Source organism: Lacerta agilis, chromosome 16 (genome assembly GCF_009819535.1).
Source record: "Lacerta agilis isolate rLacAgi1 chromosome 16, rLacAgi1.pri, whole genome shotgun sequence".
Lineage (NCBI taxonomy): Eukaryota > Metazoa > Chordata > Lepidosauria > Squamata > Lacertidae > Lacerta > Lacerta agilis.
In genome coordinates this window covers 1,989,070-3,142,502 of record NC_046327.1, presented here as the reverse complement: position 1 = coordinate 3,142,502, position 1,153,433 = coordinate 1,989,070, and the positions used below count along the sequence as shown (strand labels likewise).

The window sequence follows — 1,153,433 nt, the reverse complement described above, 5'->3', positions numbered from 1 at the left end:
AAATTAGAGGGCTTCTGAATCCCTTGCAGCCATTATTCTCATCCAGAGCAAGAGTATCCTGCACACAGGGGTCTATGGGAGGAATGCAGATGACAGACACCTAGAGCATTATGTTGGAGGAGTGCATAGTGTGACTTGCACTGCACCTGCCATAACTAGATGAGGAAGGGTAAAAGCGGAAAGGACTTGATAATACCAAGAAATATATTTGCATGTGCACGTTCTGTGAGTTCTACATGGAGGAAGTTAGGAAGAGCAACACCAGCCAGTGATACGAGTAAGGCATACTTTAATGGCTTAATTATAGAACTAACAAATAAGCCAATATAAGGTGTAATTAAGGGGGGGGGTTGTATTCAGTTATGCTATATTTCCTGAACTTGGTTTCAAAATATCAAATTCAGATGTTGCATGTAACCATAATCTCTGGAAGAGTAAATAAAACATTCTGCACACAGCACACCATAAATCTCATACTTAACTTACCATACAAATTGACTCCAAAACAAACATAATTTTCAAACCTCCTCCTTTCCCACAAAGTAGTCGTACAACCAACCCAATCAAGCTCTCAAACTCTGAATTCTTGTACGGCATGCTATGTTTACTCTAGCATCAAACCGAGAATATCAACGTTTCATTTATTAACTTGGAGCCACATACTATCCATTTAATGATATATACTACATACTACGTTTTTGTCTACATGAGCAGTCTTCAAAATCTACACAAGTCATTTGGAGGCTCTTAGGAGTTCACAGAATTATTGTTAAGCAGCCCAATGGTTCTCTGCATATGAAACCAAGTAGTGCAAGTTTCAATTCTCACTTCAGACACAAATTTGATAGTTTTGGGGCCAAACTAGAAGTGATGTTCAAATGTGTTGTGGTTTTTTTTTTTTTAATTCAAATGGCACCAACTGGGGAGGGGAGATAATTATGGGGATCACAGCCAAGTGCATAGGGAGAATTTAAATGTGTGCATACATCTGTATGTAAATACTGTATGTATCTCGACATTTATAGAAAGATGGACAGGTTATTTGGCTGATATGTACTTGTGCGTACAGACTTTGTCCATGTGTGTTTCCTTTATATATGAGCGCAATTTGCACCATTTTGTTGGGGTTACCTATTTCACTTGTTAGAGCCATCCAGTTGCTCAGGCAAGTCTGGTAAGTCAGATATCTGAACCACTACTCCCAGCCTTCCCTACTTGAGCACCACTTCTTTGTAGGCGAAATCAACTGCAGTGTGTACACTTTGTGTACACTTTTCAGTGTGTGTCTGTTTTTTGGTGTGAGCAAATAGCCCCAGATCACTTGTGCAGGTAAGCCAAGCTACATGTCCCAGAGATATCCCTGAAATCTTAAACATGGAAGAATTGTGAGTGGGAGGGAGGTCTGAAAATGTGTGCATGCATTCTACAGGGTGCTGACATAAATGAACCTAGATAGCATAACAAGAGTTGCATTGTTTGAATCATTGAATTGAAGGGCACCTTATAACTAGTCCAAACTCCTGCTTAGTGTAGGAACTCCAGTGGCAGAGCAACTCCAGGAGATGGCTATGCTGACTGAAGCCCTCCAACAAGGGACAGCTTGTTACCCTTCTCGTTAATTGGTTCCACTGACGAAATTTATCTTACCGTCAAGGATTTCCTCTCTAAGGTTCCTCCGTAACCAGAACTCAGTGTCAAATGCTGCAGAGCAAAAGGTGACAATCAAGAGGCGTCCTGGCAGTGGAACCATGCAAATGTGACATGCCAAAAATCCAGCATACTCCAGCTGCTTTGTGCTGTTTCAACAATGCAAAATAGCAATAAATCTGGTTTAATCGGCAAGTTAAGTGACATTTATGGATGCTATTCATTGCTGAATTGGCACATGGCAGCTGGTATCTACGGGTGAGGTTAGTCCTAGAAAAATATTTTGGAAATGGAAAGTGAAGCACTACGGTTAACATTTGGTACTAGGGGAAAAAATTCTAAATTTCAAGAGGGTTGATTTAAAACTGGAATATAGAACGCAGGTATCTTGCATAGCATTATGAGATGCATTACTTCCAAAAGGTCCTGAAAGATGTTTTAAAAGTTCAGCAGTTCTGAACATGAGAAACAACGTAATACCAAATCAAACTATTGGCTGATTAATTTCCTCAGTTCCATAAGCAGCATTTCTGTTTGAGGTAGTGAAGACGCTAGGGTCAGACTTCTTATTTGGATTGTGAAAAGCACCTTTCTGACTACAGTAGGTCTGTTCTTCAGGTACAGCTAATTTGCTTTGGATTTTTCTCTGTCACAGTTTGCATGCTTGTTGTTTATGGCAGAAAGCATCTTGACCTCTACATTCTATGTTTCAATCTACGATTCTCTCTTTTAACATGCGCTATGACAAGGCCAAGCTGCGGGAGGCAGTGAAAGATAAGTGTGCCTGGCGTGCTCTGGTTCATGGGGTCACGAAGAGTCGGACATGTCTGAACGACTGAACAACAATGACAAGGCTGGGGACACGGGTGGCGCTGTGGTCTAAACCACTGAACCTCTTGGGCTTGCCAATCAGAAGGTCGGCGGTTTGAATCCCCGCGACAGGGTGAGCTCCCGTTGCTCGGTCCCTGCTCCTGCCAACCTAGCAGTTCGAAATCATGTCAAAGTGCAAATAGATAAATAGGTACCGCTCCAGCAGGAAGGTAAATGGCGTTTCCGTGCGCTGCTCTGGTTTCACCAGAAGCGGCTTAGTCCTGCTGGCCACATGACCCGGAAAAACTGTCTGCGTACAAACGCTGGCTCCCTTGGCCAGTAAAGCGAGATGAGCGCCGCAACCCCAGAGTCGTTCACGACTAGACTTAACTGTCAGGGGTCCCTTTACCTTTACCTTTATGACAAGCCTGGGCTGGCGACACCCTTTTATTCAAGAGAAGCTTTGAAGGTGAAACATCTAGCGTTCCTGAGCCTTCTTCAAAAGCTTCTGTTATATTGTGAAATTTATTATATGCTCTGGGGAGCAGAGAACTAGTTACACCTGCCCTGGAGATGGGAGATGCATCAAGGGGTTACAATCAGACAATTTTTGAGCTAAGGGTTCCTGAAATACTAGTACAATAAGTGTCTAAATGAAGTCTGCCCAGCTACCGAAAAGAAGAGCCATCCTACTGCTTTAGGTATCACAGGCATCAAGAGAAAGAGATGTTTGAGAAGTTTTAACACACCTGAGCTCAAAGCCGCGTGCTCTCTCTCTCTCTCAGACTTTGAGGCATATTTGGTAAGTTCCTTGAGTGACCAAAAGAAGTGCCAACTTTAATTATGACTTTAGAAACTATTGCAGAAATCTAGTTCCATGCCCTAAATCCAGCCCACATAAAATTGCGTGTGTTGCTGCAAGACACAGAAGACAAATGAAGAGCTGAGCTTTCTTCCCTTTTCATACTGCAGGAAGGACCACTCTCAAGTCCTGTGAAACTGAATAGCATTATAGGTGGCATCCTGAAAGTAGGTTTCAGCAGCTCTAAAAAGGTAGAGGAAGTTGAAATAAGAGGATCATTTGCAAGTTAACGGTGCCTTCTACACTATTGGGTATCAGCTTTTAGGGCTGGGTGATACCTGGTTTTCAACATTGTGATGTATCACCAGCTGAACATTGCAACATACCAATATATCAATGTCTGAAATCAGGATGGAGCTATGCAGAGGCGTAGGAAAGGGAGTGGAGGGGGTGGAGGAAGTGGGCCACCCCGGGTGTCATCCTTGGGGGGGGGGACAAAATGGCACAATGCGGGAGGGGGTGGCACTTACCGCGGGGCCTGGCCTGCAGCGCACCCAAGCCACGTGTCTCTCCTGGGAGTGACGCGGTGGCTCAGGGCCCCACATTGCCCGAAAGGGTAGCGTGGGGCTTGCGTCCACCAGGCAGACTCAGTGGGTGGCTCACCCCCGCCACTCCAGATGCCGGAGCAGCTAGCTACGCCCCTGGAGCTATGTAGAGGCATTGGCTAGCTTCACGGTTTTTGCATAACACAAACACACACACACACACATCATGATTCTCGAGATATTGCCTGGTCAAAAATTATGGAACCGGTATCACGATATGGACTTCAAATTGGTTTTGGATATTATATTGATACATCGCCCTATCAGCTTTAATGATTGCACAGCATTGTGTGCGTTTCTTAAACTGAAAAGTGCCACATATGTTTTAAAAATAAATGGAATAATGTTTCAAAATATTATTCCGTAAACTGAGTGATGACCCTAATATGTGCCTAGGGGTCAGTTTATACAATCAGCAGAATCAAGTAGGGAAAAAAAGCTGTTTCCATGAAGTGCATCACTACATAAAGTAACTCCGTGTGTTCTTGTGTGTGTTTCTCTCCTGTTCTTTGTCAAGAGAGTTGCTAGTCCTTGGAGAGGAAGGAATGCCATTACTTTTAATAGCTGTGTGGCAGAGGAAACAGCTCAGCAGCTGGAGCTGCTCTCATTCCCCGTCATGCAGTGGCCGACAGAACCCCGTTTCAGATACAGTGGCATCACCCAAGAGGTTCTCTACCACACAACTCTTAATGAACAAAGGTGGGACATGACTTAATGTCTAGCCTTGCAGACAAGAGGGGGGAAATGGGGTTGTTATCTCTCTGGAAATACAGAGGAAAGGAAGGAAAAAAGGATAACAGAGAACCGAAGTGCTCGTAAAAATAAATACCACACTGCACAAGGTCAGCTATCTAAAGGTAAATCTTGAGCAGTGTAAATCTAACTCGCTGAAAATTACAGGTAGGTAGCCGTGTTGGTCTGCCATAGTCAAAACAAAATAATAATAACAAAAAATTCGTTCCAGTAGCACCTTAGAGACCAACTAAGTTTGTTCTTGGTATGAGCTTTCGTGTGCATGCACACTTCTTCAGATACCTCGGTCTGTACATGTGCAAGTTTCTTGGTGAAGTTGATGGACTTCCATATCATGCGGCTCAATGTGGTGCCTTCCATAGTTCTAGTTACAGGTAGGTAACCGTGTTGGTCTGCCATAGTCAAAACAAAATAAAAAATAAAATAAAATCCTTCCAGTAGCACCTTAGAGACCAACTAAGTTTGTTCTTGGTATGAGCTTTCGTGTGCATGCACACTTTTTCAGATACCCTGAAGAAGAAGTGTGCATGCACATGAAAGCTCATACCAAGAACAAACTTAGTTGGTCTCTAAGGTGCTACTCGCTGAAAATTGTTTTGTGGATTCTCCCAGTATACTTAAAAGTCATTCCAAGTAATGTTCATATGGCAAAGGAAAGATAAGTCTCCATGGCCTGCTGTGTAGGCTTACCATCTCAATGGTTTTTCATTAATCGTTTTTCCTGTATGCTACTTTAAGGGGCTATTTGAGCAGGGTTTTCCAGCTTGCTCTGTGTTATGTACATCTGTGTTGCCTGGCGAGTTTTAATAATGTAGCAGGAAGATATTTCTTAACAGACACTTCAAACTACTTCTAGCCAAGTTCTTCCCCCCACTTCGGCGTACTCTGCCGCTCAACAATATTTGTGTGTGGGGGGGGGGGGAGCTGTTCAATATGAGCTCTACCAATTAGTAACAATAATTTCTCTTTAAAGAAAACAAATAAATTATGGGCCTCACATAGCAGCTAGAGGGTATTAAATCAATTGCAGCCACACTGTGAGGCCAGGTCAAAAGTAATAAAAAGCCATTTAGTTATTATGAAAATGCAAAACCAATTTGATAATCCTGGTGCATATAAACCAGGAGGGGCTAAGCCCCACTCAGGGGCCTTGTCTGGTGTCTGTCTTCTTTGCACATGTGTTCCTGTGCATGTGCAAGGGAAAGGGTAGCAGTGCACCAACTTTTGTCTGCGATGCACCAACTTTTGACCACCCCTACCACTGCCATGGGAACATGCCACCCAACATTTCTCCAACGAAAATAGGGACATCCTAAGGAAAAGAGGGGCCTTCTGGGATCAAATCTGGGGTAAACAGGGACACTTGAAGAGGCTGAGAAGGCTCCCTCTGACCATAATCATCAGCACCATAAATATTGGTCCCTGTATGTTTCACCTTCGTAGGAAACATAAAAAGAGAGTTGGTTAGGAATCCAAACAGAGGAAAAACACAAGTCTTTTTACTATGATGGTTCTCCAATTTCCCCCCAGGAAAAAAAAAAACTGCAACTCCATCATAGTAATAATTACAGTTACAGGTAGGTAGCCGTGTTGGTCTGCCATAGTCAAAACAAAATAAAAAATAAAAAATTCCTTCCAGTAGCACCTTAGAGACCAACTAAGTTTGTTCTTGGTATGAGCTTTCATGTGCATGCACACTTCTTCAGATAGTAATAATTAGTTAATTAATTAAGTGGTGACAGGTCTAATAGCACCCCCCCCAAAAAAAAGGTAGTTTTAAGGCTGTAGCTCAGAACTTACCGTAACAAAATCTTCCTTCTATAATTGTGGCAGACTTGTAGGGACAATACAGTACCTTTCAAAGAAAGCCTGTTGCCCAAGACTAACCCTCTTGCCAAGAGGTCAGAGCAGGCTTCACGTCCTTTTCCATTCAAATGGATTAGGTCAGACGACCTTGCCCTTCACCTTTTAAACTATACCAAAATGCTACCAGGTGTGGAAGCACCTTCCCTATGCGGCTTTTAGTTTAGATATACTGGGGATGGGAAGGTGGCAGCGCACGGTGCAATCAAGAGCCATAAAACTATGCACGATGCAGTGAGAGTGGATACAGAAAAGTTTTCCTCCTTTTCTCATCACACTAGGATTCTGGTTCAGCACATGCAAATTCACCGGGGGAGGGGGGATAACTAATATTTAGTATACAAAGAAAAAGAAAACGAGAGCCTGACGTTTGCAAATGACAGATTTTTACCCCCAACAACCTATTCTCTCTAGTGGTGTCGCAGAAGTCTGAAATTCCTTAGCTCAAGATACTAACACTCGAATTGAAGGCAAGAATTAAGGCCGCTGAATTAATCTCCAGCTCAGATTTGCATCTCAGGGCTGAGAAGAACTCTTCCCCCTTCCACTCTCACAACCCACCAATGTCAGGGTGGAGGAAGAAAGGGCCATCTCCAGGGTCTGGGAGCTCACAAATTTGGGCCAGTAATATACATCAATTAAGTTCTCTCAGTGGATTTCCCGCAGCCCAACCCCCTGCCCAGAGTTCTATACTAGTCAGTCCCACTCTAAACTGCATCTGCAGACATTTGTCCATTGCTGTACTTTTCCGTCTACACCCCATTCATTTGTAAGCTACTGACAAAGCTTACTATTCATTTTCCACCTTCAGGAAGAGCAAATGTATTTAGCACATTTGCATCCTGTATGTCACCGAAGGGGAAAAGCCAGCATACACGGGTCTGTCTTCCATTTTATCTTAATGGCTACCCAGTCATATAAATTTGGTTGAGAGATAGTGACTGCATACTGCTCAACAGTCCCAATTTAAGTGAGACATCTCAGAATCACAGAAGCCAATCCCACTTCTGAATGGATCCCAGAATGTCTGGTTTTTTTGTTCCGGTGCTCTGGTAAGAGTCAGCTGGTTTGTGTCAGGACAAAAGCTGCTCGGTTTTTGTTTTTGTTTGGGTCTCATGCTTTTGCGAGAGCTCGGAACCCGAAAATGAGTGTCCTGGTTTTGTCTCCCAGGATGTTGGAAGGTATGTGACTAGCTCAAGGTCATCCTTTGAGGTTCATGGCCAATAATTAGTTGCATCCCAGATCTGCGTCCAGTACCCATTCCATCAACAACACACAATGAATTTGAGCGCGGTATATGAAATGTTATAATCTTAGTCCTTACAATTCCTGAAAACAATTACAAAGAACTAATGTAATCGCATGTTTTTCATGCCAGTGCCTGATAGAATACTGGGTTAAAAATAAAACTGCAAATCAAGAGTTGGTTTTGGGTTTGTTTTTTTTAATATGTCTGTGTGCACACCCATAACCAAATGCTTACAAAGTCACGCAACACCCCTTAGAAAGCTTTTAAAGGATGCTGAACTGAAGGAAGTTGAGTTTTTACTTTTCTGTATTTATCATTAAAGGAAGCAAAAGGTCCCCATTAAAAAAAAAAGCCTGAAACTGTGTTAAACTCATAACATGCCAGAAACGTATAGCCATCTCCAACAGTGCAGAATGCAATATACATTCAACTTTGCTTGCAAATATTTAATATGCTAAACAAAATGACAGTCTTCTGTGTTAGGCAGCTCCTCCCATTATTATAAAAAAGCCCCTCCAAAGCCAATAATCCATTTCATAGCCAAACCTACTCAACTCAGCATTGGAGCCTTTAGAGTGCAAATATATTAGCTGCAACTATAGCAAGTGCCTGTCATGTTGAATAGCACGAGAAAGAGAGATAGTAATTATTGCCGAGAAGCCATTAGAGAGCTCCTTAGTAAAACAAGCTGCTGGAGCAAACTAATGGACTAACAGTCCATTGCTATGTCTTTTCCTATTCCATTTAGCTGCATGTCACTCCTATCAAATCATCCGACACTTGCTACGCAGGCAGGCTCAGTACAATTAGTGAGAGCTGTGACTCTCTGTGCTTTTTTTTTTTTTAAGAAAAAGAAACTCAGGCTACAATGAGCTGGGCCATGTATTCAGGAAGAAATGGGTTTTTGTTTTTTTAATAGTTTAGAAAGCACAAAGTCAAACATCCAAGAAAGAAAGAAAAGAAAGAGGGTGTCCACTAGGCTTTATACCAATTTGCGGTGATTGGGAATTCAAGCTTGAAAAAAAGCATTTTAGAAGGAAGACATTTATCCATTTGGTTCTAACCATCAGCAGGAGGACCCTATCATTCGGTTCACTTTACTCTACTGTTCTCACCGGTGGTTCCCATTGTAGCTGCTACACGTCCTTGCGAAAGAGGAAACTGTTTTTTATTTAGCAAAATTGGCTGCGAGCATGAATTAAAAGAGTGTAATTTGAATACGCGTTACCAAGTGTTGTTTATTAAGTCAGTGCGACATTTCAGAAGAAAAGGTGGACAAACAGCAGCTCCTGATGATAATATAGCAAGTTTCTGAAACTAATGTGTGTTTGTGTGCACACCACACAGCTGGTTCATAAAGCCTATCAATGGATTCTATGCAATCCTTTTGACTCTGTTAACCTATCAGTTGTTTCTGTAAACAGTTTGCCTTAAAGCGCCTGATGTTCATGCATGAAAAAGAATCAACATCGCTGAAGTTTTAAGGGACAAGTTCCACTTCTGTTTCCTTCTCCAAGGATCACCAAGGCATATAGAAATTCCATATAGCAATTCTCACTATTATTACATAGATGGACTTTTGGGTCCCTATGTTTGTCTTTGATCCTTGGGATACAATTTATTCATTTGAAATCACTGAAATTCCCCTGGATGTTTTTGCTGTCTGGACAATCTGTGGATGCTGCTTCAAAAGAGGGCCTATTTTGCCCTACTGCACCAAGAACAAACTAATCGGGGACATGCGCACTGTGAGAGGGGGCAGGAGTTAATGAGATTTATTAAAATGCAGGGAAGAAAAAGTGTGATAATCCTACACAATGAGCAACTGCGAAGAGGGAGGTTACGAGTTAACGGTGAGGCACTGTGAATATTTGGAAGACAACCTTCCTATAAATGAGACACTGCTGGTTACGGTAATGGGGAATTTGCAATGAAGGGAAGGACATGCAATTATAATCTGGCTGGGCCCCACTGGACAAAAAGTGATTTACTTGAAAGCTGCCTTTGCACTCGGTAAATGTTCCTGTTATGGGCTGCTCAGCCTGTGACAGCTTTCCAGATGTCAATCAAATTATCATCTATTTACAGTTGATTTGGTAGTGTCATTTGCAATATTCCCTACGTTTCTGATGAAATTGGAAGCACAGAATTTCTTCCAGTTTGCCCTGGCACTCAAGTGGGCAGACTGCTCTTTGCAAATGTCATGTGTCCGCTTATCAGGACTCTAAGGAGAGCGAACTTCCATTCGGCTGAGTGAATCGCTACCAGATGCAAATCTCCCAATCGCCAAGGGAAGAGTATGGCAAATTTTAATGTACTTTGAAAAACTCAGTTTACATCAGTGCTCAAGGTGCGGCTTTACCCAGGCTAACAGTTTTTGTATAACAATGAGCCTAAATTAAAGACCAAAAAAAGAAAAAAGAAAAAAGAAAAAACCCACCACACGCCAACACTACCCCACAAGGAAATTATTTTAACTCCTTCATGAAACTGCAAAAGAGTGAATCAAAAACTTACCACCTCCTAATCATTTGAAAGTTTAAATTTTGCATGGACATATTTTAAAGAAATGTTGCTTATTGGCAGTTTAGTTGTATCTATCTTTTCCAGAAATTTTAAGGAGAAAGAACATGTTCTTGCTAGATGTGCAGGTCTGTTTTGATTTGGGCAACTTGAACATAACAAAGCCAATAGCTTGAGGAATGCCCTTATCCTTCCTCTTAATGCAAAGCTTCGAAGAATAAAAAAGTATGGATAATAATGCCACAGTTTTGTCATACAAAAAGACATTAAGATACTTTTGCTTGCTTTGGGCATGCCAAAGTTATAAGAGGGAAATGGATATTGTCCCCATAAGAGCACGAGGGGCAGCTTTTCATATATTAGCACATGCAATAAAGTGCTGCGTTTCTCTCTACCTATCAAAATGATTTCACTGTCCTATGGGATATTTGTATGTGGTTTAAAAGTGGTGTGCATCTATTTGGTCCACAATATTGCTAGATCAATATATTTCTTTTCTTAATAAAATAATCTCAGGTCTCCTGAAGTACATTACTGAAGAAAGAAAGAAAACATGGCAGATTACTTTGACTGGAACTCAACTCCATACATTGACCAAAACGTTATGCTGAGAACCAGTGTGGTTCAGCAAGCAGAGCAATGACTGAAGTCCTGGATTCAAATCCCCCCCTGATCCATGAAGTCACATTTTCTTGAGCAAGTCAGGGTCCCCCCCCCCTTGGCTCTAGTTCCCCATCTGTAAGACGAGACAGCCATTGTCTCCTCACATAGTTGTTTGTGACAGAAAGACTGTAGGATGCTTTACACATTAAAAAGTGCTACACAAAAGGATATTAACAACAAACCATTATGCGCAAAAAGGACTATGGAATAGCATTATGCGCAAAAAGGACTATGAAATGTTAAAATAAACCCATTTGATATGGAGTTTCATTCTAGTAGTTTCCCACAAAACAAAACTGAACACTGGTGTGCTGCATACTACCCAATATCCTGTACTATGAAGATCTCTAATCCTTAAGATACAGTAGTGCTTATACATTGTAGACTAAGGCTACCCTTGTTCTGGGCTTTATATAACTTAGGATGGGGAAACTTATGGTTTTCCAGGGCTACTGTTGGACTTCAGTTCACATCAGCCTTGACTACTGGTCATGCTGGATAGGGCTGACCGGACTCCAGGAGATCTTGACGGATGCAGGTTCTCCATCTGCAATATATCAGCTCGAAAACTTGCTGCCACATACCACGTTAAGTCAACACATAAGATGTCTAAATTGGAGCTACAGCTGTGATGGAGACACCACCTCAGCAACTCCTGTCTCTGAGATGGTGTGTCACTAGTCAGAACATAGGGGCATAGCAAGAGCCTGCTGGATCAGGAGAGTGGCCCATGTAGTCCAGTATCCCATTCTCAGACTGGTCAGCCTACAAGCAGGACCTAAGAGCTTTCTTCCATCCTGCAGTTTCCTGCAACTGGTAGAAGAACAGGAGCCTCAGGCTTAGTAGGCATTGCTCATGGTAGGCAAACTTTTATACGAATGAAATCATGCCTTTAAACTAAAGATGATCTACATACTGAGAATATTTTTTTGATGGAAATTATCACAAGTTAACTCAAGAAGGTTACGTTTATTTAGCCTGGAGGTTGCCTTAACTGCAAACGCTATGCGCACGCAGTTCTTATGTTTGCAAGAAAATGGCAACTTGATAAATTTACTTAACACTGAGTACAGTTAGTCATGCTCCTAGCTTTTGGAATATCGGTTGTGGTTTAGTTTATTCACAAGTGGTTCTGGTTCTGTATTTTGCTTTATTAGATATTTACAAGATAATTATAAATGTATTTCCAGGGGCAGGATATGCATCAAGTCTTCCGACAATACTTATAAAACGTAGGTAATTTCCTGATGGAATGATCTGAAGTACTTTCTGGTTAACTTGACTAGACTGTTACCACTACCAATTTACTAAACAGAGAGAAAATTCCACAGATGTTGGGAGTGTTATGCTACTAGGAATTTACATTTTATACGTCAACACAGCATGGATTTCTCATATGTTTTTATCCTTAAAACCTTAAAAACTGCAATAAAAAGCAAGCACTGCAAACCAGAATGGTTTTCCTTTTGCTTGCATCCGTGCAAAATTCATTTCCATATACCAAAAACAGGAGAGTCTGGACATAAATGGAGCAGCCATGTCTTAATGATTTTAAAAGATAACATCTGTAAAGCAAAATGTTTTGAGACAGGTATATAGAACAAAAGAGAGAGTGTGATCCAGGAAGGATCCGCCCTCGGTATTTCCATGTTATAACTGAACATTTGTTATTGTACTGCAGTGGTCCTCAAGCCATTAAGCTGACTGGGTGACCTTGGTCTACTCCAGGCATCCCCAAACTCGGCCCTCCAGGTGTTTTGGGACTACAACTCCCATCATCCCTAGCTAACAGGACCAGTGCTCAAGGATGATGGGAATTGTAGTCCCAAAACATCTGGAGGGCTGAGTTTGGGGGTGCCTGGTCTACTCTGTCTCTCAGCCCATCCTCCCTCACAGGGCTGTTTTGAGAATAAAATTGGAGTGGAGAAGCATATACAGGGTGAGTCCTTTAAAAGAGGCCCTGTGAATAATACAGAGTACACATGTTCCACGGGGCCTCTTTTAAAAGATTCACCCTGTATGTTGCCTTGAACTGCCTGGGAGTAGCGCAGGAAAAAGGAGTAAGTATCAAGAAAAACAGCGTGCCCATTTATGAGCAGTCAGTCGTTACCCTTCAACATCATACTGCGGGGACAAGAGATTCTTCATGCTAAATCACAGTTCCCAAAACTTGGATCTCCAGCTGTTTCTGAGCTACTGTTCCAATAATCCCTGACCACTGGTCCTGCTAGCTAGGGATGATAGGAATTGTAGTCCAAAAACAGCTGGGGGCCCAAATTTGGGAAACCCTGTTATAAATTGTCCGGGTACAGTCATACCTTGGATCTCAAACGCCTTGGCTCCCGAACGAATCAGCTCCCGAACAATCGAAACCTGGAAGTGAGTGTTCCAGTTTTCAAACGTTCTTTTGGAAGCTGAACGCCTGATGGGGCTTCCTGCAGCCAATCAGGAGCCATGCTTTGGTTTTTGAACGTTTTGGAAGTCGAACGGACTTCCGGAATGGATTCTGTTCGACTTCCAAGGCATGACTGTATGTTTCTTTATTGGGGGGGGGGAATACCCAGAATCCAACCATGCTTTCATGCTATGTTTGCAAATATTTTACAAAACCCAGAGCTTACCTCTTTGAAATCCTACGGCTTGACTACTGTGGGTCTCTCAGGTTCATGGAAGACCTGGGAGCATGAAAGATGAAGGGAGGTTGTTAGACTGCCAAGTGGACAAGGGCTCACACTGAAACTTTTGACAGCTGCATTAGCAGTCTTTAAAAGGTTGTGCTGGTGTGGTGGTATAGGCACTTAAAAGACTTTCTCTCTCCTGATGCCATCACAATTTGCACAACACCAAACTTTTGCAGCTACTCTGGGTGCTATATCCAGGCTATCTTGAAAGCGCCTTGAAATCTTGTACCCACGGCAAGTAGGTTTGTGGCTTGGGCAGGTTCATGGTTCCACAGACGCCGCGGTGGGCCGGAGTGTGTGTGCGCGTGCTATTTCCAGCCCTCCTTCCAGCGCGGAGGAGGCATGTGCAGCTTCCCATTGGCCGCAGGAACTTCCTGCAGCCAATGGGAAGCTGGCCAGCGTCACGGAAGGCGGGTCCCTACTCTGCTCCATGCTCGTTTAGCATGGCACACGGGAGCCGACCGAGCGGGCGGTGGGGGTCCATGAGCTAGATAAACAACCCCCATGGGCCGCTTGTGGCCCACGGGCCTTAGGTTGCCGACCCCTGCTCCATACTTTGCAAGCAAAACTGCCTGGGCTTAGCATGAGAGTTGCCACTTCAAAGAAATGAAGATGATTCTGTACCAATAATGCTGAAAAGCAAACAGACAGACAAAAACAGGGTCCACTCAAGATAATAGTGCACATAAACATTACAGCAATAAACAAATACTAAAAGCAGCCTGCAATTATTGAGGATACTAATGCCATTTTCAAGCATATTTGATGGAAAGCCAGCCTGTTTGCCAGTTCTAACAGGAGTTATGATTGAAAACAGACAGCAGAGCTTGTAAGAATCCCAAGGGATATTTCCAATATGGCAGCTGGCAAATTTTGCCAAGGATATTCAAAACAATCCATAGCAATCTTTTCTCTCTTGTGTCTTTTACAACATAAAAAGTATCCCACTGTACAACTTATAGTCTATTCTGCAGACTCCCGCTCTGAGGAGGCTGTTGGGGAACTTTCCCCTGAGAGCTATGGAATGCAACTGTGCACAAGCCAAATATGTTATCACCCTTAAGAATACGCAAGTTAACTGTGCCAACACCAAACTCTCATAGAATATTACCCTGAAATAACATAGAGCAAACCTCCCACAGCTCCATTCACCTCTTTGGGATATATTGTAGGGCTGGCTGATATATCGATATATCGTCCAAAACCGGTTTGAAGTCCGTATCATGGTATCAGTTTCATTATTTTTCACCTAGCAATATATCACGAATCATGATGTGTTAGGACTGGGTGATATATAACCCAAAACCAGTTTAAAGTCCATAGCGTGATATCAGTTTCATAATTTTTGACCTGGCAATATACCATGAATCGTGGTGTGTGTGTGCTATGAAAAAATCGCAATGTGGAAAAAAACCCATGAGGCCAGCCAGTGCCCTTACATAGCTCCATCCTTATTTCAGACATTGTGATATATCTGTATATTGTGATGTTTAACTGGTAATATATCACAATGTTGAAAACCAGATATTGCCCAGCCCTAGCATACTGAAGATCATAATAAAATGTACACAATAAAATGTACACAAATTATTCTTGTCTAAGGATACCACTAGGAACCACATCATAATGTCACAAAATATTGTATCAGAACAATGTCTAAGGAAACCCATCTTAAACAACACCTTGCCTGTTAGACCTAGACAGTGTTCTCGAAGCTACTAACGTGAGTTTGGCCAAACTGCGGGAGGCAGTGAAGGATAGGCGTGCCTGGCGTGCTCTGGTCCATGGGGTCACGAAGAGTCGGACACGACTGAACGACTGAACAACAACAAAGGTACAGTGGTACCTCTGGTTATGAACAGGATCCGTTCCAGAGCCCCGTTCGTAACCTGAAAGGTCTGCAACTTGAAGCGCTGTGTCTGCGCATGTGCATGACGCAATTTGGTCTTCTGCGCGTGACATCATTTTGCACGTTTGCACATGTGCGAACCGCCAAACCCGGAAGTAACCCATTCTGGTACTTCCGGATTCGGCAGGTTCGTTACCCGTGACGAATGCAACACACAGTGTTTGTAACACGAGGTACGACTGTACTAGGTGTGGAAGCCCCAAAAGTAGCTAACTGGCCCTGTACAATTTGTAGACTACAGGACAAATGCAGTCCATCAGGCATACATCATGGCCAGGTATGGTCTTGATAAATGTATTGTCTTCATTGCTGGTAGGCTGTGTTTGAATGGGCGGCTCACAAATTATTCTTGTCTAAGGATACCACTAGGAATCACATCATAAAGTCACAAAATATTGTATCAGAACAATGTCTAAGGAAATCCATCTTAAACAACACCTTGCCTGTTAGACCTGAATGCCCACTCATCCGGTTCTGAAAAAGTTCGAACTCTTCCATAGAAGAACAATGTTCAGCATGAAGTGAAAACTTTGATCCAAGTTATGGTTTGGATTGAGCTCAACTGACCAACTTGAAGCTCCTCTCTCCCTCTCTCTCTCTCTCTCTCTCTCTCTCTCCCTTTGGTACACATCACAAAAGGGAATCTAAAGTGATACCAATGCTTTAAAAGGAACAATCCTTAATCCAAACGGACAGCTTTATAGCTGGCCTGTATTGCAGCATTTTTCTTCATGAGTGAGAAAAGCTAAATGCCACTTGAGGGTTAATCTCGCCTAACCTCACGAGTGAAGATAAATGCCAACACACACAGCAGCCATCGCAAACACAGCATGTGTACTTCCCCTTCCTGTGGTACCAAGGAGGCAAAAAAAAGAAGGGCCTATATGGCAAGATAGAAAATGAAAAGTGCTAGAAATGGGAAGAAACGGGAGTCTGTGCTTAAAAGGAAGCCAAACTCCTGAATTATTACAGTGCTGTACATAGAAAAACTGTAGTGCCAAACGGCTTTTTCTCTGTGTTTGAATAAGCAGTCAATTTTTCTCCATTTAAACTGTATTACATCATTCATCCATAAGGCATCATGTCAGCCTGGTGCAAACACAAATGTGTCCCAATCTCAACGTAATGTGGAGATTCTGAGTACCCCACGGCCTCATGACTCAGTCCTTCTGCTTTTCCTACTATGTGAATGCCTCCTTCCCTTTGCATAATGTTAAAAGACATCTAACAAAACACACTACCAGAATATAAACCATGGCTAGCTTTAAGTTGGAGTTTGAAACCAGGGTTTGCCATCGTTTGCAAGCTCTGGTCAAAGTCAATCGCAGTGACCATTAACCTTGGTGCAGAGCAGGGATGAAAAACGCGAGTTCCTCAAGATGTTGTTGGACCGCAACCCCTGATCCCTGCCCACTGGCCATGCTGTCTGGGGCTGATGGGAGTTGGAATCCAGTAACACATGGAAGGCCAGTGGTTCGCCACCCCAGGTGTAGCACCCCAATGCTACACTATGCCTAAGCCTGAAAAACAAAAATAGCAAGAGGGAACCCACATACTGCTCTTTACCATAATTACAAGTTGATGGGAAATATTAGGCTTGCCCTGGATCAACAAATGGGCAGTTGTTCTACGTCAGGATACCAGGTTATTGTGAAACGCAATGCTGAACCTCCTTAATCAGCCACAGCATCAGAGATGCCTGCAACAGCGAAATGCCCAACATCGAGTGCCCTTTTTCAGTGCCATTTATTGTTCCCTCCAAACAAGAGGCTCTAGGGGGCGGGGAAATGAATGGGGTCATCAATTCCCGCTGAAACTCTCTGTTTCAAAGAATTCTATTAAAAGGGCATCTCTCTTATGTTACTTTTAGAAACCCGCCTGAAACATTACACATCCTATAGGGGAGCCTGTTCCCATCCACATATGCTTTCCCCATATTTCTTTACCTACTTAATTTATATAGCTGTCCCATAGCAGAAGTGCTCTAGGAAGCCAGTGTGCTGTAGTGGTGAGAGTGTCAAACTAGGACCTGGAAGATCAGGGTTCAAATCCCCACACAGTCATGAAGCTCACCAGGCGACCTTGAAGTCAGTCGCAACCTCTAACCTTCCTCACAGGCTCATTCTGGGGATTAACTGGGGATGGGGGACGGGGGGTGAACCATGTCCTCCTTGGAGAAAAAGGTGGGGAATAAATGCAATAAAAGAGCTCTTCTGCTTACCTGCTTAAGAAAGCTGGAGGGGCTAGACAGACAGAGGTGTCAGTGGCCAATCTGTTATCCAGAGATCTCCACATGGCCACATTTGGCCGGCAGTTGCAAAACGTGCCTGGCGCCTTGGTAATTTCTAACACTGCCTTGAACTGTGATAATATCTCTTGCTAGCCAGGATGGGAGACGGAGGTAGGTGTGTGTGTGTGTGTGTGTGTGTGTGAGAGAGAGAGAGAGAGAGAGAGAGAGAGAGAGAGAGATAAGGAAGTGAGTATAGCAACCTCTGACTTTTGCATGGCTAGAATGTGGCCTACTGTGCCATGGTAGAAGTCGTCTCCACACCCTACCCACTTGTGCCTCTTCTCTGACCCACAAGGGAATGGATCTCTCCACCTGGAAAACCCCTGGTGTCAACACAGAATATGTGACGCAGTTATGAGACTAAAAAAAGGCTTGGAGGAGAGCCTAGGTTTATTCTGAAAAATCTTAAGTGAAGATATACTAACTGCTGCAAGACATTTGGACATTTAGCCTCAAAAAAACAACAACGCCCTGTATGTATCCTTCCTACTGCAAGGATGATTGCATGCAGAAAATGGCTCGGGGGGGGGGGCGCGGTTAAGTGTTCTTCATTCCTGATAGCAGCCTACAGCAGCTAGGTAAACAGTAACACAGACCCATGTGCATTATGTTGTTGTTGTTGTTGTTGTTGTTGTTGTTGTTGTTGTTGTTGTTTGTACCCCGCCCATCTGGCTGGATTTCCCCAGCCACTCTGGGCGGCTTCCAACAAAAATCAAATACATTAAAATATCGCACATTAAAAGCTTCCCTAAACAGGGCTGCCTTCAGATGCCCTCTAAATGTCTGGTAGTTGTCTATCAGAAAGTTGTCTGGCCAAACTGCGGGAGGGAGTGGAGGATAGGGGTGCCTGGCGTGCTCTGGTCCATGGGGTCACGAAGAGTCGGACACGACTGAACGACTGAACAACAACAAGTTGTCTATCTCTTTGACATCTGAAGGGAGGGAGTTCCACAGGGCGGGCGCCACTACCGAGAAGGCCCTCTGCCTGGTTCCCTGTAGCTTTGCTTCTTGCAGTAAGGGAACTGCCAGAAGGCCCTCGGCGCTGGACCTCAGTGTCCGGGCTGAATGATGGGGGTGGAGACGCTCCTTCAGGTATACTGGACCGAGGCCGTTTAGGGCTTTAAAGGTCAACACCAACACTTTGAATTGTGCTCGGAAACATACTGGGAGCCAATGCAGATCTCTCAGGACCGATGTTATGTGGTCCCAGCGGCCACTCCCAGTCACCAGTCTTGCTGCCGCATTCTGGATTAATTGCAGTTTCCAGGTCACCTTCAAAGGTAGTCCCACGTAGAGCCATTGCAGTATTCCAAGCGGGAGATAACCAGAGCATGCACCACTCTGGTGAGACAGTGTAGGTTGAACTTTGCCCCGTGTAATACTCCATGGTTGTGTCTGTGCGCACACAAAGGAAAAGCAGTGTTGGGAAGCTGAACAGGAGCTGTGGACGCAGAAGCTCAAGGCTGCATTCCCTTGTCTTGCCAGATGCACAACCTTCGCGCTTCTGTAATAAACGCACCTACCCAAAGAGGAACAGACTAGAGTGGACTCTTTCAAAAATGACAACGAGAATGACAGCAACTTAACATACCTTAGCAGAAAATCAGGCACACGCACATAATACCTTTTACAAATCCTCAAACCTATCCCCCCCCCCACACACATCATTTCTACCATGTGAACAAGTCATAAAGGCCAGAGTGAATTTGTGAGATGCTCCTTGCCTCGCTCTTCGCATTCTCTCAGCAGATTACCTCAGTGAACCACATATGGCCACAGGGACACACAAGTGCCTTCCTACTGCATATAACCTTTAAAGTCCTAAGGCACTCAGAGGGATAATAGTATTCACTGTGCATTACTATCTCAAAGGAAACAAAATGCATCACATGGCACTTTCCCCTGCGTTGCCTTCCATACGTGTTTCTATATTTTTATTAGCGGATGAAGCACTTCCTACGTATTTGGACATTTGCACACATTTCACAGCCTCTCTGACACTTCCAAGTGTCAATATTTTAGGGGAGAAAATAAGAGTTTTTTACTTTAGAGGGACGGTCAGCAGGCAGCGGCTAACCAACCCAAATGCACTTTTACGGACAATGTTGATGGGAGCTTTTTCTGGCTAATATGACAAAGGAAAATGAAGCAAGGGAATCTAGCAATGTACAGGAGAGGATGAAATATTTATACACATACCCTCAAGAGGTACCATAATAAATGATTTGTAGGAAGGAGAGCAGAAGTCTGGAGAATTAGCAAAGCATAACGGCTAAAGAGTTTTAGCTGATTAATCAATTAAACTTAAACTAAAATTGGGTGCTGCCGAAACCTAAATAAAATATACATCCATTTTCAAACAAAAGCTACCACTAATTCTGGGGGGGGGGGAGAGAGAGAGAGAGAGAGACCATCATTCGTGTTTGTGTGTGTGTTCAGCAGTATTAGAATTTAGAGTGGCAGCACTATTTCCCCTGCTGCATAAAAGATCCAAAATGGCTTCAAAAACAAACAAGTGTATCTTGTCTTCACCCAACAAAACTCCCACTACTGTGAAATATTATTGCACCTGTAGCTCTGCCTATTATGTTGCAAGATGCATTCACTTGACCTACTATGGTCATTTTATAGATGCAAAGGTGTACATTTCCCCTTCAGAAGCAATTCTACTTGTTTCTGCACAGAGATTCTTCCCACAGTAACCTAGTGTTATGAGTTTGGAGAGATTGGGGTGGGGGGAGGGTAGGCTATATGTGAGAGCCTTCTAACCCCTGGATTCAGCAAATGTTAAAATACAAGCCGGGCTAGCTTCCCGTGTTGAGGGGATTGCCTGGTTGCTTGGCCATAAAGAGAACAAAGGAAAGGGGGCTCTGTGCAAGATGGCAATTGGGTGAGCCTACTCCTTCAAGGATAAAACAGGAGTTTGTAGTCTAGAATTAAAGCAGCAATTTAAAGAGAGAGTCAGATAAACCTATAATTTCTCTTTGAATCCAAGGCTGTGGCTGTGGGAGAAGCAAGACCTTTTGGGGTGTTGTTACTGTGTGCCCCTCCACTGTAGATTCAGGTAGGTAGCCGTGTTGGTCTGACACAGTCGCAATAAATTAAAAAATTGTCCAGTAGCACCTTAGAGACCAGCTAAGTTTGTTCTGGGTATAAGCTTCAATGTGCATGCACACTTCTTCACATGCATGCACACAAAAGCTTATACCCAGAACCAACTTAGTTGGTCTCTAAGGTGCTACTGGACTACTTTTATTTATTTATTTCGCCTCCATCGTAGCTCCAGGTTTTATACATGTGTAAATAAATCATATGCCATAAAGACATCACTGTCCCAGCCGTGCCTCTTTTCCAAAAGCAAACTCTGGGTAAGCGCCTGAAAAACCTGCTTGGAGATTGAGGTGGCATGAAACAATATAATTGTGTCCAGTGCTATTTTTCTAGAAAAAAAGATGTGCCAGAACTTCTCTCTTGTTCTCTTAGAATGGCAATGGGACCCACCCCTGAGAGGTGCCGGAGCTGAGCTCCAGTAAGCTCCAGCTGGAAATGTAAATAAATTCCTGATTGTATCTCAGAGGTGAACAGAGCTACACAATATGTGACTTATGTGAATTGTGTATAAGTTCATGCTTATCAAAATAATAAATAAGAAGTATTGCCCCTCCCCCAATGGCGACTAGACATTCTGTTTTGGTGCCCACAACCCAGATCCCAGGAGCCATCTGGATCCTAGCTTTCCTATCCCAGTTTCTAACACTGCCAATAAGACAATTTGTGGTAGACAACTCTGTTATCTACCACTACCAAAGATCTCCTGCATGAACAGCTACAAGGAAGTATTGGGTATGCTGTACTGCACACTCTTGGTTCCTGCCTCAGTGAAGCCCACCAAACCTGTCCTCCATCTGTCATGAATGAGGGTGCACCTACTGTAGAATAACAGTTCCACAGCGGTCCAACGTGGAAAGAATTTCCTAAAGGCAGAGCATTTGGAAGGCACAGCACTCCATGAACTAAAGTTCTTGCCACATCTGGCAAAAACCTTTTATGCTTTTTTGGTAAGGTGTGATGCCTACTTTCCTGTGCTAATTTTTGAAAATCACCAGGTTACCCCCAAATTGGGAAGTATTAGGGAGTAGAAATCAAGGATCTCTTGGAGAGGGGATGTTGAATCCTGTAAGTGGTACCTCACACATTATTTCACCGCTGATCCACGTTGGCTTCCTCCCACACAGCCTCAACAATGTTTGAAAACATACCACCTTCTCAGGCACACCAAATTAAGTCACTTTTCTATCAGCAGAGAAGTGAGGTAGGCTCCTCCTTCCCTATCCATGACTGCACTCTCCTCATCCGAGCATGTACAAACTAGCATGAAAACACGAAGCACAAGTTTGTGGTTGAGAGCTCAAACGCTCTTCTGTAAACTTCAGGAGTATAATTCCCAAGTTGTTCTCTTGGGTAATGCTGTTTTGGAGGATCAACATCCAACATTCCCACCCTGAATTTTTATAATGGAAGAAGAAGAAGAAGAAGAGTTTGGATTTGATATCCCGCTTTTCACTACCCGAAGGAGTCTCAAAGCGGCTAACATTCTCCTTCCCCTTCCTCCCCCACAACAAACACTCTGTCAGATGAGTGGGGCTGAGAGACTTCAGAGAAGTGTGACTAGCCCAAGGTCACCCAGCAGCTGCATGTGGAGGAGTGGAGGCACGAACCCGGTTCCCCAGATTATTAGTCTACCACGCTTAACCACTACACCACACTGGCTGTGGGTGTCATTTTGTTTTTACAAAACTGTGCACTTTGGGGGGTGGGGGCTGAGTGTGTTATTTGGTAAAAAGCATGCATAAACACAAAGGAGGGTTCAGGTTTTCATTTCACCATTCTGCTTGTCCCAGTGAGGAATGGGCTTCCTGCAGTGTGTCACCAAACATATAACGAGCTTCCTGAAACAAGCCTAGCAACTATTATTATTATTATTATTATTAACTACTACTACTACTAGGTTACCTTTGAAGGTGACTTGGAAACTACAACCAATCCAGAATGCGGCTGCCAGACTAGTGGCTGGAAGCAGCTGCCAGGACCATATAATACCAGTCCTATAATATCTACATTGGCTCCCAGTACGTTTCTGAGCACAAGTCAAAGTGTAGGTGCTGACGTTCAAAGCCCTAAACAGTTTCGGTGCTGTATATCTGAAGGAGTGTCTCCACCTCATCATTCAGCCTGGACCCTGAGGTCCAGCTCTGAGGCAGTGGCGGAGCTAGCCACTCGGGCACCCGGAGCGGCACACAGGGGAGTGCACTACAGCATGGGGGCGTTCGCACCCGGGAGGTGCGATCAGCATGGCGGATCGTCGCCGGGGGGGGGGTTGTCACACAACCCTCAGTGGTGACACCCAGGGCAAACCGCCCCCACCGCCCCCCCTTCCTATGCCCCTGCTCCGAGGACCTTCTTTCTGGTGGTTTCCCTGTAAAAATTGCAGTCGTTAACAGTCGTCAACAGGTTTTCCACACCCATCAGCCGATCACCCATTCCCACCACCCTTCTGAGTAATACCCCTCCCCACTCCCTCACTATATTTAAGGGTCTGCTGACTTCCGTTTCAGTGTATCTGAAGAAGTGCGCATGCACACGAAAGCTCATACCAGGAACTAACTTAGTTGGTCTCCAAGGTGCTACTGGAAGGAATTCTTTATTTTGTTTTGTTTTGCAAGAAATAAAGCTACAGGGAACCTGGCAGAGGGCCTTCTCGGTAGTGGCACCCAACCTGTGGAACGCCCTCCCATCAGATGTCAAACAGATAAACAACTATTTGATTTTTAGAAGACATCTGAAGGCAGCCCTGTTCAGGGAAGTTTTTAATTGTTGATGTTTTACTGTGCTTAGCTGTTTATAATTTGTTGGAAGCTGCCCAGAGCGGCTGGGGCAACCCAGTCAGATAGGAGGCATATAAATAATAAATTGTTGTTGTTGTTAATTTTTTTATGCCCTATCTTTTCCCCTTATGGGACTTAAAGGTATTCATACGATTTTCCTTGCTTCTCCCTTTCCTCTGATTGCTCAGTGGTCTCCTGCACTGTACTGAAATATAAATTGCAATCACCACGGGGCAGAGGCTTGTTGTCGTCGTTGTTTTGCTTAAATTGCTGTACAAACTGTCGGCCAATTACGCAACTCCTCAAGAGCTGCACTGTGCCCCCTCTTACCAGTTGAGCAACACCACCAACAGTCAGTCAATTTATGTTACAAAGTAAGTGTTCCCTTATGGCGGTCTGATTCTAATTCCTGCTGCACCGGCGAATAAGCATTTAGGACAGAATGCGCAGTCTGCCAAATCTTTGCTACTTCACGGAACATGACACTATACTGGCACTGCGAGCAGATATGCCAGCACAAATCAGGGTGTTAAGCTATCACAAGTCACTGTTGATGAATCTACTTAAAACACACAATATGGCACAATGTTTTTGATGCTCCTTGCTGGTTCCACTTCTTTACTATTAACTTTTATTTATTTATTTAGGGTTGCCTTTCAACCGGACATTTTCAAGGTGGCTTACAAAAAACTAAGAAGCCACATTTTTAATAAAAACAAAGAAACAAACACCCTGAAAATCATATTACAAGAAGGGATATGGAGTTGAAACTGTATCAACAGCAAATGTAGCAATGGGGGGGAAAGCAAGCAAACAAAAGCCAGCAGAAATTAAACAGCACTACTGTACTTTACTGTTGTAAAAAAATCCTGCAATGGTGTCCGATCTGGCTGTAAGTGCCAATACACAACTGACGAATCATGTACAAACGGTTTTCCAATATTTTCTTCTCTTCTCTTCTCTTCTTTCTTTATGCATCCACTGCCCTCCCCTTTTTTTATTCAACACCTCCCAATTGCATGTGAGCCTGGGTCATTTCAGTGAAACCCTCCACCCAGGGGGGCTGTATCGCCAATTTTGGGAAACACTGATGGATAGGAAACATGAGAAGCGGATGGGATGAAGATGGGAAGCAGCTGCAACAGCCACACTTTGTCGCATGCTGGCTGCTTTCCTTTCTGTCCTTGTGATGGCCTGGGACTCTGGCTCGGACTCAGAACCGGAGGAGGCTCAGTCCGCGTCGGATGCTCTGCCACGGACATCAGCTGAACCTAGTCTGGGGCCTGTTCCTGAAGAGCCTCAGTCTGCTCACGTTCCCCTGCAAGAAGCACCATCTGGGCCGAGTCAGGGGCCTGAGCCTGTCCTGGCTCCAGGTGCTAAGGATACCTCATTGCCACCAGCTGGGCCATCAGAGGCTGAGGTAGTAACCCTCCGTCATCTCCCGAGCTGCAGAGACTCGGGACTGAGAGAAGGAGGGACCCGAGTACTCGGAGTGCTCACCTTCAGGCGAGACAGGGCGGTGAGTCATCGGGGGATCAGGACCAGCCATTACCTCGGCAGAGATAAAAGGGCGGTCAGACCCCGTCCCAGGTTACAGGAGCAACATTGCTGCTTGCCAGATCCTGCCTGTGTTCCTGTTCCTGACCCTGCCTGGATTCCTTGCCCTGCCTCCTGCCTTGACTTCATCGGACTGACTCCTCGTTGACTCCCTGGACTTCGGACCAGACTTGGACCTCGCCTCTTGCATTACCTCCAGGACCAGCACAGTCCTTACCTGTGTGGGCTTATCTGTCCTGGCATCACCAGTTGTGGCAGGGGGTGGTTCTCTCTTGGGTCTTTGCTTCTGGAGTCTCACAGTGAACTCATAAATGACATCCAGTGATTGGCAGGTGACAAGTTGGCCCATAGGGGTGGGAACTGCTGGGACAAAAAAAAAACAACAACTTCCCCACCCCTGTCATAGAAGTTCCTTCCCCTTAACATGACATTAGGAAGTGAGAGGGAGGTGGAGGACATTGTACGTGAAAAGTGATGCTGATGAGCAAAGCACATATCCACAATTTCTGACACTTGAGTCCACGTTATCCATTTGCCTTCAAATGACTGGGGTTAGGGGGGAGCCCACAATAGTAAATAAAAAAAATCACTGGCAATCTGTGTTGGGTTTTCTTAATATTGAGGTGGTCAATGGTGCTACTCAGAGGTGTGTGAGTTTGTAATTATAACCTGCATGGCAGCACATCTGTGAGCTCTTAACAATTCAACACACCTGTAATATTGTAATAATTTAAATAATTAGCAGGGGGGAGTTTACCTGCTGCATCGAATGCAGCGATGTGGTAGGGTAATTGGTCATTTTGAAAATGTATTTAAGTTGACCAAATGCTTTGTATGGTACTGGCTGGTGTAGCATGGTGAGGGGTGGCGAGTTGCAGCTGTTTGATTATTATTTAAAATAAATATAAGCAAATATCTTGTTTGGAGGTTCTAGCAGGGGAGCGCAGCTATCGTATACCCTTGACCGAAAAATGGTACACTCCTTCTATCCGGGATGGTTGTCCTCTTCCACCGAGCACGCAGCTTCGGGAGAGACGCACATGGAGTGGTGAGGGAGGAAGGGGACACCCGCCTAGCCAGCCAGATCAGCCAAATCAACCCTGGCGATCAATGGGGTGACAGATGTCTCAGCCAGATTGCCCTCACATCCTAAAGATAAGCAAAGATATTGCGGGCATACACACAAAGGAGGGTTTATTCCATCACCCTAGTCGCTGCGCAAACTCAGTTGGCAAAGAAAGTCCAACAATCTGATTTTGGATAGAACCCTTAATCAGGCAACACTTTCTTTTTGTACAACTGAATTTAACTTAGTAAAAATGTTAATCTCTTCTTTTACAAGAGAAATGGGGGATTCTATCATCTTAACAAATCATATTTTGTGGTTTTGTTTTCTGCAGTTTAAGAAGGCAGGCAGGCAAGGAGAACATCAAGGGCTGTTCTAGTGGGACTGTCCTTCCCTGCTCTCCTTGGAACGATGGACTTCATCTGCCCTGTGCAAGGAACATCAGATCACAGAATCGTAGAGGTCCAACCCCCTGCAATGCAGAAATCTCTGCTAAAGGATCTATGACAGACTGCCATCCAACCTCTGCTTACAAATCTCCAAGGATGGAGTGTCCATCACCTCTCATGGGATTCTGTTCCATTTTCGAACAGCTCTTGCTGCCCAAAAGTTCTTCCTGGTGTTTAGTTGGAATCTCCTTCCTTGTAACTTGAAGTCATTGGTTCAAGTCCTATCCTACAGAGCAGTAGAAAACAAGCTTGGTCCCTCTTCCACGGGACAGCCCTTGAGATATTTGAAGATGGCTCTCATATCTCTTCTCAGTCTCCCCTTTTCCAGGCTAAACATACCCAGCACTTTCAAGCGTTCCTCATAAGGCTTGGTTTCTGCCCACGTTCCAGCTTGTCAACAACCTTCTTAAATTGTGGTGCCCAGAATTGGCCACAGTATTCCAGGTGTGGCCTGACCAAGGCAGAATAGAGTGGGACTACACTTGTCGGGACCTGCTTTAACCAGGCAGCCGGCTTTGTTTTGCTTTGTAACCATGTGGCTTTCCGTTTATCTGTTGTGTTTTATAAATGTTGTTTTAAGGACTCTAGCGGAATATAAATCTTGTTGTTGTTCAGTCGTTCAGTCGTGTCCGACTCTTCGTGACCCCATGGACCAGAGCACGCCAGGCACGCCTATCCCTCACTGCCTCCCGCAGTTTGGCCAAGCTCATGCTAGTAGCCTCGAGAACACTGTCCAACCATCTCATCCTCTGTCGACCCCTTCTCCTTGTGCCCTCCATCTTTCCCAACATCAGGGTCTTTTCCAGGGAGTCTTCTCTTCTCATGAGGTGGCCAAATAAATAAATCTACTAAATAAATAAACTCTACTAAATAAATAAACTCATTTAAAGTATGGTGCTAATCCAAGATACAAAAAAAGGGAAATTAATAACCACCCACATATATACTAGAGGTCTTCCAAAGACCTTTTACACTGAAACCTTTAAAAGGCAGTCCATTAAGAACTTTACAAGGAAAGTGCTCAAGGCTAGTTTAAAGCATGATTGATATTACAGAAACATGGCATAAAAATAGATATTTTTTTAAAGCACATATGTAATAAAAACACCTTCAACATAAAAGGATACAATAAAGTAGCACAGGGGTATCAGGGAAAAAAATAATAATTCTATGTAGGGTAATTTATTTTTTTACTTGTTCTTTGCTTTGTTGAAAAGATATGAACTCTAACAACCCATGTTACACTCAATTTCAGGTAAAAAATGTTAAAAGCCCACAGTAAAAATTTAATATGCAATACTGTTTTTGAGTCTTTAACTCCTTAACAGTAATGTTTTTACCTTCGGGTTGTACATGTTAAAGAGTGTGGGCACTTTGAAAAGAGTATACATAAAGAAGAAAGGGGAACGATGAGAGTTTTCCAGAAATTCATTGCAACCAAGCAGGACTCAGGTAGTAGAGAGAGTGATCAATGCAATATCTTAGGTCAATAATTTATAGTGAGGCTGTGTGACGACCAGTAGGTCAACAGAAGTTTCATCACAGCAGACAGCATTAAGCATTAGGCATGAGGACACAACTTGTCTCCCGTCAACCAGCACTACACTTGGACCATAGCATTAGTGATGCTATCAAAGCTCACCAGTCCCAGACCCAGAAACAAACTTCAGAGTCTCAGTTAACACCAGTGGTGGCTGATGACCATTGGAAATGGTGGGGCAGAAGCAGACAAGTCAATGGCAGGTGGAGTCAGAACTTACAACAGGCTGTTGTTGTTCAGTCGTTCAGTCATGTCCGACTCTTCGTGACCCCATGGACCAGAGCACGCCAGGCACCCCTATCCTCCACTGCCTCCCGCAGTTCGGTCAAACTCATGTTAGTCGCTTTGAGAACACTGTCCAACCATCTCGTCCTCTGTCGTCCCCTTCTCCTTGTGCCCTCCACAAGGAGGAGAGGAGGAGTCTTCTCTTCTCATGAGGTGGCCAAAGTACTGGAGCCTCAACTTCAGGATCTGTCCTTCCAGTGAGCACTCAGGGCTGATTTCTTTAAGGATGGATAAGTTTGATCTTTTTGCAGTCCATGCGACTCTCAAGAGTCTCCTCCAGCACCATAATTCAAAAGCATCAATTCTTCGGCGATCAGCCTTCTTTATGGTCCAGCTCTCAGCAAAACGAACTAATTCCAGTTTGTCCAGATCCTCTTCCCTCTACAATGGCAACACTGAGGCTAAGGAAGAGAAAGAGGACAACCAGTGCCACCCCCTTGACTGGTAAGTAAAAAGGCAAGAAGACACGGTCACTTCACATACATGCAGTGTTCTCTTCATTGTTGCGGGCCATTCCCCGCTGGCCCTTTTCTATTGTGTTCACCCACAATCCCATCTTCATCTGACAGACTCCCTGGTCTCACCCTTTTGCTGGGGTGCAACTGTGCCACCCTCCCTCCCCCTAAGACCTTATACTTCCCCTGCAAATGGAAAGCAGCACAAAGCAGCCCAGCCAATGGCAGCCAGATTCAAAAACTTTGCATGCAGTGGGTCCCAGATTCAATCGCAGACATCTCAAAGCAGGGGTAGAACATACCTCTGTCAGAACCCTAGGCGGCCAATGATGGTCAGTATAGATTTCCCTGGGCCAATGGCCTGGTTCGGTATAATGCAGTTTCATATATTGATATGAACATCAGTTGCAGGTATTTCCACCTCTGCTTCCCCTAACCCCTGAAACAGAAGGGGAGCTTAGCTAAGCTACCAAAGCCATTGCAAAATCCCTTTGTGCCTTCCATTTTAAATGGGGGGAGGGAGGTGGCCATTGTACAGGACCCTACTTTGTCCTTGCATTGAATTTACTTTCGCCCCACTTACTAAAACTTTAGCAAAGCAAAGTAACATTTATTTTAAAAAGAAGCAACGTCCTTATCTTCTCTGGCTCCTTTGATGGCATTGTACCTTGGAACAGTGCTGCAGACAATGCCTTCGAATGCACATTTGTGCTGTGTAGGAGTGATGATTGAGTGCCCCTGAGGCACCTCAGACAATGTGCTGTCACTTCTAGTCGCTACTCAGCAAGACTAATGCCATGCCTGTTATGACAAGAATGAGCCATTTTAAGGCACCACACCTCTGCCCCTGAACACATATTTTGTAAGTGGGATGAGCTTGGCAATAAAGGCTTCAGGTGTTGCCAGGTAGGAGCAATTTTTCCCCATAAATACCAAGGAGCGAAAGGGCTAAAATTCATAAACAAACAAGTCTCAGTGGGAGAGTTTCGTTTGTGTTCTGCTCTGGGAAACAGAAATGTTCTCCAGAATTTTCACAACAGTTTAGGCCTCATTTTCGGACGGACGACAGAACGCAAAAAACTATTGACTAGCCAGGTTAAGAAAGGCAAGGTTGCCAGCCTAAACCTGCCATCTGCTGTTAAGAGAAAGCAGATCACACCCTGACTGTGTGCTGCACTCAAGTTTCCTCTCCCAAGAAGTTCCTTTCTCTTGAAGGAAAGAAAAAAGCAACAGTAGAAGCCCAAAGATGCAAACAAGCAGCCATTTATTAGAACAATTAACAACAACAAAAAATAAGTTTGTGTGCAGATAAGATAATAATTGACACCCTTTTCTTTAGGGAAAGAAGGCAATGCCATGCAAGCTGGCCCACCTCTGCAATTTGACAGCAATCCAAAAGGAAGGGGGGGAAATATTGTCTCTGTATGCTTCAGTATTGAAGCCCATGCCTTAGCTTTGTATTTGTGCTGCGATATCTCATTCCACAGTTGGGGTGGAGAAGGGTTATGTGGCGCTATCATTTGCACCTCATTAGTCTTTCGGCTAGAGCTTTGAGAAAGCTGATATTCCCTCTAAATTTTTACAGATGCTTCCAGTTTACCACTTCATGGCTTCACCGCGCCAAAAGCCTTCCTGCCACTAAACTGCTTGCTGGCATGTAAGCAGAATTCAAAACCCCAGGAAAAAAAAGCAGGACTTTGTGGTGCTTGCTTCTCTGATTCTAATACGTTTAACACAAACATTTAATAACACTTAGAATTTATATACTGTAGTTTGAACTATTCAGAGTCCTCCACACGATCTCTGTAGCCTTTACAACTTGCTTGTAAGGTAGGTCACTTTCACAACACCTTTATTGTAGGTGGGTCTGTGCCTATAATTTAGCGGAGGTTGAAATATTTTGGCCAGGTTCAGATCATTATTTGAGGCTCCATGAGCAGTGTTAGAAACTCAGACATACAAGCTAGGCGCCAAATGGCTCCTTAAACCAGGGTTACAGTTGCCAAAACGGAATGCCCACTTGCCATTTGTTATATAAATGACTACCCACAATCATATTCAATCAACAGTAGAAGTGATTTGCCCACAGTCACGGGTTTTTTCCTGTGCAATATAAATCGGTTGAGGCTCCAGTACTCTGATTTAGGTTGACTCAGTATAATTAAATGCGCTTCAGATTGCCTTTCACAGAGTTACTCTTGATTTGTGGTTACAGGTGGGTAGCCGTGTTGGTCTGCCATAGTCGAAACAAAATAGGAAATTCTTTCCAGTAGCACCTTAGAGACCAACTGAGTTTGTTCTTGGTATGAGCTTTCGTGTGCATGCACACGAAAGCTCATACCAAGAACAAACTCAGTTGGTCTCTAAGGTGCTACTGGAAAGAATTTCCTATTTTGTCTTGATTTGTGGGTGCCTCCCACATTCAGGTTTTGGTTCTCTCTCTCTCTCTCTCCCCCCCCCCCCCAATTTATATATCACCTTAAGTGGCTGAAGCCTTTTCCCTCCTTAGAGAATTCACCTCTTCCTTTGTTACTCTCCCCAATACAGAGTTCTCTTGTGTTTCCTTTTCCTTTTAGTTGTTTTTTGGGGTATTTTTCCAGAGTTCAGAGCAGGTGACACTGGTCTGTTCTTAATCTTCGGTGCTTTAGTCATGTTAGGGCTAATGGCGAAGGACACAAATCCCCTGATGGAACTGAATGCATTCCAACCTTCCCCGACCCACTCAGATCAGTAATCCTCTGCAGCTGGATCTTACTTACTGCCATACACAGCTAATACATTTTTTAAAGGCTAGTCAGCAGTGACAAATGTAAACTGGACTGAACAGCTCTCTTCGCCTATTCTCTCCACACGCCCCCCCCCCCGCCGCCACAAGTTTTCTTTCATAACGCTGAGACTTGCCATTTCAGTGATGGATATGGTCTGCCAGTAGTACCAAACTTTGCATTGTACAGCTTCGCTCTAAGTGACTGGAAGGTTTTTGAAAGCTTCTTTTGCTGTCAGACAATAACACGCACGCACGCACGCACACGCACACACAGAAAGTCATTCTTTACACATAACATTTCGCAACCAGGAACCCAATACTTCACTGGCTTATCACTACACTTCCAAGACTTCTGTTTATTTAGATATAGTGCACAAGGCACCCGTATAAACACAATTCTGGCAGGTGTTCTGAGCAAACATTATCCATTGTGTAGGTTAGAAACAACTGTTTTGAATCAGGACAAATCGGGTATTTCGAGCTAACTCACAATGGCAAGTCATTGAGGAAAGGGGGGAAATCGATGAAATGATATAATAAGGCTGCAATCCTATAACACCAGTGTCGGAAACTCAGATATATAAGCGAGGCGCCAGATGGTTCCTTAAAGGTTACAGTAGCCAAAATGGAAGGTCTAGTTGCCATTTTTGGGAAAGATGTCTCCAATGTCTTATTTTTCAAATGATGGGCTGACTGTGATTATCAGTTAAACATCTGGCTAGTTCAGAGGACAACCTTGAGCTAGGTTAAGAGCTTTGAGAATGTAAAGAAGAAAAGTCACTTAATCAAGGGACAGTCCACAAAATATATATTGGCCTGTTCCTGCCTCTTTTTCTTAAAGGTAACACAGAGCATTCATAACGTAAGAATATACTTCAAAACTGTGAGCAGGGCAGCAGTGGGATAGGGTAACTGAAGACAAGCTGCAACAATTAAGTATAACATTGCTCAATGCTCCTGCTCAGGCTGCACAGAAAAAGCATTTTGGTTCCTGAAATTCATTCTGATTGTGCAGATAAAGTATAACGGAAAGAATTCTACAGGATGTAGTATTAGTTTGCGAAAACACTCAAGAGCCAATGACCCCCAGGCATGCACCTCCAGATGGTGGAGGTGCCAGGCACTAGTTGCTGACAGGTGCAAAATGCGCCTGGCACCTGGTTAGTTTCGAACACTGCTAAACTCCACCTTGGGTCACTTATTAATTTAGGCCTGTGGAAGCATTTGCAAACATGAGAACCTGTTGTGGGCACCACACACAAATGACAACTAAACACACTGAAAGGTATTCTATTGGCTACAATAAAATGCTTCTTTCAAGAGGTCACTGTGGGCACATGCTGGCCCTCATATGCCATGTTGGTGACCCCTGGTATGCACAGTTGCTTGGGAGTGAATTCTTTCATGCAATCTAGTGAACATGAAATGCGCCTAAAGCTATAACGCTGTGCACACTTACCTTTGAGTAAGCTGGATGTGGGTTTTCTAGAAAAGGAACTGAAATCAAGAGTAATGACCACAGTTCTAGAGTGGTGTGGCAATGGTCTGCAATAGTATCAAGTCCGGAATGAGATCAGAAATGCTTCAGTTGATCTAAGGCTATGATATTGCACATACTGCGCACATCCAAGATGGCACATCCAAGGCCATCTGAATCCAACCGTTGACGTGAACATTTCTTTTAGCAGATTAAACCAATGCAATCATTTTCATTCCATTTGTCTAAAGACAGGTGTGGGAGGGGAGGATTTCCATTGACAGCTTATTAAGAGCAACCCAATAATCACAGGCAGGTTTCCTCCACAGTAAATCTTGACTGGATTCTAGAGAACACACTTCTTGGTAAATATGTTGAGATTCTCATTAAGGATTGAGAAGTATTCTCAGATGTTAAATGCCAGAGAACAGTTGAAAAGCTACAGAGAAAACTCACATACACACAGAGAGAGGGGGGAGGGGGAGAAAGAGAGAGACTATCTTTCTTCTAGCATTATTTTTATTTGAGAGGCACAATATAGTTGAATACAGCAGGCTTGATAAAAAAAATCAAATCACAGTTTGCTAATTCATTTAATCCTGTTTTTAAAACTGAGGGGAAGTGTTTAATTACAAAAAGAATGTTATAAAAAACAAACAAACAACCCTAGATTTTTTTCCAAGTAGACTCAAATGTTTCAAAGACATTTGGGTGCCAGGAGGCTGGAGGGAATAAGAGACTAACAGTGCCTTTATCTGCCCAAGCTGCAACAAAACATGTATCTCCTGTATGTATTGGTCTCTACAGCAGGCACTGCAACACTCCTGCAGTTTGACTTTACCTCCAAAGGCGCATTCTTCCAAAGTCCCCCAAGACTGACAGATGCCAATTTATGCAGAAGTAATCCCCTGTGGGTTAAACCACAGAGCCTAGGGCTTGCTGATCAGAAGGTTGGTGGTTCGAATCCCTGCGACGGGGTGAGCTCCCATTGCTCAGTCCCTGCTCCTGCCCACCTAGCAGTTCGAAAGCACGTCAAAGTGCAAGTACATAAATAGGTACCGCTCCGGCAGGAAGGTAAACGGCGTCTCCGTGCACTGTTCTGGTTCGCCAGAAGCGGCTTAGTCATGCTGGCCACATGACCTGGAAGCTGTACGCCGGCTCCCTCGGCCAGTAATGCGAGATGAGCGCCGCAACCCCAGAGTTGTCCGCGACGGGACCTAATGGTCTGGATACCTTTACCTTTAATCCCCATTTAGTTCTACGGAGTTTACTCCAAGTAAAGGTGCTGAAGAACCAGCTAAATGCCTCACAGCAACGAAAGGGGCAATTTCACAAAACCTTTTCTCCTCAAATTACTGTGCCAGTTTCACAAATTTGTGACGAAAAGTACCGTTTTCCATCAGCCTTACTTGCTCTTGCTGCTGCTGCTGCTGCTGCTGCTGCTGCTTCTCGGTTTCCGCCTACAATTTTTAAGGTGTTGTTCTCAGTGGTGCTGGACCAAATGTTCTCAAGATGAGGGGGTTCAAGAAGTGAAACTTTCCACCAATTTGGGAGGCTAGTTCAAATTAGGATGGAGGCAATCTCATCATCCGATGTCCTCAGCCATGAGCAATCGTTTTCCTTTCTCAAAACACTCAGGAAAGGGAAGTTTTTATTTCCTATGAGTATGAAGTTGCAGCTCTTTGGCTGCTTTTGTTTGTTTGTTTGTTTGTTTAGAGTATTTAACAGGCTGCTCTTCAGCCCTGATGGCTGACAGAGGAGGAGGATAGGCAGCAGCAAAGGAAGTACACATCTGTGTGCATACACACACACAGTTGACTCGTAAATGTGGTGTAGTGGTTAAGAGCGGTAGACTCGTAATCTGGGGAACCGGGTTCGCGTCTCCGCTCCTCCACATGCAGCTGCTGGGTGACCTTGGGCTAGTCACACTTCTTTGAAGTCTCTCAGCCCCACTCACCTCACAGAGTGTTTGTTGTGGGGGAGGAAGGGAAAGGAGAATGTTAGCCGCTTTGAGACTCCCTTAGGTAGTGATAAAGCGGGATATCAAATCCAAACTCTTCTTCTTCTTCTTCACACACACACACACACACACACCATATTCAATGGCCCAACCACCACCACCCACCTGTAAAGATTTGGATCCTATCAGCCAAGGATCTCATCTCCGTTACTGACAGAAGAAAAAGCAGAGCCTGCCAGATGATAGAACATTAGCCAAACATGTTCACACTTCCTAATATTAATAAGGAAGCAGACAGCTGCACTTTGCACCAGGTTTTCATTTACGAGTCAACTGAAGAACTTACAAAAGTGTGGATCAGCATAGCAGGATCCCCACTGTTCAGGAAAAGGCAGTTGGCACAACAAATGGAATTGGTGGGAAGCAGCTCCAGGGACCACTGCTGTTGTTTAGTCGTTTAGTCGTGTCCGACTCTTTGTGACCCCATGGACCAGAGCACTCCAGGACCACTGCTACTTGCTTATAAAAAAAGCAATTCTAGGTTCAGAAGCTCTATTCAGAGAGGCTGATCACAATTCCAACAATCAGAGATGAACTAGCCACTCCCGGACCCCAGTGCAATGGGCTTGCCATGACATGAACCATGAACACATTCCCTTACCAAAAGTGAAGTACACATAATATTTCTGCGTTGTTTTCTATAAGCTCACTCAGTTATTTTTTGTTTGGTAAATAAAGCACTGACATTGGGCATGGGGCTTATCAGTCATGGAGGAGATTTGATTTTTCCCAAAATACACAAATTCTTCACGTGCAAAAATAGATAAGGCTACTAAGAAGCAAACTTTCTCCTTGTATCTTTTTAGCAGAACTAGATCAAAGAAAACTGGGGTTTCAATATTAATCAAGTCTTTACTTTAAAAACAACAACAACCTAGCAGCTAGCGCTTTCTCTTAATCCACAATAAAACTGTTTATGTAAACAAAGGGAATAACTGTAACAGGCATAAGATCATGTATGATTCCAAGACACTACAAATGCAAATATTTGCATAAATCCATCACCACCCAAAAAAGCTTATAACACATTTTTTGTGTTTATGCATTGCACAAACTAAGATTCAAGAAGGGGGTAGATCTTGATTCAAAGCTGTAGCTTACTTTGGTTTATTTCCCCCCCTTATCCATTTATTTTTCTTCAACCATTCCAACATCATGCAATAAATTCAAAAGCTGTATGGATGCAACATTTTTGTTTGAAGTATGTCCGAGTCTTGTGGCACCTTCTAGACTAACAAATTGATTAAGCCATAATGTTTAATTCACAAAAGTTTATGCCATGATAAATGTGTTAAGTCTTTAAAATGTGCCATAAGACTTTTCAGGTTTTGCTTTTTTTTCTGCAACAAAGACTCACAAGAATACCCCTCTGCAATATATTCATCAGAAGCTGGGGTGGGAGGCTCTGAAGTTCCCAGTGACAGGACTTGTGTGAAATGAGCACTGTTTCTTTAAACTGAGTGACCCGCTGCATTGAAGTAGTCTTTAGCCAAGGAAAAGTTCTGAAACACAACTCTCAGGAGCAAACATTTTCTACATGTGAAGTAAACTCTGTTGAAAGACAGCAGACTAGGGTCCCACCAGTAAAAACAGGAAAGTTTTCAGCCACTGACAGCTCTCACTACAGACAGACACTTACACACAAAAGGGGAGGGGGGAAACCCTCCAAGTGTCATAGACTGACTTTATTAAACCATATGCTCATTGCCCTGTGAAGAAAGCGAGGTCACTAATTAGTTCATTCTGCGAAAGAAGCCCCTCCCGATCCCGTTGACTTTTGTCCCCCGGTTAGCTCTAGCTATTTCTGTCATGCAACTTGAAAATCACTGGAGGGAAGAAGATCGCCATAACAACCGCTGGAATGATCTTGTGGAATGTGTCTAGTGGCACTGGAATAACCTGAATATGTGCTCCAGATGTGTCGGCTGTCACGGAAAAAGTAAACACATCTGATGGACAACGTATGACTGGATGGCCTCACGGTTGACTCTAGAGAGTTGGGATCGAGGGAGGGAGAGGAAAAGGAGGCAGAGAAATGGAGTCAAGGGCCAGGCGAGAGTCACCCTGTGGACCTGTGCAGCCTGGTAGGCTGAGAGCAGGGAGGACTGGGCTTGATTGTTTCATGCCTGTCCCTCCTCAGAGAGGCCTCTATGGGACTGCTGCAGCCTCTGTGAATTTCCATCTGGCAAAGACTTGCGAGCTTTTGGGAGCAAACTGAAATATGAACTTCAGGGGAAGGGGAGGTAGTGGGGAGACAGAGAAAGGTTCAGGGTATTTGCTTCCTGAAGTTTTCTTGGGTCAGTGTGCTTCTAAAGCATCCTGCATTCACAAACCTAAGCCCTACAGGCAGGCAGGCACGCACGCACACACACACACACACACACACACACGGTACAACTCTCTGCATGCTTGAAAGAAACATTATTTTATTTGGCCACCAAGAAAGGAGGTGAAAAACCAATTTTAAAAGTTGTATCAATTAAACATGTTAGAGAGAGAGAGAGAGAGAGAGAGAGAGAGAGAGATTCTCTAAGAGGATAGGTGATCTACTACTTTCAAATGTTATTCTGTTAAATTTTTGTGGAAGTCATGCTTGTTCTTGAAGGGTGCCAGCTGGAAAAAAATATGGATCTTCTTTTGATTCATTGATAGACTATTTAAAGATATATATATATTCCTGAAATCTGGAAGACTTCCAGTGCCCTAGATGTTCTAAGGAAGGTTGGTGGTGTTCCAGATATCTTCTTGAGTAATTTTATATCTGTATATGAACTTAGTCAAACTAGAGCCATTTAGTTACCTCTTTTCATGGCTAAACAAAGGGAGATGATTTATACCATGTCAGACCATGGGTCCATGAGTTCAGTATCATCTATAGCAGGGCCTCCCAAACTTGGGTCTCCAGCTGTTGTTGGACTACAGATCCCATCATCCCTAGCTAGCAGAACCAGTGGTCGGGGATGATGGGAATTGTAGTCCAAAGCAGCTGGAGACTCGAGTTTGGGAAACCCTGCTCTACAGAGACTGGTAGCGGCTCTCGTGGTTTTCAGGCAGGGTTCTCTGCCTAAAGAGTACAGGTGATTGGCTGGCACAGAAACTGCCAGCTGCTTTCAGAAGAAGGCAGACCAATGCCCCGCCTGGAGGTGAGGTCATCAGTGAGTATGAGAGAACAAAATGACTGGAGCTGGGGCTAGGAAGATTCAGAAGCTGGCTTGCTCCCTGCACTGAGCCTTAAGCTATGCCTTTGACCGCTATCCCTGCAGAAAGCTAAGATCTGTTGGAGTGTTAATGCATCTTATGTTTAGCCTGTATACAAGTACAGTATGTAAATAAAACCATATGGGTGGGATTCAATGTTGTACTAGCACAACGGCCCTTGTCAGCGCAAGCATTTCTGCTTGCTCGCCAGACAGAGCGATCTTCCCTCTCCTTCCCTCCAGCTCTTCTTGGGGTTCTCCCCAACCTCCAGAACAGATTAGGGGGAGGAAGGAGGAGAGGAGAGGCATGTACTAGCGGGAGTCTTTGTGATGCCTTCTGCTAGTGCACTGGGTTCTGGGGCAGATCTTGAATCAGCTAATCCTGGAAAATATCTCTGTAGAACCTGGATTTGCAGTTTGGGGCAGGAAATGGAGTGGGCTGGCCCCAAATTTTACCCACCAAGCTGAATGCAGCCCATTCGTGAAGTATTATAGCCTGACAAGGTTTTTTTTGAGGGGGGGGTTGCCGTTCTGGGCATGCATGCAGACTCAAGAGGCTTATGAAGCTCCTGGTAAGCTATCACCCATGACTATTGAGCTGCATTTGGCTTGGTGGATCTTAAATTGTGCGGGTCTTACATATGCTGTAGTCTCAGGTTCAGCAGAAAGTTTAGTCAAGTGCTTAATCCTGGAATGCTTCCTCATAAATTATCTGCTTCATTTTCCTCCAGGTAGAACCAGTTGCATGTGCCAATAAAGACAAATTGACTATTTGACTTTGTTGCTGTGGTTAGCAATTCACACAGGTTAAGACAGAAATAGAGGCACTAGGAATGAAGAGCTTTGGATATACACAGTTGCAGTTTCAAAACAATGCAGCAAAAATACTCTGTTGTGTGACTGAAGGTGCCTGGACATAACTGTGAACGACTTATCTTATGATTACTGGGAGAATCATAGAACTGTAAGGAACCACAAGGGTCATCTAGTCTAACATCCTGCAATGCAGGAATCTTTTGCCCAATGTGGGGCTTCAGCCCATGAGCCTGAGATTAAGAGTCATGCTCTACTGACTGAGCTATCCAATTTGAAGTGGGGATCCAGTTCCACGTTCTCTGCCCATGGAAGGGTTATCAAGATAAATACTTTATGTAGGTATAGAGAAATGCTTTAGATTTCACTGGAAGGTTCTTTCTAGGAAGCAGCGCCTAGTAAGTTGGGGTTAAAAAGGTAAAGGACCCCTGACAGTTAAGTCCAGTCGCGAACGACTCTGGGGTTATGGCACTCATCTCGCTTTACTGGCTGAGGGAACCGACGTTTGTCTGCAGACAATTTTTCTGGGTTATGTGGCCAGCATGACTAAGCTGCTTCTGGCGAAACCAGAGCAGCGCACGGAAACGCCATTTACCTTCCCGCTGGAGTGGTACCTATTTATCTACTTGCACTTTGATGTGCTTTCAAACTGCTAGGTTAGCAGGAGCAGGGACCGAGCAACACGAGCTCACCCCATCGCAGGGTTTCGAACCGCCCTAGGCTCAGTGGTTTAGACCACAGCACCACCCAGTCAGCAATACCCCACCAGAGCCAATATCATCACCATCATGCCACATGCAAGCTCCCCCTGCCTCAGGGTCTCCAACAGAATGCTACCTAGAAGGATGCAGGGTTCCCTTCCCCCTTCCACTCAGTGTTGGCAGCTATTTATTGCTTTCCATCTTATCATATCAGTTGCCACTGCTTCTAGGCCTTCAGTCCAGAAGCCATCTAACTTTGCGAGTAAAATTTTTGGAGCCAAGGCTAGTTTGTGCCTGGTAGAATGGAAGTTAACATATTTTGGGGGAGGGGAGTTTCCATTCCCCCCCCATGGGTTTGTTTATTTTTTAAATGATTGCTGAAAACCACAGCTTCATCTGGTTCAACTTTATTTAACGGTGAGAAAATCAACAAACCACACCACATTCCATAAGCAAATTACATACCACTAGAAGTGGCTGAAGATGAAACAAACACACATTTAAACTGATTTGAGAAGAAGCAGCGAGGTCTGTGTCACATGACAGGTCAACCATTTTGAAGAACATTCCAATAGCTTGGACGACTTTGTATTATTCAAGTGCATAAAGTAATGTAAAATCTTTAATGTTGAACAGCTGAAGTTAAAGCCCCCTCCAGATAGGTAAGAGGAATCGCCTCTTCTCTGAACACCTGTTGTCAAAAGCCATCAAGCTAAAAGCTGAGTTAATTTACCTCATTCTTACAGACTTTTTAAAAAGAGATTTTATTAAGAGAATTTCATTTATAAGAAGATAGAGAGACAAAGGGGGGAAAGTTGAGTGAGAATGGGAAATTTAAAATACTGTCATAATACATTAATATACAGGTGTGTATATTCTTATTGCCATAATACACATATAATTGTAAGTCACCCAATATATTCTTACAGACTTTAGCCATATTTCCATTTCCCCCATAGAACAAAATATGTATCACAACAGATTTTCAAAAATCAATACAATATACGTATTTTCCAAATCGTATGATAAACCACAACCTGTATTAATATTACCCTCTGGGAAATATATTCCTGCTTCCTTTTTATAGGGACCATTAGCCCAAACATACACTGGCTTCATAGGGATGGTACTGCATTTTCACAATCACAGTAGGATCAGATCTTGCATGGGGGGGGGGGGCTAACATTCCAGAGTTAGCCTGCATAGACAAACATGCAAACACCCAAACCGCCATCACACAACCTTCCTTGCCTTTATTGGACTCTGAGATGCTCTGGCAAGATAACGCAGAGCAGTCCGAGTTCCCACGAGATCTCATGAGAGCATCCCAGAGCCCAGTGAGCAAGTCTGAGAGCTTAAAAGCTCCTTCTGAGCTGGGAAAGCCCATTGCAAAAGGAGCTTTTAAGCTCTCAGACTTGCGTGCAATTAATCTGACTGTGTGGTGGGTTACAGCAGGACTAGAGGAGCCAGAAGTGCATATATGGCCAGGAGGTGCTGGTCAGAAGAGGCGCTCCAGAGCTGGAGGATCAGGGGAGAAGAAGAAGGAAGACTTGAGAGGCAAGTGGATTGGCTTGATGACTGAAGACTTGCTGGGGGTAGCTGGATTGCTTGGTTTAAGCTGAAGAGGCAAAGGATGAACCTGCCCACAGCATTAAGGGCAGAAGTGAGAAGCAGCTTGGCATGTTGGCCCGTGGTGACTTGCGTTCCTATTTGATATACGCTGCAGTCAGTACTTTCCTGTTACAGGTGTATCCGTGTATCTGAAGAAGTGTGCATGCACACAAAAGCTCATACCAAGAACAAACTTAGTTGGTCTCTAAGGTGCTACTGGAAGGATTTTTTTATTTTGTTTTAAGTAATTTCCTGTGTTTAACTTCTCTCCTTCCATATTCTGTTTTCCAAAATCATACATCGTGTTAATTGGGCCATTCACTGAAACTATGGTAAATTATAAGTTAACTTCTGAAGAAAGTCAAGGAAGACCAGCAGCTGATCATTAGCCTGGCTGGCTGGCTGGTGAAACCATTCCCCTGAGCAGGCTATAATCAGAACAAGTTGGGGGTTTCTGGAGCAGAGAACAACTGACATGAATGTTTGGCCAGACGAGAGCCACAGATAGGCATTGAGGAAAAGGGAACTTTTTCAGAGAAAAACTACTATCCCCCCTTTCTGCTTTTAAATACCAGTAATCAAAACAAATACTTCCCTTTGCCTAAAACAGCTATAAAGGCAACTTAAGAATCACCTTCCTGATCTCTCTCCAAGTTGCTAAAAAAAAAACATGAGATTTGTTGCATCCTTCAGAAATCATTTACATGTCAAATAACTCCCTGTTATGTTTCAAATGAGTGGGTTTTCCATATTCTTTTGTTCGCTTTTCAGTTTCTAGGTACCTGTTACAATTGCTCTCCTGTTTTGTTTTGTTTTGTTTTTTCTCTCATCATTTAGCAATATGAATGCAGCTGGAGTTTCAACTCTCCAAATGCTAAATATGAGCAAGACATATTGTGGTCTTTTTCAGAACTGCAGAGCAAGTTGATCACTTGAAAAACCAGATGTTTTGTTATCTCCAAATTAGGCACGGACTTCATTTCGCACTGGGGAAGGGCTTCATTTTACCATCTATCATGCTTCTGGAATCTTTTTTACACTCCAGAGCGGGCAACAACAGTCATATTTCCCAAACCTATTTATTCCTAACTGAATTTTCACTATGGTGTTCTAGGTCTGGCAGGCATTTGTGGGAAAACGAATATTAAGGGAACAGATCTGACCTGAACAGCAGCTGTATGGTTGTAGAGCTCTCTTTTAAGGGAACGCTGTGCAAATGTGAAACAGGCCACATGTCTCCTAACTATGCACTTGCCCACACATTGTCCCCCTGGACACATTTTTAATAATAAAGATCTTGAAATCAGAACACACATCAAATGTGGCACCAATACAATGCAGCACGTTCAGTAACTTTGCCTTGCTCATTTATTCTTGGTTGTGAAGAGTCAATCCTTCATTCCATGTAAAAGCTGGGAGTCACAGTGAACCAACCCATCATGGTAAAAGTGGAATTGCTTTCTTTCTGACACATTCCTAACAAATGATGGCCAGATGCTGTTACACACACACACACACACACACACACAAATGTACACCACCATTATATTTAACAGGTTGGTAGTTTAGTAATACATAAATAAATAAAGTATATTAATTCAGTAACTTATGATTAGGTTTTGAATACTTTAAAGATCACATTTTCCCAAAGGGCTCTTTGAAGACAAATGCTACAAGGTAGTCAATGGCAACACTACCCATGCTAGGCTGTATGAGACTACATTTTAAAGAGAGAGAAATCCAAAATCCAGAGTTGGGCAATAACTTTGCTGTGAACAAGCAAAATGACACGAAAATTGTGGCAACTTTCCAAGTTCTCCAGAACTCTTCATCAAGCAAGAACTGTATTACAGAAAATAAAAGGAAAGGAGAATAAGAGGGAGAAAGAGTCAAGACGAAGTCACTTTGTGATTGAAGTTAATAATACAATAGTGGTATATTTTAACCCTGCAAACTTGACTACCACTAGGTGCGCATTCACAAAAAGATTACCCTGGGTGTTTCATGTATGGCTGGCAGTAATTCATAAAAAGAGGAACTAAGTGGTACTGTAATTATTGGAATTGTCAAACATATCACTGCTCAGACAGTTGGCTCCCTCATTACATTGTTGTTGTTGTTGTTGTTGTTGTTGTTGTTGTTGTTGTTGTTTAGTCATTTAGTCATATCTGACTCTTCGTGACCCCATGGACCAGAGCACGCCAGGCACTCCTGTCTTCCACTGCCTCCTGCAGTTTGGTCAGACTCATGTTGGTAGTTTTGAGAACACTGTCCAACCATCTCGTCCTCTGTCGTCCCCTTCTCCTTGTGCCCTCCATCTTTCCCAACATCAGGGTCTTTTCCAGGGAGTCTTCTCTTCTCATGAGGTGGCCAAAGTATTGGAGCCTCAGCTTCAGGATCTGTCCTTCCAGTGAGCACTCAGGTTTGATCTTTGCCATTGTCCAACAGTCAGGTAAACTGGTCATTCTCAGTGGAGGAATCAGAGAGATTCAACCACCCATTTTAGAAGACCAGTAAGGACAATTTTGTTTTTCTGGTAAGCATTTCAATTGTTTGGCATTCCCAGATTACAAATGGATTGTTTATTGAACAAACTGGCTGCTATATATATTTTTCCTATTGATGTGGGTGGGTGGGTTGGTGGGTTGGTTGGTTTCAACCACAGAATTGTAGAGTTGGAAGGGACCCTGAGGGTCATCTGGCCCAAGCCCTGTATCTAGTCCAATCATAGAATCATAGAATCATAGAGTTGGAAGAGACCACAAGGGCCATCCAGTCCAACCCCCTGCCAAGCAGGAAACACCATCAAAGCATTCCTGACAGATGGCTGTCAAGCCTCCGCTTAAAGACCTCCAAAGAAGGAGACTCCACCACACTCCTTGGCAGCAAATTCCACTGCCGAACAGCTCTCACTGTCAGGAAGTTCTTCCTAATGTTTAGGTGGAATCTTCTTTCTTGTAGTTTGAATCCATTGCCCCGTGTCCGCTTCTCTGGAGCAGCAGAAAACAACCTTTCACCCTGTATTTTTACTAGAGGGTATACTGATTCACTTCATATATTGTTCACCATTGGTGGAATAAATAAATGAGCAGGAACACGCGTAGATGACAATGGTCAGGACTGCCTGCATGTGCAGAAGAAAAATTGCAAGAACTCACTCCTCATTTCTTCTGCATAAGTTAAGATAGCTGCTAGGAAGAAATCAATTTTAAAGATGGCTTATGTAATACCAACTTGAAGATGGGAGGAATTTGTAGAAACCACTCTTTTATGATTACTCCTTTCCAAGCAACGAGGGCCCAAGGGATCATCATAAAGAAGAATGAAAGTCAACCAGGTATTTGAGAGCTAGGCTCAGAAAGTACAAGCAAGTCAAGGGTTATTATGATGTTGATATCAAGCTGTTTCGAGACCTTTTAGCACGTGCAACCACAAAAGTGCTTCAGAATTTTAGTTTCTCGAGGGATCCTACTGAAGGTATTATTTGTTTGCTCCTCGCCCATCTTACCCACGTAACACTATTTTCTTCTTCACTAGCTATGCAGAAGCAAGAATTTATTTCATCTTTTTATTGGGCGTATTATTATTCATTATCACATTTCTGCCATGCTGTAGAAAGAGGGCCCAGGTTGAGCCTATGAAGTGAAGAGAAAGTCTGGTTTTCAATGGTTGCGGTCAGTGATAGAAATTCAGATATATAAGCTAATCACCAAATGACACCTTAAACCTAGGTTGCTGTCGCTACAACAGAATGTCTAGGTGCCATTCCCACCACCAGTGTGTTGGTGGTGATGATTACCACTTCTGCATTTTAAAGGGGGGGGGAATCTCAAAGTGGTTTGTTGTTGTTGTTCAGTCGTTCAGTCGTGTCCGACTCTTCGTGACCCCATGGACTAGAGCACGCCAGGCACCCCTATCCTCCACTGCCTCTTGCAGTTTGGCCAAACTCATGCTAGTCGCTTCGAGAACACTGTCCAACTATCTCATCCTCTGTTGTCCTCTTCTCCTTGAGCCCTCCATCTTTCCCAACATCAGGGTTTTTTCCAGGGAGTCTTCTCTTCTCATGAGGTGGCCAAAGTACTGGAGCCTCAACTTCAGGATCTGCCCTTCCAGTGAGCACTCAGGGCTGATTTCTTTAAGGATGGATAGGTTTGATCTTCTTGCAGTCCATGGGACTCTCAAGAGTCTCCTCCGGCACCATAATTCAAAAGCATCGATTCTTCGGCGATCAGCCTTCTTTATGGTCCAGCTCTCACTTCCGTACATTACTACTAGGAAAACCATAGCTTTAACAAAGTGGTTTAAACAAAGTGGTTTACAACACATCAAAACATCAAATAAAACAAAGTCAGGATACAATGTAAAGGATAGAAGTTTAGTGATAGTATAAGTTTTTTTGTTTTTTTTTGTAGGTTTGTTTTTGTTTTTCATGGTTGTATTGTTGTGTATTTGTTTGTTTGTATTGATTGTTGTTTTTATAAAATCTAATAAATATTTTTTTAAAAAAAATCTAATAAAACAAATTCAAGCATCAAGGAAAATATTTCAGATCCTTCTCTAAGTGACATTTGGCTTTCCCAAATTTATAGAGGTGTCCCATAGCAGAAGTGCTATAGGAAGCCAGTGTGGTACAGTGGTTAGAGTGTTGGACTAGGACCCGGGAGATTTGGGTTCAAATCCCAACTCTGGCAGGAAGCTCTGTGGGTGACCTTGAGCCAGCCACTGCCTCTTCACCTACCTCGCAGGATTGTTGTAGGGATGAACTGGGGAGGGGGGGTGAACTGTGGACTCCTTGGAGGAAAAGGTCAAAGATAAATGCAATAAATAAGCTCTTCTGCTGACCTGCTTAAGAAAGCTGGAGAGGAGCAGCCAGATGGAGATGTCAGTCACCAACCAGAGAGCTCCACATGGTTGCAATTGGACCCACAACAGTCACGAAACACACCGGGTGCCTGGGGAATTTCTAACACTGGCTGGGGTGGTCACTATAGGCAGGCTAGTTCCAACCCAATATGTGTCCATTTATTTCTTTCCCATATAACTGAATGGCTGTTATTCACCCCTGGAGAAAAGCAGAAGTGTGACATCTGCGAACACTGCTGCTGCTCCCCCATAAACACTAGATACCATGCGCCACAATGACAGTGATACATGGGAAGCTGCAATGTGCATCTCTGTGTGCGGAACACATAGAGATGCGCTGAATCCCTGAGAGGTCTTTTCAGCACAGAAACCGTTAACAGTAAGAAAGGCCACAGAGGTAAAATAACGTGGGAGATACCAATGAGTTTAAGGAGACTAGGTCAGAAGTGGGCAATCCAAGTCCCCTTGGCTATTTTAAGAAACAGAAGGATAGAAAATTCAGGTTCCTGGTTTTCACTTTTAAAAATGTGTTTTGTTTCCCCCCCAACAGCAATGCTTTTCAATTAAATCACTTCCTCAGTGAGTAAAGTGCTGCTCCAGAGATGTATGACGAAGATAAAGCCTATTCCAGCCCATTGCTCCTTTCCATTCATAACATTTTAGATCTTCTGTTACATTCAATTCACATGGGCATTTCCTCTTTCTAAGTACAAAATTAACATGCTTTCCTTGAGCTACTTGTGTTACATTTCCTGTTTCTGTCTTGGCGTATCTCATCTTTGGTCATGCAAACGGAGCGATGAAGAAAATGCAACAGGCAATATATAACCTCTGGACACCACATGCCCACTAGGTCTTTGTGATTCAATAGGTATGGGCAATAAGAAACTAACCAACTAGCTGCAGAAAAATTATGGAAAGAATAATATTTGAATTAATGAAGTGAACCAAGGTGTTACAAGGAGGAACTTAAAACAAAATAAGGGGTGGGGTGGAGGGGAGGGAATGTAGAATATATAAGCAGTAAGAACAAGAGACCGTGCTGAAGTTTGTGGAAACCTCAAAGGGGTTCTGTCATGTACAACAATAAGGTACATGAGAAAGAACAACATAGCACAGTTTATATCCCACTAGGCTGGTGAGTCTTTGCATATTGGAGGGGTGGGCATACTTCCTTCCCCTCCACAATGTGTATGTGATGAAAACAAACAAACGTTGCACTGAAATCCTTCGAAACATGCATCATTTAAGGCAGCATGTACCTTAAGAGTTTGTGAGCACCGTAGAGCATAGCACTTTGAGAATGCGATGAACATCATAATCTGACCAAGTTCACATGCAAACGCTAAGCCGAACTACAAGCAAGCAAGTGCGCTGGTGCACAGGGAGCGTGTCACAGCCCCACCCACTCCAGTCACTGCTACACTACTGGGAATTAAGCTATGGTTTAACTTAGCATTATGCCCAAACCTGAGCTTGTGGTTTATCTCAATTCAAACAAAACATGAGCTATAACCATGGCTTATTCTTGGCTTACCACACTTGGTTACGTCAGGTTTAGGCATAACGCTATGTCAAAGCATGGATTAGCTCCCTGGGGTACAGCAGCAGCAGCAGCGAAGTAAAGCACCTGCCACCTGGTTCCAGGCGACAAAACTGCACCCACCTCTTCAGGCTTCTGACCAGGCATGTCCACCTCCTGGGCTGTCTCCTTCCTCAGCCACACAAAGCTCTCCCCTTCTGAACAACCTGAATCCAAGGCACCAAAGGAAGATCCGCTTCCTCCTCCCCCAACCCTGGTTCCCACCATTCGGCCCCTCCCCCATTTCTTTCTTCACCTATGTCTGGGTCTGCCAACCCAAGCCCCTTCCCCAACTGTGCTGTAGGGCTCACGACACAATCTAAGAATAGGAAGCCTAGTGGATGGTGAAACTGTTTGATTTTATTCTTTTCCATTGTGTATTTTCCCACCTATCAGCATGCTCTGAGTGAAATCTTTGTACTTATAAGCCAAGGTCAGTAGCCTAAGGGGAGCCACAGGGCCTGTTGCCCCAGGCACAAAATTTGTTAGGGGTACAAGATTTCAGCACCCAGTGCTGCCTCAATACAGCTAGGTGCTTCTGTCACTGGGCTCTGTTGGAAACAGCTTCTCCATGCAAACTCAGAAGTGACCTCTCCAGACAATGGAATGACTCTTCTTTTCTTATCTCTGTGGTTGCGATCTCCTGGGTAATTAAGACACTGTTAGGCAGTTGAATGTGCATGCATAACCCTGTCCATTTCCATCTCTCCAACCCACCCAGCCCCGGGCACTGGCAACCTATGCTATGCCACTGTATAAGGTTGCCAATCCTAAGCTTATATCCTGGGTCCACGGCCACCTTTTCTGCCAATTGCTCTACCAGGCATGGCCCAACAAAAGCCACCATTGCTGCTGGCCAAGTTAGAAGCCCTTTATTGTGAAATTGGTGTGGCTCCTCCTCAAATGTTTCTTCCAGTGTCTGCATGATACCATAGCCATCAAAATGCCAGCTCATACTTTTTCTTCCTTTAAACCCGGATTTTCTCCTAACACTGAAAAACCACAAGGAAGGTATAAAGGACCAGATGTTGCAAAAATAAATAAATCACCAGCTACAACTATCAGCAGATAAAACGACCCTAGAAAGAACATAGTAAACTTCAGGGTATTCACACAGACGGATCATTTGGGAAATGGAGGTGAGGTGTCTTTTATCATCCAGATAATAGCTTGAGGTGCTATGTGTTCAAATATCTACATAAGATTAAAATGAGAGAAGTACAATTTACAAATAAATTATATATAGGTTAACAAGACTGTTTAATTCAGGGGTAGGCAACCTAAGGCCCGTGGGCCAGATGCGGCCCAATCGCCTTCTCAATCCGGCCCACGGACGGTCCGGGAATCAGCGTGTTTTTACATGAGTAGAATGTGTGCTTTTATTTAAAATGCATCTCTGGGTTATTTGTGGGGCATAGGGGGCATAGGAATTTGTTCATTTCCAACCCACCCACCCCAAAAAAAATATAGTCCAGCCCACCACATGGTCTGAGGGACGGTGGACCGGCCCACGGCTGAAAAAGGTTGCTGACCCCTGATTTAATTCTCTCTTTCTCCATTCTCTTTTCTTTCTGCTTTCTGAATGCAGACTCTTTCCTAAGCCACAGACAAGTCTTTGAAAAAAACACTGATGTTTCCTAAATACCAAACAAGCAATTCACCCATATGACTATGCAAAAATTGAAACTGAATTAAACTGAATTGCACAAGAAGTGGAATGTGGGAGGCAGCTATGCTTTCCTTGGTCATAATGACCCCATTCTCCCTATCTGCCAAGCATTCTCAAAATATACCTATTGTGGAGAAGAGCGGCTGGAGATTTTAAAAGGGTCTTGAGTCTTGACAAAAACATTGGATCTTCTTGCCAAATACATTTTGTTGTCACACATTTTAGATTTTTTTTTTTTAAGGAAGAACGATTAAGTCACATTAATTATGAGGTGTAACCTGCAATGGTAGGCTACACGTTGTGTTCAGAACATGGTGTCAAATGGTTCTCTGAAACACTCATTGTCACAATGAAAGAAGTAAATACAGTACGGAAATTTGCAATGACATAAAATTGCCTTGGTTTCACAATTAAAATGTTCACGACATGTCAAATTTAAACGGTACTGGAAAATATATTTACGCATTATGTCATGGAACAAAAGTCAAATTTGTTCGTCCAACAATAGGTCAATGCAGGTTAGCATGTTGCCACACATGTAATACACCGTTCCTCACCTCATGTACATGAATGCCTCCTTGCTACTTCACAGAGAATCACAAACAACCAAAGCTCACCCATAGAAGGATCATCTGGTCATCTGTACAGGCTCAGCATGACCTATCCTCATACAAATCTACCTGCATTAAGTTTTATCAAAACCTTAAGCCAAGGAGAGGTTTTAGGCCTGGACCAATCAAGGGTAGCTTCCACCAACTGTGTTTAAAAGCAGGTAAGTCATAATTAAAGAAGGGCAACAGAATCAAACCATGGTTTCAGACTGGCTTGTTATGAAACCATAGTTTAAACTGTCTACGTTTCCAATCTGGAACTTCACCAGGAACTGTGGTTACTTTACAATCAAAACTCTTTGGCACAGTTGTGAAAGATGAGGAGAAGGGAGGGAAAGTGTACAAAGCCTGAGGCTTGCCACAGGTTGTTCTCATAGCAAAAAGCCTTGGTTGAATTGAGCCAATATGAGCATCTTCAGCATACATTTGGTAGCAAACCAAACATTATCATGTACTAATATGTTATAATACATTACAGCTCAATTCTTCATGTAAACCCTTCCTTACATATTAATTTTAAAATTTATACCCCATCTTTCAAAACAGAAGACCCTCCTAAGACAAAATAACCTTTGCACAAGGATAGTGGAAGTAGTAGTGGTAATTTATATGCCGTCCATCTGATTGTGATGCCCCAACCACTCTGGCGCCCAACAAAGAATAGTAAAAATACGAAACAACATTGTATATACTCTCACTGTACCAACACTTATAAACTCAATAGAAATTGTAACTGTCCAATAATTTAACATACCAATGCAAATTTTAATTATTCTGGTTCTTCCTCATTTTCCTCTACTATTTTACAACATATGGATGCATTTATAATGTTGTATCTAACCAATGAATGCTTATTTATTTGTATTAATCATTCATTTTGTATACTAGCCCTTCATGCAAAGATCTTAGGGCAGTTCACAGCGTAAAAAGACAACATAAAAACACAAATCACATAAGTAAAAAACAAGAATGAAACAAACCAATAACCAATATTGGTCCTCTTGTTTTCCCAAGTCAACCAGTAATTGTTGGTGAACCGGTTCCAACATGACACTGAGCAACACAGTAGACCACACCTAGAGATGGTGGAGAGATATGCACACAAATGCATATATAAATAAGCCCTAATTCTGTACTTATTTCAGATAAACATATATGTGTGCAATATGCAGCTAGCACTTCATATGTCAGGGGGCGGAAGCAGATAGAGCTCTTTAGTGCTTACCTTCTTAATAGCCATTGTGTAGCACTCTGAAGTATTCAGAGCACTTCGCTTGCATTATCTAATTGTAATCTTTACTTCAACACTTAAATTAAGTCAGTATTATTCTTTTTTATTAAAAAAAACCATGTTGCAAATACTGAGACAGAGAGCAGAAGATTGTCTAAGTCTACCTAGTGAAAACAAAATGAAAAATAAAAAAATTCCTTCCAGTAGCACCTTAGAGACCAACTACGGTAAGTTTGTTCTTGGTATGGGCTTTCATGTGCATGCACACTTCTTCAGAAAGCTCATACCAAGAACAAACTTATTTGGTCTCTAAGGTGCAACTGGAAGGATTTTATTTTTTATTTTTCATTTTGTTTTGACTATGGGAGACCAACACGGCTACCTACCTGGGACTCTACCTAGTGAGTTCATGACAGAGGTAAGATTAAAACTGGAGGCTTTGTGGTTTCCTGAGCTCAATGCCTTGCCCTCTATCCTACCAGCACGCTTCTGCCCCAACAAGTGAAGAAGCATCCCCTTAGAACAGGCATGTCCAAAGTCTGTTTCAGGACTCAACAGCCTCAACAACTTTGGGGTAAAATCATAAAAAAGCTCAACAACTTCAATCCTAAAAAAAGGTCAACCACTTTGGTAGGCCCTTTGGTCAGCCCTCACGGCCCTTCACTTACTTCATCAAATCTGGCCCTCTATGAAAAAAGTTTGGACACCACTGCCTTAGAATGACCACCTATTAGAACAATTTGATGAAAGCCCTTCCTTGCTAGTCTTCCTATTGTCAATCACAGCTAGACACCACAAGTCTATTTATTTCCCCACAAGCTAGAAGCTGCAAGAGATAAGGCAAGTGGGATAAATGTCAGTATACAGGATCAAATATCTTATTTGGAACAGAGTAGTTGGGGGTGAAAAACTGCGGGCTTAATTGCTGCTAAATGCAAACACGCACGTGCTCTTAAAAAAAGCCTGCCTGGAGTTTCATAGAAAACACACACAGCGAAAGTTGTTGAGAAACAGAATGATGCACTTAAAATAATATCTGTTTACAATTTCAAGTTGCTGCATGGTGGAAAACTTGATTTCTGTAACATGTCCTCAAGATACAATCAAATGCGAGAATGTATCCTGCGGTAGGTCGAACTTTCCAATTACTAGAAGCAAGCGCACAAGAGATATAATTACTTACGACACTGGGACAGGCATGCATGTTTCGACACACACAGAGTTCTGAACAACGTTTTTTGGCAGTATATGACAGAAGACTTTAAATGGAACTTTCAAAGACAAGGTGTACTGTGTTATAAAAATATACCGAGTTGAAACGATCTTTTTTATCCCACCAAATGGTTTTTAAAAGGTATGAACATATTATGCTTAAATATCTCTTTAAAGGCTTGAGAAAGAAAAATATTTCCCTACAGCAGTAAATACAAGCTACATGACAGATTACAGGGGGGTGGGGGTGGAATATAACTTTGAACAGTTTTCTTTTCCTTGGGTGAAAGGATATAATTTTCTCTTTTAAGAATGCATAATTTATGGCGAAGGACTTTCAATCAAAGAGAGGTGAGGGGTTGCTGTTTTTAATGAATTTAGGAATACGTCCTTAGCATCAAATAATATCAATTTGCAAGATAAATTCCTGTATAACTTCTGACATTATTGGTTGGGCAGAAAAATGCAGCAGCTCGGGCATCAACCATTGCATTAAGAAGCCATTCAAAACTAAGGGCCCGATTCACACAGCCAATTCACACGGTGTCCAGCTGTTTTGTTTGCCCGGCACAGAGAGAAAACAGAAGTTTGTATGCAGGCATCATTCGCAGCATCTAATGGAAGGGATGCAGTTCAATGGCACAGCACCTGCTTTGCGTTTCAAAAAAGTCCCAGATTCAATCCCAAGCATCTCCAGGTATGGCTGAGAATGTTCCCTGTCTGAAATTCTGGAGAGCCACTGCCAGCATGGACAATACTGGACTAAATGGACTCATGGTCTAACAAGGGCAAGGCAGCTTTCTGTGCTCCTACCTGAGACAGGTACACAGCTTGGATCCCTTACCTGAGGCTCAGGTGGCCTCGGTGCATCAGCTTCATCTGGTGACCCAGTTGCACCCCTTTCTGGGGAGGGATAGCCTAGGAGACTCTTGAGAGTCCCATGGACTGCAAGAAGATCAAACCTATCCATTCTCAAAGAAATCAGCCCTGAGTGCTCACTGGAAGGACAGATCCTGAAGTTGAGGCTCCAGTACTTTGGCCACCTCATGAGAAGAGAAGACTCCCTAGAAAAGACCCTGATGTTGGGAAAGATGAAGGGCACAAGGAGAAGGGGATGACAGAGGACAAGATGGTTGGACAGTGTTCTCGAAGCTACCAACATGAGTCTGACCAAACTGTGGGAGGCAGTGGAAGACAGGAGTGCCTGGTGTGCTCTGGTCCATGGGGTCACGAAGAGTCGGACACGACTGAATGACTTAACAACAACAACAACAAGGGTAGATTACTGCGTTATACCTGCAGCTGCCTCTGAAGACAGTTTGGGAACTTCAGCTAGTGCGAAATTCAGCAGCCAGGTTGCTCACCGGGGGAAGATGATTTGAGCAAATAATGCCAAACTTGTGTCTGGGAGCTGTTAAGTTTAAAAAGAAGAAGAAGAAGAAGACTGCACTGTCTGCCAATTGGTTTCTGGGCCCAATTCAAACTACTGGTTTGGACCTATGAAGCCTTAAATGGCTCAGCACCTCTCCCCATATAAACTGACCCAGACCCTGTGATCATCACCTGAAGCTCTTTTTCATCTGCCCTCTCCATGAGAGGTCCAGAGGGTGGCAACACGAGAAGGGGGCAGTAAACCTGTTTGTTGAACGCTCTCCCCAGAGAGGATCACCTGACACCATCACTATATATTTTGAGAAGCCAGACAAAAACTTTCCTCTATAATCAGGCCTTTGACCTTTAACTATCTGTGGCCTTTTAGAAATGAGTGGGATGTTTTCATAGAATAATAGAATTGCAGAGCTGGAAGAGACCCTGAGGATCATCTAGTCCAACCCCCTGCAATGCAGATATATGCAGCCAGTGTTAGAAATTGGGATGGAAAAGCTAGGAGCCAAATGGCTCCTGGGAGCTAGGATGTGGGTGCCAAAACAGAATGTCTAGTCATCATTTGGGGAGGTGGCAACCAGATAAAGCAACTACTGTGATTACTGCGATTACATATTCATACTCCTTATTTTTTTATTTTTTTAAAAAAACCCCACAGAATACATCCCATAAACCAGGGTTTCCCAAACTTGGGTCTCCATTTTTGGACTATAATTCCCATCACTGGTCCTGTTAGCTAGGTATGATGGGAACTGTAGTCCAAAAACAGCTAAAGACCCAAGTTTGGGAAACTATGCCATAAACAAATATTTAATATAGTTAATGGTTTATTCAAGATTACTATCTGTGTGTGTGTGTGTGTGTGTGTGTGCGTGCTCGTGTGTGTGTGTGTGTGTGTGTGTGCACGTGTGCCTCTGCCACCCAGAGCAGCAAGAGGTTACTGAGCAGTGCTTGCCAGGTTTGGGCTTCCTTTTTGTGGGGGGGGGGAAGGGGGAAATCACTGGAGACTAATGACATTTTTGTAATGTTTTGTTTACTTATTAATATATACATGCAGCAGATCCACTCCCCAACACTGGCACCTTCACCCCAAACTGGTTCCAGGTTTCACAGCCCTCAGTCCCTCTTTTATCCCCAAACCGCAGTGTCTTTCAAATAGAGACTTCAGACCTGCCCCCCACCCTTAGATGGGTATGTGTGAAGGTATGGCAACCTTACATGGCCTCCCCCCCCCACAAACTTCAACTACCCATCATGAGCAATTAGCCAGCGATTTCTCTAACAACTAGCCTCCATTAAGAGACATTCCCATGGCCATTATCAGGCAATTTGCTTGACAAAAGGTATAGCTAGGCCAGTATTCATAACAGTATCATTCGGATCACACTGTTTTATAAACCAGTCAATATTTGGAAGAAGTGTGACTCTTCTCCAGGGTCAGATCTATATTATTAAAATAAGAGTCCCAAATCACTCGGAAAACATCAGCTGTAATTCCAAGGTACTCAAAGGTAATCTGTCCAGATTCATTAAGGAGAAACCCACTAGCAAGGCTCTCCTGAAGTCTTGCTGAGGTGCATCCCGCCATTACTTAGCCAACATGCTAGATACAACGAGCAATTGCATTCATTTCCCAGAATGATACAAATGGCGGAGTTTTGTTCATTAGATGCTGCTGCTTTTGCGATTACTCCTGTCTATTTACAGAGTTCACATTTACAATAATAGCCTTGATTGCAAAGACGTCTAAAGGGGTTTACTTGTATCAGAATGAAATGACATATTAAATATTCAACAGTGCCAAGAACACTCAATGCTGCACGAGAATGCTCAGAAGAGACACTCCACAGCACCATTAAGTACAACGGGGAATGTGGAAGCAAGATGTCCATCACATTTCTCAAAAAGCAAAAGGAAAGTTCAGTGTTGCACGAGCTTATTTACTACCCTTGAGATCAAGTTACCAAGAACTTGTCCCTAGGTTAGGAAGGGAGCCAGCATAATATTTGGTTTCCCAATGGTTGTGCGCTTACTTTCAAACACATTATTTCAGCACAGTGTTGTGCTTTGTCCTCAGTTTAAGGCCGGACTTTTAGCCAAAACATTTCTGGCATAAATAACTTGGCCTCAGAAGAGAAAGAAAATATATTGTAACTAAGGCCCAGCAGAATTATTGGATATGTTCTGGGTCCCTTCTTCCCTTCTCTCCTTGACAAAAGCAAAAGTGGTGTTTTATTGTAACAGTGTAATCTATGTGCCACTTAAAAACCAAACAAGAAACCAAACTAAATTACTTGACATTTAGTTACTGCAAACTCACAGGCACAATAAAACAATACTAACAGAGTCATCCTACACTCTGCTTATACAAGGGTAGGGAGATATGGCCCCTCTGCAGTAGCGGAATGTGCATTGTATCTTGTACCTGCTCAGCCTGAGAGGAGAGGAAGACACGGCACATGCAAAATCCCCACACAGCATGAATAGGGCGGCATCACACAGTACCCCTTGAACCACTACCACCTGCTAATCCAGAACTGTGCCAGTGGCAATGCCCTCATGCTGTCAACACACAAATAACTCATAACAGTGGGGACCTGCCCCCAGTGCACTGCATCACAACAATGGCACAGGAGGCAACAGCTTGTTACTAGCAGTCGAGAGGCATCTCTCCATGCTAGGGGTTCAAATCTCCCTGTGCTCCTCGTAGTCTGGTGAACCGGGTTTGGGTCTCCGCTCCTCCACATGCAGCTGCTGGGTGACGTTGGGCTAGTCACACTTCTCTGAAGTCTCTCAGCCCCACTCACCTCACAGAGTGTTTGTTGTGGGGGAGGAAGGGAAAGGAGAATGTGAGCCGCTTTGAGACTCCTTCGGGTAGTGATAAAACGGGGTATCAAATCCAAACTCTTCTTCTCTTCTTCTTCTCTCCAGACCAGGGGTCAGCAAACTTTTTCAGCCATGGGCCGGTCCACTGTCCCTCAGACCTTGTGGGGGGCCGGACTATAGTTTGAAAAAATATATGAATGAGTTCCTATGCCCCCAAAATAACCCAGAGATGTGTTTTAAATAAAAGCACACATTCTACTCATGTAAAAACACACTGATTCCCAGACCGTCCGTAGGCTGCATTTAGAAGGTGATTGGGTCGCATCCGGCCCCTGGGCCTTAGTTTGGAGACCCCTGCTCCAGACTAACCATGAGCTGTAAACAAGGTTTGATCCTACCAATGGATGTGGTTTGCTCAGGGGAGCTAAACCAGGAGACTGGATTTGAATGACACCCAAGCTGAAACATGGCTTGTCTCAGCGCAGCAACAGAACAACCAGGGGGAACAAAGAGGCTGCTGTATCTTCTCCAGGAGCCCACACTAAGCTATGGTTTGGTTTAACATGAAGTAAAAACCAGGACAATGCTGTTAGGTTTGTTCTGATTTGTTTTGTCTTCTTCTTTAAACATTCAGTTTTACCATTCGTGTTTGTTTTTTTATAATGTGACAGCGTAGGAAATGTCTGAACAATTGCTATTTACTAATTTCTGCAACAGATGTAGTTCTCATTTTTGTACATGAATAACTAAAAGTTGTGCTTAAAAACACAAACAACAAAAATAAAGCAAATCTTCCTTTGTGCGTAGCTACCCAATAGACTCCGTCTAGGCCAATTGTGTTCTGCTTGTCAATTTGACTTTTTGCTTTCTAAAGCGTAAATCGTTTGTTTGCTGTGCTGTGCCTTCCTTCACAAGAAGGAAAACAAAGCAGCTCAACAATGCTTTCTGTTCACATTTATACTAACTGAAATAGCACAGCGTAACAAGAAGAATGAAACTTTAAAATTGTTAACTTTATTCTAGCCATCCATATCTATTGGTGGATACATCTTGCTAAGAAACTCTATTTACATCACAAAATGGCCAGTTGTATTCTTCCTCCACCCGCCTTGAGCATGAAGAAATATCAGCAACCGTCATGGAACTATTTAATATTGTGCTTGGTATGCAACTCCTAGAACTTAATGCTAAAAAGATTAAGAGCCTGGGTCACATCAATGTGCCCATGCAGGCCACCTGATCGCTTCTTTCTGATATTATCCAGATCTGGTTGTTGTAGGAAATTTTAATATCACATGATAGGCAAAGCACTGACATTAAAGGGCAGACAAGCATAATATTTGGAGCGATGGATCAAATAGGTACTCCTCTCCATGGTGGAGCTCTGAAAAGCTGGTTCTGCAAATTTGAAGCTTTATCCTGTTGTACTGTACTTGACACCGATTGGCTCCTTCTCCCCCTTGTGACGTCACAAAGATCTGCACTGTCTCTGAAGCTGTATCGAACTTTCAAAGAAAATTTTTCATTTTTCAGATTAATATGGAAGATGATTAACATTTATATAAAATTTTGTTGCAAGGTTAAAGGACAATGCCATCTTTGGGCAGTAGACAAAACTAAAAGCACGATTCAATAATGTAATGCCAACAAGCAATAACTGCAGATTAATCAAAGAACAACGAACAGCCTGACTTTAAAACATGAAACCAAATGCCTTCAAGTACTTTCCAACGATTAACAGTGCTGGAGCTAGCCACACAAGCCTTGTTCCAGAAACTAGGGGCCACCAGTGAAAAGGTCCTCTCTCTAATGCTTTCCCATCTCATATCTTTACAGCAGGCTAACAATTTCCGCCCTCCCTTCCTCAGGTGAGCAGGGTTTGCAGCACCGGGCATGATCACCTGGGCGGGTTCCCCCCCCCAACTCAGGTGGGCCCTTGGGCCTGCCCCCGGCCAGGGTGGCCAAAGGACGGTGGCCGGGGGTAGGGTCAAGGGCTAGGTAAAAAGCAGCAGAGCCGCCCAGCCAGCCCCCCCCTTTGGTTTTTTCCCTCCTACAGGTTCACCTGCCCTCCCTCCCTCTAATTAACTCAACTTTCTCTTTATAGTTTCGGCTGAAGGCTGCGGTCATCAAGTCAATAATTCCTTCGTTGCAGGTTAACATTTTGCGTTACAGGTCGGCGGGCGCTGCTGTGGTCCTAAGATGGTTGCCGTAGGTGTTCTTCAAACAACCCAGTCCTGTACTATCTAGAACTTAAGAGGTGAAAACCAGCACCTTCAGCTGGGCTGAGAAATGCTAGCAACCAGTTCAACTGAACACTATTGGTGTTAGGATCTGACCAGCTAGTCTAAACAAATACTCATTCAACAAATATATTCTCTGTAGCAGCTGAAGTTTCTGAGTCAACTTCAAAAACAGCCCCATGTAGAATTGAGGACACTGCAGAAGCCTAGCCTGATACATAGACAATTGAAGCCATGTCCCCCTTTTCTAGAGAGTTCAAGTAGTACTTTTTTAAGATACATGACATGTCTAAAAGCAAGACTAGCTTAGTCTGGTGTTTGATTGGCAGATTTGCACCTCCGACATTTTCATCTGTGAAATCAGGTTTAGTCTGCATACCAGGACATCTCTTTTTACATTATGTCCATCTTCACCCAAACTTTCTTCCTCCTCTTTCATTCTAACCCTTTGGCAATTCCATGGCATTTCAAGCTCCTATTACACACTTCTTGAGTCCCCCCCCCCCGCTAATTACTCTCAAAATGTATGTTTTCTATTAATAGTCACTTTATATTGAATCTATTCAAACATAAATAGAGTTGTTTTCCTGACAACTGTACTTTCAGTAGGCCTTGAACAGCATCCTATCTAGAAAAGGTTTTGATATCTGATTGTCCTTCAGCAAAACTACAATAAGGAATAAGGACATGGAGAAAACAGAGCTAGAAGCACTAAGATTGGACAGCAGACCTCTATCATGTCAAAGTGCAAGATGCCTAAAGGATTGGGGAAGACACACGATAAAAGCTTATAAAATTATAAACCATGCAGTGAAAGTAGACTGGTTTCCCCACTGTCCCATAAAACCATCACTTGGGATCAGCCAATTAAATTAATTAGCAATAGAAGATTCAGGACACACAAGGCATAATTAGCTTATGGAATTCACTGCCACAATATGTGTTCATTACCGCATGAATTCTGGTGATGGCCAATGTGGTAGAAGGCGTTAAAGGGGAATTACGGGTAGGAAGCTAAGACAATAATTAAAGTGATCTCATCTTCTGATAAAGCACAGCCTCTTTTGCATATAGATAACTGGGGATATGACTGGAGACAAGGTAACAGAAATAAAAGCACAACAGGATAAATATTGTACAATGCTCACTCCACAGAATTAGTATATAACTTATTTGGTTCTTTGCTTAGGTATGTGACTTGAGTTGCCCCACATCACTCTGAGCCACTTTAAACTTCACAGCAATTTTTTTTACAAATGTTCAGAACCACCATAATGTATATAATGCTTAATTTCCAAAGAGCAATACTGGATTTCATTGCTTAGAGCTGATCATATCAACGGTGCTGTCAATGTTTTTAATACACAGTTTGCTGTTCTGATCCTTGACAAGGTACCTTTTAGAGGATTACAAGAAATATATTCCATCTTAGCTAGGTTTCTCTTCTCTTTTCCTTTTTTTAAAAAGTCAATATTTTCACCAGTTGCAGATAGCATTTAATTTTTATTTATTTTTTTGTTCTTGTAACAGAAACTTAAAATGAAAGCAGCATGATTGACAAGCACCTCACAGGCAACCCTGGCAACACTTAATTCGACTCCCTCTCCTTTGGCTCCTTAAGCAAAATTCCTCCGCAACTGTTTGTCTTCACAGTAACTCCCACAAAGCTCATTACTGCCAGCCTTGCTCTATCCCTCATGTTGCGCATTTATCTCTGGGGTGCATTATCAACATGTGGCACATGTCCTTGACATGCACAGAAGAGCCTGCACCCCAGGACAGCAGCACGCATGACAATAGTGTTGACTCTTAGTCCATTATGGTTGCTGGGATGTAACCGAGAAATCTAATAACTGTGACAGTGGGTCTTTGGGTTCTGGCTTGCCTTTTCCAGACAGTGAAGCTGCACAGACACTAATGAAAGGTTAAATGAATAGGAATAGCTGACAAGAGGTACAATGAAGAAGGGGGATTGGTAATCTACAGACACTGAGCAGAGATCTTTGGCTCAAGCAGAGAAAGGACAGCACATCAGCAAGTCACAATATTTAAAACAGCTTGCTATACACAGAGGCTTTTGTGTCTGGGTACATGTCTGGCTCTGGAAGGAAAAAAGACCCTGAAAAGAAATTCCAGCATGGGGCACTTCGGCAAATGTAAGGTCACAAAGAGGGAAAAATGTTTTCTGTGTGCTGCTACATCTTTGTACGGAACATTAAAAAGCAGCTATTAAAAAGACACATGAATCACAACTTTTAAGGACAATGAGGCCTGCCTGGCAATTACAGCTGCCTTTCAGAGGAATCCCAACTGATAGTGGAAATGGGTGTTAATGCTGCTGCACATGTATTTCTTTAAGAACCAGAGTCATTCATAATCCATGCATCACTTTGCCTGCATTTCTTCTTCCTAGAGCTATCAACTTCATTAGCATGAATGTGCAGTATCTGAAAAGGCAAAGGATTGAAAGATGTAGCTGAAAAAAACAAGGTTTTACGACTCTTTAAGTCACCTTTCTACTTGAAACAAAGACAACATTTTTTTCAGCACAATTGGGTACTTGATATCTCCTACTCGTGTGCTGAGGTGATAATTATGTTCGCAAAACATACCAAAATGCTATAGGTTTTTTTTCTCTCTCTCTCTCTAAATGAAGGCAAGGGTAGAAGGACAAATTTAAAGCTGTTAGACACAATGGGAAAATATTTTAAACAAACACAAACCTATTAAAGAACAGCAGTCAAGAGTGAGCTAAAAGAAGGGGTGGGTGGGTGGGAGATGCATCTCCCAGAACATAAAGTAACCTGATCACAATATTGTGTTTGACATAACCTTAAGCATCTTTACTCAGAAGTATGTTTCAATGACTTCAATAAGGTTTACTCCAATAATATTTAGCGCATGCAAGACTGCAGTTGTGCAACCCAGTCTTCTACCTGTTTATTCAGAAGCCCTGCCAGGTTCAGGAAGCCTTAATCTTAGCTAAATGCACACTCAGGATTACAGCCCAAGGCTGTGCTCATATTCAATGGGGGAAAGCCCCATTGAAATCTAAGAAGCATTTCTGAGTGAGCATGCAGAGGATGAACAGTTAAAAAAAAAAAAAGCTTTAACACCCTGATTCTAAAGACATTTGCTTTAGGTAAATCCTATATATTTCAGTGGACTTGCTCCTATTTAAACATGACTGAGTTCACTTAAACCCACAGTCTCAATCATACCCTTAGTTCTAATTACAGGTGGGTAGCCGTGTTGGTCTGCCGCAGTCGAAACAAAATAAAAATAAAAATCCTTCCAGTAGCACCTTAGAGACCAACTAAGTTTGTTCTTGGTATGAGCTTTCATGTGCATGCACACTTCTTCAGATACAATGAAACAGAAGTCACCAGACCCTAATATATATAGTGAGAGGGTGGGGAGGGGTATTACTCAGAAGGGTGGTGGGAATGGGGGATTGGCTGATAGGTGTGGTAAACCTGTTGACGACTGTTAACGACTGCAATTGGTCTCACAGGAAAAAGCAAGGGGGAGATAGCTAAAAATAGCTTTATCATACCCTTAGTGTGTGTTTTTACAATGCACTAACATTAAGTGTACATGTATCACAGTACGTTGTATTTAAAACAGTGAAAGAAACTTCCTAGGCTAGAGCTCTGTGCCCATTTTTTATATACATGGGACTCCCCTGCAATTGAAGTGTCAGCTGAGCTTTGCATCAATGAAACTGCCCCATACACACAAGTGTGCTTGCCAGAGCAACAGCTACATGTTTACTGAAGGATCTATGCAGGCAGTGTCTGTACTTAAGACTGCAGGAAAATGGTACGCAAGATTGAGTGCAGTCAGTGGCGTACAGAGGGGGAGGGCGCAATGGGGCGGAGCACCACGGGTGCCAGCCTGGGGGGAGGGTGACACTCGGCGCCACCTCCCCACTCCCAAGCCACTGCCTGGCACCCCTTCCATGTTGCGGCAGCAACTTTTAAGGCTGCAGCGCACGAGACACCTGTCTGTGCTGCTGCTCGCGCGCTGCAGCCTTAAATGTTGCCGCCGCTCGCGCCCGGCATCTTGGGTGGACTGCGCATGTCCGCACATGCGCACTCCACCCTGGATGCTACGCATGCATTGTGACGTCAGGGCACACGCGCGTGCTAGGGAGCAGCGTCCCGCCCCCAGGGGGGTGCCCCTGCGTTTGCTGCTCCAGGCAGCAAAGCGGCTTCCTATGCCACTGAGTGCAGTTCATTAAATATCTATCTATATGCTCCCCTTTGCACACAAACCACCCCCATGGCAACCTTCTGCATACCCCCCCCCACATTGCAACTGCTAAGCTCCCTTGTCACCTTTCACCCAATTATGAAGCCACTGTCTCCTGCAGACCCTGCTGTCATCTTCACCCACATTCCCATGCCTTCTGCTCCTCCATTTCGCAGCACACACAATAATATATTTACAGTATCTTTAAGATAAAGATAACCGTAAGCAGCTGGAGGAGGAAGGGGGGGGGGACAGAAGGTGAATAAAGAGCTGTGAGGGGAGGTGGGCCTTTCCCCCATCCTCTGGACCCTCTGGAGAACCCAACAAACCTGCTGTACCTGGAACTGGGTTTGGAGGGTGAAACTTTAATGCAACCTAGCTGTGGGCAGCCTGAGGAAAGACCATCTACCTGCCCGTAAGAGGCAAGTCTCTAGAGTGATGTCCGCTGTTTCCAGGAACTCTTCTTATGTGAGACTTTTGTGGGTGAGCTGAGTTTGTTTGGACCCGAGAACTCACGGGCTGAGGAAGTAAACTAAATTGGTATACATGTAACTTTGTAATGAATGTAACAACTGTGTTTTTGTTTTTTGTTTTTGTTTTTTGCAATATTGTGAGCCCAGCACCTAACAACAAAAAGCCCGTTGCAACTAAGTCTGGAAATGTATCTGCGGACTTGTAGAGTACAGTGATACCTCGGGTTAAGAACTTAATTCGTTCTGGAGGTCTGTTCTTAACCTGAAACTGTTCTTAACCTGAAGCACCACTTTAGCTAATGGGGCATCCTGCTGCATGGTTTCTGTTCTTATCCTGAAGCAAAGTTCTTAACCTGAAGCGTTATTTCTGGATTAGCGGAGTCTGTAACCTGAAGCATCTGTAACCTGAGGTAGCACTGTATATTAGGCTGCCAGTCCCATGTCAATCAATGGGACCTGACTAGTTCCACTCCATGGCTTTCGCATTTGATAAAGTCTCTTGGACATTTATGAAAAAGAATTTGGAAAGGATGGGAGTTGGTCAAAAAATTTTGAATGGCATTAATGCCATCTATACAGAGCAAAGAGCTAAAGTAATAGTAAACAGTGTGATATCGGAGGAGTTTGAAGTTGAAAAGGGAACAAGACAAGGGTGCCCTATCTCCCCTTTACTTTTCATTACGGTCCTGGAAGTCCTCCTAAATATGATACGAAAGGACAAACAGATAAAAGGAATTCGTGTGGGAGAGAAGGAATACAAACTACGCGCCTTCGCAGACGATTTGATGTTATCCCTGCAAGAACCGGAAAGCAGTGTCCCCAGAGCTTTGGGAATAATCGAACAATTTGGACTTGTAGCTGGTTTCAAGTTAAATAAGCAGAAAACCAAAGTTTTAGGAAAAAATATGAGTGCAGAACAAATTCAAAGAATACAGGAAGGCACTGGCCTCAATTTTGTCAAAACAGTAAAATATCTAGGTATCAACCTCACAACCAAGAATTTGAACCTGTATAAGGACAATTACGAAAAACTGTGGATGGAAATAAAGAAAGACATGGAAATATGGACAAGATTGAAACTGTCGTTAATGGGAAGAATTGCCGTGATAAAAATGAATGTCCTACCAAGGATGCTGTTTTTATTCCAAGCCATACCAATTTTGGACAAACTGGATTGCTTTAAGAAATGGCAAAAGGACTTATCAAAGTTCATATGGCAGGGCAAAAAGCCAAGAATTAAGTTTAAGATCCTAACAGACTCTAAAGAGAGAGGAGGCTTTGCCCTGCCGGACTTAAGACTTTACTTCGAAGCAGCGGCCTTTTGCTGGTTAAAGGACTGGTTTAAACTAGAGAATGTTGATGTATTGGACTTGGAAGGGTATGATAATATGTTCGGTTGGCATGCATACCTTTGGTATGACAAGGCTAAGATCCACAGAACTTTTAAGTCTCATATAGTTAGAAAATCCTTATACCAGGTTTGGTCTAGATATAAAGACTTGTTAGAGAGAAAGACCCCTAGATGGATCTCTCCAGTGGAGGCCAAGGCCTACAAGAGACCGAACATGTCTGCAAATTGGTTAAGATATATGGACATATTGCAGCAGGAAGGGGACTCTTTTAAGCTAAAAAGCTACGATCAAGTGAAAAGTCAGGTCCCCGACTGGCTGCATTATCATCAGGTATATGAAACATTCAAAATGGACAAAAAAGTTGGTTTTCAAGTAGAAAAATCAAAACTGGAAACAGAACTGATAGAATCGAACTTTAAAAACCTTTCCAAAATGTATAATCTTTTGCTAGAGTGGCATACGAAAGATGAATTGGTTAAATCGTCAATGATAAATTGGGCGAAAGATATAGGACACAATATTATGATGGATGACTGGGAGGGATTGTGGCAAAAAGGTATTAAATTTACTGCTTGTCATAGTTTAAGAGAAAACATAATGAAAATGGTTTATAGATGGTATTTGACACCAGTTAAGATAGCCAGGATGAATACCAAAATGTCAGATGTATGTTGGAAATGTAAACATGCGAAAGGTACCTTTTTTCATATGTGGTGGTTGTGCCCAGCGGTAAATGCTTTCTGGGATAAGATTTATAACGAACTCAAGAAGGTAATGAAGGTTACCTTTTGTAAGAAACCAGAGGCATTTCTCCTGAGCATAACCAATGAAGAGATACCCAGTCAGGATAGAGTGTTTTTTATGTATGCCACAACAGCAGCTAGAATCTTATTGGCAAGAACATGGAAAGGCGAAGAGATACCAACGGTGGAAGAATGGCAGATGAAGATGATGGAATATATGGAACTCGCAGAGCTGACCGCCAGAATCCGGGACCAGAGGGAGGAGAAGGTGTCAAGGGATTGGAAGAAATTTAAGGATTATTTAGTCAAAACAGTAAAATTGAATATCTGAGCAGAATTAAATAGAATAGCGGCTTTAGTAGATATATGCTAGATAAAATTGTTGGTAAGATAATTTTGTGTGAAAAATTTAATTGTTAGGAATTGTGTTAAGATTTGGTGTTAAAGTTAAGATATGATTAAGCAAAGTAAAGTGTATTAAAAATTGAGTTAATGTGAATAGAACAAGATACAAAGCTACCTTGAAGATATATATGATTTTGAAGACAGTGGAGGGAATGGGGGAAGTCCCTCAAAATAGAGAAGATAGTAACAAGAAAAGTAAGAGGATAAATGTTAGTTTAAAGGTTTGTATATGTTTCTTTTTATTGTGATTGTTTGATTATGTTTTTGTATTGTGTTTATGTATTGTATTTTGTATTTTTATATTGTGAATGTTGTTGTTTATGTTATGTTCTCCATTTGTCTTAATAGAAAATAATAAAATCTTATAAAAAAAAAAAAAAGTTCCACTCCATGGCTTTCAATGGGACTTAAGGTATGTACACATTAGTGGTGAAAAATCGGTGAGGTTGTTTATCCCAGCTGCATTCCAAGTTGCATTTCTACATTGCTACATGCACAAGAGATTGGGGGGGATGTCTTCACCCAATGCAACATTACCTAATTGTCTCCTTATGCCTGCAACCCCCTCCCACAAAAATCCTCCTATTCCAAGAAGCTGTCATCTGTGCATGTGCAACGACTCTCTCAAACGTGCACACGAATCACTGAACTCACGTGTCAAATCAGATGGAAGCTGTTTTCATAGAATTGTAGAGTTGGAGGGGACCCCAAGGGCCATCTAGTCCAACCCCCTGCAACTGCAAGAATCTCAGCTAAAGCATCAAAGGGGAAACACATCAAACAGCAGCATTTCTTGATAATCTACAGGATGCATATGAACTGTGGCCAACATCATGTGAATCTGGAACATCATATGTATTTGGCTTCAGACACCAGCAGTGGGAGTACATTGGAGCTGCAGTAAACATCTGCTCACAGCCCTTGTCATGGCCAGTTTATGCTGGGTTGTGGCATATTTCTCTAAAGTGGACTAAGCAACAATAATACCAAAGGGTGCCTGTTACTTCCTCATCTATACTTACCCTTGATGTCTTACATAACAATGGTATAATCACAGAAATTTCTTAAGAAAAGGACATTACTTTGATTTCAGTAATAGCTTCGATTTCAAGAATGGTAATTAGTTATTTCAAGCTTCACTCTTCTACACACTAACCTGGGAGCAGTGTTAGAAACTGAGATATGAAAGCTTCCTAGCTTTCCTGCTAAATGGCATCCGAAACTTGTTATGGGCGCAACAATGGAATGTCTAGTCGTGCTTTTTTATAACAAGAATACTGTGCTGAAAATGAATGAACTGCAGCTAAAATATTATGTTCATTTTTCACATGGTCTAGTCCTTCCCCTGCCCACACCCCTAATATTCTTAAAAGAGGGTCTCTTCTCCAGTCTTCAGAGAGTAGCTGGAAGTGGGGAGGCAGAAAAGGGTCCTTCTTTCCATCCACTCTGCAGTTTTAATCTGAAATCTTAGGCACAGTACTGCACCCAGAGCTCAGAAACTGCTCGCGCAAATGAAATTCCCTGTCACAAAAATGTGCCTAGAACAATGGGAGTCTCGAACACTGCCTTGCAGTATGCCCTGTTAAACGTATTGGCAGCTACTTTTGAGGAGACAGGTAAAGCACTATGTTGTAACCCTATTTTTAAGATATCAAACTTCTCCCGTACATATTAAGTTTCAAAGGTGCCTGGGTATGTACTATATGAATGAAAAGGACTTGACTGGGGAAGTTAAGGGCAGGAACTCCTCTGAAAATCAAAAGCACATGCTGTCACTGAAATCAATATTTTACATATACAGAGACATTATATGTGTACACACACACACACCCCATACAGTCATCCAGAAAACAGGAGCTGTTGGGGAAATTTGATTCATCAGGAGAAATACAGTACTTGGACTTGAGTCACTGACAACTAAATCAGGATTCTGCTTCTTCTAGTTCTCCACAAAGGACTTTAACCAATAATCTTCTACAGATATTTCAGATATTATTTTATAAACACGCACAGAGGGGGAGAAAGAAATGAGGCACTGCTTCCCCCTAGAAGCTAAGTGTTCTTGATTTTAACTCAGCAACTTTTTCAGTGCCAAAGCTTAAAGAGATGTGGGGGGATAAATGGGAACATCTGGTATGGCACATAAAAGGTAAATATTACTTATTGTCCATTAAAAAAAGAACTCTCGCCTAAACATTTTCAATTCACACTTGACTTAGAAACCTTGTACCTTGAAACCTTAGATGGTGCAATTCTTGTACATTTTGTAGGAAATGATTGCCTACTTTTCAAGAATTAAGGCTGCTATGCTAACGCTAACTTAACTTGGAAATAAGTTCAACTGATATAAAAAGCAGAACATACGCTTGCAAATAAATGTGTTGAGGACCAGGGTGTACATGTAAGAGAAACAGAGAACATATGAATAACGCACATATTCAGAGTCATTTGATGGCTCAGAGTATTTCCCTCCCCCCCTCTTTCTTTTAACAGAAGACTGGAAATGCCAATAGTAATTTTCTCACTCTGTTTTCACTAAAATAATATTTACACAGAGTATGTGTAATGACTTTTTTCCCTTGTTTAATCCCTTATGTATCTGAGTACTGGATACAATGGAATTACAATTATTTAGCAGGCTATAAATAATGTATCTGGCATGCGCAATTGATATTTAGCATGTCTTACTAGAACTATAAAAGGCTCATTATAGATCAGCAAATCATTTCTAACAAGCAAGTTCAGCTGTGAAATACTGAAAGAAACCTTTACTGTACATTGCTGGTGTGTGTGTGTGTGTGTGTGTTAATGGATACATATTTAATTCAATACAGTGAGGAACATACAACCCGGAATAATTTTTATTTTAAATGCCAAGACACAAACAAACTTCATAACTGCACCACTTCGATGACTGATTTAATAATTTAATTTAATAAACTGAAACAACAGGAGAATACCCTGCCTTTGGAAGAGGGTTGAGTGTCCAGTTTCGTCGTTCCTGAACAGCTGTATTTGCCAGCTCAAGTTGCTCAGCTAATTCCTGGCTTGCAAGGACTGACGTGGAGGCCAAATAAAAAGAAGGAAAGAAATTCACACACACAAAAAAAAGATCAATTTGCTATGAAAGATCAAATGAGAAAACTGTGGGGACAGCAGCAGGTCAGAGTGTAGAGAACTATGCAGTGCTGTTCTTCATTAACTTGAAACCTCTTGGGATGCCACACACTACCTGTCCCTGAGCTTATTGGAACGCCTAACGCTAACCCTTGCCTCTGCGCCACTCTTCTGGGCCCCAAGTGAATCATATCCTGCCGCTGACAAGTTTAGCTGGGGGACCACAGCTGAAACATGAAAAGTGCTTTTCTCTCTTCTTCCACACACACACAGCCCACCTCCCTTGTCTAAATCAGCCAGATTTCTGGGCAGTGGTGGTGGGGAAAGACGACACAGCAGCGTTGACTCAGTGACATGGCGAGATGAAACAAGAGGTCCAGGCCAGTCTTGGAGCTTTGCAGATAAAAGTAATCAAATGACACTCCTGGAATGCAAATTGGCATTCTTGGACTGCAGCAATTGCGCAACCCATGAAACATCCTTGACAGCAAAGCAAGATTAGGACAAAATGTTATGTAAAAGCACTGAACGAAAAAAGGAAAAGGGGGAAAGCGGGGGGGGGGGAGAGGAGCTTGCTTGAAAATTCAAACAGATCACATTTACACACAGTAACATTGCTCCTCAGCCCCATTCTTTTTACTGCTTTGTTTCATGTAAATGCATAACCCAGTGTGTCAAAGAGACACACACACAGAGAGATCCTGATCTCTGTACACTTGTAAGAATGGAAAACATTCGGAGCAGTGGAAATAAACATGTGTGCCTGCTACATTTCTTGCAATATAAATATTTTTAAAGTTAACTATTTTCCAAAACATTTCTAAATAAATCTTTGCTACATCAAAACTAGTGTTGAGTATATGGACCAGTGCAAGAGCATGGATTATATTTAGCTCATTGTGAATTAATAATACTTAATACCCAGTCACCGTAGGCAGGCTCTAGGCCAGGTGGAATGAAATCCCCTTAATGTACAACCTGAAAAGTATTTTATTATCCCTAGAATTTAAAGAAAGAAAGGAAAACTTCGTAAAACTGGAAAAGCTTTTATGCAAACACACACACAAGTCAGAAGTTAGGACTTCTGACACTGTAAGCGTGCAAATCCCTTTATTTACATTTCAGGCTGAAGCTTCCTGAAATTTTTAAGGACAAGAGATGTTCTATGCTTTCTTGCAATGACTTGATATTCTTCAGAAGATCTGCTGATCAGGCAGACTTATTAAATATTACTGGATGAATGAACTTATTAAAATGCAAGCGCTCCCCGTCCCTGTTTCTAAATGGTAAAAAAAAAGTCTCATTAATTACTGTTTTGTAAAAAAAAGTAATTACTGCCCATGGAAGATAAGCAATGATACACATGGTATATTTTTTAAAAAAATTACAAAAGGGTGATAAAAATAAAATAAATGCTCACTTCTGTATTATAAGATTTCATTTGCCATGTCAGGAAACGTGTGAAGGATTTGAGAAGAGGTCTGTAATGTTTCGCTGTGACTTTTGAACTTCAAGTCTTTTCTACTGAGTGGCACAATCTCCCCTCCCCACCCCACCCCCACGAAAAAATACACTTTAATGCTGGGTCTACTTAGATTATTACATGATGTCCTTTGTGCATCAATTTTACAACAGCTTGACTCTAGGGTAAATGAGAAGCACCATAAACTGCAGTCTGCTTTCAAAACCACTTTAATTTCTGTCAGTGCTGCGGTTACCACAGTCCTGAGCGCATGATGCGCCACTTTTACCCACCCACCCCCCCTCTTTAGGGTTGCCTTCATTTGACAGTCACATCTCCTACACTCCAAGAGGGGCTTTGATCACTGGAACAAGACATGCCACTCTACGGGGAACGGGTGGCAGCGAGGAAATAGTATTTCCCCTAAACGCATTCTAATTACAGACGCAGAACGCCAAGAGCATCCCATTCCCCAAGTGGGACTGATGACAGCAACGCGCAGGGGTTAAAGCACACTTAAAATGCAAGGCGGCAAGCCCGGGAAGAATCCATCCCCACTCATCCCTAGACTAAAAGACCACCAAATTTCTTCGGTTGGGTCTTCTGGAAAGTGCTAGCAGAAATTAATGCAAACAGATAGTTGTCCCTCTCTACCTCTTCAAAACGTGCCAGTTCTTTAATAAAATGTCAACATCAAAAACAGCCTAAGAGAAAAAAAAGGCTTCAGAAAGATAAGTCTCCTGGGTTTATTTTAACTCGCGTAACACCTTCAAGGGGGGGGGGAGGTGAAGATTTTAATAATAATAACAATAAGCGTTTTGCAAATTCCTAAGAGCACCTGACGTCTTCCTTTCTCTACCTCTGCACAGATTCTTGAATCACTTTCGTTTCCTGCTTTCTATGGGGCTCGCTTCCGACGTGTCGTGGCTGGCAATCTCTCCGCAGACCCCTTTCCTAGAAGGCTAATAATAATGGCCCTCCACGAAGCGCCTGCCCGCCTGCCTTGCCCGCCCGCCTGCCTGCGCTCTGCCTTCTCCTCGCCCGCAGCACGAGCCTTCCTGCCCGGGACAAGTTCTGCTAACGAACCGCGCCGCCTGCAGAGGTGAAAACTGCCAAGCACATGACCGAAAAGTCGCGCGCGGGACCGGCGGCTTTGCACTTCTGGCCTGGGAGCCCGAGGCGCTGGAGATCGTATAATAAATACACACTCTCTCTCACCCACTCGCACAGAGCTCGCAGCCCACCTCCCTCGCCCCCCCCCCGCCCGATCGGAGACCCCAGATCTCTCCACTGGTGCACACAGCCCTCCCTTCCAGGCTGCTCTTCGCCAGCACCGCGTACCAACCCAACACACACCTCGAGCAAGGAGAGAGAGAGGGGGGGGATCTCATTCCTTAGCCCCTCCCGTTCGTTTCCCGGCTTTTCCCTCACCTTGGATGCCAGGATCAGAAGGAAAAGAGCTCCCATCCCATTCTCTCCCTCCCTCCCTCCCTCCCACCCTGAAGGGAAGATGGTGGGGAGGGGGGAGGAGAGAGAGACAGACAGACAGAAACGACCCAACTTCAGGCCAACTTTCCAATCCGGACCCTGCCCTGCGCTTCGCCACCTTCGCCCCCCCCCCGCTTGTTTGTTTCGAAGGTTTTTGAGGAAACACGCTTCCTCACAGGCGGGGCTGTTTGCATTACGGCACGCTTCAAAAGGCGCGCGCGCGCACGCACCCGCCACCCCCCAAAAACACACACACTTTTTTTTTTTTTAATAAAGGAAATGTTGGAAAAACTTCTTACCATTTCGGCATGCTGCTTGTCAAGGGGCACCCCCCGGCTTTGGAAGTCCTCGCGGCGGCAGCGGCACCGGCCTTTCCTTCCTTCCTTCCTTCCTTCCTTCTCCCCCCTCACCTTCCTCACACAAATTCCGACCCCCCCTTTCCCCCCCCCTCTCTCAGCGACACCAACAAGAAATCTCCGCAGCCCTCCAGGTGATTTCCAGACACGCGCGTGAGGAAAAGTCTCTCTCAGCCCCCTCCAAAAAAAATTCTTCGGTGGGGGGAAGAGAGAGAAAGGGGAGGAAAGAGAAGGGGGGGCAAATGAAAGGTTTGCCGAGGGGTCAAGAGGCGAGGAATGGGAGTCTGGTCCTGCCACAGGTTGGGGAGAAGGAGGGGGGAGGTTGTCCCCAATCTGAAAACACGGCGGCGGCGGCGGCGCTTCCCTCCTCTTCCCTCCTCCTCCTCCTCATCCGCCGTCCCCTCCCGCCGCTACTGTACCTCAGAGCAGCTTGTTATTGGTCCTGGGGAAGGCAGAGAGGAGGTGGGGAGGGGGAAACGGGACACTTTTCTCTCTCCCCCCCCTTTCCTTGGAGACCCAAGGAGAGGCCGCCTGCGCCCAGCTGTCAAGGAAAAGTGTAGGGGAAACAACCCGCCCAAACCGAGACCCGGGAAACTTTTATTCTGAGGAGAGCGAAGCGCGGCGCGCCTGCCTGCCCGGGACTCCCCTCGCCCTCCTCGCCCGCCGTGTGTGTGTGTGTGTGTCTGTCTGTCTGAGGCGCCTTCTCTCTCTTTGCGCGCTCTTGACGCCCCTTCCGGGCCGGTTCCTCCTCACGAGCGAGCGGCGCAGCAGGCACAAGTTCGCCGCTCTCCCGCCGCCGCCGCCGCCGCCGCCACAGCCGCTGCTCCTGCCTCGGCTTCTCGTCTTCCTTATCAGCTCAAGGCGTCCAGGCGCCGCTGGAGAGAAAGACGGAGCGAGAGGGAAGGAGGAGGGGGGGGGGAATGGAGGAGCCCGCCGCTGCCGACGGGAGAAGCGGGAGCTGCTCCCCAAAGAGGAGAGCAAACTTGGGCCGCTCCGGAGGGGAGGGTTTCTCTCTCTCTCTCTCTCTCTCTCTTTCTCCCCTCGCGCGCAACGCCCGCCTTGCCCAGCTCACTCGTGGCCCCACTTCGCAGCTTCTTTCTTTTACCTCACGGGCTGCTGTGCTTTGACCGCCCAAGCGCAGCCCTCGGGGATTTGTTTCTTTCTCAGTGCCCACCCCACCGCCCTTCCTAAGTTGTGCGGGTCACTCTGGGCAGCGCCGAGCCCGTGTCGGGGTTGTAAGTTTTCGCGCGCGGCTGGTCGCTTTGCTGGGATAACAAGGCGAAGAGTCGCCACTGTGAGGCGGCGGCGGCTCTGGAGACCCGGAGAGCTGCCCGCCTGCGCCCGAGACACCTCGAAAAGGCGCTCGCTCGCCGCCGCCTCAGTCCCAACACGTACAAACGCGCCGCAGACTAGGGCCTCTCGAAGTTGCGCGTTATTGCTATTCCTTATTTCCTTATTTTTTTAATTATTGATTGACTTTCTAAAAAGTTACACGCTCTTCCTCAGCGTGCACGCGCGCAAACGCACGCGCGCCCTGTTCTCCTCCTCGCCCCGCCGGACGTTATTGGGCACGAAGTTTTGGCACGGCTTGGCAAACTTCTGGGGCATCTAAACCAGGGGAGTAGTGGGGTACTTTCCTTCCTTCCTTCCTTCCTTCCTTTTTCAGGTCTCCCGTTTGAGTTTATCTGTTATGGTTCACTTTCTCTCTCCATTAAAAAAAGGAAAACCCAACACTTTTATTGGCCAAGTTCTGTGCAGAAACCCCTCGGTTTTGAGTCCACTCCCGTTTACTGATAACGAAGTTTTACTCAGCGAAAGTCTGTTGAAGTTAATGGACCTCATTTAGTCAGTCATTCATTTCAGTCGGTCTATTCATTGTAAAACTTAACTGACCTGACAGAATGGAGCACTTTGAGGCTGAAGCCCTAGCTAGAGACAGGGACCCCAGAGCGAATCTCAAACTCATTGAGTTACTTCTGACTAAACTTATATATAGGCAAAACAAAATAAAAAAATAAATAAATTCCTTCCAGTAGCACCTTAGAGACCAACTAAGTTTGTTCTTGGTATGAGCTTTCGTGTGCATGCACACTTCTTTATATATAGGGTTGCTCTGTTAAAGCAGCTTGACTTGGCTGGTTCTTGCACTTAGAAACTAAAATACCACCCCCTCCTTATGGAGAACTTGCCATTTATTGTGTGTGTGTGTGTGTGTGTGTGTGTGTGTGTGTGTGTGTGTGTGTTAAAAAGCAAGTACTCATTAAAAGGAAAGGCCACCTTCACTATTTCCTACAGTAGGAATTCACATGAGTCAAAATGACTTTTTAAAAAATAAAATAAAGTAAGCATGGTGTTTAGTCTCCATCCGAGGAGTATGCTTTCCATTAATTAATATTTTCCTCCATCAAAATTCTTTGCTTGGTTCATTTGCCAACTGGAGATTGCCTGTTGTGTTAGTCACATTATCCTAGCCCTGCTCCTGTCCTGCTCTGATTTGGGAGGCTTCAAACACATCAAAACCCTCACAACTTGCCTCCCACTTTGCTCCTCACCAAGCAGCTTCTCCCCTCACTTTCTTCCCTGCCTGCCCCAATTTCAAGCAGCCACAGCACATCCCTCCCCTCTTGCCAGTCCAGCTTCTGCCCCACTCCTTCACCCCAATAGCTTTGTTATCCTAGGGATGGTGAGCTTGTGGGCAGGCTTGGAGAAGGAGGCTGTTGCTGGAAAATATATCATTGTCCTGTTCTTCTGCTTCAACCCCAAAAGCCACCCATCTGCCTTCTCTCTCTTTGATATGCTCGCAGCATGACCAAGCCACACAGAAAGGCAGAACAGGCTATTTAAAAAAAGAGATGTTTGCAGTACAACAGAGTGAATGTGGTGGAGATTTGCAAATTTTGGTAAAGCTTGCAGCTTCAGGCAAGTTGCAGTCTCTGAGGCTACCTCAGAAGGTTGGCATGAGGAGGACATGCTCTGAGCTACTCGGAGGAAAGAGCTGTACTCTAATACAGAAAATATTTAAACATCTGCTAAACTTTGTATGGCTGCGATCTCCGTCACTTTTACAATTAAGGCATCTGCTCCTACTCCAAGGAAGAGTGTGGCATGTGTTGTTCTTAAGGGATGCATAGAAAGCAGACTTGATAAAACTTCTGTAAGCCACGTATCCTCTCTGTCAGAATCCATTTTACGTTTAAAAGCCTAGAGGGAAGAGGAAACCTCATAAGGTCACAATCCGAACACTACAGTGAGTTCTGCTATAGTTTTGAAAAGTTTAAACACTTTCCCAATCCCTCCCATTTGCAGAACATTCTGAGAGTCGTGGGGCTATCTGCTGAGGGGAGGGATCAGTCTTGTGGGGAAAAACCATCCGCATTAAGATGAATGCAATATTTACTTCAGACTGGATGGTGTTTTAGGGGCAGAATGCTAAAATTACCGCACTCATGTTCATGTTTCTGAACATTGCCTTCGAAATGAATTTTAAGAAAGAACGCAGCCTCCCGGCAGTTTATCAAGATCATGTTCTATCTATGAATTTCATAGCCAGCTAAGAGGTTAGTTTAGTACCGACTTAAATCTAAGAAATACAGGACTGAACACATCTCATGTCTCTGCTTAGTAAAAAAAGAAAGAAAAAGGATTCCTCTTTTTGCTTTCTACTCCAGAAGAAGATTAAGGGACAGATTTTCAAAAGCAAACATGACACTTCAGTGCCTGTTTGGTGCTGACTTCTAATGGAATTTAGACGCCTCAGATATCCTGAACCCAGTGAAGCATGAAACCAGCAGAGCACTTTGCAGAATCAAGCTAAAGAGTCATTTGGGCCTTTGAAAACATGCCCCTGCAGCAATTAGTCGTAAAGCTGTCGTCCCGTAAAGCTGGTGACAACATAAATGCAGCTCCTTCTGCACTCTGAGCAGCTGTACCAAACATAAGGTGCAAAAGGCTTTGCTGGATTTGTGGGTGCTGTTTCACCTCTGCTTGCCAAAGTACTACTTGCAGCAGCAAAAGCAGCATCTTAGCACAACTTCTCTCTTCGGCCAGTGACGGCAGATGACGCTGTCAAAATGTTCCCACTTCCCCCCCAAAAATCCTTCCTGCACCATTCAGACACTAATTCCAGGCTTAATTTATTTACTGTTTTAATTTCAAGGCAACATACGCATGTCCTCTTCCTCCTCCTTCTTTTTTAAATTCACAATAACCCTCCGAGGTAGGCTAGGGCTGAGAGACTAAGCAGCTTAAGGTCACCAAGTGAGGAGTGAGGTGCAATGATGATTTGAACCCTAGGCCCCCCCCAGCGCTTGTCCAATATATTGACTTCTATCTACATCACACTTGCTTTCACATGTATTCCCAACTCATTGTGAGCCAGAAAGCAGGGCTCTTCATCTTACTTCCAGGCAGATCCACTCTTTCGATCAGCGCACAGAGTTCAGTTGTACTGGGATATAGAAAGAAGGGAAGCACTAATTCAGAAACGTTTAGAGAAGTCTTTCGCTTTGGAAGTTGTTATATATGAATATTTGATGGGTGCCGAATAAAGGACAAACCAGAATGGCAGCTTGCAGGGCCGTCTTAAGCATATCCGGCGCCATGGTGCAAAGATCCCTCTGGCGCCCCCCCCCAGCAACTCCAAAACAGGGGAGGGGGCGGTGGAAAATGTCCTCTGCCTCCCCCACCACCCTAATCCCCGGCGTGGTGGCGTTGATCAAGCAGGAAAAGGTGCTGGCGGACATGCTCTCTGGTGTTGGGGTGCCTGAGAAGGCAGCCCGGGAAGGCTGTGTGCCACCTTTTGCCAGGAAGCAGGAGGACAACGACTGGGAGCAGGGCCATCTTTAGCAGATGCAGAGGCTTGGGAGTGAAGCTGCACACAGCTTCCATCCTAAGCCTCTGCGGGGATCGCTCTCCTCCTGCGGAGGCTTGGGAAGGAAGCTGCACACCCGCCAGCCAAATAGTTGGTGGGGCGCAGCTGGCAGGCGTAAGGGAAAGGGGAGGCTGCCAGCAAAGCTGCACAGCTCCCCCACTCGCTAGAGCACCCCTGAGAGGCCGGTGCCCTGGCGTAACGAACCACTAAGACCAATGGGAAAGATGGCTCTGCTTGCAGTATCACAAAACTGTAGGAGTCACCGTCCCATAGAACTGCCCTGAACATACATAAACATTTTATAAATCTGTTAAATCTTTACCACGCCCACTGTGCCTCCAAGGAATTCTGAGAGGCATAGAATTGTAGGGTTGGAGGGGACCATGTGGGTCAATCTAGTCTGACCCCCTGCGAGGTTAGGCAGAAAGAGAATGCACGGTAAAAGGCCACCCAGTGAGCTTCATGACCGACAGTGAGAGCTGTAGAATAGTCTCCCTCAGGAGGTTGTGGTCTCTCCTTCCTTGGAGGTTTTTCAGCAAAGGTTGGATGGTCATCTGTCACGGATGCTTTAGCTAAGATTCCTGCACTGCAGGGGGTTGGACTAGATGAGCCTTGGGGGCCCCTTGCAACTCTACGGTTCTGTGATTTTACGATTCTTGGATCAGGTCCAGTGCTCTATCTGCTAAACCACAGTGGCTCAAATAAGTAGTTACGGCTCTGCTTTGATGTCAGCAACCTGAATATGTGAATTCACCTTTAGGCCACAGCTGCAGATCTTTAATTGTTGTGCATGTGGGAGGAATGAGAGCATGACAAGAGTGTTCCTGTTTAGACATGACTGGCAGATCCATGCCCTTACACATCTCCTGCATCTTCCCACTGTGTTGACAATGCAGCTGACCAGTATTGGCCTTGCTCACAGGGCAAATGGACACTACTCAGGTACTGCCATATAGATCGCCTGTGTCTGCCATATCAGAGATGCATTCAACCTAAATATTCCCATTCATAGATACACTGCTGTACGGCCAGTGTACACACACACACACACCAGACTCAAGTGACAAAGCATCTCTTGGGCTATAATATTTCACCCTGCAAAAGTCCATTCCCTAAACTAAAAGGGGTGTGAAAACCTCACTGCACGGGGGGGGGGGGGAAAGGAAACAGAATTTTTAGTAGAAGGCTAGGATGAATCCTTGAAATGCTAGTTTTCTACATGCATGAAAAAGTGGGAGAGGCTAAACTATGCCAGAGATGGGCAGACTTGAGGTGTGTGGAATAGACAGTGGTTTTTTTCTTTAATTTTTTTCCCCCTAGATCGCCAGGAGCTGCCAGTTGCAGGCAAATGTTTGAACAGTGGCTCTGTGGGGAAGAAGCACACTTGACCATAGGTAACTTTACCCCAAAGTAAGACCCGCTGAATTCAATGGGGCTTCCTCCCAGGAAACTGAGGGTAGTATCGTAGCCTTTAAAAAGTGCAAGAATTACCCCAGAGCATACGCTCAGCCCAGCATTTGTATGCAGTATCAGAAATGAGCTCAGTCACAACCTTGTCTCACAAAAAATCTACTCCTGGTTCCTCCCATCCCAATGTGTCTTCACTTCACCCAATGAAGTACAGTATGCAGTACTGGCAACTTTCTTTCCTGGAAGAAAAAAAAAGCACTGGCACTTACTATAACAACTTCATGGTGAGTACTGGCACATTCTTTTCTAGAGGAAAAGCACTGATTTCAGCTATTGTCAAACGGGAGTAATAAATTCTTGCCTACCAGCGGACCACAATCTTACCTTTTGCCCATTCCTGAACTATACAAGCCAATCACACCTCCTATAAGCACTTGCCCAGGAAATATTTTTGCCACTTGATTCTTGTGCTTGTGCAAACGAGTCGTGTTGCTCACCCACCTTGGCTGCCCGTAGGGAAGCCAGCAATAGCCCATATGCAAAACAAGGCTGTTTAATGTGTTCCGTTCTATTAGGCTTTAACTTTAACAAGACCTCTTTCTTGCAAAGTCCGGATGGAAGCGGTTCAACAGCTTGGCGATAGTGTTAAATGAGTTCTTGTACCAAGACAGTAAAGAAAGATGTTGTGAAATTAGGAAGCAGAAAGCTCTTTATTATAATAGGAAGGGTGTTTGTTTGTTTGTTTGTTTGTTTGTTTGTTTTAAAATAGAATAGATATTTGGAATTAGTATCTGATGTGCATTCCAGAAAAGGAGAATGAGAAGAGTTGGTTACTCACTTTGGCATTGCACCTTGTTTTTCACACACACATTAAAAATACTCATGGTTCATTTCCTTTTTGGAAGAAAAAAATAAAACTCGCAAGCTGTACCCAGGTCTTACCAAAATATTGTGCCCATGAAGCCCCCTAGTGGTTATATAGACTCATTATCCTGTATTCATCTCTCCTGATTCCACATTGGCCAAGGGCGAGTACTGTATAGATTCAGCTCTATTAATTGTGCAATGCGCAGTGGTCCTTTGAAGAGGAGGCTGATATTACCTGTCACGCCATAAGCCTATAAAAGACAGTACCTGGTCCTGGGGCAATGGCACTTTGCCACCATATGAGCGCGCAGTGCCAACTTCTCCAGCAGCTGTGAGTAACCTGTGAACTGGTCGCAGGAGGTACCTCTGAGAACAGGCGCTCCAGTCAAATATATTACAGAGAAATCCTTCATATTCCCAACCTAGACTCTTTTTTTGGCACTTTTCCTAGATTCTGAGTTTCCCCGGTCCAGCAAATGTGCACATTCTGCTGTAACACCCATTAAAATATATTTTATATGTTTTATTTTGGTTTTTAAAAAAATGCATAAAAGGCAGAAACCCCCGTGCTGTTTGTTGATACTAACATTCCATTTTTATGCCATTCTCAAGAAACTAACCGGCTCTGTGTCACTGGTCTGCCTTTGACACTAACCCCTGTATGCTACTGCAAGTGATGGCCACCTGTCACGAATGCTTCAGCTGAGATTCCTGCATTGCGTGGTGTTGAACTGGATGACACATGGGTCCCTTCCAACTCTATGATTCTGTGAAATCAGATTCCAGCTCCTGCCGCTTCCTGTCACTCCCTCACAGGTAGCTTTGCTGTCCTGTGTGGTTTTGTTTATTTCCATTGTTTACCTACATTTATAACCCTCCTTTCCTCCAAGGAGCTCGAAGCAGCATGCATGATTTCTCTCTTTCCTCCATTCTGTCCTCACAAACAACCTTGTGAGGTTGATTAGGCAGGTAGGGACAGGACACCCTGTAAGCTTCATGTTGCTGAACAGAGATTTTATTGGTTCCCCAGGTTGTTCTTCGGCTCGCTTAACAGTCAGAGTCTAACCTATTGCTGGATCAAGCTCCTGTAGACCACTAAATTAGCTCACGTGGACTTGCAAAAGAAAAGTAATATTTCAGTTCCATGCATGTTTTTTACTGTTCTTCACCTTTTAGTATTAGCTTTAACTACGCACCAGTGTGATGCATTGTAACAAATTAAGGTAGTGGCAGGGGCGCCAACATGAATAAAATATTGCGGTGGGCACCCTGCATAACTGATCACACGACATGGTACACACACACCATTTGAATGGCAATGCCCATCAACTTTGGAGATGCCCAAGGGGGGGGGCAAAGACAACTCAGCCCCTAGGAGTTGGCTCCTATGGGTTGTGGGGACCAAATTCCCATATCCGCTCAGCCATGGAGCTCTCTGCATAACCTTGGGTCGATTTATCTCTCAACCTTACCTACCTCATAGGTTTATTAGTGATGGTAAAATGAGGAGAGGAGAAACTTGTATGCCCCCTTGAGATATCGGATATAATATACTATTCCCCAATGTAATATAATAGCCTTCAAAACTAGGGCGACCAAGAGCATGCATACATAGCATGGATGTAATTAAAATTTGAAACCATTTGTCCTTTTTTTGTTCTTTAAAGAACTTGGCGTTGATTACATGCTCCCACTCAGTTTCTAAATATTCCTGGAAATTCCTCTAAAAGATAGCACACGGTCAAGTCAAAATCAAGGTCTTTGAAGGCCTATTCATTTCCATGGGACTTAAAATCCCCAACTCGTGATCCTGTCTGTGAAAGCTTACACAAAAGCCTAGGTTCTCAGCATTCTAACAAGATTTCTGGGTTCAGGAAAAGGGGAATTTCTATTCCACTTGCTTCGCAACTCCAAGACTGGAGGAAGGAAGGAGCTCCAGATAATTATTGATGCTAGCAAGAGGAAATGTACGTATGCATCTGTGCCCCACTGACACATTTATTTTACTTAAATTATACATTCTGCTAATGCATCTTGCCTCATACCTCATCTCCTTAGATAGTTATTTGTTCGTGCAGAAATGCATACTGTTGCTAACCATCAATTGTGTACTCACAGGAACTAGAAGGTATGTGGAGAGCATTTTTAACTCTTGACCGTTAGCACACGGCAACTGGCTTGCTGCAGCTAATAACTCCGGCTCATAATGTCTGTTGTGTACATTAAAATACATTACAGTGGTACCTCGGGTTACAGACACTTCAGGTTACAGACTCCGCTAACCCAGAAATAACGCTTCAGGTTAAGAACTTTGCTTCAGGATAAGAACAGAAATCGTGCTCTGGTGGCGCAGCGGCAGTGGGAGGCCCCATTAGCTAAAGTGGTGCTTCAGGTTAAGAACAGTGTGGTCTAGTGGTTAAGAGCGGTAGACTCGTAATCTGGTGAACCGGGTTCGCGTCTCCACTCCTCCACATGCAGCTGCTGGGTGACCTTGGGCTAGTCACACTTCTCTGAAGTCTCTCAGCCCCACTCGCCTCACAGAGTGTTTGTTGTGGGGGAGGAAGGGAAAGGAGAATGTGAGCCGCTTTGAGACTCCTTCGGGTAGTGAAAAGCGGGTTATCAAATCCAAACTCTTCTTCTTCTTCAGGTTAAGAACGGACCTCCGGAAGGAATTAAGTTCTTAACCCAAGGTACCACTGTATATGTATATATATATGTATATAAAATCATAAATCAGCATGCATCAAAATGGGCATTTTTCTTCTGCTGCATGGGAGATTGTATGTGCTGCTCTACCAAGACCCAATGCATTTATATTGAACTGCTTATATTTTCCACCTACATAAGCTGTTGAGACAAGTATATGCGAGAGCTAATTAAAGAGCTGTAGGAGGTGGGTAAGCATTAGTCACTGTGTTTGCCCATTTGTGAAATGTTAAAATTAGATTTTATTCAAGATAAGAGAGAGAGAGAGAAAGCTGAGAACAGACACGTCCAATATAAATACTTTTATCTTGATACCAGTAAATCACCACAGTGCCTGGTGAATTAAAAGCAGTACAGTATTGTGTCAGGCGCTCTATCAAAGTGTAGTGCAGATGCAGATACTGTGGTTGCTTTTAAGTAAGTCATCTTTACTGGAAGAATCTTGGCCTCCTATAACAATGTATCTCACCCTGGGGGGGGCACCATGTAGCCCTCAATATATTCCTGGGCTATAATCCCCATCATCCATGACCGTTGGCCATGCTGCATGGGGCTGGTAAGAGTTTGTGTCCAACAATATCTGGAGGCCACCAGTTTCCCAACCCTTTATCTGGCCGCTTGAATGCAATCCATTAAACTCAATGGGTATTTTGCTATGGACTTCAGTGAGATGTGGGTTGGGCTATCAACCTTCGGTATCCAAGCAGCTTGTCAGCTTGTTCTCCAAATCGAAACAAACTTATTCAATTAACTCAGTGTTAATAAATAAATAAAGGTAAAAAGGTAAAGGACCCCTGGACAGTTAAGTCCAGTCAAAGGCGACTATGAGGTTGTGGCACTCATCTCACTTTCAGGCCGAGGGAGCCGGCGTTTGTCCACAGACAGCTTTCCAGGTCATGTAGCCAGCATGAGTAAACCGCTTATGGCGCAACGGGACACTGTGACGGAAACCAGAGCGCACGAAAACGCTGTTTACCTTCCCACCGCAGCCTATTTATCTACTTGCACTGGCGTGTTTTCGGACTGCTAGGTTGGCAGGAGCTGGGACAGAGCAATGGGAGCTCACCCTATTTGAACCACCAACTTTCTGATTGGCAAGCTCAAGAGCAGGCATCCCCAAACCCAGCCCTCCAGGTGTTTTGGGACTACAATTCTCATCATCCCTGACCACTGGTCCTGTTAGTTAGGGATGATGGGAGTTGTAGTCCCAAAACATCTGGAGGGCCAAGTTTGGGGATGCCTGCTCAAAAGGCTCAGTGGTTTAGACCACAGTGCCACCCACATCCCTTGGTAATAAAGAAATAACCAAGCAAAGCAAAGCAAAGCAAAGCAAAGCAAAGCAAAGCAAAGCAAAGCTATAAGCATGACTACAACTAATCCAGAATGCGGCAGCTAGACTGGTGACTGGGAGCGGCTGCCAAGACCACATAACACCAGTCTTGAAAGACCTACTGGTACATTGGCTCCCAGTACATTTCTGGGCACAATTCAAAGTGTCGGTGCTGACCTTTAAAACCCTAAACGGCCTTAGTCCTGTATACCTGAAGGAGCGCCTTCACCCCCATTGTTCTGCCTGGACACTGAGGTCCAGCTCCAAGGGCCTTCTGGTGGTTACCTCCCTGCAAGAAGTGAGGTTACAGGGAACCAGGCAGAGGGCCTTCTCGGTGGTGGCGCCCGCCCTGTGGAACGCCCTCACACCAGATGTCAAAGAGAAAAACAACTACCAGACTTTTAGAAGACATCTGAAGGCAGCCCTGTTTAGGGAAGCTTTTAATGTTTGACGCAGTATTGTATTTTAATATTTTGTTGCAAGCTGCCCAGAGTGGCTGGGGTACGTCGCACTAGGTACATGAAATGTGGGGAATGGAAAGTTTCCAGGTCACTAACATGCAATACGCATGAAGCAACTTGTTGCACATAGTAGTATAATGAGAACTAACTACCCCTTGTTCACACCGATTCCAATTAAGCACATGCTGTTAGGAACATGTCATTAAAATTAATACAAAATCAAGAAGATAGCAATGTTGATCCATTAAAAAAATGAAATAATTCCAAACCAGGACAGTAAAATAATACTGTGTGAACTTCTGAGTTGTATGCAATGCTTCATCAATGTAAAAAAAAAGTTATTTAAAAGCAAAATGCAGCCAGATGAAGAGGCGAATGTACAAAAACAGTTCACACATTAAATGAATAGAACTTAAGCACGTGTTTTACTCAGGTTTCTCCTCAAATCATGCACGCCTAACTTCCCTTGAATTGCATGCCGTCTACTAAACAGCTTCAGTTCTGCGGCTTTTAGGGTGTATGAAAAACACTGATCTAGACTGCATTGCCTCCCATAACAATATTGGTATTTCCTGTTTAATTCTGTATTTGATCATATAGGATAGGCTTGGATGTTTTTGGTTTGGGGATTTTTTTTTTTAGGGGGGAGGGGGGAGGTATGAAGAATGGCTGAAATATGGGCCAAGTCACATTTTTGTAAGGAAGTTGGAAAGGTAGCTACATTCTTCCAGCAGTTCATTTTACAGTCTACTTTGAAAGAAAAAAAAATGATCACTATGGTTTTCCATATTATAGGTTATAGCTTGTTAATATTTTAAAAGATAGCATGATGATGATGATGATGATCACACACACAGCCTGCAAATCTTTTTGCCAAAAAGCAACCGTGTTTTAGTTCAGCCTGTTAGAAACTGATTCATACGTGACTTTTGCTCCTCCCTTCCCTCAAACTCTGAAACATGCCACATTTGGGTAGAGGAAGGAGGCAGAAACATTCATTGAGAAAGTCGGTATTAAAAGCAACACACTGGATGAAGTTTTCCAAAACTCCAAAGGATAATTCCATTCAGCTGGAAAAGCACTGTGGAAACAGGACCACCGAGTCATAGACCAAACTTCACACTCTCACGTTAGCCAAGCATCAGGTGTTCTCAACTTTTAACAAACAATGTTGATAGGTGGTGACAATGACAATTTATTGCATATATCAGACACTTTATATAAAGCTAAAGGTCTCAAAGTGTCCTGGCAAGATAAAGGAGAATGAAAGCAATTTGAAACCAGAAAAATTTAAATACAAAGTACACAAAATGCTCACACAGTAACATATTAATGACAAGTCCTAACCACCCCACTAAAAGAGGAACACCACCATAAGAGGCAACTTAAGTACCTTAAGGAATGAGTAAAAGGTCTTAGCCTGGTGTCTATAAAGACTGACAAGGATGATACCAGGCACATTTTCCTAGGGAGAATTCTCCACCGATTGGCGAGGGGCCAGGTTGTCCCCTTCTCCTGAAATGGCCTGTTCTCGTGCGGCCACCCTCCACACCTCCCTCAGGGGGAGCACACAGAGAAGCGACGTTTAATTGTCTTTTAAAGAGAGGAAGTGGTTATGTAATCTGCTGGAGCAGATGACGCCATCACAGTAATTGATGGACCCTCTAGAAAGTGAATGAAGAAGCAATAAGGATTTCAAGTTTGGTTCTGAAAGGCGAGCACAGAATAAGTCAGAGAATAAAGGAAATGATTAAGCAGAGACTGTGCACGTCTTTCTCTTCTTTGATGGGGTTCGTATTTCATGCTGGCAGTTGAAATGTAAACACTTCCCTGCATTATTTCTTGTATTTCTGATTAAAAGTTATAGGCTGCATTTCAGCTGGCTGGTGATCTGTCATGAAAGGTCAATGTTTTTACAAGTTGAACCTATGTAGTCGGAAGCAAGCACCAGCAAGTTCATTATAGCTTGCTCCCAAGTAACTATGTATAGAATTGCAGTCTTGCTGATCCAAATAAATTGGGCATTTTGCTGCATACTGTTGCTATGGATGTGCTCACATGCACACAGATAGATCTGCACAGTACTATGCATTTTTGCACTCTCTTTGGGGGCATGGCTGTGGCGGCTGTCATGATGTGCTCTTGACCTTCAACATTTACCTTCGCAGCATCTCACTGCTGTAACTATCGCAAACAATGTAAAGAAAGACGGTGCATTTATTTATATGTTTATATTTTTACCAGGGTAAAGAAAGCTAGTCTAACATAATGAGCTTGCTTACAACTTGGTCTCCCTTAGGTTTCCAGCCTTAATCGTCACCCTCAAGAAAAGGCATCAATATTTTAAGCACAACATTCCTGGATCACGGGGAAGTCCATGACAAAGTGTTTGATTTAGTTTACTCACATTTAACAAAGGTTAAGAAATTACTATGAAATTCTCTTTGCAAGCAGAGATAACTGGGATGAGCACTACTGATTTTCTATGCAGATGGAGGAAAGAAATAGTTACGAGCAAATTAACATACAATCCTTATTTTCCGTATCTAGCTAGTTTATTTTGGATACCCTGTATTTTGACTTTATTCATGTATAAATCTTGGGAGTGTGCTTGTAACAACAAAGCTCTAGTAATGTGGTTCACTGGCTGATGAGCTGAATTTTAAGCAACATATCCTAAGGGTGTAAAACGAACCAGAATCTTGTTTATATATCCACATCCCACTTTAAGAGGCAGCTATAGATTTACTTCCTTTGAAATTTCTAGCGTATGAAACAATCTCATTTAAAGACATAATCCAGCTGAACAATCAACAGAAAGAGAATTGCAATCCTAGAGATGCCAAAGAGGCAGAGGAAGGTCTTAATAGTTAGAGGCTAACGCCATTGCTGCACCGTTGCAACTTCCCAAGCCTCCTTGTTGCATGAATGCTACTTGCTGAAGCATCAGGTGGCAGCTTGCATGTGAGAACATCACACACAAAAAACCAAGGCGAGTGGGTTTCATAGCATATTGTGCGCGCTGGTTTTAAAGGGAGTTAGTTCACACACTGAGCTGCGAGTCACGCAGCGTTAAGTAATCGAAGTGATGGGAGCCAAATGAAATGTATGTACGCAGTGGCGGAGCTTCATGCTCCTGCACCGGGGGTGGGGGGGTGGAGGCGGAGAGCAGGCAGGGGCGGGGCTGGCGCGAGTCCCAGGGGGTGGTGCGCCACCCGCAGGGGCATGGTGCCCAGCGCAGGCGGGTAGCCATGATGGCACCCCACCGGGATCGTCTCTTCCTCCGCAAGTGTATGTACGTGTGAAACAGCTTGCAGACATTCAGAGCAAGTGACAACAGCAATTTGCTGTTTAATGTAAGGCTCAAAGGACTTCAGACCACATGGAGATTTATCAGCAGGGGCAGCCCTGCTTGAGTGGAAGAACAAAGTGGTTCTCCCTCCATGCCTCAGACAAAATCCTAACTGGACTGGCAGCTGAATCGTTCATACTGTCAACAGGTCTGTGCTGCTGCACCAGAGAGCAGCAGGCTGACTTAGGGGACACAGGTCAAGCCACATAGCCATTGCAGCCCTCTCCAAACCCCACCTGCCTCACTGCACCTAATGGGAGAGTGACCTCTGACCCCCTAGAGCAGGCAGGCCAGGGTGCCGGCAGGGCAGATGACAGGCACAGAGGGCTGTTAGCAGCACTTGTCTGATGACCAACATGGCAACTACAGCCCAATGGGATCAGGTGACATGAAGGGCTTAATTCGCCGTTTAAGACTTTATGTTCCACGTCACTTTGCTGGCATCACCCAGAGCTGAGATAAAACTCTTTCCTCTTTTATCAAGCCCTGTCCCAAACTATACCCAAACTACCCCACATGGCACTTCTGTACATCGGATGACTGCATCACCTTGGGTTATTGCTAGTCAGCCGATCACCTGTGTGTGTCACATGACATTGTATTCGGTCAGCTGCACATGATTGCACTCTCAGCTCTACTTGTGTCCCGAACAGACACTTAGGAGACTTCGCAATCAGAGATAATATTCTGGATGATTTACGTGTCTCCCTGCTACGTTGCCATTTTAAATCTCCAGTTTCTTCTGAACATCTTCCAAGATAACAGTGCCCACTCACAGAATAAAGAGCTCATAACCCACCCACTCCCAGCAGCCAGAAGCATCATAGCCAGACACTGGAGAGACCTGTCAGGAATAAACATGGAACACTGGTATCAAGAAGTATGGGAAACAGCCTTAGTAGAAAAGCTAACAAATTAGAATAGAATAGAATAGAATAGAATAGAATAGAATAGAATAGAATAGAATAGAATAGAATAGAATAGATATTTATTGTCATTGTCCCCTTGCGGGAAACAACTAAATTCCTCGGTTGCAGAATAAAAAAATAAAAATAAAAATAATGGAAAAAATAAAAAAATAAAAAAAATGCTCTGCTCCGTCTTCACATAAAGTATTTACCGTCTTCCTGACACATCCCTTTGCTTGAACTAAGGTAAGTGTGAATGCTTATTTATTATTTATTTAATTATGCTTTTTTATTCTTTATTCTTTATTTTATTTTATTTATTTATTCTCTTCTTAGTCGTGCTTATTGTATGTGTACATGTATAATATACCTTGTTCAGAATTGGGAAAATATGACGCATATAATCAAAATAATTATTGTATATAACTTTATTTAAGTTTTGTATTTGCGTTTGACTTGTATTTGTAATTGGAGACTTTGTGTTTTAGTTTGTTGTATCTGTAAAATCTATAATAAAAATATCAATTAAAAAAAAAATCCTCGGTTGCTATATAAAGACTGAAACTGACACGGGGACAAATAGAACAGGACGTCTTCACTTTGGTATGGCTCCCTTTTATCACATACACAGCCCAACAAGACAACAACACGAACTCACCGACAGCATACGATTCAATATGGCTAACGTAGCCCAACAACTCCCCGCCCCTATGCACAAACAAATCCCACTGCAGCCAACCAAAGACAATCTACCACACCCTAGTCCACCCCAACCTCTCTCACCACCAAGGAAACATAACAAGTGAATAGAAAAGAGAAGCTACCCAAGTAATGCTGGCACAAAAACCCCACGCATGCACTAAATAAAATAGCATAAGCTTTACCACCCCACCAGCCCTCTCCCTCCTGTCTCCAACCTCTTTTCTTTCCAACCCTATGTAACACCAATGTCTCACAACAAATGTAACTGATCTGTAGAAAACACAACCTGGAGAAAGAGACAATGCATGTGCTTTTGTAAATGAGGAAAATCTTTAATAACACACCTGTGTGTGTGTGTGTGTGTGTGTGTGTGTGTGTGTGTATAAAATCTCTAATTTCTTTTACTTTATTCTGTGACATGAATTCTCAGAAGTCCCAACATCTTCAATAGGTCTCAGTCCCCAGTAACAGGTGGGTAGCCGTGTTGGTCTGCCATAGTCGAAACAAAATAGGAAACAAAATAGGAAATTCTTTCCAGTAGCACCTTAGAGACCAACTGAGTTTGTTCTTGGTATGAGCTTTCGTGTGCATGCACACGAAAGCTCATACCAAGAACAAACTCAGTTGGTCTCTAAGGTGCTACTGGAAAGAATTTCCTAGTCCCCAGTAAGTGTATTCAGGATTAGAGCTTGATGCAAAACAGAAAGAGACTTTTATCATTAGCAGCAGGTGAAGTTGATACCTAGTTGGGAGATGTGGGGTTGAATAAGCCCTAGTTATACTAATGAATGTTATACCGATAAATGGAATCCATATGCATGCAGTAGCTGTGCTCTCTTTGTTGGTGCTGTTTTTGCCTTCCTTGAGAGAGCAATCTAAAAGCACCTTTAATCATGAAAGATAAATCACAGGAATATCTTAACACCGAGAGACAAAAGAAGGTTCTCAGTTGATTCAAACACTATTAAGTTTTTAGTTTACCTTTGATCACTTAAAAAAACAAACATGACGAACTCTCTAATGAAATGTAAGCTATTATTGAAAATGAAAGATTTACAATGAATCTGTCCCATTTAATTCTTTATCCTTGTAAGATAATATTTGCCCTACACCTCATAATCAAATGGCCATCAAGGCAGATCAGCATTTTTAAAAATGAAAAAGGCACCAGGTGAATATAACGGCAATGCTATACATGCTTTCCTGGGAGTAAGCTCTATTGAACACCAAAACTTACTCTTTCTTTTCTTTTTTTCTTTTTTGTAGGATAAGTATTTAGGAACTTACTTCTGAATAAGCCTGGGATGGGGAATCTTGGGCCTTCCAGATATTGCTGAACTGTAATTCCCATTAGCCTCAGCATGCATGGCCTTTGACCAGAGATGATGGGGTTTATAGGTCAATAACATCTGAGGGGCCAAAAGTTCCCCACACCTAGAAAAAAGCACGCATAAGATTGTGTTGTCAGAAAGACAGCTATTAAAATATTTAGCTTATATTCTGCTCTTCCTTTTGAAATACTCATAGTACGTATGCAATTTATATCTCACTATTACACCCAAAGGAGCCCAGGGTAGCAAACACATCTACAGTATATTTGGGGAAGTGGTTTGTCAGTCAGTCAGTTCGTCTGTCTGTTTGTTTGTTCTCTATACGTTAGGACACCTTTCAATAAATTGCTGCCAAACTTGGCACTTTGGCATGACTTCAACCAATCTTTGGCATGATCGGTTCAAACTCACAAATTACACAATCTGGAGCACTAAAATTGACCAGTCATATTCAGGTGGTCATTTCCTTAACTTAATAAAATTGAGATATGAATGCAGCCTCTTCACTCGAGCAAGAAAACCAGAAAATCTTCAGCTGACTACCATTCTGCATTTTGCCCAAGCCATGAAACTACGGTTAAGAGCTTCAGAACAAGCCAGGGTATTAAGCTAACTTCAAACATAGACTTGTTATGAAGCTGTTAACCATAGTTTACCAGTTCAGATAAAGTGGCAAGACTTCCTGGTTTATTTGGTGGCTCACACAAAGGAGCCACACATGTGGGCAAGAGGCTCATTTGCATCTCAGCTTACTAAGCTAAGATATGGCCATCCAAACTCTCCCACTGTCACCGCCAACATCTTCCAACAATAGGCAGTGCACATGCATTTCCCAGGCCCCATGCGCCAGGATAACATCTTGCCCGACGCCACATGAGTTAGCGCAAGCACCATAGGCTGCTTATCTGTTAACTTTCCAAACTGCTCATACTTTTATCCCCTGTGCAGTCAATTAGCAATAAGGTTCTTAATTAGTCTGGCCCACCTGGCTATTTTCCTCCTAATAAATCAATTAATTCAAATCACATTGAGGTCTTTGTATTTAGTACGACAGCTCAGTCATTACTGGTCATCATTGGGTGGGACTGCTGTGCAAGCCGCAAGAACTTGCTATCTGAGCTGAATTTTTATCCTCTGTTGTTGTGGAGTCTCTCAAGTAAGCTGGGAGTGTGACTAGTAATTTTAATGCCAGTTGAGATTCAGCAAAAAAAAAAGGTCTAGTCCAGGGAAGATGTAAACAGGCTACCATGCCAACCTGCATATACTTCATCTATATTTGAATAGTTAGGAAAATATTCACTTTAGACCTAAATGTCCTGCTGTCCCAGAGGATCCTGCTGCTGCTGCTCAATTTTCAGTAAATTCTGAACCAAATAAATACTTTTTAACACATGAGAAATTGTCTCAAAGATGTGAAAGCTGGGGTGCTGCTTCCAAGTCCACCAAGTCATAGAAAATATCCCAATCACAACCAAATAATGGAAGCGTAATGTCAGTGATTTGGCCAAAAATAAAGTTGATTCTTTAGGTCGTATGGATAACTCCTTCGGGTAGTGAAAAGCGGGATATCAAATCCAAACTCTTCTCTTCTTCTTCTTCTTCTTCTTCTTCTTCTTCTTCTTCTTCTTCTTCTTTTGGCCTTCCAGATGTTGCAGATCTACAATGTGCATCAGCCCCAGCAAACATGGTTGGTGGCTAGGAATTATGGGAGTTGTAGTTCAGCAGCATTTCAAGGGCCAAAGGTTCACCACACCAGCCTCTGGTTATTAGCTATGATTTAGGATAAATTTGTTAAGGACTTGTCCCCTTTTGAACTTGAACATGAATGCCCCCCCCTCCAGTTTAGGAATTCCCTCCCACTAACAGAGGGAAAAGGATGGATTGCCTGGGCCTCTATGGGAGGTTTAGCACTGCTAGGAAATGAAAAATCGACACCTATTTAGCTGCCCATTTGTCACCTTGCTTGATAATAATAAGACACCTTTTAAAATCCCCAGCTGTGCAGCCCTCAAGCTTTTAAAGCTGGTATCATTGACCTTTGCAAACCTCACCATAAAAGTAATTTCTGCTGAAACCAATAAGGTGAGCAGGATCCAGCCACAGTTAAACTCTTCTGCAGTGGACCTTCTGTATATTTACTAGATGCAAATCTCATGGAGTTCAACTTGACTTTTCCCCAAGGAAGTCAGGAAGTGTCTATCAAATTGTAGCCTAATAAACACATTCCTTACAACTTGGTAGGACTTAACATTTGAATAAAGCGCACAACATCAGCTCACCAGGGATGGGATTTTACTTCCCAGTTGGGCAGATGCAGGTTCTGTAGAAGAAGCTTGGGATTCATCAAAGGCTCCCCTGCATGCCAGCAGCTTCCAAGTCCACTCAGTGGGAACAAATTTATTTCAGGTATCCATTATAAAAGAACCAGCACTTTCTTTTATTGGCTCAACACCTGCGTCTTGCAAGAACAGCTCTTCCTAACTGGGTTGTTGAAGTCCAAAGGTAAGTCTGCAGACAACCATTGGTGCCTAGGCATGCTTGTATTGGTTGCTCAGATGAGGGGCCAATGGATACTGATATGTGTGTGTAACTTTGTATTAATGTAACATTTTTATATGTAACTGCATTTTTGTAAAATGTTGTTTAAATTGTCTGTTGTTACTTCAGTTTTCTGTACACCACTTAGAGCATGTGTTGGCAAACTAAGGTCTGCGGGTCGGATCAGGCCCAATTGGCTTCTGGATCCGGCCTGCGGATGGTACAGGAATTGCCGCGTGGCTCGCCAGCGCATGTGTTCTTTCCCTCTCCCTCCCTCTCCCTCCCACGGCTGCGGCGGCACCTCCTCCCTCCCTCCTCCTGGCTTCTCCCCGCCCTGCCTAGAGGAGGAAGAGGGCTGGGCTTTGTTGGTGCCAGCAGCAGCAGCAGCAGTGCTTGAGCGGCCGCCATTTAAAGCAGCCCCTGTCTGGAGACCTTTCACGCGCTGCTCTTTGTCCCTCTGCCGCCACCGCTGCTGCCAGCTCCTGCTGATCACAAGACACATGTAAGCAGCCACTGGGGCTTGTCCGGTGCTGTGGAGAAGGGAGGGGAGAGTCGGTGGGGAGATGGCTTATAGTCTGGCCCCCCACAAGATCTGAGGGACAGGGGACCGGCCCCCTGCTGAAAATGTTTGCTGACCCCTAGCTTAGAGATATTTTAAATATATTGAGTGGGATAGAAATCAAATAATCAAACAAAAGTAGAGTTATAGTGATACAGGATACCCACTCATGTACATGACACCCCCCTCTCCAAATGTGCTATCGAGCTTCCACACCAGCCATGACTGCAGAGGTATAATGGGTTATTTTTACTTACCAGATTTTCTGCAGAAATGGTAAATCCAGATTAAATGGGGGAGGGGGAAATATGAGGTGACTTTTTGATGAGGATGACATCATGCAGATGGTACACTGATGCATATAGAAATGGATCCATCATTAATTTCTGTATGGAAGTGTCCTTGACTTCCCAGTATATTTAGGGAGAAAGAAGGGCAGGAGCTGTAGAAAAGAAACTAATGGCAAACAATGTGTTTCTGGTAGTCCTGCATGTGTGAATGATTTAATCTTCCAGCTTTGGTTCATAAGGATAGCACTGGGCTCCAGCCAGAGTAAAGGCTGTAGCACTGTGACAAACCACATTGCCCTGCACACAAAGGGTCCTAGATTCAGCATCTCCGTGTAGGTTTGGGAAGGACCCCTGCCATAAGCCCTGGAGAGCAGCTGCCAGTCAGTGTAGGTAGGAAGTAGACCATGCTGAGCTAGATGGGCCAGTGGTCTCTCACCTCTGTACCTTCCTAAAAGCAAGGATCACACAGAATGCATTTGCTTTGTACAGTGCCTGCCTCTCCCTTAGCCTTCAAATGGACTGATTGAGCAGTGCCATTAGTATCTGTGAAATACCTTGGCAGTCCCATTGGAAAGGTGCTTCATAAGCACACCATGTATTGCATGCATAAGTAAACCGTGCCTGAGTTATTTCTCTGCAGGGAGGAACGTATTGGTTTTTAATTGTTGATTTTAATGGATTAGAGTAAAATATTTTCTTTTATTTGATCTCCGTCCCACGGTGCTCTTACTTTTTCTTCCTCCTCATCAGCAGTGACAGTTCCCTCTTCAGACTTTTAATTATCTCTTCCAGGACCCCCTTGTTTTACCAACGGTGGTGGCAGTTTTATCGCTCTGCTGAGGCCCAGTTCGGCAGTTATTCCCTCTCCACTGTCCATTCCCCCCACCAGCAGGGAGGGCTGCACCAGTTATTTATCTGCTCCTTCAAACCAGCAGAGCAATGGGGAGGTAGGAGGGTCGACACGGAAGTTTCATGAAATAATCAAATGGCTCAAGTCCACTCCTCAGCAGGAGGCTCCACGAGACGCCATGTTGCCCAGCACTGGAAGAAAATCAACACACTCATTTAAGTGATCTAATGTTACATTATTAACACTCTCTCATTAGAGGAACCTCCACTAACAATCATTACCGAGTTTCTGCAGGCAATCAGAGAAACCGAGTCTAGGAACGCACAGCTGTCTTAAGCAGGAGGCATTCATTAAAGGCAACAGCTGCTAACACAGGGAGGGCAGTGGTCATCTATGGGGTTGAGGTCTGGCCTTGCCTCCCTGCCTGACCATGGCCTTTCAGTGCAAAGGGGGGGGGTTCATCTCACAGTGACCCCTCCTGGTTCCACGAAGTTTTCTAACCCGCAACATAGCTGCAGGCAAAGGGACCTGCTTTCATAAAACAAAGGACTAACTGATAAGGACCCAGAATTAGATTAGAGTAGAGGCATTCTTAGTAGGATTTCTTTTCTTTCCAAGTCCTAATTACCGTAAGCTCATTGCAGTTGCTTTCTTCCACTGAAAGATGCTGTGCACATAAAGCCTTTTTCACTTCATGTTGATAGGACTTCGAGATAGGTCTGAGCCAGTTGCACCACACCCCCAGGAGCAGATTTTGGTACTATGGCACCCTGAGCTAGGACAAAAATTGTCCTGCACCCAGCCCCCGTGCCATGGCAGGCTTTGGGACAGAGGTGCAAGGGCTCTGGCAGGGCCCTAGAGCCCTTCTACCTCCTCCTCAAAAGCTGACCAAGTGCTAACTAAACTTTTGGGAGGATGCTAGGACCCTGCCAGAGCAGCTCACACCTCTTTTCTGTAGCTGAGCAAGTGCTTTCTGGGCTTTCCTCTCAGCTTGGAGCCCTGGGGAGGGGGGGGACTGGCCGCACAGCGCTAAAACTGCCTCTGACACCCTATGCAGCCTGTCCCAGGATGAAACTCTTTCCTCGGCTAATGAAGGGTGCAGCGCTTTGCACATTTGCTTAGAAGCTATCCCCAATGAGCTCTGTGGAATTTGTTTCTGCAACCAGAGTTGGGGAATCTGTAGCCTCCTAACATCCCTGTCATTGGCCAAACTGGCTGGAGCTGATGAGAGTTGGGAGCCTGCAATACAAGAACAAGAACAAGAAATTTGTACCCCACCCATCTGGCCGGGTTGCCCGAGCCACTCTGGGCAACTTCTAGCATATACAGAAATATAATAAAACAACAAACATTAAAAACTTCTCTAAAGAGGGCTGCCTTCAGATGTCTTCTAAAGGTTGCCTAGTTACTTATCTCTTTGACATCTGATGGGAGGGCGTTCCACATGGAGGGTGCCATCACTGAGAAGGTCCTTTGCCTGGTTCCCTGTAACCTCATTTTTTGCAGTGAGGGAACCACCAGAAGGTCCTCGGAGCTGGACCTCAGTTCCCAGGCTGAACAATGGGGGTGGAAACAAAATTAAAAAATTCTCTCCAGTAGCACCTTAGAGACCAACTAAGTTTGTTCTTGGTATGAGCTTTCGTGTGCATGCACACTTCTTCAGATACGAAGAAAGCTCATACCAAGAACAAAACTTAGTTGGTCTCTAAGGTGCTACTGGAGAGAATTTTTTATTTTGTTTTGACTATGGCAGACCAACACGGCTACCCACCTGTAACTGGAACAATGGGGGTGGAGACGCTCCTTCAGGTAAACTGGGCTGAAGCCATTTAGGGCTTTAACGGTCAGCACCAATTGTGCTTGGAAACGTATTGGGAGTCAATGTAGGTCTTTCAGGACCACAGTTATATGGTCCCAGTGGCTATTCCCAGTCACCAGTCTAGCTGCCACATTCTGTATTAGTTGTAGTCACAGCATCTGGAGGACCACAGGTTCTCTGATTTAAACAGGAGTTTGGGACATTCTCGGGGATCAGTATATGGATCAGTGTCGAACCTTCAAGTGGTATTCAATATTTATTTGTGTATACGAAATGCAGAATGGAATGCAACATTGACTGGTTTAAATCCTTTACATCCAGTTTCCTCTTACCTTGCATGGGCAGCGAAACACTTTCTGCTCGGAGCCCAAGTAAGTTCTTGCTGTCATCGGAATGCCCTCTTCTACCCTTTTCCCCAACTCTCCCTCCTGCATTTTCTATCTGATGGAGCTTTTGATTTGCACAAATAGCATATGTACAAATAAATCCACATGTCAAAAAACCTGACGTGTGGCACCAACGTGTGCCATCACACATAGCTTTGGCTTGATAGGGATGACAAGCTAAAGAGCACTTTGAATGGAAACCTCATACAGGAAAGCTGCCTGTGTGGAATGAATACGGTGCCCTTTTTGAAATGACACTTGGTGCTTGAAGAGGCAGCGCGACCACTCATGAGCTGCCTGGGAAGAGAAGTAATTACTGGGAAGTTGCAGTCAGCTTGATTTGGTTGTGCAACTATGACAGATGACTACAAACTATTCCAGTCAGCTCTTGCTGAATGCATAGGATGTCCCTAAAATATATATTTTTATCTAGCGCAACGTTCCTCAACCCTGCATCCCCATATGTTGCAGGACTACCCCATCAACCCCTGACCACTAGTTAAGCTGGCTGGCCATGATGGCAGTTCTAGTGCAACAACATCTGGGGAGGGACCCAAAAATTAAGAACAAAAATCTAGAGGGCCAGGACTCTCAGAAGTAGACACAAGTCCTTTGGGTGGCCATCGGATACATGCAGGGGCATCTTACCCATAGAGGCTAGTGGCGCAGGGTGCCAAGTTTTGGAGGGCGCAAGAGAAGAGGCGGAGGCTGGACACGGCGGCTCCCAGCATGAGCTCGCTGCCCTCACCCACCTCCGCCATGCCGCACCAAAGCAGCGCTGTGTCCGGAGCCTCTGTCTGCTGTGGCCACCGTGGCACAAAGTGGTCAGCTGAGCCGGGAGGCGCCGCATCCAACCTCCACTTCTTCCCCGCTGGAGGAGCCACCCTCCAGCCGCTGCAAGCCTCCTCCAGCCCCGTCGAGAGCACCATCCTCCCTAAAAACCTCTGGGAAACGGGGGGGGGCTGCCGGAGGGAGCTTTGCACCATGGCGCTGGATATGCTTAAGACACATGGACCCTATGCAAGCAGCTCTTTCTCTGCTTCCATCATTTGATGCTAAACCACAGCTGTACTGTACTTGACGTCACACAACAAGAACCTGTCCATATGGTAGGTGGGATCTGGCTGCCTCGGGGATATTTCAGGATATTTCTGCAATATTGCTGAAATAAAGGTGCCCTGGATGTTTTTGTACATTCCCGCAATGAATTTCTTCAAGAAAGGACCTCCTCAGCCATGAAGTTCACTAGGTGATCGTGGGCCTGTCACTTTGGCTGAATCTAGACCTATACAGTGGTACCTCTGGTTATGTACTTAATTCGTTCTGGAGGTCCATTCTTAACCTGAAACTGTTCTTAACCTGAAGCACCACTTTAGCTAAGGGGGCCTCCTGCTGCCGCTGCGCCGCCAGAGCACGATTTCTGTTCTTATCCTGAAGCAAAGTTCTTAACCTGAAACGTTATTTCTGGATTAGCGGAGTATGTAACCTGAAGCATATGTAACCCGAGGTACCACTGTATATTAAAAAAAACGCTTTGAAAATTCTTTTTAAAATGTTGTAAAATATATATTGAATTTGCCATTAAGCTCGCCATCTCGTGTCACATTTGTATAATGCACTTAAAAAGGTAAAGGGACCCCTGACCATCAGGTCCAGTTGTGTCCGACTCTGGGGTTGTGGCGCTCATCTCGCTCTATAGGCCAAGGGAGCTGGCGTTTGTCCGTAGACAGCTTCCGGGTCATGTGGCCAGCATGACTAAGCCGCTTCTGGCGAACCAGAGCAGCGCACGGAAACGCCGTTTACCTTTCCGCTGGAGCGGTCCCTATTTATCTACTTGCACTTTGATGTGCTTTCGAACTGCTAGGTTGGCAGGAGCAGGGACCGAGCAACGGGAGCTCACCCCGTGGCAGGGATTCGAACCGCTGACCTTCTGATCAGCAAGCCCTAGACTCTGTGGTTTAACCCACAGCGCCACCTGGGTCCCTTATAATGCACTTAAAACACCCTTAAAACATTGTATTTGCAGCTGTATAGCTGAGTCCTTTGTCTCAACCTATTCCACAGTGCAGGATTATAGGGAGGGATAGATAGACAGATAGACAGATAGATAGATAGATAGATAGATAGATAGATAGATAGATAGATAATTTATTACGGTTGGAGACCAGCATAGTGGGAGGGTTAAATTGTGCATGTGGGGAGCAATGGGAGTGACACCTGATGTCATGCAAGGCTTCCATTTGCACAACTTAACTCCTTCCTCTCCTCTCCTTGCCTTCCCAGTCTGCTTTGGAAGGTTCTCCAATCTTCTAGACTAGAGCATGTGGGGGGACGGGGACGGAGGGGCTGCAGGGAATGAAGGCCCCCTACCCAAGGCGGCCTGTTCTGCTGCTGGACAGAAACAGCCAGCTGTCATTCTACGTACCCTGCTTCGAGCTCCTTAGAGGAAAGGTGAGATATCAGTGCAATAAATAAATTTGACATATTATTTATCCATTGAACTGCATGGGTGAATTCCAGAGCTAATGTGAAGAAGTCATCTGTGAACTAAAACAGCAGAAACATCATCCAACGGTTGCAGGTGATAATTGGAGTAAGCTTTGGAGGCATCCTGATCGCATGGAAAACAAACTCTCTCTTTCTCTTAGTCTTTATTCCAGCACACAAACCTTTCAGATGAGAAAAACAGTGTTGTACTCTGTGTGTGGCCTGTCAACGAACTGTTATTGTTCAACTCCCACCACCCCACCTTTTTCTCTCTTTTTTTGCCGGTTGGTCTGGGAGTGTGCACTCTTGCTTTGTTTTGGCTGGGTTTCTGCTATATAAATAAATGTGCTTTGGTTCTTCAAAACGGAATAGCTTTGGAAAGTGGTGACTAACTCCCAACTTCCAGCCCTGTGGGAGCAATGTCACTGGAGAAGAAAGAAATGGCAAGTCCGGGAGCATACCAAATCAGACAATATGGGTGTTTTTTTTTAATTCCACAGGACACTTCCAAGAAACATAAGGCAATTTTGACAGTGGTGCCTTGTTTCACATTGAAAGAAAACAACAATTTCTCTCAGTTAATAAAACAGCTCAAGCACCAGCCCAAGATGGAAATGAACAATTTTCACAAGAATGCTATTAACAGTGTAACTCTCTCATAAAGAGTTGTTACTAATTTAAACTGCACATGTTCAGTGTGTAGTTACTCATACCGGTTGGTTGATACTTTCAGGATTTGCAGCAAAATGCACAATCAATTAAAAAACGTTTGAGTAACTAATGCTCCGATACTGATTGATTTGTATCTCACCATTCTTCCAAAGAGCTCAGGGTGGCAAGCATGAATGGATCTCCTTTCCCCCCTTCACAACCACACCTGGGGGACAGGGTAACCTGAGAAATAGTGGTTCACCAAAAGCTACTGAGCATGCTTGGTGGCTGAGTGGGGATTAAAAGCCAGTTCTCGCTCTGGCTCCAACAAGAAAACTTGTTTGCCTGGAACTCGTTGAGTCTAAGTGATCTCAATGGAGCTTCGTTTTAGGCAAGTTGTTCACCTTTTAGCTATCAATCTTCTCTAGGGTGGATGAATGCTGCATCTTTAAAATTTCACATTAGTGAAGACTAAATATAATTTTGAATGGGTTGGAACAGGACTTAGTCATGCGTGGTGTAGTCTCATTGAAATCAATGGGGCTTAAGCCAATCATAACTCAATTCTCATTGATTCCAATGGCTTAGATCCAAACTAAGGGTGGAATTCAATGCACTCCTTCTGTTAGTTGCAAGGATTTAGGCTTGTGCAATGGAAACCCCCCATTCTCCTTCTGCTGGGTATCAAATCTGCTCCAGAAGTTTGGGCAAACCCATAGAGCAGATTTTGGGGGCATTGGGGGGGGTGAGAGGAGGTGGAAAGATCAATTGCAGAAGCTTGTGTCCTTGAGCTGATTGAATGAGTTACTTAGTGCTACACTGGATACAAGCCAGTGGTTTAGCTGGTGAGAGCATCCTGTAGGCAGAGTTCCACTAAGAGGACACTCTTGCCAGTGGGAGGAGGTGCTTTATCTCCAGTCTCCGATTCCCCTCCAGGTAGGTGGGGGCAGAACAAGAGAGCAGCTAGAAATGCCATCCTGTCTCTGTTGCATCCAAGTTCCCCCTGTGTCACAGAAGAAGCTTCTGTTCACAAAGGTCGAGTTAGGAATAGGATCCAAGGCAACAGGTTTTCTCTAAGCATGACTAAATCTGGATCCGTTCATATGAATTGGAGAAAAGTTAAATACCCGTAAGTCCAGCTGCCTGATCTCATATTGGTTGTTTGGCCCCTGTCTGTGCCGGGAGACAATGGAAGAGTGCACCTTCAGGGTAAAGTCAAACCACCAGAAAGTTACAGTGCTTGCTGTGGCTGTAGAGACCGATACAGGAGAGACATGTTTTGTTGCAGCAGGGGCAGATGAAGGCATCCAGTTTTGCTGCTACTGATGTTTCTTCTCTCTGCGCTCCTCCCAGTGGTCATTCCTCCTCTGGTCACTGCTGTGGATACACAACCTGACTGTCTCTCCCCAGACACTGCGTTCATCTGCGAGGGATTCCCACATAGTTGCCAGCGTTCACGTCACGTTTGCAGACATATTTGTAATGCAGAGTTGGTCTGCCGACACGCCTAATACCTGAAGCCATCTCTCCGTAGAGCACATCCTTGGGGTTCCCGCCATTTTCCATTCTGTGAACATGACCAAGCCAGATGTGGCTGAGACAGGAGTGCAAACATGCTGGGGATGTGGGCTTGGGAGAGCATATCTTTGTTTGAGGCTCTGTCCTGCCATGTGATGCCCAAAATCTTCCTGACGCAGCACATATGGACAGCATTGAGGTGTTGCTCCTGTAGGGTGTAAGTTGCCTGTGATGCACATCCATAAAGCAGCGTGCTCAACATGTAAGTTTGGTAGACCATATTGGTATTGGATGGTAGCATCACATTCTCCCATCCCTTTTTGGCGATGCAAGCCTTTGCTCAGGAATGTCCAACCAGTAGATTGTGGGATCCTTATTGTGTACAAAAAGTTACAGGGGGAAAGCTAAAAAACTCTGTGCAATCCCTCCCCCAGAAGCTCAACAATTCTTGGCACTTTCCCCCCTAAGAAAAGCTCAACAACTCTGGGCAATCCACCCACCCCACACACTCTCCTCCTCCCTCCAATGACAATGGGTAGATCACTGCCAGGTTTTTTTTTATACTGGGAGTAGATCACAGCCTCTTGGGAGTTGGACATGCCTGCTATAGCTGCCTTGCCAATACACTTGTCCAGCTCAGTGTTGATGGAAAGGCTGCTGGTGATGGTGGAGCCCAGATAGACAAAACCATCTACCACCTCACCTATGTGGTCACCAGTGTTGGTGTGCGGACTGCTGGCGACGTTCTGACACAGGATGTTGGTCTTTGTCAGGCTGGTGGGGAGGCTGAACTCCATGCAGGCTTGGGCAAAATGGCCGATAAGTCTCTGTAGAGCTTCCTTGGAGTGCACAGTCTAGAAGTAAATACCATTGTCCTACAGGGTCATAATGCCCACCACTGGAAGTGATTTGCAAAGTGATTACAGGAAGGATATTGGTATAGAATTTCATTTCATTTCCAACCAAATGTAGAGGATTAGCTTTGATAAACAAGACCTTGCAGTGCTGCAGTTTCTTTTTCTTCCAGGCATGCTTCAGTGTTTTCATTTCTGCTTCCCGGAATGTGAGAGTGTCGGAGAAAGTCATTATATAAACTATGTGCACTGTGCTTATTTTGTAACAAATGGTGAAGAGCAGTCCACGAGTCTATTCTTTAAACAAATAGAAGAAATATGTGTATTACTTCACATTTACCTCTGTGAGAGGGACGTGTTGTGTAAATTAACAGCCCCCCCCCCTCCCCAGTGCACACTCTGGGCATTCCCTTTGTGGAAAAGAATGAGAAGCTGTACCATGTGCGGGATTTCATGTGCACGATCAGAGCTGTTGGGAATCTGGGCGTTATATGGAAGGAGGCCCCACTGGAATTCAGGGGATTTAATTCTATCCTTTAGGATTAGAATGTTAGTAAATAAAATTACTCTTTATGGATATTTCTCCTTGTGTGAGATCAGGTCCCAAGAGGTGGATTTGCAAGACTTTCAGCTTCTTCTATGTCAGGATCTGAACGTAGACAAGTATCCTTGATGAGATTTACAAAGCGACGAGATTCACAGTCAAAATTTTGGTGCTCTGGGTCCTTGGTATAGCTGTGGCAAAAATTTTGCTAGCTTGTATGATTGCCACCCCAAGGAATACAGCAATCTGTTTTCTATCATTATCATCCTTCTCCAAGAAATGTTGAATGGAAAGCAGGTTTCATGAAGTTCTGCCCATTTTCTCTTATCATTTCTATCAATATTTGAAATATTTAGATCAGGATAGAGGGTATTCCATCTCTCTCTCTCTCTCTCTCTCTATTCCAGTTTAGTATAGCAAAGGAAGAGTAAGTGATATTTAAATTTAAGAAGTCATGACTTCTGCTAATTTTTCTCCTTGGTTGAAAAATTGTAAATTGCTCCAGATATATGATCCTTCCTTAGGCATTTTATTACATATTAAAACAGTTGGACTATGATCTTCACTTGCAGCATAATTATATTACTATTATTCAGAGTGTGTTGAGAAGATTTGGAAAGCTCTATAGAATGCTTTTTAAAGAAATCTCTCTCTCCTTATTGGTTACATATGTACCCTGAGTTCATAACTTCATTTCTATGATCTCACAACAACCATGTGTGGTAGACAGCAAACCTACCCGCTGGATAAAGGAGCAGGCATAGGGCACTGGGCTCAAGGGGTGCTGTGCTTTGGGGTAGAGGGAAAATATCTGTCATGGGCTAACAATGCAATTATCCAGTTGACGGCTGAAACAAAAAGTATACACATTTAATATAGTGTTATTAGTTTGTGAGTGCCTGACCCCAGACAGAGGGCCTTCTTGGTAGTGGCACCCGCCCTGTGGAACACCCTCCCACCAGATGTCAAAGAGAAAAACAACTACCAGACTTTTAGAAGACATCTGAAGGCAGCCCTGTTTAGGGAGGCTTTTAATGTTTAATAGATTGTTGCATTTTAATGTTCTGTTGGAAGCCGCCCAGAGTGGCTGGGGAAACCCAGCCAGATGGACAGGGTATAAATAAATAAATAAATAAATCTAATTCCTGGATCCAGCAAGTGATGAGCTAATCACCTGGATGATGGCTCAATAAGAGAACAAAGGAAAGCTGGCTTTGGGCTCCTCAAGAAGCCTGAGTTTTAGAGTTGTGAGTTTGCAGTAATGGAACTTAGAGCTAACGCTGCAAGCAGAAGTGTCAGAGCAATGTTTGATATCTGTGTGAATCCAAGGCTGTGGGAGAAACAAGACTGTTTTGGAGTGCTGATGCTGTGAGGCCCGCCATCATAGGCTCAGGTTGTATATATGTGTAAATAAACCATATATCATAAAGACACTACACTCTGCTATGCCTCATTTCCAAAAGGAAACATGAACCCTGGGTACTCGCCTAAAACCCCTGGAATCTCACATCACTCGGAGATTGGGGTGGTGTGCAACAACAGTATGGATCTTAGTGTAATCTGCAAATGCAGACCCTCCAAGTGTCCCTATTTTCCAGGGACATCCCTGATTTAGAGAAGCCGTCCCGGTTTCTGATTTGATCCCGGAATATCCCACTTTCCCTTAGGATTTCCCTATTTTCATTGGAGAAATGTTGGAGGATATGGAGTTATCCGACCCCCGAGCCGTCTGAAGGCAATTGTGTATAGGAAGTTTTTTTTTTAATTAAAAAAATGTTTAATGCAGGCTTCCTCAACCTCGGACCTCAATCTTATACAGTGGTACCTCAGGTTACAGACGCTTCAGGTTACATACTCCGCTAACCCAGAAATAATGCTTCAGTTTGAGAACTTTGCTTCAGGATAAGAACAGAAATTGTGCTCTGGCAGCGCAGCAGCAGCGGGAGGCCCCATTTGCTAAAGTGGTGCTTCAGGTTAAGAACAGTTTCAGGTTAAGAACGGACCTCCAGAACGGATTACCGGTAAGTTCTTAACCCAAGGTACCACTGTATGTGCAATAACCTGGAAGTAACTCTCATTGAGCTCAATGGTGTGCCGCAGTGACTGTTAACTTTAGGCTATAGCCCTGTACAGACTGATTCACAACCACATTTCTTCCTACAGCCTGTGGGCGATTCATATGGCCAGTTTAATTTGTCGACCAGCAAAAAGAGCAGAGGTGTGATAACCATAGCTGTCAACTTTCCCCTTTTTTAAAAGGGAAATTCCCTTATTCCGAATAGGATTCCTCACAAGAAAAGGGAAAAGTTGATAGCTATGGTGATAACTCCACCTAGTAGATATATCTTCTGTAGAAGATAGCACTTGCATGAACTGACTGAATGTCGGAATAACATCTGACTGATTTTATGGGATAACATGAAATGAGAAATCATCTAGCCAGGCCAGAGCTTCCTGCTGTTGTGGAGGGCTTTTTCCATCAGCTTCTGGCACAGAGTTTGGAACTGCAGCTGGGGCATGTGATTAGACTCTGTGTCCCAGCATGCCACTCCAGGGTGTGGCTGTTTACCCATTGGGAAAGGGAAAGCGTTTAATCCTGCATTCTCCACAGTAGTTATGCAACCTGCTTTGCAAATGGCACTTTCACTTGGTCGTACACAATCCGCATTCCTGCTGCAGATGTTATAGTTAGAGAAAGGCACGGTCTTTGGGAGCTCTGTAGGCATAGCAATATTTGGAACAGTTTTTTCGTAGTTAAAGAAGTTGAGAGCCTACACTTTCTTTGTTGTGTCAGAGTAGGTGTTCCAGAAGTGGAATTTTTAAAGTAGGCTATTACTTCCTACATGAAGGACTTCAGAGCAAAAGTCAAACCAACCCACCAAGGTGGGAAGCTATAGCTCCCCGGGTTGTTGCTGCACCCCAATTTCCATCAACCCCAGCCAGCAGGGCCGTTAATGAGGGATGATGGGAGCTGTCGTCTGGAGAGCCACAAGCTAAACACAACATCTGGGACAGTGCTAAATTTTGGGGGGCCAGAGCTCATCATGAACTTCTCTCTTGTTCTCTTAGAATGGCAATGGTGAGAGCTGCCAGAGCTGAGCTCTGGTGAGATTCGGCTGGGGGGGGAAAGCCCTGGTCCAGGGGTGTCACAGTTTACCCTCCCTGCTCTAAGGAGAAAAAGGAACTTTATTAATATATGAATGGGGACCTGTTTGCAGAGGTGCTGTGTTCTTTTGGTAAGTTGTGCATGAATGCATGGAAACACACTCTCTTCTTCCAACTTTTGCCAACTTGATTTTTGACTCCAGTTCCTATCGCCCCAGGTTGCTAAAGGCTGCCATAGTCCATTGTCCATACCAGTGGTTTTGTTAATAGGAAAAAGGTGCCTGTACTCACCATGGAGTTGTTACAGTAAGTGCCACTTTTAATGTTTGAGGGTCAAAGCTGCCCTTGAGTACCCCCAGAGAAAAAGCACTGATCCATACAATTTTTACCTCCTTGCTCAGTACATAGAGGCAAGAGAAAGAGCTACTGTGTCAAGTTTAATCTTACAAAATATCAGTACTACATGATATATATTTGACCATTTTGTATAGACAGTGCTTTGTAGTGCCAGAAAATGGCCCTTCATCTGGTAAAATGGATCTCCCCCCCACCCACCCACCGCTTGTTAACATAGCAATTAGTTTACTAAAAAGCACATTATCTTGAGCCTGTGCCAAAATCACTACATATCAGGTGTGAAATGTCTGATGTTTTCCATCTGGAGAGGATCTGCTCTGCAGTCACAAGGCGTCTGCATGGTTTTTGGCTGACTTGCTAATTATTTTGGGGAATGTTCTGCTGAAACATTTTAAAACTACAATTCAAAATAAACATGGATGCTTGGGTGTGCACTAGACAGAAAGCAAGAAAGCATCCTAAGGAGTAGATAGGAAAGTTCTCTGTCCTAAAACCTCTATAAACCCAGGGAACACTATTCCATTTGCTCCCTGTGAAATCTGGGTCTCTGCTGGTCAGGCACATATCCAGGGCAGAATCCAAAACAAAGGGTTAAAAGAAAAAGGATTTAGACTAAACCTCAGGAAGAACTTCCTGCCAATATACAGTGGTAACTTGGTTTAAGAACAGCTTAGTTTATGAACAACTTGGATTAAGAACGCTGCAAACCCAAAAGAGCGCCGAAGCAAAAGATGCTCATTTTTTTATCTGGCGTTCTGGTGTGATCCAGGTGGCCAATTTTGATCATCACGATGTTGGGAGGGGTATGCTTCGATATATTTACCAAACACCAACAAATATGAACTCTTTGACACCGGGACAGAGGGCCTCAGAAAGTGGTGGCCTCTCCTTCATTAGAGGTTGGATGACCACCTCTTAGGGATGTCATTCCAAAAGATTTCCTGTAATGGCAGGAGGTCATACTAGAAGACCTTGGAGGTCCTTTGGAACACTCTGATTCAGTTTCCCGATGAGAAGTTTGGCTTTCCAAAGTGCTGACTTTTGATAATCTCCATTGTTTTGCGGGGAGTTGCAGATGTTTGCAACTTTTCAAACTTATCTAACAAATACACTCCATTTCTAGGAAAAACAAAGGCTTGGTGCAGCTCAGAACTTAATGGTCAGCTCTGGTCTCAAGGAACATTTGATAATAAATGATACAAAATCACAAATAACCCACCAATATATTTGCATTCACTAGTATTATGCTGAGGTAGATGTATCAAGGTGTCCTACAAAATAACAGAAAACAGCATTTTTGCCTTCACTGCTGGTAGCTGAAAATTTTCAGGCATATTCTTTTCTGGGAATATATTTAAAATCCAACACTAGTAATAGAATACACAAAATAAATATGCTCCTTACAAAAGCTATGCATGTGGGTGCATTTTGTAACTTCCATTTCCTTTGTTCCTTTAGCTATCCAAACAAAGGCATTCCATGGAGAAGTGGAAGGAAGGCATGCCTGTTACAGCATCATTTTACAGCTGTAGCATAAATAGAGAACAGTCTGAGAGCAGAAATACCATCTTATGGGTATCAATCAAAGCTTAATTTCTGCCAGAGTTTAACCCTGGCATCTGTTTCAGTGTGGGAATGTAACCCTGGTACATTACAAACTAATAGGTAAAAGCAGGGTTTGTTTGTTTTTCAGCCAGAGCTCAGCTCCAGCACCTCTCAGGTGGGCGCCATTGCCATTATAAGAGAAAAAGGGAAGCATTCACGGTGAGTTCCGGCACCTCTTTTTCTAGAAAAACAGCACTGATTATAATATATATGGTACTGTGTGGGTTATCTGAGGGAATCCATGAAGGCATGAGGATATCTCCTATTAAGCGATACACTTTGGTATTAGGAATTAACACATGTTCTCATTTCTTTGCAATAAAAAATAGTGCTAAAATTATTGGGGGAAGCAGAGAGGGCATGACCTCTTTCCTTTAAGTATGTGCTATGTAGCTCCTTTAGCTATATTTTTCAGAAAGCTCCTTTAAATTTCCGAAATAACAAAACAGGTAATAGAAGTGTGAGGGATCCTATTCCCTCCCCTTTCGATACTTCCCCAACAGTGACTCTCCCTAAGTTTCACTGACAACTAGGATGAATACTTCAGTGTTCATATGGGAGTTGTCTCTGGGGTACCTCAGGGCTCCACGTTTGAAAAGCTCTTGCCACCTATGGGATGTCCCTACCAGGGTTCCCCACTACTGCAGTTTGCAACTCCAGAACTCACCCTATTAAATATCTTCCAGGAGAACAATACACATACATACTACAAGGAACTCATAAGTCACTTACTTTCAGCAGCTAGAAGTATCTTAACTAGACACTAGAAGGACCTATCAGGGTGAACATAGACCACTGGTACCAAAACGAAAAGTTAACCAACTAGAAAAGTTAACCAACAAACTCAAACTAGCACAGGGACATGCTATGGAGGATGGCTTCACCCCAGTGTGGGGCCCCTTTATTACATACACAGCACAACAGGACAATGACCTATCCCCCCCCCCCCAGCATACGAATCAATATGGCTAACCTGACCCAACAACCTAGCATGCTTCCCCCACACAAATAAGCCACACCGCAATCAACTAAACACAACCAAACAAGCTCGGGAACCCCATACCTCTCACAATGTCAATAAAAATAAATAAATACACAAACAAAGGACATAGCTATGTGATGCTGACACAACCCCCACCTACACTAAGAACAGGCAATACTGTAGAACGAAAGAACAATATCCTCATCTCTCTCCCCACCTCCCCCAACTGCAGGATGTCGATGACAAAAATGCCTCTCACCAAACGTAAATAATCTGTGAAAAAGAATATGAATTGAAAGTGGAGACAATAGATGTACTGTTTATCTGTTTGCTTTGTAACACAAAAAACCCTAATAAAAATATTTTTTTTTTTAAAAAAAAGAAAGCTCCTTTGTGATGGTGGTGGTAGTTGTGGAGATGATTTGGCTAAAGAAGGAATCAATGGGCCCCCAACTGTCCCCCTATGATTTGAGCACTGATCCAAAAATCATGAATTGAGCTGTGTGTATGGTTATGATGGTGTGCTTTGCAGTCTGGTTTAAAGTGAAGATGAGAGCCATGTGGTCTCATCCTCTGTGCATTTCCTTGGAAATAAGCTGAGTGAGTCTTGCTGGGCTTACTTTCAAAAACGCATGCATAGGTTTGCAGTCTCACAAAGGAGAATTTGGACTAAACAGCTGCAGAATTATGAACCTCGCCATGCTATTAAAATCACTCCAGATTTGTAGAATGCACTCCCAACCCACTACAAAATAAAACAATGGTACTTGTGTATCTTAAAAGTTTGACTACTAACAGAATGAATTTGTACTTTTCCTCACCCAAATGTTATATATTCTGTCATGCGAATATTAAGTGCAAGAGCTATGTTTAAATAATGTGAAGAGCCTTGAATTAAAGCAACACAGGCCAATCTCTTTAAGGTTTATGTTGACAGTCTATCCTTAACTCATACAAATTGTGTGAAACAGATAGAATGGCATGAATTATATCATTCTTAAAGTAACATTTCCAAGACTACATTTGAATTTCCTCTGTTCTGACAGTTTACCCTCTCTCCATATGTTTAAATATAGATTTAACATTTTTAGAGTTCCTCTTTAGAGGGGGGGAAGAATATATTATAGAGTTTTTCTAGGAATGTTATTTGCTTGACAGTGGGATCTGCCCACTTTATTTAATCTGATATTTTTCTTTTTACAGACCCTCCAAGTGTCCCTATTTTCCAGGGACAGTCCCAGATTTACAGAAGCCATCCTGGTTTCTGATTTGATCCCAGAATGTCCTGCTTTTCCTTAGGACCTCAATTTTCATTGGAGAAATGTTGGAGGGAATGGAGTTATGCAAACCCCAAGCCAAGGAGATAAGTAACTATACAACCTTTAGAAGACATCTGAAGGCAGTCCTATATAGGGAAGTTTAAAAAAAAAAAGTTTAATGATGTTTTTGTATATGTTAGAAAATGCCCAGAGTGGCTGGGGCAACCCAGACAGATGAGCAGGGTATAAATAAAATATTATTATTAATATTATTATGAAATAGGACATCCCTATTTTCATCAGAGAAATGTTTGCTTGCATGTTATTACTATTCTCTCTAGGATACTCTTTGAAAAAGCATTAAATGCTATCATTATTTTTAGTGTTGTCTTCTTCTGGAAAAAGCCCTGAAAGTACTTCTCTATGGCTATAATTCTATGCACCCTTAGTCAAGCGAAAATCTAAAGGGCTTCATGGAACTGGTTTCTGTGTAAGTGTGCACAAAATAGCCTTGTGTGTTGCCTAATCTATCCTTCCATTTCTAAGCGTTTAGTTCAGGGGTGGGGACCAGTGCCCTCCCCATGTTGTGGACTCCCAATTCCCATCAGTCCCAGCTAGCATGGCCCATGGATTGGGATGGTGAGACCACAGCAATGTCTGGAGAACCTCAGGCTCTCCACCACTGGTTTAGCTACACTAAAAAAATTAATGTATACTAATGCAGTAATAACAACAAGAGAACATCTAATTGCAACGGTAAATTCTAGTGAGAGCAGGTAAGCTGACAGTGACACCCTGCTGAAGGTTAAGGTGGCACATTAATTATAAATAGCACGCCTAATTGTGAATTATCCACTATTTTGACACTCGGCCACGGAGAAAACAAGTTTTGCCATGCAGTAAGATATTGCTTGATGTAAAACTGAGGATCCATTTTTCATCATAAGTTTCGTTAACACTGTTGAAGGATTCCACCCAGAGCTCTAGCCATTTGGGTTGCTATCCCATACGTACTAACTTGAGAGTAAGCCTTCTGAGTAGTCAAGTACAAGGTTGTGCTGTCAGATAGCAAAACAGTAAATGGGTTCTTAAAACTGGCAGGTTATTAAAACAGCACTGCATAGGGCTTAGCTTGTTGTTCTCCTTGATGGGCTAATATTCAGGGACTTTTTATTTTTATTTCTTTTTGCAGGGGCAAGGAGGAGAGCATTTAACCTGGCAACCACCCACCTGCATCCTGAACTGGGTATTTTTTTAAAAACCACTTTATTGTGCTGAATGTGCAAACTGGTCGATATTTAACAAGACCTGGTCCCCTGCCCAAAAAGGGCTACTCCCCAGCCTCCTATATCTCATTAAATCTCAGGTGGTATACAGAAATATAAACCAATAAACACACACACACACACACACACACACACAACCCAACAGTTCAAAATTAGTTAAAACCAATAGAGCAGTAAGAACATCATCAAGCAATAGAACTGCAAGCAGGTCAAGCAATACTTTAAAATGCCTGGGTGTGTAGAAAATATATTTGCATGATGCTTGAGTTGCAAGGGATGCGGGTGGCGCTGTGGTCTAAACCACAGAGCCTAGGGCTTGACCACTGGAAGATTGGTGGTTTGAATCCCCACGACAGGGTGAGCTCCCGTTGCTCAGTTCCAGCTCCTGCTAACCTAGCAGTCCGAAAGCACATCAAAGTGCAAGTAGATAAATAGGTACCGCTTGGGCGGGAAGCTAAATGGCGTTTCTGTGCGCTGCTCTGGTTTTGCCAGAAATGGCTTAGTCATGCTGGCCATATGACCCGGAAAAACTGTCTGCAGACAAACGTCGGCTCCCTCGGCCAGTAAAGCGAGATGAGCGCCGCAGCTCCAGAGTCGTTCGCGACTGGACTTAACTGACAGGGGTCCTTTACCTTTAAAGGGACCTCAAGGGTCATTTAGTCCAACCCTCTGCTCAGCTAGAGCATCCATGACAGATGGCCTTCCAACCTCTGCTTAAAAACCTGCAATGAATGAGTGTCCACAACCTCCTGAGAGTCTGTTCCACTGCCGTAAAGCTCTTACTCTCAGAAAGGTTTTTCCGAATATTTAGTTGGAATATCCTTTCTTGTAATTTGAAGCCATTGGTTTGAGTCCTACCCTCCAGAGGAGGAGAAAACAAGCTTGCTCCCTCTTCCATATGATATCCCAGAGGTGTCTGAAGATGGCTCTCATATCTCCTCTGTCTCCTCTTTTCCAGGCTAAACATACCCAGCTCCCTCAACTGTTCCTCATAAGGCTAAGGGAAAGCGGGACATTCGAGGATCAAATCAGAAACCACGGCGGTGTCTGTAAATCCAGGACTGTCCCTGGAAAGGAGGAACACTTGGTGGTTCTGTGGGCATGCTTCTTGACTGGAAGAAGGCAAGCACATAACAGCATTCATAGTTTCAACAGGCAGCCTCCTCCATGAACTGGCAATTCTGTTGCATCTCTTCACCCAGAGCACAGAACGACCCCATCACACTCAATGCAGGGATGTGTCTGAACTTCCTGTCCCCAGTTTACTGTTTTGGCCTTTCCTCTGCTCAGAGTGGGTAACCTCCTTTGAGGCTATGGGGCCAAAGGAACTTGAATTATTTAATGAATCATGACACATTAGCAGTATTCTTGCAGTGAATTATGAGGGAATTACTTCTCTAGCCTTGGCAAAACACCCTCCCATTACTGTTGGGGTTTCTCTTTTATTGTCTCTTAGCATTAGACTTTTCATCCTTAACTTACGTTCCTTGCTATTCTGGAAAAGGAGAACAAGCACATTGCTAGAGAGGCAGATGTTTCAACAAAAATGCTAATAGCTACAACTAAGGGTTGCCCCTAGTCAGCCTCCCAGAATCACTGTGTCATAAGAATGGCTGTATTTTCCATAGCCTGAGATGCAAACCTTCTTCATATCTATTATTAGCAGAGAGATTGAGGAACCCCATTTATTAAGTAGTGGGTGGACATAGCAGACGACACAGTGATTCTCCAAGCAGCTCTCTTTATTCTCAGGCTGGAACAGAACTGAACTGAAGGGCTGAGCCAGCCTGCTTATATAGTACTCAGTAACAGGCAACAGTAACAACTCTCTCTAGCTACCCAATCCGTGAACGGCACTCTCAATCCTTCATTTGCATGTGGACCTGAGTGAGAACTGCAGTCACGGTGGGCAGAGTGAAGCTATATACACAGCACCCCTAGTGGCATAGGGGGAGAACTTCAATACATAACACCATTTATGTTTTGCACACACAAAAACTGTAAGGTGAAGCAAGAGTGGGACTGCGTTCCTGGCCCTGCTCTTAACATCCCACCCCTGAACTAGCCCTGCTCTCTGACGTCCCTGCTGAACTGGCTCCCATCCAAAACACGCAGACAGAAGCTCTTACTTGTAAGCAAGAAAGAGATCTTTATTCAGCCAAATAACATTGTAGGCCCTGCAGCAGACACAGTGCCCAGGAGTCATGATTCAGGAGTTCAGGAGCAGGGCAAGTAGTTCAGAAATGAAGCGAAGTGCCAAAGATGCCCCCCCTTTCCCACCAAGCTTGTGGGGATATCAAGATTGCAAGTGGATGCTCTGTCAGGGTGGCTGGGTCTGCTCCCACCTGAGAGAGCAGCACCTGGTTCAAGATGAGAAGGCTGCACCCCCCTGCTCAGTTGCTGCTGTCTTCTGTTCAGCCTCCCCCCTTGGCTGATCAAAGTCCCCCACTCCCAGCCCCCCTGAGGCTCTCTGCTCCAGGAAGGTCAAAGGGGGGAGATGATATCCCTGATCCCCCTTCCGAAAATACTGAAGTCCAGACCCTCCAAGTGTCCCTGTTTTCCAGGGACAGTCCTGGACTTACAGACGCCATCCTGGTTTCTGATTTTAATCTCGGAATGTCTCGCTTTTCCTTAGGACGCCCCTATTTTCATCAGAGAAATGTTGGAGGGCATGGAATTCTGCTCATGAAACGCATTTACAGGCAGAATTGTGGGAGGTCATTTTCCCAGGCTTCTGTTTCCCATGGCAGGCCCCTGAAAAGCTACTCCAGAGGGCCCCAGAACAGTGTGGGAGGTGATACAGGGACCTGCAGCGGGAAATCTGTGAAAATTGTTTCCTTTCTTTCCTCTGGTGGATTGGATTCCCATCTGGGAATGCAAAGATCCTGCCGTTGGCAGAAAGGCATCCCTGGATCCATCCCTCTATGTATGACATTTTAACAGTATCTCTACCAGCAGAGATCCATCTGTGGTTAAACTGATATTAATAGTATGACTGTGAAATAAATGGCTGATCTGTTGCAGCCTAATTTTGAGACTATAGTATCCTTGACATAATAATATGGGAGCTTTGTAAGTGCAATGAAGCACCTGCAGAGATCTGGACTGAAGCCCATGTTTTTAGGATTAAGGCAAACATCCCCCACCCTGCCCCCTGCCCCATTGTGTATCCTGCTCTGTTGTGAGTATATTTCATTGCTGTCTATGGAAGCCCTGTGTGTGAATTTCTTTGCATGTGTTCCTCTGTGATTGGAGTTTAAGTATTCCTTTTGAAGTGTTAACACCCCAATAAGTTCATATATTACACATACTGTATTTTAGAAGCAGTCCAGTGTGGCTTAAACACTTGAATCAACAGTTATACGGCTCACACTTTGTTAACTCTATCTGAGCTCAGGCACAGTAGGACAGGAAAGTTGGAACATTTCTGCTTTACGCTGCTGCCAATAAAAACTAGCCCTACCTCGCTGGACTGAGTCATGTAAGTCCCACTGTGATGATGGAGTTCGGGCTGCACAGAGAGTTCAGGTTGGGCTGACTGCGCAGTACCACCCTGGAATGCAATGTACAGTATCTCTCTTGTATATTCCCCAGAGGTGGGGAATTTATAGCAAGCACTGCTTTGGGGAACTGTGTTAGCAGCTGAGAAACAGCAATATAAAGTAGCTTCCCTGTAACTCGGAGCTACTAGTAGAACAATGCCAGCAAAACAAAAATAGCATTTTGCTGGCTCATCTAAAGCAGCTTTAAACTGGTCAGATTTAATTAAAAGGGGTCACATTAAATATACTGGAAGGATTTAAATTTGTGGAAGCAGCACTTAAAAAAAACCACACCATATAGATGAGAAACCAATTCCAAATCAGCTTGGCAAAGATCTTTGGGGGCACAACCCCTGCTACCTGTAAAACATAATTTTAATTAAGATTGTATTTAAATAAATAACTTGATATACAGTGTAGAGAAAAAGATCTACGGTCACCTCCCCATTAATCCATAAATCTGGACTGGATAAACTGTGACTATTTTATATGGAGGATAGAGTGGCCAATGCTTTAGATGTGGTATGAGCACTTCTCTTATAATGTGTGAAGTGAGACTTGCAAATCTTTTCTATGGTTTCCTGTAAATTTCTCAAAATGGGTGAAATATGTGGGTTATACTTCAAGTGTAATAGTAGTATCAAAGGGGAAGCAAAAGCAACTTGAGGTTCACCTTACTGTGCATTGTCACTGTGATGTTTGAGTCAGCTTCAATGAGTGATCCTAAATAAGTGTATTTCTGTCTCTCTGTTCTCCAGTGTCAGACGAGCCTTGTTATGATAGTCTTCTTGCGTGGAAAGTTGTTAGTACGGAGTGTGGAACTGGAGCTGGCTGATGGGCCAGATCCTAACCCCCCCTACACTCCACACGGTGGAGTGCGATCAGTGGACTAGGGGGACTAGGCTAGTCCCCTAAATGTTCCTAGTAAATTAGAGTATTAAAGTATTAAAGCTTGGTGCCTTCTTCCCAAAGCCTGGGAAACATCTGCCTGCCCAGCTTAGGGAGGGAGGCATGATGCTCCGATGGGTTCAAGAGCCCTTCTGCCACCTTCCCAAAGTCCACCCATCTTTGGGAAGTAGACAGGAGGGCTCCAGCATCCTGTTAGAGCCCTGACACCGCTTTCCCAGAACCTTCTGCCCAGTTTAGGGAGGGAAGCATGCTGCTCACTTACATGACGCCAGGATGTCATGCATGCAACATCCTCCCCACCCCCAGTCATCCTTGCAAGCTGGAGCCTCTGACTCTGCAGGCCAAATCTGACAGGCGGGCAGGGCTCCCATCACCTGACATCGCAATGATGCTAGGTTATATGGTGCTTTGAAGCGCTGACAATCAGCTGATGGTTGGAACTTGTTAGAATGTCACAGCGGGGCTCAGAGTTGCAAAGAACCCTGCTTTAAAATTATGCCTTTTGGCCCAGTCCAGACACCTTTTTACTTGTTCATATGACTGGCAGTTGGACATGGTTTGGCTAAAATGACCCCATCCTTTTATCGTGCATTAGGTTGTATATCTGTAGGCCCTGATATAATCTAAGCCAAGAATGGTGAACTGGTATATGTGGTCCCCAAGGCAATTGTGCTTGATCTGTGATTGTCCTACTTTTAATCAAGGTATGGCAGAAAGTTATTGCAGCTACAGTTTCACTTATAAGGAATAGAAAAACAATTCAGTTGTAAGAAATACAATAGGTATTCCGATCAGTTATGTCTTAATCTTTGATTATGTACACAGTGTGCAACTGCATATATTTGTATGTTATGTAAATATATCCAGGACAAAACCAAATGTGATGCAGCTGATCCTGATCAGGATTTCTGATAGCCAACAGCAGTTTTGTGGGAATGCGGGATGATTTAGTTTGGGAAAAGAATTCAGATTAAGATACTGTACCCATTGGGGCAATTTCCCCATTATTCAAAGCAGATGTAGGGATGTGCTAATTAATGAAAGCAAAAAAAGTGGGTGATCACGGATGTCCTACATCACATCTGCTTTGGCCCCAGCATGTGTACAGATGTGGCACCAAATTTATTAAAGAATCTGACTGTGCTTGAGAAGGTCAGTTTGTACACAGCAGCTCTCAAGTGTGTAGAACTTGGCTACTGTCCTAATGTTCATACGTTAGGAACGCACTGCCTTTGTGTGTGTGCATCCATGTGGGGGGCTGTGGATCTCTATGGATTGTGTGTTCTGAATCCTGTTAGTCCCCCCAGAAGGGGGTAGTGAGGGTGTGATGTGTGGGTGTGCATTCTCAGCTGGCATCCCTAAGGGCAGGGCAGATCTTACGGGTGTCCTCTGCACAATGCATCAAGCCTGGGTGGCCATGGACTTTGCTGTCCCTTCCAAGTACACGCCTTAGGTTAAGAAGAGCATTGTTCTTTTGGGTGGCCATGTACTTTTGACTCCTCAGAGAACAGTAATCTAATTTGTTCCACTTCCCAACCAATCCTTTCCCTAGCAGGTAACATTCTCATTTTTATTTTTTTTGTGACAGCCTACACATCCTGTGCAGGGTCAAACCTCACCCTCTTTTTAAGCTTGACTGTGTTTAAAATGCAAATAAACAGCACTTCCCAAACTCTGTCCTGCTCTCTCCTTTGGATCATTTAAACACAAATACTTTTGCTAGGACAGTCCAGTTGTGATATTTGTTTCCTCCATTTAATTACCTCCAGCTGATGGACTCCCTCCAGGCTTTGTATTAATGACAAGTATGTAGGATGGGGAGGGTACCACCAGACTTTGATCTAGAAGTGACTAATAACAACTTATCTTCCTCTTTCCTTCCAGCCCAGCCGCCTTGTGTGGTTTATTGACCATTCCACGACACTTTCATTTGTAACCATTTCTTCCTGCTCTTATGTCTGGAATGTAGGACAATAATCATTGAAGGCTACAGAGACTTGCATTCCCTTCAGAGCTGAATGTTGGAGCGAGCCTTGCAGACTAGTTTAAAGATTGTGAAGCCTTGCCAAGGTTGGAGGCTGTAACTTGAAACATCCTTATGCCTTGCCTGTGCAGCTTTACTAAAATGTATTTCAGGTTGCAGCCATTATGAAAACAGCCTCCTATTATCAAGCATAATAGTAGTCTTGTCTAAATTTAACTTCGTTTTCTGAATTCTGGCATACGCCAAGGGCATGCAATTAAATTTCATGAAGGTCCATAAAAATCACAACAGCAGTAGTGGAGGGTGTGTGTCTGGAATCTGGTTGCTTTCTCCTGCACACAAGAGCATTTTCTCTTTTATATCACAGCTGAGTGGGTGGCCTATAAAACATGGAGTGGAGGTCCAGTTATGGACCTCAGACCACAAATGGTTTAAAGTCCACCTCTGCTCTAAAGCTACTCTTTTTCAAAACTACCAAAACAACTCTTATTTGTCATAAAATGTTACCATACACCTTTACGTCCCTTATGAACGCATTTTGAAGTAACTGTAAGGCAGATATTGAGCTAACTTAACACAAATGTTGTCTAGTAGACAGAATGCTGATGCACGAAATCTCTATGTAACCATGAACTGGAGGCATGACCTTGGAAAACTTGTTCCCTGGCAGGTCATCATCTATCTGTTGCAATCGTATATATATTTATTACCTAGCTCAGTTTTCTTGGAAGCATTAAGATTACAAGGCAAGATCCTGTGAGTGCCGTGCAACCCTACTCAAAAGCCTCACGGAGTTAAGTAGGGCACAGTGCCAGCACACACACTTAATTCCAACCTGTACCTATCAGGATGACAAAGCATTGCCCTTCTTATTCAGAAAATGGATCTTGCATCTTCACTAGTTCCTACTGCATTTTGAACACTAAGAGCAAATGCTGATTTGGGAAGTGCAAATGATGGCCACCAACTTGGATGGCTTTAAAAGTAGTATAAATAATAAAATCACCACACCCACCATTAGCATTAGTATTATGCAATAGTTCGTCCCTAATTTCATCGGATAAATGTTGGAAGCCATGGAGTTATGTGACCCCCCTGAGCCAAGGCAATAAATAACTACACAACCTTTAGAAGACATCTTGAAGGCAGTCCTGAATAGGAAAGTTTAATGTTTTATTATGTTTTTTATATATATTGGAAACCACCCAGAGTGGCTGGGATAACTCAGTCAGATGGGTGAGGTATAAATAGTCTTCTTCTTCTCCTCCTTCTTCTATAGGACCTCCCTGTTTACATCTGAGAAATGTTAGTGGGTATGATACTGCATGGGTGTCCAGACTCATGCAGCATTTCAAATTTGTGAGGCAAGCCCCTCTAGAACATCTCCATGCCCCACTCAGGATGGGGGAAAATGTAGCTAGACTAGGATGTATATTAAGGTTATAACATTGCTCACAACCTCATGTTCCTGTAGCTTGGTTAGATGAACTTTTGCCTAAAAACAAAGGAATGAACCATCATTTCCAAATCTTTCGGGGGGGGGGGGGGGAAACTTCACCCCGAAATCAATAAATCAAAATTTTGTACAGTATATGCAACTGTATAATGTATTATGTAATATAGAGCTTGCACATTTTCTAATACTTGTACAATGTTTCGTACGCCGTACACCGCTTGTTGATGCTGAGGATAAATTGAGGTTGCCGTTTGTCTTAGTTTCTGAGGCAAGCATCATTAAATCCAATCACATGGATGGCACATTCCTTCTATATACCAATGTTTGGATTTTTCTAAAACATTCTAAACAGTTTAATAATAATAATAATAATTTGTACCCCACCATCTGGCTGGGTTTACCCAGCCACTCTGGGCGGATTCCAGCAAAATATTAAAAATACAATGATTCATCAAATATTAAATTCATCAAATATTTTAGGAACTTCCAGGCAGCTGTAAAAGTTCTGAATAGTTCCCTAAAGTTTTTAAAAGTGAAAATACTTATGAGTAGTAATGTTATATGTATAGAATGAGTCTGCCTTTTCATTTTGGGGTGACCCTTTTCCACAACTGAGGAGAATTAACCTTTTCAGTGTTTCTAAGCAAAAGTTCATTCCTTTTTGATACAGGAAACCAGACTTTTTTTTTGGAAAAAAGTCAAAAAGTTATAATCCTAGTGTATTTATGTGGATATACTTTATCCAGCAGGTAAGGCAGAGTTTTCCAAACTTTTCACATTTTTGACAGACTTTTTAGACACGCACCATTGTGCGACACAGGAATCCTACAAGCCAACTGGAGGTTATAAACTAACCCCTTATAAGAGATGTGGACACAGACACAAATTGTAATAACGAAATGTGTGGGGGCACACCTAGTAACACCGTTTGGAAAGCTCTGAGGTAAGGAATTGTTCAAGAGGGAGGAAGTTAAAAACACCACAGAAAACAGGAGGGGAAGTCGAAAAAGAACCAAAGGAAAAGTTATGATGTTTTGGAGTGTATATGTGAAAGTTTTTGAAATTTAATAGAATATAGCAACTTTTTTTCCAAATCCCTCTCAGGGTAAATTGGGCTTATTTCCAAACAGAACACCAAAAAAATATTCTGTCACAAGCGTCTCTTCAGAAGCTGCGAAAGCGCAGGCTGAGGAGACGCACAGGAAAAAGAGCGGGCGTCTGAGGCGCGAAAACTTGCGCATGCGCTGTAGTGACGCAGGGACACAAAAAAAGAGAAAACCCCTCCCCCTCCCCCTTCCGCTCCCCCCTCATCCCCGCTCAGCAGCCGTTAAACGGGCGATACGGGACGCGGCGTGCTTTTTCCTGTGGTTCCTATCGTCGCCCGCCCTGCCTCCCTCCCGCTCACATTTCGAAAGCAAGCAAAAGTGGGCAGAAGAAGGACGCGAGAGGGAGGCGGGACGACGACGACGAGGAGGCGGGGCTTCGGCGGAGCCCTTCGTCTCATTGGTTCGCAGGCGCGCTTTCGATTTTCAGTGGCGCGCGAGGCGAAGGTTCAGCGTTATAGCCTCTCCCCCCCCCCCAACTGCCGCTCACCCCCCTCAGGAAGGGTTTCCTCTCAGCATGGCTTCTTCTTCTTCTTCTTCCAAAGGGGGGAGGAAGAGTCCGGCTCCCGGCGCGTCAGCAGCATCGCGGGTCTTGGCCCTGGAGGAAGAAGTGCGGGGCCTGACGGAGGAGCTGAGCCAGTGCCAGGTGAGTACCGGGGCGGAGGAGGGGAAGGGGCGCAGCAGGGCCTCGGGGGCCGGGGGAGAGGAGGGCCTCCCTCACTCCGCAAGACCCATCAGCCACTCGGGAGGGAGGCAGGCAGGCAGCAGGGGGAAATATCGCAGTTCTGTGGGGAGTGGGGAGGGGACCCCCAGAGGTCATCCAGTCCAACCCCCGCTCCCCGACCAGGCAAGAGTCTCAGCTAAAGCATCCCTGATAGAGGGACACCCAACCTCTGCTTAAAAACCTCCAAGGAAGGAGAGTCACGGGATCATAGCGTTCTGGAGTGGGGAGGGGACCCCCAGGGGTCATCCAGTCCAACCCCCCCTACCAGGCAGGAATCTCAGCTAAAGCATCCCTGACCGACGGCTCTCCAACCTTTGAATTTGTTCATTCCAGACTGGAGTATATATGATGATAACAATAACAACAACAACAACAACAACAATTTATTATTTATACTGCGCCCATCTAGCTGGGTTTCCCCAGACACTCTGGGCAGCTCTCAGCAGAATTAAAAGCACAATAAAACATCAAACATTAAAAAACTTCCCCATACAAGGCTGCCTTCAGGTGTCTTCTAAAAGTCAGATAGTTGTTTATTTGCTTGACATCAGATGGGAGGACGTTCCACAGGGCAGGCGCCACTACCAAGAAGGCCCTCTGCCTGGTCATAGAATTTATGAGTCCTATTATGGTAGATAGAGTGAGTAAGAGATTTATGATAACGTAAGCAATGGTAGATTAAAGAAGTATAATATTAAGATATAACTCTGAATGCCATGTGGAAGGTCTGAGGGAAGTCACGGCTATGATAGCCAAAACTGAAAAATGAATGTGAATGCATATTTTATTTTTTTGTAGTAATCTAGTGTAAAACAATAAAAAAATTTTTTTTAAAAAAAAGAATAATAAAAAAAGAATTTATGAGTCCTAGAATTGTAGAGTGGGCAAGGCTACCCAGAGGTCATCTAGTCTAACCCCCCATACCAGGCAGGAATCTCAGCTAAAGCATCCCTGACTGACTGCTCTCCAACCTTTGAATTTGTTCGTTCCAGACTGGAGTATATATGATAACAACAACAACAACAATAACAATTTATTACTTATACCCCACCCATCTGGCAGCTCCCAGCAGAATTAAAAGCACAATAAAACATCAGACATTAAAAAGCTTCCCAATACAGGGCTGCCTTCAGGTGTTTTCTAAAAGTCAGATACTGTAGTTGTTTATTTCCTTGACATCTGGTGGGAGGGTGCCACTACCGAGAAGGCCCTCTGCCTGGTCCTAGAATTTATGAGTCCTAGAATTGTAGAGTGGGGAGGGCCCCCCAGGGATCATCCAACCCAACCCCCTGCAGTGCAATAATCTTTCACTCCTTGTGGGGCTCAAACCCTGGGAATGCCCCATCAGGCATGCCGTACATTGCCGTAGGAGGCACAAGCTGAAGTGGTATCAGTTGTGACCAGAGACACAAAAAGTGAATACAGAGCAAATACAGTGGAACCTTGGGTTACGTACTGTCCTCCTTACAAATGCTTCGGGTAACGAGCTCCTCTAACTCGGAAGTAGATGCTCCTGGTAGTGAACTTTGCCCCGGGATGCAAGTGGAAGTCGCGTGGCGGCAGCGGGAGGCCCCATTAGCGAAAGCGCGCCTCAGTTTAAGAACAGTTTCGGGTTAAGAACGAACCTCCAGAACGAATTAAGTTCATAACTGAAGGTACCACTGTAGTCCCTGATGACTCAGGCAAGTACCTGTAAGCCAAGCTACACACTATAAGGAAGGGAAACAAGAAGTAGTTATTGTAACGGCTTCTTTCTTTGTTAGGGCCTTACGATTTTTCATATGAAAGTTGAGAAGCCTGCCATAAATACATTTTGGTCTGCAGCTTTGGTTCTAGTGCTTGAGAAAATCCAGTACCGAGGCAAATTCCCATGCAGTCTTGTTGACTCCCCTGCATATGAACGTTACAAAAGGCTTGTTCGCACATTACTCCGAACACAGGTGCCGTGTTCTACACTTGCACTTGTGTGCAAGTGTCTTCTGACTGATTTGTACACCACCACTGTTGCATACACAGATACTCCACCACTTGGTGAATGTTACATGTGAATGCTGCTAGAGCAACTTGAAAAAGTTAAATATTATTAAATACACATATCACAGGTATGGAACCTCATTAGTAAGTATTGATGATGGAACAACAGGTTAGCTTAGGGGGTGCATGGCAGGCAGGTGGCACACGTGACTTGCTCCTCCACCTTTTCACCGCTGCTCCCTGCACCTGCCATCTCACTCAGCCTAATGTTAGCTTCCTGATACGAATATGTGATACCACTTGCATATTGCAAGTGTACATAAGCGTAACTGTGACCACTGCTAGCTCTGCATGATTGTTTGAATTCCACACTTTATTTTAGCGGTGTATGTAAAATGCCTTCTGTGTACGCTGATATTCTGTGTGACATTGCTGCCTATGACATCCTGGTACTGCAAGTCAGTAATAACTCCTTTGGTGGGTGAAGTAGAAATCCTAGCTGGTCAAACATATTCTCAAAGGGCAGCTAGATGCATCTAAGAATCTCAAATGCAGTGTTTGATGATGATCATCCCCTATTTTATTTCATAGGCAGAGGTCACCTTTCTCTGAACATGCAGCTTCTGCTTTAAGCTATCGTGACTAATAGCCATTGATGCATCTGTGAATTTAAAAAGCCAATCTTGTGGCTATTGCTTCATTGTGTGTCATTGAATTCCTTACATTATTTATGCATTGCATGAAGTCTTTTGTGTTTGTGTTCCCTGAATCTGCTGCCCATCAGTTTTACTAGGGGATCCTAAGGCCTACTAGTGCGAGAGGAAATATTTCTATTCACTCTCTGATTTTTTAAAATGGTAATTGCGTGTTCAGGTTAGTTTCAGTTTAAACGCTAACCATAAAACAGAGCCATCCTATATATTTGTACTGTATCCTCCTGCCTGCCTGCCTGCCTGCCTGCCTCTCTGTATGTGATTCAGTGGCAGTTGCTGCACAGCATCCAAAGCCCTGCCCAGTTACTTCCCCTCTGTTTCTCCTCCTTTTTCCCAATTGCCACCAATACAAGGAAAATTAACTATGTCAGCTCCTGGCCTGATCTGTGGATGTTTCAAGATAATGTTGGGTCTTTGGATCCTCTGAATCTTAGGCTTCCTTGCCTTGACCTTCCCTACTACCTGTAGAAGTCCACTAGTGGCACATCCTCTCTCACGGCACAGTGGCATTTATGCCGCTCCGCTCAGCTGGCCTCATAGAATTGTAGAGTTGGAAGGGACCCCAAGGGTCATCTGGTTCAACCCCTGCAATGCAGGAATCCTGCTCACAGCTGTCCCTGGGTGGGCTCAAACCAGCAACCTTCTGGTTAACAGCCAGACACACTGACCCATTGTGCCACTGGTGACTCCTTCATCTAAGTCTTTTTTGGGGGTATATTTTCTGACAGCATTGTGATTCTTGGTTTATTTTCAACCCTTATCCTAATAATTCATAATGCTCTATTTACTTGCCCCTTTCGGTGAGCTTTCTGCTATGCCCTTAAAGACCTACCTTCTGGGTATGCACAGCCACCAGAATTTATGTGCATCGCTTTTTGCACTTATGTTTTTCAGTCTTATTTGCCATTCTGTTGGCCAATCCAGCAGTTTGGAGAAATCCTTTTTCAAACTTTCCAGTATCTGCACTACCCTGAATAATTGGTGTCATCGGCAAACCTGGCTACTTTACTGTTCTCCCTTGACTCCAGATCATTTATGAATAAGTTAAATAGCACCAGTCCCAATGCAGATCCTTAGGGGACCCCCTGTTTTCTACGAATTTATCTGGGACAGATGTTAGGCTGACTGGTCTATAATTATGTGGATCCCCCCTGGATCCTTTTTTAAAAATTGATGCTGCATTGGCTACCTTCCAGTCCTTTTCTAAGAAGATTTATTTTAGTGATAAGTTGCATATTTTTGTTAAAAGATCAGCAGTTTCACATATGAGCTCTTTAGGAACTCTTGGGTGAATGCCATCCAGCCCTGGTGACTTATTTTTAACTTGTCATTTAGTTCTAAACCAGCATCCTTTGTCACCTCCGATTGACACAGTTCATTGGAGTGGTTGTTCAAAAGTAGGAATCTCTTCCAGCATCTTCAGTAAGGACTGATGAAAATAATTCATTGAGCTCTGACTTGCAGATAAGACCATAAGAGATACAATGCTGTCTCCTTCAAATAATTTAAATTAGTAATTTTTGGCATGCTACTTGCCGTGATTCTGGTTTAGAAAAGCTGCTGCATGGTTGCTTGAAGGATATACTTACCGTATTCTTCACAGGCAACTAGATGAGTGTATATGTGCAAACATGTGATTTACCTTTCTATAATTTCCCTGATTTTTTAACTCCTGATATTGTACCTTTGTCTTCTTGTAACTGGTATACTGGAAAGCAACCAGTGATAGAACATACGCTTTGGATGCAGAAGTTCCTAGCTTCATGCCCATCATCTCCAGTTAAAGGATCTCAAGAAGCAAGTCCTGTTCCTGTAGTTCCTGTAGCTGACTGTCAGAATAGACAATACTTGGCTAGACAGATCCAACAGTCTTCAGATGTTCAGGGTTTACATGCTTCTGATCTACTCAAGTATTTATTATTCATTTTTAAAATATGTGTCATGTATCTTAAGGCTGCAACCCTATACAGTGGTACCTTGGTTTACGAACTTAATCCATTCCGGAAGTCTGTTCTTAAACCAAAGCGTTCTTAAACCAAGGCGTGCTTTCCCATAGCAGTGGGGGACTCAATTTACAAATGGAACACACTCAACAGGAAGCGGAACATGTTCTGCTTCCAAGGCAAAGTTCACAAACCAAAACACCTACTTCTGGGTTTGCAGCATTCTTAATCCAAATTGTTCATAAACTAAGCTGTTCTTAAACCAAGGTACCACTGTGCACACGTGTTTAGGGGCATACTTTTATTAGGCCAACCTGGCACTGGCACCATGCTCTTGTGGGTGTCATGTGACTTGCATAGGTGCACGGCCCTGAAAATGCGTGGCCCTCTTTTGCGTTGGGACATGTTGGAGGATATGGTGACACCATTTACATAACAAAAACTACCATAGAAATATCAGCATTTTCAAAAGTAAGAGGTCCATGGCTTGGCTTTTTGAAAAGTGGGACCATTGGGCTAGTTACTAGTACATTACCAGTAGCCTTCAAAAAAGTGCATTATGGATTAAATACAAACAAATTGACCCTTATGTTCAGGCTCTGTACAATGATGAATATTCAGCTATCCCCTGAAACATGCATGTTCTCTTTCTGAAACAGCTGAACATCCAGCCTGAACCCACTGGGAGTGTTATTTGTCTTTGATGCTACATGTTTGCAAATGCAAGCTTTAAAAATATAGAAACTTTGATACAAAATTGATGTCAACAAGGACCACCTCAGCAGTGAGATCATAAACGCTTCAGTGCTCATAATTCTTTAACATTTTTATGAAAAGCTAGTTGAAATTTGAAGTAGTTTATTCTATCTGTACACCATTGTCACTTGCCAAACTGTGGCAAAGCACCTGCAATATTTTTCTTAATTCCTCTTCTCCTAAAATACAGATACATACAACATGATTATTGGTTTTGAATAGTTTTCATTTGGTTAGGGCCAGGGTCCTTGGAGTTGAAAGCTACTTTTTTACCATGACTGCTCCTCCTATTTCCTTTTTCTTCTTCTTCTGAGTATTTCAGATATTTTCAGTATGTTGTCAAGACCTGTGGAATATTGTCATTTGTCACTTCCAAGCGCATTCAAGGAATTATATGCTCGGAAGGGTGCGGGACAGAAGTGGCTTTCTCTAACACTTGTGAGGAAAGGGTCAATCACAAAGTATTAACCTGACTTTCTGATATTGATGGCATGAATTTTGTCTTTAAATTCCACCTTTCCTCCAAGGAGCACAAGTTGGCATACACAGTGTGATACCCGGTCCCCAATTTTATTCTTGAATAAATTCTGTGAAGTGTTAAACCAAGCTTATTTTCTGAGTTTCTAATCCTATTATTATAAGGTAATGATGAGCGATGGGCATTCCATTCTCTCTCTTCCTATTGATGCTTTCTCCCCCATCCAGAAAATACCCCAATGCTCTAGAGCAGAATTTGGGTGCTGCAAGAGGGAAAAAGGAAAAGGAAGCCCTGTTTGAGCAGAAGTTTGTTGTGCAATTGGATTGTTCAGTCGTTCAGTCGTGTCCGACATCTTCGCCCATCATTTAGCACAATCTAAGTACGTTATGCTTGTAGCCCAAGGGATTGTTTCACATAGTTCCTAAAGTGATCATTGACTTTGACCCTAGGTTTTGCAGCTATGGTGGATTGAGATCTATGAGGCTTATCAGTGGTTCTGTCAGTGGCTTATCACCAAAGCTGTGACTCACTATAGATCTTAATGCAGATTTTCTGCCTCTTGAATTAGTTGTCTGATAAATGATGTTCCGACACTGCAGCGAGCTACAGAGTGCTTAACAGTTAAATTTTCTCTATTTAGCCACATCAACTCTCAAAAGAATGTGCCAAGTATATATGTTTGGCTAGGCTATCTGTATCTTGGGATTTCACAGAAATTCTACATTGAAAACAGCATTGAAATTTACAGACAGATGAACACTATGCAAATGCTGAGCATCATTAGGAAGCAAGGAACAATAAAAGATTCCCATCAGTCCGATGGATGTTCTGACCGTTAGAATGCACTCCATTCCCTGAGCTAGTGATCAAATGTAGAAATCCTGATTTCTCAAATTTTGCTCACCTAGAAGATAGCTGTGTTAACCCACAGGGATGTATGTAGTTTTGGTATTCTATGTATTTTTTTTACTAGGTTTCATTTGTGCACTGTGATTGTAACTCATTGAGGGTACAATCCACATCTTTATTCAAAAACTTATATCCTATCTTAATGGCTAAAGTGAGCTCTCAAGAAAATAGAAAACAAAATGACAACCCCAAAACATATCCCAGTAAGTGCCCAGCTAATAGCTAGCAGACCTAAGATATGGGCAAGCCCCGCCAGTGTGTGGAAGCACCAGGGCAACATTGGTTAATTTTAACTATGATTTTTTTTTTGGAGGGGCGGAACAACCTCAAACCATGGTGTAACATATTTCTCTAAGCTATAGTAGAGACTTAGCATAGTTTTGATCCGGACATGACAATAATCCACTGTTAATTCACAACAGAGGTGAAAGCATCCCATAAGCTTCTGGTTGGCCACTTTTGAGAATAAATGGATTAAATGGGCCTATGGCCTGATCCAGCAGGGCACTCCTTATGTTCTGGTGTCCTTGCTGCTGTTCCAAAGGAGGAGAGGAGATGGGGAAGTGAATGAATGTGAGCCTTGTGCAGATAAACTACAAACTATGGCTTAGTGTTTTGTCCAAACCAAATCAAAACACAGGCCACTTCCCACTTACACAGGGGTTAAGTTCTGGGCCCCCACACACATAAGTGAAATTGCGTAAAGTTGGGAGCACCCTCTAAACTTGTTTTAAATGCCCTTTCTGCCACACTTTCTTCAGTCCATATCAAAAATACTGTATCCAAAAATATGTGCAACTAGAATTGGAGCTCTGGGGCCGGCAGAAGTGTGGAAGATGCGTGGGAAAGCAGTTGCTCCTGCTGCTGCACTACCCTGCACATCATCTGTTAGGCAGGGAGGCTGAGCAGCATAAACAAGCCCCCCTGTGCCTCTGGTCTCTTTGGGGCTTCATCTGCCCTAACTAATGTCCTCTTTGGGCTCCAGGGAGGGTCTTCTCATGAGCTACGAGGACTCTCCTCTCTCCCACCATTTCCAGGTTTGAAGTATTTCCTGATGCCGTGCATATACACGGTCACAAGTGAGTAGAACATGCATCAGTGGGAGGGTGGCTGTATAAGAATAGCCCGTGGCCCACCCAGTCCAGCAACAAGTTCTCATGGTGTTGAACCAGGTGCCCACAGGAGGCCCGTAAGCAGGGCCTAAGCTCAACAGCATACTCCCCTTGCTTGATTTCCAACCACTGGTATTCAGAAGTATAGGCATCATGGTCAGTAGCTATGGATAGCCTTATTCTCCACAAACTATCCCGAGCCTTGTTGAGCATATATTCCACTCCCTCGCTCATCTATTTTTCTAACAAGAACCAGTCTGAAAGATGTATTTGCTTGTGGCCCTGAGCATTTACTTGAAGCTTCATAGACTTAAGAATGGAAGATTTACATGAACTGAAATGTGCTTCTCAGCTCTTTCACAGGTGGCTTGTTTCAATTGTTTGTGTATTTTTTCAAATGTTCATCAGTTTCTTTCACTCAGTGAGGCAAGTGAGAAGCAAGAGGAATCAAGCTGTGTTGAGTAAACCTTGCAGCTATGTTGCAGGAGCAATGTGTTTGCCAAATTCCTGGCTAGCTCTCCTGAAGTAAATACTTGAAAGTGTTCTTTATTATGCAGTATTTGAAAGTGCTTTTTCAAGATCAAGTCCTAAGAGCTCTGTTTGTTTAGTAATCCAGTCAAGCATAGTAGTAGTGCTGTCTTAATTAACATGCTACGTTTGAATCTTGGATCTAAGAAATTTACAGCAATATGAACTGGCTGTAATAATATTTTTAAAATATTGCTTTAGATGAGCTGTCTTGGACTATTTTTTTTAAAGAAAAGGTGGGTTATAAACTGTTAAAATAAATCCATAAGATAAGTTACACTGAGATTGTCCCTTAACCTGGTCCTGGTATGTCTTAGGCTATGGGCTATGTGCCTGGGACTAACGCTGGCTCTGGGACAGAGTGTTGCCTGCGTACCCCTGAAAGAGACTGCTCTTGTTGAAGGTCTCCATGCTGCTCCTGGGAGGCTTTGGTGCTTAGGAGGTTTTGTCCTTAGCAGCTGCAAATTAAAGAAAACTGAAGGGAGCTGGATGCTTTGAGCCTAGGAAAACAAGGGGCCTGGAGGGAGCTCAATGGCTGAGTGTTTGTGTGTGAGGGTTGCCTCCCGAGACCTTTGGCATCCTCAGTAGAATAACTGTGGGCATGATATTAACGTAAATAATATTTTCTGCCTCTGAAGTGTCTTTATGTGAATAGAGGTATCAGTATTCTGCTTTTGGCTCAATCAGCACACCAGGAAACCAGATTGATGAGGAGGGTTTCAGAATTAGTTCACATTTTTCTTGCAGTTCCTTGTAGGAAAATAGTAGTAGTGTGTGTATGTGTGTTCAGGAATAATGGAAATTGATATAATATTGTGCTTCTAAGCTGCATTTAATTTTAGAATGTTATTTACCATAGCCATGATTCTGTGTGCTTTTCAGCTGAGGGATTTCTGTGCTGCAGGAAGTAAGTGAATAAATAGCAGCCAGCTTCACCAAGGTGAGAACCTGTATTCCCTCCTGGGGAACCTTCAAAGGGTTGGTGGGGCAAGAGGCAAAAGTGAACAGATCAGTTGATGTGACTCTTTGTACTGTAGGCTACATTCCAGGTGAAACTAAGAGATTTTCTCACACGTTTCCATCTCTTCATTCAGATAGGCAAGATGGATGCATCAATCTGTTTCACTTGTACACCACTTTTCTACAATGAGCTGTGTCCAAAGTGGCTTACAGCAAACATTCAAAACATAAAAATACAGAACATTTGATGTACAAAATACAGAACATGCCAGGAAATTCAAAATAACAAAAACCAATAACAATTGCGCTGTACTGGATTTCTGAATGGAAGCAGGTGCTTTCCGGAGGCTGTAATTCACCATTGAATTATGCATTTGTAAAAGGAAAACAGCAAGTTTTGCCTTCTTTACAAGATAACTTTGTGATACAGGGACACATACCAGCCAGGTAGAAGGATTCAAGGAGGGAGATGTTGTGATTTGTGGCCTGTGGAGAAGGCTCAGGGTTTGTCAATTAAGCCACAGGCTGGGGAGAATCCCAAGAGCTGGAGAGAGAGGGTTCGAGGGCTGCATTTGCCCGCAGACCCAAGATTTTCCATCTCTCTTCTGACCCCCTTCCTTACAGCCAGTGGCTAATTTTGCCACATCTCAGTTTCGTGAGAGAGGGAAAAAAACACATGAAGTTATTCTTCCTGTCTCGTAACAATGAAACTTGGTACAACCCAATGAAGCTAAATGTTGGAAGATTTGGGACAGGCAAAAGAAAGTACTTCTTCACACAGTTCATAGCTAAACGGGGGAATTTGCCCCTGTGAGAAGTAGGAGCCTATCGTGCACAAACCTCTTGTATTCATGCTTCTTGCTGCAGCCAGATTGTTGGTGAACTCCCATTGGAAGTCCATCTCCTTCCCAAGAGAAGTGGCTAGCACAAGTATGGGACATTGCACTGCCAGAATATCTGAAACATAAATGAAGAGTCCTTAATGGTTCATTAAAAGCAGATCTATTTTATTCAACATGGTATAAGCCTTTCCCCCTGTGTTAATTGAACAGCCCACTAAACCCCCTGTTCCACCCCATTTTATTTTTTCTTACTACACTTACTACTTTTACAGTATTTTGTATGTGTTTATATCAATATATATACTTAAAAAACAGCAGTGATGGCCACTGACTTGGGTGGCTTTGAAAGAAGATTAGACACATTCATGGAGGATGAGGTTGCTAGCCATGGTGCCTGTGTTCTGCCTCCACTGCCAGAGGCTGGGCAGCACAAATAGGGAGAGAGCTGCTGCACTTAAGTGCTGCTTGCAAAGTCTCTGGGCATTAGGTTGACCACTGCAAGACAGGATGCTGGATTAGATGGGCCTTTGGCCTTATAGCAGGGCTATTCTCGCGTCCTCCTTTGGTGTGAATGGACACAGTAGAATGGAAAGAGAAGTTGCTGAATTGCAACTCATTACCAAACTCAAAGGAGAGACCTGGTCTGAACAAAGACATTGGATTCTTATCTCATTATACATGACAAAGCTATCTTTAGCCATCTCACCCCTTGCTTTTTCCTTTAGGACTTATTGCAGTCGTTAACAGTCATCAACAGTTACAGGTGGGTAGCCGTGTTGGTCTGCCATAGTCAAAACAAAATCGAAAATTCTTTCTAGTAGCACCTTAGAGACCAACTGAGTTTGTTCCTGGTATGAGCTTTCGTGTGCATGCACACTTCTTCAGTCATCAACAGGTTTTCCATACCCATCAGCCAATCACCCATTCCCACCACCCGTCTGAGTAATACCTCTCCTCACTCTCTCACTATATATAAGGGTCTGGTGACTTCTATTTCAGTGTATCTGAAGAAGTGTGCATGCACATGAAAGCTCATACCAAGAACAAACCTAGTTGGTCTCTAAGGTGCTACTGGTAGGATTTTTGTATTTTATTTTGTTTTGACTATGGCACACCAACACGGCTACCTACCTGTGAGTAGAATTACCTGTTCTTGCAAGAGGCCCGCGCAGAATAGGGACCATCACAGAAACGTGTGTGTGTGTTGCATGCATGTGTGTAGTCCTCTGGAGGAGAGTCATTCTGGTGCTGACACTCAAAATCTTTTCAACTGAAAGAGTATAGTGTTCTTCCAGTTTTAATTTACGAGAAGAATTTGTGTCAGCTATCTGAAGTGTGGAAAATGTGTGTCTAGGGTGAGCATCTCCTGAAATGTTTTCAAGGCCAGGGCTCAAATGCTGAGGGCTGAATAGTCCTACAGTACTAAACTGAAGTCTTAAATAAATGTTGATGTTTTACCTTTTCATAGCATATGGGCTTTTTGTGGGGCGGTAAGGAAGGTATATGTCTGAATATTGCATGTAGGGATCTGCTCTGTTCCTATTATGACACGACCGTATTCAGTAGTAGCAGGGATCAGAGGCTGGGTTGTTCTGCATTTCCATATGTCTGCTAACATGACGATGATGAGGTATAATTATTTTCACTCTTGACTGAAGCACAATCCCATTGTCTCTCTCTTTCATAACTGTCACTTTTCCAGTGCAAGGCCTGACCTGCAATCATTGCAGATGCTTTGCTGCACTGGGAAGAGCATCTCACTTTCAATATAGTTCCCAAAGCACTCTAAATATTTATGTTTTATACATCTCTCTTTCCAGCCTGCACACACATTCCCAAAGTGAGCAGCTTCTCTTTCTGACACACAGTGGTAGTGTGGGTAATTTTATTTTTAATGAGGAAATTTGAGGGAACTTCCAAATGACATCTGTGTTCTGTCCTGCACAGATAAGTTCTCAGCTGCTCAAGGTACACCTCAGCTGACCTCTCTGTGCCGTTAACATACGCAGAGTAGACAGAACAGTCCTTGGGTACATTGAAGATTGATATATCCCAGGCATTGACAGCTGTAGAGCTGGGCTGCTGTGCCAATTTCAGACGGGAGGTTTTGTCTTGCTTCAGAAAAAAATTAGTTGGCTCTCAAAACCGTTTAGAGAGCCATCTTACCAAGATGACTAATTGTGCAAGGAGTTTTATAAAAAGCCTTTACAATGTTTTATTCTGAACAATTTCCAGCTAATATTGCTACTTCTATTACGCCAAATGTTTTTTATAAAATTAAGAATATTTAATAGCAAATGTTTTGGGTATTTTCAGTTAGAACAAAGTTCAGATATTCAAATTTTTCGTGCCCTCTGTACATATGAAGAAGAGTTTGGATTTGATGTCCCGTTTTATTACTGCCTGAAGGAGTCTCAAAGTGGCTAACAATCTCCTTTTCTTCCTCCCCTACAACAAACACCCTGTGTGGTGAGTGTGGCTGAGAGACTTCAGAGAAGTGTGACTAGCCCAAGGTCACCCAGCAGCTGCATGTGGAGGAGCAGGGAATCGAACCCGGTTCACCAGATTAGAAGTCCACTGCTCTTAACCACTACACCACACTGGCTGGATGTGCCTTGTTCCTTGCCTTCCTGAGTTCCCAGCCATTAGAACTTAGAATCCTTAGGATGTCTGTGATTCTAAGAAATGACATTTTTTGTTGGGGATGGAGTAAGCTGAAATGCTGGGCAGGCAGAGTATGGTGGCCCACCACAAAAGCAGACAGACCTTTAGCCTTTGTATTTAAGAGGGAATTTCAGCAGGTGTAGCTTTTCTACATCTGGCTAACTTGTAAGTCTTGTAAATGCCTCTCTTTTTTAAAATAAAAAGACTCTTAGGAGATAGACTGGTTAAAAGAAGTGGGATGGGTTCAGCAAATGATTGATGTAGGGCAGGGGTGGCCAACTCCCAAGAGACTGTGATCTATTCACAGACTTAAAAACTGACAGTGATTACCCCGTTTTTGGGGATTCAGGTCAAAGTTGTTGAGCTTTTTTAGGGAGGTGGAAAGCCCTGTTTTAAGGGTTCAGGACGATATTGTTGGCCTTCTTTGGGGGAGCCAGTGATCTACCACAGGCGTCCAGTGATCTACCTGTTGGATGTGCCTGATGTAGGGAACTGAAATGATGGGGATGAAGAAACTGGAGTGGGGCAGGGGGAGATCGGACAAACTCTTGATTAGAAATGTTCCCATAGGAATCAATGGAAACCATGGACTTGATATGTGAATACTCACACAATGAATTATTTCCAGGAACACATTGTGTTTGGTAAGCGGGACCTGCATGTAGTAGAGGTTTTGTACGGCTTATAATGTAGTGTTAATATGTTTCACACTTTCATTTTCTGTTTGTATTATTAGGCTGATAAAGAATTTGTGTGGTCTTTATGGAAACGTCTTCAGGTCGCAAACCCAGATATGACACAAGCAGTCAGTATGGTTGTTGAAAGGTGAGTATGGGGATTTTTCTCTTTGTGTTGTTTTCCTTTTTAATTATAGTCACGTTCAGGTGTTCGCCTGAACATGCAATGCTTAAAAGTGAGGACAGGGTGCACATGCAAGCCCCAAGCACAACATCCTCATGTTCATTCATCCTCATGAACATTAACATTGACCTGTCCACATAGAGCAGGAAAGGGGCTTTTGCTTGGATTCACTTGAATGCTGGTAAAACTCTCTGCACAGTTTGAGACATTGATAAAGCAGAGTCTCCCATTGGATGGCGAGTTGTAGTTCCGTTTAAATGAATGTGAGTAAAAGCCTGCTTCAGACTTTTCGTGCTCAACACTAGAACGTCTGGGCTCATGCACGCAGGTATGCTGTGTCTGGCTGCCCTTTATTTTAGATATTGCGTGTTCAGGCCTGAACATATCTTTCCTTTCTCAGATATGAGGAAACTGTTTAAAATCACAAGGGTTTGCCCTAGGTAGCTGTCCATACAGAGAGGGCAGAAATGGTGTCCTACAATATAGTTGAATAACTCTGTTCTCCATGTATTCAGGAGATCAGTGCTGACTGATTGAAGGTGACAGGCCTAGTTATATTTAGGGCTGTCATTTGGTTAAAAGAATCTTAGTCCATAAATTGCATGAGCGTTAGTTGATTAATTAAATTGAATTTGCATATGGTCAACAATAAGTCTAAAGACAGAAATCAGTTGTGGGGTGAAGGTTAGATGATGCATGTATCTCTCACAGCAGGCATCATTCTACTATCTCATCTTAGAAGAAGCACTCCTATTGTGTAAGCGAAGGGTGAATACTTTTTGATGACACTTGCCACTTGCAGTGTCTGTCTGTCTCTCTCTCACTCTATCTCATCTATATCTATCTATCTATCTATCTATCTATCTATCTATCATCTTCTGCCTGATTAATTTTTCAGTTGATAATAACGTTTTGACCTGATTTATGCTAGCTTATCAATCAGATAAATGTTGTAGCCATAGCATTCATCTTTTGATCATTTGTTAGAAAATTTTTATAACAAAATACCTATAAGTGAGAAAAGTTGGTTTTAAAACAATATTATTATTATTATTATTATTATTATTATTATTATTATTATTATTATTAAACCATAGAACTGTAGAATTGGAATGAATCCCAAGTGCCATCTAGTATGGTTTTAGTAATATCTATCTATCTATCTATCTATCTATCTATCTATCTATCTATCTAGAGATTTAATTCTGTTAATGTTTAATTGTTTTTTTTTAATGACACCCCCCCCCCTGGTTTTAGTGGATCTTATTTTTATGCGTAAGCTGCCTTGATTCCCATCAGGGAACAAAGCAGGATATAAATAAATACCATCATCATCATCATCATCATCATCATAAAAATGGCTTAAAAATGCAACTTTCTGAGATGCTGGAATACTGATTTTATTTTAAAAAAACTCTAACTTGCTTGTTAAATTTATGGACCTTCATTGTTGAAAACATATAGTCATTTTTTTTCCTGAGTGAAGAAATAATATGAGAGCCAATAAGGTATAGTTGTTAAAGTGTGGGACTAGGACTAGGGAAATCCCACTGAACTATGAATCTTACGGGGTGAATTTGGGCCAGTCGTTGGCCTGCTTCACACATCATGCTAAACCAAACCATAGCTTAATGCAAATGTATGGGCTCTGAAAGAAGAGGCTATGTCTGCTTTGCTCATCTCTGGTCTCTCTTCTGCTGCCCTACATTGAGCTGAACCATGGCTTGGTTTAGCACATTGTCTGAACCAGCATAATCTCTAACAATCACGAGCCTTGTCACTTTTGTTTTCAATTTTGTTCCCAATGATCTCTAGCACCAAATTAGCCCTTTTCACAGTTGCTGCACATTGGATCACTGAACTATTTGCTATGAGCCCATGATCTCATCGTGCCTGTTCAGACCCCATTATTTAATGTACATATGAAATTAGGATTTTTTTTTTTGGTCCTATATTAATGTTTCCATACCTGAGAGGGTCACCACCAAAAAAGGCCTGTATTTTTTTGTCATTCTGTATTTAATCTAATTGTTTTTATTTAACCAATTAATATTTCAGTAGACTTTTATTTGCAACACTTTTAAATATCCATTTTTATGAGACTATGATAATTAAGCTGTGCAGTTGAAAAATCTTTTGGGGAATTATACCTTTGTACTGGTTTGATGTGGAAATATTTTGCAACTGAAGAAAGTAACTTTTTCCTTTTCAGAATTCTTTCATGTTCCCAAATAGGGATTGAACTGCCCTAAAAATTTCAAAATGAAAGTGGAACCTCATTGTCTGTAGCGTTGATTCCTGAGATACACAAAATAGATTTCATTTTTCAGCATTCGTTGCAGTTCTTATTTGGTGACTGTAACAACATTCTCTGTTTTAATATTCAGGTACAAACAAAAAATATCTTTACTGTGCAAATGAGAAAAGCCTTTGGGATATGTTAAAGCCTCCAGGTATTTTCAAACAAGCCATTGTAAAAGTATATCCATGTTAGTGTACTTTCCAACTACTTTAAATACTATTGATCTCTGAATTATGTTAAAAAAGGTATGCTATTTCTAGTTCATATGCCTTTTGAAACTTTTTTGATAAAATTAAGCACAAATAAACACTTAATCAGTAATTTTGAATACCTGTGTTTATCAGGTAAAAACCTGGAAATGCTTCTGTTGCTCTGTAAATGTTTCTAGAAGGAGCAAGCCGACTGTGCGGAGTTTTGAAATTAACTCTTAAGCTATTTTGAATACCTTTTTATCAGTGTTTTTCCACAAACCCAGCATATTTTAATAAGTGAGAAAGTGGACAAAATAATTGAAGCGATCCATCTGACCATATGTTCCCCTGGTACCTGCCCTTCCTGGGCTGGTTAAAGCTAGCTAGAGCAGGGTGCCCAGGGTGTTGTGAACATGCCGTTGTGTGATGGGGAGGTGCCAGCTTATAGAGGTGGTGGTGTGACCCCCCCCCCGAACCAAATAGTTGTAAGAACAGAAGAAGAGCCTGCTGGATCAGGCCAGTTGCCCATCTTGTCCAGCATCCTTTTCTCACAGTGCCTACCCAGATGCCAGTGCGAAAGCACAAGAGCAGGCATAGGCAAACTCTGGCCCTCCAGATGTTTGGGATTACAATTCCCATCATCCCTAGCTAACAGGACCAGTGGTCAGGAATGACGGGAATTGTAGTACCAGACATCTGGAGGGTCAGAGTTTGCCTATGCCTGCACAAGAGCATGGTGCAAAAGGTGGTGGCAGAGCGACTGCAAGTGTTCCTGTATGACCCTGATTATCTAGATTCATTTCAGTCTGGGTTTAGGCCTGGTTTGGGGAGTAAATGAGCTTCCAAAGTGTTGGTGCTGACCTTTAAAGCCCTAAATGGCCTCGGTTCAGTATACCTGAAGGAGCATCTCCACCCCCATCATTCTGCCCGGACACTGAGGTCCAGTGCCGAGGGCCTTCTGGTGGTTCCCTCGCTGCGAGAAGCCAAGTTACAGGGAACCAGGCATAGGGACTTCTCGGTAGTGGCACCCGCCCTGTGGAATGCCCTTTCAGTGTGGTGTTGTGGTTAAGAGTGGGGGACTCGTAATATGGTGAACCGGGTTCGTGACCCTGCTCCTCCACATGCAGCTACTGGGTGACCCTGGGCTAGTCACACTTCTCTGAAGTCTCTCAGCCCCACCCACCTCACAGGGTGTCTGTTGTGGGGGAGAAAAGGAAAGGAGATTGTGAGCCGCTTTGAGACTCCTTTGGGCAGTGATAAAGCGGGATATCAAATCCAAACTCTTCTTCCTCTTCTTCCCACCAGATGTCAAAGAGAAAAACAACTACCAGACTTTTAGATGACATCTGAATGCAGCCCTGTTTAGGAAAACTTTGAATGTTGAATAGATTATTGTATTTTAATATTCTGTTGGAAGCCGCCCAGAGTGGCTGGGAAACACAGCCAGATGGGTGGGGTATAAATAAATAAATAAATTCTTTATTCCATTGCCTGGATAATGAGCTGTATTGGAAGAAGGTCAATGGGAATGCAACCCTATTACTGTTACTCAGTCTCTCAACAGCTTTTGGATTGTCTGTGTAGGATGGTGCGCAGAGACACTGTACTACAGTCATCCCATTCCTACTTGCATAGTTGAGTCTAGAGAATAGGATTGGGGGAAGGAGTGCGTGTTGACCCATGGCAACTGTGTGCTATGGGGTTCTGCAGGGCATTCACTCCAATGCTATTTAACAGCTACATGGAGACACTGGGGAGCTGTCACTAGACATTTTGGAGCACACAGCCATGGTTACACTGGTGACCTGCAACTCTACTTCTTCGTAACATCTGAATCAGAAGACACTGTGGAAGCTCTGGTCTAAGGTCCAAATGCAGTGCTTGTCTGAATGTGTATGAATTCTGGGAAGATGGAGGCTGTGTCGTTAGGTGGTTTCCGTGTCCGGATGATATGCCAGGTTTCTATAGGCAATAGTTTTTGACTTATGTGATAAATCTCCAGGCAGAAGCAGATGGAAAGCATGACCCACATATATAGTTTTTGCTAGCAGACCCTGGTCCTACTAGGACTTGGGGTTGGGGTTCTGCTTCCTTTTCATATAATCTTCATAGAATTGTAAGGGAGCCCCAACAAAGCAGGAATAATAACTAAAGCAGCTGTGCTGGATGGCAATCCAACCTTTGCTTTAAAACCTCCAAGGAAGCAGAGGCGACCACCTTCCAAGGGAGTCTGTCGAACAGCTCTTGCCACCAGAAAATTCTTCCTGATGTTTGTGAAAACAAACAACCCTGACTTTTTAAGATAATATTTTTGTTTCCTGTTGATTATGTTGCTTTGAATGTATACTTTATATTTGATTTCTTCTGTGTGTGGTTTTTCTGGATTGTTTTATTTGATGTTTTAATGTAGGTTGTAGACCACTTGGAGATTTTCTTTTTAAAAAATAGAAAGCGTATAGAAATGAATTGAAGAAAAAAAATCACTTTGAAGACAAGGCCAGAGAATTATCCCACAAACTCACGCACATACCAGTAAGTTACCACAGTGACAAAGAGAGTGCGAGGGTCAATGATGTCCAATAAGTTTCCAAACCTCTTATAAAATGGCATTGGTCCTTTTGGGAGCGGTCATTTTAATGTCGCATATGAAAAAGGACCTAATAATGGACTTTTACTGTTCCATAACAGCTGAAGGAGACATGTGTTCCTCTGGCTTACACATGGTTGATTCTGTGTTTCAGTCACTTAGGTGAGCAAATGCCTTAAATCGGAATATTCCCAAGTAACAAATTCCTTTATGCTGCATCAGAATGGAGATTTTGCCATGTAAGGCCAACTCCCCTCTAAAAAAACTAAAACTAAAAAACTCTGAGGGCACAGCAATAATTTAATGAATTTAACTACATATTTTTAAGCCAAATACTAGAGCAAATATTCTTAAAGTTGTGCAGTGACACCCTGCTTTGGCTATTCATATCTTGGCTCCCCCCCCCCCCCCGCTTTTTAAAAAGTTCATTCATCCAGACAGCTTGCAGAGATTGCCCTGTGCATCTAATGTGCTTCTGTTTATTAAAGAAATGTGTGAAGCTTTACTCAGTTTCAGTTATAAAGTATAAAATAAATTTTTGTTCCTTCACTTACATATGGGTCAAGATTTAAGCAACCGGAATCTGTTTTAAAACTACTTGGTCTGTTGGGTTTCCAGTCTGTTACGGAATAATGCCAATCTTGTAACTACATGTTTAAATTCATGAGCAGGGCATTTATGTTGGTTTCAAGTGTCAGCTTCCTCTAGGGATTGTGGATTATGTCCAGCATGGACCACAACAGTTGGGCTCAGACTGGTGAAGGTGGAATAAACCATAATACCCTGTTGAGTTGAGGATGTGTGTTACATTGTCTGTACAGCCTTCTCAGTGTTCTATTTAGAGGGGAAATATAACACCATGGCAAGATTTAAACATCAAGTGATTTATATCTGATCTTCTGGTGGCAATATCAAATGAACCTGTTTGCATTAAATCATTTAGCAATGCTCATTGATTCTACTGCCAATAGACAGAGTAATTCAATCAATGCAACTTTGTCGTTTATCAGCTTCCTTCCTCAGTTAATCAAGGCATACAGAGCACCGCCATAGACCGCTTAGCATATTGTCACTCATTTAAACTATTAGATTATGCTATAGATGTGGATTGGAGTAAAACAAAATGTAAATGCCTGGTCTTTCTCACTCTAAAACCTTTAATGTAAGCTGATTAATATTTTCTTAAGTGAATATATAGCAGCAAAGGTTTTAAAACGGATTTTGTTTTTAGCCAGATCACGCCATCACTGGCTGGCACGCAGAAAAGAATAGCGGGGTGTCGAGGTGTATAACCTTTCCCTCTAAGGTCAAATAATTGTGATTGTCCACAACTGATGAAAGTTTAATACCCTGTTTCATTAAAAATTCTCAGAACATTGAACATAAGTCAACATTCCATGGAGAAGAAAGTATTACGCAGCTTGCATGTGTGCATATCTGCATATCGGAGCACAAAATATTGACATGATAATTGCAGTCAAGCCTGAGTGAACAGTGGCCTATGGGAATTCAGCTGGTGTTGTACCAACTGGATGGCTGCTCAGGACACAGTTTGAAATGCAAGGTGCAAGTTAGCACTTTATTCAGCACAGGCAGGCATCATTTAAAAATCCTTGGGGGAAACCCTGGTGATGTGCAGATGTTAGACCAGTCTGTTCTGAAGTGCTGATATTTTGAGCACTGTAAGAAACTTGTGCATTTTATATGATAAGATGCTTTCAAAATTAAGAAAGAAATATGATACTTAAAGTGTTCAGCTTAGTACTTTAAGCCATAACCTCCACAATGTACAGGAATGCATAAAGAGTCGTCTGTGTTCATAGCTATAAAAATCATGATTGATTTTAGTCATTCAGTTTACAAGTACAAGACAATTTGTTTCTTTGAATCAAGCTTCTCTAGTAGACAAAGCAATATGTAGTGAAATAATGCATAGAGCAAAGACATAATCAGTTAAGCAGTTACTTAATTTTAAATTAAGCAATGTTAGAAAAATGTAATTTATATTGATCATATGTTCTTTAAATGTTGTCATTATAAAAATAATTGATATGGAGACTCAGATATTTTAATACTTTGCAAATTAGGCTTTCTAGGTTGTTAAAAAAAATAAAAACTGCATGTAAAATTTGGTTTGGCTGTCTCAAGTTTTACATTTTTCACACATCTTAACATGTATTGAGGTTTAGATGCAACCCTATACTTGAGACCTCCTGGATGAGGGGCTGTATGATGCCACAAAAGCCCCACTATGCTGGCAGAGTGGGTTGGAATTATGGATGGCGAGAACACAACCAGTTTCACTGTCTCCCCCACCCTTGCTGTTCAGGAAGTGCTGAAGGCTTTCTTCCAAAGCCCTATGTTCAGAGAAATGTTGATCCTCCCAGCCTTCGTTTCCTGTGGGAGAGAATGAAATATATTGTCACTTCTGCAAGGTAAACTGCACCAGGAGGCACCACCAGCAAGATCCTGCTGTGGCGTAAACTGCTTTTGAAATCCTGGGGACGTTTCTTGTGTTTGTGGACAGTGGTGGGAGAAGGATAGTCAAAGCAACACATATGTGTATATGTGAGCTCTGGCATCCTTAAATGGTCTCATAAGTCTCACCTGCACAACCTCCATTCATTTTAATAGGAAGGTTTCCTATTAATGCAGTGTTTTGAGTAGTCTCAATGAAATGAATGGGAAGTGCCAGGAACAGTCCAAAGCAGTTGAGGTTGCCAAAGTGGGGTTGTTTGTACATGTGAGAAAAGCAATGAGCAACTAAATAAACTGTGATCCTTGCAAAAGGTAAAGCCTTGTTTGGTGTAAGGTCGTTTCCTGTATTCCTAGAGTGGCTCGCATAGGGCCCAGTCCATCACCCATCTAGGCATTGCTCAAGACCACACTCACTTTGCCTAAGCCAAATTGTCTCCTATGCCTTCAGACTCCTTTCTTCAGCATCCTGCTTTGACAAACCCGAACATTCTGTTGGCATTTCAAAATGCAGCTTTTCAGTTCAGAGGGGGCTTCTGGAAAGAAATTACAAACAAATCCTTCTACACTTGTTGGCGCCTCGTTGGGTTGTAGCCACTGTCTTTTATCACTTACACTTTTGCTACAGTAATATGAAATAGCATAGCTTTTGACTTCTCTGTGTTTCACTTTATGTTATGAACAAGTTTAATTGATTTCCACCACAGATCTCTATTTGTCCTCATGCCCATAATTTCTCTTCAACGCCACTGCTTTGCATATTTATTATAGAAAAGATAATATTTTATAAACTTCAGCAGGGCACCTTTGAAAATATTTGCGGTTTTTTAGAAACTGCAGGTTCTATTTTCACACCTCATTCGTAGTTAAATGCTTCCTCGTCGTATCCAATATTTCATTTTTGACAACTCATTAAAAATGGGCCAAATCCCAGAAAATATGGTCCTGTCATGTTGTATAATATATAGCGTGGGCCATATGCAATAGAAAATTGTTAGTTAATGGTTTAGTATAATTTCTCAGATTTTTTGGCTTTCGGTGGCTGGTGAAAACTGACTGTGAAAAATCCATGTGGTTAAATACAGCTCTGTTAAACATTTAAAATAGGCGGTACTCGTGGGAAAAGTGATTGGAGCTTAAAACTTGTACAAATTGACAGCCTCTCTTCACTCCATTTTTCATCCTAAAGAAGTCTGCAAATATTCTTAGCTCACATCATTATTGCTCATCAGTGGTTCTAATTAGCTAAACTGGAGTTTGTCTCGGTCATTGATCATCATCAACTCTTTGACAGTGCCTGAATTATGTTTTTTTCTTATTTGGGCGAACACTTTTTAATGTATTGTAGGCATGTACAGTGTATATTAATTGAATCAACCATATTTTTTTTCTGACTGTGCCATTTACCTTTATAAGCAAGCCTTTCCTCTGCTTCCACCCTTTCCTCCCGTTTATCATACTTAAAATGTAGCAGTGGGTTCAATGATATGCTAGTAGCTTGAAGCATACAGCAATATTACTTAGCATCTCTTCAGGGACCTTCCCAGTAATGAGTATTGGAAGTTATCCTATACCACCAGGAGGAGCTGGTGATAAAATTCTATACCAGGTTTTTAATTTATGCTGCAGCATCTACTTGCATGCACTGTATGCAAAAATCGGAGCATTTACACAGTATATACAATGATAGCATATTTCTGACTTAGTTTGTACTGCAACCACTCTACTAAAGGCTGCTTACTGAAGGAACCCCCCCCCCCCAAGGTGTTAATTTTCTCCCTTTTGTTTAATGGTATGTAGATACATTCTTGGAATTCTCATTTGTGCCCCTGTTGGACACTGGGAGTGATATCTAATTGTGGCATTCCACTTGTACAACAGACTTCAGGCTGCATAAATGGGAGTTCCCTGCTGCCCCCCCCCCCCCCCGGTTTACAGCACCTTCCTGCTTGCTATGAAAGCGAGAGAGATCATGTGTGCAAGAGACAAAATAGGCCAGAAATTGGAGCTAGAGGGAATAGGATGGCAGAGACTTTGCAGCAGAAAGTTACAATTCTGGGATTATTATTAATTTAAGGCAATGAGGCATTCATCCATTGACTATCACATTTATTATGGCTCCTATGTAATACTATTCTCCCAAATGTTTAGTCTAGTCCAGGGGTCAGCAAACTTTTTCAGCAGGGGGCCGGTCCACTGTCCCTCAGACCTTGTGGGGGGCTGGACTATATTTTGAAAACAAAAATGAACGAATTCCTATGCCCCACAAATAACCCAGAGATGCATTTTAAATAAAAGGACACATTCTACTCATGTAAAAATACGCTGATTCCTGGACCGTCCGAAGGCCGCATTTAGAAGGCGATTGGGCTGCGTCCAGCACCCAGGCCTTAGTTTCGGGACCCTGGTCCAATCATAGCATGCTCTTTAAAAAAAAGAAACAAAGGAGATGGAGTACATTTAAAAAGCATCCTATTGAAAAGTTATTCCTAAATTAAGCATGCCCTTTTTATTATTTATTTCTTAAAATTTATACACCTCGTGTTTAAAAAGAAGAAACCTCAAAATGGGTTACAAAAAGCACTTTCTCATTGAAGTATGTGAAGCTTAGGAGGACTTAACAGCATCGTTCCCTAGAGGTTGGGCTTGGAACAGACTTGTATAAAGCCTTGTATGAAGAACTGACATACAGTACAGTGGGGAGGGGGAGATGGAAGCAGGAAGTCGGGAAGCAGGAAGTCGGGGCAGGGGCTGTGACAGCGTCGGAGAGCCTCAGCACCAAGCAGGAAGTGGGGAACAGGGACCTTTTCCCGCGCCCCGTTTTCGCAGGGAGGAAGGACGTGGAAGGGGGAGGCGGGGGTTCAGAATCCCGTGCCTCTTATGTTGGACTAAAAACCGGAAACGGACATTCCCGGACTCTGCAGAGGGATGAGCTGGACGTTTTTACTGTAGCTCCACTGTAAATATCTGCACAATAAAGAACTTAGTTTGTAGAAGTTCTGCTTCAGCCTCATTTCTCATGAGCAACCACTGAGAGTCCTTACAATTATCATCCTAGTTGAAGTTATGATACACAGTTTGGGATGGTTGCCAATTTGGAACTTGACTGAAGAGCATAAATCATTAGGGAATGAAACATCTCAACCCTGAATTTACCAATTGTTGACGGTTTTAGCACAATATAACTTTTGCATTTATCAGTAGGAAAATGGTGAAGGTCCTCAATTTGTTGCTCTTTTTATATTCCTAAAATGAAACCCAGATTTTATTTGATATCAATAATGAGGAAGCGGGGGAGTACTCATAAAAAGGCTTCATTTGCAAGATACTCCATATATCTTTTTTAAAAAGTAAGCATATCTAGTCTTGGTATCATAAATGCTGCTTCATTTAGAATAAAGTTGTCTTAGTTGTTTGCAGATAAAATTTGCTGTCACTTGCCATATGTTCCATGATTAATTCTGCAAGGGCTGTCAGCCTCAGATAATTTAATTTCCCATGCTTTAAAATGACATTCATTATCAGGACATGAAAAATTCAAATGATTAGCAGCAAATTATGACTAATAAGTGTCAATATATTTTTGTTGTTTCTAGAGAAAAGCAGAAAGCTGAACTCAAGGACAGGAAGGTTTTAGAAATTTTGCAAGTTAAAGACGACAAAATACAGACATTGGAACAGGTTAGTGTTATATTTAAAGTAACAGGTGAGAATAATGTTGCTTCTTCTAATTTGGCTTAATCCCTATTGTTTGAGTTCTGTTTCCTAAAGTGTAAAGAGCTACTAGAGGGCCCTGGAGCTTATCCAGCTCCCTGAACACTACTTTATTTCTATATTGTTTCTAGTTTCCAACTTTTCATTCCCAGTTTTCAACCTAGAGATGAACAAAGTGTAGCAGTTGATGAAGTTGGCAAGAGCATTTCACTCTAATTCTTCTTCAAGGCACAGCTCCTGTAAAACTAGCTGTCGTTGTTTTTAAAAACATATTTTTATTAAAGATTTTCTTGGTTTACAAAGAAAGGTACATACCTTGTCTCTTTTTCAGGTTTTACAGTCTTTCTTACAAATCAGTTACATTTGTTGTGAGACATTAGTGTTGAGTACAGTATAAGGTTGGGGAAGAAGGGGGGAGAGGAGGGGTGGGGTGGTGAGGCTTATATATTTTTTGTATAGTGTACATGTAGGGTTTTGTGTCAGCGTCAGCTGGGTAGGTTCTCTTTCTATTCATTTATTACCTTGGTAGTGAGAGGTATTGGGCAGGGTGTGGTTGGTTGTCTGTGGTTGTCTTCAGTGGGGTTTGTTTGCATTTGTGAGGAGGGAGGGCTTGTTGGGTGAGGTAATTCGTATGCTGTTGGTGGATTCCTGTTGTTGTCTTGTTGGGCTGTGTATGCGGCAATGGGGTGCCATACTTGGGTGAAGGTTTCCTCTTCTATTTGTCCCCGTGGCAGAAGGGTTGGATTTTAGGGGATTCTCACCACATGTGGAGGTATGTGCCTGTGGAGGTGCAGCCTCTCCAACATCTTGGTGAGGTTCCTGGGCATATCAGCGCCAGTTTCTGTGGTGTTAAGTAGGTATTTCCTGTAGGTATTTCCTGTAGATAGGCAGTGTGTAGTTTCATGGTGTTTACGTACGAAGTGATGCGTTTTCTTTTGGTAGGATTTCCCAATCCCCTCACAATCCCCTCATGTTTAATGTAATTGATTTTAAGCTAGACATTTTGCATGTCTATTTTATAGAATGATTCCCTGCCAACCTGTCTGGGTTGTCCTGTGTTTCTCACTTTATATTGTCTATCAAACCTAGTGTGTTGTGCTGACATATAGTGTGGTGAGTGGGGGAAGAGGGGGTTAAGAGTTACGGGTGGGCTGAAGATTGGGGGGCAGGTTATAGAGAGTAGCCTATATGTAGTTATATGGGTGTTAGTTTGTTTGTTATATAGGTGTTTGTTAGTTTGGACCATTTGGTTTCCAGCCGGTTGGTCCTTGTCTCAGCTGGCATGGATAGCCTTGTTTGAGAACAGGCCACCCCCCCCTTTTGCTTGTGATGGGGTGGGTCAGTGAGATGGTGTCAAGCGCCTTTGTGGCGCTTGTGTTGGGTGTAAAGTTTATAAACAATGTTGTCAGTATTGTTAACAACATTATTGGTTTGTTGGGGTGGGTGGAGAGTTCTAATTGGTGGCAGTTGTTTTGGAGCACTATTTTAATTTATTATTTGTATTTGTTTCAGATAAAAGCAATTTGAGCATGTTTATACAGAAGTAAATCTGTTCAATGGGATTTACTTCTGAGAAAGTGGGTATAGAATTGCAGGCTTAGATTCCTCCTTAGGCAATTCCTTAATAAGCCTTAAACACAAACATACTCATTTTCAGATCACAGTAGTGAAAGAAGCGGTGGACACATACGTCTTTAAGTATATTTTTCTCTGTTACAAGCATTCAGCTTTCAGAAAACCTGTCAGTGCTGAGCTCGGCCACTTGGATGCAGCAGAAGATCTACTCAAAAACCATTAAAAGAGTTGCTTATCTTGATTTTTCTGTCTTTATTCTCTATTTATACCATGTTTATGAAACCATCAAATACTAAGGATATTTTCCCACATCATGTCTTTCAAGTGACCTCGTCAATTAATGCAGGTTTACGTTAATCAGCTGTGCAGCTAGTTGTTTGTCAACCACATGGCGCAATGTCACTTTTGCCTTGTGTACATCCTGTACAATTGGCTGTTTGAGATGCATTTGACTAATTTTCATCCATATACACAGCCAAGGCCTACCCACTTTGAGGCACTGGTTTACTAAAGTCCAGTAAGACACTTTGTCTTCTTTTTTATTTTCATTTCACCCCTTTTCTAGGATGCTTAGTAGCATGCATGACTGACTATCCTGGTTTTTATCCTGAGATTATTTCTCAGGTAGATTAGGCTAAGAGAAAAAGAAGGGGGTGAGTGTCTGGCTCATGGTCACCTAGTGAGTTTTGTAGCTAAGCAGGGATCTCAACCTGGATCTCCCTGTTCCAGAACTATTGCTGCTACAGTTGGGTGCAGTTGTGTAGGTTGCTGGTGGAAAACTATGGTTGTACCTGGAGACTACCTGCAGCCACTATAGATAGTGACACTTTGTGCCTTAACATCCTGAACTATAGTTGTCTCTCCAATGACAGAGAGAACAGCAGTTAGTTTGTGGAAAAACAAGACACCCATGATGTTGGTAGCAAGTAGTGCAGAGGTCACTAGTGTTGTGTTCTCCAGATGTTGTTGGACCCCAGCTTTCATCAGCTCTAGCCAGCTTAGCCAACAATAAGAGTTGTAGTTTAACAATATATGGAGGGTACCGTGTCAGCTACTCCTGGATTCATGTTCATTAGCTGAAACAACAACAATTATAATAACTGGGTGCTTATTAGGAATTGTTGCGTTAAGCAAGAGAGGATCTTTTTCTCTTTTACGTGCTTCAGATTAGCTCCTTGCTCCTAACTCTGGATGTCTCTAAGGTGCTACTAGAAAGAATTTTCGATTTTGTTTTGACTATGGCAGACCAACACGGCTACCCACCTGTATCTGGATGTGCACTCACTTACTAATTCCCCTGAGCTGATATTCTTCCTTGAGATGATAGTCACCTGGTGTAGGGAGCTGGAATGCTAACTGCAGCTTTGTAGGAACTGGTTTTCATTCTGCAAGTTAAATAAGTCTTGCCCATCTGACATACAGTGGCAATCAGTAGAGCGAAGGGCCTGTTGTCACAGATACATTTGGCTGTTCTTTTCATTGCCTTCAGTTGCGCATGGTAGGAACTTATTGTCATTATAGAATTTATGGCCAATGCATAAGGCAGTTGGAATAAACCCTGCCTATGTTTTCTCTGGATTGGCTCCTGGCTGCCAGCTCATCCAACTGTCCTCGATCTTGGGAAGGGAGGCTCCAAAACCATCAGTTTGTTTTGGGTCTGAAAACTTGGAATACTTGAATTAAATCTCCAGCCCCACATGTTGTTTTTTGTTTGTTTTTTTAAAAGTGATAACCTGCGTGCAATGGATCTGCTGAAACAGGAATAATGTGACAGGAATGGAAATGATCAATGACTCTCAAAGCAAAACCTATGTGAATATATTTCTGGTAGTTTTAATATTTTTCAAATTAATTTAATCTAACCATTGGTTATAATTGTAGCAATTGGTGAGGAAAGATTTGTTCCGAAGGTGTAGTACAGAAGATTGGGTTATATCTAGCAGCATTAGGAATACTTCATTTTATATGCATGGTGACCCACAGTTCATGATGAATATTCTGTTACATCTTTTGGGTAGCTAATTAGCATTTGTTATTTGTGAACTGCCATTTGGTCGTCTTGACATGTGGGTTAGCAAAATCATTAAAATCAGTTTCTCATTTTTCAACAGAAAACTGCCCTGAGCCCTTGGGATAGAGTAGGTTATAAATCTCAAAATAAATAAATGGAAACATCTTTTATTTATTTTTTAACTTTAAAATGAACACATATTTATATCTTGAAATACTAATTTTGTGGGTGTTTTTTTTTTTTTAAAGACCTTTAGTTCAATCTCTGTGCTTGCAAAATCATGAGCTTCAGCATTTGCACGGTTGCGAAGACTATGTGTCTTCATTGCAGGCACACAGATCAGAAAACCAATGGAGGGGATGTAATACGTGGTATGGCGTTAAGTTCTGTGAATTGGTTTCAGGGCTTGTTAATGTTAATTAGTTTAATACAGGTAATCACATACTTGAAACTGGTGCTAATCCACATTGCTTACACTGGAATCATCTGGAAATCAGTGATGTGTGTGTGTTGGAATCTAAGTTGGCATTTGGAAAAAAAATTATGTTGGCATGCATCAAATTGTGTTTCTCTGGAGAGGCAGATTTTCCATGGCCCTCCCATTGGCTTTCCTCTAGCAGAAAATACTACATATATATGTGCAGATTGTAACTATTGCATTTCCATTTTCTTAGCTGTGGTTATCCTATTTAATACCCATGAAGACCTGTAAAATGGGCTAAAGGCAACCCATTGAGCTTTGTGACGGCATAAAGGTTTGCATTTGGATCTGGCTTTGTTGAGTCCCACACTCTGTTCCCATACACTGCAGTAAATAAAGCCCAACCCATACCTTTGACTCTGACCTCTTCAAAGGTTTTCCCTTTTAGGATTAGTTCAAACTGCACATTTTTAATCTATGCAAAAGACCTTAACCATTGCTAAGCTATGTGTCTCCATCAATAAATGCAATAAGCGAACCATGGAACATATAAATGGCAGCAATGTTTGTGCCCAACAAGTATAAAAACATAATAAAGCATCAAACATGAATAGTAGCAATCTGATCCAATATAAAAAAGTCAAAACAACTACACAGTGCCTTTGTGATAAGAAGAATTCCTGGTGACACAGAAATTATCATATCCACATTTTATGTTTGTCCATGTCTGTTGGTGGCTTTATTACTATCTCAGGTGACAATGTAAATCTTGTTCCTCCTAAGTAGTCCACCCAGTAGTCTCCAAATAAAATGTAAAGAAAATATGCTCACTTGTTTTTTCTCAGGAGATGAAAATTAAGAATGAATAAAAGTACAGTAAACCTTTACCTTTTTTATAGCACTGTTATTTAATTAGCTTTCAGTTTTGATCTGAAGAGACTAAAGCTAATCTTTTTGTCCTAGACCTTGTAATCTTTCAAAACCTTATCAACCAATTATACTCCAGAGGGGTTAAAACAGTACTAGCTGCCTCATTATCTCCACTTGAAAATCTTTGGCTTGCTGTGCAAATCTATATTAAAGCCCCCTTTAATAGGTCCAATTGAAAGAAACATAACTCTAGCTTCGAGCATTAATTAACTTTAATACATTTCGTTCTTAACTTTTACCTAGCCTATTTATTAATTCAATTTTCTATACCTTGATTAAATTAAAATCATATTGTAGAAGAAATTACTGTGATATTAATATTTTTTGAAAGATGGAACCTCAATAAAACGTTACTGGCAAAATGGGAATATTTCATCATGATAAAAAGAGACAGTTGCAAAGTGTCATGCAAGTCTTGAGCAATTGTAAGAAATGTAACATGATTTTTGTAACACTTGAAAGAGACCTGTACAATCATCAGCTGAAGTGCTGAGTGGCCAGAATTGGAGTGGGTTACCTTTTCTGCTCCTCCCAATCTGACCGTGTCTCTACTGAAAAGGGTATTTCACTCATAGCTACTCATCATAATTTCTTCTTTTTGAGTCTGGTCCAGGCCTCCACAGGATAAGGCCCATGGGGGCAAACCGTGACCCTTTCGCATCTGCTGCAGTTTTCTGGTAGAAGTTGGAATACCTGTTGTTTTTATTGCTTTTCCATGTCTGTGTAGGACCATCTATCTAATCCTACTTGCTTCACTATATAGTCGTACCTTGGTTCCCGAATGCACTGGAATTCGGACGTTTTGGCTCCCAAACGCCGCAAACCTGGAAATTATTGTTCCGGTTTACAAACGTTATTTTGGAACCTGAGCATCCAACGGGGCTTCTGATTGGCTGCAGGAGCTTCCTGCAGCCAATCAGAAGACACAAATTGGATTTCAAATGTATTGGAAGTTGAACGGACTTCTGGAATAGATTCCGTTCGACTTTGACTGTATCTGCAGAGCTTTTAATCTCTCTGGATTTAGAAATGTATGGTGGAATTAGTGCCATTTTTTCATCTTATTGCTACCAGCTAACAATGTTGCATGGCTCACCTGTGTTTGGTGTGCCTTGCTCTGAGAGGGGAAATTTTGTGTTCTGTTATCCCTAAACTTAGTGAGATGGAATAGGGATGGGGGGGAATAGAAACGGGGTGCAGGGAGAGGAAGAGATTAGAAGAAGGAAAAGAGGGTTCAAAAAGGATGTGAAGAGAACAAAGGCTTGGAAGGGGGTGGTATAGGATAAAAGAAAAAGGGAGGTAGCATTGTGTGACATGCAGTGTAGTAAGCATAGATCACAGAATCATAGAATTGTAGAGTTGGAAGGGACTATGAGGATCATGTAGCCCAAATCCCTGCATTGCAGGAATATTTTGCCCAACATGGGCTCGAACCCACAATGCTAAGATTAAGAGTCTTGTGCTCTACTGACTAAGCTATGCTTAGGGCAAATTCCGTGTTTATCTATGGAGGCTTCCTTTGTGTTTTAGAACCCTGATTTTTTTTTACAGAGATCCACACTAAATGTGCTCACTGACATTTGAAGTCCGAAGTAATGTGTGCCAAAGATGTGAAATATACTAGCCTACATGTGATTTAAGACCTGCTGTGGTGCAGGGGGAAGTGGCAGGACATTCCACACCTATGCAATGACCACCTCTCTAAGGCAGTGTTTTTCAACCTTTTTTGGGCAAAGGCACACTTGTTTCATGAAAAAAATCACGAGGCACACCACCATTAGAAAATGTTAAAAAAATTAACTCTGTGCCTATATATAAAGTAATTTTTCAGTTTTTCCCACGGCACACTAGGCAACATCTCGCGGCACACTAGTGTGCCGCGGAACAGTGGTTGAAAAACACTGCTCTAAGGTGCTTCATGCTGCAACATTGTTTTCATTTTCAGGAGGTGGTTGTGGAATGGGAACAGATAAAGATCTATCCTGCCAGGCCAAAATTGTTCCCCAACTCAGTTGGTCAGGAGCTGCCTGGGCTGAAATCTGTATGCTGCTCCTAGTGTGGCAAGCCACAATAGGTGCAGGTTGGAGTGTTCCGGTGGCAGTAGGCTAACTAACCCAAGAACCCATTGACTCCCACTGGCATTTTTTTTTACAAAAAATCTGAGTTGGACTAGGACATTGCCTGATGAACATCTGTATCCTCTGTTTCTGGTTCCTGGGTATTTAATCTTCTTCAGCAAAATAGAAATCTTCCTTATTTGCACAAATTTATGATGTAATGGATCCTTACATTCAGGTAATACTTTCAGATTCCTCTCTTTTTGATATGCCAAATAGTAATGTACAATTGATTTGGTTAATGATAAAATGTTTGTGTTTATCACAAAGCTGTGCTGCAGGTACAGGCAGATTAGATAAAACTGCAAATTGTTTGCTGCCCGGAAAATGAAATTTTGAAATGTGTTGATTTTCACATTATTATTATTATTATTATTATTATTATTATTATTATTATTATTATACAATCTTTCTTAGAGAACATGTGGGCAACAAGAGGAGATAAACAACCTGGTACAGAGAAAGATTGCTGTGGATGAGGAAAACGCTGTCTTGAGGAGTGAGCTCTGCATCTTCCAACAGAAATGTAAAGATAAAATCCAGGAACTTAAGGTATATTGACTCGTACATAGTACTAAGATGGCCACAGCTTTGAAGTAGCTCTTTGAGCTGCATCTGTCTTTGTGGCATGGAAAGTGACAAGCTCAGAGGAAATATAGCCTTAGGCCTTAAGCTGTACCTTCCAGTCTTCTCTCACACGCAAAACTCGGAGAAAGATGCTTTAAAGCGAAGAATCCACGCTTTGTAACTTTTGAATAAATAGTTAATGATGGAAATGGAGCAAAGAAAGTAGGAGTGTGAAGATGTGGCTTCGTGTAATTAGATTCTGATGGGACTGGCATTATTAATTGATAAAGCCGAGGTCTGGGAGGATATGTCTGTGTGGGTCTCAAAAATAGCTGGGGACAGCATCAAAGGCAGCTTGATCAATTAATGGGCTCTTTGCAAATGTGTACTCATCAAAGCTGTCATCCAGCTAAAAAATATAACCCTTCCACCTGCATGAAAGAGGCCAATAAAAGTACACAGGTGACCTTGGCCATCAAATATAGAAGAAGCTGCTGCGAGGGTAAAACTGCACAGTTTATATTTGCTGATTAGTTCTCACTTTTCTTCCCCCCCCTTTCCTTTCCCTTTTTCCTTGGTTTTGTTTTTGTTTATCGGCCCTTATGGTACTGTTGTACAGGACACTAAGGAGTGTGCACTGAGAAAGGAAGAGCAAAGCAGACTGGTTATAAAAAACCTGGAGGAGGAAAATGAGGGATTAAGTACACGCTATGCTGACCTGCTAAATGACCTGGAGAAACTGAGGAAGCGGGAGGCACAATGGAGAATAGAAAAATCTGGCATCGAAGCAAAAATAAAGGTATGAGGAGGAAGAGACTCCTGGATGTGATTTCGGCACCAGCTTCTCACAGGCTTTATGCTACATGTTATTTTCTTTAAATAACAAGTTATATATTCATAAGTACCAATGGGGACTGACATTCATTTACATTCCTTCACTTAAGACCCAAAGCTTTTTAAAAATTGATGTTGCAAAGCAGGAAACTGACTTCAAATAGCCACCCTAAAATGTAATCATTAAATAATAAAAGATATTTCATTCAAATATAAACATGTAGTTTTAAAAAAAAATAAAATAAATAGAAATTATCCTATTACTCCAAGATTTCTCCCCTTGGTGAGATTGGCAGCCCAGTCCTGTGCATAAAAATGGATCTGACCCAAAGGTGGGTCATTCTGTTCCCAGCAGTCACCAGCCAGAACAGGTTTACTTGGAAGTATGACCCACTGCAATTAATGGGCCTTACTCCTAGGTAAGTGTGCTAAGGTTTCCAGTGGTCATTTCATTTCTCTAATGTTAATGTCATGAATTACAGCATGTTGTAATTAATTGTTCTTAAACTTTGCAATACATTTATATCATTCTTTAGAGAGCTCCATTCATGTTGAGTTTTTATATTGTATCATCTTGCTTTCAAAACAAACAAACAACTCTTTGGAGTGATTTTGATAAATATGCTGATGTCCATTTTGTTAGGATGTCTCACATATACAGATTTCAGTGTTTGTTTATGCATATCTATAGCAATATGTTGTGTGATGTATCTAGACTTCCGTGAGATCGAAATTATTTAGGCTAAATGTCACTTACATAGCTATAGCATATTTCTTGCTTTTGCACTAATGACACATCCACAGATAGATAAGCTATGAATGCTTTATAAATTAGGCACTTAAACCCTTGTATTTTTCTCATAGAGGTTTGTTGCTAAGGCATGGTGCAGTCGTTGATTGAATCTTGCTATTTCTCTGGACATAATCTATATTTCAGACATGTGTCAGTGCATTTTATGAGGCTTGCCCCCTAGAATCCTGGGAATTGTAGTTTAGTGCTGCGGCAGATAATTCTTTAATAGATTCCTGGTCCCAATCTCAGAACTGCATTTCCCAGGGCTCTTTGTGGAGAAAAAATGACTATTGCATGAGGAGTGTGACTGTGTTGATGGGTGAGTGTCAGTGACCTAGGTTTCACCCTGTACTATTCCTCATATTTCCCTAATTACTCCCTAGCTGTCTCCTGAACCCCTCAATTGCTTCTTCTAATTTCCTCCTCACTCACCTTGCCTTTCCCAAAGTCCCACCTTTTGCACTCTTTCTGCCTCTTCAAACTAGTTCCCTTGTTTTGCTCCCTCCCCATTTCTTCCTGCTCTTATGCTATTTTGCTTCCTAAATCTTTTTCTTTCTATCACCATTTCTCATGTCTTGTCTTTTCCTTGGCTTTCTTTACTTCATCTTTTCTGTCTGTTTTTTCCCCTTTCAACTCAGTCCATTCTGTGCATCCGCTACTTTGTCTCTTTGATAACTTCAGCTTCCCTTTCGTCCTAAAACCAATACCACAAATGCCTTGATATGTTGCTGCTGCTGCTCCTGTTGCGCCCACCAGCTTCCCCTCTGCCGGCCTCGTCTTTTAAATACATAGTTTTATTGATTTCCAGTATAGAACAATTACAAAAAAGAGATAAAAAGGATACAAAAACAATATCCCAACTTGCTCCCTTCCTCCTCCAGGACAGATTAATCCAGTTAAATTTCCCAAAGCCTCATCTGTGATTTTGGTAGTTGCCATTCTTCAATATTATCAGTAAAGTATTTTATAAAAGGAGAAGGAGAGAGCGGTGATGGCTGCTGCTCAATCTGACCCCTGAACCATGACCTATAGAACACTCCAACACAGATTTTTGTGGGGAACTCAGACCACCCAGTTACCCAGCTTACCAATGGAAAGACACAAGCGAGCGCTGGCCTGACTTCAACAGTAATGGCCGCTTGACCCCGGAGCTCTTAGAAAGCCATCAAGCAACACAGCCTGAATGACCTCTTAACAATCACAAAGAAACCTACCAAACCACCCAGCCCCAGGTCGTCACCACACACAATCTAGTCCTAGGTCAACAAGAAGACCAAAATGGCATTGATTAAGGGGAAGATGGAAACCAAAGAGACCACAACTTCCCCAGATAGTGAATACGCAACACTACCAAAACAGGACCTGAAGGAACTTGAATTGAGACTGAAAGAAGCTATCTGAGGCTCTCTAATGGACTATGCAAAACCTGAAAGAACCCAATGACAACAGATCAAAGAACTGAACTCCAAGATGGAAATTCTTACGGGCACCATCTTCAAATGCAAGAAGTACAAATAGTCCATGTCCAGAAGTAAAACACAAATATAAGAGATAAAATAGCTGACTTGGAGAACCGCCTCCAGAAGCTTCCCCAGATTCCCCAAACAAGTGGAGAAGAGAGACCTAGCAGGTTCTGGAGCAATAGAAAACACATTTGCTGCATTATCCATATGACAGCCCTTCAGATATTTAAAGATGGCTATCCTGTCTCTTGTTAATTGTCTCTTCTCCAGACTGAACATGCACAACCCTTGCTTCTCAGTACTTAGTTTCTAGATCTCTCACCAGGTTTCCTCTTATGTGTCCATGACAGTCATTTGGAAACCTGTTGCTTTATATGGGAAAAGAATTCCAGGAAGAAACAGTGTAATTTGAAGGAACTTCTACATCAGCGTACTTAGAATGCTATGTTGGATGGATTTCTCCAGAGCTCCTCACCAGTCACATTCCTTATTTTGTGTTTTTGGGGCATCTGAACTCTTATCAGCTCTATGCTGATGTTTCCCCCCTGTTAATATGCTTGACAGCCTAGAGATCTAAATCAGAAAGCTTATTTTACTTTAGCAGACTATTTCCCAGAATGGAATTCTGCAATTTGAACTATTTACGATATTAGAGGTTTTCACAAAATGCTTGACCCCATTGCCTGCTCATTTGTAAAAGAAGATGTATACATTTATCTGTGTATACATGACTGGCTCATTAAAGCAAGCTCCAAGGAGGCAATCAATTCACATTGATTGCATTCTCACACTACTGTAACCTTTTTCATAATAAACGATGAGAAAATCTCTCTACTGTTCTGTGGCCCTGGAATACGTAAGAGTCATGACCACTAGAAATTAGCAACAGACTCCATGCCTTAGTGTTTCCTGTAGCCAGCTGTGCTCTAAGAACCGTGGAGAACCCAAATCCAATGCCCGTACCTTTTAACTAGTGCAGTTACTAGAAATACAAAAACTCTATAGCCTCATGGCAAGGTGTGTGTATGATGGGGGTTGGAGAACAGGAAGAAATAAGCTGGAATCAGGAAGGAAAGAGATAATATTTCTTTTTTTCTAGGGGCATACTTGGTAGAATCTCTGGCCAGTTGGCACTGTCAGCATCTAGAGCATCAAGAACCCATGTATCTGTGCATCCTTATGCCGGATGCACCTCAGCATTCCATAAATCCCACCTGATCCAAGCAAGACATAATTCCTTATTGTGAGTCAAGTTAAGAAGCCCAAACCAGGAGACTTTATACCAGTTCACAACAGTGACTTTTTCTTATGTGATGTCCACCAAACTTAACAAGGGCAATAATATTTCAGGAACCATTGAGAAATAATGTGTGATGATTTCATTCAGCACTTATTCATTAAATACAGTCTACTCTGGGTGCATCCATACTGATCTTATTTATGTGATCTGATTATGGGTGGTGGTGGAGAGAGTTTATTGCTCCACTTCTAAGTTTTCTCATGGATAGCTTGTACCTTGTTAAAAAAAAAAAAGGTTTTTCAAGATTCCTCTAGTCACAGGTCTCAGTGGTGTCCATTCTTGTTGAACTGATTTAATTTAATGCAGAGTTACCATGAACTTTGCTTATGGGATGTTCCTACTACAGGAAGTAAGGGAAGAAGTGATTATTGCTGATTCCACCTTCCCTCTGCAACATTTCCACAAACAGGAAGTCCTTCTCTTGGAAGGAACATTGTGGTTCTAACCTTTTAGCTTTGGAAGTAACTTCTGGAAGAACACATGTGTCTACACAGTCAGGCACCATACTGAAAATGAATAGCTTAGTTGGTAGAGTTGGGTCATGGGTTCGAGTTCCATGTCGGGCAAATTATTCCTGCATTGCAGGGGATTGAACTAGATGACCTTTGTGGTCCTTTCCACTTCTATGATTCTATGAGATGATGTTATGCTCTAAATTTGTGTGTGATGATGTTACTTGTTTTAATTTTTTGAAGTGGATGCTATCATTATGTAATGAATAGCAGACCTGTATTAAGCAGTTTTGGCTTTGTAGCAAATAGGTTATGTTTTAATTTCATTTACAACAAAAATGCACCATCCACAGCAGCTCTTTTTTGGCACCCTCATGAAATTTTTGAGCCATGAGTTTGCCATTCATAGATAGCTAATTATCTATGAATTAATTGGAGTCACAAAGTTTTCTTGATAGACAGAGCTTAATTCAAAGAGCCAAGCTTCCATGATGTGATGAGGGTTGTTTTACTGCCTACACCATTATTTAATCTAGCTGCAGATACCATTTTAGTTTGCTAAGCTTTTACCGTGAGTTGAAGTTCCACCTCCCTATTGATGCTGAATTGTTTTATCCTGCCTTTGGTTATAGCTGATTTTAGTAATTTGAATTACTTAAAAAAACTTTCTTTTACGCAGCTTGGAGTTTTCTAAATACAGAAAAGCAGGGTGTTGTTTTCTTAAAAGGGGGCAAAATCCATGCTATTTTTGATCCTGTTATAATTATGTGCATCCTTTCATTTCTTGTTTAATTTTTTCTATAGCATAATATATGTTTTTCAGAATTTGGAAGCTGATTTAACAGAGGCAAGTGGGCAAATGGAAAACTTGCACAGCAAATGCAATGATCTAGCATCTCAGCTGGGTGTTAAGCAGACTGAACTAACACAAAAAGATTTGGATGTGGCCAGAACTAGGTATGTATGCAGTGTTTTTATAAAGGGCTTATGAGCATTCCCATGATAACAAATATGGGGCAACACCAAATGGTTTGCTTTTTGTAGTATGTTTTGCGCATTATGAAAAAAGTTTAGAATGTCTACTGTTTACGCAGACTATCTCAATGCCTTTTGACTTCTGTTATGGACATTATTTAAAAATTGCACATCTCTAATTAGCATTGGGTCAAAGAGTTCTCAGTCTCTGCTGCAAGTCACAAAACATCAATATGATTAGTAACATAAGCAATTAATTTGAGAGGCTAAATGCCCGAAACTGACAAAAGTTTGAAGCCTAACTTTCACTTTTTAATTAGAGTTAAGTCTGACAGGTCAGCAGGAGTCTGCTGCTAAAGGTTTAAAATGTTGTGATTTTAGCTTTATCTGAGCGTTTCACATATTAAGTTGGATCAGGAGGATTAATACTGCATGTATGAAATATGACTGACACGTAAAGCAAGTCTGAACCAAGAAGCACAAGCAGGGCATACTTACGTTTCGGCTAATACGACTGTTGCTATGCGGGAGCTTAGATCAGTGTAAATAATTGGAATCTTATGCTGTCCCCAAAGAAATGTCCAGGCACAATTAACAGCAGTAGAAAAATGAGGGAACGTATTAATGATGACAGCCACTCAGAACCCCTAGGAACTGTCTCGCAATCACCAGTCACAGTGTTGCTGCAGATGATGTCCCATATTAAGTGTGCATAGATTGCGCAGACAGTGGCCATGTTCTAGATGTGAGCTGGCAGCCAATGGCTAGGCAAATAATTTGTGCATGGGCCACACTCCTTTCTACCTCACAGCAGGGGACCAAACCTAAGGCAGCTTTGCTGGACACACTTCAGAACCCCTAGAAGCTATCCCACCAATGCAGGAACTTTTTGGGTAGTGCTGGTACGACACATATTGCTGCTGCTCCCTGCTCAAGTTGGCATTATCTGTTCGGGCATAATGCCTGGAAAGAGCCTATGTCATCTCCAAATACTGATGTTCTGAAAGGCCACTGTGCTTATCTAGCATACATTTAGCTTTCCATAGAAATGCCATGATGCTTCTTCCGTTTGCTTCCGCTCTTTACTACAGGTTGCTACAACTCCCATCATCCCTGCACACTGGCTATGGTAGCTGGGGCTGATAGAAGTTGTAGTTAAACAACACCTTGAGAGTCACAGGTTGGCCACCCTTGTTTTGCAGTTTTATTTTCTCCCATGGCCTTTCTGTACCTCTTTTCTCTGTGCATGAATTTAAACATATATGTGCATGCACACAGAAGATAGATTTCAATTATTTGCATACTACCTTTCATTTCAAATAAATACAAAAGCAGTTTATAGGACAGTAAAAATGACAATGTTTAACAATAACAATAAAAAACCAGTGTATCTGAAGAAGTGTGCATGCACACAAAAACTTATACCCAGAACAAACTTAGTTGGTCTCTAAGGTGCTACTGGACATTAAAAAAAAACAAAAAACAAAAAAAAAAACGACTGTGTCAGACCAACATGGCTACCTACCTGAATAAAAACCCAATAATCAGTGTCCTCCTCCAGAGGGAGATCAACTTGTAAGGGAGGTGCCACATGATGAAATCCCTTCCTTGCACCCCTATGAGGTAGACACCTGCAGGCTGTGGTCTGGTTAAGAGGGCTGCTTCCACAGTTCACAGCAATCAGACTGGTCATTGTGGGAGAATGAAGTTCGCTCAAATCACCTGGTTATTTAGGGCTTTATACCTTTAAGCCTCAAACTTCGCTCAGTATCTGTCAGCCGGTGCAGCTCTTTCAGAACAATTTTACATGCATGCAGTGATGAAGTGGCCGCTTGCCCATGGAAGATTGTGCCACGATAGGTCTTCGTTTAATGTGTCACAAACCACCTCCTTGTTTCTGCAGTAACAGTCTTGTCCTCAAGCCGGCATTGGGGACATTGTAAGACTCAGAAGCAAAACATGCAAAGGTTTGTACTGTTAACACAGCTGCCCCTCTGGAACATTTGCACTTCTGTACAATGTCCATGGCAATAAGTAGCCTTCAAGGAACTTGTGTGGTGGCGACTGAATTGTCTGTCTTTGTGACATTACAGTGCACAAAGTCAAGAAAAAGATAATGCAATTCAGTATGCAAGTAGGAAGGGGCAAGAAATCTCCTGAGAATAGTGTTGAAGGAATTAGCATGAAATTCATTGTTTACAGCCCTATAAGGCTCTTATTCTGTACCTGCAAACAAACATACAACTATGATAGTAAAAAAAACTACAATACTTGTTGTTAGTATAACAGTAAGACAAATCTACAAAATATCAGCAAGGATTATTCTGAGGATGATACAGTAGATGCCATGGGCATGATGTATGTTCATAATTGCCACATCTAGCATCTGGATTGACGGCAGCTGCTTATATTACTTAAACTTTGGAAAATTGCACTTCAGTTTGAAATCACTAAGATTCACAGGACTTAATATTCAATTCAGGTGTGAAAACCAATGTTCTTTTCAACTGGGTGCTTGGAATGGGAGCCTAAGTGAAACTCTGACATACTTGCTTTGCAAAGAAGCTGCGAAGGATGCGCTGAAGCTCTTTCTGAACCCTCCCCCATTGCTTCTCCAATTGTCCTACTTAAAATTCTTTTTATTTCTTGCTGTATCTTTTCATTGTCTGTGGTGCATATCTATTATTGGCTCCCTACAGCTCACAATGTGCAGATTGTGAAATCAGATTCAAGAATGCATGCTCCTTCCTCTACTGCAAATTAACACTCTACTTTGAGTGCTGGCATTAGCACTGCCCCAGCATACAGCTAAGTTAACCATGGCTAAATTAACCAGGGTACACAAAAACAATTGAACCCCCATTTTCAGTCACCCACATGGATTGGACCGTGCACACCACTTGATGACTAAAGCTTAAGACGTTAATCTGTGTTCAGTGATCTTTGGTATTATCCCAATATGTTGTGGGGAGCTTCCTCTGCTAAAATTGTGTTGCGGTAGGATACATCACAAAATGGCAATGCCTACCTTTATTACTTGGCCAGAAAACTTAATATGGGAAGAATGATGTCATTGCTTATAATTACTTCCCCTAGTCTTTTTATTTGCATGATAGGAACTGGGATAAATGTAAATGTAGCCCTTTCTTGTTTGTATTATTTTGGCAAAATTACTACTTTATTCAGTCCATACATGTTCAGAAATCTGCAAAATTGAGCTGTGCACCCAGCAGAATTACAGCTGAAGCAGCAAACCACTTACTAGCAACCCTGTCGCTTATGCTCAGGTCCTTTGTTCTGCTTTGTTGTTTAGACATTTACTTACTGAAATTTGCAGATAAATGCTTGGAATTGTGAGCTTTGAGGTCTCTTCCTTTTATAGTCTTCTCGAGGCTCCATTAAAACTGCTAGGTTTTGAAAAGTATCCTGTGATCAACTGCAGCACCCCTGCTGCTTGGCTGCTCTATCTCTTCTTACAATGTAATGACTGTGCTTTCTATGAAAGTTCGCTCGGCAGGAGAAGGCTTTGACTTCAGCAGCTGTGGGAACGAACAGAGCAGCTGCCTGACCTAAAGCTCTTTCATATGTGTGTGTGTGTACACACACACACACACCATAGAAATCCTCACTTCGTCCACCAGTCTGGTGCCCTCCATGGCAAATTTCAGAAGTGGGGAAAGGGCAGTAATTCCATTTTAGGTATCTGATCTTACTGACATTGGTATCTGCATCAGGGAAATGTTAATTTAATTAAAGTGCATTGTTGTAGCACTTGAGAGCAGATACTTGCTTCAGAAAGAGCAAATTAGAATACATGGTTTTTTTTGTGAGAAATGATAATAATCATTTTTAAACAGGGAGATACTTGAAGCAAGTCCACGAAGTTAAATTAGGAGAGGTGATATTGAAAACTTGAGATCAGCATAGAGTCCAGTGGGTTTCATCATCCTTAAATCAATAGCTAACGTTAATCTAGCCTCCATTCTATTACTTGCATTTCTTTAGGGGACCCCCAAGGAGATCATAAGCAATACAGAATGGAAACATACCAGTGCCAGGAATCTTAGCACATGATATACTTGTAACTGGTGTTTCAAGCAAGCGACCCCTCACTGTTGGGGAAGCTATAACTGGCATAACACATCCAGTTTGTGCACAAGATAGTTTCACAGTGCAAGTTGGGCTATGAATGTAACCCAGAGCAGACTGCACATAGGCAGATTTTTGATGTGTTCCTTTCACATCCGCTAGCACCATGGAACTTCCCAGCTGAGTTTGAAACACCCCAAAGTTTAAATATAAGTTTGAAGAATTAGTTATTTAAAAGAAAGACTATTGTGGCACTTTAAATACTAAAAAAAAGGTAAAGGGACCCCTGACCATTAGGTCCAGTCGTGTCCGACTCTGGACCTAATGGTCAGGGGTCCCTTTACCTTTTTTACAGTATTTAAAGTGCCACAATAGTCTTTCTTTTAAATAACCAATTCTTCAAACTTATATTTAAACTATACTAACAGGCTAATTGTGGCATAAGTTTTCATAGCACAAAGTGCTCTTTTCTGGTATTTATAGACCTTCCTATTTGTAGGTTTACAGGACAGCCTACAATAAAGTTTAATTAAAAATTCATCCAGTAAAATTGAACAGATTAAAAATGTGTTGTAAAGATAAATTGCCTAAAAAACTAGCAGTCAATGAAAAGGCATTGGAAAATAAAAAAGGCCTTTGGCTGTTCCTGAAATGATAACCTGAAGTTAGCCTCCCTGGGAAAGCTGTTCCATAGCAAGAATGAAAAAAGCCATCCCAAATAGTCAATATAGAATTGTCATAGGCAGTTTCTCTTGTATTTCATGGTAATGCAGTCCTACTTTTGCAAGGTACTCAAGAGGGTTGTGGTTGTGCAGCTTCAGATGTACTTGGACGAAGAAACAGGTTATCTTCACCCATTTCAGCCTGGGTTTGGTTTTCGTACCAAGACAGCTTTGGTTAATCTGGTTGATCACCTGCTTTGTGAGAGATGGGGGATTTCAAGTACATTGGCCTTGCGGCTTTTGATAGTCACCTCACCCCCCCCCCAATGGTTGGGGTCACAGGGTTAAGGTGTTTTTGCTGCTACTTACAGGGCCACTTCCAGATAATAGCATTGGATGGCTTCTGCTTGGACCTTGTGGCAGTTACGCTGTGGGGTCCCACAGGGTTCCTCCTTGTCCCCAGTACTATGTAACATCTAGATACAGAGCTGGGTGAGGTTGCCAGGGAGACTGAGAGTCTGCACCATCAATACACTGATTACTCCTAATTCTGTATCTACATACCATCCAAACCGGGTACTTGAAGGCATTGATGAGCTGGAAGAGGTAAAAAAACTGAAACTGCATCCCGACAAAATGACGGTACTGTTGGTGGGCAGTTCTCATGTCTGAGAATTGGATGTTTGGGCTTTTCTGGAGGGAGTTGTAAAGGAGCAAGTGTGTAGTTCAAGAATGCTCCTAAACCCAGTAACTTCACTAGACGCCCAGGTTTGTTTAGCAGCTGTGGTCATTCCTGGATTGAGATTCCCTGGTGGCAGTTTTGGTTGCTCCAGGATCTCCCATTTGGATTACGGTAATGCACTCCATATGGGTTACCCTTGAAGGCAGTCTAGAAACTGTAGCTAGTGCATAACATTGCTGCACAGGTTTTAACAGTTGCACTAGTAGGGAGTCATAATTTCCACTGGCTGCCTTTATGCTACTGAGCGTCTAGCATATGTTTCCATTCTTCCAGTAGTAAAAGGCATTATTTTGTCAACTATCTGTTAGCATATTAATTCTCTTGAGTCTTCTGTTTGTTCTGTTACATAATTCATGTCCCTGTCATCTGAATTTCTTTCCTCCTTTGGGTTTAGATGGACACATAACAATGTTTCTGTCTGTTTGTTTCTATAAACAGCATGCCATTTTAATGGCATCAAGTACCTGATTTGTACTGTAAATCTACACAAAATGTTGTTCCTCTGTAATAAAGAGAAGCTATGATTTTAAAGTTTTAAAATGTTAAGATCCTAAATAGATACAAAGAATACTGAAAATAAAAAGCAAGATCAAAATATATAAATCAAACTGAACCACTTTTTTTAGCTGTGTTATTAATGATCAAATATCTGCTCTCATAGGAAATTCTGAATTGCTAAACATTTTTGCTATGTAATAGAATGAAAAAATCAGAAATTCAAAAGCTAAGCATTCTTTGAGTGGTATTCAACAAAGCTTTACACAGAGTAGACCTATTAATATTATTCGGGCTAGCATAGTGTTTATTGATTTCAGTCAAGTAGAAATGTTTGCACTGGCCGAGTGATATGCTTAGCACTGCGTTGAATTCTACCCCCTGTCTTTGGCCTGACATAAGGTGGGTCTTTCAAATTCCTTAAACATCACAGGAAGTTTCACAACTCTTTGGACTAATTCTTACTTTCCCCCTGTTATGTGTTCTGTTACATACACTCTTTAGTGTAGGACGTTTTCACTGCTAGCATATTTTATCAGGAATTAAAAAAAGGTATGAATAAAAACAGTGAAAGTCCTCTGCATGTATCCCTTCTTATGTTTTTGCTTTAAAAAGTATATTGAATAATGAAAGGGGAACTGCAATTGTTTCTGTGAGAACTTGTTGAAGACCATTTATTTACCATTCATATTGTTGAAATGAATTAAAATGAAAACTGACATCACCGTTTATATTGCTTTTTTAGTTTATCACTCTTTCAATGAATCTGAAACTTTAGATGAGAATGGAAGATTTTCACATAGAAACAGCTAACATAACTGTTTAATTGAGATGATTACAACATTTCTTTTTCTCAAGAATATTTCTTTTGCTCAAGTTTCTTGTTTCTTGCTTGCTTTGCACAGGAAGGAGTTGCAGGAGCTGCAGAATCTCTACAAACAAAACACTGAACATGCAGCACAGCAGGCAGAGCTGATCCAGCAGCTTCAGGCTCTCAATATGGATACGCAAAAAGTACTGAGAACTCAGGAAGATGCTCACACAGCTGAAACAGTATCATATCAAAAAGTATGTAGGTGCTCCGAAAGTGCATTTCCTTCTTTACAAGGGCAAAGCTTTGCAAAAGTGTCACCTTCACTATAAGTGCAATATGTGGTTGGACTTGTGTGAGTAGTCATTGAAGCTCAGTGGCAAATAGCTTGTTACATCACTGCCCTTGGCCTCATCACTACCACACTGTTATTGACATCTTTCTCTTTGCAGCTGAGGAAGGGAGGACATATAATTTGACACTCCTGTTTCCAGACAGGGAAAATATAGCACAATCAGTGTGCACCAGTTTACTGTGTTTCTTTTTCTTATTTTATCTGTTTATTTTAATTAACAAAATGTATATACCACTTGCACTATAGAATCATAGAGTTGGGAGGGACCCAAGGGTCATCTAGTCCAACCCCCTGCAATGCAGGAATCTCAGCTAAAGCATCCATGACAGATGGCCATCCAACCTCTGCTTAAAAACCTCCAAGGGAGGAGAGTCCAGCACCTCTCGTGGGAGTCTGTTCCACTGCCCTACAGCTCTTACTCTCAGAAAGTTTTTTCCGAATATTTAGTTGGAATATCCTTTCTTGTAACTTGAAGCCATTGGTTTGAGTCCTACCCTCCAGAGGAGGAGAAAACAAGCTTGCTGCCTCTTCCATGTGACAGCCCTTGAGATATCTGATGGCTCTCATATCTCCTCTCAGTCTCCTCTTTTCCAGGCTAAACATACCCAGCTCCTTCAAACACTCCTTCTAAGGCTTAGTTTCCAGACCCTTCATCATCTTGGTTGCTCTCCTCTGCACATGTTCCAGCTTGTCAACATCCTGCTTAAATTGTGGTGCCCAGAATTGGACACAATATTCTAGGTGTGATCTGATCAAGGCAGAACAGAGAGTTATAAAAGGCAATCTAAAATATTCATTAACAAAACAAATAAAATGAATATGTAGAATAACTTACATTAAAAAACCTTAGTACTTCTTACTTTTTTCCTGGATGACGAGGAACTATTGGTGAGCACTCTTTGGGTTTGGTCAGTCACCAGCTACAAATCCACCTAATAGTAATATCACCTAGCCCATATTTTACCAGCATCTCTGCAAGACTCTTATGGGGGCCTTTGTTGAAAGACTTACTGTAATCAAGATACGTTACATCCACTGCATTCCCCTGTCAACCAAGCTAGTAACTAAAAATAATAAGATTTGTCTGACATGACCTGTTTTTGAGAAACTCTTGCAGGCTCTTAGTTATCACAGCATCCTTTTCTAAGTGCTTACAGACTGACTGTTTAATTATCTGTTTTGTTCCTTATAAAATCTGTTCTCTTGATCCACTTGGAAAGTCAAGCCTGTTTTTGTTCTCCCTCTTTCTCTAGGCTTCGGACAAACAAGTGTGATGTCCTTTCAAGCTAATGACGTGACCATGGATTTATATTTGGAGAGCTGGTCAAGTTCATTTTGGGTTTATCAAGCTCATTTGAGCAAGCTTTGAAAAACACCACTTGATTGAGTACACCGAAGACACTTTGTTTATCTGTGTTGCTGGTCCTAATTTCTGTAGATAGAGGAAACACAGATGTGGTCTAGGATTTAAACTTAGTTTCCTGTTTGGGAGCAAACAATGTTACTTTTGGACAATTGAGAAAGCTTTCCTTTATGAGATGTTCAATCAGACCAATTAATAAATAGCTAGGCAACCAAGACCTCGCTGAAGGGAAGTGCTGCATTTTGAAACAAAACTTTTAAACTGTAAATTTCAGAGTGTGCTGATAAGGTAGTCTGGAGACCAAGAAACTCTTGTTGTCTTATTATCCTTAGTATTGATTTAAGACTCACCACCTTGAGTCTTAGGTGAGGATAAATCTATTGAGTCTCATTAAAACCAGCATGCTACTGGAGCACTTGGTGTGTCTGGGACCAGTAAAATAGTTGGTATACATTTTTAGAAAATAATTCCTTTTCTTGAGAAGAAGAACTATAAATACAGTATAAAATAGATGTCAATGAGTTTCCATAAACACACTAACCTAAAATATTTGGACTGAGGGGAAGTAGTGTTGTGTAGCCCATCTTGATATTAGTGTGGAACTGAATGCCTACATCCAGTTTTTCCAACTTGGGATCATTGGTTAAACTGTGTTCTACAAAAACGCCTGAGAGTTTGGAGATGTTTTCTATTGTAGTTATGTCTGGATATGTATTTATAAGCCTCTCAAAATGTTATATCTAAGAGCATGATATAAGCATGAATGGGCTCATGTGATGAATCTGGTGCAAGACTGTCCAAATTTAAAATATAGGTGGAGAATTAATAATCACACTATGCATTTATGTCATGCGTTTCAAGAATTCAAGATGCTCTACAACATTACCAAAAATATCTGAATGCATAAAAACTTTTGGACTGAATATTTCCTATATTTAAAAAAACAAATCCTGGATATATAAAGACTAACACATCATAGAAAAGGCTCGGGTAACTAGAGCCTCTCTTTTTGACATGTAAGGTTTGTTTGTTCATATGTATTTGTTCATTCAGGATTTTTTTTATGTTGGGCAGATGGGAATGTTCAAACATTCAGTTGCTTACTCACTGCCTGATTACAGCCTACTACTGTATTGTTCAGAAGCAGGGAAGGGCTTCACCCTTGGTGTCTCTAGGTCAGGCTGGGAATGCCTCCCACCTGAACCCTGGGGACCTGCCGCCAGTTAGGGTAGAGGCATGTCCAACAGGTAGATTGTGATCTACCGGTAGATCACTGGCTCCCCCCAAAGAAGTTGAACAACTGCGGCTCCCCTAAAAGAAGCTCAACATTTTACCTCCTCCCTGAAAAAACTCAACAACTTTGACCCAACCCCCCCCCCCAAAATGGGCCTTCCTCCCTAAAAAAAAGCTCAACAACTCCCAAAAAAGGGAGTAGATCACTGCCAGTTTTTAACTCTGTGAGTAGATCACAGTCTCTTGGGAGTTGGCCGCCCCTGTAGACAATACAAAGGAAGATGGATCAATCATTTGACATGGTATACGGCAGATTTCTGTGTCTGTGTATATCACATGAGATTGCCAGTCATTTGCCTTCTCTTCTGAAGCTGCAATCCCATACACACGCAACTGGGATTATGTGCCATTGAACTCATTGAGACTTACATCCGAGTAGGCATATATGTAGAATTGTGCAGCAAGTTTGTCAGAGCAGCTTTATTTATTCAATTTATATCCTATCTTCTTTTGTTCAAGGCGGCTTGCAGTAGCTTTTAAGCCACGGGCTCAACTGTGACCTAATAAACTTGGTCTGTCTATGCAAATTCCATTATTTCCTAAATGATATGCCAGTGAGTCACATGACCTGAGGTTCTGGGCATATGGGCTATCTGACCACTAACAGAGGTCATTGATCTTGCTATAAGGGACAATATATCATAGGACGTACATGCTGATAGGCTCAATGCCATTTGGAAACGTAGAAGACTTTTCCTCTGTGAATTTGCCTATAGAGTGGCTGACAAGTCCTTATCTAGTTCTTCCAGCCAGCGCACTAATGCAAGGGAGACAGTTGTCTTGGAATACTGCACTTCTGATTTGTTAGGGGAATATAAAGTCTGTTATCTGGTTTCAGCCATTTGGAGGATGAAAACTTGTTGGGCCCTCTGCAAATGTAGACATTTGCATTGCTGGGTGGCTGCATGTTTTGTTTTGTTTTGTTTTGTTTTGTTTTGTTTGTTCTCTTAATATTTTTATCCAGACAAGTTAGATGGCTTAGAGAAACCTGATCATCTTAGCTGCTATGTAAATAACAGTAAGCTACTGTGGTGCAGGAAAGAACTTGGAGATGGTATTCTGTTATACAGCAGCTTCAGTTAACAGAGAACTGTATTTTTTATTATTTTTTTGCCAAATATTAAATAGAAACTAGAAAAAATCATCTGTACGCACAAGCCCTACCCATCCATTTTCTATAACCCATGACATGTGAAACTACCCATCAAGCTAAAGCTGAGTTCATGTTTTTAGGACCAAAATAGCCCAGGCAGGCAAAAAATGTTTGTTGCATTTGTCTTGTTGCTGTGTCTGTTCTATTCATGAATAAAGTAGATGTGGTCTAATTTCTGTAGGAAATATTTGCAGAGGCAAAAGTCCCTTTTCTGTCCCTTTCCCTCTCTCTGCTGTCCCTGCGTTCTGGGAAGCTCTGGTTCTTTTCTCCCAGGGGAGTTCTGATACTGGAAGTGTGCCAGAGCACAGCAAGATTAAGTTCAGGTGGATTCAGGTCCTTTCACATACTGTCACCTTTTGTTATAAAAACTAGACCCACCCAATTTATATGTGAATATGATAGAAATGGTTGCTTCTGTCATGCTTTGTTTGGCCTTTAGCAGGCATCCCCAAACTCCGGCCCTCCAGATGTTTTGGCCTACAACTCCCATCATCCCTAGTTAACAGGATCAGTGGTCAGGGATGATGGGAATTGTAGTCCAAAACATCTGGAGGGCCACAGTTTGGGGATGCCTGGCCTATAGCCTTCATTGACTAATAGTGTAGAATTTAGATTTCTGGGATAATATTGTTGCGAGCTGTTACATCTAAGGTAGTTTTATGTGGAATAGCTTCTGTAGATTTACTTAGTGTAAAATATAGGTAAGTACACTATAGGTAGTACACTACAGTTCCAATGTCAAGCATTTTCTTTCTATGTGTTGATGAAAGGCATTGGAACTCTGTCTGAAATGAAATCTGGCAGAGTGGGATCAGCATTTATAAGGGATGAAAATGGTTTTAATTATACTGGTTCTCTGAATTTTGTTGCTAGATTTCACACTCCAGTAGTTGCATATTTATGAACACGTGCTCTTGTTCATAATGACACTTTTTCTTAAATTTCTTAAATCTTAAAATAGCTTTACAACGAATTGACCATATGTTTTGAGAAACTCAAAACAAGTGAATTGGAGCTCCGGCAAAGTCAAGCTTCTCTCCAGAACCAACTACTTGAAAAAGAACGACATATCAGTCAGCTGGAAGAACAACTTCAACAGGCTCTCAGCTCTCTGTTTTCAAAACCTGAAAGTCCTTCAAAACAGAGAAAAGAGGTGAGAGAAAAATTGTTGGCAAATAGTATTTTTAATTATCCCACTGTCCAAGTGAACAACCTGGTAGATATAACACCATGCACCCATGAAACAATCAAGCATCAACTAAGTTAAGTTTTTCTGCAGCACTTGCATTGTTGTTGTTGTTGCACACACAAAAAATGAGAACACAAAATACACCATGAAACAAAAACAAACCAATAACCCCCGTCCCACAAACACATTTAAAAGGCCATAAATTGTTTGATCAGCCCAATGCCTGGTTATAGAGAAATGTTTTTGCTTGGCACCTAAAGATATATAAGGAAGGTGCCAGGTGAGCCTCCCTGGGGAGAACATTCCACAAAAAAGCCTGTTCTCATGCTGCCACCCTCTGGACCTCTCATGGAGGGGGCACATGAAGAAGGGCCTCAGATGATGATTGCAGGGTCTGAGTTACTTCATATGGGGAAAGGTGGTCCTTGAGGTATTGTAGTTCTGAGACATTTAAGGCTTCATGGGTCAAAACCAGCACTTTGAATTGGGTCTGGAAATTAATTGGTAGCAAGTGCAGTTGGGCCAGGATCAGTGTAATATACTCTTAACTGTCTTGCCCCAGTGAGTAACCTGGCCGTCAAATCCTGCACCAGCTGAAGTTTCTGAACTGCCTTTGGAGGCAGCTTGACATTTAACATGTTGCAGTAATCTAACCTAGAAGTTACCAGAGCATAGGTGAGTTAGGCTATCCCTGTTCAGAATGGGGAATAGCTGGGCCACCAGCCGAGTCTCATGGGACAGCAAAGGATCCAGGGGTACCCCCAAGTTATGTACCCACTCCTTCAGAGGAAGTGTAAACCCATCAAGAGCAGGCAACCTCCCCTCTGGACAACCACCCACTAACCGTGCCTCAGTTTTATCAGGATTGAGCTTCAGTTTGTTGGCTCTCATCCAATCCATGACCAAGATTGCACAGCTGCATAGTTCATACATAGTTCATATAGGTCAGAAAGTTCCACATTCCAATGGAAGACCAACTTTTTTAATTTCTGCGGGTTTAATGTTTGGTCAATACCACCAACTGGTTGATTAAGCACTCTTCAATCTGTTCAAATGTACTTCCAATTAATTGGGTAGCAGGCTTTTTAAAAATTTGAATGCAAATCAAGAAAGAATGGACACTGTTGTTGGAGAGGCATTTCACTTATTTTCTCATACAGAAGGGAATGCCTTTTCAAAGCAGGACATTCCACCTGCTGGTGCTTTGTGATGGTGCAGAACTAGGCATGACCGGCATTTTGCTATGAAGACAAACAGCAGTTTCCCAGGCTTAAAACAAAGAGAGCATGTGTCCATCCCCTGCCATCCCCTAATATTGTTATCCACTAGCTTTCTAAGTGCTGCTGGATTCCAACTCCCACCAGCTCCAGTCAGCATGGTCTGTGATGATGGAAGTTGCAGTCTTAACAGCATTGGGTGGTGGTGGTCCAGGGTTTCCATTCCTGACTTGCACCATCCTCTCCCTGGTCCAGTTTCCTGCCATTCCCCCCGCTTGAGTTGACCCATGCTTAGCAGCGCTGGTCACAAAAGACTAACAAACCTCCTGTTTCTCCTGAAATAATCTTGAAATCCTGGATCATATTACTGCATTATTTTTTTAAGGTAGTTGTGGGAATTTAATGTAAAAAACAAAAAATGCCTTTCCCTTCTTCAAAGTGGTCAGTTCTTCAGGTGAAATTGTGTGCCTCTTTTAATCAATTGTTTAAAACCCATAAGATTAATCAACTATGATTCTTGCCCCCCGTCCTTCCTGTTTCAACCCCGTCCCTTTGGAAAAAACCTAAATAGTGACATTTTCTCAGCGATTTGTGAACACATGGAATGAGTATTATTCATGTATTTATTTCCTTTGAGAAATGCAAATGATATTCCTTCTGCTGATTCAAATAATAGTAATAAGGATAATGTTCTTGAGTAATCCATACACATTTTATTTTCTGAATAAGTACCCCTGTTGTAACCCATATATATTTGTATGTGTGTGTGTGTGTGTGTGTGAAAGAGTTATCATTTCTAACTTTCATTACAGTAATTTCATCCACATCGCTAGCAAAATATTTGCAGAGACAGTATTCAGCTAAATGTGCTGTATACAAGGCTGATATTAAGCATTTCTGACCTTTGCCTCTTATTTACTTATTTACGGTTGCAGCCATGTGATGTTTAGCACCGTTTTATTTGAATGTAGTAGCTTCCCAACCCTGCAACATGGTATGTTTGCATAGGTGGAATGCATAGACAGTTCTCTATTGCAGGGTGAGGAACATCCCATGTTCAAATAAATGTGGAGGGTCTCTGTGCAGTAACCATTTTTTGTTAATGGTAACAGGGCTGCTGGGAGCAGTGCATCAGCAACATTATTGTATGTAGAAAGGTGCATGATGGGAAACATAGTTTGAAAATGTTGCAAGTACTGGGTTTTAACATCTCTAGGAGCGATTTAGCATGCAAGCCCCACCCCTGCCCTTTTGATGGAATTCTGTTATCCAATAAGAAGTTCCAAGCCAGTTGCGAAGTGCCGTATCCGAAGTTTCTGTCTCCAGGACTTGTTGGTGAAGCTTAAATGTTTATATGCTTAATAAGCCAGCAAAGCGAATATCCATTTCCCACTCAAAGCAAAGGCAAGCAGTAAGAATGGGAAAGTGCAGGGCTTTATTATGGAAACAGCAACTCAACTTTAACTACTCTATAGTGGCAGTGTTCATGCCGCTATAATAAAACTTAAGAACGTTTTAGTAATTTTTCCCCTACAATTATTCAAAATTACATTACCCTTACTGAAAACTGAATGGCTTTTAGTGGATTAATTAAACTGTAGCTGGTTTGCCATCTGGGTGCAGCTTGTTTAGCTGCTTTTCACAGAAAGATTTTTCACAGAATAAAGAGCATTTTTGTTGTTAGAAAGCAGCTGCTAGAGAATACTCTTTAAAATACAAATGATGTGTGTCCTAATAATTTATGTTGCTCTATATTAAAAATAATGTGGAAAAAGAACTTTTTTAACATCTTATTTTTTTTTTGTCAGTGTTGCTTTGTTGAAGTCATGGAGCCTCTTACAAATCAGCTTTTATAAATATATTCACTCCCCCCCCCCCATTTGGGTTGCTCATGATATTGTGCTAAGAGTTCAGGGTTTAGGCTAGATGCAGAAGAGGAACGAAAAAGGAAGAGAGAATTAAGTAGATCTGATTTTATGGCTCAAGTGGTTTCATTAAATTAGAGTGCTGTGTGCTCCCGTTCATTAATGAACTTTTGCCATATGCTTTAACTGTTCTGGTCAATAGCTGATAAAGAGAAGCTTGTGTTAAAAAACAAATCTGGATAAAAATATCCCTGTGATGGGCTTTTATCAAAGGAGTTGCTTTGAATTCAGTAACTACTACTGAGGCAATATGGCTCACAATTTGCGACCCAAAGGTAGTCATACATTATTGGAATAGAGCCTACTGCGCTTCACATTACACAGATGTGAAGACCTGATTATAGCTGCTTCATAATTAACAGTGATCCGATTTGTTTTGTGGCATAAATGGTGCATGTGTAGAACATTAGCCATGGCACTCTCATTCAAATTCAACTCGAGGGCTCAGCGGCAGGCGGGTCACGAGCTTCAGGGAGTAGCAGCACAAGCTCCTCCATATGTTCTTGCGGCATCTTACTATGGCTATGAGTGCAAGATAAGTTCCCCAAAGAACCTAATCGTGTTCTGTAATTACAGTGCGGCTTTCTGCTGGCTAGAAATGAGGGAGAAGCTAAAACCCTCATCAGATAATTTGTAAATTACTTTACATGGCGGATGCCTAACTCAGTTGGTTTTCAACTGCTGAAATTATAAATAATTGTAACAGATGTGGCAATATGGCTGGCCTCCAATAAATGAGGCCCTTGATAATTTGGCCGACCCTTTGACAGGCCAATTTAATAAAATGTGAACAAAATCTTCTTGCTAATAATTTATCATCCCTTTTCCCAATAGAATAAATTTAATTACCCTAGCAGTTAACAAGGTCACACCCAGATGCCAAACTCAGCTACAGTTTTGATAATGCAATCAGGAATTGAGAGGTGATGACAGCGTTGTTGTTTTTTTCATTACCTGGCTTCACATAAACACAGGTGGCGTAGCTTTCTTGTCAGTTTTTAATAATTACAGGCTATTATGGAATGCATAGTTAGCAGATTGAAAACCACACTTTGGTGAATTTGTTTGAGTATGATTGAGATTCTAATGTATAGAGATGATAATATATAACAAGCATTGCTCCTGGTTTACTCCGTTATTGTGCAAGATTTGATTTCTACTGGTGACAGAAGTGTAACTGTTTTGCAAACTTTGGTGTTTGGGTCTTCTGTCTTACAAGGCTTATAAAGTTGTGTTTGTTAGCAACAGTAAGATGGAAGAGCCAAACAGCACCTTTCCCTTCCCAATCAAACTAACTCTGCCTTCCCAAGCTAATATACAACCGTATCACACAATTGCATGCTTGTAACCCCAGAGGAAACCTTAAGGTCATCAGGTCCGACTCTGCATATGAGGCAAGATGCTCCATACACAAGTGTTACTACATTGGATTAGAAAACACAATCTAGGTGTCAGTGTGCTGAATGCAGATAGAGTGTGCAAAATGTACTTAAAATGGCATGGAAAGGCATTTCCTTGCAGTCTCTGTAAAGTACCGACTGCAGTCAACAAAATTGTTTGAAAGTCTTTTCTAGCGCTGATAATATGGTCAGCAATATGTAGCTCAGTTTAGCGTGAAATAAATGCTGCAGTTTTGATTTCAGTGAGGCTTTGGAAAGGGCTTAGAATGATAGTCACAGACAAAAGTCCAGATGGCACCCCACACATTAACATGGGGCTTTAAGCTACAACAGGAGAACAGTATCCAAGTATTGCTGAACTGTCTGGCATGTGAGCTCTGGATTGTGGCCATATGCAACAATCATACAGAATTCATTATGAAGTCAGAGCTCTGTGAGTTGTCCCCCCCCCCATCTGCATTGGGCATTCTTCATCGTGGACATGGAACATTCCAAGATGTAGACGAAAATTGCCTAGGCTCATCACCTCCTGATGTCTTTAGGCTCAATAAGGCTCAGCCCTATTGTGTTATGGAATGTTCTCATGGTCTATAAAGTTGTAGTGATGGCTGAACTCCTTGCGGCTTCCCTGATGAGTGCCCCATTTCTCTGAAAATTCTGTATTGCCTTCTAGGAATTGTAGTGTGATCCCCATCCTTGTTGCCTTGTTTTCACTCCACAATACCAACCGTGGTGGAGTGCACCTTGAAAATTCAGCCTCCCCTAAATTCAGTGTTTATTTAAAGGTGAACATACCTAGTTGTACCTTCTGGAATAACAAGTAGACTGAAACTAGCCATCCATTGACATTTGCATTTCCCCCTGAATTTCACAATGCAATTATCCAACCTAGTAATGTGTACAGAAATGCATATACTGGGGTAAAGTATGCATAAAATATTTGGGGAAATTGTTCTGCAAAAATGTGTATATTGGGCAAAATGATACACACAGATTTGTATATTAGCAGAATATAACATCCGAAGCCTGGTGAGGATGTGCGTATGTGTTTCAAAAAATTGCAAACTGATATGGGCGTGTGGAGACCTGAACTTAAGACTGGAAAATGACAAACCAAGAGAAAACAAAATTGACAGATTCTTTTCCCTCCTAATAACCACATTAAGGGCTTGCAAGATGCAAAAGGAGTTAAGAGTAAATAATTTCTACACATTCCAGCTTTGCAGATCACCTGATCACCAAATCTGATTTCTCATTCTGAGATGGAGAATAATTTTTTTGGGGGGAGGGCAGAATGGTACTCAATTTACATTATAGCTGGGCCTTATATTTTGAACAGCTTGTATGCTATGCCTGGTAAATTACAAGTTTTGATGCTATTCCTCACTATATAGTGTAGTAAATATTGTTACAACGTTTATAAAAATTGATTTTCTTTTGAACTTGCTAGTTGCACTTGTATAAAAACTAAGTTACTGCAGTGTTAACTAAGAAAAACAATTAGTGAGATGTTTCCTTTTATCTTAGCACAGTTAGATGATACAATGCATCTTCTCTATACTACAAACTTGCCATGTGAGCTGCACACATAACTATATGCATATTTCTTGTTAATGTCATTTCCTTAATAGGTTGATTCACATACAACCTACCATTGGTTCACATGCCCCTGCTTTCCTTCATGCACTTGGATTCATAGATCCAATTAAGAGTCCTTAGTGAAAGTATGCATCTTACCTGTGCCAGGCAGGTGCCAACTTTGAAAGTCAAGATTATATCCAACCAGTTCTGGCAAATCATCCACATTAGTCCATCATGCAGTGTGAGCATATGACTTTTTTTTGAGGCATATTTTCATGTTGTAAAATGAGCAAGTAGGAGAATTGTCCTATTTTAAGATTTATTTATTTTTAATGCAGTATTCTGCTTTGAGCTATTAGGACAAGTTGGCATTATTGCACTGTGAAAAAATAAACAGACACATATGAATGTGTATTACTGTTGGCTACACATTGGATTGAATCCAGATTGCCTTCCATGGATGGAAAGACTCCTATCTACAGATTACTTTTGATCCAGTGAAGGGATCACATTGAGGGGGGCCCTCAACATGCTAGAGCCACACAGGAACTTCAGAGGACGGAGGGAATTAGCAAGATGGTGACTCAGGGAGAAGAGCCTGTTACCTGCTGTACCCCCCCCCCCCCCGGCAACAAACAATATACTGGGGGAAAACTGCACATGGAAGTACAAATTAGATGAAGGATTTTAACACAAACTTGTGTTGTGTTTCACAACTTTCCTGGTAGATACAGTAGTAATTCGGTATAGTCAGGTGCATGGAGTTCATTGCAGACAAATGAACCCATTTTTTGTTTCAACTTGAGTGCCAAAATGGTTTGGGCCAGCCCTGCAGATTAGTAATTACTTTTGCAGGCTAGTAACTTCATTATTTCTTTTATATTTTAGCATATTGGTAGCATATGTTGATTTACAAGGAAGTTTTAATTAAATAAATATCCACTTTTGCTGCTTAGGAATTTGAGCAAGTAATCCAAACCTAAGTTAAATAAACTTTAAACCTTGCAATGTCTCATCCAGTAGCTGCTAACAGAGTTGTTTGGATGTAGCATGCTAATAAGGAAAAAGTTGAAGGGCAAATTCTGCAGTACATGGAAACATTTGACATTTGTATAGTCCATACCTATGTGCAGCAGCACAATTCTGTACGCACAAAAATGGTTTATGGATGCAGCCAATAATATCCAGATTAAAATCTGCCACAAATAGAGAGCAGATAAAAGTGAACCAGGTCATAGGAACCCATGACAAAGAATGAGTTTAGAAATACAACACCAAGTTAAGCAGAACTAAATTGAGGCTTGCATAATGATTTTTCATATGCTACAGTGGAAGTAAATTGCATTGCCAAGCTTCCAACTAGTAGGAACAATTTATTCACCCATTTTCAATACATGGTATTCAGACAGGGGTTCCATTCATGGAATCATAGAACTGTAGAGTTGGAAGGGACCCTGAAGATCATCTAGTCCCCCTGCAATGTGCAGCTGTCCCATACAGGGATTGAACCTGCAACCTTGGCATTATCGGCACCACACTCTCAGATGCTACTTCTTCTGTCTTGGTGCTACCCCGGTGAGGGAATTGGAGGTTGGTTCTGCAAGCCCAAGACTCACTTCCAACCCTTGAGGTGGGCTAGGGAGTTTGGAGTCACTTGATAGTTGTTAAGGGTTTGAAAATCAAAGCCATTTGCTGAGGCATCCACTATTGTCACCTTCTGGTTTGGGAAAATGTGCAGTTTTGGGTTGTAACTGGTTGTATTCTCTAGAGTTGTGATTGTAATAATGGGCTACGTGGAGAAGGTTTAGAACTTTTGCTAGCAAACATGTTAGAATTGTGCTACACATTTCATGGCAAATGACCCCAATGCTCCCATGGCATATCTATAAGTTTATACATTGAAACAACACTGATTCCTGTGTTTTGATGATGGTTTGAAACTTCAGCTGATAAAAGCTGCTATGCCCATCTTTTGGGCCATGGTGAGGGGTGCATTATGACTGCATCACACCAGTGTTCTAATGCCTTTTTGCTTTTCAATTAAAAACGTTGGCAATGACCTACGGAGGCCTAAATGGTATGGGCCCCAAATAGGAAGACGTCTTCACCCCATGTTCTTTTGAAGCCTTTAAGAGCTCCTATCAACTGTGTCATCTATGTATTAAGCCAGGACAGACAGGGCACTAAGAGATGTATTCCCAGTAGTGGCACTGTAACTTTGGATCTCCTTTTCCTTGGACATTTCCCCGTGATTAAGTGCCTTCCAGAAGCAGTAAAGTGTTTATTTTACTGACTTTTGATGCCAAAGATAGGATAGGTGAAAGTGTTAGTATAGATGAAAGTGGGATATAAAAAAAAATATTCAGTGTTTTATAATTAGCATATTGTTATCCATCCTGTTCCCTTGGGATGAGGAGGGCTATGGAATTGAATTAAATAAATTAAATGCCTGTGGGAAGCATCCAAATCATTATGAGCACAGTTCATATCACAACAGGTACAATCCAAATAAATGTTTTAGTGAACTTAGCCCTATGTCCGATTGCACTTGAATATTTTATAATAATAATAATAATAATAATAAACTTTATTACGGTCATAGACCAGCAAAAGAGAAAATAAAATGATAGTACATAATAGAAGTATTTCTTAAATATCATCTTTTATTTTATTCCACCCCAGCCCCAGCTATAAAAGATGGTCTTTTGGTGTGCAACTTTTTGATTTAATATGTGAAGCATAGTTTGCTGGCAGCAGTATTCATATTTTGCTTTTATCCCCAAATATTCCAAAGTACTTGCCCTTCTGTTTTCTAGGAATTCCAGCAGTATTCTTTAAGTGAGCTAGAATATCTCATACTATCACAAAAATCTGAAATAAAGCTTTTGAAAGAAAAATTGAAAAGAGCAAATCATACACTAGTAGATCATAGCCTTTGCAGCAGAGATTTCTTGGATTGCATCGGTGTTAAGGCTGGGAAGAAGTACAAGGTAGGAAAGCTTTATTGCCTTGTGTATTTGTGTCAAAATGAGGTTGGCAAAGCTTGACATTTTGCTCTGGGACTCGGATAATACGAGTTTTAATAACTGTCGATGCTACTTATAATTCTGGAAGCTTGATCGAAGAGTGTTTTTATTATCTGCCAAAGACTTGTTAAAATAACTGTTGGGAGTAGGAAGTTTTACCTTATTAAACACTGAATAAAGGATTCTTAATTTAATGAAATTATTTAAAGGTTCAATTCTTTGTAGGATTCTTAAGATGAATATTTATTACTTGATACTGTTTGTGAGGATGCCCATTCTTTTGAAACAGATGAACTTAAGAAATTGAGTTTGAGATTTAAAAGTTTGCAATTAATATAAATGCTGAGTTAGGAGTTCTGTACAACTGGTGTTGTTTTATCTTTAGAATTAATTATTGAATCTGAACTCAGTTATTTTCCATTTATTTTACCTATTAGAATTTGTATTTCTCTCTGCTCTTAGATGTTCAGGGCTTGTTACACCATGTCATTTAAAAATAAAAACAAAATGTATTACACCAAAATAATCCCACCTATACCTGTATAACACTAATTTCCAGATACCAGTCAAAAAATGTATTTTCGTTGGTTCTGATTATTCTTAATTGTGAAGCAGCTCCACAGAACACTAGTCTTCAGACTTCTTGCATGGATAGTATTGTTAACAAAGTAGTTTTGTGCTGTCATATTAATCACAATCATGATGAAGGAAGATATTTTTAGGATACAGGGCTTCAATGATTATAGGAGTCTATAGGTCAGAACAGAATCACTATCTTGAATTATACCTGAAAGCTTGCAAGAAGAGCCCTGGTAGATTAGACCAGGCCTATCTTGTTGAGCATCATGTTTTCCAGAGTAACCAACCACATGCCTATGGGAAGACCACAAGCGAGATACAAGCTCAAGAGCCCTTCTGTGGTGACACATTGGACATAGCATACAGCCATCATGACTACTAATTACTGATAGCCTTACCCACCATTAATTTTTTTACTCCCCTATTAATGCCACAGAAGTTGATGGCCAATACAACAACAATCCTGTGGTATTTTGAAACTAGGAAATTTGTAAGGATACAAATATGTGGTCAAACAGGGACTCCTTCATCATTCTGACCCCTGTGAAAGAAGTGGTGCCTTCTACTATCCCATTTTTTTTTTTAATTTGGAACCATTAGACATAATTAAGGTGATTCTATGTCTGAAATACTGTAGAAGGATGTTCAGTTTAAAAGCTGTGGGCGAAGTGAATCAGGCATCATTTCCACAGTATTTTTTTATTTTTAAGAGTAGAACATACAGCTGCAATGGATGTCCTTTTGTCACCCCCTCCCACAAATGCTGTGGACACAGAGTAATTCTGAAACAATTTTGGAGGAAAATGTTCCCCTGCACTAACACCCACCGTTTTTACAATGACTGTCATATCCCCCAGAATGCCCAGGATCTGGGGGAAGCTGCCATTTCCACTTAGGATGCTCCAGGACAACACTGTATCTAAGGCATTCTGGGTAGGAAATAGGTAGCACCAAGGGGGGGGGCAGGAGGCAAGTACCCCCCAAAGAAGGAGCCCCCCACTTGCTACCTCCTGTTACTAGATTCCTGCCATTAACATATAGAGTGGTACCTCTGGTTACGTACTTAATTTGTTCTGGAGGTCTGTTCTTAACCTGAAATCATTCTTAACCTGAAGTACCACTTTAGTTAATGTGGCCTCCCGGTGCCGCTGTGCCGCTGGTGCCCGATTTCTGTTCTCATCCTGAAGCAAAGTACTTAACCTGAAGCGTTATTTCTGGGTTAGTGGAGTCTGTAACCTGAAGTGTCTGTAACCCGAGGTACCACTGTACTGATACTTTTGGTTCAGAGATCTTAACATGTGAAACACAACTTCCTCACCCAGAAATATACATTGCCTTTTCTGTGCCCACTCCCACCCCCCAGAAATCTATTTTTGGTGTTGCCGCTGTAGATAGCATCTGCCACAAGAGGCACCTGACAAGAGGACCTCTGCCATTGCTGCTGCTGCTGCCTGAAAAAAATGCAAATGGGGCAACAAATTTGGGGGCCATTATTTGTCCCACACTGTAGTAATGTTTGAAGTGGCCCACCAGCTGTGGTATAACAGAATCTACTTAGTTATGCCACTCTAGTGACCCTTATAAACTATACAGTAGTTCTATTAGCAACCTTTTTTCCACTTCTGACCTGCTCCAGGAAAGCCTCTAGAATGGAACATTTGCACCTCATTGGAGCTCACACCGACATCGACTCATTTTGTTGCGTCAACGTTTCTATTCTATTGAAGACTTCATAAATGTTCTTCAGAATTCTCTCCATTCCCATGCTCTTTGGCCTGTGCAACCAGTTCATCTTTACTTACGGATGATCTACAGCAAAATGTGTTTTATAATCTGTACTGCACCATCAATGTACATGGCACTTTACGGATCTTATTATAATAGCCTTTACAATGCTACAAGCATAAAAATGTTCTTAAGATTTATATAGCATAGCAATGCATTAGAAACACACAGAATAGTCAATCTGATGTCATCTGTTACCTTAAGTACAATTCTACATAATTCCTACTGAAATGTGGATTGCCTCACTGGAGTCAGAGACAGGGTGGTGAGCTGGTGGTACACTTCTGCAACATCCACCTTGAACATTTGGCAAGAGGGCATCAACCTCAGACTGAAATTATGTTCCTGGAAGTGGCAAGGAAGATGTAAACGTGTGGAAGATGCAGATGAGGCATTAAGAGTTCAGCCCTGTTCACCAGGAGTCATGAGTGCCCCCTTCAGAGGGACCAGGGATGCTGAGAAAACGTGAACAGTGGTAATAGAAGATTAGGTTAGGGACAGCAAAAGAAGTGCTTCTGCCATCCTAAGCCTTCAGTACAGGCAGACAGAGAAATCAATATAACTTTTATTGTTTTGGTCTGTGGGGCCAGTTCACACTCAACAGTTCTCATGCAAGCACCCCTGGAGTGTTGGAGACAATACTAGGGTTGTGGCCAGGCAGTACTCATGTCCACAAGCCACTTGCCTTTACAGTGGCTCAAAAAAAAATAATAAGGCTGCAATTGCACAAATCCTGACCATTTCTCCCAAACCATGTCCATCTGCTCTTCAGCTTATGTCAAGGGAATGTCAGCTGATGGGTGAGAAGAGTTTAAGCCTGCATTGGCTGCACAATCCTGTTCCAAGCAGGAAACAGGATTATGCAGCCAAGTAGCATACCTCCTCCTTCCTCAGGTTATCCTTATAGTTGATAGGAAACATATATTTAAATATGTTTTTCAAAGAGGTGTTCCACTACAGTCCGAATCCTTCTCCGTTTTGTGCAAAAACAAATAACAGCAGAATCCTATTTCTTTTCTTTTTTTATGTCATAAAAAACTGATGGATTTTGAAGGCACTGCAATTGCTCCTTGTTTTACAAAATAAAAGAATTGGAGGAGCTAAAGGAGCATTATGTATCTTATACTGCTAAACTATTAAGTGCACCATAATGGTATTAAGATACTGCCCAGCCTTTTAACCAAAATTATCTAGGAATTCAGTGAAGTTGATCTGAATCTTTCATGCCTTTTACATAAAGGCATATGACATGGTGCGAGCAAGAAGGTTGCCCAGTTTAAGTGCTATTTTCACACATCCTTTCTCCAGATTGCTGTAGAAAGCTGCACATAATATAAACACACACTCTTGTCTCTAGTTGGGCATATTATAGTTAATGACCATATGGTCATTATGGTATAAGATCTACTGTCTGTTGTATTTATATTCCTCAAGCATATTGTTCCTTCAACTTCACAGTGTGTTAAACTATTTCAAAGGGGAAAAAATCCTTTCCCTCTTGTTTCTGGTTGTCCTATCAAGTGTAACCTTGGACCCTTATAGAGCAATTAGATCAGCCTCTATCCCCTCCTTTGTAATGAGGTTTCTTGCATTTCTGAGTCTATAACCCTTTAGTCTTCCCTAATGGGACATCATTATTCTGAAAGAAACAATGTAAATGTAAATGAATATTCTCATTAACGAGTCACAGAGAAACCTTTAGTGGTAGCGCTGTGGTAATTCTGCTTGTTATTTCTCTGGTATTCCATGCAGGATTTTTTTCTTTATAATTCATTATTAGTATTCAAAATTACTTGTTCTTTAATTTTGCATGTCTTTCATAATCCGGTGTTCCAACCAGTTCAACCATGTCCTTGTTTTATTCTCGAGGAACCACCTGTGAAACGTTCAAGGTCTCTGTCCCCAAAGAGCTTTTTGAAAGAGTCGGAGGAATTAAGAAGGCTTAAAATAGCTGAAAGAAAGATTGAAAACTTAGAAAAGACACTGCAGCTAAAGGTGAAAATTATTATTATTATTATTATCATTATTATTATTATTATTAGAATTAGCTTTCAGTTGGCATAGACAGAGGCAAACAAAAAACACAATGTCATTTTATAAAACCCAGCATACATAGCAATGCATATTGGAAATTGAAATAAATGTGTTTTCCATGGGCTTAAAGTTTTATCATTTTCACAGTCCTGTGCACCAAAAAAATTGAAACAAAATGTTCAAGCAGCCACTTAAATAGAATTTTAATTAAGGATTGTGGGGCTGGATCCCTGCAAATCTATCTGTCCACCCTAGAGAGTTATATCCCCATGTCTGAAATGGCCAAAAGAAGAGCCACCTGGATCAGGCCATTGGTCCATCTATTCCAGCATCCTGTTCTCACAGTGGCCAACTAGATGCTTGTGGGAGACCATCAAGCAGGCTTTTGGTTTCTAGCAACTGGTATTCAGAAGCTTTGCTGCCTCCAACTGTGGAGGACAGAGCAAAGTCACTGAGGCTTGATGGACCTCTCCCTCCATGCATTTGTCTAATCTTTTACAGCCATCCAAGTTGGTGGCCATCCTTACTTCCTATGGGGGTTCCGTAGTTAAACTATGCACTGGGTATCAGCGCAGCTTCAGGTTTTGGCTACTCTCATAGACAAAAAACCATGGAGTCAAGTGCTAAGAATAAATTCTTTTTTGCAACGCACTGTTGATCTGTATTGGCTGTGTTACTAATAGGAAGGAACGTGACTTGTTAGTCCCAGGAATACTGTACTCTGCATAGGACAACTTGAGTTTTTCTGATGTCCCATAAAAGCTCTTTATCTCAAAGAGGCCACAGTACTTAGAGGATACAGCGTGTTGGGCATCCGCACCAACCGAGTGTCCGCAGCGGCAGGGACGTTGAAATAACAAACTTGCCCACAATATCTTTACTTGCTTTTTATTTTTGAATGTATGGAATACACCCCTCTCACCACCATTCCTCAACAGTTCACACTAAACCTCACACTGCACACCTATATGAAACATTTGGGTAACTTAAATACAGTTTTCACAATAATCAATTACCCAATCGCATCACTGCATTCAGTGCAGCAAGTAAACTCCGCCTCCAATTATTCAAATTATCAAAAGCTCACAGGTGTGCTATCATTCAGTTCAGGGCTACAAACACACACCTCTGAGTAGCACCATTGACCACATCAATTTTAAAGAAAAAATTAACACAGTGAGGTGGTAATTTGTGTTGCTTCTTGTCAACCAGTTTCTGTAGTAATTAAACTATTGTGTTTGGTCGCAACTATTTTGAATATTCGTAAGAACGTTTGTGCAATAAATCCATTTCTAAGAATCTGTATTCCCAATTATTGTTTTCAAAAACAAAACAAACAAAACGTATGCACTGGGTAAATAAGTACTTTCTTTTATGTGTTCTAAATCTTCCAACGTCCAGCTCCACTGGATGTCCACGAGTTCTGGTGTTTTGATTTGGGGGGGGGGGGACTTTATCCGTTTTCTCCATGTCATGCCAAGTTTATAATTGTATAAACTTCTGTCATCTCACCTCTTACTCGCCTTTTCTCTAAACCAAAAGTCCCAGACATTGCAACCTTTCTTTGTAGGGGAGTCTCTCCATCCCTTTGATCGTTTGGTTGCCCGTTTCTCAACCTTTTTCCAACTCTAAATGCGATGGGTGTTTCTGTTACCGTGTATGAACATTGTGTTGTCAGTTGATCGTAAATAATAAAATAAAACTTAGCTGTAGCAGACTGCCATTTTAAGCGCTTGCATTTTACTCAGTCATATCTTATCACGTCACCTTGGTATTATGCAGATCCAAGAAAACGATGAGCTGAGGCAAACCCATGAAAAGCGCAGAAAGAGGCTGCAGATGTTACAGACCAACTACAGAGCAGTAAAAAAGCAATTAAAACAATGGGAGGAAAGCTATAGCAAGTAAGTTACACAGCTCATTAAAAACCATTATATGTATTAAATCTGAGTGTAACTTTTTGCTGCTTAGGTGTTTTAGAAAAGAAGTAGATTAAAGCAGGGAAAAGATAATTTCCTGACACTGTTGGTCTTTATTGCACAGGCTCATATGAGTAAATGTTACTGTATAAACAAGTGGCATAAACTGGAATTCCATTTAAGTTTAGATCCCATTATAAGTTTCATGAATGAACAGAGCCACCAATTACTTCTGTTGTGAATGGTCACTGTCCTTTCCTTGTACCTGTGTTTTGTGGGCATTTAGTTCCATTGTTTATATATAGCTTTTTTCTCTATCCCTGAAGAAAGGAGGAAGAAGGCTGTGCACATGCTTGGGGAGAGGGCATGAGCAACGGCTCAGACGAGTAATGCCAAACCACCCCTTTGTTTTTGCTGCAATGAACTTAATACAGTATGACTACTTTCTCTAAGTTGTCAAATGGTTTGTTTTACCTCTCCTAAAATCCTTCTTAATTAATGAGTTTACAGTGGGGGATATTCAACCAACTTTACTCTGTGTAGATCCATTGGAAAGAATGAACGTGACTAAGCTAGGTCCAGTCATTTCAGTGGGTCTGTCGGAGTAACAGTTAGTTGAATATCACCCATTGTTTTAATTGCTTGTTTACATGTAGATTTCATTGTACACTCCAAATAATTCTGCCTAGTATGCAATAATCATAAACACCTGAAACATTTATTAATATAGGCAATTATACTCCACTTTTACTGTTAGGTTAAATGGTAAAACTTCTATGAGCAATGGGCAAGAAAAGCTTAGATTTTAAATTATGGGCAACTTAAGCAGGTCCGTAGCTTGGTGACCAGGAGTGCCTATTTCCAGCTAAGGCCCCTTTGGACGGATATTAAATAGCCAATGTTCTCCATGCTCTGATAACTTCCAGATTAGATTATTGCAGCATGCTGCACATAGGGCTACCATTAAAGACAACAGTTCTAAAACACAGCAGCCAGATAACTGGTTGGGGTTCCATTTCTAATTTGACCCCCCCCCCCGCCCCGGTTTTAAAACAGTTGCACTGATTGCCGGTTCGTTTCTGGCCCAATTCAAGGTGATCATGTTAGTAGATATTTGCAATAAATGACTTTGGACCCAAATATCTGAAAGTCAGCCTCCTTCCTTACAGACCCTCTTGAGTGTTATGGTCAGTAGAGGGGGGTTTTCTTGGTAGCTCCACAATTAATTTACACAGATTGCATTGTTAATTCAACACCATAATGTGTTGCTAATTAATCATTTATGCTTATAAATTATAGGGAAGAAGGTGATCAGTTCATAAACCTGGATTAAGCAATGGTAGTGAAAATAACAGTAAAACTAATTGAGATTCTGCTACTTCTTTGAATGGGTTTTTAGGAATAACTGAATCAAGGCCATGTATTGATTTCTTCAGGGCCCTTTGCTGGTTTTTCTGTTCCCCATAGATAGCTGTTGTGTGCCTGGGTTTATTAAAAGAAATGAAATGACCACCTTTTCTGCTTCCATTACTTCCCTCCCCCTGCCCTAACTAAATGGGAGCCTCCATGGGGGCTCTAGGTATGTTGAACTGGTACAAAAAAACACACACAACAATCTTTTATTTTCTGTTTTAAGATGTGGAGCACTCTGAGACACTTGGGTTCATTTACCAAATTAAATAAAATCAGTTTTTGTTGCGCAATTTAGCCCAGATTCACAACCACAGAGGAATGATGTTCAATGAACACAGCAAGTTAGCATGGATGTTCCTCTCCCTGGAAAAGCCTCAGTCTTCAGTAGGAGGAGGTTTGATATGTTGGTTCAATATGCCTCTTCCACTGGGATAATGAATAAATTTAATGTTATAAACTTGTCATCTGTGCACAGGGTCTGTAGTATCAGTGAGCAAGGAACTTTCTGGACAATTAAAAAACCCCTCAAATATTTATTTTAGGACCACAGTTATGCTAGCCCTGATCCAATATCAGGATACCCTTGGATCTATGGGTATAGGGCAGTATACAAATTAAATAAATAAATAAATAAAATTATTATTATCATGCCTGGTTTCACACATGCTGCAGGGAATAGCAATTATATTATCTTAAATCGGGAGGCATATGCTCCAAGCAGTACATTACTGGAAAGGCTTTGGATGGCTAAACTGTGAAAAGAAATTGTTTTTGAAATAACATGGTATAGGGACATAGGAAGTGGTCGTATACCAAAGCCAACCATTGGCCCTTGTAGCTCGATGCTGGCTTCTGTGGACAGCTCTGACTTTCCCTTTTCGGATAGATCCTTCCCAGCCCCGTCCAGAGATCTGGACTGAACCTGGAACCTTTTGAATGCTAAGCATGTGCCATGCCACTGAGCCACAGGTCTCCTCATTATTGTGGAGAGAGGGGGAGAGACTTTTAAGTGGTTGCGTTTCTTGAATATTTAAAGGGTTTCTTGATTCCTCGTGTATAAGGGGAGGCATAGCTTATAAAGAGGGTTTTCCAGTCTTAAAGAAATAAATCAAAATCAAATATAAGCTTCTGGCAAGGTAAAGAGTTGTGTCACTTTTCACAATCCTTCAGGTGTTCAAAGCAGATGCACAAACACATTCCACAAAGTAGTATTGACTGCTAGAAATAACATTTTCTGATAAAGAAAATGCTGCTATTTGAAAATGTGAGACCATTGCAACCAACACACTGTCCTATGGAATGGTGACTGTACGCAATTATTCTGAAGTAAATTAGTAATCAGGAATGGCTCTGGATGCACAGAAGGTGCCAAGAATCGTTCCATACACACTGGCTTTTGTTCAGTGGATGTGCTTTCCACACTCATGTCAGTATTTGGGGCAGCTCCATGCTTCCCATCCCCATTATTTACCTGAAGCTCAGTATTGTTTTGAATGGGAAATTCTTGCGAAGAGCTCCTTGTATGTAGCAGAGCACTCACAGAGCATTGGATCAAGCTGAATATTTCTATTTAAAATATAAAAGATGTTTTGTTGACTTGCAAGGTCACTTTGAGAGAAGTGTTTCTAAGACATAATTAGACCAGGACTTTGTCAAACTAGACACAAAAGGGAAGATTGCAAACCGTCACATCCCTACCTTACCTGAGACACAAGAAATCCATTCAGAGTTGCATCAACAAAGGAATCTCATGTTCCTTGAATTTGCCATGTGGCTTTTACAGGGACATCAAAGGGCAGCATGTGAGTAAAGCATTGTACTACCCTAGAACTCATTCTCAGAAGTCATTCTGCTTGGCATTATCGCATACAGTAAACTGTCCTCCTGGTGTAAATGAAAATGTAAGGCATTTCATGCACTTTTAAAACCTATGCATTGTTCATATATAATTTTAATGGAAAACATTTGTTCTATAAATTTATTATTTTTAGAAGGCCTTTTATTTTTCTAAAAATGAAATGATTTTAATTTACAATTTCTAATGGTTAGAAATAGGTATAATAATAGGAATAATAATCTCATAAAACTAAAAATAAATCAACAATACCTTAACAGATGGTATTAAAAATATTATCAAATATTAATGTATAAATATATGAATAATCTATTGGCTTATAATTTGATTCAATTGCATGGTTCTCATCCTATCACTGTTAATATGACCTCTATTTATGTCCTTTTTTCTGTTACATTTTTTGCACACTACTGCCTATCAAACATTTCCCATACCACTTTGTTATTTCATTTTGGTTTTGCACTTATGACTCACCATAGCCAGCAAGGCTGTTTATGCAAGGCATAAATTAGAGGCGTTTTCTCCTCTTGTCTGTTGATTATTTGTCTTTTTCTGTCCACACTGTGGGGGATCATGCTCAAACCTCCCCAAACACAGCACAATGGGAACGTAAATCGAACATGTAGTAAGGTCATAAGCAGCAATCTCTTGGGAGGAAAGTGGACAATGTCATATGTCAGTTCTTGCCACAAAGCCTTTCATGTAATGTTTGTGTTGTGGCATGCTTATGAATCACATCTCCAAATTCCTTCTGAAGAAAGACAGTAGAATCCCGAGCTTAGTTGTAGTGTCTTGTACAACAGCAACATTCTGTTCAAATGCAATTGATTTACTCTCTCCAAACAGAAAACTGGCACTAAGGAGATCAAGGCAATGTATGTGGATTTACATAATTTTATGTTAGTAACAACCCTGGGGCAAGGGTAGGTTTGTCTGAAAGGCAAGGGCATATCCCAGGCCACCCAGTGAGTCTCTTGGCCAAACAGAGCTGTGATCTGAGTTTACCAGAATTCTGTGCTTTGACTATCAGCCAGTTGGATTGTGAAGCACAATGACTTAAGAAAAGAGGTTTCATTTATGCCTGTGATGTCATGGATCTTTGTGCAGGAAGTTGTAGACTGCATCGCTATGGTGTTTTTGGGAGTACAGCGGCCTGACAGTGGGCTTTTGACCGGCACCACTAATGTCGAAGCACCATTTGCGGGAACCAGCGTCTCCATATGAGGGCTGTGTATGAAAACACCATTGTTTGTCAAGTTCTGATTGTCTGAAAAGAAACTGCCAAGATCACGAAGAAAAGCTTCCTCCTACTTGTCTTTGTGTGTTGATATACACTTGGCTACTTCCTTCAGATCAAGTGTTTGTGTTTCTTAAGGATCAGTTGACACTGCATGCTGGGAGAATTGGTGGCTCCTCACCTTTCTCTGAGACTGTGTCTGACATCTCTACCTTTCACTTTCTCCCTGCTGACTGTGCAAACGAAGGCAAACATTGCAGTTTGACACACACCATTTCTGAACTCTAGTGCCACATCAGCAGTTTATCCTTCTGAAATTAGTTAACGGAAATTTCAGTTTCTTTATGTGAAAATTTAGGGCTATGTTTCAGTAATGCCATTACATGCAGCAGTATCAAGTGTTGGGACATTACACTTTTCACGGACATTTAAAATCGTTTATTTTATAGATTTTGTTGTTGTCATTGTTTGTTTAAATACAGGCCTGGAAGCAGTAAAAATGGAAAGGAGCGTTCTCATCCCCTGCAGCTTTGTCAAGAAGATTCTGATGCTGTGTGGAACGAGCTGGCGTATTTCAAAAAGGAACACAAAAAGCTATTGATTGAAAAGTGAGCTTCTTCCTTTTCTTTTTAAAATACATATACATTGAGAAATGTGCTGCTAGTTTGCTAAATCTTCTTCTCATTGGGGTTTGAAGGCTACACGAAGGAATTCCTTTCAAATACCAAAATTAAATCATCTTCCTCTCCTAGAAACAGAGAGGAAAGCACCACCCTCCTCCCACCCCTCCTTTTAAATCAGTGACAACAAGTTTGCTAGCACTAACAGAAACTGTATTACATGATCTAGGGATTGTGTTAATTAATGTGGCTCTCATCTGTTGGAGGTGTCGCTCTTCATTAGCCTGTATTTTACACACTGCCGTGCTTCATTTTTGGAATGAGGTGGTGAGGGGATAACCTAGCCAGCCATCCTTGTTTGATCTCCTTGATACATACGCAATGCAGAATGCCTCAGCTCTCTTGGTTCCCTGCCCTGTCCTGCTAATCCCAGCTGAGCTCATTATGGTGTAGCCTTGCTGCTACTCTTGGAGCCAGAGCTGTCCAAGCTAATTACTGGTAGCAGCAGAGCTGCCTGTTAAGGGTCTGGAGTGGATCTGCTAACATGGTCCTTCGTAGTGACCTGCGAAAGGCATGAGGGAGTTGCTCTCTTTCTTGCCATGCACAGCCTGTCCTTTGGGTTTAGTACTGATCCCTTCACACAGCTCTTTTAGCTGTGGTAAGTGTAAAACTTGGAGAAGGAATTCTTACTTTAGAAAACATACAGTTTGCCTCTTTGATCTTATAATTCATAGACTATTACACTCACCCTGGTAAAGTAAGAGCATTTCCCTTTCATACTAGAAAAAAGGGAGTTGGTAGGGATTGCATAATTATTCTTTTAATTATGTTTTAAAATGTCTTTTGTCAAGTTGATTTTGTTGTTTAGCATTGAGTGTGCTTAAAACTCTGAACGTTCCCCCCCCCCCCTGTTCTTTTGAGACTTCAGCAAATTTGTCAGAAGTGTGCCTGCATTGATAGAACATCTAGAATATTATCTTGGCAGTAAAATGCTGAAGGACCTACCTTTAAAACTTCACTGTTGGAACTACAAAAATACTGCTATGTCCATAGCACAAGCTGTTTTTGGTTCTGTCTGTGTTGGCCACTTAAAAATATATATATGACACTATGATCACTTGGATAATGATTTCCTGACACATTTACTGGCATCGAAGGTTTTTGTATCATCACATAAAGATAGTAGCATATGGGATTCTTCCATAGAACTTCTGAAAGCTGGAGACCTTCTTTACAATTTCTTTACTGCATCTTGCAATGTTTTAGAATTCTGATTCTACTCTTGTTCCAAGCACTTGACCCCACACTGGTCAGTTGCATTTCAGCATTATTCTGACTTCTTAGGAAAAGGCTATGGGAAGAAACATAGGTAGCGCTTTTTCCAGAAAGATAGTCATGTTAGTTTGTTGCAGCAAATATAACAGGGGTTTGTATCTAACAATCAAACAATTGCCTGCTCAGAACAACTTCCATGAGTGCAACCAAACTTCCCCACCCTCTCCTCCCCTCCCTGATAGTTGAACACATTTATTATGGCATAAGCATTCACAGACGTCAGTCGACTTCATCAGATTCAGGAAGTGTTATCCTGTCTTAAGAGTTTTGCATGGTTGGGAGAAGGAGAAAGGTAAACCCTGAGATCACAAAAGAAACGAAGTGAAATAAAATGCAGAAAAGTACAGATGGTGCTAATTGCATTACCAACAGTGGCCATTTGCAAAAATAAAATAAAAAAATATTGATGACTCTGTTTTGGGAGGCCAATTAACGTAGTGTAGTGTTGTAAAAACCTGTTGTTCCAGTTCTATCCACATTTGAGCTTCCTTGTAACCTTGGTCTTCAAGGAAAAAGCAATATTAAATGGACTGGGGTTTGTTAAGGATAGAATACTGGAAGAAATAAATGAAGCTTAAAAGACTTATACAAAGCTCTGATTATGAACTGTGCTGTGATAGATTTGCAAAAAAGGAGCTGCTCATTTTTCAAATGCTTTATCTCCAAAGTCATCAAATCTACCTCTGATTTGTAGCAAATGCTATTCAGTGGCAAGGAAGATCATAAATTGGCTGGTCCTAATGGTCTTTTTCTTATGTTTCCTGTGAAGGCTTCAAGTGATAAAGCCATGTTCTTAGAACATCAGTATCACCAGCAGAAAAACTGGGTAAGATGTAAGACTGTACCTGTCTTCTCTGATGCACATATTACATCAGTGATGTTTTTAGTCAATGGCATTTGCTGATAAGGATCATTTTCTAAATTAAAGATCTTGAGAGGTGACAGGTGAATGTTTTCACCTTTGCTCTAAAAAGAGCCGTTTACTGGTCTACATTTGCAGTTAGTACAGATGCCCAATTCATTAATTGTAGCTCTGTGTCCAGGATGTCTCAGTACCAAGCATGGTTATCTTAAGTATTCTATAACTAAATGGTCAACTAATGTTCGTTAAAGGCTCCCCCCCCCCCAATTTTATATAGCTTGTCTTGTTAGTTCTTGTTACAGGTGGGTAGCCGTGCTGGTCTGCCATAGTCGAAACAAAATAGAAAATTCTTTCCAGTAGCACCTTAGAGACCAACTGAGTTTGTTCTTGGTATGAGCTTTCGTGTGCATGCACACGAAAGCTCATACCAAGAACAAACTCAGTTGGTCTCTAAGGTGCTACTGGAAAGAATTTTCTATTTTGTTAGTTCTTGTATGAATTGTAAAGAATTGATCAGAATTGTTTGTGATAAAGCCCCCTATCGCATGCATGCTGTGATGATTCACATTCCAGGGAAAGAAACTACTCTGCCGGACACACACTCAGCAGACCTTTAACACAACACATGGCAAAATAGTAATTAATTAAGATAGAGCATTTGTACCCCAGTCTTCATCTAAATCACCTCCCAAGGGGGCTTACACACAAGCAATTAAAACAAGGCAGTCTCTGTCTGCATGCTTACATTCTAAAAGGCATCACACACGTATACAGACACACACAGGCATGACAAGGAGGAAAGATAATAATAATAATAATAATAATTTTTTTATTTATATCCCGCCCATCTAGCTGGGTTTCCCCAGCCACTCTAGACGGATTACAACATATATAAAAACACAACAAAACATCAAACATTAATAAACAAACTATTCTATACAAGCCACAAACAAACCAATAAATTATATATATATGTATAATTTTATAAATTTATTACTTGTCTCTCACCACAAAGTCCCAGGGTAGATTACAACAAAAAAGCACACTCAGGCACTGGTTCTTTAAGTTAAATAGTACCTCTTAAAATGACCAAGTGGAATGGAAACAGTTTAGGAGGCACTGAGCTGATGGAAGGAGCTCTCCTTCTTTCATCTTATTGGTAGTGTTTGGCTGATGACCTGTTCAGATGCACGGACCTCTTTATTTGCTTCATACTGTTGTGAGCTGTTCTGGGAACAAAAGTTTAGCAGTGGGATATAAATATGATGATCATGTGCAGGACGACAGAAGATGATTTTTTTTAAAAAAGGCATTCTAATGGGGAAGTGGTCAGGAGTTCCACTGTGTGCCTCTGAAACATTTATTCTACCGGGGGGTAAAAGGATGAAATTGTCGTATTTATTCCTCTCTCCATTTTAGCAAAAGCAATTATTGTAGCAGCCTTTCTTTGAGTACTTCAAACTAAGGCTTCTTGTAGGTTAACTGTATATCACAGAGTGCACTATCTGCTTTAGATGGCGTAGCGGTTGAAACAGATCCATCAACACAGGTTCAATAAACATCAACCTCATCTCAAGAGACAAGGATCTTCCCGTGGCTCTGGATTTAAACAACCCGATTCCACCTTTTGCCTCCAGAGAAAACCTACTGGGTGTGCTATTTTGTAGATGCAAAGATGGTGGCAAAGATGTTTCCTTCAGTTGCTGACACTTATGCCACAGATACATATTTTAAAAAACACTACAGCAGTTAGCGTAGCCACTAGATCTTCTGAAAAAGAACTGTGAGCTGCAAAAGAAGAAGAAGAAGAAGAAGAAGAAGAAGAAGAAGAAGAAGAAGAAGAAGAAGAAGAAGAAGTGTCAATAGCTACTAGGAATTTGGTTACATTCGCAGTGTAGCCATGCACACATGATCATGGGTAAAGTATTTCATCTCCTTTCTCAGGTAGAAGGGATGGCAGTGTATTAATGTAACCTGCATCAAAAGCTTTGTCCTTGATCACTCACAAAAGAAAAGCCCTAAATTTGCTGATCCCACACATATGACTGCTTCCACACTTCTTTGGGATTATGCTTCTACATGGAACCTGATGCTCTTATTGGGCTAATTCACTGTACCTTCCTTGGCATCCAAACCCACGTCTTTTCTTCCCTCATTTGAGGCATAAGTGCAGGTGAACTAAAGTACATTTTATGCTGAATATCTTTACAGCCACTTAAAAAAAAGCACACCTATTCTAAGAACTGTACTTTAGATGTTCTTCTCGAGAGTTTTGTATGAATCCTCATGACTGCAGCAATTTTAAATGAACTGTACAGTGTACACCATCTTCAGACAAGTTGCACCACTCTCGTCGGCATCTGTAGTCTCCACCCCTCCTTTATTAACAAATTTAGCAAAGTAAGCAAAAAGAACAGAGAAAGAGGTATGCAATTGGGGGGGGGGACCCATTAGCTCACATTAAAAAATACAATAAGTATTGATACAGCCATCTTAATTTAAACATATAAATTGATATGTATCAAATAAATATCCAGATAGGTATCCGCTTTAAGTTGACATTTATACGAAATGTGTTCAAATGTAGCAAAGGCCGTGAGGTCCTCAGACCCTTTGCATGGCAATGTATAACTCTCTTAGCAACTATAAAAGGGTTCATGAAATACCCTTTGGTTGTCTTTCCATTAATCCCCATACCAGAATAATGTCGTTTTAAAGTACATGAACTTCTGCAAAGATCAAGGATTTCACCAGTACAACATTAATATGGACAACAACTTCAGACCAAAATGAATATATCACTGGACATTCTCACATCATATGCCACAATGAGGCATTATTATTATTATTATTATTATTATTATTATTAAACATTTATGTACTACTTGATTTTTTTTACAAGAAATATTAAAATTATCAACAAGAAGTGTTAAAAGCAAGTGATTTTAATTATCTTAAAAAAAATGTATCGGCAGACTACAGGTTTTTAGCCAGTGAATAAAGTCAAAGCTGTGATTGGCAAGTGATCTTTTTGGCCAATGCACAAACATTATGAATGACTAGAGCTGCCTTTTCTGCCTCTGTCTCATTGCTGCCCAGCTCAGACACTGTGCATTGGTTGATGGTGTGTCTGTGTTTGCAGCATGCGACCTGAGTGAGTTTATGGCTTTCAGCAGCAACAGGTGTGTCTGGCCCCTCAATTGTACACATCTAGCATGAACACAGCTGCAGCAGAATTATAGTTTATGATGCCCTTAAAAGTGTTGATGGTGTGTTTTATTTATAATTTTTATTTATTTATTAGATTTATACCCCTCACCTTCCTATAAAGGACCCCAGAGCTACTGAACAGGGCAATTTATTTGTCTGATACATAGCCTGTTTTGAATCTGGTTTCTCCCAGTATCCTGTTCCTGTACTTACTTTTCTGGAAGTAAGGCTGTAATCTCAGTCCTATTTACCTTGGAGTAAACCATATTGAGTTCAATACGGTTTACTTTGAGTAGGCATGTTTAGCCTTGTGATGTACATCGGTGGGACTTGCTTTGGACTAGATGTAGGATTGTGTTGCTAAAATCTCTCAACATCCTATTTTAAAAAAGCAGCTAGGCAGGTCTGGGGCAGATAGGGAAAAAAGGCTGCCTGGGCACAGAAACTTGTCACGGGCAAGGTCCCTGTGCCACAATTTATACACTACCTTTATTTATTATATATTTATTTCATAAAATTTATACACTGCTTGGTTGTAAAAACAAACAAACCAAGAACTCAAAAGTGCTTCACAAAAAGAATGAAATGAACAGCTGCCTAAAACATATCAAATAATTAGCAGCAGCGATAAACTAAAAACAGAATAAAACACACACCAACACTGCACATTTGAGTGTAAGGAAGGATGAGTTGGGACTTTTCATCGGAATGAGAAAAGGCCTGGGTGAACTACGGTAACTCTTGGTCTCTTGTCTCTTGTCTCTAATTGGGTCATTTTTCTTGCAGCTATTCTTCCAAGAGCCCATACCGGGGAAATAGCACAAGAATTTAACATTAAGTGGCCATATCAATGCCTTGTTTCCGTAATTAGAATTCTGTCAACATCCTTTCTGTGTTAGCTTGTTGTGGCCTTTCCTCCTCCTCCTCCTCCTCCTCCTCCTCCTCCTCCTCCTCCTCTTCTTACCTTCCAGGCATTTATAGAAGCCCATTTAGTTAAGCAGCGTTTTGAAGAAAGGCTGCTACAGATGAGACTGGAATTTTTATGGGGGGGGGATGTGATGTGGAAAGGGAGCGGCTATTTTATTGGATCTTCTGGCTGGTGATCAATATGAGAGATGTTTGGGAGCCAGAGAAGGAGAACCGCTGCTGCTCTGATTGATTTTGTAATTTTATTGTGCTTTTAGATTTGCCAAAGGTTCTCAAGGGCCTGGAAGGGATGTGTCTCCTATGAAAAAGTTTATGTACAAATGAGGCAATGATTATCTAAATAAGGTGTTTCACAGAGGTTAATAGAGATAGGCCTGTTACATTAAATTATTTTTAATAATGCTGACTGTTATTAAAAATTAAGGCGTTCTGAGCTTCAGCCACTTTCTCTCTATGCAGGTCCTTAAGTGGATTAATACCTACATGCTGCCCAATAACCTCTTTTCTCAAATTGAAATAATGAGGAGGAATGTAATACTCCTCGCATACAATTTGTGGTTGGGAGAACTTATTAATATGATTTATCACTGACTAACTCACTCAAAGGGAGTCAAGGTTGTGTTTTATGACAGAGAGAAGGCAGCGATAAAATGCAAACTCCCTTCCGTTTTGTTTTTCTGTTAGGACTGAGTCCAGGCTTCATTCAGAAGCTACCTTTGCAACGTGGGAGTTGCTTGAGTAGTATGGTCCCCTCCGACATTGCTCTGGCGATGCAACAGGTGGGCAGTTGGGATGGCAGGATTGCTTTCTATGCTGTCATCTTCCCAAGCCACACAGATAGGGTTGAAGGGACTCCCAAGAGCCAATTAACCCTAGGAATGGCAGATTAAAACGTGCTTATTTATTTACTTACAGCATATATAGGCTACTCTTTGTTCAGCTTTTTAAATCCCAGAGCGGGGAACTAAGTACCAAAGGTAAACAGTGGGGTGGAGGAACAGTAAGTAAAAACCACAAAACCCTATAAACCCTATGAATAAACAGCAAATTAGCAATTCTGTCATCATAAGGCAATGAGAACAATTAAAAGATCCAGTTTAACCAAATACCTAGATAAAACACAACATTTTGTTGCCAGTTTTGGACAAATCATACTTTGCAGTGGTACCTTGGTTCTCAAACTTAATCCGTTCCGAGAGTTGATTCGACTCCTGAAACCGTTCGAAAACCAAGGCGGAGCTTCTGATTGGCTGCAGGAGCTTCCTGCACTCAAGCAGAATCTGTGTTGGATTCTGGTGTTTGGCTTCTGAAAAATGTTTGCAAACCGGAACACTTACTTCCGGGTTTGCAGCGTTGTGGGGCCCGATTTGTTTGGCAACTAAGCCATTTGGGAATCAAGGTTCCACTGCACATTTGAAACAAATGGGACTTGCAACAAAATGTTGCTTTGTATCTCAACCACTAGCAGAAGTGCTCTTATTTAGGGTGCCATTTCCTCCCCGTGATACTAATCAGCTATAATAGGCTCAAGCATGCCAATTCACTCTCGCTCTTCTGTGTTTCACTTCCAGCTGACACTCGAGAAATCCTTAAAGGAATCAGGGAACAGAGTGTGGGGGGGGGCTGGAAGAAGGAGTGCACAAGCTCAAGGTTCACTCATGTAATGCCCAACCATAGTTTGCTGCTGCTGTGAACCGCGAACTGACCCAGTTCACAATTGTGAACATGTAAATGTTTCTCGGTCATTAATTGGAAAAAAATATATCCAGGAAAGACATTAAGAATTCAAACAGATGCACATCCAGGCACCATTTGTTTCTATGATATACCTTATTTGGGCATTTCAACCACCTGAAACTTGATGTGCTTGCAGTGGCTATTCATCTAACCCTGGTTGGAAGATCCAGAAAATGTTGAACAGCTGTCCTTGGCTAGCTGATAGTTATCAAACTGCAATCACTTTCAGATAGTCCAAATTGGCCAAGGAATTCAATAAATCATTCTCTGTAGCACGAACATGACTAAAATGTAAGTAATGCTTGTACTTCTCTCTCTTTTTTGCTTTACACTCTTTTGGCAGCCTTATCCCCCAATGTATGTAATGGTTTTTTGCTTTCTCACACAGGCTAGATCAAACACCTGCTCCAAGATTTGCTCTCGCCTCCCAAAGCTGTCAGTTGACACACAAATATACAGACCTTTTGAAAGAGCATATCTTGCCCTTATTGCAAGCAGATGTACCTGAATCTTAACATTGGAGGAGCAAAGGGAAAACTTTTGTCATACTAGTATTTGACTGCTTAAGAAGTCAGATCTGGTTCAAGCTTATTTCAGATCTTTACAACTTTAAAGACTGGCAGGGTAGGGATATTGGCGAAGTAGAATAAGAGAACATTGAGCCATGTTGTTTTCTTCAGCCTTAATTTATGACATCTGTATTGACAGCAGAATTAAAGGGCAGGTTTTTCAGCAGTTTTACAAGGATTCGTGAGGAAAAATTTGGTGTTAGGTTTCCTTTTTCTTAATAACAAAAAATAGCTTTATTTCCCTAGTAACCCTCCTATATTCACGTAACAGCATTCCTCACAGCAAGTGAAAGAGTATTTCTGGTTCATTGGGTCATGATGAAAAGCACTTTAGTATGACGATTGTTCTGGTTTATGCAACTAAGGGATAATCCTATGAGCCACTGGGCTGATACCATAGTATTTAAAGTAATGTGTTGTGGGGTCCTTGCTTTTCTGTCAAGGGGCATAAAGAAATTATGTTGCGCCACAGCACGTCATGTACCAACATGAATCATGCTATTTATTTGTGAAGAGGCAGCTATTGGCCATGCTCCTCAGTACTTCCAGCCCCTCGTGCTACCTGAAAAATAAATAAATAAAAGCTGGCCACCTGCCTTTCATGTTTTCTCAGTTACTGTCAGGTAGCACAAACAGATTATTGATAGGGCTGGGCAATCTATCACTATATCGTCCAAAACCAGTTAGAAGTTGTATCATGATATCAGTTTCATAATTTAGACCTGGCAATATATTACGAATCATGGTGTGTGTGTGCATGCTATGCAAAAATCACCAAGTGGGGAAAAGTGTGAAGCCAACCAATGCCTCTACTGAGCTCCATCCTTATTTCAGACAATATGATATATTGGTATATCGTGATGTTTAGCTGGTGATCTATCATGATGCTGAAAGCCAGATATCGCCCAGCCCTAGTTAATGAGTTCCTAGTGAACCAGTTGTTATTGGCTGTGCTATGGTGGCTATGTTATACAAAGGACTTATGTTGAAAGGGAGGAGGAACAGGGCCAGTGAGAAGCATTGAACAGGAATCTTCAGCTTTGTATGAGTAGACCAGCAGTGGCATAAATTCTGTCTAGGATTAACAGTAGTAACATCCATCTTTTAAAATGCAATTTTAATAAAATATTTTATCATGCTTTTATCCTGTGTTTGAGAAGCATTGAAAGAACAGGTAGCAGTTTACAAGATAAAGGATCAGTGTTATCAACAACATTTGTACATGGGAAGCAAATAAGGCTACCAAGCCCGTCCCCTCAAAAAGTCTAACTAAAACATTCTGCAGCAGGTGATTATGGGTAGTCTCCAGACTTGAATGCTGCAGTCTGTTTTATGTGGGGCTACCTTGGCTCTGCCTTGGAAGCTTCAGCAGATACAGAATGATACAGAATGTTGTGGCTCAGTTGCAGACAGGTCGACAGCTTGCTGCAGGATGTGCATTGCCTGCCTGTATGCTGTCGTACCAGGATATAAAATAAGAATGCAATAAATACAATCAAGCAAAACAATATAAAACAAGCAAAACCACAAAATACCCACTGGTCACTCTGGATACAGTATGTGCTCATGAGCTGCACTGATGCTCTCTCTACAGACGCAGCTGCCCAGCATTCCACTTCTGATTTGGAAGGCAAATTAAGTCCCCGCCCCATCTGCTCCGCACTCTCGCCTGCGAGCAAGCCCATTGCAACCCATCACCCACGAGGAGTCTCCTCACCCTCCTCACACCTCAAGCTAGTACCAGTGAACAAAGCCCTGAACAACTTGGTACCATGGTATATTAACGAGCACCTCACACCCTGTAGGCCACATAGATCCCTGAGATAATCAGAGGCTCAGCTTCTTCAGGTGCCTAATGCCCCCAGAAATTAAATTTCTCTATGCTTGCTCAGAAGAGAGCATTGAGCGCAGTAGCCCCTGCATTATGGAACACTCTCCCAGTGGAGATGAGGCAGGCGCCAGCGTTGTATGGATTTCGACGTGCTGCGAAAGCATTTTTATATTTCAGCCAGCCTTTCCAGAATGTTAATTTTATCCAGTCACTTTTAATATTCTGCTGTTTTATTTTATGATGCGAGTTATTTTATATTTTATTTAAATCGCTTAGAAATCTGTGAATACGGGTGATTCATAAATACTTTAAATAAATAGTAAAAGATCAGTGACATTCAGAAGCAGAAGCATATACCTATACTTTTGGGGAACTAACTTCTTAATAGTGGAATTATCTACATATGTATCAGAAGGATATCATACAATAGGAAAAGTAGATTTTGTCGTGTTCCCTTTTTGCAATTCTGACTTGGGGTGTCACTTTTCTACACTACAGCTGTTTTCCATATTTTGGCAAGTTGGACAAATATGCATGGACTGCCATTTTAATTACAGCACACCCCTTTGGACTATTCTTCTACCAAACATTACATAACTATACATTTGAAAATCCATTAAGATTTTTTAATGAAAATCATAGAATTGTAGCATTGGAAGGGACACCAAGGGTCATCTAGTTCAGTCCTCTGCAATGCAACTAAATCTCAGCTAAAGCACCCATGACAGATGACCATCAAATCTTTGCTTAAAAACCTCCAAGGAAGGAGAGTCCACCACCCCTCATGGGAATCTGTTCCACTGTCAAACAGCTCTTGGTGTCAGAAAGTTCTTCCTAGTGTTCAGTCGAAATCTCCTTTCTTGTAACTTGAAGTCATTAGTTTGGGTCCTAGCCTCTGGAGCAGGAGAAAACAAGTTTGCTCCATCCTTCATGGGACAGCCTTTTAGTTATTTGAGGATGGCTATCATATCTCCTCTCAGTCTTCTCTTTACCAGGCTAAACATACTCAATTCCCTCAATTGTACCTCATAAGGCTTGGTTTCCAGACCCTTGATCATCTTGGTCACCCTCCTTTACACATGTTTTCAGCTTGCCAATAACCTTCTTAAATTTTAGTGTGCAGAATTGGACACATTATTCCAGTTATGGTCTGACCAAGGCAGAACAGAGCAGTACTATTACTTCCCTTGATCAAAACACTATACAGTGGTACCTCAGGTTACATACGCTTCAGGTTACATACTCCGCTAACCCAGAAATAACGCTTCAGGTTAATAACTTTGCTTCAGGATAAGAACAGAAATCATGCTCTGGCGGCGCAGCGGCAGCAGGAGGCCCCATTAGCTAAAGTGGTGCTTCAGGTTAAGAACGGACCTCCAGAACGAATTAAGTTCTTAACCCGAGGTACCACTGTACTTATGTTGATGCAGCCTAGAATAGGATTAGCTTTTTTTGCTGCTGCATCACACTCTTGACTCATGTAAACTTGTAGTCTACTAAAATCCCTTATCATTTGTACTACTGGCAGTCCAGGTGTCCCCCATCTTATATTTGTGCAGCTAATTTTCCTGCTTAAGTGCAGAACCTTACATTTGTCCCTATAGAGATTCATTTTCTTAGATTTAGCCCTGTTTTCCAATCTGTTAATGTCATCTTGAACCCTGATTTTTACAATGTTTTTGAGACAAAAATGTGCCACTATTTAGTTACAAAGCTTCAATTATCTTGTTTGTCAGGACTGAAGATTTTTATTTTGGTGGAAGTCAAACCGTTGTTTCACACAAAATGCAGGGGAAAATGAGTTTACCACTAAATGTATTCTTAAATGAGAAGTGCAGCCAATCCTAGCTCTCTGATGAATATATCTGTATGATTTTGATGGTTATATCTGTATGATTTCGTTTGAAAGGTGGTTTGAAATTTACGTACTCTCCTTCATCTAAAGGGTCAGCAATTATGTGTACTAAAATATCTTACAGACAGGGCTTTTTTTCTGTCAGAGCCTACAGGAACTCAGCTCTGGCACCTCTCAGGTGGGCACCATTGCCATTCTAAGAGAATGAGGGAGATGTTCACGGTGAGCTCCGGCACCTCTTTTTCTAGAGAAATAGCACTGCTTACAGAATATAGTGTACAGTGGTACCTCTGGTTAAGAACTTAATTCGTTCTGGAGGTCCGTTCTTAACCTGAAAATGTTCTTAACCTGAAGCACCACTTTAGCTAATGGGGCCTCCCGCTGTGCTGCCAGAGCACAATTTCTGTTCTTATCCTGAAGCAAAGTTCTTAACCTGAAGCGTTATTTCTGGGTTAGCGGAGTCTGTAACCTGAAGCATCTGTAACATTTCCTAAATAAAATCTATTGCATAAGGACGGATCATAGAGAAGTTGTGAGGAGTGATCTAAAAAGTTTTCTGATGTATCCTACTGGAATTTCTTATGTGCTTCAGGTGCTTTGTGTATAAGATTTTACATAAATGCCTCTGGTTATTGCATGTATCCCGGTACCTTGCCTAAGGTCATGATAATTGGTTAATCTGTAATCATTATGATGTCTTCATAAAGACAATTATTCTGTTTCCTACTTATTTGTAATTTTTTTAGGCTGAAATTTTGAGTCCCCCCCCTCCCCTCAGTTTTCTGTATCCTGGTTTAATTTAGCTAAATGCTGGTTTGTAATATGCTTCAAATGCAAGGGAATCTAATTCATATAGTTTTAGTGTAATGTGCTGCTATTTTTCGGGAAGAAGAGGTTTCTAGACTGAGAGGACAGGGCTGCTCCTGCCACATAGTTCTTCTCATATAGAATCATAGAACTGTAGAGTTGGAAGGGACGACGGGGATAATCTAGTCCAGGGGTCAGCAAACTTTTTCAGCAGGGGGCCGGTCCACTGTCCCTCAGACCTTGTGGGGGGCCGGACTATATTTTGAAAAAAAAAAAATGAACGAATTCCCATGCCCCACAAATAACCCAGAGATGCATTTTAAATAAAAGCACACATTCTACTCATGTAAAAACACCAGGCAGGCGCCACAAATAACCCAGAGATGCATTTTTAAAAAAAGGACACATTCTACTCATGTAAAAACACGCTGATTCATGGACCGTCCCCGGGCCGCATTTAGAAGGCAATTGGGCTGCATCTGGCCCCCGGGCCTTAGTTTGGGGACCCCAATCTAGTCCAACCCCATGCAATGCAGGAATCTTTCACCCAACATGAGGCTCGAACCCACAACCCTGAGTCTCATGCTCTACTACCAACTGAGCTGTCTGCTGCTGGACAGCTGACTTGATGGGACTTTGACTTCTCTCAGGAGGGGGCTATTTCTAGCTGAAACCCTGATTACTTACAATGGAAGTAGAAACCAGCACACACAGGAAAGAAAAAGAGATCTGCATTTATAAGGGCTGCACTGTTAACTGGCAGAGCTGAGAGTATCAGCAAGTCACAATCTTTCCAGTACTGTCTAGTTAATTTTTCCATTTGCTGTGAAATCTGATTTCCCCAAAAGTTGGAATTGAAGCTAGACATGAGAGTGGATGTATGTACATTTTTTAATTAAAGAAACTAGAAATGGAACAATAAGATTTTCTTGCTGATCATACTGTGCTGGAGCAGGACTGCTCATAACATACTAGTGTTAAAAGTTATCATATTTACTCAAATGTAATGTGCACCTTTTTTGGCCAAATTATGTTGTGAAAATCAGGGTGCATATTAGATTTGACGGCACATTTACATTTGCCAGCAAATACTTCTTTGATTTCAAAGATTTGAAAATTGAGGTACGCATTCGATTCGATGGTGCATTAGATTCGTGTAAATACAGGTAACACAAGGGCTGATATGTGTTTCCTGAAATTCAGTATAAACGTTTTCAGTATTTTAAGTGCCATGTTTTATTCAGTGCATGTTTTTTTAGAGTAGGCCTATGTCTCCTTGACTCACTCACCCCACATTCTTTCTGCTGTGCGCTCAGTTCTTGTTTGTGTTTTTCTAGACTGAATTTAGAGGAAGAATTGGATCAGATGAAAGTGTATACATCTAGGGATAAAGCTACAATACAAGAACTGAATATATGCCTGCAACAAGAAAGAGAAGGTAGGCTCATTTCAGCCATCATGTCAAACAAACCATGTGTCGTGCTAATTATAGTTTATATCCCACACCATAGTTTTAGATCTGTTTCTGTGCTTTTCTGTCCTCGCAACGCTCAGCTTCATAAGTTCATTCTAGGCCCCATGGTACAGTTGCAGTGGGAAACAGAGTGATGGCTGTATAATTATGATGTGTTAATTCAGACATCACACCAAACTGTATTCTCAAACACCATTAAAATCATGGCCTCTGATGCTGGTTTGCCAGCCAAATGCAAACTGGTTTGTCAATTCACAAATTATTTGAAAACATACTTAAGCATCTTAAAACCTTAGCTGGCGATTGGCTGGTAAACCAGAATCCAAAAATTACGATTGGTGATAACTATAGTTTGGTATGATGTCAGAATTGCCAGGGAGGTCACAAGGCTAAACAGCTGCCCTGAGCTTCTTGGAGGAAATGTAATAAATTTCCCTCAGTTTACTTACGCAGAGGTTTGCTGTTGTATTAATTTTTCAGCTTATCCCTTTTTAATAATGAGGATCACATACATGGATGTAAGAAATAGCCTATCAAACCAAATCTATGGCAGTTGTCCCTCTTACATCTAGCAACTTGTCTGTGTCATTTATACATTGCTTCAAGTGCTTTCTTTGTTGTGAAGCTCTTCAATAAGTAAGAAATGAGTCACACTTCTCCTAAAATGCCACTCTTACCATAAGTAAGTCATAAAGGCATTGGCTCTAATGTGCGCCCTATTGCATCAATCAAATTTAAATTCAGATTATTGTGATTACCATAATCATGCATTTCAGTGCTTTTTTTAATATATAAAAAAGCTGGCATCTGGGATCCAAAAGCACTGTTTGCATAGCTGTTAAGGGAATTCGGTTTCCAACCATAAGAACGCGAGAAGAGTCTGCTGAATCAGGCCAGTGGCCCATCTAGTTGAGCATCCTGTTCTGACACTGGTTGACCGGGTATCTGTGGGCACCCTGCAAGCAGGACATGTGTGCAACAGCACACTCGCCTCTGGCAGTGGAGGTAGAACATAGCCAGTGTAGCTAGTAGTCGTTGATAGCCTTGAATTTGTCTAGTCCTCTTTTAAAGCCATCTAAGGAGTCACGTTACCTCCCATAAATACTAGTCATTATCTTTCTTCTTTTTCTACGTTGGCACATTTTGACCCTCTAGCTTAGAGTGCAGAAGCAGAATCCCTTGGTGGGGGAAAGCAACATCCCCTGTGGATGTTCGTAGCCCAAAACTTTGAACACTCCAAACCCAGAGTCGCTGGGGAAACCCAGTCCGATGGGCGGGGTACAAATCATAAAATTATTGTTATTATTCTTCATAATATTCTGAGGTTCCATTTCCAGACAGGCTGGGGCCTGGAATGGGAGCACCATATCCTCCAACATCACTCCAGTGAAAATAGGGTTGTCCTATTCAACAACAACAATTTTTCTCTCTATACCCCGCCCATCGGACTGGGTTGCCCCAGCCACTCTGGGTTGCTTCCAACGTATATAAAAACATCATAAAACATTAAACATTAACAAACTTCCCTATGCGGGGGGGGGGGGGACCCCGCCGGGAGCACAGGGCAACGCCGCACAGCCTACCCGCCGCTCCCAAGCCTCCCCTGAGCCGCCAGAAAGAAGGGGGAAGGGGGGAAAGTGGCATGGCTCCCCCCCCCCCCCGGAAGTAGCCCGGAAGTGCAGGGGAATGTCTTTTTTTTCTTTTTTCCTATTGATTTTTAAAGGTGCGGCTTATTTGCGGGTGCGGCTTATACCTGTTGTTCCTGGAAAACTGGGGTACTTGGAGGGTCTGCAGCATTCCTCTGAGGGACTGGAGATACACTGCAGGCTCTGGCTTAATTTTAACTGTAATTTGGACATTTAGTCGGTGTTGTGTCAGTTAACCTCACAATCGACACCTTCTAGAGTAAATTCCGCATACTTTTGCTTGGTAGCAATGAACCTTTGTAACTCCTCTCTCTCTCTCTCATTTGTTGCATTGTGGCTTTCCTAATTTCTGGATCACAAAAAAAAGATATTTAAATCACCTTTGTTTTCAGTGTGTGTAAATCTTATATTCAGTAGTTGTAATTCATATATCTAATCATGTTATAAGGTTTAACGCTGAGTACTTTGATCAGTTTATTATTAGAAACAAAAGAAAAAACTCCCTCAAAAGTAAATGTTGATGTAAAAGCTACAATTGACATTCAAATGAGTGAATATTTAGAAAAAGATGAAAAGCCTCTATGTGTTACCATTGCATGTTACTTAAAGGAAGTAGCAAATGTATGCAGTACCACTGTGCTGAGGGACTAGCCTTGGAACTAACATGGGAGCTGATAGATTAATATCAAGGTAAAGGTACATATTCCCCAGCTGCACAATTTTACTTTTTTCAGCTTCTATTATCCTTAGACTGGTGCTCCATTTATTTTGTGAATACAGAAGTTTTAATTGGCCATGACATGTTCCAAAGACAAAAGAAAGATCTAATTCTCTCTAACAAACTTGTTAGTCACTGTTTATGCCAAGAGGATTGCAAACCTACAGAGAGTAGCAGGCTTTTCTTCTGCTCCTCCTTTGTTTGTGAATTGAAAGTTCTTAAGTGACCTGCCATGTCTGCTTTACTTTTGAATGACGGTTCCAAAGCAAACCTTTAGCCGGTATAGTGGATATTATTCCCCGAGGAGGCACGTCTTGTTTACCCTAAAAATATTTTTGCAACATTTGAGCGGTTTTGCTACAATCCATTTCCTTTATATAACATTTTTTTTAAAAGCTCAGTTCACAGTTAAAAGCACAGCTGTGGCTTAGTATATGCACACAAACATACTTCCTGTGGCCTTGGCTAATGTTCACATGATGAATTTAATTTAAATATGGGAATGGACAATTGGAAGGGGTGCAGCACTGCGTATTTTGGGAGAGGAGGACTAGCTGGAGTGAACCATTCAGACATGCAAAGCATGATTTCATACAGTGGTACCTTGGGTTACATACACTTTAGGTTACATACTCCGCTAACCCAGAAATAATGCTTCAGGTTAAGAGCTTTGCTTCAGGATAAGAACAGAAATTGTGCTCTGGCGGTGCAGCAGCAGCGGGAGGCCCCATTAGCTAAAGTGGTGCTTCAGGTTAAGAACGGACCTCCAGAACGAATTAATTTCTTAAACCGAGGTACCCCTGTATTAAGTAGCCGTCTTCAAATATCTCAAAGGCTGTCATGGAAGAAGGAGCAAGCTTGTTTTCTCCTGCTCTGGAGGGTAGGACGTGAACCAATGGATTCAAGTTACAAGAAAGGAGATTCCGACTAAACATCAGGAAAAACTTTCTGACAGTAAGAGCCATTTGACAGTGGAAAAGTCTCCCATTGGAGGTGGTGTACTCTCCTTCCTTGGAGGTTTTTAAACAGAGGTTGGGTGGCCATTTGTCACGAATTCTTTATCTGAGACTCCTGCATTGCAGGGGGTTGGACTAGATGATCCTTGGGGTCTCTTCCAACTCTCCAATTCTATGATTTGGTCCTTTGGGCAAGCTAGTTGTGTGAGTGAGTTTGTGTCCATGTGGTCATGAATATATCCAGCACAAACCACAGAAAAGGCATTGGAATGATGTGATGGAAATGGTTAGAACTGGGCTGCAAAATTGGCTTATCAGATGGAGCAGCGAGGCGATTTTTTGAAGGCGGGTTCCAGACGGCGTACTTGAAAGAAACACATGTTTTTACTTTTATAAACAATGACTAGTTTGCGACAAAAAATAAGGTTTTGAGTTTTCAACTTTGGGACTAGAGCGAGGAGGAGGTACAGTCGGGGGATACCATCAAGCGTGTGGATGATCTTCAGAGAGGTGAATAGAATGATGGGTCACCAGTTGGTTTCTGGAGTTTCTAATTGCTATGAATCTCCAGCATTTCAGTGGAATGGCATGTGCGACTTATCCTGTAAAGTACTTGATCTTTCACCTTACAAGAAAGGGAGTTTAAAGTTCCGTCCACCCTAATTCTGTTTCTGTTTGCTTTGTTCCCCAATCACTCTGATCCTCCTGGCAGGGGATAAGACCCAGAGAACAAAACTGCTAGTGACTGTGTAGATAAAAAGACTTGTGAATTTGCCTTTTATGGCACAGAGGGAATAGTCTATAAAAGAATGAAGATGGGAATAAAAGTACAGCATCTTTAACCTGCACATCTATTGTACCTTTGAAAAGCTTGTACTGGGGGGGGAAACATGGTGATGCTACAAGGATTAATAATTATACAGCATAAGACTTAAAAAAAAAAAGGTCACTCTTCTGAGACTGACCAAATGGCTTGACAAGAAAATAGACCACATTATTCATAATTGGGAAGCCAATGAACCCATTTCCTTAAAATGCCTTGGTATTGTTTTACTAGGATATTAGGTGTCAAAATATATTATTTATTTCCCCTTCCAGAGCTGCTCTTTAGACTTGGTGAAGAGGATGGGGTCAAGAACAGTACTCCAAAGAAGAGTGTGAAAGAAATACCAGCACAGACATTACTGAAGGTACCCTAATCTGTAAGATATTGAGTCCAGCAAGTTAAATCTCAATTTCAGTGTAAGGGATCATAAGTTAAAAGACAGAACTGATGAATGTAAGCCATGTGTTCTTTTTTTTAATTACCACCCATAATTCAAAATAATCCTAACTGCCAAAATTGTGTCAGAAATCAATGCTTGTGGAAAATATATGTGTGTCTCTTGTAGAGGGAACGAAAATTTTAAAAATGTATTTAAAGAGACAGGGAAGAGGGGGAAAAATCTTAGGAAGATCTAGATGTAAATGGAAGCATTTCTTTGTTTTATGCAGCTTTAGTAAACATTTTGTGTGCCGCAGTTAGCTTTTGTATAGTACAACACGTAAATACTACACCCCAATGGATTTTTATACTTGCAGAAAGGACAGTTTCAACATTCGGTTGTGTATGCATAAGTGTGTAAGTTCACAGTGTAAAATAGTGCTATTTTTTTTAAACAACAGCAACAATGTAATTGGTTTTATGCCTATGTGGTACCTCTAAGATGATGCTACTGGTTTGCTGAGTCACGAATCATATATGGGGGCAGGCAGGGCCGTCTTTACCCAGGGGTGCAAGGGGTGCACCAAATGTGTTCTGGAGAGCTCCAAATGTATACCCACTGTATATATCTTGATCGGCGGCAGTGAAAAGCAATGGAGCGAAAGTCCCCGCCCCCTCCATCGCTCTGTTACTCTGTAGCGCCAAATATTCCCAATGAATCAGGAAACATATCTTGAACATAACAAAAGCAGTTATCTCCGCTGCATCGTTGTTACAGGTGAGCTATCTTCCTCCCCCAAAAAGGTGACCAACTTTGAGTTGGCCCAACCTAAAAAATATGGGGGTGGCTAAACTAAATTTGGGGACGCTGGGCGGATCTTTGCACCCCAGTGGCGCATATCCTAAAGATGGCCCTGGTATATTGCATGAAGGAAACATGTGAAATATAAATGAATGAAATCATCAAAGGCTTTCAAGAGCCCAATGTACCCCCCCCCCCAATGTATACAGGCTTCTCATTGGCCCAGTTTGGATGCTGCAGTAAATCATGGTTTAGTGCTGTGCACACGCTGCAGTCATCCTCAAGCTCACACACTCTCCCCTGCTTTTGCACAGCTAGGACAGTGACTTCAGAAAGTTACATGTTTGTTTCCCTTAAACACACCTTTTAATTCTGACCAAAACTAGGGGTCATGTTTTACATTAACTTTGCAGTTTAAACAAACCAGCTTTGTAACCCATGGCCGAAGTTGGCATATTTTGAAACTGGTGAAGGTTAGTGTAAAACACAATCCCTGGGTTGAACACAACCACCACCGAAGGTTTAGGGGAAACTGAAACTAAATTTTCCTAAAGTTATTCTCTGACTGCACAAGAGGATTGTAGCATCAACATAGCAGTGTGTTGTATATTACTTGGTTTACCGCCCACAGTGTGAGGGGAGGAAAGAGGGGAATTGTTGGGTGTCAGTTGTTGCTGCTCGTCTAAACTTTAAAATCAGCATAATTATGTTAGAGGCTCAAACCTTTTCGCTAAAAACCAAAGCCAACAATTAAAGTCTGTTTAATCTGTGTTGATAACATTAGCATATTTCTTATGAAACATAAATAAAGGACTGACCACAACAATTGCTCTTAGAATATAGTGCTTGCTTAATCTAGAATTTATCTGCACCTTGGTTGCTGCCGATCTTAATCCTTTTTAGATACCTGCCCCAGCAATCTGAAATACCACACCTGGTCTTATATTGAAGTACTTGTATTTCCAGCCTAAATTAACTGATGAAAGATGTACAGTGACGTAACCAGTTTTCAGCTGATGAAACCGAATTCTTGGGGGAGAACTGCACTCTTATGCCTTTAACAGATGCATGGCAGGCGGAAATTAAGCAGGTCAAGCCTTTGCTAGTAGGGCAGTAGAATTATGGGAACGGCTTGACCCATCAACATTCTGTCTTATTAGTTGTTTGTGACCCATTTGGGGGCCATTCACCCCATCCACACGTGCACAAAAGTTGCATATGACACAAATCATATGCAGATTTAAGCAAACTTATGCCCTCCCCTTTTTTTGTAAGTGGGCAGAGGGCCTCATTCATATACAGTGTACTGGCCCCAGAAAACCATGTTGGCAGCCCTTGAGGAACAAACTATTTGGATGAGGTGCAAGAAATGGGAAGGCCTGGAATAAAGGGGGTGAAATGTTGTTGTTTCTTCCTGAGCCTCTACATCTCTAGAAATGATATTAAGTAGTTCATTTTGTTAACAGCTGCTCACTTAGGAGGCTGTGCTTTACCATATGTTTGCTCCAAAAATATATTTAAAAGTGTCTTTCCGCTTTCCCATCCCCATTTCTTGAGTTGCTTAAACTGAAGTTTTAGCAGTATGCTTGAACTGAATAGGCGAGACCTTGTGACTTAATATCAGGATAGCTGTGTCCATTTATCTTATATTTGTGAATTAGCTTGTAGGAAGTACAGTAATTTACAGCAGATGATGTGATTGCATATACTTCTAACACTTGCCATATGGTCAGGTAATGAAGGCTGTCATCTCGTTATTACTGAATGACAAACATCATGTTAAAATAATAACACAGAACAGGAAATGCTCACATTCATTTATCTTAAGGTAGAGTGAGTAATTGAAATAATTTGAGCGATACAGTAGAGGATGTCACACCAATCACCTGTGTTTCAGAGTAATTTTGTTTGCCAGGTACACTCTAAATTCCATCTCTGTGGATTAAAGGTGTTATCATGAGACCTTAGGGTATAAACCTTGAAGACATTCATTGTTTCCTTTCAACTATTGTAAATGATCTAGTCCTGCACCAAATAAAGAAGAATCTGTTTTACAAAACTAAACGGCAGCAAGCATCTTACATAGGAGGGCTTTATGATGGAGGCTAATGTGACGTAAATTATTATCAGACAGGCTTCAGCTCTGGCACTAACTCCATAGTGTATGTACTACCCAGATATACAGGGTGGTGTTTCATTGCTATTTGCTGCAATTGTAGCTGGTTTATGGTGAGGAGTAACTAGAGCTGAGAGCTGTAGCAATTCCTTCTGGAACGTCATCCAACTATTTTCAGTAATAAATGACAGTACTCCAACTGGACTTAGGCAGAGTGCCACTTCTTTTAGCCTCAGAAGCACTGACAATTGGTCAGAGTAACATCCCCGAGTTCCACTTCAATCTTGATTTTAAATGAAACCAGAATTGTATCAATACACACCATCTATGCAAGTTTAAATGCTCTGACGCTAACAGTATTCACTTGGCTCATGCACCAAAATGACAAATTTGATGGTGAGGTTTATCCATTCAAGCAATATCCCGGCAGAATCACTAACCATTTATTCTGCTCTGTATTTCTGAAAAATAATAATGAAGGATTTACCGGTAATAGGCCAAAGTTGCCCTGCATTGGTCTGTTATGACCATGCAAAAGTATCATTTTCATTACAGTTGTGACTGGGGATTTCCCCCAGCCTCACTCATCTTTACTCCAGAACTCCCCATGTTCACCCAAAAGGTATGGGGGGGGGGACTGTCGATGCATTTCACGGAATGTTCTTACACTCTTCCCTGTGCAGTTAAGGTTCCTGATAAGTGACGGGCAGTAACCACTGTCATCGTCAGAAGGGCAGGGGTGGAGAGTGCAGGGCCACCACACTACTGATGCGAATAATGGCTGCTTACCCAGTCTTGGGGTGGGCAGCTGTTGTGGTCCCATCACGGCAGGCTCCGTCCCCTGGGGAGCAATACTTGGCTAGGCCATTTGGATTGGTGGGCTTTCCCACCACCCCAAGATCTGAATTCCAGCCAATCTGGGCTCGCTGGGTGGGCAGGGCTTGGGAGAGGACCGTAGTGGTGCAGGTTTCACCCAGCCTTTAAGAAGAAGAAGAAGCAGAAGAGTTTGGATTTGATATCCCACTTTTCACTACCCGAAGGAGTCTCAAAGCGGCTAAAATTCTCCTTTCCCTTCCTCCCCCACAACAAACACTCTGTGAGGTGAGTGGGGCTGAGAGACTTTAGAGAAGTGTGAGTAGCCCAAGGTCACCCAGCAGCTGCATGTGGAGGAGCGGAGACGTGAACCCGGTTCACCAGATTACAAGTCTACCGCTCTTAACCACTACACCACACTGGTCACATTCAACCCCAGGGACCACGGCTGGCTGAAGAACGTTCAGATAAAGACCCGAATGAAGCTATTAAGTTTATAAGCATCAAAATAACTGAAATTATAAATAGTATTTCTTGAGTCAGTGTAGCTCAGTCTGAATTTAATGTGCAGAATTTAATGTGCAGAATGTCTGATATCTGGGATAACTTTTGGACACACGGCTCTCAAGGTTGTGTATGAAGCAGACGTGAAAGCAATTTTAAAAAGAAGAAATATAACTAAGAAAACAAAAAGTGAATGTTGAACAATTACACCTCAACAAGACTAAAGAGGCTATTATAAACAAGCAGAAGAAAAATCTCTTTACTGTCAGCAAGAAGCTGTGCAATGAAAGGGTTAATCTAATCTCCCTAGGGAGGGAGTTCCATAATCAAGGGGGTGCCCCAGAAAACCCACCCCGCGTTCCTGTCTAGTGTTAGTCTATATGCAATCCATTACAGTGCCCAGGCAATATATTGCTTAGACAGTAATCATAGCAGCCAACACTTAAGCCTTCCCAATAAAATATTTGAGGGCACACTCACAAAGCTGATGGACATTGCAATTCAAATGGTGTGTGCATGCCACATCTTGTGATTATGCAGGGCAGGCTTACCTGCCCCCCCCCCCCATATTTTATTCAAGTTAGCACCCCTGACTGCAATTCCGTTCCCACTTACCTGGGAGTATGCCCCACTGAACTCAATGAGACTTCCATCTGAGCAGACGTGTATAAGATTGTGCTGAAAGTTTCTGACTATATTTAGACTTCTGTGTCACTTTGTTGGGAACGTTAACTTCCTTTTACCATCTGCCCTTTGTTTAACAGATGTATTATTGCAGTTCAGATGCATTCATCTGCACTACCTTGGAATTATTTTTCGATTAGGTACTTTAAATAGCTTTTGCCCTTGCATTGGATGCAATTTTGTTTTCATAGAGAGTATATAGGACATTAAGACATAATGGCTAGACTGACTGCTGTCTGAAAGGTTAAAACTGAATTCTTTTTTAAAAAAATTGCTGTTGTGTTTAGGTTTTGGAACTGGAAAGGAGGCTAAAGAGTTTCGAGAGAGAATCAAGGAGATTGAAGGAAATCAACAAAGAGTTAACAAAAGGTAACAGTTATCTGAAAGCATTGCTCAAACAGCAGAAGGAAGAAGCAGAGGCCAGGGAGAAGGAGCTGGAGATGCTACTGAAACAAATCAAAGAAGCCCACGAGGACAAAGCAGACCTGCTGCTGCTGGTAGATGGGCTAGAGAGAGAGGTTGCCTCTCTGAAGAGGCAAGTGGCAGAAGCAAACTCGCTGAGAGATGAAAACGAGGATCTACTGAGTCATGTGAGGCAATTGCAGAGTTCGCTGGACAGAGCAAGGACAGTGCCTTCCATGACCAAAGCGGAGGCATCCTGCGGGCAATGTCTGTGTAACAGTAGAAGTGCCAAAGTTAAGTTGAAAACAGGGAAGAAGAAAGGCTTAGTGGGATATCACCAGTCTCTTCTCAATCAGTCCATCAAGGTTATGAGTGGTGTATTTGAGAACTTCAATAAGGACGGCTGGGAGGATGTGAGTGAAAGCAGGTACGGCTCTCATTAACTTCGCTCTGTAGAGGGGACACTGTGCATATGTAAAGTACTAGCAAATAGAGATTGAATTTTAACTACTGTCGATTTGGTATTCAGAAAAAATACTGTCAGAGCCTTTGAAATATCTTGGGAGGTCTTGTTCTGAGTTTATTGACTGAAATTTGCATGCAAAATTAGCCACAACTGCACGAGTATTTGAGTAGGTGCCAGGAAACCCAAAAGAAGGCGATGCTTGATTTCTTCCAGTGATGCTATTTTCATGCAGTCATGAGGCTTGAAATTGACAGTTTGGCAGGTTGATTTAATTTGCTGGCCCTTTGCATATTCACCACTGACAGCTAAGGATTCCCAGGCAAGCCTTGCGAAGTCGGTTTAGTTATCTTGTGACATGCCGACCCGGGAGTAGAAACATTTCCCCCCCTTAATTTAGTTAGATAAATTTTGAATGACCCATTTCAGCTTGCAACCAGATGTCTACAAGCTGTTTAACGTCCTTTAAATTAAGGATCATCCACACTAATTATTTCATGTATGTTTATGTGCAGTCATTGTACTAACTTTAATTGAATGATGGTTGAAAAATCAGTTCTGTAAAGGTAAGTATAACTGCATAGGTGCTTAGAAAAAGTCCTTAGCAAATGCTATTTCCGATCCTGAAATGAAACCACTTCAGGATGTTTCCATAGGTTGTAAGAGGCCAATGGGTGCAAAGTTCCTCAGCTTCCCACTTGATATCATTTCATATATATAATGTGCATAACCCAATTTTCAGAACTTGCCATTTGCACATGAGAATAATGCCCTGAATATTTTCGAGTATTCCTGGTAGGGGTTAGCTCATGTTCATTTTTTAAAAGAAATCTTATGAATGTTGTAAAATCAAACAAATTTATCACACCCCTGTTCATGTTCAACCTGAATTGTATAGTACATTTGTAAATCTGCAGTTATGCAAAGTTGGTTTTGGACAGTTATTTGTATTCATCGAATGAACCAAATGTGTGCAGAATAAGTCTGCAGTAAGAAACATCTGCTTTAAAAATGTGTAGAACAAAGCATCTTCCAGGTCATGTGATGTTTGTCTTATCCAACAACAATTTAAAATCCTTTGTAACAATGTGCACATTATCTTTATAACATGTTTAATAGTTTAGATGTGGGTGGGGAACCCATGGCCCGCCAAAGGTTAATTGGACTCTAGTTCCCATCAGCCCCAGCCACCATGCTTAAGGATGATGGGAGTTAGAGTCCAGCAATAAATGGAGGACTCCAGGTTCCTCATCCATGGTTTCGATCAGACATTGACTTTAATTTGAAATCTTGATAATGTATAAATTTTGTAGCTTTCACATTCCTTCCACAACAGCAGGAGTGGTCATTTTCAGTTTCCACTACTAAAGGTGGCGATATCACAGAAACATAACACTGTTTGGTTGTAAGTAGTTTTGGCCGTGATGGAAACATTGGATGTTCTGGAGGTCTCTTTTCATCTCAAGTATTTGATCGTGTGCTTGTGTTTGTGTGTATAATGTTAAGGGCTTAGGAAGCTGTCATGGATTGAGTTAGGTCATCAGTGTTGCCTTATACCAGTTTCCCCACCCTGACCGCATCTTGTTGTTTTGGATTACAGTTCCCATCAGCCTCAGTCTACATGGTGAGTGGTCAGAGATAATGTGCATTGTAGTCCAAAGCACCAACAATCTGAATCAGCTGCATTCAGATATGCTAAATCAGTGCTCTCAAGATACAAAAGAAACATACTCGGCACATGTATCCTTAGAGGCAATCAGATGAAGCTTAATTCAGTTTTAAAAGTTTGAGATTAAGTTCTCCCTTGCCATCACTGAAGGCTTTCAGTCGGCATATTCTTTAAGTCACCTCAAAGTAAGCTGGGCATTGTTGCTTTTCATATTTATCAATGATCCTGTGCCCTTTATATGGTTACCATTAGGTTTTTTCTGAATTCTGGGGGAAAGTTCTCCCACATATTTGGGGACAAGAAAGGCCACATGTGGCCTATGCAGAAATGTCACGCCTATGCCAGTGAAAATATAATGTCTGAACTATACATAACCCTGTCTAGAGAAGAGAACTAATGGCTTCTCAGAATTTTCCCAATACACATATTTCCTTAAAGAAAAACAGAACAATTATTCTATTCTGGATCTTTAGATACGGGTTGCAACATCCAAGGGTCAAGTGATAAGTGGCCCCCAGAGTCCTGGGCAACTAATGCAAGGAATCAGAGCCGTTGTTGGGATTTCTTGGTGCTGTTTCCTTTCTCCATTCCCTTTCCTTAAGCAGGAAGCATCCATTATATTTTAAAAGGGATCAAAATAAAGACAATGAAATTACATTCTTATAGTCAATACGTCATATAACTTATTTCTGGAAATTTCAGAATATTGGGTGAAGGTTTGGAGGACTGAGGTCCTTCTCTGAGGGTCTTCTGCTGCGTTCCCTCACAGTCACAGGGAGGCAGGCAGAGGGCCTTCTCGGTAGTGGCGCCCTCCCTTTGGAAACCCTTCAGATGTCTAGGAGATAAAGAATTACACAACTTTTAGAAGACATCTGAAAGCAGCCTTTTATTGGGAGGTTTTTAATGCTTGGTGTTTTTTAGATATGCAGTAAGCTGCCCAGAGTGGCTGGGGAAACCCAGCCTGATGTGTGGGGTAATAATAATAATAATAATAATAATAATAATAATAATAATAGCACTTTAGTTTGTGTGTTTGTTTTTTTCTAGATCATTGTGTGGTTGCTTTATTTGCTGCTTTATTGGATAATTGGAGATCATTAAACCCCAATGTTCTAATGTTTCCAAATCTGGTCTTCATAGTGACTCTGAAACACCAGTTTCCGAAAATCTGGAGACAATAACTGCAAAAAGAGCACAGCATAGTCCACTGACAGACAGAAATGACCAACAGGAACAAAATAAGGTGGAAGATAATTGCATGCCTCCAAACAGTGTGCATTTAGAAGGGCCAAGCAAAATATGCTACAAAAAGGTAAAAATTGACTTGAGCACATTTCACCATGCTGCTCTTCAATGTATGTGACAAATATTTAATGGTGATCAAATGCATTTGTCTTGTACATCGTGGTTCCTCTTAAGAGATGTTAACAGAGTGGCAGGGGATCAAACTATGAGGAAGTGGCAACATCACAAGTCTGATAAGGCATGAACAAGCTGGCTAAACAGCCACTCTCTTATCAAATATTGTTAGTGTTGTGTGGCATTGTACTGGTGCAGCAGCTGAAAATCACATCCTAAGCATTTACTTACCTCTGCAATAGATCTTGCAATCAGTCACAAGTATAGTAGCCCTGTATGAAACCTGTGCTGTGTGGCAACTATTTCTTTAAAGTCACTCACAACATGGATCTCTCTGTTTTCACAGTGTCACTGCAAATCCTGTTTGCATCTGTGTAGGTATCAGGTGTTCCTGCTTGGCTCATCAGGCAATGCACCCTTCACACCGTTATTTGTTGTCCAAAGAGAGCTTATAGTTTATATCAGGAGTCCCCAAACTAAGGCCCGGGGGCCGGATGCAGCCCAAACGCCTTCTAAATCCGACCCGCGGACGGTCCGGGAATCAGCGTGTTCCTACATGAGTAGAATGTGTGCTTTTATTTAAAATGCATCTCTGGGTTATTTGTGGGGCATAGGAATTCATTCATATATTTTTTTTCAAAATATAGTCCGGCCCCCCACAAGGTCTGAGGGACAGTGGACCGGCCCCCTGCTGAAAAGGTTTGCTGACTCCTGGTTTATATGAACCCTGATATTCAGCTGTTAAATGCTGTTCTAGTAGGAGCCATGATTGAGCTGAATAAGATTTGCATTGGCATTTCAGATATGTGTTCCACAGAGAACTTTTTGTTTGGTATCTCGCAATGTTTCTTAGCATAATAGTGTGTTTGGGAAGATGCCTTGATCTGCATTAAGGTATATTTTGATGGTCTGTCTGAGTGATTGCCCGGGTGAGTTTCCAGAGTTTTTTCTCCTCCACAGAGCAGCCTTCCAGTTATGCAGGGCGCAATTGACCACTCCTGTATTCTTACTGCTCTCACCTTACTAAGCAGCACATGCACAATCCCAAGTTTTATGTATTCAGAGTTCAGTAAATACAGGAAGTGCTTCACTTTCTACATGGTTGATTAGTCTCGTTGATTCACAAAGGGAAGGATAATCTGTAGCTTTTTAAACAAAATAGTTTTTATTAAATGTTTCCTTGTGTTAGAAAACAAACAAGTAAACAAGTAAAAGTGCATATAGCACCTCCACTTTCATAGAATCTATTTCACAGTTCGTTTACATTTGGTATGGGACACTATTGTCATAATGTGCTGTTGGGGGTAAAAGAGAGCGGAGGGAGGGAGGGGGATAATGATTTTTCATCCTAGTGCATAGTGTTTGTGCAGGGTTTTCGTGTCAGCGTCATGAGGGTAGGTTATGTGTGTGCATATGTGTATAGATAGATAGATAGATAGGCATTGCAAGAGATTAGAGAGTCCAGAACTTGGTTGGTTGCATTCAGTTTGTTACAGTGTGGTTTGATGATATGGGTTGTTGTTGTTGTTTGGTAGGGTCAGATTATTCATATTGATTTGTATCCTATTGCGTGGGATAGGTAATTGTTTAGTTGTGCTGTATGTGTGAAAAAGGGGAGCCACACCAGGGTGAAGGTGTCCTCCTTTGCTGATCTGTAGCTTTTTAAAATACCCAACTATCTCATGTGTAGTCACATGCTCTACTATTCTGTACATGTTTCTTTTTGGGGACTCTAGCAAAAGAAAGAAACAGAAGTAGTTCCTTTCCACAGAAAGAAGATCTTGCATACAGTTATCATCCCAAGTAAAGGTAAGATTCTTACAAAACGCTTGCATTGTTTGTGAAAAGTAAAGTTTATCATCCTGTTATCATTGCACTGTAATATCTGTGTAGAGTGACTTTTAATGTACGGTAATCTAAGCCAGTTAAATATCACATATGCACGTATTTTTCTCCTACCCCTGGTATCTGAGGCCAATTTCTGTTCATGAACATTAGCAGGGTTTTGAGCAGTAACAGAACAGTACAGACCGCCTTCTGTGATCCATGCAGTACCAAACTGCTGCCCTTTACTTATTTACCAGAAGCATAAATGACCCTAAATAAAAACAAGTTGAGAATACACTGATAACTGGGTGAGCATATTCATGACTGCATTAGTGCAGTCTTGCTTCTGACCTAATCCCAAGTATTTGGGGAAAGTAGGGTATCCAGCTGAAGTAAGAAAGGTGTTGGTCAAATTCTGGACAAATTCTTACCTGGGAGAGTGCAGTATTCTTCATGTCTGCCTTGTATTCTGAGGGGGGGGGGAGCACAGCCAGTACTCTCTGGAGTTACGTTTGCAGGTCAAGAAGAATGACTCAGAGTTTAGGAACTCGGAGGGCATTTCCTTCAGCACAGTATGATCCAAAATAAAACGCTAACACCAGGCGTGCTCCACCTGTTTTCTCTACTATGTTAACCAATGTGCTTTCAAATTTGCAAAGAGAGAAATTTGAAGACACACCCTCTTCACTTCTGATACGTTACTTTTAAATAGTCTTCTATCAGTCATGCACACAGCATCTAGCATGCATTTAATGCCCACATAGTGGTACTGTATACTAAATCCTGCATTGTCTCAGCTAGAAAAGGGGGCTTGATTGGGACTTGATTCTAAAGAATGTTTGGTTGTGAGGCATTAAAGTGTGAAGAGAGGATGACCATTTCATCAAAGGTCAATGGAAAGCAACAAATTAATTGTTCATCTCTGTGACCAATGTTTAGTAAACAGAGAGAAGAGAAGTATCGTGGGTCAGAAACCTGGCTGTGCCATTTTACTCAGGGGACGGATTACATCCTTACAGCAGCAGTTAGCCATTCTTCAGAATTCAAAAAAGACAGCCATGTCATCCCTCAAAAAGTCCAGCGAAACAAATACAAAATTAACATCCCAGCTGCATCTTGTTGAACAAAGACTTCAGGCCAGCAAGCAAACTATTCAGGTAATGGTACACTGTAGTCTCGACATGCAAGAAAACCAAAGTTTGGTGGCCAAATTAATCACATACATCTGTTTACCTATCTATCTGAATTCAGAGATAGCTGTGGGTGCATGACACTGTTATTGTGAAATTCACAAAGGTACATTACACTTCTGGATGTGGAGATTCCATGTAGCTATCCGTCAAAAAATATGAACACCCACCTGTCACTTGTTTGTCTTGTGGTAAAGGAATACAGGTAGTGCTCATATTGGCATATTCCTCCTGAGCAATCTTCCGATGGTAAGTTAATTGAAAGCCATAAATAATGTAGCTAACTGCAAAAGACTGTGTTGGACTGGCACGTGATCAAAGCCTAGAAATTATCCTTACCTACTCAGGGCTGCTGAGGACAGGGCTGCTGAGGACAGGTAGAACTGGATTTTGGCAAATGTTTTTTTCCAGATGTCTTCATCCTTTCTCCTCCCCTAGATGACCAGAGATTTTGAAATGTAACTTTTGAGAAAATATGGAAACTAAACCACATTTTTCCTTGCTGCCTTTACTAAGAAACACACTAGACGCAGGTTACCAGAAAAAGTAATTCTCTCCAAGCCAAGAGAGAGAGAGAGGAAAAAACTGTTGCAGAAAGTTGGGCAAAATATCTATACAAGTTATGTGCCAAATCTCAGCATCCAATTTTAATTTTCTGATTTCAACCAGTTATGCTTAACATGCTCTATTAGTGCTACCAAAGGAGAAATCACTTTAAGAAGAGGTTTCGGCTAACATCCAGTGAAAATTAAGGAGGTAAAACATCGCTGTAGTCACTGCAGGAACATATGCATTTTAGAGGTAGCTTTGTGTTTCAAAAGACCAAGTGATAGAAAAAAACACATTTTTAGTACTGCTTGTGATCAAGAAATTGGCTGGTTAGCTCTCCCAAACAATCCACAAGCTGTAAATCAATGGGCAAACTTTAGTTATAGCTCATGAGTCTGGGTTCCGGTGATACACCAAGCCAAATTTTGGCTTGGATCAGCAAAAATTCTCTCCAAGATTGTGTGCATTGGTGCCAAGCCAAGGTTTGGTTTAGTGTGATATGAGAACTAGGTCACTGAGTAGTAATGTAGTAACTTAGTGGGCAGCAGGAGATACTGACATGTGCTTTTTATAATGTGATGTTACACTTACAATTCACTCTGGAAATGTTGTAATAGATGTAGATGATCTTTGGCATCTATTGATTACAAAAGTTTGTGGACAACAGCAGATATTTTCTTATGCTATTATCTTTTAATGACGTGCTGTCATGCTTACTGCCCACCCACGTAATATTTTAATGGATGTAGATGGTTTTTGGCATCTATAGGCTACAAAGCAGGATAGGATGAAAGTGAAAATACAAGCCACTGGAATGATCTGGACGGGTTTAAAATTGTGGATGTTAGTAGCTGTATGGAAAGTTGCTCTTAGCTCAAAAAAACCACCCCTGCTTATACATCATAAAAACTTGTTAATGTAACATTATTTGTATACCTAATTCATGACCCTGGATTCAACGCAGCCTGGTAAGTCAGCTTTTGTTAACATAGTATGCGTAGACAAGATAACCTTTTGACTGAATGGAACAGGAGAAAAAGGTATGTAAATCAACACAAACAGGTGTTCATTCAGTCAATACTTTATCATCATCCCCATGGACTCTGGTCGTACAAGATCAGCTCTAGATTTAAGATGTAAATGTTCCAGATGTTCATTTTCGAGACTGATTTTACAGTTCCTGCAACCCGAGGATTGGCTGGCGTCTGTTTCCTGGATGGCTAGATTCATTCTCCCTCCCTCCCCCCCTCTCTAGATTCTCTCTCTCTCTCTCTCTCTCTCTCTCTCTCTCTCACACACACACACACACACACACGGTGCATGTTTGTAACTATCTCATAATATGTATGTTGGATGTAATATTTTCTCTTAGTTACATGAATTATCTGTAGAATTCCAGAGCCCATATTGTGTTATCTTTGCAATGAAAACCTTGCCCCCCATATTTTCCAGCAAAATTACCGCAGGGTGACTGCACATTTGGGATTTGTTATACAGTTTCCGAGACTCATCATAAGTACTGAAACAAGACCTTCTGTTTGTGAGTAAAGTAGTTAGGCTTTCCACTCAGTGTGTAGAAATCACAGCTGGAGTTGTTACTTAATGTGGAAGTGATGGGATCTGATCTTTCAGGAGTTCCTTAGAAAAATGTCATGGAAGAATTATTGGCAAAATTCAGGGAAACTCTTTTTAAAAGCGTGTTTTTTTCCTTACACCCCCTGTGTCTAATGGCAGTGCTGGAATTTCCATCACCAGATGTCTTCTCAGATTAAGACATCCTCTGCTGTACATACTAGGCTAATGACAATTATACATGGGTAAGATATAACATTAGCATAGCAAAAACTCATAGAGGCGCAAGGGATGCAAGATACAATGCAGAACAGCCATACTGTAATTTAAGTCAGTAATCATTGCCTTTTAAATGTAGCGACCCAATTACAAAGCCCCCCCCACGACAAAGTTACCCAGAATCCTTTGCTCCCATTCCCATAGTGCTACAGAAGTGGCTCCGCAGGAGTAATCGCATTGTTTTATGGGTTGCCTTTGACATCTGAAAAGGACTGAGTAGCTGAGCAAACCCTCCTCATCTGAAGAGGCCAGGCTTTAAAAAAGGGAACAGACTTGCAACCTGCCAGGCAACTGTTTGCAGCTCCTTTGGGCAGCAGTACACAAAGGCTGTGAAGCAGCTCCTCTTCCAGATGTGTAACTGTTGTTTCTCTTTAAAGCCTCTGCTTGGGATTGCTGTGTTTCAGGCTAAAGAATTCCTCCAGTAGCATTTCCAAAACTACTGCAGGCGTTTCTTAAAGAGTTCCAGTGATGCTAGTAATTTGTAAAAGAAAATCTTTGTTGTTCAATGCTTTCTGTGTTTTACACTGAAAACCTCCTTAGCATTTCAGAGCTCTGTTGGCTTAATGGAGGTAAATTTTGCTTTAACTTGGTATATCTTTAGAAGAGACTGATTTACTTGTATCATTGTCAAACACTTAAATTGAATTCACAAAAGCAAAAGCCCTGCTATCAATTCCATTCTAGTCATTGCTTTTCTCTGCCCTCTCTCAGCTGTATCTCACAGAAAACCCAATTTCACAACTCATTCTCATTCACTGCCTCTCCCCTAGCTGGACCCTAAGCCCCTTTTTTGTGTGCCTCCTCCACAAGAGGTCCAGAGGGTGGCAACACGAGAATGGGCCTTTTCTGCAGTGGCTCCCCATTTGTGGAATGCTCTTCCCAGTGAGGCTCGCCTGATGCCTTCATTATATACCTATAGGTGTTGTTGTTGTTGTTCAGTCGTTCAGTCGTGTCCGACTCTTCGTGACCCCATGGACCAGAGTACGCCAGGCACGCCTATCCATCACTGCCTCTCGCAGTTTGGCCAAACTCATATTAGTAGCTTCAAGAACACTGTCCAACCATCTCATCCTCTGTCGTCCCCTTCTCCTTGTGCCCTCCATCTTTCCCAACATCAGGGTCTTTTCTAGGGATTCTTCTCTTCTCATGAGGTGGCCAAAGTACTGGAGCCTCAACTTCAGGATCTGTCCTTCTAGTGAGCACTCAGGGCTGATTTCTTTGAGAATGGATAGGTTTGATCTTCTTGCAGTCCACGGGACTCTCAAGAGTCTCCTCCAGCACCATAATTCAAAAGCATCAATTCTACGGCGATCAGCCTTCTTTATGGTCCAGCTCTCACTTCTGTACATTACTACTGGGAAAACCATAGCTTTAACTATACGGACTTTTGTCGGCAAGGTGATGTCTTTGCTTTTTAAGATGCTGTCTAGGTTTGTCATTGCTTTTCTCCCAAGAAGCAGGCATCTTCTAATCTCGTGACTGCTGTCACCATCTGCAGTGATCATGGAACCCAAGAAAGTGAAATCTCTCACTGCCTCCATTTCTTCCCCTTCTATTTGCCAGGAGGTGATGGGACCAGTGGCCATGATCTTAGTTTTTTTGATGTTGAGCTTCAGACCATATTTTGCGCTCTCTTCTTTCACCCTCATTAAAAGGTTCTTCAATTCTTCCTCACTTTCTGCCATCAAGGTAGTATCATCAGCATATCTGAGGTTGTTGATATTTTTTCCGGCAATCTTAATTCCAGTTGGGGATTCATCCAGTCCAGCCTTTCGCATGATGTATTCTGCATATAAGTTAAATACCTATAGGTACCTGGCCAAAACATTCCTCTTTAACCAGGTCTTGGCTGATTGAAATACAATGCCCTTTTAAAATGTGTATTTGGGGGGGATTATTGGGGTTTTTTTGTTTTTGTTTTTATTACTTTTTATATTGTGGTTTTATGTTGAGAACTGCCCTGAGACCTGTGGGTATAGGGCAGTATACACATTTAATAAATAAGAACAATAATAATAATAATGTATACCAGTTCCTGACTTTCCATCACACCCCAGTATCTATAACACAGGGTGATTGAGAAACAGAATCCAGGCTGAAGCTGTGCAGATTTAGGCTATGGGGCTGCACATATTGCAGCTGATTTCTACACATACAGTTGTCTGCAGTGTGGGATTTTTGTTTTTGTCCCAGCCACAGATCAGCAGGGTTGGAAGCAAGTTTTTCTGATCAAGGTCTGACCGATTTCCATGGGCGGGCAGGGATTTTTGTATCATTCCAGACGTTGGGACATGCTAGCTGCTACACAGGTCTGGTAGAAGCCATCTGAAGTTGTTTGCCCCAGACACTTTTCTTGTGTTCAGGACTTTCTGCTAATGTGGGTGGCATTGTGTTGGAGCTGACCTTTAAAGCCCTCAACAGCCTCGGCCTGTATACCTGAATGAGCGTCTCCACCCCATCATTTGGCCCGGAAACTGAGGTCCAGCCCCAAGGGCCTTCTGGTGGTTTCCATACAGGGAACCAGGCAGAGGGCCTTCTTGCTGGTGTCACCTTCCGTGTGGAACGCCCTTCCATGAGAAGTCAAGGAGATAAGTAACTATACAACCCTTAAAAGACACCAGAAGGCAGCCCTGTATAGGGAAGTTATTAATGTTTGATGTTTTACTTTGTTTTTATATACCGTATGCTGGAAACCACCCAGAGTAGTTGGGGCAAGCCAGTCAAATGGACAGGGTATAAATAATAAAATTGTTATTATAATTATTGAATTGTTCTCTGGCTAGTGGGTGGGTGGTCCCTTGGTGACTGGGTCTGGGTGACCTTTTTGGGTTCCATTTCAGCGTTATGATACTAATTAGTAACTCTTTCATTTTGTGACATACATATTTTTTAAAGTACAAGGGCATGATACAGTAGGAGATTTTTCCTTTCCATAGGTTTATGTTTCCGCGATCAAACAAAATGCCTTTTATGTTCTACTGATCTCTAAAGCAGGATTGCTATTTAAAAAGTCTTCCATTATTAATGAACTTACATAGGCTGCATGTTGGAAATGCGGCTTATTCATAAATTACAGCAGCTGTTTGGCATGAATCAGACCTGTCTGAGTGCTTATATTCATTGTAATGCAAACTGAATGTTGATAGATGCTAGATGCTAAAAAGGTATAATGTGGCAAGGCAAGTGAATTATCCTCAAAGAGGGAGTGCTGGTATTCAAATACTGGTGCATAGCCTTCCTAGAAAACAAAGGCAGGTCCCTGTGGATTTCCTTGGCATAAAGTAAGGGGCCCGATTCAGTTGATGTTCAGCACTTGAAACTCCCGTTTCCAACAAGCCCGTTAGGTATGTGCTTTATATTCTTGTATTTAAATACTGGGAGTTTAAAACTGTATATGGCCCTCTCCTTTTAGTTGAAAACTTAATACAAACTATATCAATTTTTTTCCTGTACGTATGGCATGATTTTGCTATAATTGTATCACAAGTTTTCATTTGTGATTCATTCCAGTGCAAAGCAAATCCCTTATTTTATTTTTGTTTTGTTTTCTTGATAGTGGTTTATAACACAGAACTCTTTCTTTAAAATATACAATTTCTGGGTGTCATATAATAATTCATGATGCTGATAATATGTTACTTAATAGTTATACCATTTCTTAATCGCTTTAAGCTAAAACTGATAAACTTTATAAGTGTTCCCCCAAGCATGTTACTTTTAACATATTGTATTTATTTTTGTATTTAATAATGATTGCTCTCACATGAAAGAATAAAAAAGCTAATGGTGTCTGGAAGAGTCAATGTTCCCCATCTCTGTTTCAAAGAAAGGAAATCTATCACTGAATCATAGGATTAGAGGGTGCTGCTTCTAAATTGTGTTCTAGAACCAGTCATTTGTATCTTTTATTATTCTAATTACTCACTCATAAAAGGAGTTAAAACCATCAACATTGCCTATGCCCTAGCATGTACAAAAGTCACTTTAAAAAAAGCTTTTAATTGCTTCTTTAGTTACATACAACTTTTGTGTGTGTGTTCCAGATACAAAAGCAGTTGTCCTGTATAGATACAATTTAACGCATCTAAACCTAAACTAAAACAATCTAAGATGAGAAGCAAATGTCTCCTGGATGGAAACTGTTTGCACATTCTGGAAAATTTATAAATTCCTTTATATTTGCATATTGGGGTAGGAAACATTTCCTAAGATCTTTTCTCCACTGTTGTGAAGAGGGCTCACAGAAGAGAAACAAAGTGGGTACAAGTTGGCCTTTCCTTTGCAGAGTTCAGTACTCAAGTTCTTTCTGTATCAACTATATTCAATAGCCAGTGTTGGTGGCTGCCCAGAAATTCAGAATATATCCAACCCATCAAAAAAAAAATCTGTAGCACTCTGAAAATGAAGTGCGGCTGGAGTGGTTTGAGGCTATTCCCTTCTTTCTGTGCACAATTTTTGTCAATATATTTGCATTTGATATAGGTTCAGGTATATATTCTGAAATGAATTTTTCAAGTTTGTGTGTGTGTGTGTGTGTGTGTGTGTGTCATTCTGAATTGTAGCCAGAGTACTGAATACATTTCTGCTGGCTCTACCAAAAATGAGTGGGATTAGTTCTCAGTTTCTGTTTCACAAATAAGACTGTTAGCTTCATTTTGCATGGAAACATGTAGAAACAAAACTGTAAGGCCTTTTTGTTGTTTCTTCTTCTTCTTCTTCTTCTTCTTCTTCTTCTTCTTCTTCTTCTTCTTCTTCTTCTTCTTCTTCTTCTTCTTCTTTTTATACCAAAAATGAAGCCCATGCAATTTCCCCATTCCTACAACTAAAAGCCAGCAGATTGGGTGTTGGCTCTGCCCACAGGCTGATGTAGGGCTCCCAGGATTCAGTTTGCTCCTGCCAAGTGCAGCTAGAAGGCTGTTGCCCCCATTCTTAGCTTTCTCCTCAGTTGCATTTATTGAAACCTTTCCAAGAACTCAGATGATGGACTTGCCAACTGGGCTTTCCAAGATTCTGTAACTTGAGAAGCTAGGTATTGGGATCCTAAGGCATGCCTAAATACTGTACTCTGATAAAATGTTACACTAGGTGTTTATTTTTACTTTCCTGTATGGGGTCTGGTATTTTTTCTATGTACTACCACAGCCCAATGAATGTCTTTTAGTGTTTGTGGTCTTCATAGTAAGGTTACCATATATATTTTTCAATGAATCCGGGGACACTTTTCAACTTCCTACTAATCAGGGGTCTAAGCCACAGAGCCTAGGGCTTGCCGATCAGAAGGTCGGCAGTTCGAATCCCTGCGACGGGGTGAGCTCCCGTTGTTCGGTCCCAGCTCCTGCCAACCTAGCAGTTCGAAAGCACGTCCAAGTGCAAGTAGATAAATAGGTACCGCTCCGGCGGGCAGGTAAACGGCGTTTCTGTGCGCTGCTCTGGTTCGCCAGAAGTGGCTTAGTCATGCTGGCCACATGACCCGGAAGCTGTCTGCAGACAAACGCCGGCTCCCTTGGCCTATAGAGCAAGATGAGCGCCGCAACCCCAGAGTCGTCCGCGACTGGACCTAACGGTCAGGGGTACCTTTACTTTTACCTTACTAATCAGGGGACTGATTTGTAAATCCGGGGACTGTCCCCAGGAAACTGGGATATCTGGTAACCTTACTCCATACTCACCAGGACAGTTTATTTACTGGACAAAGCACCTCATGCTAGCAGTTACTTTTTCCAAAAGTATTTATGCTAAGAACTGAAAAACAGCTTTTCTTTCCAGCAGCTATTTGTGATTTTTCCTTTGTATAACTGGTGATAACAACTTAAAAGTCCTATTTATATAATTTTTCATTGTCTACCCCCGAATTGTTTTTACTTTGGCTTGGCAGCCTGCATAGCAGGCAATCCTAGTAGGATATTTAGTATATATATGTCGGGTTCTCAAGGGCTATGGCTTTTGCCAGATGAAGCACTTTTGATTTTGAGGCTGATGAAACACGGTGCTATTATTGATCTGTACATGACACAGCCTGTCTCTCTGCTGGCAGAGTGTAGCAACATTTATCCAGGAATTTGTGAAATGTCACTTGGATCATGTTCGTAAGGTAAACTGGGCAAAAAAACAGGATCCAAGCTGAGAATCTATGTGGAATTGGACGTGACTGTCTTATCCCTATGTCCTATATTCTAGCTCAGGCGAGTGATATTTGTTAACCCAATGGCTGCGGTTTTTATATTATGTTTCAGAGAAGTATGATTATCATTTGAAATACCCTGTCCAATAAAGTCATACTATTTTTCCACTCTGTTTTCAAATGCACTTGGGATCAGAATATTTTAAGTTGGTAAATGTGATCTGAACAACACAAGTCAATAATTTCTGTTCTGTTTGTAGCAAATTGATAGTTCTCATACATCACAGAATAAAAGAATATGCTTATATTCCCTGTAGGAATTCCCTTGCTAGTCTCAGTTCACCTACAGGTGTGTGGGAGAGAGGGAAAGAGAAAGAGAGAGAGCCTGTCTCATTAAAATCTCAGCATGCACTGTGGTCACAAAATCTATGGCTTTGATCTCATGGTAATACCATCCAAAAAAAAAACCCCAACTCCTTCACTGTACATGTTTTCAAAATGTTTTGGTATGCATTTCAAAAATAACTGAATTATTTATTTTAGAATGTACAGATTTTTTTTCCAAGAAACTAAACTGTCAAATCAAATGTGAAACAAGTTTTTGTTAACTAATAAGAAGCAAAGGCTCGGAATAAAAATTCCACATTAGGGCAATACCTTGATAGAGTCAACCAAAATGTTACTAATAGGGCGTTAGCTTTTGAGGTTTCCGGAAATATTCATCAGACCAGAAGGAGGTAAAGAAATCTAGCTGGGAAGAAGAAGCATACAATGGTTGATCCTCTGTTTTTGAAAATATAAAATCCAGATAATACCTAAGGAACTGTGGTGAGGGATGCTCATCATTGGGTACATATCCCGGCCGTGCTGAGGGATCACCACTGGCTGCCTATCGCCCACCGAGCCAGCCCTAAATAAATGTGGACCAGATAGAAAACTGTATTTCTCTCAACTGCCAGATAAGGGCACTGTGATCAGTAATTGGTACCCAGTTAGATTTGCCACAGCCTGAAGATGATGATCAGCTTTTGGTAGCATGGTGGTAGGCTTCTTTTACTTGTGGTGCCAGTGTTGTGGAATGCCCTCTGTACTGTAATATGAGAGGCCCATCACTACTGGCATTCTCCCGGCTGCTGAAAACACACTTCTTTAGGCAAGCACTCCTTTGAGCTTGATCTTCTGATCTTATTGTTTAAACTGCTTTTAAGTGTTTTGTCATTCTTAATTAGCTTATTCATTGTATATTAGGGGTGCTGTATGTCAGGGGTCGGCAAAGGTTTTGTGGCTTGGGCCGGTTCACGGTCCCACAGACGCCGCGGTGGGCCGGAGTGTGCGCGCATGCGCAAACGCTATTTCCGGAGCTTCCTGCAGCCAATGGGAAGCCGGCCAGTGTCGTGGAAGGTGGTCCCTGCTCTGCTCTGCACCGGTTTAGCGCGGCACACGGTAGCCGAGCGGGCGGGTGGGGGGGTCCCTGAGTGAGCAGCAGGGGGTCCATGGGCCGCGTGTGGCCCATGGGCCTTAGGTTGCCGACCCCTGCTCTTTGTAGTTTAATTATATCTGGATTTTATATGCAGTTGTAAACTGTTATATAAGCATATGACTGGTATTATGAATTTATAAATAATAAATAATAGCAATTATCTCCATCATTATGTGAAAAACACAAGTTCCTTGATAAGTGGAAAACAGGAATACAGAGAAAGCTTTTTATACACAAAGCCAGAGATTAAATGTAGGTGATCAACTATTGTATGCTTCTTCCCATCACTTCTAGGTGTGCAACCTGGAACCTGCATGGCACCTAGTAGCTTCATTGGACTGCCTGCTTCCTCCCATGGTTCCTCTTTCACACATAGAATCCCAAAGAATCCTGGGAACAATAGTTTACCCCTCAAAGAACTACAATTCCCAACACCCCTAACAAACTAGTTCCCAAGATTCTTTGAGGGGAGCCATGCATCAAACATGCTTCAACATAAGCTGTTTCCTCCCCCTCTTTTTTAAAAATTAAAAATTGAAAAACCAATCTACCCTGAGGAAAGCTTCAAGGTGGGCACACTTCTTTTAGTTGCCTAATGAATATGCCACCCAAATGTGGATTTTCCTAACTAGCATTTGATCTGGCTTTTATACAAAATAGACAAAATTTTCAAACAAACTTACCAATAATATTCAAATGACTGTAGCTGCAAATATGTGACCATGTGCCACAACTGATATTAATAAACGAAAACCTGAGCAGTTAGAAATTGGCAGAAAACAATCCTTTTTTAGTTTGATTACAATTCCATTTAATATTACTATCGTTACTAATTAAAACTTGGCCAAATTTTTAATCCTTATGTTGTTATAGCACTTTTAAGTAATTTGGAGAGTTTCACCTCTGTCGTCTTAATCACTACAACAACCCTGTACAGTGGGTCAGCATTATTATCCTTGTATTGAAGATAGGACACTGGATATTCTTCCTTTCCCCCTTAGTGAGTTTATGCCTTAGGAAAGATTTGATTTCCTTGCACACAGCCTCCACTCTTGGTCGTTACTCAAGCGCCATTTGTTTGGCCTGTACGGATGTTTTCTAAACTGTATCATAGCACTTCGGTGCATGCAGTGATTTTTATCCATTGCTGAGTGATTTCCTCCCACCACCAAAACCTCTGCCAAGTCCATAAAGAGTACCCTCCCAGCTTGAATGTAGTTCAGCACATGAAGCGTTCATAGAACCATTTAGGCAGACCCTCTCTTTGATAGGAGATAAAGATTGACAATGTAAGCACTCTGCGGGGAGCAGGCTAAGTTGCTAGGAGAGTTAATTTTGTAGCTCAGAGCCAAATGGCTCATCAGCACTAAGCCACAGAGCACAATCTTGAAAAGCCTGGTAACTGAAGGCACAGGTGGAGTTTGACAACAATATTGTGGCCAGGATTGGCAACTATAATTTGCCAGTGGAAGTGTGCCTGGCTCCCCTCCCTATTAGCCCTGGTGAGATTCTGCTTACTGTCGCAGGCCTTTCCATGTTCCGGGAGACGGGTGAAAAAAATGGTTTCCTCAAGCTGTTGGATAAGCAGGAGTCCTTTAAAAAGTGAGAACAACAGATGCAGAATTAACAAGAAAATGATTGCGTCCATTTTAATTTTCACTTGCGTTTACAGGTTTGATGGGATTGGGGACCTCAGGAGTAAGGTCTCAAAGCATTTTTATTGAACAGTCACAGATTTCAGGATAATGGTAGCAAAAATGTCATCCAGAACATCTTATGTGGCTTGGTATCCTGTTTTTTTCTCACCATTTTAGTATGAACAAAACTCAAAGATATATAGAGCTTTGTACTTTCTCCAGCAGTTAATAGCTGCTTGCTTACTTTTGTCCAGAGGTGTTATTATTATCATGATTTCTCCGTAGTATGTATACATTGACTTGTGTTAAAAATTATTGAGAAAATTAACAATAGCTGAGTCCTAGAACACAATGTTTTTTATTTCAAAAGAACTCGGGCTGAGTTCCCAGCATTTCCAGGTAAGGTTAGGAGAGACCCTTGTTCTGTAAGCTGCTTTGAGAGGCTTTTTGGCTAAAGGGTACAGTATTCATGCCAGTAAGTAAATACCTATAATTCTGAGCTTCGTGGGCCATTGATAGGAGACAGCTTCCTACATTCCATGCAGTGTAACGTTATTACAGCTGAAGAAGAAGGCAGTGAAATGCCTGAGATGCACGGAAGCAAAAAAAGGGGGGAAATATTGTATATTCTTCTATTGTCTTCATTGCACAAGAAGAGTCTAGAGAAAATGCTGCTTCCACTCCTAAAAGAGAACTTAAAGCTGCAAATGAATTTTCAGCATCCCCTTATTTTTTGTGCATGTAAAAAGTCATTTGGAAGACTATATACTTTGGTTACATTAAATTTAAATAATCAGAAGCATTTCCCCCCAAAAATCCTTAATATTATGTTACTACTACTATGTTAATGTCTGTTTCTCCATATTTTTGTTAGCTATGTGGAAAACAGATGGAAGCATCCAACACCCATTCCTCAATGAGTATATTTGTGTGTTACCTGAAACATATCAATACTGAGCATTGCTGCTGTTAAATTTGTAATGAGCTGTAGGGGCTGTGAAATTCCCTTACTGGCTCTCATATAAGTACTTCATTTACAGCCTTAGATGTGGCAAGATGCTGGATAATAACGTAGTAAAGCCAGCCTCTACTTTGAGATGTGCTAACCTAATTTTGCCATTCTGAACCTGTTGTTTTCCTTCCTCCAATATTTGGTGTGAGCAGCAGCGGCAGGGCACCTGAACAGTAATGTAACATCCAAAGATATCCTCTCGTGTCCTGCCTAAGTGGTACATTGGTGCCTACAACAGGATTTTGAACTTTTAATGGACAGTGAGCATAAACGTATCGTATCCGCCTGTGTTCACATAAGTGTACATATGTGGTACCTCTAGATGCGAACGGGATCCGTTCCGGAGCTCCGTTCTCATCCTGAGCAGTCCGCAACCCGCAGCGCCACTTCTGCGCAAGCGCAGGTTGCGATTCGGCGCGTCTGCCCATGCGCGTGATGTCAATTGGCGCGTCTGCGCATGCGAGAACCGCCGAACCCGGAAGTAATCCGTTCCAGTACTTCTGGGTTCGGCGCATTCATTTGCAACCCGCAGCGAACGCAACACGGGGTATAACTGTATTTGGTTTTGTATAAAACATGACTATAAAAGTTCACTCAATAAGCCAGACCCAAGTGTGTGATTATACACCTACAGGCAGCGACCATTTTAGGTGTGTCCAATTGTCATGTGACCTCTGACGGGTGGGTCCTTTTCGATCTAGAAGACGGTAGAACGGGAGCATAATGAGATGGGCACAATTTGGGGGTTGCCTGTACTTGGATTACAAGAAATGTATGCAGCAGATAAATACAATAATGTCTATTGCCAGATATGGCTACATAAATTCTAACCAATAATAATAATGATGATGATGATGATTAATACCCGGCAGCTCCCAACAGAATTAAAAGCACAATAAAACATCAAACATTAAAAACTTGCCTAAACAGGGCTGCCTTCAGATGTTTTCTAAAAGTCAGATGGTTGTTTTATTTCCTTGACATCTGACAGGAGGGCATTCCACAGAGTGGGCACTACTACCAAAAAGGCCCTCTTAAAAGGAGCCTAAGAGTCTTGTGCCCCTGGTCACCTGTGCATTCAAGTAAACAGTTCACAATAGGTATGATGAATTCATTGGCCCAATTCATCTGAAAGAATTCTAGCTCTGCGGGATACTGGTTTCATTTATATGTATCTCTGGTAATCAGCAACTTACAATTAGTTATATTACATTAATGTGTTCGTTAGTTTATTGATGTTCCTTTCTGCTAACACTCAGAAGTTAGCAGTTCATAAGAAGTGTACACACAGTGTTGTGATTTTTAAAACCACAAGTTTGCACATTCGTGGAACATACATAAATGTATTAATGCTGCCATTCCTAGATAAACTTCCCCTCAGTGCCCTAATGTATGAAGCTACGATCAAGAACTTGATTTGGCCCTATTTGAAAAGCGGAGAGAGAGGGGAGGTGCTTTGAGAGATAATTTCCGGATTATTTTCTTAATGGATGACTTCTTTAGATGGGTCATCTTCAGTTGGTGGCCTACTTAACACATTTTTGATGTGTTGCCAAATTGAGACTTTTATGATATATAAGAACATAATAATAACAACAGGATTTGTCCTAAGTTTCATTATTTAATTTCAGCACATGAGGTGACAGTTTACAAAATCTTCCTTAAAGCGTGTTAGTGTGACCTTTGAACTGAAACTACAGTGTGAATCCCATTGGCAGGAAAAAATACTTACAAATGTTTTGTTTTTGTTTTTAAGGCAAAAAGCAGTATTATCCACAAGAACATACCTCTATTTCTCTGTTGGGATGTAGTTTAAACACTTCATTAGAGATTGGCATTTTCGGTACCTTTAAGCATCTTTAAAAGCTGCTTTGTTAATTGCAAACCATATTTAGTATGACCTCATAATAATGTAGCACACCTCAAGTGTCATGGCTGTCTGTGCAGCATGCGCTAGAGCAGTGTTCATTTATACTAGACAACTGAACTTCAAGGGGAGCAAAATCTTGATAGGCAATTAGCAGTAATTAGGAAGATTCAACTCGATGAGATGTCAACATTGGATTGCTTTAAAAAAAGAGTTGAATGTCAGGGACTTGAAAATAAAGTTTTTCTCTCGCTGACATACAGGTGTGGCATATGAAATATGAAATGTTAATTTAACTTTTCTGCTTATTATTCATGCACAATATTATTTTGTCATTCAGCTGCTACTCTGACAGAGTGCAAGGGGTGTTAAAACAGTGCTGCTGGAATAAAAGATTAATCTACCACTGGCCAATTAACCAAAGGGTACTTAATGGTCTCTAAAGGCTGATGAAGTCTAGCAACTAGCTAAAGTACTCGTTAGAAAGTCCTGCATTACCTTCATTTGCTTGACATTTTGCGAAATACACTGTTATCTTTCAGTAACTATCTGGAAATAGTTTATAAATGTGTAATCTTGGCAGCTCTTACGAAAGTGAGCAAGTAAGGATATTCTTTCCCTCCCTGCTTTGTCCATCTTATCTGACAAGGTGGCCATTTCTCATTTCCATTTTTCTCCATGTAGTTATGTAGTAGAAGAAAGACTTCCTTTCTTTCCTTTCCTTAAATGAAAAAAAAAAGCATCTTGGAATTCCAAGTTATTAAATTATTATAGCCTCTTATCTGAAGGCAGTAGTGGCTTGATGTCCCACATCTGTTGTTTTTCATAAATATTTTACCTATATGAAGCTCCAAATCTGCAAGAAATAGAAGACCATGGGTATACTTACCTAGTCCCATTTGGTGCTATAATTTTGCAGAGTTCTGTGTTAATGGGCAGGGTACAAATAATAATTTATTATTATTATTAATAACTGCTGCAACACTTAACCATTCCAGCCTGCCTTGCATCCTTCCTGTCCCCATAAAAACTACTTTCAGTATCTCAGTTCCTCTTTGGCATTCCCTTCGTATGCCGTACAGATGATCCAAGCTGCGATGTCAACTAGACAGGCCTGGGTATAAGTGATGCTGGAGGAGTCAGTAGGATAATCTCTGGAGGAAAATCGAACGACCAGAGAAATTACACTCTCAGCGTTGGAATATGCTCAGATGTTGATGGGAATTTCATAACATGCACTAAAGTAGCTAAATGTTTTGAAGGGGGCGTTGTGCTTTCAGTCGCATAATGCTGGAGGCTACAACTACAGATGGAGCGCTTTGACCAAATAACAACTTGGGTGCAATGACCTCCCCGATCCCTCCCTGTAATACATTGCTTTTAGTGTGTTGGCAAATGTTTTATCAGTGTAAAGGTCAAACATGCCTTAGAGCAGGAGTAGGCAGCATGGTGCCCTCTGGATAGCTTGTGTGGTTTGGGTGATTTGTTTCATTAGTTTCAATGAGACTAAAGCATAAATTATTGTCATTTGCATACTGTCCTATTCCCACACATGGTTCACAACATAAAAACACAAAATACACAGTAAAAACAAAAACAATAACAGCCCAATAATCCCCCCCTCCCCAACACATTTTAAAAGGGGATTGGATGTCAATCAGCCAAAGGCCTGGTTAAAGAGGAATGTTTTGCCTTGCGCCTGAAGGTGTATAAGGAAGGTGCCCAGTGAGCCTCCTTGGGGAGAGCATTCCGCAAACAGGGAGCCGCTGCAGAAAAATCCCCTTCTCGTGTTGCCAGACCTTCCAGACCTCTTGTGGAGGAGGCACACAAAGAAGGGCCTCAGATGATGGATCTCGGGGTCCGGGTAGGTTCATATGGGGAGAGGCGGTCCTTGGGGTATTATGGTCCTGAGCCTAAATGGTTGGACAGGACCACATGACACAATCTCAGATTCTGCTTGTGGGCTTTCCATGGGTATCTGGCTGGCCACTGTGACTGCAAGACTAGACAGGCCTTTGCTTTGGCCTGATCAAAGCAGAGCTTTTCTTATGTTCTTTTAATAAAAACCTACAATTTTCTGTTTCAGACAATTATTTTCATAGAGGTGTCAGAATAGGGGTGCATGACGCAGAATGTGGCATTTGGTTAAATTATTTTTCTCCAGCCTTTCTTAGAATACGATATAAACAGCAGTGTAATCTACTACACAAAGATATGTTTCAAAGCTAAAGCCTTTCTTCTAGAGGTGAAGCCTTTGGTAAAATAGTTTACTTGAGAGCTTAGAGGAGAGGCTGATATACAAGAAAACCCTACAGACATACTCAGTTACGCAGAAGCTTTTACAAAGCATTACTGCATTGAGTCAGTTTTTAAGGCATTTTACTTAATAATATCACTGTCTCCAATTTAAATTCTAGTACCTTAATTATGGTTTTGCTGTTGCTCCTGGACAATATAAAACACACACACAGGTAATTAAAATCCTCTGAGGATCACTATTAAAAATATATCTACAGAAAAGAAATTGGATGTTTTTTTGTCTACAGCTGCTATCCTAACCTGCTGCCAGTTACCTAGAGAGTTTTTGGAATAATGCATGCTGTTTACACTAACTTCAGTCAGCTTATCCATACATCTGCTGGCTTTTGCTATTATCTACTGAGTTCATCAGATCAGCAAAGAAGTGTATCTTGATTATCTTGATTAAGCAGAAGCCCTCAGCTACCACCCCCTACTATGTTTTTAATACTAACGTGCCAGTCCTTTCTTTGTCTAATCTAAATTATAACATGACCTATCATTAAGTGCTAAAAGAGTTTTCCCAAGGTATGTACTATATGAAAGATCTATTTTAATGCTGTTACACGTTTATATAAATAGGGTAGACATGAAGATTATTTTTACTATAAATTGATAGCTATTTATATATTTAGTTTCAATTCTGCTGGAAGGTGCTTTTGTGACCTGTCCAGAGCCCTTGAGATAGGGAAGACTAGATCTAGAGTAACAGATCTGAACAGATCTGTGATTATAGATCTACAACCTATCCTTTATCAAAGGCTCAGAGCAGATTACAAAAGCAAACACCATCCATCAGAACATAATAAAATATATTCAAATGCAGTGAAGTTTCCCAGAGCTTTCTTGACTCTTGAGCTGCAAAGGCTAGCTTAGACAAGTAGGTTGTATGCTCTGGAAGGTTTATACTGGGAACTGCTTCTCTTTGCTCCCTAGCTTTGGAACTTGGTACATGGACATAATTAATAAGATGTCTGTTCTCAGAGGAGCATGTGGGCGTCCCATCAGCTCCAGCCAAAATTATTAGAGAAAGTTCTGGGTTCTGGTCCAAGCACATTTGTACACCCAAGGTTGAAGAAGCCTTGTTGAGACTCACTTTATGGATCTGGGCCACTGAATGTGTCAATAAGTAAATTATGGTATTGATGTTTGGATAGACTTCTGGGGTGACTAGAGTATAGATTAAGTTTCAGTGTTTTTCAGTCTCATTTTAACCAACCAAAAGCTTAAAGCTTTTAGGAAAAAGTTGGTTTCTTTTACAATTGATAGTTAATGTCTTAATGGCTTTCAGTATAATCATGTGTATGTTACCCTTTTCCAACCTGGTGCCCCCAGACTGCAGCTCCTATCAACTCCAGCCAACATGGTGTATGTCATATACACAGGATCATACCAAGTAAAATAGAGTGTGAATTGTTGTTGGCATCCATCTGCCTAGAGAGTGCGCCTCGGGGGGGGGGGGAGTCAAACTGTTGTGTTAGCAGCACCGAAGTGACCTCCCCAGGGCTCAAGCCAGGGCATTGTGTAGATATTTATTATTACGGCCATTGGCCCATCGCGCACGATTTTTCAAACAACACACACACACACACTTAGGGCATTGTGTATGGAGGTCCTAGACTGCCCAGGTTACAAGACCCCCATCTCAGCCTCACTGATGTGGTTCATAGGCAAGAAGAGCAATACGTTTGGCACCAGCTTGGCTGCAGGAGTTGCTGGAAGGAGGCGTACAAAGTGCCATGCAGCAGTCTTAGTGACTCCACTCCAGATTTGTGTAGGGTTTACTCATTTGCCTTTTCTTCTTTTAAAGATATACCACAAGGCAGAGAGGTTTAGAGGTAAAGGTAGAGGGGCCCCTGACCGTTAGATCCAGTCGTGTCCGACTCTGGGGTTGCGGCGCTCATCTCGCGTTAATGGCCGAGGGAGCCGGCGTACAGCTTCCGGATCATGTGGCAAGCATGACTAAGCCGCTTCTGGCGAACCAGAGCAGCACACGGAAATGGCGTTTACCTTCCCGCCAGAGCGGTACCTATTTATCTACTTGCACTTTGACGTGCTTTCGAACTGCTAGGTTCAGGGTTTTCCTTCTCCTAGATGGGCTCCCTTTCCTTGTTGATGAATGCCATCTGCTACTCACTTCCTTCTACAGCACATACTGTTAGACCCACATACTGTTAGACCCACTACTGAGGGTTTGAGACCCATCAGCTACCTTCACCTGGTTTAGCCAGCCTGCTGAAGCCATCCCCGGTGTGTGTGACTGCTGTCACATGCTGACAGCTTCTAGGAGACACAGGTGTGAGAGCTGAATGAGGGTGGGGACCAAAGGTGGGCAAAGTACCCCAGCCGGCACAACATGTCTGACACCAGACATATTATAATTTATCTGCTTGTCTTTCCTCCTCACTGAATTAAAAATAAATAGCATATAGCTCTGGTTTGTGTTGATCGTATATTGTACACATACCTCCATCAACCCCATAGTCAAATTATTCAACTCAAAAGAAAGCACTGCCCTATTTTAAATGAGCCCAGTAATTCCCCAACTTCTAGTCTTTCAGGTTCAGTAGTAGAGAACAGGAGATACACACACATGCACACACACAAATGATTTAAAAATATTTTTAAGGCGAGAGAAATGGCAAATTTAGTGAAGACATCAATGAAAAAGAACAAGAAATGAATACATGAGTCTTAAGGCTTTTTGGAGAGAATAAATGTTGGGCAAACCCACTGCCTCCCAATTTTTCTCTGGGGCGGCTTATTGTCTGTTTTAATAACGCCCCAATATTTCCTTCCAATTCTTTTTTTAATGTTCCCTTTTCTTGTCTACATTCTTTGCTTTTGTGCATGCTTCCTAAGTCCTTTCTTCTATTTCCTGCCTTCTACCTTCAGATTAACATTATAGTGTATCTGTTTCTTATCTCCTTATTTCAGTACAAAATATAAAGAAGCTACAGCTAGCTGTTTTAAATGGTAGCATCTTTTGCAGTGTCTAATTGGGAGTCTTCACAAGGGAAGTTTTTTGCTCCTCTGAGAGATTGCAATACCATTTTGTCTAATTGTTCCTTATGTTAAACTACCATATTATAAGCATCTTTGGAATATTAAAATAGTACTATTGTTGAGCTCTTAAGGAGCCTTCGGCTGTTATGCCATTAAAAGCTTGGTGGCTTTCTGCTGACTACAGTCTGGTAAAAGATTATTCCAGCTATTACAGAATAAAACATGTTCCTATATTCCACAGCATAGCAAAATTAAGGTAAATACTGAATACTTCATTTTACCATTTTAAGACGCACGCTGCAGCACCATTTCACATCGCATAAATGCTCCTGATCCATTGTCAGTCAAGTTCAGTAAGACTGAAATAGTTTATTTGCTTGCTATTCATATGAACTAAATCCCTAACAAGCCTCATCTGCTAATTGGACTTAACATTTATGTTGCTAAATGAGAAGCATTTTGGCTGCAGTGTTGGGTGGTAAGACCTACCCAGTGGAATAAACAACTAACATCTGCTATCTTGTCGTGCTCCAGCTTGGCTTTTACCAGTTAAGTACATCAGCCCCAGGGTCAAGGTTATGGAATTTGTGGTTTCCTGGCTCTTGTGTGTACATGAGGAAGGGAAGAAGCAACAACATGAAGACCAGCCAAACAGAAGTTCTGCAGGGCATATGGTCTATTTTGCTTTAACCTCCACAAGTCCTACAAACCTAATAAGTCAAAGCACACTGCTCCATAGCATTTGTCAATAGAATATTCATGTGGACTTATTCCGGCGGCCATTACATTCAATCCACATTTCCTACATAAAGTGAAATCTGAGAATATTTCACTGTTTTCACATACACATCACAAGGAATATCAGTGGCAGTGGGGAACAGTATTAACTATTCTTTAAAACGTCATTTCCCTCTCCCCTTTGATAGGCAAATATCACTAAAGGCAGCCTCTCCACTTTCCCCCTTCTTTTTTAATATGGTTGTATCTTGTTTTGCAACCAGCGAAATCAGCCAACGCATTTGCAATTTGGACAATGCACGGTGCATATGTTGCGTTTCATAATTCTAAATGTAAAATTATACAGCATGTTGGTCTCTACTGCATATTGAACACAACTGTCGCTATTATTACTTTCTTTGGAAAACAGACACTGACGTCCAACCTGACTGAGTTGCAGCGAGAAAAATCAGATTTACAAGGGAAGTTGGACCACCTGACCCAGTCTATGAAAGTGAGAGAGGGTCTGTCTCCTGTGACATCTGGCCCTACTGGAATGACACCAGCAACTCCATTAAAGAATGTGGATTTGGAAATGAAGCAGATGCAGTGTAAACTGAAGGTGACAGTCCACGTTATGAAATTATTATGAAATTTGCATTTTATGTCCTAAAGAGAGTATCAAGCGCTGAAAGACCAAAAATAAAATGCATCTTGCAGCTTGGGTAAATTTGCTATTAAATGATGGTCACACAACCATAATTAAATAAGAATTACTTAACATTCAGTCAGATGAAATTGAACTGGCTCGCTTCATCTGTTCAAAGATTAGAGAAAATAAATCAGGTCCAGGACTATGATTAAATCTGGCTTGTTGAAAGTGTTAGGCTGTGTTTAAGACAAATCATATGATTCCACTCTTTACAGTATAAGAAGTGAGATTTAAAATTGCTACGTTCACTGGATGTGTGTGTCCTATGAAGGATATAAATCACCATTGTGGCTGTTTGAGAGGATAGTGACCTTGCATTTTGTGACAGTATGAAAATATAATCTAGGAGAAAGAGGTCCCTGTAGTCATATTCTCCTCAACCCTCTGTTGCTGTCCACTCCCAGAAACTTCTTCCTTTCTGGAACACCTGTCTGAAAGTCTTTCCAATGTTTCTGGGAAAGCCTCAAGCCTAATCAGAAAATGCTGTCGACTTTCAACAGTATTGGTGAACATTTTAAAAAACCAGCACGACTCCACCAATCACATTTATCACAATGATTATTTTGCATTCCTGACTTCTTTTTTTTTTTTTTTTTTTTTTTTTAATAATAAACTTTATTCTTTTAAAAAACACTCATACATATAACAATTATCACGACATAGAACAAAACATAATATAGATAACATACAACAAAACACCACTTGGACGAGGAAAAGTAAAAGAAGAGAAAGAAAAGGGGGAGAATAAGGATAGAGAGAGAAAAGAAAATAATAAAAGGAAAGATGTAATTATTTACATTCTTACCAAACATAATAATCCAATACAAACATCAAAAACAAAAAATTGTAACAGAATTTCCACAAATTAAAACATTTCGATGTTAAATAAAAAGACTTCCAACTAAACTCGCTGTTTCTGTTGTTCATTGTCTATATTTATCGCACAGTTGTAAATTTTTCTTTTTATTCCTTTTTGTCTCCTTATTACCTCTTACTTGATTTATCATCTGGTTCAGTCTATTTCTGCTATAAAGGAGCTCCTAATACCGTTATTCTCCAGGTATTCCTCAAATAGCTTCCATTCAGTATGGACTTTTTGTTTAGTCTGCTCTCTTACCCTTCCGGTGTTCATTGCTAATTCAAAGTACTCTAACATCAAGTTTTGCCAATCTATCATACTTGGTAAGGTCTTATTCTTCCAATTCCTGGCTACTAATATTCTGGCCGCTGTTATTCCATATAGTATTAATGTTCTTTTTGGTTTTTTTATCTCATCTGGCACTATACTTAGTAAAAATAATTCCGGTTTTTTCTTAAACGTGCATTTCAGTAATTTTTTCAATTCTTCATAAACATTGTTCCAGAATATACTAACCTCTTGACAATTCCACCACATGTGCATATATGACCCACATTCTTTATCGCACCTCCAACATAAATGTGATCTGTTTTTATACATTTTGGCTAGTTTATCCGGTGTATAGTGCCATCTTGACTTCTTTGAGGGGGTTAGAATTGCAGTATGGAGTTTAATCTTAATGGAAACATTGGCAATATCAAAAAGTACATAGAGAGCACAGGTTGGAGAAACAGAAAGAAAGAGTACATGCAGGCTGAAGGTTTTGTGATATTTGAATGTTGATTGGGGGGGGGGGGGAGCCCAGCACCGGACGGCCACAGCAGTGCTTCCGTACTGTGCTCAGGTCCCAGAAAATAACATACTTAAAATTTGGATTCAGATAGAGCAAGACGACTCCTCTTGGTAAAAGGAAGAACCCTGGGGTAGGGTGGAGGAGAAAGCCCGTGGTTTCATCTTTGTGGACAGACTATTTCAAAGTAGTGAATTTTAGTATGTTATTTTCCTATTTCACCCACAAACATCATGGATAGTGGATGATAAAATATTTAATTAGAGCCAAATCAACCTTCATAGCACTGTGCGATGGCATTCCTGATTTATATAAAAAATTAAAACAAGTTTGTTCTTTGTATAAGCTTTTGTGTGCATACACACTTCTTCAGATACGAAAGTTTTTACCAAAAACAATATTAGTTGGTCTCTAAGATTCTACTGGACTGTGTGTGTGTGTGTATCTGTGTATCGACTGCGTCAGACCAACACAGCTACCTACCTCTGAATCTTAATTCCTGATTTAGTTAAGCAGATTTTAGTGGAACCCTACGTTAGTCTCCCAATACTAACTCATGAAAACCCTAATCAAGTATCCCGGTGCTTTTCCAAAGTCAACATTATTTTATTATTTATTGCATTTATATCCTGCCTTTCCTACAGTTCACTCAAGGCAGCATATATTTTGTCTCCCCTTCCAAAAAAAAGAAAGAAAGAAAGAAAAAAGAAATCCTCATCACAACCCTAGGAGGTAGGCTAGTTTGAGAGATGGTGACTGGTGCCAAATCAACCAGTAAGGTTAATGGCTGAGTTGGGAATTGAACCGGAGTTTTCCCGGTCCTAGTCTATCACTCTGATCCCTATACCACATGGCTTCCTAGTATAGCGCATTGTTCATAAGACTGCCTTGCTTTTCAAGCAGTTACAAGGGATACACCTGGAAGTTTGCTGCTGTATGGAAAAACACAACATTGTGATTTGCTACAGCTACCCACATATCAAAGTTTACATATTAACGGTGTGGCTTCTTAATACACCCCTCAGTGTGTCCTGCATTGTCCAGCAACTTTAGCAAAGAGAATTTTAAGAAAGCTATTAGAAATGCAATTAACTTATACGATGCATCTGACTTCCTGAGAACCTGTTATAAAGCCATCATCGTTCGTGCACGCGTCTCAGTTTTCCCTGCAAGGTTTAGGATAAATAGTCCGAGATTGTACCTTATTCATGTATCTCCCCCCCCCCCTTTCCAAATTCCAAAGTCTAACCACACAATAAGTGGTTTTTGAGAACCAGGCTTCCTGCATCTTAACGCTCCTACCCAATCACTGCTGGAAGAGATTTGCTTCATTTCCTTTCCCCTTCTTTGCAGCGTTGTTTTCCACAGGAAGTGGTGACTTTCCCCCTTGGACACAAGCACTGCTGTGTAGCTCTTTGCAGAGGCCCACGTTCCGCACAAGTGTCCACTTTCACTTGGCACATGTAAACGCCTCTGACGGTGTGTTGCACTTCACCCTTAATGAAGGTCATGCTGCACAAGTTGGCCTAAGGAACTTCAGTTATTATTCTGCTGCCATCTATCATTTTAACTATTTTCAGGTTAAACTTAATATATTTCAGGTTGGGGTGACATGCCCAGTGCAGAACTGCTGGAATCCTAGGCATGCTTTGACCACATGAAAACATTTCACTTCCCCCTCCCCCCCCCACCTTTTTTTTTTTTTTGGTAAATGTAATAAATGACTGCAGCTCTGTTCTGAAAAATCTTTTTCCTTACCCAGAGAAAGCTCCTGTTGAAGTGCACTGTAACGCAAGAATTATGACTTGCATTCTTTTTGTGGCTCAGGAGTATAAACTATAACATTATTTTTCATCCCTTATAGTATGATTGTGTTTATGAACATGCAGAGCCAGCCTTTTTTTAAAAAAAGAAAAAAACTAATGAGAGGTTCAACTTCCTGGCATGCTTTACCAAGTTGCGTTTACATTCTTCGCAAACCTGCTTTTAATTTTTATTTCATTATATGAATGCTAAAACAGGATCGTTACAGTCCCTGCCATGAGAAAATGTCGGAATTTCAAGGCACTGTGGGTAGCCAGTATTATTGGATTTTAATTAGAGGAACAGCTATCATTTTATTTTTAAGCCAGTGAGTAAAAGGGTGTAGCAGTGCAGAAGAGGCTGCTCAATATAACTGCAGTTTACCCCATACTCTACCCATCAGAGTCTATACTTCCCTTGAGGGGAAGAATACTATGTGCAAGGCTCCCATTAATGTTAATGGGAGTTAGAAGGCTGCAATGAGCAGGAGACATTCCAGCAGAGTTTGGGTTTACTGCCTATCCCATCTCTTCACTCACAGTTTTACACCTAATGTGTAAATTCCCCAGGCCAAAACAAGGGCTGAACTTGCAGATAGGAATGCACACCTACGGTGAATTCATCTCCCACTTCTGCATCGAAAGGTGGAGGAGGAGAGGATGCCATTTACTCTGAAATACTCCAAAATGAAAGTTAATTGTTGCAGTTCCACGCCACCAATTTTAGCTGTTGATCACTGTGGAAAATGTGGTAGGATTATTTCAAACGGCTGAGAGGTTTCTTTTTGTGACATTCCCTTTTCTCCAGAGTTGCCTAAAATAACTGATTTAAGGCCCTATGATCATCTGTGTACATTAAGTTGTGCTGTCTACTTCCAAGTAGTATACATAGAAAAAACAAAGTCTATGGACATCCTTGTTTAGCCTGCTAAAATTCTGGCGTGTTGGTGGTGAAAATAGTAACAGTAGAGGAAGTGATCCAGATGCTGGTGTCCTGTGTGACTATGCCTAAGGAGGACATGGGGAGAACAGACCAAAAAACTATACGGTCAACTCCTGCTCCATTTACGTAATGTTTCTCATAGGTCTCATGCAAATCTTGAAGATCAAAAGCCTGAGAAGAAGCACAGGTCTCTCAGACATATGCCTTTTGTTTCCCAAACCTATCCTTTGAGGAAACACAGTTGATGGAAAATTTCTGTAAGCCGATCATAAGAGTTTAATATTTTTTCTGCCAAATAAGACGGAATGTATCTACCTCTGGGCTGGCCCTGATAAATAACCATTTAGTGGTTATAAAGTCAGCAGTGTGAAACATTAGCAAAGTGTTTCTAAAGGGCAGAATTTCTAAGCACAAAAGCTGTAAGAGATATTCTTTTGTGCTGTGATGTACACTAATGATTGTTTAATAGTGATCAAAATAGACTATAAACTATTATACAGTAAATTTTTTTGTTTGGAACAAGATCATTATGAGTTATACTTTCGATAATTCTAAATCTACACTATTGAGGCTTTAATAAATATTTTATTCAATCTAGAATGCAAATAATGAAATCACTAAACAGTCATCAACCATTAAATCTTTGAAATATGAAGTCCAGCGAAAAGAAGAACAGATGCGTGAACTACAGGAAAAGTAGGTTCACTTTGCCTCTCCATTGTGTCTGGTTCCCCCCAGTGGCAGAAATGTAATTACTTAACAGAATTTTGGGTCAAGTAGAGACATTTTTCTGAAAGTGATATTTTCCATCCAGTTTCTTTTTTTCTTTATGATGCCTGTTTCAAACTATTGCAGCAGTACATGCTGATGACTTTAAAAACAAAAGACAAAAACTGATGAGTTGTTAACTGACTATAATTTCTGTATAGCAAAAAGAGTATCAACAGTCACATTTCAGATTGCAGAGTTAGCTTGCTTATCCCTTGATGTAAATCTAAATGATTGTTTCACTCCAGCTAAAAGCAATCTTTCAAATACAAATGCCTAAGGGCTTAAAGACAAGTCAAGGTTTAGATGCTTAAACAGGATTAAATCTCCAGTTTTACACCTGCAAAAGGGCAGTTAGGCTTATTCATTTTTATGTTTGTTAATTCTGCAACTCTGTTCCTGTTTACTCAGAAATACATCCCATTGTATTCAGTGGGGCTGACTCCCAGGTATAAGTGTTTATTATAGGATTGCAGCTTTAACTCTGAAAAACATTAACTTTGAAAATCACATCTTATTTATTTTACATATATAACACTGTATTTTAACTGGTTTGTTCCAGAAGTGCATACTATAGATTTGTAGATTGATTATCTAGTCAACTATTAAAGTCACAGAAATGCCTGCAGATGAGTAAACTTGCTACCTACTAATGTGTGGTATGGAAATAAAAATTATTTTATCGACGTGGTTCCTTCACCTTTAAGATAGGAGTATCTTTAAAATACATTCATGGAATGCATATTTCATTGATTAATGCCTTAAGATGCAGCTAAAGAACCCAGCCCCTCCATTTTTTAGATTTTAGATAAGACTGTGCCCTACCATTATTTTATATGGTAAATACAGAATGTGCTTTGCTGGAGGTGATCTACTTGATTGCTCCCAATACACGGTTAGGTGACCATTCAAATGTAAATTCCTTCTATCCTTTTTTTATTATGCCATGGTTTTCTTGCTGATTTTATGTGACATGATATCAACAACAATGTATTATGTATATTCAACATACTGATTTGATTTATTTGGATAAAGTATTGTGGCCATAAGAAAACAGTTTCAAGTAATAAGGCAATAGGCATCCTGTTTGTCTCACATATCACCCAATCAGCAGTTTTTAAAATTCCACTGCCACAGATTTGCTATGGAAAAGTGTGCATTTCCTTCAGAGATGCTGTGTGTAGAAGCAATGCTGTCTTTGAAATCAGTGTATTGATTTTCCACAGATATTACCCACAGACATATTTTAATTCCTTCCTTTTTATTGTTATGAAGCTTTTTACATCCTAAATAAAGGTGTATAATCATGCTGGGCAGTCCACATATTTGCACTTTTAAATTGATACTTTAGTAAATTACATTCTACCTCTTCTTCACTTTGTCAGCCTACACCAAAATAATACAATATTCTACTTTCTCTTTGCTCATAATTGTATGCTCACCTTAGTATGATTAACTGTAGGAAGTGCTGTGCATTTGCATTGCTGGTATAATAATGTTGTGCTTAGAGTTCAGAAGTCCTCAGAGTTTCAATTTATCTGCTGTATCTTTATATGTGTAGAAAAATGCAATGATTTCCAACACCTTTGCACTGGCAAAATGTACAAAGATTAGCACTCACCAGAGTCATACATTTTAATTATTCAAAATAAGCACACAGTAGTAATGTTTCCTAATTCTGTGGATATTGCGTTCCTCCTTATTTGAAGGATTTCTCGAATGGAGAGAGACCTAAGTATGAAAAGGAATTTAATAGAAGATTGGAAGCTGCGCATGAAAGCAAATCAGGAAAAAGAAAAAAGCTTTAATGAAAAACTACAAACTCTTGAAGAAAAGGTCTGTCGTGTTTGTTGTGTGTTTAACCCCCCTCCTCCAAAACGAGCATCACATACAAAAATCAAAATATTAACACCGTAGTTGAGGTTTTTTTTTTTTAAAAAAAGTGTTGCACTTAGAAATGCTATCAGATCTCATTGATTAATTGCAGCAGTCGTGATAATTCCATTCATTCATAAAAAGAGCACATTTGTGCTATCTAAACAGTAAAATAATTTAATGTGAGAATGAAAGGTTTGCTGTGTACATATGGTATATAGTGAAGCTGGTTTTTCTTATGCTTGTTGATTTTAAAAAAATGCAGCTCAATTACCTGATATGTGAAATATATGTGTTTGTTCTATCTAACATCTAGCAGAAAGAAAAGATTACATTTCAATTAGCTTTATAATAACAGTGACACGTTATCCCTTTCGCTGTTATATATTTAATGATTCCATTTTATGCTATTCTGCAAGTTGTTTTCTCCCTAAATATTTAATGCATTTTGCAGATGCTTAAAGGGACGAGAAGTGAAATTGCGCCTTCCTTACGCTATCTGCCCAGCACCCTTTTATTCCCAGCAAACAGGGCTCACATGGAGGAACCCCTGAGGCTTCACACTGTACAACCTCAGAGCAGAAATAGTTTTCGAGGCGAGCCCTACTTTGATTCTCTTTAAAATCAGGTGCTGGCTGCATTGCTCTGAAAGTAGCCTGTACCGGCAGCCATTAAGCACTTGTCAGTTCCAGAGAGAACTCCTCTCTTGCCCTCCATGTCAGAGATAAGATGTCATTAAGAAATCATCAGCCAAAAAGAGGGGGGCTGGTTGGGGGGTTGGGGTTGAGAGGAAATCACACCAAGAAGGTGCAAAATGAATCCTTGATTCTGTTTCTGTTTTAGAAAATCAATGTTTTGAAGAGCTGTGATATTAAATCTTGCATGTTTTGATTTCGGGGAGAGAAAGTATCTGCATACCATAGATTGCATAGAACTTGAATATATTTTCTTTACAGTTGTTTGAGAAAGGCTGATCCAAACAAAATCTATAGGTGCTGGATACTAACAGAAGGGTTGTGTGGTTAATATTTCTTTCCATCAAAACCTGAAAGCACTAATTCTCCATGTAGCTATACTTTCTGCATGCTTATATCTGTCTACTTGCTAAATGCTATGAATTTTGTAATAACTACGAAGTTGCAGTTCTGCAGCCAGTTATGTGTGAATAAGTTCTATTGATTTCCATGGGATACAGTCCCTGCAGGAGCAGCTGGAAGAGAGCTGCCGGCCTTTTCACCTAAACTGGCAAAAGAAATGTTTACAATTAAATGTAGTTGTTATTTTGGCAAAAGGTTTTAAGTTTCCCCTTGAAATGTTTTAAATATTTTCCCTAATAACAATTGTTATCTGGGTGTTACTTCAGGTAAAGTCATTGACGGAAGATTGTTCAAACAAAAAAACGTCGATTGATTCACTAAAGCAAAGGCTTAATGTAGCTACGAAAGAGAAGGCACAATATGAGCAGATGAATCACAAAGCTAAGGAGGAGCTGGAGAAAAAGGTACATGGCTACAGATTGTTTTGGATTAAACACAGAATATTTTATTTCTACCTAACCTTTTCATGTACAGTATTTATTACCCAAAGAAAAAGAGTGGTGAAGTCATCAACTCTGCATTTTCACTCTACCCGTAGCGGTATCTCTGTGGTTTTTTATTCTCTTGGACTTGGAGCCTTTACAAGATACAAATGTAATGGCAAAATGCATATTTGAAGATGAATTAAATGAATCACAGTATGATGTTCTGTGATATTAGCCTAGGTAATGAAATTCAATATGCCCCTGTTTGTAGCACCCTAAAATGGGTTCAGTGGAGCTGCTTTTTTTTTTGCGCAATTCAAGAAGCAAGGACTGAAACTTCTGGTTGGGGCAGTCAGGGAATATGTGAACATGCTCCTGTGGTGCCCACCATCATTATCCTTAGGTCAGGGATGAGAAACTTGGGCGGGGGGGGGGCACTGCTGCTCTCCCAGCTTCCAAACACAGTGTGAGGGGAGGGGTGAGCACAGGGAGGAGTCTGGCGCTGTTCAGGGGCACCATGGCAATAGAGGCAGATGGGCTCCCCAGCACCACACAGTGCCAAGTTACCCATGCCTCCCCCCCCCCCCAGAGAGCACTAACAACATGCAGTGTTTGGAAGCTGGGGAAGCCGAGTGCCCCTCCTACACCGCCACTACCTCCAGATAGTTGTTGGACTCGCAGGAATTACAGCAGTCCAACAACTTATGGAGGCCCATAGGTTCCCCACCCCTGCTCTATGTAGAAAGCATATCTTTGGCTCTCCCTTGGTTTTCTATTCATATTGTTCTTTTAGCTTAGGTAGAGACAGAGGTTTTAAGTGTTGTTGTTAAGTGCATTTTGGCACCTGTGGCGAACCACACAATGGCACTCCCCCACTAGGGAAGAACGGTATATTGGGAACAAAGGGGGGGGGGAATAAAATTCTACATTGGGAGCAGGGATGGGAGGAGCAAAGGGCCATTGCAGAGGTGGCCTTGGCTTTGGCTTAAGGAGTCTACAGACCCTGCTTCCAAGGAGAGGCAGCAGCAGGAGGAGAGGGCAATGCATTCCAGATCTGCTGCCTCTGTGGATCTTGCTGCCTCACCTTGCCTTATGGGTTGGTACCTAGAAAAAGGAGGAAAGAAAGATGGAATGAAGGCCACCTATGAACTCAAAGCTTACTCTTGTCTCCTACTGGGTCAAAAACCCTACCTTCGTATTATGGGCAGGACATACCCTGAGTGCATATTAGGACAGCAAGGCTTCATTGAGCCCAAGGCACTCGGTGGTGGAAAATCCACAACTATGTGATACAGTCCAAAGGAAACAGCAGTTAGTTTTAAGCCAGGTATGACACACCAATACATAGATCCTTTCTCTGAGTTTGTTTAACCCCAAACAGCTGAGGAAGAATGGTGGGGACAGGGGAGAGGGCAGCAGGCCACTCTGGGGGTAGAGAGTAATGTACAAAATCATTGTAACCTTAAGCAAATCAAGTAAAGATACCGTTATAGATATGTGACACTGGAAGAAGACAGCATGGTAAAGGAAGCTGAATATAAAATACAGTTTTTAACTTATGCTGTTGTTCTTGTTCTAGCTTCTAACTGTGCAGTATTCCAACTCTTCATGAAATCAGAAAAGAACTAAGCATGTCCCCACTCTAAGGGTGAAGTAACCAGGTTGTGATCTTCCTAAAAATGGGACACAATGGACTTTGTGGACTCACTATGTATCCACAAAACCCGCAATCCCTCTCCTGGCTTGATTCATTGACTTTAGGGTATTTTGCTCTTGAATAAAAAGTATACCAGTATCATTTTCATGTGGCTTTATTTCAGGAGCTTAAACTCGCCAATCTAGAAGCTAAAATGGCTGAGGCGGAATGTGCCATGACAGAACTCGAAACCACTGCCTCTCAGCAACTTCATGGCTTGGCAAAGCAAAGTGAACAGGCACTCGAAGTACTGCAGAAAAAATTGATGATGTCCAATGACAAGGTGGAAGAGTTTGTTACCTTTGTGAAGGTATTTTAAAATTTTGTCTTTTGGTTTACTGACATGCCTTAGGTCAGCTTTCCCCAACCTTGTGTTCTCCAGTGCTCAGGGATGACAGAAGTTGTATTCCAACATCTGGAGGGCACTGGGTTGGGGAAGGCTGACCTACATCATACTAATTTAATGCAAATATTCCTGTGGACTCCAGACTTCAGGGTTTTCCTATTGTCCATCTAGCAGAAGGTGAGACGGGCCAACGGTGAAATCTCTGCCTCTGCACTTGGGGTATCCACTGTTGCTGGGACAATTTTTTCTTCTGGCTCAGCATATCCCCAGCATCCAAGACAGCAAAACCAGACAGGAGATCTGTGAATAGGATATCCACTGAATTTTGTTTTGCTAAATAGCAGACCTATTAAGGGCTGGGTGTGTATGAAGATTGGGGGGGGTCTTGATTTGGAAGGTGTTTAACCCTTTCCTCCCAGGCAGTTTCTCCAAGGTAAATTGCCTCCTGCTAAAAAGCGGTTGTTAGCTGTACAGGGCAGAAAAAGGCATGTGCAGATGCTGTCCCCCCACCCCACGCAGAACTAATAGCAACAGCAGTATCTATGAAGGTGGGTCATAGTAAGATAAATGTCACAGGGCTTCTTTTGCTTTGACTTAACCTGTTATGAATCTGGAATAGAACATCCTATTTTCTCTATCAACATTTAAAATTTAATTTAATAGACCTTTCCAAATAAATGCCATCTCCAAATATCATAGTTATGTTTCCTCCCTCTGTTGAATAGAAGATCACTGCCAAGTTGTCAAGAGCAAAGGTAGCTAAAAAGAAATTGCCAGCAGGAGTGAAATTAATAAAGACTAAATGAAATTAACTTGCTTGCTGACAACCTAACAAGCTAATTACTACTTTGGATAGTCAGTAATAAACACAGTCAAGCATACGGCAACCTAAAAACAGCTGAGTAGCTTTCAGAGGAAGAAGAGGAAGCACGCTATCTCAAAAGATGTGTCGCTGCATGTATTAACATGGTCAGGGCACAATTCTCCTCTGCTAAGCACACCTAGAACTGATGGATTTCATTGGAACATAAGCACATTTTGCTGTGCTTTGGACTGCGACTGCACAAAATGCAATGGAATGAGCTTACAGTGACAGGACTTTTCTAGCTGAGCACAATTTGTGAGAAGTAGACCAAACAAGATCAGGGGAGCATTGCTCCAAAGTTATCATGTCAGAGAAAACACTAATTTTGAAAGTCAAGGAACTCGCCACATGCAGATCTTGACCTCTTCAAACTGAACACACAGAAATCAACTCCAAGGTCCTGTTCTACGTAATAAAATGGTTAGGGAGCCTGCTTGAAACAGCATCCCCAGGTCACCTTCCCCATATTGCATCTTGCCCCTATGGCAAGATCCTATACAAAATCCCCATAATATTTGGTATTATCCACTATGTGTGTTTAGGAATGTACTAGTGCCAGAATATCTGTTACTCCTCAACACTGCTTAGTAGTTTTGCATACTTCTCACAATCTGTATTTTTGGGCATTTCATTTTACTCAGTACTATCTGTTTACATTTTTAACACTACACTCATGCATAAACATACCTGCTAATTGAGTATAACAGCGCATGCATCTGGTGAACTGGATTTCACCTGTAGTGCCCGGAAGCTTGCAACCATGATACAGGTATTTACTCCTTAAGGGCGCACAAGACTCATTGCTTTTCATGTTGCTCTTCTACATTGTATGGTTATCTCCTGAGTGATAGCTCAGTTGGTAGAGCATGAGACTATTAATCTCAGGGCTGTGGGTTCGAGCCCTACATTGGGTGAAAGATTCCTGCATTACAGGGGGTTGGACTAGATGATCTCCGTGGTCCCTTCCAACTCAAATGATTCTGTGATGTTCCAGGCCAGTGCCAGCTGCAAGTAGTCATGTGCAGCACTGGTGCAGATCCTCTCTACACTATTCAGATACTAAGCTCTACTGCATGTTACTTCAGCAGTATAGAGAATGTTGTAGCATAGGGTTGCCATATTGAAATGCCAATTGGAATGGCGAAATTTGCATGGGGGGGCGGGAGCTCAACAACTTTTGTGTCTGGATTTTTACTTCTTGAAATATGGCAACCCTACTGTAGCATAGAATGCTCTTGTTCAAGGTTCTAGCCTTGCACAACCCTTTTCCATTCTATTACAAACAAGGCTTGCATCTCTCTCCCAATCTTGGCATAAAAAATTAACAGCCAGTCAGCGTTCCATACCTACCAAGCCTGCTGAATCCTAACTAAGCCGGTTTGTGCCTTTTCATCCTTCTGTTTCCCATCACTTCCTAAAAAAATTTAAAAATTTTATTTCTCCAAACTTTTAAGTCCTCCCCAAATGTGTTTCTGCCTTCCATTTGTGTAGTGTCATTTTGTCTACATACAAATCCACCATCATAGGATGAGTTTTCTATTATCTTATATCAGGGGTAGGCAAAGGGTCGATTGCGATCTACTGGGAGATCTTCAGGTGATTTGAGGTTGATCAGCTGGGATTTCTGGCTCCCATTTGTTTAACAATGGCAACATGTCAAATGACTTCCCAATGCCTTAGATTATACTCTTGAAATGCTGTTATATGGTTACACCGTTACATGGTTAACCGTTGCAAGGAATCAGCAGCTTCACACATTTTTGTTATTTGTGAAGACTGCCCTTTTCTACATATTTGTGCTGTGACAATCTTAAAACATACACAGTTACAAACCTCATATTAAAAAAAAAACCAGGTCAATATGCATTTTGTTGAAAACTGTTAATCTATTGTGCCTGGTAGATAAATTGCAAGAAAATAAAGATGTGGTCTGGAAATCAGATATTGATGATGAGCAGAGCAGCCATTATTGACTTGAATTCACCTAGTTGCTAAATATTTATGCAAGGAGAGTCCTCTGAAACCCATTTTTAAACACAGTGTGTTACCAAAAAATAACAGCTGAGATTCTTCCTCGGGTATCAGTAGCACTATATACTTCACCTAAAAACTACTTCTTAAACATTTCACACTAAAACCGCACATAGGGAAATTAAGTTAGCACAATGAGGCAGTACCTGTGCTCCTCCCCCTGGCACCACCTCCTTCTTTGAAGTATACTCTGTGCCATCTCTACCCTCTCCCTCTAGGAAACTGCCAATTTTTCTTCTATTCTCACCTTGCTCTTCCCTTTTCCACTTTGATATGTCTCTCCCTCCTGTATCGGCCCTTATTATGAGACGGCTGTATCTTCAAGTGAATGACAGAGACCCTTTTCACACATTCTGCATTTGAAGTGTACACCAGGCGTACGAACGTACCTTGGCTTTTGACCTTCAGCACTGTAAGGGCTGCATCAGTACAAAACACGGTACCATTTCTCAGTTTGATTGTAATTTGCATTATGCCTTTACTTTGCATTATAGTTCTTGCTCACTGTAGACACTGCTGCCCTTTCCTCTGCTACAACGTGCTCAGTTCAGCCGCCCATCACCCCAATCCTACAGATAAGAGTATGTGTCCCCAGGTTATTGGCCAAGCAGCTGTCCATACTGCTTTCACCTTTTCTCTTCATTTGAGTGATCTGATCCGTTTGTTCACGGTACTGTCAAACCCTAAAGCCTTCAGCCTTGAGTTACTTTCAGCCATCATATTTATCTACAGGAAACTTGGATTCTTGTCAGCTGTGTCTGCACCAATAGATGCATTTGGGAGATTTTGAACTTGAGGGGAGATACTGGAGAATGTGGAATGTGTGAAAGGCTTTCTTTAAAAAATGAAAACTTGTTGGATAGTAATTTCAGTCAAATATCTCCTTTAAGGATGTGGGATGTTTTCATCTACATGTTCCTATCAGTTTTGGTATTTATAGTAGAAGTTTAATGTAACATATTTATATTGTATGATTGGTGGAAATAAAGCAGCTTTTGTAACATTTTACAAGTGGAGGGCTTTGTATTAGTATTTAATATCAGCAGATACTGCAGAAATGCCCCAAATACTCCATCATTTAATTAACAAGCTGAATTTTTCATACTTTATAGATCTTGATTTAATTATTGCTCTGGGACTACATTAGTGCAATCTAAAATATGTCTACTCAGAGTAAGCCCCACTGAGTTCAGTGGGACCTATTTCAAGGGAAAAGGTTTAGGATCAGAGCCCTAGAATTGTGTGAGCAATATACTGGTTAAATAGGATGTGGCCCGATGATAACTAAGATTTCCTGGCTTCTCTACTGTGGCTGGATAGATGTTATCATACAATTTTGGTTGGAAGCACCATTCCTTTTATAAGGCTTTTGGTTGCAAGCTTAATGTTGGAGCAGTTTGAAAGCAAAGACTGAACTTTTTGGTCCATTTTAGCCCAATCTTACAGTTGTAATTTTAGTTAAGATTAGAAAAAAATTCCATTATGATGCATTTGCACAATTGTCGCCAGGCAGTGAGTTTGCCAATCTGTGGACATCCATAATATGTGTGATAACAAAATAAATCAGAATAGTTTTTTTTTAAAATTTAAACACTTTCATATGTGTTAGAACAGCCTTCCCTAACCTGCTGTCCGTGGTACTATAGTTCAAACACGCGAAGGTCACCAGGCTGGCTTCTTTAGAAGACTACCACAAGTGGCTCATGGGAGCATTTTCACGACTCCTCTGGAAAATCTTGATGTGTATGATTCGCTGACTATTTTCTATTCGCCAGGCTTCGCTTTGGTGGCAGGTCAGGTGCCGATGCTTGTATTAAGAAACAGCCACAGTTGATGGTTCTGAGAAGAAATTGGTGATTAAATTAATTCTCCATCAGGATTACTCTTCAGATGGGATTTAGGCAAATTGAATCAGAAGCCTGGATGGTGACAGTGAATATCTATTAGAGTGCAAAGGGAAAATAATAGGCTATCTGGATTTTAATGAATGAAGTGAATATCTGAATTCTTGCTGTTTCGCGTTAGCATATGGTAAGAAATACGTACAGTACACCAGGAGCTATAATGTAGATGTTGGACAGACTCTGTATTGCTCCAGGTGAAAAATAGAAAACTTCTGCTGTGCTGGAAATTAGGCTCCATTTATGACTTGGACACAGTACATTTCCTTGGGAGTTTCAATATCACAGTATAAAAACTGTGTCTGGATACTACTGTATTTATTACACACACACACACACACAGTCATACCTCATGTTGTGAACTCTGCAGGTTACGCGTTTTTGGGTTGCGCTCCGCGCCGAACCCGTAAGTACCAGAACGGGTTACTTCTGGGTTTCGGCGCTTGCAGAAGCGCTGAATCGCGACCCGCAGATGCGGTGCTGCGGGTTGCGGGTGCTGTGGGTTGCTGACACGCCTCCCACACGGATCACGTTTGCAACCCAAGCATCCACTGTATAATTATTGATCTAATGCAGCTGCTCATATGATTCTGAGAAGGCAAGTGTCTATAGAACTGATTCACATAACTAATATAGAAGCACATTTTGTTTTAAAGAGTTGCTGCAGTATAGCAACGTAGACTGGTACAGTGAAACTATTTGTTCTGGCTCTTGAAATGTCTTTTGGGTACAATCACATAGTTATTTCTATACAGTATATGATAGATGTTCAAGATTGTTTTGGCAAGAGGGCAAGCACATAGAACCTGCATTGTACATGCAACCAATTCTATTTTGGCAAAAGAAAATATGGAAATCTCTTCAAGGAGATGCTTTTTTCTGCTGAATGTGAAGACAGAGACTGTGCTATACTGTGAAGTTCAGGTCTACTAAATCACCACCATATCTAGATATTGATTTTTAAAAAATGAGAGTTTTTTTCTTGCTAAGAAGAAGAAAGCTTCCTGATATTGAGTCAAGCCATTGGTCCATCTAGCTTGGTATTATCAATATTCAACACCAGCCAGTGTCCAATGATCAGACATGATGTGTCAAGGGGCTGTCAGGAGAATGCAGGTCATCCACAGGTCAGGAAAATTACTGGGCAAGGGGGACATATGGATCCCCATAAGTGGTCTTGAGAGGGGCATCACAACGCACTGGCTCAAACTCAGTATTTTGAAATTTTCTTATGGGTCAACATGGCTACCTTTAATTTTTGAAACTTTTCATTTTCTGGCTCTCACGGATGACAAAACATAATTTGGTCAACATTTCCAGGACTACAGATAGCATATATAACATTTAAAAAATGTATCCATGGGCTTTGTGAAAAGATTTCTTATTTTACCCAGTGGTATGGTTCAGCAATCTTATGTTACAGGGTGTATCGAAAATGTGGTGAATTCTGACAATACCAGCTGAATTTTGTGAAATCTTGACGCTAGTCATTTACCATTACTTCTCGGTTTTTTGGACATACCCCTGCTTATCCTGACAGAAAGATATAGGTAACTACCAGCATTAAGCATTGGATCTCTAGTCCTAGTCATTCAATTCCCCCCCCACCCTGTGATTACCAACATGTGAGGGGGAGATTAGAGACAGTGGCTCCTTCCACACTTTTCCATTGGTGTCCCTGCAACACACACACACACACACACACACACAGAAACAAACACCCCTCTTCTGCAGCCTGTTCTACCCAGGTGAGCTCCTTGCACAGTTAAGAACCCTGGAAGATCGGGGGGGGGGGGGACAGGGACGGACCACAGTTTTAATTCTTGAACTTCTTGCATGTTCTGTTGCTGATTTGGTAATCTTTCTGTTCATTGAAATTGTTAATGATCCTAAATATTATTATTATTCACGAAGATGGGTTAGACATTTTTTTAAAAAACAGTATTTTCCTGTTTCTTTCTAAATTTTATGCTGCTGAAGCTCTGGAACTGAGTAGTGTAAGACTTAAGCATGCTTCAGTTCAAAGCATCCGGAACCATTTGCAAAACTTGATTATCACATATTTTTGATCAGTGTTTAGTTTTATGTTTTACTAAGTTCGCATAACCTTTGCCATTCAACTGTAACCTGGCAGGGGATAGTATACTAGCTATACAAATGCTCTGCTGCTTATGGTACCAACAGTTTTAGTGCTTTTCTCCAAGCACTGAACAAGACTAGCGGTTCTTAATTTATTATTTGCCAGTAGATCAAAGCTCAGACTGACAAAGCTGAACAAAAATGTTAGCAGACTTTAGCTAATGCTCAAAATGTATTTTCTGAGAGAATATCAAATAAGGTCAGTAAAAGTGTGACCTTTATTTCTAGGTCTTTGAGGACATTTAAGATTCCTGGGAGCTGAAATGCTGTAAGGAAAGTTTCATGGGTACTGACTACAGTAGAAATACGCTCAAAATCTAAATGTAGGTGTTTTGAGTTAGATGCTAGAGTTTGAGAGGTACTGCTTTGTTTACCAGTGAAATGCATAACTGTAGGTTCCTAGTACTTACACCAGGCCTGACCAAACCAAAGGCTCCACATTGCCTGCCAACCAGAGGGTGCTTTTCCACTAACCTTCTCTTCTGGATTTAAGAAGAACTCTGAGATCTGAGGGTACACAGCCTTGGGCCAAGGTCCCAGCCTTAGTTTGAGTTCCAATTTCAAGCCCTGGTGTCCCTTTGGGATCCTCATTACAGCTAAACTTAGGGGTTTTTTTAGGGGGGGGAATAGAAATTGAAATACAGTGGTACCTCGGGTTACATACACTTCAGGTTACATACTCCGCTAACACAGAAATAACGCTTCAGGTTAAGAACTTTGCTTCAGGATAAGAACAGAAATTGTGCTCTGGAGGCGCAGCGACAGCGGGATGCCCCATTAGCTAAAGTGGTGCTTCAGGTTAAGAACAGTTTCAGGTTAAGAACGGACCTCCAGAACGAATTAAGTTCTTAACCTGAGGTACCACTGTATGCAGGCTAGACCCTTAACATGCCCCTACAGTGGTGCCCCGCTAGACGAATGCCTCGCTAGATGAAGGCATTCGTCTAGCGGGAGGCTGCCCCGCTAGACGAAAAAGTCTATGGGGTTGCCTCGCAAGACGAAAATTTTTCGTCTTTTTTTTTTGTCTAGCGAAAGCGCGGCTGTCATTGCTGCTTCGCTAGACGAAAAACCCGCTAGACAAAAATTTTCGCAGAACGAATTATTTTCGTCTAGCAGGGCACCACTGTATATCCACAGAATGATATCCTATCTTTTATCAATGCATGCATGAGCAAAAAAAAAATCAAAGAGGTTTCATCCAGGCCTACAAGTGTCTCAGAGACAAGAGACTGTGTTAAAATAAATGAAGAGATTTCCATTAGTTTTCCATGAATTTATCAGAACACTGCCTTGCTCTTTCCGTTTGCCGATCTCCGTTTTCTACTGTCTTTTGTCTTCTTCAGCCCATAGTGAACTGCTGACAAACTGCAGAAATATCAAAGAAATAAGCTGTTCTCAAGATGTAGTAGGAAAATTACCATAGGAGTAGTCTTTTGTAACTATTGATTTCAGATTACCCAAATCTCAGATTGTGAAATGAGTAAAGGGAAATAAGAAATGGATTTTCAGAATTAGAGAAATCTCTTTAGATATGTTTCAAATACATTTACAACTCCTCCCTGAAGAACATGTTTTGAATAAACCAAAGTCTTGAAATTAGAGTGCTTTACTCCACACACCAGTAACCGTGCTCCATAATACTGTAATCAATTTTATATGTGGTTCCATGCTTTGTACAAGGGAGGCATTCATTCAGTTTTTCTGTACACATACATTATTAGGGAAGAAAATGTACTGAGCAGAAAAGCCCGTTAGTCTGTGTTCTCAACTCCATGGTTCAAATCAACAGTGGTTTGGCAACTGGGTCCTCCCTTGAGGCTCACACTCCTTCCCTCTTTCACTTGTGTTTGGGTTTCCTCTTCCACTTCCTGATTTTTGCTACCCATATTTTGCTGCCACATCTGAGCTGGCAAATTGTAAGTTTGTAAACTCATTTCAAAATCATTATTTGAAGACACCGTGCTAATTTTAGTTTGCCAATATAGATGTCATGGCAAGCTATGGCTGGCAATAATGTAAGACGTGGAAATGGGAGGTAATGAGTCAGTGGACGCTCCCAATCACCAAACTGTGATTTGGCACTCAAGTGGAGAACTTCGTTGATCGATTCTTGTTTGTTTCATACTCCTAAGGTCAATCCTAAGGTCAGTGAGCAAATAGCATTATCCTAACTCAGTGCAGCTTGCAAATTTTGTATACCACTCATATTCTACATGTCACATCTTAGAATGAGATAATCTGTGTGGTCAGTCATTTTAGCGGGTAACAGTATAGCCAGTGATTCTCTGTTGCTCTTTTATGAAACCACTGGGAAATGAAGCCAAAGGGATGGGTGCCTATGAGGTTTCCCCCCAAAAATGTCCAGTTTGTTTCTTTTCAGTAATATAATAAAAAAATGGGTGTAGAATGACCACCTACTATGTGTGGCAGGAAATAAAAATTTGTGTAGCTCTCGAGTTTTCCAGCTTCAGGTTGAGTTCCTATCTTCTCTCCCTCTATCCCAAGAGTGACATTTAGAGTGAGTGTCACCCCCTCCTTTATTATAGACCGCAAACAATTATTATCATCTTACTTCTGGCTGGCTCACAGCATCCATAAATAAAGTAATTATATACGGTATATATGTATATATATGTGTATATATATACACACACACACACATATATATATAAATATAAACTTTTTCAAAACATCAACAAAAAACACAATAAACAAATACAAATACAACTATTACAAACAAACTACAAAAAACTGTTGCAAACAAACTACCAAAATGAAAAACAAAAAACCATTCGTTAAAAAGTGATTACTGTTATAAACAGTGCTAAGTGTATGCATGTCAAAAGCTCTTATATTATTTATTTATTTATTTATTATTTTGCAACTAGTGCTCTGTTGAAATTGGACAATCCAGCAGAGAAGAACCAGTCTGAATAAGTACTAAGAAACTTGCCTCAAACGGCACCTTCTATTTGGATCTTGAAGGCAGTAGAGAGCACAATGGCTGATGGCCTGAGTGGCAATACAGATGTTTTTAGTGGTATTCCCCTTAATGTTACTCAGAGTAGACCCACTGAAATTAACGAGCATGACTAATTTGCATCAATTAATGCCAGTGGGTCTACTCTGAGCAATGCCTAGTGGAACACTATCCTTAATGACACATTAAACATGAATGCATGTAGGAACAAAGATTTGGAACTTGGTTACTCTTTCACCCTTTACTCCAAATACCTCTGTGTAACCTGAAATAGGAAGTTGTAGCATTTCAGTGGTGTTCCATCCTGTGGGTTCTGTAAGTAGTTCCCCTCATAAGCCAGTTTTTCTGTCATGTTTAGCAGTGCAGACACTCGACGGGCAACGTTGCTTGGCGTGTTTTCCTTAGCCATGGCTGCTCTTGGAACCAGGGGAGCCATCTCGCTCTCAAGATTGTGGGTGCCCGCTGTCATAATGCGAACATGTGATTTGACAAGCACATGCCTGCACGTAGTGCATGTGATGTCGCATGTCCGCATTGTGGCAGTCGTTCCTCTTCCTCCTCCTCCTCCTCTCCACAGCCAGCAAGGCATCCTTTTTCTGTGGGGATTGGCTCACACTCGGAGGCAGAGAGACTCTGTCTCACTCAGCGTCCAAGCCCCTAACCCAGAAACGGTGCCTCACCAGCTGGCTGTGGAAGGCAGAGCTGAACTTCTTCTCTCTCTGAGGCAGTGCCACTGCCACCTGCTGGCTTTGCTCATTGACTTTGTGGGTGCCCGACCCTCACAATTATATTACTGTGGGTGCCCAAGCACCCACAGCCCCCTGCAGTTGGCTCCTGTGCTTGGAACTGTGCTACAGAAGGCCACCAAGCTGTTCCTGTGCTTATTGATGGTCACCAGCTTTACCCAGGACAGAGGTTGGAGACTGACACATTTATTTAAAAAAGAAAAAGAAATCACAGCTAGCAAAAGTAGTCTGCTGTCTTTCACAGTTATTTATATATATATTTCAAGAAAATATATACCCCTCCGTATCAGCCACGTTCTCAGAGCTGTTTACAATTGAATTAGTGGGAAACGGCTGGATGTTCACTGAATTATTGAGTGTGGTGACTCCCCTTTCTATATACTACCATATTCTTCCACCTTTCTGCTTAAATTTTTGTCATAAACCACTTACTTGTTCTTTAATCAGACTTTGGCTCTCATTTGCTGCCAATGCTAAGCCAGTGCTTTCAGCTGACAGATAATACTTTTGTTTTGATCATGTCTGAATGCCAGCTGTTTAAGGCCGACTGAATATTTCAGGTGTGATCTCTAAAGCTGCGCAGAAATTCACAGTTATTTATGTAGTTCTCTCTCTTTTCCATCAAACCAGTATGAGCTAGTGCTGCTGGTGAAACTGTTTGATCATTCCCTTACATACTCAGCATTGAACTTATTAGCTACTTAAGAAGGATTGGGTTGGTGAGTTTTCACAGGGGGGATTCTATCTTCTGTAGTACTCTAGTGGGAAAATAGATCACGAGCCTCTAAAACATATGCGCGCCTCCATTGTAAAAACTTCAAGCTCTTTGCCATTTAATTATTTGCTACCAAAATTAAAAACATATTCAAAACTGCAATGCTTCCCTTGTGGCACTGATGGTCGGGGAACACCAGGGATAATTTTACAGTTACCATGAGAATCCAGCACAGGGGAAAACAAAAACATCAGTGGAGTACGAGTTATTAAAGTCCTGCCTGCTGATTAGCCATTTGGGCTGCAATCCAGTATTCAGTTAGAGGTGCTTAAGAACAATTGAAATCAATGTGCTGGATTGCAGCATTGCCCTCCAGTGCTATAGATCTAGCAACAGAAGCAACATTATGCATCTCTTTATCCCTGGAGGCAAATCCTCTCTCTAGTTTCATACTTTCAGTGTTGGAGGTTGGAAGTTTGCAATACGGCCTTGATGGCGTCGATGGGCCCAGAAGGCCCGTATCATGTAATGAATTGTAACGGGACCATAGCTTTGCCCCTCTTTCTGTCGCAGACAGTGCTACACGAAGAATAAATAACAGACACTCCAAGTGTCCTTATTTTCCAGGGACAGTCCCGGATTTACGGAAGCCACCCCGGTTTCTGATTTGATCCCGGAATGTCCCACTTTTCCTTAGGACGCCCCTATTTTCATGTTGGAGGGTATGGAGTTATGTGGAAAAATTTAATGATGGCTAAGGACTATGATCAGTGATCTTCTTGTATTGTTACATGTGTTCTTCCCTTTTTGTTGCCTGAATTTTTAACTTTATTTCAAAATAAATTCCATGTTGTTGTTGTTGTTTCTCATGAACAACTGTATGAATCTTATCACCAATAGAAGCTCGCTCCAATGAGGCAGCATATGGCATGTGATGTGCATGTTTTATGATGCATTATCTTTTCTTAGGTGATACAGTATTGCAGGTTTTAGGCTGCAAATCTATTTAAATGGGAGTAAATCCTAACTAACTCAATTGAACTCATCCTATTGAATAAGTAGGTATGCACCGTTAACCCCCTTGTGGAACCAAAGTTTAACACGGGTCTAATATTCAGGCAAATTCAAAAGAGGATAACAGCTGTGGCAGCTTTTGGGGACTGTAGGCAGGGTTTTGTTATTTTTAACTTAATTACCTCATATGGTTTCTCGTGTTGAGGTTCTTTTAAAACAATAAATAGGGTGGTTTATTTGTAGAACTGTCTTGTTCAACACATCAAAGTTTGTCCAAAGTCGATCCAGAACTCTGCTCTGTTCTACATATGCCAAGCAAATGGGGGTGTTTCTCGATTACACACGTGTGCTTGTGCAGTTACACACCTACATGTCATGTGCAGCCTACTTTATTCTGATTATGACTTCTACCCCAACTGCAGCCATGCCTTAAAGCATTTGTCATGTGCCAATATGAAGACCGAAGGTGTTGAAAGGTGATCTGGAAATGTACTGATCGTTTATTTCTTTATTTCACTTTCCTTAGAGTTTGGCCACAGAGTTGCAGTCTAGCGTGAAAGAGATGAGAACGCGAATCAGATGTAGTAAAAAAATGCAAGAAAACAAAAAATGCAACAGCGTTTCCAAAGCGTCTGTTCACCGAGCCCAGCACGTGGCAGCATCTATCCTTAATATTTCAAAGACTGATTTAGACAATTTACTTGATGTTGAGGATGATGAGGTAAGCTACCAATAACACCTGGTTTTGCTAAAAGGAAGCCCCCTCTTTTGCTGGTGTGGATTGGCCATAGCTTCATTTAACTCAGTGGGCTGTAACAGTGTCACTTAGACTCTATAAATTTATTCTCCTTTTTCTCTTCCTCCTCTTCTTCTGATTTCTTACCCACCCTGTACCATAAGGTTCCACCAATGCAATAACAAGATTAGACTGGGTGTATGCCATGGATGCTTTAGCTGAGATTCCTGCGTTGCAGGGGGTTGGACTAGATGGCCCTTGGAGTCCCTTCCAACTCTTAAGATTATATGATTCTATGTATGTATTGGGTTATTGCTTGTTTGTATGGTTTATTCCTTGGACTTTTCTTCTCCCTAAGATGTCCCACAAGGCAGCGGGGACAGATTTTTCATTGGGGTTTCTTCCCGAAGCCTTTCTCATGAATGAACATAATGGAGGTTTAGGACCAGAGTTTTCCTAGATGGGCTCCCTTTCCAGGTTGACGAGCCCCACCTGCCCCTCACTTCCCTCCACAGCACATGTGGAAACTGCCTTCTTGATCATTGGACCCACTATTGTTTTCATCTGCTCGAACCTATCTTTGCATGCAGGGGATAGTCAATTTACTTCCAGTGATGCATTGTAGCCTCAATTTGGGTCCTTCTGCATGTTTTCTTGATCACTGTGCTCTGGGCCTTCCCCGCTTTTTTCTTGCCTGCCACTGCTCAGAAACGAGTGACAATTTAAATGCAAAATATTTCATACCCTCCAATTCCGAGTAAACAATTTCTCCAGTAGTAAGTATGGCATTCCAGACACAGAATTGATCTGTGCCTCTTTGGACAGATGTGAGTCCAAAATGACCCCCCCCAGGCTGTACACCTGGTCCTTTATGGGCACAGTTAGCCCATTCAGGACCAGGGACCCCCCCCCCCACCTACCCATCCATGTGCCTCAGAAACAGTACTTCAGTATTTTTGGGATGTAGTCTAAATCTATTGGAAAGGTCAAACTGCTCATGAATAAACGGACAAGGTTCAAAAGAACTTATTCCACAGATCCTTGGGGAGTTTGGAGTTGTCCCTCAAATGCATCCCCCATGCTAAGGTCCAAAAGCCACATGTTTTGTGATTGAAGTTCTGTAACCACTGGATCATCAGCTGTGGAGGCCCACCATTTGTGCCTCGAGAAGCCACAGACCTGACATCCTAGTTAACAACACGGTGGAGCTATACTGAGGGTTGGGACTTCATTGAAGAAAGCCCTGCTCAGTATTGCCTGGGACAGGAAAGTCTTCTTTCTCTACTTCTTATATCCCTTTAAATGTCGCTGCTAGTGGACAGGGTGATCTGGCTGACAAGGGGTGGCAGGCCCCAACTTCTGCACCCTGTAATAGAGGAATTGTTGTGCACCAATATTTATTTATTTTGGTGTGTGTTTTTTAAGGAAACACAACAGATGAAGATGGAATATGAAAGCGACAAAGAATGGATGGGCTACTTACAGAAGCTTCTTGAAGGACAGGTGCTTGGTTTTTGCTATATCATCAAGTATAACCATGGCTATAATTTGTTCATTTCATGGCATGCAATTGCTTATCTACTGGAAAGATGCTGTTTTTACACAATATTGTCCAGAAAATATATGCTACACTTGCTGACTTCCTCTTGTTATCACCCACCTTTGACAGCTAAGATAGGGAGAGTTCAGTTCCCAGTGTGAAGAAGGCCAAAGGAGTGTGGGAGTCTCATTTACCTCCTTCCTGTATTTATGAGGATCCTTCCCATTGAAAAAGGAGAACTTCTTCAAAGGCTATTTGCACGGTAGATCTGGAGTGATTTCCCAATTCCTGGTGGGAGAGGAGCCCGTTATCTGAGTAAGAAACAGAGTGCTTCTCTTCTGAGGAAATGGCTGGCTGGTCCAAAAGCTCTGCTTCTCACTCGCCTACCGGGAGCCCTTCCTACAAAGAAATAATTGATGATAATAATGATGCCAGGTGGAGGTCCCTATTTGGATTTCCTATTTTCCAATGGGAAGCTGCATTGGCCAAGCCGAAAGCAGTGATCAGTGCACATCTCACCTGGCCTCCTGTGATGTCACCTTGCTCCCCACTCCTAGTGGCACCTGCAAGGTGAGAAGCCACTTGCTCAATATGGCAAAGGGAAACAGGCGGAGGGGCTGGAAGAAAATGTCAATCCTAGCTACACTCAGCCCATTCCTGCTTAAGTTTTGGGGAAAGAAGGGAAGTTGAATACCTTAGGCAGAGTTCACCTAAGTCTGAGAGGTTCAAGTACAGATTTAATTAAAGTGCATTTCAGTATCTTTTTACAAAAAAAAATCTATTGAAAATTTTCAAGGGTGTTTCCTAAAAATCCTTTTCTCTTAAGCTTTTGAGACTTCGCATGAGATGGAGGAAAGGTTAACACCGTATTTGTTTGAGCTAATGATACATATGGAAAATAGAACATCTAGGGAGATAAGCATACATCTCGGCAAACGTATTAATTAAATTATTGAGTCTATCTATATCCATGGTGGAGAGAAAAGGATCCGTTCCCTCGTACGTCTTAGGAAAAAGAGGTTTTTTTATCATGTGCCTTTAAAGTTAGTAGTTGATATGGACACCTGAGGAGTTCATGGGTTTCTGTGACCTTTTACTATGGACCTGTTTCCAGTCAATTCATGTTTTCCTCACAGCCAGACAGCTGTTTATTACCGTGTCTTCCCGCATTCTCTACAATATTTTCTACTGAGACCTCAAGCAGCTTGTTAGTGGGAAGTAAATATTGATTTGGCATCCTGTCAATGCAGAAAGAATGAAAAAATTTCCACCAGAGGCCCCTCAAACATTTTCCTATCGACATTTTCTGGGCAGAGTGGAAGGCTGCATAGAGGATGACAAGGCTGAGACTGGTTGAAATCCCTGAGGGGTCCATTGAGACTGCCGCTGTGACCTGTGTGATACTTTTTCTTCTCTTTCAAGTCTTTTTTTTTTTAATACACACACAAGTCTGCTGGGATGCTCCCCTCTTGTAAGTGATCAAGGGCAGCTTATTGGCAGGTGAGAGCCCTGCTTTTCTAGTCATAGCCAGCTTTTGTTTCAAGATGGCTGACAACATAAACTGGGTTTTGAAACTTCTTTCCTGTGTAGTATATTTATCCTCCCAGTTCTGCTAATGTGTCTCCCTAATCCAGGGAGAAACTGTCCTACAAAGAGAAGAGTCTATTTATGACAGATGTGCCGCAGTATTTATTGCACAAATGTCGTAAAATGCACGTGCGATTTCTCTTCAGAAAGTGAGAAAGGGGGTGTTTAAAATGGTTTGGGCGATAGCCTACTTGGAAATAGCTTTCAATCTGTGCACCCAGTTAAAAGCAGCACACATTTTCACCATAAATGAGGCCAAAACTTAAAATCCAGTGTTACAGTGATGGCTGATATTCATTGACTTGCTGGTATTTAATTATCAAAAAGCATCTTTTTGTTAAAGGAGCACCAATACTTTCATTGCCCCAAAATCCCAGAAATGCAAATATTCAGTCAATAGGAAGTGTGAATCGGGCAACCGTTTTATAGGGTTGGTGCCTATGTAATTCTGGTGATACATTAAGTGTGGTTAAGAGACTGGGAGCTAATGACACAACTAAGAACTCACTCTATACTTCCCCTTTTGCTCATTGCTTCCTTTCTTCCTTCATGGCACAAATTCTGCAACCAATCCTCTGACCACCTTAACCCTGGCTAAGTGCTACTGTCACTGATGTTTGCCATTATCAGTGCTAAGCAGGCTCCTGTCATAGGCAGGATCTGAAACTGGCTTCAACCTGTAGTTAAGCAGGGACTCCAGTTAACAGTAATGCTGACGTAACACAATATCTGGGGAAGATAAAAGAGGGAAGGTGGTAGTCTCAAAAAATCTTAACCACAGTTAAAAGGTCTCCAGAACTACGCCTCTGCCAGTCTATATGACAGAAAGATCAAATACCAAAAAAATGTTTTCTGTATCCTCCTCTCACCTGGCCATTAGTGCATAACTTAGGCAAAGTTTTAGGTGGCCGACTGGAATCCACATATTTTGGATACATATTTTTCCTGAATCCGATGGGACTTCAAGTCATTTATAGCACAATGCTATTTCTTTGGAAGCAAGCCCCATTGAGTTCAGAGCTTACTCCCACGTAAGTGTGTTGAGAACTGCAGCCTTTGGAGATGATTCAGATCATACTGCTGCTCATATCTCACCAGCACCAAGTGGGAAACACATGGAACTCAGTTGCTGAAGAAAGGAAGCGGCTTCCAACTCCAAACTACGGGCTCCAAAGTTTGGCTGTGGGTTTACAATGGCCCTTGTTCTGTCTTTCTGCCATGGCTTCCCAGCATGTGTAGAAATACCAGAACGAACATACGTTTGTTCCTTAAGCATGCCAGTGGACATGTGATGAGCACAATTGTCCTACGTGGAAGCATTGACGATGGAAGAAAATGGAAGGCAGTCCTAAATCACAACAAAACTTAACAAGCCTAAGCCAGATAGCTTCCTTTTTGGCATATACCTGTGAAAGTGATATGTCGTAGGTGCACATGGAAGATATTGAATACCCCTTCTCTCAGTGGGCCAGTACCGCAGGCACCTGTCCAGTTTTGTGGAACACGAGGGGCAGCACGTCCTGCAGACAAGGCCAGGCTGACATGAAAACTCCTGGCTGTTCTGTAGAGGCCAATAAGCTTGCAAAAGTTAGAGCCCTCTTGTGTCATTTGCATTTCCCATCCAAGACATTTACGTCCGTTTTGTGATCTGCTGGGCCACCTTCCTCCCCCCCCCCACTTCCTCCTCCCCCCTCGCAGAATGTCTTGCAGCAAAGTACATGAGATCACTTAATACCGAAGTTTGATATAGTGTCTTCTTGTGCCATTGAGCCTGGCCTCTAGAACATAATTGCCCAACAGTATTGATTTAATTGCCTAGGTTTATTTGTGGACTCCTAATTATTGACTGGAGGTAAATTTAATGGAGAAACCTTTATGAACACAGGGAAACTGCTGCTGTTGCTGTTATACATAAATGAACAGCATCACATCCCTTTGGATCATTTTTCAAGCTAATTTTATTCCACTGTGACAGTATGATAACATTTAAAATGTCATAGACGTTTTATTTTTATTGCTGACATGCACCGTTTTAGCACTACATTAGAATTTGGGAGGGAGCAGTTTCATGGTGAGCACTGGTTGTTCTTTATTGTCATTTAAAGATTCCCCCAGAGAGGAGTCGTAAACCGGGGCACACCTCGTAGATGTTGCATCTCCACCTGTGTTTCCTGTATTGCTGTTACCTAAAGGGGACGGGATCTTTTCTGCCTAAGGAAATCATCAATAATGTTGCTGATTAACAAATATAATATCTCTGGGCAGTTGCTGAACAAATATATCTGCATAAAGTGACCTCCCCCACCCCCAGCCGGCCCATATGAGTGAGACTACAGGCAGAGTGGAGAGAAAGCTTCCAGAGAGCTCTTGTTTCACCTAATGGGCTATTAGAGTCTTTTTACGGAGCAATCCTATCCTCGCATTACCCGTGTTGGGGGTGCAGGGGCGACATATGCTGGCGGAATGACTACCATGTTTCGCCCAGGAGAGGAGAGGAAGCGTGGACCTTCGCATGAGGTCGAGGAAACGCAACCGGAACATATGACGGTGGAATAAACACAGCAGAGGCACCCACAGCATCCCCAGGAACATTGCCATAAGCCTTCAATCAGGGACTCTGTCGGCATCAGCGCACGCCATCCATGCATTGGGACACGTACATACCTCTATCCCCATGCGCACTGAATGCAGGATGACATTGCAGCATCCTCAGCCCCAGTGGCTCAGCCAACAACGGCACTTCTACTGCCATTCCCTTGGCTAGCTCCACGTTCCACTGGCATATCTGGAGTATCACAGCAGTGGTGTTTCTTGCTTTCCACCAGTGCAGCAGGGCTTCCGCAGAATCCTATAGCCTCCTACTGGACCTTCAGGAAGGACTGCGCCTTTCGTCACCAAAGCATCTATGGGTCACTTAAAATACCTTTGGTCCTCCTGATGTTGGTGAGTGGCAAACTCCATCATCCTTGCCATTGGTCCTGCTCACCGGTGCTGATGGGAGTTGGCCTTCAGCAATATCTGGCTGGAGAAAAGTTCTGCATCCCTGGTTTAATGGCTTTCTGCCCTGCTCTTCTGTTGAAAAGTCTCCAAGAGTGGCTTACCTACAGTCAAAAGAAGCCTGCCAAAAAGGCTTATGAACTGAAGGATATGATGCAAAAGGAAAATAGGAAGAGGGGGGAAAGCAAACTGGAACCAATTCTTAAAGTTACATCGTTTTTATAATTTCAAGCTGGAATGGAAACACGTATCCATGTAGTTCAGAAAGCCTTGGGGAAGGAAAGAAAAAATGAATGGGTCTCTCCAATGCATAACATTTCTTAAAGCACAGGGAATGCAGAGTAATCAATGACCTCCCATGGCACAGATGCACACAGAGTTTATGGAGAAAGTCTTGGTTAGGAGATCTATTACGTGGCATACCTACGTCTATACAATATCCAACGTACATTTCTCCAGCTATCCATAATCAAAGAAACCCTTTATCTAGTCTCACTTCTGTACTTTAAAAAGTGAAAATATGTGTTTCCAAATCCTTATTCTCGAAGAGACACTTTGGGGGCGGCAGGGTGTGTGTGTGTAATATAGCACTGTGTGCAGAGGATGAGAACCTAATGAAAGAACCCGGCTTCTATTTAAACCACTGATATTTGCAAGGCTGACTTGTAAATAAATATTTGGGTTTGGCAACATAATGCCTGGCTGAGATGCAGGAGCCAGGACACAGCAGCCAAATCACAGATGGTCTGCTGCTTAAGCCCTTTCCCCTTGCTTCAGTGCTGCAGAACTTACCTTGCAGCAGAAGCTAAAGGTCACCTGTTAAAGGGCTGACCAATATTCTTGCTTTGCCTAAAATGCCGTCACTCTAATTAAGAGGCTCTTTGTGTGTGTTAAGAGGACCAAATGTCAACCCTTGCTTCTGCCAAGTCGGGCAGGGTGGAGGCAAAGTGAGGCAGGGCAGATCTGTGGCAAGAATTTGTGGGGGGGGGGGGGTTTCCTACAATCAAGTGGTATATACATTTTACGAAAATACATACATATATATCAGTAATACCAATAGTCACCCTGTTGCTTAGCACAAACATGGCGGCACTTCCTGTATGGCTCTTTCCTTTCTGTTTGCTGTTCCCCCCTGCCTTGTGGGCAGAAGGATAACAAATGGGAAATTCATAGCATAGTGCAGTATCTTATCAGACACCAAACATTGCTGGATCTTGTAAGGACCACTTCATATGAATCTTCCATTTTTCTTTCTTTGCTTACTGTAATCTATGACCGTTGGAAATGGGTCATATGAGTATTTTTATCATGTACCAAACCTGCCATTTTTCTTACTACCACCAGTGCTTAATTTAAGCAAAAAAGATCATAAGATCAAAGATTGGGAGGGGCCAGTTAAATTAAAATTTCCCCCCTAGTTGTACCTTAGTTGTAGCTGCCCTTTGAGCTGTTTCATGGGACTTCCCTGTCCATGGAGACATTTGCCAGCAGAGTTACTTCTCTGATGTCTGCCTCCTCTCTCACGAGGCCTTGCTCTCTTGAAACCCCCAGAGAGCAAAGCTTCTAGTATCCTTAAAGACAGCTGAAATCTATACAATAGGCAGCTCGTGAAGAATCTGCATCACCCAGCACACAACACAACCCCTGTTCCCTTCAAAGTGATCACAAACTTTGGTAAAGCTGTTTTCTGTTGCTCAGGGTTGTCTTTTCAATAAGGTAATATGAGCTCTGCAGTGAACGTTGCATCACACAAAATTAGCTGCATAAACAGGTTGCAGTGTGAGGCACAAGGTATCCCAGTGGAGATATGCACACCGTCTCAACGCACCCTGTCAGGCCATGCAACTGTATAGGAAAGGGATATTTACTGACTTTAAAATTTTAATTCAAATGGGAAACTCCAAAGACTATTCTTTGCCAAAGCTAGCAGACTCTAAATCAACTTGTCCTGCATCAAATTAACCTGTCAAACCAGGGAAAGTGGTGGTAGCAAAGGACCAGAGTGAGAGGCCTAATCTTTACATTCTGTCCCCTCAACCAAAGAAGTGTGTGTTTACTTATGGTAGGTGGAGAGGGTGAATACAGTCGTACCTTGGATCCTGAACGCCTTGTGAGTCGAACGTTTTGGCTCCCGAACGCCGCAAACCCGGAAGTGAGTGTTCTGGTTTGTGAACGTTCTTTGGAACCCAAACGTCCGATGGGGCTTCCACAGCTTCCGATTGGCTGAAGGAACATTGGCTGCATCTTATCAAATTTATCACTCCCTGCCACAGGAATTCTCGTTTTTATTCCTTCATTGTAAATGCCCTGGGTAGAGACCAGGCCTAAGACATAAAATATATGAACTCTGGGCCCACCAACATTCAGCCTGGTTTCTGTGTCGTTCCATTCAAACAGCTGTTTAAGAGCCATGTCTCTTTGATTTATGCTACCTGAATTGGTGACTCTTGCCTTTTGTGCCCCATATCATAGATGGCAAGCTTTTAGGCAGGATAATCTGTAACTCTTGTCAATTAAAAAATCATATATGCAGGTAGGGTGATGCTTGGAGGCTGATAGGCCACTGACTGATTGGGGTCCCTTCAGAAGCACTGTGGGGGACCCCTAATATTCACCAACCCCAGCTGTCAATCAACTTGCACCTGAGCTGGTTGGTCATTGGATACATGCCCAATGCCCACACCAAACATATTTGACCCTAATCAATAAAGCTATGGCCTGGTTTTTATTCATGGTCTACTTCCCCTACACTGTGCATATGAAGCAGGCGTGCCAACTCTTGGGGGCCAAAGGCACCTTGGCCCCCTCAATATTTGTTTGAAGGGGCTAGGCCCCCACAATCTCCAGGTGCCCCCGTGTATGTTGTGCATGTGTGATGTGACATGCGCAATGCAGGTTCATTGGCTGGCTCCTCCAGAGCGCTCAGCCTCCTGAGCCGTGCCCAAGGCATGCGGGTCATACACGTGATGCCACACATACTGGAAACCCCACCCCCCCCAACCTTGGGGGCAACCTGTTGCCTCTGATACTGAGTTAAAAGGGCCTACAGTATGACTCAGTATAATGTAGCTTCCTATGAGAGAGAGAGAGAGTAAACATTTGGGCCCCATTGACAGGATTCTGTAGGGTGAGCTCTTTTTGTTCAGGAATTATGAACACACAGAGGAAATCTGTATATTTACTAACCCATTAATAAAAATCTGGCAGGCCTCCACTGAAGATGAAGACTGCAAAGATGCAGTGCGGGATGTATGTCTATAAAGAGAGCCAGATAAGAACATGGACACATTCCCAGAAGCTGATAAATGTGCAAGACATCTGCAACATTTCAAGCTCTCTTATCCTTGATTGCACTGAATGATTAAGATAGAAACACCTCCTTAAAAATCATTTTACAGTGACAAAGGAGCCTTAGAATGTAGTGAACAGCAGGTAAAATATAGAATGATATGAGCCCAAGACAGTGGTAAAGTAATCCATTCATCTAAAAGGGAGTGTTATTAGGAAAAAATAAAGATGCCTCAAAAGCAAATGTGGTCAGGGTAGTGACAGGCAGATTTGAGAAACTTTGAAGAATGGAAAGGATGACAGTTAACCTATACATAACTACATGAAGAGAGGGAAAACATAATGTAGGAAAATGATATTTACAAAGTCACATGTGAACTGCCGTGTATGTTTCCTATTGGATCAGTGTTCTTGTGGCACAAGAAACATTAACACCAGTATATAAACTGCACACATGTTGATGTGTTTTTCTCTGTATTAATTTATTTTTCTCATCTGTGGTGGTTTGAGTTAGTCATTTGCTTATGTCCCCCACATACAATTTTTTCTTGCTCTTAATTCATCTACGAATACTTAACTGGAGAAGAAAGCTTTTAAAAAAAAAATCGCAAATCTTTATTTCTGATATTGCTCCATTTGGATGTGTGGCCTGCAGCGAAGGAAAGGTCTTAACCCCCCCCCCCCATTGTGGGAATACTTCTGCATCTATAGGGATTTCTAGGCAAACCGCTTTGTAAACCTGGCCAATTTTGTTGAGGTTAGCAATCTTCGGGTACCATGGGTTGGTTCCACAGGTGCAAGCAGAAGCCCTCATCTGCAAATGAAAAGACTTCCTCTGACTTAGCACACAACCATTGTGAAAAAGAAGTGAAATTCAGTGGAGTGCTTCTGTTAGCACAAGGCATTGTGAAATATTTTCCTCAGTGTCTGCTGGTACAAAGTGTTGCACAAGGACTTGCAAAACATCTCAAGAAGATGCTTGTGCTAAGTCTGTGTTGAGTGAAGTCTTCTGCTAGTGCTTCTGTTTGTTGAACAGTACTAACTGCTTAGTGTTGTCTGTTGACCAAACCCAACCTTCTCAACAGAATGACTTAATATGCTTGATATGTCCGTCTGTCATTACATGCTGCATCTACCTTGACCTAGGCTCATGCTTGAGCATTTCAAATGCAGCCCCTGGTTTCACTTTTGCCATATTTGCTAGTTACCGTTTCTAGCTCTTACCAGAAACCTGGCCTACTTTGTTGAGATTCATAGCCTTTGGAGCCAGAAAAGGGTGGATCCTCAGATGTCCTTCTGCAACTGAAAGGCTTTTTCCAGACTTAGCACAAGATTTCACACCTGTTGCGTGGCCTGCTGGGGAAATCACTTTGTTCCTTCTCAACAGCATAGTGAGCTCACAGACCTGGTGTAGATTTAGATGCCCACAAACAACCCATTCACATGGTGATAAGCATTTCCTTTCCACTGTGGACTGTTGCTCTAAGGCAGACATGTCCAAAATCTGTTTTGGGGGCCTAATCTGGCCCGTTGGTTGGCTGGCTGGCTTAATCTGGCCCCTGTGGCAGTTTATCTCCTGGGGTAAAATCCTAAAAGTACCTCAACAACTCAACAACTTCAATCCTAAAAAAGGTTAACAACCTTGGTTGGTTGGCCCTCACGGCCCTTCACTTCATCAAATCTGGCCCTCTTTGAAATACTTTGGACACCACTGCTCTAAGGGCACAAAGACTACTGAGTTGCCATGTGACGAAGGCTTTCTTGAGAATTACAGCCATCCTGTGAATAATGTCATTTTTCTAACTTTGACCATAAAGGATAAATAAAGTCAGTGCAAGCTTGTCCTGCGCCCACCCCGAAGTTTCTTTTATGCTTATGTTGCCCAATAGAATCCTGATCTGTGAAGGGATTTCCCCCCCTGCATTTAGTCCCCAAAGTTTCACTGGATGCCTCTGAAAGCATTTGCCTCCGGCCCGAGGATCTGTATTGATAGCTCCCTCTCTCCCTCTCCTGAGAGCAGTCAGCTTGCAGTGCTGCGTCTACTTATAAGTGCCCCAGAGATGACTGTAACCTCATATTGATCAGCTGATTGAAGATAAATGACAGAGCTGCTGGTATTGCAGATTACATCATTAACATGGTCAGTAAACCATGAATTGTTCAATAAGGCGTTTATCTTTTTTCATTTTATTCTGCTCTTTTATCATTTTTATGATAAGGAACAGTTACACACACTAATCAGGAGGATCCGTTTTAGGAGAGAACGGACGTGGGCAAGTGTGCCAGTGTCAGAACTAAGTGAAATCTAATGGCTTCAGAACACTTAGTAAATGTTTTTTAGCTGAAGAAAAATATAGGCTTCACTGATCATTTTTCTTACTCTGCTTCTCTTTCAGTTTCCTTTTGCTTCGTATTTAATGGATGCAGTGCTGGAAAAACTAAATGAGCAGAAAAAACTGGCGGAAGAATACAGTTCTCTTGTGAAACAAATGACCTAGGTGTTGCTGAACAGAATCTTGAAATAGAGAAAGGGGACTCTGCCCCCTCCTGTTTTTGGTTTTGCACTTTGACTCCACTCCTGATTTTGGCTCATACTAATGACCAGTTCACAATCTGTAGCAGCGGGTCCATTTGCTGCATTCACAAAAAAGTGCAGCAACTAGGAAAAGGAAAGATACACACCAATGTGGACATGGCAAACGTACCTGTTCTCATTAAGTGTGAAGCAGCCATTGGCAATGTTGCCACCAATGGGTCTTCTAAGTAAACAGGCTTAAGATTTGGCTGTAGATCCCCCTTCTTATTTGCTAGCCACCTTCTACACAAACACATCTCTAAGCATTAGCTGCAGATCCATTTGTCACTGGTTATGCTCCCGTGTCCAATAGAAATAGTGTAAGCATTTTGCACAAAGATTGCCTTCAAGCAATTAAAAATTAAATTTATTTTGCCAGTAGAAAGTCTGGATAAAGCAAGGTGCACTTGCAGAGGTCGTCTTAAGGGCAGTTCCCAGCAAACATGCCTGGAGTTGATGGGAGTTGTAGTCCAAAAATGGTAGAGGCTGCATTACACAACCGGCATTGCTAAGCACAATCCATTAGGAACTTGAGCAGCTTCTTTTCTTGCACAGCTCCTGATCATTTGAATGGTGTGTGCACAAGAAACCCCCTAGGCAACAGTGCCATACATTCAGAAAAGCAGGAGTGCTAATTTTAATATAATTCACGAGTGCCCTTTGAAAACCCTCGATTATGACTAACCTAATAGACAGATTCTAAATTCTCTTTTTATGTGAAACAACAAAAAGAATACAAGGCATGGTTAATGAAGCATTTTTAGGGACCATTCAGCAAACATGTGCTTCCTATTGTTGTTGTTTTTTATTTTGTTGTTGTTGGGTTGTTTTTTACTGTGAAAGAGTGTATTAGGTGTGCAATGTATTTAATTGTATTTAAGAAACATTTTGTTTGAATAAATGATTTTGAGTTGAACTTTTTATCTAGGAAATCCCTGAAAAATTATGTTTCTCTCCATTTCTCCGTCCCTCTGTCTCTCTCACACACACAGCTGTAGTAACATTTTGTAATAATAGAACAATCAGTAATATGCTTGAAAATAGAGGTGCATAGATAAGCACATATTGACCCTACACCTTTAGGACATGGGTAGCAAATGTGGGACCCTCCATATGGTTTGAGCTACAACTTGTATCTCCCTGACCACTTGCCATTCTGGCTGGGGCATCTCACCACATTGGCGCCCCCTGATTTAGGGGATCATAGCTGTGGACAGGTGCTTAAAAGAGTCTCTCAGTCATGTGGGAGCTGTTTCCCCGTGGAATCAGGAGAGCACATGGCATGAAATAAATGCCATGCTTGAGACCCATGCCATCAATAGCACACCCATGGCTGGGTCAAGAAAAAACGCCTCCCACACAACTACAAGAATTTTTAAAGACCCGTTCGATTATTTCCTAAAGAGGATGACCCCTTTAGAACAAAGGCACATCCTTACAGCACAGACAAAATACTCAGCTACTGGTAAATTGCTTCTGTGTGAACAAGATTCTGAAGACTGCTTGACAACTTGTTCTAGTCTTCTGTATAAAGTATTTTCTTTTAAAATGCCTTTGAAGATATGCTCAAGGAAATGAAAGGGTGGTGTGCCTTATTGGTTGGTTGGTCAAAAGAAGTTCCAGGTTAACACTTGGTATTTTCTTCAAGGAGTTTGGCATGGAAGGATGGGGCCACCCATTCAATTATTTAATTAGAACAACATCAGAACACTTATAAACGGCTGCATATGCGATTGCTATTTCTACGTACAGGTACCTGTAGGTAGCCGTGTTGGTCTGCCGTAGTCGAAACAAAATAAAAAAAAATCCTTCCAGTAACACCTTAGAGACCTGAGCTTTCGTGTGCATGCACACTTCTTCAGATTTTTTTATTTTGCTATTCCTACAGATGAATTTTATTGACTGGTTTAAAAAGAGAGACTGAATTTCGTAACCATAAATGCTGTTCAGCACCGCATACTTTTTTTTGGATCTTATTTGTTGTGCCGTAGAAAATTGAGCAGACATATGCTTTGAGTGTTTAAGCTTATCTGAAGTTAACCCTGTAAGCCACAAAGCCTGGACTGATGTGAAATACCTGCACACTCTTCAGACGGTTTAACGTGTTATCACACCTGCTATTTAATTTAAGTTAGTTCAGTTAAAAGAGTATAAGAATAGCATGATGGGAAATTCTCTGATCCCACCCAATCACAACTTGCCCATAAAGCTAGAACTAGTACAAACATCTATCTACACTTGCTTGTAAATAAATAAATAAACATTTCCTCACCCCAACCCACCACTTTTCATGTTTCCGGTTGTCTCCAATATTTTTGTTGAGCGGCTGAAATAACTTTGGAGCAAGCTGCATTTTACCGGTACTTTGTGCATCGCCTCTCATTATTTCCGCACCTGAATGATGGCCTCACCTAGAATGCAGACCAATCCTCTGATTTACTTTCCTCCCCTTCCTCCTCGTTGCTTATAAATTTTTCCCAATTGATCCTGTTTTCGGATTGATTCTAGACTCCTCAACAAAGTGCAGGAAAATATAGTCTTTGGATTATTATAAATTCTGGGCCAAAAAGTTTGCTTCCCTCCTGACATACTTTGAAAAAGTATGGAGAAAAAAAGGATACCCATGAGAGATGCAGGATGAACAGCTGTAACCCACCTCAACCCCTTCTATAAAGGAGGACTGTAAATCTGCTGTTAGGGGTCTAAGAGCTGAGCTGCATGTGCAGTAAAATCTTGTTACACTGAAGTGGAAGATTGCATATCTGAATCCTGCACATAGATTCCAGCTGGCACACTGGAAACAAATAATTGGCCTGGGCTTTTCCATGAGCTGGTAAGCAGTCTGAAATGGGCACGCCACATAATTTAGCTGAACATGTAGACCAGCTGTTAGAAGGATTACAACCATAGATCTGAAGCACTAGAATGGTGCCATCCCAACTTTTTCTTACCCCATGAACTGCTTGAAAATTGCTGAGCCATTTAATGGTTTTTCTGCCAGTTATAGAAACTGCAATGCACTGTACTTGGCGTTAATTGTTTTTCAGCTATTTAATGAACATACCATGAACCATCTGAATGAAGCTCACAGACAACCAGTGGTCCACAAACCACAGTTTAGGAATCCCTGCTCTAAAAGGGTCCTGGGAGCTTATCTTACGGTCTGTCGCATCAGAGTATGCCTGAATACATACATTAAAACTAGGGCTGGGTGATATATCAATATATCGTCCAAAATGGGTTTGAAGTCCTTATCGTCATATCACTTTCATCATTCCTGACCTGGCAATATATCACAATGTGGAAAAAACCAGGAAAGCCAGCCAATGTCTCCGTAGCTCCATCCTTATTTCAGACATTGTGATGTATCAGTACACGGCGATGTTGAAAACCAGGTATCGCCCAACCCTAATTAAAACATACCTAGAATAGTTTAAAATGAATTTGAATCATCTCAGGGATCATAGGAAAGATCCTTAAATTACAGCAGCAGCACAAGAATTGGAGCAAATGCCTTTGACTACATACTGCAACAGATCTTGCAGCTTGAAGAAATTGTCAGGTGGAGTGGCCTGAAATCCTGGATGAGGAATCTGTGACCCTTCAGATACTGTTGAATTATCAGCCTCAGCTGGCATGTCCAATGGTTAGGGATGATGGAAATGGGAGAATCCAACAATTTGGAGGAGTGCAAGTTTACCATCCTTGGCTTAAATTTTCCACTTTTGTTGGATTTAAGCAAGACCAGTTCATTCATTTCATTTTTACAGGAAAATGCAACTTAAGGGCAAGGTTGCCAGCTTTTAACTTCCTGTCCTCAAACAGAATATCCTTTGCCCAGAGCATTTTTGACAGCTTCTGAACTTCTCTTAAAAATCCAATAGTGAAGATTCTACAACTTTCTTTAGCCTCAGCCTTGTACTGATTAATGAATTAGTTTTGTCAGTGGGTATGGACTAAAAAGGCATAATTAATACTATACAGTATAAACTGTTCTTACACAAATCCTGGCTTATTGATAATGCCAATTATCCAAGTGCTGTGCGTATCCTTAGATATTTTCTCTCTCTCTCTCTGGAGTCTTATGTTTTGCATTAGCTTTGTGCAAATTTCATTTTAGTGAAATGAAAAAAAAAAAGGTTCCAGCCAAAGGAAGAAGTAATGAGAATCCATTTATAAACCAATCTAATTTGTTTATAAACAAAACAAATTAATACCCTTTGTGAATGTTATGTTCCTGCATCACCAATTCATTTAGCAGCACTGAATGTTTCTAAATTGTCAGGTTGCGCTAAATTGTATCTGGCTATTAATTCTGAGACTTTTGAAAATGAGATGAGTAATAAAGCTTAGTTTGTAGTAAATAGTATCAATGTCATTTTCTTTTTTTTAAATTAATAACAATTCTTTTAGCAGTTATTCCTTATTACTCATTGGCAAGTAGCCATTGATCTAACAAGAAAGCATTGTAGCCAATTTTAGTCATTCTCGGAGTAGACCAATTTCAATTAATGGATGTGACTAACTTGGATCCATTCATTTCAGCTGAGTCTACTCTGAGGAAAACTGAACTGGGTACAGCCTGTTGTTCCTTGTAATAGTGTGTTTATTGTAAGAACAGCTACCTCTGGTTCAATCGGTCAACTAAGCTTCTACAAATGTACTTGTGAAGGCAACTGCCCCTTGACCATCTGGCAGTTACTCCTGCCCTGGTCAAGAAGTCCAGCAGCACAGAGATCTCTACCTCCAAGTTCATCAAGAATTGAAAGGTCGTCCATGTCAAGCCAAGTTTTAGGGCAAGTAGAAGCTTTTTCCTGGTTGATATCTCAGCACAATAAAGGAGACCTCCTCTGCCCGTCCCTGAGTCCTGTCACAGAATCTGCAAGTGGAAAAATAGGAATAGGAATAATTTTATTGGCCAAGTACCAACATACTTGGAATTTTGCTTCGGCTACATTGCAATATAAATGTACCTTATACAACACTATTCCACTCACAATACAGTAACACAGCAAAGAAACCCCACCCATAACTGGCATCCCCTTCCGCTACATAACTACGAATTTAACAATTTAATGGCGCAAGGGAAGAAACTGTTCCTGTGCCTAGCCATTTTTGTATATAAAGCCCTGTAGCGACGTCCAGATGGGAGTAAATCAAATAGATGATGACTGGGACAGTCCTGATCCTGATTTACAGAAGCCATCCTGGTTTCTGATTTGATCCTGGAATGTCCTGCTTTTCCTTTGTTGTTCAGTCGTGTCCGACTCTTCGTGACCCCATGGACCAGAGCACGCCAGGCACGCCTATCCTTCACTGCCTCCCGCAGTTTGGCCAAACTCATGCCAGTCACTTCGAGAACACTGTCCAACCATCTCGTCCTCTGTCGTCCCCTTCTCCTTGTGCCCTCCATCTTTCCCAACATCAGGGTCTTTTCTAGGGAGTTTTCTCTTCTCATGAGGTGGCCAAAGTACTGGAGCCTCAACTTCAGGATCTGTCCTTCCAGTAAGCACTCGGGGCTGATTTCTTTAAGGATGGATAAGTTTGATCTTTTTGCAGTCCATGGGACTCTCAAGAATCTCCTCCGGCACCATAATTCAAAAGCATCAATTCTTCGGCGATCAGTCTTCTTTATGGTCCAGCTCTCACTTCCATACATTACTACTGGGGCAATCCGGTCAGGTGGGCAGGGTATAAATAATAAATTTATCACCATCATCATTATTATGGAATAGGATGTCCCTATTTTCATTGGAGAAATGTTGGAGGGTATGCTGTCCCACATGCAACAAACAAGGGGGAGGACTGGAGGTCTCTCATATTGTGTGGAGCCATCAATGAAGAAGCTGAGATGTTTGAGAGTAACAGCTACTGCCTGTTAAAAAACATAGCCAAGTCCCTTTGTTCTTGTTCAATACCATTTGAATTCTTCACAGACAAGTTTTCCATTATAAAAGTTGAAATTGTTAATTTGGGGTTCTCATCAGCTGTACGCCATAATCATCACAATTATAACAAATAAAGGCTTGACATATCTTGCTTTGCATGTCATGGCAGAGTCTATCTCATATATTAGTTTCACCTTTTAAGTTGAATTACTGAAAGAAATGAACCTTTCAACGGTATTCTAATTTTTCGAGTTTCACCTGTATTCTGACCTGCTTATGGCAGGCTGCTGCTAGCTGCTTCTTTGTGACAATTAAATGACCAAATAAAATTTCGAGAGCCTAGCAGATTCTTAAGGGATTTTTTGTGCATTATTTATCAATTTTGCATACCACCATATACACACTGGTCTCAGAGCGGTTAGAACATAAAATCACAATATAAAAAACAAAACAAAATAGATAATAAAAATGGAAACAACCCAAGAAATACACCCTCCCCAGCACATTTTAAGTGGCATTGGATAGTACAGGGTTTTAAATGCACATTTTATGTACACCTCCCCAAACACGACCAAGGAAACTCAAGAATAATTGAAAGAAAATGTCCTCTTACTTTATATGGACAATGGAGGCTTCCTGGCGGAATATATTCTTCCATTAAGTGCTCTTGTTGCTCCACCTAGTGGAAGGAAAGTTCCCACCTGCCTTAAATTAACTTTACACAAAACGACTTTTAGTTCTTCCTGTGAGCTTTTGCAGTAAAACAGTTTTAATGTGGGGGGGGGAAAGTTTTTTTGAGTCGTCATCCCCCGTCCCCCCACAATGCTTAGTTGTATAACGCAAACACATCGTTTTTTCCCTTCCTTTTAAAACAAACCAATGTGCAATAGGCAGGGGGAATGGAAGCAAAAATAAACGGAAAATTAAAATATTTCCCCTCCCCAATATGTACAAAATGAAGAATTGCCCAGTAACAGTGAATAATTCTGGCTTGAACAGTACACAGAGGTTTAGATTGCAACCTACCCTGATTGGTCACTTATTTGTTCAGTGTGATCCTGTCTCCATTTATTGGATTGACTGGCATTCCCTGCTTAACTTTACTTGTGCCTTACAACTAGGTTATCTGCCATGACATAGCTGTTTATCTTTTCAGTTTACCTTTTCAGACCTAATCCTTACTTTTTTTTAAGAGTTATTTTCTGTAGCTACATTTGCCAGCATGACAAGTTATTGCTTCTTTTTAGGTCATCCATGTTGCTTTTGTAATTTTGTTAAAGAATAAAAGGATACTTCCTTGGATGCCTAGGCCCTAGAGCCAGGTTTGGGGGCAAGTACTCTTTGTTGAGAAAGCCACAGCAGAGATTTAAAGTCACAAAACATGCAGCAAAGTTATGCATGGAGATATAGGCTGTTAGACCTTTAAATATCCCATAATAAGTCACTTCCAAAGCTCTCCAGTTTCCTGAGAGCCAGTGTGTAGTGGTGAAGAACGGTAGACTTGTAATCTGGTGAACCGGGTTTGCGTCCCCGCTCCTCCACATGCAGCTACTGGGTGACCTTGGGCTAGTCACACTTCTCTGAAGTCTCTCAGCCCCGCTCACCTCACAGAGTGTTTGTTGTCGGGGAGGAAGGGAAAGGAGATTTGAGATTCCTTCGGGTAGTGATAAGCGGGGTATCAAATCCAAACTCCTCCTCCTCCTCCTCCTCCTCTTTTTAGCATAGAAAGAGACCACACATTTGGTAAGTTAATAACAGTTTACTTACAAACTCTTCAGAGGTCAAGTTCATGTGCTTTCCCATACAGCAGCAAGAAAAGACAGGCAATATAGCTTAGTTTCAAAAAGTGGTACAATGTTTCTAAATTTGTATGCAGACACAAAGATGGCTTGCTAAATCCATGTGGTCTAAGCTTGGTGTAGACTTTCTTATTGGTAGCGTTCATATAGTGGAAAGAGAGAGAACAAAGAGTTTGGTCAACCTTCCTCCCAAGGTAAGGGTGTGTGACCTCACTAAGCTGGGCAGGGCACTTTACTCTATGGTTTTAACCCCTTCATGCATTACTTAGATTTAAGCATGTTGGTTATATGAGGCTGGATATATCCCACAACCCTCAGGTGTTCAGCTTCAAAAGCCCAGAGGGGCCCCATATACAGTCAGAGACCTTTGCACATTCAGCATGAAGGTCCAAAGGGAGATTCCAAGTGAGTTCATCTGAATGTGTGCCAAAAGCCTTCCTGCAACCCAGAACCCTGCTCAGTTGGGTTTCATAATTACAGAAAGATTCTATGTGCATTCAACTGAACTTTCTTAGACTCTACATTTCAGAACATGCTGAAGCCACAAAGGTCAGCATTAGAGGTAGGGAATCACAAGAGGGATAAATGCAGGGCTGGCACATGTTCCTCGGACCTCCCAGTATTGCGTCGAGTGTTCTTTTGAACTCCTGAATAGAGTGTTCATGTTTTAAGAATCCTAACACTGAGTGAGACATTATATTGGTATCCCACCTGATCATACTTGTGTTAACAGCAAAAATAAACTGGAGAAATCAAGGACAGAGGTGAAAAAATTTAAGCTGTAATCCTTTGCCAAATTACCTGGGAGTAACTCTCATTGAACACAGTGGGACTTCTGAGAAGGCTTGCATAAAATGGCATTGGAGATGTCCTTCAGTTGCACTGTTGTTGTTGTTCAGTCGTTCAGTCGTGTCCGACTCTTCGTGACCCCATGGACCAGAGCACGCCAGGCACGCCTATCCTTCACTGCCTCTCGCAGTTTGGCCAAACTCATGTTAGTAGCTTCGAGAACACTGTCCAACCATCTCATCCTCTGTCGTCCCCTTCTCCTTGTGCCCTTCATCTTTCCCAACATCAGGGTCTTTTCTAGGGAGTCTTCTCTTCTCATGAGGTGGCCAAAGTACTGGAGCCTCAACTTCAGGATCTGTCCTTCTAGTGAGCACTCAGGGCTGATTTCTTTGAGAATGGATAGGTTTGATCTTCTTGCTGTCCATGGGACTCTCAAGAGTCTCCTCCAGCACCATAATTCAAAAGCATCAATTCTACGGCAATCAGCCTTCTTTATGGTCCAGCTCTCGCTTCCGTACATTACTACTGGGAAAACCATAGCTTTAACTATACAGACCTTTGTCGGCAAGGTGATGTCTTTGCTTTTTAAGATGCTGTCTAGGTTTGTCATTGCTTTTCTCCCAAGAAGCAGGCGTCTTCTAATTTCGTGACTGCTGTCACCATCTGCAGTGATCATGGAACCCAAGAAAGTGAAATCTCTCACTGCCTCCATTTCTTCCCCTTCTATTTGCCAGGAGGTGATGGGACCAGTGGCCATGAGCTTAGTTTTTTTGATGTTGAGCTTCAGACCATATTTTGCGCTCTCTTCTTTCACCCTCATTAAAAGGTTCTTTAATTCTTCCTCACTTTCTGCCATCAAGGTAGTATCATCAGCATATCTGAGGTTGTTGATATTTTTTCCGGCAATCTTAATTCCGGCTTGGGATTCATCCAGTCCAGCCTTTCGCATGATGAATTCTGCATATAAGTTAAATAAGCAGGGAGACAATATACAGCCTTGTCGTACTCCTTTCCCGATTTTGAACCAATCAGTTGTTCCATATCCAGTTCTAACTGTAGCTTCTTGTCCCACATAGAGATTTCTCAGGAGACAAATGAGGTGATCCGGCACTCCCATTTCTTAGTTGCACTAAGCTTGTTTAAAGCAGGCAAAGAGTTGCAAGTTGGCCCAGTCCAAAGAGGAAGGTGTGTTCCAACTTGTGCACACATCTCTGTGCACTTGTCATCTTTCTTCAGTTGAGAGATTACGTTTACACATGCAAAGTGATTTCTCCATTCAATTGAAGGAGAAGACGCTTGCAGGCCCACGAGAAATCATCTGACTAGTGTAGTGTTGCCCAAACTTGGGTCTCCAGCTGTTTCGGGACTACAACTCCCATTATCCCTAGCTAGCAAGACCAGTGGTCAGGAATGGTGGGAACTGTAGTCCCAAAACAGCTGGAGACTCAAGTTTGAGAAACACTGGACTAGAGTAAGAGCAGCAACTGTATACAGTCATACCTTGGTTCTCAAATGCCTTGTGACTTGAACGTTTTGGCTTCCGAAAGCTGCAAACCCGGAAGTGAGTGTTTCAGTTTGCAAACGTTTTTTGGGAAGCCAAATGTCTAACACGGTTTCCAATTGAGTTCAGGGAACTCCTGCAGCCAATTGAAAGCCACGCCTTGGTTTTTGACTGCTTTCGGAAGTTGAACGGATTCTGTTTGAGAACCAAGGCACAACTGTACATTCAAATGGATCTTAAACTGCTTGAGACGATCTTTTACTTTCAGTACCATTTGGTATCAACTGGTGTGTGTGTGTGTCTAGATGAAACCTCATTACCTAGTTTAAACCAGAAACAAATAAATTCAGTGACTATTTAAAATGACGTTACCAAAATATAACTGCAAGATCCTCAAATCCTCAAATGGTTTTGGACAGAATGCCTTTCATGGCAAGATATATGTGCACCAGAATTTTCTAGGGATCCCTTTCTGTGTTAGGTCCAAATTTTAAAAATTCCACGTTCATTGGTTAATTTGTTACAGCGTGTGGGTTTTTTTTTAAGTGATAAATGCAAACACATCCTCAATATTCCCACTAGATGGCAAACTTTACCTGAAAATGTATTATGTTGGCAGGGAAAATGAATCCATCACATGTCTATTATCTCACTCTGCATAGGTTTATGTTTTGATCCACAGTTCTAATGGAACTCTATTGGTTGTGTAGAAGATGCGATTTTGCACACAGTGCTTGACTTGCTAGTGGGAAGGGAGCTTCACCAGCTGAACTTCCCTCTTCAAATGAAGCAGTACAGGTAACGGAGACCGCTTCTCCTTCCCATCTGGTAAGACGAGGCAGTTAGAGCCTGCCATTACTGAAGGACCACAGCAACTTTCTGTCAGAAATTTGTTAGGCTTCAGAAGGGGTGACCATGCCTGCAATTTGCATCCAGTTCTAGAAGAAAATAAAATAAAAAGTTTAAAGGTTTCCTGCATAGAAACTCCTGGATGAATTTGCCTGAAATATGGAAAACTTGTTTTATTCTAGAGGGACTCATTTCTCTGCAAGTTCCACCCATCTATGTGGGGGGAAAGGTGTGGGATGTAATCCACTGGGAGCAGTCAAGTACGACATTCCTTATAATGTGTCAGGGTTGAGCCGGATGAGGAGGAGTGGTGGCAAGCCCCCCCCCCCGGTGAGGCTGCACCCACGGAAGAACCTGGGGAAATGGAGGAGTTCGTACCTGGAGAGGACTGGTGACGGCACTCCTCGGAAGAGGAAGAGTCAGATGGAGAGGGGGAAAGACCAGAACAGGAGGAGGAGGAAGTCGAGCCAGAATCAGGCCCTTGTGAAGAGAGAAACAGCCCTTCCCCTCCTCCCTTCTCAGCTGTAGAGCGTAGAGCTGAGAGCCGCAGGGAACAATTAGAGGCAGCTGCATCTCGTAAGAGACGTGGTTGCAGGCCAGCTACTTAACAAAGGCTGAATGCTCCCTTCACTAGCACCTGCAACTGACATGCTGAGTGCGTGGTTGCTCTTGCTCGTTCTGTTCCTGACTCCTGGCTTGTTCCTGGTCCTCGGCTTGTTCCAGACTCCTGGCTTGTTCCTGATCCTTGGCTTGTTCCTGGTTCCTGGCTTTTCTCTGACTGACTTGGCTGGTTCCTGACTCGGACTGTTCTGACTTCGGCTTCTCCTGACCCCATACTGATTCCTGACTTCGGCTGGCTTCTGACCCAGACTGTTCGACCTTGGCTTATCTGACTGACTGCTGTGCTACAGCACGCCAACTTGTTGGCGCCCTAACATAATGCTAGGGAAGACAAGTGAGGGAATGTTTGGTCCAGCCAGTTGAAACTTCCTGTTCCTCCAGGCTGGAGCATCCTTCCTTTTGCATGAGATAGAAGGTGGGTATGACCTAACCTGTCCAGCTAATAAAAGGATGAGTCACACTGTACACCTCTCTCTTTTTGACTTCCTTCTTCATTTGACCAGCTTTCAACTAGGAATGCTCTGCTAGCTCTCAGCTAGCACTGGGGTTATTCCCCCATATGAGGTAGATCCACATGTACATATTTGTAACTAAGTCTGCCTTCAGGGATCCAACTGTGAACTGATGTAAGTAAACTTCTTTTATTGACTTTGAATAAGTTTGTTGCATCTTTATTCCATTAAGAGGAATTAAAGGGAATTTACCAGGAACGTACAATTCAATCTGAGACAGATTGAATAATATAATAGTGAGAAGCTCACACGAGCCTGCAACCAGCTTTCTGCTGTGCATGTAAAAAGGGGAATGTAACTCTGCTAAGTAAAGGGACTTGCTAGCACAAGTTAGGAAGGATATTAATAAACAACTAATATTCTCACAAAATGTTAAGGCCATTTCTAGATTCCCCATTATAACCTATTTGGGAGGGTGGAGGCAGAGCCTCAGATTTAACAGATCAGATTGGGACTTGACTAACAAATGCTATAGATATAGGACAAATTCTGTGGTTGCTGCATACCCAAAGTTTAACTTTCCTCTGCCCACCCTAGCACTACATTAATTTTGTATTTCTTTTGGACACCACCAACAAAATATGAAGTTGAGGGAGCATCAGGTCCCCAGGTTTCGGTACCCCTGGCCTAAATACCTTTCTTAGGAAATAATTTGGTAATTTTTTGCCAACACTTGACCAATATATTATCAGTAAGTTAACCAAATTTTGCTGACCAGCCAAATGCCCAAAATTAATTAGACCAGGTTTTTTGTAATGTTGGATAAATCTCTTTAGTCACTGCTTCTCTTCTTTCTGTTTTTGGTTTCACTACAGTTTTCAGTAATGTTTGGAGGCTGTTAATAATGATGATGATGATGATGATGATGATGATGATGATAATTATAAATCTATATCCTGCCCTTCCTACCAAAGGAAACTAGGCCACTATGCTGATTGGGGTTTTGAAATTTGGGGTCTGTCAGCTGCCCTGCAAATTGCAAAACTTAAGGACAGGATGGCAAGCATTTCAAATAAAATAACTTTTATTTTACTTAGCATTTGAAAGAATGGTTACACCAATCTTCTTGATCATTTGGAAATTACTGAGTCACCACCATCTTTTCTGATAAAAGTTAAGTTTTCCAGTCGAACACACATGGTGGTGCTAAAGTACAAGAAATGAAGCAGGTAGATTGGAGTGTTTGAGGAAAGTCAGGAGTAAGGGAACTGAGTTCCTCTCTTCCCTAACAGCAAATAAACCAACCAGCAAACCAGGCAATAATAGCGCTGACACTTTGTGGGCACTTCAACCCAAAGAGATGTATTAACAATTTATGAATTTTCCATTCATTTTGGAATTATCAGTCCCATACAAGCACCTATGGAGAGTGACGTCTGTGCTTTTGGAGCTTTTCTTCGTAAAATTACAGCAAAGCAAGCTGAGCTGCCTTGATGTTTGTGGGCTCAGGATATGAATAGAATGGATTTTAAAGTTAGTTGCAAATCAGTGTCATCACCTGGCTGGGTCAGGATGATGCAGAGACCACATTGTCTGAGGACCCGGGGGAGGGTTCCAGTGGGATGTGGGGAGTCGGGGACCTCTGCTGTGATTGGAGCAGCCTATCAGTGGGGATGGAGCGGGCCAGAGGGTGCCAACTTGAATAAAATATTGGCGGGGGGACACAGGTAAGCTCTGCCCCACAGAACTGATCGCACGACATGGCGCACACACACACACCATTTGAATGGCATTGTCCATCAACTTTGGGGGCAGCCCCCTCAAATATTTTATTGTGGGGGATGAAGGGACCTTAGCCTCTGGCCGTTGGCTTCTGCAAGAGATTGGGCAGAGGAGGAATGGTGGAGACCGCCTCCCCAGCCTGACCCTTCCAGAGAAGAAGAAGACAGTTCAGATTTACAACAAGGGTTTGAGGGAGGTCACAGCTCAGAGGCAGATGAGTGGGAAAGCTGGGAAATAATGGGAGAGGAGGAGGAGGAAGAGGAAACACCAGCGGGGCGACAGCTGGCGGACACAGTGTCTTTAGAAAGCATTCAGGACCTCCTCTCCCAGAACTTGGCGAGCCTTGAAAGTAGAAGAGCAAAGAGCTCAAATGCAGAGGACACTTTTCAGCACCCGTAGAAATGACACATGAGAGAGGAAGGGGGCCATTATTCCAAGAGGCTGCATTTCCAAGCCTCTCTCTGTGAATATTGAATAAAAAGCCGTTGGTAAGAACTTTGGCTTGCCTTATCTGTTCCTGGCAACCTGCCATGGGGGTTGAATCCTCTGCCGCCTGACAGCTTCTATGGAGCAGGGAGTGTCTTAACCTGCTCTCTTGTCTTATCTGTCCTTGAAGGCGCCTGTAACATCGCCCACCTTTGGGTCATAGGATGCTGGGATTAGCTCTGCCTTCCCAGGCAGGGTGTTTCTCCAGTGTCAGCAACCTCTCAGGAGGCAGAGACACCTCCTCCATCACCTGGGTCCAGGAGGAGCCCGAAAAGAAAAGAACAGAAGGTTCCACCTACTAGGCATAAAAAGAGATTGAAGAAACACTTAGAGCTCTAAGTTGTTCCCACCCTACTCCAATATATAAGATAGCAAAGGGGTGTGACAGCCTCCAGCCCCTCATTACAATAGCTTTGTAAATAAATGTTCCTCCTATCTGTCCTAAACTTAATTTCCCCCCTTTATATGTATTTTCCTTCACTGGCATTTCGGTGGGTCGTCTGACCTTCACCTGCCTTTGCTGACATCTGTGAGGCCTGGTGGCCAGGCCACCTCAGGTCTTCGTTTCTAGGTGAGAAAGCAGTTTGCAGGAGGTCCGTCCGTTTCACCTAAGGAACAATTTGCCAGCCTGTGATCTGGCATCCCATCAAAACGCAGGAGCAGATGGTCTGCTTGCCTCATATCGGTGGCTAAACCAAGGCTGACAGAACATTTCAAACTGCATTAGTGAGCCTAGTGAGATAAGACAGCAAACGGCTAAATAAGCCGGGATCCAAAAAGTCAATTTTCCCAACAATGTTGCTTACTGTATCCGGATAATAATCAGATGCTGTTCCCTCCTTGAAACAGCATGATGCCCCCTGGACCCTGAAACGCAGGAAAAGCAAAAATTAAAATTAAAAAAATCCAAACATGCTTCTTGGACATTTCTCCTCACAACAGAAAAGGCCGGAAGGTATATTAGTTACTGCTTCAGAGCCAAGGAGAATAAAAGGCGATTTCTCTCTCCAGATGAGCCCCCCAAAGACCTTCTGCTGCACTTGTATTCATACAATAAACCTCAGGGTGAAAAATAAACCCACGGAACCACAAGGGAAAACACTATGGAAGTCAGCTGATCTTTGAATAGGCCTTGTCAAATAAATTGAGCTTCACTTGAGCCATTGGCATATAATAGAATAGAATAATTCCTATGGAGCATAGGAATCATATATATCCCAGAATGGATTACAGCCCAAGGTTGTTGTTGTTTTAAAAAAAAATCTCACAATAAAATTATATTTCCAAGTAATAAAAACAGCAAAGAAAGCAGCAGCATAAGGCAGCAAGAACAATCATCTCAAAAGCTGAAGCAACAGCACATCAAATGAAAAAGGGAAGCTGAACACAGAAAGCTCAGGACAAAAGGAAGCAGAGCGGGGCTCCCTTAGCATGTTTGGTGGTCGTAAGTGAAATGGGGAGCTAGAAAAAGGGACACGTAAATCTATTTCGTTCAGACTCCAAACCATTCTTAACTGAATCACTGAAGAGCAGTAAAGCTATTTATGCACAGTGGGCTGGTGACACTTTAGCCCAAATCTCTGTAGGACTTTGTCTAGCGGTTTCATCGATGGTAAAGAGCATTGGGGAGAAGGTACAACCTCTTGCACCCAGGAGCTGAAGTCCGTGCATTAGTTTCTCATCCCCATCTTCTAGAATCCATAGTGACCCCAAAGGACCTCAGCAGGGTTCCTCCTAAACCCACCCTTGAAAGAGGACCCAGAAGGAAACTATAGGACTCGGCTACATTACTCAAAAAACAACACTTTGATTGCATTATAAACATGCAGCACCAGATGGCGCCAGAGAGCAAATAAAAATCTATGCGATTTTTACATAGTGTTTTTTTTCTTTTGTTATAACGATTTAATTTCTGACTTATTTATAGCGCTTACTCCCCAGCCCCGTGTGTAGATCAATCCTATGTTGATGGTACTGCAAGATGCTGAGAGGTTCGGGGTCTCAGCAGGGTTGCATTCCCCCCCCCCGTCTGTCTCCTGGTACGAGCTGTTTACAAAGGCTTCTGTCCCAAATTAGCTGCGTCCAAGGTGATTAGCTTCATTCGAGTAAATGCAGAGCCGGGTGACACACTCCAAGCATTTTACCTAAGATTGGAATATTTGAACCTGAATAATAATTTTTTGGTTTCTAATATGGTTTCTTACAGAGAGGACATGCTACTGCCCTGCTGCGCACAAGTCACACAGCTGTCCCATATTTACAACCTCAGAGGTCCATACTGTTTAATGCTCTCCTTATTGTCTTAATCATACAGGAGGGGAGATGTGCACAGCTGGCCTTACTTCCTGAAGAATCCTGGCACTTTCTCCAGGCAGAACAAACTGAAAGCTATGCACAGAAATCGGATCATTCCAACATTTCCACCTCTTGCCAGCTCCTAACTCCCCAGCAGTGCCAGTGTGCATTGCTCTTCCCCCCTGCAAATACAGTCATGCCACGCTGGGCAATTCCTGCAGCTGCAGGAGGCGCATGGATGTGTGTGCACGCACGCATGCAAGGAGGGATGCAATTAATGCGCTGAGAGCAGCTGCACAGCATGCATGCAGAGTGTGGAATTGACTAGAGGCAGAAGCAAAGATCTGGAAGCCTGAAATCATTACGAAACAAATTAGTTTCATAATAAGATATATCAATCTTTGAGAGGAAATTGAATGCGGAGTGTGCTTAAAATAATTAGAAAGGAACGGATTTGCAAGTGACTAGTGATTAGAAGGCTAGAACTGTGTTCTCATGTATAATGGATTATTTTTGGTTTTGTAAATATATCTGAGCAGGACTGATATTCAGCAACCCACAGCTTTTGACAACACTTTTTTAAGGGAGCACTTTTTTATTATTTGCTGCAGCATCCTGTGAAATATTGTTCTTGTTTCTTTTGCTTAGTTTTGGTTCTTATGCTTCTCAGAGAAAGCAGGAGGTGAAGAAAAACATCCCAGCAACAGGTATCAACTCCCAGGGACTGTGGAGAGGAGTCTGCAGCAATCTATAGTTGCAATTTGAGTGTGGCTCATTGGCAGGTTATGACACAACCCCATCAAAGCCTGAGGTCTCCTAGTGTTCTTCTCTGTGCCATATGCTGGAGACTGGAGAGCAAAAAAGTATGGTAAGTGGGAATCTGGCAGGGCTCCACTTTAAGATTATTAGAACTGAAAAATGGCATTGTTGGCTCTGCCCAAGTTTAGACTACCTAAGTGTCCTGTTCCCAGCAATGGCAGGCCACATGCCTCTGTAATAATAATAATAACAACAACAACAACAACAACAACAACAACAACAACAACAACAACAACAAACTATTATTATTATTATTATTATTATTATTATTATTATTATTATTTATACCCCATCCATCTGGCTGGGTTTTCCCACTCTGGGTGGCTTCCAACAAAATATTACAAATACACTAATCTGCCAAACATTAAAAACTTCCCTAAACAGGGCTGCCTTCAGATGTCCTCTAAAAGTCTGATAGTTGTTTTCTCTTTCACATCTGGTGGGAGGGCATTCCACAGGGCGGGTGCCACTGCCGAGAAGGCCCTCTGCCTGGTTCCCTGTAACTTGGCTTCCCGCAGTGAGGGAACCACCAGAAGGCCCTCAGCACTGAACCTCAGTGTCCAGGCAGAACGACCTGGGTGGAGATGCTCCTTCAGGTATACTGGACCAAGGCCATTTAGGGCTTTATACACCAACACTTTGAATTGTGCTTGGAAATGTACTGGGAGCCAACGTAGGTCTTTCAAGACCGGTATTATGTGGTCTCGGCAGTTGCTCCCAGTCACAAGTCTAGCTGCCGCATTCTGGATTAGTTGCAGTTTCTGGGTCACCTTCAAAGGTAGCCCCACATAGAGCGCACTGCAGTAGTCCAAGCGAGAGATAGCCAGAGCATGCACCACTCTGGCGAGACAGCCCGTGGGCAGGGAGGGTCTCAGCCTGCATACCAGATGGAGCTGGTAGACAGCTGCCCTGGACACAGAATTGACCTGCACCTCCATGGGCAGCTGCGAGTCCAAAATGATTCCCAGGCTGCGCACCTGGTCCTTCAGGAGCACAGTTACCCCATTCAGGACCAGGGAGTCCCCCACATAAAGCCAAGCCTTTCTCCTGCTGTGTCCCAGCATGTGGTACTCACAGGTACATTCCCTCCAATCATGGGGGATATATTTTACTGTCCTGGATGTTAGCCAGGATTCAACTCTGGAGTGTGTATGCAAATTTAGGGCTAAGCTGGGGAAAAGCTGATAAAAAAGAGCAGGGCATTGGAGTAATCTTCTTCTTCTCCCAGGTAACCACAGCCACCTGTCACTTTGCAAAGGCACCCTGATCCAATCAGATTATAGAGCTCAGAGTTTACAAGTACGTGATAACTCTCATTTTATAAATTAGCAACAGAGGTGCCATCTGCAGCGCTTGAGAGCAGGGGGTGAGGAATGAAGCAGCATGGAAATGACAAGGAGTTTATATAGAGGATGCTTTAAGGAAGGGACAACGCAGCAGCTGTGGGAAATAAGGAGCCAAAAACGCAAGCAGGAAATGAGTGGGGAAAGTTGTGGCGCTATGGGGAAGATGGTGCTCCTTGGCCATGTACCTCTCCATAGTTTAGGGTACCTCTCCATGTGTGTTTCCACACACATCCCTCTCTGTACTCCATGCAGGCAAGCAGAGGGCATTATCAGAGTTCAAAAATGCCTTGCGCCCAGGCAATGACACTCAAGAAGGATGCAAATCAGGGCGGGATACCCTGTCCCTGATTTAGGCAACTGCGGCGGCTGTCAGAAATGCATCCCTGCTGCATTGTCCTTCTCTGCCTTGGAAGGCTCCGAGACTGGAGAGGAAGGACAATGTGCGAAAAGCCAAGGAAGAACTGCACAGATTTTGTCAAGCACAAACTCTGCTTACCTCTGCAGTGTTCCAGCCTCCTGGGAATCAAAGGCTTGAAAGCATTAACACCTGCTCATCCCAGTGACTTGGCACCTATTGCTACTAGACATGCAAATGAATACGAAACGGTCCTCTGAGGATAACGCAAGAGAAATTGCACTGAGCAAAGTGAGTGACCATTCAACTTATATCCAGGTCACACAAGGATTTCCACTGTCATAGGAGTAATTTATTGGGTGAGCAATGACCTTACGTGTTGGCTATGGGACCCTCACACTACCGTGGCTTGAATGTCACATCGTTCATGGGAGGAGACAACTTTTTCTGTGTGAGCTACAAAATATTATTAGGCATTTGTGTTCGCCATTCATCATAATCATAGAATTCACATCTCAGTTACGATGATGTTGTGGAGCGGCATGCTGGGCACCCACAGTCGGGACTCCAAGTTGGCACCCCTGTCTGGGAGTAAAGCTGATTGACCTCAAGGGGGATTACTCCTGAGTAAACATTTATAGGGTTTTGCTGTCATTTGCTAGCTTTGCGCAAGTGTTGTTTCGAGGCTGCTGGAGTATTGATGATTCCTGTTTACTCTCAAAACCAGATGCAAGCGGTTCAACATATATTGGCTGGAACAAGAGCACACTCCTATCATTTCGAATTACATTTTGTATTAGCCTCCACAAAGAGAGCCCATTTCGACTGTTCAACTGTCAGCAACCCACCATGACTGAAGGTTAAAGCTATAAATATATACAGAACCATAAACTACTTTGTTTTTTTGGAAGGTGAATCCTTCAGAGGCTTTGCTTGTATAAATGGATTTTGTGTGTCTCTGTGTTCAGAGCATTGTTATTTATTTCTGTGCAGTATTATCTTGGGGGGGGGGGTGAAAATTCAGTGTTAAAGTTTACTTGACTTTACTGCACTCAATAAAATAACTCCAGAGAAACACACAAATATATATATTTCTGAAATGAATCTCCCCTGTTTATTGCATATCAAGTAATCTTTATAGCTGAAAGAAACTCCTTTGTGAAAGAAGGTAAGTAATAAATGTCCTCGTCATAGAAAAATATTCAGTCCTCTCTGTATGCGTGCCCAGATCCTGTGTTAATTCAATATGTTACTACAAGGCTTTAACACACACATAACAGCCACAAAATAGATCTCACCCCTAAGACCCACAAAAACCAGCAGGACTTATTTCATAGTAAAATTTTGCATTATACAAAATATGATAAGGACCGTGATTTCTCTGGGTTTGCAATCATTTCACAATTGATTCCATAGAACCATAGAATCATAGAGTTGGAAGAGACCCCAAGGGCCATCCAGTCCAACCCCTTGCCAAGCAGGAAACACCATCAAAGCATTCCTGACAGATGGCTGTCAAGCCTCCGCTTCAAGACCTCCAAAGAAGGAGACTCCACCACACTCCTTGGCAGCAAATTCCACTGTCGGACAGCTCTTACTGGATAAGATAAAAGGTGTCTAATTTTTGTAAAGTTCTTGTTCTCTTATAATGGCAATGGTGTCCACCTGAGAGGTGTCGGAACTGAGTTCCAGCAAGTTCCAGCTGTGGGGAAGCCCTGAGTATAACTGATTTAATTGACACAGAAATGGAAGATGTATGTGTATTAATTAAAGTTTAAAATGGGAAAATGGTTAAATGTGTATTGGTAACATTGGGGTTTTTCTGTAGTAGTTTTTCTAAGGGGCTCTAAGTTCCTACAGTGGTACCTCTGGTTATGTACTTAATTCATTCCGGAGGTCCGTTCTTAACCTGAAACTGTTCTTAACCTAAAGCACCACTTTAGCTAATGGGACCTCCCGCTGCCGCCGCGCCGCCAGAGCACGATTTCTGTTCTTATCCTGAAGCAAAGTTCTTAACCTGAACCGTTATTTCTGGGTTAGCGGAGTCTGTAACCTGAAGCGTATGTAACCTGAAGCGTATGTAACCCGAGGTACCACTGTAAATGGGTTAATGGTTACCCATTGATTCTGTTACTCTAAACTGTTGTAACTTTAGGTCAGGTGACAAAGATACTGAGTTGCAAATTCACCATCTTGAAAGGGTAGTGGTAATACAACAAAGGATGTGATGAAGGCTCCCCAAAAAGTGTTGCATAGGCTTATAGGTAGGGTAGGCTTAGGCAAGCTGGAATGCGGGAGAGAGAGTTATCTTTCATTTCTAAGATGCCGAGCCTGTGATGGACAGCACAAGACACTGTATGGATATTTTGGGTGTATCTTTGATGCTTATGTTTTGTTTGTATAGAATTCTGCCAGTAAAAGTTTGAATAATATTTTTAATGGGCCTGGACAATGATTTCTTCCAAAAGGAGTCAGTTCTTATGCTTCATTCACTTCAAACTGCACAATATTAATATCTGCAATCATTGCATCCCGAGGTGGGTTTCTCCTGAGCTGAGGTGAACCTGTGTCTAATACACCTCAATGTTAGCAGGTAAGTTGGATGCAGTATATCCAAGTGAAAACACACATGGTCAGACCCTCCAAGCACCCCTATTTTCCAGGTACAGTCCCAGATTTACAGACGCCATCCCAGTTTCTAATTTCATTCCAGAATGTCCTGCTCTTCCTTAGGACGTCCCAATTTCCACTGGAGAAATATTGGAGGGTATGCAGTTATTCAACCCCCAAAATAAGGAGATAAGTAACTGTACAACCTTTAGAAGACATCCGAAGGGAATGTAAAGTATAGGGAAGTTTTTAAAGGGTTTGTTATGTTGTTACATATGTTGGAAGCTGCCCAGAGTGGCTGAGGCAACACAGTCAGGTGGGCAGGGTATAAATAATAAAAATTATTGTTATTATCATTATTATGGAATAGGACATCCCTCTTTTCATTGGAGAAATGTTGGAGAGTATGTTGTCACACATGCAACAAGCAAGGGGGAGGAGGACTGGACGTCTCTCATATTATGTGGAGCCATTAATGAAGAAGCTGACATGTTTTATTATGTTTGTATATATGTTGGAACCCACAAGAGTGGCTGGGCCAATCCAGTTAGATGGGTGGGGTATAAATAATAAAATGGTTGTTTTGTTGTTGCTATTGTTATGGAATAGGACACCCCTATTTTCAATATCGTCGCAGAATCTTACGAAAAGCTTGGCCTATCACTCAACATCCAAAAAACCAAAGTGCTGCACCAACAAGTACAAAATAACCCCTCTGCAGCGCCACAAATCCAACTCAATGGCGTAATGTTGGAAAATGTCAATCACTTCTCCTACCTAGGCAGTTATCTTTCCACAAGGGCAAGCATTGATGCCGAAATCCAGCATTGCCTCAGCTCTGTGAGTGCGGCTTTCTCCCAATTGAAGTGCAGAGTGTTTGAGGACCGGGACATTCGCAGGGAAACCAAAATTCTTGTTTACAAAGCTATTGTACTACCAACCTTACTATATGCTTGGGAAATTTAGAGCACTTATAAACGCCATCACCAACTCCTCAAAAGATTCCATCAACGGCATCTCCAAAAAAAAATTGCACATCACTTGGGAAGACAAGCGAACTAATATCAGTGTACTGGAAGAAGCAAAGATCGCCAGTGTTGAAGCAATGATTTTTCAACATCAACTTTGTTGGGCTGGTCATGTTGTGTGGATGCCTGATTATCGTCTTCCAAAGCAACTACTCTATTCCAAACTTAAAAATGGAAAGCGTAATGTTGGTGGTCAACAAAAGAGGTTTAAAGACTCACTTAAGGCGAATGTTAAAAAATGTAGTATAAACACGGACAACTGGGAAACAATGGCCTGCGAGTGCTCCAGTTGGAGAACAGCCTTTATCAAAGGTGTCATGGGCTTGGAAGACACTCGAACTCAAGATGCAAGGGAGAAAAGTGCTAAGAGGAAGGCACGCTTGGCAAATCCACACCTTGTTCAACTCCCGCCAGGAAACCAATGTCCCCACTGTGAAAGGAAGTGTGGGTCCAGAATTGGCCTCCACTGTCACTTACAGACTCACTGTTAAAACCGTGTTTATGGAAGAAAATCTTACTCGGTTAGGAGTGATCGCCAAAGAAGAAGTAGTTATGGAATGGGACACCCCTATTTTCACTGGCGAAATGGTTTACAGCGTAGGGCTACGAGGCTCGCTGGCGCCGGTGACCGGGGCTTATTTCGGAACAAGCGGACGCAGGACAGGAGCGTCCACACGCTGGAGAGAACCGGAGCGCGCCGCTCCCCTCTCGAGAGAGAGCGCAAGGCGGAGAGGGAAGCGCAGAGCTTTCCCTTTAAGAGGCCGGCTTGCCTCCATTTGACGTCAGGCTGTTCCTGCACCATCGCCGGCATCCGCGAGCCCCCATTCGGGCAGGAGGGGCGAGAGAGGCAGCGAGCGCGGCCGGCCAGGGAGGGAGAAGGAAGCGAAGCCCAGCTCCCCCGGGGAAGCGTCCCGCAGCCCCTCCGGCTCGTCCTCAGCATCCTCCCGCGGAAAGCGCGTCTCCTGCAGCCATGTCTGTGGCAGGCTTGAAGAAGCAGTTCCATAAAGCCACTCAGGTGAGGGGGCGCGGAGGAGGGGGCCGAGGAGCCCCGGGCAAGGAGGGAGGCGCGCGGGGGCGGCGGAAAGCGCGGGTCTAACCCTCCGAGTTAGGAACCTCTGGGCGCGCGCGGGAGGGAGCAAGGCGCCGGAGGCCTCCAGGGGGCGCTGCGTTGGGGAGGGGGCGCTGAGCAAACGGGAGGGCGGGGGCACCTGGGAAGCGAGCCGGAGAGGGTAGCGGGCAGGGGGCGAAACCAGGTTTCATTTCACCCAGGGCAAAGACCCAGTTTGGCGCCCCTCCCGAAGCGCATTTGCGTATACACACACACAGGCAGGCTAGAAGCCTCTATGGCGCCCCTCTGGAGGCTTAACCCGGAGCAAAAAAAAAGCTCGGCTGTCCCCCCGTAGCGAGGGAGAGGGGTGGTGGTGGGAGAAACACATCCGAGATCGACGAGGCTCTCAGCTTGGCCCTATGCCATTGCCAGGTCTTCCAAATTGGGTGTTTTTTTTTGCAATAAACAGGCCACCTGCTCTGTATGACTGCTGCAGAAGCTGGATAAGGTCCCAGCGGAGGGGCGCTTGGCCGGACCAGGTCTGGTCGCTGCAGGGGGCGCGATGGGTACCGCATTGTGCTTTCCAGGGAGAAGGGGGAGCAGACACCGGGTTTTCTCCACCGGCCCCCCCCCCCCGTGCTTTATTTCTCTGCCCGGCCTCGTTCAGTGGTGGGCGCCCAGAACTGGCTCGCCGCCGCAGACGCGGGATCTTGCGCTTCTTCTCTCTCCCCCCGCTCTCCACCTCCGCGCTTCCCCCGCTCCCCGCATTGGAGCAGCTCAGCCCCTGCAGAGCCCGGTGAGGATTTGTGGCTGCTTTATCCTCCGCGCTGCTGCTGCTGCTCCTGCAGCCTTTCTGGGACGTGGGTAGGGGAAGGGGAAGGGGAAGGAGGAGGACGCACCGGGCTCGGGAGGCTGGCGGAGGTTGCAACGTGCAAGTGGCTGCTGGTGGAGGAAGGCTGGCCGTTTGTACTATTTCCATACCCTTCCAGTGGACTATCCGGCCGGGACTCGGATTATGTAAAAATCCTCCTCCAGTGACCTTGCAGTGATGTAGTTACTGAGCTTTGATTCCCCCACCCCACCCCTGCTGCTCCATCACACGGTGTCCCTAACCGTGCGCGCCCCCTCCGCGCCTTTCCCCGTCTCATAAACGGAAAAGCATCCTTTCCTTCCATCAGGTTTTTGACTTCATGAATGGAAGTAGATCTATATTAAACTTTAGTCTTTAAAATCCCAATGAATGAGGTGTTTGGGGTTTTTGTGGGGGGTATTTTGACGCTCGAGTTTTGGATATTGCCAAACTGGTTTGTTTTTGTATTTTGTTGGTTAAATCTGTTTGGTGGTAAAGAGCCCTGCCAGGCTGCCACTACGGCCACCCCCTCATTATGGGAGGGGAAATTCCTTAAAAATATAATCGTGTGTGTGTGTGTCCTCGTCAGGCTGCAGTGTTTTTCCCCCCCACTTTAATCTTGCGTTGTGACCAGTGGCGATGCGCTTGTGTCAGTAACAGATTTGGAGAGTGAAGTCTGATGGTTTAATGGCACTGCTTCATGCTGCATTTCTGTAACCAAGGATCAGATTCTGATTCGGTTTAATTCACGCTGGTGCAAACCTGGGACACGAAGGGGAATCGAATCCCCAATATCTGTGGGATCACAGAAAACCTTCTGTCTTGCCACGTGTTATATAATGCTGCCTGTGAAGTAGGCCTGTCTTCAAGATAACGTCAAGCTGTTTAAAAATATCACCCTAGTGAATCTCCTCTGCAGGATGCAGTGCAGCACCAAACCTTTCGCGACCTGGCTCTAGCACATTGTCTTATCCCCTAGGAAATGCAGACCTTCCAGAATTAATTCACAGTGTTCTACTGACACATGCCTTCATTCTGATTCTACTGTCATCTTTTACTTTAAATTTCTTTAATGGGCAAACTGACCAATGCAAATACTTTATTAGTGGGATGCAACACTGTGTTGCAACCGTTCTTCAGTAATAATAATAATTTATTATTTATACCCCGCCCATTTGTCTGGGTTTCCCCAGCCACTCTGGGCAGTTTCCAACAGAATATTAAAAAACACGACAAAACATCAAACATTCCAACATAACATTAAAAACACATTAAAACACCAGTCATTAAAAACTTCCCTAGACAGGGTTGCTTTCAGATGTCTTCTAAAAGCCAGATAGTTGTTTATTTCCTTGACATCTGATGGGAGGGCGTTCCACAGGGTGGGTGCCACCACCGAGAAGGCCCTCTGCCTGGTTCCCTGTAATCTCACTTCTTGCAGGGAGGGAACTGCCAGGAGGCCCTCATAGCTGGACCTCCGTGTCTGGGCTGGACAATGGGGGTGGAGACGCTCCTTCAGGTATATTGGAATATTGTGAAGCTCCTTGACATTTGATGGGAAGTAGGTGTCACCACTGAGAAGGCCCTCTGTCTGGTTCCCTGTAGCCTCACTTCTCACCAGAAGGCTCTTGGAGCTGGACCTCAATGTCCGGGCAGAATGAACGGGGGTGGAGACACTCCTTCAGGTATACTGGGCCAAGTAGCTTTGATATGAACATGACATGGCTTATCATCACCATGTCATGGGATCAGTGGGCTTCAGATGTTGCCTTCATCGTCTCAGTATTTTAGTTCCTTTCTGTCAGTCTTTGGTCCCATGGAGAATGCGGTCGAATCTGTTTGGGAGAGTAGCATATAAATGTTGGCACTCTGTTGCTAGTCAGGAACATTTAGGGTTAGAGTAAAATGATCTGGAGAAGATTATCCTATAACCAGCAATAAGAATTTTGAATTTGTTAGTATTAACAGGAGTGGCAAAAGTCTTGAACTAAGCAGGCTTTAAAAATTGGATATATTAGAAAGATGGCCCAACGATATGAGGGCTGTAGTTCTATACCCACAACAGAGTAAGTCCCATTGAACTTGATCATTAAATAGATTTGCCAGGCAGAGGATGGCACTTTAGCTGATGTTGCATTTTAAATGCTGGTTTTGATCGATATTTTCAGCATTCTGTCTCCCATTGTAAAAGGTGGCAAGGCAAAAAATCCTGTGAATGGTTCAAACACTACCCCCGCCCCACTTACTTTATTCTTATGGGGTTACACTTCTGAAACTTTCATGCTGGTTAAATAAAGTAGGTAAAAATTAATACTGTGTGTGTCGTAATTTTAAGGCCTATTTCTGAGCAGTAAACTGTGAAATATAGTTCTGAAGGCAAATCACATTTGATATCAGTTTTTAATATTGTGTTGTTGTTGGTGGTGTTTTTAAAAAGACTGAATAAGCAGGTAAAACTCAGTGCTGCAGAAATCTCAAAAGCCACTGCCAAAACTGAGTTGAACTTCTATTATTAATTGTAGTTTTCTCAGAGATTTTCATTTAAATTAGTTTGAATTGTGTATGGCTGGAGTTAAGGAAATGAATTTTGTGCCTCCTTATCCTCTGCTCACCTTTTTTAACCTATTCTGCCTTCCAGTTAGCATAATACCTACAATTACCTAATACCTGCAAATCCCCTTTAGCCTCCTACTGCACACGGTAAAATAGGCTTTTGCATTCCATGTGATTTTTTTTAATAAAAAATTAAACCTCTTGAGTCCTTTTCCAACATGGCACCAGTTCCTGGTTTAGCTTTGTGTGTACATCTGCAAGTTGCTGCTCACATATTGCACTTTTAGGTGTACATTTAAAGATTGGAATAGTATATTCAAAAATGGAGTGTTTGGGAAAAGAAGTTGGGGGTGGGGGTGGCAGCAAGTGAGGAATTGCAGGGAAGGGTGATAAATAATTGGAATCGCTTTCCCTCCCCAATAGCATTAGCACAATATAGTTCAGTTGGTTAGAGTGTGGAACCAATAACGCCACGGTTGCAGGTTCGATCCCCGTATGGGACAGCTGCATATTCCTGCATTGCAGAGGGTTGGACTAGATGTTCCTTTGGGTCCTTCCATCTCTATGCTTCTAAGTACAGGCTAAGTGAATGACTCAGGGCCCTAGCTCTGAACCCCAGCAGCCTAGCACTATTGCCTTATAGCTTTAGTTCCTGTGGTTTAGAGCTAGATGAACATAAATCTACTCAGTGTTCCCAAAATCTGTGTAGCTCAGTCTGGAGACAGTCTCTCTCTCTCTCTCTCTCTCTCTCTCTCTCTCTCTCACACACACACACACACACACACACACACACACAGTATTCTGGGAAGAACTGGAGATGGGTTTTTTGCTAGCTGTGAATTCCAGTATTTGCTAAGCTGTTGGATGCTCTGAATTCTTAAAACAAGGGTAGGAGACCTGGAGAGGGGTCTCTCTGGGGAACCGGGTTCGTGTCTCCACTCCTCCACATGCAGCTGCTGGGTGACCTTGGGCTAGTCACACTTCTCTGAAGTCTCTCAGCCCCACTCACCTCACAGAGTGTTTGTTGTGGGGGAGGAAGGGAAAGGAGAATGTGAGCCGCTTTGAGACTCCTTCGGGTAGTGAAAAGCGGGATATCAAATCCAAACTCCTCCTCCTCTTCTTCTTCTTCTTCTTCTTCTTCTCTCCAGATGTTGAACTCCACCTTCCATTAATCACAGCAAATATGGTCAGTGGTTGGGGGATGGTGGAGTTCAACAAAGTTTGGAGGGCCACAAACTTCCCACTTTTGCCTTAGAGGAAGTTGAATGTGCGCGTGCGATCAGGATTGGAGGAAATGTTTTCCCTTCCAACCTTAGTAAATCACCCCCAGGGCTCTTTCAACAGTAAACGGGTTGGGTTTCCTAAAAGTAGTTAGCATTCTGACTGTGGGTGGGAGAAGTTAGGGTCCAATGCACCTTCCCCCCTGCCTCACTTCCCAGGTGCTATAACAATCAGGTTAGGCTCTATTGGCAGGTTTTTCCCATCATCCTCTTCTACCCCTGGCGCCATCACTACTTATGTTTCGGTACCAGGCAAAAACATTTCATTTGCACCAGGCCTTGGCCCTTAATTATCTGTAGCCTCGTTCAGAGGGTGGGATGTGTTAGTCCTGCCATTTTACAAATATGAAAGTGTTTTTAGCTTTTACTCATTTTAGTTTTATGCTGGTTTTAATATATGCATTTGCTTTTGTAAGTCGCTTTGAGTTTCATTTTGCATAAAACTAATACATTCAATTAATAATACTAATTGGCGTTTAACTGTCGAGCATTCTTTATCATTTGAGGGCAAACAACTTCCACAGTCTTGCTACTGAATTCGTAAGAATCCATTGAAGCCAAATTGCGTAGTTTTGTGAGCCTACTTCAATTCTTTCTTTCTTTTTTTGCGTAGTAATGCAAGCAAGCCATAGACTACTTCAGGTCAATCATGGGCAAGTGTGTAGAGAGGCTTAAAATATCCCCACTGGGAACCCTGCTAATAGCATCCCTGCTGAGTAAACTGAATGGGCATAAACCAATTTGGCAAGTGTGGAAGTTTACAGTTGGGAAGAAAAGGACATTTGAGCTTTAAAAGGCTTCCAAGTGTCAACGGGAATGGTGGCCTCTGGCATGGCTTCTGTCTTCCTATGGTGACAGCTGGAGAAAGTGGATCAGTTCTGAAAGGAAATCCATGGGGCTAGAAGGCACTCCATAGACCAAGTCCAACCCCTTGTACAGGACTGATCACATTTAATCCTAGTAGACTGTATCATGTAATCCAGACTATATGGTATATCACAAGTAGGGCAAATAATGGGACACATGGCATGTCTAAGTGAGCCTGCAAAATGCCCTGTTCCAGATGTTTTCAAGCAAGTGGTTTGGCTTATGAGTTGCACCTGGAGAAGGGTGGAGGAACTTTCAGAGCTTCAGCTAGGCTGACCAGCTGCAACATATCTTCTTGCCCTCCACAAATGATCAGTGAGTCCATTATAAAATAAAAATGGCAAAGAGACTTGCAGCAGGGTAAAGACCTTAACCTTTGTCAGCAGCTTTCACTTGATGCATTGACAGTAGACTGTATGTAGCCTATGATGCTTCTTCCATAATAAAGTGGTTGGTCTTTATGGTGCCGCAATATTTGTTAATGTTTGTGCTGCAACAAGCTGGCATGGCTGTATCTCTGGGGATCCCTAAAAAGCAAAACCCAAGCACCCACACTGACCAACCCAACTTCCAGCCTCTTTGAGAGGTGGTTTGGCAAATGCACACAAATGACGAGCCTTTTGTTCTTTTGACTGGGCTAGTCCATGTCATGGGCTAGGCGCCAGCTTTGCTTGCTGAACAGCAGCTTGAAGGGGGGAGAAGTCAGAATGACTCCACCTGCGGATGATCAGCTTCCACAGAGGAGAAGGCACCTGTGAGAGCCAGCTGGCTCTGGCCTTCTTAAACAGAGCTTCAGCAGCAGTTAGATGCTGGAAATAACACCTGTAGTTTCCTTGCCTACCTTGATGCTTCCTGCTCTTCGCCTGGACCATTGGCTCTGTGATCACCTGGATTCCCTGACTTAAAGGGCTATCACCTTGCTTTGGGAGATTCTGTATCGTCTCTATTTGTTCTTAGGGCTCTTAAAGGAGGGGAGCCCTGCTGAGGCTCTCCCTCGGGTTCGTGGACTCCCTTCTGGGGGCCGAACCTAATTTTTTTTTTACACTTCATATGTGGATTCTAGGGTCCTCGGAGACTCCTAGCCCTGCTTGCTGTAAGAAGGGACCTGGATGGGGATACAGCAGTAAGATATTGCCGGAGCAGTAAACAGTGCCTTTCCCGCTCCAGTCAAGGACATTTTGGCACTTAAGGCAGGAAACCAAGCACACCTTCCTCCTCCCTAGCAGTCAAATACAATAACAATAATAATAAATGGCTGGTTAGCTATTTAATTGCTGCCCTTTCACGACACCTTCAATTGCTTGCCTGAGGCAGCTCTCTCATTCTGTCTAGGGGTAGGGTCACTCTTTTGGGCAGAAAGCACCCAACAGTCTTCAACGCTGCCAATTCTAGGCATGTTTCTCCAGAAGGCAAATACTGCTGAGTTGTTGTTGTGTTGTTTAGTCGTTTAGTCGTGTCGACTCTTCGTGACCCCATGGACCAAAGCACGCCAGGCACTCCTGTCTTCCACTACCTCCCGCAGTTTGGTCAGACTCGTGTTGGTAGCTTTGAGAACACTGTCCAACCATCTCATCCTCTGTCATCCCCGTCTCCTTGTGCCCCCCATCTTTCCCAGCATCAGGGTCTTTTCCAGGGAGTCTTCTCTTGAGGTGGCCAATGTATTGGAGCCTTCAGCTTCAGGATCTGTCCTTCCAGTGAGCACTCAGGGCTAATTTCCTTCAGATTGGATCAGTTTGATCTTCTTGCAGTCCATGGGACTCTCAAGAGTCTCCCCCAGGACCATAATTCAAAAGCATCAATTATGCTGAGTTATATCCCCCACAACTCAAGCTGGAACATCATTTTTTTACTAGATTGCATTGTATTTTCAATGCTTTCTGGCCCAGGAAGCAGTGGCCCGAAGGGCACAGAAAGCTACAAGTCCCATGAACCCCAGGAGGAAATAACACTCTGAGATTATGTCTTTCATCTATGCTTTGGTAACCTCTAGGTTAGATTACTGTAACACTTTATATGTGGGGCTCCCCCTGAAGATGGTTCATAAACTTCAGCTGGTGCATTTGTTTAATGTAATAATTTGATTTGAAAAGTTTTAATTAAAATTAAGAAAGGAAGAAACTACAGCTGGTGGTGCTTCATGGAGACTTTGGTGGCCAGTAATCACTATCTGTAAAATGAAGCAACCCTAGTAAGTATTTGTTTGCAGGTAATTGCCCGAAAGATAATTGTGCTGGTTTTCTTTAATGCTACATGAACCAAAATAGGAGTGAGATACCAGGAAGGTAATTGTGGAAATATAGTTGTTTGGCTGGAGAGAAGGGAGTTAAATTTAGTATTTTGATCAGTTTAAAATGTTAAAAAGGGGCCATTAAGCTTAGAGGAAAATACATCTCAATATTGCATTGATAATTAGTTTCCCCTGGCGTACATCTAAAAGCCAGCACACAAAGCGGGGGGGGGGAGAGGGGGCTTTCTTACGAATGCTTTGCTAGAGGAGGAGGAGGAGTCTGGACCTGGTGGCACTGACCTAATGGGTGCTTGCGGGTTGGGCTCCATGTCAGAAGCTAATATAGCACCAGCCAAATTAGCTGATGCGTAATTTCCTCTGGAGATAAAATTCACCTAATTAACGTGTTTCTGACAATGCAAGTAGATGGAATTCTGCGCAGTGATTTCTTCCTATACCAATGAGAAGCCTAGCAGACAATGCTATAAATGTGCTTCAGTGAGGAGGGAGGCAGGGGCTTGGTGCCCAAGACCTGAGCTTTGCCCAATAACTCATTGGAGAAACTGGTTTCCTTATGGGGTGAGCTGGGGCCAACTTGACCTAATCACTAAAATTGGTATGGAGCCAGAGATCTCTCTTTGTCTGTCTGCCTGCCTGTCTGTCTGTCTGTCTCTTTCTCTCTTTCTGTGTGGCCTTGTAGTGTACACTTTCGAGAAACCCCTTCTTAGCTTCTCCTAACTTGGAAGCTGGGACATGATGGGACTCTGGCAGCAACCTCTCTTTGCAGCATGGCTGAGAGTAGCATTTGCCAAGATCCTGGTGAAGGCTTTGTGTCTAAGCCAGCCTTTTCAAGCTAATACTCTTTGGATATTTTAGCCCCCAGCCCCAACCAGCTTGCACTTTTTGGGACAGATGGGAGTTGTAACTCAAAATATCTATAAGGCTGCCCCAAACCTCCTCAGATGAACTGTTTCCATGCTAGTGTCCATCAGCTTTTGCATAATCCTCTTCCACCTTTGTCTTGGAGAAACCTACCGTGTGTGTATCGTTTATTATCACACGTACTGTGGTTACTTAACCTTTCTCCTGCTTGCTCAGTCCCAGAGTTAAACTTGGAATGTGAAGCCAATTCCCCTTTCCATCTTGGGAAAGACAAGCGTCTCAGGAACCTAGCCAACTTTGTGAAATTGTATGGGTTTGAGGGTGTTAGGAACCACATTATGTTGCAAAAACGAATGGAAAATGTAAGCATAGCAAGATTTTGTAGGGTTCTGTGCAGTACGGAGCACACTGATTGTGTCGATGGCTGACCTTAATTTTTTATAGTTCTTGGTTACCAAACTGACCCTGCTAACCAGCCTCAATATAAGCTCCTTGTTTGCTCGTCTCCTGCAGCTGCCGTATTGACTGCAATATTTACCATGGGGGGGGGTGATAATTGGTTCGCATCAAAGGGCTGCCATCTCAGCATTCACACCGGCCTAAAACTCCATGCTGTTATTTGCCACAGCAAAGCAGTGGGGCGTAACAGCTGGTGGGAAGTGACTGGGATAGACTACCAATTTTATTTTAATTGCCTCATATTATTTTTTCCTCAGAAATGATTGTTGTGAGGAAAGATGATCTCCGTAAGCCAATGGCTCTGCCATGCTTTCGACCTGCAGTTGTGCTTTTAAGGTTTTGTGCAGGTATTGTAGGGTTCCTACCTGGCCCCGATTCCAGGACAAAGTGATTCCAATGGAATTGAGACCCTCTGAAGGGTGTTGTAAAAATTCTAAGGTCTCAAATATAGAATAAATGTGTAATTCTTGCTTTTGGACCTTGTTGGTCATGTGTACCTCTCTGCATAGTGGGAATCCTCCATAATTCCCCTTGCCTGAGACCACATAGGCAGATATCCATCAGGGGAAGCGCTGAAGGGATTTCCCCCCAAAACTGTGAACCTCTATGTTAATTGTCATTATTTGCCCAGACTCTCATCAGGTGGCACTGTGGTCTAAACCATTGAACCTCTTGGGATTGCCGATCAGAAGGTTGGCGGTTTGAATCTCCCGTTGCTCTGTTCCAGCTCCTGCCTACCTAGCAGTTCAAAAGCCACCAGTGTGAGTAGATAAATAGGTATCACTGCAGCGGGAAGGTAAATGGCATTTTTGTGCGCTCTGGTTTCCGTCATGGTGTCCCGTTGTGCCAGAAGTGGTGTAGTCATGCTAGCTCCCTCAACCTGAAAGCGAGATGCGTGCCACAACTTCATAGTTGCCTTTGACTGGACTTAACCATCCAGGGGTTCTTTACTTTTACCTTTTTTGTCTCATCAATGCTGATGATTTGTGTAAACTATGTCTGGAACTATGTAAAATTTACTAATCCCCAGGTATGTCACAGCTTGACCTGCCTGAGCCAATGTAACCCCACTGTAAGGTCCTCTGTTTATTGCTCATGAGTAAGCAGGCAAAATTCCGAGTTTCCTTTAAGAGTTTTATTGTGCAAACTATGTACAGTGCAGAGCTGATAAGTTGATGTCTGTATCAAGCGTTGTCAGAATCCGGGAATGGTCCCTTCCAGTTCTGACCTCAACAAAAGAGCTTCGGTATACAGAAACCCCGCCTCCCATCCTTTCGTTTCACTCCTCAACGCCTTTGGGGAGCCGGAAGCTGCATGTCTCTTTCCTTGCCCCTTGAGCAAGCGGAGTGCGAGGGTTCTTCAGCATCCTCAGAGCCCTCTCCCTCCATACCCTGAAAAGCCTGCCCCTCCCCGCTGGAAGCCTCGCTGCTCCCTCGGCTGCCAGAGGAGGTTCTGCTGGACAGGTGGGACCGGGGCTCTCTGTAGCATCCCGAGAGCCCTTCCACCACCTTGCTCTGCGCCAGGGACAGTTCCCTGACACCCACCTTATGTGTGATGTATTTCTGACTGTAAAGGGGATGTCATTCTTCATGCCAAAATGGTAACCTTCAAAAAGAGGTGTCTCTCTTTGTTCTGGGTCTCTCATTTCCTTGCAAGGGGAAGGGGGAGGACTCTGTTGCAACAGAAAAATAAAAATAAAGATCTCCCTTGCTTTCCTCTGGTTCCATCCATTCTCCTCTGAACAATCATGGACTTAGGGGACTCAGGGTCCCTTGGGGAGTTGGGCAGCAAACGCCAACCCCAAATTTTCTACAACAGCATAATATGTCCTGACAAGAGCATTCATTGTGTTCTCTCTCTCTCTCATTCATTCAGTATCCTAAATTGCTTCAGGTTTAATGATGAGCAAATGGAATTGACAAATTGAATTGCCTAATCTGAAACTATTTTGAGCCTATAGCCCTCCCATTCAAAAACCTAAGCTTGTGTTCTGCACACTTCACTAAATTTACTCACCTTGGCAATCAATATAATGAAACAAATTACTCTGCTGGATTTGCACGGGACTATTGTGAAGCCAGCTGCCTGCTCTGTGCCAGGCAAATATTTATGGGGAACCTTTTTACAAGCTAAGATCCAAATCTAGTGTGCCTTGAATTGACAGACAATAAAAGAGAAGCTATGTGTATAGTCTAGAAGAAAGTTCTAATTAAAAGCTTCCACTGTCAATAGAGAATTAAGCTCATAATGAGGTAGCTCACAGTGCAACCCCATGTTTATTATTGAAGAAGCACATTCTGCTGTGGTTCACTAGAGCTTACTCTCAGGTAAGGGTACACAGGATTGCAGTTTCAGGCCTGGAAATGTTTTCTCACCTGGCGTCCTGTGACAAACAAGACTGATTTCTAGGGAGCTATTGTACATTGGAAGACCATTGCTCCTTGGCTTGTGTGCATTAGATGTGCCAAAATTAACTAATACAGTGACTTGCTAGTTAGTGATCCTTCTGTGGATTAGTTATTTTCCTGGATGATGATGATGATGGTGATTGCAATCCTTTCTGATTTAAAATTGATCTGGTTTGGGGATTGCAAGTGCCTTAGTTCTTCTGGTTTATTACTTATGCCTAGGAAAGGAAAGTGAAGCCATTTTTAGTTCTCTTGGAACATCAGTAACTTTGATAACGTTGATCCGGGGATGCTTCCAGGATCTTAAGCTGGTGCAGTTATGAGTAATGTTTTCCAATGGCTGCATTTCTGCTATCGGGTAGATCTCATGAGGTCATCCTGGGTTGCTCTGTGAGGTCCTGCAGCAGAAAGAAATGCCCGACACTCGCCTCAGGTGCTCTATTGGTCAAGCATTCTCTTATTAGAAACAATTAATTGATATTCAGAGGAGAGTCACTTTGCTTCTTGTCCGGACTTTCTCTAGAGCCAATGGTGGTAAATTTCTGGCCCTCCAGATGTTGTTGTTGTTGTTTAGTCGTGTCCGACTCTTCGTGACCCCATGGACCAGAGCACGCCAGGCACTCCTGTCTTCCACTGCCCTCCCGCAGTTTGGTTAGACTCATGTTGGTAGATTCGAGAACACTTCCAACCATCATACTCCTCCTGTCGTCCCCTTCTCCTTGTGCCCCTCCATCTTTCCCCAACCTCAGGTGCTTTTCCAGGAGTCCCTTCTCATTCTCATGAGGTGGCCAAGTCTTGGAGCCTCAGCTTTCAGGGATCTGTCCCTTCCAGTGAGTGCAGCATGGCTGATTTCCTTCAGAATGGATAGGTTTGATCTCCTTGCATGCCATGGACTCTCAGAGTCTCCTCCAGCACCATAATTCAGATATTGCTGAAACTACAACTCCCATTAGCCTCAGAAAGCATAGCAATGAGTATGGGATTTGTAGTTCAGCAGCACCCAGAGGTCAAGGTTCCTACACCTGATTTAGAGACATGGTTAATTTAAATTAAAACTGATTGTGTGTTCAGTATTTTTTTAAAAAAATACTTTAGTTTTTTTAAAAAAATGGCTAGTTGGGGCAGAGAGGAGAGACAGAATTCTGTAAGTAAGACATGCATAATTACCAAGACACCTTCACCTGCCTCACCTGCAATAAAACATATATCTCCCGTACCAGTCTCTGCCCGCCACACTAGGGCTGTACTCCAATGGTTTGGCTTAACCCCCAAAGGTGTCCTCTCCCGTTGTCTCTCGAGACAGACAGATGCCAACACACATTCTGTAACTACCGTTTCATTCCACAGTGACCCTTTGGGTATTGCTAGGTTCACACAGGTGCTTTCCATAGATTCTCATCCATTTGCTGTTTACATATAATAATGTTAATCTTCCTGCTTACAGTAATTGAACATAACAATGATGTAATGCCAATGAGTTGGTAGGGAATTTCCTACAATAACGGCCGTGTCATGTTTAGCAAATCAGACAGCTAAGCCAAGTTCCGCTGTTAGCTCCGTCCCCCCCAACTAAAAACTTCAAAGGGGGAAATAATAGAAAGATTGTGCCATTTTGTTCTATGTAACATATAAAATGGGATGCGGGTGGCGCTATGGTCTAAACCACCGAGCCACTTGGGCTTGCCGATCACGAGGGTCGGTGGTTCGAATCCCCGCAATGGGACGCAGTTTGAAAGCACATCAGCGCAAGTAGATAAATAGGTACCGCTGCAGCGGGAGGTAGATGGTGTTCTTTTGCACCAGAGGTGGTTTAGTCATTCTGGGCACATGAACCCAGAAAGCTGTCTATGGACAAACACTGTCTCCCTCAGCCTGAAAGCAAGATGAGCACCACAATCCCATAGTCCGCCTTGACTGGACTTAACTGTCAGGGGTCCTTTCCTTTACCTTTATGTTACGTATCAAAAGAGATGTCCATTTTAATGCACACCTGAAGGGCCTCATAACCACAGCTGCTGCATCCTCCCAACAAGTTGATCACTTAGTCTCTGTAATCTGTTTTGTCATGTGTTGCATCAGTTTATCTGTAGGTGTCCCAAACAACACAAGCATGTTCCTGGAAGTGGGATATTTGCAATCTCAGCTCCTGTATTTGCACCTTCCCACACTCACTCTTACTTGCCCTCGAAAATGAGCGACAGTTCTCTCTTACTTTATTGCACTGCTGGCAGAAATCCACCTCTGTCATCACTGTGTATAGCTGTAGAGTGTGAAGTTGTCTTTTGGGTTATCCATGAAGCTTTTTTGCCTGAGCTGACATTCCATGTGTACACATGTGTGTGTTGATCATGCCAGCTAGGCAGCTTTGAGTCCCCAACTCCCATGTTGACTGTACAGTAGATAATGCATATAGATCATTTCATGACTCCCCCCCCCCATTTTTAAAATTATTTTTGTATGTATATTAGGGCTAGGCAATACCTGGTTTTCAACATTGCAATATATCACCACCTAAACATTGCAATATACCAATATAACACGATGTCTGAAATAAAGATGAGCTATGTAGAGGCACTGGTTGGCTTCACGGTTTTTACTGCATTGTGATTTTTGCCGGTGCCTGCTCTTGTGATTCGCTGCTTCCCTGCAGAAGACAGGGGAGAGCTGAGCCAGCAGAGTTAACAGGGTCTGCAAGAATTGAGAGAGCGTTGGCTGGCTTCACGGTTTCCCCACATTGTGATTTTGTATAGCACATACACACATATGTCCTGAATTGCGATATATTGTCAGGTCAATTTTTTTGCAACCGATATCATGATATGGACTTCAAACTAGTTTTGGACTCTATATCGATATATCGGCCAGCCCAAATGCATATATGCATATGCGTTGTGGTATTGATTTTTAAAGGCATTTAAAACTGCTGAATATTCAGCATGGCTGAAGCCTCTAGGACATGGGCAGATTGTGCACTCAAGATCCAGAAATAGAAGTTGGAACCTTCCACATGGAAAGGTCCACTGCAATCGATACCTATGTATATACTGTATCTTCCTTAAATTCCTCCAACACTTAGAATGAGCAGAAATATCAGAATAACTTTACATTAAGCAAAAATGGGTAGCAACTCATGTCTAAATGAGTATCTAATATGCTTTATTTATTTTATTGCATTTATATTCTACCTTCTCCTCTAAGAGCTCATGGTGGCTGAGAAACAGTGACTGGCCCAAGGTCACCCAGTGAGCTTCATGGCCGAGTGGGGATTGAACCCTGGTCTCCCAGGTCCTAGTTGGACACTCTAAACCAGGCACCCCCAAACTCAGCCCTCCAGCTGTTTTGGGACTACAACTCCCATCATCCCTAGCTAGCAGGACCAGTGGTCAGGGATGATGGGAGTTGTAGTCCCAAACACTACACCACACTGGCTTCCCATCAGGCCTAGGAGACCCCTACCATCTTGTGGGTCCTTGTAGCTTACAGCATGCAACTAACAGTCTCCCCTGTACCTTACGCGGCCTGCGTAATGGTTACAAAATACAAGTACTAGTGTAATAATACATACATACATACATACATACATACATACATACATACATACCTACCAAGTCACTTCTCTTCTTTGCCCCCATCCCCAACAACCTGCCTGCATATGGCCTTGGCTGGCTCAGGTCCCATCCTTGCAGGCACCTGTGATGCATGATGACAGCCCTATCTGAGGCAGGTTAAGCTGGTATGAAGTCTCTTTTCCATGCCATTTGGAACCACATAGTTGCTTTGCGGAATCTTTGTTGCCCAGAGGGTCTTTCCGCCTGTCTCAGCAGCTTGCTTCTTTCAAAGCGGGAGCTGTGCATGGGAATTCCGGCTGCTTCTGCATCCCACGTGAGGCTGCTCTTCCTGCTTGGCAGATGCATAATTATTCCGGTTTTGAGTTTTGCATTATAATGTCTACTTGCAACCAGTGGTCAATTAGAAACGCTTGCGCCTCTCTTGAATTAACTTGGTGCCTAAATGTTACGGCTCTGAGGGTTTTTGTCCCCCCCCCCCCATACGCTTGTGTGTGTTTGTGTGTGTTTGCCTCTTTCCTCTGCCACTCAGGGCGACTTTCCTTTTCCTCCCATGTGGTTGGAAGCTGGCTTTGAATCCCGGAATCCAATTAAGACCTCCCTGCAGGCCTGCAGGCCTCTTGCCTTCTCTGTTTCTCTTTTGTTGCATGCCTGTAGTGTAATAAGCAGCAGAATGGCTGTTCCCACAGCTCAGAATATGATTATTTATTAAGTGCTTCCAGCCAGCAAGATGAATATATATTACTCTCCGACAAAGAAGATCGGGTAATTGAAAAATATATATTTTGCCATGATACTGAGTTGTTTTTTTTTTTTAAAAAAAATAGCAGACTAACATGGCTGCAGTGGTCTTTCACCATAAACATCAGGCCCCAGGAGATTTTATTGCAATGTTCTCAAAGTAAGAATTACTGAAGATGCTAGTATTTGATCAACATAATAGAATTTTAGATCAGTTTGAGGCACACGGGGCGGAGTTTGCCTAACGATCCCCATCTGAAAGGCTTGCACAGATGGAAGATTGGAAGAGTGTCATGTTGAACTTCACCCATAGTGTTTTCTTGGCTCATTCAGACTTGTGTGGGTAGTGTTACTGTTCTTCTCATATCAATATTCCTTGTAGGTGGGTATGTTGGAAATGAGGCTTATTAGCCCCGTGAGTTACTTACCTAGATCCATAAAGGTCTCTGGATACCTTGTTCCTTAAGAAGGTGATCACCCAACAAGCTAGGCCAGGGGTGGCTAACCTGGTGCCGCCTTGAGCTTTTCAGGTTGTATTTCCCATCACCCTGTGACCATAGGCCTGATGGGATTGCGAGTCCAACAGCCTTTGGGGGGTACCATCTTGTCTGTCCCTGGCCTAGGCAAAAGAATACTTGGGGGTTGTTCTATATGAGTGCTCATTTCTTGATATCTCCTAAAATCATGGATGTCCCACATATGAGAATGAGCCTTCACAAAGCAAATCCTAAAGATCCTGTGTCATCTTAAACACAATCCTTCTGTTGAGGATAGTTTGGCCATTCAGTTGCCAGACACCAAATGCTAACAAATCAGTAGTTGCTCGTGCATGTGTGGAACACCTTTCACAGAGAAGCAGAGGGATAGAATGCAGAAGGGCAGTGTTTGAAAGCTGTTCTAAATGTATTTTTTAAATTGTTGCCACCTGCCCTGAGACAGCATGCTGAAAATCTACAAATAAAAGAACTGAAACACAGTGATGAAATACAACTAGTCTATGTTATTTTCATTTATTGAGCACTTTATAGCCCACCTTTCCTTCAAAAGAATGCAAATGGGCACACGTGGTTCTCCTCTTCCAATTTTGTCCTTACAACAGCCCTGTGGGGTAGGTCAGACTGCGAGACTGTGCCCAGTGAGCTTTCTGGCTCAATTTTGAAAGTCTGGATATAGAATTGCATAAGATGAAAGCTGTAGCCAAGTGCCACTGACCCACGGCAAGAGATACCTAGGACATCTTTTGACCTCAGAGTTCCACTGGGTCACACACACACACACATGTTCATTACATGGTGTATGTTAAGGTGCATCAAAGATGACCAGACAGTTTCACCTACAAGGCTCTTGCTGAAGGGCACCTGACATAATAGAAGGATGATGCTCAACAGAATTCTCTTGGTAAGCAAGTCACAGCAATAGAAAATAATTGCTTTTAATATTTTCTATAAGCGGATATGCAACAAGCCCTCACATGCTTACATCAAAGGCACCCAACACCTTTCCTCTCTGAAATTGTATGTCCCCTATTCCTTGATAGCATGGGCCTGGGTTCAGAACTCCATCTCTTTCAAAACTCCCATGCCTCCACTTCAGGGGCTTTCAGCTCACGATTGCAAGGCAGACACCATTCCATTTGATAATTTGCTGGACGCCCTTACGTCTGGCTGTTTTGCAAAGACCAGCTCACATTCTGATATGTGGTGTCAAGTAATGGCTGCTATTTCCTGCTCTCGGGACCCAGCACTTCACAACTCTATAGAGACCACGGGACTCCGCACAATTAGCGTTCCAGCTTGTTCCAAGCCACTGCAGTTTAACTGAACTCCATGCAGCTGACAGCGTAGCCCAAGAAGAGTGCATTATTCTGAAATGTTGGGAAACAACTCTGCTCATAAGTAGGAAGCTGCAGCAGCTGCAGTTGCCAAGAGACCGAAACAAACAAACAAAAAAACAATGTTTTTACATGTGTCCAATTTAGTGTTGACTCTTATAACAAGCAGTAAGATGTGTGTGGGAAAGAGTCTCTAGAGTATCAGCTATTTTTGCAGAGGTGTTGTTTGCTGGTGGTCTCAAGTTCTCCCTAAAAATAAAATAAATTCTGGTACTGAGGCAATTATGTTACTCAATAAATCCACATAGCTTGAAGCATGCTTAACCTAATGCATGCTTAGTAGTCCCACCCCTCCTTCAAAATGGTGTTCAATAGAAAGGGGTTTGGGGCCATTGAAACTCCCACATGCAATAGACCCTCAGGGTCTTTTCCAACTCTACATTTCTCTGATTCTATGAATGAGGATAGCTGAATGTTGACTTAGTTAATTGAATTATGCAGAGTATGCATCCCATTTCTTTATGTTTGGGTGTTTGGGGGGGGAGTCATTCTGTCTGGAGAAGTGTATGCAACTGAGCATGATGAATTTCAAATTGTAAGGTTCTTGGCGTTGGTGCTCTTGTATGCTTTTAAAGTGCCGTGCACATCGATTGTTGCTATACAAATAACGAATAAAATCAGACACGACAATTCAGCAGGAATATTTTGTCTGTGTGCCACTCCCAGTGGCAGCTGCTCTGTGCTGCCCAGTTTTGGAAGTGAACTTGTGGTTGATGATGCATGTACGCTGCAGGGCACAGTAGACTCTAGAGAGTCAGCTTGGGTGGATCAGCACCATGGCCAGTGTTCCCTGCCGTTGCTCCTTCTGACTTTCCATTTTTGAACTGCAATCTAAAAATCGAATTTTGGAGCCCCTATATTTCCCAGAGTGAACCAACTTCTTGGCTGTAATGAGTTAAGCAGTTGCCTAGGATGTTTATTATTGTCAATGTTTGCGGCCACCTCCCTTCCTTGTGGCAACGGCCGCTCAATGATATACAGCAATGTCTTTGTACAAAAGTTCATGACGCCTGAATGAATCTTCTTCTTTGGCAATCCCTTGTACGATTGTCTTCCATAAACACAGTTTTAACAAGGAGTCCATAAGTGACTGTGGAGGCCAATTCTGGATCCACATGTCCTTCCACAGTGGAGATATTGGTTTCCGGATGGGAGTTGATCAGGGTGTGGATTTGCCAAGCATGCCTTCCTCTTAGAAACGTTTCTCCCTTGCATCCTGAGTTCGAGTGTCTTCAAAGCCCATGACACCTTTGGTCAAGGCTGTTCTCCGATTGGAGCACTTTGGAGGCAATTGGAGGCAAGTGTTTCCATTGTTGGTGTTTATACTACATTTGTAAAGATTTGCCTTGAGACGGTCTTTAAACCTCTTTTGTTGGTCACCAGCATTATGCTTTCCATTTTTAAGTTCAGAATAGAGTAGTTGCTTTGGAAGACAATCATCAGGCATCCAACGACATGACCAGTCCAACGAAGTTGATGTTGAAGAAGCATTGCTTCAACACGGGTGATCTTTGCTTCTTCCAGTACATTGGTATTAGTTCACCTGTCTTCCCAAGTGATGTGTAAAATTAAGTGGTCCATGTTGCAAAAGCATACAGTAAGGTTGTAAGTACAATGGCTTTGTAAGCAAGCATTTTGGTTTCCCTGTGAATGCCGGTCCTCAAACACTCTGCACTTCTATCGGGAGAAAGCCACACCCACAGAGCTCAGGTGATACTGGATTTCAGCATCAATGTCAGCCCTTGTGGAAAGATAACTGCCCAGGTAGGAGATGTGATCGAAATTTTCCAACGTTACACCATTGAGTTGGGATTTGTGGCACTGCCAGAGAGGGTTTATTTTGTACTGTTGGTGCAGCACATTGGTTTTTTGGATGTTGAGCAATAGGCCCAAGCTTTTCGTAAGCGTCTGCAAATATATTTAGGATGGTTTGGAGGTCATCCTCTGAGTGTGTGCACACTACGTTGTCATCAGCATACTGAAGCTCCATGACTGATGCCTTAATGAAATCCACTGAATCTGGAGATGAAGGGGAAAACTATATATTATGACTAGTAAAGGAGATGCCAGTGTTTGTCATAGCAAAAGGGTAAATGTGGTAGTGATGTGCGCATCTTTATCAATGCCAACCAGCCATGTGCTTGCATCTGAAACACTGTTATTATTTTTATGGCACCTTAAATACCAAACACTCTTACAATACTGCTGTTTCACAATCTAATTCTGAATGTCTCCATAAGGGGGCCTTTGAGCCTTGCCTCCTTTCCCTAAAATGATACCCGTGTCCCTGTGTGCTTGGCTCTGATGATGCTCTGTGTCCTCTGAACCTATTCCTCAGGCACTCAGTTTTCACTCATTGGAGAGTAGGAGCCTTAATGATTCACTGTGTAATAGCTTGATTTATTGTGACTTCATACTGCTGGGCAGGACATGCATGCAGAATTGCAATCTGGAAGGAAACGAGTACTATCGATTCCTTATTATCATAGGTGTGCTTCTGTTCAGTTTAAGCAATGGTTTATTGTAGCTGCTTGGGTTGACAAAAAGCAAGCTGTATGATTTTTTTCCCCCTCCCAAGGACTCTGCATTTGAGTTGCTGACAGCAATTGCATTTTCTAGGAGCAGTTTCGCTCTTGAACTGTCTTCCATCTCTTCCTCCTCTGTGCTGTTTGAGAAATTATAGGAGGAAAAACCCTCCAGCTTGGAATGAGGGGGTGGAACCACAGTATAATCAAATTAGTACATGCGATAACCTTAAGATGTGTATCTTTGCAGTTGACTATAAGATTGAATGTGGCACACCACCAGCAATCTTTGCTCATTAATAAAGCAGTTATGAAATTAGAGGCAACAGTGACGAAGGATTGTGCTTTGCTTTTCCTGTACTGCAACCCTGCAGGCACTGGACGGATAATGGGATTCTCCAAAATAGCACAGACATGGAAAATAGATTGGATTCAACCTCCTTGCATGCGTGGTGCCTGATACTTGCTGTGACCTGCATGAAGTCCAGTTCTTTAGGTGTTGCAGAAACCATGCATTAACAACACAGGAATGACCCAAACAAAGCTAAGCACATCGCTGATTTCAGTGGAGTAGCTAAACACATGCCTAAGTTCCAAGCGTTCCGTTTTGTGTATGACTCAAATGCTAAAGTTTGGCTGCATTGAGTCTATTCCATATGGAATTACAAAGATTTGGCTAGATTTTGTGCTTTGTACCCAAGGCCTTCTCAGTTGTAGTCTATTTACTTTCATCTAGCACAGTTGCTTGTTCCAACTCCTCCAGTCCCTTCTGCTTAATACAAACAACTTGATTATATAATACTCATATAAACTTCATCACTGTTCTTGAACTTTCTTCTTCTTCTTTCTTTCTTCTCTCTTCTTCTCTTCTTCTTCTTCTTCTTTTCTTCTCTTCTTCTTCTTTTCTTCTTCTTTCTTCTTCTTATCTCTTTCTTCTTCTTTCCTTCTTCTCTTCTTCTTCTTTGACAATGCATGTGCTGTACACTCAGATTCCTAGCCTCCATTTCCTACCTTAATCGGCAACAGTGGGTGGGTGAGTTAGAGAACTGGAGAAAGAGAACCATTTCCAAACAATGGAAGAATTTCGAATGACTGTCACTTTGTCTGTGTTCCATATTCTATTTTGATAAAGTGCTTGTATGGGAGGATCTTAACTGACGTGGCATTCTCCCATACTTTTAAGATGTGCTTTAATTTGCCATAGACACGTAGGTGTGTACGTTAAGGTATTGTGTGATTTAAAATAGAAGCTTACTTCCATTTCCCGTACATGTTCAGTCTTGATACCTATAGACAATGTTACAAGACAACACTGCAAAAATGTATCTAGCCCAAGAATAGAAGTTCTCAAAAGGGCACTTCCTAGAAATGAAGGGTTTTCATAAACACACAATAAGAAGTCTAGGAAGCGTAGGTAATATTCAAAGTACCATTAACCCTGGATTTCTGTTAAAAATGCTCAAGGCAACTTACAACACAATTAAACATTTATTTAAAAAATACCGATAAAAGCTAATGCACGGATAGATGAAGGAACCAAAACTTGCTGTGAGGTTGAAACTCAACACTTCAACAGTGCAGTTGCCTGGTGATGGTGACAGAAGGTCTGCATATAGCAATAGTATGCCATCAAAGAACTTGTGTGGTTACGCTATGAGACATGGAGCAAGTCTTTTGCATTATCTTTGGGCAGAGGATGGCCAGCGCCAGGGGTGTTGTTAGATTGCAGCGCCCATCAGCCCAGCCCAAATGGTCAAAGGCCAAGAATAATGGGCACTGTAGGAAGCTGGGAAGGTCATGTTGACACATGCCTCTTGGAGGAAATATTATCCAGTCCAGTTTGCAGTAAGGATTCAGGCCTTGGATAGCTTTAGTCCTGATGTATAGCTTTTATTGGGAGAGGGAAGAGTGAGTGCGGGTGTGTTGATTCTGTTTGATACCGTTGATCATGGATTTCTCCTGGAGTGGGACCAGTTGCATGGAAGTTGCAAGCCCTGTGTTGCCGTGGTTCTGCTCCTGTCTGCAGGGAACCAGGGCATTTGGCAATGCTTGGTCAACCCCATGGCTTTTTGACTGTGAGATTCAGGAAGGTTCCAATGCTGTTCAACAGCTACGTTGAAGCCATTGGGAGTGGCCATTTGGGGATTTGGAGCAAGGCCTCATCAATATGCTGATGACATCTCTCTGTGCCAATTGAGATACGTGCCGGTTCTGAGCCCAGTGCCTGGATGAAGTGGTGGGCTGAAAGGGAGGCAAGAATTGGAAGCTGAATCCTGGCACAATTGAGATCCTGCGGGTGGGAAGATCGCAAGTTTGTTTTCTGAAACATACAAAGCTTGCTGGCAGTGAGAGAGGGTTCTCGGCTAAGAAGTGAGTTTTTAAAGACAACTTCTTTTGTTTTAGTGGTGCCAGTTACCATCTTGCTGCAAACTCACTGTGAAACCCTTTGTTCAGATTATCCCAAGGCAGTGTTAATCTGAACATTAAAAAAACAAAAAAGCTTGTGCACAATCTCTAACCTCTCCTTGCTTGACTAAACTGAGATAAAAGGCATTGAAACATTGATTCCTTGTTCTTTCTGAGGTATTATCAGTGAAATGCCTATCTGTTTCTTCTTCTTCTTCAACAAAAATAAATTCTATTCTGCATCAGCATTGCAAAATCATGTATACAGCACAAGATTGCTTCTATGTTTCTATACCCAATTGATAAATGTTTTTTGTTTTTTTTAATATGGGGCCATGGTGCAAGTCAGCTTTCTGTCCTGGTTGGCTGAAAGCAGAATTTATTTTCCAAAATGAAGGCCGTCTATTGTTTCTTTATCCCAATGTGTTTCTATGCCATTCTAAAGTAATGGCAGTAGGAACGACCATGAGCAGCTCACTTGTATGATTTAGAGAATCTGAAACATTCTAGTAAGACTGTCTGACTAATAAAAAGTTTGAAGAAAAAATGAGCTAATAGTATTCCCTACACATACACTAGAAATTGGGAGCATGCGCATGATCCATATTGGGAATAAGTTATGCAGGTTCACCTTCTCCTGGTATTACATGAGACTTCCACATGCCTGAAAGTTCAAAGGTGATAGGTTTATAATTTTCTCTTTGCCTATCCTGGGCCTAAAGTTTGCTATTCTGGTCCAGTTGCATGAATAAGCCACCCAGGGCAGTATTTGAGCTGCAGGTGAAAAATGCCACTTTTGTGAACTTGCATGTGCTGCTTGAGATGAAGGAATGGCAGAGAGTGGGATGCGATGGAAATAAGGGAGTGACAGCAGATGGATCCAGGAGCCTCTCTACGTCTGGGAGGTGTGTGATGCATGTGCATCAGCTGCGCATAACTTGTGCACCTGTGTAGAGTCCCAAGATGCTACCAACATTATGCCTATGCCAATTCCGCAGCCGTGGTCATTTGTTGTTGCTCATACAGCTGTGAGTGCTCAAATACAGAGTGGTCAAAGCTACACAGGGAGCGTAAACTTGGAAGTTCCACATCACTCTTCCTTGCTTCTCCAATAGCCCTTAAACCTGCGGAACAGATTACAGCGAGAGCTTATCTGTCCCTCTTTTGCAGATCTAGAGTCTACTGAAGAAACCAAGGGACCGTTTCTTCTTTCTTGTGTATATACATGCTGATGCACAGTGACACACTACATTGTCTTAAGGTTTGGAAACCAGAGGTTTCAGCGAGGCAGTTGCATACGACACAGTATGAGACCCCTTCTGCCAACACTCTCCTCCTCCTCGGTCCTTGCACTCTCTAGTCCGGTCTCTTTGCATCTCTTTCATTCACCTGTAGCAGCAGCATCACATCAGCCCCAAAGGACTGCCTGTTCTTTCTGACTCTCTGGCTTTCCCCAGATTTATAGGGCCTGTCAGGAGGATCTGGGTGAAAATTTTAACCCCAACTTTCTTGGCTGTTTGCAGCTGCCTTACCATTGCTGACTGATAGAGGTGGGTGAGGGGGTTTGCTCCCATTTTGTGCCCTTGGTGGCCTCAGCTATGCTGTGTTTCCTAGAACACACCCATGGAAATGACACTACCTGGCACACTTTTCTGGGGACACGCCGGGAAGATGCTGTGGGATTGGGAAGAACCAGAGCCACCTGCTCTTTTCAAAAGTCCCCATTGCCTTCGTAATCACGATGATTTCAAAATGCCAGCAGGAAAGCTGTTCGAGGTAAATCGTGAGCTGACTCGTCTTGTTTATAAGGATGTCTAGGAAGAAAAATAAGGCATTGCTGTGTAAGAAGATATTGTCTGTCTTGAGTCGGGTTGCTGGAGAAGAGGAAAAGGCTTGAAGAGAATGCATGAGCGGCTCGCTCCGTTCGTCCTTCTATAAATAATTAAGATACACCAACCTTCCAGAGGGTATAATAAAACAGTGTCACTGTGTATGTGATCTATGAGACACCCAGGAAAATGGGTCACCAAATCAATGAAATATGACAGACTGTTCTCACTCAATTCGGAAAGCATTCTAGCAGCTCTGCAGCTAATTAGTTGCCGTTATTTTAGTTAATTTCAGATGCATAAGGACTTCACATGATGCACACGTTCTATAAACATTGGCCATAAGAGTCGGTCTGTGTACCTTTTGCTTAATATTTATAAAATCCAAGTCTAAAAACAGTCTATCCTTTCTCCCCCTCCCCTCCACTGTGACCAATTGAATTGTTACGAATAATAATAATAATAATAATAATAATAATAATATATTTATACCCCACCCATCTGTCTGGGTTTCCTCAGCCACTCTGGGCAGCTCCCAACTGAATATTAAAACACAATACAGCATTAAACATTAAAAACTTCCCTAAGCCGGGCTGCCTTCAGATGTCTTCTATAAGTCAGATAGCTGTTTATTTCCTTGACATCTGATGGGAGGGCGTTCCACAAGGCAGGCGCCACCACCGAGAAGGCCCTCTGTCTGGTTCCCTGCAACCTCACTTCTTGCAGGGAGGGAACTGCCAGAAGGCCCTCAGTGCTGGACCTCAGTAATAACTCTGATGTGATGGATGGACCTGTTTCTAATCCCTGTCCCGTTCAAATGTTCTAACCCATCATTTTGTTCCATCTCTGCATTTAGTGTGCTGGCTGTTTTTTTTTTTGGGGGGGGGGGAAACACCTTCTGAAAATACATATTTAAATAAAGTATGTGCTGTCGCATTCGAAGAAATGTGAAATCCAGTAGATGGCTAAATGCCAGTCCACACATTAATCCAAGAGGTGCAGATCTGGTCCTGTCATAGAAGAATTCATCCAGACTGAATACCTCAAGCATCCGGAGAATGTCGGGTACACATCAATGAATTACTTAAGGCCAATTCATAGGACTAGGCTGCCTGTTACATCAGAGTTGGGGGGAAATTCAGGTTTAATTTAGAGAGACTTCCTCTACCACAGCATGAGGGATTTGGTTTTAGCATGGTATGGAGGCTGCAGAGATGCTAACTTGTTTCCAAAGAGTGGAGGGATTATTCACCATTGACTAAACTCCACTTTAGAGTGTGTACGCATTGCAACCATCAGAATTAAGTATTGAGGATGTGCCCTGGTGTTTATAGCTTGAAAATCTCAGCATGTAGGTTGCTATCTCTAGCCAGGCCAATTAAAATACCAGCATTGGAGAAGCTCGTGCATTTTGATGCTTCTTCAGCAAAACTCTAGATTCCCACCAGAACTTAGGCCATGATCTTATGACCAAAGTAGGCAACCTGTGGCCCGGGGCTTCATGTAACCCTGAACTCATTTTAGGTGGCTCTTGAAGCTGCCCTATTCTTTCATCCCATCAGAGTTACCATAGAGCAGGCATCCTCAACCTTGGCCCTCCAGATGTTTTGAGACTACAATTCCCATCATCCCTGACCACTGGTCCTGCTAGCTAGGGATCATGGGAGTTGTAGTCCCAAAATATCTGGAGGGCTGAGGTTGAGGAAGCCTGCCATAGAGTCATAGAATTGAAAGGGACCCCAAGGACCATCTATTCCAACCCGCTGCAGTGCAGGAATCTCAGCTAAAGCATCCATGACAGATGGCCACCCAATCTCTGCTTAGAAACCTCCAAGGAAGGAGAGTCCACCACCTTTCAAAGAGGTTTCTTCCTTGCGTAATGTGGATTCTACAGCTATTTCCCTCTCATTCTATGTAGTTTCAGAACAACTGGAAGGGGCAGTATTTTACTCTACAGAAATAAATTAATGTTGTTGCTATGCTTTTAAACTTTTTGCTTTATTGTATATTTTAATTAAGGAGGTTTCGTGCCCAATTGAATGGTTTTTGTGAAAGGGGAGAAGGGGACGAGAGAGGATGAGATGGTTGGACAGTGTTCTCGAAGCTACTAACATGAGTTTGGCCAAACTGCGGGAGGCAGTGAAGGATAGGCGTGCCTGGCGTGCTCTGGTCCATGGGGTCACGAAGAGTCGGACACGACTGAACGACTGAACAACAACAACAACAACAACAACAATTGATTTTATAGTTGTAAACCGCTTAGAAGCAATTTTGTCAAATAAGTGGGGTGTGCATGTTCTTGACTGCTGGCATTTCATGTCTCCTAGTTCCCGCCTCCTGTGACCTGACATGATAATCCAGGCAGGAGATAGATTAAGAGCTCTTAAAATATACATGTAGGTAAACCCTAGGGATTTAAGGGTCAATTTTAATTTCATTTTTTTTTTCACAACTTGCTTTTCTTAACTGAAGGTAGCCCCTAAGCAGTAAATGCTGCAATGTCAATAATAAAAGCAGATAACCTTGATAACCAGGAAGCAATTTAATGGGCTCACATGCTGCCATGCTGCTCATGATGCTAATTTTCTTTCCATGTAGATTTTGCAAAACATTTTTCAGAAATGGAATGTTCAAACGTGCATTTCTTTTCTCAGTGGGGGAAGAGGTGTCTTGGTAGAAACCTGAAAGAGTCAGTCAGATTCTGTTTCCCTTTTGAAACAATTTCTGCCGCTAGGAAGCTTGCAAGCAAAACATGTTTTCCTGAAAATATGACGGCGGGTATAGGTTTATTTTGTTTCTGTTTGCACAAGCTGGCTTCCAACTGTGTGTGTTGTCTGTTCCTAAATGCAGTATTATGACCTCTGATACATAGTGAACTGGTAGCTCAGCGTAAAGATCTAAAGGTCAGAAACAGGTCAAGAGTTTTCAAGCTCCTCAACCTCAATCACATCCATTTAAGTCCGTGGGTGCCTCCTAAATGCTTGCAGCCATCTCTTCCTGTGCTTAATCTTAGTAGCATGAAATGATTAGAAAGCTATTGTCATTCCTTGGAACGCTACATATACGTTGCCATATTGTCAGATATATTAAACTTAGAAAATGTATACTGCATGCACACATTCAGTAGGATTTTGTCCACATTCATATCATTTATGAAGAAAGCTTAATAGCAATAGACAAACCTTTGAAATGAGGATGGAGAGGAGCCAGAAAGCTGTGGTTTGAATTTCTCCATCTTAATGTTTGACCATTCACTATTTAAACAGGTGATGTCTTAGGTAATGTGGTTGACTTGTGGAACAATGCAAGTTTTGCTTTTTCTCTCACTCACCGATAATGTATGGAGTAAATTCCATTGTTGAGAGCAGCAATATATTTTGCAGCATAATTTGTGGGCCTGCCCACTTCCCTAAGGCTTCTTTATTTTAGGCTCCCAGACTCAGAAGATGAAGTTAAGCTACCCCATGGCATGAGATGGAAATTGGGTTTGCATATTCTCTGAAGCTGCTTTTGGCAGTGAAAATGCCCTACTTGGTGCAATGGGGATTTCCCCTTATTGCAAACAGCAACTTTAGAGGAAGGATTTTCCTCAGGACCTATGTTATGGTTAAAGTAACTCACTCACCGCACCATAACCATAAATTCCTACCCTTACCAGATGCTATTTGCATTGTTTAAAACCTGCATGTCAAAAGGGAAGGAACATTTTAATCTTATATCTCGCTTGTTCTATATACTTACTGGTTCAGGACTGTAAACGTCCCTTTCAATCCACAGTCTCTACATATAAAAAGGCTACCAATGAGAATCGTATAGAATTGTTTACAAAATTGCACTTAACTATGGGCACTGATGACTGAAAGTTCACGCTTTCCTTTCTGGTCCTGTGAGTTGTAGTGGAATTAACTCTCCAAATAGTACAAATGATTAACTGGATACAGAAGATACTGCCAGAGAAGTGTGCAAGGCAGCTGGTATAATTATTTAATTCAACTGAGACGCAGATGGTTGGATTTGTTGTGCTGTATACAAAGAAAGCACGCATAGCTCTTAAAAGGGCTAGCTCATCATCATCATCATCATCTCATTTATACGTCATGTAACCAAGATCAGAATCACACTCTGCTTCAAAGGACAGCATTCTAGATCTATATCGTCTTCAGCCTTCAGCTGAGTTTATCAGTTGTAATGTCAAGTGCAATAGACCTGAAAGGGTGAGTGTATTTTTAATCAACCAAAGGCTGCTGATACAGAATTGAAGGAATTGATGCAGATGCTTTAGAAGGACAACAGGAGGCTACAAAGCAACTTCCCAAGCATAGAAGCACTTGGATATGGTTGAAGCTAACCTCTTAAAATGCCACAGATCCTTTGATCATTTGTTGTATGGACATTTCCTCCAGTCGAAGTGAGAACAGGACTGTTTGCCTATGTGAATAACCCCAAGGTGAAGTTGTTGAGCTGCATCGCACAAAAGTAGCAGTCCCTGAAACCACCTTAGGAGCCCAAGTTATGTATACAGAACCTGAGAGGTCTATGACTGATCCACCTGTAGAACAGAAGGAGCCCATCATGTGTGCAGGAGATTTTCCTCAGGACTGTTGCAGAAGAGGAAATGGTTGAACTTCCCCTCCAGGCCTTCTGCAATGACATGTCTTCTCTCTGCCCCTCTCCGTTTAAAAGCAAAGATGCCTGTTAAATGCAGAGATGCATTTTAACATTATATCTTGTTTGGCCCTATATATTTATTGTTTCAGGATTTCATGCATCCCTTTTCTATAAGAGATATATTGCTAAATTATTAAACATGTTGTTTCTCACAAGAATGCAAACTGTTACATATTTTGGAAAGTTTTTTGGCCATTCACCTGTTCTCTTTGCATTCAGACCTCTCTTAAGATACTGACACAAAATTTGGCACAAAAGTTCCTAAGATTGAGGAGCAGTTTTTCCATGTATGTTTGGGTGCCATTGAATCCCATTAGAATTGCAATTTCACATCAGACATTTTTCAAGACTACGTTGTTTTGGACACATCTGAAGATATTGCAACTGCCATGCCTCCTCCTGGAGGAATCCTCTTCAGAGAAGTACCTGCTGCTCCACAAAGTAAGTGTTATGAAGGAGTGGGTTGCACGTGGACATGGAGAAGGGGATCTAGGATTTCCAGGGGTCATGACACCCTTGAAAGAGCACCACCTAACCTCCACTTCTTAATTCCTGTGCATGCTCAGATATACTTTATCACAATGCGGTATTTCGGGATTTGACAAATGGTAGGTTTCTAGGTCCGGCCTTGGTGCAAGTCAGTGCAGCATTGCATTTTATGATGAAGTTCTTACAGCCGGAGTTGGGCATTGGAGAGCACTTGCTAAATGGAACTAAGAATCGTGAACCTCCTAGAAGACGCCTACTAGAATGTGTTTGCATTGCAGTGACATCCATTATTCCATAATGAACCATAATGGCAGTGTTCCATGTTCCCATTATATGTTCCTGAGAGCCTCTGAGTTTAGAGTGGTTTGCCAGAGTTTTTCGAAGCTGAGCTTTCAAACAGTTGCAAACAGTTCCAAGAAATGATGGCTTGCTCCTGTCTCCTCTATAGAGCAGTTTCATTAAGCTCTAGCCATTTGACTGTCAGCCGTATAAGGAGCATTTCATGAGTTGTGCTATTCTCATTGCCACTCAAGATACCCAAACTTTATTCTGTGCCGTTGCTGCTACTCTCTGAGCCACAAATTATTGAGAAGGAATCATTCTGCTGCCAGCCTTTGTTACATCAAGCAGGACTCATCTCTTTTTAGTATTTTCTGTTGGTAAAAATAATAATCCCTGAAGCTTTGGTGATTCACTCACTGTTACCTTTAAGACCCCTGCTGATAATTAGTCTAATAGGAGTGTTTGGACGTGGAGGGATCAGGGATGGGGTCACAAGTGGAATTGCTTGGTAAAGCCTGTGCAGAATGTCAAACCACCACGAGGAGCAGCTAAAAAAATTAATGAGCAAGAAATGCGTTGTAGTGTAATTTATGTTTAGCTAGTGTCGGACTCCACTTCTCAAATGGTGTCCAGTGGGATGTTCCATAACAACTACCTGTTCATTAGTGAGCTACGTGAATTCAGAAAGAGTTGCATGGTCATTTTACTCTTTTCCAGCCGGTTGCACAGCAGTGATAGCAATATTTGTTTTGGAATGAAGCACGGGTAGAATAGTTAGTCATGAAGAGAACTATACGCTTCTGCTATGGTGCTTGATTAGATCAGCACCAGTTGCCCATGGACAGCGTCCAACATTCACTTGGGGGATCAGAGTCTGCTATTCTTCTGCAAAGGAAGCTCTTTTATTTTTATTTTTTTCTGCTAATGTGTCCTATTGGGAGGGGGAAATGATGTTCCTTCAGTGTTTAAAGGCTTAGTCCTTTCTCAGAGGCATCAGCCTGGTATATGAAATGTTGATTGGGCTACAGCTATTGGCCTCCTACTTCCAGCAGCCCCAATGTTTTGGCCAGGTTTGCTGATGGCTCTGGTATTTCTTGCTTGAAATCTTACAATGCCTCTTAAGCTACACTTGCAGTCATGAGAGCCTCAAGCCAGCCGAGCCCTGAGCCCAGAAATGAAGCACCGAAAAGTTCTACTTCCTGAGAGCCAGTGTGGTGTAGTGGTTAAGAGCGGTAGACTCGTAATCTGGGGAACCGGGTTCGCTTCCCCGCTCTTCCACATGCAGCTGCTGGGTGACCTTGGGCTAGTCACACTTCTCTGAAGTCTCTCAGCCCCACTCACCTCACAGAGTGTTTGTTGTGGGGGAGGAAGGGAAAGGAGAATGTGAGCCGCTTTGAGACTCCTTCAGGTAGTGAAAAGCGGGATATCAAATCCAAACTCTTCTTCTTCTCGCACGGTTGCTGCCCAACATGCAGGCTATGCTGCAAGGGAGAGGTGCCCCTATCAGCCAATGGTTTCTATGCTTAAACTAGAATTTCACAATGCTTCTTGGATTGTGCATCGTTATCCCGTTGACACTCATTTTGGCACCCTATAAATCTGGACTGCTTTGCAGTACTGGTGCCAATAGAAAGTACAAGGCCTGGTTGTGCTTTGCTCCCTGTTGAGTTTCCTACATGCTGTTCAGATGGGGGGGGGGTGATGCTATATTGATTGTGTGTGTCGACTGCTAGGGGCTCTGGCCACTTTTCACGTTGGCCGGCAATTCAGTTGTGACAGAACTACCGCGGCAATAAAACATAAATTTTAAACAAGGAAATCCAAGCAACAACTTACACACAAATTCGAATACATTTTTGCATTTGCTCCTACCAAGTAGCTTTTACAGAACCATAGCTCTACTTGGTGGCTTGCAATTTCTTTCCAAAAGGAAGAAAGAAAAGTTTGACTTATCCCGTGTTCAGCGATCTGATTTCCAGTAGCCGCTATACTTTTTGTCCAAATATATGTCCCCCCCCCAAGGTAGTTAATTACACAGTGGTGCAGTGGTTAAGAGCGGTAGTCCCGTAATCTGGTGAACTGGGTTCGCGTCTCCGCTCCTCCACATGCAGCTGCTGGGTGACCTTGGGCTAGTCACACTTCTCTGAAGTCTCTCAGCCCCACTCACCTCACAGAGTGTTTGTTGTGGGGGAGGAAGGGAAAGGAGAATGTTAGCCGCTTTGAGACTCCTTTGGGATAAAGCGGGATATCAAATCCAAACTCTTCTTCTTCTTCTTCTTCTTCTTCTTCTTCTTCTTCTTCTTCTTCTTTATAATTTTCTAATGCTGTATAATTGAATTCCCACTGAAGCTTTGCAGAAAGCCAAATTAATTGTTGGCATAATGAAAAATGTGTTAAATATAAAAGAAGGTGCAGTGTACCAAAACATGTTTATTAAATGTCTCTGTTTTGAGCGCTGTGGAAATGCTAATGGATGATGTGAATCAGAGAAAAAACGAACAGTAAGTGGGGAATATGTGCAAGTTGAACAATGTATCTCCCCATGTGTGTTCCTATGTATGGAATCCTGGTATTGCTTGAGCAAGTAATCCATGAATGGAGACGAATGTGATTACTACTGCCATATCGTAGTGCTGACTTTGTCTTTACTCATGGCTTCCCAGAAGCCCTGAAGTTTATTTAACAGATAGTACCTGTACTTCTGGCAAATAGAAGGGGAAGAAATGGAGGCAGTGAGAGATTTTACTTTCTTGGCTTCCATGATCACTGCAGATGGTGACAGCAGTCATGAAATTATAAGACGCCTGCTTCTTGGGAGAAAACCAATGAAAAACTTACACAGCATCTTAAAAAGCAGAGACATCACCTTGCCAACAAAGGTCCGTATAGTTAAAGCTATGGTTTTTCCAGTAGTGATGTATGAAAGTGAAAGCTGGACCATAAAGAAGGCTGATCGCCGAAGAATTGATGCTTTTGGATTATGGTGCTGGAGGAGACTCTTGAGAGTCCCATGGACTGCAAAAAGATCAAACTTATCAATCCTTAAAGAAATCAGCCCTTGCTCACTGGAAGGGCAGATCCTGAAGTTGAGGCTCCAGTACTTTGGCCACCTCATGAGAAGACTCCCTGGAAAAGACCCTGATGTTGCGAAAGATGGAGGGCACAAGGAGAAGGGGACGACAGAGGACGAGATGGTTGGACAGTGTTCTTGAAACAACTAGCATGAGTCTGACCAAACTGTGGGAGGCAGTGGAAGACAGGAGTGCCTGGCGTGCTCTGGTCCTTGGGGTCAAAAAGAATCAGACACAAGTATGATTTCTGCTAGTACAGTATACGACTGTATAACGTTGTAACTTTGTAATTTATTATTGATTAATAAAATATCATTCTTGGGGGGGGGGGGGGAAGAATCAGACACAAGTAAACGACTAAGCAACAACAACCTGTACTTCTGCTCTGGTGTCGCAGACCCTGCATGATGACTGCCCTGTAGCTAGCTATCAGAGTGAGACACCCATGTAGGACATCATAGAACTGTGGAGTTGGAAGAGGCCATTGAGCAAGGGGGAGCAACAAAGTTGAACCATGCATGATGAAGCTGAAGCATCAGTGGGGACAGGATCTGGGAGCCCCCACCCACAGTTCCTATGGTATCATTGCTGGCTCAGACAGTCTGGTAGTCCCACATCAGCATCCTTATTCGTCAGATTCCCATTCCTGCAGGTACAAAGAAATGGGCTAAATCCAGTTGTGCTTATCATGAAATTCCCATGCTAAACACAGCATGGCAGCCTTGTATTATGGTCATGACGTGCTTGAGTTAAACCTCCTTCCTTTGTGTCCAGGTCTTAGCCATTGCTTGTTTAGGGATTGTATGATGCTGACAACCGTTTTGTCCTGCAAATGGTGTCAGTATATAGGAATTGGTTTTGATTCAAAAGCTGAACAGGCTCGATTGGCCTTGTAAACTGCCTAGAGAGCAGAGTGACTGACAGAGCCACATTTTAGCTGTTGTGTGTGCCCTTTGTATGACTGTTAAAAAAAAAAAACAATTTATGAGCTATTCAGGTTGAGTGCAAAGGTCAGCCAAGATCAAAACGATCACAGCCACACATAACAGGCCTAGATTTCCTGCATGAAGTAGATTTGTAGGCAGAGAACTAACTTCCATGAAATGAAATCTTATAGATGGATGCTGCCGCACAGAACTGACAATCAAAATGAAAAAGGGAGCTTGACCTGCATCACAGTTAACATTTACAACAAATCCAGCATGTTGTTATACAACAGAAAGTTGTATCTGCCAAGCAAATAAAACTGCATATTAACACTGCTACCGCAACCAGAAGAGAGGTGGGGAGAAGGGAGAGATATCTCTGTTCATGAATTTAATGCAACGGGTTTTTACTATACAACTTTGGTGGCTAACTGCAATTTGATTTGTTCTGCAATTAAAGATGCACATTCATTAAATATATACAAATAAAATAGTTTATTTGTTTTAATAGATGATGTATGTGCATATCACAGCTGGCATTACCTTGGAAGCAGAGGAGCCTCCTGTGTATAAATGAGACCAAAGACAGAAGCTTCTTCTAAGATTTGTATTTTAAAGCAGAGGCAATTTCTTTTTAATTGATCAAAAGGTTTTAAGTCAGTTTTAATTGACTAAATTTTGCGGCTCTAGTAAAAACAAACATTAAAGCCCTTTGGTGTTTTCTACTGAAGTGAACCAAGTTACACATCACACTTATGGGATTACTCTGGAATGAATTGGAGTAAAGTGGTTTAAAGATGGAATTATAGAGACAATTAATGATTGGGGCTATCAGGGAGATGGTAGGATATATAAGGCACAGGATGCATTACATAGGGAAACAAGAGTTATACAGTGGTACCTTGGGTTACGTACTTAATTGGTTCTGGGGTGCCGTTCGTAACCCGAAAAGTACGTAACCCGAACGGCGATATCGTGCATGTGCAAAAGTGCTCAGGGCGAAAAACACTTCCGGGTTACGGGAGTACGTAACCTGAAAAAACATAACCCAAAGCGGACATAACCCGAGGTACGACTGTATCCTATTGGGTCCTGTACCCAAATTCTTAGGCTGGTGCTGGGCAGCCTTTCTGGCAAACCTTAAAAAGATTATGTCCAAAGTATGGCTGCTTTTAGTGCACATGCTACTACATACGTATGGCAATTGGTCTGTGTTGCAGAGCATTGGACTAGGTGTCCCTGGTGTCCTTTCTTACTCCACAGTTCTTTGGGAAATGTAGGGCAAGATCTGTTGTCTGTACAGGGAAGGGTAAAAGGCTCTGTTTTTAGGTGGCAGAAGTGAAGCAAACTCGATTTCTGCAACAACTGGATGGTTTTTCTTCTTCTTCTTCTTCTTCTTCTTCTTCTTCTTCTTCTTCTTCTTCTGTGATCCCTCATAGCCGAGTAAGATTGTCTTCCATAAACACGGTTTTAACAGTGAGTCCGTAAGTGACTGTGGAGGCCAGTTCTGGATCTACACAGTGGGGACATTGGTTTCCAGGTGGGAGTTGATCATGGTGAGGGTTTGCCAAGTGTGCCTTCCTCTTAGCGTGTTTCTCCCTTGCATCCTGAGTTCTGAGTGTCTTCAAAGCCTAAAATATCCACCTGATGAAGTGAAACAAAGAACTAAAATATCCACCTGATGAAGTTAAACAACAGATCGACAGAGCCAGACTGATACCCAGAGAGAACTTGCTGCAAGACAGACCCAAAAAAGAAAATAACAGAACACCACTAGTCATCACATACAGCTCCCAAGTTAAAACAGTACAACGCATCAGAGATCTACAACCTCTCCTAGACAATGACAGTTCTCTTTCTCAAGCTCTGGGAGGAAGACCCTTCATCGCATACAAACAGCCACCCAATCTCAAACAGCTCCTCACCCACAATAATACAAAAACAGGACTCAACATGGACACTGGTACCAGAGCCTGCAATAAACCCAGATGCCAACTTTGCTGCCACATAAACCCGGATAACACCATTACTGGTCCCAACAACATCAAACACACCATCTCAGGACTATTTAATTGCTCATCTTCCAACATTGTGTATGCAATCAAATGCCAACAGTGCCCTTCAGCTCTCTATATTGGACAAACAGGCCAAACCCTACGCCAAAGGATAAATGGACATAAATCTGATATCAGGAATCACAAGACAGAGAAACCAGTAGGAGAACACTTCAATCTCCCAGGACATTCTATAAAAGATCTCAAAGTAGCTGTCTTAATACAAAGAAATTTCAGAAATAGACTGGAAAGAGAAGTGGCTGAATTGCAACTAATCACCAAACTTAAAACCATGGAGAAACCTGGTTTGAACAAAGACATTGGATTCTTATCTCATTATACATAACAAAGCCATCTTTAGCCATCTCACCCCTTGCATTTCCCTGCAAGACTAACTGCAGCCGTTTAGAGTCGTCAACAGGTTTTCCACACTTATCAGCCTATCACCCATTCCCACCACCCTTCTGAGTAATACCCCTCCCCACTCCCCCACTATATTTAAGGATCTGGTGACTTCTGTTTCAGTGTATCTGAAGAAATGTGCATGCACACGAAAGCTCATACCAGGAACAAACTCAGTTGGTCTCTAAGGTGAAGAAGAAGAAGAAGAAGAAGAGTTTGGATTTGATATCCCGCTTTTTACTACCCGAAGGAGTCTCAAAGCGGCTAACATTCTCCTTTCCCTTCCTCCCCCACAACAAACACTCTGTGAGGTGAGTGGGGCTGAGAGACTTCAGAGAAGTGTGACTAGCCCAAGGTCACCCAGCAGCTGCATGTGGAGGAGTGCAGACACGAACCCGGTTCCCCAGATTACGAGTCTGCCGCTCTTAACCACTACACCAAACTAGGTGCTACTAGAAAGAATTTTCGATTTTGTTTCAAAGCCCATGACACCTTTGGTCAAGGCTGGTTTCCAATTGGAGCGCTTGCAGGCCAGTGTTTCCCAATTGTTGGTGTTTATACTACATTTTTTTTAGATTTGCCTTGAAACAGTCTTTAGACCTCTTTTGTTGACCACCAGCATTACGCTTTCCATTTTTAAGTTCAGAATAGAGTAGTTGCTTTGGAAGACGATAATCAGGCTTTTGCTGACTACACAGCTCTCTGAGGTGGCAGCTTTCCAGTCTCTACACATCCCCAGCCTGGAACCCTCCAGATGTTTTGGTGCAACAGATCAGTACAGTAGACTTACTGTTCTGGAAGGCATGTAAAAATCATTCCCTCTTACCTTATGCACACCCGCCACACATTGCATAGCAGCCTTCCCCAACATGATGCCCTCCAAATGTCGTGGGCCACAGCTCTCAACATCCCTGACCTCTGGCCAAGCTGGCTGGTGCTGATGGGAGCTGGAGTCCAACAAAACCAAGCAACATCTTGCTGGGAAAAATTTATTCTGCGTTGATTACAGAATTGATGCCTGTTGCTGCCTCTTCTGCACATCAAGTTAGTCTTGCTATGTTTAGCACCTGCTCAAGCCAGGACCTAGGAACCTGCCCACCCAATGTGGGGACGAGGTATGGAGAACTTTTGTATTTTGTTTAATTTCATTTAATAATTGTGTTGGCCATCATCTAAAACACAATGTTATCCTCTCTGTGGCTTACAACATATCAATAACATTGCATACCCTCCAACGTTTCTCTAATGAAAATAGTGACGTCCTGAGGAAAAATGGGGCATTCTGGGATCAGATCAGAAACTGGAACAACTTCCGTAAATCCAAGACTGTCCCTGCAAAATAGGAACACTTGGAGAGTCTGGGACACCATGTTGACTGCCCTTGCTCTGAGCTTCCATCTTTGTTGCATGAATATCTGTAAGTCAAATGGTGGTTTTTATTTTGGTATATTCATAGGGGTGGTGATTGCCTCATTATGAACAGTTCAGACACAAACACCCAAGGACATTGGACCCTGGATCTCCTGCTTCCTGCTAAAAAAAATCCCCCAAAACCTTTAAAAACTTTATTGCAGGGTGGGTGGGAGATCCCTTGTGATCTAGTGATCACCATGTTGGACTAGAAGATAGGAGACCAGGACTGAAATCCTCACTTAGCCATGAAACTCACTGGGTGACCTTGGACCTCTTCTCAGGCCACCCTACCTCACAGGGTTGTAAGGATATTATGCAGAAAGGAGAACCCGGTATGACTCCTTGAGCTTCTTGGAGAAAAAATGGCATATAAAAGCAGTAATAGAACAATTCAGCGCTGTGGTGGCAATAGCAAAAGATGCCTTGCATAACGAATCTCCATATTTATTGCTGCTACTCCAGGGAGGCTAGCAGGATCTGTGTGGGCGGCACAGCAGTTGTTATGGCAAAACAGCAGCCGTAGCTCCAAACCTCAGTTTGATAAAGGCCTAGAGGCCACATGCCCACATAATGTAAAGCAGCTGAGAGTTTCAAACTGCAGACTCTAGGACCCAGACCTGGGCATCTTGCTCTTTGCAACACTGTCATCCTAATTGGACCATCTTCGCTTGGTGAATAAGCAATTCCTCACATCTCCAGACTCTCTCAAAGGCAAGCATGGAAAGCAAATTAGCCTACATATCCTCAACGTGTAAAAACACAGTTTTTTGTGGGGGTGGGGAGAGAACGAGGCGGAAAGTGTAGGCTTTTAAGAGATGGTTTGTCTTCTTCTGAAAAATCTATCATGCTTGTGCAGGTGACAGATCCTTTCACTGCATGCAGTTTTGATTGTAAGCAGGGCTTCGGTAATTGTGCACAATTTGTATGGCATGTGAAAAATAAGAGCGAAAGAGGTTTATTTTTTCCAAACATATTGTCAATCCGGTTTATTTAGAGTTCCAAGTGCAGGTACAAGGCAGACTTTCTGGCAGCAGTTTGGAAATTCATTCCTGGGTGTGCTGTGTTTAACTGGCTGTACGGCTTTTAAAACTTTTCAGGTTGCGTGTTGTGTTGGTCTGATTAGCCTACGTCCAGGGGCATCTTATCCAAGTCTGCATCTGTACTGAACTATATTTATTATTATACTTAATAACATAATATATTTATCATTTATATATTTTACTTTATATTATATTTATATTACATTATTACTACTACTATATTTATCATTTATATATTTTACTTTATATTATATTTATATTACATTATTACTACTACTATATTTAACTTTTACTGGTGGAATTTTTTTTTAACAGCTTATATTGTTTTTATATACGGAATTGTTTTCCATATGGAACTTTCCTTTAAAAGAATAGTTTTTACACTTGTCACTATTTCATCAGTTTGAGAATTGTGCGTTTTTGTTGTTGCAACTCACACTGGGACTTTCTGGTAAAGGGAGGTTCAGAATTCTAATGTAAATAAATGGTTTCAGGGGAAATCTGGCTGCCCCACAAACATGGCAGACTATTAAAAACTTAAGTCCCATCTCATTTATTCCCCCACAGAGGGGGTTGAAAGATTTCACCAGCCCACCAAGACTCATGGGCTTCTTTTTCCTTCTGATCTATTCCCAACCCGTACAAGTGCGTCCCAATGTTCTGTCGGGAATTTCAGCCCAACCCAGCTTGTGAGCACCCACTGGTGCCCCGGGAAACGTAATGCTGGTTCACCAAGTTCATTCATTCATTGTTTCATTTACATACTGTCAGGAAACCCCCCTCCCCGCGGCTGGCAGAGTCGTGGGAGCATCTGCAGTATAGAGAACCCCCTCCGCTATTCACCAGCTCGACCTCCCCCTCCTCCGCCGGAAGCGACCATTCCTCCAGTGGGGAGGGGGAGTTAGAGACGGGAAGGCGGTGCAGGGGCTCTGAAAGGATCGCAGAGCCCGAACGCCGAGGGGATAGCGGGGAACAGGGTCAGGTTCCCACGCTCCGGGGTCGCAGGCAGGAAGGACGTGGCAGGGGGAGGCGGGGGTTCAGAATCCCGCGCCTCTTTTGCTGGACAAAGAACTGGAAGGCGTCATTCCTGGACTCTGCGGAGGGATGAGATGGACGTTTGAACTTTTGCTCCACTGTATATAGTTTTGCACAATAAAGAACTTAGTTCTTAGAAGTTCTGCGTTTGGCGTTTCACTCATGAGCGTCCTTACACATACCACTGTCTTCCTCCCATGAGTTCAAGGTGGTTGGCTCTCCTCACTTAATCCCCACAACAACCCCGAGATGCGGCGACTGGCTCAAGGTCACTCGGTGAACTTGAACTTCGCCTAGGGTCGAGTGGGGACCTGAACCCGGGTCTCCCGGGTCCTGGCTCTTAATGGCTGTGTGTGCCACATTATTTTCTAGCTCTAACCAACACTGGACAAAACTGAATAGTAACTGGACTTCCAGGAAGAGATTCCTCAGTTTAATTTTTAGACTGCTCACACCTCACTTTTCTTCTATTTTGTTGCTAGGCAACCTTGACTTTCCTGGTTGTGACAGTGAATACCAACTGCTGTTTTGCTTGATTCTTCCTCCCCCCTCTCCCCTTTTTTAACTGAGGAAGCTGTCTGTGGCATAATGTCAGGTGCTCTTTTTCACATATCAAGATTTACAAAGCAAAACCGCACTCAGGGTTTTTGTTCCCCTCAGTTTTTAACAATTGAAATATGCACTCGTGTTTTGTTTTTTTTGTTTTTTAATAAAGTGTTTGGATTCTTAGTATGTAAAACAGAATTTCCAGACAAATATTTCAAGATCGGATGACAGGCAACGTAAAAATTATTTTGTGCCTTGGACACATTCACATTTTACATTTTTTTAGGTGTACACAGGAATATCATGTGGCAGATTACACCCATTGTATGTTGCTCTCAACCTCCTTTCAAAGAAATCCTCTGACAGTAATTCTTTCCCTCATGAATATTGTGTGGCTGTTGCCTAGCCCTGAATATTTTTGATTTAGTAAAATGTCAAGCAACTGGGTGGAATCCAATGTAGTGCTAAGGCAATTGGCCCATCAGTGCTCTCCTCCTGCACACTCCTTAAGGTTTTCCTCAACTCTGGGTGACGCCCAGTGTTGGATGAACAGACTTCCCCTTCCTCCTCCTGTGCAGCTCCCTGTATGCTTCCAAATCTTTTCTGGAGCACATTTTGGGGATATGAAGAGGACCAGAGTGGGAATGAAAGGAAGGAGAAGTTTGGCTTTGCAAGCAGAAATGGGCCACACAACCCTGTGGGTAAAAAAAGGTAAAGGCAAAGGACCCCTGGATGGTTAAGTTCAGTCAAAGGCAACTGTAGGGGTGTAGCGCTCATCTTGCTTTCAGGCCAAGGGAGCTGGCGTTTGTCCACAGAAAGCTTTCTGGGTCATATGGCCAGCATGACTAAACCGTTTCTGGTGCAACAGGACACCGCGACGGAAACCAGAGCGTATAGAAACACCATTTACCTTCCCACCGCAGCGGTATCTATTTATCTACTTGCAACTGCGTGCTTTCAAAGTGCTAGGTTGGCAGGAGCTGGGACAGAGCAATGGGAGCTCATCCCGTCATGGAGATTTGAACTGCCAGATTTCTTATCGGCGTGCCCAAGCGGTTTAGACCACAGCGCCACCCGCGTTCCTATGGGTATCACTGGATGACCCCCTCTGAATTGCCAAAGAGTGTACTGTTACATATGGGGTGCTATGCTTGGTGCAGATGTATAGCACAGTTTTCTTTTGAAGTACTCTAACACCAAAATACACATAAGTGTGCATGCGCACGAAAGCTCATACCAAGAACAAACTTAGTTGGTCTCTAAGGTGCTACTGGAAGGATTTATTTTATTTTTTTATTTTGTTTTGACTATGGCAGACCAACACGGCTACCTACCTGTAACCAAAATAGATTGCCTGCATTTTGATGATGTCCTACTGGTTCAGTGGGTCAGTGCGTCAGAAGGTTGGTGGTCTGTATGGCGAAGGGCAGGATTCCTGCACTGCAGGAGGTTGGAGTAGATGACCCTTTGGGTCCCTTCCATTTGTGTGATCTATGATTCTAGGTGGATTAGATACAGTTTCAAGCACCTGGTGAAACCATTTGGAGAAGCCAGGCTGACATCTGATGCTTTGTGACTGCAAGAATTATGCCTGGCTCACTGGGAGAGAGATCGTGGCCAAGCCTATTAGAACACATTGTGAGTAAATCTGTCAAGTAATTTGCATTACATTATCTGGCTTGTAAATAATTTCCATCTTCTTGACTGTTAGGCTTATATTGAATGAGGAGGACTGGGAGCAAATCCTGATGATGGGCAAGGTATTATGGGATGGATGTTTGTACAAATATCTTCTGTGTGTTTATACAGGCTGATTTTTGGCAGACGCCATTCCATTGGGCCCCAATTTACTAAACGCTCCAGTGTATAATGATTAATAAGGCAAACAATTATTCACACCATTACTAGCAGCACATGCTAGTACTATACTGAATTTTTGTGAGGGCCAAAACTTTGCAGCAAAAGCTGCTATGCTGCTTTGAAAATATTCATGAATTCTTGCTCCTACCTTCCATGTTATAAAGCTTTCTTCCCTCTTTAACCTCTTTACTGCCACTGTTGTCCCACTTTTAAAGGTAAAGGTAAAGGGACCCCTGACCATTAGGTCCAGTCATGGATGACTTGGGGTTGCGGACTAAGCCGCTTCTGGCGAACCAGAGCAGTGCATGGAAACGCCGTTTACCTTCCTGCTGGAATGGTACCTATTTATCTACTTGCACTTTGACGTGCTTTCAAACTGCTAGGTTGGCAGGAGCAGGGACCAAGCAACGGGAGCTCACCCTGTCACGGGGATTCGAACCGCCGACCTTCTGATCGGCAAGCCCTAGGCTCTGTGGTTTAACACACACCGCCACCCACGTCCCATTGTCCCACTTTTAGGGAGCAATATTAAAATATCAATACAATATAATATTTCCCCCCAAACCTATTAAGTAAATATTCCTTGGTCAGAGAAGCATTGACTGTTGCCACCATGAGAACAGTTCAAGACAACCTAAAAATGTGTTTGTGCGGAGTCAACCTAGAATAACTGAAAACACATTTAAGGATTAATTAATGGCCATGAGCACTACCAAACAACCCATTCATAAATCAAGGAATCAATATATCTGTAAACCATGTCTGCTGCGTTTTCTGCCCTGGCTGGATTTTCCTTTAGTTCCTGTTCAGCAATACTAGATTGTATAATCATGGCACTGAAAATGTCATAGCAGCCACAGAGTTCTGCACATCAACACCTGCCTGATCCAGCCCATCTAACTGGATTGAACCATCTAACCTGAGATGCAGGATTATACAGGTGCAAAAGACTCAATTCTCTATCCCTTCCCCACTCAAAGAAGTTCAAATTAATAATTGCACCAGGCCCTTTCGCACAGTATGCGGAGGCAATCAACAGGCAGTGACAGCCAGTCGTGAGTTCCTGCTGAGTGTTACAACATGGAACTTTTGTGTTTGTCACACTTGACGACTGTGGGGATGAAAACCATGGGTGCGCAAAAATTGTCTGTAGGTTAATTAATTCTTTTCATTTGGTTCAAGAACACTCATGATCAGCCCAGAATAGCTGTAACCACAGAACTGGGTATTATTTTCTCAGAGCCCCTAGAGTTAGACAAAAAAAAGAGAGGTATGTATCACCTTTCTTTAATCACTGCATGTGCATTGGGACATAATTGGGCTGGAGGTTATTAAAAGTTCCCACTTTTCAATTCTTAGCTCTCAGTGGTGAAAGAACAAGAAGAAAAGCCCTACCTATCCAGCACTTAGTTTGTGCCAGAGGAGTTTGCTTAAGAGAGGCTGGTGGCCTTGAGGTCTCTCTGGAGATCTCATTGCGTATCGAGGACCTCAAGCCACCCCCCCAATGACTTGACACAGGAGACATAATTTTTGTTTGGGTTTTTGGCAATAATTTAGGGCCACAACTTTATTTAAATACAAATTCGGTGAGTGGTTGCGTAGGCATTGGTTCAGACTACTGTCCTACTGGGACAGAGGCTGGCCTAAAACCAGTGATTGGGAGAATGCTGCTGAGGAGAGTTAAGGAGCGGGGGGAAACAATGCTTCCCTCTCCCCATGGTCCCGGGGACTCGGCCACGGCCCTAACCCCGACCGGGGGCTTCGGACAAAGCATAAGAGTCGCCGGATTCCTTTAACGGAATTCCCAGCATCATCATGATTCTGGATGGGTACCGCCCAATCCAGCAATCCACACAGGAACCAATGCCTAACCGCCAACCTTACAAGTTGTGACAAGTTGCTACTGCAGTAGGCAAAACCAAATGGCCACAGCCAATCAGCCAGATGGACAAATTCCTACTGGGCCCCTGCCCCAAAAGCAGACGACCCCATGACAGGCAGTTGCAAGGTCAAGCGCAGAGGCCTAAGAAAAGAGGGGGGGGCGGGATGGGTGATCAGCAGCCGAAGCCAAGAGAAGGATCACCCTGCGTGCAGAGGAATATAAAGGACGCTAAGCTGTCCATCACAAGGTGCAACATTTACTTTTGCCCAGTAACTCCTCACTGCCCTATAGCTGCTAAGGCCGGCTACCGGCCCCACCCCCACAGGAAGGGATGTGTCTTGCCAGGTCCCGATCGCAACACGTGCTCTTACTCATGGTAGAACCCGATTAACCGTAACAGGTAACCAGCACATGTTTCAGGAGAGGCAGTTTGCCACGAGAGCTTATATGCTAGCTTGGGATGTCTGTTTATCAAAATAAGATATATTGTGCTTCGCAGAAAGAGCCGTAGAATTACTGCAATTTCATTCTCACTGACATGTTTTTGTGATTACTTTAATATCAGGCAGTAAGCCTGTATTTGGAAGGATTAATCCAGAACAAGCACAAGCAGAACTCACTTCGCTTTGGATCCCGAATTACGACAATCTATTTTTTTTAATTATTATTTTTTGAGTGCTTGACAGAAAATCTCTGTTAAGAAATGCAGATTCTGACCCAGGACACTTTTCTATCCAGACAAAAGTGTTGTTTGCTGCCACTCTTAGTGTTTTGAATGCCCTAATTAAATATTATGTTGCAAAAATAATAGGGATGGGTGGACGGAAAGCAGGTGGGGAAATGAGAAGAGATAGGAGCTAAAAAGCTCTGGGGGAGGAGAACATTGACATATCCAGAGAAGCTCTAGTTTGGCAGTGGCCAGGTGATGCACTCTAGGGCAGCCTTCCTCAACCTGGTGCCCTCCCACGATTCGGACTACAACTCCCATCATTCCTGCCTATTTGCCATCTTGCCTGTGGCTCATGGGAGTTGTAGTCCAAAACGTCTGGCAGGTGGGCTACAGCTGCAATGGGGCCCAGCTTCTCCCAACAGCTGATAGCTAATTCCCTTATCACACTAACAGCTCTTTGTGTGTTTGTGTCTTTAATTCTCGAAAGAGGCATTTAAAATTAGCACTAAAATTGCCTGGGCATGACTTTGCTCTTCTTCCTTGCCTTCCTCTCCCCCCACCCCAGTATCCTTATGTTTGAGTTGAGAAGATTGGGATTACTTTGCCATTTTGCTTATCCTTAAAAAAAACACAACAACAACCACACAACCGAACTAATCCTGGAGTTTGCTGTGAAATGATTTCAACCACTGCTGTTTCTTCCTGCATCTTGAAATAGTTACAGCTTCGTCTCCATCGAGGCTCAGTGCAGTGGAACTTACATAATGCTCTGACAGCATTCTTCAAATAAATGACAACGTGGCATGTTTTGAGAATTTCAAGTCCACAGGAGCTCAGAGATGTCTCTGCTGCATTTGGATTTAATTGGCCACCAAACCAAAAAAGACTCTGAGCACTCCAGTTGTGGTGCAGGTTGAAGTTGCCTTGCGTGTAGGTCATTTTAAGGAAATGGCTCCAGCATGTTGTTGGCACTTGTGAGGGCTCCCCACCCCATGGAGATGGCAACACACACCCTTAGAGTGAAATGTAACTTCTTGAGTTTGCAAGCTTCATTTGTTCTATAGAATAACACGCTTTCCAGAATGCAAGTCACAGAATTGGAGACAATTAACCAAAACAAGCAGTGTGTTTGTGTGTTTGTTTTTTGAAGAAATGCTATGCAATGATTTAAATGCAAAGCATAGTTATGTGGTTAATTGCAACACACTCTGGCTAGATGGCATTAACATATTACTGTAAGCTGATCTCACTCTGGCAAATGTGGACAGCCGCCCCATGCGCTACTCTTGAACTGGGTGACACAGACTGCTTGCATGTTGTTAGCTTGGTGGCATGCAGTGCCGAGCATGAAAAGGAGTAAAGGTATTAGTTTTAAAAAATCACAAAAGAAACATAGGAGGAAGTGATATTCTATATGTGTACGTAAGGCCTAACTTCTTTTTTTTAAAACAAAAATTTATTGGTTTTCCACATCAAAATACAACAGATACAACCAAGAAAACAACAAATACAACAGAAGAAAAAACAACAACAAATAATCAAACAAAAAAACAAACAACACCTACAAACTACATTAACAAAAATAATAAGAAAAACAAATACATACCTCACACCCAGGAACACCAACACACCATCTATTAATTTGTAATCTTATTTCAAATCTAATTAGGGGGACTTCCCCCATTCTCTCTTCTGCTTTCACTTCCAATTTACTTTAGTAACTTTTCTAACTTTTTAAACATTTCTTTCACTTAAATTTATAGTCATCATCTCAACATCTTAAGTCTTTCAATATCTAAATATCTAAATATAACATCTTATTACAAATCTTACGTAAGGCCTAAATTCTTATGTGTATTAAATAAAAAATATTGAATGTGTATAGGAGGAGCGAGCAAACTGGGAAAACATGCAGAAAAAGAACCCACTGTTATCACTGGTCTCTGGTGGGTTGGTCTTCTTGCTATCTAGTCCCAGGTATGCAGACATCTACACATTGTCACAAGAATAATGATGTAGTCCTCCTAGCTAAGTGAGATAATGGCCCACAATGTCCCTGACAGTACAATTCTTTGCATGTTTGCTCTGAAGCAAGCCCAACCATGTTCAATGTAGTAGTAAGTTTGGTTAAAATTAGAAGCAAATCTCATAATTTGTCATTTAAATGTAGCAAGGCATTTGTTTTGTTTGTCATTTAAACAAGCGATTTAAAAGCTGCAGCAGATGGCCGTGCAAACCACTTGAGACTGACCACACAGAAAGATCCATTGGATTCCCGATGGGAGGAGTGCCACTAGCGTCTTAATTCTGCCCTGAAACCAGCAGGCTTCTTTTATTCAAAACTAGCCCCTTCGTCCCACACTTCCAATTGGCTCTCTTCTTTTTTTAAGGTGATGCCTAGCAGAGCTTTGGTATGATGTCATACCTCCTTAATAGCTTCTGTTCTTTGCATATTTAATCTGGGCTAATTTTAGGAGCTACTTCCCTGCGAAATTCCAGTTTAGAATTGGCTTAATGTAGGAAGTCAGATTAATGAGCCTGAAGTTAGCAAATAGCTCTGCCTTCGCAGAGAGCTAGTAGAAGCTGTAAGGGTGGATTCATACATTCTCTTGCATATAATTTGAAGCCATCAAGGGAAGAAATGGACTTTAAGGAGCTTTGTTGGCATGGTGAAAATAATTGCAAACCGCACGACATTTTGCAGATTTCTATCTGGTTCTGTGCTAGTGGCATGGTTGCCATAGAAAAGTAAATGTCTGAAGGACTGTTCAGATGGTCTAAACTAGAGGGAGTGGGTATGGTACAAAACGGCTGTGTCTGATTAACCGCACACATCTGTTCTGCATGTAAAATGTGGGCACCTAGGCTCTGTGCATGCTGTTGGGGATGGATTCCCCCACCCTCAATCTTCTGACTGTGCATATGTAATAGCAGGTAAAAGGTAAAGGACCCCTGGACGGTTCAGACTAGTCAAAGGAGACTATGAGGTTGCGGCGCTCATCTCGCTTTCAGGCCGAGGCAGCCAGCGTTTGTCCACAGACAGCTTTCCGGGTCATGTGGCCAGCATGACTAAACCGCTTCTGGCACAATGGAACACTGTAATGGAAACCAGAGCGCACAGAAACACTGTTTACCTTCCCGCCACAGTGGTACCTATTTATCTACTTGCACTGGCATGCTTTCGAACTGCTAGGTTGGCGGAGCTGGGACAGAGCAACGGGGGCTCACCCTGTTGCGGGGATTCGAACCGCCAACCTTCAGATTGGCAAGCCCAAGAGGCTCAGTGGTTTAGACAGCAGTGCCACCCCATCCCTATATGTAATAGTACTGCCATGCACACACTGTTTAGCAAATGTAGAGACCATTTGGATGGTAGTGTGAATGCACGTAAGTCATTCCCTTCTTATATGCATAGAGACACGTTTCCCTTACTAAATGGGAGAGACATGTTTTGTTGCAGCTGTGGCAAATAAAGGCATCCAGTTGGGCTGCTTCAGGTGCACCAGGGCATTTCTTCTCTCTGCAATTCCTCCCAGCGGTCATTCCTCCTCTGGTCCCTGCTATGGATGCACAACTTGACTGCCTGTCTCCAGGCACATTAGTCATCTGCAAGGGATTCCCACCAGGCAAGGTTGATATTCCCAGCCTTCAGGACTCCCTCTCCCCAAATACGCTTTGGGCAGTTGGGAGAACCCCAGAAAAGATTTGCTTGGGGAGGGTCATGAGAAGAAGAGGAAGCCCCATTGCACAAGTGGAAGACTTTGCACTAATGGGACAACTTTGTCTTAAGTGTTACAGGTTTGGGAGTGGCACCATTTTTCGGTGGAACTGATCTTGAAGTCTGGTTCAAATGCTAAGCTTCCTGCGGCAAAGGAATGAGGATCTGATGGACAGTTTATAGACATGATAAAGTTATGTTAAGAGAACCAATGTGGTGTAGGCCTAGAGAGACCCAAGTTCAAGTATCTGCTCACTGGGTGACCTTGCTTTTGTCATGTTTCCCCAGCTTTAATCTACTCAGAGTGCTGTTGTAAGGATAAAATAGGGAGAGGAGATCTGTGTGTGCCACCTTGAGCTCCTTGAAGGAAAGGTGGAACATGAACCTCCCCAAAAGTCTTCTGTATATGACTCCCCCCCCCACCCTCCATAAAAGCAAGTCTGTTGTTCGCTCTCTTCTGTTTAGATGATAGCACTGCAGACTACAAATGCCTGGCAGTGATCACTAACAATGCTGGAGATTCTGTGAGTCACGGTACATCAGCAGCCTCCAGCCATCTCTGCAAAGAGCGCCAGAGTTCTGTGAGTAGCAGTGACCTTTACTCCCTGTTATTTGAGGGACCGAAAATCCAGACAGAAGCAAGAATACAAGAGTGCTTGTGATATGTCCGATCCTAGCCTAGGATATTGAACTGCTGGCAGAAGCTTCAGCTGCATCACTTACTGTCACTGTAACATCTCTCTGGATAAAATATGGGGGGAAAGGAGGAGCACGTATGCCACCTTAAACTCTTTGGTGGACAGGTGGAATACACTCTATTTTCATTTTTTCATTTATTTCATTTTGACATTTTATATACAGTCGTACTTTGAAAGTCAAATGGAATCTGTTCCGGAAGTCCTTTCGACTTCAAAAATGTTCAAAAACCAAATCGCGGCTTCTGATTGGCTGCAGGAAGCTCCTGCAGCCAACGAGAAGCCGCGGAAGCCCTGTCAGACGTTCAGGTTCCGAAAGAGCATTCGCAAACCGGAACACTTACTTCCAGGTTTGCGGCGTTTGAGAGCAAAACAACTGAGTTCCAGGCCGTTTGGGATCCAAAGTACGACTGTACTGCTTAATTATGTTGATCTCTTAGCGGTGTAGAAAAAAATATCACTACAATTAAAATAAAATTCAGGTAAAATTATAAAATCAGAATCTAGATAAAATTCGTGCTGGATTTTATTTTTATTTTTTAAGGATTCGGTAGGCAATGGAAGTTCAACGGGGAGAGGGCTTGTCTGACCTCAGCAAGAAAGGATTTTTCATAAAATTAGGCCCATGTTTCTGGTGGTGGGAAAACAGGAAAGCATGGGGTGACGGACGTGTTATAAACAAACCCCAGCAAGAGCCCTGCTGCCCCAAGGGTGGTTGTTGGGGTGAGTTTCCGTTTGGGAGCAAGAGGAGTTCTCCATTTGCTTGCATAGGTAAAGGCACAGGACTAAATGCAAAACAAACTATTTCAATGTCGGTCAGAACGTAAGAGTCTTAATCTCAGGGTTGTGGGTTCAAGCCTCACATTGGGCAAAAAGATTCCTCCTCTCCAGAGTTGGAGGCTGTGCCTGTGTGAAACCAACATCCCCTCCTCCCTTTTCATACCTCTTCTGGTTCTGGGAGACCAGGGGAGAGGGGAGCTTGTCGCAGCAGGAGGGAGAGAGATACCCGTGCCTCTTCACCAGCCTGGCTCAACTCTGCCTCTGGGCCTTCCTCCTCCAGCTTCTGCCTCTGATTCTGGACTCTGCCACAGACTCTCCCAGCTCACTAAGCCCTGTTACGTCTTACCTGGTCTTCTGCCTCTGACCACTTATTGTTGTCCCACCACCAATCCCCGGGCTCTGAGCCTTCTTCCTTTGGCGGTTCCCCAGCTGGTCCCTGCCACCATTCCTCTGAATCCAACCATTCCATGACATCTGGCAATCTATCTCAAAACATAAGCAAGGGTATCCAGAGGTCAACTTTCACAATGCAGAGTCAATGTGAAAGGAGACATTGGGCACACAATTCCAAACTTTGGGTTAATGCATCCTGTGTTGTGTTTCACACTGCATTGCATATTTTGGCTGAAATGGAATCACAACTGTGCATGGCTACTCCAAACACGATATATGCCATCATTGGCATCGTTTACCAAATTAATTTGCCTTGGAAGCATCAGCCAAATGAATAATGGTCACAGATCAAACATAGCCCCAGACATACTGTTTTCCCAGCTGTAATGTTCCAGCTTTGCTAGTCAAGGGTACTGAATTAAGCACGATGCCATTGAGACAGCTAGCTTGCTCAAGAAAAATGAAACATTTAATTTGTAGAGCTGTGGCTTATTAGGAAAGAAGCATCACACAGCGTTAGTATTGGAATAAAATTAAATGAACTGTGGGATGCAAACTAGTTTCAATCTATCTTGCAATTTAAAGGAACTTCCAAATGTGGTCGTGAACTAAATTCTCAATCACAGAAGCAATTCTGCAATGAGATATCTAACTCCTCGGCTCAGTGGAGTTTTATTCCTTTATAACAGGAATAAAATAAAGATGCTGATTTGTTGATATTAGCAAACAGTATTTAGTTCCCTTCTATCTCAGATAAACATGAAATTTCAGAACTGCAGCTGAGAATTGCAGATAAAGAGAACACAGGTTGCGACTCAAGAAATTCATGTGGGGTCTCTTTCAGTTGCAGCTTATTGGTTTTTAACCCAGTTGTAGCCAAGCTGTGGAAGTCCACATGGGGCTGAACTATAACTCCCAGCATTCCTGACCATTGGGCATGCTGGCTGAGACTGATGGGAATTATAGGAGGGCCATAGGATGACAAGCTCCATTTTTATGTCTCTATATATTACACTTATATATTACCTTCCTCCCGAGGTATCCAGGGTGGTTTACAATTTTAAATATTTGAAGAAAGGCTATAAAATATTCCCAGACCAATTTCAGGAGCTAATAGAATGAGCTCCCTAGTTTGGGCTTCTCTTAACCATCGGTGACTTTGGAACAGGAAATACTCGCAGGATTGGCTGCTCAGAACATCGTTAGTATCTGGTTAAGAGCATAGCAACATTCATCAAGAAGGTAGGATAAACCAAAATCACAGCGATAATATCGCTTATAGAATATGATGTTAATTTGCACAAACCTCCTCCTACATTGTGCCTATATATTGGTTCCCCCCCCCCCGATGATGATATATGGTATTCAGCTAGGTTTTATTTAGAGTAGACCCATTGAAATCAGTGAACGTGACCTGCCTGTCATAATGATAGGCATTTCGCTAGCAAATAAATATTGGCCGAAGCACGATGTATCTTTTCCACTCGTGATGGGTAGTGTAATGGTTTGTCAGCAATCGTTCTGGATAGGCTGAGATGTCACATTACAAAAAGAAAAAGGAAAACCACCCAACGTTCTGCACATGGAGATGGAATGACTCATGATTCAAGGCGAAGCTGGAATGCTGTGTGTGCTTGGAATAAGTCTGATAGCTTAGGGATATTTGAAGGAAGGTGTTTATCGGCTTCCCATGGTTTGTTGATTGATTGGGTTTTTGTGTGTGTGCAAATAAATAACATTGAACCGCAAGATAAATGAATTAAAATGCATTTATTCCATCTGTCTGTCTCCTTGCATTAACTACTGTAACTTTGAATCTTCTCGGCTGCCTTTGATAGAGACAAACAAAACTTTGTTTAGAATACTGTACTGAGCTGAAATTATTCATTCAGTGGTACCTCAGGTTACAGACGCTTCAGGTTACAGACTCCGTTAACCCAGAAATAGTACCTCAGGCTAAGAACTTTGCTTCAGGATGAGAACAAAAATTGGGCAGCAGTGGCAGAGGGAGGCCCCATTAGCTAAAGTGGTGCTTCAGGTTAAGAACGATTTCAGGTTAAGAGCGGACCTCTGGAACGAATTAAGTACGTAACCAGAGGCACCACTGTATTAGTGAGAAGTTCATGCTAGCGATTTCTGCAGCAATACGACAAAGGCACATCACAGTATTGGGGGCGGTGGCGAGGGGATCCTGCGTATTTGCTGCTTATAAATGGTCCATGCGTGTTGATTCTGCAGCTACCTAGGATCTGACAATGGACTTTAATAATAAACAATGGACTTTAAGAATAAAAGCTGTCATTTACCTTAAAGATGTGAAGGCTAGGATCCTAGGACTGGGCTGTTGCAGTAGCTTTAAATATACTATGAATGAAAAAAATGAGTATCTCTATGTTAAGGTAAATGCCAGCTACCTACCAGGATAGAATGGTTGACTGCAACTACTAACTAAAACAAACAAACAAACAAACAAACAAACAGGCTATTCTTGAACACCTTATGCAACCTGCAATGGCTTCAAGTGTTCTCCTGTTCAGTTCTGCCCTTGAGCAGCTAATCTATCGTACTTCCTAGACATGCTCTCTCCCTGAAGATGCTTGGAGATAATGCACAACCTATTTTTACGTGCCTGTTTCAAAATTAAATACAACCCCCCTTTTAAATAGTAAGACTGTGTACACTCCGTGCATTTAAAGCATATTCCCTCTTCCTAGGATTCCAGCTCAACACAGAACTACAATTTCCAGCACCCTTAACAAACTACCATTCCCAGGATTTGGGCAGGGGGGATAATGATGCTTAAACTCATTATGTGTAAGCAATGTAGGGGAGAGCCTAAATGCAGGTGGTGGATCTCAGTTATTCAAAAAAGGACAGAGAAACAATTGCCTTTTCTCAAAGGTGTTACATTGAGGCCACACATGTATTACTGTGATAGCTTGACTAAATATGTGCATTTTTGTAGCCATGAGTGTCGCATCAAAGCAGAGAGCGTGGCAACTTTTGAAACTTCAGAAGTCGCTGTGTCTGCTCTTCCTCCTTCTTCTAGAAGCCTGTATGTAGAAACTTTCACCTACATAAATTGCAACAAGGAATTTGGGGAAGGAAAATGGTCAGAAAAGGGATAGGGTGAAATATTTAAAATATAATTAGGATGGCTTATTATGGTACCCTGAAGTCAGTGTGTTTAAGAATTTAAGATTTTGAACTAGTGAAGAGATATGTTAATTTTCTTTATTAGCAGCAGTTTAAGTGAAATAAGATGTATGATGTGAGTTAAGAAGTAATAGGTTAGTTTGAAGTAAAAATAAATATTAAGAAGTATGTTTAGATTTTTTTGGATGATTTAAACTTTAGAGATGAGAAGTTATTAAAGTAAATTAGAAGTGGAACCAAAGGAGAGAAAACGGGGGAGGTCACCCAGTACAGATTCAAACAAGAATTTTTATTTATTTATTTTTGTTCTAAACAAGAAAAAGAATTATTGGTGTTTTAGTGGTGGTTCGTATTTGTTTTTCATTATGTTTTGATTTGTTGTGTTTGTGTTGTTGTATGTGTTTTGTTGTTCTTTGTTTTGTAAAAAACCAATAAAATTCTTACATAAATTGCAACAAGGAATTTCAAAAGTTCTACATGTTCAGAATGATCTTACCAAGCCTTGTAGCCCTGAAATATAGCTGGAGACGCAGGCTGAGAAACTGCTCATATTCTCTGCTAGCTTTACCACCTAAGGTGACTTGACCAGCCGCCACAGCAGTTCATACCCAGGGAGAGAGTGAGCTTGCATGGGTGGAATGGTGAGTTCTGGTTAAGTTCAGCTATCAGGATACCTGCTCCCAGCTGGGGAGAGCAAGTGATAAGTGGTGTCAGCCAGATGATCAGGGAAGCTAAAGCCGGCTTGCTGAGCCGAAATTTGGGAGGGGGGCGGCGGGAACGGACAAAAAACAAAAGCTGCCCCTAAGATCTGCATAAAACAATTGCACAAATACTTCCATAACGAAAACGAAGCAGCATTGTTATTCCAAATGTTCCCTTTCTACGTTATCGCTTGAACTGTTGCTGACTTGGCATCATGCTCTGCTATGCAAATCTCTCCCCCCTGAAATTAGCAACATTGATTTACTTTTAGCATGTGCCGCCGCCGTGTGTCCCTGGTTGACATCATTTGTCCTGCGGCGTTGCTGACCTTGTGCACGGCAGATCTGCTGTATCGTGAGGGACGTTCACGCCGCTGCCCTTTCTGTTCTCCCACGCAGACGTTGCCTTTTGGTCCCCGGTGGATGTGTAGCTTTAGGTGGAATGCAATAGCACTGCAGCAGCGGCTCTGCGGCGATGGGCTGGAAGAATACGCAGCAGGGCCGTTGCTGCCAAACTAGGTATACCGGCTACGGCTCAGATCCTTTGCTCTTGTTCTTTGCTGCCTGAGTCACAGGAATGCACTACTCAGGGGTGGCCAACTTCCAAGAGACTACGATCTACTCACAGAGTTAAAAACTGGCAGTGATCTACCCCCTTTTGGGGGGGTTCAGGTCAAAGTTGTTGAGCTTTTTTTTTAGGAAGGAAAGCCCTGTTTCTTGGGGTTCGCGTAAAAGTTGTTGAGCTTCTTTGTTGTTGTTGTTCAGTCGTTCAGTCGTGTCCGACTCTTCGTGACCCCATGGACCAGAGCACGCCAGGCACTCCTGTCTTCCACTGCCTCCCACAGTTTGGCCAAACTCATGTTGGTAGCTTCGAGAACACTGTCCAACCATCCCATCCTCTGTCGTCCCCTTCTCCTTGTGCCCTCCATCTTTCCCAACATCAGGGTCTTTTCCAGGGAGTCTTCTCTTCTCATGAGGTGGCCAAAGTCTTGGAGCCTCAGCTTCAGGATCTGTCCTTCCAGTGAGCACTCAGGGCTTATTTCTTTAAGGATGGATAGGTTTGATCTTCTTGCAGTCCATGGGACTCTCAAGAGTCTCCTCCAGCACCATAATTCAAAAGCATCAATTCTTCGGCGATCAGCCTTCTTGATGGTCCAGCTTTAGGGAGGAGGAAAGCAACACTGAGCTTTTTTTAAGGAAGGAATGCCCTGTTTTTGGTGGTTCAGGTAATTTTAGGGGTGCAGGGCAAAGATGTTGAGTTTTTTTTTAGGGAGGCAAAGTTTTTTAGCTTCTTTGGGGGGAGTCACTGATCTACTAGTGATCTACCACAGACATCCAGTGATCTACCGGTAGATCACGATCTACCTGTTGGACATGCCTGTACTAGATCGTGCAGCCTGGAACTGCTGAGCAAGGCTAGAAGAAATCTTATTTTTAAAAGAGATTTTTTTTTTTTTAAAGAAATTACCGCCAGATAAACTGAAATCAAATGCTAATTCCAAACAAGGGAAACTCGGGTCTTCCAGATGTTGCTGAATTACATCAGCCCAGAAGCATGACCCCTGGCCAGTGATGGTTAGAGCTGTAATTTGACAACATCTTGAAGACCAAAAGTTCCCACACCTATCCTATGTGCTGCTTTATCATACTTGCCCTCTACATGGCCTAAAAGTGGAAACCTTTGCCATTTAAACCAGGGGTCAGCAACCTTTTTCAGCCGTGGGCCGGTCCACTGTCCCTCAGACCATGTGGTGGGCCGGACTATATTTTGAAAAAAATAATAATGAACGAATTCCTGTGCCCCACAAATAACCCAGAGATGCATTTTAAATAAAAGCACACATTCTACTCATGTAAAAACACAAGGCAGGCCCCACAAACAATCCAGAGATTCATTTTAAATAAAAGGACACATTCTACTCATGTAAAAACACACTGATTCCCAGACCATCCGTGGGCCGGATTGAGAAGGCGATTGGGCCACATCCGGCCCATGGGCCTTAGGTTGCCTACCTCTGAGTTAAACAGTGGATGTTCTTTATTGCTGGGTGTCCATTGAGACAAACCTCAAATTCCTTGGGGCCAGCGTTAACCTTTAGGGGGTCCTGAACCACAGAAACTTAATGTGTGAGAGTATGGGCAGACCTATTCCACATCTTTGAAGCACATCTAAGGCACAGTTAAAAACATGACTTCCTCCTTAGATTCCTGGGAACTGTAGTTTGTCAAGAATGCTGATAGTGATAGAATCATAGAATTGTAGAGTTGGAAGGGAACCTGAGGGTCATCTAGTCTAACCCCCGGTAATGTAGGAATCTCAACAAAAGCACCCATGACAGATGGCCAAGGAAGGAAGAGTCCGCAACTTCCCATGGGAGACCGTTCCACTGTCTCTTACTGTCAGAAAGTTCTTCCTGAAGTTTAGTCGGAGTCTCTTTTTCTTGTAACTTCAAGCCATTGGTTTCAATCCTACCCTCCAGAGCAGCTCTGTGAGGGTAGTTCCATAGAGTGAAACTACAGTTCCCAGGATTCTTTGGGGGAAAGTGATGTCTTTTAAATGTGCATTGGATCTGCTTTATGTGTTTGGTGTGGATCTGTGCTGGTGGAAAATCACAAGCTCCTGCAGATCTAGAGCAGATAAGAAGTTTCCCATTTCTTTAGTTATTGGTGGTGACGGCAGCTCAAGTAAGACTTATTGTGCAGGGGCCTGTTTCCTACATTACTTGATAGCAGTCTTGGAAGTGTCATGATACTTGCAGTAACAGGGAACCATAGTCCATCCTGGTTTTCTTTCTTGTTTTGGTTTTTCTTTTTGTGGGTGTACCTGCATGGTGTATGCAGATATTACTGCAGCATTAAAATGTGCAAACCATTGTTAGAATGGCATACTAAAGATGAAGAAGTTAAGACGGTTAGCATTAAATGGGTTAAAGATTTTCGTTATAATATTCAATTAGAAATGTAGGAAAGATTATGGACAAAAACTATAAATTTTACTGCATGTGTGGCACTTAAGGAAAATTTAATAAAGATGATCTATAGGTGATATTTGACACTGACCAAACTTGCTAAAATGTATAGGACCCAAGATAAGGTTTGCTGGAAATGTAAGGGAAAGGAAGGGAATTTCTACCATATGTGGTGGACCTGTACTAAGATCAAAGCCTACTGGGATAGGATATATAATGAATTCCAAAAGGTATTTAAAAACACTTTTAGTAAAAAACCAGAGGCTTTTCTATTGGGTATAACAGGAGATGAAATTCCCAAAAAGGACTTAAATATATTTATGTATGCTAACACTGCGGCGAGGGCACTTTTATCCCAGAAATGGCAGCAGCAGGAACTTCCAACATTGGAAGAATGGCAGACCAAGATGTCTGAATATGGCGAAGCTGACAGGGAAAATCTGAAACCAGTGTGACAAGGACTGGACTGTTTGAAAAGGACTGGACTAAATTCTTACAATATATGAAGGAGCATTGTAAACATTTGGAAATGTTTGCAGGATTGATTTAAAATATTTTGTAATGTTATGATTAGATACCTCTTTACAAATACTTGAGTTGATTTATAAGCATAGAAAGAAGCTAAACAGGGCAATAGAGAAATGCTAAGATGAATGTTAGTATTTATAGAAGCCGGGGAATGGGAGGGGGGAGTCGATGCTCTGATTGAGCAAAGATGTATGTGATGATAAAATTTTATTTCGATTGTATTTTTAAAAAGAGAAAATTTAATAAATATTATTTTTAAAATTACATTTTCAAGGTGCACACGTGAAAAATTCTAGAATGACAACTTAAATCAACAACAACATTTGAAATGGCTTCCAAAAAGAAGGCAGCAAATAAATGTGAGAACCCTGAATTATTCCAAAGAGAAGATGTGCAGTTAAGATCTTTACAAAAAACAAGGCAGATTCCTGTATTTATTTATTTTTAAAGCAGCTTGCAATTACGCACTATCCTGGAATTATTAAAAGAAGAAGAAGAAGAATGAAAAGGTTCACTTAAGCTGCTCTTTGAGGACAGGTACTCTAACTAGGGTGAGAGGGTGATACTGAAACCACGTTACATTTGATCCCCTCTTTTGTCATAGGAGTAGCGATAGATTAGTTACGGTCACCTTCATGTGTTAAAAGTCCTTGGAATGCCGTTCCCTTCACCGGTCTCCTCTTTAATTGCCGAGGTACTAAGACCAACACAGTGTTTTAAAATAAGTAAATAAATAATAAACCACTGGAGTCGCCAAGGATGTTGCTTCAGGGTTGATGTGATCAAGCGCTGGTTACTCTGGCTGTGCTCCAAGTTTAATAAAGAACATTTCGTTTTCAGATTATTCTCCTGTATGATACTGCAGGACTCTTCTCTCTCCCTCCCTTCAGTAGATTGCCAATCGTTACAATTCTTGCCTGGTTTGTTCTTGGTTAGCACGGGAAAGAGAGGGAACAAGATGCCGGTCAGTTGGGGGTGGCTGCAGTGGGGCTGGACAGCCACTTTTCTGCCGCTTGGGATGCAAAGATGCTAACTAGACAAGCCCTACACTGTGCTCCCACAAGAAGTTGTCCCTTCTTCCTCCTGCAGTACTACAGGTGACTGTGAGGTCTGTGTTTGTTCAGACACGGGACACTCCAGATCCAAACAGCCTTAAATTCATCCCAGGGAAACTGGTGCTGGTATCTAGAACTACAGAATCCTCCTCTCCATCTGCCACATGTTGCTCACCCTTAGCAAGACAGCTCTTCAGGACTGGAGAGGAATTGAAAACATCTTCTTCTTTGCAAGAGGCGAAGATGTGGATTGGCATTTAATAAAGCCAGATATTCATGCAACTATTATGCTTAACATCAAGCACCAGTCAACCAACCCTGACTGTAATAACCCATTCTCACGGCGTCTTAATTTCTCACACTCCGATTTCAAGCAGAGCTTTTGTCACCTGGCGGTGGTCTCATTTAGCTTTTCAATTTCAATATGAGAGATAAAGCCGGAGCAATAAGAAATTATTCGTATTCCTTCTAGGTAATTGCGTGGCAAATGTCACCCATTAGCGTAGAGGATTAACACAGTTCTCTCTGTGTGTATTTCTGTTTGCAAGAGTGAGAAGCACATGATGCTGAATGGACAGGTGCATACGCATATGGAAATGGGATGGTAAAACCTTTTGCGGTCAGAAAGACCACAAAGGTGGTTGGGACAATAGAGGAACTCTTACCTTTATACAGTAGGGTTTCATAGAATCATAGAAACATAGAGTTGGAAGAGACCACAAGGGCCATCCAGTCCAACTCCCTGCCAAGCAGGAAACACCATCAAAGCATTCCTGACAGATGGCTGTCAAGCCTCCGCTTCAAGACCTCCAAAGAAGGAGACTCCACCACATTCCTTGGCACCAAATCCCACTGTCCAACAGCTCTCACTGTCAGGAAGTTCTTCCTAATGTTTAGGTGGAATCTTCTTTCTTGTAGTTTAGGTCCAAGCTATCTGTGTTATGTATTGAAGTTCTGACCCTAGGCCACTAGGGGTGTTGTGTATATAGTTCCACTCTGCCCACCGTGACTGCAGTTCTCACTCGGGTCCACAACATGCAAATGAAGGATTGAGAGTGCCGTTCACGGATTGGGTAGCTAGAGAGAGTTGTTACTGTTGCATGTTACTGAGTACTATATAAGCAGGCTGTCTGAGCCCTTCAGTCCATTTCTGTTCCAGCCTGAGAATAAAGAGAGCTGCTTGGAGAATCACTGTGTCGTCTGCTATGTCCACCCACTACTTAATAATCTGAAAGACCATATTCCCCCATATGAACCTGCCCAGGTTCTTTGATCTTTGTGGGAAGCACTTCTCTCAGCCCTGCCACCCTCACAGACATGCTTGGTAGGGATGCGGAGCAGGGCCTTCTTGGTGACTGCTCCCAGACTTTGGAACTCTCTCCCTGGAGAAGCCAGACTGGCTCCCTCCTTCAAAGTGCTGGTGTGGACCTATAAAGCCTTACATGGCTGAGGATCTCAACACCTTAAGGATTGCTTCTCCTCATATATGAACTAACCTGGTCCCTGCACTTGTCACCTGAGGCCCTTCTCTATGTCCGTCCCCCCCTCCAAGAGAGGTTTGGAGGGTGGCAACAAGAGAATGGGGCCTTTTCTGTGGTGACTCCCCAATTGTGGAATGCTCACCCCAAAGAGGCTTGCCTGGTGCCATCATTACATGTCTTTAGGCGCCAGGCAAAAACATTCCTCTTTACCCACGCCTATGGTTATTAAATAATCTGTGGCCTGTGAAAGTGTGGGGAAGAGGACTGCTGTTATAATGATGATTATTTTATTATTAGGCTGGCTGTTAGTATGCTTTATATTATGTTTCTATCATGTTTGGTAATGTGTTTTTAAAGTTGTACTTCATAAAGGGTGGCATATAAATGGAATTAATAATAATTAAAAAAATCACTCCATCCTTGCTTCCTTCATGGAAAGGCATTCTACACTGGGAATTAAAGTCTCATACCAAAGCTGCTTCTGGCTTATCTGTTTCACCTGGATTTATCATATTTTGCTTTTCTGTGTCTACAGAAAGTGAGTGAGAAGGTTGGTGGAGCAGAAGGAACCAAGCTAGATGAGGATTTCAAGGAAATGGAAAGGGTAAGTCTGAAAGACTGCTATTACATCTTTCATGTTATTTCAGCGATGCCTGATTTACTTCTCTCTATTTTCAGCCAAGAAATAAAAACAACAGGTGGGCAGATCCTAATTCAATTAATGTCGGGTTCTTCATGTATGGCTGGGCATCTTTTTCTGGCAAGTGTTCTCACTTAACACAAAACAAAGAATGCTGCCAGGCAGGCTACTGCTTACAAGATGAGTGTTTGGTAGCAGCTCACCAAGATGATGATGATGATGATGATGATGATAATAATAATAATAATAAAAATAATAATAATTTATTTGTACCCCACCCATTTGTCCCCAGCCACTCTGGGCAGCTTCCATCAAATATTAAAATACATTTAAAATATCACAGTTAAAAAACTTCCCTAAACAAGGCTGCCTTCAGGTATTTTCTGAATGTCAGGTAGTTGTTTATTTCCCTGACCTGTGATGGGAGGGCGTTCCACAGGGCGGGCGCCACTACCAAGAAGGCCCTCTGCCTAGTTCCCTGTAGCTTTGCTTCTCGCAGTGAGGGAACCGACAGAAGACCCTCAGTGCTGGATCTCAGTGTCTGGACTGAATGATGTGGCTTTGATGCTCTCATTACAAGTGCAGTAAGGAGTAATATGGTCATCAAGTAGGACAAACTGTCATTGCAAACCTGTTCACACATTGTGTGAGCCTGAGCGTGTGCAAGGAGAAATTAAAATCTTTTGGAGAGAGGAAAGGAAATCTGGTCTGTGCTTCACCATGAAAGGAATCTAAAGAATTTTCTTGACACAAGAACCAGAAAAGTAAGCTTGAATGACAATGGTGCAGTTCAAAGCACATCCCTGTTCATGTCTGTTTGAAGTGATGTTTAGGAAGCTCTCTTTATCAACAGGCCTAGTGGTTGTAGATCTAAAGTAGCCCAAACCAAATGCACAGACATTGACCTGTTTTACTTGAAAAAAATTATTAAAGCACCGTTGCAATTAGGGCCAAAATGTATTGTTGATTAATCATTTAGAACAATTGATTAAAACCCCTTTGAATGTTATTATAAAAATGTGCCTCTGATTAATTGATTGCACGGGCAGCAGATTTCAAGGGGCAGATTTCATTTTTTGTTTTAAGTTTGTTTTAAGTACAAGCTTTTGCAAAGCCACAAATGACAGGCCCCATTTGGGTGGGGGAGGGTGCCTCTTTTAAGATGGTGCTTGTGAAATGTGCGTGCTCCATCTGGAAACCAGTTGACATCATATTTTTTTGTTATTAACATTTATACTCCCCAAAATGTTTTCCCCACCACCTCACATCAAACCTGTGAGGTAGGTCAGACTGAGAGACTGTGCTTGGTCCAGTGAGCTGCGTCGCCGAGTGTGGATTCCAACCATTAGAAGGAGGAAAACCAAGACCTGCTTAACCTGGGAGTAAACCCCACTGAATTCAAAAGGACAGTGGCGGAGCAAGGCTCCGCAGTACCCGGGGCGGCAAAAGAAACGCCCCGGGGCGGGGCGCCGTGACGTCGTGATGTGACGTCACGACGCCCCGCCACCGGGGCGTTTCCGGGAGTGCCGCCGCTGCTTCTGCAGCCCCCTTTTAAGCCGAAGAGCCCCGTTTAAGCTCTGCGGCTCAAAAGGAAGCTGTGGAAGCGGCAGCCCGACGACGGAGTGTGCCTGCGCGAAATGTCGCGCAGGCGCACTCCATTGTCGGGCCATGCGCTGCTGCTCCCAGGGTGACGGAGGGAGCGGCAGCGCGTGGGAATGGTGGGAGGGACTGCCGCTTGTCACTCCCATGCGCCGCCGTTCGCTCCGTTGCCCCGGGAGCAGCAGCACCGCACACACCGTGGGCTGCTGCTCCCGGGGGGACAGAGCGAGTGGGAGCGCGTGGGGATGACAAGCGGCAGCCCCTCCCGCCACTCCCCACGCTGCCGGTCACCCCGGGAGCAGCAGCGCTGCACGGACGGGGTGCTCCCTCAGCCGTGCGCTGTTGCTCCCGGGGGCAACGGAGCGAGTGGCGGCGCGTGGGGGTGACAAGCGCCGGCCCCTCCTTCCACTCCCCACGCTGCCGGTCACCTCGGGAGCAGCAGCGCTGCACGGACGGGGTGCTCGCTCGGTCATGCGCTGTTGCTCCTGGGGTGACGGATGGAACGGCAGCGCTTGGGAATGGCGGGAGGGGCTGCCACTTGTCACCCCCACGCGCCGCCACTCGCTCCGTCGCCCCAGGAGCAACAGCGCACGGCCGAGGGAGCACCCCGTCCGTGCAGCGCTGCTGCTCCCAGGGTGACAGGCGTTGCGTGGGGAGTGGTGGGAGGGGCCGCCGCTTGTCACCCCCACCCGCCGCTTGTCACCCCCACCCACCGCTTGTCGTCCCTGTCACTCGGACGTACCGCCCCCCACCCCCCCTAGCGACGCCCCTGCAAAAGGACTTAACCTCGGAACAGGCGTGCATAGGATTGCATTGCTAGTAATTCAGGCAGCAATCTCGTACCTACCTAGGGATAAGCCCCACTGAAATGAATGGGACATATATAGAGGTTTTAAACCCCTGCTGCTAATTGACGTTGATGGCTTTAATAAAATGTTGGACCTAGTTATGATAAAACAATTAGCACACTGTGTAGGAAATTAGATATGCAAATGACACCCAGTGTCTTAATACTGCTGAATTCGGAAGATGCTATTACTTTTATCTTGTCATATGTCACCGTATCACAGGTGAATAAAAGGGTTAAGAAAGCAAACTCCAGTGCCCCAATCTGGCAGGAGAGATTGAATATTTCGCATGGCTTCTGGTCTTTCTTTCATTCCCATTGCGGTTGCCAATGTAAATATGTTTCTTGGTACACATTCCCATCCACAACATGATGCTGATCTGAGCCCTGTTGAAAGGGCTGGATGCTACTTTTGATGTGAATGGACAACATCTGGATTGGAGCCCAATTTTCAGCAGCTTCAACAACGTCCATTTATTTACCTGCCAATGAAATTTGTGTTGATCTCCTTTTGCTTTGTGCTTTAAGCCCATGACCCATTAGGGAAAATGGATAATGGCAGAGAATTGAATGATAACATAAAAGCGGAAGATGGGCAGCCAGATGATAGCTAGATCCTTGCATATGCTTGTTCTACTTTCTTTGGAGGTTTATACGCCATTTTAGTGATTGGTGGGCTGTTGAGTGTTCACGGCAGTGGAGGAAGATTACTAGGTCTATGTTTGCTCTGATGAACACCTGTGCCAGAAACGTGGAAGGGAGGAGGAAGTGGCAAGGCAACGAGACGTGTATAAATGCTTCGTCCTACAAAGGAACAAGCAGGCCAGGTGCACTCGGGCTGTAACAGGGGGCCGCCCCAATAATCTAGCAGAATGACACCAACTGTTCCTAATAAAAGGGTTGCTTGTTCATGATCACTAGGAGGCAGGTTTTGCCTGTGTCTTGCAGTGGTGATTTTGGAGACCTGCTTCCAGGGCCTGTCATTAGACCAATCCAGTCATTCAAAGCATGGTGGGAGGCTGGCAGCACAGCAGCAGTGAGGACGTTCTGGAGCAGAAGGCAAGGAAAATATTCAGCGAGAGAGGTGGAAGAGGGATAATTTCATGTCCCTTGGTGTGGTACTGGATCTCTCCATCTGGGTCCCACTTTAAAAAAAGAATGAAAACATTCAATAGTTTGTAAAAATAATAATAATACCTATTTCCTTAAAACTACATAACAGATTTGCATGTATGATAGAGCAGGACAGAGCAGGCTCTGAAAACCCAAATAACTGCTACTCCAGGCCCAAAGATGCAATGTTAAATGTATGCTTGCATCTCACGTGCATGTTTTCAGAATGCAAAAAGCAGTTTCAGGTGGGGAGGGGCAAATGGCTGATAACTGACAGAATTTCAGCAGGCAGGGAAGAGGAGTTCAACCCTTTCCGCCCCTGCTGTGCTCCTGGCGGAAATTCGCTCCTTGAATTGGGAGGGAAGGCCCCATTGTGAAGCTTCATAGTAATGTTGAAAATGTTGAACTTCTTAAATTAAGGGCAGTGCTTGTCCTGATTGAAACAGGTAAGTGGCCAAGAATATGCAGCAAGCCAAAACGTTCCTCCTTGCTTCCATTCATTCTTTGTGGACCCAATGTGGTATCGTAGTTAAGAGTATGAGACTGTGAAGACCTCGAGTCAATTCTCCACTCAGCCATGAACCTGGGATCAGTTATTGTCTCTCAGCCTAACCCACCTCGCCAGGTTGTTGTGAGGATAAAATGGGTGACACAGAACCACATGCAGGCTGCTCTCGGCTGTGCGGAGGAAGGACAGGATATACCATAATTGCAATAAATCAATGGAAACGCCATTGCATTCAAGAACCTGCATTTCAGACCTGGTGTTATTAGATCTGCTACTTCCTAGACTTCCTTCACTGCCAGTGTGGTGTTGTGGTTAAGAGCGGTGGACTCATAATCTAGTGAACCAGGTTCGCTTCCCCACTCCTCCACATGCAGCTGCCGGGTGACCTTGGGCTAGTCACACTTCTCTGAAGTCTCTCAGCCCCACTCACCTCACAGAGTGTTTGTTGTGGGGGAGGAAGGGAAAGGAGAATGTGATCCGCTTTGAGACTCCTTTGGGTAGTGATAAAGCTGGATATCAAATCCAAACTCTTCTCTTCTTCTAGTACTTTATTATTCTAGCCTTTTATGTTGCTCTGAGACCTCAATTAGGCCAGTACTTCACTGTGCTAAGCATTGTAATGACACATAATAAACTTTAATTATTCCCCGGCTCTCAAAGTGCTTACTGTCGTATAAACAACAAAGCAGGTGGGTGAACAAATGAAATGAGGGCACGGAAAGGAGATTAACAATATAAGCAGGTATCTGTTGTGTACATAACAATGCAGATGTACATGAAAATAATGGGGTAGATATTTGGTCAAGGATGGTAGCTGAGCAAGTGCAAGAGGACTGTTTTCAGGTTTCTGCATAAGCCATTGATAAGTTGGCAGTGTTCTGCTGGGTTTGGGAGCACAGCTGGTCCTACCATTCTGCAGAGTGATGTGGCCACCGCATGCAATAGTTAGGCAGAGGTGCTGGAAGACAGAGCTTTGTGTGTGCCACACAACCTGCTCTGCAGCCTCTAAGCCAGCCTCCTACTTTTGGGTGGAGTGGAGGCACTGTCTCATTGCCCATGCTTCCAAGTAAGATTCCACTGCATGTCTGATCAGCTTCCATTTGTGGAATGGCGAAGGGATACCATTTTGTCCTTCACCTTAAGGTGCCATATGTCTTCAATGTATTCACACTGAACCTTATTCACTTAATCAAGTGTTTCAATACCAGTGAATGGGGCTGAATAATCTTCAGGACTCTCCCCCTGCTTAAAATGTGACTCAGTTCCCTGCTATAGCATTGTTTACTATAATGGTTCCATTTTAGGAGATGCACTGTAGAATATTCAGAGTAGAATACTGAGAATATCCAGAGCCCAGAAGACTGGTAATAGCTTACTGAGCCTTAGCTTCTCTGGAAGGAAGGCTTGAGTCATATGTTCACCTCTCAGTGAGGCGTGACATACACAGAAGCCTCCCAGAGCCTGTAGATGACTCTCTGCCTTGACATCTTTGGTGCTTGACACTCACAGTCGGAGATCCCCCTTGTCTTCCTGTGTTCTCTCAGTGAGTAAAGGGCTTCAGCTGCTCACTAACCAACTAATAGTTGCCTTGCTTTTATTTTTAAGGATGGAAGTAGACAATTGCTCCCCGGTTTTCCTTTCTTGTCCTATCTGACATTGGTTGCTTTTCCCTACTCTTCTCCTTCCCAACTGCAGGCAGGCAGATGTCAACAAAAGAGAGAACAAGGAAGGAAAACGGTCAGGGCGTGACTTCCTTGATCTTCTCTGCAAGAAAAAGCAAGGTACTGCCAGAGGATGAGTGAGTAGCAGCTCTCGCCCTCCCAGAAACTGAGGCCAGGTGAGATCTGGAAGCGGGCTCACCTGGGCCAGGGGTCTGTAGTAGCTATCGGAACCAGTGGTTGCTATAGGCTCTTGAAGGTTTCTGTACCTGTCCTGGCTCATTAAGGAGGCTGTTGCATGAGGCAGAGTCTGCAGCATTATAGATTTTCTGTCATGGCAGGTATAGGATTTTGCCACATACCCAGTAACGTGTTAGGGGAGAACAGCAGTGTGTCGGGTCTGTTAATGTGTAGTTGCTATTGACACAACTAGCACATTTGTGTCATCTACCACATAGAATGAAGAATGATGGAAGAGTAAGTACAGAAAACAAAACGTATTGGATTATCCGTACTCAATGGGTGTTTCCTCTCTCCCTTTTATATCTTCTTCTTCTTCTTTTTCTAATTGCAGAAAGTGGATGTCACCAGCAGGGCTGTGATGGAAATAATGGCCAAGACAACAGAATACCTTCAACCTAACCCAGGTAATTGTGCCTCACTGCTTCTCTAGGAATCAGAGTGCATGTCGATTAAGAGCTCCCTCACTTCATTCCAAAGCTGCTTCAGGTGGGCTTTTATCGAAAAACAACAACAGAGTAAGAAATGAGGTGTAGGAGAGATATTCTCTGTGCAAAGTATGACGTATATAGATGGTTTTAAGAGCTTTGTCATTACAATGAGGAAAGCTGATGCATGGGCACTGAAGCTAAGGTGAGGAATTCACTAGCCTTTGTTGCCATACTTCTCGAATGTACATTATTGCAAGGAACATCCTAATCTACACAGAAGGCTGTTTTGCTTTCCCCTTTTCAGCAAAGTCGCACTTCCCCATGTTTACCAGAATCTCAACATCCAGGGCTCCATTGTGCAGTGAAAAGAAAATGAAAGTTGGAGACACCTGACACTGTCATATCCTGAACCCCCTTTGCCTTAGTTCTTAAGATGCTCTTATATGAGTGGAATGTGCTTCAGCTAGGACAAGAGGAGCCTGGTATTTGTCATTCCTCTCTTCCTCCTTAAGTGCCTTGTGCCCAATGCCTTCCTGTTCCCCAAGACTTGGGGGTGGATTTTGAGGGCTACAGAGGAGGCGGTGGAGCCCTGCCATGTCAGCAAAATTCTGTTCCATAAGGAGAGTGGATGTTAGGAACCAAGCCATTGCCTACTCTGACTGTAACCACCTGTCCACCTTCTCAGCATGCCATAAAGACAAAAGAAGAACCTTCTGGATCAGGCCAATGGCCAGTCTAGTCCAGCCTCCTGTTCCCACAATGGCAGACCAAATGCCTGGAAGCTGGTCATGAGCGCAACAGCACTCTGCCCACCTGTGGTTCCCAGAAAATGGGTATTCGGAGGCATAATGCCTCTGACAGCATAGGTAGAGCATAGCCACTAAGACTAGTAGCCATGGATAAAATGTCAGGGGTGGAATTTGGGGGTCTTGCATGTGCTGTTGGTCTGCCTGTATCTCTCACTGCATGTCTATCTCAGGACTATTTAATTGCTCATTTAATTGACTATTTAATTGCATCTCAGGGCTATTTAATTGCTCATCTTCCAACATTGTGTATGCAATCAAATGCCAACAGTGCCCTTCAGCTCTCTATATTGGACAAACAGGCCAAACCCTACGCCAAAGGATAAATGGACATAAATCTGATATCAGGAATCACAAGACAGAGAAACCAGTAGGAGAACACTTCAATCTCCCAGGACATTCTATGAAAGACTTCAAAGTAGCTGTCTTAATACAAAGGAATTTCAGAAATAGACTGGAAAGAGAAGTGGCTGAATTGCAACGAATCACCAAACTTAAAACCATGGAGAAACCTGGTCTGAACAAAGACATTGGATTCTTATCTCATTATACATGACAAAGCTATCTTTAGCCATCTCACCCCTTGCCCTTCCCTGCAAGACCAAATTGCAGTCGTTAACAGTCAACAGGTTTTCCACACCTATCAGCTGATCACCCATTCCCACCATCCTTCTGAGTAATACCCCTCCCCACTCCCTCACTATATTTAAGGGTCTGGTGACTTCCGTTTCAGTGTATCTGAAGAAGTGTGCATGCACACGAAAGCTCATACCAAGAACAAACTTAGTTGGTCTCTAAGGTGCTACTGGAAGGAATTTTTAATTTTATTTTGTTTTGCATGTCTATCACTATGTGCAGATGTGGTAGGGAGACAATGTCAAGTCTGGTTTCTTGGTGTGTTTGTGGATTGTACGCTGTGTTTATACACATGCATTTAAAAGATGGGAAAGACTTCTCAGAAATAGGTAATGGTTTTTGTCCTTCATGGTGGAAGAAGCCTGAGAAAGTATGGTCTCACTAGTTATAGCCTGCAGAGTCATTCTGCGCGTAATAGCTGTGCTTACAGGTGAAGCCTAACTGCACCGTGTCCCTAGGCTACTGAATACACCCACTTCTGTTCCAGTCAGTGCTCTTGAATTGTGCCAGCTGCTAAATGAGGCAAGAAGCTCTGACGTCCTGTTGAAAACGCTTTAGATTCAAAGGGCAAACCGCAGGTTGAAAATCTTAAGCAACATAGTCTCCTCACATCCTGGTATCGACCCAGAACTTTGATGTGTATTGAATAAAAACATTGCTTATTTGCAAGGTGTTGACACCTGGTTCCATATTAGAGCGTTTGGTAAAAATGGAATGGATGGAAATCAAACTTTGAAATATTTCTTGGCTATGCAAGTGATGTTGGCTCTTTTCAGTTGTTACCAACATGCATTTAGTTTGTGCATTGGGTGGGGTGTCTGAAAAGGGGTTCCTGGGCATATACAGGTACTTCATGTAATCTGGATCTCTCATGGTGCAGACTTCCAGTCAGATTGAGCACTTGCGGAAAGGGCCAGGGGCACTGGGGAGTGGCAATGTCTGGTTTTGGACAGACTTCTTTATGAAAATGGACACCATATCCAATCCATTCTTCATCTGAAGACTGCAAGGGGGTTGTGCAACAGTTTCACTGTTTTGTTGTTCCCCGGCTCAAGGTTTCAAGAGGCCTGGAAAGGATTTAGTGAGCCCGGAAAGGATTTGCAGTGGCACAAACTGAATGCAATGGCGCAAACCATTGCTTGCCATCCTGCACTCCACCGGTATCATTATAGTGTTCTGTTTCCCACTCTGAGCAACAGAATTCTAATGATTTCCCCTGCCATCTCGTGGGTTTAGTTGTGATATATACATTATGTGTTATTGTGCAATTTGTGCTGCAGAGGCACCACAGCCAAAACACATTTTCATAGATGAGTCACCGAGATAATAAGGTTTGCTTCCCACTCTGAGACAGATACCCAGCTACAAAATGTATGCATCATGCATCCACAACGGAGGAATTGTGCGCGTGCATAAATTATTCCATGTCCCTTTACAGTCCATGTGAGTGTGGCTTCATATCTTTCCTGGTTGCAGCTGGCATATATTTTAAGGGGGGGGAGACACATATCCATGCCCCTCTCATTACTGGTGTGATATGGGGGGTCTTTTGTGCACTCAGAAAGTCTCTTGAGCCGCAGCTTCCTTGGAACCATGTAGAAAGAGTGAGTGGGTTAAGCTTATTATGACTGTCTGCTGTCCAGTGTGCTGATAGTTGTAGCGCCAGGCATTGGGGGTGGGAGTGCAGGCAGTCTTGATACAGAGCTTTAGAGGAAAGAAACAAGCAAACAATGCTGTCTCCCTTCCCTGCTGCCCAAAACACCCATGTAGGCAGAAGAATCATAAAAAGAGAACCTTTCTATGTTATGAGTTTTTGCTGTTGTTACTGATATTAACTGCTATTAACTTTTTGTATAATTATTTTATTGTTCGGTTTGGTTATGTAGTTCTTAAGGTGTTTTATTTGTTTTTATGACTGCTTTGCTATGTTTGGGATCACGTAAATCTTTTCATATTGAAAGCTACCTTGAGCATTGTTTTAATTCTATGTCCAGGGCAGCTGTTTACCAGCTCCATTTGGTACGTAGGCTGAGACCCTACCTGCCCGCAGACTGTCTCGCCAGAGTGGTGCATGCTCTAGTTATCTCCTGCTTGGAATACTGCAATGCGCTCTATATCCAAAATGTGGCAGCTAGACTGGTGACTGGGAGCGGCCGCCGAGACCACATAACACCGGTCTTGAAAGACCTACATTGGCTCCCAGTACGTTTCCAAGCACAATTCAAAGTGTTGGTGCTGACCTTTAAAGCCCTAAACGGCCTCAAAGGCCCAGTAGACCTGAAGGAGCGTCTCCACCCCCATTGTTGAGCCCGGACACGGAGGTCCAGCTCCGGGGGCCTTCTGGCGGTTCCCTCTCTGCGAGAATCCAAGTTACAGGGAACCAGGCAGAGGGCGGGGTGGGGTGGGGTGGGGTGTCAGCGAGGATGAGCCTTTGTGGGTGCACTAGCATGAGCACCACTGCCAATCCAGTCTGCCTGTGGTGCACCCACACTTTCCCACAGCATGAGAACACCAGAAGAGCCACAATGGATCAGCCAGTGACCCGTCAAATTCAACATTCTGCTCTCAAAGTAGCCAACCAGGTCCCTATGGGAAGCATACAAGCTGGAACTGAGTTCAAGAGCAAGTCTCCCCACTTGGGTTTCCCAGCAACTGCTCTTCAGAGGTATGCTGCCTCAAACAGTGGAGAAAGAACATACCCATTGCAGTTAGTAGCCATTGCTAGCTAGCTCACCTGAAACATGAGGGAATTTACTTAATGGGGCTTTGATTGGCTGCCATGTGTGGGAATGTTCAGGGAGGCAGGAGAAGGTATATTGTTCATTAATATCCTTCCTAACTTGCGCCAGCAAGTTTCTTTACTTTCCCCCTTTGGCATGCACAGCAGATAGCTGGTTGCAGGCTTGTGTAAGCCTCTCACTATCATACAATTCAGTATTGAATTGTATGTTCCTGGTAAGTTCCCTTTTATCCCTCTTAAAAGAATAAAGACACGGCAATCTTACTTAAAGTCAATAAAAGAAGTTTACTCACATCAGTTCATAGTTGGATCCCTGAAGGCAGACTTAGTTACAAATATGTACATGTGGACCTACCCCATAATGGGGGAATAATCCCAGTGGTTTGTAGAGCAGAGCATTTCTAGCTAAGAATCTGGTCCGATGAAGAGGAAAGTGAAAAAGAGAGAGTGTGTGTGCTGCGTGCCTTGTCCTTTTGTTACCTGGACAGGTAAGGTCACGCCCACCTCTAGTCACATGCAAAAGGAAGGATGTTCCAGCCCAGCTGGAAACAGGAAGTTTCGACTGGCTGGACAAAAAATCCCCTTGCATGTCCAACTCTAGGAAAACAAGGAATGTTGTGTTTGACTCCTCCCAGTGGATTACATCCCACACCATGCATGCCTTTTCAATGGCAAATCTTGGGGGAAATGGAATTTCACCATGGCCGAAGAACTCATTGTGAGAACTCTTTTAAAAATTATTATTCTGTTTATGGTCCTATGTTGCCACCTTCTCTTGGGCTAATTAGCTGGTTTGCTTGCTTGCAGCTTCCAGAGCTAGACTCAACATGCTCAACACCATGTCCAAAATCAGAGGCCAGGAAAAAGGACCAGGTTACCAACAGGCAGAGGCCCTGTTAGCAGATGCAATGCTGAAGTTTGGAAAAGAACTTGGAGATGAGTGCAACTTTGGTAATGTGATTTATTTATTTTTAATCCTCACTGTAAGATACCTCTGGCTGGACCTTCTCAGGATTAGGCCTCCAGAGGTGACACAAAAATGGCAAAACCTGATTATCTCATATTTTACTTATTTAAACAAATTTATGTCCTGCTTTTTGAGAGAAGTTCCCCACATAGTGGCTCACAACAAGATTTAAAATCACAACATACCACACATTTATTCAGGCAGATTTTTCCCATGTGGGAGGGCAAGGACTAAGCATGTGCAGAGAACCCTCATGCAAAATGTGTAGCTGCAGCCACAATTTGCTTTGAATCTCTGCATCTGTTTTGCCAAATTGTTCTTTTATGAATTAAATGTTCATAACTGGACCTTTGGAGAATAGTTTGTATCAGACACAAGCTCCCAGTACAAAATTTCAACAACATGCCATATGTAGGGTTGCCATATTTCAAAAAGTAAAAAGCAGGACACCCCAAAGTTTTTGAGCTTTTTTAAGGAAAACCCTAAAGCTGTTGACTTGCCTAAGATCCAGGACAAATCAGATATTCCTCCCAGACGTCAATTTCGCTTATTTTCTGACAGTTAAACATTTGGTGCTGTTTCTCACAAAGGCTAACTATACAGAATATACGCACTGCTGGGCATAGTAGCAACCCTTGGGCTCATGTAATTTTCTCCAGCATGCACAGATAACCTTCAGTCTGAACCAGGGCTTACAGGCACGAGTGCTTTTAATAGTAGATCTTGCTTGCATGAGATGTCCACTGAAAAGGGATGCCCTGATCCTATGAGCATTGTCTACTCACCTAAGCATAGATAGATAGATAGATAGATAGATAGATAGATAGAGGTTTCCCCACATCCTGCCATGCTTATAAGCTTTCGTTTCTAATCTTCTTAGCTGCACTAGAGCTTGATTTCAGACAGAAGTGTGGAAAACTATTGGTTTTTAACAAATAAACAGATTAATGGCTGGTATTCCCCAGGCTGGGTCTGAATGAGGCCAACACAGCAGAAAACCAAAGGTCATCTGGGAGGGAGTTGCATGATTGTGTGCCATGATTCAGATGTTCTGTTGCCTAAAATGCCTTTAGTGATTTTCAACATTAGTTGAACATTAGAATGATTGAAATCATTGTATTAAATCCAGCATTCTAGTTACAGGTAGGTAGCCGTGTTGGTCTGCCATAGTTGAAACAAACAAACAAACAAACAAACAAACAAACAAACAAACAAATTCCTTCCAGTAGCACCTTAGAGACCAACTAAGTTTGTTATTGGTATGAGCTTTCGTGTGCATGCACACTTCTTCAGATATCTGAAGAAGTTATCTGAAGAAGTGTGCATGCACACGAAAGCTCATACCAAGAACAAACTTAGTTGGTCTCTAAGGTGCTACTGGAAGGAATTATTTTAATCAAATCCAGTGGTTTCAGTGGGTCTGTTTTGTGTATGACTAACGCTGTTTTTCACCCCCTGTGTTTTTGATTCCTGAGAAATTATTGAGCTTAGGAACCGTGCTTAGAATTTTATTTCTGTAATGAACTTCTCAATACTTGTCCTGTTCTGTGTTGATGTGGAAGCACAGATTTTGTTTCTTCGCCAAGATAAAGTAGACTCTTCTTCCATTTCTTCAGGCCCAGCTCTCGGTGACGTTGGGGAAGCAATGAGAGAACTTTCTGAGGTGAAAGATTCTTTGGACATGGATGTGAAACAGAATTTTATTGATCCCCTTCAAAACCTTCATGACAAAGATCTGAGGGAAATACAGGTAATTTGCTGAGAAATTAACTGGCCGTTGCAAGATACCCAGCAGAACCATTGCTCTATAGCTCCTCCTTTCTCTTCCACATAATACAGGATGCCAGGATAGAGAAGCCGAGGGGTGGCAGGAGCACCTGATTGGATCTGTTGGTGTGCTTGCACTGTACCCACCTTATCTCTGCCCTGCTCCATATCTGTAATTTAATCGTGTGTGTGTGTGTGTGTGTGTGTGTGCGCACACACACATACATACACAATATTTTATACCTATCACCTGTCTCTATCATCTATCATTAACTATCTATCTATCATCTATCTATCTATCTATCTATCTATCTATCTATCTATCTATCTATCATCTATGTATCATCCATCTATCTATCTATCTATCATATATTGATTTATCTATCTATCATTATCTATCATCTATCTATATCTATCTATCTATCTATCTATCTATCTATCTATCTATCATCTATCATCACCTATCTCTATCTTAGAAGAAGGAGTTGTTAAATGGTGGTCATACCAATATATAACATTGCTCAGCCTACTTTAACTCTGCAATCCTATGTATGTTTATTCAGAAGTGAACCTTCAGCGGGATAACCCCCAGGTAAGTGCATAGCATTGCAGCCTTGGTCTGGATCCAACCCTTTATGCAGTGCAGCTCAGGGAGAATGAAATTAAAAATGGAAACGGGGATTCCAAGAATAGAAATAGAAATCACTCCCAGCGGCAAGTTCCTACTCCAAAGTCAAAACTAAGAGAACATTCCATGGTGGCTGGTGTTGCGGTCCTCATCTACACAATAGCATCTTCCCCAGCAGCCTGAGAATTGTAGTTCTGTTCAGACACTGGTGTTTGGATACAGGCACCTGCAAGCTCACTCAGAGCTGCAGCTCTAACGGCTTACTGGAGAACACTTGAAAAAATGTTTTATTTGTAAAATGATTGTTTTTATTTTAGATATTCCTGAACTGTCCTTTAATTTAGTGGGCTGTAAGTACACCTTAGGCAAATGAAAGGTTGTTTACAACACAGCCTTCTAAAAACAACAACAACAACACACACACACACACCCATGCACAGATTAAAAACAAAGAAACCCAAAGAGCAACAGGAAAGCAACAGCAGCAGAAGGCTCCAGTCATGTTACCATCTCTTAACTTTCTGCCATTTTTTTTTTTTATAAAAAGGCTAATAAGCTCCCTAGAACTGGGCAGTGAAGTAGCTTGGCAGGATTGCCTCCATAATTGTGGCCCGTTTCCACCATTTTTGCTAGCAGATGGCAGGGTTTAAAGGTTGTGCAGCAACGAAATTAAATGCAGCAGTTGCGCTAGTGGAAGTTTGTTGTGCAACAGCCAATGTTTATGGTGCAATTTGTTTCACAGCAATGCTTGGTAAAGTACTTGTGTTTTCCCTTGTCCAACAACGTTTCGCCAGCGCAATGAGAACATCACTAATCAACTTTAACTTTGTGCTACAATGGATGCACTCCCAGCCCCCTCTGCAGTGAAGCCATGTGCAGTACTGCTTTCTTCAAGGACTGCAAATTTGATGGAATTTCCTGTCAGTATAAACTCCTACTTATTGTTTTAATTGTGGTAGGGGAGTAGCCACTGAAATGCTGTACAATCAACAAAATAAAACAAGGGCGATCTCGGAGTACCACTTTTCCTGATGATCTCTAGAGTCTTTAAAGGCAACATTCTTGAGATAAACATAGTTTCTGATGTAGTTGGTAGTCATCAAAATTCAAGGAAGCAGTGTGTGGTCCTTGAATAAATAAGGAAGTAATTATGATGCACAGCGGATCTTGAATTCACTGTGAAGTTTTTCTATCCACTACAGTGTTATGTCTGGAGTTGGGATTCTAGAATAATAGGCAGGGAGGATTCTAGAAGGCAGCTTCTGATTGGCAATGGAGCCGTCCTATCCGGCTCCAGAAGGGAAGATTGAACTAACCTATCAGTTGTGACCTAGGGTGTGGTTACAGGATATATAGCCTGTGTCTGGGAGGGACTACAAGCCAGGACACACCCTGACTGTTTTTATCTGACTTCTCAGAAATAAACTGGATGAGCTGATGGCCTTTCTCTGAGTATATTTCGTACAGTGAGACAAAAATTAGGATGCAAGCTTAAATTGCTTTAAAAAAATTAAGTAAGTTGCATATTTAGGCAAAGAATGTTATGTTAAAAATATGACTGTGTGGTTCTCCTATTTGGGCATTCACTCACTCCGATGGGCTAGTTTCACATCTAAACAGCGATCAACTATGACTTCTGCCCTTTATCTGCAATACGAGCAGCAAGGTCTTGATTCTACAGCAGAATCTGTGGATACTTAGTCAACTCATTCCGTATAAGTTTGAATGTATAGTCTTTATTTAGTCCACTGTGTTTGTAAGGCAGAGGCGAGGACTTGCAGAAACTCTCTCCACCCTTTCCCCCTCTTCAGCATCACCTTAAAAAATTGGAGGGCAGACGCCTCGATTTCGATTACAAGAAGAAAAGGCAAGGGAAGATCCCAGATGAAGAACTCCGCCAGGCTCTGGAGAAGTTTGATGAGTCAAAGGAAGTTGCTGAGTTGAGCATGTTTAATCTGCTAGAAATGGATGTGAGCAAATCTCTTATCTACTTGGAATGTGTTGTGGTATTGACATGTTTGTTGGCCGTTTAATGACTTTTTAAATGAGTAGCAGAAACAGAACAAAAGAACTGAGTTTTGTGTTCATGTTTCCTAGACTCTCTTCCATGAATATGCATCATCGTATTTCTTAAAACAACAGACCAAGTATGCACAATAATAATGTTTTATGTGTGTGCAAGTTAGTCTGTGTATGGACTCTTAACATAAGAAGGTGGACCCAGGTGGCGCTGTGGGTTAAACCACAGAGTCTAGGGCTTGCTGATCAGAAGGTCGGCAGTTCGAATCCCTGCCACGGGGTGAGCTCCCGTTGCTCGGTCCCAGCTCCTGCCCACCTAGCAGTTCAAAAGCACATCAAAGTGCAAGTAGATAAATAGGGACCACTCCAGCAGGAAGGCAAACGGCATTTCCGTGCGCTGCTCTGGTTCGCCAGAAGTGGCTTTGTCATGCTGGCCACATGACCCGGAAGCTGTCTGCAGACAAACGCCGGCTCCCTTGGCCTATAAAGCGAGATGAGCGCCGCAACCCCAGAGTCGGACACGACTGGACCTGATGGTCAGGGGTCCCTTTACCTTTACCTTTACCCTGCTGCCCCAGGCCAATGTCTATCTAGCCCTCATTCCAGAACCCAGCTGGAATCGAATGATTCTTTCTCAGAAGATGCCCAGTACTGATAGACCAGTCTGCCACTGGTATACCAATGGACCTGCCCATTTCTTGCTGAAGTGAGCTCCTAACACAAGTCTACATACATTTATGTTCACTTTGGCTCTCCAGTCCAATACAGATAGTACTTTATTCACTGTTTGTTGCATGTTTGGAGTGTTAGTGCCTTTATGAAAGCTCTTTGAATAAGCGGCACAGCAATAATGAACACACATTTTCAATATCTCCCTTTTCAGATCGAGCAAGTGAGCCAGCTATCTGCCCTTGTACAAGCCCAGCTGGAGTACCACAGGCAAGCCACACAGATCCTCCAGCAAGTTAGTTCCAAGTTGGAAGAGAGGTAGCTAAATATTTTTGATGTTCTTAAAAGGGGGGAGGGGAATCTGAGGCTTAATATATGTTTCTATTTGTGTATATTGTCTGTGCAAACTTGTCAGTAGTGCTGAACCAGAAAAAAACAGGCATGAAATTGTATTGTCGATCTGTTCAGTCTTTTAACACATAACTTAAATCCCTTTGGTTGCAGCCACCAGGAAGTAAGATACATAACTGTAACGTAGGACTGGAGCATGTTATATTTTGCAGCAGGCGCTCAACCGAAAACATCCTCATTGTGATGAGGTCTCTGCCACCACCTCCCCTAGCCTTACTAGTATTCGCACAGTTGCTCCCATGCCAGTAAAAGAACAGCTACAGATGGATTGACATGTTGCTTCTAAAGACTGGTGGTAGGGTTAGTTCCATTTTTTCATTCTGAAGTCATGTGTACTTATTTCGGGTGTTGCAAGACTTGGAGCGGCTTCTTTGCTTGTTTTAAATTCTGTAAGTTGTTGACAGGGAGATTTTGGAGCTACCTAATACAGTATGAGGGGACCCAGGTGGCGCTGTGGGTTAAACCACAGACTCTAGGGCTTGCTGATCAGAAGGTCAGCGATTCGAATCCCTGCCACGGGGTGAGCTCCCGTTGCTCGGTCCCAGCTCCTGCTCACCTAGCAGTTCGAAAGCACGTCAAAGTGCAAGTAGAAAAATAGGGACCGCTCCAGCGGGAAGGTAAACGACGTTTCTGTGTGCTGCTCTGGTTCGCCAGAAGCGGCTTTGTCATGCTGGCCACATGACCCGGAAGCTGTCTGCGGACAAAGGCCGGCTCCCTCGGCCTATAGAGCGAGATGAGCGCCGCAACCCCAGAGTCGGACACGACTGGACCTGATGGCCAGGGGTCCCTTTACCTTTTTAATACAGTATGCCTTTACACTTTTACTCAACTATATATAGTATTTCTGCTGTTGACTTTAAGCACCTTGGACAAGTCCAGTCTGTTGCATTCTATCAATGAGAGTTCAATACATTCAGTGAGCCAGGGAATCTGCATAGCTTCAGTTCCACTACAAATGTGACCTCAAATCCAGTCGCACCAACTATAATGGACTGGCAAAACTTAATGATAGAATATTTGCAACTAGCTAAAACAACAAGTAAAGTTAGGAAACAGATGACCCAGGAAGTTTGGAAGGAGTGGAGGATATTTAAAGAATACTTAAGGAATAGCGGTATAAGTGGAATCCTAATGGCAGATGCTGACTGAACCTTTAAAGTAATTAATAGAGACTTAAGGATGGAAAAATATGATTTGTAAATGAAATATATAACTGTACGTGACATAAATATAATAGTTTAATATGCAATAAGGATAATTGGAGGTACAAGAATTTATTTGTAAATAAGAAAAGAAAAGGATGTTTACTTTGTGTGTTTATGTTTGTGTATATGTGTATTTATGTTTGTATGTGTACTTTTTTAAAATAATAAAGAGAGATAAAAAAACAACAAAACAACAAAAACAAATGTGACCTCAAACTGCAGAACATGGCAGCTTTGCAGAAACACAGCTTTCCTGAGGTCTTTTGCAATCAGACCTTCCAGGAAAAAGTACAAAAGGATCTACTGTGATGAAGGGTTATAATCAGTGCTATTTTTCTAGAAAAAGAGGTACCAGAGCTCACCATGAACTTCTCCCTTGTTCTCTTAGAATGGCAATGGTGCTTACCTGAGAGGTGCTGCAGCTGACCTCCTGTGAGCTCTGGCTGAAAAATGCCCTGGTTATAAATATACCAAAACAAAGCAAAACAAAATATCTAACAGACTCCAGTTTATTCAGAACGCAAGGAAAACTTTTTGTCTTTCATTAGTCCTGGTGCTTAAGATTTGCTGAGGAATTGCTTGCTCAGGATTTGCTTATCTTCTGGCAGGATAAAAGATGCCTCAGTTCAGCCCAGAAGAGAGTATCAGCCAAAGCCCCGCATGAGTTTGGACCTCTCTGAAAATAACCAGCACAATGGAGGGCTCTCTAATGCCAGTACCCCTAAGCCCTCAGGTAAGAGAAGGTGGAAAGGAGGGGTGGAGAACACAGGATAGGGACGTCTCTCTGAGAGTTGCTCCGGAAATTACTGTATACCATCATCATCATCATTCTTTATTCGACCGTCAGTCAGAAAAAAACATATTTATCCATACAAAATTAAAACATCTAAAACACCTAGAGGAACTTTAGAATAAAACATAGCCAACACTAACATGAAACTATACAGATAAACCCATGTCAATGCAATCAATTTTAGTCTTACGACACTTAAGAGCTAGAAAAAGAAATTTGGCCAGCAAGGAAGCTGTTTTTCCCCGTAACATTACCATATACTAAACAAGGACAAACGCTGGCATGAGTGACTCCTGCAATAGCATTTTCGATTTCTGGCTGGGAATGCGCAAAGGATGAATTCTGTAGAAATATGCATGGGCAATGTCAGATGTGGGAACACCTCACATAATTCACAGTGGAAGACAAGCACAGACTTCCCCCCTTGGATATGAGACAAGGTGCATTGAAAAGCAGGGGCATCTGTCAGCGTAATTCATTGGTTGATCTCTCATACATTTATATTTCCCCTACTGTTCCTCCAAAAAGACAAAGCTGGCACACATGACATTATCTCCTTTTATTCTCACAGTACGAATGAATGAATGAATGAATGAATGAATGAATGAATGAATCAATGGATCTTTATTTGCGCCAGCCTTCAGCCATAGCAAGAAAACAACAATACAATATACAAAGAATAAAAATTTTGGGCTTTTGAATCAATAGTCAAATAGTGGATCTTCTTCCGATTGCCCCAGCTAAAAACCTTGCCACCTTCACTGTCACCTGCTCATCTTGATCTGCCAAGAGAAAGGACACTGTGGCAGTGGCTGGGCGACCCAGAATGGACAATAAAAGAGGGGTGATAATCTCATTCCTCAAGTCTTTATAAAGAGTGCAAGGCAGAAGGGCATGCGCCACCAATTCGGGACTGCCATCTCCACAGGGACATAAGTGTTTTTCGTGTGGAATCTGTTAGAATCATCCCTAAAGTACATTCAATCTTGCAAGAGTAAAAGCGCCTCTATATTTTAGAATTGCTAGGTTATACAGATAGGGTGTCGGAGAGTCGAAATGGGAAGGTGTTAAATAGTCATACCACGGGCAAAATTTCCTTATGGTGGCCAAGTTGTTCTGACGCTCAATATCATCTAGGCGCTTACAGGTTGTGAGGTTGCAATGCCTAAAGTATTCCTCCATGTGTTGCCAATCTAATGCCATTCGCAGATTTACCAACCCAACTGGCAGCAAAGACAGAAAAGGGTGGTGGCTCCCGAAAGAGGGGCCCATGCACACCTTCATAATCTGTGTTGATCAAAGACCTCCTGACTCCACCCCAGCTCATTCAGTATAAAATGTGGTCCTGGTACTTGGTGCAAACCACTGAATATGTCTAGGCTGAAGTATGCAATTCTTGGTCTGAGGACATGATCTAGACCACAGGCCAGTTTCCCTCAAGATGCCCACCATGCTCCTTAAAAAAAAAAAAATCAAGTGTTCCTATGAAGCAAAAATTAAAAACACAGTTGACACAGTGCTGGGGTGCATTTGTGCATGCTTCCTGTGAGGTGCGGGTCTCTGTGTGGGTTGCCCCACTTGATTTTGGCCACACCCACTTCTGGTATGGGACCCCCAGAGGGCCACCAAATAAAGTTAGCTACTCCTGGCACAAATGCTTCCACACACTGGAAAACCTACGCTCTCAGGTTTCCTGGTAGTGCTTAGAGAACCTACATGCGTCCACCCCACTGAATGTAGGGGAGTCAAGCATGTCGCCAGCAGCCACGATGTCCTTGCCACGTATTCCACCAATGTGGGTTTTGAAGGTGAGCAGAAGTCTCCAATGGCACTGTGGACGCCTGTCCTTTTACTGAGGTTTGTTGAACCCTCTGTGGACTTCCAAGCATCATTCATGGGCTGTGTTCAGCTTAGTGAGTCGAACATTGCGCAAGGTCCATACTGGAGAATTTTTAAAAAGTTGTGCAAATTGTGTGTGTGTGTGTGTGTGTGTGTGTGTGTGTAAATAGCAGCCAAATTGGGATGGCAGAACAGGGATATGGAGGTTAATATAACCAGATATTTATCAGCGAGTAAGACTACTCTCCTCAGCCAGTCCAAGGGCCCATCTGGTCCAGCATTTTTTGTTTTTATGCTGGACCAGATTTATTTATTTATGCATGCATGCATGCATGCATGCTATGTTTGGGGTACCTGGTTCCCTCCAGTTGTTGCTGCCTGCAATGCCCACCATCCCTTGCCATGCTGGCTGGGGCTGATGAGGGCTGGTGGGCACCACGTTGCCTACCCCTGACTTATGCCAGTATTGATTTCTCTCTCTCTCTCTAAGTGCCTTTGTTTCTGTTCCTCTGCAGGTGTTCCCATGGACCAGCCGTGCTGTCGAGCACTGTATGACTTTGATCCAGAAAACGAAGGGGAGCTGGGTTTTAAAGAGGGTGATATCATTACCCTCACTAACCAGATTGACGAAAACTGGTATGAGGGGATGCTTCATGGCCAGTCGGGCTTTTTCCCCATTAATTACGTGGATATTCTCGTCGCTTTGCCTCATTAGGAGGGCCGGGTCACCGTGTCTTAATCTCCCCCCTCCCTCGAGAAATAAATAAAACAGGTCATGTGTCGACACCACTGCTTTTAAAAACAAAGCAATGAATAAATAATATGGCTGCTTACTCCACATCACAAATACAAGCTGCAGTGGTGTTTTTTTCTTAAAAAAAACAAAAAACCAGTCATCGGGCCCCCACAGACAATCCTTGGTTTTCGTGTTGTCATGCTACATTGTGGTGATTGATGCGTGTTACCTTATCCAGGCTGCTTGCCCAGGCACGTGGGATTTTCACGTTCACACACGCATGGTTGCCACAGAGCAATGTTTGCAGAGTGATGGGGGGAGAAAGTGGCGGTAGGTGATTTGAGTCGGTCGTAGTTTTGGGAACGGGGAATGCAGTTGAGTTAGCTGGGAAGAAAAGCCTGTCGCCAGACGTCTACTACTGCCATTTTAGTTCTCCCATCGGAAACGGGGAGCTGGGTGGCGCCCCCGATTGTTCCATCTTTCCCTTCCCAAACGTTGCGGTTTATGCAGGCCTAATATTGCAGACCAGCTTCTCATGTCGTTCTTCTCTTAAAAAGAAAATAAAAATAAAGGGGGAGGGGAAAGACAGAGTCCTGTCCTTGGAGAAACGGCATAGCATATATTTCAGTTTCTCCGCAGATGAATCGCCACTATTTTATACCCGCTGTTGGCGTAGAACCAGCTTTTATATACGCAATAGTTCAATAGAGGCCTGCACAGTATCCAGGTTACCTTTTGAAAACATCCAAAGGCCAGGCCAGGAAATTAAAGGTCCACTAGCCAGTGTGGCTTTCCTCAGAAACGTTGGACATAACAACAACAACAACAACAACAACCTAATGCCAGCAGCAAATAGATGATGCTAGAAGAAAAACCGAAAGAAATAAACAAACACAACTGTTTTCACTTTGTGTAAAGTCTAGGCACAAAAAAACAACCCCAATATTATTCTACATCTTCACTAAAAATAATAATAATGAAAAGCAACTCACGTTATGTAATTTTTATTTTCATCTACCTTGTGTTCTTCGAACATCATTTGTGTATATTCTGCCCTCAGTGAGGACTAAAAAAAGAAAAGAAAAACAAAACAGAAGAATCTTTGTGCTGAGCAATTAAAGCGACGTGGCTATATATGCAAAAACATTCAAGTTGATTTTTCCTCTCCAGAGTCATTCATATATATATATATATATATATATATATATATATATATATATATATATATCCCGTTCCGCGTCCTACATTTTGTGTGTGCATAGTGATGTCTCTAGCTGATTCACTGTTCCTATTTTTGGTAACTGCTGTAAGAGTTCGTTTTAATTTGAGTTGCCCAGAGTTCTATTTATCTATCCATCTACGTACATATATATTTCTATATGTACAGACTCTTCCTGCACTGCTTTGGATGTGCCGCTTCAGTATTGGACCACGTGAAAGGGCGGCAATCCTCTTGCTTTTAATGTATCAACTTATACCATGGAGAGCATTGTTATTTCAAATAAAAATGCGGATTGACTAGTGAATGAGTGTGTGTGCTTTCTCCCACGTGTCATTGATTTGCTGTCTCTCTCGTTGTGCCAGCACAATCGCATTGTGTAGTTGGGGGGGGGGGCTTGGAGAGGGTGCTTGGGAGAACTCCTAGTAAAAATCTGGGGGATTTGCATGAGATCAACACCTGTTTCTGACTTCTAATTGTCTAGCTATAGCAACAACTAACAGCCCACCCACCCCAGTTTCCTTACTCTCCCAGAATCTTTATATTATTCGTTTGTTCGAAATACTTATATACCACGCCTTGCCAACATTAGCTCCGATGTAGTTTTCGCCGTCAAAAATGCCACGACAGTAAGGACACAGAACAAAACAACCGCTACATAAAACACAACCATTGGCAAATGCCTAACACAGGGGTCCCCAAACTAAGGCCTGGGGGCCGGATGCGGCCCAATCGCCTTCTAAATCCGGCCCGTGGGCGGTCCAGGAATGAGCGTTTTTTTACATGAGTAGAATGAGTCCTTTTATTTAAAATGCATCTCTGGGTTATTTGTGGGGCCTGCCTGGTGTTTTTACATGAGTAGAATGTGTCCTTTTATTTAAAATGCATCTCTAGGTCATTTGCGGGGCATAGGAATTCGTTCATTTTTTTTCAAAATATAGTCCGCCCCCCCCACAAGGTCTGAGGGACAGTGGACCGGCCCCCTGCTGAAAAAAATTGCTGACCCCTAGCCTAACAATTAACAGCCTGGGATAATACAAAATGGTTTCGCCTGGCGCCTGAAAAAAACTAAACGAAACAGTGCTGGTCACCTGAGGCTCCCTAGGAAGAGCTTTCTATAAATGGGGTGCCGCCACCAAAAAGCCCAGTCTCTGATTGTCGCCTGCTTCCCCTTTGACAAGGAAGTAACAGAGGAAAAGGCCTTTGGCTAATCCAAGATGGAAACATCTTCACAAGTCAATATCAGCAGCTTCGTCAAATTCTATTTTATTAAGTTTCAATATTTTTAGCCTATACGGTCAAAACACAATTTCACCTTTTCTCTTATCTTTGCCGACTTCTCCTTTTCCATGGAGTTGTTGTTTCTCCCCTTCTGATGCAAACCATCTTCTATCTCTCAAATCATAACCATAATACAGTGGTACCTCTAGTTACGAATTTCATTCGTTCCAGAGGTCCGTTCTTAACCTGAAACTGTCCTTAACTAGAGGCGTGCTTTCGCTAATGGGGCCTCTCGCTGCTGCTTCTGTGCCGCCGGCACACGATTTCCGTTCTCATCCTGGGGCAAAGTTCTCAACTCGAGGTAACTCTTCCAGGTTAGCGGAGTTTGTAACCTGAAGCGTTTGTTACTCGAGGTACCACTGTAGTGTAATCTAATTAGTTCTGTTGCTCATAGCTCAAATCCTGCTTGCAAGTTCACCATACTATGATATTTCTTTAAATAGTCTGAAAAGGGCATGCTTTCTTCTATAAAACACTCATCATTAGATTCTCTTAATTTTGCCGGTTCTGCAGAGTCCATTATCTTACCTATCCATTCTTCTTTGGTTGGGATTTCTACCCCTATAATCCCTAAAAGAAATGCTTAGGGCACACACACACACACACACACACACACACACACACACACAGTCATACCTTGGTTTTCGAACAGCTTAGTTCTCAAACATTTTGGCTCCCGAACGCCGCAAACCCGAAAGTGACTGCTCCAGTTTGCGAACTATTGGGCCGATTGTATGGGTCTCTCACACCTCATCGTTAAAATCTGTCTCATTAGGGCAATGTTCATGTGGGAAAGAGATGCAATGTAATTTTCACATATATACTGTAGTGATGTGAGATGGAAGCATGGAGAAATGGCTCTCGTGCCATTGTGTAAGTGTGTGAAGGAAGGGCACTAATTGTGTGCTTAAAACGGGAGTGCATATAATCCTGCGGTTGCAGGAAGGACCAAGGAAGTATCCTGCAATCACTTCCTTTGCAATTAGTTTGTTAGCCTGTGTGTTTTGAATACATTCCACATAATGATGATTAAAACAAGACAGAAATGTTTACATGAAATTTCACAACTGAACTGAGTTCCAGGCACATGCACACACACACACAAAATGTGCCCCAGTTTTAGGTTATAATAATAATAATTTGTTATTTATATGCCTCCCATCTGACTGGGTTACCCAAACCCCTCTGGGTGGCTTCTAACAAATTAGGTTGGCTAGCAGTATCAAAGGGACGCGATTGGCGCTGTGGTCTAAACCACAGAGCCTAGGGCTTGCCGATCAGAAGGTCAGCGGTTCGAATCCCTGCGACAGGGTGAGCTCCCATTGTTCGGCCCCAGCTCCTGTCCATCTAGCAGTTCGAAAGCACGTCAAGTGCAAGTAGATAAATAGGTACCTCTCTGGCGCTGCTCCGGTTCACCAGAAGTGGCTTAGTCCTGCTGGGCACATGACCTGGAAGCTGTCTGCGGACAAACGCCCGTTCCCTCGGCCTATATTGTGCATAGCTGTCAAGTTTCGGATTTGAAAATAATGGATCAGCAGTCTCACCCATCCTGGGGACAGTCACATGTCAGTGGTGGGCGGGGCCAGAAGCAAAAGTGGGCGGAGCAGCATTGAACGTGTCGGCAGCCAGGAAAAGCAAGCGGGCTCGGGCTCGGAGCGGAGCAAAGAGGAGGGCAGCCATGTGCTCCGCGCAATGGAGCCCCATCGTCTTCTTGTCTGATCCCATCAAAACAGGACAGGAAGCAGCAGCTGCTCAAAGGCAGCCAGGCTCCACCCGCCAGCTAACCCTATTGGCCGGCTGAGGGGCTCGGCGGCAACGGATAGGGGCTGATGCAGGGGGAGGAATACACCCCCCCTGTAAGCACGGGAAAGGGCTCCCACTTGCTTTGAGGGCTGAGGCTTTTCTCTCCAAGTAGGCGAGGTCTTCCCACCCAGTCCCTGGCCAGCAGGGGAGGAGCTGCTTCCATTAAAAATGGGAAATTTAAGGGAAATAAAAAATAAGGGAGAACAGTGGGAAACTGCTTAAAATAAGGGAGAATCCTGGGGAAAACGGGATACTTGACAGCACTGATATTGTGAGATGAGCGCCGCAACCCCAGAGTCGTCCGCAACTGGACCTAATGGTCAGGGGTACCTTTACCTTTACCTATCAGTAGCAAATCCCAGGCACTTTGAAACTGCTGTGCTTATGGGACTGCAGCAAGCCATATACAGGTATTATCCTTTCTGAAGGGAGGCGATGTGCTGTCATTGACGGGTTATGCTGCCTTCAATCATTTTCGACTCCTCTAAGTTTTTATGCAGCCTGCCAGAACATTTCTAAAAATGCAGTACTGTTGCTTAGCTGCTATATATATACCAGTCAGAAGTAGTTTGATTTATGAATGTTTTCAATCAAGGCAAACGGGGTGGGGTGGGGGTCCCTAATACTGAAATGTTGACTGGAAACTGATTGCAAACAATTTAGTGCTGTTTTCTAACCAAGAGGTATATCTGCTCAAAGTGACTTGGTAATCTAAGTGATGCTATTTGGGGCTGACTTTGCATTCTGTATGGAGAATCTTGGAGCAAGCTATGAAAATGTTTAGAAAAGGGTTTGTGTAGCGCCCTGGTAGAGCACACGCTTTGTGAGAATGAGGAACCGCAAAGGATCTCAGGCAAGTTGGACTGGGAAAAGATCTGAGCGAATTGCTGTCAGCTGCGGACAATATTGGGAAACGTAATGAATGGTTTGATACAATTGAAAACAGCTTCATACAGGTTCCCTCACTGCCAGAAGCAAAGTTACAGGGAACCAGGCAGAGGGCCTTCTCGGTGGTGGCGCCAGCCCTGTGGAATGCCCTCCCGCCAGATGTCAGGGAGATAAACAACTAAATTACTTTTAGAAGACACCTGAAGGCAGTCCTGTTTAGGGAAACTTTTAATATTTGATGATTTATTGTATTTTAATATTTTGCTGGAAGCCACCCAGAATGGCTGGGGAAACTCAGCCAGATGGGCGGGGTATAAATATTATTATTATTATTATTATTATTATTATTATTATTATTATGTGACCCTTTAAGATCCTCATAAGCCTGATGTGGCCTGCTGATTAATGCAGAGCCTTCCAAGTGTGTTTTGTTGCATTTCTTATTTCTAAAAGTTCTCTGTGTAATTTATATTGGGATAAAACAAAACACTTTAACAATCTGACATTTTTAAAGGGGGAGGAATAGCTGTTCGTAGCTGTATTACATTTTTCCGGCAGTCCACAGGATGGAGGCCCCTTGTCATTTGAGCACTGACTTCATTTTCCTTCTGACTCCACACCTGAGTCTCCTCTGATGGCAGCAGGCAGTATTTCAAGAGCTGCGTTGCATCTGGGATCACTGTGGCATCTTTGACAAAAAGTCGAAACAAAATAGAAAATTCTTTCTAGTAGCACCTTAGAGACCAACTGAGTTTGTTCTTGGTATGAGCTTTCATGTGTATCTGAAGAAGTGTGCATGCACACGAAAGCTCAGACCAAGAACAAACTCAGTTGGTCTCTAAGGTGCTACTGGAAAGAATTTTCTATTTTGTTTCGACTATGGCAGACCAACACGGCTACCCACCTGTAACTTTGACAAAAAGGTCCAACTAAATACACTTTGAATTGGTGCAAATCAAGTTTGCCTTGATATTTTACATTGCATAATTTTCTTTGCAAATCTGCTGGGGGGGGGAGAGATTTTTTTGTATGATTATTTCTTTTCCAATTCGCCTGCAAGGAGGGAATTTCTCCATAAACTCAATACTTAAATTATATATTCAGACAGAATGGCCAGGGCCAGTGGTTTCTGTAGCTTCATATACCACTCCGGTAACCTGTAGAGGGAGGCACTGAGGAGGAATGAATGCTGTGGGTTTTTTTTGCCAAAGTGAATATTGACTATTTCTTCCAACCCCAGGAGAGTCACCTCTGCATGGGAAAGAAGCCCATCCTTTGCCTCCACCCACTGTGGTATTCCAGGGCCAGCTCAATATGTTTTGACATAAAATGGCGTCCGCCTCCCACCAGGGGAAAAGGAATGAGTGAAGATCTACATCAGCAACAAGGGAGGGGGGGAGAGATAAAGATCTCCACTGGGAACAAGGGTGGGAGGAGACCCATAATGACTCCTATTCACCAAGAGACTGCTATAGAGGCAGCACTGTGGGGTGGGCTGGGCTGTGAAGAAGGTAGTGTAATCTGGTGAACTGGGTTCGCGTCTCCGCTCCTCCACATGCAGCTGCTAGTCCCACTTCTTTGAAGTCTCTCAGCCCCACTCACCTCACAGAGTGTTTGTTGTGGGAGAGGAAGAGAAAGGAGAATGTTAGCCGCTTTGAGACTCCTTCGGGTAGTGAAAAGCGGGATATCAAATCCAAACTCCTCCTCTTCTCTTCATCTTCCAAGGAGTGTGGAACAGCTGTCATTGCCACTGCGGCAGCAGCACTGGCCGACGCCTTCCTCGGAGGCTGGCTAGGCTGCCTCTGTAGATGCTGCCACCTGAGGCGGTCCTCTCACTTTGCCTCATGGGTGGACCAGTCCCATGTTATCCATTTGGAAGTTGCAAGAGATTATTTAGGAAGAAAAACCAAAGGAGGCAGCCCCTGCGGTCGTGTGTCTTTAAATAACAGAACCTCTGCAGCTTTGTTACGGTGGCAATGAATGGATCATAGGATTTGGGGAAGGCAGGAGCTCAATGACAGAGCATCTTCCTTACATGTCCCAGGTTCAATCTCCAGTGTCTCCCTGCAAAACAAAATAGAAAATTCTTTCCAGTAGCACCTTAGAGACCAACTGAGTTTGTTCTTGGTATGAGCTTTCGTGTGCATGCACACTTCTTCAGATACACTGAAACGGAAGTCACCAGATCCTTAAATATAGTGAGCGAGTGGGGAGGGGTATTACTCAAAGGATGGTGGGAATGGGTGATCAGCTGATAGGTGTGGAAAACCTGTTGACGACTCTTAACGGCTGCAATTAGTCTTGCAGGGAAAGGCAAGGGGTGAGATGGCTAAAGATAGCTTTGTTATGTGTAATGAGATAAGAATCCAATGTCTTTGTTCAGACCAGGTTTCTCCATGGTTCTAAGTTTGGTGATTAGTTGCAATTCAGCCACTTCTCTTTCCAGTCTATTTCTGAAATTCCTTCGTAGTAAGACAGCGACTTTGAGATCTTTTATAGAATGTCCTGGGAGATTGAAGTGTTCTCCTACTGGTTTCTCTGTCCTGTGATTCCTGATATCAGATTTATGTCCATTTATCCTTTGGCGTAGGGTTTGGCCTGTTTGTCCAATATAGAGAGCTGAAGGGCACTGTTGGCATTTGATTGCATACACAATGTTGGAAGATGAGCACAATAGTCCTGAGATGGTATGTTTGATGTTGTTGGGACCAGTAATGGTGTTGTCCGGGTTTATGTGGCAGCAAAGTTGGCATCTGGGTTGGCATCCCTGCAAAACGTTCCTGCTGCCAGCCAGAGTGAACAGCACAGAGCTGGATGATCACTGCCTATGGCAAACAGCATAGCAAGCTAGCTGTCCGATGCAAACTACAAGGGACTTATCCTTCTGCCTGTTGAGTTTGTGAATGGTTGTGGCTTGGAAGATCCTTTCTTTGCACGCCCAGCTGTTCCTTGTTTGCAGAGGTGGGCAAGCCAGCTGCGCTCTGGTCTAGCGCCTGACTGACAGGAGTCTGGCAGTGCATGTGCCTATGCAAGGGAAAGTCCGGGAGATTATTTCAGTGTTATTGTCTGGCATTTGCAGAAATGTCTCAAAACCTCCACGCGTTAATAATAAAGCAGCATTTAGGTGGCTTGTTGGTTTGCTGCCTGGGTTTCCTTTGGCTCTGCCATGTGCTTAAAAAATTATGGTTTGCCCACTTTCATTTTTTAGCTTCCTGGGTTTTGTGTTGCTGTGGGAAGCATGTTCGTTCCACTGAGGAAATTAAAATAAGGGAGAGGCTTTTGAAGGGGGGGGTGCTTATAACCTGAGGCTTCAAGAACTAAAATTTCATTCTGGCCACAATTCCAAAAAGTCAGTGGGAGCTGAAGAATCAGTTACAAGATGATGCTTTCATTTTTATTATTTTATTTACGTATATGGAGAGCTTTCTATTCTGTCTTTCTGGTGCATGCAACACTGCTTGTGGTTTCCTTTTTGTTGTTGTTACTTATTTATTCATAAAAAACATTTCCATTCCACTCTTCTGGTGCAAAGGAGCTGCCCGGGGCAGCTATCGTTTGAAAACTATAATGGCATGAAAGCAATAAATACCAAGCAGTGAACCCATGAGGCAGGGCCAGCAATTAAATACACACATAAGAACACCACCTGCTGCATATAACGAAAGTCTTGCGGAATGAAAAGGTCTTTAGCCACCAGCAAGGGATGGAGTTACATACGTCATGGAACAGCCTAGATGCAGCCAGTGAGAAATCTGCTGAATTTTCTTCCAAGTTCATTGCATTTTAAGCAAAGGACTTGCATGCAGTCATTTGGTTCACACAACCATGTGACGGTGCCATTTTCATGAGAGAACTATGGGGGAACAGAAGCATGACGCCACGTCCAAATATGTCCACTGTAGTTTTTTTTTTTTTTTTAAAGGTAAAGGACCCCTGGAGGGTTAAGTCCAGTCAAAGGCGACTCTGGGATTGTGGCGCTCATCTCGCTTTTCAGGCCGAGGGAGCTGGCATTTGTCCACAGACAGCTTTCCAGGTCATGTGGCCAGCAGGATTACACTGCTTCTGGCGCAACGGGACACTGTGATGGAAATCAGAGCACACAGAAACACCGTTTACTTTTCCGCTGCAGTCATACCTATTTATTTACTTGCGCTTTGATGTGCTTTTGAACTGTTACGTTGGCAGGAGCTTGGACAGAGCAGTGGGAGCTCACCCCATCGTGGGGATTCGAACTGCTGGCCTTTCGACTGGCAAGCCCAAGGGCTTCAGTGGTTTAGACCACAGCGCCACCTGCATCCCTTTACCACTGTAGTGTCACATCACGGCTACCAGTGTGGTTGTAATATAGCACACCGTCAAACAGCCACAGTGCCATTACACAGCAGCTAATGCAATGTGAAAGGAGGATGAGGTATGAGGCCACCAGATGCTAGCATTACAACCAGGAAAACTAATACAATAAACCCCGTGTCTGAAGGCATCCTGAGCATTACATGTGAATGGGGTCAATGTGTAAGCATAAATGCTCCTCTTTAATTAAATCTCGCCACTCTTTAATAATAATAATAATAATAATAATAATGATAATGATAATAATCTGTATGTGGATGGTGAACCAAGGATTCAGTTTTTATGTAACTCACGATAGTGAAGGAAATGTTTTTTGAATGTTTGATCTAAAAAGTCAGCTTTGCATCTGTTAGCAGCTGTGGGAATAGTAACATGAAAAAAGTTGGAAAACAAGAAAACAGTCTGGACAGTACAGTGAACCCCTGGGGTGAGAGCCCAAGGCCTCAAGAACAACAACCATGGGAAATGCAATATGTAGCTGAGAGTGGATGAGAGATACTTTATGACGATGCCAGAGCAACTAATTACCAAGAAGAAAGCTACAATCTGGAGGAGAGGAAGTTACAACGAATAATACTAAGTTTAAAACTGAGCATGAAGGAAATAACAGAAGAAGAAGAAGAAGCTGGAAAGGGTGAACTTTGGGGGGGGGACTTGTGGGGGATGGGAAAGGTAATGGGAAGGGTTGTGATGGACAGGAGGGGGGTGGGGTAAAGGATGAATACTTAAAGGGGATATTATAAAGGCTGACCACGGAACTCCGAAACCAGAGGGAAAACGGTGTATGAGACTGGAAGAAACATTTAGGTATTTGATAAGATGTGATTTTTTTAATATTTGAAATTGGAATCAGAAGGAATATAGGCTACAGTATTACAAAATTAAGTTAAGAGAGGATAAAATAAGTTGAGATGTGGAATTTGATGTGTTGTTTGATAAGAATAAGATTTAAGATATGTTGATTATAATTGTAAGATTAAGATTAGGTGTAAGAAAGAAGATTTTACAAGGTAAAGATTAGAAATGAACGCAGAAGAGAGGACGTGAGGAAGTCCCAAATTTAGGATTATAAAAAGGATAAGGATGGATAAATAAGTGTTTTGTTTGTGTGTATTTTGGTTTGTAGTTTTTGTGTGTTTGTATTCGTATTTTGTGTATGTTTACTATTAAAATCCAATAAATTCTTATTAAAAAAATAGAAGAATGTATAAAAAAACCTCTGAGCAGTGTGTATAAAATAATTATCAATAATATGCAAACAAAACCAGCATTTTTTTAAAAAAAAAAACAACAACCACCAGTATACACATCTCAATAGTGGGGTTTCCGATTTCGAGGTGTTTAAAGCACACTGCCTTTTAAGATCAGCTGTAGTTGGAGTCCAGCAATATTCCCATTAAAGAAAACCAGGGCACTTGTGAACTTATCTGTGCAGGAAGCCTGTGAGATATTATGCTGTATTAGCAGTTCCGCCAAAGGGGCTTTGTTTCTCTAACTGCTCCATGATGACTGGGGTAAAACCCAAGAAAGGATTCATTCGCCTGCATGGAGAGAGTGAGAGCTTTTGTGTCTTGAATTTCTGGCCGCTGCATAAAAGTACGTCTAAGAGACAAAGGTGGTAGTCATTCTGTGGCAGAGACGGGGCTGTGCTGACTGCGCTCTTAGGCCATTAAAAATAAATAAATTCTGGCAGTGTTCCTTAACATTTCCAAGCGCAACTAATGATTGCAGATGAGGTTGCACATGTGCACATTCTTACCTGGAAACGGATTTAAATTCATCCAGTGCCTACATTCCAATGACTCAGGGAAATCCTATTTTACGGAGGAAAATTGGTTGCCCTCTAGTGGTAAAACACCTTTTTTCCCCTCCGAAAACCACAAAAAGGTAAAGGGACCCCTGACCATTAGGTCCAGTCGTATCCGACTCTGGGGTTGCGGTGCTCATCTCGCGTTACTGGCCGAGGGAGCCGCTGTACCGCTTCCGGGTCATGTGGCCAGCATGACTAAGCCGCTTCTGGAGAACCAGAGCAGTGCACGAAAATGCTGTTTACCTTCCCGCTGGAGCGGTACCTATTTATCTACTTGTACTTTGATGTGCTTTTGAACTGCTAGGTGGGCAGGAGCTGGGACCGAGCAATGGGAGCTCACCCCACCGCGGGGATTCGAACCGCCGACCTTCTGATCAGCAAGCCATAGGCTCTGTGGTTTAACCCACAGCGCCACCCGTGTCCCTCTGAAAACCATACACAGCAATAATTTACGAGATTGTCTAGTTTCCTGACCAAACCCGTTTGCAGGCTGTTTTGAGTGTCACAGAAATCTGGGGGGGGGGAACACACCCGTCCATGTAATTTAAAGCACTCCTATAGCATGTTGAGCAGTCATGGTTGTTAAAGGTGCTGAGATTTATTAGGAGACGTCTCGGAGAGCTCCAATTCTCAGCACCCTTGCCAAACTACATTCCCCAGGATTCCTTGGGATAAGTGAGGCTTCCTCAGCCTTGGCCCCCCCAGATGTTTTGAGACTACAATTCCCATCATCCCTGACCACTGGTCCTGTTAGCTAGGGATGATGAGAGTTGTAGTCCCAAAACAGCTGGAGGGCCGAGTTTGGGGATGCCTGATCTATACTATTGATATACAGAACAAATGTCAGAATCCAGCCGCAGTGCAGAAAGGTGTCTGCAGCTATCAATCTGGTGTTGATAATTGTCAATCTGAATCTCTTTAAAAAAACTGAAGTGGCCTGTCCTTCTGTGCAGCAGGCAAGATTTTAATTTTGCCCTGCAGTGGGTATATTGAATGGAGAAGCCAGCCTTGGGAGAGGCAGCTGAGCAGCTGCATCCTATCTGAATACATGATAATTTTCAAAGAGATAGGCACCACCTGAGGTTAGCAGCAGGCAGCCACCCTTTCTCCCAAGCTCTGAAGCCCACTGAGCCACACTACAGAGGATGGCAAGGTAAGGAGTTGTTCCTTACCTTGAATATTTATGTTCATGGCCTGGTTGCAATATTTGGGGACAAAAAGCAAGTCTTTCTTTAATGGTAGCTTGTGGCAAATACTGTGTATATCGTTGAAACATAAGCGAATAGTGCATTGTGCCACAGAAAAGGATGGGAACAAGGGCAAGAAAGCCCAGCAGACTGACAGGTATTTTATTTATTTATCATGCCCCTGACTTGGGAGGAAAAGTAGGATCACCGTGAAAGCAATGGCTGCTACTTCTTGTGGGAAATTAGCATGAGTTGTTTGGTCAGTGCTGACCCCAATTTATAAATTGGATTGGGATTAATGACAAGACGTCATAGATATTGGTACAAGATAGTGATGATGATCATAATAAATAACAATCTTACATGAAATTGAGGGGCATGGGTGGCACTCTGGGTTAAACCACAGAGTCTAGGGCTTGCCGATCAGAAGGTTGGCGGCTCAAATCCCAGCGACGGGGTGAGCTCCTGTTGCTTTGTCCCTGCTCCTGCCAACCTAGCAGTTTGAAAGCATGAAGTGCAAGTAGATAAATAGGTACCGTTCTGGCAGGAAGGCAAACGGCGTTTCCGTGCAGTGCTCTGGTCCGCCAGAAGCAGCTTAGTCATGCTGGCCACATGACCCGGAAGCTGTACGGCGGCTCCCTCGGCCAGTAAAGCGAGATGAGCGCCGCAACCCCAGAGTCGTCCACGACTGGACCTAACGGTCAGGGGTCCCTTTACCTTTGCATGAAATTGGTGAAGGCGCAGAATTAGCAGCCAAAACACAACACAGAATTAACTGTGTTGAAGAAATCAAGGCCATTATTTCCAAGTCAACGTAAAATGTTCGGCATGTTTTTTTTCACTCGTTAGCTGTCATTTAAAAATGACTGTAGTCATCAAAGTTTTAAAAGTAAAAGTTGAAACTAATCCTGCATAGATGCTTGCTTTCACCTTCTCACATCTGTGAGAGTGGGGCACTAGTGTGTGTCTGCGTTTAACTACATCCATTGTGCATTATAATATTTAAATCTGACATAAAACCTTTAAGTAAAGCAGAGCTGTGACCTAGTAGTGTTTGATATTTGGGTTCCTTTGCAGATTCTTTGATGTAAACAATATTGTGGGGTGAGTGAATGCTAATAGCCAGTAGAGGGCACTCGGGCATTTTAAGATAGCTGACAGCCTCCAAAGAGGATGCAATTTCATTTTGGCAAGTTTACCCAATAGATTGCTGACAAAAAGAACAGGTTTGTGCTGCCATTCGTGCTCCAGTTTGCAGTACAATACCAAATGCGGGCTAACTGAATCTGTCTGTTGCATTTTGTCATCTAGAAATTAAGAACCTAAGTCACAGGGGAGACTGGGAAATGCTAGATACGCAATGCGATGTTGCTCATTAGAGTTGCGGTGCATAAACTGCCTTGGACTCGATGTTTATGGATGTAAATGCCTTATGGAAGTAAATGTCAACATGTTAAAATGTTAACAGACCCATAACAGGGTGCCCACTAGTACTGCTGTGAACGAAGCAGACGTTTCCAAAGTTGTTTGGGGTTTACTTGCAATGGCATTATCCTAGGCTTGAATGCTGTATTTCAAAAAGTGAAAATCCGGACAGAAAAGTTGAGCCTGGGGGGGGGGGGGCAAAGTAGTTGAGCTTTTTTCTGGGTGGAGGCCAAAGTTGTTGAACTTTTTTTAGTTTTGCCCAAAGTTGATGGGCTCCCCCCCCCAAAAAAACCTCAAAAAATATTGAAGTTTTTGGCTCGCCATACATCTGGATTTTCCCGGACAGTTCAGTGATTGCCGCCAGGATACTGTTTCCGATGGTCGATTCCCGGCTATGTCTGGGAAATTCCAGATCAGTGAGTTTGCATAAGGAAAGTCTCCTGTCTCTTCCTTCCCTTGCTTAGGGCAACCAGGTGCAGAACAGGACAGGCCTCTTGCACCTTTGGTAAAAGCTGGTGTAGCAGGTGTAGCTTTGCAGGTGGCGCTGTGGTCTAAACCACTGAGCCTAGGGCGGGGGTCAGGAACCTGCGGCTCTGGAGCCGCATGCGGCTCTTTCGCGGCCCTGCCGCGGCTCCGGGGCGGCTGCCTGGGGTGTGGAGGTGGCGCGGAGTGGTGGGGGCACTGCGCCTGAGAACTCCTCGGCCGGAGGGAAGACGCGCCAGCCCTGCCCGTGATGGAGGGGCGGTTTGCAGGGGGGAGAGAGAGAGGGAGGGAGGGGGCAGCCGGGGGGAGGCGCGGGGGGCGGGGCCTGGTGCGACGGCGGCAGCGCAGTTGGCGGAGCGGAGCGGGGCCGTCCCCGCCGCGGCCCGCCACTGTGAGCGCGCAACAGGCGCTCCTCCTTCGGCTCCGGGGCGGCTGCCTGGGGCGCGGAGGTGGCGCGGAGTGGTGGGGGCACTGCGCCTGAGAACTCCTCGGCCGGAGGGAAGACGCGCCAGCCCTGCCCGCGATGGAGGGGCGGTTTGCAGGGGGCAGAGAGAGAGGGAGGGAGGGGGCAGCCGGGGGGAGGCGCGGGGGGCGGGGCCTGGTGCGACGGCGGCAGCGCAGTTGGCGGAGCGGAGCGGGGCCGTCCCCGCCGTGGCCCGCCACTGTGAGCGCGCAACAGGCGCTCCTCCTTCGGCTCCGGGGCGGCTGCCTGGGGCGCGGAGGTGGCGCGGAGTGGTGGGGGCACTGCGCTGCGCTCCTGGCCCGCCTGGGCTGCGCCCGCCGCGCCGTCCTCCTGACCCGCCGCGCCTGCCCGCTTCCCTCCTTGGAGTGTCGGGCCCGGCGGGCGGCTGGGGTGTCCTTGTGGGGCTTGGCTCCGTTGCGCCTTCCCCGCCCCCGGAGAGGCGGGCGGGGGACCTTCCCGGCGTCGGTCGCCGGATGGTGCTGCTGCCGCCTCCGCCTGGCTTTGCTGCTCCGCCTCGCCGTCCGGCGCCTCTTTGGCAGCGGGATCCGGGGGGCGCCCGGGGGCCCGGCCGGGACTCGGAGCCTTCCTGCGCCGCCGTGCAACAGGAAGGCCGGGCGGCGGCGGTGAAAACGTCCGGGCTGCTTCTGAAACCTCCGCCAACCGGTGCTTCGCCAGCGCTCGCTGCGGGCGGTGTACATGCTCAACGATGGCCCCAAGGGCGGCTCGGGGGCCCGGAGCCCCGAGGCCGGCGCGCTGCAGAGCCTGGCGCGATTCCCCCCCCAAAAAACCTGTTTTTTGCTTTTTGGCTTTTTGCCTTGCTCTCCCACCCCCCTCTCTTTTTTTTCCTCCCCTCCTTTTTTAATCCAAGGGGAGAAATCCCATTTTTAAAACAAACAAACAAACGAAAAATAAACAAACACCCCCCACAGCTGCTGCAGCCACTCTATTTGAATTTTTATTATTACCCTTTTCTCCCTCTATCCCCCCTTTTTCTTTTCTCTTCCCCTTTTGTTTTTGTTTTCAAAAAAAGGAAAAAGAAGAAAAAGATTTCCCCCCTTTATTTTTATTTTTTAAACTACTACATATTTTTAATAGATATTCTCCCCACCCCACCCCACCCCCAATTTATATTTTTCCACCCCACTTTTCCATTCCCACCCCCCTTTTTCTTTCTTTCTTAGTTCGCTTGCCAACCTATCTTAGAGGGGGAAGCCCTCTCTCCCACCCACCACACCCCCCCAAAACAACTTTGAGCTGAACCCCAAAAAACGGGGGTAGATCACTGCTGAAAGTAGATCATAGTTTCTTGGGAGTTGGCCACCCCTGGTATAAGACATGTAACTAGAATAAAAAATTTTAAAAACCAAGCAAATAATTGTAATAACTACTGTAATAAAGCACTGCTATAATTATATATAATTTCCCTAAAATTTTGGTATCATTCGCCTTTCCGTGCTGAAATGTCACAACCTGAAGGACCATGGCTTGCCCCCCCCCCACAGTTTTGATCCTGGGTACGCCCCTGAGTCAATGCAAAAAAGTAAGAACTTATTCTTGTTGTTTTTACTAATTATACTTTGCATTGGCTCCTATACGTTATTTATTATTATTGCATTAAGGTAAGAAACAATATATGCAGCGTTATATTTGTTTTAAATGTCGCAATGGTTTTGCGGCTCCCAGGTTTTTTTTTTTCCTTTGGAAACGGGTCCAAGTGGCTCTTTGTGTCTTAAAGGTTGCAGACCCCTGGCCTAGGGCTTGCTGATCAGAAGGTCGGCGGTTCGAATCCCCGCGACGGGGTGAGCTCCCGTTGTTCGGTCCCTGCTCCTGCCCACCTAGCAGTTCAAAAGCATGTAGTGCAAGTAGATAAATAGGTACCGCTCCGGTGGGAAGGTAAATGGCGTTTCTGTGCCTTCTCTGGTTCGCCAGAAGTGGCTTAGTCATGCTGGCCACATGACCTGGAAGCTGTCTGTGGACAAACGCCAGCTCCCTCGGCCTTATTAAGCGAGATGAGTGTGCAACCCCAGAGTCGTCCATGACTGGACCTAATGGTCAGGGGTACCTTTACCTTTTAGCTTCTCCTGCAATCTACAAATGCTGAAAATCCTTCAGGTTGGCACCACAGGACATAGATGAAAGTCAAGAATTGCTGGCAGAATAGTGCAGCTTTGAAGTGTTGGCTGTTGTGAAGGAGTGGAGAATCTGTAGCCTTCCAGGTATAACTAGACTACAGAGAACCAGTGTGGTGTAGTGGTTAAGAGTGGTAGACTTGTAATCTGGTGAACCGGGTTCGCGTCTCCGCTCCTCCACATGCAGCTGCTGGGTGACCTTGGGCTAGTCACACTTCTCTGAAGTCTCTCAGCCCCACTCACCTCACAGACTGTTTGTTGTGGGGGAGGAAGGGAAAGGAGAATGTGAGCCGCTTTGAGACTCCTTCGGGTAGTGATAAGGCGGGATATCAAATCCAAACTCTTCTTCTTCTACAGTTCTCAAATGATGTGTTCTACCACTGAGTGAGCTGCAGTTCAATACAAACGTCGTTCAAAATTACCCTTCAGCAAAGGCACCTGCTTGGCTCAGGGCTTCTTTCTTGTTTTATAGAAGTTTTAGCATAGTAGTTAATCCAGAAAATTGGTAATGTTCAGTGTGGCTTTACGATTACACGCAGGAATGTGGCACACGTTTAGACTTCTTTTCCCCCCTTCTTGCAATCACTGATGTGCAGATCCTCATCTCTTTTTTTTTTAAAAAGGAATGTCTTCTGAAACTGTTCAATGAAGCTCAATTAATCATTAAAAAACAAACAAACCCAAACCTGCTTCCCCTAGCCCAGGGGTCTGCAACCTTTAAGACACAAAGAGCCACTTGGACCCGTTTCCAAAGGAAAAAAAAAAACCTGGGAGCCGCAAAACCATTGCGACATTTAAAACAAATATAACGCTGCATATATTGTTTCTTACCTTAATGCAATAATAATAAATAACGTATAGGAGCCAATGCAAAGTATAATTAGTAAAAACAACAAGAATAAGTTCTTACTTTTTTGCATTGACTCAGGGGCGTACCCAGGATCAAAACTGTGGGGGGGGGGCAAGCCATGGTCCTTCAGGTTGTGACATTTCAGCACGGAAAGGCGAATGATACCAAAATTTTAGGGAAATTATATATAATTATAGCAGTGCTTTATTACAGTAGTTATTACAATTATTTGCTTGGTTTTTAAAATTTTTTATTCTAGTTACATGTCTTATACCAGGGGTGGCCAACTCCCAAGAAACTATGATCTACTTTCAGCAGTGATCTACCCCCGTTTTTTGGGGTTCAGCTCAAAGTTGTTTTGGGGGGGTGTGGTGGGTGGGAGAGAGGGCTTCCCCCTCTAAGATAGGTTGGCAAGCGAACTAAGAAAGAAAGAAAAAGGGGGGTGGGAATGGAAAAGTGGGGTGGAAAAATATAAATTGGGGGTGGGGTGGGGTGGGGAGAATATCTATTAAAAATATGTAGTAGTTTAAAAAATAAAAATAAAGGGGGGAAATCTTTTTCTTCTTTTTCCTTTTTTTGAAAACAAAAACAAAAGGGGAAGAGAAAAGAAAAAGGGGGGATAGAGGGAGAAAAGGGTAATAATAAAAATTCAAATAGAGTGGCTGCAGCAGCTGTGGGGGGTGTTTGTTTATTTTTCGTTTGTTTGTTTGTTTTAAAAATGGGATTTCTCCCCTTGGATTAAAAAAGGAGGGGAGGAAAAAAAAGAGAGGGGGGTGGGAGAGCAAGGCAAAAAGCCAAAAAGCAAAAAACAGGTTTTTTGGGGGGGGAATCGCGCCAGGCTCTGCAGCGCGCCGGCCTCGGGGCTCCGGGCCCCCGAGCCGCCCTTGGGGCCATCGTTGAGCATGTACACCGCCCGCAGCGAGCGCTGGCGAAGCACCGGTTGGCGGAGGTTTCAGAAGCAGCCCGGACGTTTTCACCGCCGCCGCCCGGCCTTCCTGTTGCACGGCGGCGCAGGAAGGCTCCGAGTCCCGGCCGGGCCCCCGGGCGCCCCCCGGATCCCGCTGCCAAAGAGGCGCCGGACGGCGAGGCGGAGCAGCAAAGCCAGGCGGAGGCGGCAGCAGCACCATCCGGCGACCGACGCCGGGAAGGTCCCCCGCCCGCCTCTCCGGGGGCGGGGAAGGCGCAACGGAGCCAAGCCCCACAAGGACACCCCAGCCGCCCGCCGGGCCCGACACTCCAAGGAGGGAAGCGGGCAGGCGCGGCGGGTCAGGAGGACGGCGCGGCGGGCGCAGCCCAGGCGGGCCAGGAGCGCAGCGCAGTGCCCCCACCACTCCGCGCCACCTCCGCGCCCCAGGCAGCCGCCCCGGAGCCGAAGGAGGAGCGCCTGTTGCGCGCTCACAGTGGCGGGCCACGGCGGGGACGGCCCCGCTCCGCTCCGCCAACTGCGCTGCCGCCGTCGCACCAGGCCCCGCCCCCCGCGCCTCCCCCCGGCTGCCCCCTCCCTCCCTCTCTCTCTGCCCCCTGCAAACCGCCCCTCCATCGCGGGCAGGGCTGGCGCGTCTTCCCTCCGGCCGAGGAGTTCTCAGGCGCAGTGCCCCCACCACTCCGCGCCACCTCCGCGCCCCAGGCAGCCGCCCCGGAGCCGAAGGAGGAGCGCCTGTTGCGCGCTCACAGTGGCGGGCCGCGGCGGGGACGGCCCCGCTCCGCTCCGCCAACTGCGCTGCCGCCGTCGCACCAGGCCCCGCCCCCCGCGCCGCCCCCCGGCTGCCCCCTCCCTCCCTCTCTCTCTCCCCCCTGCAAACCGCCCCTCCATCACGGGCAGGGCTGGCGCGTCTTCCCTCCGGCCGAGGAGTTCTCAGGCGCAGTGCCCCCACCACTCCGCGCCACCTCCACACCCCAGGCAGCCGCCCCGGAGCCGCGGCAGGGCCGCGAAAGAGCCGCATGCGGCTCCAGAGCCGCAGGTTCCTGACCCCCGCCCTAGCCATAAGGAGACCTGTGGGTTCCCTCCCCCTTTCCTATAAAAACCTGCAGATAAAGTGGTCTAACAATACTTGGCATACTTACAGCTTGCTTTTCATCACAGGTCAACCCAATTTTACATACCTTTAATACGTGGGCCTTCCATGATTAACAAACATTAGCGCTAGCTCTTAGAGGCGACTGTCTTTATCCTGTGTGCATGGTTAAGTGAGTCACAGGAAGGTGAAGATTTAAGCAGAATGTAAGCATTTTGAAAGCAATTGAGAAGGTTGTGTGTGTGTGTTTTAAGTTGATTTCCAAAATATGGGTTTCTCTCCAGCCTTTCTGGAGTGAATGAGTGAGTGAGTGAGTGAGCGAGCCACGGCTTTGCAGATTTGCAGTTTTAGTAGTTCTCACCAAGTTTTTCATTTGTGACAATGTACATTCAGAAAAGGACTGCAGAGTGTCAGGCTAAAGGACTCCTAAGGCTGCTTCATTCCATATAGTTAATGCACTGTGATACGATGCCTTCCTCTGAAGAATTTTGGGAACTGTAGTTCATTAAGGGTGCTGTGACTTGCTAGAATACTCCTGTTCCCCTTGCAGAACCACAGTTCTCAGAGCGGTTTAGCAATCGATCCATCTTCACAGGAAACTCTGGGAACTGTAGCTCTGGGAGTGGAATAAGAGTTTCCTAACAGTTCTCAGCACCTTCACAAACTACAGCTCCCAGGCTCCTTTGGGAAAAGCCATAAGCCATTACAGTTTAAAATGGTATGATACGGATTTAAATGTTTAGTGCAAACGGAGCCTTTGCGTTCCAACAGTGCAGTCCTACACATGTTTACTTATAAGTAAGCCCCACAGTATGAAATATGTCCTACACCCAAGTAAGTGCCACGAGTTGAGAGCAATGGCATTGTATTTCCTTATTTCCATCAATCTGCTGCCAGCAAGGAAGCTGCTTTCTCGCAAGTACGCCGTTGCAAAACCCCAACACAAAAGCTGCTGTAATAAACAGGTTCCTGCTTTTTCTATGAGCTCTCTCCCAAATTGCTCGGCGGAAACTTGATGTGCTTGATTTTCATTAACCGGAGCGCGATGATCTCAGATGCCCTCTGGGGAACATTTTTGTAATTTTGAAGAGCACAAGGAAGGAATTGAGCCTTCCTTCAGTCAAGCTCAAAGGTGCTCGCTGATGGGAAAGAATGTCCCAAGAGCACTGCAGAGCCTGTTAGTGATAGCTGAATGGCAAACGTTTTCCATTCAGAACTGTGCTAATTCTTTGCTAGCATTGCTCATATGTCATAGGCCACATTCACACCACCCATTTAAAGCACCGTGATACCACTTTAAACAGGCACGCCTCCCCCCCCCAAGGCGATATATTTTCTTAAGGGTGGTCGGAGTTGTTAGGAGACCCCTGTCCCCCTCACAGACCTACAATTCACAGTGTGGTTTAACAATCAATCCCTCTCCGCAGGGAACTCTGAAATTGTAGTTCTGGCAGGGGAATAGGGGTCTCCTAATGATTTTCAGCACCCTTAACAAACTACAGTCCCCCTAATTCTTTGGGGGAAGCCATGGCTGTTTGTGGTGGCATAGCACATATTGTGTGACTGTGACCACAATCTCAAAGCCTTCCGGGTTTAGCTCTGGATAGCTCCAGACTGGCCACGGCACGTTTCTTTGGGCACTGATAAGGAAACCAGGAGGCAGGAGCACCATATTAGATCTCCACGAGGAAAGCCATTCCATGTGCAGAACACATTTATAGGCTAGAGATGTGGGAGCTCCAGAGTGAGGTGAATGGTATGTGAGGATGAAGAGAATGAGGGAAAGTGGTGAGAGAAGGGAGGGGACCATAGGAGCTACTACCAACCTTACTATGTGCTTGTGAAACACGGACCACTTATAAACGCCATCTCCAACTCCTCAAAAGATCCCATCAATGGTGTCTCCGAAAAGTTTTACACATCACTTGGGAAGACAGGCGAACTAATGCCAGTGTATTGGAAGAAGCAAAGATCACCAGTGTTGAAGGAGTGATTCTTCAACATCAACTTCGTTGGACTGGTCATGTTGTGCGGATGCCTGATGATCGTCTTCCAAAGCAACTACTCTATTCCGAACTTAAAAATGGAAAGCATAATGCTGGTGGTCAACAAAAGAGGTTTGAAGACTCTCTCAAGGCAAATCTTAAAAAAAAAAGTTGTATAAACATCAACAACTAGGAAACACTTGCCTGCGAGCGCTCCAGTTGGAGAACAGCCTTTACCAAAGGTGTCATGGGCTTCGAAGACGCTTGAACTCAAGACGAAAGGGAGAAACGTGCCAAGAGGAAGGCACATTTGGCAAACCCTCATCGTGATCATCTCCACCCTGGAAACGTATGTCCCCACTGTGGAAGGACGTGTGGATCCAGAATCAGCTTCCACAGTCACTTATGTGTTCATGGAAGACAATCTTACGAGTGATCGCCAAAGAAGAAGAAGAAGGCGACGATGTGAGGTTTAAGAGAAAGAGGGAAAGTAGTGAGAGCAGGGAGAGGACCATAGAAGCCTGGGTCTCCCCAATATTTTATTCAAGTTGGCAGCCCTGGAGGGGACTGTTGGCTCATGAGAGATAAGTTGTTCATGAGAGATTTGCATTGTGTTGTACAGTGTCTTCGGATATTTGGGTCCATTGTGAAACCATATTTTATTAGTAGCAGTAGCACCTTCACCATCATAACAAAGTAAGCTTCTGGGGTTGGATGTATACATACTGATATATATAACAAATAAATTAAATATAAATTAAAATAATTAAAAAAAAACAGTTAAAGGGGTGAGAATCCTTCTGATTCCTGGATCCAAGAAGGATTCAAATGCTGGAATAGCCAGGCATGTTTCTTGGTAACGGCCTAAGTATGGGTTGATAAGGTAACAAAGGAAGTGTCTCTGTGCCAGAGGACAAATGGGTGGTTCCCCTTCCCTCAACTTGCTGTTTATTGGAAAGACAAAAGACAAAGTTGTGTGTAGGAGCTAGAAGCAGGCTGGGCAGCTGAGTGACAGAGCTATGCCTGATCTCTGCTAGGAGCGAGAGGTGTGGCTATGGGAGAAACAAGAGCTTATTGGGGTGTTAATGCTATAAGCCCCTCCCTCATAGGTTCAGGTTGTATATATGTGTAAATAAACCATATATCCTTAAGACGTCGCTGTCCTTCATTCTGAACCCTGGGTAAGCATCTGAAATCCCTGGAATCCTGCAACGCTCAGAGATTGGGGTGGTGCGCGCGCACACACACACCAAAAAAACAACAACACACAGACACAAACACACACTTCATCTTACATTTCCTTAGCAGATATTTGTTGTTGTTCAGTTGTTCAGTCGTGTCCGACTCTTCGTGACCCCATGGACCAGAGCATGCCAGGCACGCCTATCCTTCACTGCCTCCTGCAGTTTGGCCAAACTCATGTTAGTAGCTTCGAGAATACTGTCCAACCATCTCATCCTTTGTCGTCCCCTTCTCCTTGTGTCCTCCATCTTTCCCAACATCAGGGTCTTTTCTAGGGAGTCTTCTCTTCTCATGAGGTGGCCAAAGTACTGGAGCCTCAACTTCAGGATCTTAGCAGATATAGTGCACCCTCTATGCTTCCTTTGAAATCACCAAATTAAAAGAGCTAGTGCAGTGTTTTGTGAGGTGCATTTCAATTATTTTCTTTTATGCTTTAAATCAAGTAGTAGGCTGGTTTAAGAAATGTCCCTTTCTGGGGAAACTTTTTCTTCCAGAAATGTCAAGGCTTAGAAAAGGAAAAAAAGAGTCTGTATTTTTGAGGTGGGGGAGGGAGACAACTCTGAATTAAAAGGCACTGACACAGTTAATAATGTTGGCTAGCTGATATGTCCTGGCACGAAAACAGACAGCTCCCCAAAGGTGTGGCTCGTTCATAGGGGATGGACCTGAAAGCTCAGGAAGTGACTCTGGCAGGAAGTTAGGGTGTGTCTTCCTGCCTCAGGGAGAAAAGAAAGCTTTTCTGCGATGTTTGCCAGCATCAGCCTGGGAGTTGTCTCTGTGCAGGCTGTTCTTTGACAAATTTTTAACTCCCAATTCCCAAAATGTCACAGTACACCTGAGCCTTAAAGGCAGCATGCAACTGCTTACACACAGAGAGAAAATATTCTGTATTCTTTAAGCAAGTTGTTCTTCTTTTACATTCCTTTTGAAGTTTCTAATCTACAAATGTAAATCTGTCTCTCTGTCTCTGTCTCTGTCTCTGTCTCTCTCTCTCTCTCTCTCTCTCTCTCTCTCTGTCTCTCTCTCTCTCTGTCTCTCTCTCTCTCTCTCTCTCTCTCTCTCTCTTCTCCTGTCTCCCCCTGTTTTAAACAGAATGACTCTGTTATAGAGGTTACTTAGCTTTTGGCTAAGACTCACCTCATAACCCACTAAAGCAGGAGTCGGCAAACTTACCCGGCCTCAGGCCGGTTCCTCCAGTGCCAATCGCGCAGCGGGCCAGAGGATGGAGGAGTGCGTTTCTGCCGCACTTCCAGGTCGGCAGAGCACTGGAAATAGCTTGTGCACATGCGCACAGGCCTCCGCAGACCTGGAAATGCGCTGGGAATGACGCTTGCGCATGCGCACAAGCTATTTCCGGCGTCACGCCGACCCGGAGATGGGCAGCTGCGCCGCGCCAGTAAGAGCGGGGGTTGTTGTATCCGGCCCGCGGGCCTTAGTTTGGGGACCCCTGCACTAAAGGCATAGAAACTTCCCCACAGTGTAATGGCGACGTTTTCTGCCGCAAGATATGACGATGGCCATCAGATTAGATTGTATATGCTGTAAACTCCCCTTAGTTTTTCAGGTGTAAATGCTGCAATAAAACAACAAGTATGATCCAATACAATAAAAGTAAACTTTAAAGGGGGAATAGACAAACTTATGGAGGATAAAGCTACCTGGGGCCACTAGTCCAACATCAGAGGCAGCAAAATCAGTTGCTGGGGAACAGGAGTGGGAGATGTGTATAGGCTTCTTCTTGGGGAGAAAGAAAACGTCAGACTAAATTGGCCGTTACATCAGCCAGATGTGTTCTTCTGTTCTTACCTAGGCAAGAGTCTTTCAATTTGCGCCCTTCTGCAGCCCCATGTGACCACCTTTCTGACTCCAATTGCTGCTGGTGTTGGAGCGCTGGCAGAATCTGGTCCACAGTGGCATAGGAAGGGGGGCGAAGGGGGCGGGGCGCCCTGGGTACCACCCTGGAGAGGGTGACACTCTGGGCGCCCCTCCCTGGCTCGCCTCCGCCTGGACAGGCTAGCACACCGCTACGGAGTACTGCGCGCCGCCGGCGGACCCCAAGCAAGCTGCGGAGTGAGGCCGCCCCACCTGGGGCTCGCCGGCCGGTGGCGCACCACTCCAGCACGCATGCGTGCTGGGAGTGAAACCACGCCCCCAGGTGCTTCCAGGTTTGCCACCCTGGGTAGCTGGGCAGCTTCCTTTGCGCCTGCTGGTCCAGGCCAGCTATGATGTTTGTTTTGCATAATATGCCACAATAAGAGTTCAGAATTCCATATCAGAGCCAGGCTAAAGGGAAAGCAGATGAAGCTGTAGGAGGCTTGGGTCTACCAACATTAAATCCCGATCCTCTGCATCCAGAAATACACTTGGGGCTTAGGTTTTGGGTGAAAACTTGGAAGGGTTAGGACATAACCTTAGGGAGCAGGTGCTTGGAAGGATTCAGACATAAGCAGTATGCAAGGCCATGTAGTAGGAAGCAGGTTCAGAGAGAGATGGAGATCTCACCAGACAAGTGACAATGGGCTTCACCCGCTCAATGGAAGAGCCTTGCAAGTCTGCCTAATGGCAAAAAATGTAAGATTTAGACAAGTGGTGTAGGCAGCAAGAAGGCGCCGTTTCATCCTAGCCAAGGCAGTGAGTTAACAGCTCTGCTGAAATGAATTTATAGACCCCCACCCCAAAGGGAGCAACACTGTCGTTCTCGCCTTTCACATTTCATGTGAGTTTCTGTGCATGCACTCAGCCTAATTTTCTTGTACTGAAAGCATTGGTAGCTCAAGGAGCAAAAGCAAACTTTCCAAATTCTTCACATACTTTTCTTTTTCTTTTTTACAAAAGAAGCTCCTTTGTCCTGGCTTTACTGTTGTGGCGAGGGTGGGGAGCACCTCTCTCATATCGACCGAGAGAGAGAGAGAGAGAGAGAGAGAGAGAGAAGAGGAAGTACATACTTAAGGAACAGGTTGCATTTTCAAGGTGACTGTAAGCAGGGTAATAATTAATAATAATAATAATAAATTACACACATGTCCAGTAATGTCTGCTCAGATCAAAAATAAGAAAAAGTAAATCAAGAATATCTTTAATTATTTTTTTTAAAAAAATAAGAAGAAGCAATCAAAGGACAAGGAACAGTGAATAGGTGGGTTCTTGAGGGGGGTTTAGCCTATTAGTATACTAAACTAGATTTCTTGACAGCCGTGATATCCTGGCGCCAGATGGGGGGACTGTGGCAGGAGGGGGGGGAGCGAGAAAGCAGGTACTTGCAGATGCCATTTGGACAGACTTGTCACTGAAGAATCTCGGTTATTAAATGGGAAGCCTGGAAAAGCTAAAGAAGCATTGTTACTTCCTCCCCCCTTTACTTTTGTTGCCTGCACACACCTTTTGCAATTGATGCAACCGAGGCCTTTAAAAAAACCCAAAAACATTTAATGCTTTGCAGAGAGCGCTGCTCTTGTTCTGAGTGGCACCTCTCACATTTACCGGGCCACCGATTAATTTAGCTGTACAGACATAATAAATAACACTTGTCTGTTCAAAGCATCTTGTTTGTGCCTGGCAATGCCATAGAATCATAAACGCTTCTTCAGGTCTTGCGATCCTGCAGCTGCGTCCGTGATTACTTAAAAACAGTCAACGTGTGGGAATGCCAATTACGTAGCGGTTGGGTGGCTGAAACTGTTTTTGGAATGCGCAGGCAGGTATTTGAAGGTAATGGCGCATCTTGTAAGATGGTTCTCACCAGGGACGGAGCTACCTGCCCCAGCTCCCGGAGTGGGGCGGGGCTAGCTGCCTGCCACCCACCGCCCATGTGGCGAGAGTCTGGGGGCGCCGCCCACACAGCAAGCGGGCGGTGGCACAGCGATGTCACCTGCCCTCACAGCTGGCACACCCAGTGCGCACCGCACCCCCCCGCACCCGCCTTCCTCCGCCAGTGGTTCTCACGCTTAGTGTAAACACATTGTAATGGGCATGAAGTGGTCTGTGCCACTTCAAGCTCGAAGTTGGTGATGTCAGGTTTTAGAGCTCTGCTGTGTCAAAAGCAAAAACAAAACAAACTTTCCTGCAAATGATCTAAGACCACATCCGCACCCAAATTTAAAGCAGTACCATATCACGTTAGCAGTCATGGCTTCCCCGCAAAGAATCCCAGGTTCTCCTTAAGGGTGCTGAGAGATGTTAGGAAACCCCTATCTCTCTCACAATTCCCAGAGTTCCATTGGAAGAGGGACTTGACTGTTTAACCCAGGGGTAGTCAACATTTTTTGTGGGGGGGACACAGGTAGTGCTGTGGGTTAAACCACAGAGCCTAGGGCTTGCTGATCAGAAGGGCAGCGGTTCGAATCCCCGTGACAGGATGAGCTCCATTTGCTCGGTCTCAGCTCCTGCCCACCTAGCAGTTTGAAAGCACGTCAAAGTGCAAGTAGATAAATAGGGACCACTCCAGTTTGAAGGTAAACAGTGTTTCCATGTGCTGCTCTGGTTGGCCAGAAGCAGTTTAGTCCTGCTGGCCACATGACCCGGAAGCTGTACACCGGCTCCCTCGGCCAATAAAGCGAGATGAGCGCCGCAACCCCAGAGTTGTCTGCAACTGGACCTAATGGTCAGGGGTCCCTTTACCTTTTTAGTCAACCTTTTTATACCTACTTCCCACTAATGCATCTTACTTGATGGTAACATTTCCTTAACCGCCCACCAGTGCTGCAGTAACATTTGCCGTAGAACCCCCCTACCGCCCACCTAAAATCCTGAAACTTCCACTAGTGGGCACTAGGGACCAGGTTGACAACCCCTGGTTTAACCACTCTGAGAACTGTAGCCCCATTTAGCAAACAGGGGTCTCCTAACAACTCTGGGCACTCTGCTTACTGCCAGAATAAATTGTACCAGTGGACAGAAGAGACTGAAATGCACGTGGAGGACATGCAGAGGGATCCATAGAGAAAATAGGATTCTGGACCATAGCACTCCAGACTGCCTTGCCCTTTCCTTTCTGCACATGCACCAGGTGAATGAAAAAGGAGGCGGTGATTGCAATATTAATATATGCCCAGCCACAATGCTATTGGTCAGGTGTGGATATACCTGTCCATTTTGGGGATCACCTACATCAGTTTTCATCTGTTTTCAAAACGGCACACTGTGGTGTAATGTAGACTCAATCTGCAATGAAATGTAGATTGAAACCAGTTCCTAAAGAAGCATTTTTCAAGGACAAATGCTGAAGGCAAAGTTGTTTAGGGAAGTTTTTAATGACTGATGTTTTAATGTATTTTTAATCTTTTGTTGGAAGCCGCCCAGAGCGGCTGGGGAAACCCAGCCAGATGGGCGGGGTATAAATAAGAATTGTTATTATTATTATTATTATTACTACTACTACTACTACTACAAAAATATGCAACAAACCTAGATTGTGTATGAACTATGGGGCAAGAGGGGCGGGGAAACCAAGTACTCCTTCTCCATTGATTCTAGAATAAAATATTGTATGTGCACAGCCTAAGTAAACACTAAACTCTTTTGCATTTAGTGCAAATTTCACATCCTGTGGAAGTTCAAGTCAGGAGATAAGAGGTGAATACCTCTTTGTCTCATTGTTTATTTTGAACCAAGAGAGACAGCTAGCCAGGAAAATGGGGGGAAAGGGACTTCAGAATAGAATTACTGTAATTATTTTAGTTAATGTATTGTAATTATTGATCCTGATACATTATTGACTGGGGGCTTTGCCATGATTCTGCCACTGTATGAGAGGTTATCCTTGCATTATGCTGATAAATACTTCCTGCCTGCAAAGATCTTGTGAGACTTTTCCTAAAACGCACTTGCAAACAGTGTACAATAATAAGGTGCTAAAGCATCATGGGAAAATCAGGTCTTAATTCGATAAACTTTTAATCAATTGTGCTTTATAGCTATGCTAAAGTCTCCCCAGAGCCCTTGTGATAGCATCAGGGCCGGATTTAGGTTTGATGAGGCCCTCAGCTCCTGAAGGTAATGGGGCCCTTTATGTGTCCAGCTGTCCTTTGTCAACAACAAATTGTCGCCTTTTTTTTAGTGTTGAATATATGCTATATGGTCATTTATGGACCTAATAGGTATCTAAAGTCATTTGCACATGCAGAATGTAGGCACCCTGTATCTAGAAATGAGCAAACCGGTGATATTTTAGGGAGCAGGCTAGCAGGCAGGGCCCATTACTTTCATCATAGGAGCCTACACAACACAAAACACTGTTGCTGTATGTAGGTTTTACTTTATTTGTTTTTTATATTATATTTTGGAAATGTAAATCCAGGTTTTTTTCCTTTTTGGGGGCCACCAAGAGAGTAGGGCAAGAAGAAGAAGAGGAAGAAGAAGAGGAAGAAGAAGAAGAAGAAGAAGAAGAAGAAGAAGAAGAAGAAGAAGAAGAAGAAGAAGAAGAAGAAGAAGAACAACAACAACAACAACAACAACAACAACAACAACAACAACAACAAGAGTTTGGATTTGATATCCCGCCTTTCACTCCCCTTAAGGAGTCTCAAAGCGGCTAACATTCTCCTTTCCCTTCCTCCCCCACAACAAACACTCTGTGAGGTGAGTGGGGTTGAGAGACTTCAAAGAAGTGTGACTAGCCCAAGGTCACCCAGCAGCTGCATATGGAGGAGTGGAGACACGAACCCGGTTCCCCAGATTACTAGTCCACCGCTCTTAACTGCTACACCACACTGGCTCTCAGCTTGTTTAGCTTATACATAAATCCGGCACTGGAGATAGGCTATATCACAACTTAGAACTGCATTGGAACATTCAGGGCGTGTGGAAGTGGGTGGATAACTAAGTTGCAATTATTTCGTTTGTATCGATGTTAACAAAGAACAAATTTCTAAGCTGTCCCTAACAAGGATCTCTACAAGTACGCCCACCTTTCAACAAATGGATATCAGGCAATCACACCCACTCTTTGTAGACAGAAGGATGTAGAATCCATCAATACTGAAAGCAACATGTTGAGAATCCTCCTGCTCCGGCAACTGAAGTGAAATGAGAAGGTTGTGGTGTGTGTCACCCCCGCCGAAGCCTCTCTCACCGGGATTGTGCGGCTGTGGCTTCCAGGTTCTCGTGAGATCTCACGAGAGCCCTATGAGAGCATGGGAGAGTTCTGCAAGAGCGCATGGAGGCCTCCAGAACTTTTGCATGACCCTCCCAAGACCCTGGTAAGCAAGGCACTCCCACAAGATTTTGTGGGGTTCTTGGGAAATCTCACTGCAATGCGGCCACTAATCCTTGCTTCTCTGGTGGTGGTATGTCTGTGGAGCCCCCTCTTGGATTTCACTGTCTCATGGAAGCGCTGGTTCTGTGAGACTGAGCACCAATGACTGAGGAAAAAGTACGTTTTTGCACTAGAAATGCGTTAGTTAAGCTAGCCTCTGGGTACTAATATGGTTGAACCATAAACTAACTTTTAGCTTGGCTCCCCCCCCCCACTTATTTAAATATGATTTTTTTTATTACTGCAGAATAGGAAAAAGTATGTGACACATTTGTAATGCTTAAGGAGCAATACAGGTGCTGTTTTCAAAATTATAATTTGGGCCACAGCGCTTTAAGCCCTCTGGCTGAAAACAAAACATACCTTTCTCCCAGCTGTTTTAGAGAGGACTTTATCCTGCACTTGCAGAAGGAGATGATGGCACTTGGAAGTTCAACAGAGCTTTTCCTTGTTTTAAAACCATTACCCATCATCAAAATACTTTCCCGGCACACCCAGCTTTGTATGTGGGAAAGTCTGAAGCCTGTTTAAATCAGCTTATAGCTGTTCTTACTGACTGTGTATGACCACAATGCACGAAGCAACATGTAGCTATCACGAAACCTCCCCTTTTAGCGGAATGGTGAGCATTTTACATGCTCCCATTAATGTAGCGGGCATGAGAAAAAAATAATAATTGGATGTAACTTTGAGTCAGTCAGAGTGCCCATTAGAGAGCCCTTTGTTCGGCAGCCTCTTTTTCCAACTTCCTGTCTTGTCCATATAATTCACTCCTAAATTCCAGATGTGGTGCATCTAAAAGATATTTCAGGGCAGAAAATGTATGTGAAAGAGGCAGAGCTGTTACTGCACTTGCAGTTATTACTGTTATTTGCACTTGCCTACCCCTTCCTCAAAAGGATTCTAAAGAAGGATATAGACAAACTGGAATGAGTCTACTACAGGAGAGCAATAATGATGGTCCGCTGTTTTGGAAAATGAAGAAAGGTTGACGGGAGTGAGCATGCTTTATGTGGAGAAGAGAAGACTTCAAAGGGCCAGGATAACACTCTTCAAATACCTTGAGGGCTCTCTTAAAGAAGTGTGTGGAGGGTGAGGGTGGACACATGTTCTCTGCTGCCTCTGGAACAGAACTAGACCTAATGGGCTTAATCTCCCATTCCCACCACCCTTCTGAGTAATACCCCTCCCCACTCTGTCACTATATATAAGGTTCTGGTGACCTCTGTTTCAGTGTATCTGAAGAAGTGTGCATGCACACAAAAGCTCACACCAAGAACAAACTTAGCTGGTCTCTAAGGTGCTACTGGAAGGAATTTTTATATTTTTTATTTTGTTTTGACTATGGCAGACCAACACGGCTACCTACCTGAAACTAATGGGCTTAAGTTACAGGAGTGTAGAATTTGGTTGAATGCACTGTGATGGGCCCACAACCCCTGCCCTGGAAAAGACCAAACCACCTTTTCCAAGATGAGGGGCATGAGGAAAAACTGGTCCCCACTAATGGCAGCAAAACCACTTTCTTTTTCTTTTATTATTGTGTGGGAGAACATTCATATATACAGTCACGCACCTGCATTCCGAAGGCATTCAGTCCCAGCAGAGCTATGCTTTGAGCTCCACTGCCGGAGGCCCGATGCCTCTCAATGCCACCTGCTAGGAATCGCCATTGGGCCGAGCGATGTTGCATACCCTCCAACATTTCTCCAATGAAAATAGGGACATCCTATTCAAGAAGAAGAAGAAGACGAGGAAGAAGAAGAGGAAGAGGAAAAGGAAGAAGAAGAGGAGGAGGACGAGGAGGAGGGGGGAGAGGAGGAAGAAGAAGAGGAAGAAGAGTAGGAAGAAGAGGAGGAGGAGGAGGAGGAGAAAGAAGAAGAAGAGGAGGAAGAAGAGGAGGAGGAGGGAGAAGAGGAAGAGGAAGAAGAAGAAAAAGAAGGAGAAGGAGAAGGAGAAGGAGAAGAGGAAGAGGAAGAAGAGGAACAACAACAACAACAACAACAACAACAACAACAACAACAACAACAACAACGTTATTTATACCCCGCCCATATGACTGGGTTGCCCACTCTGGGTGGCTTCCAACATACATAAAAACACAATACAACATTAAAACTTTACTATGCCGGGCTGCCTTCAGATGTCTTCTTATGGTTGTATAGTTACTTATCTCCTTGGCTTGGGGGGTCGCATAACTCCAGACCCTCCAACATTTCTCCGATGAAAATAGGGACGCGCTAAGGAAAAGCAGGACATTCCGGGATCAAATCAGAAAACGGGATGGCTTCTGTAAATCCAGGACTGTCCCTGGGGGAAAGGGATACTTGGAGGGTCTGCTCTTGCCCTCAAGTCCTGTGTTGTTGTTTTTTTGCTTCCCATAAGCATCTGATTGGCTACTGTGAGAGCAGCTGGGCTCTTCCTATGTAAGTGCAAAGACTGAAGTAACATCATCCTCAGTTGGCTTTTATTCTGTACACACTTCTTCTGAATATATTGTATGACCATCATTATTCCATGCGTGCTTACAGCAAACAAGACTCTCACTTGGTTTTTTAAAAAACTTTTTTCTTTAAATATTGCCTTCAGTCGATAGCTGAATATGCATTACGTTTCTGTGTATAGCGACAGAAATGAACTTTTTGACAGCTACAAGGAAAAGTGTATTGGGGGGTGTATCAGATAAAATCTGCCATCGCAGAGCCACTACACGCTAGGTCAATCTTTCTTTCGTCTTCCTGTTCTTCAGAACTTTCCAAAGCAGGTTTGAAGTATGAATGCAGAATTCATAATATAAAAATCAGCAGCTGGTGGCCCCAGGGCAAAAACTGGTCTTCTGGGGGATGTGAACAAAAGCATTCTATTTAGCATTTCAGCTGGGGGGGGGGATCTACTGAAAGTGTCTGACCTGTCCTTTCTTTCTACTGTATTTAGTGTTCTCGCTAACTGCTGGTGATATTTGAGTTTTCAATGGCTTCCCGGCCCCCTCCCCTGCCGCTTTTGAGCCCATGGCTTCTTCCAACCACAGTCAAGTTGCAATAATGCTGGTTTTTCTGATACTATGTCCATTTCTATGGCAACCAACACCGACTGTCACAAATACCGGATTATAGCTGTCAGGCAATAAGTTATTATCCAAGCAAAAATATGTCAGATAATAAATAGCAAAGGGAATATATAATATGACGGGCCAAGTGAAGTGGTTGGGTTGTTGTTGTTTTTTTGCACATAAATACAAAGAAACCAGTCTCAAGTGGCCACCCAGGAGACCAGCAAAGAAATGGTGTTGCCTAGCAGTGGATGCCTTCATCCAAGGGTCAAACAGAACAGCGTTTAAAAAGCAGGGCTGTTAAAGCAGTTGGCTCAGAGAAAGGGGTGGCTGTCGCGGAGAGATAGCATCTTCGTTCAGAGTTTTGTTTTCTTCCTTACTTTAGCTACTTAGTAGAAAAAGGTACTACTTGAATGAAAGCTCCCCTTCAAAAGGAAACCACCTTCCCTTGGCCGAAGAGGCCAATGTTCTGATTGCACGATGGGAGGCCATGGACCAAAAGTATATGAAGGTACCAAAAGATCTGGGCTCTGGGTGTGAGGGGAGAGTGCTTTCTTCAGGACACACCCAACCACTGATGCCTTTTGAAGTACGGATGGACATTTGAACATGCCAGCACACATTACGAGTGACGCAATGAAACGTTCGGCCACATCCAAAAAAAATGATGTAAGGTATGTTTTAATATCCTAGCTGTTATTTTAGTGAGCTGGTATAGCATACATGCAAGCTTTTGGCAGGGAAGTAACAGGATAAAAATCTTAAGAAGTGTGCATGCACACGAAAGCTCATACCAGGAACAAACTCAGTTGGTCTCTAAGGTGCTACTAGAAAGAATTTTCGATTTTGTTTTGACTATGGCAGACCAACACGGCTACCCACCTGTAACTAAAAATCTTACGTCAGTCATTATTCACTAGGTGGCCTTAGGCAAACTACTGCATGCTACTGTTCTCCTAGTCCAGGCATAGGCAAACTCGGCCCTCCAGATGTTTTGGGACTACAACTCCCATCATCCCTAGCTAACAGGACCAGTGGTCAGGGATGATGGGAATTGTAGTCCCAAAACATCCGGAGGGCCGAGTTTGCCTATGCCTGTCCTAGTCTGTTTGCCTGTTCCCATTTGAAACATGGATAAAACAGCCCTGGCCTACTTTGCAGGGATCCCTTGTACACAGATTATATGCACTGCACACAGCTCGTAATTTCCCAACTCCCTTCTCTTCTTCTCAACACGGCCAGAAGGACTGCTTGCTTCCAGCCAATCACAGTTGCTTCTCGTGCCCGGAAAGCAGGCAGAGGTTAATGTTAACTGTGGCTTAGGGAGCAAGGCAGGATCATTCACCACAGTTTGAAGCTGGCTTATTTTCCTAGGCGATCATTAACACCACTGCTTGTCTGCGTTCAAACACAGCAAGTAACTGCTAATAGAAAAAGCTTCCAATCTGCTGCTCATGGCCATGCCAGAGGAGGGGAGCAAGTGAGCCCACCGCTCATTTAGATTTGTTTATGTAGTGCTAAAAGTATGGTTAAGTGTGATGTCTGAATGCAGCCATCTTCAGAGGCAGATTTAGGGGAGAGTGACTAGTTCAATCACACTGGGCAGAGCCTCGGTGCCACCGCAACTCTTATTTAGAAGGGAGCGCAAGAGGCAGGGGGGTGCCGAATTTTGGTGCCACTAAAATTTGAGACCCTGTCATATTGTAAGGATAATTGGGGCAATGCATAAAAATTTCCTTTTAACGTTTGAACTGTGTTTCATAAGGGTCTAGTATGGTGTTTATCAACTGAGGGAGGTGTGCCCCCAGGAGGGTGTATGTAGTTCTTAGGGGTGGGTGTGGGTGTAAGTGTGTGTGTGAGAGAGTGAGAGAGAGAGAGAGATTTCAAAAATATACATGAAGTGTTATGTTTGGGAGGTGAGAAGATTGTACCCTGTTTATCATGTGATCTGTCTTTCATCATGGGCCTTATTAGTTTGGCATTGTCTTGTGGACATATGACACCCACAGCACAGCAGTTCATTGAGCATGGTTTCACCTGTTGCATGTTCATTTGCACTGTTAATTTTGAAAATTTTGTACACGCCACATACTATTACCTATAAAATTACAATTTTTGGGGGGGCCGCAACATATTGTACTTCATCTTTGGACAGATTATGCTTCATCACATGCTTGTATAAATTCCCTTAAAATATTCCTGGTCCCACCCCCCCACCCCGGAACTGAGATAGCTAACTTTTCTTAGCTGTCCCAATAGCTATATGTGCACACATCACAATTGACTGTGCTTTGCACAGAGGGACATTCCATTGAGTTTAGTCTTAATATATTAAATATTTTATGTGTAATATAAGTTGCATGCCCCCGCCACCTGACAAACTGCCTTCAACAGTGAATAATGAGACATGACAACTTATATTTTGGGTCAAACTTTATTGCCACAACTTTATTGCCTACAAATATAAGAGGTTTGGCATAGGCACTGGGTAGAACCTATCACTTCCGGCCTGCCTGCTGGAAGGACTTAAATTTGGGGTCAACCGGAAGTGAGGGGTTTTTTTGAATTACATCAAAGAGCAACTCCCCAGCCAGGTTGCACCTGGGGGATGCTGTGGCCCTAGACCCCACCTGGGTCAGAAGCAGCTCATTTTTATTTCCCCTCCCAAAGTGCTGGCTCCACCCCCCTCTTGGTAGCCAATCAGAGAGAGGCTCCAGCCCTCTGGTGGGAGTCCAAGGTACTGCATCACCAGACTCTGGCCTAGATCAGCTGTCCATCACAGAATTCTTTACATAGGATTGGGTGCCCAACAGTATTGCAATTGCTCCTCTGGCAATTCAAGTACTTTACTGTGAACGGATGTGCTGCACAGAATATCAGAGTGCCCAATCTTTTACCAGCTTCTATCAGGAGCTGTGGGCTGCCTTTTCAGGTGGAAGGTGTAACCTAGTCTGGAACCTTCTATAGAAAACTTCCGTATGCGTCAATCAGTGTTCGGATTTGCCGCAATAATTTTTATGCCATCGATCCTTTCCATCAGTAGCTGGGCTAAGATTCCTTTGTCCGACCCACACCAATGCATCTTATTTTACAACCAGGTTAATGGACTGAAGCGCCAGACTTTTCAGTTTTGCGTTTGCCATTCTGGTAAGTAGCGCCCATTTAAGCGCTGCAAAATTAGGAAGCTATTGACCCGAAAAACCAGGAGATGGTGAAATGGACAGAGAAGGAGGGCAATGTATTCCAAGTGAGTCCAAACTGGATGTAACAAAACACTCACGGTTGGCGGAAGGAGCCATTTGACAGGGAAACCATTTTGAGTTGGAGAGAAATGGTCACTTTCCTTTGCTTAGGCTCACAGTGTCCCAAGGATGCTGATTATATAGAATCTGTGATGGTGTGTCCGGTTTGGGTCTGAGCCATTTATTTTTGTCTGCAGTTCCCACGTTATTCATAGAGCATCACTGATCTGAGGGGAAAAAAATACAAATAAACCCGAGGCAATTTAATGTGTAGAACAATAACTCTTGTGTCTTGCTTAGGGCTTTCAGTAGCAAAAGGGAAGTTTTTGGTGGGAAGAGATGAATCTTACTCTGCTGAATTCATCATAATCACTGACTAAATTTCATTCCTTTTTTGCTGCTTGCTGTGGAAGAATGTCTTGCCTCAAGCAAGCTTATACTTTCTTTGCCTGTTCATGTCATCCAACTCTCTAATACAGTTCTTACTGTCGCTGTTGTAGTGGACAATGTAGGGAGACCCAGGGCTTTCTTTCTTCTTCTTCTTCTTCTTCTTCTTCTTCTTCTTCTTCTTCTTCTTCTTCTTCTTCTTCTTCTTCTTCCTTTCTCAACCTTGGGTTCCCAGATGTTTTTGGCCTACAACTCCCATCATCCCTGACCACTGGTCCTGCTACCTAGCAATGATGGGAGTTGTAGGCCAAAAACATCTGGGAACCCAAGGTTGAGAAAGGCTGTTTTAAAGGAAGATCTGGTTTTCTGCTCTTTGCTACTTGAAGTCTATTTGTTGTTGTTTTAAACAGAAGACTGCTTGCCGACTGCCCTGAATGCATGTTTGAGGAGGCTTTGTGGCCCTGCAGATGTTGTTGGACTACAACTCCCATCAGCCCCAGCCAGCATGGCCACTGGAGTCCAACAACATCTGCAGGGCCACAAGACAGCTCAGTAACAACTCTCAAAAGAGAGCCAAGTTTGGAAAGCCCTCAAACTCTTTTTCCTCTTGGCAGGAAAATGACAGAATCAGGGCAGAGTTAATCCCCTTTCTCCAAGCTACAGTGAGGATTTCCTGTGTGCGTGTTTGTGCATGGTGACATTTTGTAGGGTGTCATCTATCACCAAACCCTTAACTTCCATTGGTGAAGCACTCCTCAGTGGGGTGCTTGTGGGGCCAGCCGCATCATGCATGGTTTTTATTTTTTATTTTTTAACCTACTGTTTTCTGCAAGTCTGGTACAGTGGTACCTCTGGATACTCACACCTCTTGTTGCATATCTTTCAGGATGCAAACGCAGCAAACCCGGAAGTATTTTTCCGGGTTTTGCTGCACATGCATGCACAGGAGTGTTCTACATGCTGTGCACATGCGTAGAAGCTCTAAATTGCACTGTGCGCAGGCGCAGAAGTGGCATCTCTGGTTGCAAATTCCTTGGGATCCGACCAGAGCTCCGGAACGGATCCTGTTCGCAACCAGAGGTACCACTGTATTTGGAAAACTTAGATCTTAAAATAAAGAAAAGTCCACAAACAGAAATCCCTGTGGAGATGCCCACAGGTCTCTGGAACTCAAGGAGCGCAGGAAAATACTATTTTGGGGAATGGGAACAATACCACACAATGCAAATACATCCCTTCAAACACTGCCCCTTAGTGTGTGTGGGAAGCTGGCAGGCAAAGTTCAGCTGGAAATTGTCATGTGTGGACGAGTGTGTTCAAAAGCACAAACGGGGGGGAAATGGACCTGAGTGACCCTCTTGCGGATTAACAGCCTGGTGTTTACACAGCCATGGTCACAACAACAGGAGAGGTGAATAATTTAGGCACCAATTTATACATACAACAATAGGAAAATAGATTTTGGATCATGCCCATTGGGAAAAGATTTCAAGTAGTAAAATGTAAGGCAGCTTAGCCAAACATCTGTGTCCCCCAATAATCTACAGTTAGTTTTTATGTGTGATTTCTCTACGGCCAAAACTCAGAAGTTGTCAATTCTCTCTCTCTCTCTCTCTCTCTCTCTCTCTCTCTCTCTCTCTCTCTCTCTCTCTCTCCATCAGTTATTTGATACTCAACAATATTGTACGCCCACACTTGGGTGTTGTTGTTTTTTTTTAACTTGCTTTACTCCCTCAGATTTATTCTACATGACTGAAGCTGTATGAGAGTAAACAAGGAAATAAATAAGCGTCCCATCATAGAATCATAGCTGGCAGCTTTGTTTAAACCGAAAAGCTTCTTAATGAATACAGTTGAAAAATATTTTGGCAAAAATACCACAGATGTCCTAGATCTCAAGATGACTTGGGGTGGGGGGGAAACGTTAAGAATTCTGCCTGGTATGTTTGAAACCGCAAGATAAATAGGTGGTGTTCAATAGGTGCTGGTTTCTGCTGTTGTTTTACTCAGAGTAACAGTGTATGTGAGGAAGAGCATTGAATGTATTAGCTCTATTAATTCTCAGAACTGAGCATATGCTCTTGGGCCATGAAATATGGTACTACATTTTTCCAACTCCACCTCTTTGTATATATGTATACGAATCCTATGGGATTCATAGTACTGCTATTAACTTTGGATAAACAGTGCTTACCCTACTGTTCAGTGGTAGGCCTGGGCGATGTATCAATACATTGCCTGGGAATGGTATGAGGGCCAGACTGCAATGGTTGCTTCACCCGGCAGTCTTTCTTCTTCTTCTTCTTCTTCTTCTTCTTCTTCTTCTTCTTCTTCTTCTTCTATCTCTCGTAGCTGAGTAAGATTGTCTTCCATCAACATGGTTTTAACAATGAGTCTGTAAGTGACTGTAGAGGCCAATTCTAGATCCACACATCCTTCCACAGTGAGGACATAGGTTTATGGGTGGGAGTTGATCACGGTGTGGATTTGCCAAGCATGCCTTCCTCTTAGCAGGTTTCTTCCTTTCTTCGAGTGTCTTCCAAGCCCATGACACCTTTGGTAAAGGCTGTTCTCCAACTGGAGCGCTCGCAGGCCAGTGTTCCCTAGTTGTCAGTGTTTATACTACATTTTTCAAAGATTTGCCTTGAGAGAGTCTTTAAACCTCTTTTGTTGACCGCCAGCATTACACTTTTCATTTTTAACTTAGGACTAGAGTAGTTGCTTTGGAAGATGATAATCAGGCATCTTCAAAATATGACCAGTCCAACGAAGTTGACGTTGAAGAATCATTGCTTTGACACTGGTGATCTTTGCTTCTTCCAGTACATTGGTATTAGTTCGCCTGTCTTCCCAAGTGATGTGTAATATTTTTCAGAGACACCGTTGATGGAATCTTTTGAGGAGTTGGAGATGGCATTTATAAGTTCAGCCGGGGGTATATCACAGGTTAAACTGCAGCTGTGTGAACGGAGCACTTGTGCAGCAGCCTTAGTCCCCCCCCCTTCGCATGGCAGATCACTGCTCCCCCCCCCTCGGGAGAAAGAGGTAACCCACCCATGCGAAGGTGGAGGCAGCCCTGTGTACAGAGACTGGCAGAAAACAGAGGCTGCAAAATTGTGATATTGTGTGTGGGCTATTAGAATGGGGACCTTTAAGTTGTCCAGCAAATAGCTCATAATCCTTGTTCCAGATTTCTAACAGTGGAAACCTGCATTCTGTATTCAGTGGAAGATAAAGCATTTTACCATCCTGCTTATTGGTGTAGCTGGGTGGTGAAGGCTACTGAGAAATTTACTCATCTACTTTGAGTGATCTTGAATACGCACCGAAGATGTGATGCAAAGGCAAAACTGCATCCTAGCTGTGAAAGGGAATTCAGCCTCCCCTGTTCTCCAAAATACCCTCTAAAACTGACTTACTCCCAGTGCCAGCAGCTGCCTTTGGCACACCCCTCCATTTTAAAGGAGGGCACATCTTGCTAGCTAAGAAGTTTGGGCTCGCATTCAAATCTGAATGGCTACGTCGTGACATTATGAAGCCGAATCAGGATCGTGGCAATCTTTTCGCCCCCTTGTTTTCACACCCCTTCCCCCCCCTGTAATGGCTGAGACATGAAGGAATGTTTCACAGGGGGTGATTTGTGTGTGCGTGAGACAGCGAGCGAGTCTGTGAGAGTGAAATCTGCTCCCCATTTAAGCTCAGCTACATGTTCGCACAATGAATCAGATGCTTTTACAATCTTCACACATAGTGATCGGCATGCAATTTTCATGCCTCTTTCTGGATGGATGTGCTTTTTGGATAGGGAGAGATAAACGTTTTTGTCTACTTTGGGGGTGCACGAGAGCTGTTAAACTCCCATCCAACATCTTAAATACTCGCAATAATAACTGCAGCTTCACTGGTTGCATTTGATTAACAGATATCTGCAACTAATATGTTTTGTCAATATAAGTTATGCCGGGGTGGGAAGTTAGGGAAAAGACATCCCCTCTAAAGAAACATTTGGGGGGTTCTTTTTTTGTTTTTAAATAAAAACTAAACCCCCAAAGAACAGCCTGGAAGCCAAAACCGATGGGTGTGTGCTTCTGTGTCAACATATTGCATTTAAACAATAAATACAGTTGTGTTACAATAGCTAATAAATGTGTAAGTAATTGTTCTGGAGTTAGGAAGCGGTGCAGTGTGGAATTCCTTCCTTTCAGGAAAAGAGCGATTGCGAGTTGGAAAAACTGCTCCTTTTGTGGGAGAAGCTTCTGCTGCTCTCTGACCTCTCAGCCATGTTCCTTTCCAGCAGAATACAGAACAGGTGGCTGGCAGTAATTGAGAGCCAAAAGTGAGACTCAAGTACAAACTGCTCCAAGTAGATCCTCCATTCTCCCTTTTCAGAAAAGCAGCTACCATCAACTAATGGCCGTTTTTGCTGTGTGTGTGTGCATGGGTGGGTGAGCCATTCTGCATTTGTTCTCATGGATGTGACTTCATTAACATGTGGCACTTGCCATATGTGAAGATGGACCTGGGCGGACCTGGAGTAGGAGCCTCAGCATCCTAGAGAAGGGATGTTGACAAAGCAGAGCTCTGTCCGAACACTGTCTCTGTGCAGCTTAATGTTTGGCACCAGAATCACACTCCGGCTCCAGCTGCAGAACTGCTGAAATCTGGTGGGGCTCTTTAGCCAAACCACAGCATTCTGACTTCTCCCTTTTTAAAGGGAGCTTAGACTGATCTACTTCTGAGCATTAATAATAACTGCTTTCATTTTGCCTCTACTTAACCAAAGGCATCGATCTCCTGAGAACAAATATTTATGAAAGGAATGTAAGAAACACCATGTTGAAACTCCTGGTTGTTTCAGGGCTAGTTTTCAAAAACTGTGCTAGGAGTCCAACTTTTGTAAATGATAGGTTAGTTCAGGGTTTCCTAAACTTGGGTCGCCAGCTGTTTTTGGACTACAACTCCTCCTATCACCCCTAGCTAGCAGGACCACTGGTCAGGGATGATCAGAATTTCAGACCAAAAACAGATGGAGACTGAAGTTTGGGGTATTCTGGGTTAGTGAGTTCAGAACACGGATCAGGGTATTTGCATCAGAGTAGAGCCATCAAGGTGGTGCAAAATAACTGCTTATCATGAAACCAGTGGTGCAGTTACATAATTTTAGACTCCGGTCAATAGAGTTACAAGGTAGTGGGTGCTCCTCTTTAGTTGGCAAACCATTTTACTTTGTTTACTTCAAAGTATCGAAAGCCAACCTCACTGAAAATGGGGGTCCTCCTGTCCTAGATTCTGTAGAGTGGGGCCCTGACCCTTTACCCCAGAGTCCTTCCATGATGGTACTACTGCATGAAGTTGACTTGGTGATCTTGGACCAGACACCATCATCTTGTGAGATAACCAGCCTCATATAACCAACATGCTTGAATCTAATTAATGCATGTAGGGGTTAATACCACAGAGTAAGCTGTCCTGCTAGACTTAGCTAGGTCACTCCCTCTCATAATGGGACGAAGGGCTATCAAGCCTTTGTTCTTCCATTGTCCACCAAGTGAACCCTACCAGTAAGGAGGTCTAAGGTTGATGTTCCAAGCTCAGACCATTTGGCTTAAGCAAGCCATCTTTGGGTTTCTATACAAATAATTTTAAAACATTCACCACTTTGGAACCTACATTTTACTGCTTATGTTTTCTAACTGCTGTATGCTAACAATGTACCTAATGGATAAATCTGTAACTCTTTCCTGGAAGAGTAAGATATGAATGTGAGAAATACAAAGATAAATCTTAACGAACTAAAGAGGAGTATGGTCTTCCTAATATACTATGGTGTTTATTAATTAAACAAGTTATAAGCCACCATGTTTTTTCACCATGGATCCCAAAAGCGCCTTACAACATGCAACTGCAACGATTAAAAGCATAACGTGCCACAATAAATCAAAACCAGTTTCATGAAAAATGATGTAGAGAACGTCTAAAGCAGGGGTCAGCAACCTTTTTCAGCCGTGAGCCGGTCCACCGTCCCTCGGACCATGAACGAATTCCTATGCCCCACAAATAACCCAGAGATGCATTTTAAATAAAAGGACACATTCTACTCATGTAACAACACGCTGATTCCCTGTCTGTCCATGGGCCGGATTGAGAAGGCAATTGGGCCGCATCTGGCCCATGGGCCTTAGGTTTCCTACCTCTGGTCTAAAGCATACTAAGTGATTGCCACACAGTGGTCTGCTGACATGTATAATGCGAATGTATCATTATGGACGTAAGCTATGCTTACTTTGTTTATTGAAAAATAAAATGTATATATATATATATATATATATATATATATATATACACACACACACACACACACACACACACACACACACACACACACACATACATACAGTGGTACTTCTGGATGCGAATGGGATCCATTCTGGAGCCCTGTTCACATCCCAAGCAGTCCACATCCCGAGTGCGGTGTCTGCGCATGTGTGCGACGTGATTCAGCTCTTCTGCACATGTGCGTGACGTCATTTGACGTGTCTGCGCATGCTCATACCACTGAACCCAGAAGTAACCCACTCCGGTACTTCCAGGTTTGGCGCGTTCATAACCTGCGCTGTTCACAACCCGCAGTGATCGTATCTAGAGGTATGACTATATTTGAAATGGAAACCAGTACAGCTGCTGCAAATGCCTTCTGAAAATAGAGCCACTTGAATGGCCAGAGGCAGAGACCTATATGGTCTGGGTCGGAAAATAACACCCCACCGTGTTCCATGAACATCTTTGCGGTATTTGGTGAGTGAAAACCACCATGTTCCATATCTTGTCGTTTACTAAAATAACCATTTCCCCCCTGCAATTTACGAATTTTCTTTCTGCCTGAAATGAGCAATGCAATAAAGAGCCTAACAGCACAATCCTATGCATGCTTTGGGGGAAAATATGGTTCACTGAGTTTCAAAGGGGCTTACTCCCTTGTTCGTTTGCTTTAGGATTACAGCAGGAGATTGTTTTGCGAGGTCTTTAGTATAGTTTAATGTTGGCTGCGATTGGAGCTGATACTTCTGGCTTCATCTTGTACTGTGGCTCCACACGGCTTCCGCTCTGTTCAGGGTCAACTCAGTACCATTCCAGTTGAGCCTATCAGAAGAGACAACTTTCTTGGTCTTCCCTTGCCCAAACCAAACTCATTGTTGCTTCATGGTGAGGACAGGGAATCTGTGGTGCTCCAGACAGGGATGCCAAACTATTAGTAAGAACTGCTGCTAGTGGACCTATATTAACTCTGCCTAGCCTACTTCACAGATCTGTTACAAAGATTTAAAAAGGGAGGGGAGAGTAACATGCACAGCCATCAACTCCTGAGAGGAAAGGTAAAGGTAAAGGTACCCCTGACCATTAGGTCCAGTCGCAGATGACTCTGGGGTTGCGGCGCTCATCTCACTTTACTGGCCGTGGGAGCCAGCGTTTGTCCGTAGACAGCTTCCAGGTCATGTGGCCAGCATGACCAAGCCGCTTCTGGCGAACCAGAGTAGCACACGGAAACGCCGTTTACCTTCCTGCTGGAGTGGTACCTATTTATCTACTTGCACTTTGATGTGTTTTCGAACTGCTAGGTAGGCAGGAGCTGGAACTGAACAACAGGAGCTCACCCCGTCACGGGGATTCGAACCGCCGACCTTCTGATCGGCAATCCCAAGAGGCTCAGTGGTGTAGACTACAGCGCCACCCATGTCTCTTTGAGAAGAAAAGCAAGATACAAATATATAATGGCATGCATGCAAAAAACAAAACATGCACAATGCTCAGTCTTGAGCTCTGTGGGAGGAAAAGCAGAATACTAATTCTAATTCCAGGTTTCTCCTTTCAACTAATTTTGGATTACTTATTTTTTAAGACCCTTCCACACAAACAATCATGGGGTCTGGGGGCAGCCTCATGCCTCTAGAGAAGGTGTGAAAAGGTTTGTGCATGGGTGAGTAATCACCAAATCCTTTCGTTAAACAGGGGAAGGGGAGACCCAGATTCATCGCCAAAATCAGGGATTGTGATTGGTCTGAAGGAGGAATAAACCATGTGAGCCCTGCCTGTGTTGGTTCAGCTCTAAAGCCAGTTTACCATGTTTGTGGGAACTGTACTGACAAGGCTTGTGCCAAGTCACTATCACTCTGATCTACTTCACAGGGTTGTTCCATGGATAAAATAGGATGGTGCCATTATACTGCACTGAGCTCCTCTGAGGGAATAGAAAGTTGCAAATGTGACAAATGAATAATGATGTGGGATATCATTACCGTATGATGTAACTTGCTTACATCACTTGACGGTGAGGCCGTGGTGTATTGCTTATGTTGAGTGTATGTTCAGATTTTCCAGTTCAAAATAAAAAGGGACACAAGAGTTTTGGAAAACAGGAGTTTAGTATGAATAAAAGGATTTTCAGCATGTGTTTAAAACGTATTCCAGACAGCATAAATTATGCTATCTCAGTTGTGCATTTCTTGGAATCCAGTACCAGCGCTGTAGTAGAATTTGCCAGATACACATGTAGAACTAACAGGGGGTGACATACCTGACCCAAATAAGCAAAACCTCTTTCCTTTCAGTTCTGAAAAACTGGGTGCATAACTTGAAACTGCCCCCAGGCAGCTTGAACTTGAAGAATTGGCACTTAACATAACTGATCATAGTAGGACTTACTAAACTTGGCAGCAAGAGAGCGGTCATATTTTTCACATGGATGAACTGTTCTCGAACAATTTCTCCAATGTATTAAGCACAAACAGGCTTTTCTTCCACAGCAGAGATGCAGGTCTTTCCTCTCTGCCTTCTCCACAACAACAGACAGATATAGTTATGCTGGTGCCTGGGGCAGAGTGGATTCTGTTTTACCCCAGTCCCAGTGCAGATTGATTCTTACTGAGAATAAGGGGTTGAAAAATGATATAATAGCTCTGGGTTGCACTCTGGCTGTGCCTTGTGCAATGGTGAAAAAAATGGGGAATAAATAAAAGAACGGAAAGATGGGGTTGGGGAGTTGGAGTGAGCAATATAGATTGCTGGGGGTGTTACGGGGGACTCCCGCCCACCTGCCTCATCTCTCTCTCTCTCTCAATGAGATAAAATAAAAAATTCCTTCCAGTAGCACCTTAGAGACCAACTAAGTTTGTTCTTGGTATGAGCTTTCGTGTGCATGCACACTTCTTCAGATGCATGCACACGAAAGCTCATACCAAGAACAAACTTAGTTGGTCTCCAAGGTGCTACTGGAAGGAATTTTTTATTTTATTTTGTTTTGACTATGGCAGACCAACATGGCTACCTACCTGTTTCTCAATGAGGTTGCACACATGATTGGGTACTGAGCAGATCTCTTAAGATGAGGACAGATAAGGTTTTCGCAATGCACTGGCTTCATTAAAAGTTTTCTTCAGTGTCCGCATGTGCTTTTCACAAGCTGTTATTATTTGTGTAAAGGCATGGTCCTCACAATAAACTGACAGGTTTTTGTAATTATTATTATTGCCTTGCATGACTTCCTCCATACCCAGAACACAACAGGACATGATGGTTCCAGGCTCTTGAGTCATTTTAGAGACACTTTTACACAAAGATCGATTATAGCCTTGTGAGACAAGTTGTGCTGAGAGGTAGCAAATTGGCCAAAGTTGTTTGGTTGAGCTTTATTTGAACTTGGGTTTTGTGGGAGGGCACCCTATGCACCCCTCGAAAGCACTCCCCCGTGCCCCTCGGTAATGCGCCCACCCTGGGGAGTGCGGGCATATGCTCCGCCACTGATGAGCAGCACTCTGTTGCGGGTGGAGTACGGTGCTCTCAGGTACATGGCGCTGCTGCACCATCCAACAGAGCTGGGCGAGGGGGTGGAGTGGAGTGTGTCCCAGAGGGGATGCAAGGGAGCTGTGGCAGAGGGTGGAGAGGCTGCCTCAGGCTGGAGGGGGGCCGTGGCATGGCAGTGGGGCAGTGAGGGAAAGGTGTGGAAGAGGCACAGAGGAAGGAAGCAGAAGGGAAGTTTTGCCAAATATTCTCCTTGCGAATGGAATGTGTGTAAAATTCACCCAACAGTTATGGAGTGGGGGATGGCATACCCTATTTTTATGTCCCATGAATGTTGGAGGGCAGGCTGGGGTTGTGGAATGATTCCCCTGCTGAAATATGAGACGCCCCATTGATATTGGCATTCCACTGGCTCTTGAAAACATACCTGTTTAGACAAATACACACCTGATCTTCAGCTTTGAACCTCCTGTTTTAATTGCTGTTTTTAAGCTGTTTCAATGGGCTTCTTTATTGTACATATTGGTTATGGGTGCTTGTTTTAATGTTTTGATGAAATTGTGCATTTTAATGACATGTGGCTGCTATCTTCTTGCAATTTATTTTTATACTTGCAAACCACTTAGAAACCATTTTGACAAGTATATTGGCCTGTAAGGCTATTTCTAATAAAATAAAATAAAATAAAATAAAATAAAATAAAATAAAATAAAATAAAATAAAATAAAATAAAATAAAATAAAATAAAATAAAATAAAATAAAATAAAATAAAATAAAATAAAAAATTCTTTTCAGTAGCACCTTAGAGACCAACTAAGTTTGTTCTTGGTATGAGCTTTTGTGTGCATGCACACTTCTTCAGCATGCACACGAAAGCTCATACCAAGAACAAACTTAGTTGGTCTCTAAGGTGCTACTGGAAAGAATTTCTTATTTTATTTTGTTTTGACTATGGCAGACCAACACAGCTGCCCACCTGTATCTAAAAAAACAACAACACCTACCTCCCAATCAGCTAGCATCAAGCACTCAGTTGGAAGGTGACATGAGCTCATCAGGGGACTCTATCCTGCCAAAGCAGCAGGAATTGAGTAGGGATCAAATCCTGCTCAGTTTGACTGAGTGTACCACTTCCCCTGCTGGGAACAGAATGGCTGGGGAAACCCAGACAGATGGGTAGGGTATAAATAATTTAAAAAGTTGCTGCTGTTGTTATACACAGTCAAAGCCGCTGGGGTCAAATCCAGCTGCTTTTGCAATGCATGTCACTTTCCCTGTTTGGTGTTTCAAATGGCTGTTTGAAAGCCCCTTTGCAAGGAGCCGTGTGCTTGTCTTTGGACCTCCAGATTTGGGGGCTTTATAGAGCAGGGCAAGACTGCTTGCCAAAGGGTCTTGCAAATTGCTCATGATGCATTTTGAAACACCCACTTGGAAGTTTTAAATTAAATAATAAGAAAGAACCATAAATTCAGACTGCAGTTGGCTATAAATCTTACTGAAACGACTTTTATCTAATTGGATGATAGTTGTTTGGGACCACAGCATTAATATGAAAAGAATAGAGATTTGGGGCTGATAGTTTAACAAACAAGACAGAACTTGCCCCATTGGAATTGACTTGACCCCCGGTCTTATTGCATACACCCAACCAAACCAGCAATATGTGTATGCTACAGGGAGGGAGGAGAAAGTCTTGTGTTGAGTTTTCAGCTGCACGTGTGAAATGTAAGATCTAGTTCCACTCTTACACAGTCGGCTTAATTGATCTTTATTTATTTTTTTATTTCTCACCATGCACTGTGGCCTCCTTTAATCTTTCTCCTGCAGGCACTCACTTCTTGTACAATACTGTCTCGTTTGCCTCTCTGCTCCCCCATTGTACAAGGTGTTGTGCCATGTCAGATGGTTCATCTACTGAGCCCGCCATTGCCTATTCTGGCAGTTGTTGTCCAGAGTCTCAGGCAGAGAGGTCTCTCTGTTCACCTAATGCATGCTATTTTAAATTGAAGACGAACCTTTGATATTCTGCATGTGCTCTGCCATTGAGCTATGATCCTCCACACCGTTGTGAGTGGGAGATGGAATGGAAGAAGAAGAGTTTGGATTTGATATCCCGCTTTATCACTACCCGCAGGAGTCTCTAAGCGGCTCACATTCTCCTTTCCCTTCCTCCCCCACAACAAACGCTCTGTGAGGTGAGTGGGGCTGGGAGACTTCAAAGAAGTGCGACTAGCCCAAGGTCACCCAGCAGCTGCATGTGGAAGAGCGGAGACACGAACCCGGTTCCCCAGATTATGAGTGGAAAGAGGTGGAATGTAACTTAAGTGTATGAAATGCATTCAGTTTTCATCTTCCACAGCCCGGATTAATTTCACCTGATTCCTAGTGTAACAGGGATATGTACTCTGGGTGTAATTAAATTAACCCAATGTTGTGCTCTTTCAGATCTTATGTTAGCAGCAAGTAAGCTGTATTTATGTTAGCAGCCTGTAAAGCTGGTCTACAGCTGCTTCATTTGGTATCCCTGAGAAGGCAGAACTGCTCAAGTCCTCTTGTGTATTGCTTCTATTGGAGAGAGAATCTCCATTGGTTCATGCTCAGCTTGAGTACCAAGTGACTAGAGTAAGCAGGCAGTATTTCATGTCTGATATTTTTTGTAGTTCCTTGGTTTGTACATCAAGGATGTTCTGCACATGTGCACCGATTTTAACTGCTTCGCCACAATGTTTAGTAATGCAGTCATTCGAGATGCGTTCCAAAATATATGCAATGGGTGTGAATTTTGGGCTGCATTGCTTCCCTTGAAAAGAAATTTTCAGGAAAGGAGCCAAATAGTTCTCACAGGCAAGATTTTTTTTTTGCTGCAGACAGGTTGTACAATAACATCTGCTGTTGCAAGATTTGTGTATGACAATGAGGGACAGAAGAAAACTATAAAGTGTTGAAGATAATATATTGGGTAAAGGCCGTCTCTTCCTATATCTGTTCCAGTGTTTAAGCACCTGTTGAAGACATTTTTATTCAATAAGGCTTTCCCTAAGGAGTGACCCAATCACTTATAGAATATTAATTCCATATTTGCAAATCCGGCTTTATTGTATTTCTAGATTTTGTTAAGTAATGGCTTTATTGCTTCTAGAGTTTGAGGAAACTATTTTATTACTTTCATCCTGTTTTTATCTTGTATACATGCCGTGTGTGACTTTCTGCATTCTGTTGAAAGGAATTAGGATTTTGAATATTAACATATGCATTTTGTGTTATTTTCAGAAATTTGTGCATTTTTGTGCACGCTATACCCTAGAATATACATTTTTATACACATTAATGTGGTCGGAGAAATGTATTGCAAAATTTGGAGAAGAACAAATTTAGAAAGACGGCTTGCACACCGTTTTGGAGAGTGCAAATTAGATATGTTTGCCATGCAAACTGAAACAAATGTATCTCACATCCCTGTTTACTAATCTGCTCTGACTTTTACAACATTGCCTATACTGCCTCAATCTGTTAGTTAGTGGTGCAATACAATTTTTGTGTGTAAAGCAGCAACTATTTCTCAGTGGGCTAGTGGTTTTGACTTTCAGATGTGCAGAACAATCCCGATTCCCACTGTAATCAGTGAGAGAAAATGCCTTTGATCCTTTCAACACCTTCCTATGAAATGGACAGTAGAGTAACCTCCTCCTCCTCCTCCTCCGGTGAGCTGCTTGTGTCTACTCACGAATCAAATGCAAGGCGAAAGCTCCCTAAGAAATCATAGTTTTTTCTTAAAATAAAGCTGTTCCTTGCTAAACAGCACAGGCTATTCCCTTTGGTGCATTCTAGCTAGATGATGTAAAGTTCTTCGGGTGTGGGAGGCCATACCATGAAGCACAGGAAATAGCTTAAATCTTCTCAAATGTTTATAAAGTTAAGTAAATGGGAAACGGCTACAGCTGACATGGCCAACCACTTCAGAGCTGTTTTAGTAAGAATTATTATTATTATTATTATTATTATTATTATTATTATTATTTGTCTGTAGTTGATGTTGAATTCAATGGTAGAGGGGAGTAAGGCTAATCCATCATCATCATCATCATCGCAGCCCCAGACACTCTAGGTGGCTCCCAACAAAACATTAAAAATGGGGCTGCCTTTCATAGGAGCCAGCTGCTAGGGGCTGAGGTCTCTTCACCCCCCATAAAATATTTGAGGTGGCTGCCCCCCACAAAGTTGAGAGGAATTTCCATTGAAATGGTTGTGTGTACCAAGTCACGTGCCAATATTTTATTCGAGTTGGCACCCCTGCTGCCTTCAGATGTCTTCTAAAAGTCAAATGGTTGTTTATCTGTTTGACATCTGAAGGGAGGGCGTCCCACAAGGGGGGCACCACTACTGAGAAGGCTCTCTGCCTGATTCCTTGTAACTTCACTTCTCGCAGTGAGGGAACCGCCAGGAGGCCCTCAGAGCTGGACCTCAGTGTCTGGGCTGGACAATAGAGGTGGAGGCGCTCCTTCAGGTATAAAGCACACATAGTAAGGACCCAACACTCTTTGGGCACATTGAAAAGACCTTTGCTATAATTCAGAGTAATTCAAAGTTGTTAACAGAAAGAGAAAGCAAAAACTAGGTGCTTTTAATGGAGCTGTAAAAGGCAGAGTATCAGATCAATAAATGCTAAAGTTCTGCCACAAGAAGAGCTAAGCATGAAAATATTTATTGTTTACTAAAAAAAAACACCTTTTATTCCTTGCAGAGACAATGTAGTTCATGGGAGATTTATTACCCCATCGCAAAAAATGTCATTTATAAAACACCATGGGTTTGTCACAGTGCTCCAAAATGGCTATAAATTTGTCAGTAATGCACATCAGTTCATTACGGAGTTCGCTTGATCTTAGATTTCTGCCTGCCCTCAGCTCCAGTCTCAGCGGATTGCCTGAGATGCTTGCATTTTATATCTCACATAAAAGTTTTCTCTCGTATAAAGTTATCAACACCATATATTGCCAAGATCCATCCGGCATCCCCCGAATGCGCATTTCCATTTCAGCTTCCCTTGCTCTTTTAATGAGATGCCAGGCGTGTCAGAATAATGTGTCCATGTGGTGCGCCATACGGCCAGAATCTCATTTAAGCTGGGTTGCCTTGCCTACGTGCGCAGCGCTCACACGCCAGGAGTCCGCAGAAGAGGCAGGCACCACACTGGCATGCTAAGAAAACACAGGGAGCAGCCGAGAGCCAGGTTTAAACACGGGGAATGCTGCATGGACAACTTTTTCTGATACACCCGGCATCTCATTAGAACCGTGTCTTAGATCAGTATAATCGAAGGCTGAATTTGGGCTAGCGCTAATGAAGGCATTCGGGCGGCTGAAGAGATCCAGAATATTTGTTAACAGGGAACTGGTGTAGTATGTGGTGTCTCGTTGCTCCAGAAGAAGAAGAAGAAGAAGAAGAAGAAGAAGAAGAAGAAGAAGAGTTTGGATTTGATATCCCACTTTATCACTACCCAAAGGAGTCTCAAAGCGGCTCACATTCTCCTTTCCCTTCCTCCCCCACAACAAACACTCCATGAGGTGAGTGGGGCTGAGAGACTTCAGAGAAGTGTGACTAGCCCAAGGTCACCCAGCAGCTGCATGTGGAGGAGCAGGGAATCAAACCCAGTTCACCAGATTGCGAGTCCACCGCTCTTAACCACTACACCACGCTGGCTCTCAGAAGCGGTCTAGTCATGCCAGCTACATGACACAGAAAGCTGTCTGTGGGCAAACGCCGACTCCCTCGGTCTGAAAGCAAGATGAGCACCACAACCCCATAGTCGCCTTTGACTGAACTTAACCTATCCAGATATATCCATAATGGCTATTATGCCAGCTTTCACTTCAATGCGAGCCAAAATCAGAGATTCAGTACTAATTCAAAATCTGGAATCTGAATCATTCCCCCACCTCCTAGCAGTCTACCTTCAGCTTCCAAGACAATGGTTTACCATGACTGCAATATGCTGGAGACAATGACTTTGAAGAGAGTAGTAGTAGTAGTAGTAGTAATAATAATAATAATAATAATAATAATAATAATAATAATATACATGTTTCCTCTGGTGCCTGATCATAGAAAATATATCAGAGTGGGATGAGTATGCACACCTTAGTCAGCAATGCTCTGGTCTGGATGATACTCCAGAGGTTCAATATGACCCTCCATGTGGAGCCAGCAAGCCTGTCCCTACCTTCATCTCACGGGTGTGGAAGGCCTGACAGAAAGGCTCCAGTCTTGTGTAACAGGCCAAGATCACATACCGGTAATCAGTTTCCCTGATAAAATCTGGGAACTGGCCGCATGGATTTGGCCTACGTAAAAAAAGGAATGCATATCTGCGAGTTCCATTTGAATGGAGATCCCTCTAGAATGGCAAAGCTGGGACGGCAGAGACAGATTGGAGTGTCATATCCCTTTAGGATTGACAACAGTTTCCTCAAGGTGATTGCACTGTTAGATGTTGTTGATAGCAGCTCTTGAATAGGCGGAGTAGGGAATCTTTCTGGGTCGTCCCCTCCCCCCCAAAAAACTTCTTAAATTGGCCTTTTAGAAGTTAGGTGGTAAGAACCACTTGATTTTGATAAAGCAGCATGCAGACAGAAGAATGTTTAAAGCAACAACCAGTATACCTGCAAGCGTTCTCGTATTTGAAACCATTGAAGGTTTGTTAGGTGGAATGTCTTTTTCTGTGCCATTGGCCTAACAACGTAATTGTTTCTGGCGTGCCCAGAATTATGCTGTAAGTGGTTAATGCTATAAAGAAAGGGACAATGGGGCCTTATTCATGTTGCCTTTGTTGAGACTCATGGGCTGCAGTCGTTTTAATATATTTTGAAATTAATATTGCTTGACATTATAATTAAATGTGTCTTTCGCTATTCATTCAGTCTTGAATACAGATTTGGACTTAGCCCTCGAGGGGTTGCTTCAGAGGGGCACTCTGCTGTACCTTTTACATCACTTGTAGTAAGCTTTTTACGCAGGGAGTGGGGTGCTGCACAAATAAGCCCAAATACCTTCTTTCTACCTAATTAACTAGACTTGTGTACAACACAGAGAGAGAAACACTTAAAAGGACTGGTAGTACCATTTGTGGTGAAGTTTGTGATGAGCATATTATTAAAGCTTTAGAAACCAATCCAAGAGTGATCTCATTAAGAAAACCGGGGGGGGGGATCACTTCACAGAAATCACCAGCTCTGCCCTTCTCTTCCCCCAAGGCTTCACAGGACCCCCAGCCCTGTGACCCCCCCTGGCCCAGTCCAGATATTTATTGGGCAGCTTCAAATTGTGGATGATCACCAAGTCAACAGCAGCCCTCCACCTGGCTGCTTGCTCAATACCTGATGTAGGTGTCCTTTGCAAAGACCATTGTACATGATTGTCTGATTCTTTCCCCTTTAAAAGGGGGGGGCAGACTTCATTGTGAAATGGGTGACCATCTCTATGGCCTTTTATAAATAGCACCAAAACTGTACATTATTTTAGGTCTGTGGCAGAAGAGAGGTGCAAATATTCTGCTTTTCCACCTTGTGAAGTCTGTTGCTAGCTAGCAACATGGGGGAACCTGATAACAGATCCTGTACAATGCAGGAGGCCCGTGATTAGATCTCTCGAAGCAGCTGTGCAGTGCTCTGTTTTCGATAAGGACAGCAGAACTGGAAGACAGGTTGTTTATCTCGTTCCCCATGCTGTTTTCTCAATTAAAATCTTTGTTGTGAAACTGATTCTGATTTAATGAATTGGCCTGCTAACAAACTGTGGTTTGCACAAACCACCATTCCCCCCCATTGACCTTTAAAGCCCTAAACAACTTTGGTCCTGCCTACTTGAAGGAGTGTCTCCACCCCCATCATTCAGCCAGGACACTAAGGTTGGGCTCCGAGGGTTTTCTGGTGGTTCCTTCATTCTGAATTTAGCACTAGCTGCTTCATATAAATGCATTTAGTACATGGTGCCAATTACATATAAGTCACAGAGATAGAAAATGTTGTGTTAAGGATAATGGCAATATATCACCTGGACTGAGTTTTTTCTTTTTATTTAAATCTGTCATTTAGTCTTATTTAACTGAGCACCTCGAAGAAAATACCGAGCAAATTATAAAATTGAGGTGGGAATGGGGTTTTCCTTAGCTACCAAACAATTAAAGTGCTATATTTTTAAAAATAAAATAAAATAATAGATAATGGTTTTGCATATGCAGAAAAGCCTATGAAGGTTTCCCTAGCATGGGCAAGGGAGTCCATAGCTGGAGAAAACAATGATCTCATGGCAAGGCTTGCTGCTTCTAAACAATTGCTGTCTTTTTCATTTTCTCCACTTTCCCCAGCCTGCTTTCAAAACTCTTATCATTTTTTTTAATTATTATTGTTTGGTCATTCCCTCCTCTAGTTCTCTTTTCACACAGTTGGTTTGGATTTAAAACGAGAGATAGTATTCCTGAATCTTGAAGCCTAGCAAGCGCTGAGTAAAAGATGTGTTACTGTGTCTGTTGACTTTCAGTAATACATTGTAAGAATCATTCATGTTGTTGTTAAGTTCAGAGGGCCAGTCTAGATGTCATCTGAGGGTTCCCTTTCAGCCCCATGATTCCTGGTTGCAAGACTGAGGTTTGGTCGGGCAAGAGGGAGCCAGAGAGTTTCCTGGAGTTTATCTTGATAGCTCTGTCAAAGAGGTGAAACCCCTGCCTTCCTGAAGGAGGTGGCTCTCAATGGATGGGTTTTTTTCTGGAAGGAGAAACCTGAGGGCTTAGCTTTCCTCTCCCTCCCTGTGGGAGGTGGTGTCATCAAGGTGATGTGCAAATAAGAGAACCATAGACTGGCAGTCCTGAAACTGAGACTGCATGCACACTGTATCCACAGAGACACAGAAGTCTGGGTTTTGCTCGGTGAGAATCTAAACTTAGGACTTCCGGTTTGAGCGCCATTCCGAGCAGCCGGGAGCTGAACGAGCTCCGGTACCCTCGGGGTTTTGGGGAGACCGTAACCGCGCTACGGACCCCTAGAGCCACGGGAAGAGCGTTCCGTGGACGGGCTTTTCTTGCGGGCGCCAGACGTGTCGTCCCCGCTCCTGATCGACCCTTGTAAAAGGGAAGATCGGGCGAGCGAGGCTCCGGCACGGCGCTGAAGAAGCCATTGCAAACCGAGGATACGAAGCAGCGGGATCTGCCGGATTTTGAGCGCCCAGCTCTTTCTCAATTGGATTTTAAAGCAAGAACTTTGTAAGTACTGACTTTGATTTGACCCTAAATTGATGGAATTTGGCTTACAGAGAGAACGTAAAAAGAGGAAGTCCGTTCTCTTTGACAGCGGCGAGATCAAAGTAACGTCAATGGACATTAATAAATAAATCTCTGATGACCTCATTCAAAGGAAACCGACCTGGGGCATGCACTGGACTGCCTTCAGTGGCAGGCTTTGGACTCTAAAATTCAGTGCCACCTGCCTCTCATTCACCATTCTACAACATTGTTTTGGTGCCCCCTGCAGCATGGCGACCAGTACGATCACAGCGGCCGTGGTACCCTAAAGCCATCTCTGCTGCCCTGAAACTTCTCATGGTATGAAAATTGGGGTGTGTGCATAGCAAAAGCAACAGTAAATTCAGCCAGTGAGGCCTGGCAGGATTGCTAAGAAACCAGGGAAGAGCTGCTAAGAAACAAGAGGTGGTCATTATCATCGTTGGTCTGCAGAAATTCAACAAATATTTTTTGGGGTGGGGAAACAAACTCACAAACCACCCATTGATAACTGAGCATAGGGAGTGGCCACATAATTCTGAGCATCTGGGGGTGAGAAGGAATGGCGTCTCCTGAAAAAAGAAATAATTGGCTTGAACATAGTTCTTCCACATGGTAATATAATGTTGCATTCCCACTTGTATTAATACCAAGTGAATTCTGGGGAAGTAATTATAAAACACCAATCTCTCTATATTTTCATAACCATAAATAAATGGGTGCATGCACATTCTTTTTTTCCTGTACCAGATGCTAATTTTCTTTCATTGGAATAATCTGAAGATAAGACAGCAAAACTGTTGACTCCTACTGCATGTATGTATGCTGCAAGTGAACCAGAATTACCAATCACGGGATATGAGCATAGCTGTCAACTTTTTCCTTTTTTTAAGGGGAATTCCCTTATTCCGAATAGGATTCCTCGCAAGAAAAGGGAAAAGTTGACAGCTATGGATATGAGGCACCACCTGCTTAATTGATTTAATAATATTAAATAATTGTTTACCATGCATGCATGCATACATACATATCTATCTATATTTCTGGGACTGCAAGGCTGCAAGGCTGCAATCCTGAGCATACCTGCTTGAAAGCAAGCATCAATGAAATCCATGAAACTTGCTTGTGAATAAATGCGGTTATGATTTGTTATCCAGGTAGCATCTCTATAGTAAACAGTGTGAGAGCTGTTGGAAGGGAAGGGAGCACAGAAACTAATACGCACTAGAGGACACGGGTGTGCAGGTATGGATATTTGCAGAGTGACGTCTACAAAAACACTCTTAGAAGAACCCCAAACTGCAGCACCTCCAAGGCTGAAGTGTGTGTACACAGCCATTGCCTTGTGGAAATTGTCCTGTAAAGAAATTTCAGCAAAAGAAGAATCTTATCGATCACAGAATCAACAGGCAGTTCAATTCCTACATTGTTAACACGCCTCATATAATTTGTCAGTATGCTGCTGCTGCTGCTGCTGCTGCTGCTGTTTTAATGTGTGGCTGGTTCTGATCAATCTGCATTTGTTGGCTTGCAATCAGTCTAAGTTGATTACATGCCACAGGCAACGGAATATTATTTTGGGAAATGCTAAAGCAGCAAGTTGTCGTTCTTTTTTTTCAGTACAGCAAGAGGAAGCTACATTGATAATCTATTTAAAAGGAAGGAAACTGATTATGCTTTCAGTGCTAAGTAGGAATGACAAATGAAAATGAAAATATGAAATACAGAGACAGGACCAGGAGAAATGTGTACTAGATATTGTTTTTAAAGATGTTGGCATACTGTGGGGCCATGCGGGTGCCCATTGCTGTGCCAGTGATCTGAAGGAACAGGTCATCTCCAAATATGAAGTGGTTGTGGGTGAGGACAAAATGGCAGAGTTTGGTAGCAAATGCCAACATCTTCATGGCAGATTTGGAACAACGCTTCCTAAACTCCTACCCACTCAAACCTCTTTTGTACCTGTGATACATTGACGATATTTTTTATTATCTGGACAGATGGTCAGCGGACCCTGGACACCTTTCACCAGACATTCAGTGACTTTCACCCCATCATCAACCTAAAAATGAACCCAATCTATGCAAGAAATACATTTTCTAGACACTACTATAAAAATACAGGATGGGTGCATAGACATGACCTTATACCAAAAACCACTTGACCGACAAACATATCTACACGCTTCCAACTACCACCCCAAACTTATCAAACAATCCATTGTATATAGCCTGGCTCTACATCCCAGCTGCATTTGTTCCAACTCTACAGACGGGGATTCTCACCTAAGGGACCTACAACAAACCGTTTTGAAACTAAAATATCTGCCTGATGAAGTCAAACAACAGATCAACAGAGCCAGACTGATACCCAGAGAAAACTTGCTGCAAGACAGACCCCAAAGAGAAAATATCAGAACGCCACTAGTAATCACATACAGCTCCCAAGTTAAAAACAATTCAACACATCATCAGAGATTTACAGCCTCTCCTAGACAATGACAGTTCTCTTTCTCAAGCTCTGGGAGGGGAGGAATACATTTCATTGCCTACAGACAGCCACTCAATCTTAAACAACTCCTCACCCACAATAATACAGCAACCAGACTTAACATGGACACTGGTACCAGAGCCTGCAATAAACCGAGATGCCAACTTTGCTGCCACATACATCCAGACAATGGGTGTTGGACAGTGTTCTCAAAGCGACTAGCATGAGTTTGGCCAAACCCTACGCCAAATGATAAATGAACATAAATCTGACATCAGGAATCACAAGACAGAGAAGCCAGTAGGAGAACACTTCAATCTCCCAGGACATTCAATTTGTTGTTGTTGTTGTTCAGTCGTTCAGTCGTGTCCGACTCTTCGTGACCCCATGGACCAGAGCACGCCAGGCACGCCTATCCTTCACAGCTTCTCGCAGTTTGGCCAAACTCAATACGGGATCTCAAAGCAGCTGTCTTATTACAAAAGAATTTCAGAAATAGACTTGAAAGAGAAGTTGCTGAATTACAACTTATTACTAAACTGAAAACTATGGAGAGACCTGGTCTGAATAGAGATATTGGATTCTTGTCTCATTAAATATGCTAAAGCTATTTTTGGTCATCTGCATACTATCCCTTGCTTTTTCCTGTAGGACTAATTGCAGTCACTAACAGTCGTCAACAGGTTTACCATACCCAGTCAATCACCCATCTCCTACTACCCTTCTGAGAAAAACCCCACCCCACCCTCCCACTATATATAAGGGTCTGGTGACTTCTGTTTCAGAAGAAGTGTGCATGCACACGAAAGCTCATACCCAGAACAAACTTAGTTGGTCTCTAAGGTGCTACTGGACTATTTTTTTAAATTTCTATTTATTTATTTCGACTGTGTAGTATATATGCATTGAAACAGGAATCCATTTTTTTCAGTGCAGATTCTGATAAAGAGCTTTCAACAATCTGCACTTGCAGTACTAATATAAACTGTTGTGCCTCTATCTCTGCAAAATGTTGAGTCTTATACTGAGCCTTATACCGAGTTGCCCACGCCATTGGTATATCCAGCTCAGCAGCCCTCCAGTATTTTAGGCAGGAGACATTCCTCGCCCTTCCCGGAGACATCAGGGACTGAACACAGACCTTCTGCATGCAAAGCAGATGTTCTACCACTGATCTATGGCACTCCCCTTAATGCCTTATTGCTTTCTTGCTCCTCTAAGACAAGAATATCCAAATGTACTCAGAGGACTCTGACAGTTTCATTATATTGTGTGTGGGTAGCTGAATCTCTCTCATAAAGCCTCACCCTAAAGCAGTTTATAGACATTGTTAGGGTACTTTGGGGATGCTAAGTATTTTAGATCTAGTCTTATAGCTTGGTTTTCTATAAAATGCAAAATATGGTTTCCTTAAAAAAAACAAAAACCCAATTCCTTGGGACTTCTTAGGGCTTCAATCCTATGCACACATTCCTGGAGCTAAGCCCCATGGAACTCAATGGGGCTTCTGAGCAGATGTTCACCAGCCAGCACCATAAGAGAGTGTGAACTTATTTCTAGTGAAGTCATTTTAATGTGTTATGAAAAACAGTTTTGTCACATATTCAACTTTACATTTGACAGGCTGGTGTTGTTGTTGTTGTTGTTTAAAAAACAAACAAACTGTCAGGGAACTGTCCCCGGTGCAGCACAGGGTGGTGGAAGGGCTCTCAGGATGCTACAGAGAGCCCCGGCCCCACTTGACCAGCAGCACCTCCTCTAGCAGCAGAGGAAGCAGCGAGGCTTCGAGCAGGGAGGGTATGGAGGGAAGAGGCTCTGAGGATGCTGGAGAGACCCTGCACTCCCCTAGCTCAAGGGGTGATGAAAGAGACACACAGCTTCCGGCTCCCCAAAGGCGTCGAGGGGTGAAACGAAAGGATGGGAGGCAGGGGTTTCCGTATACCGAAACTCTTTTATTGGGGTCAGAACCGGAAGGGGCCATTCCCGGATTCTGACAACGCTTGATACAGACATGAACTTATTAGCTCTGCACTGTACATAGTTTGCACAATAAAACTCTTAAAGGAAACTCGGAGTTTTGCCTGCTTATTCATGAGCAACGAACAGAGGACCTTACCCAAACCCAAAACCTTTTAAGTGTGTGAATCTATATACAATTAGACATTTTGTCTAATTTGTAATGGAGGCTAGTAATTTGTTTCTATCTTATTTCTATCGTCTTGTGTCTCTATAAAAAAACAACACAATAGGCTTCTTCAATAAACATCAAGTTTATAAATGTAACACTTTAAACACAAGCAGGTTGATTTTGGTTTTCTTTGTAGAAAGAGAAATCTATGTTATGTTCAATCAAAATAGAAATTTCCAGCTGCTATTTTCAGCTACTTTTGTGCCATTTCAGTTACAAATCCTGCACATTTCATTACTCACAAGAGAACTGATCCAACGCCCACTGAAGCAAATGGAAAGACTCCAATTTCATTTCAACTGGTGTTTGGTGGCCATAAGAGGAGGGGAAAACACTAGCAAATGAACACTTGAAAACGCATGCATATCCAAATAGTCCCAGGGGATGTGAGTACAGCCAATAAATTGTTGGTTGGGTAAAGATGTAAATATCCTGCTTTGTTTCTTCAAATTTACTGGCTCATAATTCTAAAGATTGTAACTCCTGCAGCATTGGAAGAGACATGGCCAGGAATGTCCCAGATCTTGAAAAGTCAAGAATGCGAATCGGGCAGCAAAGCACACATCACCCCATGCAAGCCTTACAGCCAAATCCTGAACATGTTCAGTTGATTCAGGCTGCAATTCCATGCCCACTAACTTGATATTAAGTGCCCCTGAACCCAGTGCTGGAGGAACTTACTTCTGAGTAAACAGGCATATGATTTCGTTATAAGTAACCATGCTTAGTTGCATAACCTTGAGTTTGTTGTCTTGCTGATGGTGCATGATAGAAGAGGAGGAGGAGGAGTTTGGACTTGATATCCCGCCTTTCACCCCCTTTAAGGAGTCTCAAGTCGGCTAACAACCTCCTTTCCCTTCCTCCCCAACAACAAACACTCTGTGAGGTGAGTGAGGCTGATAGACTTCAGAGAAGTGTGACTAGCCCAAGGTCACCCAGCAGCTGCATGTGGAGGAGAGGGGAAGCGAACCCGGCTCACCAGATTACGAGTCCACCGCTCTTAACCACTACACCACGCTAGCTCTCTTGATAAAGGCAAGATCAATCAAATGGAAGGTCAAATTAGCAAATGATAAAGGCAGAAGGGCCAAACCAACAACAATACTCAGACAAAGTCCTACAAAGTAATAACTTTTAATCTAATTTTTTAGGAGATTTGGGAGACGTTGGGTCAGGATTATCAGGTGTTGCTTGGTAAGGTATTTTTTTCTTATTCATCTAAAGGAGGGATGGGGAAACTGGCTCTTTAGAAGTTGTTTGATCCACAGCCAGAATGATCAATGACCAGGGATGATGGGAAATGTAGTTCAACATCTAGAGTGCTATAGAATCACCCTTCCCTGCACAAGATATTTCAATGTATTATTTAACCCAAATCCTAAGGTCTGCCTCCCCCCCCCAAAAAAGTCCCTCAGTTAAGCTCTCAGGGTGAACCATATCAGGATGGACCATTGAGATGGCAGAAAGGCAGATGGTCTGGTTCACACATAGGGGAAAAACAGGAGCAAGGAGGGGGTTGAGCAACCCTAAATCAGGCCAATTTGCTCCTCTGCAGTTAGTTATCTCACCTCTCCACCATGACCTCCTTGTGCCTTCCTCTGGCAGAGTTCCCCTTGAGTCTCTTCCAAGGCAGGAGCCACAAGAACACCACTGACAAAGACTGTGCCAAGGGGCTCACTTAGCAAAGAGCCTGTCCTTCTTTCTGCCACTACCTGTTTGCCCTTTGCTGCTTGCTCAATCGCAGCCAGGAGCAGCAGCAGCCTCCTCTCCGCTTCTCGTGGAAATTGGCCTCAATGGAAAAGAACAAATGAACGGGTGGTAACAGTGGTGATAAGGAAGTGGGGTGGGCCCACTGAGGGCATCCTGACCAAGCGGTCCCTATAAAAAGCTTAGAGTCAACATTGCTGTGCCTTGTGCATCTGGTCATCAGACGACAATATTGGATCCTGTCTTTAGGTGAGACGAAACTCTTTGTTTCTGAAATCATGGGGCAAAATGTTCCTCTTTGGGTTGTGCTATTTCAGTGGCATCCCCAGACACATCATTCTACGGCTATAGAGTTTTTTCAGCTGCATTATATATATATATATATATATATATATATAGAGAGAGAGAGAGAGAGAGAGAGAGAGAGAGAGAGAGAGAGAGAGAGAGAGAGAAAGAAAGAAGAAACTGTAAGGCAGAATGTTTGTATCTGCAGCCAGCCCAAGTTTGTTTGCTTTTGTGTGTGCGCAGAGGGGGCGTGTAGCAATTTCTTTATTCGATGAACACATATCTGGAGTGTGTATTTTACTTGGTCAGATTTCATCATACGCACGACAGAAGGTGAATACTTATTGGATTAAATGTGGTATCAATCCCATCCACGCCTTATCCCTGAATCACTCCTAGAAGTTAATGTTAAGCATTAAAAAACCACCTCACCTTCTCTGCAGGGGGGAAGGGAGGGAGAATGCCCCTGCCGTGGTTGACATAATGCGGAAAAGATGAAGAGGGCTATGATGACCGTCTTCAGTCTGCATACATGCTGCTTAATCACCATATAGTTTTATTTAGGATTCCCGTATGATGTATTTGGCTCCTCAGCGAGGTGTGCATTTTCCACGGATAATCCAAGTATGTAAATACTATATGCCCAGATGCTAAGGGAGTGTGCACATTTACTCATAATGGGAGCTGAGAAATGTGTGTAGTAATAATAATGATAATAATAATACATTTTCTTGCGGTTTTGCAAGAGGCTTTGGGGATCCAAGCCGAATCTTTCACAGGCTGCCAACACAAATGTGTCCAGGTTGATATTCCTGTTTGATTGTTAGAAATGTGTCTTGCAACTTTCTCATTAACAGATGTCTGGCTTTATATGCAAGCCAAAAGCTTTTAAAGCTGTGAATCAAAAGGTTTTTTGTTTTGTTTTTAAAAGCTCTAGCAAGTGCCTAAATAAGCGATCTTCGATCTTCAAGCATCTTCAGTTCTTATAGCTCTGATGAGATCTATGTTCTTCGTAGGGTACTACCCTTTTTAATTCATTTTTCTCCTAAAAACAACAACAACCCAATCCTGCTTCTGTGCATTTAGCAGCAGCCTGATAACACAAAATTAAGCAGGTGAAACCTTTTGCGCCATTCTCTAGCTCCATACCAGGAAAACTAGACCTGCCTTCTTTCTGTGCTAGGCTGCAGTTACTGGATCATGACCTGTAGAAAACGGCTGACATTCTGTGTGACTATCAGCAGCAAGGCAATCCGTTCCAATGTTTGCTTTCTCGTGTAAAGCACAATGGTACTTACTCACAGGCAAGCATTCTTGGGATTGCAGCCTCGATATTAAAATATATAAAGCCTAGTTTTCACTCTGCAGTGTGGAAAAATAAGCTATTTTCATACTTAATGTCAGACAAGGTCATGTTTGTTGCATTGGTAATGCATTTACCAGCATACCAAAGATGACAACTCCCATTGTTCATTCTTTATCTGAAAAATCTAACGATCCAAATCTGTAGGATGTCTCTTCCTTAAACAACGCTTCTCTGCCTCTGAAGTCACGGCTGTTGTGAAGTATCAATGCCCCCAAATAATTTCTGAATAAATGAGTCTGCCCTTACTTGCAAAATGTGGTACCACTCTACTGTGAGGAGGATTCTCAATTTCCCTGTGTATACATTGTTAAACTATAACTCAGGGGTGGCCCAAGACATTTTGGTACCTGAGGCAAAATGACCGGCTGCCACCCCCGCAATGGGGTGTGAGGCTCTTAAAGGGCAAAAGTCTTTGCTAAGCTTCACTACCAGGCCGGGGGGGGGGGGGCAGACTCCATAAGGCCGAAGAGTGAAGCTAGTGGACTAGGGGGATTAGGCTAGCTAGTCCTCTAAATGTTCCTGGCAAATTAGAGTATTAAAGTATCCTTCCGAAAGCCTGGGAAGCTTCTGCCCAGTTTACGGAGGGAGGTGTGATGCCTGTGTGGTGTAGACTCGTAATCTGGTGAACCAGGTTCGCGTCTCCGCTCCTCCACATGCAGCTGCTGGTTGACCTTGGGCTAGTCACACTTCTCGGAAGTCTCTCAGCCCCACTCACCTCACAGAGTGTTTGGTATGGAGAGAAAGGGAAAGAATGTTAGCCACTTTGAGACTCCTTTGGGTAGTGATAAAGTGGGATATCAAATCCAAACTCTTCTTCTTCTTCTTCACTGCCCCACCTAAGCCTCAAGAGGTTGGGTGGTCCAAGCTCCTTCAGAGGAACAGACAGACTGGGGCTGAGAAAGGGGAGGGGCCAGCAGCGGAGAAAGGCTCTTGGGCACCTGGGGCAGCATGGCCAGGGGCGGGGCGCGATGCCCACAGGGACGGAAGAGGGGGCGCGGCATCTCATGCTATCCCTATGGACACTGCGTGCCCGGTGCCGTGCCATCCCTATGGGCGCCGTGCACCATGGGGTGTGTGGCGCTCATAGGAATGGCACAGGGCGTGTGGTGCCCATAGGGACAAGACAGGGAGCACAGCACCCATACAGAATGAGACAGGTGTGCAGCAGGGTCTCAGCCACCTTACAGCTGGGGGGGGGGAGGCAGCAGGCGGACAGCACAGAGTCTGCAGGTGCTGAGGCTCATGCGTGCTGCAGGCCCCACGGTGATGAGTGCTGCTGCCATTTTGTCACCTCCCCCATCAGGGTGACACACGGGGTGGGCCTCACCCTTTCTTCTTCCTCTTCTTCTTCTTCTTCTTCTTCTTCTTCTTCTCCTTCTGTGCATGCAACGTCGCCTCCCAATCACCCTCGTAAGCTGGCACTTCTGGCCCTAACTGTTCCCTTATGAGAAAATCCACTGCATGCCACTGCCACAAGGATGCCCTCCCACTTGCCAAAACCTGGTGAGAGGGAGCCGTTCTGGAGACCTTTGCCTCTGGTCTTCCTGCCAATGCCTCCCTTGCCTAGGTTGCTTCTCTGGTGGCAGCGGAAGTGGTGGGGTGGGAGGGCCCCCCCCGAGGGGGTGCTGCGTCTTGCATTTCCGCCACCTGAGGCGGCTGCTTCACCCTGCCTCATGCATGGGCCGACACTGCTATCACTACCTCTCTGTGCATCATACTGATGGGTGATGTTGGTGTGGGGGTGATCTATATAGGATTGGGATCAGGTGTGGGGAATAGAATCTTTGAGAGGTATCTGATGTTAGGTGATTCTATCCTGTCACAGAGGGTTGCCATATTTCAAAAAGTATAAATCAGGACACCCTGGAAGTTGTTGAGCTTTTCTAAAGGAAGCCACCGAAACTGACTTGCCTAAGATCCAGGACAAAGCGTGACCTTGTGGACCGCCCCCCCCCCCGACGTCAATTCTGCCTTTGAAATCCCAGCAGTGTCCGGGAAAATCCGGACATATGGCAGCCACACTGTCATATCTATCTATGACTCAGCTGCACAGGTCAATTTATAACATTATAAACCCATTCTAAAGATGTGACCCCAGATGGTGCTGTAGGGCAGAATCCAAAGATTGCCTTGGAAGCTTTCTTCTTCTCCTCCTATAGCGCTTTTAATAGCGGTTTTTTCTTTCTTTCTTTTTTTTTGTATCTGTATAGATCCAGCCTAAGTGGTAGCATTGTGGGACTTCTGAATAGCATTGAATAAAATTTGGGGTGGGGGCAGATAAACCCTCCCTGCATAATCGATCACATGACACGGTGCATGCACACTATTTGAATGGCGATGCACATCAACTTTGGGAGGCCCTGGCCCCCTCAGTTTTTTTATTGGGGGGGAGCGAAGGTCGGCTCCTGTTGATTGCTTTGAAGTCACTTCATCACTAGATGGGGGTGGGGGGTGGGGATCGGATCGCCTTCCAACCGCCCCTTCCCGTCTTGTACCGCCTTGTATTTTGCCAGAGCTAGGGTTGCCATATGTCCTCTTTTTCCAGGACACGTCCTCTTTTTTCCAGGGATAGACTTGTCATAGCGATCCATAGTCAAAGGTAGAAGTCGACTAACGCGTCCTCTTTTTTCGGTTCTTCAAAATATGGCAACCCTGTGTAGCATTTAGTATTTCCAAATCACGGGGCTGACTGGCAGCTAAGGCTAAGCTGGCACGCCTTCGGGTTGCGCTTGGGTGAAATAGCCCCCCAATGTCCATGCTGTGCACGTGCTTTCTGATCCTGCGCCACCCAGGATGGAAATCCCAGCGCAATGCATGGCTCTTCGGCTCGGATAGCCAACGCGCGTAGGATCGCCGCGTGAACCTGCGCTTCTGCGCGCGCGTCTAGGCGCCCGACTGTGCGCTCAGGTTCAGACTTCGCGAAGTGGGCGCGCGCTCGTGCGGACGCCCCCGAGGAATCCCCTCAGGGTAAAGCAGCGGTGTGTCTCTTTAAGGCGGGGAAGGTAGGGCGAGGTCCTTCTCCGCACTCCGACGCCCGCCCGCCCGGCGAAAACTCCTCACAAATTAAGGAGCCAAGTGCCTCGAGGGGTCCCGGCGGCGCCTGAAACCCACAGCGCCGCCGGCCGAGGCTGAGACAGAGAAGCCGGCGTCGAAAGCAGCCCCGCCGCGGTTCCGCGGCTCCCCTCAGCCGTCCACCGAGGAAGTGAGGAGGGAGGAGCAGCAGCAGCAGCCGCGGCCCCGCCACCCGCTCCTGCCCCGCCGAGCTCCTCCGTCTCGCTCGCCCCCTTCGCCCATGTCCCGCTCAAGCGAGCAAGCGCCCCGTCGCGGAGCTCCCCGAGGACGCCCGGCTGCGAAGCAAGGAGCCGCCGACGGGGCGAGCCTCTTCAGCAGGGATTAAGCGAAGGCAGGCAGGCGGGAGGTGGAGCGCGCGAGAGGGGGGCGCGGAGCTTGCGCGCCTCCTCCTCCTCCTCCTCCTCCTCGCGCACTTTGTTTTTCCCGCCCTCGGAGCTGAGGAGGACGAGGGCCATGGCAGCAGCGCCGGCGGGGCAGCAGCAAAAGCAGCAGCAGCGCGCCTGGAGTTTAGTCGCCGCGCCCGTGTTCTCCGTCAGCTTGTGGCTCCTGTGCTCGGCTCCCCAGGTAAGAGAAGCCGCGTCCCGTCTCCCTCTCCTCCTCCTCCTCTCCCTTCTTCCCTCCGTTTCTCCCCTTGTTAGCGCGGGGAGCCCCCTGTCGGGTGAACGACAGGTGGACACGCACGTGTGTATGGGCGCGCGTGCGGAGCAGGGGTTGCCTGAGGCCAGCGGAGGCTCCTGCGCGGCGCACGGGTGAGCTTTCATCTTCGGGAAAGACGTCTCTGAGTAAGAAGGGCCGGGATGCGTTTCTTACCTGTAACTGCCTTTGCTTGCAGTTGCTTGCTACTGAACTGCTCAGGTGGGTGCGTCTGAAAATGGGGGTCTCTTTGGCCCCATAATGCTATGCAGTGTCAGGCATGGGCTTGGCCACATTTTTTTGGGGGGGGGGGAGGCTGGGGGGGGGCAAACCCGAGTTATCTGCTAAGCAATCGGTTAGTTAAGTACTTTTATTTACTTGATTTGGGGGGGGGGCAACTGCCCCCCCAGCTATGCCCATGGTGTCAGGAGTTGTAATAATAGACAGGGGTGCCAGTTTGAATAAAATATTGCAGGGCCACGCAAGTTCCGCACTGCACAATTGATCACAAAATGCAGCCCCTCGATTTTTTGGGGGTGGGGTGGGGTGGGGTGGGTTGAAGGCCCCTTGGCCCCTAGGAGTTGGCTCCTATGATACAGAGTGTCTTGGGAACCTGAAGTTTGGGACAGGACAAGATTTGCTGCATCTCTGTTGGCTTCAAGAACTGTGCGTTTTTGCTGCTCAGGATGACTCCGAGCTGAGACTGACAGGTGTCACTTGCTTTTAGGAGATGGTCCTTAAAGTTGTTTTAAAATAGCTGACCTTTTTGTTCCAGGACATGGCAATTCCAGGGAGCTTTGAACTATCAGAACATGACATGTGAACTTCAAGGAAGTGTCCTCTTCTTTGGACTTGCGGAGGTTTTGATCTTGCAGTCTTAGGTGGCGGTGTGTGTGTGTGTGTGTGTGTGTGTGTGTGTGTGTTACACACCACCCCTTTAGTTTCTAATAAGATTCTAATAAGGGGATAATTTCTGCCGTATGCAGAGTCTGCTTCTCTGGTGTTTTCAGAGGAGCTTTAGAGACTCTGTCCAGCTCCTGCATCTTGAGTGCAAATAAGTGATAGCAAAGTTGTTGGTTTTTAATTTTAAAAACTGGCTTTCTGTCTGTATGTGTTCAAGCAGAAGTCTCAAAAACTGCAGAACCCAGTGTAGCGTTTAAGGGAAACTTGCCACTTTTTTTTTTGCTGCGAAGGGGTGTTGAGGATAGAGCTGTCTGTCCATCTCACTTGAGTGAATTTAGCAAAGCAGGTAAATTACCTTCTCATTAGACCCAGCAAGGGCTGAAGTGGCTGGAAACTGGAAGGGAAGAAACAGGACTCATTTTGTGCCTAGCCACTAACAGCAGTACTTGAAAATGGTGTTGAAAACAGGAGGTGTTGCCAGATTAGTTTGGTTTTCTTTGGAAACAATGAAACCTGAAAATTTCAAAAATAAACATTTAAAAAAATATAAACACATTCCAATGCCACTTCACTTTCCCCAATGCCATTGAAAATGTTTTATTATTCACTGTGCCAAAAGTAGCCTACCTATATCTTGGTGGGTTGTGCCAGGCTGGATTATACCAGCATCCTCTGAATTTTAAAATACAGTCTTTGCAAATGCCACTGTGTAAATGGAGATGGCCTGCTTTCTCTGCCTGTACCACAAGAATCATAAATTTGGCATATCCCAGTCCCCAGAGTGCCAAAATAAAACCCCTAGTGTGAATTCTGCCAGATTCTATTTTTGTCCATTGTTTTAAATATAGGTCACATTCTCTTCCTAGAAATACACCAATAGATTGCTGACTCTGTCATCTTAAATACAGTAGGCCTGCAACTTATGCGGGGGGGGGGGGGTTACGTTCTGGGATCATGTGTGAAGCCAAAACTGAGTAAAGTCAAAACCCATTGGGTTCAATGGCAGGTGGGATTGTCAAAGTCATTTTTCCCAGAACCCCTTTCCCCTTTCTTCCCCTTTTTAATTTTTAAAAATATTTTTTGCACTTATGTAAAGCTGAAGGCACACACAGTTCTCAAACCTTTCTTGGATAGTTTGCCAGTCTGGCTACAATAATAACAGGCAAAACCTAAAAATTCAGTATAATGAACAATTGCATTTATCAGGGTGCCATGATTGCATTTTGGTGCACAGGTTAATAAATGGAAATTGAATGTTGGAGGGGAGGTTAGTAGAGTTGTTAAGAATGCAGTGTTGCATGGCTAGTGAGTGACATGATTGATTTTCTAGCTTTGAGCCTGAATTGCTCCATATTACATGGAAGTAGGTTTCCAAGCTCTTTTACAAGGAATTCTTTTACAAGGAATTCTGTCTTAATTTTGGACCCAAGATATGAGCCCCCTGGTACTGCATTGACTCTAGATCTAAAGTCAATTTAGAGTCCGCTTATCCCACTGATGATAAACAAGCATGTGTTGTATCCGCTTCAGTATTTTCCTGTTTTTTTCCTTAACAACAAATAAAGTTGTCAACAAAACTGGGGGGGGGGGACAAGCGAAAAGGCACAAACATTTGTAAACAGTATGAAAAACTGACTCTGAATAACGAACAGTAAAAGAATGCACAGTAAAGCTATGCTGTTGGTGCCTTAAGGAACCACCCCACTTCTGCCACCAGAAAACCTTTCCCATGCAGTAATTTGCCAAGGAAGACCAGGTTAAATATATACATTTTTTAACTTTAATATATAAGGACACAAACAGATGTCCTGTCCCTCTGGGGCAGGGGTCAGCAAACTTTTTCAGCAGGGGGCCAGTCTACTGTCCCTTAGACCTTGTGGGGGGGGCAGACTATATATTGAAAAAAATGAATGAATTCCTATGCCCCACAAATAACCCATTTTAAATAAAAGGACACATTCTACTCATGTAAAAACACACTGATTCCTGGGCCATCCGTGGGCCGGATTTAGAAGGCGATTGGACCGCATCTGGCCCCCGGGCCTTAGTTTGCCTACCTCTCAGGGAACTGTCCCCGGTGCAGTGCAAGGTGGTGGAAGGGCTCTCGGGATGCTACAGAGAGCCCCGGCCCCACTTGACCAGCAGCACCTCCTCTAGCAGCAGAGGAAACAGCGAGGCTTCCAGTGGGAAGGGGCATGCATTTCAGGGTATGGAGGGAATTGGCTCTGAGGATGCTGGAGAGACCCTCAAGTGGCGATGAAGGAGACACACAGCTTCCGGCGCCCCAAAGGCGTCAAGGGGTGAAACGAAAGGATGGGAAGTGGGGTTTCCGCATACCGAAACTCTTTTTTTGGAGTCAGAACCGGAAGGGGCCATTCCCGGATTCTGACTGCGCTTGATACAGACATGAACTTATTAGCTCTGTACTGTACATGGTTTGCACAATAAAACTAGATGGTCAAAAGAAGGCAAAGAGCTGTCCCTTCTACTTTTCTAGCACAAGCTCAGCAGGAGTCAATTGAAATAAACCTATTAGTAGTAGTAGTAGTAAAATATAGGAGTGGGGACCAAACCCCTGCTCAACATGGATAAAGTGCTCTATTCCTGTTGTCTTTAGTTCCTCTTCTGCCATGGAACATCCCAAACCTACCCCACATCGGGTTGTTCTGTCCAGCTATAAAGTACTGGAAGAAGAAGAAGAGTTTTGATTTGATATCCCGCTTTATCACTACCTGAAGGAGTCTCAAAGCAGCTCACATTCTCCTTTCCCTTCCTCCCCCCAACAAACACTCTGTGAGGTGAGTGGGGCTGAGGCACTTCAAAGAAGTGTGACTAGCCCAAGGTCACCCAGCAGCTGCATGTGGAGGAGCGGGGACGCGAACCCGGTTCACCAGATTACGAGTCCACCGCTCTTAACCACTACACTGCACTGGGCCTTCTCTGTATTGGCATCCCATATTGTCATGTGCCTGTGGGGGTACTAAATCATTATACACAGCAGCAGGGTCTCCTGAGAACTCTCTCTTTTTTTAATGATCAGCCAAGTAGAGGAAAAGCTCAACTACATATCAGGTTCGCTGAGGCAAACAGAAAAATCTCATACCATCTCAGGACTATTTAATTGCTCATCTTCTAACATTGTGTATGCCATCAAATGCCAACAGTGCCCTTCAGCTCTCTATATTGGACCAACAGGCCAAACCCTACGCCAAAGGATAAATGGACATAAATCTGGTATCAGGAATCACAAGACAGAGAAACCAGTAGGAGAACACTTCAATCTCCCAGGACATTCTATACAAGATCTCAAAATAGCTGTCTTACTACAAAGGAATTTCAGAAATAGACTGGAAAGAGAAGTTGGTGAATTGCAACTAATTACCAAACTTAAAATCATGGAGAGACCTGGTCTGAACAAAGACATTGGATTCTTATCTCATTATACATAACAAAGCTATCTTTAGCCATCTCAACCCTTGCTTTTTCCTTTAAGACCAATTGCAGTCGTTAACAGTCGTCAACAGGTTTTCCACACCCATCAGCCAATCCCCCATTCCCACCACCCTTCTGAGTAATACCCCTCCCCACTCTCTCACTATATATAAGGGTCTGGTGACTTCTGTTTCAGTGTATCTGAAGAAGTGTGCATGCACATGAAAGCTCATACCAAGAACAAACTTAGTTGGTCTCTAAGGTGCTACTGGAAGGATTTTTTTTATTATTATTTAATTTGTTTTGACTATGGCAGACCAACACGGCTACCTACTTGTAACTTAAACCAAGGCGTGCTTTCCCATACATAGCAGCGGGGGACTCAATTTACACTCAACAGGAAGTGGAACATGTTCTTATTCCAAGGCAAAGTTCACAAACCAAAACACCTACTTCCTGGTTTGCAGCGTTCTTAATCCACGTTGTTCATAAACTAAGCTGCTCTTAAACCAAGGTGCCACTGTAGTGATCAGCGCGACAACTGTGTTTGTCTTGAGAGACAGCAAAGGGTTATGGAAATCTGAGATCACGCTCATGTCACATAGCAGCAGTTCACCCAGGCCCTGAGATCAACAAAGGGAAACTTCTTGTTGTACCGCCAGCAGGTGCAGGTTGCTATACAGTGATGTGAGTCTTCTCTGCAGAGGTGGAATTTACTCCCCCTGGAGGTACAAATGGCCCCTCCACTATTGGGCTTCTGGCATTAGGTTAATATGGTACCTGTTAACCTAGGCCTTTCATAGCGCTTAACTTTTTGCCATGCCTTCCTCACAGGGTTGTTGTGTGATAAAACGGAAGGGGAGGAGGAAAACAGGTATGCTGCATTGAGTTTCTTGGGAGGAAAGACAAGATACAAGTGTTAGCCATAGATAGATAGATAGATAGATAGATAGATAGATAGATAGATAGATATATCTGGTGCAGTCATTCTGTCCTGAGCAGGAGAGCCTCAGAATTTTTCTCTTCTGTTTGTGGAGGCTCTGCAGAACCTGGTTTTTAAATTGAAAGGGGAATTGTGATTTCTAACTAGGGGCTATTTGGATGTAAGGTTTACTTTTCCTAATAAAACGCACTGGACATCTAAAGATGAAGTTAGTTTTATAATCCCAGGGAAGTGAAGGTTGCATGGTATTTATTATAAACTGTTCAGGCTGCAGTAAATATTATGGACTGAGATTCTTAGTTATCCTCTTGTGAGGAGGAAATTTTTTTTCCAGGGTATCAAATACTCCCGTAGTCTCTCCTGTTTTGTTTTCAAATGAGTTTTTCATTTCTTGAAAGCAGAATGTTGAGCTGGGTTGTGTCATTGTGTTTCCCATGGGTATAATTTACACATACTTGATGTCATTTTAGTATTCTCTACAAGGTAGTTCCCTCTGCTTAGTCATGGAATCTCCGCTGCCCAGATGTTGCTTCAGGGAAATGGATCATAGCTTAGCTCAGGGGGGCGGGGGGCTGCAGAATATCCTGCAGATGCAATGGGGGCACAAACAAATCTGATTAACTTTTTCTGTTTTCTTAAAACTGAAAGTGAAGCTAGTGTGAGAACCCGCCCCTCCTGGTTACTCTTATTTGTTTTCGAGTCATCTCCATATATATATATATATATATATATATATTTAAAAAACAAAATTAAATCTGATTGCTTTGATATACTTATTAATGTAAGGTTACACTTCTTGAGAATAGTGTTGGATTGCATGGGCAAAATGCCACATCTTAAGTAATAAGATGTGAAAAAGTAGTAAAACATGACCACTCTGCCTGGTTGCTAACTGCGTCATCAAAATATGTTTAGATTTTTTTTTTAAGTATTACTGTGCTGCTAGGACAGTTGGAAGCTTGTGAGCTTGGTAGGGGTTAAAAGAGGGTGGTTTGGAATCTGTGGCTGTCCAGTTTTGCTGGAGTCTAGCTCCCTTCATCCCTGGTGACTGGGGGTGCTCACTGGGGCTGCTGGAAACTGGAGTTGGAGAACACGAGGGAGGCTGCAGGTTCTGAACCTTAAAATCTCAAATCGATAGTTGGCTGGTGGGTAAGGTAGAGGCAGTTCTCATTTGTATGGCCAAAAACTTTAATTAGTGCAGATAAAATGTCACATGTGTTCACTTTTAAAATCTGCTTTTGGTTTTTACATTATCCCTGCAGTCTGCAATTAAAAACACAAATACTTAACTTTCCTTCTGACAACGGGTGGTAGCCTTCCTTTGAGAAAATAGCAAACACTTGGTCCAGCATGTTGCATTCTTCAGAAAGGAAAGGGTTTGCTCCGAGCTGTCTTAAGTGCTGAAGAAGAAACAGCTGGTGCACAGCTGGGTCATGCTACCTGATCGTCAAGAATACCTCTGTTTCAACCTGTGTAAATATGAGACTTTTATTGTTGGAGAAGTTTGTGTGTGTGTGTGTGTGTGTGTGTGTGAGAGAGAGAGAGAGAGAGAGAGAGAGATGGTGTATTAATTTTTTTGTCTAGATTCTGCTACTTTTTGAGTTAGCGCTGTGTTAAAAAGCAGGAAAGCCATTCTGTGTGCAGGCTTCAACAAATAACGCTCATCACAACAAGTGTGGCACTGCCACTCAGGTGAGTGTGATGGCTGGAAAGCCTTCCTTCCAACTTTGAAGTGGCAGAGGCAGGTGGAGGTCACCCATGCAGCTTCAAGGTTGGGAGGAAAGCTGGGGAAAGTGGTTGCAAGCATGCTCTCCATCTCGATTTTCCACATGCCGCTGAGCCCTAACTTCCTGTAATGACTGACACAATCGCTTCCTTTTTTTAATCACAAGAAGAGGAGAAAAAGAGGTGAAGAAGGGGTCTCTAAGCCTCTCCTATGAACATGGGCTAAAGCTTGAATGGTCTGCTCCTCCCTTTTCCACAGGAAACGTTGCCAGAGATTCCTTTGCTGTTGGGTGGAGATTATTGACGTCATACAGCTGGCAGGTGGAATGAGCACAGTTTTTGGCTTGGGTAAGCGGGACCAGCCAAAATCTCCAAGTGAATGTAGGTACATACAATTGAGATTACAAGCATAGAAAACTAAGGAGGTTTTTTGTGTTTTTAGAGTGAGTAAGTGGGAACTTCAGGATTGAATAAAGTCAGGAAGAGTGAATGGTCACTTGTTTCCATGTAGTCTTCTTTGGTGGCTCAATGCGCATTGAGGATTATGCTCAATGCTTATCACTGGGAATATGGTTGACAGGACCAGCAGGACTGAGTCACAAAATGCTTGTCATCTTCAAGAACCATCCTCCGTCACTACAGAATTTTGAATGTCCGTATTAAAGTTAAAATACCTTTCTGTAACCTTTGATACCAGGTGCATTTAATTCAATTCCAAGGAGTAAGACACACATGTTCAGTGGTTTCATAGGTGAGGTGCTGCTACTATCCTTATTTGTTGCAGCGGTTTCTACAACAGTAGGTAACTTTGTCCTTTAACGTACAGCGACACTAAGATGCAGGAGAGATGGGAAAGGCCACAACTTTCATTGTTTGAATGATGGGTGAAATGGCTACTGTGTGGATTTGTTTTTAGTAGTTTTACACGATGAAGGATCTTGTTCCTCTGTCTTGCTACCAATTGCTCGTGCTCTTTTCTCTCTAAAGAAGACACTATGAAGTAGGAGCATACAGCAGCTTCGGACCAATCATGAGCTGAAGCAGCGTGCTTTGGAGGGAGTCTGGGGGTGGTCCAAAGCAAACAGTGCGCCAGAGTTGAAGCATGGGCTCATCAAATCACCTTGTGCCACCCCAGCAACTTAAACAAAAATGCTGTAAGTGTCTTTAACCTTGCAATACAGGGGGAATGCAGGGGTGGGGCTGAGGTGGGGTATAGGGGAAAAAAATGTCAGGATAGGGAGAGGAAAAGCTTTGCTGCAACTAACAGGTCAAGCTTGTACTTGGAGGAAATGAATTTACTTGGAACTCTCCAATGTCCTTTAAAAATTAATTAATTAAGTTTGCATATTGCCCTTCATCCAAAGATCCCAAGGTGGTTCACAACAGAAAAACACAAAATGAGAACACGAAATATATAATAAAACAAAAGCAAAATTCACTCCAAAATTAAAAGTGACCAGCAAAAAACCAGCAATTTGGCAGGTTTCCTTACTTGTTACGTATTTTCTATTTTCTGACCAATTGTCCAAAGAGCAAAGAGCCCAGTGTGTCAGGATAAATGACAAAGCAAGCAAACTATTGAGATAAGCAAAAGGATAGTTACCCAGTTATGCACAGTTTATGTATTAAAAGTTTGTACAAAAAAAATGGGTCATGTGTTTGGTTCCTAAGAATGAAGTCAACTCTGAGAATGCCTATCACACATGCGGCAGTTGAAAAAGCTCTTATTGATCCTTCAAAGACTTGAAGCAGAGCTTAGTATGACAGATATGATGAATCACAAAGGAACTATTGGCTCAGAAGGAACATATGGAGCTTGTATTTGGACCTTGGAGGCCGGAGTAATGAAGAGCAAGTCACAGATGGAGACTATCTGGACAGCTCCCCAAGGAAAAACATGCAAAGAAGGTTTTGGGGGTGATAGAGTACTGTCAATAGCCCTGTAAATGAATATTGATGTACATTCCTTTCCTGTATTTGTTGAGGGTGGAATGGAACTGAACCATGGTGCTGCCTGACGAGAAAAGCCATCAGCCAATCATGGGATGATGGGTAATTTGCTATTTTAACATTTTAAACTTGGAGCAGATGTTGGACTCTTGACAAAGACAAATGGAGCACCTTCAATTGATGTATCTGCCTTTTTCCTCCCACCGCTATTCTAATACATAGCAGCCTACAATTCTTACTCCTAACGCGGCATTGCAAAGTTACAGTACAATGAGTTTGCAATGTCGAGTACCAGGTGAGAAAAATCGACCCATTATTTAACTTGTCTGTTTGACAAATGTATCAAGCAAAGACCACACAGATGGAAGCATGTGATTTGGCATTGCCATGGTTAAGGAGATTTTAAAAAAAATAAAGCGTGAACTTGCTAAAGAGTGCTGTTGTAGCAAAACAGCTATGGTGTGATCCCCAAAGCCCCCAGTTCAAATCTTACTTTGGGCAAGTAGTGAGTCTTTTGTGCTCGGTTCCCTGGGTGTAATACAGAAAATATAAAACTGGTCTTGCTTGCACAGTTGTTGTGAGGAATAGTCAGGTAAAGATAAAACATACACAGATTACCGTACATGAAATTTGAAAAAGAAGTAGACCTGACAAGGAAAAGAACTGTCAGAATAGAATTTTTCTTAATGTTATTAAGGATTTCTGGACGTGTTGCTTTGAATCCACTTCTTTGGAGGAATAGATAACTGAATGGACACAGCTACAGATACTGATAAAAATGTAGTTTGTGCAGGTGTCTTTTTATAATTTTTGATTTGATTAATTGTTGTCGTTCAGTCGTTCAGTCGTGTCCGACTCTTCGTGACCCCATGGACCAGAGCACGCCAGGCACTCCTATCATTCACTGCCTCCCGCAGTTTGGCCAAACTCATGCTAGTTGCTTCGAGAACACTGTCCAACCACCTCGTCCTCTGTCGTCCCCTTCTCCTTATGCCCTCCATCTTTCCCAACATCAGGGTCTTTTCCAGGGAGTCTTCTCTTCTCATGAGGTGGCCAAAGCAGCAGCCTATTATATGTTAAATGGTTGGAAAATGCTATGGTGCCTAGGTCTCCGGCAAATAATGAGTGACAGTTCTCCCATCTCTTGGCTCCCACCTCCCAAAAACCCATATGCTCAAAGTCAGCTAATATAGTTCACATTCATTGTGGTTTGAATCCATAGTGCATCTTTTAATAGGTGCATCCCAGTGTTAATTGAATTTATATGCCATAGAGACCAATGGGACAAATTTGTGATGACAGATACACTTAGGGAAGTGTTTCCCTACCTTGGGTCTCCAGCTGTTTTCGGACTACAATTTCCACCATCCCTGACTACTGGTCTTGCTAACTAGGGATGATGGGAGTTGTAGTCCAAAAACAGCTGCAGACCCATGATTGGGAAACAGTGACTTGGGGCATTGCTAGAGCAATAAGATGTTTGTACCCCAAAATGAGGGTGGCGCTGTGGATGAAACCACAGAGCCTAAGGCTTGTCGATCAGAAGGTCGGCGGTTCGAATCCCTGCGACGGGGTGAGCTCCCATTGCTCGGTCCCTGCTCCTGCCAACCTAGCAGTTCGAAAGCACGCCAACGTGCAAGTAGATAAATAGGTACCGCTGTGGTGGGAAGGTGAATGGCATTTCCGTGCGCTGCTCTGGTTTGCCAGAAGCAGCTTAGTCATGCTGGCCATATGACCCGGAAGCTGTACGCTGGCTCCTTCAGTCAATAAAGCAAGATGAGCACTGCAACCCCAGAGTCGTCCGCGACTGGACCTAACAGTCAGGGGTCCCCAAAATTAGATGCACCCACAAATTTGTTACTATGTGATTCTTTGCAACAAAATGAGAGTGGAGATGTCCCTAAAAATGTGTGCCTCCTTACTTTCTATGTAGAAAGTCAGGCTTCCTATTTGAGTAATTCTGTGTTTCTCTGTGATGCTGTCTGCAAATAGTGCAAACCTTTGAAATTCATACACAGAACCTGACCTTTTATGGACATATTAATGTGTCCTGTGTGTATTTAATCTTTTGAAGAAGAAACTCTCATGTAGCCACTATTGGCAAAGGACAGTAAAGGAATACAAGTGTGAGTCAGAAAGCTTAAAATGGAGAGTTATCTCTTTTTTCAGAAGGGAGGAATGATAAATGAGCATTTGTTTCCTGACAGTTACAGATCTACTGTTTCTTGACAAAGTGCTTGTGATCCCCCCACACTTGACTATTAGTCCAAATGAATTCCCTGCAACACTCCCCACCCAACACACATGCACACACACATCAAATATATAACAATTATATTATATTTGTAGATATTTGTATTGTATAAATATGAACTAAGGGAAAGAACAGAACAAAAATTGTGTGCCAAACAATGGCAAATAATTTCCTATGAAATATTTTCCTGTAATAAGTTCACCCTATGCTTGGACTCGAGAGTATTTCACTGAGGATGCAATGCTGTTATACTATTCAGTAAAAGATTTTCCCATTTGATGGGTAGTTAATTCGTTGCTTTCCTTCATGCACCTGTAAATAATATTTCAATTTGGCCATTAGCATGAATCCTCGCTTTCCCTCATGATTCTCTTAGTGTTGATGTGTTTCTGTTTCCCATTATTATATGACATTTACTCCTTTCCCTTTCCCTCCTGTTTTACTGATATTTCCAGTCTCTCTGCCTCCGAGCCTGAGCCCCTCCCCACGGAAAAGGGTGGCTCCTTTGCTGTGGATAGGAGGAGGAAGAGGAGTCATCCCCACTGGCCACCGAACCGTGGATGTGCGACCTCACACATACATGCCTGCATGTAGTGTGTGTGATGTCATGTGCACTTTGTGCAGGCGTGTGCATGTGAACTCACACATCCGTGTTACGGCAGTGGGCACCCACAATCCCGAGGACAAGATGGCGCCCTGGCTGGCATTGCATAGATCCCAAGATTTTCCTTGTATCTCTCTCTCTCTCTCTCTCTCTCTCTCTCTCTCTCTCTCTGTGTGTGTGTGTTTTAAGCAATAACTCTGAGTGCTCCAATAGCACGTAGAAACCTATCATCACCATCCTCTTAAGCGGTGGTAGCCAATGGAACCTATCAAATGGGTCATGGGGGGGGGCAGGAAGCATGTGAGGTAGCATGTGATCTGCTGGATCCTGTGGAGGCCGTGTCTAAAAATGGCTATGCCTCTTTTTCTGTTTTGGAAGAAGTGGATTAAATTTGTAGGCACAGGAGCCCCTCCAGAGTAGGCAAAATTTCATCCATTACTTTCCTAAAGGGTTTTATTACAGACACTGCAAATGTTTTGTAATACACTAATGGCACCAGGCAGAGGGCCTTCTCGGTAGTGGTGCCTGCCCTGTGGAACGCCCTCCCACCAGTTGTCAAGGAAATAGACAACTATCTGACGTTTAGAAGACATCTGAAGGCAGCCCTGTACAGGGAAGTTTTTAATGTTTGATGTTTTAATAGTGTTTTTAATATTCTGTTGGAAGCTGCCCAGAGTGGCTGGGGAGGCCCGACCAGATGGGTAGGGTATAAGTATTATTTATTTATTTATTTATTTATGGCAGCCTAATGGCTTCTAATATCCCCCCCCCCCCCCGGAAACAAAAGCATCCAGGGCCTGTTGATTCTCTTAGCCTAGTTTTTAGCTGGAAAAAATTGAATTATTTGCTTTTTATCAGGTTTATTTTATTTATAAAGTTTTGGAATAATACATCAGTAATCCATTCAGTATGTTGACTAATGCCTCTTTTTAATGGTGGAATCTGCTTATATATATATATATATATATATATATATATATATATAGTTATTTTAATTGATAAGACAGCAGCTTTCCTTCTTTGTTTCCCCAGTCAAATGCTCTTTAGCAAAATGTAATTGATTGCCTGAGTTTTATAGGCTTCTGATAACTCTGACTGCTTTGGGGTTTTCTGCATATACTTAATTTGCTAACAGCACTGTTGTTTCCCCAAATTAAGACTCTAACTCCATTCTCTATTTCTCTCTCTACTATGTATCTAATGCTATCAATATACATCTTTAATATAAATTTTTCCCACGTCCTATACTGCTCCTCCTGTTTTCTGAAGTGCTGAAGTATTTTTAATAGTGAAAGAATCCATTAGTTCAGCTTGCATTTCCCTATTACTTCCGGGTTTAATAAGAAAAACTCAGCCTCCTTTCTCCCCATTAAATAATTCCACTGAAATAGGTTATGGTCTGCAAATGTCACTGTTTCAATTTTAACTTGACTTGTTTTTTACATTAAAGTAGGTGTTATCCAGAACACTTCTATTTTAGTGTATGTGTTAAAACATGTAGAATAAAAGGTATAACCTTCCATTTGTGTTCCCGGTGCCTCCAAATACTGTTCAACATCAACACCTCCATATATTTATGAAGTATTTCAGGTAATATTCTAGAGCAGTTACTTTTATCCTTAGATTTATCCTTGGCAGGGTTGATTATCCCATTCATATCCCCAACTAGGTTTTCCATGTCATTCCTTTTTCTTTATAAATTCTCCTAGGAGGACTTAATTTGTCCATCATTTGGAGCATAAATGTTTCCCATTGTTAATTTCCCATTAGGGCTATTTAACTTCGAGAAGACAAATCTCCCTTCTGTATCAACTGCTTGTTTTCCTACTACCTATTCTTGGTCTTGTTTACCAATGCCTTAACTTTTTAGTTACGCATAAAAGATCTCTGTTCCTAAGAATTTTGTTGCTAATCAGTCCTATTCATTTCTAACTGCTCCTTTTTTTTTGAATCATGTTTTCTCCCATCTCTTTCTAAAAAAACAACTCCAGTTGTTAACCGTATCATTTCTTCATCTCTAATTTCTTTCTTTTGGTGTCATCTTATAATAACCATTTTTTCCTCATTAGCCTATTTGACCCATGACTCCATACTTCCTTTCATTATATTAAACTGCACTATAAGCCAATTCAATCATGAAACATAACCACCTCTAGCTACACAAAGGTAAAGGTAAAGGACCCCTGGACAGTTGAGTCCAGTCAAAATCGACCATGGGGTGTGGCGCTCATCTCGCTTTCAGGCTGAGGGAGCCGACGTTTGTCCACAGACAGCTTTCCAGGTCATGTGGCCAGCAGGACACCGTGATGGAAACCAGAGTGCACGGAAACGCCATTTACCTTCCTGCCACAGCAGTACCTATTTATCTATCTGCACTGGTGTGCTTTCAAACTGCTAGGTTGGTAGGAGCTGGGACAGAGCAATGAGAGCTCACCCTGTTGCGGGATTGAAACCGCCGACCTTCTGATCGGCAAGCCCAAGAGGATCAGTGGTTCAGACCACAGCACAACCTGTATCCTGCTAGCTGCACAAATACTTAACTAGGTAAATGATGAGTAATGTATAATCCAGTTCCTCCAATTGTAAAGGTAAAGTGACCCCTGACCATTAGGTCCAGTTGTGTCCGACTCTCTGGTTGCGGCGCTCATCTCGCTTTACTGGCCGAAGGAGCCGGCGTCCAGCTTCCGGGTCATGTGGCCAGCGTGACTAAGCCGCTTCTGGCGAACCAGAGCAGCGCACGGGAACGCCGTTTACCTTCCCGCCGGAGCAGTACCTATTTATCTACTTGCACTTTTACGTGCTTTCGAACTGCTAGGTGGACAGGAGCTGGGACCGAGCAATGGAAGCTCACCCTGTCACGGGGATTCGAACCATCAACCTTCTGATCAGCAAGCCCTAGGCTCTGTGGTTTAATCCACACCGCCATGTATTAATTGGGGGGGGGGGAACCGAAACCCCAAGCAAATCAAAACCACTCTGACCTCTTCATTAAAAAAAGTACAGAATGGTATAGTAAATTCAATAACAGATTGGAAAAGACTACAGTTATAAGAAAAAAATAAACATTTAGGAAAAACTGATCATTGAAAGGTTAGGTTATATGATAGTTCATCAGAAGGTTAATGCATTGGTAAAAGACCTCCTTAGCAGATTAGTTCTGTAGATAAATTATAATTTTCACATGACTATTAGTTCATTAAAGACTTGTAATATTATTATTGTAGGCCTGGTGCCGTAATGCTTTTGTTGTAAGTTTTAAGCAGATTTTATATATGTATATAGTTTTAAGTTTATCAGTGCTTAATTGCATTTTAATTATTGATTTTTCTTGATTTTAGCAGTTCTTGTAAGCCGCCTGAGTTCCATCAGGGAAAAAGGTGGGGCATAAACAAACAAACAAATCTTATTACTAGTTCCTTAAATAGTTGCATAGCTAATTAGTAGTTGAGTACAGTGATGAAGCTTGAGTATCTGCCAATTTTTTATAAAGCAATTTATTAAACAACCATACACACATTAGCAAAAGATTAACCATGTGTCTTTCTCCATTGCTTAAAATTTCTTAAGGCTTAGGTCCAGTCTTGATACCCAGTTTATAGCAGGCCACATCAGATGCCCCCCCCCCCCATTATTTAACAAAAGGGGAAAGCAAGGGAGAGGGTTGTAATAAATCAGCAGTTTTAGCAGTACTTTTCTTGAATTTGCTATTCCTTGTTGGTTTTTGCTTTTATCCTAGGAAAACTCCTCTGGTCATCCCTCATCACTTGAAATCTGAGTGTGTCACTGAGCACACGTTCTGCAGGATTGCCAAGGTGGATGCTAAGGCGCTGTGCTTGGCAGTAGCCAGGCCAAACACCTGCCCCTCCCAGGGGCGTACAAAGGGGTGTGTGGCCCACCCCGTGTGTCACCCTGATGGGGGGGTGACAAAATGGCAGCAGCACTCATCAACATGGGGTCTGCAGTGCGCACGAGCCACACGTCTCGGCACCTGCAGACTCTGTGCTGTCCGCCTGCTGCCTCCCCCCCCCCAGCTGTAGGGTGGCTGAGGCCCTGCTGCATGCCCGTCTCATTCTGTATGGGTGCTGTGCTCCCCGTCTTGTCCCTATGGGCACCACGTGCCCTGTGCCATTCCTGTGAGCACCACACACCCCGTGGTGCACAGCGCCCATAGGGATGGCATGGCACCGGGCGCGCAGTGTCCATAGGGATAGCACAAGATGTCATGCCCCCCCGTTTTGTCCCTATGGGCATCGCGCCCTGCCCCTATGGGCGGTTCGCCCCTCCCCTGGCCATACTGCCCCAGGTGCCCAAGAGCCTTTCTCTGCTGCTGGCCCCTCCACTTTCTCAGCCTCAGTCTGTCTGTTCCTCTGAAGGAGCTTGGACCACCCAACCTCTTGAGGCTTAGGTGGGGCAGTGAAGAAGAAGAAGAAGAGTTTGGATTTGATGTCCCACTTTATCACTACCCGAAGGAGTCTCAAAGCGGCTCACATTCTCCTTTCCCTTCCCCACCCCACAACAAACACTCTGTGAGGTGAGTGGGGCTGAGACACTTCCAAGAAGTGTGACTAGCCCAAGGTCACCCAGCAGCTGCATGTGGAGGAGCGGAGACGCGAACCCGGTTCACCATATTACGAGACTACCGCTCTTAACCACTACACCACACTGGCTCCCAGTGTGAACAGCTCCTGCCACTTAGAAGCCCCACTCCTTGCTGCACTCAGAATAGGTGGGCAGGTTAAGAAGCAAGCCATAGAGCCACTCATTCTTCATTCCCAGACTCTTTCTTGGTCTGTGTGCTCCTTAAAGGAATTTGGCGCATCCAGCATTTCCAGGGGTAGGTAGAGCAACAGCAGAATTGAAAATTTTCACCTTGTGCAACCCTTGCTCCACAGGCACTCTCTTTTCAAAGCTGTAATAAAGTTCATTTAAATTTTTTACCGTATACACTCGAGTATAAGTCGACCCAAATATAAGCCGAGGCACCTAATTTCCCTACAAAAATGTGGGAAAGCTTATTGACTCAAGTATAAGCCGGTTCACCTTTGCCACTGTGGTAGAGGAGGAACGAGCAGCCCTTTGGGCTGCTCCTTCCTCTTCCTCCTTTGCTGCTGTGGAGCTCACCCAGTCGCAGGGTTTTGAACCGCCATTCTTCTGATCAGCAAGCCCTAGGGCTCCGTGGTTTAACTCACAGCGCAATGTTCCCTTGTGTTATACAGAGAAGGCTGGGATCCTGTCCTGTTTAAGCAGGAGCCAGGGAAAGTGAGCACCTGTGGGGTTTTAATACTTCCTTAACTGATAGGCTTTCTGCCTTCTGGGGTCTAAAGTTTGCATTTATGTGAGCAGTTCAGGAATGGAACAAGCTGCCTGGGGAGAGTAAAGAACCACCGTTCTTGTACGCTTCTTAAGGAATGGTTGACTTGAGTATAAGCCGAGGGCAGCTTTTAAAGCACAAAAAGTGTGCTGAAAAACTAGGCTTATACTCAAGTATATACGGTAATTTATAAATTTCAACAGTTAACAAATTTAATACAAAATACATACTTGGGTAGAGTCACCTTAAACATTTCCCTTAATTCATTATAAATCATTTTCCCCAAATCCTTACCCACTCTACATGTCCTCCACATGTGGTTACAATGTACCTTCTACTTTTTTACGTTTCCAACAAATACTTGACTCAGGTTTATACGTCTTTGCTTATTTACTTGGTGTCCAAAAGCTGCAACAAAGTTCCTGTTCCATCCTCCCCATCTCTCAGCTCTGCCTGTTCCTTCATCCCCATACATTTTTTTTGTTTCTGTTTCAACAGCCCGTCAGTATATTCTAACTTGGTAGGGCTGCCTTGCTTTCCGTAACATTATCTGCTATGGCTGAGAAAGCTTTGCTTTCTGTGTACAAGTAATCCCATTTATCTAAAGATAAGTGTGCTTAATGAAACTCTAAATTCAAAAAAGAGAAGGGGGCATTATTCATGCAGGAAGTTCACTTAAAATATAGGCTTTTATTATTGAGCTTCCAGGGCACAGCTGCATTCCGGGGGTACCATTAGTCTTTCGTAGCATCCTTGCTTTGGACATTAGTATGTAGGGCTGGACATGTCCCAATCAGTTTAGAGTTGATGGAGCTGAAACTCATACAGAGGACCAAACAGAGGAACACAGAGTAGTTTTTTTTTAAAATATAAGAAACCCAACATGGTAGTCTGCCAAAAAGCCAAATTCTAATTAGTTTCTCAGAGCTGCTTATGTTTTCCTATAGAAGACTGACCTTACTTGTCATGTGTTACCTGGCTGTTGCTAAATTTTTGACCTGCACTTTCATTTCCAAAGTGGCACGTGAATGAATGTGACTTGAGAATGACTGTATCGGTCTGAGCTATTACCATTGCCTCATAAAACAAATGTTGCTTAGATGTTTAAAATTTAGAATTGTGTCCCATGCCGAGTTATTCATGCAAAACTTATTCCCCACCCCCACCCCCACTGTTTTGGAAGAAGGAAATGTTCAGCACCATGGACCACATTGGGTTATACAAGTTAGCTACCTCTTATTTTGTATCATATTATACTGTTTCTATAAACTTGTGTAAAATTAGTTGACGCCTGGAAATGACTACAGGCTCCTCAGACAGTTTTTCAGTTTGGAACCAAGCAGAGAAATCCTTAATGATATTTGAGCAGAATGCTGAGTTTAAGATGTTAATTAGAATGATGTGTGTAGATGTATCTTGAAGCATTTGAATAATAGAATTCATTGAAATAAAAAACAGTTTCTGCCTATGCACATGATCCAATCATTATTGGCTTTTTCACAAAGCAGCAAGCAGTCATTGCATCTGAAGGCTAAAGTATCACTTGTATTATAATTTAGGCTTTTTTTAAAAAAAATTAAAAACCCACTAGCTATTGAGAGCCAGTGTGGTGTAGTGGTTAAGAGCGGTAGACTCGTAATCTGGTGAACCGGGTTTGTGTCTCCGCTCCTCCACATGCAGCTGCTGGGTAACCTTGGGCTAGTCACACTTCTCTGAAGTGTCTCAGCCTCACTCACCTCACAGAGTGTTTGTTGTTGGGGAGGAAGGGAAAGGAGAATGTGAGCCACTTTGAGATTCCTTCGGGTAGTGACAAAGCGGGATATCAAATCCAAACTCTTCTTCTTCTTCTTGACTGTACCACATGAAAGTTTGATACTGCTATCCTGGTTCAAGTCTCCCATAACAGTCTTATATTAAATTTAAAAACCATGGAGTTTGGGAGATAGTACTCCATGACACCAAATTGTAGCTCAGATTAAAAATTATCAGAACATTTGTGAAACTACAATTGCCAGAAAAACTATGTAAGTATAATAATAGAAACTAAGAAATGAATTTGCATTGTAACAACAGGTGACTGGAAAATACAACTTCCAATATATTATCCTATGGACATCTTCATAGAACTTTAAAAGGCAGAGATAGAATTAATGTAAGAACTGCTGATATTTAGCTGATTATCATTACAGTAGGCAAGAGAGCAGCAGAAGCAAGTTAATAGATATGAAAATTTGTGGCTAAAGTGGGCTGGCCAGTTATGCATACTTTAATAAATCAGGGATGGCTCACCTGCGGTATTTCAGATGTTGAGTCCCAGCAGCCTCTGCCAGCATGGCCAATGGTCAAGGACGATGGGGATTGTTGTCCAGCAACATATGGAGGACCACAGGTTATCCTATAGATATCCATAAGTACATATTGTGTACCCATTTTCTTAGGGTCCATTGGTTCTATTTTAATAGTGTCTGGAATTTAACCTTCTTCAAAAACGGAAACTAATCTGGTAGTCCTATGAACTCTTATCTGGAAGCAAGTCCACTGAATTTGAACACAGTGAGATTTACTTCTAAGCAAATATGAATAGGATTGCACTACAGAGGTCTCTAGAGTGGTACCTTGTACAGTGGTAAGTTCAGAAACCAAAGTGTGGCTTCTGATTGGCTGCAGGAAGCTGCAGCCAATCGGAAGCCACGGATGCAGCGTCAGACATTTGGGTTCCAAAGAACGTTCGCAAACCAAAACACTTCCGGGTTTGCGGTGTTTGGAAGCCAAAACGTCCAAGTACCAAGGCGTTCGGCATCCAAGGTACGACTGTAATTCCAACGTAAAGCTTCATTGGGGAAAATTAAGACAAACAAAGGCTAAATTTGAATGTTACAGGTAGGTAGCCGTGTTGGTCTGCCGTAGTCAAAACAAAATAAAAAATAAAAAAAATTCCTGTTGGTCTCTAAGGTGCTACTGGAAGGAATTTTTTTTTATTGTTTTAAATTTGAATGGTCACAGAGGACCAAAAGATGAATTACCTCCTTGATCCTTAAAAGAGGATATTAATATCCATCAGAGACTGTAAGGGGAATATCAAGTACTCAAACGTATGTTGTTCTGAGTGCTGGCAACACTAAACTCCATTAGCCAGTCTGAAAGATGCTGTACATCTGTGTGTGTGTGTGTGTGTGTCTATTTTTTCCGCAGCCATTCTCCCCCACAGCAATTATTGCTGTGCTGTAAAATCAACACTTCAGAGCCATAATTTTTTTTTAAAAAAGCACAGATCCCTGTACTCAGATAGCAGATCTGATGGACTCTCAATTTTGAAATATTATATAACACCATGACCTTTCTTTGATGTACGTGGTGTGGATGACAGATGTATTTTGGCAATGGCACTCAGAATGTTTCAAGCTAATCTTGCTCTTCATGATAGGATTACAAGGCAGAAAGAGCCTTCTGTAAGTTCCAACTTTTGCAGAAGAGTGAAGCAGGGCAGCAGCGGGGGGGGGGGAAGATAAGTCAAGTTTGGCTACAGGGGGCTGGCTATCCACTGGAATGCTAAACCTCTTTAACCGTACTGGTGACAGTTGATGCCAGACGCTGAAACTGTAGTAGAGAGAGGAAATTTTAAGAGCAAGAATTCAATTTTTGCTGAGGTTTGCATTTGCAAGGGAGTTGATTTGTTCTCACGTTTGCAGATTCTCCCCTGCAAACAATCAAAGCTGCCCCCCCTCCCTTCAACTAGACTTAGTTTCCAGTCTAAAAATGGCCTGCGAAGACACTTTGCAAGGGGCATGATAAAGGGTGAAAAATTTTATATTGGTCTCTCCTGTTTTAGAAGGTCATTGCATTACATCCAGCTTTTAGGCTTCAAAATTATTATTTTTTTTTATAAGAATTTATTGGCATTTTTCTATAACAACATATACCCACACACACACCTACAATTAAACAAATGCAAAACAAACAAAACAAATGCAAACAATGTCAAGTTTTCTTATTGCATCTTTCTAGAAAAAAAAATTTCTATTTCCATATCTTGACCATTGACTTCCCCTGCCTTTTCACCTTCGAATTTGTATCCTTAATCTACTTTATAACCATTTCTCCTGAAAAAAAAAAAATTAAGTTCAATTGTATAGTTACATTCAATTTATATCTTCAACATTTTACTGAGAATGCATCGTCGTAATAATACCTCATCGTAATTCTTCTTCATTTATTCTTATCGATTTCTTATCTTAATCTACATCTTAATCTTAATCCTCTTAATCCATAAACTTAATCCACTTCAATTCACTTTACTTATACTCACCCTCCGATTTCAATTTACCATATCAGGCTACTTTAAGTTTTGCTTAATGCTTCACCCCACACCCCCTCTGTCCATTATTCTTCTCCTGGTGGCATCAGCACTGAACTTCCATGTAGCTTCCCTCTCCAAACGTCCACAGATCCAGGCACAGTCCAAACCTCTCCTTGCCACGAGTTCAGAGGTGTCCATCTCATCATCTCTCAGCTTCTTCGGTTCTTTGTAGCATTCCTTTTCTTCTTGTAAATACCTTAATTCTCTGTCCCTGGCCCCCGAGCTCACACCTCGGGGACTGGATATAAGAAATCTTGACGTCGCCTTGGGGCTGCCACCCCCAAAAAACGAATTTCTTCTCCGAAGTAGCTCACTCATTTCTCTCCATCTTTCCATCCACCCTCTCAGCTCCTTGGCAAGGCATTCTTCCAAAGTGTCAAAGGTTTTAAAAGCCTCCTCTGTGGGCAATTGGTTCCATTTCAGACCCCCACACAAGACTTTGACTTTTCTACAAAGCAGTTCCACCTTCAAGGCAGTGAGTCTCTGTTCATCCGTTAGTCCAGAGTTCAATACCAGTTCAAGGACGAAGCCCAGCATACTGGCAGAGGAGGAGGAAGTGGGTGTCATATTTCTACTCCTGCCTCTTTGTTCGTCGCCATTTTCCTGAGCTGGAGCGCAAATACCGCAACATTAAATGGAGATATTTTCCTCTAGTTAACTTCCCGAAGAAAAGAGTTTGCCAGTCTCATGTGTCAATTTTAAATACTTTGTAACCAGTTCTGTAGCAGTAATCACTCAAATTGGTTAGTTTCTTAAGCTCGAAGGGAGGGAGGCAGGCTGCCTTTCTCCTTCCCCCCGGATCGATCCAAAAACACGATTTCTAATCAGATTCTTTACTCACGACCACCGGGTTCCTTTAGCTCCGTTCTTCAAAGGTAGAACTTAGACGCTCACCGCGGGCTCTGTCGCCGCATTTACATCCCGGTTGGGGCATGTCCCCGAAGCCCGGCTCCGTTGTCCCTTCACCCCCACTCCCCCTTTACAGGGGGAGCGAGGGAAGGGTTCGGAGCCTCCGCGGGCGCTGCCGGGGAGCCCAGGGTGCGGGACTCTCTTCCCGCACCCCAACCGGAGCCCCGCTTTGCGGTAGCGGGGCTCCTAACCCCCGGGATGGACAGGGCGCTTCGGACCCGAAGCAGCCCTCGACCACCCGGCGATTGCGTCGCCGCCGGAAGTCCCTTTTAGGCTTCAAAATGTCCAATTGCAATGCATTCGTGACTTCAAAAAAGAAACGGCATTTTGGCAGGTCAAAATTCTTGATGTTAAATAGGTGTTGAGTTGTGCCTAAGAAAATGTGATTTTTTGAGGCGGAGTCTTCAATGTGTTTTGTTTGCTGATTCACGGATGAAATTCTGCTGCTGATCTTTCACAATTCTGCAACTGCAAGGGGATGCCAGTACAGCCAGAACTTGCTGAGCGTCTTGTAATTTTATCAAGCGGCTACTGAGCACTGAAGCCTGAGTAGAATGCAAATGAAATGTATACTGCGTGCCGTATGTTGCCGAACTGCACCAACAGAAGCAAATGTCCTACTCCCCCCCCTTCCCTTTCCTCCCCACCAAAACCCCTCTGCAGCATGAAAGCTGGTATCATAGTACCCTGAACATGAAATGGAAGGATTGGGGCTGTGCCAATTTCCTGGCATTTTGTTTCTTCTGCATCAGCTTCAATCACCCCTTTCACCCATAGTCTCAGCGATAAGATGCTTTTGTTAATTTGAGAGTTCTAGGTGAAGTTTTTTAAATATCCTTGCATGCAGCATCTTAGCACCGCAGCTTGCTGTTGACTTTTATTTCTGGCTGCAGGTAGACAGATTTATTTAGTTTGGGGAATTACATCCTGTCGGTCTTCCATCACAGAATGCAAGGTAGTAAGCACAAGGTTTCTAGGTGCGTCCCATGCAGGTGCTGGCTAGATTTACCATGCAGGTGCTGGCTAGATACCATTTGCCCCCAGACGATGCTTTGGTGTGGATGTAGTGCTCTATTCCTCCTATCATTGACTGCTCAATCACCCGATGCAAAATATTGCTCCTGGTCTGCCCAGTCTCTTGTGTGGCAGAATTTATTTATTTTTGGTAAGGAAAGATATAGTTTAGATACATGTATATATGCATATCTAAATGCAGAAGTGAAATAAGTTGTGTTAGTTACATTTTATTTTATTTGCATACCACCCATATCACAAGCGGACGCGGGTGGCACTCTGGTCTAAACCACAGAGCCTAGGGCTTGCTGATCGGAAGGTCGGCGGTTCGAATCCCCATGACAGGGTGAGCTCCCGTTGCTTGGTCCCTGCTCCTGCCAACCTAGCAGTTCGAAAGCACGTCAAAGTGCAAGTAGATAAATAGGTACCGCTCCGGCGGGAATGTAAACGGTGTTTCCGTGCACTGCTCTGGTTCGCCAGAAGCGGCTTTGTCATGCTGGCCATATGACCCGGAAGCTGTATGCCGGCTCCCTCAGCCAGTAAAGCGAGATGAGCACCGCAACCCCAGATTCGTCCGCGACTGGACCTAACGGTCAGGGGTCCCTTTACCTTTACCTTACATATCACAAGAGTTTTCTGGGTGGCTTACATGTAATTTAAAAATACAAAATAAAATTATTATTATACAGTCAAACCAACTCTAAATAAACAAAGACTAGTATAAATAAAGCAATTAAAAACAAGAAAGAACCAGCAAAAGGAATGACAACAACAACAATTTATTCAACTGTCAGTCAGAACACAATCATTATCCATACAAATTTTAAAACACCTGAGACGACTCAGAGGGGTTTACACTAAAACATACACTAAAAGTAGATTATACATAAAGACCCATATCGATACTATCGATTTTAATCTTACATCGTTTAAGGGCCAAAAAAAGAAATTTGGCCACCTCAAAGGTTGTGGTACCAGTAAAATTGTTCACAAAAAACGAAACCTGACATTCTCTATCTACCAGGCTAAGGTGGCCTAAGAGTGGAGCTATCAGTTTTTGTCTAAGGTCTACATAAAATGGAATGACGTATGCAAAGATCTAAAAGTACTAGATAGATATACTCATTACATTAAACAGCCTGGGAGAACAAAACGCCTTTAAAAACCATAGAGTAGGCACCAGGTAAGTATGTCTGGGAAGGGCATTTCATAAGCGGGGTGCCACCACCAAGAAGGTTGTCTTCTTAGTAACACTTCATTAGGCAGGGGAACCTCTGAAGAGATCAAGTCCCAGGCAGGTATACATGGGAGAAGGCAATCCTGTTCTTTGTGCTAACTATGTAAGATAAGCCAGTCCAAAGGGCTGCTCCACATTGGTAAGATTTCTTGATATGTTCATTCCCTTGTGTGTATGATGTGATGGAATTTAGTCTGTGAACTGGCTTTGAATAATACCTTTTAAAACTGATTATTCAGCAATCCTCATTGTATAAGATGAAAGACCTGTCATCAGCTAATTCCCGGTTTGAATACTAGTCGATTCTAAAAATAGCAGCTGCACGGGGTACTTGACAGATGAAAAGAATTAAATTGCCATTTGCTTAAGCATTAGCACCCTATTTATTCAAGCCAATCGTGGTAGGATGATTCCATAGCAAGTAATCAAAGAATATGATATGCCTGTTACCAATATAGCTTCTGCACACTTCAGCCAATGGAAGTTTGGGCTGCTTTCTTCAAATATCAAATGTGCTTTGACCACATTTAAATTGACAAGGCTTAATAAAAACATACCTTACTAATGTTTTAACATCTCACTTATGGAAGTATAGGAAGAGTAAATCTCCATTACTGACAGCTGTCACTGTGGCTTTTAGAATGTGAGATTAGGAACACCTGTCCAAGTTTATTAGAGTTTATTAGAAGCAGATGTAGTCAGGGAGCGAATGGTTCCACTGGGTTTCTGCCACTGCTGGGCCCCTGCTTTGCTGGCCATCCTTGTGTGAATGACAGGTATCAAAGCAATATTTAGGCAGCAGGTTTAATATGTAAACCTCATTCTGACTGCATGTAGAAACCCAGCCAGTGGGGTATAAATAATAATAATAATAATAATAATAATAATAATAATAGGAAATTTTCAATTTCCATAGTCTTGTAGGCATCACTTCCAGGGATGGTATTTTATTTATTCTTATTTATTTATTTATTAGATTTATACACTGCTCTTCATCACAAGATGGCAGTATGCAAGATAAACCAATGGTATCCCATCATTTTCCCGTACAGTGGTACCTCGGGTTAAGAACTTAATTCGTTCTGGAGGTCTGTTCTTAACCTGAAACTGTTCTTAACCTGAAGCACCACTTTAGCTAATGGGGCCTCCCGCTGCTGCTGTACCGTCAGAGCACAATTTCTGTTCTTATCCTGAAGCAAAGTTCTTAACCTGAAGCGTTATTTCTGGGTTAGCGGAGTCTGTAACCTGAAGCGTCTGTAACCCGAGGTACCGCTGTATGCATATAAATACCACAGCCCTATGGGAACAACAGGAAATCTTTGATATATAAAATTTATTTTTGAGAATACTGCACAATACTTTTTATGTTTAAAGCTTCCTGATGTGTGTGCTTTTCTTCTTTTTGTTTATATTTCACTCCTCAACTTAACATGTTGCTTTTGTGTGTGTAAAATGGGCAAGAGCTTTCTTATGCAATGAAATAAAATAGACATCAGTTCCAAAATGCAGACACAGGGGGCCAGTCATATTTCTTCTCTAAAGCTTTTTGGGAAAATAATATGATAGCCCCCACGAGGTTAAGTTGGTTCTCCCCCCCCCAAAAAAAGGGGGTTGGACTGAATGGCCCTTGTGGTCTCTTCCAACTCTATGACTCTATGATTCTATGAAAGTTGGGAAATATATATATAGTCTAATTACCAATGGATTTTGAGCACACTCTCCAGAAGCCCTGAGTGAATACCAGCTGCCCAACTTGTTTGTTTGAATTCCCCTGGCGTAAAGTTATTTGCTCTCCACAGTTGGACAGTTCAGATCATTTGTAAAATAATAATTGGGACGGCAGGGATCACTCGGTACAAAAGCAGAACAAGTCAGTGGGGGAGGGGGGAAATAAAGTGTGGTTGAATACCAGCTCTTAGACAATCTTTGCTTGGTTTCAAAGTGTGGTGTAGTGGTTAAGAGCGGTCGACTCGTAATCTGGGGAACCGGGTTCGCGTCTCCGCTCCTCCACATGCAGCTGCTGGGTGACCTTGGGCTAGTCACACTTCTCTGAAGTCTCTCAGCCCCACTCACCTCACAGAGTGTTTGTTGTGGGGGAGGAAGGGAAAGGAGAATGTGAGCCTCTTTGAGACTCCTTCGGGTAGTGATAAAGCGGGATATCAAATCCAAACTACTCCTCCTCCTCCTCCTCCTCCTCCTCCTCCTCCTCCTCCTCCTCTTCTTCTTCTTCTTCATCCAGCTTGCCTGCCCATCCATCATGCTACAATCCCCACATTATACTATTTGCCTGGTGCTTGGAAAGGAGTTGCATCTGACAAATAAGATACAAAAGGGGGTGTTCTGGGGGGCAGGATGAGACCAGGCAAGACTTACACCTGTTCCAAACCATCTGGTTTAGCTTGGTCATGTGACCTAGGGCCTAATCCTCAATACTTTGACCCACATTCACCTTACAGCTCAGCTGGCAAGCAGTCCCTGCAAGAGACTCCTGATTAGAGGAGTTGTTGTTGTTGTTGTTGTTGTTGTTGTTGTTATTTACATTTGTATACCACCCGATGCCCACAGGTATCGGGGCGGTTCATAGGAATGGGAATGAGGCAACCTATTCTAGCATAAATTGCAGCAACATGAGTTATAGTTAAGATCGTATGCTCATAACTATTTGCATTTCACATGCGACGGCTGATACCTATCAGGATTGCAGCAGCTGTGGAGTGCAGATTTAACATTTTCTTCAATTATTGGGGTTTTAAGGAAAACCTGGGGTAGTTTTTTTGCAATAGATTTTGTTGGGGGAGGTAAACCCCTCCATTGATGTCGATCCAGTTCTGACCCTGCTATGCCTTCTTTTTCAAAGCAAGGCAGAGATGACATTGGAATTCACACACAAACTAAGCTAAACTATAAGCAAACATGAATTGAGAGAGAGAACAATCTCCTCAGAATGATCAGGCTGCATGTAATCAAGTTGTCATGGAGTAGGCAGGTGGCAAACGAGATAGGGAGAAGACCGTGGCTTCCTTAGTTTCTCTCATTTAGATGTTTTGCTTTAATGGGCAAGATCGTTCACTTCTGAAGTGCAGTCATGTGGTAACCCTAGTAAAACAGTGAGTAGCACTTAGAAGTCGTTGCCAACTTAAGCATTTTATTCTGCGCACTAAGCACCTTTGTAGTAGCGTAGTTTCAGTGTTGCTTTTAAATGGGCCAGAAGTGACATGAGATTGCAATACAGAAGTACTCGGGGAGAGAGAGAATATTTGCCTCTCAGTGATTACACACACACACACACACACACACACACCCCTCTATACCCAGTTGTATATGTCGCCCATGGAAGGGGGGAGCAGGAGAAAACTTACAGCAGAGTTCCCCAAAAAATAGACCAGAGGCAATTGAACTTCATTCAGCAGAGCTTTACTTGCTTAAGATAAATGAGCGTAATCCAGTACATTCAGGATTGGCACAGTCCATAAAAATCCAGTTGCAACACTTAAAATAAAACTTGCAATCAGAATAGGAAAGATCTCCACACATCAGATCAATACTTTCTGTACTAAGAAATGAAAACTGAAAGCATGAAAAATATCAACCACCGCAAAAAAAAATAAAAAAGTCCCTGCTGTTCATTGGCAATGAAATGGTGTTTCAACTGGTCAATGTTGAAAGAAACATTTGTTCCTGTGGGTGGGGTCCCATTCCCAGGACCACCTCCCACACTGTTCCGGAGGGTGGAGAATAGGGAGAATAATCAAAAGAGGGAGCCCTGGGTGGAAATCCACCGAGGGGATGCTCCCACCTAGAACACACGATACACAGACTCTATAATTTGGCAAAACGTTTCTCATACCTTCGAAAATGAATCGTTTTGTTGTTGTTGTGTTTAGGATTTGTAGCTAGACAACTATTAAGACAGAACCCAACTGCTTGTGAAAACTATTCATGTTGTTAGATACAATCTTTCTCTGTTACCCACACTTTTGAAATCACGGGGAGTGACTTCTGCAATGTGTTTTATGTGGGGCTGCTCTTGAAGATGACTTGAAAGCTCCAACTAGGATTATATAGAATGCTGCCAACTACCCCTTGGCATGGCTGGCAACCTTTCCCCCTTTTTTGCGGGAAATTCCCTTATCATAGCAGTGGGGAACAGCAGGGAAGGTTGACAGCTGTGCCTCTTGGTGAATGATGAGAGATGGGAGTGTAATCAAGCTCTTCGAGGGCAATTAGCTTCTGGTTTCAATTCAATGTACTGGCGCTTATCCTTTTTAAAATTTTTTAAAGGCATTTGGCTGCTGAGTGGACATTTGCGGCTCTGTATTGTTTACAGCGACCTTATTTTGTTGCTATTTTAATACTTTATTTTCTGTCAGAAGCTACCTCAGGGAGTTGGGGTATAAATGTTTTAAACAAGTGAGTGCCAGAACCCTTCCTTCTCCAGTTATGTTATATAAGATTAAAAGATTATTGCTGTATCTTCCATGCATGGTCGTGTGTGTTTTCTCTTTCTCTTTTTTTAGGATAGAGAAATTAGGAGCAAACCATTCTCTTCCTTGAAATCGGGTCGTTGTGATGCTTGTTCTTCCTGCGCACAACAATTTATTTCTCCAGTGTCAGTGTAATCTTAGCTACACTTACTTGGAAGCAAGGCCTTCTGAATTTAGTGGATTGCTGCACATTGTAAAATGTCTCCAAAGTGATTACCTTACTGTAGGCCAGAGGTCTGAGCCCACGGCTCCGTTGACCAACTGCCTTAATAATATAATAATAATATTTATTATTTGTACCCCGCCCATCTGGCTGGATTTCCCCAGCCACTCTGGGCGGCTTCCAACAGAAATCAAATACAAAAATATCAAACATTAAAAACTTCCCTAAAAAGGGCTGCCTTCAGGTTTTTTCTGAATGTCAGGTAGTTGTTTATTTCCCTGACCTGTGATGGGAGGGCGTTCCACAGGGCGGGCGCCACTACCGAGAAGGCCCTCTGCCTGGTTCCCTGTAGTTTTGCTTCTCGCAGTGAGGGAACCGACAGAAGGCCCTCGGCGCTGGATCTCAGTGTCCGGGCTGAATGATGGGGGTGGAGACGCTCCTTCAGGTATACAGGACCGAGGCCGTTTAGGGCTTTAAAGGTCAGCACCAACACTTTGAATTGTGCTCGGAAACGTACTGGGAGCCAATGCAGATCTCTCAGGACCGGTGTTATGTGGTCCCGGCGGCCACTCCCAGTCACCAGTCTAGCTGCCGCATTTTGGATTAATTGCAGTTTCCGGGTCACCTTCAAAGGTAGCCCCACATAGAGCGCATTGCAGTAGTCCAAGCGGGAGATAACCAGAGCATGCACCACCTTGGTGAAACAGTCCGCGGGCAGGTAGGGTCTCAGCCTGCGTACCAGGTGGAGCTGGTAGACAGCTGCCCTGGATACAGAATTAACCTGCGCTTCCATGGACAGCTGTGAGTCCAAAATGACTCCCAGGCTGCGCACCTGGTCCTTCAGGGGCACAGTTACCCCATTCAGGACCAGGGAATCCTCCACACCTGCCCTCCTCCTGTCCCCCAAAAACAGTACTTCTGTCTTGTCAGGATTCAACCTCAATCTGTTAGCCGCCATCCATCCTCCAACCGCCTCCAGGCACTCACACAGGACCTTCACGGCCTTCACTGGTTCTGATTTGAAAGAGAGGTAGAGCTGGGTATCATCTGCATACTGATGAACACCCAGCCCAAACCCCCTGATGATCTCTCCCAGCGGCTTCATATAGATATTAAAAAGCATGGGGGAGAGGACAGAACCCTGAGGCACCCCACAAGTGAGAGCCCAGGGGTCTGAACACTCATCCCCCACCACCACTTTCTGAACACGGCCCAGGAGGAAGGAGCGGAACCACTGTATAACAGTGCCTCCAGCTCCCAACCCCTCTAGCCGGTCTAGAAGGATGTTATGGTCGATGGTGTCAAAGGCCGCTGAGAGATCCAGCAGAACTAGGAAACAGCTCTCACCTTTGTCCCTAGCCCGCCGGAGATCATCGACCAGCGCGACCAAGGCGGTTTCAGTCCCATGGTGAGGCCTGAATCCCGATTGGAAGGGATCCAAATGGTCCGCTTCTTCCAGGCGTGCCTGGAGTTGTTCAGCAACCACCCGCTCAATCACCTTGCCCAAGAATGGTAGATTTGAGACTGGGCGATAGTTGGCCATATTGGCCGGGTCTAAAGATGTTTTTTCTTTCTGCGGCACCCCTGTGGGGCTCAGGAGCCCAGTTACGTTGGCTGCAGGGCTGGCAGCCGTTCACCCTTTTCCCAACGCCCTCCCTTGTGGAGTGTTCCCTCAGCCTCCTCTCCCTTCTCCTTGGGAGTCCTCTGGGCAGCCACTGCTGCCCCCCCTCCCCAAAGAAGTGCCTCCTCACGCCGCCCCACAGGGACCTGGGCAGGTGATTCCCTCACCTTTAGCGCCCCAGCAGAGACTGGCCAAAGGTGAACATAAGGCCAGCACCTTACCATGGGAGGCACCTTACCTATGCAAGCCTTTGTGAGGCAGAGATGAGCCTCTAGGGCTCGCTGATCGGAAGGTCGGCAGTTCGAATTCCCACAATGGGTTGAGCTCCCGTTGCTCTGTCCCAGCTTCTGCCAACCTAGCAGTTCGAAAACACGCCAGTGCATGAAGATAAATAGGTACTGCTGTGGCAAGAAGGTGAATGGCATTTCCATGCACTCTGGTTTCCGTCACGGTGTTCCGTTGCGCCAGAAGCGGTTTAGTCCTGCTGGCCACATGACTCAGAAAACTGTCTGTGGACAAACGCCGGCTCCCTCGGCCTGAAAGCGAGATGCGTGCAGCAACCCTATAGTTGCCTCTGAGTGGACATAACCGTCCAGGGGTCCTTTGCAAGAGGGCATTAGAGGAGGGAGGAAAGACAATCATTCATGTCACTCCAGGGGGCCACAGCACCCTGGTTGAAAACCACTGCTGTAGGCCAAAGTATTTAGACTTTCTTGTTGGGGAGAGATCTTTATTTTGAATGTTTACATTTTATTAGGAAACCTTACATAGTTTCTTCTTTCCTCTGCTCAGGAATAAATACAAACAAAAGTACTACAGTGTAGTAAAGGTTATTTTCGGATACTGAATTAATTAGGACTGAAGTATTCTTGTGAGTGTCATTATACAAACAAAAAAATAAATGCAAGACAGAATGTAGCTAATTTGAAAAGGGAAAGTAATTCTGTTGCAAGAAATACAGCCAGACCAGAAGTTTGCTGAAACAAACAAAACTTGTGGAAACAAAACCCAAATGTGATTTTTCCCCCCAATATGCTATCTGAAGCTATGTTAAAAACCTCAAAAATCTGTTACAGAATCTAATCCCGCTGCTGACATAATTACATTTCTTCAGGAAAGTAGCTAAAAAGAATTCTAGTAGTTATTCACATAATATGACCCTATAATTTGACTTGTCAGTCACCAGATGGCACACACAGAATAGAGGTGCTGTCTGGTGTTGCATTTCTTTACTTCTGCCTACATTTTACTTGCTGGAAGTAGCTGATAGTTTGACAAAGCCAGAGACATAACAAGAAATATAGTATGATTCAAAGCAAATCCTTTCCTTCCTTTTTTAAAGGACCACGAATACAGGTACAGTATTTTTATTGCATCCTAAAACATGTGATTGTGATTAGATTGTTGTTGTTCAGTCGTGTCCGACTCTTCGTGACCCCATGGACCAGAGCACGCCAGGCATGCCTATCCTTCACTGCCTCCCACAGTTTGGCCAAACTCATGCCAGTCGCTTCGAGAACACTGTCCAACCATCTCATCCTCTGTCGTCCCCTTCTCCTTGTGCCCTCCATCTTTCCCAACATCAGGGTCTTTTCCAGGGAGTCTTCTCTTCTCATGAGGTGGCCAAAGTACTGGAGCCTCAGCTTCAGGATCTGTCCTTCCAGTGAACACTCAGGGCTGATTTCTTTAAAAAAAAATTTTTTTTTGAATTTTATTAACTTTATTGCATCAATACAGAAGAAAAAGAACCCATTGAAATAAAGGATGGATAAGTTTGATCTTTTTGCAGTCCATGGGACTCCAGCACCATAATTCAAAAGCATCAATTCTTTGGCGATTAGATTAGATTAGATTAAATATACCTCTTTTAGAAAGCAGGCAAGTAAAATAATAATTGAATAATAATTATTATTTTATGGATTTTTTTTCCAATGCAGGATTTAAAAGGAACGAGCAGTATTTCTGACAAGAGATTAGACATAGGTCCCAATTTCAGATAGTGCTAAGCCAGACTATGCCTTTGTGCAAACAAGCAACATGCAGATCGCCAAAGAGGAGATAACGGCTGCTTTGCTCTTTTCCAAGTTGCTTCGCTACAGAAGTCTGCCCCCAAAAGTCGTGGTTTGGCTTAACATGATACCTGAACCCAGGTTCATGGTTTGGGTCTTTGCAGACAAACTATGAGCGATAAATCATAGGAAAAACATAGGCTTTGCTGAAGAGAACAATCCACAAGGTTGGGTTCAGATGGCATGCTCTGCCAAGTCTTGGCTAAGGTCAGCATAAAGGTAAAGGGACTCCTGACCGTTAGGTACAGTCGTGTCTGACTCTGAGGTTGTGGCGCTCATCTCGCGTTACTGGCCGAGGGAGCCGGCGTACAGCTTCTGGGTCATGTGGCCAGCATGACAAAGTCGCTTCTGGCGAACCAGAGCAGCACACGGAAACGCCGTTTACCTTCCCACTGGAGCGGGTACCTATTATCTACTTGCACTTTGACGTGCTTTCAACTGCTAGGTGGGCAGGAGCAGAGACCGAGCAACGGGAGCTCACCCCTTCACAGGGATTCGAACCACCAAACTTCTGATCGGCAAGCCCTAGGCTCAGTGTTTAACCCACAGCGCCACCCACATGAGCACAGCAAAACAACTAAGGAGGAACTTGTGGTAATTATGGCTTACCATGAACATGTCACTCCTCCCCTAGCAGCAGTCAAATGAACAAACCACAATCTCTGTCTTGGAGTTACATTCGGACTCCAAGGCTTGTGACACCAAGGTTTGTTCTTTTCCTGGAAAAGGTACTTTGGTTGAGCAAAACGAACCACAATGCAACATTAAGGCAGAGGTCATGCTTTTGTTGCTCTAGTTCACTCTGTAAGCAGGCAGAGGCAAACTCAGCCCTCTGGATGTTTTGAGACTACAATTCCCATCATCCCTGACCACTGGTCCTGTTAGCTAGGGGTGATGGGAGTTGTAGTCTCAAAACATCTGGAGGGCCGAGTTGCCTATGCCTGCTAGTCCGGGCAAACTATGGAAAAAACACTGGAACCTGGGCAAAATTGCAACAAAAGCGCTGTAAATGGCATTTTGATGAGAATTGGGTGTAGAATAACATATTAAAAATTAGACAAAATTAACTGACAGGAACACTGAGAAATCGTGATTTCAAATGGCCGACCTGCCGTATCTATTTTATTGTATTTCGATTAGTTTTCTAAACTTGATTGTGTATATCCTGTTTTTTAATTGTTACCAAACGTCAGGGAAATAATGCAAAGTTGTCATTGATCTAATTATTAGGCTACATAATTTCTGTATTTAAATGTTTGCTAAAAACAACAAAGTGAAAGCAATGTTACATTGAAACAAGATCACAATAAGGCGCTTGAACCAGAACTTTCACTATGTATCACAAATAACGATTTTGCCCAGGTCATTTTGTATATTGACCGGACTATGCTGTAAAGTGAGAGCGATTTCTGTGTGCACATAGTGAACCAGTAACTATGGTTTTCCATGATGTAAGAACTGGGCCACAATAGCATAAGCTGCTGTGTATGGACTCAGCAAATGCAAAATTTATGTGAATATCTGGGTAATGATAAGGTCTGTTTTGGCAGCTGTTATTGAATATCCTTTGTTAGTTTTTAGACAGAAATATCAGTTGGAAATAGGTATTTGTAGATTCCCACTAGCAACTGGTAGTGAGCTAGGTTTTCCTCCAATATACCTTCCTTCTCTGATTCTCTCTCTCTCTCTCTCTCTCTCTCTCTCTCTCTCTCTGAAATTAAGTTTAAAATCCTAATATAATAGCATGCACTGGTGGAAAAAGTTCAGCATCATCCCACATTTGTTAATTCATTTCCAAATAGATACAGAAATAAAATATTTTTGTTAATGTTAATTATTTCATTATAAGCCCAAACTACTAACTTTATCTAATGTTGCTGATACCCACCCATCACTATTTCTAGATTTCTGTCTATCTCCAGTATCAGAAATAGATAAATTTAAAAGCCTATCTATGTCTCACATTCTTACTCGGTAAACAGTATTCCTCATTGTGGATATTTTTATACCTTTTGGCCTACTCTGAACTACTAATAGCAGGCCCAGGTTTCATGGACTAACAATAGCAGCACTGTCAGTGAGTATTAATGTGTGAATTAGTGCCAAATGAGTAATGCTGTGATTGCAGCAGCTATTAATTCCAGGATCAGCTGGGTACTCTGCTCTGGTTAACTGCTTGAATTTTATTCACAAGCCACTAACTGATTATAATTTTCAGACCAAATAAGATCCTAAACTCTATTTATAGCTGATATATTGTGATTCTCACATTGCCAAACTCCTACAGAATTATTATTATTTATTAATATACTGCCGTATGCTCAGAGGTCTTGGGGTGGTTCACAAAACAAAATCAAATATAAAACCACAAAATATATAATCAAAATAAAAGCAACAACCCAATCACACACACCCTCCCCCAAAAACACCCACCACATTTTAAAAGGGCATAGGATGTAGATTAGGTCAACCAAAGGCCTGGTTAAAAAGGAACGTTTTTGCCTAGTGCCTGAAGGTGTATAATGAGGCGCCAGGCGAACTTCCCTGGGGAGAGCATTCCACAGATGGGGAGCCGCTGCAGAGAAGGCCCTGTTCTTGTGTTGCCACCCTCCAGACCTCTCGAGGAGGAGGAACACGAAGGAGGGCCTCAGAAGATGATCTTGGGGTCCAGGTAGGTTCAGATGGAAAGAGGCGGTCCTTGAGGTATTGTGGTCCTGGGCCGTTTAAGTCTTTATAGGCCAAAACCAGCACTTTGAATTGGGCCTGGAAACTAGTTGGTAGGCAGTGCAGTCGGATCAGATTGATGTAATATGCTGTCTTGCTCGGTTGAGCAACCTGGCTGCTGAATTCTGCATTAGCTGAAGTTTCCAGCCATTTTCAGAGGCAGCCCTGCTTATAATGCATTGCAGTAATCTAACCTTGAAGTTACCAGAGCATAGACAACAGTAGTTAAGCTATTCCTGTCCAGATGGGGTGTAAGCTGGGCCACCGGCCGAAGCTGAAGGAAGGCACTCTGGGCCACTGAGGCCACCTGAGCCTCGAGCGACAGCAAAGGATCCAGGAGTACCCCCAAGCTACGAACCAGCTACTTCAGAGGAAGTGTAACCCCATCAAGAGCAAGCAATCTCACACCCATCTGGTCTAGGGATCCACCCACTAAACAGTGCCTCAGTCTTATCTGGATTGAGCTTCAGTTTCTTGGCTCTCATCCAGTCCATTACCGAGGCAAGAAACGGTCCCAGGACTTCCACTGCCTCATCTGCAGATGTAAAGGAGAAATAGAGCTGAGTGTCATCAGCATACTGCTGACAACGTACTCTGAACCTCCGGATACCTCACCCAGCACTTTCATGTAGATGTTAAACAACATGGGGCCCTGCAGAACCCCACATTGAAGGTTCCATGGGGCTGAAAAGCATCCCCCAAGCAACACCCTCTGGGAACGACCATCTATCAGATCTGCATGGCGGTTTGCTCACGAGTAAAGACAAAGTCCATCTTGTCTTTAAAACTATTTTATTGTGCCAATGCTATGTACAAGCGGAGCTATCAAAAACATGACTGCTAGTTTGCTTGAAGAATCTGGAAGTGCCTTTTCCCCGCTGCGACCCCAACACAGGAGTCGCGGCACCCTGAGATGCCGCCTTCCTGGTTTTCCCACCCTCTGGCGCAGCTCAGGTCGACGGGAAGTGGCATCTCCCCCTCAGATCTGCTTTGCTGGGCGGTGCTGGGTCTTTGAGCTGCCTCCAGGAGCCCTCCCTCCACCTGGCTCCCCAGCGTAACTGCTCCTCCCCAGAGGAGCTGCTGGAAGGAAGACTTGCTAGGCGAAGACTCACTGGAGAGAAGGGGCTTGGGCTGCCGGTACTCACCAGGACCTGACCGGCAGTGCAGGGCAGTTCCCTGACACCATCCAAGTAGACTGGAACCACCACAAAGCAGTGCCACCCACCCCTGATTTGGACAGTCGTTCCAGAAGGATACCATGGTTGATGGTATTGAAAGCCACTGAGAGGTTGAGAAGAATGAACAAGTAGAAGAAGAAGAAGAAGAGTTTGGATTTGATATCCTGCTTTATCACTACCGGTAGGAGTCTCAAAGCGTCCAACATTCTCCTTTCCCTTCCTCCCCCACAACAAACACTCTGTGAGGTGAGTGGGGCTGAGAGACTTCAGAGAAGTGTGACTAGCCCAAGGTCACCCAGCAGCTGTATGTGGAGGAGCGGAGACACGAACCGGTTCACCAGATTACGAGTCCACCGCTCTTAACCACTACACCACACTGAACAAGTACATGTTTCCTTTGTTTTTCTCTCGACAGAGGTCATCATACAGGGCGACACAGTTTCTGTGCAAACCAGGCCTAAACCCTGATTGAAATGGATCTAGAATATCAGTTTCTTCCAAAAGCGCCTGGATCTGATCTGCAACCACTCGCCCCAGAACCTTGCTCAGGAAAGGGAGATTAGCAGCTGGCCAGTAGTTAGTTAGGTTTTCTGAATCCAGGAAGGTTTCTTAAGGAGTGGTTTTTACCACTGCCTCCTTCATAGCATGATCTTGATGTTATGAATGTGGTAAAACACATTCTGCATATATTAAAATCTGATCCCTCCAGAATTCTTCTGAGTACTGTATTAGTTCTTATATTCTGGCATTCTTCATATTTTGGAAGTACCTTGAGCTAATATTAGAACATGTTCACTTGTGGAAATATTGGCTGTCAAGCAGACAGGCAGTAGGAAAGAATATTTAAGAGCCAATGAGTGGGGGTTGGAAGTAGAAATGAATGTATATCTCAGGTAAAATAGCGTGAAGCCTTCAACTGAATGATGGCCTCTCCCATGCAAATGCTGCTGTGAGCTGAATAATTTATTGGTTTGATTATTCATGTTGACCATAGTGCAACTGCTTTGGCAGACAGGCTTCCTTGCCCAGACTGTCTTGATGCAGCAGACACAGAACCAACAAACTAACCTCTGATTATAAACAATATATTTTAATATACTCTATACCATGATGTGGGTTTTATGGAAAATTCTGAAGTGGAAGAATTTTTCCAAATAGAATTTCCTTTGCCTATCAGGACAATTTGCATAGAATTACGTTCACCAGAAAATACACAGTTTGCACTGGGAAATTCTCTGATGCCCCCAGAGATTAATTTAATTTAACATGTTTCTTCTATTTGCCTTTAGTAAACAAAGCTGAAAACTTTGAATGTGCCAAGCTTGCCTAGTGCTTTATTTTCAATTGGCATCTGTTCCTTTGGCATCGTCCAGCTAAACAGTGCTAATAGAAAAAGCACATTTGTCAGCACAGTGAAACTTCCCCTCCATCTCTTCGCCCTCACTCCCTAAATCTGTTGTAGGATTTCCCCCAATCCTTCAGAGTAGATTGGTAGGGGGCACAGGGAGAGGAGAGGGGCGACAATTTTCATTGTGTAGCCTACAGAGCTTGCACCAGTGGAACTGTTTAACTGGACACCACCCATTATTATAAATGAGTTTATGAAATCAAAAAAAAAATCCACTGGAGCACAATCCCATGGGAAATGCTGTTATTTCCATTGAAAAGCTTTCACACAGGACTCTTTGACATCACAGCATAGTCTAGGACAGGGATGTCCAACCAGTAGACCACAATCTACCTTAGATCCCCGGCTGATCTTGGTAGATCGCAGGATCCTTATCGTGTACAAAACGTTATGGGGGAGGGGGAGCTAAAAAAAACCCTCTGTGCAATTCTCCCCTCAGAAAGCTCAGCAACTCTTTTAATTTCGTGACTGCTGTCACCATCTGCACTGATCATGGAACCCAAGAAAGTATAATCTCTCACTGTTTACAGTAGATCACTTCAATGTCTGTTTTTTCCCCTTCTGTGCAAGCTGGATTCATGTTAAAGAATTTCCCAGTTTTTATACGTGTTCATGTTTGTTTCAGTGTCCAGCTGCCCTTAGTTATCCAAAGAAGGATTTTCCATAAACTAGGCTTCCAAAGAAGTCTCTCTTGGGAGGAAGTATTCAGCATTGATCCTGTATCCTGTCATCCCAGGCAAAGTGACTTCTCAACAGACTAGGTTATTTTCCTGTTCTAGGGAGTATGGAGTGGATTGACAGGTAAGAAATGAAAATCTCCACAATTTTCTTTAAAAACAAAAACAAAAACCCAGTCTAAAGTTTGGACATTTAGGGGGGGGGGTGCATTCTCTCTCTCTGTCTCTCTCCAGCATGTTCCTTGTTTAGAGTCCATTCTGCAGAATAGTTGGCTGTCATAACACAATCTCTTCATTTACAATATGCCTCCCAATGTAAGTCTCTTTCTCTGGCTATTGTAAACCACCTCTGACGAGTGAGTGTTCTGCTTAAGAGCCAAACTCCACTCCAATTTCCATCCACACTCTCAAACAAGAACAGCTATTCCCATGTGCCTCTCCTCAGTTTCTGTGTCTTGTGTCCCCCCCACCCCCCTTTAATGACTTTGAGAAGTAAAAGGAGCTAAGTATTATATACAAATGCTACTTTCTTTTACTCCATCTGGAAAACTACTCTTACGGAACCTAGAACTGGTAGGCTGGCTGTAACCCTATTCATACATTTAGTTACTTCCAGAAATATATGGGCACTGATGTGAAATTTGAAGAACTAAGTGAGGGGCAAAGTAGCCCTGATGGAGTGATCTTGTTTTAAGCAGGTATGCATGTGTGTAATTATGTATTCCTCATAGTAAATAATTACTAATCCATCATTCCTAGGAACCTCCCCCCCCCCACACCCTCCCCAGACTTAACCTGTCTGGTAAAGTTACGAACTATTGACAATGCCTAGGGTTTTGTAATCTTGTTGGATTTGATCCAGACTAAGTTAAGTTTAGTTTCCACTGGAATCGATGAGCCGTGTTAGTAATAATTTTACCTAAATCCTGGTGAAATCAGTGGGGCTTAAGTTCAGCTAACTGATGCCTAAGGTAAAGGTAAAGGGACCCCTGACCATTAGGTCCAGTCGTGTCCGACTCTGGCATTGCGGCGCTCATCTTGCGTTACTGGCTGAGGGAGCCGGCGTACAGCTTCCGGGTCATGTGGCCAGCATGACTAAGCCGCTTCTGGCGAACCAGAGCAGCGCACGGAAATGCTGTTTATCTTCCCGCTGGAGTGGTACCTATTTATCTACTTGCATTTTGACATGCTTTCGAACTGCTAGGTGGGCAGGAGCAGGAACCGAGCAACAGGAGCTCACCCTGTCGCAGGGATTCGAACCGCTAACCTTCTGATTGGCAAGCCCCAGGCTCTGTGGTTTAACCCACAGCACCACCCGTGTCTGATGCCTAATCAGAAGTAAATTCTGTTGAGTTTGATGGGGTTTATTTCCAGGTAAATGGGGGTTAGGACTGCAGTCTCGGTTTGAATCCAAACCATTCAAGTTCCCAATAATGGTTTTATGTGATGTTTCAAGACAAAGTAAACGAAATAAAAGCATAATTCCAAAAGACCAGAAATCGCTACGCCAATGTCACATCCAAAGCTGTACAATAGAAATTGGTGAACCACCCTGACCCCAGAGCAGGTCCGTACACAGGTTTACCCATTAGAGGGTCTAGGTGGAAGCCTCTGTCCAGAAGCCAAGTGTGGGGCAGGCAGCCCATAGACCCTCAGTAGATTGGCATCTTAGGCCATAATCCTTTGCATGGCCCTCTCAAAATTTCAGCCCTCCGGTATGAGGGAATGGATGGAGATACACCCAGTGCCTGAGCCAAGGTCCACCTACATCTGGAATCGATAAACTTGTGGCCATTTTTCTAACCGCAGATCATTGTCCTCTTGAGTTTGTTCCTTACACATTTCTATAGCCTTTGTATGGTGAGAGGTGACTCTGTGACTGGGACCACAGTGGGTCTATGTTTGTTAGTCCATCCCTCTTCTCAGGCAGGTATAAGCACAATGGAAAGAAATCCCTGATCTGGGCCTTGTGTAGAGTAGAAAAGAATTTGCTCTCTACCACAATAATGATTTTCAGAGCTTTAGTGCAAACAATCTTAAAATAAAGGTAAAGGTAAAGGTACCCTAACCATTAGGTCCAGTCACAGAAAACTCAGGGGTTGCGGCGCTCATCTCGCTCTGTAGGCCGAGGGAGCCAGCATTTGTCCGCAGACAGCTTCCGGGTCATGTGGCCAACATGACTAAGCCACTTCTGGCGAACCAAAGCAGTACACGGAAACGGCGCTTACCTTCCTGCCGGAGCGGTACCTATGTATTTACTTGCACTTTGATGTGCTTTTGAACTGCTAGGTGGGCAGGAGCTGGAACCGAGCAACAGGAGCTCACCCCACTGGGGATTCGAACTGCCGACCTTCCGATCGGCAAGCCCTAGGCACTGTGTTCTACACCACAGCGCCACCCGCGTCCTAATCTTAAAATAGTTACACATAAAAATTGCAAGATACAGAGAAACACATTGCTCTTCAACAAGCAAGTGATGCAGTCCTGCCTTCTTTTAGTCCTTAATACAGCACAACAAACTTTCTGGTCCGAGAGAGATCCTAAGCAACTCGTTTGTTCATCATTGTGTAGCTTAGCTGCTATCACTTCCAATAACCTTGCTGGCCATGTGTCAAGGGGACTGTTGCTCCCATTTGAACCTACCCGAGTCATGAGCTCATCAACAGAAGCTGTTCTTTGATTCCCGTCATAGGTTTAAGCTGTGGGAAGTGGCTAAGATTGCTCCTGGTAATGTTCCTTAATGATTCTTATGGTATTAACTCTGGCCACACACTGCTGCAATCTAGCAACACCATTTGTGACTGGCTGGGGGAGACAATATAAAGCCAGTGTCAGAGTGTTTAATTTTTAATTTGTGTGTCTTAATTTGTAAGCTACGGTATCCTAGGAATTTGAGTGATGGTCAGACTTTAACTATAAATAGATATTTTACTTTTTCTAACCCCCTCTCCATTCCCTGAATAATCTATGTTGTCCTTCCTTAGCCAGTGTCTTCTTAAGTATTGGGGATTTACTTTTTGATCCTCTGCTACTTTCTTATTCCAGTTAATCTGGAAGTGGCAGGGTTTGTGCAAACCTTAACTTATTTATTAAATATTTACAGGCTGCTCTTTTCATTAAAAATATAGAAGATTATAGTACTTTCTTGTTAGTGCACTGTGATAAATGAAGCTACAACCATATTTTTAACTTCTAAATATGAAGAACACCACCTTTGGAGATTCTGATTAAATTTACATTTCAGCTTCGCTCCTAATCAATTAGGAAATACAGAAAAATGCTGATCTCTGTAAATATGATAAATCATTATTTATAACTCCGTGCCAAGAAAATGTACCATTTTTGTTTAACTTTTGGATAGCTTTCATTTCTGATAATTTGTATTATTTTTTTTTAAAAAATAAGTGAGCAGCTGTTAAGACAAATACAGTATGTAACTTTTTACATTCAAAGCTAGCTCTGTTTTCTACACTGGAGCTCTGACTGAGTGATAATTCTGCATTGTCGCTGAAGTGAAGCCAGTTCTAGCTCCTTGATTTAAACATTCTAGAAATTTGGGGGGGGGGAGGACTTAACATCTGGATCCTAATCTTTGCAGCTTGAGTGTAAGCTTTCTCCTCTTCTGATAAATTGAATGCAAATACTTTTACTACATACCACTCTACTGCAAGTGCTTTAACAATGAGTGCCATGATGAGGATATAAGTTTGAACAGAACATTAAAAACCTCCCTAAACAGGGCTGCCTTCAGATCTACAGTTGTCAGTTATTTAAGGCAAATGCAATAAAACCACAGACTTTAGTCAGCCGGAGTTGAAATGACAACCATACCAACCTGTTTTGTTTGAAATTAGGCCTAATAACAGTTAGTCAGATATGTGGGTGGGTGTTTCAGATATAGATGCATAAAATGCTAATGCACTTGCAGCAACTCTGAGCAGAGGCGTTGCAAGGTGGGTGCGGTGGGTGTGGCCCGCCCGCCCTGGGTGCCACCTTCGGGGGGGGGGGGACAAAATGTTGTGCAGCAGTCAAAGTCTGTGAGAGACGCTGTTGGTTCGGCATGCGCAGGTTTCCCGCTGCTGAAATGGTCTGCTTAACAACTCTTTTGTTGTTGTTCAGTCATTCAGTCGTGTCCAACTCTTCGTGACCCCACGGACCAGAGCATGCCAGGCACGCCTATCCTTCACTGCCTCTCGCAGTTTGGCCAAACTCATGCCAGTCGCTTTGAGAATACTGTCCAACCATCTCATCCTCTGTCGTCCCCTTCTCCTTGAGCCCTCCATCTTTCCCAACATCGGGGTCTTTTCCAGGGAGTCTTCTCTTCTCATGAGGTGGCCAAAGTACTGGAGCCTCAGCTTCAGGAACTGTCCTTCCAGTGAGCACTCAGGGCTGATTTCTTTAAGGATGGATAAGTTTGATCTTTTTGCAGTCCATGGGATTCTCAAGAGTCTCCTCCAGCACCATAATTCAAAAGCATCAATTCTTCAGTGATCAGTCGTCTTCTGGCTCCCCCCCAAAAAGTTCAACAACTCTGCCAAAGCTCACAACTTTGGGTCTCTGTAGGTATGACCCTCGCCTGACCTGGGTAGGCCACAGCCTGCCCAGTGTGTCACACTCATGTCTCTGACCTTTACCGCCTTCGCAGAGGCATGGCTCACTTTCCACTGGGTAGGAACATGAAGTGGTGGAGCAGGTCTCGCAAATGTCAGAGGAAACATACGTGTCAGCTCATGATGTGAACTTGCTAAAGGTCAAACTGTTCCTAAAAGTGTGCTCTTGCTAATAAAAAAGAGTCTCTGCCGAGCTTGCAATCAGCTTGCTCTGGCCCAGCTCACCTGCAACCAACTCTTAAACATGCCTTCACTTCAGGTGTCCCCCCCCCCCCATGAAACGAAGTCAAACCATTGTTGCAAGCAAATAAAATAAAAAAAATCAGTGTGTGTGTGGGGGTGACAAGAATTTTTTCACACTGGGTACCACCTGACTTTGCTCTGCCACTGACTGAGACTTCCCCTGCAGTGCAGATCCCTTGAGCATGCTAATGCAACCTGCAAGCTACAGGAGAGTTGCAGTGTGACTGTTAATCACAAAACCAAAATAGAAAGTAGCTAGTCCTAAAAAAGAAAGAAAGAAAGAAAGTAGCTAGTCCTGCATTCTTTGCGGGTGTCTTGCATGGTGACAGAGACTCATGGGTGGTTTCTGAATACTCACATATTCAACAGCTTGGTTGAATGAACCAGACCTTCCTAGGTGCTTACAAGCCTAGGAATTGGAACTTCATCAGACCCAGAGATCCAACAGGTGGTAGCTAAGGATATACAGTTGTTCGCATCCCTCTGGTTACGTAAACTTTGGGATGCGAAAGCTGCAAACCTGGATGTATTTTACCGGGTTTTGCCATGCATGCATGCATGCGCAGAAGTGGTCCTCAGGTTGCAGAAACCTTGGGATCCGACCAGACCTCCGGAACAGATCCCGTCCACAACCGGAGGTACCACTGTACTGCATTGACAAGGATGGCTTATGTGACCTTTCACCCCCTTCAAAATCAGCTGTTTTGTTTTTGCTGTGTTGTCAGGATGAGGCAAAAATCTTTTGTGGGGGGAGAGAATAATTTTGGCTTTCGTTTTGGTTCCCCATAAAGTTCTATTCTGATCTGAGCAGGAAACAGGCTCGTGGTCGCGGCTAATGTATTTGAGTACAAAAGGAGCAAAATAATAATAATAATAATTTTTTAAAAATCCCCTCTTAACAAGAATTACATTTCTGCAATCTGTGACATAAAGGAATTTGTGTGCTTTGTTCCATTGACTGTGCGTCAGAATAGTCTCAACCCCGTCTTCCTTTTCCAGCACAAAGTAACTATTGTAGTTGTCATTGTAACCACTTCCATTGGAAGTTGCAGAGATTCAGTTATTAAATAACTAAGTTGCTCATACGCCAAATACCCATTTCATTGTTGCAAAATTACCTTTATATCACAAAATGTCAAATCACTCAGTTAAGTTTGAAGTCAAGCTTACTGTAAGGGCAATTTAAATGTCAAAAGGAAGGGAAATGCAAAATCGAGCAACCCTGTCAGATGGGCAGCTTACAAATTAATAAAATTGTTGCTGTTGTTCAGGCCATCAGGAGCTAACAGTCGTTAACAGTCGTCAACAGGTTTTCCACACCCATCAGCCAATCCCCCATTCCCACCACCCTCACTCTCTCACTATATAAGGGTCTGGTGACTTCTGTTTTAGTGTTATGAAGAAGTGTGCATGCACACGAAAGCTCATACCAAGAACAAACTTGCTGTTGTTGTTCAGTCGTTCAGTCGTGTCCAACTCTTCGTGACCCCATGGACCAGAGCACGCCAGGCACGCCTATCCTTCACTGCTTCTCGTAGTTTGGCCAAACTCATGTTAGTAGCTTCAAGAACACTGTCCAACCATCTCATCCTCTGTCGTCCCCTTCTCCTTGTGCCCTCCATCTTTCCCAACATCAGGTCTTTTCCAGGGAGTCTTCTCTTCTCATGAGGTGGCCAAAGTACTGGAGCCTCAACTTCAGGATCTGTCCTTCTAGTGAGCACTCAGGGCCAATTTCCTTGAGAATGGATAGGTTTGATCTTCTTGCAGTCCATGGGACTCTCAAGAGTCTCCTCCAGCACCATAATTCAAAAGCATCAATTTTTCAGCGATCAGCCTTCTTGATGGTCCAGCTCTCACTTCCGTACATTACTACTGGGAAAACCATAGCTTTAACTATACGGACCTTTGTCGGCAAGGTGATGTCTTTGCTTTTTAAGATGCTGTCTAGGTTTGTCATTGCTTTTCTCCCAAGAAGCAGGCGTCTTCTAATTTCGTGACTGCTGTCACCATCTGCAGTGATCATGGAACCCAAGAAAGTGAAATCTCTCACTAAGAACAAACTTAGTTGGTCTCTAAGGTGCTACTGGAAGGAAATTTTATATTTATTTTGTTTTGACTACGGCAGACCAACACGGCTACCTACCTGTAACAGGAGCTAGAATGTTAAGCCTTGAATCATTGTGTTCTGATTATTTATTTTCCGCATAAATTTAAAAGTGGAATGTCTATTCTTGAAATAAGATTGATAGAGTTTCAAAATGTGGAACTCCACATTACAAGAATGTCTAATAAAACATTCCATAGTGTTTCTAGGTCAATGCCATTGCCTGTTGATCTAAAAATGTTTGTGTGTCAACCTGGGCCCTTTTCTTTCTTAATAGACATTTTTGCAAGATCTGCACCTTGGAACAACTGTCTCTCCAGGTAGGAGACTTGCATGTAGGCCTTTGGAAGATTCGTGTTTTGTCATGCCCAACAGATCGAGGGGATATAAATTTAATTCTAGCCAGTTCAGTATACAAAGAGTCCAGTGTACTTTCAAATGTACACCTGTTCCCCATTCCTCCTGCCAAATTTCTGTAAATCTATGATCTAATTATTTATAACTTTGAAAGTGCTTTCTTCTGTGGTCAGGTGAAAAATGTGTATAAACAGACTGCACCTACAGTTGTTGCCACGTAAAGAAAACCAGGAATATAAATTGGCCAGGCCACAGCCTCTTCCCTGCTAATGAGAAAAGAGACCATGGAAATCATTCACAAGAAAACAAGTGTTGGATTTCTTGTGTTGGAAGGAGAAAGATGCACCAAACTCCATGAACCGCCCTGAGAAACTCCTGGTATAGGGTGGTATATAAATTTGATTAATAAAAATAATAAAAAAATAAATAATAAAATAAAAATAAAATAAAGGTAGTTTCTGGAATTTTACTTTTTGGAATATCTCCAATAATTCTGGATTTCTTATTTGCCTGCAACTTTTGAAGGAGACAAGGGCCGTGTATATGGTGTTTTCCACTTTTATTCACAAAACCTATGTGAGATTTTAAACTGAGATTAGTGACTGACTAACCCAGGTGGCGCTGTGGGTTAAACCACAGAGTCTAGGGCTTGCTGATCAGAAGGTCGGCGGTTCGAATCCCTGCCACGGGGTGAGCTCCCATTGCTCGGTCCCAGCTCCTGCCCACCTAGCAGTTCGAAAGCACATTAAAGTGCAAGTAGATAAATAGGGACCGCTCCAGCGGGAAGGTAAACGGCGTTTCCATGCGCTGCTCTGGTTCACCAGAAGCAGCTTTGTCATGCTGGCCACATGACCTGGAAGCTGTCTGTGGACAAACGCCGCTCCCTTGGCCTATAGAGCGAGATGAGCGCCGCAACCCCAGAGTCGGACACGACTGGACCTGATGGTCAGGGGTCCCTTTACCTTTACCTTTAACCAATAGAACTTCATTAGTGACTGGGGATTTGAAGGCAGGTTTCTTCAGTCCAAACACAGTGCTTCTGACACTGAATTTTCTTGTAATTGAATATTAAGCATGTCGCCACTAGCATGTCCACGCACTCATCCTAAGACTAAGGATGTAGATTGCAATACTTACTGACTTGTGTCCACTGCTAGTCCTACCCAGAGTAGACCCATTGGAATTAATGAACCTAAATTTGCCATGTTCATGAATGCTCATAGGGTATACTCTAAGTAGGAATAGCATTGGATGCCTCCCATTGCCTACTGTCTCCACTGTCTCTCTAAGAAAGGTTTTAGGGAGGTCGGGAAGTGACTGCATGCTTGCTGTGGTCCAGGAAGTTTTGTTTGACTGCACATATACCAAATGAAAATTGTATAGCAGCTTGTTTGGAAATGCCTTTCCACCTGTGCTCCAGGCCTACTACTCAAATGACTAATTAAGCAGCCACACTCCTGGAATGCTTGTAAGCAGCATGCAGATATAATTAAACTTGTAGTGCAGGTGCACACCTGTTGTTGAAAAAAACCATTAGTGTGTGCCCTTGATGGATCAGTTTCACATACAAAGGCAAAGCTAGGTTCTTAGGTGAGCTGGCCAATCCCTGCCTACAGTGAACAAGCGAAACAAATAGAAATGAGCAAAATTCATTTGTTTAAATATATATATAAAAATCAAAAAATCCTTCCAGTAGCACCTTAGAGACCAACTAAGTTTGTTCTTGGTGAGCTTTTGTGTGCATGCACACTTCTTCAGATACACAGACATTTCGTGTGCATGCACACTTCTTCAGATACACAGAGTGTTTAAAAAAGACACTCAAGTCTGAACAGTATTTACTGCCCAAGTAACCAAGTTGCTAGAATCATTGACCTGTTAATTCTTCATTTGTGCATTCTAGAGGACTTGGACCCATGGACAAATGCTGCATGTTCATCTCATTGTTCCCTCTGCTTTCTGTTACTCTCACTTTATAAACATTCTCAGTCCTTCAGAACAGCTGATAGCCAACGCTAAATGTTGCATAAAGCAGTGCTCCACAGTCCTGTTAAACGTCTTAATGAGTTCTTACCAAAATGAAAATTCATGCAGGTGGTTTGTGGTTAAATCCTTTACAAAAAGTGTATGTAGCACAGTAAGGAAACGAGGCTATCTGGCAAAGCCTCTTTGCATCTACCAGTAAGTGATATTGTCCGAAATCAATCAGTTTTTTGCCTAGTGCCAGGGAATAGTTAGCTACCACTTTCAAAACAAACGAAAAACAGATAAACAATTCTGTACCATGGTAAATATTTTCTGAAGCAGCTTGACAAGAATGAAAGAAAGATATTTTATTGGAAACCCACCCCCCCACCCGCTTTAATTACAACACCACATGTTTTTAAATCTTGCATCCTCTTCAAAGGCTGCCTTTATTGCTGTAATGCATACTTTTCTAGTTTGCAAATGCTAGGCTTTGTTAGCATCGCAGAAGTTAAGATGCTGCTTGAAATAATTTAAGTGAACTAAGGACGGCAGCACACATTACAATTGTTGAATCAATGGCTGCATGAATCAGCAGTGTTTTTATTTTTTTTTTAAAAACCCAGTTATAATTAAAGATACATACTGAAATATGATTACTTAAGTATGCTTTGAGAGAGCTCCGCCCCAGATAATAATATGAGGGGCTGGATCCAATAATCCCATTCCACTAGTGGCGTCTACTGCAGGGTTTCCTGCTTGTGTATGGTACTTCCTCCCTCCTCTTCCTCGCAGTGGCATAGCATGTGGGGGGGGGTGGCACAGGGACAGTTGCCCCAGGCATGAAATTGCCCAGGGCACAATATTTCAGCATCTGGTGCTGTCAGAATACAGCTGTGCACTTCTGTTTGGGATCTGTTGAAGACGGCTTCTCCATGTGAGCAAGGAAGTGAGCTCTCTAGACAACGGAATGACTCTTCTTATCTCTCTGGTTCCTGGGTGACGTGGACACCATTAGGCAGTTGAAGGCACATGTGTACTCCATTGGTTTCCTTCCCTCCAATCTGCCATCCTCCATGCGGCCCTGGACGCTGGCAACCCATGCTACGCCACTTCCTCCTCATTTCGCTTATGGGGCCAGGAGAACCCCAGAACAGTGCATGCAGGGAGGAAAGGGCAGGTTGTTCCATTGGGCAAGCAGAAATTCTTGCGTTGATGGAACAGTTTCCTCAGTGCTGTGCTGAATTCTACTCGGGGTGGATAGAACTCGCCTTTTAAAAATAACTAGATAGCCCAGGCCTTCTCTGAATATCCCGTTCTTGCAGTTCTTAGTTACAAGGGCATCTAAAGCCTTGAAAGCATTCTGTCATGTACTCCCGCTCCTCCCTAACCCAATCTGTGCACAATAGCATAAAATCCTGCAATAAATAACAGGTGTATTGAAGCCACAGGTGTTACATAGGCACAAGTTTGGGTCAAAATGCCATGGCAAAACCTAAACCATAGAGTTTAGAGATGAACAGCAACTAAATATGGATATCCTTTTCCTCCAATGTAAACTGGAGCTAAGCAGAATTAAAAGCACATTTTGGAAGGTGGGTCCATTTGGAGGGCAGAGTTCAGGAAGCCGGGGGTGGGGGTGGGGAGAAGAGATTTCTTAGCACTTTATGTGTTATAACAGCACAACCAGGGCATTTTTTAATCTCACAATTCTCTTTTTCTCTTGGCGGTGGTTCCTCCTATTTTGATTACTTTTTGACCTCTCATATCAGACCAACTTCAAACCAGCATTGCCCAGTCAGGAGATTTGGGTGTGGGAGCCACAGAAAGAACAGCTATGCCAATTCAAATGGTTTCAAACAAACATTCAGACTAGCACCTAATGAAATTGCCATTTTTAATATATATATATATATATATATCCCATTTTATGTTGAAGGAAAACTGTCGAATGAAAATATTTCATTGCCTGCTGACATATTAATACGATACTTTTTTAGAAGGGTGGTTTTATTCAAAAACAAACTTGGCAATCACCTATTATGTCTGGGAAGCTGCATAAAATTGCTGACAGATAAAATTAGGGCTGAGTTACAGCTAAAATGAACTTCGCCGCTCAGCCATTTCAAAGCCAACCAGTCGAACATTGGCTTGCAGATTGTTAGACTGAGAAATAGTGGGTGATCATAGCCCTGTGCCATTGCTGAAGGAAGTTGTCTTCTGCATACATTTGGCATTCCCCTAGAAGAGACAGAAACATCTTCCTATCGTTGACGCCATTTTGCTTTCAAAACCTCTGTCTTTGCCATTAGAGATTAGAATAAAGTTATTATTCACAAGGACACAACTTAATTGAAAAAATAATAACCAGTATAGGATGTTATTGCTTATCTGCTTTGACATTTGACCAGAGATGTAGTTGTGCATCACATTGTATGTCCTGATATGTTATTGTTGCCATTGGGAGACAATGGAAGATTGCGCCTTCATGGGTGAAGTCTAATCGTTGGAGCGTTCCAGCACGTACTATGACTGTAGAAACTGATACAGGAGAGACATGTTTTGTTGCAGGTGGGACAGATGAAGGTGATATGAGATGGCTGGAGAGGAGGTGAGGTTGAAGGAAGGGTGAAAGGCATGCAGAAAAGAACATGGAGAACTAAATTGGGGTTAGAGAGGGAGTTCAGATGCAAATGTTGTTGTTGTTCAGTTGTGTCCGACTCTTCGTGACCCCATGGACCAGAGCACGCCAGGCACTCCTGTCTTCCACTGCCTCCTGCAGTTTGGCCAAACTCATGCCAGTCGCTTCGAGAACACTGTCCCACCATCTCATCCTCTGTCCTCAAATGCAAATAAGGCTGCCTTATTTGTGGTGCGAGTGGATTACTTAGATAAAGGAGGGATAAAAGTCCCTGCTACCTCCCCAGCTCCTTTTTCCCCAGGCACAGCTCACATCTTTTAATCCAAAACAACAAACCCCCAAGTTTAAAAATACACAAGTTAGAAAGTAGTTTAAAATGATTTTTAAATAAGTGGGACTGGGGACAAATAGAAGAAGACGCCTTCACCCCGGTATGGTTCCCCTTCATCACACACACAGCCCAACAAGACAATGACAAAAATCTACCGACAGCATACAAATCAATATGGCTAACCTGACCAAAAACACTCACCCACCCCACTCACACAGGAAACCAAAGACCACCACAGCCAACCACAAATGAACAATCACACCCTATGCCAACCCCGACCTCTCTCACCACCAAAGGAGCACAAGCGAACAACAGAGAACCTGCACAAACCGCTGACACCAAACCCTACATATTAAGTAAAATAGAAACATTCTCACCCCACCCATCTCCCCATCCCACCCACCTCTTTCCCCCTTTTCTTCCTAATGTCTCAACAAACGAAACTGATTTGTAAAAATGTTACGTGGGAAAAATACGAGAGAGACATTGCACTACCTTTGTAAATCAAGAAAATCTTCAATAAAAAATACTAAAAAAAAAGTAGGACATTGCTAACAGCAGCAAAAACAGCTTCACGATATTCCAATCCCAAAGCGTGTTTAGCTCCCTCAGCTTTCATAGCTGGAGTAAGCCAGGTGGGAAAGGCCTGCAAAGCATGGAGATTCATCCTCCTCCTCCAGCCCCATCAGGAAATGTCTCCGGAAGAGAGGGAGATGCCAGGCTTGGGGATGAGAGAACAGAGACCCAGCACAGTCAGTCACAGACAGGAAGATGAGCCGAGGGGGGAGGGGAGGAGGAGACGCAGACGTCATTTTAGGGTGCCGAGCCGTTGGTTGTGTTGGCGGGCGAGAGGAAGCCCGCCACGCCGAGAAACTGAAACTGACTGAGCAGTCATGGCTGCAGTGACTGTAATTCCATTATGGACAATAAATAGTTTTAGCTTACCTAAAGGCTTGTCGTTACTCATGAGCAACATCCAAGGGAAGGAGTAAATCCCCGACACTATGTTTTCATATACACTGGAAGCTGCCCAGAGTGGCTGGGGCAACCCAGTCAGATGGGCAGGGTAAAAATAAATTATTATTATTATTATTGCCAATTTTTGATTATGTGCTGGTGGCTTGATTGCCTTAGGAACTGGGCAATCAGAAGGGTGACTGATCGGTGATAGACCATGTGCTCGAAAAGGTCCCAGGTTCAATCTCTTATATCTCCAGGTAGGAGATGTCTGAAATCCCTAGAGATCTGCTGCTAGTCGTCGTTGACAACACCAAGCCAAATGGAACCCCCGTGGTCTGAATTACACTAAGAAGGCTTCCTACCTTCCTATATTTGGGCGGATTATTTCATGCAAGTGAAAACATTTGCTCGGTCACATGTGCGCATTTAGTTTAATTAAGAAAACTGTGGATGAAATTGCGGTTTATGCATAAACAAATATGAACAGTTTGAGAAGAAAGTGGGAGTTCCTCACACCAGAAGGTTAGCTTTTAGAAAATTACTCTTGCCAGACAAGAGGGCTGGGCTAATCTTCTGTGTGCCTGTCATCCTGTCAAGTTGAGAATGTAGCAAGTACAGATTTCATATTTTGGGGTGGGGTGGGGTGGGGGTGGCGGAGTATGAAATAAAAATTTCATAATGTAACTGGGGATTTGTAGTTAACGCAGCACAGCGCATTGCACAGCTGTGAACCTCTTTTTTGTGTGTGCCAACCTTCATCTGCTAGTGAGAAAGTTCTCCTAAGCCAAAACAGGCCATATGAGCCTACAGGGCTGAGCTGCTAGCAGGGAAGCTGCAGCTGATGGAGCAATTCTTTTTATTTAAACCAGGGTAGTGGGTGGGGTGGGGTGGGGTGGGGGGTGGAGGACTCCCAAAAGCCAGCCTTGTGATTTATTTCCTTACTTACCAGACGTCCTGTGCTCTTCTCCATCACTGAGGCAATATTCTCTGATGTAATAACGAGATAAAGTGTGTCGGGGATGTGCATAGAAACGAGGAGAACTGAGGGCAAGTTGAAAAATAACTGCAGTGTCGGTTTCTAGCACTGCATGTTTACTCAGAAGTCAGCCCCATTGAAGTCAATAGGGCTTGCTCTCAGGTAAGTAGGCACAGAATAGCAGCTTGATGTCTGTGTGTGTGTGTGTGTGTGTGTGTGAAGAAAGGTTTCAACAAGGCCACCACATTTGCATTGGTAGGGTAACATTCTGATCACAGTTCAGCCCCCCAAATTCTTTTTGTAGGGAAAGGCTGTTTTTTTCTTAGCTTTTGCAATTCTTTTCCAGGGAATCATTGCTGTCAGTGCTGTTGGGAAGGTTAGTGACTTAGGGACTGGGTGTGTAGAGGAGAGAGGTTCAAGTTACTTTGGCAGCCTGTGGATTATTAGCAGGAAACGGCAATGAGGACTCTCGTTTTTTTCTTTCTTTCTGTTTTGCTACTCTTGCAGAAATTACAAGCGTGTGTGCTTTCTGTGTGACATACACACAAACAAACAATTTGCGCCACACGTAGGACCCTTATGAAGTCTCCCTTCCTCCTCCCCCCTGTCGCCAGAGGAGAGATGTTTGCATGTTGTTTGTAATTCACAGGGAGAATTTTTGTGTGTGTGAATGCTGTTGGCTAGACCCCAACGGGAGTTGGAAAGAGATTGTATGTGAAGATTGTTAACAGGGAAGATGCGAGGGTCAGGTCTGGCAGATGGTAGATGGACTACATAATAAATTTAGGAGTCTGCCAAATACACTGTTGACAGCTGCCCAGTTTTTTGCAATTCTTCAGCACGCTATCATCAAATCAGTAAAACCATTTAACTGAAGGGGGAAAGAGCAAGAATATCATATCCTTTTCATTTTATTTCAGGATGGGAGTTGAGAACACCCCCCCCCCAATTTTATTTTTACAGGCAATACTGGCTATAAACATTTTGGAACAATTAGAATTTATTCGCCATTGGTTTGAACACAACAAACTGTGAGGCGATTAATAGCTGTGCATCAAGAAATATGGGAAAAAAGTTCCTTGGTTGTTTATGCCTCTGCCACTTTTGCGCACTGTGCAGTTTTCAGAGTGGACGGTAACTGCTGCTGCTGAGCTCTGTCTGTCTTGGGAGGCAATGGAGGAGTGCACCTTCAGGTGTAAAGACAAACCACTGGAGAGTCACAACACCTGCTGTGGTTGTAGGGACGAATCCAGGAAGTACATGTTTTGTTGCTGTTGGGGCAGATGAAGGCATCCGGTTGTGCTGATGCAGATGTACCCTGGCATTTCTTCTTTTGCACTGCTCCCAGTGGTGATTCCTTCTCCGGTCACTGCTGTGGATATGCAACCTGACTGATTGTCTCCTGGCACTATGGTTGTCTGCAAGGGATTCCCACATGGTGGGGTTAATGTCACCAGCCTTCATGTCACATTTCCAGACATCTTTGTAAGCAGAATTGGTCTGCTGATGAGCTTGTTGTCTGACCAGTAGAAGTGGGAGAACACGCACACACCTTCTGATTATCCCTGAAACAGCTGCTTGCATAATCTGCTCATTTCATCTTTCTATGTCTATAAATACAGTGCATTTCATTTTTCGAAACACAAACTGGGGAATTGAACAGTGTATTTCAATAGTTGTGTTTGATTTAGCACTTACCGTACTTAAGTGACTCCCCCCACCCCCCACATTTTCCAATTTGAATGCTCCAGTCTTTGGTTAATGTAATGGTTCTAGTTCTGATTTTGGATAGCAGTCACCCACTGGTGATGGACTCTACCTTAGAGGAGGGAAGTCAGCTGCTACAGTTCTGATGACTGGTGTGGGAATACGTTTTAAGGTGCTCCTGCACCTGTTTACTTTAAGGTAACCTTCCGCGCATCCCACGGAAGGTAAAGGATCCGGCAGAAGGTTTGCTGCCTGGATCCCTGCGCTGGGGGCAAAGCGCGCCAATTTAGCCTTATTAACGGTCAGTTAAGAGTTTCCCGCCCAGAAACTCACCTAGAAACAACGTTGTGATTGGTTGTCGACAATGTTATGACGATGTTTAACTTCCTAAAAATAGCCCCTGCTCTCTGTAGCGGTGTGGAGAGTGCGCGAGACAAGCTAAGAGAGAACATCAGTGCGAGACAAGCCAGAGAGAAACCGAAAGAGAAACCAAGCCGCACAGAGCAGTAGAGCGTTTCTTCACCATTGACTGCAGTCTCTTAGTCTTTATTTCTTTATTTCTAAAAAGTTTATTTGGCCTTCTTAGTTTTGGCCGCTACTTTAGCTTTGCCTATCTTTCCTATCCGGAAACCTCCGGAACCTCCAGAACCTTCAGAAACCTTCAGAACTCACAGCAACTACCTTCAGGTTCATAACCAGCGGACCCTTTCACGGCCAGTGGGAGCAGGAACTCCGGGATTACTGGTCGTCCCAGATGCTGGTTACCCCCACAGACTGGGTGGTTGATTTCACTTCTTCTGGAACCTCATTGTTCATAGCAAAATTTATTCTCCCCCCCCCCGGAATTCCTGGGCCACTCAGTGCCATGGAACACCGAGGCATTGCCTTTATGCAGAACACATATGGAAAAGTGTTAAAGATGAGCTCCCATTATTCTGCTGTGACATCCTTTTGTTTCTCATTAAGCAGAGTCCACATGGCTCTGTTTATCATCCCTGTACATTATGTTGCTCTAAGGAATGATATTCAATGTGGTGAACAAATGCTTCCTCTCCTAGTTTTTTCTCTGAGTTGGGCCTTGCCCTAATATCTGTTCTCACGTTAGATGTGGGTTTTCTTTCAGATTAGAAAATGACTAGAAAGATCAGACAAGATTTTGAACTATGGCTCACTGAAGATTATCAGCCCGGTCTCAAAGAAAAACAACAACAGTTAAATGCAAACTTATTAAAACAGAATGACGTTAGGCTGAGTGTGGTTTCTGAGTCTGTTGAATAATGACTTTTTTTTATTTAAAATGTTATGGCGAGGCCAGACACACTTAGCATTTATAGTGGAAGGGAAAGCAATCTGTACAGCAGAGGTTGTGTATGTACATAATCATGTGATTTGTATCCAAGGGTAAAGGTAAAGGGACCCCTGACCATTAGGTCCAGTCGTGTCCGACTCTGGGGTTGCGGCGCTCATCTTGCTTTACTGGCCGAGGGAGCTGGCGTTACAGCTTCTGGGTCATGTGGCCAGCATGACTAAGTCGCTTCTGTGAACCAGAGCAGCGCATGGAAACGCCGTTTACCTTCCCACTGGAGTGGTACCTATTTATCTACTTGCACTTTGACATGCTTTCGAACTGCTAGGTGGGCAGGAGCTGGGACCAAGCAATGGGAGCTCACCCGCCGCGGGGATTTGAACCGCTGACCTTCTGATCGGCAAGCCCTAGGCTCTGTGGTTTAACCCACAGCGCCACCCACGTCCCAAGAGTACACAATGTTAAAAAGGGCAAAGACTTTCTTAAAATATCCAAAAGCCATATTAACACCCAAATTAATGCAGTATAACAACTTTCAGTATTTAATTTGTTGTCACAAGGAAATAATTACATATAATGGAGAGACGTTTAATTCTATTATACAATTATGGTCCAGACAGGCCTCATCTCACCAAAACAGAGATATGAAAAGGTTATAATCGTCAACCAGTTATTAATGGAATGCAAATTTAGAAGGACACCACCACCACCCGCCTTTTCAATGTTAGATGTTTTTCTTCATAATTCTTGCCAGACTTATACAGATAGGATAAATCTCAGAGATTTTGTATCCATCTGCCATAAAGTCCCCAAAAATGCAACTCTGGTTTCAAGACAAGAGACATACTCTTAAGTCTTTAAAGCTAGATCAGAACAAAGCACAGGCCAAACTGTTCGCATTCCTAGTTCCTTAGCTTGCCTTTCAGGGGTTTAAGTATACTCATGCTTCCATATGTCTGTATTTAAAATATTTGAATAGACGTTTGTAGGATTGCACTGGTGGGCTCATATTATAAGAGACTGTCTTTTAAAAACACGCAGACATTTTACAGAGGGCAATAGCACAGAGCATCTAATGGTGCTGTGATGAAAAACAATACTTTATAAAGTTGCCTTGGTCCTGATCCAAAGTTCACTTTCAACAGACAGAAATGCTCTTTCTACCTTTTGATCCAGGGAATGGTGGGGTGGCATTTGCAGATTCCCCTCTCTTCTTGGACCTGCCAGTGCCACCAGCTGCCAGCATTCCAGAGCATCATCCAACCCTCTGGAGCAGTGTGGGAGGGGGTGCTGGGGGCTATGTGGAGACCTCAACTTGTAGCCAAATAACTACTGATATAGCAGCTCCACCAGATGATGTTCAGTTTCCATTGTCCCTGACCATTGGCCATGCTGCCTGGAGCTAATGGGAACTGGAGGTTCAGTCCCCATATGGGACAGCTGCATATTCCCACACTGCAGGGGTTGGACTTGAGGACCCCCAGGGCCCCTTCCAACTTTACAATTCTATGATTCTATGAAATACTTGAATGGCCACAGGTCTCTAATCCCTGCTTTAAATAAATGCTATCCTCAAAGTGGCGCTGTGGGTTAAACCACAGAGCCTAGGGCTTGCCGATCAGGTGGTTGGCGGTTCGAATCCCCGCAACGGGGTGAGTTCCCTTTGTTCAGTCCCAGCTCCTGCCAACCTAGCAGTTCGAAAGCACGAAATGCAAGTAGACCGCTCTGGCGGGAAGGTAAACGGCGTTTCCGTGCGCTGCTCTAGTTCGCCAGAAGCGGCTTTGTCATGTTGGCCACATGACCCGGAAGCTGTATACCGGTTCCCTCGGCCAATTAAGCGAGATGACCCCAGAGTCGTCCGCAACTGGACCTAACGGTCAGGGGTCCCTTTATCCTGCAAGTATATGGATTGCCTCTACATTCTAATCTTCATAGGGAAGTCCTGAACAAAATGTGTAAAATGAGATTTCCAGAACGTGTGAAATTAACACAGGTAAATGAAGAAGAAGAAGAAGAGAAGAAGAAGAAGAAGAAGAGTTTGGATTTGATATCCGCTTTTCACTACCCGAAGGAGTCTCAAAGCGGCTAACAGTCTCTTTTCCCTTCCTCCCCACAACAAACACTCTGTGAGGTGAGTGGGGCTGAGAGACTTCAGAGAAGTGTGACTAGCCCAAGGTCACCCAGCAGCTGCATGTGGAGGAGCGGAGACGCGAACCGGTTCACCAGGTTATGAGTCCACCGCTCTTAACCACTACACCACACTGGAATAATATTGTTACAAAAGTTGGGTGCCACACTCACATTGCTGAGTGATAGCAAGATCCCAGGGGTTTCTTCCAGGCACTCACCCAGCGTCTGTGTTCCTTGGAGAACTGAGACATGGCAGAGATGGTCATAGCTTTAAGAAACATGGTTATTCACCTATTTGCACCTTCAGTCTGCATGGAGGGAGTCCAGAGCTTACAGCAAGGTCTTTTCAAGATGGGCTTGTCCCCCACAGCAGTGCAGCGAGCAGCCAGCCTGCCCAAGATGGATCCTAGTTTCTTTCTGCCTCCTTCCTCTTCCTCCTACCCAGCACACTGCTAACAGGTGACTTTTCCTGATGCCTCACACCTGTTACCCAGGCAAACTTCCAAATCCCCAGTCTCTGTTCACAGCTCAGGGCAAGAGGGAGGAAAGTTCTTTGCTATGCCAACGGCCCTCAGTGGCCCTGTATTGTTTCCTAATGGCCCTGGCTTGGCCAGGTCATTTTTAATAAATATTTTTTTTGCACAGGCTAGCCCAGGAATTCCTCTGCAACTTGCATTCTCCCTTCACATCCCAACTAATCAAAATCCTGCCATTTATTAATTTTTAGAATTTAGGGGAGGACCCCCCCCCAAAAAAAATCTTAACAATATGTTTGGTCTCTGGTAAGGTGCTGCTACACTACACTGATTGTAGTTAATTCAATGATTAACAATGCAGTGGTTTACATGATCAAGGTCCTTGGGTTACTTCAGGGTGAGGCGGCTATTTGCAAAAAACAATCCCAGCTGAGAAAACAGGATGTCCCTGTCCAGTTCACTTCTCTACTATCTCAGAATACTTTCTAGTCACTGCTTGCTTGCTGTTAGTTGTGAAATCCGCCCATCTCTGAATAAGTGAGGTGCTGGACTCAGTACTGATTATGATGAATTACCCAAATGAGAAAGAGGGGGATTCTTTTCAGCTCACCACTAGTATCTTGGATCCCTTTATTAATTCTTAATACACTGGAACTTAATAATAATAATAATAATAATAATAATTTAATAATTTATTCTTAGGCTTTTAAAATATAGAAGATTTATAAGGATTTGTGTAGCATTTGAAATCTCAGGTTAAACCGCCAATCTTTTTTATTATCTACCATGCTGAAATACATTTAAACATCTCAGTTGTAAAAATTATCAGAAAAGATAATTATTTGAGCATATACCATGAAGTTACTGAATATCTATAGCTGAACTATTTCAGTTATCAGCAGAGGGAAAAATAACCTTTTCGGACAAAGCCAGCAACCTGGTAATTTAGAAGCAGTGGAAAAAGCTAACACTGAACAGACATCATTCCTGTTACTCACTTAGAGAACAGTTCTGCTTTATACTCCAATGAAAAGCTATCCTGATGGTTCTGGTTCTTGGATCAAAACGCTTTCTACTTAACAGGAAGAGTTAATGTGTTTACAGATCCACCCATGCAACAAAAAGGATGGAAATTGAAATTTAAGGCGCTTCGGCTTAACTATAGCTTCATATAAGTAGTAAACATGTTTTACTGTCTGCAGCACAGAAGTAGCAAATCATTGGTAGGCAAACTAAGGCCGGGGGCCAGATCTGGCCCAATCACCTTCTAAATCCGGCCTGCAGATGGTCTGGGAATCAGTGTGTTTTACATGAGTAGTATGTGTGCTTTTTAAAAAAATGCATCTCTGGGTTATTTGTCGGGCATAGGAATTCATTCATTCCCCCCCCCCAAAAAAAACATAGTCCGGCCTCCCAAAAGGTCTGGGGGACAGTGGACCGGCCCCCTACTGAAAAAGTTTGTTGACCCCTGTAGTAAAATGCATTTTAGAGTCACAGGTTTTCTTTCGGGAGGCAGTGGAAGATAGGTGTGCCTGGCGTGCTCTGGTTCATGGGGTCACAAAGAGTCGGACACGACTGAACGACTGAACAATAACAACAAGTTTGTTCTAGGGACATGGGTGGCACTGTGGGTTAAACCACACAGCCTGGGGGTTGCTGATCAGAAGGTTGGCGGTTCGAATCCCAGCGACAGGGTGAGCTCCTGTTGCCCAGTCCCTGCTCCTGCCCACCTACCAGTTTGAAAGCACGTCAAAGTGCAAGTAGATAAATAGGTACCGCTCCGGCAGGAAGGTAAACGGCATTTCCGTGTGCTGCTCTGGTTCGCAAGAAGCGACTTAGTCATGCTGGCCATATGACCCGGAAGCTGTACACAGGCTGCCTCGGCCAGTAAAGCGAGATGAGAGCCGCAACCCCAGAGTCGTCCACGACTGGACCTAATGGTCAGGGGTCCCTCTACCTTTACCTTTAAGTTTGTTCTTGGTATGTTCTTCAGAAGTGTGCATGCACACGAAAGCTCATACCAAGAACAAACTTAGTTGGTCTCTAAGCTGCTACTGGAAGGAATTTTTTTATTTTTTTATTTTGTTTAAACAATATGGAGTTATTGGAATCTTTCGAGGAGTTGGAGGTGGCATGTATAATTGGTCCATGTTTCACAAGCATACAGTAAGCATCACAACTGTGACATAGTGAACTGAGCAGAGCAGAAGATGAGAGGCAGAGAGGCACCGAATTTTGGCCTTGCACAGAGTATTGTTGAAATTTGAAAGACCCAAGTCCACCCTCGGAGCCCATCTCACAACCAGTTCTGACGTTTCATGCCTATTTGTATCATTTTCTTGATAGAACCTTGCATTTCCATTAAGTCAGCTTACAATTCATTTTAATTAACATTTCAAGACCAGCATATTAGACAAGATACAAAAACTTACAATATAAAGTCTGTATATATTGAATATATTGGGTTGGGGGCGCGGGGAGAAATTACTCGGCATTCATATGTTATTTTTCAGAATTTCAGAACTCGATTCCAGTCTTCCACAGCATGACCTGAAATCACTAAAGAGGATAGGGTTGTTGTTGTTGTTTTTGAGCAATCACAAAGGCCTCATTTTGTTCAAAGCAGCAGTGACTTGGGATGAAACGGAGTATTAGAAAATTGTTGTTCATCATGACTGCTGGTATTGGTGCAAGAGGAGGCAGCTCTACTTACCGGTAATGACAGAGGTGTTGCAGCAACTCTACAGCTTACGTCCCTTATATGCAGTTGAAGTGGAGAGTTTGACTATTTGTTACTAGGATTGTAAACAAGTTACAAAAAGTATCTTAAAGCAGGTTCCCATGGGTTCAGACAAAGGAAGAGTGAAAGCACAGAGACATACTGTTCTTTGCAGAATAGAAACTTCCTGCTCTTTTACAGTATACTTCTTATGGTTTTAAGGTTGAATCTCATGCAGTGTTCAAACATTAAGCCAAAGCAGTGTTTGGGTTTTGTTTAACAGACATACAAGGATTTTCATGGGGAAAGCTAGAAAATGCTTTCAGCTTCCTCCATTACCAAGAGCTACGTTCTGCCACTTTCAGAAGATGTATGAAGGACCAAGAGCTCTTAAAATAAAAAATGTTTGGTCATCCTTCAGTGCACATTATTTCTGTATATGGTGCGAAATGCACTTTCTGAATGAATGATTGATTACTTTTGACTTGTACACAGCATTAGAAGGTGGTGTTCTCTCTAACCCAGATAGAGCTGGCAACTGCATGGAGATGACAGGTACAGTCATCTCTGCTGCCTTCTGTTAATACACAGCAGTAGGAGCTGAGCCAGATAGCTTTCCCAGCATTCAATCACTACAGTTCCTGCCTCCCAAAAGAAACATGCTCAACACTGGCGATGCAGGCTGAAGCAAAAATAGCATGTGTGAGTGTGGTATGTATCTTTAAGTGGGGAATGAGTGGAGAATCTCATTGTGCACACCTGTATCCCATTAGCTGGGATACAGGTATTTAAGCTGTACTCTATTCCCCTCCCGAGGACTCTCTCTTTACTCCCTCTCATCCTCCTTGTGGCGCAATGTCGCTGCTTTGTGTATTTGTTTAATAAACTATTGCTGCTGCCCAGTGAAGACTACTCCTCCTCATTGCCGAGGTCCAGAGTTTCCCTGAGAGACACTACATGGTGTCAGAAGTGGGATCTCTGGACCTCGGCAATGAGGAGGAGTAGTCTTCACTGGGCAGCAGCAATAGTTTATTAAACAAATACACAAAGCAGCGACATTGCGCCACAAGGAGGATGAGAGGGAGTAAAGAGAGAGTCCTCGGGAGGGGAATAGAGTACAGCTTAAATACCTGTATCCCAGCTAATGGGATACAGGTGTGCACAATGAGATTCTCCACTCATTCCCCACTTAAAGATACATACATCACAAGATACATACATCACAGTGAGTGAGGAAGGAGTTCTCAGCATTTGTGTGGTGTGTGTATCAATGGCTTGGGTCATAGGGTTGGAAGGGACCCTGAGGATCATCTAGTCCAACGGTTACAAGCAAAGCCTTCGTCTTGATTGGAATGACATGCTTGGAAGCTAAAGCAGGATCAATTGAATTACTAGATGCCACTGGGTCTATCATGACATTGGCATCCTGGCTGGTCTAGGACCAATGGCAGAATCAACTGGATGTTCCTCTCGGGTCACTGGTACCCTATCCTGTGACAACTGGTCCTAAGAGCTGCAGGGGCAATGGAATCTTACTGATGTGGGGGATCATTAAATCCCCTCAGAGGTCTGTTGAGGCCTGGGCCACTTCTGGCTTTTGAGGTCACAAACCATAATAAATGCAGCCCAGCCAAAAATGACATATGGAAAGAAAATAAGTCACCACCACCTTCCAAAAAGGGGATGGGAGTAAGAATTAATTACAGGTAGATTGTTTTCTACACTTTTCCTGTAAAATGCAGTAATTATTGTGGGAAAATATCCCTTTCACGTAATATTAACCCTGATATTAACCCTAATATCACAGTTGATGTTAAGCACATGACAAAATATATATCAGTTAACAAAGCAATTTAGTCAAGCACATATCTGCTTTTATCTATAACTCTGAGCTGAAACAAAATAAAAAAATAAAAAATTACTTCCAGTAGCACCTTAGAGACCAACTAAGTTTGTTCTTGGTATGAGCTTTTGTGTGTAAGAACAAACGTAGTTGGTCTCTAAGGTGCTACTGGAAGGAATTCCCCCCCCCGACTATGGCAGACCAACACGGCTACCTACCTGTAACTCTGAGCTAAGAGTTTATGCCACGAATTAATGCAAATAAAAACAAGTTGTGAAATGCCAAAAAGAATCAACAAGTGTCTAAATGGGAGGCCCTCTTTGAGCTTGAGGCCTCAGGCCAAATGGCCCTCCTCTCCAATTCACTTCGGCTCCCAATGTAAGGCCACCTATGTATTTTATCAGTAGTCGTTCACTTGTGTCATACTCTTCGTGACCCTATGGACCAGAGCACGCCAGGCACGCCTGTTTCCACTGCCTCCCGCAGTTTGGCCAAACTCATGCCAGTCTCTTCGAGAACAATGTCCAACCATCTATCCTCTGTCGTCCCCTTCTCCTTGTGCCCTCCATCTTTCCCAACATCAGGGTCTTTTCTAGGGAGTCTTCTCTTCTCATGAGGTGGCCAAAGTACTGGAGCCTCAACTTCAGGATCTGTCCTTCCAGTGAGCACTCAGGGCTGATTTCTTTAGTTGGTCTCTAAGGTGCTATTGGAAGGATTTTTATATTTATTTTTTATCTTGTTTCGACTATGGCAGACCAACACGGCTACCTACCTGTAACTGGATCCATATTGTTTACACTGACTAGCTGTGGTTCTTCAGTGTTACAGGTAAGGGACATCCCCATCTCTACCTGGGATTGAACATCAGACCTTTTCAATGCCAAAAGTCTCAGGTTCTTTGAGCTGCATCTCTTCTCCAGCAATGATGAAAGTCTGTGCCCCTTGCATCATCATATAGAATAACATAATATAGAAAAAGTAAATTCCATATTTACTGCCAATGATCTGAGAACAGTTAAAAAGTTCAAACTGCAAGAGTGTGACCCAACTTGTTTCATTAATAACACATGTGACAAAGATTATAGCTTATCCAAATTGCAGAGATAAAAGCATCATAAAAAAACTATATTCGTATACCATGTAGTATTTTTTTAAAAAATAGAAAGAGATGCGTCAGTTATTAAAACCAGTTTTCCCATTGGCAGGAAAAGTTAAAAATCCATCCCAATCAAATGCATCTGGGGGGGAGGCATAAAAATCATGCATGGGAAAAAGACCCTCAAACTTAAGATAACAAGACTTCTCACGGAAAGATGGTCTGATGAAATTATTTAAAATGATTGCACATTTCCTTTTGATATGGAACTAGCGGGGAACAGCTGATATTAGATACGACGAGAAGTTCTCCACCGTAACACCAGGTGGAAGGAAAACATTGATTTTAATTTAGCTTGCCACCAAAGTGACAAATAAGGTTTTTTAAAAGCCCCACAAACACCCTGGGTTTTACTTGAACATGCAATGGTCCAGGATCCAAAGAACTCTACAAGTAGTTCCATGTGCCTAAGGGACTGTGATTTTTGTGTTTCTCAAAAACCAGCCTCCCCTCTAGCACTTTTCAAAGCAGGTGTTGTTCAATTGTGTGTGTGTGTGTGTGTGTGTGAACAGTCCTACTGAGCATGCTAAACCTAAATTAGGTTTCTCCACCATTATGACAGGGCAAAATAGATCTTTAAATAACTATAATTCGTTGCCCACTTAAAAAAACAAAACAATACTCCATCTCATCAGCGCCTCTTACTTCATGCATTTGTTGGGTGTTGTTAGTAAGGTAAAAAGTAAAGGACCCTGGATGGTTAAGTCCAGTCAAAGATGACTATGGGGTTGCGACGCTCATCTCGCTTTTCAGGCCAAGGGAGCCGGCGTTTGTCCACAGACAGTTTTCCGGGTCATGTGCCAGCAGGACTAAACCACTTCTGGCGCAACGGGCATGGTGATGGAAACCAGAGCACGGAAATACCATTTACCTTCCCACCGCAGCAGACCTATTTATCTACTTGCACTGGCATACATTTATCTACTTGCACTGGCATACTCAAACTGCTAGGTTGGCAGGAGCTGGGACAGAGCAGGGCTCAGCCTGTCGCGGGATTCGAACCGCTGACCTTCTGATGGCAAGCCCAAGAGGCTCAGAGGCTGCCACCCCTTGTCAGTACGGCCTGGCAAACCCCTGTAAATCAGAAATGTAAATCAGCTCATAGTAGCAAGGAATGAATCTTTCCCCAAAACGTCTGCTGTATACATTATTTACACAATGGGCTCCACGTGATTGGCTAATTCCAGGCTACTCCTGTAGGCCAGTCAGGTTGCGGATTCACTTCCACCTGGAGCTGGATTGGGTGGCTCCTGCGGACCAATCAGACTGCTGCATTCTGGATGCTATTGTTCTAGGATTCAGCTCAGTAATAACACCTTTCCAAAATCATCTTTACTTTTGCTTTTGGGGGACATTTGGTGGCGAACCCTGACTCGACAACCCTCAGTTTTACAACACCTTTCAAGCTCCAAATGGGTAAATTTTGTAAAATGCATTTGCTCAAGCTTATAAAGGAGGCCTGATCTTCCTTTTTGTCTCCGCCATGCCTTGGTGGCCCACCAGCAAGGTTGTTCTAATCAACAGGGTTTTGAAGCAGATGTAAAGCTTTGATTTGTTTGCTCCTATATGAGTTCATCTTTCTTTCCCACAGTCTGCTGCCCATATTTTTTTCCAGCCAAGGTTGCTTGGCAGCAGAAGTACTGGCGTGTTGTTGTTTTTTTACGTTCTTTTTTTCTTTCCCCCCCATTCTCTCTCTGTTTTTGCCACTCCATTTGCTGGGCCATGTTGGCTTTCTCTGTTGTTAGAACACCCTGGGTCAAGTGTAGGCGTGTGCTTGCTTTACAAATAACATCCCCATCACTGCTAATGTCTGCCTCAGATGTTAAGTTCTGCTGGTGGCTTTGTCCGAGGGGGCAACTTCGCGCTGTAATCTTGAATGCAAATCACTTTTTGTTGCTTTTGTCCCTTGAGAAAGGAGAGGCTGAAATGGAGCTCAAATAATTTATTTCAATGAATACATTAACCAGGCTTATCTATTGTGGCTGCTTGAGGACTGAAAATAATTAGCACAAAGCCACATTTCCTTCACAGGGCATGGAAAGAGTCAGAGTCTTGCTGCAAACCCTGAATTCAGTTTCTGTAGAAAGAAAGGTTGGGGGGGGGGGGGCAATAGAGATTAACATATTTCAAGGGCAACTAGAATTTCTGGTGGGAACATTTTCAAGCAGAATGAAAAACATTCCCTTGTGAACTATATTGCTATTTGAATTGGGAATTTCTTGGGCTTGTTGTAACACATCCTCAGACTGTCCCATTAACGCAACTCCTTTTTCTTTTAAATGGGGGCAGTCAGGTATGGCGCCCTTTTTGTATCCTTGGAGATATACAGCAAAAAAGTACTTTTGTTTAAAAGCATGAACTCAGCAAAATAATTCAAAACCATTATCCAGAAGTCGTTTTATCAACTTTGCAGGAGTGCTGTAATAAATAATCGAAACACCTGGGAGAGAGAAGAAGTGTGCAGTATATTGATAATTATTTCATATACCTGTTTTAATATCTCTTTGTTTTTCATGTGAACCTTATAGTATTATTTTTAAAACATCTTTTGCAATCCTGAGCTCATCCAGAGCTTTGGCCCACTTGACCGTCTCCCTACAAATGTTGACTATTCCTGTATACTCTTCCTGCTGATTCCCCTTTCTTTCATTTCTTATGCACCACACCCTCCTAAATCTCAGTGTATCTGTAACCTCCTTCTGCAGCCACAACTGGTTTCTGTGGATCCTTTTCCTACTCTTCTTTCTTGTTGGATTTGTCTGCCTTTGTGCCTTCAAATATTTCACCATTAAGAAACTCTACACATCTTCGACCTCCTTCTCTTTGAGTATTTCTGCCCATGAATCTCATCCACTAGTTCCTTAAGCTTGAAGGTAGCCTTCTTAAAGTCCAGAGGGTATCACCTACACTACACTCAGCTTTCCCTTGCCTCTGTATCATGAAACCCAAGAGGACATGGTCACTTCCTCCCAACCTTCCCAGTACTTCTCTTTGTTGATCACTTCCTTCGTGTTGGTGAGGTCCAGGTCCCAAGATAGATGGTCCCTTTGTTGTTTCTTCCACATTCCGGGAAATGAAATGTCAGTTAATTGTTAATTAACTGAGTTCAGTAGATTACATGAACTCAATTTAACAGTCCATCCTCGCCCAACTGTCTCTGACAAAGAGCCAGGATGTGACTCTTCCATAGGGTTTTAACAACACAGGGTGATAACAGAGTTCTGTACTCTTGATGTCATCCCACTATCTGGGGAATAAGGTATCTGGCCTTTTATGGATTCATTTAATCTATTTTTATTTAAATTTGAATCTTTGGTAGGCTTCTGGTTCTTGCCATAGTGCACAATGTATATCCAGAGTCCCCTTTGCTTTAATCTTGTTGGGTGGTTAATTTTCACGAGATCGCTTTTAGCTCTCGTATTTCGTGAAAGTAAATAGCATTTCCCTCTTTCTGTTTGACGCATGACTTTATGACTTCAATCATATTCTCTCTTTGAAAGGGCTCCTTCAAAAGCATCTAAACATAGGCTTGATGTGACTGCTTGCAATTTTTGTCTCTTTTCAGCACCCCTTATATTCCTCTCGTCCTTCCCCCACCCCTTTTTATATGAAAATAAACCCACCCTTGCTTGAAGGCAACCACAGCAGGCTATCAGCAAGTGTTTTGGCAGCGAGCAGCAATGCGGACACATCTGGAAGCCCTAACAGGAAGTCATTCCTTGTCCAAGTACTTTGCAAAAGCAAGAGGCCTGAGATGCACTAACAGGGCACTTTTGTGATGGTACAGAAATGTTTGCTCTCTCAGTCTAGTCAGTCGAGAGAGTCAGAACCTTATCATAAGCAATTAGCACTCATTAAGTGTCATTTCACACTGAAACATTTTTAATTCCTCTCCTGCTGGGACTTCACCGTATCTTGAGCCAGTTAAGCATAAACACAGATTCCTTGTGTTTAATTATAAGCATCGTGACTGCTGCCTATCCCTGGGCTCAATAAATCGAGCTCATGCTAATCTCTGGCTGCTGATAATTGAACCAAAGAAATCAGAAACGGGATATAAAGCAGCCAGAGATTTTTGCTATTTTGAGGAGCTTCCGTGTTTGAGGAGAACAGAATTAAAGACCTTGTGGACCTCCAGATGTTGTTGGACTACAACTTCCATGTGTCCAACTGGCATATTCAGAGATGATGTGAGTTGTAGTCCAAAAACGTATCAAGTTAGCCACCGTGATAGAAGCAGCAGCCAAAAAAAGAAAAGAGACCAAAAAAAAAAAAAAAGGTTTAGGGCACAGGTGACACTTTTAAATTGAAAAATGGTCTACGCGACCTGTTCTCAAGAGATCCAGTTACAGGTAGGTAGCCGTGTTGGTCTGCTGTAGTCAAAACAAAATGAAAAATGAAAAAAAATTCCTTCCAATAGCCCCTTAGAAGACCAACTAAGTTTGTTCTTGGTATGAGCTTTTGTGTGCATGCACACTCTTCAGATACATGCATGCACACGAAAGCTCATACCAAGAACAAACTTAGTGTTGATCTCTAAGGTGCTACTGCAAGAATTTTTATTTTATTTTTTATTTTGCTTTGTTCTCAACTGAATAATTTTGCCCCTAATTTCTCATTTTGCCTCATCTTGATGGTGTACATCTGCATAGAGAGTAGCTGCACAAACAATACACTGAGCTGCAAACTGATTTGCGTTTATTTAAAATATGTGAGTAAGACTGAGCTTACAACGAATTCGCCTCTCATAATGAGTAGGTTCCCCCCTGGGCATGGCTCTTTGCTCTTAGTACTCGCCACAGCTGCAAGCTTCCTGTGCACTTCCCCATTCCTTTTGAGATACTTTTTCAATTCCCCCTGTTCATGTTGTACTCAGTGTGCTATGGCACAGTGAGTCTTATGTAATACGGTTGGGTGTGTACCTCACTGTTAACCACATAATGCAAAGTCCATGCACCTGTTTTTTTTTAATTCCCCATGCTCATAAAACCATATATGTCTTATACTACAGCAATAATATAATTTTTAACATTTAATTTTACAGCACAAGCACTCGGTGCGCTCAGAAGGGCTGAACACCTCCCTCTCCTTTTCACAGCCATGAACTCAAGGAATTCTCTCCAACATATTACAAAGTATAAAACTAAGGCTATTCTGTGCTGAGAGACCTCGGATTTTCCATCCACCCCTTTTCGGTATTATTATTTTTCTCCACCCCTCTCCTTTCCTCCTCAGTTGATTTCTCTCCAGCCATCTCACGGAAGGCGCAGTAACTATGAAACACATCACTGCTCATTCTTCTTGTGAAAAGATTGCATCCTTATACCCTAAAATGCCACATATCTGCCCGTGAGTGGTGGACTGGTCCTGGTTTCATAGTTAAGACAAAGTCATGTGGTATATAGACAGATGGGTTAAAGTTAACCCATAGCTTTCCTAATAAAATGTAAGCTTTCTGAACATTTCCAAGGTAGCTTTGCAGTCTACCAACCAACCAGGGAAGTATAAAAGCAGTAAATAAGAAGTATGAGACAAAAAAAACCTGGTAAAATAACTTTCTTGGGCCAATTGCTATAGCAGGAATATACCGGGTAAGTTGTCAAGCTACAAATTGGTGTTCTTTAAGTTCACCAGATGTGAGCTAACATTACTGTATACCAGGGGTGGCCAACTCCCAAGAGACATGCGATCTACTCACAGAGTTAAAAAAAAAAAAAGTGGCAGTGATCTACCCCCTTTTGGGGTTCAGGTCAAAGTTGTTGAGCTTTTTGTGGGTTCTGGGTCAAAGTTGTTGAGTTTTTTTCTAGGAAGGAGGTAAAATGTTGGGCTTTTTTTAGGGGGGCCACAGTTTGTTCGCTTATTTGGGAGGAGCCAATGATCTACCAGTGATCTACCGCAGATGTCCAGCGATCTTCTGGTACGTGTTTCTCCTAAAGATAAGACACCGTCTTATATTTTTTTTCGCTCAACAAAACACAGTATGGCTTATTTTCAGGGGATGTCTTATTTTAACCGTGTCACATCGGTACGCTGCATAGCCACGCCTCTCCAGGCTGTTTTAATGGGAGGTACCACGCACTATGGCTTATTTTCGGGGTATGGCTTATTTTTGGGGAACGGCTTATATTTCGCAAATGCAATAGAATCCTGCTATGGCTTATTTTATGGCTATGTCTTATTTTAGGAGAACAGGGTAGATCACTATCTGCCTGTTGGACATGCCTGCTGTATACTATGCAGGCTGCTAGTATTACACTGGTTTATCCCTCACATATCCATGCAACCCTAGGTGGGCTTATTGGTGGTGGAGGGAAGTAGCAGCAATGCCACAAGTTCTGACAGGTGGCTCTTGGCCACTCATTGTTAATTGCCCACAGAGCCCCAACCCAGCTGCCATCTAGATGTTGTTTGATTGCAAGCCTCATTATCCCTGACCATTGGCCATGCTGGTTGGGGCTGATGGAAATGTAGTCGAAAGCATGGGTGAGGCTGCTCTGGGAAATAGCATTATGATTTCTCGCGTTTGCAAAGTTTGTATAAAATACTAGCCATGGCTATACATGTTATAGTTTTTGCTCAGGCCTTGTTCCCTTGGGGTGGGGGTGGGTCACTGAGAGTGGGTCCGCGATACCATTCATTTTAACTCTAGGTGTAGGCAAGTCATGCAATATCTTAATCCATTTTATGAAATCAAAATATAATTCAAGCTAACCTCTCTATACTGTTTATAACTTGTGTCAAAGGCTTTTCAGCATCTAATGATAACATTAGAAATTGGTCGTTATTTCTGCTTAAGTCCACCACTAATCTCATATAACTGTTGCTTGCTTCGTTTTTTTGTTTTTTTTTATAAAACCAGTCTGGTCATTCTTAATAACGGACATTATCACTTGCTGGATTCTAATTGCTAAAGTGCCGTTAAATCTTTGTATCACATTAATCAGTGATACAGGCCGATAATTTGCACACTGTGGTGTGATCTTTATCTGCTTTGAGTGCAACTGTAATATAAGCTTGATTGAATTTCATTCATAAATACCTTTATCAAGTATCTCTTTGTACAATTGGTGCTGATAGATCCAGTGCTTTTTTCTGGGGGGGATGCAGGAGTACACGAACCCTAAACATTTTATGAATCTTTGTACTTTTGTCCATTTACTGTATTTATTTTTCCTGATTTGAACTATAAAATGATGATTTTCTGGAGTCAAAATGAAGAGTACCCTAAACATTTTTAAATATATCTAGATAGGTTAAGTTTATTTGTTAAAGGAAACCCCTATATCGTTATAAACTACATATTTTGGTTTAGCATATACTTCCAAAGAGAACTTGAAAATTTGATCATTAATATCTTTTGAGATTTTATAGACTTCATTTTCCCCCACCCTAATAATTGGGATCGTTGCTTTTCCTTTCTTGTTTCATGCTATATGTAACATCCCATGTTATTTGGGGTTATTACTCCCGTTCCACTATGCAATGGGTCCATGGTTAGCTGTATAAAAAAAGCTGATTGAATATTTCGTTTTCTTATGCATCAGCATATTTCTACACTGTTATTCCTTTCTGTGATTATTCTTCTAAATGATAGTGTTTTATGTTTCTAGGTTGGTGGTGATCAAAGCCAGGGAGCTATCTTTCTACGTGAATTTACCTTAATTCGGAGAGAGAGTCTTAATGAAGATTTCCTTTCAGATTTGCTGAATACGAACCACAGAATTGAAGATACGGTAGGACCGGCCTATCTTTCTAATAATATTGTGCATGTGAAAATGGCATTTGGCATTTAGAGCGTTATTCTAAATGGCAGGAGAGAGAACTCAGAGATATTAGGAAGAACAGTGTAAATAGGCAGTAGAGCCGAGGTTGGAACTGTTGGTGGCAAACTCTCCTCCCATAGCAGTGCTCTTCTAGGTCCTTCCCATCCCAGAACTCATAAAGAAAGAGAAACTTGCACTGTGTAACAGGTATGAGGGAGAAGAGAGTCAGTTGGTTGAGAAGTGGTCTACAAAGGTCAAGTATGCCAAACTGGAGGGAGATCTACTGCAGTTCTGCCTGCTCTGCCAGGTTGCTCTGAGTTCAAGAGAGAAGAGCTGAATGGTGAGCTGTAACCAGGAGGTCAGTCAGTATAGGCTGGGAGCAAACCAGAAGAAGTGTCTCCCTTCCATAACTCTTTGGAGGTCTGGCTGTAAGTTGCGACTGAAAGACAAGCCCGGTTCCAGAGCATAGCCTATTGAAGTAACAAGACTGCCTAGAAGCTGAAATTTACTTGCAACAATTACTCTATAGTATAGGCCAGACTTCACCAACTTGCTGTCCTATGGGTTTTGTTACACTATAAATCCCAGCATCCCTGAACAATGACTATGCTGGCTGGGTCTGATAGGAGCTGGAGGACAACATCTGGAGGGCATCAGACAAGGCTGGTGAACTCTTTTTGAATAGTAATTATTTTGATGGGACTGGTATAAGCAGTTTTCTCTAGATTTTGCCTGTTTTGGTGCTAATACACTGAATTTATTTCAATGTTTCTGATGTCAAAATCCTATCCCTGAAATTAAACAGAGGCATATATTTTTAATTAGCATTTGTTCTTCTTTCCTCCTGTCTTTGCCTAAGTCCTACAGACCAGAACTATCTTTTCATTTGCGGACAACAGTCCAGGCGATGGAGGTTATGTGTATAATTTGTGTTCGTTAAGATTGTGATGATTTTAGCATATGCACTTTACAAGGTTCTGTGTTGTATTCGGAGAAGACTCTCTGATGTAGTTGTTTCATCTTGGTTATATAAAGTTATTTTTTAAAAAGCAGCTACAAAGCTAATGCTTTGTGCTGCAATTCAGCTGCACTTGTGATTGTGGAGTGGATATCATTGGTGAGAACACGGTTGATTGGAACATTAGAGAGACAAGGATTGCTAGATAAATCTTGCTTTGGTCAAAGAACATACTTAACAAAGAGGATGGATGCATTAAGAGGATGGATGCAATAACAATCCCTTGGTAATCCATCTGCTTTTCGGCAAACCATCTCTAGGATTCTCACAATCCCACCCAAAGAGTTCACACATCAGGCAAAATCAACACTTTGTTTTTACCGTGTATAAATCTGTTGGTGAGACTCATAGTAGAATCAAGCAATGCCTTTACTGCCAAGACAAAAAGATTTCTTTGTGGAGGTGATGCGATTAACCCTCACTGTGATTAATGATGTGTGGCTTGAATCACTGTGCATCGAATGCGATGCTCCATAGACCAGCAGGCAACCTTTGTTAGTTTTGCTGGCTTGGCCTGTGGTTGTATTGAAATGCATTGGTCTTGTGCCGGGCTACAAGTATTTGTACACGGTTAACAAGCGATAGTACTGTGTTAATTATACAGAAAGTTCCAACCAGAAACTATTTCTTCTCAGTAAGTTCATTCTATCACTCAATATAACATAAGCAAAAAACCATTGCTTTTGAACAAACAAACAAACACACCCTGATAGCTATGCTACACCTTAACTTTCATTGAGAAATTAAATATATATTTTTTGGTTGACAGATGCCAGAAAATCAAATCAGTTGAATGTGAATGAACAGAATATGAACAGGATATTTTAAAACTCTGTGGTCCAAAGGAAAGCAGAGCAATATGTTTGGCACCAGTTTGGCTGCAGGAGTTGAAGAAAAGAGGTGTTCAGTTCAATGTGCTATCCAACCAAAGGGACCCTACTTTGCATTTGTGTAGGGTTTACTCCTTCTCCTGAGGAAATCTGACAAGGCAGTGGAGGTTTAGGATCAGAGTTTTCATTCTCTTATATGGGTTAAATTACCAGGTTGACGAGTTCCATCTGCCCCTCAATTCCCTTTACAGCATGTGTAGAAACTGCCTTCTTGGCCATTAGACTCACTATTGATCTCATCCGATCAATCCACTGGGATCATTCCTTATCTTCACATGCAAGGGAAGTCCATAACTCACCTATTTAGCCAGCCAGCCAAAGCCTTTCACAGGGTGTAGCCGCCGTCGCATGTTGGCAGCTTCTAGGAGCCACAGATGAGTGCTGAGTGCAAGGTTGGGACCAAAGGTGGCCCCTCTAGGTACTACCCCTCCTCTACCACCCAATACACTGCAATAGTGGTGTAGAACTATCTAAACTTTATCAGCTCAGAACACAGAAGGTGGAGATACCATGTCTGAATGATTTCACACTTTAAGTGGAGAACTAGAATTTCGGGCAGATGCCTGGCCTAGATCCCTCATGGTTTTCATGGGCAGGAGGTTTCTGATGTGGGAAAATAGTTACTCCTAGAATACTCTTCCCTACATTGTGAATCTGATACTTTATTGGAAGGTTTAGCACTGTGTATTCAGATTACCTCTTAGATCACAGGTTCCCAGTGTGTGATCCATGTTTGCCTCTAGACAGTTCCATCCTTATTTCAGGCATCACAATACACCGGTATATCGCAGTGTTTAGCTGGTGATATATTGCGATGTTGAAAACCATATCAATGGCCCCAGCCCTGTCAATGGCTATTGGTGGTTTGCGGGCTTCATTCAGATCACCTGCAGCAGTGACTTTAGCATCTAGCACAGCTCATTAAATTGGTGAACAACAGACAGAAAAATGGTCTGCCTAGATACTCTACAGTTATCTATTTGTCTGGGGTGGTGGTAGTGGAATTTGGGAACCATGGTCTGAGATTATAGCACAGTAGCATAAGGCTAAAAGGCCAGACTTTATGGCTTCATGGCAAGAGTATTGTTACATTGTTATCTGCAGGATAATCAGATAATTAAAACAAAACATTTATTTAAAGTAACAATACATCAATGATAAATTAAAGATTTATTCAAAATAATAAAAAAGCTAGCTGTGATTTTCTCCCAGAGAACCAGTTACAAAAACTTAGTAGTTGTTGCTAGATATCAGTCTAATGTGTATTCATCACCATCACTGACAACCCAAGCAGTACTCGAGCGGCCTGGGAATCAAGTCCCCAAATTCTGTTGTTCTGGAGTCTAAGGATGGACCTGTGAGTTACGATCCTGTAGCCCCATAGGCCCCTGTTATGTAAACACTGCACAAACATTGATACAAGAACAGCAGTACAGTACAGCGCTTCCAGCTTTAACCTCAGAAATGTGATGTTTCTGCTGGCCAGGGAAGAATTCTGCCCCTGCCCCCAAATCTTTATCATATTCCATCTTTTGCTAAACTAATAACTAAAAATGAACTAGGGAATGCAGTCCGGCAATAGATCCCATGTTTCCTCCAGGGTATCCCCATTTACCCGCACATACCTTCAGTTTTGAACATTCACTAGAAACACAGAATTAAAAAATAATTTTAAAAAAGCAACAGTTGTATGTAAAATAGCAATGTATAGACTCTCAAGGATTTAATGTTTCCTTAGTGGTTTTCAAAATGGACTTTTAGGAATATTACGTGCTTTTTTAACTGGTTCGTTTACTTCTTAAACTTATGACTGGACACCAGGTTGTTAGATGTTAGCAGAAGAATATTTAACCCTCTGCTGACAGGTTGGATCAAACACAAGGGCAGTGCAATGGAAAACGAATGTCTCAGTGAAGGCACGATGTTTTCATCTTCTTGCAAGTTGTGTGATGCTTAATCAGATCTGCCAAATATTTTATTTGTATGCCCTTCTTGACCCAAACACTGGATTCGTAAAAGCAGTTTCTCTGTCAGTGTAGGTTTAAACATCTTGTTTGTACTAACAGAAGAAGTAATCAATGCATTTATTTATTTACAAAATGATATGTGTAATAAACAGATACTGTTCTTGTTTGGATACCATTGATAATGACCGAAACAGCAGTGGTCGGGCACTTGTCCATTTGGTATTTCTTCTTAGATTTGGAATTCTGTGTGTAATATATGTGTGCCTAACATATAATAAACTAGGTATTTTGAAAAGCGTGTATAAACGAATTGCATTAGTTTTACAAATGTTTAGTATACATTTTCCCCTGCCCTTGTTCCTTTTGGTGTATACTGATGACCACATGCCACTAGTGCCGTTTATTAGGATCATTTATTTATATATATAAAAATTATATAGTGCCATATCATAAAACATCAGGTGGTTGTAAAACAACAAAACATAAAACACTATTAAAAACAGTTTGACTTACCCATCACATCATGGTTATTTTCTCCATGCACGGATGGAATAAGCACTGTAATTTGAGCTGGAAATTGCAGGAGTGTGGATGCAAACGATGGCTGTGTTCCAGATTTGTTTCCCAATAGGAGTCATCTCCCTTATTTTTATCTTTTTTAAAAACAAGCCTAGCTCTTTTTAGCTGCACTGCATTGAAATACAATATTTACATTTCTCTAAGTGGTCCCACAGTTCAAAGAAGAATTCCTGCTGCTGTTGCTGGAGGCTCAAGTGCTCATTATAAACAAAACTCTGAACTGAGGAAAGCAACAGTTGTTTGCAGGTAAAAAGACAAGGTCTGTTACTTGGTGTTGAAGGAGGAAGAGTATATATTTGCAACAAAAGAAGGGCCAGGGAACCTGGGAAAGAGTTCCAAGGTAAGTGCTACAACAGCAACCACCTGGCTTAGACTGAGCCTCCATAGGAGATGGAGACTCCTCTTCGTGGCTTTCAAAAAGACCTTGGTCTGGGCAGGATGTCACAATTGTCACATGGACTTCCTCTTCCAAGTATTATTATGTAAACAATAGCCTCGTGGAGCTAGCTGTTAGCAGCTTGGGTGAATTAGAGTGGAATAATCACAGCTTCTGGAGTTCGAAGGGCTTATTCATGCAGGAACTTCTTACAGGATTGGTGGAGATAGGAGAGAAATAGTGCGTGCACTGTTTGGAGAGAACAGCAAACAAAAAAATGGCTCAGCTTTTAGGCGTGGAGTTAACTTAGAGAACTACAAACAAAAGCAGGCTAGATTGCTATACAAACAGTGCCTTCTGGTGCTTTAAAGCAGCAGATGCATTGACTAGGATATTTAGAGAAGAAAATGTATTTGCTTTCCTCCAGCACTGGCTAGGTAATTGCTGGCAACCCTGATGTTCCTGCTTGACTTGTCACAACCTCATTCCCTCTGGTCCGTAAGCCTTTGGGTAACTTGAGTGAATCTAGTATTCATTTTGGAGTTTTCAGTGCTGCAGCTAGAATGGTGGGGAATTGTGCATTTCTGCAAGAATGGTGTGTTTCTTGGGTTTGGTGGCTGTGCTGGAGTTTGTTGGTAGGTCCTGCTTCTCCTGTTTCTTTGAGGAAATCTCACGTTCAGGGGTCTGAGCATGGCTGGACTAAGGGAGCTTTACAGTTTTAGTTTACTATGGATAATGAAAAATGGGGTAGAATTCTAGCACACATATTTGCACAGTATCAAACAGGTTCCCACTCATTAGGCCAATGAAAAGGTACATAGTCAGAAGCAATTAAGACCACATTTATGTTACCATTGTTATTTATCTGTATAAGCATGGACTTGCATATGTACAGAGCCAAACTTCTAGGAAAACATCCTAGATATTTTATTTGGGGGAGGGGGGTCTAAAATGAAAATAGTAGGAAGTAACCAAAGGAGATTGTTATATAGCTAAGTTACCTATGTGTGGGCCCTAGGGCAGTATCTGGGCAAAAATGAAGCAGCCCATTATTTTGTCAGTTACTGCTTACAAGTTCTATGATGAGAAAAGCCACCTAAAATGTATAGGAGGAAAGCAAGGAAAGCTGAATGGGAACTGGAGAGGAAGTTCATTAGTGTTCTCCGTATTTGTCAAAGTTAGTCCTTTGGCAAAGAGAACCAGGTTGTAGCTACATGTCTATAAAGTTGGGGTCTGCTCAAGGTAAGGAAGCTCATTGAGAAAACAAGATGAAAAGAATTAGTTTCAAGTGCCATTGAAAGTAGCATTCAGAGAAGGAAGATCCTCTAGCTTTCTTGATTCCTGGAATGGCTAAGAGAAGTATGCTTTTGCTTGTGGAACAAAAAGTAACACCCTGCCAACGTTACCTCTCTGACTATGCCTGCTCTAGCATTTTCTGATATCTTATGTCAGGCATAGGCAAACTCGGCCCTCCAGATGTTTGGGACTACAATTCCCATCACCCCTGACCACTGGTCCTGTTAGCTAGGGATGATGGGAGTTGTAGTCCCAAAAGATCTGGAGGGCCGAGTTTGCTTATGCCTGTCTTATGTTAACGTATGGTTTCTAGGCCCAGAGATGGTGCTTATACCACCAAATGCTCTGAGACTAGGCTTCTTTGTTATTTTCCATGCCAATCCTCTTGCTCACCTTTCTCTCCACCTCAACAGGACATGTGTCTCATTCTCATTTAGAGCTCTTTTGGCCAAAGCAAATGGAGAAGGGTGGACTTCTCCACCAGTAAAGGAAAAAGGGTAGGAAAAGCATTTGTTGTATGCTCTTAGTGCCTGGGAGCAAAGCCTCCAGAGAAGATGTTCTGCTGATCTTGCCATCAGATTTAAGCACAGAACTCTGCTTCTTTAAAACTCTCATTCTTTAAAACAGCCCATGAACCAAACTCAAACATTCAGGGGAAAGCAGATTCAAAGATGCCCCTGAACCAGAATCCCAACATTTCATAATGGTGTTTAAGCTGCTAGCTTTTAAAACAGGTCATGCTCGGTATTTTCACAGAGATTCAGATGTATGGAAAATAATGGCCCATGGAGAGTTTTGGATGGTTTCTTATTAGCAAAGAGCACTCACTACTGGAAGAGATGTGCCATTGCATTTAATTAGATGAGCTTGTACAGATATTCAAAGCATATGCTACTAGAGTCAATGTTATAATGGTTTTATGCAGCACATCCTTCTCTTCGTTCCATAAAAGAGAAGTCTCTGTGGTGTATGTGACAGAAATGGAAAGATGGCAAAGGATGCAATCCCTGTTCTTCCATGCAAATTCATTTGTTGGAATGAATAGAAGCAGGATATTTGTCCTGTCACTATGCAACAGGATGTTCTCCTGTACAGATCCTGCACTTGCTTAAACCTATACAGTGGTACCTTGGTTCTCAAACGCCTTGGTACTCAAACAACTTGGAACCCAAACACTACAAACCCAGAAGTAAGTCTTCTGGTTTGCGGACTTTTTCAGAAGCCGAACGTGCTCCGGTTTGAGTGTTACATTTCCAATTTGAGTGTTACACTGAGGTCTGTCTGTTTTCGCTATTTATTTTGCATTTTTGTTCTTACGACTTTTTTGTTTTGTTTTTGTGATTGTGTGGAACCCAGTTCAGCTCCTGATTGATTGATTGTGTGACTGCAGTGCATTGTTTATTGCTTCCATTTTATGGATCAATGGTCTCGTTAGATAGTAAAATCCATGTTAAATTGCTGTTTTAGGGGTTGTTTTTAAAAGTCTGGAACGGATTATTCCGTTTTGCATTACTTTCTATGAGAAAGCACGCCTTGGTTTAGGAACGCTTTGGTTTTGGAACGGACTTCCAGAATGGATTAAGTTTGAGAACCAAGGTACCGCTGTACAGCAATGAAATATTTTCAATGAGTTTTTGATAGTACCTGTTTTGATGAAGTTTAAGAGGGGGTTGTAACCTGATATATAAACTATGTACATCTCAGCCTGGATAGCTCAGTTGGGTAGAGCAATAGTGCTGATACCGCCAAGATTTCAGGTTGGGCTAGACAATCCTCAGGGTCCCTTCAAACTCTACGATTCTATTTATGGAATGGATTTCACCTCTTGCTGGTCATTGAATAGTGGGATTATCAAGGATTCTCAGTGCAACAAACTGAGTTACAAAGGAATGCAGTTAGCAATCTTAATTTAAATCAGGATTCCATCAAGTCTGCTTCAAGGCAGGACCCTTTTGTGATAAAAATTCCTGGATTAGTTTGTTTGTTTTTAAAGTTTTATTTCTTTTACTGGACCTCTGGTGCTGAGCTGTTTTAAAAGAGTTATCTTAATGAAATCCCGTTTTGTTCCTGCTTCAATTTGTTGTTGAAAGTGTACAAGAAATAATGTTCAAGCATAATTGAGAGTGGCAGGAGTGATAGGTTTGTGAGCATGTCAATTTGAATTTTATCCGAATACCCATCTTTCACACAGTACATGGGTTGTATTATTTTTTTAACAGCTCCTTAAAGCAGTCAATTAACAAAAAAAATAACCCTTGGAGTAAAATAAGTATGGAGGGAGAATGCAGCTATGTGTATTTCAAGTTACTACATGTTAGCCAGTTAAATACGTTTGTCTCCAGACTACCCTTTCTCTGAAAAAAATGTACTAATTTGAAAAGCTGAAGTACACCAGTCCTGCTGTTTGATTTCTGTCTTAATTTGTTTAATGCAAAGTTTCTGAACATAATGAAACCACTACCATCCCATCATTTCTAGTTCTGAAAGTCAAACTAAACTTCAGTTTCATAGATATCATCACCATACGTGATCATGCAAGTAGAAGATTTAGTGGAAATTTAATATGGGAGGGGGAATATTTTAACAATTTTATGCTAATTCAACCTATTTTATCTTAATTCCTTTCCACTAATGTTTTAGGTAGTAAAACAGGCAAGGATAATTCTCTTAACCAAGGTTAGCGTCAGAATTAAGCACCACTGGGCTGTATGGAGCTTCCTTCTCCTCCTTGGAGAGCCAGTGTGGGGTAGTGGTTAAGAACGGAAGATGCGTAATCTGGTGAACAGGGTTCGCGTCTCCGCTCCTCCACATGCAGCTGCTGGGTGACCTTGGGCTAGTCACACTTCTCTGAAGTCTCTCAGCCCCACTCTCCTCACAGAGTGTTTGTTGTGGGGGAGGAAGGGAAAGGAGAATGTGAGCCGCTTGGAGACTCCTTCGGGTAGTAATAAAGCGGGATATCAAATCCGAACTCTTCTTCTTCTCTTCTTGCTGTCCCTGCTTTCTCTGAGCTCTCAAACAGCCACTATGAGATGCCCAAGGGAGGAGGCCGGCAGCAGCGGCCATGGAGAGGCCACAGGATGCTCCCCCACTGCTCATCCTCCTCCCCAAGCTCACTGGCAGAGGAAATAGGGACATTCTGGGATCAAATCAGAAGCTGGGGTGGCTTTTGTAATTCCGGGACTGGAAAATCTGGAGACTTGGAGGGTATGAAACAACACAGTGGGCTTGCCAGGGAAAAATAAATTATTTGGTATTGCCAGCTTGAGTTGTCTGATGATGGAGCAGAATAAATACATTGGTAGCGGGTGGGGTCTGAAGGTGTTAGAGGAGTCATTCCTCTGCTTTCTGGGATAGAGATTTTTCTCCTCTCAGTTGTTTTCCAGTTTCCATAGGAGAGTCAGTCAAAAAAGGGATTTTGGTCTGGGAAGGTTTCAGTGCGTATTGCAAACATTTGAGGGTGTTGCGTCCAAGGTATTGATCATCTTGTATATATAATTTGTAAATCAAACCTCAGCATTTGCAGTGGGTGGGGGGGGGGGGGTTGGAAGTCGAAAAGGGAAACGTGTCCTTTGCTGTCTTGGTATTGTAGTAATTTATTTATTTATTTATATGTCCTTAGAAGTGTTAGCTGTAGCTTTTGAACAGGATAAAGTGAGTGGTTGCTTTTTACAGTGCAGAGTTGTTCCTCCTAAAATGTTCTTTTACATAATTACCTGGCAAGAGATTACTTTCTTAATACTGACAACTTGACAACATGTTTCGGTTACCGAAAATTATAGCATAGATGTGAAAAGGGAGCTTTTGAACTTCTGGGTTTGCCTAATTATAGGTGTAGTGCTCTGACAAGACTCCACAAATTTATAGTGGCTACTCCTTCCTAATTACTTCTTAGGCTGTCTAATTCTCAAATTAGTTCTAATGTGTCATCCTTGTTTAACTTTCTGTGTTACTGCCACTGATCACCATGCTTCAGATATCTCAGAAGAGAGTACTTGCCTTAGGTAGATGAGACTGAATGTCCTTATAGACCACACAAGACACAAGGGAGAGATCAAACTTACATGAACAGAAGCCCCAAAATAATACAAAATCTGAACTTGTCTTCTGGGCATGAAGACTAATGATGTACACATTTATGAATTTAGAATGCAGCTGAAAGTTTTTTTATGTGAACAATTTAAAACAAACAGATATGAAAAGAATAGCCCAAATTTCAAGAATATATATATATGTTGTTGTTTAGTCGTGTCCGACTCTTTGTGACCCCATGGACCAGAGCATGCCAGGCACTCCTGTCTTCCACTGCCTCCCGCAGTTTGGTCAGACTCATGTTGGTAGCTTCGAGAACACTGTCTGACCATCTTGTCCTCTGTCGTCCGCTTCTCCTTGTGCCCTCCATCTTTCCCAACATCAGGGTCTTTTCCAGGGAGTCTTCTCTTCTCATGAGGTGGCCAAAGTATTGGAGCCTCAGCTTCAGGATCTGTCCTTCCAGTGAGCACTCAGGGCTGATTTCCTTCAGAATGGATAGGTTTGATCTTCTTGCAGTCCATGGGACTCTCAAGAGTCTCCTCCAGCACCATAATTAAAAAGCATCAATTCTTTGGTGATCAGCCTTCTTTATGGTCCAGCTCTCACTTCCATACATCACTACTGAGAAAACCATACATAAACTTATTTTGACAGGTAAACAGTAGTTGCAGCAGTTATTTGCATGTTGAAGGATAACAGATCTCTCTCATGTGACTAGTCAATCAGGTTGCGTACAGTGGCATTGCATGTGGAGGGCGTCCACAAGAGCAGTGCAAAATTGTTAGGGGGTGCAAAATTTCAATACTTGGTGGTGCCTCAAAACAGCTGTGTGCTTCCATTGCTGGGCTTCATTGCAAGCAGCTTCTCCATGTGAACCAGGAAGTAACCTCTCCAGACAATGGAACAACTCTTCTGATCTCTGCAGCTCTAAACAATACGCCAGCTCAAGAGTTTGTTCAGCAGTGTCAGCTTTTGTAGCTGGAGTCAGTCACTTGTACACTTGAATTGCTAAGCCTCAGTATGCCCATACCTTGGTTTAACAAAAATACTTGCAGATAGTTTTTCATAATAAGTGTTTTGCTCCTCATAGTTGTTAAAACTCAATAATAAAACTAATAATAATAATAATAATAATAATAATAATAATAATAATAATACCCTGCCCATCTGGCTGGGCCTCCCCAGCCACTCTGACCAGCTCCCAATCAAATATTAAAAGCACAATACAGCATTAAACATTAAAAACTTCCCTAAACAGGGCTGCTTTCAGGTGTCTTTTAAAAGTAGGATAGTTGCTTATTTCCTTGACATCTGATTGGCGGGCGTTCCACAGGGCAGGCACCACTACTGAGAAGGCCCTCTGCCTGGTTCCCGGTAACTTCACTTCTCGCAGGGAGGGAACCACCAGAAGGCCCTTGGAGCTGGACCTAAATGTCCAGGCTGAACAATTAGGGTGGAGATAGGGGTGGAGACACTACTTCAGGTATCCTGCTCAGAAACGTACTGGGAGCCAATGCAGGTCTCTCAGGTCCGGTGTTATATGGTCCCGGCAGCCACTCCCAGTCACCAGTCTAGCTGCCACATTCTGGATTAACTGCAGTTTCTGAGTCACCTTCATGTAGAGTGCATTGCAGTAGTCCAAGCGGGAGATAACTAAAGCATGCACCACTCTGGCGAGACAGTCTGCGGGCAGGGAGGGTATCAGCCTGCGTACCAGATGGAGCTGGTAAACAGCTGCCCTGGACACAGAATTGACCTGTGCCTCCATGGACAGCTGTGAGTCCAAAATGACTCCCAGGCTGCACACCTGCTCCTTCAGGGGCACAGTTATCCCATTCAGAACCAGGGAGTCCTCCACACCAGCCCTCCCCCTGTCCCCCAGAGACAGTACTTCTGTGTTGTCAGGATTCAACCTCAATCTGTTCACCGCCATGCATCCTCCAACTGCCTCCAAGAAGTCTTATCTACTATATCTACAAACAGAATCTGAAAAACAGAGAACAACAGGATTATGGGAAGTGTGTCTCTGACTGCCGGATACCTCCTCCCACCCAGAATTTGAATAGGTTTACAGCCAACTCCCTTGAGCACCTCAGGGGATACTCGTCTTGCAGAACAACCACACACATGCATACAACATAGCAGCTTATAATCAAAGTCAAGATCAGTTAAATGGTTGTTAGTTGAGGGAACAATTTAATAACCGTCACTTCTTTAGCTTCTGTTCAATCTACAGGTGGGTAGCCGTGTTGGTCTGCCATAGTCAAAACAAAATCGAAAATTCTTTCTAGTAGCACCTTAGAGACCAACTGAGTTTGTTCCTGGTATGAGCTTTCGTGTGCATGCACACTTCTTCAGATAGAATTTTCGATTTTGTTCTGTTCAATCTGTTTAGCACCAGCGCTTGAAACTCCTTTATTTGTATGACACCAAAGCTTGTTAAAGTAGCTACAGATAGGAGGTGAACTGCTGTGCACTGCTGGAGCCAGGATTAAAGCTTTGTGTATGGACAGAACCACTTTAGGCTGCACTTGAGAGCTGTCCTAATGAAATGCTCCTCCACAGTTAGACACAGAAAACTAGTGTGTCAAGCTGAAGTCTGTCTCTGAACTCTCTCTAAATAGACACTTAGCTGCTGTGCAATCAGATTGAACATCTAATAAAGCAAAAACTTGCCACGATTGGGACAGCCACCTTTTCCATGTTAAAATAGCAGACTGTGATTCATTCCCCCTATGCAAGCAAAGTAGCAAAGCATTTTGGGTCTTATACAACTGAACACCCCTTCACAAAGATGGAAAATATCGTTCACCTTTGTCAACAGAAACTTGGAGTTTTAGCTTCATCCTGGCAAACCACACTGCTGAACTTTTTGCAAACCACAATTATGCCGCTACCCAACTAAATTATCCTTGTTCGGAAGACACTGAGAACAAGGATAGAGAACAGAAAACATGCTGCACATCTAGTATTGAATTACAAAAATGTATTCTCCCTTGATTAAGTGTATCACTGCCAATCGTTCATACTTTTAACAGATGCGTATATTTCTGCAACTGTGGCTTCACAACCATAAGACGTTGAGTCTAGACTGTGTACCTGTCCTTCACACCTGTTATTTCTGGATTATTAAATCCTTTGTATCAACTGCTGTTTATGTGTGTGTGGGAGAATTTTGGGGGCTAGCTTTTATAAATAATAGGGTTTTTTGTGCTTTTGTGACCAGCTTGTTTTCCGTTTAAATCCACCATGCTCTAATAAACCAACACCAACTTTCAACAGGTCTAAATATCCTATAGCTATGCTAGGATTTCTTAGCGAAAAACTTAGGCGTTGCAGCTAAGAAGACACATGTCAGGTTTTTAGGGTTAACAGCAGGAAATAGATGGCTATGACAGTTGAACCCCTAGAGCTACCATTGAGGAAATATATGACCTCTGGCAGCCAAAATCCAGAGTTGATATAATTAATCCAGGCATGCGGCAGAAAGACCAGCAGACTTGCTTCAATTTACCATTGTTGTGTACCATTAGGAATGTGTACTTTTTAAAATAAAGGCATGTGTTTTCCCCTCCCCTTTCTCTCTCCCCCCTTTCCGCCCTATGTTCCACACCAAATGCTGAATGTCCTCCAAGATCTCTTCCTCTCTCCATATCTGTCCCCTGTCACAGCTTGGGGTTGACTTCTGATTCTTCCATAACTGGCAGGCCTTTCCTCATCGCTGCAAATGTACACATGTGCATGAGCTATGCCTCAGATGAATTCTCTGTCTATCAACAGTTTGCTTGATTTGTGGCTGCCCCGGCATGTTTTAAATAGAGCTGAACGCTCTGGATGTTTAGACACTGAGTGTCGCAACAATGATATGTTACTGTGGGGAATGTTTCATTTGTAGTGTTGCGGTCCAGATTGTTATTGTTCATTCACTCATGCTATCTTGCTTTCAGCTGGATGCTCCCTTGATTGCTAATCAAGATTCCCATGTTTGCTTTATATTCTTAAAAATCTGTATTTAGCTGCTGTGCCAGAATTTTTTTTTGCATTGCAAGAGGCATAAGAATTGATTACTGTTACCAGAAGGATTAAGATTTCTGAATAATCTAATGCTTTTATTTCAGCACTGGAAAGAATGTATTGCTTCTGCCACCAGTACTGGTTTTTCTGAGCCTACATCGCACTCCAACACCAGATGTAATTTTGAACTCCGTATGCGCTAGCCAATTCAATATTCAACATATGAGTTGGCCCCTGAGATACAAAATATCCAAGATAATATTAATATTAGATTATCACATGTTTGCGCATGTGTGGGTTTGTTCACATGACCACAATAATTATTAGTTCTTATGGGAAACAGGAATGCATGCAGGGTCCCAGTAAACAGATGTTGCACATCAGTCAGAATGAACAGAATTTAGAACCATGAATGCAGCTTGTAGATTTTTTTTCAGGGGGGAGTTAAAGCTGGAACTTGGTAGCAGTCTGAACTCGCCAGTTTGAACGTTATTATACTTGCATTTGTCAGGTGACCAGTTCTCAGTCTGTTTCCAGCAGACCCAGTTCACAATGCTGATTTTAAAACTTCAAAAACCTCAAGACCACGTTACCTGATGCCTTCTCTCCTATGTGCCTACCCAAACCTCAAAAGCATCTCTGGACAGCCTGCTCCAAGTGTTCTTCACTGAATAAAGCTAGGCAGGTAGTCATTAGGAAGAGAGCCTTTTCAGCAATGGCACCCCACTTACGGAAGATCGTTCCCAGGGACATCTTCGTGGTATTTTCAGTGCCAAGTGAAGATCTAAACATTAGGAAGAACTTCCTGACAGTAAGAGCTGTTCGACAGTGGAATTTGCTGCCAAGGAGTGTGGTGGAGTCTCCTTCTTTGGAGGTCTTTAGCGGAGGCTTGACAGCCATCTGTCAGGAATGCTTTGATGGTGTTTCCTGCTTGGCAGGGGGTTGGACTGGATGGCCCTTGGGGTCTCTTCCAACTCTAGGATTCTATGATCTTTTCATTTACTCCAAGGGCTGGATTATATTTTGCCTAGAAACACAGTGAAATTTATGCATGTTTTCATTAGCCAACCTTCTATTTCGGGAATTAATTATGACATAAATAAAAATTAAAAATAGAAGCAAACCTCTTCAAGGCAATTGGAAACAGAAAGAAGTGTTGTAGCTTGTCTTTATCATGGTTTTGGCAGCCTACCCAAATGGAATTGAAACACTGTGTGGCTATTCCACCCCCCCATAGTTGTTTTGCACAAGGTAACTCTGGAAAGCTTGTCTTTGTTTTTGATTTATACTAAGAGGCTTTATGCTATAACTAGAAGTAATTTAAATTATCCTCTGAAGTGGATATCAGGCCTTCTCCAAAAACTAAACAGCTACCACTTGTGAATCTAGTAGATTAGGAAACGGAGGAAGCAGTGACAATCAGGACTTGCAACGATTGCTTTATGTCTAGCACTATATTGCGTTAAGCAACTGTTAACACACAATTAGACTGTAGCAAATGTTGGTTTTTGTGCAATAGCTTCATTTGCACAATTGTATGGCTGCCATATTTCACAGCACACATTTTACAGACTGATGCATTGCAAACAATGTACTTTTCATTGTGATTTTTAGTCCTAGATGCAATGATATTCTTAAAACATAGGTGCACATACTCTGCTCAGCTCAAAACATTATGCATCGTTTCCCATTTTTGCCTGTTTTGCGTGGTCAGGCGGAGCCCCCCACCCCCACCTCGGGCAGCCCCTGAGGGAAATAACGACACGGGACGACGTTCTATGGGATTAAAATTGGCCACAACTTTATTAAAATTCAGATTAAGATAGCAGTGTAGGCATTCTAATGCAGTAATTGCCATAATGTACGTTTTTAGCCTTTTTAGTATGTAGCATTGCAACTCACATTATCCTCCATTAGGGGGTCCCACAACACAGCTAACGCCATTCATAACATTCTGTTTGGAAAACATGTTCCTGCTTTTGATTTCTGATTCTAGCATCCAGTTCAAAGACTTTGATCATCTGCATAATTGCTTGGTCATTGCTTTAGTAGGAATAAGAACCCCCCCTTTTTTGCTGGGTATTCAATGTGAATATTGAGCACCCTCTTTGATTGTTGAACCCACAGCCCCTTGCCTCCACAAGGAAGTATACTCCTTCCTGGTCACAGAGCATAATGGCTCATTCACATGTAACACTAAGCCATATCCTGATAAGACAGAAGTACTGTCCTGACTGGGGTAACTGTGCCCCTGAAGGACCAGGTGCGCAGCCTAGGAATCATTTTGGACTCACAGCTGTCCATTCTGTGTCCAGGGCAGCTGTTTACCAGCTCCATGTGGTACGCAGGCTGAGACCCTTCCTGACCGCAGGCTGTCTCACCAAAATGGTGCATGCTCTGGTTATCTCTCCCTTGGACTACTGCAACAGGCTCTACATGGGGTTACCATTCAAGGTGACCCAGAAACTACAACTAATCCAGAATGCGGCAGCTAGCAGCTAGACTGGTGACTGGGAGCAGCCGCCAAGACCACATAACACTGGTCCTGAGAGATCTCCATTGGCTCCCAGTACGTTTCCGAGCACAATTCAAAGTGTTGGTACTGACCTTTAAAGCCCTAAACAGCCTCGGTCCAGTATACCTGAAGGAGCGTCTCCACCCCCATCATTCTGCCCGGACACTGAGGTCCAGCGCCGAGGGCCTTTTGGCAGTTCCCTCCATGCGAGAAGCCAAGTTATAGGGAACCAGGCAGAGGGCCTTCTGGGTAGTGGCACCCACCCTGTGGAACACCCTCCCACCAGATGTCAAAGAGAAAAACAACTACCAGACTTTTAGAAGACATCTGAAAGGCAGCCCTGTTTAGGGAAGCTTTTAATGTTTAATAGACTATTGTGTTTTTAATATTTTGTTGGAGGTCGCTGAGAGTGGCTGGGGAAACCCAGCCAGATGGGCAGGGTATAAATAATAAATTATTATTAATATTATTTATTATTATTTATTATGAACAAGCAAATGTGTGAGCTTCCGGACAAGAGATTGTGGCTACTTTGATTCTCCCTGGTTGTTCTGCGGCCGTTCTGCAGTGAGCTACAGTACACTATGGTTTAGCTTAGCATGTTATCCCAACCTGATAATGTGATTTATCTCTCCCAAAGTATAAACCACAAGACAAGTCTTAGCAGCAGCTCCTACCTTGTCTGCAGAGAACCAAGCCCTGAGCCTCAGTTCAGACAACTGAGCAAGATGCACAAGATTCCTTTGTTCCTGTAGCTCATGCACACATTTCCTGCAAGAACAACAGCTTTCTCACTTAAACACTTTTTTACTTTCCTGCCAATACTAAATCCACCCACTTTCATATTCATTGACAAAATCAGATAGGTTTTTCCATCGTGTCTGTATATGTCACTTCAGGGATTATCGTTCATTTTACCAGAGCTTAAGTTTTCAGTTTTCAGGCAGTGGGAGCTATAAGTCATATTTTTCTGTAACTGGGATGTAAAATGCTATATTCTTTAATAATAATAATATAATATAATATAATATAATAATAATGTTTTATTCTTTTTTCCATGTAGAAAGTTATGTTTGTTACTCAAAAGTTATATTCCAGTTCAACAAAACTAGCGACTTCCTGCTCACCCAACAGCGAGGTTTACAACCCAAATGACACACAATGTAAAATGGTATGTTCAAAACAGGCAGCGGTATATGGCAACATAAAGCCTGGGTTTTGTATGTTTATTGAATCCTGCCAATGATCTTTTGCTCCCAGCGTGTTATAAGACTATTCTGGGTATCCCACAGGCAGTGAAAAGATGTTTGTTTTGAAAACAGTCAAAAGTTTCTCATCACTTTCAGCATTTACTTGCATGTTTTCTTCCAGACTTCCAGGTTTATTACCATTCTTTAGATTGTAAAGCAGAAAACCTCAAACCATTTGTATTTTTCTGTGTGAATCAGCTGCATAACACCAGGAGGTGCTGTTGGGCATAGTTTTGTTGAAATTTGCTATTACTGCAAGCCATGCTACTAGATACAAGCCGTGATAACAGAAATGTAATAATAACTTATGTTTTATATGCGCGTTTACATTCAAACCTGAGTAGGTATCGCCAAAAGTAAAAACAGATGATGTGTCCAGGAGATTTAATTCTTGAAATCCCAACTGGTTTGCAGTCAGAAAGTTAATGTTATGACTTGTCATCTAGTACTGCATGAGCTCTATAAAAGATTCTTGGATGATCCAAAAACCAAGTGTTTGCATAAAGCAAAAGTAAGAAACAGGGTACAAAAAACTGATTCTACAGAAGTTTGCTCTGAATATCAGGACCAGGAATAATGTAAAGGCAAGCGATAGGATGGCTAGGACAATACAAATGTTAAAATCTGGCAGTTCACTCACAAAATGAGTGAAGCACATGCACCAGGTCATTGCTTAATTAAAAAAGACCTGCTGGAGCCTTATACCCACCAACTTTTCTGCAATGAAAATAGGGACGTCCTATTCCATCATCATCATAATTTTATTTATACCCCACCCATCTGACTGGGTTGCCCCAGCCACTCTGGGCAGCTTCCAACGTATATAAAAACATAACACATTAAACATAAAAAACTTCCCTAGACAGGGCTGCCTTCAAATGTCTTCTAAAGGTTGTATAGTACTTACAGGTGAAACTTGAAAAATTAGAATATCGTGGAAAAGTCCATTTATGTAAGCAATTGTTTTCATTAGCTACTGGAGTTTAATATATGAGATAGACTCATGACATGCAAAGCGAGATATGTCAAGCCTTTGTTTGTTATAATTGTGATGATTATGGCGTGCAGCTGATGAAAACCCCAAAGTTGAGATTGTGAATTTGGGGTTCTCATCAGCTGTTTGCCATAATCATCACAATTACAACAAATAAAGGCTTGACATATCTCGCTTTGCATGTCATGAGTCTATCTCATATATTAGTTTCACCTTTTAAGTTGAATTACTGAAAGAAATGAACCTTTCCACGATATTCTAATTTTTCGAGTTTCACCTGTATATCCTAGATTTGGGGGTAGCATAACTCCATATTCTCCAACATTTCTCTGACGAAAATAGGGACACCCTACAGAAAAGCTGGACATTCCAGGATCAGATCAGAAACCAAGATGGCTTCTGTAAATGTGGGACTGTCCCTGGAAAGCAGTGATACTTGGAGGGTTTGGAGCAGGGGTCGGCAGCCTAAGGCCCATGGGCCACAAGTGGCCCATGGGGGTCATTTAACCAGCCCACGAGCCGCCGACAAACCAAGCCGTCCGCTCGGCGAGTCCCTGCACATTGCTCTAAACTGGCATGGCATGGGAACACGCTTCCACGGTGCTGGAAATTGTATCTGCGCATGCACAGATGCCCAAAATCACGTCTGCACAGATGCAGATGCCGAAAATCACGGGCGCACGCGCGATCCAGCCCACAGAGGGATCTCTGCTGGAGTGAACCGGCCCAGGCGAGCTAAACCTTGCCGACCCCTGGTCTGGAGCCTTGGTGGTGTAATAGTTAATCTGGAAAAGAATTACGTATATGCCTTCTATACACAACAGTTTTAAGAGTTTCCAGAAATTACAAACAAAAGTAAATCAGAAGCTCTTTAATTTTAGCACATCATAACTATGATTTCAAGTGGGTCTGCCTTGATTATGACTAATGTTGAAGACCACTCAAAGACTTTTGAAAGCAACAAATGCTGTAGAAGTATTGATGTCTCGAATTAGCCATATATGATTAAATACATGTTTGATAAAGATTGGCTTCTTTTTTAAAAATTTATCATAGTGTATTACGACCCTGGAAGTATGTGGTAGTATTTTCAACACTGGAAACATAACGAGCTGCCTATAAATGCAGCGAAAGCCAGGGCACTCACAATTTCAGCAGCTGATGTTTTAGAAAATGAGGTTTTTTTTTCTCTTGAATGTTGTTAGCTTGTCAGCTTCCACAACCCTGCTAATAACTGAAAAGTTATACTGAAAGTTATTACACTCTCTACTGAGAATAAACTACGATAGAGTAACCTAAATAACTAGAAAAGTGAGACAATAAGTAGCAACTCAACGAGCTGAATATTTGCTCCTGTCCACTCTGTGCGTGACACAGAGCACTGTAACCAAGCTGGTAAAGTAGAGTTAAGCATGCAATTTAACTTTGGACACACGGGGTGGTATTCAACTCAGTTTTACCCAGAACAGACTCATTAAAATTAATGGACCTAACTTAGCAATGTAAATTAATTTCAGTGGGTCTATTCTAAGTAAAACGTGGCTGAATACCACCCATGACCTGTTCTTTCAGAGCTAACCAATATTCTAAAAGATAAACATGTGCTTAAGAATGTTGTATATTGTGTGTGCGGTGGACATCCATTTCCCAACTGGGCAAGCTGCTTCTGTATATCAAGTTTGTGTGCATGTGCATCTATCAAATGTCTCTTGGTGCTAGGCGCTTAAAAAACAATGTAAACACATCGTGCTCAATAGTTGTAGTAGCAGCATGTTTGCACTAATATTGGTTTAGTTTATGGAAATGCCCTGAAAATTATGGAATTAGATGGTCACGTGACACACAGAAAATACACAGATATGATGTTGTTAAATGGAGTTATTTATAAGTACCAACATTGGAAGTTGTTCCATTTGTGTGAACGATGCAATGCCCAACCAACCTCAGTTTGCCCTCAGCCAACACCTGCCAACCTTCTTACTTAAAACCAGTTCAGTGGGTTGTCCTCTGTCAGCTTTCCCCTCCTTAGTTGCCCCTCACAAAACTCAGCAGGAAGGAGGATGTCAGGACTCCAGGTTCCTAGCTTGATAACACAGTAAGCATAGCTAATTAAAAAGGAGGATCTGCGTGGCCAGGAGGAGTCCCCGCAAACCCCATGGAGCCCCTGAGTGGAATAATGACACAAGACAACATGCCATGGGATTAAAATTGGCCACAACTTTATTAAGATTCAGATGTAGGGAGACCTTGGCTCAGGCATTGGGCGTTTATCCTTCCCAGCGCCCCAGCTGGGGGTCTGGGTAACCTCAGGGTTATCCAGCATGTGTGTGGATTGGGCTAAGTCTGGAGAACATGTGTTCAAGCAGATAGCCCGCCCCATGGTTTGTCGCCACTGGAGGGGGAGGGCAATGACAACCTCTGGGAGTATGGCCAATGCCTCCCCCCAAGACCCCTTTAACGGGAACCCTGTTATCGCCACTGCACTGGGGGCGTGGAGTCACCGCCCCACACCCCATTTAGGAAGATGACTAAAGGATTCCGCCCAAGGCCTGCAACTACCAAAGTTGTGATGAATTGGTATGGGAAAGGCGAAACCTGCCAATGCAGGGAAATTCCTTTCTGGCCCTTCAACAGCGGCCTTGACATAGCAGCACTTGCGTGGCTGTGGAAAAGAGGTTAACCTGCAAAGTAAGCGTTAGTTGAGGGAATGGAGGGTGGGAGAAGCTCTGGAGCCGACTGCTGCTTCTCAGGTAAGCTACAACCTCTTTTGTGTACTGTGTGGTCCCTCCTCCCACCTGGCCAACCCCCCTGGCAACACCTCCCCAGGCGGGATTGGTGGCTGACTGGGGCAGGCGGAGACCACAGGTATCTTGCCCGGGAAGGTGGTGCCAGTCCAAACTGCCAGGTGCTGCTCTGGGATCTAAGAGGGCTGTGCGCAGCCATGCAAAATGCGCACCCCATTTGATGTGGGGAACAGTCATTATTGCAAAAACAAACAGATAGCTCCAGACGGCTCTAACAAACCCTCCGGCATCATTACTCAAGATGACCCTTCTGAAGACTTACGTCTCCTGTTTTGCTTCCTATCTAGCAGCCCTCCCATTCGCTGGCTCTTTGGATTTATTGGATCAACTCCAACCTCTTCTTGTTCTGAGAGGCTGTCTCTGAGTTTGTTTGCTCCTAACTGTGCTTCCGGCAAGCTTTGGCTGTGTTCTTGCTTGCTCTCAGCTACTGCCTTATCAGCCAGCCTGTCAAAGTCAGGAAGAGCCGAAGTCTGCAGCTGCCGGCTCTCCCCTGCCTGATTCACATCAAAACCTCCCTGTTCCTGGCTGCTTTCTGCAGTTGGCTGCAAACCTTTGCTGGGAGCTGACTCATTCCTGACAGAGGATGAGACAGAACCAGTATTAGTTGGTACTGCCTGTCATTGTCTCTAGCTCCTCCTCCTGCTGGTCTCCCAACAAGGTGTACCAGTGGTTAAGATCACTCCAGAAGGGTTTCAACAAAGTCATTGGACGTATAGCAACAGCTATCAACCATCATGGCTAAATGGTAGCTTAGGGACTGTGCCACTAAGTGTCAGTTGCTGTGGGAGCAACACAACAGTGAGAAGAAGGATAATTTGTTTGTTTGTTCATTAAAGTTCTATAGAACTCAAAGAAATGTACATAAGAGTTTGCAATGTATTGTTCATACAGAAAAATGGCAATGCCATCTGGTTTCCCATCACCCTCAACACTCTCAGTTGGCACCTTGCTAAAAATTATTCTGCCAGCCCTATTATTGCAAGTTCTTTAAAAGTAGAAGTTGGGGGTGCTGTCAGAGTGATTGAAATATGCAGAGCCGAGCCATCAAATCCATTCTGATAAAGCACCCCAATTGAGCTTTTAATTACGTGCTCTCTAGAGCAGAGCTGCAGTGCTAAGGCAACATACGGTAGTTGACCAAATTTAGATAAAATGGCAAACAGCCATAGAAATAGAAGTGGATTGTACTCAAACTGATCAAAGCTCAGTAGGAAATAGTGATGCAGACTATTTCCAGAACCTCCACATCTTTTGATCATCTCTTCTTTCACCGTTTGGGTTTACTGGATTTGCATTTGAAATTGCAGTAATTAAGTATGCAAAATTAGGCATGCAGTTTCATGCTTAAATAGTTCGATAATCTGTCTGTGGAAACATTCTCATTAGGATTCTGAGGTTTTGTGCAATTAGGATTGAAGCGTTCCTTGTGTGCTTTACCACATCTTTTCAAAGTTGACGATTTAAACTCGATAGAAATGCTCCATCAGATCAAATCCAGAAGATTATTTTTGAAACCACAAGGCCTAGAAAGAGTTTATTTGAAATGGAAAGGCTGAGCTGTGCAGATATATCAAATGTGCCAAATTCATAGCTTGACACATCTGACACTGGCCATCTTCTTTTGTGTAAATATGTATTAAGTTACCCCTCACAAAGGGTTGGGTTGCCAGCTAACTTGCAATAAAAAGAAGGAAGCTCGTAACACTCCATAGAGGGTTTTTTTTTAAAACTCTGATCGGAATGATATCTTTAAAAGAAAACTAATTTCAACATAGCAGAATGAAAAATGATGAGTTAAAAGGAAAAGAAAATATCACATTTCAGTTGAAAAAGAAAAGGCAATATTTCTCTTTTAAAGGGCGAGAAGAATCCTGCCTTATATGGTTTTGTATGCTTGGGAGTTACTTCCCCTTGCCTCCAAACTTTATCTTATTGATTTTTGCACAGTACAGAAACAGAAACATTAAATTGTTGTCCTCTATCACAACTTGCACTGCATATTTGCCGTAACTGGAACAATACAGAAGTGCCCTTATTTCTGATTTGGAAAAATAAATTATTTAGGTAACCTCTCCAAAGATCTGTTTGAATAGTGGGGTCAATGGGGGAAATCTCTTCCATGTTCATTAACACAAGAAATAAATGGACGCCACACCATGTTGAAGTTGTCTCTTTTGGAAGTTTCTTGTATAACTCTTCTGTGACAGGCAAGTCTTTCTGATAAGGCCACATTCCACACAGCATTAAACCATAGATCCACATGTATTTCTGATTGATTTTTCCACTGCTGGGCTATCCCCAGGTGTGGCGCAGTCAGATGAAAACCAATTAATTCTTTGTGATCCTTAAGGTCCTCTGTGAGGAGTGCTAATTAGGCTGCAGAGATGGTTTAGTGATAATAGAAATAACCTTGGAAACATTGATCCCGAATTTTTGTACAATTATACATTTACATTATACATGCATGTAATATCTAGGCTTCCCACATGCTTTCCAGCAGAAAGGGGACAGTCTGTGGTTTATTTTAGCTAGTCTTATTGGAGTCCAATACCACCAGAAGACAGTTTTTAGGGAGCTTTCTTGAAGGTGATCAGATACTGTCTTCAAAGGGCATGTTCCACCTGTGAGCCCCTATCTTTTCCCCCTACCTCTGTCTCCCACAGCTGCCATAAACTTTCTGAATTTTCCATACTATGTTCCAATACTATAGATTAAGGAAGCTGTCCCTTTCAATTCATAGTTTGATTAAAGCATAGAGACTCGAATGCAGTGAGGGATGGTAAGACCTCCCCCTTTGGGCTGCAGGTAGCATGTGAAAGCGTAGGCTTGTAATGCTCTGAACCAAGACTTGTGTGCATCCCTCAGCTTCCCCATAATGCTTAGATTGCCTTCTCACTGGGGAGAAGATCACAAACTCTATGCCAGTGTTTTTCAACCACTGTTCCGCGGCACACTAGTGTGCCGCGAGATGTTGCCTGGTGTGCCGTGGGAAAAATTGAAAAATTCAAGAGAATTACTTTATATATAGTCAATATAGGCACAGAGTTAAATTTTTTAACATTTTCTAATGGTGGTGTGCCTCGTGATTTTTTTCATGAAACAAGTGTGCCTTTGCCCAAAAAAGGTTGAAAAACACTGCTCTATGCAGCCCCTTTGACTCCCTATCGGCTCGTTCTTGTCTGCCTAACCAAAGGTAGGGTGGTCTAGAATGGGAGTTGTAGAACTTTATGCCAATCTTTTCTTCTTCTTTTTTTTTAAAAAAGGATTCTCCACTTTCTCTATGTCCCTGCAAGTATGACACACCTGTTGACGGCAAGGAGGGAGCAAGTTCTAGCTGTACCCAAGGATAATCAGTTTGGCCTCTGGCCAGTAGGATCCATGATTTTATTTGAAATGCAACATAGGGCAGTCCTAAATTGGGCATTCCTAAGACTCCCTTGGACTTGTATGGGATTTTATGACTGCCCTTTGATATTTTTCTTTGATAATTGTGTTTCTTTTGCCTTTGGGGGGGGGGAAACGTCCTAGTACTGGTAGTACCTGGAAAAGAGATGAGAATCTAGGCAACATGAACATTTTTATTACTGCAATGTGTCCAAGATGCTTCCAGTTTTTTTAGATTATGCTTGGAAGTTATGTAGAAGAAAAACACTTCTCAGTTCTGGTGGAATCTGACCTCAGTTCTAAACACTGATGTTTCCTACAGCAAATGCATGAAGTGTGTCTGACATTTCCGTGGTTTATAAGCAGCTTTTTACATGCATTTGGATTGGGACCCTTTAATATACATTGAAGATGTTCGTTTTTCATCCACATTGGTGTATGTTTTTGGTGTAATTGTAACTGCCACAAAGTATGGAGTTACTCTTGCAGATATGGGATAATTCTGTCAGTGCTTGTCATAATTCTTTCCAATAGCTTGAGTACATATTAATGTTGTCTTTGGAATGGGCCATACCTCCCAGACTTTCAGGTGGATTAAAAATTGAAATTCCTGAAGTTTGGGTTTAGCGTGCACACAACATGATGTGTCCCATCGTAGCGTTCCATGAAGGAGCATCTAGATCAGTGTCATTACACTCACTCAGTACTTTTCTGGTCATGCACATTAAAGAGAAGTGTGAGAATAATCAGGTGCAATTAACTGACCGGCTTTGGGGAGCTTTTCAAGAGCTGTCCTGCTATCCGCATGGAAACAAGACAAGCATCTTAAACTCAGTCTACCTTCTTCCCTTTATGAACTTTGGAAAGTTAGGTATTTTGTTGCCTGACGCAGAACTGGTGATGGGACAGCATCTCTGCTACACCATATTTGCTACAAAAATATGTCTCATAGTTAAAACCTATGTATTCCATCCATAAAAAGAATTAAAACAATAACTGATACATAGAGGATTGCTTTCGTGTCATGAAGGGTCTTATTGGTGCCCGCCCTGTGGAACGCCCTCCCATCAGATGTCAAGAAGATAAGCAACTATACAACCTTTAGATAACATCTGAAGGTAGAAGAAGAAGAAGAAGAAGAGTTTGGATTTGATATCCCGCTTTATCACTACCCGAAGTAGTCTCAAAGCGGCTCACATTCTCCTTTCCCTTCCTCCCCCACAACAAACACTCTGTGAGGTGAGTGGGGCTGAGAGACTTCAGAGAAGTGTGACTAGCCCAAGGTCACCCAGCAGCTGCATGTGGAGGAGCAGAGACGCGAACCCGGTTCCCCAGATTACGAGTCTGCCGCTCCTAACCACTACACCAAACTGGCTCTCGTAGCTTTGTATAGGGAAGCTTTTTTTAAAAAATGTTTTATTATGTTTCTATATATGCTGGAAGCTGCCCAGAGTGGCTGTGGCAACCCAGTCAGATGGACAGGGTACAAATAATAAAATTATTACCATTAGTATCTGTGCATACCCTCTCACCCCATTTGTTAAAATGGTATATATCAGTTGCTACTAATTAATTTTGGTCTTGGTCTTTCCCAAGGTAGAGGCTCTACACGTTTATATTGTTAGGTGCTGTTTTGCCTAACCTGTTAGGCTCTTTTACTGAAGGACAGGGCTGCATCGATAGGCCTAACTGCCCTTTGCCAAGGCAGAACCCCTGGCATTGTTTAGCTGCCCGTCTGTTTGCCTTCGTGTTGCCTTTGGAAGTCTATGCTATCTCTGTGGCTTTTGTGGTTCTTTCCATCAGGCAGTGTGGTCCCTTTCCAGAGGCACTAGCGTGCCAGACTAGCCCATTTGAATTTGTGCCAGCCCACTTACTTGGGAGGTGAAGCCAAATATTTTATATTTAAAACCGTAATGCTGTGCTTGTCCACCTCACTCCTGTCTCCTGAAGTCATTAGTTGTGGTTTTACTTCACTGTTAAAACACTCTTCAAGTCCGTTCTCTCTCTCTCTCTCTCTCTCTCTCTCTCTCTCTCTCTCTCTCTGCCCCCTCCCCAGCTATTTTCAGCCCTTGTATACTTAGTAAGTTGTGTGTAGGTAAAGAGATTGTACTGCTGCATTTAGTTTTCTTTCTTTTTTCTCTCTATTCCCTGTGTCTCAATGGGGAAAAGCTATGTTTCTTATTAAATATGAAACGCTGTGTTTAAATAACATTAGGCATCTGAATTTAACCAACCAAAACCAAAGCACTCCCAGTAGATGTTGATGTTCTGCCTTTAGCAGTTGCAAATGCATCACAGGTACAGCGCGAAAGAACAGCTTTCTTGCACTGAATTTCTAAGTCGCACCATGTTTAGTATAATGTATTTTATTAGTTAAATCTTATGGTAAAGGTCAGGGCTTCCCCCCCCAGCTGGAACTCGCTGGAACTCAGTTCTGGCACCTCTCAGGTGGGCGCCATTGGCATTCAAAGACAACAAGGGAGGAGTTCATGGTGAGTTCCAGCACCAATCTTTCTACGAAAATAGCGCTGATGGTGGTAATTTACAAATTCTGTACCACTAGCCCGCTGGTGTTTTTCTTAAAGTAGTATCTCCTCAGCCAGTTGGTAGGAGGGCTGGCATGGGTCCTTGCTGCCATTTTGAGAGTGTGATGTGAGTTTCATGGCAAAACCAGTATATGGGCAACATTTCAGATTAAACTGAGGGGTGGGAGGGTTCTCAGCAAGTTTTAAAAGCCTAGCAAAGATTAAACTGCATCCGCTGGGATTACTTTTTATATATCACAGCAATCTCCATCCGTCTTTTTTCAAAGAACTGAAAGGATATGTTCCTTTGGCATTCATGCCTATATGCATTCTTTTTAAACTCTTTGTAGCAGCGATGCAGAATAGGCTGTTTATCGGTACTTCTGTTATTATTACCATGGAATAGGACATCCCTATTTTCATCGGTGAATTGTTGAAGGAGATTGGGTAATCTCTTGTCGGTAGAGGAGAGTAAACATTTGCAGAAAGTCCAGTTCCCTTTCTCAGCCCTGCTTACATGAAATACCTGCTTTTCTATATCACTAGCCTCTGCTATAGACACCTAGACATCAGTCCTTCAGGTAAATAATTAGGTGAGGGTTTTTTATTCTTCCTTTGGAAGGTGTAGAATTGTCAATCTTAAAAACTGAGGTCATTTGTTTTTTCATAAGAAAGGTAAGGAATAGAAAGTGGGAGGTGGGATTCATTTCCCTTCCCTGTTTAATCCTTGATTTCTGCTCAGCCTGCCAATACGCTGTCAATTAAAGTCAATTATGGCATGGAGTTATATGACTGGAAACTGTCCAAGACAGGGAAGGTACTGAGACAGCTTTAAGATACTAGCAAGCTGTCATAGCTCCACTCTGCTGGGTTAGTATTGACCTGAACTGTCTGTGTGTGAAACCTTCAACGTTCCTGCAGCCAATCGGAATCTGCGCCTTGGTTTCCGAACGTTTTGGAAGTAGAAAGGACTTCTGGAATGGATTCCGTTTGACCTCCGAGGTACCACTGTACAGGAATAACAGGGCTTGCAAATTTTCTAATATTTGTACAATGTTTCCACTTTCTCTGCACCACAGATAATCTTATGCACTCTGTGTTGCGTGTCCTCATGAGGCGAACCCATCTGAGCTACTGCTTAATTTGTTTGTTTGTTTGTTTTTAAGAAAACTCTCTGGTACTTGGAGACTTAGTGAGAAGTTAAACAGAACCAAGTTGGTTAAACAAAGGATGTGTCAGGAGATAGAAATCTTTCAAGAAACAGTTCTCACACACACACACACACACACACACACACACACACACACTAAAATCTCCTCAGTGGTTAACATGAAGAGAGATGCAGAAGCCCTGGGAGCTGCCTTCTCTTGCTTGGAAGATATGCGCCCCAAACACAGAAGTGTGGGGTGCGATTTGATGCTTATACTGTAGCAATGCACATTGAAATGGGTTCAGGTGCTGAGCCCTGGCTGAAATTAAGCTTTGAATCTCTTCTTCTGGTAGATATATAGTTTTGTCTGGCAGTGGCACTAAAAGAGAAGGCAGCAAAGATATGAACTACTCCCTTGCTTTTTTTTTGCCTTCCCCGGCTTTACTGCTGCAAATACTCTCTGACAGTATTTGTTAACAGATCATTTTAGGCTACCGACATACCAGGGGAAGCCCCGAGGGATTAAGTCTGGATGAGATTTAAGAAGCCTCCTCTTGTGTATCTTAGTAAGATATTAGTCATATCAAAACACTAAAAGGAAGAAGAAAGGAGGGGAAATGACAGGCCCCCTCTCTGATATTCTTAGGGAGCATTTTTGTCTTCTGTGGGCTAACAATGCCTCTATTCATTTCCCCGTGTCCGAGTGGGAATTTGTTATTCCAAGAGTGTGGCTTGGCAAAAAAAGCAAAAACACAGCGTAAAGAAAAGGGCAACATATTCTCTCTGAAATGGCAAATCTGTTTGCAGCTAGGAGTGATGTTTGCAACAAACAGGACTAGCAATATCCATTATGTATTTTAGATAAGAAACAGTGATGTTGCATCTGTCCTACTTTTTAAGAATAGCACTGTAAAGACTTCGGTTGTTTGGTTTTTGCCTGAAGCACAAACGTTAAAAAGGGTTGGGGGAAATTTGTGAAATGAATTACTTTTATGCAAAAGCACACCAAAGGTCACTTGGGAATGGAATTTGAGATGGAAGGGCTGAGGTACATGTGATCCACTGTGCTAATGTAGAATTTTTTTCTCCATTTCTCTCTCTGCAAAGATACTTCAGAAAATCATTCAAGGGCAGAAAAACTCTATTTCAACTTCTGCCCTCATAATTCAAACTTCAGAGGAAACAGCAGTCAATAAAAAAATTGCCTTCTTTGCGTATTAATATCATAAGCGTGAACGGCTGTCTTTGTATCTGTTGTTAGAACGTGGGTCATTTATTTAGCTAAGGGCAAGATGTCACTTTGAATGATATGGAAACAGAAATGTCTTCTATTTAAGCTTTTCTTAATTAATAGTTTTGAAGTGTTTTATTCTTCTAACTGGGTCCAAAGATTAAACAGCATTCGGAGAGTCGCTAATTGGATGCTCAAAATATATATATGTCATTTCAGTTTATGAGAAATCTGTTTCTGGAGGGCGGTAAGCCATAAAAATACCATTTCCATGAATAAGGGCATGGGCAAACCTCTGGAAGTTTGGTTTGGGCTGTGTTCAAACCCAAAAGCTTTTGCAGAACTTGAAATAAACTGAATTGCTACCACAAACCAAAGTGGGAAATTTCACTGAGAAATCATTTCCTATTTTTTTTTCTTTTTCTTTTTTGCATCCACAACATACACTTTAACTTCATTCTAACGTGTCCTGTGTTTCCTTCTCTGTTATGTCCAAAATGGAACTTGAAAGTGGGGAAACGATTTTGACAGAGGTACAGGAGAAATTATTAAAATGCTTGGCTCCTGGAGAGGCTTACTTTGAGGGGTGTTGGTGACAGCAGAATCACGTTTATGTGCATACAGTGGTACCTCGGGTTACAGACACTTCAGGTTACAGACTCCGCTCACCCAGAAATAGTACCTCGGGTTAAGAACTTTGCTTCAGGATGAGAACAGAAACTGGGCAGCGGCAGCGGGAGGCCCTATTAACTAAAGTGGTACCTCAGGTTAAGAACAGTTTCAGGTTAAGAACGGACCTCCAGAATGAATAAGTTCTTAACCCGAGGTATCACTGTACTCTTGCTTTAGCGAATTGTCCCGCGGGTGGCGCTGTGGTCTAAACCACTGAGCCTCAGAAGGTTGGCGGTTCAAATCCCCGCGACGGGGTGAGCTCCTGCTGCTCTGTCCCAGCTCCTGCCAACCTAGCAGTTCCAAAGCATGCCAGTGCAAGTAGATAAATAGGTACCGCTGTGGTAGGAAGGTAAACAGGGTTTCTGTGCGCTCTGGCTTCTGTCACGGTGTTCTGTTGTGCCAGAAGCAGTTTAGTCCTGCTGGCCACATGACCCGAAAAGCTGTCTGTGGACAAACGCCGGCTCCCTTGGCACTGCAACCCCATAGTCGCCTTTGACTGGACTTAACCATCCAGGGGTCCTTTACCTTTACCTTTATTATAAACTGATAAGCTCTGTAGCATAGTTTCATCTGATATATTGTCAGGATTTTGTTTTTCGTCCTCTTTGATGAATTCGTTTCTTGTTCAACTGAGTAAGAGGTGCATATGAAACGAGACACTTTCTAAAAAAAACCCTTTCCTTTCTCTAGTACTTTAACGAACGGTTCTTAAAAATAATCACCATAGAATTTTCGGTAATTTGAAAGAAGGGGTTTTTCTTTAGGGATGTCATGAAAGACTTCCAGATACTGTACCATGAACACTGCTGACTAAATCCATTGTTGCACACTTGGAGCCATATCTAAGTCTTGCTATGACATTGTATACTTAGTATGAGATATAAAAGTGCTAAGTGCACTAGAATGGCATTGTACTAGGATTGTAGTGCTACTATATTGATATTACCAACAGGTATTCTGGTACAAATCTTAAGGATCATCTGTACCAGATACAGGTGGGTAGCCGTGTTGGTCTGCCATAGTCGAAACAAAATAGAAAATTCTTTCCAGTAGCACCTTAGAGACCAACTGAGTTTGTTCTTGGTATGAGCTTTCGTGTGCATGCACACGAAAGCTCATACCAAGAACAAACTCAGTTGGTCTCTAAGGTGCTACTGGAAAGAATTTTCTGTTTTGTTTCATCTGTACCAGAGTTGTTTAAGTCATCCTGGTTTTCCTTTAGCGAAGGGCCTCTGATGCTCCTAAGGCAGGCAAGAGAAAATGAATTCTATTTTCTGAAGTAGTTTCAAAACGATGTCTAAATGCTTTGGATACTAAGCATTGCTCAAATGATGCAAGATGAAGCCAGCGGCCTGTGAAGTTCACTGGAAATAATAATCTAGAAACTGAAACGATGTTACTTAGGAATATGATATTGAAAAATGCTATGCTGAGACAGTTTTTGGACCACAAGTTTGGGTTATTATGTTCATTTGCTTAAGACACACAAAAGTTTAAGCGAGGGCGATGCTTAAGATTTAGGAATGTGATATGAAACTTTGCCCATCACCAGATGCATTTTGAGTGCAGTTGGCATCTAAATGGATTTAGAAAGTGAGAGGCTTCGGTTAAGCGTAACTCCAAATGGTGCAGATTAGGGAGAAACATACCAGCTATAATTCTATAATTATTATCCTCTTTCCCCTTTCTATTCCCTCATTAATGTGAAACTTCAGATTATAAGAACCATGAATAAGCAAACCAAGAGTTTCTTTTCTCTCTCTTTTGCTTATGTTGTATATAAGGTGTTTTTACATATCCAACACTAATGACAATAAGTGAGGAGGTGTTTTTTTTAAAAAAAATAGTACCTTGTATATACTTTTTGCACCTACCTTTGGGTTAGATTCCATCCCTCTTTTATTTATGTGTGTGTGTGTGTGTGATTATTATATAACTGGAATATTTACTGATTAATAAATTGGATTAATTTTTTAAGCATCCATGTTTTGACTACCTGCCAAAAAGTGAGCAGAGATGGAACCCTTTGAGAGGGTTTCCAATAATCTTTATGCCATGTCTGCTGTACATCTCATGATTGGGAGTGGGGGAGGAACTACAAAGTTGATATCATTGTTCATACAACTTTGTAGACTGAGAGTGGAATCCAGAAGAACTTGTTCCCACTTTCAACCCATTGAAACCAGTAGGCTGCAGCCCTAACCCCACTTACCTAGAAGTAAGCTCAACTGAATTCAGCAGAACTTACTTCTGAGTAGACATGGTTAGGCTTGCACTAAAGTGTGACTAGATTCTACTGGATACATACCTTGAGCAGGTATGTTTTACATACCTTTATTATTGACCATAAAGAAGGCTGATCGCCAAAGAATTGATGCTTTTGAATTATGGTGCTGGAGGAGACTCTTGAGAGTCCCGTGGACTGCAAGAAGATGAAACCTATCCATTCTTAAAGAAATCAGCCCTGAGTGCTCTCTGGAAGGACAGATCCTGAAGCTGAGGCTCCAATACTTTGGCCACCTCATGAGAAGAGAAGACTCCCTGGAAAAGACCCTGATGTTGGGAAAGATGGAGGGCACAAGGAGAAGGGGACGACAGAGGATGAGATGGTTGGACAGTGTTCTCGAAGCGACTAGCATGAGTTTGGCCAAACTGCGGGAGGCAGTGAAAGACAGGAGTGCCTGGCATGCTCTTGTCCATGGGTTCACAAAGAGTTGGACACGACTAAACAACAACATATATATATATATATATATATATATATATATATATATATATTTCTTGAAATTAACCAAACTGTGGGAGGCAGTGGAAGACAGGAGTGCCTGGCATGCTGTGGTCCATGGGGTCATGACACAACTAAACGACAACAACAAATTAGGGTTGGGGAGGTCATATTGCATGAGTGGAAAGCCTCCTACACACAGTTTGTATACAGCCCAAGGTTTTTACACTTTGTAGTTTAACATACATGTTTTCATGTTGCCAGAAAAAAAGGAAAGACTGTAGCATATTTACTGTATTTACTCAAATCTAATGCTCACCTTTTTTGGCCAAATTATGTTGCAAAAATTAAGGTGCACATTAGATTTGATGGCACATTAAACTTGAGTAAATACAGTATTAAAATAAAATGCTTCTCCTCCAGTCAATCTTATTTTATTTAACAAAATTCATATACTGCTTGATTGTAAAAAGAACCTCTAAGCACTGCAAAAAAGCCACATTATAATTGTCAATAAAAGTCAAAGTTAAAAAATAGGTAATTTAAAATTTCAAAATATGAATGATTCAAACTATAATCTCGTGGCAACATAATTAATAGGGCTGTATATGCTTCAAGACTGTTCTCCAAAGAAATGAAACCTGTTTCTGCACAAGCACTAATGGAAGCCGCATGAAAGATTTTCAGCTTCTTTCTAAACTGGCAATAAATGGTGTTTTAATTTAAAACTTCTATTGTTTGAAGTATGAGAATATGAGTAGTTGTAGAAATATTGTAAATGTTGAACAATTAAAACTTTAAAAGATTGGAAAGTCAATTACCAACGCCCTCAAAACTGTTTTCAAATTTGAAACAGTGTTAAGATGGTGAAGACGGAGATGACTCATGAATCTGAACCATGGAGTTTGGCAATACCAGCTGTATGAAGATAGACAAAATAACATTGCGAGAGAAAGTAGACCTGGCACCCGCTAATTTAAATCATTTTCTTTGGGAGAAACAAGTCCCCTTTACCCTTAACCTTTCCTTGGTTTAATTCCACATCTCTTTCAACCCCAGGAGTTATCCTGGCTCCATGCAGAAATTCATTATATATGCATATATACACACAAAGATCCTTGCACCTCTTAGAATTACACTTGAGAATATTTCAGACTAGGTAAATCAATAATCACTTGTCTTATCAAAATACCTTTGTCTCTGAAGCTGCGGGGAATGGCTTTCCTGTCTCTTTCTATATCATACCCTTGCACCTGAAAACCCTTGTGTTTCAGGACCGTCTTTTCTTGTCCCTTTAAGGCTATTTCGTGCTGCCAAGACTGGGTCAGAAACATGCCCTTGTACCTTTATTAAATTCATCTTTAATATTCAGTTGGCATTGAACATCTAGTAACTGTCATGTTGTATCTCCATCAGAGACATTTTTAGGAACCCTTAATACGAAGCATGGCGACAGTCTTTAGTTTATAGACATTTCCCATTGTTTTTGTCCGCATGTTTTCTTCTTTTCTTTTCCACCATGAGTAGAAATAACCATAGCTACTTTGCCAGCCTCTGACCCCTACTTTCCATACATATGTGCATGCATCAAAAAATGGACATTAATAGCAGGGATGAGGAATCCTTTTCATCCCAAGGACTGCCTCCCCCCCCCGCCCCCCCCTGATGCCACGTGTCAAATGGTGGATAAGGCCAAAGACAAAGTGGGCGAAGCGATTAATGTGATTCCTTACCTCCCCACGCCTTCATAAGAGTAGGGTCAGGAGCCGGAGTCAGGCATAGGTCAGCAATAGAAAACACTGTGGTAGAGAAGTTAACTCTTTATTCAAAGAAGCCAAAGGAGTGCAGGCCTAGTGATCCCTGAAAACTCTTCCCAGTAGGTCTTGCCAAAATGAGGCAGTTGGGAGGAATGAAGATCCCTGCCTTCCCAACATTCTCTAAGGCTCCTTCTCTCCAGGGTTTTCCCCCAAAGCAATCTCAAACTGTGTCTGTGCACAACCAATCTCTGCCCTGTTTTTTCCCATTTCTCTGCATGTTCTGGGAGACCAGTGGGGAAGGGAGCTAGTTGCAGCAGGAGGGGGAGACTCCCTGTAGTCTTCAGCAGCTAGCCCCTCTGTCTCCTGGCTTTCCAGCCTCTGCTTCAGCCTCGGAGTCTGAACTGCTGTCTGCAACAGCCTCTTCCTGCTCACTAAACCCGGTTACCTCTTCTGCTTCCGACACCTCCTCCTTCCAGTCTGCTCCTTCTTTTCCCTCTGGCCACTCATTGTCCCTCCACCAACCCCTTGGCTCTGAGCCTTCTTCCACTGGGGATTCCCCAGCTGGTGTCTCCCCTCACTCCTCCGCATGCAGCCAGTCCATGACAGTAGGTTACTTTCTACACAGTTGCACACTCCTTTCTATCCTCTATCCAGAGGAGCGTGAAGTATTAGGAGAATTCCAGGATGCATTCCAGCTAACCGAAAAGCACTCAAGAATGATGCAAAGCATGGCTGGTGAGGGGTGTGAGCTGGAGAGAGTCTCAGGGGCCATATAGAGAGCCCTGAGGGCCACACTTGGCCTGAGGTTTCCCACTGCTGATGTAGGGCATTGCCCTTGCACACTGCACATGTTCAGTGGTTGGTTTGTTTTTTAATCCAAAAGGATAGGGCAAATCTGTTTTAGGGAATATCCAAGTCATCCAGATTGAATGCACTGTTCTGGTTGGGTGAAAGGGCCAAACAGGGCAAGGTGGCAAGCCAGGTCAAGTGCTGCAGCACCATGGAGAGCTCCAACTGAACAACTTGATCCAATGAAAACGATTGGAGTACTGAGGTCTTTTTCGGTTTAGCTTAAAGTCAACCACTTCTAGGCTTCTTCTCCATTGTGAGAATTGCAGTACTTAGAGGGCCAGCCCCAAGGGCATTTCTGTATCCCCTCCCCCGGCATGCTCCCTGTGCAACTGAACCAGTGTGGTAGATTGGGAGGCACTCAGTTCTTCAGGCCTAGGATTTATGGGATATGTGAAATCTGATCCAAGGGGCTCTTGCTTGACAGCCTTGGATTTGGCACTCCCCTGGTGACCAGCATCAGGTCAGAGTCGGATACCTGGTCTTGCTCATTAGCTAGCAACTCATTAACCACTGACTGTGTTTTCATTACTGCTAGACTCTGAAGTCATGGCACTGACATATGTAATAAAAGGAAACTAGCAGTGCAGTCCTTAACGTGCTTATTCAGAAGTAAGCACGATTGAGTGTAGCAGGGCTTACTCCCAGGGTTAGAACTGCAGCCTAATTTATCATTATCATTGTCACAGTTTATTACTTGCCCTTCACCCAAAGGTCCCAGGGCAGATGACAATGATTAAAACACAACATTAATATTACAATGTAATATTACACAATAGCGGAACAGCTGAAAGTTACAAAAATAAGGCGGGTTCTAAAAATATACACCTGAAGTGTCAGAATCTAGTGTGAACAGGTGCATCAACTTTTTCATATAAGTCATGACTGCACCTGGTTTGTGAAATTTTACATAAATTGGAGTGCAGTCCTTAGGCACATTGACTAGAAAATAAAGCCCCATTGAGATTACTAGAACACCTCTATAAATATGCTTAGGAATGTACGGCACAAGATCAGACCCATGTAGCTTTGTACACCAGCACGAGCCTCAAAATCTGTGGGTTCCCTGTTAAGTATAGACATTTTGCCTTAAAATTCTGCGCTTGCAAACCCTGGCACCAAGGGATTGTGAATCATTCAGCTGCTTTGGTGTACCTTCTTTGTTGTGAAATGTTTTATGGACTGGATTCAGACTAATTTAGTCACACTTACTTCTCATCGAAACCAGCGAGACTTAACTTAGTCATACCATGAGTAACTGCAATTCCATTGTTTTCAGTGGAAACAATGTGCAGCTAACTTAGCATGCGTCCAACTTGTTCTCTTTTTAAGATAGTGTCTACTTTTTCCACCTATCAAAGTTCTCCTTCCTGCCTGAAATTAAAAATAAATGTATGATAAAGTGAGAGACCTAGTCAAGATGTGTTTCCCTGCTTCCCTTTGGGTGATATGGATTAATCTATTTTTGTTATTTTGATGGACTAAAGAGAACTATTAATGGATTGGTAGAATTTGCTCATAGATACCCCGTCTGTAAACTGCACCATTCTTGTGGAGATTTTGGAGTCATTGCTCAGCCCACAAGGAAATTCCCAATAAAATGTACAAGGTGTAGAGAAGCAAATTAAGATAAGCTCATTCATCTAACTATAAAAAAGTCAACCCGAATAAGAGTGGCTTCTAGGAAATGCTCAGGCTTGGACTTTGGCAGGTCATTTGAATTTGTCAGTGACATATCACATACATTTCATTTATAACACCGCAGAGGAGACTCAACAGATAGCTCAGGGCATATGATGAATCACAAATGTAATACACACACACACACACACACACACACACGAGTCAAAATGGAATGATACCAGTAACCTGTGGGCTTGCAAAATGCGACTCTGGTGACAGCCTAAAATGACTTGAGCATTTCACATTTGTGGGCTATGAAGTCAGCAGGAGACTGAGATGGAATTATGGTTTTATAATTCATGGCTGCTTGTTGCTCACTCGCTACGTATATGTGTGTGTTCAAGACACACCATTCATTTCCTGTATTTAAACAGAGCTACACTATGTGAACCAAACAAAGCACTCATCTGGCAAGGTAATTACACTGCCGATATCAGGGATATCACACTCTGCAAATAAAACTTTTGATGAAAACCCCTTAAAATTATTTTCAAGCAGGCATGATGCCATCATCAGTTCTACCTGCGAAACCACATAAGAGGCATGTTAACTTCTTTTTGTAAAATAAACAAATGATGCCATAGATAAAATGGCTTTTGCAGATTATACATTAACATCGCAGCGAGTGCCAAGCAGAGTCAAATAGCCAGCTTCTGTACCTCAGGCAAGAGAAGAGGAAGAATGAATAGGCATTGCACCTACGACCACAGGGGGCTCATCATTCCCACCGCATGCATGTATGTAACTCACATTACCATTAATGAGAGTTGCGTATGTTCGTTGACAGGAGAAACGATCTCATCAAGAGGAGAAAAGTTGCTTCCTGCAATCCGTGCTGGGGGAAAAAACCCTAGTTATATTTAAAGCCCCTTTGCATTTTATTATTACCTCTAGTTTTCCTATAAGGGACACGGGTGGCAATGTGGGTTAAACCACAGAGCCTAGGGCTTGCTGATCAGAAGGTCAGTGGTTTGAATCCCCGCGACGGGGTGAGCTCCCGTTGCTCGGTCCCTGCTCCTGCCAACCTAGCAGTTCGAAAGCACGTCAAAGTGCAAGTAGATAAATGGGTACTGCTCTTGCAGGAAAGTAAACGGCATTTCCATGCACTGCTCTGGTTCGCCAGAAGCGGCTTAGTCATGCTGGCCACATAACCCAGAAGCTTACGCTGGCTCCCTCAGCCAGTAAAGCGAGATGAGTGCCACAACTCCAGAGTCATTCATGACTGGACCTAATGGTCAGGGGTCCCTTTACCTTTACCTGCCATTTTTGTAGCCGATTGAAATCTTCTTTTTCTTTGTAAACTTCATGGAAACCAGTGTGGAGCTCGTGGTTCTTTTGCAACTCCACTTCCATTCCATGTATTTTGCGGGGGGGAAATTAAAGGAGTACAAGTGATGTGAAGTATGTATTCTTCAACGTCAACTTCGTTGGACTGGTCATGTTGTGTGGATGCCTGATTATCATCTTCCAAAGCAACCACTCTATTCCGAACTTAAAAATGGAAAGCGTAATGCTGGTCAACAAAAAGAGGTTTAAAGACAATCTCAAGACAAATCTAAAAAAATGTAGTATAAACACCAACAATTGGGAAACACTGGCCTGCAAGCGCTCCAATTGGAGACCAGCCTTGACCAAAGGTGTCATGGGCTTTGAAGACACTCGAACTCAGGATGCAAGGGAGAAACGTGCTAAGAGGAAGGCACACTTGGCAAACCCTCACCGTGATCAACTCCCACCTGGAAACCAATGTCTTCACTGTGGAAGGACGTGTGGATCCAGAATTGGCCTCCACAGTCACCTACGGACTCATTGTTAAAACCATGTTTATGGAAGACCATCTTACTCAGCTACGAATGATCGCTAAAGAAGAAGGAAGTATGTATATAGCAGGTCTCCAGGCCAATTCACAGTACTATATTTTGAGTGCTGATGCTCTGAATGCTGATAGTTGCCTTCTTCAGGCATTTTGCACCCTGTATAAAAGAATTACAGTCATACCTTGTGTTGCGTATGTTCAAGTTACGCACCTCCGCGACCCGGAAGTCCTCCACGGAGCGCGCGCAATGCGCAGGTGCACAGAAGCGCACACCTGCGAGCTTCTGGGTTTTTTCTTTTTGTTCGTTCACGTCACTTATGCCCGGGTTACATGGCGCGACCCGGAATGGATCGCGTACATAACACGGGGTACCACTGTACCCAACTAGGGAGAAGCCCCCGAAGCCCCTTCATGTGCTGGAGGATGAAGGAGTCTCCGATACCCATAGAGGCTCCCTACATGAGCATCCATGAATGCAGGAGTCTCCTCACTTCAGAGGTCAACGCTTCCAACTCATGGAGAGCAACAGGGATAGCGCTGGAGCAAAGCTTAGCATGTCCTCACTGGCATGCTGCTTTTACACGTGAGTAGGATACCTGAAGTGGGATTCAGATAGCATAGTAAAACAGTATTGGCTTACTGCTTGGCCTTGCTCGTCTTCTCCAAATGGGAGGAAGGTATCTTCAGCTAGCTCACAGACTTGTTTGGCTTTGCCAGTAGTTCTCGAAGGTTTCAAAACCTCCCAGGAAGTATTAGAAAAAGATTAACTGTATAAAAACTTATCTGGCTGATGGCTAGAAACTAAAAGCTAACTAAAAACTGTAGGCTGCAGAGCTCAAAGGAGATGCAGCCTTCTCCTCGTCATCATGCCATTCAGTATGTGGATTTGTGTGAAGGAAGTCAGATGACTTTACCACATTCCTTCTCAATGGTCTCTTATACTGGTTGGCTGTTACGCTGTTTTTATATGTATCGTTTATTTTTTAAAATCTTTATTTGTACACTGCTGATGCGCTTTTAAATAGGTTTACATTGTCAGCCACTTGGGGTCTATCTGGTGGGGGAAAGTGGGATATAAGCTTTTTAAATTAGTAAAGAAGCAAATCTTCTATAGTTTAACAGCTGGTAAACTCACATTTGAAATAGACTTGCAGCTTTGCAGATGTAAACCATAATAATAAGCTGAATGAAATTAGAATCCTTGTGGCCAAAATATTTCTTGTCAGCCTTGTTGGATAATAGGATAGATGCCTCTGACCTAGAAATATGCATGGAGACGATGGAGAAAAATGCATGAACTTCAATTACAGAAGAGTTGTAGGCATTTTAGATACCTGACTTATGGCCAAATACAACAAGTTGATGCAAGATTTTTCAACTACCATAACAACTATTCACCAGGAGGCAAAAGTATATCACTGTGTATCCTGGATAAATTTGGAACTTCATCTTCAAACCAGGCATTTGTCAGTAGCCTTAATGGTACCTGAAGTCTTCATCAGTTAAAGCAACTCAACTGCAATGGACAAATAAATAAATAAAGGGCAGATACGTTATCTCATTGCACTTTTATTATATTAGTTGCTGAGACAGAGAGGGGTGTGTGAGTTGTAGTAGAATTCAGCATGCGACAGTCTAGTCAGTAATTATGTATTTCCTTGATAAGGCTTTGGCTGCCAGCCCACTAAAATATTGATATGAAATCTGATCTGCTGGGACTGTGGAATTTTTTTGTTAATGGGAATGAGGCTAAGAGGTTTGGAAGTTTTTGGCAACTCAGCTGTAGTAAATTCAGGAGCTCGAGGCAAGGACCACCACCACCCCCCCCCCCCCGAGCTGAGCCCAAATATAATATATTATTTTGCAACAATGCCGTCCTCTGTATACATAATATTCCTTTGCCTGGTCTTTCTCCTACTTCTCTATTTGTCAGGAATATGCATTCAATCTAAATGTCTTGTTTCTGAACAAGAGAAACAACATAACAGATCTTTGGGTGGTTGAGTTAGATCTTACACTGCATATGACCTACATGTATCTCTACAGGTGAAACTCGAAAAATTAGAATATGGTGGAAAGGTTCATTTCTTTCAGTAATTCAACTTAAAAGGTGAAACTAATATATGAGATAGACTCATGACATGCAAAGTGAGCTATGTCAAGGCTTTGTTTGCTATAATTGTGATGATTATGGCGTACTGCTGATGAAAACCCCAAATTCACAATCTCAACTTGGCGGTTTTCATCAGCTGTGGGCCATAATCATCACAATTATAACAAGTGAAGGCTTGGCATATCTCGCTTTGCATGTCATGAGTCTATCTCATATATTAAACACCAGTAGCTAATGAAAGACACAGAAAACGATCTAATAGAGCCTGGTGCATTCCATTAGAGCCCCACATGTGCAAATGGGATCCTCCTCACCAAAGGTCCTGGTTGCGCTCAGGCCCCCAAGCCACCCCCTGTTGGTTGCTGGGTAGTGGGCATAGCCCAGACATTGCCAGCAAGGCCCCAAAGTCACGCCAGGCTGCTTGAGCCAATCCCGTGTGGGTGACATGACTGGGGGCCCTTAAAAGCGGCAGCAAGACGTGGCCAAGGCACTTGCTTCGTGCTGCCGAACACCTGCCCTCCCTCCCTATTTGTATGCTGCTGCTTTGGCCTTGCTTCGGATGTTGGTTGGTCGCCTGTTTTGGAACAGGGGCTAGGTAGGAATTTTTCCATTTAGCAAATTGGCACTGGCCACTTGGTTTTCGCCTACCCTTTAGCAATCGTCACAACTTTTGTAAGGTTTGGCGGTTAGGCATTGGCTTAGTGTGGTGTGGCCATCACCTGCCCCTCCATGAACAAGGGTATTCCAGTAAAGGAATCTGGGGGTCCTGGATCTCGTCCGAAATCTGCTTGAGGATCTAGGGCCATGATATTCATCAATGTTGCTCTCCTGTTTACCCTTCCAGACTACCTGCCTGAGAGGTAGGAGTCTGTTATAGTCTGTTGCCAATGCCTAAGCCAATACCGCTCACTTTGCTGTAATCAATTAAGTTGTGGCCTAAATTTTGTCCATTAACTTAAACAAAAATTATGTCTCAGTGTGGAATTGTTTACTGGGGAAGGGCTTGTGGGCCTCGAAGTGCAAAGATATCTACCAGCCTGTAATGCCTACATCCCACATTTGTCCATCCATGGGCCCCTGCACAGGTGAAGGGCTGAAGAGTGTTTGTGGTGGTCATGTGTCATTCTTTATTCACCCTTTCCCTTTATCACTGCTTGCTGGTGATAGGAAATGCATGAGGCACAACCACGATGTTCAATGAGCCAGGCTGGAAAATGTGCTATAATCACTTGCTGCTGTTTGTAGTCAATTGTTACTGTTGCGGGTGCCGAATTTTTATTTTTTTTATTTTTAGTTCTTCATTCAAGTTGCAGTTAATTAACAGATATGCTACATCAATTTATGCAATTACATAGGAATAATTGGCACAAAATAAATATCAAAATCCATCAAGCCTCATCAAGGCTTCTTGGTAGGCAGCAATTTGATAGAATGATTTTATCCTACCAAAAGGACTCTTTAGGATCATATGCAGATGGGGTACTTGTAGGGAACTTGTTGCTGGACTCCACACCCCTTAACCCCTGTCACCATGGCTGGGGGGCTTTAGTCTGCCAGCATCTGTAGAGCCACTGGTTCCCCATTCCTGTTGCAATGCATTTAATTACAACACTCTAGAAGAGTAACATGGTGTCAGAGACCAGGCTGAGGTCTGCAGCTCTGATGAGGAATGGTGGGAGACTCCCCATCCCCACCCCCCTGCTCCTGACCAGAATCCTGAAACTGCCCAGGAGCAGTGGAGCAGTATAGATTTGGAACAGTAGTTTGCAGAGGGACATAGTTCTGAAGACAAAAGTTGGGACAAACTGGGAAGTGAACAGCAAAGTGAAGAAGAACTGGAAGAGAAAGAGCTAACCGACTCTCACTCAAAAGTGTCCAGTCTATCAGTCCAAGGTCACATAAAGCAGATAAGGTGGCTACACAAAAAGCACAGTGGTTGCAAGATCAGGTTGCAAGAGGCAGAAGTGACTAGGGAGGAAGTGGGTGGAAACCTTAATGGGGAGCACCACCATTCCAAGAGTGGCTGCTTTGTTCTTTCGCTGTGACCATTAAAGGCTCTTTAAATGGAAAGCGACTATTTTCGCTTTGTCCTGCTTATCTATGGCAAAAGGGAGGGAGGAAGCCGAGTCCCCGGAGCCTGACGCATGGAGGGGCGCAGACTGGACAAGGTTCTTCTAGTTGCTCCACACTATAAACAGTTATTTGCTTTTCCGTGCTTATCTTTTTGGTTAGTGTTAGCCAACTTTAATCTGTTCATGTCTTTCCTCACCATGTCTCTTCAGATCTTTTCTTGCCCATTAACACTTCATTGCTGTAGAACCAGTCAGCTGCACTCTGTTGTTGTTGTTTTAAAAAGGGTTTATTGAAATATTTTCATGGATAACAAAGCTACATACAGCACCTGCGTTTTCAGTTCATAGAGTCTTTTCCACAGGTCAGCTTCTGGTATTTGGTTTGAACATTTTTTTTCCATTAATAGATTAACTTTGATTCTAGTGATAGGTTAAAGGGGATTTCTTTTGATTTTTTTAAAGGTTGGAAATTGCATTTCTATTCAGGCATATGGTACTCTTGCACATTCAATGGAAATATTCATTCTCCTCTGTCTTTCCCACTTGCTGCCCAAGCCTCCTGTCTTTGAATGAGATTTCCCCTGCTTCAGAAGTGATAAATGAAGCGAGCGTTAACCGTAAGTCTGTAGCCCAACAGGAGCCAGCTTGGAAATCAGAAGAACATACAATCCTGATTGATTGCTCCTAAAGAATATTATTTGTCAATTGTTACATGCACCGTTGAAGTTGGCGGTTCTATCTCTCCCCTAAACAATCCGAAAAGAAATAAATTAATAATGCCAGAAGAGCAGGGTAGGAATGGGGTCACAGGCTCCTACGACTGCGAGTAGGTTAGACCATTTGAGATAAATAAGGAGCTTTCCATTTGTCTTATAGGGAGCAATAAATTGTGATGAATTTCACTTGGCACATTGGTTCAAAGCACTTATGCTTTTAATTCTCAGTCTTCTGTTCTCTGGAGGAGGAGGAGGAGGAGGAGGAGGAGGAGGAGGAGGAAGGCGGTGTTTGCCAAAGAACCAACCAAAAATAGCTCCAGGCTTTGGGACAACCATGATTCCTCAAAACACTTTCTTTCTTTCTTTTTAATCACAGCAAGTCATGTAGGTTTGTATCGAAACATTTATTTCCCCCCACTTAATTCCACATATCATTTTCGAAATTTCATCCTGTTGAAAAGCAGCAGGTTGACAGTTCTGGAGAACAGTGTTGCTGTAAAGAACATTACGCTAGCAAACAATACCATTGCAAGTTGGGAGCTGCATTTGAAGACAAGCCAGGCAAGGCAGTTGGAGCACATTGCATGGATTCTGTACCAGTTGATACCAGTGCATTTCTAGTATGTATGTCTGTATTTATACCTTGCCTTTTTGCCTGATGAGACTCAAGGTGGCTTTCAGATAAAAACAAGAATCACTAAAAACAGAGGGGGGGAAACCCATCATTTAAAAGCAATTAAACATTAATAGAATTAAAACTAAATAGATATATATATAATCTATTTAAAACACACAAATACCGGTAATTACAATAAAAGCAGCCCAGCACCACCCCTTTCAATAAAAGCAGTCGTCCCCCAAAGCCTGTTGGAACAAACAGGTCTTTTTCACCTGCTGACGGAGGGATAAAAAGGGGGGAGTCTAGCTTCTCCAGGGATGGGTTCCAGAGTCTGGGAGCAGCCACCAAGAAGACCCTTTCCTGCATCCCCACCAAGTGTGCCTGCGAGGGTGGCAGGACTGAGAGAAACAGTCACGAGACCTCAATTTCTATCCATTCTGTCTTTTCCTTTCCCTGCTCCTCAGCTTTCTCATTCATTCATTTTTTTTTCAACTTTCTCATTCATTCCTTCAATATGTGCAGAAATTGAATGCACTTAGAGGATCATGGGAAAGCAAATAAGCTTTGTCCAAGCTTCTACAAAGGGATTTGTTTTATTAGCAACTGAATTGGGAACTAGACAGCGGACTGAGCAGACTTACACAGCCACTTGGTCGCAATCTTCCTCACTATGGTGAGATGTGTTGTATACAACTAATCCAGAATGCGGCAGCTAGACTGGTGACTGGGAGCAGCCACTGAGACCATATAACACTGGTGCTGAAAGACCTTCATTGGCTCCCAGTACATTTCCAAGCACAATCCAAAGTGTTGGTGCTCATCTTTAAAGCCCTAAATGGCCTTGGCCCAGTATACCTGAAGGAGCGTCTCCACCCCCATCGTTCAGCCCAGACACTGAGGTCCAGCTCCGAGGGCCTTCTGGCGGTTCCCTCGCTGCGAGAAGCCAAGTTACAGGGAACCAGGCAGAGGGCCTTCTCGGTCGTGGCACCCGCCCTGTTGAACGCCCGCCCATCAGATGTCAAGGAAATAAACAACTATCCTACTTTTAAAAGACACCTGAAGGCAGCCCTGTTTAGGGAAGTTTTTAATGTTTAATGCTGTATTGTGTTTTTAATATTCGGTTGGGAGCTGCACAGAGTGGCTGAGGAAACCCAGCAAGATGGGCGAGGTATAAATAAATATTATTCTTCTTCTTCTTGTTGTTGTTGTTATATTTAAAATATAGCGAGTTTTTTCCACACACATATATACATATAATATGCAAATGTCATGCAATATTTTGCCTTCTTATTTGGTGATGCATCTTCTCTTTTGGCAACCTGGCCGTCTTATACAGTCATACCTCGGGTTGCGAACGCTCCATGTTACGTATGTTCGGGTTGCATACTCCGCAAACCCAGAAGTGTTACACGGAGCATGGACGCTTCTGCGCATATCTGCACGTTCCGCGCATGCACAGAAGCGTCCTGCGCAGAAGCGCATGCGCAGAAGGCAATATCGCGCTTTCACGCATGCGCAAAAGCACCGCCCGGGTTGCACACTGTTCGGGGTGCAAATGGCACCCCGGAACCAATTGTGTGCACAACCCGAGGTACCACTATACATGAAAGTAAGCCACACTAAATGCATAGGATTCCACTCTATCTTAACAGTTCTGTATTGTTACCTTTCTCAGGGAACCCTGCTAACTAGTTTTGTGAGTGGGTCAGAATCTGTAACTTAGAATTCTCACCAGTTCCCAAAGTCCTTTGCAGGAGTGGAGGGCTGGGGGGCCACAACATTTAAATGCTCTAAAATTGATACGGGTTTGTTGCATAGATACGTCCCACAAGTCAGAGTAGATCTTTTATTGCGCAAATTTCTGCAGTATTATTTTTACCTATTACGTCTCTCGCATTCCCTTGTGACAACACCACTCTGACTTGATCCGTTTTGGTATTTCTCCACCTCCTCGGCATTTTTTTTTTGTCTCTCCTAATAATTGCAACTTGATTACCCTTCATAAACTCAGAGAAAGTATTCAAAAATCCATTGCATATAAAAAGACAATGCGGTGCTTTAAGACATCATTTCTAAATGTTCCGAGCGTACCTGCCTTTCAGCCACATTACTAGCCTCGCTGGTATTTCTTAATTTTGAGATCTGCTGTAAAAGAGTTTATAAGGAAGTTTGATTCAACCCACCCCCCTTAAGCACTTCTCTGTCTGGCCCACAGTGTAAATATTTTAGCTTCTAGAAACGGTACCTTTTGGTCTCTGGTGTGAAATAAAAATTAGGAAAACAAATTACTTCTGATCTTAACCCAAACGCATTTTAAATGGAAGGTTTGCTTGTAACAGTATAGTGTTAGCCCATTGTTTTTTTGGTGGCTTTTTAATAGCCTGCATTTACATTTCTCTTGTACTTTTGATGAGTCTCAAATAGTTTTTCTCCTCTCTGGGTGGCCTCCCTGCCACAAGCCACAGGACCGAATGTACACCTAACCTTTGTTTCATTGCAAAATGTTATGCAGCAGTATCTTTCCAACGGGATTGTGAAAAGAACTCAGCAACCGCTTCATCTGTCTAGATCTATCCGTTCCTTCATCCATGCACCCTATAGGGGGAAAAATCAGACTTAACATGAATGCTGTGATCTGGATTCTTCACTATTTTTGAGTGCCGGTTCCTTTTGGCTTTCAAGAGGTGCATTTTAGCTTGGTTGGCACGTCACTTAAAGCCATAGTTTAAAACAAATTCTGGTTAAATGTGATTGAGCAGTATCTTGGTGCATGGCGAGGTTCCTGGTTTGCTGCTCCCTTGTCCTTGCTGCTTTGCCACAGATGAAAAAGGCTGGAGTCTGACTTGTCATGTCTGAACTTGGGCTCATGGTTTGCTTCCCCCCAAACAAACCTTGGGCAGTGAGTTAAGAACAAACCACGGTTCCCAGATGCGGTTCGTTTGAAGAGAAATATACCACAAACCCAAGTTTTGACAATGTAAGCCAGACGATGGTTTGTTTCATCTGCAGCAGTAGCAGGGGAGGAGTGGTGCGGGAACGTTAGGTGTCATTCATGTTACAACATAGTTTTCTTTATTGTTAGAATAATTTTTATGAATTTTTAATACAATTCTAATAAAAGCCACATTGTTACATGACCAAATTACAATCCAATTAAAACAGAGAGAGAGAGAGAGAGAGAGAGCCAATTATTCAATTTGAGATGACTTCCCGTGTACTGAGTTTCAGGTTACAAAGTTCTTATTTTTTCATACTTTCATAATCTTAATTAATACAATAACAACAATTCCAGTCTTAATCCTCAACATAGTTTGCTTTAAACCCCAGGTGGCGCTGTGGGTTAAACCACAGAGTCTAGGGCTTGCCGATCAGAAGGTCGGCGGTTCGAATCCCTGCAACGGGGTGAGCTCCCGTTGCTCGGTCCCAGCTCCTGCCCACCTAGCAGTTTGAAAGCACGTCAAAGTCAAGTAGATAAATAGGTACCGCTCCGGCGGGAAGGTAAATGGCATTTTCGTGCGCTGCTCTGGTTCGCCAGAAGCGGCTTAGTCATGCTGGCCACATGACCCGGAAGCTGTCTGTGGACAAACGCCGGCTCCCTCGGCCTATAGAGCGAGATGAGCACTGCAACCCCAGAGTCGGACACGACTGGACCTAATGGTCAGGGCCCCCTTTACCTTTTACCTTATGTTTTGATGTGAGCTGAGCCTCTGCGTTCATCTACCATTGTATTGTGCTGTGTGTTGCATTAATAGGAGGTCCTATACTAGGCATTGTTAGCATAAAAGCTTGATCACCATGTCATCACAATTGTAACTGGAATTAATTTCAGCAGGGTTTTTGATACGTGCCACTAATGTACCTATGGGGGAAGATGAGGACCTCGTTCATTAATTATTTTGCCAGGAGACCTAACAATTTGCAAAAAATGTGCGCCATAATGGTTGGCCATTATCTTAACAATACCAGCTATTGTTAGCACGATCTCTGTACCTGTTAACTGGCACACATAATACAGTACATTGCAATTTGTGGTACAGAAAGGATATTGCAAATGTGTTTTCTTTAGCATGGCTGCTGAAGAGAAATTGGCATGCCAAAATTGGTATATCAAATTGTATCCCTTACCCTTAAACAATTCTCAGCTGGGTTAGAAGAACATTATTATAATAATCTGAAGAATAATGTGCTGGGAAATGGAAATGCCTACTTGAGTTCAAAAGCTAGATTATTTCATGCAATTCTACTGAGTGTGATGTTCTGCGCAGCACAGACTTGGGAACCGTCTATGACTGAGGCTTACTCTGCTCAGTCGTTTATACAGCTGATACTGCAGTTTCCACCAGTTTTGTATCTAACTATCAACCATTCCCCTCCTATTTTTCCGCTATTTTTTGTTTTTGTTTTTGCTTTACTTTTGTCATACTTACACCTTACGCAAAATGGAAGTAGTAGTAGTAGTAATAATAATAATAACAACAACAACAACAACAACAACAACAACAACAACATTTTTATTTGTACCCCTCCCTCCCTGGCCAGAGCTGGGCTCAGAGCGGCTAACATCATATAAATAATACAATATGCATAAAAGCAATCAATCAATCAATCATGGCATTAGGGGGTCAATAAAAATGGTCTTGCTGTCCCATGACTTCTGTCATAAAGGGTAGCTGTGTATTTGAAGGACTCTGCCTAATGGCGGTTATCCTATCAAGCGTGCAGAATCAGGCACATGTCTCTCTTCCTTTGTTTCTGCCATGTAGACCAAGCGTACTAATCCCTCCTTTCCCAGGACATATCTCAGCGTTGGGAGCACCCGGATTGGGGAAGCAACAATGCCAGGACTACCTTCTGGTCCAGCCACTGAATCAGATTCCCAGTTTGTTCTGTGGGCAGCCTAGCTTTGTTCTTAGATCATGACTTCTATCCGTAATAATAATAATAATAATAATAATAATCAGAGAACCTCTGTTGGGCTTCTTGTCTTCAAAGAAAATGAACAAACTTGAGATGCCCAGACTGAAGACTGTAAAAGCATTGCCTAGCAGAAGGAGAGACAGCTGAATACTACTCTGGATTGAACATTTGACAGTTTTGAGGAATATAACTTACAGATGGGTAGCTGGAAGTCCTTTTTAATTATTTTTTATGTTTTATTTTATTTTAATTCATTTATTGTTCCTTTAATGCTCTCAGCTCTTTACCCCCCCCCCCCCGGTTTTTCTGCTTTGTGTTTTTGCTCTGCTACAGTCTTTTGAATTTATTGTGGTCCTCTGCTCAGAGTTAAGCAGGAGTTAGCATACATATATAAAGGTGAGTTAGCATACATATATAAAGGTGATGGATAGTTGATGAAGGACCCTATGTGAGATGCAGGGAAGGGGAGATTTTTCTAGGGTGGGAGGATGGGAGAAGAAAAGGAAGTTCCCAGGTGAGAGCTGGGAGGGTTCACCTCTCCAGGTGTGGGACAAGTTAAGAATTACCTGTGAAAGAGGACTTTGTATTCTTCTGTTTTCTTTCTTTCTTTCTTTCTTTCTTTCTTTCTTTCTTTCTTTGCTTAGATTAGTTTGTTTTCTATTGTAATGTATTATGAAAGGTCTTAATAAAATATTATTTAAAAAAGCAGTGTGAGATCATTACGTGAGGCCATTTTGAAGAATGTGATTGGTAGAAGATCATAAGGAAAGTCCTGCTAGATCAGGCCAAGCCCCATTTGGTCCAACACCTGTTCTTCCAGTGGCTTAGCAGATGCTTATGGGAATCCCAGAAGCAGAACATGAATGCAGCAGTATTCTCCTGCTTATGATGACCCAACACCTTCATCAACTGGTGTTCACAGGCATACTTTGTCCAACAGTAGAGGTAGAACATAACCATCGTGGTTGGAAGGGGTGGTGGAATTGCTTCCAAGCAAGCAAGCAAACAAACAAACAAACAAACAAACAAACAAACAAACATGACTCTCTCTTTTTAGTCTGGTCAGATATGGGTTGAGTCTCTGTTTAGGTTGAAAGGGTTGTGTGAATTTGCCCCGAGCCACTGAAGTCTGTGAAGTTGCACTGATTCACAGTCACAGTTTATTAATGGCAATGGCAGGGCTAGATTTAATAGCTCCTTGCTGCGACACTTTTGCATGTGTGTGTGTGTGTGTGTGTGTGTTTAAACTTGTGCTCCACACAACCTCCTCGTTGCAGGTTATATTGGACAACTTATTGAGACCAAAGGATGCAGACAGGGTGCAAAGTCCATGCCCCATTTGACCTATTATGTCCATATCTGTGATGGTCAGGAAGAGCTCATCATGAGGAAGTGGTGGCTTAAGACTCAAAGATACTTAAAGTTTATTTGAAGGAGGGGAAATATCCATCTACACTGAGGCTAATGTAAGTCTGCCGTTTTATATATATAGCCTTGTGACTTAAAAAAGCCCGAAGTGGTGGAGCAAGCCGTAGTTTGCAATTTCTAGGCTCTTCTGGATTAAGTGATTCTTCTGGATGCATTTCACGTGGACTTCCAGGTAGTTTTCAGGACTTAAAATCTGCTTTGATCATCCTGTTGGATGATCTTTGCTGGGAGAGGGATGGGGAGTGTGACTCTCTTGAAAAATTGTGAAACTGGATATAAATTATTAAGCTTAAGCAAAAAAAATTGATACACGGCATAATTCTAAACTCAGTGTGATGGTGCATATAGCATAAGAGACTGATTATATGAGGGGGAAATAGACATCTTTCTATTGTGCTCTCTGTGTATAATTTTTAAAGGATTTTAATTAAGGAATGACTGATAGGAGCTGCAGTTCTGTTTCCCCTCCTTCCCTCTCTCATATGTATGTATGTGTATATATATATATATATATATATATATATATATATATATATATATATATATATTCAACATCAATGTAGCTCATTTCTTTAATAAAGCAGAGTGTGTATCAGAAGACCACCAAACGGCGATAACCTCTCAAGGCAAAGTGTGTTGTTATAGCTGCTTTGGAGCGTCCTTTGTTATACAATCCCCCGACATACTTTAATTAGCATAGCCTATATTTTTACTACGGCATCAGGAAGATTGTTAATAGAAAGCAGATCTCTAGCACAGAGAGGCTTTGCTAGGTTGATAGATGTAGTCAGCTGGGGGCTGTGCTGACCAGGCAATCTAATTCTACCTTCCCCAACCTGCTGCCCTCCAGATGTTTGGGGCAGCGGCTCCCACCATCCCCAGCCAGCATGCCCAATGCCCAATGGTCAGGGGATGTGGGAATTGCAGTTCAAAGCCCTTGTAGGGCACCAGGTTAGACAAGGCTCCTCTAGTAGCTTTCATGGGTGTGACATAGAACAAAATAATCAGGGAATTTTTATTTTCCTTCAGGTGCTTGTGTGTTTCTTTTCTGATGGTTAAATAAAGGGGGCAGGGTTAAAAAAGAAGAAGCAATAACACTGACCCAGCATTCAGACAATGTCAAATGATGTCAAGTGTTGCAATTACCGGTAGTACCTTTTTACCACATTAGGTACACACACACAAACACACACACACTGCTTGCAATCACTTTCTCGTGGCCAGAGGGAAGCAGGGGATATACAAGCACAAGGCTCACTTGTTCTACTCTTAAAGGTAAAGGTAGAGGGACCCCTGACTATTAGGTCCAGTCATGTTGGACTCTGGGGTTGTGGTGCTCATCTCGCTTTACTGGCCGAGGGAGCCGGCGTCCAGCTTCCGGGTCATGTGGCCAGCACGACAAAGCCACTTCTGGTGAACCAGAGCAGCGCACGGAAACACTGTTTACCTTCCTGCCGGAGCGGTCCCTATTCATCTACTTGCACTTTGACGTGCTTTCGAACTGCTTTCGAACTTTACCTTAACCTTATTTTCATTGGAGAAATGTTGGAGGGTATGTGTAAGTTATAACCGAAAAAGTGGTGGTTTATCATTGGTGTCCAAAAACAGTAAGGCTGTGTAGACCTGCTGCATTAAAACCAGCATTTTATATTCCATGATTTATTTATTTATTTTACAAAATTATATTGTTCAGTATCTGTGGATAGTATCCAAGTAAGCCATACTCGGCATGGACCCATTGGACCAAATGATTCAGTGGAACCACTCAAAAGTGTGACTTAGTCATTTACCATCCTGTTTCTCCCCTCCCAGTACCACCAGAAAGTAGTGTGAAGGATTTCAAAACTTGCCTGTGTGCATGAGGAAAGCAGTTGTTTATTTACTGCACTGGAAGGGGCTTTTTGAAATGAGGGAGATGGTGCTTCGGCTTGCGGGCTCTGGATTTTCTTTACATCACCGCATAGGCAAAAGATCAGAGGGCTAAGGAAAGCTTGCAAGTTTTGTTCTAAGTCTGAGAAGCTGTAAGAGATGTAAAATTGGTCAGGCTCCAGCAAAGAAAATAAACCAAAATGATGAAGTACCTAATAAACTAGAGCAATGCGATGGCTCTTTGGTAATTTTAAGTATTTCTCATATTGTTTTAAGTATAATTGTTGGACAGAATTTGTTCCAGCTAAGGAAGTGAAAATGTTAGCAATTAGGGGTATCGTTCCTCCTAACCCCCCCCCCCCGGTAAGTTCATACACATTCCAAGGTTGTTCCTCTACAGTTCCTTACATAATTTACTTTCAACTGGGAAACAAATAATTTCTACTCTGTATTTCACCTGCCAACCACCTTTGGGCTAGTTGCAGGCACCTATTTAATCAACAAGAACCAAGTATATCCATACAGTCTGAATCAGGGGTCGTCAGTGCAGTGGGTCATCGTCCCGTCCCCCCATGTTGATTACAACTGCCATCATTCCTGACCATTTGTTGGTGTGTTTGTCTCTCTCTCTGTGTGTGCCCCACAGTACCAGGAGTGGGGATCTGAGCTGCAGGTAGGAGTGACCAATCTATTTATTCATTTCCCAGTGCTGTGCCTGTATGTGGTTTCACATAAATTGAACATACATAAGGGCGTGACAAACACTCTAGTACTCACACATTGAGAGAAGAGAGGGTCACAGCTGACAATTTGGTGTGGTTCTCTGTCCATTTAGCTGTGAAAGGACATTTATAGCGTCGTTCAAACTCCCTTTTATATTACATCTGTCCTGCATTTTATTGCTCACAGGTACAATTGTTTCTGGGTTTCTTTATTCCTAAATACAACAGAATGAAGAGACAGAACTGTGCTATAATGTATGATGACAAACAGAAAAATGTAACAAAATATAGACATGTCATTCATTTCATTATTTACAGAAGTATTCGTGTAATGCTTTTCAAGCATAATGGTTCTCAAAGCAGTTAATTAAAACCAAACGTTAAAAGAAGAATGCAAAAGTTGTGATTTCAAATGACACAAACAGCTGCGTAAATGTGGGCTGAACATTTAAGCATAAATAAAAGTTGTAAACGTCTGGATGGAATCGTCCACAAATGATACTTGTGCTGTAATATAACCCAGTAGCAGACACAAAATGTTGATTGCATTGTTCCCAAAATATGTATTTTAATTTAACGCAGCCTATACAAATTATAAAAATTATTGTGAACACTGCCTATCAGGGGATTACTTCAGTAAATATTTTTTCTTTTAATACGGGGTTAACTTTCATAGCACATGAACTGCTTTTCATTACAGCCGTGGCTAAGGAGATCCTGAAGCAGCATATAAAAATGTTGCAAAGCTTTAAAAATATACTGCCCCAATAACTTGCCAATAGCCCTATTAGCTGAGGCTATCTCTCCTCTAATGACATTAGACTTTAATAAATCATAAAAACATGAAAGGATTGGGGGAGATTGGAAGAAAGTTAATGATTCATTCAATATTTTAAAGGGTAAGTGGAATGACCCCTGCAATTAAATTCAAGTTTGTCTGACATTTGTTTAAGACACAGAGAAGCTGGTACATAACTTTGGAAATTAAACTTGGAAGCATTTTGCGAGCACAGGCAATGTTCATTTGAGAGGTGTCACTATCAGGAGCATGAGCATTGTTACCTGTATGTTTTAAAGCACAGGTGGGGAACCTCAGGCCTGGGTCAAATGCAACCCTCCAGGCAACCCTTTCTGTCATTCCCTCAAAACTCTCCCAGGCCATACTTCCTTCCCAGTCACCCCTTGAGCATTTTTGCTTGGCTGTAAAGTGACCTTGAAATCTGATAATGCCTCTTGCTTGCATGGATGAAGGATGGAGATATATGTTCGTGGGTGTAGAAACTAGCCTACTGTACAAAGGTAAAACTTAATTGTCTTTGGTCTGCCTCTGCCCAGCTCTGGCATGTGACCTTCAGAAGATTGCCTAGTTTGACCTTCAGCTATCAGGCTGAAAAAGGATCTGCAACCTGGTTTTAAAGGGCTGAAAATGAATGAGTCATTTTGCACCTTGTGTGGAGAGGTGTGGAGGCTGCTGTTGCTTCTTCCATAGTGCTCTGAGAAGCTTACAAGCTGCAGCATACTGTGCTTGGTTGGACAGTCTCAAAGTTTGTGTATCTTCAGGGCCAGCTCCAGGTTTGAAGGGGCCCTTGGCAATGCGAGCCCCCTCTTGTGTTGGTGTGACCCCCGGCTGTACCTAACAGCAGTGGGTAGCCATGTTAATTTCCCACAGTTCCACCAGTGTAGCAGTGCTTTTTTTGTTGTGAGAAATTAAAAGGATTGCTCAGTCCTGCCACCACCACATAAAGCCTCTACCAAGGACACTGGGCAAATGCATTTTCTTCTCTTGAGTTTGTAATTAATGCATTATTACTTTAAGCCATAGGAGGACATTGTTTGTGTAGTAGTCTAGCCAGCACTTGCTTGTGAGACTCTTTGTCTAAGTTAACTCTCTCCCAACTTGTTGAGACAAAATATCTGGTATTTTCCCCTCAAGCTGCAAATAGTTCCTGCATGAATAAAGTCTTTGAACTCCGTAAATCGCAAGGGATCTTTCCAGTCTAATTCATCCAGGCTTCATGGTCTGCTAAAGCAGTGCTGGAGTGGTTGGTGGGCCTTGCTGGGTTCCTGGGGCCCTAGCCTAGGTGTACCAGATGCTGATGCCAGGTCCATCTATATCCCTTGGGTTCAAAGCTGAAGAGCTTTTCTTCCCCATGGGAGAACTGTCCTTAGCAACTGCAGAGTTTTGCCTTCTGAGACAGCATGCCCATAGTTTTCTCTAAGACTCAGGTGAAAAGCAGATGAAATGTTCATGCAATTTGCTTAGCTTTTCACTGTCCTTTGTTTTGGAGTCAGTAATTTAAAGCATTGGGAAATTAGTTCATCAGTTTGTTAGACATATGACACAGAATGTGGGGAGTGGGAGAGCAAACTTGAGTACTCAAATGCAAACTCAGGAGGCCATGACATTTTCTCTTGTACCACTACTTGGGGATATATACATCTACGTGGGGTAGATGTAGCCTGCCACTTGTGCTACTGTGAACCGTGTTGCTGACACACCATGGACCAATAGTAGCATGCGTTGTCGGGTAGAGAAACCCTCCCAATACCAGTGTGGCTTACCTGGACAAGCTGGTTTGGTATGGTGGTGAGATTACAGTTACACTGGTGGGACTTCTGTTGCCAGTGTGGTGTAGTGGTTAAGAGTGGTGGACTCGTAATCTGGGGAACTGGGTTGGCATCTCCGCTCCTCCACTTGCAGCTGCTGAGTGACCTTGGACTAGTCTCTCAGCCCCACTCACCTCACAGAGTGTTTGTTGTGGGGGAGAAAGGGAAAGGAGAATGTGAGCTGCTTTGAGACTCGGGATATAGTGGGATATCAAATCCAAACTACTATTCTCTTCTTCTGTCTAGTGCTCTTGCCACTACACCCATGCTGCCATGACCTCACCACCTCCCTCTCCCACCCCCATCCAGGCAATCAGCACTGAATTGGAAAGATAAGGCTCCTCTCCACCACACAGAACCACTATTTCTATGGGCTAAAAGATCAACTGTGTGGTTTCACTATGTGTCCTATATTTCTCTACATGTTCCATTGAGGAGTAGTTCCGGACGAAGTTTGCATGGCTCTGTGGCACACAGATACAGGATAATCAGGAAAGCCAAGCACTACATTATCCTTGGACTGTGTTTTTTTGGTGCTGGCTTTATTAAAACAACAGTATTAAATAATAGTAAAAGATGGCGTAAGATCGTCAAATATTGTACCATGAGGACAGTATTAGTTCTGAACCCCACAAAAGAACGTCAGCTGCAAAGCCCAGTCCATGAAATCTTTACCTTGTTAAAGGAAAAACCAACAAGGTCTTTCAAAGATAGAAATTAGGCTTAGCAGAAGGGCTACCATTGGTTTCTCAGGGGACTTCAGCTTCCAGTGATATGAAATCTTTGTGTTTAAATACAGGAAGAGCATTAAAAGCTGTATGAGAGTTGACAGATTATGTATGAATAGGGAAACCTGATCTGGCAAGTGTAGAAAGCTTTTTTGCAGCTTGAAAAGCTCTGTGAAGCACAACTGTACAGAAGCTATTTCTCACATTCTGGTTTATTAAGGGGAATAAAAATCAGTAATCCTAGATTCGGAAAGGAAGAAGAGATTAACAAATGGATGAGTATGGCCAGACTTTAGCTGCTTGTTTTCATAGGCGTGAGTTTTGAAAAGTAACTTGTACAAGATTGTGACAGTAATCTGTCACATCAAATTCCTGTGTTTTGCTCAGAAGGCAGAAGAAGTGGCACTAGCAAGCCAGTCAACAACTGAGTTTGGGGGCATGATTGTTTTTAGTTCAGTGCCTTGCACAGAAGTCAGAGGAACTTTGATAAGAACTAATTTGACCTCATGGTAAACTAACAGCTAGCTGGGGATACCCAGCAGGCCTGTCCAAGGTAGCCTGAATGCATGGCCCTGCATATGCCCTGCAATGCAATGCCTATGGGTTCCATAAGAAACATTCAGCGTTAACCTGCATTGCAGGGGGTTGGGCTAAATGACCCTTGGGGTACCCTCCAACTCTACAACTCTATGGTTCCTTTTCGAGCAATGCAGAAAGACTGAGAACCACAGCTCTTGTCATTTTCTCGTATACTGAAAACAGCCCTCTCTTTCTTCATTTATGTTCTGATTGTTAAATTTGGCTCCAAGTTCAAAAATAAACAATGTAATATGTAAAATGTAGTTCTCATTTTTGTAGGCTGGTTTTGTTGTTGATTTAAGTGTATTTTGAGAAGTGGTTGCATCTGAAAGTAAGCGAACATGCCCTTTTGATGCTCGCTCTGGCACAATCGAGGGTCTACAATGTTTCCCTATCGTCTTTGAAGCAGATGGAGCTTTGCAGGGATGAAGGAAACAGTGCTTTTTAACAATTTGATCTTTCTTTGTTGCTATTTTTTCCAAAAATAAAAAAATAAAAAATCAGAGCCAAACCTAGACTTGGCTCTAAGGTTTTAAATAAAATGTATTTTAAACACAGTTTTCCAAAGCAGAATGCAGTGTGATTCCCCCAGAAACAGGTTTCAAAGCAAACGTGGTAGTAACTGAAACTACCACTCAGCTCAATAAAGGATCAAAAGAGAAAGGTTTGAAGAGTTATGCTCCTTCCACAGGCAAGCAGAGTGGATTTCTTCCAAGTTCTGAAGCATTGTTCTAGTGAATTTATTACATGTTTAGGGATTCCAAATAGCAAAACAACGAGAATCACAAATGCAAATACAGTGGTACCTCTGGTTAAGTACTTAATTTGTTCCGGAGGTCCATTCTTAACCTGAAACTGTTCTTAACCTGAAGCACCACTTTAGCTAATGGGGCCTTCTTGCTGCTGCTGTGCCGCCAGAGCACGATTTCTGTTCTTATCCTGAAGCAAAGTTCTTAACCTGAAGCGTATTTCTGTGTTAGCGGAGTGTGTAACCTGAAGCGTATGTAACCCGAGGTACCACTGTAACTTACATTGGCTGTACAAGGAACGCAGAGGTTCATTTCTCACGCCTGGTTCCTCTCTACCACACCCACACAACCATTCAAGGCCGTACTGAGCATTCAGTCCAGATAAAGAATTTTGCATAATTATGCTCTCCAAGCAAGGCTTCTAGCTGTCTAAGGGACGCTGGTGGTGCTGTGGTCTAAACCAGTGTTCCCCAACCTTGGGTCTCCAGCTGTTTTTGGCCTACAACTCCCATCATCCCTGACCACTGGCCTTGCTAGCTAAGGATGATGGGAGCTGTTGTCCAAAAAATAGTTTGAGGCCCAAGGTTGGGGAACACTGGTCTAAACCACTGAGCCACTTGGGCTTGCCGATCAGAAGGTTGGTGGTTCGAATCCCCATGATGGAGAGAGCTCCTGTTGCTCTGTCCCAGCTCCTGCCCACCTAGCAGTTCGAAAGCACACCAGTTCCAGTAGATAAATAGGTACCGCTGTGGTGGGAAAGTAAACGGCATTTCTGTGTGCTGTGGCTTCCGTCACAGTGTTCCGTTGTGCCAGAAGCAGTGTAGTCCTGCTGGCCACATGACCCAGAAAGCTGTCTGTGGACAAACGCTGGCTCCCATAGTCCATAGTCGCCTTTGACTGGACTTAACCATCCAGGGGTCCTTTACCTTTTACCTCTAGCTGTCTTCTGGGAGAAGGGCGGAATCCAAAAGCAAACAATTCACTATGTTAAGCCATTAAAAAAAATTAGGTAACAAATGATAGTGGATACCACTTCTATTTGCTTGTGTGATTTCTGTTCCCAACCCTGGGCGAACATGCAAATTGTAGGCAATTTCCACTCCCATTTCCATTCCTATGGAATTTTCCAACATCCCTACATGTATTCATGTATACATGAGAGGAAGAATGTGAAAGCTTCTAGTTCACTTTTGATTAAATCATAGTTCCCTGTTACAAAGAGACCCAGAAAACTGTGATTTATTCTAACTGTAGCAAGTCAACAATTTTAAAAAAATTTTTTAGCAAGGGTTACTTTAACCCACAGTTCCCTGTGTTAGTAATATGACATTGTGGCGTCCAGGGAGGTACTTTTAGTGGAGAGGCACCTCTGCAAGATTTATCACCCTTACCGCTTCCCCATATCCTCTTGCCCACAAGCTTGGAGGCACTTAAGAGATACTAGATTTCTTGAGAATAGGAAAGTAATGTTTCTGAAGCCTACTTGTCTCCTACCAGCTACACTCTCTTCTGCAATTTCTGTTCTCTCCTTAGAAAAAACATCTAGCATGAACAAGGCAATTAAACATGTGGGTGAGGCAGGCCTGACTCCTAAGCTATGTGCCAAGTCGGTCGACTTCAGGCTACTGATTTAAAGTGTTTTTTATTAAAGGGCTCAGATAAGGAAATTGAGAAAATAGCAGGCTGCGTTGAAAAGAAAATATAACAGTAATTGTCAACTGATCCCAGACTGCTGTAACCGCTAAGGAAGATTTAGTAACTTACTTATGAGAGTATATCATTCTTCTGCATTATTATGGGATGCATCTGGCAAGAGACCAAACAAGAACAGAAACAAAAGCATGTTTGGAACTATCCATTATTTTTTTTTAACAGAATTTATTAGCATTTTCATAATATAACACAAACCCAACCCCACACCTACAAATACAAAAACAAATACAAATACACATAATGTCAGGATTCTTCTTCTTATCTATATACCTTGCAAAAAAAAAAATTCTAGTTCTGAATCTTGACGTTTGACTTCCCCCGCCTATACACCTTCGGTTTTAAATCAATATACTATTTCCTTAACAGCTTTTCTCTATAAAAAATTTAACTTTACTTAAAAAGAAAAAACACAATTGTCTTAATCTTTGCATTATAACCTAAATCTTAACCAAGTATTCTTATAGCTAAACTTATTTCTTCTATCCTTTATCATGCTGCTTTTAACTTAAAATTCAATATCTCCTTACTTATTTAAAATAAACTTGTGATTAACAGACTTCACACTCCGATTTCGGATACCATGGCAGACCATTTAGATTATACATTTAATACTTCAACCCACTCCCCCTCTGTCCATTGTCTTTTTCTGTCTTTCACCAGAACCGGATCTCCAATTGTCTTCTTCTGGATGTCCACAGATCCAGGCTGCATCCACAACAAACCTTGCATCGAGCTTCAGGATGTTCATCCCCTCCATTCTGGGTTTCTCCGTTTCTTTGTGCCATACTTCTTCTTCTTGTAGAAATCTTAATTCCATGTCCCTTGCCCCCGAGCTGCCACCTCGGAGTCTGGATATTGTAAATTTTCCCGTTCCAGGGCTGCCACCCCCAGAAACCGGCCCCCCTTCCTTTCGGAGTTGCCCAGCCATCTCAGACCATCCTTCAAACACCCCTCCCAGCTCTTTGCCAAAGTTTGTTTCCATTGTGTAGAACTTTTGAAAAGCCTCTTCTGTGGAAAATAGGTTCTTTCCATTTATAATTCCACTCAAAACTTGTAGTTTTCGATTAAGCAGTTCCAGTTGAAAGACAGTGAGCATTTCCTCATCCTCCAAATCAGAGTTCAATACCAGCGCGAGCGCAAAGTCCAGCATCTTAGGGGGGAGGGTGAGTATCAAGTTTCAGTTCCTGTCTCTTCCTTCCTTTGTTTCAGTTTTTTCCCACGAAAGTCCAAGTCGTCGCCATTTCTCCGATGCCGGAGTGTAAAGACCAAAACTTCAAATGGAGATATTTTTTCCCCAGTTAACCCCCGAAGGGAAATCTCAACAGTCTCAGTTCTCAAATTCCAAATACTTTCTATCGATTGTTGTAGCAGCAGTCACTTAAAGAGTTAATTTCTTTCACCACCCGAAGGGAGGGAGGCGGGCTGCCTTTCTTCTTTCCCCCAGATCGTTCCAGGAATACAAAGAGTCAGTTCCAGGAATACAAAGAGTCAGTCAATTACTCCCCTATAGCCCGGCTCCGTCGTCCCTTCACCCCCACTCCCCCTTTACAGGGGGAGCGGGGGAAGGGTTCGGAGCCACAACGGGCACAGCCGGGGAGCCCAGGGAGTGGGACGCTCTTCCCGCACCCCAACCGGAGCCCCGCTTTGCGGTAGCAGGGCTCCTAACCCCCGGGATGGACTGGGTGCTTCGCAGCCGAAGCAACCCACGACCACCCGCAATGGCGTCAGCCGCCGGAAGTCTGGAACTATCCATTTTTACGTTGGGTTCCAGGAGGGAAGATTGGCGTGGGGGAATGGTAGAATCAAGTTGACTACACAGGAGATGGATGCTTACCACTGTCAGTTTGTGGATATTAAGGGAGAGGAAGTGTAATCATAAACAGGTATTTCTTCCCTCCCTGCTAGACACCCATGCATATTCAGGTGTGTGTGTGGGGGGGGGAAGGGTTTGTATTTGAGGATCGTAGAGGAAAAGGCTCTTCCTTGTGTTGGTGGATGGAAGGAAGACTCCATGCTATCCAAATGATTTTATTTTTTTTTAATGAGAGAGGGGTTTGGGTTTTGCTCTGTTATAGAAATTGGTTTATTCAACAGCCAAAGACTTCCCTCATTTTCAGGGCCAGATTTAGGTTTGATGAGGCCCTAAGCTACTGAAGGTAATGGGGCCCTTTATATGTCCAGCTGTCCTTTGTCAACAACAAATTGTCATAGAATCATAGAGTTGGAAGAGACCCCAAGGGCCATCCAGTCCAACCCCCTGCCAAGCAGGAAACACCATCAAAGCATTCCTGACAGATGGCTGTAACTGGTTTTTGTGTTGAATATATGCTATATGGTAATTTATGGACCTAATAGGTATCTCAAGCCATTTGCACATGTTGTCATGCAACCAGTCCATGCAGAATGTAGGCACCCTATGTATAGAAAGGATACTGTTGCTGTATGTGGGTTTCATTTGTTTTTTTATCTTATATTGTGATGGCCTGGTGACTCGGGCTTGGACTCAGAACCAGAAGAGGTTCAGTCTGCGTCGGATCCTCTGCCGCAGGCATCAGCTGAACCTAGTCTGGGGCCTGATCCTGAAGAGCTTCAGTCTGCTCAGGTCCCCCTGCAACAAGCACCAGCTGGGCCGAGTCAGGGGCCTGAGCCTGTCCTGGCTCCAGGTGCTGAGGATACCTCATTGACGTCAGCTGGGCCATCAGAGGCTGAGGCGGGCCCTGGGTCTAGTAACCCTCCGGCGTCTCCTGAGCTGCAGAGACTCAGGGCTGAGAGAAGGAGGGAGCTTGAGTACTCGCAGGAGGAGTGCTCGTCTTCAGGCGAGGCAGGGTGGTGAGTCATCAGGGGATCCTCACCCATGCCCTGGTAGACTCGGGGGCTACCCACTCATCATAGCTGTCAACTTTCCCCCCTTTCAAAGGGAAATTCCCTTATTCTGAATAGGATTCCTCGCAAGAAAAGGGAAAAGTTGACAGCTATGCCCACTCATACATGGAATCCTCCATGGTTCTGAGTCCGAGCCCGAGTCCCAGGCCATCACATACATTTTGGAAATGTACATCCAGGTTTCCCCCCTTTAAATATTTTGGGGGTCCCTAAGAGAGTGGGGCCCTAAGCTCTAGCTTCTTTAGCTTATGTGTAAATCCGGCACTGCTCATCCTCCATGTGCCCAAAAGAAGAAAAGAGGGCAGAGGAATCTTGAGGCTCACTCTGTTTCATTTGCCATTAACTAAATCAGGATTTAAACTACCATCTGAACAGGACCAATGGGATCACTGTCACAAATACTCCCATGAATTGACGATAATAAGCCACTTGATATTATGGTCAGTTCAAAGGCATATCATTTATTACATCAACGTTTTAGGAAACAAACCCATAAACTTCTTAGTCAATGCGTCCCTTGTAGGCAGAGGGAAAACCCTAGTCAACAAGAGCAGAAATGTGATACAAGCAATTGCTACCATTCAGAAGCCAAAGATCATTATGGAGCTGGAAGCATTGTATTGATTGGATTGGATCGTGTGTATTCATTCTCATCCAGCTAGGAAGACTTAATTTTACACATGCGCTTATGGGGTCTGAACTGGCAGTGGCTGATCATCAGCAAGACCTTGGGGTCATAGTGGATATCTTGATGAAGATGTTGTCCCAGTGCACAGCAGCTGTGAAAAATGCAAAAAGTATTCGTCCAATATTAATTTGGGTGATGGGGAGGGAGTTTACTCAAGGCATCAGAAATCTGAGAAACACCCTGTAACGGTTTTCAGTGATTGCTCATGAGTAACCAGTCAGACGCCATGGTTTCTAAAACTAAGTTTCTTTATTGTGCAGATATGTACAGTGCAGCACCAAGAAATACGTCCAGCTCATCCTTTGGCAGAGTCCGGGAATGACACTTTCCGGTTCTTTGCTCAGCATAAAAGCCGCGGGATGCGGAACCCCCGCCTACCCCCTCTGCACCCTCCCCCCCCCAACGCAAGTGGGGAGACGGAAGAGGCGCCTCACCTCCAGTCCCTGCTTGATGCAAGGGCTCTCCTTCCCTGTCAGAGCCCTGACTCCTACTGCCCCATCCTGTCTCCCCCTCCCCACTAGAGGGATCACTGCCCTCCTCACTGGAGGAAGACGAATTACTAAGCAGGTGGGGCGGGGGCTCGTGATAGCCTGAAAGTCCTGGCAACCCTTTGCGCTGAGGTGAGGGCAGCACCCTGACACACCCACACTGGGATTTGCTTGTGGAAGTTAATTCTACATTAGTGGCTTCCCCCATAAACACAATTCCTAGCAGTACTGGAATGTCTGTCATTAACCTCCTATCAACTTTTCTATAAAAACTCATTTTTTTAAATTAATGGTTTCTGGATTTAAGTTAATCTCACCCCACTGCAAACATTTGAATGAAACTGGCATAAATCTAAGAACGTTATGGGTCACACTTCCTGTCCCCTTGTTTTGAGCACCTCCACTACCATTGTGCAACCAGGACACTGAGGTCCAGCTCCGAGGGCCTTCTGGCAGTTCCCACCCTGCGAGAAGTCAGGTTACAGGGAACCAGGCAGAGGGCCTTCTCGGTGGTGGCGCCCTCCTTGTGGAACGCCCTCACACCAGATGTCAAGGAAATAACTAACTACAACTTTTAGAGGACATCTGAAGGCAGCCCTTTTTTGGGAACTTTTTAATGTTTTGGTATTTTATTGTGTTTTATATTTTGCTGGAAGCTGCCCAGAGCGGCTGGAGATGGGCAGCATATAAACAATAAATTAGTAGTAGTTGTTTGTTGTTGTTGTTTGTTGTTATTGTTGCTGCTGCTGCTGCTGTTATTTCTTGGCTTAATTCCTGCCAATTCCCGAAGAAGAAGCAGAGCAGATTGGTTGCCGCACACTAAAGTGGTTCTTCAGGTTTTTAAATGGGTGGAAAATCTTTCCCACAGTCTGGGAATTATTTGGCATTTCGAACAATTTATTCCCATCGCATTCTACTCAATTCTGTTCCCTTTTCAAATAAAGGCCATTTATAAGCTGATGGTTTGTGTAATCTATTATAGCCATACACTTTCCCCTCATTATGGGGCTGTCTCTGTTTTAGCATGCTGTTTGGTATACGGCTCCAGTTGAGCTATCATACATACCATCATTAGAATAATACTTTATGATAACACAGAAAATGCCTGTCTCCTAAAGTTGGTATTTTAACAAGGGTGGAGTGCATCTGAAATGTATATCACATTGCAAAGGGTTACATATTGCCAAACCCTAAATACAAGCTATAGCAACTGGAGGCTTTTTACCCTTGTTTTTTTTTAGTGGAATGTGATATTATTTTAGTTGTTACTGTTAAGTTTGCTTGGGATTTTTATTTGCTTATAAATACATGTTTGTGGCACATCCACCATACACTGATATAGAGTCCCTGTGAGAATGTTTTTTTAAAAAAAAGGGTTGCCGGTGAAAAATAATTAAGAGCCCATAAGCAGAGTTTAGGCATAGTTTCATTTGCCGTTCATAAATCTTTTATTATTCCGTGCATAATAAGGACTATTTATTAAAATCTGGCATCCAGTTATCAGTGATGAATATTCCTATTGTAAGAACAGGAAGCTGATCAACTTTTAGGTTTTGGCTGTTCGTTTCCTGTATCCCTTTCATTTGAATTCAATTTTTTTTTTAAAAAAGTGATGATAAAAAAAGAAAAAGATGGAGATTTGTACTTGAGTTTCAGAATGAATATCTATGCTTTTCCGACTTGTATAGTTGTATATGAATCAGCCTTTGAAATGTGCACTGCTCAGTGACAGTTTCATTTTAGCGTGGCACCTAAAAGACACCCATGTATCTAAAGCCAATATCACACATGTGATAGTTGTTGTTGTTCAGTCGTTCAGTTGTGTCCGACTCTTCGTGACCCCATGGACCAGAGCACACCAGGCACGCCTATCCTTCACTGCCTCTCGCAGTTTGGCCAAACTCATGTTAGTAGCTTTGAGAACACTGTCCAACCATCTCATCCTCTGTCGTCCCCTTCTTTGTCATTGCTTTCCTTCCAAGAAGCAGGCATGTGGTAGTACTAAAAGAGAATAATAATTATCACTGCACTGTTTTTCCCAGTCCTCAAATTGTATATTGTGACCCACATCCTGGGCCCATCTTCATCTTTCATCTCCCATTGTAACAAGATACTATAAGCATTCTTCAACAGCTTTACCTTCTCCTCTACAACTTCTTTCTGAAATCTAGAAATAGTATAACTAAACCCTTTTTTATTGTCCACCTTACAAATTTCATTTAATTGTCTATAATGTAGCCAGCTCTGCACATATCCCTTTACTTCCTCATAGTCTTTTAACTTCCATTTTCCGTCTCCATCTTCCAGTAAGTCTCTGTATGTAGGCCATTTTTCTTTCTTGCCAAGCGGTTTGAGTAGTGAAGCCTCAATTGGTGATACCACCAAGGTGTTTTCTGTTCTATCAAATCTTTTTATCTTTCCCACACTTATTAATGATTTCCTAATTATATGGTTGTATTGGTATGGGAAAGGAAAGATACACAAAGGGTTCTACAACCATGTTGGCTATTTTTCTGAGTCATGCAGTGGCATCACCCTCGAAGCCCTAGTGATGAAGTAGACTCCACACATAAAAATTTGAAGGTGACTCCTTACTTGCAGGATGGCAACTATTAACAAGCGGTGGCATTTATGCATGTCAAGTCCAATGCAATGCGTTTCTCTCCCTTGAGCCCAAGAGAGGGTCTTCTTGCTTCCAAAACTCCTTCCTAGCAGTGCGTAAGTGATCAGTCCGTAGCTTTGTCCGTCCTCACAAACTTCTCCAGACACGGCATCTCCACACTCAGCAAAACAACTTCCACCCCTCCTATCACTACCTAAGAGACACATGCTCACTTTTAAAGGGAGTTAACAAATCGACAAGGCATTTCTGTGACCTTAATTGGAGCAGCAAGATGTTGCAGCTGTTACATTACCTTACAGAGGTTCCCCCCCCAATGCAATGTATTATTTGCAAAATACATTTTATAACAAATATATTACAAGTATTAACACATCGCTCTTCCCCTTTCCGTTTAGCATGTCTGTTGTTGCTGTGGGTGCAGGAGAACACACTGCATGTGTAGTTCCAGTATTTGGCTCTCTGTGTTACAGAGGAAGGGAGACCCCTGGATCTGCCCATGCTCAGTGGGGTTTTCCTTCTCCAGCTTGGCGCACTCCATGTGTTCTCGGACCACAACTCACACCAGCCAGCTCATATCATCTGGATCAGTCAGGTCAGTGGTAAGGGCGGATGATGGGAATTGTCGCCTGACATAATCTGGAGGGCACCAGGCTGAAGAAGGCTGCATTAAAGAAACAGGAAGAGCAACAAGAATTGCCTGCTAAACCAGGTTATCATCTACAATATATATATATATATATGCAAAAGGGATGTGGAATGAGAAAGAGAATTAGCAAAATAAATGTTTTAAACTGCTACTGATATAAGTGGGACATGTATGATATCATAAAATATCAGCAACACAGCCCATTTCCTATCATGTCCACTTTGTCCGGGACCTTTGAAGAGTCAGACACAAACTTTTGTAAGTAAAACATTGCCTCACTATACTATTCAAGCATGCAGGTGTTCGCATAGGCCTTAAAAATGGCGAGACCTTCCCTCTGCCTCCCATATCCAGCTGCTAATAATAAAAATATATAATTTATCATAATCAGGCTGCATGCAGGAACAGAATGCTTCATCCCCTGGTGGATTTGGCAGAACACAAATAGTTTGCACCAACTTCTGCCTTCTGGACTGGATAATGACATCATCGTCGTCGTCATCACCTGGAAAATTCCAGGCAATATTCTGGTGATGTCTGAAGCTGAGGTCCTATTTTGATGTTCCCCCAACAAGCCAGGATCTTGCAAGACAATGGCAAACTTTGGTTTCAGGATTGCTAGCAATCCTGGCTTTTTAAAGCAGCAACAAAGTCAAAATTCTATCACAGTATGTCAGTTTGTGGCTTCCTAGTTTGTTTAAGATTAAGATTGCCGGAAAAAAATATCAACAACCTCAGATATGCTGATGATACTACCTTGATGGCAGAAAGTGAGGAGGAATTAAAGAACCCTTTAATGAGGGTGAAAGAGGAGAGCGCAAAATATGGTCTGAAGCTCAACATCAAAAAAACTAAGATCATGGCCACTGGTCCCATCACCTCCTGGCAAATAGAAGGGGAAGAAATGGAGGCAGTGAGAGATTTCACTTTCTTGGGTTCCATGATCACTGCAGATGGTGACAGCAGTCACAAAATTAGAAGACGCCTGCATCTTGGGAGAAAAGCAATGACAAACCTAGACAGCATCTTAAAAAGCAAAGACATCACCTTGCCGACAAAGGTCCGTATAGTTAAAGCTATGGTTTTCCCAGTAGTAATGTATGGAAGTGAGAGCTGGACCATAAAGAAGACTGATCGCCGAAGAATTGATGCTTTTGAATTCTGGTGCTGCAGGAGACTCTTGAGAGTCCCATGGACTGCAAAAATATCAAACTTATCCATCCTTAAGGAAATCAGTCCTGAGTGTTCTCGAAGCTACTAACATGAGTTTGGCCAAACTGTGAGAGGCAGTGAAGGATAGGCGTGCCTGGCGTGCTCTGGTCCATGGGGTCACGAAGAGTCGGACACGACTGAACGACTGAACAACAAGTTTGTTTCTCCAGCTCATACCCGGGGAGCAGTGAAGTGGGAAGGCTGGGGAGCAACGCTTATCCACAATAAGCCATGATAAACCTGGTATGTTGGAATGTGGGAACATGCAGCCACAAGCCCAAGGGCCACTCACTTCCCTTTGCCACACCTGCTTTTCCCAGGTGACACCTCTCACTGGCCAGGTCCACACATCCCTCAAACGATTGAATGCCTGGAATTAGGGCTGCCACCTTTGTTGTGGCAAAATGCAAGGCGGGGCGGAGTGGTTGGGGAGTGTCTCCCTCCCCCATCTGATGCTGAAGTGTTCAGCGCAATCCATTGCAGCCTAACAGGATGGCCCCTCTGGAATTTGTCACACACACAGAGAGAGAGAGAGAGAGATTTGTAAATCTGTCTGTGCTTGGCTACCCAGAGCTTAAATACCTAACCTTTCACACACTCTTTCAAACATGTGCATTTGGAGAGGACCCCTAATTTGGCAGAGAGAGAGAGAGAGAAAGTCCTGCAATACAGGACAAAACTGTATCAATACAGGAGGCAGCATTATACACTGAAATATGGGGCAATCTCGTAATATACAGGGCAGGTGGCAACCCTAGCTGGAATATGCCCTTGGGCTGTGATCATTTGTCTTGCTTGCTTGAGTGGGGGGTGGAGAGGGGTCTGTGTGGAAGTCTCTGGTTCTTTAGATTTAACATACTGCATCAGTAGTAGTAGTAGTAGTAGTAGTAGTAGCAGCAGCAGCAGCAGCGCTTGAACTGCTAGGTTGGCAGGAGCTGGGACAGAGCAATGGGAGCTCACCCTGTTTCAGGGATCTGAACTGCTGACCTTCTGATCGGCAAGCCCAAGGGGCTCAGTGGTTTAGACCACAGCGCCACCCACTAGTGCAAGTAGATAAATAGGTACCATTGCGGCGAGAAGGTAAACGGCATTTCCATGCGCTCTGGTTTCCATCACAGTGTTCTGCTGCACCAGAAGCGGTGTAGTCCTGCTGGCCACATAACCCAGAAAGCTGTCTGTGGACAAATGCCGGCTCCTTCGGCCTGAGTAGTAATGTACGGAAGTGAGAGCTGGACCATAAAGAAGGCTGATCGCCGTAGAATTGATGCTTTTGAATTATGGTGCTGGAGGAGACTCTTGAGAGTCCCGTGGACTGCAAGAAGATCAAACCTATCCATTCTCAAAGAAATCAGCCCTGAGTACTCACTAGAAGGACAGATCCTGAAGTTGAGGCTCCAGTACTTTGGCCACCTCATGAGAAGAGAAGAATCCCTAGAAAAGACCCTGATGTTGGGAAAGATGGAGGGCACAAGGAGAAGGGGACGACAGAGGATGAGATGGTTGGACAGTGTTCTCGAAGCTACTAACATGAGTTTGGCCAAACTGCGAGAGGCAGTGAAGGATAGGCGTGCCTGGCGTACTCTGGTCCATGGGGTCACGAAGAGTCGGACACGACTGAACGACTGAACAACAACAACAAAACCTTAACAAAGTAGACACTCATAGTAAAGCATTTGTGCAGCTATGAAAGCCTGGTAGAACAAAAATACCTTCTATTTTCCCCTGGAAAATGCAGCTAGTGGGCACCTGTCATATCTCAACAAGAATGTTATTCCACAGCATACCCTCCAACATGCTAGAAGCCCTGGAGAGACTCTGCCAGTCAGAATAAGCAATACTGAGCTTGACAAAGGCAGCTTCCTTTGTGGTGTCTAGTCGGTCCATGCCCCACCTGCTAACATTGTTCATCGGCGAGGAAGAGCTTTTTTGGGAGGGAAATTGTAGTTTTAGGTTCAGTGCCTTGAAGTGTCCGTTGGGTTTAAGGGGACCAATGATATTCTCAGTGTAAAAGCACTGTTTAAGAAGGCAGTGAAGCACGGAAAGGAATGTTGGTTTTGTGAACTTTGGCAGCCTGGAGCCCTATTGTGCATTGATGGAGCACAGCTTTTCTCTGAAGAATTCCAAAGGCATCGCCATCGCTTTAAATAAGGCACCTCGTGGAAATCAGAGCTGGCTGGCGCTGTTTCACGAAGCTGTGGCTGTGAGCAAGTAGAGGACCACAGGAGACAACACCACATTTATTTTTAAACGTTGTTATTTGGGGGAAAGGGAGCCCTGCCTGGGCTTCACGTTGTGCAAATGGCTAGTCACGCCAGGACTATATTTGGTTTCATTTCCAAATGGCTCCAGATAAAGTATTTTTCTTACCAACGTGTTATGTTCTTCAGTGAAGCAATTGAGTTCATGGCATCAAGAAAACTGTTCTGTTATCGGATGGCTGTTGCTGTTCAGTCGTTCAGTCGTATCCGACTCTTCGTGACCCCATGGACCAGAGCACGCCAGGCACCCCTATCCTCCACTGCCTCCCGCAGTTTGGCCAAACTCATCGGATGGCTACATCCTACTTTAAAGTGTCCATAATACAAGTCATGAAAAAATCTAGCCATATGTAGGCACTAGAGTAAATGGCGTCCCTCCCTGTGAAGAGTGGAGACCCATATATTGCTATTGTATTTAGGGACAGACACTTTCGTTGCAATAGGTTTATCAAATTCATAACCCAGAAATAAAAGTTATTCAATTTAGAATGCTAGAATTGTAGGATTGGAAGGGACTCTGAGGGTGATCTAGTCCAACCCCCTGCAATGCAGGAATCTCAACTAGATAATATTGTGACCATCCAACCTCTGCTTAAAAAGCTCCACAGATGGAGAGCCTCTTCTGCTGCATCCTGTTTGCTCCATCTTCCATGTGACAGCCCTCCAGATATTTAAAGATGGCTATGATATCTCCACTCACTCTCCTCTTTTCCAGGCTAAACATGTCCAGCTCCTTCAACCATTCCTCATCAGGCTTGGTTTCCAGACCCTTGATAATCTTGGTCATCCTCCTCTGAATACATTCCAGCTTGTCAATGTCATTCTTAAATTGGACACAGTATTGCAGGTGTGGTCTGACCAAAGCAGAATTTATCTGGATGCTATATTTCTGTTGATGCAGCCTAGAATAGCATAAGCTTTTTGTTTTTTTGTTTTTTGCTGCTCCATCACACTGTTGACTCATGCTAAGCTTGTGGTCTACTAAGACCCCTAGATCCTTTTTACCTGTACCACTGGCAATCCAGGTGTCTCTTGTGTTATATTTATGCAGCTGGTTCTTCCTGCCTAAGTGTAGAGACTTACATTTGCCCCTATTGAAATTCATTTTGTTAGTTCTCCACTCTGTTAAGAATCCTGATTCTGTCTTCAGCGGCATTGGTTTCATCTGCAGATTTGATGAGCATCCCCTCAATTCCTTCACCCAAGTTTGCATATTCTAAAGCAAATTTGTGTAATTATGCACACACCCTTTTACTCTCATAGCAACATTTGCATCTCAGTAAACATTCACACAAACCTATGACAAACCTAGACAGCATATTAAAAAGCAGAGACATCACCTTGCCGACAAAGGTCCGTATAGTTAAAGCTATGGTTTTCCCAGTAGTAATGTACGGAAGTGAGAGCTGGACCATAAAGAAGGCTGATCGCCGAAGAATTGATGCTTTTGAATTATGGTGCTGGAGGAGACTCTTGAGAGTCCCATGGACTGCAAGAAGATCAAACCTATCCATTCTTAAAGAAATCAGCCCTGAGTGCTCACTGGAAGGACAGTTCCTGAAGTTGAGGCTCCAGTACTTTGGCCACCTCGTGAGAAGAGACGACTCCCTGGAAAAGACCCTGATGTTGGGAAAGATGGAGGGCACAAGGAGAAGGGGACGACAGAGGATGAGATGGTTGGACAGTGTTCTCGAAGCGATTGGCATGAGTTTGGCCAAACTGCGGGAGGCAGTGAAAGATAGGTGTGCCTGGCATGCACTGGACCATGGGGTCACGAAGAGTCGGACACGACTGAACGACTGAACAAAATATTCACAATGTCTGAATGTTGTGTGGTCTTGCTTCTATGGAAGGAATAAATAACAGGAATTGCAGCAACAGTCTCTAGAAGTAGCTAAGTGTTTGTTAGCTGTGCGACCAGAGCCAATGCATGTTTACCTGGTCTTACTGAGTTTAATGGGCTTACTCCCAATGCTCATAGAATGTGTGTGTTGAGAGAGAGAGAGAGAGAGAGAGAGAGAGAGATTGTGAATGGCACCCTGTGAATGGAAGTTCAGCCTCCCTGTATTCTTGCTGAACTTCCTCCATCCCAGTATGATCCTGGGAGGATCACATGTGGTACAGACAAAAGCTCACACCTCTTTCTTTAACTCTGATTTTCCTGAACTATAAGGGAAATGCAATTGAAATCCCCAAGTGCTTTATTTCGAAGCAGAGAGGTGCCAGGATGCACACCTGCCCAGAAACTATCAGACTTTGCAGGCAGTAGTGCGGCTTCTTAGGGAGCCTTGGACTTGAATCCTAAGTGAGTGTAGACAGGCTGAATATATTCAAGTGAAGACACATGAGCACATGAGCTCGCTTTCCTTTATTATAGGTTGGGACTCGGCTCATTCAAAACAGATGTTGGAGCAAGGCTTGGCCCAAATTAGGCATCTGTGGCTGAATGTGGCTTGTAAGCCACAGTTTGGTCAGTGCTGTGGTGCCTTTTGTTATTGTAAGGTTTTCCTTGTGTGGAAATGATGAGCTGTAACTTTCTAAAGACTTAACTTGAACCAAAGCTTAGAACCCAGAAGCACAGACTGGAGACAGGCAGTGTTTACACCCCCACCCCACCCCCCAAAAATGGAAGCTTGCTTGAAATAAAGTTTGCTGCTCATGGGATATTCAGTCCACTTTCTAGTATACAGAAACCTACAAAGCTTTTCTTTTTCTTTTTTTGCTTGAAAGACCTGTGAAACTCTTTTACCAGAGGCAACAAGTTATATGTGTGTATGCCCTTGATACAATGACTCTCTCAAACCGCTTTTAGCTCTGTTAAAATATGCTATCAGCCGCAAGAGGCCCTTTTTTCAGTGTCAGTACTGAGCCGTTGTGAAATTCATTTTTTGATATATTGATTTTGGAAAACTTATATCTTGTGCATTTAATGGTCCAGAACAGTGCCAAGAACAGCTTCTGTCATTTTGAAAATCAAAACAACTATATCCAATGAAATGTGTGAGCAACAGTAAGCAGCAACATGTGAAGCAAATGATCTGAAACAGTGCCTCTGAGCATGCACAGAGCAAAACATCCTAGCAGACTGGAAACCCTGGCACACTTCCTACTTTAGAAATCAAGTTCTGCCTTTTAGGAAGTAGCCAAACAGTTGGTTGCACACAGTGGGTGGGATGGAGGGAGTCTTCTTTGAATGCAAAAAGCCTTCAGAGGTTAGTTTGCTGCTGCCAACTTTTGGAAGTTCATCAGGGCTGTCTTTAAAACAGCAGGGCTTATAGTGGCCACGGGAGAATTTTCCGGGTTACTGTGCATTTAAAAATGGATCCAGTGATTAAAGACATCTGACTGTCTTGAGAATGAACAGAGAAAATAATCACCTCCAACTCCAGTGATATTAATATTTCCACTGGCCAGGTTCACTGCTATATAATACATTGCCTGCTTTCTGGCCTCTGCAGCCTCCCCCCCCCCCACGCGCCCCACCGACTTTCTTTTTCTAGGATTTCTTACTCTGCATTCTTCTCAAGCTTAGTATCATGCTGGAATTCTAAATTCAGCCAAAAAAACAATAATTTTGGGACCTGAATCCAAAATCCAGACCAAATTTGAACTACATCCATTTCCCCCCACCGAGCTGCAATGTGAAGATTTTTAATTCTGTCCGCCTTTACTAAAACGCTGAAACCGCGGCCTCTTGCTGGCTGTGCGCATGGAGTAGGTCTGAATGTTTTGTGCTGCTTCCCCGGAGAAGCTGTTTACTAACTCTGTCAGGAATAGTTAGGACACGCTGCAGGCACGATTTTTCTATTGCTGAACACCAGACTCAGCCCTTTCAAAAGCATTGCACTTTTATAGTGGTTTCCCAAAGGATAGCATATATAACCCTTCAGAGGGCCACACAGTGATTTTCTCTGTGCGCAAGTGTGTGCATGTTTGTGTGTTTCTGCAGCAGATTCATTGCATCTTGCCCTTGCAGATGTGGAGGGGAAGGGAACTCAGCTTTCACCAAGGAAAAATATTATAGGCACGATCTGATGTGGAACAAGAGGATTAGGAGAATGCTTAGCCCCATGCCCCTGTTATATTTGCTTATAAGGGTATTTATATAAACTGCCAACTCATTATTGAGAAATATTGAGGCTGTGCACACCAAAAATACAATACAGCGGTACCTCTGGTTGCAAACGGGATCCGTTCCGGAGGCCCGTTCGCAACATGAAAAGCCCACAACCTGAAGTGCCCAATCTGCACAGGTGCGTGATGCGATTTGGCTCTTCCGTGCATGCGCGAGCGGCGAAACTCGGAAGTAACCCTTTCCGGTACTTCTGGGTCGCAGCGGGACGCAACATGAAGCAAACGTAACATGAGGTACGACTGTAGAAGTAATTAAATCACACCAAAATGCAGGGCTGAACGCCCAATTATGAATAGAAATTAATTTTCTAAAAGCAAAACACTTTCTTCAGACAACAGGGTGCATCATTTTCGCCTTAATCCAGCTGAGACTGCTGAAACTGACCACTAGCCCCACCCTTCCCCTTCTTGTCTTTGACTCAGGATCCGTCCCCAGCAGACAAAGACTGTGCCAAGGGGTGAGCTCCTCCTCTGGGCTTGTCTTGCCCATTGTTCAGCAATGTGTCAGTGGGGGAGGAGAGCCAGCAGGACTGGGGCTGTCTTGCTGCTGGGTAGCAGGGGCAACCTCTGACTCCTCTCTGTCCGAGTCTGCCCTCACACTCTGACTCTCTAGCCCTGACCTGGAAGGTCCTCCTCCTTCTGATCCTCCTTGATCACTCAAGCCCCCTGCTTCTAGCATATGGTTAGCAGATTTTTTTCAATGAATCCAGGAACACTTCCCCCCCCCCCTGAAGCTGAGTAGCAACAGGGAGTCAGCAGTGGGGATGGTGAGGCAAAAGACCCTGGGCCCAAGCACACATGCATATTGTATAAAGGTGCAAAACCCTTCTTTCGCACCCTGTGAAACATAAATGCGCAGAGTTTTTTTTAAAAAAACTGGACAACGGCCGCCCACCCGCGACTCCCAAGCCTCCCCCGATCAGTCAAAACAAAGGGGGAAGGGGAAGGAGATCTGTACCGCCGGATGTCCCCGGTTCCCATTTGGCAGCGGCAGTGGCAGCGGCAGTCACAACACATCATATGGGGACTTCCGGCGAGAAAAAAATGGCGGGCACCACGGCAGCGAGCAGCTCCTGAATCCAGCCAGAGCCAACTGTGCTACCGGGCTGGCTCCGGGCCGCTGAGGCTGCTGCTGCTGCTGCCACAATTCCCAGGGGCAGATTTGCAAATCCGGGGACTGTCCCCAGGAACGTCTGGTAACCCTATTCTAGCACCTCCCAGCTTGTCCCTTCTGCAGACTTCTCTTCAGTGTCCCACCACCAGGATCCAGGATCTACGTCATCGTCTTCTGTGCCTCCCCCAGGGGGCTCTTGGGCAGGGAGCTCCCACCACTCTTCCTCATCCAGCCAGTCCCTGATTCTGCTGATAGTATAACGTGGCCATTGGCAGCACCTTTCTGATAAGTTTACTAGCATTTGGGGTTTAATGACTGAAAACGTGCCATTCTCACTTGTTTTGGCACGCAGTGTTTTAATTATCATTTTATTCCAGCGCCTTTACTGTTCCAAACATCTGTTGCCTGATATAGAACATAGGGTGTGCGGGGGGGGGGGGGGAGAGACATAAAAATAAGTAAATAAAAAAAAACAGTTGAGATTTTCATGATGTTAACAGCAGGAGCACCGCAGCAACATTTGCAATTATGAAACATAAGGTGAAGCTCACAAGGGGGTTGATAGGGCAGCAGTTTTCTTTGGCTTTTAAAGTACACTGAACCAAACATAACTCGACAGCAGGTCTGAAGCGAGCCATCAATAGGCACCAGTTTTCCTGATAACGTGGAAGAATGTTTTGAATTTAAACACTGTGCTGCTATTTCTGCAGCATAACGGTTTGGCGGGTGCTAAGAGAACTGCAATCTAAGTGACAACAAGAACTGATGTTGTATTAGACACAGCCTCATGTGCCTTTCGGAATGGGCGACTTTCATAAATCACTTGAATGCAATGGAGAACAATAATAAACTCTGGATCTATTTTTACTTTCTTCCCCAGGAACTTGCTCTTGCCATTTTTTCCCCTTACGTCTGGTGTATCAAACAAAAAACCCAGTGGATTGGATAAAGTGACTAGAAGGAAATGTACCCTTTCCTGTAGACATCCTTCTTTTATTATTATATAGTTGCAAATCAGGGACGCGGTGATGTTGGGAAAGATGGAGGACACAATGAGAAGGGGACGACAGAGGATGAGATGGTTGGACAGTGAGTTTGGCCAAACTGTGGGAGGCAGTGGAAGACAGGAGTGCCTGGTGTGCTCTGGTCCATGGGGTCACGAAGAGTCGGACACGAGTAAATAACCGAACAACAACAAAATCTCTGCACAGTAGGGCTGGGCGATATCTGCTTTCCAGCATCGCAATACACCGCCAGCTAAACATGGTGACATGGAGGAAAATGACAGTGTTGGGAATGAGGTGGGGAAGAAGAAGGCGGTTGCTGGCCACAGAGACCGTTGGCATTGCTGTGCTCAGCTTCTGCCTCTTCCAAAGCCGCCACCTCATCCAGCACCCACCTCCCCATGCGAAGGTAACTGAGGCAGGCCCACAAAAGCTCTGTTGTGAGTCGAGGCCCCGCTCCCTGCTTTGTGATGAAATAAGACACATGGACACAAGTATTTTAGGTTAATGGACTTTAAAAGGCCACAACTTTATTGGTTACTGAATGTGAGTGGTATTGGCTTAGGCATTGGATCCGAACAGACTATACTTGGCTCCTGCCTGCTCTGCAGGGAGTCACACAAGGGTTAACAACCTGTAGGGGGAGCTTGTTGATGCAAATCAACTAGAAACTTTTCCCTAGAGTCACCGGAGGGCTGTGCCATGGCCCTAGCCACCACCTGAGTATTGGACAGGAACCATGTCCGCTGGATTCCTTTAATGGAATACCCTTCAAGGGGAGGGGTAGGTGATGGCCACAACCTCCCCTCCGACACACAATGCATTTTCCAGTGCCTAACCAGTGTGGTGTAGTGGTTAAGAGCGGTAGACTCGTTATCTGGGGAACCGGGTTCGCGTCTCCACTCCTCCACATGCAGCTGCTGGGTGACCTTGGGCTAGTCACACTTCTCTGAAGTCTCTCAGCCCCACTCACCTCACAGAATGTTTGTTGTGGGGGAGGAAGGGAAAGGAGAATGTTAGCCACTTTGAGACTTCTTCGGGTAGTGATAAAGCTGGATATCAAATCCAAAATCATCTTCTTCTTCTTCTTCTTCTTCTTCTTCTTCTTCTTCTTCTTCTTCTTCTTCCCGCCAAACCTTACAAAGTTGTGACGATTTGCTATGAGGTAGGAGAAAAACCAAGTGGCTGGAGGCAATCTGCCAAGTGGAAAAAAAATCCTGCCAGGCCCCTTGGACAACCAAGCTGACCAACCTAGGTCCATAGCAAGGTCAGGTGCTGAAGTGAAACCTAGAGGGAGGAAGGGAGGGAGATCTGAGGAAGCCGGAACAACAAGGAAGAGCTTGTGGGCCTGCGGCCGTTTTAAAACAGATAAACCACGCCCCCCAGCCAGTCAGATTGGCTGGCTGGGGTGCATGACGCGGGTCCATGATTCCAGTGATGCAGGGGTCCCAGCCATGCCCCCCTGTGAGCGTGGGAAGCGATTCCTGCTCACTACCCCTCCCCTCCAGGAAGAGAAGAGACTTTGGCGCACCTGCCTCAGCTACTGCTGCCTTGGCATGGGGCGCAGGGGTGGGCAGGCTACCACTTTCTCCCGGGAGGAAGAGGCAGCCCCCCAGCTTGATCAGCTGAGAAGTGAGTGATTTCCGGAAGCCCACTTCTCAGCTGATCAAGCTCCCGGCCCCCGGCTTTTGTGAGCTGGAGTGGGGGCTTTGTTAAACTGCTCACCGAGGCGTGGGCAGCTGCGTGCCCCTCAGCAGAGCAGTTTAAAGAAGCCCTCTGCGGTATGAGGGCCAGAGCGTGCTGGTGGCTTCATCCAGAGTTTATCGTGGGTGAAGCAGCTGCCGCTTCTGTGTCCCTCTTGATATATACCGCCGGTTGAAACAGCCATCGCGCTCTGGCTCTCAAAGTGGTCCTGGGCGATGTATCAATACTTCATCCCAGGCCTACTGGACTGGGCTTAATCCTTTGTCTTCTTCCCCACTCTGGAAAGGAACATGTTAATCTAAGTTACTTTCCAAGAAAAGTTGCACTGCTTCAAAGAAGTTCAGTTTTGGCCATTGTTTGAACTTTACCTTTGTGCAGAACTTGGCATTTCATTCTCTGTGATTCCTCCTGTGGTGTTGCTAACTAACAACACATGGAAGAGAATTTGAAGAAAAACAGTGGCATCCTAGGACTGAGGACTTGGGAACATCTGTTAACTTTCTGACCTCACAATTGTCCCACTGTCCCCTATTACTGCCTCCTCACCCCCCTTTTTGTCAAAAATATTTTAAAGCAGTACCTACGTCATAATTTTGATGAAAAAAGTATATTAGATACCCGTCAGTTCTTCGGTTCTGGCAAAGGAGAACCACTGTAGGTTTCCTTGTGTTTCCTAACAGGCTTGCATGAGATGGAAATGCAAGGGAGCAAAATTGCTACTCTTCCTTGTTATTGATCCGCAGATAATGCATTCTAAGGCTGACATGTGTTCAGAGTGAGCATGATCCCTTCCAGGATTGATCCCAGGAAACTGGGCAAAGTAAGAGAGCACATGCTGGTGTGAACAACCTTTGGATTGAAATCTGACAGATGCAGCAGCTTAAAGGCAATCAGGCATGTTGGGTATATTGGCAGACATTGACCTGTAATGAAAAAGAAGATAAAACAAAATCGAAAATTCTTTCTAGTAGCACCTTAGAGACCAACTGAGTTTGTTCCTGGTATGAGCTTTCGTGTGCATGCACACTTCTTCAGATACACACTACTTCAGATACTAGAAAGAATTTTCGATTTTGTTTTGACTATGGCAGACCAACACGGCTACCCACCTGTAACTGCAGAAAAAGAAGATAATATGAGTAGAGGTGGGTGAACCTGTCAATTTCAGTTTCTACTCTTAAATGCAATTCACCATAGTTATGAGTTTGAGAGTCGTCATTTTTAAAGTCTCCATGGAAAGTTGTCAGCATTTAACTGCACATTTCTCCCAATGCACATTCTTAAATGACTTTGCCTCAAGTCACCAGATAGTTCCTTATATTTATCTATTTGTCCAGTTACTTATATGCCACTTTGGGGCCATAACTCACAATATCATAGCAAAGGACAGCAGCATTAACAATTATTTAAAAAGCTGGTTAAAACAATTACAAAGACTAACAAAAAGCTTAACATAGCTCTATTTTGCAATGTGATCTCCTAAACTAGCAGGAAACGCCACATGCACCCACCTCTCTTTGCCAGTCCACCAGGAAGAAGATTCTTGACCTCCTCCATGGGGCCTTCTGCTCTGGAGGGTTGGGAGAAAACCCAGAACAGGGGCAAGGAGGCAAGCCCCCCCCCCCCCGATGGCAAAAGCTGGGAAATATATTTCATGTATTGCAACGTCTTGTGATATCTTGCTGCAGTGCAGTTTGCTATGCTTGAAAAAGTTCAGATTCCACATCACCCAATGCTAAAGAGAATAAAATGCTTCACTATGTGAGAAGGTCTCAAGAGATAGTCAAAGCATCATCTTGAAAGTTAACATCAATAGGGTTGGGCTTGCATCACACAATCCAAAATTGCACAATGAACTGCTAGACCTGAGCAGTGACCTGAGTTGCAGGCTGTGCATGTGACCAACTGGTTGCACTGCACAACTATTCCATTGTGCTTCAGTGCCCTGCATGGATCTCCTCATTGCATGTTCTCCTGATGCTAATTTGGTTTGTGTGACCTGGCCAAAGGAGAAAGGTCTGTTACATGTATTTAATACCATACTAATTCCAGAAATCCATGTCGGTTCAGCAGTACAAATGTCTATGTGGATCAGATTTTGTATCTGTCAACTCTTTCATCTGCTGGAACTGCTTGCACAAGCAGTGAGTAATATTTGGGTAAAGTAGTCAAGATGGGACGCGGGTGGCGCTGTGGTCTAAACTACAGAGCTTAGGGCTTGCCAATCAGAAGGTCAGCGGTTCAAATCCCCGCAACAGGGTGAGCTCCCGTTGCTCGGTCCCTGCTCCTGCCAACCTAGCAGTCCGAAAGCACGCCAAAGTGCAAGTAGATAAATAGGTACCGCTCCAGGCGGGAAGGTAAACGGCGTTTCTGTGTGCTGCTCTGGTTCTCCAGAAGTGGCTTAGTCATGCTGGCCACATGACCTGGAAGCTCTACGCCGGCTCCTTCGGCCAGTAAAGTAAGATGAGCACTGCAACCCCAGAGTCGTCTGCAACTGGACCTAACGGTCAGGGGTCCCTTTACCTTTTAAGGTAGTCTTGGAAGATGCAGGGACACATCTATATCCAAGGATTTCTTAATTCCTTGCTTCCCAGCAGCAGCATTGCTGTGGCTTACTCAGAGAGAGGGAGGCAAGGCAACAGGGAGGCTGGGCTGTTCTCCTGAATCTGCCTCTGCTCTAAGCTTCTAGCAGATTTAGCAACTTAGTGCGGAAGTTGTTGGGCAGACCAACTTACGAACCATCACTCCGTGTCTCTGCTAGCAAGACTGCTTGTTTGATAACCATTTGATAACCAAAGCAGAAAGTACCAGAGGTCAAGGAAGCAATGAAAAGCACATGGAAGCCTTATATCGATAGTCTTGGAATGTGCTGGGGGTGGGGGAGGAGATTGCGACATCAGCAGCAGTTGGACAATTTTTCTAACACGATCTCTGAACGCTGAGCAGTGCATGCTTTTTAAAGGAGTATAGGTTCAAGATTATTTTCATTAAGAGAACTTTTAGAATGCAATCACAAGAGTCTGTCGGATCACTGTTCAGCTGAAACCCTGTATTCGGAAGCAATCGTGGTGGTGAAATAACTCTGAGGAATGCATTTGCCTTTTTTGGTGGCAGGCCAAGTTGTCATACCCCAGGCTGAAACCTGGCATAGATTGGTACTAATGCAGGGGAGGGATTCATAGCTGTGATACCTCACAGCATATTAGGCAACCTTATTGTAATAGCTGAAGTGACAGCAGATCTTTTCTACTCCAGCCCGTACGGGAAAGCAGTCCATTCACTCAACCATCCAAGCATGAAAATCAAATAGGATGGTGCAGTTGGAAATGGGAGATGGTATTCCAAATGCCGAAATCAGCTGCCACTGTGGCTGTGAAAAGAGTCTAGCATTTTGTGTAACAGACTAAAGGCATACCCTGTGCTATTGGTCAAGTGCAACAGCACAAAATAAGAAGGCTGCGTTCATACATCAGATTAAACCATAGTTATGTATGTTTAACTATGGTCTAACGCTGCTCAAAAGTCCCTATTTCTCTCCTTCCCCACTGCTGGCCTTGCTGTTCTGGGAACAACAAACCACAAGCCTTGGCTTGCCATGCCATCCGTATCCAGGTTCCTGGTTTATTTCCTCCAAACAAATGGTGATTCGTAAACTAAGAGCAGATCTTGGCTGCTGCTCATGGTTTGTTTGGGGAGAAACAAACCATCAACTCCAGTTCAGATGATGAGCCAAGCTTCTTAGATTTGTTGTTCCTGTGGCAGCACACTGCTCATTCACACTAACTCATAGTTAACTATGGTATAATACTATGTGTGAACCATGCCAAAGTGCCCCCTTGTCTTTGCTGGGGACAGGAGAGCGCTGGAGCTCTGTGCTTGTGTCAAGGTCGGTTGGGCCCTTCAGACTGCCATGCCTTTTGTAAAAGAAAAGCAGATTTTGTAAAGAGGCAAGCTTGATTCGGTCTGCAGCCTTAAAAGGAACACTTGATCTGCATTACTTTGTTTCCAAAAGAGAGCTTTGTATTATTGCACTTGAGTTCTAAACAATGCCATAGGACAAAAACATACAAGCAGATGGTATAATTCTGAAAGGCTCTGTCCTTGTACTATTCAGATACAAAGAGCTGATTGACGGCAAATTGTGGAAAAATGTGGCTTAACTCGAGCCATGTGTACAGAGCAACTTGACTTTCAGATTTCGTAAATAGTTCACACAGTTCCCAGAACTGTGTTGTCAGGCAGTTCACCCTCACCAAGTTTTCTCCAGGTGGTTAGCTATTATTTTATTGCACATACATTATGTCATGGAAAGTAAGAAATAGTGTCTGGGAATCTACTTTCAAACTGAATTGCTTTCATTAAGTCTGCATTAATTTGCCTGAGTTTAATATCAAATGAGTTCCTTATCTTGCAGTGCTTAGCTTTGCATTAGTCTGCCTAAATCTGTTTTGGTCTACTGACACTGAATGAGGAGGAGGAAAGGGGGGTACGTGAGGCAGGGGGCCTTGGGCTGAGCTGTTTCTGAGACACATATTTCCATCAGATGCACCCCTTCCTCCATGTGGCGAATAGCGGGTAATTCAGATACTCATGATATCATTTGGATATTAAAGAATTATGCTAGAGGATTTAGAGATAGTTGGCTTCAGCTGGGATCAGTTGTTGCCCTCCCCAGCGAAATCTTCGCTGCTGCTGCTGCTGCTGCTGCCCCTATATCTGATGAAGAACTGGCTTTTTACATCCAATTCACCTTAAAATCTCAGCTGAAAGCATACACATGGTGATGGAAGGCCCTCTGCCTGGTTCCCTGTCACTTCACTTCTCACAGTGAGGGAACTGCCAGAAGGCCCTCGGAGGTGGACCTCAGTTTCCAGGCAGAACGATGGGGGTGGAGACGCTCAGTATTCTGTAGAAATACCCCTTTCTTGGAAAACGTGGTGGAGAGGGGATGGCCAAACAATTACAGGAGTTCCTGGAGGATACAAATTACCTGGATCAAGGGTGGAAAATAACCTAACTACACCACACCCTTGCCCAACTTTGCAGATTCCACACCCAACCCAATCAGTGTTCCATGTCCACCAGGGACACTAAGTTCTCATTGGCCTGTTTATGTTTTCCCATTTACATATTTCCCCTCTGCGGCATTTTTGTGTACTTCTGCAAACCTTGAGGTTCCTCCAAGTTTGCTGTTGTGTGTGTGGATGGTGCCAGTTTGGCTGCACAAAGATTAAAGCTAGAATCGCCATTGAGACACATGGCATGAATATCTTGGAATTCCTATTGGTAGCATTTGGACCACCAGTATGGCATATCTTGATATTGTGGACCTCTTCAGATAGCGATTCATTCATTTTATTTTACTTGCTTTTTTACAGCAGGGTTAAAAGACATAAAATATTATTAAGAGTATCATGGGAGGAAATCCTCTTCTGCGAGTTTTGTATTGCGGTTCCTGTTGTGTAGTTTATTGTGAGGCACAAAATAGTAAAAAAATTTTACTCTGCACTAAAGAGGGGGTGGTGAGTCAACGGATTTCTACTGCTCTTTCTGCAGCACCTGACAGAACATACCTGAGTGTTTTCATTTCCCCAAGATTTTTGGGCAACCCTAAGCAATGAAAGTTTTAAGATCTACAATTCTGGGGGGGGGGGCTATGCCAAGTTTTGGACAAATAAAACACTTCTGAGTGTTTGTTGTGGGGGAGGAAGGGAAAGGAGAATGTTAGCCGCTTTGAGACTCCTTCGGGTAGTGATAGAGTGGGATATCAAATCCAAACTCTTCTTCTTCTTCTTCTTCTTCTTCTTCTTCTTCTTCTTCTTCTTCTTCTTCTCCTGACGACCTGAAAGATAACACACTGGATGTCAGGCAAACTTCCTGAGAGGGAGGCATTTGCATGGACAGGCGGAGTCCCCCCCAAACCCCAGGCGACCCCCGAGCAGAATATTGACTCAAGACAACATGCTATGGGATTAAAATTGGCCACAACCTTATTAAGTTTCAGATGTAGGGAGACCTTGGCTCAGGCATTGGGCATTTATCCTTTCCAGTCCCCAGCCAGGGATCTGGGAGATATCAAGGTTATCCAGAATGTGTGGGGATTGGGCTGACTCTGGAAAACATATGTTCAAGCAGAGAGCCTGCCCCCCGTTTTGCCACCACTGGAGGGGGAGAGCAGTGACAACCTCTCGGCGTATGGCCAATGCCTCCCCCCAAGATCCCTTCAATGAGGAACCATAGTATTTCTGCTGCAAAGGGGGCGTGGGTCACTGCCTCACCCCCCCCCCCACTCATTTAGGAAGATAGACTAAAGGATTCCGCCGAAGGCCAGAAACCACCAAAGTTGTGACGTTTTGCTATGGGAAAGGCAAAACCTGCCAATGCAGGAAAATTCCTTTCCAGCCCTTCAACAGCGACCCTGACATAGCAGCGCCTGTGTACCTGTGGAGGAGAGGTTAACCTGCAAAATAAGGCTTAATTGAGGGAGTGGAGGGTGGGAGAAGCTCTGGAGCCAACTGATGCTTCACAGGTAAGCTACACCTTCTATTGTGTGGGCAGGGCGTTCCCTCCCCTACCTGGCCAATCCTCTGGCAACGCCTCCCCAGGCGGGATTGGGTGGTTGACTGAGGTAGGCGGAGACCCTAGGTATCCAGCATGGGGAGGATGAAGCCAGCCAGAACTACCAGGAGCCGCCCTAGGATCCAGGGGGCTGCGCGCGACCACGCAAAAGTCACCCCCCCCAATTTGATGTGGGGAGCGGTCATTCCAGAGTCAGGGTGCCATGACCCAAAATACACTACCCTGGTCATCACCTGCTTCCACTCTAGTGGGTTGAGTGCAGGATGAGTGCAGGAGATAACGAACGAGCCTGAAGACCCTAGGTAACATTTATGAATACTGCATAGGCTTTTTCCAAAGACAAAACAAATGGAAAAAGAATCTGGCATTTTATTTCAGTTTTGATGTAAGTTCAAAGGAGCAGTTCTTCTTTTCTTCCCCCACAAAAGGAAGGAAAAGTTCAGGAAAACTTTGGCTGCACTTGCCTAGGAACCTTGCAGGGTTGGCACCTCTCCATTTATTCTTTTATTTGGCCAATAAAAGACAGCACCAAAATCTAAAGGACATGAAGTAAGAGAAGAACATGAGTATATGAAATGAGGCCTTTCTACTCATTCAGTAACCATAACCAGCTATGCAGTTAAGCAGAAATAACTCTGTAATAAATAGAAAAGGCTATTTCAGGAAGCTGCGGTTACTTCTCTCCCCCCACCCCCACCCCCACCCCTCAGATGTAATCCGCGATCACCCAATCATTTGCAGACCTCGGTGCTTACCAGCAAATAGGAAGGATGAGCAGGTTTTGATGACTCACTGCCAATTCCCAGGTCTTGATTAGGGACAAAAAAATAATAATGCAATCAGGAACACTCCTTACAAAACAAAGCCACTGATTTCTGGCATTTGCTGAGGTTTTTTTTCTGCTGAAAGCTCCCTAAACTCATTGAAATCTGTGGAACGTGAGCAAGGCAGACCCAAGACATTTTGCCGCCTGAGGCGAAGGTCAAGGTGGAACTCCCTTCATTCCATATACTGAACTCCACTGAATTCGAAACGAAATAAAAAAATTCCTTCCAGTAGCACCTTAGAGACCAACTAAGTTTGTTATTAGTATGAGCTTTCGTCTTCAGACACCTGAAGAAGTGTGCATGCACATGAAAGCTCATACCAATAACAAACTTGGTTGGTCTCTATGGTGCTACTGGAAGAAATTTTTTTATTTCGTTTCGACTACGGCAGACCAACACGGGTACCTACCTGTAACTCCACTGAATTGTCAGCTGAATCTCAATTCAACAGTGGCAGCAGAAAAAACATGGGCCACTGCAACTGAGGGCAGCAGGCTACCTTAGGGTTAGCTAATATTAACTAGGGAGCACTGGGCAAGCTGCATGGCACACACAGCTCTGTTGTCCACCACTATTCCCTGCCCTCAGCTGTTGCCACCTGAAGCTCCTCCGCCCAATGGTCGGGCCAGCCTTCGATGTGTAGAATGATCACCTTCTGATACCAGGCAAGTGGAACTGCGGTTCTCTGGACTGAGTGGTGCATTTTGAGATAGTGGTGCATAATGAGATAGGATCTCTGCCACTAAAATCTTGGATTTGCCACTAAGATACAGGCAGGCTTCTTGCTGAGCTGAAGTCTGCAGCAAATCCATATGTGTGTGCTTTCCTTTTTTCCCTCTTTTTTTACACTTGCACCATACTGCATGTGTATGGAAAGCACATATCTTAAGTTGATGGAGCCATGGCTGAGTATGATTGACTATGCCCATGGCTAGGTTGGTGTCCCTAGACCAGGGATGGGAGAACCTCATGCCTGGGGGACAGTCTTCTCTGTGTAGCCCTTGGAACTCTTCCCAGGCCACATTTCTCTTTCCATGTGACACACTTCACAAGCTGTGCTCTGCACACTCGTTGAGTATTTTTGCCTGGGTGGAATTTGTTCTTGAACTCTGATAACGTTTCTTGTTTGCCCGAGAGAGAACTGTGTAGGTGCATGTAGAAACATGACCACTATACAAATGTAACATTTTATATTCATTGTTCTAGTTTCACTTACTTTTGCCTTTGGTTCTGATCACCTCTGGCATGTCCCCCCGCAACGAGAAGTTGTCTAGAAGACAATGTGGCCCTCAGGCTGGAACAAAGGTTCCCAGTTGCTGCCCTAGACAATCAGTGTAGTTAAAGGCTTGGTGAAACTATATCTTTGGCTTGGGAATTTTAGCATCTCATAACACAACCCTATACATGCTTACTCGGAAGTAAGTCCTATTGAATCCAATGGAACTTAGTTACACCCAGTGCTGTTTTTTCTAGAAAAACAGGTCACAGAACTCATCATGAATGCCCACCTTGTTCTCTTAGATTGGCCATGGTGCCCACCTGAAAGGTGCCAGAACTGAGTTCCAGTGAGTTCCAGCTGAAAAAAGACCTGTTGTTGTTGTTCAGTCGTTCAGTCGTGTCCGACTCTTCGTGACCCCATGGACCAGAGCACGCCAGGCACCCCATCCTCCACTGCCTCCCGCGGTTTGGCCAAACTCATGCTAGTCGCTTTGAGAACACTGTCCAACCATCTCATCCTCTGTCATCCCCTCCTCCTTGTGCCCTCCATCTTTCCCAACAGCAGGGTCTTTTCCAGGGAGTCTTCTCTTCTCATGAGGTGGCCAAAGTATTGGAGTCTCAACTTCAGGATCTGCCCTTCCAGTGAGCACTCAGGGCTGATTTCTTTAAGGATGGATAAGTTTGATCTTTTTGCAGTCCATGGAACTCTCAAGAGTCTCCTCCACACCATAATTCAAAAGCATCAATTCTTCGGCAACCAGTCTTCTTTATGGTCCAGCTCATACTTCCATACATCACTACTGGGAAAACCATAGCTTTAACTATACGGACCTTTGTCGGCAAGGTGATGTCTCTGCTTCTTAAGATGCTGTCTAGGTTTCTCATTGCTTTTCTCTCAAGGAGCAGGCGTCTTTTAATTTCGTGACTGCTGTCACCATCTGCAGTGATCATGGAGCCCAAGAAAGTAATATGTGTATAGGGTTACAGCTTTAATCTGCATTTAAACTTTGAGAATTGCTTACTTTATCCAGCTGAGAGGCAGTGAGAGAGAGATGAATTAGGGGCAATTTTGGGTGCCAACATTCTTCACTTTTATGTGTACTAATCATGATAATTCATGTCATTTTGGATAAATTTGGTATTCGTGAATGATAAAACATTCAGCAAGAAGGTGGATTCTAATAATCTTGTTTCCAAGAGCCGAGCTGCAAGTATTACTTCAAATGGGTGTGACGTGTTTTTTCTGTATGATAGCTTGTACAGTTAAGAAAGCAAATCCTCTTTGGGGCTCTGAAGTATTTTAGAAGATAAACTGTGTGGTGCAATTCATAGTTTGTCACACAGCCAAAGCTCATCTCTCATATACTACCAGCAATGCTTCATTATTTTCTGCTAACTTAGATGCTGACCTCCCAGGGCTCTTATAAAATCATGCTTCATTTATTTGTTCAAAGCAAATGCTGCCTCCAACTACTGATTTATATACTGTATTAAATGTGTTGTCATTAACATTCATTTACCCGCAGTTATTATAGAGGTATCTAGAAAGCAGCAAAGATAATTTCTCTGTACTTAAAATAGTAAATAGAATAATTGCAGCATCGTAAGAATCTCCCAGGGGAAACGGCAGGGGAATTTTAAGTATGATGTCTGTGGGTACCTTGAAACTGTCATGACTTGTTTATGGATCTGCTGGCAAGGCTTGCAGAAATGGAGACAAGAATCTTCAGCCGCTACATGGAAACATTGTCCTTTTTCCCCTTTTGCGTTGAGCTGCCATTCTTAAATAAGAGATTGAAATAAGCGTGGTGTCTCGTGGAGAATCAAGTAGGTTGGGCATGAAGGATTCAATCTTTCAGCCAGAATAAAATTAACGCATTTTAAAAATTTCCGTCGGTGGGATAGATCAGTATCAAAATCTGATTCAATATATATTCAAAATTCAGGTTTCTGTGCGGGTGCCTGTCTATTAATTGTGCTTGCAGAGACAGTTGAGATTTATTTGCAGTCCTTTCCTTGAAACCTTCGGGGCTGAGAATGTCCGCTTCCCCAATGCCCACCTAATATTTACATGAATGGATACACTGAACCTTTAATAAAATGTTGGTCATTTCACAATGAAAGCTACCTTATTCTTTAAACATTTATTCATGTCTTATTGCAGTCGCTTGATGGTCTCAGACCTGTGAGTTCAATCCCACGTAAACCACTAACTCGTGGTTTAGTGATCTCTTCCCCTTGATTCCTCAACATGGTCCATGGTTCAGTGGCACAGCTGGTGTCAGGTGTTGGCTAGCATCCTTGGAACTCCCTGCCTATTTATACCAGACAGGTGCCTTCACTGTGTTCTTTTCAGCGCCTGCTTCAAACATTCTTATTTAGACACGCCTAGCCAGATGTTTGGAAAATTCATATGAGTTTTAATTTGTTCTAGTCTGGTCTATTGTGATTTTAACTTCCTGTTTTTTAAGTTGTAGGGGAGTGTATAGGTGCTAAAGGAGGATATACAGTGGTACCTCTGGTTACGTACTTAATTTGTTCCGGAGGTCTGTTCTTAACCTTGAAACTGTTCTTAACCTGAAGCACCACTTTAGCTAACGGGGCCTCCCGCTGCCGCTGCGCCGCCAGAGCACAATTTCTGTTCTTATCCTGAAGGAAAGTTCTTAACCTGAAGCGTTATTTCTGGGTTAGCAGAATCTGTAACCTGAAGCGTATGTAACCTAAAGCATATGTAACCCGAGGTACCACTGTATTTAATAGATATTATTCTGCCTTCCTCACATTTGTAATTTCAGCAGAGTGCATCCCTTTGCAGCTTAAAAGGGAAGTTTAGATAGTTTTAGCCTTTTAGTTTAAGTAATCCAGGATGCTTTAAGGCAGACAGGATTCTCACAAAGCAGTCTTGTAAAAGGTGAAAAAGAAACCTTTACTCACCCAGAGTTTCTGTTGCAGATTATCAGATACAGGCTTAAAATGGTAATTCCGTTTCATAGACCTACTTAAGTCTAATTTAAAATGGTGTCTGAGCAATGGAGCTCAGACCTGCAGATTGTTCTTAAGTTTCTGGGTTGGTGATGAGATGAGGAGAGGCAAAAGAGCAGAGAGTAAGTGCCCAGCCAGGTAAGGAGATTATGTCAGGGCGCAGTGGGAGTGCCTCTCAGAGTTCTCTCTAGCAAATTTACAGGAAAACCCTGTGAGCTTCAGCTCCTACCATGTGCCTATCTAGCAAACATTCATGGTCGGTTTGGCTGCAGTTGCAAATGTACTGTTGAATATTGCAGTTGCAAATATACTGTTGAATATTGCAGTTGCAAATATACTGTTGAATATTGCAGTTGCAAATATACTGTTGAATATTGCATATCATGTGGCCAGCATGACTAAGCCGCTTGTGACGAACCAGAGCAGCACACAGAAACGCCGTTTACCTTCCCGCCGGAGTGGTACCTATTTATCTACTTGCACTTTTGACGTGCTTTCAAACTGCTAGGTTGGCAGGAGCTGGGACCGAGCGACGGGAGCTCACTCCGTCATTGCGGGGATTCAAACCGCCGACCTTCTGATCGGCAAGCCCTAGGCTCTGTGGTTTAACCCACAGCGCCACCCTTTTTAATACATGTGACAAATAAACAACTGTAAATTTTTCGTGTCTAATAAATGATCTTCTGAAATACCCCTCAGAAAATAAGCTAGTCACATGTAAAATGTGAAGCATCAAGGTCCATTTGCTGTGTAGATGTGTGTGTGTTTGTGTGTTTGTACAACAGTGCTAATATTCCCATTGAGAAAAGACAGGAAATGTTTTACCACGAAAACGTGCAATCGGGTATTACTAGAAAGGGAGCTGGTTGTCATCTTGGCTACTTTATTATGTGTATCACACCAAGGTCACTTGAAATAGCCGGCGTTCATTCCAGACTCTGGCATGCCATGCTTGCATATGAGTTTTCTCTCTTATTTAGTGGTGGCTACCTCTATCAGCCCTGTCATTCTTCCTGGAATCCGCTTTAATTAAATTTTCCAGGGCGTTTCACTAGTGACCTAAAGGCCCGTAGGGATTTTAATGTTCAGGAACAAATCTGGCTTCCTGCCCAAATCCTCTTGGTGGTTTATTGCTTCATGGACAGAAATTACTTTCTGCTCAATTTAAACAGGAATTCACCCCCCTCCAACACACACACACACACACACACACACACACACACACGGGCACCGAAATTGGTTTTGAATCAAGCACTTATAAAAGGAATCCTTTCTGTATTGTGATGCCATACCCCTAGTCACTTGCTTCTTAGTACTCATGACTTTACTGCAACCTCGGGTGATGACTTGGATGGGTGAAATAGCCAGCACAAATCAAATACCATGGACAGAGTTTTTCCTGACTTCACCTCAAGCACAATACCCTTTTCAGTGGAGACTGCTTATAGGTTCATATACTCCTGAATTTGCAGTGGAAGGGTGATGGGATCCCCCCCCCCACAGTTGCTTCTGTCCTAGAGATAACAGCATCCCTTGTGAGTGGCCCGCTTTCATGGAAAAACCATTTGCACATATATTTTCTGTGGAAGGAAAACCTTCTGCACTGCTGCGAGTCTCTATGGAGGAGCACCCAGGTCACTGGTAATGTTATCTGCTATAAAAAACATGTTTTTATAGCAGATAACATTACCAGTGACCTATATTCCTGAGCTACAAACTATATTTGTAGCTCAGGAATATAGGTATAGCCTGAGTGTTGTTGTGTGTTTTTTAATGTATTTATTAGCTTTAATGTATTTATTAGTAAATGTATTTATTTTAATGCATTTATTAGCTTTTTTCAAAACATCAACAAAACACATAAACCAATACTACAAACACACCACAAATACAAAAACAATAACTATACAAACTACAAAATACAAAGATACAAAAACAAAAAACAAAAAATTATTGTTAAGAACTACTTCTACCCTTAACATTGTTGCTTGACTTCCTCACGTCTGCCCTTCCTGCATTCATTGTCCTTCCTCTTTAGTAATTTCTTTACATTATACCAACCATATTTTCCAAACAATCTTATCCATTTCTTAAATTATTTTCTTAATTCATTGTTTCACATTTCATTAACACTTAGCATAATTCTAAATCTGCAGTCTAACATTTCTTCCAAGTTCTTTCTAAATTTCAATCTTACTATATATTTTCAAATACATTTTATATTTCTTCCATTCTTCTCCCACTGCGTCGTCCCTCTGGTCACGGAGTTTCCCGGTCATCTCAGCAAGTTCCATATAGTCCATCATTTTCATCAGCCATAGCCTGACTGTTGTTGAAGAGCCATGTCTTTATTGATGCTATTACATTTTTCTGTTGGACAGTGCCGTGCTGCTATTTAGTTATGAAAGTACAGGTTATAGCTCAGTTCTCCTGGGTTTTATACCCAGTCCTGTTATGACTGGATATTCTTCCGTCTGATTTTTCTAAACACGACAGACCTCAAGGAGTTCACGGTAAAATTGGCAGTCTGCGCCTCTCCCCATGCTGTAGGAATATAACATGCTGGCTTCAAACAGGGACTCGCCAATCAACAGTTTGCTTCGTTCTTCCCCACTCACCATCCTTTTTGCATCCTCATTGGTATTCAGCTGCAAATGTCCCACTTTGGAGTTTTCAGTATGATAATAAATCTGCTGAACTGCCAAAGTCATAACCTGTTGTCACTGTGTTTCATTAGAACTCTCTGTTCTGCTTGCAGTAGCTTATGCAGATGGGATACAGATTTACTCAGATCTTTACAGCCCTTCTATCTATAATTCTCTATCAAGTTTTATATAGGAAAGCATAAAATATATTTTCATTAGCCAAGCTGTGCTGGAAATGGAGCAGAGGTTAAATCAGTAGAGAGGGTTTTAGTATCCACATGTTACTGGTTTTTTAAAATAATAATAATAATAATAATAATAATAATAATAATAATAATACCCTCCAAGGAGGAAAGGAATCCTGGTCCAAACTAGTGGTTGAATTCTAGAACAGAAAGGAGGAGAAATACCAGCAGACACAATTTCAGATGTGACACTCATGTCCTACCCATCATGGATATGTGGGGTCTGAGATTTGGGGAACCTTGGGCCATATGGGGAATCGGTTCTGATGCATCTTAAAAACCCACAGCCAACTGCATATGTGGATTGAGTTGAATTGAATCAGGAGACAATACTGCTGCAAAATGGAATCTATTATCCTGCCTAGTTATATTCATTAGGGTTATAACTTACTGACTTTTAAAAAAGAAGAAGAAGATTTCCTGCATCATAAAGGGACGAACTTTTGCTTTAGAAACACTGGGAAAGGGACTAATTCTTCTCAGGTGTGAAAAAAGGTCACCCGGAAATGAAAAGGTTGGAATCATGGGAGGGAGATCAGTTATGATGCCCAGCATTAAGCTTGTATTTACATATGAATTAGTTGTCTTTCCAAATAAGTCAGCTAAATCATAGAATGAAACATAGCGCACAGCACCCAAGAGCTTTAACTGTATTTCTGACAGTCCTTTAAGGACTTTATATAAAGTTGTAAGTAATGAACAGCTGAAATAGAGGATTCTGCTCCCATTCTGTCAAATAACCCTTTGCTTATTTTCTTGGGGAGTGTGTCAGTTTGAAATTTCATGAGATTAAAAAAAAGCTTGTTAAAGGTGAGATATACTTATAACTCTGAGCTTATCATACTGTATATTTCCCCCACCCCACCCCCAAAGACAAATTGAGAGAAGCACTGGCAGGAAAGGTAATATTATTTACCATGTAAGTTATGAACATGCAAGGACTATCTTTGTCAAGAAGGTGAGTTTGGTGGGGGCAGATGGAATAAGGCAGTGGGCAGATATAACCAATCTGTCAGAAGTGATGGCTCTTCTTGGGTTAATAAACACCATGGCTACAGTTTACTGCATAATTACACCCACTTACCTGAGTCCAAATGAAATCAACTGGGATAAATCCATCTATCTCTTTTCTGGATGGTAGTTTATCAGTGCTGTACAGTGGTACCTGGGGGTTAAGAACTTAATTCTTTCCAGAGGTCCGTTCTTAACCTGAAACTGTTCTTAACCTGAAGCACCACTTTAGCTAATGGGACCTCCCGCTGCCGCCGCGCCGCCAGAGCACGATTTCTGTTCTTATCCTGAAGCAAAGTTCTTAACCTGAAGCGTTATTTCTGGGTTAGCGAAGTCGGTAACCTGAAGCGTCTGTAACCCAAGGTGACACTGTATTACTGAATGTCAGCTGGATTATATTGATAGTTCTAGGTGCACTAATAAATGGGTAGAATCCAGCAAGAGTTAGGGAATTTAAGCCGCATTGAAGTTAAATACTTAATACTCTTCCACAGTGAAAGTTTAAAGTAACCCTCAGAAACCTTTAGGCTGAACTTCTGCCTCCAAGTTTAGTGAACATTTGTGGAGCTGATGTAACATTTCTACCCAGTGCTTCACCTCAAGTGTAATAATGGGTGTGTTTTCTGGAGTGGGTGAAGTATTTACAGCTTCATATGGTAAGGGATTTGAAGCAACACCTTAGCAAGGGAAGTGGGAAAGAGTGATTTGAGGAGCCCACACAGAAACCCATCGTGGGACACATGTCCGTACACAGAGAGCTGGTTCTCTAAAATAAGTAAAGTCCAAGACAAGATCCAGGTTTGCCATCCGTATTGTCCTTCTACTGTTCGTCTAAGAATCTGTTGCATGCTCAGATGCCTCGTGTGTCTCTACATATCATAAATAGTTGATTTCCACAGAATCCAGCAAACAACATCCTGGGCATCACAAAAGCTTAAAACAAAATAAAACAGTATATGTTGACTTTATTATTCTACGGTCTCTTGGGGGACAACAGAACGTGGAGATTTGACTTGGCATGCTCTATTTTGCATGCAATGATTTCACATCATTCAGATACTCATATGGTTGGAAAATTCTGTTTCCTTTATGAAGTTAAGTGCTGTATAAATAACAGGTAAGAACAGCAGGACAAATTCTCTATGCTTGGGGATCAGTCAGGGCCAGATTTAGGTTTGATAAGACCCTCAGCTACTGAAGGTAATGGGGCCCTTTATATGTCCAGCTGTCCTTTATCAACAAAAAATTGTCACTGTTTTTTGTCTTGAATATATGCTATATGGTAATTTATAGACCTAATGCGTATCTAACCAGTGATATTGTAGGGAGCACCTGATGCATCTGTTTACCCACTTACCTATTTGGCCTCCCACCGATTCTGATGAAATTGCCAAGCTAATAGCTCAGCTGAAACTAGGTAAAGCCCCAGGGTCCGATCTGATCCCTGCTGAGGCCATTAAACTACACCCAAAATGGTGGGCTGGCATCTTGGCCAAAACCTTTGATGCAATCAACGCTTCCGGCCTCATCCCCAAAATATGGAAGGAGGCCATTATAGTACCAATTCACAAAAAAGGATCTCCAACAGAGCCGGAAAATTACCGTAACATCAGCCTCCTTTCAATCATAGGGAAAATCTATGCCCGTTTTTTGCTGACTAAACTATTGCGATGGGTAGATGAGACTAACCAGATTGGCCATGAACAAGCAGGGTTTAGAACTAAACGCTCTACAACCGACCATGCGATAGTTCTTTATCATCTTGCACGGAAGTACTCCTCCCCTCCCCGGGGCTACCTCTGTGCCGCCTTCTTAGACTTAAAGGCAGCCTTTGACAGCGTTCCTAGAAATATCCTATGGGAGAAACTTGCAAAACAGGGTATCGATAGAAGACTCTTATGGCTTATAAGTCAGCTCCACGAAGGTACCCTTGCCAGAGTGAGACTTACTCCTGCGGGTGACCTCACCAACTCGATACCAATAAACAAGGGAGTTCGCCAAGGATGCATACTGGCTCCCTGCCTATTTAACCTATTCATCAGCGACATGCGAGCACCTCTAGTCAACTCATCTCCAAGTACACACGCGCCCAGACTAGCGGACTACCGCTGCCCACTCCTTTTATATGCGGACGATGCAGTAATTCTATCTTACTCACGTGTTGGACTAACCAGGGCCTTAAAGATCTTTGCCATGTATTGTCAACTCAACCAATTAACTATTAACCATGCTAAATCCAAGATTATGATTTTCTCCAGAAGTCGGAGATTATACGAATGGAAGCTTGGCGGAGCAAAAATAGAGCAAGTTCTAAAATTCCAATATCTAGGAGTTATTTTTCAATACAATCTGGGGTGGAAAGCTCAAATTCAACACCTACTTAACAAGGCCAAAACTCTGTCATACGCGCTCCTCCGATTCTTTTTTTCGGATGGAGCTTTGCATGTTCCCTCAGCCCTAAAGGTGTTTAAGGCAAAAGTGGTGAGCGTGCTTGCTTATGCTGCCCCGCTTTGGGCTGCGATGACAGATCTTGCCCCTCTTGAGACGCTGCAAAATCAATTCCTACGCCGGCTCCTAATGCTCCCCCTGTGCGTAAGCAATGCAGCCATTCGCTTAGAATTGAAGATTGCATCCTTAGAAACTTGCCTGTGGAAGCAAGTCTTCAATTATTGGTTAACATTGTGGCATAGATTACCAAGCCACTACCTTGTCCAATGCTTATGGCGAGATGAATTCTCTAGCCTTTGGACTAGTAGAATTCATGCCAAACTCCTGAGTTATGGAATCTCTCCTTCAGATTCCCTAAAATTAGATCAAACTACTGCTCAAAGACTGATCCGCCAAAGACTGGATGACATCGATCTACAGCGAAATTATATGCTGGGGGGAGGTGTTTGTTCGCCCCAGAACATTGGTATCACCTTAACTTACTGCGTTCCATCATACCTCTCCTCCCTTTCGACTGTTGTCCATAGACTGGCCTTCACCAAAGTGAGGTTCAATGTTTTTCCCTCCAATGTCCTGAGACATAGATTCTCAAAGGGCCAAGCCTCCGCCATGTGCGAATGTGATAAGGAGACACTGGAGTCTCTCCAGCACATTATGTTCGCTTGCCCCTTGTTCAACGTGCCACGGGCAAATTTGCTGGGATCAATCATACTGAAACTAGAGGGCACCCCACCAGAATTCCACCTTGCCCAAATCTTGCAGGATAAGGATGCTCATACGACCCTGAAAGTGGCAAGGTTCCTGGTCGCTGTCCTTACCCAAAAGCGACGCCAAGGAGCACTACAAGCTAGCTAAGGCTTAGTTTGCCATTCTATTTTATTGTATTTTATTGTTACTGTGGGGTTTTAGCGGCTGTTGTTCCCACTTGCACAAACTGTTTCTATGTGTTTTTTATTTGTATGGGCCTATGGCCGTAAATAAAAAATTCTCTTCTCTTGTAGGGAGCAGGCTAGCAGGCGGGGCCCATTACTTACATCATAGGAGCCTATACAACACAAAACACTGTTGCTGTATGTAGGTTTTATTTGTTTTTTTATCTTATATTTTGGAAATGTACATCCAGTTTTCCCCCCTTTAAATATTTTTTGGGGGCCCAAGAGACTGGGGCCCTAAGCTATAGCTTGTTTAGCTTATACGGAAATCCAGCACTGGGATCAGTGAATCTATAGATCTATTCGCAGAGTCAGTGCCATTTTTGGATAATTTCTTAGGGCAACTTATTAGGGTTGTGGAGAGATGCATGTAGCATCAGATTAAAGCACAGAACATGAAAGAGTGAATGGGGAATGGACACAAGAGGTACTGCAAATGCAAAACACATCTGTAAATTTCCATGCGTCTCTGCTTCTTCGGGTTTAATTTCTGTGTGCCTTGTCTCCCACTCTCTTCTTCCCCCTAAAGCAAATTTTAATGAGAACCTTAAGACTGGGATTCAGCTATTGCCATCTCCCTAAGGTAAAGCTCTTCCTGTTCCGAAATATGTTTTTGTTAACTTTTAATCAGAAAGCTAGTTCTCCGTGCTTCCTTTTTCTTTCTGTTCTCCTGAAAATTGTAATGCACAATACATGGAGCTCCTACCATTCTCAACGTAAATCTTCAGGCTTTAATTGAAAACACAGTTACAGTAGTGCACAGATCCCGTAGTCAACCTCTGTGTCACAGTATTATCTGTGAGTGTGCTTCTCTGTGGAACTGAGTGTCAGAAAACTATGTTACAGATAAATAACAAAAAGAGACTTGCATTTTGCATGCTCTGTCGTTTCTAAATGGGTTGCGTGAGAAATACATTAGGATATTCTGAAATCTCTCTGAAGTGCGTAATAGTTTTTTTTTTCCTTGTGCATTAGAAATGTGTCTAAATGCATAATAACTTATTTAATCCTTACTATTAGACTACTGGAAATTTCTTCCCGCAATAAAGCACTTTGCCATTTGGAAATCCCAAGTCTAGCCTTTATAAATTTGACTTAATGGGTTTAGCAGGTTTCTTCATGCTATGCTTTTCACAAGAAACCTCATTTTCATTTCAAATTAATTGATTTGTACATTGCACTGCTTCCCCCCAAAAGCTGATTATTTTTTTTGCCCAGGGGTATTTGAGGTCCGGGGTATTTTAAGAAGCTAAGGAAGTGCAGCAGAAGTTCGGAAGTGGAAAAGAATAAGAGGAAGAGCCAACAATTTGGAAATAGAAAAAAACAACAACCTTATTTCAGTGTCATCTGGATAAGTTTGGTTAATAGTACAGATACACAAGGAAAGTTCAGTTGGATCAGACCAGGGCTCTGTCAAGTTTAGCAGCCCTTTTCCCACAGTGGCTGACCAAATGCCTTCAAGGAACCCACAAGCAAGGTGTAAAGGCAAAACCGCAAATTTAATCAAGGTCTTCTCTGTTTTCATGAAACAATTTTTGGAGATCAAAATACAGGCCTTCCTTGGACTGTCTTCTGAAAGCTCTTCCCATGATAAATTGCTTTCAAAACTGAACAAAGGCAGATTTTAGATCAGAGGCATTTTCTTTATTTGCTTATCTTTCTTTCAGATGTGAATTAGATACGCTACGCAACTTCTGCCAACTCCCTCTTGTGACTGTTACAGGGACTTCGCAACCACCTAGTCCAAAACGCAAAGCAAATGTTCAGTTGGTATATCCATCAAGCCAATCTTTATCAATGAACTTAATTCACATGCAATAGAAGTGACACATGAATTAACTACCAAACGTTAGCTACCTAAAAGTTTCCAGATTTTCATTTGCAGAGGTTACCGATAAAACACATGCGTATAATTGCGATGTTTGGGCTGCTACTCTCAGGTTTCTCAATTTCATGTTTGCACATATATTTATCACTCCGCATCTCAATTTTGAGCATGCAGATGGCCATAGATCTTCGCCATCCTTGGGTACTTACCATGTCGCTCCCCACTCTTTATATTTTCCCTCTGAGATGCAGGGGCAGCTAGGCCTAGCCAGCATTTACATTTAAGCACATGAGAACAGCCAGCATCCTGGTCTCAGGGGGGTCATCTGTGGGGCAGCCACAAGCAGGACATGAGCACAATAGCCCTCTCCCATCTTGTGATTCTCAGCAACTGGTGTTCAGGGGCATACAGAGGCACCACCTCGCATCACTCATTATTGTAAGAAATTATCATAAGAAAAAGAAATAGGGGAGCTAGACTCTGCAATCTAGTACTACTCAGAGCAAAAGGTAAAGGACCCCTGGATGGTTAAGTCCAGTCAAAGGCGACTCGCCGGTGTGGCGCTCATCTCGCTTCAGGCTGAGGGAGCCGGCGTTTGTCCATAGACAGCTTTCCGAGTCATGTGGTCGGCATGACTAAACCGCTTCTGGCACCTAATGGAGCACCGTGACGGAAGCCAGAGAGCATTGAAACACTGTTTACCTTCCTGCCACAGCAGTACCTATTTATCTACTTGCACTGGTATGCTTTTGAATTGCTAGGATGGCAGAAGCTGGGACGGAGCAACGGGAGCTCACGCCGTCATGGGGATTTGAACCGCCGCCCTTCCGATTGGCAAGCCCAAGAGGCTCAGTAGTTTAGACCGCAGTGCCACCCACATCCCTACTCAGAGCTGCTCACTGTAGTGCATCACTGATACCAAGTAAGCCCATCAGAGCTCACCAGTGGAGGAGGTCACTTTTTCCAGGGCTCTGGTCCTTTAATATGCATGCTACACTTGGAGAAGGAGCATAGCTCTGTGGTAGAACATCTGTCTTGTATGCGGAAGGCCCCAGGTACAGTTCCTGGCATGGGCACCTAGACTTGGAAAAGACTATTGCAAGTCCTGCCCGAAACCACTGTGGGGAACCACTGTCAGCCACTGTAGCGAATACTGAGCTAAATGGACCAGTGGTCTGACTTCAGTATAAAGCAGCTTCCCTTGAACCTATGCTTCAGTGCTCCACGAATTGGCTGCATTGATTCAAAACCTGTGTGAGCATGACTGTAATATGTATCCATGATGTATTTTAAAAAACTGCATCGTGAAGTTATGTTGCTACGTCATGAAAATAGCTGTTCCACAACATTCTGATACTTAGGCCTGTGACCCATGCAGGATCAATCATTGGGTCTTTCCACTTATTTCTCAGATGGGCTCCATAGAAAGTCATTCCATCATCCTACACCTGTGTACATTTTCTCTTTCATTCTCTCTCTCTCTCTCTCTCTCTCTCTCTCTCTCTCTCCCTCTCCCCATGTATGTGTGTGTAAAAACTGAGTAGCAGCATGACACTGGCTTTACTTATTTAATGTTTTATTCTTACTGCTGCTTTCTTATCCAACAAGTTGAATTTCTTACTCTTAAAAACCTGTCTGTCTCATATTTGTGTGAAAGGCAAAACAACTTAATTGTTTTTCCTTACATGATCTCATCCAGAAAGATTTTCATTTTGGGAAGATTAAAAAAGGGGGGGAAAGCAGCACCGCCCTGATCCTTATCTTTCAACCTGGTTTGCAAATTGAGAAGACTGCGAATAAGAACATTGTCTGCTAGCCAGAGGGTGCTAGCATAGGCCTCGTCCCAAGCCAGTTGTCATCACTGAAAATACATCTGACTTAAGGCAACTTTGGATGCTACATGATGCCGAAGCTTTGTCACGTTGGCTCATCAGAGCTGTATTTTAAACCGAACTTGCATAAATCGATTTGGAAAGTGCATATCCCCTTGTGTGTGTGCATTTGTGTGTGCATGCGCATACAGATCTCTCATATTCGGTATCATGCTCCTGCTTTTCAATTGCTTGATGTTCAGCAGTGAGAGAAATCTGGTCTTGTTTTTAGCAAACTGTCCCAGGGTGTGTGCCTTAAACTTTTTGCTTTAGTCGATGTGAAATCTTTCTTCAAATGGATTCTAAACTGGGTGGAGGCTAGGTTATGAAGATGCCTGGAGATTCCTACCGTAATGGCCAAGCCAATGGTTTGTCATCTAAAATGAATTCGAAGCTCTGGGATAGAAAGTGTTCATTGTGGAAAGAAGTCATAATTTATTTAAAGAAGTCTGTGTCCTTTATAAAAGAATTCCCATTAGGGCTTTGGAAAAAGAAGGTGAGATGGATTTAAGACTTTGTTTAGCTGTGATAGAAACTGAAATATTCAACCAGCAGATGCCTTTGGGACAACCAGAAACTGGTTGCAAAGAACTGAAATAATGTTGAGAACATGGGGACCTATTTGTCGAAATGTCAATTTATTCCTTGCAGAGTTTCTTCTTGTTCTTGGTTTCTCCAGCCTCTTTTTTTTGGGGGGGGGGGGGTTGGGGGCATTTGAGGAAAATAGATAACGGCACCCCTTCTTCTTTTTTGACAAAGCAGTTGCGTAGATTCTTATTGCTTTGGCAGACATCTGTTATGTTACTTTCCAGCATGCTTTCAGTTAAGGTGGTACCAGAGGACAGGAACATTGTGGTTTCTAGTATATGTTCCTCACTTCGGGCTAATGAGGACTCCAGGGAGTCTCATCGTCTTCATTCAGAGCCCTTTGTATGAGACAACCTAGTCAGAGAGAAAGTCCTATAAAACTAAGAAGGGTCATCAATTAAAATCTTACACTTCCCTTGCAGCTGCACAAACAGGTTAAGAAATGTCACAGATGGTTTTACCTGGTCTGCCAGACTTCCAAACACCATTAATAATAACTTTAATGGATGTGCATACAACAGTTAGCTAGCTTTTAGAATGGGCAATTTGCATTGTTCCTGGAGTGTCTGCTTTCCTGTTGTATCTTCAAGAATTGGGATGTGTGCTTCAGAGAAGTGGTTGGAGTATAAAGAAAGTGACATTGAAGCTGCAAGCTAATATAATTGCGTGTTTAGACCTTTTAACCACCCCCTAGAAATAAATTCAGTCAAGACTCAAGTTTTTGGTTTGGTTTTTGACAGAATTTAGGCCACAACTTTATTGATTACAACCAAGTGAGTGGTTGCATAGGCTCTGGTTCGACTAGCTCCCTGCACCGTTGCAGGCAGCACTGACCCAGAGCTCTATCGTAGGTCAGCCAAGGGTGAACACCAGGGACAACTGAAGGCAGGAACCCCACCAGTCTGCCACCCTGATGTCCCCCAGACATGGGCATGGGCACAACCCCTCTCAGGGTTGACCAAACCATTGAGTCCCTGGATTCCTTTACTGGGATACCCTTCGCATAGGGATGGCGAGAGCGTTCTCCAATCCCTATCACCTGAACCAGAGCCTATCCGCAACCTTACAAGTTGTGACGATTTGCTACGCAGCAAGCGAAACCCAAATGGCAACAGCCAATCAGCCAAGTGGGGAAAATTCCTGCCATGCCCCTGTGACACACGACAGCATAGCAAGGTCAAGCGCATAAGCCCTAAAAGTAGGGAGAGGTGGGCGGGTGTTCCAATGCAGCAGCCCCGAGAGGAAGCTCAGGTACACATGCATGGGCTTAAATAGGTCCCTCAATGTCCTTTACTTGCATCCCATTGGTCAGATTGCTCCCAGCATCGAGGGACCTACCAATAGGGTGTTGTGGCTATCCAAACAATCCCACCCACAACACAGGGTTTGGTTGCCACAAATACCGAATTTCACACTCGCAGAGTCAAATTATGAATGGACCTATAACTATTCAACAATTAGGTGATACTATTAAAAAGTCTCAAGAACAGAAAGCTGCCAGGCCCAGATGGGCTATCAACTTCATACTACAAATCTTTTGAAGATTTGACTCTTACAACCATAGCAACAGGCAGTGAATAATATTTTACAGAGTGGTAAAATACCAGAGAGCTGGAGAGAGGCTAACATTATGCTCATACATAAAGAAGCTCATGAATTGACTTTACTGAAAAATTATCAGTCAATTTCTTTACTCAGTAATAAGTTATTTACAGTGATTTTGCCGGAAAGAATAAAAAAAATCTACAGGATTTCATTTACCAAGATGAATGTGGAGTTTTGCCTAAAAGACAGTTATGAGATAATGTCAGAAATGTTTATTATTATTGTTGTTGTTGTTGTTGTTGTTGTTGTTGTTGTTATTGCTATTATTAATAATAATATACTGCCCTATACCCAGAGGTCTTGGGGCAGTTCACAGAATTAGATAGATATTTTGGAATGTCTGAATTGGCATAATGAGAAGCAAGCTGCACTGGGGGGGGGGGGAGGTTGATAATGTGAACTGGGTATTTAAGTTTGGAGTCTTGAAATAATTTTTGGAGATAATTTTATTAAGTGGGTAAAATCAGTTTATACATTACAGACAACCCAGATAATCGTTAACAGAGAATTGACAAAACTGAGATAGGTTGAAGGTAAAGATAGGGTGAAGGTAAAGGATGGTTAAGTCCAGTCAAGGGCAGCTATGGGGTTGTGGCACCCATCTCGCTTTCAGGCTGAGGGAGCCACCATTTGTCCGCAGACAGCTTTCCGGGTCATGTGGCCAGCAGGACTAAACCACTTCTGGCACAACGGAACACCGTGACAGAAACCAGAGCACATGGAAACACTGTTTACCTTCCTGCCGCAATGGTTCCTATTTATCTACTTGCACTGGCGTGCTTTCGAACTGCCAGGTTGGCAGAAGCTGGGACAGAGCAACGGGAGCTCACCACCATCTCAGGGATTCGAACCGCCAACCTTCTGATCTGCAAGCCCAAGACATGGGCTAATAATGAGCCTTTTAAAAGTCTCAAATAAGAATGTTTGGATAGTGAATGAATGGGGTCTGGCCTCCCTTAGCAACTGTCTAGATTTCCTTAGGGAAATCCATCTCACAGTCCTGAAAAGCAGCCATCCAACATCTATTGGTTGTCATTGTCACGTATTTCTGGAAAGCCCTGTGACCCTCTGGGTATTAAATCAAGCCTTCCTGCTGGAATGAGGCTTGTTTTCGCAATTTAGATATGCTATCTGTAGAGAGCTCATTTTTAAATTAATTTACTTTTAATAGGTTTATGGGGGTTTTTTGCCAAATATCTTTTTGCTAATTGGCCACTGCTGATTATTATCATGGTCTCCTGTGAAAGTACATTTTGTTCCAATCATGCTATCTTTATGGTCTGTTTGGAAGGGAAATCTTGAAACAATCGCAGTGCGGTTTAATAGAGAGAGAAAAACAAACTTTCCCTACTGGGATCTTGGTCGCAGTCCAGATTTTGTTCTAAAATAAAGGAAGGTAAAGCCAAAAAAATGTGTTTCTTCTCATAAGAGGTGTCCGTATAGAAGACAAATACATAGCACAGTTTTTCTTACTCATTCCTAAGATTAAATCTGTTATTCCTAATGTTCCCTTAGAAGGATTTTTTAAAAAGCCAGTTACTGGTCATTCTCATGAAAACAGTAATTAGACATAGGCAAAATGTCAGAAAGAATTAAGGAAATAGGTACATAGGTCTCAGCACTGCTTTCCTTATAAGTAAGATTGAGGGAATGGGGAGTTATTCTCTCCATAATATTGAGACCAGTAAAGCATCATTATGTGGCATTCAGGGCAAAGTCTGAAGGATATATTATCATCACCTGCTCAGGACTAAGGCATGCTTACCTGGAAAAGTGGGACATACCTTTGCACCAGCGCAAGTTATAGAATGGCGACTCATTGCCCAAAAGGATCACCAAAGAAAAAAGAGGGGACAGATTTGTATATAAGCCACACATGATTATTTATATGTATAGATGTGAATTTAGAAATCATTAAAGGTAAAGGTAAAGGGACCCCCTGACCATTAGGTCCAGTCGCAGACGACTCTGGGGTTGCGGCGCTCGTCTCGCTTTATTGGCTGAGGGAGCCGGCGTACAGCTTCTGGGTCATGTGGCCAGCATGACTAAGCCGCTTCTGGTGAACCAGAGCAGCGTACGGAAACGCCGTTTACCTTCCCACTGGAGCGGTACCTATTTATCTACTTGCACTTTGACGTGCTTTCAAACTGCTAGGTGGGCAGGAGTTGGGACTGAGCAACGGGAGCTCACCCCGTCGTGGGGATTCGAACCGCCGACCTTCTGATCAGCATGCCCTAGGCTCTGTGGTTTAACCCACAGTGCCACCCGCGTCCCTTTAGAAATCATTACTATCATTTAACTAGAAATACTACAATGCATCTCACTATAGTGGAAAAGACTGTGACCACTTGCTAAATTTTGATGGGCAGCTTCAATTCCCAATTAAAATAAAACTCACCATTTATAACCAAGCACCGATTGAAGCTTATTCAATCCTTTTAGGACATTATTGGATTATAATGTTCTTAATAAACGTTTTTAGATATTTTTTAATTTTGGGGTTTGTTGTTTTTAGATCCTTCTGCACGCTCTTAATGTTTTAAAGGTTTATATGTGCTGTTAATGTTTTTTAACATTTTAAGTTTTTCCCCCCTTTAAAGTTTTCTTTGTATTTTTACTGCAAGATAGAAATGTAACAAAATAATATTTACAGCAGCTTTATTAAGTTCCCTGTTTGGCTTTTTAAAGCTTGATTTTGACTTCATGTTATTGTTGCAGCAAACTTTTTTTTCCTGGGGCAAAGTGTAGCGTAAATTGATGCTGCCTTTCTGGTAGAAAAGCTGAATTGCTGCAAATGAATTTGTATTACAAGATCATTGTTTAGTGACTTACCATTGGCGGCGGGGGGCGGGGGGTGGAGAGAGAAAATAGATAATCGCTGCCGAGCAGCCAGAAAGTTGGCACATGGCACCATGTCTCATTATTCATTTGTAGAATTGATATACTAATTAGAGACCCTGCGGCTAGCCTAGCACTTGCGATAAGAGAAGCATTTTAATAATACAAGTATTATTCCTAAGGGACTGTGTGACCTTTCCATTGCCCGGCACTGGGAAGAAAATGACAGCTGTCTGATATCTCAGCTAATCTCGGTGGCCGCCATTGCCATCAAGCCTATTTTAGAACATGACTTATGTACCCAGCTGTTATCGGGGATAGGCTCTCAGAACCATTGCCAGCCAGATGCCATTTCCAGAACATTTCATCATCTTGACGGGATGCCCGAGCCGTCGTAAGGGGAAAGGGAAGGAGAAGGAGTAAGAGAGGCTGTTTACAAGCTGACTACACACATTTTGCTTCCTGGCCTCGTACCCTGAAGTGTTTTCACTGTTGTAGTTGCGATAAAACTTAACACAGGCTCACTTCTCTTGAGGTTGCAGAACAGACCTGCTGGCTTGCCTCGCCTTCTCTCCCAGACAAGCTAAGAATTCCACCAAGGCCTCGTCTGACTGATGATTTATTAAAAACACAATTAAAATTAAAATCAAGCTTCAAACCAATGGAGACCAATTCAGTTAAAATACCGCTGAGCTAAAGATGTTCGGTTGCTCCCCCAATTCTTTCTATGCGTACACGCAATGTCCCTTCCCCATTTTTAAACCTGGGGAAGTTATCCTGGTATATTTCTCTTTTTCCTTTGGAGAAACACCGTAGGAAGCCTTAAGATTCTGTTTTCGGGTTTCATTATATTCAGAGGTGGGCAGCTTATGGCCTTCTAGAAATTATTGGACTCCAGCTCCCATCAGCACCAGCCAAAATGACCAATGGCCAGGGATTATAGGAAGTGTAATCCAGCAATATCTTGAGAGACACAGGTTCTGCACCCCTGAGATATAGTCTCATACCCTCCAAAATCTTGAGTCCCCAAACCAGGACTCATGCCTTTCCATCCATGGTCCTGTGTGAGATCATGGAGCACATGCTTTTCTCGGTGCCATGCTTCCACACCACCCAAAAATGCATGTTTGGAGGTACTGTGTGAGGTTGCAGCCATGCAAAAAGCACTCTTTTTTTTTAGGGGAAAAGATAGATAGATAGATAATACTTTATTTGGCTATAAGCCCACAAGGTAAAAAAAATCAATAAATAAAACAGCATTTTACATTCTAAAATATCAACTAAAATATTTCTTTTTTTTTTTAAGTAATCTTTATTGGTTTTATTTACACACATTAAAAATATTTACAGTCTCATCAATACAGCTAAGAAAATAAGAAGAAAAAAAAAAGAACAAAGAAAAAGAAAAACACAAAAAGGGTTAAAATTAATTTACATAACCACACTTCTCACATACATACATACATACATACAAGTCTTCCGATCTTTCCTATTGTACTTTCATTACATCATTGTTTGTCTGCACAGTTTTGATCTTCATTTCTCGTTCCTTTATCTTCAATAGTATTCGATATTTGTTTAATTACAAGTATCACTCTAGTTCCGCTAATATGGCCTTATTATTGCAATATATTCTGATGTATTCTTTAAATATTTTCCATTCACCAAAGGTTTTCTGCATCATTTCTCCTCTAACTCCTCCTGTCAATTTTGCCAGCTGCAAATAATCTAACATTAGCATCTGCCACTCTAGGATTGTCGGTACTGATTCGTTTTTCCACTTTCTAGCCACAAGAATTCTAGCTGCTGTGACAGCATACATGAATAGCGTTCTCCTTTCTTTTTTAATCTCTGGGGGTAAAATTCCTAATAGGAAAATCTCTGGGGTTTTTTTAAAAGTAATTTTAAACAATTTCTTCAGTTCATTATAAATGTTATCCCAAAATTCTCCAATAATTACACACGTCCACCACATATGGTAGTAAGACCCCACGGCTTTTTGGCATCTCCAGCAATTTGGTGACCCTCCTTTATACATTTTTGATAATTTCGAGGGGGTGTGGTGCCACCTGTAAAGCATTTTCATGGTGTTTTCCCTTAGGGTATAACAGGCTGTAAATTTGACATCCTCCTTCCACAGTCTTTCCCATTGATCCATATATATGTTATACCCAAAATCCTGGGCCCATTTCACCATTACCGTTTTAACCTGTTCTTCTTTGGTTTCCCACTCTAAAAGATGGTCATAAATTCGTGAAATATTTTTCCCTTTAATCAAGATTAGATCTTTTTCAAATTTGGATGTCTCCCTCGCTATTCCCTGCTTTATATCTATTGCCAATCTTTGATTTAACTGAAAATACTGGAGCCAGTCCGTTAGGTAGCCCTTAATTTCCTCATATTTTTTTCAGTTTGAAGTTATCATTGTTTAATTCCAGTACTGTTCTATACGTTGGCCAGTTTGCTTTCATGTTCGGTCTTTTAACTGCTGTGGCTTCAGTTGGCGACATCCACAGGGGTATTTTTGGCTCCAAGATTCCTTTATACTTATTCCAGATCTTATACAATGATTTTCTCACAATGTGGCTCAAAAAACCCCTGTGGACCTTTACTTTTTCATAGATTAGATATGCATGCCAACCGAACCTGTTGTCGTGGCCTTCCAAATCGAGTATGTCTGTATCTCTTAGTGTGATCCAATCCTTTAACCAATTTAGACCAGCTGTTGCGTGGTATATTTCCAAATCCGGCAGTGCGAAGCCTCCCCTCTCCTTTTTATCTATTAACGACAGATGTTTGATCCTAGGTTTTTTCCCACTCCATATAAATTTAGATATTTCCCTTTTCCATTCTCTAAAACAATTCATTCCTCCTAGAATGGGCATCGTTTGGAATAAATACATCATTTTAGGGAGGACACACATTTTTACCACTGACACTCTTCCCCAAAATGAAAGGTGGAGTTTGGTCCAGGTTTCCATGTCTTTCTTGATTTCTTTCCACACTTTACAGTAATTATCTTCATACAAATGTAGACATTTATTTGATATCCAGATCCCCAGATACTTGACTTTATTTTTTATTTCTAGCCCTGTCTTTTCTTGAAGAGTTTTTTTCTCATCCCCTGTGAGGTTTTTTGTCAGAATTTTGGTTTTTTGCATATTTATTTTCAGCCCCATAATTTCTCCAAATTTCTTAATTTCCTCTATTGCTGCTATTAAACTTTGCTCAGGATCTTGGATCGTAATTATTAAATCGTCAGCAAAAGCTCTTATTTTATAGACTTTTGCTCCAATCCGTATCCCTTTTATATTCTCATTTTTTCTGATACTGTGGAGTAGAGGTTCTATTGCTAGTATGAATAGCAGGGGCGACAAAGGGCACCCCTGCCTAGTCCCTTTTGAAATGGAGATGTTTTCTGTTAAGTTACCATTTATCAGCAATCTAGCTGTTTGTTTTTCATATATTGCCTCTATTCCTTTTGTAAATTTTACTCCAAAGTTCATTATTTCCAATTGCTTCTTCATGTAGTCCCAGGACACATTATCGAATGCCTTTTCGGCATCTAGTAATACAAGGGCAGCCTTCTTATCGCTATGTGCTTCTAGATATTCTAGAATATCTATAACATTCCTTGTGTTTCCAGCTATTTGTCTGCCCGGGAGAAATCCAGTTTGATTAGGGTGGATAACCTCCTTTATAGCCTCCCTTAATCTATTGGCCATTATATTTGCAAAGATTTTATAGTCACTATTTAAAAGTGATATTGGCCTATAATTTGATATTAGTTCTGGGTCACCTCCTTGTTTCGGTATGAGAGTTATGTAGGCTTCTCTCCATGAATTGGGTATCTTACCTTGTTTTAAGATATTATTCATTGTCTCAGTTAATGGGGTTGTTAACAATTCTATCATCTTTTTGTAGTACTCCGCTGGAAGACCATCTGGGCCAGGTGTTTTGCCTGTTTTAACTCTCTGGATAGCTTTCTTGGTTTCTGCTTGTGTTATCGGATCTTCAAGTGTTTGTAGTTTATCCTTATCTATTTCTGGGATTTTATACTGACGAAGATACTCTTCCACCTTCTCTCCTTTATTTGTTTTTTCCTTATATAAATCTTCATAAATAAATCAATAAATAAAACAGCATTTTACATTCTAAAATATCAGCTAAAATATTTCAACGCATAATCTCCTTCGCATTACTTACAATCTCTAGATGTACCGTATTATGGCCTTGAAGATAAAGATGGTGAAAGATGGGGGAAAGGCTTTTTCTGGGTGAGATGTTGGCGCAAAATTTCTCGAGATCACAGCATCCAAAGTTCCCCAAAGTGTTTTCGTAGGAGAAAAGGTGATGTCCAGTTTTTTCCAGGACACTTGTGGGGTACGCATTCTGCAGTTATACCACCTGACTGTAGATATTAGTACAGTGGTACCTCGGGTTAAGAAATTAATTCGTTCTGGAGGTCCGTTCTTAACCTGAAACTGTTCTTAACCTGAAACACCACTGTATGTGATGGATACAGGAAGTTAGCATTAGGCAGGATGAGCTTCCCATCTCAGTATGTTTGGGAGTACCCCCGAAGGCCAACAAATAGCAAAATGTACTCATTTATTCATTATTAGCAAATATTGTTATTAATATTCTTTTATTACAGTGGAGGTGCAATCTGGATTTTTTTTTAGTTTAGCCACTAAAATATCTTGCGCCTCATCGGAATAAAATAAAACCCCTACCATACTTACTGAGAACTCAATTCTGCTGAATTCAGTGGGGATTGCTTTTGATTTAACAAGTTTTGGATTCAGGTGTTAGATTATGCAGGTTTGTTCAATTAATATACAGTATTTCTGCTGCAGACTCCCCCTGCTCCGCCCCCAGAAGAACATTATGGTGGCCAAAGTCAAAATACTGGCAGAGATGATCTGGGGCACCATCCCAACCAGTCATAATCACAGTGCTTTCCCCCCCCCCCAGGGGCTATTCAGTGGTGCTCAGTACCAGCACATCTTTTTTGTTGTTGCTAAAAAGTGTGGCACTTACTGTAGCAACTTCATTAGGAGTACCACCACCTATTTTTCTAAGCACCATGTTTTAGTGTTCATTTGTAGGAATTCTGTTTCACTAGTCCACCGCAACAGTATCTGTTGCTGGCAAATCCACAAACAGTTTGGTCGCAAATTTCAACACAAAACTATGCTAAAGACCTATGAGCATGGTTTTGTGTTGAGATTTGCAACCCAACTGCATCTGCAGTCGGCAGTACATTGCAGTCATGCTCAAAAAGCTGCAGGCATACCTAGGCATACCTAGTCTGGTGTAGTGGTTAAGAGCGGTAGACTCGTTATCTGGTGAACCGGGTTCGTGTCTCCGCTCCTCCACATGCAGCTGCTGGGTGACCTTGGGCTGGTCACACTTCTCTGAAGTCTCTCAGCCTCACTCACCTCACAGAGTGTTTGTTGGAGGGGAGGAAGGGAAAGGAGAATGTTAGCCGCTTTGAGACTCCTTCGGGTAGTGAAAAGCGGGATATCAAATCCAAACTCAAACTCTAGTCTGAAATAAGTCCCACTAGGTTCAGCAAGGCTTCCTCCCAGTCAAGTGATTCCAAGGTTTGCAGCCTAAGTTCCAAAGGCACTGCCATGTGCCTTTTTGCAGGGCAGTTTCGAGGGTAAACCATACGCGGAATGAGTCTGCCCCTGCGGCTTGATGGAGGTAGAAACTGTCTCTCATGCCTTGTTATGCCGCCGTTTCTACAGGGATATACGCTTGGTATTTATTACCCCTGCTATGCAAAAATCTCCAAATGAATCTGAACTTCAATGTCTAAAATCCCTGGAAGAGGACAAGGATCCTGAGATCACGTTAAGGGTAGCCAAATTCTGTGCAATTGCCATAAAACTTAGGGAACAAGCGGTGCTATCATAATGATTAAGGCCTTAAATGATAATTTTAGGTTATATTTTTGCGACTAAGTTTTAATTTATATATAAATTAAAATTATATATAATTATATATTATATATAAATTATATATAAATTGTCCCTGTTATGTTGTTGTTGTTCAGTCGTTCAGTCGTGTCCGACTGTTTGTGACCCCATGGACCAGAGCACGCCAGGCAGGCCTATCTTTAACTGCCTCCCAAAGTTTGGCCAAACTCATGCTAGTCGCTTCGAGAACACTGTCCAACCATCTCATCCTCTGTCGTCCCCTTCTCCTTGTGCCCTCCATCTTTCCCAACATCAGCGTCTTTTCCAGGGAGTCTTCTCTTCTCATGAGGTGGCCAAAGTCTTGGAGCCTCAACTTCAGGATCTGCCCTTCCAGTGAGCACTAAGGGCTGATTTCTTTAAGGATGGATAAGTTCGATCTTTTTGCAGTCCATGGGACTCTCAAGAGTCTCCTCCAGCACCATAACTCAAAAGCATCAATTCTTCGGCGATCAGTCTTCTTTATGGTCCAGCTCTCACTTCCATACATTGCTACTGGGAAAACCATAGCTTTAACTATACTATGTCCCTGTTATACCTAATTGCTAATTCAGATGTATCCCTATTGTGTTTTATTACTTCCTTGATATTGCATGTGAGCTGGAACTGTCCAAAGGTGCTAGTCCTCCAATTGCACACTTGCATTGATGGGGCAAACTGCAGCTCTTTGGGGAAAGACAAACTCCGCTTTGGAATGTGTTCAGGTGGGATCCCCCACTTTCCCCACCCTCTATTATTCCTTCGGTACCTTTTGCTCCCCTGTTCTCTCTTCCATCCCATCACAGCCACTCTTTTCCCCCATCACTACATCTCGTTACTGTTTTCAAAAGTGTGGCAAAACTGAGTCTCCCCATTCCATACCACAATTGCACCTTTGCATATTTAAGGTTGTAATGTCAACATTATTGCGAAGAGTTCCTACTCTCTTTTTTGCAGGGAATAGGAGGGAGAAGGACTCTCTGTTGGCTTACCAACACTGTGATGGCCCCAGGGAACACTGTAATTAATGCCATGAATTGTTTTATATGAACATTGTTCTATACTATGATTTGTATTGTAGGAATTGTTCCATACTGTAAATTAAATATAAATTGTCCTATGTTATAAATTGTTTTGGAATACTGTAATGATAAGACAAATTGCTCCTTAAATCCACCCACCTATCTGTGGGACTTACTTCTGAGTAAGCATGTATGGAACTGCTGCTCGGGTCTGGTTGCCTTTAGTGAGCCAAAATGCTTGCTTAACTAGGCAAGTTGTCAAAAGGTATTTTCACAACTGACATTAAAAATGCTTCTTAGTCTGGAATGCGCTACTTATGAATGTTAATGTGCAACAGAATGATTAGAAACTGGAAGAAAGCTGTTCATTAAAAATGTACATTTTAATCAACATAGCTTTTTGCATTCAGATCACAGACATTGGGAAACACAAAGATTGGTTTAATCCTCACTTTTTGTTGCAGCCATTCCTACGAGTTACTAATGTTTCAAAAAAACAAAAACTAAGCCAAATTTCCCTGAATTTTGGAGTTCCAAATTACCATATTGTTTCCAACATGGAACTAAGAAATCTCCACTGCTTTAGAATCATAAACTAAATCATGTACTTGAGCAATATTGGATAGAAGGCATAGGTGCCAATTCCTAGGGTCTGAGGTCCCTTACCTCCCCATAAAATATTGGAGGGGTCTGAGACCCCCCCAAAAGTTGATGGGCAATTCAAATGGTGTTTGTGTGCTGTGTCTGTGTGGGATAGATTATGCGGGGCGGGGCTTATCCCCCCCCCAACATTTTTTTCAAGTTGGCACCCTTGTGCAATTAGCATGGACTTCGCATGAAGTAGCAGTGAGGGAATTTTGGAGCTCTTAAAAGAAAGTAAAATTCTCTGCACTTGGTTAAAGAAGTTCAGGGGTTCCACGTTTATTAGATTTATATGACCTGTTGAATCGCCTAGTAAGGACCTTATGTGCCTCTTGGATCACCAGATATTGGTCCAAGATGGGGACCAGCTTTTATAGCTACATACCGTGAAGCTGACCTTATTTGATTGTCACACTGAGTGATGCTGTTTTACAGTTACCCCATTAAGCAACTGGAATGTATTCTCTTGCAGTTTGGGGCACTTTTCTTGGGTCTTATCAGTAGTGACAAAGGGTTAGATGGAGGGGGTTCCTTAAGTGTCCTGGATCTTCTCATGGCAGACTCTTTCCTAGATGTCACAGTTTCCTTGCCAATTAAAGTGTCCAGTTTGGACTGCAACGAGCCCAGCTTTCTGCAGATAAAAATCGATTGTTTCGGCTACCAGCAGTATCAAGTCAACCAGACTGGATTGCTGCTCTCTGGTTTGTCTCACACAACTGAGGCTCCAAATTTGTCCCAGTAAGATTTTTCTCTTGCCCAACATGGCTAGTGGGGTCCTCCAGTGTGTCAGTTGGCACAGCAAAGCAGTTGTGGGTGTGGAGGAGTAGAATTCAGGGCAGAATAAACCCAGAATAAATGGCAATACAGGAAAGGAACAGGGTAAACATTCTTTCCCTACTTTGAGTCTAAAATGGCCCGTAGATTTCACTTGCCAATTTTGCAGAGGGGTTAATACTGAAATGAGTAATTTCATTGGATTCACCAGTCATGCTGTGTTTCAGTATTAGCCAAAATAGCAGTACGTCCTTGCAGGGTTGAGGTTTTTTTTAAAATAGACCAATTGGTATGCTATGTCCTACCAGTAATTATTAATTTGTGGATCATTTGCACTTCCAAATCTTTACATAGAAAAGCAATATTAGAAAAGGTGATGGTGTAAAACACAGAAGATAATTCTACATCCAGTTGAATAAGTATTGGAAGTCAGACTGAGCAGTTTAATTAAAACTGCTTTGCAATATACACGATTACACGTTCCTTGCTTTAGTACTTTGATTTACAGGCATGGCCAGCATGTGTAAACCTTCTCTTCTACAGTGTAGCAACCTGTGAAAACTGGGAAGACGCCATAATTCCTCACCATAGAGGTGCAATGAAATTTTATTGAAAACAGTCAATTTTACATGCTCACACGCACAACAGGCCAAGCCATACAGAAGCAGTGCTCCCCACCAGCTTTAAAATGCAGACATTGGCCCCTAGTGGAATACAAACAGTAGAGAAAGAGACTTAGGTTTCCCTCCCATCTATTGAAGCTTAAATGGTTTTAGTCCAATAGAGTTGGATCACAACTGGTGCATTTGTTCTTCTTGAAGTCAACGGAGTACATCAGGTTTCCATTCAGCAATATATTCTTCATAACTTAGTCCAAATCTTGTAAAAGGGTTTAATGTCCTTTAAATTTCACCTCCGCCTTCAGAGAAACAATTATTTGTGAAATGGAAAAAAAGAGAGAAAGAGGTTGCTTCTCGAGGCTGGTTCTCCTGTTACCTGAGAAGTGTAGTTGCCGTGGCTGTGGGCTCATGTTCTGATCTGCTTCTGTAACAGCTGAACAAGGTGACTCTGTGGGTGGAATGAATAATATGGTTATTCCCACACCAGCTCAGACCCTCCAAGTGTCCCAATTTTCCAGGGACAGTCCCAGATTTACAGAAGCCGTCCCGGTTTCTGATTTGATCCCAGAATGTCCTGCTTTTCCTTAGGGCGTCCCTATTTTCATTGGAGAAATGTTGGAGGGCGTGGAGTTATGAGCAAAGGAGGTTGCCTAAGAGCAAAGGAGGTAAATAACTATAGAGTCTTTAGAAGATATCCAAAGGTAGCCTTATATTGGGAAGGTTTTTTAAAAAGTTTAATGTTTAATTACATTTTTATATATGTTTCAAGCCGCCCAGAGTGGTTGGGGCAACCACATGAGCTGGTGGCTTTGGCATGGAGAGCAGTGACACCAGCTTCTTCCTGTACAGTTACCAGAAATCTGGCCAAGGAACTTGAGCTGAAGAAGAAGGACATTGCTGCTCACGTATCACAAGAGCTGGCTTTCAGCATGCATTTCAGAGTATTGCGGCTCTATTTATCCCGCAAAATGAAACAAGAGTCAGCATGGAATGGTAAAAGGGGGGGGGGCAAAGGAGCCCTGGACGGTTAAGTCCAGTCAAAGGCGACTTATCTCACTTTCAGGCCGAGGGAGCCAGCGTTTGTCCACAGAAAACTTTCTGGGTCATGTGGCCAGCAGGACTAAACTGCATGTGGTGCAATGGAACACCGTGACGGAAACCAGAGTGCACAGAAACGCCTTTTGCTTTCCCGCCGCAGGGGTACCTATTTATCTACTTGCACTGGCATGCTTTCGAACTGGCAGGTTGGCAGGAGCTGGGACAGAGCAACGGGAGCTCACCCTGTTGCAGGGATTCAAACCAGCAACCTTTTGATTGGCAAGCCCAAGAGGCTCAGTAGTTTAGACCACGGCACTACCTGCGTCCCTAGCATGGAATGACCACAGTCCAGATGCCATGCACATGTTCCTTAAGTGCACCCAGAAGTGTTCATGTCAACCCAGCAGCTCTTCTGTACCCCACAGCAGAAAACCTGGCTCGTCAAACTGTTCACACCAGAATTATGGGTTGAGTTATGACAGTACTCTAAATCAGAAAGCATGTAAAAAAAAAAAACAAACCAACAATTCCCAAGTTATATGGAGTGTAAATGTATTGTTTGCTATCTAGGAAAACTCTGGCATTATTTTTGAGCATGCAGGAAGCTTTGCATTCTGCAAATGTTGGAGTGCCTGTGTTTGTGCGGTGCAATATGGGCTTTCGTGCATTGTACATTTTAATAAGATGTTGCAGTGTAGATACAAATTAATGCATTGCTGCCCGTTCCGACACCTCAGGAAAAATGAGCGGCTAAAGAAATAGACCTCCATGGCATCTACAAGTGACTGTAAATATAATTTTTGCCTTATTTAAGACCCCTCCAGGGCACCTAAGTGAAGCAAAATGGCCTTATTATAAAGGGGAAATTGGTACCAGTGTCTTAGTCAGTTCTAATACTGTGGGATTTTTACAGTCCTGTAGAGCCCGTCAGTTCCTTAATTTCACCTGCTGCTCCACGCTGCCTGCTGATTTTTCCACCGAAAGCTCTTGTGCAGGATATTCTTTCCAAATAGACTGCCATTCCCATCCATGCCTTTGAAAATCAAGCCTTTGATATATATTTTATAGGGTTGGGGAAATATATATTTAAGTGTACTCTGTTAGTACCTTATTGAGCTCTATTTCTGGGTCAATATTAAAAATGGTAATTTCATATCCAGCTTCTCGGAGCTTAACTGCTCCAGTTTGCAGTTGGTGGTGACATCATAGGAAGCCACTGATGAGCTGACATTCTGTTATGATCTAGCAGAGTGTAATTGACTCGTTGTATCTCCTTATGTGCAGTGAAGTCCTGTGCTCATAAATGTTAAAGAGTTATCAGCAAAGCGGGTAAGGGAGGGGATAGACTTTCTGGAGCGCAATCTTTGTTTGCATGCTTTTACCTTATACTTTGATCTTCCCCTTAATTGGCTAGAATAATAAAAGTGAAAATAGGGAGTTGGGTCCATTCACAAACCCAACATTATAAAATGAAGCAGGCTTAATTGCAGTAGCATATATAGATATTAATCTAGACAGGCAGCTAGAGGTTTGCATGCATATATATATTTATTTTTTTCCTCTTTGTTCCTTGGTTATGAGAGAAATAAATTAGGTAAAATAATACCTTTTACAGGGCCCGTTTCATTTGGTGGGTCCAAGCTTTCAAAAACTTACCAGCAAAAAGTCGCGTCAATAAAAGGTATCGATTTACTTGCTCCATCTCCTCCACATCCAGGGACCAGCATAACAACACACTGGACAAATCTTTGTTTTAGCAGCTTTCTTCCCCTCTCTTTATGATTCCCTAATTTTAATAGTTCAGAAATGTGTGGGTTTCCCCCCCGCTTTTCTTTTTTCCTGCTTGGCAAAAAAAGAAAAAGAAAAATGACTCTTATTATCCATGATTTTACAGTGCCACGGTTTCAAGTGAAACAGCAAAGCGCCACTCAGAGCAATTATTAATATCAAGGACATATACCGCCCAATCATAACTTCAGACTAAAACAAAACAAAGCATGTGAAGCCAAGAGCTGCCACAAGATTGTTTTGTCACAAATGCTTCCAAACTAAATATATAGAAAACGGTCTTCTGTGTAGGGGAGCATATGGGAAATGGGAATATATGGGTATGTGACTTATTTTAGGTGCCCGTCTCTCTGATTAAAAGATGATGAAACTGTAAAAATAATAATATGTGGGATTTAACATTGGTCATTACATAGGGACTGGTAAATCGGTCAATTTTGGTTTCTCCCAGTTTCTCATTTTTTTCTCCATTCTTCAGTTCAGTTCACTGTATTTCTGCAGCGGATTGTGATTACTATTTTTAAAAGGTCCTCCTGAAAACTTGCCAGCATTTTAACATTCATTTCTCCTAACATGCATATTTCCTTGAAAGAAATTTCCTCTAATATAATGCATTTTGCCTGTTATCTTCACTCATATATACGTATTGCATTACACAACTTTTTGGGGCAATATTACAGACAAATTGCCCTATTACACACATTTTAGTGTGCATTCCCCCCCCCCCTCTTCTTGGAGAATTACATCACAATATTCAGAGAAGTGCAAATTTTGAAGGATAACAGCATTTTTGTTCACATATTGTTTTGCCAAAGACAAATTGGGTAAGTTCATATCGCAAAGCATGCTAAACCACATTTGTCCACCATTCCTGTCATAAGCGGGCATTCCACAATATATTGGGCAATTGTTGTTAGCAGCTGAAGTACCATAATGCATCACAGGTTCTAATCCAGGGGTCACCAACCTAAGACCCATGGGCCGGAAGTGGCCTGCAGAGGTCGTTTGACCAGCCCACGAGCCACCCCCGAACTGAGCTGCCTGCTCCATGGCACCAGAAATCGCATCCGTGCGCGATCTGGACCACAGAGGGATCTCCGCAGGACCGATCCGGCCCAGGCAAGATAAGCCTTGCTGACCCCTGTTCTAATTGATAATCACATATATAATGCCAACGAAGAATGCAAAGACCTTACTGAATGAGATCAACACTAAGTCATGTCCTTAGAGCATTGTAATTGCAAAGTGAATATTTACATACTGGCATGATTACTGGGCAGAATGCTTAAGCATGAAGGCAGCACGGTCTGCTCTTGAGCTCACTGAAAATCAGACTTTCCTCTTTCAGCTGCCTCCGTGCAGCGGTGCCAATTTGAATAAAATATTGGGGGGGGGGTCAGGTAAGCCCCATGCAACATAAGCGATCACAAGATGCAGTGCACACACACCATTTGATTGGCAGTGCCCATCAACGTGGGGGGCAGCACTCTCAGATATTTTATTGCAAGGACTGAAGTTACCTTGGCCCCTTGGAGTTGGCACCTATGCCTCTGTGTGTCACATGGTGGTAGCATTCTTAAAATGAAACTTTCCTGTTCATTTTATATAAACGGCAAAATCCACCATAGCCTTGCTTCACCCACTATGAGCAAAATTATGTGCCCAGTTCTACTTTGGTTATCTAGATTCACAGCACTTTCTTTCTGTTCGTCTCCGTGTGAGAAATCCAAATCGTGTAATTCTGGCCTGTCCTGCCTGAATGCCACGCAATAAACAACAAGATGGAAAATAGGGGGCATGAGACATTACCAGTCCAACAACTGCCACTGATTCGCCTTGCGCAAGGTTTTCCATTCTGAAAAGTTGGTTTGGGATAGGCCTCTCCTCTTTATTTCACTCAAGCTTGTGGAAACTAGGAATGCCACAAAGATTGTGTGTTTGGATCCTGGCTGTGCAAGACTGACAGGACCTCATTACAAAGGTTCCCAGATGAGTGCTGGCAAAGGTGTTTTTCACACATTCCCTTTCAGCCAGGAGGAAGCAGAATCTTGCTTTTAACAGCCTTCAGGAAGAAAGTCGAGAAGGCCATGCAAAGAGAGAGGAGTGTAAATCTGGGGAAATGTGACTTATCAACAGACTTAAATTTCCACTTTTTCCTCTACCTCCCACTGGGTCCAGGGCAGAAGATCCTGTCTATCCTGCTGATGGATATGTCTGGAATGACACATTAGGCTCAAGTGGGTTGGGAAGGTTTGACTTTGTGAGCCAAGTTCATTTCTTCTACCAGGTGTGCCACTGCTCAGTGGCCCTGTGTCGAGCATGTTTCCTTCAGTGCTGAGACTCAAATGCGAGGAATTGTTTTGCTTTGAGCATAGGCCTGCTTTGTAATGCACAGCCCTGGAATAGGAAGCAGTGCCTGTTCATGTGATAAATCCAAGGTAAGGCTGCAGTCCTAAACACATACTTAGGAAGCGTGTGCATTGAGTCTTTTGTGCTCTGTCCAAACAAAACTCGGGTGTCGTGAGCTCTGGGAGGCCTTAAACAGCATTGACAACTCTTTCATGGTGCCTGTTTTTCATGGTAGGAGTCTCAAATGTGGGCCTTTTTGTTCTCCCTGCTAAAATATATATCTGTTATCACAAATGTGCTCTAGCTTAACTCCAGTTTTGCACTGGAGAACAATTTTGTACTGGAGACCCAGCTCCGAGGGCCTTCTGGCGGTTCCCTCGCTGAGAGAAGTGAGGTTACAGGGAACCAGGCAGAGGGCCTTCTCGGTAGTGGCACCTGCCCTGTGGAACGCCCTCCCATCAGAGGTCAAGGAGATAAACAACTACCTTACATTCAGAAGACATCTGAAGGCAGCCCTATAATAGGGAAACTTTTAATGTTTGATGTCGTATTTTGTTTTAATCTGTTGGAAGCCACCCATAGTTGCTGGGGAAACCCAGTCAGTTGGGCAGCCAATCAGTCAGTCAATCAGTCAATCAGATGGTGATGATTAGGCTCCTTGTGTAGAGTGAGGGTGGATTTGGGAATACAAATCAAAGTGAAATATCCATAACTCACTCAACTCTTTCAAAGCTTTTTTTGTTTTTCATTGATACATGAGGTTGAACTGTGGCCAAACGTTGGTGCCTGGAATTAACCTGGAGAGCTCATTGGAAATCATTTGGTTAGCTACCTAGGCAAGGAGCAGCAGTCGATGTAAGGGATAAATGCTCCCATTCAGTTTTATTGGAGAGAAATATGGCCCAATACAGTAATGGCTGGGTTTTGCTTTAACCTGATGATAGGGAGCCCGCCCTTCCCTTCCCAGCTCTGGGGTAGAATATTATCTGTTTTATTTAATCGTTTCCTGCATGTCCACCACGTTGAAACTGTTTAATCCATCAAGAATGAAAAAGTGCTGCTTTTTGCATGGCAAGCACCTCTGCTGAATTTTTTTAAATATGGAACCCGATAGCCTCCAAGTTATTAACATTAACAATATAACTCTTTCCAATTCCTTTTTTTTAGCCTCTTGCTTTGCTTATAAATGCATTTTTTGTTACAACACAATAGTGCATTCATGTTCAAACTTGTATACAGGTAGAGTTCACTTTTTTGCAAGAAACACAAACAAAAAAACCATATGTTTCAAATATTGCCCCAAATATCTTTTCCATTTATGTGCACGTGTTGCCGTGCTCCCAAAGCTTACCATTACCCTCTTGTGTTTTATAACAAGAGTTTCCTGTATTCCTACTTTGTATGTTTATAAATACATTTTGCAGTTTGAACTACTCTCTCTCTCTCTCTCTCTCTCTCTTGGCCAGCACTAACTTCTCAATCATTTTTCATCACTTTCACAGGATGTTGAACATTTCTAGATTTTCAAAGGACTGTTGTGATTTGTTTGAGTATCAGAGTGGCAGAACCATGAAGCCACAGAGAGTTAATCTACACAAACAGCAGGTTGCATTCGAAAGTCTGGACTGTACCACTTCAGACTGCAGATGGAGTAGCATATGGCATCCCCATATAAACTCCCTACACAGAGAAAACCAGATGTCAAAAAGCTGTGTTTCAGTCCCATATTTTTCCTAACAGCTTGTTGGGTTGTTGTTTTTTTTATTAATATTTTGCTAAGGTTTTGTTTTTCAGCTTGGGAAAGCTTTCAGACGTGTGACTCTACATCTGCAGTCCTGAGTGGTACAGTTCAAGAACGGTTTTCCTTTCTCCCATGTGTGATTTCTTTGTTTGTGAGCCTGAACTTTATTTACATAGCAGTTGAACAGAACATCTGAAAACTTGAGGCCTGATGCAGGGAATTCTATATGCAAGATTTCTAGGGTCCACTATCTCTGCTGCTAAACAGGTCTTTTTTCAGACGGAACTCACTGGAACTCAGTTCTGGCACCTCTCAGGTGGGCACCATTGCCATTATAGGGGAACAAGGGAGGTGTTCATGGTGAGTTCCAGCACCTCTTTTTCTAGAAAAACAGCGCTGCTGCTAAATAACACCAGAAACAAATGTATGGGAATGGTTCTTCTTGTTGGGCAAGGTGGGCATAAGTCTTACTTAACAGAGGACAGTCCTCTATTTGAAGGGCTGTCAGAGGAAGCACCGACATCAGAAGATGACCTCTACTATTTGGTGAGCTGCCTCGCCTAAGTCTGTTGATAGCAGATAGACTGTGGTCTATCGTGGCGTGTGACTGGACCTCCTATCCCTATGAGCTGTACAACTGGGCAGAAAGGGTTCATACAGGTCCAGTCTGCCCGATACTTCCCAGCTCTTGAACCTCTCAGAGAGCTAGGATCTCGTGTGTTCCCCACAACGGGGGTCTCTCAGCCTTGGTGGGCACACATTGGCATAATTATCTGCCTTCCCACAATACAGTGGTCCCTCTCGCAAGACGAAATTAATTCGTTCCACGAGTCGTTTCGTATTGTGAAAATTTCGTCTTGCGAAGCACGGTTTCCCATAGAAATGCATTGTGCGGGGGGGGGGGGGAATGGCAAAACATGTTTGTCTTGCGAAGCACGACCATAGAAAAATTCGTCTTGCGAGTCACCTTAAAAACCTCAAAACCCTTTCGTCTAGCGAGTTTTTGGTTGTGCGAGGCATTCGTCTTGCGAGTCACCTTAAAAACCTAAAAACCCTTTCGTCTAGCGAGTTTTTGGTTGCGCGAGGCATTCGTCTTGCGAGGTACCACTGTACATGCATAGCCCCTCTTTGCGGTGCCTCTCTTCCTCCTCTGCTGACAGATGAGGTTGAGCGCTTCCCAGAGGTGCTGTCAATAGTGAGCCAGTTCCCAGTGACGGGTTGCAGCCAGCTCCCAGTGAACGTTTGCAACCAGCTGAAGCAAGCAGCCAGGAACAGAGAGGCTTAACTGCCAGGCAGGATGAGCACCGGTTAGTGCCAACTCCCCCGCCCCTTGGAATGCCGGTTGATAAGGGAATGTCTGAGAGTGGGCTGGAACCCAGCCTACGCTCTCGAGGAGAAGTGCAAACTGGTGGGAACAGAGAAGGAAGCAGTTTGTCAGAACGGGAAGAGATTGGCACTGAGCCAATCCCTCCTAAGAGTAGGTTAAGGGGAGGGATGTTAGACCGGAAGCAAAACAAGAGACGTAAGATGCGAAAGTTCTCTATCTTCTGCAGTAACTGGAAGGGTCATCGTGATGGATGATGCCGGGAGGCTGTGTTAGAGCCGTCTGGAGCTATCTGTTGTTTTGACAATAAATCATCCTTTTTAATTAACTACGCTCACTGTGTGATCAAGCCGGGGACTGGACTCCTGAGAGGTGCCAACTTGAATAAAGCATTGGGGGGGTGGGGAGCAATCTACCAATCTCGACATTCCTGTAAGATGAGAGAGTCTTGAGAGTGAACACACCTTGCTTCACCTTTAAAAGCTGGCCGGAGTTGTGGAGATACGTACTTGTTGGGACATCTTTGTCGCTTCTGCCCAGTTCTGAACTTCTTGCCCTGCTGTTGAACTCCTGAATTGTGTCTCCTGAGCACCATTGCTGCTGAGTGTGCACCATTACAAGTAAGAGCCTCTATCTGTGTGTGCTGGGTGGGAGCCTGGACACATGACAGCAAGATGAGGAAATTAAAAAACAACCACCAACAACCCTGGAATTTGGACAAAGATATTGATGTGGAATTACTGAATACCAAACAGATGAAACTGGACCAATATTTTTTTGGCTTCTAAAGATAAGTTAGGTCTGCAGAGTTTACAATCCCAGTGGCAAATCGCTTTGACCCACTATATCTGGAAATGGGTCGGCAGATACCTTGTGGGTCTTTGAAAGTGGTGGTGGGGATGACAGTAGAAGCTCTCCAAATTGAAAACAGCAGCCCCCCAAAGAAAAAGTGGAACTGCTTGAGAAACAGTGTCTCGCCAGGCAGTCCAAACAATTTTAATGCAACTAGACCATAATGTTAGGAAGTTGGGCTGTTGGGCTGCTGAGCACAGTTCTAGAAATTCATCCACCAATACTGAGCTGCGTCAAGCACCGTTTACATTCCCGCCAGAGCGGTACCTATTTATCTACTTGCACTGGTGTGCTTTCAAACTGCTAGGTTTAACCCACAGTGCCACCCACGTCCCTCAACCAATAGATAGGATATATCTATTAATGGCTAATAATCATGATGGCTGTATGGAACCTGCATGTTTCTAGGCAATATCTCACAAAATACCACTTTGTGCAACAAAGCAGCAAGGCAACTCGAACTCGGAGGCTGTTGGCCACTTGTTTTGAAACAGGGTGCTGGAGCAGATGAGCCTCAATATCCGAATATTTTCTGCTGTGGAATTCCCATTCTGATGTTCTGACTCATTTTGTAATCGTGCCTGTATTAGACATTTGGCTGTCACTCAGCAGTCACACACCCAGCTAACAGGGAAAATATGAGCATATCATTACACAATGCCTAATTATGCTATTTTAAAAATATTACAACTACAGTATATGCACAAACTGACAGTAAGCAAACTTACGTTGAAACCTTTCAGAAACAGAGAGCATCAGCTTCTTTAAATCTCTGTAAAGAGGCCATGCACCTTTTTGGATAATTACATACATCAGAAGCATAAGAAGTGTTGGTAGTCATGCCTAGAGAAGGGAGGCATGTTGCTCTATGCCATACTCAGATTATTCTCCTCCATTGTGAATAACTTGAACTAATAATAATAATAATAATAGATATGACAGATCATCTTCCGAGGCCCTTCTTTATGTGCCTCTTCCATGAGAGGTCCGGAAGGTCTGGCAACATGAGAACAGGGCCTTTTCTGAAGTGACTCCTTGTCTGTGAAATGTTCCCCCCAGGGAGGTTTGCCTGGTGCCTTCATTATCTATTTTTAGGTGTCAGGTGAAAATGTTCCTCTTCAACCAGGCCTTTGGTTGACTGACATTCAGTGCCCTTTTAAAATGGGGGGGGGGGAGATTTATTGGGCTGTTTTTGTTTTTATTATGTATTTTGTGATTTTATATTATGATTTTATCCTGTGAATCACCCTGATGATGGTGATATTTAATAATCATAATCATAATTTTATTATTTATACCCTGCCCACCTGGCTGGGTATCCTTGAGAACTGCAGGTATAGGGCAGTATACTTACTTATTCACATACATACTAATATAATTAATAATATAATATAATATAATAATATACAGCAATATAATATAATGCCCTGGACTTTCAGGAGTTTAGCATTTTTGCTTTCTTGTTTTTCAAACTTTTGTTCTAATATATATTCTCCCAATTATTTATTTGGGCTTGTGAAGTGTGTCTCTCATTCAGGACAGAAAGAAGGTACAAGGCTTACCGTATATACTCGAGCACAGTATAAGCCGACCTGAATATAAGCCGAGGCACCTAATTTAACAAAAAAGGATGGGAAATGCAGCAGCTACTGGTAAATTTCAAAATTTCAAGGGCTGCTTTCAGGCTGCTCGTTCCTCCTCCTCCGCTGACAACAGCCTCTGCCGCTCGGAAGGGCAGGCACAGGAGCCGCCCTTGGCAGAGCGGCGGCAGCAAACAGCTAAATGGGACCCTCACTCAAGTATAAGCTGAGGGGGGCTTTTTCAGCATTAAAAATGTGCTGGAAAAGTCGGCTTATACTCGAGTATATATGCTAATTTTCAGGGTCGAAAACCTTTGTTAAGCTACATCTTGCTCGTGAAAGGGTTGAAGCACTGCCAACTGGAACACGGCAGCTCCTTTTCATCTGGGCATTGGCATCCCCTCGGCCCCCTCCGTTCACCCTTTGCCCCTCCACAGCAGTCAGCACTGCCCGTCTCCAGTTGCATGATTGTAAGTGCTTTGAATCAGCATCACTCCCCTCCTGCACTGGCCTTCCCCAGTGGGAGAGCAGCTGCAGTGGTGTGTGCAGTGTTATTTCCCCCAGGGGAACTCTTAGGGCCAGAAGTGCCAGCTTGCAAGGGCGTTTGGGCTGGGGGCTCTGATGTTGCTTCCGTGAGCATCGTGCCTCCCTTCCTAAGCCGGGCAGAAGGAAAAGACACCAGACCTCTCGACAGGATGCTGGAGCCCTCCTGCCTACTTCCCAAAGCTGGGAGGGCTTTGGGAAGGTGGTGGGAGGGCTCTTGAACCCATTGAGCATCACGTCTCTTTTCCTAAGCCGGGCAAAAGCTTCCCAGGCTTTGGGAAGGCAGGCACCAGGGGGACATTTAGGGAACTAGCCTATAGTCTGTGGGAATACGTTTTTTAAGGTGCTCCTGCACCTGTTTGTTTATGTTTATTTTAAGGTAACCTTCCGCGCTAGGAAGGAAGGGCAAAGGATCCAGCAGAGAGTTTGCTGCATGGATCCCTCCGCGTTTGGGCAAAGCGCGCCAATTTAGCCAATGTAACGGTCAGTTGATAGTTTCCCACCCAGAAACTAGCTTAGAGACAAGGTTGTGATTGGTTCCTGTAAATGTTGTGACAATGTTTGTTTTCTTAATAAATAGCCTCCGCTCTCTGTAGCGTGTGTGGAGAACGCGCGAGACAAGCCACAGAGAACATCAGTGCGGGACAAGCCAGAGAGAAACCGAAAGCAAAACCAGCCGCACAGAGCAGTTGAGAGCTTCTTCACCATTGACTGCAGTCTCTTAGTTTTTATTTCTTTTATTTAAAAAGCTTTTATTTGGCCTTCTGAGTTTTGGCCGCTACCTAGCTTAGCCTATCTTTCACTCCGGAGACCTCCGGAATCTCCGGAACCTTCAGATACCTGCAGAAAACCTTCGGAAACCTTCAGCAACCTTCAGAACTCACGACAACTACCTTCAGATCATAGCCAGCGGACCCTTTCACGACGCAGTGGGAGCAGGAACTCCGGGATTACTGGTCGTCCCATCTGCTGGCTATCCCCACAATAGTCCCCCTAGTCCGCTGACCACACGCCACCGAGTGGCTGGTTCTGTATCCTGGAAGGAGATGCCTTGCTCAGCTCTGAAAAGCATTGCACATTGCCTCTTTCAACTGGGAGAAGCCAGCGTGAGAATGGCTGGTTATCTGATGATGTACCCCAAGCGCCTCTGGCCAGCATCCAGCAACACCCCTCCTTCCACAACTTTTCTGAAAAGGTGCATGGCACCCCGATGGCTCAGAGGGTGAAAGAAAGTAAGAGAGGAAAGGGAAAATCTCTCATTCTGCTGCACGTTACCCCATATCACCCTTGAAAGAAAGAAAAAGGGTTTCCTCCCCTGGCTTATAACAATAAAACAAGCAGAGGCAGTGCTGCAGGCTTATTTTGATGTGCCTGGGTGATTTCATTATCTCTGCTGGTTCATTCTGAAAAGGAAAGTTGAGCAGCGAACGAGTTAAATAAATCGGCCAGGAAAATATATCCCACGAAAAAAGTGAAAAGGAAACATTTCTGCTGACCTAAGGCTTTCTATAAGTTTGTTTCTCTAATACCTATAAGTGGGGCCTGTACTGACCTGGCAGTGTCTTGTTCAGATTCTGTGAAAGATTTCCTCACATCAGGAAGCAGCTGCATCTTAATTTCTAACTCCCTGAAGTTTAAGTTTAATTATTTCTCTTTAAAAGGAAAAAAAAATTCATTAACGCATATTGGGTCAAACTGACCAAGTGCAACAAAAGAGCTGATAAAGGGAGAACCGTGATGTCCTGAAAAATTACTGAAGTTATAGAACTTATTACACACACACACACACACACACACACGTGTAAATGTATGAATTGAATTCACACCTAATACTGGTCTTGTACTTGCTTGCTGGTCTTGTAGCTTGGCATCTGTCGCTGAAGTGTTGCCTATATATTCCAGACATGTATGCAGAACTCCGTGTATTGGATATGAAAAAATAAAGTTCCTAGTGCATATGGTTATGAAGATGCTTAAAAAACTTTCAAGAAAAGGGTGGAATTAAACCACCCAGGGATTTTATATTTCATTTCCAGGCTATTTGGAGGGGAGGGCACCAATGTTCATGCTCCTATCTCAAATTCCCCCCCCCCCAATCATATATCACTATTGTTTCCTGTTTCCCTGTCTGTCTCCTTTGGTCATTACTATTCTTTGAAAACAGGGCCATTTTTTAAAAAAATTACTGGAACTTCAATGGTTCCAGTAAATAGCAAAATTTACAGAAGCAATATCAAAATCAGAAAGGAAGTACAACAACAATGCATAAGTCGCATTTATAGATGTGTTCAAATGGCACTGGTGGTCTTGAATTAGCTCCACAGTGTGCATGATCTTCATCTTAATGCCTTTCATATCCTAACACAATGTCAGGTGTGTGTGCTGCTGGGACCAGCAGGGCTTTGTGGGACTGGGGCCCTCTTCGGCTTGTTCTGAAGAGGCAGGGCGCGGCTGCACAGGTGAGGCTGCTTGATAACTCATGGCACCTGGTGGCAAGAGCCGGCAGGGGATATAAGGCCAGCTTTTCCCCTCAGCTCTTTGCCACAGCAACGCATTCCCTGCCTGGCTGCGTGCCTCCTTGTTCGTTGGTTATGACTTTGTGCCTTGACCCTCAGACTGAGACTTGTACCTTGTGCTTCCCGTCCCCCGGACCTCGGCTCCTCGGACCCCCTTCCCTACCAACTTGCCCCTGGTCCTGACGTTCCTCACTGCCAGCCCGGACCGTGACACACAATGTCGCTTCCAGCCCCTATGATGTAATGCTTTCTTAACTTGTGGGGCATCTGGATGACCTAGTGGCAACTCACCCCAGTGCACATAGAACTCCAGTTGTCCTGGTGAGGTGACTGACCTGATCAGGCTGCTGCAGCTGATCCAAAATCCATGGACACAGGGGAACTGTAAAGTTCTTCTCACCACATTGCAAGACAGCCCAGATAACCAGCTTACAAAGTGATTGCATGTGCACCATGACATAGCACACACTTGATAAATGGCTGTATATATTTACCAGGTGGCGCTGTGGTCTAAGCCACTGTGCCTCTTGGGCTTTCCGATCGGAAGGTCGGAGGTTCGAATCCCCGTGACAGGGTGAGCTCCTGTTGCTCTGTCCCAGCTCCTGCCAACCTAGCAGTTTGAAAGCATGCCAGTGCAGGTAGATAAATAGGTACCGCTGCAGCAGGAAGGTAAACAGTGTTTCCGTGCGCTCTGGCTTACGCCATGGTGTTCCGCCGCACCAGAAGTGGCTTAGTCCTGCTGGCCACATGATCTGGAAAGCTGGCTGTGGACGAACACCGGCTCCCTCAACCTGAAAGCGAGATGAGCGCCGCAACCCCATAGCCACCTTTGACTGGACTTAACCGTCCAGGCATCCTTTACCTTTACCTTTTTTATATACTTACCACCTAGCATGTTCTGAACACTTGAACATTGCCTGTTATTTTGTTCAAAATGTGGGTGTTTGTTTGTTTATTTCTTTGTATAGCATGCACACCGTGCTTTGCTCATTGCATGGTACACCTCATGCCTTTGCCAGAGTATTCTTCTTTTTGAAATTCCCCAACACTTTCATATCTGGGAGAGGGGGAGTTACATTGTGTGGGTACAAATCTATAACATCCAACATGCATTTTGGGGGTTGGAGGGAACTGTAAAGGATTTATATCCCTACAAGAAAAAAAAAGTCAAAGTTGGTTAATATTTCAAACATTATTTATTGGGGCTTGTCACCATATGGCTTCCTTATTTAACTTTCTCTTTACACGGACAAGGGTTTCTGCATGCATGGTAATATAAAACAGGTTTACCTCTTCTCCTTTCTCACGTATTGGAGAGAGTGATCTGGATAGTGTGCCAGAAGCCTGCCCACTGCAGTGAATTCAAGTTCCCTCTTTTACACAGTGGTTTCTAGTGGGTCTCAGGGGTGGGGGCCCAGCTGTTTCTGGTGGGTCTATGGGCTCCCCGGTTCTCTTGCTTCACCAAGGACAATTCCATATGCAGAGCTCGCTTTCAAACGAGGCAGAAGAACCAACGTGTTGGAAAAGAAGGGAACCAGTAGAAGTAATGCACAAAAAACCCAGCAAGAAACCCTTGTATAGAACAGACCATTATTATTAAGTAGTGGGTGGACATAGCAGACGACACAGTGATTCTCCAAGCAGCTCTCTTTATTCTCAGGCTGGAACAGAACTGGACTGAAGGGCTCAGCCAGCCTGCTTATATAGTACTCAGTAACATGCAACAGTAACAATTCTCTCTAGCTTCCCAATCCGTGAGCGGCAATCTCAATCCTTCATTTGCATGTGCGGACCTGAGTGAGAACTGCAGCCACGGTAGGTGGAGTGAAACTTCAATACATAACAATTTTCATTAAACATCAGCCCTATAATCCACCAACCCAGTAAATGTAGGAAGCACACAACAGCCAGCGCTACACTGACTGAGATAACCTGTCCTCCGTTTGCTCCGAACGTTTTCTTCCCCTACAAAAGAGGCTTCTGCTTTTCTGCTTCATTTGCAGGGTAGAATTGCTTCGTTCTTTCAGTGGGATAGGGGGCTTTCAGCTTAGCTCCTTGTTGCAAGGTGGCCAAGGCTAGCATGTGTATCCAGGGGCGGAGGAAGGGGGTGCGGTGGGTGCGTTCTGTCCCAGGTGTCACCACTGAGGGGGGTGACAAAATGCCGGCCGGCACTCACTGCAGGGTTCTGCAGCGCACCCGAGCCGTGCGTTGTCGGAATACACTTCGTGGATCCGTTAAAGATCCGCGGTTATTTGTTTATTTTAATGGTTATTAAGAACTACTTTTCGTGTCCTTCCACTTAAAAGTGAAAGTGGAAGTAAGAATGAAGAGGCATTTTGCCATCAGGATTACTCCGCCTTTAATTTGTAGTTCCAGTGGTTTTTCAAAGTTATCAATGGACGTTTATTCTGCTTCCTGCCTTTTTGGAGGGCAGCAACAGTGGTTTTATTGGTTAAAATATTGATCGTGATGTCATACCTGTTCCTAAATAAAAGGCTGAGGCTCCCCGCTTAGGCAAGTTAGTTCTTTTAGGATCTAGGTCTTTTTGGGTTCTTTTACGTTTGTTCAGTTGAGGCTTAGTTCAGTTAGTTTTAGTTTAAGGGTTTTTGGGGAGCGGGCTGGACGGGCTGGATGGGTTTCTTTTAGTCAGGTTTAGTTTGCGGAAGATCTTTCGGTGAGGTTCTAGTTAGGCTTTTAGGTTTAGCTCAGGGCTAGATTTGCGGAAGATTTATCGGTCTAGTTTTATTTAGTTTAGTATCGCGGAAGATTTGGCGCGCAGGGACTGAGAGCTTAGGGAAACTTAGCGTAGGGCTAGAAAACGAGCCTATGCGGGTTTGGCCAAAGCCACAAAAGAAAGATTCGGTGTCTGTCGTCATTTGGGGAAAAGGGTAAAGGTTTCAGGATTTTTAATTTCTGTCGGAAAAAACACGACAGGGGTTTTTCATCTCATGCTTAGAAAACATCCTTGGTTTGGTTTCCTTTATTATTAAATGATAGTGCAGGAGGTCACAAGTGGTTCCAGTTCAGATTCGAGGCATCCATTCATTTTCGAGGCATCCATTTAGTTTTGAGGCATCCATTTACTCACGCACCTTCGGAGTCATTTTCCGTCTTACTCAGCAACCTTCAGATATTGAGACTTGGCCGGCGCCCGTGCCCATACGCACGCGGAACGCTGGCTGCTTTTCCCCAGCAACTGGAACCTCGTGCGTGGGTAGCTTAGACTCACGCACGGGGAGCTCCAGCACCGAACCCCGGCAGTGCGTCTCTCCTGGGAGTGATGCAGTGGCTTAGGTGCCCGCAGGCTCCGCTCTGCCCCAAATGGTCTGCCCACTGCCTTTCCCCCACAGCTGTAGGGCGGCTGAGTGGGAGGAGGCAGGCAGACTCCAGAGGCCCTGTGGTGTGCCCCGCCCCTATGGATGGCTTGCCCCACCCCTGGGCACGCTGCCCTAGGCGCCCGAGAGGCTTCCTCCGCCGCTGTGTGTATTCAGTGTTTTACAGCCTCCCCAGGTGCCCTGCTTACTTTTGTGGGGCGGGGGGAGGGGGCAGGCATATAGGAGACAATATCTTCTAATATTGTTCCCTGGGTTTTCATGAAGGTATGTGGGAAGCTAGTGAGTCCTGACTAGCAGGCGCCTGAGATCAGCGCAGTTGCTGATTTTGTTTTTAAAACAAGTTCTTCCTTTTACCTTAAAAAAAATCTTTCCACTCTGATTTATTTTTTAATGAATTTTATTATTATTATTACTTAAACTACTAACACAAAACACTTACCAGCAGCCTGGTAGATAGGTTCCCATTCTTAGAGGGGAAAGGGCACAATAGGTTTTACAGGAAGTTCAGATATCTAGGATGACTGCAAAATTCAGACTGCTACAGTGATAATTTATAGAATGAGAGGAGCAATACTCAAAACTTCTCAGCCACCTGAAAAGTAAGGTAGTTGAAACAATAAAAGCCAACCTCCTATCCATGGGAATTTCACTGAAATTTTCTCCCCTCTTTCATAATTTTCAAATTCATTTTCTCATTTATTCATTTATTCATACCAGCAGCTCTAGAGACTATTAAAGAATATGGAGAATTAGCAGGATTAAAAATAAATTATCAAAAAACATCATTATTAACCAAAAATTTAGAGTTAAAAGAGAAAAGGGAATTACAACAACTAACAGGATTGGAGATTAAAAATAAAGTAAAATATCTGGGGATTTGGTTAACCTCTAAAAGTATTAATTTATACGAAGATAATTACGTAAAAACCTGGAAAGACATTAAGAAAAACATGGAAATATGGAACAGGTTGCATTTATCATTATGGGGAAGAGTTTCCGTTGTCAAAATGAATATATTGCCGAAAATGATATTCCTATTTCAATCCATTCCAATTCTAGGGGGCATGAAATGCTTCAAGGACTGGAAAAAAGAATTGACGAAATTTATTTGGAACGGGAAAAAACCCCGTATAAAGTTTCAACTATTGACTGATTGTAAAGAGAGGGGAGGTTTTGCATTGCCCAACCTAGAATTGTACCATGCAGCAGCAGGGCTATTATGGATAAAAGAGTGGATTACATTGGAGAACCCAGAGATTTTGGATTTGGAGGGAGCAGAGAATCGATTCAGCTGGCACTCCTATTTGTTATACGATAAGGTTAAAGTCCACAAGGGGTTTTTAAACCATCTCATAAGAAAATCCTTATACAACATTTGGTCAAAATATAAAGGAATTCTAGAACCAAAAATACCCCTGTGGACTTCACCGGTGGAAATTATTACAGTTAAAAAAACAAATATGGAGGGGAGGTGGGCCACATATCAAATATTACTAGAAAAACAACAAGAGGAATGGTCTTTAAAAAAATATGAAGAGGTAAAGGAATATCTGAATGGCTGGCTACAATATTTCCAGATTCATCAAAGATTTATAATGGATAGAAAATTGGGCATTGCAAAAGAGAACTCAAAATTTGAAAAAGAATTAATACAAAATAAAGGTAAATATATCTCACGTATGTATAAGCTATTATTAGAGTGGGACCTAAAAGAAGAACAGGTGAAGTCGGTAATGGTCAAATGGGCCCAAGATTTAGGCCACAACATACTGATGGATCAATGGGAAAGGCTTTGGCAAGTAGATATAAAATTTACGGCCTGTTATTCTTTGAGGGAAAATACCCTTAAGATGATGTATAGATGGCACTATACACCGGATAAACTAGCCAAAATGTATAAAAATAGATCACATTTATGTTGGAGATGCGATAAAGAATGTGGGTCATATATGCACATGTGGTGGAATTGTCAAGAGGTTAGTATATTCTGGAATAATGTTTATGAAGAATTGAAAAAATTACTGAAATGTACGTTCAAGAAAAAACCGGAATTATTTTTACTAAGTATAGTGCCAGATGAGATAAAAAAACCAAAAAGAACATTAATGCTATATGGAATAACAGCGGCCAGAATATTAGTAGCCAGGAATTGGAAGAATAAGACTATACCAAATATGACAGATTGGCAAAACTTGATGTTAGAGTACTTTGAGTTAGCGATGAACACTGGAAGGGTAAGAGAGCAGACTAAACAAAAAGTCCATATTGAATGGAAGCTATTTGAGGAATACCTGGAGAATAATGGTATTAGGAGCTCCTTTATAGCAGAAATTGACTGAACCAGATGATAAATCAACTAAGAGGTAATAAAGAGACAAAAAGGAACAAAAAGAAAAATCTACAACTGTGCGATAAATATAGACAATGAACAGCAGAAACAGCGAGTTTAGTTGGAAGTCTTTTTAATTAACATCGAAATGTTTTAATTTGTGGAAATTATGTTACAATTTTTTGTTTTTGATGTTTGTATTAGATCATTATGTTTGGTAAGAATGTAAATAATTACATCTTTTCTTTTACTATTTTCTTTTCTTTCTTTACCCTTATCCTTCCCCTTTTCCTTCTCTTCCTTTTCTTTTTTTCGTCCAAGTGGTGTTTTGTTGTATGTTATCTATATTATGTTTGTTGTATGTTGTGATATTTGTTATATGTATGAGTGTTTTTTTAAAAGAATAAAGTTTAAAAAAAAAAAAAAAAGAAAAGAAAATGATCGATATTTTCACCACAGCAGTATATTTAAAGTGGCATTTACAGGCAAATCCACACGCATTTTCCTGACTTGATCAAGACATACTAAATGTTGTGCTTTAAGAAACTTGCCACTAAATTCAATATCCTTAACAGACGAATGTCATCAAGTTAGAATGTGCCCCAAGCAGATTTTTTTTTAAAAAAATGAAAATTCATTTTTGGCTCCAAATCCCCCCTTTGACATCAATGAAATTTCCTTCTTAACCCACAATCCTGGCATACATTATCAGCATGCAGACAGGGCTGTCTTATTTTCAATCTTATTTCTCCACTCTTGACGATATAAACAACATTTAATTAAAAGATGTAGACTGAAACCCTGTTTATTTTAGTAGCTAACCTATTAACAAAACTCTTAACGTTGAAAGAAGCAGTGAGACTAGCTGGTGGTGTGATCTCTGTGTTAGGGCACCTGCTGATTATAGTTTCAAGAGTCAATCTAGAGTCGTCCTATTGAAACAAATGGAAAGTGTTTTTCGAGCCTTCCATGCTCAAGGAGCTCTTTCCACTTCACCATGTTTGCAGAGGATCCAGTAAACATTGCAGAATACTTCTCTCTCTGTGTGTGTGATATTAATGCACATAGCTCAAGCAAGCCATCCTTGGGATTTACCAGTTTTAGCCAGACTAAACCAAGAGCGTAGTCCTCAAAGCACATAGGTCCCAAAGAGCTCCATAGTGTTGCACGACAACACTTACCATGAATTCCACGAACATTATGGCTGGAACTTACAACCTGAAAAGAAGAGGACATTAGGAACAGACTGAATATTTTGTAACGTCATTTGTGGTGCGGTTCTCGGGACGGGGGATTAGTTCGTTTTGAACTGTTATGTTTCAGAGCTGAAGAATAAGCTTAACCAAAATAAATTCATTCAGCAAAGCTGCATTTTGGCAAAAGGCTGTTTATCCTTTTCAGAAGTCCATCCCAGTGTGCAGTGTCTTCTCTGTGAACGTCTTTCAGACGTGATGAGGAGGCCTTTCCATACTATGGAACATACTTGCATTTGTAATGAACACCCGCATTTCAACCTTTCAAGTAATTAATTGGTTTGTCTCTCACAGAAAAGACACTTAACCTCATAAATTCTAGAAGGGAAAGGTTCCCATCTGGTGTGCATTTTCCATTTTTTTTTTCTTTTTTGCTATATGATTCAGAGAAAGTTTATTGATTTTCTTCCGTGGTAAAAATTATACATTCCAAATAAAATACAAAAGAAACATCAAATTACCAAATAAACAAATATGTATAAATCCTTAAATTCCCAAATAAGATTTGTATTATTTAATTCACAATTTCTCCATATCACTTCCAATCTCCTCATTCAGGGTTCATCGTCCCCCCCTTTTTTATTATCACTGCTTCAATATTCCTTATCTCCATTTCTTTCTTTCTTTTATTTTATCTCATGTATTCTTTATCTAACTTACAAATTACAGTTTAGTCAAAGCATGTCCAGGTTTTCACTTACAGGTAGGTAGCCGTGTTGGTCTGCCGTAATAGAAACAAAATAAAAAATAAAAAATTCCTTCCAGTAGCACCTTAGAGACCAACTAACTTTGTTCTTGGTGTGAGCTTTCATGTGCATGCACACTTCTTCTGCACACGAAAGCTCATACCAATAACAAACTTAGTTGGTCTCTAAGGTGCTACTGGAAGGCATTTCTTTTAAATCAGGTTTTCACTTGTGGACAATGTTTAATTAAGAATTCTTTATAAATTCCCCGTTCTTTTTTATACTTTTGGGTTGGCTGTCTCCTAATTGTCTCAATCATTTTTGCTAATTCAAGATATTCAAAAAGGTGTACATTTTTTCAAGCATGTTCCTTTGTGTTAGATTCTGTAGCTGTAATAGATTCAATAGTTACCTTTCGGTGATCATAGCACCCAAACTTTTTTCCCCCATCATAAACAGGCTGCAGCACTTATGATGGAGTTCCACTGAAAGTAATTTAACAAGGTTTAAAGCTGCTTGGTGGTTTCTGATTTCTTCTGCTTTTGGCAACATCTTCCATAGGGATTTAAGGTGACACGGTTCTTACATTTGCTATTTCAGCACAGAAGTGGACAGTGTGTTCTCAGCCAGATGAGGTCACTTCTGTGGTTGCATGCTTTTTTCATCTAGTGGGTCCGTGACCCCACAGAAATGTCTTTGTTATTTTACCTATGAAAGAATAACAGCAGTTTATTAATAATGTTACTTGCAATGCTATCATATTTGACCAACACTTAGATCACATTATAGCTTAAATCAGAAAAAGATTGTTTTTGCCATCTTGATGACATCATAAAACCTCTGAGCTATACTAACTCAGAACCTGCTACTATGTGAACAAAGAATCCATACATGCAACACCCTTCAGAAGAATAGAATAGGATTTTGCCACCTTGCATGAACCTGATGTGTGCATCGTTCAGCTCTTGGTCGATAACTTAAGGAGGATAAGTGGCTAATCTAAGTTCAATGCATTTCCTTGGATGTGAGATCCTATGAAACCCATAAGAACTTTATTTTCATGTAAATATGGTTAGAGTTAAAAGACTATCTTCTGAAAGAAAGAACTCCCCGCCCCCCATAGCTTATGTTAGGGGTAGCCAACATGTTGGTTTCCAGATATTGATGGGTGGCAATTTCTGTCATCCTTGACTATTGACCATGCTGGTAGAGGGTCTTGGAACCCAGCATACCTGGAGGGCACAACACTGTCTATAGTAGGGCTCAGCCACCTTTTCCAGCCGTGGGCCAGTCCAGTGTCCCTCAGACCCTGTGGTGGGCCAGACTATATTTGGGGGGGGTGAACAAATTCCTATGCCCCACAAATAACCCAGAGATGCATTTTAAATAAAAGGACACATTCTACTCATGTAAAAACACGCTGATTCCTGGACCATCCGCGGGCCGGATTTAGAAAGCGATTGGACTGCATCTGGCCCACGGGCCTTAGGTTGCCTACCCCTGGTCTATGGGCATGCTTCCGTTGATCTTTCGTGTAAAGATGAGTTTCTTCTATAATGATCCCTATGGTCTTCTCAGTCTCATCACCTTTCATTTGCGCAACTTTCGCAATCAATGAATTTCCCCCACCTCTCTTTGCCCTAGCCTTCACAAACCCAGGGCCCTCCAGAAATCTTGGACTATTAAGTCCCACCCAGTACAGAGTTGTAATCTGAAATGTCTGGAGGTGAGGGCACCAGGTTGGCAAAGGCTTCTTTGCCCTTTCTGTTCCACACACACAAAGATTCCCATTTGTCAAAGCACCCTTTCCACCTGCATCAGCTTAGCGTTGTGTAAATATCCATCCAGCATTTGTTTCTTTGTTTAATTTACGACGTTTCTATGATGTCCAATAACAGAAGTTCTCTGAGCAGCTTCCAATAAAAGCGAAAACAAATGAATGCAAACCATGATTATAAGCATGAACTCCAATGCAGGATGCTCGCTAATTGCTTACTAATGGGTAGTGAGTGGCAACTTAATAACAACTGTTAACACCGCAGCAAAGGCGTTTAAATAAAACGCTGAGAAAATAAGAAAGTGCAGCATTCAGAAAGAGACAGGTGGGTTCCAAAGTGAAAACTGTAAATGATTCTCTCCAGGGAGATCAACTCCAGAGTTCACTATTTCCACCAGTTATAGAGCACATTTGATGCTAACAGCTCTCTCCTGTCCTGGCAGGTGGTTTTTCAATCAAGCATTGTTAAATCTGTAGCGCTTAGAGTGACGCATCAGACAGTTCTGACACCCGCTCTTGCTTCTGCGCTCATTTCACGTTAACTTGCTGCAGGCCTGCGGCGGCATGGCTAGCCAGGCGGCTTCAATTCCAATATCTGAAAGCCGAAAAGCAAAGGAACAGAGGCAAGGTTCCTTTTTTTAACTAAATAAGGATCTTCATTAGAAGCAAGAAGCAAATAACCACTAGAAAGGGGGGGACGGGACTCTTGACATACTAATTCAGAAGCTTCTCTAAGGTCGCATCAAAATGACTGACAGAATGTGTGAAGAAAATGTGTGCCCCACACTGAGATATGGCCCCTCTCTGTTTCAAGGTGTTCTCCTCACCCAAGACCTTTGGTCTCCAGAGCACTTGGACCAAAAGTCTGCGCTAAGGATGAAGGAGCTATCGCATGATGAGTCAAGCTGCTTGTCCACTCTGTTCTCAGTGCTGACGATTCCCTGGAGAGAGACAGAGTTTCTCTATCTAGAAATGCTAAGCACTGAAATCAAAGCACCCTCAGTCGCCTTCAGGGTTTTTCCCCCCTTAACTAGCATGGCTGCTTTGTCTTTTTACCTGATTGAGTTTCAACTAACATGTTGTTGTTGTTCAGTCATGTCTGACTGTTCGTGACCCCATGGACCCGAGCACGCCAGGCACTCCTGTCTTCCACTGCCTCCCACAGTTTGGTCAGACTCATGTTGGTAGCTTCGAGAACACTGTCCAACCATTTCATCCTCTGTTGTCCCCTTCTCCTTGTGCCCTCCATCTTTCCCAACATCAGGGTCTTTTCCAGGGAGTCTTCTCTTCTCATGAGGTGGCCAAAGTCTTGGAGCCTCAGCTTCAGGGTCTGTCCTTCCAATGAGCACTCAGGGCTGATTTCCTTCAGAATGGATAGGTTTGATCTTCTTGCAGTCCATGGGACTCTCAAGAGCAGGGTTCGACATGATTTCCTGGGCAGGTTTACTCCAGCGGAGATCCCTCCTTGGGCTGGATCATGTGCGGACACAATTTCCGGCACTGTGGAAGCGAGTCTCCACGTTGCACTGGTTTAGCGTAGCGCACGGGGACTCACCAAGCAGGCAGCTCAGTTGGGGGCGACTTGTGAGCTGGTTAAACGACCCCTGTGGGCCGCTTGTGGCCCATGGGCCTTAGGTTGCCCACCCCTCCAGCACCATAATTCAAAAGAATCAGCCTTCATAATTCAGCGATCAGCCTTCTTTATGTTCGACTAACATAACTGGTGTAGAATTAGCACCAGCACTATGGGTGGCCTCATGGTGGTAAAAGCTGGAGTAAAATGCCGCACAACATGCTCCCTATAATTGCCACATCTCTTCAGACCTCATTTGGTCTTTCTGCAATGGGCAGAACACCTTAGCTGTGTTCTATAAGTTGTGAAACCATAATCGCGGCACTGTGGTGAGCCAAAAGCGATTCCGCCATCTGTTTACAGAGGGAGAGACAGGTATGGGGGTGGGAAGGTATAAGCATGATTCACAACATATTCGTACATGTGCCAGGTAATGGAAACCATTCTAGAAGTAATCTTCCTGTGTCTGGAAAATGTTATGTCTGAACCAGCTAAAAAGTCTAAAGCCAGGGGTGTGTTGCACAGAGTTGTGTTCAACTGCAGAGCTCTTACATTTGATAGTTGCGCTATTTATTAAATATAAATCTTTTTTAAAAAAAACAAAAAAAACACCCGCTGACAAATTATGTGTCTGAGGGCTGCAGGCAACACCATTTGACAGCTACTAATATATTTCTTCTGACATTTTTTTCTGCATGCAAAATTCCTGTTGACTTCAACGCACAGGACAATGATGGTTCTGTCAATTGCGCACATGCAGACTCCAGTTTAATTAGCTGCAGATGATGAGTTACCTGCCTTTGGGGAGTTTTGCAGAAGAGAATCTTTGCCTTGGTTTTATTGCAAGTATAGGTTTACAGGCATAGGCCTATTTTATTGAAAAGAACTCATAAACTTGTATGCTACTTGTATAGTAGTGGACATAAGTGTGCGTAGGAACATTGATGTGCGCCTGACTGCTTAAGAAGAAGAAGAGGAGGAGGAGGAGGAGTTTGGATTTGATATCCCGCTTTATCACTACCTGAAGGAGTCTCAAAGCGGCTCACATTCTCCTTTCCCTTCCTCCCCCACAACAAACACTCTGGGAGCTGAAAACAAAATAAAAATTTCTTTCCAGTAGCACCTTAGAGACCAACTAAGTTTGTTCTTGGTATGAGCTTTCGTGTGCATGCACACTTCTTCAGATACCTCTGGGAGGTGAGTGGGGCTGAGAGACTTCAAAGAAGTGTGACTAGCCCAAGGTCACCCAGCAGTTGCATGTGGAGGAGCGGAGATGCGAACCCGGTTCCCCAGATTACGAGTCTACCACTCTTAACCACTACACCACACTGGCTTCTTCCAACAGAATCCCATTTTACAGGTATAAAAACCCAGACTAGGCACCCCACTCCGCCAATCCTATAACAGTAGGTCTCTTAAGACCTTTTAATCTTTCCATCTGTGCACTTTTCCCACCCAGTTTTCTGTTGAAGTATATTGCCAAATCTGTGGCAAAAGTACACCAGCGCAAACCTATACATTTCTACTCAGAATTAACTCCAATTTTGTTCGGTGGGGCTTACTCTCTGGTTAGTGGGGTTAAGATTGTAGCCTTATTGAGGCAGAAGCTTTCATGCACCTATCTCAGCAGATCTCATTTCTTTTTTTTTCTTCTTTTTTAAAGGTTTTTATTCATTTTCCACATTAAACAACAAAACACAAAATACATCACACAAATACAATTAAAACACTACAAATACAATATCAAACTAAAAAATAAAAAACAAAGAAAGAAAACTTATACATACCTAACGCTCAAACACAGGAACAATATAAGCTTATTGATTAAATTCTAATTTTAAATCTTAAATAGGGGACTTCCCCCGTTCTCTCTACTGCGTTCAGTTTTAATTTTACTTTAGTAACTTTGTAACTAATTTCAATCAACATTATTCTTATTACCATTTCCAATAACTAACTTACTTCATATTATCTAACTTATTACCACAATCAATTAAACATACATCTTTCATCAACATTGCTTCTAATGTACTATTTTACTCGAACATCTTATAACTTAAGCCATATTATATTCACTGATTCTGCTTCAAATATCTAATTTTTCACGATTCTTTAAATATTCTCTGAATTTCTTCCAATCTTCTTGCGCTCATTTCAGCCCATATAAAGTGGCTTACTAGAATTGCTGTTGTTGCCACCCGTCTGCCATTGGGGGTAAAGTCAAAGCGTTGGGAGTGTTACACAGCGCCTGCAGTGGCTGTAGAGACTAATACAGGAGAGACATATTCTATTGCAGGTGGGGCAAATGAAGGCATCTGGCTTCACTGTTATAAAGGTAAAAAGTAAAGGACCCCTGGGCGGTTAAGTCCAGTCAAAGGCGACTATGGGGTGTGGCACTCATCTCACTTTCAGGCCGGGGGAGCCGCCGTTTGTCAGCAGACAGCTTTCTGGGTCATGTGGCCACCAGCACTAAACCGCTTCTGCTACAACGGAACACCGTGATGGAAACCAGAGCGCACGGAAACACTGTTTACCTTCCCATCGCAGCGGTACCTATTTATCTACTTGCACTGGCATGCTTCCAAACTGCTAGGTTGGCAGGAGCTGGGGCAGAGCAATGGAAACCATTGCGGGGATTTGAACCGCCGACCTTCTGATTGGCAAGCCCAAGAGGCTCAGTGGTTTAGACCACAGTGCCACCCGCATCCCTATTCACTGTTATAGATGCACCATGGCATTTCTTCACTCTGCACTCCTCCAATGGTCATTTCTCCTCTTGTCCACCAGAACATATTCTAAAAAGCTGAGGAATTTCCTAGGGTTTTTATACCAAGGCAGCAAGGTCCCTATATAACTTATTAAAGTGACCGATATATGTGGGGGGAGAGCAGGGGGGTTGTGCGCAGAGGGGGCTGCAGAACAGGTGAGAGGATGAGGCATAGAGATTGTGGTGATTTGCATGGAAGGGAGAGCTGAGAAAAGGAGGAGGAGGAAGGGGAAGGGGGTTGGAGGGTGAAATATACTCGGAGTCAAGTGTGAATTTCATGCTCTTTATTCAGCTCATAGTAGCAATGAATGAATCTTTCCCCAAAACATCTGCTATATATACATTATTTACACAATGGGCGCCACGTGATTGGCTAATTCCGGGCTACTCCTGTAGGCCAATCAAGTTGCGGATTCACTTCCTACAGGAGCCTGATTGGCTGCTTTTGCTGATTCACTTCTACCTGGAGCTGGATTGGGTGGCTCCTGCGGACCAATCAGACTGCTGCATTCTGGATCCTATTGTTCTAGGATTCAGCTCAGTACATAACAGAGGGGAAATTGGGTGCAGTAGGGTTTTTGAAAAAAGGAGGGAGTAGAAGGCATGGGAGCGGAGATGAAGAGGAAGGCAGGAGCAAGAAAGAGTCTGGAGAAGAGGAGGGGGTGGTTTCCTAATTGGACAGAAGATGGAAACGGTGCTTAGTGGTTGCAATGTGTGTGAGGGGTCTGTGTGCAAGGGGAGGTTACACAAAAGGAGAGGGGAGGAGGAGACGGCATGGGCAGGAGGGGGGAGGTGAAAACAGGGGTGCAAAGCAGGGCTGCAGAATAGAAGCAGCTTCAGAAATTGGGTTGGAAAGGCAAAAAGTGAATTTAGTAGTTGCAGGAAAGGGGAAGCTCTGGGCAGGGCCGTCTTAAGCATATCAGGCGCCCTGGCGCAGCCAGCGAACTTGCGCTCCCGTGCTCTGCTGGGCAGCCGGAGGGTGTTGCTGGCGGGCGCTGCCGGCGGGGCTGGAGGGCGGAAGCACCCTCCAGGCCATTGCGCCATGGTGCCTTGCGCCAGTAGGCTCAATGGTTAAGACGGCCCTGGCTCTGGGAGGTTGGTGTGGGAAATTGCAGGGCAGTGGGGTTAGTGAGTAGAGCAAGAAAGGGCACGGCCTAGTAAACATGTAAACACTCCATGTTTTATTATGTAAATAATGTGTGTGCTAGACATTTCCTCTGCAATGAACCCACCCCCGGAAAGAATCTAATAAAGAGCACCCATGGACTGCACTTATTATGGTCTTGTTCCTTCCCTTTCCTGCCACCTTGTCGAGATATGGATGGTTCTCGCTTCTTGACCCTTTGATCTCCAGGGTCGCTTTTCCGAGATGAACCTCTTAACGAAACAACCAGCTCCCATCCACGTTTGGTGTGCTGCTGGTGGTACTGAGGGCCAGCCCCAGATTTATATGCTTTTGGACAAGCAAGCTTTCTTTATGACTGGCTGGCTGGCCTGCCATGGTTTTTTTTGGGGGGGGGTGGGGGTTGCAGTACGTGTGCCTACAAAGAACACGGGAGCATATTTGGAGGAGGATTTATTTTCCTCCCTGAAAGATTTCTGCCTCTTCTGATTCGTGTCCCCCTTAACGGCATGTGTTATATATTGACAGGGATTAAGTTTCCCCTCCTGAACGGAACAATGTGCGCGCAGAAAGAGAGCTAAAAAGCTACCTTGCTGGGTTTCTAAACGCAAGCAACGAGCTATTGCCAGAGTTTCCAAGCAAAGCAAGCACTCCTCCTCTCCAGGCTCTGCCACGCTCCCTCTCTCCTTCCACCCCTCTCTCTGCCTCTCCCTCCTTCCTTCTCCAAGTTATCCAAGTTGTCCGGGACCCCCTTTCCCCCCCTTTTGTTATTCGGCATGTCTGATTAGCCCGAGCCTGATTGGCTGCCTGCCTGTTCGGAGAGAGATTCCATGCAGATCAGCCCCTGCTCTCGCCCAGTCCTCGCTCGGGAAATGTGAGCGCGGCGGATGGAAGAGGATAGGCAGCGGCTCAAGCGCTAGCGCCCCGCCACCCTGACAGCAGGCAGGCAGGAGAGCCGCTTAGCAGCCGCAGCCGCTCACTCAGTGCCTCTTGCCTGACCGACTGAGATCCCGGCAAGGATCCAAGCATGGAATGGTGCCGCCGGGCAACAGCTGTCGCTCTGCTCCTGGCTTCCCTGCTCCTGGTAAATGCCCTTTCTTCTCTTTTACTAAAGCAGCGGCGGCGGCTGCGGGATGGTCTCTCCTCCCTTGCAATGACTGGAGAACTTAGGCGAGGAGAGCGCGCCGCGACTCCTTCCAAGCGAGGCGGCTCTCGCGGAGATCCCAGCCTCGCAGGGCAGGTCCCGTTAGGTGGCAGGGGCTTAAAGGCGGGTACAGGGTGCTGGGCTCGCCTCTGGTGCCCCCTGGAACTTCTGGGTCCTGGAGGGAAGCCCTCCTGACATCCAGTTCTGTGGTCAAGGATGTGCCTGGCATTCTTTCTGGAAGGGATGCCGTTCTTTCCTCTCCTCTTAAAATAACCATTTCTCCCACTCTGCGAGAGGGAGAGAAAAGCATGCCCCGCAAAGCGACTGGAGAATCTATCCCTGCTACCGCAGGAGTGCACTGATCTCTGATCACTGCAAGATTCTCGCGCAAACTTAGCTGCTGCTTCCCTCTCCACGGTGCCAGGGATCCTGCCCGGTTGATGGCCTTAAGCGCGCGTTATTTCAGCCAGACGAAACTTTTCAGATATGAAAATGACGGGTGAAATTCTTTTGCGAGTTGGCTTGGGGGTGTTAAAAGGGAAGGATCGGTTGCAAATTCTCCCCCGTAGGTTACTACCCCTCCTCCCTACCCTCCCTCACGTTCCCAAAAGCGTCGCTCACAATCCTGAAAAGATATGCTCTTGCATGCTGCGTGTGTCTTTTGTGTTTGTTTGTTTGTTTGTTTTGTTTGTTTGTTTTCAAATCACTTCTGGTGATTTGGAATAATTGACTCGTTCACGCTGATCTTTTTGCAAGAAGAGCTAAAGTTGGTCCGGGACTAGGAATGGAGTTGTCCGTGTGAAGGATTTCGCAAATGCAAGGGCGGGGTGGGGTGGGGAAGAGAGGCAGAAATGACATTTCAACGTCAATAGTACTGTTTCTGGTGTGGTTCAAGGAAAATCCAACCTGTCTATCAATACGAATTAAGCTTGCTATGGCACACTAAGGTCCACGAGTTATTTGAAAGCTTATTGCTGACTCACTCTTTCTCTGTGACAGGTTTATGACACTGCACTTCACTTGTACTGTAAATACTTTCCTACAGATGGCTGCTTATCTAGACTAAACCGGGTTACTGTTTGTCATTGTAATTATTGACAACTCTACTGCTTATACCAACTATCACTTTTATGGGCAAACTTATTTTTTGCCAACGTGTTGTGCATGATATTGTACATGCCACTGTCCCCAAATCTTTGCGCTTGTTATGCACATATTATTTCATTGTGCATATCAACATTCGTTTTTAAGATAAGATGTGTAAACTATTACAAATCACTAGTATAAATGTGGCAGGAATGGGTGGCTGGTCAGGCTTATCCAGGGCTTTTTAACCCCCAGTACCTGTTTTCAGTGCCAGAACACATCAGTGCATTTCTCTTGTCACTGAGTAATCCCTTCCATCCACCAAGGGTCGTTTGCAAGCTCCTTGGGGCAGGGGCCTTTCTTTTGCTTCTTTTACACTGTAAAGGGCTGTGCGCATTATGCCATAGTGATTTGTAAAGAAATCTTCATCCTTCTGGCTCTGCAAGTCAAAAGAGCGAGGCTCTTTCTTCCTTTCTGGATTCATCCCAGAAGCAAGAGAAAGAGTATTATATTTGGATCACACTTGTGATAGACTTGCATAATTGTTACTCTGCGTTGCCCTGCCAAATCGTGCAATTTTAACCCACCCCACCAAGAGCCAGTTTTTGAGAGCAAAAAAAGGGGTGCTAAACCCTCCTTCTCCCGCAGCAGACCTCCCCACTGCCATTCCCCAATAAGCTGTCGGTGGGAGACTGTGGGCAACAGGTGAGTTCACCATGCCTCAATCACATGCCCCTTTCTCTCTTAAAATCGATCCCTGCTTTATACACAATTTGAAAGCTTTGTTTTGGTTTTTGGGGTATTCTAGGACTGACTGAAGCAAGAGTTGAAGCAGCGTGATTTGGCTTCATCCTCAGAACATACCTAAACCAAATCTCAATTACTTGCGAATTAGGCACTCGTTTCTCAGTTCACTAAAATAAATAGTACTCTCTGCTGCCAACCATTATGCATTATTCTTTAATGCTATACCAGTTTGAGTTGGGCGGGTTGAACTGGGATTTCTTTATTTTTAAAATAGTTTCCCCATTCACCACCAAATAAAACTTAATTTGTGCCTGCAGGTAAGTTATAGGGGAAAAGGGGAAGGGGAGAGGGATGCAGTCTCAAAAGGTACAAAAAAAAATGCACTATTTTTTTTTCTTGCCCCAGTGCATTTCAAAGCACACCGAGTAAAGCACAATAAAACGATGAGTGATGGGGAAGACTATGTTACACCCCCCCCCTGCAAATTAATATATGCATTTTGGCAGGCAGGCAGCTTTATGCTTCGCTGTTTGGTTTCAAAGATCTTTATGGGTGGAATGAGATGGAACAAGAAATTTAAAAGAGAGTTGAAGACAAGAGAGAACTTAATTAGGGGATTAATAAGCCAGCACTTATGGAGTGTGTGCATGCGTGTGAATCATGACTTCCGTTCCCCTTCTAAAAGAGTTCCCTTAAATCAAGTGTGAGGAATGAGTGAATTACGGAGGGACACCAAGAACAGGATATAGATTATAGAAACCTGCAGGTCTCTGGCTCCTCCCTTTAAAGTAAGTCGCCCGACCTCAGCTCAGCATTAATTTATGCGGGAGAATAGGGCATATTGTGCTTGGTTTTTAGTTCTGGTCTGCATAGCACCGCACACAAAAAAAGGTCACCTTTGCCTTGCAGGTGTGGCTTGCAACAAGAAACAAAACAAAAAAACAAGGTTACATTAAGTATGCACAGCTACCTGGATAAAGTCAACTAGGAAGGTATCGGAGCTGAGTACACCCATACCTGTTGATCCCTAAGCAGCTTGTGATGTCAGATGAGGGCCACACCAGAAGCACCAGAAGCAAATCCCTCTCTTTGGTAGATGTCTGCCCCAATCATTAATAAAACAGAGGGTAGGGGCCCATTTTTAAGAGCAAAAGGAGGCTGTGAGTGGGTGGCCTTGTTTTTGTTTTATACCCAGTCTGGCACTCTAAGCAGCACTGGGTGGTTTAGTCCAGGCACCATTTCAATTTCCCACAAATCGGGTTCTACCATGAGTAAGAGCACATGTTGCGATCGGGACCTGGCAAGACACATCCCTTCCTGTGGGGGTGGGGCCGGTAGCCCGCCTTAGCAGCTATAGGGCAGAGAGGTGTTGCTGGGCAAAGCTAGATATAGCAATTTGTGATGGACAGCTTAGCATCCTATATATTCCTCCGCACGCAGGGTGATCCTTCTCTTGGCTTCGGCTTCTGATCACCCATCTCGCCCCCCCCCCTTTTGTTTTTAGGCCTCTGCGCTTGACCTTGCAACTGCCTGTCATGGGGTCGTCTGCTTTGGGGCAGAGGCCCAGTAGGAATTTGTCCATTTGGCTGATTGGCTGTTGCCATTTGGTTTGCCTACTGCAGTAGCAACTTGTCACAACTTGTAAGGTTGGCGGTTAGGCATTGGTTCCTGTGTGGATTGCTGGATTGGGCGGTGCCCATCCAGAATCATGATGATGCTGGGAATTCCGTTAAAGGAATCCGGCGACTCTTATGCTTTGTCCGAGCCCCCGGTAGGGGTTAGGGCCGTGGTCGAGTCCCTGGGACCATGGGGAGAGGGAAGCGTTGTTTCCCCCCGCTCCTTAACTCTCCTCAGCGGCATTCTCCCAATCGCTGGTTTTAGGCCAGCCTCTGTCCCAGTAGGACAGTAGTCTGAACCAATGCCTACGCAACCACTCACCGAATTTGTATTTAAATAAAGTTGTGGCCTAAATTTTTGCCAAAAACCCAAACAAAAATTATGTCTCCTGTGTCAATTCATTGGGGGGTGACTTGAGGTCCTCGATACACAATTCACTTGAGGTAGCATGCCTTTGGAAGGCTGTGAGGAGTTAAAATGAGTGGCTAAACACAGCCACCTAGCAGTGCCATCCCTGTTGCCTGCCTCCAGGTAAGCCAGTTAGGGCTCAGTGAAGGGCACTATTCTGAAGGGCCCCTCAGCCTGGATCCAAGCCTGACCCCTCCTCAATTGCATCTGGGCCTTGTAACTCTCATTTTATTGGTGCAGGCCCACATTAAAAAAAGAAATATATTTGCTGTCAATTCTAGCATATCCCTGATAACTTCCATGTATGGAGAGCTGTCACTATGGATTTGCTGGAGAATAGACTGTAGCTGACACTTGCAGACACCTCTGTATGCAAGGATCAGGGGGAAAAACTATCACCTCCTCAGTACGCTGAATGAGTCAGACCACATGTAGATCACACAAAGCAGACAGGAGCCTTGGTTGTACATGGCTAGCTTCCCAAGATGAGCATAGGACATGTCTCAGAGGGGAAAGGTTTTGCAATTTTTGTGTGAACATTTCCCGTGCCTCTGGTTACGTGCTGCAACTAGGAGCATGGAAAGCTGGCGTGCATGAGTCCATAGAGACCGAAGGTCAAGAACCTGAATGGATTGTGGTTATGTAAGCAAAATGGGTACAACGGGATTAGTGTCTGGGGTTGCCATCCTCCAAGCCAAGGATGGGGAACCTGTGTGGTCCTCTAGAAGTCCCAGTCCCAGCCAACATGGCCAATGGTCAAGGGTTATGGGATTTGTAGCCCATCTGTGGAGGGCCACAGGTTCCCCATTCTTGCTGTAGGCCAAAAGTGTGCATTCATTTTAGATGGGGTTGCTGTTGCCCCACTCTTCACTGCCTTGTTTTGCAAGCCCCCTTTCCCCTACTACAAGAGATGCTCAGAGTCTGAACAGGCAGATGGAGTGTGGAAGTTCCAGACATGTCCCTAATCCTTTACTTCACTCCACCTCTAGTCTGAATAGCACCATTTTTTCATATTTCTGCATAATGCAAAATGGGAAGTAAAGGGGCAGCTTAGCCCAGCTTGATCAAAAGCCATCCTACTGTGTGCTGGAGTAATTGCTCTGCTGCTTTCACCAAGGACCGCATCCTAGGTTAAGGTTTTTAATCTCTGATAACGTGTTTGCTGTGGTACATCTTCTTCCCTAGAGCCATTGTCTTCAATACTTTCATCCTGTATAAAACAATGGGCCATAGTTCCAGAAATGGCAGGAATTGTGTGGTCTGCAGTAGTAGTGTAGAATGCATCAGTTCTTTATCCTGGCACTAGAATCATCACATCTTCACCACATGCCAGTTGGGGACCAGAACGGCACACACAGCATTGTGGCTGCCAGGAATCAAATAAGGCTTTAGCAACAAGATACCATTTTCAGTTGGTTTGTCAGGCGGTATAAACAGTAGCAGAAGTGTCTGCTTAGCCAGAGTGAGGGCAATGCGCCCTGTCCTCACTCTGAATGGGCTTTGTCGTGTAACATACAGCCAAATCATGATGTCATCCCGTTGATGATATGATTGCCCCAATTGGCTAGGGTCACAATACTCAGGAAGAAGCACATGGCCAGGAAGGGGAGGAGGGGAACGACACTGGAACAGCTGTAAATAGCAAAGCAATCAGATTGTGAAAAGGTGTGAATGCAAGCACAGAACATGATGGGTCCCTTGGTGGCTGCCCTTATTATACTGAAAATCCTGCCGTGAACACTGACCTATTGCCTGGAATCAGATGGGCAGCATGGGTGTATTTCAGTCTCACCACCCAATAAGCTCACATAGATGTGTCCAAGAAGAGGTACCACCGCTTTGGGAGTATGTTGATGACAGATGATTAACACCCTGAAATGCTAATATCCTTTGCACACGTAGAAGCAAACATGTTTTTGTCACCAGGTGTACACTATGGTTTTCCCAGTAGTGATGTATGGAAGTGGGAGCTGGACCATAAAGAAGGCTGATCGCCAAAGAATTGATGCTTTTGAATTATGGTGCTGGAGGAGACTCTTGAGAGTCCCATAGACTGCAAGAAGATCAAACCTATCCATTCTGAAGGAAATCAGCCCTGAGTGCTCACTGGAAGGACAGATCCTGAAGCTGAGGCTCCAATACTTTGGCCACCTCATGAGAAGAGAAGACTCCCTGGAAAAGACCCTGATGTTGGGAAAGATGGAGGGCACAAGGAGAAGGGGATGACAGAGGATGAGATGGTTGGACGGTGTTCTCGAAGCTACCAACATGAGTCTGACCAAACTGTGGGAGGCAGTGGAAGACAGGAGTGCCTGGCGTGCTCTGGTCCATGGGGTCACGAAGAGTCGGACACGACTAAACGACTAAACAACAACAAGCACGCTCAAGAAGGAACAGAAGCCACTGAGAATACTTTCCCATGGAGAGGACTTACAGGATGCATGTGTTTGTTTCATGCATACTTTGAAGTATATACTAAACACCTAAGAATGCAATGTGTGAAGTGGCACTGAAGTAAGTGAAGACTGTATGTTTGAGTTTCTCAAGAGATAATTTAGCATTCTGCCTGCCACAGCATATAGCTGAGGGCAGCAGCAGCAGCAGCAACAGGGCCACATCCAGCCTCTTGGAGAAGTCTACCAGACCCACCTCTGGTTAGAAGCAAAGGAATTCCAGACATTAGATTTCACCACTGACCTCGTGAGTGCCAGGACCTCCAGCCTCCTTCATTCTTGTAAAAATTCCAAATTTCAGTGATGCTGACACAGAGTTCAGTGGAAACTCTTCACATATGTTAGTTCATAGGAATGTAGGCTTTATTGTGGCTGATATGCAAATATGCTGCCACCAGCAAAAAGGAGTTGAGATGGGGGAACCCTGCAAATATTGCACCAGCTCTGGCGGGAGGGAGGCACTGATGTTCTGTCTCTCCTGCCCCCGTGACATTCTTTCTGAGCAGGAGCGGAGCTGTGATTTAGCATCATCTGGTCCATTGAGTCACTGTGCTGCTCATAAGAGGGCTGGCCATGCTCAACCTCTGAAAGTCCCACTGCATGCAGATCGAGAACTACAAACCATCATACAAAAGGAGGTACCTGGCCCTGCAAAAATCTATCAGGGGCATAGCTGTAAACTTTTCCCTTTCCTTGCAAGGAATCCTATTCGGAATAAGGGAATTTCCCTTTTAAAAAAGGGAAAAGTTGACAGCTATGATCAGGGGACTCAACCCAATAAATTTTAATTAACTTTTTAAATAATAATAATAATCATCATCATCATCGCATTGCTTTGTTATGCAACAGGGCCTGAACTTGCAACCCAAGAGGCTAACAAGTAATTAATTTTAGAAATAAGGAGATATGGAGCGCAGGATTGTCCAGGTGGCCTTCTTTGTTGCTTTTAATTTCACCGTTGCTGTTGTTGTTGTAAAACACATACTTGTGTTTTTCTGTGCATATACAGATCTTCCTTGTGGGGATGTGGATTCAGGTTTATTAATCAATGTATTTCTGCAATTGTTTCCATCCATGCACATGCACTTAATTTGATATAGATTGCCAAAAATTGGCCGGGAGGGAATCTTGAAGAGAATTGGTAGGTAGCCAGGTTTAGCTTCTGCTAAAAGAATTAGCCGACTACTACTGTTTCCTTCTGAGTAGCTGCACAGGTGCAGCTCTGCAAGTCGCTTGCTCCAAAAATGAAAGGGGGGAAGACAGGAAAGTGACCAAGAAAGAGGCACAGCATGAGACTTTCTCCAGATCAGTTGTGAAATAACTGGAAACTGCTTGATGAAGTACATAATGGGGAGGGAGGGGCTTGAAGTTCCAGAGTTTAAAGTGAACATGCTAACAGATCCCAGGGATAAATTAGACCCCTTTTGTGAGTAAATATCAGTAGCAGATTGTGGTTTCTCTCTCTGTGTGTGTGTGTGTGTGTGTGTGTGTGTGTGTGTGTTAAAAACTGCCAATCCAGATGCACCAAAAATAAATAAATAAGTTGTAAAAAAAGGATGTGTGTGTGTGTTCTAATCAATTGAAGAAACATTTGTGTGACTGATTTGTCAGGGGTGAACATTTTCCTCCGTCAAAACAAAATAAAAAATAAAAAAAATCCTTCCAGTAGCACCTTAGAGACCAACTAAGTTTGTTCTTGGTATGAGCTTTCGTGTGCATGCACACTTCTTCAGATACACTGAAACAGAAGTCACCAGACCCTTATATATAGTGAGAGGGTGGGGAGGGGTATTACTCAGAAGGGTGGTGGGAATGGGGGATTGGCTGATGGGTGTGGAAAACCTGTTGACGACTCTTAACGGCTGCAATTGGTCTTACAGGGAAAGGCAAGGGGTGAGATGGCTAAAGATAGCTTTGTCATGTATAATGAGATAAGAATTCAATGTCTTTGTTCAGACCAGGTCTCTCCATGGTTTTAAGTTTGGTAATGAGTTGCAATTCAGCCACTTCTCTTTCCAGTCTATTTCTGAAATTCCTTTGTAGTAAGACAGCTACTTTGAGATCTTGTATAGAAAGTCCTGGGAGACTGAAGTGTTCTCCTACTGGTTTCTCTGTCTTGTGTTTCCTGATGTCAGATTTATGTCCATTTATCCTTTGGCGTAGGGTTTGGCCTGTTGGTCCAATATAGAGAGCTGAAGGGCACTGTTGGCATTCAGTATCCACAAGAATGCAAAAAACCTGAATGAAAACCCATGTAGCACCGTGGTTGGGCTAGTAAGACCCAGGTTCACGTCTCCCTCAACCATGAAGCTCAGTCTAAGCCACTTGGACACACTCAAATGGACATATTGAGGAATGAGTGTAATTTCGGGGGAGGGGATCCTTCATGGGGCGGATGAGGAGTTGTAGGATAACAATTCAATGAAGTTTTTATTATAAAAATGCAGGGATTTCCCCCCCCCCCTTTTTTGTGAGGGTGTGTGTGCGGAAGATAAGAGAAACTAAACATTTCTTTTTTTAACCACGCCTTGATCAATAATGCATGGAGTTCCTGTCGTGTAATGTGTGTACACACAGATAAAGCCTGCTGCTTAAATTATGGTTGATAAGGTTGGGAGGCCATTGATGAAAGAGATTCACCTGAGGTAACAGGGATGGAAAGAGCTTGCCTGCCATAATCTGACCACTAATATTGATGCTTCAGGAACCAGATGCAGACCACTGGACCTCATTTGACCCCCATTGATTTGCAGCAGCGGAGAATTTGGCCTTGGCTTGCAAAATGAACATACATCCATAGCCCTAAAATTCCAATGACGGGGACCAACAAACCCAGGTATTTTTCGGTGGGGCGAGAAGAGATGCCTTATATAGATTTTACATGCTGAAGAAATAAGGCAATGAAAACAAAAGCCCAAAGAGGGTTAAAAGGCCCATTATGTTCATTTAGAGAATGCAGAATGGACACAAGGAGCCTTCAGTCTTCTCGCTCAAAGGGAATGTGGCGGAGACTTAGGCTGCTCTTTGACACGCATGTTCATCCTGACTTGAAGTCAAACCACTTCTTGTCAAAGAGTCATTGAATCAAATTTGCATTTGCTGCCTGCTCCTTTTCAGGGGGCCTTAGCTCTCTTGCCTGCCATTGTGGTAGTTTCAGGAGTAACACTAGGAATGATAATAAAGTACATGGGTTTCCCCCTCCCCTCAAGAATTTCTTTCCTCTCCTCCTCCTCCTAATTTATACATGGAATCTAGTCAAGTACAATAGTCCATGCCATTCATGTTCCCCATCTCTATTATCAGTCTTGGATGACCATTGGTGCAATTAGCCTGTGGACTGAATCTTAAATTCCTTGTTTTACAGCTGAACTCAGAAAAGTTTTCTTCTGTCCCCCCCCCTTTTGTGCAGATATGTCTATCACTCTTAAGTCTGCCCATCTGTTTCTACGTTTATAGCTGTGCAGAGAGAAGGATTTTCCAATGATTGCTCCAAAAATGCACATGTTCTTTTTCCATGATCACTCTCTTGTGTATGTGTCCGGCACTCAGTTGTGCCAGCTGAATAGGTGCACGCTGTACTTTGCTCTTTACACACGCAGTCAAATGGCTTTGTTTATGCAGCACACGATCCCTGTTCAGAAATATTGCGCCGTTTCAGCAGCCGTGTCCAAAACGGATCTCGTGCACTCCGCCACTCGGATATCTTTGCTGCACCTGAGTTCAGAATCAGGAGATTAAAACCGTATCCACTGGGCAAAAAAAGGCATTTATCTAAAGCAGTGTTTCCCAAACTTGGGTCCTCCAGCTGTTGCCGTACTACAACTCCCACCATTCCTTGCTAGCAATACCAGTCAGGGATGGTGGAAACTGTAGTACGGGAACAGCTGGAGACCCAAGTTTGGGAAACACTGATCTAAAGCACTGCTATGCCGGAGGTATCTGAGGAAGCAGTGATGAGAAGAATCCTGCAAACCTTTAAATAAGTCACTAAGAGAGCCAGTGTGGTGTAGTGGTTAGGAGTGGTAGACTCGTAATCTGGTGAACCGGGTTCGCTTCCCCGCTCTTCCACATGCAGCTGCTGGGTGACCTTGGGCTAGTCACACTCCTCTGAAGTCTCTCAGCCCCTCTCACCTCACAGAGTGTTTGTTGTGGGGGAGGAAGGGAAAGGAGAATGTGAGCCGCTTTGAGACTCCTTCAGGTAGTGATAAAGCGGGATATCAAATCCAAACTCCTCCTCCTCCTCTTCTTCTTCTTCTTCTTCTTCTTAAGACAATCAAAGAGGTCTAGCGTAGATTCAGAGCCGTCTTAAGGGGATCTGCCGCCCTGGCGCGGCTATCCCTCCGGCGCCCCCGCCATGCCGCCTCTCCGCCGCCTCCCTCCCGCGCTTGCCGCCCCTTGGGAGGGGGGTGGGCAAGCGGGGGATGAGGGGCGTGGCGCTGGAGCGGCGCGGGGCTCTGCGCGCCCTTCCAGCGCTTCAGGGATGGGAGGCGAGGGCGGCCGGCTCGCGCTCCTGCGCGCAGCTGGACGGCGCGGCGCTGCTGGGCAGCTCGCGCTGCATCGGGCGGGCGGGCGGCTGCGTGCGGAGCGCGAGCCGGCTGCCCTCGCCTCCCGTCCCGGAAGCGCTGGAAGGGCGCGCAGAGCTCCTGTGCTCTGCTGGGCAGCCAGAGGGCGTGGCGTGGCCGGCCAGCTCCCTTGCCGGGAGTCAGAGGGCGCTGCCGGCAGGCGCTGCCAGCGGGGCTGGAGGGCGTAGGCGCCCTCCAGGCCATTGCGCCCTGGTGCGCCGCGCCACCAGCCCCAATGGATGAGACGGCTCTGCGTAGATTATTAAAGGGTGTTGGTCAAACAGTACATGAGACAGGAAACCACCTCAGACTGCAGGTGTGAGCTCCTACGATCCTATGCACCTCAATAAATCGTTCCCAGCCGATAGAAAATATATTGATTTCCTTGACATGTTGTTTGTGTGGGAGCTTATTCCCACAGGCTTCAGGGAACCGACTGTTTTAAATGAAAGGGCAGGTGGCAAGATAGCAGGTTATAAAATGGTACATGGCATGGAGGAAGTGAATAGAGAAAAGTTTTTCTCCCTCTCCCATAGCACTGGAAGATGAATGTTTGAAGATTCCAGATAAAAGAAAGTACTCCTTCACACAGTTAAACTATGGAACTCACTGCCACAGGAGGCAGTGATGACCAAAAACTTGGATGGGACTCAAATTGGATTACAGATGAAATAGGAACAGCTAAAAACATAGAAAAGAAATAATAGGAAAAACAATTAAACATTTATATCATTCAGCATCTCCCTCTTGCTCTCTCTGAGGTCTATTAAAGACATACAGATAATTACAATAAAAACAGCATAGCACCAGCTCTTTCATTCGAAGCAGTCAGTTCCCCAAAGGCTGTTGGAATAAGAAAGTCTTTGCCTGCCAGCGGAAGGACAACGGGGGTGGGGAGCCAGACTAACTTCTCTAGGGAGGGGGTTCCAAAGTCTGGGAGCAGCCACCAAGAAGGCCCTGCCCCTACCAAGCATGCATACAGGCATCTGGTTCAGGCAGTGTTAGTGTATATGTGAGGGAAGAAAAAACTGGGTCTCGGGTCACATTCGGATGACCTTTTTATTCGGCAATCATCCTGAACTGTTTGCACAAAGTTTGTGGGGAGGTTTAGACCATGCCAGCTATTTATTGAACAAGCATTCGGATTAGCTTGCTGGGAGGTTAGGTGACATGGTGTCAGGCACATTTGATCCCACATTTTCCATTCACTTTCCTGATAGCAAAGAGGCTGACTTTTCAGAGAAGCAGGCTAGTTGCAACAAAATCGAAAATTCTTTCTAGTAGCACCTTAGAGACCAACTGAGTTTGTTCCTGGTATGAGCTTTCGTGTGCATGCACACTTCTTCAGATAGTTGCGTGAGAACTCCAAAGCAGCTTTAATTGTACAAACTTTAGCGGCATGTGACGGAATAGAGATAGTCTGGAAGTGCCCTCAGTCTTGTCCTTTGTGCATGCATTTGTGTTAACGAATGAGAGGCTGAGGATGGAAAGTCCATGCATGTTTTCCTATATGGCACATTCCTTAGCCATAAAACACATACATGTGTTGTGTGAGTTGAAGCATCATCTGTGATTGCTGTCTTGACTTATGCGCTCTGCGTGCAAATGGATTGTGTTGTGTTGATCTGTGGGGAAGCTGATACCATTCATGCATTGTATTCCTTGATGGCAGGAGACTTGTGAGCACATGTAATAACTGTGCATCTTGAGTACAACAAGGTGTTCTTCTGTGGGCTCCACCCTCCAAGCTCTGCTAAGGTGCCAGGATTTTTAAATATGTAAGCTATGAAATTAGGCAAGAGGTTGAGAGATCTTTGCCCAAGGATATCCAGGTAGATCCCCGAAGGAACAGGATCTTCCCTAGTTCCATTTCTGATAGTCTGTCAACACTGTCATACTGGCTGTTTTGTATGCAAATTCCCACAAGAATGACTGCATGACGGCGAGCTTTGGCCCCGAATGCAGTTGTAGTGACCATAGCGCCTGCAGAATGCATTTTGCAATTCTCAGAAAATTGATAGGCGTTTTTCGAATTTCTTTCAGCGCAATGATTTAAGTTTCCTTTCACATCCCTACCGTTGCTGCTGCAGCCGCCGCCAGAGCAGAACATGCTTTAATTTCATTGTAAAAATAACCCCAAATAGTTGCGGGTAAATCAGAAAGCTTCATCATCAGGAGGGTGGGATGCAAGACACGGTAGCGAGAAAGCTGTGCAAGAAGTATGAGTGCAAGATTTATTCCATCTCTGTGGCAAGCATATGCAGCGCTTGCTAATAGCTTCACCACCTGTGAATTATACCTCATAAATGGGTTCCGACTGCTATTTTTGTGTAGAAGCAATAAGCGGTATGTTCCCCGATTCTACACTACATTAATTTTTTGCCGAGTTTCCATTTTTGTCTTTATTACCTACTTGAAATCTCTTCCAAAGCACCCACCATTTATTAGGGTGGTGCACTGAGTGTGGTTTGGGTTTTATTATTATTATTATTAATAGTAATAGTTTCGCAGTGGAAGGAAGGGGAGGGTGATAACGTAAGGCGTCCTGAGATAAAATCCGGGAGAACTGAAGAAATAAGACCGGAGATTATGTGCAACATGCAATAAATCCAAACTGTCCCATAAAACAAATATAACTCATTTTATTTCTACACAAAAGTACTATTGGGGGTATTGGGTTTCTCCTCCCTCCTTTGTTGGATATAATCTTAACCCCCCCCCCCCCCGTTTGAAGTCTGATAGAGTTGTGTTTAATTCCTGTGTTGCATCAATAGAACCATAAATGAAAAGGCATGAAAATAATGGCTTTTATTGTTCTGGTGCTGAAATATAGCCCTGGAGAATTCACTTATTTTCCCTTCTTTCACTTTTTCCTACGCGGGCAAATGTCAGCCAGTCGATCCACTTAGTTTAAACAAAGTATGGGAAAGGGTGGGCCTACCGAACGTTCTCTACAATTGTGGTTTCTCCACAGAACCTGATCTTCAAACGACAGGTCACACTTGCTTGTGTGAATTTTCTCTCCTGACAGGTGTCTCCAGAGAGAGCTATTATACTTTGGAAGGGAAGGGGGGGGGGACTGGAGCTCAAGGAAAGAGGAGGTCCCATGGAGGGCAATCAGGACTTTGGGTGGGGATGGGCACCTCAGGCAATTTTTGGTCTAACAGAGTAGTTGTGAAGTGTGTAAAAGGAATTGCTTTCAGCTTGGTGAGCAGAAGGGAAAGGTGGTTGGATCTGGTTTTTGCAGTGAAAAAACATCTTTTGGAGGCAAAGTGTTTGGAAAACAGTTAAAAAGGTTGCTCCCTTGGATTCAGCTTAGCCACATCACAAATGCCCTTGTAATAATTAATAATAATAATAATAATAATAATAATAATAATAATAATAATAATATACCCCTCTCATCTGGCTGCGTTTCCTAAGCAACTCTGGGAGGCTTCCAACAGAATATTAAAATACAATGCTTCAGCAAATATTAAAAGCTTCCCTAAACAGGGCTGCCTTCAGATGTCTTCTAAAAGTCAGATAGTTGTTTATTTCCTTGACATCTAATGGGAGAGTGTTCCACAGGGTGGGTGCCACTACCGAGAAGGCCCTCTGCCTGGTTCCCTGTAAGTTCACTTCTCGCAGTGAAGGAACTGCCAGAAGGCCCTTGGAGCTGGACCTCAGTGTCCAAGATGGACGATCACAGAGCACTCTCTCTCTCTCTCTCTCTGTTTAGGGAAGCTTTTAATATTTGCTGAAGCATAGCATTTTAATATTCTGTTGGAAGCCACCCAGAGTGGCTGGGGAAACCCAGATAGATGGGTGGGGTATTAAAAATAATAATAATAATAATAATAATAATAATAATAATAATAATAATAAAAATAAAAAATTATTATTATTATTATTATTATTATTATTATTATTATTATTATTATTATTATATAAACAGACCAGGCGTGCCCAGTTTGACCTAGTCCCAGATGCTTGGCCAGTGAAGCGGGGACAGGGGGGGCAGAGAGGCTGTCACCCTCCAGATGTTGCTGGACTCCAACCCCCTTCAGACCTAGGCAGTGTGGGCAATGGCCAGGGGTGAGGGAAGATGTCGAATGACATCTGGATAGCCCCAGGTTCTCCCCTTCCTCCTTTTCCAGTGTTTGACTAAGTTTGAGGAAAGGGTTACAGCTGCTATTCAGCCTCTGTATCATAGTTCTGAAGAGACAGATGGATTGCAACATATGGTGAATCACCTTCATCTGCCAACTCCTGCCGGGAATTAGAAAAGTTGAACTATAGCTCTGTAGGTCCATCCCCCAGATGGGAAAAAAAGTGTTGGTCATCAGGAATTCAGAGACTCGGTACATGAGCAAGCTACTGTAGTGTATGTGTTCTTTTAGCTAGTTGCCCTAATTATTGTCTCCAGCCCCCCATAGAAAAACAAGAAACCGCATTCAAATATTTTTCATGTATATATATATATATATATATATAGAGAGAGAGAGAGAGAGAGAGTGCTCTGTGATATTTTGAGTTGTTTTGGAACCAATGACATTATTGTGGGTTTATAACATGCACCATAAGGCATTTTGCTAATCAGCTGCCTGGAAAATGACTCTTGGATTTTACTGGCAAGAGAAAAAAGATACAATCATTGCTATGTATAACAACCACGTCTCTGTCCTGGGAACCCCTGTAATGTGGGGCCAATTCTGTTCCCAATTGCAAGAAGCATGCAACCCGGTGGAGAGGGTGAACCATGTTCAATGAGACACAATAAATATTTCATTGATTCCCCTGATGGGACGGAAAGTGGTTTACAGATAAAAACATGGACAAATCAGTCATTAGAAAGTCATACATTTGTAATATTGGTGAATGTGCGCTTTGACTAGGCCATTTGTGAAATGGCCTGTTCGTGCTGTCAACTTTTGCCACATCCCACCCTGCGTAGAAAAGTGGACTTGCATTACATTTTCTAGTGAACTTGCATTAACACACACACACACGTCTGTGCATGATGTGTATTACATTTATATATATCTGTGAGTGTATACAGTCATTATTCGTGATGTTTGGCGACACAGGCATTGAAGTGCTCTGACCGTAGGTGAAAAAGCAGACTTACCTTTCTGCCAATGGATTGCCCGCCACCATCAATTTGCAGGAGTCAATCCCGGATAGTGCCATGTCTGAAATGGGCATTTCTGCTTCTGGTGCAGCCAACAAATGATTGCCAAGTGAGGTCATTCTTCTCCTTTTTTTCTTATTTTATATGCAAAAATGGGCATATGCCAACGAGAACTGGAATGAGACCACTAATGTGTTTTGCAGAACAGCAACTTACCATTATGTGTGCCGGTATGTTGACGTTCTCTCAGAATATATTCTCTGTGGAGACCTATGACATATATTTTTTGCCACAGCCAATTTACTCATCCGTACAGTATTTCCTTGGGGGATATGAATACTGGAAATGTGAACTGACGAGTCAACCAAATGCCCATTCATAATGTCAATCACTTTGTTCTTTGCTGCTGGAGTTCCTGCTGTCAGATTAACCCTGAACTTTGAGAGGGTTACAAGATTGTGGAAGGATGTTCTTCAAGTAGCTTGTCAGGAAATACAGAGCAGGATTTGTGTGGGGAGCTGGCAGGTGGGACATGGTTAAAGCTGCCAACTCCTGACCTTTATAAGTTCTCGCGTTTCTTAATAGCTGCTTGTCAAGGAGTTCAGCTGTTGCAGCGCTGTGATAGGTGAAATAGCACTGGCTGGGCCAGCTCCTGCTAATCCTGTCCTTCAGGCCAGACCCTGTAGTTGCTGGAACTACCCTATTGGATGCTTTGGGGGAAGCTGGATGGCTCTGAGGGCTGGTGGCCTAAAAGGAGGTAGGTGGTTCGGAGGAGAGGCAAGCAAGCGGTTGGTCTGAGCAGCTCAACTGGACACAATACTCCAGATTTCAATAAGCGTTTGGCAAGTATCTTCTGTTCTACACTGTAAATAACAGTACTGTACCAAAAGTAATGCAACTGGCATGGAGATTGTTGGAAACCGCCCAGGGGTGCTCCTGCAGCCCCAGAACTCCGAACGTCCTCCGGTATGCGCAGCTCTGGAAAAGGCATTTCCCTTCATCTCCAGTGCGCTTCAGCGACATATATCAAATGATATATGCACACTAATCTTCTAGCATAACGCAGCAAGAAGCGTGAGACATTGTAGAGCTAATCTACACATTTATTTACACACTATGTACAGACAAAAGATTCATGGTGTCTTCTCTCTCCAGCTCCAATAGAAGAACAGAGACAAGTAAAAGCAAAAGTACAGTACAAATAGTACATACAGCAGAAGAGATAAGAATGTCTTCCATTCCCATACTCTTCCCAGACAGGCATGTGATTTACACTAATCTCATCTGCAGCATCGGAGGAGTGACTGTTAGAGATTTTAAAGTGCCTATTCAGCTGTCTATCTTCAAGCAATTACCAGTTGGCAGAAAGCCCAGATCTGCTCTCTCTCTAGACCCTTAGCAACGACCTGTGATTGGTCAATGAGTTCCTAAAGAGTGAGCTCTGTGTGAGAGCTTGTGTGTTAGTGTTAGGTTGGTGTGGAGAAAGTGGTCAGTGTAGGTTGATGAGAGAGAGACAGAGAGAAAAGATTTTATGTTTTGTTTCTTTTATTTGTAAAGTTTGTACATAGTAACTTATGGATACTAGTTGCTTCAATAAATACTGTATATAGTTATCCAAGTGAGTTGCTGAGTTCCTGCGTTGTGCTGTCCAGATAATTACACAACAGCCAGAAGCTTCCAGAAAAGTCTGCGGTTAACTCTGCTGTGTCCAGGAATACGTTGTACTCCTGACACTAAATCTTAAGAGTGACATACTAACATTCTAGCATTATGCTCTGTTGATAAGTGGAGATTTCCAAACCGTCTATTACAGATTTTGAATCCATAGTCACCTTGCATGGTATGGGAGGAAGACATGTAGCAAAATGCATGGCATTTTCAAGCAGTGGCCATGTGATGGTCAATCATTTCACGCTCTCCCAAGTATCTTAGAGGGAGACAGTGCAGGTGTGAAGGACAGCATGAGCATTTTATTGGCAAGCTCCTTCCATGTTGACATCTCGGTTCATACCCCTGCAGAGTGTGCACAGGCTTCCCTGCTGTAGCGGAGAATAAGTTTTAAGTTTAAGACAAAAACTTCAAATGATGTTCCCATGTCATCGCTGGCTGTTACCAGATCCCGCGTAATAACCAGATGGGCAGCAGGTGATACAGAATCCATATCAATGTACACATTTATGTCTTTCCTATCCATGGCCCTTTAAACCAATAGAAGGAAGAGAAGCAAAATGTAGATTTGGGTTTTGCAATGGTATTGGATAGCATGACATTTGCTATTGCTGTTTAGGTGAAACATGCAAATACAGTGTACCTTGGATCTCGAACACCTTGGCTCCGGAACAAAGTGGCTCCTGAATGATTGAAACCCAGAAGTGAGTGTTCCGGTTTTCAGATTACAGTGGTGCCTCAACTTACGAATTACTTGACATATGAATTTTTTGACTTACGAATTTAAAAAGTGCCCGAACGCCTACGAATTTTTCGACATCCGAAGGATATCCATTGGCGGCTTTAGATGGGGTTTACTCAATTTACGAATTTTAGGTGTGCTTTACTCGACTTACAAATTTTTCCGAATTGTTCGTTTCCAATGCATTCCTAAGGGGAAATTTTTTTTCGACTTGCGAATTTTTCGACCTACGAATGTGCATTCAGAACGGATTAAATTTGTAAGTCGAGGTACCACTGTACAAACATTTTGGAAGTCGAACAGACTTCCGGAATGGATTCCATTAAACTTCCAAGGTACGACTGTACTGCTTTTGGTTGGAATATTTCAAGGTATTACTAAAAGTCAAGAGGGCCAATACTAGCCCAGTATAATATGATTTAGTGCAGGGGTGGCCAACTCCCAAGAGACTGCGATCTACTCACAGAGTTAAAAACTGGCAGTGATCTACCCCCATTTGAGGGAGTTCAGGTCAAAGTTGTTGAGTTTTTTGAGGAAGGAGGTAAAATGTTGAGCTATTTTTAGGGGAGCCATAGTTGTTTAGCTTCTTTGGGGGAACCAGTGATCTACCACAGACGTCCATTGATCTCCCGGTAGATCATGATCTACCTGTTGGACATGCCTGATTTAGTGCTATGTCTGAATAATGTCACTGTGTGGATTATCATGTGGGCACTCTGTTTATTTTATTTATCACTTAAATGTGTATATCACCCTTCATCCGTAGATCCCAGGGTGGTCCACAACACAAAAATACAAGATTGCAAAAACAAGAGCAAAAACAAACCAATAACTGAACCCCCACACACAAACGTATTTTAACTAGTATTGAATGTCAATCAACCAAAGGCCTGGTTGAAGAGGAACATTTTTTTCCTGGTGCCTGGAGGTGTATAATGAAGGCACCAGCCAAACCTCCCTTGGGAGAGCATTCCACAAATGGGGGAGCCAGTGCAGAAAAAGGCTTGTTCTCATGTTGCCACCCTCCGGACCTCTCGTGGAGGAGGCACACATAGAAGGGCTTCAGATGATGATTTCCAGGTCCAGTTACAGGTGGGTAGCCGTGTTGGTCTGCCGTAGTCGAAACAAAATAGAAAATTCTTTCTAGTAGCACCTTAGAGACCAACTGAGTTTGTTCTTGGTATGAGCTTTCGTGTGCATGCACACGAAAGCTCATACCAAGAACAAACTCAGTTGGTCTCTAAGGTGCTACTGGAAAGAATTTTCTATTTTGTTTCCAGGTCCAGGTAGGTTCATATGGGGAGAGGTAAGCCTTGAGGTATTGCAGCCCTGAGCTGTTTTATAGTTTAATACCAGCACTTTGAATTGCGTGAGCAACCTTACCACCGAATTTTGCACCAGTTGAAGTTTCCGAACTGTCTTCAGAGGTAGCCCTACATAGAATATAACTCATTGCGGTAATCTAACCTAGAGGTTACCAGAACAAAGACAACTGTAGTTAGGCTACTCCTGTACAGATAGGGGCGCACCTGGGCCACCAGCTGAAGCTAATGGAAGGCACACTTTTCGAGCATTCAAATGAACACCTGCAGATGGGATGAGAGAGCAGGTTTCCATTTGCATCCGTTCTACATGGAATGAATGTCCGAAAAGGGCTTATGTTCAGCTCCGTCTTTGCGCAGCTTCAGATTGAGAGCATCGTGGCTTGTGATGTTTCAGAGATGCAGCACACTGCTATCTGAATCATTTGCTTTCTAGGACAGGGGGGGGGAAACTATTAAAAAACACATGCATACAAAATATATATATATAAAAAATAAAAAAGCCCACTCTGAGCCTGATACATTTGCCAGGCAAATGTTTTTAGCAAGGCTCTAGAGATGGGTAATAGAATCTCCAATATGTGACTTGTTCCATGTTATGTACATATTTTTCATTAAACTGACAGATTTGGGGTTTTTTTTGTTTACAGGTTTTTTTTGTTTTTTTTGTTTTTGCTTTTTACAGATACATGCTATCTGTTCTTCTGATGTTAAATGCAGCTATACCTAGCGGTATTAACAGGGTCAATTGAAGGTTAAGTGTGTATTAGGGAACTGAGGACAGGACTGATTCCAAGCAGTTTGGAAAAGCCATTGCGGCTTACATCTGTATTGCTTGGGGTGGGGAGCGAGGTCACTTGAGTGAAGCAACGTATGCACCGAACTAAGTGAAATACAATATTTGTGGTTCCCAATTCATGTCTGTCCATTCGAATACTGGGATGCTCATGCAAAAAGACAAAACAAAACAAAACCGAACAGTAGAAGTAGAATAATTCCTTCTGCCTCAACGTACATATAGAACAGCTGGTTTTCTATTATTTATCTATTTACTCATTTAGCATCTTCTCTTTAGGTCATGGTTGATGTGAATGCACAGCTTGGTTTAGATTCTGAATTAGCTCTTTATTAAAGTATTCTCCTGCTTTATGAATACCGTGCTGTTGCACACTTTTGATTAATGTTGTGTTTGATTCTTCGAATCTTTAATGCATATTTAATTAAAACCAGGAGATGGAGAAATGCATTTGCACTAAACATTTTATTGCAGACACAAACTTCCAGGTTTTTTCTTTTACGTTAGTTCCAATAGCTTATCTCAGTCAATGTAAATTTACACAAATATGGGCAAAACACACACACACAAACACACACACGCTTGCTGGATCTCAGTACGCAGGGAGTTTCAAAGTGCAGGTCCTCCCACACCAAACAATCAAGTTCTTACCAATGAAGAACAGGTATTGTGGTGTCTCTAGTTTTGCCAATTCTGCCTGTCAAAGCTCCTCCCTCATTTTCTCTTCTGTCTATAAAGAACACCCTCCTGACAATTTCATTGTCATAATTGGAACAAGAGCATAAAAGAGGACTTTGTTTCACCCCACAAGCAAAAATCCCCATTTGTCTTGGAAACTCACCAAACTCTAAAGTATGGGCCATTTTTGGAAGCATCCTAAGAGGAAACATTTATTTAAGCCCAGGCTGGCAGAATATCCAGATTTTAAAATGTATCTTAGCGCTTGCATTTCATTCTGTTAATTAGCTAAGCCTATGAGAGGGGAATAAGATGTACATTTAAATGAACCATTTCTCATTAATGGAAAACTGCAAATTTCAATACTGGAGCAGAGAAGATATAACTTGCCTCTACTTTTCTGTTGACCTTTCTTTTTGGCAAGTCCCTTTGCTCATTCTTGTCTGATCACTTGATTTGTTGATTTGTGGTACTAGACAACAAACATTTCAAATGCGAATTCACTTTCCTAAGATCTCCTTTCCACAGTAATTGTCCAAGGGGGGTTTGCTTGATGTTTCTTGGAGCCTTTCTTTAAAAATTCTTTCCTTAAATGTTTATACTACTGTAAATCCTCAAGTGCTAATGCAGCGGTAAACAAAAACAGCTCAGGAAAGTGGCAAAACTGGATTAGACAGGTTGGCTGTTTATATATAAAGGCAGTCTTCAGACTCAGGGTAAATAAACACATTCTTCCTCTAAACCTTTAAATGGCCTTTAAGGCATCACCAGTCAGTTCAGAAGAGGAGGGGAAATCACTTTACTTTCTCCTAACATTAAACATGGCCCAAGTTGAAATGAATTATGTTTATTCCACTTGTTAAAAGGAAACATGGACCCTGCTCCAGCTGGAGGTCACATGTTTTTTTTTTTGGGGGGGGGGAACGTAGGTCTTATAATGAATTTTGGAATGCAAATAGCAGGCACATGGCTCTTTTCTTGGTGGGCGTGCAAATTTATTTCGGGGAAATTTGGACTTCTCGTCCAAATTCAAGTTTCTCTACTGCTTGGAATTTGTGATGAGGTAAGAGCACTCAGTGATTGTAGCTTCACCTTGTGACCCCTGCTTAATTGCTCCTCAGTCTCAGCTTATTATCATGACTGCTCTAGGTTTCTTTCGTGATTTACAAAAATCTTTGCAGTAAGACAAAACTTCTCTTTCTCTCTCTCTCGCCCTGTCCAATTTGAGTTTTGTTTTTTATTTAAGAAAACAATCATGGAAGGAAGCTGCCGCAAATATATCAGAAACCTGGGATTCGACTATCCTTGCCCAGCATGTAAATGATAATGGGATTGCATCTGTTGGATGGAGAACATCTGCACGCCCACTGCGTGGGTGATCCTGTGCAGCTGTTGGGATTGGCTGTGGTCAACATTTGATCACTTATCTTGCTTCCTTTTAATTATTATCTTTATCCCAGGAATTACAGGGGTTGATTCAAAATTAAGCTGTGCGGCATTTTAATAAAGATAAGAGAGAATTGAATTTAGTATGCCTAATGAGCGTAATAATTATTTGTGCGCTGGACTGATCTGATATTCTTGTGCTATAAGAATTATATTAATTCGGTCTAGGTCCCCGGTCCCCCACCCCACCCCGCTAGCCACTGGATGAAAGCCAAACAATGAAATATTGCATGTTACAGTAGTTAGAATGAGATTCCGTCAACTGTTTAAATTAGAAACGGGTCTTTAGAAAGCCAGTTTGGCATGGGAGAGGAGGGGAGGAGAAGAAGCCCCTGCCTACATCTGTTTCAGATGTGGTTTGTGTCTCCATAGAAGTACAACAGCCTACAGTGGCTTCCCAGTATGCGATAGTTTTGTCCACAAAGCAGAACTGTTTGGCAGAGCATTCTCAGTTGAAGAAGGAAAAGTTTCACGAACGGGATGGAGTAGAGCCGTTGAGTTGACTGAATAGCTTTCTTGGGAAAGCTTTATCTTCTCTCTTCGTAGTGCACAGTCCTCTGAGGCTTCTCTGTTTTGCACCAATAGCCTTGCACGATTCCGTTCATCTGGCCACAGTATTTCCTGAGGATGCACCACGTGGCTCTCTGCGGTGTGCCTAGAGGGCAATTTGCTCCTCTCACAGTTTGGTGCATTTGGAACTGGAAATACAGGAAATTAGATTACCATACATTTCCATAAGAAAGAAGTTGTTGGGGGGAGAGGTTGGCACACAGTCACAAAGGGACTTTTGCCAAGTGAACTACACAGCCCATATTGGTCCCTGAGTTGTTTCCACCTGCAGTAAAGTTGGAAGGTAAGTGTGAAATGGGGGGTCACTAACACATGTGGACTCTGGAAAGCAGGCTGCACAACCAGTCTCCTCCAGAATGAGGTCATTTGGAGATGCTGTAGGATTATCACGAGCCAATTGCCACTAAGTTTCTTTATTAACTTGTGTCTCTTCTCATGTGAAAAATGGATTGGTTGCTTTAAGTACATGGTCTTGGATCCAAATATAGGGTTATGCAAATGGAATCCTCACCCCAGGCTGAAGCCCTTTGGTCCACATCACACACCACCCCAAAGGATCCCTCAAATCTCTAGAGAAGTTTTCTGGGGGAGTTGGACCATGGGGTGATAAAATTGGCACGAGAAGGAAACCATGCATAAATGGAAATGTCTTTCACTTGCAGTCCCCCATTCCTGGTGTTGAATTAATAAAAGTCAAGTTGCGTGTTGAGGTCCCCAACCACCCTCCAGGAAATAACTCACACCTCAGACATTAATTTTGGTTTGGTTTTTGGCATAAATTTTGGCCACAACTTTATTAAAATTCATGATATGTGAGTGGTTGCATAGGCATTGGTTTAGACTATCTGTCCCCACTGGGGACAGAACTGACGACCGTCAGTAAAGGGAAAACACTTTGGGGAGAGAATAGGAGCCGGGGGACAGACCCAACGACTCTCCCCAAATGCTCCCAGGGGCTCTTGCGTGGCCCTGGCCCCCGACCAGGGGATACAGACAAAAGCAACCATCTATGACCCACCCAACTCTGGAGGGGTGGCTTGCCGGCCCCCACCGCAACCCGTGCTCTCCATGAAGGAGAACACGCTTTGCCACTCAGCGAGTGTCATGTGTAGTTTAGCCTTCGGTGTAGAATTAAGGGCTGTTATAATATCGACAGCCTGTGAACCAGCACTACCCTTCTGACTTCAGCAAGCTGAGCCTTATTGCAGTCATTCCCACCATTTGGCAGGCAGCTTAGTAGTACAGTAACAACACCCAGTTTCCTGTTGTTCATTCCCATCAGTTGGATGCATGAAATAGCAGGATGCGGTACTTCTTCACTTTCAACCTGACCGTTGCTATTCTTGGTGCCCTCCTTGTTCCATAGCCAGCAACTAGCAGAGCTACAGGGGCTGAACAAGTTACCGTACGTGGTTTATTGCAGCAATAACTGCAAGATCAGATGGTTGTTTATCTTTAAAGGCAAATGAATCTAGTTCTGAGTCCTCATTTCCCTTAGTACCGTATATCTCTGTGCTCTGGTTTCTTTCTTTTTTTAAAAAAAGGAGCTTCCTGTGCCTTTAAGGGTGATGAGAAGCAGCTGTAGGAATGCTGCCAGTATGTCACTTTGGAAATGTCAAAGGAGCAGCAGGTCAGTGGACACCGGTTTTGTGAATCCCCCTTGTCACCTGCACCTGACCCTTGCCACTCAACCCTTCCTTTAAACTCACAGGACTGCCCTTGGCGTGGCTGCAGGAAATAAGACAACTTGGGTGTTGCTGTTTCTCAGCAGCCACAAATCTGTCTCCAGAGTGCCTCATTTTCTAAGATTAACTTTCTACTGTAAAATGACTTTTTAAAAAGGAAATGGTACACAGGAAGAAACTAAATCTGTGCTCTAAAATCAAGTGCTGGGATTAGTTTTTTAGACTCCTTCCATTCTCGATATCAACTTAATATACCATTTCCACTTAGCACAAAACGAAACACTTTTGATTTCCATTTGCTTGAGTGGGAGATGCTGGCAGTCCAATTCAACTGTATGTTTACTCAGAATAAAGTTCCATTGAATGCATTAGGGGGGCTCTTAAGTGTTGTGCATAGGGCTGGAGCTTTAAGGGTTTAAAATTTAGCTGGATTATGCCTGTTGCTACTTTCTAAACTAGGGTTTTACACACACACACACACACACACACACACACCAGTCTTATTAACTCAATTGCTCTAATCTAGGGATAACCAACATGGTGTCCCCTACATGTTATTGGAGTATGGTTCTCTTTGGCTCCAGATGGGAGATGTCATTCAACAACATTGGCTAGCCCTGCTCTAAGCTGTGTACCTCTAAATCCTCTCCTCACTCAATAGTTTGAAGACCTTGATTAGTTAGGCTCAATTTTCTAATAATCTGTATTAGTGTGATCCTATAGAAAGTATACACCTGGTTGCATTTTCAGCCTTTTGCCTTGGAATATCTGTCTTAAAGGACTTCCAAGATTCCATATTCTAAACAATCTTGCCTCTAGCTTTCAGGATGCAGAACCAACACTTATCTGTTTTGTTCTTCTCTTGTTGCTCAAGTGGGGATAGCCAATGTTGGTCCCCTCCATATGTTGTTATAACTCAGCTTTCCTCGGTGCTGAGAGATGAAGGAAGTTTTAGGCCCATCAATATCTGGCGAGCACTTTATCAGCTATCCCTGCCCCAAGAGTTCAATGGACAAAAGCTTTTATGAGCCAGTGTGGTGTAGTGGTTAAGAGCGGTAGACTTGTAATCTGGTGAACCGGGTTCGCATCTCTGCTCCTCCACATGCAGCTGCTGGGTGACCTTGGGCTAGTCACACTTCTCTGAAGTCTCTCAGCCCCACTCACCTCACAGAGTGTTTGTTGTGGGGGAGGAAGGGAAAGGAGAATGTGAGCCGCTTTGAGACTCCTTCGGGTAGTGATAAAGCGGGATATCAAATCCCAAACTCTTCTTCTTCTTCTTCTTTTTATGAGCAGGGGGGGAAGCTTTTCCCTTCAGCACAAACAAGTTTGTTTTATTTATCTGCATTGTATACAGCCTTGAGTAAATTGGTTTTTTGGGGGGTGGAAGGTAATAATACATTATTATTTTTAGAAGAAATCAATAAACCTGTTAAACAAAGCGTCATAATATATATTTAATTTATTTCCAATATTTGTAGGCCACTTTTCACCACAGATGGGCACAAAGGGGGTTACACAACCAACAATAAAACGATCATTCAACCAAAATAATACGGTGATTAAAACAAACAAAAAACAGAAGCGAAAACATGAGTTCCATAAATAAGCATGGTAGGACTTACTCTAAAATGCCTGCTGAAATATAAACAGGTCTTTGTCAAATAACTGAAGTTCAGCGTTGTGGGGCTTAGAGCAATCAGTTAAATAAAACGCATTAAATCCTGAAAGCCTCTTTTAAGAAATTGGATGGTGGATTTTGGCACAGCAGTAATAAAAATTATGCTACGTGAGTTTGATCTCCCTGTTACCCAGTCGCTTCAGTAGCAGCACCGCTGGGCAATGTAGTTGGTGTAACATTCCTACTGCTCATTATTACATTAAATGAGAAGTGGGGTTGTGCATATTACCGCATTCCCTCGGCATTACTAATAAATAGATTCTCGGTTGTTTCATTCCCAGTATAAACAACTGTCAACTGTAACGTCAAAGACTCCCAGCAGCTACATTGGTAGGGTCCTACTTGATAAAGAACTTTAAAGAGAGTGGGCCCCAGGCACAGTTCCCAGCTGTTGGTAGATGTTGAGGGTTTGGATTTAGGTCTATGATAAGTTCAAAGGCTTTCCTGAAAAGATATATACCGAACTGTTCACAGTTCCAGCCTTCAGTGAACCCCTTGCCTCCCCCCTGACCAAACTGCCTGTGAATAACTGCATTCAGCACAGAAGACTTTCACTAGGCTTCTGATATCATGACAAAGGTTTCATGCAGCCTTTCAAGATAAGAAAACTATTTTATGTGTCAGGAGTAGCCCAGCTCCTCGCGAGGAGAGGGGGAGAGGGAGTCCTGCTCAGGAGCAGGGCAGGGAGAGCTGCTCTTCAAGGGAAGATAGCTCGCTAAGCTATAGGGTACCCGAACCCCTTTTGCAAATGGACTCCTCTTCCTCCTCCTCCTCCTCCAGTCTATCCTAGGAATTGTCTCCAAGCGAGGGAGCGGAGCAAGGGCTCCATGATGCTGCAGAAAGACCCAGCACCACCAGCCAGACAAGATCGGAAAGAAGCTCACAGCTTCCGACACAGGCACAGAGCAAGGGGGCTAGGGGACTCAGGAGACATCGTTTCAGGGTGTTGAAAATTTGGTGTTGGGCGGGAAGCCGTAGGAATGTACTTCCGGATTCTGATAGTGATTGAACGGTCATGTATTTGACTATCTCCGCTTGTAAATAGCAATGCTTAATAAATATCCTTAGTTTTCAAAATAGGCTCTGTCGTTACTCATGAGCAGTACTGGGGAAGATCCTGACAGCATGCTTTAAACTGCTGCAGCATCCCAACAGAAACAATCGATAGTTTAGACCTCAAGTTACTATATCAGATGCCAGCGGTTGTGCGTTTTATGTTACTCAATTTCTTGAGAAGCAGTTTTCATGTTTGTCCTTATTTGTCTCTGACCATCCCATAGCCTTCATCTAAATACAACAATTAACACAAAGAATAGCCTAACTCAGACCCAGAATAATAGACTTATTTTGAATGCCACTGATCATCTCTGAAGTGGATCAATAAAAGACAGAGGGCCTTGGAGCATGCGCAGAATCAATTTCCTTCACCTTTTAGCAACCAAAACTGTCTCCAGATTCCCCCCCCCCCAATTAAAGGAACTGGAATGAAGTGTTTCCGGTGGTGGTGGTAGTGATTATTATTATCCCACACATCTGGCTGGGTTAATGTCAAACATTCAGAACTTTCCAATACAGGGCTGCCTTCAGATGTCTCCTAAAAATTGTGCAGTTATTTATCTCCTTGAAATCTGAAGAGAGGGTGTTCCACAGGGCGGGCGTCACTCCCAAGAAGGCCCTCTGCCTAGTTTCCTGTAGCTTCACTTCTTGCAGTGAGGGAACCGCCAGAAGGCCCTCGGTGCTGGACCTCAGTGTCCGGGCAGAACAATGGGGGTGGAGATGCTCCTTCAGGTATACTGGGCCTTTGAGGCCATTTGGGGCTTTAAAGGTCAGCACCAACACTTTGAATTGTGCTCGGAAACGTACTGGGAGCCAATGTGTGTCTTTCAGGACCGGTGTTATGTGGTCCCAGTGGCTGCTCCCAGTCACCAGTCTGAGAGCTGCATTCTTAGTTGTCATTTCCACATCACCTTTAGAGGTAGACCCACACAGAGCGCATTGCAGTAGTCCAAGCGGGAGATAACCAGAGCATGTACCTCTCTGGGGAGACAGTCTGCGGGCAGGAAGGGTCTCAGCCAGTGCACCAGAGGGAGCAGATGGATTTACACATTAGTGTGAATTATCATTTTTGCAAAAATTCCGTTTCGTTCAAGGAACCCGATTCATTGGTATAGAATCTGGATGTGAGGATGCCTTGTGCGAACAGTCCTGAGGAAGTAAAGTGGCTACACATTAAACCTTTTGACTGTCACCAATGTCTCCTTTACTTTTCTTTACTTTGTTCTTTCTTTCTGTTGTAGAGTTCTCGAACTGCTCGATCGGAGGAAGACCGAGATACCCTGTGGGATGCCTGGGGCTCATGGAGCGAATGTTCCCGTACTTGTGGGGGAGGCGCTTCCTACTCCCTCAGGCGCTGCCTGAGCAGCAAGTAAGTAGTTAAATGTCTCCTGGGTCTACAGTTGAAGAGTGCAGCCTGCCACCAGCCCCATATCGCAGCATGCTGAGCAGCGGGTGTCTCGGAATCGTGCTCGCATTTCGAACTTGGAAGACGAAAGGTCGCGTCTTCTTCAGGCAACCTTCCAGCAGGGTTGATGGCCCAACGCACAGTCCTTAAAATATGCCTGCAGGGGAAAAAAACCAACAACCGTGCAGCACAGCGAACAATCCCTACATAGTTCTTACCTGAGTCTAATGCCAAACGGTCCATTGCCAGCTAATGAAAAATGAAACCACTCATAGACTCTCTCATTCAGAGTGGTAATCCTCTTCACTCCCATGCCTTGAACCTGAGATAAACCTCCAGCTTTCGCACCCTAAATCATTTAGTCATATGGGAGCTATAAAACCCCAAAAAAGATATACATATTTGTGTCTATATATAGACACATGCACACACACACACATGTATAATAACATACTGAGCTTTTGCTTTTACAGAATATTTCCTTTAGGTTATAAAGGATGCTAGACAAGATGCTAAATGAATCAGTAGGAAGTTATTTCCTCCGCCCCTCCCCCATCAATTCTGATACAGGGGACTGACCCTTTCTTTCATGCCACTGTCCCAGTGGAAATTCTCCCCCTCCTCTGCCATTCCTGTTAACCCTGGAGATGGAAGAGTGAAAGACTCTGGCACCAATGGAAGGTCTTGGCTAAGGTTACCAGATTTTTTTCAGTGAATCCGGGGACACTTTACAACTTCAATGGATTTTGTATGGGGACTGATTTGTAAATCCGGGGACTGCCCCTGGGAAATGGGGACGTCTGGTAACCTTAGACTTGGCCCCACACACATTGAGGGGGCTTGGTGTCATGTGATTCATCCTCCCCCCCCCACTTCTGAGTGCTCACCTGGTGGTGGTGGTGGCTGGGGCATGTGGTGGGCGCTCGTCTCCTGAACTCGCCCGGCTCCTGAGTACTTGGCCTCTGGCAGCAAGGGAGGATGGCCCCCTCAATATTGGGGGGTGAGCTCAGCCCCCTGCCCCCCAAATATTGAGGGGGATGAAGCCCTTTTTGCCCCCTATAGTTCGCATCCTTGGTCCCCATTTTGACTAAATGTGGTTTTGTGAGAGTGACAGGATGACAGCCGGGGAGTGTACGGTAGTTCTGTCTGTACAGTGGCTCTTTTCTGATTTAAAAACCAAACCAATTCACACACACTCACTCACAAACGGAAATGCAAGTATTAGGATTAGCACCATCATGTCAAGTTTCGCCCTCAGAAAGATCTGTGTGTTATCAGCAGCGGGCTGAACTGTAAATGTGTGTCTTTGTGCCCCAGAAGACCCACACTACTTTGAAATTCATGGTCTTTTGAAGCCCATACCTAAAATACCTGCATGCATGAAAACCTTAAACCAACAGCCCAAGCAAGCAGCGTTAAACTAAAACCAGGTTTATTACTCCACTAGATTTCAAAAAGTACTTCCTAAACAGGAAGATCATTGCATCATAGAATTGCAGAGTTGGAAAGGACCATGAGAATCATTTAGTCCAGCCCCCTACAATGCAGGAAACCTTTGCCCAACATGGGACTTGAACCCATGGCCCTGAGATTAATGTGCATAAATTGACCTGATGTTTACAGAATTTGGGTTTCTATGAACTGAGAAGAGGGAAGCTGCCACAGAGCATGACTCTGAACATGTCAACAAGTATGAATTTGGCGGGAATAATCATACATCAGTTTCAATGATGTCTTGTATTATCTTACACGTTGACAGCACCCAAGTGTAATTTAAACAGAGCAAAAAACCTGGCACATGTTTTCTGTACCATGCTGATGAGAATTTAATAGAAACCTGTTGGGAAGGAAATACTGTCCAAAAGTGCTTTCTTAGGTTTGATATTATGACGATGTGAGGAAGCACTGTTCGTTTTATAATTGAGTCCAGGCAGCAGAAAGATGGAAGCTGGATCTCCTGTTGCTGTTAGGTTGAGGCAGGAGTGGGATGTTTATGAGGAGAGGAAAGATTCATGACGGAACCATGAAATCAGTGGGGCAACAATGTGTTTGTTTTAGTTCCCTATAGAAATGGACAATGGCTTGGAATAGAATTAGCTCAGCTTTTCCGTAGGGAACTCATTCATCATTACCAGAGCATAGTAAATCTCTACACCTCCTCTCAAGACAACTGAGCAGCTGAACAATCACTGTGAAGGTCAATCGATTTATTGTGTATAGCCAAAGGTCTTTACAAGGTGAAAGAAAAGGTAAAGGACCCCTGGATGGTTAAGTCCAGTCAAAGGAGACTATGGGGTTGCAGCACTCATCTCGCTTTCAGGCCGAGGGAGCTGCTGTTCGTCCACAGATAGCTTTTCTGGGTCGTGTGGCCAGCAGGATTAAACCAATGGGACACTGTGACGGAAACCAGAGTGCACGGAAACACCATTTAACTTCCCACCGCAGTGGTATCTATTTATCTACTTGCACTGGCGTGCTTTCGAATGGCTAGGTTGGCAGGAGCTGGGACAGAGCAACGGGTGCTCACTCCGTCGGGGGGATTCGAACCGCCAACCTTCCGATCGGCAAGCCCAAGAGGCACAGTGGCTTAGACCACAGCGCCACCCGCGTCCCCTCTACAATCCCCTTTACAATGAAGAGCAGAGGACAAGGGCAAAGCTTTCCTCTGAAATCACACAACATAACCTATAAAAGTTTACAGCATGCAAAATTGACAGCAATTTTTTCAAAATTTTTTTTAGAAAGTATTAACATGGCTGGAACAGAGCTTCTTAGCTGCCAGAGCAAATTTGGCTACCAGATGTGTCATTTGCAGATGTTTATCAGCTAAGAGTTTGACTGTCACTTTCTGGGGGATCGGCCAGAGGACCAGTTAATAGATGATACAAAATTTTCTCTGGGCATTGTATACAAGGGGGAAATCAGCAGGTATGTGAAGGTAGTAGTAGTAGTAGTAGTAGTAGTAATTTATTTGTACCCCGCCCATCTGGCTGGGTTTCCCCAGCCACTGTGGGCGGCTTCCAACAAAGAAGTGAAGCAACTGGACTGCAGTGATGATGGTTCATTATTAAGACCCGGAGCAGCTCACCCAATGAGATGGAGCCACAACAATAGTGTCCTAGTAGCAGCATCAGTGCCGCTCACTGGGATGTGGAAGGACATGGCGGTGACAAGGCTTGGACTGTGTGGGCACACAGGATTAGGTCCAGCAGTGCACCTGCACAGCACTGACCTTGCTGCTGCCCTCCCGGTAAGCAGCAGGTTAGCTTAAGATTCATTATCCCAAGAATGGGCAGCTCTAGCTCCCTTTAGCTGCAACCATCATGGCCAATGATCTGGATGTGATGCGATGGAGCGTTGTCGTTCTGCTAGCATTCTGACCCTGGAAGAGGCTGCAGAAAATAGGATTTGCAGGGAAGGTGCCTTCCTGGCATCAACCCTCAAGGTTGATATACCCACAGTGAGTGTGTGGCTTCTTTATGCTGTTAGCGAGAATGGTTCAGATAATAAGGCACTTAAATCAAGGATTCGGATGAGGGTTGCCTCTACTTTTACTGAATGGCTTCAGCAGAAGCATTCATATGGCCAGTTTATGTGGTTTTTAGTCCTTAGACTTTCTGCTCTCTGCTTCTTCCTTGAAGGCAATGCTTGCTTTCAGTGTAATTTCCAACATACATTGAACACGGGACAGTATGAATTTGTTCAGCAGAAATGCAAAGCAATGCTAAACCCAAGCTAAGTTATTTGGTAAGTAGGTAGGTAGGTAGGTACTTAAATGTCAGATTTTTGTACTGTTCTTCAACCATTTTTCTAGTGCCTGGGGAAAAAAAAGATTTGCCATGAATGATAACCTGAACAGACTCCATCCGACAAGCCAAACCAGGATCTGAAACTATGGTTTGAAACTGAGTAGCAAACCATAGTTGGCATTAAATCTGAACCACCAAACCATGGTTTGCATAATGGCTTCGTCAGTACAGACTGCAGTTCATGATAGTATCTGGGGATTCTCAGAAAAGGTAGTCAAAGATGAAGGTGAAAAAAACTATAATTTGTCTATTTGCCTAGTTATGCTTAGTAAGGTATCTTCTATGACAAGTATGTCCAAAGTCTGTTTTGGGGGCCTAATCCAGCCTACCAGTTGGTTTAATCCGACCCCTGTGGCAGTTTATTTTCTGGGGTAAAATCCTAAAAAACCTCTTCAACCCTAAAAAAAGGTCAACAAGGTCAACAACTTTGGTCGGCCCTCAAGCTCTTCACTTCATCAAATCTGGCCCTCTTTGAAAAAAGTTTGGACACCACTGTCCTATGAAAACAAGTATTTTTTTGGGGGGGGGGTGCGTAAAAGCTGTCTATGGCACATATGCAAAAGGGACATACTCCATAGTCGGAATTGTCTTTAAAAGTGTGTTGTTTTTTGCTTCCATATCAAGAGAGTTCGGCTTGATTTATGAAACCAAATGTGAACTTTTGCCTATTCGCAGATTGAGAAAGGATTATTATGTGCCGATTCTGTTCGCCAGTAACAATATATTCTAAATAGTAAAAATTGACCTTGAATTAGCACTAAATGTGCGACTCATTTTTCCTTTTTCTGGTCTGCATACAATTATGAATATAAAAGAGTGCTAAATGATTATGATCATTATTTTTCCCTGTGATGCTGGACAAGCAGTTTCAAAGCGAAAAGGAAAGAAACCCACCCAAACTTTGGGGATTTAGAAACCAACTCCAAAGCTTGACAGTTTTAAATTTAAGAAGAAGAAAATGAACTATCTGTGATTTGTGTTGGTGGTTCACAGTTTTGTGATGTCTGTCATGTTGCAGAGTTGTGTATGCCATGCATAATTCTGTAACAGATGAAATGAAGAATGACGCCAGATTTTTTTATTGTTAGTTTGATAAATTAAGAACTGGCGCGCTCGTTGAGCACTATAGAACAGACCAACCCACAAACCAAAACTAAATATTTCTCCTCCACTGAGGAATGTTCATGGTGTATTACGCCTTTTCGTTCTCTGTGTGATGGCTTCCAGAACATGAAGAAAAAGGAGAATGCAGTCCCATTGTGTCAGATTTGAAGCCATGCAAAGAATACATGTCCTGCTTCTAAATATCTTTGTTCAGCTAAGCAGCTGAATAAATGCAATTAATTTATTTTCCAAGAGTTGCCTGCCAGATCTCCTGATTAGTCCCATTCCTTTAGCTGTTCGGGTCAGGTATGTTTAGCTGTGTAAATGCAAAGATCCTACTTAATATGATCTCCATACAACGCACTGTAAACTTTGTTCATCAAGTAGCATGGAAGACATTAGTAGTTCCAAGCCAGCTGTGCTTAACTTTGAGTTCAATAGGGACAGCAGGACCTGTGGTAGGTTCTAAAGAAGGAAAGTTAGAAGGAAAGGGTTAAGCTGAGGGTTTAGGTGAGGCAACCAGGTGGTAAGAATATAAGTAGAGTCTGCTGGATCAGGCCAATGGCTCATCTAGTCCAGCCAACCAGGGAAATCATGAGCTCAAGAGCGCTCTCCCCTCGTATGGGTTTAGCAACTAGTATTTAGAAGCATTGCTACCTCCAACTGTGAAGCAAAACCCATACCCCTGCCTGCCCACAGGGCGTCTGCTGGCAGGACTAGCCAGTTCAGTCTGGTACATAGTTTTCAATCTGGTACAAAGTTAGCAAGGGAAGCCCCTTTCCTCAAGTTTGAGGCTGCAATCCTCCACATTACTCTTTGGATCAATCGTCCTTCCGCCCTGAAACTGTTGCCACTGGAATTGTCTCTCATCTACCAGTTGCTAATAAATGCCACCATCCTTCTCATTGCATTACTAGTTCTGGACTTCTGCGTTTTTCTCACTATAATCTAATATAATAATCTTTGAAAATGCGTAATATGGAAAGGGAGGGTACAGGAAGGGAGGAACTCCCAGGACTCTGGAAACAATCTTAGGTGATAATAGGTTAACTGAGAAGCTAAATATTTACCCAGAGATCCTATCCAATATTGTTGTCATTCTTTCCAGCAAAGGGGCAAAGCATGGGATGCTTTGTGTGTGCACAAACATTACAAAACACAAGACATAGCTGACCATGTGTGGTCTCACGGATATTGAATCACTGAAGCCAAGTTTATGGGTCAACATCTGTTATCATCACCCTTCCCTCTAGGAAATCCTGTATAAATTGTTGATCAGGGTAGAGATCTTGCCTGTGCCTAAAATTTATCCACATCATCCATCCTCAATTAATGAGAAAAGAAATTATATATGAAATATTATCAAAGGGGAGAGAAAGTTTTGGAGAAATCCTTGTGGTTGGGGTGTGTGGTCCTTGTTGCAGTTACCTTACATGTGGCCTAGAGGTGTTGTTGAGTGCCCTTTCTTTCGTTCTGCAAATTATCTTTCTGGCGGTCTGTGCTCCACAACCTTCCTAAGTGCCTATGCTTCCTGAAATCCCCATGGCACCCTCAGCTAGGGTTTCATATAGGTACAGATGGCAGGTTTGCAGCCTACCATTTACCTGACCATTGCTTTTTTTAAAAAAAGTGAAGTCTTTTTACTTTTAAAGAAATAAGTTGTGTTTGTGTTTTGTTTTGTTTTTAAGGTAAAAGGAAGGACTTCCCTTCTACCATGTTTACAGCAATTTCATTCTTTCGTTCCTCTTTTTTGAGTACGTTTTTGGGAAATGTTCTCAGGCCATGCCCTGCCTTATCAGTTATGTGACCAAATATTTCACAAAGACAGATTCCTCCTTGTCTTTTGCTTAATTGGTTTTTTTTTTGGGGGGGGGGTCCTCCTCCTAAGTAGTGGGGATCCATGTTACTAACTTGAAGGCATGCCATTTTTATTGCACAGTGATTAATCTAGATTAAACCCCTTGAATTTTGGCATTTAATTTCAAAGCAAACTAGAACCCTGATGCCCATGAGTAGATTCATTGTTGTAGGTGAATGCCAGGAAGGTGTGAGAAATGCTATGAGTGAGTCAGGCCATGGCAAGAAGTGAGCTTGATGGACTACAGTGTGGATTTGTTTGGTTTGTTGTTGTTTTTTACTGTCGGTGTGTGTGTTTTCTCCCAATTTGATTTTTCCAGTATTTTTAAAACTTATTTGGGGATTATGGTTGTTTATCTCTCTAACCCTTATACGTGTTGTTGTGACAGGTGGGTTATTGTTTGGTTTCATCCCCTATCCATAGCTGTCAACTTTTACCTTTTCTTGCGAGGAATCCTATTTGGAATAAGGGAATTTCTCTTAAAAAAGGGGAAAAATTGACAGCTATGCCCCTATCCCAATATAAGTCATGTGGGGATGTGTATGAAGGTAGCAGAGTATATATTGATTTGATAGCAGAGTATATATTGATTTGATGATTCTAGATTCAGGTAGGTAGCCATGTTGGTCTGACGCAGTCGAAATAAAAAATAAATAAATAAAAAATAATTTTAAAAATGTCCAGCAGCACCTTAGAGACCCTAAGGTGCTACTAGACGGTTTTTTAATTCTTTTATTGATTTGATGTTATCATTCCTTACTCACGTTTATGCGTGTAGCAGAGTACACCTCTTCTGCAGCGCTAGTGGAAGCTATTGAGGAGCTTCACCCTTTAGATGAATCAATCCAGAATGCCCCTGGTGCAGCCTAGATCTTCCTGGCATCCCCCCCCTATATCCCCTCTTAAAAAAGAATAATCATACAAAATAGTCTTCTTAAAATAAGAGTAGAGTTTACTCACAGTTCACATTCAGTAGCAGTCTGAAGGCAAGCTTAAGTTGCAGTTATAGGGTACATTTGTAGATTAAAATGAAGAAGAAGAAGAAGAGGAGGAGGAGGAGGAGGAGGAGTTTGGATTTGATATCCCGCTTTATCACTACCCGAAGGAGTCTCAAAGTGGCTAACAATCTCCTTTCCCTTCCTCCCCCACAACAAACACTCTGTGAGGTGAGCGGGGCTGAGAGACTTCAGAGAAGTGTGACTAGCCCAAGGTCACCCAGCAGCTGCATGTGGAGGAGCGGAGACACGAACCCAGTTCACCAGATTATGAGTCTACCACTCTTAACCACTACACCACACTGGCTCAAGACTTAGAACATCCTTTGTTATGGGTGAGGCATTCAAGTTCTCCTTGTGGCCTTCCCATGGAAGTCACTGTGAGGCCAGAGTGCTAGACTAGATGGGCCTCTTGCCTGATACAGCAGGACTCCTCTTACAGTCTGATGTCTTGTCAGGGACCCCCAAACCACCCTTTGACCCATTGTTCAGTTCTTCTGGTACATAAAGTTAAGTACACTTTTATAGGGTGGAAAAAATCTGTAAGTTTTCATCCCTTTGAACCCCATTCATTTCGTTCTGTTCTAAATTAGCCGTAGGAGAATTGGGCTGGAGATAATGGATCAGCAATCTTTCCTAAGATGACCTATGGAATCCCAGAGTGGTTTTCACCACAGCTTTGAGCCAAAGTTTTCTGTTTCACTTGGCACCCTCTGTGACTGTTTGCACACTCCCTTTTGTCATCATCCTTTCCTGTCAAGTTATATTTTGTTTGCAAAGTTTGGCTGAGGATGATGGAGTTGGCCATGATTCCATTGCTCTGTATTTTACGCTTTTCAGCTTCAGATCAGGATCCTTCTGCCTTGAGCAGCAGATGTTTTTACACACCGAGAAATCCAAATCATGACACTATATATAATATATACATATTTTATTTTGCTTGTTCACTTTCCCCCCCTTCCCTCTGTGCCATGGAATTGATATGTACCAATCTGGTTGGTGGTTCGAATCTCCGCGATGGGTTGAGCTCCTGTTGCTCGGTCCCAGCTCCTGCCCACCTAGCAGTTCAAAAGCATGTCAAAGTGCAAGTAGATAAATAGGTACCACTCCGGCAGGAAGGTAAACGGCGTTTCCATGCGCTGCTCTGCTTCACCAGAAGCGGCTTAGTCATGCTGGCCACATGACCCGGAAGCTGTCTGCTGACAAACACCGGCTCCCTCAGCCTATAGAGCGAGATGAGCGCCGCAACTCCAGAGTCATCCACGACTGAACTTAACTATCAGGAGTCCCCTAATCTGTTCCACCTTGATAGGGCAACTTGCTGTCATGCTCCAAGTTACAGCAATGTGAAGAAGCCACTTTCTAGAAGTCATTGGAAGAGGAGGAATCATGGTTTGGTGCTTTCTTTGGAATACTCACCTTTCCATTCCCATTTCAGAAAGCCATGTGGAGATTGTTGTTGTTCAGTCGTGTCCGACTCTTCATGACCCCATGGACCAGAGCACGCCAGGCATTCCTGTCTTCCACTGCCTCCCACAGTTTGGTCAGACTCATGTTGGTAGCTTCGAGAACAATGTCCACCCATCTCGTCCTCTGTCATCCCCTTCTCCTTGTGCCCTCCATCTTTCCCAACATCAGGGTCTTTTCCAGGGAATCTTCTCTTCTCATGAGGTGGCCAAAGTCTTGGAGCCTCAGCTTCAGGATCTGTCTCTCCAGTGAGCACTCAGGGCTGATTTCCTTCAGAATGGATAGGTCTGATCTTTTTGCAGTCCATGGGACTCTCAAACGTCTGCTCCAGCACCAGAATTCAAAAGCATCAATTCTTCGGCTGTCAGTCTTCTTTATGGTCCAGCTCTCACTTCCATACATTACTACTGGGAAAAACATAGCTTTAACTAAAATTCATAGTCCCTAAAAACAGCTGCCATTGCACAATATACATAGCCAAAATTTTAGTCCTGTCTGAGTTTTTGCTATTTATTGACCTTTTCATGGAATGAATTTAAGTCCCCTTGTATACATATTAGGCAATTGAGCAGTTAATGTGTATTTCTAAAATTATATTTAATTTAAACTATAGGGGAAATCGGATTTCAAATCTGCAATACATTTGTATACATGGAGAAAACCCTGCATACAATGCATAGCTTTAGTTTTATGTGGATTAAGCCTACTTTGCTGTGGCATGCAAACATAATAGCCGCCACATCTGGTGTAATTCTGGAATGATGGGTTGCGGAGGGCAGCATCAGAGTCCCCTGGCTTGCTGTTTTTCCTCACTCATGGTGATCATATAGGTACTTAATATACCATTTTCCATCTTGAAACAAACTTCTGTTGTTCTCTGAATAGCTTGATAGAATGAAACCATTACCGTTAATTCACTACCATTGATGTCATACTGCATTCCAACCTCCATATCTTTGGAACGGGTGCGTTTGTTCTTCAGAGCAAGAGTCAAAATTCAGGAAAGGGGTCTGAAGAAGAGAGGCAAATGGTGTTGACAAGAGAATGAAGTTCTGGGCTTTATAATTTTAAAAAAATAATAATCAACAGATAATATCGTATCCACCAAAGAGTTCTTAAAGAACTCAAATGTGACATTAACGATCTCATAACAAAAATATGTAACTTATCCCCTAAATCAGCCTTTGTGGATGAGCAATGTAGCAGCTGTTTTTAAAAAAGGAATCTGGGGGTTGGGGATGCAGGAAATTATAGACTAGTTAGTTTAGATGAACTCAAAGTAAATTGGTGGAAAGAATGGTTAAAGATAAAATTATCAAGTTTATAGAAAGAACAAATCTTTCTGGAGTTATATGAACATGGTTTTACAGAAGTAACCCTTGTTCCACTAACTTTTTGGAGTTCTTTAAGAGTGTTAATAAGCAGGTGGATATCAGTAATCCAGTAGCCACTGTGCACTTGGAATTTCCAATAACTTGGAATAAACTTCATCACCGAAGATTCCAGAGCAGATTTAGCAGTCATAGGATAAAACGACGCATCTTGTTATGCATCATAAACCATCTAAGGAACAGGAAGAGGAGAGTAGGAGCAAATAGACTGTTCTGACTGTGGCTGGATAAAAGGAGCTGTGTCCCGCAATAATCTGTGCTGAGAATGGTGCTTTAAACTTATTCCTAAGTGATATGCAGCTCAGCTGGGGTGAACAATGGAAGTGGCCAGGTTCATTCATAGAACCAAATTATCCAGGTTTGTCATACCAAAAAAGACTTCAAAAAAGTCTTCAAAAAAAAGACTTCAAAAAAGTGGCAGCTGCAAAAAAGGAAAGTTATGTGTCATTAGGAAAGGGGTCAAAAATGAACCCCAATCATTGGAGAAACCATTTCCAAGCTGGTGCAAACGTAACCAGAACAATATGCAAATATTGGCAGGCATCAGGAGTAACAAGTACTCTTTAGGTAAAGGTAAAGGGACTCTTGACCATTAGGTCCAGTCGTGTCCAACTCTGGGGTTGCGGCACTCATCTCGCGTTACTGGCCGAGGGAGCCGGCGTACAGCTTCCAGGTCATGTGGCCAGCATGACTAAGCCGCTTCTGGTGAACCAGAGCAGCACACGGAAACCCTGTTTACCTTCCCGCTGGAGCGGCCCCTATTTATCGACTTGCACTTTGATGTGCTTTTGAACTGCTAGGTGGGCAGGAGCTGGGACCGAGCAACAGGAGCTCACCCCGTCACGGGGATTCGAACCGCCGACCTTCTGATCAGCAAACCCTAGGCTCAGTGGTTTAACCCACAGCGCCACCTGCGTCTTTAAGTACAATACAAATACTCCTATTAAAATACTTGCCAACAACTTTTCTAATGGCTTTGTACTTTATTTTTCAGAAGTCTTTGTCGCCCACTCTGCTGTGGTTTCAATTTATATCCTACTTTTCATTCGACAAACACTCACAACATGGTTCACAGTATAAAGACTGAATAATAAGCAATTTTGTTATTAAATCACATAAACACCCCAAAATATAAATGCAATCTTTAAAAAGGAGAGAATTGCTGCTGCAGAAATAGAGGAAAGTCGTGGAGACAAAGGACACAAGGTGCTGCCTTAGACTGAAGCAGGGGCGTACCCAGGATCAAAACTAGGGGGGGGGGGGCAAGCCATGGTCATTCAGGTTGTGACATTTCAGCACGGAAAAGGCGAATGAAACCAAAATTTTAAGAAAATTATGTATAATTATAGCAGTGCTTTATTACGGTAGTTATTACAATTATTTGCTTGAATTTTTTTTTATTCTAGTTACATGTCTTATACTAATATCATTTTTCTTGGGTTTGAAGAAAACTTGTTCAAAACTTTCGTTTCAATCCAGTCCTGATTTTCCTTGAAGAATTTCCGATGGACGCTCATCAAACACAACCCAGTCTGTCTGCCCTCTCCCATTGTACTTCTGAGGCATTCGGGACCCTTCGAAGGGTACTGAAAGATCATTCAACAGTAGCCGTGGTGGATGGGAAAGCACTTAAAATACTGATCAACTAGCGGCGGCCGGCTCAGTTTATATAGTGACGCGGAACTCACTAGACCCCTCTAGAAGATTCCCTCTTCTCTCTGCTAGAGGCCGCTAGAGACCTCTCCCTCCCTTGAATCCCACTGGCTGGCTGACATAGATTCCTCTACCAGTCGCTAGGTGGCTCTAGATACTTCTCGGTTTTTACACCATTTCAGTGTGGTAAACAACGGATTATTCGCCATCGCCCTACCTTATTTTGTTTCGTTTTATCACTTTATAACCATTTCATTTTTTTTGCTTCTGGGAAGGGCAGCTGCCCCCCCTACCCCTCGCTGGGTACGCCCATGGACTGAAGTTAGACCATCGTGGTCCATCTAGGTCAGTAGTGTCAACACTGACTGCAAGCAGCCTATCAGGATTCCTACTAGGGATTGAACCTCAGATCTTTTACATGCAAAGCATACGCCTCTCGCTGAGTCTATGGCTTTTCTTGACTATCGTGGAACTCCCAGAACTTTGGCATTCAGGTTCTATTGAAATACAGTGGATAGAATGTTGGGCTTTTGCCTGGATTCATATTTGTGCACATCGGTATCCAACTGTAAGCAAGTCATCATCTGACATACAGTATTTCCCATCTGTAAAACTGACCTGTTGACCTACCTTCACAGTAGTTTCGCGAGGCAGAAACGCAGGCCAAATATACACGATGCTGATGACATCAGCGAACCTAGAGAGAATTTGTTTCTTATTTGTGGACGATAGGCTTGTTGAACCATCAAGTTCCAGTACTTGTTTTGAATCCAAACCGCACAAACTTCAGACAATTTACAGAGACAGTTTAGTCTGTAGATTTCGCTAATAGTTCCTTCAGAGATGGCTGGTAACTTGGTTGTGGTTTTCCTAATTTCCGACCGCTACACCATGTTAATTATGAATAATGCATTAAATATCTTCCAAATGGTTTTTCCCGTATAAACAGCTACCGTTGCCTCCAGGATATTATGGGATAGGGGAGTTTAGCATGGTAAAGACTGGGAGGAATGTCTCTGTATTTTCAAATTGCAGGGTTGACTTTTAACAGATATACTGTACATTGTAAGCTCATTTATGTGGCCGCCTGCAAAATGCATCCAGCTATGCTTGACATATAAGGAGCTGATTTATGGGAAGTCAGATAATTTGTCCTTCCTGTGAAATACTATCTGCTCTGATTGGTAGCAGCTTCCAGGGTCTGCAGCAGAACCAGTGCATGCACACATCTCACTCTAGAAAGAGAATGTTGCTCCCAGCAGATGCTGTAGAAAAAATCCCTACCCTGTTTCAAAATTATCCTCCAGTCCTAAGACCAAACTAGCGGTTTGGCAAACAACCCAGGGCAGCTTGTAAAAAAACAAGGGTCACTGTTACACACCTCTTATTTCCTGTACCGCTGCGCCCTATAGCTGTGTATTAGTAATTGAAATAATTGCACACTCTGCCAGTGTTTGTCCCCATCTCCTCTTCAGATGTTTAGATGGCAAGCTCCTTGGTTACTCTGCGAAGTGCCACACACATGGATGGTTTAATATGCAGCCTGTGTATGTTGTGTATATCATAGGAGAGTTTATGGGTCCCAATATCCATTCATTTATTATGGGGTATGAAGACATGGTGACTGCCAGACTTCTGGAGACTTTGTCTACTGTCCTCCACCTTCTTAAAAAACTAGGGCTTGGCTTGTGGTCATTTTTCTGACTTGCAATGAAGTTGCAGCACCAGCCTGGTTAAGCATAGACTATGAGAGTGCTGCTGATTCTCCTGGCTTGGGCTTCTACTCTTAATCATCCTCTGTGATTGCAAGTCTCTTTTCTATTACACTTGCATCCTGTGTTACTTCTGGTTATTAAATTTTTGAAATTTTCATTGTTGCATGGAAGTGCAAGCACATTAGTAATTTTATGACATCTTGTTGATGAATTCGCCTGGGGTCCAAAGCTCGTATCAGGAAGAACAAAGACCCAAAGGGGTTGGATTGCTTCTGGTGCTGCAGCACTGCATGTTAAGGTCTGGATTTTCATCTTGGTTCGAACCATCCAACTTAATCTTGGGCTGCAGGTCTTTATTGCTTAACTCTATGAAATGACAGACATTAAGCGGGCAGGGAGACATTCTCAGTAACATTGGGAGTAAATTCAGTGCAGCTTTATTGACTTTTATGAGTGCTCTAGAATTACATTGATGTAATTTGGAGTGTGTTTCATCCCAGGGACATTTATTTGAAGCTCAAATCTACCTCTCCTCCCACACAAAGGCTAGCATTTAGTTCATTTCAGCTATGATAAATTATTTGCATCAGAAACGCTGACTCTCTAAAACCTGAGATTTTGGGAAATGTTATTTATGCTAAAAGTATTAATTCCTAATAGTTTTCGGTCTCCTGCTTTACTACTTCTCGTCTTGCTCTCATTTTGGGTCATTACCCCATATACTGCATCCCATATGTGTGCCTTTGGCAGTCCAAAAGGTATGATTTGTGTTTTGATTTTCCTGGCCAGTTTGCTGACTGCAGTGACTGCTGCTGGCATTTTGCCAGCTGGTTGTTTATTTTGTTACCGCTACAGAAAAAAATATATTCCTCAGATATGTTTCGGCGTGTGTGTTTTTTAGGTTGCCAGGGGAAGAAGAAGGCCTATGCTATCTACTCCTCGCCTGCTTTTCTGATCTTAAAGGGTGAAGCGTGGAGCTGAGCTGAAACAACCTCTTTAGTTTCATTTTCACTATGGCTGATAAAACACTTCAATTTTCCCATGTGATTTCAAACTGTCCATCATTCCCCCCCTTTTTTTTTGTCCAAGTCCTGACTACTAGAAAGAAAGATGGAAAAAGTCCCCAAAGGCCCATTTCCTAAGCCTCCCTTAGGGCACAGACTTGATAGCAAGGGTCAGGAAGGAGTCCCACATTGAGACAAAGCTTCAACAGAATCTGTGTCATGGGTAAGGAATCATTTTTTAGCCAGAAGACCACATTTAGCTATCCTCCAATGACTACTTGCCAGTGGCATAGCATGGGTTGCCTGCACCCGGGGCAGACAAGCCGTTGATGCTACCAGAACGACCCCACACCGGAACAAACATCTACAGGGGGGAAAAAGATTCCCATTCTCTGGTCTAGAATCTAAAGGGTATTCTGCCAATTGCAGCTTCTACTCTCATTGCAGTATTATAACTCAACAACTCTACGTGGGCAGCAACAAAGACCTAAAAGCAATGCTGGGGGCACTGAATGTCACAGTTTAAACTAACCAGCCTGTTCTTTGGCTGCAGGCTTCTAGCATATTATTGATAGTATAGGGTGTTAAGAAACTTTATACAGAACCCTTGCTTCTGTTTGACAAATGACTAGAAAACCCTAACCCGGTCATTTCCATCGCCACGCCAAACCTATTTGCAAGAAATGGGGCCCATGAAGACCTAGCTTTGAAGGCAAGGGTTGCTCTGTGCCAAGCTGATCTGTGCCCGAGTTGAACTGTGTGAAAATGCCTGAAGAGCTGTTACAGGTGGGTAGCCGTGTTGGTCTGCCATAGTCGAAACAAAATAGAAAATTCTTTCCAGTAGCACCTTAGAGACCATCTGAGTTTGTTCTTGGTATGAGTTTTGGTGTGCATGCACACTTCTTCAGATACACTGAAACAGAAGTCACCAGACCCTTACATATAGTGAGAGGGTGGGGAGGGGTATGACTCAGAAGGGTGGTGGGAATGGGGGATTGGCTGATGAGTGTGGAAAACCTGTAGATGACTGTTAACAACTGCAATTAGTCTTGCAGGGAAGAGCTGTATTAGCTCAAGAGAAACAAAGTCATTTGGACACGATGTTAGCGGGAGTTTTGTTCAGTTGATGGTTTGCACTTTCACTTCAACCACGCTTTGGGGGAGGATCATCATCAAGCTACTGTATTTCCCAATTAAAACAACAACATGGATTAAAATAGTATCCTAGAATTCAGATACTATGACACTTCGAATATTGGGATTCTTATTTTTTTATTTTCAAATTTTCAAAAAGAAAATATAGTTTTTTTAAACACACACATATGCATATACACACAGATACATACACTTATTTTCACAAAACCATATTAATATCAATACCTTTATGGAGTTCCCTGAACCCCAGGACTTCCTGCCACCCCTCCCCTGGCTTCCAAAATTCTTCCCCTTTTAACTGCCTCTGATTACTTTAACTGACTTTGTTATACTCTATTATTATCCTTTGTTAATTTAAATTACAAGTGTTAGGTGAATCCTGCCAGTGTTTTAAACTCTTACAGTGTTCTTTAATGCTTGTGAAATGTGGACCACTTCTAAACCCCATCTCCAACTCCTTGGAAGATTCCATCAACAGTGTCTCCGAAAAATTATACACATCACTTGGGAAGACAGGCGAACTAATATCAGTGTATTGGAAGAAGCAAAGATCACCAGTGTTGAAGCCATGATTCTTCAACATCAACTTCGTTGGACTGGTCATGTTGTGCGGATGCCTGATGATCGTCTTCCAAAGCAACTACTCTATTCCGAACTTAAAAATGGAAAGCGTAATGCTGGTGGTCAACAAAAGAGGTTAAAGAATCTCTCAAGGCAACTCTAAAAAAATGTAGTATAAACACCAACAATTGGGAAACACTTGCCTGCGAGCGCTCCAGTTGGAGAGCAGCCTTTACCAAAGGTGTCATGGGCTTTGAAGATACTTGAACTCAGGACGCAAGGGAGAAACGTGCTAAGAGGAAGGCACACTTGGCAAATCCACACAGTGATCAACTCCCACGCGGAAACCTATGTCCCCACTGTGGAAGGACGTGTGGATCCAGAATTGGCCTCCACAGTCACTTACGGACTCATTGTTAAAACCGTGTTTATGGAAAGCAATTTTACTTGGCTACGAGGGATTGCCAAAGAAGAAGAAGAAGAAGAAGAAGAAGAAGAAGAAGAAGAAGAAGACCATTCTCTACCAAACATATTGTCCTCTTGGTGCCTGATCTTCCCGGTTAACTGTGCCATCTCCACATATTCCATCATCTTCAATATCCATTCTTCTTTCGATCGAATATTGGGCTTCTTAAGAGAAGTTACAATAATTACAGGCAATCCCCCATTTGTTGGGGGGTGTTTACTTTCTGAGGCACTACATGCATCAGTGAAATCACATATATTTGAAACACCATTGAAAAAGCCTGCAAACACCCCGTTCCGCTCCCGCCCCTCCCCCTCCTGCCTCTTTTTGTAACGTTTTCAGGTCACTTCTGGGTTCAGTGCGATGCCCGCATGCACGCATATTGAACGGGCACAAATGGAGGGTTTGCCAATATACAGTTCAGATTGTTAGTATGTATGGCTCTCTTTCCTTTTCCTATGTATTATAAAATACATATTTTATGGCGGTTAAGAAGTAATAACGATAATTCTTGTATTGTGCTGCATCAGGACCTGTTGCAATACTTCTTAGCGGGATGGAGTTGCTCAGGGTGTTCCATCGTGGTGTGGAACTGAAATACATTTTTAATTCCAAAGGTTTGGATTTATTGAACTATGTTAGTTTAATGCTCAACTTCTTAAATTAAGAAAAGTCAGCTTTCCCATGCATGCAACAGCTTAGAAAAGAAACAGATCTTCTGTTAACTCAAGCATTATGTTGGCCGTGCTATAGTTCAGAATGATGGTGGGGGGAGGAGAAAAAGAAAGAAAGAAAACCGCTTGGACTTTGTCAGAAACTGGAATGTTTAGGTTGAAATTTTCTTTCTGTTTCTGATCTGCAGATGGCCATCAGTCTTCACCTTGTTCTGTCTTTTATTCCAGTCAGCCTACAGCGTTTGCAAAATTCTTACCCTGATCTGGTAACATTTTGCAGTCTCTTTGCACTTATTAAGGTGCCAGGTGGCATAGTCCCATATATAAGGTGTTGTTTTTTTAAAAAATAAATAAATATCTTTTCAGTCTCCCTCCCATAATCTGGAGAAACCCAATTCAGGAACCGCTGTTGTTGAGTTGTTGTTCTTCCATTAACACTATTACATATCCTTCAAACTGACTTGATTGTTTCAAGAGTCATATATGAGTTTTCATATATTTTGATCCTAATATTGGCCAACCAACCAAAGGTGCTATAGATGTACCGTATTTTTCTGTGTATAAGACTATATTTTTTCCTAAATTTTTGAAGTTTAAAATAAGGGGTTGTCTTATACACGGATAGTGCATTTTCTTAATTTTGAGTCCCCAAAAATAGGGGGCATCTTATACATGGAAAAATGCAGTATATATTCTAAAGTTGCCCAGATCAGAAAGTTAAAGCTGAAGAAAGGTTTCCAGTATTTGATATTAGACAATAAGTAGCCATGATGGTGTAGTTTCAGATTCGGAATTCCAAATCCACCTTCATTCATTTGTGATTGTTTTTTTCTGAAAGATAATCTTGGTGTTGTTGAACCCCAAATACATTTCCTAGCAATATTCCATTCCTGGCATTGGTCCCCGGGGTGCAAACTTGTTGATCACGTCGACTGAATGTATACAGTCAGGGAAATTATATGGGAAGGCAAAACCTGTAGCCTATGAAAGGAAAAAGGATCCACAGGAGACAGAAACTGGAATGCACAGACAAAGCTACTGAAGGCTACTGTGATAGGTCGTAAAGCAAATATCTCTGTTTGAGCCTTTCTTTTGGGGATCCAGCAGGGCTATCAATTTTAACTAACATGCTCATCTTTCAAAAAGTGTTAAACCGATTCTCTTTCATGATGGGAATCTAAGACAACAAATTCATTTCAGTTTTCTTGCAAAATGCTTATAGATTTGAGAGCCAGTGTGGTGTAGTGGTTGAGTGGTAGACTCGTAATCTGGTGAACCGGGTTCGCGTCTCCGCTCCTCCACATGCAGCTGCTGGGTGACCTTGGGCTAGTCACACTTCTCTGAAGTCTCTCAGCCCCACTCACCTCACAGAGTGTTTGTTGTGGGGGAGGAAGGGAAAGGAGAATGTTAGCTGTTTTGAGACTCCTTCGGGTAGTGAAAAGCGGGATATCAAATCCACAATATTCTGAGGTTCTGTATTGGGAAAATAGTTTGTAGCAGCCATGCACTGATGTCATTGTAATTTGACATGTTGTGTGCTGCCTTGTATTTTAATGAAAAGCGTGCTCTGCAAATATTTGCATAAATAAATTGACTATCTTTGAGCAAAGGTGTTTAACCATCTGAAGACTACAGTCCCTTTTGAGTTCCAAGTTCACTCAACTTATGTTATGGAATGTATTCCTTCACATTGCTCCATTTAGGAACAGGAAATGTATCATGGTGAACGCACATCTTGACAACATTCAGCGGTCAGAATTGTGTCTTGTGTCTGATTTATATAACTGGCAAAATACAGATGGAAATGAGTGACTTAATTGACTGTATTGACATGCAGTAATGTGGCTTTTGTTTTCGTTTGGCTACAGGAGCTGTGAGGGTCGAAATATCAGATACCGAACATGCAGCAACGTGGTAAGTAATTATGTGCCGGGGCTACTGCAATCCACATATCTGGAAAGATTTTGGGTTTGTGACAAATGGGTGCTCTGGAAACTGTCCCAAAAAAAGGATAGGTCTCTGGTAGTGGCATGTGACGTTCAAGTAAATGAGGGCTATACACAAATATTTACAGTTGAAGTGTTGTTGGTATGAAGAGAGGCACATTTTCCCCATAGAGGCGCAATACTCCTTCCTCCTTTGTTGTTGTTCAGTCGTTCAGTCGTGTCCGACTCTTCATGACCCCATGGACCAGAGCACTCCAGGCACGCCTATCCTTCACTGCCTCTCGCAGTTTGGCCAAACTCATGTTGGTAGCTTCGAGAACACTGTCCAACCATCTCATCCTCTGTCGTCCCCTTCTCCTTGTGCCCTCCATCTTTCCCAACATCAGGGTCTTTTCTAGGGAGTCTTCTCTTCTCATGAGGTGGCCAAAGTACTGGAGCCTCAACTTCAGGATCTGTCCTTCCAGTGAGCACTCAGGCTGATTTCTTTGAGAATGGATAGGTTTGATCTTCTTGCGGTCAATGGGACTCTCAAGAGTCTCCTCCAGCACCATAATTCAAAAGCATCAATTCTTCGGTGATCAGCCTTCTTTATGGTCCAGCTCTCTTTATGGTCCCTGCCTCCTTGCAGATGTATTTTCCCCCTCAATGCAGAAGGAGGGAGAGAATGAAGGACACCTTATTCATGCTTGCCCTCTTGCAGCCGCTCCAAATGTCCCTATTTTCCAGATTTAAAGAAGCCATCCTGGTTTCTGTTTTGATCCCAGGATGTCCCGCTTTCCCTTAGGATATCCCTGTATCCATCAGAGAAATGTATGAAGTTTTGTGACACACACCCTCCCCAATCCAAGGAGTGTGGTGGAGTCTCCTTTGGAGGTCTTTAAGCGGAGGCTTGACATCCATCTGTCAGGAATGCTTTGATGGTGTTTCCTGCTTGGCAGGGGGTTGGGCTGGATGGCCCTGGTGGTCTCTTCCAACTCTAGGATTCTATGAGTAACTGTACAACCTTTAGAAGACACCTGAAGGCAGCCCTGCATAGAGAAGTTTTTAATGTTTAATGTTTTCTTATGTTTTTATTCATGTTGGAAGCTGCCCAGAATGGCTGGGACAACCCAGTCAGATGGGTAGGTTACAAATAATAAAATGATGGCAATGAGTGGTGTCCAAACTTCTTTCAAAGAGGGTTGGATTTGATGAAATGAAGGGCCGTGAGGGCCAACCAAAGGGCCGACCAAAGTTGTTATCCTTTTTTTGGAGGGGGGATTGAAGTTGTTGAGCTTTTTTCCTGATTTTACTCCAAAGTTGTCGAGGGTTTTTTTAGGATTTTACCCCAGGAAATAAACTGCCACAGGGGCAGTTTAAAACGACTGGCGGACTGGATTAGGCCCCCGGAACAGACTTGGACATGTCCCTATTTTCATCAGAGAAATATTGGAAGGTGTGCTCTTGCTGCAGGAATGAGGAACCTGTGGTGATCTGGATATTGTTGGACTCTAAATCCCATCCGCCCCAGGAGGCAAGACCAGTCGTCAAGACCAGATGTGGTCAAACAAGTGTTAAACCCCTGTGTTAAATAGTCAGAAAACCTTTAAGTGCTATCTCTTTCCTTCACTAGATCAACCGCTCCCCGTATACCCGTGTTTATTCAGTCAGTCATTGAACACGATAGCCGATGGTTCCAATGTTGTGCGTGGTTCAGCTGCATAAATCACTTTGATTTCATGGGCGTTTAAACCACCTTACTGTTCACAGGATTACACTGGGGTCCTCTCCGGGTCGTTGCAATCTCCCTTTAGTCTAGCCATGACCTGTCCTCATTGACAACAACTGGAGGTAATAGCCATTCAATAAAGCTGCCCGCTGCTTTGTGGGTTGTCTTCCAGCTGCGAGGCACTTTGGGTACACCAGGAGACTGAAGAGAGCAGCAGGCTTAATAATTTGTGTCAAGTCGGGAGACATACGGTGGCTCCGCGGAATATAGCATGGGAGAAATGAAAGAGGCACTGTCCAAGCCGATGGGATTCAAAAGACTCTTGCGGGTTTTGTTTTGTTTTGCACAATACTGGCCAGCTTGCTCCTTGCCTGCTCCGCTCCTGCCAGCCCCAAAGGAAGCAGAATGTCATGGGGTGCTGTTCTGCATTAGTTTGTTGTTGCTGGATCACCCTGCTGGGAAGCTGGGATTACACCTAAGTTTGGAGCCCTTGTTTATAGGAGCAGCTGAACTTTTCCAACACAAAGAATAATCTTTCCTTAATAAAATAAAAATAAAAAATGTTGTTCTTAGGATAGGTTCGATCTTCTGGCTAATACACTTGAAATGTGTCTCTTCAAAATAAAAGTTCACATAGCTCTGTCCAAAAGCAAGTCTAGAGAATTGTCGAAACAAAATAGAAAATTCTTTCCAGTAGCACCTTAGAGACCAACTGAGTTTGTTCTTGGTATGAGCTTTCGTGTGCATGCACACTTCTTCAGATATGTGTATAGAATCAGAGTTACAGAGCAGCCTCTTAAGCTCCTCCTTCGTGGAGAGGAGGTTGGTGCTTCTTGCTGTTGAAATCCAAAGAAACAGGGGGACTGTAATGTAATATTGGGTGAACTGTGTGACCTGAGGTCCCAGGTGGGCACCTCTACACATGAACGATGTTTTAAAAGGCCGCTAGTAAAGGGACACGGGTAGTGCTGTGGGTTAAACTACAGAGCCTAGGGCTTGCTGATCAGAAGGTCGGCGGTTCGAATCCCCGCGATGGGGTGAGCTCCCGTTGCTCGGTCACAGCTCCTCTCCACCTAGCAGTTCGAAAGCACGTCAAAGTGCAAGTAGATAAATAGGTACCGCTCCGGCGGGAAGGTAAACGCTGTTTCTGTGCGCTGCTCTGGTTCTCCAGAAGCGGCTTAGTCATGCTGCCCACATGACCCGGAAGCTGTCTGCGGACAAATGTCGGCTCCCTCGGCCTATAGAGCGAGATGAGCGCCGCAACCCCAGAGTCGTCCGCGGCTGGACCTAATGGTCAGGGGTCCCTTTACCTTTACCTAGTAATGTCATTGGAACTAACAGTTGCCTGGTCCAGAATGCAAATATGTATTTGAGGAGAGTCTTGTTTCCAGTCTTTTTTTTCTTTTAGGGAAGACATTGGTGCTAGTGGTGGTTAGGAGTAGGGGTTTCATGAGGTGGAGCTGAAAATGTGGCGTGCCCTCACTACAAAAGCCCACTTTCTAACATCTTTGTCCAGGAAACTTGGGAGAACTTTTATAATCAATCCAGTTTACCACGTAGTCGTTTTAATGAACAGTGTGGGTTCATTACTGGTTAGCCTGTCTTCCAATTTTTATTTAATTTGTGTTTGACAGCGGAGGGATGTATGGTTTTATTTAAATTTTTTATCGCCCACTTCCTCGGCTGCTTTTATGTGGGAAAGTGATTTATAGATATGCATCTACATGAAATTCAACACGAGCTCACTCGTTGCACAAATGCAAACAGCAAAACAATTTGCGAAGAGTAGGAAAGATTGCCTAAACCCCCCCCCTTTAAAAAAAAACCTCTTTCCAGAAGTTGCCTTCTCAGAATGCATGCTGCAGAGATAGTCTAGCAACTCCTCATTCAGTGTCCAAGGGAGAGATAAATCACCTGTAGGGAAATGGTTGAGTCTTCATGATGAAAGGGATGCCTGCTCCTGGTGAAATATACCTGCATATACATTGCATATATCAAAACAGCAGGAGGGCAAACTGACAAATTAACAGTGAAAATGGGGGAAACTAAGGAAAGATATCCAGGTCTAGTATGCACTGAGGGAATTTCCAAACAATCATATTTTTGGTGTGATAAGTACACATTTGTTTCTCATTTACTGCATATGGCACATGTATTTTTCTCTCCAGGTTCATCTTATTGCCCCGACAATCCTATTTTGGGGAGATGCAACCCTTTCTCTCATAGGGAACATGCAGCGCAGTTACAGTTGCAGAACCATAATAATAAACAAGAATGCAATCTGAAGAAGTCCTGATAAGTCTAACAAGAAACTTTTTTCCAAATGCCTCTCGCATGAACTCCAACTCTATTTTCTAGTCCTGCCCATTAAAAGGTAAAGGGACCCCTGACTGTTAGGTCCAGTTGCGGACGACTCTGGAGTTGCGGTGCTCATCTTGCTCTATAGGCTGAGGGAGCCTGTGTTTGTCCTCAGACAGCTTCCGGGTCATGTGGCCAGCATGACTAAGCAGCTTCTGGTGAACCAGAGCAGCACACAGAAACACCGTTTACCTTCCCGCTGGAGCAGTACCTATTTATCTACTTGCACTTTTTGACGTGCTTTCGAACTGCTAGGTGGGCAGGAGCAGGGACCGAACAATGGGAGCTCACCCTGTCGCGGGGATTCGAACCACCAACCTTCCAATCAGCAAGCCCTAGGCTCTGTGGTTTAGACCACAGCGCCACCCGCATCCTGCCCATTACAGTTAGTTTTTGATCCCGTGCTGTTCCCTTTCATTGTTCTGGAGTACACACCGAATTAGTTTGTTTTAAAGGTGTGTGTGTGTGAGAATAACAGTAACTGCAGCAAGTCTTGTTTCCACCTTTATATGTTGTGGGGATGAACATGGATAAATTCATGTAATGACTACAAGCATTGAGTAAGGGTTCTGAGGTCTGTTTCTGTCTGTCCTCCTATCACAGCAATCTTATTTTTAGGTGAAGAAAAGCTCCAGCTGCTAAACTCATGTGTGCCAGGCTGCTGTTAGAGGCATGTGAGCAAAGGCCAGTGAAAAAGTTGGCAACCTTCTGGAACTTTTATCTGGACTAGATGGTTGTTTGGTATGATTCTGCCAGCCCAAGTCTTATTCTTTAAATGGCTTTTGGATCCAGCCAGGAAATTTTTATTTTGGAGGAAAGAAAGATCTATTTGTGTTCTGAACTGTGGTAGAAACTTGAGGGGGAGAAAAAACCCAACTAAACATGTCTGAAACCATTCTGGAACTTTGAAGGAAAAATACCCTTTGTTGTTTCTTGGAAAAACGACCCTGAACGCAGTAAAAGAAAAAGACACATTTTTATAACTTGCTATGTTATTATATACCCTTTGGTATGAAAAGTAAACAAAATCTTAAAAAGTGACTCACACATTTCTTGGCTGCATGGAACTTCTAAAGCTGATTTCTCTGCCATATTGTAAACCTATAAAAGATGGATTTTTAAAGCTGTTCTTTCGGCCCTTTTCTTTCCTGGAGATTCACCTTCAGCTGCCAAAGGTTTTTCTATTTTTAGTGACAAGATGTCACTAATTCTCTCCTCCTGAAAATAACCTTTTATTATTTCTTCATCTACAAACAGAACCGCTCAACCATCACATGACCTGAATTTCCATGCTTCTAAATACTCAGATTATACCTTTTTCTAAGTTCATAGAGTCAGAAGCCATCTGGTACGACTCCCTTCTCAGGCGCTGAATCTTCCATGCTGCAGACTTAATTTTGTAAGACAAACCAGATGGCCTGAGCAAGGGAACCATATTATGTCTTAGACCAAAAGTCACCTTTACTTTCCACCTGCCCCCACATTTTGGATCCTTTTCAAAATAGATAGCCCAATGCAGTCATGACTAGAAAACGCCAATCTGATTTACGAAGCACCACACTCCTCCTGCCCCTTCCCATATTCCATGGCAGTTAAACAAATCGTGAAAGAATGATTTAATGCAAGACGGAAGCTGAAGCTGGATCAGAAATATGTCCTCCTCTGCAAATTAGCGAGTATATTGCTCCTCGGCAGAATCTTTTTGTTTGGAAGGATCTTATAGGAGAAGAGCACTGGAAATCCTTGGCTTAGAGTTCCTTTGATCACCTTCAAAGGAGCGGTTGCTTCATCTCGGCCAAGTGGTGAGCTGGGTGCCCCCTCAAATATCTTTTCTCGCCTCCTAGCGGTGCTGCAATAAAACCGCTAGCACATTTGCAAAGCTAAGCAGGGTCCAGTATGGTTTCAAATTGGATTGGGGGGGAGCCATGTGTCAAGATTCCTGCATTGCAGGGGGTTGGACGACCCTCAGGGTCCCTTCTGTGGTTCTGTGAGACGCTTTGCAAGCGATTGTGGAGAAAAAGCACAGGACAGATAATTCTTACAATATTGTTGCCACCACGCGACTAATCTCAATACTTGCACTATTGTAAGTATTTGCTGTTTATTAAGCTAATAGGACTAACCGTAAAAATTGGTGGGAATTAATAATACGATATATCAATTACATTTAATCCCCTACAGACCCGCATGTGTGGGTCAATTAGCAAACTGCCAGCGCCTGTTTTCAAAACAGTGGGGCTAGCACGCAGAGAGCCCAAGGAGCAGAGCATTCAGCCCCATTATTAGGCACATGAATGAAGCATAGGAATAGGCTATTAAACCTTTTATTTATTTTGTTCAGCTGCAAGAAGCAGCTGACACCCTCTTCTATCCTCATGCAATCAAACGGGCCACACTCTGAAGTGAGTTTAAAAAATGATTTAGTTACTTAATTGAGGTCACAGTCATGCATTTTCCTTTAAGCAACAGCTTAAAGATAATGCAGGTAAAATACTTGGTTGAAATACAACACAACAGCCTCAGACACATGTCTGAGACAGGGAGCCCAGTTGAAGACCTCCTTGCTTGCACTGTGTGTGTGAGTGAGAGAGAGAGAGAGGAATTTTTTTTTACTTCCCTCCTGTCAGTAGAAGATGGGGCATGATCTCATTGAGCCAACTCTAGGAGTCAGAACTCGGTGGTCCTTAACTCCTTCATTTACTAACTAGCATGGTTAGGTTTGACTGCAAATCTCCCACCAAAATACCACAGACTTCACTCAGAAATCTCCTTTCCTAATCCTATAGGGGATAGTAGATAGTTAATCTCTCTGGGAACCTGAAATATACAATATGTCAAAACAAAATCGAAAATTCTTTCTAGTAGCACCTTAGAGACCAACTGAGTTTGTTCCTGGTATGAGCTTTCGTGTGCATGCACACTTCTTCAGAAGAAGCATGCACACGAAAGCTCATACCAGGAACAAACTCAGTTGGTCTCTAAGGTGCTACTAGAAATAATTTTCGATTTTGTTTTGACTATGGCAGACCAACACGGCTACCCACCTGTAACTATACAATATGTATATTTTATAATTTGTTTTAGGGGCTTCTCAACTGCTTCTCTATGATAAAAACCTTGATAAGATCTTGGTATCTAACCTACTAAGTAAACTTTTAAAAGCTCGATACTTTCATGTCCCATGTAATCTGACCTCCCTACTTCCATCAAGCACATCTGGGATTCATCTTATCTTTTTCTCTAGGTCATTGATTAATAGAAATTGTTTGAAATGGGATTTGAATATGACAGACCTGTGTTGCCGTTATGAAGCACAGTGAGGGCAAGTAAAAGGTCATGGCAAAAATGGTTGTTGTGTATGTGTGGACAAGAGACATTTAGGCAATCTGGGTTTTATGTTTCAAATACAAAGACTTAACATTTTGTGCTTGCATTCAAAGGGTTTTGTTCACCTGGGGAATGGCTGGCCACCTTTAGAGTAAAAAATGTTTTTGTAGGAAAAATATGCCCAAGAGGATGAGTAATAGTTGATAGGTATTGACATTAAACAAACACTCAAGAGAAAGAAAAGACCTGTAGGTTATGAATTCCTCAAATGCACACACACAAAAAATCAATGTTGTAAAAGATATTTCGGTGCTGAACCAGAGGGCTTCTCATCAAAGAATCAAAAAGACAATGGCCGCATCCACCCCATGTATTTAAAGTGCTCCTGTATCACTTTAACAGTTATGGCTTCCCCACAAAATCCTGGCAGGTGTGGTTTGTTAAGGCTGCTGAGATCCCTCCCAGAGCAATAATTGCCATCACCCTTAACAAACCAGAGTTCCCGAGTTGTCAGGTGGGGTGGGTGGTACTCCCTTAAGGAGGCCTCAGGTGCAGTGGGTTGGATGCCTGTGCTCATTACTGAGGATGCAACACCTGTGAGTGGCTCCTGCTGCATCTTTCCCTCCTCTCTCAGGTACAGGAAGTAGCTCCTCTGTTGTGTCTGTACAGGACAGGTAAGGAGGCCCTGGCCATTCAAGCTGGGATAAACTCTGGTTCTAAACACTGCACCTTTTGTATCATTTGTCTGTGCGTATCGAGCTGTTTATTTAAGAAAAGGGGAAAACTAAAGAGAAACCAGAGCCTATGATTGTGGTTGAGAGAAAAATTGCCCACTGGAAACTAAAATTACAAGAGTGAGGCACTGAGACTTTGGGCCCCAAACCCACAAGCTATCCACTTACATGAAAGTGTAATAATTTATGTAGAATGAAATCACATTTTTTTTCAGCCCCTTGGAGTGAATGTGCAACAGAATCCTGCAGCAGTAATTACAATTGGTAGCGTGCATTTTAGTAATGTTTTGTGTGCGCTCAACAATTTTATAATTATCTTGTCATTTACGACAATAAGGTTTGAGAGGCTGTGATTGCAGTTACGGGAGGGGTGGGTGTGTATTTTTTAATAAAAAAAAACCCAAGAGGGTAACACTGAAAGTTGTTTAGTTGCCCAAATACCCCCCTGAGTCCACAAGGCTGATAATATTTGAATCCTGGTATTCCAGCTTTAGCTTCAGTACTTTGTCTACAGTTCAAGCCTCCACCTCTCTCTTGATGACAGTAAAAGGCATATTGCCTCTTGCAGAGCCATATCTGAATAAAAGCTACCCAAGGCCAATAAGTCAAACTTCCGTGTTAAGATGGTTTCGGTTTCAGCAACTTTTTTTGGTCGCTATTTCTTTGAAACTCTTCCTCTCCAAGCAAACCATTTCAGAGGTTTGCTTGTTTTGTAATGAGAATTCCAGTGCCTTTGAAGTATGAGACTCTCTACAGGAACAACCTTTTGTACAATAAAATAAAAAACCCCATCTCTGCTGAATTCTGCAGAATCACCTGAATCCATAGGTGCTTCTGCATGGGCGTTTATTGTGCTTCTTATGCATACAAGGTGGTTTTTTGTTTTTGCAATATTCGTATGGCATTGTTGGCATAAGAATGCCAGCCCATATCCCACACCATCCCTCTAATCCAGACCTACCCTTTCTGGAGGAAAGATCCAAAGAACCATTTTTTTTATTTCTCAATGGCCTTTCGCAGATGGGCAAGCCACTCTTTCAAACGCATTTTGCCTGTAGAGCTTCTAAATAATCTGAGTGTCTCTCAGCTGTGCTGCATGCCTCATAAAGTAGGTAAGTCGCAGAAGGTATTTTGCTGGGCCAGAAGATTTTTACTCTAGCTGGGTTTTAGCATTGTATGTTTGTGCTGGCCCTTCACCCTAGAGGTTGAAATCCACTCATTCCTGCCTTAGGGCCCCGTGGCATAAGTACACATGCAAACTTTTTTGAGTGCTCATATTTATCCTCCGAACAGCTTCAAGTTTCACAGGAAACTTCTTTAAACACATACTTGGCTATTTAAATCCGTGTTATTATTTTAATCATGGAAATCAAAGGCAATGTAGCATTTAACTTTTGGTCCTGATCACCTGCAGTGTCCAGGGAACGTGCTAGGTTAACCGTTCATTTTTTTTTTAATTCTTTTGGTTTGAGTAAACAAACGGCTCCAACAATCCTATTGGGTTGCGGGTGAACCAAGATTGAGAACTCGGTGTATATATCTGTAGGGTTTATTGGACCTTTTATCTTTGTAAAAATAAATCGGCCCAAGCTGGAACATTATGTAGGATGAGCCAAGGCAGAACCAAACAAGAGATCTAGCTTGGCTCTGTGGATGCTGGAATAAGCCAAGCTGATTAAACCAGGCTACATGCCCTTGTGGAACAAAGAATTGGGAAGGGAACTAGGAGGGAGGTACACTTGTTTTAATAGTTTCTCAGGCGGCTGTTTACATGGAGCGCCCTTTCAGACCAGACCGAGCTGATCTGGGCCAAAGCTCACTGAATGCTCACACAGAGCTTTCGCTGTGTGTTGACTGTTTGTTTCTGAGGGTCAGGGGCTGAATCAGGTTCGTTTTAGTTCAGCCAAGAAGAAACAGAATCACCTCTGAGACGAGCTGTTTAGGACACTATGGAAGGACACAACATATAGAGTAGCCTCCCTGCACTGCTGTTCACGGTCCAAAAATGGAAGTTTTTTATTTTTTATTTTTACAGTGGTACCTTGGGTTGCAGTCTTCAGGTTACAGACTCCGCTAACCCAGAAATAGTACCTCAGGTTAAGAACATTGCTTGAGGATGAGAAGAGAAATTGCGCGGCAGCAGGAGGCCCCATTAGCTGAAGTGGTACCTCAGGTTAAGAATAGTTTCAGGTTAAGAACGGACCTCCAAAATGAATTAAGTTCTTAACCCCGGGTTGTTGTTGTTCTTGTTGTTCAGTCGTTCAGTCGTGTCCGACTCTTTGTGACCCCATGGACCAGAGCACGCCAGGCACGCCTATCCTTCACTGCCTCTCGTAGTTTGGCCAAATTCATGTTAGTAGCCCCGGGTACCACTGTATTTTGCCACAACTTTCACCCCTTGTTATGTGCAGAAGTTCTGCTTTCAGTGGTAAAGGAAAAAGACAGGGGACAGGAAGCACTAGAATTTTGTTATTTCTTTCTGGAGTGGCGGTGACTGCAGGAGAACAGCTTCTTCCCATACATCCTGGGTGACATCAGAAGCCCTGGACCATGTGGGAGACATCTATAATGCGGTTTGTTCCCATGTCAGCATCACTTTTCCTTCAGAAGCAGTGGGCTCTTCCCACATGGTGTGCTGCCATTACCCCACATGCTATAGTGACTCTGGAACTGAATCAGACCCCCGTGACAAAAACGAGATAAAGGAATTGGAGGAAGCAATGTTTGGGGTCAGGCAAGCTGCTAATACTGGAAGAAACTGTTACTTGCCAGTAGATAACTGCAGTGGTTTTAATATAACCCATAAGGAAATAGTGAGGGTTGTGCTAAAAAAAAATGTAGCTATTCTGTTAGGCAGTAGATACACAAGGATATTATTTACAATTGCAAGTGAAGAAGAAAAGAGTAAGTGGTTTAAACTGATTTATGGCTAAACTGCCAAGAGCAATTTTAAACTATGGAAAATGTGAAAGATGGAATTAATCACCAAAGGAGTGAGTAGCTCTTCTTAAGCTGCCTTCTTAAATTTTCTTACTTTACAGGAAGTCTTAAATATTCTTACTTTACAAAATTAAACAAATTCCTTACAGTAGCACCTTATTAGGTAAAGGTAAAGGGACCCCTGACCATTAGGTTCAGTCGCGGACGACTCTGGGGTTGCGGCGCTCATCTCGCTTTACTGGCCGAGGGAGCCAGCGTACAGCTTCCGGGTCATGTGGCCAGCATGACTAAGCCACTTCTGGCGAACCAGAGCAGCGCACGGAAACACCGTTTACCTTCCTGCCGTAGTGGTGCCTGTTTATCTACTTGCACTTTGACATGCTTTTGAACTGCTAGGTGGGCAGGAGCAGGGACCGAGCAATGGGCGCTCACCCAATTGCGGGGATTCAAACCGCCAACCTTCCGATCAGCAAGCCCTAGGCTCTGTGGTTTAATGCACAGCGCCACCCACGTAGAGACCAACTAAGTTTGTTATTGGTATGAGCTTCCGTGTGCATGCACACTTCTTCAGGTACACTGAAACAGAAGTCACCAGAATTTATTTATTTATTTATTTTTAATTATTTTGTTTCGACTACGGCAGACCAACACAGCTACCTACTGTACCTAGATCTTACTTTACAGTAAGTCTCATTGGACCCAGTGTGACTTCCTTCTTAGCGCAGGGTCAGGCTTTAAGAGTTATTTTGAAGGTTTTGAGAGTGTTTGCCATCAAATTTTGTGTCGGGTGACCAAATAGGATACGCCCACAGTCTCTCTAGAAACAGCCACTGCGATAATGGGTGTGTTTGATTAAATGAAATGGTCATTGAAGTAGCTCTGGGGGGGGGGGAATTCAAAGCTACTGAAAGTTGGATAAACCTTTTATCTTGAATGCTACAGAAAATGATTGCCTCTGCTAAGATATCTAGCCAAATATATGATTGGTCTTTAGTAACATTAACAGCTAAACTGGTTTTTTTTATTGTTTAGCACTAATTAGAGACACTATGCTTGTACCCAAAACTTGTCTGAAACCTCCCCTGAGAGGTCAACGAGGGGCATTTAATAAATAAATAAATAAATAAATAAATAAATAAATAACTCATGATAAGCAGGGGGGGAAATCTGAAGAGTTGCTGATTCTGTGGATTGTAAAATCTGTGCTTGCATTAGCCAGGTTGAAGTAATACAAATATACAGAGCATTTTTCTGGCTCACGTTGCTTCACTGACTGATTTAGGTCGTTTTGGAAAGAAAGGCCAGCAAAGAATGCTTAAATAAACAAACACTTGAATCAAGCAATTTTCTTGATTCCTCCGTCCCTCCCCCCCCCCTTCTCCCTTTTCAAAGGAGAAAGAACAGTTGGCTAGGTCTGCATATGTGCATAAAGTCAGAAGAAATGTTGAACAACAGGCAGTTTTTTTTGTGAGAGGAGAAAATATATTTCATACACTAAAACACATGGCGCTTTGTCCTCTTCCACTTGCCCCTCAATAACACATAGTTGAAGAATCTCTAGTAAGAATGCCATGAGCATTCTCTAGTAAGAATGTGTTTGCTTCTGGATGGAGAGAGACAATCTTTTCTTCTTCTTCTTCTTCTTCTTCTTCTTCTTCTTCTTCTGGACTATCCCAAAGAGGGATTTGTACCCAATGGTTGCCTCTGCAACACAGATTTTGCAAATTTCCGCAATAAACCAAGAAAACTTGCCTAACTGATGTCACTAGTGCAGTGAAAGGAGTGTGTGTGTTTCCGCAATGCCCTTCTTTCAGACCACTTTCAACTCCCTTAAAACTGCAGTCTGATTTCTGCCTCTGACCACATTATATATAGACTAGGTTGAGTTTGAGAATACAATCATTAGCCCATTTGCAAGCGACCACCTCACCTTTTTCTCTTTCTCCTTAGGACTGCCCTCCAGAAGCAGGTGATTTTCGTACCCAGCAATGTTCGGCACACAATGACGTCAAGTACCAGGGGCAGTTTTACGAGTGGCTCCCCGTGTCTAATGATCCTGACAACCCATGCTCCTTAAAGTGCCAGGCCAAAGGGACAAGCTTTGTTGTGGAATTGGCTCCTAAAGTGCTGGATGGGACCCGATGCTACACGGAATCGCTAGATATGTGCATTAGCGGCTTGTGCCAAGTAAGGACAATACTTTTTTTGCTGACTTTCACACACCCCACGCATCCTTTTTCTGTGTCTTTTGTCTTTTTCGGTGTCTCATGTTTTAATCTCTCCCCTGCCCCCCTCTCCTACGTGGTCTTCTTTAAAGTGTCCATTCATTTTCAGAGTCCCTTACATATTTGCTTCTAAGATGCATTTTATCAACATTAGGGTTTCCCCCCCCCTCCCCAGTTTCTTTTAAGTTTGTGCCAGTTCTTCCTGTTGAAACAGCCTGAAAAGGCAACACTTTCAAGGCAGTCCTTTCAGGTTTTTCATTCCCATTTCCTTTTAATTTTCAATTTGTTTTTATTGGAGATTTTATTGTGTTACAAAATAAACAAGTGGTGAAAAGTTCATATAGCATCTCCACTTTTTGTTTAGAGTCTTTATCACAGTTCATTTATGTTTTGTATGAGACGCTATCATTCTAGATATCATGCCATTGGTGGGGGGGGGGGAGAGGAGAAAGATGGGAAGGTGATGTTCTTTCGTTCTATTGCGTAGCATTTGTGTAGAGTACCGTGTTGTAGGCCTTTTATTTGTACCTTTATTAAATGTTTATCGGCAGTGCGAGAGATTAGAGCAGGGGTCCCCAAACTAAGGCCTGGGGGCCGGATGTGGCCCAGTCGCCTTCTAAATGCACCCCGCGTACAGTCCGGGAATCAGCATGTTTTTACATGAGTATAATGTGTGCTTTTATTTAAAATGCATCTCTGGGTTATTTCTGGGGCATAGGAATTCATTCATATCTTTTTTCAAAATATAGTCCGGCCCCCCACAAGGTCTGAGGGACAGTGGACCGGCCCCCTGCTGAAAAAGTTTGCTGACCCCTGGCTTAGAGGGCCCGGTGCCTGGTTGGTTGAGTTCAGTTGGTTGCAGTGTGGTTCCTTGTTTGTTTGTGTGAGAGAGGAGGGAGGGCTGTTGCATTCCCATTTCCCTACATGTAGGTAATTTATCAATTTAGAGATACTGCTATTCAAAATACTTAGTTGTGTACCCAGCTACAGTCGTACCTTGGTTTTCAAACAGCTTAGTTCTCAAATGTTTTGACTCCCGAATGCCACAAACCCAGAAGTGACAGTTTGCGAACTAATTCTGGAAGCCGAAATCTGATGGGGCTTCTGCGGCTTCCGATTGGCTGCAAGGAGCTTCCTGCAGCCAATTGGAAGCCGCACTTTGGTATCCGAATGTTTTGGAAGTTGAAAGGACTTCTGGAATGGATTCCATTCAACTTCCAAGGTATGACTGTACAGTCTACTGAGAGTAGACCCATTGAAATGAATGGACCTAAGTTAGTCATGTCTATTCACTTCAGCAGGTCTACTCTGAGGACAACTAACATTGGATACAACCTATTCTTTCCGTAATTAACAATGCACTCATTCCAGCTCAATTCGGTTCAATGGTCATGCCCTTGATATCAGTGTTCTACAGGTGAAACTCAAAAAAATTGAATATCGTGGAAAGGTTCATTTCTTTCAGTAATTCAACTTAAAAGGTGAAACTAATATATGAGATGGACTCTTGATATGCAAAACGAGATATGTCAAGCCCCGATACTTGATTTTAAGAAATAAAAAAACAAACCTTCCTCTCCTCTTCAACCCCTGCTCAGCTCCATCACCCCCGTGAAAATGGGCAGCCATTTCTAACTCAGCATTGGCTAATGCCAGCATAGCCAATCTGAGTACAAGTGAAGCAATTCAACATTAGAAACGTCAGATTCAAAAATGCTATTTGCATGCATAATGCTTGTGAGCTCTCAGAGACACCCAGCTGTCCACCGTTGGGGGGAAAACAAAGCTGAACTGGAACCAGCCATTGTCTGACCCAACAAGACAATACGTAAGTTCTTATGTGTTTAAATAATACATGCATTTAACACATTATATGTTTATAATGATACATAATAAAATTACTTCATCTAAACCTCTGGCTCCTAAAGCTTTGGGGTCAAATATGAATCCAGACTGACTCACTGAATTAAAACAAAACAAAACAAAACGAAAAGGATGCAAGCATTTCTGAACTTTACTGTGGTTCCAAATCCAAGTTTCACAGCTCTGCCCATCCATAATCCCATATAATTCCTGACATTTTATTAGCATTTGAACTGAATTTCCTTTCTGTTCCTTATGGTTGTTTTTCCCCTAGCACTCTTTCTCTTCAGTGTTGTGTTCTGACCTGGCCCACGTCTTTATTGTTGAGGGAGATGTTTAAGCTAAATGGAATGTGATATAAAGCACATAGCTTCACTTATCTCAGCTCTGTAATTAACTGAAACAGGGACATGTCTCTTTTATTTCATCAGAGGACACAATGGTCTTTCTGAAAAGTGAGCTTCGTCGAGTCAGAAGACCTTGCTGTTGGCTGTTTCTCAACTTATTAATAAGCGACTCCAGGGGACAATGTGTTTAATTCTCCCCACCCCCCTTGCTAGTTGGCTAAAGTGCTTGAGCTCAGGACAAGATGTGGATCTGGAGCATTCTTGAGTCAACTAACAATCTGTTTGCCAGATCGTATTGGACTAAGGCTGGATTGTGTTTTAAGGTCCAAGTTCAGGACACACCTTTCTGAGAAAGCCTTCCAAAGCTAATAAATAACATCCACAATTGAAGCATGTGTTCCTTGTTTTCACACACTTAGATATAGGGAGAAATGGAGCACAGCACTGACAATTTTATTGTTATTTAATATTGTTGTTGTTCTTATACTGTATGTTAAAAAATCCAAATGCCCCCTGGCTTGTGCATCTCTGTAGGTTTCCATCAGGCATGCAGGCCATTATAAGAGAGAAGATCGATCACACACAAACTGCAAAATGATTCCCAAATCTGGACTCACTTGATGCCCAGAACTAGCATAACAAGTTGGTTTCAAGAGGAGCCATTTTTGTCACTGCACAGCTGTGTCAGAGAACAGGACACCATTCCACTTGATGTGAAGGAAGATCAGAATCATTCCAGATCATTTATCACAACATTTTATGTTTTAGGTCAACATACCATATGGGTAATTCTATAGAAGAACGCTGTTGTGCCTTGTAGAGGTGAATTGTCCATTAAACACAACAGAGGTAGAAGACTCTACTTTGCTTGCAGGTCACATGATTGAAATTCAGCCACTCTGGTGGCAAAAGTCAGTCCACTACTATAGAGAACCCATAGTCTCAGACTTCCACCCATAATTAACTCGGCAGTATGCTTGAAGTGAAATTAATTTACTCAGCCAGGACTAGATCAGTGGATGGCGCCCATAATCTGCATGCAGAAGACTCATACTGAACCCATGGCATCTCTGGTTAGAAGGATCCTGTTTCTAGCTCAAGGAAGTGAAGCAGAGCTGGCGAAACTCACATCATGTAGTTTCTTGGATGTTCAAGTAAGACATCCAACAAACATGGCAGTGTACTGCTAGTCCCTGATTTCCTGTTTGAAGTAGCTCTGAATGGCACCACCCTTATGTATCTGCAGGTTAGCTAGGTAGAGTTTTCAGCACATTTGATGCATTTAAACCTCTTTGTCTAAAAACAACCTAAGCGTCTGTAATCATTGTTTCTTGTTGAGCACTGTCCAACATTGCATCATTTACCCTTGGCCTATATTTGCAAAAACCTCCCAGAGCATGTATTTTTTCAGGAAGATAAAAAAAAATATGCAATCTGTAAACATCTTGTATATTAAGCATGAGTCCAAGACAACTCTCAAAGCAGACCATATATCTGTCAACAAATATGTTGATATTACCACCAGCAATGACACAATATGTATCCTCTGCAAGGGAGGCGAGGGTCTGTTGTTAAGGATGTGCTTGCTTGGCGCCTAAGTTACTCCAAACCCCAAGATAGTAAGACGTCCTATAAATGCTATTGTGTTCTCAGAACTACAGCAAACTAGGACTGCCACATTGCAGGCTCTTTTTTAATAGGGAAAGAGATGTTAAACCTTACCTCACAATTCTGAATTGTTTAGTTTTAAGTTGTGAAACAGATACAAAACTTTCTACAAGGGAGCTATAAATCTGCCCAGCTGTGATTGCATTTCAGTTGCAGAATCACGGGGCGGGAGTCAACTAAGCTTTACTCCGTTAATTGGAATTGATGAACACGAGTACAATAGATTTACTCTGAGTAAAAGTTGGTTGAAAACCAGCATGACTTTTTAGTGCAGGATGTGGCAAGTTCTTAGAACAGAGCCTACGCAGGGAGACTCTTTCTATGTGCTTGAAAATCCCGTGAAAGATAGGATCGCTAGTCATGTGTTTGGTCAGACCTTCTGATGAATTTAAGTAGGCTGGAGAAAGGGACAAGTAGAGGGTTATCCTATTTCACTGAACATCTATTACTTTATATTTCCATGTATAAGCCGAGGTTTTTTTAAAAAAATTATAAAATAATGTTTAAAATTGTGGGTCGTCTTGTACACGGATAGTGCAGAGGGGGCACGGGCGATTGGTTGCAGCTGCGAGCAGGAGATTGTCATTGGTGATTGGGCAGGTGATTTGTGACTGCGGCAAGGGCTGCTGTTGATTGGCTGGCGCTGCGGGAATAGGGCGGGCGATTGGCAGCGAGTGGGCAGACGATTGGTGGCTTCGGCGACACGGGCAATATTGCCATTGTCGGTCACGCAGTCAGCGATTTTCGGCAAACCCCCCACCCCAATAAAAGCTAAACATCTCTTGGCAATCTCCCCACATTTTCTTAATTTTGAGTCCAAAAAAATAGGAGGCATCTTACACACAGGGGCATGTTATACATGGAAAAATGCGATAAGCCCAAAATGAATGCTTTGTTGTGTGGCTTCCAGGTCACTTGTAACTCCATGCTTCTACTCAGGTAACACTCTATGCCCCTGAACTTTCCAAATGGCTGGTAGCACACCCAGGGGGTGCTGGAGGTGTAAATGACTACCAGATTTTGAAAAGCTGGTATCACTGCATCAAGTTAATCAGTTTTGTTGAACTAATAAAACTAAATAGTTTTGAATGGATTTTGATAAACGTGCAGTTAATTGTGGTGAATTTGTGTGTGTGTGGTTATCTTCCTTTGTGGGTTGTGCTATTCTAAATAATGTTTTCGGTATGGTAGGGTAGGGGGCACTAGGAATCTAATGATGGAACCAAGGGGTGGTGACCAAAAAAAGGTGTGAAAATCGCTGTTCTAGACCCTCTTTCTGGCTTACGTTCAAAGAGGGCCTTCTCGGTGGTGGTGCCCGCCCTGTGGAACACCTTCCCATCAGATGTCAAGGAAATAAACAACTTTCTGGCTTTTAGAAGACATCTGGAGGCAGCCCTGTACAGGGAAGTTTTTAATGTTTGATTCTATTTTTTAAATTCCATTGTGAGCCACCCAGAGTGGCTGGGAAACTCAGCCGGATGGGTGGGCTATAAATAATAAATTGTTTTTGTTGTTTTTGTTTTTGTTGTTTTTGTTGTTGTTACATCCTCCATCCCCCTAACACAATTTCCTCTATTCTGCCTCACCAGCTCATCGTTTGCCCTTGTTTTTACTGAGAGAGTGAATCCCTCTGTTTTGCACCATTTTAAACTGAATGGACAGCTCCTCCGTACTTGTCCCTTCCTTCCCAGACAGAAAGCTAGATGTCAGGAGAAAGTAAGACTGGAAGTCTTCCTCCTGTTTTTTACATCAATTAAACATTCAACCATGTGATCTGACATATCACCACCATGTCAGTGAGAACGGGACTTTTGTTTCCAGCCTTCCCTCTCCTAACACCAGGCTTTGACACTTTCCCATATTCCCTGCTGGCCGGTGGGGTCACTAGGTTGAGCTCTGGCTCCTATCATAGTGACGAGGGTAGGAGAAAACACAGAAAGAGAGGTGGGTGGGGTGGGGTGGAGACCATCATTCCTGTGCAGCTACTTTATTTTGTTGGGTACAATCATAACTTCAAAACAGTTTCATCTCCACCCCACCCTTCCAAAGTAGACAATGAGATACATTTAAAATTCTGCTAGCTAGTATACACTTTGTTGTTGTTCAGTCGTTCAGTCGTGTCCGACTCTTCATGACCCCATGGACCAGAGCATGCCAGGCACTCCTGTCTTCCACTGCCTCCCGCAGTTTGGCCAGACTCATGTTGGTAGCCTCGACAACACCGTCCAACCATCTCATCTTTTGTCGTCCCCTTCTCCTTGTGCCCTCAATCTTTCCCAACATCAGGGTCTTTTCCAGGGAGTCTTCTCTTCTCATGAGGTGCCCAAAGTATTGGAGCCTCAGCTTCAGGATCTGTCCTTCCAGTGAGTACGCAGGGCTGATTTCCTTCAGAATGGATAGGTCTGATCTTCTTGCAGTCCATGGGCCTCTCAAGACTCTCCCCCAGCACCATAATCCAAAAGCATCAATTCTTCAGCGATCAGCCTTCTTTATGGTCCAGCTCTCACTTCCATACATCACTACTGGGAAAACCATAGCTTTAACTATACGGACCTTTGTCGGCAAGGTGATGTCTCTGCTTTTTAAGATGCTGTCTAGATTTGTCATTGCTTTCCTCCCAAGAAGCAGGCGTCTTTTAATTTCGTGACTGCTGTCACCATCTGCAGTGATCATGGAGATGGTGACAGCAGTCACGAAATTAAAAAGTATAAACTACCAAGCAATTTAAGCTAGCAAATTTGTTGTTGTTGTTGTTGTTGTTGTTCAGTCGTTCAGTCGTGTCTGACTCTTTGTGACCCCATGGACCAGAGCATGCCAGGCACCCCTATCCTCCACTGCCTCCCGCAGTTTGGCCAAACTCATGCCAGTTGCTTTGAGAACACTGTCCAACCATCTCATCCTCTGTCGTCCCCTTCTCCTTGTGCCCTCCATCTTTCCCAACATCAGGGTCTTTTCCAGGGAGTCTTCTCTTCTCATGAGGTGGCCAAAGTACTGGAGCCTCAACTTCAGGATCTGTCCTTCTAGTGAGCAGTCAGGGCTGATTTCTTTGAGAATGGATAGGTTTGATCTTCTTGCAGTCCATGGGACTCTCAAGAGTCTCCTCCAGCTAGCAAATTAAACAAACAAAAAACCCTGACAGTAAGTTATTATGTATTTTCAGTATCAAGGGAAGTTTGGAAGTGTGGTATATATAATTCTCTTGTGGTTAGCACCTTTCAGATGACAAAGTAGGAAAGGTTACCCTCAGCATCTTGTGTTTCTCATGAATCCAGCATACAAAGGCATGTGTTTGAACTCCTTCGTAACTCGGTTGTATCTTCGTTTCGTAGCTTGGGTCATGCTTCGTATGTGTCTTCTGTCTGCAACTTATTCTCCAAGGTAATCATACAAGACTAAGAGCTGGCTTACTTCCTCAGTGCATCATTAAGTTTGCATTTGCAAGCTCTCTCTGTTTGGGACCCCTTCTGGATGACAACATAAGTGAAATTTATACGACTCTTTTAATCCATATTTGTTTGATGTTGTTAGTGATGCAGGGATGCAAGTAGCTGAGTGACATATTTATGAGGCTTTGTGCAATTGTACGTTCTCGTGGCAAAGCCCTTTTGCTTTATGTGTGACCACCCACCAGCTTAGCATAAAATCAACACAGACTTCTGGCTGCATTCAGAAGGAGAAAAGCCAGCTTTTTGCGTGGTGTTTTGGAGTCAGAAGCAGCTGTCCTTGGAAATGGACAGCTCTGTAGCAGGATGCGTAGATGGCATGTTGAAAATGCACTGTGCTTCATCAGTATTTGCATGAGAAATAATATACACTTACTGGTGGCAGTTTCACACGTCATTTTTAAAATTGCCCTTTTTTAAAAAAAGCATAGAAAATATCATGACATAATATAAAAACTTGGATCCATCTTTAATTTTCTGTATCGGTAATAAGGGGGAGGAAAGATAAGATGTTAATAAATTTACAAGAAGCTTGGTCAAGTGGCTGAGGAAAGCAGTATCGAATAACTTAGTTAAGTAACCTGAGAGGAGGGCAAGCGGAAGCCTAAGAAATTGGCAGGATTGAAAGTCTACAACAGGCATTATGATTAATTTTGATTTGTTATGATTTATTTAATGGAAGTAGTGAATGTTGATTTGTTACTAATAGAATGAATGGATATGCATGATCTGTCTTGGTTATATTTTAATTAAGATTTATTTGGTGTATTTTGTTATGTGTGATATTTACTTTTAGGTTTAGGGTTTTTGTGTGTGTTGTTTGTTTTTTGTGTTTTGTTTTTAATGTATGGATGTTATAATTTTCAATAAAGAATTTAATAATAATAATAATAATAATAATAATAAGAGTAAGAGTAAGAATAAAAAGAAAATATCATGACATTATCTCTATAAACAGAAAAAAGTTTATTCAATACGGCGGTGGTTTTCAGCCAGTGTGCTGTGGCACTCTGGGGTGCCTTGAATCATGGCCACGGGTACTGCGGGCGACAGTGCCTTCCATCCCTCTTTCCTTTCCTCTCTCCCTCTGATGCCATTTCGTGTCTGCCTCCCAAAGGCTTGCATTGCTGTTTGTTGCAGCAGTTCTGGCTACAAGCTCCCTAGGTGAATGGTGCCTCTGGGGCTGGCCAGGGGGCGTTTCCCAAGCCCCTGTGGGGGAATGTGTGAGGAGGCACCTCTATTTGGGGCGGGGGGCAGCTCAGAGACCAGGGGCGGCAGCTGTGGCTGCCCAGAGGACTCCCAAGAAGAGGGGAGAGGAGAGGAGTCTGAGAGAACCCTCCACAAGGGAGGAGTGAGGGGCTGCCAGGTCTACAGGCAAGGGGGGTGTAACTGGGTTCCTGAGCCCCCCAGGGGTGCCACAGAAAGAATCTAGTTGGTCAGTGGAGCCGTTGACTCAAAAAGGTTGAAAACCTCTGCAATACAAGGTAACTAGAATGACAGACAACAAATTGAACCCATCTTCATTATTACTACTTCCAATGCTGTTCTAGAGCAATACTTGTGCCATTGATTTTTCCATTTCTGCTACTGAACTCACAGTACAACGATTCCCCTACACCAGGGATGTCCAACCGATCGATCGCGATCTACTGGTAGATCCCCGGGAGGTTTTGGTAGATCACAGTCAATCGCTGGGTCCCTTTCCTTAGCGTTTTAAAAATAGAATCCGGCCTCGCCCTGCCCTCCATTGTCGATCTGCAGAACGGAAGACGGACTTTACTCAGTGAGGCTGTTTGTTTCCCCAGTGATCTGTTGGTGAGTGGCTGCTCCCCTTCCCCCCCCCAAAAAAACCCCTTAAAAATGGTCAAAACAAAATAAAAAAAAATTCTTTCCAGTAGCACCTTAGAGACCAACTAAGTTTGTTCTTGGTATGAGCTTTTGTGTGCATGCACACTTCTTCAGTGCTGGAGGAGACTCTTGAGAGTCCCATGGACTGCAAGAAGATCAAACCTATCCATTCTCAAAGAAATCAGCCCTGAATGCTCACTAGAAGGACAGATCCTGAAGCCGAGGCTCCAATGCTTTGGCCACCTCACAAGAAGAGAAGACTCTGATTTTATCCCAGTAGTGATGTATGGAAGTGAGAGCTGGACCATAAAGAAAGCTGCTCGCCGAAGAACTGATGCTTTTGAATTATGGTGCAGGAGACTCTTGAGAGTCTCATGGACTGCAAGAAGACCAAACCTATCTATTCTTAAGGAAATCAACCCTGAGTGCTCACTGGAAGGACTGATCCTGAAGCCGAGGCTCCAGTACTTTGGCCACCTCATGAGAAGAGAAGACTCCCTGGAAAAGACCCTGATGTTGGGAAAGATGGAGGGCACAAGGAGAAGGGGACGACAGAGGATGAGATGGTCGGACAGTGTTCTCGAAGCGACTAGCATGAGTTTGGCCAAACTGCGAGAGGCAGTGGAAGACAGGAGTGCCTGGCGTGCTCTGGTCCATGGGGTCACGAAGAGTCGGACACGACTGAACGACTCAACAACAACAACACACTTCTTCAGATCCTTAAAAATGGTGCTTTCCTCCTTCTTCTCCCTTAAAAATGGGGCTTTCCTCCTCCCTAGGAAAAGCTGAACAACTTTGACCTGAATTCCCCCAATATGGGGGTAGATTGCTGCCAATTTTTAATTCTGTAAGTAGTTTGCAGTCTCTTGGGAGCTGGCCACCCCTGCCCTACGCTATCAGCCCTTCTGGAAGTCCAGCTCCATTTGCCGCCTCCTCTCCCTGAATTTTTTTGCAGTCAAGTGGCCACTGTAAGAACTTTATAACTGGTGCCTGAATATTGACATGGGACCCCCTATTACAAATAACATTTCAGTAACTAAGGGAGTTAAACAAGTTGCTTTTAGTCTCTTTCGATAGATAGATAGATAGAAACACCCTGTGGCTTTCTACCCTTTCCATTTACCTCTAATTGATTACAGCAAAACTAAGGTAGGAATATTTGGGAAGAGACCACAAAAGACATAACTGGCCCAAATGGCTTCAATATAGATCAGGTCAAATATTTATAATATCTAATGGTCCTGTTTAATGAGTGCTTATCTTGGCAAGGATAAGCCATGTATGCTTCCAGTCTTCAGCAATGTTCAAAATGCTACATCCATTGACTTTGAAACACATAAGATGGTATCAAAGATCATTTTATGTATTTTGTCCCTTTACCATTATATTCACCTCCAATTACTATTTTTCTAATACATCTGCGGCTGCAACCCTATCCCTACTTGCTTTAGATTAAGGCCCTTTGATATCCGTGGTATGTACTTTTGAGTTAGCATATATAAGCTTGCCCTGTAGGTCTCTCCAGTATAATTTCATTGTGGGAAAATGTCAAATCCAAAGGTGTTGGTGAAAGGGATCTGCCATCTTGTAATGTTCCCGACATTATAACACCAGTTCTTAATAATTAATAATTATATAGCTTCGCAGCTGACAAAACCTTACCCAAGACAAGATGTCTGGTGATAAACCTTTCCCATACATGTCCCCAGTTGTCAGATCTGTGTGGCTTTCCATTTCACTGTTTAATTTTGCCTTCTTTATTCAGAAGCAGAACGGAAGGTCTCACCACCTTTCTGCTAGTGGTGACACTTGATGCCGGGAGGTTAGTTATGGAAGAGACTACTACCCTTTGATGCCTTCTGCCCCGTCCCTGTGCCTTCCCATACAATACTAAAAACATCACTTTGCCAGGGCTGTGTGTGTGTGTGTGTGTGTGTGTGGTGTGGGTGCATTCCCCATTGCCCCAATCATGCATATTTCATTTTTCTGACCTGGGGTAGGTGGCAGTCAGAAGAATATCAGTGGTGGAAGGGTTAGTCTGTATAATCACTTATTGAGGAAGCAGATAGTTCCAGTTGGAGCACCATATTTTGTCCTCACCTGACGGACTTGCCGAGCTCTTCCTCCTGCAGTAGTGTTTATCCTGTTGGTCCCTTTGGCTTAGAATCTTTGTGGTCCCTCAAGTTGACTAGTTTCAAAAGAATGGCACATTCTTTGCCCTTCAGTGAGGAGGGAAGGGGTGCGTTGTGAAACCCCATCCAGATGGCCTGGACCATAGTTTCAATTGCAGTGCTGCTGATTCTCAACTGTATTCTCAACTGTTAGGAGTGGTAGACTTGTAATCTGGGGAACCGGGTTCGCGTCCCCGCTCCTCCACATGCAGCTGCTGGGTGACCTTGGGCTAGTCACACGTCTCTGAAGTCTCTCAGCCCCACTCACCTCACAGAGTGTTTGTTGTGGGGGAGGAAGGGAAAGGAGAATGTTAGCCGGTTTGAGACTCCTTCGGGTAGTGAAAAGCGGGATATCAAATCCAAACTACTACTCCTCCTCCTCCTCCTCCTCCTCCTCCTCCTCCTCCTCCTCCTCCTCCTCCTCCTCTCTTCTTCTTCTTCTTCTTCTTCTTCTTCTTCTTCTTCTTCTTCTTCTTCTTCTTCTTCTATTCCTAGGTCTAAGAACAGAAAATGGTCTGCCAACTCTTCATGTGTGAGACATAATTGGTACCCTCAGATTTCTGATTTACTAACCACCTGTGACATTTTCCTTGTGAACTGAGGGAGAAGCACAGCCATAATATTCCTAATCAACTTCAGAAATTGAAACGTTAGCTGGAGGCACCATGCCTGGGAAGCTTTAACTCCCCCCCCCCCGCCCCCGGTCTTTTTTGAAAGTTAGCCTTTCTTTTTTTGCAGAACAAAGCTCCGAAAGAATAAACGGACCCTCATATAATTTAGCTATCTGGGAAGTAGCGCAGAGGTTTGGGGTGGGGGTTACAAGAGCCCAACATGAAAGAAGAAGCAATCGGGGGACCCAAATGAGGTCCCTGCAGACTTGAGGTGGGCAGGTGTCCCCATCTTCAAAAAGGGGAGAAAAGACTCGGGTATCTACTGCTTGTATTCTTATATGCAAGTGGGAAAAGATCACGGGGAAGCAAATACCACAGTCTTATCCATTAGTCTATTCCAGTGGTTATCAACCAGTGTGCAATGGCACCCTGGGGTGCCTTGAAGGATGGTCAGGGGTGTCGTGGGCAACACTGGCTTCTGTCCCTCTTTCCTTCCCTCATTCCTCTGATGCCCTCTCGTGTCTCTGCCTCCCGAAGGCTTGCACAGCTGTTTGTTGCAGCAGCCCTGGCTACTAGCTCTGCAGGCGAATGGTGCCTCTGGGGCTGGCCAGGGGGTGTTTCCCAGGCCCCTGTGGGGCAGTGTGAGGAGGTACCTCTCTTAGGCATAGGGGGCAGCTCAGAAAACAAGCAGGGGGACGTATTAGGCAAGGCTGAGCCAGCGCCAACAAGAATTGATCAGGAAGAGCAAACAGTCCCTCCTGCATCTTGAGGGGTTATTTACTGAAATCTTTCACAATCGCCATAGGAGCTACTGGCGAAAACACTGGCACCCATGCACTGAGTGTATTGAGCGCTAGAGAGATTGTTTTATCAGTTGGGTGCTAATTGGTGGTCATATTGTGAGGGAGCAACAGTTGAAAACTGTTGGGGTCCTCTTGTACATACCAGTAGATGACAGAATTGTGTTATCAGTTTCATATCCTCCAACATTTCTCGGATGAAAATAGGGATGTCCTAAGGAAAAGCGGGGCATTCTGGGATAAAATCAGAAACTGGGACAGCTTCTGTAAATCTGGGGCTGTCCCTTGAAAACAGGGACACTTGGAGGGGCTACAGTTTATCTTAACCCAACAAGAGACCAGATTGGCATGTGGACTTTGTTGAAATCTTCAGCCTTAAGCTTTAGAAGCTCCAACTCTACCTTAACCAATTACCTTCACATTCCTGGAAATGCAAAGTATCTATCTACTTAGCTGTGCCTCTGTTCCCAATTTGGCTGTTACTGTATTGTGTATCTTCTGGATATACTAGCATCAGTGAAATCTCACAATGTAGAGTCTTGTCTTCTTTTCTTTCTTCATGGTGTCTAAGGATCTCCATTTTTTTGAATTTTTCTTTTGTTTCCTGCCATATAAGTACTAATGGAAAGCTCACTTGAAGACTTGTTTTATATACTGAGCCTGCAATGAAAGCCGAAACCAGACCGATTAAGGATTTGTTTTGCGTGTTGAGTTGCAGCTGTGGTCAACAGGCGTTGATGAGTTTCAGAAAAGACACATTGAAATCTCATCCTCCAACTTACAACATTTTAGGGCTAAAAGGTCAAGCATTAAAAGCAAAGATACCTTCTAAGTTCCCCGTAGGTTAAACATCCACAGAGACTCGGGGATGTAAATTATTACATCAAAAGGTAGGCTGTGCTGCTACTTACATCGGAAACAGCTGCTGACTCTATATACAGACCCTCAGACCTATGAAAAAGAAAATGGCTTTTGTAGGTACTAATTCATATAGTTTTTAAATAGTTGTGAAGACTGCTTTATGTTTTGAAAAAATACAGCTTTTTAGTTGTTTAGCTGTTGCCCTTCAGTTTCCACACGGAGTCCTCAGCAGTTCCTCCTCCTCCTCCTCCTTCCCAGCAGCACTTGCAGAAAACCCTTCTTCCACATCAAGCCCCACCAACACCACCGCTCACCCCAGCAACCTCTGTTTCTCAAACCCGTTGCCAAAGGCTGCTTACATCAGGCCCAATGGCAATCCTAACCCAAAAGCCACTAGGCAGAGGGTCTTGTGTGTTGCCAGTGGCTTAATGTTATCAAGCTTTTCGTTTCGTTGCAAACCCGTCCCAAGCGAGCCATTGCCTGGCTGGCCCCATGAGAAAGCCAGCCAGTATCATTTTCAGCCATTGCTAAATTCATGAATTTATGGGTTTGCTCAAATTATAACCCTTCACTGAATGTAGAGATTATTGGGGGGGGGTCTTCCCCATCCCGAACCCATAACAATATATAGCACTGAATACTTGATTTATGCTATCTAAAAAAATGGGATCCCAGAAAGGATTAATTAGATTTACCATCTTATTAGTTTTCAAATGTCTTGAAAATTTTGCAGTTAGTCTTTTTTTTAAAAGATGCCCAAATTTTGCAGTTAGTTTTTTAAAAACAAACAAATGCCCAGAGTCACTGAAAAGCAACAAGTACCTAAATGATTACTTGCTATTTTCTTTTCCTTAGAAAGAGCTCCTAACTCTTTGCAACAGCTGCATCCTCGTCTCTAACTCCTCTTGTCCTCATTTTATGCTGCTCACAGTGTCTTTCCTTGGCAATACACGGACTGAGCAGTAATGCAGGATTTGAAGCCCGGAATCCAGCATTTTGCTGATGGCTGAGGTCAGGGTGAACCCATTGAATTTGGTTTCACAAGGGCACAGGCTAATTATCTGATTACAGCAACAGACCTCCTTTGGCACAGACGCTGACAATAAGGATGCACTCCAGCGGGACGTCTGTTTGCATCTCGCCAGAGGACCCTTTTCTATCAACAAGAGGAGCTCTGTGTGTTTAACAGCAAATGTACGTGCCTTGCGGATGGAACGGTTTGATTGGCGATACCCAAATATGTCATGAAGTCATTGCCGCTGACAAAAGAATCACAGACTCTCTAATGAGAATCCAGAGGTAGCTCATACAGACTCTTGCTGTTTAGTAATTGGACATCTGAAAGGGTTAGCAAAGGCTGGCTTTATGTGTATTTAATTCCATCTCTCTCTCTCTCTTTTTTTTTTTTTTAAAAAAAAGTTGATTATGCTATTCTGAAAATGCTGGGACAGATATGCCTTGATTGATCATTTTATGACATGTGCTCGACAGTAGGGTCTTCACTCTCTCTAGTGCATATGTTTCCCTGCTCTGAGAAACCTGGGAACTTGTATCAGCTAAATCTCGAGGGGAATCCACATCATGGGAGGATATCAATAGCAGCCAACTACAACAGAATTGTCATGTAACACGTCAGATTGTCAAGTTGTCTGTGTTGTGCCTACTTTGTCACCGCTGACTTTACTTGCCATCACAAACAGAGCTGTTTTACTGAGGGTCAGGAATTTAAAGAGTCCATATATAGAGAGAGAGTGTGTGTGTGTGAGAGAGAATGAAAGCAATACGTAAGTGAAATACAGGGAAAGGGCGTAATGAAAACTGTAGGATTTCCTCTTTTCTCTAAAGTTACATTTCTGTGAATCACTGAGGAATTTGCTCCCTGTTTGCAGAAGTGCCAGATAGAAAGTGTAGTGGACAATATCTCTGCCCTCCCCACCGGGGTCAGCTCCAAGCTGAGGAGCAGTGTCCTCTACCCTCTGTCAATAGACTCTTGGGGGCTCATCCACACTTGCCTTTTGCCATGCGCTTTCCCTGTCCATGTCCGAGCACTTTCCCCAGGCATAGGTACCAACTCTATGGGGCTGAGGACACCTCTCTCACACACACTCCAATGTATGTGAGGATGGGGCTGAGCACCCCCAATCTTGAGGGGCGAGGCCATGGCAGCGAAGTCTTCATCAGAACTCCCTAAATTGGCAGAGGGCCTTGCCGGGACTCCCTGTGGTGGAGTCTTGCCCTGCTGGGCTTCACAACCTCCTCCCAATGTGCGTGATGTCACGTGTGTGTGTGTGTGTCACATGTGCAATTTCACATGCACGTCACACACACACAACGTTGGGTGGAACTTGGTGCGCAACTGCGCATGTCCCCAGGAAAACCTGATCTTTACTGCTGAATCGGAGTAAACGGCAAGTTGTGCTTTCTACGGATTGCTGTTTGCTCCAATTCGACAGTAAAGAGTGGGTTTTCACATGGAAAAGACTGGGGGGGGGAGTGAAAGCACTGGGATGCAGAGCTGGCAAACCCAGATCTGTGTGAATAAATGCAGAGCAAAGCTAAGTGTGGAGGAGCCCTTGGAGGTGACCGCGTTCCAATAAGTGCTGAGAGGCCCGTTTAATTTGCTGCAATGCTTCAGATGCCAGGCCCAGGGGCATTGTGGGAAATTTAAAAGCTGGCTCGACATAGCAGACCGGTGCAGTTTGCAGTGGTGGGCCAGGAGGGGGGGAAATGAAGAGGGACCCAGCAATGAGCCTGACATTTGCCCAAGGCTGCCAGTTTCTGGCACCAGCCCGTCAGGAGCCATTGTGCTGCTGAGTGTCTATTTATCAGGCACACTTATATTTCTGGCCAACTTGCCATCTCTCCTCCTTGAAAGGAGTATTGATATAAACATTGCTAGGACTGTCCCTAGCTGAAGCCAAAGATCACAGATGATCACATGAAACATTTAAGCCCTGTTTATTTCATAGAATCGCAGAATTAGGGAGTTGGAAAGGGCAGCCAACAAGAATTATGGTGAATGCTGATATGTGGCATAATGAGAGTGCCCCTTTAAAAAAAAAGAAAGAAACAAGTGAGGCTGAATAATTAAGTCCGTGAATCTGGCAACTGCATAGTTGATGCATTGTAGACTTCAGTGGAAATCTCTCCCCCCCCCCCCCCGGTATTTCAGCTGAGAGCTTTAATGTTAAAGTATTCTTCGGAGAAGGGACGAGAAACTTGGGCTCCTGTGGGAATTCATAGGAAATTAACAAACTCTATGTGCATAGATTCACTGTGTAAGTCCTATTATTTTGGGTAGAGGTGGCAAAAAGAATGGAATTTTAGTTTGTATTCAGTTTAAAATGTAGCCTTTGGGAGATAACATTCCAAATGCATTTTAATCCACACTGGTAACTGAAGCAGATTGTCTTTGGTACAAGGGAAATGAAAGAAAAGAAAGGAAGTTATTATCCATTGTTGCTTTTGAACATTATCTTTTTTTGTACACAGAAAGTGTAAAATACAGGTATCGGAAGGGAGGCCAGTTGGTGGTATGGGGTTCCTTTGTTGTGCTGTTGTAGCGTGAGGGGAATAGTGTTTGTATGAGGTACGTTTTCTTTACATTGCACTGTAGTCGAAGCGAAATTTCAAGTATGATTGATACTTGGCCAATAAAAATTATTCTTATAAGTGGAAGAAATCATGCTGATAAGTTTTCCTTGCAACCAATTTTTAACAGTGAGCTTGTTTTCAAGGCAGCTGTTGTCCCTCAATCTGTTTGCAACTCCAGTTCCAATATGTACTGTCACTTGCGCCTTTTTCAAATATCCAGACCAAAGCTCCAGGGCATATCAGCATTCAACCAGATTGTAAAATATGTGCAAGGTTAAATTAAAAGCAAGTGTTTAAGTGGATTAGGGACACCCATTCCAATCTTGGGATCTTTATCCATAAACTGAGTGGCGCAGACAGGGCCTCTGAAAGACCAAAAAAAAGAGATTTATCTATACTTGGCTGGACTTGCCGGTTTGTTTTTATTATACCATTTCCTGGCCAAGTTTCTCAATGCAGAGAAGAAATGATTATGAAAATGTCTTACCCTAGGGCACTTAGGAGCACGCAAAGCTCCCCAGGACTTGTCATTGCTGGTCGAGTTCATATCCCTGAAGAAATCCCAGAGTTCACACATAGTGGGAGAACACGGCTATACCATAGGGATGCTTTTACTGGTTCACAGAAACTCATTGCCTCACCTTTTCTGCCTCATGTAGTGTCTTGTAAACAGTGGCTGATGTATGAGTCTTTATATTATGGCTGCGTATCCTGATTCTTTGTCCTGCCAGTTCAACTTGGTGTTCGCCCAAATGAAGGAGGTCACACTTAACATGAAATATAAAGGTCAGTTTCTAAACTATAGTGTGGTGTTTTTAACCCCAGAACACAGCCATGTTGACTTATGCCAAAGAACCATATGTCTCAGATGCAGGAAGCAGCTTTTGTTGTTGTTGTTCAGTCGTTCAGTCGTTTCCAACTCTTCGTGACCCCATGGACCAGAGCACGCCAGGCACGCCTATCCTTCATTGCCTCTCGTAGTTTGGCCAAACTCATGTTAGTAGCTTCGAGAACACTGTCCAACCATCTCATCCTCTGTCGTCCCCTTCTCCTTGTGCCCTCCATCTTTCCCAACATCAGGGTCTTTTCTAGGGAGTCTTCTCTTCTCATGAGGTGGCCAAAGTCTTGGAGCCTCAACTTCAGGATCTGTCCTTCTAGTGAGCACTCAGGGCTGATTTCTTTGAGAATGGATAGGTTTGATCTTCTTGCAGTCCATGGGACTCTCAAGAGTCTCCTCCAGCACCATAATTCAAAAGCATCAATTCTTCGGCGATCAGCCTTCTTGATGGTCCAGCTCTCACTTCCGTACATTACTACTGGGAAAACCATAGCTTTAACTATACGGACCTTTGTCGGCAAGGTGATGTCTTTGCTTTTTAAGATGCTGTCTAGGTTTGTCATTGCTTTTCTCCCAAGAAGCAGCTTATCTGAACTAATACTCTGGCCGCTTATTGATATATTTTTTTTCTGTGCTAAACCTACAAGCAAAGTTAACAACTCAGCCTAGATACGGTTGTGAGCTATGAGAGGAAGATGTGTCAAGTATAGAAAAAAAAGAATGTGAAAAACACTGGACAGAATTGGTGGTTATACAAAGTCATACAGCATGTGGAGCAGAAACTGGGTTTCATCTTTAGCCTGACAAGCAATGATATTGCAACGCTACTTAACAATAACTCAGCTGTTATGGTGGCAAGAATGTGATAAGTTCATTGACCTCAGGGCAAGGATGCTGGACTACAGCTCCCAAGCCAACATAGTCAGTGGTTAGCGAGGATGGGAGTTGTAGTCCAACAACATCTGGAGGGCACTGGGAGGGGGAGAATCCTGCTCTACTTGAAGAATCCCTCCCCTTAAAGTGTGTAACCCCCTTCCCCACCCCTATGAGAAATTTGGGTCGTCATACAGGTGAAACTCAAAAAATTAGAATATTGTGGAAAGGTTCATTTCTTTCAGTAATTCAACTTAAAAGGTGAAACTAATATATGAGATAGACCCATGACATGCAAAGTGAGATATGTCAAGCCTTTATTTGTTATTATTGTGATGATTATGGCGTACAGCTGATGAGAACCCCAAATTAACAATTTCAACTTTGGCGTTTTCATTAGCTGTACACCGCAATCATCACAATTATAACAAGGAAAGGCTTGACATATCTTGCCTTGCATGTCATGAGTCTATCTCATATATTAAACTCCAGTAGCTAATGAAAACAATTGCTTACATAAATGGACTTTTCCACAATATGCTAATTTTTCGAGTTTCACCTGTATAAATGCTTTTATTTTCTCCCTAAATTTCTACTGTCTCCCCCACCCAAAGTAATCTCCAAAAGTTTCCTTTAAGCAGAAATTTGGTGGTAGCGGTTTGAGGATTAGTAAAGAGCCACAAAAAGTTATACCAGTCTTAAGAGAGTCCTGTCAAGTTTATGCAAAATTCCTGCAGATGTTTTGCCTTAGTAAGATTCGTCAAATTCAACACAAATTTCAGTTTAGGTGAAATTCAGCGGCATCACAAAGGTTCTGCTGATCTTGGAAATGACAGAAATCACTGTTAAGAGTGTCACATGAGTTTGTACATGGGTGTGTGACTTTTTTTTAATGAACACACCTGAGCCCTCATGGTGTGCTGTTACAGACAATTTAAGTTTGGGTACTTCAATGAAAGTGACTTAGTTGGTCATACTGATGTAAAAAAAAACCACCCTATACCCATTTCGATCAAGGTTCTCTGGCTTATCTGTTTTGCAGATCAGGCTTTATGTATTGGTTTTGAGCTGAGCACTCAAGGTTATATAAATTTTGGAAGAGAAGGCTGCCCAGTGGTTCCCCCAATGCCTGTCGGAGGGCTGGAAATGGAATCCAGACTTGCTGGTTTTCAAACCCTCGTTTTAAATACAGCCTCTCCTCTGTGTCACCCTGAACATTATCTGAAGAAGTGTGCATGCACATGATAGCTCATACCAAGAACAAACTTAGTTGGTCTCTAAGGTGCTACTGGAAGGATTTTTTTTTTGTTTTATTTTGTATTATCTGGACAGTCAAATGTAATTAATGCCACATTTTACTCTGGAAGAGGGCGTTTTATTGGGACCGTGACAGAATGCAGACCAATATGTTTGGGCTCCAAGTTGCAAGTTTCTATTTACTCTGGGTCGTATCACTAGCAGCGCTGAGCACCGCTGCGAGTGCGTTCAGTCTTGCAGGTTTAAAATGTGAGTTAAGATAAACTCCGCAGCACGCATGTCAGACTGTACATTCCTCAGTGTTTCTTTCAAGCATGATTTTTCACGTTCCTATTAGATACAGCGAAGTCACCAGAATGCAACTTTTATGCATTGCTTTTTGTGTAAGGTGCATCTCTTCCGCAACATGGTAAATCTTAGGTCAGCCTTCACCAGCTAGAGCTGCAACTCCCATCAGCCCTGCAAGACACCAGGTTGGGTGAAGACTGTCTTAGATAACCTTCTGTTGGCATTGAAGCCTTTGTCGTCTTCCTATTTCAAGCTAAGTGTGTTAAAAATAATACAGTGGCACCTTGGTTCTCAAACTTAATCAATTCCGGAACTCCATTCCAAAACCAAAGCGTTCCAAAACCAAGGCATGCTTTCCCATAGAAAGTAATGCAAAACCGATTAATCCGTTCCAGACTTTTAAAAGCAACCCCAGAAACAGCAACTTAACGTGAATTTTACTATCTAACGAGACCATTGATTCATAAAATGAAAGCAATAAACAATGTACTGCAGTCACACAATCAATCAATCGGTAGGTGAACTGGGTTCCACACAGTCACAAAAACAAAAGCGCAAAATAGACAGATCTCATCGTAACACTCAAAACAGAAGTGTGGCACTCAAATCGGAAGCATAACACTCAAAATGGAGCACGTTTGGCTTCCGAAAACAGTTCGCAAACCGGAACACTTACTTCCGGGTTTGCAGTGTTTGGGTTCCAAGTTGTTTGAGCACCAAGGCCTTTGAGAACCAAGGTACCACTGTACCTCATCGTAGGACCCCTGACCAGGAAGCGATCACCACTAAGCCACCACTCCTTTTGAGAAACATTTCCCCCTCCTTTCTTTGCAGCCACAGCACCATCACTTTGTTGCCCAGTTCAGATGGAGCTCCCTCAGCCGAATTCATTTGCTCTCTCTCTCTCTCTCCCCTCCTTCATTGCTAACATGCTTTATGGCCCTCTTGAGACAGTGTGTGTGAGAGAGGGGGGAAAGAAACTGGCGGGAACTAACCACAGAGATGGATCCAGCAGTCAGGAGGTGCTCAATTTGAACTGCACATCTTTCTCTTTTGTCAGATTGTTGGCTGTGACCACCAGCTGGGAAGCACTGTCAAGGAAGACAACTGTGGGGTCTGCAATGGAGATGGTTCCACCTGCCGGCTTGTCCGAGGCCAATATAAATCTCAGCTCTTGGCAAATAAACGTAAGATGTTGATTTGACTTTTTGCCTCAACAGGAATATGAACGCCCTCCAAAACAATGATGCGTAAAGGGACCGATCGCTTCTAAGGGTTTTAATTATAACCCAAACATTTTTAAAAAACATTTCCTTTAACTGTACTCACCCCATGCTGGGAAATCAGGCAGAATTAATCTCCAGTCAACAAAAGGCTTGGCGTTTGGATTCTGAAGGCACGCAGACAGAAGATAGGTTTACCAGATGTTTCAGAGGACATGGCAGCTTTCTCCTGACGCATCAGAGGGAAACTCCACAGGTGTGTCTGCTCTGGTGTTGCCGTGATGGGGAAAGCTGCACCTGCTAAATGGCTTTCCACTCGCTCGCCTGCAGCATAGCCGCTACAAATGGTATACAAGCCCCATTGGGGTTGGAATCAGGCCACAATTATGGCGCACACAGAAACTCTGCAATATTTTGTGCCCCAAAAAACATGTGGCAACATTCGTAAGCCCTCGGAGCAAAAACGGACTTGGGGGAAGCTATGACATTCTAGAAAGATTTACTCGTTAAATGTTGCAGATGGGGCCAAACAGCTGCTTAATGTCAGCCTGATGGCCCCTTCTCCATTGCAGCGCACTTTTGGTTGGGAGCTTTCCAGTGGAAAGGGTGTGCGTTAAGCATCTCCCCTTGCTACTAAGTGCCCCTCCATGAGCACCATGCAATAAAAAGGGGCAATAATTACATGTGGTTGTGTTGTAATGTGTAGCTTGGTACAAATCATCCTGCTGTTAACAGTAAAGCTTAGCTTTTCCTCAACTCTGGCCAAAATTGAACATCCATTTTACAGAATGCATGGTTTACATGTGTGTGTGTATTCTGAATTTAGAAAGAAAAACTGGCACATGAACTAAACATCTAGAATAGCATGTAATTTCTTACAAGGGTGTGTGGAACCATTTCTGCTGGATATCTACCCCACCTATTTATGTTTGGTTTCTGTGGGGAGCGTGGAAAGGCGTTTGTTTACAGAATCATCCTTACCGTCTCAAAGAATAGCCCGATGGCTAGAAGAGTCTGAGACACACCCTGAGTTTGCACAGCATGCTTCCGAACATGAATGCACTAGCTGCGATGGGCCCAGGAGTTTGAGGAATAACAATTCAAGGGAAAGCTGTACAGTATAGTCTTGTGCAAATACTATGTGTGGTAAGGCTGAGAGCATAGCAAAGGCAACCTGGCTTAGTTGGGACCAGCAAATACATTTTGCTGCCTGAAGCAGGACAGCAAATTCTACCCCTTGACATGTCAAAGACAATAGTCCCCTGGTTTCCTCAAGTTATTTTGGCATCGGAGGCAGACAGTTCCACAGGTGCCTATCCATGGGAGTAAAAGTGCAACAATAATAAAACGATGAGCAGTTTGCCACCTTTTTAATGGCACCTAGAATGAGCTGCCTAAGGCTGCTGCCTCACTCTGTCCTATGGTAGGGCCAGTTTAGTGTAAAGGGACCCCTGACCATTAGGTCCAGTCGCGGACGACTCTGGGGTTGCGGCGCTCATCTCACTTTACTGGCCGAGGGAGCCAGCGTTCGAGGGAGCAGGGCGGTTCGAATCCCCGCGACAGGGTGAGCTCTTGTTGCTCGGTCCCAGCTCCTGCCCACCTAGCAGTTCGGAAGCACGTCAAAGTGCAAGTAGATAAATAGGTACCGCTCTGGCGGGAAGGTAAACGGTGTTTCCGTGCACTGCTCTGGTTCGCCAGAAGCGGCTTAGTCATGCTGGCCACATGACTCAGAAGCTGTACGCCAGCTCCCTCGGCCAATAAAGCAAGACGAGCGCCGCAACCCCAGAGTCGTCTGCGACTGGACCTAATGGTCAGGGGTCCCTTTACTTTATAGAGTTGGAGATACACTGCAACATTTTGCTGCAGGTTCTACTTATGTGCAACAATTTTCAGTCTGATAGCATTGTTCATGTTTCTGTGCTCTGGAGCTGCAGCCTTGGATGACTTGGCTGTTTGATCTCAGGGTTTCTGCAGTTATTGCTGCTGCTACTACTTCTATATATATATTTAAAAAAACCTCGTCCAAGTGTAATTTCATTCCCATACTTCCTCTTCGAATCCATAGCTATCTTCCCGCACAGCAAGGCATGACATAAGAAACATTTGGCTGCTGGAGGACGTCTGCTTTCATTTCTGGTTTTCCTTCCCTCTTGTACTATCACATAAGGGGGGGGGGATAGCTGTCAACTTTTCCCTTTTCTTGCGAGGAATCCTATTCAGAATAAGGGAATTTCCCTTTTAAAAAGGGAAAGGTTGACAGCTATGGGGGATGGGGAATTGTGCCTGGGATTGAGCACCTGTGAAGCTCTGAGGAACACCTCTGCACTTAAGAGATTCCGTTTTTTAGCACGTCGCATTAGCAGCTTCTGTGCCAAAAGGAAAAATAAATGCTGGGAATGTTTTTTTTTCCCTCCAAACACATTGCTGTGTCCATCATATTGAATTCATTTTCTCTTTGTATCTGCGTTCAGTTCTGTTCTCCCTCTCTGTAGACATTGTGGGGTGGGGTGTGGCGGGGGGAGCGGAGGGTATGGAGATAGGGATCAGAAGACAAAGCTGTGGATGGAGCAGTGGAACTATCTGAGTATTCACAGGGATAGTATATCAGTCCCAGAAGTGTGAGAAACGGGGGGGGGGGGACACTACCATGGTGGGAAGAGAGATGCATCCCCCACTTCCCTCCTACGCCCTTCTGAAGGGGAAACACCTGGGTTGATGTCCCCTTCTTGCAAATAAAAGTGAAAGATTATTTGAAAGATCTGGTGCTTCAGCAATCCAGGCTCTTTCTCTGCATCCACCAAAAGTACTCAGTGTGTTTTTACTACTCCTACTTGTAAAACTAGTCTGGTTTGTGAATTTTTTCTTCCGCAGCAAAGCCTCTGCCTGGTTGGGTCTCTTCCCACCTCGACTCCGCGTTGCCTCCGAATCAGAGGCAGCTTTTCAGAATCCACTTTCTCAAAGTAACGGATAGAGTGCTGATCCTGAGCTCATCTTGTCACGTGCACAGTTCCTGTGGGCTGGTTTCTGGGCTTCAGTGTGAGCTCTCCACTCCTTATCTCTCCAATGCGTGGAAGGCAGCTGAGTCGAGCTGTCAGGGTGCAATAGAGGGGACTAGGTCACCAAACGCATTTCCACTCCCCTCATTGTGTGGGGGGCTAGAATGCCTGGAAAGTTGAGCTGTTCCACTCAAGCACAGTAGATTTCAAGGAATTAGACCTTTCGCCAGGAATGGGCGGGGCTCCTGAAAGACCCCACTGCAGAGTAGCCCTGAGAAAGGATTTGCTAGAGACTTTGATTCAATAGCAATGCAATAATGAGCATGCTTACTCCTAAGTAGCTGGGGGGGGGAGGAAATCAGTGGGGATTATCTCCCAAGTAGGTGTGCATTCCAAGGTTTGTAGGGTATCTTTTGGGGGAATTTGTGGGTTTCGGCTGAAATCCTAAATGCACTTACTGGGGGGGGGGAGGTGGAGTTAAGTGCTGTTGCAGTTGACTTACTTCTGAGACTGCATAGGACTGTGTGTTACTGAAGCATGATTTGGATAGTCAAACTTAATTGAATAAAATCTCTGAGCCGCTACCATTATTGGATCAAAGGCAGCTCCTGTCTTCGCTTCTTTGCCCTTCTCAGCTTGCACATGCACACACATGGCCAGCTCTTATCTGGACCTCTCTCACATAAACACACTGGCATGCACTGATAAAAGGACAGCTTTGCTGACATTTTCTCTAACTTTGGCTTTATGTCAAGACTAAATGGATTGCTTGCTAGGGATTCCAAGCTACTTTGCCTCAAGTCACAAGTAATTCTTCTTTAGCGGTATTCCAGCGGATCACACATGAAAATTGTTATCTCCTCACGCACAAACAAACAACCATCACAGGGTCAAAACGGCGCAATTTGCCGCACACTTTTATTTATGTATGTATTGTCCAGCTTGGCTGAGCCTAGATGAATGAGAGGCAATTCATCAATTGGCCAGACAGACATTATTTCAAATATTGGACCTTAGGAAAGTCTAGACCAGGGTTTCCCAAACTTGGGTCTCCAGCTGTTTTTGGACTGCAACTCCCATAATCCCTAGCTAGCAGGACAGGTCAAGAATGATGGAAACTGTAGCCCAAAAAGTTTGGGAAACCCTGGTCTGGACAATGATATGACTCAGGGCTTACCCACGTCTGTTTGCCCTTCCATTTTCCCTTCCCAAAAACCTGTGGTTTAGCACTGAATCGGAAGGAAAAAAAATGGCAATTGTGTTTTCCATGGACTGCTATTCTCATTTAGCACTAAAGAGCAGGTTTTCAGCAGTAGTGTGAAGGCAGAACCTCTCATGGCACAAGCGGAGGTGTTGGCCAAGCCCTCAGTGAACTGTGTTGCCTTTTGGCTTGAGCAACTTGGCTTTGAAAGGGGCACCTTCACTCTGCTGCTGGCTTTGGTGGAGTCGGACTTTTAAAGTCAAAAGAAGGATACAGCAGAACTTGCAGTGCAGACAGCAAATCTATTTTCACAACAGGGTAAGAAGAACAGGCTATGGCTGTGTTGAGCTTACTGGGTTTTGGAAAAAAAAATTAAAGCTAACATAGAAAGGTTGCTGTTGCTTGCACTTCAGATGACCTGTGGGTAAACATAGACTTTCTATTTTCAGCAGCCCCATTCCATTAAGTTTTTATTAACCATTTTTTTTTTGTACTACAAGGGTAGGCAGCAAAGGTTCCACTGACCTTTCCTAATGTTTGAGGCAGGTAAAATATGCTTGCTAAGAATTTTTTAAAAATGCATTAAAATAGGTTTTCTGTTGGTTTTTCTGAGGCTGTGATAATGCTTTAGTGCGTGAGAATGAAGGGGGGGCTGAGCTGGCATCCAAAATGTATTTTAATTTAAAGTGGTGGGGTGATTGGGATAAAGCGTTTCAAGTATTTGAGTTTGGCACCTAAATTTTTTTCTTCTCTGCCTACAAATGTCAGTTACTGTGGAGAGCTGAGTTGCTCCAGCCAGCACCAAAATGGGTCATCTTAAAAGATAAAAAGTTGGGTGTTGTTGTTTTTTTTGTTTAGTAGATCCTGTGTGATATTTCCTCTCCATTCCTTCCTACTACCTTGCCCCCATCATCTGAGCAATGTGACCACCAAACCCCCCAGTTCCCAGTTCCCACATCCCAACACCCCAACCAAGTGAATATTTCATTCCCCCTCCCAAAGAAAGGTCAAATTCTCATTGTTTGCCAATAAAATATCTCTTTGCCTCCTGCTGTTAAAATGTTGATAACTGTTTTAATGACAAAATAAAATAAAATAAAATTCCTTCCAGCAGCACCTTAGAGACCAACTAAGTTTGTTCTTGGTATGAGCTTTCGTGGGCATGCACACTTCTTCAGATATCCGAAGAAGTGTGCATGCACAGGTATCTGAAGAAGTGTGCGTGCACACGAAAGCTCATACCAAGAACAAACTTAGTTGGTCTCTAAGGTGCTACTGGAAGGAATTTTTTATTTATTTTTTGACTATGGCAGACCAACACGGCTACCTACCTGTAACTGTTTTAATGACAATACAGATGCACGGTCAAATTTCTGAGGAGGCTCACAAGAAAGTCAGTAAACAGCTGGTCTGTAGCCTAATATCTGCAAGAGCAGCTGTTGCTATGGACGTGTAATAAGTGTTTATTTTACAAAGCAACCCTGCATAATTAAAGTGATAGCTTTCCCTTGAAAACAAGGGCATCTGCCTAGCAGCACAGCACACACCAAGTCTGTGAGACGGTAGAGCAGAGCCATAATTGTTTCATATATAGTTGTTCTTCAGGGTTCGTTGGGTTTGAATGTTTTTCTTTTTAGGTGGCCCAAAACCTGGCTTGCAATTTTCCCATGAAGAACTGTTTTCCCTACTTGCTTGGGCACTTCCTCTGCTTTTTTGGTCATGTATGGTTTTTGCCTCCCTCTTCCCCCACCCAGCGGATGACACCGTGGTTGTTATTCCCTACGGAAGTCGACACGTTCGCCTGGTGCTGAAAGGTCCTGATCATCTCTGTGAGTAAAAGTTCACTTTATCGTGGTCTCCGGGTTTTTAATCGCTGTCTTGCTTTAACAGTGCTGTTTAACTGTGTGTTTTGATTGCATATATTTGCAATGGAATGCTTTGCATGAACTTGGTTTTTGCACTATGAAAAAGTACTTCGAAGCCTGTTTCGACAATAATATTCAAATGCTCATAATATGCCGTGGAGCTGTATTTACAAAAAAAACGGCAACAACCCTACAGCTTCTCTACCCCTGGCCCCCTGCCCAATATGAAGGGCAGCCCTATCCTCAAACGCCACTCCCAAGAGGATCATTTAGCTGCACAATTATATGAAGCTATAATTTAACCCATAAATAAAACACCAATTTTCCAGCCAGCTTGATGCAAAGGACCGCTGTAGAAAAGATTGTGCTGGTTGATGAGAATACAGCGAAGGATTCCCTTCTGCTGTGCCGGAGCACCACACTGCTCATGAGCTTAACACATGTTCTTGCTCGTATGTTTTCTTTGGTATTTCTGGATTTTGGAGACACGTGCATTTTGTACCGGCTTGTGCTGTTAAAGGATGTTTGCCCAAAGAAAGCATACCAGTGTCCAAGATAGTGGAGCAGAGATTATGGTTTGCTAAGGGTGGGATGTGAGGAACGCAGATGCACTGGAGATCCCAGAGGAGCATGTGGTATACCATACCACGAGCTCAGCTTAAGATGTCTGAGCGGACTGGCAGCAGATTTGGAAGGCAAATATTCTAACGAGGTCCTGGCTCGTTGAGTCTCCAGTTGGCTTCTTTTTATGAGTTCAAATGAGGGAGCCAAAATCATTGGCAGCCATATATGCTCCTGAGGGCCTAGAGATACAGATTGAATTAGATGAGGAAATACAGAGACGATGATGATGATGATAATAATAATAATAATGTTGTTCAGTCGTTCATTCGTGTCCGACTCTTCCTGACCCCATGGACCAGAGCATGCCAGGCCCTCCTGTCTTCCACTGCCTCCCACAGTTTGGTCAGACTCATGCTAGTTGTTTCAAGAACACTGTCCAACCATCTCATCCTCTGTCGTCCACTTCTCCTTGTGCCTTCCATCTTTCCCAACATCAGGGTCTTTTCTAGGGAGTCTTCTCTTCTCATGAGGTGGCCAAAGTCTTGGAGCCTCAACTTCAGGATCTGTCCTTCTAGTGAGCAATAATAATAATAATAATAATTTATTTATACCCCGCCCATGTGGCTGAGTTTCCCCAGCCATTCTGGGTAGCTCTCAACAGAATATTAAAAATGGAATAAAACATCAAACATTAAAAACTTCCCTAAACAGGGCTGCCTTCAGATGTCTCCTAAAAGTCAGGAAGTTGTTTATTTCCTTGACATCTGATGGGAGGGCGTTCCACAGGGTGGGCGCCACCACCGAGAAGGCCCTCTGCCTGGTTCCCTGTGACCTCACTTCTCACAGGGAGGGAACCACCTCGGAGCTGGACCTCAGTGTCCAGGCTGAATGATGGGGGTGGAGACACTCCTTCAGGTATACAGGACCGAGGCCGTTGGAAAACAAGAGTTCAGAGTACACCCAAATAGAGCTGGTTCACTTGGAGGATAGCATGGTTGAAACATGGGTTGTATCCCCTCCCCGAAGAACAGGTAATTCATGATGAGATGATGCTGGATTTTTAAAGGGGCAACCCCTGTTGTCTTCCTTTAAGCCTTCAATTTCACGCATCTCATGAAGCAGAAGTCTCTGTGTGAGTCATGCAGTCCTTGAGCTGTGTTTCGTGATGACACAGTCAGAAGGTGGGGAATTCACTATAAAAAGTTGGTATTCGTGGTGACAGTAGCATCTAGATCAGCTTAGTTTATTGCCAGTGACACTTTGGATAGTCAAGCAGTGTCCCTTTTACCAGCTGTAAGCACACATACACGGAGGGGGGGGGGGAGAGCCAGGTAATTGAACCAAACAAAATATACTCCAGGGAAGAGATGTTGAAAGCAGATAGAAAGATGCATATTAACTGAATTCATCAGGGCCGTTAAAATGGTGCAGTTCTCCCTTGATTTTCAGGGAACAATATAACATGATTTTCAAGATTCTAGAAAGCCCACAGAAGAAATCTGCAGTAAAATCTCTAAACACAGACCAGGATTAATAGTTTATGGGTGTTTGGCACAGCCGTATAATATTAACTTGTTTACCGAAGGTTCTGCGTGTGTGTAATAATTATCCCACACCCCTCGCCAATCCTACCTAGTGCTATGTGAGGCTATTTAGCAGTCGAGAGAAATGAAAAGCGCAAATATGTGAAATGGAAGATCAGACTGAAAGCGAAACACACACACACACACGCTTTTGCAAGCATGGCTGAGATACCATAAATATTGTGCATCGCGAAGAGTTGTAGAATAGCGGCAGGTCAGCTCCACGTAAGGCAGTGCCTTGGGTGAGTTCTGAATGTAGGGGGGGGGGCAAACAGCTCGAGGACCAACATGACTCCTAAGCAACAGGCAGATGGTGAATGTCATCCTGGAGTAAACTTTACACAAGATCATGATCTTGTCATGTGTTTGCAATAAATGTGTTCTCCTGGCTAGAAACCAGTGTGCTCTGTTATGCTGAGCCTGGTTCAGCTTCGGTAATGTGAAGATACTGAAAGAAATTCCCTAACAAGCCTAGCTGATTGACACCTAAGGCAGTTTTCATTTTGCAGGTCATATTTCTATGCTGCACCGTGACTTGTCATGCCCTTGTCTTATTGCATCATGGATTAAATACCCTGGGGTGGGGTGGGGAATGGGGATGAGTCCTTGGGCACTGAGCCAACAGTTTGGTTCCGTGAGTAATATCTTCCCTGTCCCTGATCCTGTCCATGGCTCTCGCAGCCACTGTTCCTTTATTCCTTCCTTTTTTTGTTCTCCTTTCTCCTCCCTCTGCTGTGCATTTCCATGTTCTCAAAACATGCTGGGTCTAGCAACGCAACCTAAGTCCAAGGAAGGAGTTGGTGCTGGTGAACCAGTTAGGTAATTCGTTTAACTGCCTGGTGCAGAATCATGTGTGTTTTGCACGAAATGTAGAAGGGGATTTTGCATCGCTGTGGAAAATGCATTATTAAAACAGAGTTCATCCTGGCCGACCTGCAGAGCTCTTTTGGCTGGAGCTTTCTGTTCTCCTTGGCTAGCTCTGGAAAAAAAAAAGCCTTTATATATACTTCTATATCTCATTCTGAAAGAGGCCAGGAAGGAGTACAACTTCCTCTTGGAATCTCAGTACACACACAGACACACACACACAGAGAGAGAGAGAGAGAGAGAGAGAGAGAGAGAGAGAGAGAGGGAGACAACACCTTCTTAGTTCTACTGGAAATGTTTCTGGCTCCAAAATAGATAGATAAATAGAAAAAAGAGAGGAGACCAAAATACACTGGAATAAAGTTGAAAAAGATTGTGAACAGAGATGTTCACAAGCATGGACATTAGTGAGGACAACTTAGATGGTTGGCTGCTCCTTATTAACGGAACGAAAATCCATCTCACTCAGTAAAAAATACATTTCCTTCAAACGTAGCATATCTTTGAAATGTGCTTTGACATTCCCGGTATTAATCGTTTTGCTTGCTTGTTTTCTCTCTGCGAGCTGCTGAAACAAGCGCACCCTCCTCTCAAATGTGTTGTGTTTGCCAGATTTAGAAACCAAGACGCTGCAAGGTTTGAAAGGCGAAAACAGTCTCGGCTCTGCAGGTTCATTCCTCGTGGACAATTCTAGCGTGGACTTGCAGACGTTTCCGGACAAAGAGATACTGAGAATGCCTGGCCCCCTCACTGCAGATTTCACTGTCAAGGTGAGAAGCTTCGACTAAACAATGCTGTTCTTTTTAAGGATAGGGGAATGTGTAACAACAGGCAGTTCACTTCAAAAGCAGCGTATCAAAAGGCCACTTATCCTTCCAGCTCTCTGCCAAGATTGAAATAGTGATGGGGTGTCTCCTATAAAATCAGGTGGGAGGAAAGTCCACATTGACCCTCAATGCTCATAGTATTGGGATTAAAGGAGAGGAGTGACTGCCCCTCTGCATGTAGCTATGTACACACCATAAATTTGAAGCACATTTCATTGCCTTCCAACGAATCCTGGGTTGTTGTTGTTGTTTAGTCATTTAGTCATGTCCGACTCTTTGTGACCCCATGGACCAGAGCACGCCAGGCACTCCTGTCTTCCACTGCCTCCCGCAGTTTGGTCAGACTCAAGTTGGTAGCTTCGAGAACACTATCCAACCATCTCGTCCTCTGTCGTGCCCTTCTCCTTGTGCCCTCCATCTTTCCCAACATCGGGGTCTTTTCCAGGGAGTCTTATCTTCTCAGGAGGTGGCCAAAGTACTGGAGCCTCAGCTTCAGGATCTGTCCTTCCAGTGGGCACTCAGGGCTGATTTCTTTGAGAAGGGATAGGTTTGATCTTCTTGCAGTCCATGGGACTCTCAAGAGTCTCCTCCAGCACCAGAATCCAAAAGCATCAATTCTTTGGCGATCAGTCTTCTTTATGGTCCAGCTCTCAATTCCATACATCACTACTGGGAAAGCACACCTTGTCGGCAAGGTGATGTCTCTGCTTTTTAAGATGCTGTCGAGGTTTGTCATCGCTTTTCTCCCAAGAAGCAGGCGTCTTTAAATTTTGTGACTGCTGTCACCATCTGCAGTGATCATGGAGCCCAAGAAAGTAAAATCTCTCACTGCCTGAGAACCAGCTTCAATTCCCAGCACCCTTAACAAACTGCAGTTCCCAGAATTCTTTGGGAGGCAGTGAAATGGGCTTTAAATTTATGTTGCATATGCTGCCTATATCTCTGCTTCTGCGCACCTCTGAGGAATCAGAGCTGTGAGCCTTCCAAAAGGGCTTTCGTTCAGCATTGGGTAGTGGGTGGGTGAGTCGTTAGGAAGATAGCTATGCAAATAGTTGCAAACTTTTATTGGAAATACGTGGTTGCAGGCTACTGCAAGTGCTGCGTGTGTCGTTTCTTAATGAATAAATTGCCAAGTTAAATAGAGTAGAATCAAAGCTCTTAGGGATGGACACATTAATGGAGGAGGCAACCCTTGTGGAAAAGGCAGGTCGGTTATGGGATCCCAGCTAAAATAAGAGCCAGTATAAAATTAAGCTGAAGTGGGCAAATTAGACTCTGATTCAGGCTCGTCATTCACTGGTTTTTATGCTTCTGCAATCTCACAGAAGGTGTAAAATGCATATAAAACTAAACCCCGAGCCTCTCGAGATCAGCAAGGCTGGCTTTGGTCAAGAAGTCATTTGTATAATTTAGGAGTTCTGCTCTGTGCAGTGCTGGCTGTAAGAATCAAGTTGTTTCCTCACATTAATGTTTCTCTATTCTTCCAGGTAATATAAAACACATTGCTGGATGCAGTGTGCACATTCTGTAAGGGAAGGGGGTGAAATTGCAGAGACAAATGTGAGCATTTGGGAATTACAATAAAATAAAATAAAAAACCTTTTTTTTGGGGGGGGGGGAGGTAGGTCAAGAAGGCCTGAAGGATTTCAGCTGTAAAGCTGTAAAAATTGCATTGTGTCCAGGATACCATAAACTTTTCATTGTGGGATACAGTGTCAGAGGGTGTTTGGTGTGAGCTGATCCTGATGACCTTGTGGCAGATGGAAATGGTTACGTGAAAAGCAGAATATGGGATCAAACCGAATTGAAGAAAATAGAACAGAATTAAGTCTGTGGACTTTTTGTGTGTGTGGTACCTGTGTGTGCCCTTCATAACCCTCTCCAGATGTAGCAATCTCTGGTCCAGCTAAGAAAATGTGAAAGATTATTATTATTAAATTTGCATTCCTCACTGTACCTGTATATCTCAGGTTAGTCCACACAAGGTACCAAAAGAGGTGTTTATTAAAAGTGGGGGTGCCAATAGGATTTTCTGGGTCCAGTGCACGGTTTGTGGATTGGGCCCTCCAACCAACATGTAGAAGAGGATACATGTTTGCATGAAGATTGGATATGCTTTGTGTGAGATCAGAAGAAAAATGTGGTGTTTTGAAGGCAGGGCGGGAGGCTCAAAATCACATGGCTATTTGATGATGACTTAGCGAAACTCGATTAATATGTCATGTTGATTAAACCAAACAGTAGCAGGTGTAACCTTAGAACATGCATCTTAGGCCTGGCTACTGTAAACTCCAACGGGCAGGAGTAAATTGATGGGACCCAAAATCCAAATAGTTCTGTTTAGCGACAGGAAGTGAACTTACCTGATTAAAACGGAAAAGAAAAGAAAGATGTGGTCTAACTTTCAGTGTGACTAACTGCCAGAGAGATGTTTCAAATCACCATTTCCTATCGTAGCTTCAAGCGTCAGATTATTTATTACGTTTATCGCAAAGAGCCCTGTTATTTATGGATCTGTGTGAAGTTTGATCAAAGCGGACATATATTAGCTCACGAGGGATTGGAGAGTAGCTGGTGCCTAGGCATACAGTTGTTTTCAGCATCTGCAGTAAACTGATAAATCATTCAGAAACAAGGGGGAAGACATTGATTGCTTGGGGTGCTTCCTTCCTTTCCTCCTTTCCTGGATCATTCATATATACACATATATATATTACATCATGTGGTTTTGATACCAAAGCAATCACAAGGCTAAGTGGACCCATTTGCGTTACTTAAGTTTCCTGACATCGGCAGTGATCCTAAGCAAGTTCATCAGGAAGTCTCTCCAAATTCAGATGCTTATTTCCATATAAAAATGCTTCCATATTAAAAAAAATCACTTACTGGGTCTTGAACATGCCCCGGGAATCCTGAGCTCCTCTCAGCTTCCACTGTGTACCTTCAGATTCAAAAGAAACTTCATTTTTCAAATGTGGGTGGGTGTTAAGTGTGGTTTTGATAAACTGAGCAGGCTATTGCTCTTTAGTATTTTCCATGGTACGATGCATTTAACAGATATATTTAAAACCTGTACTTTCCCTTGAACTTGGGTTTCTGAAACCCATGTTGGGAAGGTCAATAGTGCAACTCACCACAAAAAAATAAAATAAAAAATAGGCAGAACAATTTAGGAACATTGGCGGATATTATTTGTGGTGGTGTAATAATAATGCTCTCCAAGGGCCACTTCCTCTCCTGAGATTATTGTTCATGGGAAAACCTTTGCACATCGCTTGTGGCAAAAAATGTTCAGGCTTTATACTAGACCCCAGTCGTAAGTCAGATACTGATATGCCCAGCTGCTCCCAAATTATTGGCAGACCCTTGGTACTAAATGGTGGTTGGAAACTGGCACGCGTCCCTCCCATCTTGCAATTTCCATCATAGCAAAAGTTAAGTGGGAAGTGACTTTGTTGCTCGTTTCCGTAAGTGCTCTTCAAAGAGTTATCCCTAGTAATGAAGCTGATAATTGCGCGGACAGGCGGAGTCCCCCAAACCCTAGGCGACCCCCGAGCGGAATAATGACACAAGACAACGTGCTATGGGATTAAAATTGGCCACAACTTTATTAAGATTCAGATGTAGGGAGACCTTGGCTCAGGCATTGGGCGTTTATCCTTCCCAGCCCCCAGCCGGGGATCTGGGAAACTGCAGGGTTATCCAGAATGTCTGGGGATTGGGCTAGCTCTGGAGAACATACGTTCAAGCAGATAGCCCACCCCCCCACCCCGTTTGCCACCACTGGTGGGGGAGAGCAATGACAACCTCTCGGCGTATGGACAATGCCTCTCCCCAATACCCCTTTAACGGGGAACCCTGTTATCACCGCCACACTGGGGGTGTGCAGAGTCACCGCCCCACGCCCCCCCCCCAATTTAGGAAGATTAACATGCAGAGACAGCCCCTTAATCCATTTTACTAATTCACAACGGAAGTAAGCACCACTCTGTTTTGAGAGGCACCGCGAGTCAGAATGTGGAATTGAGAAGAGATGCTTCCCTTTTCAACGTGGAGACACGGCTTCCTGGCTTGTGGATTCTCCCCCAGCTTTTTAGAGGTAGTCCAAAGTTTTAAAATGGGTGTGTGTGCAGGCAGGATAGAGCATTTAGCTTTCAGCACAATCAACATGTGTGCCTAGTCAACAGCTGATACTGCCTGCGGGCTGCAGAACCCAGGTCTAACCTCTTGTCAAACAAAATTCTGACAACACGGTAATCATAACAGTCTCTTCTCCTCCCAAGGCCTATGCAGCTTTTATGAAACAATAAACACTCTTTTTTTTTTACTGATTTCTTTTGCCTCCTTCACCTAGTAATGTTATTTTTCCATGTGTGATTAGTTGCAGTGTATTCCTGGCTGTCTGAATAACTTCCCACTTATTTCAGGAGATCGATCTGCATCTGCCTTTTCTCTGTGTCAGAGAAGACAGATAATCAAGCAGACAACACAACAAGAATCCTTGGGGGATCTGGGTTGTTATGTCTTCCCAACTTGGGATGTGGAACCTACTCAACCCTTTCAACTAGTCCCTGCGCAATCTCTCTCCTCATTTATCACGCTCTGGCTAGGACCTCACACACGAGACCTTTCAGGTTCAAGCAACGTAGTTGGTCCTTCTCTCTCTCTCTCTCTCTCTCTCTCTCTCTCTCTCTCAGCTACAAAAGCTTTCGTTGCTGCGCATTCCAGTAAGAGATTTCAAATAGCATCTAGCGTGATACCATTCTGGTTCCCAAGAGTCAACAGGGCTTTTTAAGTTCAGATCCATACTTGATTAATGTACCACCCTACTTCAAGGAATTGGACATCCTGTTCATGGCATGTTCAACAAAATGATATTAATCCATACAAGAGGCCTCCTCCATTGCCCAGGGAACCTATATTGCTACAGCTGTTTATATATATATATATATTTTCCAATGGGGAATTTACATCAGTGTTTATCTTGATTTTTAAAAGACCAGCTTTCCCTCAGCAGAGTGCAACTCTTATATCTTTCAACGTATCCTGAAGCATTTCTGCCCTGGTTCCCCCATTCCCCCCCCCAGCTAAAATGCTATTTTATTAGTACTTACATTCCTCTTACTTCCTGAAGAAATAAGTAATCCAAATATAACGCAATTGGCTTTGTATCTGTCCCTCACCCCACTCTGTGGGAATACATTTTTAAGGTGCTCCTGCACCTGTTTGTTTATGTTTATTTTAAGGTAACCTTCCGCGCTAGGAAGGAAGGGCAAAGGATCCAGCAGAGAGTTTGCTGCATGGATCCCTCCGTGTTTGGGCAAAGCGCGCCAATTTAGCCAATATAACGGTCAGTTGATAGTTTCCCGCCCAGAAACTGGCTTAGAGACAAGGTTGTGATTGGTTCCTGTAAATGTTGTGACGATGTTTGATTTCTTAATAAATAGCCTCCGCTCTCTGTAGCGTGTGTGGAGAACGCGTGAGACAAGCCACAGAGAACATCAGTGCGGGACAAGCCAGAGAGAAACCGAAAGTAAAACCAGCCACACAGAGCAGTTGAGAGCTTCTTCACCATTGACTGCAGTCTCTTAGTTTTTATTTCTTTTATTTCAAAAGCTTTTATTTGGCCTTCTAAGTTTTGGCCGCTACCTAGCTTAGCCTATCTTTCTATCCGGAGACCTCCGGAATCTCCGGAACCTTCAGATACCTGCAGAAAACCTTCGGAAACCTTCAGTAACCTTCAGAACTCACGACAACTACCTTCAGATCATAGCCAGCGGACCCTTTCACGACGCAGTGGGAGCAGGAACTCCGGGATTACTGGTTGTCCCATCTGCTGGCTATCCCCACCCCACTCGTCGCTGGCAGTGCACTTCCCCTGTGCCAACTTCCCTGTTGCCTTCCATTTCCCCCCTTTACTGCTAGGGAAATGGAAAAGTGCATTTAGGATTCGCAGCCTGCCTAATATACTTTGATACGCACGCCTTGTTTAATACTTCTGTATATACATTTTGACATAGTTCCAGCAGAAGGTGTAACATGTTTCTCTTGCTCTGAATATTATCAGCCATGTTTTTTTATTATATTTTGTGAACTGTACAGGTGTTTGATACCTGTGCTACATACCTCTCAACTTTACCTGCAGCGTTTCTCCTTTTCAGATCCGTTACGCTGGTGCTGCCGACAGTACGGTTCAGTTCATTTTCTACCAACCGATTATTCACCGGTGGAGAGAAACCGATTTCTTTCCTTGTTCCGCTTCCTGTGGTGGAGGTAATAAATTTAACCTTGTTTATAGCGTTTTGCATTCTGTACCAATATACATAAGGCTAAGTTGTTGTTGCTTAAAAAAAATGGGAATGAGTTTCGCCCATTCTGAATTAACTCTTGTTGACTCTTCATCTTGGAATGGATTTCAACTGTTAGGAACTGCTTGGGGTGGGGGGAGGAATGCTGATTTGTATCTGATTAGTACTTCTGTACAGTACAGCTACGTCTAGGAAAGGTGCCTGGAAAATGCCATTCACACCCAATTAGCATGGGAGCTGATTTGCTGCATCTTAGTTCCCCCAGGAAAAAGACTTGTTTGTTTTGTCCCAGAATTGCAACTTTTTCAAGAAGTGGCTTCTGCTGCCAACCAGAGAGGGGAGGGGAATTTGCCTTATGACAATGATGCCGAGTGCCCAAACTGCAACCCAAAACCTACTTATTTATTGCAAAGTGCCAACGCGGCAATTTAACCTGAATACGGAGGTTTTAGTTCAGGAAAAAAACAACTCGTGCATTAACATCTTTTGCCTTAAAAGAGAAACACAATGGGAGAGCTTTCAATGATACAAACCACTTTTTATTGAGAGGTAAAAGTTTGCATTTGGCATGCTTTTCGCTGTCGTATGCATGCTGATAATTTGTCCAACCTTGGCTCATACTTTGTAAGCTGCCGGATGATCTGTTCTAGAGAGATAGTTGCAAAAACTAAGATACTGGGAGTGATATTTCCTCAGTTTCCCTTCAAGAAACTCTTTTCTTTCAGTTTCACCAAGTTGGGCAACACTTTTGTGGTTGGTGTCAAAGTGCCATTGGACCCTTGATGTGTGACACAAAACACTTTCATTGCACAGAAGACGTAGCACTTTCCCATTGCGTTCAATCACTCCAAATGACTCTTGGAATGATCTTCCACTCTCTGTTCTTGCTTCCCCCCCCCCCCTGTATTCCTTTTTGGGTGTTCCAGACTTGGAGTCTACAAACACACACACACACACACACACACACACACACACACACACACGATTAAAAAAATGAAGCACCCAATACAAATCTATCCCTGTGTCTGTGTCACGACGATGATCCTCGAGTCCTCTGGCTTTCTAGTAACAAACTCTGGCGAACTTGGTGCTGGGGAGACGGCGCACATGCCCACAGAGAGGGCTCTGAGTGCCCCCTCTGGCACACGTGCCATAGGTTCGCCACCACTGCCTTATGAGATCCCTCCACCCCCAAAATATTGCAGTTTTCTCTTCTCTGCACACGTCCTGCCTCCCTATGCAGTATGGGCTCCACTAGTTCAAGGGGCTAAGTAGAAATTGGGGGCAGGAAGCCCTTTCAATTGCCCTTGGGCTCTCCTTTTTTGCCTGCTTCATGCTGCAGCGAGTCTTGTTTGGAGTAGCGCTGTTTATTTGGTTTAATGGGCAATTAGCCTGGGCAAGAGTTAAGGGGTAATCAAATGAGGCAGTGCTGGGTTAAGGATGCTCTGAGTCACCTTTTGCTCTGCTGGGGTAATTGGAGGCGCCCTTATTCTTGACATGAATCCTGGGGTGAGCGCTGAACCACACCACAGTGTTCATGCCAGTGTGGTGTAGTGGTTAAGAGTGGTGGACTCATAATCTGGTGAACCGGGTTCGCTTCCCCGCTCCTCCACATGCAGCTGCTGGGTGACCTTGGGCTAGTCACACTTCTTGAAGTCTCTCAGCCCCACTCACCTCACAGAGTGTTTGTTGTGGGGGAGGAAGGGGAAGGAGAATCTTAGCCGCTTTGAGGCTCCTTCGGGTAGTGATAAAGCGGGATATCAAATCCAAACTCCTCTTCATCTTCTTCATGCGGACTCCAGATTTCCAGGGTCTTCAGAGCATGAGGAAGGTTTCCTTCCCATTCTTTTCTCCAACTGCATCACAGGCAAGGCCTCTCAACCTTCCCATGGGTCGTGAGGGAGTTTTAACTCTCAGGGAGCTTCCCTTTTGACGTGGTCAATCAGCTTGTTGGTTTGCAGATCCTCGAATTTGGTTATGTTTCAATAAATATAACCTTTCCCCAAGTTGCTGCTGTGTGAATCTTTTCCCAGGTGTGCTTGCAAAAAAACCCTGCATCTCATTTGCAGCGTTATCTGTCCCAAGGGAAGTGTATTTCTGTGGAGGATAATTATAGAAGGTGGTTCATGGCTATTTATAACTCCAGTGTGGTCCACAAGGATGCATCAATACCGCTGATTAATGACTTGCTTTTCACTCTTATACTGTAAACCATCTCTCCTTCCCAGATTACTTATCTGTTTAGAAAGTCAGTTCCTGTATCCTAAGTTAAATATAGAGATAGATATATATGCATGTTCTGAAAGTATTTGCAGTTGCCAAAGAAGGACTGAAGTCATGGCTTTCACTAATTTCAGAAATGTTCAATATGAATCTGAGGAAACATCTCACAAAGCTTTTCTACCTTCAGACTATGTGCATGGCACAATGACTCTGGGACATTCCAGGTTTACAAGGATGCATATCAGCCACATTCTGCCCATTTCACCCCTACGTGTTTTCCAAATAATCTTGAAAGTACAACTACTGAAAGCAGCAGCTAAAAAAGCCAATGCAATTCTGGGCTGCATCAATAGGAGTATAGCGTCTAGATCAAGGGAAGTAATAGTATCACTATATTCTGCTCTGGTCAGACCTCACCTGGAATACTGTGTCCAGTTCTGGGCACCACAGTTCAAGAAGGATACTAACAAGCTGGAACGTGTCCAGAAGAGGGCAACCAAAATGGTCAAAGGCCTGGAAACAATGCCTTATGAGGAACGGCTTAGGGAGCTGGGTATGTTTAGCCTGGAAAAGAGAAGGTTAAGGGGTGATATGATAGCCATGTTCAAATATATAAAAGGATGTCATATAGATGAGGGTGAAAGGTTGTTTTCTGCTGCTCCAGAGAAGCGGACACAGAGCAATGGATTCAAACTACAAGAAAGAAGATTCCACCTAAACATTAGGAAGAACTTCCTGACAGTGAGAGCTGTTCAGCAGTGGGATTTGCTGCCAAGGAGTGTGGTGGAGTCTCCTTCTTTGGAGGTCTTTAAGTGGAGGCTTGACAGCCATCTGTCAGGAATGCTTTGATGGTGTTTCCTGCTTGGCAGGGGGTTGGACTGGATGACCCTTGTGGTCTCTTCCAACTCTGATTCTATAAAAGGATTCATTTGTCTAGCTGCTCCTTTTACAGAAAAATGGACCTAAATTTCACCCGATAGGTGAAGTTTGCAGGCTGTTTATTTAATTTTTTGCATACTTTTTGGAGCTATCTTTTTGTTTTTGCTTTTAATATATCCAGCATGTGCTTTTGATTCCATAACTCATCATCGGCTCTGCAACTTGCTTGGAGGAAGAGATCTAGTTTATTGGACGGAGTAAGGCAAATGAAAGGGGAAAGTTAACAACTTGCCGTGTGATACTGGGTCCTACGTATGTGATACGGGCATACTGAATCCTAGTGGCACTGGGAAGAAGCCTGCCTCTTCCCCTTGCCTCTTCAATGATTTCCAGACAATTTCATTAAAGGAATTGTCACAGTGACTTGTCATGAAAGCCTCCAGGGGAGTTATGCAATCTTTGTGGTCAAGGATAGCAGCACCTAGAGAGAACTGGCATCTGGTTAATTGAAATTAGGTCACAACAGTTGATACTCCCATAAGGGAAATTACAGAGGGAAAGGGAGGAAATGCACAGAAGGAGACTCATAATGCAGAATGCAAAAGCTGGACTTTAAGGGAAAAGATAAATCAACCCGAAAGATACGAGCAGTCAGGGGAAGTTTGCACTTTGCTTTTAATACTTCATCATTTTAGATTTCTGTAGCACCAAGCTTAAGAATCCGAGGTCCCGTTATACAGAAATCGGCCTAGGGCATTAACCCTCTATAAAAGAGAACCGTATAATATTGCAGTTGACATCAGCATGGAGCTAACCAAGAAGAGGCAAAGGGAATCAATTTCCTCCTGATCCAAAACACCCACCCACCCCACTCACACAGGAAACCAAAGATTACCACCAATCTTTAGCCAACCACAAATGAACAATCAAACCCTACACCGATCGCGACCTCTCACTGCCAAAGAAACACAAGCAAACAACAGAGAACCAACACAGGCGACGCTGATACCAAATCCTACATATATTAAGGAAAATAGAAACATCATCTCCCCACCCCACCCTCCCACCCATCCCACCCACTTCCTTCCCCCCCCTAATGTCTCAATAACTAAAATTGATCTGTAAAAATGGTTTATGGAAAAATACGAGAGACATTACGCACACTTTGTAAACCAAGAAAATCTTTAATAATAATAAAAAATACTCCCCAAAAAAGAGAAGCAAGGGCCAACAACAGGCATTCTATAAACTTCTTGTTCCTCTCAAGGAAACTGCCATCGACAGTATCCACCGACCTTTGTTAACTCTGAATTATACTTTATATACAGCAGTGACTTTGAATTAAATGAAATCCCCAGAATAAAACAATAGCTGGGAAGCTGATACTTTCGAATGTTTCTTTTCGAAAGGCTTCGGCAATAGGTGAAATCCAATACTGCTGTTACACTTGCAGAATAGCTGTTGATCCAGCGAAGGTGTCTGTCAATGTAAGAGAAAGGGAAGCAATTCTTGCCAGTTTCCCCATTGCAGGACGCAGAACTCCCTGGAAACCCGTTTCAGAGGGTTTGGGGGGACCCTCTGAAACTTTGTGGGAGGGAGTCAAGGGCCTGCAGGGAAAGGAGAATAAGAGAAAACCATCTATTCTCTTCCATTAGGGATTGACTCTTGTGGATCAGCAGCCATTTCATGAGCGGAATAGCAAAACAGGATCCCACCTATTGTCTTGATAAATTGTTCAGGCCTCAAGATATGCGACAATGTAATAGTTAAGGTTATTTTAGGGAAGCGGACCACCTGTCCTCTTTTAATTGTGTGTGCGCAAATAATTATTGGGGGAAGGTGTTTACATGAAATTTTTCACAGACAGCTGAGAAATGAACAGTGACTTCCAGTCACATTTTTTGGAAACCACCTGAAGGGAAGCCGCTTACGGTGGCTGTCACGATTGTATGCAGGTGAGAAAGGACTTGAGCATCTTCTCCACGGCTGCTTCTCCTCTCTAAATAATTTCCCAAAGCTGCATTTCATACCTTTTAAAAAAAACGCCATCACGACTCAGCCACGTAGGTTGGTTAATTTGTACGTAGCCTCTTAGCTCTAGTGATGCATGTGACCAAAAGAGAAACGAATGTTTGGAACAAACCTATATTCACATTCTTAAGATGCACTTACAAGGTCTTTTCAGGCTAGCAAGTACATTCTGGTTAGTATTTTAGCCCGGCATCGCAAACCTTAAAACTGAAAGTTAATTCAGAGTTCTGTAGTTGTCTTTGTCTTTTCTGAGTCTAGATTTTTTTTAAGGTTACCAGCTGACTTCTGCCGAGTGCTATGACCTGAGAAGCAATAGAGTGGTCTCTGACCAGTACTGCCACTACTACCCTGAGAACATTAAGCCAAAGCCCAAACTTCAGGAGTGCAACCTGGACCCTTGCCCTGCCAGGTAAGTCTGTTCAAGATTTTGAGATAGTTTACACTGAGCAAAATCAAACCAGTTTATTTATTGTTTAGATATTGAGAGGATTGCAAATAGCTTGTTATCCAGCCCGCATGTACAAATTAATGTAACCACATTGATAGAAACATCTAATTTTTGAGCTAAATGTGATGGACAACTCTTGAAAGAGTTGTTAATGTAGCTTATGTCTCTGAGTAGGCATGTTTTCTTAGGATTGCACTGAAAAGTGGGATATTCAAAGTAATTTAGTTATACACTTGGAAATTATATTTATTGAATATATATATATATGAGAGAGAGAGACAAATCAACAGCATACTGTACATGCCCTTATGTTGTCAAAAGTTTAAGAAAGGATGAAGTCACTGAAAACTGAAAATATGCTCATTTTAGGACGGTGAAGGAGCTCCACAGTTAAAAGTTACTATATATGCTTTTTAGGGATGGCTACCTGAAAAAAACAAACTAATTCACAACTTTGCAATTGCCCCAGTTTTGAAAGGTCTTCTTCCAGTCATCATGAAGCTGCATTTTCAGAAAAATATAATTTTCTTTTGAGCAAGGTTGTGGGGGGGGGGGATATATCTGAGGAAACATTTCTGGAGAAATGCCCATCCCATATCACTGGCATTTATCCACAACTTTATCAACGAGGGGAAGATTTGTTGGTTTGTGTTTTCATCTATTTGAATCCTGACCCAACTCAATGTGATTTTCAGAAGGTTTTTCCTATTTTATAGAACCATTCAGCTATTAAAGCTGTAATCCTGTGCACATTTATGTGGGAATAAATCTTCTAGAGCACAATGGGACTTGCTGTTGAGTAAACATGCATTAGAATTTACTGTCAGTCAGACTGGTTCCACCCCCCCCCACCATATATTGTTTTCAAAGGAGGCACAGATGTGTTCATTTGTCTACTAATATCCAAGAGACACACCTTGTCATTAAAACGATTACAGTGACAACAAGTGTTTCTGAGAGTTGAAAGGAGAAAAATACTGATAGCAGTAGAACGATAACATAGATGAAATTCCAGCCACCTTGTATTATTGAAGGTTATATTTTCTGATTTGAAAAGGGCACTTCATGAAAATTAAGTATTGACCAGAGCTTTATTGCTTGTCACCTTTGACCTTTGATTAAATGTTCCCACTCCCTCTGTTGGGAACCTTATGGTGTGTTTTTGGTTTTTTAAAAAAATTAATTGCCAACACAGAAAAATATTGAGAATTGGGTCTTGTTAGAGCAGGGGAGAAACAGACTTCAGGCTTGATGGATCTACTTTGGGTTTGATTGTGTTGTTGTTGTTGTTGTTGCTGCTGCTGTTGCTGCTAGAACCTCAAGGTCTAGCTGCCAGAATCAGATACGAAAGACATGCGGTTACTCTGAGCTTAGGAATTTGTCTCCAGTACCTGACCTGAGCTCACAGCTTTTTAACACAAAAGTCCACTTCTGATAACTTTCTTTAACTCAGCCAGGGGTGCCATCTAGGAAGGGCTGAGGAGCCTAGGCCCCCCAAAAAAACAAATAAAATAAGAGCTCTGAGAATACAGTGAGCAGGGCATTTAAGATTCAGTAATATTAAAGAAAGGGACGCACGTGGCGCTGTGGTCTAAACCACTGAGCCTAGGGCTTGCCGATCAGAAGGTCAGCGGTTTGAATCCCCGCAATGATGGGGTGAGCTCCCGTTGCTCGGTCCCTGCTCCTGCCAACCTAGCAGTTCAAAAGCACGTCAAAGTGCAAGTAGATAAATAGGTACCGCTCTGGCGGGAAGGTAAGCGGTGTTTCCGTGTGCTGCTCTGGTTCGCCAGAAGCGGCTTAGTCCTGCTGGCCACATGACCCGGAGGCTGTATGCCGGCTCCCTCGGCCAGTAACGTGAGATGAGTGCCATAACCCCAGAGTTGTCCGCGACTGGACCCAACAGTCAGGGGTCCCTTCACCTTTACCTTAATGTTAAACATTTGCCTGAAAAGGATAAGCAATATGGAAAGAGATTGCACAACGTAGAAGTTAACAATTAAGGCAGAATTGGCCTCCAGCAAAGAACATGACACCAACCAGATTTATAATAAACCGTAGCACTAACTGGAGCAAGCAAAGCAAACCTGTGCATTCCTCTGCTTTCCTCCTGTTGCATCGTAATCGGCTAGCTATGGCCTGCCTGAGATATTGGTTGCATATAGCATGATAGCTCTGTGCTCTGGCCTGCCCAGAGCTACAAAAACAGACATTATTGAGCACTAGATACGACTGATGGGCTGCATACAGGTACAACCCGGTGTCTACATGTTGTGCCAGCCTGAATCATCAGGGTAAACAGAAAAGTGCAGCTCCACAAATTTGCAAGTTGCAGTGTACCATAAGCAGAGGGGATGGGGAGACACGCGGCAAGCAGCTCAAAATGTCAGTGGTGCCTGCAAAATAAAGATTAAACATGCCTAGGTATTTATTTTTGCCATTCATTTTTAAATATTTACCTTTCTTGATGTTTATCATATTAAAGCTCACACATGCCATTTGTTTCTGGGAATTGATTTCAAAGCTGTTTTCCAGTGTGTTTTCTATATATATAAATAGAGAGAGGACACTGCATATACATAACTGTTAAGACAGGTGGCTGCATGGTGCGTGCATCTCAAAAGAAAGAGAAAAATAACTTCTGGGCAGATGTCAGGGAAGTCATTTTTGCTCTTATACAAGACGGATCAATGTGAGGCTGCTGACGTACAGATCCTGAAGGGCAGAGGAGTCCTTTAGATGCAAGAGTCTTCCAGAATGGGACCTACCAGAATGAAGTTGGCTTAGTCGGAAATGTGACTGTAGTATAGGTAAAGGTAAAGGACCCCTCACAGTTAAGTCCAGTCGTGTCCGACTCTGAGGTTGTGGCACTCATCTCGCTTTAATGGCCGAGGGAGCCGGCGTACAGCTTCCGGGTCATATGGCCAGCATGACTAAGCCGCTTCTGGCGAACCAGAGCAGTGCACGGAAACGTCGTTTACCTTCCCGCCGGAGCGGTACCTATTTATCTACTTGCACTTTGACATGCTTTCAAACTGCTAGGTTGGCAGGAGCTGGGACCGAGCAACGGGAGCTCACCTCGCCGCGGGGATTCGAACCGCCGACCTTCTGATCGGCAAGCCCTAGGCTCTGTGGTTTAACCCGCTGTGGGTTAAAACATTTCTCATAATTGCATTTCCTCTTTAATAGGCTGATCAGGTCTACTGGGGCAACCAATAGCAAAGGCCCCAGTGTTTTATTCTTTTGCTTAGGTATTTATTTTTATATTTATTCAGCAGCGTAGTGTGAGCTCCTGGCACGGGTGCGCCAGAGGGGTGCGCATGCACCAGGGGGGAGGGGCACGGAGGGAGAAGGAGCATGATGCGGCATCCCAGTTCTTGCTGCTGACCCCGCCAGAGCAACCCTGCCCCGTGAGCAGGGCCACGTTGTGCCGCCTGCCCAAGGAGGACTCCAGCCTGCACTTGGCAGCACTCAATATATATATATAATTAAATACTAATATATTAAATATGTAATTTAATTACAGTGGTACCTCGGGTTGTGCACTCAATTTGTTCCGGGGTGCCATTTGCAGCCCGAACAGTGTGCAACCCGGGCGGCGCTTCTGCGCATACACGGACCGCATGGACATGCACAGAAGCGTCCGCGCTCCGTGTTGCACTTCGGGGTTAGAGGAGTACGCAACACGGAGGGTGCGCAACACGGGGTATGACTGTATTTAATATATATTAATGGATTAAATTTAATATATTTAATTATTTAAGAAATTTAGTAAGCGAACAGATTGTGCACTTTCGTTAACAATGCATGCATGACACAAAAGAATATAGTTTTTTTTAAGGCTTTAAGATGGGCTGCCAAAGAAGGACCATGGGCTGAACTGCCCTGATCTAGGCGATTGCAATGAGCAGAATCACTTTAGCTAGATAAAAAGAATTGAGAATATGCATGGTTGATGTGATAAATCATTGTATATAATTTTCCTCCATCATATATATATGCGCACAAACTTTTCTTTTTTGGTGGACAGGGAGGAGGCGAGTGGGGGCTGTTCTGCTCCAACACAACTAGCCTTTGCGAAGCTTCCGTATCTGGTTTCTCTTGGAGGCAATATATATATCCTCCCCAGGGGAACCTGCTTTAAAAGAGCACTGCAGAATAGCCCCACCCCAGCTAATTGGTTTAATTAATCCATTTTCACCAATATTAAGAATAAGCTTGATCTGAGTGGGTTTCACACGTGTGTACACTATCCATCTTTCTCGCTCTTCGCACTGCAGGCTATAGACAGGCGCCTGGGAGGTTTCGTATGATAGGCAAATCACCTGGTTTTTTCCTTTTCACGTTAATTACAGCCTTTATTCTGATGTTACTTAACTGTGCATACCTTTTAACACCCAGGACGACACTCCGTTACCCACCCTTTCTCTGCTTGTCCTAACAAAGTAATCGTGTGCCTTTATTTCAAATTCCTTCCATTGTACAGACAATGCTGAATAAATTCCACCGGCACATTTGACAAACGAAAATGATTCCTTCTAGCCTTTACATGCATAGGTTTGGTTCATCCATTTCCTGCTCCCCCACCTCCCCGCTGAGTATCCATATTTGGCACAATCACGATGGCAGAGAGCAGACATTTGACCCACAAAAGACCAATGACTGCAGTCACCAAAAAAAGATGGCGCTTCTTGCTTGGTCACCACTGCAAAGCAGAGTTGGGAACGTGGGATTTGTAGTGGAGAAGCAATGGGGGGGGTATGCAATGTACTTGTGCCTGACCCTTTCCCCTGAATTCCTCACAGCCAGTTTTCCTCCATATGGGTTCTTGCGTTTGTGCTGGAAACACAGTCCAGTGGGAAAGTGACTGAAAGGATGACTTTTGGAAATGACAGAGATGAAAAGAGGTGCAGGGGGAAAGGCTAGCAAGCACAACCCACAACTGTTCTCCTGCTGTGTCAAAGCCCCAAGCCACCCCCATGAGAATAAAGACACAAGGACACAGAATTTTAGGTTAATGCTAATGGGCAAAATTTAGGCCACAACTTTATTGGTTACAGAGTGCAAGCGGTATTGGCTTAGGCATTGGCATCAACAGACTATATCTGACTCCTACCCGCCTTGCAGGGAGTCTGGTAAGGGTAAACCACCAGTAGGGGGAGCCCCGCCAATGTGGATCGACTTCGAGCATCCCCTGTGTTTCCGCTGGGGTCATGGCATGGCCCTAGCCCCTCCCCGGGCTTTGGATGAGATCCACACACCCCAGATTCCTTTAACGGAATACCCTTGAGCATGGAGGGGCAGGTGATGGCCGCACACCACTCTCCCCCACATTGCTATTCCAATGCCTAACCGCCAAACCTTATGAAGTATTGACGATTGCTAGGAGGTAGGCGAAAACCAAGTGGCCAGTGCCAATTGGCCAAGTGGAAAAATTCCTACCAGGCCCCTCAACTGCGACCAGCCCGTAGCAAGGCCAATGACTCAACCCGAACAAAGGGCGTTAGCTCCGTGACGCGAGGCTGAAAAGGGCCGATTCAGCGCCGCGCTGTGGTTTAAATTGGTCCTGGCCACGCCCCCCAAGCCGCCTGATTGGCCGCTTGGCTAACTGCCGTGGCCGGGCTTCCCCAGCGTAAGACGGGACACAGTCCCGCCCCCCCATGCTGAGGGGGGAGGCTTGGCTCACCCGCAACGCGTCCCCGCAAAGAGGTGGAGCCGATTTGCAGAAAAGCAGCATCTGTAACAGGCCTTCTGTAATCTGTAATCTGCCTTCCAGATTGATTTCTGCTGCTTAATTATCGACTGGCAGTCTGAGGTCTCGTGAGGGAGCTCACTTGCCTTATGAATCTCAGTTGCGGGGCAGCTAGCACAGCAGAACGCATTCTACCGCTAACCGAGACTGCTGAAGGCTCCTACCTTGCAGGCATGGACAAAGAGGCCCTTCCCGTACACACAGTGCGCCAAAATACTTGTCTCATTGCTCTTCTGGTCACGAATTTAGTGGAAACAGGAATACAGATTTACTGTGATATTTGCCTCATAATTGCTATCTATTTAAATACTTTTCAGCAACGTGATGACAGAATAAGAGCAAGGCAGTTAAGAAATTTCCAGCGTAAGCTGCCAATTTGAAATGAACTGAAAAGACCTCTCTAATTAGTTAAGAAAACATCCTGTCAGGACTCTCTTCCAGCTTTGCGTCCTTATCCGTAATGCAGCCTAATGCGTAAGACCCTTCCTCCTCAGACTTGCTGAAAGAGGCTCAAACCCCAACAGAGGGGAGCAGCTGGGGGGTGTGTGCGTAGGTTGATCTTGAACAGACAGCCACAGAAGAAGGGGTTAAGCACCTCATTTCCTCTTGCTTTTCTTCTGCTTGGAAAACTGTGGCCTCCCAGGACTGCTTCTGCCTAAGAAAAAGTCATTGAGCTCTCATACACATTTGGGTGTAAGTAACATCTGGGGTGTACTGGGGCTTCCAAATGAAGAATATGGAAGCACAGAGTGGGTCCGTGTTGAGTAGCCCTGGACTGTGTGCATGCATCCCTTGAGGTCCATCTGTATAACACAAAACATCTGCAGCGAGGGGGTCTAGTTGTATGTGTAGAGTTTTTTCCCTGGACTCTGCAACCCTGACCTTTCAAAAATGCTGCTGCAGGCCTGCGTTTAAGAGCCCCACCAAGGAGCAGGGTACAGTATATAACCTGTTGTTGCTGCACCTGGATGGAGCCTAAAGTCAGGGTTCAACACACAGCACACAAAGATGAGCCGCTCTGTTTTAAATGTATTTCTGAGGCTCCTTAACCATTCGTCACGTGCCCAGTGGTCCGGATGCTGCCTTGAAGGAAATTTGTGGCATCTCACTGCTCAGGTAGTTCTGCAAACTTGGGTTTGTTGGCCTTTACTGAATTAGGCTCTGGGCTCTTGCAGTCGCCAAAACAGTTAACCCTGTGTTTTGGTACTGGGCTCTGGGTTCTTGGCTGACGACATGGCGGGGCGAAGGATTGGTCTCCAGCAGCAATGTGGTTCCTCACTAACCATCTAGAATTTAGAATGCCAATATGCTGCCACCTTAGCGTCTAACAAACCCATTTTTTACGTTCAGCCTCCTCTCATGCAGCAGTACACACAGATGCAAACTAGAAGCACCGAAGATCCAAACAAGTACTTAAAGAAAACTGATGCTTTCCTATTATTGATTCGTATTGTTTGCTTGCTTCATAATTTGTTGGGAAGCGATCCATTAGAATACGTACTTTTGCAATTCTCAGGCTTTGTAGCCTTTTTGCATATTCGCTTCACTTGGTCCAGTCTTTGGTTTATCATTGCTTAGTTCGTAAGCCAATGAGCTATGATGTCGCAAAGGGGCATCCCCATAAATGTGGGGGATTAAGACTGTAAATTGTAGCACTGGTGATCTGGAAACCACATATTGAACAAGGAGTGATCCAAGTTGTGATGGGTGCTAGACCATGGACTAGCGGGATCACTATCATGCAAGAGAAGCATGAGTAGCCTGAATCACCAACAAAAAGAAACTCCAGTGAGGTATTTCCTGGTTGTGCTTCCTGTTTTCCTGTTAACTTTGATGTGTGGAAGCATCCTTTGACTTTGTTGTTAGTACAAAGATGGCAACATTAATCCCATCTTGTTGAGATGTTATAATCAAATCCTACTGATCGACTGAGAGTAATTTTATTTGCCGTCAAGTAATGGTGAATATGTCTTTTTCGCAGCACAAAATCCCTACTTTTTAGGTTGACCTTTAAAATTTGGTGGTGGGCTTTATTTTTAATGAGATAGAATAACTCCTTGCTGTTTGTGATTTGTAAGAGTGGAGAAACTCTTCTTTTCCACACACCAGGAATGGAGAATCTCTGGCTGTCTGGATGTTGTCGAATTCCAACTCCCATCAGCCCTGGCCAACATGGCCCACAGTCAGTGAGGAGGGGAACTGAACTCCCAACACATTTTGGAGGGTCGCAAGTTCTGTGCCCCTTCCCCTCAGATACCATGCAAAACACATCATTCTCTCTCACACTTATTCATTAACTCGGTTGGGTTCAGTTTAAGAACATAACTGCTCTGCATTTAATAAACCAATCAGTTTGCATTGTGGGAGCCATATTAACTAATAGGTTAATAAATCGGTTCATGAAATATTTTGCAAAGTGAAATGATGAGTGCCAGTGTCCATTTTTGCTTGTCTCCTTAGTCTTTGAAGCTAGATTTTTAGCCGCATGAGTAGAATGACGTAATAATCTATTTAATGCTGTGTCTCTGTATAATGCAATCATTTAGTGTTTATTTTATTGTGTGTACCTTCTACTCAGAGGGTTGGCATTATTGTTCCTAACAGTGATGGATACAAGCAGATCATGCCCTATGACCTCTACCATCCTCTTCCTCGGTATGTAAACCAGATTCTTTATTTAACAAACATGCAGATATGTGCTTGTGCTTGATTGATACTCTTAACAGAGTGTGGTGGGTGATCTGCAAACATGCTCTGGGCCTGTGGTGTTGTGTTTTGTTTTGTTTTCCTTGCTTCCTGCTTTTCTGTACACATGAGATACTTAAATCTGGATTTCTCGTGTCCTGGAGCTCTCACAAAGAATGATAACCACCTTTCACACAAACCAAAGAATCTTGTCACTGAAATATCCAATTGAGACTAAGATTAAAATGTCCTGTCCCCCCTTTCTTTTCCCCATGTGGGCACATGTTTGGCACTTTGAGAGACAGCTTTTAACTGGATCTTTCTCAAAATGGCAATTACAGTCTGTTGATTGAAGGCAGTTCATTTAAGGTAAAGGTTTGTAGCAACAGACAGCGTTTGTGTTCTCCAGAATTATTAATTTCACGTAATATATTAAAAGTCAAAATACTGCCATTCAACTTGTTATATAATCGGCTATAAACAAGACAATTAACCGAAAACAAATTCTGACATCTCTAGTTTTAACATAGCAATCCAGGTTATTAGAGTTTAATTGCTAACGGGGCCAATAAAAGTCATTGTCTCAATCCATATTTCTTGACAGCTTTTGGCATTTTTGCATGACTGTGTTACATTATTTCTCGCATATTCATCTTTTAATCAACATAAATGAGTCTTAATTGGCCAGAAGCTTGTTATTTTAGAATTTCGTGACTAAGGCCTTGCTCTTTAACAATTGCCAAATTGAAGCAGAATCTATTTAATTCTGTTTGGCTTATTGATGCGACTTATGCAAGTGTTTATTCAGAGGCAACCTTGAGCCCAATTATTGAAGCATTCAGCCAATTACAAGCTTGATTGGGGAGAAACATATGTGTGCGTTGGTGTTTGTGTGTCTGTAAGGCATACATTGTGCTATTAAGGTTAAAGTGACTGTGAAGGATGAATGGCTTGGTGAATTGTGCAGCACATAATTGCATTTCTCATTGGAATGCAAATGAATGGTAAACATAAACAGTGTGCTGCTATAGTTTTGTTCAGAAACTAGAATGGCTGGGCTTTGGTGGGCTAAGTTGGCTGAGGCCCCCCACTAGAGACCGGCTGCCTTTTTGTTTGAGTTTACAGCTTTATTCGAACAATATACCTGCCCCAGGCCTCAGAGAAGGTCTGCATAGTCCTGATCTCAGAGGCGCCAATTTCTCAAGATGATTGAGGGGGGCCAGTGTGATGTGCTCACATCATGCGTGTGACATCACGAGGAGTCAGGGGGTGGAGCCAAGTGCCCTATGAACATTGAGGGGGCCTGGTCCCCTAAAAAAAAAAAACCAACAACAGTGCCTCGGCCCTGTGGGAATGTTCAGGGTGGCAGGAGAGGATGTATTGTTTATTAATATCCTTCCTAATTTGCGTTAGCAAGTTCCTTTACTTAGCAGAGTGCATTCCCCTTTGCACAGCAGAAAACTAGTTGCAGGCTCGTGTGAGTTTCTTAAGGCAATATGCAATTCCATCTGGCTTGTTCAGATTGAAATGTGGTCTAATATTTTCCTGGAAAGATCCCTTGAATCCCTCCTAAAAGAATAAAGACACCACAGTCTTATTCATAAGCAATAAAAAGAAAGTTTACTCACAATCAGGCATAGGACAGTGTGATCCCTGAAGGCAGCCCTAAGGCTTAAAGTTGTTGTTGTTCAGTCATTCAGTCATGTCCGACTCTTCGTGACCCCATGGACCAGAGCATGCCAGGCACGCCTATCCTTCACTGCCTCCTGCAGTTTGGCCAAACTCATGCCAGTCGCTTCAAGAACACAGTCCAACCATCTCGTCCTCTGTCGTCCCCTTCTCCTTGTGCCCTCCATCTTTCCCTGCATCATGGTCTTTTCCAGGGAGTCTTCTCTTCTCATGAGGTGACCAAAGTTTTGGAGCCTCAGCTTCAGGATCTGTCTTTCCAGTGAGGACTCAGGGCTGATTTCTTTAAGGATAGATATGTTTGGTCTTTTTGCAGTCCATGGGACTCTCAAGAGTCTCCTCCAGCACCATAATTAAAGTTACAAACATATATAAAAAAAGGTTTTCCCCATAAGGGAGATTTACCTAGTGACTGCAGACTAGCAGTCTAGCAGTTCACAGGACAAAAGAAAGATGGAAAAGGAGAAGAGTGGCAGCATGCCTTGGCCTTTTCCTGGTCCGGAAAAGTCACGCCCACCTACTAGTCACATGCAAGAGGAAGGATGCTCCAGGCCAGGAGGAACAGGAAGTTTCGACTGGCTGGACCAAACAATCCCTTGCATGTCCACTCTAGCAAAACAAGGAATGTTGTACTTGACTGCTCCCAGTGGATTACATCCCACAGGTCCCTAGGAACTGGCACCTATGCCTGATCCAAATGCTCAAGTTCAAAGTATAGCCCAACCACAGCCATCCTTTCACGGTAAGAATTCACCTGTACAACACCTTGCTCATTACCCAGGTGAGGAAGAACCACATTTTGAATAGACAACAGAACCAAGGAGTGAATTCTGTCTTGTTACAATAGCTATAATAAATGCTGGGTCCCTAAATCTGGATGCTGGACTTGGAAAGAGTTTCCCTGGCACTGTGGTTTATTCAAAAGGTGGTTATTCCTCACCTGGGTAACAAAAAAGTTGGTGTAGAGATGGATTCTTACCACACTTTGAAATTTGCACTTTGCAAATTTTGCAATGTGGTTCTCCAGCCAAGTAATGTGTACAAGCATCTATATACTAAACTATGCATTAAAATGCATGTATGTGTGTTAAGAATAGCATACAGCAATGCATTACGTATGGGGAAATTGCTTTGCAAAAATTGTATATTGGGCAAAATAGCATACGGAAAGGTGTTTATTAAAATAAATTTGTGCTAAAATGCTAGTGACCTGCTGCTGCTGCTGCTGCTGCTAGAGAAATGCCACTTTATCGTAAGATGCATGCAGTGAGAAAGCTCAGGTGCTCTGCCTTGTCCCTGACTGGCATCTTGTTTTGCAGGTGGGAAAGCACCCCATGGACTGCCTGCTCTTCTTCTTGCGGAGGAGGCATTCAGAGCCGCACCATCTCTTGTGTGGAAGAGGACATCCAGGGTCTCATCAGCTCTGTGGAGGAATGGAAGTGCATGTACACTCCCAAGATGCCCATTGTCCAGCCTTGCAACATCTTCGATTGCCCCAAGTGGTTGGCTCAGGAGTGGTCTCCGGTAACTGCCTTCTTTACATACGTGTATATTATACTGCAGCATCGCACTGATTACCACTTAACATTAAGTACTTTGCCTCTGTACTAAGCCAAAGTGACTACAAATGAAAGTGATGACGTGTTAGTAAGCACAGCAACTTGTGGCTGCAAGTCAGATAGCAGGTACTGAGATAGTGGGTGGGTGAGTGAGTGAGAAAGAAAGAAAGAAAGAAAGAAAGAAAGAAAGAAAGAAAGAAAGAGAGACGACCTATCTACCAAATAATTATGAACAATCCAAACCATCATACTCGCTTGTTCCTTCCTCTTAACTCAGAATGCCAGTCACACACAAAGCACACATTGGGAACAATAAACCATTGCTTGTAGCCAGTGGCGTAGCATGAGTTGCCAGTGTCCGAGGCCACAAGGGATGGGGTGGGAGGGAGAGAAATGGACGGAGTATGCATGCACATTCAACTGCCTAACGGTGTCCACATCACCCAGCAGATCATAGCCGTAGAGATAAGAAAAGAAGCCATTCCATTGTCTGGAGAGGTCACTTGCTGGTTTGCATGGAGAAGCTGTTTTCAATGGAGCCCAGCAACGGAAGCACACAGCAGTATTGAGACAGCACCCGGGGCTGGATTTTTGCACCCCTAACAATTTTGCGCCCAGGGCAATCACCTCTGTGGCCACCCCATGCAACGCCACTATTAACGGCTAATTGGGATTAAGCAGCATGCTAGCGTATTCTGCCCTATTGCTCTTGCCCAGATATGAGTGGAAGAAATAAGCCATATGTACTTGGTTTGTTGTTATGTGTAAACCAGAGTTGTGGTTTGCTTCTTCCTAACAAACCATGATCAGAAAGCCAGGATGGGTGGATGGTGTTGTTCTGGTTCTGATTGCTAATTGTCCATATGGGCAAGCAGGATTAGAAAAGGAAGGCGGAGTTTGGCTATTCAGGAATATACTTTTTTAGTAAAAAAAAAGAAAACTGTTTTTCCCTTTCAGTGCACAGTGACCTGTGGCCAAGGCCTAAGATACCGAGTGGTTCTGTGCATTGATCACAGAGGGATGCATACCGGTGGCTGCACTGCTAAAACAAAGCCCCACATCAAGGAAGAATGCATTGTCCCCACTCCTTGCTACAAGCCCAAAGGTAAAGCACAGGGCAGGGAAAAAATCCTTGCCTGCTTTTTCTCTCTCTCTCCCTCTAAATAAATGTACTCCCCGCCACCCGAGTGGCAGGACATTTCTACCAGCAAGTTGGATGTCTGAGAGGTGATGCCTTAGGCTTAATTTTATCCAATATAGTGGAGTAGGAGAGCTGGGGGGGGGATTCACATCTGGCAACCAATGCACCCCTTGGGTTTCAGATAGTACATGGGTAAAAGGTAAGGTAAAGGTAAAGGACCCCTGGACAGTTAAGTCCAGTCAAAGGCGACTATGGGGTTGGGTCGCTTTCAGGCCAAGGGAGCCGGCATTTGTCCACAGACAGTTTTCTGGGTCATGTGGCCAGCATGACTAAGCCACTTCTGGCGAACCAGAGCAGCGCACAGAAACGCCATTTACCTTCCTGCCAGAGCGGTACCTATTTATCTACTTGCACTTTTTGCAGTGCTTTCGAACTGCTAGGTTGGCAGGAGCTGGGACAGAACAATAGGAGCTCACCCCGTCGCGGGGATTTGAACTGCCGACCTTCTGATCTGCAAGCCCACGAGGCTCAATGGTTTAGACCACAGTGCCACCCGTGACCCAGTACATGGGTAGACGAGTCTAAAAAGCCCAGGACACAAATTTTCACAGCCCTCTAGCAGCTATAGTGGCTTATTTACTAGAAGTAGTATTTAGCGTTAACTGTGAAAGTGTGTATACTCTTTTCTGACTGCACTAAGCTTCCTAGAAGAAGAGAAGAGAAGAAGAGTTTTGGATTTGATATCCCGCTTTATCACTACCCGAAGGAGTCTCAAAGCGGCTAACATCCTCCTTTCCCTTCTGTCCCCACAACAAACACTCTGTGAGGTGAGTGGGGCTGAGAGACTTCAGAGAAGTGTGACTAGCCCAAGGTCACCCAGCAGCTGCATGTGGAGGAGCGGAGACGCGAACCCGGTCCCCCAGATTACGAGTCTACCGCTCTTAACCACTACACCACACTGGCTCTCTCCTAGAGCAACATCAGGGTCTGAGAGGATACCGTATCATGTCATCACCAAACAAGTTGCAAAACGCCGTGGTAATTGTATTGTGTCAGACCAAAGTTAAGATCAGCTCAACAGCTTGCAAAGTCAGCAAGTTTGCTTTATTTTATTTTATTTATTAAAACATTGTTATTGTGTTTTTACACCCTGCTTCTGGGATTGGCTGCCTCAGATGCTAAAGTAGAATCATAGAATCATAGCGTTGGAAAGGACCCCAAGGGTCATCTAGTTTGGCCAGCCTTGGAGACTGTGCCATTTCACTTGAGCAGGGAAGCAGTTCTTTTCTGCCCCACCTCAGACAGCAGAATGCCTTGGGCTGGCCTTGAGGATTTGTAAGCAGAATGCAACTTAATATGTCTATTTTCCTCTGACCCACCAAGGCATATACACGCCATATTTTACAGGCACCACGCAGGCATCTGTACAGGAAAACACCATCTGCGAGGTTTTTTTGTTTTTGTTTTACAAGGTTGTACAGTTTTTTAAAAGGGCGAAAGAAAAGCAGTAAGGCCCGACTTTCCATTACCATAAAAATGAGTATATGGTGTATAAACAGAAATATCTCTTTACATATTAGAGTTAATGAACATGGTGAAATGCAGATTAAGCTAAGAGCTGCATTTCCACATACTGTATATAACACCAAGTGGTACCACTAAATATATCTGAGTAGAAATCTGGCAAGTAATGGTCGGGGGGAGGAATCAGGGCATAATAACTTTATTATCCTCTTCCTCTTGTCCTCATGCCGATTAATCTACTCCACAGGAAAGTTCATCACAGGAGATGTGAAATAGGATTACGGGTTATAGTCACTGTGTGTTGCCAGAATTGCAATGGATAGTTCAATAAATGAACTGTATGAAAAATGTTGAATGCGCAATCTATTGGGGAGGTTGTTGGTAGGGGGGGTGTTGTTTCCCCCCCCCCCAATCTTTATTTTAAAGCTTGTTGTGTGAAAATCGTTCAGCCTGGTTGTGCATTTTTAATTGTTTTATTTACAGTTTATTACTACTTTGTCATGTTGTAGTTGCGCATATTTTCACATTGAGCATGATTTAAACTGTGGGAAAGACGCATAGAAAAAAAGTATGTATGTATGTATGTAATTTCTTGTTCCGCTCTGTGGCACTCTTCTATGCCTGGAAGAAACCCTGGGGCCCTAAGCAGCAGTTAATGCCCTTATTGAATCCTTAGGATGGGTATACGTCCCTATAGTAGATCCGTCATCAAAAGATTTCATCTAAATTTTGTGTCTTGCAGCATCCAAAGCTTCACCCGCCCAGTCCATACACAAGCAGAAAGGGGAGGGTTAATAGAGTTCACTCCAGAATTGCATTCCCTGCATATGTTAAATTCCACTTTTGAAGTTCTCTCAACCTTCAAGAGAAGGTTTTGAGGGGAAGTGCAATGAGCTATTGGTGGGAGGTTCAGAAAAAGCCGTGTTCCATATGGACCCAGGGCTCTTAATTCCAGGATTAAACACAAAACAGATTGGTCTTACTCAGAAACAACTGCATGTTTCGAATTGCCAGAATTGGAGGCTCTAATCAGAGCAATGTTGCTCATAAATAGCAACTATCTATAGCTGCTGTTTTTCTGAGCCAGTGTGGTGTAGTGAGCCAGTGTAATCTGGTGAACCGGGTTCGCGTCCCCGCTCCTCCACATGCAGCTGCTGGGTGACCTTGGGCTAGTCACACTTCTCTGAAGTCTCTCAGCCCCACTGTTGTGGGGGAGGAAGGAAAAGGAGAATGTTAGCCCCTTTGAGACTTCTTCGGATAGTGATAAAGAGGGATATCAAATCCAAACTACTACTACTACTACTACTACTACTACTACTTCTCCTCCTCCTCCTCCTCCTCCTCCTCCTTCTCCTTCTCCTTCTTCTTGCTAGTTTGAGTATGAGAACCATAAACTGTTGCTCAAGTGGTTTTGAAAGAAGAAAAGGGCCCATGGAGGGTTGTGCTGGGTCATGAATTTCAGGGAGGAAATGGTCCTGCAGGCCGATCACATATTTCCAGCCGCCTGCTGTAGTCAGAGAGAGCTTGGGAGCAACGCTGTAGCATCCAGTGATCTCCGCCGAGATCAGTAGGTTCCCGGGGATGGTTTTCTGTTCCTTCAGGGTGAGGTCACCCATTTGTCCTGGGCTGTCCTCTGGTCTGGCCTTGAAGGGCCATTGCAAGTCTGGTTTGCTCCAGTGTACTCCAGCCAAATCCAGATTTATGTTCCCAAGGGAGTATATTTTGGCTCCTAAAGTGAGTATTTTATTAGATACTTATAATGTATATTTTTGGTACTGATTTTGGAGGAGAAGGGAGAGGTCGGGATACGGAGCGGCGCTGTTTTGTATCAAAAATGACAGGGAAAGTATTCAGCTCATTCTTTGAATTCACATAGTTGATGAACTGATAAGCTCGAACTGGAAAGGGCATCACTGAACTATTTTTGCATTTGCCTGTTTCTTCAACTATCACTCATCACATCTGGATTTTCTTGAATGTCATAATAATCCATCAGAGTGGAGTTTAGTGTATATATAAATATATATTTCCAGGTTATTAAAGTAAGGATGCAGTGGGTATAACTACAAACACATCTTTGACTAAGCAATGCAGGAATCTTCAGATCCGTTAACGTGAGCTTGGGACTATAAGGCACGTTAAAAGGAGCAGCGGGAAAGATGTGCCCTTTGCGTTTTCACTTCCTGCCACTGCTTACAAGTGAAAACAAAATCTCATGTCTCCCACAGGGGGAGATCCATGACTTCAGCATCATGAAGCCCACACATCCCTCTTGCAGAAATGTGCAAAGCACACACACACACACACACACAGAGAGAGAGAGAGAGAGAGAGAGAGAGAAACCTATTGCCGACGTAATACTAAACCAATGTTTAGTGTAATGAAACTGAGCTTCAGGCTCCAGCTCCATTGTCTCCTCCAATATGTCTGCAAGGAGGTGTTTGGAAGCTTCAGATTGCGTTTTAGATACAGCTGCATCTTAACCATAGTTCAGATTAACCAGAGTTTAGGATTTGGATGACCCACTAAACCAGGGAGAGCCAGTGTGGTGTAGTGTAACGGAAGACTCGTAATCTGGTGAACCGGGTTTGTGTCTCCGCTCCTCCACATGCAGCTGCTGAGTGACCTTGGGCTAGTCACACTTCTTTGAAGTCTCCCAGCCTCACTCACCTCTCACAGAGTGTTTGTTGTGGGGGGAGGAAGGGAAAGGAGAATGTGAGCCACTTTGAGACTCCTTCGGGTAGTGATAAAGCGGGATATCAAATCCAAACTCCTCCTCCTCCTCCTCCTCCTCCTCTTCTTCTTCTTCTTCTTCTTCTTCTTCTTCTTCTTCTTCTTCTTCTCTGTGACTCTCCAGATGTTGCTGACCTCCTGTCACATCCCTATTGACCATGCTGTCTGGGAATGATAGGAGCTGCAGTTTTGCATCGTTTTCAAATGGGGCCAGCCTCAGAGACTTGCTGCATCCTGTCCCCAGAGACAGAATGTGCACTCCACAAACACTGTGGTCATACTGGCTAGTGTCTTGCTAGTATGAAATAAATGCAGCACACAGAAAATTGGTGGATTGATTTACCAAAAAAAAAAAATATGCATGATATTACAGCAGCATATTTCCTATTTACCTGTAATTATTCCTCCAGAAAAACTTCCTGTTGAAGCTAAATTGCCATGGTACAAGCAAGCCCAGGAATTGGAAGAAGGAGCAATAGTATCAGAAGAACCAACGTGAGTATGGTTTTCTGAAACTGTGATGAGGTCAGGAGTTGATCAGTGCTTTGAAACTGTATTTTACTTTAAAACTATGTGTGGTGCATTTTGTTCCATTCCGGAATGGAGTTAAAGCCCATTGAAGTTAGGATATTTTCCATACCCCATAATCCTGCCCATAACTTGAAAGTCTTCCTGGCTGATTTGTGTCTTCTTGCGAGGAGTTAAACCACAATTAACATGATGTAGCCCTAACGACCGAGTAAGTTGATTCACAGAGGGCTTTATTTTTATGACCCTCTAAGCTCGTAGCAGCTGAGGTTTTTTAATCAATTTGTGCTGATTTTCACTCGTAGCTGAAGTGGTTTTGTGCATGCTGATTGAGTTTATTTATTTTGGTTCATGTAAACTGATGAATAGGAGCTGACTCAAACTCTCAGTTGCAGAAGCAGTGCAAAAGCTCTCACATAACTGTACAGTTCAGGCTTCGTGTTAGTTGGAGAAGCACACACAAACATCAAAACTTGCCGCTTCCAGTGTATGCTAGCCCAGAGCCAGCCTAGATATCACACTCGTCACAGAAATTCCATGTTTACAGCAATTCATCTTGTGAACTCTGGCCACCGGATCAGCGATTTCCACACACACTGAACTCCCAAGGTTCATTGGGTGCTTTTACCAAATAATTTTCCATTTCAGAAAATGTCTCTCACTTAAACATTTAGAGGTTCCCACCTTGAAATATGACATATTTTTCTGTGTATAATACGCCCCCCGTGTATAAGACGCCCCCTATTTTGGGGGACTACATTTCAAGAAAATGGGGGGGAATGGCCCTGAGTTGTTGAGCTTTTTGGGGAGGGGGATGCCAAAAATCACTCACCCGACTCCCAAACACCAGCAATCGCCCGCCCAGTTGTCGCAGAAGAAGCCAATCCAAAACAGCTCTTGCCTCAGGCACCAATCACCCACCCAGTCACCAGTGACAAGCTGCTGCTCACGGCTGAAACAAATCGCCCGTCCCCCCCTCTGCACTAACTATGTATAAGACGAACCCTGATTTTTAATATTCTTTTTGTGTAAAAAAAACCACCTCCTCTTATACATGGGAAAGTACGATAAACAAACATTAAAAACTAAAGAATGTTATTGATTCGCCAAGCTAAAATATTACAACTTACCCAGGGTGGGGTGAGGATTAAGGACTTTCTCATAAGGTCCCCTTCCATTCCTAGTGTAATGAAATGGCAAGTGGCTTTCTCACGGGATGCTGATAAATGCCAAATTAGATGTGAAGTGGGATCATCCAGTATATTTTTTCCCACAGGGGAGAAGGGCCACCTAAGCATTTTCCTCCATGCTACTTTTTTCAGCCACTGTCACCTTTTCTGAAAACTTCTGCTACTGTGAAAGGGACAAGGCCGGCCCTAATATTAGGCAGAGTAAGGCAACTCCCTCTGTTGCCACTCCCCCCCATGGCCCCTAATCTGGACAGCTGTCCCGGATGTGGCGCAGGATTCTACTCCTATCATCAACGTTGAAGTAAAATTCAAACATCAGCCCAGTTGGGTTCTGAACATTGAATTAGGGTGGAGTGCTATCTTCTCCTTCACCTCAGGCGGCCAAATGTCTTGAGCCAGCCCTGGGATTGGGGGGGAAATTAACTTCTTCCTCGTGGTGTCAGAAAGGCAGCAGGATTTGTGCAAGCTGCTTCAGCTATCCTTTAGACTCTGAACCATTAACATTCCAAATCACATTTAGCTGAAACAAATCTAGCCTTCCTGGAGACAATTTTTGGTTTTGATTGATGTTAGAGCCGTATTTCCATCTCATAAAAATTTGTCTTTGAGATAGTAAAGCTGCCATCCTGGCATGGCTGACCTGAAATGGCGTGAATTTTAATTGAAGCCGTGGGGAACAGTGAGGAAATATACAATATTATACTCAAGATCATAGTTAGGTTTATATTTATATGTATCGTATGTAAATATATATTTGTCAGCTGTTACATGTTATGATGAAGTTATACTTCAGAGCTATTATATATTACATATGTGCCTTGAGTTCATTTATAGCCAAGTGCCAGATACACGTTTGAATCTGTTTTTATTTATTTCAATTTGGAAGCCCGGTTTTTGGATTTCTGCAGTTTTCTGTCTACCAGTAAACCACTTTTCTAAATACGTATTTAACAAACTATAATTACCCTTCAGTTGTATAATGGGAATTGGGCATTGTCAGGGTATGTGTGTCATGTTCCTTACACTGGAAAGGGGTGATTTGAATCATAGCCCATATTTCTGCTGCAGACCACTGAACAAATACCGTAAGCTGGAAGAAGGCCACAACTCCAGAAGATGTCTTGATCATGGACTTATTGACAAAAGTCTGGATCTGAATGTTGAGAATCGATGTTGGCGTTGCTTTGTGAGGAGGGGGGGGAACCTCCCCAAATGCTTGGTGTTGAATAGTTATTGCATTCTTTTAAAAATGACAGCACAACAGATTTCTGAATAGTGGTACAAATGGATTTTGGTAAGGATTCTGGGATAAGGTAGAATAGAAAATATGGAATATAATTATAAAGTATTTTGGACAAACGGCAAAGACCATGATTGCAGGAATTATATACGGCCTTTCGACTGGGAGAAAAAAAGAGAAGGGAATCCAAGAACCTAAGCAGAGATTTTATTTGTACTTATCAGCACCTTTTTATTCAGCAGATCTGTTTGCTTTACAGAGTTGTTTCCCCAGCTGTAAAATGGAGGAACAACTCTGTAAAATAACATCACAATGTTTGGGTGGATTAATGTTTCTTTGATAGAAAAAGAGATGTTTATTATCTTTCATTCTTTCTTTGGTCTGTTGCGAAATGAAGGGGGTGAATTGAGGAGAGCATTTCTTCAATTTTGAGGGTGGGGCCAAAAATATTCAAAGCGGTTCCAGTTGTGTATTTATCCTAGGTGGGTTATATAGTGTGGCATGTAGCAGCAGTGGTTTTCTATTCCCTTCCGCTTTCCTTGTGTGGTTTTAAGGAGCATTGGGGCACTTGCCCCAGGTGCAAAATTGTACTTTCATTGCTGGGCTCCATTGAAATAACATAATAATAATAATAATAATAATAATAATAATAATAATAATAATAATAATAATAAAAAATTTATATGCCACTCTGGGCAGCTCCCATCAAAGTATTAAAAGCACAATAAAATACCGTGGTACCTCCAGTCAGATCCTGAGGTTTCTGCAACCGGAGGTGCCTGTTCTGCGCATGCGTCGCACAGCATGGTACAATGGTTCTGCGCATGCGCGCGACGCAGTAGAACGCTTCTGCGCATGTGGCGAAACCTGGAAAAATACTTCCGGGTTTGCCGTGTGTGTATCCCAAAGGATACGTAACCAGAGGTACCATTGTATCAGAAACTTCCTTGAACATAGCTTCTCCATGCGAACCAGGAAGTGACTTCTCCAGGCAACAGAACAACTCCTCTTTTCCTATCTGTGCAGCCGCACTCTCCTGAGTGATGAGGACACCGTTACGCAGCTGAACGTGGATGCGTATTCCACCCGTTTCCCTCCATTCCACAGATCCCCTCCACACAGCTCTGGGCACTGGCAATCCACGCTATGCCACTCTGTAGGAGTAATGTAGAGGGTCTTGTTTGGTTAGCAGGGGGATCTTTCTGAGAGTGGGAACTGCCAGTCGCCAGCCATCAAAAGAAACCTTGCTCTGGAAGGCTGGCTGGCTGGCAACACTTCTTCCTCTCTTCAGTCCCACAAATACAAGAAAGAGGGGAATAAGAAACTGCCACTCAGCACACTTTATTCACCTAGCTGAGATAAACAAGCCGCTTTCCATCTGCCTGAACTACATAGGATATCCTCCTCTATCATAAAAACAAATTTCAGAGGGCTAAATTCACTGCACCTCTGGCCCACCCTGCAATTGTGAAAACAGCCCTTTTTGACAAGCCGAAACACAAACCTGCTGTCTGCCAACCTTCCAAAGGCAACAAAATCTTACGAGAATGATCAGAAATATGATCTCTATGGAGAACAGCTAAATTGAGGGTTGACTCTATTGCCAATTACTATTAGAAATGAGACAGATGACTCGTATTAAAATTTCTCTATTGAGTTCTGTACTGCAAGGATCTTAATCCTCTAACTTAGCCCTACTTTAAGTGAAGATTAAAGCATGCCTCCTAACAACAATTCTTAGACCCTTTGGCTGCAATCATATGTGCAGTTACTAGTGAAAACAGTGACACTTGCTTCTGAGTAAACGTATATGATTGCTCTGTTAATGCCAGTATATTGAATAGATTGGGCGCCACAATTCAAGGATGTTGACAAGCTGGAATGTATGCACGGGAGGGCGACCAAGATGATCAAGGGTCTGGAAACCAAGCATGATGAGGAACGGTTGAAGGAGCTGAGTATCTTTAGCCTGGAAAAGAGGAGACTGAGAGAAGAGATGATTTCTTGTTGTTGTTCAGTCGTTCAGTCGTGTCCGACTCTTCGTGACCCCATGGACCAGAGTACGCCAGGCACGCCTATCCTTCACTGCCTCTCGCAGTTTGGCCAAACTCATGTTAGTAGGTTCAAGAACACTGTCCAACCATCTCATCCTCTGTCGTCCCCTTCTCCTTGTGCCCTCCATCTTTCCCAACATCAGGGTCTTTTCTAGGGAGTCTTCTCTTCTCATGAGGTGGCCAAAGTACTGGAGCCTCAACTTCAGGATCTGTCCTTCTAGTGAGTGCTCAGGGCTGATTTCTTTGAGAATGGATAGGTTTGATCTTCTTGCAGTCCACGGGACTCTCAAGAGATGATAGCCATCTGCAAATATCTAAAGGGCTGTCAAATGGAAGATGGAGGAAGGTTATTTTCTCGTGCTCTGGAGGGCAGGACTTGAACCAATGACTTCATGTTACAAGGAAGGAGATTCCGACTAAACATCAGGAAAGAACTTTCTGGCAGAAAGAGCAGTTGGACAGTGGAACCGTCTCCCTTGGAAGGTGGTCTCCTTTCCTTGGAGGTTTTTAAGCAAAGGTTGGATGGCCATCTGTTAGCTGAGATTCCCACACTGCAGGAGGTTGAAATAGATGACCCTTGGAGTCCCATCCAATTCTGCAGTTCTATGAGTCTATGTCTAAGAACTCTAGCATTATATCAGGGGGAGGGTAAGGAAATGAGGTGTCCTAGCTTTCCCTCACCTCTCCTTCAATCCCATCTCCTGAGCGGTCTGGACAGTGCACTGTTCCGAGCTGAATGGAGCTCTGAACTTGAACCATCCCGGAAATGGAAATACGCTGCAACATGATGTTGCAGCTCCCACTCATCAGTTTATAATCTCTTTTTTTAATTAAAAAAATTTTTCCCAATTAAATCAAATTACATCCAATTAAACATCTACACACATTTAAACATAAATCTATGCTCTGCCGAGCTACGACTCCCCTCCCTCTCGTCAGCAGGTTTTCTAGTCCATTCTCATTGCACAGTTTTTGCCACTTCAATCTATTAAACTGTGTCAAAGGTTTATTCCAATCCTACTAGTGTTTTTAAACTTCCTCGGTTCAATCTTAAATAATCCACAAATTTACTCCAATCTCTTTGAAACCTTAAGTCGTCCTGTTTCTGACCCTGCCAGTCAGTTTTGCAAGTTCCGCATATTCCACCATCTTCGTCCACTCATATTCCGCATATTCCACCACTCATCAATCGTTGGCAATTCCTGTAATTTCCACTTTTGGGCAAGAAGTATTCTTGCAGCAGTTGTCGCATACATGAACAATCTTTGGTCCTTCTTAGCTATTTCTTCTCCCATCAAGCCCAGCAAAAAAGCCTCAGGCTTTTTGGGGAAGGTATATTTAAACATCTTCTTTAATTCATTGTATATCGATTCCCAAAATACCTTAACCTTATCGCATGTCCACCACATATGATAAAAATCGCCTTCCTCTTGTCTACACTTCCAGCACAATTTATCAGCACATCAGTTTATAATCTCAACTGGGCCTGATGGACTCATGCATAGTTCCATCTACGGATGCAGGCAAAATGTTGCATGCAACTGCAGTTGCTAAAAGCACGATCTAAGCTCAGTACTGTGACACCTTGTTTTCATTTTTAATTAGAGTAGCTCTTTTCACAAACTGAAGTTCATTCCTATGCATTCATATCTGACCTCTGTGTCGTTTTTTGAAAGGAATCCAGTAATTGAAGAAGAGCTTTAAAAGCACCATTCTATTCAACAGAGCTGTTGACAACAGAGCTGTTTCTTCAGCAGTAAAATGGGAGTAATAATATATTTTGCAGTGTTGCGAATTGCCTGAGGCAATGCCTTATGATTCTAGATTGGAAAGTGTCCAATTAAAAGGTCCCTTTAATCCTCCAGTGACCATATCCATATAATAAACACACGGGAAAGAGAGACCCCATTGATGGCATTATACACGGCCCTTTAGGTATGAACTGTGCTCCCTGAAATGTAGATGTAATTATAAAGGTAGCTAAAAACAATAAATTCCCCAATTGAGTAAAACCCAGTCATAAACTCCTTATGTCCTGTTTCTTGCCACTTTATCACATTGATGTTTGGGGAAGTATAGCATGCGGAAGAGACGGTTCAGAACTTGTCTAGCCTCATCCATCCCTTCTTCATGGATAGCCCACTACACAACCTGAAATCAGATTGAGACACAGTCATCGTGGCTGAAAAAGTCAGGGGCCTATTAGTTTTCATCTGACTTGTTTCGTTGGAGAGTTTGCAGAGTGGGGAGGGGGGAGTTTTTTTTTAAGATTTGCAACTCTTGAAAAACACTTTTGTATGTTAACACGATATCCAGCTTTTAACATTTTGCCATAAATAACCTGGTGTGAGCAGTAAAAAAAAAACAACGGGGAGGGGGGGGCAAACTGTAATATCTGGATGCCAGATGGCACTGGCTAAGTGATGGGGCTGATTCAATAAGAAACAAAAAGAAATTCCTGACATGCATCTATTTGAATAGAACCCACAGGGAACAACATAGCTGCAGAAAGGCCAGTAGTGTACAGTCGCCCAGTAATAATTCCTAAATGCTAAGCCAAGCTTGCTTAGAGCCCAGTCTTTTAGAGGCGAGATTTTCTAGCAAAAGGGTTTAAGGAACTAGACAGGTGATGTGTTTTCAGAGGTGATGTCACACTTTTACCTGCATCTTAATGTTCTTGATCTGCGTGTTCATCTACGCGGAATTGCTCCAGTAAGTAGCAACATAGCAAAAACATTTATTTATATGTTTGTTTGTTTAAATTAGTATACTGCCCTTCATCGGAAGATCACAGGGCAGTTCACAACATAGAAATACAAAATGAAAACACGAAATACATAATAAAACAGAAACAAACCAATAACACCCCTCCTACAAACACATTTAAAAGGCCATAGACCAGGGGTCAGCCAACTTTTTCAGCAGGGGGCCAGTCCACTGTCCCTCGGGCCGGACTATATTTTTTTTGGGGGGGGGGGATTGAATGAATTCCTATGCCCCACAAATAACCCAGAGATGCACTTTAAATAAAAGGACACATTCTACTCATGTAAAAACACACTGATTCCCAGACTGTCCGCAGGCCATATTTAGAAGGCAATTGGGCCAGATCCGGCCCCCGGACCTGAGTTTGCCTACCCATGACATACAGTTGTACCTCTGGTTACAAATGGGATCCGTTCCGGAGCCCCGTTCATAACCTGAAAGGTCTGCAACTTGAAGTGCCATGTCTGTGCATGTGCGTGACGAGATTTGGCCTTCTGCACATGCGCGTGACGTCATTTGATGCATCTGCGCATGCGCAAACTGCCGAACCCGGAAGTAACGTGTTTGTAACTCGTGTTGTACACACCCTGAAGCATTCATAACGAGGTACGACTGTACCTGAAGGAGCGTCTCCACCCCCATCGTTCTGCCCAGACACTGAGGTCCAGCGCCGAGGGCCTTCTGGTGGTTCCCTCGCTGCGAGAAGCCAAGTTACAGGGAACCAGGCAGAGCGCCTTCTCGGTAGTGGCACCCGCCCTGTGGAACGCCCTCCCAACAGATGTCAAAGAGAACAACAACTACCAGACTTTTAGGAGACATCTGAAGGCAGCCCTGTTTAGGGAAGCTTTTAATGTTTAATAGACTATTGTGTTTTAATATTCTGTTGGAAGCTGCCCAGAGTGGCTGGGGAAACCCAGCCAGATGGGCGGGGTATAAATTATTATTATTATTATTATTATTATTATTATTATTATTATTATTATTAAAAATATGGTTATGACTTCTTTTCTAGGGTTGTTACAAGCATTATAGCAACTCAGGATAACACTCCATGCATCTAATGAAGTACAGTGGTGCCCCGCTAGACGAATGCCTCGCTAGACGAAAAACTCGCTAGATGAACGGCATTTGCTAGCGAAAGGCTGCCCCGCAAGACGAAAAAGTCAATGGGGCTGCCTCGCAAGACGATTTTTTTTTTTTTTAGCGAAAACTAGCGGTTTGCATTGGTGCTTCGCAAGACGAAAAAATCGCTCTACGAAGACACTCGCAGAACGAATTATTTTCGTCTAGCAAGGCACCACTGTAGACCGCAATTGACAAAACCTTATGCCATAGTAAACTTGTTGGTCTTAAAGGATGCCCCATGAATTTTTGCTGCGTAAAGGCTCGCATGACAGCCTCGCTGGAAATGGTTACAAGGAGATGATGTATCTGAAGCCTTTTGAATATTCCATATTTAGATGAAAGAGGAGATGAAAATTGGTTGTTAGAGGTGCCCTGGAGGATCTGAGGCTGTCAGCGAAGATGTTGGTTATGTATATATTGCTCTTGATATTATCTACAAATACTTTTTGCCTCTAGTTTTTGCACTGCTTTCCGTCAGCCAAAATATCTCATTGGAGGTATACTTCCTATGGTTGCAGTCCATTGCGTTTTGAAACAGTTGGGAAAATTCCCTCTCAGCTGCCAGGACATTTCATCAACTTATGCGCTCTCTTCCTTTGTCTTTCTCGGTTTCTCTTGCCACTGCTCTCTCAAAGCTTTGACTACAAACCACCCCACTTCGCTCTAGAGGACTTCAACGATAAATGAATGTGATTGTTCCTTGCCAAAACAAAATGTGGACATTCTCGCTGCTAATATCTGTTTAAAATAGCAGGGCCCGTTACGTTGTTGTTTTTTTATAAACGAGGCGATCTTTATCTCAGGAGCGATACTCCTTAACCGCAAATGTTGAAATTGAAGCATGTTCATTTTTATGAGTTAAAAGAACTCAGACCTTCCTGCCTGAAGGAAGAAGAGTTTATCAAACAATTGCTTCACGTCAAACAGGGACGTGACTTGGCATTTTATTTTGCAACTCGAGAATTTAATTTTAAATTTTAATTTTAGTTAGGGAATTGTTTATTTGTTTGCTTTTTAAAAAATGGATTTGTGAACTTATTTGCTAGGCATGGTTATTTTTTGCATAAGCCATGGTCTGGAGATTATTATTATTATTATTATTATTAATTTATTTGTACCCCGCCCATCCAGCTGGCTTTCCCCAGCCACTCTGGGTGGCTTCCAAGAAAGATTAAAATACATTAATATGTCACACATTAAAAACTTCCCTAAACGGGGCTGCCTTCAGATGTTTTCTAAATGTCAGATACAGTGGTGCCCCGCTAGACGAATGCCTCGCTAGACGAAAAACTCGCTAGATGAAGGCATTCGTCTAGCGGAAGGCTGCCCCGCAAGATGAAAAAGTCTATGGGGCTGCCTCGCAAGACGAATTTTTTTCACTTTTTTTTTTCGTCTAGCGAAAACCGCGGTTTACATTGCCGCTTTGCTAGACGAAAAAACCGCTAGATGGAAATATTCGCAGAACGAATTATTTTCGTCTAGCGGGGCACCACTGTAGTTGTTTATCTCTTTGACATCTGATGGGAGGGAATTCCACAGGGTGGGCGCCAGTACCAAGAAGGCCCTCTGCCTGGTTCCCTGTAGCTTTGCTTCTCACAATGAGGGAACCGCCAGAAGGCCCTTGGCGCTGGATCTCAGTGTCCGGGCAGAACGATGGGGGTGGAGACGCTCCTTCAGGTCTACTGGACCGAGGCCATTTAGGGCTTTAAAGGTCAGCACCAACACTTTGAATTGTGCTTGGAAACGTACTGGGAGCCAATGTAGGTCTTTCAAGATGGGTGTTATGTGGTATCGGCAGCTGCTCCCAGTCACCAGTCTAGCTGCCGCATTCTGGATTAGTTGTAGTTTCTGGGGCACCTTCAAAGGTAGCCCCATGTAGAGCACATTGCAGTAGTCCAAGATATATATGGAGATATATGCATTGTTAACTAAACTGGGTATATCAGGCAGTTATTCCTCTAACTGGTAACCCAAGATTACAAGGCAGTTGGGGAGCTTGTAGAAGGCGCAGAAAAAATTGCATGCCCAGGCATCATGACCCTGAACTGTGCATGTGTTTCAATGACAATGCGTGACAACATTCTTTGATTCAAATCATGCCACAACCTTATTGATTACAGCTGTAAGGTTGTTTGCCTGGCTATCCAGTTCTGGATATAATGAAATTTTTGTTGTTGGTTTCTACAGTCCAGGCTACATGCTAGCTTTGTAGCTTAGCTCTTTTGAACAAACAAACAATGTGTTGATTTGAGTTTTAATGTGAAAGAATTGAGAATGTGGGGTGATTAATCTTCCTGCTAATTATCACATGCACTTAAGTCCAGGGTACCATTCCAGGTTTCTGTTAGGATGGTTTGGGTGGGAGTGCACATTTCATAGCAATAAATAGCTAACGGCTTGGGTTAATTGGGCATAAGTTGTGTAAATCAGGTCCACCAGAGTTATTCTACCAGCGTTATTCTACCGAAGCATCAGGAGAAGCAGGTACTGTGGGTTTGACTGTTTCCCACCCACCTCTCCTCAAAAGCTCCCTGCACATCAAATATAATAAAGTGCAAGTGTCTCTGCGTCCAGTCCCTGTGTCCGTGGGATTGCGCTACTGCGCATGTGCCCCACGGACAGCCGTTGGGACTTGGTGCGCAGAGACTTCGGGCAGCCGGGCGAAACTGTTGAAGCGGCGGGTGTGCGTGGGCACGTGGCGGGTGCGCACTCGCGTGGACGTACTTCTAAGCGGCAGCGGCCGTTACAAGTGGCGGCGGGCGAGCGATGTCAAGCGAGAGCTGCTTGGTCAGCTCTGCGCGTGTTCCCGATGTTGCTAGGGCAACAGGGACGCTATGCACATAGCTGGCTACGTCATGCGGCTCTCGCGATATTAGGGGGGGAAATGAGTTAAGCGAGAGCCGCTCAGTCAGCTCTGCGCATGTCCCCAACACACTTTTTTTTTGTACTGGAACAAGTCTGTTTTTACAAATGTTTGACCACATATGTTCTAGCGCCCGTTAATTTAACGGGGTTAATGTACTAGTAAGATCATAATTGCCTTGCAAATACGTTTCCAAATGCCTCCAGAAGTTCACAAGCAGGCCGTGAATGTGACTGCCGTCCCATATGTATCCAGCAGCAAAAATGTCCTGCTTGCAAGTTGGACCTGAAACAAAATGTTGCCTTCCAGAAGAAACACTTTCCAAAATTCAAGTCACCCCATTACATCCCCTCCCGCCACCTATGAGTCAGCATTCTGTGACTATTGAGTATGCCTGGTCCTCATTGGGTTCTTTCCTCACCTTAAGTAGTTTTCTAAATATTTTGTTGTACTTCTGCAAATGGAGCCCCCCCCCCCCTCCGATAATTGTATCGTTAAAATTATTGTAATAATTATTTCTGGGTGGTGCCATTGTTGTTGCAAAATCAATGGCACTCATAACCTGAATATCAGAAATATATGGGATTATTAGCTCCCTATGTGGAGCTGCCATTTGATCCAGTTACTATTTCAGTGCTAAGTTCTAAGCTAATTCACTGAGATTCAAATAACCAAGACCATGCTAAGCACAGTGATCCTGATTATATTAATTCGCAGGATATTAATTCTGTTATCGCTGTAACCCTGTGTAAGTAGCACTCCGGTTTACCATTACTCTTGACTAGTCAAGTGTTCCTCGTTCCAAATAGATGAATAAGCTTGGAATAATGTATCTCTTACAGTTTTGCACTAAACATTAAAAAGCAGCTGAAAAGTTAACACTGATGAGTAACTCATAAGCATATATTAAGAATTTATTTCACAGCAAAGTAGCACTATCACCAAACTCAGAAATATGGTTGTTATTAGTAAATGTTGACTTTCTAATGGCAGCCTTGTATGTTTTATTGCTCTCAGCTCCGCAGGTTCTCTTTATGCCTTTGAAGCAAGTTATTACATAGCATAAACTTACCCTGCTAGGCTCATAACTCAAAATGCAAAGTATCTGTTTAGGAAGCAGGAAAAAATATAACTTCCTGATGTTATTTCCTGCTTTTCAGTTATGAATTACTGTGCACAGTGAAATGATTAATAATGAGTAGATTATAGTTTATGCAGCAATTTTCATTCCCTAGAAGAGTCTTCTTACAGGGTGTACATTTCTCCTTTTTGCTGTTGCTCCGAGCATGTGGTTGACGCACATCTCCATTATTTTATTTAACAGGGTGTGCTGCATGAACTTAACATGCTTTTTTAATAGTCAAGCCATTTTGCCCTGCATTAATTTGCGGTCATGTTTTTTGGTAAAACATATAAGAGGAATCCGTGGAATTATAAAATTATGAAGCTAGACTTCCCTTAAAGTCATCTGGCCCATTTCGTTTGCACTGGGGAAGGGAACCATCATTCTTTACTTAAGTTGAATCCGCTCACAGGGTGCTCACACTAAAAAAAAGGGGGGGTGCAGTTTTCACCGATTCCCCTTCCCCCTGCATGCAGCCTCCTCAAACCTGCCTTCTACAACAGGAGCTTCCATTGGATCTGAGTCCCTTCCATGAATGGAAGGAGCCCTTCAAACTTCTCAGATAATGGACGTTCCCCTCATCAAATGGGGTGCACACTTTGCGTGGTCGCGAGTAGCCCCCTTGGATCACGGAGCAGCCCCTGGCAGTTGGGCCTGGCACCACCTTCCCAGGTTGGATACCTGTGGACTCCACCTACTCCAGCAGCCGCCCAATCCTGGCTGGGGAGGTGTTGCCGGGGGGGATTGGCCAGGTAGAAGGGGCGATTTACAGTACAACCTGCCTTCGACAACAGGAGCTTCCATTGGATCTGAGTCCCTTCCATGAATGGAAGGAGCTCTTCAAACTTCTCAAATAATACTGGTTTCAAGTTACAGTTTTGGCATCTGTGTCAGAGAGGCCCAGACACCTTAGAGCAGGCATAGGCAAACTCGGCCCTCCAGATGTTTCAAGACTACAATTCCCATCATCCCTGACCACCGGTCCTGTTAGCTAGGGATAATGGGAGTTGTAGTCCCAAAACATCTGGAGGACCGAGTTTGCCTATGCCTGCCTTAGAGCAAAGGTTTTGTCTTTTTGAATCCACAGCTCCCTTGAGGAGAGGGGAAAGACTTCATCAGGCAAGGCCTCCTTCCACCTGCCTTGCCCCACCCTCTAGTCCAGGCATCCCCAAACTTCGGCCCTCCAGATATTTTGGACTACAATTCCCATCATCCCTGACCACTGGTCCTGTTAGCTAGGGATCATGGGAGTTGTAGTCCCAAAACATCTGGAGGGCCGCAGTTTGGGGGTGCCTGCTCTGGTCTCTGCTTCTCAATTTGTATTGTATTATTTTATGTACTGTGGGTTGCCGCTGTTTTATTGATTATAGTTTAGAAATTATTTATTGTAACTGCTGAGTGGATTTCTGTTTAACTTTTGTATGTTGATATTATTATTGTTTTATACTATTCTAATGGTTGTTGAATGTTACTTTATTTGATGTAGGTTGCTTATTTTAAAGCTATGTTTCATTATCACATTTTTGTATTGCATTTGTTCTTGTTCAGTCGTTCAGTCGTGTCCGACTCTTCGTGACCCCATGGACCAGAGCACGCCAGGCACTCCTGTCTTCCACTGCCTCCCGCAGTTTGCTCAGACTCATGTTGGTAGCTTCGAGAACACTGTCCAACCATCTTGTCCTCTGTCGTCCCCTTCTCCTTGTGCCCTTCATCTTTCCCAACATCAGGGAGATGATTCCTATGTTTGCTTTTCCTTGTAGGTTTATTCCGGAGACCTGGTCTGCCTGCAGCGTGACCTGTGGGGTCGGGATCCAAGTCCGCTTGGTGAAGTGCCAAGTGCTGCTGTCCTTCTCTCAGTCCGTGGCTGATTTGCCCATTGATGAATGCGAAGGGCCCAAGCCAGCCTCCGAACGAGCTTGTTATGGTGGCCCTTGCAATGGGGAGACCAGCGAATATAGTCCTGAAGAGGCCGATGTGTTTTATGGCGGCTCGCAGGATTTTGACGAACTCCATGACTGGGAGTATGAAGGCTTCACAGAGTGCTCTGAGTCTTGTGGAGGAGGTGAGTTGCATTTTTCCCCCCAACTTGTTTGTTTTGCTTGTTTTAAATTTTGCCTACCCACAGGCAACAAAATGGATGGATATTAAGTCATGACCACCTTATGCGCCTCGGGAAGCGGGTGGCACTGTGGTCTAAACCACAGAACCTAGGGCTTGCCAATCAGAAGGTCGGCGGTTCAAATCCTCGCGATGGAGTGAGCCCCCGTTGCTCGGTCCCTGCTCCTGCCAACCTAGCAGTTCGAAAGCACTCCAAAAAGTGCAAGTAGATAAATAGGTACCACTCTGGCAGGAAGGTAAACAGCGTTTCTGTGTGCTGCTCTGGTTCGCCAGAAGCGGCTTAGTCATGCTGGCCACATGATCCAGAAGCTTTCTGCAGACAAACACTGGCTCCCTTGGCCAGTAAAGCGAGATGAGCACCGCAACCCCAGAGTTGTTCGCAACTAGACTTAACGGTCAGGGGTCCCTTTACCTTATGTGCCTCACTGATTACAATCAGACTTAATTTGAACTAACTGCATCTGCACTTTCACCCAACTTGCATTTTGATCTTGTTGTGTATCCTTCCCTCTGCCCAAGAGCTGCTCTCGTTGTTCCACAGCGGTGCCTTGCAAAAACACAACCTTCCCCACTGAATTAGTTCTTATCAGATGTGTGGAAAATCTGAAGAGGGGTTTTGTTCAACCGAGCTTTTCAATTCAGCAGATAAGAGCCAGTTTTCGCAAGGCGCACAGCTGGCTAATGGGAAATGTGGATAAATGTGGCATATAAAGCCAATCCGTCCATCCATCAGTAACCCATGAAACGAGCACCTTCTGCACATTATGGGTGCTGTGTGGACGGTCCCACCAGCTCCACCGTGGCAGCCGAAATGTGAGAATCAGACCTCGGTCTTCTGTTTTCTCTGTTTGAAATGGAAGGGTGGCTCTGTGAGGGAACTATTGAAAATAAAGTCCAGATGTAATACCATTTTGGACCTAGAAGGTATCAAAATTCACAGCTGGGGTCTTTCATATGACTAATGCAATAGTCTGGTTGTTTACATTTCGTGCTGACCACTTACATGTGGGCCAGGGAAGCGTATTTTTAAAGAGCAAGATTAAGTCAGGAAGCATCAGGTGTCATTTGCTCTGCCTTGCTTGACTTCTGCTTCGTAAGCAGAGACATATGGATCCCAAGCGTTGGGCCGCTGCATATGTATTTCTTTACTGAATCTGCTGGAGACTCAGCTGGTTTTGATAGCTTTTCCTAGCAAATGACATTAGCTTGGATCTCGGTGCAGAGTAAAGGAGAGAGAGAGAGAGAAAAAACATATGGCAAAAATAACCAGCGAAAAGATTGCCTGGAGCTAATAAGTTTGGCACTTAGGTTAAAAGTTAAGGAGGGTCACCATTTATGCATATTATGAGAATTGTTTAATGTACATGGTGTCTAATCCATTTGGGTCTACTCAGTCATTTTCTGCTAATTGCTTATGAAAATCGCGCCCATTAGAAATGTCCCGTTCCTAAAATTCCTTAGCTCCTCTAAAGCTGGGATTTTTCCACCCAGGAATTGTAACAAATGCCTCGCATCTCATGGGTTCTGAGTAACTTGTGCATGATAGGAAAAGTACATTTTTATCACAAAGTGAATAATGCTTCATAGTTATTCATGCCTTCCTTTGGTTATCCGACATACCGTACCCTATCAGAAGAAAACATTGCTTTCCTTTACTACCTCATTCTCAGGTAAAAATAGGGAAGTGGGTTTAAAAATGGCACAGAAAGCATTTATCTGTGCAGCGTCATTCGAATCTGACACATACACAATTTACACAGGGTTGCCATATTTCAAAAAGTGAAAACGTTGTTGAGCCTTTTTGGGGAGAAGAGTTCTTGAGCCACCCCCCCCCCCCCAAAAAAAGTAGTTGCACCAAAAACTAGACTTTCAAACTGGGTTGCCATGTGTCTGGATTTTCCTGGACTATTGAGCTATTTCTGCCCAGAAACTGTTCCCGACGCCCGTATTCCGGCTAGGTCTGGGAAATTCTGGACTATGGCAACCCTAATTTACAGAGCTCTCAAAGCAGTTCAGCAGGCTTTCTGGAATCCAGAAGAAGCCCCAAGTGCAGTCTATCGTGCCAAACCCAGGTCAAAACTCAAAGTGGAATGAGTGCAGGCAGCGCTTTTCTTGTGGCAGTACTCACCAGTCCATTGTGTGTGCTGGCACCCACAGCACTTTGATCAAGATATGAGTACTGGACCTCTTCTTCTTCTTCTTCTTCTTCTTCTTCTTCTTCTTCTTCTTCTTCTTCCTTCTTTCTTTCTTTCTGTGAGGTTGTTTGGAGCTTTCAGAGTTAAAGAAGCTCAACAGTTCGCTCCTCCCACAGGGATGAGGATGTGTCACAACATCCGGGGTTATCTGCTGTATGCGATGTCTTTGTGATTTATGTGACGCACCGTTTATTTCCGAGTCAGTCTTACTTTCGGTTCTGAACCGGAGAGACTGGAGCGATGATGGCCTCCCATTCTCCGGGAAAGTGGCTGTAATTTATATGCTTGTAATAAAGCATACTTGCTTTGAAACAACCCAGACGTTGTGGGAGTTTAATTGCTGGCATGAAAGGTACACACATCGTTGCACAAGAAGAAGTAAGAAGTAAGAAGTTTGAACAAACTCTGCTAAAGCACTGGAGAAGCAGGAGAACGCAGAAGGAAGCGTGCTGGACACCACTCCAAGTGCTAAACCAAAAGCCCCACACTTACTTACTTTCTTTCTTTCTTACTTTCTTTCTTTCTTTTCAAAAGAGCAATAGATACAGGTAACCCATGTCTTTCAGAATCACCAGGTGCTTTCTTCCTAAACAGTCTTCCCTTGACATCCATGCCTGGAGATGGACCATTAGGTAGCTGGAGAATCCATCTGAGTCAGTTTTGCACCGGAGGTTATGAGAGTTGGAAGCTCCATTCCCATTTAGGAAAGAGGCTCCACCAAGACCTCCTTCGCGCCCACTGCTACCTGTCACCTTCCCCTACAGGGAAGCAGGAGGCAGTGCTGGCAACTGCAGGTTCCATGTGAAAGCAGCTCTGCCTACTTTGCTCACAGCCGGAAATGAACGGGACCCAGCTCACCTTGGACCTCTCACGTGGAGAGGCACTCAGGTTCGCAAGCATCCTTGTAGCATCCCAACTCGCTTCTACATCATCACGGCTCCTCCCTAATTCAAGTTGAAACTTAGCTAGCCCTAACAAAGTTAATGAAAAAGAAGCAGAAGCTGTTGCTGTGTGTGGCTTGGGGATAGGCCACTTAATAATAATCATAATTTTATTATTTATACCCCCGTACAAAAACATAATAGAACATTAAACATTAAAAACTTCCCTATACAGGGCTGCCTTCATATGTCTTCTGAAGGTTGTATTTATCTCATTGACATCTGATGGGAGGGAGTTCCAGAGGGAGGACTTCACCTCCAAGAAGACCCTCTGCCTCGGAGCTGGACCTCAGTGTCTGGGCTGAACGATGGGGGTGGAGATGCTTCTTCAGGGATACTGGGTCAAAGCCGTTTAGGGCTTCAAAGTGTTGGTGCTTGGAAACGTACTGGGAGTCAATGCAGGTCTTTTAGGGCCAGTGTCATATGGTCCCGGCAGCTACTCCTAGTCCCCAGTCTAGCTGCCATATTTTGCATTAGCTTAGAAAAGTGAGGGATCAGGTCCACACAGTACTGCGACATCTTTTAAAATAAGGTAGCCTGTTAAAATATAGAGCTGCATCATGGGCTGTCAATTCTGTCAACCCTCTCGTCAAGCGGATGTTCTGCTTCTGACATACATTGATTGAAAAAGAAACGTTTGTCCTCCCGTTCCGGACCCCAGTCCACATTTGTTCTGGGCTGGGAGGCAGTTGTGCTTGTCACACAGCACTTTGGGGAGGCCCATAACACACACAAAAAGAATTGATGCTTTTGAATTATGGTGCTGGAGGAGACTCTTGAGAGTCCCATGGATTGCAAGAAGATCAAACCTATCCATTCTCAATGAAATCAGCCCTGAGTGCTCACTGGAAGGACAGATCCTGAAGTTGAGGCTCCAGTACTTTGGCCACCTCATGAGAAGAGAAGACTCCATGGAAAAGACCCTGATGTTGGGAAAGATGGAGGGCACAAGGAGAAGGGGACGACAGAGGATGAGGTGGTTGGAATGGACAGTGTTCTCGAAGCTACTAACATGAGTTTGGCCAAACTGCGAGAGGCGGTGAAGGATAGGCGTGCCTGGCATGCTCTGGTCCGTGGGGTCACGAAGAGTCGGACACGACTGAACGACTGAACAACAACAAATAACACACACTGTGAGAACCATGGGCCCTGCATTGCAACATTCCTACACTATATCAAAGTGCAGTGGCTTGTGGGGGGAAATGATCCTCGGATGGCAACCACTTGTTTCCATGAGTTAAATTCATATCCAGCGCTCAGTCTGCTGAACAGCATTGCCACGGAGAATTCGGGCTTAAAAGCGGCATCTCTTGTTACATTTATTGTACCTGATAATATGTGGCTGTAGCAGGAACATTTCTTTGATCCATTCAGTGTCATTTGATTGTTTGCGAAATGACTTTGCATGCAGAATGTTTTGGGGGGAAAAGCATTTTCTGTTAAGCAAATTAAAATGGAATAAATAGGTTCCAAACAATCATTTTGTTTCCACAGTTGCATGACAGATAAAGTTAATTTTATTGTTCTTGTGCTCTCTGGAGATGAAATTTGATTCATGCAGAAGTAGCCCTTCACCCTCGAAGGAGAAGCAGCCAGAAGGAACCAGTTAACAATTTAGTCTTCATGCAGTGGCTGCGTCTTCCACTGCTGTCATCAAGTATCATGTAACAATTATGCTATTCTGGTAGATATAAACACAGCAAATCCTATTTGATGGTATATTGAAAGTGAACTGAAAGCTACTTAGATTCATGCCCTCCCCTTGCTCCGTGTAGCAGTTTAATTTCCCAGCCATAAACTGCAGGGATTTTCAAGGAAAAACAAACCCAGCTTCATTATGTTAAAATTGTGAGCAATAATTTTTAAAACTCAAGCCTCAAATACCCTGGAAAGTGGAAAGCCAGGGCTTTTCTGTGTCCCATTTTGAGCAGCTTATTTTCTCATTAGAAAGGAATGCACAGCTTCTTCGTTATAGATTTTCCAGTTTTTGCATACATCTGTGATGGAAGCTGCAAGATTTTATCCTAAAATTCCAAGAGGGACAAATCACTATCATGCTACTTGGTTCTGTGCTGCATCTCGAATGTTTTACTAGCTATTGAAAAATGTCTGAAACACAAGTGAATGGTTTTTAGAATGGAAATGTACTGTTGCCTTTACTTATCTATCTCTTCCTGCCAATTTCTAGTTTTGTCTGAGAACGAGAGAGAATATGGGCTTGCCTACCATTTCTAAAAATGCATAAATGAGCACATAGTTCAGAGCAGTGCTTTCTGCCAGAGAATGGTCTGAGGTCACAGGATGCTACAAAAAAAAACCCCTGTCTTCCTTTTGAAATGAATGGACACAATAGTTCATTGGTTCAGTTCTGACTTCATTATGAATGCACAAGAAAGTCTGCTTGAAAACATTCATAACTACTGCAGACTGGAGTTGCTAAGGAGGTTTTCGGCTGCTGTGATGGATGAATAGTGACCTGAAACTTCCATTTTCTAACCCCTTGGCAGTTTACAGTACAAAAACACAAAAATGTGTAACATAATGTTAGGACGTTCAGTGGTTGCTCATGAGTAACGCGACGCCATGCAGAACTTCTAAAAACTAAGTTCTTTATTGTGAAAGCTATGTACAGTGCAGTAGCAATTCAAGCGTCCATCTCAATCCTCTGCAGAGTCCCGGAATGAAGTCTTCTGGTTCTTTGTCCAGCAAAACAGCCGCGGGATCCTAAACCCCCGCCTCCCTCTCCCACGTCCTTCCTGCATCCTGCTCCGAAGCGTGGGAACCTGACCCCTACCCCCCACTTTCCCTGCACTGCTGAGGCTCTTTCAGCATCGCCCCTGCATCGCCTTTCTGGCTCCACCTCCCCTTCTCCGCTTGAGGAATGGTCGCTTCCTGCCGAAGACGTGGAGGAGGAGCTTGTGAACAGCGGACATGGGTCTCTGTAGTCCAAACGCTCCCGCGACACCGGCAGCCGCAGGGAGGGGGTTTTCCTGACACATAATGACAAACAAGAAATTAGCCTCATCACCATGGGCTTCAGCCTGTCATTGTGAACTTGTTAGCGAGATCTCTGCTTTAATAATAGCATCTCCCATTATTACCACACCTTTGAGTGTATCCTCACCATATCTTGTTCTTCACTCTCATAGACCTTACCGTCTGCAGTGAGCCTGTGCAAAAAAAACCACCCTGGGTTTTCTCCAGTGCTGCCTCTAATCCTTCCCCACCCTTGTGCTTTCCAGAGCTTTGGGCTGCAACTCCCATCACCCCTGACCATTGACCCTGCTGGCTGAGCCTGATGGGAGTTGTAGTGTACAGGGCACAGATATTAGAGATAAGAGAAATTACGTTTATTAAAAAAGTGTTTCGTGTTTGCAAGCATGTGTCTGTTGCATTCACACTTTACAATTTTAAGCGTATATCTGGTAACCACATATCTTACTGTGAACTGCCCTGAGATTTTTGGATGAAGGGCGGTATACAGATAATAATAATAATAATAATAATAATAATAATAATAATAATGCTTTAAGGAGGAAAGTCCTCTATTTGAAAGCATCCTTAAGTCTGAAGAAGGGCTTTCTGGGCCAAATCCTAAGAAGGGAGAGTGGTGACCTTCAAATTGCCCATCAACCTATAGTTTCTAGACAGCAACCACAATGGTCATGTGTTCAAATCATGATCAGCTGTACATTCAGCATATGCATATGCATATGCACAAGTGGATTGACAAGGCAGCTGCAGCAGTGGCTCGCCTCTCCAAAAGGGTCTGTAATGAGCAATACCAAGATGGAGGTCTACCACACTTTCATGGTCAACTTACACCCGCCAGGAGTGATGCCTCAACACCTTCCACATGCACTGCGTCAGAAGGATTTTGGGCATCACACGGCAGGACAGAATTCCAAACAAAGATGTGCTCCCCCAAGTCAACATCCCCAGCATGTTCGCACTCCTGTCTCAGCGACGTCTACGCTGTCTTGGTCATGTCCACAGAATGGAAGATGGCAGGAACCCCAAGGACGTGCTCCATGGGGAGCTGGCTTCTGGCACCAGGCCAATTGGCAGACCAACTCTGCATTACGGATATGCCTGCAAACATGACATGAAGGCTGGCAACATCAAGCCTTCCATGTGGGAATCCCTTGCAGAAGACCGCACTGGCTGGACACAGGCTCTCAAATCATGTATCCATAGCAGTGACCAGAGGAGGAACAACCACTGGGAGGAGCGCAGAGAGAAGGAGCATCATGGTGCAACTGCAGCAGCACAACCGGACGCCCAGCTGCAACAAAACATGTCTCTCCTGTATTAGTCTCTACAGCCACAGCAGGCACTGCTGCCTTCCAACAGCTTGACCTAGGCACGTTCCTCCATTGCCTCACGAGACAGACAGGTGTCAATATGCAAATGGTTGTTCTCTTTTGCCCTTCCTTTTGGAGATGCGTTTCCTCCTAGGTCTCAGTTTGTTGGTGGCCACCACAGAAAGACACCTAAAACTATAGTCCCTGAAGCTCTGAACTCTTTCTGCTTCTGGTCCCTTGCGCCTGTCCCTGCTGTTTACGTTGGGAGACTAGAATATTTGCATTGCCCGTGCATACCTGTCCATTTTTGCTGGCAAACATTGCAGCTCAGAGTGAGGTTCTGGTGGGCAACAGTGCGGTAGTGCTTTGCATTATCCGGCGAGCGTCCCGTAGGGAATAAAACCAGGCCAGGGCTGCGGGTGCTCACAGCTCTGTGACTCTGATGAAAAGCAAAGGAGCGTTTTGAAGAACAGTGCTTTGATTCATCACTATAAAAAGAGGCGATGTGTTTCTTCTTAAGCTTTGGCATTAAAAAACAAAAATAAATCAAGGCATTGTAGCTTCCATACATGTGGCAGTGTTGTTTTTGCTCATTCAGCATGGCTTCTCGGGCTTGCCTGATGCTTTTGTAAATATGCTGTCATCTTCAAAAGAGTTTGGTGCTTTGGTGAGTGAACCTCTGCATTGCTGCTGCTGCTGCTGCTGCTTTTACTGTTGTGGTGGAGGTGATGCCAAAGGTTTTGTCTAAGCTAAACATTGCCACCCCATAAAGCCTTGTAATCACAACTGGATGACCCCTGAATTACCCAGAGACAGTCTAGCCACATGGGCGAAGGCGGCTCATTCACCTCGCCTCACAGAGAAAAGAATGCCTTGCATCTGGTTTCCTGAGGCCTGGGGCAGGCTACTTTATGTATGTCAACACACCGAGAGCAAGACTAGAAACATATTAGAGGGCTGCAGTTAATTTGCATATTTTAGCTTCACTTAATTAACATATCTGGCCCCGCATTTGTGTGTGCTTTGTGGATGCCAAGACATAGGCAACGGATGCATTACACTTGTCACGGCCTTTTTCTGCCATTGCTTATGCAAATATGTGGGAAATCTCAAGATGCGCTGCAAGACCCGTTTGGGGACGGGGCAGAGTGATAGTTTGGGGATTTTTAACCTGCCCTGAGTTCTGAGATATAACTGCACTGTCAGTAGCTTTTCGGAACTGTCTACTGAACCACAGTAGCTGGAAATATCTATCATCTATCTATCATCTATCTTTCTATCTATCTGTCTATCTTTCTATCTATCATCTATCTATCTATTCATCTATCTATCATATCTATCTATCTATCATCTATCTATCGATTCATCTATCGATTCATCTATCTATCTACCATCTATCTATGTATCTATATCTATCTATCATCTATCTATCATCTATCTATCTATCTATCTATCTATCTATCTATCTATCTATCTATCTATTCATCCTTCTATCATCTATCTATTTATCTATCATCTATCTATCTATCATCTATATCCTATGGAAAGGGCTGTATAATAATAGCTAGGAAGTGCCCCCCCCCTCTCTCACACACACACAGACCCCTCACAATATTCATGTTTGCAGGGTGTGTAAAACCTTCCTTTCCCATGTGCTGTGGCTCTGATGAGAAGCTCCTCTACCATAAAAATTGAATAACATAGCTGGTCATTGCAGAATGAAAGTACCTGGTTTGGCCCTAAGACTGCAATCCTGTGTCTGGTTATCTGAAGGTAAACCCTATTGAACTCAGTTGTGAAGACAGGTACAGGGTTGCACTGTGAATTTAATTTTTGTAAATAGGATTTAAAAAAAAAAACTTCTTTTTTGCATTGGTCTTATAGTTGTAGCTGTAACAACATTGTTAGAAAATGTTATCCCTGAGCCATTTCAGTTCCATTTAGCATGGTGGAACAAAGTTCTGCTTACATTTGCATTTACTGGACCTTAGCTTGTGCAGATAGGCTTAGAATCTGAATTTCCAACCCCTGCCCCTTATTCCAGGTGTTTTGAGAACAGGGCCATGCTGCTGTCGGTGTCGCCTGGTGCACAGGCCAGTGCTTTGCTCCTTAGCTAGAAACTTTAAAAAGTGTGGGCACTCACTTTCAGCAGCAGGAAGAAATGGTTCCATAGCTGTGTTTCTCTGCAGAAAGACTGAGCCGAGTAAACTGAGTAAACCAAGAACTGTAATGTGAATAGACTGAGATGTTTTCTTAATCAGAAAAGAATTAGAAAAGAATTTGAAAGCTGTGGGGGTTTATTTATTTATTTATTTATTTGCTGCTTTCCAGTAAAGAAATTCCAGTTCTTTTGCAACCCTGATACAGATACAGGGTGCAACAAGGAACAGATCTCCCAACATCTGACACTACGCTTTCCCTTCCTGTTCCATGGGTGGCAGCATGGTGTGATCCTGCCCTGTCGACAGCGAGGAGTATCAGATTCATCTCCCGGAGGCAGTGAACTCCACAACAGCTTAGAAGGACACCCCTGCCGGTGCCATGTCCGCACTTTACTCTCCTGTGATTTTTCCGCCCTGATTCTGTTACATTAAATTTCATTTTGACGTAATTGTGTGTGTGTGTCTCTGTGTGTTTGCAGGTGTTCAAGAGGCAGTCGTGGCTTGCCTGAATAAACAGACAAGAGAGTTTGCAGATGAAAATCTATGTGTGAGCAGCCGGCGTCCCCCACAGTTGCTGAAAGCTTGTAACCTGGAGCCTTGTCCCCCAAGGTAGGCTGCTCTTTGCTCTTTTCTTCAGTTAGGCATATAAAAGTCACAGAATCATAACGTCATAGAATTGTAGAGTTGGGGGGGACCCCTGGGGTCATCTATTCCAACCCCCTGCAATGCAGGAATATTTTTTGTCCAATGTGGGGCTTGAACCCACAATCCTGAGATTAAGTGTCCCATGCTCTACTATATAGTAGTAGTAGGAGGAGGAGGAGGAGGAGGAGAACTGTTGGTCTACAGTGTCCTGAAACTAAATATTCGCTATACCAAATAGTATTTGAGATGGGCCACTGAATCTAGCAAAATTGGGACAACATATTCTGGAATATATCACTGATTTATGATTGAATTATTTCACCTGACTCTATTCAGGGTTAGTATGTAAGTAGCTGGGGGCCCAGAAATTCCAGTGAATTTATGGTGGATTCCAAAGCAAGCCCTCTCATCTGTTTCCTCGCCAGAGGCCTCACTCGTTTTCCTGCCTGCCCACCTGCCTGTGCCTTAAACACTGTAGGCTTGCAGAGGAGGCTGCCTTATACTGAGTAAGATCATTGGTCATTCTAGCTCAGTATCATCAACACTTTCTAGCAGTGACCTTACAAGATTTCAGACACAGTTCTCTCCCAGTCCTAAGCTAGCCACTAAACATTGCAGCTAAGCGTACATTTGAGCCAAAACCTGCATACATAACATACATTCAAAGCACCCACCCACACCTAGATAATCCTGGGAACCATAGTTCAGTTAAGCTTGCTGGAAATGATAGATTTGCGAGGAGCAAGTTACAGTTCCCAGGATTTGCCAAGAATGTTTTCTTTTCCTACCTTGGTATCTTGAGTACCTTACTGGCTGGTCTCCCCAGTTGAGAAGAAAAGTGGGAAGAAATAGGAGCAAGGAAAACAGTCCGGCTTTTACTTGCTCTGTCACTTTCTTGTGTTCTTTTTGAAACGGAGAGCATTTGAGTGTGAGAACTCAGAGGCCTGCTTGATACAGGACGCTTGAGGAATTAAATGTCTTTAAACATAAGAGCAGGGACCCAGGTGGCGCTGTGGGTTAAACCACAGAGTCTAGGGGCTTGCTGATCAGAAGGTCGGCAGTTTGAATCCCTGCCATGGGGTGAGCTCCCGTTGCTTGGTCCCAGCTCCTGCCCACCTAGCAGTTCGAAAGCATGTCAAAGTGCAAGTAGATAAATAGGGACCGCTCCAGCGGGAAGGTAAACGGCGTTTCCGTGCGCTGCTCTGGTTCGCCAGCAGCGGCTTTGTCATGCTGGCCACATGACCCGGAAGCTGTCTGCGGACAAACGCCGGCTCCCTCGGCCTATAGAGCGAGATGAGCGCCGCAACCCCAGAGTCGGACACGACTGGACCTGATGGTCAGGGGTCCCTTTACCTTTACCTTTAAACATAAGAGCATTATGCAGGTGTCGGCTTCAACTTGTGCTGAGAGGTTGGTTCAGCAATCAGATTTACGTCTTCTGTGATCCCTTAAATGTGCAGCAACAAAATTGGATCAAGCCTGCCTATTTCTCCTAAGTGTCATATATTCAATAGCAAACCAACTTGTGTGTCTCCCTGGTGAGACCACTGTAACATTTGGAGGAGGGATGCGCTTGTGAAAATACACAGGAACCACAGTTTTCTGAAGCTCCTGGACATTTTCCTAACACATACCTTCCTTCCACATATAATTATTATTTTCTGCTGCAAAGTCCACATAGTGTGTCAAATTGTCCACACGTGAAAAGTTCGCACAAGTGTTTTTTTTTGTTTTTTTAAATCAGACATTTGCTGGGTGAGGAATGCATCTGATTCTCATGTTACCATATGGATATCTTTCAGCCAGTATATCTACTAATGCTGCACTTCCTGCAAGTCCAGGAGTAAACTATAGAATCATAGTTTCCTTGTCCTAGACATGAGGCAATGAATGTTCTGTTCCAGTGTGTTTACAAGCTGCATTTCAAGGAACTCTGGGATTTCTTCAAGTTCCCCTAGAAGCAAATGTTTCCCCTGCAGGGGAGTGTTGGGTGTATTCTAGGCTCACATTAATTTAGTGTACGCCTCTGAACCCCAGAATCCTGTGCACAGTGCTGGCATATGCTCAGAGGTCCCTTTGCAGATGCATCAATGCAGAGAGGATTACCTGCAGGCAGGCAACAGACAAATCCCCTTCCCCCGAGATAGGATATTCTCTTTCTGAAGCATCTCTGGCAGATGACTTCATAAGCTAAAGCATGCCATCAATGAAACTGAAACAATTTCCCTCTTCAACAGAAGAGGAATTTGTACTGACCAGAAACATATTATTCCACTTGCTTGGATTTTCGAAGCACTCTAAGGGGGTACTTTGGTGAGTTCATACCCCAGGAGGGTTACACCAAGGAAAGTTGCAACTGGGTTTGGGACCACCAGTGGTAGTTCTACCTCTGCCTTTTGGTGGGTGGAAGAGGGAAGTCCATGGCAGCAGAAGATATGGCTGTTCTGGGCTATGACACCCATCACTATCCTAGCATGGCAGATCAGGGATTTCAATTGCACCCTTAAAAGATTTTCAGTTTTTTGTGGTGTCCACACAACTTTACCGGAGATGCCTTTTGAAATAAGAGATGTCCCTTGAATCTTTATAGTTCTGTAAAAAGGCGCATTAACTTAATATAAGGAGCATTTGACACCTTTCTTAAATGCTTGGACTATAACATAATCTTGCTTCTTGACAACTGTGAAGGCATGAGTAGTCTTTGGAAAGACAGGGAGTGCTACCAAGTGCATGAAAGATTTCCATGGTGGGTGTTATGAATTATATATATATTTAAATATATCCCCCCCCCCTTACATCTTGGTCAGCATGTGCTAAAAAGATTTGGGTGGGTGGGTGTGTAGGAGAAAAGAGGAGCAGGCAATGAAAGCCAGATGGATGAAAATGAAGGAAATTCCAGTCAATTTCTGCCGCTTTGTTCTTAACATACTTTCAGAACTAAACGTTTATTCCTGTGCAAATAACTGAATAGCAGAGAACAGACACACACGGGGGAAACAGCTCGCAAAGTTCCAGGAATAGCAAAAGGGGAAAGGAAAGATTTCCCTTCTGTACACAGCCCTTTCTCAAACTTTATGGTTCTTCTGAGAACAGGGAGAAAGAGTCTGCAACAGCAGTTTGATAATTCCAGGACAGGACTGATAAATCTCAGAACTCTGACAAGGTCAACCCCAGAGTAGTAAACACCTGACCTCCTCCATTAGAAGACTGATTTGTGTTGGGGAACATCAGTTCCTTATTCTTAAATCAAGGGTTTTTTTGTGGTTCTGGTTGCTTGTGTCTGCAGAATTGAGACTCTCCCTCCTTCTCCTCTGATTTCTCAAGAGAAAGCTACCAGTACATGAGAAAACATGGACTATTTATCAAGTATTTTCTCTTAACAGTTGGCTAATAGACACTGAATTATGTACATAAATATGAAGCCAGTGGTGACTGGTGCCGACTGGAACTGGGAGGGTAGAGAACCAGCATTAGTTGGAGCCAGAGCCAATGAGAAGCAAAGTGACACACACACACACACACACACACACACACACACCGTGGCTGGTTGCAAGTAAAATGGCAGGTGGACTGGCTGAGAACAGGCATACCCTCCAACATTTCTCTGATTAAAATCGGGGTGACCTATTCCATCATCATCATTTTATTATTTATACCCCGCCCACCTGACAGGCTTGCCCCAGCCACTCTGGGCAGCTTCCAACATATATAAAAACATAATAAACCATTCAGGTAGGTAGCCGTGTTGGTCTGATGCAGTCAAAATAAATTTTTAAAAAAATTAAAAAATTGTCCAGTAGCACCTTAGAGACCAACTAAGTTTGTTCTGGGAATAATAATAATAATAATAATAATAATAATAATATTTATTTATTTATTTATTTATTTATTTATTTATTTATTTGTACCCTGCCCACTCTGGGCGGCTCCCAAACGAATGTTAAAACAATACAGGGTATAAGCTTTCGTGCGCATGGTATCTGAAGAACTGTGCTTGCAGACAAAAGGTTATAACCAGAACAAACTTAGTTGGTCTCTAAGGTGCTACTGGACAATTTTTTACTTTTTAAATTTATAATAAAACATTAAACATTAAAAAAAACCTTCCCCATACAGGGCTGCCTTCAGATGTTTTCTAAATCTTGTATAGTTACTTACCTCCTTATCTCGGGGGTCGCATAACTCCATACCGTCCAACATTTCTCTGATCAAAATAGGGATGTCCTAAGGAAAAGCGGGACATTCTGGGGTCAAAGCAGAAACCAGGTCAGTTTCTGTAAATCCGGGGCTATCCTTGAGAAATAGGGGCACTTGGAGGGTCTGAGGTTGGCTTGACAGTGCCTCATTCTCCCTCGCCATTCTGCAGGCACTGGCCTTGTCCTCCCTCCCCCCCCCCCCCCAAAATATGGATAATACAGACTCATGTCTTAAGATGTGTTTAAACACACAGGTAGAAAATTCTTTCCAGTAGCACCTATCTGAAGAAGTGTGCATGCACACGAAAGTTCATACCAAGAACAAGCTCAGTTGGTCTCTAAGGTGCTACTGGAAAGAATTTTCTATTTTGTTTCAACTATGGCAGACCAACACGGCTACCCACCTGTAACACAGGTAGAAAATATCCCCCCTCTGCCTACTGGGACAGAGTCACATGAAGTTTGCACACATCTTGTGTGGATTTACTTGCCTCATGCAATTTTTTAACCTGAGATAGAGCAACAGAAGGCATTCTTCCGCATGGTTCCAGATCCATGTTTATGCAAGTAAAAGAGGGGAGAAAGGGGCTTTGGAAAGCAAATGAGAACAACAGAAGGCAAAACCTCTGGTAATCCTGGACACAGAAATCGCACAAATTTCCCCCCTTAAATCAGGACACACAAAGCTGGCATGAGCATGAACGTGTTGGAAAGCCCTTCTGAGGAGTCACCGTAAGGATCAGCTGGAAAGCGTAGGCTGAGGCTCTCCCCGTGGGGCTGGAAGGAGGGTGGGTGGGTGGGTGGGTGGGTGGGTGTGAAATCCTGTAGCTTCAAATGCCAAAATGGCTTTCCCCCCCTCCTCACCCCCTGCTTGCTTGCTTCCTGTCTGTGGTGGAATGAAAATAATGAGGTGTTGGAAGAGACAAATGCTGTTTTGTTAACCTTAATGCCTGCAAAAAAAAGAAAAATTCAAATTTGTATGTCAAGGGTGTCATTTCATTATTAGGCTGAAAAGGGATACCATTTTTGGAGTGGAGGGAACCTGTTTTAGTTTAACTACATATGAATCATACCTTTCATCAACAAGCTCAGGAATGTACATGTTTGCTTGCATTGTACACATCCTCTCAATAACCTTGTGAGGTACATTAGTTTGTCACATGGTAAGGGCCCCCCCAACCCCCCCTCACCAAATTACCAGCCGTGAATATCCGCTGCACCCCACTGACACTCAATTTCTGCCTTACGTTATTTGGCTCTCACCGCAGTGGAGTTGATAGTGGAACAAATGATATTATTTGCAATTATGGAAAAATATGTATCAAATATTTCTTAAACAACGAGTCCAGGGTGGCATACACACCCTACACCCCATTTTCTATCCTCGCAACAACTCTGTGAGGGAGGTTAGGCTGAGAGATAGTGACAGGCCCAAGGTCACGTGGTGAGCTTCGTGGCTAAGTCAGGATTTGAATTCAGGGTCCCCAGGCCCTAGTGTGGCCCTCTGACCCATAATCCACAGTTGCTTCCCTTTTTATGTAGGAGTTCCAGCCCTCTTAATCTGAAATCATTCACAATTAAGCACCTGTCCATTGTAGCTCTGTAATCTCATTCACAGCTTTTGCTGTCTTGTAGTTCTGTTACTTTTAGATCGTGAGTGATACTCTTTTAAAAACAAGTAGCGGATTTTTGGAGAACGCTGAAGAACTTGGTGCATTTCTTATGTCTGCAGCACAAGGATGAATGGTTAAGGGAACTGGGTATGTTTAGCTTAGTAAAGAGGAAACTGAGAGGAGATATGATGGCCTTCTTCAAATATCTCAAGGGCTGTCCCATGGAAGAGGGAGCAAGCTTGTTTTCTCCTTCTCAGGAGAGCAGATCCACCAAACCAAAGGTTTCAAGTTGCAAGGAAGGAGATTCCAACTAAACACCAGGAGGAACTTTCTAGCTGTAAGAGCTGTTCAACAGTGGAACCAACTCCTACAAGAGGACTCTCTTTCCTTGCAGGTTTTTAAGCAGAGCTTGGGTGGCCGTCTGTCACGTGCGATCCAGCTGAGATTCCTGCCTTGCAGAGGATTGGACTAGATCCTTTCCAACTCTACAATTCTAGGATTCTGTGATTCTCAAAGGAGGAACCTTGATGAGCTAGAACAGGCATAGGCAAACTCGGCCCTCCAGATGTTTTAGGACTCCAACTCCCATCATCCCTGACCACTGGTCCTGTTAGCTAGGGATGATGGGAGTTGTAGTCCCCAAGCACCTGGAGGGCCGGGTTTGCCTATGCCTGGGCTAGAATTAAGGCTGTTGCCTGTGTGTGTGTGTGTGTGTGTGTGTGTGTGTGTGTTTTAATTAAATAGTTTTAAGTGACTGAATCTCTTAAAACTGCATAAATATTCCTATAACTAGCACATTGAGATGTATCCAGTTTTGTCCTTACTCTCAGAGAAGGCCCTTTGCTCCAGCAGATGCCTCCATGAATGGTAGCAAGCAGGGAGTCAATTTTCTTAGATATCCCCCTTTCTCTCCTGCGCCGTCATCCATGCTGTTCCATATGATCTCCCAACTCTCTGGAGCAGACGGAGAGGGCTCCAGGGAATAAATGAAAATTGCATCCTGCCTCCCTCCCATTCCCAGATGCCTCCGCTGGATCAAAGATCCTTCCGTGAGTGGAGAGACACGGCTGGAGATACAAGCTATTCAGGTCCCACAGTTGTGTCCTTTGACTGGATGCAGTGTCATAAGGCAGGAGTAGACAAAAGTGGTACCTTCTTCCAGATGTTGCAACTCAGGGGCGTACCCAGGATCAAAACTAGGGGGGGGCAAGCCATGGTCGCCCCCCCCCCCGTTTTCCCAGAGTTGTCGACCTTTTGGCTGGCGGGGTGGCATGACATGGGCCCAGGACTCCCGTGATGCAGGGGGCAATAACCAGAGGCGTAGTAAGGTTAGGTGCAGGGGCATCTTAAGCATATCCGGCGCCGGAGTACAAAGATCCCTCCGGAGGGCGCCTCCCATTTCCCACATCATACATTCAACACACATTTAAAGCACATGATTTCACCCAGAGAATCCTGGAAACTGTAGCTTCCCACTCACAGAGCTACAGTTCCCAGGATTCTCTAGAGGAAGTCACGTGCTTTAAATGTGTGGTCTACTCTAGAACTGGCGTCAGCGGCTGAACATCTGCTTGACATGCGGAAGGTCCCTGGTTCGGTCCCTGACATATCCAGGTATGCTGGAATAGGACTGCATAAAAATCCCAGAGGGCTGTTGTCAGTCAGTGTAGACACTATGGAGCTAGGTAGGCCAGTGATACAACTCTGGTTAAGTTATCCCTCTATAAAAGTAATATTTCATTTCCTCAGGTCATGTGTCCCTTGTTAAACTGGCAGAAAAGGAGGGGCCCCACCCATTTTTTGCACCTGTCCTGCCCACCACTAGTATGTCACCCCTGAGAAATGGCCCTTCATGGAAAAGGTTACCCATTCCTGGTTTAAACTACCTTTTTATGAGTAGCTTCTAGCTTCATTCCAGAATTACAGTATCTGATGTTTACATAAACATTTTGGAAACAGATTTGTCAGGGGTTGGCTTCATAATTTCTCAAACTTTTTGGAGTCCTCTGTCCATAGGAAGCCCAAGTGAGCCAGTAGTATTTGCTCAAGTTTGCTTGGTATTCTTCTTCCTCACTTACTGGAAAATTAAGTGTCTTCCTTGTATTTTTGAAGTAAAAGGTAAAAGGTAAAGGACCCCTGGACAGATTAAGTCCAGTCAATGGCGACTATGGGGTTGCGGCGCTCATCTCGCTCTATAGGCCGAGGGAGCCAGTGTTTGTCCGCAGACAGCTTCCGGGTCATGTGGCCAGCATGACTAAGCCGCTTCTGGCGAACCAGAGCAGTGCACAGAAACACTGTTTACCTATTTAACTACTTGCACTTTGACGTGTTTTCGAACCGCTAGGTTGGCAGGAGCATGAAAAAAAATTGGATTAAGCAAATAAGAGAGCCAGGGAAGTATAGCAGTTAAGAATGTTGGGCTAGGTCGGACCTGAGGGAGGCCCAGGTTCAAATCCCCACTCAGCCAAGAAGCTCATTGCATGACCTTGGACCAGTTGTCCTCTCTCAACCTTGCCAACCTTGCAAAGTTGTTACAAAGATGAAAAGAAAATCATGTTTACTTCCTTGGACACCTTGGGGGAAATGGAGGAGTATAAATGTAGTAAATAAAGAAAACAAGCAAGCAAACAAACAAACAAATATGGACTGTGTTACTGGAAAGGTACTTTTCCCCAAGTCAAACCATCTAGCTCAGTACTGCATACACTGACTGGCAGCAGCTCTCCAGGGTTTCAGGCAGGGGAGATTCTTAGCCGTACATGCAGATGCCAGGGAGGAAAACTTGGGTGCAAGGTGTTCTAACCACTTAAGGGGATGACCCTCCCCTTAAGACATAGATACATTGGAAGCCACATTATGCAAAATCAAACTCTTGGTCCATCTAGCTCAGTATTGCCCACACTGACTGGCAGTGGCTCTTCAGGAGTCTTTCCCACTTCCCAGCCCTAACTAGAGATGCCAAAGATTGAACCTGGGACCTTCTGCATCAAAGTAGATGCTCTGCCACAGAGCTATGACTCCGCCCCCTGCTTTATTTGCAGATTAAATAAATAGCTGGAATGTTGGGAATTAGAAAAAATGAAACAACCAGTTATTCCCAGACTAGCTGGTGGGGGGGGGCACTCCAGCCATGCTTAGGGCCATTTGCCCCTCTACCCGCCTTACCCAATTCCCCCTTCCCTACCTGGCTGACTGGGGAGTGGGCTCCACTCTGCCAAGGGGGGATGCGACAGAGGTTGGCACCCTCTTCCAACAAAGCCAAGTTTGCTCATCTAGTCTTCTCTTGTTTCCCCCACCTGGCATGGACCTGGGCTGGGAGGGATGAGATGGAGCTTTACTTTCCTCCTTCCCCTCCCTCTTTGAATCCAGGTTGTTGGGAGGGGGGTGTTTTCCCCAATGCATTGCCTTTTTAACCCTTCTCTGGCCCCTTCAGCCACAGATTCCTATGAAGGTCACTATGTAGCATCTTGGTCAATGCTGAGGTTCATGGACAGGAATTTTGAAGTCGTTTTTTATATCTTGCAAACCCCATTCTTCCCTGTTATGCCTTGTTCCTGCCCCGCCACTGTTCCACCCGTTTTGCCTTTTTCCAGGTCCAAAAGGATCTATGAGTTGGCAATTGCCTGAAATGGTCTCCGGCTGTACAGTTTCACAATATGAGTATTTATTATCATCGCCAGCCCACCTTTTATTATTTTCACAATATGAGTATTTATTATCATCGCCAGCCCACCTGGGAAATCCTTCCCAGGAAAGTAACATTTTTAAATGCATTGAGAAATTCATTTTAAAAAATTAAAAAATTCCTTCCAGTAGCACCTTAGAGACCAATTAAGTTTGTTCTTGGTATGAGCTTTCGTGTGCATGCACACTTCTTCAGATACACTGAAAAAGAAGTCACCAGACTTAAATGCAAACTTGATAAAGACTTGAAGGCAGGAAAGTGGAAAACAAAGGGTTAAATGCTGCTGGGCAAAACAGTAACTAAGGAACAGGGAGAAGCCACAACAAGGAGGGTCTTAACAACAAGGTGGTTTTAACACAGCAAAAGGCAGGGAGGGGCTGAACAACAGTAATTGCTAGCGGCAGGTAAAAGGACGCTGCGAAACACCAACCCAGGAGATATTTTTGCTAGCGGTAGAAAAGCAGGGATTTTAAACAACTCAGAAAAAGGGGGACAGAGGGAAACACCAACTTCAGAGCAGTAAAGTAACTTTAAAAGGGGCGAACCAGAGGAGTTGGGGTGAAGGAATGACAGACAACACAACGCCAGGAACAGGCAAGCCCTCCAAACGTGTTAATATTCCCAGAACACAGGGAGGGAGGGAGGCGTGAGAGGGAAGAGCAAAGCCTGACGCAGGGGCAAAAGCACAGTGAGCAGAGCCGTCCCCACAGCAGCCCGCCGCTGTGAGCGCGCTCCTCCTTGCCTCCGGGACAGGAGCTGCCTTGGGCAAGGGGGGGGGGGCAAAGGGAGGAACTTGGGCGGCAGGGACAGCAGCCTCCTTCTCCGCTCCTCTCCTCCTGGCCCGCTTCTTCCTCAGCCTAAATGGAAGCGCCGGGCAGCCCGGGATGCGGCTCCACTTGCCCGGCGCCGATCATTTTTGCTTCTGGGGGGGGGGCAGCTGGCTTCTAGGGGGGGGCAGCTGCCCCCTCCTGCCCCCCCTTCGGTACGCCCATGTTGCAACTCCCATCAGCCCAAGCCACCATGGACAAGGATTATGGGAGTTGTTGTCCAGCGACGTTTGGAGGGCGCACGTTGGCACATAAGCTATAAGAAGGGATTTCTGCCTGCTCACCAGCAGCAGTAATTCCCTTGGAAATCAAGGCACCTGGTCCTCCTCTGAGATATCAAGCTGGGCTCCTTTTCAGCCAGCTGCACTCTGAAATTTCGTCTCCCTACGCCAGAAAAGAAATCGGCTGGTGAATTTATTGCCCTTAGCATTGTCTGTAAAAACACCCTTTAAAAGTATTGTCTCAAAAGAAGAGAGCAATAATAGGGATAATTCATAATAATGAGCTGAGCAGAACATTTTACCTTTAATAATAATAATAATAATAATAATAATAATAATAATTATATACCCTGCCCATCCAGCTGGGTTTCCCCAGCCACTCTGGGCAGCTCCCAACAGAATATTAAAAATAGAATCAAACATTAAAAACTTCCCTAAACACGGCTGCCTTCAGATGTCTTCTAAAAGTCAGGTGGTTGTTTATTTCCTTGACATCTGATGGGAGGGCATTCCACAGGGTGGGTGCCACTACCGAGAAGGCCCTCTGCCTGGTTCCCTGTAACCTCACTTCTCGTAGTGAGGGAACCACCAGAAGGCCCTCGGAGCTGGACCTCAGTGTCTGAGCTGGACAGTGGGGGTGGAGACACTCCTTCAGGTATATTGGAATATTGTGAAGCTCCTTGACATCTGACAGGAGGCAAGTGCCACCACCAAGAAGGCCCTCTGCCAGGTACCCTGTAACCTTGCAGGGAAAGAACCACCAGAAGGCCCTCGGAGCTGGACCTCAATGTCTGGCCTGCGCAATAGGGGTGGAGATGTTCCTTCATAGTGCTACACCCTAACTTGTTTGTATGGGAGTGTCTTGTGCCAGCATCTCGCATCCATCTCCGTGGGCAGCAGTACCTGCTCTTGCTCTGCTGTCACCACCATCTGAAGTCAGGTGGGCATGGAGAGAGTGTTCAGCATAGGCTTAGCTGTGGGCAGGTGTGGTTTGTGGTGCTGAGATGTGCTGAATGAGCCGGTTGGAAAAATCCTCCCCAGCAAACACTCGCGTCTTCTCCTAGCCTGTGTTTGGTTGGATTCGATTTTAAACACACGTTTAAAATATATATGTTAAGAAGTCACGCCAGCTATATTACCCAGATTTGTACATGTAGATGTTTTAATCTTCACTGGATTCGGAGTTTGTTAAATTCCTTGTCAATGTGTTCACAAAATATTGGAGCACATCTGTAAATGATTTATTATAGGAATGGCTTCTAGGCACTCTGTATTTTCTCCTCTCTTCAAAAGGCTTTGGATCGCTCATCTTTGTTGATGATCCTTGTGCACACAGGTGATAAACTTGTGGTGATAAACTTGTGGTGCCAAGGCATGAAGAAGACCTTGTGTTTTCCTTGCAGTGTAATTTGACTGCATTCCCCTCCACCCGCTTCTCCCTCTTTGATTGGCAGTATATATGATCACAAGTTTAAAGCCAAACTAAGAACTATACAGTGACCAATTTTCCTTCATTTTACTTGTCTTGGAACGGATGGTTTTCTTGTCCCCGCACCTTGCTTCAATCTGTCTCTGTTTCCTAACGTCCTTTCTAATGAGAACCTAATACTCACTGCCACCTAATATTTTCAAATATTTGGAAGCTTGTCTCCCCTCCATATATTGTACCTCTACCTCTTATTCTTTGTTTCCTCTTTAAATACGTTCTCAGTTTCCCTGGGTATAAATTTACTCTCTTGGCAGAAGGAATTTGTTCTTCTGAACACAAAAGGAAATATTTTTTCTGCCAGTGCTGAAGAAGTGTGGGGGAGACACTTTTTGCAAAACCAAGCCAATAACAGAATCGGTTTTAAAGTCTGGGTATATCCTGAAACAGTGATAGTCTTTATTCATTTCAATCTGGTTTCAGCATTCTGCATGCCGTCTTGAACAATCTCGCAACTGAGTAATCTTGCTATGAACAATAATTGGTTTGTGTTAAAATGATTACTCTTTAATAATAATAATTTTATTATTTATACCTCACCCATCTGGCTAGGTTTCCCCAGCCACTCTGGGCAGCTCCCAACAGAATATTAAAAATAGAATCAAACATTAAAAACTTCCCCTAAACAGGGCTGCCTTCAGATGTCTTCTAAAAGTCAGGTAGTTGTTTATTTCCTTGACATCTGATGGGAGGGGTTTCCACAGGGCAGGCGCCACCACTGAGAAGGCCCTCTGCCTGGATCTCTGTAACTTTGCTTCTTGTGGTGAGGGAGCCACCAGAAGACCCTTGGAGGAAGACCTCAGTGTCTGGGCTGAATGATGGGGGTGGAGAAGCTCCTTCAGGCATACAGAATGGAGGCCGTTTGGGGCTTTAAAGGTCAGCACCAACACTTTGAATTGTGCTCAGAAACGTACTGGGAGTCAAGATCCTTTTGGACCAGTGTTATATGGTCCCGGCGGCCGCTCTCAGTCAGTCCCATGCAGGATGCAGAAAGTAAGTCACGAATAGCAGACTCACAAAAGAGCGCTTGAGAATCTCAACCTCGCCACCCGACTACTGCTGACACAGTCACAGTGTTTAGTCTCCTACACCCACATGGAAAGATTGGGGACAGTGGATTGCCTCTGGACCCAATGTGCAGGTACAACACTGCACAGGATTTGGAAGGGGTATAGGGGAACCCCGAAGTAAGCCCCACTGAGTTTGTTGAGAGTTAGGCCTCCTCCGTTTATTCTGCATTCATCCTGATTTGCTTTCAGAAAGCTTATGCGGTAGTTAGACTATGCCTGGTCTCTTTTTTTAAGCATTCATTCTGATATGTTTATGAGTCAGTTATGTGAAAATGAGCATTCATCCTGTGTTCATCCTGATTTGCTTGTGCAATCCATTTTTTAAAGTGGATTTGTTGCACCAAGGCAACAAGGTACTTTAATTCACTTTGAACACACAAACCTAAAGTTATGGTATGCACTTGAACACACACACACACACCTGTCCTGCAAAATACTAATAACCTGGAGGCACTATTGGGAAAATGCCTTAGATATTAGTCCAGATTTTGGTGTATACAAACCAAAGGTTGTATTCTTCTAACTCCTACTTTGAGCAAACCCTTAGTAATTTAAGAACCTAAGTTGGCCATGCCCATTAACTTTAATGGGTCTGTTCTGAGTAGGTCTAGTACTGAAGACCACCCCAAAGTTATAAATGCAATATCTACAGATGGAATTACAGGAGAGAAAGGATAGACATCATCTCTGCTCCCCAAATTACTTACTTCTACCTCCTTTTTGCCTTTCCATCCACTCCAGAGCCTCACTTCCCTTCCTTATGTGCATTGCTTACTTATAGATGCTATACAGAGATTCAACAAGACAGACATTGCATATTGCATATTCACTAGCCGTCGCTGCATATCCACGTCCGCATTTAAAACTGGAAGAGCTGTCTGGAGCCAGGATCCCAAACAAGGCTTCGGTAGTTAACCTAGGTTCCCACGTGTCCAAGTTTAAGTGATCTACCATGACTGTGGCCCTGTGTGAGGCAGGTGCTTCCCCTCTTGAGTCTCAGCACAAAACCCCACAACTTCCTAAGGAGCTTCTGTTTGAAATCTGAGTGTGACAGGCGGTTTTTACGGCCTTTAAGTGTAAAAGTATGTTGTCTGTACAAAATAAAATAAAAAATTCCTTCCAGTAGCACCTTAGAGACCAACTGGTATGTTGTCTGTGTTACAGAAAGATACAGTATTTAAATAGCAAGCCTCTGGGGAGTCCATGAATGATTGCCCTAATCTGCTCCAAGTCTCTGGGGATGGGGCAGGCCGTAAATAATTAGGTTAACATTTCAGAGCTGCTTCGGCTTGTAGCCGGATGTTGCGAGACCCTTCTGGAAGCTGTTGCTTTCCTACTATTGCACTACAAGCGCCTTGGAAGGCCACCTGTCCATATGAGTGCTTGCTTCACACAGATTTCTAACAATGAATTGCTGCTGCTTATCGCCCACAACTATACTTGAGCAGATCAGATGAGCTGGCCGAAATATGTCTGGGGAGCACTCACGATATGTATTCCTTTCAACAGGACTTGTTGCGTATTTTTAGGGATGTGCAACTCGCTGTGAAACTTCGGTAGACTAGCCTTGGCCTTTGTGCTTCCATTGAAATTCCTCAGCTACCTTCCCCAGGCAGAAATCTCTGCAATTCCTCTTGAAATCCAGTTTGCGGTGCCCACTTTGAAATCCAGCTTGTTTACATTTGGTATGAGACGTTCTTGTCATAGACTTTAGGGAAAAGAGGGAAGGGGAAGAAAGAGGGGGAGAGGGTTGGGTGTGTGTGATGGTCTTTTCATTCTATTGCATAGTGTTTGTGCGGGGGTTTTGTGCCCGCGTCTCATGGCTAGGTCCTTTACTTATATATCTATTTGTTTCTCTTGGCATTGTGAGAGATTGAAGGGTCCAGGGTTTGGTTGGTTGTATTCAGTTGGTTACAGTATGGTTTGTTTGTTTGTTTGTATGGGGGGGTTGTTGTGTCAGGTTAGACTTATCGATTATTATGTTGTTGGGGAGTAGGTCATTGTCTTGTTGTGCTGTATATGTGACAAAGGGGAACTGCACACATGACAAGGAACTCATAAGTCACTCTCAACAGCTAGAAATATTGTTTTAAAAAAAGAGGTAATGTCTCTCGTATTTTTCCATAAAATATTTTTACAGATCAATTTTAGTTGTTGAGACATTAGGGAGGGGGGGAAGGAAGTGGGTGGGATGGGTGGGAGGGGGGGTGGGGAGATGATGTTTCTATTTTCCTTAATATATGTAGGATTTGGTGTCAGCATCGCTTGTGTTGGTTCTCTGTTGTTTGCTTGTGTTTCTTTGGCGGTGAGAGGTTGCGATTGGCGTAGGGTTTGATTGTTCATTTGTGGTTGGCTGTGGTGATCTTTGGTTTCCTGTGTGAGTGGGGTGGGTGGGTCTTTTGGATCAGGTTAGCCATATTGATTTGTATGCTGTCAGTAGATTTTTGTTATTGTCTTGTTTGTAAACCAAGGAAATCTTTAATAATAAAAAAGAGGTAAAGGACCCCTGGACGGTTAAGTCCAGTCAAAGGTGACTGTGGGCTTGCGCCGCTCATCTCGCTCTCAGGCCGAGAGAGCCAGCGTTTGTCCACAGACAACTTTCCAGGTCATGTGGACAGCATGACTAAACCGCTTCTGGTGCAACGGGACACCATGACGGAAACCAGAGCGCACAGAAACACTGTTTACCTTCCTGCCACAGCGGTACCTGTTTATCTACTTGCACTTTGACGTGCTTTCGGACTGCTAGGTTGGCAGGAGCTGGGACAGAGCAATGGGAGCTTACCCCATTGCGGGGATTCAAACCGCCGACCTTCTGATCAGCAAGCCCAAGAGGCTCAGTGGTTTCGACCACAGTGCCACCCGCTGTGTCTATTGTAACTAGACACTGGAAGGATCTATCAGGAGTGAACATAGACCACTGGTACTAAAATGTATGGGAAACCTCGCTGCTGGAAAATTAACCAACAAACACAGGGACAAGCGGGGTACACATTTTTCAAATTAATCTCTTGTGTCAGCCAATCAGAATCTTTTGTACCAAAGGTGATACTTCCTGGTATACAATCAGCTTTCTTTTTGTTAACTTGCCTTCCTTTCTTCAGCTGCTTTGTAAAGTGCCTCCCCCCCCCTGTTACCTAAAAGCTGGCTTTGTGCCTCTTTGATTCACTGTGAGCTATAAAATTCTGATTGATACCAATCAGAGCACCGAGCCAAAGCGGACCGCAGCTCTTGATCCCAAACCTTTCTTATGAAGTCTTTGATCTGTCTGCGTTCAGGCTTAATGATGCAGAATAACTGTACAATAGTCTCTTTTCATGGATTCTTCTAAGTTGGGAGACAGCCACTTTTTCTCTTTCTTTTTTGCCAAAGGGGAGCAGAGTCCCCATGCCTCCCTATTCAGAAAACCCACCGAGTGGGTCTGATCTGTTGCCAAGCTGGCGATGCTGAAGTAGCAAGCTTATGAAACAATAGCCTCTGAGCTTGCAAAATTAGTCGAGGGCTGTGAGGAAGCATAAGTGCTTGAAATGGCATGTGTCATTGTAGTTAATAGTAAGAAGCTACACTTGCACGTCTTCACAGATTCACAAGTCAAAAGGGGGTCGGATAAGTACATTGCCATACATGGAGAGAAATCCAGATTGGGTTAATGGGACTTAAGGTGCGTCAGGCAGTGTGAGATAATGGAATATTGCAGAAAGGGAAGAAACAATTAGTTAACTTAGTTTGTTAATTAGTTTTACCACCATAGGGTTTGCATTTGGATATTCTGCTTCAAGCACCAAAATGTATTGGGGTATTTCACTCTTTGGTGATGTTGTGGCCCCAGACACACTCAATTGCACTAGCAATCCTAGTGCAATTGGCTTGAGGAAGCAATCTTTTCAGAGTACCATTGAAGAAACATGTGATCAGAGAGTTCTGTCCCAGCATGCATTGCAGTGCAGCATGGAATCCACACCTGATACAACCACTCAAAGCAGCAAAATATCTTGGAGTAGCCTTGAGAGAATCTGTGCCGGTGGCACTAAACTGCATTTTTTTGGTAGGAAGGAAATGATATTTGAACAACCCATACTGCTTATTTAACTTATATGCAGAATTCATCTTGCGAAAGGCTGGACTGGATGAATCCCAAACCGAAATTAAGATTGCCGGAAGAAATATCAACAACCTCAGATATTCTGATGACACAACCTTGGTGGCAGAAAGTGAGGAGGAATTAAAGAACCTTTTAATGAGGGTGAAACAGGAGAGCACAAAATATGGTCTGAAGCTCAACATCAAAAAAACTAAGTTCATGGCCACTGGTCCCATCACCTCCTGGCAAATAGAAGGGGAAGAAATGGAAGCAGTGAGAGATTTTACTTTCTTGGGTTCCATGATCACTGCAGATGGTGACAGCAGTCACGAAATTAGAGGACACCTGCTTCTTGGGAGGAAAGCTCTGGTCCATGAGGTCACGAAGAGTTGGACATGACTGAACGACTGAAGAACAACAACAACATACTGCTAATGTCTGGCTCCAGAATGGGACTTTTATTTCTGCCATTCTGCATGATAGATCCAGCCAGCATTCTGTCACGAAGCTAGGAAGGAAAGAAGCCACAAAGTAGCAAATGCGTCTCTTTTCTGAGCCACTGCCATGCTGGTACCTTGAAGATAGCAGTGAAGGCAGCACAGCCTGCACCAGATCAACGTCTCCCCCAACCGCAGTATGAATGGGGAAAACGTGAGTGTAGGCTGATGCCTCCATGCATCTGGATGAGAGGAAGTAGATTTGCACCAGCGCTCTAAGCCTCTCCTGAGCTATTGGCTTTATCCACACAAGCTTCCAAAGTCCACCACAACTTCCATTTTCCCCACATGCCACTGTATCTAGTCCCAAGGTGACTGCTTTACTAGGAGCTCTGCGATTTTACTCTTCTTCTTCTTCTTCTTCTTCTTCTTCTGCAATCACTCGTAGCCGAGTAAGATTGTCTTCCATAAACACGGTTTTAACAATGAGTCCCATAGTGACTGTGGAGGCCAATTCTGGATCCACACATCCTTCCAAAGTGGGGACATTGGTTTCTGGGTGGGAGTTGATCACGGTGAGGGTTTGCCAAGCGTGCCTTCCTCTTAGCACGTTTCTCCCTTGCGTCCTGAGTTTGAGTGTCTTCAAAGCCCATGACAACTTTGGTCAAGGCTGGTCTCCAATTGGAGCGCTCGCAGGCCAGTGTTTCCCAATTGTTGGTGTTTATACTACATTTTTTTAAAAATTGCCTTGAGAGAGTCTTTAAACCTCTTTTGTTGACCACCAGCATTACGCTTTCCATTTTTAAGTTTGGAGTAGAGTAGTTGCTTTGGGAGATGATCATCAGGCATCCGCACATGACCAGTCCAACGAAGTTGATGTTGAAAAATCATTGCTTCAACACTGGTGATCTTTGCTTCTTCCAGTACACCTGCATTAGGTCGCCTGTCTTCCCATGCTACCAAAAGCAAGGAAGCAAAATCTACCGTTTCTTCTTCCTTCAGAGAAGTGTGTTGCAATGCTACAAACACGGAATACCCTGCCTCCCTAAAACCTACAGAAATGGGACAAACGGCTCTGTGAAATGGTGTGGAATTGCTGTAGGGTAGGAGGTTATTTGGATTTTGAGACCTGAGTTAAACTGACACAAGACCTACAGGGAGCCAGATGGATGAAGGCATTTGAATCTTGCCATGCAGCAGTTTCCAAACTTGAAACGTAGCAGGTGTATCAGCTAGCTCAGTGGCATGGAATTAATTTTCCTCCACTATCACCACTGCTCAGAGCAGATTCAGCCAGACATTTTAGTCTCAGCTCTTGGCCAATCTGGCTAGCTCTCCCAGCTGTACATCTGTTGAAAACACAACCCAGCGATGCAAGTGGCCAAGTGATGTTTGGCACCGTTTTGCATTTCTGTGCAAATTATAGTTGGCGGTGCACTTGTTGAAGTGCAGTTCTTGCAACAACCCATTCATATGAATTGCTTAAACTAATCTCAGCATGGGGTACACTAGTTACTACTAACAGTGTACTCTTAGTTACTAATTATTCTGGACTAGGGATTAGTACAAAGAGGACAGCTTCCTCAGGAGTTAGAAAACAATACCACCCTTCCCATTCTGTTCATATATGCTTAAAATGAATCCCATAAATAAAGTCAACATCGAAACAAGAAAGACTTTTGAAGTTTTATACATCTCACATGCTCATAGTTTCGCCCTAAATATAATTTAGACAATGGAAAAGCAACATTTGCAAGTCTCCACTTCACCTGCTCTCCAGCAGAGATGAGGGAGAAATTAGTTCAGTTTGCATTGATAGCTAAATTTATCAAATTTGTACTTTGTGAAACTATATGAGATGCAAACTGTAGCCATCTTTTGAAATTTGCACTTATGTGAATTTTGCAATATAGTTCAATAATATTTTTTTTTTACCAAAAAGGCATATATTAGGTAAAAGTGCACTTAAAATATAGCACTGAAAATAATATACAAAGAATGCATTACGTTAGGATAAATTGCTTGGGGAAATATGTAACTTTAGTTAGAACAGCATACAAAAATGTGTTTGCTTGGAGAATTTGCACTAAAATGCTGAAGAATTTCCATGAGGATTAAAAAAAATAAATCACAAATTGCTACAGAAATCTGAAATGAAGAATGGAACAATGAGAAAGTGAGAGAACTAGAAATGACAGATCTTTCTGCCCATCTCACCAACGTTGTTGGTGGAACAGAAGGTAGACAATATAACATAACTAATTCAGGCTGATAAATTAGTTGCCATGCAGCCAAGACAGCATGAAGTGTACCTCTGTGCTTGCAGGTGTGTGGAGCTAAACTAGTGGCTCTCAAACCTTTCCCCCCCTCTGGACCACACTTTCAGAATAAAAATTAGCTTGCACCACACTGAATTTTTTATCAATAAGAAATACATTGGAAAACAAAAAGAAACAACACCTAGGAGTCTGATTTATATTATAGAACACAACCACTTTATAATATGATCATGGAACATGCAGAAAGTATAAAACAATGCAGCTACATAGGAACATGAATCATTCCCAAAATATAAATATGTTTCTTACATATGTACCTTAAGTATGAAAGTAAACCCAATGAGAGGTGTGAGCTTGCTTTTACAGGGCAATCTCATTTATATTAGGCCTAATCTGAGACAAGGGAAACGGGTGGCACTGTGGGTTAAACCACAGAGCCTAGGGCTTGCTGATCGGAAGGTCGGCGGTTCGAATCCCCGCAACGGGGTGAGCTCCCGTTGCTCGGTCCCAGCTCCTGCCCACCTAGCAGTTCGAAAGCACATCAAAGTGTAAGTAGATAAATAGGGACCACTGTGGCGGGAAGGTAAACAGCGTTTCCGTGCACTGCTCTGATTCACCAGAAGTGGCTTAGTCCTGCTGGCCACATGACCCGGAAGCTGTACGCCGGCTCCTTCGGCCATTAGCGTGAGATGAGCGCCGCAACCCCAGAGTCGGACACGACTGGACCTAATGGTCAGGGGTCCCTTTACCTTTTTAATCTGAGACAAACAAACTCTTACCTCCTCATTGGCACAGAGAAGCATTTCTCTTTTCCAATCTTTCATATTTGTCAGCGTTGATAATCCCTGTTCACAAGAATAGGTCATGGAGAGCAGTCAAAGAACAGCCAATGCTATTCTCAAGCACTCTGTTCAAACGGCAATTATAGACCACAACTAGCCATTCCCCCCAGAATCACTTGATGGTCTGGCTCTCAAGATATCTATCCATATTCTGCAAATAAATAAATAAGATACTATACTACAATGTGCTGTTTAAATGTTTCTTTGATTGCCCTTGAATCTTCACACCAAAATTGCCATCCTCTCCTGCCACACCCTTTCAGGACCACTGAGTTAATCTATAGAAAGCCTAGCTGACCATATTGTATCCAAGCAGCAAGAATATTTCTTTCAGAAATAACAACAACAACAACAACAACAACAACAACAACAACAACCAATATTGCTTCACTTTAAGATGGCTTAACCACATAATAATTAGAAGGTTCGTCACAGACACACACTTTTTTTCTTTTTACCACAAAGGGAGGCATTTGTATAGAAAGCTGTTTACTTTTCCTTTGCAATACGGAATTCACAAAAAGTTGGTGATTTAATAAGACCACGTACCCCCCACCCCCACCACCTCACTGTTACTTTCCTCTGCTTTTAAAACTCTGTTTCAGAAGGTTACTCAAACATTTCTATTCGTTTAGAAGGTTTTGTAAAAACCCTCTCTTTAAAACCGTACATCAACATTTTTGAGTGTGTGGGGAGGAGGAAAGACTGGGAGAATCATGAAATGGTTACCGAATTTGCAAAAATAGCTCAGTTTATTTATAAAGCAGTCAATAAAATGAAATTTGGACTGCTTGCCAGCACCTTTTTAATTTTTTAATTTTTTTGAGGGGAAGGAATCTTAAACATCCAGGTTTCCATAAAATACTTTACTCCTGAAAGTATTTACCATATACCTTAAATTATGGAGGTTTCATTTTTAGGGTGGGAGAGCTGTAGGATCCATCCAAACTCTTATTCAGCAATTCTCCATTATACAGCACAGTATGCTTTATATATAGAAGTCTTCCTGTTGGGAAACTATTGACCCTAAATAAATAATTAAATATTAAATATTTTAAAATAATTAAAATATTAAATTAAAATTAAAATAATTAAACAAACAAGCGCCCCCTGCATAATTACATTGATTTCAGTGAGACCCAACCATGTCTAATCAGAAGTAAGTTCTAAGGAATTCAAGGGGACTCACCCCCAGCTAGGGGGACGCAGGTGGCGATGTGGTCTAAACCACTGAGCCTCTTGGGCTTGCCGATCAGAAGGTTGGCAGTTCGAATCCCTACGACAGGGTGAGCTCCCGTTGTTTGGTCCCAGCTCCTGCCAACCTAGCAGTTCGAAAGCACGTCAAAGTGCAAGTAGATAAATAGGTACCGCTCCGGTAGGAAGGTAAGCGGCGTTTCCGTGTGCTGCTCTGGTTCGCCAGAAGCGGCTTTGTCATGCTGGCCACATGACCCGGAAGCTGTCTGCGGACAATTGCCAGCTCCCTCGGCCTATAGAGCAATATGAGCGCGCAACCCCAGAGGCGTCCGCAACTGGACCTAATGGTCAGGGGTACCTTTACCTTTACCTTTTACACCCCCAGCTAAGTAGGAATAGGACTGCAGCCTTAGAGTTGCAGCCAGTGCTAGTGCTACTCAGAGTATACCCACTGACGTAATTGGTACTAACTTGGGTCCAGTAATTTCAAAGGGTCTACTCTGAGTTGGACTAGCGTTGGAAACAATCCATAGTTCGGAGGAAAGATGTAAAGGATTGGGTTGAATGAGCATGTAGTCAGGCGCACGATTGCAATCCTTAGGCTGGGTCTAAGGAAGTTCATGATTTGTTCCATTTGCCTAAGGGAAAGTATCAATGAGGAGGCGTAAAAAGAAAACCCGATTTGGACTTTGCTTTATGTAAATATGTTGTTGTGTTGCCAGAATTTGCGCGTGGTGGCAAGGAACTGCAGTCCAAGCCTGGTTACAGCTTGTGCTTAGTGAGGAGAGGGCTTCACCAGGAATCACTGTTCAGACGAGTCAGTAAGCCGAACCTTAGCTCAGGGCAGTACGGCAGCAAAAGGGTTGGGGGGAGATCAGCATGGCTACAAATTCCTCTCTGGGAGCCCACAAATTTTCACAGTTGTGCAAAGCCAAAGTTTGGTGTTGTGTGTCATGTGAGCCAGACATTGAGAATAACTCGCAAATTAAGAATAGCATTCTACCTTATTGGTTTATACATTAAGCAAATGGACATAGTATTTTTTATGGCTTTTTCATGGACAATTGCAAGTGGGGGGGGGGAATGTAATTTGTCAACCAGGTGATTTATTGTAGATTATTTGTCCAACAGTTAACAGGATGTGACACCTGGTTTTCCACAATGGGTCATTTTTGTCTGGGTGATCCTTATGGAACTTGTAATTCCTCATACTTCACAACATCCATCATGCCATCTATCACTGCCTCCTTTTTATTCGTTTATAATTACTAAATCTTCATGGCACATACTGGCTTCATTCTAAAGTGTTTTGCACAAAGGAGTTCTCTTCATTCTTATTCTTATTTCTTGCACACGTGGATGTTCACCTCTTCACCTGAAACCTCTAAGGCAAAATTTATTTATAAAAGGCTATCTGAAACAATTTAATTGAAAGACAATAAATCAGTCAGCAGGGGCTGTCTGTCTGTCTATCTCTCTGTCTCCATCTCATATCACTGCTCTGATTGCACCCACGGCAATTTAAAAAGCTGTGAGTGAAACTGCCTTAGAATGCAATCACTGCAGTGATCATCATTGCCAAGGTTCTTCACATTTTGAAGTTTTTGTTGTTGTTTAGTCGTGTCCGACTCTTCATGACCCCATGGACCAGAGCACGCCAGGCACTCCTGTCTTCCACTGCCTCCCGCAGTTTGGTCAGACTCATGTTGGTCGCTTCGAGAATACTGTCCAACCATCTCGTCCTCTGTCGTCCCCTTCTCCTTGTGCCCTCCATCTTTCCCAACATCAGGGTCTTTTCCAGGGAGTCTTCTCTTCTCATGAGGTGGCCAAAATATTGGAGCCTCAGCTTCAGGATCTGTCCTTCCAGTGAGCATTCAGGGCTGATTTCCTTCAGAATGGATAGGTATGATCTTCTTGCAGTCCATGGGACTCTCAAGAGTCTCCTCCATAGACTTCCCATTTTTCATAGTTTCAGGAAATCCTGATTGCTGCCCCACGCAACCTCAGGTAGCAGCTGCCTGTTTGTGGTGGAGGGAACCCATGGAGCCACCTTCCTGACTGCAGCTTACCTGGGCAGGGTGGGAGGCAGGGAAGCAGTCAGGGATGTGTGGCCATACCAGCTGAGACAACCTGGTGCCCCTGCGGATTCAAACCCAACCTCACTGTCACCCTGCCTCGCCCTGTTCAGGAAGCTGCAGCAATGCTGGTGTTGGGAGGGTGGCTCCACATCTCTGCCTGGCCATGCAATCTGCTCCAGCTCTCGGGGAAGAATCTTCTGGATCTAGACTGCTTCCACCCACTGAGACAGGCCGTTGGCTCATTCTGGATAGGAAGGAAGATGAGAGGGTTTGCTTTGCTTGAGCAACAAGGTCTATTTGAGCTTTAGCATGCCTAGTGCAGGCATAGGCAAACTCAGCCCCCCATATGTTTTTGGCCTACAACTCCCATGATCCCTAGCTAACAGGACCAGTGGCCAGGGATGATGGGAGTTGTAGTCCCAAAACATCTGGAGGGCCGAGTTTGCCTATGCCTGGTCTAGTGTTTCTGCTCCTCTTCTCATCCTGGCTCCTGGGATGTTCTCCAGTCACGCCTTTCTGGTGTGCATTTTCCCGACTGCTCTTTGCCTGGTTGCTCTCTGGTCCTGATTCCCTGTGTTCTGCCAAATGCAGCGGTTCTTTCTAAGGATACCAGGAGAAAAGAAACGAGGTGGTGGAAGAGGAACCAAAACAGCTTTATTAAACAAATACCAAACAAAACATACATACCCAAAATGTCCTCAATCTGCTCCCAGGAGCCCCTCAAGTGGATAGCAAGGACACATAAGCATGTAGACTCACAGCACCCTAGTCTTGGGTCTGTGATGAGGCTCTCTTTCCCATCCCACATGCCTGCCTTTTATAGAGAGCTTGATCTTAATTAGCAACATCTGTGGTCAAACATCCAAGCTCTCTTTCCTTAAAGAAACATCCACACGGAAGCTAAGTTTGGGGCACGGCTCGGATATGGGGAGAACTCCAAGACATGCCACTCTATCTCCTCGTAACAATATCTTCCGGATTGTTTCCCATACACCCTGTCCCAAACTCCAGACTCTCTCCAGGCTGCTGCTTACAGCCCAGAGCTGACCCATAGCAATGAGCATTCAATATACCTTGGGTCTTTGTGTCATAGCTACAATTCTATGGGACGGACCCAAATGAAAGAAACAAACAATCCTTGTAGAGATGCTCAGGGCGGAACTAGCTTGGCAGTTTGGAAGACACTTGACTGCTGCTTTAAATGGAATTCCAGTGTCTAGTTAGCTGAATTTTCCCCATAAGGGCTAGAGAAACATCCTGTATGACAGCACTCCATCATACGGCAAGTTTCTCCTCTTCTACATGCGATTTAGAATCGGGAGAAGGAACTTGCAGTCCCATTATAACATCTGCTCACACCCTGAGTTTCACTTGGCGTTGTGGCAGAGAAGAGAGTTTGCCCCTCTGCCTTCCTCTCTTCTTGGAACAGAAGACTGAGCACGTTTCTGCTTTTCAACCATCGGAAGACCGTGCGTAAGCGAGGAGCCTTCTGCTGCTGGCCTTTTGCACGCTTGTAGAAGCTGAAACCCTTTTAGATAGCTGCTTGTGGTTAAAAGACATAATCGCATTCCAGCAGTTATGTGGCAGGTCTGGAGATGTGCTTAGTGCTTTCAACAGTTGCCCTTGGGGGGTAAATGAGTGGGCTTCAAGCCAGCTCCTCCTGCAGGTTTGATTTATCTGCATGCCAAATTTCCGTAGGAAACAATGGCAAGGAACCACCATTCTGCTGCTGTTCCTGGTGCTTCTTCGGGTAACAAAGAGGCTGCTTCAGACCACAATCCAGCAGCCGTTCGTTGTGGGTTTATACATTGACAATTTGGAAACAGAGGTCAGAGCCAAGAATTTTAAGCTGGTCTTTCATCTAGAGAAGGGCTAGAGTTCCCTATGCTTTTGCAGAGTTTTAACTACAGCCACTAGCTAAAGGTAGAGTCATACCACCTGATCAACGACTTCCTCCTCCTCCTCTAGTCACTTTGCATCAGATAATCTCTCTTGCACACTTGGTTCTGAAACATGCTAGGCTTGCACAACCAAACTTATATGCCTGCGATCATTCGGAAGGTTGGAGCTTACTTTGCAAAAAAAAACCACAATTTTGTGGGTCCTCCCTTGGACTCCAGTTTCAGTCGAACACGATTTTTGTTCAAAGATTTGCTCCTAAAAATCCTCATTCATGTGCATGTTTATGATGGAAACAGAGGAAAAACTGGTAATGATGCCTTACAGTCATGCCTCCTACTTCGCCAAATCAGGAAACTGTTTAAAAATCCCCCTTTCTTTCTCCGATTTCAGGATTTATTTTCATCCAAAGTTAAAAAATAGGATTTTTAAAAAAACTTGTGAACTTTTTTATTATTATTAAAGAAGCCAAATAAAGGATGCATTCCTTCTTCTGGCCTGCTAGGCTGCTCATTGCCAACATGAATGCTGAACATTTATTCCATGGATAAACAATGAGCTGCTGGAGGTAACTGGAAAACCTCCCACTCCAGAAGAATAAACTCTGGCAAGTGTTGCAATAAGCTCTGCATTGAAATAGACCTCCAAAGAAGAGACGAAAGGCAGGATTTTATTTTGGGTTTTGGGTCTTGTTTTGTTCTTTACCACCAAGTACTCTGATTACCTCTAAGGTGTGCCAAGCACAGAGGGTAGCCGATATGTCATTATTAATTCTGACTGACAACTTCGTGGGACATGTAATGCCAGGTCCGTGTATCAAGGAGACTTGCTCTGAATTGGATTAAATGGCGGCCAGGTGCCATTGCTGTCCCACAGAAAAGTGGTGGTAGCAGCCCACTCATTTATCATAACTTAGGCAATGCTCATAAAGTCCCTCGGCCTTCAAATAGCCTTATTAAGGTCAGTAAATAAGATTCTGGGAGAGATTCTTATGAAGACTCCCAGTCCGATGGCACAGTAATACCATCCACGAGGGACGCCCCTGGGGAGCTGCACATGTACCACCTTCCCAGATTCCACAGCCTTTCTCAAATAACTAGTAGACTCCTTTTTGTGTTGGCCTCTCTAGATGGCCATCCCGGGTTTGTGTAAAAACTTCTGTGTGACTGGATCTAGGTAAGAGTTGTGACCATTTCTTGCCCACCGGGGACAGAGGTGCCTAAAAGGGAACGCAGCCTTCCGTCTTATAAAGATGCCACACTCCTGGTGTATAGGATTGTAGCATTAGGCAGGATCCATTCCAGAGTGCCTCACGCAGAGCAAAAAGAAAAGGCAGAACAGTTTGGTAGGAGGTTTGGGAGACTTGTTTTGATCCAGCGGTTTCCTCTTCTCGGCTTTTCCCCTCAGGTGGGAGACTGGGCAGTGGAGCTCCTGCAGCCTCACCTGTGGCGTAGGACTGCAGACCCGAGATGTCTTCTGCTCTCACCTCCTCTCGCGAGAAACCAACGAGACGGTGATCTTGGCAGACGGGCTGTGCCACAAGCCCCAGCCCATCCTGGTGCAAGCCTGCAACCGTTTTGACTGCCCCCCATCCTGGTACCTCTCGGAGTGGCAACAGGTAAATAATGTCTTTCATTCAGTGAACCGAGGCATGACGTTTCCTCCGCTTGCGAAACAAACAGGGAAGATGCAAATCCTGAACCCCATCAAAGATCAACACAGTCTCTCATTTCTGCTTTGATTTTGAGGCAAGCCCAGTGCCCCCATAGACACCCTCTTTGGCTGCCCCACTGACATGGGGTAAACCTCACTCTGCGAGTTCATTGTATCTCCTGCAGTTTTTTTTACATGAATGCAATATTTTAGCTACAAGCGTCACCACTCTTCTTCGCTGTGGCTTTTGACTTCTCATAAGGGAAGATGGTCCAAATTAGATTTTATTTGTTTATTTAATAAAGCTTTAATGTTCTTGGCAGAAGAACTCCTGAGATAACCATCAGCATGTTTAACATTTTGAGTGATTAAAAATACATCCTTATAAATTCAAGTCTTTATTTTTAAAATGTTCCATATTGGGGATAAAGCTGTGAGGGTGTTTACCTTGTTTTGAGGGGTTATCTCCCCTCCTTGCCTCCCACCCCAAAGAAAATGGTATCAGAACTCATTTTTATAAGCCCCGGTAAACATCTCTTTTGCAGAAAGTGGCTGCAAAGGGTTGCATCGATAAATCTTTTTCTATCTTTGCTTTATTGCTGAAGGGAAGGGACTTTTAATAGAACAAATCGTGGCTCACTTTTCAGAATCTCTATTAAAGTTCCTTGGGTTGACATGTCCCAGAACATTTTTAAAGGCTTCTTTCCCCTCTCCTGCCCCTTCAAAACATTTTCTCCCAGTATTTTTGGAAGGGGGGGGCAAACCTTGCTGAATGCAGCAAATTATAATGCTTTAGGATCCAACAGCAACCATTAAAGTTTTGGAAAATATGATTCCTTTTCCCTTCTGCATCTGTTTGGTCTCACTGCCTAACAATGCAAGTGAAAAATTCCAAGAGTGAATGTAGAAAATAACTGCTCACCAGATATTAACTTGTCCATAGAAGGGAGTTATAATCGCTGTTAATTTCGGCAGATTTCAGACAACCGTTGAATTGGTGCTCTGTGAATGACAGTACACATATTGCAGCATTTCAGCAGCAAGACAATATGTTGTTACTGTCATTGTTTTTTGGTCGCTTTGCTTACAAAAGTTTAAAGTTGTAAAGCTGTTGGGTGTTTGTTTACGTGTCGGCTTCCGAACGCCTTGGGAGCTGAACGTTCCGGCTCCCGAATGATGGAAAACTGGAAGTGATTGTTCCGGTTTCCTAACGTTCTTTGGAAGCCCAACGTCCGGCGTGGCTTCTGATTGGCTGCAGGAAGCTCCTGCAGCCAATCGGAAGTTTCGCCTTGTTTCCCGAACTGTTTCAGGAGTCAAACAGACCCCTGGAAAAGATTAAGTTTGGGAACTAAGGTTCCACTGTAGTTTGCAGTTTTCTTTTTGACAAAATTATGCTGCAGTCGACAGCAGTTGACTGCTTCATTTCTCCCTCCCGTTACCCCTCGTCACATACCCAAGCATACTGATGCACCCACCTGATAATTCTAGCTAATACATATGCTACAGATACAAACAGTACAGGGGACTAGAACAAGGGGATAAATAAATGTGTCAAAGGTGCATTAATAGTAGCAACAACAATACAACCAATGCAGCTGCAATTAATAATAATGCAAGGGTAAAGAAAGGAAAGAAATCTCATTTTTTGTGCCATGCCTCCCTTCATTTACTGTTCTAGGTACTACTCAGCGAATAATTCTAAAAACTACTGTAGCCCCAAATAATTTGAAAGCTCGCTTTGTTTTGCGTTTCACAAAGCAGAACCTGTTTGTGTGTTGTATGTGTGTTTTGCCTGGTGGATTGGATAGCGAAGCACCTATGTACACACACACCTGTGCATTAAAACACCTTTATGGGAGGCGGTAGCATCCTAAAGCATCCGAAAGAGCCCATTGTTGTGGGGAGGTCTATCTCCCATATCGTGACAGCCCTCGTCAGACATTTTGCAAATGGTTTAGCTATAATGTGAAAGGGGCTGTTGGGACAAGCACACAGCGCGACTCCTCCTTCATGCCTGTTTTCATTGCCTCCCAACTCACGGTTCATTATGCACATATGTGGGACATAGAGCTGGTTCCCAAGTACTGTACAGGCTTAGACATCCCTTTTATTTCTCACTGCGTGCCAACCTTGCAATTGAATATGTGAACTGACTCCATTGAGTACTTCTTGATCTCACACTCTTTAATTGGAAACCAAAAGGGATAATAGCATGCAAAACCAAGACAGTAGGAAGTTTTTCATCAGAGGAAATATGAACGTGATAAGTCTTCTGGGGGATCAACATACAAGTCACTAATCGGTATTAGCCAACTGACAGGTGCAAATAGAACCAGTTTCAACTTACTATTGGGAACCCAACATGGTACCTTGGATTTTGGACTCCAACTCCCATCAGCCTCAGCCAGCATGGTGGAAGTTGTAGTCCACAACATGGGCACCATGTTATTTAACCTGGTGGTTTGTATATACAATGCTAGAAGCAGGGCCTCTTTGGGTCAAGTGAATCTCTATACAAGTTTATAATCTAGTTCCTGGCCTGCATGAATGTATGTATGCAGGAGATTTATCTTAAAGAGGGAGGGAGAATAGGTTCATTAGACATTAATCTGACGTATTTACATTGACTCCAATACCCCTTCCCCTTTATTTTTGGAAGCAGAGTGCACAGCAGTCACCAAGAGTCATAAAAATAAAGGACTATGTGGTTCAGTAGTTTATTATATTAACCTTGCAAACCAGTTATTTAGGGAGCAGCAGATTGAAGACCCAGGGTGTAGCTTTCCCATGAATTAAAATTTGGTGGGAGGGGTGTGTGGATTAGACTGTGGAGTTAGGTTGGACCTGGAGTTGAACAGAGGGTTTTCTGAGCAAAGAGAGCGCAAAAGGACAGCTCCTCCGCTTCTGCTGTTTGTTTAACTTACGCTCTCCTCACAAGTGTAATGGCTGCCATCTCACATGCAGTCAGGTCGCTCCCATTCACTTCAGTTGCGATTCAAGCAACCTGACGCATGACAATTGCAGATGTCAGCAAGCTCTGAGGCCTCTGCCGCTTCTGTTGTCCTCAGTGTTCACAGACGTGCGGGGGTGGCCTTGAGAAGCGGGACGTGCTCTGCAAGCAGCGCATGGCCGATGGGAGTTTCCTGGAGCTTCCAGAAACATTCTGCTCCCCTTTGAGGCCTGCCTCCCAACAAGCCTGCCAAAATGAGGACTGCCCCCCTGAGTGGCTTCTTTCAGACTGGACGCAGGTATGAGGTAGCAGTAGAAAACAAAAACAAACAAACCGCAGCCTCGGGTGTCTCTAGCACTGGGTAGCCAGTGTGGTAGCCTCCAGATGTTTGGGACTGTGAATACCATCAGCTCCAGCCAGGATAACACGGGAAGCTGTGGGCATCCAATGAATCAGAATGCTGGAAGATTTGGGGTGGATAAGAAAAAGTGGTTTTCATGCATTGCATAGTCAAACAATGGCACTCACTCCTCCACAGGGACACCAACTTCAGGGGGCCCTGGTGGCCCAGGCACCCACAGGAAAAAAATTCTGTGGGTGCCCAGCCTCCATCCCCACCCCCACCGCTGTGCGCTGGCTGCCAAGTTCGAAGTCGTCTTTTGCTGTGTCCCCCCTGGGGGGTTCTTGGGCAGGCGGCTCCCACCAATCTTCCTCATCCAGCCAGCCCCTGACATCTAGTTTTGTCCCCATCCTCTTCCCTGATGACTTCTGCAAGGGCAACACTGAGACTAAGGAGAAGGGAGCTGGCTGGCAGTGCCACCCTTTAGGCAGACTGTGAGGAGAAAAGCCGGTCCTTCACGGAATGGATGGGGTCAGATAGGTCTCCCCTTTCCCAGGAAGATGCTCTTCCTGAAAGTTGTAAGGTGTGTTCTCCTAGTAGCCCTAGTGCACCTGACTGGTGGTAGAGACCCCAGTGTGTCACCCTCAAGCTTTGCTGAAGGGGTGCTCTATTTTGACATTTCCATTTGGAACATCTCTGCAAAACCTCCATAATAAGAGTTGGAGATGATGGCTTGTAAATTCAGAACTTCACCAGGTGCATTCAAGGTGGGTTTGGGGGCAGGCAGGTGAGTGAGTGATAGTTCGTCCTGGTGCTCAGGTTATTTCCACAGAGGTACAAATTCACTGGTTGCTAGTTCATTGGCTCTATACTTAGGCAAAACCAGCCCATGGGGTCTGCCTTTCATCAGAACCAGCTGCGCTCTGAGCAGCTGGAGAAGACAAGAGCAACAATGAAGTTTGCTACAGCTGCCTTTGCATGTTGCCCTGTCCGCAGCAGAACACCTGTGTGTGCTGCAGGAAGGTTCAGAGCATGTTTCAGGGAATACGATCCATTATAGAAAAGCTTCGTGGGCCGCACAGTTGTGAAGTGTGAACTTAGAGCACACTTTGGAGAGGGTCCAACCAGCACCTCCTCTGTAACACTGCGGAGGAATACTTTTCTGTCCTTTCTTAGGCTGCGTACACATTAACAGTTTAAATACAGAGAAGTCCTTTTCCCCCAATTCTGATCAAAGCTGTTTTGAGGGGAATGAATCAAAATGCAGTATTTCATTTGAAAATGTAGGATAGATATGAGTGCATGGCTTCCTAGACCAGCAGATGCAGAGTAAACGAACATGTGTACACAGCCGTATCTTCTCTCCAAGGAACCACCTGACAAGCCTCGTAATCTAGAATACTCAGGCTGCAAAAAGGCACTTGCCAACTTCAATAAACACTTTGTAGGAGAGCATTTGCGTAAAGCACTGTTCTAGTCTTGTTTAATGATCCACAACCGAATACATCTGTACTTTGGGTTTGAAATTGTCGAGTGATTGCAGAGAGAGAGGCTTTCATGTAAGGGATGTCTGGAGCACGTAATAATAATAATAATAATAATAATAATAATAATAATAATAATAATAATAATTGCACCCACCCCACCCAACTGCCTGGATTGCCCCAGCCACTCTGGGCAGCTTCCAACATATATAAATGCATATTGCTTAATCCTAAAACCAAGTAGGTGTTTTCCCCCTTGCCTCTTTCACTCAAGGAGAAAGTTACTAGCTTGGTTGATGAAAGAAACCTGTCGTGCCAGGATGTGTTTGTGTGCGTGTTTGTTGTAGAGGAAGCTTAACTAATTGATAATGATCTATCCTGCCAAATAAATGGATTGTATAATGCAATCTGCTGCTAGGACATGCACCCATTATGGGGCTAAAGCAGACACTCTACCCCCTCCTCAGGCAGTCATTTTGCTCATCAAAATGTACGAAAAAAAATCTACACAACTTTCTGCATAACGGCATTTATATTGTTTTTTCAAAAGGGGGCTGTTTTCTTCTACAGCAGAGAACGTTTTGGCGTGTCTCCCCCCCTCCCCCTTTTCTACACATATAACCATCCTTGCCTGAGTATTAGAAAGTTATATTTTATAGCCCTGATTCAACAAGAGCCATTTATTTATGTGGTGCACACACAGCAAGGGCAAGCAGCAGAGCAAACCTGGACCCAGATACTTGCAGCTGCTACTGGATCTGCACATATTTATAATTCTGCATCTGTAACCATGTGCACTGGGCCCAAAGGAAGGAGAGCCCCTTTGCTCAAGAATGCAGGTCCTTCATTAGAGATGGAGGTCTTACGATTTAGATAGCTCTTGGTTGTCTGGGGCCACAGCTTTTGGTAATTATTAATACCCATGCCTTACTTGCCACATGCCCACCCCCTTGTGCAAGGCTGAATCTGAACTGGGGTCCATTTGAGCATCATGCCTGCTTCTCCCTCCCTCCCTCTCATGTTAATCATCAGCCACTTCCAGGAACAGCACCGCAAGCAGAAATGATAGGGAGCAGTGTTGGGAGTTCTTTGCAGATGTTGTCAAGAGTGCAGGCCTGTTAAGTTGCCTGCATATGAGTTACACCAAAGCGATCCTGTGTATTCCATAGCCTGCCTGCTGGAGTGCCTAACTTTTCCTGAAGACAGGATGGTGAGAAGCGAAGGAATGGGAATCTGTCTTCTTATGCCAACCTGGGTAGGACTTCCCCATGTTAAGATGGCTGCCGGAAGGCAGCCGTGACCATGCATGCTTCCACATAGCATGCATGGTTTGAACAATAGCCACACGATGTCTTCCCATATTATTTTCCCATTTAATCCGTGTTTACGGCTTCCATGGAAAATCCAATTGTTACGTACTGGGCTTGGATCCTAGGACAATAGGCAGGTAGGATCCTAGAATGCAGCATCCTGATTGGCCTGCAGGAGCAGCCCAATCAGGCTCCAGGAGGGGAGCAGAGTCAGCCAGTCACACAGGACCCATTGTGTAAATCAGTGTTTTTCAACCTTTTTGGGCAAAGGCACACTTGTTTCATGAAAAAAATCACGAGGCACACCACCATTAGAAAATGTTAAAAAATTTAACTCTGTGCCTATATTGACTATATATAAAGTAATTTTTCCATTTTTCCCACGGCACACCAGGCAACATCTCGCGGAACACTAGTGTGCCGCGGAACAGTGGTTGAAAAACACTGGTGTAAATAATGTATATAAAGCCTGAGATTTTGGGGAAATTCATTCACTGTTTACGAGCTGCAATTAAGAGCATGAAATCACTACGCGACTCCGAGTATATTTCACCAATTAAAACAAACAACCAAAACCATGAAACAGTGCATCTGGATTAAAGTGGTGGGTGGAGACAGAGAACGCCATTATCACGAGGTTGATGTCTTGTGGATAACCTGTGAAAAACCTTACATGTATGAGCATTACCGAGTCCACAAAAATCTGCAAAGGGGAGTTCCCTTCCGTACAGAGTAATGCACCCTAATATTTTAAAGCATGGTGGCCACGGGAAGAGATTACAGCCCATGCACCCAGCTGCCTCCGGCCCTTTTCTCTGCACCTCTTTGTCTTTTAACATGTGGCCTTCCTAATCAGCTCCTGTTTGTGCCTAGTGTTCTGTGAGCTGCGGTGAGGGAACCCAGAAGCGAAATGCTATTTGCAGGAAAATGCTAAACACCGGGCTTTCTGCCATCGTCAATTCTTCGCTGTGCCCGCCCTTGCCGTTCTCATCGTTGGTCAGGCCATGTGCAATAGCAACTTGTGCAAGTGAGTATAGAAAAGCAACCGGGGCCGGTGGGAATTCTGAGGGTTTGTGGCATCTCCGTGACCAAACAGAAGTTTGTATAGCCCTTTAAAGGTAAAGGTACCCCGGACCGTTAAATCCAGTCATGGACGACTCTGGGGTTGCGACGATCATCTCACTTTACTGGCCGAGCAAGCCGGCGTACAGCTTCCGGGTCATGTGGCCAGTATGACTAAGCCGCTTCTGGCAAACCAGAGCAGCACACGGAAACGCTGTTTACCTTCCCACCAAAGCCGTACCTATTTATCTACTTGCACTTTGACGTGCTTTCAAACTGCTAGGTTGGCAGGAGCAGGGACCGAGCAACGGGAGCTCACCTCATTTCAGGGATTAGAACCACTGACCTTCTGATCGGCAAGCCCTAGGCTCTGTGGTTTACACCACAGCGCCACCCGTGTCCTTTGTATAGCCCTTTACTCAGTAACAGTTTACTGCAAAGCTCACCATAGCTGAACTCAATCAGCACGGTGGATTATTTGTCGTCTAGACCTCGTGCTCTGGCCTGGCGTGCTCTGGTCCATGGGGTCACTAAGAGTCGGACACGACTGAACAACTGAACAACAACAACAACAGACCCCATTGAAAAGACTTTCCTATAATGCTTTGCCTGTATTTCTTAAAAATCAGGCAGCGAGTTGAGAAAAGGCCTTAATGACTAGTTGATGCACACACAAAAATCTGAATCAATGGCAAAGTGGCTTGTGGAACAGTCCATGGTCTACCCTGGGAGTCTGCAAATATAGAATTATGGGTGAATTATGGACCAAAAAAAGAGAGAGACCTTATTGTGGTTATTGCTGGACTATAGCTTAGCTCTCACCATCCCCGACATTTGGTTGTGCTGTCTGGGGGTTTGATTCAGCAAGAAAATGCCCCCTAATCACTTTGGGTCAAATGGATTCCATGTTTTCAAAATGATAAAAGTTTCATAAGAAAGTTACTATTGTAGTTGTATTCAATTGTGCCTGAAATTTCCAGGGCTTGTTTGTTTTCCGTGAAGAAGATATAGAAGGGTGGGGGTCCCTTTCAAAACAATAATAATTGGGTTCAGCATTCCAGAGGTTTATGGGTGATGTTTAACAGCGTCCCACATTGGCAGAACTGTTACACCCATCCCTTGTACCCTCAGTGCACCCCCCTCAAAAAAATATGGGAGGGGGGAATCAGGAAATGGTGAGTGTCACCCTATGTGTTTAGTATAATGTCATTTAAGATTAGTACGCTACTCATGTATCATAATTTTTGCCTGAAAAATGGAGAAGTACAGAGAGAAGGAAAGAATTGGGGGCCTTGTTTGTATAAGTTTGCAACAGCTGTGATTTATACATGGATGGGCCATTCATAAATGCTACATTGGGATTTGATTTCTAAGTGCAAAATGTAACATTATTTTCAAAATCCATGACCCAGTTCTCATATTCTTTTCAGTTGTCTGGCACAGAGCTCTGAACTGCAGGGACCCACATAACTAATGAAGTCTAATATTATCCACCATGGGGTTTTCAACCCGCTCAAAAACGAGATTTGTTCTGCTTCACATTACACCCTTGAGAACCCCACCGCATTTATTCCCCCTTGCTGCTCTCAGCTGTGGGGCCTCACAGGGCTGAAAGGATGAACATTTAACAAGGGGAGTTCTCCTCTTTCTTTTGCACCTTCCTTGTGTTCGTTAGATGGGCTCCTTCACGGAAACACCTTTGGCAACGGGAACTGCATGGCTGTTTTCTGATTTGGGGGAGGGGGTGCAGCTGCCACCCACCTATTTGCTGTAAATCATAATAGCTAAAATAACAGCTATTATTATTTGATGGGGTGCAAACAACGTTTCTAGACGACACAGGGGTGCTACTGAAAATGGTATCTCTGTGTCGATTTCCCTTCCTCTCTCCTATATTAGAGTGTAGTACCTCATGCCATTATATACAGTAGTGCAGGCACCCCCAAACTTGGCCCACCTCCAACTATTTTAGGACTCAACTCCCATCATCCCTAGCTAGCAAGAGCAGTGGTCAGGGGTGATGGGAATTGTAGTCCCAAAACAGCTGGAGGTGGGCCAAGTTTGGGGGTGCCTGGTATAGTGTATTACCCCGATATGTCATTCGAGCTCCCGTTGTTCTGTCCCAGCTCCTGCCAACCTGGCAGTTCGAAAGCACACCTATGCAAGTAGATAGATAGGTACCACGGTGGCGGGAAGTTAAACAGCGTTTCTGTGTGCTGCTCTGGTTTCGCCAGAAGCGGCTTAGTCATGCTGGCCACATGAAAGCTGTCTGTGGACAAATGCCGGCTCCCTTGGCCTTAAAGCGAGATGAGCACCACAACCCCATAGTCGCCTTTGACTGGACTTAACAATCCTTTACCTTTACCTTTACCTGTCATGTCATGCTCTCTTTGGCCCTCCCTGCCTCCTGCCACAGTAGCAGCCGATGTTGTGGAAGCAGAACAGGAAGTGCGCAATCTGATCACAGCATATCACAGGTTGACTGGAACAAAATGGGTGAGGGGGAATAACCCAATTCTAGTTTCCTCCTGAACTTGCTAGGCTGAGAATGGAGAGATGATGTGGTTCCATTTCCAAACATTATTAATTACATTTCAGGACACCAGAGGCCACCTCACAAGCAACCCCCTCTGATCATGGCTCAAAAGAAAGTCTTCATCCAAACAAGGAAACAGCGAAAGCTGCACTTCGTTGTTGGGGGGTATGCCTACCTTCTCCCCAAAACGTCCGTCATCCTCAGATGCCCTGTGAGAAGGTTCCGGAAGCCAATGATCACATGGGAGAAAGATGGCAAGCGGCTCATCAGCTCAGCTCACGTGACTATTGCTCCGTATGGATATATGAAAATTCATCGGTTGAAGCCCTCCGATACGGGGACTTACACGTGCTCAGCAGGGCTGGCTCGGGAGCATTTTGTGATTAAGCTCATAGGAGGCCACAACAAGCGCATGGCCGCCTTGTCACTTGGGATGATGAAGGAAGAAGAGGCCAGCTTGAACGAAGCTTTGCACGCCCAGGAGAAGCATCGGAACGGAATCCTCTTCAACGGGAGCAAAACTGAGAAACGGGGGCTTCTTACTGACCCTAGCAGCCGGTACGATGATATTGTCTTGAGGCTTCTGGAGTACAGAGGCTGGCCTCGCGACCACCCGGAGCCATGGGAAGCTCAGGACTCTGCGGAGAGAAACGTCTCTTCCGAGGAAGATCAAGGCCAGGAGTACATCCTTCCTTTCACCATGGTCGCCAGCCAGGATCGTTTGGACGACATCCTGAGAAACTTGTCCCAACAGCCAGAGGAAGTTCAGGATGTCTATAGCAAGCAGCTGGTTGCTCAGCTGGCTCACGAAATTTTCAAGAGCCATTTGGAACACCAGGAGTCCCTTTTCAAAACGCAAGGGAGCAGGGTCAGTTCTGCTTCTGTGGAGGTCCCGTTCAGCAAGTATTTTTCCGAGTTCACCAGCTCCTTGAGAACGTCTTCGGCTGAAGCCCACTTGTCCACATCACCGGAGCTGACAAACGGCTCGCGGGGGCCTCATAGGAAGCCTGCCATCCTCAAGAAGATCTCTGCAGCACAGCAGCTCTCCGCCTCCGAAGTGGTCACCCATCTCGGACATACTGTCGTTTTAGCTAGCGGGACGCTAAGTGTGCTTCTTCACTGCGAGGCGGTTGGGAACCCAAGGCCCACCATTAGCTGGGCAAAGAATGGAGAGCTTGTGCAGTTCAGCAAAAGGTAACAAATTCTGTTGATTTTACCCCCACCCCCAAGGATTAAGCTATGCGCTTCGTTTTCTTTTTTAGTATTTATCCTTTGATGTTCACAGCTCCTGCTCTGGGGCACATTTTGCAAGCATTGCACACACAGTGTGAAGTGGCCGTGTCCATGTGACGACCTCAGAAGTGTACAGGCTCATACTGATTAAAACCTGTCTTTGCTTTTCAGTGCATGGATCCTTCCCCTATGGAGAGATCAATAGGGAGATCCCCATTGTAGCGCAAGAAAACCTGGGGAGCTAGAAGCCCACCCACACCCCTTGGGGTAACAGGGTCATTTCAGGGAGGGGTGACATTTCTGTCACCACAGTCTTTCCTGAGGATCCATGTTCTTTGTTTCATGCCTCCCCTATGATTCCTGCAGCACTCATTGCAGAACGGTAAATTCTGCCCTTGCAAAAAAGCAAAAAAAAAACTAAAAAAAAAACTACTGCAGCTATCATTCTGCAGCTATAAATTCTAAAATTTGACACACTTCACTCAGATGGAAGTAGCCAGGCCTGCAAATTCTGGCAGAAAATGAAAAAGTTATAGACTGTTAATATGAATTTAACTTTAAAGATTCCCTGCATGAAATACCTACAACTTAGCAGGTTTAATATATTCTGGAGGGACTCTTGTGACTGTAAATTTCATCCACTTTGGCCAAAAGCAGGGGAAATAACAGCCTTTTTTAAATAGATTCCCGAGTACAGTAAATGGGGAACACAGAACTTTGTTTAATAAAGAGCAACGCAATACCTTTTTTTTAAAGCACCTTCACTCCACCTGCCTTCTTTCTGATAGCCTTCTCTGGCTGCTGATTTTGATTTTTGATTTAAAAATGTGGTTTGAAACATAATTAGCATATAAACTTTTTAGCAAGATTGATGATGCACAGTGAAAAGGAACTGTTTAATTGTTCGAAGGGCTTAGCAGGTTGTCAAGAACACGAGAGAGAGAGAGAGAGAGAGAGAGAGAGAGAGAGGGAGAGGGAGTGAAGGATGTTGGCAGGAGAGAATTGCTGCACCAAGAATGCTACTTCTTCATTTCCGAACTCTTCACGGGCAATAAAACCTGTAGCCTGAACTGTCAAACACCCATCTGTAATAAATTCCTCCGAGTCCTCTGAATGATCAGCATATAGTGATGATTATTTACACACCCAATGAAAAATAATACCATTTTAGGTTTGGGTTAAATTGGCTGTGTTGAAGGTGAGCAGCCATGATTAACAGCAGCTGCAGCTAAATATGGGACCCATATATGGGAAAGTTCCACATGTGATAAAAGATATGGCCCCATCATTTACAATAGCTAAAGTTTCTTCCAGGCCAAGTCCAACCCCCCTGTCTGCTATATAACACAGGCGCAAGAGAGTAGCAGCACATCTTATGCATGAGCTTTGACTTGTTGCGTCCTTGCCAAAAAGTTCGCTCTCCATTGTTTTAAGGGGGCTTGAGTCGTTGGGAATTATCTCCGCTTAACTCAGTGCAAGGCGGCTTCTAATTTGTGCAGAAAATGCGGGGGGTGTTTTTTCGTTTTGCTTTTTCTTTTAAGCAAAACTCCTTTCTGTGTCGTTTTGTTGCGGCTGGCGATATTTGATCATGTATCTGGGGCCTTGTATCCTCGCTGTGCGTTCAGCTGTGTGTTAATTTGTGGCGCTACACGCATGCGCAGGGTTGGATGGCCTTACGAGAGAGCGGCTTAAGACCTGCTGGTGCGCTTAGAGAGGCATCTGCATGAGTTGACGTATTTACAAGGCAGTCATCCAAGAATCTGCTGCCAGTACATGTTTCCTCTATGCGTAAGTTATGGGCCCGAGGTTAAATATCCGAGTCCGGTCACCGGGGTCAGCCTAGGAAATGAGAAGGCACACAAGAGTCAACTCTCAGAGCTAAAATTAATTTTAAATGGCTGTTTCTGTCGAGGATCTAGCAAGTTTGTGATTTATCCAAGGTGCAGTTCATCGCTTGCGGGTTTAGATTAGCTTGCTTGCTGCTCTCCCTTTTCTGTGGCTAGAAGCTCTCCAAGTCCAATGATTCCTGCAATTTACTAGCATTTGCAGCATCGTTGCTTTTTAAAACAGCCTTTCCATTCATTATTGTTGTTGTTATTTCCCTGGCAGATGATACATTTGATTTTTACCACTGAAAGAAAAACGTGTGTTCGTCTCCCACTCCCATTGTAATAGCAGGAATGTATTTGTTATGAAAAGCACATGCAGTCTTAATCAAGAATAGGCCTATGGTATATATATTTGATTGGACATCGTCCTGTAAAAATATCTTCCTGGCCTGTAGAGAGTTGCATGCACAAATTTGCATTGCCAGTGCAATGATTAATAATAATAATAATAATAATAATAATAATAATAATAATAATACACACACACATTCAGTTTGAATTTACTGTGGTGTGGTGTATAGGTATTTGTGTGTGTGCCGTGCTTTTAAAAATAAACTGATATTTATTAAGTCCACACAGGGATTAAGCTTGATACCAAGCAAAAGAAAATTGTATCTTGATCCCACGCTGCAAATAAATGTGCTTGAGTACCATATGTGCACCAATATAGTGCTTTGTTGTCAGGGAGCAAATAGTTGGTTCCGGGTTTTGGCAACTTCTTGGGGTGAGGTGCTCTTGATAGAGTGGAATGAGTCCTGTGAGGAGATACATGGAACGCAGGGGGTTGGACTTGATGACACTTGAGGTGCCTGAGAGCCAGTGTGGTGTAGTGGTTGAGAGCGGTGGACTCATAATCTGGGGAACCGGGTTCGAGTCCCCGCTCCTCCACATGCAGCTGCTGGGTGACCTTGGGCTGGTCACACTTCTCTGAAGTTTCTCAGCCCCACTCACCTCACAGAGTGTTTGTTATGGAGAGAAAGGGAAAGGAGAATGTTAGCCGCTTTGAGACTCCTTCGGGTAGTGATAAAGCAGGATATCAAATCCAAACTCTTCTTCTTCCTTCTAACTCTACAATTCTATGATTCTAAATTTAGATGAATAATGTATTTTCCCTCTCAGTATCATCCATAGTACCATTTCATACATTTCTTTTTCTTTTTGCAGAGGCAAACTTGGGGTTACCACAAAGAGTACAGTCAAGCTGGAAGCGCAGTCAGTTTACAAATGCATTCGTCACATTAAAGTTCTGCATTTTGAGGCGTACACCTAAAGCATCTCAGATGTACACCTCAAAATGCAACGTGTGAAGCAGTCCTAGCTATTTGAGTACTCGTTTTCAAAGCCTTGTTCATGAACGTGCTGTGCTATTCAGATGAGCATGTTGAACCAGCAGACACTTACCTGTGTACTAAAAGGGTATTTTGTGCACACAAGTGTGAGCTTTGCAGAGGTTGGTTTCTAAATAGACGTGTAGCGATTACATGCCATCATGAAGGCTGGAGGAAGGAATGATTCTCTTCTCTGTGGTCTGCTTAAGAAGACCCCAGGCCTCTTTCGATGAAGTCGAAAGCATCCCTAAATATGTAAGGCGAGATCCTTTTTGCCTCCTACATTTTGCAGAGCAATAGGAAGGTCAACATAGCTTTTGGTGGGACAGAACCTTGTCTGCGTACACACTATACATTTGAAGCAAATTTTTACTCCTCAGAGAATTCCGGCCACTGTGGTTTATTAAGGGGTGGCTGGGGATTGTAACTCTCTGAGGGTGCCAAGAATTCTTTGAGGAGTAAAATGTGCTTCAAGTGTGTTTTAAAGGTAGAGTGTCTGCTCTGCCCTTCCCTAGTTTGCTTTCTCCCTCCCCTCCCATTTGATGGGTGGCCTTAATCTGGTTTGTTTTAGAGTGTTGCCACCCATGGAGCTGTGAGTGGGATCAAATATCCTTAACTTTGTGGTTCATGAGGCAGTAGTTTTCATTCGAGGGGAAAACAAAAAGGGAAATCTCATCAGCGCATGGTGAGCAACTAGACTTTGATTGCACTCGGATGGGCTGTCTCATTCCAGCTTTCGCATCCTCTTTTGCCTTGGTTACTCCCCCAATTTCTTTTTCTGTCACCATCCTGGCAAAACGATTTATGTGAAACAGCTGCTGCAGTTTTCTTCTGAGCAACCTTGCCTATAGTTCGGGATTGAAAAAAGTAAAGGTAAAAGGACCCCTGACCGTTAGGTCCAGTCGTGTCCGACTCTGGGGTGGCGGCGCTCATCTCGCTTAACTGGCCGAGGAAGCCGGCATTCAGCTTCCGGGTCATGTGGCCAGCATGACTAAGCTGCTTCTGGTGAACCAGAGCAGCGCACGGAAACGCTGTTTACCTTCCCGCCAGAGCGGTACCTATTTATCTACTTGCACTTTGATGTGCTTTCGAACTGCTAGGTGGGCAGGAGCTGGGACTGAGCAACGGGAGCTCACCCCGTGGCAGGGATTCAAACCGCCGACCTTCCGATCGGCAAGCCCTAGGCTCTGCGGGATTAACTCTGGAAAATAGGGACACTTGGAGGGTCTGTTTCTGAGTGCACCCCACCTATTTTCTATGCATTTCCCTCTCTCAAAGGGATCCCCCTGATCCCTATAGTCTTGGGGTGTTTTTGCTTTTCATATATAACTGTTGTAGAAGCTTCCTCTCTTTTGCAAATGCCAGATATTCCCTCAAGTTAAAACAGGAGACTATTGCTAGAGAAGCCTGGAACAGATGATAATTTCTAAAGATGATGGATATGTAATATGTTACAAATGTTTTTAATACAGCATAATGATTTTGTCCAGTCAGTGGGATGTGGGGATTTTTCCCAGCTGCTTGGGAAGAAGCCTGGGGCCCTCTTCTGAAGTTACATTTTCCTACTTTCCCCTTGGAACGGTATTAACAGACGTGGCCAGGAAAAGTCCCAAAATGTTTGCAGGTCCAGTCTTTACACTACTGGAACAGTTCAGTGAAAGACTTTCACCAAATATGCAAAGGGGCTGCGTATGAGTTGAGTCACAGGCTCATTCCCATTTCCCAGTTTGCAAATATCTGCATCATTGTTATTATTACCATCCTTTTCCTGGCTGCTTCCTTTTATGCTATTTCTAAACGTAAGTAAGCAAGATTAACGTTGGAATTGGCCCATGGGATGTGAAAGATGAGAGATCGTTGCTACTAGGTTCCTTGTGTGGTCTTGGAAAAGTCAGCTAGACTGTGGATCTCAGTTGTCTGCTTGTCACTTGCAGAGTATGGTTTATCCCAATGATCTCTTGAGTTTGAATAAACTATTGCTGTTTACGCAGGCTTGCGGGATCACATAGGTGGCAGGCACAGAATTCAGCTAGTCAGCAAATCAGATAATGAAGAATTCGGGGCTAAACTAGAAATGGCATGCCTTTTTCTCCCAGTGTGTGGTGTTGCTGTTTTAAATGAAAAGCCTAAGGCATTCTTCAGGCAAAAGGAAGGAATGGGAAGAGACTGCTGAACCCTTTCCTCCCTGCCATTTGTCAACTCACAATCTCACTCCCTTCCAGTTTCTTTCCAGTTCGTGAATGTTTTGGGATCCAGGGACAGTGCTTTCCCCCTTCTTCATTCCTGGTGCTAAGAGGATATACCCTCAGGAATCACAAAACGTTTTTTTTCCATAGAAAGGAAGGCATCACACACACACACCCAGAAACCTGCTACCAGTGTATCCTCAACTGCACACAATACAGGTTTTCAAGCTGGGGGGTCCTCAGAAATTTATCAGGTTCATCTATGAGAAGGTGTTAAATGGTAGACAGTCTTCCCTGAAAGAGTTTGTCTGGCATAATCATGAGCAGTGTGAAGCTGCCTTCTAATACTGTCCACACGCTAGGGGCACAAAATCTCAGTTCATACAGAATTAACAGTGAGGAACAGTAGTACTTGCCTCCTGTTTTACATGAGCTGAGTTTCACTTTAGTACATGCCCCAGAATTCTTTGCAGCACAGAGCGGTTCCTGGCAAGGATGCAGAATTCTGCTGATAAACAAGAAGGCAACATAGAAATATTTCCCTGGAAGCAGGAAGCTTGAAATCCAGTTATCTGATTGCTAATTTTGCAGCAGCAAAAAATTATAATCATCATCATCATCATCATCATCATCATCAAATGTGCAGTTGTGGCAGACCAAGAGCAGCAGAGATATTGTGCCATGAACTTTGGTAGAGAAAAATCTACTTCATCAGATGAAAGAAGGGCGGTTTTGGCCAGTTTAGAGCTCCTTTCTTTAGTGTCAACCAGATTTCAGATTTAATTCCTTTACCCAGAGGTCACCAAAGTGGCTCCAGGGATGCAGGTGGCGCTGTGCTCTAAATCACTGAGCCTCTTGGGCTTGCCAATCTGAGGGTCGGTGGTTTGAATCTGTGCAACGGGGTGAGCTCCCGTTGCTCTGTCCCAGCTCTTGCCAACCTAGCAGTTCGAAAGCACGCCAGTGCAAGTAGATGAATAGGTACCGCTGCGGCGGGAAGGTAAATGGCGTTTCCGTGCCCTCTGGCACTCATCACAATGTCCCAGAAGCAGTTTAGTCCTGCTGGCCAGATGACCCAGAAAGCAGTCTGTGGACAAATGCCGGTTCCCTTGGCCTGAAAGCGAGATGAGCGCCACAACCCCATAGTCGCCTTTGACTGGACTTAACCGTCCAGGGTTTCCTTTACCTTTTACCTTAAAGTGGCACCTTTGGGCACACCTGCAGAGGCCTGCCCTGATGCCTGTAGGGTCTCCTCCCCACCCTTCTCCTACTGATACTAGGTTTAGAAGAAGCCTGATGCTGCAGCCAAAAGTATAGGATGCTTTGCGTTTGTGTGTGATGCCCACAACAGTTTTTCTGGTTTGTAAATATGCCCATGGGCTCAGAAAAGTTGGCAACCCCTGCCTCATAACAATATAAAGAGGCTTGAAGTTGAAGCAGCCATCTCAGAACAACCAACAGTGGCAGCATGGTTTTCAGCAAATGTTGGAGTCCTGCTCTGGGAGCGATTATGCAGAAGAATGTGTAGGTATTCGAAGTAGCGTTGTCTATGAAAAACAAGAGGTTGTTAATGGGCTGTTTCCAGTAGTTCCCACGGGAGAGACCATGATGCTACTTGCGCTGAAGTCAGTAGAATTTGCTCCTCAAAATTGGCAGTCCCCTAGCTTTCAACATTCACATGATAATGACATTTGAAAGAAGATCTCCCTAATACTATTATTATTATTATTATTATTATTATTATTATTAGTACCCTGCCCATCTGGCTGGGTCTCCAACAGTTCGCTCCCCCTTGCATCAAATTTAGTCACATAGTTGGAGAACCCTTAGAATACAGGCATGAACAGCCCAGACTGAGAAGGGAGGAAACTTAGCTAAGAAGAAGGAGAGTTTGGATTTGATATCCTGCTTTATCACTACCTGAAGGAGTCTCCAAGCGGCTCACATTCTCCTTTCCCTTCCTCCCCCACAACAAACACTCTGTGAGGTGAGTGGGGCTGAGAGACTTCAGAGAAGTGTGACTAACCCAAGGTCACCCAGCAGCTGCATGTGGAAGAGCGGGGAAGCGAACCCGGTTCACCAGATTACAAGTCCACCGCTCTTAACCACTACACCACACTGGCAACCTCAGATATTTGGAGGCCCAGCAACAAATATATGCATATTTTCTGGGGGAAGGTGAAATGGAAGAATGATGTGGAGTTTTGAGGTGACTGTATTGACCAGATTGATGGTTAGGCAGAGGACCTGCACAGGTGGAGGTAGTCACTAGGGGCTTGGGGACTATTGCCTGCCTTGGGACGTGGTCACAGGGTTGTGAAGGCTATGCCTTTGTGCTGGAGTACTAGAGTTTGCAATTAACGGGTGCTGTGAAGCTGCGGTCGGGAGGCTGCAAGGCACTGAGACATGCAGCAGGGCTTGAACAAGTCAACATCGTTTGCCTTTCTTTGGAAGCCAATGCACATAGCAGTGTGTCGTACCAAGGTGGATCCTGAAAAGTTGATGTGTGCATAGTTTAAAAAACAGAAGGCTACAGATGCCTTATGTGGTTTGTTATTGCTGGGTTTAAAAACTTGTTATTTAATTAAACAGAATCTACAAAATTGGAATGTATGAGGCCTTGTAACTTGTCGTTCTGCATATATATTTATTTAAATAGCTAGCTGGAACTTTCTCTTTCTCCCCCCCCCCCAACCCCTTAGAAGTGCTGAGTAATAGCATCCTTGGCAAGGGATCTTAGACTTACATATTGGTCTGTCGCTGCAGGATACTTCTTCAGCCAGATGACTCCTTGCAAATCCTGGAGCCTGTCGAAGCAGACGTCGGATTCTATACCTGCAATGCAACGAATGCGTTGGGATCTGACTCCGTTTCCATTGCTGTCACGTTAGCAGGTAATATGTTCCTAGCAGTCATGACAGAAATGCTTCCTTTTTCCTCTTCCGCTTTTGAAAAGTTAAGCCCAAATGTGGAGCAGGCCAGGGTCCGAGGTGCAAAGCCCTTGAAGATATTGTAACGTTTCTACTCAGAGCAACAGCAGCTGAAATAGTTTAGCAATGCCTTTGCACCCAGCAAAAAATTAGACCTTCATCAAAAATTCAGTATTCCTTTGCAACCCAGAGAAAAATTAAAAAACGAAGCCAAAAAAGAGAAGAGGCTAAACCCGAGTAGGACGATTGCTAAAACGAGTAAGCAGATAATACAACAGCTTTTCTTTCTGACAGGGTTGTTTTCTATCACTCATGTGCATTCAGTGACATTAAAGCCTCGGTAAAATGTACCACAAGGTTTCAGGTGTGTGGGTATCTTTAAAAAAAAAGGTCACCTTCCCCTGATATACAGCATGATGCTTTTCTTGTTTGGGTGTAATGCTAAACCATAGTTCACATTCCACGCAGCAAACCTGATCCCTGCGCCTCCCCAGCTGCAAGGAGGGGGTCAGAAGGAACTGCTTCCATGTAAACTAACAGCAGTTTGTTGTTTTATTTGATGGAAACTGTGGTTAGGGCTATAGAGAGAGGCTTGGAGGGCTGCATTTGGCCCCTGGTCTGAGGTTTCCCAACCCAGGTTTCGTGTTATGTCCAAATTCATCCCCCCTTTCTCTCTCTCTCTCTCTCTCTCTCTCTCTCTCTCTCTCTCTCTCTCTGCATGCTTCATGCCTACTTTTGGAATATTTCCATTGCAAATCAGTACAGTTGTGTCTCCTTGAAAAACTAATGCAATTAGGAGAATGTAGACTCTTTAAAAAATTCGCGGTAATATAAAACACTGGAATAATTAATCTGTTATGGAACTCTCCTATCAACAATGGAACGGTATCAAGAATGGATTTAACATGGGAGTTTTCAGGCTTAGCATTTTGTGATGCGACATAACAATCCGTTCCGCAGAGAGCCTTTGCAGCCAGTTATGCTTCTGATGGGCAAGTTTCAAAGGCTAAAAGTATAGAATACAGTTTTGGAAGGCAGCCTCTTCATTCAAGTCACAGTTTTCATGCAGCGCAGGCTAATCAATCACTGTCTCCCGAAAAAGCGAGGAGAGGGGAATACATGAAACAGATAGATACGCCTTTGGGTTTTCAGCAGCCAGCAATCATTTTTCTAATAAAATGCTCCATGTCTTGATTTCATTTTCTCATGCAAACAAATTAGCAAATGCAAGGCCCTCTGGGTCATATTTTCAAGAGACAGTGCTACTTGAAGGAAGTCTCTGAATAGCCTCATCCGTCAAGCAGGAGTTGAAGGTGCCCAGTCAACTCAGCTGCTAGAAATCTGGACACCAAGTTTGAGATAATGAAAATGCAATTAACCAAAAGAAGAAGAAGGGAAAATAAACCACACACATTTTCTTTCAAAAGTGGAGGCCAGAACTTTTCTGCGGAGGAAGTGGGTAAGCCTTGTGCAGTCTAAATGAAACACTCGGCCTCTTTGATTAATTTAGCACATGAGGGCCCAGAGAGAAAATGTGGTTCCATTTTTGGAGTCGTTTGCTACTTTTTATGGGCTGAGCAGCTGACAGATATTTAATCTAACGAAGAGATTGTGGAAGAAGAAGAAGAAGAAGAAGAAGAAGAAGAAGAAGAAGAAACCACCAGGAAAAATTAAAAGGCCAACTGTCATTTGAGGTCTCTCTTTCCTCCTCCTTGATTTAGGAGCACCCTGTAAAACATCAGAACTTGGTGAACTTTCCATGACTGAATGGAACATGTTTGTGCTTGGATATGCTGCTCTACATTGATGTCTCAGGGACACTAGAGCCCCTATACAAAAGGTGCCACTGAAAGTGAAGCTGCACAGCATCAGGGCTTCGTGGCACCCTCTCAAAATACGTAGATTAGCTTGCTGCCTATTCCACGAGTCCATTTCAGCTGTCAGGGCAGTTTATGGATTTTAATTCACGGCAGCGGAATCTGCGGAGAGGCAGGAGGACAGGAACAAAACCAGATTTCAACCATTTTGGTTGCCGCCGCCAACTAAAGCACCCATAATTCTTCCTCCTTCTCCTCCCTCTTCCACCCATCCTTTCTTAGCCAGCTTTCCCCCTCTTAGTGCCACTGTTGATTTATAGCTGGATTAATTCATAGGCCTTGTAGGCTCCTGTTTTGGGCCCAAGCCCATGGAATCACACGACGGCATCCATTCTGTCTTCTGCTGGCCCATGAACAATCCCACTTCTGGGAGATAAGCATGCAGCCGGCCAGCACTGAGAATCTCTCTCACACATTAATGCCTTCGGAAGTGGGCTGGCCCCAATACAAGAAGATAACGTAAGCTAGATGGAGTCTCACTTGGGCTGGGGCGTTTTGAGCTCTTCCCTCCCTCCCTCCCTCCCCAGCAGTATAGAACGTTTTCTGTGGTTCATCGAAGTCGGTCTACTTTAGGTTAACCCTTCGATGCACAAGTTAATTTCTCCAGCTTCTGGGGCCACACCCTAGAGACATGCAAATAAAGGCACAAGGAGAATGAAACTTAACATTATGGAGGAAGCCCTGAATGTGTATACAGATGCTGGATGGGTACACTCTTGAGACATCAGGATTGTGGCTATAGTCAAGAAAACATCAGCTTCGGTTACATTTTCGTTTATTGTTGCAACTGGCTTTATATTTGTCTAGTTTGCTCTCCTGTTCAAGAGGATTTTTGACATTAATCTTAGAGAATAAAGACTTAAGTAGGATTTGACATGTGAATGAGCAGTTATCATGCTCCAGTTTCCACACCACCATATTGTTTTCAGTCATATAAGAGCTGCCAACATTCTCGGGGGTGTTTCACCATGCCAGGGTCTACTGGTTCCATTTTATTTTATTTCATTTCATTTCGTCTTTTGCTGTCCCCAAAATTATCTCTATGCATCCTCCATTTGTGTATATGCTCTCCTCTCTCCAAATTGTATGCTTCGAATTGTTTCCAAAATAGTGCTGCATTTGCACACCTGTATCCATGCACATAGCTGTCAGATGGGGAATGTGGGGGAAAGAGATGACTTTGAGATGAAGTTTGCAAGTACATAAGGTTGTGCATGATCAGGAACAATTCCTTCCAAAAGAGGAACGGTCTAGTCTGAGTACTTTGTACAAAGCAGGTTAAAACATTTTACATACCAAGACCCCATGACCCCACAGTTCCCTAGGGGAAATGAATAACCACAGAGGACAAAAGTATTTTGGGTTTTTGGCTTGAATATGGCCACAACTTTATTGGTAGAGAATGGTTTGGGGTAGGCATTGGGTAAAACCATTGCTATTCCACTCCAGCCCATCTTCTGGGAGTGCATCTAAGGGTAAACCACAACAGGCCACAATTTAACAACTCCTGGGAGTGAGCCCAAGCATCCCCATTTGCTAGTTGGGCCTTCTGCCAGGGGAACGCCCCGTCCAAGGGCTGATGGCATTGGCCAATAGGCAGCAGCCAAGCGATACAGCCTGCCATTTGTCGGATCACTTGTGGGTCCAGGGCCTGGCCGCAACACCGCCCACCATTGAGGGTGAGCGGACTTAAGGGAGAGAAAAAATTGAAGAAGAAAGTGAAAGTTTGTAAGATGAAAGATATAGCAGAACATCTGAAGGCTTGCGACTCTTTAAAAAGGTATAGGTAAAGGACCCCTGACAGTTAACTCCAGTCACGAACGACTCTGGGGTTGTGGTGCTCATCTCGCTTCACTGGCCGAGGGAGCCGACATTTATCCGCAGACTGTTTTTCCGAGTCATGTGGTGAAACCAGAGCAGCGCACAGAAACGCCCTTTACCTTCCTGCCGGAGCGGTACCTATTTATCTACTTGCACTTTTTGGGGTGCTTTCGAACTGCTAGGTGGGCAGGAGCTGGGACCGAGCAACGGGAGCTCACCCCGTCGTGGGGATTTGAACCGCCGACCTTCCGATCGGCAAGCCCAAGAGGCTCAGTGGTTTAGACCACAGCTTTAGCATCATACTAAATTTTGCAGGATGGGGGAAGAAGGAAATGAGAGACCTAATCGAGGGCTGTCAGTGACAGCCGGGAGACAAATACAGACTGTGCCAATTCCTTGCGCTATTTTCAGGAAGTGTAGCAGTGCCCATATTTTGCTTCTTCCCTTATCTATTTAGTAATCTGTGATCCCTTCTACTTACAGGGAAGCCATTAATAAAGACATCAAGAGCCACCCTGGTCAACAAGGAGTTGCCTGCTGTCACTGTTGATATTGGGAGCACCGTGAAAACCATCCTGGGCGCAAATGTGACCATCAACTGCCAGGTTGCAGGTGCGAGGTTTCTGCTCTCTGTGTCCTCCCTCCTCTGGCTCCTCTACTCTGCCCCACCCCTCCATTTCTCCCCTGTCCAGCCCCACTGTTTCTCATATCTGCTTCAGTTATTCCTCCTGCTTCTTTCACCTCTCCCACTCTCAGCCCCTCCATCTCTCACCTGCTTTTTAGCCTTTTTCCCTCACCTCGTTTTCTTGTCCTTCCTGCTTCATCTGTTTCTCCTGTCTTGTCATTTGAGTTTAACAGAACGAGGTGGTCCAGAACTGGGTTATATGTGAGAGCTGTTCGGCAGTGGGATTTGCTGCCAAGGAGTGTGGTGGAGTCTCCTTCTTTGGAGGTCTTTAAGCAGAGGCTTGACAACCATCTGTCAGGAATGCTTTGATGGTGTTTCCTGCTTGGCAGGGGGTTGGACTGGATGGCCCTTGTGGTCTCTTCCAACTCTCTGATTCTATGATGTGTGCATTTACCATTCCTCATTCTTCCCCATTCTCCTCCCTTCCATGCAACTTTCTGTTTTGCAGGGGATATGGGTTGTCGCTTAAGGGCGGGCTTCTCTCTCTCTCAGATTTTGTTTATACTTCTCCAAACTGTGAGATTCCCCCAAACGTACAGGTATTGCCTTGTTGCTCAGTGGCTCTGTTTGGCTGCAAAGCTGTCATCGCTGCTGGGACTGAGTTCGGCATTAGAAGGAGTGATGTAGCGCACAGCTGCTGCTGCTGCAACCCAGAAAGCCGTGTGTGCAGTCGAATCCCATGGCTAAGGACGGATGGCAAAGAACCACACGCTCTGTGGTTATTTCGCCAGCAGTCTGAAATTCTTGGCTGCTCTTGCGGTACTTACTCGCTGGAGCGCAGCCAGTGCGTGTAGATTAATTGGATAACAAACAACAAGTGCGAACAACATCCATTCCCATTCATGAGTAAAGGAGAATAATTGGCAAGTCAATGAGTGGAAGAAAATAACCAGGACACTTGATTATCCTCTTGGGCGGCAGGAGAGGCAGATGGAGCTTAAGTCGTACTCAGTAGCTGCCTCACGGTGCTCACACCTAGCTACAAGGTGATATGAGAGCCTTTGGGATTAAGGAGGAGAAAGAAATCTAAGTGCTGGGCTGGACATGCTGCAGTTCATTACTGTAATCCAGTGTTTCCCAAACTTGGGGTCTCCTGCTGTTTTGGACAACAATTCCCATCATCCCTAGCTGGCCAGACCAGCGGTCAAGGATGTTGGGAATTGTAGTCTGAAAGACAGGTTTGGGGAAACACTGCTGTAATCAAATGGACTGGCTGGCCTAGGACAGGTGTGGACTTGAAATAGCCAATAGATTAATAGCAACAGTGTCCAGAATATCACCAGTAAGGAAAGGAACAGCTCAGACCACTAGCTGGAAAGGATCATTTAGTGCAGAAGTGGACAGTCATATGGACTCAAGGCCACACGTAGCCATTGGCCTCATTTCATGTGGGCAGCAAGTAATAATTTAAGAAGGCAGAAGTTTACATTTCAACCTATATACTTAAGTATATATTATATACTTAATTTTACATTTATTTACATAATTTATTGTAAGTGTTTACTCAAACCCTGCTAGCGAGTTCATTTCTTTATATTGCTTCTGTACGTACCTCATAAATGGTTCCCAATCTTTTTAAAAAGTCTCTTTGTCTCTTAAGTCTTTCAGTTAATGGTGCCATCTGCATTAGAAGCTTAAGGGCCACGTAGCCAACTGGAACAGGGAATATATTCAAAATGGCACAGGTGGAAATGGCTCACTGTGTCATGTGAGCCAAAATCTAGGGGCCGAGGTCCCTTCAGCTCACCCCTGATAAAATATTTGAGGGGGCTTGCCTCCCCCCAAAAAGTTGATGGACACTGCCATTCAGGTGGTGTATGTGCAACACATCATGTGATCAGTTATGCCGGGTGGGGCTTACCTTGCCCCCTCCCCCAATATTTTATTCAAGTTGGCACCCCTGAGAGCAACTGGGCTAAATAAAGTGGGACGGAGGCAGAGCGTATGGGGGCCGTCATGTTCACTTGCTGTGCCTGTGAAGATCTTATATTCTTGATGTATCGTGTTGAGTATATAGTATTATGAACTGAAGAAGCTATTGCAAAACCTGCTTATCATCCAGAGTACAGGTCTTCTGATCTACTGTACTACGGTGAGGAGGTGTCCGTCTGCATCCGCTACTCACGCATAACCCCTGCCTCTACATATGGCTATGTGAAGAATCCTTTCCTGTGACCATTCCCATTTACGTGACTTTGCATTTCTAATAGTCCTTGATTTTTTTAAAAAAAAAAATCTGCAGGAAATTTTGCGTGTTTGCACTGCGCTGTGACATTATCATTTTATACATTATTGGCAGAGTTGTGCCATTAGTTGACTGTGTGTCTATAAGTATCTCCAGGCTTTGACATGCACGTTGCACTTTAGTGCGTTTAATCAAGTGAAATTGTTCTTTATATTTGCAAGCCAGGTTGGTGTTTTGGTCTTGGTGTATCGTAACAGGAAACGGTGGTCAGCAGAAACACAATGACCACATCTGCACGGTCAGCGTGATGCTGTGCTTTGCCTTCTGCTGCTTCTATGAGAGGAAGGAGCTAAAGATAATTGGGTGGGGGAATGGGTGGCCCATGCATTCGAAACATGGCGTTGGCCCCTCCACTGATGCACATCCTATTGTCTGTGCTGGGCTCCTCCTCATGCACAGATGGTGAGAGTGTGCAGTGGTGTCAGGGGGACTACTTCTGAGTAGACATGGCTAGGATCGCACTGCATGGAGGTCTGGCCCTGGGCACTGCCTCAGATGGGAACCTGATGGGGAGCCCAATGGAAGCTGCTCTGAGCTCTCAAGAAGAAGAAAGAGCTAAAAGTATAGCACATAATGGTGCGGCGGAACAGTGCTTAGGAAATGATATTTTTCTACTTCAGGAGTAATACAGCCCCTTGAAGGATAGTCCTTGTTTTTTAAAAAAAAAAAATTACTTCCACCTGTGCCATTTTGAATATATTCCCTGTTCTGGTTGGCTACGTGGCCCTTAATCTTCTCACTCTGAAGACTGCATGGCTTTTTATTAATCTCTCTCTCTCCCTCTCTCTTTAATGTCTTCTCCCTTTTCTAAGCCTTATTTCCATCAAGCACTGCAGGTGACAGATGCACAACGCAGTAAAGCAAAACACAAAACTAAGATTCGGGAAATGCTCTTGCTCCCCCTGCTGCTGCTGTGATTGAATAGCGACTCTGTCGGCCTCTCTGCCCCTGTGTCCTAAGTTGCACGTCTTGAAGTTTTTGCCAGATCGCCATGTTCTCGGTTTCATTGCCTACTTCTTTGGAATAAGGCTCATGTAAGAAGCATAGGAAGCTGTCTGCAGACAAACGCCGGCTCCCTCGGCCTATAGAGCGAGATGAGCGTCGCAACCCCAGAGTCGGACACGACTGGACCTGATGGTCAGGGGTCCCTTTACCTTTTTAAGAAGGATAGGGAAAGCTTAGGGGCTGCTCACTGCCATTTCTTCTCCGTCTCTCTCTCTCTCTGCTTTCCCATGGCATTTACTCCATGCAGGTGGGACATTTGGTTTCGATTCTTCTCTGTTCACCTTGAAGGCAGCAGCGGGTAACTCTTTTGTGCAGGTGATCAAAGTTATAGAAGCACTGAGCTATATTCCGTTCTGTTCTGAACACAGCTGCAGGTTGCAGCAGGAACACTTTGCATCCAAATCCTTAAGCCCTTACTTTTATCCAAATAAAATTCCCCTTTGTTGTTTTGCAGAACCATGGATCAGAGTCATGATTTTAGGATTTGGTTTCACGTGAGCCCAGGCAACACGCCAGCTCCAGAAAAGAAATGTGGATGTGGCAATTTGGTTTTCGTTCACCACCTGAAACTTGTACAGCCATTGGGATTGAGATTAGAAGTGTCTTTTACAGAATAGGATGTATCTGACTAGGGTAGCATTAGACTGAAGTATTGGATAATTGTCCATGCCTGCCTGAACTCTGATCTTGGAGAAGATTCTGCAAATGTGCTCTTGATTCCGTCTCTCCATTACGTTATCACTCCCTCTAATATTGAACTTGGGTTGGTGGCGCCAATGACTTTATATGCAAAATGTCTTCATGGAGAATCAAGGGGGAGATCTCTGTATGTTTGGAGGTACCCCCAAGATTTGCAGAATGTTGAATCCCTGGCAACTCCTGGCAGGGCTTGTCTAAAAGCCCAGAGTGAGTGTAGAAAAACCATGGTCTGGCTTAGAATAAGGGCGTTTCCAATGTCATTATGTCCACATAGTCATTAGTCTGGATTACTGCAATGGGGACATGGGGGCAACCCTTGAAGACAGTCAGTTTAACCAACTGATATCAATGGATATATTTTAATGCTTAAAAATCAAGATGATGTTGAAATGAATTATTTCTTTGGATAGCCATGTTTTGAAATGATTTAGGATTTAGACCAGGCATCCCCAACCTCGGCCCTCCAGATGTTTTGGGACAACAATTCCCATCATCCCTGACCACTGGTCCTGCTAGCTAGGGATCATGGGAGTTGTAGGCCAAAAACATCTGGAGGGCCAAGTTTGAGGAAGCCTGCATTAAACTCTTCATTTTAATTTGCATGTTTTCGCATACTTTATTTTACTGATTTGTTAAATACTGATTTGTATTTAACCTTCTTTTAAATACAATGTGAACTGTGCTGTGATCCTGATCACTGCAGGATAATGTGTACATAGAATGAATGAATGAATGAATGACTTTTATTCTTCTCAGAACAAGTTAATGTGTGTGAGATAGACTTGGATTTTGGCAATAATAATAATAATAATAATAATAATAATAACCAACATATGTAACATCAGCTTTTCTCAACAACAACTTTGCAGAGTGTACAGAATGCAGATTCTCTCTCTCAGGATTTTATTTTAATATATTCTCTTTAACAGGTGTGCCTGAAGCAGAACTCACCTGGTTCAGGAATAAAATCAAGCTGGCCCCTGGCCATTATCTGCAGGATGGGTCACTACAGATTGAAAATGTTTCTCTCTCAGATCAAGGCTTATACTCCTGCAGGGCAGCCAACATTCGTGGGCAGATTACTGAAAGCACTCAGCTTCTTGTTCTGGGTAAGATTATATTTACACTGTCATTTAAAGAGCTAACATTTCTTGCTAAGATTTCTTCACATGTATTTCAGAGAGAAACACCAAGTATTGCTATAATAGAAAAGTGAGGGGTGCAGGGCCAAACCAGTTGTGATATTCGAAGTCGCCTTCTCCTTCTTTTATTTGGCGATCCCTCATAGTTGCGTGAGATTGTCTTCCATAAACACGGTTTTAAAAATGAGTCTGTAAATGACTGTGGAGGCTAATTCTGGATCCACATGTCCTTCCACAGTGGGGACATGGGTTTCCGGGCAGGAGTTGGTCACAGTGAGGGTTTGCCAAGCATGCCTTCCTCTTAGCACATTTCTCCCTTGCATCCTGAGTTCGAGTGTCTTCAAAGTCCATGATACCTTTGATAAAGGCTGTTCTCCAATTGGAGCCCTTGCAGGCTAGTGTTTCCCAGTTATTGGTGTTTATACTACATTTTTTTAGACTTACCTTGAGTCAGTCTTTGAACCTCTTTTGCTGACCACCAGCATTTTTAAGTTGGGAGTAGAGTAGTTGCTTTGGAAGAACAGGTGTTTTAAATAGGCAGATGGTGTCAGCTGACATTGGGGGCATAATAACAGGAAGAGGACAGGCATGGAGAGAGGAATGCAATATATGGGTGGTGTCAATGGGGAATTCCCTCGCAATGCAAACAGAGGCAGACACGTATTTAACATCTTGTGTAGTTTGGACCTCAGTAGGGTTATGAGAGAGGAGCTGTCAAGGTTTTGACTTCCAGAAGCTAGACAGTGCACAGAAACAGTCTCAAAATTTAGCGTTAGGTGTGCAATTGTTAAATACCTACTTGGTGATAGGTTGGATTCATGTTGTAAATAAGGCCTTTGGAATATTGTTGCAGCCCTTTTCCATAGGAAATATTGAGGTGGAGAGCAGCATTGGTTTAATGTTATATGTGAAACATAAAACACAGCGAGTTTCTAAAGGTGTTAAGCACTTGATGGCTTAAGTGCCTCTGGTCACAGGGCTGACCTAATACTTTTTGCTGCCTGACATGAAGGACAGGCCCTCCAAGTGCCCCTGTTTTCCAGGGACTGTTCCGTATTTACAGGGTATGTAAGGACACACCACAATTTGGGGGGTAGGAAAGGACGCACCACAATTCCATGTATCAAAGCCAGACAGGCTGGTAATTGAATCCTAAACAAGTCTGAGGCCAACACCCTCACTTAGGAAGTGCAGAATATGCCATGTGACCATAAGGATGGGTGGAGAAATTCAATTCTGTTCATATTTAAAGGCAAAACTGTCTAAACTGCTTTTTCCAAAACAATACCTTCAAAATTTGCACTCCTGAATTTTGCAATGCAGCTCTACACCCAAGTCATGTGTACTATAGTACATAAACTAGGGTAAGGTGTACCCCAGGATGCATATACAGTATTGGTGAAAATGACCTTTAAGAAGGCATTGCATCGGGGAATGTTGCCTTGACATAGGCTAAATTTCTTTCAAAATTGTGTATATTAGGAGAAAGCCAAACTAAAACGCTGGTGAATTTTCAAGATTCTCTTCTAAGAAAAGAAAAAAGGAAAGGAAATAGATGTGGAAATGCGGAGGACTGAATTAAATACCTTTTTTGAAATTACAAACTGAGAGAAGCCGATATTGACAGATTTGTCCATCTCTCTGTGGTGCACACACAGCTCTCTCTCTCTCTCTCTCTTGCAACACCTCACCACTGCCTCCTGCCCTCCGACATCTGCTGCCTGAGGTGACCATTGCACTCTGCCTAACGGTAGAGCCAGACCTGAAAGGGACCAGCGCCCTCCCTTTCTTGCGCTTCAGACCACATGTGATTTCTCCTCAGGAGGACCTTTGACTTGTGGCCTGTGTGCTGGTTCTACGCATTACGTGGCTGCAGCCATCATAGTTAAAATGCCTTGTGTATTAGATATATGTATGCCAGCGTTACAAATTTCTTCACTTAAAAATGAAAGGTGACTGACTTGGTAAGCTTGCTATGCTTGTTGTTGTTGTTGTTTAGTCATTTAGTCGTGTCCGACTCTTCATGACTCCATAGACCAGAGCAGTTTTGTCAGACTCATGTTGGTAGCTTCAAGAACACTGTCCAACCATCTCATCCTCTGTCGTCCCCTTCTCCTTGTGCCCTCCATCTTTCCCAACATCAGGGTCTTTTCCAGGGAGTCTTCTCTTCTCATGAGGTGGCCAAAGTACTGGAGCCTCAACTTCAGGTTCTGTCCTTCTAGTGAGCACTCAGGGCTGATTTCTTTAAGAATGGATAGGTTTGATCTTTTTGCAGTTCATGGGACTCTCAAGAGTCTCCTCCAGCACCATAATTCAAAAGCATCAATTCTTCGTCGATCAGTCTTCTTTATGGTCCAGCTCTCACTTCCATACATTACTACTGGGAAAACCATAGCTTTAACTATACGGACCTTTGTCAGCAAGGTGATGTCTCTGCTTTTTAAGATGCTGTCTGGGTTTGTCATTGCTTTCCTCCCAAGAAGCAGGGGTCTTTTAATTTCGTGACCGCTGTCACCATCTGCAGTGATCATAGAGCCCAAGAAAGTAAAATATCTCACTTGCTATGCTTAAATGACAGCTGTTGCTATATTATGAAAAGAGAAATGTCGACAAATGCCCTTAAAGGCACGACTTTCCCTGCCTATTTAATGCATCAAACGGTGGGCCTTTTAATTGGGATAAGAATTTCCCAAGGATACACCCAATACCAACCTGTAATGAAATATATTTGCCTCCTTACTGAATCTGAAACGGCACTCCTGAACTCACTTCCACTGAGTTGATACTTGAGAATTTAATATTACACCAGCTTTTCGTGCTGAGGACAGAAACGGGCCCTTCTCCAAGAACAGGCTTCCCTAAATGAAGGCAATATTTTCCTCCTGCTTCTCTATCACAGATTCCTTACTGGAGAATCAAGCCCTGTGGTAAATCACAAAGTGACACGGACCAATTTCACACCTCACTGACAGATGCAAAAACCAAACTCGGCCCTGTATTTTAAAAAGCGCACACAAAACAGGGACTCAGTTCACCGAAGGGTGAAGTTTACTTTGTCTTGTGTTTCACGATAGCAGGCAGTTTGAGTCTAGCTGGGTGATTTGGAATGACGTGGTCAGGCCCAAAGCATGAGTGGAAATGTGTTCCTAGGGCTGATTTATGGCGCTTGCTGATGGATTTTCCTTCCTAATAACACGTTTGTGCCATTTTTACTCCCTGCTGCTTGAGAGCTGAAAGATAGGCTAGGTTGAGCAAATGCTACTGTAGATTTGCTAATGGAGTGTGCACATTCTGGAGAGGCCTGGGCGAATGGATGCTTCTCAACTCATACGAAAGTACCCGTGGCAGACCTCATTTTTCAGGACTCGGTGCTTTGCTTGTTTTTAAACCCCTGCTGACTCAAGCTTCCAGGGCAGAGCGTGCAGGCGGAACTCAGGAATTCCCCTTCTGTCTCTGGCGTCACCTTTAGAAACAGAGACTTCTCAAGCCCTGTTGTTTGTGCAAAGGCTGGTTCACACATTGCATGTACAGTGGCACCTTGGTTCTCAAACTTAATCCGTTCCGGAAGTCCGTTCCAAAACCAAAGCACGCTTTCCCATAGAAAGTAATGCAAAGTGGATCGATTCGTTCCAGACTTTTAAAAACAACCCCTGAAACAGCAATTGAACATGGATTTTACTATATAACGAGACCACTGATCCATAAAATGAAAGCAATAAACAATGTACTGCAGTCACACAGTCAATCAATCAGTAGCTGAACTGGGTTCCGCAGTCACAAAAACAAAAAGAGAGAGAGCTGCAAAATAAATAGCAAAAACAGACAGACCTCAGCATAACACTCAAAACTGAATTGTGGCACCCAAAACAGAAGTGTAACACTCAAAGCGGAGCACGTTCAGCTTCCAAAAAGAGTTTGCAAACCGGAACACTTACTTCCAGGTTTGCAGTGTTTGGGTTGCAAGTTGTTTGAGTACCAAGGCGTTTGAGAACCAAGGGACCACTGTGCTAGCTATACTCGGTGCACTTGGATGTGTGGACTGACTCCACAGACCAATGTTGTGCCTGAACTGATGACAGGCAACACAATCCAAGTGGCCCCTTTGTGCAGGCAAATAACAACTTGAGGCAGAAGTCACTGAATGATGGGTATCTCTTTAATCAACTTAAGGGGACTAATTATAATTTTTTAAAAGCTCTGAATGGGAAAGTTTCTGAATTAAGAGATTCGTCAACCCCTGAAGTCATCTGGAAAACTCCCAGTGTTGCCAGGGTGACTTAGACATGTTTATGCTGGGCAGACGAATCCATGAAGCTTAGGATTCTTTCTACTGAGAGATATCCTCGGGAGAATTGTGATCAGGTAAATAATGGTACCCCTTCTTTTTTATTATCCCACATCTAATAGTCAGAGATAGACCATCACTAGTATCATATTAGAATTAAGAAGTAAAGCTACAAGCAGAGGGCCTTCTTGGTAGTGGCACCTGCCCTGTGGACCCCACTCCCATCAGTTGTCATGGAGATGGGCAACTATATAACCTTTAGAAGACATCTGAAGGCAGCCCTGTATTAGGAAGCTTTATTTAAAATGTTTAATGTTTTATTATGTTTTTATATATGTTGGAAGCCACCCAAAGTAGCTGGGGCAACCCAGTCAGATGGGCGGGATATAATCAATCAATCAATATTATTATTATTATTACTACTACTATTACTATTACGTTTGACTAGAATCCCCTACTAAACCAGTTGATATTTTAAAAAGTTTTTCTTGTGACCATCAAACATATCCTGCAACACTGAGTTCCACAGATTAATTATGGGCCATAGACTCACCTGTGTACCCTAGCTTAGTTTTGTCCATCTGCTGGCTATTGTGGCATCCCACTGCATTTATTAGGATTCCACTTGCCAACGCTGAAAATGGTTCTGTTCATGATGTCGCTCGTTAGGCCTGTTGCCTCGTTAATGTTTTGCCCTCGTTATTCCCCGTGTCAGAAGATAGATATGGTCCCGCTTGAGAAGCTCGCATTTCAGTGCGGCAAACAATACCGCCAGCGGTACTAAAATAACGTCAGGAATTAACGGTCTTGGTTAAGAGGCTTCCTTGTTGTATCTTAGGCTTTTCAATGTGTTCCCAGACCCGCCACAATTCCCTCATCGTTTGGAAGACATGGCAGCCGCGTTGTCCATCACAGGACCAGGCGTTCCTTCTGTGATAACATCTCCTTCGGGGACGAGAAAAGTGCTCAGCCCAGGGAGCTCTGTGCTGATTGGTAAGTTCAGGTGTTTAGAATTTACCTACGTTCAACTTTTTTTTCCTCCCTTCCAGCGGGGCTCATGGAAACTTTGGATTGTAGGAGAGCAACTTCATTTCAAGGAACAGCCCCTCCACCCGTACTGCTGCTCCAAAATTTAATTCCAAACACACGTAGTTGTTTCTAACTTTCTGTAGGGGTTTTTTCCCCTCTTTTTAGTGGGAGATCCAATTGCGAATCCGCTCCCCGGTATACTGGGAATTCTGTATGAATATCCCATAGACCGAGGAATTTGAAATGTTGGTCTATGCTGGCTTCTCTTTGTACAGATGGAAAATAATCTACTTACATGGGTTTCTGGAGAGTTATTGCAAATGGCAACTGTAGATTAATTACCTGTCAAATCAGAAGCCGCAAAGAATGGTGGTTGAGATAGGTGTTTTGGGTTCTCCCCCCCCCCTTCTTCTTCTTACTTTTAGGCTTCAATCCTTTACCCACTTACCTGAGAACAACCCCCCCATTAAACTTGGTAGGCTTACATTTGAGTAGACATCTGTAGCATAGCTGTCAACTTTTCCCTTTTCTTGCGAGGAATCCTATTCGGAATAAGGGAATTTCCCTTTTTTTAAAAAAGGGAAAAGTTGACAGCTATGGTCTGCAGGCTTGAGCTGTGAGAATGCCAAAATGTTAATTTGATACCTACCCTCCTTCAGGGCTACCCATTCTTGTTACACAAAGATAAGTGGAAACACTTGACAAGCATCCCTGGTGTTTCCTACCCCACACGTCCTATTTATTTCTAAGAATCAGCAGGAATCCAATCTTCCTGATGTGCGGTGATTTCACGTGTGTGTGCGTGCAATCTGTATAAGAATATTTGATAGCGTTTATAATGCAGCAGCAGAGATGCTGCTGGGTTTGGAATGATGCTTCAAGCTCCCAGGTTTTAAGAGAAACTGGGGTGTAAGCAACACTTGAAACAGTTGGAAACTAAATCAAAGACAGTAAATCTACCCATGGCAGCCACCACTTAGGACTTAGAATAATTTTATATAGATAAAGATATCAATGCCATGCATGCCAGGTCCGGCATTTAGTATTCTGTTTTCTAATACATTACCAGGGACCTATAAACAGTTGCCTCAACAATTTTGAAAAGCATCCGTTTTCACATATTTTTATTAGTGACCCATTTAAGATATTCAAAAAGTATGCTGATCTCTTATTTGGGGGAACAAAAATGTACAATGTTATGTGTTGATATTTAAGGCTGTGGACCTTTCCAAGAAGCTAAAAGGAAGATTTTGGGGCGGTGGGGATTTTTATTCTCTTTTTATCATTGCACTGGAAATACAATTTTTGTTTTGTTTTTGTGTATATATGAGAGGTGTGATAGCTAAGTCAAGTGCTAGACATGACGGCAGCAGTTGCATTGAGCTGCCAAATCACTGAAAAAGCAAGGCAGACAGTTCAGGTCACAAAAGGATCTGGAGGAGCCTGTTGCCACCAATATGCAGGTGGTTATATCTCTCCTCTCCTCCTGAACTTGGTGAGGCAGCGAGATCTGAACAGAATCATTAGCATCTTAGGTAAGAAAACCTATACTTGGTTCTCGAACGAAATCCATTCTGGAAGTCCGTTCAATTTCCAAAACGTTCGGAAACCAAAGCGTGGTTTCTGGTTGGCGGCAGGAAGCCCCTGAAGCCAATCGGAAGCTGCGTCGGACATTCGGCTTCCAAAAACAGTTCTCAAACCGGAACACTCATTTCCAGGTTTGCGGCGTTCGGCAGCCAAAACGTTCACGAACTAAGCTGTTAAAACACCAAGGTGCGACTGTACATCAAAGCCATTGTTTTCTGTCCTTTGGGGCTTTAAAGATTAACATCAGCACCTTTTTTAAAAGCAATCTGCTGTTACGTCTCCCAAAAAAATAAAAATGGGTAGGGGGTTTGGCACTAAACCAGAGATGGGGAACCTGTGGTCCTCCAGATGTTGTGAGACTCCAGCTCTTGCCAGCTGGTCCAGTGGTCGGGGATGATGGGGGGAGTGCAAGATTCTCCATGCCACAGAAGTCTCTTCGGTATTCAGAGACACAACTGGGATCTAATGGTTCCCCAGACTGTGAACCTGCTCCTAAGGTAGGCATGCAGAACCTATGGCCTTCCTGGTGCTGTTGGCCTCCAAGTCCCGTCAGTTGAAGTCCAGCCCCATTTGGAGAGCACCAGCTTCCACACCCCTTCATCTGACTCTTATGGAGCAGTGCAAAAACCAGCCTCTCCCCATACCATTTGACTCGCGTCCAGTCTGTGACCCAGACTTTCAGTACAAGTAGTTTTTTTAAAAAGCAATAAAGGCCCCTATTCATGGGAGATATGAAACAATAACAGCAGAGTTTGCTAGTAAAGTGTGCTTTTTATGACCAGAGAAGTACAGTCAACTGTAAAAAGGAAATCCTGCCCTTCCATATTTATTGTCTTCTCCCCTGGTGACTTCCATATCATATTTGTTCAGTTCACAAGTCAGAGCTAGTTTTGCCTGGCTGCCAGCACTCTGCAAGTCTAACTTTGGGATCTTGGGAGAGAATGCGTCTTTCTGAGAAGCTAGACTGCAGGGCCCCGCTCTCTTCGGCTGAGTACACACCACACATTTAAAGCACATGGGAACTGTGGTTCACCCCTCACAAAACTACAATTCCCAGCATCCTTAACAAGCTGTGGTTCCTAGGATTGGGTGTGCGTGTGCATGCGTGCTTTAAATGCATGATGTGCACACACAGCCTCTGTTGATTCAGGACACAGAACATCCTCATCCTCTATTTGAAATCCAATTCAGTTCACCAAGTGTCATCACTCGTGGAGCCAGGAAGGCGACAGCCATACATAAAAAGGTAGAATCAGCAGAGTCAGGATGAACCCGGAAGATTTGCAGGGTGGGAAATGTAGACTCATATAGCTACCATGTGTCGCTCCAGTTAAATGCATGGAGGAGTTAAGACCTCCATAATAATAATATGATGATAATAATAATAATAATAATAGAGTAAGCTATTGCGCAAGACTTGGCCAGGTCACGCCCCCTTATGTCCAGTAACCGGCAGCTAGGCAAGTTGTTGGTTTCTTTACCTTCTTTCTGCTATTCGCTCTCTTCCACCATATGAACCTGATCAGAGTAGACCTCTGAGCTTGACCACTTCAAGCTCAGACTGTGTGTTCAGAAGCTTTTGCCACATTTTATAAACTTAAGTTTTTCTTGCTGCTGTATAGAAAAACGCAGGACTCTGGCCTTGAATGAGTTTGTAAGTAAACTTCTTTTAAACTTACCAAACTTTGTAGTCTATTCACTACAAAGGGGGTAGAATGGGAAGCCACTGTGACATAACAGTGGAATATTTAAAAGGTCTATATATCCCCGTGCTTCGTTTGAGAGAGTATGCTTACAGATAGATGTAAAGGCTTATTTACCTCCATAGGCTGTGCCCTTTATTTTAGACGAGTCTTGAGCAAAAAGTAGTCAAAATGTATGACAGATAGGAAATACAGAATAAGAGTTACTAGCAATAAGATGCACTAGGTGGGATTAATATTCCTGTCCACAGAATGAGAGGTCAGTCTTCAGTATCTTTTTATATTTTATTCTCACTGTGCAAGATACTATGTTTTGTGTAAAGAATATACGTAGAATATCTCACCTGTCAAGGGTGATTGATGCTCCTCTCACAGGTGCAAGTGAGCAATACATGTTACTTACTACTTTCATAGATATCAGAAAGGGTGAGAGAGAGAAAGAGAGAAATAGGAAAATGTATCACTGCACACGCCGCAAGAACAGGGGGCGAGTTTTACTTACTTATTTTCCCTTTGTTGACTTGGTGGTATTTCCATTATCTTATATATTTGTTTTGGAAGAGAGAGTAATAGCTGGTGCAAATTAAATCTATAGCGATGAGTACAAGGCTTGACTTATTTGGCAACCCAGAACTTTGTAGGAGATGAAAAAAAGAGAAAAAAATTGGCTGAGGACAAACTGAATTTGGCCTATAGTGTAGTTGTTGTGAACCTGCAGATGTACTTTTATACATTCTGTTCCCATCTGCAACATGCATAAAAACTAGGAGTCACTCGGGGCCAGATCACGCCTAGCCACAATGCGAAAGTTACAGGCACAGCACGCTGTGGAGGCAAAAGCCCTCGTCTGCTGCGCATAGAACCTTTCGTAGGAGCCAAGGCTTACGGATGTCTGTGCAAGTATCGTGTCCCCGCTTCAGAGCCATCCGTTGGGGGGAAATGGTGCCAGCGAAAGAGTCCGGCTTCATGAAAACAGACCACAAAGAGCACTGGTGTTTTTATAAGACCTGCCTTGGCGTTTAGATGTGCAATACCTAAAAGAGGGCTAGACGTAATGCTGTATATTGGGGAAAGTGCCAGAGCTGGTGGCCTCGGCAGGGCCCACTGCTGGTACTAACCACTGATTTGGATCCTCATAGTAATGAGAAGGGGTGGAAGAAGGGGGTGCGGTGGGGGCGGGCCGCCCTGGGTGTCACCACTGAGGGGGTGACAAAATGGCAGGCGCCACTCACTGCAGGACCTGCAGCGTGCCCGAGCCACGTGTCTCTCCTGGGAGTGACGCGGTGGCTTGGGTGCGCACAGGCTCTGCGCTAACAGTCTGCCTGCTGCCTCCCCCCAGCTGTAGGGCAGCTGAATGGGAGGAGGCAGGCAGACTCCAGAGGCTGCACGGTGCACCCTGCCCCTATGGGCAGCTCGCTCCGACCCTGGGCACCCTGCCCTAGGCGCCCGAGCGGCTTCCTCCGCCACTGGTAATGATGTGCAGGGACTCACCAGCCTTGCCATCTTTATTATTCTGACCCCATCCTCTGTGGATGTCAGGAGTGGGTAGGAGCCCTCAAATTTCAGCAGTGCCTTATGCAACGCTAACGGTCGAGGGGCCCTCCCACGCTCCATTTTGCATTGTTTTTGCTGTGCAACACCCTGTGGTGTCGGCGCCCGGTGCGGCCAAACCAATCACACTACTCTAAAACCACCTCTGGAGTGGGGCCAGTCTAATTAAGACAGCAGCTCAGAGCTCACTGCTATTCTCTTGTAGGTAGTGTCTATTTGGTGATTGGTTTGCAAAGGATCTGTTTCATGATCTTTATTGCTCTTCATATGAATGCCACTGGCCATTTTGAATTTAACAGGACAATGCAGATTATGAATGTTTTAAATCAAGAATATGGAGCTACCATCTTTGGGTTCTCTGTTATCGGGGACCAAGTTTCCTGAGATTTGATATGTTACTGTCCTTTTATTTTTTTTAAAGGCTGCCCAGTGAACGGTCATCCCGCTCCTAATATTACCTGGTTTCATGCTGGTCAGCCCCTCAGCATGCCTCACCACGTCTTGTCATCTGGAGAGATTATTCAGATACTGAACATCAGCCATGATTATCAAGGAGAAATCAGCTGCGTGGCTCAGAACGAGGCAGGCTCGCTCGTACAAAAAACATCTCTGACAGTCCAAGGTAAAAAAAAAAAAAAAACTGCACCTGCAGATTTTTGGAATTGGTGTAACAGCATAGGTTACACAGTTGTTGTTTTAAACAAACAAACACCACACAAATTTCATGTGGAAGCAATCAGTTTCTGGGCAATAGATTATGGAATTTAGAATATTGCTAAGCTCAAAGAAGAAGACACACTTCACCGGCGTCCACAAATATCAAACGTTTATACCCTACAGTGTAATGTTAAGGATACCATGCAAAGCAACTTTTGAATCACTTGAGCATCTTCATGTAGTGCTGGATTTACATATAAGCTAAACAAGCTATAGCTTATGGTCCCCCTCTCTTGGGGGCCCTAAAAAATTTTTGAAGGAAAAAACACCTGTGGGTGTACATTTCCAAAATATAAGACAAATAAAACAAATAAAACCTACATACAGCAACAGTGTTTTGTGTTGTGTAGGCTCCTATTTTGTAAGTCATGGGCCCCGCCTGCTAGCCTGCTCCCTAAAATATCACTGGTTTCCTCCTTTCTATATATAGGGTGCCTACATTCTGCATGGACTGGTTGCATGGCAACATGGGCAAATGGCTTGAGATACCTATTAGGTCCATCAATTACCATATAGCATATATTCAACACACAAAAACAGCGACAATTTGTTGTTGACAAAGGACAGCTAGACATATAAAGGACCCGATTACCTTCAGAACCTAAATCCGGTCCTGCCTCCACAGTTATGTTCTTGACAGAGGTGTGCTGAGTTTTAAGTCTGGAACTCCGCTCACACCCAAGGGAGTTTAGCGTTTTGAAATCAATGTTTACAGTATGCCAAAATGCTCCTAAGGATTTTGGAGCTTCCCATGTTTTGAATGCTGTTATGCAGGTAGTCTTGGAAATCGCTCCTGCGAGCAGAATCATGACACGAGAGGGATTTATCCTCTTGTTGACTTGTGAGTATGACAGACACATGCCCAGTTGCCGCTCCCGTCTCAGATTCTCGGCATGCCATTGTTAGCAGCAACCCTTCCCATCATCTTCCATCTTGGATCAGTGAATTATAGGGCCATTCTCCTGGCACTATATGGTACAGTTCCTCTTCATAGTTACTTGCAGTGCCGGATTTACGTATAAACTAAACAAGCTATAGCTTAGGGCCCCACTCTCTTGGGAGCCCCTCAAAAATTTAAAGGGAAAAAAGTGGATGTACATTTCCAAAATATAAGATGAAAAACAAATAAAATAAAACCTTTGTTGTTGTTCAGTTGTGTCCGACTCTTCATGACCCCATGGACCAGAGCACGCCAGGCACCCCTATCCTCCAATGCCTCCCGCAGTTTGGCCAATCTCATGCCAGTCGCTTCGAGAACACTGTCCAACCATCTCATCCTCTGTCGTCCCCTTCTCCTTGTGCCCTCCATCTTTCCCAACATCGGGGTCTTTTCTAGGGAGTCTTCTCTTCTCATGAGGTGGCCAAAGTACTGGAGCCTCAACTTCAGGATCTGCCCTTCCAGTGAGCACTCAGGGCTGATTTCTTTAAGGATGGATAAGTTTGATCTTTTTGCTGTCCATGGGACTCTCAAGAGTCTCCTCCAGCACCATAATTCAAAAGCATCACTTTTTCGGTGATCAGTCTTCTTTATGGTTATACAACCTACTTACAGCAAATGGCTTTAGATACCTATTAGGTCCATAAATTACCATATAGCATATATTCAACACAAAAAACAGCAACAATTTGTTGTTGACAAAGGACAGCTGGACATAGAAAGGGCCCCATTACCTTCAGTAGCTTAGGGCCTCATCAAAACTAAATCTGGCTCTGGTTACTTGCATCAAAAGGGTTGTGGTGGTGGAGGGGAAAGCCATTTCCAATAAATGGCAATGACTGACAGGTTTCCCCAACCTTTTTGGAGATGGGATCACATTCGGAAATCTAAGGAACTGCTGCGGATACCACAGTACACAGCTTTCACAAAATGTGCATTAATGGACTCTGAAAATGCCTCTTTCTTTTCTGGATGAAGGACAGAAGGTGAGTTGAGTGTGTGCACTGTGTAGAAACTCATCTACTCTACAAAGATAAAAATTTACACTTGTTGCTGCACTGACTCTGCCCACCACTGGTATGCGGCCCTCAGAAGGTTACCCAGAAGAGAACGTGGCCCTCGAGGGTAAAAAAAACACTTGGCCACCCATGACCTATAAACGTACAAATATATCAGTGCAAAATAAGATGGGTTGAGAAGTCTGCTGCTTTTGCCCCTACTAATAAGCTCTATTCGATCTAACTCTTTTCACCTGGATGTTTTGCTGCTCTTGCAGATTACTGGTGGTCGGTGGATAAGATGTCACCCTGCTCAGCCTCCTGCGGTAACAAGGGTCTGCAGTATCACCAGCTGAGATGCTTACTGGACAGAACCCAAGTCAACATCTCCCACTGCATGGAGAAGCCCAAACCGGCTCTGCAGCCGGTTGCTTGTAACAGAAGAGATTGCCCTTCGAGGTTTGGCCTTTCCCCTGAAATGTATAACTATGTGCTACAAAGCATCACTACAAACTAATGATGGTTCCCTTCTCTAGCTAAGAGTGTGCTGCTGACCCAAAGGAGGGATGCGGGTGGCGCTGTGGTCTAAGCCACTGAGCCTCTTGGGCTTGCCGATTGGAAGGTCGGCGGTTTGAATCCGCGCAGTGAGGTGAGCTCCTGCTGCTCTGTCCCAGCTCCTGCCAACCTGCATGCCAGTGCAAGTACATAAATAGGTACCACTGTGGCAGGAAGGTAAACGGCATTTCCATGCGCTCTGGTTTCCATCATGGCGTCCTGTTGCGCCAGAAGCAGTTTAGTCCTGCTGGCCACATGAACTGGAAAGCTGTCTGTGGACAAATGCCGGCTCCCTCGGCCTGAAAGCGAAATGAACACTGCACCCCATAGTCAAATTCAACTGGACTTAACCGTCCAGGGGTCTTTTACCTTTACCTGTTATAAACTCTATGTGCAGATCCAGTAGCAGCTGCAAGTATCTGGGTCCAGGTTTGCTCTGCTGCTTGCCCTTGCTGTGTGTGCACCACAAAAATAAATGGCTCTTGTTGAATCAGGGCTATAAAATATAACTTTCTAATATTCGTGCAAGGAAGTGAGATGAGCACTGCAACCCTATAGCCACTTTTTCCTGGACTTAACCGTCCTGGAGTCCTTTACCTTTTGACCTTTTTGCTGACCAAAACATTAATCCACACCATGCACAGAAAGCAACGTCAATGCACTTTTAAACCACATGACTTCCCTTAATAATTTTGTGGTTTTGTTAAGAGTGTTGGGAATTGTAGCTCTGTGAGGGGGGAAACTACAGTTCCCAGGATTCTTCGGCAGAATTCATGTGCTTTAATCATGTGCTTTCAACATGTGCTGTGCGTATTCCCAATGCTACTGAAGTGCAGATTGCACCGCAGGATTGAAGCTGCCTGGTGGTTGTGGTTGTTATTAGATTGATAAACTGCCTTTCCTCACAAGATCTGAGGGCGGTTCACAGGACGAAAATACAAGGTAAAAACAGAAGTAAATAATTAAAACAAAAACAACAAAACAATAAAGGGCGCCCCCAAAATCCCACAAACACATTTAAAAGGCTGTAGGTAGAATATTAATCAGCCTTATAAAGCAAAAAAACAAAACCAAAAAAACCAAAAATTTGGTTGCCTGGGGTAAATGAAGAGTTCCCTGCTGGCAGTCAAGTGAGGAAACTCTTGTTAAAAAAAACAAAACCTAGAGAGAAACAAGGTCCATATGAATGCAGGAGGCGGGAGAAGTATTGGGTGAATCCAGCTTTCATAGTCACATAGTTCCTTTTACGAGACGGCTTGTAAAATGCACAGCTTAGTAAAAGAAAGCGGTAATCCTCAGCACTTTTTGGAGACTACTGTATTCTGCGATCTGTTTTGTTATGACCAGCGGTTTTAAATAAATAAACTGAGCCAAACTGCAGGCCACACTCCCCATGTTATTATGCAGTGTTATCTTAGCCATAAAGATTCCTAGGCTTGTGCTTGGGAGAGACTAGATTTTTCAACCCATCTTTTGGAGGAAATGTAGGCTGCGTACATACTCCCATTTACCCTGAATCCACTATCCTCCCACGTCTGGTTTGGGAAGAGACGTAAACACGTAAAATTAGCTACAATCCATATCTATCCTGTACAGTGGCGTGCAGTCAGTGGACTAGGGGGACCAGACTAGTCCCCTAAATGTTCCCAGTAAATTTATTAAAGTATTAAAGCCTGGCACCTCCTTCCCAAGGTCTGGGTGGCTTGTGCCCAGCTCAGAGAGGGAGGCGCGATGCTCAGACACGTGACGTTGGGGCGTCGTACACACGACATCGGGCCTCCCAATTGCCTTCGGAAGCTGGCGCACCTAGCTCTAACTGTTCCCCTACAAACGAATAATCATCACAAGCCACTGAAAGGCACTCCTAGCCATTGAGGCTACTTGACCCTCAAGTGACGAAGATGGATCCAGGACGGCCCCCATCCTATACACCTGTTCTTTACGAAGGAGAGCAGCCCCCATTCAGGACAGGCAAGTGGTCAACCCCCCAGACACAGGGACCACCCACTCACTGTGCCTCTGTCTTCCCAAGTGTGCGTGCTCCCAGAGGGAAGCTTGCTGTCTTTTTTTCCTCCTCCTCTGCCTTTTCAAGGACGCGGGTGGAGCAGTGGGTTAAGCCACTGAGTCTAGGGCTTGCCGATCAGAAGGTCGGCGGTTCAAAGTGCAAGTGGATAAATAGGTACCGCTCCGGCGGGAAGGTAAACGGCGTTTCCGTGCGCTGCTCTGGTTCGCCAGAAGTGGCTTAGTCATGCTGGCCACATGACCCAGAAGCTGTACGCAGGCACCCTCGGCCAGTAAAGCGAGATGAGCGTCGCAACCCCAGAGTCGTCCGCGACTGGACCTAATGGTCAGGGGTCCCTTTACCTTTACCTGCCTTTTCAACTTGACCATGTGGTTCAGCTCTCTCTTCACTAAGCACAGGCTATACAGCCAAGGCTTTTTTCCGTTGCTACAGCTAATGGTTAGCAAGAAGAGAGCTCGACCGCGAGCCTGGGGTTTGGACAACAGCAGGCTAAGCCAAACCTTGCTCAGCTCAGTATGGTGTGGAAGTGAAGATAAAGGCTGCGAAGGAGCAAGTGGCTGAGAGCTGCTCTCCGAGAACCTGCAAGTTTGTGGTCCCCGCAAGCCATTCGCTGTGTCGTGAGAAACGAGGCCAACGTAGACATTGTGGAGCAAAGTTCTATCATGGGCCGCTTCGGGTGTTTCATGACCTCAGAATCTTTTCTGACAATAGCAGCAGCAACAGCAGCACAGCTGCCAATAGAAACAAAACAACAACGAAGACCTGCGTGATCAGCTTGGAGTGACCATTTTGGAAATAGTTCCCCTTTTATTACTTTTCCATAATGTTCCACACACCTCTGCTTTAGGCAAAAGGTGGCCAGCTGAATCGTAAGGGACAACTGGGACCAGGAGAGTGCGGGAAATATGAAACTTGCTCATTAATATCAGCAAAATTCTGACTTGCTGGTGGGAACACATTCTGCAGGAATGATTTATGCACATTCATTCGCCCCTCTCCTAAGCCGCAGCAGCGCCCATGCTGCTTTTCCCGACTCCCAAGAAACTGATGAAATGTGGATAAGCTTGGAAAGAGAAAGAGGTTGGAAATGCAGGGCTGAAATTTACAAGGGGCAGAAAAACCTGTGGATTTGACCCTTTCCAAAGAGCAGCGTTACAAAGACAGGGGAAGTTTGTTTTCTTTGTTTTGGCAGGACCCGATAGGTTTATGGGGGTATTTGGGGCAGGGGGAGTCCCAGTTAGCAGCACAAAAATAAAAGCAAATTCACAGTTGTAGAGTTTGCATTTTAATTTAATTTAAAGGTCAAGAAAGAGAAGTCCTGTTCATGTTTACTTGGAAGTAAGTTCCTTGCTGCATATATAATTTTTTGCACAAATTTTCCAACCTAACAACTTCATAACATCGTAACAAATCTTTGGCTACCACAGCTAAGACTTCCCTCAACTCCTTCTAATGGTTTTATAAATTCCTCTCTATTTTTTCATTTTATTCAATGGTCCTTGCTTCCTAGTTAAGACTGCAGCCTAAATTATATTGTCAAATCACAGCACCACCCCACAAAGAAAGAAAAGAAACAGTTCGGGGAACATCATAATGTATATTCTTGGCCTGCCAGTGTCATAGAACCTTAAGAATTAGCAATGCATCCCAAAATTTGCATTTCCTGGGCATGAAATAGAGAGAGAGAGAGAGATTTTGAGTTTCTCGAGTCCCATTGCCCTTTCACAGAAGTAGAAAGTGAGAATCCTTGTTAGGATAAAAGCCAAGTTGACTGAAAGTGTACAGTTTCAGAAGGAAGATAAGACAGGTCATTTTGCTACACCCCTGGGTCTCACCCACCAGTAATTCTTCTTCCTTTCCCCTTATCCTTGCGCTAGATGGATGGTGACGTCGTGGTCCCATTGTACACAAAGCTGTGGCGGAGGCATTCAGACCCGTCGGGTGACATGTCAAAAGCTGACAGCCGCCGGCAGCTCCATGCCCATGTCAAACGACGCATGTGCTCAAATTTCCAAGCGCCCGGTAGACACCCAGAGCTGTAACAGGCAGCTGTGTGTTGAGTGGGCAACTTCTGCCTGGGGGCAGGTAAGTAAACGCAGCTGCCAGCCATCATTTGGGATTGTGAGGAGGTTAAAACGGGGGTTGAGAATGCATTTTAAAAATTGGGTTGCTGTCTCTCTACTAGATGGCCCTGTGCAGATCATTATTCCAGTCTCAGTTGTTGTTTAGTCGTGTTTGACCCTTCGTGACCCCATGGACCAGAGCACGCCAGGCACTCCTGTCTTCCACTGCCTCCCGCAGTTTGGTCAGACTCATGTTGGTAGCTTCGAGAACACTGTCCAACCATCTCGTCCTCTGTCGTCCCCTTCTCCTTGTGCCCTCCATCTTTCCCAACACCAGGGTCTTTTCCAGGGAGTCTTCTCTTCTCAAGGACCAGAGCACGTCAGGCACTCCTGTCTTCCACTGCCTCCCACAGTTTGGTCAGACTCATGTTGGTCGCTTCAAGAACACTGTCCAACCATCTCGTCCTCTGTTGTCCCCCTTCTCCTTGTGCCCTCCATCTTTCCCAACATCAGGGTCATTTCCAGGGAGTCTTCTCTTATCATGAGGTGGCCAAAGTATTGGAGCCTCACCTGTAAAACCACGGTGACTTGCCTCCCAGGGTTGCTTCAGTGCAGGCAAAAATTAGTATTTTAACATGGTGTGTGCGTGTGTGATTAAAAAGTTTGGTGTATATTAATCATAATAGCATTCGAGGAAATTGTAAGCGCATGTTGCTGTCACTCTTGGTTGACCCTAAAATGACGGCGTTAAGCCATATGTTTTAATGGATGTTGTTAAATATTAGCTGCACGGGGAAATTAAGTTTTGTAGAACCCAGTAATATCCTGATAAAATTATAATAGCCGTATGACTGCATCATCTGCAATATCCGGCCCATTACTGAGAATGATCACAGCATGGTAAGCCAATTTGGAAAGAATAGCAAATAAAGTACGTCTTATGTCAGACAGGTAAAAAGGCCTTGTGGGTCAATTAGCAACGTTTATTCTACAATTCCTGATGCACCAGATGGACTTATAATTCCCTGGTTAAAAGTCATTACACATTACATTACTGTCCATTACACAGTGTGGAGTGTGGAGCTGCCACAATGAGGGCAATGCTAGCCCATCCTGAAGGATACGGTTTGGTGGGGCGAAGGAGGACTGTAAGGTATCCTATGGCCAAATCAGACTTAGCAGCAGCTTTCATTTAGCTGATAACAACTGCATTAAAAACACGTGTATGCACACGCACACGCAAATTCTGCTTTTGTAGATTTTAGAAAATGTTCCCTCCAGCATTGATTGACTTATCATGCTGCCATTTATTTAAAAAGGATCAGATCTTTCCTTGAAAAGCTGTAAGCAAATGGTCTAATTTGTACTTTCCCTGTAATGTCAGGTAAGGTTTATGTCTAGTTCCCCCAGAGGGATGGCTGTTAGTTTATAGCATCCCATGATGTCATATCCAAGCTCAATTATAAAAAGTTGTATGAATTCATCTGTTTCACCTGACCTTTCGGCTTTCTGATATAATATTTCTCCAACCAGAGAACAGGGAGAGGAGTTTCTCAAGCATTGTGTAAACTTACAAAGCTCCATTCCCAGGCAGGCCTACAAATTGATTATTCTGATTACAATTAAGAACAGATTACTGGCCATGGATCAGTGCCATTTCACTATTGTATCACACAGTCCACTCAAGGAAACATCAGGTTCCGATTGGCCAAGCTCAATGATTACCTTTCCCAAAGTGCAGGAAAAATAAGCAGATTACGTTGTCCCCTCTGCAAACAGACCTCCCCCGCCCCCCGTCTCCTATCATTCATTTGTTTTTTTATTAAAGATTTTATTGATTTACAAAAGTATGTGCATATAGAAGGGGAAGAAATGCAGGCAGTGAGAGATTTCACTTTCTTGGGTTCCATGATCACCGCAGATGGTGACAGCAGTCACGAAATTAGAAGACGCCTGCTTCTTGGGAGAAAAGCAATGACAAACCTAGACAGCATCTTAAAAAGCAAAGACATCACCTTGCCGACAAAGGTCCGTATAGTTAAAGCTATGGTTTTCCCAGTAGTAATGTACGGAAGTGAGAGCTGGACCATAAAGAAGGCTGATCGCCGAAGAATTGACGCTTTTGAATTCTGGTGCTGGAGGAGACTCTTGAGAGTCCCATGGACTGCAAGAAGATCAAACCTATCCATTCTGAAGGAAATCAGCCCTGAGTGCTCACTAGAAGGGCAGATCCTGAAGCTGAGGCTCCAGTACTTTGGCCACCTCATGAGAAGAGAAGACTCCCTGGAAATGCCCCTTCCGCCCATAAGAAGGAGGGGGGGGTTGCAGGCAGGTAACACGAGCCCTGCACGTGCTCAGAGAATGGGGTCATCCCCTGCCACTAATTGGCCGAGCTCTGGGCGTGGTGCCCGGGCGACCGGCCAACTGGCACGGTGGCTTTGGGCGTGCCTGCTGCATTTAAGCAGGATGCTCCCAGGGCTCGGCCTCTTGCTTTCCTGCTCCCTTCGTCACGTCGGAAGACTCCCTGGAAAAGACCCTGATGTTGGGAAAGATGGAGGGCACAACGGCTTCCACCTCCAATACGGAGCAATCTGGTTTGCCCTTGCCTCAGCCCAGAGAGCATTCACCTAGGTAGTGGCTGCTTCTGTGGCCATTCCCTTTTCCATACCTCGAGGACATGATGATTGACTCTGCATCCCTGCTCCAAACAACAGAAGACTTCATGTTGGCCTTCTAGGATCACAACTTCATGATCAACTATGAGAAGGCCAAGAGGCTATGAAATCTGGCAACGAGCAAGAGCCTAACTGATATATATTTCCACTGCAGAGTTCTTTTTAATTATTTTCATTTAGGCAGATCTGTAGTCATTACCCATTTTTTTCACACTGAGGGGAGTTTTCCTTAGATCTGTGGACAACCCTTCCATGAAACTCTTTATGAATTCTCATTCACGACTTTTGTTGCGTTTCCAGGACTTGCATTAATTGTCTCGTGCTTTTCGGTTACTTGTTTTTAAGGGGTTGCCCGTAAATTATGAGTAGTAAAACGTCCGGCAAACGGGATGGAGTGACATTTGCTGTGTGGATCTCAAGCTGCAGGCCAACAAAATGGGAAAGTGAGAGGGGACTTTTCATTTGTCCTAAACTCTTGAATTTATAGCACCAACCAAGGCACCTTGAAAGACTAATGTGTTTACTGTAGCATCAGTTTTCAGGGGCTCTGGCACACAAAAGTCCATGCTACCATTAATTTCCTGGTGCAACAGGACTCTTGTTGGTTTTGCTGAAACAGACCACCCTAGCTACGCTTTTGGAATTTAACAATAAATTATTAAATCATGCATGGCCCAGGCCACAGATCTATAGCAAAAGACAGCGAGAATCTTGACTCATTTGCAGTGTTCCTTTAGCAGTACCGAAAGAAATGCATGCTATATCTTCATTCTGCTGCAGCCCGCTCAATTTATGACCCACCAAGCTGAATTCAATATACCAGCCACGTATTGTGGCGTGTCAGGTGCTTGGGAATTAACCCCCCAACACACACACCTCTTTTACAATCCTGGACGAGCAACAAATAAATATTTATCAAGTCCTTGATAGGTTTTGATACGTGATTGGTAGGCTGCATTCTTTGATGATGATGATGGTGATGATAAATAGTGCAGGTCTATTCTAAGTGTCCAGTTGTCTTTGTTAACAGTGTAATGGAGCATGCATTGGATCTCGACTGGCTGTACAACACAGGCAGGTTTTCTGCCGGACCAGGGATGGGATCTCTGTGCCTTCCGACCAATGCAGTTCACTTCCAAGGTAAGCCCTGCTGATATTTTCAGAAACTGTTTGCCATGTTCAGAAACATGTTCAGAAACATGTTTGCCAATTGTGACATAGCATTATTTATGTTTTGAACTTTAAGTTTTAATCCTGTTGAATAATAATAACAATAATGATAATTTATTATTTATACCCTATCCATCTGGCTGGGTTTCCCCAGCCATTCTGGGCAGCTCCCAACAGAATATTGAAAGCACGATAAAACACCAAACATTAAAAGCTTCCCTAAACAGGGGCTGCCTTCAGATGTCTTCTAAAAGGTAGTTTTTTATTTCCTTGACATCTGATGGGAGGGCGTTCCACAGGGAGGGCGCCACCACCAAGAAGGCCCTCTGCCTGGTTCCCTGTAACCTCACTTCTCACAGGGAGGGAACCACCTCGGAGCTGGACCTCAGTGTCCAGGCTGAACGATGGGGGTGGAGACACTCCTGGGCCAAGGCCATTTAGGGCTTTAAAGGTCAGCACCAACACTTTGAATTGTGCTCGGAAACATACTGGGAGCTAATGCAGGTCTTTCAGGACCAGTGTTATATGGTCTCGGCGGCCACTCCCAGTCACCTGTTTCCTGTGGAGTGCAAGCTACAACTATATATCTAACATCATCCCTTATCACAGATGAATGCAAATGTATTCCTTCATACGGGAGGGGGTATTGCAACAGATTTTGGGAGGGAATCGATTTTATTTTGTAGGGAAGGCCCATGTTTCCTGCAAGGTCTAGTTACCTTGGAGGAACATGGTCACTTCGTTGCCCATGATAATGAGGACTTATGAAGAGAGTGAAATAACTCTACTGGATTTAATTTATAGCTCATTTAAAAAAGAAACCAAGGCAAATCAGAGTCTGAGTAGCCCATCCTCTTCCCTAAGCAGCAAGCTTGAGAAGGGAAACGCCAATCCTAGAATGGAAGTTCAGTCCTCCCCTTCCGTTCCTGAATCCCACCACCACAACCACGAAAGCAGACAGTGCTGGAAAGGAGAAATCCCTAACCTGCCAGCATCTCGAGGAGGAAAAGTCATCAGGTCCCTGTTCGGGAAACATTTATCCCCTAATCAAGGAAAGACGGGAGCTGGACAGGGAGGAAGCCAATCCTGTAGGATGGGCAGAGCAGAGCCAGCATTAGTAACATAGCAAGAGCCCTGCTAGATAAGCCAAAGGGCAATCTGCCCCAGCATCCTGTTCTCAAAGTGGTCGACCAGATGCGTGTGAGAAGCCCACAAGCACCCTGGTCCCTTAAACCTCACCAGTTTCAATGCTTCATCTAGCAATTTCACCTGTGGCAAAATAAAGTCTCCGAATACTGAGAATGCCTGAAGGCAACGTTACGATTTGCAAAGTGAATAAATCTAGGACAGAGTAGTTGTTGCTTTAGGGATGGATGGATTGGCTCATTAAAGGAGAAAATGGAAACATCAGCCAATACTCTTCCTCTCATTTCTTACTGACAGACTATGTTTACATGTTATGATTCCACACGGACGTAGAAAATGCCCAGGAATTGATATTGCACACACAAGTCAGCTTCCGGAAAAGCTCAACTCTTCGTTTTATAAAGGGCAAGTGCCCAGCCCTTATTGCTAGAAAGAAATGCTTGAATGCATTTGGACAATCTCTGCTGGAACCCTGGAAGCCAGAGGGCTTTGGCAGGATTCCAGTGGGAGAAGGGAGAAGTCTGTGCCTTTCACGGGCCCTTGCCTTTTCCTTAGGACTTGCAAAACCAGAAGCAAATATGCAAAGTCGTACAGGTGTTGGAATAAACTGTGCAAAATGATGGAAAGAGAACTGGGCTGTTTTGTTTGCCAGTGCGGCATCACTGAATTTAGCTTGCTTGTTCGAAGGCAGCAGTAGCTTGTACAAGAAATAGACAATCACGGGGACAAAAATTGCAGAAACAGAGTAAACAGAAGCCGTGAGAATCTCTAGAATGGGTAATTGTAATATACAGTTCAATACAAGGAAAGTGTAACAACTTAACATTAAAGTGCCTGGCGCAAAAGTATAAATAAGGATTATAGAACCTAGATGTGGATTTTCTGAAAAGAAAATGAACCTGACGGGTTGCCGGCTAAAAGGATCCCGTTTCACCGAGCCTAAGAGTTTCCTCAAAGGAAATTAGACTTGAAAGAAGGTATACAAACCAAAGTTAGAGGAGCCCAAAGATAAAAGGGTTGAAAACCTCAGCTGTAAAAATTCAAATACTGGTCAATGATTCTGACCCAGGCTGCACAATCTCACTTTGAAAAAAGGCTCAAACCTTAAGTTATGAAAGTTCTTTTAATGCAAATGCTTCAAACGAAACCTTTTAGGCTCAAAAGAGAGTTGAAAATGAAAAAGACAACTTCAAACTTAAGCAGTGACGAGTGCCGCCCACCATTTCGTCACCCCCGTCAGAGTGACACCTTTGCGGACTCCCCCCCCCCGCCCGCACCCCCCTTCCTACGCCCCTGCGTACAGGTGTTGTTTTTAAGAATATTTCTGCAGTAGCGTTGTATCTCTTCTGTTTGCCAAAAGGCCTCTGAGCACGCAGAACTGCTGGACAGATGCTTGTGGAGTGCACTGGAGGGTCAGTTTGTGGACTCTGTGCACGGCCACCTGTGGGAACTACGGCTTCCAGTCGAGGCGAGTGGAATGTGTGCGCGTCCGCACCAACAAACCCGTGCAAGAGCACTACTGTGCATGGAGACCGAGGCCGGCTAACTGGCAGCGTTGCAACATCACTCCCTGTGAAAACGGTACGTCTTTCCAACTTAGCAATGCAGTCGCTGGGGCAAGCCGCTGTCTGAATAAGCGAATTCGGAGGACTGGCTCACATGTCGTCCTCTGCAGGTGTGCATGAAATAATTTCACCACACTGCCGATTCCCCAGATTTCTAATCAGATTATATATGATAAAGTTCTCATCACTACCTAGCAGAACATCATGAAAGACTAGCTTCCAGAACAGCTGCATGTAAACGACAATTACATTACTATAGGACAGGCACGTCCAACAGGTAGATCGTGATCTACCAGTAGATCACTGGATGTCTGCAGTAGATCACTGGTAGATCACTGACTCCCCCAAAGAAGCTCAGCAAGTTTGTCTCCCCTAAGAAAATCTCAACATTTTGCCCTGTACCCCGAAAAAACTGGGCTTTCCTCCTCCCAAAAAAACCTCAACAAATTTGACCTGAACCCCCCAAAACAGGGGGTAGATCACTGCCAGTTTTTAACTCTGGGAGTAGATCACAGTCTCTTGGGAGTTGGCCACCCCTGCTATAGGAAATAAAGCTCCATGGTTATTCTTTATAGTCATTGTCGCAGGATAATCCCAGATGAAAAACTGAATTTTTGCAGCTTGAAATATGTACTGATTCATATATATATGAATATATATTTGCATAATCTTTTTTTTCTCACAGCTCCTTTGTTCTAGAGTTCTGGAGAGGCCCCAAGATTCACTCTGCAGCTGTGCATTTTTCAAAAATTCTGATCTGTTTCTGCATCATGCTGCTCTCTCCCCACTTCAATCTGTGTTTCAGTTTGATCTGCATTTCAGGCTTTTAACCTGTTCTATATAAACAAAGCTGTGTGTCCCCCATTCACTATAATGGAGTATCTAAAAACAGCTATAACTTGCTCCGCCTTTGGCCAAAGTGAATGAAATGTTCAAGCCCAAGTTCCCATGCAGATTGGATTAAGCCTGCCAAATTGCAGACAAAAAAAGTTATGGGACTTTTTTGGGGGTAGGGGTGGGGGGAGTAAACGGCCAATAGTCCTGTCTTAAATTCTGTGAAAGAAATGGCCCCAAATGTTGCAACGGTAATGAAATGATAGGAAGATGGGAACTTTTCAGAGAAGCTGTAAAACTAGTCAACATATATGAGAGGCAAGGTGATGAATTCTTCTCCTTTTTAAAATAATAGTAATAATAATGCAATTATTCTCTTTTTCCTAGTCGAGTGCAGAGATACCACCAGGTACTGTGAGAAGGTGAAGCAGCTGAAACTCTGCCAGCTCACACAATTCAAATCTCGGTGCTGTGGGACGTGTGGAAAAGCATAAAGCTGGCAGGCAGAGAACTATCCAATGAATTTGTCGCCACCAGCCACCCTCTGCTTTTTTTTACTGAGAAGGGCTTCTTCATAAAAAGGAAAAATTGGAATGGAATGGCTTTTATCTTCCATTTTATTTATTTATTTTTTCCTCCCCAACCCCTTTTTTTTTTTGGTTTCCCCTTTTTTCAAAAACAAAAACAAAACCCCTTTCTTAAACTGAAGTCTTTGCGAAGACCTCGACAAGGTTTCCCCTTCTGTAAGGAGGTTGGGAGACAAGCGCAGCAAGTCACAGCATTCGTTATGAGGGTGCAGACCAAGACAAAAGGAAAGAGAGCACACCTGAGAGAGAAAAAAGAGTCTGGAATGATGGAACGCCCTGGAAGGCTTCAAGGCTGCCCTCTGGACAGAAGGAACCCGCGGAAACCAGCACTCAGCAACTGGACTCTGCAAACGCCTAGCGAAATTGCCAGTGCCTTGAGTCAAGAGTGGAACGCGCCATTCGCCCCTGCACAAAAGAAGGGATAACCAAGTGGAAGGAAAAGGGGTGTCGTGTTGAAGAATGGATCAGCCTTCCGTTGACCCAGGAAGGCTTGCTCACGTCAGGGGAACAGATATGGCCACCTGATGAAAGGAGCAGCTTCCTATGGAGTGCATTTCACCAGGTGGACATGGGAAGGAACAGCCACCCACCGCTGGGCGAAGAGAAATTTCCCCTGTACCATTGCATTCAGAAATACGGGAAAGCAAGGGAGTGGGGAAATTATGCTACTCGCCATTGGGGCAGGATGCTGCAGCCCAACAGCTTCCCAAACGGTTGTGTGTTCATGTGCTCAGCAGTTCCGTATATTCATCCGCCATGGGTTTTGTGTAGCTGTTTCTCTGTTGCGTTACCACCTGGGCCTCCCTGCTTTTGGTTTATGCTCAGGAGGCACAGTCCAAGTCTCAAAATACTGCATCGGCACAAGCTCCATTTCAACGTGGCATTAAAAACAGGGGGAGGGATGCAAAGGGTATATCCGTTAATCCCAGTCACAAAAAAGAGCCTTGAAAGAAATGAGGCTTGATTTCAGTTGATTTCTGTTCATTGTCTTGGTATTCCTCCTGACACATATAGTCGTACCTTGGTTTTCGAACAGAATGCGTACCAGAAGTCCATTCGACTTCTCAAACATTTGGAAACCAAGGCCTTCAGCCAATCGGAAGCCGCGCTGGATGTTCGGCTTCTGAAGCAAAGTTTGCAAACCAGAACATCCACTTCCGGGTTTGCGATGTTCGAGTTCCAAGTTGTTCGTGAACTAAGCTATTCAAAAACCAAAGTACGACTGTATAGACTCTTGGTTGTTGTTTTTTTATAAACACACACACACACAAATTATTCTCAATAAATGCTGAATATGTGCAATGATATTCACGTACTAATAAGACACTTGATCAATTTTAGACCGGATGAAACTGGAGGAAGAGCCCAGGTTCAAAAATCCTGAAGCAATTATCAGGCTTAGCTGGTGCTAATAAAAATTAAATTGGAACATAATGAAGAGTTAATGATTAAAATAGGATCTAGGTTGGGCAGGTGCATAGATGCAATGGTGCATACTGAGTGTAAAAAATAAATAAAGAAGAATATTTGATAATAACGGAGGGAAGTGTGGGACCTAGTCCAGAAAAAGAAATACCATGAGACACCTGTAGCTAACAGTACAGAATAAAAGTATACAGGTTAAAAATGCAAAAGAGTGTAACTCTTGAATGTGACTTTGAGATTTGTACAACGCAGCCATCTCCACCCACCTGCTGGCCCAGAATTGGCACACAATCAGGTGTTTCTCACTATGAGCACATTAAGGTTAAACACACCCTGTCGGAATTCCCACGAGTTCAGCATCATGTTTAAAATGGGTCAGTAGCACCTGGACCATTGATCCACAGCATGGAGCCACAGCATGGATTGATGTGAATGGCCTACTTTAAGCATGACGCCAACTGCATTGCTCCTTGCAAAGGTAAGCATTCCCATAACTCTGGGAACGTGGCTGTGCTGCCCTCTCATTTGAAGCAGATCTCAGACGAAAAGGACTCCCTTCGGAGGAAGGGCAAGATAAATGTTGAATAAGTAAAGGACTATCAGTCGAGGTGGCCCCTGAGCCACACGCCCACATTAGTGAAACATACGGCCAATAAATGTTTTCGGGGTCAGGTATTAAGCAGGCTTCAGCTGGACTACTTTGACCAAAGTCCATGCGCATCTCATGCACATTTTGAGATTTAGAAGTATGCATCCAATAGGCTCTCGCAGTTATTTTGTAGTGACTATCTAGGTGCATGTTTTTCCCAGTGAATGGCTGTTAGGGTTTGGCAGATTTGCTTCCTGCAGGTTGTCAAACAGGTGTTGACACACAATACAGTTCATGTGGGTTGCGTGAGCATCACTTCCAGGCTGCAAACAGCAGGTGGGCTGGCAGGCGAGGTTGTGGGACTGCAGCCAGTATGCCTGCACATATGCAGCCTGCAGACCCCGGTCCCAAAGTGAAGCAGAAAGAACAAGTTTCTGCAGTGACTAGCATTGCTCCTATGTGTGCTTTGAGCTCTCTAGGGGATGGGCGAAGACCACCTTTTGCATTCTGACCTGTATCCATCACAATCAACGCTGTTTCCATTCCACTGCAGTTCAGTTTCTGCCAAATGCTACATTATGTCTGCTAGTTTATGTACCTTACACTCGTTTCAATGTAAAGGAAACGCCATAACAACGTTTAAAATGCTGTTAACTTGCGTGCTTGTTTGCAGCAGCAGTGTGAATGAACACTGATCGTATTTGCTTGATTCATTTCTGCTCCTGACTGCAGACAAACATGCAAGCTGCAGCAGATTCCGCTTCCTTTTCCGTTTTTGTCAGAATTCCCCCACATCCCTATAGGTGTCTAGCGGATTTATAGATCCGGGCTTTAGTGCCACAAAGTGCTGCACCTCTTCAAGCCAAGGAAAACAAAAGGCTGTTTAGAAAGAAGCCCCCACGTCAGTGGGGCAAGGCAGCGGGGAGGCCTGGCTTGCAAACTTTTAGCTTTGTGCGGCTCTCTATAAAAGGGCTTAGCTGTGCCTCAGGTGTCTCTGCAGGGGCCCAGGGCTTGTGCTGAAGTCGTAAAACGCAGCTCAAGTGCTGAAGGTAGCATTGACAGGTTGCAGCTTTTATTACCTGCCAATTCTAAAGCAAGTCTGGAAGTTCTCTGGTTCTTCAGGTCCGACAGATTAAATTGCCTCCGGTTTTGGGTCATTCCAAAATGTATCTGGCAGGGAATATGTGTTCTCTCTCTCTCTCTTTCAGATGGGTCTCTGAGCTATTGTGTTGCTATGAATCAAAGCGGCGTTTATTTAAAAAAAGAAAAAAGAATGTCTTTCTATGTATGTAAATGTATCTTTTTTTGTATATTTATTAGAATTTCTTGTATAAAAAGTGCAATATGAATAATTGTACATTATGGTTGTTCAGATGAACCTATTTAGGAGGAGGAGCTATGCTGTTATCCCTCTGCAATGTGTTCTTGTTGTACCAGTGATAATGTATATCCCCCTCCCTGCCCCCCAAATTCTAATCAGCACTTCTTGTTTAATATTGACTGGGTTTCAGCGCATGCAGAGTAAATTGCAACAAGTGGGAGGGCGAGGGTGGGGTGGTTTTGTTTGTTTGATTGATTTAAACGAACAGCAGCTTACTTAATAATGACATGGCGGCTGTTTTCCGACAGCAGTAACTGGCGAGAAATGCAGCGGTAATATCAGCCTTCGGTAGCGTTGCCATATTTTGAAGAGCAAAAAAAAAAGAGGGCGCTGTGCCGGCCATTCAAAGCAAATAAATGCAATTTGTCTCAAATTTTACCCTTGGAAAAAAAGGGGACGTGTCCTGGAAAAAGAGGACACATGGCAACCATGCAGCAGCCACCTCTTTTATAGTCATCATGCAATAACTCTGCTCCAAGGGATCTCGGAGCACAAAGCCCCGGTGGACCAGCATGCCTGGAGCTCTCACCCAAGCACACTTCCCCCACCCAATTCAGCGTAGGGTGAAGCTCCACGCACGCATCCCTTTGTTGCCCCCTTCGTTCACGTGACGCTGCGGGTGGGCATCACGGAGGGGCCTGCGTCTGCAAGGACTCTTCGGAGCCATGCAAATCAATTCCTACAGAAACCAAGGACTGTACCGCTTGTATTTTGTGGTGCCGAATTGCACTCAGAGGCTGACTCGGCCACTCTGCCCCCCCTTTGCACACCATGGCCAGGGTCCTCTGCACAGAGCGCTTGTGCTAAGTCCCGCTGGGGCTCGCAGGTTTGTTAACTGTGCAAAGGCTTGCAGCCTATGAATGTAATTTCAAGTGTAATTTGTCTGATGAACTGCAACCTGAGAGCATCAGTGTACATTTATTAGGGTTGGAAAATATTACAGGAGGCGGCTTCCCTCCCCTTTAAAAAACAAAACAAAAAACTTGATTATATAATTTTTTTGTACAAATAATGCATCTTATTTATTTACACCCTCTTGTCTCGCCTCGTTCTTTATAAACCATATGGACGCCTTGGAATTTAGATACAGGTAGGTAGCCGTGTTGGTCTGCAATAGTCAAAACAAAATAAAATAAAAAATTCCTTCCAGTAGCACCTTAGAGACCAACTAAGGTTGTTCTTGGTATGAGCTTTCGTGTGCATGGACAGGTATCTGAAGAAGTGTGCATGCACACGAAAGCTCATACCAAGAACAAACTTAGTTGGTCTCTAAGGTGCTACTGGGAGGAATTTTTTATTTTATTTTGTTTGGAATTTAGAAACAGCTTGGGCTTCATTTCTGTCCTAGATCTGAAGAGAAGCCTCAAAACCCATAGGCTGTGTACACTCCATACATTTAAACCCCCCCCCCCCAAAAAAAAATCTGGAAACTGTAGCTTGTTGAGGGTACTGGGAATTGGAGCTCCAAGGGCGCTTGTGCTAATGATTATGGCGTACAGCTGATGAAAACCCCAAATTAACAATTTCAACTTTGGGGTTTTCATAAGCAGTGCGCCATAATCATCACAATTATAACAAACAAAGGCTTGACATAGCTCACTTTGCATGTCATGAATCTATCTCGTATATTAAACTCCAGCAGCTAATGAAAACAATTGCTTACATAAATGGACTTTTCAACAATATTCTAATTTTTCGAGTTTCACCTGTACAAGAGGAGGGTTAGCACCATATGAAATGGCTTCTCGCTTATTTTATGGCCTCTCCCTTTTAAGATACCAGAGAAAAGCTTCTGTCCTGAGAGGCTTGTTCTTGGCTGAGCTTTGATTTTATTTTATGTTTTAAAAGAAAAAAAACATATATAAAGACAAAATGCAAAACAAAGAGCCAATAGTCCCATGCGAATCAGGCTACATTTATCTTGTTCGCTGACCTTCGTATAATCAACTCCAGATTTGTACTGCAGATACTCTGCAGGGAGGTGGGTCAAGATACGGCTGTATACGTACCATATACATTTAAACCACGCTCCCGCCCACCCCTCTAAAAAGTCCTAGGAAATCTAGTTTGCCCTTTCCAGCGCTACAATTCCCAGCACACTTAGCAAACTATAGTTCCCAGGATTTTCGGGGGGGTGGCTTTAAATGCATGGTGCGTACTCAGCCACAGACATCACAGCTGCAGCTTCCCACTAAGAGTGAGCACATCAGTCCCTTCCCGCCTCAGAAGACGGAGGGCCAAACTCCATGTCACACATACAAGTGACCAGGGCCGGCCCTATCGTTAGGTGATCAAGTGAGGCAGTCGCCTCAGGCAGGAGATGGTGAGGGGCAGAGAGTGTGAGGGAGGGCAGATCTGATGGCCACACAACCTGCCCTGCATGCTCTAAGCCCGCCTGCAGGAGAATATTCTCCCATCAAAAGACCTTAAATAAGATTAAGCTGCCACAAGAATGCTGTAACTGCAAAGAAAGCGAATGAAACATGCAATTGCCCATTCAATTATTAAATTTTATACGCCCAGGCCAAACCCACTGTGGTTTTCACTAAACTCACAGTTACAGCTGCCCAATTTAAGTTAGCTGTGAAACTGGACATAACCCATCGCTTTCAATGGACTTTAGTCATGACAAGTATTGACTAGAGCAGGAATGTCATCCTCCATAACTTGCTGGATGAATCAGCCCCAACAAGCGTAGCCAATGGTCAGGGATGATGGGAGCTGCAGTTCAGCAACATCCAGGGGGATCACAGGTGCCCACACCTGACACAGAGTGGGGGAAATGAGATAAGACCCGTTTCATCAGGCAACGTCGGATTTTAGCAGCACACAGGAGCGGAACTATGAATAAAGCTCTCAAACATGGGAAAAATAACCAGTACAGTGGTACCTCGGGTTACGTCCTTAATTCGTTCTGGAGGTCCGTGCTTAACCTGAAACTGTTCTTAACCTGAAGCACCACTTTAGCTAATGGGGCCTCCCGCCGCCACTGCGCCGCCAGAGCACGATTTCTGTTCTTATCCTGAAGCAAAGTTCTTAACCTGAAGTGTTATTTCTGGGTTAGCGGAGTATGTAACCTGAAGCGTCTGTAACCCGAGGTGACACTGTACACCATACAATGAAAATATAGATTGTGCAAAAGTGTGAATAGGCAGACACTCCACTAGCCACACTCACGAAACACTTTTTCACTATACTTAAGAGCAGTCTCATTTTCCTCTCTTCCCCCCCTTAACAATTTTATGTTCCTTAAGTGCTCACTTGGCATTTTATTTGCTCATGTTACTCCTTCAACAATGGACTCTGAAATCATCTACCAAGTCATTTTGCTCACTTATTGGAGGCTGACCCGCCAGCTGCTAGAAGGAGGGTCAACGTTGCTCAGTTGACAGTGGAACCAAGTATAACCCCACAGTTCCCAGGGAGAAAATAACCAGACAAGACAACCGCATAGAGTTTTTGAAGTCAAACAGGCCACAACTTTTTGGTTTGGCATAGGCCTTGGGTGAAGCCACATTATTCCACTCCAGCCCACCTGCTGGGAGTGCATCAGGGTAGGGCTATGACCTACAACCACCCCTCCAGCCAAGACCAAGGCTTACCAAATGCCTAACTGCCAACTGAGCCACAAAGAGACTTCACACCTGCAACCAACCCCTGATGCCCTCAACGATGTCTTCCAGCCAAATTCCATTGCCCAATTCTGACAGGTGCACCCCATTGTTGCGATACAATGCCTCCTGGCCCAATGTGATGGAAGGGTGCCTTATCACCCAGCCTCTCAGCTGGCTCAACCTTTCGTGCCACTGGCCTTTTTTTCTGGCTCGATTAATGCCTGCCGGATCAGGACCATTGCACCAGCGTCACCTTTCTTAGCTGGAATTCCATGGGTTCTTACATAAATCATAATATATGCATTAGACGCACGGAAGTAGTCTTTTCTGATATACTAGATGCAGCTTGCAAGACACGCAGCCTACAGGAATACAGGAAGGTGTCATCAAACCATTGGTCCACTTAGCCAAGTAATGTAAACACTGATGCGCTTTCCACAGGTTCAGGCAGGAGCATCTCCCAGCCCTACCCAAAGATGCTGGGGATTGAACCGGAGACCACCTGAATGCACTCTACCACTGAGCTACGACCCTTCCAAAGCCTGATCCTAAACATTTTTATCCTTACATACCCTCCAACACTTATCTGATGGAAATAGGGACGTTGTTATGTACTGAGTTGAATTCAGGCGTCCTATTCCATAATCATAAGGGATGCAGGTGGCGCTGTGGGTTAAACCACAGAGCTTAGGGCTTGCTGATCGGAAGGTCACAGGTTCAATACGCCGTGACAGGGTGAGCTCCTGTTGCTCAGTCCCTGCTCCTGCCAACCTAGCAGTTCGAAAGCACAAAGTGCAAGTAGATAAATAGGTACTGCTCCGGTGGGAAGGTAAACGGCGTTTCTGTGCGCTGCTCTGGTTCGCCAGAAGCAGCTTAGTCATGCTGGCCACATGACCCGGAAGCCGTATGCCGGCTCCCTCGGCCATTAAAGCAAGATGAGCTCCGCAACCCCAGAGTCGTCCACGGCTGTATCTAACGGTCAGGGGTCCCTATACCTTTACCTTTATTCCATAATCATAATCATAATTTTATTATACCCCGCCCATCCAGTTATATGTGCCCCAGCCACTTCCAACATACATGAAAACTTAATAAACATTAAACATTAGAAAACTTCCCTATAGGTAAAGGACCCCTGGGCGGTTAAGTCTGGTCAAAGGCGGCTGTGGGGTGCGGCGCTCATCTTACTTTCAGGCCAAGGGAGCCAGCATTTGTCTGCAGACAGCTTTTGGGGCCATGTGGCCAGCATGACTAAACTGCTTCTGGCACAACGGAACACCGTGACAGAAAGCAGAGTGCACGGAAACGCCGTTTACCTTCCTGCCACAGCGGTACCTATTTATCTACTCAGCTGGGACAGAGCAACGGGAGCTCACTCCATCGCAGGGATTCGAACCACTGACCTTCCAATCGGCGAGCCCAAGAGGCTCAGTGGTTTAGACCACAGCGCAACCCGCGTCCTAGAAAACTTCCCTATACAGGGCTACCTTCAGGTGTCTTCTACAGATTGTATGGTTACTTATCTCCTTGGCTCGGGGGGGGGGGGGCATAACTCCATACCCTCCAAAATTTCTCCGATTAAAATAGAAACATGACTGAGATGTGTTATCCGTTTCATATCCTCCAACATTTCTCAAATGAAAATCGGGACATCCTAAAGAAAAGTAGGACATTCCGGAATCAAATCGGAAACGGGGATGGCTTCTGTAAATCCGGGACTGTTCCTGGAAAATAGGGACACTCAGGGGGTCTGTCCTTACATAAATCCAATGTTCAGAGGATAGTGGTCTTAGGTTCCTCTGAAAGCTTATCGTGGCTTAGAGTTCTTCCTTCAAAGGACCAAACACTATTTAAAAAGATCAACAAGTTTGGTCGGCCCTCATGGCCCTTCACTTCATCAGATCTGGCCCTCTTTGAAAAAAGTTTGGACACCACTGATAAAGGGTAAAATAGCCGATAATCTGTGATAACAAACAAATATGGTGCATATGTGTCTGGCTGAGAAGGAATTAAAGTGCTGGGAGAGGCTCTGATTTGAAATACAAAACATTTGCTTTTGAGTGGGTAATTATTATGATCGCTGTGGCTGCACGCCCTGCACTGTAAATATGCTTGCAACGAAATCATGTGGGAATTGAGAAATCAATTTCTTCTGCACACACAGGTGCTCCTCCGATCCTATAAAACAGTCTGCTGCCTCTTGGTCCCTCATGGCCATTGGGGTGATCTCATGCTTCAACCCAGAAAGTCAACCCAAACAAACAGAAACGCCATGTGAACCGAAGAGACCGGAGAAACGGTGAATAATTTAATTGCTAATGAAGGAACCCAGAACTTGCTCCTTGTTACTTAAGGAAATGCTTCAATGGTCGGATCGAAGGTTGCTATTCCCTCCCCCACTTTCTCCTAATTTATTTGTTAAGCCTAAATTATCGGTTTAAGTAAATATTCTGTGAGGTTGGTAGTGCAATGTTCATGGGGCTGGTTTTCTACAAACCAAGTGGTCCAACCTAGTGGTTTTTATTACCAAGAAAGAAAGAAAGAAAGCTATCCTTCAACTGGTTGAGAAGTATCATAGCATATCAAGTACGACTGCACCCAGGAGGAAAGATGTGAACTTTCCTGAGCCAGAAAGCAAGGAATGGCTAACCAATAGCCAGGAGAACCAAATATAGTCATACCTTGGAAGTCGAACAGAATCCAAAGTCCATTCGACTTCCAAAACATTCAGAAACCAAAGCACGGCTTCTGATTGGCTGCAGGAAGCTCCTGCAGCCAATCGGAAGCCACGGAGGCCCCTCAGATGTTCGGCTTCCAAAAATAGTTTGCAGACCAGAAAAGTCACTTCCATGTTTGCGGCATTCAGGAGCCAAAACGTTCAAGAACTAAGCTGTTCAAAAATCCCCAGTTGCTGCAAACCCCCTTAAGCAAAACTAAGACTGAATGCATGAGCCATGATTTCCACTATGCAGAATATAAAATGGTGACGTTCTCCAGGCTTGCTGTATAACCAAGAAATTTTGGACAATTAACACTCTCCACAGAAAGAGGTTTGGGGTATCAGATTTCTGCCTGAGTATGTGTCTCCATTGGCACTTATGTAAATCTCCAAAAAGAGGGCACAGATTTAAACAACATTGATATGTATTCTGATTTTCATGTGCAGTGGTACCTTGTTCTCAAACGTAATCCATTCCAGAAGTCCGTTCCAAAACCAAAGCATTCCAAAACCAAGGCGCGCTTTCCCATAGAAAGTAATGCAAAACGGATTAATCCGTTCCAGACATTTAAAAACAACCCCTAAAACAGCAATTTAACATGGATTTTATTCTCTAACAAGACCACAGATTCATAAAATGAAAGCAATAAGCAATGTACTGCAGTCACACAATCAATCAATCAGTAGCTGAACGGGGTTCCACACAGTCACAAAAACAAAAAACAAAAAGAGCCACAAAAACGCAAAATAAATAGCAAAAACAGACAGACTTCAACATAACGCTCAGAACAGAAGTGTGGCACTCAAAACGGAGCATGTGCGGCTTCCGAAAACAGTTCGCAAACCGAAACATTTACTTCCAGGTTTGCAGTGTTTGGGTTCCAAGTTGTTTGAGTACCAAGGCGTTTGAGAACCAAGGGGCCACTGTCTATCTTATTCATCTGTTTGATTTATATCCCACCTTTTCTCCAAAGACCTCAAGGTGCCCCACGGGGCTTTTCCTCCTGCACATTTTACGCTCACAAGAATCCTGCGAGGCAGGTCCAGCTAAGAGGCAGGGACTGGCTCAAGGTCACCCAACGAGTTAAGTGGGGATTTGAACCGTGGTCTCCCCCAGGTGCTAATCCGACACTCTAACCAGTACACCACGCTGTCCCCCCATAGGCCTGCTGCCGAGTGAGATCACTGGTTAACTGAGTTCTGCATCGTCTACACAGACTGGCAGAGGCTCTCCAAAATTTTGGAGAGAGGTCTCCCCCAGTCCCCTACCTGGTACTGGACCTGGGGTCACCTATCCCCGAGCTTCATCCCTAATTTAATTTTTATAAAAATGCAACTCACCAGAATCGTGTGAGGAGGTGACCCGGGTGCTTGCTCAGTCTTCTGCTCAGGTGCTGACAATAAATGGGAAACCTCCAGCCCCCTGCCTTTGGTGGTTCTGCATCTTTAAACTGGGCTTGGGTTGGGCAGCCCTTCAAACAAATTGGCCATCACCTGTGATTTAGGACACATGGCAACCCTGGAAACGCCTGGGATTGCTAAGAACAAAACCACAGGTGCAGCGAAGCTATTGGTTAATTATAGTCAGGGCTGGTCACTGCTAGTTTTTAGGGCCAAAATTCAGTTTTTGGAATATGCAGCAAAGCCTCACAACAGCTATACATCCTGGGAACTGTAGTTTCCCCTTCACAGAGCTAGAATTCCCAGCCTTATTAACAAACCGCATTTCCCAGGATTCTCTGGGATGACCTTTCAAAATGTGTGTCGGGTGTGCCCTAAATGTATGGTGTAGATCTGCCCCGAAGTTATTTTCTTCCCTTTACAACATAAATTTCTCACAAATGAATAAAGCCGTAAAAAATGTGTCTGGGCTAGTAACTGGACCGACTAACAAGGGCCATGACTCTGAGCATGTGCAGAGTTCTTCTCAGGTGGATGAACAGAGCAGGCTGCCTTGGGAAGTGGTGGTGGACTCTCCTTCGCTGGTGGTATTTAAGCAGAGGGTCGGCTATTGGTCAGGGATGCTGTAACTGCATCCTGGAAGACCGCTCCAAGATGACCCTCGCCACTCTTACAATTCTGTGCGTTAAGAGCAGAAGAGATTCAATTCTGTGCAGAGCTGAGCTCCATCACCTCCCCTTTTGGCAATGAACTCCTGATTAACAGTAGCAGCAGCAATTAGTAGGGTTCCGGTGCTTAGTCGATGAATTGGTTAGTTTAATCAATTAAAAACATCTTGCTGACTTAAAAAAAGGAGCCCCAATTAATTGGGCAGGAGACCTTAAAAAGCATTATTCTGTATATATAAAACCAGATGCTTTTAAAGCACTACTTTAAAAGAGAACACCCACATCTGTGTTGATTCCTTCTGTGACCTGCCTATGCATAATTTTAAAAACATTTTCCCCTGGAGAATTATTGTTTTCCCCAATTAATTAATTGCCTGATCAATCAGTTCAGACTCGTCCAATTAATGAATTTAAGCGGCATACCTGTACCTGCAAGTAAGGGCCATTGAACTCAATGGGACTCCCGAGTAGATATGCAGAGGATCGCGCCATTTGGTTTTCTGGTGGCAGCTCCAGAAATAAAATGTCGTAACGCAACTAGGGGAGGAGAGCTTTCCTAGAATGTTAGTTATTTATTCAGCTCTACCAGAAGGGCGACAAACCTCTGGAAATAGACATGATACCAATAGCATTCGTCAACGAATAAATTCAGCGGTGTGTTGAAAACTAGCTCGAAAAAACGTCAGGCTTTCATCGCAATCTCTTTGAGGCCCGTTTGACTTAAGCTGCCGCCGGGAAGACTGCCTCTACGGTCGCCAATATTCAAACTGGACGCACAGCGGTCCTGGGCCACCGTAGCAGGACGGAACCACCTGTGGCCCCCTTCGTCGATCTTCTCAAATACGTAGCCGGGCGGCTCTTTGTACGTGGCAGGGCAGATATGGATCTTCTTGGGTGTGTAGCACGTGGCGTAGGTGGTTTCGTCAACAAACGGGACGTGAGGCCGAGCTGCCGGCAGTCGGGGCTTGAAGCTCTTGGTGAAAGGAAGCGGGTGAGGCACGTAATGGCTCTGGAAAGTGGTCAAGGTGTCCATGGGGACTTTCGGCAATGTGACCTCGCAGTGAGGAACAATGGCCTTAGGTTTCGAATAGTCCCAGTGCTTATAATCCTCCTTCATGGTGGAGCAGTGGTCAAAGGGGTCTGTGTGGGTTACGACACGGGCCAGGGGTTTGCAGGACGTTGCCGGCCGGCCGTGAGGGTCGACGTAATGAATCTGCGCCATCGTCTTAAGGTCCATCTTCTCCTTAGGCGGTGTGTATGCGGGAGGCTTCCTGCTGAACGGCGGAGCCGATGGCCAAGCCAAGAACTTTTCCCGGAATTCGGTAGTCCCTTCAAAATTGGCAAGGTCCGGCCTCACGTAAGGGGGCTTCACGGACTGAGCGGGTGGCCCTGCCAGCCCTTTGTAGGACTGCTTGTGAGTGGTGAGACCGTCAAATGGTTCCTTGCTGGGCTTGAATGGCTCAGGGACATGGGCTTCACGTTTTGACAAGGGGTGTGCCACGTAATTCAACTTATAATTGGTCATACTGTCCAAGGGTACCTTTGTAATGTGTGGCGATCTAAAAGGTTTGCAGCTCTTCGTAATCACTGGGCCCTTGTAAGGGTACTCGTCCTGGTGCGTGGTCCGGCAGTCAAATTTATCTTCTGCTGGGCGGAAAGTGTTTGCCGGCTTAATCATGTCTCTTTTGGCCTGCTTCCATGGCAAGTAATCAGCTGAAATGTAAGAAGAATGCAATTTTAAAGCAAAACCATACGCTAACATTTGCCGACTAATAATATGGGGCTATTGTTTATCCTCATATTCTCATTTCCACTCCACTTACAGCATACCTGAGGGACGCGGGTGGCTCTGTGGGTTAAACCACAGAGCCTCTTGGGCTTGCCGATCAGAAGGTCGGTGGTTCAAATCCCCGCGACGGGGTGAACTCCTGTTGCTCTGTCCTTGCTCCTGCCAACCTAGCAGTTCGAAAGCACGTCAAAGTGCAAGTAGATAAATAGGTACCGCTCAGGCGGGAAGGTAAACAGCGTTTCCGTGCACTGCTCTGGTTCGCCAGAAGCAGTTTAGTCATGTTGGCCACATGACCCGGAAGCTGTCTGCTGGCTCCCTTGGCCAGTAAAGCGAGATGAGCGCCGCAACCCCAGAGTTGTCCACAACTGGACCTAATGGTCAGGGGTCCCTTTACCCTTACCTTTTTACGGCATACCATGTTAATGAATAAAATAGTAGGATTTATGCGAACATGGGCAGGAAGAACAAATACAGCTGCTTTGTTATTAGAAAGATTTCAAGACATTTGTTGTATGAATGAACAGAACGAAACAGATGAGATGCACACATTATCAACATGGTAATTGTATAGCTGAATAAATACCGAAACAAGACGTCCCTAGATCACAGTCTCTTCATACTTCCCTCTGTTTTGGGATGTGCAACATCATGTTAAGAACATAAGAGCCTTCCTTGCTGGATCAGACCCATGTCTAGTCCAGCGTCCTTTTTCACACAGCGGCCTATCAGATGCCTTTGGGAAGCACGCAAGGAAGAACGGGGAGCAAAAGCCCTCTTGCACCAGTTGTCCCCCAGTGACCGGCCTTTAGAGGCAGGCTGCCTCAGATTCAGGCAATAACATATTGCCATTATGGCCAGTTGCCATCTTGATTTAAATGTGCATTTCCTGAGTTGAGCACCCCAAATAAAAGGTGTACAGAAAGAAGCTTGCCTGCTCCTTCAATTTTACTAAAACAGCCCAAAGAGAGTTAAGGATAGCATTCGAGGGTGGAACCATAAGAAACACAGCGCTGCCTCTGAAATCGACCTGATTTCCCCATGCAACATGATTCCACTAAGTGATTCCTCGTCCCCATGACAGCAGCCAAAGAAAGTTGCGGAGCGGGAATAAAGGACTGTAACATCACAGCATCATCACTGAAGGTAGGTTCGTCTACGACATACCCTAAAAGGGAGAGGTGCTCAACGCAGGGCTACAAGCTCTCTGTTGTGAGGAGTGGGGTGGGTGGTTTGACTCTTGAGATGGCATTTGAAAGAATGATGATACCAACTCTGTACTTCATGGGTCTTTTGACTCTGCTTGTGAACCTATAACCTAGGAGTCGCCCATCTTTTTAGGTCCTTTTAGTTGAGTGAAGGAGACTCTTGAGAGTCCCATGGACTGCAAGAAGATCAAACCTATCCATCCTTAAAGAAATCAGCCCTGAGTGCTCACTGGAAGGGCAGATCCTGAAGCTGAGGCTGCAGTCCTTTGGCCACCTCATGAGAAGAGAAGACTCCCTGGAAAAGACCCTGATGCTGGGAAAGATGGAGGGCACAAGGAGAAGGGGACGACAGAGGATGAGATGGTTGGACAGTGTTCTCAAAGCGACTAGCATGAGTTTGACCAAACTGCGGGAGGCAGTGAAAGACAGGCATGCCTGGTGTGTTCTGGTCCATGGGGTCACGAAGAGTTGGACACGACTAAACAACTGAACAACAACAGTTGAGTGCCAATGGGCACCACCAATACCCCTCTCCCATAGAGTCAGAAAGAGAGAAGGTGTGCACTTGGCTTCTTCGAGCATTCTCAGGAAAAGTAGAATAAATCCAGTAGAATTTATCTGAGCCTTGAAAAACAAATACGGAGATGAAGGAGGAAGTGGGGGAAAGTGTGACTCTTCCAACTTCCTGCTTCAGTTTTATGAAGAAGAAGAAACGTGAGCACCCTCATCACTTTATGACCAAGGAGCTATGGGGGGGGGGTGTCTCGGAAGCCCCTGCTCTAACCAAACCATCTCATCTAATTTCATCTTGCTTTGTTGTTGTTCAGTCGTTCAGTCGTGTCCGACTCTTCGTGACCCCATGGACCAGAGCACACCAGGCATCTTGCTTTAATGAATCCCAAAAGTTATCTATGTGTTGTGTGTGCAACAGCCCTTATTGTCTGCTCTGGCACAGCCCCAACAATTTGTTGTGATGCAAAGCCCTGCGAGAACTTTATCTTCTTCCTGATTCTCATCTCCACACCTGCGTCTTTGCTACCTGAGAAGCTGCCATTGTGACACAGCACCTGCGACAGCCTTGGGATTAAAATCTGCTTCCTTGCAATGCTGCATCCCGAGGAGCACTGAGGTGCTTGCAAGGGGTCTCTGCGGAGAGCCACAGTTTCATAGCTACTGCACGCAATAAAGGATTAAGGTTAGTACTTTGGGAAGAAGCCATGCACGTGTATTGAAAGGAACCATGGGGAAATGGAGCGCCGACTAAGTGAGAACATCCCTCATTTTTTTACGGCTGCTTCTTAACACAGTCTCCATGCAACCATGGAGCAAGTTTATAAGGATTACCTTTCAGACACACTTTTTGTAGGCCATTGAAGACATACGGAAGTATTTCCAGAGTTTGCCATTACTTGTGATAATCTGGCCTAGGATGTTTGCTGATATGGGAGTTTGTACAATATTTGAAAGATGACAAACGTTTCCATATGTCTTCCATTGCACGTGTGTGTGTGTGTGTGTGTGTTTTAAAATGAACTCCACACATTTGGAGCTCTCCTAGGTATTGTGAATATATTTTACTTTGTTGGAGCCAACCGTGCTACTATCCGCCATCAAAATATGTTACAATTTCATTGAAACACTCCTTCTTCTCTGGTGGGTATTAATGGCTTCCCATGTATCACCATCTTGAAAAAATTAAGAAATAGGGGAGGGAATCAAGGATACGCACCACATGTTACAAAAAAGCTCAGCACAGCTAAACAAAATGACTCTAAAATTAGATTATCTGCCTATGAAGAGATCAGGAGTGTATCTGGGAGATAATGAGAAGACTGGAACAAGACACAGGGCGATGCTGCAAAGCTGAAAGGCATTTGTTGTGACCTGATAGCATCATTTTCTGCCACACTGTCCTAAATCACAGATGATGGCCAAGTACTCTCAGTGGGGTGGGGTGTTATGTAGATAAATGCAAAAACTGCATTTTCCCTTCTCTCACTGTCTGAATTATATTCCATCTCCATATAATGAATGGAAGGGATTGTCCCATATTTGACCTTGAAAGATAGCAGGGTAACATGAACCTGCGTTGGTGGGTCTGATCCCTGCACCACAAATTCCCTTCCAACTCTATGATTGTATGATTCTATGAAATGGGGAAAGTGGATTGTATCAGAGGCTTCCATCAGCAGAATGGGGAGGGAGGCAATTGGGGGCAATCGTCCTCTGCCCCAGTGCACCCCCTCCCACATTGTTCCAAAGCAGGGCCGGATTTAGATTTGATGAGGCCCTAAGCTCCTGGAGGTAACAGGGCCCTTTCTATGTCCAGCTGTCCTTTGTCAACAACAAATTGTCGCTGTTTTTTTTGTGTTGAATATATGCTACTTGGTAATTTAGGGACCTAATAGGTATCTAAAGCCATTTGGGCATAACAAAATATGCATTTTATCAAAGTAATTGTTGAACTGAAATACAGTTAAAAAGAAGTATATTAACAGTGAAATACAATTAAGAAGAAATTGCTGTTTTGGGGGGTAGTTTTTAAAAGTCTGGAATGGATTAATCCGTTTTTGCATTACTTTCTATGGGAAAGGGCGCCTTGGTTTTGGAACAGACTTCCGGAACGGATTAAGTTTGAGAACCAAGGTACCACTGTATATAGAAAGGAGCAAACCAGTGATATTTTAGGGAGCAGGCTAGCAGGCGGGGCCCATTACTTACATCAGGTATAGGCAAACTCGGCCCTCCATCTGTTTTGGGACTCCAACTCCCATCATCCCTGACCACTGCTCCTGTTAGCTAAGGATGATGGGAGTTGTAGTCCCCAAGCATCTGGAAGGCTGAGTTTGCCTCTGCCTGACTTACACCATAGGAACCTGCACAACACAGAACACTGTTGCTGTATGTATTTTTTTATTTTATTTGTTTTTTATCTTATATTTTGGAAATGTACATCCAGGGTTTTTTTTCCTTTAATTTTTTTTGGGGGGGGGGGACCAAGAGAGTGGGGCCCTAAGCTAGAGCTTGTTTAGCTTATATGTAAATCTGGCACTGTTCCAAAGGAGTCTCCCTATCCTCCGGGGTTGACTTAGGGTCACTGCCTCCTTCCCCATTCCACTGATGGAAGCAGCTGCCTCCCATCCCCCGTTGAAGTGAATGGAGAGCTCCACTCGCAGGAACTCCGTGAGTGCAGTTTAATTGGTCTGACTCTGGCTAAGCGGATAGAACTGCCTGAACACGAGAAAGCGCCACTTTGTTCCAGTCCTCCAAGTCGGTGAAATGTGCCCTATAAACAATGAATCAGCACAATATGCCCAAGACCGTGGGACCAATTATTAGCTGGGGATTTCCATTTGCAGAGAATTGTGATAAAAAAGTTGTAAATTGCAACCAAATGTAGGCGAGCTGCATTTCATTACGGCTCTCGGAACCCCGGCAAAGGCTCTGCAAATCATTATTTAAGGTTTTCATACGGTTCATCTGCAGGTAGTTTAAGCACTTTGGTTTGGGACACTAACGTCGTTGAGGGGATGAATCCACACACTCGAAGGGCCAGGTAAGACAGGACAGAAGGGGCATGCGCGCACCATCGGCACACGTAGGGGGGGAGCAGGATTGTGTCCATGGCCTGCCCTCCAACATTTCTCCAATGAAAACAGGGAGTCCTCTTGTGCATCAGGAAGATGCTCCCACGTTTGATCTCCTGAACACATAGATGTCACCTGCACACTGACACCTGGCACTTTGCAACTAGTCCACCGAACCCACCTCACTGGATTGTGGTGAAGGAAAAAACGTGTGAGGGAAGGGATCGTGCACAACACCTTCCACAGACAAATGGAATGAAATAAAATTGTATCTGCAAGCTGCCAGGGGAAAAGTTGGGCGATGAAGAAGAAGAAGAAGAATAGAAATGGTGAAAATGATCAAGAACATACCAGAGAGTAAATCCTATTGAACTCATTAGAACTTAGTTCTGAATAAAAATGCTTAGGATTGCAGTGTAAGGCTGCACAGTCTTTAACCAAAACAAAATAAAATAAAAAATTCTTTCCAGTAGCACCTTAGAAACCAACTAAGTTTGTTCTTGGTATGAGCTTTCGTGTGCATGCACACTTCTTCAGTCTTCAACCAGTTACTTGGGAGTAAACTCCACTGAATACAGATCGCCTTATAAAATAACTCCTTTGACACTTACCTTTGTATGTTGGTACTGTGGTCATCTTGTCATCGGAAGAATACTTCCGTTCCTGGGGCAAGCAAGGAGGCACTCGATTAATGGGGTAAGGGTTGTAGTCTTGCTTATACGTAGACAACAGGTCCATAGCTGCATTACTCTTGAAATATTGTTCAGGCGGCCTCAGCTTTATAGGCGACACTTCATGAGGGACGTAATCTCTCCTGTAAACAAGAACGCCGGCATGGCTCACTTGTGTTAATATCTAGAACCGAGGAAAAACATGTGTCTGTATTGTGCCGGTTCTTGAATAATGTTCTCGGACAGGTTTAACACCCCTGGAAGCTGGCAGGGGATTTGGGTGACAAGCCAGCCTGTTCCTGCTACTTTGATTTGTTTTAACTGTTCCTAATGTTGAATTTTAGGTTATTGTGACCTGCCTGGGGACCTGCTGATGAAAGGGAGGTAATAAATTTAATAATAATAAATGATAATAATAATAATAATAATAATAATAATAATAATAATAATAATAATAATAATTTATTTGTACCCCACCCATCTGGCTGGGTTTCCCCGGTCACTCTGGGCGGCTTCCAACAAAGATTAAAAATACATTAAAATGTCACACATTTAAAACTTCCCTGTAGAGGGCTGCCTTCAGGTGTCTTCTAAAGGTTAAATGTTACTTATCTCCTTGACATCTGAAGGGAGGGCGTTCCACAGGGCGGGCGCCACTACCAAGAAGGCCCTCTGCCTGGTTCCCTGTAGCTTTGCTTCTCGCAGTGAGGGATAATAGTCTTTCAATTTTTTTTACACCCAAGTCCCATATCTAGCCTAAATATGCACTTGAGGATACACTTTTTATTCCCCCCCCCCTTGATATATCTGTATGGTGGTAATCAAGCTGGGAATCTGTAGTGGGTCCTAACTTGGCAGTTAAAGGCCAATCGTTTAAAGAAAAAGAAACTCACAAGCGTTGTGCTTAGCAGGACATTGCTGCTGCTGCTGCTGCTACAGTATTATTGCTGCTGTTTACAAACTGTGCTCCCTTCTCCACCCTGCAGCTTCTTCTTCCAAGTCTAATGGAGCCCCATAGATAAGGCTGCATCCATACGTTCTTGAGTATCATAGCTAGGGACAGTTCAAAAACCTCCTGTTCTGCAAGAATTCTCGGTTTATAGACAGGGGCTCTGAGATTACATCTGTGAGCTCCTTTAGCACCCTCGGGTGCAGCTTTATCAGGCCCTGGGGATTTGAATTCATGGCAAAGCAGCTGGGTGTCCCCCTTGCCAACTGTCAAGCCTTGCTCCGCAATGGCTGTGATTTAATATTTTTTTATGCTCTGTGCTCCTTCGATGGTCCGCTCACCATAATAAACATTGGGTTGATCTTCCCCTGTCTCAGTTTATGAGGCCAAAATATGGCTGTCCAAATGTAACCAGGGTGTTGCCCAGAGGTATTAGTGTTACTGAGAAAGGGCAATATCCATTCTGCGCTCTCCATTCAGCAGGATAACAAACCCTCCATCATTTCCCTCCTCGAGTCCCGAAAATCAGGACTTCACCCCACACGGGACTGCAGCACAAATCTTTTCCCAGGTATGTCTATTTCTTGGCTCACAGATCCCCATCACTCGCCATTTTGTTACCTCATCGTGGAAATGCCCTCCATGGGTACTGGCTGCTTATTGTACTCTACGACGGGTTTGCAGGATTCTCTGGGTTCAAAGTTGGGATAAAGTGGGTACTTGTCTGTATACTCAGTAAGGAGACATGGCTTCTCGTTCATTTCAAAGGGTCTGGTTAGATGAGGGCAACGATGGCGCCTGGAGGAAGCACAAAGGTTAGGAATTAGATGGCGTGCAAAGCAAGAACTTTGTCTCAGCTCAGCTCAGAAAACTGCTTCCAGGGACAGTGCTGAGGGCCGAGACATGTAAAGGTAAAGGGACCCCTGACCGTTAAGTCCAGTCGCGGACGACTCTGGGGTTGTGGTGCTCATCTCGCTTTACTGGCCGAGGGAGCCGGCGTACAGCTTCCGGGTCATGTGGCCAGCATGACTAAGCCACTTCTGGCGAACCAGAGCAGCGCACAGAAACACCGTTTACCTTCCCGCCAGAGCGGTACCTATTTATCGACTTGCACTTTGACGTGCTTTCGAACTGCTAGGTGGGCAGGAGCTGGGACCGAACAACAGGAGCTCACCCCGTCGCAGGGATTCGAACCGCCGACCTTCTGATCAGCAAGCCCTAGGCTCTGTGGTTTTACCCACAGCGCCAGCCGCGTCCACATGCCAAGACATGTGACATAGTAATGAAGAAGAGATCCTTAGAGCACGTGTAGAGATCCTTTCCCATGGCATAGGTTCACCAGAACTAGCCCTAAAACACTTTGCATGGGGGAGAAGAGGGATGGCAAGCCTTCCCAGCCACAGAAGTATGGTTTCCTGCCAAGTTTAAATGCGAATGCTTTTCAGTTTTGAAATTAATTTATACCTCACCTGTGAAGTAAGGCAACGTTGCTGCTGCCGCTTCAAATGTGGGAACCTTAGGCAAAACCGCAAATGAAATAAATCCCCTTGGGTCTCAGGGAATATTGACAGTTGCATCCAGAGATAAGTCTGCCTTTCCTGTGTTAAAATTCAGTGGCCCATGCTGTTGACCTCCCTCTCCCTCTGCAGAAATCCAAAAAATGCTGGAATGCCTACAGGTGATTTAATGGGAACAATCTGGAACATTTCTAGCTGAGAGAAGGTTCTGGTCCCAGGACTCTGGAGCAGGGATGGGGTTGGAATTCAGTTTGGTTTGCATTACCCAATTCACAGTTCCTAAAACAGTACGCAAACCAAAATGCTGGTATTCAGTTAAAATTTGCGCTTCTCCAAGATGAGGACAAAACGATAAATACAGGGGGAAATAGTAGGTTAATGTGAACTGAAACCATAACGAGGCAGAAGGAAGTCTACAATAAAAAATAAGTAAAGAGATTCAACCCACACCGAAGGTTCACAATATACAAGAAATACCAATACAGGGTAGAATCATATTAAATAGAATCTATAAGGTGATAGGTATTGATGTTTAAGTTATCATTCTGTTATAGTTAAGTTTTCTCAATTTGTATCTTTTTTGTTGTTGTTGTTTCCTTTCCTTTCCTTTTCATATAGGTTATTAGTGTATGTATTTGTTAACTATGTATTTATATGTTTTTGCTAATAAAAAATAAAAAATAAATAAAATTTTGCGCTTCTCTTGAGTTGAAAACTTGCAATGAAAACTTGTGTATAAGGAGAAAGTATGCTCCCCAAAAAAGCATATGCGTGAAATGCATATTAAAAGCAATACACAAACTGAAGTGTAGGTGGGTTCCCACGAGGCAAGACACAGTGGTAACAGCAATAACCTTTATTGAGCTAACAGAACTGGACAACAGGGGCAAAGCAACTGCTTATATACATTTCTGAAGGCCTGGGCCACTCCCACTGCCAACGTGATTGGCTGTCTAAACTCCCAAGCTGCGAATCATGACTCAGAGTTTTAAGGGCCAAAGGCAGAGAGGCCTAAATCCTGAAATGTTCTGTGATTGGACATCATGTATCGCAGGCACGTCCAACAAGTAGATCGTGATCTACCAGTAGATCACTGGATGTCTTGTGGTAGATCCCAAAGAAGCTGAACAACTTTGGCTCCCCTAAAAAAAGCTCAACATCTTGGCCTTGCACCCCCAAAAAGCGGGGCTTTCCTCCTCCATCAAACAAGCTCAACCTTTTTGACCTGAACCCCTAAAAATGGGTCTTTCTCCTTCCTAAAAGAAGTTCAACAACTTTGATCTGAACCCCCAAAACGAGGATTTCCTCCCTAAAAAAAAAGCTCAACAACTTTGACCTGAATCCCCAGATCACTGCCAATTTTTAACTCTGGAAGTAGATCACAGTCTCTTGGGAGCTGGCCACCCCTGATGTATCAAATTAGAGAACAGCGGCTCAGGATCCTTAGTCCAGACTCAAGCTCAGGCAAACACAGACCACTGAATACATAACCCAAACATTAGGTTAAATTGCTTCAGACCATCGCAGAGACACTCTATTGTAATTTAATGTTAGAAAACACGCTTTATTTATGGCAGTTGGTCTCAAGTACCAACTGCCCACAGAACTGGCATCTAGTTGATCAGAAAGCCACACATTTTTGTACTTGTGACTTACATTGTCGAAGCAGCCTGATGCATGACATCATCTGCACACAAGTGAACTTCCAAGTTCACGCAGATCATTAAAAGGTCATTAAATAGCGGTGCAAATCGTAAAGCACTAGCCGTGAATCCCCAGGGCAAGCTCTGAACCAGCTCAAACATTCTTCTCGCTGACCTGAACAAACTTCCTTTCCCAAGTCAGGCAAAGAGAAATATTCAAGCCAAATGCATTTTTTCTTTTAAGTACAGCAAATTTCTGGCATTGTTCTGTATCTGAGTGACTTTGTTCAAGTTGGCCTGATCCTTTTTGTCATCTGAAGAGAAATTAGCCACTTAAAAATAATTAAGTCTCTTATCCCCCTCTTCTCTTTGCAGCTGTTACAAGAACAACCTGAACTTACTGAGGAGAAAATAAGAGTTGCGTCCAGTGAGCTACTCGTGCGTTTAGGGGGGCGGGGAGACAAGGAATATTCCAGCTCTTTTTCTGTGTGGAGGGGCTTGTTTGGTGCAAGCCAAATGACGGGGGGTTGTGGGGAAAACGTGGCAAGAGTTGGATTCTACCTACCTATCTCTTATGGTGCCACTTCTTCTAAGATCACATCGTCATGACCTTTGTCATTAGGTGTGATATGAAGAAAATATTTATTTTCAGAGATGTATTATGCGGGCCTCCTAAACCTTACTCTCCAGAGGTCTGGATGATGTAGCTATGACTTGCCTACTTCATCATTCCAAACAATATCTTGTGAGGTAGGCTAGGCAGAGAGAGAGAGAGAGAGAGAGAGAGAGAGAAACTGGCCCAAGCCATCCCAGAGAGCTTCCTGACTTGGCAGGATTTGAACCCAACCCTCTCCAGTCCAACCAAGCACTTTTGCCACTGCTTCTCTGGCTCTCATGATGAAGGTCATCATGAGGTGGGATGAATACCCACAGCCCCAACTGCCAAGTCAGTTATACCAATCTTATTTATCCACACCATTTGTGTTTTCCATATGTATATCCAGTGAGGAACCTCAGGCCTCTCTTTTGCCCTTGGGGCTCCCCCAAGCCACACCCTTTACTGGTCCTGCTCCACAGCTTCCTGGATTGCTTTGGCCTGGCTAGAACGTCCCATGATGTGAGATAACACTTTTTGCTCGACCAGATAGAGGAGGGAGAGGTTAGCATGGTTGGAAGGGAGTTGAGTGCGCAAAGTTTAGCATCGTAGCCTTTGCCCCATCCATCCCCTCCTGGTCCTATTCACCACTGGAATGCAGGCCTCCAAGAACAACAACAAAAATTGTTCCCCATCCCCGATATAAATGATCCTCATCCCAGGGCAATCCTTTCCACATGGAGACCCTCATATTTGACAATATGGGCAAGGTAGTCATGCAGTCAGGGTTAGCAGAAGCACATCTCTCCAGGTTTCTAGATTGCTTCTGGCTAGAGCTAGGCGAGATATCAAAATATATCATCCAAAAGCAGTTTGAAGTCCATTTTGTGATATCAGCTTCATAATTTTTGACCTGGCAATATTTCACAAATATATCATGATGTGTGTGTGTTATGCAAAAATTGCAATGTGGGAAAAACCATGAAGCCAGCCATTGTCTCTACAGAGCTCCATCCTTCTTTCAGACATTGTCATATATCGCACAGCTTCCCAAACTGTGTGTCGTGACATGACATGTTAAGTGTGTCAACTGCAGTGTGCCACACGAACACCCCCCGTGCTCCTCTCAGGGTTGGAAAGGGGTTAGTTTAACCTCTGGTTCACTAGTATAAGTGAATTACTGAATTATGAAATGATGCATGTCTAAAAAGTGTGTCACCAACATGAAATGCTTAGAATATATCAGTGTATCGCGGTGCTTAGTTGGTGATATATCATGATGCTGGAAACCAGGTATCGCCTAGCCCTACTTCTGGCCTGGCCATTTCAACAGAATCATCTTACTGCTTCCTGCCCCCCTTGACATGGCAGAGGATTTTTGGGGGGTGCTCTGTGTTTATACAGGAAACTCTTTGCACTGCATGGTAGAATATGTATGTCGGCAAACACTCATGGGCTATGGAGGAGAATATTATTGGTATCAACCCACACCAAGGAAAATCTTTAATCCATATCTTTGCTAAAGTATTTTAAAGCACCTTCTGCAGTTAAAAGTGTCGCTGTATTGCATTGTCTGCCTTGAAGCGATATTGCTAGCTCATCTTCGGAGCCTACGATGATTTGGCTGGCTAAAAACACATGGCCCGCCAAGCTGAAATAGGCTTTTCTGTAACACCTAGAGCTGCAGAGGTTCTTTATGATCCGTGCGCGGATGGTGCGGAATAAATATCTTTCATTTCACGAACTGATAGTGACGAGTGCTATCCTGCTTCCTTTATGACCTCGACTTTGCATTGTTAAAATCACCCCTAGTAATTAGAAGTGAATTGGGTGGATTTCTATATACGCTTGGCCAAAGTCCTGGGCCCCAAGTTGTCAGCTGGTGTGACGAGATGGAGTGCCATTAGAAATGGATCTGACAGCATCTCAAAGGTTCACCTTCTTCATGAAACAAGGGCCTTTGTGACACGAAATTGGGGAACGAGCCTCAGGAGCACACAAGAACCAAGCACCATGGAAGTGTTGTCTTGGGGGGGGGGTCTCCTGAGGCCGCAGCCAGTAAAGGATGTTACTAGAGACCCAAATTCCTGAACTGGGACACTAATAAAGCAAAAAAATGAGGGCTACTGAATATTCATAGAATCGTAGGGTTGGAAGGGATCCCAAAGCTCTGCCAGTGCCAGATTTACATATAAGCTAAACAAGCATTAGCTTAGGGCCCCACTCTCTTGGGAGCCCCCAAAAAATTTAAAGGAAAAAAAACCTGGATGTACATATCCAAAATATAAGATAAAAAACAAATAAAATAAAACCTACATACAGCAACAGTGGTTTGTGTTGTGTAGGCTCCTCTGATGTAAGTCATGGCCCCCGCCTGCTAGCCTGCTCCCTAAAATACCACTGGTTTGTTCCTTTCTATATATAGGGTGCCTACATTCTACATGGCAACATGTGCAAATGGCTTTAGATACCTGTTAGGTCCATAAATTACCATATAGCATGTATTCATCACAAAAAATCAGCAACAATTTGTTGTCGAAAAAGGACAGCTGGACATAGAAAGGGCCCCATTACCTTCAGTAGCTTAGGGCCTCATCAAACCTAAATCCGGCCCTGCCCTCTGCGATGCAGGAATATGCAGCTCTGCCATGTGGGGACTGAACCTGCAACCTTGAAATTACCAGCACTATGCTCTAACCAACTGAGCTATCCAGGCCCTGTAATTCAGATTTTCAAGACGCAGGGATCATGTCCTTGTAGGAAAGTGCTCAAAAGTCTCGTATAAATTGCATGATGTCACACAATTACCAGATTATGATTTGTGTATGGGAATGGGTCAATCTGTCAGTTTTGATTTCTTTCAGTTTCTCATCCCCCCCCCCACCTTAAATACAGTTCTCCACATTTCTACATCAGTTTGAATTTTTTTTAAAAAAATCCTCATGAATATTCACCAGCATTTTAGTGTGACTGTCTCCTCATATAAACGTAGGTGCATTTTAGTAACTATCACTTGGAGAATTGCACTGCAAAATCTGGAGAACTGTGGGCTTTGAAGAACGGCTGGGTTTGTTTTGGGAAGCACAGATAGGGAAATGCCATTAATTGTGAACGGAACTGAATTTTCCCCGACCCTTATTTACGTAGAGACACTTGGGAAACTGTAACATGCTCACAGTTGCCCATGTTATGTACACACAGGTATGCACACAGCTTTCAGACAATTCCCTACCAAAAATTTCCTGCTAGGAGTGGAGTTTGCATGTGTGTAGCTGTGGCCAACAATAGCTCTACCATCAAGTTTGTGGGGAAACTCTGCTGTATCCCTGAAAAGACCCTTCAGAGAGAACTCAGTGAGCCCCATGCGTAAGCGGCATGCACTTCTGCAAATGCCATAAGAATGTGGCTAATCTGCTGAATCGGCTGCGGCTCCTTGAACCATGTCAAATGCCATACTTTTCCGTGTATAAGACTATGTTTTTTTCTTTTAAAATCATGCTAAAAAGTGGGGGGTCGTCTTATACATGGGTAGTGCCTAGGGTGGACGTTTGATTGGTTGCTGCCAAGGCTGTCGGTGGCTATTGTGCATGTTATTGGCTGCTGCGTCAATGGGTGGTGTTGATTGGCTGGCGCTCCAGCAGTTGGGCAGGCGATTGGCAGCTTCTACCGGCAATGGGACAGATGGGAGGCAGATTTAGTGACGTGTGCGAGTGAGCGACTTTCGGCAATCCCCTCTAAAAAAAACTCCATAACCCCGGGTAACCCCCCTCCCAAAAAGCTCAACAACTCTGTCCCATCCCCCATTTTCTTAAATTTGAGTCCCCCAAAATAGGGGGCATCATATATGGAGGCGTTTTATACACGGAAAATTACGGTACTGCACCAAAGGGTCCCTTTTGAGTGGCGTTTGAGGGGGCAGAAGGGGCTGGAGAGGGAAGAGAGATCCCAATGTGTACACAAAACACTGTGCAGAGTCTATTGCATCCCAACCATGTACTGAAGATAGGAAGAAGGCCTTCGAGCCATCTAACCAAATACTGTCTGCCCTAAATGGCACCAGCTCACTGAACTCAGAGGTCTTTCTCAGCACATATTACCTAGCATCAATCAGGGGCGTAGCGTGGGGGTGTCAGGGAGGCCGTGGCCCCAGGCTTGTGGATCAAGGATGTTAAGTTTCAAGAGGGGTCCTTGAAACTCGAAATACGTCCCTCTGAAACCGTTTGGTTATGTAGGGACACCACCCAGACTCTGACTCCCTGGCCACACAGTGGCCCTTGCCCAGTCTGCAACACCCGTAGGTTCCTGAGGGTCCGGCCTGACCTTGGCAGCCATCTCCTTGTTCATGCTAATGCCTGCCCTCTGTCCAGGCATCAGTTCACTGCCATATTTAGAAAAGTTATTTCGGTTTACGGAGGCAGTCCCAGCTGCTTCTCAGGGCACTCATTCCACAGTGGGGCTGCAATGCCTGGGGCATGTTCCCTGAACGCATCGATTCCATGAGCCAATGGCGTTCCAAGGTCCCGGTTGGCAATCACTGACAAGTTCCCTGTAACTCTTCCTTTCACAGGTACCCCCAGCAAGCACATATGGATCCTCGGCAGCAGTATTGTGTATTGGGCAAGCGTCCATGCAACTGTGAATCATTGGTCCGAGTATCCACCCCAGAGTCCGCTTATTCTGGTTGGGCCAACGAGGGATGCGTTGGGGTGTCCTCATGCCAAAGTTACAATGCAAAATCACTTCTCCCGGTCCTCCAGGCACCTTGCTGATTCACCTGGGCGAGAATGACCTGGTCACCCAAAAGAGCATCAGTCTAATCATGGCAGCAATTCCCACTGATACCACCATCTTCTGGTCTGAGCTCCTTCCGCGTCTGAAATGGAGAGGGGCTTTCAAGCCTTCTTGCCTCAGCTACGCCCTAGTAAAAATCAACAGGGCTATACGCAATAGGACCCTGTGTCTTGGTGGCCGAATGATAAAACATCCAGACATTAAATCTGACAAACTGGACCTTTTCAGAACTGACCGAGTGCATCTAACACCTATAGGGAATGAGCGCTGGTTGAGAGATGTGAAGCAGAGCCTTGAAGAGTGGATTCAGCTGTAGGTAGCCTTGGCGGTGAGCCTGCGATTCCGTGGTCTCAGGTGGCGGTTTTAGGTCTCGGGTGGAATCCTTTAGTCCAGGGGTAGGCAACCTAAGGCCCATGAGTCACAAGCGGCACAGGGGTTGTTTAACTGGCCCACGAGCCGCCCCGAACTGAGCCACCCGCTCGGCGAGTCCCCGGGTGCTGTGCTAAACTGGCACAGCGCAGGGCAGTGACTCGCTTCCATGCGGGCCGGAACTTGAGTCTGACGCCGGAAATCACGGGATCTCCACTGGAATGAACCGGCCCAGGCGAGGTAAACCTTGCCGACCCCTGCTTTAGTCTAACAATTACAGAAGGGGGTGAAGTGGTGACTCATCCCTTCCATGCTGGCGGCAATAGCAGAGTACCCCGTTAGAGGGGTCTTGAGGGGAGTCTCTGTCCACAAGCGTATGGCAAATGGGCCATAGAACTCCCCCCAGCATCATAGGAGGGGACCAGCTGTGTAAACGCACATTTTGCAGTGGTTCTTATTTGACCCTGCCATGCCTCAGACCCCCCAACAGGGGGCTGAGAGGGATACACGTCCAATGTCTATGCCAAGGTTTCCTACACCTGAAATTTAATAAAGTTGGGGCCATTTTAATCCCAAAATATGTTGGGTCTACTCCTTTGCCCTTGAGGCCTGACTCCCGGGGTAAGGGGGGACTGCGCCTGGGCATACAAACAACGGTCTACATTCTTCTTATTTTTTGAATATCCTTGCATATAAATTTCAAGGCAGTTTACAACTGTAAAATAAAAAAACTAGAAGCAAGAAAGGGAAACACCCAAGGCAGAAAGACCTAACAATTCTTCATCCAGCTGGAAAAGCTTGTCGAAAGAAGAACATCCTCAATTGTTTCCGGACACTACAAATACCGAATGCCTGCAATATCTCAACATTATAGGATTATTTTTATAAGATATATATACATGGGTATGCAGGATAGCTTACAGAGATAATGTAAGGAAGCAAAAGCATACATGTGCAACACATCACAATGTATCACACAGGAATATTAGATGTGGTAATAGCATTAAGAAAACGAAAACACATTGCAGATAAAGGCATATGGAAACGACAGCCCGTTGCTTTTAGACAGAGTGGTTTTGAAATAAAACTTAAAGGTGCAGTGAAAAACAACTCCTCCTTTGGGGAAAGCAAAAGTTTGAAGTCTCCACGCTTATGACTTTAATCCAAAACCTCTACAGGGTTAGCTGGAACTCCTGCAGAGCTCAGAAGCATTTTCCGGATGCCATGGTTGTAACATAGCGCTCTGGATGATAAACCTGATTCCACGAACGCTTCCCAAACGCTAAAACATAGACCAGCAGTTGCATGCACCAATAAACGCAAGTTGGCCATGAAAGCTGGCATTTTGCACATGCAACCAGGACAACACACACACACACAGACGCCATTCATTGGTGAAAAGAAAAGCCACTCTTAAGCACGTGCCAAATATCTCTTTTTACACCGAGGATCACTATCTGAGCATTACTGCCCCACCCTACACTGTGACATATTGAACAAGCTTGCATATATACCATACACTGAAAGCACATTTGAACCCAGGGGTCAGCAAACGTTTTCAGCAGGGGGCCAGTCCACTGTCCCTCAGACCTTGTGGGGGGCCGGACTATATTTTGGGGAAAAAATAATGAACCAATTCCTATGCCCCACAAATAACCCAGAGATGCATTTTAAATAAAAGGACACATTCTACTCATGTAAAAACATGCTGATTCCCGGGCCAGATTGAGAAGGCGATTGGGCCAGATCCGGCCCCCAGGCTTTAGTTTGCCTGCCCATGTTTTAACCCAAAGAATCCCGGGGACTGTAACTTGTTAAGGCTGCTGGGAATCGTTGTGCTGCGAGGGATAAACTACAGTCCCCAAGATTATTTGAGGAGAGTCATGTTCTTTAAATGCATGGTGCGACTGCGTACGCAACTAAAGGCTCTGGAGCCATTGCTGTATGCTATGTGCATTAGCTCTGTAACGGCCCGTCCCACACTGACATGTAAAACAGAGTATGTGATTAGGCTGACTGATTCATATTTGGTTTTTTTAAATGACTTTTAATATGCTTTTTAATCACATGATCAGACCTTGTGTACTTCAGTAGAAAAGCAGCAGCTCAAACATATTATTATTATTATTATTATTATTATTATTATTATTATTATTATTATTATTATTATTTCATCCATCAGAATAACCACTTAACATTACAATCCGGACAGGCAGCTTTATAAGGGTGTGGGGGGGTGGACAAAAAGCAAAATCCAGATCTTTATTGCTTAGCCAAAGGCCATCATCTGTCCATACAACAGTATGGTAAAACTTGAGATGCCACTCAAAACGGTTTTAAAACCAAGAGCATTGTTCATTGCAATAGCCTATATACATTGAATATCTATTACAATATGATTATTATTTTTAAGTTTACTCTTATTATTAATAGCAGCAAATAATGTCACAGGAAAGACAGGATCCTGCCCGTTCATAATCTAACTCAACACTTTAACAGCAGAGTTCACAGTCCCCTGCTATCTGACAATTCTCCATTGACTTTCACTATACTAAGCCATGCTGTCAGTCAAGACATGTGGGATTTAACTAATTCCACAAAAACCACAATTAGAAAACCAGCTAGATAAAACATGATCTTATGGGTCTGGTTTGTCCGCAAAAAGAGCAGCACATTCTGTCCTCCCCAATTCCTTCTGTTCCCCCAACCACTTTGCTACTAATTTATAGCTATGGCGACTCTATAGACTGCGCTGCAATACTTTATACGCCAGAGTTTCCGCCCCAGGGTGTCCAGAGACCTCGGGGCTCCTCCAGAAAATTTCCTCTGAACCATCCCTCTGAATGTTCAGAGGGGAAGCTATTCAGCCCTTCCAAGGTGAAGAGTCATATTTTCAGGGGTTTGAAGGGCCAAAGAGGAAACCGATGGACATCTTCCCCCTTTCTCTTATGTTAGCAGCTGCATCTGTTGGATCAAAAGCTCTTGAGCAAATAGAAAGACAAAACTGGGTGCAAGTCTGGAGCTACACTGTTTTGCAAAATAAAAACTTTGGTGTTCTCTAGTGCGGGTATATATATACGTAGTTTAATGGTTATTTTTTTAGGAAAGCAAAACCAAAGTTTTAAAAATGCACAAATCTGTGCACTGAACTGGCTCTGGCTGCTGCGATAAGAGTCAGCTGTGATTTATCAGCCACTGGGAGCATTTTATTAATTCCGAATGAGGTCAATAGTCTGAGAAGAGGACAGACATTGGAGCATGTTGTTAAAGACTCTCGTGAATGTCTCCTCTTTATAAGCTGCAGCGAGGCAGAGTCATCACAAGGTCAGCTTCTTTACTGTCAGCTCGCAGGGTCAGCAAAGGGTCCGCCATGAGATCATTACATTTCTCAAGGCAGACGGCCTGTCATGGCATTTGCTTAAAAACTTCCCTTTGTCTTTTGAAGGCTGTAATCCTAAACACGCTCGGGGCAGCCCTGCAAAGCAGAATTAACCGCTTTTTCAAGTCAATGACTTTGTCCTCCTTCCTGGTTTTCTGGTTTAGGCTCAATGGTACATGTGAAAGCCACCAGGGAGGTGCATCAAACAGCTAGACAAGTTGCAACCTTGCGAGTCCACGATTGGACCTCTGGAAAGGCAGGGTGGAGAACTGCATCCGGGCCTCTGGTGAAGGGATTAAGCCTCCCCAGTTTTCTTAGTGTAAAAAATCTTCCTGAAGCTGCTGTTTGCCCCAATGTGTTTTTCTTAATTTGCACCAGGAAAATGGCAGAAGGGGGGAGGGCAGGAGTATATACGTGTCCAGAAGAGGGCAACCAAAATGGTCCAAGGCCTGGAAACGATGCCTTATGAGGAACGGCTTAGGGAGCTGGGTATGTTTAGCCTGGAGAAGAGAAGGTTAAGGGGTGATATGATAGCCATGTTCAAATATATCAAAGGATGTCATATAGTGGAGGGAGAAAGGTTGTTTTTTGCTGCTCCAGAGAAGCGGACACGGGGCAATGGATTCAAACTACAAGAAAGAAGAGTCCACCTAAACATTAGGAAGAACTTCCTGACAGTAAGAGCTGTTGGACAGTGGAATTTGCTGCCAAGGAGTGTGGTGGAGTCTCCTTCTTTGGAGGTCTTGAAGCGGAGGCTTGACAGCCATCTGTCAGGAATGTTGGATGGTATTTCCTGCTTGGCAGGGGGTTGGACTGGATGGCCCTTGTAGTCTCTTCCAACTCTATGATTCTATGATATGTTAAATACTTTGAATAACGGTTATATACACAATTGGCAGATAGGGAAATGGAAGCATCCCCCCCCTTCTCTCTCGTGAAGATCAAGATATAAGGGTGACCGAGGGCAACATAGATATATTTATAATTTTGTGTATTATGAGGATCATCTTAATGTGTTTTATCTTCTTTTTCTCTTTAGTTTCCTTTATGGTTGATATATTGTTCTCTATTTTCTTTTTAGTTTACAGTCGTACCTCGTGTTACGAACGCTGCGTGTTCCGTTCGTCACGGGTTACGAACCCGCCAAACCCAGAAGTACCAGAATGGGTTACTTCCAGGTTCGGCGGTTTGCGCGTGCGCAGACATGCAAAATGACGTCACGCACATGCGCAGAAGCACCAAATCGCGCGGCGAGCATGTGCAGAAGCAGTGCTTCAGGTTGCGGACCTTTCAGTTTACGAACGGGACTCTGGAACGGTACCACTGTAGTTGGATTTTTATGATATATTAGGTTGAAAACCCTTAATAAAATTGTATTTTTTTACAAAAAAGAAAATGACACGGAGGAAGGATTAACTCCCCTTTTAGCAACACCATAGTCCAGATCCAACTGAACACTGAACTGTAAAACGCGATATAGAATGCAAAACTTTCAGCAGCATCCAGAGGTTTGCCAGTACAAAGTCCAAAATTTGGATAGGAGTGTTTGGAATCTATTTTCCAAATTAATTGCACATTTATAAATGTAAAAAAAAAAAAGTACAGCAGCACACGGATGGCAACCTGGGACCATAGCATCACCAGATAAAGAATGGTTTGTGGCCTATCACATATTGCAGTCCATTAACAGAAAATTAGGATGACAAAGAAGTGATTATATAGGAAAAGCTACCCCAGCACATCTTCAGATGAGAAGTACCAGGGTTTTCCTTCCAAACTGGGTATCGTGCAAGCTTATTGCAAAAGGCAGTTAAATGCAAACAGGTGTGGTAATTAAGATCCTAAATACCAATTAAATGGGTAGAACATAATATTTCCTCCTTTGGTGAAACCCAATCTAAGAAAGAAGCTTCCTGAAGGAAGGATGTCAGAGATCAGAGAGAATATCTGAGGCCTAAGACAGCTTTCCTAATCCAAAAGTCAGCCGTCGGTTCTCAGCTGGCAGAAGGCAAGACTTATTTTACAAGCCCCCTGCCCACAAAAAGCTGCCATTCACCGAAGCTGATGAAGAAAGAGATATACACCCACAGCGAGTTAAGAGGATTAGGGATGGGGCAGATTTTACAATGGGGCCTGTTCTAATCATCTGGTTGTTTGAGTTCTGGATCAGATTCAGATTCCTGGCATTTGCTGCATTAGGAATTATTTAGTTATTTCTCTAATATATATCTGTGCTCATGTGGATCTCAAATGTGATGGGGCAAGCAAAACAGAAGAGGAAATTCTCACATGCCGTGTTTCATTCACAAACAACGAAACTTCCAACTCTGCTACACAACCAAGATAAAGAAAACAAGGGCCGAGAGACAGGGCACAATAAATAAAAATATGTGGATGTGGATTTTTCACGTAGGCAGAACCAATCTCACTTCATTGTGTGCAACACTACTTGCTAGAAGAGAAGGCTATACAGTCAAACCTCGGCTCCTGAAAGCCTCCATTACTGTAGGTTTTGACTCCCAAATGTCAAAAACCCAGAAGTGTTTCAGTTTTTGAACATTTTTTGGAAGCCGAATGTCCAACGCGGCTTCCGCTTGAGTGCGGGAAGCTCCTGCAGCCAATCGGAAGTTGCGCCTCGGTTGTCGAACATTTCGGAAGCCAAACGGGCTTCTGAAAATGGATTAAGTTCAACAATCGAGGTTTGACTGTATTTTGGTATTTTATGATAGCCATGCTTTTAGCCTGCCACTGCTGGTATTCCATCAGAATCATTTCCTGTCCTAGCCAGCGCATTCATGCACATCATAAAATGTGTCCCAGCATGCTGTGGGCCATTGCCTTGGTAATAAGCTATCCTTCTGTGAAGCATGCTGGGAAATTCTCCACAAAGCATTCTGAGCCAACAAGCATGATTGATGATGAAAGCAACCTCTTGATGCACACAAGGAATGCTGGGGGATTAGCACTCTTGCTACTGAAGAGCCAGTACTTCAATCCCAGCAACAGCTGTGCCTCCACAGCTCATCCGGTTGGAAAGCAGCCCTGGTAAGTTGACTACAACAACTTCTGTATGAATGACAACCACCGTGGTTGGCCTTCTAGGTTGGATCCAGACTGAGGATGAAATCTCAACACAACGTACCTGGGAGTAGGCTCCGTGGAATTCAACAGGACTAAAGTTTGCGTAGACACGGTGAGAACCGCACGGTTCGTTGCTAGTAAGTCCCACTGATTTCAATGGGTCTGCTCTGAATATGGCTATGTCTTGATTCAACCCACTGATGAAAAGCTCTGGGGTTTGTTCTACAGAGCTCAGTGCAGCCAAGATGCCCCACATTGTGGTTTGGCTCGGCAATATATGGTTTCCAACACTGCAATAGATCACCAGCTAAACATCGCGATATACCGATATATCACAATGTCTGAAATAAGGATGGAGCCATGTAAGGGCTCTGGCTGGCTTCACGGTTTTTCCTGCATTGTGATTTTTGCATAGTACACACATCATGATTCACGATATATTGCCAGGTAAAAGAAATATGAAACCAGTATCACAATATGGACTTCAAAGCCATTTTGGATAATATATCAATATATTGCACAGCCCTATTTGGGGAAGGCAAACGTGAGACGTAATCGCTAGGGAGAGGTTGCTCCATTCACAAGAGAAGTTGCTCAGGAGCAGCAAAGTTTAAGGGGATAAGCCAGAGTCACAAGCGACTTACAACCAAGTAAAAACTGCAATAATAAATCCGTTTGAACCCATTTAAAACAGGCTAACCAATACAGTATCATGGGCGCTTTTCCCCAAATGCTGAGGAGACAAAAAAATGCCTTTGTCTGGCATCAAACAGATGAGAAGGTTGGTTCACCACACAACAGTGCATGGAGTCCTGTTGCCACTCTCTGGACCTCCCTTGGAGAAGGCATACAGGGAAGGGTGATGATCTCAGGCTCCAGGCAAGTTCATATGGGGGCAAGATACCGTGCTACCTCAGCTGTCAAACATAATCCATTCCGGAAGACCGTTCGACTTCCGAAACGTTCAACAACTGAGGCGCAAAGGGCGATCGGCAAAGTCAATGGAGAAAAAATGAAAAAACGCAGCGGGTGCTGTTCAACTTCTGAGGCACGTTTGAAAATGGGAGCAATTACTTCCGGGTTTTTGGCGTTCGGGTTCCGAAACGCTTGAAAACCGAGGTACCACTGTATTTCAAAACTAGCAGCAGGGAGTGAGAGCACATTTGCAGAGACTAATTATTTGACTGAGTAAAGACCAAATACTTCCCCACCTATTCTCTCCCTAACCTCACATTCCATAGAATCATAGAATTGTGGTGTTTATCTGAAGAAGTGTGCATGCACACGAAAGCTCATACCAAGAACAAACTCAGTTGGTCTCTAAGGTGCTACTGGAAAGAATTTCCTATTTTGTTTCGACTATGGCAGACCAACACGGCTACCCACCTGTAATAATAATAATAATAATAATAATAATAATAATAATAATAATAATAATAAATCCTAGTTGGGAATGAAGGTGGGCATTCAGTTATCAGCACCTTCAAATGTAAAGTACCTGTGTGTGTGTGTGTGTGTGTGTGCTACATGCTTCCCAAATGCATAGAGCGGGTTTAAAGAATGCACAGCAAAGGCAAGTGAATAGAGACAAAAGCACTCGCAACTAACAGCAATCTCCACATTCTGGCATTCTAAAGGCTATGTTGCCACCTTGTGGAATTCAGAGGGGAAAAGATGCCGAGGAGAACCTTGTTGACAGCGACAGAGAACTACAGCAGGAACAGGACTACCAATCAGTGGCCCTGACTAGGCCCTGTCCTCCTCCCCATGCCATCTCCTCTTTGCAGTGGGGGATAAAGGGCGCCCAAGAAGCTTACTAGACTGCAATATGGCGGCATCATCTTGAACCGTTCCCAATGCAAATGCCCAGCTCCATCTTGGTGCTACTTGCCTGATGTTGCTACAACAATAATCCGAGGAAACAGCAAGGTTGAGTCTCAAGAGAGGTATATTTTGAACAAATCTGTCCACAATTTGCTAGCTCTAATTTTTGCCCCAATTCTGTGGCTATAGTGGAACATTAAGCCCAACTTTGGATTAGCCCAGACTGGGCAAATATTTATTTTCTGATTTCCTAAACAATGTTTCTAATAGTGGAGTGGAAAACACAGGAGGCTGCCTTATGCTGAGACATGCCATTGGTCCATCTATCTCAGTATTGCCTAGTCTAAGCAGGAGCTAACCAGAGCATGCACCACCCTGGCAAGAAAATATGTGGGCAGGGAGCTCTCAGCAGGTGTACCAGGTGGAGCTGGTAGACAGCCACCCTGGACACAGAATGAACCTTCACCTCCATGGACAACTGTGTCCAAAATGACCCCAAGGCTAGGGCTACCACAAAAGTTGTTGAGTTTTTGCCCAAAATTTTAGAGCAAAAGAAAATTGCCATTTTTGATCTTTTTTTAAAGGAAAATCGGCAAAAACAACACTACCGACATGGGTTGCCATAAGTTCGGATATGCCGATTTCTGCCGGGGCACTGCTTCTGACTGCAGTATTCTGGGTGTGTCCAGGAAATTCCAGATGTATGGCAAGCCTACCCAAGGCTTCGGGGGCACAGTAACCCCATTCAGGACCAGGGAGTCTCTACACCTGCCCATCCCGTCCCCCCAAAACGGTACTTCTGTCTTGTCAGGATTCCACCTCAATCTGCTAGCTGCCATTATCAGATCCCAGAACCCAGAACCTACCAGCATTGTTGTTAGATACAATTCAGAAAAGAATTGGATGCCAACTGGAGCATAAATGTTGCATGACATTAGGTGAACAACAGCTACTCATGGGAAGACTCTGATTCAGATCCGAAAGGTCCTCTTCTGTGGCTACAGTAAGTCTTCCCAGTAGAATAAGTTCCTTCAGTCAGCGAAGGGAAACCTTTGGTTCCAGCCCAAATCACTGTAACCTAGGGATGGGGAACCTGTGCTTCTCCCAGATGCTGATGCTGAGTTGAACAACTTCAGTCAGCCCGGCTTCAGATAGCCAGGGATGATGGGAGCTGGAGTCCAGCGACATTTGGAGGGCAACAAGTTCACCACCTCTGCGGTAACCTGTTGAACAGATGCACGCCTCTTTTGCAAACATACAATGGCTGGAGTGTGCCTTCCATTAAAGTCAATATTCAAAATAATGCACCTAGGTGGCTCTGTTCTTCTCCTGCTGCAGTTATTTGAATGGCTTCTGGAGCTTGTATACTCAGGTGAGGGCAGCAGGTGTTGAATGCCCTCTTAAAATGTAAATATTTCACACTAGGTACTTTTATCCATGTCTACATATTTTCACCTCGCCGTGAAGGATGAAGGAAGGTTACATGCATTTAAAAACTTTTGAGAAGAGAAACTGCTTCCCATGTGTCCAAATCTCTTGGTCAAAGCACAAAGCAAGCCAGCAAAATACACACAGCTCTATTCTTCAGGAGGCTTGGAGCAAAATAATAAATAGCCACCCTGTTGACACACAGGCGGTTGGATCACTCTCCAGCCCTGCACAGGGTCCTGATGGATATCCCTAGCATGGCTCCACAGCCCAGACTAAATAGCTTCCTGCTGATAGATGCAGCATTCCCCTTATGCTATGCCTTGCAATGGGCAAGGTCACAAATAATTATATGTACTAAGAAACATCAACAAGCCATCAGGCATCTGAAAGGACAGACGAGACAGAAGTTCCACATTGTTCTGTTGAGGTGGTTGTAAATTCCTCATCAAAAGAGGCGTTGGATCCAGAGCCTTTAAAGGACTGCACTGTTCCTAAAGTAACATAGCCTGGACCAAGGAGGTGTTAATAACCATGTCAGATTCAAAAGAAAACCCCTTCCCTTGGCAAGGTGTTTTGAGTGGGTGGTTGCCCAGCTCATGACTCTGCAGACAACACTGATTTACTAGATCTGCTTCAGGTGGGCTTGAGGCCTGGTTGTGGAACGGAAACTGATTTTGTTGCCCTGTGGGATGACCTCTGCTGAGACACAGACAGGGGTGTGTGTGACACAGTGTCTGTTTTCTTTAATCCATTTGGCTCCACCAACCATGGTATCTGTCTGGGTTGGAGGGAGCACACTGTAGTGACTCTGCTCCTTGGGTGCTTCAGTCTTTGCACAAAGTTCTCCTTTGCTAGTTTTCATTGCTAAACTGTTTTAGCAGCTATGGTTTGTGTGTATTATAGGTGGGTTTGTTTGGAGCAGGATTTCACTGGCCTTTTTTGCTGTTGTAAGTTTCCTTGGTTTTGGTGTTTTTACGAGGAATTCTGCATGTGTGCACGCACTTTAATATCCAAAGCCACCCAGAGACCTTGGATCGAATAGTACAGGGGTGAGCATTTTGCACAGGGGTTCCATTCCTGGCCCCCATGCACAACCGTTGAGTATGCGTAAGCCCCCTTCCCCCCTCCTCCGGGTCCAAATGGACCTGTGTGTCAGCGGTCACACGTCAACTGAAAGCAGGCAAAATGGTTACCACCTGTACATCATCATCATCATACATGCCAAGTTCACAGAGGTTTTTTTTTTTTTTTTTAAAGAGAGACTACAGAAGAATGGATGTGGCTAGATCTTACACCTTTGCTAGTTTTCAAATTCTGAGTGGATTTGCACCTTTTGCCCAAGTTATGCATCATCCAAATATTCAGATTTATCAAGGGCAAAAGTATAGATTGTTTTACCTTTCAAGCCGTTTCAGTACCACCAGCCACCATCTTAAGAGAATTATTGAGGGCAATAAACTCGTCAGAAGACAAGGTTTCCCAGCACTTCAGATTCCCCAAACAGAAGCGTTTGGCCACCCTCGCACGTCCTCACAACACATATTACAAACAAAATGGCTTTAAACAATCGGCCGGATGTAGACATGGGAAAGCACCAATACAGGTAAAAAGCAGAAACATTCGGTGCAAAGTGCACTTTGTTGGATCTAAGACATTTCAAATTAAGCATGCTCCTGAAGAACATCCTAAACACAACCAGCCTTGAGTCTCCAGCAACTCTGCTGCTAAACAGCCCAAGCTACTTTACAGCAGAATCACCAGAGACCGATAGTAAGATTGGTTCTTTAAAATGTACCTCTGAACATCCTAATTTGAAACACATACAGCCTGCATCTAGAAGCTCCCTTTCCTTTTTTTCTTGCATAGGAAGTCTCCATAGATACTCCAAGGACTCCTGAGGGTGAAGAGCAACTCTGTACGCTGTGGTCAAAGAGACACGCTGCATGATTCCTGTAAGTGAAGGCTAAGTCACTTGGTGTCCAGTTCTGTCTCGACTGTAGCTGCGTCCCCAGATGCTATGCTTTGCCATTAAGGGAGCGGGTGGCGCTGTGGTCTAAACCACTGAGCCTATTGGGCTTGCCAATCAGGTCAGCGGTTCGAATCCCCACAAAGGGGTGAGCTCCCATTGCTCTGTCCCAGCTCCTGCCAACCTAGTTCAAAAGCACGCCAGTGCAGGTAGATAAATAGGTATCGCTGCGGTGGGAAGGTAAACAGTATTTCCATGCGCTCTGGTTTCTGTCACGGTGTCCCATTGCACCAGAAGCGGCTTAGTCCTGCTGGCAACATGACCCGGAAAGCTGTCTGCGGACAAACGCCGGCTCCCTCGGCCTGAAAATGAGATGAGCGCTGCAGCCCCATAGTCACATTGACTGGACTTAACCGTCCAGGGGTCCTTTACCTTTTTTTCATTCATAAGAGATGGGGAAGTCAGTGGGGGACATCTGTTTACTGACTCATCTAACCCCAGACATTGAGACTCAAGCTTGCTCTGATCTACCCTGGGTTCAGATCCTTGATCACACAAGTGCGGTGGAATGTTAAGAATTCAGATAAATCTGCTAGGAATATGAGAGCTCACCACCACACAAATCCACATATATCTACTACAGCACAATATTGTGAGTCTAGATTCCAACATTTAAAGATACTTCTTAAACAAGTTTCCACTTCTGCGTCTTCCAGTGAGTTATTGTCCTCATCTATAGACTCAATCCCGTCATTCTTTTCTTATTATGGGTTGGAGGAGACTGTCAACACTTAATCCTGTTTCAAGCTGGAAAGGATGCACCATGCTGAATTGTGTCAAGCAAACAGAGAGTTTCACACCGCAAATACAAATAATTGTGGAATAACATTATTTTGCTGCTGGCTGTGCTGAAAAACCAGCTTCTCACAGACATCTCTGCATGGCGTCCGTGGCGCTAACCACTGAAATGTAGACACTTTGGAAAGAGACAGCTGAGCAGCCAGTGTATCCATAAATGAGAGATTAAGGCAAACGCGGACCAAATTCAGCACCAGCGCGACTCCTTTTGTAAATATAACTGAAACCACTGTCAGTGCCATGGAAAAACAGCAACAGATGTGGAAGGCTAGGAAAAGTGTTAATGTACCCAAAATAAAGGAGACACAGATGTACTAACAGTGGGCGATGTGTGTGTTTCTGCTCTGTGCCAAATCCACCAAACACATCAAGTTCCCCAGCTGTGAGCCCACACACATTGCTCCAGATGTAGAGATTGAAGCAACCTCTCACACAGGCAAGAGCATCCAGGTCACGACCCACAGAGGCTCAAGAAAACTGTCACCCAATGTCAGTATGCTGACTTTTTGCGATGTCTGGGTTGCATCAGAGGTGTGGAATTAAAAAAAAAGGAGCACTGCAAGGTTGAAACCAATGTCTGGACAGCCATGAAAACACATGGACTTAGAGCCAGTGATATCAGAAAGTTGCCACGGGCACCTCATAGTTAACAGTTTTCCTCTGCAATCATGAAACCTGAGGTTTAAATGCATACTGCCCTAATGCATATCCAGAAAACATATAGAGATGGTTACCAGTAAAGTATAGCTGATGCAGTTCAGAAAAGCCCTACTAGACGACCAACAGCTGTCCTAATCAGGCAGTTTATGAATGCAAACATGTTTTTGACGTCTCAAGACAAGTCACATTGGAACAAAATGGGCAAAACCAAGACCTGATGTGTTTTGCGATGCAAATTCACACCAAGCAGAATGCAAAGAATGACCACCCAGATCCCTACCAGCAACGCTTTCCCCAAAACCTCTAGCTCAAGCCAGCTACCACCAACCACCCAGTAGTTCTGGGCAACATCTGGTTTTCAACATCGCAATATATCACCAGCTAAACATCGTGATATATTGATATATCACACTGTCTGAAATAAGGATGGAGCTATGTAAAGGCATTGGCTTCATTGTTTTTCCCACATTACAATTTTTGCACAGTGCGCACGCACACATCATAATTCGCAATATATTGCCAGGTCAAAAATTATGAAACCGGTATCACAATATGGACTTCAGCCCAGTTTTTGATGCTATATCGATATATCATCCAGCCTCACCACCCAGTGGAGACTCCTGCCATAATGGCACCGTCAACAAAGCAAAAATGTAGCTGAATATCACTTGCACCCTAGCCGTTTTCTCCTCTTTCCGGGATTTATGCCCCAATTCTGTATCTTTCGTTTTGACTTGTGGAGAAGAGAGCCTCCCTCAATTGGCACAGGTGCTAAATTGTGATTGTGAGTACTCAAGTTGCGTAAACTGGAACTGTTCAATTGCTGCAACAAGAAACTGGACAGAGGGAGCGTTACAACAAAGTAGTTTTTCTCCAGGAGCCCCAAACTGAACTTCCTTCTCCCAATGAATAATTTGTTTAGATGGGAGAGGGAGGTTTTGTTTTCCAATAATCTCAACCTATAACCTTCCAGAATCTTAAATATCAGTAATTCTGAAGGCCTGGATTCAGAGCCTGCTGTGGAGCTAAACTTTGTTTTGCTCTCCATCATTTCTCTGTGGCTATCATACCAATTAAAAAACAACAGCCCTTCTGGTTGGGTTAACGTAAAGTTGACTTGGTCTGTAAGATGATAATCTATATCTATACTGAAACATACTATGGAATCATGAAATCCATCGTGCAAAGCACCTTTCAGACAACCCACTTTCATGTGTATTCCAGCTGGCAAACTGCAAAAGCCAGGCTCACTGTGTGATCTGGGAGCATCTAATTCAGCCGTTCTGAAGCGAAGTAGTTGACCTGATCTGCACTTAGGTGAGATGCTGCTGGGAGCCCCACAAAAGCTACTCCAAGGTTTCCAACGGAAGAGTGACACAGAAATACACTAAGCGAGTTACCATATACAGTCGTACCTTGGAAGTTGAACAGAATCCATTCCGGAAGTCCGTCCAACTTCCAAAACGTTTGGAAACTCCTGCAGCCAACCGGAACACTCACTTCTGGCTTTGCAGCGTTCGGGAGCCAAAACATCCGGGAACTGAGCTGTTCAGCTTCCAAGGTACGACTGAAAATGGAGGGGGCAAAGTCACGTGGCTCCTCTGAAAAGCAACTCACATACATCCTTGGCCACGGGACCATGGACCGCAACACAGCAAGGAGATTCTGTCTGTTCGTAACGGCTCTGCGAAAGCGACTTAACCGTGAATGGCAATGGAGGTGTGTATCTTTATCTATGATTGTGCAAGCCAGCACATGGCATATACATACCCACAGTCGCAAATCTCGCAAATGCATTTGCCAAAAGATGGTCGGGAGAGACGTGAAACCGCTGGAGAAGCCATGGCGGCTGCAGTCCTGTTTCTTCTGGGGTACAACCTGTAGGCTAGCTCTTCCTCATCTCACTGCAGCAGGTCACAAAGGAAGAAAGTATTCTGCACATCTCAGCTAGTCAGCTTTCCTAGAGCAGCACAAATTCTCTTTCCCCCTAAACTTGCTGCTGTTCAAGCCTCTAGTAATCCAGGCCTGCTCTGCAAAGGACAGGGGACTCATAATACCCTCTTGGGGGGGGGGGGGTCACTTGGAGATCCTTTGTGAAGTCACCAAGGTAGAGCTGGATCTTGCAGCAGCAAAACTGCCAAAAGCAGGCCTGAGGACAGTCCCCCACCACAAAACAGAGGAGGAACTCATAGCTCAATTTATAGCTAGCTCAATTTATAATCTGGGAATCGCTAAGCTACTCCAGTTGTGGGCAAATCAGAAACAGAGCAGGGCCGCTTTCGAGATGCAAGCTAGAGGGCTCCCACTTCAATATTTATAAAAGGAAAACAACAATGTAAACATTACTTGACAATACCGTTATCTGAGAACTGTTACCCTTCCATGCGGAGCTTCAAATCAGTCCTTTGAAAACCTTAATGTATCAATGCCAAAGGCACAGTAACACGTGAATATTAAATGCCTATTGTTTTCTTGTTTCTGTTCCTGTGGGCATTTGGGGCATAATTCCTGCAACGTTTTCAAAACTACCTGTGGACGTGGAGTTGAGCAAAACCCACACGCTACCCACTAATATTTAAAACGGATCCGTGACACACGTTTGATAAAAGAACACTTGCTGCAATAAAGATGTTACCGAGACAGGCCACAAGACTTTTTGTATTAGGCAGAATACGTATATCCTGCTTTATAGACCCTAGAGGATCGCAGCGGCTTACAAAATAAACCCTTAAATCGAGTACAGGGACAGAAATTAAATGGCGCTCCACATTGAATCCTGGGTGTCACCCTATCAGGCATCAAGTCTCAACAAAGTATTTTGAGGCAAGGAAGAGGACTGTGCAGCTGAAACGTAGGAAAGAAGCCATCTCCCCTTGCTGGCTGTTTCTTTCATAGGGGCTTTTTCTACATTAACACGCTATATGAGAAAGCAGCAAGTCAGACCTGGGACTCAGCTACACAGCGTCAGGGCTGGTCGATTCCTCTTCACATTACCACACAAACGTCTCTTGGTCTTTTATAATTTTTATTAAGAATTCCCAAACAGCATTAATAAATAGTTCTTAACTTCGACTATCACTCCGCAGAGTCATTCAGTTCAGATACCTTTTGAGCTCTGCTTCTCCCCTGACCAGCAATTCTCAAAAGGCTTTTTCCCGCTCTTTTTCTAACCTCCTCGTGAGGGCTGGATTGTACCTCCCCTTCCCCCCCCGAGTTGGAGTCATCACTTAACCCTTGCCTCTGGGAACTTTCTATCTCAGGCATGTCCAACAGGTAGATCGTGATCTACCGGTAGATCACTGGACGTCTGTAGTAGATCACCGGCAGATCAGTGGCTCCCCCCCAAAGAAACTAAAAAACTTTGGCTGCCCTAAAAAAAAACTCAACATCTTTGCCCTGCACCCCTAAAATGACCTGAACCACCGAAAACAGGGCTTTCATTCCTAAAAAAAAAAAGCTCAATGTCGCTTTCCTCCTCCCTAAAGAAACTCAACAACTTTTACGTGAACCCCCAAAAACAGTGCTTTCTTTCCTAAAAAAAAGCTCAAGAACTTTGACCTGAACACCCCAAAAGGGGGTAGATCACTGCCAGTTTTTAACTCTGTGAGTAGATCGCAGTCTCTTGGAAGTTGGCCACCCCTGTTCTATCTCTACTCTGACATCACCCCCTCCCCTAAGCCCCCCTCCCTCCCCTCGGTTTCTGAAGGGCTGAATCCTATGAACTCATCTTCATCACCATCTGCCTCTTCGAAAACTTCTTGAAGATACCAGTTATGGGGCTTAGGTTTGTGGGGATATTTACAATGAAACTCTCTCTGCAGTTCCGGAACATTTATTTTTTTTCTGCTGGTTCCCATGAATTATCAGATGCATCTAACCCTTTCCATGCAACCAAGTACTGTAATTTCCTCCTGCTTATCCTCGAATCTAATATCTCTCCCACTTCGTTCTCCTCTTCCTCCCCACCACTGTGGGGAAAGGAGGTGGTTCCCTTGTCACCTGGTATTTATGAGCTGGTACAAACACTGACAATAAAGATCTATGAAATACAGGGTGTATTCTCATATTTTCAGGTAACCGAAGCTTGAAAGCGACTGGATTAATTTGAGCCCTTACTTGGAAAGGCCCTATTCTTCTTGGTTCTAGCTTTTTACATCTCCCTCGTATTGGTAGTCCCTTGGTAGACAGCCATACCCAATTCCCTACTTGGATTTCTTCCCCGACACACCGGTGTCCGTCTGCAGCTATTTTGTAAGCCTCCTTAGCGCCTTCCAACTCCTCCTTCAATAACTCATGAGTGCATCTCAACTCCTCTACCATTTGTTCTGCTGCTGGTACTGCTAACTGCTCCTCTTGCCCTGGGAATGCCCTTGGGTGCAAGCCATAGTTTGCCACAAATGGTGCTCTGCCCGTAGACCCATGCAGTGCATTATTGTACGCAAATTCTGCCTCCCCTCCCCCGAGTTGGAGTCATCACTTAACCCTTGCCTCTGGGAACAGTCTAACTCTTTTTCTAACTCTACCCTGACACACAGCTGCAAATAAAACGTTTTAAATGTGTTGTAAAGTGCAATATGCAAATGTGACACTAGATGGCGACAGTGAGCTATGCAAAATTTAATGCATTTTTTTTCCAAAACGTCTTTTTAAAAAAGCATTTTCTATATGTGTGTAGATTCCACCTTGAAGACCTCACTATGACACTATTGGACTTTTCCAAATGATCCACTTCCCCTGACCAGCATAACCCAAATGCTGCAATATAGCACACAAGAGGGAAATTTACTAAAGAGGGAAATTTACTAAATGCTAGGGGCAAAAGCTACTTCTGTGATCAGAGAGGCTCCTAAGTGCATTGTTTTATTCTCTTGTCAATTATGCTGTTTTAAATGTGCATTTTACTTCACTTAGGAATGTGTTGTTGTTTTTAAATGCTTAAGATCTTTTTTTGTTAACTTTGTGTTAAATATGTATTCTGTAGTTCAGTGTTTTTCAACCACTGTTCCGCGGCACACTAGTGTGCCGCGAGATGTTGCCTGGTGTGCCGTGGGAAAAATTTGTTTATTTGATTCCTATTCAAGAGAATTACTTTATATATAGTCAATATAGGCACAGAGTTTATTTTTTTAACATTTTCTAATGGTGGTGTGCCTCGTGATTTTTTTCATGAAACAAGTGTGCCTTTGCCCAAAAAAGGTTGAAAAACACTGCTGTAGTTGACCTCCTTTGTAATATTTTATTTTGAAATCTTTAAGATAATGTTTTAGTTTTCTGTTTGTTTTATTGTTGTTTTATTGATGTTTTAATATGCTGCAAACCGCTTTGAGATTCTTAAAAATATAAAGCGGTATAGAAATGAAATTAATAGTAATAGTAATGGTTCAAGAAGTATAGAAAATTACTGCTGGAAAAATACTTTCCCAGCTCAGAAGCCACAGCAGTCACATGAACAGACCATCCCCTATAAACCTGGAGGGAGGTTTGGGAGGAATTCAATGTGGCGCTAAGATTACTATTCCACCAGTGCAAGCATTTTGTACCACTCAGAACCAATGGGGGGGGCTGCAGATGTTTGGAAAGACATGTTGTGCTAGCAGAAGGCCTTACCTGGGCTTTCGCTGGCAGGACCCATTAGCTGAATCCAGCCTAAATGAAGTGAACAGGCATAAAACACAAGTTGGGCCTCTTTCATAGCCTTAAATAAATTTACTTCATTCTTCAGAAGAGCTGAGGGAGGGAAACCCTTAAATCAGAAGGTTTTATTGAGTTTATTATGCTTTTTAAAAAGTGAAACTTTTATTTCATTTTAATAAATATTTTAAGACAAGTGAAAGTTTTAAGACAAATACGTTAGTTACTAGAATTCAGTTCATTGTCTACATGACCAAGCTATGTCTGGGCAAATGTATTCTAACAAAGCAAGCTCTCCGTTTTTTAGATTAGTTCTTAAATACACAGCACATAACCTATTTTAGGGGGAGCATCTTGCAACAGCAAATATTAAGAGAAAACACAGAAGAGGAAGATGAAAACATCTGTGCAATGAAGACTATTCTTAAACCTCTGTAGAGTCCCACACAGGAGGAAAAGTTGACATAAGAATGGGCAGTTGGCTTAGCCAATTATTTACAAGAGCAATTCATTAAGAACATGTGCTGTAAAGGGTTAGAGCAAAATGATCTGTCAAAATCTGATTAGAATGCAGTTATGATATGTAAAGGTGTACACGGATAATATTTGTTGGTTCAGTCTCTTAATACCAACCACTCCATGCTTGTGAAAGTCTCAAATGGCCTCAAATTTTCAGGATCTCTTAATCAGTAAAAACAGAAGAGCACCATAATGGGGACTATGCAACAAAGAGTTTGCATTGCTTAACATCAAAAACTCAATGAAAGCATGAGGTTTACAAAAAAATACTTTAGGTAAAAGTGAAATGTTTAAGTTTCTGGAGTTAGTGCATTGTTATATAACCAAGGAATGTTTTCATTTTTACAGATCTTTGCAGATGAAGATTCTTTTACATCCAGCTCCATGCTACTTTTCTGAAAAAGAAACACATATGCCATTCAAAAACCTCGGTCAAAACTTTTAAAACTTCAAGCAGCAAATGAATATTTTTATGGTCACTTTGGCTATTAGAATTTAGATAATATTAAGAATAAGATGGTCAAAATTGAGAGAATATGTTTCACATGTAAGGGCAAAAAATGAGAAATCATTTTCCTTGCACGAGCGACGCGTGCAAGATCTCTGAATACAAGATTGTTTTTCAAAATTAGCACATGGATTTTGTTAAATAAAACTATATCCAGAGAATTTGTTGTGCAAGTGGGAGCAAATGAGAATTAAATAAATAAGTAAAAAACAGACAGCAGACTTCCTTGCTCTAACACAACTGGTCTGGGAAGTCCCCAAAGTTTAAAAAGCTATTTGCCACATTGGAAATGGTGGGGCAAAAAACCAAACTAGACCCTACTTTGGGTGTGCAGAATTAGTGCCATGCTTCTTTGGCTCCTGCCTCATGTACACAAACTGTTTCACATAGCTACTTGCTCCCTTGTGTACCTACTACGGTGTGACTGCTTGCGCTAGGCAAATGCAAATCTGAGCACAGCAGAAGTGCAAGCTATTTTATCCCTTACAGAACTGTGCTAGCAGTTTGCTGGCATTCCTTAGCTTCTGCTCCACTCAGTATTAGAAAGTGTTCCATCACAGCAATCCTGTCTGCTTCAGAAGCAAGTCCCATCGTGTTCACTGGGGCTTGGGAACATGGGAAGCTGCTTTTTACTGAGTCTACACTGACTGACATCAGCTCTTCAGAGTTTCAGACAGCGGGTGTGGCCACCCCTAACTGAGGGTGATTGGGGAGAAAACCTGCCCCTTCTACTTACAAAGCAGATGCTCTAACCACTGAGCAATGCTTCTTCCCCTGTAGGCAAATAAGAGAACTGCAGCCTAATTCACACACTGAAAACAGAGGAATGCCAACCCACCCCCAACACGGCAATAAAACACATTTCCATCTGCAAGATCCAATTGATACTAACCGTTTAACAGGTCTCCCCTATCCTGTGAGCCTGGCTGCTCTCTCTGTGGCGTTGAAGGAAGCGAACTCAGGGGGGAGAGAAGGATCTTTCTTTCAAGAGGAGTCGTGTGCGATGGTTTCCTGGCAAGTTCTGCATCTGATGCATATGGTTTTCCCGAAGGGGTAAGAACATTGTGAGCTTCCAGGCTCGCCAGAGAGAGACTAAACTCAGACCTGCACCTTGGGATTTGCTTTTTAGAAGGCAGCGAGTTTTCGAGCACAGACTTTTTCAACGCTTCCAAGCGCCTTCGAATAGATTGCAAATCCAGTTTGCACTCACTTCCCGCCACGCAGTCCGGCAAAGTGCTGCTGTCTTCTCTTACTTCATCCAGTTCAAAATCTTTACAACTCTTATTAAGGCTTATGAGTGCCCCTTCCCCTGGAAGGCTTTCTTGAAGTATGCCCAGTTGGATAACTTCCCGGCTATCAGAGCCACTTCCTATCGGAAGACCATCCCATGAAACAGTTGTGCACATGGAAGAATTCTGGCTCACGCAAGGAGGCAAAGTCTCTGCTGCAATGCTATTCCATGGAACATCCTCCAGCTCACTTGCACGTTCAGTCTTGAGGAGGCCAAGTTCTGGATTTTTTGTTTCACATTTGCCTGGAACAGTGTGTGTTAACCCTTGCTTCCAAAACATCTCATCCACTGGCCCAGCAGCTGCTTGATGGGTCAGCAATTCGCTACGGCCGGTAACCACCTGCTGGAAACAAAATGGAGACTGCGCTTCCAGAAAGGGAGATTCTGCAGTATCAGACATGCATGAAGACATAAAGCATGCCATACTTGAATCTACTTGGTTTCTAGACGCAGGGACTCGGTCCTCCTGTATGTCTTTTATTGCTTTGGTATGATTCAGTTCCACACTTGAGGCTTCTTCATCCTGGATAGCTTTTTTCCAGGAGCTTCTAATTTCAGTAACTAAAATTCAATCAAGAATAAGTGAAATGTAACACAGCACTGGAGACCACAATCCTATCCAATGTGTTTCTATTGCAGAGTTAGCATGTTACCTTCAAAACTAGCTAGGACAGCTTATTTATAATAAAACAACAACAACAACAACAACAACAACAACAAAATTACTTATACCCCACTCATCTAGCCAGGCCTCCCCAGCCACTCTGGGAGGCTTCCAACAGGATATTAAAAACACAATAACACATCAAACATTAAAAAATTTCCCTACACAGGGCTGCCTTCTTCTAAAAGTCAGATAGTTGTTTATTTCCTTGACATCTGATGGGAGGGCGTTCCACAGGGCGGGCGCCACCACCAAGAAGGCCCTCTGCCTGGTTCCCTGTAACCTCACTTCTTGCAGGGAGGGAACCGCCAGAAGGCCCTCGGTGCTGGAACTCAGTGTCCGGGCTGAAAGATGGGTGTGGAGACGCTCCTTCAGGGATACTGGGCCCAGGCCGTTTGGATTCCCTCACTTCCTTCCACATGCAATGTCATCAGTTACTTAAGTATAAGGTCCTTAGAAGAATGGTGGATATAACGTCAAAGTTCAGGGAAGCAAAACTATTTGTACTGCCAGACTGTGACTGATCTGTGTTTAAAAATCAGGTTCTGTGTGAGCCAAACAGATTTTCTTAGTTTGAAATGCTGTTCATGTGAACAGCAAGAAATTAGGCTGAAGCAGCAACCTCTGACCACTGAAAAGGCTTCCCTCCTCCAGGAGTATCTCACCAGTGCCCACAGAATGGAAGTGCCTGTTTTGCTGCCATAAGGGGAAGAAACTTACTCTTCATAAACAAAAAAAATGGATTCTCAGAGAGTGAAGGTAATGACCTAATACAATAGTCTGTGCCTGTCTTGTACAACAAATCAATTAGGCTCCACACGGCATTAGGAGAAGAGTACAGTTAAAAGTTGGTAAGAATCAACCCCTTTGGGAACTATTAGCATTTCTGCTAATCTGGCTTGTAACTGAACTCTGACCAACCGTTGTTTCCCCTCCTCTCCCACGTGTAATTACAATTTGGCAGGTAACTCATGCAGGCCAACACAGAGGACATCACACTTTCCCCAAGAACAGCTGATGTGACGAGATGGAACAATTGACTGGCCTCTCAATGAGTCAGTCAGCTCCAAATGGGAGCCTCCTGGTCCAGTGGGAGCCACTAGGACAATTTCTGCTTCCTTCTTCCTGACCTTTTAAAGAAAAATGGACAGAGGCGGAAAGGATGAGGATGTATCCAGAACAGCCTTTCTCAACCTTGGGTCCCGAGATGTTTTTGGCCTAGAACTCCCATCATCCCTAGGTAGCAGGAGCAGTGGTCAGGGATGATGGAAGTTGTAGTCCAACATCTGGGGACCCAAGGTTGAGAAAGGCTGATCTAGAAGAACCTGTGTGTCAAAAGGTATCAGCTGCCATTGCCTTCAACACTTGAGTCCTAGAGAAAAACGTTGCCATCTAGCACGGAAGCATCATTGACTGCCCAAAATATTGAACTATTTCTCTGATGACCTTAAGTGTGGTGTCTAGTCTACCAGGTCAAGAGAGAACGCGATTTCTTGTAAAATTCCTGCATCAGACAAGGGAATTACATCCCTTCAAAACCGTAACTTCGTACCAACTGGCATTGCAGAATCCTATGCCATAGGTAATTAAAGGGTGGACTATTAAAAGATACTCACTCAGATTTTCTGGGGTCCGTGGAATCTGTTTCTTTGGTAAGAAGGGATCTGAGATTAAGGTGCCAATCAGGTCCTCCAACTCCTGTCCTCCTCCTCCTCGAGTGCTCTGGGGAGAATTAGATACTACTACATCTGCCATCTGCAAAAAAAAAAAAAAAAATCCCACAAAAATCATACAAGTAACACAGGTTTCCACAGGACCGGGTTATACGCATGGGACTCTGAATCCAGCTTTGACAAACTATGGGACTATTAACATTGAGCTTTAGAGCAGCATTAGTAAAACTTCCAACAGAAAAAATAGTTCGTTAGACACCTGTCAACGAAACAGCTTTTTAGGCAGCTGCTCAAGATGTAAGCGGATTTCCCAACTCTTACCTAGGTGTCAGAGACCAGGCTGAGGAGTCCTGCTCTGATGAGGAATGGTGGGAGCCTCCCCCTCCCCCTGCTCCTGAAGCTGCCCAGGAGCAGTGAAGCAGTATAGATTTGGAGCAGTGGTTTGCAGAGGGACGTAGTTGGGAAGAATTGGGGGGGGGGGTTGAACAGCAAGGTGAAGAAGAACTGGAAGAGAGAAAGCTAACAGACTCACTCTCGCTGGAATGTCCAAGGTCACGTAGAGCAGATAAGGTGACTACACAAAAAGCACAGTGGTTGCAAGATCAGGTTGCAAGAAGGAAGTGATGGGGGTGACTGGGGGGGGGGGAATTGGGTGGAAACCTTAATTGGGAACACCTTTCCTCCGAGATGTTCTTGAGCTGTGATCATTAAAATCTCTTTAAACGGTAAGAGACTGTTTTTGCTTTGTTCTGCTTATCCACGGCCAAAGGGAGGGAGGAAGTCGCTCTCCCGAAGCCTGACACTAGGTCTCTCCCCTACCTCAGACCTTTCAATACTGAATCCAGCTAAGCCAGGCATAGGCAAACATTGGCCCTCCAGATGTTTGGGACTACAATTCCCACCATTCCTGACCACTGGTCCTGCTAGCTAGGGATGATGGGAATTGTAGTCCCAAACATCTGATGGACCGGAATTTGCCTATGCCTGAGCTAAGCAGAGCTGATTGCCTTGTGGCAATTTTCTGGCTGAATCACGTTAATGGACGTCTCTCACCTGTTCCGCCAGTTGCTCTTGTGCCTTCTTCAGAGGATCGTCCCTTTTGACAGAAGATGGCGTTTTGAATGTATCAGCTTGTTTTTTCTTTACTGCTTTCGCAGGTCTGGAATTTCTTCCTTTATATCTTAAGAGTTGATAACTAGAGTGATCTGCTGCCTTGGGTGTTTCAGTAACTGATCCCTGAAATGATGCAATATTTGCACAAATGCTCAAGGACCGGTTTTAGATGCAGACTGTCATTTTTGACAACTTAACCATCATGGTAGATTTAACTGCAACAGACAATGCTACAGTTTCCCAAATTATATGGATTTCCCTATTCAGAAGGGAGAAGCAGGATTTGGGCTGTTGCTACAGAAAAGCTTGTTGTAGCTGGTCTTCTTCAAAAGGTGAAAGATTTTATGATGCCACAGCAACCAAGCCACATTTGCACAATATACACGTATTAGACATTTAATTTTAAAGATTTTAGGCCCTCTTTCAGGGTAGATAACCTCACAAGATAGCTCACAAGTTGGCAATTGTTAATTATTGTTAACAATTATTGTTAATTGTTTTTATTATAGGGAATTGTTTTATAGATGGAAATGTTTTTAATTGTTTTTACATTTTTGTGTTTCCCCATTATAATTGTTTCATTTGTTTAATAAATTTCATGTATTTTATTGTTGTAACAGGTGGTAAGAAATCTAATAAAGAACTAAAAATAGTACACAACATAAAATACAAAAAAGATAAATGAAAATCAAGACAACTATTTAAAAACCCAATGAATTGCTTAGAAATATTTATAAATCTATTAGGCCATAGGATAAATAATTCCTTAGGCACAGGGGCACCACTGAAAAGGCCCTCTCATGCATGTCTACTGGCAGGCATATATGGTCTCAAGGCCATTAAAAGGTCAAAACCAGTAAAATAATCTTAGGATAAGGTTCAGCATCTTCAAGGCAATAGCCTCTCTATGAAATAATAACATTTTTTGAAGCAGATCAACACCATGTGGAAGGCAGGGAACACTCACAAAATAGTCTATGTGCTCCATCACACCCAGAGAAGCACTACTTCTTGGTGCCTATATTGTCTCCCTTCTCCTCCAACCAAAAGTAGTTATCACTCCCATCCACAAGCTGGGAAAGACAGAACCAGGCCAAATTATGACTTTACTCCAAGCTCTGTAACTCCTTGTAGACACTTCAGCTCCTCAAGAACAGTTAGGTTACCTTTTCCGAAGATACCCATGTTTCATTTTCAGAAGCTGTGGCAAGACTGGAAGAGGGCACGGCCATCCTGGGGGGGGGGGGGGGGAGAGGGGAGAAGCGAAAATATTACTAAATGCATAGTGTTGATGCTCTGCACTTCATTCAGTCAGTAACAGCTGTATGCCTCGTATCTGTCCGTTACGATTTCCCTCAATTCGTCCCGGTCATCAAAAGGCAGTTTTATTATAGGGAGAGCTAGTGCCAACTAGAGTAGAGCTTTATCTCTATTTGAGTATCAGCCTCCCAGAAGTATAGAGATGAATCTCAAACAACAATATACACACATGCAACGAATTAAGTGCCTGGCAATATATACTTCATAGAATGCTTTTAAAGGCAGACAAATTGCAATTGCACGCCACACAATCACAAACTGATGAAGACCAGTTTACGAACTGGAAGCAATCCACACAGAGAACTTCAAGCAAAATCAGTGTTTTACATATGGCAAGAACCGTATTTTCCCCGCGTATAAGACGCCCCCTCTTTTTTGAGACTCCAAATAGAGAAAATGGGAGGAGATTGCCCAGAGTTGCTGAGCTTTTTTGGAGGGGAGATTGCCCAGAGTCGTTGATCTTTTTATCGGGGGGGGGGGGGGCGGGGGTGTGCCCAGACTTGTTGAACATTTCGGGGGGTGCTGAAAATTGTTCACTCGCAGGAACGCAACAGCCAATCGCTTGCACGCTCGCCAAAAGCAAGCACCAATCGCCTGCCCAATTGCCGCAGCAGCCAATAGCCAGCGGACCTTGCGGCACCCACAAATCACCCGCAAAAACGCCACGGACAATATCCTGCTCGCAGCAACCACCAACCGCCCGTCCCACCTCTCCACTATCCGTGTATAAGACGCCCCCAGGTTTTTAGCACAATATTTTAAGAAAATAACCAGTCTTATACACAGAAAAATACGGTATTTCCCCCTGTTTGGATAAACTATTTACAGTCCTTTATAGGAAGGGCTACAAGAGCTGGAAGGTATGAGTCATATATAGCTGGGTCAATATTGACCCGTGCAGACTGCATGTGCAGCTCAAATGATATTTCAACCCTAAGAACTTCAGGGAGCAGCATGCATAGCTTAAGGGGGGCAGGACGGCATTCTTCAGAGGTGCTTCCCAAGCCTGAAAGGAGCAGCAGCAGCAGCGCAAGTGGGATCCTCCTCACTTGAGGGCAGCTTCCCATTACAGGGGAAACCAAGCAAAAATGAATTCAGCTCTGTTGCTTCGCCGCCCCCATACTGGACCCGGGTGCCTCCTTGGACTAAGGAAACGTAAGAGACGGCAGGCAAGTGAAACCATATAGCCCTAGAGCTCAAATCTAGAAGGAAAAGACTGTTTCACATTGCATTTCCATGAGAAGGTCACAGAACAATAAACAAGAGGTGAGATGTGTGGAAGTACTTCATCCCTGTACAATACATGCTCCTCCAGTTTTCAGAGTTGTGTCACATTCCACACACACACACACACACCTTGCTGCATAAGGACATATTAAAGCCATACCTGTCTGCAATTACCCCAGCTGAACTACCCTGACATCTTGATGCTTTGCCAGCAATCTCAAATTCTGTTTTCTGAAAACTCTTCTTCTTGGTAGAATCTAAAAATACATTTTTACAAAGAGAATCATGGCTTTTCGAGAAGTGCACATTTGTTATATTTACTAGATTAGAATACTCTAATGCAGGCATCCCCAAACTCGGCCCTCCAGATGTTTTGGGACTACAATTCCCATCATCCTTGACCACTCATCCTGTTAGCTAGGGATGATGGGAGTTGTAGTCCCAAAACATCTGGAGGGCCGAGTATGGGATGCCTGCCCTAATGACTAATACTACACGCCTCAAATATTGTTATTTAAATATATGTTATCAAGATAATTACAAAATTATGGCTAATGATGATGATTTTAAATGTATAAATATGCAAAGTGGGACAAGTCTGAGACTGCTGCCATCGAAAGCCCTTACCCGTGCTCTGAGGCTATGGATCTCAGGGCGGGATTGATAAAGCTGCTCTTGAGGTTTACCTGGAATTGATGCAGGGTACTGGCAGAAGACACTGCTTTTATAAGCTTCCTCGGTAGCAGGAGAAAAAGAAAGGGGAGACATGGCTGGTAATAAGTCAAGTGCCTTAAAAAGAAAGACATTCAAAAGGTTATGTTAAACAAGATTTTTAGCTCAGAGTAATATTATATCATCAATATTCCAGAAAACTTAAAATTCCTACAAAATTTTAAAACCACACATGCTCTTTTTCAAAATCTAAAAGGCTGCCCTTAAGTTTTGCCATTTCAATAAACATTTGAAATCTTACAACCTTACAAGATTAAGGGGTCGTAAGTTTGGCTCTTTAAGATGGTTCAAATCAAGAGAATTAACCCATTGCAAAATACCTGAGGGTTTTACCAGCGTCACTACCAAAAAGTGTGTTGGTCAAGTTAGACAATTAGTATAACAATAAAGGGACTTTACAGGAATTTGGGATTTTTACAGGCAATTTGTTTCAATTAATTTTATACTGAAAACATACAATTTTTTAGAATCAATGCAAGCCTTTTACTCTCCCTGAACAGATACTTACATGATCTGGATTTTTAATTAAATGAAAAGGTGACTGGCCAAGGCAATTTTCCCACTTCAAATCCCATTCCTGCTGTTTTTTAGAAATAGACTGCTTTATTGATACACAATCTTCACGGTTTAATTTTTGCCTGTAAGAATTTGAAGAATAACCAACATAAGTTACTACAAAGTGTTTTATTCTAGCAAACTGAGATTTCATGAACGAATGAGTTATATCAAGTGATTGTCTCGTCTATAAATACACAGCAGCTGTGCCTTAGCTAGTCTAGTTGTGAACCATAATGAAAGTAAGCAGAAAGAAACTGCAAGACCACAACATACAAGTTTCATTTACAAAAATCTGAAGCTATTTGGTACTCATAAAAGTTTGTATCTTAAAAAGTTAAGTTACTAGACTACAAATACTAGTATAGACCTGAAAAGCAAGAATATTCACCAATAGGCAATTAAAATGAGCTAACTGCAAGTTAATGAAATCATAAGGTAAAGAGTACAGGTCCTCTGTTTAAAATAGAATCTGGACACCAAGACATACAGGGAGAAAGGAATTTTGTACTCCAAGTTCAGATCGATCAACTAGTCCAGAAACAAATGTGCTTGTATGCTTCCCACTCTTTTCTATTCCGTTTCTTAATACTTCCAGGGTTTGTTAAACTACAGTTTCCTCATGGCATCCAAACCAGGAATCACTGATTTAAGCAAATCTTTTAAAAATACAAAAAAAAGGAATATTCCTGGTTTGTAGAGATTACTTAAAGCAGTTTCCTGGTTCAGATATCATGAGGAAACCGACTTAATAAACCATAGAAGTATTGACTTAAGGTTGATAACAGAAGAGAGGGCATAGTTTGTTCCAGATCCAGGAAATCATGGTTTACAGACCCTTACATCTAAGCCAGGCCAGTAAGTCAGTTTACTCATGCCACAAGTATGTGAAAAACAGCTGTGCGTGTAGGGTGTGCAAGCCACAGACTACTGAGCTCACCTCAGTGACTTAAGACCCTGTAAATTAATGTTCTGGTATTTGGTCTTTCCTTCCATGTACTGAAGATCCAATTTTAGTGCATTCTTGTCAATGCGCCAGCGCTCATGCATCAGTATTTCCAAGGCTTTGTTGAGTAAGTGGACGACCGTTAAAACGTTTAGTTTTCCTTCTTCATAGACATTCCCTACATGAAACTGCAAAATGTTGCAAACAAGGGCAGGAACTGATTAATACAGAAATGCATCGTCGTAACACCTCATTCCTCTTTCGAAAACTGAGAAAAATATAATGGGATAAAACAAAATAAAAAATATTTTTAAAATCCTTCCAGTAGCACCTTAGAGACCAACTAAGTTTGTTCTTGGTATGAGCTTTCCTGTGCATGCACACTTCTTCAGATATCTGAAGAAGTGTGCATGCACACAAAAGCTCATACCAAGAACAAACTTAATTGGTCTCTAAGGTGCTACTGGGAGGAATTTTTTTTATTTTTTATTTTGTTTTTACTATGGCACACCAACATGGCTACCTACCTGTAACTATAATGGGATAGTTAGCCATGCAAGACAAATGGAGTGAAGACCGTGACTTAAGAGATAACTGAGTGCCTGTGGCTTGAGATTCAGGGCTGTGGATTGTTTCTTTATGCCATGGGCCTGGAAGTGAAAGAGGGAGTGGCTGAAGAGTAAAAGATGGCATTTTAACTGTGATTTTCCAAGGGATTACTGAGGAAGGGGCACAAAAAGACTTTCGGCATCATGCTAGTGTATGCTTGGGAGCAATCAGTCAACTCCTTTAAAAATTTACATGGCAAACAATTTAAATGGGGGGGGGTCCCTTGGGGGTAGTATGCGATCTGTGGGTTAGTCACCCCTGCTTTTTTACACATGAAGGGTGCAGATATGTGCATGGAACTTCGTCCAACACAATGATTGGTCAGCTGCAAGGAGAGCCTAGCTCACGTAAGCCCAACTCAGTGTAGCGGTAGAATGATCTTCCAAGAAGTAAAACATCTTCACTATACTGCAGATCTTTCCCTACATTTTGTCTCAACAAAGTTGCTAATCACAATAGCTAGGGGACAATGAATTTCAGACAACTAAACGAAACAAGAGAAAAAACAAAAACTTCTACAGAAACAGTGGAGCAAAAACAAGGATGCAAAGAAACTTACTTGGTGCATATCCTTTTCAACTTTTTCAAGTAGAGGCCTCGGAACATTAATAGCGACACTTGTGCCATCTAATATGTACTGGTCAATATGACCTTTGACAACTGAATCTACAACTTCTATTTCTTTTTGTAGACGTGTAAGTGTTTCCGTTATATGTGTCCATAAACAGCGAACCTTTGGGAGTAAAGGGGGGGGGTGGAAACGAGAGAGAAAATGAGATACCTTGAGAAAGCAGAAATATGCATGTGCGTAAAATGTTGGTCCTGTGGGGGGGGGGGGGAGGTTACCGGATGGTGATAGCTGGAATTACATAATCAAAGATCCTCACCTTCCCAACTCTCTCTGCTGTGTTGTTCTGACTTGGATTAACGCCTTTCTCCATTCTAGCCAGAAAATGAAAAACACAAAAAGTGTGAGCCAAGGGTACAATTTGTGCTACTGCAAAAGCTGACTCACATATTCTGGTGTATTTGCTAACAGCTAATCAATAGCCATTGAGAGCATTAGGCATGACAGTGTATCACATACAAGTCAACACAAAACGCTTCCTTCTCCCACTTCTCACATCTGCCAGCTATTATGTTGTAATGAAAATGTGTTAACACCACAACCAGGGCAAAAAACTCTAAACTGAAAACTTTCAAATGTAAGCAAGCTAAGAGGGTGAACTTACTTTTGGAGCTGCTTGTCCAGATCTGCATTTTCAAATTTTAAATCTCTAATTCGCTTACTAAAATGCCTGCAAACAGAGAAGTAAAAGCCAATAGCCACAGGTAAACATTCTTAAATGTACAATACTCCCAAAAGCAGCTGGTGAAGAGCAAACAGCATTTTTTCCTTAAGCCCCAAACCCCCAATGTGTGCTTCACATAGTTCATGTGTTTACTTTTTTTAGTAATATGCAATTCTAAGATGACAGCTCCCTAAAAGTTTTTGTTTTTTTTAATCAAGAAGCCTTTTCTAGCTCCCTAGGGATTTCCTCCTACTCTCCCTGACAACTTTGTAGAGACTGCCCTGAGTCTTTTGGCAGGATCATGAATTTATTTGGCTTCTGGTCTTTTTTGAAGTGCTAAGATTTTGTCTTACATTTTTGTATGTTTCATACTTATTTTTTATTTGAATTGTGCATTTGTGCGCTACCCTTTGTGAGGGCCTTTTTTGGCCGGAAGGCAGCACAGAAACAAAACAAACTCTAACAATCTCAGCCAGGGGTAGGCAACCTAAGGCCTGTGGGCCGGATGTGGCCCAATTGCCTTCTTAATCCAGCCCACGGATGGTCCGGGAATCAGCATGTTTTCACCTGAGTAGAATGTGTGCTTTTATTTAAAATGCATCTCTGGGTTATTTGTGGGGCATAGGAATTCGTTCATTTCCCCCTCTCAAAAAATATTGTCCGGCCCCCCACATGGTCTGAGGGACAGTGGACCGGCCCACAGCTGAAAAAGGTTGCTGACCCCTGATCTCAGCTATATGGTTGTTTGGATCACTCAGACCACCACAACTTACGTTATAGAAACTCTACTTACTGTGCTTTTTTCTGCAATTCTTCAATCAAAAAGTCTTCCTTTTGCAGACTGTGTAAAAATCTGCTTCGTGCTACATGGTATTTTGCAACTGCAATGTTCAGGTCGGGAGGTCTTGAGTTCACTGCTTCAGGATAGGGTATGCCAGCACCTACATGGAAGAAGCAAGTTTCTCAAGCCTTTTGTGCATGAGCCGCCCCTTCATTCTGTTTTCTGAGCCCTTGAATCCAGGATCAACTCCATGTCCTACAATTTATTTTCCACCTGGTGCGCATATAAAAAAAGCTCATTTGGAATAGAAAGCCTTCCCATAAATGATTGCTTACCTGCAGAATCTGCTTTAACATGTTGCATTATGACATATCTTGCGAAGCAGTACATTAGATGAATGAACTTAGAGCCACCGGGAGAAAGGAATAAAGATGCAACGACTGGAGGAAAGCTGTTTCCACATTCGTCCTCAGGAATTAAAAGGATAAAAAAGTGAATGGAGGAAGTGAACTGTAGCCGACAACTCTATCTCTTAGATTAAGTTTTAGCTACTACCTCTTTGCAGTACTAATACAATCAGCAAACAAATCAATACCAAGTAGCTTTGACAAATCAGCATACTTTGCTTCACCATTTCCTGAGGCTTGCACCAATACCCAACTTCTGATTGTATTGTTTTGTTATGATTTTTAATTGTTTTGCTGTAGATTTTAATTAAGGATGTTGAGTACCCCAATGGATTTGTTATTGTATAATTAAGAATGTATTGATTTTATAGCTGTATGCTGCTTAGAAGCCATTATGACATGTAAGTGGTGTATAAAGTAATAAATAATATTGTGCCTGAGCCATAGCTCACAATACACCTTCCTTCCTCTGCTGAGAGAGAGAGAGATGGAGAGGAAGAGGGGTCATGGGATTGTAGAGTTGGAAGGGACCCCAAAGGGTCATCTAGTCCAACCCTCTGAAATGCAGGAATCCCAGCCAGCAGAGGAAGAGAAACTGTGAAGTCCAGACCCCCAAAGTGGCCCAGTGGCCAAAGGAGGTACCTGTGGGACAAGAACAGCACTTCCATCACTCCAACCAGACCCCATGGTTACTTTGGGGATCAGACAGGTAAGAACGGTGGAGGCCCCCTAGGAGGCCTCATCTATGATGGCGATCGCATGTTGTTGTTGCCGTTTGTAAACCAGTTAAAGCAACAACCAGAGTGCCATCCCTGCCTCCCCCCACTCCACCCCGGGCAGCTGTTCTGGGATGAGCAGGGATTCCCAAACATCACTGCTGTGCTAACAATGGCCATTCCTGGACAGGAACAGCTTGGTTACAGCGACCCGTGTACTGGTAGTGTCACAACTGGATTTTTGTGGAAGTTAGACAGGCTCTGAAACTGAACACATTTTGTCAGACACTAACAACTTATTTTTACATGCTTTCCCAAAAGCATGTTGATGCATGGAAAACATCCGATTTTTTCTCTGATAATAGTTTTATCTGTTTTTATTTGTTATATTTTCATTTTTTTATTGTTGGATATCACTATGGTATTTTGTTACCATTATTATTATTATTATTATTATTATTATTATTCAGCCCATCTGGGTGGCTCCCAAAAACACAATAAAGCATCAAACATTAAAAACTTCCCTGGACAGGGCTGCCTGTTTATTCATATTCCAAACAAATGAAGCAAGCAAGCAAGCAATAGCTTCTGTTGTGCTGAATCCTACCCAGCATGACTTCATCAAATGTATCTTCATGTCGGCACTGGGTGTTTTAAATTCAATCCCACATGCTGTAACCAAAGGATTGCAAAGCCATATTAAAACGGCCATGTTTAGAACTAAAAACTAAAGAGAGGTACCAATGTTCTGATCCTGGACAGCAACAATTTAAACTGACCAGCTACTTTTGGGGCTAGCAAGGAAACCTCCCCAAAGGAACAAGTACTGGAGGAAGGAACCTTCGTCCACACTCTTTTCTGGCTCTCCTTTCAAACAGTTTCTATTGTTTGCTGACAACCTGAACTACTTGTGTTGTTGCAAGACGATAAAAGCTTGAAAAAGGTGAAATGGTGCAGAGAATAGGGCATGAGAGAACTCTCCCTCTCAGCACAACGTCTGAAAGGAATTCTCATAGACCACCAATATGTATGGGGCAAATATGTGAACCCCTTTTTCATTCTTGCCGATACTTACTGAAATTCTTCTTAGCCATTCGTAACTATGTTTCCTGAATTCAGAGTCTGCCTTTTTATCTGTTAGAGGAAAACAAAATCTTTCCATTCCCAGGGAAGGGAAAGAAGTCAATTTCAACAAATGTTCAATGAATCAAATATATTTCTCACATAACATAGCAATACAAAAGGCTCAGTGTTCTCAGGTTTGCATTAACAAATTACAGTTATTGCATGTTTACTGTGGAAAAACCTAAGTATCCCACCTAGGGTAGAAGTTTGCATAGACAACAGTTGTAGTCCATTTTCAGGATGGCACTGATAGTACTAAACCATCCCCAACCCCTGGCCAAGCTGATGGGAGGTGGAGTCCAAAAACCTCTGGAAGGTACCCTGTTGTCGACCCCTTTACTAAATGACAGGCAAGTGATGGAGACAAGAAGAGGAATGTTACAATTACAGCAATGTGTTCTAAATGGGCAACCTTTTAAGAATCTTTGAAAGCTTCAGTTGATGTGGAATATGTCAACAAAGGGTTCTGGTGTGTGTTCACCCTAGAGAACATGTGCTGAATGCTTTACAACAGCTGCACAGGCTTCCAGTTCACTTCCAAACACAAGCTGACATACAAGTCTCTCACTACATGACTTGGGCCCAAAACACCAAAAGGAGCATCTTCTCCCATATAAAAACAAAATCGAAAATTCTTTCTAGTAGCACCTTAGAGACCAACTGAGTTTGTTCCTGGTATGAGCTTTCGTGTGCATGCACACTTCTTCAGATACACTGAAACGTGTATATAAATCTGTCTAATCTTAAGAACTCCAGGTCCCATCAGTAATGAAGGACAAATAGCTAGGAGGTAAGCAAGTAGATAGGGACGCAGGTGGCACTGTGGGTTAAACCACAGAGCCTAGGGCTTGCTGATCAGAAGGTCGCCGGTTCGAATCCCCACGATGGGATGAGCTCCGGTTGCTCGGTCCCAGCTCCTGCCCACCTAGCAGTTTGAAAGCACGTCAAAGTGCAAGTAGATAAATAGGGACCGCTCCAGCGGGAAGGTAAATGGCATTTCCGTGCGCTGCTCTGGTTCGCCAGAAGCGGCATAGTCATGCTGGCCACATGACCCAGAAGCTGTACGCCGGCTCCCTCGGCCAATAAAGCGAGATGAGCACCCCAACCCCAGAGTCATCCGCAACTGGACCTAATGGTCAGGGATCCCTTTACCTTTTCCTTTAAGCACCTCTCCTAGGGCGCTGTGGCAGCACCTAAACTGTGAATCTTCCTGCCTTAGGAAGTCTATTTGGCCTGCTTTCTCTTCAGCTTTTGCCACATAGTTAAGCAGGAGTTGACAAAATATAGCTGGTTTAATGACCAGGCATTAGTTTCTACTAGCTAGCTATGCAGTCTAGTTGCACTATGATAACACAATAATACTACAGGACATGAATTTATCAACGAATATATTATCTGCAAAATATCAATAGAGTTTAAATTTGATATAACTTGGGTTTTTTTCAAATTCTGTTTTTAACTAGAGATTTATTCCACAGCTTTTGGCTGGAATTTCCTCCCTCACTTTCTTAGGTTTTTTTTTGTTTTCCCACCCAGCCAGTCATTTTGTCTCCAAAAGCCTATCTACATGTTTAGTTTGGAAATAAATCACTATCCATTGTTTTTGTAGACAGTTAGAACTGAATGACTGCAGAAACAAAGCAGATAGAAAGAGATCAACTTCCATCCTGAATGCCCACAGCCTTGTTTAAGCTGGAATTCCTGCTTGCTACAATAAATTGGCATTAGCATAAATAACTGAACACATATCATCTTACCTAGCGACTGGCTTCCTCCATCTGCATCTTTTGAAACTGAGCTTACTATGACAATTAGTAAAGTTTATCACCTAATTCACTTGTCAGAACAGAAAATTCTGGCACATGACTTAGTCTTACCCCAGCAGGTATTTGACCTTTCAGAATAATTTATTTTAGTGAACTGATCTCTTGCTTTTATATAATTTCCTGAGTGCAAGTATTACTTAACATAGAAGCCCTTACTTCTGAAAAGACATCTGCAAGATTGCACTGTTAAATGCACTGCTATGTTTTACAACAAATAAATTGTGTAATCGTATATTCCAAACACTGAATACTATATTGTTACAAAGATACTATTCATGACATCAACTGGGAAAAAGTTCTGTTGCTCATCGCTATCAGTTTCCAGCACCTTGTGACCCCAACACCACAAAGAAGATCTTGCAGGAGTTGCAACTAGTCTCCAGATAATGTGCAGCAAGTCCCTTGTTAGCTAATTTTTTCCTCTCAAACAAAGGCACAATGGGAGCAGCAGCAGCAAGCTTAAAATCTCAAGAAATGATGTGAAGAAATGGAGGAAAGGATGTTAAATTAACAAGTAGTACCTACACATTCCTCTAATTTTGTTAACCACATCCACAGGAATTCTTCCCTCTACCTTGTGCACAATATCCATCCTTTTGGTGGGCAGAGGAGGAGTAGAAACAAACATTATGGTTATATTCTCTGCAGTAAGACTAGACCTCTACTACTTGTGCGCTGGATATTACACTATTTTCTTTGAATGGGGAGCAATACGTCAGTCCCACAAAGGGATAGCAATGTACAATTTCTCCCCAGAGGAAGGCTGCTACTAGCAATTGTGGGCTGCATAGCTTCTGGGCCCTTGGCCACACAGCTATCAAACTGGCAAGCACCCTGTTACCCTTCTCTGCAGGAAAGGGTGATAAGGCGCGCCCTTGCAGGGAACCAGCTACGTTCTAGTGGCCACAATTTTTGATATGGCTTGTAAGGCCATCCAGAAGTTGTGGATCCCTGTTCATAATTTTGTCAATAAGAAAAAGCTATTGAGTAATAAAGCATCCTTTAAATTAAGTTAATGAGAAATGACACACACCTGAAAATCTCATTACAATGAGACTGGTCCACGCTGGAAAACAGGAAGTGCACAACAATACTAAATGCATCTTTGTTCGGTTTGTCAAACATGTTCCTAAAAAATAATAGTGATAAAAATTATGAAAACCAGAAATGTCCTTGTAAAGAAAAAAATTGCCCCATGCACAAACCTCAGCCCCCACCAGGATTGCCTCCTTTCCTCCCTTCATGACAGGCGGAGACGCAATGCATGATTTTTTGCTCAATGCAGTGATAGCAGCTCACAAAATAATAAGATTTATAGAGAAGCAGGTCATTGTTTTTTGGAGCAAGAAATGAGATTAACATCCAACCATGCTTTCTTCCCCCTCTTATAATAGCACATTTAAAATTTACAGGAGTGCTACAAGGCCACAGTCCTGCACTATTAATTCTTTCCCATGACCCATTTTAGTGTCGGTAAATACAATTCGCGTGAACGTGGAAGTTCTTTTTTAATATAAAGGGAGAGGATAGGTGCAGTGACGGGAACCACTTCACCTGATGTTTGCCCGCCAAAGGTGTGCTTAAGGCACACAAGTACTTCATTTCAAAGACGTTATCTTATCCTTTTAAAAAAATAATAATAACAACCCACCATAAATAATGCTGTTGTTTTGTTTCGTCTGGCTCTTCATGACCCCATGGACCAGAGCACGGCAGGGGTTGAATAAATCCCCATAGCATTTTAACCCCCACTGAAACCAGCACAGCTGCTTCTAGGATCTTGTGTGAGATATACACCCATTAAACCAGTGGGTCTCCAGCTGTTTTTGAATTACAATTCCCATAATGGAGTCAGAGTCGTGGAACTGGAAGGGACCCCCGGGGGTCATCTAGTCCAACCCACTGCAATGAAGGAACCTCAGCTGAAGCATCCATGGCAGAGGACCACCCAACCTCTGCTTAAAAACCTTGAAGTGCCTACAAGCCCCGTAAGCATCCCGACCACAGGCCCTGCCAGCTGCGGAAGATGGGAATTGTAGTCCAAAAAACAGCCAGTGACCCAAGTTTGGGAAACGAGGCGTTAAAGAAAGGTCTGTTTTTTTTGTTTTGTTTTTTAAAAGGGACTTGGCTGAAATGGCAAAGCTTACTGGAAAATTAAGAGATAAGGACAGCAGAGACTTTTAAAAAGGATTGGGAACCATTTATGTTGTATTCACAGACATACTGTAAAGAAGCGGACTCACTAGCAGGATCTGAGTAAACACTTACAATTAAAATATAAAAGCTAAGATGCAACAATTGGGAAAACAATAAAATGTAAGATTTGGTTTGGGAGATGTGGTACAAAAAATTGTTAAGAATGGAATAATATTTATATAGGGGAGCTTTTAATGTTTAATAGATTGTTGTATTTTAACATTCTGTTGGAAGTGGCTGGGGAGGGTATAAATAATAAATTTAATATTATTATTCTAGATAAAAGATTACAAAATTAGAGAAGAATAAAAAAGGCAGGAGAAACAAGTATTTAAAGAAAGAGAAGAGGTCGTTGAGGGAGGGGGTTGGGATTTCTACGTGACTGTGTGGAATATGAAATTGTAAAATTCAGTAAAAATTAAAAATAAAAGGCCCACTCACACGCCCAGGCAGATATGCGTGGAGACCCTCCCGGCGGCGGCTTTTCCCGGGTCGAAGCCCAGCGCCAGAAGGAAGAGCCAGAGGTGCTCTTTCTCCCAGGCGGGAGGAGCCGAGAGCTGCTGCGTTGCGCTCATGGCCGACACGTGTCTTCCTTTCCCACGAGCAGGTATCCTCCGCGTCGCCGCTCGGCTGTTCCTCGAGGACCCCGCCTTCGCCAAGCCCTTCCCTTCCCTCAGCTCCTCTCAGAGGCTCCTCTCTTCTTCAGCCGCAGCCGCAGCCGCCGACGCCTCGCCCTCACGCGCCGCCATTGAGGCTCAAACCGCCAAAAAAGAAAACCGGGAGCGGGGACGAGGCGCGCGCCAGCCAATCACAGAAGAGCCTGCGCGGATCCAGCCAATGGGGAAAGTCCGGCTTCCCGTTCCCGGCATGCAGCGCTCGCCGGATACAAATACGTACCCGAGGCGCGCCGGCGTAGAGCTACGAAAATGTAGAGGGGCTCTTAACCCCCGCAAGGACTAATCCTTGCAAGGACTACGTGGCCAGCACAGGAGCCCAACTCCTAGGGGGCTGAGTTCCCTTCCACCGCCACCCCCATAAAAGAATGGGTGGGGGCCGGATTTAGGTTTGATGAGGCCCTCGGCTACTGAAGGTAATGGGGCCCTTGATACGTCCAGCTGCCCTTTGTCAACAACAAATGGTCGCTGTGTTTTTGTGTTGAATATATGCTATATGGCCATTTATGGACCTAATGCATGAGATGCGGGTGGCGCAGTGGGTTAAGCCACTGAGTCTAGGGGTTGGCGGTTCGAATCCCCGCAACAGGGTGAGCTCCTGTTGCTCGGTTCCTGTTCCTGCCAACCTAGCAGTTCGAAAGCTGGTCAAAGTGCAAGTAGATAAATAGGTACCACTCCGGCGGGAAGGTAAACGGCATTTCTATGCGCTGCTCTGGTTCACCAGAAGTGGTTTAGTCATGCTGGCCACATGAGCCATAGCTGTCAACTTTTCCCTTTTCTTGCGAGGAATCCTATTTGGAATAAGGGAAATTCCCTTAAATAAAGGGAAAAGTTGACAGCTATGGCTCATGACCTGGAAGCTGTACACCGGCTCCCTCAGCCAGTAAAACAAGATGAGCGCCGCAACCCCAGAGTCGACGGCAACTGGACCTAACGGTCAGGAATCCTTTACCTTTATGGACCTAATAGGTATCTAAAGCTATTTGCACATAACAAAATATGTATTTTATCAAAGTAATTGTTGAACTGAAATACAATTAAGAAGCAGCACATTAATAGTGAAATGCAATTAAGAAGTATATTAATAGTGAAATGCAATTAAGAAGGAGTATATTAATAGTTAAAGCTATGGTTTTCCCAGTAGTAATGTACGGAAGTGAGAGATGGACCATAAAGAAGGCTGATCGCCGAAGAATTGATGCTTTTGAATTATGGTGCTGGAGGAGACTCTTGAGAGTCCCATGGACTGCAAGAAGATCAAACCTATCCATTCTCAAGGAAATCAGCCCTGAGTGCTCACTGGAAGGGCAGATCCTGAAGCTGAGGCTCCAGTACTTTGGCCACCTCATGAGAAGAGAAGACTCCCTAGAAAAGACCCTGATGTTGGGAAAGATGGAGGGCACAAGGAGAAGGGGACGACAGAGGATGAGATGGTTGGACAGTGTTCTCGAAGCTACTAACATGAGTTTGGCCAAACTGTGGGAGGCAGTGGAGGATAGGCGTGCCTGGCGTGCTCTGGTCCATGGGGTCACGAAGAGTCGGACACGACTGAACGACTGAACAACAACAACATATTAATAGTGAAATAATTATTAAGCTCTAACCTAAAATGTTTTATTCATAACAACCTTAATAATGCAAAATAAAAAAATAAAAAAAATTCTTCCAATAGCACCTTAGAGACCAACTAAGTTTGTTCTTGGTATCTGAAGAAGTGTGTATGCACACGGAAGCTCATACCAAGAACAAACTTAGTTGGTCTCTAAGGTGCTACTGGAAGATTTTTTTATTTTTTTATTTTGTTTTGACTATGGCAGACCAACGCGGCTACCTACCTGTAACTTAATAATGCAAAGACATTGGCATTTGGCAAGAACAAAAGTTGCTTTAGAAACACAATTTACAAAGACTCATAATCTAGTCTCTAGAAACTTGCTATAACATGAAATAATAATAGGTGTAAATATCTGATGCAAACTAATAATTATGAAAGGAGCAAACCAATGATGTTTTAGGGAGCAGGCTAGCAGTCGGGGCCCATGACTTACATCATAGGAGCCTACACAACACAAAACACTGTTGCTGCATGTAGGTTTTATTTTATTTGTTTTTTCTCTTATATTTTGGAATTGTACATTCAGGGGTTTTTTTTCCTTTAATTTTTTTTGGGGGGCCCCCAAGAGAGTGGGGTGTAGAATCGCAGGATTCTGCAGCTGGAAGGGACCCTCACGGGCCATCTAGTCCCACCCGCTGCAAGGCAGAAATCTCAGCTGAGGGCATCCCTGAGAATCATGATATATATAGCATGAGAATAACAAAGGTGGGGGTTTTTTTAAGACAATGACCGCTGAAGAGACACTTGGAATGCTAATACTTTCGCAGGCGGCGCCGCAGAATCCCCGCTTCCTCTTTGGGCGGCGCCGGCCCTTTGGAACTCCCTGCCCCTGGAAACCCAGCTGGCTAAGCCTTCGCTAAGCGGATGCTCCAGCTCATCCCGGAAGCTGGACGCTGCGTGTCACTCTACCCTTTTCTGGGTGGTCGGGGAAGCGAAGGCGGGGCTTGCTTCCTGGCCCCGCCCCGTGTGACCATGAAGTCAGGAGCAGGTGAGCGAGGAGACCCTAAAGCGGGGAGAGGAACAGTCCATCTGGGCAGCCAAAGGGGGGGAGGGTCGGGAGAGTCCATTCGCCCAGCGAAAGAGGAGTCCATCTGGGTAGCCAAAAGAAGTTTGGGAGAGCCCACGTGAACAGCCAAAGGGGGGGGGGCGGGAGAATCCATTTGTACAGCCAAAGGGGGAGCAGCAGAGTCTTCTCTGTAGATCCAAAGGGGGTTTGGGAGAGCCCACCTGGATAGCCAAAGAGGGGGAGGCAGTTGTCCAATGAAAGAGAAGCAGGAAAATTCATATTGGCAGCCAAAAGATGTTTGGGAGAGCCCACGTGAACAGCCAAAGGGGGGGCGGGAGAATCCATTTGTACAGCCAAAGGGGGAGCGGCAGAGTCTTATCTGTAGATCCAAAGGGGGTTTGGGAGAGCCCACCTGGACAGCCAAAGAGGGGGAGGCAGTTGTCCAATGAAAGAGAAGCAGGAAAATTCATATGGGCAGCCAAAAGATGTTTGGGAGAGCCCACGTGAACAGCCAAAGGGGGGGCGGGAGAATCCATTTTCACAGCCAAAGGGGGGTGGCAGAGTCCATCTGGGAAGCTAAAGGGGGTGGCGTGAGAGAAACAGGGAGCATTCTACCTGCAAGGGCAAGGTTTTCCGGCCATGGGCTGGATCATTCCTACGGACGATCCTCCGCAGACCGGACATGCGCAGCACGACGCTAGAAATGCGCAGATGCGATTTCTGATGTTGCAGACATGTGCAGACTCCATTTCTGGCACCACTCTGCGAGTCGCCGCGCTGCGCTGCTTTAGGGCAGCGTGTGGTGGACTTGCCGAGCGGGCGGCTCGTGGGCCTGTTAAACGGCCTCCGTGGGCCGCATCTGGCCCATGGGCCAGAAGTTGCCGACCCCTGATGTAGGTGAATGGGGACTGTGTCCATCGCCAGGTGCTCTGAGCTGTTTATTTTTTATGCTTTCACTTAGGGACTCCACCGACCTGCTGGAGGTGAGCGGAAGGAGCAACCACAATGCCAACTGTAAGATTTCCCTTCGCGGATTCCCTAGTCCAGCCTCGCTCCGCCAGGCGCCCTTGCAAGACGGCTGGCGCTACAGCTTCTTCCATCGGTTGCTGGCGCTGATGGGAGTTGTGAAAGTCCGAAAAGTGAACCATGGAATGAAATACCCTCCAACATTTCTCCAATGAAAAGAGGGACGTCCTGTTCCGTAACAATACTTTTATTATTTATACCTCGTCCATCCGACTGGGCTGCCACTCTGGGCTGCTTCCAACATATATAAAAACATAATAAAACATTAAACACAAAAACTTTCATATGCAGGGCTGTTGCCTCCAGATGACTGGATAATTCCATACCCTCCAGTATTTTCCCGAGGAAAATACTGTATATTCTGGCGTATAAAACTACTTTTTAATCCAGGAAAATCTTCTCAAAAGTCGGGGGTCGTCTTATACGCCGGGTGGAAAATCTGTGGTTGAGTATATCTCAAACTCTATATTTTAACTGGAAAAGTTGGGGGTCGTCTTATACGCCCAGTCGTCTTATACGCCGGAAAATACGGTAGGGATGTCCGATGGGACATTCCGGGATTAGAATGCAGGGCAGCTTCTGTAAATCCAGGACTGTCCCTGGAAAACCAATCCAAACCAAGTGTAATTGTTCCAATAAGGGGGTCACATGTACCCAATAGGTGGCCCCAGTTAACACCCTCTTTGCGTATAGCAAACCTGCTACTCTGCATTTTCACAGCCATTTTGTAAAATGTGTTGTTATTGCATCTTGCAATCTGAATATTAATGTACAATTGTATTAGTAGCGAGCCTTTTATGTTCACATGTTCATTTACATTCTTTTTGGTAGCTCGTCCCATAACTACGTTATAGCCAATTAAGGCGGAAACTAGCAAGATGGCATCAAACCCTCCTGGGCAAGGTAAATGTTACGTCTGGTAATGTTCGCCTCTGTCTGCATGGTTATGTTATAATAAAATTTTAAGGTGCACACACATAGCAGACACGCACTCCACAAAAATCCTTCCCCCTTCAAAATTTAGGAAATATTCCCCGAGACCTCATTGGAGTACACAGAACAATGCCAAAGCCATCTCCTCTCATCTTGGAAAACCTTTCCCAATAGTTTTTTTCACTTGCAAATCCTTCAAATCGAGTACAGTGGTTCCTTGGTAGTCGAACACCTTAGTTGTCGAACAAATTGGCTCCCGAACAATCGAAACACGGAAGTGAGTGTTTTTGAACAATTTTTGGAAGCCCACCATCCAGCCCGGCTTCCAATTGGCTGCAGGACACTCCTGTAGTCAATAGGAAGCCACAAATTGGTTTTCGAACGTTTCCGGGAGTCGAATGGACCCCCGGACCGCATCCTGTTTGAGAACCAAGGTACGACTGTACACTTTATCACTCACTTTGGAGAGCTTGAAGCCAGTGCAGCCGCAGGGAGGTTCAAGGAAATAATGCACAGACTTTTCCATTTTTCTCACTCCTGCCAGGGTTTCAGAATAAAAACAGGGTTGCGATTTTGGCAGAGCTAGATAAGGAGAAGAGGAAGCTGCTGATGCAAAACCAGTCTTCCACAAATCACCCTGGAGCCAGGTACAGTAAGTTTAGAGACCTGCCTTTTTGTTTCACTTGGGTTTCAGTTGACAACTTTCTCTTGCATGCCAAGGCCCCGTGCCCTGTAGTTCCCCATCGATTAATTAACACCCCAACACGAGTGTTTTGGATTATGGGCTAAAACAGGCCACAAATTTATTGGTTACAGATGTGAGCGGTTTGGCTTAGGCGTTGGGTGAAACCAGGCTATATCTTGACACCCGCCTGCCTGCAGGGAGTCTAACTAAGGGCAAACCACCAAAAGGGGGAGACCTATGAATTACATCAAATAGGGGCACCCCGAGGGGTCCCCGTTGGGTTAGTGGCATGGCCCTAGCCCATGGGTAGGCAAACTAAGGCCCAGGGGCCGGATCCGGTCCAATCATCTTCTAAATCCAGCCCGCAGACGGTCCGGGAATGAGCTTGTTTTTACATGAGTAGAATGTGTCCTTTTATTTAAAATGCATCTCTGGGTTATTTGTGGGGCATAGGAATTCATTCCCCCACCCCATATAGTCCGGCCCCCCGCAAGGTCTAAGGGACAGTGGACTGGCCCCCTGCTGAAAAGTTTTCTGACCCCTGCCCTAGCCCATGCCCACACTTTGAATAGAATCCACACCCCCCCCCCCAGATCCCTTTAGCTGAATACCCTTATTGAGGAGGGGCAGGCGGAGGCTACAGCCTCCCCTCCATTAAACAAAGGTCCTTGCAGGTCCGAGCAGTTCTGGAGTGGAGGCAAGAGAGAGAAACCCCCGGCCGTGCTGAAGTTTACCCACAGACACGCCCCCCCACCAGCATAGATTTGCCAGGCAGGGGTGACACAGCTGGGGAGACAATCTCCTGCCACCTAGCCGGGCCGCTACAAGGGCCCGGATGCCAGCCACAACGCCGCCCACCCAAGAGAGTGAGCAGGCTTATCAGCAACACTTGCTTCTAATGCATGGGTAGGCAAACTAAGGCCCGGGGGCCGAATCTGGCCCAATCACCTTCTAAATCCGGCCCGCAGACAGTCCGGGAATCAGCGTGTTTTTACATGAGTAGAATATGTCTTTTTATTTAAAATGCGCCTTTGGGTTATTTGTGGGGCATAGGAATTCATTCATTTTTATTTTTATTTTCAAAATATAGTCCGGCCCCCCCACAAGGGACAGACCTGCTGAAAGAGTTTGCTGACCCCTGTTCTAATGGACACAGTTCATAACAATCAGGGTTGTGTGCCGATTGTTCCAAGCAGCTAGCTACAAAAGTGTTTCCATCTTTGCTCATTCCCTCTGGAGAGGGAAATTTTCAGTTCACTTTTTTAAAAAAGGTTAAATTTTTAATGTATTGTATTTTCGCCCACTTCTTCACCAAAATTCCACTTCCCCCGTCTTGAACCTTATCCCAGTTTTCATATTAAGATTCAAGATTTCTACGAATCCGCTGAAATGTAAAGCTGCCCTTGAATTAAAAACAAAACAAAACCCTCTTCCATGTGTTTAGCATAGAACTTGATTTATTGCTCATGGTGGAGTAGTAGTAGTAGTATTTGCGTGTACTGTAACTTGTTGTGCTACGAAGAGACGTCGTCTCAGCGCAATCTCAATGGGAAACTCTTTTCCTGCATACAGAGTTCTGCAGCCACTCTACCAAACATATGAGCTCCCCATCATGAAGACTATGGACCCCTGGTTAGTAGCGCTGTTTTATACAGGTACCACTTAGGCAAGTTATTGGGTGGCGCCGGTGAGAGAGAGCAAAATGTGCTGGGGGCCCTTTCTCTTCTACTGCATGCCTTGCGGTTGACCTCCTTTTGACTTGCGCTTGGGTTCCCTTCCTATTTGGTTTAACCTGCCATTGCTGGAGTGAATGTTCCCCTTCTGGGACCAGCGTTCGAAATTAGCCAGGGGCATTTTGCACCTGACTGTTGGCCACTTGCAGCCCAGCGAAAATGCCCAGGTGCCAGGATGGGGCCTGACATCTCCACCATGTGCAGGTGCCTACCTATGGGGATCCTTGGGTCCTGACTGTTTTCACACACTAATAATACCCCATCCTGTAGATTTCTAACTGTTGCATTTTATCTGCACAAACGGAATGAATTTCAGGAACCAAAATGCTTTTTCTGTGCAGCCTGAGCAGGAGACGAGAACAAAATTATACAGTGAACCCTCGAGTTACGTGCCGCTCTGGATACGTAACTTTCGGGTTGCGAATGCAGCAAACCCAGAAGTGCATACTTCCGGGTTTCGCCACGCACGCATGCGCAGAAGCAGCGCCTCCGGTTAGGGACTTTTCAGGTTAAGTGCAGACCCCCAGAATGAATTTAATTCGTATCCAGAGGGTCCACTGTAGTGAATTGTTGTAGCTTGTCTTCACTTCCTGCTCACAGTTATGAATAATAGCCCTACATTATGAATGGCCTGTGTCACCCTTAAGAAAAAGAAGCAGGAATAGGCCAATATATATGTGGACTGTCCCTGAATCAAGTGACTTTTCTTCTTTAAGCTCTCAAAACTCTTAACCTAGCTCAAGATTTTCATCTGAACCAGCCAGGTGTTTAACTGTGACTCAATCACAGTCAGTCCATCATTTGGAAAACAAGACGTCAGAGCTGTCTTGCCCCCAAAGACATTCTGTTGGGCGACTGTAACCTTGGTTGAAGGAGTCATTTTGTGCCTAGCTTATATATATTGAGTTTCTAACACTGTCTGACGCGTGCAAATTACTCACTTTGCATGTCAGATTTGCCCCAAATCCCAAGTCTTAAAGTATTTAAAGTAACAACATGGAACATCTTGACTCTGAAATACCCACCCTGGCCATGGCAAGCCTCTGCCTTGATACTGTGCTGGTGGCTACCTTTCCTTGCATTTGTGTGACCTGTCCATTTCTTAACATTGCTCGCAGCATCTCTCTCGCCAGATCTTCCCTTAACAAGGATTTCCGTGATCATGCAGAACTGCAGCACATCGCTGCACAGCAGAAGGCAGCTCTACAGGTGAGTTGTCCTGACCAAAGCATAGCCAAACTGGCCGTTTTGCAAGTTTCCTTGGGCCTTTTTGTTTTGGTGCCTTGGAGTCTATAGCTCCTAAGAACCCCCCACCCCACCCCTGCACCCATCTTAGACATTGGGGACGAAAGCTAATGTGCATCACAGAAGCTTAATAATTGCATAACGGTGACAAAGTTCAAAATTCTGAAAGCGTCTTCTGATTTGGGAAGTGGGTTTGGTCATGTTACGTTCTGTATAATCTCACTACGCGGTCTCAATATGGGGGGGCCACTGTAAATTTAACCCCTCTGGAAGTAATTCAAAACCAGTTTTTGAGACGGTTTTTGAAAATTACCCATGTGTAAGCAACTCTGCTATCCGCCTGGAATTAAACATTGCATCCTTAGAAAATACTTTATGAAAACGCATCCTGTGTTACTGGTTGACGCTATGGCATAGACTCCCAAACCTCCACTTGATATCAAGTGTCTCTCGAGAGATGACTTCTCCAGCCCTTGGGCAAAAGTAATACACTTGAAATTTGCAGTTCGGCAACATCTGGAGGGCCAGAGGTTCCCCACACCTGGGTCAAAGCAACTGAACTATTAGCAGGACTGAAACGTGGCAAAGAACAGATGCTCCTCCCGAACCTGATGTTCTTAAGCACTTCCTCCTGCTTGCATGACGGTGGAGAGACTTGGCTTCCATTGAAAATGTGTCACTTTCAAACAGTTATGTTGTTCCTTTCGCAGCATGCTCATGCACATTCCTCAGGATACTTCATAACCCAAGACTCTGCCTTTGGGAACCTTATTCTTCCTGTGTTGCCACGGCTTGATTTGGAGTGAGAAACCATCCTTGGAACGAAGAGCATCAGTGTTCGTCCAGTCTCATAGCTGCTCCCTTGCCAAACTTTGCTTCTGGTTTATGAAAACAAGAGGACTCAAAAATGAATGTTGTTGTTGTTGTTTTGTTCACTGTAATGGCTTTCCGTTTTGAATCCAGGTGTTTTGTTTTCAGCGAACGTTAAACTACTTAAAATAAGTTCTAACGTGTCCTGCTCTTTTCTTTCCATATGGCCAAATTCCCCACAATAGTGCCAGGTGAGGAAGAGCCGGCTGCTTCTCTTTCGTGACCATGAATAATAATAATAGTACTACTACTACTACTACTACTACTACTACTAATAATAATAATAATAATAATTTATTTGTACCCCGCCCATCCGGCTGGGTTTCCCCAGCCACTCTGGGTGGCTTCCAACAAAGATTAAAATACATTAAAATATCACACATTAAAAACTTCCCTGTACAGGGCTGCCTTCAGATAGTTGTTTATTTCCTTGACATCTGGTAGGAGGGCGTTCCACAGGGCGGGTGCCACCACCGAGAAGGTCCTCTGCCTGGTTCCCTGTAGCTTTGCTTCTCGCAGTGAAGGAACCGCCAGAAGGCCCTCGGCGCTGGACCTCACTACCCTGCCCTAGACAGAGGGAAGGGGGCAGAAGTGGCTACTTGTGATTTCTCTAGGTAGCACTGTGGGGCCATTCCTCTTTGCACAGCACCCAGAGAGAGAGAGAGAACAAATGAGAGGAACCGAGAGCAGCTACAGTTTTCTCTTGCTCACTCTGCCTTGCTGCTGCCCGCACTCCCCGTTCGAACTGACAGAGCTCAGCACAAGTAGTACCACGGGAAAAGCTGTGAGCTTCCTCATGGTGGGGGGTCCTTTCCGGACTTTTTTACAGGGCCCTCCCACAGTGGGCTTGCAGTTCCAGCAAGAAGCATAACTAGCTAATTTTTTTCAAAATCAGCTTTTATTTGAGATATTCTCATGCTACAAAACAAACGAATCAACAGGGAGAAGTACCTCCGTTGTCCCCACTTTCAGTTCATAGAGTCTTTTTTTGCAGATCGTTTACAGGCGGTGAGAGACACTTTTGTCCTAGACATCTTGCGGTTGGAGGAAAGGAGAGGGAGAGAGTTGGGGGGGGGGTTGTTCTTTCATTTGAAGTTGCACAATGTTAGTCCAGGGGTTTGTGTCCGCATCACGCTGTGGAGAGACATTGTGAGAGGTATGGGGTTCAGGTCTTCATTGGTTGCGTTCAAGGGATGCGGGTGGCGCTGTGGTGTAAACCACCGAGCCTCTTGGGCTTGCCAATTGAAGGGTCGGCGATTCAAATCCCTGTGACGGGGTGAGCTCCCATTGCTTGGTCCCAGCTCCTGCCCACCTAGCAGTTTGAAAGCACATCAAAAGTGCAATTAGATAAATAGGTACCACTCCAGCGGGAAGGTAAACGGCGTTTCCGTGCTCTGCTCTGGTTTGCCAGAAACGGCTTAGTCATGTTGGCCACATGACCCGGAAGCTGTACGCCGGCTCCCTCGGCCAATAAAGCGAGATGAGCGCCACAACCGCAGAGTCGTCCGTGACTGGACCTAATGGTCAGGGGTCCCTTTACCTTAAGCAGTCAATTATTTTATTATTTGGGAAAGGTGTGTGTATTTTATTTAGATACTTTTCCAGGCACCCAAACGTCTTGTGGTAGAGCTAGGCTGTATGCCTTTTTTTAAACGTCAAAAATATTTCAAGGATAATGGTTATTTAGTTCTTAAAAGAAGCATGTTGCATTATGAATTTGTTTTCTGATAAGAGTTAATGGACTTCAAGGCTTGGTTAACTTGTTAATAACGACATTTGAATGGTTTTTGCCAACTCAGTCACGCCCTTACAGAAGCAACAATTACTTCTTTGGTGTGTGTTTTTTTATAAAAAGTATCTTAAGCGTAACTAAAAGTAGTAGATGCAAAGTTTATTTTTCATGGAAGACATCTGACTGTGGGATAAGTGGTGATCTTGTGTGCTTTTTTATAAAACTCAACTTAGTCACAGACGTAAGACAACATAAGAAATCATTTTCTTATCCCATCAAAATGTGATAACCCTTTATCTCGGAAAAAAGTTGGTTTTTTCCAGTTGCAGCTACAGAAATCATGAATTTCTAAGGGTTTAGAGATCACATTAAAAGCAATAAAAAGGAGAAGCAAAACATCATCAGCCATCAGATTATATAATTTTAAACTTTATTTCCAAGGCATTTCAGTGACTAGTGCTTAAAACTTCCATGTTATATCTTATAATGCATAACTGAAGCGTGGGGGGGGGGGTTGCCCACTTCATGCTACAGAGAGCGTCAAATTATCTCTTTAATTCAGATCTGTCGACCTAACCTATAAAAATTAGCACCATAGGAAACCCTCATAAACCCATAATTAAAAAACAGGGTGGGAGGAAACCCAAAATTGACAGTGATATTAAAGGTGTGTCTGAACCAAAACACGGCATACGTAGCCTTTCAACTGCAGCATTTCATCAAGTACTTCTGATTCTGCATTTCTAGCTTGTTTTGAGCTTCCTCCGACTCTTCCAATTTGCGTCAAGAAATACCGGATCTGTTTGACGGCAAACCACTGGAACTATACAAACCCTGCTAAAACAAGTGTGGATTGGGCAGGAACATTGCTTCAGGGCTAGCTTTCTCCAACTCGTTCGTATTTTCTGCCCCATTTTTCACTTGCTTTTCGCCACACGTCTTTCCTTTTTTGAACCCTGTCAGAAGTCCCCCAGTTTGTATCTACTGAACCTGCATTTGGCTCTGTTTTACTCTAGAGTGTTGTCCTGGTTAGACTCCAGACCAGGGGTTGGCAAGGTTTACCTTGCCTGGACCGGTTCACTCCAGCGGAGATCCCTCCGTGGGCCGGTTTGCACATGAGTGTGCACACCCAGAATTTCCGGAGTCTGCGTCTGCACAGACGCAATTTCCGGTGTCTGCACAGACGCAGTTTCCGGTGTCTGCACAGATGCAATTTTCGGCACAGCAGAAGCAAGTCTCCGCACTGCACTGCACCAGTTTAGCGCAGCGGAGGAGGGGGGGACTTGCCGACTGGGTGGCTCTGTTCAGGGACAGCTCGGGAGCCGGTTAAACAACCCCTGTGGGCCGCTTGTGGCCTATGGGCCTTAGGTTGCCGACCCCTGCACCAGACGTTCTGAAGCAGTGATGGCGAAACCTGTGACTCCCGACTCCCATCAGCCTCAACCAGCCTGGCCAATGGAAAGTGATGATGGGAGATGTGGTCCAAAACATCAGAAAGGAGCACAAGTTCCCCTCCTGCAAAGCCTAATTCTTACTGAGGTGGTGAACCTGTCCCTGGGCTGTACCACTTCTGGCTGCAAGTGGAGAGCTCACATGACTGCTCTTCCACAGAAAAACAAAATCAGGTATCAGGAAGGACGGTCCTAGTTGAACCTACTCTGTGATGATGTGCTAAGATTTCTAAATGCAAAGATTTGGTCCTTTCCCCATAGTCTAAAATGGTTGAACCCAGACACAGGTTTATCACCTTACTGAGAAAATGAGTTGCAATTAACTGGAGCATCATAATCTTAGAAAAGCAAGAAGCACTGAGCTCATCCGTTGCATTAGAACTCAAAAGCGCACCTGTTTAAACATTTGGTACAGAGCCATGCAGATACATCACAGGGAAACAGAGAAATGGTTGATATTTTTTTTCCTGGAAGGTAAAGATGGAGATGGAGAAACACAGAAGTATTTACAGAGGAACTGAAATTGAAATCGGCAAATCTTCTTTCAGACAGGATTCCACGTCAAAGCGGCAGAGATGTGGTTTCAGAAGCAACTGCTGTCCAAATTCTGATACAGACTTAAATGGATATTGTTGACCAGTTGAATACATTTATCTGACACGGAGGACAAAAACAGTCCACTCCTCCATGCTAATAGGTTACACTAATGTGCGTTCCATAATATTTTTTCACGAGGTCAGAGTTTTGATCGATCTAAATGAAGCAAAATTGATACAAACAATTCCGATACTCCCCAAGAGCTAAGTAACTCCACTCCAAAAAGCAGGATGATAACGTTTTTTTTTTGGGGGGGGGGAATGGGTATGAACAATTATTTATTGAATCAAAAGTATTAGTTTTTGGTTTTTTTGTGCTTGGTGTTTATTCAGCTCTTTGGCCTGTGGTGATTGGACCATTTGCGCGCGAATAATCTTGTTGCCCTTCCTCGTCCAAAGCCAAGATATCTGGTATCTCGTCCGATTCCGAAGACAAGTCTGTGATAGTAAAGTCCGGAACCTGCAGAGGAAGAAACTCAAATAAATTTGAAGGCAACATTTTCAACATTTCCCAAAGTATTAAGAACCTAGGACTCAAACTGAGGAGAACAGGCCAGCAAAATTTCCTCCCATTTCAGTACTATATTGACAGAAACATAGCATATCACATGTGAAATGAAATAATATTGTCTTATCATTAAAAAAAGTTCACAAATAATTAATGTGGGGAAATGCCTCTTTTTCTGGAGTAGGTTTCATAGTGAGAAAGGAGACCCAAATATTTGAAAGTAACCATTTATCCAAATTGTGTTATTTTAATATCGGAAGCAGTGGTAGAAACTCAAGATATGTAAGCTAGGTGCCAAATGGCTCCTTAAACCAGAGTTACAGTCGCCAAAACAGAAAGCCTAGTTGCCATTTTGGGGCCAGGCGGCTCAAAAGTCTTATTTTTCAATATTGATTTCTGGTTCCGGAAATTCATGCTGATTGTGCAGATAAAATACAATGGATAGAACTGTACAGGATGTGTTGCTGGTGGGTGAAAACATTCAAGATCCAAGGATGCCCAGGCTGGGAGGAGAGGAATTCATGGATATTTTTAAAAAATAGTTTTATAAGTTGTGCTTCTTTGTTTCTCAATTTGATCCTTTTACATGGTTTTGTATGTTTTGTGGTATTTTATGCATTGTGATTTGCTGTTGCTTTTATTGATTGTTGATTAGTAATTCTTTATTGTGGTTGAACTTATTTAATCATTATTTGTTGATGCTTAATCTAACTGTTTATTATTGACGCCTGATTCCTGGGAGAAAAGCGATGACAAACCTAGACAGCATCTCAAAAAGCAGAGACATCACCTTGCCGACAAAGGTCTGTATAGTTAAAGCTATGGTTTTCCCAGTAGTGATGTATGGAAGTGAGAGCTGGACCATAAAGAAGGCTGATCGCCGAAGAATTGATGCTTTTGAATTATGGTGCTGGAGGAGACTCTTGAGAGTCCCATGGACTGCAAGAAGATCAAACGTATCCATTCTAAAGGAAATCAGCCCTGAGTGCTCACTGGAAGGACAGATCCTGAAGCTGAGGGTGCAATGCTTTGGCCACCTCGTGAGAAGAGAAGACTCCCTGGAAAAGACCCTTTTGTTGGGAAAGATGGAGGGCACAAGGAGAAGGGGACGACAGAGGATGAGATGGTTGGACAGTGTTCTCGAAGCGACTGGCATGAGTTTGGCCAAACTGCAGTGGAAGACAGGAGTGCCTGGCGTGCTCTGGTCCATGGGGTCACGAAGAGTCGGACACGACTAAACGACCACAACAATTAGATTCTGATAGATTGTTGGATGTTGCTTTGTTTGATATAAGTTGTTTATTTTAAAGTTATTGTGACTTTTATATTGGATCAGATTGTTCCTATTCATGTTTGATGTTTTATTATGTTTTCATGTCTTGGAAGCTGCCTAGAGTGGCTTGGGCAACCCAGCCAGATGTTGTTGTTGGGTATAAATGGAGACAGCCAGATGGGTGGGGTATAAACGAAATATTATTATCTGAGTCAGGCCCATTAATTTTAACAGGTCTACTCTGTGTAAAACTCACTTGAATACCACTCCGGGATTTCAGACAGCAAGTTTTTCCCAAACTACCTGAAGATTTGAGGGTTTTTACCTGGGATATTCTGCATGGAAATCTAGTTACGGCTAGCAATTACGGGCTCAACCCTCTTCTTCCTGTTGCGTGGGCTTGTCTGGGAATTGAACTCAAGGCCTTTGTCACTGAAAGCACAAGTCCTATCCCTAGACCAACAATCTGGAGAGAAACCTGTCTCCTTTCCCTCCTCCCACAGCTTATGTCCCTGCAGTAGTATCTCCTCCTAAGCTGGATTCTGATACCAGAAGTGAGATCAGGTATGTGTTAAAAACTGTAGTGTATGTGTGAATAATTTTCCTTCAGCGCATTCCTGCTTTACTTTAACCGACTGTCATGGTTTGGACCAGGTTCTCCTCCAAATCTGTGTTTCTCAAGCAACAGCATGATTACATGACTTGATTTCATCTTTGAAACAGTTAGGGAAAGGGAAAGGGGCCCCTGGACGGTTAAGTCCAGTCAAAAGCGACTATGGGGTTGTGGCGCTCATCTTGCTTTCAGGCTGAGAGAGCCAGTGTTTGTCCGCAGAAAGCTTTCTGGGTCATGTGGCCAGCATGACTAAACCGCTTCTGGTGCAACAGAACACCGTGACGGAAACCAGAGCGCACGGAAACGCAGTTTACCTTCCCGCCGGAGCAGTACCTATTTATCTGCTTGCACTTCATGCTTTCGAACTGCTCGGTTGGCAGGAGCGGGGACAAAGCAACAGGAGCTCACCCGTCGCGGGGATTTGAACCGCCGACTTTCTGATCTGCAAGCCCAAGAGGCTCAGTGGTTTAGACCCACAGGCTAGTTAGGGTAAACTGACTCATGCAAACCAGAAATAATTTGAATCAGAATGAATTGGTTTCAAAATCATTAAAGTCAGTAGGCTCATTCAGGACTAACTAAAGCGGCAATGCCTCTATGTTCCCATGGGAGTAAGCACCACTGTAATTAGTGGAACTTAACTTCGGTGTAAGCCTAGGCAGGATCAACTGTCTATTATTTTAAGACTGTGGACACAAAAGTACAGTCATACTTCAAGTTGCAAACGCTGCGGGTTATGTTCTTTCGGGTTGCACTCCGCGCCGAACCCAGATGTACTGGAACGCATGCACTGAAGTGCCAAATTGCAACCCGCGCATGCACAGATGCGGCGCAGGTTGCGAACGTGCCTCCCGCACGGATCACATTCACAACTCGAACGTCCACTGTACTATGCTGACCCTGTCTGCTACTATGCTGGTCTCCCTGCTACCGTTTGTTTTGAAGCTCTCGGAATAAAGCAGCAGGGAGTTTCCTCTTATAGCCGTGCCGCACCTACTTCAGCAGCAGGCTGGATCCCAGGTCAAGTTGCCTACTCTTCCGTAACCTGTTTTGAGCACCTTACGTAGATAAGGCTACAATCCTACACATACTCTCCAGGGCATAAGCACCACTGAACGCAGCAAAACCTCTTAAGTAGGAACATGAGGAGTCACCTTACACCAAGGGAGAAAAATCTAGTTCCGTTTTGTCAACACAGGCAGGCAATTGCCCTGCCTAGAGCTGCACAGTTTTCGAAACTCAAGATATATACGCTAGGCACCAAAGGGTGCCTTAAAACCAAGGTTGCAGTCTCCAAAACGGAATGTCTAGTTCAGGCACCCCCAAACTTCAGCCCTCCAGATGTTTTGAGACTACAATTCCCATCATCCCTGACCACTGGTCCTGTTAGCTAGAGATCATGGGAGTTGTAGGCCAAAACATCTGGAGGGCCGCAGTTTGGGGGTGCCTGGTCTAGTTGCTATTTTGGGGGGCAAAATGGTGCTAAAGTCTTGTTTTTCAAAGGATGGACCGACTGTGACTGATTCTCAGTTAAACATCTGGCTAGATCAGAGGACGACCTTGAGCTAGATTAAGAGTTTTGAGAACTTAAAGAAGAAAAGTCACTTGTTTCAGGGACAGTTCACATATATATTGGTCTATTCCAACCTCTCTTTCTTAATGGTGACACAGGCCATTCATAACGTAGGGCTATTCTTCGCAACTGTGAGCAGGGCATTGGGGTGGAAGAAGGGAAGACAAGCAACAACAATTCGCTATAACATTCTCGACTCCTGCTCAGGCTGCACAGATGAAGCATTTTGGCTCCTGAAATTCATCCTGATTATGCAGATAAACTATAAGAGGTAGAATTCTACAGGATGTGTTGCTAGTGTGTGACAACAGTCCAGATCCCCAGGCATGCTCCAGATGGTGGACATGTCAGCTCAGCTGCCATCCTGGCACCTTCATTTGGTTACAAGTGGCCAATAGCTAGGTGCAAAATGCACCTGGCGAAATTCGAACACTGGAGCTGCATGGCATTGAGCTTGTGACATTCTGCTTGCAAAGAAGATCCTGTACAATTGAGCTACTGCTGTGAACAGGATTGCACTTTTGTCTTCAGTGCTAGTGGAACATATGCATATGTACCAAGCAACGGCAAAATGCAAGTACCCTTGGTTCTGTTGCTACGTAACCCGTTATTCACCTGTGCAGAGAACTAATCATTATCTTCATGTCATTCTTTACAGCAGGGGTAGACAATGTGGGGACCCCCCCCCAAGTTTTTGTGGGACTCATCAGCCCCACTCTTACAAGAAGCACATGCAATTTGTTTTACTGCAGATGAACAATGCTTATGCAACACCAGAATTGTATAGAGGGCAAATTCCACAGCCTGAAGGGAAGGAGAATATGCATGTGTGTGAGAGATCCCGCAGCCTATCTGTGATCTTTAAACCACAGATTAATTGCACGGCTAAAATCAGTCCATACATGAATTATTGCTTCTCCTTAGTAAGCCAAGGTGGTTGTTATTATTATTCAAATTTGTTTACCACCCTTTACCCGCAGGTCTCAGGGCAGTTAATGACAAAAACAACACAAAATACATACTAAAAATAGTAACAACCCAATTATCTCCTCCCCCCCCCCAGGCACAACACATTTTAAAAGGGCATTGGATGTCAATCAGCCCAAAGCCTGGTTAAAGAGGAAAGCTTTTGCCTGGCGCCTAAAGGTGTATAATGAAGGCGCCAGGCGAACTTCCCTGGGGAGAGCATTCCACAGCTGGGGAGCCACTACAGAGAAGGCCCTGCTCTCACGTTGCCACTCTCTGGACTTCACATGGAGGAGGCACACGAAGAAGGGCCTCAGAAGGTGATCTCAGGGTCCGGGTAGGGTCATATGGAGAGAGACAGTCCTTGAGGTAGTTCTGAGCCTTTTAAGGCATTATAGGTCAAAACCAGCACTTTGAATTGGGCTTTGAAACCAATTGGCAGCCAGGGCAGTTGGACCAGGATAAACAATTAGGGAGAAATTGCTTTGTCGAATACACCATCGGCACAAGCATTTCAGTTTGCCAGATGAAACAATCCCTCCTCTGCTCCCCTTGCATGCTATTCTGGGGGGCAGGGGGGCATAGGGGTTAGAGAGTAGGGGAAGTCCCATTGCACAAGCAGAAGTCCTTGAGTGGGGCTTTGGCTCACAGGACTAGTTAGGTGAATCCCACCCACCCACCCACCCGTGCAACAAAATGTTCATTCTTCTGCCAATGCAACCAGACAACACCAACCAAAGGCTGCATCCCAAGAAACCAGCACAACAAAGCATGCATTATAGATCACATGATGGTTGGCATGGTTCAATTTTAAAGCCAATTTTTAAAAGGGCACTGTTATACTAGGGGAATTATTAGCAATAAATCGTGATTCGAGTGGGCCTGCTGCTTAATTCTACTCCAGCAATGTTTGCAGAACGCTTAAGTCCTTATCGGTGCCGATTCTACACAGGTGGAAGTCTCAGGGCATCCCATGCGCTAAATGTTTTCCCTGCATGGACAAAACTATTAACATATTGACCTCTGTGTACTTTGCCATGTAACTGTTAGTGCAGTAGGATACCTCGACAGCAAAGTTATTTCTGTTTGATTTTAAGCATCAAGTGGAAGAACAAGCAGAGCAGTAACCCAAAATATCTCCAGATCAGTGGCTGGGGTTCTCAACAGTTTGTTGTGGTTCAACTTCCTAGGACCTGTTGTAAAATCCGAAGGGCCATCAAGGCTGCGGAAAGTCTGTGCTACAAGAGACAGGTAGCTTGGCCTCCTTTGGCACAGTATACATCATGACAACCTACCGATTCAAGCCACAATCCATCGATTCAAGAGCCCCGACCCAGAAAAGCAAGCTACAAGCAAAAGCTGGAATGGTAGAAGCTTAAGAAGCTGCAAGTATCTGGAGAGCTGGATGAGGAGAAACAAATGCAGCCGCAACACCTGGCCCATCTGTTTACATGTAATGCTTGGTGCTGATTCAGCAGTTTGCATTCAACCAGTTTTAAATAGACCCACAGCTCAACGGTAACTGAGTCACAATGTTTGTTTCGGATCCTCAGTACTGTTCACACAATCCAAGAGACACCAGACTCTGGCTGCTGAAGCATTTATTACTAAGCATACATGTGAAATTACAAGGCAAGGCACTACAAAAAGACAGGCTAGAAACACCCATGTACAAACAGCATGAATCTTGTTCAGCACACAATGCTCAACAGTAGCTTAAGTGGAGTTACTGAGTAGTATCATGTCTCGTATTTAGAAACGAAGGACGACGTGAGCTGTCGCAACAGACAAGTCACTCTGGCAAGTCTAGCCCAACTCCACGCAAGGAGTGGAAAAAGTTTATCAAGGCTTTTTTTGTTAAGGTCCTAAAACGAATTGTTTTAAGGCAAATGGAAGGAATGATAAGTATACAAGGGTAAAGTATGCAGTTTTCAAACGAAAGCTGAATAAGAAAATGTAATTATGCTGCCAGAAGCTTTACAGATTTTCAGTAAAGGGGTTTGCTTTTTTCTGCCCCTGCGTATATTAACAGAATAGCAGTAAGCTCCTTTTAAAGGCCACTTTAACTGAGAGGCAAGATGGGGCTTTGTAAAATATATATATGTAGCTAAACAAGGTTTTTCTCCAATGCAATCTGCTGAGGCTCAGAAGTCTTTTAAGGCACTTTGCATCTTCCACAATTTCAAACCCAAACACTGGGAACTCAACTCAGGAGTGCAGAATTTTCTATTTTATTTTTTGCTTTCTTTGTCAAGAGAAAGTGCAGCAGGAATTAAATTTCTCCCCCCCTGCCCCTCCAGCAGGTTACACTGCAGCTACCGCAGCCCAGCCACCTTGTCAGTCAAGCTACACGGCATGTGTGTGTGTGTGTGTGTGTGTGTGTGTGTGTGTGTTTTGTCACGCCGCCATTTATTCTGTGTTGGGTTCAGGCTGTTTGTCCTCCTGGCTGGTCTTTTTCTCACCGTCACCTCTGTGCCCAGCATTCTCAGAGCCGGCCAATTGCGGGTAAAAAGGACCTACCAGCCAGTTGAGGGGCGTGTTGTTCACAAGGTAATCCATCACGTCATCCAGCGATTCCTTCATTTTCTTCAGCTGCCCTCTGCTGGTGGTGATGAGGTTGTCGGACACTTCCTGGAAGGAAGACGCCGAACGGAAGTTCCGGTAGACCTCGCCCGCCATCTCCCCAACGTGGTGAACCTGGCCTTGGATATTCTGCGGCAAGCCCTGTATACTCGACACCAGAGTGAGGCAGGTGGTTTGAAGCTGCTGGGTCAGGTTCCGTGCAATCGTTAGTGTGCGTGACTCAATGTACTGGAAACGAAAGCAAAACACACAGACGTTGGAAACGGGCTCCATGTTCTTCCGTTAGCTTAAAGGTAAAGGATAAAGGGACCCCTGACTGTTAGGTCTAGTCGCAAACGACTCTGGGGTTGCGGCGCTCATCTCGCTTTATTGGCCGAGGGAACCGGCGTACAGCTTCCGGGTCCTGTGGCCAGCATGACTAAGCCGCTTCTGGCGAAACCAGAGCAGCACACGGAAATGCCGTTTACCTTCCCGGCGGAGCGGTACCTATTTATCTACTTGCACTTTGACGTGCTTTCGAACTGGTAGGTTGGCAGAAGCAGGGACCAAGCAACGGGAGCTCACCCCGTTGCAGGGATTCGAACCGCCGACCTTCTGATCGGCAAGCCCTAGGCTCTGTGGTTAGCTTAAAATAACCCAAATATTCCATAGCTGGGGCCACCACCCTAGACAACAATAACTTGGACTTCCAATGTGGGGTGCAGTCGTACCTTGGATCCCAAACGCCGCAAACCCGGAAGTGAGTGTTCCGGTTTTCGAAAGTTCTTTGGGACCCAAACGTCTGACGCGGCTTCCGATTGCCTGCAGGGACCTTCCTGCAGCCAATCAGAAGTCGTGCTTCAGTTTCCGAATGTTTTGTAAGTCAGACGGACTTCCGGAACGGATTCCGTTCGACTTCCAAGGTGCGACTGTATACCCAAAGTATGGAACAAAGCTGGAACCTGTGCTCAAAATTCTCCAGGTGCATTTGGTGCCTGGCTATCGGCCACTTGCGGCCAAGTGAAGATGCCCGGGTGCCAGGATGGCACCTGACGTCTCCACCATTTGGAGGTGCCTGCCTGGGGAACCTTGGCTCTTGGCTGTTTTCACAATGCATCCTGTATAATCCTGTTACATTTTCACTGCCCAATCAGAATGAATTTCAGGAACCAAAAAGCCATATTGAAAAATACGGCTTTTGAACAGTCCGGCCCCTAAAATGGCGACTAGGCATTCTGTTTTGGTGATTAGCCCTGGTTTAAGGAGCCATTTGGCACCTACCCGGTAGCTTATACAGGTGAAACTCGAAAAATTAGAATATCGTGGAAAGGTTCATTTCTTTCAGTAATTCAACTTAAAAGGTGAAACTAATACAGTGGTGCCTCGCAAGACGAAATTAATTCGTTCTGCAAGACTTTTCGTCTTGCAGAAATTTCATCTTGCGAGGCACCGTTTCCCATAGGAACGCATTAAAATTTAATTAATGCGTTCCTATGGGGGGGGGAAAGTCCGGGGGCCCCTTCCGACCGGCACCGGAGCCTCGCCGCGCCGCGTTTTAAAGCTGCAGCGAGCGAACAGCAGCACAGCTGTTCGCTCCCTGCAGCTTTAAAACGCGGCGTGGCGAGGCTCCGGTGCCGGTGGGGGGCGGAGTGGGATCGCGCCCACCATTTTGGATGGCCGGGCACGATCCGACGCCGCCTCTCCCTACTGGAGCCTCGCCGCGCTGCGTTTTAAGGCTGCAACGAGCAAACAGCTGTGCTGCTGTTCCCTCGCTGCAGCTTTAAAACGCGGCGCGGCTCCGGTGCTTACAGTGGTACCTTGCCAGACAAATTTGTCTTGCGAAAAAGAGCCATAGACGAATTCGTCTCGCGAGTCAACTAAAAACTCACAAAACCCTTTCGTTTTGCGAGTTTTTCGTTGTGCGAGGCATTTGTCTTGCGGGGTACCACTGTATGTGAGATAGACTCATGACATGCAAAGTGAGATATGTCAAGCCTTTATTTGTTTTAATTGTGATGATTATGTGATGATTAACAATTTCAGCTGTACGCCATAATCATCACAATTATAACAAACAAAGGCTTGACATATCTTGCTTTGCATGTCATAAGACTATCTCATATATTAAACTCCAGTAGCTAATGAAAACAATTGCTTACATAAATGGACTTTTCCACGATGTTCTAATTTTTCGAGTTTCACCCGTATATCTGATTTCCTAACACCGGCTGGGATGCTGCTGTCCGACCCAAATGAATGCTCATACACACTGACCCATGTTTCTCTGCACCCCAGGGATCCTAACTTTGGTTGGGACTTGCAACCTAATCAGACCCCTTGACCTGGAAAACAAAAAGCATTCCTCTCTCCTGGCCTCCCACCAATAACAGATCTCTCAAATGGTCCTTCAGTTATATCCCATTTGCCAGATATCTTTACCCCAATGCTTGCTTCCATCCTATAAAGATTTTGTAAGCGTGGGAAAGAGTGTTACTAATTCCCATCTTTTCCCTTTTCTTTACAAGCTTCCTGTATTTCCGCTATGGCTGAAACAAGACAAGCAGATAATACCCAAGTTTAAGCCTTCGCTTCAGTCCTTATCACTGCTGTAATTATTTGGGTCAAAAGGTTAATACTCTTAACCTTGATAAAGAACTTTCAGCATGGCCAGCTGTAGACTGCTGCAGCAACTGGGCAAGGAAACTGTTTTGGGTGCAACCTTGCCCTTTATACCTGCAAAAATATATATGATACTAATACATTGGGAGGGCAAAAACATAGCCCTTCGATCAATGGATAGATGGCATGACACCTCTTGCAACTCATGAATGGATCTCCTTCAGACAAACATTATGTATGGACAAATTAAATGATATTTGGAGTGCATTTACTGAAACCATAGCAACCCATGAATCCACGTATATTTGAGGGAAACTATAAGTTGACTCATTTGCACATGTGTTACATAGTTCTGTGATCTTAGTTATATTTTGCTGTCATCGTGTCGTTTTCCTCTACCTTTTAAAATGGTTTATGTATTTTCTCTCCTTTTCCTATTTTTTTTTACTTTAACTCGTAGTATTCTTAATAAAATTGAATACAATAAAAAACCACAAGTAAAGAGTTTAAACAAAAAAAAAACCAAACAGCGATCTCTCTTCCAGCAAATATATTCGGTTAAAGGTCTTTCTAGGAGGGGAAGTGACTTCGTTTTTAATGACAACACAGACTTTGAAGATACCCCAATCTAGTCTCTGTGTCTTGATGCAGGGTAGCTTAAGGTAGTCCCAATGAGTGCCTGATAATTGCGCACGAAAAGCAATTCACAGTCTCCCAAAGCCATCTTGTTTCATGCATAAGAGCTAGACTATTGCATTTTAATATTCTGTTGGAAGCCCCCCAGAGTGACTGGGGAAACCCAGCCAGATGGGCAGGGTATAAATTATTATTATTATTAAACACATTTAAAAGGCTGCAGATTATTACCCAGACGCATCTCACTCAGCAAGCTACCTCAGCACTGTGGGAGTCATCATCCTCATTTTGGCCTGTGTTTTTCCTCCACTCCACCCAGGAATTATACAGCTTTTGTTGGGCATCTTGGAGCTTCTGGTTGGCACTGTTCATATTCTTTCTGGCATATTCAATCTGGAATACAAAAGACTTGCACGGTCAGCTTTTCGGAAGTACTCTTCAGCGGTGCAATCCTGCACATGTCTATCCAGGAGGGCCACTGATTTCTGTGAATCTTCCTCCCAGGATACAGGAAACTCAGATCATTCTTGGGAGTGCTTTCACAGCTAAAGCAATCCTTGTTCTGCCAACAGTTATCAAACAAGAGTCAAACAGCCGTGTTGGTCTGACGCAGTCAAAATAAATAAATTTTTAAAAATTGTTCGGTAGCAAACTTAAGTTGGTCTCTAAGGTGCTACTGGACACTTTTTTTTTATTCATTCAGTTATCAAACACGTTTGTACAAGGCCGGCTCTGATATCTCCTTTTAAAACTCCACTGGGGGGTGTTAAACCTTCCAACAAACACTCTGAAAAAGAATTAGGGAGGTGGAATTTCACAGCGCTATGTGGATCTCGTATGAATGAAAGTATCTACTTGGGCCCCCAAATGTGACTGTGTATCCTTGCCCAATAGAGCCTCTGTTTTCACCAATTCCTCTCCTCTGCTGCAGTTACTGGCACACTACATATCACTTTGAAGAATTCTTTATTTGTTTAAATAAAGCCTAACATTTCCCCCTTCAGATTACCCTGCCCTAAGAGCCCATCAAATGCCACTATAGTGTTTTGAAGAAGAAGAAGAAGAAGAAGAAGAAGAAGAAGAAGAAGAAGAAGAAGAAGAAGAAGAAGAAGAAGAAGAGTTTGGATTTGATATCCCACTTTATCACTCCCCTAAGGAGTCTCAAAGTGGCTCACATTCTCCTTTCCCTTCCTCCCCCACAACAAACACTCTGTGAGGTGAGTGGGGCTGAGAGACTTCAGAGAAGTGTGACTAGCCCAAGGTCACCCAGCAGCTGCATGTGGAGGAGAGGAGACGCGAACCCGGTTCACCAGATTACGAGTCTACCGCTCTTAACCACTACACCCACCGTTTCAACAATTTGATAAGAAAACATTCTTATTGTGTCCATGGATGTATGTATGAAGGCTGCCTACTAAAACGCTGAGCTGTGTGTTGCCTTAATTCTAGCCTTGCAAGCTTTAAAACTTGAGGCCAACTCACAGGTAAAGAACACAGGATTAAAATATTACTAAAAAGGTAAGAGTGGACTGCCATCTACCGATACAATGCACTGTGAGTCCCAAAGGTTGACTGAAACCCTTTGCAAAAATCTGAAGTTGCGAGCCAAGAATTCACTTACCAGATTGACAGTGGAGTTAAGTTGAGAGATTGTCTCTTGGCTTCTGAGCTTAGCATCTCTAACCTTGATTAAGGCCTGCTGGTAGGCACGGGATCGGACCTTTGAAGACAAAGATCCTAATCTAACGTAGTAACTTGGCTTCTGAACTCCAACTTCAAATCCTTCCATTTTCGTAGCTTCTTTCTCTGCAGAATCAAAGAGCAAACCATTCCAACTGTAACCGCGGCAAGTTAGCGCCGTCAAGCTTGCAATTAGGAACGTTAACAACGGCTTGCTATCTTTCTCGCTCGCTTCTTGCGAGTCTGTTGCCTGTAGCCAAGAGAGACAAATTCTCCCCAGGCAACTTTGCACTGTGCTTTTGGTCTGATGGTGAAATGCTCTGCACAAACGTTCCAAGGTGAGAGAGCTGGCGACTTTCCCAGGGAAGAGCCTCGATGTGAAGGCTTCCTCAAACCTAGAGAGTCGCCATGACTGAATGTGTTGGGCTGACTGATCTTACGCCATGTTACAAAGTTTGCAGTCATAAACCAACCGCATGGTCAAATGATCACCAAGCGACCCAGTTCTACCCACAAACTGTTTTCCTTGTTCTTGAAAAATAATACACGATAGCATTGGAAGGGGTTAATTAGCTAACCTATATATATATTCACCTGAATGTATTGTTAGTCTAGTGAATGTATTAAGTATAAAAGAACTTCTTAAGCTTTTCTGTATGAAACTGCTCTGTAAAGCTGTGAACTCTGATCTACATTGCACTGGCAAATGATGACTAAAGTGTCTGGAGATAACAGTAGACCTTACACAGAGAGTAGAACTGTCCTTGCAGAGAGGAACTGTTGCCTAGGTCAAGAGATAGGGTGGCCTTGCTGGAGTGCGCATGAACCAACTCTGGCTAAATGTCATTTGCCTTATATGTACAACAGGAAATGTTCCTTATATGGACAAGAGGAAGTTTTCTGGGGTGGGAAGAGAGCCAGAGAACTGTCTATAAGAACTGTCTGAAAATTGACTAGTTTTGTACTTGCTTGGATGTCTGAACACCGCAAGTACCTCTGCATGCAGAATAATAAATCTTTCTCTCTCTGAAGCCAGAAGCCTCAGGTGTTTTCTGCTTCCATGTTTTCTCACTGGGCGCAACAATGGGAACCCGTAGGGGCAAATAAGGCTCCAGCATCACATTTTCTTGGCTTCTTAACCAATGAACTTCGGCAAATGTATTCCCCCCCCCTCCTTTCTATTTACGAAAAATAGCACGATCTTCATAACAGGGCATGTAACCTGGCAGGCTGGACCTTCTAGGAGAACTTACCTAGTTCTTCTTCCGTAAGTGGGAGATACTGGTCTACAAGGGTCTCTGATCTGCTGAGCGCAGTGTCCACCCCACTGGTCACCAGGCGCAGCACCCGGCTTCCCAGAACGGTGTTGATGCTACCGGTGACAACTGACCGGGTCAACTCCACACTGTCCTGGACGGCTCCTTTGGTCTTGTCGACAACTCCGTTAATGGTCTGTGCGACAGTATCCTTGGCACCAGTCACGGTAATTGCGACGACGTCCCTCGCACCGACCACCGCATCCATTGCGTTAGCGACAACCTAGAAGAAGAGGTTGCAGATTCTTCACTGCTAGCTGAAGGCAAGATGCAAGGAGGGACACAACTCATTCAGTATAAAGCACATGGGCCCAGTTTGCCCATCAGATTGAGCCCGAGTTCAAAAATACGGTTTGGCACTCACTCGCAAATCCCTCACGAGTTCCCATAGTCCCCCACCAAGCATGAAACAAGATAGAATCTGGCCCGTTGCATAATCTGATGGTTTCCCAAAAAAACAAGATCAGTAAGCCAATAAAAAAGCTTGCTTCCTGCTACTGGGTTTTTTTTGGGGAGGGGGGGGGGACAAAGGTAAACCTGAGTTCCGACAATGCAACCAGCTAGATTCTGGATCGCTTTATGTACGCCATGCAGACTTTGGAGGAGTGTGTCCCCAATGCCTAGCATCTTCAAGGGAGCTGTAACACTGGGCTTTTACTTGACAAAACAGAATGCCACATGGGTGAGGCCCTCCTTCGTGTGCCTCCTCCTCGAGAGGTCTGGAGGGTGGCAACACAAGAGCGGGGCCTTCTTTGCAGTGGCTCCCCATCTGTGGAATGCTCTCCCCAGGGAAGTTTGCCTGGTGCCTTCATCATACACCTTTAAGTGCCAGGCGAAAATGTTCCTTTTTAACCAGGCTTTCAGTTGATTTGATTGACATCTGGTGCCCTTTTAATTTTTTGATTTTGTGCCGGGGGGAGTATTGTTTTTATTCTGATGATATATTTTGTGGTTTTATATTTTGGTTTTGTTCTGTGAACTGCCCCGATACCTCCAGGTATAGGGTGGTATATAAATTCAATAAATAAGTAATAATAATGGTAGTCCCAGGGTTGTAGCGTGGAGAGGGCCGGGGGGAGGGCATAGCCCCAGGCACATGATTTTGAGAGGACACAAGCCAGGAATCTCCGCCCTGCCTACCACCAGGGGAGTCTGGGCCGGACCCCTCACTGAATGGCCGCCCGGCCAGCATTGGGGGGGAGAAATGCGCCAATTAGGGCCGCCCAGGCTCCCCCCGCATGTTTGGAGGGACAAGCAGAGCAGTGCCCCAGGCACCAGCAAAGGATGCAACACCACTGGTCAGTCCTCCTCTGTAGACCCACTAAAATTAATGGCAATGACTAACTAAAGTCCCTTCATTTCAGTGAGTCTACTCTGAGTAGTAGCACTGGATATCACCCTAAGTGTCCAATGAGCAGCCTATAGATATGCGAGACCTTTTCCTTCCAAGAAGTGAATGAGAAAGCCCTGCAGGAGAGGGCTTTGAACTCAAGAGATACATACAGCAAGGGACTTTTGTGTTTGTAGATTAAACCCTGGGCAGGTATCCCAAGTAAGTCACACTATCCTGCATGCCTCAGGGCTACTTCATTTGTTTCCTGCGCTGAAGTCCCCCCTCCCCAATGCACCCTGCTATAAAGGTAAAGGGACCCCTGACCATTAGGTCCAGTCGCGGACGACTCTAGGGTTGCGGCGCTCATCTCGCTTTACTGGATGAGGGAGCCGGCGTACATCTTCCGGGTCATGTGGCCAGCAGGACTAAGCCGCTTCTGGCGAACCAGAGCAGCACACGGAAATGCAATTTATCTTCTCGCCGGAGCGGTACTTATTTATCTACTTGCACTTTGACGTGTTTTCAAACTGCTAGGTGGGCAGGAGCAGGGACCGAACAATGGGAGCTCACCACCGTCATGGGGATTCAAACCGCCGACCTTCTGATCAGCAAGCCCTAGGCTCAGTGGTTTAACCCACAGTGCCACCCGCGTCCCTATGGAATAGTTAAAGGTAAAGGGACCCCTGACCATTAGGTCCAGTCACGGACAACTCTGGAGTTGCGGCGCTCATCTCACTTTACTGGCCGAAGGAGCTGGCGTACAGCTTCTGGGTCATGTGGCCAGCATGACTAAGCCGCTTCTGGCAAACCAGAGCAGCGCACAGAAACGCCATTTACCTTCCCGCCGGAGCGGTACCTATTTATCTACTTGCACTCTGACATGCTTTCGAACTGCTAGGTTGGCAGGAGCGGAGAACAAACAATGGGAGCTCACCCCGTGGTGAGGATTCAAACCGCCAACCTTCTGATCAGCAAGCCCTAGGCTCTGTGGTTTAACCCACAGTGCCACCCGTGTCCCTAGCGCACTCTGCCATAGTTGGTACCTTTTTTCCAGTTCATGTGTAACTCCGCTTCAAACCAACGAGGGGGGAAAAGCCACATTAAAATCCTTCTGAATAATTTACCTTATCAGTCGGCTGATACAGTATTGGCAGCCTCTCCTCGACTTTGTCAAGTCCTATGCAAGCGTAGCTGTTGGCAACTGCAACTGGAAACATGAAGGACCGTCAGGCCAGCTTTTGCAATTTTAAGAAGTTAATCAGAAGCTGTTTATTTCTTTGAACTGCTGGGAAACAGGAAGCATTCTGATGTGTCATTGTTAAGGACGAAGTTTATCTTGAATGACTCATTAGCAAGTTCAGAGCTCCTTCAGAAAGCAATGAAAGAGAGTCTTATGGCCCTCTGCCACTTCGCAAGAATAGGTTTCCGCGAACAAGCTGACACACTCAAGCACGGGAATGCAAAACGCAAAGCGCCAAGTTTCTAAACTGGAAGACATTTAGAAAGCAGGCGAAAGGGCAAGTTGAGGCAGAACTTAGAAGTGGGCGAAGGGTCAGAAACTAGAGCCAGGAGGATTATTTTACTCATTGTGCATCTTACAAGTCACAATCTTATTTGACTTCGCACCCAATTGTCCCATAAACGTTACTCAAAGGTATTAACAGCCTCGCAAGGAGCTGTTATTTAAGGTAGCCCTTGACAGTTCTTTGCAGGGTGTGTGCCTCCACTAAGCCAAACAAAATATTCTGCCCGGGGTGAAAACATTTTAGGCATTGTACAAAAGCAACGAGGCCTTCTGCGCAGAGCATTTTGCAAGCTGACAACTGAATATTTCATTGGGCTGCAATTTCCATCATCGCTGACCACTGGCGTAATTAAGCAGCACCCAAGTAGTTGAATAACCATCCCGAGATCAGTGTTAGAAACCGAGATATGAAAGCTACGAGATAAATGGCACCTTAAACTTAGGATGTGGGCGCAAGAACGGAGTGTCTGGGTGCGCTTTTTTAATAACAAGAATACAAAGCTGAAAATTAATGAACTGCAGCTAAAATATTATGTTCATTTTTCACATGGTCTCTCCCCCTGCCCACCCCCACCCCCAAATATTCTTAAGAGGGTCTCTTCTCCAGACTTCAGAGTCTAGCTGGAAGTGTGGAGGCAGAAAAAGGTCCTCCTTTCCTTCCACTTTGCAGTTTTAATCTGAAAACTTAGGCACAGGACTGCGCCCAGAGCTCAGAAACTGCTCACACTAATGACATTCCCCATCGCAAAATGCGCCTAGAACAACGGGACGTTTCAAACGTTGCCTGAGATTATTATGCTCGGTGCCAGTGTTCAAAATTTGCCCAATGCCAGGTGGATTTTGCAATCAAGTCAAGCTGCCCGGGAGCCAGGATGGAGCCCTGACATCTCCACCATTTGGAGGTGGGTGCCTGGGGAATCACTGGATCTTGACTGTTCCCAACACACTCCACTAGAGGGATCACAGATGACTTTGGATCTTACCATGCTGTCTACACATCTGAATGTGCAGCCTACGAAAGGACAGCCATTTCCAAACAAATACCAACTTGTACGCCCAGACTGTGATTTCTGCTTGGGAACCTGTTTAGTGGTGCTAATAAACCCCTGGAAGAATTTTGCAAGCTGAAAAGTGTTTCCAAGAGTTGCGGCTTACTTTGTGGCTCCAGCTTTTGGATGATAGGCAGAGCGCCAGTCATGGCTACTGCAGTAATGGTCTTTACGCCCTTCTCTGCCATCTCGCATACGGACTTCAGGTAGGGATGGTTGTCCTTCGTGGTGACGTAAGCCGAGGAGACCATGTCGTAGGTGGAGCTCACCAGAGGAAGGCTGGCAACCCTGGCGACCACATTCTGTGTATGCAGAAGACAGGACAGTTAACCCACATTTCTTCTGGAATAAATTGTCAGGAACATTTTTGGGTACGCGCAAACATACCTGCTGTGCATCATTCCTCTCTGCCGCCATGGCCTGGCCTTGAATGCTTTATAGAGTCTGGGGGAGGGGAGGAAAAGCACGAGTTAAATGCAAGGCTTTAAACAAAATCTAACCTTTTGTCAAGCTGCAGCTGCTAAGATATGCTCAGCTTCTTCTGTTATTAAAACGCTTTCCATTCATGCAATAAGGAAGGCTGAAACTTCAAATCTGACATCATTTTCTTTCCGGACAAATATGACTAGCCAATAAAATTTGTGGGCAGTAGCCAGTGAGTCATACTCATGAGTAGACCTGCTAAAATCAATAGGCTTAAGTAACTTGATGTACTAAATATCAATTTCAATGGGCGTATTCAAAGCATGCCTGTTTTGGAGATCTCTAGTTATTTCTAAATTAATAATAATAAAATCTTTATTACGGTCCAGAGACCCAACAATTCATTATAAAACAGTACACACTAGTTTATTCAGTAATGCTCGCATAACTTGAACTGAGCACAGAGATATTCTGGTTTGCTTTAACAAAGCCAATTTGTATATAACCTTGGGACCACTTGGCTTTTCTTGCATCCAAAAATTTGCCTCACTTTCCAAGCCAAAACACAGGAGCAACAAGTTAGGTTAGGGGAAATAAAAGTTTAAACTGGGATTTGAAAAGTTGAAGCCGAGCGTTGTATTCTAGTATTCTTTACAAAGTCACTAAACAAACAATGATGCCTGCAGAGGAGACATTAAACCAGAGCTTTCCAAACTGTGTGTGTCACGACATGTTAGTGCGTCCGCTGCAGTGTGTCGGTGTGTGGAAAGGGGTTCGTTTAACCTCTGGTTTGCTAGGAAAACTGAATTACTGCGTCAAAAGCTCTGGTTTGCCAGTAAAACTGGATTACTGTGTCGCAAAATGATGCATGTCTAAAAAGTGTGTCACCAACATGGAGAATTTGGAAAGCTCTGCATTAAACTCCGGTTACAAGAATGAGTGAAGAAAAGCCAAGCTGAATCCACAGTTATCAAATGTGGATCCACTGTCTAAGTTGTGTTAAATGGAACAAGGGGGACTGTTTGTTCCCTCTGTAGCAATACAGTGCCTAACATGTTGCAAATGCCCCTTCTACCGCTGCTGGTTGTGGGACTCTCCCTCTGCAAACAGAAGTGCCATCTGTATTATGAAACCACATCATTAGTCTGTTAAGGACAGAGAGTTGCTCTGGAATATTCCTCTCGCTCAGCCATCCTCGACTTCGTGCCCTCCAGATATTTTGACCGTGACTCTTATCTTTCCATGATCATGGGAGCCGTGGCTGATGGGGGCTGCGGTCAAAACCAAACAGCATTCAGAAATCTGTTCTCGGCTGAGTACACTTTGTACATTTTAAGGACATTCCCTCCAACCCCTCTCTCAAAGGAATCCTTTGAACTATAATTTAAGGGTGCCGGAAACACTGAGGCATAAACTACAGTTCTAGGAGGGGGCTGAATGGGTGTGTCTGAAACGTTTATGTATGCACTATTAAGATTTTCTGTAACACAGAAATGACAGGATGTGTTCCTGTTTCGGTACTTGTGAAACTTTATCCTGCTGCAGGCATTGACCAGAAGTAGAAATGATTATTAAAGGTAAAGGTAAAGGTACCCCTGACCGTATGGTCCAGTCGCGGACGACTCTGGGGTTGCGGAGTTCATCTCGCTCTATAGGCCGAGGGAGCCAGCGTTTGTCCGCAGACAGCTTCCAGGTCATGTGGGTAGCATGACAAAGCCACTTCTGGCGAACCAGAGCAGCGCACGGAAACACCGTTTACCTTCCCACCAGAGTGGTACCTATTTATCTACTTGCACTTTGACATGCTTTTGAACTGCTAAATGGGCAAGAGCTGGGACCGAGCAAAGGGAGCTCACCCCATCATGGGGATTCGAACCACCGACCTTCTGATCGGCAAGCCCTAGACTCTGTGGTTTAGACCACAGCACCATCCACGTCCCTTTAGAAATGATTATAAAGCAACTTAAAACCAAAAAAAACACTTAATGGCTCCCTTAAGTTGATCAATATCAGACAGGATTCCCTTTCATCCGAAAGGTAGCAAATGGGAAAGAGCAGACCCTGCTAGGGGCATTCAAGCTTTTCATTTTAAGTCTCAGTGCAATACTTGAAGGACCACCAAGCACTCAAAACCCAGTTTTTTAAAGATACAGTATAGTACAGGTGATGCATTGCTTAAACAGTTATTACAGACAAGAGACAATGAGTTCCAAAAAACACAGGCAGCTTTTTCAAATTAAAAAATACTCACTCACCCACAACAGTGTTTTTGTATCCCAACTACGATATTTCACGCAGTGTAAATAAAAACAACCAAACCAAACCTCTTCTACAGAGAACCCTGTGAAACAGCCACAAATTTTGCCTCTCTCGGCCCCTTCTGGTATGGGATAATTTAGAGGCTTGGAGGAGGCTTGCATGCTACACAGGTGAACCCAGCTTTTAGCAGAGAGAGAGAGAGAAAACAAACATGCTTGGTCTCCTCCAAACAAAGGGACCAAACTTACTTAAGCAGCAGATTCTATCTCAGTTCTGTTTGCTTACATTGCATTGTATTTATCACACAGCTCTGTTCCGGATTGTCCTTTGCCAAGATGATGACCTATCCGACAGAAGAGTTTCCCACCCAATTATGGCGCCGCCAGTTCAGCGACTGCACAGCATCCACCACAAGAAGTGGAAGCACATTTATAGCAATGTTCCAAGCATGGGGAAAGGAGGCGTTTGGGGAGCGCCTTCAGGAAGCATTTCCTTGGAGAGGAGTAAGCCTCTTGACTCACTCCTGCATCCTCAAGAGAGATCTTTCCTCATGGAAAGGGGGGTTTAAGAAGATGCCCCGCAATCCATCCGTCCGTCCCCCCCTCCTCGGGCAAAGAGGCTTCCACCTGCACTTACCTGGGAGTAAGCCCCAACTAACTCGGGGTGTGTGTGTGTGTCTTACCTCGGAATAAGCATACAAGGGGCTGCCCTGAATGCTTGCAGCCCCTGCGCATCAGGAAGATGGAGAGGAGGAAGGGAGACGCAGAGCAAGAAAGCGCAAAGGCACACCCACCCACCCGCCGAGATGGCTCAGCGTGGGACTCTTTGCTCTCCGGGTCGTGGGTTCGAGCCCCGCGTCGGGCGAGAGATCCCGGGGATGGACCGGATGACCCCTCGAGGTCCCTTTGCAACGCGAGGATGCGCGCAGACCCGCTTGCTCCTTTGCGCCCTGGGCTCCCGCAGCCTCGCCAGGCGCGTCCCCGTCCCCAATCATCATCATTCCCCCCCCCCCATTGCAAAGACGCGCAGGTTAGGCTCCTCTCGGCCAAGGGCAAAGGCGACTCACCTGTCGGAGGAGAGCGAGCGGCTGCCTCGTGTGCGTCAAGCGCGCCCAGCTGGTCCCCTCGCCCCGTCGGCTCCGCAGCCGCGCCCCAGCCTCGCCGGCAATTTATCCGGGCGGAGAGAGAGGGGGGGCCCGTCGGGCAGCCTCCTCCTCCTCCTCCTCCTCCTCTCGCGAGATGCCAGCCAGGCAGCCTGCAAATCCGGGCCGCTTCCTCCAAGCGCGCACACGATGCGCGCACGGCTCTTGGGAGAGGAGGGACGCGGCGGAGGAGGAAACAGGCGGATCTCTGCCTCCCGAGACCGCGCCCTCTTGGCTCCCTCCTTGCGCAGCTGAAAGAAGCCGAGGGGAGACAGGGGAACGAGGGTTGCCATGCGTCCTCTTTTCCCAGGACGCGTCCTCTTTTTTTCTATCGGTGAAATCGAAGACAAAGCGCATCTTTTTGCTTTGAATGGCCGGCGCAGCGTCCTCTTTTTTTTGGGGGGGGGGGGTTGCTCTTTAACAAAATACGGCAACCCTAGAATCGCAGCAGTTAGCGTGTAGGTTTAATCGCAGGAGCAGTTATGCAATGCCCCGTAACGCTTATGTCCTCATTTATTTATTTCATAAAGTGTATACACTGCATTGTGTTTTTCTTTTAAAAGAAGAAAGCTCGGAGTGGTTTGCAAAAGATAAAACAGCGAAATCGAGAAGGATTTGCAATCCTGCCTTAAAACATACAAAAGTTACAATACTGACGCAGTGCTTTTAAAAAGGAAAAGGGGGGGGAGTGCTAATAATAATAATAAATCATTTATTTAGGTAAAGGTAAAGGGACCCCATACCGTTTGGTCCAGTCGCGGACGACTCTGGGGTTGCGGCGCTCATCTCGCTTTATTGGCCGAGGGAGCCGAAGTACAGCTTCCGGGTCATGTGGCCAGCATGACTAAGCAACTTCTGGCGAACCAGAGCAGCGCACGGAAACGCCGTTTACCTTCCCGCCGGAGTGGTACCTATTTATCTACTTGCACTTTGACGTGCTTTTGAACTGCTAGGTTGGCAGGAGCAGGGACCGAGCAACGGGAGCTCACCCCATCGCGGGGATTCGAACCACCAACGTTCTGATCGGCAAGCCCTAGGCTCTGTGGTTCAACCCACAGCGCCACCCACGTCAAACCACAGAGCCTAGGGCTTGCCGATCAGAAGGTTGGCAGTTTGAATCCCCGTGACGGGGTGAGCTCCCATTGCTCAGTCTCAGCTCCTGCCCACCTAGCAGTTCAAAAGCACACAGTGCAAGTAGATAAATAGGTACCACTCCGGCGGGTAGGTAAACGGCATTTCCGTGTGCTGCTCTGGTTCGCCAGAAGCAGCTTAGTCATGCTGGCCACATGACCCGGAAGCTGTACGCCGGCTCCCTCTGCCAATAAAGCGAGATGAGCGCCGCAACCCCAGAGTCATCCACGACTGGACCTAACGGTCAGGGGTCCCTTTACCTTTACATATATTTTAGAATTGCTAGATTGTGGTGCCTTTTGACTTCTTTCCATTTCTAACGGCAACATGAATACAGAGATGGGTACCGTATAGAAAATAGGCAGAAACATCCTCTTGTAGTTCATGGCCTTTGGCCCCATTTTATTGCATCATCTCTTAGCTGTTGATGACGCACCTGGTGAAGTCCAATGGACTCTGGTACAGGAAAGCTTATGCCATGGTAAATCGGTTAAGTCTTTGTGGCTGCAATCCTAAACACTTAGTTAGTGCAGCTGCAGGTCTGGCCAGGGAGACAGGGAACACCTTGTCATACAAATATGGTCCATGGGCCTTATGTCACCTGATTCTTACCGAGGGACAAACCACCAGCTCTCATATAAAGATTAAACTACTTGTGTGTAGCAGAAGCACAGCTTTCCTCCCAGTAAGGTCAGTATTGATTTAGAAATAAGAGGTGCTGAGAAGCAATGGGAATGGAAATTGGCCATTAGTCTCCTTTGCTTTCCCTTCTGAGGTTTTCAGACTATTATGGGCAGCTGAACATTCGACATTGAGCAAAGGCAGCTTGCTCGTGTTACACACCGATCTTTCTTCTGTTATGAATTCATTCTCTCTCTCTCTCTTTCTCTCTCTCTCTCTCTTACACACGTGCGCGCACACACACAATCTATAGTTAATCACTGCTAGGGTTTAAAAACATCAAAGCCATTAAAGGATGAAATTACTTTTGGTGTTGAAGATATTTACGGGTTTAACAACAGTTTATAAACAGAAGGAGCCATTCTGAAAGAAACCAACATTTGGTTGACAAATGAGACTGAATTCATTGCAGTCAGGGGAAGATTTAGCTCTGCAGCCAGTACCCCATAGGGCATTGCACTAGTCGAAAGTAAACTAAAAGTTGCTTTGCAGATTTGTTTATTATAGTCCTTCAAGCTGTTTGCTTTAATTTTTCCTATGCTTTCCTTTCTCAGTATGTCCTAAACATGCTTGCTAGGTTATTTGACCAGAACAATTGACGCACATCGGGAAATACAGATTGTTCATTGTAGTTCTTCATGCTGTTGATTCCCTGCTCCTCTTTTGGTTTCCCTCTTCCATGAGTTCTAAACACATTTGACCAGAAAAGATTGAGGGCGGATTGCAATATGCACAAAAGGTCAAGACATGTTTTGATGGAAAGGGGCTGTGTCTTCCAAACTCTGTTCCAGGAATGTTGAGGTTGCTCAGAAGTTTATTGGGGGATCTCAAAGAAAGGGCCATTAACAGAAGACAAACTTCACAGAAAGTCAGTTTCCCCAGCCAGTGCTATTTTTCTAGAAAAAGAAGTGTCGGAACTCACTGTGAATGCCTCCCTTGTTCTCTTATCATGGCAATGGCGCCCACCTGAGAGATGTTGGAACTCAGTTCTGGTGAGTTCTGGCTGAAAAAAAGCCCTGTACCCTACTTTACCTGCAATATTTAACTGCAGATGACAGGTGTTTTCTGAGGTGCAGTGTCAGACCATGTAAGGCAATGTTGAGGCCAACACTCCCCATAAACTGAATTGTTGTTGTTGTTGTTGTTGTTACAGGTAGGTAGCCGTGTTGGTCTGCCATAATCAAAACAAAATAAAATATATATTTAAGGGTCTGGTGACCTCCGTTTCAGTGTATCTGAGGAAGTGTGCATGCACACGAAAGCTCATACCAAGAACAAACTTAGTTGGTCTCTAAGGTGCTACTGGAAGGAATTTTTTTATTTTATTTTGTTGTTGTTTGTTTGTTGTTGTTGTTATAGCATTTCTATACTACATTACCTTTTTTTGAAAAAATCTCAAAGCTGCTTGCAACACGTTAAAACACCAAACACGACAATCCAGAATAAAAAGCTGCCGAAGAAAGTCAAGTGTAAAGTATGCATTCAAAGCAACGCAATTAACAGGAAAATAAAACATTCTCTTAAATATTTCAAAACAAAAGATGACAGAGGTAGCCAACTACCGAAGGCACATTTGACACTGAAAAGTTTTGTTGTTGTTCAGTCGTTCAGTCGTGTCCGACTCTTTGTGACCCCATGGACCAGAGCACGCCAGGCACGCCTATCCTTCACTGCCTCCCGCAGTTTGGTCAAACTCATGTTAGTAGCTTCGAGAACACTGTCCAACCATCTCATCCTCTGTTGTCCCCTTCTCCTTGTGCCCTCCATCTTTCCCAACATCAGGGTCTTTCCCAGGGAGTCTTCTCTTCTCATGAGGTGGCCAAAGTACTGGAGCCTCAGCTTCAGGATCTGTCCTTCCAGTGAGCACTCAGAGCTGATTTCCTTCAGAATTGATAGGTTTGATCTTCTTGCAGTCCATGGGAATCTCAAGAGTCTCCTCCAGCACCATAATTCTAAAGCATCAATTCTTCGGTGACAGGTGGGTAGCCGTGTTGGTCTGCCATAGTCAAAACAAAATCGAAAATTCTTTCTAGTAGCACCTTAGAGACCAACTGAGTTTGTTCCTGGTATGAGCTTTCATGTGCATGCACACTTCTTCAGATACCATCTGAATTCTTCGGTGATCAGCCTTCTGAAAAGTTAGCAGGAAACTAAAAGATTCTCTTAAATATTTCAAAACAAAACATGACAGAGGTAGCCAACTACCAAAGGCACATTTGACACTAAAGTTAGCAGCAGCAACAACTATCATAAACATTTCAAGAGAAAACATTAGTAAAGGAAGTCAGATGTAAAATGCACATTTCAAACAGCCTAATTAACAAGGGAATGAAATATGATCCCAGCCATAGAACATATCTGCTGCTGTTGCTGCCATTACTGAAAATGGTGGCTTGTGGCAGGTGGTGAGAAGCTCAGGCTCAGTGACCTGGGTCTGCACCAAGAGGCAGCCAAGATGGTCTTCATCAGGGCCAGATTTAGGTTTGATGAGGCCCTCAGCTCCTGAAGGTAATGGGGCCCTTTCTATGTCAAGCTGTCCTTTGTCCACAACAAATTGCAGCTGTTTTTTTGTGTTGAATATATGCTAGATGGTAATTTATGGACCTAATAGGTATCTAAAGCCATTTGCACATGTTGCCATGCAAGCAGTCCATGCAGAATGTAGGCACCCTATATATAGAAAGGAGCAAACCTGTGATATTTAGGGAGCAGGCTAGCAGACGGGGACTTGCATCCTAGGAGCCTATACAACACAAAACACTCTTGCTGGGTGTAGGTTTTATTTTATTTGTTTTTATCTTATATTTTGTAAATGTACATCCAGGTTATTTTTTCCTTTAATTTTTTTGGGGGCTATAGCTTGTTTAACTTACACGTAAATCCAGCACTGGTCTCTGTTCTCTTCGACAGCCTCAGCTTTTGCAGCTGGAGTCAGTCCGGCTGCTGCCCTCCCAGGCCAGGTGGCAAAAGGCTTTCAAGGCAGGAAGTAGTTCTTCCAGGACTCACAGCCAAGATGGTAAACCCTGAAAAAAATGCTATTTTCAGCACTGAGAAAGAAGACAACGACTGGTTTATAGAACTATGAGAAAGGAGAGGGGGAGAGTCCTCATAATTAGGACATGGAAAGCAGACACAGATCACTCAATCACCACCTTTCTCACTATGGTAAGACATGTATTACATTTCTATTTAAATTATAATATTTCTACTAATTGTATATCTATATGTGGACATTAGCACCTGCACTTTTAATGCAAATATTTTGTCCTCTTTTTTGTGTGTGTGATGCATTTTGTCCTTTTGGCAATACAGAATTGCCCCTCCGCAGCTTCCTAGGCAGACCCATTCACATGGAAAAGGGTCTCTTCAAAGTAAAAATAAAAAAGCCTGGAAACCCTAAAATGGGGAAATGAAAGCAGAAAACTTCTACAGTCATATAAACTAACGCAACCTTGATTTCCCCTTCACAAGTCATCGTGTTGAAATCAGCTGAACTTAATGCAATGGGTGTGGCTCTCATCACAGCCAAACCCCAAACTCTTTTATGTTCCAAGCACAGAAGATAAAACAAGATTTAAAAAGGGCAGGTATGGGTTAATTTGATGTTTAAAAGTCACCTCAGCACTGGTGTATGCTCCCCAGTTCAAATAAATACTCATTTCTTTCTAACACACTAGAAATGCTGTCTTGCTTTACCTGGGTGAAAATGACTGAAGCAGGAGATGTGAACCTGGTTAGCAACAAAGCTCTAGACAGATCGATTCCAACCTTTGTTGCAATGACAAAACTTGGTGGGCTCATGGCGGTTGTCACCATGGTATTGCTCCTTCTCGTGGGTGTACAGAGTGCTGGTCTCTGGCCCCTTGGCCACACAGCTACGGTATCCCCTAATAATGTGCAATGCTATCTCGGATCGTTCCCCATTGTGGGCAACATGGTAAATTGATTTCCAACCATCAGAGATGGCACAATGCAACTAGTTTATTTAACAAGAAAAGTCCCCTAGAGAACATTCAGAGGGCTCCAAGAATAGCTTAAATGTGTCAGTGACGAGGCAGCCCCTGCCCTCAGACTTGCAATCCAAAAGACATGACAAGAGGAAATAAATTTGGAGGGAGAAGGAGAAAAGCAAACAGCATATCATTTTATATTAAAATATGTTGGAACTGATATCTCCATTGTGGCTTCGAACCATGCAACCTTTGTTGCTTTGCATTATTGCTGGTCTACATCATAGGCAGGAAAAAACAGAACTTCAAGATATCAAGATAATCTGCCAAGGAAGATTATGACTTGATATCTTGATATTTTACAAGAAAGAAGATTCCACCTAAACATTAGGAAGAACTTCCTGACAGTAAGAGCTGTCCGACAGTGGAATTTGCTGCCAAGGAGTGTGGTGGAGTCTCCTTCTTTGGAGGTCTTTAAGCGGAGGCTTGACAGCCATCTGTCAGGAATGCTTTGGTGGTGTTTCCTGCTTGGCAGGGGGTTGGACTGGATGGCCCTTGGGGTCTCTTCCAACTCTACCGGTAGGATTCTGGGATTCTATGCCCCTAGAAATCCTTCAGATCAGTGTTCAAAGCTGCCTTTATTATCTAGGCGCATTTTGCGACAGGGGATTTCATTAGCTCAAGCAGTTTCTGAGCTCTGGGCGCAGTATTCAAACCAAAACTGCAGAGTGAAAGGAAAGGAGGACCCTTTCCCGCCTCCCCACTTCCAGCTACCCTCTGAAAACTGCAGAAGAGACCCTCTTAAGAATATTAGGGGGGTGGGCAGGAGAAGGACTAGATCAGGGGTAGGTAACCTGAGGCCCGTGGGCCAGATGCGGCCCAATCGCCTTCTAAATCTGGCCCACAGATGGTCCGGGAATCAGCGTGTTTTTAAATGAGTAGAATCTCTGGGTTATTTGTGGGGCATAGGAATTCGTTCATTTCCCCCCCCCCCAAAAAAAATAAATATAGTCCGGCCCACCACATGGTTTGGGGGATGGTGGACCAGCCCACGGCTGGAAAAGTTTGCTGACCCCTGAACTAGATCATATGAAAAATATTAGCTGCGGTTCATTCATTTCCACCTTTGTATTCTTGTTATAAAAAAGCATGCCTAGACATTCCGTTTTTGCACCGATAACCTAGGTTTAAGGTGCCATTTATGACTGTATTTTCCCAGACATTACTTTTTTGTAAACTCGACAATTTTTTGTGGTTTGTTTAAAAAATGCTCAACAATTACAAAAAAAGCTCAACAATTTTTTTGGGTGTCCCTATGGCAACCCTATCCTAGCTTTCATATCTCAGTTTCTAACGCTGCTTCAGGATACTTTCACTCTCCCGCGGGACACTCTCACTTTCTCCTCCCACACTCAGCGAGATGTGGGTCTCGTTGGAGTGTATCTATATCTGAACGTACTTTGAACTAAGTCTTTTGAACTAGAGCTATTATTGCACAAGTACCTTACGTGTCAGAAAGCGAATGGGCCTGGTCACTTTCCACGGGGTTTTTTCAGCCTCACATGTCCATTTATTGGCGATGCTTCATTAGCCGATATAGGGCACAGTTCAGGCGCTTGCTGACTCACCCAGCTGTTTGCACAGACTGCTGTCTGCTGCAATGAGCAGAGTCCACGAGAAGCAGATCACGTGCGCGTAAGAGAATATGGGGAACATGATCCCTTGATGTAGCAGGATCTCGAAGGCAGCTGCTATATTTAGGGTCTGTGCCAAGACAGTACAGCCTTTTACTAAATCCAGGAACGGCTGCTGTGGGTCAAGTCTGCAAGCTGATCTGTCCAGTTCCTGTGCCTTCAGGGATACAATGACTTGGGCACAGTGTGCAAATAACAGCATCAGAACAGGTATCTGAAGAAGTGTGCATGCACACGAAAGCTCATACCAAGAACAAACTCAGTTGGTCTCTAAGGTGCTACTGGAAAGAATTTTCTATTTTATTTCAGCATCAGAACATCACAGGGTACCTTCATTGGCTCCCAGGAAGTTTCCAAGCACAATTCAAAGTGTTGGTGCTGACCTTGAAAGCCCTAGACGGCCTCGGCCCAGTGGACCTGAAGGAGCATCTCCACCCCCCATCGTTCTACTCAGACACTGAGGTCCCACTCCGAGGACCTTCTGGCGCTTCCCTCACTGTGAGAAGCGAGGCTACAGGGAACCAGGCAGAGGGCCTTCTTGGTGGTGGCGCCCGCCCTGTTTAACGCCCTCCCAGCAGATGTCAAGGAAATAAACAAGTGTCTGACTTTTAGAAGACATCTGAAGGCAGCCCTGTATAGGGAAGTTTTTAATGTTTGATCTTTTATCATGTTTTTAATATTCTATTGGGTGGGGGTATATATTATTATTATTATTATTATTATTATTATTATTATTATTATTATTATTATTATTATTGGTGTGTTACCCAATACTGTACTTTTCAAAACAGGTTTGTACAGTAGCAAGTGCATGTTTGCTGTGGCTGGGCCAAAGCGTGTGAAGAAATTAATGTCTGGAGAATTGCAGCTCGTTCTCTTTATTATTATTATTTTTATATATACTTTTTATTAAATTTTCTGTGTTACCATTTAAAATACTCATTTTACATCCTTGAGATCAATGACATATTTTACAAAAACAAAACCATTCGGTATTCCCTTATTGCTTCCATCAAAACTTATTTACACTGTTGAATTTATCTTAATGCTGCTAGCGTTTTCAGGTGTACACAATTAGTCAATAAACGTTTTCCAATCTTCTTTAAATGTATAGTCTTTAAACGTATATTCCTTTACTCTCTTCTTGTTCCCTTATTCTCTTTGTGAAGTCTGCAAGATGTGCAGACCCTTTGCAGACCATCCTATGTTCTTATTTACCAGTAGCGAAAATCCCAAGGTTTCCTTACACTTCGGAACCAGTGTGGAAGACACGGAGATATGCTGGGTGTTGATTTCAACTCCTCCTTTCCCTTGGGAATTTTACCAATGGCGAGCTCAAACAGACAGTAAGAATGTAAGTCTTCCGATAACACGCACATAATCCTTGACCTTTCTTGCCTTTTATAACCAAAAGATAGTCAATATCAATGGCTGGGAGGACTTTGTGAAATCTGGTCAATATATGAACAATGCTGTCTTTTGTGACTGGGACAGGTTGTCTGCAGAAGAAGCAAACATTGCACATATCGCCATAAATTCATCTGCAAACTCTTCCTTTAGAAAACAATCAAGAGCTTGCTGGTGCAAGGATGCAAGATATATTGCGGGGGGGGGGGGGGAGACCTGAGATGGAAGGTGGCCCATAGCTCAGAGTTCAGAAGGATTCTCATAGCTCAGAAATGTGATTTATATGGCTCTGTGAGCCCTAAATTAGACCTGGAGCACCCTAAATTCCTATGTGGCCCACCAGAAGATATACAGTGGTACCCTGCAAGACGAAATTAATTCGTTCCGCAAGTCTTTTCGTCTTGCGGAAATTTCGTCTTGCGAAGCACGGTTTCCCATAGGAATGCATTGAAACTTAATTAATGCGTTCCTATGGGGAAAAACCAGTCGGGGCGGGTGTCGGGAAAGCGAGCGGGGAGAGCGGTTACTTACAGTACTGTAGTGAGCGGTGGTGGCGGTGGCGGGAGGAAGCCGGGTGTGGGGAGTGCGATGGGGAGCGTGGGGAGGGCGAGCAGGAGGAAGTCGGGTGTGCGATTGGGGAAGGCGGGGAGGGCGAACGGGAGGAAGCCAGGCGTGGGGAGTGCGATGGGGAGCGTGGGGAAGGTGAGCAGGAGGAAGCCGGGTGTCGGGACTGCGATTGGGGAGGGCGAACGGGAGGAAGCCAGGCGTGGGGAGGTCGATCGTTAGTCAGCGGCAAGCAGGGAGGGCCAGTGCAAGCGGGAGGGTTCTTCTTACAGTGGTACCGCGCAAGACGAATGCCTCGTCTTGCGAAGCACGACCATAGAGAAATTCGTCTTGCGGGTCAACCAAAAAATCGCAAAACCCTTTCGTCTTGCGAGTTTTTCGTTGTGCGAAGCATTCGTCTTGCGGGGTACCACTGTATAAAAGACAGTTTCATAAAATTGTAAAGTTGGAAGGGATCCCAACGGTGTCCTGCGATGCAGGAATCTCAACTAAAGTACCCATTCTCTGCTTTAAAATCTGCAATGAATGAGTGTCCACAACCTCCTGAGGAAGACCATTCCACTGTTGAACAGCTCTTACAATCAGAAAGTTTTTCCTGATGTTTAGCCAGAATCTTCTTTCCTGGAACTTGAAGCCATTGGTTCGTGACCTACCCTCCAGAGCAGGAGAAAACAAGCTTGCCCCATCTTCCATGGGACACCCCTTGAGGTATTTGAAGATGGCTCTCATATCTCCTCTCAGTCTCCTCTTTTCCAGGCTAAACATACCCATCTCCTTCAACCATTCCTCATCAGGCTTGTTTTCCAGACCCTCGGTCATCTTGTTCGCCCTCCTCTGCGCACGTTCCAGCTTGCCAACATCCTTCTTAAATCCTATTTGTTGTTGTTGTTTAGTCGCTTAGTCGTGTCCGACTCTTTGTGACCCCATGGACCAGAGCACGCCAGGCACTCCTGTCTTCCACTGCCTCCCGCAGTTTGGTCGGACTCATGCCAGTAGCTTTGAGAACACTGTCCAACCATCTCATCCTCTGTCGTCCCTTTCTCCTTGTGTCCTCCGTCTTCCACAACATCAGGGTCTTTTCCAGGAAGTCTTCTCTTCTCATGAGGTCCCCAAAGTACTGGAGCCTCAGCTTCAGGATCTGTCCTTCCAGGGAGCACTCAGGGCTGATTTCTTTAAGGATGGCTAAGTTTGATCTTTTTGCAGTCCATGGGACTCTCAAGAGTCTCCTCCAGCACCATAATATTTTCTTTGGAGAAATGATGGAGCGTATGCAGGATTGCTTCCTGAATCACAACCTCCTGTTCTCTCATGCCTGCATGATTTTAAATGCTTGGTTTCCCCCCCTAAAATAATAGAGTTTGCTGGCAAGCATGAGTGGTAACCGCTTTATGTGTTGTTAAACCACTTTGATGTTTTTTTCCCATATAAATATATCGTGGTATAAATGCGAAATGAATGACCCTGCTCTCTCTCTCCAACAGTGAAGCTTTTTACAGCAGCAAGGATGTTCCTTAGCCTCCAAGGTCAGCTACTGGAAGAAAGAGCGAGGTTATTTTGTGGGGCCTGCAAAGAATTGGTCTGCAGGTGCTGCCCATTCACTGGCACCCGTAGAAAGGACAATGCATCTTGTGTGACAAGTCCTAGAATAGCCGTGGCTGATGAAACAGAAGGAAAGCAGTATCAGGCTCCAGGCCAGCGGCAGATAACGAAATATGGCCCATTTACCTACGTCCCCTTTCAAACAAGAGCACCAAGGACGTCTCTGCGGTGTGAACTCTAGCCCAGTTCCCACTCGTACCATTTCCTGGGAGGAGCTGGCAGTGGAAGAGGGGATCATGCGTCCTACTTTATAGCGATTTGGGTTGTCTGGTCTAAGTCCGATGGAAAGATAAAGGATCCCACCAAGGGAGGGCAAGGGGCCTCGAATTGGCCCATCAGCAGATCAGCAGACATGCCTGCTCACCGTCTGCCCCCCCCCCCCCCAGTGGCAAGACTGGCTGCCTTTCTTACATACAGGTGAAACTCGAAAAATTAGAATATCGTGGAAAGGTTAATTTCTTTCAGTAATTCAACTTAAGAGGTGAAACTAATATGTGAGATAGACTCATGACATGCAAAGCGAGATATGTCAAGCCTTAATTTGTTGTAATTGTGATTATGGCGAACAGCTGATGAGAACCCCAAATTCACAATCTCAACTTTGGGGTTTTCATCAGCTGGACGCCAAAATCACCACAATTATAACCAGCAAAGGCTTGCCATATCTCGCTTTGCATGTCATGAGTCTATCTCATATATTAAACTCCAGCAGTTTAATGCTTACATAACAATGCTTTATGTAACAAAAACAATTGCTTACATAAATGGACTTTTCAACGATATTCTAATTTTTCGAGTTTCACCTGTAAATTGCAGGGACTGCGGCTCAGTTTGCATCTGCAGAAACAGAAACTAGCATGGGCATTTCTTTAGCAAATCTGTGCCCTCTTTTCTAGGGGGCGATTCATAGGTGGCTGCCAGCTTCAAGAAAGGGTCTCAGTCTCAAGTTTCTTGGCACCATGGTACTTACTGCATTTTTATCCTCCTATCTAAGGAGCTCAAGGTGGTATACATGGTTCTCCCCCTCCTCATTTAATTCTTACCAACAACCCTGTGAGGTTGTGCCTCTCAGCCTAACATGACTGGCCCAAGGTCACCCACTGAACTTCATGGCTCAGTGGGGACTTGAACCCTGGTCTCCCAAGTCCTAGTGTGCTGGCCCCGGGGGTTTGTCCGTGAAGCGAGGTCCAAGTCCAGTCCTGGATCTAGGGGTCCAAAGGAGGTCAGTCCGGTGGGGAGCGAGGCAGGGAGCAGGTCAAGGTCCAAGGCAGGTTCAGGCACGAGGTTGCAGGTAAAGCATACGTTTGCAGCTAAGTTGCTCACGCAACTTGGGCTGGGTCTGGCTGGCTTTTATCTGGCCCTATGCTTAGGGCGGCCCCGATCCTCCGGAGACTCGCCTCTAATCCGGGCCTGGAGGCGAGCACTCCTCCTGTAGGCACTTAGCTCCCTTCGCCTCTCTGTCCTGAGCCTCTGCAGCTCAGGAGAGGCTGGTGGGTTACTGGACCCAGGGGCCGCCTCAGCTTCCTCTGATGAGGCTGGGAGTGGAGCACCTGCAGGCAATGGGTCCTCCCTCCCATCAGGAGCCAGAGCAGACTCCGCTGATGCCTGCACCTGGGGATCCAGCACAGGTGGGGATCCTTCAGGCTCAAGCCCTGGCCCTGGCTCAGCTGGTTCTGGAGGCGGGGAATCCTGTGCAAGCTGGGATCCCTCAGGTTCAGCATCAGAGTCTGACTCCCAGGCCATCACACCTAGTGAGATGATGATGATGATGATGATGATAATTTATTTATTTATACCCCACCCATCTGGCTGGGTTTCCCCAGCCATTCTGGGTGGCTTCCAACAGAATATTAAAATACAATAGTGCGTTTTTGTGAGTCTCGCAAGGCGGCTCTGGTCTCACAGGGCACCACGCGTGAGCCCCTCAAAGCAGGGCGTTGTCGGCCAGCCAGGCCCCCCACTGCATGGCTGGGCAGTCAGTCTGGTCCAGTGGGTGGGGGGTCGCTCCGCAGCATGCCCCACCCCCATGGTGTGCCCTGGGCACCAGCAGGGAACTCTCCACCACTGGATCGCTGTGTCTATGCAAAATGTAGCCAGGGCAGCAAGGTCCTCAGACCGTTAACTGACACTTGCCAGACGACCACTAATAACATTGAGCTGGTACCCTGCTACCCCCTCCCCGCCTTATAAAGCCAGTGGGACCCCCACACATCGCCTGAATAGCCCGGACCCTGAGGTCCTTCTCCGAGGGCCTTCTGGCGGTTCCTTCCCTGCGAGAAGTGAAGTTGCAGGGAACCTGGCAGAGGGCCTTCTCGGTGGTGGCGCCTGCCCTGTGGAAGGCCCTCCCATCAGATGTCAAGGAAATAAACAACTATCTGACTTTTAGAAGATATCTGAAGGCAGCCCTGTACAGGGACATTTTTAATGCTTGATGTTTTATTGTGTTTTTAATATTCTAGTGGGAGTTGCCCAGAATGGCTGGGGAAACCCAGCCAGATGGGCGGGGCATAAATATCATCATCATCATCTCAGTTCCTTAGAGCTTGGTGCTGATAATGCCAAGGTTGCAGGTTCGATCCCCATTTGGAACAGGTTCATAGTCCTGCATTGCAGGGGGTTGGACTGAATGACCCTTGGGGGTCCCAACCCTACAATTCTAGGATTCTGTGAAATACAGCAGGTTTCGCTCACCAAATTTTCAAGTTATGAAACAAAACACATTACTGTCTAAAGAGGGGAGCCCCATGAGACCATGAGGTCCAGAGTCTAACCTTAGCCAACTGCTGTATAAAATTTAACTCCGACTCAAACCATGAAAGGATTATTTAACAGAAGAAGTGTGTAGAATGCGGAGGGACAGAGATATGCGGGGGTATGCATACCCCTAAACATTTTGTGAATCTAAGTTTAGCCTCCTTGAGGGGCAGTATTTCAATATGAGTAGGAAAATGAAAGTACCCCTAAACATTTTTTTAGGGGGGGAACACTGGGTAAGGGGGTGGGAGGCAGGCAGGAGTACACAACTATTTCCACACAACCGCCCGTCATTACAACAAATCCAGTGACCCTTTGCCAAGAAAAGAAAGGAAAAAAAGCAAGGGGACCTTTGGTACATTCATGTGGTTTAGCTCCACCTCGTGGCCGGAAACAAAACATGGTCTGATTCCACAGTTGATGCAGGCAATAGCTGTGCAGTCCTGATGCTTGTTCAAATCTTGGCCCATATGATAATTAAACCGTATTACAGGGAAATATATATATATATATATATATATATATATATATATATATATATATATATATATATATAAAATAGGTATATACAGGTATATACAGTATATACAGGTATATACAGTGCTACCTTGGTCACGAAGAGTCGGACATGACTAAACAACTAAACAACAACAACAATCTTGGTTTATGAACTTAAGCTGTTCCAGAAGTCTGTTCTTAAAACGAAGCGTTCTTAAACCAAGGCGTGCTTTCCCATAGCAGCGGGGGACTCAATTTACAAAAGGAGCACACTCAACAGGAAGCGGAACATGTTCTTATTCCAAGGCAAAGTTCACAAACCAAATCACCTACTTCTGGATTTTCTATCAGGAACTGATAGAAGCAACTTCTTGCTATAACCTATTGAGTTCAATAGAACTTATTTTGAGGCAAATGCGTATAGGATTGCAGCTGAGCAAGATGGTAAATTTTATTTTTTCCCACCTCACCCCCTGCAACAGGAAACTTGGAACTCCCTTAGGATGAAGAACTGGATTCAGTTTGTGCATGGATGAGTTACACTTCATTTTCTTGCCCCAAACCAAATATGAAAACGACAGAATTCTGAAAGGTGTCTCAGTTTTGCAGGCGGCCCTGAAGCGCGGAGAAAAGCAAATCCTTTTCTACCCAGCCTTTTGTGCATGAACTGAAAAGGCATCGGCTTTAGTTCATTGGACTATGGACCTGGGTGTGCCATATTCGAACAACAAACACAAGAAAGCAATTTGACTTGTGCACAACTATCTGGCTTTAATCTCTAAAGAGCCATTTGCTGTGCGCTGCCCGTGGTGTTAAACCGATCCATATTCATCTACCTTAAGCTCTGCGGCATCATTTACTGTACCACCAAAAAAGCGCTGTTAAAATGGTCCATGGTTGTCTGCCTTTTAATCTCTAAGATAAGATTTATTTATTGTCATTGTACAGATACAAGTTACAGGTTGTACAAGTTACAGGTAGGTAGCTGTGTTGGTCTGCCATAGTCAAAACAAAATAAAATAAAAAATTCCTTCCAGTAGCACCTTAGAGACCAACTACCGGTAAGTTTGTTCTTGGTATGAGCTTTCGTGTGCATGGTATCTGAAGAAGAGTGCATGCACATGAAAGCTCATACCAAGAACAAACTTAGTTGGTCTCTAAGGTGCTACTGGAAGGAATTTTTTATTTTATTTTGTTTTGAACATTGTACAAGTGCAACGAAATTGAATGCTATCCCATGAAAACAAGACAAAAACAACAACAACACATTTTCACCCACACATGCACATACCTACACACCCATCACAACTCTCCAAGGCCATATTATCTAGTTACAGCATTTAAGATGGTTATAGCTCTGGGGTAGAAACTATTTTTTAATCTATTTGTTCTTGATTTAATTGTTCTATATCTCTTGCCCGAAGGCAGTAGTGCAAAAAGACTATATCCCGGATGAGATGGATCCTGTAAAATATTGATTACTTTTTTAAGGCAACAGGAACTGTATAGATTGGAGAGGATGACCAATAATCTTTCGGGCTGTGGTTATGACCTTCTGGAGTACTTTCTTCTCCATGGCCGTGCAACTGGAATACCAAGCACAAATACAATGTGTAATAATGTAATAATTACTCCAGGCTGTTATTTCCTGTGGGCTGCTTCTGTACGCAACGCTCGTTCAAAACAGAAATAGTGTCCACGTTTGAAAGTGTGCTGGGTGGAATATACTCATGAGCTCAGCACGAGTGTCGCTTTTGCCATTCGTGTACAGGCTAAGAAGCTACCGTGACCCCGTAGCTCAGTGGCAGAGCACAAACACCACAGGATGGATGCCTCAGGTCCAATCTCCAGCCCTCCCAGTTTAAGGATCTCAGATCTCGGATAACAGAGCTGGGTCAAAGAAGATAGCCAGAGAAGACAGTCTACAGGCAGATGAACTGATGGGCTTCGAAGGATAAAGAGACTGACATCGTTTAATGTTTCTGACGGCAGACAGCGCCGGATTTACATATAAGCCAAACAAGCTCTAGCTTAGGGCCCCACTCTCTTGGGGCCCCCCCAAAAAATTAAAGGGAAAAAAACCTGGATATACATTTCCAAAATATAAGATAAAAAAACAATAAAACCTATATACCTATGTAGGTTCCTATGATGTAAGTCATGGGCCCCGCCTGCTAGCCTGCTCCCTAAAACATCCCTGGTTTGCTCCTTTCTATATATAGGGTGCCTACATTCTGCAAGGACTGGTTGCATGGCAACATGGGCAAATGGTTTAGATACCTATTGTTGTTGTTCAGTCGTTCAGTCGTGTCCGACTCTTCGTGACCCCATGGACCAGAGCATGCCAGGCACGCCTATCCTTCACTGCCTCCCGCAGTTTGGCCAAACTCATGTTAGTAGCTTCGAGAACACTGTCCAACCATCTCATCCTCTGTCGTCCCCTTCTCCTTGTGCCCTCCATCTTTCCCAACACCAGGGTCTTTTCCAGGGAGTCTTCTCTTCTCATGAGGTGGCCAAAGTACTGGAGCCACAACTTCAGGATCTGTCCTTCTAGTGAGCACTCAGGGCTGATTTCTTTGAGAATGGATAGGTTTGATCTTCTTGCGGTCCATGGGACTCTCAAGAGTCTCCTCCAGCACCATAATTCAAAAGCATCAATTCTTCGGCGATCAGCCTTCTTTATGGTCCAGCTCTCACTTCCGTACATTACTGCTGGGAAAACCATAGCTTTAACTATACGGACCTTTGTCGGCAAGGTGATGTCTTTGCTTTTTAAGATGTTGTCTAAGATGTTTTTAAGATGTTGTCTAGGTTTGTCTATTTGCAAGCCACTCCAGTATCCCTGCCAAGAAAACTCCATGGGCAAAGACAAAGATACCTATTAGATCGATCAATTACCATATAGCATATATTCAACACAAAAAACAGCGACAATTGGTTGTTGACAAAGGACAGCTGGACAGATAAAGGGCCCCATTACCTTCAGGAGCTTAGGGCCTCATCAAACCTCAATCTGGCCCTGGTCCCACCACCAGGATCTGGGATCTAAGTTGTCTTCTTCTCTTCCGTCCTAGGCTAGGATGCAATGCCTCCATAGGTGCGACCATGTGGGTCTCTTTGGCCAGAAAGGAAGTGGAGGAAGAGGTCCACAACAGATGCCCGCCAGGGAAGTGGTGAGCACCCATTAGCTCAGGGATGTCCAAAATCCGTTTCGGGGGCGTAATCCAGCCCGCCAGTCGGTTTAATCCAGCCCGTGTGGCAGTTTATTTCCTGGGGTAGGTAAAATCCTAAGGAAACCTCCACAACTTCAACCAAAAAAGCTCAACAACTTCAATCCTAAAAATGGTCAAAGGTCAACAGCTTTGGTTGGCCCTTTGGTCAGCCCTCGTGGCCCTTCACTTCATCAAATCTGGCCCTCTTTGAAAAAAGTTTGGACACCACTGCATTAGCTGCATCTCTTTGGGTCTTGTTTATTAGGATCTGCATGCATAAAAGCATTGGCTGGGTGGGGAAATATGAAATATTACTGTGTTACCCAGGGCTGTCTTAAGCATATCCGGCGCCGTGGTGCAAAGATCCCTCCAGTGCCCCCCCGACACCTCCAAAACAAGGGAGGGGGCGGTGGAAAATGTCCTCTGCCTCCCCCACCACCCCGATCCCCGGCGTGGTGGCGGCGATCAAGCAGGAAAACGTCCTGGTGGACATGCTCTCCGGAGTTGGGGCGCCTGAGAAGGCAGCCCGAAAAGGCTGCACACCGCCTTTTGCCAGGAAGCAGGAGGAGGACAACGACCGGGAGCAGGGCCGTCTTTAGCAGATGCAGAGGCTTGAGAGGGAAGCTGCACACAGCTTCCTTCCTAAGCCTCTGCGGGGATCGCTCTCCTCCTGCGGAGGCTTGGGAAGGAAGCTGCACGCCCGCCAGCCATATAGTTGGTGGGGCGCAGCTGGCGGGCGTACAGTGGAAGGGGAGGCTGCCGGCAAAGCTGCACAGCTCTCCACTCGCTAGGGCACCCCTGAGAGCCTGGTGCCCTGGCGCGGCACACCACTAAGCCCTATGGAGGAGACAGCTCTGGTCTTACCATTACCCTTCGTGTTGAGGCGAAGCTGCGTGTTCTTGATTTGCTTTAACTTTTATATCTGTTTATTTTTCAGGGGAATAGCCTGCTAGGTAACTTTCCCTGCATGCGGTAAATCAAACACACATAGAAAGCAGACTTTTTGTGCTTTGTCCCCGGAGAAATATTGTTTTGCACAGATGAAAGCGAAGAGCGCAGAGACGCGGATCCTTGGCACCGAACAGATAAAAATGAGGTAGCAGTGGGGAGAAAGGGGAGCAGAACACCCACAGGATGTTTATTTGACAGATGCGGTGTGTTTGATCCTCACAGCTGTCTACCCAGTGGAGGGAGGGCTAGCATCAGTTGGGCGCAGGCACAGCCCACTCCCTGATATCTACAAAGGAGTGTCTCTTAGGAGACAAGATTCCTGCCTATCCTTTAGACTTCTGGCAATGTGCTCAAACGCCAGATCAAGCTGCTACGTCGAAAATATTATCAAAAATTTATAAATTATTATTGGAATGGCATACTAAAGATGAGGAAGTTAAAGGAGTGGTGATGATACAATGGGCTAAACGTTTTGGGTATAATATTCAGTTAGAAACTTGGGAAAGGATTTAATATTGTGGGGAAATGTTTTATTTTCTATTTTGTGTGTGCGGTTTATTCTTCTATACTTATGTGATGATAATGTTTAATTGTGAAAATTAATTAAAATTACAGTCACACCTCGGGTAACGGCCGCTTCAGGTTGCGTGATTTCAGGTTGCACACCGCGCCAAACTCAGAAGTAGCGGAACGGGTTACTTCTGGGTTTCGGCGCTCGTGCATGCACATAAGCACTAAATTGCTCTTTGCGCATGTGCAGAAGCGCCGAATTGCATCACACGTGTGCGTAGATGCAGCGGCGCGGGTTGTGAACGCTGCGGGTTGCCAACGTGCCTCCCGCACAGATCGCGTTCGCAACCCGAGCATCCACTCTGTGTGTGTGTGTGTGTGTGTGTGTGTGTACATACTCCGTTTATTTAAGTGCCTGGAATGGAAGCCACTCAATTTACAGGTCTGCAATTTGGCATGTTTCTTACCCAAAGGCTGTGTGTGTGTTTGTGTTTAAGATTGTATATGGTTCTACAAGCTATGGGGTTCTTCTGAGCATGCTGATCCCTCTCTCTTGCTTCTCAGTGACCTTATTTTCACTGCAATCCAGCTGGCTCCCGACACCTGAGTTTGTTATCAGGAGGAGTGATGTTAGCAATCTCAATAGTGGTAATTTGTTACACCAGCCAATTAGAGAGGAATTTAGAAAACCATTAGCAGGGGCTCAAGGAAGTCCTAGGTTGTGATAGCCAAAGATTTGTTATGTTGTTTTTGACTTGTTGTGTTGGAAAATATGTGCATATATATATACACCAGCCTCCTAAATGGAATATAGGAAACTATCAGAGCAAAAAGTATTTCATGTCCTGAAGTATCATTGTTCTCTGGGCTTCCAGATTTCACCGTCTGCCGTCAGGGCCATATTTATGATGAGGCCCTTTATATGTCCAGCTGTCCTTTGTCAACAACAAATTGTCACTGTTTTTTGTGTTGAATATAATTTTTTGGGGGGCCCCCCCAAGAGAGTGGGGCCCTAAGCTATAGCTTATTTAGCTTATAAGCAAATTTGGCACTGGGTGGGACACTGAAGAGAAGTCTGCAGAAGGGATGAGCTGGGAGGCGCTAGAAGCAGAGGGGGTTGAGCAATCAAGGTGGGGTCAGAAGAAGGACGGTTAGAGGCTGAGACACAGATAGAGAGGAGTCAGAGATCGGATCTGCTACACAGCAGCAGGACAATCCCAGATTGTTGTGACTTTCTGTTAATAGAGAGCTGCTTGCCTTCCGTTCCCGCTGTGTGTGTACCTGCCCTGTGGTTGACTTGCCTCGTTGACAGCTCCTTGACAATATGACAGGCTGCGCAGTGAGATGTTCTCTTTTCTGATGCCATATTCTGCCTTCACTGCACAGCTAAAGTGTCAGCTAAAGTGGGCGTGACCATTGCATGACAAGTGGCTCCCCCGCTTCCTGTGTGCCAAACCCTTCTTGGAACCACTGCTCAAATCATTTTGTGGTGATGGGGCAAATATAGGACCGTGCTGACGTTTGGGTATTGTGTAATTACATGAAGGACACTAGACAAATCCACTCACTCAGATTAACAAGACAACAGTTTGGCCAGGGAACTCGTTCCGTGGTAAAATAACAGTCCTGCAGGGGACGCGGGTGGCGCTGTGGTGTAAACCACTGAGCCTCTTGGGCTTGCCGATCAGAAGGTCGGCGGTTCGAATCCCTGCGACAGAGTGAGCTCCCGTTGCTCTGCCCCAGCTCCTGCCAACCTAGCAGTTCGAAAGCACGTCAAAGTCCAAGTAGATAAATAGGTACCACTCCGGCAGGAAGGTAAAAGGCGTTTCTGGGCGCTCTGGTTTCCATCATGGTGTCCCGTTGCGCAAGAAGCGGTTTAGTCCTGCTGGCCACATGACCTGGAAAGCTGTCTGTGGACAAACGCCGGCTCCCTCGGCCTGAAAAGCGAGATGAGCGCCGCAAACCCATAGTCGCCTTTGACTGGACTTAACCACCCAGGGGTCACTACCGTTTACCTTTTTATAACAACCATTTCAACGGGGGGAGAGGTGCCATGCAGGTAATCCTATGGACAGTTAAGACTTCTAGACGTGGGCTAGCAACACCTTGTTCACGTGTGCTAAGTCAACCCAAACACAGGCTGCAAACTGAAACAACCGCATATTGCTTCTTTGCCTCCGTGTCTTGCCCGCTTTCTCTGCAATTTTAGACTGTAAGCTCCTCAGGGCACAGACCTGTCCTCTTGTCCTCTCTAAACACCAATGCTCACTGATGCTGCTGTATCTGAATAATCTGCTGCACATAGATTTTTGTATAATTCCTGGGGCACATCATGTGCCACCCATTGCTTTTATTACTGTGCTCTACCCAATAAATGCTTTAATAATAATAATACTATTTTCTCACTGCCCAGTGCCTGAAGTGGAGATTTTAATCTGTTTTAGGAATTGTGAGATTCATATATTGCTATATCCCATATGACCAATTTGCATGCAATGCCTGGTATTAACAGCTTCAAAGTTAGCACATTTTTTCATACTCCACCCCCCCCCCCCCCGCTTTGTCCGTGTGGTTAGGGGTGGGTTTTGTGTAACTTGAAATGTGATCACATGGCCTGCGTTTAACCTAATTGTCTCCTCCAGCTGTCTCCCTTTATCTTAACACTAAAAAAAACCCACAACCCACTGGCAATGGGATGAACTATCTACAAAAACATGCCTTGCCCAGGGACATCAAATCTCCCTCCCCCGCCAAGATTTTATTTTATTTTCTCCCTTTGAACACGCAGCCGAAATGTGAGACTATTGTGTAACTTGGAAGCTCTGTTTGAACGCTATCTGCTGCAAATAAAAGATATCCTTCCACTTGCTTAATATTCTCTGCTTTGCGGGGCCCACCGAAAGGGAAAAAACAGGTTTTGATTTGTAAAGTAATGAGCAGGAAGGAAGGTAATACAACAGCAAGCGGCAAACAGAGCCCCGGGTTTTCTAAGGTTGCCCTTGAACATCCGTAACACAGTCGATTCGGTTTATTTACTCGAACTGGAAGAGATGAAAGTCTCTGTTATCCTAAATAAGATCTGAGAATACAGCGAGCTGTCAATTTGCTCTAATACTGGGAGCTACAATCGGGGGCAGGAGTATTTTTGTTTTACTGAAAGCACACAGTGCCGTAGCCTTAAAATTACAAAACACCTCACATTTTACCAAGCTAAATACCACTCAGGAAGGAGCGTCACACAGTAATATGGCCTGCATATATATTATCCCCTTAAATCACATTCTCCTGCTCTACAAATTTTTCTCACTGTACTTTACCTCTCAAAGAGTCATGGGCATAGACGGGGGCGGCAGCCGTCACTCCCAAAACAGGTAAAAAAATACAAACATCACCATCTCCCTCCCTAGCGAGCATTTCCCTAGAAAAAGCCAGTGCCTACTTTTGTCACACAAATGCATCTAACCCGGGGGTAGGCAACCTAAGGCCCAGGGACCGGATCCGTCCCAATCGCCTTCTAAATCCAGTCCGTGAACGGTCCAGGAATCAGCGTGTTTTTAAATGAGTAGAATGTATCCTTTTATTTAAAATGCATCTCTGGGTTATTTGTGGGGCCTGCCTGGTGTTTTTACATGAGTAGAATGTGTGCTTTTATTTAAAATGCATCTCTGGGTTATTTGTGGGGCCTGCCTGGTGTTTTTACATGAGTAAGAATGTGTTTTTTTTTAAAAAAAAATGCATCTCTGGGTTATTTGTGAGGCCTGCCTGGTGTTTTTACATGAGCAGAATGTGTCCTTTTATTTAAAATGCATTTCTGGGTTATTTGTGGGGCCTGCCTGGTGTTTTTACATGAGTAGAATGTGTGCTTTTATTTAAAATGCATCTCTGGGTTATTTGTGGGGCCTGCCTGGTGTTTTTACATGAGTAGAATGTATCCTTTTATTTAAAATGCATTTCTGGGTTATTTGTGGGGCCTGCCTGGTGTTTTTACATGAGTAGAATGTGTGCTTTTATTTAAAATGCATCTCTGGGTTATTTGTGGGGCCTGCCTTGTGTTTTTACATGAGTAGAATGTGTGCTTTTATTTAAAATGCATCTCTGGGTTATTTGTGGGGCCTGCCTGGTGTTTTTACATGAGTAGAATGTGTGCTTTTATTTAAAATGCATCTCTGGGTTATTTGTGGGGCCTGCCTGGTGTTTTTACATGAGTAGAATGTGTGCTTTTATTTAAAATGCATCTCTGGGTTATTTGTGAGGCCTGCCTGGTGTTTTTACATGAGCAGAATGTGTCCTTTTATTTAAAATGCATCTCTGGGTTATTTGTGGGGCCTGCCTGGTGTTTTTACATGAGTAGAATGTATCCTTTTATTTAAAATGCATCTCTGGGTTATTTGTGGGGCCTGCCTGGTGTTTTTACATGAGTAGAATGTGTGCTTTTATTTAAAATGCATCTCTGGGTTATTTGTAGGGCCTGCCTGGTGTTTTTACATGAGTAGAATGTGTCCTTTTATTTAAAATGCATCTCTGGGTTATTTGTGGGGCCTGTCTGGTGTTTTTACATGAGTAGAATGTGTACTTTTTAAAAAAAATGCATCTCTGGGTTATTTGTGGGGCATAGGAATTCATTCACCCCCCCAAAAAAAATATAGTCCAGCCCCCCCACAAGGTCTGAGGGACGGTGGACTGGCCCCCTGCTGAAAAAGTTTGCTGACCCCTGATTTCATCCTTCGTTGAAAAGTGCGAGCCATTCTCTGCAGAACATCAGAATTCAGGATACGGCCATCTCTCTTGCTCAGCAATGCACCACTTTTCCCCTGGAGCGGTCATTCAGTCCTTTGCGGAGAATAAAGACCTGGCTAAGGTCAGCAATGACTGGGGAACATCTCCATGGGCTTTGCTTGCTGAGTGAACACAGGAAAACCTGCATGGGGTGGGGGAGGGATTCAAGAAGTGCGGAAAAGGTTTGCAGCAAATCCAAGAAAACTTAATAGAAAATTCTTTTCAGTAGCATCTTAGAGACCAACTGTGTTTGTTCTTGGTATGAGCTTTCGTGTGCATGCACACTTCTTCAGTGTGCATGCACACGAAAGCTCATACCAAGAACAAACACAGTTAGTCTCTAAGGTGCTACTGAAAAGAATTTTCTATTTTGTTTCGACTATGGCAGACCAACACGGCTACCCACCTGTACCAAGAAAACTTGTTTTGGTTTACATTTTTTTTTCTAAAATAAGATGAAAAAGGGAGTGGTAATTTTGCAAAATATACACTCGTTAACCACATGAAAGGTACTCACCGGTGTTAATTTTTTGTTTAGCTTCCTAGTTTTCACATGACGGAAGGTTTTGTCGGATTTTTCTGAGCACTTGGGGTCAAAAGAAAGTAATTTGAAACCACTGTTGTTGAGACGTTTCATTCTGAAAATGCTAGACAGAGCCAGACAGAGGATGATGACAGCTGGGGGTCCCGCCCCCACCCCACCCCCAACATCAGTCCTGTCTGCGCCCATGCACAGAGTTACAATTCCCAGGAAACCTGAATAAGCTACAGTGCCCGTAATTTTTTGAGAGGGAAAATGTGCCTTAAAGTTACAGCGTGCACGCAGCCTAACGATGCAATTCCATGCACATCTACTCGCAGGTAAGTCCCATTGTGTTCAAGAGGTTTACTCTAACCTAGACAAGGGCACTGGCGGAGGAACGGGGGTGTGGAGGAAGTGGACAGCCCCTGGCACCACTATTCCAGTAGGGTGCCATCGCAGCGCCCCCCCCCCCCCGGACATGCGTTGCACCCCCCCATGAGACAGGACGTCACGCCCCCACAGGCAGTGTGCCACGCCCCCGGGGCACCAGCCACGCCCCTGCCTGCTCTCTGCCCCCCCCCCCGGTGGTGGAGCATGCAGCTTCACCACTGGACAAGGGTGTACTGAACTGCAGCCTGTGGGAGAAACTGGGTCTTCAGTTTGTGTGTTCTCATCTATCTCAATCCGATCAGGACTTATTGTCCAAGCTTCCAGAACACACAGAGGTGAGGGATTTTCCTGTACAGTAAGTCGAGCACCCGGAAAGGAGCAGTTGACACACAGTCTGCTTTGTTTAAACCTAGCGCCCCATTTTGGGACCAGTGTTTGGTCTTGATTTCACTGGAAACAGGCAAATTGGGAGATTTCGAGAGAAGTGTGTTGAAACCTCTGCATCAGTTCCCATAAGGTCACCCATCCGCAGTGTATTTGGGCAACAGCATTGTGTACAAAAGTTAGGGAGGATATATTCATATTTCCCGAGATTGGCGTATATGCATATGGGTTGAGAAGGTTCTGGGCTATAGTTCCAGGGTTCTGCAGAATCTCAGCTCTACTTTTGTTTTTTTGTTTTTCTTTTTGACGTTTACTTTTCAGGAACGCTTTTTCAAAATGCCGCCTTGAGGTTTACCAGATTTTCCTTCCTGCTTCTCCGCTGCAGGAATCGAACCCGAGGTCTCATAAATGTGAGGCATCTATTTTGCTAACAGCCTAACCTCCTTCCCTTTACTGCTACAAGAAATGATGGAGAGAGCCAGGCAGTGGCTGATGGGGGTTTTTTGAGCCACGATACTTGGATGGTCATTGACTGTGGATGTTCAGTATATTTTTGTATACGATACGTGTTAACTGAATGTTGGACAGATAGTGTGGCCAATGGGTGATTACCGGTACTCTGCGGATTCCTGATGATCGTCTTCCAAAGCAACTACTCTATTCCGAACTTAAAAATGGAAAGTGTAATGCTGGTGGTCAACAAAAGAGGTTTAAAAGCTCTCTCAAGGCAAATCCTAAAAAATGTAGTATAAACACCACCAATTGGGAAACACTTGCCTGCGAGCGCTCCAATTGGAAAACAGCCTTTACCAAAGGTGTCATGGGCTTGGAAGACGCTCGAACTCAGGACACAAAGGAGAAATGTGCTAAGAGGAAGGCACGCAGGGCCGTCTCATCCATAGGGGCTAGTGGCGCAGCGCGCCAGGGCGCCGCCCCCCCAGGGGCGCCCCTGCAAGCCCGCCGGGATACAGGGCGTCCCCCTCCCCAACCCGCCCCCGCCTCCACGGGCGGGCTGTCGGCCGGGCGTTCGCGCACCAGCGGCACAGCCGCTGCCACCCATGCCGGTCCCGGGCTTTGGCTGCGAGCCGGCCGCCCTCGCCTCCCGTCCTGGGAGCACTGGAAGGGCGCGCAGAGCCCCACGCCGCTCCAGCACCATGCCCCTCATCCCCCACTCGCCCACCCCTCTCCCAAGGGGCGGCAAGCGCGGGAGGGAGGCGGCGGAGAGGCGGCACGCCGGGGGCACCAGAGGGATCGCCACGCCACGGCGGCCGATCTCCCTAAGACAGCCCTGAAGGCACGCTTGGCGAATCCACACCGTGATCAACTCCCGCCCGGAAACCAATGTCCCCACTGTGGAAGGATGTGTGGATCCAGAACTGGCCTCCACAGTCACTTACGGACTCATTGTTAAAACCGTGTTTATAAGGAAGACAATCATACTCGGCTGTGAGGGATCGTCAAAGAAGAACTCTGCAACTTGTTTCTTCACTGCAGTGTCTGCAGAGTCAATGAGCTCTCCGCCAGCTCAACTGAATGGCCACTAAACCAGGAAAGAAAAGCAAATTCACTTGACATGTTTGAAGGCAACAATCGTTCTTGCAGTGTTCAGCCCAAGCTTGTGTTGGGACCCAGTCTGTTAGAAAGCTCAGTGCTTCAGAGGCTGAAAATAAGTTTGTCATTTATCACATCGGTCAAGGAGGCCTACGGACAATGAATGGCAGAATTCCAGGGGTGATGAAGGAAACGCCGGAATGAACGACAATGTAGTTTTTAAGGACAAAACAGGTTGCAGTTCTGCTAATTTTTCCAGACCAAAGCGACACCATAGCCTTTCAAACTTTCAAAAAAGATATTCAAAAGATCAGCCGACGAGTATGCCACATTCTGATTCAAGACAAGAATCGGGGCAATTCAGCCAGGTGTAGGGCCAAACTTCGGAAGGAAAACGTATGTTTTCTCTTCATGATGTTAATGTTGGGGGCAGGGGGGCGTTGCAGGGAGAATTTGGAGGTGGCAGTTTTTGGAGGTGGCACTATCCCAGCAGTGAGGGGGTAGATTTATTCACATGGGAAGAGATAGACTGTCTCTTTTGGCAGATGGATCCACTAACGGGGTCAGCAACCTTTTTCAGCTCTGGGTCGGTCCACCGTCCCTCAGACCTTGTGGAGGGCCGGACTATATTTCGAAAAAAACAACAACACAACAACAAATTCCTATGTCCCACAAATAACCCAGAGATGCATTTTAAATAAAAGGACACATTCTACTCATGTAAAAACACGCTGATTCCCATTGCAGGTCTGGTGACTTCTATTTCAGTGTATCTGAAGAAGTGTGCATGCACACGAAAGCTCATACCAAGAACAAACTTAGTTGGGCTCTAAGGTGCTACTGGAAGGATTTTTTTAATTTTTTATTTTGTGCTGATTCCCGGACAGTCCGTGGGCCGGATTGAGAAGGCGATTGGGCCGCATCCGGCCCATGGGCCTTAGGTTGCCTACCCCTGCACTACCTGAAAGGAGATCTACAGACCATTCTGGTGTCCCTATTTTCCAGGGGCATCCCTGATTTACAGAAGCTGTCCCGGTTTCTGATTTGATTCTGGAATGTTCCGCTTTTCCTATTTTAATTGGAGAAATGTTGGAAGGTATGGATCTAAGACAGTCATAAAGAGGCTAAAGCGACTTCTCACCCACATATAGAATAGCAGGTATGATATTATCTGATAACGGAACAGTTTGCATTTCAGAACATTCCATCAGAACATTGGTCATCAGACATCTTCACTTGCCTATCCCCAAAGCGATAGGGAAACTGAATCGGCTGTCAAAATAGCCAAGACAATTTTGGCCGAAGCCCGAAAAGCAGGTACTCCTGAACTACTGGAACACACTTTCACAATGGGATGTGAGCCCAATCCATATGTTCATGATGCTTTTGGCCAGTTGTCAAGAATATTTAACTTTCATTTATCATTGCACAATTCAGCCAGCCAGTTCTGGGAATACAGAGCACATAAGGATTCTTCCTCAATGCAACGGCCGCTGTTTTTTTTAGTCTTGCTTCTCCCGAGCCATACAAGAGGCGAATGTTGTGCTTTGCGGTAGGGCATGGCGATTGCGAACTCAAATGTGTCGGATGTCTTGTGATTTCTGTGCAGCACAAAGTGCTGATATTGTGAAAAAAAAAGTTGCAGCCCTTCTGGGGAAAAAAATATTGCGAAAGAGTTTTGTAATGGCCGGACCTGAAAATGACACACTGGGCAATAGGTATAGGACACAATATAGATTCTAACCTCTGGGGGAAACTCTGGAAAAGTGACTTGAAGTTTACAGCATGTTATTCTTTGAAGGAGTATTACCTGAAAATGATTCACAGATGGTATTTAACTCCGAGTGGGCTTGCTAAGATGTATAAGACTGAATCAGATAAGTGCTGGAGATGCAAAGACGTGGAGGGAACATTCTTTCATATGTGGTGGACTTGTAAAAGGGTAAAAGAGTATTGGGAAATGATCCAAAATGAATTAAAAAAAAAATTAAGTACTCCCCCCCCCCAAAAAAAACCCAGAGTCCTTTCTGTTGGGGATAATTCAGACTGAAATTCCCAGGTGTCAGAAAAGGTTATTTATGTACGCAACCACTGTGGCCCATGTTTTGTTAGCCCAAAATTGGAAAATGAGTGAGGTCCCAACCAAAGAAGAATGGCAACTTAAGTTGACAGAATATGCACAACTTGCAGACTTAACATACAGAATAAGAGAACAAGAAGAACATACATTTAAAGAAGATTGGAAACGTTCATTGAATATATGGTAAATAATTGTATACAGCTGAAAACGCTGGCAGCATTAAGATAAATTCAACAGTGTAAATAAGTATTGATGGATGCAATAATGGGAAACTGATTGGTATAGTTTTTGTAAAATATGCAAGGATTTAAGATATGTAAAATCAACCATGGAAAGAAATGTAAGGATGTAAAAGGATGTAAAATGAATATTTTAAATTGTAAAATAGAAAATATAATTATATTTGGAAGACGATAATCAGGCATCCACACAACATGACCAGTCCAACAAAGCTGATGTTGAAGAATCATTGCTTCAACACTGGCGATCTTTGCTTCTTCCAGTACACTGACCTTAGTTCGCCTGTCTTTCCAAGTGATATGTAAAAAATTTTGGAGACACCGTTGATGGAATCTTTTCGAGGCGTTAGAGATGGTGTTTATAAGTGGTCCGTGTTTCACAAGCATACAGTAAGGTTGGTAGTACAATAGCTTTGTAAACAAGCGTTTTGGTTTCCCTGTGAATGTCCCGGTCCTCAAACACTTCAATCAGGAGAAAGCTGCACTTGTAGAGCTCAGGCGATGCTGGATTTCAGCATCAATGTCTGCCCTTGTGGAAAGATAGATAGAAGTGATTGACACTTTCCAAGTTTACACCATTGAGTTGGATTTGTGGGGCTGCAGAGGGGTTGTTTTGTGTTTGTTGGTGCAGCACTTTGGTTTTTTGGGATGTTGAGCAACAGGCCAAGCTTTTCATAAGCTTCTGTGAAGATATTTAGAATGGTTTGGAGGTGATGAGTGCGAGTGTGCACACACTACATTGTCATCAACATACTGAAGCTCTATGACGGAAGTTACACAAACCTTACTCTTAGCTTTCAGCCTACTCAGATTAAAGTTTTTAATCTGTTCATATGTGATTTCTACTCCGGTGGGGAGTGTAGGATCATGACACTGAAAATATGTAATGAATAGAGTTGGGGCTGTAACACAACCCTGTTTAACACCTGATCCCACTGTTAAATGGCCGTGTCTCCCACCACACCCCAAGCACAACTCTGCTCCGGAGAACCCAGATCCGGCGTTTAGCTCGCTCGCTTTTTCTCTCCTTCTTTGCTGCTCGCTTACGCGCGGCCAGGAGAAGGAAACCTTCCCAGTAGAGCAGCCTCTTCGTTCGTGCGCACGTTTGCCGGGGCCGCGGGGAGGTGGATTTCCTGCTGCATTCCGCCCCCGCCCTCCCCAGCCAGCCGGTAAACGTGCGTAACGGGACGGCGAGCGCACAGTGGCCAAGGCGAGCGCCAGAGCGCACGGGGAGCGCAGCCCCGGCACTTCAACGGCGCGCCCGTGCCCGAGAAAGGCTCCTCCTGCCCTCGCCCTGAGGTGCGGCGACGTCCGGGCGGCGGAGAGTCCTCCCAGCTGCCTTTGGAGGAGCCGGAGCTCTTCAGCGCCTCCTTGCGAAGCGCCGGCTGCTTAAGGGGCGCCTGCGCTCCCTTTCGCCCTCTTTCCTCCTCCTCCTGGGCGGGCCTCGGATCCGCCTCCAGCCGCTGGCGGGGCCGAAAGGAACATGGTGGCCGCTTCCTCCCTCGCCAGCAACAGCGACGTTTCGGCTTGCTCGTGAGGCGGCGCCAGGGCGGGCGCCGGAGCGAGCCAGGCCGCGAGGGAGTCTCTGCGCCCGAGGCGACGGACCGGGAGCCTCGCGTCTGGCCAGCGCCGCTGGTGAGGCGGGGAGAGGAGAGCGCGGGGGGCCGGGTGGGGAGGGCAGGCTGACAGGCGAGCGAGAGCTCGGCCGCTTCCTCGGCTAGAAGACTCCCCTAGCTCGCCTCCAAGAGGCTCGTTTTGGAGAGGGTGGCGGGGAGAGAGAGAGCGCGCGCAACCCGGCCAGGGCGAATGCAGAGTCGAGGACGTGGGGCTGGATGTTTCGCCCCCACGCACTTCCCCGGCAGCAGCCCTTTCCCCTCCCCATAGCATTGGGGCAAGTTGGGGGTGGGTAGGAAGGAAGGCTGGAAACGCAGAAAGACGAGAGAGAGAGAGGGCGCATGGGAATTGCGCCCGGCCCCGGAGGGGGTCGAGGTGGCCTCTCCAAAGCGAGAGCTGCCCTCTTTTCTATGGGGTTTGGGAAGCGGAGGGCGTCCGGCGGCAGCCCTCCTGGTGTGAGGTTGGGGGGTGGCGGGGAAAAGAGGCTCGCGCGCTGTTCTCGCTCCGCGTTTCCTCCTGGGAATGGCTGTCTCCTCCTCCTCGCCGCGCATGTCCTCACCTGCCCAAGGTGTGCTGGGCGGCGTTCGCTTGCAGGCGGGAGGCAGCTGCTTGTCGCGGGGGAGAAGGCCCCACAGGGCCCCATCCTTTCTTGCTGAGCATCGGGGAAGATGTGCCGCTTGTTGTCACATCTGCTGCGCATGCAGCGGAAACCGGAAGCCTATCCACCTGTGCATGCCCTGTTGTCATTTTGCTGTCTTTAGGACAACCCCTCCAAGTGCCCCTATTTTCCAGGGACAGTCCCGGATTTACAGAAGCTGTCCAGGTTTCTGGTTTCACCCCAGAATGTTTCCTTAGGACGTCCCTCTTTTCACCGGAGAAATGTTGGAGGGTATGCTATGAAGAGTAGCTTGCTTGTTAGGTGGTGGTTTTTACAAGGCAGTTTCTTCTTGAGATCATCAATCATCAGTCTTGAGGAAAGTGGTAGAAAGCTGCGTTCACTGGGCATTGCTGTGTTTAGCAATAACATTTCCAATGTGTTTCAACAATAGTTTCAGTTTTTCATTATCCGTGTGAGAAAGCCATTATAACTGAATTGCTGGTGGGAAAAAAATCCTGCTTAGTATTTGCTCCCAATGTTCCCTCTCCGTGTCCCCGCCCCCAACTCTTGGCTTCCTCTGTGCCTGGCAGATGGAGGATTAGTTAGTTGAAAGGGCCCTCTTGGATGCCAGCACAAAGGATATATATTCTGCAGGTGTTGAGGTAACTTTCTACCTTATCTGCTTTTTTCCTGCCAACTCCTCTCTTGAATTCCTGTGTGACTCTAGAAGGAAATTGTGTAAGGAATCCTAAACATTATTTCTCAGGAAACAGTAGAAATAAGCCAATTGCTGTGATGTGCCATGGTGTCTGTTGCTATGTGAGCTGAGTTCTGTAGTGTTTGGACAAAAAATAATAATGGCAATAATTCATGAGTAATTATTCAAGCAGTTTTCAGTTTCTATTTACACCTGTGTTTGGGGACCTGGCTACAAGAGCGAATATTATTAAGTTGCCAGTACCTTCCAGCCATGCTGCTGGCATTGTGCAATATTCCGGTTCACTTTTTGTGTTTGGTACATAACACTTTTGTGTATGTAACGCTGCTCAGAACGATTCTGGATGTGCTGTTTTGCTGCCTTTATAGGTTGAAGGCGAATAAAGAAATGTGACCCCTAAAGCTTTGAACTGTAAAAAACATCTAGAGTTTAGTTCCATGTTTTGGTGCAGACTCTTGTCTAATAAACCAAAGAGAGACGTCCTCACAGCAGTATCTGCTAAAAATAACTGGGCCTTGGGTAGTACAGCATCTTGGATTGTGATTAGTTTGCAAACCTAGCAAACTTGCAAGCTAGTTAATAGCACTGTGTTCGTGTGTGAATAAATAATTCTCAGTCCAAGCTGTTTGCAGTGGTACTTGACTATGCTTTAAACTAGGAATGTCCAACTGGGGGCTAAATCCTGCCCCTGGATCACCTTTATATGGTTCCTGGTAGATTTTGGAAGTTACGGAAAAGGTGTATACAAGGGACGCAGAAGGAGGAGATAGGAGGAAGTCCCACTAAGATGAGTGAAAAATTGAATTAATAAGATGCTATTTTGCTGTGGTTTTTTTGTTTGTTTGTTAATGTTTGTTGTTGTTATAGTTGTTAGGTTGTTGTTTGTGTTCTCTTGTTATGTTATAAAATTAATAAATATAATTTTTTTTAAAAAAATATATGGTTCCTGGTGGGCCCTGTGAGATTTTATTAAATGTGCCGTATTCCTAGGTGATTATTATTATTGTATATTTATTAATACCCTGCCACGGACTCAAGGTGGCTTACAGAAAATAAGAACAGCTCAGAGCATGGTGCTGATAATGCCTGTTGGCAGAAGGACAACTAGGAGGGAGCCGGTCAAGCTTCTCTAGGGAGAGAGCTTCAAAAGTCTGGGAGCAGCCACCAAGAAGGCCCTGCTCCACATCCCAACCAAGCGTGCCTGGGAGGGCTGCAAGACCAAGAGAAAGGTCTTCTCCCAAAGACCCCAGAACTCAGGCAGGTTTGTATGAGGGAATACTGTTGTTCAGATAACTTGGATCTAAGCCATATAGGGCTTTATAGGTCACAACCAGCACTTTGAATCGTGCCCAGAAACGGTCCGGGAGCCAGCGGAGCTGTTGCAGCAAGGGAGTTGTCTGCTCATGATAACCAGCCCTGTTCAACGGTCTGGCTGCAGCTCTTTGAGCCCACTGAAGTTTCTGAGCCCTTTTGAAAGGCAGCCCCATGGAGACTGCATTGCAGTAATCTGGCTAGGTTATAACTAAGGCTTGTGGCACTGGGATGCTAACTCTGCTCTCAAACCTTTTCATTCACCAGTGATTTCTTTCTCTCTCTCTCTCTCTCTCTCTCTCTCTCTCTCTCTTTATAGTGTGGCCTTCACTAGCTTTGGGACTCCAACCCTGTCAACCTCCAGGTGGCCCAGGAGCCAGAGGGGCAACCATTTGGCAAAGGAAGCTCCTCTCATGGGTTTTGTAGGCCCCTGATTTTTCTGTTCCCTTTTGCATCCTCTTCATCTTAAAAATGTTGACAGTCTTCTTCTTCTTCTTCTTCTTCTTCTTCTTCTTCTTCTTCCTTGCTTTTATTTTTACCTGCCGTTGATAAAGCAATGATTTCAGTGACCTCTCCCTTGGAGCATCCTTGTTGACCCCCCCCCCCAGGGAGAGGCCACGGGATGAGGTGGGTGCTGGAAATCTGCCCCATCTCCCAATGACCAGATTATGCACCCCCAACTCTTCCCTGCTCCCCATGCAAAGAAGGCAGTTGAATTTCTGCAAGAAGCTTGGCTGTGTTGCTTCTCTCAGGCAGCTGGCTTGCCCCACCCTAAAGCAAAAAAGGACTCCATTAAAGAAAAAGAGGGAGGGGTCTTCCCTCACCATCCTTTCCTCTTTTCACATTCCTCCGAGTCTAAAGAAATGTGGGGAGGAGGCTCCTTTGGCCTTTTGCTCCCTCCTGTGGAGGGATAAACAGGCCAAACCCTACGCCAAAGGATAAATGGACATAAATCTGATATCAGGAATCACAAGACAGAGAAACCAGTAGGAGAACACTTCAATCTCCCAGGACATTCTATAAAAGATCTCAAAGTAGCTGTCTTAATACAAAGAAATTTCAGAAATAGTCTGGAAAGAGAAGTGGCTGAATTGCAACTAATCACCAAACTTAAAACCATGGAGAAACCTGGTCTGAACAAAGACATTGGATTCTTATCTCATTATACATAACAAAGCTATCTTTAGCCATCTCACCCCTTGCCTTTCCCTGCAAGACTAATTGCAGCCGTTAAGAGTCGTCAACAGGTTTTCCACACCTATCAGCTTATCACCCATTCCCACCACCCTTCTGAGTAATACCCCTCCCCACTCCCTCACTATATTTAAGGATCTGGTGACTTCTGTTTCAGTGTATCTGAAGAAGTGTGCATGCACACGAAAGCTCATACCAAGAACAAACTCAGTTGGTCTCTAAGGTGCTACTGGAAAGAATTTTCTATTTTGTTTCGACTATGGCAGACCAACACGGCTACCCACCTGTAACTGGTCCTGTGGATCTGTCATGGATGCCTTCGTTGTGATTCCTGCATTGCAACTCTGCAATTCTATGGTTCATCTCCTCCAGCTCTTAACACGTGTCTAAACAGTAGCAACCCCTGAGATGGAGAAGTTAAGCTAGGTGTGGGAAGCTTCTTTGTAGCCTGAAGACCACATTACATTGTGGCCGATCTTCAGGGGGACTGTATGCCAGTGCTGGGCACAGTCAGAGTAAAATGTGGGCGGAACACTGAATTACCTTTGTACCGTAGGCTGAGGGAGTCAGTCCCAGGGAGCTCGTTTGAAATCTCTGCAGAGGAGAGAAATGTTCCTAAAAATGATGGTTGAGGCTTGTAGAGTGCCCTGCACTGTGCTTTGAAGCCCAGACAACCAACTGATCGTTGTGAGAGGTTTACAGGTGCTACAGATCAGTGGCACCTGAAACTCCCTTTTGGGCTGGCGTCACCTTTAGCTGCCCCATAGCTGCCATTGCATGTAACACCAGGTAAGCATGCCTTGAACAAAAGCACTTGGCAGCCCTAGTCAGACCCACAGCGTGGAGGTTCTCTCCACACACACGCCTCCCCACTTTAACCCAGAACTTTGATAAACTGTTTTAAATAAACTGGATCTTCTGAGAATGCAAATTTTCTTCAATAGCTGCATTTTTTAAATAGTTGGTGTCAGCTGCCCACTCATGAGTTGCTGTCAAAATAGAGAAACCATCGTAGACACATGATAGAAAAATAAAGATATGGTTTAAGAATAAAATCTAGGTTGGCTGTTACGAAACCCTGATTTGAAAACATAAGTAATAAGGGCTGAACGAGATGTGATGACAGCAGGTTTGAGTGTCATGTGGCTCAGTATTAAAAAATGAAAAAATAAAAAGATTCCTTCCAGTAGCACCTTAGAGATATTGAAGAAGTGTGCATGCACACGAAAGCTCATACCAAGAACAAACTTAGTTGGTCTCTAAGGTGCCACTGGAAGGAATTTTTTTTATTTTTTATTTTGTTTCGACCAACACGGCTACCTACCTATTAAAAAATGGTGTGTGTGTGTGTGGCATTTATAACAACAAAAGGTGCACATGAATTGGGAATGCAGAGAACCTCCCCTTTCCACGTGCCTTTAACTCCTTTCAAATAATTTCCAGTATCAGAGGTAGGGAGATAAACGTCAGGTGTGTGTTTCAGTGCTGTTAAAATCAGACATCCCGTTCTGAGAAAATGGGGCCAATCCACGTGTAAAACAGACAGAACTTCCACTGTCAAATCCAGTTTAGTTGTAAATTCCGTCTGATAAGCGTTGCGGGGAAGAATTCCTAAAAACAAAGTAAGGATCCCATATTCTTGTAACTTGAATGTATAGCTAATATATATGAGGCAAAACAAAAATCCCTAATCTGTGTGTTCATGGGTAGCTAGGCCAAGAAAACCAAACTACTGCACTTGTTGAAAAGGTAAACTCAGAACAAACATGGCTGAAATGGAATCCAAAGGGATCTATGTAGCTTTTCCTTGTCTAATCCACTGATCAACTACTTTTCTTTCGCTTTAACGGTAGCAGTGGTATTTATTGACAAAATAACATGTTGGTTCTGTCCTGCGGAAGAAGGCAGCATTCATCGCTCCCTCCCATTTTTACGGACACCCTATTTGTGGCATACGTTTTTCATACGTTTTCATACGTGACGGGAGCATGATGTGCCAACCCACCGCCGTGCAAAAACCCCAAGTATTTTATTTATCTCGTTAAATTGTTTGGACCTCATACAATTTGAGCAAAAACCAAAAAAAAAACAAAAAAGTGCCCAAAGCAGCTTCCAAACATCTGTAGTATAAAAATAAAATAAAAAAGCTTTGTCCTAATGTTTACAGTCTAGAATACATGAGAAGGAAAAAGGGATTGGGAAGGAGAAGAGAGGAAAACAGGCACCGCTACCTAGCAATTCTAAAATATAGAATCTAAAATATAGACGTGCTTTTACTCTCGCAAGATTGAATGTTTTTCCCCTCGGCTGTACTTGAGGGACGATTCCAACAGATTCCACACGAAAAACGCTTATTTTCCTGTGGAGATGGCGGTCCCAAATCGGTGGCGCATGCCCTTCTGGCTTGCACTCTTTATAAAGACTTGAGGAATGGGATTATCATCCCTCTTTTCTTGTCCATTCCGGGTCGCCCAGCCACTGCCACAGTGTCCTTTCTCTTGGCAGATCAAGATGAGCAGGTGACAGCAAGGTTTTTAGCTGGGGCAATCGGAAGAAGATCCCCTAAAATGTATTTTTTATAAATGACTTTTCTATTCTTTGTATATCGTGTTGTTGTTTCATTGCTATAATAAATAATAATAAAAAATAATAAGTAAATAATAATAATAATAATAATAATAATAATTATTTTATTTATACCCCGCCCTTCCTCGCCAAACCGGGCTCAGGGCAGCTAACACCAATAAAATCACAACAAAAACATAAAACAATTCATTAAAATACAGATTAAAATACAATTTAAAATTAAATCTAAACTGCAGCCTCATTTTTAAGTAGCCCACCAATCGGATCAAAATAATGAAACATCAGGGTTAAACTGAAACCAACCCAAAGGCCAGGTGGAACAGCTCCGTCTTGCAGGCCCTGCGGAAAGATGCCAAATCCCGCAGGGCCCTGGTCTCTTTTTGCTACGGCCGACGTCTGACGCAAATAAAGATTCATTCAAGCTCAGGCACCTGTTCTCAAAATGATTCACTGGGATTGAATGGTTCAAATTGCCTGATGCAATGGCTGCTGCTAGGGCTAAAGAGAGCTGGAAACCAGCAAAGATTATGGGATAGCCCTGCTTCTCTTCCCCTTTGCTTCTGCCTGATGGAAGGAGCATAAGAATCGAGGTGGTTATGTCCAGTGGTTGATCTGTAATTTTCTATACTATGTGGTTGTGGACAAATTCCGGCTGTAAATGATTAAGCTGATAAAAATAGGAATATATCCAGCCCTGCAAGATAATATTGTAAGTAATAATAATATGAATAATAAAAAGGCTGGTGGCAAGTTAGCTTTTAAGTGTGTATCTGAAGAAGTGTGCATGCACACGAAAGCTCATACCAAGAACAAACTTAGTTGGTCTCTAAGGTGCTACTGGAAAGAATTTTCTATTTTGTTTTGTTTTGACTATGGCAGACCAACACGGCTACCTACCTGTAATTTAAGCCGAGGAGTGAGAGTAGCTTTGGGACATTACGTTGTTTGCTAAGTGTCGCTGTTTTGGTCTGTTTGAAGTGGGATGTGGATTGTGTAACATTGATATAAGTGAGTAACTCGGTTTGTAGTATCATTTTTTGTTCCCATGCACCAGCACAATTGTCTAGAGATACAGTTTCTTGTGCCATTGGGATGGTACTTGCTAACAAATTCACCTTTCAGGAAATCTGGTGGCTTGGTACACTAGAGGCTTGGTTTTAAACATTTGTGGAACTGCTACTCGTGTGTCGTAGTTTAAGGCTATTGGTAACAAAGGGAGAGAAGCGGTCCAGGTCAGTTTTACTATACCTGTGAAACACGGCTCGGCCGAGTTTAATTCTTTGGATTGCCGCATGAAGCTCATGGTCTCTGTGTTTCCGTTTTCCACCCTGAAATTAAGACCTGGCCGGTGTACAAATGAAAGCAGCAGAATCATGTGAGTGGGTGAGGAAGCCAGGCATGTCTGGATATGAAATGATTTGAATGTTGCTGAGCCACTTCCAGTCAGTGGGCAACACTGAGCTGGATGATCCATTTGTTTGACTGAATTAAGAGAACTTCCTACATTCATGTAACAGAGTGGTTCCTTGGTTCTCAAACTTAATCCGTTCCGGAAGTCCGTTCCAAAACCAAAGCGTTCCAAAACCAAGGCACGCTTTCCCATAGAAAGTAATGCAAAACGGATTAATCCGTTCCATACTTTTAAAAACAACCCCCAAAACAGCAATTTAACATGAATTTTACTCTCTAACGAGACCATTGATCCATAAAAAGAAAGCAGTAATCAATGTACTGTACTATAAAATAAAGAAGACAATATTGTAGATGCTAAAAATTAAAATTGTTTTTTTCTTCTTACCTGCACTGATGATAGTCATGGTTTGGATGGGGGCGGGGCTTTTATCAATTTCCGCAGTCACGCAGTCAATCAGTCAGTAGCTGAACTGGGTTCCACACAGTCACAAAAACAAACTAACCGAAAAAGCCTCAAAAACAGAAACGCAAAATAAATAGCCCAAACAAAAGTGCCAGAGTTAATCTGTTCCGGAAGTCCCTTTGACTTCCGAAATGTTCGAAAACCAAGGGACCACATCCCTTTGAGGAAATGTGTCGGGAACCACGTGTTGACAATGGGCAGATTAATTCATCCAAAACAAATACCCTTTTCATCATAGCCATTTGCATATTAGAATCTCCCATCCTGATCAGATCTTCTCAGAAGCAAGCCCCGCTGGGTTTGATAAGGATACTCTCAACTGAATTTCCATGATTATTATTATTATTATTATTATTATTATTTTAGTATGACAAACCATTGCATTTGCTGTTCTGGAAGCAAATGAGGACAATTCCTGTCTGACTTTAAAATCTCTCACTGCCTCCATTTCTTCCCCTTCTATTTGCCAGGAGGTGATGGGACCAGTGGCCATGATCTTAGTTTTTTTGACGTTGAGTTTCAGACCATATTTTGCACTCTCCTCTTTCACCCTCTTTAAAAGGTTCTTTAATTCCTCCTCACTTTCTGCCACCAAGGTTGTGTCATCAGCATATCTCAGGTTGTTGATATTTCTTCCGGCAATCATAATTCCGGCTTGGGATTCATCCAGTCCAGCCTTTCGCATGATGAATTCTGCATATAAGTTAAATAAGCAGGGAGACAATATACAGCCTTGTCGTACTTCTTTCCCAATTTTGAACCAATCAGTTATTCCATATCCAGTTCTAACTGTAGCTTCTTGTCCCACGTAGAGATTTCTCGGGGGACCCTATATATAGAAATGAACAAACCAGTGATATTTTATGGAGCTGGCTAGCAGGTGCGGCCCATTACTTACAACATAGGAGCCTACACAACACAAAACATGGTTGCCATATGTAGGTTGTATTTTATTTGTTTTTTATCTTACATATATACAGCCAATGTTTTCTTTCCCTTTAATTTTTTTGGGGGCCCCAAAGAGAGTGGAGCCCTCACCTATAGCTTGTTTAGCTTACCGGTATACGCAAATCCGGCACTGTTTGTGATGCATGTGAATGCAGGAATAGAAGAAGGTCAATGGAACAAATCTTATTTCCACAGCCCACTCAGGCTTGTAATCTAGGAGTGTAACTGCAACTCTAGTTGGTAGACGTACCTGGGGGCAGTGTTTGTCCGTTCTACCTGCTGAAAAGGTTTCAACCCTTTTGCCTGGAGCTAGTTAGTCATGGCTCTACAGCCTACAAATTGGATTACAGGCATGGATTATTGTAGAATTCTGTGTGTGAAGTTTATTCTAGCTGAAGCTTCTAGTTGGAGATGGCCCAGCCATTGATGGATGTGGCCCACATAGCATCTACAGTGGCTGCTTAATTATTTAATCCACATTTGACCCATAAATCCCTGACTGATTCTTAAGAATAGGTAAGGTAAAAGGTAAAGGACCCCTGGATGGTTAAGTACAGTCAAAGGCAACTATGGGGTTGCTTCAGGCTGTTTTTCCGCAGACAGTTTTCTGGGACATATGGCCAGCAGGACTAAGCCGCTTCTGGTGCAATGGGACACCATGACGGAAACCAGAGCGCACGGAAACGCCTTTTACCTTCCCACCGCAGCAGTACCTATTTATCTACCTGCACTGGTGGGCTTTCGAACTGCTAGGTTGGCAGGAGCTGGGACAGTGCAATGGGAGCTCGCCCCGTTGAGTGGATTCGAACCACCAACCTGATTAGCAAGCCCAAGAGACTCAGTGGTTTAGACCACAGCACCACCTGCGTCCCCTGATTCTTAAGAATAACTCTATCCTGAGGGTGTTAAGGAGATGGAACAGGCTGGCAAGCTGTTCTGGACTTTTCATGACCATAGAATTGTAGAGTTGGAAGGGAATACCCGTCACCCAGATTTCAGATCAAGTGATTCTTCCCTCCCTCAATTGCTGTCAGAAGGCTCACTCAGAACCCTCTTGCGCTAGTGGTTCGGGGAAGAGACAAGACAGAACAGCTTGTCAAATGCCCTGGCTGAAGAGAACGTCACATCCAGAGCAGGCAAGAACATATTGTGAAACTTAGAAGTTCATCCATGACCAACGTGGAAGGTGGCTGCTCAAAAGCTTTTGAAAACCAGTTGTTTTCACTGGACACCAATTTCAACTTTTTTTTCCACGCATAGATAAATGGTGGCTCAGATCTTCACTGCAAGGAAGTCTAACCTCCCTGTCAGGAACGCCGGGATAACAAAACTGACTTGAAAATATCCTGTTGGCCATATTGTCTGGGGACCAGATTTTACTATAAGATCAGTATTGCACTGAGGGGTTTTATATGAGCTTGACCACGCCACAGTAGAACTGTTTTCGTTGCCCTTGCTGCTATTGTTTTAATCTAATCACAGAATTGTTGACTTGGAAGGGATCCTGAGGATAGTCCAGTTCAGGGCTTCCCAAATTGAGTCCCCAGCTGTTTTCGCACTACAGTTCCCCTCATCCCTGATGGTGGGAGTTGTAGTCCAAAAACAGCTGGAGACCCAGGTTTGAGAAATGCTGGTCTATTCCAACCCACGGGATCGAACCTGCAACCTTGGCATTATCAGCACCACACTCTAACCGAGCTATCCAGGGCCATGTTTAAGTATATACAGTATTCTTGTTTTATTTGGCCCTTATCTATAGGATGGGATAGTACAGAAACTGAAATCTGCTTCCCTCCCTACCCCGTACTTAGCTCTGTCTTCACCTACCTTTTTGGTCCCTTTTCTTGCTCATCTCAGACCATACTCACTGCTGTCTGGCAGTTTGATCTTGCAGTTTTCTTGCCATTTGGCACTTTCCTACAGACAGGAAACCAGGCTTTTCAGTCTTCTGGCTAGTGAACATCTTACGTAACCTGTTAAGACTATTGATTTCTGCAAAATCGGTTCCTTTGCATATGTGCAGACACACCAGAAATGCTGTGAGATTTTCTTTTATGCCCAGCCCAGTAATTCCCAAACAACGTATGTACCGTGGGAAAACTGCTACCGGGCAGCAAGGAATCAATACTTTGGTGAGCCTAAAGCCACCTCTCCACAGGAGAAGCTGAGTTCTGGGCTCTGGCCTTTTCATCCTCCGCTGGGTCTGCTGCATCTTCAGAGGAGGTCACATGTTGTATCTCTGTATGAATCACTGCTCTGAGCTTCTAGTCAGGTGGTATGCTGAGGACGGCAACTTACACAGAAATGCAGGGAGAGGGTTCTCCTCTGTGGGTGTATGTGCATGTAGTAATGTGTCTCTAATCTTCATTCAGAAAAAAACGAGACACACTTTAATAGTTGGCTATCTTGGCTTTGTTTTTTGTTCTTTCATGTGAAAAGCTTTCCATTAATAGTAGGCTGTAGAAGGAAAAAGGGTGACTCTATTGGAGAAACAGTTTGTTCACAGCAGAACAAGTGTAACTACTTGGTTGGAGGAAAACGTGAGCAGCTTAGAGGCAAACGAAACAAATGTCAGGCCTGGTGCCGGAGCAGGAAGTAGGGCTGGGCGATATATCACCATCTAAACATCACGATATACTGATGATGTACAGTGGAACCTTGATTCTCGAATGGCTTAGTTGACGAACAAATGCCGAAAACCCAGAAGTAAGTGTTTTCTAACGTTTTTCGGAAGCCGAACATCCAATGCGGTTCTCGGCTATTGCTTCCGGGGCGCCTGCACCAATCGGAAGCTGCGCCTTGGTTTTCGAACGTTCCGGGAGTTGAAAGGACTCCCGGAATGGATTACGTTTGAGAACCAAGGTACCACTGTATACTGATATATCACAAATGTCTGAAATCAGGAGAGAGCTATGTGGAGCCATTGGCTGGCTTCACAGTTTCCCCCACATTCTGATTATTGCATCGGACACGCACACAAACACATCATGATTTGTGATGTATTATTGCCAGGTCAGAAATGATGAAACTGATATCATGATATGCACTTGAAACCGGTTTTGGGTGATATATTGGCCAGCCCTAAAAGGAGTCAGTCTCTCTGTTTTTCTGTGTCTTGCAGGCCAGACTTTTCAAAGCTGTCTTAGTATTTCATAACAAAATAAAATAAAATAAATCCTTCCGGTAGCACCTTAGAGACCAACTAAGTTTGTTCTTGGTATGAGCTTTCGTGTGCATGCACACTTCTTCAGAACAAACTTAGTTGGTCTCTAAGGTGCTACCGGAAGGAATTATTTCTTTTATTTTGGTTTGACTATGGCAGACCAACACGGCTACCTACCTGTAATTAGTATTTCATAGTAACTGTAGCCATTCAATTTTGAGATATTACTTGGACTCCTCTGTAAACCAGATTTTAATATCCATGTTATAAAATGGTCCAGTTGTAATGCTAGAGTTTTCATATTGGAATATTTGATGAGTGGAATGGCTAATCAGAGATGTAATAATGCATATAAATGTCTGAGGTATACAGATACTAGTCATTTTTCGCAGCTAACAGTGAATTTAAAGTTAACTTCCCACTTTTTTCTAGTTTTTGTTTATGACATTTTTTTTTAAAAAAAGGGCGTCAATGTTCTTTGCTATACAACTGTTACTGACTCAAAAATGACAAACGTCTCTACTGTTGAAGGCATTTTAATTATTCTGTACCTAAATATTATTCTTGAAGATAAATAAAAATATCCAAAATGGGGAGAGGGGCGTGTTGATGTTGTCTCCACAGCTGCTTTTTAAGACATCTGTATCTCTTATTGTAGAATTGTCGTTTCTTACTTCCCTTGCAATGATTCATGTTTCAGTTTTGAATTCACCAGCGTATCTTCTGCGTATTGAAGATATCTTTGCTGTTAAACAGAGTGTTTATCATGGAAACGGTCAAAAGCCTATGATGTGAATGACTTTCCCCCTCCCATCTGGAGGTTGATAAGGCTTCTTTCTCTGACACACAGAAGAAAACGGTGTCAGAATGATTTGCAATTGCGTCTTGATGTTACTTCCATAAAGAAGAAAACACTGTAACTTTTCTGCATTCCTATGGCTTTTACGTTATAGGTTTCAGAGTTTGTTTGGTGTGTGGGTTGGTTGGTGTTTTTTTTTGGCATGTCATGTTCTAGCACTCATCTTCAGTTTTAGAAACTCAGATATATGAGCTAGGTTCCAGGTGGCTCCTTAAACCAAGGCTACAGTTGCCAAAATGGAACGTCCAGTTGCCATTTTGGCGCAAGACTGCTCCAGTCTCTTATTTTTCAAATGATGGACTAACTTTGATTGATTCTCAGTTAAACATCTGGCTAGTTCAGAGGACGACCTTGAGCTAGGTTAAGAGCTTTGAGAACTTGAAGAAAAGTCACTTGATTCAGGGACAGTTCACATATATATTGGCCTAATCCAACTTGTTTTTCATAAGAAGAAGAAGAAGAAGAAGAAGAAGAGTTTGGATTAGATTTCCCGCTTTATCACTACCCGAAGGAGTCTCAAAGCGGATCACATTCTCTTTTCCCTTCCTCCCCCACAACAAACACTCTGTGAGGTGAGTGGGGCTGAGAGACTTCAGAGAAGTGTGACTAGCCCAAGGTCACCCAGCAGCTGCATGTGGAGGAGCGGAGACGCGAACCCGGTTCACCAGATTACAAGTCTACCGCTCTTAACCACTACACCACACTGGCTCACAAGGGTGACACAGACCATTCATAGTGTCAGGGAACTGCCCTCAGCCCAGCGGGAAGTGTCTTTGATGCATAGAGAACCCCGACACCTCCTCAGCAGCTAGACCTCTCCAAGCGGGCAGAGCGACTCCGGCGGGGAGAAACAAGCAGTCTGGAGAGGCAGAGGCTTGGGATGTTGCTGGGAGCCCCAGCGCATCCCATGACATTCGCTCAGAGGGGAGCACACCTCTTCCGTCGCCCCAGTTGCATAGGGGGGTCAAAAGACGGGAGGAGGCGCCTGGGTATGGCGAAATTCCGTTGTTGGGGTCGTAGCCGGAAACCGGCATTCCCGGATTCTGCTAGCGACTGATACACATCATGTTTTTTCCAGCTCTCTGCTTGTAAATAGCTTAGTGCAATAAAACTGTTAAAAGACAGTTCGGACTCATGCCTGATTACTAGTGAGCAACCCAAGGCAGACCTGACACATAGCATAATAATATTCTTCACAACTTTGAGCAGGGCATTGGGGTGGGAGAAGTGAAGACAAAGCTACAACAATTCACTATAACGTCGTTTTCAGCTCCTGCTCAGGCTGCACAGAAAAAGCGTTTTGGTTCCTGAAATTCATTCTGGTTGTGCAGATAAAATATAACAGATGGAATTATACAGGGCGGGGTATTAAGTGTGTGAAAACAGTCACGATCCAAGGATCCCCAGGCAGGCAGGCACCTCCAGATGGCGGAGACGTCAGGCACCACCCTGGCATCCAGGCATCTCCTCTTGGTTGCAGTGGCTGATAGCCAGGGGTGCAAAACGCAGCTGGCACCTGGCTAATTTCGAACACTGCTCATCTTGCTTCACAAGTATATCAAGTTTGATAACTACATGGGAACAATAGTGTTTGCACACTCCTACTTGCAAACAGCAAATGGTTTGCTCAACATAACATTTTTTTGAAACACACTAGTAATAGTGAGGGTAGGAAAGGCTTGGCATTGTAAGATTTCTTTTTAAAAAATTATTAACTTTTTCAAAACATCAGAAAAATACAACAAACAAATACAGCTATTACAAACAAAATGCAAGAATAAAAAATAAAAACTGTTACAAACAAACTACAAAAAAAATGATTCGTTAAAAACTGCTTCTTTTCTTGACATTGTAAATTTACTTCTTCACGTCTGCCCTTCCTGCGTTCATTGTCATTCGTCTTTAGTAATTCCTTTACATTGTACAAACCTTATTTTTCCAAAAATCCTATCCATTTCTCTAACTATATTCTTAATTCATTATTTCACATTTCTTTACCATTTAACATAATTCTAAATCTGCATTTCTAACTTTTCTTACAAGTGCCTTCTAAATTTCAATCTTACTATACTTTTTAAAATACAGTTTAAATTTCTTCCGATCTTTCTCCACCGCATTGTCCCTCTGGTCACGGAGCTTCCCGGTCATCTCAGCAAGTTCCATATAGTCCATCATTTCCATCTGCCGTTCTTCAGTCGTAAGATTTCTTTTGCTGTGGTTGTGAACAGCCCAGCAAAATGGGAAAGGCTTGCTGCAAACCATTGATGTTTTCTGTGCAGGAGTCTAATATGCAGAAATGTGCCTGGTGACTTGCTAGTTTTCCTCCTCCTGGCTTAGTAATAGAAAAATAACCACCCACGTGGTTTAAATGTACTGCCTGGTTCGATGGAATTGAAAATGTACTATTGCTACTAGATGGGGGAAATGGTCCAAATAGGTTTTGACTTTGGAGCTTAGCTTTAGCTGACTATATAAGCTATTGTATACCATCTTTCGGAAAATATTTTAATTCGAAAGCTGGCTAATATATCAAATGGAAACTGATTTTTTGGACTGCTTGGGCAATTGGGGGTGTGTGTCTTCTGAGTCCTGGAAGCTGCATACAGCTGTCGTGGCTACGTATATCGTGGCATGATGCGAGGCCGACGTGGTAGAGAGATGAATGCTTGCTGGCATTTTTCTTTGCACTGATTTCCCCCCCCCCCTTTCCTTTTTTTGCTTTGCTTGAAGGTTTTGATGTGATGATTCAGTGGAAACCAACCTGACTCACGTTATAAACATTTCATAAACATGAGACTGTCATCAAGTAAAAATGAAACTGGTTCCCACAACTGCCATTTATGGATTTGGGGGGGGGGGGAGTAAATTTGGGAGGTGCGGTTGAAAGAACTCGAAAAATACATTTTTACATTCGGGAATTCTCACTATGGACACAAGCAAGTTTGATTTCCATTCTCCCATCTGGCTTTACTCCTTACGGTCTTGCACCCAAATTCTCCTTGAATTTTATTTGTGGGATTATAAATCTACTAATAAGTATGTGTGGACACATACCCTTGACATGCAGATGTTTTGATTGACTTAGAAAGCATTCCTAATGTCTACTCAGAGGTAAGTCCCATTGTATTAAATGGGTCTTGCACTCAGGCAAGCAGCTATGGAACTGCAGCCTCAGCTTCAAAAATGTGGTGTATTGGCTTTCAGAAATGTAAAGTAATGGACCGGGTGTTTTGAATTGTTGTGCTTCACTTCTGTAAACTACGCTGAGTTGTTGCTTTTAACTGAAGAGTACTAGAGATGTATACTAAATAATAGCAAGTTCTGTAGACCTTGTTTTGAGGTTGTTGTTTTTTTCTAGGAAAGAATAACATTTTAGAAATAACGTGTCACTCTGCTTGTGTAGCAGTTTTTGTGGCTCTTGGCATGCCTAGCCTGCTTTTTGCCTGTGATAGTTGCACAGTGACATTCCAAACTTAAAACAAAATAAAAAATAAAAAAATTCCTTCCAATAGCACCTTAGAGACCAACTAAGTTGGTTCTTGGTATGAGCTTTCGTGTGCATGCACACTTCTTCAGATACCATGCACACGAAAGCACCACATGAGAGCCAGTGTGGTGTAGTGGTTAAGAGCGGTACACTCGTAATCTGGTGAACCGGGTTCGTGTCTCCGCTCCTCCCCATGCAGCTGCTGGGTGACCTTGAGCTAGTCACACTTCTCTGAAGTCTCTCAGCCCCACTCACCCCACAGAGTGTTTGTTGGGCAGGAGGAAGGGAAAGGAGAATGTGAGCCGCTTTGAGACTCCTTCGGGTAGTGATAAAGCGGGATATCAAATCCAAACTCTTCTTCCTCTTCTTCATACCAATGGCAAACTTAGTTGGTCTCTAAGGTGCTACTGGAAGGATTTTTTTTATTTTTTATTTTGTTTTGACTATGGCAGACCAACACGGCTACCTAGCTGTAACTATTCCAAACTTACTTATTTGTCACCCTATGATCTTAAATAGTTAAGTGGTTTAAAACAGGCTTCCTCAACCTCGGCCCTTCAGTTGTTTTTGGCCGACAACTTCCATGATTCCCTAGCTAGCAAGAGTAGTGGACAGGGATGATGGGAATTGTAGGCTCAAAACATCTGGAGGGTCAAGGTTGAGGAAGAAGAAGAAGAAGAAGAGTTTGGATTTGAAAAGTTGTTGAGCTTTTTTGGGGGCGGGGGCAAGCCGAATTGCTTTTGCTATTTTTAGTGATGTCAGGCTATAAATCACTCAACGAACAATAAACTGGGCAGCGATAACTCCGTCTTACTATTTGCATTAGTGTGCGAATTAAGGACAGGGCTATCACCCGGGATCAACCTGTCAATCAGTCGACCGGTTGGACACTTCCAACGGTATGCACTTCCGATCGTTCTGTCAGTGCAAGGATTTCAGATTGCCTGATGGAATGATCCCTCCTCCCCCCTTGCACACACACCTAACCCTAACCCACATCGCTCTGGGGGTTCTCCCAGCTTCAGGGCCAATTTTGTGGGGTGTGGGAGGCACATAGGGGGAGGAGAGGGGGGCATTTCCTATGACGTAAGCAGAAGACATTGCTGGTTACTAGAAAAAAGGACCCCTGACAGTTAAGTCCAGTTGTGAACGACTGGGGTTGCGGCGCTCATCTCGCTTTACTGGCCAAGGGAGGCGACGTTTGTCCACAGACAGTTTTTCAGGGTCATGTGGCCAGCATGACTAAGCTGCTTCTGGCGAAACCAGAGCAGTGCACGGAAACGCCGTTTACCTTCTGCCGGAGTGGTACCTATTTATCTACTTGCACTTTGACGTGCTTTTGAACTGCTAGATTGGCAGGAGCAGGGACCGAGCAACGGGAGCTCACCCCGTCGCGGGGATTCGAACCGCTGACCTTCTGATCGGCAAGCCCAAGAGACTCAGTGGTTTAGACCACAGCACCACCCGCATCCTTGGTTACTACAAACATCTGCTTAAATGCCGTTGGGGAAAACCGAACAGTTAACACTGCATCTCTCTAATTGGCAGAAACTGTCAATTATAGACGACTATTTAGCCATTTTTCTTCAGTAATTAAAATCCAAGATCCCTTTCCTGGAGGGCCCTATAATTTGTGGTTGTTTTTACCAAAGCTCTGCATTAGGGCATAAAACCTCACTAACAACACTTTAGGTTTCCCTTTTTTTCAATTTCCTCCGCATTGTTAATTTCCTATGGATGCATGTGAGACCGCCATTTTTCCACCCAGGAAGTTTTGCATTTGTAAATATTGGAACTGCGGGGAAGGATAATTCATAGATGCTATCTCAGGTTTCTCCTCTTTGTTGCCCTTTGCTAATGGAACGTTTTGGTTGCAATAGAGGTTAGATCACTTAATGAAAAAACCGGGAAGGAACTTATTTTTTAAAATGCTGACTTATAAAGTCTTAGTGCCAAGATTTTCTGCTGAAACCTGTTTGACGAGTCAGTAGGGTTTGCATACAGCGCAGTCTATGGAGAAAATGAATTAAAAACAAAAACAAAAGCCACTGATTGAGGTGAATCATCACACCTTAAATTTAAGAAGTGATAATTCGCCTCTGTCAAGTTTGCAATTAAAAAGTAAACGCTAATGAAAATTGTCTTTCTTCTTGGGATGTTTACCAGCTGTTCCAGTGAATACTCGGTGTAGTCACTTTCCCCATTTCCTAGGGATAATATCGCCCTTTCCTTCAATTTCCGCTTGACACCGTGGAATCAGATACGGTCCATTTGACAGCTGTGGAAGTCATTGTTACAAACATTTAGCAAGTAGTGAAATAGGATACTGCTGGTGTAAGCTGGAATTAATTTTTAAAATAAAGCATATCTTGTGTTACTGTGCCCTTTCCCACGGCTCCTCTATATTGAAGGGAGACTTTGTTTGTTTGTTATGTATGTGTTTTCCTGATAACAACCTCTAAAACAAACATTTTGGTGAATTTGTCCATTTTTGTTATTAACTATTACTGTTATATTCGTTGTTATTGCACCTCAGACGGCATTTGCTTGTGAGGCTATGCAGATACAGTCGTATACCTCAGTTCCCAAACGCCTTGGGAGTCGAACGTTTTGTCTCCCGAACGATCGAAAACCAGAAGTGATTGTTCCGGTTTTCGAACGTTCTTTCGGAAGCCGAATGTCTGACGGGGCTTCCGTGTCTTCCGATTGGCTGCAGGAGCTTCCTGCAGCCAATCAGAAACCGCGCTTTGGAAGCTGAACGTTTTGGAAGTTGAACGAACTTCCGGAACGGATTCTGTGTTCGACTTCCGAGGTACGACTGCATCCCCCCAAAAATTCCCATTGCAAAGTATCCTTTTGTAATATACTGAGACAAAACAGCTACTTAGTCTAAAAGAGAACAAGATGAGGAGGAAGACAAGGAAAGGAGGAAACTAGAGAAAGAGAAAGCGAGAGAAAAGGGAAATAAAGGGGGGAAATAAAGAAAAGGAAGAAATAAAATAAAATTAAAGGACTTCCTGTTCTCTGTCCTATAGCTACATATGATATTCATTCCTTAAGATCCAACCATTCTGTCTTCTATAAACCAGTATTTTGTCTATCTTCAGATCCAGATATTACAAGTTCATTTTCTCTCTCACGAAAATAACAAACCATAAGAAATTTCCTGTCCTTAACAAATGTCAACTCTGTTCTCATGTATGGAGCAAGGGGGAAGAGTGGGGGGGGGAGAGAATTAGACCCTTCTTCCGTGAGGGTAGAGGAGAAGGGTTGTATCATTTCTTGAAGAATTTCCATACTGACTGGAGTCAGCTGCTCCAGACAAGTCCAACCAGTTGCTTAATGCTAGCAGTTTTGTTACATACTGAATTATGATAGCTTGAAATATTTCGAAGCCATGTCCTGTGGCGTAATTAAAAACGTTATGCCGATTGTTAAAAATATGCCTCTGATAGGATTTAAGGAATGTGCAGTAATGGATATTTCCAAATAATTTCTCTTTCTCTTTCTTTTTCTCATAAACACACACACACACAGGGAGAGAGAGAGAAAGAGAGAGCATGTGGGTAGGGCCACTTGGAAGCAGCTTGTTGAGTTCGTTTTGCTTTCACTAGGAAGAGGTAATTAAGTGTAATTTAATAAGAAGCCATTATGTTTCTAAATTAATGTAAATCAAGTGTTAACCTATTTCCATATTACGAAAGTTGGAGCAAGTGTTGTCTTAATACAGGGGTCAGCAACCTTTTCCAGCCGTGGGCCGGTCCACCGTCCTTCATACCATGTGGGGGGGCCAGACTATATTTTGGGGGGGGGGAGAAATGAATGAATTCCTACGCCCCACAAATAACCCAGAGATGCATTTTAAATAAAAGGACACATTCTACTCATGTAAAAACACGCTGATTCCCGGACCGTCTGCGGGCTGGATTGAGAAGGCAATTGGGCTGCATCTGGCCCCCGGGCCTTAGGTTGCCTACCCCTGTCTTAGTAGGATGCGATAGAAGAGAAGATGTCTACGTGATGTAGAAATACTCTGGAACAAGCATTTTGAAAATTATTTTTATATGAGAAAGCAGACTTGGTTTTGCATGCTATTCTGTTGCAGAGAAATATAACGTTAATGGAATCTGCATATGTATTTGGTGTGAATGTTGGCCGTGTTTGGAGCCATCCCGGTTATTAGAGTGTGCATTTGCCACCTCGTCGCAACTTCGCTCATCAGTTGGGAATTGGAAAGGACTGGCAGGATTGGGGTGAAACCATACTTTAAGCTCAGTGTTGGAGCACAGAAATACTGCTGCTTTGGTTAAAATTAGAATATATATAAAAATAAAGGTAATGGACCCCTGGATGGTTAAGTGCAGTCGACTATGGGGTTGCGGTGCTCATCTCGCTTTCAGACCGAGGGAGCCAGCGTTAATCCACAGAAAGCTTTTCCAGGTCATGTGGCCAGCATGACTAAACCGCTTCTGGCGCAACGGAAACCAGAGTGCACAGAAATGCCGTTTACCCTCTCTATTTATCTACTTGCTCTGGCGTGCTTTCAGACTGCTAGGTTTGGGTGGTGCTGTGGTCTAAACCACTGAGCCTCTTGGGCTTGCGGATCAGAAGGTTGGCGGTTTGAATCCCCACGACGGGGTGAGCTCCCGTCGCTCTGTCCCAGCTTCTGTGCATTTTACACACACACACACACACACACACACACACATATATATATATATATATATATATATATATATATATATATATGAGATATTAAACATGTTAGTAGTTATTGAAGGACAATTTGAAACAATTTGAAACGGGAACGGCTTGTTTGTCATAGTCTGATGAATGTCCCCATTTGTAGGCACCTGTGTCTCTATGGTACTTGCCCATTTAGTTATGATAGATCTGTAAATATTGCAACCGCAGTTGCCTGGATCTTCCTTATCTGTGTGCCCTGTTCACTGAGATGTTTGTTTGTGTGTATGTGTGCGTAAATAAAAATACCTTACACACACACACACACACACACACACAGTTAAACATAGAGGAGTCAACCAGGTTGCATCCCATAGAATGGCCTGGGCTGTGGCTTTGTGTGAAAGAAGAATGATGTCTTTGCTATCAAGAATTTAGGAGCATTAACTGCTAAGGGAGATATTTCCTGTTAAACAGGAACGGACTTGCCCCCTGCTGCCGCCCAAATAACCCTTGGTATATCTGTTGAGGCCGCCTGAGCAGAAGTAGAAAGACCTGAATGGGTGCTCTTTCACATGTCTTCAGAAGAAAAGGGTGCTAAAAATAAGGCGGGGAAATGTTTTAATTATCTCTTGCTAGATAATAATAATTATTATTTTTAAAAAAGATGGTTCCTAACCTGATTTTCATTCATCTTTTGCAGGAATCCCCCCAGCACAATTATGATAGAGGATAAAGGCCCAAGGGTGGTGGACTATTTTGTAGTGGCCGGACTCACGGATACGTCGACTCTTCTGGACCAAGAAGTAAATCGCTCTGAAACAAAGTCAGTTGGTCCCAAAGCTCCCATCACAGATCTTGCTATCATCATCAAGTCAGCGGGAGAAACCGTTCCCGAGGGATACACCTGTGTCGAGGCAACCCCCACAGCACTTCAGGCCAACCTGAACTATGGCAGTCTTAAAAGCCCGGAGCTCTTTCTGTGCTACAAGAGAAGCAGGGACAAGCCACCTCTTACGGACATCGGGTGAGCAGTGTTGTGGTGAAAACAGAAAAGGACCTGTTAGCTGTTGAGCTACATCAGTGTGGGAGATAATATTGTGGTTTTGCTTTAAAAAAAAACAAAAGACCTTTAGGATTGGAACTCCTGACAGTCTGTCCTTTCCAAAACTGTAGGTCATAGAATCATAGAATCATCGAGTTGGAAGAGACCCCAAGGGCCATCCAGTCCAACCCCCTGCCAAGCAGGAAACACCATCAAAGCATTCCTGACAGATGGCTGTCAAGCCTCTGCTTAAAGACCTCCAAAGAAGGAGACTCCACCACACTCCTTGGCAGCAAATTCCACTGCCAAACAGCTCTCACTGTCAGGAAGTTCTTGACTTCTGTCAAGAACTGTCAGGTGAACACTGTCAGGTGTTTGAAAGAATGCAAGTACAGTCGTACCTTGGATCCCGAATGCCTTGGTACTCGGACGTTTTGGCTCCTGAACGCCGCAAACCCGGAAGTGAGTGTTCCGGTTTGCAAATGTTCCTTGGAACCCGAACACCCGCTGGGGCTTCTGCAGCTTCTGATTGGCTGCAAGAGGCCAATCAGAAGCTGTGCTTTGGTGATGATGTGTGTTAGGTCATGATGTGTGCTAGGGCTGGGCGATATGTGATATCAGTTTCATCATTTTTTTTTACCTGGCAATATATAGCAAATCACGATGTGGTTTTTGCATAGCGCATGCTCACTCTCTCTCACACACACACACACACACAAAATATGGGGAAAACCGTGAAGCCATCTCTCGATTCCTGCAGCCCCCATTAACTCTGCCGGCTTAGTTCTCCCCTGCCTCATGCAGGGGCAGCGAATCACAAGACCAGGTGCAGGCAAAATTACGATGCTTAGCCGGCGATCTGTCACAATGTTGAAAGCCAGATATCACCCATCTCTCTAGTTTCCACCATGCTCTTCGCAAAACCGTCTTCATGAAAAAGCAGCAGTCAGTGGGAATTCTTTCGGTATTCCTTGTTTTGAGAATCGTCGTTTGTGCTTGAAAGTGATCCTGTTGAGAAGGGTATATGATTCTATAATACCTCACTGGCAAATAATTCAGTACTATGTGTGTGAAACGTTCCTGTGTCCGTTATTCCTTCCCGCTTGCAGAGTTTTGTACGAAGGGAAGGAACGCTTGATCCCGGGCTGTGAGGTGATCCAGGCCACTCCCTACGGCCGCTGCGCTAATGTCAACAACAGTTCGGCTACTTCCCAGCGAATCTTCGTCACCTTTCGGAGGGCTCCCCCGGTGCGACCCCAAAACTCCTTGGCTGTTACCGACATCTGCGTCATTGTAACCAGCAAAGGAGAAACCCCGCCTCATACGTTCTGCAAAGTCGATAAGAATTTGAATTGTGGCATGGTGAGATCAATACATTGTCGTCTGAAACTTTGGCTTTGTAATGGGGTGATGGGGGTTGTTGCTTCTGCTAAAAATGTTTTAATAATACAGTGGTGCCTCGCAAGACGAAATTAATTCGTTCCGCAAGACCCTTCGTCTTGCAGAAATTTCGTCTTGCGAGGCACCTTTCCCCATAGGAACGCATTAAAATTTAATTAATGTGTTCCTATGGGGGAAAAGTCCGGGGGGCCCTCCCGACCAGCACTGGAGCCACGCCTTGCCGTGTTTTAAGACTGCAGTGAGCGAACAGCTGCGCTGCTGTTCGGCTGCAGTCTTAAAACGCGGCGCCGTGGCTCCGGGAGGGAGGGAGGGGGCCGTGGGATCATGCCCGCCATCGGGCACGATCCCACGGCCCCCTCCCGACCGGCAACGGAGCTCCGCGGTGCCGCGTTTTAAGACTGCAGCGATCGTTGCAGTCTTAAAATGCGGCGCCGCGCGCCTCCAGGAGGGCTTACCTTTTCGCTCCGGTCAGGAGGGATGTTGTCCGCGTCCGCCATTTTGGATCGACTGCACATGTCTGGACATGCGCAGATATGCACAGTCGATCCAAAATGGCGGACGTGGACAACACCCCTCCCGACCGGAGCGAAAAGGTAAGCCGGCTTACAGTGGTACCTCGCCAGACGAATTCGTCTTGCGAAAAACAGGCATAGACGAATTCGTCTCACGAGTCAACTAAAAACTCGCAAAACCCTTTCGTTTTGCGAGTTTTTCGTTGTGCGAGGCATTTGTCTTGCGGGGTACCACTGTAATAATAATAATGCATTTATTGCACTCTTACCTAGTGTACTTAACTCTGAGTACAGTTTGCGTCACTTCATTTTCCACAGCTCTGTATTTCTTCCTTCTTCCACTTCTGCTGCCAGAATCCATATCTATGAGATAGCCAACTACTCTCTCTCTCTCTCTCTCTCTCTCTCTCTCTCTCTCTCTCTCTCTTTTTAAAGAACAAAGTGGGAGGGAACAGCTGAACTTTGGAAGACTCCTGGTGTTATAATGATAAAAAGTAGCTTTTACTTTTGTCATGAATAACAGCCGGGCTGTTTAAGTGGAAGTGGAAGAAGTTGATTTCACTGTTGGTTTTCTTCGTTTGTGAGTTATAAGCCAATTGCAAAAGTCCCCAGTGACTTAAAAATAAATATATTGCTGTGTTTGTGGTGATATACATGAAAGTGAAACGCCTTTTCAAAGTAGCTGTTCAGATAACACTACTGAAGTGTAGGCACAGGGTCAGTAGAATCCAGTTTAGAACATATTGGTGTGGGGTTGAATTTTAGCACTTGTCTGAGTCCCTGAAACTGTACCATACAAAACAGAGCAGAACTAGTATTTCCTTCCCTTTTTACCACAAATACACAGATCAGGAGTGAAGTAGGAGGAGATAAAACACTATGCTGAGATACTTTACGTGTCTATTTTCATAAGCAGAGACGGTTCTAAATAGGGTAAATTGAATGTATTGAATAGCATAGGCGAAATATGCAACATTTAAAGGTGAATCTGCAAACCATGAAAGGGGAGGACAGGAAAGTCAATTGAGTAACATGGTTTATGTTAACATTTGCAAAGTTTTTCCCCCCATGAAAAATTAATAAGATATTTTTTTTAAAAATAAACCCTTTACCACCCTGGTATGGATCCAGTTAGTTTATTCTTCTTAATTTTAATTTTTTTTACCTTGTCAAATTGGTCCAAATTTCTTTTATTTTTGGAGAAGTCGCTGCTTCAACGGTGGCTCCTGAGGCAGATTGCTGTGGGTCTCGATCGCGCAGTATGTCTGCTCTTGATTTCAGAGCTCCTATGGCTCCTTCTGGAACCCGAACATTTACTTTCGGGCTGTTTGGGGAAGGTGCTTTGTCCGTCCTCCCTTCCCGGCCCCTCACAACAACTGGGCCACTCAGGACAAGCAGCCTCCGCTGCCCGCCATAGCCTGCAGCCGACCTGGAAGTCCAAAAAAAATTAAAATAAGTAGAGATGGTCCTCAGTGTAGAAAGAAGGTGCTAGCAGAGTGAAGGCAGCCCTGTTTAGGGACGTTTTTAATGACCGATGTTTTAATGTATTTTGAATCTTTTGTTGGAAGCCGCCCAAAGTGGTATAAATAATAAATTAGAATCATAGAATCCTAGAGTTGGAAGAGACCCCAAGGGCCATCCAGTCCAACCCCCTGCCAAGCAGGAAACACCATCAAAGCATTCCTGACAGATGGCTGTCAAGCCTCCGCTTAAAGACCTCCAAAGAAGGAGACTCCACCACACTCCTTGGCAGCAAATTCCACTGTCCCAACAGCTCTCACTGTCAGGAAGTTCTTCCTAATGTTTAGGTGGAATCTTCTTTCTTGTAGTTTGAATCCATTGCCCCGTGTCCGCTTCTCTGGAGCAGCAGAAAACAACCTTTCTCCCTCCTCTATATGACATCCTTTTATATATTTGAACATGGCTATCATACCACCCCTTAATTATTAATTATTTAAATTTAATTATTTATTATTAATTTCACCTGTCCTGGTAGGTTGTTTCCCCCCCCCCACCCCCCATGGTCTTCCGTCTAAAGACTGACTGCAGCATCAACTGGTGACTTGAGTAGAGTCTGGCCACTGATATATGTGCAGGCGTGAACAATTTTTTTTGTATGCAATTGGCTTGGGAGGGTTTTTGGAAGGCAAGGAGTTCTCCCGTGGTGTTTGTTGCTTCCTCTTTCTCCCACGCACTGATTTTGGTGATGATCTAATTTTTGGTGCCTTCGCAGTGGGGTTCCAGTGTATACCTGTGTTACAAGAAGTCAGTTCCAGCTTCAAACTCCATTGCATACAAAGCTGGTAAGTTATTTATATTACCACCGATTTAAATTTACGATAAATTATTTTTGCTGCTTACTAATTTGCCGGTTGGAGGAAGGATAAGAAACCAGAGAGATCAAAAGGTTGTAATAGATTGGAGTAAATTTATTGAGTATTTAAAAAAGTATTGTAACAAAATGGCAACACCAACAGGATTTGACAAAATACTTGCAATGTGAGAATATTAGATAATAGATTTAAACAAGAACAAAATAAGAATTAACATGTTAAAGGTAAATGGACAATAATCAAAGCGAGAGAATGATGAGAAGATTGAAAACCAGTGGTGGAAGGGAGGGAAGTCACAATACTCGGCAGAGTATAGGGATGTATAAAGAAAATGTATGGATGTACAATGGTTTGTAACAAGTTTTGGAATTTTTTATCTCTATGTGGATTCATTGATGTAATAAATAAAAGCAATTAAAAAATAAATAAATAAATTTGCCGGTTGGGATTTCTTGCTGCCAAAGAGCTCCCACCGCTCCACCTTAAACCCCATCCACTTGGTTGAATAAAAATGTTTGATTATACATTGCTCTTTGTATTCTGTCCCCCTTCCTCCAATGAACTCAGAGCAGTGTCCGTGGGTTTCTCATTGGCCCCTGCCCCCTTTTATTCCTTTCATCACCTCGAGTGAAGATTTGAACCTGGGTCTCTCCAAACACTATTCGCCCCACTGGCTTTCATTTCAACCGAAACGAATTTTGCAGAATCTGCAAAATGAATGAATTAGAAATCCAGGCCTTGTTAAGCCAGAAAGTAGTATAGATGTAGAAGCTTGGAAGTGTGTTTGCAGTTCCGTGAAGGAGCAGCAGCCAGGAATAACTGGGGAGACTGTGTTTATTGCCCCAAGATGTTGATCTTACCCCAAGAGTTCCTTACAAAATAAACAACATGAGAAGCAGGACTGGGGTAAAGTGAACGGGCCTGTTGGCATGGAATCGTTGGCCAGGTTAGCTTTGTGCCAGCAGATGCAACAGGACTTCTTCCTCCCCCTCATCCATTCCAGAGGGTCTGGCTAGTGCAAGCGAGCACTAGTGCAAGCAAGAGCCAGTGTGGTGTGGTTAAGAGTGGTAGACTCATAATCTGGTGAACCGGGTTCGCGTCTCCGCTCCTCCACATGCAGCTGCTGGGTGACCTTGGGCTAGTCACACTTCTCTGAAGTCTCTCAGCCCCATTCACCTCACAGAGTGTTTGTTGGGGGGGAGGAAGGGAAAGGAGAATGTTAGCCGCTTTGAGACTCCTTCGGGTAGTGAAAAGCGGGATATCAAATCCAAACTCTTCTTCTCGTCTTCTCCTTCTGACTCCTGAAGGCAAATGGACAAACACAATAGCTTGTTTTTAATGTTCCATTGTGCCATAGGAAAAGGCACTGGTCTTAAAATAGTTGGTTTTTTCCCCTTTGGGGCGTATTTATAACGTAGCCGTTATGAATGGCACAAGCAATCATTGCTCAGAACTTTCATCCAGCCTCCCCTATGGCTTAAAGCCAAATTTTCACTTAGAAGCAGAAGTTTATGATACATGGCTGCCTAAGTGGTTGTTTTTCTGGAAAAACCATAACAGTTTTGAATTTTGTTTTGCAACATGCTTTCCAATCACGTTAGGTGGATTAGCCAAGGGTTTTTGCTCCTGATACCATACTGCCCTATCCAGGTTTTTCCGTACGTTGTGAGTGCAACCCTTAACTCCCTGATGCTGATGGCTGGTGAACGGGGGAAGGTGATTTATGGGGTCTCCTCTGCTGTAAGCTCCAGCTGTTGGTTCTCCTTCCATCAGCAGGCATTGCCAGGCTTCAAAACAGGGCATTTCAGGTGAGGAGCAGGAGAACTGCAATCCTTTGGATCCCAAACCCTGTAGGTCCCCCAATGGGTTCAGTCCTCCTGCCCCTCAGCCTGGGGTTGGTGAAGCAAAAAAGGAAGGATCCTTGTCCCATTTTTCTGCCCCCACCCTTGGCTACGATGAATGTCCTTCAGATGTGGGAGAATCATAGAATTGTGGAGTTGGACAATGAGGCCCATCTGTTCCAGCCCCCTGCAATACAGGAATCTTTTGCCCAGCAGGAGACTCGAACACATGACCCTGGCCATTTAACATTGCTCTGTCTATACGTATATTCTGTTATCTCCACGCAGAGTAAGATAATGCGAAACATGCTTGTATCTCACTGTTTTCCCTTTGAAAGGCTTGATATTCAGATACCCAGAAGATGACTATGAGTCATTCCCTTTATCAGAATCTGTACCTCTCTTCTGTCTTCCAATGGGGGCCACCATTGAATGCTGGGACCCTCAAACCAAATACCCGCTGCCTGTATTCTCAACGTTTGTTCTGACTGCCTCAAGTGCAGAAAAGGTATGTTTTGAGAACCATAGCATTCTGTTTTCATATGTCACAGTTAGAATCTTCTGTTTTCCTTTCTTATTTGCATGTTGAAGCCAAACCTGCATGGTATCTTGACCTGTGAAATTGTCGTATTGCATCCCGGTTTAATATACAGTGGTGCCTCGCTAGACGAAAATAATTCGTTCTGCGAGTGTCTTCGTAGAGCGATTTTTTCGTCTTGCAAAGCACCAATGCAAACCACTAGTTTTCGCTAAATATAAAAATAAATTTCGTCTTGCGAGGCAGCCCCATTGACTTTTTCGTCTTGCGGGGCAGCCTTCCGCTAGCAAATGCCGTTCGTCTAGCGAGTTTTTCGTCTTGCGGGGCACCACTGTACATGGTAGATAATATTTTACTCCAGAAATGATTATGGTGATGTTGAAAGTATTGTTGTTGTTGAAGGTGTTGTTGTTGTTGTTGTTAATAATAATAATAATAATAATAATAATAATAATAATATAATATAATATGCTGCTCACCTGACTGGGTTGCCCCAGCCACTCTGGGCAGCTTCAAACAAATTAAAAGCTTTTAAGCACAGTAAACCATCAAACATTAAAAAAAAAACTTCCCTAAACAGGGCTGCCTTCAGATGTCTTCTGAAAGTCAGATAGTTGTTCATTTCCCTGACATCTGAAGGTAGGGTGTTCCACAGGGCGGGTGCCACTACCGAGAAGGCCCTCTGCCTGGTCCCCTGTAACTTCACTTCTCGCAGTGTTAATGGTCCCGAGCTACTGATTTCACTTTGGGTTCCTATAGCACTGTTGTATCAAACTTTGCTCTTTACCTAAATCGTGTATTCTAGCAACCTTGGGGGTGGGCGAATAGAAGAATATCTCTTTCCTTCCATGTTTAGAGAATCAAGATAACTCCCTTCTCTTCCAGTTGCTGGAGGTAATTATTTAATTGCCTCTCCCCTCCCCCCTCCTCTAGGTGTACGGTGCTGCTATCCAGTTTTACGAGCCTTATTCGCGAGAGCTGCTGTCAGAAAAGCAGCACGTGCAGCTGGGCCTCCTGACAGCTGTCGAGAGAAAAGTGGTTACCTCAAAATCCATAAATTGCAACAAGTGCATCTGCCTTCTGTCACACTGGCCTTTCTTTGAAGCCTTCCGGAAATTCCTAATGTTCATCTATAAGCTTTCCGTGTCTGGGCCGCATCCTCTTCCCATTGAAAAGTAAGTAGGAAGTCTTCCAAGTCTGCTCCTTCTTTTCGCGGCTTTTGCAGAAATGAGGGACGGTTACGCGAAGATGCTCCTTCTGGTATTCTTATTGCTAAGCTGTGGCACATGCTGTGGATTACTGCTGTGGTTTTCCACTGCCAAGCCATTACACACTGAAATGGCACCTGGGTTTTATTTTGTCTCTTGTGATGCATATGAGTAGAAGTCTCTGTAGGATGGCACAAAATAGGAGCTGGTTATAGGGATGCAAGTAGTGCTGTGGTCTAAACCACTGAGCCTCTTGGGCTTGCCGATCGGAAGGTCAGCGGTTCGAATCCCCACGACGGGATGACCTCCCTTCCTAGCAGTTCGAAAGCACACCAGTGGAAGTAGATAAATAGGTACTGCTGCAGCGGGAAGGTAAACAGCATTTCCATGCTCTCTGGTTTTCGTCACGGTGTTCTGTTGCGCCAGAAGCGTTTTAGTCCTGCTGGCCACATGACGCAGAAAGCTGCCTGCGGACAAACGCCGGCTCCCTCGGCCTGAAAGCGAGATAATAATAATAATAATAAAATTTTATTTATACCCCGCCCTTCCCAGCCAAAAACCGGGCTCAGGGCGGGTAACACTAATTAAAATCACAGCAAAAACATAAAAACAATCAATTTAAAATACAGATTAAAATACAAATTTAAAAATTCAAAATTAAAACTGCAGTCTCATTTTCAAATAGCCCACCAATAAAAGAATGAAGCATAACTATCAAACAGAAACCAACCCAAAGACCAGGTGGAACAGCTCCGTCTTGCAGGCCCTGCGGAAAGATGCCAAATCCCGCAGGGCCCTGGTCTCTTGTGACAGACCGTTCCACCAAGTCGGGGCCAATACTGAGAAAGCCCTGGTCCTAGTTGAGGCCAACCTAGCATCCTTGTGGCTCGGGACCTCCAAAAGATTATTTTTTGAGGACCTTAAGGTCCTACACGGGACATACCAGGAGAGGCGGTCCCTTAGGTCCCTTAGGTACAATATATGAGTTGCAGGTGGGAAGCTGGAGTGAATTTAGAATTGCCACCTTTTTATCAACTGCCACCACCAGCAGGCCTGAAAGGGTCCCAACGCCACGCCTTGGAGGAGATGTTAATAGGCAATGCAAACAAGCCACGTTGGGTGTCGCCTTGAGGGTGTGATCCATCATTCCTCTTGCACTTGGTCAACTTCACAGGACATCTTTCACCCCTTGCACTCTAGTCTTCGCCCAGCCTTGCTGTACAGTACCCATTTTATGAGCCCCTGATCTGGAAACAGCACGGAAGGAAAACATTCATGCCATTAGTTTCTTTCTGTTACAGTTCATCAGGAGCTCAGTGATGCAGAATCCGAGCGCCCGGTGGCTCGGAAACTGAGAGAGAGAGAAGTTAGATGCAGGAATGGCAGTGCCCTCTTTCTCGTAGGTGATAACCACATTTTATATCTGTGTGACAACGGAACCACTGATAGTATTTTTCCATAAATGGGGTTTATTTAAAAGTTACATAAAAGATTGCAACAATATAAAATCCTTGGCAGCTTTTGAATAGCTTCTGTTATTTCCCTCGCCCATTTGCTTTTAAATGGAGATTCAGTCTGCCCATCTTGCCCAGTTGTGCTACGAACGGGGCTACTAAATTCATTTGGCATGTTTACATTTGTGTTTTTTTAAAATAAAATAAAATCCTTTTTAAAATAGTGAGTGTGCTTTAAATTCAGACTTGATGGGTTGGAAGTTAAAACCATATCACCAGATTGAAGATACTTTTACAGGATGGATACAGTACCACCAGGTGAATAACCTGTTGCTAGAAGATAGAAAGATTGGTTTTGAGGATAAAAAATCTAGATTACAAACTGAGCTATTAGAAGGTAAAGGTAAATTTTTAACAAAAATGTATGACTTGTTGTTAGAATGGTATACTAAAGATGAGTTGACGAAAGAAGTGATGATAAAATGGGCAATGGATTTTGGGCACAATATTGACTATGATGCATGGACAAAACTATGGAATGAGACTTTGAAATTCACCGCGTGTGTAACATTGAAAGAGAATGTTTATAAGATGATGTATAGATGGTATTTGACTCCAGTAAAATTGTCAAAAATGTATAGAATGCATGATAAGTTGTGTTGGAAATGTAGACAAGAAGAAGGGAACTTTTATCACATGTGGTGGACTTGTAATAAGGTCAAGGGATTTTGGGAGTCTATTTACAATGAACTCAAGAAGATGTTTAAATATACTTTCCCAAAAAAACCTGAAACCTTTTTGTTGGGGTTGATGGGTGAAGAAATAGCTAAGAAGGACAAAAGATTGTTCATGTATGCGACAACTGCAGCAAGAATATTGCTTGCCCAAAAGTGGAAATTACAGGAGTTACCAACGATTGACGAGTGGCAGACGAAGATGGTGGAGTATGCTGAATTAGCAAAACTGACTGGCAGGGTCAGAAACCAGGACGACTCGAGGTTTCAGAGAGATTGGAGTAAATTTGTGGAGTACTTAAGATTGAACAGAGGAAGTTTAAAAACACTTGTAGGATTGGAATAAACCTTTGACGTAGCTTAACATGGACGCAATATGAACTGCGCGACAAGATCGGACTAGAAAACCTGTTGACGTGGGGGAGGGGAGTAACAGCTCGGCAGAGCATTGATTAAATGTATTGTATATTCGATATTGGATTGGCTGTAATTTGGTATATTTGGAAAATAAAAAATTTATTTCAAAAAAAAAAAATTCAGACTTGATGGTTTTGAGATGACAAATATCTATAATTGTCTTTACAGGCACATATCCCACTTTATGCACAACATACCTTTCCCTTCTCCCCAAAGACCAAGAATTCTTGTGCAGGTAAGTAAGTTAAATACTTTGAGTGCCCTAGGAAGGCTGCTTGTTATTGCAGTGTTTGAGGGACCTCCGTGTTCAATTGCTTTGTGTTATGCAGAATCATGGAGTTGGAAGGGACTGTCCCGTATGGGAATCGAACATACGACTTTGGCACTATCGGCAACTCGCTCTAACCAATTCAGCTATCCACAAAAGTGAATCTCAATAAGCAGCCTGAGGTGTAAACCAGGGGTAGGCAACCTAAGGCCCAGGGGCCAGATGCGGCCCACTCGCCTTCTCAATCCGGCCCGTGGATGGTCTGGGAATCAGCGTGTTTTTACATGAGTGGAATGTGTGCTTTTATTTAAAATGCATCTCTGGGTTATTTGTGGGGCACAGGAATTCGTTCATTATTCCCCCCCCCCAAAAAAAATATAGTCTTGCCCACCACATGGTCTGAGGGACGGGGGACCGGCCCACGTCTGGAAAAAGTTGCTGACCCCTGGTGTAAATGATATAGCAAACGGGACAGTATCTGACGGACTTAATCCATTAGTGCAAGGGTTTTCCATTTGTACAACGTAACTTTCCCCTTTCCTTTTAGCCACACTTGCTCTGCACCCTCCCCAACCTTCTCTGGAGGGTTGGGGGAACCCCAAAAAGGATTTAGAGGGCCTACACACAGAGAGGAAAAGGAGGAGAATTTCTGTCCTGCAATCAAAGGTCCTCCTCCTGCTGCCACAGCAAGTGTGTTGAACACCTTCCAGGGTCTTCCCAATCCTACAATTCTGTGTGTTGCACGTGCCTCACACATGGTTGATTAGAACGCTTACATGAGTTTTCTGTCGGCTCGCTAATATTTGTGCATTTGTCATTTTGCAGCTCTCTGCGCATGATACATTAATACTTTCTCAGCCGGTTGCTACGCCCTTGCCACTCAGGTAACGATAGTTGATAACTCTGAAAAGCAAGCGAAAGTTTGAATATATTGTCTGTTTGTCTCTGTGTGTATTTATTTATTTGTTTATTAACTTTCTATATGTGTATCATATAGAAGGGACCGCGAGGCTCATCTAGTCCAATCTCCTGCAATGCAGGAATCTTTTGCCCAGCATGGGGCTCAAACCCATGATCCTGAGTTTAAGAGTCTCATGCTCTACCAACTAAGCTAACAAAGAGTATAGGTGTGTGCACATGCAAACGCTAGGGGCCTCTGCCCGTGTGGCTAGCCAAGCTCCTTCCCTTTACACCTCATTTACCTCCTCACAGCTTCTCGCACAGAAGCAGTGGTGGACCAGCGGCCCCCTGTGCAACACCAAAGTTTGGCCCCCCTGCCATTTCTCACGCACCATTGTGAATTCATCCCTGGCGGTGCCCCCGAGGCTCTGTGCCCAGTGCGACCAAACAGGTGGTGCTCCCGTAAATCCACCTCTGACAGTAGCAGTGGGTGAGGCTGTGTGGGTGGGGTTGTGTTGCCCTCTCAGCTTCTTGGATCACTCCTGCTTCTGAAAAGAGGAAGGAGCAGAGAGTGCAGTACATGGGGGCAAAGTCTGTCTCTTGCTCCTACCATCATTCACTGCATCGACCTCCCTGTGCTTCACTCCTGCTTCCCTCATGGCAAACAACAGTGGCCTACGCTACATTGGTATCTCGGTTTTCGAAAGTCTCTGTTGATGAACATTTCGGTTTTTGAATGCCGTGAATGCTTTGGTTTTCGAACACACCTGGGAAGTAGAACATTGCCACACGGCTTCTGCTGAGTGCAATATCCTGAGGCCTAGCTGTCGGCTGTTGAGTTTTCTGTTTGCGAACGTTTCAGAACTCAAGCGGTCTTCCGTTTGAATTACGTTTGAAAACCGAGGTACCACTGTACTGGGAAATTATTTTCCCCCTTTACCCGTGGACAGCCTCTACTAGGGTTGGGCGATGTATTGATATATTGCCAGTTTGAAGTCCATATTGTGATAGCAGTTTCGTAATTTTTGACCTGGCAATATATCGCAAATTGTGGTGTGTGTGTGTGTGTGTGTGTGTGTGTGTGTTACGCAAAAATCACAATGTGGGAAAAACCGTGAAGCCAGCCAGCGCCTCTACATAGCTCCTGCCTTATTTCAGACATCGTGATATATCAGTATATCACAATGTTTAGCTGGTGATATATATCACAGTGTTGATAACCAGGAAATGCCCAGCCTTAGGCTCCACTATAAAATCCAATTGTACATTTAACGAAAACTTCCACTGCCCGGTATAGCAGGGTGATTTGGATGGGGATGGGCGAAATTGGTGTAGCTGGCAGTACATCCTTGCCTCACATAGGGTATAACTTGAGCTGCCACAGCACAGCCAGAGACTTGCCCTGGGAAAGGACAGAACTGATTCCTCGCGTCACTGTCTGGCATGTTGCAATCAATTGGTAGCTGTTATAATGACGAATAACGAACGTTGCGCTTCTGAATCTTCTGATCGCATTCTAGTGGAGCAAACTTCAGCACTCTGCTAATGAATCTTGGACCAGAAAACTGTGCCACTTTACTCCTCTTTGTGCTACTGGAAGGCAAGATCCTGCTGCACTCTCTCCGACCAGCTGTGCTGACCGGAGTAGCGGAAGCAGTGGCAGCTGTAAGTATGTCTTCTCCTTTAAAGCTGAAACAACGGTATTTCTGCAGACTTTGGAGCAGCCCTTTAATTTCAGTAGGCAGCCTACTCTATTGCTGGCCTCACATTTCATTTTGCCGACTCGTAAAAGTTTTAAAAGTTAGCCAGCTTTGTGAATTACCATCCCTCTCCCTCTCCCTCTCCCTCTCCCTCTCCCTCTTCCTTCCTTCCTTCCTTCCTTCCTTCCTTCCTTCCTTCCTTTCTACTGTTTTCAGAACTAATGTAGCACTGACCATCTAATACAGTTGAAGAGATCAACCTACTTCTGAGGGAAATATGCGAAGTCCCAGACAGTAGTAATTGTTACTACTTGTATGGGGACAGATCAGGCACAGTTGGAGAAGTAGATTGTTCAACTTCAGTTACCTAGAGAGGAAGAATTTTACCAGTATACTAGAGTAGTCTTAAGTGATTTTACAGCTTTTTGCTGTTAAGGAATGTTTAAGCATCAGAACAATTGCAGATTGTGCTTTTTTTTAACAGAGCTGTCAACTTTCCCTTTTTTTTGCAATGGGAAACGGCGCTGGAATAAAGGAATTTCCCACAAAAAAGGCAACGTTGACAGCTATGCTTTTTTATATTTGCAAAATTGGGAGAGCTCAGGTAGTTCTGAATCCATAATCCGGAATCTTGCAAGCTGTTCATTCATTTTTAAAAACGTTGGTGGCAAGTGTTTTGAAACAAGTCTTTAGATTGGTAGAATACCACTGATGTATCCCAACTGGTGCCTTTCCATAAGCAAAGGGGGAGGCAGTTTTTGCCTACCCCCTCACAACTGGTCTGGAGGGTCTGTGGGAGATGGGAAGGGAATGGGCAGAAATGGCCTCCCTTCCTCTTCTGTTGATGTGTGCCTCAATGGAAATAACAGCAGAAGGAACACCAGTTGGATTACACTCTTGGAAATGTTGTTTTCAAGAGCAATTAAAAATAAATTAAATGAAACATGACATATTTTTTTAACATGCATGTTGTCTAGTGATCTTGAAGGATAAAACCTATGTATCATTTTTTTGGTTCTGGGTTGTTAGTTTCACCGACGTAGGTAAGAGAAATGAAGGACGCAGTTGACATCTTGGGGCTCCAAATTCTTCTTTATCCCAGTGTGCCTTTGAAAGGGGAAGATGTGACTTCCTCTTTCAAGGCATATGATAGTCACTGTTTAAAAACAATTTCAAAGGCAGTTTTCATAGTATCTCTCCATTTATAATCTAAGCAAAGTTAATGACACATGGCCCCTTATCTTTAACAGCTTAAAAAATGCATTCTCTACTTTTAAGAAACCGTGTGATGCAAAAAAAGAAGAAGAGATAGCCATGTCTGATTTTCTCTTCATTTTCCCACCCTCTACCTTTGCTCTAATATTTCTTTTATTCGCCCTGTGAATTGTGCATCTTGGCCAAACCATCTTATTTTTACTTTCTTCAGCTCAAAGTGAATGGTGAATTACTTCAAAAATGCTATTCCTATCCATGAAGAAATCACAGGATTTTGAAAGGGGAAAATGCTTCTGTTATTTGAGTGATAGGATGATGATGATGTTATTTGAGCTATATCATCATCATCATCATCACCACCACCACCACAATTAGTCTTCCACATACATGCCAATATGGCTTCTTGACTGTTTTTATGCATTTGTTGATACTTGATGTTTGTTAACTGTTTTGTCTATACACCCAAACCTGCCTTGAAGCTAAATTTTCTGTTTATTGGATCTCTCATGTACAGTTTTGAGTTTGCTGTTATATAATGTTGCTGCTGCGGTTCTTGCTGTGATGGGCTGTGTTACGAGAATGACTTGACGTTACATCACTTTTTATTTATTTTTTTAATACGTGGGTTTCGTTTTCGTTTTCCCTTCAGATGATTTTCCCATTTCAGTGGCAGTGTCCCTACATCCCCCTGTGTCCTTTGTCTCTGGCAACAGTGCTCAGTGCTCCTGTCCCGTTTATAGTTGGAGTTGATTCCCGGTACTTTGACCTCTATGACCCTCCACAGGATGTGGTTTGCATTGACTTAGATACAAACATGGTGTACATGTAAGTGGTTGTTTTTTTCCAGTTTTTGTTTATATCCTTTTGTCTTTTGTCTATGTGTGTCTCTCTGTGTTTTAAGGTATTAATGTGAATTTGAATGTATTTATTTTATCCATTCGATCCAGTGAATTGGCCTTAAAGGTCCGTTAGATTCCTGTAAGTCATTTGAGTTGAATACTAGGCCATTCTGTTTGTTTTTGGGTTTTCGTCGGCTCCCTGCTCCCCCAGCTGTAGCTCTAGATGCCCTTTCCTGAGTTTTGGGAGTAGTTTGGCAAATGGCATTAAGGGAGTGAGCTGCTCTTTCATTTTTTAAGACGAGTTTTGGAGGGGAGCCTCAGAAGTCCGTCTGTGTGTGGCTTCATGCAAACTACTCTTGATCCCAGACTTAAAACAGGAAAAAAAACTCAGATACAGTAGAAAGCATGTCAAAAATTAGTAACCAGTGCAAAGCCGAGTCTTGGCTTCTCAAAGGCAAATATTTTTTTAATGGACGGCATTGGAAGGTGGTGGACTCTTCTTCCTTGGACGTTTTTAAGCAAAGGTTGGATGGCCACCTGTCACGGCTGCTTTAGCTGAGATTCCTACATTGCAGAGGTTTGGACCGGATGACCCCGGGGGTCCCTTCCATCTCTGCAGTTCTGTGATCTCATGGTCTAAATGTGCTGGCCTCTGCTTCTGGCTACACGGTTGTGCCTTGACCAGCAAGGACACGGTGGAGCTTTGAAGGCGCAGATGTCATGGCCTGTACCACGAGCTGCTATTGGCCTTCCAAGAAATGGAGAACTTGAGTCCACCAAGGCGCTTTTGCAGTTCAGCTCCCATCAGTGCCAGCCAGCAGAGCCAACGGTCAGAGCCAATGGGAGCGGAGTCCATTGAAATAACTGTTTGCTGCAATTTAGTTCTAGCAGCACTTGGGAGGGTAGTGTATGCATCCTCACAATTTCTTCTCCGGGTTGTTTTTTGGGGGTAGCGGAGGGGAGACCACTGGGGCACCCATAGGGTGATATTTGGATTGGAGTGAGTTGCAGGGGGGATGGGGGGAGTTCTGAGCAAACTGGGGGGGTGGGGTTTGGCGAAACAGAGCGGGGGCTTTGGCAGGTAGGCTGGGATGGGGGCTGAAGGAGCAGTGAGGGGATGGGTGTTTGGGCCAGGTATAAATGGAGGGGGATTGGGGTAGGCAGGGTTGGAGAGTAACTCTAGTTGCATTTATTTGCCTGTGAGTGTGTGTGATGGATCTGAGGCAAGTCCTGTGTTCAAAACGATAAAGCCACATTACAGTTTGTGCTACTTTTAGTACAAATCAGTGGGCTGCTTTAGATCTGAAGAGAAGAGTTTAGATTTGATATCCCGCTTTATCACTACCCAAAGGAGTCTCAAAGCGGCTCACATTCTGAACCATGGCTTGACGTGATGAGAATGAACTAGAGCTGTCTTGCCCTTGGCCTGATCCAGCAGGGGACTTCTTATACAGCTTGCCTGGTAGTCCCAAAGCAACGCCTTATTTTTTTCAGGACAGGAAGTCATCGGAAGCAGAAGACCTAAACTTCTTCTCAAACACATCAGTCCACAGTTTTATAGTGGGAAACCTGTGAACGACTCTCATATCTGAAGTTCTGTTAAAATATAGTATAGGATGCATGCCCAGAAATGGCTTCATGGGGAAGTCCAGCGGGCCAAGATTGGTTCATGGGCTGGAATTTCCACACACCTGACCTAGAGACACAGAAATTCCCCTCAGGAGCTGAAGGTCTCTTGCCTTGCATCAGGGAACAGTGCAATCCTTGAAAAGGTCAAAGGCAGTTCTGAACACAAAGTGCAAATAAGCCACAACATAATTGAAAGTTAACACCACCAACACCGGAAATAAAGTCCCTATGTGATTGTACTAAAACAGGGGCTAGCAAACTACGGCATGCGGACTGAATATGGCCCGAGGGGGTCATTAAACTGGCCCCCGGCCTTTGCCGCCCGCTCGGTCAGTCCCCGCGTGGAGCTAAACAGACGTGCTGCGCTGCTTGCTCCGCGTGGAGACTGACTTCCGGGACACAGCCACGGCTTCCTATTGGCTGCAGGAAGCTCCTGTAGCCAATAGGAAGCCGCAGACGTCTACTTCTTCCCTGCCACGGCTCCGAAAGCCAGCAGGGAAAAGAGCGGCGGGCGTGTGCGCATGTGCATGGGGGTGTGCGCTCCTGCGCATGGGCGATCTGGCCCACCGGTGGAAATGTTTGCTGACCCCTGTACTAAAATAAAGTGCAGAAGCAGAAATGGCCACTGGGGTCAGTTATTGTTGGGTTTGAGACTGGAAAATAAAACGAATAGTAGCCAAGTGATGCAATATGATATTCATTAGTATGAAATCCTCTTTTTTAAAAGGGGAACTTACTATGACAGTTGTCTTCCCTGCAAATGATAGATATTCTGGCTTAGAAAGAAACAAATCATTAGCCAGGTTGCCACAGCCACATGTAAATTATTGTGAGCATTACAACTTTCCACGTGAACTAGGGTCTTGCTTTGGGGACTTATATTTGGGTGTCTATCAATGAATTTTCACATGTTATTATTTTTTTTTAAAAAAAAATTGTTATTGGTTTTACAAAATAAACCACACAATTAACTTTTTTTAAAATATTAAAGGTAAAACAAGATTCTTCTGAATCTTAGCACCTCCCTCCTCCCCTCCGTGGGTCCTTTAAATATCTTAATCAACTGCATATTATTATAGTTCATCCGAATTACAGTCCTCCAAAATATCCAAAGTCTTTGTAACATTTCAAAACCTGCCAAAGAGTTCAAGTGTTGACAATATTCTTTTAAATACAACCTATATTTGTCCCATTCTCTGTTGAGGTTTTGATCCTCACGGTTTCTGATTTTTCCAGTCAGTCTAGCCGTCTCTGCATGTCACATGTTACGTTGGTCACAGGTCATTTGCAAGAAAACCTTTTCTCCACAGTTTGCAGTAAATGTTACGACAAGTTTGACACTTGCCCATGAAACATTAGCCCTTTATAGAATAAAATATATCCATGCCTTTAGAGAAAACACTTATCCAAATTACAGACAAATTGTTGAGGTTGCAAAACTGTTAGTTGCACCTTTTAAACACAGTTAAAATAAAGCGTTTAAACGACCTGCGGCGCACTTCTTGATCATTTTTGCAGCGAGGATCAAGTCGGTTGACAAAATTACCCAGGAACAGTTGCCAAGATGACCTTGCACTGAGGAAGAGGAAGACTAGCACTTCTTCGAAAAGCAAAGCGCAGACACAGATAAGACGCTTTTCACAGATAAGCAGGTCTTGTGTCTCTCTCTGCTGCAACCAACTATACCATAGTGATGGAGGCACTACTAAGTGCCAGGAAAACGTTGAATAGCTTGCATTTATCAGACTGTCCTCTTCATTGTCTGCCTTCAGTTGCTTTCAGAGTCTATTAACAGAAGTGACAATGAGAAGCTGTGTGCAGATATTGGACGGTTCGACAGGTCATTTCCCCCCTCATATTAGTTTTTGTTGCTGCTGTTAGTGGGAGGAAGGCTGCCTGCTGGTTAATTGCAGGGTTCCTCTAAATGCATATCTGTGTCGGGGAGAAGCAAGTATTCTTCTAACAGGCCTGGTATCATTCTTGTAGTGCTTTCTCTCCATCTCACCCATTTTAGGAACTGAATGCAGCTGTGAATAATCTAGCCTCTATATCTGAATATAAGCTCTACATTTAACTGTTGGCATTAGCAATGGTAACACATGACATTAAGTATTAATCCACAAATCCCATATCCTAGTATTCTTTTTTTTTAAATGTCATACACTGTGGTTTTATTTTGTTTTCTAAGGTGCAGTTTTATTTCTCCTAAATGTTGCAAAACTTCCTCTCTAGCACCAGGAGGAATATGAAAAAGCTGAGTTTATTTTTGCCAGTCGCTGATGCCCAAATCTCAGTCTTGGTCACGATCCAAAAAAGGATTATGTGCATATTACTAATGAGCTGCACACAGCCAGAATTATATTTTCTGCATTTTTGATGTGGCTTCCCTTGCAGAAGACACAGGCCTCATTTTAAGCAGCAGAGAAACTCTGAAGCTGTGTGCTGCAGCTGTGCATGTTCCACAAACACTAATTATTTAGATCCTACCCTTGATCTTGAATATAAAGGAGCGGGTTCCCACATTTGCATGCGTAGCGTAGGTTTTGTGTGAAATGATGGCATGCTGGTGGACACAACAGATTCCAGCAATTATTTCTCCCCCTCTCCAGATGCAAATAGACTCCAGCTCCCATCAGCCCTACCAGAATGGCCAGTGGTATAGGATCTTGGGAGTTGTGGTCCAGCAAAAGTTCCCCACTCCTGGATCAAATTATTTATTTTTGATTGACAGTCTGTTCCCAGAGTCTGCATGCTTGCTTCTTTCTGACACCGGCCTTAATCTCAGAGAAATAACAGCATAGTGATTCGTCGTGGTTTTGAATATTTTGAGTCCTTGCAGTTGCAATAGTTTAAAGGCACATCTGAAAAATGAAAACACTTGAATCTGTTGCCATACATGAAAACGCTCTTAGGTTCAAAACTCATTAAAATTAGTAATCCACTGAAGGTACGAAATTGTATGCCTGCCACATTTAATTGTACCTGAGTGATTCCCCCCTTCCCTGACTGGAGGGGGAAATCAATTAAAATGTGGGAAACCATTTTAAAAAATTCAGATGCTGAAATAGGATAGGGAACTCCGTGTTGGAATACTGCCTAAATCAAACTTAAAGAAAATTCGTGCGTTCTGGGGTTAGATCCAAATTCAGTTGAGGGAGCTCTATGGCTTCTCACGAAACCCAATAGCTGCTACCAGATGTTTCACTTTGAAAAAACAAAAGGTGCTTTGGAGTGTGGGAGCTTTATAATTTCCTTTCTTCTTGGGCATTAAGAAATGCTAGAATAGAGCAATACATTTTCCACCTTTAAACATATATCCATTTTGATTTGTGTGTGTGTTTTCTCAATCGTGTAGATCAGATGATAAGAAGAGCATGAACTGGAAGCAGCTTCCTAAGAAGCCGTGCAAAAGCCTTCTCAGCACCTTAAAGAAATTGCACCCACAACTGGCATTAGGTAAACCATGGTGTAGAAGGAGAATAAAGTTGATTTAAGCAAAAGAAGATAATTATAATGCTGGAGAGACTTTGAAGCTGAACTGTATGTTTCCCCACAACTGGATATAAAAGACCTCTCTAGATTATTATTTTTTTTGCTTTTCACAAAGCGGCAGGTGGTGTGTTTTTAAGCACCTGAAACTGCAAGACCTTTAATCTACCCTTAACATGTCTTCCCATCTCTGCCTCACTGTCTCTTCAGTGTAACGTTACTAACAACCTGGTTCTGTCTGGAATTGGGTGCAAAGGCTAAAATAAAGGATGGGAGAACCCTTTATTGTAACAAATATATAATTACTCCCCCTCCCCCTTCTCTTCCTCCATGCTGCTCAGAACAACATGCAAAGTTTTATCTTCCCCACTTTTCCCCTTTTTTTCAGTAGCCTGGTTTGCACATCATGTTAAACCATAGTTTAAAAAATAAACTATGGTTCAATGTGAAAGAGCAGTTTTGCTCCTGCCTTGCATTTGCTATGGCTGCACCGAGAAGGAAACAAACCAGAGAGACTAGGGATGGGCGATAACTGGTTTACAATATTGCAATATATCGCCAGCTAAACGTATATCAATATATCACAATATCTGAAATAAGGAAGGAACTACGCAGAGTCATAGTGAATACAAATAATCTGGTCATGGCAAGCTGTTTTGCCACTGCTGCTTCTGCCTCCTGGCAGGACTGCTGGGAGTCCCAAATTATTTATATTCACTGTGACTCATTGCCGTACTTTGGGTTGTCCTGAATATCACCATTTGGTAGTCAAGCCCAAAACCAAAAGTCTTGTTTGGATGCATTTTGGCTTTCCTGCTGATGAAACTGAGTGCGTGATGATTGATGATACCGTCATTTATCCGTTTTAGACCCCCAAGTAGTAGCAGTTGCCCCAACATTGTCCTGTTTGCCTCTGTATAGTTCCTTCCTTAATTTCATACACTGTGTGGCAGAATGCAATGTTTAGCTGGTGATATTGTGAGGTTTAGTTAGTGAGTTAGCGCAGTGTTGAAAACAAGATATCACCTAGCCCTTACACACATTGTGATTTGCGATATATTGCCAGCTCAAATATGATGAAACAATTATTACAATGTGAACTTCAAACCGGTTTTGGACGATATATCAATACAGTGATACCTCGGGTTTTCGAACATCTCTGTTGACAAACATTTTGGTTTTTGAACACGCCTCAGAAGTCGAACATGCCATGCAGCTTTTGCTGAATGCAAGATCCTGAGGCCTAGCTGTCGGCTATTGAGTTTTTGGTTTTTGAACGTTTCAGAACTCGGAACGGTCTTCCAGGAATGGATTACGTTCGAAAACCGAGGTTCCACTATTTATCGCCCAGCCCTACCAGAGACTAGCTTCCCTTTATTTGTGAGTGGTTTATTTGGAAGTTGATGTTTATTCCTAGGAGGAAACAAACCATGGGCTCTGGTTTGCGTGGAAGTGAAACCAATCTGGTTTGTTTTCTCCCTGGTGCCAAAAGCAGGAACAAAGCAGGGCGATTTGAGTAGCATGCAAAACATGCTGGTAATAATATCATTTTTTAAAACTAGGCTTTGATGTGAAGTGTGAACTCTGCTGGTGATATAGGAGGGGTTAAATTACTACTGCCCGTGTACTTAACCCTGCAGAATCAGTAGGAGAAATTCTTATCTTCCTCTTTTGGTCCTTTTCTTGCTTCTTATCAAGAGTTGTTATTTCTGTTGGCAGTAAAACTGCTTGCTTCCACACAGGTGGGAAAAGGCCATGGTGCATTTCAGCTAAAACTCTTCTTTGCACACATCACATTTTCCTGTGATGGGTGGAAAGTGCTAGGGTGGTGATTGCAAAGGAGATTTCCTTTGCTGTGTGTTTAGGAAAGACAAACACATTTTGCTGTTTACTGAAGGCTACATTTTTAATGCATAGTGCCAAGCATAATGCTTGTCTCAGTAACCTCACTGACTTAGCATACACTTTTATTTCAGCTTTCACAGATCTGCTGATAAAAGGGTATGACATAACAGCTTGAAGCTAAGGTCTTATGGCGAATGGTAAAGTTGAAATTCAAAGCCCATGGAGGTTTTAGGTTGCAAACGCTGTAAATTGCACTCATTCTTTATTTGCCTCTGCCTAAGCATTCATTGATGAAACAAAATAAAATAAAAACTTCCTTCCAGTAGCACCTTAGAGACCAACTAAGTTTGTTCTTGGTATGAGCTTTCGTGTGCATGCACACTTCTTCAGATACTAAAGCTCATACCAAGAACAAACTTAGTTGGTCTCTAAGGTGCTACTGGAAGGAATTTCTTATTTTATTTTGTTTTGACTATGGCAGACCAACACGGCTACCTACCTGTAACATTCATTGGTGGTTAGCTTTCTAAATATTTAAATAAACCACACCTGTGGAACTAGGGGCGGGGGAACCCCTTTAATTCAGCTTGCCTCTTTCCAACCTCTACCCCAGTTCACAGAAAGACGCAAGAAGGCTCTGCGGTCGAGATGACACCTATAGAGGCAGACTTCTCGTGGCACAAAAAGAACACGCAATTCGAAACGGAGATTCAGGAAGCCTTTCTACGTTTCATGGCATCTATTTTAAAAGGGTACAGGACGTTTCTTAAACCGATCACCCAGGCACCTTCAAATAAAGCTACTGCTACAGATTCCTTGTTCGACAATCAAGGTGAGTTTTGAGAAGAACATGGGCACTGCTTGAAATGAAATGCTTGCAGCAGTAACAGGGCCGTTCTCAGCTTGTGTCTTGCAGACGTCCTCTGTACAGTCATACCTCTGGTTGCATTCGCTGCAGGTTGCGTTCGTCATGGGATGTGTGTTTACCCTGTACATTTATGAATGTTTATTTTATATTTGGGCCCTTAGAATTCCTATATTCAGGGCATCTCATGAAGACTTACTATTTTCCTAGGAATGCTAAGATCTCCAAGTGTGCTTAGCTTTTTTTTTGTTCATGTGTAGTTAGTCTTGCTTTTTCCATGCTGTAGTTGGTCTTGCTTTCTTTAACTTCTGGGGTTCTTGTGGCTTGCTTTTTTTTTTTACAGTTTTTAACTTTTAACCATTAACCACCCGGAGGACATTATTAACTGGGTGGCATATAATGATATAAAGAAATATGAGCGGCAAACACTTATAATATAATGGGGAAATGGCAAGTTGCTAAAGTAAGAAGCTCAATATGCAAATAAGTTAATAAGTTGTGAACCTTTTATCTCTAGCCAATTGTCTCGTTTCTTAACTAGGGTTTTTAAAAAGTAGGGACCGTGCCTACGCAAAATTCTACACGGTTTTAACAAAGACACAGATATTCAGCAGCTTCATTGTAGAATGCAGTTTTGTGAGTGACAAAGATACTGGACTGGCCTTCTTTGACGACTGCGTAGAAAAGGTAAAAACTTCTCTCTCTTTTTTTTGTCTAACTAAATGTGATAGTGTTAGGCTTTTGATTCTCTTTACTAAACACTCCCGAGTCTCTCCTGCTTGGAAAGGTCAGGAATGACATTTCACCTCCTGAAACAGCTTGAGTTGAGTTGCTTCTTGTAGTTTTATACAGGAAATGTGTGTGGCTAAACAGCAGCGCAGTATCTACGTATATCAGCATCAGTGGAGAAGCCCATGTAGTAGATAGAATGGACTTGGCAATAATTGTAGTCATGTGGATATAGAGCTCTTGGAGCCTGTATGGATGACACATCTCAAACTCTCTTTTATAATGGCTGAGGGAGTTATCCATGGGCCTGTGTGCTTTGTCTCTCACTCAGCTTGCTAGTCCAGGCTAGAAGATTCCATGTATACCGTATTTTTCAGTATATAACACGCCCCCGTGTATAAGACGACCCCTATTTTTGGGGACTCCAAATTAAGAAAATGGGGGGAGATTGCCCAGAGTTGTTAAGCTTTTTTTTTGGGGGGGGGTTGTTAGACCAGAATTGTTGAGCCTTTTTTGGTGGGGGTTTGCCGCCTGACCAACGCTGACAATCGACCATCACACGCATCGCCAAAGCCACCAATTATCTAATTATCTGCCCGCTCATCGCCAGCGGCAGCCAATCGCCAGCAGGCTTTGCAACAGGACCAATCACCCGCCCAATTGCCACAGCGGCAGCCAATCAACAGCAGCCCTTGCCACAGCCACCAATCACCCACCCAATCGCTGCTGACAATCTCCAGCTCGCGGCTGCAACAAATTGCACATTCCCCCTCTGTACTATCAGTGTATAACACGACCCCCAATTTTAAACATTATTTTAAAATAATAAAGCATCATCGTCTTATACACGGAAAACTGTGGTATATGAATCTCCCGTACACTGAAAAGTATGCCTACTTCTCATTTGGGAGCTTTGTGTGTTTAATATGCAATAACAGCTTTTGTTAGGCAAAGAGTATGGAAAACAATATTATACTCAGTTTTGGATTTTTTAATATATGCTTTTCTAATTTTATTTCTATGGCCTTTTCTAGCTTTTTCCAGAGAAAGGATCAGAAAAAGGAGAAAAGGTATTTATTTACTTCCTGTAGGGACATTTTAAGAGTTTCCTGGTATTTCACATGTCTGGACAATATCGTGGGAATGGGAATCGTGGTTGTTTAATTATATGCCTTGGAATTTTTGATAGGCTGGTACAGAGCATCTGATTGCTGCAAAATGCGTGGCTTGTAAACTGGCCATGCGTTGATTTTTTTTTCCAGTGGACATTTTTGTAACTTGCCCTGGGACCATTTGGTGAGGGTCAGGCAATAAGTACAAGTAACAAATCAATAAATAGATATGGCACATGTCTGTACATTTTTTTTTTCATGGAACTTCCTGACAGTAAGAGCTGTTTGACAGTGGATTTTGCTGCCAAGGAACGTGGTGGAGTCTCCTTCTTTGGACGTCTTTAAGCAGAGGCTTGACAGCCATCTGTCAGGAATGCTTTGATGGTGTTTCCTGCTTGGCAGGGGGTTGGACTGGATGGCCCTTGGGGTCTCTTCCAACTCTAGGATTCTATGATTCTATGCTTCCTGTACTTAGAGATGCACGGCAGGGCATTAAACTGGCATCGTCGCCTGCAATTTCAATATGATGTATTTGCAGGTTGATACGGATTCCGCAGAGGATACCCGATTGATTGAACTTGATGAGTCGCAGAAGAGTGAACACACGGTGTTTATAATGCCACCAGAACCTCCCCCTGATGACGGACAGGATAGGCTACCTAGATACAGGTAAGGCGACCTGGATACATTTTTGTCTTCATCCTATTTATAAAGATTTTTCCATCATACTTCATCATTTTTTATATTAGCCTTCCTACTTTAAAAATTACATTGCTACCTTGCTACTTAAAAAATTACATTGCTACCTGAGAGCCAGTGTGGTGTAGCGGTTAAGAGCGGTAGACTCGTAATCTGGTGAACCGGGTTCGAGTCTCCGCTCCTCCACATGCAGCTGCTGGGTGACCTTGGGCTAGTCACACTTCTCTGAAGTCTCTCAGCCCCACTCACCTCACAGAGTGTTTGTTATGGAGAGAAAGGGAAAGGAGAATGTTAGCTGCTTTGAGACTCCTTTGGGTAGTGAAAAGCGGGATATCAAATCCAAACTCTTCTTCTTCTTCTTCTCTACCTTGGTTTTGTATGTTCTGAATTCTGATAATGTTGCAGCGATGGCGCTTGGTGTTTCCTGCTTTTTTTCTACCCAATTTCATTAACAGTGTGCTACGGCATGGATATTCCCAATGTCTGAAAGTTATTTTGTCTTGTGAAAGAAAGGTATTACAGTATTGCATAGTTTAGCATTCTAAATATAAGCTAAAAAATTGTCCAGTAGCACCTTAGAGACCAACTAGGTTTGTTCTGGGCATTTTAACGCTGATCAGATGTTTGAGCAGCTTCTTGGAGAAAGTGTGGCATAGTTTCTTTGCATATTCAGTAGGATAGATGGATTGTAGAGACCCATAGGTATATCCAGGTTCTTGCATTTAGTCAGAAAGGAGATATCAGTCTGTACCTGTGCAAGTTTCTTTGTGAGGTCGATGGACTTCCATTTCATGCAGCTCAGTAGTGCTCAAATTGGTCTCTAAGGTGCTACTGGACAATTTTAAATTTTTTTTTTGTTTATTTCGACTGCGTCAGACCAACATGGCTACCTACCTGTATCTAAATACAGTGGTACCTCGGGTTACAGACGCTTCAGGTTACAGACTCCGCTAACCCAGAAATAGTACCTTGGGTTAAGAACTTTGCTTCAGGTTGAGAACAGAAATTGTGCGGCGGCAGCAGGAGGTCCCATTAGCGAAAGTGGTACGTCAGTTAAGAACAGTTTCAGGTTAAGAACGGACCTCCGGAACAAATGAAGTTCTTAACCCGAGGTACCACTGTATAAGCTATTATTGAAAATGTTATGGTGTTGATCCAAAGAACTTCGCAGCTCATTCTGCATGCATAAGAGAAGCTAGGAGCAGCTCTTCTCAAATAGATTATCCTGGTCTGTTCTTGGCCACCCCCAGCTGCTTGCCAAAGCTCTTTTGAAACTGGAAGGGGAATTGAAAAACAGTTTGCGATACGAGAGGAAGGTGAAAATGAAATTCCACCGGGAATATCCCAGGTCTTTGGGCATTCCCCCAGTTCCTGTTGACAGCCTTTATCCCAGCATCATCCAGATGCCTTCTAAAGGGGAATCCAAAATGGTTACAAATAATACATAGAACTAGTCTGGTTAAGTCGTATTAATTCAGTGTTTTGGGTGAGATCTCACAGGGCTCCAAGTGGGACTGAGAACGGGTGTAGCTCAGTGATAGCACACGTGCAAGCTCAGTAGATTCAGTCCCTAGCATTTTCAGGTTAAGAGTCTCGGGTACCAGGAGTGAAAAAGGAAATTTTGGAGAGTCACTCAGTGTTAGGGTGGACAATATTGGCTTGACTCTGTGCGTGTTACGAGTGTCTGCGTGCGTGCATGTACACGTGTATGAAACAGATTCTTGACATTTCTACTAATTAAAACGCTAATGACATATTTGATCTTATTTTAGAGTCCCCACCCGCCCCAAAGCAGTTTACTAATCACCGTGCTTTATTTTCTAGTATAATTTTATACCTTGCATTTAACGTTCAGCTGCATTTATCCCTCTGTATTTCTAGGAGTGGTACCTCGGGTTACAAACGCTTCGGGTTACAGACTCCACTAACCCGGAAGTAGTACCTCGGGTTACGAACTTTGCCCCAGGATGAGAACGGAAATCGCGCGACGGCAGCGCAACAGCAGCGGGAGGCCCCATTAGCTAAAGTGGTACCTCAGGTTAAGACCGGTTTCGGGTTAAGGACGGACCTCCGGAACGAATTAAGTTCATGACCTGAGGTACCACTGTATGGCTAAAATCCACCGTGCACAATAGTGTTTTTGGTTGGAAGTTGTGGAAGTGGCGTCTTATGCTAAATATACAGTGGTACCTCGGTTTAAGAAATTAATTTGTTCCGGAGGTCTGTTCTTAACCTGAAACTGTTCTTAACCTGAGGTACCACTTTAGCTAATGGGACCTCCCGCTGCCGCTGCGCAATTTCTGTTCTCATCCTGAGGTAAAGTTCTTAACCTGAGGTACTGCTTCCGAGTTAGCGGAGTCTGTAACCTGAGGTACCACTGTATTGTGCTTCAACAAAGAAACAGGCTTGCTCACACCTTTTGAACTCTCTCTTTCAGCTATAAAACCTTCCCCAGGCTAGACTTGAAGCTCTTTGACAGACCGCAAGAGCTCAAGCTTTCCTTCAGCAGGCACTCAGCTGGAGGAAGCATTTCTAATAGTCCGGCGCTTATGGCAAAGAGGACAAAGCAGGTCAGGTTCTTATTTCTAAGCAACGTAGTGTAGGGTTGCCAGGTCTGCTTCCAAAAAATAGCGGACAAGCGGGGGGGGGCGGGTTTAAATTAAATTAAATTATATATTTTCTTACAAACATTTTAACACGTATTAAAATACCATTTCATCATAAAGCTTTTGAATTAAAAAAAATGTCCACTATTTTGTGAGAAAAAATAGTGAACATAATGTGAAAAAGTGGACTGTCCACTCAAATAGTGGACACCTGGCAACCCTATATAAGAGGAAGCATCTAGTTTATGTAAGCAACTGAGAGGTGGTGGGTTTTTTTTAATTGATATATAAATCTTGTGAAATAAAATAAATATGTAATTCTGAGAGTTGCTGAATGTTCAGCTCTGAATATTTGAAGCGGAGCTAAAACCCTGGGAAAAGCCCTACTTTCCGAACTGCTTTCTGTCTTTCACGCTGCATGTTGTTAAAGGATTGTGAGATGTGACGTTCCGACTGATCACTGTGATTTGCTTTTTTTCTTCTTCTTTGCTTTACTTTTCCGCAGGAGATAAAAGCAGCTCACAAGCTTGCCAAGAAATACTACGCGAATGCTTCCCAGTGGGCCAAATGTCTCTTCAGCCATTGCTACAGCTTATGGTTCATTTGTCTCCCAGCTTATGTCAGGGTTTCCCACCCCAAAGTCAGAGCCCTGCAGCAGGCGTACGACGTTCTTATTAAAATGAGGAAAACTGATGTGGAACCACTAGATGAAGTAAGTTAAAACAAAATCATGTACCACGTAAAGAGATCCAAATGCAAATTTCAAGCTTCCTTAGTTTTGAATTAAATGAATTTCAGATATTTCCATTTTTTTCTCTGAATACAGAAATCAGATACAGCCTGCTAAATAAGCAAGCCAGAAATCCGTTTAGTGACTTGAAATCTGCTTAGAGGAAGAAAATGTGGTGAATTCTGTCAGTTATTAGAACTACCAATAGCAGCCCTTTAGATATTTTTAATCACAGCAATTGCCTTAATTAACATCCATCATTCCTGGGTGGTGCTGTTTCTGAGTTAGATTTGGAAGAAGAGAAATATGATGTGTTCCCTGTATACAATCCCTTCCTCTCTAAATGTGGGAAAGTAGTTTCGGCAAACTCTAGTTGTCTTCCCTCAGAGAATAACATTTGCCTCGCTCCACGGTCAAGCACGCATACTCAGAAATATGTCTTCCTTTTATCGGACCCTCCTGTAATTTTGTAAAAAGTCCAATTGCTCAGAACTTTCTTCTTACAATTCACCTATAAAAATATAAATTAATGGCCAGATGAGAAAGTGAAGTTTACCCCCGGGGAGAAAAGCATGAAAAAAGATGGCAGTGATGCAGAAAAAGGAAAATTATTTTGGACAGGTCAGCTTAAACCATCTGCAAACTTTAAAAGCTTATTCTGAAACTATTTGTCTCCTCTTCCACTTCGACTGTAATGGGGAATGTAATAATCTTGGCTCTAACGTATCGTCCCACTTGCTTCCTTTCGTGAGTTTCCTCCTCTAAACCTTGCCTCAACCAAATTTAGATAGGGAAAAATAGAGAACGTGTGTCCATGCAGATGCAGATGACACCCTTAGGTGTCAAGTTTGGAAGTAACGAGAAAAGTATAATATTGAATAATCTTCCAAAACCTAGCATGAGGAACTGAAAATCCCATTAACCATCACATCAGGATTGTCCCAGTTATGAGGCAGAATGTGACCTTTGTTTGGGGTGGCATCTATGGGTGCTGAGGGGAATTTCGGCCCAACCCCTCATTATTAGCTTGGCTTATTATTGGTATTACCATTCTCCCCCACCTCCCCCCTGCCTTTTCTTTCCTCACTCTGAGAAAGGGCTAAGGGGATCCTTCTTCAGAGTGAGAACTATATATGAGAGGGCCTGTGCCGTACCAGCTTGGAGATCTGTTTTAAACTTGAACTTCATTTTTGAAAGTTGCTTTTAAAAACTTTAAACGTTCCTTCCTGCTCCGCTGCTGTCAACCAACCCTCCACAGTGGGACCTTGGTTGCCGAATGGCTTGGCTCCTGAACAAATCGGCTCCCGAATGCTGCAAACCGGGAAGCAAGTGTTCCGGTTTGCGAACTTTTTTTTTTAAGCCGAACGTCTGACGCTGTCCGATTGAGTGCAGGAAAGAAAAGGAGATTTGGGGAGGGAGAGAGGAAGTAAGGAAGGAAGAGAGAGAGAGAGAGAGAGAGAGAGAGAAATAAAATTCAGAAAGTAAAGGACTTCCAATTCTTCGTCTGACTGCTCTATATAAACAATATTCACTTCATCCACTCTAGTATAACACCGAACAAAGCCACTTTCTATGAACGAACATTATCTTCAACCCTAAAATCCAAATGTCATTATTTCATTTTCATTTTCATGCAAAAAGTCATAGAGGAGGCCTTTTTATCTTTTGCAGGCAGTCACATCTGGCGCTGAAGTTACTTCTAACAATGTGAACTTTTCCATCTTTTACCAGGTGTGCTATAGGGTTGTGATGCTGCTTTGCGGACTTTGGGGCCACCCTGTCCTGGCTGTGAGGGCCCTCTTTGAAATGAAAATCGCCGGCATAGAACCCAATGCCATCACATATGGGTACTACAACAAGGTAAGCAAGCAATGGGGTGAGCGGTTGGGGGAGACCACAGTCAAGTAAGCCTTTACACACCCTGTAGATCCCTCTTGTTCTGGGTGATGACCTTGAGGAACCTTCCTGTTTAGGCCTGTTATTTAGGGCCAACTCTGAAATAATGGTACGTGCTCATCGTATTTTGAAAGGAATCCCTTGAGCCACCTATCTGTTGTAATTAGTAATTGATCTCACTTTTTCATCGGTCAAATCTGTTGGATATTTTTCATGGCATTGTCCCATAAATGTTAAAATTCCAGCATCTCTCAGGTTTGGTTGTTAGTGAGATTGTTTCAAAGGAGGGGGGAGCCCCTGAGCACAGCTGTGGTGCAAAATAGCATTGTCCCTGAGATTGCAGTAGATAAATGTGAGTTATTTGAGTTTGTTAGAGCATTTTGAATACGGAAAACATGTGCTTAATCATATCACTTTTTCCAGGCAGTTTTGGAGAGCCCATGGCCCAGCAGCAACCGCAGTGGCATATTTCTCTGGACGAAGTTGCGAAATGTGGTGCATAGCATGGCACAATTTAGGCAATGTCTCAGAAAGTCAACCCTGTGCTCGCCAGCTATTTCAATACCAGGTAATCCTACAGTTAACTTCAATAAGACCAGCTTCCGCAGAATCTGGGTATAAAGCGCTCTCTCGTTGGCTTTGAGGTAGCATTGGGGGATTTCATCAAATATCCATGTAACTTAATTTGAGGAGCATCAAGCTGTATCTTATTGGAAAGAGAGTGGGGGAAAGGCACCTTTTCCCACCCACAGGTATTCAGATTCTGGACAATGGTTTGTCAAGAAATGAGTTGGGAAATTTTTGTTTCTGTTTCTGATTAATGGCAGCTTTCCATGTCCTCCGAACTTGGGCAATTTGTGGTTAATTTCATTTCCAGTTGGTACAGCAAGACCATTTCAGCTTGCTTTCATTAACCAAAAATAAGATGATCCACAGTCTATAATGTGATGGCATTGCTAGAGATTTTGAATCACAGTTTTTGTCCACGTTGGATCGATTTTTTAAAATTTGCATATGCTTTATACGTATATAATTGTGTTTTTTCTTATTTTTGTAACATTGCTCGAGGGTGTTTTATGGGCGAGCGATTCATAAAAGTACAGTGGGACCGCTGGTTTTGAACGTAATCCATTCCGGAAGACACTTTGACTTCCAAAAACCTCGAAAACCGAAATCGGAAGCCTCAGTTCAATAGGAGAACTCTTAAACGGAAGCTGAATAGTGCGTTCGGCTTCCGAAAATCATTCGAAAAACGAAGCAGTAACTTCTGGGTTTTCGGCGTCCGGGTTCCGAAATGTTCGTCAACGGAGACTTTCGAGAACCGAGGTTCCACTGTAATTAAATGCGTGCTAAAAGAAAGGGAATACGGAGCTGAAACCTTAGCTTCCGATCTCTTTGCTGCTGCACTGGAGGGATGGAGGTGGGGAGGAGGCGAGAGTTCTTCTCGATGGTCTAGCGCTTTCTCTGAATGCAGCCAGATGCTGTCTTTTTTTTCTTTTTCCCAATATTCACGTCTTTTGTATCTAATTCACTGTTGTTCCTGTCTTCAGCTCCTCAGATGCTCACGGGTGGAAGTGATGGGGACACGGTGAGCCATGATAGTGTGACTAGTTCTAATGATGCTAACAGTGGGGAGCACACCTTCTTCGTCAGAGATTTAGTCAGGCTTGATTCCATTGCTAATCACTCTAGCACAGGTACTAGATACGTTGGGTTTCACTAACTGCACACCTTCCTCCTTGGTACAGTGGTTCCCAATTGGTGGTCCGTGGACCCCAGAGGGGTCCGTGCGACCCAACCGGGGGGGTCCGCGGCACCATCCACATAACAAAAATTGCCATAGAGGTATCAACATTTTCAAAAGTGGGGGTCCTACTTTTTGACTTTCGAAAAACGGGGGGGGGGGGGCTGCAGTCCTTAGTTCATTGGGAACCACTGTCCTAATACATTGCTGACTTGAATTTCCCTCGCGTCATTCTCTCTTGTTTGCAAGAAATTGTGTACCGTAACATTTTGAGAGCTAAAACAGCAGAATCCATCAGGACCCAGTTCACAGGGTGATCATCGGGAAGCAAACGGCATGTGTCAATCACAGGCTGAGTTCATGTTTCTACACGGGTTCATGCATAGAAGTATCTCACTGGCGTTATTCTGCATCTCATGATATGGGTCCTAAAAGAGGAATAACTGGGGACAATATTAACGGGAAAGAGTGGGGGGGGGGACATGACACAGAGTGCTGTTGATTAATAATAAGGAAATCTAGCTTTGTATCAGCTTGGAACTTGAATTCGCCCACCCAAGAGCAATTTGGTCTTCAGAAGCCAGTGGATCAGGCAAATTCTTGTACAGACATGTAATCTGTTGATAAGAATGGAGCATGCTGTTCAAATTACAAATTGGCAAACAACCTGTTGGCAGGAAAAGCATTGTGTTATACAGTATGTATATAAAAATGTATATTTGAGCTTGGCTTACGTTTTGGGGAGGGAAAGGGGGAAATTGCTAAGAAGCAGCTGTGTACCTAATGTGGAATATAGTGTTTCAGCCAAAGCAGCAATAACTTGCATCAGGTAGAAACATCATAGATTGTAACCAACATTTGGTGGCCAGATACGAATGTGCATTTAGGGTTTCGTTTGGTTTTTGTTTAGCTCTGTGTAGGGTATTTTTATGAATACTCCTTCAATGTTTTCTTCCCCCTCTCAGTCAGCCTTTCAAATGATACATGTTATGCATTTTAAATAAGGACAGTACCGAAGGCGTTGCCACACTTAGACCCTCCTCATAGCCTGTCCATGTTTTTCCTCTTCTCTCACTTTCTGGACTAAACTTTCTGACATCTTTCCTTTTTAAAACATTTTGAGTCTCTCTTTCCTGTGTAGATGGCCTGGCTGTTTTTGCCTTGTAGACGACTAAACATTCCTTCTCTCTGATCTCTGTCGCTCTGCTTCTTGCTCTGTGCTGTCCCTTGGTGCCGCATTTGTCCTTGGTGTCGGGTGCAGACTTGCATGGCGCGAAGCCTTGGAGGCAAATGTGCACTAATTCTGCCCTTGAATGTTAACCACTCCAGGTAAATTTTCCCATTTATTAATGGGGTTCTTTTGTCACTTCGTGCACAAGGAGGAGTTAGAGGGGTTTTTTCTCAACCTGATATTGTAAACAATGACCACTTGGTGTAGCATACTTACTTGTAAGAACAAAGTTAGGCACTTTCCATTAATCGGTTAATTGCAGCTTGGGCACATTGCCAGGAAGCCCCCCTGCCAATAAGCAAAAACACAGATCCTGTTTGCCATTAAGCAAGCTATCCTGTAAGGAGATGTGTTTGGTACTTGGCCCAGATTCATGTTGCATGCATTTATGTTTCTGACCATCTCCGTGTATCTAATGGACTTAACGAGGGGGCTATAGCAGAGAGATACTGGGTTTTCTTGGGCTCTGTGACCATTGGGTAGCTGCTGGGATTGGCAGCCGCTGAGATCCCTCATTCTGCTGATCCTAAAAAGGAAGAACAGCAGCCCAAATGAGAAGCTGGAGGTTGCTGTGCTGTGAGAGGCCTAGACCCCAAGGCACAGCAGAGCTCTGACCGGTTAATTCAGTAGGATTGTGGCCCTGTATATGTGTGATGGGCAAGTAGCTAACAGCCGTGGGATAACTAGCGTCTATCACAGAAAGAGCAGACTAATGAATATTATTGTGGGGTATGTGGTCAGTGCTGTTTTTCTAGAAAAAGGTGCTGGAACTCACCACGAACGACTCCCTTGTTCTCTTATAATGGATGCGGGTGGCGCTGTGGTCTAAACCACTGAGCCTCTTGGGCTTGCCGATCGGAAGGTCGGCGGTTCAAATTTGCAGTACAGAGTGAGCTCCCATTGCTCTGTCCTGGCTCCTGCCAACCTAGCAGTTCGAAAGCACGCCAGTACAAGTAAATAGGTACCGCTGCGGCGGGAAGGTAAACGGCATTTCCGTGTGCACTGGCTTCCGTCACGGTCCTCTGTGCGCCAGAAGCGGTTTAGTCCTGCTGGCCACATGACCCGGAAAGCTGTCTGTGGACAAACGCCGGCTCCCTTGGCCTGAAAGCAAGATGAGCGGCGCAACCCCATAGTCGCCTTTGACAGGACTTAACCGTCCAGGGGTCCTTTTTACTTTATAATGGCCCTGGGAATGGTCCTTATTCCTCTGGGGAGAGTTACCATTTGTCAGCTTCAATAACGTCCTGCTGAAAATTCGCTCTGCAGATCAGAACTCAAACAAACCTTTCCATTCTGTCTCTGTTGCTGCTCTTTCCCCTTCGCATGCCAAATATTATGCGAGGGTAATTTTTGTGTGCTAGGCACCAAGAGTCTCCACCCCCCGCAATAATGTAAAACATGAAATGTGGACTTGCCGATTGGGAAATAATTTGCTAGAAGGTGTGTTGCATTTTTCCTCCCTGCAGGTGCTCAGTCCGACCAGGGTTATGGTTCTAAAGACGAACTTGTAAGGGATGATGCATATAGTCTTCAGACAACAGATACGCTTGTAGAAAAAGCGCTTGTTACCAAAGGTGATGACTTAATTGGAGGTACGCCGTTGACATTTTTATTGGTTTTCGTGGTGCTTTATTAAGTAAAGCAAACGGACCTTGTATATTTTTGATCTTGCTAGGAAAAACACATGTTCAGTATGTTTCCAGCCTCCACCTTAATCTTTCAGAATCAAAAGGTTGGAGAAACAAACAGTTAATAAAGCGCAGCTAGAGTTTTCTAGGCTGTGCTTTTTAATAGCAGTTCAGTGGTACCTTGGTTCTCCAACTTAATCCGTTCCAGAAGTCCGTTCCAAAACCAAGGCTCGCTTTCCCATCGAAAGTAATGAAAAATGGACCAATCCGTTCCAGACTTTTAAAAGCAACCGCTAAAACAGCAATTTAACATGAATTTTACTATCTAATAAGACCCTTGATCCATAAAATGAAAGCAATAAACAATGTACTGCAGTCACACAATCAATCAATCAATCATTAGCTGAACTGGGTTCCACACAGTCACAAAAACAAAACAAAACAAAAAGACGCAAAAACCAAAACACAAAACAAATAGCAAAACCAGACAGACCTCAGCGTAACACTCGAAAAGGGTGTGGCATTCAAATTAGAAGCATAACACTCAAAACAGAAGTGTGGCACTCAAATCGGAAGCGTGTCACTCAAAACGGAGCACGTTCAGCTTCCAAAAACAGTTCGCAATCCGGAACACTTACCTGCGGGTTTGCAGTGTTTGGGTCCCAAGTTGTTTGAGTACCAAGGCGTTTGAGAACCAAGGGGCCACTGTACGTAGCCAGGAGAAGTTCGGCTGATTTGATCCCTCTCTTTCATTGTTGACGCTCTCTGTGCAACGTAGCTGTCGGAGACCCTCGTGCATCAGGAGCTGGGAGCCTCAGGGCAGAAAGGAGCATAGGGGAAAGTGCTCACTCTTGCCACTGTTCGTTCACCTGGAGGGGGTGGGGAAACAGGTAGCTACAACAAGGAGAGGAACCAGCAGGGTCTGGAGCTGGGGGGGGGGGGTGGATTGGCAGTGGGTCCCCTGCTGGAATGTGGGCTGGGGTCGGTGCCCGGGGGTGCTAGTCCTGACTCCTCACTAAGCGACTACCAAGAACCTGCCTGCTATCTGAAGTACTGAGGGTGAGGATGCTTATCATGTACGCTTTCTAAATTGTGGAACACCCTCTCCAAAGAGGTCTTGCATCTCTTCCTCATTGCTGGCCTTTATAGTTTGCAGCCAAAACTTGGCTTTTCAGGGAAGTCTTTGGGCTGTTTTAGGGTGCTGTCATCAATTTCATTTGCAGCCACTATTCCCTGTCCGTCCGTCCGTCGTCGTCGTCCCCCCCCCCCGCTTAAAATGTTACCTTTTGTGTGTGAGAGAGTATATGGAATTAAACTCTGTTTTGTTTGATTAAAGTTATGCACCGCTTGGTTGTAAAAAACAAAACAAAACAAAACAAAACAAAAAATACCTCAAAGTGGTTTAAATTTAAATATTCAGCTAAGTATAAGTGCTGGGAAAGTATTGGCCTGGCCTAAAATTCATTTTATAAAATGGTAGAAATGATACTTCTTTGCTGCAATGCACTGGTTTTGAGCTTCTGTTTTGTTGGCAGAGCATTTAACTCTTTGCCCTCTCTACCTTCCCCTTTGAAGACTTTTGTGTTGCTGGTGAGTCTGTTGAAAATCCACGTCATCCTGCAGAACCACACAGTCCGGTTGAAGTATCCATGCATCCCTCCAGCAGCATTGTCAAGGTTCCCTCTTGCGTTTTTGATAGCACCGGCAGGAAGAGCAGCAGCGGTGAGTTAGTGCAGTGTTTTTCAACCTTTTTTGGGCAAAGGCACACTTGTTTCATGAAAAAAATCACGAGGCACACCACCATTAGAAAATGTTAAAAAAATAAACTCTGTGCCTATATTGACTATATATAAAGTAATTCTCTTGAATAGGAATCAAATAAACAAATTTTTCCCACGGCACACCAGGCAACATCTCGCGGCACACTAGTGTGCCGCGGAACAGTGGTTGAAAAACACTGAGTTAGTGAACACACTTTGGTTATTGTAGCTATAAAACGGATGGCCAACTAGGCAAGCCTGATCCTGCCCCAGATAATATCTTTGATCTGTCAGGTGCTGGAATGTGCATAGGGATAATAAAGACCAGCGTTTGTGGATATATGTAGAATGCCTTTTCTCTCGCTGAGATGTTTCACCAGGCATCTGGGATTTCTTGCAGTGAGGGAGGGAGAGAAATAAATCTCTAGCAACTTTTGTACAGAATTAAGCCCTGAATAAAAAATATTTGTTTGGCAGGTAGGTCCCTTCTGAACTTTCCAACAGCCTTGCCCAGTGAGAGGTTTAGGACTGTAGCTGTTTTTATTTTGAAAGTAAAGTGTCCAGTGTGGTGTAGTGGTTAAGAGCGGTAGACTTGTTATCTGGGGAACCGGGTTCGCGTCTCCGCTCCTCCACATACAGCTGCTGGGTGACCTTGGGCTAGTCACACTTCTCTGAAGTCTCTCAGCCCCACTCACCTCACAGAGTGTTTGTTGTGGGGGAGGAAGGGAAAGGAGAATGTTAGCTGCTTTGAGACTCCTTCGGGTAGTGATAAAATGGGATATCAAATCCAAACTCTTCTTCTTCTTCAATATTTCTTGGGAAAGCATGTTGAATGTAACGTGTAGTTTTGCCTGTCAGCTCATCAAATTATTTTGCTTTTATGTTTTTTTGTGGTCCCTCTTTGGTATTCTCCCATGCCTTTCATGCATTTTGCATTCATCATTTTTTGCATTTCCTGGATCAATGCGTCGTTTTATTCATGCTCATTCTCTTTCTATGTTTAAAGGAACGGCATCCAGTCCTCTTTTCATAGCTCAGGATACTGTTGAAGATTCCGTCTTTGACAGCAACACTTCTCCCAAGAGAACCAGCGAGAAAGGGAATAAAAAGCAAAAGCTTTTTTCAGAAAGGAGCTGCAGCTTCAGCTCCGAAAGCCGGGCAGGCATGTTGCGGAAGAAAAGCAGCCTGGATTTGAATTCCAGCGACGTAGCGATAATGATGGGCGCGGATGCAAAGATTCTTACGGCGGCTCTGTCCGGGACCAAAACATCACCGCCGCCCCACCTGAGCAAACCCCACAGCTTTGACGACGCAGGTGACGGGCTGTTCACAGACACGGCTAGGACTCGTGCGAGTGAAAGTATTTGGGAAGCGGAGTCTGTTCTGGAGGAGCCCGAGGAAGGGCAGGAACAGCTAGAAAACGGGCACGACGACCGCACAGCCAAAGCAGAGAACGCCAACCCCAAACCTCTTGAAACCGCGCAGCCCCAAACGGAGCAGGCGGAACCCAAAGACGCAGCGAACAAGAGAAATAGTTTATATGGCGTGGCCAGGCCTGTTGAGCGAGAGGACGTTCAGGTGGGCCTGGACCCTTTGTCCTTGCTGGCAACCGAGACCGCAGATCCCAAACCCGCCGAAGAGGAAGAAAAGTTGATGTCGCCGGTTGTGGCGCGCAACCTGGCCGACGAGATCGAAAGCTACATGAACTTGAAAAGTCCCCTCGGCAGCAAATCTTCCAGCATGGAGCTCCACAGGCCGGACGGCGTGGGCCAAGAGGCAGCCTCCCCATCTCTCCTGGGCCCTTCTCTCGAGAGGAGGTCGAGCTTGCCCTCAGATTCCGCTCCGCCGGCCCAGGTTCCGAACGCCAGCCGGAAGAGCCCCGCCGTCTCCAGGTCCAAAACGTTCACCGGGAGACCGAAACAACTGGCCCTTTCGCGTAGCCAAAAAGAACGGTCGATATCTTTGACGGGCTTGGGCAAAACTTCGCCGCAAGCTTCGTTGGGCGCGGTCGTCACAACTCTCTCCGGTCTGAAGCTAGACCACATATTATCGGGACCTAAAATGGACGTCCTGAAGTCTGGAATGAAACAAGCGGCTCATGTCGCCAGCAAAGTGTGGGGTGCTGTGTCCTCAGCATATAGCTATTCAGACGATGAGGTAAGTTTGAATTTGTTTATTTTATTTTTCATTTTTTAAAAAAAACATTTTTATTTGGTTTTACTAATATAATTCTATAACAATCCATATCCAAATATAGAGATTCTCTGAATCTGGAGATCTCCCCATCCCCTTCATGGGTCCTGTTGTCAACATTTGAAACTGTATATTATTCCAAAGTCTATATTTTATATCAATTGATATTATCCCAAAGCTTTGTTACATTACAAGTGAGGTTAAAATCCTGCTGATGTTTTCATCTGCTTGCAATGATCTCCTAAATATATTATAAATTTTTTTCCATTCTTCTTCTTATTATTATTATTAAGCTTTTGTCCTCTTGGTTCCTGAGCTTTCCAGTCAGCTTTGCCATTTCGGCATAGTCCATCAGCTTGGTTTGCCATTCCTCTCTGGCGGGACTCTTTCTTCTTCCCATCTTGAATGTACTGTTTCTAGGCGCCTGGTGATAGCTTGCTCTTTACAGGCAACTCCCACTTTTTGTGGGGGTTACATTCTGCTCCTCTGCGTGTGTAATAGCGTGAAATTGCGTATATTGGAAGCGCCTTGGAGAGTTCTCCTGGCTCCTCCGGAGGCGCTTTCTGAATACCAAAGAAGAGAATGTCCTCTTTGGGCTCTGGGGAGGGTCTCCTCATGAGCCGAAGGCATATCAAGGCTTTGCTGAGGCCTGCTTGGGACATGGGTGGCGCTGTGGTCTAAACCACTGAACCTCTTGGGCTTGCTAATCAGAAGGTCAGTGGTTCGAATCTGTATGACGGGGTGGGCTCCCGTTGCTCTGTCCCAACTCTTGCTAACCTAGAATTTGAAAGCATACCAGCACAAGTAGATAAATAGGTACCTCTGCAGCAGGAAGGTAAATAAATGGCATTTCCGTGCGCTCTGGCTTCCGTCACGGTCCTCCGTGTGCCAGTAACAGTTTAGTCCTGCTGACCACATGACGCAGAAGGCTCCCTCGGCCTGAAAGCAAGATGAGCGCCGCAACCCCATAGTCGCCTTTGACTGGACTCAACCATCCAGAGGTCTGTTACCAGGGGTCGGCAACCTAAGGCCCATGGGCCGCAAGCGCCCCACGGGGGTTGTTTTACCGGCCCCTGAGCCGCCCACTCGGCGAGTCCCCACGCGCTGCACTAAATTGGTGCAGCGCAGCACGGGGACTTGATTTCGCGGCGCCGGAAATAGTGTCTGTGCAGACACAGACGCCGGAAATCGCAGGTGTGTGCGCTCACTCCTGCCCGCAATCCGGCCCACAAAGGGGGCTCCATGGCAGTGAACTGGCCCAGACAAGGTGAGCCTCGCCAACCCCTGTCCTTTACCTTTCCTTTTTTACCTGCCTAACAGCTGACGTGCAGGGTGCAGCCGCTGCTTCCCTGCCCATCAGCTATGGAAGCCGCCAGGGGCGGAGTGAGGGGGTGGGGGGTGGGCCGGCCCGGGTACCACCCTGGGGGGGTGACACTTGGGGTGACCCCTCCCTCTCTGGCCCGCCCCTCACCTCCGCACTGCGGCTCTGCCCAGCCAACCGTGACACGTGCGTCGTGACGTCACGGTGAACGCGTCATGGTGCCTCGCCCCCAGGGGGCTGCCTCCCCACACGCTGGCCTGGGTGGCGAAGAGGCTTGCTACGCCCCTGGACGCTGCCCCTTCTCTCCAGCTCACGTGGCTTCCTTGTGTGGCACAAGTGCAGGGAAGAAGCTGCCCTGCGTGTCTGCTCTGCAAGCCGTCCCTCCAGCTGTGCCGGTCCATGGTGGAACCACGGTGTCCCTCTGGCTTGCATGCGTGGCTGTGCAGAAGCAGAAGCAGCGACGGTTCTACCCCCTGACACCAGCTGTTAGACCTTCCCCAGAGGAGGGAACTTTGGATATGGGGTTTCAAAAAAGAGCCCCTTGCACTGTGACGTATACTTGATACGATACGATAATCTTTATTGTCATTGTCCCATACAGAACAACGAAATTGAAAAATCTACATCAGGCATGCCAAAACCGACAAGCCTACTCTCCTGAAAATGCCTGTCGACTCCTTCCCATCCTGCCTATGCATAATTAACCTCCTAAACTTTAATACCCTACCTGGTTAGCCCCCTAAAAATCTCTGATGCCCCACAACTAAATACAGATACTCCCTTAGAGACTGCCTTACACTGCGTTTAAAACCAAAATCGCTTTTGGATAGAAACTGTTTCTCAAGCTGCCTAGTCCTGGTCTTTATAACCCTGTACCTTCTTGCAGAAGGCAGAAGCTGAATGAGATCATTTCCGGGGTGTGCCCTATCCTGCACTATCTCTGCAGCTTTCTTAGGGCACCTGGAGGCGTAGATTTGATCCAAGGTGGGAAGAAGAGCGCACCCAGTTATTCTCTCCGCAGTCTTTACAACCCCGGACAGCATTGTTCTTTCCCTGAACCTACAACTCCCAAACCACACACACACACAGACCATGGCAAGGAATTTCAAAAGCAGTTTGTTCTGTGAACAGCCTGCTTGCTGTACAGAGGGATGGGGAAGATGGCCCAGGATTGCACCGGCTGTGCTCAAACCCATAGATACAGCTAAAGAAGGCCACTGGAGCCTGGCTGCGTATTCTGTCTATATATCATGGCCATTTTGCCCCCCTCAGTGAAAATTAAGTTTCCCAGTTCTGCTCCCTCGTAGCTGTGTGCCTCCAAATTCCTTCTGGAAATCCTCTTCTGCTAGCTGTTCTCTCTCTTCTGTCTGCAATGAGTTGACTGCAAATGCTAGGCATTTAGGAGACAAGTTGCACTTGAAATACAAGTCCACTACCTTGCTTCCCCCCCCCCCCCGAGTGATAACTGAATGTCAGAGAAGCAACGTAGGTTGTCATTGATAAGAGATATTGAACTTGTCTGTCATTTCTCTCCCCGCCCCCCTTCATCTGAAGGAAGAAATCAGCCGACCTGACTTCACCTTTCCTGCTGGCTTTGAAGATCATATTCTAGGTGTCAATCAGCCGCCCAAAATGGGGATTGCGGGGCTTGCCACCAGCGAACTTGCCCAGAGCACCACCAGCCTTGGAAGCAGCAACAGCAGCGGCGATGTGGGGAGACAGCACTTCCAAACAGGTATTCTCCTCCCCTGCCTGACACTTGAGATCAAGGTGCTGGAAAGTTCTAGTTGCCAGGTAATTTGCAGGGTTAGAAGAGCCCCATTGCAGAAACTCCTGGGTTATGTGCTGGGCCCGGGGGTAATCCGAGAAACGAGGTCCGGACCAGAATCCGAAGGTTCAGCGAGGAGTCGGTCTGACAGAGCTAAGGCAGAACACGGGGCAGGAAACCAGGCAAGGACAGGTACAGGATCTGGCTTGCAAAAAGGTTGCTCCCGCAACCTGGGGCGGGGTCCGACAGCCTTTTATCTTAGTCGGGGCAACGGCTGGTCCCGATCCCCTGGCGACTCACCTCCCTGTTTCGCCCAAAGGCGAGCCCTCCTCCTGCAAGTGCTCAGGTCTCTCCTTCTGTCAGATCTGAGTCTCTGCAGCTCGGGAGACACCGGGGGGTTACTGGACCCAGGGGCCGCCTCAGCCTCCCCTGACCAAACCAGTAGTGGAACAGCTGTAAGTGATGGCCCAGCAGAAGGCAACGAGGTGATCTCCGCATCTGCAGCCAGGACAGGCTCAGGCCCCTGACTCGGCCCAGCTGGTGTTTGCTGCAGGGGAACCTGTGCAGACTGGGACTCTTCAGAATCAGGCCCCGGACTTGGTTCCGATGATGTCTGAGGCAGAGGATCCGGTGCAGGCTGAGACTCCTCTGGTTCTGAGCCCAAGTCCCAGGCCATCACAGGTTAGGTGTTTGTAGCATTCAGCATCAAGGAGACCAGGAGGATATATGAGCTTGAATCCTGCTTCTGATTTCTCCCTGGGGAGAGAACAATGTCCAAAAAGGATCACAAGGTGCTTAGTCAATAACATTTTCTTTTTCTTTTTTTCAAATACCTAATTGTGAGAAAATGGTAGGTGTCATCTTTTTAGTTTTGTCAGTTACGGTTCTACTGCCAGTGTGCTAATAGTTTTAGATAGACAGTGTGCACATTCAACACTTGGATAAGTAACTTAGACAATCTTGTTAGTCATTGATATCTGCCACGGAGATGTCGACAATGTCTGATACTCTAAAAAGGGCCTCTTTTCTGTGTCGGAGATCCATCAGCAGCTGCCTTGCATATTACGCAAATGGATCATAGCCCCTGAAAATGAAAAAAGCAGCATGGTTTGAATGGCACCAGAAATGAAATTGCCAGGTTTGAATGGCACCAGAAACGCAACATTGTGCAAGTTCACACAGGGTGGATCTACACACTGGGGGGAAACAACGCTATAAATAAGTCGGAAGTAAAATCGTTATAACAAAAAAAAAAAAAAAAATGCTATGTAAAAATTGTATAGAATTTTTTTTTGCTCTCTGGCTCCATCTGGTGTTGTATGTTTTAAATGGATTCAAAACATCATTTTTTGACTAATGTAGCTGAGTCCACAGTTGGGATGAAAAGACAATATTGCTTCTGTATGGTGACAGCAGTCACGAAATTAAAAGACGTCTGCTTCTTGGGAGAAAAGCAATGACAAATCTAGACAGCATCTTAAAAAGCAGAGACACCACCTTGCCAACAAAGGTCCGTATAGTTAAAGCTATGGCTTTCCCAGTAGTAATGTATTGAAGAGAGCTGGACCATAAGGAAGACTGATCGCCGAAGAATTGATGCTTTTGAATTATGGTGCTGGAGGAGACTCTTGAGAGTCCCATGGACTGCAAGAAGATCAAACTTATCCATTCTGAAGGAAATCGGCCCTGAGTGCTCACTGGAAGGACAGATCCTGAAGCTGAGGCTCCAAGACTTTGGCCACCTCATGAGAAGAGAAGACTCCCTGGAAAAGACACTGGTGTTGGGAAAGATGGAGGGCACAGGGAGAAGGGGACAACAGAGTATGTGATGGTTGGACAGTGTTCTCAAAGCTACCAACATGAGTCTGACCAAACTGCGGGAGGCAGTGGAAGACAGGAGTGCCTGGCGTGCTCTGGTCCATGGGGTCACGAAGAGTCAGACACTACTAAATGACTAAACAACAAGAAGGCTTTGCAGTTAATGGATTGGATCCAGACAAAAGTGCACCAAAGGGGGCTAGCAAAAGCAGACTCCCCTACTTCCTTTCCCCACTGGCAGCCCCTCTGACAAGCCCCTCCCAAGGGCTCTTGCAACTCTGTAGGATGGGCTGTGCTGAGAGGATCCCCTCCCCAAGTTGGGTGGAGAAGCCAGTCTGCACCATCATGTTGTTGTTCAGTCGTTCAGTCGTGTCCGACTCTTCGTGACCCCATGGACCAGAGCACGCCAGGCACGCCTATCCTTCACTGCCTCTCGCAGTTTGGCCAAACTCATGTTAGTAGCTTCGAGAACACTGTCCAACCATCTCATCCTCTGTCGTCCCCTTCTCCTTGTGCCCTCCATCTTTCCCAACATCAGGGTCTTTTCTAGGGAGTCTTCTCTTCTCATGAGGTGGCCAAAGTACTGGAGCCTCAACTTCAGGATCTGTCCTTCTAGTGAGCACTCAGGGCTGATTTCTTTGAGAATGGATAGGTTTGATCTTCTTGCAGTCCATGGGACTCTCAAGAGTCTCCTCCAGCACCATAATTCAAAAGCATCAATTCTTCGGCGATCAGCCTTCTTGATGGTCCAGCTCTCACTTCCGTACAGTACTACTGGGAAGACCATAGCTTTAACTATACGGACCTTTGTCGGCAAGGTGATGTCTTTGCTTTTTAAGATGCTGTCTAGGTTTGTCATTGCTTTTCTCCCAAGAAGCAGGCGTCTTCTAATTTCGTGACTGCTGTCACCATCTGCAGTGATCATGGAACCCAAGAAAGTGAAATCTCTCACTGCCTCCATTTCTTCCCCTTCTATTTGCCAGGAGGTGATGGGACCAGTGGCCATGATCTTAGTTTTTTTGATGTTGAGCTTCAGACCATATCTTGCGCTTTCCTCTTTCACCCTCATTAAAAGGTTCTTTAATTCCTCCTCACTTTCTGCCATCAAGGTAGTATCATCAGCATATCTGAGGTTGTTGATATTTTTTCCGGCAATCTTAATTCCGGTTTGGGATTCATCCAGTCCAGCCTTTCGCATGATGAATTCTGCATATAAGTTAAATAAGCAGGGAGACAATATACAGCCTTGTCGTACTCCTTTCCCAATTTTGAACCAATCAGTTGTTCCATATCCAGTTCTAACTGTAGCTTCTTGTCCCCCATAGAGATTTCTCAGGAGACAAATGAGGTGATCCGGCACTCCCATTTCTTTAAGAACTTGCCATAGTTTGCTGTGGTCGACACAGTCAAATGCTTTTGCGTAGTCAATGAAGCAGAAGTAGATGTTTTTCTGGAACTCTCTAGCTTTCTCCATAATCCAGCGCATGTTTGCAATTTGGTCTCTGGTTCCTCTGCCCCTTCGAAATCCAGCTTGCACTTCTGGGAGTTCTCGGTCCACATACTGCTTAAGCCTGCCTTGTAGAATTTTAAGCATAACCTTGCTAGCATGTGAAATGAGTGCAATTGTGCGGTAGTTGGAGCATTCTTTGGCACTGCCCTTCTTTGGGATTGGGATGTAGACTGATCTTCTCCAATCCTCTGGCCACTGCTGAGTTTTCCAAACTTGTTGGCATATTGAGTGTAGCACCTTAACAGCATCATCTTTTAAAATTTTAAATAGTTCAGCTGGAATATCATCACTTCCACTGGCCTTGTTGTTAGCGAGGCTTTCTAAGGCCCATTTGACTTCACTCTCCAGGATGTCTGGCTCAAGGTCAGCAACCACATTACCTGGGGTGTATGAGATCTCCATATCTTTCTGGTATAATTCTTCTGTGTATTCTTGCCACCTCTTCTTGATGTCTTCTGCTTCTGTTAGGTCCTTTCCACTTTTGTCCTTAATTGTGGTAATCTTTGTACGAAATGTTCCTTTCATATCTCCAATTTTCTTGAACAAATCTCTGGTTTTTCCCATTCTGTTATTTTCCTCTATTTCTTTGCATTGCTCGTTTAGAAAGGCCCTCTTGTCTCTCCTTGCTATTCTTTGGAAATCTGCATTCAATTTCCTGTATCTTTCAAGATCTCCCTCGCATTTTGCTTGCCTTCTCTCCCCTGCTATTTGTAAGGCCTCCTTGGACAGCCACTGTGCTTTCTTGCATTTCTTTTTCATTGGGATGGTTTTCGTTGCTGTCTCCTGTATAATGTTACGAGCCTCCATCCACAGTTCTTCAGGTACTCTATCCACCAAATCTAAATCCTTGAACCTGTTCTTCACTTCAACTGTGTATTCATAAGGAATTTGATTTAGATTGTATCTTACTGGCCCAGTGGTTTTTCCTACTTTCTTCAGTTTAAGCTGGAATTTTGCTATAAGAAGCTGATGATCTGAGCCACAGTCAGCTCCAGGTCTTGTTTTTGCTGACTGTATATAGCTTCTCCATCTTTGGCTGCAGAGAATATAATCAATCTGATTTCGATGTTGCCCATCTGGTGATGTCCATGTGTAGAGTCGTCTCTTGTGTTGTTGGAAAAGAGTGTTTGTGATGACCAGCTTGTTCTCTTGACAGAACTCTATTAGCCTTTGCCCTGCTTCATTTTGAACTCCAAGGCCAAACTTGCCAGTTGTTCCTTTTATCTCTTGACTCCCTACTTTAGCATTCCAATCCCCTATAATGAGAAGAACATCCTTCTTTGGTGTCATTTCTATAAGGTGTTGTAAGTCTTCATAGAATTGATCAATTTCAGTTTCTTCAGCACTGGTAGTTGGTGCATAAACTTGGATTACTGTGATGTTAAAAGGTCTGCCTTGGATTCGCATCGAGATCATTCTATCATTTTTGAAATTACATCCCAGTACAGCTTTCGCCACTCTTTTGTTGACTATGAGGGCCACTCCATTTCTTTTACGGGATTCCTGCCCACAGTAGTAGATATGATAGTCATCCGAACTGAATTCGCCCATTCCTGTCCATTTTAGTTCACTGATGCCTAGGATGTCAATGTTTATTCTTGCCATCTCACTTTTTACCACATCCAGCTTACCAAGGTTCATGGTTCTTACATTCCAGGTTCCTATGCAATACTTTTCTTTACAGCATTGGACTTTCCTTTCGCTTCCAGGCATATCCGCAACCAAGCGTCCTTTCGGCTTTGGCCCAGCCGCTTCATCAGCTCTGGATCTACTTGTACTTGTCCTCCGCTCTTCCCCAGTAGCATGTTGGACGCCTTCCGACCTGAGGGGCTCATCTTCCAGCGTCATATCTTTTATATGCCTGTTGTCTTTGTCCATGGAGTTTTCTTGGCAGGGATACTGGAGTGGGTTGCCAGTTCCTACTCCAGGTGGATCACGTTTGGTCCAAACTCTCTACTATGACCTGTCCATCTTGACCTGTCCATAGCTTCCCTGAGTAATTCAAGCCCCTTCGCCACGACAAGGCAGTGATCCATGAAGGGGTGCACCATCATAGCTCCCACTGATTTCCAAGGATCTTCCCTGAAGCCCCTCACCCCGCAGTCCACCCTATTAAACGGGGACCCTTGGTCCTCAGGGGGGAGAGTCAGCTAAGTCTGCTTCTGTCTGTCCCCTTTGATACGCTTGTCTCTTGGTCCAACTCTCCACCTATCAATATCACAAGCACAAATGTATCAAGACCATACAGCGGTACCTCGGTTTTCAAACGTCTTGGAGGTCCAACGTTTCAGTTTTCGAACACGTTTCAGAAGTCGAACATGCCACGTGGCTTCCGTATTGAGTTTTCCGTAAGTAAATGCTTCCGGAAATGGATGCTTTTGAACATTTTGGAAGTCAAATGGTCTTCCGGAGTAGATTACGTTCGAAAACCGAGGTACTGTTAAATATACATTTTCCTAGTATAATACGTGTTTAGGCTCATCCGCAGCTGCATCCCAAAACTGGTTGTTCCCACGTTTCTCAAGCTATCTTCACATTTTCCTCTGTTGCCTTACCTTCAGCTTTGAACATGTTCCCATTCCGTTTATGCAGGTGAAGTTCAGATCCCAAGAAGTATGAAAGGTCTGGATTCGGAAAAGTCAGAACATGGCTCTTCCCACAACACCAGTTTGTCCAGCATCTTCCAAAATTGTGCCATGGAGGTAAAAAATGGTTTATCTACTGCTAGATTTATTTTGAGGGGTGTTGGAGACATTTCATACTATCAGTACCTAGTGGAACCAGACCTTGTTTATCATTATGTAAAATGGATTGAAAACAAACATTTCAAGTTTTTTAATAATAATAATAATAATAATAATAATAATAATAATAATAATCAAGTGAACTATTTTAAAACCTGCAACAATTTCTCTTTAAAGTTCCACTTGAGAATGTTCACTTTGAAGTTAAGTGATGACTTGAAATACCTTTTGTTCTTCAGATTCAGCCTAAACGGAATCCATTGCCTTTTCAAACACAGCCTGTATATATAGTCCATCCACACACAACGCTCAAAGGACCATGGTCGAGGCAGTTGCATACCCCTTGTGCAATAACAGTTAACAAAATATGTTACAAGAATAAGGATTATTGATCTACTGAGATGTGTTAATTAGAGGAAGCTTTGAAGGAACTTAAAAAAACCCCAAGGGCTCTGAGTTCTAAATATTTGTAAGCGGATTTCCACTTTCATAACGGGATTCCACTTCCTCCCGTTCTCCCTGTAAGCCAACCTTGTACTCTCAGAATCTGATCCAGAAGTCCCATTCTGCACATGGCCGTCTGTTTTGTTCACACATATAGCCTCTGATACGTTGAACCCATAACGGTTTTAATTTGCTGTTGTCGTTTTGTTAGGTCTTAATGTCAAGTTGTTCTCAGTGTCGCGTATGCGGAGCTCTAGTTTACGACGAAGAAATCATGGCGGGATGGACTGCGGATGACTCTAATCTGAATACTACATGCCCATTTTGCAAAAGCACTTTCTTACCTCTTCTAAATGTGGAATTTAAAGACCTGCGTGGTCTTGCAAGGTTGGTTCATTTGCTGCTGCGTGAATCCTTGGCCTTTAAGTGCTGCCTAGATATTTCCAAGTTCCATCATATGCAGCTTGTTGCAAATTTAAATGGTAGCGGTTGGGATAAGAGACATTCCTCCACTTCCTTTGACACTTGAGCCGTCCTTTGGCTATATTTCTGGCTTCTCTTTCTCTTACCTTTTTGCACAGTAAGATAAGTGTGTGCAGGTTTTTCTTTTACTTAAAACCATTTTTTTTTTGCCTGAGAATCTTTTATACGATCATGAATTGGTGGGTGAATCTCAGTTATTTATTTTTTATTTGCAACTAAAATGAAATGTCTAACAGTTAATTTCTGAAGCCAATTGTGAATTCTGACTATAGTTAATGTATCCCCAAATTAGAACATTATGCATTCCAACCTTTTTCGTTCGCTTTGGTTTTTTGCTCCTGTTTCCTTATTAGCTTGCTTTTGAAACCGAGTACCTCTGGCGATAGTTTGCACAGCAGCAACATTCCATTGACCACAGATTCTCTGGAGCCAAAGGCTGTTTCAAGCCCCGCTACTGATCTGATCAGTTTTGCCGAATCTTCAGATATGAACCAGACCATCGCTGAAGAAAACAGCACCGCAGCGAAGCAAAGGTACAGAAAGGAGAGAGGCAAGGCAGTTCTTAGTTTCTGGGGGAATTCATTCGGCGTCTTGAAAAGCAAGCATAAGCTTTTTTTCAAAAAAATGTTTAGAAGAACAGTGTATACTCAAATCTAGTGGACAATCTGGTGGTACTCAAGAGATCCGTGTTTTTTAAGTGCAGAGACCAAGGCAAGTATACCTGAAGGAGTGTCTCCACCCCCACCGAGGTCCAGCTCCGAGGGCCTTCTGGTGGTTCCCTCCCTGCGAGAAGGGAGGTTGCAGGGAACCAGGCAGAGAGTCTTCTCGGTGGTGGCACCCGCCCCGTGGAACACCCTCCCATCAGATGTCAAGGAAATAAACAACCAGCTGACTTTTAGAAGACATCTGAAGGCAGTCCTGTTTAGGGAAGTTTTCTGTTTTATTGAGTTTTTAATACCCTGATGGAAGCCCCCCAGAGGGACTGGGTATAAGTAATAAATTGTATTTTTAATTACAGTGGTGCCCCGCAAGACAAAAATAATTCGTTCTACGAATTTTTTCGTATTGCGGTTTTTTCGTCTAGCGAAGCGGCAATGACAGCCGCGCTCCGCTAAACGGAAAAAAAGACTAAAATTTTTCGTCTTGCGAAGCAGCCCCATAGACTTTTTCGTCTTGCGGGGCGGCTTCCGCTAGACGAATGCCGTTCGTCTAGCGAGGCATTCGTCTAGCGGGGCACCACTGTATTTATTATTATTATTATTATTATTATTATTATTTATATCAGTGTGAGCAGACTGCGGCACTCGGCCGGCTTCATTTACTGTAGAATGAGATGAGTCCAAAAGCCCTTCACAAAATTGCAGTGGCAGTCAACAAAAGGTTTAGTTCCAGGAAATAGGGCTGGGCAGAAGCTCCCTCTCTTCCTTCCAGTAGCCTTCCTGAGCTTTCCCCCAAAGGCCTCTGCTAAGGAAGGTTTTCCGTGGTTTCCCTCTGTGCCATCACGCATCCCGTTCCAAGAGGGGTTTCTCAGCGGCTGGGTGGGAAAGTAACCTTCCACCTGGACACTTCTGCAGATGGAATAGGCATCCGAGCGCTCTGTGCATTGAGGTCTTATAGAAACCCCTCCTTCTAATAGCAAACTCAGCTTGGAGACCGAGAAAGAGGGGGGAGGCATTGACACGCTTGTGGCAATCCCAGGGTTTGCAGAAGTACAAAGAAGTGTCTCCCTCCCCAGGGGAAAAAACCAAGCTAACAATGACCGAATGCTGAGGGCAGGATTCACCTAACAGGCCCTGCTGGCTGAATTCTGCCTGCACAATGGGGCTTACTCCCTTCTTCTCCCCATCATGTGCCCTCCCCCAAATTGGATGGGGAGTTGGGGAAGAATGCAGGAAGGGGAGAGAGGGGGGCGATTGCATCTGGTCCCCTGAGTGCGTGCACCTAGGAAACTTCCATCGTAGCGTGACGTTGAATTCCACCCGTTCGTTTTAAGCACTGGCGTCGCAGGAGGAGGGGACAGGGACCTCAAACCCCCAAGGCCCTCTGCTACAAGCAACGCCTCGCAACGGGGAGCTTCTCTGACTCGGAGCCATAGCGTTGGTGGTCCGCTGCAAAATATTGATCTCTTGCAAAGGCCGGCTCATGGCATCTCAACCGTCAGCCTTCCCAACAGCTTGCAAGAGGCTGCGGTAAGTCGTCGGCAATAATTGCTTGTTAAGCTTATTTGTTGTTAGAGAGTGACTACACAGTACTGCAGGTGCTTTGAGATCCTTTGCTAGCTACAGAGCATATTGAACATTAGCATTCTCGTTTGCGGGGGGCGGGGGGAGAGATTCTCCAGGAGCTTTTATCTTGTGTACAGTAAACCAGTAAGGGGTGAAGAGCTGCTGCGAAACTTTCTTTTCCCCGTGTAGTTTGTTCTAATCCCTGTAGCAATGCAAACATTCCAAATGTTCTAAGGGTGATGTGTTTCAGCAACTGTGACTTTTGTTATAAAGAAAGCTGGAACTGTAGCAGTGTGTTGTTTTGGACTCGAGTTTGCATTACTGCAAACTTCCCCAGCCTGGTGCCCTTCAGCTGTTTTGGATTACAACTCCGTTCAGCCCCAGTCAGGATGGTTCAATAAAAGAATCATCGAGTTGGAAGGGACCCCTAAGGGCCATCTAGTCCAACCCCCTCTAATGCAGGAATCTCAGCTAAAGCATCTATGATGGGTGGATATCCGACCTCTGCTAAAAAAAAACCTCCAAGGAAGGAGAGTCCACCACCTCTCGTGGGAGACCCTTCTACTGTCAAGCCGCTCTTTAATCAGAATCTCTTTTCTGGTAACTTGAAGCCATGGGTTCGAGTCCTACCCTCCAGAGCAGGAGACAAGCTTGCTCCATTCTCCACGTGACGGCCTTTGAGATATTTGAGGATGGTTCTCATATCTCTTCTCAGTCTCTTCTTTTCCAGGCTAAACACTCCCAGCTCCCACAACTATTCTTCCTAAGTCTTCATTTCCAGACCCTCGATCATCTTGGTTGCATTGAGGAAGGTGTTTCATTGGCGAGAGAAGCCACCCAGCATTGTTTGTGAACAAATGATTGTTGAATGTTTTTCAGGATCCCTTAGCAAAAAGGGTGAATCCTTTACCTGTGTCCGTCCCGTATTTGAGCCCTCTGGTGCTAAGGAAAGAGCTGGAATCTTTGTTGGAGAATGAGGGAGAACAAGTGATTCACACCTCCACGTTCATCAACCAACACCCCATCATTTTCTGGAACCTGGTGTGGTATTTCCGACGCCTGGACCTCCCAAGCAACTTGCCAGGACTCATTCTAACATCAGAGCACTGCAATGAAGGCGTGCAGGTGAGTTCTGCACAGGTACTTCCAACATGCTGTGGGTTAAACCACAGAGCCTAGGGCTTGCCGATCAGAAGGTCGGTGGTTCGAATCCCCGCAACGGAGTGAGCTCCTGTTGCTTGGTCCCTGCTCCTGCCCACCTAGCAGTTCGAAAGCACGTCAAAGTGCAAGTAGATAAATAGGTACCGTGCGATGCTCTGGTTTCGGTGTGCAATTGTGCCAGAAGCGGCTTAGTCATGCTGGCCACATGACCCAGAAGCTGTCTGCGGACAAAACGCTGGCTCTCTCAGCCTATAGAGCGAGATGAGCACCGCAACCCCAGAGTCATCTGCGACTGGAACTAACGGTCGAGTCCCTTTACCCTTTACTTTCAAAACGGCAGGTGCATCTAGCAATGTTTGTTGTGTTTTCTCCTTGCAAACCTTAAGAGGGTAACCTGCTGGCTTGTTTTGCATTGGTATCCTGTCTCCAATTGCCTTGGGGACAGACACAAATACTGACAATATTGAATAGAAGCTAGTCATCTATTTCAGGTGTTCAAAGTCTGTTGGTGGGGGTGCATTTTAGTGTCTGCTGTTGATAGAAAGGGAAACCCCTAAAAAGCAATTGTTCTCTTTCAAAATTTAGTGGGGGAGATACATAAAGTGCAACTCAGACAAAGTTAGGCACATGTCCCATTGGTTTTCGACGGAACAAAGTTAAATTCTTCAGTAAAATAGTCACTGGGATTTAAAATGCTCAACTTTGGAGAGAATGAGAAGAGTTAGAAAGCGGCTCGATCATTTAGGAAATAGCATGGGTGTGTTGGAGAGAAAATTGTGATTTGCTTGGGAATGTGTTTAGAAGATGTGGAACAGACCATGTAGAAAATCAGCTTCAGCTATGGATTACATAAATAAGGCATTTGAGTTTAGAAATGCAATTACTTGAGACGGCGACTTGTTTCTGTGCGGACACTTGTGTTCTTTTGGTAAATGTTCATAAGCCGATGGCTTTTTCAAAACCAGCTCTGTAAACCGATCAATATAGTGGATATGATGCAAATCCTTTCCTGTTTCTAGACAAATGTTCCTTGCTAGAGGACTCCGCCAGCACAGGGAAAATTAGCATTTTGCACCCGCCATTGCAAAACTGCTGGCAGAGAGCTCAGTCTGTGGCAAAGTGATAAGAAAGCGTGTTTCCTCTCGTTCCAGCTTCCTCTGTCAAATTTGTCTCAAGACAGCAAGCTAGTGTATATCCAACTTCTGTGGGACAATATCAATCTTCACCAAGAGCCTGGGGAACCTCTGTACCTATCTTGGAGGAACTTCAGTGAGTAAAGTGTGCATTTCAAAAGGTGTTTTGAGAATAAGACTCTTCACCTGTGCTCGACGGGCATCCTATTTGCCCATCTTTCCCAAATTGACTGCCCATTGTCCTTGATGGGTCAGCACTCAGACCAAGTACCTGCAGCCTTGGTGGATGAAAAGCTTGGATCCAGCTGCTCGGTGGCTTGTTGCTAGTACAATCTACTAATGCAATAGGCCAGTGGTTTTCAACCCATGTGCCGTGGCACCCTGGGGTGCCTTGAATGATGGTCAGGGGTGCTGTGGGCAACACTGGCCTCTGTCCCTCTTTCTTTCCTCTGATGCCCTCTCATGTCTCTGCCTCCCAAAGGCAGTCTTTTGGGAGTTGACCACCCCTGCTCTAGGGTTTCAGATTGGGAATACAGTGCTACCTCTACTTACTTCCACTTCCTGTTACGTATCCTTCAGGTTTCACTGTGCATGCATGCGCAGAAGCGGTTCCTCTGGTTGCAGAAACCTTGGGATCCAGTGTATTTCCTACCAGGGACCTTCTACATGCAGCTGTAAACCCTAGCCTGAAAGCTGCTTCTCCATTCCTCCTCCAGTGGCCAAAACTTCATCCTCTCTCCTCCTTTGCCTTGTATTTCTTCCTTCATTCCCTCATCTTTTCTTTCTCCCATCTTCCCCTTTCTAGTCTCTTCCTTTCCTCTACCTCTGCCTTTACTCTCTGTTGCTTGTAGTTTTCTTTGCTTACACTTAGTGATGGCTTTTCACCTTTCTTAGTCATAATTTGTTGATTCCCCCCCCCCTTCTAGATTCTACAGAAAAGAAACCTGCAGTTTCAGAAGAACAACAAGCAATGATCACTTTAGCTGAGAACATCAAACTGAGTATTCAGCACAATGATGTCGTGAAACCCATCAATCTCCTCGTGCAGAAAACTAAGCAAGATAGGAAACGACAAAGGTAAAAAATATGGGGAGAAAAAGAAGTGGTGGTTTTCAAAGTCCCTTGCATACTTAGCGCTGTGCATAGGAGCATTCAGCTATCTTTGGGGGGCGTTGCCCTGCATTGAGGTGCATGCAGTTGCTTCCATGGGAATCATTGGAGACAAAGATTGCTGCAGAGATGGCAAATATGCATGCCTAAGTATAAGAAATATTGATATGGAAGTTTGGTGTAAAACTTTACTGTTTTGCTCCTGCAAAGCGGCAACCATATAATGAAAGGTCACACTGACAACTTTAGCAGGGGTTGGCAAACTTAAGGCCCAGGGGCTGGATACTGCCCACTGGACTCGTTAATCTGGCCCATGAACCTTGCAGATCTTGCTGCCCGCTCAGTCAGTCCTCGCGCTAAACCGGCGCGGTGGCTGACTTCTGCAATTGTGGCGCAGCTTCAGATTGGCTGCAGGAACCTCCTGCGACCAATCTGAAGCCGCGGACACTTCTAGGCGGGTGGCGATGCTGGTGCAGCTTTGGATTGGCCGCAGGAAGCTCCTGCAGCTAATCCGAAGCCGTGGAGGCCTCTGGGCGATGCCCCTTCCTTCCTGCTGAGGCGGCTGCGTATGGCCAAGAGCCAAGTGGGAGGACGCAGCAGTGGCAGGGAAGCTGCTTCTGCCGCTCAGGCCAGTGGCATGGGCTCTGCACCCCATGGACCCCTGGCTGAGGCAGAGGATGATGATGATGATGCCAAAGATTCGGGGAGTGCTTTCGGGAGAGGGTGTGTCTGGCCCCCAAGGTCTGAGGGACAGTTGACCGGCCCCCTCCTGAAAAGGTTTGCTGACCCCTGGTCTAGAGCCTTTCGAGAACACCTTCCTTGTGATTTTCATTACCCAGAAAGCAGCTGACAAGTGATGGATCTCTTAAGACAATGCAGATGGGGCTGCCGTTAATGAACAGTAAACAATTTTTTCCTCAGGAAAACTTGTGACTGTTTGACCTAAGAAACACACTCACAGTGACGAAATCTAGTTCCATGTAAGTTAGTGCAACTTCCAAGGCAGCATGTGGTTGGATAGGCTGAAGGGAAGGCTGAACTTGTCTGATTTCTAAACATGCGTTTTACAGGAGCTTTTACAGAGAAATTCTTTTCCTGTCCCTGGTCTCACTTGGGAGAGAGAATATTGACATAGGTAAGACACATAAGCGTGTGCGTGTGTATTTTATGAATGGTATTGGATGTCATTGAAGTGTTCTACATTTTTGTAACCAGAAACTAACTCTTCAGATATGTTTCTTTTTAAATTATCAGTTCACCTGAAATATCAAGCATAGCTAATCATTTTTACCGTATATACTCGAGTATAAGTTGACCCAAATATAAGCCGAGGCACCTAATTTCCCTACAAAAATGTGGGAAAGCTTATTGACTCAAGTATAAGCCGGTTCACCTTTGCCACTGTGGTAGAGGAGGAACGAGCAGCCCAAAGCAGCCATTTGGGCTGCTCCTTCCTCTTCCTCTTCCTCCTTTGCTGCTGTGGAGCTCACCCCGTCGCAGGGTTTCGAACTGCCATTCTTCTGATCAGCAAGCCCTAGGGCTCTGTGGTTTAACCCACAGCGCAGTGTTCCCTTGTGTTATACAGAGAAGGCTGGGATCCTGTCCTGTTTAGGCAGGAGCCAGGGAAAGTGAGCACCTGTGGGGTTTTAATACTTCCTTAACTGATAGGCTTTCTGCCTTCTGGGGTCTAAAGTTTGCATTTATGTGAGCAGTTCAGGAATGGAACAAGCTGCCTGGGGAGAGTAAAGAACCACCGTTCTTGCACACTTCTTAAGGAATGGTTGACTTGAGTATAAGCCGAGGGCAGCTTTTAAAGCACAAAAAGTGTGCTGAAAAACTAGGCTTATACTCAAGTATATATGGTAATATTGTTTCTTCTAACTTGTAATAATTGCTGTATCTTTGGCGCCCTTAAAAACAAGATAAAGAATTCCTTCCAGTAGCACCTTAGAGACCAACTAAGTTTGTTCTTGGTATGAGCTTTCGTGTGCTCATGGAAGGAATTTTTTATTTTATTTTGTTTTGACTATGTCAGACCAACACGGCTACCTACCTGTCACTTAAAAACAAGATTTGGCTTTTCTGGAACGTTGTAGCTTAGATCTGAAAAGCTTAATGGATGAATCAGAATGGACAATGCATTCATATTTTTGTGTGTGTTTGAAGACCGGCAACTCAAAAAGGCCCAGGCATCCTGTCTTTATCTAAGAGAATCTCCTTCCATTTCTATTGTGAATGCTGCATTTCTGCTGCATGGAAGGAGATGTTCTGCAGAGTTGAAAAGCTTTAGCAAAAGGTCAGTACAACTTCTGTCTCCCCTTGACTGAAGCTCTACTTTCGTTCTTTGCAGAGGCCTTTGACAACGAGTACAGAGCTGCCTATAAAAGCCTTCCAGCTGAGGTGCTTGAAAAGATGCAGAAGATCGACGCCCCGCCCGGTGCCAGCGTTGAGTGGTGCAGGAAATACTTTGGGGCGCCTGTCATATAAACTCCGCAGACGGTGCAGTGTAGCAGCTCCACAAAGAAAGAGCAGAGGAAAGGGACAAAATGGTGAATGTGTTGATTTGGATTCAGCTGTAGCTGTTGCGTCCAATACATGTAGCACTCTCTTTTGTGGCAGTCCAGATGTCTATACCAGCCCCAAGAATTAAGTGCAAATATGCTAGTGCAAAGTCATTGGCTTTTGAATTTTTGAAGTTTAACCTTCCTGTGCGTCATGTTTAGAACGACAACGGAGACTGGCCTTTTAATTGGCGTCTTACTTTTTAAAACTTGAAATGTTTTATTTGTCTTCTAGCCCAAGAAGCCCACTGATTTCTTTATGAATGGATGCATCAGTTTAAAGAGAGATCTCTACTTGCTGCATGCATATGTACATTTCGAATTGTGAATTGCAATTCTTTTCCCCTTGGGTCAAAAGACCAAACCGTAGCTTTAGTTTAAATGCCCATCTACCTTTTGGAAAACAATCACTTTCTTGGACTGTAGCAAGAATATAGCTGTTGTGGCTATTGTAAAGCATAGTATTTTTCTTTTTTTATATAGAATAACTACTTTAAATAATTCTCAAACTGTACATACAATGTTCTCCCAACAATGATGGGTTTCTACCCTGAGTGGCTTTGAAGGCAGTGACCTCTCTATAAAGGAAAGTGGGAGTAAATGAATCTAGGGTACATATATGGGTGGGGGAAATTGACCACATATACCTGTCTTAGCATTTGTGTAAAAGAAAGTATATAATATGTATTTTGGGGCAAAGCTTGAAGCTGTCAGGTGCCTCATTCCTTGCTCATCTTTTTAACCTGTGGGACATTTTCTTTGCACTGTCCAATTTAAATACTTCTATATTAAAATGTATTTATACTCACACACTTGAACATATATGTTTACCAGGAGCGTAAAGGCTAATTTTTAATCTTAACTTTTAAAAATATCTCTGGTTAACTACCAGTTTGTTGCAGGGAGTGGGGGGGGGAGAATGCTTGCATTCACAGCTCTCTTTTGACAGCCGCGTGGATGTTTTCTGAAACATTTAACGACACTTAAGAGAGATGGCTATCCTCCTCCTCACTTCAGATGATGACATGGTATCTGAGCATCTCCTTTAACTACTTTTATGAAGCCAAGTCCATTAAGAGGGATTGTGGATAATGACTAAAAAGTACACACGTATTCTTGATCCTGCGGGTTTCCTGCCCCTTGTAATCTTTCATACTGACTGTGCTAGCGCTAAGCTAGAGCAGGGCATGGCAGGATTGTGACTATTCCAGTAACAGCAAGAATTTTGCACTTGTCAGAATAGTTTGGCACTTTAGACTAGATTCTCTCTCAGTGTTCACACTAAACCACATTTCAAAATATATTGCTGGGAATGTTTTAAATGTGAAAGCCGTCCCTTGAAAGAGCACAGTAGGCCAAGAGAGTCCCCTTAATATGCTTTTCCTCCCTGCTGCCACCACTATTTTTTCTGAAATTGTGGGGGACGAGTATATTAAGGTTACTTGTAGGATGTCTGCTTTATCCCCCCCCCCTTTGTCCCTTTCCCCAATACAATGCATTTTTTCATTTACAAATGATTATTATAAATAAAAACCCTTACAAAACACCTTTTACGGTATGTTCATATTTCCATTATAAATTAATGTTATGTATGAAAGATTGCACTTGGAACTTTTCTTGTTTTGTTTTTGCAGGCTGTTTCTTACCATTTCAGTTTTGCCGTTTCTGAATTACATACACCTTACTGCAAATCAACAGGAACAATTTGCGCTATTGATACTATGCAGAAAAAAATTGCCATTTTAGTTAGCAGTAATTATTTTGCTGTAACAAAAAGCAAGCCACATTTTAAAACCTTTTGCTGTGTTTGAACTGCTGGGACTGCACTTCTGCTTTAATGCAGAACAGAGGATAAGCACCAAAGACTTAAGTTCTTGCATTATTACTCCAGCAATGTGAGAAACCTAAATTTCCTGAAACCAGATGTTGGAGTGAAGGCAGCATAGACTCTTTCCATGTGGTCAAGCTGCTAATGTTACTCTAGCTAACCAGTGGTGAAGTAACACAAATGCTAGCTTCCATTTAGTGCATTTAATGCTGTATTTTGGACCCATAACAAAGCTGTCGTGCTTTAAAAAAAAGTCATCTTTTTCCTTTCAACTGTCTTTATATTCTGGGGCTGTGTGGTACAGTTATCTATAAATCTTGTTTCATTGGGGCTAATTTGGTCTAAGCTAGTTTTTTTAATGCAAGCTATTAATTTGGCTTCCGATAACATGTTAATCGCAAGTGCACTTTAGAAAACCATCAAAGCAGCTGACGAGGAGGTAAAGACCAATGATATGGTTGCTTAGGGAAAGAGCACTATGTGTGGCAGCTTGAGTAATAAGGTGATAGAAAGGATCTTCAGAGGTGCAAGGCTTTTGCAGAATTTATATCACTTACTGGCTGATCTTATGCAAGTTTACTGAGAAGTCCCATAGAGTTCAATGAAATTTACACCCCAAATAACTTTGCCTAAGGAAAGCTAGTGCCATGTGTACAGTTTGGCTCTATGAAGCATACATATTAAAATTCAACCTCATGTTAAAGTTATGCGTGGTTAAGAGGGGGAATGTCCTGGAAGTTAATGGCTCAGCAGCTTATCGACTATACTTCATTGCTGGGAGTTAATAGTAGCAAATTAATTATAGTGCAAGCATCATGAAACCCCTGTTCAGTTAAAGTCTCTTTTATAGAATAATGAAAACTAACAGAATAACCACAAAGTTTAGTTGTTTTTATATCCATTTCCCCCATCCTATTTTTTTTAAATGATGTATTTAGGTTATGGAAATAGATGAACAGTTAGGACTTCAGGCATATTACTCATAGGGCTAGTTATTTGTACTGACCAAACCAAGTAAAATGTCACGTACTCAGTATAAAATTAGGTCCTCTCTCTGTTAAAACTAATATGGGATGTTTCTAAAACACTTAAAAGCTTACACCTGGTTTGGGGAATTAAATCAAAGCAAGCCAGCCTACAGTTTAAACTTTTGGATACTTTTAAGCTCCATTTCCCCCCCAGCGCAAAACCTGTGAAATGTAAAAAGATAGCATGCTTTTCCACAACCTGTGGCAGCATAGAAACGAAAAATTACTTAGCTACGTTTGGAAACCTTTTTAAGCTCCCTTCTGTATTCTGGTGGTGACCGTTATAGGTGCGCCCAGTTGGCTTGTAATCGCCGACACGTGGGGCCTGCAAGAGAGCAGAAGGGGAGCAGGGGGCCCTTATCTGTGCTCTGCCAATGCACAGAGGGCCCAGGAATAGAACCCTGCATGAAAGGGTCACCGGCTGCATCTAACTTTTATAGTGTTTTAGGGCATTCCCTACATTAAACTAGGAGAGTTGTTTGCTACAGTTCTGTTCCTATTCTGCCATGCATTCACTGTGCTGCATGTTAGGGGGTTGGCAAACGGACCTTAAAACACCTAGAATCCTGCAGGGTACAAGTATAAAAAGGGATTGTTTTGTCTTTAACATTAAAAGTGACACAAATGGCTTTGAGGTCAAATTTTGTATTTTCATGATAAAGATGGGAAAGTTTCAATTACTAATACAATCATGTACTGGTTTCAGAATTTGAATGTCATCAATTCACTGTGCTTTGAGCTACCTGGTATCTTAATATTTTGTTAATAAGTTTGTTTCTTATTGACTCTTTTGCATAGGTACCCTGGGTGATTTAGAAACCACTTGTTAAATATTATATCAAAAATAAAAGTGTACAAATGTCTAATATTAGTCTCTTGCACTTCTTTTGTTCTTGAGCAATGTTTTTCAAAGGCTCCAAAGCAGGAGAGGGGGCGGTGGCTTTTAGTTCCAAGGTTCTGCCACAAGAGAGGCAGACAAAAGCGCTCTGCTCAGGTTGCGGACTTTTTGGGGTGCAAATGGCACCCTGGAACAGATTGGGTCCGCAACCCGAGGCACCACTGTACTAACATTAAACTTTAAATGGACATTTGTCTCTTTTTAAAAAATAACATGAACAGTTCCATCTCACCATAAAAGTTTTATTTAATGTTTTTAGGAACACAGTTCCTCATTTACTTCTGGCTTGATTCGGATTTAGATGTGGAGGCTCTCAGAGAAGAAAGTCTACGCCTCTTGGCTATTTGCTCTTGCCGTTTTTCCTTTGCCTCCTGAAAAAAAAAGAGGGAGGGGAGAAGGTACCACGTTATCAGTACAAAACAGTGTTTCTGTGACAAAAAAGACACAGCTGCATTCTCACATGGGGCTTGGGAACGAACATGCTAGTCTCCCCTTGTCAATGTCATGCTCCACAAGTTGGAGGGCAACTGTTTTCCAACATCAGGAAACCTCAACATGTGGAGGGTCCTTCCTTCATAGGGTTGCCAATGAGAAAGGGGGGGAGGAAGTCACAAAAAACAATTGCCTTCATCCCCTACAGGAGCCCCTCACACAATTACTAGCCATGGTGTCCGAAGGCCTGAAGGCTATTATGTTCTGTAACTGACGCTTCATACCCCTCCATCTCTGTTACCACTGTTCTCACCTGTGCATCTTCAAGATAGAGGTCAGCTACCAACTATCTAAATATCATTCTGCTAGATAGGTGGATTGGGGAACCTCAGGCTCTGCGATTCTCAGCCTCTCCCATTTGGCCCCTGGACTGTCCAAAGAACAGAGACTCCCTACCCCGGCCAATACTGGCCCTGCTTTTCACCCTTCGTGAATGTGTTTGCCGTAACTCTGATAATGCCTCTTGCTTACCTGGATGAAGGGATAGAGGGGTGGGTGCGTTTCTAAGAAACTAGCTTTCTGTAGGCTGGCATCCGTCTCACATACAAGAAAGCTAGTTTCTTACAAGCACACACAAACCTATCCTCCCATCACAAGAGGGAGGTATTGTCATTATTCCACCTTGGCCTCTGGCCCTGCCCATCACTGAGATGTGGCTGCTGCAAGGCTGCCCAGAAAGGAATCCATGCATTGTCTGAAAGAAGTTCCTCACCCCTGGATTAAAACAGCCAGTAATTAACATATTGTGCTTATGGGTGTAATCAAAAATAAATGCTGAATGTGCCTTGAGGATGGGGTGGACACAGAATCCAGATAAGTATGTGTTGTTATACCTTCATTCTTTTAGCCAGAAGCTTGGCATATTCTGCAGCTTCGTCCTTGTTCTTTTGCGTACGCTGCTTCTTCAGAGCAATGCGCCTGCGCTTGTGTTGCAGGACCCTGGGAGTCACCAAGCGCTGGATCTTGGGTGCTTTGGTCCTGGGCTTCTTGCCTAAGAACAGACATGAGCACAATCAACTAGGCAGCTATTGTCAAGTCCAGAGCAAAGAAACTACAATTGCAGCTCAGCTAGTTTCTCTACCACTGGAACTAAAACTTGCCCAACACGTATAAGGCTACAGACTTGCGAAGAAGCCATTCTGCATTTATTTTGCCCTATTCAGATTGGAACATATGCAACTGGTAATGTGCAAGGAATAGCTGTGATCAGTTTGCACCCGCCCTCAAGAACACACAATTTCCATCTGCACCGTGATAAAATACCTATAGCTTCACCAATGCCACAGGGAATGTACTGGGCAATGCACACCCTGTTTTACTAATCCCACCCTTGAAGCGGTACTCAGATGTCCCAACACGTTGAAAGAAAACAATGTGGGATGGCTGCACCATATGGGCGAGACTTCCCCCCTCACAAACACATTTGACAAGCATGTGCAAGAGATCTGCATGCAAATTAATGTATGCATGGAGAGCTCCTCCACAATGCCGAGGAGGGAGAAAGGACATCTCCTGACCGGACCGGGCCAGCATCCCCCTAATGAGTAGATCTACATGTGTATGTTGAGCCACATGTAGAACTCGTTCTAATATGCTCTAAATGGGCAGCTGGTGGAGTCTCCAAGTGCACCAGCCACAGGGGTGCAGCTACAACCACGTACAAATGTAAACAGACATATACCAATATCAAAGCACTGTGGCTGAAATGGTCTTTTGACTGGACAGTCTGAAAGTTAAGCAGAATTCCAAGTCCAACAGGAATGACACTACAGCACCTGAATATACAGCCAATCACTAGTTTTACCTGGTAGACCCGTCGCAGCAAAAATAACCAAGATGTTATCTTCATTTCTCTTACCTTCCTTGTTCAATGGCTTTCTCACAACATACTGACGGACGTCATCTTCTTTGGAGAGATTGAACAGCTTTCGGATCCTGCTAGCCCTCTTGGGACCAAGCCGGCGAGGCACAGTGGTGTCAGTCAGTCCAGGAATATCTTTCTCACCTGAAGTTGCCAGACCAGAAAGATTATTCTTAGCAAGAGCTAGACTCAGAAGCCAAGCTCCCCTCCCCACACATCTGAAGACCCTGGCCTCCTATCCATTTCAAATGCAAGTATCTCAATATAATGCACGCGAAAAGTTGAGCCACCCAGTCCTCATTAACTTCTGCTCTCTAGAACAGGCAATACTATGTATAGAATTCCCTACTGCCTAGTTTCCCTCCCTTAATTCACTGGTAGCAGGAACATCAACAATTTCCATTCAGACCCAGGATCTGAGAAAAGCCATCTTAATTTGCTAAAAGCTGAGTATTTCCTAAAACCCCAACATCTAGTAATAATAATAATAAATTTTATTTGTATCCCGCCCTCCCCGGCCTCAGAGTGGCTAACATCAAATAGTAGTGTAATCAGAGATTCAAAGGTAGTTCTAAAACACTTAAGACACCTTGAATTGTGCTCAGAGGGTAATCAAGCCTGAAAAATTTATTCCTGGTGCTTGTTCGGAAAGGCTGCTGCACCAATTACAGCTGCTAAACAGCTACCAAGAGCAATTTCAGAAAAAGTATTATTGATGGCAACCTTAAAGTTAGGCACAGATGAATCAGGCAATGAAGCCACATTTGAAACCTAGATGGAGCTGGTGATAAATGTTGCTGGTCCCAACCTTGGACCTTGCAATGGACAAGAGCAAAAGTGAGGCTTTTGGACACACTTTGCAATCAAAGCTATAAATCTGTTGAACATGTAATATGCCAGACCCTTAGCAGTTCACAGTCCAGAGCAAAATTATCAACCTCTTTTCCCTTTGCTATCATCACATAGTACCTCAGGTTACGTTACCTTTGGGTAACGTAATTTTGGGTTGCAAACGCGGAAAACCCGGAAATGTATACTTCCGGGTTTCACTGTGCGCACATGCACAAAAGCACCCTACTGCGCTGCATGTGCACAAAAGCAGTGCCTCTGGATACAGACTTTTGGGTGTAAGTATGGACCCCCAGGATGAATTAAGTTCGTATCCAGAGTCCACTGTATGCTCCTCAGGCAAGGACCAGCAAAATGCCATGCATGTCCTACATAAAAAACAGGACCAGATTCCTAGATAAACCCAGGATAGCCCCTTAAGGGCAGGGCACAATACAGGCAGCCCCGTTTATGTGTGTGACCGTGTATACACGCTGAATCTGGAAGTGACTCGGATGGGGTGCTTGCAGGCTTTTTTAATGGGTTTCAATTATATGCGATTTCATTGATGCACACAGTGCCTCAGAATGTAACCCCTGTATAAATTCCTGCTGGTAGGGCAGGAGTTTTTGAGCCTGCAATGTACAGCCCTATTCGCTGGTCATTACTATGTGTGTGGGGGGGGGGGAGGACCCTTACCTTTCTTTACAATGACCAAATTCAAGACGCTTAAATTGGCATCAACAATGCAACCCCGAACAGATTTGCGCTTCCTTTCTCCAGTCCTTCTAGGGCGGTAACATGAGTGGCCCTTGCTGAGAAGCAGGCGGACACGTCCGTGAGTCAGGACCCCCTGCTTCATGGGGAAGCCTTGCTTGTCATTGCCACCGCTGATGCGGACAACATATCCCTGAAACAAAGACGAGGAGCTTAGACCTTTCTCTCAAGCCTAAGTTCAATTTCTCATTATTTTCTCTGTATACAGGTAACAGATGCCGCTAAATATAAATATAAACTGAATTGCACTGGCAGAAACAACACTGCCTTTCTTCATTTTGAGCATCAACAACTAGACCTGCTGGGCATGCCTGGCTTGACCAATATTGTAACCATGTTCCAGAACTTAATACTATCATATTATGCCTATTGATCATGCTTCCTTAGCAATATTGTGGAATCTGTCTTGAATGGAGAGAAAACACAAAGTTGAGCGATTTAAAGCAAATTCACTTTATTTATGATGCGCAAAGTCTACTGTTTCACATGGAATGTCTTCCCTAGAAGTGCCCACATGTGACAATCTCCCAGTGCATCATGTCCTGCTCAGGCACTTAATCAGATCACCTAATTCCATTTCTAATACATGAAAATGAAGCCCACAAACACAAGGGTTCTAACAAAACAAATGCTGTTTGGATCTGTTTGACTTCCACTAACATTGAATTCCACTAACATAACCTCCCAACTTTTTGGGCAAATGGGTATACACATGCTCCCCACGGATGCTTCAATACTAAGATTGCTATGCATAAAGAACTGCTGTTGGATTCCCTGCTCTGCAGAAGTCAATTAAGTTAGCACACTTGAGCCTAAGTTAATTTACTCTCAAAGTCACAAACTCATTGAGTGCATTTACTCACAATTTTCATGCTGTATCACATCACCACACCTATCCCTAGGCCACTTTCCCTGGAAGCGTTCTTAACTCCAACCCACCATAGCTTTGCTAACCTGTGTATTTTCCAGACTCCCTGCCAACTCACCATCAACACACAGGTGAGAATGCAGGTTTTTGCATGCAGCTCTGTGCAAAGAGTTTGCTACTGCATGCAGAGATCTGTGGACTGGAGTAGCAATGCCACCACTAAGCAGAACAAATAAGCAAGCAGCAACTCTGAGCTCACTCTTTCTCAGACTGATGGGTAAACGCAGATGCAGTCACAACCATGCATCCAAATCCATTTGGGTAAGGCCCATGCCTTCAGTGGTGGTAGTAGCTTTGGATTCATTCAAAGGCTCCCAGGTTCGATCCCTGAGATCTGCAGGTAGCCTGGGAACAATTCATCCCCAAATACTGAAACCACCCCTCAGGAATAATTAGATGGGCCCAAAGTGTAACTCACTACCTCCCCAAGTTCACATTCAATATGAATCCATGAGGGCCTCTGGACAAGACACCAAAGAATAGGGTTGCCACCCGTCCTGTACAACACAGCCTACATCCTGTATTGATAGCTTAGTTCTGTATTTCAGGTCCTCTCTCTCTCTGCCAAATTAGGGATCCTCTCCAAATGCATGCGTTTGAAAGGGTGTGTATTTCAGCTCTGGGTTAGCCAAGCACAGACAGATTTACAAATTCACGTGTATTTCTGTGTGCAACAGATTCCAGAGGGCCCATCCTGTTCAGCTGCAATAGATTGCAATGGATTGATCTTAAGTCACTTCAGCACCTGATTTTTTTTTTAATCACCCTCCCGACTCCTACCCTGTCCTGTATTTTGCCAGAACAAACCTTACCACCCACCCACCCAAATGAAAATGCTCCAACCGTCGCAACTTTTCTCGGTAGGAGTGTTATTCCAGCCCCCATTAGAAATGCCAAGAGCTTTTGCCTACACCGCCTTGAAGAAGTCCAAGAAGAACCTAAGACCAGCCTTCCTGGATCAGGCCAGGTGACCACCTGGTTCACTTGCACTCTGTTCTCACAGTGGCCAGGGGAACCTGCAGGCAGACCCCGAGCACAGCAGCACCCAGAATCTAGCATTTGGCAAGAACCAAAGTGGCAACCGTGCCATACAGAGACCCTAAATCAGGGGTCAGGAAACTTTTTCAGCAGGGGGCCGGTCCACTGTCCCTCAGGCCTTGTGGGGGGGCCACACTATATGGACTATATGGGGGGGGGGGGAATGAACGAATTCCTATGCCCCACAAGTAACCCAGGGATGCACTTTAAATAAAAGGACACATTCTACTCATGTAAAGACACGCTGATTCCCAGACAGTCCACGGACCGGATTTAGAAGGCGATTGGGCCAGATCCGGCCCCTGGGCCTTAGTTTGCCTACCCATTCCCTAAATTTTCTCACCGCCGCTGCTTTACCGGCCCCATTTTGCCCACGTGCAACAAGCCTTATGAAGCCGGCCTCACCTTCCACTCCTCGCCGAGAGCATCCGCGGAGACTTCCGTGGTCATGCGCTTCTCGTAGAAGGTGCGCAGCTTGCGCTCATCATCCACTTCGATGAGTTTCTGGCAGCCGGTGGCTGGGAAGGAGATGTTCAGCTGCGGGGGGGGAGAAAAGAAGCCACACTCGGGTCTGCAAAGGGGTTCAAGGGGTTCCCTCCATGAGGACTAGAAACACTGCCTCCTTTACCAGGGGCGGCCAAACTTGGGCCTCCAGCAGTTTTGGGACTACAACTCCCATCATCCCTAGCTAACAGGACCAGTAGCCAGGGATGATGGGAATTGTAGTCCCAAAACTGCTAGAGGGCCAAGTTTGCCCACCACTGCTAAGCGCTCAAGACGCACGGGGTGGGGGGGGGTCTGAAGGGTTAACAGGCGCCGCGGTATTCCCGCGAGATGTCACGCCGCGCGAGAGCTCCTCTCCGGAGCGGGGAAAGGGAGGCCGGGGCCGCCGCCGCCGCGCCGCTTCCCCGCATCGGCTTCCATCCGCCGACGAGGCCGCGCTCCCTCGCCCGCCGCCTGCACCGCCGCCTCCCGCCGGGGCCCATCGACCTGCCGGGGCCTCTATTTCCCGGGGGCGGAGGCGGTTTGCGCTCCCTCTGCGCCCCGCAACACCTACCTTCATGGCGCCGGCACAGCTCGCCTCGGGTCCGCCACGGGAAAGAGGACGCGCTTCCGCTCGGCCGGAAGTCACAGAGGCTCCCGCGCGGCATCTCGCGAGAGTTTGGAAGGGCCCGCCCCCCTTCTGGGCTCAGCGGGAGCTCCTGGGCGAGCCGATAGAAGTAGGAAAAGTGTAGAGTGGGCAGCTGCTGTGGTCTTGCGAATGAAACTCTTTCGTCCGGAGTAAGCTATGGAGACAAAGTCATGGAGGAATTTTGGACTGCTGCATATTCTGAATGGGAATTCAGCATTCCCTCCAGCGTTTCTCTGATGAAAATAGGGGTGTCTTATTCCATAATAATAATAATGTTTTGAGGGGAAGATTTAGAGGAGTTCCATATGATCAGAGAACGTGCCATTGTGCTTAGTTTAGGAGAGGTAGAATCCACAGAACACATTCTACTGAGTTGTCCCTTTTATAACGATTTAAGGCAGTATCTCATAGCCCCATATTTATCTCAGTTTAGCTCTCGTTTAAGAGAAAGGCAGGTAGCATATCTGCTGAATAAGCCCACTGGGAAAATAGCCTTATCTGTGGCTAAATTCCTCTTCCTGGCACTCAAGTGTCGGAAGCGCAAAATCGAATGTCTCGATGTGGGTTATCTGTATGAGGTTTACTAGTGCTGTCCTATTTTTAATTTTTAATTGTGTATCCCTCTGATGTTTTTAGTTCTATAATTTTGTATTGAGAAATGTTTTTCTTCTTTCTGACTATCGGTCGAATAAAGGATTTGTATAATAATAATAATAATAATTGTTAAAAAAAACAACCCATCTGACTGTATTCCCCAGCCACTCTGATGACTTCCAACATATATAAAAATAAAATTATAATAAAACATTTTAAAACTTCCCTACACAAGGCTGCGTTCAAGATGACTTCTAAAGGTTGCTTACAGGTGGGGAGCAGTGTTGGTCTGCCATAGTCGAAACAAAAATAGAAAATTCTTTCCAGTAGCACCTTACAGACCAACTTACGGTAGAGACCAACTGAGTGTGCATGCTCAGTTGGTCCCTAAGGTGCTACTGGAAAGAATTTCCTATTTTTGTTTCTAAAGGTTGCTTAGTTACTTATTTCCTAGACTTGGGGGTGGCATAACTGCTCCATATCCTCCAACATTTCTCTGATGAAAACAGGGACATCCTAAGGAAAAGCCGGACATTCCTTGATCAAAGAAGAAACTGGGACGGCTTCTGTAAATCTGGGACTGTCCCTGGAAAATAGGGTCAGAGTCTGCCTGCAGGTTCCCCGGCTGCTGTGAGATCAGAGTGCCAGTGAACCAGGTCTGGCCTGGCTCTTAGGTTCTTCTTGGACTTCTTCAAGGCAGCGTAGACAAAAGCTCTTGGCATTTCTAATCCAGTCAGGAGGTGGCTAAGGCCAGTCGGGAAAGAAGAAGGCATTCAAAAGGGTCAGGGAGCTGGAATAACCAAGAAAAGTCACAATGGTCGGACCTTTTCCATTCGAGTGGGTGCATGCATGATGGGCGTAGTAGCCGGAGGGGGCAGGGAGAGGCAGCTGCCGCCCCATCAATAAAAAAACAATAAAAATACATAGCTACCTGAGGTTCTTCCCCCCCCCCAAAAAAAATCTTAGCTACACCTAGGGTTGCCAGGTGTCCACTATTTGAGTGGACGGTCCACTTTTTCCACATTATGTTCACTATTTCTTTTTCACAAAATAGTGGACATTTTTTTCTTCAAAAGCTTTATGATGAAATGGTATTTTAATACATGTTAAAATGTTTGTAAGAAAATATATAATTTAATTTAAACCCCCCCCCCCCCCGCTTGTCCACTATTTTTTGGAAGCAGACCTGGCAACCCTAGCTACACCCATGAGTGGGTGGGTGGGAATCTGGTGTGGTGGTATATATAAAATTATGCAGGAAGCTGAGAAAGTGAGCTGACTCTCCCTCTCTTAAGCTAGAGATTCAGGACAGGCAAAACTGGAGTTTGCTTCCCACTGGGTGCAAATACATGCTTTGGCGTTTGTAAAATGTGTTCTTCTTATTTTCCCTGCATCCGATGACCCCCCCCCACCCCCACATTTTGGTTTGGTAACAGCTATAGGGCCAACTATCCTGTCTCTAGTAGAGTAATAGTTACGGCTGTGCTGCCAAAATTCCCGAGACAAACGAGCCACTTGAGTTGATATAGACTGGGTGGCTGAATCATTGATCATAATACTCTCTGAACAGCAAGTTAACAAGTTGTTCATTGCCATGTTACTGAAAATCTGTAACAATTAAAAAAAATTATGTGTCTAAGACTAGAAAATATAACCTAGCGGTGCCTAATCAACAGAGTATCCGCTGTCTTGCTTTAGGTACATGAGATCTAACACTTTGCTAGGATATGAGAAATTATACCAGCTAGATAGAAATGACACAGTGAAACTATTAAATCATATTCATTACATTTCTATTTCATCCCTCCATCCCTTTTGTTTGCCCAGGGTGTCAAAGAAAAAAGTTGAAAAACAAAGCGAAAATAAACATTTAAAAACATTAAGAATATCTAAAAACATAAGAGATTTCACTTTCTTGGATTCCATGATCACTGCAGATGGTGACAGCAGTCACGAAATTAGAAGATGCCTGTTTCTTGGGAGAAAAGCAATGACAAACCTAGACAGCATCTTAAAAAGCAAAGACATCACCTTGCCAACAAAGGTCTCTATAGTTAAAGCTATGGTTTTCCCAGTAGTGATGTATGGAAGTGAGAGCTGGACCATAAAGAAGACTGATCGCCAAATAATTGATGCTTTTGAATTATGGTGCTGGAGGAGACTCTTGAGAGTCCCATGGACTGCAAGAATATCAAACCTATCCATTTTGAAGGAAATCAGCCCTGAGTGCTCACTAGAAGGACAGATCCTAAAGTTGAGGCTCCAATACTTTGGCCACCTCATGAGAAGAGAAGACTCCCTGGAAAAGACCCTGATGTTGGGAAAGATGGAGGGCACAAGGAGAAGGGGACGACAGAGGATGAGATGGATGGACAGTGTTCTCGAAGCTACTATCATGAGTTTGGCCAAACTGCGGGAGGCAGTGGAGGATAGGGATGCCTGGCGTGCTCTGGTCCATGGGGCCACGAAGAGTCGGAGATGACTGAACGACCGAACAACAACAACAAAAACATTTAAGGATAGTTACATATTCTCAAGTGTTCTTTGAACCATCAAATACCTGGGTGAATTTATTCAGATTGGTAGATTTTATGCATAAGCACCAGCCCCTTTTGAGATGGCGAAGAAATGCACATTTCAAATATGCTGTTTTGAAAAGGCTTTCAAGTCAATTTACCCTGCAGAAATGGACTGTCCTGCTGGCTTCTTATCTCCCTTGCCCAGTAGCAGAGCCCGTGGTTTTCACTGAAAAGTCCCAGCCAGGGTCAAATGCTGGCAACTACTGATAAGGCTGGGAAATACTCCCAGAGGGCTGCTGCCGGTTGTCATGTGGACAATGCTGAGCTAGATTGATGCCAATGGTCCGTTTCCGTATAAGGCAGCTACGTTTTTCCTCTGTTCCTAAAAGGAGGTTTTGAGGCTCATAATTGGCTCTTAACAATTGCAACGCTAGCAGAATGCTTTTCGGCACTAATGCACGGGAAGATGTTTGGAGCATTGTTGAGTTGGTTGGCATCAGTGTTAGAAACTCAGATATATAAACTATGTGCCAAATGGCTCCTTAAACCAAGGTTACAGCCACCACAACAGGATGTCTAGTTGCAATTTTTGGACAATAATCTCTAAAGTCTTATTTTTCAAATGGTGGGCTGATTGCCATTGATTAACAGTTAAGCATCTGGCGAGTTCAGATGACAACCTTGAACCAGGTTAAGAGAAAGGTAAAAGGTAAGGGACCCCTGGACAGTTAAGTCCAGTCAAAGGTTACTATGGGGTTGCAACGCTCATCTCGCTTTCAGGGCGAGGGAGCCGGTGTTTGTCCACAGACAGCTTTCTGGGTCATGTGGCCAGCAGGACTAAACCGCTTCTGGCGCAACAAGACACCGTGACGGAAGCCAGAGTGCATGGAAACGCCGTTTACCTTCCTGCCACAGTGGTACCTATTTATCTACTCACACTGGTGTGCTTTCAAACTGCTAGGTTGGCAGGAACTGGGACAGAGCAACGGGAGCTCACTCCGTGGGGGGGATGGGATTTGAACTGCCGACCTTCCGATCAGCAAGCCCAAGAGGCTCAGTGGTTTAGACCACAGCGCCACCCGCGTCCCAGGTTAAGAGAAGGACACACTGGGGTCAATGCCCCACCCCATTACGGCTCTGTTCAAAGGGTTAGTACATCCAGAGTGGAACTGGACGTGCCACAGCTTGGGAGTTCACACTACACTGCTTACGACAAAGTCTCCGGTCTCCCTTTACAATGATCTCATCTCTCTGACTCTGCACTGATGTCATTCCATCTCCCGTACAGCTTCTTCCCCAGAATTACATTCTGTGGATTAGCTTTACAGCTAATCAAACAAAAGAAACACGAGACTGCAGGCGACAGGAAGTGTGCCCTTCTGTTTAGTTTTGCATGTCCAACAAGCAACGTGACCCTGTTCCCAGCCAAGAACGTGTCACGATTGTTCAGAAAAACGTCTTCTTCTTTTCCCGAAGCCAGATCCTATTGATGTATTTGAGTAGCACAGGTCATTTTCCCTTCTGCTCTTCCTGTTCCAGCTTCCCAGTGTTCGCAAGCATGCAAAGCTGCGTACTGTTTCCTTTGTTTACGTCGCTCAGAATATTGAAGCTGGGCCCGTGAACCAGTTTCGGTTCTTGCCTTCCTCCCCTTTCAAGCATGTGTGTGAACAGGATAAAAAGCACCAGCTCTATGCTACATTAAAAGGAAGACAACGCAGCAGGAAAGACGGTCTCCTTTAGTTTCTTGGTGCTTATTTATAATTAAAGAAATGCAGGGATGATACCAACAGTTTTAGGTAATTCATTCCTACTGCTTTGCAGCTGAACCTTACAAAGCCCCAGAGAGGCAGTTGTTTTCCTTGAATGTCACTGCTCTTAGCGTTTTTCAGTAACTTGCATGTTGCATAAAAAAGGCCGCCTGGCAGCTCAGTCCTTGGTATATCTAGGTAAGCCTGGGAATAACTCCTACCTGCAACAGGTAGGTAGCCGTGTTGGTCTGCCATAGTCAAAACAAAATAAAAAAATCCTTCCAGTAGCACCTTAGAGACCAACTAAGTTTGTTCTTGGTATGAGCTTTCGTGTGCATGCACACTTCTTCAGATACACTGAAACGTCTTGGAGAACCATTGCCAGGCAGTTCACAGCTGCGATGAGGAACCCAAGGCTTGCACCCTAGAGGTGGCAGAGAGAGAGACTCAGATTGTCCATTATGGGAAGGGGACTCTGCAATCTTGCAGTGCAGCAAACACTGCCCACCTGGCCTTGACCAGGTATCAGCTGCAGCTCCAAATTGATGTTTCCTATGGGTCAATGGTGGGATGCAGGTGACGCTGTGGGCCTAGGACTTGATGATCATAAGGTGAGCGGTTTGAATCCCCGTGACGGGGTGAACTCCCGCCAACCTAGCAGTTCGAAAGCACGTCAAAGTGCAAGTAGGGAAGGTAAACGGCGTTTCCATGCGCTGCTTTGGTTCGCCAGAAGCGGCTTAGTCCTGCTGGCCACATGACCCGGAAGCTGTACGCCGGCTCCCTCGGCCAGTAAAGCGAGATGAGCGCCGCAACCCCAGAGTCATCCACGACTGGACCTAATGGTCAGGGGCCCCTTTACCTTTACAGGTCAATGGAAGGAAAAAGTTTTCCCACCTCTGTTTTGGACAACATTGAACTAGATAAACAACTGCCTGACTTAGGCGGGGATTAGTGTGCGTGTTGTGGTGAGGAAATGATGGAAATGGTGGCGAGTTCCTCCACCTTTTTTTCCGGAAGAAAAAGCACTGGTTCTTTTTAATTAAAGGCTTTTCATAGTTAACATACAACATTCACAGCGTCCTTTCTACAGAGCACTTCCATTTGGTGCAAGACACCTGCTGCCATAGACATTGTGAAGATGGGGAAGGGGGTAGAAAGAAGAAGGGAGGCGGTGATTTTTTTCCTTCCTCAGATGTTTTCAAGCAGGGTTTGGGTGGCCGTCCGGCATGGATGCTTTAGCTGAGATTCCTGCATAGCAGGGGGTTGGACTGGATGACCCTTGGGGGTCCCTTCCAACTCTACAATTCAGCTCACATTTAAATAAAACAAGACCTGGCGGCATATCTGGTCAACGGCGGGGCTTGATACTTTTAAGCAACTGGGGCACCTCCTCCCCAAGGCCTTTCCTATTCCCTGCACCCCCAGCCTGGGCCACGCTTTCCCTCCGCACCCCGCCGTGTTTGGATCCCCATCTATCCTGAGGAAGCGTTCGGGGGGGGGGACCTGGTAACTTGGCCCTGCAATTTAAGCTTTTGGTGTGGGTATTGCCATGAAGAGCCCCATGCACTTAAAACAAAACTTTAGACGCCCCCCCCCCACGCAAAACAGAACAGGAACAGAACAGCGATGCGCGTTTGCTTCCTTCGAAAGGTGTCAGCGCAAGAGCAGCGCAAGAGCAGCAACAGACTGCTAGACCTGCGCCCCCCCCCAAAAAAATCCCTGCTTCCCCCCCTCCTGCCTTCCAGAGACAAATGCAGGTTGGAATGCAGCAAGGCGGCGGGGAGCGCAAAGCGCCGCGCTCGCTCTCCGTGGCGCAGCCCCATCCCTGGCGCGCAGCTGCGTCCAAAAGAACCAGGGTGGATAGGATCGCGCGCGGAGCCCCCAAAGAACGACCGAGGGAGCTATATACCACGTGACCGGGGGGCAGCAGCAGCAGCCTCGGCGCAAACCCCGTCGACTTTGCGCAGGCGCGCTGTGGGCGGGGAGGACGCGCCCCCGGGGGCCGGATCAGCTGGCGGGAGGCGTGCGCTCTTGCGCTCCCAGAGCCGGCGGCGGGGGCTGTTTTGGTGCGGAGTTAGTTCAGCAGGCAAGAGAGGGACAAAGCAGCAGCCGAGGCAGCTCGCAGCGGCCTCCCTCCCACCCCCCCCCAGCCACGGATGCTGCTGCGCGGATCCTCTTCTGCTTAGGTTGCGTCGGCCTTGCGCGCCCCCCCCCCATGCTCCTTGCCCGGGTCTGGCCATCATGACCACGCTCCGCTTGTGGGACCACCTGCGGGCCGGCAGCTCCGAGCTGGACTGGTGCGAAGACAACTACACCATCGTGCCCAGCATCGCCGAGTTCTACAACACGGTGCGTGTCTCGAACTCAAGACCTGAGCCCGGAGAGGAGGAGGAGGAGGAGGAGGAGGAGGAGGGTGCATTTGGAAGCCGGGGTGCGTGTGGGTTGGAAAGTAGGTGCAAATGCACGGTGGGGCTGAATGCAGGATGTGCGCACGCCTTGGCTCTTTCCCTTCCCTGCCGCTTAATTCCTTATTTCTTAACAAATTGTAATTAATATTTTTTTAAAAAAAAACAAATGCCACCTCGTAGTGGAAATGCCAAGTGAGGTCCTGGGCGCAATCGGACTTGCAATCGGATCCCGGAGACCTTCAAGCCGGGCTCCGATTTCTGCTTTGGCACCGACTCGCGTGCAAGGCGCTGCATATCGGTTCTCAGCCTTGGTCATTGGGAAGAGGGCTATTTTGCAAAACGGGAAGAGGATACCCAGTGTTGTGTTTTAAAACTGCAGCTACTGGCGAATAGTTGTGTATTATTATTTTTTTAATCGAAGAGAGAGCCTGTCTCGGTAAACAAACAGAATACACTATAGGTACCGTAGGTAGCTGTGTTGGTCTGTCATAGTCAAAACAAAATTAAAAATAAATAAATATTCCCCTCTTTCCAGTAGAATACACTATGGACAGTTTTACTTTCAGAAACTAAGTGGTTGTTTATTACCCTTTTCTTAAAATTTTCAGAAAGTGAGGTGCCTTAAAATACAACAGACTATCTTTTTATTATTTGAATAGTTTGCAGATATAGAACTGGGGATCAGATCGTTTTCATGGGAGCTTCCCCCCCCCTTTTTTCCCCTGGCAGAGATGCTGTAAAATCAGAGAATTCTCCCCCCCCCCCCAAGACCTGGGAAAAGTCTGCAGCCCTTTGAATCCCTTTGGAGAGGAGCTGGGATTATGGACTGTCATTTTTCCAGGCTGTTCAGATTGGAGGATAATGCTTAAATTGCATGCAGTGGATTAATGGAGCAAAGCAGAATTTCCCATCTGTTATCATCTTAAGCTTTAACTTTGCTTTAGAAAAGGGGTAGATCTGGATCTCTGGCTGATTTGCAGATCAGCAAGCATTCCGACTTAATGGTTCAACAACTAAAACGCTGCAATTTGGGCATCTGAAACTCAAGGAAATTGAAGGGAAATTCTGGTGCTGAGAACAAATTTCTGGCCTGGTCAGGAGTTCACAAGCCTGAAGTCTGCCTTTCCCAGCTTTAGAAAAATGGCTTTCTCTCAAGCAATTAAGACTGCTTTCAGGGCTGATTTACATATTAACATATTCTTCCATGCGATCAACTCTGTGTAGGAATAATGCTATCTTGCGAGGTAGGTTTCCACACATAGAGGACTGTGCATTCATGCAAAAATGTGGCCTGGATGCACGTGGTGTTGCATGCTGGTAACATGTTAATTTAGCCTGTTAATAAGTCCCCCCCCCCCAAAAAAAATAGCTTGCAAACTAACTAGCCTCCTGACTGCACACGCCTATGTTAAGTCAATAGCGTGTTTAAACAGCCCAAAAGAGTAAGAATAATCTTTCTTCCTCCTGCTTTTCTGGTCAGGAGGGATTCTTTTAAGTTATTCACCTGGTTTTCTGTGGCAATTTATAAGCTGGCGTTTAATTCCTTCCTCCACAATATTGTGGCAATGTGTGGGGCGGCCCCTCTTCCCATGGGACAATTGCTGCATACTTTCCTGCGTTTCTTATTGTGCTGATTTGAAAACACACAAGCCGTGTTTTTCTCCACTGCAAGATCTTTAAAGCCGTTTGCGACCCAGAATAAAACAGTATCAAACAAAAATGCACATTTGAACGTAACTCCCCACCCTACGTATGAACGTGCGCACACAGACACAGGATAGAGGCCGCAAAAACAAAACAGGCAACAAATGGGGGGGGGGGGAAGTGTGCTGTTATTTTCCTTCCACCTGACTTCAAAATACGAGGTCACCTGGAAAAGGCCAGTCCGTGTTTTTTTCTCAGGATCCTGTTGTTAGGAGCACGTTGACACTTCAGCGCTTTTAAGATTGCTCCTTGCAGTCCAAAACTGCGACCAGCGCTGTCTTTAGCATATGCGCCGCCGGCAGGGTGCAAAGATCCACCCAATGTCCCCAAATTTAGTTTAGCCCCCAAATTAACACCACCACACTTTTAAGTATTGTTTGGGCACCGACTTAGGAGAAACATCAGTCGTGTCAAAGGTCACCCCGCTGCCTCATAGCAGCTCAATACAATACGTAACGTAATATTTTGATGCAAGAGTTAATTTCGTGCGCATGGTGCCGTTGAGCGCGGCACGTCTTTGGTAAATGAGTGCACAAAGTCGAAACTCCTTTAGTGAAACAGTCGGTATACATTTCGGTAATACCTAGGTATATATGTATTTTGTTTTTCTAGCTTGGTCAAAATTATTTATTATTTCATAACAGGTAGTTAAGAGCTTAGGCAGCTTCAGTGGCGGGCGCCTGGTACCCCCCCCCGAATTCGGCGCATGGGTGCCCCGCCCCCCTTGCACCCCCAGGGAAAGACGGCCCTGCCTGTGACCGTTTGGTGATCGGCCTGAGCAGCTACACCACTGTATATGAGTTGTCATCTGAATGTCAGGCTGCTGTTGGTGTCAACTTTACTGATGGATTGACAGAGTGAATGGGGGGACGAGGCTCATCATCGCCCCAAGTCTGAACTAGGAAGCAAGTTTTCGTTCCCCGAGAACAGCTTGCCTAAACCCAGGCCATGCTGCATCTTAAAGTGAAGAGCAAGAAGGAGTGAAATGGCGCTGCTGGCCATTGATGGGCCGGCAGAGTTGTCACCCTCCTCTCACGTTTGTTTATTATTTTATTTATTAAGATTTGTATAATGCCCGCCATCGTAAGATCTGATAAGATAAGATGGAAGCATGAAAATAAGTAAAAAACAAAACAGCAAAACAATAGCCCCCCCCTTCCCACGGACACATTTGAAAGTCTTTCAAAAAGGTTTACAAAACAATATTAAATCCATGTATGAGACAGTTCCCCAAAACAAGCCATGTGTGATAACGCTCTGCAACACATGAATTCTTTCTGCAGTTCCTTGGAGTGTAATCCACACACCTGCTGAGCATGTTTTATAAGCACAAGAGAGCATATTCAGAGCAAATGATTTATACATGCCCCTCGCCTCACACCAGTGTGTGCACTCGAGAAGAGTGATCCGCCATTGCTCCCATTTTACAGATGGACTACCGAGGCAGAGTGGCCGATCTGAGATGCAGGACTGATTCTTCTTACATGCACCTTGTCTTCACGTTTGCACAGGTGATGGGTTAGGATGCCGGTTGAAGTCGTCAAGAGTTTTGCGCCTAATAGGTGCTCTCATCCCTTATGAGGCACAGGAAGTGACTGCATTTCCGGCTAGACACCCTGAGGTTGTGTGCCCTTATTCTGTCACTGGGGTTTCGAAAAGCAGGCAATCCACAAGTGATTTACCTGAATTCTGGGTGTGTCTTAAGATATGTAATACAGGACCTAATAATTTTCATTCCGATCCACTTCATCACCCGCCACAAATATAATACATAATAATCCAGTAATGTCCCCAAGCAGGGTAATTATTATTATTATTATTATTATTATTATTATTATTATTATTATTAATCCACCCATGGGCTCACCAGGATGCTCATACTTTGAACTTCAAGGTTTAGAAACATGGAATTTTAGAGCTGGAAAGGGACCCCCGGGGTCATCCAGTCCACCCCCCCTGCAATGCAGGAATCTCAACTAAAGCATCCATGACAGACCTCTGTTTAAAAACCTCCAAGGAAGGAGAGGCCACTCCATTAAGGCAAATTGCAGTTCAGGGAGCATTTTTTAAAAAGATATTTATTTATTAAATTTGTATACCTATAGATCTCAGGGCCATTCACAACATAAAACCGTAATAAAAAACAAACAAACAGAAAATACATAATAGAAACAAAAGACAAACCAAGGACCCCCCTTTCCGCGACACATTTTCAAAGGGCTTCAGATGACAATCTGCCCAAGGCCTGGTTGAAGGGGAACGTTTATTTGCCTGGCACCTAAAGGTGTAGAATGAATGAGTCTCCCAGGGGAGAGCATTCCACATTTCAATTTGGGGTGGGAGGCGAAATATGGAGGAAAGGGTTGATATTCCCCCCCCCCCCGCAATTTTAGTGATGGCTACTTTTGGGAAATAAAGTCAGTATTGGGAGATGTCTCCCCAATGATTGGATATCCCAGGCCCAGCTCGTGCCATGGGTGGTGCCCCACTGATCTCGAGAGGAGAGAAAAAGTTACCCATTTCCTCGCGGCCGTTTGCTGGTTGCAATTAAGGAGCTGAAGTGAATATAAAGTAGGAGTGTTTTTTTTTCCATGCAGCCCAAATTAAGGATTATACCTTGTGCTTTGAAACTTGCAAAGCAACTCAAAAGGATTTGCTCTTCTCAAGCAACTGCCTTGCACCGAAAGTAGTGGGGTTTGATCTTTACAAAATAGGCTGCTCAGTGCTTTCCGTTCCATCTGCAAGGCTGTTTCTAAAGTCAAGCGGAACAGGGTGGAAAAACGCGCCTCCCTCTTCCTCCTTCCTTTCCCTCAACGCCCCTGCCCCACGCCCAGCATTTCTGGAATTTTCCCTGAGTGGGAGAAAGTTCTCTTGTCAGTGAAGGCCTTCCATTGTGTCCTAGCGCCGGGCGACACCTGGTTTTCAACATCGCGATAGACCAACATGGCGACAGATCACCAGCGAAACATCGCAATATACCCATATATCATGATGTCTGAAATAAGGATGGAGCTATTTACAGTGGGACTTTGGTTCTCAAAACTTAATCCGTTCTGGAAGTCCGTTCCCAAACCAAAGCGTTCCAAAACCAAGGCGCGCTTTCCCATAGAAAGTAATGCAAAACGGAATAATCCATTCCAGACTTTTAAAAACAACCTTTTAACATGAATTTTACTATCTAACAAGACCAGGGCAGGGATGGAGTCTTGGGGGGAAAGATGTTGTTTCTTATTTCTGCCTCCTCTTATCCAGATATTTGCCTGGGAAAGTGCTAAGCTTAATCCGTTGTGCAAGTTCCCTCTCCTGCCCCCAACATTTTTTGTTTCGGTTTTGTAAAATACCGCTTTATTTAATCATTCATTTCTGCTTATTTATTTTTTTCCCGTTTCCCCCCTTAGATAAGCAACATCTTATTTTTTGTTTTGCCACCCATTTGTATGTGCCTATTCCGACAATATGCCACCTGCTTCAACAGCGGAATATATTTAATATGGAGCCTCCTAGTGGTGGTTGGTAAGTCTTTCTGTGTCTGTCCTATGTGACCTGAAATTTTGAGAAATTACATTCATTTATTTATTATTTGAAAATGAGGTGCACCCAAGGGGGGGCAGGGGTGGACAACAGATAAGGTGCTTGGAGAACGTGCCCAATTTCAGAAGCACAGTTCACTCTTAAAATAAAACATTGGAAGTTGGTTGCCGTTTTGAGCCCCTCAGTATCCCCTGCTATGTATTAAATAAGGTAGTTTTCCATCACTTGCAAACATTGTGGGATACGTCATGGTGCTTCCAGTTGGATTCTTATTCTGGGATGGCTTCTCCTCAAGCCTACCAGTTTTATCCACCCTCCATTTAATCTGGATTTAGCCTTTCTGGCAGAAATCCAGTAAGTATAAAAAAGAAGTCTGTTGCCAGTGACCCATTTCTTCTAATACACAGATTAACTCCCTGTCTGTAAGCATTTAGGTTGGTTGGTTTCGGTTCTGGTCTTAATGGTCTCGGGAGGAAGGTTAGTGCAAATTATTTTACTTAGCTCAAAAAGTGGTAGGCCAGCCCTGCTGTTTGCTCAGTCAGGCCCTGAACTACTCAGCAGCTGAGTTCCTTTTTGCACCTTCATCTATATAGATATAGGGACGCGGGTGGTGCTGTGCGTTAAACCACAGAGCCTAGGGCTTGCCGATCAGAAGGTCGGCGGTTCGAATCCCCGCAATGACGGGGTGAGCTCCCGTTGCTCGGTCCCTGCTCCTGCTAACCTAGCAGTTCGAAAGCTCATCAAAGTGCAAGTAGAAAAATAGGTACCGCTCTGGCGGGAAGGTAAACGGCATTTCCGTGCGCTGCTCTGGTTCGCCAGAAGCGGCTTTGTCATGCCAGGTGGCCATATGACCCAGAAGCTGTACGCCGGCTCCCTCGGCCAGTAACGCGAGATGAGCGCCGCAACCCCAGAGTTGTTCGTGACTGGACCTAATGGTCAGGGGTCTCTTTACCTTATATATAGATAAATTTTAACACATCCTTACAGTTTCTCAATTAAGGTCTGCTATGAGATAACTGACTGTGCAAACAGAACCCCTCCCCACTGAAGTCCCCCATTAATACTTGGCTCTAAAGTTAATTTTGAAGCTTTTGGGGGGTTTCAATCTTCAAAACCTAGCTCTCCGCCATGTGTTTTTGGTTGTTAAATTTTCAGGCGCTCGTCTGTGCAAAGCTGCCTGGCTGTTGTTGAATCTCGCCGGGAAGAGAAGAGGACGTTTGAACTGTGCTGTAATGACCTCTTGGTTCTGAATGTGTTTCCCCTCCAGGAATTGGATCTGTCTACTTCCATGCCACGCTCAGTTTCCTGGGTCAGATGCTTGACGAACTCGCTATACTCTGGGTTTTGATGTGTGCTCTGGCCCTGTGGTTTCCTAGAAGATACCTTCCCAAAATGTTCAGGAACGACAGGTAAGGTCTCTTAAGCACTGGCCTTTAAAGAGTGGGCTGAATTAATAAATAATAATAATAATAATAATAATAATAATAATTTTTATTTATACCGCGCCCTTCCCGGTTCAGAAACCCGGGCTTAGGGCGGCTAACAACATATTTGAAACACTTAATTATAATACAACATAAAAGCAGCATTAAATACAGTATAAAAGCGTGAGTAACAATAAAATTGAAAGTTCAAAAATCAATATTGGGGGAAATCCATCCGCAATAAACATTAGATAGTCACCAGGGCTAGCTGGCTAAATTAATCCTACTTGGGCCAGCACCTAGCCCATCTCCTTGGAAGAGGGCAGGAGGAACTTGGGCATGAGAGAACGAGAAAGGGTTGTAACCCAGAGATTCTGACATCACCTTTAAATCTCCCGCTGGATCGAGAGGAGGGCCACCTACAGCTTCTCTCATCTCTTCATCCTTTGACCACCATTCCTGGTGTCCGTCTGGTTGCAACAGGGCAATACTGGAGATGGAGAAGGGATGGTGAGAAGACAGCACTAGATTTAAAGAGAGGAGGCTTCTCCAGGCTGCATCCTCGCAACCTAGTAACAACAACATAAAAATGAAAAAATTCCTTCCAGTAGCACCTTAGAGGCCAACTTAGCTTGTTCTTGGTATGAGCTTTCATGTGCATGCACACTTCTTCAGATAACAACAACAACATTATTTATACCCCGTCCATTTGTATAACCAAAGGCAAGAGTGGGGAACCTTTGGCTTTCAAGATGCTGCTGGACACCAGCCTCAGCCCACAAGAGATGGTGGAAGGTGAGCAGAGCAGTCTGGTCAGGTGGAAACGAAGGGCCAGTTCATCCCTTACGTTGTGTGTTTGGGTGCAGGAAGCAGAATTCAAAAATACGTGCACTCCTTGAAAGATGCACGCTTGCAAAAATTCAAGGCTGTTCTTTGGCACAGTCTAGTGTTCCATGCAAACTCCGTCCATTTTCATTGTGTTTTTAAGGGACTTTTGCCCAAGGCCAACTGTTTTCATGGTGGCTATGGTCCCAGCTTTTGAATTATGGTGCTGGAGGAGACTCTTGAGAGTCCCATGGACTGCAAAAATATCAAACTTATCCATCCTTAAAGAAATCAGCCCTGAGTGTTCACTGGAATGGCAGATCCTGAAGTTGAGGCTCCAGTACTTTGGCCACCTCATGAGAAGATAAGACTCCCTGGAAAAGACCCTGATGTTGGGAAAGATGGAGGGCACAAGGAGAAGGGGACGACAGAGGATGAGATGGTTGGACAGTGTTCTCGAAGCGCCAGGCATGAATCAGACCAAACTGTGGGAGGCAGTGGAAGACAGGAGTGCCTGGTGTGCTCTGGTCCATGGGGTCACGAAGAGTCGGACATGAGTGAATGACTGAACAACAACAACAAATGGTCCCAGCTGCCCTGAGATCATTGACACGGAGTTCCCTCCATGTAGTTCTGGGCTGCTTCATCACCGTTCTCCTGATCATTGCAACTCCACGAGATGAGATCTTGCATCAAGCCCCAGACAGTTGACAGTTATTTTGTGTTTCTTCCATTTGCGAATTGTTGCACCAACTGTTGTCACCTTCTCAACAAGCTGCTTGGCAATAGTCTTGCAGCCCAGTCCAGCCTTGTGCAGGTCTACAATCTTGTCCCTGACATCCTTGGACAGCTCTTTGGTCTTGGTCATGGTGTCTACTTTGGAATGTGTTGGATTGATTGCTTCTGTCGACAGGTGTCTTTTGTACAGGTGCTGTAACGAGCTGGGATTACAGGTAAAACCTCTCCCTTACAGCAGGTGCTTCTAATCTCAGCTCGTTACATACAATGAAGATACCAGGTAGCCTGACATCTGGCTGATTGACAGGGGATCAAATACTTATTTCACTCATTATAATGCACATCAATCTCTGCCTTTTGTCTTCTGGGGGTTTTCCTGTTGTTGTTCTGTCTCTCACAGCTACAATAAACCTACCATTAAAATTATGGACTGGTCATTTCTTCGTCAGAGGGCAAACGGGCAAATTTAGCAGGGGATCAAATACTTCCCCGCCCCTCACTATACATCTGTACAACAAAAACTTTAATTCATTGTTGTCAATAAACTAAATCATCACCAATCACATAAAGTACAAACATTTCAACAATACATTTTCTTCCAACGCATCAGACCTCCAGTCCTTTCCATATTATCTACTTATCTACCTGTTTGGTAATAAAGTAAAAATATCTAAGTCAGTTTCCTTTTACATAAATTATTTCCAGAGGTTGTTCAAATGCTGCTACCGAGTTTAAGTGAATAGCATCTGTTCTTGAGGTAATTCTGGAAGACTTGCCAATTTGGAATAAACTCTCGCTTAGGTTTGCCCTCGATCTTCTCAGGCAAATTATCTAGTTCAGCGTACTCTACAAGCTTCATTTGCCACTCTGACCCAGCCAGATGGGCGGGGTACAAATAAATTATTATTATTATTATTATTATTATTATTATTATTATTATTATTTTATCGCTTTCCCAGTGCGTAGCAATGAGTCCCCTTGCAGCTACTGTGGCATATGAAAATACTTTTCTTACATTCCAGGGAATATCGGGGCCCATAATACCAAGTAAAAACGATTCTGGTTTTTTAAGAACAGGTACTTTTAATATTTTCTAAATAAATAAATACTGTTCCAAAATACTTTGATCTATTTACACACCCACCACATATGATACATGGCACCTACCGCCTGTTTCTCCACATCTCCAGCAGGTTTTAGTTTTATTTTTTTCCGGGTTCTTCTGTTAATCCCAAGCTTAAGGCACTCTTCTTTTTAAAAAATACCCAGGGGCCGATTTAAAGCAGCAGTGGGCATCCTCTCCGCGATCACCACATGCCTCGCCTTCATCAAGCCTGCCATCAATAACATCTCGCTGATGACGTTGGGTCTTCCCTGCAGTGCCTTGCTCGTCGCAGAGCTGAAAAGGTGGGTCTACCTGTCTCTACCTATCTGTGACAAAATAGATCTTCTGCTTGAGGGCAACATTGGGGTGCCTGCTTACCTTTTGGAGCGAACACATTCCGGGCGTGCGACTTACCTGTGGGCAGGGTGGCATTAACACACCTGGAGTTAAGGCACAAAAGAACTTTAAATGTTCCCACAGAAATCCCAAGCATCCAGACAGGAGCTTCTTTTGGGTGGACGACTTGACAAGGTGATAAATGGTTCTGTAAATAACCTGGGTGCATAATAATAATAATAATAATAATAATAATAATAATAATAATAATATTTATTATTTGTACCCCACCCATCTGGCTGGATTTCCCCAGCCACTCTGGGCGGCTTCCAACAAAGATTAAAATACATTAAAATATCACACATTAAAAACTTCCTTAAACAGGGCTGCCTTCAGATGTCCTCTAAATGTCTGGTAGTTGCTTATCTCTTTGACATCTGATGGGAGGGCGTTTCACAGGGCGGGTGCCACTACCGAGAAGGCCCTCTGCCTAGTTCCCTGTAGCTTTGCTTCTTGCACTGAGGGAACCACCAGAAGGCCCTCGGCAATGGACCTCAGTGTCCGGGCTGAACGATGGGGGTGGAGACGCTCCTTCAGGTATATTATATATTATAATAACTTCTCTCCCTTAGGGTTGCAAAAACAAAATATCTTGTCACGTCGAAGAGGCGGCGCAGGCTGCCAGTTTGAAAGCTGCCATCTGGGCCTTCAAAAGGGGCTGTGATGCTGAGAAGAGGGATTATAATTTTTAAATAATTTATTATTTATACCACGTCCGTCTCTCCCCCCCCCCATTTTTTAAAAATACTGGCTGTTAGTCACCATCACCGTCTCATTTATTTGGAAACCAGAAATGCCAGTGGAACTGCGCTGGGATGAGAACCCCTCAGGCAATGTGGGGAAGTAACGCACCCTAACTTGCCACCGATCCTTCTTGGAACAGTGTTGTGGGGAAAGTAGGTAGACGAAATCAAAGCACCGCTTCGCACAGGATCATGTGATCTATGGCATTGGCTCCTGCCATGTGCAATAATGGCCCCCAGCTTGGGTGCCTCTAAAAGTGGCTTAGACTTTCTGTGTTTTAGTTGGAAGCCTAAATTTGCTTTTGGCTCATGGCTTTTTGTGGGCCACATGCTTGGGTGTTGTTTTTTTAAACAGTGCTTTTAGACGATGTCCTTGATATTTGTTTTCATGCCATGACCTGCCTTGGGGGCGAGGGGGTGTATGCAACCGTTGCCCCCAAATGTACAAAGCTTATCGTCTCTTGCGCTTTGTTCCGTTCTTACTTAATCTTGGGTCAGACGTCATTCCATTGCTGTGCTTTTAGTGATCTCCCGGCTTGGTTTTCAGATGCGACAATGTGCGAGTGTACAAGCTGGGACTGTTTTCTGGCCTCTGGTGGACTTTGGCACTTTTTTGTTGGATCAGCGACAAAGTATTTTGTGAGATCTGGTCGTCCTTCAACTTCCCATATTTGCACTGTGTATGGTGAGTCCATCGTGTTCGGATTCCAGTCATTGCCACAATTCACCCCCCCCCACCCCCCATTTCCCCGTGTTGTTGTTGTTCAGTCGTTCAGTCGTGTCCGACTCTTCGTGACCCCATGGACCAGAGCACGCCAGGCACCCCTATCCTCCACTGCCTCCCGCAGTTTGGCCAAACTCATGCCAGTCGCTTCGAGAACACTGTCCAACCATCTCATCCTCTGTCGTCCCCTTCTCCTTGTGCCCTCCATCTTTCCCAACATCAGGGTCTTTTCCAGGGAGTCTTCTCTTCTCATGAGGTGGCCAAAGTACTGGAGCCTCAACTTCAGGATCTGTCCTTCTAGTGAGCACTCAGGGCTGATTTCCTTAATAATAATAATAATAATTTATTATTTGTACCCCGCCCATCTGGCTGGGTCTCCCCAGCCACTCTGGGCGGCTTCCATCAAATATTAAAATACATTTTAAATATCACAGTTTAAAAACTTCCCTAAACAGGGCTGCCTTCAGGTATTTTCTGAATGTCAGGTAGTTGTTTATTCCCTTGACCTCTGATGGGAGGGCGTTCCACAGGGCGGGCGCCACTACCGAGAATGGATTGGTTTGATCTTCTTGCAGTCCATGGGACTCTCAGGAGTCTCCTCCAGCACCTCCCGGTGTTACACCTTGCCATATTTGTTGAATGAAGAAGACTCAGACCACCCTTCACCAATGTGGTACCTGCCTCCCCGATGCCCATCAGCCCCCCCCCCAGCCCCACACATTGGAGGGCACCATGTTTGTTAAAGCTGTTCTGAGTTCTCAGTGTAGTAGTTGGTGAAGCCTGATCCAGACACTACAGGCATTCAACTCTGTTGTTGTTACAAAAAAATGTGCCTTGGGAGTGAAAAAAATGTTTTGTTGCCCTTAATGCTGGATTTGCATTTCTAAGGAAACAGACCCGTGCTTGGGGCAAAGCACATCTTTTGCCTGCCTAAGGTCCCAGGTTCAGTCCCTGACATCTCCTGCTTCAGCCTCATGGTGTATCACCAGCTAAACATCGTGATAAAGTGATACAGCATGATGCCAAAAAGGAAGGAGTGCGAGGCACCAGGGAAAACTGCTGCTGCTCCCGCCAGCGCCCGGCCTGTGGAGGGAGGAGCCATGGCCTCACAACAACAACAACAACAACAGCAACATTATTATAATAATTTATTATTTATACCCTGTCCATCTGTCTAGGTTTCCCCAGCCACTCTGGACGGCTCCCAACAGAATATTAAAAACACCATAAAACATCAAACATTAAAAGCTTCCCTAAACAGGGCTGCCTTCAGACGTCTTCTAAAAGTCATTTAGTTGTTTATAATAATAATATTTATTATTTATACCCCCCCCCCAATCTGGCTGGATTTCCCCAGCCACTCTGGGCAGCTTCCAACAAAAATCAAATGCATTAAAATATCACACATTAAAAGCTTCCCTAAACAGGGCTGCCTTCAGATGTCCTCTAAATGTCTGGTAGTTGTCTATCTCCCGGACATCTGGCGGGAGGGCATTCCACAGGGCGGGCGCCACCACCGAGAAGGCCCTCTGCCTGGTTCTCGCAGAGAGGGAACCACCAGAAGGCCCTCGGAGCTAGACCTCAGTGTCCAGGCTGAACAATGGGGGTGGAGACGCTCCTTCAGGTATACTGTAATATTGTGAAGCTCCTTGACATCTGACGGGAGGCGGGTGCCACCACCATGAAGGCCCTCTGCCTGGTTCCTTGTAACTTCACTTCTCACAGTGAGGGAATCGCCAGAAGGCCTTCGGAGCTGAACCTCAGTGTCTGGGCAGAACGATGGGGGTGGAGATGCTCCTTCAAGTATATGGATATGCTCCTTCACAAGGCACTGGAGTGAAATTTCTGCCAGCGCATGGAGGAAGCAGACAGCCTGCCTGCTTGGCCGGAGAAGGAAGAAAAGGTGATGGCCTGCAGGGAAGCCCCCCCCCCTCACAATATACCACCGGGTTAAAACCCCATTGCGATCTGGCCCTGGACAATATATCAATACATTGCCCAGGTCTAACGCATGGTTCCTTCTTTCAGCTTTGCAAGGAATATCTGTTGCACGTGGGATTGGGGGGGGGAGAGAGCAAGCTGTACTCAACCCCCTCCTTTTCTGTTCTGTACCTTCAGGCACATCCTCATTTGCATCGCCGCTTACCTGGGCTGCGTGTGCTTCGCCTACTTCGATGCCGTCTCGGAGATCCCCGAGCAGGGCCCGGTCATTAAGTTCTGGCCCAGCGAGAAGTGGGCTTTCATCGGGGTCCCTTACGTCTCCCTCCTCTGCGCGCACAAGAAATCGCCCCTGAAGATTACATGATGGCGGCGGTTCTAACATGCGGGAGGAGAAGAGGCCGGAAAACGCAAACCGGCGCGTTTCTTCCCCCCCCTCTCTCTACAAACTGCGGTTCTGCAAAGGGAACCACGAGGACGTAACTGCCCCTTCCCTGCCTCCCCCCACCCCCCGGCTCCCAAGCAAAGTTCTTAGGAGTGAGCAGCAACGGCAACCCTTTTGCACCCCTTCTCTGCGGTTTTGGCAGATCTGGAGTCCCCCCCCCCAGAAGTCTGAATTATAGTGCTGGCAACGTTTTGCCGCGTTCTCTAGCTGGAACTAGACACCGTGGGAGATGTGAAATTGCTGTTGAAAAGGCACCAAGCCGGGATCGCCATCTCCTTGCCCCCCCCCTTCCTCAGCCACCTCCCTCCCCCTGTAATGTGTGGCATCTTCCACGATTGAACTCTGCCTCCCTTTTAATTGGCCGCCAGCTGCTCTTGCAGGACGAGGATGCTCAGAATGCTCTGACATCACAGCATGTCAGCTTTGACAATGCCAGGCGGGGGGGGGGGGGCAGGGGGAGGCAGCCGCCACGCAATTTCCCATAAAGCCCGACTCCTGACAAAACCCCCTCCGGTCAACTCCCGAGAGAGTATTTATACAGGCAATCTTTTGTTGTGAAATAACCAAAGGATCCAGCTGTTACTGAAGGCTGTTAAAAGGTTCGCTTTGTAGTTCTACCATTATCGCCTCTCTTGCAGACTTGGGAGTATATTTATACCGACAGTTTCTTCAAGGACGAAATATCTTTCTAGCCAGTCCGGTACAGAAGTTGTTGGGGGTTTTTTTTTGGGGGGGGGGAGAGAAGCCGGCTTTTCTTCTCAGTTGCTTGATTTAGTACCGTATTTTCCGGCGTATAAGACAACCCCCCAACTTTTCCAGTTGAAATAAAGATTTTGAGATATACTCGCCCGCAGATTCTCCACCCGGCGTATAAGACGACCCCCGACTTTTGAGAATATTTTCCCGGATTAAAAAGTAGTCTTATACGCCAGAAGTTCATAGGCACAACACCGAGGTTTTTCTGCTCACCATTCTGCTCTAGGTCTCCTCCTCCAACTTATGAGCGGCAGCTGGGTCTGTGCTTTTCCCCTTCTTGATTTCTGCAGGTGAGCCTGCTGCTAACGGCATAGGAACAAGCCAGTGGAGGTTCCCCCTGTCTTGTCCATTGGCCCCCTTACTTGGCAGGTGCATTATCAAGTGGCCACTTGATGGGAGAAACAAACAAAACTCACCTGTATCTATTCGGAGGAAGTGGCCTTTTTTCACTTACCGGTACCTTTTTGTGATGTTCGTCTCCCGGGCTTCCACAGAAGGCCTTGAACTTGTGCAAATTCGCAGTTGCCGCCTTGGATCCTGCTCTCTTTACTCAGGACCATGAGGCCGGCGGTGTGGAAGACCCCTCGTGTGAGATGGCTCCAGTCCATTGGCGCGAGTGCATCGCTCAACCACCGTTTCAAGCAGAACTGTGGCACTTGGGGGGTGGAGGTGGTTTGGCAGTGCCAGTGGGTTGGGGGTCCCGGGACAGACCTCTCCCCCCCCCCACGACCTTCTGCTTTTCAAGTTATCGCAGCAGAAATCTGGGTTGAGTTGGCAATGGAACTGGAGGAGAGTTAGCAGATCTGTCGTAGGCGCTCTTTATAAGGTTGGGCCTTTGAGGGCAGCGTGAATAAGGCATTCAGTATTAGTCCTGCTCAGAGCTGTCCCATTAGAACTAATTGGTATTACTAACTTAGGCCCATTCATTTCAATGGGTCTACGCTGCGTGAACTTAGTTGGGCTGGAAAATGAGATGGTAGGTTAAACACTCTAAATGCATGACAATCTCTCCTTCCATTGGGAGATTTGAATTGCAAGATCTAAGAATGAACTAAGAATGAACCCTCAGATTCTGATCCACTTGCTTGAGCGCTGAGCTTCATCCTTATTATTTGGGGTTGTTTGTCAATCTATGACAATCAGCAGACTAGAAAAAAAACACTGTTAGGTGATTGTGGGCAAGAAAGCAATTAACCAATTAAACACTTCGTTATTAACATATAATTAACATATATATATATACACATATATATCATGATACACACGTTTTGGCTGCTGTTTCTAGCGAGACATCTTGGCCGTGATTTTTAATAGATTAATCCCCACCAATGAAATGAAATGTTAAAACAAATTTTAAAAAATCCACATTTAGGTAATTGTGCCCAAAGTACTGATTGAAATGACTGAAGATGGCTTCATTATCCCAACTTCAGTTCCCTTTTGGTAGCATTGAGTTCTTGGAAAGAGATTAATGTAACAATAAGCCACCAGATTTTTGAAAAACCAATTTACCTTTTAATCTACATTTAAATCCCCGGCTCTTTGCGAGCAAATAAATGAACTCGGAAAGGTTGAAGTTTAGCTGTCAAATTTTGCCACACGTTGCCATGACAGAATTTTAGAGAGCGCTCATGCAGAGAGCACTAATATTCTGGCACCTGTTTTAGTTTTAAGGAGGTTGCAGTTTCGTTCCAACAACAGCGAAGACTGTGGTTCACAAGCTGAATTCATGAAAGCTGCTTCAACTTTCAGGACAACATGATGCAAATGTTGCATGAGCCATTGGCGCAATCTGTAACATCTGATCAGAAAGCATGATGATTAATATAGGCCTCTGAGAATCTAGCTTCTTTGGAGAGAGAGTACAAGTGTCTGACATCATTTTTTTGGATCCCAACTCCAGGTATAACATACCTTGTTCTAAACTGCATTCTAACCAAATTTTAGCTTTTTAATATTTTACCTACCTCCATATCATGCTTAATGACAGACCAGTTTTAATGTTGTGGAGCTGCTCCCTGCCTTCTCCCTTCACATGAACTAGGAAACGGGCCGGGTAGCCTTCCAGTTAACCATAGTTTCCTGTTTTGTCCAAACCAGGGGAAATTATGGTTAACACTTTGAAGGAGCCGGGATATTAAACCACCATTTGAAGCTGGCTTCAACATTTGGCTTGGGCAGAGGCTACTCACTAACCATAGCTCCCTGGTTCCAGCAAAGAGCGGTGGAAGGTGGCTTGGTTTGTTTTCTGATGTACACAAAAGTTCACGCTCATTGGCTTATTAAGCTGAGATATGGTCCCTCTAACTAAATAAGCTGATTTCTGAAGGGCCACCTAACTGACCCAGGTGATGCCTCCATGTTTTGCTGTGACAGGAGCATGGCTCACCTCGTCGGATGTGTGGCATTGGCACATGGGACAGACAGACTCGCCCACTTCTGGCTCTGAAAACACACGGCAAGGCCCGTTTCAAACCAAAAAGCTTTGTCTCTGGCTGACCCCAAAAGATTTTCATGCAGAAGAGCCTAGATAGGAATGTGCACCCCTTGTTCCTATTTCTTTTCTTTGCACTTCTCTTTGCTCCGGTTTATTTGATGTTTATTAGGGGTTTCAGGGTACCACCTTCTGTCTGTCTTTGTTTGTTTTTTGAAAAAAAGCAGCTTAGGAAATTTGTGATAATACTCCGGTACAGTGTTAACCCTCAAGGTGTGTTTTGGTTTTCTGCTGATGTTAAAACACACACACACACACACATACCAGATACTATGAATTGCTTAAGGACTTGATGTTACTCAAGGGATGGCACCACTTGACAAGAATGCAGCCTAGCTAGCGTTTTGAAACTGAGCAAGTTTCTATGTAAAACCTTTTAATTCCTTTGTGTATGATTTAGTAAAATGTTCAGTGTTAAATCTTCTCCACTGTGTACGGCAATAAAAGCTTTCCTTTGGAACTTCTCTCTGAAAAGAATGGGTTTAATAGAGGCTGTGACAGAAAGAACCATTAGTAATTTCCATTGCCATCTATAGAACAGGGAAGCCTAGGGCGCTGCCCGTTTCTGTAGCCTGAAATAGGCTGAAATGTATCTTCTTCTTCTTCTTTGGCAATCCCTCGTAGCCGACTAAGATTGCTTTCCACAAACACGGTTTTAACAATGAGTCCGCAAGTGACTGTGGAGGCCAGTTCTGGATCCACACATCCTTCCACAGTGGGGACATAGGTTTCTGGGTGGGAGTTGATCCCAGTGAGGGTTTGCCAAGCGTGCCTTCCTCTTAGCACGTTTCTTCCTTTTCTCTTGAGTTTGAGTGTCTTCAAAGCCCATGACGCCTTTGGTAGAGGCTGTTCTCCAACTGGAGCGCTCGCAGGCCAGTATTTCCCAGTTGTCGGTGTTTATACTACATTTTTAAAGATTTGCCTTGAGAGAATCTTTAAACCTCTTTTGTTGACCACCAGCATTACACTTTCCATTTTTAAGTTCGGAATAGAGTAGTTGCTTTGGAAGATGATAATCAGGCATCCGCACAACATGACCGGTCCAACGAAGTTGATGTTGAAGAATCATTGCTTCGACACGGGTGATCTTTGCTTCTTCCAGTACACTGATATTAGTTTGCCTGTCTTCCCAAGTGATGTGTAAAAATTTTTGGAGACACCGTTGATGGAATCTTTCGAGGAGTTGGAGATGGCGTTTATAAGTGGTCCATGTTTCACAAGCATATAGTAAGGTTGGTAGTACAATAGCTTTGTAAACAAGCATATAGTTCTTCTCTCTGATATATCGTGTCTTTTCCATTACAGAGATGTAGTATTTTGAGCAACTGCAGAGGGGTCAGGCAGAGGTTACTGATAGGTTTGCAGAAAGCTCTGCACTTATTATTTTTTCTGCAAAAGGGGAAAAAAGTACTTGGAAAATATTAAATGTTTCTGTAAAAGTCACATTTTTTCAGTATTTAAATTTTGCTTTCAGACTTTTAATTTTGCTCCACTTTGGAACTGAGGAAGGCTGGTTGGGAATTGTGAAAAAGTGGAGAGGGAAAGAATAAACATGTGGATGAGCAAACATTGCCAAAACTTTTTCACTTTTTTTTTAAGGACTCAAATTCCTCATCCCTGGAAGCCTGCCTTAGATTTGTAACCCTTGGAAGAAATGTTTCATCTGCTTCCTTGAGGACTAGAACCCTGTTCATATTTTGTTTTTATAAAATTAGCACTGAGAAGTTAACCTTTCACTCTGCTTTCTTAAAAGTACATTCCAGTATCTGGGACTTACTTAATAGGAAGCGTGTCTTAAGATTGAAGCCAAAACATCCATTTAATGTGCAGGATTCTGGTCTCAGAGAGACATGGTGATTGCTCCTAGAACCTGTGTCCCGGCGTCCTCACAGACTACATGTCAATTTAATGCAAAGCGTTCCTCAAAATTTTGATCTTTTGGTTTGCTGTATCATTACAACTCTCCTGCTGGAAGAGGTCTGCCAATCTGAGGTGAGCAGAGGTCAGGCACAATGTCTCTCTCTCTGTGCATGAAAAAGAAGAAAAGCAGTATATACTGGGGGAGGATAGTCTTGACAGTAAAGTACAGTGGTACCTCGGGTTACAGACGCTTCAGGTTACAGACTCCGCTAACCCAGAAATAGTACCTCGGGTTAAGAAATTTGCTTCAGGATGAGAACAGAAATCGTGCGGCGGCAGCGGGAGGCCCCATTAGTGAAAGTGGTACCAGGGCCGTCTCAAAGGGATCGTGCGCCCTGGCGCGACGATCCCTCGGCGCCCCCGGTGGGCCGCCTCTCCGCCCACCTCCCTCCCGCGCTGGCCGCCCCTCGGGAGGGGGGGTGGGCGAGCGGGGGATGGGGGCGTGGCGCTGCAAGCCGGCCACCCTCCGGAGCCCCAGCTGGAGCGCTGGGAAGGGCGCGCAAAGCCCCGCACTGCTCCAGCGCCACGTCCATCATCCCCCGAGGGGCGGCCAGCGCGGGAGGGAGGCGGGCGAGCGGGGGGTGAGGGGCGTGGCGCTGGAGCGGCGCGGAGCTTTGCGCGCCCTTCCCAGCACTCCAGCTGGGGCTCCGGAGGGTGGCCGGCTTGCAGCGCCACGCCCCTCATCCCCCACTCGCCCACCTCCCTCCCGCGCTGGCCGCCCCTCGGGGGATGAGGGGCGTGGCGCTGGAGCGGCGCGGAGCTTTGCGCGCCCTTCCCAGCGCTCCAGCTGGGGCTCCGGAGGGTGGCTGGCTTGCAGCGCCAGGCCCCTCATCCCCCGCCCCATAGGGGCGGGGGCAGGTTGGGGAGGGGGCGCCCGGTATGCCGGCGGGCTCGCGGGGGCGCCCCTGGGGGGCCTGGCGCCCTGGTGCACCGCGCCACCTGCCCCTATGAATGAGACGGCTCTGAGTGGTACCTCAGGTTAAGAACAGTTTCAGTTTAAGAACGGACCTCCAGAACAAATTAAGTTCTTAACCCGAGGTACCACTGTATTAATTTCTGAATTGCTTCCAAAGCGTCCAAGTCCTCTACGGGTAGTATTCTAAAATGTGCATGCAATGTACGAACAGACACATATGAAGCATCTGTTTTTACTTTGGCCTTATTTTCTCTAGGTGGGACCCCAAGAGCTCAAAGGCTTGGGCATTTTTTTCCTCTTTGGGTGACTGATACTCTGTCCTCCATATTGCAACTGGTGGTTGTGGTTAACCCGGGCGTCTCAGTTTCCAAAGCCATTTTGTCATAGGGTAAGGAAAGTTGCTGTTTGAACATCACAACTCCAAAGGCCTTTCGGATGCATGAGAAGCGCCAGTG

At 43.7% G+C, this 1,153,433-nt stretch overlaps 11 protein-coding genes, 1 long non-coding RNA gene and 1 other non-coding gene across 20 annotated transcripts in view; 7 read left to right on the top strand and 6 right to left on the bottom strand.

Annotated features, from left to right (window-relative positions):
* BNC2 (basonuclin 2) overlaps positions 1–33,275 on the bottom strand; it is a 363,914-nt gene extending 330,639 nt beyond the window's left edge. Inside the window, exon 1 of the mRNA XM_033173620.1 lies at positions 33,259–33,275. The gene's annotated coding sequence lies outside the window, so the exon portion shown is untranslated. The remainder of the gene's footprint in view (positions 1–33,258) is intronic.
* An 88,170-nt stretch (positions 33,276–121,445) lies between these two features.
* Positions 121,446–281,542, top strand: CNTLN (centlein). Of its 3 annotated transcripts, XM_033173713.1 has the most exons (26): positions 121,446–121,555; positions 135,249–135,337; positions 146,525–146,609; positions 154,114–154,248; positions 154,883–155,062; positions 159,929–160,062; positions 166,974–167,136; positions 172,005–172,196; positions 181,172–181,345; positions 185,615–185,740; positions 187,562–187,683; positions 192,671–192,811; positions 207,294–207,394; positions 211,849–211,940; positions 217,161–217,702; positions 220,548–220,719; positions 222,503–222,575; positions 223,533–223,750; positions 244,752–244,943; positions 250,026–250,123; positions 251,905–252,031; positions 253,434–253,571; positions 255,413–255,598; positions 268,552–268,746; positions 270,187–270,264; positions 278,093–278,437. In XM_033173713.1, exons 2-26 carry the CDS (start codon positions 135,306–135,308, stop codon positions 278,144–278,146), a joined length of 3,750 nt encoding a protein of 1,249 aa, XP_033029604.1. In that variant the 5' UTR covers positions 121,446–121,555; positions 135,249–135,305; the 3' UTR covers positions 278,147–278,437. The 3 variants fall into 3 exon arrangements, with proteins under 3 accessions (XP_033029604.1, XP_033029605.1, XP_033029606.1); XM_033173714.1 differs by lacking the exons at positions 181,172–181,345; positions 278,093–278,437 and adding an exon at positions 280,570–281,542; XM_033173715.1 differs by lacking the exons at positions 121,446–121,555; positions 135,249–135,337; positions 146,525–146,609; positions 154,114–154,248; positions 278,093–278,437 and adding an exon at positions 280,570–281,542 and having other exon boundaries at positions 154,999–155,062; positions 159,910–160,062.
* A 22,602-nt stretch (positions 281,543–304,144) lies between these two features.
* Positions 304,145–387,016, top strand: SH3GL2 (SH3 domain containing GRB2 like 2, endophilin A1). 2 transcript variants are annotated; one of them, XM_033173464.1, is made up of 9 exons: positions 304,145–304,383; positions 365,250–365,318; positions 371,654–371,726; positions 376,740–376,883; positions 378,516–378,649; positions 381,106–381,264; positions 382,197–382,300; positions 384,207–384,331; positions 386,746–387,016. In XM_033173464.1, the coding sequence occupies exons 1-9, from the start codon at positions 304,339–304,341 to the stop codon at positions 386,943–386,945; spliced, it is 1,053 nt and encodes a 350-aa protein (XP_033029355.1). In that variant the 5' UTR covers positions 304,145–304,338; the 3' UTR covers positions 386,946–387,016. The 2 variants fall into 2 exon arrangements, with proteins under 2 accessions (XP_033029355.1, XP_033029356.1); XM_033173465.1 differs by lacking the exon at positions 304,145–304,383 and adding an exon at positions 371,117–371,202.
* A 67,623-nt stretch (positions 387,017–454,639) lies between these two features.
* Positions 454,640–902,153, top strand: ADAMTSL1 (ADAMTS like 1). The gene is made up of 30 exons (XM_033173001.1): positions 454,640–454,765; positions 526,932–527,054; positions 701,419–701,546; positions 721,303–721,348; positions 734,398–734,634; positions 756,195–756,321; positions 762,309–762,383; positions 766,046–766,203; positions 772,422–772,533; positions 777,972–778,110; positions 786,503–786,553; positions 789,589–789,793; positions 790,786–790,933; positions 795,637–795,721; positions 809,876–810,177; positions 820,315–820,444; positions 847,796–848,006; positions 851,110–851,289; positions 854,999–855,152; positions 857,786–858,917; positions 867,123–867,250; positions 871,468–871,596; positions 876,548–876,727; positions 881,904–882,038; positions 887,337–887,537; positions 889,846–890,026; positions 894,023–894,230; positions 897,914–898,023; positions 900,560–900,780; positions 901,986–902,153. Exons 1-30 carry the CDS (start codon positions 454,655–454,657, stop codon positions 902,090–902,092), a joined length of 5,454 nt encoding a protein of 1,817 aa, XP_033028892.1. The 5' UTR covers positions 454,640–454,654; the 3' UTR covers positions 902,093–902,153.
* LOC117060615 lies at positions 672,387–674,582 on the top strand. The gene is made up of 2 exons (XR_004428012.1): positions 672,387–672,490; positions 674,445–674,582. It is a non-coding gene; the product is annotated as an uncharacterized LOC117060615 (long non-coding RNA).
* A 12,378-nt stretch (positions 902,154–914,531) lies between the features above and the next one.
* SAXO1 (stabilizer of axonemal microtubules 1) lies at positions 914,532–950,035 on the bottom strand. Its single transcript, XM_033173081.1, has 5 exons — positions 949,905–950,035; positions 946,068–946,201; positions 922,805–922,981; positions 921,175–921,377; positions 914,532–915,695 (listed from the first exon to the last, which is right to left on the bottom strand). The coding sequence occupies exons 2-5, from the start codon at positions 946,139–946,141 to the stop codon at positions 914,665–914,667; spliced, it is 1,485 nt and encodes a 494-aa protein (XP_033028972.1). The 5' UTR covers positions 946,142–946,201; positions 949,905–950,035; the 3' UTR covers positions 914,532–914,664.
* Positions 950,036–950,088: 53 nt separating this feature from the next.
* On the bottom strand, positions 950,089–970,037 carry HAUS6 (HAUS augmin like complex subunit 6). Its single transcript, XM_033173080.1, has 17 exons — positions 969,870–970,037; positions 968,266–968,361; positions 965,357–965,435; positions 963,494–963,626; positions 963,171–963,318; positions 962,318–962,383; positions 961,973–962,027; positions 961,645–961,818; positions 960,471–960,664; positions 959,484–959,613; positions 958,930–959,032; positions 958,404–958,500; positions 956,863–956,929; positions 955,637–955,819; positions 954,527–954,665; positions 951,848–952,807; positions 950,089–950,842 (listed from the first exon to the last, which is right to left on the bottom strand). The coding sequence occupies exons 1-17, from the start codon at positions 970,001–970,003 to the stop codon at positions 950,835–950,837; spliced, it is 2,766 nt and encodes a 921-aa protein (XP_033028971.1). The 5' UTR covers positions 970,004–970,037; the 3' UTR covers positions 950,089–950,834.
* Positions 957,016–957,147, bottom strand: LOC117061337. Its single transcript, XR_004428071.1, has one exon.
* A 2,646-nt stretch (positions 970,038–972,683) lies between the features above and the next one.
* On the top strand, positions 972,684–979,320 carry LOC117061215 (SOSS complex subunit C-like). Of its 4 annotated transcripts, none has more exons than XM_033173911.1 (6): positions 972,684–972,705; positions 973,685–973,737; positions 974,581–974,652; positions 975,227–975,329; positions 978,219–978,309; positions 979,056–979,320. In XM_033173911.1, exons 3-6 carry the CDS (start codon positions 974,628–974,630, stop codon positions 979,149–979,151), a joined length of 315 nt encoding a protein of 104 aa, XP_033029802.1. In that variant the 5' UTR covers positions 972,684–972,705; positions 973,685–973,737; positions 974,581–974,627; the 3' UTR covers positions 979,152–979,320. The 4 variants fall into 4 exon arrangements, with proteins under 4 accessions (XP_033029802.1, XP_033029800.1, XP_033029801.1 ...); XM_033173909.1 differs by lacking the exon at positions 972,684–972,705 and adding an exon at positions 976,940–976,999 and having other exon boundaries at positions 979,056–979,313; XM_033173910.1 differs by lacking the exon at positions 972,684–972,705 and adding an exon at positions 976,940–976,999 and having other exon boundaries at positions 973,688–973,706; positions 979,056–979,313.
* A 3,931-nt stretch (positions 979,321–983,251) lies between these two features.
* PLIN2 (perilipin 2) lies at positions 983,252–1,004,556 on the bottom strand. Of its 2 annotated transcripts, XM_033173108.1 has the most exons (9): positions 1,004,396–1,004,556; positions 1,001,035–1,001,091; positions 1,000,754–1,000,949; positions 999,198–999,280; positions 996,678–996,963; positions 995,366–995,550; positions 994,003–994,137; positions 990,448–990,738; positions 983,252–983,454 (listed from the first exon to the last, which is right to left on the bottom strand). In XM_033173108.1, exons 2-9 carry the CDS (start codon positions 1,001,062–1,001,064, stop codon positions 983,320–983,322), a joined length of 1,341 nt encoding a protein of 446 aa, XP_033028999.1. In that variant the 5' UTR covers positions 1,001,065–1,001,091; positions 1,004,396–1,004,556; the 3' UTR covers positions 983,252–983,319. The 2 variants fall into 2 exon arrangements, with proteins under 2 accessions (XP_033028999.1, XP_033029000.1); XM_033173109.1 differs by lacking the exon at positions 983,252–983,454 and having other exon boundaries at positions 989,512–990,738; positions 1,004,396–1,004,555.
* A 52,528-nt stretch (positions 1,004,557–1,057,084) lies between these two features.
* DENND4C (DENN domain containing 4C) lies at positions 1,057,085–1,115,868 on the top strand. Its single transcript, XM_033172692.1, has 32 exons — positions 1,057,085–1,057,428; positions 1,058,556–1,058,808; positions 1,061,593–1,061,662; positions 1,063,872–1,064,041; positions 1,065,005–1,065,246; positions 1,068,053–1,068,119; positions 1,068,978–1,069,036; positions 1,070,573–1,070,717; positions 1,072,617–1,072,792; positions 1,077,791–1,077,891; positions 1,080,383–1,080,601; positions 1,081,176–1,081,321; positions 1,082,398–1,082,433; positions 1,083,014–1,083,144; positions 1,085,612–1,085,744; positions 1,086,286–1,086,492; positions 1,088,242–1,088,370; positions 1,088,830–1,088,974; positions 1,089,957–1,090,103; positions 1,092,848–1,092,973; positions 1,094,585–1,094,731; positions 1,095,776–1,096,926; positions 1,099,838–1,100,018; positions 1,105,972–1,106,081; positions 1,106,779–1,106,954; positions 1,107,404–1,107,583; positions 1,109,044–1,109,239; positions 1,110,155–1,110,400; positions 1,111,588–1,111,705; positions 1,112,496–1,112,646; positions 1,113,750–1,113,814; positions 1,115,030–1,115,868. Exons 1-32 carry the CDS (start codon positions 1,057,124–1,057,126, stop codon positions 1,115,164–1,115,166), a joined length of 5,865 nt encoding a protein of 1,954 aa, XP_033028583.1. The 5' UTR covers positions 1,057,085–1,057,123; the 3' UTR covers positions 1,115,167–1,115,868.
* Positions 1,115,869–1,119,215: 3,347 nt separating this feature from the next.
* On the bottom strand, positions 1,119,216–1,126,095 carry RPS6 (ribosomal protein S6). The gene is made up of 6 exons (XM_033173280.1): positions 1,125,976–1,126,095; positions 1,125,324–1,125,455; positions 1,122,875–1,123,085; positions 1,121,345–1,121,491; positions 1,120,320–1,120,477; positions 1,119,216–1,119,365 (listed from the first exon to the last, which is right to left on the bottom strand). The coding sequence occupies exons 1-6, from the start codon at positions 1,125,979–1,125,981 to the stop codon at positions 1,119,270–1,119,272; spliced, it is 750 nt and encodes a 249-aa protein (XP_033029171.1). The 5' UTR covers positions 1,125,982–1,126,095; the 3' UTR covers positions 1,119,216–1,119,269.
* A 6,975-nt stretch (positions 1,126,096–1,133,070) lies between these two features.
* ACER2 (alkaline ceramidase 2) lies at positions 1,133,071–1,146,852 on the top strand. The gene is made up of 6 exons (XM_033173756.1): positions 1,133,071–1,133,260; positions 1,138,422–1,138,536; positions 1,139,822–1,139,963; positions 1,142,811–1,142,948; positions 1,144,333–1,144,470; positions 1,146,628–1,146,852. Exons 1-6 carry the CDS (start codon positions 1,133,153–1,133,155, stop codon positions 1,146,812–1,146,814), a joined length of 828 nt encoding a protein of 275 aa, XP_033029647.1. The 5' UTR covers positions 1,133,071–1,133,152; the 3' UTR covers positions 1,146,815–1,146,852.
* Positions 1,146,853–1,153,433: the final 6,581 nt, after the last annotated feature.

What these genes read in the sequence shown, in the direction of transcription:
- CNTLN (XM_033173713.1), top strand. Translation starts at nt 135,306, where the DNA reads ATGACACAAGCAGTCAGTATGGTTGTTGAAAG. An exon ending in CTTCAAAACAGAGAAAAGAG is followed by an intron (nt 172,197 to 181,171) that starts GTGAGAGAAAAA and finishes TCTGTTTTCTAG; the next exon opens with GAATTCCAGCAGTATTCTTT. An exon ending in AGGAGGAGCTGGAGAAAAAG is followed by an intron (nt 253,572 to 255,412) that starts GTACATGGCTAC and finishes GCTTTATTTCAG; the next exon opens with GAGCTTAAACTCGCCAATCT.
- SH3GL2 (XM_033173464.1), top strand. Translation starts at nt 304,339, where the DNA reads ATGTCTGTGGCAGGCTTGAAGAAGCAGTTCCATAAAGCCACTCAG. An exon ending in AAGATCTGAGGGAAATACAG is followed by an intron (nt 378,650 to 381,105) that starts GTAATTTGCTGA and finishes CCCCCTCTTCAG; the next exon opens with CATCACCTTAAAAAATTGGA. An exon ending in AGTTCCAAGTTGGAAGAGAG is followed by an intron (nt 382,301 to 384,206) that starts GTAGCTAAATAT and finishes ATCTTCTGGCAG; the next exon opens with GATAAAAGATGCCTCAGTTC.
- ADAMTSL1 (XM_033173001.1), top strand. Translation starts at nt 454,655, where the DNA reads ATGGCAGCAGCGCCGGCGGGGCAGCAGCAAAAGCAGCAGCAGCGCGCC. An exon ending in ATAGTATCAGAAGAACCAAC is followed by an intron (nt 795,722 to 809,875) that starts GTGAGTATGGTT and finishes TTTTCCTTGTAG; the next exon opens with GTTTATTCCGGAGACCTGGT. An exon ending in AACATCTCTGACAGTCCAAG is followed by an intron (nt 887,538 to 889,845) that starts GTAAAAAAAAAA and finishes CTGCTCTTGCAG; the next exon opens with ATTACTGGTGGTCGGTGGAT.
- SAXO1 (XM_033173081.1), bottom strand. Translation starts at nt 946,141, where the DNA reads ATGGCTTCTCCAGCGGTTTCACGTCTCTCCCGACCATCTTTTGGCAAA. An exon ending in TGCGAGATTTGCGACTGTGG is followed by an intron (nt 922,982 to 946,067) that starts GTATGTATATGC and finishes TGCTTCCTCCAG; the next exon opens with GCGCCATCGTTGCCCTCATC. An exon ending in CACAGTACCAACATACAAAG is followed by an intron (nt 915,696 to 921,174) that starts GTAAGTGTCAAA and finishes CTTACATTTCAG; the next exon opens with CTGATTACTTGCCATGGAAG.
- HAUS6 (XM_033173080.1), bottom strand. Translation starts at nt 970,003, where the DNA reads ATGAGCGCAACGCAGCAGCTCTCGGCTCCTCCCGCCTGGGAGAAAGAG. An exon ending in ACGCATATCTGCCTGGGCGT is followed by an intron (nt 968,362 to 969,869) that starts GTGAGTGGGCCT and finishes ATTATTTTTTAG; the next exon opens with GAACATGTTTGACAAACCGA. An exon ending in GAATTGCAGAAAAAAGCACA is followed by an intron (nt 962,384 to 963,170) that starts GTAAGTAGAGTT and finishes CTCTGTTTGCAG; the next exon opens with GCATTTTAGTAAGCGAATTA.
- LOC117061215 (XM_033173909.1), top strand. Translation starts at nt 974,628, where the DNA reads ATGGCATCAAACCCTCCTGGGCAAG. An exon ending in ATCAAACCCTCCTGGGCAAG is followed by an intron (nt 974,653 to 975,226) that starts GTAAATGTTACG and finishes CACTCCTGCCAG; the next exon opens with GGTTTCAGAATAAAAACAGG. An exon ending in ATGAAGACTATGGACCCCTG is followed by an intron (nt 977,000 to 978,218) that starts GTTAGTAGCGCT and finishes CATTGCTCGCAG; the next exon opens with CATCTCTCTCGCCAGATCTT.
- PLIN2 (XM_033173108.1), bottom strand. Translation starts at nt 1,001,064, where the DNA reads ATGGCGGCAGAGAGGAATGATGCACAGCAG. An exon ending in ACTTACGGAAGAAGAACTAG is followed by an intron (nt 995,551 to 996,677) that starts GTAAGTTCTCCT and finishes TTGATTCTGCAG; the next exon opens with AGAAAGAAGCTACGAAAATG. An exon ending in TTAACTCCACTGTCAATCTG is followed by an intron (nt 994,138 to 995,365) that starts GTAAGTGAATTC and finishes TTTGTATTCCAG; the next exon opens with ATTGAATATGCCAGAAAGAA.
- DENND4C (XM_033172692.1), top strand. Translation starts at nt 1,057,124, where the DNA reads ATGATAGAGGATAAAGGCCCAAGGGTGGTGGACTATTTTGTAGTGGCC. An exon ending in TGCTAATCACTCTAGCACAG is followed by an intron (nt 1,090,104 to 1,092,847) that starts GTACTAGATACG and finishes TCCTCCCTGCAG; the next exon opens with GTGCTCAGTCCGACCAGGGT. An exon ending in ACTGCAATGAAGGCGTGCAG is followed by an intron (nt 1,110,401 to 1,111,587) that starts GTGAGTTCTGCA and finishes CTCTCGTTCCAG; the next exon opens with CTTCCTCTGTCAAATTTGTC.
- RPS6 (XM_033173280.1), bottom strand. An exon ending in CTCTCGGCGAGGAGTGGAAG is followed by an intron (nt 1,123,086 to 1,125,323) that starts GTGAGGCCGGCT and finishes TCTTTGTTTCAG; the next exon opens with GGATATGTTGTCCGCATCAG. An exon ending in TTTGGTCATTGTAAAGAAAG is followed by an intron (nt 1,121,492 to 1,122,874) that starts GTAAGGGTCCTC and finishes TGGCAACTTCAG; the next exon opens with GTGAGAAAGATATTCCTGGA.
- ACER2 (XM_033173756.1), top strand. Translation starts at nt 1,133,153, where the DNA reads ATGACCACGCTCCGCTTGTGGGACCACCTGCGGGCCGGCAGCTCCGAG. An exon ending in GAGCCTCCTAGTGGTGGTTG is followed by an intron (nt 1,138,537 to 1,139,821) that starts GTAAGTCTTTCT and finishes TTTCCCCTCCAG; the next exon opens with GAATTGGATCTGTCTACTTC. An exon ending in CTCGTCGCAGAGCTGAAAAG is followed by an intron (nt 1,142,949 to 1,144,332) that starts GTGGGTCTACCT and finishes CTTGGTTTTCAG; the next exon opens with ATGCGACAATGTGCGAGTGT.